Raw genomic sequence first — 1153433 nt, 5'->3', positions numbered from 1 at the left:
TAGATTCCTAGAAACATACAATCTCCCAAAACAGAATCAGGAAGAGATAGAAAATTTCAACAGAGCAATTACTAGTAATGAAATTGAATCAGTAATCAAAATTTCCCAGAAAACAAAATTTCAGGACCAGATGGTTTTATAGGTGGATTCTACCAAGATTTTAAAAAAGGTAATAACTTATCCAACTTTCTAAACTTTCTGTTAAAAAAAGAGTTAATAACTACTCTTCCCAAAAAAATAGAAGAGAAAGGAAAACTTCCAAATTCATTCTACAAAGCAAGTTTTACACTGATACCAAAACTAGACAAATACACTATGTAAAAAGAAAACTACAGGGCAATATCTGTGACATAGTTGCAAAATTCTCAACAAAATATTATCAAACTGAATTGAAGAATACATTTAAAAAAGTCATTCACAACAATGAAGTACAATTTATTCCAAGGATGCAAGAGTGGTTCAGTATCCATAAATCAATCAATATGATACATCACATAAACGAGAAGAAAGATCATAATCTTAAAAGATGCAGAAAAATCACCTGACAAAATATAACATTCATTCATGAAATAAACTCTCAACAAAGTCAGTTTAGAGGAAACAAAACTCAACACAATAAAAGCTACATATGAAAATCTTACCGCTAATATCATACTCAATGGTGATATACTGAAAGCTCTTCCTCTAAAATCAGGAACAATACAAGCAAGTCCACCCACCACTTCATGCAACCTAGTACTGGAAGTCCTAGCTGCAGCAATCAGACAAGAAAAAGAAAAAAAAAAAGAAATCCAAATTGGTAAGGAAGAAATAAAACTGTCATTATTTGCAGATGACATCATACTAATATAGAAAACCCTAAAGACTTCACCAAAAAGTACTAGAACTGATTTGATAAAGGAATTCAGTAAAGGTACAGGATATGAAATCAATATAAAGAAATATGTTACATTTCTGTACACACAGTGAAGTAGCAGAAAGAGAAATTAAGAAAAAAATCCCATATACAATTGCAGCAGAAAGAGAAATTAAGAAAACAATCCCTCTTACAATTGCACCAAAATGAATAAAAATAAGAATAAATTTAAGGAGGTGAATGATCTGGACATTGAAACTTTAAGACATTGAATAAAGTAATTAAAGATGACACACACAAATGGAAATATATTTCATGTTTAGGGACTGGAAAAAATGATATCATTAAGATGTTTATACTACCTAAAACAATGTACAGATTCAATGGAATCTCTGTCATAATACCAATAGCATTTTTCACAGAAATAGAAGACATAATCCTAAAATTTAAATGAAACCCCAAAAGAACTCGAATAGCTAAAGCAATGTTGAGAAAGGTGAAGAAAACTGGAGGTATCACAATTCCAGATTTCAAGATATACTACAAAGCTGTAATAATCAAAACAGTATGGTACTGGTACAAAAATAGACACTTAGACCAATAAAACTGTATAATGAACCCAGAAATGAACCCACACCTATATGGTCAATTTATCTATGACAAAGGACTCAAGAGTATTCATTGGAAAAACAGTTTTTTCAATAAATGATGCTATGAAAACTGGAAGGCTACATGCAAAAGAATGAAACTAGACCACTTTTACACCATACACAAACATAAATTCAAAATAGATTAATGACCTAAATGTGAAATCTGAAACATAAACCTCCTAAAAGAAAGCATAGGCAATAATCCCTTGCACATCACACTTAGCAACATATTTATGGTTATGTCTCCTCAAATAAGGGAAATAAAAGCAAAAATAAACAAGAAGGATTGTACCAAGATAAAAAGCTTCTGCACAGTGAAGGAGACCATCCACAAAATGAAAAGGCAACCTAGTAAATGGGAGAAGATATTTGCAATGATATATTTTATAAAGGATCAATATCCAAAATATATTCAGAACTTAGCAACCCAACACCAAATAAATTATCTAATTAACAAATGGACAGAAGATATGAATAGACATTTTTCCAAAGTCACGTACTGATAACCAACAGGTACAAAACAAATGCTCAACATACCTAATCATCAGGAAAATGCAAATCAAAACCAAAATGAAATATAACGCCACACTTGTAAGAATGGCTATTAACAAGAAGTAACACATGTTGGTAAAGGTATGGAAAAAAAGTAACCTTTGTGCACTATTGGAGAGAGTGTATGTTAGTGCAGCCACTGTGGGAAAACGGTATGGAGGATTCTCAAAAAATTAAAAATAAAACTACCATATGATCTAGCAATTCCACTCTGGGTTTCTGGGTGTTTCTCTCAAGAAAGTGAAAACATTAATTCAAAAAGATATGTACACCCCAATGTTCACTGCAGCATTATTTACAATAACCAAGATGTGAAAATAACCTAAGTGTCCACTGATGGATAAATAAATAAATAAAATGTGTATCTATTATAGGTTTTTGATTTGGGGTTACCATTGGGTTCATATATAACATCTTATGTGTATAGCAGTCTATATTAAGTTGAAGTTCACTTAGGTTCAAGCATATTCTAAAGGCAGTAATTTTTACTTCCCCTTCCATGTTTTATTTATGTCATATATTACACCTTTTAATTTGTATATCCTCTTGACTAATTTTGGTAGATATAATTGATTTTAATACTTTTGTGTTTTAACCCTCATACTGGTTTTAGAGGTGGTTACTACTTTTATTATATGTCTTCTTTTAACTGTGAATGGTGATTTTCATAATTTTCTTACTTCTAATAATGGCCTTTACTCTCCACTTAAAGAATTCACTTCAACATTTCTTGTAATGCTGGTATAGTGGTGATGAATTCCTTTAACTTTTGTTTGTCTGGGAAACTCTGTCTCCTTATATTCCAAGTGATAATCTTTCTGGGTAGAGTATCTTTGGTTGTAGTTTTTTTTTTCCCTACAGTTTTGTTCAGGAAATAGAATACTCCCTATGTATTTCAAACAGTAAAGGATATTAAAATGGATATTAAAAATTCACAAAGTTGTTGGAAGGGTTTGAGTCAGGGTTTAATAGGTAACTCAACCAATGACTTTAAGGAAATACCACTATAGCTGCAATCCAGGATTCTGGAAGATGCTTCTGTCTCCCAGCCACCACCACCACTGTCTCGACAACTGTCACTTGACAAAAATAAAGCCAATCACCAGACACTGGGAAGCTGAGTCCAGTCACCACAACTGCCACTATCCCCATAACCATTGTTGACAACATTAGTTAGGAGGAATTGGTCTTTAATTCTCTTCTACCTTCCAGATCTCATGAGGGTACATCTAACTAACAGAAATTAATTTGCATTTATAGCTCTAGCCATCAAGATGTCTGAGGAATGAAGACAGTAGTTTTCTACATCTATTGTAGTTTCTCCCCCATGGGAAAGCTCATAAAAAGGAAAAGGGGAAGGATAGAAATGGATGCTGAGTATCTACAGACATACCTCCTTCTATGGTGCTTTGCTTTCTTGTGCTTCATAGATATTGTGGGTTTTTGCTTATTTGTTTACAGATTGAAGGTTTGTGGCAACTCAATCAAGCAAGTCTATCACCATAATTTTCCCAACAGCATTTTCTCAATTTTTGCCTCTGTGTCACTTTTAGTAATTCTTGCAATATTTCAAACTTGTTCATTATTTTTATATTTGTTATGGTTATCTCTAGTCTTCTTTTATTGAAGTATAATTGACACAATGTCATATTATATTCAGGTGTACAATATAGTAATTCAACAATTACATATGATACATTATGCTATGTTCACCACAAGCGTAGTTACCATCACCATACAACACAATTATAACAGCATTTATAATATTCCTTATGCTGTACCTTTTATCCCTGTGACTTAATCATTTTATAACTGGAGGCCTGTATCTCCTATTCCCCTTTATCCATTTTGCCCATCTCCCACTTCCTTCTTTTCTGGCAGCTACCAGTTTGTTTCTGAATTTATGGATCTGTTTTTGCTTTCCTTATTTGTTGTTTTTTAGATTTTACATATAAATGAAATCATATGGTATTAATCTCTTGGTCTGACTTATTTTACTTAACATAATTCCCTCTAGGATCATTCATGTTGTCACAAATGGCCAGATCTCGTTAGTTTTTTAATGGCATATACATTTTTTATACATATATATTTATATATATGTATATATATATATGATACATAACTTTTTTATTCATTTATTAGTTGATAGACACTTGGGTTGTTTCCATATCTTGCCTATCGTGAATAATGCTGCAATAGATACAGGGGTGCTGAGCCTTTTGTGCCAGTTAGCCAAGTTGCGAATGTGAGAGAAAATTTTAAAATGCTACTCTAGAAAACTTATAAATATTAAGAAACAAAACGGTATTATTGCTGATATGGAGAAAGTTTTAGTGGTCTAGAAAGCAGATCAAGTCATAATACTCTCTTAATCCAAAGCCTAATTCACAGCAAGGCCCTAACTCTTTTCAATTCTATGAAGGCCAAGAGAGGTGAGGAAGCTGCAGGAGAAAAGTATGAAACCAGCAGTGGTTGGTTCATGAGGCTTAAGGGAAAAATCCATCTTTATAATATAAAAGTGAAAGGTGAAGCACCAAGTGCTGATGTAGAATCTGTAGCACATTATTCAAAAGATCTAGCTAAGGTAATAAAGGTGGCTACATCTAACAACAGGTTTTCAAGGTGCATGAAACAGCCTTCCACTGGAAGGAGATGCCATCTAGAACTTTAATAGCCAGTGAGGAAAAGTCAATGCCTGGTTTCCAGACTTCAAAACACTGGCTGACTCTTGTTAGGGGCTAATGCAGCTGGTGACTTTAAGTTGAAGCCAATGCTCTCATTTACCATTCTGAAAACCACAGGGCCCTTAAAATTATTCTAAATCCACTCTGCCTGTGCTTTCTAAATGGAACAACAAAGACTGGATGACAGCACATCTGTTTATAACTGGTTTAGTGAATATTTTAAAGCCACTGTTGAGACCTCCTGCTTAGAAAAAAAGATTTCTTTCAAAATATTACTGCTCACTGACAATGCACCTGGTCGCCCAAGAGCTCTGATGGAGATGTATAGAGAGATCCATGTTTTCATGCCTGCTAACTCAACATCCATTCTGTAGCCCATGAACCAAGGAGTAATTTTGAGTTTTGAGTCTTATTTAAGAAACACATTTTGTAAGGTTACAGCTGCCATACATAGTGATTCTTCTGATGGACCTGGGCAAAGTAAATTGAAAATTTTCTGGAAAAGCTTCATCTAGATGCTATTAGCATTTGTCATTCGTGGGAACAGATCAAAATGTCAACATGAACAGGGGTTTAGAAGAAGTTGATTCTAATCCTATAGATGAGGAGTTCAAGACTTCAGTGGAGGGAGTAACTGAAGTTGTGGTAGAAACAGCAAGAGAACTAGAATTAGAAGTGGACCCCGAAAATGTAACTCAATTGCTGGAACCTAATAATAAAACATTAATGGATGCAAAGTTGTTTGTAATGGATGAACAAATAAAATAGTTCCTTGAGATGGAATCTACTCCTAGTGAAGATGCTGTCAAGATTATTGAAATGAGAATAAAGGATTTAAAATATTACATAAACATAATTGATAAAGCAGCAATAGGGTTTGAGAGAATTGAATTCAATTTTGAAAGAAGTTCTATAGTGTGTAAAATGCTATCCAACCGTACCACATGCTACAAAGAAATTTCTTTGTGAAAGGAACAGCCAATCGATGCAGCAAATTTTATCATTGCCTTATTTTACGAAATTGCCAAACCACCCAATATTAGGTTACCACCACCCTGATCAATCAGCAACCACCAACACTGAGGCAAGAACACCCCCTAGCAATGACATTACACTGTACTGAAAGCTCAGGTGATAGTTTTTAGCAATAAAGTGTTTTTGAATTTTGAAAATAAGATGTTTTAAATAAAGTTATATACACTTTTTTAGACATGAAGTGATTGCACACTTAATAGACTAAAGTATAAACATACATTTTATATGCACTGGAAAACCAAAAAATTCATTTTTTTTGAGCGGGGGGAGGAGGGGGAAACATGTGAGCAGGGGAGAGGGGGCAGATTGAGATAGAGAATCTTTAAAAAAAATTTTTGTATCCAAGTTAGTTAGCATATAGTGCTATAATTGTTTCAGGAGTAGAATCCAGTGATTCACCCCCTATATAACACCCAGTGTTATACCAACAAGTGTCTTCCTTGATGTCCCTTGCCCATTTAGCCTATTTCCCCACCCACAACCCCTCTAGCAACCCTCAGTTCGTTCTCTATATTTAAGAATCTTTTATGTTTTGTTCTACTCCTTGTTTTTATATTATTTTTGCTTCCTTTCCCTTATGTTCATCTGTTTTGTATCTTAAATTTCACATGAGTGAAACCATATGACATTTGTCTTTCTCTCACAGACTTATTTTTCTTAGCACAATACCCTCTAGTTCTATCCTCGTAGTTGCAAATGGCAAGATTTCATTCTTTTTCATTGCCAAGTAATATTCCATTGAATATATATGCATCTTTATTCATTCATCTGTTGATGGACATTTGGGCTCTTTCCATACTTTTGACTGTTGTCAATAGTGCTGCTATAAACATTGGGGTGCATGTGCCCCTTCAAAACAGCACACCTGTATCCTTTGGATAAATACCTAGTAGTGCAATTGCTGGGTTGTGGGTAGTTCCATTTTTAATGTTTTTAGGAACCTCATTACTGTTTTCCAGAGTGGCTGTACCAGTTTGCACTCCCACCAGCAGTGCAAAAGTGTTCCGCTTTCTCCACATCTTCACTAACATCTGTTGTTTCCTGAGTTGTTGATTTTAGCCATTCTGACTGGTGTAAGGTGGTATCTCATTGTGGTTTGGATTTGTATTTCCATGATGATAAGTGATGTTGAGCATTTTTTTCATGTGTCTGTTAGTCATCTGGATGGCTTCTTTGGAGAAGTGTCTATTCATGTCTTTTGCCCATTTCTTCACTGGATTATTTGATTTTTGGGTGTTGAGTTTGATGAGATCTTTATAGATTTTGGTACTAATCCTTTATCTGATATGTCTTTGCAAATATCTTCTCTTACTCTGTTGGTTGCCTTTTAGTTTTGCTGATTGTTTCCTTCACTATGAAGAAGCTTTTATCTTGATGAGGTCCCAATAGTTTATTTTTGCTTTTGTTTCCCTTGCTTCCAGAGACGTGTTGAAAAGAAGTTGCCGCGGCCAAGGTCAAAGAGGTTTTTCCTGCTTTCTTCTAGAGGATTTTGATGGCTTCCTGTCTTACATTTAGGTCTTTCATCCATTTTGAGTTTACTTTTGTGTATGGTGTAAGAAAGCGGTCCAGGTTCATTCTTCTGCATGTCTCTGTCCAGTTTTCCCAGCACCACTTGCTGAAGAGACTGTCTTTATTCCATTGGATATTCTTTCCTGCTTTGTCAAATGTTAGCTGGCCATGTTTGTGGGGCCATTTCTGGGTGCTCTTTTCTGTTCCATTGATCTGAGTGTCTGCTCTTGTGCCAGTATCATACTGTCTTGATCATTACAGCTTTGTAATACATCCTGCAGTCCAGAATTGTAATGCTTCCAGGTTTGGTTTTCTTTTTCAGGATGGTTTTGGCTATTCGTGGTCTTTTCTGGTTCCACACAAATTTAAAAATTTTTTGTTCTAGATCTGTGAAGAATGGTGGTGTTATTTTGATAGAGATTGCATTGAATATGTAGATTGCTTTGGGTAGTATCGACACTTTAACAATATTTGTTCTTCCAGTCCATGAGCATGGAATATTTTTCCACTTTTTTGTTTGTCTTCTTCAATTTCTTTCATAATCTTTCTATAGTTTTCAGTGTATAGATTTTTCACCTCTTTGTTTAGGTTTATTCCTATGCATTTTATGGTTTTTGGTGCAATTATAAATGACATTGATTCCTTGATTTTTCTTTCTGCTGCTTCATTCTTTGTGTATAGAAATGCAACCAATTTCTGTGCATTGGTTTTATATCATGTGACTTTGCTGAATTCATGGATCAGTTCTAGCAGTTTTTTGGTGGAATCTTTTGGGTTTTCCATATAGAGTATCATGTCATCTGCGAAGAGTGAAAGTTTGACTTCTTCCTTGCCGATTTGGATGGCTTTTATTTCTTTGTGTTGTTTGATTGCTGAGGCTTGGACTTCCAATACTATGTTGAATAACAATGGTGAGGATGGACATCCTTGTCATGTTCCTGACCTTAGGGGGAAAGCTCTCAGTTTTTTCACATTGAGGATGTTATTAATGGTGGGTCTTTTGTGTATGGGTTTTATGATCTTGAGGTATGATCATTCTATCCCCACTTTCTTGAGGGTTTTTATCAAGAAAGGATGCTGTATTTTGTCAAATGCTTTCTCTGCATCTATTGAGAGGATCATGTGGTCCTTGTTCTTTATTTTATTCATGTGATGTATCACATTGATTGATTTGCAGATATTGAACCAGCCCTGATCTCAGGTATAAATCTCACTTGATCATGGTGAATAATTCTTTTAATGTATTGTTGGATCCAGTTGACTAGTATCTTGTTGAGAATTTTTGCATCCATGTTCATCAAGGAAATTGGTCTGTAGTTCTCCTTTTTAGTGGGATCTTTGTGTGGTTTCGGAATCAAGGATATGGTGGCCTCATAGAATGAGTTTGGAAATTTTCCTTCCATTTATATGTTTTGGAGCAGCTTCAAAAGAATAGGTGTTAACTCTTTAAATACTTGATAGAAATCCCCTAGAAAGCCATCTGGCCCTGGACTCTGGTTTTTGGGGAGTTTTTTCATTACTAATTCAATTTTTTTTTTTTTTTACTGGTTATGGGTCTGTTCAAATTTTCTATTTCTTCCTGATTCATTTTGGGTAGTTTACATGTTTCTAGGAATTTGTCCACTTCTTCCAGATTGCCCAATTTATTGGCATATCATTGCTCATAATATTCTCTTATTATTGTTTGTATTTCTGCTGTGTTGGTTATGATGTCTCCTCTTTCATTCTTGCTTTTATTTATTTGGGTCCTTTCCTTTTTCTTTTTGATCAAACTGGCTAGGGATTTATCAATTTTGTTAATTCTTTCAAACAACCAGATCCTGGTTTCATTGATCTGTTATGGTTTTTGTTTTGTTTTGTTTTGGTTTGGTTTGGTTTTGATAGCATTGATTTCTGCTCTAATCTTTATTATTTCCTGTCTTCTGCCGGTTTGAGGTTTTATTTACTGTTCTTTTTCCAGCTCTTTAAGGTGTAAATTTGTGTAACTGAGACCTTTTTTCTTTTTTTAGGAAGACCTGGATTGCTATATACTTCCCTCTTTTGACCACTTTTTTTTTTTATGAAATTTATTGACAAATTGGTTTCCATACAACACCCAGTGCTCATCCTAAAAGGTGCCCTCCTCAATACCCATCACCCACCCTCTCCTCCCTCCCACCCCCCATCAACCCTCAGTTTGTTCTCAGTTTTTAACAGTCTCTTATGCTTTGGCTCTCTCCCATTCTAACCTCTTTTTTTTTTTTTCCTTCCCCTCCCCCATGGATTCCTGTTAAGTTTCTCAGGATCCACATAAGAGTGAAACCATATGGTATCTGTCTTTCTCTGTATGGCTTATTTCACTTAGCATCACACTCTCCAGTTCCATCCACGTTGCTACAAAAGGCCATATTTCATTTTTTCTCATTGCCACGTAATATTCCATTGTGTATATAAACCACAATTTCTTTATCCATTCGTCAGTTGATGGACATTTAGGCTCTTTCCATAATTTGGCTATTGTTGAGAGTGCTGCTATGAACATTGGGGTACAAGTGGCCCTATGCATCAGTGCTCCTGTATCCCTTGGATAAATTCCTAGCAGTGCTATTGCTGGGTCATAGGGTAGGTCTATTTTTAATTTTCTGAGGAACCTCCACACTGCTTTCCAGAGCGGCTGCACCAGTTTGCATTCCCACCAACAGTGCAAGAGGGTTCCCATTTCTCCACATCCTCTCCAGCATCTATAGTCTCCTGATTTGTTCATTTTGGCCACTCTGACTGGCGTGAGGTGATACCTGAGTGTGGTTTTGATTTGTATTTCCCTGATAAGGAGCGACGCTGAACATCTTTTCATGTGCCTGTTGGCCATCCGGATGTCTTCTTTAGAGAAGTGTCTATTCATGTTTTCTGCCCATTTCTTCACTGGGTTATTTGTTTTTTGGGTGTGGAGTTTGGTGAGCTCTTTATAGATTTTGGATACTAGCCCTTTGTCCGATATGTCATTTGCGAATATCTTTTCCCATTCCGTTGGTTGCCTTTTCGTTTTGTTGGTTGTTTCCTTTGCTGTGCAGAAGCTTTTTATCTTCATAAGGTCCCAGTAATTCACTTTTGCTTTTAATTCCCTTGCCTTTGGGGATGTGTCGAGTAAGAGATTGCTACGGCTGAGGTCAGAGAGGTCTTTTCCTGCTTTCTCCTCTAAGGTTTTGATGGTTTCCTGTCTCACATTTAGGTCCTTTATCCATTTTGAGTTTATTTTTGTGAATGTTGTGAGAAAGTGGTCTAGTTTCAACCTTCTGCATGCTGCTGTCCAGTTCTCCCAGCACCATTTGTTAAAGAGGCTGTCTTTTTTCCATTGGATGTTCTTTCCTGCTTTGTCAAAGATGAGTTGGCCATACGTTTGTGGGTCTAGTTCTGGGGTTTCTATTCTATTCCATTGGTCTATGTGTCTGTTTTGGTGCCAATACCATGCTGTCTTGATGATGACAGCTTTGTAGTAGAGGCTAAAGTCTGGGATTGTGATGCCTCCTGCTTTGGTCTTCTTCTTCAAAATTCCTTTGGCTATTCGGGGCCTTTTGTGAATTTTAGGATTGCTTGTTCTAGTTTCGAGAAGAATGCTGGTGCAATTTTGATTGGGATTGCATTGAATGTGTAGATAGCTTTGGGTAGTATTGACATTTTGACAATATTTATTTTTCCAATCCATGAGCAGGGAATGTCTTTCCATTTCTTTAAGTCTTCTTCAATTTCCTTCATAAGCTTTCTATAGTTTTCAGCATACAGATCCTTTACATCTTTGGTTAGATTTATTCCTAGATATTTTATGCTTCTTGGTGCAATTGTGAATGGGATCAGTTTCTTTATTTGTCTTTCTGTTGCTTCATTGTTAGTGTATAAGAATGCAACTGATTTCTGTACATTGATTTTGTATCCTGCAACTTTGCTGAATTCATGTATCAGTTCTAGCAGACATTTGGTGGAGTCTATCGGATTTTCCATGTATAATATCATGTCATCTGCAAAAAGCGAAAGCTTGACTTCATCTTTGCCAATTTTGATGCCTTTGATTTCCTTTTGTTGTCTGATTGCTGATGCTAGAACTTCCAGCACTATGTTAAACAGCAGTGGTGAGAGTGGGCATCCTTGTCGTGTTCCTGATCTCAGGGAAAAAGCTCTCAGTTTTTCCCCATTGAGGATGATGTTAGCTGTGGGCTTTTCATAAATGGCTTTTATGATCTTTAGGTATGTTCCTTCTATCCCGACTTTCTCAAGGGTTTTTATTAAGAAAGGGTGCTGGATTTTGTCGAAGGCCTTTTCTGCATCGATTGACAGGATCATATGGTTCTTCTCTTTTTTTTTGTTAATGTGATGTATCACGTTGATTGATTTGCGAATGTTGAACCAGCCCTGCATCCCAGGAATGAATCCCACTTGATCATGGTGAATAGTTCTTTTTATATGCCGTTGAATTCGATTTGCTAGTATCTTATTGAGAATTTTTGCATCCATATTCATCAGGGATATTGGCCTGTAGTTCTCTTTTTTTACTGGGTCTCTGTCTGGTTTAGGAATCAAAGTAATACTGGCTTCATAGAATGAGTCTGGAAGTTTTCCTTCCCTTTCTATTTCTTGGAATAGCCTGAGAAGGATAGGCATTATCTCTGCTTTAAACGTCTGGTAGAACTCCCCTGGGAAGCCATCTGGTACTGGACTCTTACTTGTTGGGAGATTTTTGATAACCGATTCAATTTCTTCGCTGGTTATGGGTCTGTTCAAGCTTTCTATTTCCTCCTGATTGAGTTTTGGAAGAGTGTGGGTGTTCAGGAATTTGTCCATTTCTTCCAGATTGTCCAATTTGTTGGCATATAAGTTTTCATAGTATTCCCTGATAATTGTTTGTATCTCTGAGGGATTGGTTGTAATAATTCCATTTTCATTCATGATTTTATCTATTTGGGTCATCTCCCTTTTCTTTTTGAGAAGCCTGGCTAGAGGTTTGTCAATTTTGTTTATTTTTTCAAAAAACCAACTCTTGCTTTCGTTGATCTGCTCTACAGTTTTTTTTGTTTCTATATTGTTTATTTCTGCTCTGATCTTTATTATTTCTCTTCTTCTGCTGGGCTTAGGCTGCCTTTGCTGTTCTGCTTCTAGTTCCTTTAGGTGTGCTGTTAGATTTTGTATTTGGGATTTTTCTTGTTTCTTGAGATAGGCCTGGATTGCAATGTATTTTCCTCTCAGGACTGCCTTTGCTGCGTCCCAAAGCATTTGGATTGTTGTATTTTCATTTTCGTTTGTTTCCATATATTTTTTAATTTCTTCTCTAATTGCCTGGTTGACCCACTCATTCGTTAGTAGGGTGTTCTTTAACCTCCATGCTTTTGGAGGTTTTCCAGACTTTTTTCTGTGGTTGATTTCAAGCTTCATAGCATTGTGGTCTGAAAGTAAGCATGGTATAATTTCAATTCTTGTAAACTTATGAAGGGCTGTTTTGTGACCCAGTATATGATCTATCTTGGAGAATGTTCCATGTGCACTCGAGAAGAAAGTATATTCTGTTGCTTCGGGATGCAGAGTTCTAAATATATCTGTCAAGTCCATCTGATCCAATGTCTCATTCAGGGCCCTTGTTTCTTTATTGACCGTGTGTCTAGATGATCTATCCATTTCTGTAAGTGGTGTATTAAAGTCCCCTGCAATTACCACATTCTTATCAATAAGGTTGCTTATGTTTATGAGTAATTGTTTTATATATTTGGGGGCTCCGGTATTCGGCGCATAGACATTTATAATTGTTAGCTCTTCCTGATGGATAGACCCTGTAACTATTATATAATGTCCTTCTCCATCTCTTGTTACAGCCTTTAATTTAAAGTCTAGTTTGTCTGATATAAGTATGGCTACTCCAGCTTTCTTTTGGCTTCCAGTCGCATGATAAATAGTTCTCCATCCCCTCACTCTCAATCTAAAGGTGTCCTCAGGTCTAAAATGAGTCTCTTGTAGACAGCAAATAGATGGGTCTTGTTTTTTTATCCATTCTGATACCCTATGTCTTTTGGTTGGCGCATTTAATCCATTTACATTCAGTGTGATTATAGAAAGATACGGGTTTAGAGTCATTGTGATGTCTGTATGTTTTATGCTTATAGTGATGTCTCTGGGACTTTGTCTCACAGGGTCCCCCTTAGGATCTCTTGTAGGGCTGGTTTAGTGGTGACAAATTCCTTCAGTTTTTGTTTGTTTGGGAAGACCTTTATCTCTCCTTCTATTCTAAATGACAGACTTGCTGGATAAAGGATTCTCGGCTGCATATTTTTTCTGTCTAGCACCCTGAAAATCTCTTGCCAATTCTTTCTGGCCTGCCAAGTTTCAAAAGAGAGATCAGTCACGAGTCTTATAGGTCTCCCTTTATATGTGAGGGCACGTTTACCCCTTGCTGCTTTCAGAATTTTCTCTTTATCCTTGTATTTTGCCAGTTTCACTATGATATGTCGTGCAGAAGATCGATTCAAGTTACGTCTGAAGGGAGTTCTCTGTGCCTCTTGGATTTCAATGCCTTTTTCCTTCCCCAGTTCAGGGAAGTTCTCAGCTATGATTTCTTCAAGTACCCCTTCAGCACCTTTCCCTCTCTCTTCCTCCTCTGGAATACCAATTATGCATATATTATTTCTTTTTAGTGTATCACTTAGTTCTCTAATTTTCCCCTCATACTCCTGGATTTTTTTATCTCTCTTTTTCTCAGCTTCCTCTTTTTCCATAACTTTATCTTCTAGTTCACCTATTCTCTCCTCTGCCTCTTCAAGCCGAGCTGTGGTGGTTTCCATTTTGTTATGCATTTCGTTTAAATCATTTTTCAGCTCCTCGTGTCTGTTCCTTAGTCCCTTGATCTCTGTAGCAAGAGATTCTCTGCTGTCCTGTATACTGTTTTCAAGCCCAGCGATTAATTTTATGACTATTATTCTAAATTCACTTTCTGTTATGTTATTTAAGTCCTTTTTGATCAGCTCATTAGCTGTTGTTATTTCCTGGAGATTCTTCTGAGGGGAATTCTTCCGCTTGGTCATTTTGGATAGTCCCTGGCGTGGTGAGGACCTGCAGGGCACTTCCCCTGTGCTGTGGTGTATAACTGGAGTTGGTGGGCGGGGCCGCAGTCAGACCTGATGTCTGCCCCCAGCCCACCGCTGGGGCCACAGTCAGACTGGTGTGTGCCTTCTCTTCCCCTCTCCTAGGGGCGGGATTCACTGTGGGGTGGTGTGGCTCGTCTGGGCTACTTGCACCCTGCCAGGCTTGTGATGCTGGGGATCTGGCGTATTAGCTGGGGTGGGTAGGCAAGGTGCTTGGGGGCAGGAGGGGCAGGCTTAGATCGCTTCTCCTTAGGTGATCCACTTCAGGAGGGGACCTGTGGCAGCGGGAGGGAGTCAGATCCGCTGCTGGAGGTTTGGCTCCGCAGAAGCGCAGAGTTGGGTGTTTGCGTGGAGCGAGCAAGTTCCCTGGCAGGAACTGGTTCCCTTTGGGATTTTGGCTGGGGGATGGGCGGGGGAGATGGCGCTGGCGAGCGCCTTTGTTCCCCACCAAACTGAGCTCTGTTGTCAGGGGGCTCAGCAGCTCTCCCTCCCTTTGTCCTCCAGCCTTCCCGCTTTCCGAGCAGAGCTGTTAACTTATGACCTCCCAGACGCTAAGTCGCGCTTGTTGTGGGAACACAGTCCGTCAGGCCCCTCCGCTTTTGCAAGCCAGACTCGGGGGCTCTGCTTGGCCGGCGAGCCGCCCCTCCGCCCCGGCTCCCTCCCGCCAGTCCGTGGAGCGCGCACCGCCTCGCCGCCCTTCCTACCCTCTTCCGTGGGCCTCTCGTCTGCGTTTGGCTCCGGCGACTCCGTTCTGCTAATCCTCTGGCGGTTTTCTGGGTTATTTAGGCAGGTGTAGATGGAATCTAAGTGATCAGCAGGACGTGCGGTGAGCCCAGCGTCCTCCTAAGCCGCCATCTTGCCGCAACTCCTCTTTTGACCACTTTTGCTGCATCCCAGAGGTTTTAGGCCATGGTGTTATCATTTTCACTGGCTTCCATGTCCTTTTTAATTTCATCTTTAACTTCTTGGTTAATCCATTCATTCTTTAGTAGAATGTTCTTTAATCTTCAAGTATTTGTTGTTTTTCAAAATTTTTTCTTGTGGTTGATTTCAAGTTTCATAGCTTTGTGGTCTGAACATATACATGGTATGATCTCAATCTTCTTGTACTTGTTGAAGGCCTATTTGTGTCCCAGTATGTGATCTATTCAGGAGAATGCTTCATGTGCACTTGAGAAGAATGTGTATTCTACTGCTTTAGGATGAAATGTGCTGAATATATCTATTAAGTCCATCCGGTCCTGTTTGTCATTCAAAGCCATTTCCTTACTTATTTTCTGCTTAGATGATCTGCCCATTGCTGTAAGTGGGGTGCTTAAGTCCCCTACTATTATGGTATTGTCAATGAGTTTCTTTATGTTTGTGATTAATTGACTTATATATTTGGGTGCTCTCACATTAGGGGCATAAAAGTTTACAATTGTTAGATCTTCTTCGTGGATAGACCCTTTCCAGAGAGAATCTTACGCAGGCTCCATGCCTGCCTCCATGCCAAGCTCCTCCAACATAGATCCCAATGTGGGGCTTGATCCCAAAACCTTGGGATCATGACCTGAGTCAAAAATCAAGAGTCATATGCTTAACTAACTGAGTCATCCAGACACCCTCCCCCCAATAATTTGATTCACTTCATTGAGATATTCGCTTTATTGTGGTGATTTGAAACCCAACATACAGTATCTCTGAGGTATTACTATATTAAGTCACTGCCAACAACTTCTTTAATCTTAGAATTTGGTCTCATTAGAACTTTGTCTCATGAGAAAATGTGATAATTTAAGATTGCTACAGAACATAAGGAAGTATGGTATTGGAGGCTGATGTCCTATAAATTGAGCTAGAAAGTAAGCCCCATGAGGGCAGAATTTATGATTGATTGATTTTTATATTTTCAGTCTGGCACAATATCTAATATATGATGGACACTTAATACAATTTATTGAATAAATGAGTTAAATGAAGTACATTACTCCAACACAACTTACCAAGGCTGCTCATTTATCCATCAACATTAGAATTTCAACACAGCAAAGGAAATCAGCAACAAAATAAAAGGCAACCTACTGAATGTGAGAAGGTATCTGCAAATGATATACCCGATAATGGCCTAATATTCAAAATATATAAAGGACTCATAAAACTCAAAACAAAAATAAAAAGACAAAATAATCCAATAACAAATTTGCAGAGGATCTGAATAGATGTTTTTCCAAAGAAGACCTACAGATGGCCAACAGACACATGAAAAGATGCTCAACACTGATGATCAGGGAAATGGTAATGAAAACCTGTCACCAGTCATATGGCTAATATAAAAAAGGCCAGAAATAACAAGTATTGGTGAGGATGTGAAGAAAAAGGAACCCTCATGCACTGTTGGTGGTCATGTAAATTGGTACAACCATTACAGAAAACAATAGGGAGTTTCCTTGAAAAACTAATAACAGAAGTGCTATACAATCCAATAATTCCACTTCTGGGTATTTACCCAAAGGAAAAAAAATGAGAAGATATTTGCACCCCTATACTTATTGCAGCATTATTTACAATAGTTAAGATATGGAAGCAACCCAAATGTCTATCAATAAATGAATGAATAAAAATGTGACACCACATGCACACACACACACACACACACACACACACACGCATGCACTAAAATATTATGTGGCCATAAAAAAAAGTGATCTTGCCACTTGTGACAACATGGATGGATCTAAAGGGTATATGCTAAAATAAGTCACATAATGAAAGATAAATACCATATAATTTCACTTATATGTGGAACCTAAAAATCAGAGCATATGAACAAAACAACAACAACAAAAGAAACAGATTTATCAATATAGAGAACAAACCAGTGATTGACAGATTAGTGGGGTGGGAGGGTAAGTAAAATAGGTGAATGGGATTAAGAGGTACAAACTCCCAGTCATAAAATAAACAATTCACAGGGAGGAAAAATACAACATAGGATATATAGTCAATAATATTGTAGTAACTTTGTACGATGACAGATGTTAAATAAATAAAATAAACAAAATGGTTCTATAAAAACAAATCTAGAATCCACTGGAGGATCACATATTTAATTTAGTTTTCATTTCTCTTTGGTTTTTTAAATTTAGATAAATTTCATAGTCATTATTTAATTATTTATGTATCTATACATTTATTTTCATCTTTCATAATATTGACATTTGTCTTGAATCTTGGCTAATTGTTTTGCAAAATGTCCTTCAGTTTGCATTACTAGTCTGTTTCTTTTTTTTCCATTAAAAACATTATTTAAATTCAAGTTAGTTAACATGCAGTGTAGTATTGGTTTTAGGAGAAGAACCCAGTGATTCATCACTTACAAATAACACCCAGTGTTCTTCCCAACAAGTGCCCTCCTTAATGCCCATTACTCATTTAGCCCATCTCCCCTTCTTCCCCCTAGGAACCCCCAGTTTGTTCTCTGTATTTAAAAGTGTCTTATTGTTTTCCTCCCTCTCTGTTTTTATTTTATTTTTCCTTCACTTCATCTATGTTCATCTGTTGTATTTCTTAAATTCCACATATGAGAGAAATCATACGATATTTGGAGGCATCACAATTCTGGATTTTAAGCTGTATTACAAAGCTGTAATCATCAAGACAGTATGGTACTGGCACAAAAACAGGCACATAGATTAATGGAACAGAATAGAGAACCCAGAAATGGACCCACAAATATATGATCAACAAAACAGGAAAGAGTATACAATGGAAAGAAAGACTCTTCAGTAAATGGTGCTGGGAAAACTGGACAGAGACAGGCAGAAGAATGAAACTAGACCACTTTCTTATACCATACACAAAAATAAATTCAAAATGGATGAAAGACCTAAATGTGAGACAGGAAACCATCAAAATACTACAGGAGAAAACAGACAACAACCTCTTTCACCTCAGCCATAGCAATTTCTTACTAGACATGTCTCAGGAGGCAAGGGAAACAAAGCAAAAATGACTGGTCAGGAGTACTATGCAGGTGATGCTGTGTCTTCAGAGCATGATATCATGAGGTACTTGAGGTCCCATTATTGGTGACGATATTTGATCGTTTATTTATTATTAGTACATTTATTTTGAGATTGCATATTGTACTCTGTACTATTGTACTAAATGTCTCCTAGTGTACGGATACTTTATGTGTACAAAGGCCTAAGTTTTTAATTACTTCCTTCCCAGCAATATTGGGAAGTAAAGGAAGAATTTTCCTCTTTATCTATTTTGCCAGGGAGTTGTCACCCAGTAATTACACTAACATAGCTATTATAAACTTAATAGATAGGAGATTGAGTACAGCAGAAAACATTATTGGGTCTGATTAGAAAGTTCTGGGCAGTGCCAGAGACTTCCTGGCAGCTTATTTCTTGATTTTGGATTCTGATGCTTGCCTCGATATTTAACTTGAAGCACTAAATTTCTAGACCCAGGCCAGGAAATACCCAAGGTCTGTAGCACTTACTACTCATGGAAATTTCTCTAGCTATTTTGATCACCTTCATCCAGAGTTCAGTTTGGATTACTTCCTTTCTTTTCCTTTTTCATTTCTTTTATTCCTTTTTTTCTTTTCTTTCCTTCCTTTTCTTTCTTTCTTTCTTTCCTTCCTTTTCTTTCTTTCTTTCTTTCTTTCTTTCTTTCTTTCTTTCTTTCCTTTCCTTCCTTCCCTCCCTTTCCTTCCCTCTCCTCTCCTTTCCTTCCCTCTCCTCTCCTTCCCTCTCCTCTCCTTCTCTTCTCTTCCCTTCCCTTTTCTTTCTTTCTTCTTTCTTTCTTTCTTTCTTTCTTTCTCAAAATCTTTGAGAAAACAGAAGTTCTCAATAAAGGAAAAAAGATCATTCTTTCAGTTTAGCCATCAGGCATGTAGCTTGATGAACTTGAAATATTGTGGACACTAATTCTATCACAACAAAAAATTTCACTTTGAAGAGAAGGATAGTAATTGTTCCATTTCACAGAAACTGTAGTGAAATTTCCCTGGCTGTGTTTGCAGAATAACTTTGGTTAAGAACAGTTTGTGGGACTGGTGGACTACATAGCAATTTCTGGCTCTCCATCTTCTACCTGTGAACCTAAATCCTCATCTGTAAAATGGAGGTAATATATACTTCCCTCACAGAATATGAGGGTTAATTAGACAATGTCCCTAAAGTAGGAAGAGCACTTCTAACTATACTTAGTGTCAGGTATGTGGATAACAAGAGAACAGTAAAGATTTTACCACAATTACCTTCAATTTAGATTAGATTTCACAAAAGTATGGATGGGAGCATATCCAAACTTTGACAACTCAAGTTTCTCTTAATTTGAAGATGTTACTAGTGACATTGCACATTGGAAAAACCCAGGATTTTAGAGGAACAAAATGTGCTGGTCAGGGGAAAGAGAGTTGGTTTTGAATATGGCAATTTTAGGTACAATCTTTACCAAGATGTGTTTGGGTAAATTATTTACTCTCAGCCTCAGCTTCCTAATCTATATGATTTGCAGAATTGTCCTAAATATTCAAACTACTTCACTGGGAGGTAAAGAGGAAAGGCAACTGCAGGGGCTCTGAACAGGTTAATAGAACTTTGGACCCTAAAGTCTTGAAGCCATTCCTGACTCTTTGGACCCTCAAATCTCCCGACTGTGGGGATGGATTCGATAGGGCTGCTCACCACCTTTCTCCCACAACCATCCCTGTGCCACCTATTAGAAAGACAAAATGGCTTCATAATGATAGCCCCTGACAATATCTTTGCATTGTATATGATTTTCAATGATATTATTGTTTTACCTCACAAACTTGCAATGATGGAAAAAAATCTGCTAAGACATTGTCTTTCTCGTATTTCTCAGTGTATAAAGGTTACTTCAAGTAGTATTTATAAGAAGTAGTCAAGAAGAAAATAAGATTTAAAGTTTGTTTTCTGATTTTCTGGGCTATAGTCAGCTCTTAGTGGTTCAGTTCTCTGAACCACATGCCATATTATACATATCCATGAATATATATATTCATACACACATACTTACAAGTTCTTCTTGTTATTAGTTTTGTGAAAGTTACTTACATTACAAATCTGAATATTTGAATAATATTCTTAGATGTTCAAGAGTCTTTTTATATAGAAAATTATATTTATGCAGTTCCCTAATAAAGTCTGACTTTGGATTTTTACAGATGACTTAGAAATAGATCATCTAAGTATTTTTAAGCATTTATGTATGGCAAAGGGATATTCTAGGTACTGAGACATAAGGAGTTATGAGACATAGTGTCTCTCCTCAAAGATCTTGTAATCCAATTAAAAAGAGAAAGCAAACATAGGCAAAAGAAATGATATTTGAAAATCCCAAGTAGTAAAACTTAATGACCAAGTAAATAGACCAGACCATATTGCTTAAAAGAATGAAAAAGGAAGATAAGATAACTTCCAAATAGGGTGATTAAAGAAGGCTCATGATTATCAAGAGCTAACATTTATTGAAAGCTTATTATATGCTATTCACTGTTCTAAGTGTTTTATATGTTTTGTCTCACATAAGCCTTACAACCCTAAGAGTAAGGTACTATTATTCCCATTTTACAGGGGAAGATAAGGAAGCACAGTGACATTACGCATCTTGATAAAGGTCATGCCATATATTTAGTAGGCAGTGGAACCAGGATGGAGGCCAGTCAGACTGTGGAGCTCAGGTGTTCTTAGGCTTTATGCCAAATACTTCTTGAAGGAATTAAATTAAAATCAGACTTTAGAGGATGAGGGAAGTTATAGTAGAAGACTTTGGGTAGGTCAGTGAGATCACAGGCTTGGAGTGGAAAGTACAAGTTACTTTTTGAAAAAGTGAGTAGTCCCTTTTTGATGCAGTCAAGAGTTCCAGTAAGAGTGAAAAAAGGTAAGAGAGGTAAGGGTGAAATTTGGGGTTTCATTGTAGTGGGCCTTATAGTTCAGGTTTAAGATAAGCTACATCAATTCCATGATTACCAAGGACAAACTAAGCATTTTTTTTTAATGTAAGTTAAGATTCTGGCATATATTTATCCATATCCCTCAAGAAAGCAAGATAACTGTACCTCTCTGTGCAAGATCTGTTGTTTCCCATAAAATCTGCACCTGACTCTACCTACGCTTTCTCTCTTTGACTTGCTTTTCACATGCCAGAGATATACAGGGTCGTGCCAATGACCTTCATCTTGACTGTTCTTAGTTCCTGTCCTTTAGTTTTTCATGGCATTCTTTGATACTTGATCATTTTTTACAACCTGGAACATTCTTTGTCCTTGGGCTCCTGTGCCTATATAACTTTTTCTATTTTTGAAGGTGCCTTTCCTGTGTGTGCGTGCGTGCGTGTGTGTGTGTATGTGTATGTTTTTCATCTTTACAATCCCTTGAAAATAGGTTCTGTCCCTGTCCACTTTACTTCATTTTCTCTCTTTACCCTTATTGCCTTCACAATAGAGTAGGTAATTTTAAATCTAGACTTCTGAATGCTTTTCTGTGCTCCAGAACTCCCTGACCATTTACTGACATTCCATTAAATTCCATTTACTGACACTTGTGCAGGAGAAAACTCCCCTGGAAGTGTTAGGCCCCAGGATGACATTTTAGGCCCAAAAGACTTTGTGCTTGGCTTTTTTTAAAATTTCCACTGGCTACAGGAGTTTAGCTTACTTGATTTTCCTCTTTATCTATTCCTTCCCACTCTCTCCATCTGGATTTTTCTCCCCCTATTTCAAAGAGTGTTTGCAGATAGGCTATGGTCTAAGTTCTTCCCTTTGTCAATGTTTCTGAACACAAGAACATGGGCTTTTTGCATTTTAAGGCATTTATAGTACAGGCACAGCTTGAGATAATGCACAACAGAGGTTAAGAAATCTTTCACAGTTCCAAATGTTGTAGTCCATGGTTTATAATTCTTAATTCCTTTACTAAGGTGGCAACATCTGGAAACTGGAGCTTCTTCTTTTATTACACCCCTTCACCAATACCACCACCCATTCATCACGGAGCTACTAATCAATGTTCCAACACAGAGCCCCCACATTCCTACCTCTCTGCCTTTATATACAGCATTACTTGTGCTTCTATTGCTTTCTAAAATGCCTAGATAGCCAAAACACGGTTCATTAAATACCTATTATATATGGAACACTTTGCTAGATGTAGATTACAGATACATTAGCTCTACTTCCTCATGGAACCTATATACCATTTATAAATTTTGTGTGTGTGTGTGGGGGGACAACTATGTGTAAAAAGGTTTGTCTACAGCAGTTTCTCTCAACTCTGATGAACAAGGTGGGTCACATAACAACAACATGCTTTCCCAGAGTCTTCCTCTGTGGGTTAGAAATATACTTTTGTCCTAGCCACAGCAATCAGACAAGAAATAAAAGGCATCCAAATTGATAAGGAAGACGTAAAATTTTCACTATTTGTATATGACATTATGCCATATGTAGAAAATCCTAAAGACCCCATGCAAAAACTACTAGAACTGATTAGTGGATTCAGTAAAGTTGCAGGATACAAAATTAATATACATAAATCTGTTGTATTTCTATACACTAAAAATGTAGTAGAAAGATTAAGAAAACAATCTCATTTACTCCAAAGATAAAATACTTAGATATAAACTTAACCAAAGAGGTGAAAGATCTGCACTCCACAAACTATAAAACACTGATCAAATAAATTGAAGATGATGCAAACAAATCAAAAGATATTTCATGTTCATGGATTGGAAGAACCAGTATTGTGAACATGTGTATGATACTCAAAGCAAACTACATATCTGATGCAATTCCTATCAAAATATCAATATCAATTTTTCACAGAACTAAAACAAATAATCTTAAAATTCTTATGGAACTATAAGATACCCTGATAGCCAAGTCTTGAGAAAGAAAAACAAAACTGAATCGCATATTTCAAGATATACTACAAAACTGTAAAATTAAAACAATATTGTACAGACAGATGAATCGGGCAGAAGAGACCCCTGAAATAAACCCACAATTATATAATCAACTAATGTATGACAAAAGAGGCAAGAATATACAATGGGGAAAAGACAGTCTTCAACAGAACGGGACAGCTACATGTGAAAGAATGAAATTGGACCATTTTCTTACACCATACACAAAAATAAATCCAAAATGGACTAAAGACCTAATGTGAGACTTGAAACCATAAAACTCCTAGAAGAAATAGGCAGTAATTCTTTGATATCAGCTATAGCAACACTTTTCCTAGATATGTCTCCTTGGTAAGGGAAACAAAAGCAAAAATAAACTATTGGGACTACATCAAAGTAAAAAGCTCTTGTATAGTGAAGAAAACAATCAACAAAACAAAGGCAACCTACTTAATGGGAGAAAATATTTGCAACTGACATATCCAATAAAACATTGATATCTAAAATATATAGAGAACTTCTATAACTTAACACCAAAAATCAAATATTCTTATTTAAAAAATGGGCAGCAGACATCAACAGATATTTTCCCAAAGAAGACATACAGATGGCAAATAGACATATGAAAAGATGCTCAACATCACTAATAATCAGGGAAATGCAACTCAAAAGCCCAATGAGATATCACCTCACACCCGTAAGAATGGCTGGAATCAAAAAGACAAGAAATAACAAGTGTTGACAAGGATGTAGAGAAAAACAACTCTTGTACACTTTTGGTGGGAATGTAAATTGGTACAGTCATTGTGGAAAACAGTATGGAGTTTTCTCAAAAATTAAAAATAGAACTACCATATGGTCTAGTAATTCTACTACTGGACACTTACCCAAAGAAGTGGAAACACTAATTCAAAAAGATACATGCACCCTTGTTTATTGCAGCATTATTTACAAAATTGAATTGGTAGTCAAAATACTCAACAAAACACAGATGCCCAGGATCGGATAGCTTGACAGGGGAATTCTACCAAACTTAAGAGAAAAGTTAATAACTATTTGTCTCAAACTATTCCAAAAAACAGAAAAGAAAGTAATGTTTCCAAATTCATTCTGTGAGACCAACATTACCTGATACCAAAGCCTGACAAAGACATCACACACACACAAAAAAGAATATTACAGACCAATATCCTTGATGAAGATAGGTGCAGAAATGTCCAACAAAATACTAGCAAACCAAATTCAAAGACATTAAAAGGATCATTCACCATCCTAAATTGGAATTTATTTAAGGGACATAAGGATGGTTCAAAATATGCAAACCAATCGACATGACACCCCACATTAACAAAACATAGAATAAAATCATATGATCCTCTCAATAGCTGCACAAATAGCATTTCACAAAAATCAGCATGTTACGATAAAAACTCTCAACCAAGTGGGTATAGAAGGAACATACCTCAACAAAATAAAGGCCATATATGACTAACCCATAGCTAATGTCAGACTCAAAAGTGAAAAACTGAGAGCTTTTCTAAGAATAGGAACAAGACAAGGACACCCACTCTCACCACTTTTATTCAACATTGTACTAGAAGTCCTAGATGCAGCAATCAGACAAGAAATTAAAGGCATCCAAATTGGTAAGGGAGAAGTAAAACTGTCACTATTTGCAGATGAATTGTACTATATAGGAAATTCTAAAGACTCCACACACGTGCACGCGCATGCACATGCACACACACACACAAAATATATATAAAATCCAGATCCAGGATGCAGAGAGCCCCCAACAAAATCAACCAAAGCAGGTCCACACCAAGACACTTAATCAAAATGTCCATTGATAGATAAATGAGTAAAGAAGAGATATGTGTGTGTGTGTGTGTGTACTATGTGTGTGTGTATGTGCACACACATACAATGGAATGTCACTAAGCCATTAAAAATAATGAGATCTTGCCTTTTGTGACAACATGGATATTATACTAAGAGGATATTATACTAAGTAAAATATGTCAGAAAGACATATACCATATGGTTTCACTTAAATAGGAAATCTAAAAAACGAATGACTAGGGGTGCCTGGGTGGCTCAATCAGTTAAGCATCAGACTCTTGGTTTCAACTCAGGTCATGTTCTTATGGATTCATGAGTTCGAACCCTTCCTGGGCCCTGTACTGGGAGCATGAAGCCTACTTGGGATTCTCTCTTTCCCTCTCTATCTACCCCTCCCCCATCACACTGTCTTTCTCTTGAAATAAAAAAAAACTTATAAGCGACCGACTTCAGCCAGGTCACGATCTCGCGGTCTGTGAGTTTGAGCCCCGCATCAGGCTCTGGGCTGATGGCTCGGAGCCTGGAGCCTGTTTCCTATTCTGTGTCTCCCTCTCTCTCTGCCCCTCCCCCGTTCGTGTTCTGTCACTCTCTGTCCTAAAAATAAATAAAAAACGTTGAAAAAAAAATTAAAAAAAAAACTTAAAAAAATTTAAAAATGAATAAACTAACAAAAAGGTAGAATCAAACATATAAATACAGAGACCTATAAACACAGAGAACAAACTGATAGTTAACAGAGGGGAGGTGGTTGGGAGACTGGCAAAATGGATGAAAAGGAATGTGAGGTACAAGCTTATACTTATGGAATGAGTAAATTCATGGGGAAGCGTCCCTGAAGGCTCAGTCAGTTAAGTGTTGGTCTCTTGATTTCAGCTCAAGTCATAATTTCATAGTTCATGAGATACAGCCTGCCTTAGGATTCTCTCTCCTCTCTCTCTCTGCCCCTTCCCCCCAATTCATGGTCATTCTCTATCAAAATAAATAAATACCTTTTTTAAAGTAATGGGAAAAAAAGTAGAGTGTGGGGAATATAGTCAATGGTATTTTTGTAGCATTGCATGGTGACAGATTGTGGTAAGCATAGCACAAGGTTTAGAATTGTTGAATCACTGTTGTATACCTGAAACTAACAAAATAACATTCTGAATCAACTACACCAAAATGAAATGAGGGAGGGAGGGAGAGAATGAGGAATGGAGGGAAGAAGGGAGGGAGGAAAGAAGGAAGGAAGGAAGGAAGGAGATAAGGAAGGAAGGAAGGAAGGAAGGAAGGAAGGAAGGAAGGAAGAGAAGAAGGGAGTGGGGAAGGGAGGAAGGAAAGAAGGAAGGATTTTCAGTTAAAAAATCCACTTAGGGAGGAAAAAGTGAGGAAACTGCAGGTCTACACCATATACACTGATCATATACTGCATTTCTGAATATAATAATAAAAATATATTATGGAAGCAGAGATACCTATGAAAAATAATTTGTCAGATCTTTATCTTGGCATTAGAGCATGTTTCTTGGTCAAGAAATCTGACTCCCTGCCCCAGACTGGGTAGTTGTATTTTTCTAGTTCAGTATTCCTTATCAGTCCCTTCCTAATAGAGAACTACAGATAAGTTTTTAAGTGTATATATGTGTCTGCATTCTCATAACAGTTCAGTTTTGGTGGCAGATCTTCACTGCACTTTGTCCTGTTATTTGTCTGGGTGATGCTCCTAGTGGGTTTGAATCAAACATAACCCACTATTCTTTAAGCTTCAGGTTTTTTTTTTTAATGATTTAACCCACTTCAAACATCTCCATTCACTTTAGAAACTCCATTTAATTTGTTGAAAGCCAATTCTAGGGATATCTGTCTCTGAAGCCATCCTTCCCAAACTCTGTTTACCAAGCTAATTTGTTTGTTTATTTTGAGGATCAAGTCCACTTGTATTGGATTAATATCAGGTATTTGGGACGTTTATCCACATTGTATGCTGTTCTATGCTTAATGGCCCTTGTCTCAGTACAGGGATGAGGAAAAATGGATTGACAAGAAGCAGATAGGGCTGCCTTTCTCATATCACCTATTACTGCACTGGAAATTCCAAAGCTAGAGATAGAATAAGGTAGTGAAGATTATTGCTTATCTTCCATTCTCTCTTTCCTTCAGGTAGAGCACATTGGGTAAAAGAGTAACATAGGTTTCATTTGGATGCTCTGAATTTGAGCTTGTAAGCAAATTTCCAGACAGAAGTGTTTCGAAAATAGTTGAAATAAGTAGAGTAGACATAGTAGATCTGGGCTGGAGAGGTAGTTTTGTATTCTAATCTCAACAGTTTTATGGCTGAAACTCAAAAGTTTATGTTAAAATCTTAAGTACATTTAAGCTCAGTGAGGAAGTAAGGCAATGTAAAGAACATCTAAGAGTCAAATAAGGCAAACAAATAACCGTGTATTGTATATACTTACTAAAACGCCTGTGGGGCTCAGTTGACTAAGCAACTGACTCTTGATTTTGGCTCAGGTCATGATCTCATGGTTTGTGAGATCCAGCCCTGCGTTGGGCTCTGTGCTGACAGCACAGAACCTGCTGGGATTCTCTCTCTTCTTCTCTCTCTGCCTCCTCCCCCATTCACACATGCACTGTTTCTCTCTCTCTCTCAAAAGTAAACTTTTTTATTTTATTTATTTTTTCATTCTTGTTTTATTTTTTATTTTTTTAAATTTACATCCAAAATTAGTTAGCATATAGTGCAACAATGATTTCAAGAATAGATTCCTTAGTGCCACTAACCCATTTAGCCCATCCCCCCCTCCCACAACCCCTCCAGTAACCCTCAGTTTGTTTTCCATATTTATGAGTCTCTTCTGTTTTGTCCCCCTCCCTGTTTTTATTTTATTTTTGTTTCCCTTCCCTTATGTTCATCTGTTTTGTCTCTTATAGTCCTCACTTTGTAAAAAAATAAAATGCCATAAAATACAGGTTTTAATTTTTATAATTATAACGAATACTTCTATTAAAAAGAGGAGGAACATACTGAGATGGATTAATTATAGGACTGGGGGAAGATAATGAAATTAAAACACCAGGGGAGAAGAATGTTTCCAGTAGAGTCTCAAATATGTATCAAATAAGGGTGTCAAATATGTATCAAAGAGAGGATCAAATATACTCCAGAAAGAACAATGGTACTGACAGAAAGTCATAGGGCTTGGCAAGTTGAAGAGGTCATTGGCAATGATGGTAGTATATTGGTAGTAGGGGCAAGAGTCAGAATATGAGAAATTAAGATGAAAATAAGTCAGGAATTGGGGGCATTTGTTTAGATTGTTTGGAATAAAAAAGAAAGGGTGCTATTGATTGATAACTAGAAAGAGCAATAAACTGAAGGGGAAAAGTATTATTAACTGGGGGAAATGATATGTTTCTTTTATAAATATGTTTATATATTTATTTTTTAAAAAAATTTTTTTTAACATTTATTTATTTTTGAGACAGAGAGAGACAGAGCATGAACAGGGGAGGAGCAGAGAGAGAGGGAGACACAGAATCTGAAACAGGCTCCAGGCTCTGAGCTGTCAGCACAGAGCCTGACGTGGGGCTTGAACTCACGGACCGTGAGATCATGACCTGAGCCGAAGTTGGACGCTTAACCGACCAAGCCACCCAGGCGCCCCTATATATTTATTTTTGAGAGAGAGAGAGAGCACAAGCGAGGGAAGGACAGTGAGAGAGAGGGAGACACAGAATCTGAAACAGGCCCCAGGCTGTCAGCGCATAGCCCATCGCTCAGCTCAAACTCACAAATCTTGAGACCATGACCTGAGCTGAAATCAGACGCCTAACCAACTGAGCCATTCCAGTGCCCCCAAATATTTCCAAGTTGGAAGGGAAGGGAAAGGATAGACTCGAGCTTGTATTGAGAAAACAACTGAACTGTTGGAGGGTAGTAAGGGGGGAGGTAAACATAAGAAAAATAGAAGGAGTATCAGAGTTTTCTCAGGAATTTTTCTTTGTGTGAACTTAACCTGAGATGGTGTGAATGAAGCCTTCCACATCATGCAAGAACTTGCCTCCTTCAGCATTTAGTAATGGACATTGTCTATTTCTCCATTTCATAGATTCTGTCTTCTTTCAAACATCAGTCAAAACTTTTCACCTTGCTTTGGTTCTCTATTTACATTCTATTTCCCTATACATCTCACAATAAGTGTTATTACCACACAGAATTGTGTCATATGCGCAAGAATAAACCACTGTGCACCTCATGATCAGTAACGCAAGCACTTCAGTAATGAAGTGATCATTTTTATTCAATGCATAAATATATATAAGAACAATTCTTTTCAAAGCTGTCCATAAAATCTTTATGATGAATTACACCAGAAATACAAGTTGGATAGATAAAAAGAAAAATAATATTTTATTCTTAAAAAATTTTCTTAATGTTTATTTATTTTGAGAGACAGATAGACCATGAGTGGGGGAGAGGCAGAGAGACAGGGGGAGAAAGAATCCCAAGTGGGCTCCACACTGTCAGCACAGACCCTGATGCAGGGCTCGAACTCACAAGCTCTGAGATCATAACCTGAACTGAAATCAAGAGTTGGATGCTTAACCAACTGAGCCACCTAGGCACCCCTATTTTATTCTTTTTTAAGGTAAGGATTTTAAAAACAAGATTATTTTTCTGAATTGTATTATCATGTAAAGTTTTTTTGGGCTTTGTTTTTGGCTTAGATTCAATAGGCATCATAAAATCAACTTCAAATTCAAATATTGTCATCTCTCCCCACCTCTCACCCCCCTGCAAGTGTTAAAAGATGTGACTAGGACTGAGATTTTGTTTTAAAAACACAGAATGTGTGATTAAACCATCTACAAAGATTATTAGAGAAGAGTCTATTTTAATAACCCTCTCTGATATTTGTGCATACAGTGTGGACATAGGGGATTTTAACTTGGTGCAAGTACTTTCCCAGTTATAATTAGAGTTGAGCAAAAACAGTGATCAATAGGTTTTTTTTCCTTTGGGTTATAAGAAGTCTGCAACAGGAATCATATTTGGGGATGGGGTGCAAGGAAGTTATTTAGAAAAAAAAGGAATTAATCATAGCCATTATAATTTGATCTGAGTGAAAAACAGTCTTTTAAATAAGCTTTTTACTTAATCCACCTAAATTCAGCTTTCTTTTGTATAATCTCCACAGCAATGTTTTCATGTGGTGTATGCTATTTTTCTTGTGTTTGTTATTTCATGACTTTGTGATATTTACATCAGTGCCAGTGACCAGGGAGAAGAGTTTGTTCACTCTATTCTTTCTCACACTATGGACTGATTCATACAAATTGAGGCAGGATGTAGAAAAGGTTTCATTAATTTCAGGCAGGTCATGGGATTGAAGAAACATATAGGGTGTTAATTGAAAATATCAGGTTGTGTGCTGTCTCCTTCTTAATTTCCCAGGCTAAAACCTTGCTAGGTTTTTCTCTTTTATCACATAAGCATGTCTCATGTTTTTAAAATTAGCTTTGGGTTGCTGAGGAATTGAAACATCATATTGAAACTTGTCTTAAACTAAATTATTATAAAGCATTAGATTGTGTGAATGTTTCATTTCTCTGCCACATCTTTTATCTACATTAGTTAGGTAGAAAGATTAATTCAAGTTCACCTGCATTTTAGACATTTTGGGTGAAAAAGCTAACAGAATGTCGTAGTCTGTTCCACAAATTTCTTCTTGTGTAATTTCAGTAAGAGAGATACGTAATTCTCCATTTTAAGAACTATGTCATATATTCTTCAACTATAAGGTTGGGGAAAATAACACTATTTGCCTTAGTGATGGGCTGTGGTATACATGGAGCTCAGACCTGATAAATCATCCTGAAAAGATCCAAGTGCACAGGGTAACTTTCAAGATACCCATACAAAGGGCTATGAATGTGGGTCTTTAAAAAATCGTTTTATTTAATTTATTTGTCTCTGCTGGCTTCTCTGTGGGCATATGACATCTATCACAGGAAATAGAAATTTTGGTAAACTTTGTGATTAAATTGTATATGGATAGGAACCATTAAGTTTACTCATTTTTCATCTTCTGAAAGTAAATAATTAAAACTGCTACATATGTAACACAAATTGGATTGAATGAAATCCTAGAGAACTTGGAAGTTGGGACTCTTGAAATATCTTTTATTTGCATTCTAGCTTCTGGAACTTCAGTCCTTTCAACCAAAGAGAAATGACTAGTTCTTAGAAGCCTGATCAGATCCTGTAATTCTGAAGAATTATTCATCTCATACAGGGCAGTGGACTTCTAGAAACAATGTTTCTCTATCATCCTCTCAGTTAATACAAGTAGACAGAGAAGTCTCATTTCTTTGTTTTTTTCCCCTCATCTGCCTCCTTATCTCTGGATCTCTTCTCTTCTTTGTTAGCACTAGTAGAAACTAGTTTTCAAGTTTTTCACTTCCCCTTTAACTTCTACTTTAGACCTAAAATCACTCCTAGAACTTTCTGTAGGGGAAAGGGAGCCACAAAGGTGACCTGTTTCCTACTTATATTATCTGTCTTCTCAAGGATTACTCATATGGCTGTATAGCACTTTACTAGTTTCCTTCTAAAAATGCGAACAGCTTTATGGGTTGTTTTAGTTACTAAAATAATACATGCTCATGGCAAAAAAAAAGAACACACAAATTTTGAATATTAAATTTGTAAAATAAAACAAATTTGCAATTGAAGTCAAACTATTATCACTTTAAAACAGAATGCTATAAATATATTTTACATAAAACTCACTGTAAGCAAAAAGAAAATACCTTTGTGGGGTACCTGGGTGGCTCTATCAGTTGACCAATCGACTTTGGCTCAGGTCATGATCTCATGGTTTGTGAGTTCAAGTCCCACATTGGTCTCTCTGTTGGTCTCTCTGCTGTCAGCACAGAGCCCTCTTTGGATCCTCTGTCTCCATTTCTCTCTGTACCTCCTCTCTCTCTCTCTCTCTCTCTCTCTCTCTCTCTCTCTCTCTCAAAACTAAATATTAAAAAAATAAGATACCCAAAAGAAAATGAGAAAAGAATCAAAGTATGTCACTGTTAAATAGTCAATGAAAAACAAAGGAAGATAGAAAGAGGGAAAGGGGACAAAAAAGCTATAGAACAGAAAGAAAAAAAAAAACCAAAATGGCTTAATAAGTCTTTCCCTATTACTAGTTACTTTAAATGTAAATGAATTGAACTTATTAATCAAAAGATATAGAGATGTTAAATGAACAAAAATGCATGATTAAGTTATAACTTTCTACAAAAGATTCATTTTAGATTTAAGGACACACATAGGCCAAAAGTGAAAGCATAGAAAAAGACATTCCTTGCAAATAGTAACAAAAGTGAGCAAGAACAGTCTAATCTATAACAGACAAAATAGGCTTTAAGTCAAAAAGTTTCACAAAATTTCACAAGAGACAAAGAAGTACATTGTGTAATTAGAAAGGGTCAATTCAACATAAAGATACAACAATTATAAATATATATCTACCAACATCAGAGTAGGCAAGAATATGAAGGAAACCCTGAGAAAACTTAAGGTTAGAAATAGAAAGCAACACAATAATTATAGGTTTTGATACTCCACTTTCAATAGTGGGTATAACATGCAGACAGAAAGTAAAAAGCTGTCTTATACTACATTTAGATAAAATGAACCTAACAGATATATACAGAACATTCCACCTAACAGAGGCAGAATATACATTCTTCTCAAGTGCACACAGGACATTCTCCAGGATAGATCACATGATAGGTAATAAAATTGACAAATTGACAAAGAATTGACAAATTCTTGGCTAGACTAAGAGAAAATGAGAACGGACTCAAATAAAACCAGAAAAGAAAGAGGAGAAATGCCAACTGGTACCACAGAAATAAAAAAGAAAAGTTTTAAGAGACTACTATGAACAATTATATGCCAATAAATTGTATGACCTAGTAAAAAATTGATAAATTCCTAGAATCATACTACCTGCCTAGACTGAATCAAGAAGAAATAAAACATCTGAATAGATCTATAACTCATAAGAAGATTGAGTCACTAATCAGGGATAAAGATCAGCTTTCACTGAAGTATTCTATCAATATTTAAAGAATGAATACCAATGTTTTTCAAACTCTTACTAAAATTGAGGAAAGAAAACTTGTAACTCATTTTATCAGGCCAACATTGTGCTGACACAAGTGACACAGACACAAGAAGAACAGTATACATTAATATCCTTTATGAACAGAAATACAAAAATCCTCAACAAAACAACAGTGAACTGAATCAACAGCACATTAAAAAGATCATGTCGTGAGTAAGTGGGATTTATCCCTGGAATGCAAGGACGATTCCACATAGGAAAATCAGTGTGATACACCACATTAACAGAATTAAGGGTAAAAATCACCTGATGATCTCAATAGATTCAGAAGAAACATTTGACAAAGTTGAACACCCTTTCATGATAAAAACACTCAACAAACAGGAATAGAAGGGTATTATCTCAATATAATAAAGTCCATATAAGAAAGCCCACAACTAACATCATACTCAATGGTAAACTAAAAGCTTTTCTTCTGAGATCAAGAGCAACACAAGGAAGATAACAAAGGTACCATAAAGGAGGGAAAAGAAGACGACAGAGTAGGAAGATCCTGAGCTTACCCCTTCCCATGGACACACCAAGGCAATAACTATATATTATTGTAGCTCACTCTGAAAACGATCTGAAATTGGCAAAGCAGATCTTCCACAGATAAATTCATAAAGAATGCTGCACCAAATAGGGTAGGAGGGGAAGGGACGGTTGGGAACCAAACCTCTGTCACTGCTATCTACAAGCAAGCAGGAGATCATAAGCATGGAGGAGTGAGGGGATCAAGCCGCACACTGGGCACTTCTGGTCCTGGGGTCCCAAACTAGGAAGTCAAGTCCTCATAATGTCTGCCTTTGAAAATCAGGGGTGCTTAGCTGGGAGCTTCAAAAAGCAGTGGGGCTTAATTCTAGGAGAGCCAGAGGGCCATAGGAAATGAGGATTTACACTTAAAGAACCAGCACACTTTTTCACTAGGCCTGAAGCCCAGCACAGAAGTACTAATTTGAAAAGAAGCTAGGTAGTACATGATGATTTATTGATTTAGGGCATGTGCTGGAGGGGCAGGTACCTGCAGGGACTTTTCCTGGAAATGGAAGTGTTGGTAGGCACCATTTCTTCTTGCATTTTTTTTCCGTCTAGCTAGCCAGATGCTTGCAAGAGCCAGTTTTGAAACTTTCCATCTACCTTGCTAGCACCACTTTCCCTGCCTTAGTATTTCCCTGCAGACCCATCCCACTCAACCCACCCACCCAGCAAGTGTCCCTTCAAAGTGTTTTCTACCCTTCCACATATGGTAGCAATCTCTGTCAGGACCAACATCCCCCACAAGGTATCTACCATCCCATGACATCTGATGGGCAGTCCCAGCTGTGACAGGTATCCTTCCAAAGTGACTCCTGTGGAGGGGAGGAGTGAACCCTACACATTAGCATGCTTGTAGCAGTCACAGAAGCTCATTGTAGACAGCTGGGCTGAAGGCTGGCTATACCCACCAGCAAAACAACAGTGGCTACAGCAAGGCTCAGCCAGCTATTCAAGGGACAAGCCCTTCCCACAAGTGCCACCACAGCAGGTGAGGCACGTCACTGAAGCCACCTCGGCTGAGGGTCAACATCCCCCCACTAGCCTGCCCACATTAGTTCCTGCTCAAGAATACAGAGAAAGAAATCCAAGTATACCACTAAAGAAAGCCAACAAACTATGAAAGAGAGAAAGAGGAGAAAGGATCAAGAAAATTTATGGAAGCAATCACAAAAACCAGTTAACAAAATGGCCATAGATACATATCTATCAATAATTACTTTGAATGTAAATGGACTAAATGCTCTAATCAAAAGACACAAAGTGATAGAATGCATAAAAAAGAAAGACCCACCTATATGCTGCCTACAAAAGACTCAATTTCAAACCTGAAAACACCTGCAGATTAAAAGTGAAGAGACAGACAAACGTTTATTATGCAAATAGATGTCAAAAGAAAGCTGGTAGAGCAATACTTGTATCAGATGAAGTAGGCTTTAAAACAAAGACTGGGGTGCCTGGGTGGCTCAGTTTGTTGTGTCTGACTTCAGCTCAGGTCATGACCTTGTAGTTTGAGCCCCATGTCAGGCTCTGTGCTAACAGCTCAGAGCCTGGAGCCTTCTTTGGATTCTGTTTCTCCCTCTCTCTCTGCCTCTCCCCCACTCATGCTCTGTCTCTGTCTGTCTCTCTCTCAAAAATAAACAAACATTAAAAAATAAAATAAAATAAAATAAAATAAAATAAGATAAGATAAGATAAAATAAAATAAGATAAAATAAAATAAAACAAAGACTGTAAAAAAAGACAAAGAAAGACACTATGTAATAATAAAGGGGACAAACCAACAAGAGGATATGAAAATTGTAAATATTTATGCACCCAACTTGAGAGCACTGAAATACATAAAACAGTTAATAACAAACATAAAAAAACCAATAGTAATACAATAATAGTAGAGGACTTTAACATCCCACTTAAATTGATGGACAAATCATCCAAATAGAAAACCAACTAAGAAATGGTGACTTGAATCACATACCAGATGGATTTAACATATATATTCATAACATTCCATCCTAAAACACAGAATATACATTCAAGTGCACATGAAACATTTTGCAGAACAGATCATATATTATACCACAAACCCAAGTCTCAACAAATTTTAAAAAATTGAAGTCATACCATGCATCTTTCTGACCACAATGCTATGAAACTAGAAATTAACCACAAGAAAAAATCTGGAGGGAGCACAAATACATGGAGGTTAAATAACATGCTATTACATAATGAATGGGTCAGCCAAGAAATCAAAGAAGAAATAAAAAATTACATGAAAACAAATGAAAATTCCCACCAACAGTGCAAGAAGCATAAGAGACTCTTAAAAACTGAGAACAAACTGAGGGTTGATGGGGGGTGGGAGGGAGGGGAGGGTGGGTGATGGGTATTGAGGAGGGCACCTTTTGGGATGAGCACTGGGTGTTGTATGGAAACCAATTTGACAATAAACTTCATATATTGGAAAAAAAAAGAAAACAAATGAAAATAAAAACATAATGGTCCAAAATCTTTGGGATGCAGCAAAAGTAGGTCTAAGGCAAGTTTATAGCAATATAAGCCTACCTCAAAAGCAAGAAAAATCTCAAATAAGCAACCTAACCTTACACTTAAAGGAATTAGAAAAAGACCAACAAAAAAATCCAAAGCCAGCAAAAGGAAGGAAATAATAAAGATTAGAGCAGAAATAAATAATATAGAAACAAAAAAAAAAAATAAAAACCCACAATATAACAGATCAATGAAACCAAGAGCTAATTCTTTGAAAAGATCAATGAAATGGATAAACCTTTAGCAAGACTCCAAGCAAAAGAAAGAAAGAAGGAGAGAGAGAGAAAGAGAGAGAGAGAAAGGGGACACAAACAAAATTACAAATGAAAGAGGAGAAATAACAACCAACCCCACAGAAATACAAACAACTGTTATGCAATATTATGAAAACCTAGATTCCAACAAATTGGACAACTTAAAAGAAACGAATAAATTCCTAGAATCATATAAGTTAACAAAAGTAAAGCAGGAAGAAATAGAAAATTTGAACAGACCAATCACCAGCAATGAAATTGAATCAGTAATAATAAAAAAAAAAACTTTCAAAAAACAAAAGCCCAGGGTCATATGGCTTCACAGGCAAATTCTACCAAACATTTATTTTTTTTAATTAAAAAAAATTTTTTTTTTCAATATATGAAATTTATTGTCAAATTGGTTTCCATACAACACCCAGTGCTCATCCCAAAAGGTGCCCTCCTCAATACCCATCACCCACCCTCCCCTCCCTCCCACCCCCCATCAACCCTCAGTTTATTCTCAGTTTTTAACAGTCTCCTATGCTTTGGCTCCCACTCTAACCTCTTTTTTTTTCTACCAAACATTTAAAGAAGAGTTAATACTCATTCTTCTTAAACTATCCCCAAAAATAAAAGAGGAAAGAAAACATCCAAATTCTTTCTATGATGCCAGTATCACCCTGATACCAAAACCAGATAAAGACACCACAAAAAAGAACTACAGGCCAATCTTTCATGAATATAGGTGCGAAATTCCTCAAAACAATACTAGCAAATTGAATCCAACAACATTTAAAAAAATCATATACAACAGTCAAGTCAGATTTATTCCCGGATGGAAGGGCAGTTAAACATGTGCAAATAAATCAACTTGATATGTCACATCAATAAGAGAAAGTATAAAAATCATATGATCATTTCAATAGATGCAGAAAAAGCATTTGACAAAGTACAACATCCATTCAAGATGAAAATCCTCTGGAAAATGGATCTAGAGGGAACATATCTCAATATAATAAAGACCTTACATGAAAAACCCACTGCAAACATCATACACAATAGTGAGAAACTGAGAGCATTTCCCCTAAAATCAGGAAAAAGACAAGTATGTCTACACTCACCACTTTTATTTAACATAATACTGGGAGTCCTACACAGCAATGAGACAACATAAAGAAATAAAATATAAGACAGAAGTAAAATTCTCACTAGTTGCAGATAACATAATACTATATATAGAAAACCCTAAAGATATCACCAAATACAAAAAACCTGCTAGATCTGATAAATTCAGTAAAGTTGTAGTATACAAAATAAATGTACAGAGATCTGTTGCATTCTTACACATCATTAATGAAGCAGCAGAAAGATAAATTAAGAAAAATAATACCATTTACAATTGCACCAAACCAATAAAATATCTAGGAATAAACATAACTAAAGAGGTAAAAATCTTGTACTCTGAAAATTATAAAATGCTGATAAAAGAAATTGAAGATGACAAAGAAATGGAAAGACATTCCATGCTCTTGGATCAGAAGAACAATATTATTAAAATGTCTACAATGCCCAAAGCAATCTAAAGATTTAATGCAATCCCTATCAAAATACCAAACATTTTTTATAGAATTATAACAATCCTTAATTTTGTGTGGAACCACAAAAGACCTTGAATAGCCAAAGCAATCTTGAAAAGGCAAAACAAAACTGGAGGTATCACAATTCCATAGTTCAGGTTCTGTTATGAAGCAGTAGTAATTAAAAGAGTATGGACTGGCATAAAAATAGACACATAGGTCAATGGAATAGAGGCGAAAACCCAGAAATAAACCCACAGTTATATGGCAAATTAATCACTGACAAAGGAGGAATGAATATACAATTGGAAAAAGTCTCTTCAACAAATGGTATTGGGAAATGTGGACAGCTACATGCAGAACAATGAAATTGGACCACTTTCTCACACCATACACAAAATTAAACTTAAAATGGATTAAAGACCTAGATGTGAGACATGAAACAATGAAAATCTTCAAAGATAACACAGACAATATTGTCTGTGATGTTGGCATAGAAACATTTTTCTAGACATGCCTCCTGAGGCAAGGGAAATAAAAGCAAAAATAAACCACTGGCACTACATCAAAATAAAAAGTTTCTGCACAGTAATGGAAATAGTCAAAAAAACTAAAAGGCAACCTGTTGAATGGAAGAAGATATTTTCAAATGACATATCCAAAAAAGTGTTACTATCTAAAATATATAATATATAACGGATAAAACTCAATATCCAAAACACAAAACATCCAATTAAAAAATGGGCAGAAGATATGAACAGATATTTCTCCAAAGAAGACATACAGATGGCCAACAGACCCATGAAAAAATGTTCAACATCACTCATGATCAGTGAAATGTAAATCAAATGTGAGATATCATCTCACACCTGTCAGGATGACTAAAATCAACAACACAGGAAACAACAGGTGTTAGGAAGGATGTAGAGAGAAAGGAACACTCCTGCACTATTGGTGGGAATGCAAATTGGTTCAGCTATTGGGGAAAAGAGTATGGAGGTTTCTTAAAAAACTAAATTAGAACTATCCCACAATCCAGTAATTGCACAACTGGGAATTTAGCCAAAAAACACAAAAACACTAATTTAAAGGGATACAGGCACCCCAATGTTTATTACAGCATTACTTCCAATAGCCAAATTATGGAAACAGCCTATGTCCATTGATAGATGAATGGATAAAAAAGATGTGGCATATATACATATTGAAATATTATTCAGCAATAAAGAAGAATGAAATCTTCCCATTTGCAACAACATGAATAGAGCTAGAGAGTATAATGCTAAGTGAAACAAGTCAGTCATAAAAAGACAAATATCATATGATTCCATTCACATGTAGAATTTAAGAAACAAAACAAATGAGCAAAGGGAAATAAAGGGAGACAAACCAAGAAACAGACTCTTAACTATAGAGAACAAATTGGTTACCAGAGGGGAGGTTGGGGGTGGAAATGGGAGAAATAGACAATAGGGATTAAACAGTATACTTATCATTATGAAAAAATAAAATAAAATATAAGTACATACTCATCAATAATTACTTTACATAACTACTAATGCCCCAATTAAAAGACAAAGGGTAACTAAAGGATAAAAAATCAAGACCCATCTATATGCTTCTTTCAGTGGACTCACTTCAGACTTAAAGATATACAGACAGAGATTGAAGGGATAGAAAAGGATATCCCATGCAATTAAAAGCCACAATAAAGTATTGAAGTAGCAATACTTGTACCTGACAAAATAGATTTAAACCAAAGACTGTAAGCAGTAGGCAAAGAGGGCATTACATAATGATAATGAGATCAATCCAACAAGAGTATATAATAATTGTAAATATATATATGAACTCAACAAAGAAGCACCTAAATATATAAAGCAAATATTAACAGACATAAAGGGAGAAATTGAAAATAATACAGTGATATGAGGGGACAATACTTACTTATCCAGACAGAAAATCAGTAAGGAAAGGTGTCTTTGAATGACACAATAGACCAAATGGATTTCATGATATATACAGTACATTCCAACTGAAAACAGCAGAATAGCATTCTTTTCAAGTCTAAATGGAACTACCTATAGGACAGATTGCATATTAGACCACAAAACAAGTCCCAATAAATGTAAGACTGGAAGCCTATCTCACATCTTTTCTTTTGTCTTTTTGTTTTCTTTTTCTCTTTTAAAATAGTGAGTTAACATACAGTGCAATATTGGTTTCAGAGGTAGAATTCAGTGATTCATCACTTGCATACAACACCCTGTGCTCATCACAAGTACCCTCCTTAATGTCCATCATCCATCGAGCCCATCTCCCATCCACCTCCCTCCATCAACCCTCAGTTTGTTCTCTATCATTAAGACTTTTGTGGTTTATCTTTCTGTTCTCCCTACTTCTTCCCATACATTTATCTGTTTTGTTTCTTAAATTACACATACAAGTTAAATTGTATGATATTTTCTTTCTTTGATTGACTTATTTTGCTTAGCATAATACATTCTAGCTCCATCCATGTTATTGCAAATGGCAAGATTTCATTGTTTTGATGGCTGGATAATATTCCATTGTGTATATATACCACATCCTCTTTATCCATTCATCAGTTGAACATTTGGGCTCTCTCCACAGTTTAGCTATTGTTGATAATTCTGTTATAAACATTGGGGTGAATGTACTCCTTTGAATCTGTATTTTTTATCCTTTGGATAAAAGCCTAATAGTGCAGTTTCTGGATCATGGGATAGTTCTATTTTTAGTTTTTTGAGGAACCACTGTACTGTTTTCCAGAGTGGCTGCACCAGTTCATATTCCCACAAGCAGTGGAAGAGTGTTACCCTTTCTCTACATCCTACCAAAACCTGTTGTTTTTGTGTTGTTAATTTTAGCCATTCTGACAGGTGTGAGATGGTATCTCATAATGGTTTTGATTTGTAGTTCCCTGATGATGAGTGATGTTGAGCATCTTTTCATGTGTCTGTTAGCCATCTGGATGTCTTTTTTAGAAAGGTGTCTATTCATGTCTTCTTCCAATTTCTTAGCAGGGTTATTTGTTTTTTGGTGTTCAGTTTGTTAAGTTCTTTATAGATTTTGGATACTAACTTTTTATGAGATGTCATTTGCAAATTTTTCTTTTTAATGTTTATTTATTTATTCTGAGAGAGAGAGAAAGAGGGTGAGCAAGAGACAGAAGAGAGAGAGGGAGAGAGAGAGAGAATCCCAAGCAGGATCCGTGCTCAGCATAGAGCCCAATGTGGTGCTCAATCTCACAACTGACATCATGACCTGAGACAAACTCAAGTGTTAGACACTTAATCAACTGAGTCACCCAGGTACCCCTCTAGCATCTTTTCTAACCACAATTGTATAAAACTACAAATAGACTCCCATCTACCATCCCCCCAAATTGGAAGAAACAATAACACATGGAAGCTAAACAATATGGTACTAAACAACCAATGGGCAAACAAATAACCAAAGATTACATCAAAGAATACCTGGAGAGAAATAAAAATGGAAGGACTACAGTTCAAAATCTTTGGGGTGAAGCAAAAGTAATTCTAAGAAGAAAGTTTATAGCATTACGGACCTGTCTCAACAAACAAGAAAAATCTCAAATAAACAATCTAAATGAACTAAAAGAAAGTTCTAAAGTTAGAAGTCCCAAAATAATAAAGATATGAAAGGAAATAAATGAAGCAAAGACTAAAAAAATTTGAAAAGATCAACAAAACTAAGAGCTGGCTCTTTGAAAAGATAAACAAAACTGATGTGTTTAACCAGACTAGTCAAGAAAAAAAAAAGCTCAAACAAATAAATCAGAAGTTAAAGAAAAGTTACAACTGATACCACAGAAATATAAAAAAACTATGGGATTACAAACAAATTGGACAGCCTAAAGGAAATAGATAAATTCTTAGAAACACACAATCTTCCAAAACTGAATCAGGAAGACATAGAAAATCTGAACACACCAATTACCAGTAACAAAATTGAATTGGTATTCAAAATAGTCCACAAAGCACAAATGCCCAGGACCAGATAGCTTGACAGGGAAATTCTACCAAACTTAAAAGTTAATAACTATTCGTCTCAAACTATTCCAAAAAACAGAAAAGAAAGTAGTGTTTCCAAATTCATTCTGTGAGACCAACATTACTTGATACCAAAGCCTGACAAAGATATTACCAAAAAAAATAATATTACAGACCAATATCCTTGATGAAGATAGGTGAAGAAATGTCCAACAAAATACTAGCAAACCAAATTCAAAAATACATTAAAAGGATCATTCACCATCCTAAATTGGAATTTATTTAAGGGACGTAAGGATGGTTCAAAATATGCAAACCAATCGACATGACACCCCACATTAATAAAACATAGAATAAAATCATATGATCATCTCAATAGCTGCACAAATAGCATTTCACAAAAATCAGCATGTTATGATAAAAACTCTCAACCAAGTGGTATAGAAGGAACATACTTCAACAAAATAAAGGCCATATATGACTAACCCATAACTAATGTCAGACTCAAAAGTGAAAAACCGAGAGCTTTTCTCTTTAAGAATAGGAACAAGACAAGGACACCCACTCTCACCACTTTTATTCAACATTGTACTAGAAGTCCTAGATGCAGCAATCAGACAAGAAATTAAAGGCATCCAAATTGGTAAGGGAGAAGTAAAACTGTCACTATTTGCAGATGAATTGTACTATATAGAAAATTCTAAAGACTCCACACACACACACATACACAAAATATATATAAAATCCAGATCCAGGATGCAGAGAGCCCCCCAAAAAACCAACCAAAGCAGGTCCACACCAAGACACATAGAAATTAAAATGGCAAAAAGCAGTGACAAAGGAAAAAAAAACAGTGAGAGAAAAGAGACAGTTACAGACAAGAGAAACCACATAAAGCTGTAAGTAAATTTTTCAGAAGAAACTTTGTAAGCCAGAAGGGAGTGACTTGACATATTAAAAAAAATATGAGAAGAGAAGAATCTGCAGCCAAGAGTACTCTGTCCAGCAAGGCTATCATTCAGAATACCAGGCAAGATAAAGAGTTTTCTCAGACAAAAACTAAACAATTTCATGACCACTAAACTAGCCCTACAAGAAATATTATATATTCTATTCTTTGAGTAGAAGGAAAGACCATAAGTGACAGTATGAAAGTAGGAAACACAAGAGCAGCAAAAATGAATATTTTGGTAAAAATCAGTTAAGGGATTCATAAAATTAGATGTAAAATATGATATCATACACCTAAAATGTGGGCAGGACAGGAGTAAAGAATGGGATAAAACTTAATTGACCATCAACTTAATATAGACTGCTATATGTAGAAGATATATACAAACCTAATGGTAATCACATTTCAAAAACCACTAATAGATATGCAAAGAATACAAAGAAAGGAATCCAAATATATCACCAAGAAAAGCACTAAACCATGAAAGAGAGAAAGAGAAAGGATTAGAAAAAAAATAGAAAACCAACCACAAAACAAGTAACAAAAAGGCAGAAGGCAATAAATACATGTCTATCAATAATTACTTTGAGAATAAATGGACTAAATGCTACAAAAAAAAAGATACAGGGTGAGAGAGTAGATAAAAAAACAAGTCTCATCTATATGTTGCCTACAAGAGACTCATTTCAGGCTTAAAACACCTGAAGATTGAAGGTGAGGGGATGGACAAATATTTTTATCATGCAAATGGATGTCAAAAGAAAGCTGGAATAGCAATATAAATGCTATTTAGCTTATATTGCTAAATAGCAATATAAATGGAATGCTTATATCAGACAAAATAGACCTTAAAACAAAGACTGTAAAAAGAGACAAAGACACTATATATTAATAAAGGGGACAATTCAGTAAAAGGATATGACAGTTGTAAATATTTATGCACCCAATATGAAAGCACCCAAATACATATAACAGGTAATAACAAACATAAAGGAATTAATCAATAATAATAGAATAACAGAAGGAAACTTTAACACCCCATCAATGGACAAATCATCCAAACAGAAAACCAACAAATAATCAGTGGCCTTGAATGACATATTGGATAAGATGGATTTAACAGATATATTAAAACATTCCATTCTAAAACAGAATATACTTTCTTTTCAAGTGTACATGGAACATTCTCTAGAATAGATCACATACAGGCCACAAAACAAGCCTCAGGACATTAAAAAGTATCAAAGTGATATCATGCTTCTTTTCTGACCAAAACACTATGGAACAAAAGATCAACCACTAGAAAAAAAAATCTAGAAAGAGCACAAATACATGGAGGTTAAATAACATGCTACTAAACAATAAATGGATCAACCAAGAAATGAAAGAAATAAAAAATTACATGGAAACAAATGAAAATGCAATCACAATGGTCCAAAATGTTTAGGATACAGCAAAAGCAGTTCCAAGAGGCAAGTTTATAGCAATATAAGTGTAAATGAAAAGCAAGAAAAATCTCAAATAAGCAACCTAATCTTACACCTGAAGGAGCTAGAAAAAGTACAATAATCAAAATCCAAAACCAGCAAAATAAATGAAATATAAAGATTAGAGCAGGAATAAATGATACAGAAACAATAAAACAGGTTAATGAAATCAGGAAATGTTTCTTTGAAAAGATCAACAATTTGGATAAACCTCTAACCAGACTCATCGAGAGAGAGAGAGAAAGAGAGAGAGAGAGCGAGAGAAAGGACTCAAACTCAGAAATGAAAGAGAAGAAACAACAACCAATACCACAGAAATGCAAACAATCTAAAAGAATAACATGACAAACTATATGCCAACAAATTATACTACCAAATAGAAAAGGATAAATTCCTAGAAACATATAACCTACCCAAACAGGACAAAATAGAAAACAAGACAAAAGAGAAAATTTGAACAGACTGGTTACCAGCAAGGAGATTGAATCAGTATTCAAAAAATCCCAACTAATAAAAGTCCAGGACCAGATGGCTTCACAGGCAAATTCTACCAAACATTTAAAGAAGCACTAATACACATTCTCTCAAACTATTCCAAAACATATGAGGAAAAAATTCCAAATTTATTGTATGAAGCCAGTATTACCTAATACCAAAACCAGGTAAAGACACCACAAAAAAAGAGAACAAAGGCCAATATCTCTGATGAATAGATGCAAAAATCATCAACAAAATATTAGCAAACTGAATTCAACAATACATTTAAAATATCATTAATCACAACTAAGTGGGGCTTATTCCTGGGATGTAAGGGAAGTTTAATCTTCACAAATCAATCAGCACGTTACATCACGTCAACAAGAGAAAGGATAAAAACCATATGATCATTTCAATAGATGTGGAAAAAGTATTTGACAAAGTGCAACATCCATTCATGATAAAAACCCTTAATAAAGTAGGTTTAGAGGGAACATACCTCAACATAATAAAGGCCATATATGAAAACCCACAGCTAACATAACACTCAATGGTGAAAAGCTAAGAGCATTTCCCCTAGGATCAGGAAAAGACAAGGATGCCTACTTTCACCACTTTTATTCAACATAATACTGGGAGTCCTAGCCACAGCAGTCAGTGAAGAAATAAAATGCATCCAAATTGGTAAGAAGTAAAACTGTCATTATTTGCTGATGACATGATACTATATATAGAAAACCCTAGAAACACCACTAGAAAACTACTAGAACTGATAAAAAAAAACTCAGTATTGTTGAAGAAGAAAAAATCAATATACATCAATCTGTTGCATTTTTATACACTAATAATGAAGTAGTAGAAAGAGAAATTAAGAAAATAGTCCCACTTATAATTATACCAAAAAGTACAAAATACCTAAAAATAAAGTTAACAAAGGACGTTAAAGACCTTTACTCTGAAAAGTGTAAAACATAGATGAAAGAAATTGAAGATGACACAAAAATAGAAGGATATTCCCTGCTCAGGGATCAGAAGAACCAGTAGCATTAAAATATCCATACTACCTAAAGGAATCTACAGATTTAATGCAATCCATCAAAATACAAAAAGCAGTTTTTACAGAGCTAGAACAAATAATCCTAAAATTTATGTGGAACCACTAAAGACTTTGAATAGCCAAAGCAACCTTGGAAAAGAAAAATAAAACTGGAGGTATCACAACCCAGATTTCAAGATATACTACAAAGTTGTAGTAATTAAGATAGCATGGTACAGGCACAAAAAGACACACATAGTTCAACAGAACAGTATGAAAACCCAAAAATAAACTCAGAATTATGTGGTTAATTAATTAACCTTTGTCAAAGGAGGAATGAATATGCAATGGGAAAAAGATGGTCTCTTCAACAAATAGTGTTGTGAAAACTGGACAGCTACATGAAAAAGAATGAAATTGGACCACTTTCTTACACCATACACAAATAAAAACTCAAATAGATTAAGGACCTATGTAAGACTTGAAACTATCAAACTCCTGCACAGGAAGCTGTCTCTGACAGTGACCATAGCAATATTTTTCTAGGTATGTCTCCAGAGACAATAGAAACAAAAGCAAAAATAAACTATTGGGACTACATAAAAATAAAAAGTTTCTGAACAGCAAAGGAAACAATCCATAAAACGAAAAGACAGCCTACTGAATGGGAGAAGATATTTGAAAATGACATATCCAATAAAGTGTTAGTATCCAAAATATATAAAGGACTGACACAACTCAACACACATTAACAGACATTTCTCCAAAAAAAGACATATAGATGGCCAAGAGATACGTGAAAATATGCTAAATATCACTAAGCATCAGGGAAATGCAAATCAAAATCAATGAGATACCTCCTCACACCTGTCAGAATGTCTAAAATCACAAACACAAGAAAACAAGTGTTGGCAAGAATGTGGAATGTTGGTGGGAATGCAGACTGGTACAGCCTTGTATAAAATAGTATAGAGATTTTTCAAAAAATTAAAAATAGAACTACTATATTATCCAACAATTCCACTATCGGGTATTTTCCCAAAGAATACAAAAACACTAATTCAAAAAGATATATGCACCTCTATGTTTACTGCAGCATTATTTACAATAGCCAAGATATGGTAGCAACCAAAATATTCATCTATCAATGAATGGACAAAGAAGATGTGACACACACACACACACACACACACACACACACACACAGTAAAACCTTGGTTTGAGAGCATAATTCGTTCCAGAAACATGCTTGTAATCCAAAGCACTTGTATATCAAAGTGAATTTACCCTTAAGAAATAATGGAAACTCAGATTGTTTGCTCCACAACCCAAAAATATTCATATAAAAATGATTACAATACTGTAATATATTACAAAATAATAAAGAAAATACAAAATATAAAGAAAAATAAACAAATTAACCTGCACTTACTTTGAAAACCTTTGTGACTGGTGTGAAGGAGGTGAGAGAGGAGGGTTATTGTGTAGGACAACTTTCACTATCACTAATGGAATCACTGCTATCTATTGGCTCACTGGAATTTTTTTCATGCAACTTTCACAAGGAACCTATCCAATGACCTTGCTTTTGCCTCCTTTTGAGGATTTTGCAGAAATGTGACATTGCATTGTTTTTAAACAGATTCATTGCTCACAGTGCTATAGCCTTATTTGAGTGGTGCTTTTCTACAAAATTTTTCACTGTTCCCCACAGTTTACAAATTTTCCTAATTTCATTTGAAGTGAGGGATTCCTTCACCTTTTTCTCCTTCTCTTCTGTAGATGACATCTCCTCCATAACCTCTTGCTGTTGCTCATGATGCAGATCCATCAGTTTGTCAGTGGGCATCCTCCTGCCCTTGTTTCTCCACCAGCTCTTGAATGTCATCCTCATTCACCTCCAGTCCTGTGGGCTTCCCCAAGGACACAGTTTCATGGACAACTGGCGGCTTCTGTTCATGAGCAAGCCCCTCAAGTCATGTCTAAGAACACAATCAAGCCACAGTTTTCTCCAAGCAGAATTGAGGGTTCTTTTGGTGACCCCATCCCAGGCTTTATTGATGGTGTTGAGGCAGTTCACGATGTGGAAATAATTTTCCAAGACTCTCAGAGGATAAGGTTTGTTCCTTAGGTCACTCAAGGCATCACTGAAATAGTGCTTTGGCGTAAAGCTTTTTGAAGTTTGAAATGACCTGCTGATCTATGGGCTGGAAGATTGAAGTGTTGGGAGGAAGGAACTTGACCTTAGTGAACTCAAATTCCTCCAGTAAGTTTTCCTCAAAGCCTGAAGGATGAGTAGGAGCATTATCCATAACCAGCAAGGCTTTGAGTAGCAGATTCTTTACTAAAAGGTATTTCTTCACTGGAGGACTAAAGACCTTGCTGATCCACTCAATGAGCAAGATACAAGTGTCCCAAGCCTTGCGGTTGGACTTCCACATAACATTTATCTGGTTCTTCTGCACCTTGCATTTCTTGAAGGATTGTGGATTCTTGGAATGATACATGAGCACCAGGCTTGACTTTGAAATCCCCATTTGCATTAGCACAAAACAAGAGGGTGAGATGGTCTTTAATGGGCTTGTGATTGGGCACTGCATTCTCTTCTTCTGTAATGTAGGTCCTCTTTGGTATCCTTTTCCAAAAAAGCCCCGTCTAAGTTAAAAACTTGCTCCAAAAGGTAACACTCAAAAACCATGACCTTGTGGAACTCAGTAACAAATGCCTCAGCTGCCTTAGCATCTGAACTTGCAGCCTCTCCATGACTCACAATAATATTGATGCCACTTCTCCTCTTTAAGTTATCAAACCATCCCCTGCTTTCCTTGAAACCTTCTTTGTTTTCTTCTGATATATCTGGCAGTTTACTTATGAGGTTGGTGTACAAGGCCTTTGCCTTTCTGCAGATAAAGTTCTTGGTCACAGTATCATCTACCAGTTGCTTCTCATTTAACCAAGCTAGAAGCAACTTTTCTACATCTTCCATAATACTCAGCTGTTGCTTTGATATTCTCATGACTACTTTTGCTGCATGTAGCCCCCTTATTTTGTCTTTCTTCTTTAATATTGTGCAAATGGTCAATGTAGACTTCTTATAAAATCTTGCAATATCAGCCACTTGCACACCTCATTTGTACTTTTTGATGATTTCCTCCTTAATTTTCACCATAATTGTCTCCTTCTTACTGACTTTCTTTTCAACCTTTTTCTGCATGGGGGGGGGGGTCATTGTATATGCTCTCCAGATGTTGACTATAGTACGGTATTAATAAACTCTTGTCATACACTGTATTTAATGTAACTGGCAATAAGGCAGCAGCAGAAAGGGTCTGTATCTGCAGGCAGCCTGACCTAGAATGAAGCAAAGCATTCCTAAGCTTACTCTTGTATGTAAAAGCAAAGGACTGTCCATAGGTGCTTTGAAGTGACAAAAAAAATACACTGGTGCCAGTTGTGGGCACACTTCAACATCCTGAAAAATCATGGATTTCTGTCAAAAACCATGTTCTGAGATTGAGAATCTGAGCATGGGAGACAATCACCCCACCCACAATCCTGCAGGGAGAGAAGAACCATTGGCTCAGTTGTGATCATGTGATGTTTGGCATCATGTACTACTTGTATTGCAAAACATTACTCATTTATCAAGTTAAAATTTATTAGAAATGTTTTCTTGTCTTGCAGAACACTCACAGAACAAGTTACTTGCAACCCAAGGTTTTACACACACACACACACACACACACGTAATGGAATATTACTCAATCATAAAAAAGAATGACATCTTATATTTTCAACAGTGTGGATGGATCTAGATAGTATAATGCCAAGTGAAATAAGTCATTCAGAGAAAGACAAATACCATGTGATTTCACTCATATGTGGAATTTAAGAAACAAAATAAATGAACAAATTAAAAAGGAGTTAAACCAAAAAGACTTAACTATAGTGGAAAAACTAATGGTTACTAGAGGGATGGTGAATTGGGGGATTGGTGAAATAGGTGAATGAGATTTAAGATGACACTTATGATGAGTACTGAATAATATTAAATCTATTCAATCACTATATTGTACACACAAAACTAATGTAACACTGTATGTTGACTATACTGGAATAAAAATTTTAAAAAAGAATAAACACGTTAAACCCTTTAAAAATGGATTAAAGACCTAAATGGGAGACCTGAAACCATAAAACTCTTTAAAGTCCAAGATCTTTTGGATGTGTTTTCTGGACATGTTTTGTCAGGCATAGGAAACAAAAGCAAAAATAGACAATCAGGACTACATCAAACTAATCAGCTTTTTTAAAACAAAGGAAACCATCAACAAAGAGTGGGAGAAGCTATTTGCAAATGATATGTACCATAAGGGCTTAGTATCCAATATGTATAAAGAACTTATACATTTTAATCCCCAAAAAATCCCACTCTGATTGAAAGAGGATAGAGGAGTACCAATTCATAGGGGCACATGTACTCTAATGTTTATAGCCGAGCTTTCAACAATAACCAAATTATGGAAAGAGCCCAAATGTCCATCAACTGATGAATGGATAAAGAAGATGTGGTTTATATATACAATGGAATACTACTAGGCAATGAGAAAGAATGAAATCTTGTCATTTGCAACAACGTGGATGGAAATGGAGGGTATTATGCTACGTGAAATAAGGCAGTCAGAGAAAGACAGATATCACATGTTTTCATTCATATATGGAATTTGAGAAACTTAACAGAAGACCATGGGGGGAGGGAAGGAGAAAAATAGTGTCAAACAGAGAGGGAGGCAAACCATAAGAAACTCTCAAATACAGAGAACAAACTGAGGGTTGATGGTGAGGGCAGGGGAAAGGGGAAAATGGGTGATGGGCATTGAGGAGGGCCTTTGTTGGGATGAGCACTGGGTGTTGTATGTAAGCGATGAATCATGGGAATCTACTCCTGAATCCAAGAGCACACTGTATACACTATGTTAGCTAAGCTGACAATAAATTATATTTAAAAAGAAGAAAAAAATGGTTTGAAGACCTGAATAGACATTTTACCAAAGAAGACAAACAGCCAACAGATACATGAAAAGATGCTCAACATCATTAATTATCAGGGAAATGCAAATCAAAACCACAATGAGATATCATTCATATCAGTCAGAATACCTAGTATCAAAAAAGACCAGAAGTAACAAGTATTGGTGAGAAGGTGGAGAAAAAAGAACATTTGTGCTCTTTTGCTGAGAATGTAAATTGGTGCAAATACTGAAAAACAGTATGGAGGGTTCTCAAAAATTAAGAATAAAAATGCCATATACTCTGGTAATTCTAATACTGGGTATTTACTCATAATAAAGGAAAACTAATTCAAAAAGAGATATGCACCCCAAATTGTAGCATTATTTACAATAGCCAAGATATGGAATCAACCCAAAGTGCCTATTAATAGATGAATGGATAAATAAGATCTGGTGTGTGTTTATATATATCCACATGCAAAGGAATGAAATTGGACCCTTATCTCACATTACACACAAAAATCAACTCAGAATGGATTAAATGCTTAAATACAAGACTTAAAACTGTAAAACTTGAGTAAAACATAATGGGAAAGCTTTGTGACATGGGACTTGACAATGATTTTTAGATATAATACAAAAACACAGGAAACAAGTCAAAAAATAAGTAAGTGGGACTGTATCAAACTGAAAAGCTTCAGCTGAAAAGAAACAATCAACAGAGTTGAAAGCAGTATGTGAAATGGGAAATATATTTGCAAACCATATATATGATAAGAGGTTAATATCCAAAATATATAAGAAACTCCTACAAATCAATAGCTTAGAAAAAAGTAACCCAATTTAAAAATGGGCAAAGCACTCGGATAGACTTCTCCTAAAGACATACAAATAGCCAATAGGGACATGAAAAGATACTCAACACTACTAATCGTCAGGGAAATGCAAATCAAAACCACAGTGAGATAATCTCTCACACTTGTCAGAATGGTTACCATCAAAGAGACAAGAAATAAATATGTGTGAGGAGCAGGGAAAAGGGAGCCCTTGTGTACTGTTGGTGGAAATGTAAATTGGTGCAGTCACTATGAAAAAGAGTATGGAGGTTCCTCAAAAAATTAAAAATAGGACTACAATGTGATTCAGCAATTTCACTTCAGTATATATATATCCAAAAGAATTAAAAACAGGACTTCAAAAAGATATTGACATTCCCACATTGATTGCAGCATTATTCACAATAGTCAAGAAGTAGAAACAACATGAATGCTCATTGATACATAAAGAAAATGTAATATAAACATACAATTAATTGGGTTCTTTCCATTACTTCATTTAATCATTATTATTTAGCTTTTAAAAAAGGAGGAAATTTCCTCATATGCTACAACATTGATGAATCCTAAGGACATTATTTTAAGCAAAAGAATTCAGTTATAGAAAGGCAAATACTGCATGATTCCATTTATATGAGATATCTAGAGTAGTCATACTTGTAAATCAGAGTGGAATGTGGTTTGCCAGGTACTGGGAGGAAAGAGAAATGGGGAGTTGCTATGCAATGGACTTAAAGTTTCAGTTCCCCAGGATGAGAAAGTTCTAGGGATGTGTTGTACAATGCAGTGAACACTGTGCTACACACTTACAAAAGTGTTGATGGGATAGATTTCAGGTTATATGATTAATACAATAAAAAATATTGCTATACTTGAATCTTGTTGGGTTTTTTCATAGTTTTAATATGTATGCAGTGCTCTATAGGAATGTTTTCTGAATGTTTGAAAACTTATATTTATTATTTAGAAAAATCTTATTACCTAATAAAACCTATTAATTATATTATTTGAACATGTAAGCCACAATTCTGGCAACTGTATCTTCCACGGATTGACAATGACTTGTGAAGTTCTACAATTATACCTCTGTCAATTTCTCCTAAAATTTTCAAAAAACTTTTCTTTGTATGTCTGTATACATCTGTTCAATTTAATGCTTTTTCACTTCGCCTTCTCTTTTGTTTCATAGTTATACTGTACCATCTTCTTTCCTCCTCCTATCCTTCCTTTCTATTTTTCAGTATTTTGATAAATGTATTTTTTCTTCAATAATGTGGCAAATACACATTCTGTTCTAAATTCTACCTCTGGCTGCTTATAGTTTATCAAATACATAATTCCTATTTTTCCATTAATATCAAGAATTAAGCAGAGATGATATTTCTGATGTGCTGAGGAATTTATCATCATTCTTTTTCTCCTCCCTAGTGAGATCTTTGAAGGCTATAGGATATAGAAGTATTGTGCGTGTGTCCATATAAATATTGTAAATGCATTTGCAGCAGTTGTACTAATTAGTTTTAATACAACTTTCCATTCTTGATCTCTTGATTTTGAGTATCTCATAGCAAGCAAGAACATCTTTAAGTATTTTTTTTCTAGAGAGATTTGTAAGTGGCATAATTTGAGAATGTCATTCTGCCTCATTGTCTTCAGGTGTTTAACATTGTAAGAAAAGTTGGAAGTTATGATTATTGTTCTGAGTCAGAAGCTGTGATATTTGTAGGGTTTTTTTCATTATCTTATAATTAGTTTTAATAACCTGCATATAGCCCGGTGTGCACCTTTTTATTAAACACAACTAGAATATAGTGAGCCCTTTCAATTTGCACACCACAGGTTTTCTTTTATACTTCAGGAAAATTCTCTTAAAACACATCTTTGACTATTGTGTTTAATGATGGTGATGGTATTAAGTTATTCATTGGGTGTTTAAACTGCTGATATTAAACAAATGCCATGCATTATCTAATTTAATCCTAGCAATAGCTAGTATTATCCTCATGGTAAAGATAAGCAAACTGAAGCTCAGGGATGTTCATCAACTTTCCCAAACCCTCACAATTAGTAAATAGGAGGAAATTTGAGCCCCAAATATCTCATTCTAAATTCTACACCCTCAGCCACTAATCCACACTGCCTCCTCAAGGGTTTTAAGTTTCAAATTTCTTTTCTTCAGGTCATCCACATGAATTAGCTTGCATCTCAGTGCTTTATCCTATATCTTTATTATATTCACTCTTTTTGTATTCTAGGAGAGCATTTTAAGTTGGACCAGGTCATCAAAAATTTAATTTTATGCAATGTCAACTTTGTTTTTTATCGCCTAATTAAAAAATTTTGAATTACATTTTAGGACTCATTAAAACCCTTTCTCCTTTTATTCACTATTTTTTTTGTCTTTATTTCACTGTATTTACATTATGCTTTTGTCATCTGTGTCATGAGAGCCTTGTTGTCTTGCATCTATTTGAGAGCACTAAATAGATGCTTTTCTAAAATAGTCTGTTTTCTGCATGCCTTTTTATGAGTTTTCAACATATTCCTTTCTCAGGCATTGCTTTTTGTCATCTGCTCTTTCTTGGAGGGGAGGAAAGCTCTCTAGGTCTCATGTTTGTCTGTAGACATGGGAAATAGGTTTCCTAAAACCCTCCCTGTCTTCCAGTTGTTGGGAAATTCCACCTCTCAGATTTAGGTCCAACGGGCAAAGTGATTATATATATTATATATTATATAATCAAAGTGATATATATATAATATGTATTATATATACATTATATAATCAAAGTGATATATATGTTATTATATATACATTATATAATCAAAGTGATATATATATAATATATGTCATTATATACATTATATAATCAAAGTGATATATATATGTCACTATATATACATTATATAATCAAAGTGATAGATATATAATATATATCATTATATATACATTATATAATCAAAGTGATAGATATATAATATATATCATTATATATACATTATATAATCAAAGTGATTATATAAAAAATATATAAATATTATATATATGTGTGTGTGTGTGTATATATATATATATATATATATATATATATATATATATATATTGTCCCCACATTCAGTTCCTAGCAACTTTGTCATCCAGGATGGGTCTGGTTGGCCAAGATGGGTATTTTTCTGTAGTCAGGCTCTCTGCCCATGCTTGTGATTCAAAGTAATCCATAGTAATTCTTAGCACAAGTTTAGAATGAGGAAGACTGCTTTCTACCAGCATGTACTTCTCCCATCCCACTTCATGTCCCCTCACTGTAAATAAGTATTTTTTTTCAGGCACTTATGCATCCTAAGATGCTGTATACAACTCAGTGTACTCATCTCTTTCTGGTGATATTTATTGCCTTTTGCAGTTTCTGAATATGGAGACAGAGATATGTGTAAGGAAGCAGGAAGAAAAGCATTACTTTGGTCAGTTGTTTTTGGGAAGATTGTGTATCCCACAACAAAGGGCAAGGTGTGTTCTTCTTCTTCCTATAGTGGTTTTGGTCTTCTGTTTTACTCTTGGTTGGCCCACAGTATATATTTAAACTATGAACATGTTTATTAATGCATAAATTTCAGTGATAGATTTAGCAGAAAAAATCCCCAGACTTTAATATATGTTCTCTTAGAAGTTTTGTTTAATTCTTCTTTTGCTAGTTTTTGACTCCTCCTCTCCCCTGGGATTTTTTAAAACATTTTTTTAAATGTTTATTTTTGAGATGGGGGGTGAGGGGCAGAGAGAGAGTGGGACAGAGGATACAAAACAGGCTCAGTGCTGACAGCAGGAAGCCTGATGTGGAGCTTGAACACATGAACAGTGACATCATGACATGAGCTGAAATTGGATGTTTCACTGACTGAGCCAGGCATCCCCATCATGGGATATTTTAACTGCAGTTTGCAAGAATGCAATTTTCAACTGGGTTCCCTGGAATGAGCAGCCTCGGACTTATGATTCATCTGAAATGTGACTCCAGGGAGCAGAGTCTGAAGCAAGGAAGCAGAGAATGCCATTCTGATGATGTGGTATGGAGTTAGTCTCTACTCTGGGGAACTCGTTGATCAATCTTGTCAGACATCTGAGAAACAACTTGAAATGTGTCTCAGTACCTAATGTTAGTGATAGCATCCATTAGTTCCTGTCTCTCCTTACTCAAAAGTTTCACCCATGGGCGGATTGACCCACAAATTGTACATGTGTCTGTACTAAACAAGTTCTTACAATTGACCCAGGAACCCCAGAGTAGGAGGCCAGGACATGCAGCACAGGCCTGAAGCCAGGTGCTATTGAAATGTTTCTCCTTAAAGCTGATTGGGGTCCATGTAGAGCCAATTCCTGAGGCATTGATGGAGAAATGTACAAATGAGGCTGAGAGGTTCTGGAGTGTTGGGTAAGAGGGTCCTACCAGGGACACACTAGGCTCTTAGTAAATATATGAAGAAGCTTCACATGCAATAGTCTAGATAGAATATAATTGTTTTCAACTACACATGGAATTACCCTAAATTCTAATAAAATTGTAGTAGCTAACATTACTCAGAAGTTTACTAATGTTCTAAGATTTTTCATTTCCAGATATTGTGAGAATTAGAGAATCAACACCACATCTGTTAACTCCCCTCGTGTGAGCCCGTATACCTCACCTCTCCAATGACTGACTAGAGGCCCCCATCTTATTTTCAATGTGAAATACATTTTGTCTTCATGAAATCTATTAAATGAATAGAGATGACCCAGAAACTCTATTCAAGGACATTTAAATGTAACTTAAGCAAAAGTCTGGCAGGTAGGAAGTGAGGACACTGGGCTCTTGGGAAAGAGAAGCAGAAAGACTGAAGATCCCTGGAGGCCCCCTTCAAATGTCTATACCACCCTGTTGCCTGCATTTTCACAACAGTACATTAATCCCAACGATAAGAGAGCTGTTTTACATCTGGTTTTCAGAGATATGTGAGGAGACAGATAGGTTAGTGACAATGAAAGATTGAAATATATTTGTGTACTGTTTGCTGCTTAGCCATCAACATTCAGCTATTTCTCATTGGCTCTGATACTTGAAAGTGTCAATATGTCCCAGATATAATTTTATGGCTGTCACTATTGTGTGAAGTAGACCAAAGGATTGGTAAGATTCTACACTATTGTAAACCCATACTCATATATGTGTTATAAAAGTGATTTAAAAAAAAGTTTTCATATTGAATTTATTTTAGATTTATAAAAAGTTTGCAGAGATAGTACAGAGAGTACCTGTATTTCCCTTGCCTCTCTTCCCTTAATGTTAATACCTCAAGTAACAATTGTCCAATTATCAAAGACAGGAAACTGTCATGGTTTAATACTGGTACCTAAACTCCATACCGTATGTTATACTACATACTGTATTTTAACTTCACCCAATTTTCCCAATAATATCATTATTCTGTTCAAGGATCCCACATTGTACTTCGTTGCACTGTTTCCTTAGTCCCCACCAGTCTGTGGCAGTTCCTCAGTCTTTCTTCCATGACTTTGACACTTTTAAAGAGTACTGATCCGTTATTTTGTACAATGTCTCTCAGTATGTGTTCATCTGATGTTTTCTCATCTCTGGAATAAATTTATGCCTTTTGACAATACCAAAGAAGTGATATTGTGTCCTTTTGAATGCATAAAGGTGACCTGTAATCATCCTTATGTCTAGCTATAATTTATAAAGTTGAGTTCTTATTTACAGAAGTATTCAAACTGGGAATAGACGGTCAATGCTCAGAGATGTTGGATGTAGGATTCTTGGCTTTGGATGCGAAATTGAGGTAGATGACTTCTAAGATCCTTATTTATCATATTCTCTGATTCCACTTCATCTAGCTGGCCAGTAAATATTTATTAAGAACCTACTATGTGCCAGGCATTGGAATATAGAAAAATACTTGTAATTCAAAAAATAATTCAATATTCTAGGAATATACCTAAATGGATACATATATAGCAAAATAAGTCTATTAATAGAGGGATGACTAAATTTCATGGGAAACTCAGAAGAGTTTGGGATTAAGAAAATAAAGATGAGGAATTATAATGTGTTTTTTTTCCATACCACCAAATAATCCTCCTATACCAGCTGGGTGTCTTATAATTCATCTCAATTCTGATATTAACTGGAGTTAGTGCCACAGAATAGGGATTCAGTCCTACTCCTCCTTCAGATGCCAGCTGCAATTCCAGGTTGTTATCTGTGCTTCTGATTTACCAACTGGCTATGGATAGGTTCCCAGGATCCCCTTCTTCAGTTTAATTTGCTAGAGCAGCTCACAGACTCCTAAACATTTGCTTATGTTTACAAGCTTATTGTAAGAAGATGTAACTTAGCAGCACCCAGGTGAAAGAGATGGATAGGACAAAGTGTGTGGGAAGGAAGCACTACTCTCCCTAAACCTCCACATGCTCACCAACATAGAAGCTCTATGAACCCTGTCCTTTGGGGGCTTTTTAATGGAGGCTCATTCCATAGGCATGAATGATTAAATCTTTGGCCATTGGTGACCGAACTGAATCCCCAGCCATGCTCTGCTCTCAGGAAGTCAGGGGTAAGACTGAAAGTCCCAACTCTAATCACATGGTTGGTTCCTCTGGCAACCAGCCCCCTTCCCTAGGTTACCTAGAGGCTTTCCAAAAGTCACTTTATCAATTTAACAAAAGACACATTTACAGGTTTAATCCAGAAGATTCCAAGGGTTTTAGGAGCCTTGACTACGAATGGATTCAAAGATCAAATAATAAATTTCTTATTATAAATAACACTATCACGGGAATATAAGGGGAGACAATTCTTCTTTCCCTAATTTCCATCTTTACCTATGCAGGAAGGGATGACCTCTCATACTTAAGGGCTCTTGAAGAAGTTGTGGGGACAGAGTTTATTCCTTCTTCTCCACCTTAACTCTTGGTAAGATTGATAAGAGCCTGACATTCACTAGGTCTCACTTTCTATTAGTGATTATTTATTATCAATTATTTATTATTGATTAGGCATTTATTAGGCATTGCTCCTTTTGTTCATATATGATCCGCCTGATTTCCAGGACAGTTGTCTTTGGAAGCAACAGGTTTTGTTTTCAGTTTTCATAAGATCAGTCTCTCACTGGACAGAGTTCTGAGCAAGGATGAGGGAGTTCACTTCTCTATTAGTGACTGGTGTGTATGCTTAAGTGTGTTTTTGTAGGGGGTAGTTATAAGAGACAATGCTGAATTTTCCAAATGAGTTTTACTACTAACAACTCGGATACTTTTGTTTTTATTTTGTCTCAAGTTGTCTAAAATATTTTGTTTTTAATCCAAAGGCAGAAAGGTAAGTACATAACACTACTAAACTCTAATGCCTTTGATTGACAGGACAGGCTTTACAGAAGTGGAGATATTTGAACTAAGTGTTGAAGGTAAGACAGGGAATGTCAAGGGTGGAAGACAGGTACACATTTGCACACAGAAGTGTTGGAGCATTTGGAAAAGTGGCCAATCACTGCATCTCTGTTCTCTGCCTTGGGTTTGGAACAAATTGTCAAATAAGACAATGGAGTAGCATATGGAGAACCAAATATCATTTTTACTACTGATATATGCCAAGTTGTAGAATATAGCTTAGTGTATACCTGCTTAGTGTGAAATAATTTTCATCTAAAATGGAACTGGAGAACATGAAATGGAAAATATCACACATGCACGGTCTGAAAACAGAACTTAACTGAAAGACTGATTTCTCATAAATGCCTGATATACAGAAGGCTGAGACTTATCTCCTGACCAATAAACATATGCCAAAATCCTCCTGATCCTCAAGCCAATGAACTTATTGCTTGGACTCTGGCTAGATATTCCCCTTTGTACTCCCTTCCCATAAATACAGCCCACCTCAAACCCTCAATGGACTCACCTATATCTTACTATAGGTTGGATTTTCCAAATTGCAATTCCTCTGCTATTCCTGAATAAACTTGTAACTTGAACTTGCCTCCGTTTACCTTTTTCATTAGGTTTACAAGAACAATCCCCAAAATTACCCTGATTTACCCTGATAGTAAGGGGCAGTGATGAACTGGGACAAGTATCCTGACCAGGGTGTATGCATGTAAACAGTGGTGTGTGTGTGTGTGTGTGTGTGTGTGTGTGTGTACTGGGATGGTAGAAAGTAATAAAACATGAGGCTGGAAAGAAAAATTGGAATACATTTAGTACTTTGTTAAAGGGATGTAGTTTGTATCATATTAGATCATCATTCTAGTTGCAGTATAAAAGATGTATTCACAGGAGTGATGAGAGAAGGCAGGCATCAAGATCAGTTCCCCACTTATTGAACGAATCTAGGAGTGAAATAATTAGCTTATAAACCAAGACAATGGAAGTGAGGGTAGAGTAAACAAGATAGATTCAAGACAGGGATGCCTGGGTGCCTCAGTCAGCTAGGTGTCTGACTTCGGCTCAGATCATGATCTTGTGGTTCATGTGTTTGAGCCCCACATTAGGCTCTGTGCTGACAGCTCAGAGCCTGGAGCCTGCTTCAGATTCTGTGTCTGCCTCTCTCTCTCTCTCTCTCTCTGTCCCAACCCTCCTCACACTCTGTCTCTCCCTCTCAAAAATAAATAAACTTAAAAAAAAAGATAGATTCAAGACAAATCAGTACAGTATAATAAACCACTTGGTGAACAGTTAGATGTAGAAATGAGGGAGAAGAAGACCTGAAAGTCAACCAAGTCTCTGGTTTGAGGGTCTGGAGTAGAGAATGAGGGCAGCAGCATCAGATACTTATAGAGAAAGGACATTGATGCTTTTTGAGCTCCTCATGTATGCTAGAATGTTTTGGGCACTTTCCATACTGGTGGGGTTTAGTAAGCCAAGAAATAGCATTCTAATTTCTCTTCCAAATATGGATAATTGTAGATATTTATCACAGTCTGGGAACAGATGAAGAAGAACTCTTTCTAAAGGCAGAGGTTCTAAAAGACAACCTAGAAGTCACAGACCTGAGTAGCTTCAAGTCCTTCTGAATTCACCAGAGTGGTTCTTCTCCTGTTTTGGAGAAAGCATAAGTGAAAGGTGGAGAAATGGAGGAAGTGGGCCTCATTTTTATTTTTCTTTCTAGGAAGAGACACTGGAATTACACACATATATGGAAATGAGAGTAGAAAGTAAACATTAGCCCTAGTACTTATAGAGCTCATTTAAATACTTTCAATGATACTTTAAAATAGGTATTTTTATCTCCATTTTATAGAAAACAAACCTGAGGCACAGAGAAGTTAAATAACTCGATAAATTTACACAGCTATTGAGTGGTGGGGGTGAGATTTAAATCTAGGTTTGCTTGAATTAAAATACTGCATCTTTTGGTACTTTCATACCATGTTTCTTAGGGGCTGAGTTAGGAAATGTTGAATTTTTGATGCTGACAAAGACATCCAGGTGGAGAGGTACAGTGGAAACACATATCTGGGGTCCAAAAAGGATCTTGGGCTGGAGTTACAAATTTAGCAGGCAGAAGAAAATATATGGAAGTTGAGACTTTTGAATAAGATAAAATTACATCAAAAGCATTATTTAGTAAGGAGGAATCTGTGAAGGAAAACATTATGGAAAAGAGAATGCTTAAAATAATCAACAGTATTAGGAGTTGGTGGCAATGCACATGCACACACACCATATACATACATACACACTGAAAGTTTACTTGAATATTTTTCCTTAAAATCTATGACATATTTTCAAGGAAAGATATTTTTTTCATAATTATATTGATCAGCCTTCTAGCATAGGAGAGAATTGTGTTCTGTGATTGCTATACCCTCTCTGCTTAACAGCAGTATTGATCTTGGAATTGGAATGATAAACTCAGAAGACACCATAGGTTTCATCTAGCATTGTTTAGGTTTAGGAAAGGCTACCGGATATAATAACAGCAGAGATGAATCAGGAGGATAAAGGTCCCATGACTCCCAGGAACAGCTTCTGAGCTTCTCCTCATTCTGCATTTGGAATGAGTAGGTGTAAACAATTTCAGCTTGGGGAAGCCATTGGTTCTGAGTCTTTATAGCTTTTATGACTAACTAGTTACTTAGACTCCTCAGACTTATAATTCTGGTATATAGAAGCATACTCCTAAAATTTCTTCCACTAGTGTTATAGGAGGACTTGCAGGATCATGTCCCCAAATGTCTCTGAGACTAGATAAAATGCCACAGAACCATTTCACTCGAGTAATAAAGAGATAAAAACCAAGGGAAATCTATAAATACTTACTATAGCAACTATGTAACCTACTTATAAAATAATTGTTAGTGCATTCAAATGATCAATGATGAATTACAAGTGAACAACAACAAACCCCAAAACTTCAAGCTGATTTAAATAAATAGAAACAGTTGAATAAAAATCTAAAACCAGGATATATCTTCTGATACATGTTGATCCAGAATCTTAGCATCTCTCATTTTTAAAAATGTTTAAATGTTTATTTGTTATTTTGAGAGAGAGACAGAGCATGAGCAGGGGAGGGGCAGAAAGATAGGGAGGCACAGAATCTGAAGCAGGCTCCAGGCTCTGAGCTGTTAGAACAGAGCCCAACATGGGGTTCAAACTCACAGACTCATGACCTGAGCCGAAGTCGGACACTTAACTGACTGAGCCACCGAGGTGCCTCTAGGGTCTTAGGATCTCAAATGAGACATTAGTATTTACTCTCTCTCTCTCTCTCTCTCTCTCTTTCTCTCTCTCTCACCATTTATTCACTCTATTTTCTGACTTGCTTAATAATTAGACCTACCATGGTAGTCCCTATAAACTCAATGCTCCCTTCCTCCCATGTTCATATCCAGTAAAGAATAGGTTGTGTCTTGTTTTCAAAATTCTCATTCTGCCTCATTGGCTTTGATTGGGGCACATTCTCATTCTTGAACCAATCACTGTGGTTCAAAGGAATTTGATGCTCTAGGTGGACACGCCTGTGGCTGTAGTTGGAGTCCTACCTGAAACACCATGACTAAAAACGGAAACAGGGTGTTTTCCCAGGTAAATTTGAGCTAGTGTTATTGAAAAAAGGGTGAGTGGATGCTGGAGAAGCTATCTATATTTAGGATTCTTTATCTCTTTCAACTAATAGGAACCTAGCTCAAAATACCTTAAGGATAAAAGAACATTCACTGGCTCACATCCATAGGAAGTCCAGAGATGTTAAATGACTTCGTTCGAGCCAGTGGCCAGGAGCCTAAATGATGTTGGCATGACTCTCTTGCATTCTCTTTCTATTTGGTGTTATTTTAGTAATTAGACCTTTGCACAAGGTGGGCAAAGTGGCAACTGGAAGCTTCATACTTGCCGTGAAGCTGGAAACACTGACTACTTCAGCATATCTAGTGGATAACATTTGTTTCTCCTGTTAGCTCCAGAACATTTGGAACAGAATTTCTGGTCTTGATTGAGTCAGGTTCCTATCCCTATGTTAATGATTAGACTCCAAGGCTCATGAGTACTTTGGCAAGGTTTAGACCCCTGTTGACCAGGTGAGGGCAGGTCACTGGGATTAATAACCCCAAGTGGGATTAGAAAACATTAATTCACAAAGGAAAGTGGGTATATACCAGAAGAAGCAGACAAAAGCATAGACCTTGCAGTCTACTATGGCTAGTTAGTGGCCTCTAAGGGATTTTAATATTGTACCCATATTAATATTGTTCACATACTGTGTCACCCCTCTAAAAGAAAATCACCATGCAGAAACGTTTTAAAAATTAAAAAGAGAAAGATCACATATGATTTCCTCTTTAGCAGAACATAAAACCTCAAATATACTCATTGAAATTCATAGTCTTATAACCAGATTTGGAAGAAGTTCAGGAAGGGACCATGAGATTCCTTGTAATAGACCTGCTATTTTCCTCTGCAGAGTTACATTCATCAAATCAGAGGAAATAAACCTACTGCAATCACTGAAAGGAGTTTAATGATGAGTTTTGTTTGGTTATTGCTAATATTATTTATTAAGTTAACTATCAGAATAACAATAAAGGTCTCTCCTTTGCACTTTGACAGTGACTTTGGCAAAATTCTTATAGTTGTAATTCTCTTACATGTAAATCCTTTGGAGATTAGCTTTCAGAAGGGGAGATCAATTGGTGGGTTTCTTCTGAATTTATACAACTTTATGATTAGGCCCCAAACTAAGTGGGGTGTCTTTAGTGAGGTAGATTAGAGGTAATTCGCTTTATTTGTTCACTGTGTACTACACATTTCTCTATGTGTGAGCAAAGCTTTCTTCACTTTTATCTCTAGAAATGAGTCCACCCAAGCTGATTAACTCACACCAAGGGTTTAAATGGAATGGAATAAGATGGCTTATTTAAATCACATGCTTTTTGAGGATCATTAGAACTCTGTGTTCTATGAATAAGGACGATTAAAATTCAGCAGAGTTTTGTGTATCCTTAATATGCATTTAGTTTACACCACAACATCTTTTTTAACATACCATTATGCAGTATGCTGTGACTGCTATTCATAATGGCACACACTTGGTAATATGCATGATGATACAGAATAAGTTTAAGTGTCTTTACATTATTCTTAATATAATAATGGTTCCTAGGGCTGTATGCAGCTGTGAGTGCATATTAACAGGGGTAGCCCACTGTGAATTATGAATCTATAACACAAAATTTTCAGAAAAAGTACTTACTATGTATGTAAAATAGCTGCCTTTTAAAGCTTGAAACTTGGGCTGGTTAAAATTGCTCCTAGTAATATTTTTAAAAGAAAATATTCCAGAGGTAATAAGTGAACTGAATGGATTTATGAGTGATTGCTGTAAAGTCTTCTTTTTAAGGTAATAACTCACAAAACTGCAAAAAGAATAGAAAAGTATCTTTTTATGCATGTGTAATATGAAATCAATTCAAATGAATTTCAGTGACAAATGTCCTTGATGTTTTTGCCAGCTTAATGGATCTCACTATTTATCTTTTATTCTTGTTGATTGAATGATATGGAGACATAGAGGATCCTATTTCTTTGTTAATATGAACTAAATGTCTATAGAGGTAGACATTTTAAAGAATTTTTAAATTGCCATTTTGACCTTATTTTGGTAATATCCCCATAGCAACTCCTCCCTAAATCCCTATCATCTTTATGAACTAGTCCAAAAACTAGCCTCATACATGGAACTCTGAACTATCCACTACACTCTTCCAGACTCATCTTCCTTTACCTCCCACCCCCTCAGACAGTATACATCAGCATTTTGCAAACATTCATTATTTCTTTGCTTCATACACACTCTTGCTTCATCCTAGAATGTTTGCATTGCCTCTCTGGATACTTTTCAGTTTCAAGGGATAGATAAAGCCTCATTATCTCTGTAACATAGCCCTTGACCCTTGTGTTGTACGTTTTTGCCCAGCCCCTCCAATGATACACTTAGTTATGTCCTCTACAGTGCTATTGCTGAACTTGTGTAGACTGACTTCCATTAGTATACTCACTGGGCAACATGATAGAATAGGCAAAATATTACTGATCTCATAGGATTGACATAAGCCTGAAAATATATGTAACTCACAGCATCTAGGACACAGTATATACAGTATATATCAGCTATATTCTCATTGTTTAATAAACTGAATTTTAATTGTTTTTAACTAGGGGTCTGTCTTACTAACCTATACACTCTATGAGGGCAGCAATTATGTCTTACTCTCAGGACCAAGAAAATATTAAGCATAAATGAAGTGACTAATGAATGCATGTTGTAAAAATGGGTTGGATATTTCATTAAAGCACTCATGAATTGTAAGATTATTTTACATGTGAATTATTGTTATGGTATTTCATTAATTCTAAGATTCACATTCTTTGCACAATTTAGCACCTCTGAAATTGGGAAGGGTTTTCATAGTTGATTGGCAGTCTTCATTCTTTCTTAATAGAACAAAATAATGAGGCATCTTACATTCGATGATGTTTTACATTCAAAGAAATATAGCATTAGTACTTCTAGCCAGAGTTAGTAAAATCAGTTAAAAAAATATCTAATATGTATGTTGGTTAGGGTAGGCTGAGGGCCCTAATAAATAACCACAAAACTCAGTTCTTATCAAAGTTTAGTCTTTACTCATATTCCAGTCTAATGTGGGTCAGAGAAGGGATGAGAGAAGCCTGTTGTCTCGTCTTTCAAGGGCCTAAGCTTGTTTCATTTGGTGGCTTCCACATCCACTGGGTTAGTACCTTTGCTGACTTTCTAAATGAAGGGAAGAGTGAGAGTACAGAGGACCTGCTGGAAGCTTAGAAAGCTGTTCTAGAAGTGGTATACATCACTTGCATTCACATTCTGCCAACAAAACTCAGTCACAATGCCCAATGTAACTATAATGAAACGAGAACATAGTTTAAATATATGCGAGGAGGGAGGAAAAATGAGGTTTGATAGACACATAAAAATCTCTGTCATTTATCTAATGTTGCACAAGGCAATGTTGAAAGCACACACACAAGTTTTCACAACTCCTATGTACAAGGAGGTTGCAATTCAACTTTTGTTTATTTAGCCAATAAATATTTATTGAATATTTACTACAAACCACACCATATGTTAAATAGTGTGAGGCACACAGGATCAATGAGATTTGGATCCTTATGTTGAGGACTTTATTATTTAAGAGAGGAGATAAAATAGACCCATAAATAGCTGTAACATAAAGAATGCAAAGTACCAGAAAATAGGGGGTTGTATTTAGGAAGGCTTTGTGAGACAGAATAATCAAAGAAGGGTTTTAGAAGACTAAAACAAGGAAGACTTTGGGCATGGATATGGGCAGAAAGGATTCCAGGAAGAGGGGACAGACAAACTCAAACTGTGGAAGAGGAATAGGGTACAGGCTTGATGTGAGTGCTCCAGAAATTAGCCTGGAACACATATATGGTCCTAAAGACCAGAAGAAAATCCTACTGAATAGAAACAGCTAGAAAGGGGTTTTAGCAATTTTGTTAGGTAATCCTTAGGGAGGAGAGAGTGCAAAGAGAAATGCACAGTGGCAAAGTCTCCGTATTGCCTACTTTGGCTTTATCATTTCAGTAGGTGTATGAGCACGTCTTCCCTTCTCCCCACCTCCCAAGCTAAATAATATGTGGTAGGTCATGTTCCATGGGTGAGCTGCAAAGTGCTCAAAGTCCTTTCTGTCTGGATGTCCTCAGTGCAGAAAGGGTTATTCCTAATAATCCTGTCACCCTACCACAGACAGCATAATAGCAGATGGCTTTGGTACCCAGTGCCACATCCTTACAACCACCTCTGATTTCAGTCACAGTCAGCATAGATGGTTTCATGGGACCTCAGACCCTCCTTACTCTGGCAGCTTCCCTCCCATCTCAATGGCACTGTGCAGAGCCTGTCAGTCTTGAAGTGGGGGAGTAACTAGTACCTTTGAGGGCAACCTCAACTCAATGAGGGAGGGTATTTAGTGAATAAATGCTTATATTTCTACTCAGATGTTTAAAAAACCTTTGAAAAAATCACAAATTTTACTTGTTGATTGCTAGCAAAGGGAGAGTGATATTGAAAGTGTTCCAAGAACTAAGGAAATATCCTCCAGGATCATGGGTTAAGAAACTCGTTTTCATAGAACTTGTATCCTTCTGGAGCTTTGGAAAGGTCACATATCTTCTAGAGAGTGTCACGTTTCATTTTTCATTAGGTTAGTGTTCTTAACTTTAATAAATTCTGTCTCTGTAAGTCTCGTTTTAAATATAAGAGATATCCCCTCTTTGTCTATTATAAAAGCTTATCAACACCTTAGTAACCTTTATAGGTTTATTTCTATTTAAACCACTTAATCTGATTTACATTAGTCATTAGAAAAGAAGCAATATTTTCTTGCGATGGACACTCTTTGAAATTGATATGGTTTATTTTTTTAAATGTTTATTTATTTATTTTGAGAGAGAGAAAGGGAGAGAGAGGGGGACACAGAGAAAGAGAGAGTGAGTGTGGGAGAGTGGCAGAGAGAGAGGGAGACAGAGATCTCACCAATTGTGAGATCAGGACCTGAGCCAAAATCAAGAGTCAGACACTTAACTGCTGAGCCACCCAGGCACCCCTGAAATTGATATGGTTTAAATATTTCCACACAGACATCTCTGAGCAGGGACTTACTGTTTTCCTTAGTTGCCAACAGACTGGAAAGATACCAATAAAAACAAAAGAAAACACAGGCTTCCCTGCCTCTAAGTCACCTTAAAATCTCATAACTCTGAGTGGCTAAAATAACAAAATATGGTAGGGAGACCATGTAGGTTTTTTATTATAGAAGTTAACTACATAAAAAAATTCCTTAGATGTATTCACCTCTATACTGACTTCTGCTTAGAGGTGTCCTCATAGCTTTCATGCTGGGTGATAGAATTCAGTTCACAACATCTTTATAGTTCTAGAATTCTTTCAAATGCCACATTTGAAATGGATAAGAGGAACAGTATGACAGCAAGAATGCCAACAAGTGATAAACATTCAATAGATGTTCTATCTACTCTGAAGTATAATATATACTTTATATGTAATTCATTTATTCTTCAAATCAACCCAATGAGATAGGTGCTATTATTCTAATTTTGCAAATGCAAAATTAAAACTCAGAAAGGTTAAGAAATTTTCCTCAAAGTTACACACTATTAAATGCATATCCCATTCAAGGCAGCCTTATTTGACTTAGACCATATTGATCTCACTTGGTTGAAATGAAGTGGGTACTTTCTCTCCCTCCTTATTTATCCTTCCTTCTGTCTATCAACTCATATTATTTCACTTATTCTTTGTGAAGACTCATATTGAATACCTTTTATGTACTAGATTCTGGCTTACAGGCTTTCATAGGGTCATAAAATGCAGCTATTGGATAAGCCACAGAGTTTCAATGAAACTAAAAAGTTATCTAAGTAGTTCAGGTTTCCTCCAGATATAAGAGGGGGAAAAGCTGTAACATTTCAAACAGTTTTAGTCCTACTTGAAAACTTTCTGGGATCAGGAATTTACATTTTTTCAAAGCAACCCATTCTTCAAATCTCAGCTTTAATCCTTTTTTTAAGTGTCTGTTGTAACTAGACTTTATCAGGCCTGCTCTGCTAGAGTTGCTTCCAGGGGGAAAGCCAACTTTTCTCTAAAGAGTTGATTTGGCTCCTGCCCAAGTGGATAGAATGGGTTGGGAAAGGTCAGTTTTGGTTGTCTTGATCAATTTCCAAATACAGATAGTTTGTGCCTCCTTTTTCAAATTGAGAACTGTTATTTAAAAACTCTAATATTCTAATAGATTTCCCAAATCAGTTGGGAAGATATTTCTCCCTCCCTCTCTCTTTCTTTTCCTTACCTCCTCCCTCCTTTTCTCTTAATTATTATCAGAAACCAACATAAATTTCCTATCCAACTTTTGCCTCTCTATTTTATCTACTGTTCCTTTTAGAGATTTTTTATCTGACAATTCCTTTGTTAGTTGCTCTTAGAGCCCATACTTCAGCACCACCTCCACTAAAGAGAACTCTGTGTATTCTGATTTATTCAAATCCAATCAGCAAGAGTTAATGAATTCCTAAGGGCAGGAGATCAATCATGTTCTATTTATATTTAATTAATTTCATGTTGCCTCACTTGTCTTTTATAACTACTTGAAAGCATATTTGTGATACATTCATATCTCAGAATTTTGTGTGTATTTTACTACACTAAATCATAAAATCTTAGTTTCCTCAGGACTTTTAGTATATCCACAGGAATATTTTTATTAGCAAAACAAGTTTCTTCACAGATTTTGTTCCTCACACATTTCCTCATTTCCTCTAAGGTAGACTTGATCCCATACTCTTTTTTCTTCCCAAATGAAACCCAATTGTAATAGTCTATCACATGTTTATAGTTTAAAAATTTTTTAATGTTTCTTTATTTTTGAGAGAGAGAGACAGAAAGACAGCGTGAGCAGGGGAGGGGCAGAGATAGAGAGAGAGACAGAATCTAAAGCAGGCCCTAGGCTCTGCGCTGTCAGCACGGAGCCTGATGAGGGGGGCTTAACCTCATAAACCGTGAGATCATGACCTGAGCCCAAGTTGGATGCTTAACCGACTGAGCCACCCGGGTGCTCCTATTGTTTATAGTTTATAGTTTATCACCTGTTTGCCTCTTTTTTTGGTCTTCTTTCTGTCTGTGCTCCTTTGTCTCCCTGTGCTTGCCAGTATACCTGGCGCACACAGTAGATGCTGCAGAAACATGTTGTATTGTTTGAAAGAATGGATGAATGAGTGAATTTAAGAAGCTGTGACACGAGAGAAATACAGTAAGTGTAAGACATATCAGAGGGAGACTGGCTAGCTACACATGAAGCAAAGGTATGTGGTAGATGAAAGATGTTAGAGCACAATGCAATTACATGTTGAATAAAAGGAAAGCATGATATAATGTATCCAACTGGACATAAGATTTTGGTATGGAGGAAAAAAGGAGATGGTTGGAGGAAGAAAAAGAGTTTGGCAGGGAAATAGGTACGCACTTATAGAGAGGGAAGGTTGGGAAACCAGAAATAGGGCAGGTTAGACCCATAACTTTCAGAAGCTGGTATAAAATGAACATAAGTTCTTCTATGGAAGACATTCAGACCTCCCTTTGGTGGCTAGGTCAGTTACTAATTTTTCTCCTCAACAAAGTAGGGAAACCATCTAGTGTGGGGTCAGTAGACTTTTTCCATAAAGAACTATATAGTCATTATTTTATGGCTTTGCAGGCCATACAGTCTCTGCAGAAAATTCTCAACTCTGCTGCTGTGAAAACAGCCATAGACTATATGTAAATGACACAATTAAACTTTATATACAAAATCAGACATTGGGCTCCCTTTGACCAGCAAGCGTGATTTTGACTCCTGATCTAGGGTATACAGTTCATAGTCTGTGCCTTCTTTGTCCTCCCTCTATCATGTTTTCATGGTTTATCCAATAAATTGGTCTAATGTGACATTAAGGGCTTCCTGCCCTGAATGAAAAAACTATAGCTTTATTTGCTTACTAACTAAAATTCCTTAAAAGAATACAAAATCTTTGATCTTCCATTAGCTACAAACTGTTCACTATTCAAGTTAACATAATGTCTGAATGCACTCATTAAAATATGCCTTATCAATTGGTCAAAAGGTTCAAATTACTGATCCGAAACCTATTCCAGTTTTCCAAGGGGAAGAGACAAAGAGAAGATAATAGCTTAGAATATCTGAGCTGGGGAATAGTAGACATGGAAGTGGTAGGTGAAGAAAAGTGGCATAAAAAACTAATTGGATGAAAAGAAAATGAATTTTTCTATCTTTATCATTCAAATTAAAGTTGGCCTACTTTGTCTTAAGCTAGACATTGACAAATTATGATTCAGTGGGAGATATTTTTGGTAGCAATGACTCTTAACACTCTATAGTTTGCAAGATTTCTGAAAAATATTTTGTATAAACATGGTTGGCCACACACACAAAAAGGAATTAATTCTCTGAGGATTCTAATTGTGGTGCCACTCCCATTTCTTGGAATAAAAGTTCAGATTACTAGACAGGTAGTATGCTGACCAAAATTGGGTTGTAAGCTTTTATATGAAACTACCTCTCTGGGGATGTCTGGGTGGCTCAAACAGTTAAGAGTCTGACTTTGCCTCAGGTCATGATCTCACAGTTTGTGAGTTCAAGCTCCATGTCAGGTTCTGTGCTGACAGCTCAGAGCCTGGAGCCTGCTTCAGATTCTGTGTCTCCCTCTCTCTCTACCCCTCACCTGCTTATGCTCTGTTTCTCTCTCCCTCAAACATAAATAAACATTAAAAAAATTAAAAAATAAAAACTATCTTCTACCAACTATAAAAATATAGCAATAATATCTATAAGTTATATTTATAGAGTAATTGTTGCACTGAAAAAAAAGATAAACATCTCTTATGAACCAACAACTGATAAGAAACAAACAGCAATGAGCTGGAGATTGACCATAAGATGAAAACACAAAGAAATAACTAAGAGCTCAATCTCTTTGGGAAATGGGACCTAAGCTTTCCATATTCAAGTCAGGAGCTAAAGTAGGGAAAAAACTTAAAAATCCAAAATCATTGTTGGTGGTCATAACCTATAGTGTACTGCTGGGTAGCATGGCAGGAAGAAGCAGGAACAGCTGGATATGGTTCAAGTCATATATTGTCTTGGACACTTGATTGGTTGTAATTCTCAGAATGGTCATTCTGAACTGCCAAAACAAGACCTGTTTCTGACTGAGGACTTGGATAACCTAAAGAGGCAACTATTAAAAAAGAAATGGAGCAGTGAGTAGAATAGAAAGGAAAATGGCACAATAAATACAAGAAAAATTTCATTTGATCTTGCAACTAAAATTTCATAAATGAAAACTAAATTCATAATATGCGACAAATTCAATAAGTGATAAAAATTTATTACCAAGAGTATAAACTTTTGAATGAGACATTAAAAGATATACGGTCAAAATTCTCAAAGGAATAGAGAAAAAATACATCCATAAAGCAAGAACAAGATAACATGAACAAAAATAGATAAGTATAAGCCAAGGAAAGAGATGATTTTTTTTAATATAGAGATTTAGGAAATAAAACATGTAATAACTAAAATACACTCAGCAGATTGAGCTCAGCCAAGAAGGAATTAGTGAACTTGAGAAAAGCTCTGAGACACAGAATTTGACACAGAATTCAGGACAGATAAAGAGATGGAATATGTAAAAGTTAAGAGACACAGAGGACATGAGAAGCTCAATCTTCTATCTATTATAGGAGCTCCAAAAGTAGAAAAGAAAAAGAATAGTAGAAAGGTAATATTTTAAGAGATACTGGCTTAGTGTTTTTTTCTGAATTGAAGATAAAAATTCACCATAAAAGGCCCAGACACTGAAACACAAGAATAAAAATAAATCCACAGTTACACAAAAATAAAAATAAAGAAAAATTTAAAAATTGGAAATCTTAAATAGTAACAGGAAAAAAGGACATATTACCTACAAAGTGGTGAAAGTTAAGTTCATAGCAGACTTAGAAGCAATTATATCATAAGTTGACAGAAAGAGAAAATAAATTTTAACATGGAACTCTATTACTAGATAAACTATCATTCATACTAAAGGTAAAATACCATTTTGAAGTTCTAGAATTGAGTTAGTTTATCCCATATATAATTGCTTAATGAAGAATCAATGGACTTGTGAACTTGGAAATCTCAGGAAAATATATGAAATATAAAAGCAATCTAATTAACTATGGGCTCTAAAATTAATATTAATAATCACTATCTTAAAAATAGCAGAAATAACAATGCCCTAAACAAATAAAGGGGCAATGTTTGGAGACTAAATCACACTGATATTGTAGGAGTAAGAGAGAGATACTGATAATTTCAGGCTTTGTTAGAAAAGTATAAAATTAAGTCAGATTGTCAAAATATTTACACTTAGGGAATAGAAATACAAGCTATAATATCTAAGTTAGGAGTGAGGGGGGCAGGAAAGAGAAAAATAAAGAGAGAGATAGACAGAAAGAGAGAGAGAGAGAGAATGCAAATAAATGTTGTCAATGAAACCACAGGCTACCAAAGGGGGGAAAAAAGGACAAAGGGACAAATATGGAAGAGAAAACACAAAAGAAGGCAACACAAATAAATATATATAACATCAGTAATCACAGTAAGTGTAAGTAGACTAAATACACCAATTAAACAGATAATCTAACTGCATATTAAAAATATGTGAAAAACCATGGTTAAAAAGAACAACTAGAATATAAATGATCCACCTCTGGAACTCTGCCAAATGATAGGTTGCTGCTAGAATTCTCTCCAGGTCAGAAGGGCTGGTGAATGCTATAGTTTATGTTCCCCCTCCACCTTCATAGGGTAGCCAGGAGCACTGGATGCCCTAGCCAACCTACCACCTCAGTGAGCTCTGGGTCCCTAGCCTACACCAGCCTCAGCTATCCCACCTAGGCACACAATGGGACACACCTGGTCCATGCTTAAGCTGTCTACTCAGCTGGCCTACAGTACATACTGTCTCACCAAGATGACACAGGCACAAAGCACCCCCCAGGCCTGTAACACTTTGGCTGCAGACGATTTGGCAGGTCATCTCTGGTGCAGAGTACTCTGAAACTTCCTGGCTCACAGCCATTTTGACTGCAGCAGCTCTCCCAGGGGTCCCCTGCACGGCTTACCCCAAAACATACCAGCTTCTCCCCACTTCAGCTTCAGCTGTTCTGCCACAGTACCCTCTGTGTGAAAAGATCTGGGACTGAAGATGACTTCAGCTCCACCATCCCATCAGAGAGTCTCTGGCATGGGACCCCCAGGCTATGCAAGTGACAGCTTCAGCCAGTCAGCCAAAGCCACCATGCACATAGAATCAACACAGGGAACAACCATGCACAAAACCATTTCTTCAGATTTAGAAGTAGTTGTTCCATCTAATTTATAGGAACACAGAAAATCAAACAAAATGAGAGAGGAATAGGCTCCAAATGAAAGAACAAGACAAAACTTCAGGAAATAAAAGAGAACTAAATAATGGATATAAGCAATCAGTCTGATAAAGATTTCAAAGCAATGGTCATAAAAATGCTCACTGGAGTAAAGAGAAGGGTAGTAAGAACTTCAACAAAGAGACATAAAAGATAAAAAAAGAACCATTCAGAGTTAAATAATACAATAACTGAAATTAAAAATACACTAGAGGAAATGAACAGTAGATTAGAGGATGCGGACAAATGGATCAGCAATCGAGAAGACAGGATAATAATGGAAAGAACCTAAACCGGACAGAAAAAAAAAAATTAATGAGGATAGGTGAAGGAAGCTTTTAAACTTCAAGCTAACAAACATTCATATTGTGAGTTCCCAGAAGAAGGAGAGAGAGAGAGAGAAAGGTGCAAAAAACTATTTGAAGAATTAATAACTGAAAAATTCCCTAATCTGGGGAAAGAAACAGACATCCAGTTTCAGGAAGCACTGAAAGATCCAAACAAGATGAACCCAAGGAGGTCCACATCACAACACATAATAATTAAAATGTCAAAGATTAAAAATGAAGAGAATTTTTAAAGCAGAAACAGAGAAGTAACTAGTTACAAGGGAAACCCCATAAGGCTAGCTGATTTTTTAGCAGAAACTGCAGACCACAAGGGAATGACATGATATATTCAGGTGCTGAAAGAGAAAAGCCTACAACCAAGAATGCTCTATGTGACAAGTTATTCAGAATTAAAAGAGAGATAAAAGTTCCCCAGACCAAAAAACAAAACAAAACAAAACAAAAAAACAACAACAAAAAAACCAACTGTTAAAGGAGTTCAACAGCACTAAACTGGCATTATAAGAAATGTTGAAGAAACTTCTCATAGTGGAAAAGGCCATAATTAGAATATTAGGAAGGGGAAAAATTCATGAGAAAAAAAACCCTATAGGGGCGCCTGGGTGGCGCAGTCGGTTAAGCGTCCGACTTCAGCCAGGTCACGATCTCGCGGTCCGTGAGTTCGAGCCCCGCGTCAGGCTCTGGGCTGATGGCTCAGAGCCTGGAGCCTGCTTCCAATTCTGTGTCTCCCTCTCTCTCTGCCCCTCCCCCGTTCATGCTCTGTCTCTCTGTGTCCCAAAAATAAATAAACGTTGAAAAAAAAAACAAAACAAAAAAAAAAAAACCCTATATAGTAAAATTATTAGAAACATCACCTCTAAAGCTAGTGTGAAGGTTAGGAGACAAAAGTAGTAAATTCAATTATATCCAAAGCATTAGTTAAGAGGACTCACAAAATAAAAACATCTAAAACATGAAAACATACACAAGACATGGCAGGGGCAGTATAAATGAAGTTCTTTTACAATGTGTTCAAACTTAAGCGATCATCAACTGAATGTAAACTACTCTATACTTATGATGTTATATATGCACCTCATGGTAGCCACAATGTAAAAAACCTATAATAAATGTACAAAAATAAATAAATAAAAAAAAGCCAAGAACAACACTAAAGAAAATCATCAATCACAAGGAAAGAGAGCAAGAGAAGAAGAAAGGAACAGAGAAGACCTACAAAAATCAATCAGGTAACAGTGAACAAAATGGCAGTAGGTCCACATTTATTATTAATTTAAATGTAAATGGTCTAAGTTCTCCAATCAAAAACAGAGTGACTGAATGGATAAAAAAAAATGAGATCTATATGATGCCTACAGAAGACTCACTTCAGATTGAAAGACACATGCAGACTGAAAGTAAAGTGATGGAAAAAGATATTGCATGCAAATGGTAGTGAAAAAAACTAGGAAAGCAATACTTTACCAGACAAAATAACTTTAAAACAGAGACTGTAACAGGAGACAAAAAAGGGCATTGCATAGTGATAAAGGGATCAATCCAACAAGAGAGAATAACAACTGCAAATATCTATGCACCCAGCATAGGAATACCTAAGCACATAAAGCAAATTTTAAAGACATAAAGGGAGAAATACACAGTAATACATAAAAGTAGGGGACTTTCACATGGAAGTGGTAGGTGAAGAAAAGTGGCATAAAAAACTAATTGGATGAAAAAAAAATGAATTTTTCTATCTTTATCATTCGAAGTTGGCTTACTTTGTCTTAAGCTAGATATTGACAAATTATGATTCAGTGGGAGATATTTTTGGTAGCAATGACTCTTAACACTCTATAGTTTTAAAGTAATACATAAAAGTAGGGGACCTTAACACCTCACTTAAATCAATGGATAGATCATCCAAGCAGATAATCAATAAGGAAACAGCATCTTGGAATGACACATCACACCAGATGGACTTATATACACAACATTCCATCCTAAAACAGAATACATTATCTTCAAATGTACATAGAACATTCTCCAGAATATATCACATGTTAGTCCATAAAGCAAGTCTCAAAAATTTAGAGCATCTTTTCTGAGCATCAAGCATCTTTTCTGAGCACAAGTGTTTAAAACTAGAAATCAATTTCAAGGCAAAAAACCTGGAGAATCACAAACACATGGAGACTAAACAATACACTACTAAACAACCAATGGATCAATGAAGAAAAAAAGACACATTGAGACAATTGAAAATGAAAACACAATGGTTCAAAGTCTTTGGGATACGACAAAAGCAGTTCTAAGAGAGAAGTTCTAAGAGGCAATACAGGCCTATCTCAAGAAACAAGAATAATTTCAAATAAACAACCGAACTGTACACCTAAAGGAACTAGAAAAAGAAGAACAAAATCCAAAGTTAGTAGAAGGAAGGAAATAATAAAATTTGAGCAGAAATAAATGGAGGCTTAAAAAATAATAGATAAGATCAATGAAACCAAGAGGTAGTTCTTTCACAAGATAAACAAAATGATACTTTTAGCCAGACTCATAAAAAAAGAGAGAGGACTCAAATAAATAAAATCAGAAGTTAAAGAAGAGAAGCAGTAGACAACAACACAGAGATATAAAGGATGATAAGATACTACGATGAAAAATTATATGCTGGGGCTCCTGGCTGGCTCAGTCAGTAGAGCATTTGACTCTTGATCTCGGGGTTGTGAGTTCAAGCCCCACATTAGTTGTAGAGATTATAAGAAAAGAAAGAAAAAAGAAAAGAAAAGGAAAAGAAATTATATGACAATTAGTTGGACAATTTAGAAGAAATAGATTCCTACATCTGAATCAGTAAGAAATAGAAAATATGAACAGACTGGATTTTAATAACAAAATTCAACTGGTAATCAAAAACTCCCAACAAACAAAAGTCTAGGACACAGGTGAATCCTACATAACATTTAAAGAAGAGTTAAAGTGTTGGCGAGGATGTGGAGAAAAACAAACACCCGTGCAGTGTTCTTGGGAATGCAAACTGGTGCATCCACTGTGGAAAACAGTATGGAGGTTCCTCAAAAAATTAAAAATAGTATTATCTTCCGGTCCAGTAATCACATTACTGGATATTTACACAAAGAATACAAGAACACTAATTCATAGGGATACATGTATCCCCATGTTTATAGCAGCACTATTTACAATAGCTAAACTATGGAAGCAGCCCAAGTGTCCATCGACAAATGAATGAATAAAGATGTAGTATATACATGCAATGGAATATTATTCAGCCATAAAGAAGGATTAAGTCTTGCTATTTGCAATGACATGGATGGAGCTAGAGAGTATTATGCTAAGTGAAATAAGTCAGTCAGAGAAAGACAAATACCATATTATTTCACTCATATGTGGAATTTAAGAAACAAAACAAATGAGCAAAGAAAAGGAGAAAGAGAGAGAGGGAGAAACCAAGAAACAGACTCTTAACTGTAGAGAACAAACTAAGCTGATGGTTACCAGAGGGAAGGTGGGTGGGAGGGATGGGTGAAATAGGTGATGGGGATTAAAGAGTACACTTCACATAATGAAAAATAAAAGAAAAAAAATGAAAAAGCATTTGCTAACAAATAGGACAACCTAGAAGAAATGGATAAATTTCTAGAAATATATAAACTCCCCAAACTGAATGAGAAAGAAATAGAAAATATGAACAGACTGATCACCAGCAATGAAATCAAATCAGCAATCAAAAACTCCCAACAAACAAAAGTTCAGGACCAGTCAGCTTCACATATAGAGTTTACCAAACATCTAAAGAAAACGTAACACCTATTATTCTCAAACTATTCCAAAAAAATAGAAGAGGAAAGAAAGTTTACAAATTAATTATATGAGGCTAGTATTACCCTGATACCAAAACCAGATAAGGACATGACAAAAGAGAAAGAAAGTGAGAGAGGGAGAGAAATAGAGAAAACTATAGGTCAATACATCTGATAAGATAAGAGAGAGAGAGAGAAAGAAAGAGAGAGAGAGAACTATAGGTCATTATCTTTGATGAACAAGATGCAAAAATCCTCCACAAAATACTGATGAACTGAATCCAACAATACACTTAAAAAATCATTCACCATGATCAAGTGGGATTAATTCCCAGGATGCAAGGGTGGTTCAATATTTACAAGTCAATCAATTTGATATATCACATCAACAACAGAAAGGATGAAAACCATATGATAATTTCAATAGATGCAGAAAAAGCATTTGACGAAGTACAATATCCATTCATGTTAAAAAAAAAAACCTCAACAAAGTAGGTTTAGAAAGAACATACCTCAACTTAATAAAGGCTATATATGAAAACCCACAGCTAACATCATACTCAGTGAGGAAAAATTAAAAGGTTTTTCTCTAAGATCAGGAACATGTCCACTCTCACCACGTTTATGCAACTTAGTACTAGAAGTCCTAGGCATAACAATCAGAAGAATAAATAAAATGAAGGGTGAACTAAATGATGGAGATTAAGATACACTTATCATGATGAGCACTGAACAATGTATAGAATTTTTGAATCACTATATTGTACACCTGAAACTAATATAACACTGTATGTTAACTATACTGGAATTAAAATTAAAAACTTAAAAAAATTTTAGCAAGAATCTGAAGTGGTAAAACAAGAAGTAAAACTTTTACTATTTGCAAAATTATATGATACTCTATGTGGAAAACCCTAAAGACTACCAAAAAACTACTTGAACTGAAAAATAAATTCAGTAAGGTCACAGGACAAAAAGTCAGTATACAGAAATCAGTTGAATTTCTGTACACTAATAAGGAAACAGAAGAAAGAGAAATTAAAAGATAGTATTATTTACAATTACACAAAAGGTAATAAAATACCCAAGGAAGTAAAAGGCCTGTACTCTGAAAACTAAAACATTGATGAAAGAAATTGAAGATGACACAAATGGAAAGATGTTCCATGCTTATGTTGAATCTAATGGGAGTTCTCTGTGCTTCTTGGATTTTGATGTCTGTGTTCTTCCCCAGATTAGGAAAGTTTTAGCTATAATTTGCTCACATAAAGCTTCTGCCCCTTTTTCTCTGTCTTCACCTTCTGGGACTCCTATGATACAAGTGTTATTCCTCTTTAATAAGTCGCTGAGTTCTCTAAGTCTTGTCATATGATATTTTGCCTTTGTTTCCTTCTTTTTTCCTGCTTCACTATTTTCCATAATTTTATCTTCTATATCATTGATTTGCTGCTCTTCTTTGTCCATCCTTGCCTTCACAGCATCCATTCAAAATTGCATCTCGGTTATAGCATTTTTAATTTAGGCCTAACTAGATTTTAGTTCTTTTATCTCTACAGAAAGGGATTCTGGTATCTTCTATGCTTTTTTCAACCTCAGCCAGTATTCTTATAATCATGGTTTTAAATTCTATTTCAGACATCTTAGTTACAAATATTAAAATGTCCATACTACTCAAAGTAATCTACAGATCTAGTGCAATCCCTATCAAAATACCAACAGTATTTTTCACAGATATAGAACAACCAATCCTAAAATTTGTATAGAACCTCAAATACAAAAAAATGAAATTGGACCACTTTCTTAGACCACACACAAATAAATTCAAAGTGGAATAAACACCCAAATGTGAGATACAAAATCATCAAACTCATAGAATCAAAGGTAGGCAGTAATTTCTTTGAAATTGGCTTTAGCAACAGATTTATGGATGGGTGTCCTCAGATAAGGGAAACAAAAGCAAAAGTAAACTATTAGGACTGTGGCCAAATACAAAGCGTTTGCACAGTCAAGGAGACCATTAACAACAACAAAAAAGGCAACCTATTGAATAGGAGAAATACTTGCAAATGATACATTTGGAAAGGGGTTAATATCCAAAATATAAAAAGATCTTATACAACTCACCAGCAAAAAGAAAAAAAACAAACAAACCAAAGAATCCAATTAAATGAGCAGAGAACCTGAATATACATTTTCCCAAAGACATACAGACGGCCAACAGACACGTGAAACGGTGCTCAACCTTACTATCATCAGAGAAATGCAAATCAAACCCACAATGATATGTCACTTTACACCTGTCAGAACTGCCAAACTCAAAAGACAAATAACAAAGATGTGGAGAAAAAGGAACCCTCATATACTGTTGGTAGGGACGTAAATTGGTGTGGCCCTCTGGGAAACAGTATGTAGGTTCCTCAAAATATTAAAGATAGAAATACCATATTATACATTGGCTAAAATGAAAACACTAATTCAAAAGGATATATGCACCCCTATAAACATTATGTACAAGAGCTAAGATATGGAAGCAATCTAAGTCCATTCAATAGATAAATGGATCAAGAAATGTGGTATATGTATACACACAATGGAATATTACTCAGCCATAGTAAAGAATGAGATCTTGTCATTTGGACAACGTGGATGGACCTAGAGGGTATTATGTTAAGTGAAACAAAGACAAAAACCATATGATGTCACTTATATGTGGAATCTAAAAAAATACAGACAAACAAAAAACCAAGACTCTTAAATATAGAGAACAAATTGGTGGTTGTCAGAGGGAAGGCATTTGGGGTGAATGGGCAAAATAAGCCAATGTGAGTGGGAGGTACAGACTTCCATTTATGGAATGAATTAGTCACAGGGATGAAATGTACAGCATAGGAAATATAATCAATGATATTGTAACGGCATTGTATGATGACAGATGGTAGCTACATTTGTGCTGAGCATAGCATAACGTTTAGAGAAGTTGAAACATTATGTTGTACACTAGAAACTAATGTAACATAGTGTGTCAACTATTATTCAGTAAAAAAATATATGCAAAATCTAGAATTATCAATGGATCATTAGAGAGTGTGATTTGGAGGAAGGCAAGCAAAGTAGATATGTAATATTGGTGTCATTTTTGTCATTTGGAATTTACAAGACTTCAATATGAGTTACAAACCAGAAATAATAAAAGCAGTTAATACTACTGAATTTGTCAGAACATTCCAACCCTGCTTTTCATGGAATTTGGAATGAGAGACCCTTAAGTTTATATCCTGATTGTGACACTTGACTTGGTACCCAGGACAAGTTATCTAAGACTTTTGAGATTGTTTTCTCATCTCTAACACAGTTTACAGAATATACCTCATAGGGCTATGGGTAGGAATAAATTAGATAATGAATTTAAAGGGTTTACTAAGGTTCAATGTATGTTAGTGTCTCTCTTTTCCTTTCCCCTTTATTCTTTAATGTGATCTATTTTGGGGTAAGATAAAACTAAACATTTGGCTTGATTTGTTTCTATGAAGTAAACTTAGATGAAGCAAATGTTCATTTACTCTCAGTCTGCATATGTATGTAGATGGTGTTGGGTTTGGAAGCTCTACAGGAAATGAAGAGGATGCCCAAGAAAGGAAGTTTTCTAGCTCGCATTTGCTGTAAATCATAAATTGAGGAGAGACCTTCGTGACTAGTCAGTCTATTTCATTTACCAAGGAAAATGTAACACAGAAAGAATTAGTGTGCTGAAATTATATGGAACAATTCCTCTCACACTTTGATGTATACATGCATATGTGGGGATCTAGTTGAAATGCAGATTCTGATTGATTCTGTTGATCTGGGTAGAACCTGCAATTTTGCATTTCTCACAAGCTTTCATGTGAGGTCAATACGGCTGCTCTGTGGACCACACTGGGAGTTCCAAGGACATAAATGCTGGTGGCAAAACAAACTCTAGAACCTGAATTTCTACTAGATATGAAATGTGCTTTCTATGCCACACATTAGGTAGCTTTGCATGGAAGCAAACAAGAGGTTGTTTCTGGAATAAAATAAGGCATGCAATGTTGTGGTTTATGGTGCAGGGAAGAATATAATTTATATCGATGTATACTACTATTAGTTTGTTATTAGAAGTCGGATGGCAACTCTATCTATATAAATCCAAATTAAATTTATCAAAACACTCATTAGTGGGGAGAGGATTCTGAATTACACTACCTCAAAGTTCCCCCTTTGTGCCTTTCTGCCAACCTCACTGCCAAACTTGGAAATTTATCTCTAAATGTTTCAATTGAAAAAATAATGGGTTTCAAAGCAACTTCTTCTTACTATGACTATCACTGGGATTTAGAACACATTTATAGGAGGCAAAATCCAAACCAAAACCCCTGAAAATAAGGCATTCATTTGTTAGGTTTGGCTTCAGAGATTTTAGTCAATTTTATTAGACAATATTCTTTTCCCAAATACTTCTTGCTTCTGGGATTTGAATAAGGCTCTTACACCCTTGGGCTCAATTGCCCTGTCTCTTCTCACACTAATTATTTAAAAAAATAAACACTTAAAATTGTTCTTTAAGTGCTAAATTCTTAGATTTATGGATTCAATAAAAAACAGTGCCTCTTCAATTTTTCAGGACTTGTGCTGATTTATATGGGCTTGCTGGCACAAAAATTAGATTAAAATTTTTTTATTGAATCTTGTCTGAAATGTTTAAACTTGAAGGGAGACTTCCAGAGAGAATTCATTCTCCCAATTCTCTCATTGGATTTGGTTTTAGCAACAGAATATGTAAGCATCGACAAGGCCACTGGTTTATCTTTGGATGTACCCCAGTCTACCCAGCCCATTAGGGGAAGAGATTTCTTATCCCATACATAATCTCACTAGAATTGAGTGTTCTGTTTGGTGTTTCAAGATGTTGCAGCCTGATTACCATCTATGAAGACAGGGGGTTAATTTTCCAGGATCCTACTGGTTGAGCCAAACTCTTTCTGACTTAGTCATCAATAAAAGAATTATTGGCTCAATATCAAAAACTGCCACAAACAATCCAATTAAAAATGAGCAGAGGACCAAATAGGCATTTTTCCAATGAAGACAAACAGATGGTCAATAGACACATGAAAAAAATGCTCAGCATCACAAATCATCAGGGAAATGCAAATCAAAACCACAATGAGATATCACCTTAGACCTGTCAGAATGGCTAAAATTAAAAAGACAACTAACAAGTGTTGGTGAAGATGTGGAGAAAAAAGGACTCTTGTGCACTGTTGGTAGGAGTGTGAATTAGTACAGCCACTGTGGAAAACAGGACAGAGTTTCTTCAAAAAATTAAAATTAAAAATACCATATGATCCAATAACTCCACTACTGAGTATTTACCCAAAGAAAACAAAAACACCAATTCAAAAAGATATATGAACCTTTATGTTAATTGCAGCATTATTTACAATAGCCAAGAAATGGAAGCAAATTGTATCCATTGATAGACAAATGGATAAGGAAGATGTGACACACACACACACACACACACACACACACACACACAGGAATATTATGTAGTCATAAAAAGGGATGAGATCTTGCCACTGGAAACAACATAGATAGATCTAGAGGATATTATGCTAAGTGAAATAAGTCAGACTGAGAAAGACAAATACCTTATTATATCACTCATATACAGAATCTAAAAACAAAACAAAACAAATGAATAAACAAGCAAACAAAAAGCAGAATCAGACCTATAAATACAGAGAACTGGTGGTCGTCAAAGAGGAGGGGGTGGAGGATGAATGGGCAAAATGAGTGAAGGGGAGTGAGAGATACAGACTTCAAGTTATGGAATGAATAAATCATGGGAATAAAAGAAACAGCCTGGGGAATATAGTCATTGATGCTATAATAGTGTTACATGGTGACAGATGGTAGCTACACTTGTGGTGAGCAGAGCATAATGTATAGAGCAGTTGAATCACTATGTTGTACACCTGCAACTAATGTAATATTACATGTCAACTATACTCAAAAATTTTAAAAATAGTCACTCAGAGGCTTCTTTAGTGGATTTGGAATAACTTGTTTGTCAAAGTTTAAAATTCAAATTTCTGGGTTGCAGCTTCCTGCAGCTTTAATCATATCCTTTATCTTTTTGGTCATGATTTTCTTCAGTTGAGCTCAGTTTGGTCTCCAGAAGTCCAGTAGTGTTTCATGCACCTGGATGAACATTGAATCAGGAGGACAATTAAATAGCTGAGAACAACGAAGTCAAGGAACTCTGCCTTTCTTCTTTGTTTCAATTCAGGAATTCTTCTAGGCTTTACTTTCAGGATGATCAAACCCTTTGGTTTTTACCCCCCAGTTGCAGGCTACCAGCAAAGTGTGGAATTGGTTTCATTACCTTGTGAGATTGCTGGTGATGGTGACTCATGCAGGGATAGTTATTTGCTTCCTGTGATTTTCCTGCCATGCAGGTGGTTGGTTATATATAAAAAAATTTTTTTAAGAAGTTATTTTCAGATCTGTCTTGAAATAATATCACCTCTGTTGGGTTGCCTAAGGTAATAGGACACTGAAGGATGAGGAGCAGGGGGGCCTGGTCTTGCATCAGTGGCAGTAAAAAGGTGTTAAAATGACAGTGTGTATGTTAGAAGAGCTATGTATAGAATATAACACTATGATTGCTTATGGCTAAAAAATTTAAACACTGAAATAGCATAATTATCTAGTTGGGTGAATTGATAGATGGTAGTGGTTTTATTAATGTGATTTTGAATAATATTTTAACAGTAAAGAAATGTTTACCACAAAAATTATTAAGCAGAAATATTGATACCTATTCCACACACCCTCACTTCCAGTCTTCTCTCATCCATTAGAGTGAAGACGAGATTTTTGGAAAACTTTTTTACCGGTAAATTGTACATAGTACTTTTGAGGTATAGGTGTTGAATGGATTTTGAATATCAAAACATTGCCAGAATACTTGTATCCATACTACTAGGGAGTCAGAAGTTTTTTTAAATCCACTCCCACTTGTCAAATGCATAGGTTTTTCATCACAGCACAAGTTAAACGCCTCATTTCCTAATTTCTGAACTTGTTAATTTAGGAAATGCACACTGAGCTCAGTTGTCCCTGTAAATTTAATCAATCAACAAATGATCCCTTTGAGTCACGCTTCCTTAAAATTACCAGTGAGGCAATGTGGGGATGCTGGCTTCTGGAGAGGACAAGCTCTTTAGATCTTGTTCTGCTAGCATCTCTCTCTCCACCCAACCTCGAAGCATTGGCAGCTACTGGGGTTCGATGTGAAGGACTGAGATGCCATTAAGAATCAGGCAACATCTTCTTCATTGCCATGGTCCTGGAGATCTTCTGAGGAACAACAAGGCAAGGATGGTGCCTGCTTCAACAGCCTGTCTGCTGCCCTGAACTTGCTGCTTTTCCTTTCAAATTCATTTCTATGCTTAGATTTGTTACCATGTAAAACTACAACTATCAGAAGAAGCACAGATTTACTCTGAGAGGATATTACTGAGTTAATGTCATGAGATATTACAACTCCGGTACACTTATTTTTCAGCTGTTATCAATTGCATATTTCATACCAAGGAGGATAGGACTGTGCTGGAGATCCAATTGGTGCTGTTGTCAGTATTTCCTACGTATGATTCTATTATCTTTTTTAATTTGATGGTAGGAATGACTCGGAATAAGATGTAAGAAGAAGGGACATGATCTATATTCTTAGTTTAAGAACCTGGTTCTAATGGTCAGTATCTGCATCAAAGGTGTAGTTTTATTCTTTCACTTTAAATATAGATCTGGCAGCATTTCTAAGTCACAATCTTTTCCATTAAGTATTTAATTGTGCTTTTTATTTAAAGCTTGAAACGAATGACCTATTAGTTTATAGAAGAAAATACACATTTTTGACTGAATTTGATTTGAAAGCTGTTGGGAGGTGGCAGTACATTGAGAGCTAAAGTTTGTATGCTTCAGTGGATTTTAGGTAAATGATAAGGTATACAAGGTCTTTTAAATAATTGATGGATTAGATCTCCAAAGAACATCTTACCTATAATGAGATGATTATTTCACGATGGTAAAAACAGGGAAGGGAGTTTTAGCACTCAGTAAAAGTTGCAAATCTACGCTCATTTGGGGGACATATAAGACCCACCCTACAGACTGAGTTAAGACAAATGCTTTATGTTCATTTTTTCCATATGAATTTGTAGAAGGTTGCTACCCACCATATAGATGATAAAAAATTTAAAGGAGAAACAAGAAAGATACCTTTATTAATTCCCCAATTAACATTTATTAAGCACTCTCTACACCCCAGGCACTGTACTAAGTGAATATGCTGTAGCTCATTTTATTTACTGTCCAATATCATCTAACATTATCCTAACCTTTCTCTTCACTGCTGTTCTATAGGCTGTGGGCCCCTGAAAAAGTTCTCTTGGACTAGGTCATATTTCCTTGTTTTGACCATTGATGAGATTTTTGTTTGCACTGGCCCTCAGCCTTCCTACTCCTCTTTCTAGTTGACTACCCATGGAACCTGAATATTACCTGCATAAATGGTACTGGTAATGCATGTGCCTATTCCTTTTGGGAAGATATTATACGTTTCTGGTGTGACTGTTGTACTGCCACAGAAAAAAAATGGGACCTATGATTCACTGGAACTATCATCATAATCAACTAACAATGGATTGTCTCTAGACCTCTATACATGTTAAACAAAGTAAATTTTTTTTTGTGAAACAAGTACTCTGTACTTGTTAAATGACACTTTTAGTCTCATTGAACTGTCTAAATGAAATGGACTATAGATGAAGGCTTACTTCATTGCATTTATTAGCAGATGGAAGGTGTTTCTTTTGAAGCCACTTTCTTTGCAGCGTTGCCAGTGAATATCTGTCTTGGACAACGCTAAGTAAAAGTGGGCACCTAGCAGGAAAAAATTATCTAAGATTCTCTTGTATGTTCCTAATTTGTTTGACTATTTGTTCTTAGAGCATAATGAGCTCTCTAAATTGTCAAAATGATTTTTTTCTTTTTAACATTTTTTTTGAGGATTCCTGGAACTTCTTATGGTCTTTGGTTAGATTAACAGACAAGACTGTAACTGAAGACATTTTCAAGTATTCATGCTGATCTGTGAATATTGAAGAGAATTTGAAAAGTATAATCTCTCAATTATTTGTATCTGATGATAGCCTGAGTTCAGAAGAAAAAGAGCTCTTGGCAACTGTGAAGCTGGGGAGATCCTGGCAGTGTGGAGGACATCATATCTCATTGTCCTCCTACCCTTTTACCTTTCTCCAAAGCCCCTCAATGAAATGGTTTGAGCCCACCCCCACCAAAAAAAAAAAAAAAAGAAAAGAAAAGAAAGAAAAAAAAATAATTGCCATACTCTAGTAAGCTAACAGCTTGTGTGTTACAGAAAGAATTTAAAACAAGATCTTCCAGCCCAGAAAAAGTTCCCCATAAAAGGTAATAATGAAAGAAAATAATTTTATTATTAGAAGCACTAAACTACAATGTGATGAATATCACAATCTGATTAAGAGATTGCAAAAATAAAGAAATCGTGTCCCCTTACATAGCCAAGCAGAAATACATAATGGGTTATATGTTTCAAGATAAATAATAACTAGCATAAGTAAAAGACCCCACTATTTATCATACACAGTTCATCTTAACTTTACCCGGTTGTTGGAGTGACTATATATGTTAGCTAATTGGTTTAATCTGGAGAATAAACTCATTTCTTTATGACAAGTTAGTTTTCACTTGGAACGGGTACCCACTGAAGTTAGACTCCCACTCTAACACTGGATAGGAAGATAGGGGTGTTACATTCCTTGGTGTTTATATTTCAAAGAGATGACTCCCAGTTTCTTCAGAAAGCTATTCCTAAATCAGAAGGCTGACAACAGACCAGCTGACCAAAGGCCTGTCTAGTACTCAAATGGATTATATACATTTCAAAAGAGATGAGAAAGTACTAACAAGGATAAATTTTCTAAAGTAAATATGCTAAGAAAAGGGAGGGGAGGGAAATTTCTTATTTTCAACATGGAGAATTAAACCTCTTATTTTTAATTTGGTTTTGCTTGTACATGAGCAACTCTGCAGAAAAAAATCATTTGGTTTCACAATTATCTGCTAATATGACCTCCTGTGTAAATGTTTATCTCTGGGTATTGAGACTATGTGCAATGTTATATAACTTTAACTCTGATGAATGTATCCTATGGGTTGAGTTCCCTGGAAAGTTGTGATCCCTCCTGTAGCAGTCTTCCTCTGCATGCTGTAAGGGAATAAAGTTGCTTGGGAGACAAGGGATCTTGCTTATATATTTATGTAGGTGCTATGGCCTCTGGTTATAACTCAGTGGCATGCCCAAATTTTGGTACCTTTAATTAAGTTATATAGTTAATAACTTTTCCTTTGGCCTTCCTCTCAATTTAGTTACTATTAATGTAGATATTTTCACAGTCCCCATAAAACTCTTCTTGCTTTTATCTACAACACTGGCTTTTAGCACTAGCTACATATTATACTCACCCATGGATCTTTTATAAAGAAATAGTGTCCGAGAATCCATCTTCAGATATACCAATTCAGTTGGTTTTTGGTGGGACTCAGGCATCAACATTTTAAAAATTCTCTATTGTGCAGCTGGGAATTATAGCCACTGATCCATGAACAATGAGGAGTCTAATAAGCCAATCACCAACAATAATAATTACCCTCTGTCTGCAATTTGGCCCCATGCTCATCTATTTAAAATGGTAGAGACTTCCACTCTATTGGACCCTTCATATAATGGAGGAACACCTTTTTTGAGTAAACCATGTTATCACTTTCGCCATCATCACCATCACCAGTGACCATCAGCTACACTTTTGAATCCTTGGTACCTTGTACAGAACCTGGCATGCACTAGCACTTGATAAATCTTTACTGCACGAATGGAAAATACCTATTATTGAGCAGTATGCTAGACTCAAAGAGTCAGAACATGCAGTTATTCCATGTAGAGAAAGGTTTTTTCTCAAATTCCAATTCCAACTCCAGGGACATAGGATCATAGTAATATTCAAGTACATGATTATTTGCTGTTGAGAATAATTAAGGTATGATCATACTAAGCTTTTAGGATTTAGAAAAAGGGGAAAAACTCAAAGCCAAAAGAAACTTGAGTGGTAATTAATTCCTGGATTTTCAAACATTTTAGTTATGAGGTATCAACAAAACCTTTTCTGCTATAGCCTATTCATCTCTCCACTGAGGGGGGAAAAACACCCAGATGCTCTGAATTATCACAATTTCTCGACTGGGTAGGAGGATAATAGAGAGGAAAATAGATAAAGTAGAAAAATTGAGGAAAGATCATGTCTTTAGGGGTGAGGAGGAGAAAGGAAAAGCAAGTGTAGGAGGACAGAAGGAAATTGATTGAGTGAGCTTTTCCCCTCCAGACAAGGAGAGTTAGAATAGGAATTGTTTCTTTATATACAAGCATGATATTGTGTTAGCTTAAAAGACATTTAACAATAATTTTGGAGCTTACTATCCTCTTTGACATATATCTTGTGCCTTTGGTAAATGTGCTTCCTGGGGTTCCCCTCCCTGCAGCCTAGAGAAGCCCCAACCTTCTATAAACAGCAATCTTTTTTACTTTGGAGGACAGACATTTAACTACAAGTTTACCTAAGGATGATCCAAAGAATTATAGTTTTCAAAATGTTCCACATTCAAAAAAGACCTTATGATCAGGTAAGCCTAAAATGCTGTGTACTATAGCCCCATGCATATTAGCATACTAAATACCCTAATTAATCTGTAGTAAGGAGATCTGTTGAAACTGAACTTAGCATTCTCCAAATTTATGAAAGCAAGGAATGCTTTACATTAACTTACTAACAGCCTGTTGAGCTAGAGATCAGTATTATATGTTTTAGGTAATACTGTGCTAACTTACTTTACATGCATTGCATTTCCCATGCTGTTATCTTAGTTTAATTACCATAGACCTTTATTCATTTGTGTTACTGAAGACCTGAGAAGGAGAGGTAAGAAGGTGAATTCAGGTAAATAGGTGGGAAAAAGAAGGTGAGGCTTATAAGGGTCAAGAGAGATCTGGAACCAAGATGGTATTAAAGCAGAAATGCAACTAAGTACATTATAGCTGGTCAGGGACTTTTCACATACCTCATCTCATTCAGAGAAAAGGAGGAACATAATGGAGTAGGAAGATCCTGAGCTCACTTCATCCCACAGGCACACCAAGATAACAGTATCTATGCAACTAACTCTGAAAATGACATGAACACTGACAGAACAGACCTTCCATGGTGAATTGTGGAGAGAAGGCCACACTGAAAAGGGTAGGAGGGGCAGAGATGCAGTTAGGAACCAATGCCCTGGCAAAAACTAACCACAAATGGGGTTGGGGGTGGGATACCACAAACATGGAGAAGTGAAAGGATTAGACTCCACTCCAGGCACCACTGGCACTGGGGATCCACACTGGGAGAATGAGTCCCTAGAACATCTGGTTTTGAAAATCAGTGGGGCTTAACTCCAGAGTGATAGGAAACTGAGTCCCCACCCTGAAAGAGCCAGCATATGTATAATAAATAACTTGGCCTGAGTTAGACAGCACAGAAGCAGAAGTTTGAAAAGTACCTGGGGTATATGTGAAGATTTATTGACTAATCTTAGAACATGTGCTTCAGGGGAAGGGATCTCTAGGAAATTTCACCAGGAGCAAAAGTGTTGGCAGGTGCCATTTCTCTCCCCTCCTCCAGCCAACATAGCTGGACCCTTGTGGAAGCTAATACTAATACTCTCCATCTACTGCAAGCCCCACCTTGGCATTCCCCTACAGACCAGCCCCATCCAACTCACTCACTTTGGCAAGCATCCTCTAAAGCTGCTCCTGTTTCTCCACACCTTGCAAGAAAACTTGACATGGGCTGGTGGCACTCCAAAGGGATGCCCTGGGGAGCATGGGGAAGTTAACCCCACACACCAGAGTGCCTGCAGTTCCAGCAATCTGGCTGCTTAGCTGGCTACTCAAGGGAACAAGCTCTGCCCTCTGGTGAACCCACAATTATGGAGGAGAGGCTATTTGCAAACAGCTAGGCTGACTGCCTGCATACCTACTAAAAAGCCCATGGAAGCTTCAGACAGACCTCTCAACAGTGCAGGGCCACAAATCCTGCACAATGTACTCACAGCAGGCAAAGTGGGTCACTGTAGGGAGATGGGCTGAAGGCTATCATGCTTTAGTTACAACAGTGAGGTGCATGCAGCCCACACAAGGGACACCCCTGGAGTGCCTGGTTCTGGCGACTAGGAGATGATGCCACAGGGCAACACAGGACTTCTTCTATACAAGGCCACTACTTTTAAGACCAGGAGACACAGTGGATCTACCCAATACATAGAAACAAAGAGACAGAAAGAGGATATGGAGGAATATGTCCCAAATGAAAGAACAAGACAAAAACCAGAAAAAGACCTAGATGTAACAACAATAAACAGTATGTCTGAAAAAGATTTTAAAGGAATTGTCATAGAGATACTCACTGGACTTGAGAAAAGAGTGGGTGACCATAGTCAGAGAGAACTTCACAAAGAGATAGAAAATATAAAGAACACGTCAGAGCCAAGGAATTCAATAACTGAAATGAAATATACACTAGAGGGAATCAACTGTAGATTAGAGTATGCAGAAGAATAGATTAGCAATCTGGAAGCCAGTAATGGAAAGCAACCAAGCTGAATAGCAAAAATAATAATATATTAGAGTAGATTAAGAGAACTCATCAACATCATCAAACATAACATTGACATTTTAGGGATCCCAGAAGGAGAAGAAGATGGGGGTAGAAAACTTATTTGAAGAAATAATAGTTGAAAACTTTCTAATCTGGGAAAGGAAACAGACCTCCAGGTACAGGAAGCACACAGAGCTCCAAACAAGATGAATCTAAGGAGGTCCATACCACAATATATAATAATAGTAGTGGCAGTAATAATAATAGAGAATTTAAAGAGCAGCAAAAGAAAACAACTACATACAAGTGAAACTCTAGAAGGCTGTCAGCTGATTTTTCAGCAGAAACTTTGAAGGCCAGAAGGGAGTGGCATGACTTTCCTTTCAAAGTGCTGAAAGGGAAAAAAAAAATCCTAAAACAAAGAGTACTCTACCCAGCAAGATTATCATTCACAAGAGAAGGAGAGATAAAGACTCTCACAGACTAACAGGAGTTAAAAGAGTTCATCCTTACTAGACCAGGTTTATAGAAATGTTAAAGGACATTCTTCAGGTGGAAAGAAAAGTACATAAGTGGAAGAAAAGTGTGAAAGGAAAATATTTCAAGTAAAAGCAAACATAATGAAAAGGTAGTAGATTAATATCTTTTAAAGCCAGTATGGAGGTTAACACACAAAAGTAGTAAAGTCAATTATATCAATAAAAATTAGTCAAGGGATATACAAAATAAAAAGATGTAAAATATGACATGCTATACCTAAAAAACAGAGGAGGGAGTAAAAATTTAATGCTTTTAGAATGTGTTCAAACTTAGCAACGATCAATTTAATATAGAAAGCTATACACATAAGATGTTATATATGGGCCCAATGGTAACCACACATGCACATACAAGACCCAGTTGTGATAACACTCACACTAAAAATATAAAACATAAAACAAAAAGTATAATAGATACACAAAAAATGAAAAAGAATCCAAGCAGAGCACTAAAGAAAACTATTAAAACAGAAGAGAAGATAGCAAGAGAAGAAGTAAGGAATAGAGAACAACTACAGAAACAACCAAAAAACAATGAACAAAATGGTAATAAATACATAATTGCCAATCATTACTTTCAGTGTATATGGACTAAATGCTCCAATCAAAAGGCATAGTGAAAGAATGTATATTTAAAAAAAAAGCAAGACCCATTTATATGCTGCCTATAAGATAGTCACTACAGATTTAAAGACACATACAAACTGAAAGTAAAGGGATAGAAAACATACCATGTAAATGGAAGTGGGGTGGGTGTGGCAGTGGGGGAAGCCAAGGTAGCAATACTTATATCAGATAAAGTAGACTTTAAAACAAACATTGTAATAAGAGGCAAAGAAGGTATTACATCATGATAAAGGGATCTCTACACTTAAAGCAACAAAAACAAAGCAAATATTAACAGATACAGAGTAAGAAACTGACAATAATATAATAGTAAGGGATTTTATCACCCCACTTACATCAGTGGATAAATCATCCAGACAGGAAGTCAGCAAGGAAGCAGTGGCTTTGAGGACATAGCAGACCAGTGGACCTAACAGCATCCAAAACAGCAGAATACAAATTCTTTAAGGGTACATGGAACATTCTTCAGGACAGATTGCATGTTAGGAAGCAAAACATCTCAATAAATTTAAGAAGATTGAAATCCTATCAAGCATCTTTCCACCTACAATAATATGAAACTAGAAATCAATTACAATAAAAAATCTATAAATAATACAAACACACAGAAGCTAAACAACCTGTTACTAAACAATGAATGTGTCAACAAAGAAATGAAAGAGGAAATAGTAAAAATACATGGGGACAAATGAGAATGAAAACATAACAATCCAAAATTTTTGCAACACAGCAAAAGCAATTTTAAGCTTCATAGCTTAAAATTCATAGCAATACAGGCCTACCTCAAAAACAAGACAAATATCAAATAAACAACTTAAACTTACACTTACAGGAGCTACAAAAAGAACAAATCTCAAAGCTAGAAGGAAGGGAATAATAAAGATTACAACAAAAATAAATAAAATAGAGACAAAAGAAGTAGGAATAAAACTTCAATGAAACAAAGAGCTAGTTCTTTGAAAAGAGAAACAAAATTAATAAACCTTTAGGCAGACTATTACAAAACTCAAAATCAGAAATGGAGGAGAGATAACAACCAAAGCCAGAAATACAAAGGATTATAAAAGAATATTATGAAATATATGCCAACAAATTAATTTAGAATAAAGGGATAATTCCAAGAAACATACAATCTTCCAAAACTGAATCAGAACAAACAGATCTTCTGAATAGACTGATTACTAGTATTAAACTGGAATCATTAATCAAAAAACTTTAGACAAACACAAGTTGAGGACCAGATAGCTTCACAGGTGCATTGTACCAAACTTTTTTTTTTTAATTTTTTTTTAACGTTTATTTTTGAGACAGAGAGAGAGAGAGCATGAATACGGGAGGGTCAGAGAGAGGGAGACACAGAATCTGAAACAGGCTCCAGGCTCTGAGCTGTCAGCACAGAGCCCAACGCGGGGCTCGAACTCACAGAATGTGAGATCATGACCTGAGCTGAAGTCGGCCGCTTAACCGACTGAGCCACTCAGGCGCCCAAAGTACCAAACTTTTAAAGTTAATGCATATTGTCAAACTATCCCAAGAAGTAGAAGGAAACCTTTCAAATTCATTCCATGAAGTCAGCATTACCCTACTACCAAAACCAGATAGAGACACTACAAAAAACAGAAACTATATCTTTGATAAACATGGATGCAAAAGTCCTCAACAATATACTGGCAAACTGAATTCATTAATACATTTTAAAAAATCATCCACCACAATCAAATGGGATTTATTCCAGGGATGCAAATGTGGTTCAATATTTGCAAGTCAATGAGATACATTACATTAACAAAAGAAAGGATAAAAACTACATGATCAGCTCAATAAGTGCAGAAAAAGCATTGAAAAAGTTCAACATCCATTCATCATAAAAATTCAACAACATGGGTTTAGAGGAAACATACCTCAACATTAATATAAAGGCCACAGATGAAAAAAGCAAAACAAAACAAAACAAAAAAACCTCACAGGTATCTTCATAGCCAACGGTGTAAAACTGAAAGCTCTTCCTACCAGAATAAAAACAGGATAAGAATGTCCATGCTCACCACTTTTAGTCAACATAGTACTGGAAGTCCTAGTCACAGCAATCACACAAGAAAAAGAAAAGGCATCTAAATTGGTAAGGAAGAAGTGCAGATGACATGACACTATATACAGAAAACCAGAAAAACAACCAAAAAACTATTAGAATTGATAAAGTCAGTAAAGGTGCAAGATAAAAAACCAATATCCAGAAATTTGTCACATTTGTATGCACTAAAAAGTAGCATAAAGGAAAATTAAGGAAACAATCCTGTTTATAATTGCACTAAAGAGAATAAAATTCCTAGGAATATATTTAACCAAGGAGATGAAAGACCTATACTCTGAAAATTGTTTGAAAGACACCGATGAAAGAAATTGATGATGCAAAAATGAGAAAGATACCTTGTTCGTGAATTGAAAGAATATTGTTAAAATGTCCATACCACCCAAAGCAATCTTCAAATTTAGTGCAATGCTTATTAAGATACCAATAGAATTTTTCACAGAATTCGAACAAATAATCCTAAGATTTACATGGACCCACAAAGATCCTGAATAGCCAAAGCAATCCTGAGAAAGAGGAACAAAGCTTAAGGTATCATAATCCCAGATTTCACGATATATTACAAAGTTATAGTAATCAAAATACTATGCTACTAGCACAAAAACAGACACATAGATCAATAGAACAGAATAGAGAGTCCAGAAATAAACTATACCTGTATGGTAAATTAATCCATGACAAAGGAGGCAATAATACGCAATGAAGAAAAGACCGTATTTTCAAATAAATTTTGTTGAGAAAACTGGACAGCTACATAGAAAAAAATAACACTGGGCCACTTTCTTCTATCATACACAAACTCAAAATGGATTAAAGACCTAAATATTAAAACTGAAACCATAGCACTCCTAAAACATAGGCAATAATCCCTTGGACATCAACCTTAGCAATAGTTTTCTAAATATGTCTCTTCAGGCAGGGGAAACAAAGCAAAATTAAACTATTAGGACTATACCAAAATAAAAAGCTTTTGTACAACAAAGAAAACCAACAAAATTAAAAGGCAACCTACTGAATTGAAGATATTTTTAAATGATATAACTGATAAGGGATTAATATCCAAAATACATAAAGAACTTGTACAACTCAATACAAAACAATTCCTAAATAATTCAATTAAAAAACAGTCATATGTCCCGAATAGATGTTTTTCAAAAGAAGACACATAGTTGGCCACATGAAAAGATGCTCAACATCACTCATCATCAGGGAAATGCAAAACAAAACTACAAGGAGCTATCACTTCACACCAATCAGAATGGCTAGTATTAAAAATACAAGATAGGAGGAAGAAGTGGGGGGTGGATATGGAGGTTACGGGGCAGAGGCAGAGGGGCACCCTCGCCCACAGTTGGTGGGAATGTAAATTGGTGAAGCCACTGTGCAAAAACACTACAGAGGCTTCTCAAAAAATTAAAAAAAGAAATACTGTATGCTCCCGTAATTCCACTACTGGGTATTTACCCAAAGAAAACAAAAAACACCATTTTGAAAAGATCTATGCATCCCTGTTTATTGCAGCATTATCTACAACATCTAAGATATGGAAGCAACCTAAGTGTCTATCAGTATATGGATAATGAAGATGTGGTACACACACACACACACACACACACACACGCGAATATTAGCCATAAAAAGGAATAAGATCTTGCCATTTGAGACCACATGGATGGACCTAGAGCGTGTAATGCTAAGTGAAACAAGTCAGAGAAAGACAAATACCATAGGATTTCACTTGAACAAAACAAATGAACAAACAAACAAAAACCCAAACAGATTCTTAAATACAGAGAACAAACTAGTGGTTGCCAAATGGGAGGTGGGTGGGGGGGATGGGTGAAACAGATAAAGGGGGGATTAAGAAGTACAAACTTTCAATCATAAAATAAATACGTCATAGAGATAAAAAGTATAGCATAAAGAATATAGTCAATAGTATTGTTGGGAATGCAAGCTGGTGCACTCTGGAAAACAGTATGGAGGTTCCTCAAAAAACTAAAATAGAACTACCTTATGACCCAGTAATTGCACTACTAGGCATTTATCCAAGGGATACAGGTGTGCTGTTTCGAAGGGACACATGCACCCCCATGTTTATAGCAGCACTATCAGCAATAGCCAAAGTATAGAAAGAGCCCAAATGTCCATTGATGGATGAAAGGATAAAGATATATATAATATACATATATAATATATATGTGGATATATATGTGGATATATATGTGGATATATATGTGGATATATATGTGGATATATATGTGGATATATATGTGGATATATATGTGGATATATGTGGATATATGTGGATATATGTGGATATATGTGGATATATGTGGATATATGTGGATATATGTGGATATATATATAATGGAATATATATATAATGGAATATATATATAATGGAATATATATATAATGGAATATATATATAATGGAATATATATATAATGGAATATATATATAATGGAATATATATAATTGAATATTACATTCAATCAAAAAGAATGAAATCTTGCCATTTGCAACTACATGGAACTGGAGGGTATTATGCTAAGTGAAATTAGTCAGTGAAAGACAAAAATCATATGACTTCACTCATATGAGGACTTTAAAAGACAAAACAGATGAACATAAGGGAAGGGAAACAAAAATAATATAAAAACAGGGAGGGGGACAAAACAGAAGAGACTCATAAATATGGAAAACAAACTGAGGGTTACTGGAGGGGTTGTGGGAGGGGGGATGGGCTAAATGGGTAAGGGGCACTAAGGAATCTACTCCTGAAATCATTGTTGCACTATATACTAATCTGGACTTAAACTTAAAAAAATGAAAAATAAAATTAAAAGAAAATAAAAAATAAAAAAGGTGAACATATGCACACATGTATTTATAAATATCTGGATACTTCTAGAACATTCATTTTTTTCTAAAATTAGTAAATTTGATGAAGTAATGACTTAATGGCCTAAGAATTTTCTTCTCTGTAAAGAAACAAAGGAAATAGCATTAACAATTGGTAGTTTGAAAATATTACTGTAAGCAAAGAAAAATTGGTCACTAACACTGAAGAACCAGGAGATATTGACCAGCTTTTGTACTAGTTATCATAGTTATCAAATTAAGTTCTTCACATTGGATAGTCTAAGGAAGTGATGATGATAACAACTTACAACAAAACATCTTGAGAGGAAAGAGGAAGATCCCGCCAATGTCAATAAAATATTCAAGGTGATTCAAAGTTGTAATAAATCAAAAACAACACAATTTATTACAATCGATCATCAAAAAAGGAATGAAAATCATTTTCTAAAAGAAAGAAAGAAAATAATCGGTATCTAATCTCTAAACATTCAGAGATCTTCTTGGATTGACAAGTATCTGTAAAATAAGATGAAGCTTTGAGCTTCAGCTACCCAGAATATAAACGGTCTCCAATACTTTCTGAATGTCTAAAAGTTAAATTTGTTGTAGTGTCCCAGGAGTATAGAGCTTAGGTGTCAGTCTTAAGCATCACAATACATTGAGGCAAGTAGACAATTCAACTGCAGTAATTTATACAGTCTTGTTAAGCATTATTTTCAGAGACCAAATTTGTTTTTAAAAAAAACTGAAATCACAACACAAGATATAGCTTGTTTTTGAGAAATGGTAAGACATTTGGTATATTTATTATGGATAAAAGATGATTAATGGGAATAATTATAGATTCTTAATGGTTTAAATTCAAAAAAATAGTATTGTAATAATGTTATATGGTGACAGAGACTACACTTACTATGGTAAGCATTGATTAACACAGAATTGTCAAATCAATATGTGTACAACTGAAACTAATATAAATTATATGTTAATTATACTTTCATCAAAAAATTAAAAAATAAAGTAATTTAGGGAGAATGAAAGGCTGCCAGGATCACTGTGAGTTTCTGATTTCAGGTTCTTATTCTATACATGACCAGCTGCAATCTAGTCTTTAGATAAAAGAATTGGGATGAATGTGAGTTGAGCTTGATAGAAGAAGTTTTCAAGAAGATTTAGCACAGAAAAAGAAATGTCAAGTTCTTTATGACAATTTTAGAAAATTGTTCTGATTCGTCTCTAGAACATGGTTATGACCCACATTTCATTTTTTAAATTCCTGTTTGGATATTATTGTTATCTTTCTCAGCTTCCTTCAGCTAATGAGATCTCTCTGGTTTTCACCACTATTCCACAGTGGGAAAAATAACTATCAACAAAAGAAGTAGATGGGGAGGATTTATGAGACATACAATAATTCCAGTAGCATGAATATGATTTCCAAAGTGTTTTCATATTGATTAACAATCTAATTTGGTACAGTTTGGGTAACTATAATTATCTTAGTTTCCAGATAAAGGAAGTTAAATGATTTGCCCAAGATCACACTGCTAGGAGAACATGAAATTTATCTCAATTTTTCTGACTCCAAATTCTATCTTTATTCCAATACATGTTCAGCTTACTTTACTAGTACTTTGACTTCTAAAATTAAATTCATATTTAAAATTTATAGAAAAATAATCAGCTAACATCTAACATCTGATGATTATTGAGAATGAATGGTGTTGCAGGCCTTGTTTTAAGTCTTCATACAAACTGTCTCATTCCATCCTCACAATAGTCCTATGGAGAAAACACTATTGTTATCCTTATTTTAAGATGAGGAACCAAGGTTTGGAGAAATTGGCAGGTCTGGAATTGGGATTTGGGTCTATTTGTTCCTGGAAGCATGTATGGCCACAAAACCACTTGTATTAATTTTCTATCACTCCTGTAACAAATACCACAATTTCAGTGGCTTAAAACAACACAAATATCTTTTTAAGTTTATTTTTGAAAGAGAACAAGCAGGAGTGGGGTAGGGGCAGAGAGAGAGAGAGAGAGAGAGAGAGAGAGAGAGAACGCAAGTAGGAGAATCCCAAGCAGTCTCTACTCTCAGAGCCAAGCCCGAGGAGGGACTCAATCTTATGACCTGAGCTCATATCAAGAGTTGGACACTTAAATGACAGAGCCACCCAAGCACCCCAAAACAACACAAATTTTTATCTTACCATTCTAAAGGTCAGAAGTCCAACATGAGTATCACTGAGCTGAAATTAAGGTGTCGGCAGAGTTGTGTTCCTTCTGAAGGGTCTAAGGGAGAATCTACTTTTTTGCCTTTTTCAGCTTTGAGAGTCTGATCACATTTATTGGATCATGGTTGCCTTCCATCTTCAAAGCCTGCAACACTCTCTGGTACTCACATTCCCCTCTCTGCTGGGTTTCTCCAGCTTCCTCTTTTTAAGGAGGCTTGTAATTACATTGAGAACACCTGGATGACCTAGAGACTCACCTTGTTTTAAAGGTCTGTTAATTAACAATATTAACTCCATCTGCAACCTTAATTTCTCTTTACCTTGTAACTTAACAGATTCACTGGTTGCAGGAATTAGGATGTGGACATCTTTGGAGGACATTAATCTTCTTGCCACTGTGTCTGTTTATGAAATGGAAGATTCAGTGAGATTTAGAATTCAGTCCTACATTTACTTAGGTAGAAACTGTTACTGGAATGTTTTAGAAAGACTTTCAAAAATAAATGTATAAACAAAAATAACTTGGTTAACCATGAAGAAACCAGGAAATATGATTTTAATAGAACAACTGGATTTGCACTGTGCTGTGCACTTTGCAAAGTATTTCCACACATCTGGTCCTCACTGACCAGCTGTGAGGTAACTAAGTCCTGACAGTTAATTAACCCTCCTCCTGCCCTACTTTTCTTGCTTTCTTTCATTTTTTTATCTTCCCTTGTTTCACAAATGTTTTTCCTAAAATAAATCATACTGTGTAGGCCTACTAAAAATTATAATTTTAGCCTAAAATAAGTACATTAAAATTTTCCACAGCTTCCTATTACTTTTTAGTTTAGTTTTCAAGGAACTCTGTGGAGGATTCTGAGTGTCATTTGCAGATGGCAGGCCTTGAGGAGGTTTATGTCAACAATAAGAAGAAAATGAGAAGGTAGATATTGTTAGGAGAAGTAATAGTAAAGTTGGCAGAAAGTAGACATTTATTCATTGAAAACACATATTGAACACTTACATGCCAAACACTGTTCTAGGCTTTAGGCATACAGCAATGAATAAAACAGTCAAGAATTCCTGTTTAGGGAGCTCAGATATCAATTTCTAAAAAAAAATGTAGATAATGGAAAAATTAATATGTACAATTATAATATTTGGAAAAGATTAAGTGCTGGGAAGTTTGGGTAAAACGGAGTAGCAGTTGCTATTTTCTTTTAAGTTTTTATTAAAAAATTTTTTTTCAACGTTTATTTATTTTTGGGACAGAGAGAGACAGAACATGGACGGGGGAGGGGCAGAGAGAGAGGGAGACACAGAATCGGAAACAGGCTCCAGGCTCTGAGCCATCAGCCCAGAGCCCGACGCAGGGCTCGAACTCACGGACCGCGAGATCGTGACCTGGCTGAAGTCGGACGCTTAACCGACTGTGCCACCCAGGCGCCCCTGCAGTTGCTATTTTCTATGAGGTGGCTAAGGAAGAGCTCTCTGAAAAGGTGCCATGTGAACAGAAACCTACAGGAAGTAAGAGAACCATATGAATATATGGGTAACAGTGTTTCAGACAGAAGGAGTAGCAAGTCCAAAGACCATGAAGTGGAAATTTTCTTGGCATGTTGGAAGAAGAGCAAATAAATTATTCTAATTTTTCCAGATTTATTGAGATATAATTGACATCTAACACTGTATAAGTAAGGTGTTTAAGGTACATAGTGTGTTGATTTGACATACTTACTATATTGAAAAAGGATCACCACCATAGCGTTAGCTAATGCCTGAATCATGTCATATAATTACTATTTCTTTTTTGTTGTGGGAACATTAAGATTTACTCCCTTAGCAACTTTCAAGTATATAATATAGACTTATTAATTATAATCACCAAGCTGTATATTAGACTCAAGAACTTACTCATCTTCTAACCAGAGGTTTGTACCCTTTAACCAACATCTCTCCCTTTCTCCCACTTCTCAGCCCCTCGTAACCAGCATTCTAGTCTGTTTCTATGAATTTGGAATTTCTCTTTCTCTTAATATTTGTCTTTCTCTGACTTATTTAACTTAGCATAATTCCCTCATGATCCATCCATGCTATCACAAATGGTAAAATGCCCTTCTTTCTTATGAAAGAATAATATTTTATTGTATATATATCTATATATATATCTATATATATATATATATATCTCACATCTTCTTTGTCCATTCATCCATTGATAAACACTTAAGTTGTCTCCATGTCTTGGCCATTTTGAATAATGATGCAATGAACATGGGAGTGCAAATATTTCTTCAATATCATGTTTTTATTTCCTTTGGATATATACCCAGAAGTAGAATTGCTGGGAGGAATTATTCTAAATGGAGCAGAGGGAGGAAACTGGAGATAAAGGAAAATAAATTCAGAGAGATGGTGTGGACCAAACTAGTCTAGAAAGGTTCATTCTGGCTTATGGGAATGAGAAAGGGAATAAGGGAGGGGGAAGACAGACCAGTCAGGACCCTATGAAAATCATTGTAATGAGAGATGATGACAGCAGAAGAGGTGGAGAAGGGGCAAGATTGTGAATATTTTTTTAGGGTAAATCTGTGGAGATTGCTGATGAAGGGAGATTTAGTGTGAGAGAAAGGGAGGAGTCAGAGATAACACCAAGTATTTTAATCTGAGCAACTAAAAGAATGGAATTTATATTTATCTAGATGAATAAATCCAGGGACAGAGTAGGTTTGGAGAAGAGAAAAAGGATTGTAGTTTTGTACATGATGAGATTTAATTGTCTATAGGATACTCAAGTGGCAATATTAAATAGGCAGTTAGATATGCCAATATGGACTCCAAAGCTGGAAATGCAAGTTGGCAGTCATCATAATTCTGGTTCCTGTTGTGTGTCAATGTTTAAAAGATGGAGAAAGGAGGAAAGAAATCAGTAAAAGAGACTGAGGGGAGGCCAGTGAGATAGGAAGAGAATCAGAAGAGAATAATGAGCTGTGAGTCAAATGAAGAAAGTATTTCCAGAAGGAGACAGTGGAGTGGCAGCTTATGGAGAAAATATAAGACTGCAAATTGATCATTTGATTTAGCAATGTAGAGAATTCTATGATGATGACAAGAATTTGTACAGTGAAATAGGATAAAACTGGTTGGAGTGAACTCAAGAATGATAGGAGTCAAGGAATAGAGACAGCAAGTATAAACACCATATAAAAATGGTCTCTATAAAAACATAGACCATATTCTTTGACATCAGCAATAGAAACCATTTTCTAGATATGTCTCCTCAGACAAGGGAAACAAAAACAGAATTAAACTATTGGGACTATACCAAAATAAAAAAAGCTTTTGTACAGCAAAGGAAATTATAAAAAAAACTAAAGGGTAACCTATTGAATGAGAGAATATATTTGCAAATTATATATATGATAAGGGGTTAATATACAAAATATATAAAGAACTTATATAGCTCAACAGCAAAAAAAAAAAAAAATCCAATTTAAAAATGGGCAGAGGACCTGAATAGACATTTTCCCAAAGAAGACATGCCAATGGCCAACAGACACATTCATTAACATCAGGGTAAGCATGCCAATTAACTGCTCTGGAATAAGGGAAAATAGAAAGAAAGAAAGGTTTAAGGGGGTAGGATGGTTGTAAATCTTCTTGGTTATTGTTCTGTGGTTGTCTTTTAAAGCTATGATTTATTTCCTGGTGTTTTCACCAGAGCAAATGGTAAGCATCACAAAGATTCCCAAATTTTCTCTTTGTAGTTCTTTGGCCCATTTTTAGGATACTAAATTTAAACACCTTTGGAAAATAAGAGCATAGTGGTGTCCTCATAATGCAAGATGCTAACTCTAGTAATCCTTTCCATTTAATAAAGACAAGGGAGATGTCTTTCTCTCTCTTAAGTGGCAGAGCTAACCTTATAATCTGTCATAAGTCTGATAAAGCAAGAAAATACTGTGAAAAATTTTCTGACACATTTTTCTAGACTTCTGGAAAAGCAGTATATAAAGAATCAAGAGAGCCTGACATAAAATGAAGACAGCTTACTCTTCTGTCTTTTTTCTTAATTGGAAATGCTGTTTTATAAGAAGCTCTGTTTTATTTTCACATACTTCAAATATTAGGTTAGTTCAATTCAACTAGAAAAACCTTCATTTGTGCTTTAACATTATTGTTTTATTTCAGAGCCCATGGTGTGGAAGTAGAAGTCCAAAGAGAGGCTGAGGCCCTTGATAGTGCTTTCTGATCCAGGTTACAAAGAGAATTTTGAATTCTAAGTGGATTGTCCCCAAACAGAAACACAAAGATAAATAGCAGAAAAAAAGAATGTAATACCCAAGTGCCATTTACTTTTATTTTTAATTTGCAATTAATTGGTTTTTCATCACTAAGAATCGTTGTCTAGTTTGTTATTTAGTCATCTACCTACCCTATTAAGCAAACATCTATTAAGTATCTACGTGGCACTGACTTCATGCTAGGTGGTGAGAATATAGAAATTAGTCAGTGATGGTCTTTGACCTCCTGTAGCACATAATCTAATCTTCCAGCCTAGTCCACAGTACTGGGGTGAATAGAGTCCCACCTTCAAGTGTGGCTTACTAAACCTCAGAGTGTGACCTTATTTGGAAATAGGGTTTTGTAAATGTAATTAAATCAAGATAAGAGCACACTACATTAGGGTGGACCTAATCCAATGACTGGTGTCCTTATAAAAGAGGGGTGGGGGGAGGGAGGTATTTGAACACAGACACACATAAGGGAAGACAGCCATGTGAATACAGAGGCATCAGTTGAAATTTTTTATCGTTCCACAAACCAAGGAATGCCAAGGATTACTAACAACCACCAGAAACTAGGAGGACGTAAGGAAGGATAATCTCCTAGAGCTTTCAGAGAGCATGGCCCTGCCCACACCTTGATTTCAGCCTTCTAGTTTCCTGAACTTTAGGACAATAAATTTCTGTTATTTTAACCTACCTGGTTTGCAGTAATTTGTTAATGTCAGCCCTTGCAAACCAATACAGATAGTTACCCATTTTAATAGATCTACACTAACCCCAAATAATTCTCTCCTTCTCTCTTTTGTTTTGTAAAACCATAATGTTTAAATTAAAAAAAAAAAAAACCCTTTCAAATGGATGATTTGGTACCAGTTGATCTATGTAGACCAATTTTTTTTTTTCACTTCTCAAGTGCTTTTATCTTCACTCAGGGTTGATGTTTTCTTTTTAAAATACCTTCACTCAGGGTTGATGTTTTCTTTTTAAAATACCTCTATGAGACAATTTGTTTTCACAGTGAAAGTATTTTGTGGTGTAAATAAAGGCTACTAGTAGAGTATTAGAAGCAGAAGGCTTTTATACCAAACTGTAGCTGATTGGTTTATAATTCCTTCTTGAATTTCAGATACTTTTTGTAGGAAGCAAAGATGGAAGGAAAATTATATCAGGTCTTCTTAAAGTTAAATGAAATTTCTACTTGGCCACGTCTTGATAAACAGAAGCCAGCTAAGCCATATTTCTTTTATCTTCACAAAATGAATGGCATTTCAATCAATAGATCCAACAGCAAAGAGCAAGCCGTGGTAGTACAGCTGCCAATGTCAAATATAGTAAGTACTCAAGAATACATTGGCAGGGACAAGTTTTGTGCAAATGTTGTTTCATGAAAAGCAAATTCTCATGGTAATTGTTGGTGACCATGGAGATCATGTTCTAAATTAACATTGTACGATTATTGATTTGGAGGTAGGAAATGCATTTATTCTGAAAGCTCATTACCTAGCAACCACTGAGGCACAATCACCCAATCAGAAATAGCCTCTTTCATGGAACTATGGAGGTCAAATTACATCTACTGTTTTGTGTTGTTAGGTTTTTTTTTTTTGTATGCAAAAATAGGTCTGCATAAAATAGAATATTCATAGCTATTACTTTTCAAACCTGTTCAAACTAGTTTCTTTTATAAATGATAGGATAGAGCATAAAAAGACCTCTTAGGGTATTTAAGAAATAGAAAAACATCTGAATTACTTGCATAAGTTATTTTTTCTTCAGGGTAGACTTCTTCCTTACTTCCTTACATTCTCTCTCATTCTCTCTCTTGCTTTCTCTCAGGACTAACCATGTATAAAATCTCAGGATGTATATATACAGAACTATCCAACCAACACAACCTATTCTTATTTGGCATTTATTTTAAAATATTTTTTTCTGAAATATTTTCCTAAGATAATTATGATCAAGATAATCAGAATCCCAACTTAGATGTGAAACAAGATGTAACTGGTCTCCCCTTGGGTGAATAATCTCTTGAGAGACCACTGTTCTGAGATGCCAGTCTAAGGGTACTTGTTCAATTCATGGAGTTACATAGTAATTCACAGGGAAATAATGTTTTTCAACGACAATAAATTTTGTGCATCTACTTTTAGATTCTACTACTTTTTTTTTTTTAATTTTTTTTTCAACGTTTTTATTTATTTTTGGGACAGAGAGACAGAGCATGAACGGGGGAGGGGCAGAGAGAGAGGGAGACACAGAATCGGAAACAGGCTCCAGGCTCCGAGCCATCAGCCCAGAGCCCGACGCGGGGCTCGAACTCACGGAGCGCGAGATCGTGACCTGGCTGAAGTCGGACGCTTAACCGACTGCGCCACCCAGGCGCCCCTACTACTTTTTTTTTTAATGTTTATTTATTTTTGAGAGAGACAGAGACAGAATGCAAGTGGGTTGGACCAGAGAGAGAGGGAGACACAGAATCTGAAGGAGGCTCCAGGCTCCCAGCTGTCAGCACAGAGCCCGATGTGGGGCTTGAACTCACGAGCTATGAGATCATGACCTGAGCCGAAGTCGGATGCTTAACCAACTGAGCCACCCAGGCGCTCCGAGATCCTACTACTTTTATCTCACCTTTTTTATTACACTTTTACAAAGGAAGAAATTTTTTGGAGGTAGTAATGACACATATCTTTGAAAACTTATTATAATAGCCTATTATAAGCAAACCCTGGTCAGTTTTTCTGAATATATGCTACAATGTAAGAATAAACTGAACTTTCACATTAAAGTTAGAAGCGTAAAATAATCAAAGATCCTGACCTTCTTTACATAGTATGCCTATATAATTCTTGATAATGTTGAACTAGTTTTTCACTGCATTTCAGAGGAGGAAGTGATTACTCACTAGAAAAACACAATTCTACCCTAATGCTTTGCAGGGAATATTTATGTGAATGACATATGTAACTATATCCCAAATTCGTAGAAATTGGTCATAAATCTCTTAAAAAGTTTAATTTTTAATCTGGGTAGATTTGCTTCATACAGCTTTTATCGTGCTTAAAGTTAAAATCTCCTAAGTACCTGTTGAGTGCCTTTATGAAGTGCTTAGAGATTTTGGCATGACAATTTTAGCCATTAGGTATTAGGCTGGTAAAAATTCATTTATAACCAAGTAACCAATGAATGAATGCTGTACTTACCAGTTCCTATTTCTTGTCTGTTAGGCACACCACAGTATAAGAGACTCTGCTGAGCTGAATTGTAAATAATATATCTATACATAACTAGAAACATGATGATGTATATAACTGACGTTAAGATTCTAAACTGGCACTAGCAATGTGTTCCATGACTCATTCATTAAAAAATATTTATCGAATACCTACTAAGGGTCAGGCTTTGGTGATTTAGCAGTAAACAAAACAAACAAAATTCTTGCCTTTGTGGGGGCATTAATTCTATGATGACTTTAATTATGTTATGAATTAAATATTTAATGAAAATCATGCATAAAATTGAACAATGTAACTAGATTTTTTATTGAAGTAAAATTTATATACCATATAATGTATAGTTAGGAAGTGAACAATTTAATGAATTTTGATAATTATACCTGGGTAGTCACAACTGCAGTCAAAGTATAGAATATTTATATGACCCAGATAGTTCCTTTATGCTCTTTTCTAATGAGTCCATACCTCACATAAGGAATCACTGTTCTGATTTCTACAGATTATTTTTTCTTGTTCTTAGATTTTACATAAATGGAATTGTAGAGTATGCATTCTTGTGTCTTGCTTCTTTCACTCAGCATAAGGGTTTTGAGATTTATTCATGTTGTTTGTTATACCAGAGGTACATTCTTTTTTGTTGCTGAGTATGATTTCATTGCACGAACATACCATGATTTGTCTATCCGTTCAAAAGTTGGTGGACATTTGGGTTGTTTCCAGTTTTAGGTTCTTCTGAATAAAGATACTGAAATCAGATATAATCCCTTTCTATATAAGTCTGTTGTCAGATATTTATTTTGTGAATATTTTCTACCAGACTGTAGCTTGCATTTTTTATTTTTAACCATATCTTTTGATAAGCAGAATTTTTAAATTTTGATGGATCAATGTGTCAATTTTTTTTCTTTTATGATCAGTGCTTTTGGTCTCATTGTTACAAAAGTTTTGCCTCCTCCAGACTCACAAAGATATTCTATGTTTTCCTCAAGAAGCTTTAAAGTTTTAGTTTTTGGTTTTAGGTCTATGACCCATTTCAGGTTACTTTTTCTACAAGGTAGAGGCTGAGTTTTATTTATTCTTCCTGTATATATCTAGTAATTACTGTATCATTTTCTTTTTTGAAAAGACTATTCTTCTCCCATTGAGTTGCTTTGGGGCATTTGTCAAAAATCCATTAACTGTATGTTTCTGGACTATTTCTGGATTCCCTATTATGTTCCAATGATCTATTTTTTAAATCTTTACATAATATCATTTTATTTTAGTAAATTTTGAAGTCAAACAGTGTGAGTCCAAATTGTTTTCTACTTTTGTCAAGGTGGCTTTAGCTATCTTAAGCTCTATCCGTGTATATTGCTCAGGATTCTCTCTCTCCCACTCTCTTTGCCACTCCTCCGTTTGCATACTCTCTCTTTCTCTTTCAAAATAAATAAATAAAACAAAAATAAAAACTTTAAAAGCTTACTGGGGTTTTGTTGAACTTGTGTTGAATCAATTTTGCACAATTGAATTGTGTGATCAACTTAAGGAGAATTGCTGTCTTAGTAACATACAGTCTTCCAATCCATAAACATGGTATGTTTCTCCATTTATTTAGGTTCTATATCTCTCAGAAATGATGTGTAGTCTTGGACATTTTTTGCTAAAATTTTCTCCAAGTATTTTATATTTCTTGATGCTATTTCATGTAGAATCATTTTAAATTTCATTTTTATTTATTTGCTGTTGATATATGAAAATGTAATTGAATTTGGATAATGACTTTTTATCCTGAGAAATTGCTCACCTGCTCATGTGTGCTCTCTCTCCCCCCTCCACCTTTTAAAATAAATAAATAAATAAATAAACATTTTAAAAAATAAAATAAAAACTGTGAGGTGTTTTATATTCTTATTTTTGGCACTCAGTCTTTGAAATCCAGTGTGTATTTTGTGCAGATAGCACCTCAGTTTGGATTAGCTACACTTCAAGTGCTCAAAAGTCACATGAGATTGATAGCTTTCATACTGAATAGTGCAAATCTAGAAAATAAAAAGTATATAAATAAGTAACTTGTAGCTGAATAATATATTTTGTCCTACAAAGACATGGAAACAAATATCACGTTGAAAATGTACTTTTTAATGCACATACTGCAATATCTAGCACACTTTTCATTACAAGTAATATTTTAGGAAGGCAACCACAATGGTTAAGAGCCCAAGCTCTGAAACTGGACTGCCTGCTTTCTTAATCCTGCCTCCATCACTTACTGTGTGACCTTGGACAGAATCCTTATTATTTGTCTTAGTTGCTTCATCTGTAAAATAAGGACAATAATATTTCCTATCACATGGGATTGTTGAATGTTAAGTAAGCTAAAACTTAGAAGGGTAAGTTAATAGGGCTCTAGACAGCAAAATACATAGAATGAGATCAAACAGTGCCAGGCGCATTGTACACACTTAAAAAATGTTAGCTGTCAGTATTTCATTCTGTGTATGTGTGTGTGTGTGTGGTGTGTTTGGAAAACCCTTATGTATGACCAAGGTAAAAATGGACCCAGTAGCAAGTTGGGCTCATTTATGTCTCTCTTAATTGGTCTTATGGTAAAAACTGAGCCACATATATCAGTTGATATATTAAAGTGGAATAATTTGGAAGCGTGACACTAAAGAAGAAAAATTATGAGGAAAGTGTCTGTGGAACTAACCAAAGATACAGCTGTGTAGCCTGGTCAGCCAAGAGAGAGTCCATCTAGGGATCTCAAAATCACTCTGTATTTGGAGATGAATGGATTTTTCAGACATTTTCTATAGATATATTTGCTCTAATTTCTATTTCTGGTCCCAAGCTGCCAGTAACCTCTGCTGGCTCTGTTGACATCTGGCAGCTCTCTGGCTCAGTAACTTAAGTCAAATTACCTTTTTCTCTTTGTTTTAATAACTATTCTCTTCTATTCTTCTCCCTGGAAGCCAGAGAAAGGACAGAAGAAAACGAAGAATCCCCTCTGAGGCAAAGTCTTAGATTTTTGAAAGAATCTATTTTGGACTCACTTTAAAATCCATTCATTTTGATGAATATAATCTAGTGTGTGTCTGGAGCCAGCCCAGTAAATTTGTGAAGATTCTCGCCTTCATCTCAGTACTCTCAGAGAGACAATAATTCTGTACTTCGGCAGCATAATGAGATTTATTTGCACAACTTCCATGAGTGTATCTATAGAATGTGTTTGTGGGGGAGAAGGGCTATTCAAGTGCTATCATCCGACTTTCTGCTTTCAGTAAATGTTTGCTATTTGAGATATTTTTCTATGTATGTGTCTCTTAGAGTTTCTTTGCTTTGTGATGTGTTCTTCTCTTGGGAGGCTGGCAGTGTAAGTGGTTGGCAAAAAAAAGCTAATAAATCTGAGGTTAATAGGGCTCTAGACAGCAAAGTACATAGAATAAGGAGTCTCACTAGCTGCAGAGTATTGTTGAAGAAGGAACTGTCAACAGAAAGTCTGATTATTGCAAAGGGCAGGACAAAGCTCAGAAAAATTCCAGATCTGTTTTCAATTCATTGAAGTAATATCTCACATCTGCATATACCTCTCCCCTGGGATTTGAAGATGCAGAGAAAGGAATCAAGGAAGGATACAACTTAGTTTGGATTTGAAGGTAGTTCAGGTAGAATACTTTGGTGGGGGTGGCAAAGGGTATAGGAATGGAGACTCATATACATAATGCACCTGAAATATTTGCATCTTACATAGGGATACAATTATCAAATAAACTAAATGCTCTCTGATTTATAACACAGACAAAGGTTTCTCTCAAAATCAAGTGAACCACCACTTAAAATGTATACACTTCTTAAACTGAAGAAAGAAAAAAATCCCATTTAAAAATAATATGCCAGGAATTAGAATAAACTGAGGTTCTCATATAAATTGTAAGTCTCTCAATATTTATTGAGTAGGCAATTTGTGCCAAGTTCATTTCTAGGTATAAAGGGTGGTCTGAACAACTAAGGGTCAAATCTTATAGCAATCCCATCCCGTGGCAACTCATTGACTCCTACTAGATGTTCAGTTTTATAATTTTTTTAAATGTTTATTTATTTCTGAGACAGAGAGAGACAAAGCATGAGTGGGGGAGGGGTGGAGAGAGAGGGAGACACAGAATCAGAAGCAGGCTCCAGGCTCTGAGCTGTCAGCACAGAGCCCGACGCAGGGCTCCAACTCACAAACCATGAGATCATGACCTGAGCCGAAGTCGGTTGCTCAACCGACTGAGCCACCCAGGCACCCCTAGATGTTCAGTTTTATATGAGGCACTGGTCCATGGGGGTAGGGACCAGCAGAGGGAAAGGTATTATAGAATCCTTGGAGGTATCTGCCAAATCCACATTCACCTTCTCTTGAGACAACCACATAACCCTGAGCAAGAGAGAGAAAGGGAGAGTATCACTGAGAAAGTACATAAACACTCTAGCTCCTGATGGCTCTACCCTCTCTTGTAACCTGTCAGGGGCTTCTTGCCCTTGAGTTCATTAGAATACAACTGTTTTCTTAGAATCAATTTCCTTTCCTGGCTTATAGTAGTTTGAATGAATATGTGTTATTTTTGAGGGAAGCCAGACATACTTATAAACAAAGGAAAATTAATAAGTATTAAAGTAGAAATAATCCTTCCTATTCTAATTTCTATCTTTCTGCCTTGTAAGTGTATGTTTTTCTTGATACTCATTTTTCTTTCTGAGCTGTTCAATGTACCCCTTCTCTTATCTCTATTCTCTTCTTTGCAATTTTATCTGATTTCCTGGTTCTTATGATAATGTCAGTATAAATGAGTCCCAATCTTTTCTCTGATTTCGACCTTTTATGCACATTATGCTCTGATAAAATTGAACTCTATACTATATGACAGAAATCTATTCCCCACATGGTTAGTGTAGTAGTTATTTCAGAAATAAAACAGTGTTTTCCATATGAACCATAGCCTTTTCTATCTCAATCTCTATATGGCCAAGTCCTACCCATCTGAGTTTATTTAAATGTTTCATCTTTCTGATTCCCCTTGTTCACATCATCCTTCTTATCCTCTTTCCTTTTAAACCTACCCACCATGGAGAGTAAAGTCTTCTTGAACTTCTCACACTATTCTAAGTACTTTACATATGTTAACTCATTCAATAATAACCATCATTACCCTATGATGTATATCACTCTATAATCACCACTATTTTACAGATGAGGGAATTAAGGCATAGCAATCATATGGCTTTCTTAAATTCATGCTCCCAATAGGTAACAGATTCAGGATTCAAACCTAGACAGTCTCATTCTAGATTCCATGTTTTTAACCCTTATTCTATAATGCCTAAACATCATCGATGCTTTATATCTAGTGTTAAAGATGTTAATGAAGCCTTCCTTTTGTGCTATACTCTAATCTTCTTGAGCGTTCTTCAAGCAGCTGTTTCACTTTCTTTGGCTCCCGTACAATTGCATAGCAGGGTGTCTCATACATTCCAGAAACTCAATGAATACTGGGTGAAGGATTGATTCTCTTATTTTGTTACTACATCACTTTCTGTGGTTTGGTTGTTCCTAAATTTAACCAAACAACATATTAGTTGATGGTCAATATGTTGATTTATCAAAAGCCTTATTAAGAACAGAGTAAGCCTTTACATCTTTCATGCCACCTCTTACCTCCTCCTGGCTGCAGAAGAAAGTGGAATTGGTTTGACATGACAAATTTTGTGGGCTGCTTTTAAACAACTTAATAACCTCCAGGATTTCACAAATTGATCTTTTTCTTAATGAATTGCCCCAGAAACTTTCAAGTTTGAGAGTCAGACCAACTGCTCCATAATTCATGAGTTAGTCCTTGTGTTCTTCTTGTAGTGCAGGATGAACTGATTAATTTTTTGGACACTTTGGCAAATCTGATCTGGATGACTAAGTCCCTGACCTGTTTTAAATCCTGTTTCTTAAGTCCTCTGGTAGGAATTGTATTATGTTTCTGACAATAGTAGCCTTTGTAATGAGAACTGAAACAAAACAGGCATTAAACATGCCTATGTTAACCAACCATTATTCATTTCTCTTCTTACTGCAATGAGTGTCTACCCTTTGTTTGGACTATATTTGAAATATGTTTTTTTGTTGCTAAATGTTACATCCCTCCTGCTAAGTTTATTTTGTGTATCAGAAGTGTATGCTTAGTTTGAGGCTCTGGGTAATACAATTTGGATTCATTTAGTTTTTGAAGGCTAAAGTTTGGGGGTTATTTATTACAGCAGCACACCCCATGCAAGCATGACCTTTACCTTACTCATGAAGAAGGGCTGGCCACACAGACAACAATCTACTTAATCTTGCTCTATTATGCCAGGCAAGTGCCTAGGAAAAAATTCTGAATCTCATGATGTAGTCAAAATAAACTAATCTGTAATAGTTGAAGATGTTTCTCCCTTGCCTGAAGATTGTAGTTCCAACTTTAAAGTGAGATATTTTATTTCTTATTTATTTTCTTGTTTATACCTTGTTTCTTCTAATTTTTGAAGAAAATATTTATTGACATTCTATCATGTGCCTGGCCAGGTACTAGGTCAGGAGAAACAATATAAAAATGAATAACTGATCCCTGCCCTGCAGGAGTTCATCTAGTGGGAGGACATAGTCAAGTCATGTATCAACAAAAATATTGAATGTTTACAGAGGAAAGAGTGACTAACTTCCCAGAGGGGCTTAGCAAAGGTGAATTCTGAACCAGATCTTGATGGCTAAAAAGGAGTATACAAAACAGAGAGGAGGGAAAGGGAAAAGATTGGGTATGAAAGAGAGATAGAGGGTGAAGATGAAAAGGAGAGGTGGGCTCTGATGGGGAAGGGCACGGTGTGATTTTCTAAAAGGATCTGATTATATTCAGAATGTTATAAAGTCTGAAGGTTTTGAAACATGAGAGTGACATGTTTGTGTTTTTGTAGAAAGATCACTTTGGTGTCAGTGAGGGATAATTTGGAGGGAAAATGATAAGAAGCTGCCTATAAATACTGAATAATATTGTTTAGAAGATATCAACATAAAAAACTCAACTCTAGTGAAGAGAAATATTTTGTTGTTAATGATCATGTACTGATGACTGTTAATGATTTATTTGCCCTATAACAAAACAATTAACTATGGTGTTCCTTTGCTGCTCTCTGAGTACAGAATCACTGCCATTTCCCCAACCCACTACCCATATCTGAAATTCAACCAAACTCTTGACATTTAAGGAGTTCATGTCCATTTGTGCACTATTTGTGCAGCAGGACTTGAACAAACCTGTAATGCACATTTGGCAGGAAAATGGCCTTAAAACTAATGTGGAGCCCACACTTTCTCTGCTGATTAATTCCAGAATCAATCACTTATTTAATTGATGGTGATGACGATGATTGTGATGCAGTAATGCAAACGACAGTTGGAACAATTAGCTATCTTGTCCTTGTCCCTGGAAACAAATGTCTTCTCTAATTATGAAGAATTGTATTGTTTTATACAAGGGGTCTAACATCCCATATTCATAAAAGGAGAATCTTGCCATTCAGGGTATATTTGAATAGCCTACTGGGTTCATGTGACAACTGGGGTATATTATGGGGTGAGGAAAATAATAAAACGTACTGAAGAAAAAGTAGACATGGAATCCACCATTAAGGTCTTATATACTAATATGCATTTTAAAGTGTAAAACAATATAATGATCCAGTGCAGCAGAAACACAAATGTGTCCACAGTGAATTACAACTTTAGAAACATATCATGATGTCATGATATTTGGTTTGATCAGACTCAGCTCAGGTGGAAGTGAAAAGAATTTTGCAAATAGAAGCTAATGATCATTTTAATGTCAAGGGGTCACGGTGGAAGTAATGACAAGTCAAGGCCAGAGCTACCACTGATGTGATAAAGCATAAGTCCATCTTCTGATTCATATCCAAAGTCCTAAGTTCAAGACCTGGCCCTGCTGCATATTGGCTCTGGGACTGTGGGAAGTTCATTGAAGCAATAAGTGCCTTTTTTTTTTAATCTGTAAAATGAACAAATTCAATTATATGCCCTCTGAGATGCTTCCTACTTCTAACATTCTTTAACTCCGTGAACTGACAAGACTGACCAAGACTCTTGATGGGTTGCTGGGGCTGTGGTGCTAAGCAGCACTGCAGATGAAGCAGTGTGGGGAGGACTTTCTCTGTGTTCCCTTTTGGATGGAGCTGATCTCCATCTGTGCCTTAGTTTCCACAAACGAATTATGAATTTGGAGTTTCTGAAGCAAGTCTATAGCTACTCATAGGACTGAATCTACCAACAGTAAAGGAAAAAGAAAAGGAAACGGATTGGATACTCTGGCATTTCTTTGCCATAAGAGCAATGTAGTGTGGTGGTTAAAACATTGACCAGCTCCGTGATTTAGGTAAATTAGCCAATCTCTCCAGGACACATTTTCTCATTGGTAAAATTGGGCTAAGGTTAGCATCTATCTCGTAGTGTAGCCTTGATTCTCTTGGATTCAGAGGAATAATTTGAAAAATAGTATTTATTGAAGGGCATCAAAGCCAGGCACTTTGTGTGAACTTTAACCTTTTGGTCTTGTTTATTTCTCAAAAGAAGTAACGGGATATAGAGTAGAAAGTCTAGGGTGGCAGACAGGGAGGAAAGAGGGACGCCAGAAACAACATTTTTGAAGTTTTGTAGCTTTGCCTGGGGCTGGACTCATCCCACATACTTGCCTCGATTTTCTCATAATTCATAAGCATACTGCTATTGTAGGCATGACTTCTGAATTTCCAGAAAAACAATAAAGAAGAAGAGAAAGTTAGTGAAAGTGGATTAGTAGCTAAACATAAATGTGGCTTTTGCATTTTATGTTCACACCAGCGTATTCTACTTTAAATTTCTCTAATTTTGTTTTTCCCACATTTCAACTTGGTGGAAACCGTTTGCTATCCTTATGTTCAGTTAGTGGATTTCTTTTGTGGGGAAAAGAGCTTTAAAAAATCTACTGTAATGACCACAGCACAAGTGAATCCTTTCTATAAATTCACTTGGATTTTTCCCTTGAATATTGTAAATGAACTGTAAGACTATAGTTAACATCCCCGAGAGAAGCAATGGGTTCCTCTTCTATTACTTTTAGGTCTACACCTAAAATTACTTTGTTTTTGCTTTCCATAGAGGGCAGTCTAAGACAAACTGCATTTAAAGTAAAACAGGAATGATTTGGAAGACATAGGGAAGAACTGGCTACGATGAAGAATTTTCAAACACTGTGGTATATTATCCAGAACGACTGTGAAAATGTCTTCCCTTGAGAACTTGCTAAGTAGACTGGCTTCCTCCCTGTTTGTATTATTTTCAGTGCAGTGGTAGCTGATTGTGTGTGTGTGTGTGTGTGTGTGTGTGTGTAAGTGATGTATTCAAAGCCCCTTCCAGTCCAATCTTTCAGAGCCTAATACCAAAGGGAAAGGAACCTTCACAAAGAGCCTTTATCATTAGAGCCAACTTAATGACAAAGAGCAATTAAGCATTTCTATGGCGGGTAGTATTCTGTGTCTGTTAGCTATTATTAAACTTATTGAGTTTTTGAAGGGATTTATCTCTTGTTGCCTCTCTTTGCCTTTGGCTCAATAGGGCAATGAAATCAGAATTGCATGCCTGTGACAACATGGGGCGTTGCCACAGGATGAAAGATGTTACCAATTTAGCCTGCCGACCACTTCAAAATCAAGAGGAGGAGCAGATGGGCTGGCGCTGGAAAATTCTCCTACTTGCTAAATGGAAATAACTCATAAAATACTAAAGATGGAAAAAAGATTTAAAAATTAAGCAAATACAATTCTTTTGTTTGTTTGTTTCTGTTGGTTTGTTTCCTAGACAATGAAGTCATGTCTGATCTAGGATCAATCAGAAAGGATTTGTGGGGGCATACTATCTTGTTATGAACTGTGGAGTACAAATTAATGATTCTTTAAAGATATGGACTGCTTCTAAGGAGAGTACATGTGAATACCAGAACAAGCTGCACACACACGCGTGTGTGTGTGTGTGTGTGTGTGTGGCTATTTATATCTATCTGTGGAATTATATTAGCAGCAAGTCTTGCACTAGTGTTATATGCATATCACATATAGATAACACTAAATGTTAAATTGCTAGATACTGGCTGTGAAGAACCGTAAATAATGCAATATACAATACATATACTGTAAAGGAGAATTTTTAAAGGAGATTAATATGAATGGAGGCATCAAGGTTGACTTGATTTGGACATTCAAGTGCATAGATAGATAGGAGAAACAAGACAATCAGTTTTGACAAATAGTTCAAGCCAAGGTAGAGGCTAGAGTCAGAGAGGCAATAATAAATAGGCCACCTAATGGGGGTTAATTATTTCTTGATTTGGAATTATAGGAGATAAAACAAGGTAGGCAAATAGGCTAAGAGACCTAGCCAGAGTTGGAATTCATGTGGTACCCATTATAGGATCCTAAATTGGAGATGGAGAAGGATGAGTAAAATTTAGCTGGGAATCGGACAAGAGTGCTTCAAGGATGCAAAGGCAAAAAGGAGGAAGGGCACTCCCTTGAAGAGCTGAATGGAGCTGAATTTGGGTACATGGCAGCCTGGACCAGGAGAAACACAAGAATGTGGAATAAGATGTAATAGTGCACCAGTGTATTATGCAGACCACATTATTCAAGCTTGGTGGACTACGTTAGAGGTTTGGGATTTTAACCCCAGTGCAAGGTAGCTACCAAAGGATTTTAGCCTGTGATTGCCAATTTGTGATGATGGAAACTCCAGGGAGCAAAATATGTAATGATAATAGCTATAGTAGCATTTATTAAATGCTTCCTTGGCATCAGAGGCTTTATATGTTGTTATTTAATCTTCCCAACACCTGGTGAGGTAATAATTGCTACTCTTTATTGGGCGCCGACAATATTCCAGGCACCATATCAAACACTTTACAAATATGTCTGTAATCTCACAACAAATTTGTCAGGAGGTATTATTATCTCCTTATTTTAAATAGTAGAATACAGGCAGAGAATGCATGCTCAGAATGATTAACTGATGATTAAGGTAAGTGGCAAGAGCTGCTGTGCAAGCGTAAAGCGATATAATCCCAGCATTCTGCAGTCCCAGGCATGCAGTGTACGTAAACGGAGAAACAACTGAAATGTGTCAACAGTACCCAAAGCAAGATAAACAAAGAAGAAGTCAAGGAAGGCCTTTAAACACTCCAGAACCTCTCATTTTGGCTGACTTTCGGACAAATCCCCACAATCTGTTTGTCACTGTACCTAATTCACCAGCAACCCATTAAGTCATCTGGTGTTCATGCTATACGTATTAACTTCCTAGGGTTTCCATAACAAATAACCACAAACCCAGTGGTTTACAAGAGTAGACATTTATTAAGTTCAGACCACAAGTCTGAAATCAAGATGTTGGCTGGACTATGTCCCCTCTGGAGGTTCCAGGGGGACTCCTTCCTTGCCTCTCCCTTTGGTGGTTCCAGGCATTCTGTGGTCTGTGTCTATATAGCTCCAAACTCTGCTTCTGTCTTCACATGGCCTTCTCCTTTCCCTTGTGTGTAGCTTTGCAGTGTGTCTCCTATAGGATACTTGTCATTGTATTTGGCCCACCTGGATAATCTATGATGATCTCATCTTGAGTTCTTCAATTTAATTACATCTACAAATTCCTTTTTCCAGATAAGTTCATATTCACCAGTTCCAGAACATGGACACTACCTTTCTCCCATTTTACCATGTATTCCATTTCAAGAAGCTCCCCCTATGAACACATCCAGAAAAAAAAAGAAACAAAAACAGGTTATTACCAATTTGGTTGTGATCTCTTTGCTCCTAGAGCAAAGACTTCTCTCCTCTAGATTCAGTTCTCTTCCTGTGATTAAGGCTTCTGATCAGGTAAGGACAAACTGAAGGTCCACAGCAGCCTGTGGATTTTTTTCCATTCTGTAATTGGAGGTTCTGTGATATTGCACATTTGACCAAAATCATACAATTTCCCCTTTCTTCTTTGGTAGGGAGATACACAACTGTTCCTATTTGTACATACGGCATTAGACTGTGTATTGTTATTGTACCTAAGTAGAAAAAAGTCTGTCTGGGATATAAATAATAGTTAAGACTTGAAGATCATTTCTTCCTTCTTTTTTAATTTGTCAGTGTTAGTCCAACAAACCAAAGTGAAAAAGATCTTCACATGGTCCTGAGTTAACATACTCTGCTCTACTCATTTGTACATCCTGACATAAATGATAAGGCATAGTATGTGTTTGGAATGGGGCCCTGGAATCTGACCTGCAGATCAAAAAAGTGCTAATAAGTGGCAATCAATCCATCAGCCAACAAATGGTTTTATTTTCACTCAGTGAGGGTTTCACGCTTAAAGGGGAGATGGATAATTAAGACTTCATGTTTCAAAATATTAAATATTGATTTGTAGACATTTAGCAGCAGGCATAAAGCTCTCCTGAGGGATGACAACAACTGTCTAAAAGATTATAAAAGATTTTATTTCTCTTGGTAGAATTTAGCATTTATTTCTTATTTAAAAGATGTGAAATGAGAGTTAGTAAAATATGATATCAAGGAGATAGCTCGGAGCTCTGCAAATGGATGTCATGTCAGTGGTGTGGGGCTAGCCAGAGTTAAAATAAAACCGTTTTGCTAGTTTCATATCGGCTTTTGGTTTATTGAAGTGTCAGAAGGTTTATAAGCTCTTCAACTCAAGTTTTGATTGTTTTATCCAACTACTGTCACTTCTTATCAGTATTAAAGGCAGAAATCAAAGAAAAGGCCCAGGGGAGGAGGACTTCCAAATGTTGCTTTTTGCTGTCACAGTTTTAACGCTGAGACGCTCTTGACAGGCCCTTTTTCTTGCCACCACGGAGTAATTAGGGGGATTTTTATAATAGGCTTCACCAATTAGTTAATACAATTTCTGATTAAACACTCCTTTGTCTCAGCCTTGGAGAAACTGCCTAAATGAGTGGGAGCTAGAGATGGGACCTATAGGGGCTAGAAGGGAGATGCCATAGTGAGGGCAAGGGTCACCAGAGCTTTGATTTTCCCAAGACCTTGATTCAGGAATACTTGTCAGTACAGGCAACTGGGATAACATTAGGGCCAGACATAATATGAAGACCTCATAGAATAATTTGCAATCAATAGCTCCTATATAATGTGTGGTTTTCTAGCACTTCAACAAAATTTAGTGTCTTTCAAAAGGTTTTCTCTACCAATAAGTTTGTTTGGTTGAGGGACTGTGCAAGGTACAGAAAAAGACATCAAGTTGAATGGGTGTGGGGAGACCCACAAAACACTCTAATGGTTCTGGAAATATACAACATGTAAGATTTATAAAAATTGCAAAATTCCCCAGGCTTGCCACAGAATTCTCATAGATGCAATTGGAGTTGCATCTTTATTTATACTACTTAATATGCTTCAATACAACAAGCATGCTATCAAAAATCAAAAGCAAGGTTTATTGAAGCAAGTTCTTAGTTGATAAAAGTAAAAACTGCATTTCCAAGTCAGAATTCTTTTAGCAATGTAATGCTTGAGGTTTTCAGGTGGTGTGGAGGGGTGGTGGATCTTGGGGTCTGCTCTTCCCCTGCGGTGGAGGGTCGAGTTTACAACCCTTGAAATGCCCAGGGTGGGTGCACCTGGAGGGATCTTGGTTCTGTGGTCTCTTCTACCCTTCCCCTATTTAGCTCAAAGAATGGCTACCTATTTCCAAGCAGCTTCTCAAATTTCCTCCTTTTGCAGCATTCACCCTGGGTTTTGTTTTTTATTTCTCATTTTAGTACTGGGGAAAAGTGACAGCTGTTGGATTTTAAAAAATCAGAATTTGGATTGAAGTTCTCATACACTTTCTTCCCACTGAAGATAATATAGCATTTAGGCATTTGTTTTTGGCAGCTCCTGTAACTTTTGAGGATCGAGGTAGGTAACACACACTCTAGGCATAAACTGTGAAGAGAAATGAGCAAGACCCCAAAGCTCCCAAATGTAGCCGTGATTCCGCAATGGATGATCCTGAATCTCCACACCTGGTGATCTGCTTCCTATTGATTTTTTTTTAATCAATTGCACCAAGGGGCTTTAGAATTACTCATTAAGGAGATTGAAAAAGAAACAAATTTGGTTCAAGATTTTGTACTGAAAATTTGCACTTTCTGAATCTGAAGTGCCCAGCATTAGGGCTGTGCAGCTCTTACCTCATGCTTTGATGGCTCCATTGCACATGTTCCGTGGCAAAGTGGAAAAGATTTAATGAATTGCCTTGTGGTATAGGAAATTGATTTCTTTAGCAAATATTAGTTTGGGAGTTCCGTGTGTGAAACTGACATGCAGTGTCACACCTAATTTTTTTTTGTTTATTGTACAGGTATATTCAATTTTAGAATAAAAATATTTTTGTGCTTCCCATTGAAGTTCATGTGATTTATTTCAGAGCTATCGTTTGCTTATAATGGAACACATAGAATTAAAAATGCATACTTTTAAAGGCATATCCTTTTGTTATCAGGCATCTGAATGCATCACACCGTTTTATCAGCAGTAGTAAGTACAGACTAGAATAGGGAAGTGACAGAAAATCCATTTGACAGAGAAAATAGGCTCTCCTCCTATGGGTATGTGATTGCATGTGTGTAAGTAACATTATGGCAATCGTAATATGAGGACAGACATCTTTTGGCATCATAATGGCAAATCATAAGATAAAATACAATTTTTAAAGTGTGGTCTGTTTTGGTCACTTGATTATTTCATACTTGCAGCAAATAGAAAATAGACTATGACAAGAGAATCTACTACATGAGACTCAAAATTAAGTCCTAGGTTATATCTCTTTTATAAGTGAAAGGAAATTTACAAGGCAGGTCATCTATTTGGAAAAAAAGGAGGAGACACTATAGTTAGAAATAAACACTCGTATTTTGTTTTCAACATATATTTTATAAAACAAAGAAGCAGCTGTGGTTTCCATAAGAGAATCATTGGGAGTGCATTAAATGGAGTATTTAAAGCTGTGATGTGGAAGTGGGAATTCATACCAATTATCATTACTTCTAATAATTTAGATAGTATTTCCTAGTGTGCAAGAAAATCTCTAAAGTATATGCTCATGTTCATATTTATATTTAGGTTTGGAAACACAAAACAAAACAAAGAAAAAAAATTTTTTCTTTCTGAGGCCTTCCAGGAAAGTCTTATTAGACATGCAAATCCTTTCCGATTATCAGGTGATCAAGGAAGTATTTGCCATTTCTAAAATACTGAACATTAGATTCTGAAGAGAATGCACCCCGAAGAGGGGAAACCTGGTGCATTTAATAATGTATACTTCATTTACAGTTCCGAGTAGGGTTTGTTCTTCTGGCTACGACATTTCCCCCAGTCATAGTTCTGATGTATGCAGATCTCTAAGTACATTTTAAATAGAACAACAGCTGAACGATACACTCAACAGAATTCATGAAGAGGAAATAGACATATTTCGGCATGGGAGAATATTTATGCATTATTTAACAGCAATAATGTTTGAATTCATACATTATGCAAATGCAGTTATAATCAGGAAAATGAAAGAACTTGGACTGTGCAACATCCTTAAACCCACCATTAGGTACCTATTTGTGCATAGCATTTAATACTGCACAATGCCTTACAATGCTACAGTGTGTCACTCGAAGAGAAAAGTTATCAGAGACTAACTGGGTATAAAATGAAAAGTTGATGAACCCCTGATTGCTACCTTGATATTGACTTTTATAAATTTATCCTCAAACAAGTGTAAGCATGTTAATGATAATTAAAATGATATTGGAATAAAATGCACTTCACTCAGTTGTTGCCCCCCATTAAAGCTTTTTCATACCGAGTCAGATATGGATAACTTCATCCTCTCTACCTAGAGAGCCCCACCTATGTGCAGGCACTGTTCTCAGCACTTTACAAGACTTACCTCATTTAATCTTTTAACAATTATTGCATAACAATGCCTTGAGGTAGACACTATTGTTATTCCTATATTACAGATGAGGAAACTGAACCCCAGAGAGGATGAGTAGCTTGCCCAAGGTCACTCAGTATTAAGTGGTAGAACCTTGGCTTTGAAAACTAGAAGTCTGAATCCAAGGTCCATGCTCTTACCCACTATGTCGTATTATTTATGTTACCATGAGAGTTACTCATATTCTATTTCCTTCTTTCAGACATAAACTGACTGCATTAAAAATGATAACAATTGAGCATTTGTTATATCCCAGGCACCATGCCAGCATCAGTGGATGCAAAGCTAAGTAGGCATAGGCTCTGCTCTCCAGAGGCTCACAGTCTAGCAGGGGAGATAACCATGAAACCACACTGCTTTATAGGAGGTTCAGAGATGTGCATGTAGAGAAGGAATTAGACAAGCAATTGGAAGGGCATCTAACCCATCTTGAGGAATAGGAGTAGGAAAGTGAAGGAAAGCAAGGGAAGAGATATCTGTTATTGAAGCTATATCCTACTCACTTTGTCCTTTCCTTGCCTCTAGCTCCTGGCATGGGATTCTGCACAGAAAGAATAAGTAGATCAATTCAATGTTTAATTGGTTGAAGTAGATTCCTCATTCCCAATACCGGGGACCCAGTGACTTTCATGCTTGCGATTCTGGGTGCCACAGTGGCTGGGCGAAGTTTAGAGAAGACATGTTCCCTGAGTTAACTGAAAGCAGTGCTTGGTGACTTATAGAGAATATTATAAGATCCATGACCTTTGCCCTAGGGGAAACAATACACCACCTATGTGAAGTTCTGTGAAATGTCAAGGTGAATTCTAAAACCCCCTCTGGACCCCAGGATAAGGATCCCTGATCTAAAGTTGGGTAAGTAATAAGCCTACCAGTATATAATGGCAATGAGTAAGTATTGATCAGCTGTTCTCTAACTTTCTGGTCTCAGGACCTCTTTACACTTTTAAAACTTATTGAGGAACCCTCCCCTCCTCCACCAAGTTTTTTGTTTATGTGGATTATATTAATTTTCATTTTTCATATTAGAAATTAAAACTGAGTAATTAAAGAACATTGCCTATTAATTTAAAAATATAATAACAAGCCCCATTACATGGTAACATAAAAGTTGTTACAAAGCATAAGTATATTTTTAAGGCAAAAAATAAACATGAATGGCATTATATATGCTTTTGTAAATTTTTTTAATGTCTGGTTCAATAGGAGACAGCTGGACTCTCAGGTCTGTTTCTGTTTTTAATCTGTTGGGATATGTTATCTTGGTTGAAGCATGTAAAGAGAATCTGTTCTCACATAGACATGTAGTAGAAAAGGGAGAAAGACTTTAATACAGTCTCTTAAGATCATTGTGGACATTCTTCTCTGATACCACACCCAAACTTGGCAAGTAGTTGTTTCCTAAAGGTTACTTGAAATGGCAAACCTGAAACCGTATAATGAGCTTTTTGTACTCTGTTACATGAAATCCATTGGCTTTCTTTGCATTTGGGTGGATCTTTTGTCCTTACATGATTTTTATAAAACATTGCAATGGTCTTTTGGAAATATAAGTTCACTGAGTTACGCAGATCTTCCAAATGTTGACATACTTCATTACATGGTATTAAAAAATTGCATTCATTAATATCATCATCAGTCCCATCCAAAAGTCTTTAAGCATTAGGGAGCTGTCAAGCTTATCATTGTGGATACAACTTTTCCCAAATTCCAATTTTCACATGAAATCTTTAGTTTTACCAATGGCAACAAACATTGCCAGTTGTTTTCTCTGAAATGTTCGCTTCATATGATTTTGAGAAAATGTCCTCCAAATACACAAGATGGAGTAATCACAGTCATTCCTTCAATTAAAAACACTGTTGTACAAAGTGGCTTGTTCAGCTCACAACTCAAACAATTGCAAAAGTTCTTCCTCTCGAGATAAAACGTGTACTTCTATATGCAGCCAAAGTGCCTTGTATCTTCTTCCCATTTTATTATCTAGATTATTAAAAACTATATTCAAGAGTCAAGTGCCAATGGAGTTAATTTTTACTGTTTCATGACAGGCATTACTAATGAACCTGGCAGTTTTTACAGAACTGTGACTGTGTGACAGTTGAATAACATGACTATATTTTACTGTTGAATGTTATCGCCTCGATTTTGCTAAGGCACCAGAAGTCTTTTCCACCATTGCTTTTGCACCATTATTGCAACCCGTCAACACAATAAAAAAATCAAATATCTTAAGTATGATTATGGAGGTAGTCTTTACCTTGCAGATGCCCCCAAAAACTCTTAAGGACCCTAGTGTTCTGCATTCCACACTTTGAGAGCCACTGGTTGTAGAGGACACAAAGAAAAAAAATCTATGGAGGAAGGTTGAAAAGAGTTTTGAGGAAAGCTGAAAGGTTCGAAGAAAAGAACTTTTCAGGAAGAGGAGTTAACTAATAAAAGTAATAATATATGCCTACGAGCGTTTACAGTAGGCTGCACACTTCGTGGATGTACAACATATCAATTTTAACATTGGATTATTCCGGATAAGAATGTGAGCCTTTTGAAAAGGCCTACAACTGCAATTTTTGACCTTAGCGTCTTAAACACACTAATATGTATTTCTCTGGGTAGAATTTAAAGAAGTGAATGGGAATGGTAGAAGGGAATTGCACTCATCTGGCTGAAAATAGAAATTAAAAAAAAAAAAAATCTCACAAAACAAAGGCTTTCTAGAGTGAACTTAAATTGTGAACACGTGAGCTTCAAAGAGTCCAGGTTCAGGGTGGAGTGTTGACAGAGGCAGGACTGGAGAAGCAGGAGAAGGCTGTTCTGCAGTAATTAAAACCAAACTGAAGAAGCCGGAAGATGCTTGTTATTCTGTGTTTTCTTAGCAGTGTGTTCAAGCTGCCACGGAGGAGGCTCCATTAGCATTTACTTTACAAATCTCATTTCTTCAGAGGTCATAGCTCAAGCTGAAAATTCACTTCTGGTAGAAATTCCTTACCTTTCCATTGGCCCATGTCACAAATGCAATGCTTCCTAAGTTTGTTTTAGTTGTCTAAATATTGTAGGGTAGCCTGGTAATAAATCAACTTTATGCAATATTTTTCTACTCTTTATCTCTAGTCATCTTGAAACACTAAGGGTTTCTTGCATTAGGGTAGAATCCTGTACAATACATAGATCACTGATAAAAAGATAATTTTGTGTTGTGAAACAGGTTAATAAGAAAGAATATTACTAGCCATTCATCTTTCTGCCTCCAAGGCAAAGAATATCTTCCAGAGAGATAGCAATCGATGTCTTTTTAAAAATACAGTGATAATTTTGCCACCAAGATTACTGCCATATGGATGGAAACTTGAGGTAGAAAGTTATCCTAAGCTTCAAATTTCATTCATACTTTGTGATTTCCTTGACATCACCATTTCTTTAAGCACAGTTAAGGTATATCGTGTAGAATCTTTCATATAGTCCAATATGCAGTTATTTCTGGGACTAGGTTGGCATTTGGTGGTGTTTCCTGCCAAGGTATTTTGCAAAGGAAATCACTGTGCTTTGGTATTCCATGCATGATGTAATCTGCTGGGACATTGAGTACCTACCACACAAATAAAAATATGTGCGCTCAGCAGCAAAAAAAAAAAAAAAAAAAAAAAAAAAAAAAAAAAAACAAAAAACAAAACAAAAAAAACCCCAAAAAACCTAGAATAAACAAAATCTACACTGGTCTTCTGACCTCTGTGGGTCATAGTCACACCAAAAAGAGGACTAGTAAGTACAAAGCTTTGGAGATAAAAGTAAATGAGATCAGGTGGTAGTCTTCTGTTTCTACCCAGTTGGAAGAAAATACTTTTTTGGTCTGGAATGTTCTAACATCCATACTTGGCTTTGTAACTAATGTAGTGATTGAACACATGTAAGTAATTCTAGACTAGGCATAGATGGTAGATTAATGGAAGAACTTTCTGTTTGTGCAATCTGTTACACTACGCAAATGGGCTCTCAAAGATCTTTTTGGGAGGTATCTTTTTTGGAAGTTTACATAAGAATCACAGATTTCAAAAAAATCATAGCGATAAAGGAGACTTTGGAGATGGTCTACTACTAACCATTCATTTTTTAGGTAAAATATATTTTCAGCTCTTTAGGGTCATATCAAGTGAGGGTCAACCTCTAGATGGGAAATAGGCCAGACAACTCCTTGAATTCCTTTCAAAACCTAAGTTTTCATGATTTAAAGACAGATATGAAAATACTTGCATTGAAATAAAAGCCCTCCACACATTCTAGCTATTATTATTATCTTAACTATTGGTTAGGTCCTGAAGAGTAAAACAGTAACAATAAATCCAGGTCTGAGAAAAAGGCTGCGTCTCTACAGAGCCTTTCAGGGGAAATGAAAGCAGCGTTAGCATGCTGAATGGTCTTAATGGGGAGCAGTTGAAAAGAGCTGAGAATTTCCCAATCGACAGAAAAATGGCATAGGTGTCATTTCAATCTCATAGAACCCTAAAACAACAACAACTAAAAACTTTGTTCCCTTTGTGAGTCAGAATAAATATGGTCTAAAAAGAGGCCACTGGAAGGAAGGATGGTGTTTGTTTATTCCCAATGAATACTGTAACTGTGATATATTTATAATATGGATGCTTTTGTTTTTTGAGGTAGAGTACACCTCCCCCACCGCGCATACACATTCTGAGCTGAAATGTGGCACCAGGAGCTTTATCCTGCACAGTTTCATCATTAATAGTGTTATCATTAATGCAAATGTTGACACATTATCTACACAACCATTTTCTAGTAAGGAAATCCACAAATAATACTTGACATCTTGTTTGCATAGCAGCTACACGGTGTATTTTTCACTGTTCTTTATATCTTTACTGCATCTTGGAGCTCCACATCATTTTGGCCTAGTTCAAATTTTTTAATATTCAAACCTGAGTCAACATCAAAATACAAATCAGTTTCAACATGATTTTCCACGCTAACACTCTTAGGATCTCTACAAATATCATCACGTTGATTACTAAACAGTTTTAAGATTCAATGATTTCATGCTAATTTTTTTTTGCCCACTAATATGATTTGTGGACCTTCATAGTATCCTTTTTTGGGTATGATTTTTTATTTCTCATTTTCTTTTTAGAAATACATTCTTCATTAAATGTGTAATTTTTAATACTGCTCAAGGTTTTCTAGGATCCTTGATGTAATGATACTTCAATTATTTTAAACTATTGTTTGCAATGCAGTTAAGCAAGATACTGTGAATCTTGAGCACTAGAATTTCATCTGTGTGACTAGAACCATTACATAACTATTGCATACTTGCTATCAATTCTGCAGGATTTAAATCAGAAACAATCTTTTAAGGGCTATACTTCACCATAGGATGCAAACATCTCAGCTCCTAAGAAAAACATTGTAGAGAGGGTTTGCTAATTGATTTTTCCTTAAGAGCAATCTGTTTCTCTTCCAGTTTATTATAGAAAACACTGGCATGTGTCATTTTTCCAATATTTGGAGCTCGCTGCTCTAATAAATTCACATATCAGATGATGCTCTCTCCCTGTCTGATGGGAGGATGGTGTTGGGCAGAAGAAGGTCACAATGATGTTAAATTTGCTGCTGAGCAAAGGATCAAAGTGTAAATGGAATCTTGAAGCTGGGAAATGTGAGTGTGCCAGTGTAAATAATCTATTAATTATTGACAGCTAAGGGACTGAAAATTCCTATTTAGTCATGACATCTTCATTTTCACACTGACTGAACCATTTCCGGCATTTTTAAAATTAAAGTTTTCTTTTACTATAGACATAAAATACTTCAATTTGTACTAAGTCTCTGCTGGTGCTTTCTTATTTTGACATTTTTCTCTGATTTCTGAATATTAAAGCAATATCGGATATGACAAAAATCAAGAAAGGAGCCAAGTATGAGAACAATGGTATTAGGATTGCCCACACATTACACATTTAAAAGATTCTGTCCCTACACAAAGGAAAACAAACCCCGGGGAAAAATGTAAGTGATGTTTGAGAAGCTTCAGGCATGTTAGCTACTTATAGAAGCCACATGGCATTGAAGGTGCTGACAATTAGGAGACCATTTAGCAGATATGGCAGGACTGTAGGTCATTTTTCAAACGTTTTGAAATGTATCCAAAAAAAGTGCAATGCAAATATAAAACATTTTAGTGTCTTTGCTGTATTTTTTTAAAATTATTATTAAACAGTGGGCAACGACATGATACCTTGATATGTTCAGTTTCCATATTTCTATGCATCATCAAGATTTATTTCCAGCATTAGCTATTTAGTTAACTGAAGTAACTGATACTCTGTTCATCGCATTTTCACCCGAGAGAGTGAGAATGTAGCCTAACGAAAAGGTTGGCACCGTACGAGAACATCCTGGGACATCTGAGGCACAGTGGGTTGGTGCCCCTGCCATGTGGGGGAACAGCTTTTATTAATAGCGCACTTCCATTGATGAGGTAATGTGCAGACCTTTGATGACTATAAAGACCATCTCTTCTGGGTTTCTTAACAAAATAAAAGGTTGAATCAGGTTCCCTGAAGTTTATGAACCCCTTTTTTGTACATTTGGGTCAAGTTTGAAGCCCAAATGGGCCAATTTATGTTTTCAGGTTAGTTTTGCTTTGAGTGGAGGAGATACATTTGAACCTTCCATTCAACAATCCAGCTCAGGGGATGTGAATAAGAGCAACTGTTCACACGAGCCCTGGCGCCCCTCCACCGCTGGGTTTCCTACTGCTGGACTGCTGGTCCGAACTGGCTTTAAAGGAATTGACACCAGGAGGAGGTCTTTCATGTTTCTCTAACTTTGATTTCACACTCCCTGTTACTGATCATTTATGATAAACTGGAGCCTTTTGAGGTGAGCAATGTCATAGTACTGTCTACATTTGAAATGACACAATTTTGATGCATTTTACAACCAATATATATATAAGATACATGATTAAAATTTTTTTATTACATTTATTTATTTTTGAGAGACAGAAAGAGACAAAGCACAAGTGGGGGAGGGGCAGAGAGAGAAGGAGACACAGAAGCCGAAGCAGGCTCCAGGCTCTGAGCTGTCAGCACAGAGCCCGTCACGGGGCTTGAACCCACACACCTGAGATCATGACCTGAACCAAAGTCATTCAACTGACTGGGCCACCCAGGCACCCCTAAAATATATGATTTTTAAAGAAATGTTTTAGATAATATGCCAGATAGGGAAAGAAAAGCAAGAGGGAAAGTTACCATGGGACACATTTAAGAATAAGGAATTTAATGATATCATTTGTTTAAAAGAAGAAAGAAGGTAGGAGGGTCAGTAGAGAAGAAATCCATCAGAAGTTAAGCCATTATTCCTAATAGAAACACATAGTAGGGATGAGTCTCTGTATCCTGTCTTCAGTTTGGAAAGATATTTTTCTTTCTTGCGGCGATGCTATGCATCATGTGTTCCAAACATCAACAGCGTCTGAAATGAAAGAAATATGGATCCAACCTTATTACTTAAGACAAGGAAGATACTAGCTCAGCCATAGCCCGGGTGGTACACGAAATGCTCATTCTTCCCAGCAGAGGGCGCTAGTAACCAGTGCACACCAGCAACACATGATGGTATTTCCCATAAGATAAATAACCATATTTCCAATACATCACAAGCCACAGTAATGAGAAGCACCAGTTGTTAGTTTTGTTGTTGTATCATGACATAATATCTTTTATTTATCCCAGCGAACATTTCCAATCCCTATAGATTCAATGGAAATATCAATATGGGGTTCAAAGCCCTCTCTGTGTCCGGAATGGGTCTATTAAAACAAATCCACACAGGTGTTTTCACACTTCTGAATAAAAGGAACTTTTCTGACTTTCTCACACTAACACTTCTGCTCACTTAAGCAGGATTTCAAAACAAGACAGCAGCAATCATAAACACCTGAAATCTTTGAATGGATAAAATGGTGTTTTTAAGAAGTATGGGTCTGCTGCCCCTGTAGGAACTTTTTACTCAGGGAACACAAAGTTCAGCAAATATTGATTGCACAGATATACTCCAAAAATTCTAAGTAGCAATCTCCTTACATAGTTAGATGTTATTTATGAAACCATCTTTTTACGTATTTAAATATTAACGTTAACTTGGCAGCCTGCTGTTACTGAAGTTTAATTCCTTACACAGTGACAAGTGTTTCAAACATAATTTCTCGGAAAGTGACAAATATTTCAAACATATTACCAAAATGTTATTCTCAAACTTTAACTAAAGAACTTTGGTCCTTTTTAGCACCTTGTACCTGAAGTACAAAAGGGAGAAGCAATGGAACTTTATATATCTCGACTATTCTTCAATAAAGTTACCTATAAAAACCAATAGTAAACATCTCTAAGTCACTGACAAGAAAGAGTTCCTTGGAATGTTTCCATATAGTAGCAATCTCAAAACATTATTATTGAGTGATGGTTATCTAAATATAAATTCTAAGTATGTTCTTATTGAAAAGACATTTTATGGAACGTTTTTTAATAATTTTTTTTAATGTTTATTTTGAAAGAGAGAGAGTGAACAAGTGCAAGTGTGGGGAGGGGCAGGGAGTGGGAGAGGGAGAGAGAATCCCAAGCAGGCTCCACACTGTCAGTGCAGAGCTCCATGCAGGGCATCTCACGAACCTTGAGATCATGATCTAAGCCAAAATCAGGAGTCTGACGCTTAACCAGCTGAGCCACCCAGGTGCCCCTAGAGCATTTTAAATTAAATTAATGTGTTTTAAACTTCCCATGTATCTTTATATACACATGTGCTTAACTTTGGATCTTTGTGAATCTCATTTGGGGACCCAGACTATACGAAAATGTTTGGCAATAAAAACTATGAATGTACATTGTGCATCATTGAAACGACACATTTTACTGAAATATAGACTGAAAATATAGACTTTCACTGAAAATATAGGCTATAACATTGGTCAATCAGAATTTTGAATTTTGCTCCTCATATTTTCTTATCATTGGCTTATAGATAGCATCTGTCCTGCTTTCCATCACAGTCATGCCCACATGAGTGTAGAAAGAATTATATTCTGGAATATGGTAAGATTTATGCCATTTTGAATGGATTATATCAGGTTGCCTGAATTTTTAATACCCCTTTCTTGTCACGGAATAGAGAACTTGGTTATTTTTGGCTTTCATTAGAGTTCTCACTTCAGAGTTGGTTAGTATGAGTTTCTGCTTTCAAAGCTGACATCTCTTTTCTTTTTAGCATCTGTTACATAAACAGGGTGAATAGCTACAGGGCTCCAAAATTGTGAAGGAAGCAGCCAGCCCGCTTATTCTTCACTAGCCAGTGTAACTGACAGCACTTAGCTCTCTCCATCCTGCTGGCTCAGTTCTGCAGGGAAGCACTGTTGTGCTGCCTTCCTGACACCGAGGTGCTGACAACACACAGATCCGAGGCAAAGAGTGTTGTTGGGAGGAGAGCAGAGGAAGGAAGTCTGGTGGTGAGAATGAAGATAATAAAGGAAATTGTTAGTACTTCTGTAGTGGTATTTTGCATATGCATCTCACCAATTGCCATACCATCCTTCTGAGCAATCTATAATTATTATGACATCTTCTTTTTAAAAATTCTATATACATATTTGTATGTATACATATACAATTGTATATATATACATATGTATGTATATATATAATTTTTAAGTGAAAAGGAGGATTCATTATCTAGATAGAAAAATTTATTTTCTTTTCTGTTCTCTAAACTTATGTTAAGGCAGGGATTGGGCAAATCAAAATGCCTGAAACGGCAAAGGAAATAGCTCGTACAACAAGAAGCTTCAGTGTAGAGTGGCTCCAGGGCAGAACGATGGCCTCAAGGACTGAACATTTGCCATGGACTTTCTGCTCTGCTGTTCTCTGAGCACACCAGATTCATGATCGGCTTGTGTGTTCATGGTCATTAGGTGGCTGCCACAGCCCCAGGAGTCATAGTTCACATTGTCAAACAACACAGGGTCTTAAAGAGAGCAAAGTCTGGTGCCTCAAATTGTAACATTTCACCTTGGAGCTCCAATGATGGCTTAATTCTCAAGCTCCGTGGGAAAGCAAAATGGCTCCATTTGGTGGCCCTGCCTCTTGGATTCAAGTACATCACAAAAACAAAAACAAAAACCTTAAGATCAGAGAATTTAAATAATTTGTTGCAGGATCTTGAGGCACCTACAGAACATGGTGCCCATTGTTCTAAGTCCAGTGCTCTGCCCTGAAAGGTGTTTGGGTTTAGAGAAGACAGCCATCACACACATCGATTTATTTTTGTGTACTTCTCTGTACATGGTGGGCACTCAATCAACATCAGTTGATTTGATTTTAGGTTTAAAAATAAAATTAAGATGAAGCTTCCTTGGGCTCTTTGACTATGCTCTCTTTCTGGCATTTCCCTGTGTTAAGTTTAATTGAATTTGAACCCCATCAACTGTGAGAAATGTCCAGAACCCAGCTATCTTTTCTTTGTGTTTACTTTGTGCCAATATCAGCATATATGGGGATCATCAGAATTAGTGAGCTCATTCTGCTGCGTTAGGATCCTAGTCCCACTCTCGATCGGTGATCAGCCCATTAATCAGCAGCACTTTTTGAACACCTCCACTAGTACTCCATTCTAACTGCTCTGAAATATGTAAGATGTAGTGCTTTTGGCAAGAAGCTTGGAATATATTTGGAGGGACATATCAAGTCCATGTAAAATCCTGGCTAATGATTTTAAGGTGTTTTGTATGCATCAAATAAATAAGCTCTCTGGGTGTCCAGTACACAAGTAAGAATAAGATGTGATCTGGCCCTTGGCAGGTGAACTGGCCTCAAGGGAACAGAATAATAACTCTGATGGAGAAGCTCTGCTTGAATTTTATGAACATGAGTTTTCTCAGATATCTGCAGTTGTACCACCTGGCGAGGTTAGAACTTAACATGTCTCAGAGGCATAAGCAGGACCTGGAAAACTGGGGCAATTGCTTAGGGCTGTGAACTCTGTGCAGTGAAAACAGTGATTCAGAGAGTCAGCCTTTGGGGGGCAAAGGAGGATGTTTTTGTTTAGGTAGCTTTAATTAAGATGCAGAGTTTGATCTATCCAAGCAAAGAATCAGCCAATATATGTGCCCATCATCCCCAACACAGAGTCCACCAGTCCACACATCCCCTTTTATGACTTATTTAATATAGTTTTCATTTAAACCTAATTTCACTAACATTATCAAGAGTATGTGCTCAGCAGACTTGATAGCAAGAGTTCTCTGATTGGTTGCTTCTTTCCACAGAGCCTCTGAAGCTTGGATCAAGAATAGAGGTGCAGATTTGGAAGCCAACAACAGGAGATGACTTTTGACACTGGGAGGGAGGATGAGCTATCTAGTAAAAAATTGCACAGAGGAAAGCCAGAGATAAGGTCTCGAGGATTGCTCATAAAGTCAATCCTAACCCCAATTGCCTCTGGGCTTTGATGCCTCTTTTGTAAAAGGAAAAAAAAAAAAGGATTATAATAGCATCCACCCCAGAGGGTTTTGTGAAGTTTTAGTGAGTTAACAGATGCAAAGCACTGAAAGTTTCTTGGTAGATGAAGTGTTCTCTACTGTTATCAAGACTAGTCACCTCATGCCCCCTTTCTCATTCTTCTCCCTCTACACATCTCTCCTGCCATTGCTAAGCTGCCCCAGGGTCCGCACACCCTCCCTGGGTGTTTGCCACCCTCTGCCAAGCCTCTCTTGAGGGATATGTGGACCTCCAGACCTTGCTACTTGCCATAGTCAAAACTTAACTGTTCCATTTTAAGCCCCACTAACTCTGCCACGGGCGTTTGCATTTTAACCAGACAATGCCTTAATGTGAATGAATGTCTCTACTGCTGAGATCCCAGACAGGGACAGTGATTTCCGGATACAGGGCTCTCTCTGTGCCCTCCTCACAACACACTTGTAAGCAGCATCCTACTCACGTGATAACTTGAAAGCAGGAGAGATGGCAAAATGGTGGTGAAGAAATAGGGACAGCCAAATGAGCAGTGATGAAAGCCATCAAGTTATTGCCACAGAAACCAAGAACCGATCAAAAGAGAGAAGTGAACAAATTTGTCGTCATTTAAAGCCTAAAGACACATTTAATAACATTTCTTAATTTCTTTAAGTTTCTGTCTTTTTCCCACTATGGAAGAAATCTGCCCGATATAACATAAACCACTAATATTGTGCTCTAGGCAGAACATGGCTCTGTGAGCCAATGCAGGCTGGTTTCAGGGAAACTAACAACATTATTGATTTTAGTCAAGCTCATTAGAATCAGTGTTACATGCCCTCTTCCTCTACCAGATTGTATTTGGACTTCATTATGAAATCTCATTACATTAAAAGGAGGCAGCAGCGAGTTCTGTAAATAAAAAATTTCCAAAGATGGATTTGTTAAAATTAGTATATCTGTGAAACCTGCTTTGGGTATCAATCTGTCAAGAAACAGAATCATATATTTTCTGATTCTACCATGCTTTTTTTTTTTGTATTGGGAATATTCACCAAATCTAGCAGCATACAGAATCTCCACTTGTTTTCCTGTTAGCAACCTCTGTGCAACATATTGTTATACAACCTGGGTAAGACATCACATCACATAATGACTACAGACAGCTTGAAGGGATGAACATGCGTTTTTTTCCCTTTCCATACAGCTTGGTTACACAATAGACTCATGAATCCCAAACAAGAGCTATGGAAATGGAGTTCAGTCTACAGCCGGCCTGGCCTGGGTTTTTGGAGTGCAGGGATATGGAGGACTAGGAGACACTTGAAATAACTCCCATTTCTGCTTCAATATGTGGCATATCATTTGGGTGAGGCGGCTGAAGTGAATTGATAAAATTGATGGAAATGAACCGACAGAGGAAATTACTTTTCCAAAACAAACAGTTACAATCTGTACTTTTCTCCCAGACACTTGCTCCCGTGTCTGTTTATTCAGCACCAGCAAGCACAGTCTTGTAAAAACTGGAGAAAATGATGAACACCATGTATCCAGAAATCTCAGTATCAGTACTCTCTCACCCAAAATTATAATTATAAACTCAACAGCAAACCACAAGCGTGGCTTCAGTTGGCACCGAGGAGCAATCCTGGGGTTGCCATTGGGGAAGTCGGGATGGGTAAGCAGTCAGATGGGTTCCTGAAGAAGCAATCTGTAGAGGTTCCTGTAGTAAACTGCTTGCCTGCATTTCTCTATCTACATTATACCCAGCCACCCAATGTAAACTTGCCCTCCCTTTGTCCCAGGATGCTGCCCTCCTTCCCACTCAGCTGACATTTAGGATCTCTATAGTTCTGGGCATTTATCTAATCTCTTGTGTTAATTCTGACATGGGGAGAAAGATGTAAATACCAAGATACTGAAGATACTGAACAGAACGTGACCATGTAGGGAAAGCCATGCAAAGAAGTTAAGAGCAGAACTCCCAGGACTCAAGTCTCCTGGAAAAGGCTGACAGTTGAAGTCACAGGCTGGTTTCTCCCATCTCTTTTAACATGGTTTGCCCCATTCACCATACCCTATAGATTAGTAGTGGGGTCACAGATTTACTCAAACCACAAACAAGAAAAAATAGCAGCTTTATATTTCATAATTGATCTAAGTCTTCTTTATGAAGACTCTCCTCTCCCCTGGACACTTTGAGTTGCCGACTAACAAGATATCTGTCTCCTCTGCTTTGAATGTTCACATTTTGGCCATTGGTTCATCCATCTGGCCTCCTCCCAGGACTGCCTGTGTGTCATTGCTCCTGTACCATGGGCACTTGGCTTGGTCCCAAATGCTGGGGATGTCCTAGATATCTGAGGGCTGGAACGCTGCTCCCAGTGCTCCTGAGTTCCCCTATAACTGTATGTATTTTATTAACACCTCCTCTTGGGATATGACTCCATGATGGGGGCCAGAGGTGACAGGAGGAGGAGGCAGATTATATGCATATCTAAATGCATATTCTTCCCTTTACATCTGCTTCTCTTCTTCCTGCCATTCCTCAAGGCTGGCAAGATTCTGTTTTACTTCCTTTTCCTATCTAATCAGGACTTGTACACCCTACATTCTCTTTGCAAATCCCAGTGTTATTAACTCATTCCCATTCATCATTGAAGTTTACAGAAAGAAACCAATTCACCAAAAAAGGATTACAATTCAGAAAGCATTTCAAAAACATTGTACTCATCACCCACTGTTATATTGGTGGAGGTAAAATTTGAGTGGAATTATAAAATATTGGGATTTTCTCTTTCCCATACAATCTTTTTTCACAGTGTCCATTTTCAGAGACAAAACCAGAGATGTGTATTTTCCTAGCTTCCATGTTGTTCAGCTAGATACCTTAGCATCATTAGAATCACCTAAAATTATTTAAAGCACATAGGTATTTACTTTCTTTTTAGTCACCACAGGATTCTTGGAAAAGTTGTGTGGAACTGGTAGCATAAACTATCAAGGGTTGTGTATCAGTCTGGTTATTATCTGCCTGCAGTTATATTTACAAAATCCCCTTGCAATGACTTCATTATAGCCCTTCAAACCAAAGAGTCTCTCACTCCTAGTTTGTAGCATTGTATATACAGAGGCATTAGGTTATGAAATTAGTTTTCTAAGCCTTAGCAGAGGGGGGAAATGATCTCATTGTAGTCAACATTAGTCAATAGTTCCCTGGGAGTATATTATGCAACTCTGGATAGAAGATATCACAAAGTGACAGTACATTTCTTGGGAGGCAACTGGGACTCAATCATTTAATATATATTTATTCAGCAAATATCTCTTGGACTGTACATGCCAGCTCATGTTTTTCGGTGCTGGAGACAAAAAGGTAAAGTGTTAAATAGGGTTGATAAAGTCTCTTCCCTGAAGAAGCTTGCGTGCCAGCAAATAAAATAAGAGAGAGGGATATAGGCAAGTATGAAGAATATCTCAGTACCTTCAAGAGTGTATCCATCAGAAGCAGCGCAACCTTAGGGAAGGGAGGTGATGCGATTTGTTGACTATAAATAGTAGAAGGACTGAATTTTAGAAAAAGGAGGAACTTGCATTTCTGTTGGGTCTTGTTCCATAGAACAGGACTAGGATCAATGGGAAGAATTGGTGGGGTGGCTCTCGCTCAGTATAAGAAAGAATTTGCTAGCAATTGGAATTTTACTACATCTGTCTCTATACAACCTCTATGCACTGCTGATTGAAATCTAAATGGTGAGGCTGCTATGGAAAACAGTCTGGCAGTTCTTCAAATGATTAAATGTACATTTACCATATGACCCAACAATTCCACTACTAGGTATATATATAAGAGAAATGAAAAGAGAAATGTAACACGCCAATACAAAAAGTTGTGCATGAATGTTTACAGCATTATTATTCAAAATAGAGAAAAGGGGGAGACAGTCCAAATGTCCAATAAAAGATAATGCAATATTAATTGGTTGTAAAAAAGAATGAAGCACTGATACATGCTACCACATAGATGAACCTTGAAAACATTATTCTAAGTGAACGAAGCCAGTCACAGAAGACCACACTATTATGTGATTCCGTTCATGTTAAAGTACAGAATAGGAGATATCTGTAGAGACAAAAATTATATTAATGATTGTTTAGGGCTTGGAGTAAGAGGGATTAGAAATGAGAGCTGAAAGGGATTCAGTTTCTTTTTAAGGTGATAAAAATGTTCTGAAATTGACGGAGATGATAGGTGCACATATCTGAGACTATACTAACATTGTATGCTTTAAGCAAACTGTATGGCATATGAGCTATATCTCAATAAAGCTGTTAAAAAAGAAGTAATATTTGAATCTGTGATTTGAAAATGGTCTCAAATGTAACACTTGACTTCTCTAATCAGATTATGAGACACCCCAAATTATAGCTTCTACACAAAGGAAAAGAGAGGGTCTATTTCAGACTCCATTTGAGCCTTTAAATTCGTTATTTTAGCAGGTATGCAAATCATAAATTCAGTCTTTGATGATTTGAAAGATAATCCCTTCCTTTTTTAGGGCTTACTGTGTCTTTTGTCCTAGGTCCTCATTCCTAGAGGTGCAAAAAACTGTGAGGTGCAGAAGACTGAGGACCTGGGAGAAATCTTCCAACCAGCTGCCACTCTCTATCTCCCAGTGAATACTTACCAAAAAGGATAATTATAAAAATGAATATATAATGAAAGGGGGATATTCTGTTCATTGAAAGATTCTTAAAATGGATAATAAGGAACAAAATATTAAATAATTTCAAAGTTTTATTATCTCTTATTATATGACATGATGCAAATTTTGCTTATTGCCACATATGAAGTATGTGCCTCAGTAATAGTCCTATTTAGAGTTAAAGAAACAAAGTTCAGACAGACTGTAACTTGCCTCAAATCACATCGTTTTTGGCTAGTGGCAGAGGAGTATTTGAATCTGTGTCTTTCCCATCAAAGTCTGTTGGCACAAAAGTTGCCTCTGAAAAAAGTGGACCAAGGCTGTAGCTTGGGTCTTTTAACTGCTAAGGAGCACAAAACAACACAGGTGTAAAAGGGAAATCTGGGTCCCTCGGCAAAGTGACGATGAGTGAGACCACCTCCACAAGGGAGTTCTCCCACTATTTCTTAACTGCTCAAGGTCCTCAAAATCAAAATTTCCTTATTTCATGACTACTGTATTTGCATGACCACATCCTGTCTCCCTTGTCTTTTTCTCTTACTTTCACCCCACACAAATTACTAGCTGTTGAGCTGCCAACAAACCAGAGCTCGCCCGGTGCTTCTCGCACATCTCCAGGAACGATGTCAGACCAGCTCGGCTCATGTTCATATTCTCCTTGGCTGATGAAATATTTAAACGGTGCTGATAGCCTCAGATGGCATTTTAGATGCTGAATACACCACCCTGTGGGTCTCCTTCCAGAGGAATGGTGGGCTGCAGTGCCCTGCCTCCATTTCTTTCCCGTGTTTATGCTAAAAGTGACACTTCCCCTTCATGCTTTTTAATCAAAAGCAGCTCATCACCAGCATTAAAAAAAAAAAAAGCCGTTTCTAGTAGGCTTGACTGGCCAAGTGCACACAATTAGTAAGACCTTTTGGAGGAAGAATTTACAGAAAATGCTCCATTCGTTGACTTTCAATTAAAATGATAAGAGCAACAGATCAAGTGATAGGAAACCTGTTGCCTTTCTGTCAACCCTGTGGCTGGTGCGTGGTGGGAGAGTGAGGTTCTCTTTGCAAGCACAGGTGAGCAGGTCATTTCGAGTGCAGCTTTTACACCCAAGCTAATTGATGAAGACATTTTCATTTTGACCTGATCCCATAGAAAACAGACAAACAAACCCAAAACACTTGTCAAAGAGCTGTGCTAACACAGGTAAGGTTAATAGGTGTGAGGGACTAGACTTTCCTTAATATTAATCAAAAATAATTTGAGCTTTAACACGATGGCCTTGCTCCTTAATTTTGATGGTAAAAATCAGAACATTTCCCTTCAATGCTGTTAATGGGGTCAGTCTCTGAGTCTGAGCTGGTTGCCATGCCGTCAGTCCTGTGGAATCCTAAAAACCATCATCATTTGTTTCTAAACAGATCAAGAGCTATTTACCATCTCAGTGTTTTGTGCACAGCTGGGTGTCTGGCAAATGTCCAATATCCATTAACATTTAAAAATTAGTCCCATAATGCATCTTTTCTAGAGCTTGAGAAGTACACACAGTGACACATGTTGGGAACCAATTACACTTGCGCTACCATTAGTCTGGCTGCATTCAACTTCCCAGTAAATGCAGGCTAATTTAGTTTCCAGAATAGTGTGTCTAAATTCATACAATGACCTTAGAGAAGGCTGAGTATCTAAAGATTTAAAGTGGAACAAACCGCTTAGCAAGAATATTACTTCCCATAGTGAAACATGAGAATACATTATGTGACGATTCGCTAAATTTCTGCAAGTTTCCTTTTAATTCATCCTTTTTAAAACTTCCAGGCAGAGTGAGTCAGGAGGACACAGACTACCAGATTTCAGTAACCATTTCTATTCCCTTGGTCTGCAAAGCTAATGTCACTTTGTATGTTAGCAAGTAATTTGAAATGTGTCTATTCTTTCTCACTTCTGGGGATATAACTGGGTTACTTTATTCTATTTGCTTAATGGGTGAACAAATTTTGTCTTCAGAGTAGAACACTTCAAATTCTATTTGAGAGTCATATTACCTGATTGCTTAAGATGAGTGTAGCAAACTCTGTAATTGGTGTGTTAGTAAAAGGTTGACAACAGAGGAGTTCAGAAATAAATACTTTCTGAAAAGTGTTCTTTAAACTTACACTGTCTAGAAAAATTCCTCTAATAATATCCAAGGTGAAATAGGGAGTGGAATCTATCTGGGGAGCAGCCAGTAGAGTCTCCCTGCTCCTTCTCAGGTGTCCATTCAGCTTTCTGTAATCAGGATGGAAAATGATTGGCTTCTCTGTCTGATGATTCTGGGGCATGTATTGTACCAAGCTTATCTTAGCTCACTTAGTCTATGTCATGCTGTTTAATAAAGCTAAATTGCTCACATAAACAGAATACAGTGCCATGGGCTTTTAGGATTCAGAGGTGGTTTAAAAATATAATTTTTCACTAACATTCAACAGAACAATTTAGCAATAGCTTACAGAAAATTGCAGGAAAGCAGTAATTTTCCAAATGTGCACAAACTGATTCAGCAATTTACAAATTAGAGACTTTGGGGGTGGTTAGGGATGTGCAGTGAGCTAGCAGAGTTGTCTTCTTCTAGGGGAGATTTCCCATGCCTCAGGCCATGCTGAGGAACATTGTTCCATTATTTCCCAAGCATCTTGAAATATTGCCTGGCAAACCTCCTTTTGGAGGTTATAATTGTTAAGTTAAAAATTACATTGACTGAATTGATTTAAATTGCATTGATTTTTCTAGGAAATGCCATGGCCTCTGTAATTTAACAGTAGTTTTAGTGATTTGGAAGCATATATTAGGATCTCCTTTGGTATGCTCTTATTTTGAAAAGACTATATATTATTATAATGTTTTGGGTTGAGGTTCTTTTAAACATCATAGGAAACACAACTGTCTCATCAGGGCTGTTGATTTGTACTCTCAACTGAATTAGGAGTTTGGGGTTAGAATTTTTTCTATTGTTTGTGGAGTGTGAGTCATAGTTACTGCTGAAAATTTATAGAATAGGCAGATAGGCATACTAGATTAAAATAATAAAGAATAAGTGTGCCAGTTGGGGAAAACATTCAAACCTATCATTTTACAAAGCTGTCTACATTGTATGTTTCCAGGTCATTCTTTTAGTGTAGAGATTAACCCAATGGGTGTAGAAGAATTTGATTTATTGGATGAAGAGAGGTTGAGAATACTTCATTTTAACAACCTCAAAGGTAAAGATTTTATCTATAACAGTAATTTGAATGTGTGTCCTGCGTAAAATAACCAGTTTAAAACAGGCTGGGGGAAAAGGTGCATTTATCTTTTGTATAAAAGGCATGCAGGGTTATAATCTCATCACATGTACAAAAAAAAATCCCCTTTACCATTGGAATCGTGAACAAGAAATGTATTTCCTTCAACTTAATTATTTAGTTTCCTACTAAGAAGTTGCTCTGCAGAGGTCAATTATCCTTCAGGGATATCCTGGAAGAAATGAACAATTAGCTTGATTTTCTGTTGAATTTGGAGCTTGAGACTCAGTATGTGATCTATTAAAAACAGGAGATAATTCCTCTTAAACCATGTCCTAATCTACATGGGAGTCTTACACTGCAGGTAAGAAATCAGCAAAGTAATCCAATCCACCACCATGGGGCCGAGACTGAGTATCTTGATACACAACAATCATGGCTTCAAAACATTAAAAGAAAAATCTCTCATGGGGAGCAATGAAGGATAACAGAATTCACTCTTCTTATGAAGTGAAAAAACCTTATGAAAGAGAAATGCCATTTGATTTTTTTTAACTAAACAGAATTGCTCAAATCTGATTAAAGGGAGTAGTGGCAAACATTGTAATTTGGGGTAATCAGAAGAGTGTACGATTTTACGAAGAGATGAAAGGCAAGAGTAAGACTTTCATAAGCTTCAGACTATCCAGGAGGCTATTACCTAGCTCTGCTCTAAAAAAAGCTTTCTTGCCCCAAGAAACAGAATTTAAAGTGGAGACTAAATTGAGTTAAAAAGCATCCTGCACAAAGCTTTTCAGAAAAGCACTGAATTCACTTATGTGATGAATCTAGGGAAAAAATTATTTCCTCTCTGGAAATGTCATTCTCTTTTTGAGTTATTTTAACATGGGAGTTGTAAATACAACATTCTCTGTCTCTGTCTCTGTCTCTGTCTCTGTCTCTGACTCTGTCTCTGTCCTCTCCTTCTCTTAATTTGAGAATGCTAGTTTCAGCTGGCTCTACTTCCTTAAAAGTCAGGGCTATGCTTTAAGCTTAATAATATTGGATGCCCCTCAAGACCTTTAAATCACCTTCACGTCACTGATTTAACACTTCCCCTGAGGACACATTCATTTGTTCGCAGACCTAAGAATATGGCTTTTAAACACACACACACACACACACACACACACACGAGATACGAGAATATGCAGAGAGTTCAAAGAAGAACTCAAAAGTATATTATGGAGTGGGAACTTGCTGGAATTGTGTCATTTCAACTATAAGCCCAAGAAAATAGTTTTATAGTCAGTTGCTGGTTTTCTTCACAAGAGAAAGAGCAGTTTTATCAAAAACCACCGAGTGGGTAGCAGAAATAAGTCTCTGCATGGAGAGAGAGTAGAGCTGTCTTGAAAAGCTGCTACTTAGGATACCAATGATAATTTGTAATAATACATAAAGAGAGACCTGGAATTCATTTAACCCGTTTCAATGAGATTTAGGCATTTTCCACACATTTTCATTTACTTTTACAGCATTCAGGTGAGGCAGACTGGGCAGATCTTATTTCTCCCTCTGCAGTTAAGAGATGGCTGTGAGAATATGTGGGGCAGCATCTGGTGATACAAGATTAGGTGTTTCCTGTTGAACTCCTTTAAAGTTATTTTTTTCCGGTATGTTTCCCTTTCGATATTTTTCAGTGCCCAGTTTCACACTGCTTCCAGTCTGGCCTGTGGGGAGGAGGAAGGTCCTAGGACTTTGAACCAATTGGAAAAATGTGTTTTTTTTTATTTTAGTCCTCCTTTTCCCTTAGACTCTATTTCTGCTGACAGCTTCAGTGTGACCTAGTAACCTTGAGCCATCAGATTGGCATCAGGGGCCTGATGAGGAAATGTGTGGTCCACCTACTCCATCTAGACCTGTATCTCCCAAACCAAGCCCTAGCCTCATTGGCAGCTTGACGTGTCCTGAAGGAGTGGGCAGAGGCAACCATCATAGCTTTTGGTGTCAAGAAGTACCTGGGTTTAAGCCCTCACTCTGATATTTAGTCCGACTCTTCACTGTCATCTGTAAAATGAACGTAATATTGATAACCACCTCACAGGATTATTTTTTTATTGATTGATAAGAATGAATGAGACAATGTGAGCAAACATAGCTATGATGAGTAGCATGCTGTCATTACAAATCCATCCTGAACCAGGCAGCACATATCTCCATGATGTATTTTAGCCTTGGACTCAGAATTTTCTTGTGCTTTCTTGGTTAAAGCCCCCAAAGCCAGATTTCTCTGTTATGTTCATGTTGGAACCATACAAAAAACTTTTCTGAGTGTACTTTTTATATTAAAAATGTATTACAGAACTCTTGACATAAGAAAATTTGCTTGGTCTATATCGCTTCTGAGGTTTTTCTTCCCAATTGCCCTCTAGAATGTATGGGTTGAATTAGATCAAGATGACTGAGGAACATCACAAGGAAACAAACTTTTAACTATGTGCAGTGATGGACATTAAATAGATTACTGCGGGGATCATTTTACAATATATATATATATATATATATATATATATGTCAAATAAATCATGTTGTACACCTGAAACTAACATAGTGCTCTGTGTCAATTATAGCTCAAAATAACCTAATACATTAAAAAAACAAAAACAACAATAACAAGCGTGACTGAGGAATCCATAAACTAACCTGAGTTCTAATGAGTAGTAAATTTTGTCATAAGACGGCCTCACATCTCCTAAAATTCCCTCTATAGGAAGTTTCCAAGTGCATTTCTGTGCTTTGCTACCAGAATGGAAGAATCAGACACTGTTTGGTCCAATAGTACCCTGGAGATCACCACACTCACTGCTTGGCCCAATCTGCAGACAAGAAAATTGACACATAAAATGGAAGCTCTTCAGTTTCCAAGGAGCATAAGAACCCCAGACTCCTTACTCCTAGTATAGTGCCTTTCACGTATCACAGAATAAAACATAATCTTTAATAAATATCTGTGAATACAAGTTTGAAGGCAATGGCTTGCATGTTCATAAAACAACTGATCTGCCGAAACAACTTTGGGCCAACTTACTGTGTAGGCCAGTTACTTACCGAACTAATTCCTTGGCAGGTGAAGGGAGGGTGTGTTGCTGATGGGGAAGGGACTCCTAAATTGGCTGTTTGGCTAACAGTTTGATGAAACCACCCTCAGTTTGGTCTAATGAAGCCAATAGGCTTCTAGATAAAAATCAGATCAGGAAAAATAAAAAGGGACGGCCTTTTCACTGCTGTGCTGAATGAATGAGAGGCAATGGTTATAGCAATAGGATATTCAGCTGCACAGAAAGAGATGGTTTCCATTCCTGGGGATTTACAGGATGCACAACTATGGCTAGTTGTCAATGTTGTCTTATTCAAAAGGAGGTTAGTTCTAGGTGAGCCATCACACATTGTTTTCCATCTACGTTGATTTATCTCCTCTATGCATTTTTCCTTCAATGGTGCATTTATTTTACACAAGGCCTAACAAAAGATGGACACCAAACTCAAGTACAGAATTAAATCATTCAGAAGCCTTTCTCTGGGAATTAAGGGGATGTTTGAGCAACCACCAGATGACAGGTGAAATCCACACAAGGCAGTTTTAGTGTTTTCTTTTCCTATTTGCTCTTAGAATTATGCATTTTGCTTAATGAAGAGTTGGTGAGACTTCTTCTCTAATAGTGAGTTTTAAAATACCCAGAAACACGAGATGGATTTGACTCCCATCTCTGATTTCATCCCTGCATTTTCCAGACTCTTTTATTCTCATACATCTCTGAGAGTTAGAAAACATTTTAAAGGCTACGACATCTGTTCCATACATATTAGTTGTCCCCAAAAGAGCTCTGTAGAACCACCTTCACTAAGTAGAGCCAGCACAGAGCTCTGTTGCATCTGCCTAGGTACCACACATCTGGATGCCTAACTACTGTGTAATCTGAAGACCTAGGTCTTATAAATGATGGGACATAAGCATTACTATCTGAACTTCACCAGCTCAGAGCCCCTACTTGCTCACTTTGGAATTCTAGTCCCTCTCCCACTGGACTCACTAATTATGCATGCAGGCCCACCCTGGCGGACATTCATTTAGGATCAAAAGTCTCCCATGCTCTTTGCAAGGTGTTTCACCAGCCTTGGCAGAGTCCTTAGAATGAAGGCTCTGCTTGGCACAGCAGTTGTTTAGTAGCAGCCCCATGAGGCTTTAAGGGGATTAAGCTACATTATAATGGTGGTTGTTGTGGGATGAAGACCCACCAGAGGGACTAAAAAAGGCCTTCTCCCCAGCTCTGTGCTGTACTTTGTGGCCTGGATTCCGAAGTAGAATAACTTGGACCCAAAATTTTACATCTTCTATAAATTCAGCTCTATATGCCCTAACCTCTCCCTTCCTTTGTATCATAGACTACTTCCTATCAGATTGGTGGTGGGGAGGAAAGTGGTCAGGTAAACAGAGGACAGCATGCCGCACCCTCCATTCTCTCCTTCCACCTCAGCACTCTTATATACTAGCAGAGCAACACTGCTAACCCCCAAAATATCTCCTTCGGTTAAAACCCAAGCCTCTTTGAAAATTAACTCATGGAAATGGATGTACATGTGTGTTGTGGGTAGGAAGGAGAGGCAGTTAGGAAAGTTCTTACCCCGAAACCTCTGAACTGAGCAGCGTGGGCATGCTGCAGACACTCGGGTGGCAATCCCTTTCCTCTCATGTTGTGAGGGCGTCCAGCTGCATCTGGCCAAGCAACCAGATTGTTCCTTCAGCAAGGTGGTTGTCAGAGACAGATCCTCCTCTCCATGTGGGAGCTCACAGTGTGGCTGACTGTAATGTCTGTTTCAGCTGGCTTCCAGGAGAACAGATTATGTTGATGAATGTTTTCAGCAGCTTTTACTGAAGAGTTCATATATTGGCCCTCAAGCTACAGAGGCAGGGGATAAGGGTGGGGAATTGCATAACACATAGGAGCAAGGCCTCCGTATTACCTTGGCCTTGAGAGCGTTCCAAGTGAGTGCTCTCTTGTTGACTAATTTTCCCTGTTCTTTCCTCTCGTCCCTTTGAAGCCCTTTCTCATCTGTGTTCCCGATACCATTGCTATTCCCTTACCACTTCCACTAACGCTCCCAGAAATTCAACACTCTAGTCAGAACAACAGAGTCCCCATATTCCTCTTGTGTCAGGAAAATTCCTCAATGTGGGGCCTTAGGTATCTTATACATGCCATGGTTTTTTCCTTCTGTCTGTGTGTTTGTTGGTTTGTTTTCTTTTTTTCTGGCCCACCAGAGGGCTCTCACTTAGAGCTTACTGGCTGTGGGGAAAACATGCCCTCTCGTTACCCTCCTTCAAGGATGCTTTCCTTTGGAAGACATGGTGCCTAATTTTTGGTACAGATTCATATTTATTTTTATTAACATACTTTTGAGTTTGTTTCTTGAGAATAATCTTGGCCCATAAGTTAAAGACACACCTGATCCCTTACGTTACATTCCTTACATTAATTGGTTTGAATGGCACCAAATCTAAGCTTCTTCTTTCTCATCCCCAAATTCTCCCTGTTCACAGACATTTGAATATAGGTACGGACGTGAGGCCTGACAGGCCAGTCTTCCACTGTATGCCAGCACAGACTGCATCACAGGGTGGGACATGCCTTATGAGGGCCCAGTTTTCATATAAATTCTTCAGTCTTTGGGGCATCTGGGTGGCTCAGTCGGTTGAGCTTCTGACTTCGGCTCACGTCATGATCTCACACTCCGTGAGTTCGAGCCCCGCATCGGGCTCCTTGCAGACAGCTCGGAGCCTGGAGCCTGCTTCGGATTCTGTGTCTTCCTCTCTCTCTGACCCTCCCCTGTTCATGCTCTGTCTCTCTCTGTCTCAAAAATAAATAAACATTAAAAAAATTAAAAAAAATAAATTCTTTAGTCTTTGTCTTAGATTGGGTCCCCCAGAAACAGACCCTGAGACAAAGATTTTTAAGTATAATTACAGATACCATATGGTTTCACTCTTATGTGGATTCTGAGAAACTTAACAGGAACCCATGGGGGAGGGGAAGGGAAAAAAAAAAAAGAGGTTAGAGTGGGAGAGAGCCAAAGCATAAGAGACTCTTAAAAACTGAGAACAAACTGAGGGTTGATGGGGGTGGGAGGGAGGGGAGGATGGGTGATGGGTATTGAAGAGGGCATCTTTTGGAATGAGCACTGGGTGTTGTATGGAAACCAGTTTGACAATAAATTTCATATATTTAAAAAAAAGATTATGGAAGAACACCAACAGTGGAGTGAAGGGAGAGACAGGAAAGGGAATGAAGGAAGCTAATATGTGTGCAGTAGACTCCCAGAGCTCACTCCCCTCCCAACCTCTGAAAGACTGAAGAACTGACCTCAGCAGTGTTCCTCCCAAGGGATGGGAAAGATGGGCACTTATTCTCCTCTATTATTAATGAATGCTATTACAGGAGGGATTAACTCCCCCAGGATTTCGGGTGGGCCCTGCCCTCTGTTAGAAAGTAGAGAGTCCTCTACAGATTCATAGAGGCTTGCAGTTAGAAACCAATAATAGATGGTGGTGGGACAGTTAGATTCAAGGGGAATGAGCAAGCCACTCACTTACCCATCCACTACTGCTCTGTTCAAAGACAAGAGTAGAAACACTTTTACACTTTACTAGTCTGTGACCCAGAATTGAAGAGACTCCACCTTTCCCTTGGTCAGAAACTACTCCATGAAGTCTGCTAGTAGAGATTTTGAAACGAAAGCCCTCCCTGTCTCCCACTGCACACAGAAGGATCTGGCAAGGAGGAGGGAAGTCTGACTCAGATGTTAAGCTATCTACAGATAATCATTGGTCTTTATTTTGGCAGCATATAAAAAAGTGACTAGTATCTATTTAATGAAAGTAAATATATTTTATTAAGTAGAAGAATAAATATTTAAAAATTGGAATTTGAATCAAGAACACCTGATCTTAAGAGTTGTGTTCTTTTCATTTTGTTCAGTCTTTACTTCATTAGGGAGCCCCTGAGCTGAGAGGAAACAGTAGCTGCCGCCAATGGTGGCAATGAAAGGGTTCCCTCATTGGGAATTCTCTGCCCTGGCTGATAATGGCTTTTGTGTGTCTAGACCAGGACCTGTAAATTGGCCTGCCAACCTAGCCAGAATGCAAAAACCCCACTCCATTAAGGGCCATTCAAATCAGCCAAAATGTCAACACTCTTAAAAACAGATCTATTAATAATTCAAATGCTTTAGTAACAATACAAGCATTTTCTCACATTATATTAGAAAATTTGACAATGTTTGCCCATATTTATAATTGTGATGGCTTTATTTTTCAGAAATAGTATGATTGTTAAGCACTGATGCATTTGTTTCTGCACTGAATAGCCTGGCTTGAAGAAAATTTGTTTAGGAAAACTGACAGGAAAAAGGAAGCTATATTTAGCATAGGACTAGTGATATTGAAGTGTTTTTGTTTCTTCTAATTCTTTGATAATTGGGTATGGATGGTAACTTTCTATTCAGGACTCATTCTGTTCCACTAGTTGTAACAGGTGATAGCAGAGGTTCTGTAACATAAATCTGCACATACATTATGTACACATGTACTTGCATTTACACATTTACTATATTCATTCATCCATGGAAAATAGTTATTTGTTGATCAATAAATTTGTCATGACACATATAAACTTATTTGAAGTTTAGAATATGTATAAAGTTATTTGAAGTTTTGAACTGCCCTGTTAAGAAGGAGAACATAGACTTTGTCTTAAGACCTAGTTCAAATCCTACTAGCTACCTAGCATTGAGCAAGTGACTTAAACCCTCCAAGTTTCAGTTTCTAAATGTGTCAGATTGTGATAAATAATACTTATCTCATGATTGCTGAGGGTTAAATTAGATAAGACATGTGAGTAAATTAATATTTAATTCTATGGATGACTCTATGAGGTTGCTATTACTATGCACATTTTTGTAGAGGAGAGGCAATCAGATTCTTCCAAATATGATTTCCCTCAGTTGCACAGAATGGCATCTATGGAACTATCTCATGAGGACACATTCTAATTTATATACCTGACATCTCACTCTAAAGTTTTCAGGGTTTTACAGAAGTAGAAAGAAGCTTCCTCTTATCTCAGGTGACACTACAATTGCTCTTATCAGGTAAGAGACATAGAATCTGTTTTTTATCAATTAGATACTCATTAAGGTTAGCAAACTTTTATTGATTGGTAAAGGAGTGAGCAGCTAGTCAAAGGAGTAGCAGCAACTTAACTGCAAAGTCGAGGATTCCTGACAACTCCCTTGCAAGTATTTTCATTAACTTCCATTGGGTTTTATTAAACATCCAGTATCACCCCTTAGGAAGGCTGTTTAAATATTTGAGGGGGAATTGATTGTGTATTTTGACATAGTTGTGCTTTTGCAGAAGTATCAATGATCATATGGATTGGTTGTCCATTTGATGAACTTCTTGCATGAGTGGTGTTGACAGTCAGACTATTCATCCAAGTGCATGTTTGGCTTCAGCATCATTTTGTAATATATTGGGGCAAATATTTTTCTTTTGTGTGTGTGGGAACACATTTTTAAAATCACAAAGGATGGCAGAGTGAATACATGATTTTCATATACAAATATTTATTTTATAGACAAGTTTTCAGGAACATTTAGCACATAAAGCCAAGTGAATCCATATATCGATTAGGCTGGCTGGTTTCCAAGGTAGGAGAACTTGATTCATCTCTCTCGTAAATTCACTATTCTCTTTACAGTTTCAGGATTTTCCCGGGCAGCATTTCTCCCAGGGTTATATAAGGCCTTTGCCACCTACTTGTGCATGGGCAAAGAAGAAAAAAAAAATAAGGGAAGGCAGAAGCATGTACAGAATATCTTGAAGATAGAATTACAAAGCATAAAAATGTTTATCTTTGATATCTTTTTTATAAGAAACCGAGAAAAGCCTAGAAATCATCTTTACATTTTTTTCTTCAAACTTTTGACCTACTTTTGGAAAAGACGGAGGATGAGGCAATAATGAAATGGGGTTTGGGGTTTGGCCCACCTGAGCTCTCCTCTACCCTTCACTGTGTGGCTTGAAGGAAGTCCCCTGAAGTCCTGAGTCTCAGGTTTCCCACCTCAAGAATAAGTACAATTATAAACACCATGTAAGGTTGTCATGAAGATTAAAAAAGATGTATGCTAAGTACTCAGAAAACAGTAAGTAATTAATAATTGTCAGCTATTTTTATTTTTAACAAGGTTATTATAGCCCCCAGGAAAGCAGAATATCTAGCAGTTAGAATATAGTGTTTGAAGTGGGCAAGGTGCTAAATTCTCTTTTTAGCTTTACTATTGACTCACTGTGTATTTGGCATTAGTAATGTACCTACTTATTTGTGCCATTTAATTTTAAATTACATGGAAAATATGATGTTGGAGTTTGATGATAATAACAGAGCCCTGAAGTGTTTTCAGAAAAGAATTAGAGATAATGGGGGAGGGAACAATCATGCAGAGACTTCTTGACCATTGTGAGGAGTTTGCCTTCGACTTTTACTACTTCAGGGTTTTAAGTAGAGTCATACAATTACCTGAATTATGCCTTTAGTTGACTGCTGTGGTTGCTGTGCTGACAGTAGTCTATAGGGTGGGGCTTATGGGGAAAGGTAAGGAAGGAAGCAGAAAGACCTACTGGGTGGATATTGCAGTAAAAATCCAGATAGGAGTTAATGGTGTCTCTAATTAGGATGGTTGCAGTGGAACTTTTGAGAAGTAATCATATTATTCATGTATAACATGAAGACAACAACATTGTAGATGGATTGGATGTAGACTGCAAGAGAAAGAGAGGGATTAAGAGTCACTTCAAAGTTTTTGGTCTGCATAACTGGAAGGGTATAGTGGCCATCAACTGGACTGAGGACAACTGAAGCAGAGCAGGTTGGGAGGGGGGCAGTCAGGAATTTGTCTTGGGACATGCTGCATGTTAACATGTTGATTTAATTCTAGGCAGAGATGTCAACTATGCAGTTAGACATATCAAGCCAGAGCTAGAAATATGAATCTGGGGATCACACTGGAGATATAAATTTGGAGATCATTTGCATAGAGATGGTGTTTAAAGCCATAGACTGAATGAGATCACCAAGGAAATAAGTGTAATAGAGAGAACCAAGGGCTGAGTCCTGGATGGTTTACTTCACTAAATGATGTCTCCCCAAAATTAAAGGAATAGCAGCATTATTCAAAAGAGCCCTGGGGTGCCTGGGTGGCTCAGTCGGTTGAGCATCTGACTTCAGCTCCGGTCATGATCTCACGGCTCGTGAGTTCAAGCCCCGCGTCAGGGTCTGTGCTGACAGCTCGGAGCCTGAAGCCTGCTTCAGATTCTGTGTCTCCCTCTCTCTGCCCCTTCCCTGCTCATTCTCTGTCTCTCTCTGTCTCTCAAAAATGAATAAACGTTAAAAAAATTTTTCTAAAAAACAGCCCTTATTTACATTTGATTACTTTCATGACTTATAACTGCAAAAAAGTGTAAGTCCTCCTGCTTTTACTAGGCTTCTGCCAAAGAGAAGCCATAGTAAACACCAGGTGAAATTTGATCTTTTTGAAGGTATTTGCATCTAGGATATATAAAGATTGTTGAAAATTCAATAATAAGTAAACCAACTCTCAACTAAAATATGGGCAAAATATTTGAACTAAAACTTTACCAAAGAAGATATAAAAATGGCAATAACCACATGAAAAGGTGCAAATTATCACTAGTCTTTATGGAAAGGCAAGTTACAATCACAATGAGATATCACCAAATAAAATGGCTAAAAAAACAAGAAGGAAGAAACAATAAACTGATAGCACCAAATGCAAAGGAGGATACAGAGCAACTAGGACTCAAACATTCCTGGCTGGGAAAGCAAAACGGTGTAGCCACTTTGGAAGACAGTTTCTTATAAAATTAAATGCATATTCACCATATACCCAGGTATCCATATTCACCCAGAAGAAATAAAAACCTATGGTCACACAAAAACCTGTACATGAATGTTTATAGTGGATTTATTCATAATTGCCAAAAACTGGCAATGACCCAACGGTCCTTCAATAGGTGAGTGGGTAAACTTTGGCACATCTTTATAATGGGATACTCTTCTGAAATAAAGAGGAACAAAATTCTGATACACACACCAGCATGGCTGAATCTCAAATACAATATGGTAAGTTTAAAAAGCCATATTCAGAATATTACATATTACTTAATTCTACACAGATGATCTATAAAGGTAAAGAATGGCCCAGTGGTTGTGATGGACTGGGGTTGTAGAGAGGGATCGCTGACAAGGAGCACCTAGAAATATTTTGAGAGGAGGGAACTGCTCTGTGTCTCAGCTGTGGTGATGGTCACGATATTGTATCCATTTGTCAAAACTCATTGAACTGTCCACCAAAAAGGGTGAACTCTACTGTATGTAAATTATATCTCAATCGCCCAGATTACTAAAAAACAATAGTGTTTGGGGTGTCTGGGTGGCTCAGTCAGTTAAGAGACCAACTCTTGGTTTTGGCTCAGGCCATGATCTCATGGTTTGTGAGACTGAGCCTTGCATGCAGGCTCCTGCATCAGGCTCCATGTTGTCAGCATGCCGACAACATGGAGACTGCTTGGGATTCTCTCTCTCTCTCTCTCTCTCTCTCTCTCTCCCTCTGTCTGCCCCTACCCCACTCGTGTTTTCTCTCTCTTCCCCCCCCGCCAAAATAAATAAATGAACTTTAAAAAACAGTGTTTCTTTATACTAACGATCAGCAGCTAGAAAAAAAAAATCAGAACCAACAAAAAGCCACATGGCTTCAGTGTTTTTGAACTATTGGGTAACTACCTCAGAAGTCAAGAGAAAGCCAGTTACCATACTGAAGCCTTTCCCAAGGGCTAGGCAGGAGGTGGAGAGTCAATGAGGTCCCCTTTGATTTGCTGCATCCAGAAGCACTTTGAACAAAGCCAGTGATACGCTTGGTGTAGTCTGTTGGACAGCACATTCGCCTCAGTGAAAGATGACCCAGCCTAATGTACTATAAAGTGTCAGCATACAACAAGCTTGTTGTATTTTCAGATCCCAGGCTCCGAGACACCATGTATGGTATTTTCACCCGGGGTGAGGTTGACCTAAAACACCACAGGCAGATTCTCTGGAGTAAAAGATTTTTTAACTACATGTCAGCAATGATTAGTTACAAAGGAAAAGAGAACTTGCCCATTTGACACTAAATGACAGAACAATGTGACAAAGCTAAAAACAGAAAAAAAAATCAGTCTTTAAGACAAGAGGCTGATCCCCAGTAGTGTTAGGGACAAGTCTTTGATTACATCTTTTGTCCCACGAATAATAAATCCCTACCCTCCAAAGGCTTTCTAGGCTGGTCTCCTAGATTTTGGCCTGATGACCTCCAAAGTACAATTTGCAGAGTTGAAGGAATCTGACCTGCATTTAATATTTAGTCTCTATCTATCTCTGTAAAGTGAATTCTGGAGAGGAAGCCATAGAATCTTGTTATCCCCTGATAAATCAGGCATAGCATGGACAACATGTTCCTATAGCTTTTTGAAGACCTGAGTAATGGGTTAAAACCCTGATTAGTAAAGATGCTCTTTTAAACCTCTTGACTTAGGCTTCTAGCCAGACTATTAATTGTAGTGTTGTATTTCTGTGAAACTTCAACCACAGTAATGATGTGCTGTGCAAGGCTTTGCTGCGGCTAAGATGTGGAGACACCAGACAGGGTCCCTGCCGTAAGGGCTGTCATTAGGGTAGAAGAAACAATAATGATAAAATAATGGTGATGCTGCTGCTGCTGGCAATTCAAAGTGGCATATGCTAAATCACGAATGTGTAGAACAAAGAGTAAACACAAGTAGAGAAGGAGCATAGTATAAATAGAGGCTTGAGAATCAAACACTTGTGCCTTTTAGTCCAAATTCGATCCCTTGGCAATTGTGAAACACTGGGAAACACATGTAATCTCTACAAGTCTCAGTTTCTTTATCCATAAAAAAAGGAGATAATTGCAGATTCTACTGCTTAGACTCGTTAGACTAAAGGGGATCGGGCCTATAAATGTTTAAGTACCGTACGTAGCACAGAAAACATCCAATAGTTGTTAGGTATTGGCGGTAGAGGTGGTGGAAATAGTAGCAGGATTGGAAAAAAGCAGCTCTTTCTGCAACCTTTTGTCAAATGTGCTCTCAGAGGGAGGTCCTTGCTGGAGCTATAAATTTGGGAGTATAAATAGTACTTAAAATCATGGGGGTGGAGTGCAATTAGCCAAGGAGAGAACATAGATAGAAAAGAGGGCTCTCTTGGAGTCTTCTAGCACTCGAAAGTTTAGAAGTTGGATGGAGAAGGGGCTAATAGGATTGGAATTGTTTTTTTCTTTTTCTTTTTCTTTCTCTCTTCTTTTTTTCTTTTTTTCTTTCTTTATTTTATTTTATTTTTTTGCTTTTCATTCATTTTAGGATTAACCCTTATAACACCTTACACATTCCCCACAAACATCACAGAGATGGAATTAGGCCTCTACCTATCCTGACAAGTATCTCCATTTACATTAATTTCTGTCATTCTTAATGGAATGTTTAAAAAAAAACAGTTAAATAAACTTCTGGTGGCTTACATAATTTTAACCCAGGTCTCCATTGTCAAAGTAAAGGATTGAAGGAATTATCTGGATAATTCACGCAGAACCTACCAGGCCCTTGGGACCCCTCTCTCCTTCTGCTACTTTTGCCCAAGTAACCAGGGAATCACTTCAATTCTTTCCCTGCTCATGTAATTCTGGCCTTAGTATGTTTTAACCACTGGACCCTGTCACCAAAATAAATATGTCATATTGGAAACAAAGACCAGTGAGGGAAGGTAATTTTCATTTCACATGTGGATATATTTTGTTTCCATATGGACAAGGCTGAGAACCAGTGAAAAGGCAGATCCAAAGTGTAAAGGATGAATGAAGGCAGACAGTCAGGAACTGAGCCCTTGTCAGTTGGAAAGGAAATCAAGCTCACTATAGGTGAAGGAGCTGAATTTTCCCGGCAAGAGCCTGTATTATCATTTATTGTTATTTATGGCTCATTGGGAGAGCAGCGAGAAAACTAAAAGGAGAACATTTTGACCCATGTCACGAAACACCATATGAATTTATAGCCTCCTCATTAGAGATATTTTTCTAATCAAGAAGCAGCATTTTAGCCTCATGAAAAGGGATATGAAGGGGATGAGATGTTTTTGGTTTAAAAAAAAAAAAAAGCCCTGGAAAATGTTACTTGCTTAAATGTCCAGGTTAGGATAAAATAACAGCAGAGGCAATGAAAACCTCACCAGCAAAGGACACCCTCCCTTTTGTGTGACTGAATATAAGTCCATGGAACTTGCAGTTGTGCCCAAATAAAGAGAAGCCACCAGCTCTAACTCAGCATTGACCGAGGCTGTCAGATCTTATCTTAATGAGGCACAGATCCTAGGACAGGAGAGGAACAAAACTAAGCAGTGTGATAAGGTACACAGTGCGGTAATTGGATCAAGCTGAGGCAGTGGTGGTCCTTAACAGCAGCTGTGGATACAAATGAAAGGGCTGTCACTTGCGAATAATTTGCTATGTTTCAGTTTTCACTTTTGTCCATACAGTTGTGTGTCAGAAGAAAATTCTAAAAGCATAGATTTTCCTTCTCCATTTGCCTCCCAGAATATTCATCTCTAACCACACTGCAGCAAATTTAACATGGCAAGTCTTAGGATGTTTGAAATCCTTTATTTACACGAACATAATATACTTTCTCACATCTTACGGCGTTATTCTATATCCAACATATTTCCTATGTTGTCAGCATAGTGTTGCAATTTGCACTGCATTTTTCATGATTTTCCAGTGTTCCCAAGAAATGCTAGGTAAATAATGACATTGAATGCTGTGAAATAAGGCCTACAGAATAAACTGAGGTCTTGTTACAATTTAAAAAGCACGCGGTCCGGGGATCCACCACAAGGTTGTAACAGTTCTTTGGATATTGTTAGGTAATCTATTGCTTTGTAACAAAATACTCCAAAAGTTAGTGGCTTAAGACAATTTATCTTCTCTCTTCATTTGGGTTGGGCTCAGTAATGTGGTTCTTCTGCTCCACCTGGTGTCTGTTTGGGCTGGAGATTAGGAGATGTCCTCTTTCTTCACATGCCTGGGCCTCCTCTAGGATATCTGAACTGGCTGGGAGCTGATCTGGCATCTCTCTCCACATGGTCTCTTCATGTGGTAAGCTTGAGCCTCCTAGTGACATCATGGTCTCAGAGAAGTCTGATGTCTTACCTGGTAACTGGCTTCCAAGAAACAGGCAGAGGCTTACGGTCTTCTTAAGACCAAGACTTATCCCATACCATCACTCGTGCTGCATTGTACTGATTAAAGCAAATGACAAGGCCAGCCCAGATTCAAGGGAAATAGTTTCACCTCCTAGGAAATGAACAAGAACCATGTGTCTACAAGAGGGAAGGATTTGATGGTGGACATCTTTAGGGGCCTTAGAAATGCTTCCTGACTGCTCAGGTGGGGACCAAGGACAATTGTACGTTGGATTCATTGCTTGTAGATGGTTTATTTCTAGTTTAGAGCATATTATTTCAGAGAAAACCTTAGATATCATTTATTTTTTAGACATCATTTAAAATAGTGTTTCTCAAACAATTTTACAGTTATCCATGGTAGAAAACATCTTATATCATGGTCCATTATACAAAACTAAAGTTACATAAATATGTATATATACACACAAATATATATACATATCTAAGTATATATTTTTATATATCTCTATTTAAACATATACATAACAATCATTTCATGAAACAATGTTGATCTTTAATATGTGCACTGAACTGTGCTATTTTTTTATTTTGCTTCATCTTAAGGAAAGTTGGTCTTGACCCATGAAATTGATTTCATGACCCACCAATGGTCAACCTAGCATTGTGATTTGAAAAATAGCCATCTAATCCTATGTACTCATTTTATAGATGATCTTGCTGAGGATTCACTGGGCTACATGTTAGGCAGAGGCAGAACTAGAATGCAGGTTGCCTGACTCAGAAGCTAACGATGTTCTACTGCTTGCCACACTGCGGTTACACATACAGAATAGCGGTGATCTAACGTGAGTTATTAATTTTGCTTAGTTTATACTTTCACATTCTGGTCTCCACAAAGGTGCAAATGGGAGATTTTTTTAAAAGCACTTTCTCATTTTTCTACAACGTAACCATGCTTAATATAGCTATTTAAGTGTGAGCATTAACTCACAGCACTTTCAAGCAAGCACATAAAGCATAACCTAATCTCTGCCCTCAGACATTTTTTTTCTTTTGGTATTTCGCCTCCTTCACAGGTCTAGGACATGTAAAGAAATAAATAAAAACCATAAACTCATCATATTTACGTATTTATACAAAGAGGAAACATCTCTCAACTTTAATGCTGCAAAGAGTCAGGGCAGTTTCCTAAGGGAGGTAGTGGAGATGTCCACAGGAGATTTTGAGGAATAGGGCTGCCTTCCAGGAAGAGTGTTAGTGTATTTCTGCCTGGAATCATAGATTGACTAGATGACCTATCAATCCAAATCATTCTTCACCTTGGTTTAGTGGTGTTATGGGGCTGCCTTAACTGATAGCCCAATTAGCTCTGCAACAGTAAAACTGCTTATTAAGTGAACTGAACTATCTCTAAACACTGCAATTGATAGTGCAGAGCTGGAGAGATGTTCCTTTGGTTCTCCCCGTAGCTTGATGCTCTACTGTAGCACTGTCCAACAGAAATATGATGTGAGCCATGTAGGTGGCACTCTTCAATTTTCTAGAATTCTCATTGAAAAAGTAGAAAGAAATAGGTAGCAACTAATTTTTAGACTTTATATTTTGAAATGGATTTAGACTTATAAAAAGTAACAAAAACATTGCAGCATTCCATACCTCTTTTACTCAGCTTCTGTTAATGTTATCATCCTGCATAAATCATGGTAATGTTATCAAAACTGAGAAATTCACATTGGTGCAATACTAGTAACTAAATTCCAACTTCATTTAGATGGTCGAAATTAATGAGCTCAACATATCCAAAATATTATTGTTTTGACGTATAATCAATATAAGAGCTCTTTAACAAGATATTTTATATTCTCTGTTTTGTACTAAACCTTTGAAATCTGATGTGGATTTTTACCCTTACAGCGCATCTCAGTTGGGACCAGCCACACTTCAAGGACTCAGTCGCCATGTGGCTGGTGGCTACCATGGTGAACAGTAACAACAACTCAGAAAAGAGCTGTCGTCAACCATCGGCTTTTTCTTGTGTGAGTTATATGTAGAGTGCTTCAGTCCATGAAGCACTGATGGGAAAGGCCAAATAGCCTGCTGTTAAGAGTAGTGACTTAGGGGTCAGGCAGAATGGAGTTCCAAGTCTGCAACTTATTATTAGCTGTGTGACCTTGACATACAACTCAAATTTTCTGGGCCTTTTTTTCTTCATCTGTAAAAAAAAATGAAGAGAAAAACAACAACTCATGGGGTTATCAGATGTATCGAATGAGAGAACACGTGTTAAATGCTACCACGGTGCCTTACCTGTAATTGTTACACAGCAAATGTAAACTTTCAGCCGTCATCTGTGTCACTACCCAAGACCAAACGAATATGTGCTTTCTTCAGGGTTGAGTGATAGCAAAAGTCAGGTTAAAGCCCTAGGTCAATATTTTAAAGAAGCTCAACAAGTCTTTAAAAAAATTTTTTTAATGTTTATTATTTGAGAGAGATACACAGAGAGCAAGCAGGGGAGGGGAAGAGAGACAGAGAGGGAACCACAGAATTAGAAGCACCCTCCAGGCTCTGAGCTGCCAGCACAGAGCCCGACGTGGGGCTCGAACCCACAGACCATGAGATCATGACCTGAGCTGAAGTTGGCCACCCAACAGACTGAACCACCCAGGCACCCCTTCAACAAGTCTTCATTGCATACCTAATATTTTTCAGGCATTGTGCTGAGTGCTAGGGGTAAAAAGATGCTTAAAGGCCCTTATGGAGTTTACTGTTTAGTAAGAGACAGATAGCATTTAAATAAGAAGACTGCATTTTCTGTGTTTATGTGTGTTGCTTGTGTGTCTGTGGCAGAGGTGGAGAGAGAAATTGTTGTGGCTATTTATTTTTTAAATGCCAAAATAATTATCTTTTAATGTTATGGAAAGTAACCTAAAAATTGATCATTAGCAACATTCCTATCATCCACACAATAAACTTACTCTCTCTGCCTCTCTTTTGGTATTTATTTCAGGGTTCTGTCATTTGCTTGGTTTTGTGTATTTGTAATCATAGTGAAAGTACAATCTCTTGACTTATTCCTTATTGTTAAGTATTTGCTATAGAATCTGAAAGACTATGTGAAAGGTATATCTACCTAAGGTGTTTTTTAAATCAATGGATCAGGCTGAATTTATTAGTTGGAATAAAATTTACTTATGCCTTGTTATATGATGAGGCGGCAAGCTAATGAAGATGGTTAGTAGTATTAAAAATTATCAATGATAATAATAGCAACAAGAGCTAACACTTCCTGAGCACTTATGCACAATCATTGTGTGAACACAGCAATATGACTCCAGAGCTCTGTCTTAACTAACACTTGACTTCTGTCTCTCGTGAAGCTTTTTGTTTTTTTAAATCTCTGAGTGTAATGTGAGTCAATTTTTTAAATCCTGACATGTGCAGACATCAGGAAATCACAATAGTGATTCTACCAAACTTGTAATTGTCTTAGGGAAGCTGTACTATGGACGACCCTCCCATGCTCCCTTCTTTCCTTCCTCTTGTCTTACTTTCCTATATTTGCACTTACCTTGTATCAGGTGATCATTTTGTTCAAATTATCTAATTTTTGTTGTTATTAGAGGGATGCACTACCTTGAACTTTCAAAATGAAGACTAATAGCCCATTGGTGCATTAAAATATATTCTATTATTAGTGCAGTGGTCAAAAGACAGACTGAATTTTGGCTCTTACATTTTCTAGATACTTTCCTTTTGGGCAATTCAAACTCTTTGAGTCTCAGTTTCCTTGTTTGTAAAATGAGATAAGAAAAATGCCTTCCTTCCAGCATTATTTTGAGAATTAAAAAAGATGATATATATATAAAGCTGGTACCACAGCACATCCTTCATGCACACTGACTTCAGAATAAGTGTTCAATACATGGTTCACAGTCGGTCCAAGATGTCAGCCTTCTTGGGACTGGGTTGGGCTGAGAAATAAGGACTAGTATAGCAAGAATGAAAAAAGAAATAGCACTTTAGCCTTTAATTAGTTAAATGTGATCTTTATGTTAAGATGATAATTTTGAAATCCAGACTTTAAAAAAAATTTTTTTTAATGTTTATTTATTTTTGAGAGAGAGAGAGCGAGCGTGAATGGGGAAGGGATAGAGAAAGAGGGCGACAGAATCTGAAGCAGGCTGCAGGCTCCGAGCTATTGGCACAGAGCCTGATGCGGGGCTCGAACTCACGAACTGCAAGATCATGACCTGAGCTGAAGTTGGATGCTTAACTGACTGAGCCACCCAGGTGCCCCTGAAATCCAGACTTTTTAAGCAAGATACAGCTTTTCCCCATTCTTTAATCTCTCATTTAACTTTTCAAGAACCAAATCTATAAGATTTAAAACTTGGTGTTTCTTTTATTGTATTAAGAGGACTGTCCTTCTACCTCTGCTGACTAGGCCATGAGACTTGCTGCCCTGGCATAGAAGGAGGCCATGGGGAAGAGGAAATGAGAAGCCAGAAGTTGATCCCTTTTGTTCCAGGAGGATTTGTGGAAGGGTAGGTTGAGGTACAGTGAGGAGGTCTTCCTGCCCTTGGTTGGGTCCACATCTCGTTGGCACAGGGGTGCTCAAGAATCATCCAAATAGTTTTGAGATCTTGAGAGTGTGAGTGATAATGGTGTGATGTTGGGAGGGGTCTGCAGGCTCTTATAATAATCCTAACCTTTACAATGGATCTCTACCCACCTTGGTCTAGAAGTGATGGTGCCATCACTCTTTGGGATGAAGCTAGAAGAGCATCACTAGCTCCCCCGGGCCATTGTAAAGTTTAGAGACGTCTTCCTGTGTGGGCATATGGGGGCACTGAAAGGCCAGAAGACTGTCAAGGTAGGGGTGAAGGGCAGGAGACTCCAACATGGGCAGGAGGGGAACAGATCTAAATGGTTTGACCATGGACTCTGGCAAAGAATACCAGAATGGCATTTTCTAAAAGATGTGAGATGGAAGCCTTATACCTCTGTAGCTTGAGTTAATGGAGCAGAACCTACCATTCATAGCAGAGGACAATGGGTCACGTATAGATTCTCTCCCTAGCACCAGCACTAGGTCACACTGGCTACATTCGTCCATATACTCTGACAATATTTCTACAAGTCACAGGTGGAGGATAAAATAGTTTGAGATACAAAAAGGGACTGTTAGGCCAGAAGAGACTGAGTATTCTTAAGGGAATAATTAATCTTTTAGATCTAAATTCACCAGATTAAAATTTACTTTCTTCTCTATTAACTCTTGGTGTGAAGGTACATGTTTGCATGTGTTGAGAAGAATGGGAGTTGCCTTTCAAAGAGATGGGTAAGATTGGGGGAAGAGTACATTTTTGGAGCAGAAGATCAAAAGTTCCATTTTGGAGATACTAAATTTGAGATGCCTGTTAGACATCTCAACGGAAAGGATGAGAAAGATTGTACTGTACTTAGCAGAGTACAAAATACTTAGACATATGCATGGTTGCCCATAAGGAAGGGAGCAAGACAAACCTTCCATGCTCCCTATAAGCTTAATGGGAGAAATAGTGAGGCTATTATTTGCATGTCATCTGGGTCAATATTTTGAAAAGGCAAGTCCTATCCTCTTGTGGACTTCTGGCTTAATACAAAGGTGGAAGATGGGAAGACATAGAAGTTCCTCTATCTCTGATCATGAACAGAAGCCACTTGCCTCCCACTGTTTCTACCTCTTTACCTTTTACCTTTTTCCTTTGTAAAAAAAAAACATTTATTTATTTTTGAAAGACAGACAGAGAGAGAGGCCAAGCAGGGGAGGGGCAGGAAGAGAGGGAGACATAGAATCTGAAGCAGGCTCCAGGATCTGAGCCGTCAGCATCGAGCCCGATGCGGGGCTTGAACCCACGAATGGTGAGATCATGAACTGGGCTGCAGTCAGACGCTTAGCCAACTGAGCCACCCAGGCTCCCCACCTCTTTACTTTCTTAAAATAACACCTGTGAGAGGTGGGGCTGAATGTCCATCTGTCTATGGGGGTTTCCACCACCCTTGTGTCACATTCATGCTTTATTAAGAGGAGACATGCAAGGCGTGTAACTCACATTCCCTCCCTTCCATTTGTACTCACCTCGCCTCCACACATCCATCTTCCCAGAGTGTGTTCAGACATGACAGTGGAAGTAAATGCTCTATTTCACGACACTGGAGATGGATGCCATCTTCCCAAGTGGATGCATGTGAAGCAATCTTCTCTGCATCGCTGACATAATATAAAACTCCCACTCTGCTGAGGTGTCGGCAGGTCCATTATCATACCTGACTTGTTTTCAGTTGCTGATGCTGCAGAGTCTATCTTGTTCTGGAATCAAATGTAGTCTCCTTTTCTGAGAAGCCCAAGCAAACTCTGGGAGAAAGGTTAATAAGAGTAGTGGTAGTGACGATATTAAATATGCTAATATTTAATTTAAATGATAGCTATCATTTATTCAACAATTTCTGATGTGCAAAGGCACTCTGTTAATTTCTTTGCCTGCATTATCTCAGACACATGGGAAGTGGGGTTTGGGAAGCCAGATATAGTGGTTAGGGCCCAAGATCTGAGGTCAACCTGTCTGGGTTGGAATTTTGACAGCATCTCTCATCCCGGATGTCATCTGGGACTTTTGCCTTGAATTTTTTCATCTGAAAATAATGATAATAATAATGAGAATAATAAGAGTACCAACTGTATGCTTCACAGACTAAATTTCATAATGTAAAGAAACTAATTTTAACATATCAAGGAATTAGAAAAATACTTGGCACATGCTAAGTGATCCATAAATATCAGCTTTATAAATATCAGTATAACATGTGCCTTCCTGCCAAAAATGAGAAAAAGAAATCAAACAGAAGGAACCTAAGCTGCACCATGATAGGTAGAAAGTCTGGACTTAAGGTCAGTTTGGCTTAAGACTATATACCTCATCCAGTGTCCAGCGGCCAAAATAGCCCCCTAAAACATTTCTGACATTTGTGTGTAACTAGAATTTCATTCTAATATAAGAGGTCGTGGTAAAGACATTGTGTGCTGTATCACATGAGTACATGTTACATCACTCTCAAGAGAAGACCACCATATTCCCATTTCACTGGATTTTTGTGAGAGTTCAGATCCATGTGCAAACAAAAGCAACCACAATAAAAACCCCAGCAGCTGTGTGAGAAGGTCAGTACACCTGACCACAACCACATTGCGCCTGGGTGGCAGAATCCTGACTTCACGTCGATCCTATATATGTAAAAGTACTTTGTAAATTTTAAAGCTCTAACCATTATTATCCTGGGATGCCTGTTGTGTGAGTACCAATACCTAGGAATATTTGTGCCATCTGGGTAGAAATAAAAAGTCCCAAAAGTTGATGCTGTAACTCTCAATGCATTTTTCCTCTCGATTTTTCTTGTTTCTAATGTTGACAACCGCCCACATGGTATTCGCTGGTTCTCAGTGTAGCCCACAGAAATGCCAGCTGGCCGCGTGCCAGTGTCAGGAGGACGAGATTGTTGAGAGCTTCCTCACAGCAAAACCTTGTCAATGACAAGCATTGTTTCTGAATCTGAAATCTATTTCTTTTTCCGTCCCTTTGGTTTTTCTTCCCACCTGGGAATGGGACCCGGAATGGGTTACTAATTATATTGTGGTAGCTGTGATTCCTAACAACACCAGTGCTCATATTTATGCAGCATCACTCACTTAGCTGTAGCAGCTAATATGTGGAGATGGGATGGGGCTGTCAGCGTGCACACACAGCATCGCGGGAAGTCTGCTGTGCCACCTCGTTGTTCCACGCTGGCTTTTTAAAATATGATTTGTTTTCTCCAAACCTGTCCAAGGCATAACATCCAGAGAGAAACATGATAAAAACGCAAAATCTGCACCCTGCCTATTTTTGACAATTATAACGATCTTTGTTTCGAGTTAATAGAAATGCCAAATTTTCCTGCTGGAGAATCAAATCAGTGACCACCAAAATTCAAACGTAAGCATTTCAAAACCCAGGACCTTTCTTCTGTCCTAATAACAACTTCCAAGGTAGCAACACTGACTCTAGAGAATATTCTCTAGTTTGAAATCTGGTCTTGTGTACATTGGATTGCTGATTAGAGCAATAAATGAAGGGAGCTTGCAGAGTGCACAGTTACTTCCTAGACTGGATAAAAACATGTTATCTTTTACTCAACAGGCATAATTCTTTCAAACCGACCCTCCCTGGCTTGAGGACCTATTTTGGCCTCCAGAATCTCCCAGCCAAAATCTAAGGGATTCTAACTGAATGCTTTTGCAGAATAAAAATACACAGTGAACCTTCAACCTATGTGTGAGGTGTGCATGCCACTACGGTATCTTATGCGTTACTGTGCTTATATTCATCTGCCAAGAATAAAAGCAGTCCACTGACTGAAGATTTCTTTAGAGAACGATAGAGTTAGGATTCCTAGGCTTGTTATTCAAGATGTTTTGGTTCATATTACGTGCTGTGATTGCTCAGAATACTGTACAAGCACATGTGGATCAGGGTCTCCTACCAAGGTTCCCAGAGGTTTCCAGGAACGAACCCCAGTTCCTCTGGATCTGGGCCCAACAATAGAAGAGAGAGATTGGTTGGTTCCCCCTCTTCTACCCTAGACTTGAGGTTTCCCTGTGTCTGCAACTCCTGACCAAGGGCTATCCAGTCATTATTTACAATGCAGCTGTGGTTTGGAATACATTAGTAGCTCTCACTCTGGACATATTGTGAATTTCTTAGTAAAAAAAAAAAAAAAGGTGGGTTATTATTTACTTAGTATTATGTTCTAAGAATGGTTTAAGGGCCTTTCATATGTTAGTCCACTTAATCATCCCAAAGTCCCATGAGGTGGCATTACTATTGTCCCAGTTTTCAGATAAGGACACTAAAACACAGCAAGGTTAAGTGATTTTCCTGCGGTCACACAGTTAGTAGTAGAGGGAAAATAGGCCCAAGACTTCACACTCAGGCAGAGTGCTATTAACCACAATGGCCACAGGCTTTGAGAGACAGCTTTTTTTGTGGAAGGAGCAGTAAGGGAACGTTTCAGTATCAGGTTAATCCAGAGGAGAAGCAAGGAACCTCTGATTTATAGCACATAACTTCCTGGTTTTTTAGGCTACTTCGTCCTGTTAGCAACAGCCTCTTGATTCTTTAATTTGGGGAAAATTCTAAATCTTGTGTAGCCACACATTTTCTCCTTTGCAACAAAAATATTCTGAATGTATAACATACTGCGAGCACATGAAGAAATTCCAAATAGTAAGAAGTATGAGTGTAAAGATTCCTTCAACACATGTGGTGGTAATAGAATATAGGTGTTTATAGAATTTGTACGCATCCCCAATTTTAAGCCTTACCTAAGAAAGAGATAGGGTTCCACTTCAGAGACACATAGTTTTTTCTAGAGTCAAATCATTTGGCAGTGAACGCAGGTTAAGGAACACTGCTGTGCCGTCCAACCAGAGGGAGTTTGGGCATCAAATTTGTTGGCTTCCTACACAATTATAGGACATCTGTAAATGCACGGCGTGGTGTGTTTGATGAAGGACTACACGTTTCCCAATACCTTTGGGTAGAATATTTTGATATGTTCTTATTAGACCTACCCCAGCCTCACAGTGATGGAATGAATCTTGGGTCGCCTGAGTTCTGAGCTGTGGCAGGCAGTTAAGGTATTAGTGAGTGACTGTGATGCCCAAGGAACCTAAGAAATGAGGGCCAATTCAAACTCTACCTTTGGAGATGTGCACATAGGCCCGACCTTGGATAGGACTAAGAGGGAGATGAGCCATTGGTTCATTTATTTCAATCCATTCCATATAGTTCTATATCACCCAACCTGTATCACTCTGGAGGAATGTCAATAGCATTTGCTTCATGGCCTCACCCAGACAGTGAGTCCTTTAGTCGTCCTTTGTTACAACCTGATTATTTTCATTGTTGCTCCACAAAACACTCGTTAGCAGCACTTGCACGTGATTTGGTTGTTTCTCCTGCTTGTTCTTCTACATTCAGAATCCTAGAGCAGCTCTGCAAATGAAAGAGGGTGTCCACGTAAAGACTCTACATGTTAGAATAATTCACTAACCAGTGGTTGCACTGCTAATTTGATTTTGCTGCTGATCAGAGATAGGAAGAGAATTGTAATTGAAATGCATTGCAACCAATTTGTAAATGTTAGTACACATTATCAATCATTGTTATGCTATTATGCTATTAACATAAATTATCACATAGAGGTAATTTAAAACTGTTAACTGACACAGGTATATCTTATTCTTGGTGACAATTACACATAAAAAGGAGGTCAGGGTAAATGTTGCATGGTGTTACTGCGTGGACTATTGATGGACAGCAGTGATTAAGTGATGTTACCATTGAAGAATTACTTTGTTCCTACTATTTTTTTTAAAAAATTTCTGTTATACATGACTTTAAGAATCATATTCATATTCTTTTTAAAAATTATTTTTAATGTTTATTTTTTTGAGAAAGAGAGACAAAATGTGAGCAGGGGAGGGGCAGAGAGAGAGAGGGAGACACAGAATCTGAAGCAGGCTCCAGGCTCTGAGCTGTCAGCACAGAGCCCGACATGCAGCCTGACATGGGGCCCAACATGGAGCCCAAACTCACAAACTGCGAGATCATGACCTGAGCCGAAGTCGGAGACTTAACCAACTGAGCCCTCCGGGCACCCCTATCATATTCATATTCTTAAGAACACACTTTTGGGGCTATCCTCTCAAAGCTCACTATACGTCTTCATACTAACTTAATATTGATTTCTAATGAGTTTTTTTTTCATTTTTTTAGCTTCATACTCAGTGTTAGGATATTATCTTTAAAAGGTTAGAAAACACTAACTCATTAGTACCTAATTCTTGGTTGATTGTACATGAATTTCCAATTCATTTGTATATTGATGAATTATGTTCTTTATTTTTAAGCAAATTAAGGTCAAAAAATAATAAGTTTATGTTTCAGGAGGTGAGTATTCACTTGGAATAAGGGACCTGGGTATGTGAGCAGATTCAGTGTTGAGGCTACAATATGGTGAATATGTTGTTTTTCTGTGGAGTTTATCAGATTATGTATTGCATGTGGCCTTTGGGGTATAATAATGATAGGTAAACTAGGATCCATTATACGATGAAAGATAAAGCCAGATGACAAACATTGGATTTCGTAGGTTTAAGCTTCGAATATCTTAAATACTTGAAGCTTCTAAGCCAGAGGTTATGTTGTCAATGGATATCACAATGAAAATACTGGACAAGTGTCACGCCTGGAAATGTTATATGATATCTTACTGCAACTGGATGTCAAGGACAACATGTAAAATGACAAATGGGCCCTTAAGAGAATAATATGCTATCACTTCATTTCATCCCAAAGAGTTCCATCAATTCTAAGACTGTTGAGTCTATGAAGGTCATATGTTACAAGTATTTATGAGATGGAGATGATACAGCATACATGACATTCTGAAGCTATGAATTGGGATGGCTAGACTGATCCCTTGGTGCTCAGGTCAGAAAATAATTACACATAAACATATAGAGAACATGCTATAATAATTCCTTGTTATTTTTAAATGTGGAGTGCTAAATGCCAAGTCAGGACATAGTGAAGCTGTTTCTAAGCGATAAGTTCAAATAATCATGAGGGATGAAAGATGCTGGATATCATCAAAATTACTCTGGAAAATCTCAGGAAGTTGCTAAATGAAAGACAGAAGACACTCTCAATGAATCTAGCATTAGCCTGAGGCATGGGTAGTAGATACCTTCTATTTTGGGCCATAATGCAAGAGAAGTACATTATCTATAAACATCAGAATCCAAGTCAATGTAACATGGAAATTCATATGAGGAGCATGTAAGAACTGGGACTGGTTGGGGAACAGAGTTTCATATTCTCGTATTGCATCTACAATCCTCCTTGGGATATACATGCACTGAGTGAACTGCTAAAATTGTTAGCTTAATTGCATTATTTAAATGGTAATCTTTCACATTCTTACTCTCTTTTCTCTTCCTCTTTCCTTTCCTTTCCTTTCCTTTCCTTTCCTTCCCTTCTTTCCCTCCCCTCTTCATACTACTAACTCTCAACAGTTAGCATTATTTATATCACCCTGTCTCTTTCAGGTTCTCAAGTGGAATAGATACATTAAGACTTTTTTTTTTAAAGAAAAACTTCTATATGACCTATTGTCATCTCCAAGATCTCCAATTTTTCACATTTCCATATCTTACTTTCTGTAGGTAGAGATTCTTAAATTTTGTGTAAGTTAGCCCTTCTGAGTAGATAATGAAAGCTAAGGACAATTCCCCAGAAAAATTCATTAGATACCTTTAAAATCAAGGTAAAAAAAAATCAAGATCTATACATGGTTCTATAATTCTCAATTGACATTCTCTAGGCAACCACTGATTTCTCCTTCAACCAGCAGGTGGTCCACATTCTTATGGTCTAACATTCTATTGTATGTCATCACTTTAGAGGGGGACTATAGTGACCGTAATGACAGTACTAATGATGAAGAGCTAACATGCACTAAGTGTTTAAATCTATATAGACACTGATAAGTTCACCTATTTACCATCTGGCACAACCTGAAGGCAAATGTGCTGTTACCCTCACTTGACAATGGTCCTTTCTAATCAGGAGTGCTCTCCTCCTTAGAAGATAGGATGTGCCACCTGCTTTTAGGGTTTGAAGCTGGCTGTTGACATACAGCGACACCTGGCTAGTCTTCCCATCAGTCTTCTTGGTAAGCATTTGAATTGATTTCTAGCAATTTCATAATTTGATTCTGGATTTTAAAAGGGGTGTCCCTACCTTCCAGAACAGTTTAATTTCATATTACTATTTGTTTTAAAATCAAAATATAATTTCAAAGAGTATTCAATTTTAAAATGGTATTATTTAGGGCTTTTGGTTGCAACTGTCAGAAATCTAATTTGAAGTAATCTAAGGAAAAAAGAAATATTTATTGGATCATGATCTACAAAGAACTACTGAACAGTGGAAGTCATGGAAGGAGCAGAGAGGCCATGGGCCTCAGGAAAAACTCAGGCAGAGAAGCTAATGCTGATGGATATATCTGGTTTTCATCTGCTTCTCTCTTTATTCAACTGGCTTTCTTCAAATGGTGGAAAACATGAACCACCATAGCTTACAAGTTTTATATTTTATATCTTATCATAAGGAGACTGTTTTATCATTTTCTTAATGCCAAGTTCAATAATCTCAGACAATATATTTTATTGACTCAACATGGGCTAATTTGTCACCCTTGGAACAAATCAAATGTTACTTGGAGTAGAGGGATTGGATTATGTGAAAATATACCAGTGCCATAGAGGTATGTGGATAGAATAGGAAGGAAGATGTTCCCAGGAAAAGGGACAGAGTAATAAGCACACAATACTTACTGGTTCACTACAAAAGAAAACTCAATTTATTTGTTTGAGGTTTAAATTACAGATGACCATTGGACACGGGGTGTGAACACTTACTTCTTGCTTTACAAAATTAGATTAATACATTGGGAAAAAATGGTGTGCAAATTAAATTTGTGTTAATTCAATAAATAGGTGACTAGTTGGAAAAAATTTATAATAAATATTTCCCCAGAGGGGATGTTATTAAAGTAAATAATATCATCCTTAATGTAGGTTTTTACATCAGTTTATAGTGAGATAAACTTATAATGAGAAGCCAGTGGGAATAAAAGAAGAAAAGCTGTCACTTTTTGCTGAATGCCTTCTGGATGAGTCTGGGACTGTGATTAAGAGGACTTTAGGGGGTAGCTCAGTTGGTTAAGCATTCAACTCTTAATTTTGGCTCAGATCATGATCTCACAGTTCATGAGTTCAAGCCCCACATCGGGATCTGTGCTGACAGTGCAAAGCCTGTTTGGGATTCTCTCTCTCTGCCCCTCCCCTGCTCTCTGTCTCTTAAAATAAATAAATAAACAAACATTTTTTAAAACGAGAGAACTTTAAGCTAGCATGAAAGTAAACATGCAAAGTTTAATGGTTTACCTGTTAAAGTTTTCTGATAGTGTAATTGCCACCTGGTGCTTCTAATGAAAGAAGGAAAATAGAATTAGCAAGCACAGTGCTTTGAATAACATGATTCTGAGACACGGACCCGGACCAACTTTTAGGAGAATCTAAAGTTTGCGACAGGGAAATTTCACTTCCATGTATTCTGTCACTATGCTGAGTAAAAAGTGGTTCTGGACAAGAGTGTACTTAGGAATTATGTCAGTAAAAAAAGTGTGCATCTTGTGGAGGTTGCATTTTCAGCATTGAACCAGAATCACGATGTGAAAGACAAATTTCTTTCTCATTTTTTCTCATACCATTAAGTGGGAAAAAAATTACATGTGGAACTTTATGTATTGAAAATACATGTGGTAGTCAGATTGAAGCTTTTCTCCTTGGTCAGCTCAAGCAAGTTTGAGAAATAGTATGGGTGATGGATGGGGACATGAAGCTCTGAATGCCATCATTTGGAAAAATGAATATCAAAGTTTTAGCTTTAATACTTTTTTAAAAGGTGCTTTATATTTATATTTATAATTGATATTCAAAAATCTCTTTTATCTACCATTAACTCTGAGAACATGATGATTTGGGAATGTCAATTTGTAGCAAAGTTTTTATGCCTGGGAATAAGTGTGCATTTGCGCAAGAAATTCAAAAGACAATTTAAGATTGAACAAATATAACCCCTAGTTTATGGTTGAAGGCGAAGTAGCTTCAAAGGACAAGCTGTTAGAAACCCATAGGGGAGGGGAAGGAAAAAAAAAAAGAGGTTAGACTGGGAAAGAGCCAAAGCATAAGGAAACTCTTAAAAACTGAGAACAAACTGAGGGTTGATGGGGGGGGGGGGGGAGGGTGGGGAGGGTAGGTGATGGGTATTGAAGAGGACATCTTTTGGGATGAGCACTGGGTGTTGTATGGAAACCAACTTGACAATAAATTTCATATATTAAAAAAAACAACAAAAACAAAAACAAAGGACAAGCTCTTAGCTGGTATATATGAAGGAAAGAGGGAACAGAGGGATGAGATATGGTGGGGAGAATGCAAAACGGGTATAAAATTGGTAAGAAACAAAGTGTGTTTAGAAAGACTGTCATTGTACCTAAATTATAACTATTGATTCCAGGGGAAATAGAAAATAAGATACTAGAATTATAACCCGTAAGAAAGAAAATCCACCATGATTTTTGGTCATTTAGAATTATGAATCATTAGCCATTATGCTATTAGAAGGCCTTATACAGTTGGTCAAGAGTGTGGGCTCTAAAACCTGAGTACAAAACCTTTCTTATTGGTTGTGTGACTTTGAACAACTTAATCTCTTAGATTTCAGATCTCCCATCTTCAGAATGTAGACAATAATAAAACTTACTTGAGAAGGTTGTTGTTTGATTGAATGAGCAAATCCATATAATGTTATCACCACAGTGTCTGCTATAGAGCAAATGCCTTAATGAAGTTTTCTAATATTTATGGCTCAATCTTAAAAGTTAACCATCAATACCTATAAACAGAAAAATCTGTCCCATTATGCAACATGCCACATCCTAGTCATATTCCTGACTTCAGTACTCTATGGAATGTTCTCAACATTGCCTGGTTATGGATAACTCTGATCAGGAAACAGTAACAGACTACTCGAGACAGAAGGTGACAAAATCTTAATTGCCATGCTTACTGATGAGGAAGCTGATTTAAAGAATACATAAGTGTCCTTTACAAGGCTACCCAACTAACTAGTGATAGATTAATGATTTTGTCCACTAACTTAAGCTTTTCCCATTACATCATTGTTCTTAAGATTCTTTGGGAGCCACAAACCTCTTTGAGCATCTGAGAAAAGCCACAGGCTTTATTCTTACCCAATGTATGTCTGCGGCACACATAAAAAAACTTTCTGCATACAGTATCAGGGATCCCTTCTGACTCATGCCCAGTGGGGTCTTGGTTATGGACCTTAGCTGTCAACACCATCCTGATGCTGTCTCCTTGAAAAAAGAACTTTTGGTGCTTTTTGCATCTTTATTCCCCAAGTCCTTCATGCAGCCTTTCATTCTTCCCTCTCTCTGTTCTCTAGGCCAGAAAGATAGGAGCAGATCTAGAAGCAATGACTTCTATGTTATAGTTTAGAACTGGTTTGAACCTGAAGTCTTGCCCCATGCATCTTTCGCAAATGTTTCAAGAAATACACAACCAGCTCCAAGAAAAACACATTTCTGCCAAATCCCTCAGGAATGGGGCAAAGAATAAACTTTAGGAAAAATATAAATGTAAGAGTATGTCCTTACATGCGACAGTTGTAATTTTTATTATATCAAGACCATATGAAATGAGATAGTACCTCCAGATTATGCTCACAGCACAGAGAAAAATTGCCAAAACTCATTGTTTCCTTTACCTCCTGCAAATGATGACTTGTGGTTCAGCTGGAAACATATATCCAAACTAAAATGTTCTCCTCAATTGTGGAATGAGTGTGTGTGTGTGTGTGTGTGTGTGTGAAAAGTTGCAAACTCTCTGGATACAAAAAAGTGCACAGTGGTAGATATAAGAGGATGAAAGATAAGGAGCATTGGATCTTCAAAATAACAAATCGTTATTAGAATATTAGTGAAGGGGTAAGAGGAGGAGGCAAAGAGTCAGAGTGGAGTAAGGAGAGAGAGGAGAGAGAAGCATATGGAGATCAGATGGTCTGCTGTTCATCCACCCCCTGCAATTCTGTTGGTGGCCCAGAGAGGAGGCCTACTGTCCCCTCCAACATCGCCTAAAGCCTCCAGATAAAACAGCAGGTGTACTGTTATGCTAGGAATGTCATAACAAAATACCACAGACTGGGTGGCTTAAACAACTGAAATTTATTTTCTCACAGTTCTGGAGGTTGGGAAATCCCAGATCAATGTGTCAGCCAGGTTGGCCTCTGCTGAGGCTTCTTTCCATGGCTTCCAGATGGCCACTTTCTTGCTGTGTCTTCACATGGTCTTTCCTGTGTGTGCACACATCCTTGGTGTCACTTTTGTATGTCCAACTTTCCTCTTATAAGGACACCAGGCAGACTGGATTTAGGACCCACCTCAACATAGCCTCATTTTAACTTAGGTACCTCTATAAAGGCCCTATTTCCAAATGTAGTCACTTAGATGCCGGGGATTAGGGCTTCTACACATGATTTGGGGGAGACACAATTCAGCCCATAAGAGCAGCATAGCTTATTAGCCCACCAGACTCATAAATGGCATTTGCAAAGGTGAGCAGAAGTTTTTGTGGTTTTTATTGGCATAATATTTCGGTAAGGTGAGTCATACAAGGTATGCTCGCCACTTGCCTTTTCAGCCATCAGGACTTGGAAGGTGTAAGATGCACAGTGACTAAATTGGCTCTTTGACCAAGATAGGTACCAAATCTTGCACCAGCTCTCTCTACAAAACAAAACAAAAGAAAAACAAAGCAAAACAAAACAAAAACCAAAAACAACAACAAACAAAACAAAACAAAAAAACCCTGAAGCATTTGGGACAAAAGGTTTTCTGTAAACCTGAGAATGGATTTCCAAGAAAGCTGCCAACACTAATATAAAGGCTTTGCTACCATCCAGCTCTCATTGCTGTGTTTACTCACCATGGTGGAACATTTCCAATCCTGTCAGCTTGTCTTTGATTTTACATTTTTTATAGTAACTTTCTAGCCAAATATCAATGCTGCTCACTATCTTTTAGATGTGCAAAATCAAAAGTTGCACAGTGGTTATGTTTTTATTTTATTTAAGGATTATTTCTATTTTTGGCAATCTTTGACAGCTCTTTTCAGCATGGGGGCTGCAATAAACCCATCGAAACGTTGGCTTTTATGGAGAGCAAAACAAGCCGGAGAATTATTTCACCCAACTAACTTGGGAGATAGATTCTTGTTCCCTTCAGCCTCTATAAATCCTATGTATCTCCATTACAGGGTTCCCTCAGGAATGGAATTTTGTGTCTTGCTTGCATTTTATAAATTTTGTCTCGAGTATTTCACATAAAACAGAGAAGTATTTTTCATATCTTTTATTTAAAGTCAGGACATCTTCTGGGCCAAAGAGGTGGCTTTTAGAAATAGGGCTGGAACATGATAGTCTGCCCAAAATGGGAGACAAATCTAAAGTGTGCTGAGCTAAGAAACCAGACAGGTTTCAAAAACCTCTTACCATATTTATTTTTATATGTATACTTCATTTTGTGTCCGTTCCCATATGATCTGCCATCAATTATGCAGCGGTAATGAAAACCTCCATGTGTTTTACAAGACAGAGGCACAATACAAGCAACTGGGGCCAGTGAAGCTGCCACTTTAGCTTTTTTTTTTCTTATTGCATGCCCCTGCACACCACTGACTCCTTCCTCTGCCCTGCATTTAAAATGCTTCCATTTGTATATCTCCTCCTTTTCATCTTTTAAAGTTTGCTGGAGAAATGATAGCGTTACGTTTCAAAGTACTTTGGAATCAGACCAGGAATTGAAACCCTGGTTCTGTACTTGGCATGAACTTTCTTGCCTTTTCTCTGCATTAGTTTCCTCAACTTTCAATGAGTGCTAATATGAAGAAAAATGAGTGTATATTTATAAAAAAGTTGGTCTAGTGCATGGATACATCGTATAAGCACTCCATAATTGAAAGCTATTTTTACCTTTCTTATTCTCTCTCTTTTTATTGTTCTTCTTAATTTTGGTTCCCCCTCCTCACCACTGCCTCATCTCCTTTCTGGTCTTTATTACCTAGCCCTCTCTTTCCTCCCCAGTGAGGCAGTTAGTGTATGTATGCCTTTGCCTGTGACCTAATCCAGTGAGTGTCAAACAAGGGGCTGTATTGAGAAAGATTTTTAATTATTCAACTAGTTTACTCAAAAACCGGAATGAAGTCTTACACTGATCTGTAATAACACTTCCTTGTTTCTTTTCTTTCGGCTCCAATTAAGTCAACTCAGTGTAAACACACTGATTCATGCTTATCATAAGCTCTAATGAGGAGTAATAAATGTCTTACATTACAAACAGAGAGAACGAGGGGCACATGGGTGGCTCTGTTGGTTAAGTGTCCGACTCTTGGTTTCTGCTCAGGTCATGATCTCATGGTTCATGAGCTCAAACCCCGCATCTGGCTCTGCACTGGCAGCGCAGAGCCTTCTTGGGATTCCCTCTCTCACTGCCTCTCCACTGCTCATGCTGTCTTTGTCTCTCTCAAAATAAATAAACTTAACAAAAAATTTTTTTTTAAAAAAAGAATGATTAACTTACAAATACACATTTTCTGGGAGTAACATCTTTCAACGTGTAGAGTCCATGGGGACTGGGGGAGAGAATAAATAAATTAAAGGCTTTGTATTTCTCTATTTTCTAACACCAAAGAGGTGAGCTAGATACTTTCACCTGTTCTAAATAATAGTGATATGGACCATGTTAGCATAACTCTTTAATTGAAAGATGCTTTGGTGTTGAGGCTCTCAGCCCTTTCATTGAGGGATACTATAAGAAATCGGCCTATGAATCACATGATTGTATTAATTGTTCAGGAATATTATTGAGGACATTATCTAGTATGTTGTTCAGTAAGGCTTCTGTATAAAACCCATTTTACTATTTCATATTAAGATCTAAAAAACTTACAGTCAAATTCAAGTGTCAATTCTATGCACTGAAGTAGTCTTTATAGGCTTGCTAACCATATTATCCATAATCCTGGGGTTTAAAAAGTATTCATATTTTTCTATTTTATAATATTTACCTTAAATCCTCTCTAGAAAAACTAAGAGAATACATTAATAAATAATTCTCATCTCTCCCACTGACTTTTCTAACTTCTTAGCACTCACAGATACCATTTCCTTCAGATGCCATTTCATTCACACACCTTCCTAGGCTGTTTATCTCTTGTGTGAGATCAATGACAATAATTTGGGGACATGTATAAAAGTGTGGGAGCTTGTTCTTTCTTCTCTCCTGACCTCTAGCATTTTGCTTGGCTTGCAGATGTTACTCAATGTTATTTGGTAAGAGGAAATCTATAGTAATAACTGGTACCCTCTATATCATACATGACTTTCCCTTGTGATCTTAACTTTGCTAGTGAGGACCCTATTTTTTTTCTCTTTTCTATATTTCTATTTCATTTTTTAAGGAATATGGCATATTTTATTTTGGAATAAATGTTGTATGTCACCTTGAGAACATGGACTCCAGATAAAATTCATCCTGAATTGCTCAGTTTGTACCCTACCTGGAAACAGCTAATTATTGCAAGCCAAATTACGCACAGAATGTAGTTGGCTTATGCCACTTCTTAGTTTAGTAATTTACTATAGGTTATTGAAGCTATGTGGTATTTTAATTTTGCAAATTGCTTCAAGGGGATTTTGGTCATTTACCCCTAGCCTTTATTAGGTAAGATACACATGTAACATCATTTTGCAAAGGAGAGTTAAGATATTGATAAAAGATAGCATGTGGCTTAGCACACTTTGAAGGTCACGGATCTGGAATAGGACTTCTTGGGTTTGAACTCTAAATTGTTTACTTACTTGTTTGTCACATGATTTTGAACAAGTAACTTAGTTTTTCGGTACTTTGTTGTTTTTGTTTTTTAGTCTGCATAGTGGGCTTAATAATGGCACTTTTAGTTTAGTTCAGAGCCTGGTGCATAAACAGTATTATTTTGTTGGTGATTTTTAATTTTCAGGATAAAACTGTCAAAACTGGTCTGCCATGAACTGAAACATAATTATACTTAATTGCCCAATTTCCATGTCTCAGGGCCCTTTGTTATTGGGTTCCTCTTTTCCAGAGAAATCTGTCCTTTACTCCAGTATTATACTTGGACACTGGGCAATAAGAAGAAATAGTATACATATAAAACGAACCTGAAAAATAAGTTGATGATTTAAATAAATGAGCATTGTTTCTTATAAAACCCAGGAAAGATAAAGAGCCCCACTCAGTTCATTAACCAGTTACTAAATGGTGTTTGTGTTATCCCCATGAATACTAAATGAATTCATTATGATATGTGCTATTACAGTGAATAGCAAATGAATTCATAACGATGGGCTCCATAAAAATATTCCTAATGGGGAAGTTATGCATTATCAAGCTGGTTTCTAGAGTAACTGAGGCTTACATTTAAATGGGGGACATAAATAATACCAGGCACAACATTGGTTAGTTGGAGTTATCTGAGTAGGTTCTACAGAACCGAAAACACAGTTCATGTCTTGGTGATGTGTCCATAGCCTCACATGACTCTCAGTTTTTGGTTTCTGTCCTTTATTACTGGTGGCTGATGCCTAATTTTGTCTTGGATTCAAAGAGAAGGATGCGATTATATGCAGCTGGTCAACAGTAAACCTAAGTTTTGTGATGACACAGATCAGGTGAGAAAGTCTTGCAGGGTTTTCAACCTTTCCTGCCCAGAGGCTATATGAAGGAATGGCTGCCACACTTGACCAATCTGCAGCTCAGTTGCTGGCCATAAACTCCAGTGAACCCCCTCATCTGCCCACTTTTTCTCAGCAGAAGAATAAAATAAATTTTAGAATTAATGGCATGAATGGTGTACCCTTGAAGTAATATTTGAATTTTATTGACCATCGTAAATAGATTATGAAGTCATAGCAGCAACAAAAGCACAGATGGTGTCTTATTATAAACCTGCAAACTACGAGCGATGAGCCTGAAGACCACTCAGAGGGCACTTGTGGGCCATCAGTGGTCTAGAAATCACACTACGATAGCCTCTCATCTAAAGGTATAATTAATTTCTTAGGAAAAAAATGACACAGCTTCTTGGTTCATAATAAAATTAAAATACTTCCAGGGCTTAATTTTCAAGAACCAGCAGTTTTACATGTCACCCTAATTTATGATTACATTTGAGCTTATGAGAGTAAAAATTTAGCAAGAAGTGTAAAAAGTAGAAGAAATAGAAAGTAGAACTTTTCTAATGTAAGCAGTTTAACAATTCAATTAAGTAACATTACTTGCAGCCTACAGTGTGCAAAGCATTGTGTGAGGTACATAAATAAGACATTGTTGGTCTTCAAGAAAGTTTCCATATAGTCCATCATGTACACATTTTGGGGCACGGAGATAAACATTTTAATCTAATGCTAGCACAGAGTACTGTACGAGGAGCACTCCCAGCTCCAAGAGTTCCCCTCCAGATTATAAGGAAATTCTTAAAAATAGCTGGATTTGCTAGTGCCTGGGCCCCCTGCCCATGCAAGGGAGAGGAAATGGAGTGAGCACAGCACGTGTGTTCTCAGAAATCGATACAATTCTGAGCATAGCTCTTGTAATCCACCAGCTCCTCAGGTTGAAACTACAAGCCAATCTCCTTCTCTTCACTCTCCACAGAATCACTGCCTTGGATAATGTTTCTGCCAACTTGGATGCACATGTCCCCATGGATGGTCCCAGGCTTGGAGTCCTCAGGGGTGGTCTCCCTGAAGCTCACTGGACCTGTCTTCACCACTTCCAGAGCATGGCAACCACAGGTCCTGATTGCACATACTTCACCAGGCTGGCAAAGAGTGGATGGTCTTTCAGATCAATGTATTGTTCCTTGAGAAGGTCTTGAATTAATTTCAGAAGTCTGAATTAATTTCATAGCAATGAAGCGGGATCCCTTTTGCTCAAAACACTTGATGACCTCTCTCCCACGAGGCTGCACTGGACCCCATCAGGCTTGATGGCAATGAAGGTGTGTTCACTGTTGGCTATGGTGCTGGGGATAGAAAGCCCTCCATCTGCTTGGGTTGCAACTCCATCTGGGGCCACCCCATCAGGTACATATTGAAGCATGATACAAGTTAGATTAGGATAAGACTTAGAACCAACACACATTCATTATGGAACATGAATAGTAGCAAAATGACAGCAAACATTTCTATAGAACTTGTTAGGTGCCATGAACTTTTCTAAGCACTTCACATAAATTAACCCATTAGGCCTCGTAACAAGCCTGTGATGTAGGCACTATTGTTATCCCCAATTTAAATGTGAGGAAACTGAGCCACAGATGGTTAAGTAACTCAGAGATACCTAACTGACCAAGACCTTTTCTTGCTTTCCTTGCATGATAGAGGGTTGTTGCTGAGAAGCAATTGCCCCCTGTGGAGAATTTAGAGGTCGTAGTAGAGCATGGAGCCACAAGATGGAACATGGATTCCTGATACCATGAGAAAGATCAGACTTTACAAAAAAAAGAGGGTGGTGTCAAATGCAGAGAGATATAAAATAGAACAATTGGTGAGAAAAACACAAAAAGATACTTGATAATTAGAACACCAATGGTATTTTTAAGTAAGTGGTTCGTTGAAGCAGTAACACATGGAAGTGTTTTCCAAATTATACCCAATTAAAGAAAGAATAGGACACCAAAAGCCTGCTCTGCTCCTCTGAGGAGTTTGGCGTTGATGGCCTGGTGAGTGAGGGTAAGATTAATTGTAGGGTATATTTTAAAAGGAGAGCATGACAAAATAAGCATGGAGTAAGGTGAAGACTGATTGTTGGAGAGGAAAAGTCAATGGAGACAGACTGAAGATGCAATCACCTTTATATGATATACTTTGTACACTGTTAGCAGCATAGGAGATTGGTCAAAAATGCAGCTTTTTTGTTAGCTATAGTGATTGGACACCACTGTGTGAGGAAACATGGCCTCATAGTGATCTCCACTCTCTACTTTTTATTTAATTTTCTTGTAATTAATTAGTTTTTATTTATTTCGTTCAATTTATTTATTTAATTCTTTAAGTATCTTCGCTCTTCATTGAAAGTCCAGGGGAAAATGCCAAGAATTTCATCAGGAGACTCTGAAGTGACATTGAAATGGGCCAAACATTGAAAAATTTAAAAACTTTCTCTTGGCCTCCCTGAAGGGACTCTCTGGGTTCACTTCCTTCTGTGTCCTGGTCGTGAGTTCGTTTCCTTCCCTCTTTGGATCACAATCACAAATGAAGTAGATCCATTGGTTAATGAAGAGCTTGAGCTAATTGTTCAATCTTTGACCCATTTCAATATCACTTCAGGGTCTCCCGATGAAATTTTTGGCAATCTTTTAGGGTCTGTGCCTTCAGTGTAGAAAGTATTAAAACACACACACACACACACACACACACACACATGCACATGCACACACACTCCTCCAGTCAATATAATACACAAAAGTCACAGTTTTGAGCAATTTCCCTTATTACCTATATATATAATATATATTATGGTTCAAGTAACTTTGGTTATCTCAACTTTATTAAAACAATGGCATTAGTGCTTGACTTGCTTGTTATTGGCACAGTACACTTTCAGAAATGAGAGTACTTCTCACATAGCACCAGCAAAATGTTAAATGAATTAGATGTAATTAAACATGAGTTTCAACCCACATCATCTCATTCATGTGAAACAGGTATTATTATGGTATTTTACAGTTGAAGAAACATGTTAAGTGACTTACCTAAGGTCACATGGCATGGAGAGGAAAACAAGGTCTTTAATGGACTCCAGATGTCTGACTAGGGCTTCCCCTGCCTTATATTTGTTTCATTTGTACTTGAAAATTTGAAAGTAGAAGGCAAGTATAAACTTAAACTCCACTATGCTATTCAAAAATAATGTTTTTTAGGGGCGTCTGGGTGGCTCAGTCTGTTAAGCATCTGACTTTGGCTCAGGTCATGATCTCACAGCTCGTGAGTTCGAGCCCTGCATCAGGCTCTGTGCTGACAGCTCAGAGCCTGGAGCCTGCTTTGTATTCTGTATCTCCCTCTCTCTCTACCCCTCCTTGGCTCACTCTCTGTCTTTCTCTGTCTCTCAAAAGTAAATAAATGTTAAAAAAATTTTAAATAAAAAAATAATAACGTTTTTTAGTGTAATGACTCCTAAAAACTGTTCACAATCTTGTAATGTGGCTTATGCCTCAGCAGAAATAGCTCTTGGCACTTTGAAGGTGGGACCATTTTATACAGCCTAAAAATGCCCTGAAATAAGGCTACTTAGTAGCAACTTTATTGATAACTTCTTGAATATAAAATACAAACAGAGTCTAAATGGGAAGGAATAATTTTGTGGGGGGGAGAATGGTATTATTAGCATCCTTAGAGTCAACATGTACTTAGCATGGAAAAGCAATGTTCCTGAAGAAAAACAATGTGGATTTATTGATATTGGTCTCTAGAACCCACTGGAGGTAATTGATAATCAATTGCTTAACTGTCCTCAATATCTTTTCTATATCTACCATAACAACCATAATAATAGCACAAATGAAATAATGCAATCATGTATTCCTTCAAGCAACTGTTTTTAAGTAATTATTTGGTGCCAGGTCCTGGGATTAGCATTTTGGATACAAAGGTGAATGGAGTGCTTAATCTATTCCCTTGGGGCTCTTGTTCTCTAGTGTGTGTATTTTGGGTACTTATTTATATGTACATATGTATGTGGTATAATACACAGGAACTTTAAAATGCATTGTAAAAGAAATCATATTAAAGATAACCTGGCATCATGCTCCAAACTAACAGTTGTCCCACATGACTCCAATTCTAAACTTTTCCAGGGTGGGGTGTCTGGGTGGCACAGTCGGTTAAGCATCAGACTTTGGCTCCAGAGCCTGGAGCCTGCTTTGGACTATGTGTCTCCCTCTCTCTCTACCCCTCCCCGACTTGTGTTCTGTTTTTTTTTTTTCTCTCTCTCTCTCTCTCAAGAATAAATAAACATTAAAAAAAATTAAACTTTTCTAGGGAAGAAGCAGCCTTATGTAGCACTTTTCTTACCACCCTTCCACCTCTCTTCTCCACCAGCTGGTTCAATGCCTTGGGCCTAGTGAGTGGCCAAAAATTACTAATTCAATGATTTCTTGGTTGGCTTATGGTGATCTTTATTTTTGAAGATACATATTTAGCATTTTTCTGGATGGCAATAACGATTTTTAATGATTGGTTAGCTTTTTTCTTTCTTCAAACATTGATGAATGCAACTAGATGTCCTGGGTAGTTTGTGGATAGTTGTCATTGAGTCAATTTACACATAAACAAGGTCTTGATTTTCCAGGATTGCTAAAGATGATTTGGTGTGCTGTCAAAATTATTTCCTAAGGTCAGTAAATCAGGCAGTGTCAACATAATACCAGCACCAGTAAGTGATCTAACTTTTAAATCCACGGGGTGCTTTACGTTTGCCCATCCAAAGAAGGAGAAAAAGCTTGAAGAACCCCAAACTTGCTTGGGCCTCGATGGCAAATCACTCAGTCACTTGTCTTACCTCTCTAGGAAGCTCTGGCTGAAAAACAAATCAAGCATATCTAACGCTGATAAAGCTTCAAATGCAAAACAAAGCCCAGAACCTGATAAATCCCTTTGCTTAAAAACAAAACCGAAGGAAGTTAAGTGACTTTAAGAGAAAAGCTTTTGTTTAGCAGCCACGGATATGCCGTGTGGTCTTTTGGGAGATTGGGGATGAGAATTTAGCTTGCATAAATGATCCTACTGTTTTAATGAATGATTATGAAATGACCAGAAAAAAGCATATTGTTGTTTCATTTCGATCAGGGATTAAGGTAATACAGTGGAACAAGTTTGATAATTAAACAGCTCCAAGAAAACTGATGTTTACTTAAAGAAATTTAAAACTAAGCCATTCTTTGCATCATATAATCTAGGAAACAACATTTTTTTGTTTGTTTATTGTCATGAAAGCCACTTTGTTCTTAATCAGCTAGGGCTCACTCTTTCCTGAGAGGTTGAAATTACGTGCCCCAAAGTTGATGACGTCCATTGCAATGCAATAAAATTGTCTTGAAGAGGTTAAGGTCCTTTCATAAGTAATTAGATTTTGAATTAGCTCTCCTTTGGAGGATACTCTATGGTAAATTTCACCATATTTGGTGTTCGTGTGTGTGTGTGTGTGTGTGTGTGTGTGTCCATCCTTCCTGAAATATTTAGCGCTGTGGACCCCTCCTTACTTTTTTAAATACTGTCTACTTACTGTTGGATGCCATGATAGCTAACTCTCTGGATATTTTCCCCATCCTTTTACTTCTTAGTCTCATTTCTGAGGGGTTTTCTCCTTCACCCCATCCTTTTAAAATGAATCCTTCTCAGCTTTCTGCCCAGGTTCCTTCTGTATCACGCTCCACCTGCTTCTTGAGTGATCTGGGTAATGACTCCAGATCTTCTGTTCAAATCCTTCTCTTAAGCTCTCTTTAACTGCCTTTATGGACTTCTCTACTTTGCTATTTCCCAGACACCTAAATTTCAGTGTGTTAAAAACTAAAGTTGTTATTTCCTCTTCACACTTGTCTCCTTTTCTTTGTTCACTATTATTGTTAAATACTAGCTTCCCAAATATCATCAGCCTAGCACAACCTGTTGAGATAATATTTAGTTTATTATGTTAAATTAATTAAACAAGAAGGTCATTAGACTGAAGTGGCTTTAATGACTTAGTAACCTATGTAAGCAAACCAGAAACTTGAACTTGTAAGTGCCTCAAGGTCAAGAAATCAAGACGTAAGGACAACCAATCACAAACAGCCAACTAGGCTTTCCCAAATAATGCAAGGACTTAAGGTGTAGCCTATCACATAATTTCCTTGCTTTGTTTCTACCCCTTCTCTATAAAGTCTTGCCCTTACCTCCTGTTGGTGGAGTATTTCTAGTCACTAATCACTTCTGGTTTGATCGCCATCTGATTTGAATCGATTTTTGCTCAAATAAACTTAAAAATTTTAATATGATTCCATTTATCTTTATTACTTCTTTACTAGGGTAAGAGAGAACATACCTTCTCAGTAGAACTTTGATAGTGTCCAGGGATGGACACAGGGACGGAAAGCCAGGTTTGAATTTATTTAGAGTTGAAACTTTTGTTTAAGATGTGCTTCAATGTGGGGACTTGATAGGATTAAGTAAGGATCCCCATGCAACCATTCAGGATTGGTGGAAATAGCAAGGTGAGAATTTTTTGAAGGAAGGAATTGAAAGACTCTTAAGGCACAAACTCCTGATGCTTTCTAAGGAAAATTTGGTATGTGTTTCCAGAAGTTTCTATAATGAAAAATCAAGCTATTTGCCTGAGGTAGAGTCTTCAGGAAGGGTAAAGTTTTACTAATGAAGAAAATAGAAGAGTAAGTCAACAATAAATTACACGTGTGTGCAAGGAATGGGTAGTTTCCATCCTCAGTATCCAATCTGTGTACAGAGGTGGGTGGGCTGGTTCTTATTATACACAAACCTGTTTTGGACAACTGGGCAGCTGATGGCAATGAGAACATACAGCTGCTTCACATATTCATATAGATCTCTCTCACACTTTCTCTGAAAAATCTATTCACAAATGATCATTGCTAATAAAAATTCCTTTTAATACATATTTAATTTGATAGCTTGCACATCTAAGAGAATGAGTTTTAGCCCCATTCGTGATCACTCTGGATAGTTCTTTAGTCCCCAGTATATATCAGGTACATAACTCTGTTATACTGCCCATGACACCAGGGCACTTTGTAACCTAATTTTGCATGTATGCTTTCCCGATTCATTGAAAAACCTTTGAAGGCAGTTTCCTAGAGCAATACCTGAAGAAACAGATAATAGGAGTTCAGTAAATACATGTTAAAAGAATCCAGTTTGGTGGTTGTGTGGTTATTCTTCAAACGAGATCATTTTTTTTTTTTTTTGGTAAAAAACATGGGGAGTGAGCTGTTTCATTAATATTAGTTGCTTATGTGTTTCAAAGTCATGAACTCCTCATGTCATATTATGGAATTCTAATTTAGATAACTGTCTGAAGGCCTGAAGACATTGTAACATATGGTGAAGCATGTAAGGCTTTGTGTCAGCCTGGTTTGGGACCCTCAATAACGACGGGATTTTGAGACAGTGTTTCGGATTTCTAGGCCTCCTTTTTCCTCTGTAATATGCCAAGACAGTTACATCTAACGGTATTTGGTTCCTGGGACTGCCATTACAAACTGAGTGTGTTAAAATAACAAATTTATTATCTCATGGTTTGGGGAGCCAGAAGTATGAAATGCTCCTTCCAAAACCTGTGGGTCTCCAGTATGACCTCATTTTAAATTAACTAATCACATCTGCAATGACCCTATTTCCAAATAAATTCACATGCTGAGTCACTGGAGGTCAGGACTTTAATATATCTCTTTGGGGGGAACAAGTTCAATCCATAACACTGATGTATGGAATTCTTCTTTGAACTGGAATGAGAAAGCAGTTGGTTGGCATCTGAGAGGTGCCACAAAATTAGATTCTTTTCCTTCCTCCCTTCGTGCTGGGTTATAATTACAATGACTGTTCGTGACTGATTTTCATCTGTCCCGATGCCCTTATGCTTGTCAGAAAATGTGCACCACATCTGGGGAAAGTTGGGTCATCATGGTGATTCCTGTTGATCCTCATCCTCATGCTGCTTTCTGAGGACATGGGCCAATTCATGTTATTTGGTGTTTTTGTTTAAAGAATCATTTACTTGCCTTCATTCAGTGTTCATCCATTGTTGGCTTCTTTCTTGTCATTTTGTTCGGTCTTGCTGCTGTTCCCTTCCACACCACAATATGCTTTTGTGCAGGAATTCAGCTCACTCCAGGGAGAGGGTTGGTGCACGCCCCCCCCCCCCACCCCCGACCAGGGGACCCTTCCAACACCAGCTCTCATAGGAGAGGCAAGATGGCTCTGGGAGATGCAAACTGTCCTAAGTCATGGCTGCTCATAGAAGGGCGGTTGGTTTAAAATTGTAATACTTTACTTTTGGCTATGCTTACCTCCTGCCAGATTTCTAATTCTCTTAACATTTAAGATTGCCAAATCAGGCCATCTGTAAACATGAAAAGTTGTAAAACTGGGGTCTGTCACCAAAACGATAGTTTTAATATTTTGAGTAGAAGAAAGGTTGATTTTCCCAGCCCTGAAAGTCCTGGACTGTATAGTTTGGAGTGGGTATAGTATCTCCATTCTTCACCCTCAGCACTTCCTAGGGACTTCTGGGTGTGGGTGGAATTTGGTTTGATGAGCATCTTTTAAAATTTTCCCTTTTTTTTCTGTCAGGAATGTGCCTTGGCAACCGTTGTGGAGAAGCCCAGCACAGCCTTTCATGAGCCAGAAAGGTTAAAACTGGGCCGACAGGACAACCCCAGTCTCTGCTGTTGGTGAGTTATTCTGTTTATTCTACATATGTTTCCTTTTAATTAAAATGTCATTTTTAATTAAAAATGAAATGTCAGGAAGGAAAAAAATTGGCAAAGTCTGGACTATTGCAATGAATGCAAGTGGAAAAAGTCGGTAGAGAGAAAAAAACTTTGAAAGGATGAGAACAGTATCTTATTCACCATTTTGGTAGGAAAAAGAATCCAGAAGAGGTTTGGAGAGGTTAGAATGCCCTTTGTTGTTCATGGCACATGTGCACATCTTCTTTATAGCATGTTCCCATAATTAAAAAATATATATTTGATGTGTGGGCACATGCTTTAAGTTAATGAGTGATGCTGATAGGTGCCACATTTTTCATGAGTGACAGAGCCACTAATGAGATGTAGCACTGACTGCAGAGGGCACCAATAAATTGTGTAAAACACCCCTGCTGGCCGTTTATTTAATTTATTTTACAGAAGTGTAATGCCTTATAGTTTAATATGGAGCTTTTATTTTGTTATAAAGACCCAAGTCTACGATGGGCTTTTCAAGAATTATGCACCATTTATGCCTCCTATTTCAGCATTGCCCTGATAGAGAATGTTCCACATTATGATTAAATCCTCAAAGGGATGCTTCCATAGGCAAGTAAATTCCATAAAAACAACTGCACTGGAGTATACATCCCCTTTACTGGTGAGCAAGAGCTGACAAGTGGCTTAGGAAGGTGGTGGGCATGTGGAAATATGCTGTGGAGGAATGATAAGCATAGTGCTGGTACTGAAAAGGGAGAGACCAAGGGGAGCCAGTCTCTCCCCAGCAGGTAGTACCTCAATTTGACCTTTCATCACTTTTTTTTGGATGCCTTGTTTGTTCTTTTGATCGGGCTCAGAAACTTCCCCTCCTTCTCCATATTTTTCCACTTTGCCTTTGTTTTCTTCCTTCTGTGGTGCCATGCTTTTCCCTGACTTAGGTCTTTGCATATCCCCTTCCACCCTGCCTGAAATATAACTTTCCCTCTATACTGTCCCCTAATTCCCCACCTGGCTACTCTTTCTCATCCTTTGGATCTCAGTTTATAAAATCAATTCTCAGGGGGCTCCTGGGTGGCTCAGTTGATTAACCATCTGACTCTTGATTCCAGCTCAGATCACGATCTCATGGTTTGTGAGTTCAAGCCCTGCATTGGGCTCTGCTCTGGCAGTGCAGAGCCTGCTTGGGACTCTCTCTGCCCCTCCTCTGCTCATGTTCACTCTGTCTAAACAAACAAACTAACAAACAAAAAAACAAACTTAAAAAAAATAAAGTCAATTCTCAATATTAACCCAATCAATCCTGTAACCATTTTCTGCTACTGTTAACAGGTTCTGAGATCACCCTTGACCCCAACTGTTATGTTCTTCCCTAACACCCTGGACTTCTTTGTAGCACTTATAGAAACAATAATTAAATGTTTCACTGCCAACTTAACAGCTTACATTTTCTAGAGTGTAAGCTCCAGGTGGGCAGGAACTGTGCCTACCCTGTTTGAGGCTATGTCTCCAGCACCTGGCACAGTGTCCAGCACATAGTAAATGTTAGACAAATATTTGTGGCCAAATGAAGTTTACTCTCAGTAGAGTAAGACTCTGTAAGTATTTGGTTAGTACGGTGTGCTAAGGAGCAAGTTAAAAGTAGTACAGGTTTATATAGATTATGAAAGGGCTTTACAAACAGTCGAGCTGCTTAGCTTGAACTCTGTCTCTAGTTCTGCCGTGATCTAGGGAAATTAAGACCGCTTCGAGTTTGATTCTCTAATGGAACAGAAAAAAAAAATTCAATTTATGGAGTCATAATTCAGTAAACCTACGCTGATATCCTACTGTGTGCCAGGCAGTGTGCGTGCCGTCTGCCATCCCTACATTTTAGGAGCTCTCAATTTAATGAAATTTGTTGAGCAAATGAGGCTAAAAGCACATCTTTATGTTGGCTGTCTTTTTTATCCCCTTCTACCTCCCCCAAGACAAAGTGATCTAGAGGAAAAGGAAAGTCCGGTGTTTGTCGAATTCTTAACTGGGTTTGTAAGGAAATATGCTTGTTTGTATTTATAAAACTAAACCTGATGGGCAATGAAATGCTGTTCCTTGTTTACTATTAGCTGATTAACTAGTATGAAATGACTACTTCTGTTTAAAAACAAATAAAATGGTGGAAATAGTATTAGGTTTATATTAATTTCCCTGTCTGGTCCTCAATTTTATTAATATAAGTAATAAAAGTAAAGACATCTCCTATCCATTTCGCTGGCTGTTTTTTGACAGTTATCTTTGAAAAATTATTGAAAAGGTTTCCCCAATTTTTCTTTATCACCATGATAGTCAAGAAGTTCTGCCTTGTGTCCAATTGAAATCTCTCCTGCTATATTAAACCAATTTCTGCTTGTTTGCTTCTCTGTATCCATGGAGAACAACTGATCAGCATCCTTCATATAAAAACCCTTTATATTCTTGGAGACAGTAATTTCCTGTGAAATATTTAGTTGAAAGTTCCATAAACTTTAAGAGAAAAAAAGGGGGACTGTGGTTAGTTTATACTCATGAAAATATTATTGCAAAGCTTTGGACATAAAGATGGTTACATTTACCTTTTTGTGTGACAAATTGACTTTAACCCTGTTTTTAAATAGCATTCTGAATGCCATCATAATACATTTAAATCATGTATTTCCTGTCAAGCGTGGTTAATTATTTTGAAAGTGTGTGCATTATAGCAACTTTTGTTTTTTGGTTTCTCTTAATTTCTTGGTAAATCTTTTCAACTGTATTCTATAATTTAAATTTATAATTGCCCCAATATGAATTATTACTCACTTTGAATTGATTTTGGCAATTTGATTCTAAAACCTTAAAATCTGATTAGGGATAACCAATTAAAAAAAATCCATGTGAGATATAAGAAAAAAAAATACCATCTTTTAAGGTTGAGCAATTTGATTTCAGGAGCAATTTGATTTCATTGATTTTTTTTTTAAATACCTTATCCCTAGCATTATTTTCAGAAGTTTATACTTGTCCACCGCAGTTTAAGAAATTCAAACATTTATGTAACAATACAGAAAAATTTCACTGAAGCCGCAAACATTTGTATGGTGATCTAGATGGGCAGATGTGTTCTGGGATTGACAGCGCATGTTATTAACTATCTCATAACTTCTTCATTCTTTGCACTACAGGCCCCTTCCCCTTGGAAGTTCTAGGATTGGAAGGGTCTCTATACAAATTAACAAAATGTCCTGCCCAAGTGTTTCCTTGGTTTTGGTGAAAGGCTGCCCTCTTGTGCAGAGATGAGAAGCGACTATTAAAAACCTCATTTACCTTATTAGCTGATGCAATTTCTGTTGGATTCTGAAATGGATGTTAACACTATGCTCGGGATCCACAAAAGTCATCATTTAGAAATACCAAGAATTCACTCTTAACCTTCCTTTGGATTCCTTGTATTTTAGAAAAGGATTATGATTTTCATGGTTCTTTATACAACTCGGACAAAAGATAAACTCTGCTGTTCATTCCATACAAGAAAATAGCCCACCAATAGGAGAAACCTACAGGGTTTCCCTTTCAGAAAATAAGTTATGTGCTTATTTCTAATTTCAAAACCTTCTGAGCTTTTAATGAACAGAAGCATATAACTAAATGAAAAAGAAGTCAGAGCCACTCTCTTTGGTCTGTTAAAGGTTAGGTCTTGACTTTGTCAGCAGTGGGAGAGAAGGAAGTTAGACAATCCTTCTCAAGATTAGCACTTAAAAGTGAAAAATAGGCACACACGCTCTTCCCTCCTTTTCCTTCTCCTTTTTCTTCTTCTTCTTCTCCTTCTTCTTCTTCTGTCTTACATTCCCAAGTATTTAGTTCCATTGAAAAAGTAGTGTTTCCAAAATGCACATTTGGTAAGAAGATAAGACATACAGATTATTACTATCTGAGAATTTAATAATAAATTTTATTTTATGCAAATGTTTCATGTGTTTTTTAAATTTAGAGTTTTAAATAACTTAGCAAATAATCATTGTCACTTGGAAAAGAATCAGTTGACTATCTTTGTGAAAGTTATGAGTGGCTAAGAATCCTGACTAATGTTATCTGGACTAATTACTCTGTCTCTAATCTATAACTCATAAAAGTAGAAGTAAAGTATTGATATGGATTATAGTTTAGAATTCCATGAGGTCTTTAGTCATCAGAAGATGTTTGAATTCCATCTTTCTGAAAGATAAGAATGACTTAAAAGCAAACAAAGCCTCAAAAAAAAAAAAAAAGAAAACGTACATCCACACAAAAAAAGTACACAAATATTCACAGCAGTATCATTCATAATCACCACAATAGCAGAAAAGTGGAAACAACCCAATGTTCATCAGTGGACAAAATGTGGTTTATCCATACTATGGAATATTATTCAGCTATAAAAAGAAACCAAGTACTGATACCTGTTATAACATGGATGAACCTTGAAAACATCATGTTGAGTGAAAGAAGTCAGACACAAAAAGCTGCATAATATATGATTCCAATTCTATAAAATGCTCAGAATAGGCAAATATTTAAAGATAAAAGTATGTTAGTGGTTTCCTAGGGCTAAGGGTGATGGGGGAGAGGGAGGGGTGGAGGAAAAAGAGAGTGACTGTTAGTGGGTACAATGTTTCCTTGGTGTTGCACAGATTGGTGGACATGTTAAAAATTATTGAATTGTACCTTTTAGATGAATTTTATAGTATTGGAATTATAGCTCAAAAAAGCTGTGATATAAAAAAGGGGAAATTCAAGAAAGTTTAAAAAAAATGAAAAAAACATTGTGTTCTGCAAGAATTTTTTTCTTTATTACAGTGGCTGCTATTCAGCATTCAAGACTCTTCATATGTGTGCAGTTAGTCTCACAGAACCTTCCTTGGTTTTTAAAGATTTTATGTCACTGGTTCAAATCTGCCTTCTTGTTTTATGAGCTTAATTATTACGAATAATATTCCTTCAGACTCTTTTCCCTCTTCCAGGACAAAATGCCTTGGAGGGAATGTAAATATTTTAAGTGTTATTACAATATTTATATGAGCAGAAATGAAGAGCTAAGGGCGTCACTTTGCCCTAATGGATACTAGTACAGGCTTGGAGGTCCCACAGATTAAGATTCAAATCTTAGGAGCTGTAAAGTCTTACACAAGTTTTCTTTGAGTCTCAGTTTCCATAGCTATGAAATGGGGATAGTGGTACCTTCTTCACACAGCTGTTGGCTCATGTTATTTATTAGATGAGCTAACGCATTTTAAACACTTTGCAAAGTGGCTTAATGAATAGTAGATGTTTAAAAAAGGTTGAAATTAATAACAGTAATCGTTCTGGAGGAAGTAATTCTACTTATTTAACTAAGGTGAATGAATAGAAAACAGAGTTAACGGCTTCCTCAAGCTGCTTTAATGTTAATTAGGGAGTTTCTGTGCTGGTCTTTAAAAATAGGAATATTTGCAAAAAGTTCAATATTAGGACACATTTTTTTTTCCTTTAAAAGAAAAGGCAGATGGAAACATATAAGGAATCATCATACCTTTAGGGATAATGGTCAGAGTTATTCTCTTCAGGTCTTATTTTCAAAATGATGGATTTTACTTGTTTTAGGAAAATTTTTCCTGCCTTTTCATCACAATTGCAATCAGCACACGACCTGCTTTTAGCAGCAACAGAAACAGCTGGATCACCCATTCTGATGAGGGATTACTCCTCAGTATTTATAGTAACACCCATTTCACCAAGTGGAGTCCAAAAGAAGGAAAAAACAAACAAGTGACTTTCCTTATAACAGGTAACTGTTTTCTTTTGTATTAAATTTCCTTTCCCATTGCTTTCACCGGCTTCAGATTCTGAAGCTTGTTTCACCACTCAGGGGACATTTGAAAGCAGCCAAACCAATGTAGCCAATAGAAATTTAAGTCTAAAAATATGAAGCTCTGCTTTAAATATCCTGTAGAAGCATTAAGCAAAATATTGGAGGATAAAAGCAAGCATGTAAACACGTCAAAGACCTTGAGATCTGAACAGAGACTACGTTGGAAGTCAGACATGCATAAATGTGTCTTTTCTCAGGGATATTAATGAAATGGTTAATTCTGTTGTCATGGCAACAAAGAACAGCTGTGATAAAAAAGCTAAAGGTCTATACATAATGCCCAATACAAGGTCTCTCTAGTTCTAAAGCTGATTTTCTTAGCTACAATAGAAGTGAGGTGTTTTCAATATCATCCTAAGCTTTCACATCAATTCCGTCTAGTTAATCCAATAAATAGACCAGTAGCATAAAAAGGAATATATGTTTGCACATTATAAACCTTATGAAAGAAGTTTACCTGTGCTCAATCTTAAGAGGGGATCTGGAAAGTAAATATACGTTCCTGCAAAAAAAAATAAAAACCCATACTGAGTAGAAATTGTAAAAATAAAATATGTTCAAATGGGATATCAGAGTAATTATCAAACACATTATTACCTAGCCAGTCAGTAGGAATGTATCGTATTGGAGATAACAGTATCACCGTGCACAACCACAGCAATGCAACAACAGAAAATAATTCAATTTTTAAAACTCGCCGGAACATAGTAATATAAGTGAAAGGGCTTGTTTTTCAGGCCCATCAGTGTTGCCTGTATCCAAGTGAGTTCACCACAATTTGCTGAATGTATCATACCAATGAATCCACCCCAGATTGTAGATGGATTTCAGAGTCTGAAAAAGACCCCTATAATATTTTGTCTTTCTTGATAAACCTCTTCTCTCCACCTTCTGGTTCCTGGGAGATGTCCTAGATGACCAAGAATTTCTTGGTCTTCCTTACCCCATCTCCTACTATGTCTCCATGAGAACTATCCTCTTCGCAGCCCTTCATGGTCTTACCTCAGGTACCTGTGGTTTCTCCCCTGAATTGCTGTAATAATTGAATGAGTCTCCAATTTACCCTCCACCCAGATGTCAAAGTGAACTTTCTAAAACACAAATCAAATTGTGTCACTTGTCTGAAAATCGGATATTCTCCCTTTACTTTTGGAGAAATCAAAACTTCTTTCTTTTTTTTTTTATTATTTATTATTTATTTTTTTAAGTTTCTTTCTTCAAATTCAAGTTAGTTAACTTACTGTGTAGTATTGGTTTCAGGAGTAGAACCCAGTGATTCATCACTTACATATAACACCCAGTGCTCATCCCAACAAGTGCCCTCCTCTCTGCCAATGACCCGTTTAGCCCATCTCCCCACGCAATACCCCTCCAGCAACCCTCAGTTTATTCTCTGTATTTAAGAGTCTCTTATGGTTTGCCTCCCTCTCTGGTTTTTATCTTATCCTTCCTTCCCTTCCCCTATGTTCATCTGTTAAGTTTCTCAAATTCCACGTATGAGTGAAATCATGTGATATCTGTCTTTCTCTAACTGACTTTTTTCGCTTAGCTTAATACACTCTTGTTCCATCCATGTTGCTGCAGATGGCAAGGGCTTCATTCTTTTTAATCACTGAGTAGTATTCCATATTCCACATCTTCTTTATCCAGTCATCAATGTACACTTGGGCTCTTTCCATAGTTTGGCTATCGTTGATAGTGCTGCTATAAACATGGGGGTTCATGTGCCCTTTCGGATCAGCATTTTTGTATCCTTTGGATAACTATCTAGCAGTGCAATTGCTGGGTTGTGGGGTAGTTCTATTTTCAAAGTACCTTATTTTAAAAAACTCATCTATTTTTAATTTAAACACGAAAACTATATATATTTGAGATGTACAACATGATGTCTTGGTATACATACATATATAGTGAAATGATTACTACAGTCAAGCTAATTAACATATCCATCTCCACACATAGTTACCATCTTATTTTTGTAGTGAGAGCACCTGAAATCTACTCCTAGCAAATTTTCTGTATATAATACAGTATTATTAAGTATAGCCATTCTGTACATTAGATTCCTAGACTTATTCATCCCACAAAACTGCAACTCTCTATCTTTTGACCAACATCTCCCTGTTTCTCCCAGCTCCTGTCCCTGGTAAAACACCGTCTTATTCTCTGCTTCTATGTATTCCACTTTTTTTTTAATGTTTATTTATTTTTGACTGAGAGAGAGAGAGAGACAGAGAGACAGAGCATGAGCGGGGGATGGGCAGAGGGAGAGGGAGACACAGAATCCCAAGCAGGATCCAGGCTCTGAGCTGTAAGCACAGAGCCCGATGCAAGGCTCCAACTCACAGACCACGAGATCATGACCTGAGCCAAAGTCGGACGCTCAACTCACTGAGCCACCCAGGGGCCCCTATGTATTCCACTTTTTAAGATTCAACGTATAAGTAAGATCATGAAGTATTTTTTTGTCTGACTTATTTTGCTTAGTACAATGTCCTCCGGGTTCATCCATGTTGTTACAAATGGCAAGATCTCCTTCTTAGAAGGCACTTCATGATCTGAATCTTAGCAAATTCACCCTCATCACCTTTGCCTGCATCTTTCTCTGGTCAAAAAGACCTTTTGAAGCTCTCTAAGTGGGCAGTGTTCTCAGTGTCTGTGGTCATTTTATGACTGTTTCTTCCTTTGATTGGGAGGCCTCATTTTGTTTCACTATCTAATGCTCCTCAATTTGTAACTTAAAATTTAACACTTACTTTGAAAGATGAACAACATAGTGTTACATGTAATGGTAAAATAAATGGTTAAAATACAATTGCCCTACAGTTAAATCATTTAATTAAATAAATTGTGGCATAGCCACCATATGGAATATTTTGAAGCCATCATAAACCATGGCAGAGATATCCATGTGTTGATACAGAAGATAGTTGTTGCTATCTTTTTTAGGTTACTATCAGGTGAAAAAGCAGTATGCTCAATGTGATTCAATTTTTTAAAATTCACTTCATTGACATATAATCTATATAACATCAAATGGACACAATTGAGGTGTACAGTGTGATTTTTTTAAATATATACTACCATGTAACCATCTTCAGAATCAAGATATAGAACATTCCATCACCATCAATTTCCCTTGCTCGTTTTTCTAGTCAATGCCACTGTCAGCACTGGTTTCAGGTAACTACTGATTTGCCTCCAATCCCAATATATTAGCTTTTTTTTTTCCTAGAGTACCATATGAATGAACCCATACAGCATGCAGTTTTTGCGTGTGGCTTTTCTACAGCACAGTGATTTTGAGATTCCCCTATATTGTATAGATAGTCATTTTTACTGCTGAGTCATACTCTACTTTGATAATCAGTACTTTCTCTATTCATGTGTTGATGGACATTTGGGTGATTTCCAGTTTTTGCAGGTTATGAATAAAGCTGCTGTGAACATTCAAATATAAGTCTTTGCATGAGTTTTCATTTATCTTGGGTAAACCTCTAGGAGTAGAATTGCTCAGTGTATCACTAAGTATACATTTAACTTCACAGGAAGCTGCCAAATTGTTTCCCAAATATGTTGAACAATTTTACATATCCATCAGCGATGCATGAGAATTCTGATTGCTCTTACTCTTACGAGTTTAATATTACCACTCTTTTTAATTTTGGCCATTCTAAGGTGGGGTGTAGTGATGTCTCACTGTGGTTTTAATTTGTATTTACCTGTTGGTTGATGACATTGAGCCTCTTTTCATGTGCTTGTTGGCCATGTGTATATCTTTTTGGTGAATTTCCATTCAAATCTTTTGCTTATTTTTTAATTCGTCTTTTCTTGAGTTGTAAGAATTTTTAAAATTTTTTCTGGAAACAAGTTCTCTGTTTTATATGACTATTATACATAAAATATATGTATATTACATAATAATACATAATGCTTTCTATAACATTTACATAATGTTACATAATATTTTCTCCCTGTCTGTGGCTTGACTTTTCATTTTCTTAATGGTTTCTTTGAAAGAGTAGAAGTCTTTATGTGATTACATTTGGTAAAAATAAAACATATAAACACATCTATCAAGCGCAGAAAAGAACCTGGAAAAATATACACCAAAATGTTCACAGTTAGTTCCTGTGGTGGATAGAATTATTGATGATTTTTCTTTTCTTCTTTTTTTCTTCTAACTTTTCCATAATAAATATGAATTACTTTTATAACTCAAAAAATTATATAGATAAGAAAACTAACTTATCCCAGTTATCATGTTTCCCCTTGGATATCTTCACATAGGTCCTGGGCGAGCTTAGGTGACACTTTCTTCCTGTTAAACTGTTGATTGTGTCTTTTGTCCTTACATTCCTAGAACGTGGATCAGTGTCTGGCCTAGTCAGTGCACAATAAAATTTGACTGAATTCACTCAGCAAAGATTTACTGAGCACCCACTATGTGTCAGGCAGGAACTGTGCCTGGCACTGGGAATCCACATTGTGTATGAAATACAGATGTTGCAAATAAGTAGCTTATAGTTGAATAAACAAAAGGAGAAATACTGGATGTGGATAAATCTCTATATTGCCTGTGACTAGCATGATTCTCTGCACTTACCAGGTACTCGAAATAAGTGTGTTGATGAAGTGATAACTATGGGGCCTATGTTTTTTAGTACCATTGTTTCAGATATACTATCCATTTATTTGACAGTGTTTTGTTTGTTTGTTCTACTTTTTTAATAGGTAGTAGTGCAGACAATTCAAAAAAAATTAGGATTTGCTAAAAGACTGAGAAAAGCCGGTAGCTCAGAGTTTTGTTTGGAGTGACCAAACTAACTTGAATTTTACTCTGGGGCCTCTGCTAAGCCAGTGACTTATAAAAGGAGAGCTGTACGGAGAGATCAAGCAAATAAAACTTTTTTATTCTTTATTTTTTTCCTAAGAGAGTTCGTCTTTAAATAAAGATGGAGCCCCAGACATCTGCCTAGAACTGTCTCCTTTTATTCTTTATTAGAAGTGGTAAGATCAGATCTCAAGTCAGTTAATATTGCCTTAATTATTAACAAGAAGGACTGTGATCATTCTTTACAAAGATGTTGTCTATGTATTCTCAGTCATTAGAACCAGGGCACCAATGTCATTATCTGTATAATCAAATTGGATGATTTCATCCTCAGGCCCTCTAATCTGCATGGTACTACTAACTCATTTCCTGTGAAACATTAACTCCCAGATATTAGATATATCATCATTGGTTACTATGTGTGAACCTTTTTCTAATAAGGGCAAATAGAAATGGTGATTGCAAGAAGTCTCAAGAACATATGAATAAAGAAAATGCTCTCTCAGCAAATGTAAATTCCAGTGACCTAGTCATAGGTACATAGAAAAGACAATTGAAGTGTGTGCGTTTGGGGAAGGGAAGGGGTCTGGGAAAACTGAACATTGACTACTACTTTAGTGTGGATGTATTTTTTTCTCTTTAAGGTAATATTTGGCAAGCAGGTTTTTTGAGGGTCAGACATTTAGGACTGGCAGTTAAAGGACTGTTGTTTTACTTTTATGGTAGCATTCCACAGGACGGGAGTTTTTACAAAACATTTAGTTGTACTGTGAATTTTGCTTCTGACTCCTGCTTTGAAGGTGAATCACTACCTGTAAATCACTACCATTAATTTGGTAATGCTTTGGAGACAGAAAAATAAAACTTTTTTGAGAGCAAATAATAGAGAAAATATGCACGTCTTATAATCTTTAGCTTTTCCAGACAGGAACACATTTCTAGGGAACACAAGGCGATTGTCTAATTATTGGTGAATTCTGAACTAACTTGTTAAATTAAACTGGGATCATCCCTCACTCTGGCCAGTGCATTTCCCTATCGCATTTACTAAACCTTACTGGCTGGCTCAGATCACTCCCATAGTCCTTTTACAGGAAAACTGATATAGAGTTCTTGAAGCAGCAAGACTTACTTCAAGGTTTCTGATTTCTACTAGTAGTTGATAGGAATTACAATAGAAAGTTTTGGAGGCAGCAGTGGACTTGGTCTGGTTTAGATTGTGTGTGAGAAAACTTGGAAAGGGAGAGCAACATTTTTCACAGTCAGAAAGCCCTGGAAGAAGTCAATTATCCACTTGGGGGGAAAAGTGGCTTCTACTTTTCTGTCATAATTGTCTCTAAAATCCTAATGTTTGAAGAAGAGGGTTCTTGGAGGGAAGAAGGAATGATGTACCATCTATCCACAATTAAAAACCAACATACTGAGACCCAGAATCTAACTCAGTTGTAATATTACCATCTCATCAATAAAGTTAGGAATTTTTTAAGTTTGCAAATTAACCTATCACTGCATCAGTAACCTTATCTATAAAATGTAGATAATCCAGGTACCTATGTTATTGACTTACTTTGAAGTTAAACCAAATAATTTAAACAAGCCAGTAGGGTAATGGATAAGACATAGTAAGGGCTCAGTAAATACTAACACTTATTATTACTGTTAGTACTATTGTTAATGCTATTAGTTTCCACCACTCCTCTCTGGTCTCTGTAATGTTTAGCAGTAAAGAGTGTAAAATGAGAAATGCTGAGCATTCATCTTTGGGAGTGATCAGGAAGTGACATCGCCCTTCTGGAGAGAAGCATCTTCCAACATTAGAGATCTGTGTGTCCCACATGACAAACGGAAGGAAGCAAGCAGTCTCAGCCTTTCAGGCCTACAGCCAGCAGGGAAAGAATGCCAGGAGAGACTGCCTGAGCCTGAGCCTGAGCCAGGGTCCTGGGGCATGACATTGTTTCCCATTGTGCTGAGATAACACTAAAGATGAGTCAAGACGTGGTTGTAATCAATTCATAGTTTTATTTGGCTCTACAGGTCCATGACCTTTTCCCACAACTGTGCCATCTAAAAAGCTTCAAAAACCAAGAAGGTTTTGTTGTGGTGGTTTTATTGTTGTTGTTTGTTTGTTTCTTGTTTTCTTTTGGTAACATCATTTGTCAGCAAAACTAACTTGACCTGACTCGTTTGGGGGTGAAATCTGAACTGCTGATGATGTGAGTCTATTGCAGCATTTTCATTGCCCTTAGAGTGAATACAGCGATCCGGAAATATTAATGATTTTGTATATGGAGTGTTGCCTTGACTTTTGGGAAAGTACATGATATACAGGATATGCATATGCAGTTTTTTCCTAATGTGTAAAAATCCTGAAATATGAACCATGTGTGGCAATGAGGTTGTGGATAAGGGATTAAGAAACTATACTCACAGATTCACTTTGATCTAGTAAGTGAAATGACCTGGTGTAACCCATCATTTCCTGACTGCACTCCACCTCCTCCTTGGGAGGTTGTCTATCATTTTCACATGTCCCTGGCAGGCTCCCAGAAAGAAGGGACGGCATTAGGATTGAGGTCACAGCCATGGCCGACTGTGCTGGATTCTTGCCTTAGAGAAAACAGCTCTTCCCCACTTTTTTGAAACCAAGAATCAAAATTTAGGGACTAACTGGATAATCCTAATTCAATCTGAGGAGTGACCTCCTCAGTGAGATTCGAGTATGGCCTTGAGGGCCTAACATTTCTGGTTCCAATGAAGCCTGTGTATATTGGAGATTTGAGTTCTTACTGACTTTTGGCATTCAGGTTGGTGTTGGCAACCTACAGTACCCACCTTCAGTCATGCAGCTGGTACTTGGGACAACTCTGGGGTGATGCCTTCCCTTTTCTCTCCACTCATCTTGAGAATAAGACACTACCTCTGAGATTCAGGCTGAAAGACCAATATGTAATATTGAATCATGGCAGAGATATATAAGGTCATGTTAAAGAGGCCTTAGGCTCCCACCCCTAGGCAAGACATGGATGCTAGTACTGATATATTTTAGAAAAGAAATATGTAGATTGGAAGGGTGTTTGTTTAGTAATGAAATAATAGAAATAATACCACAGACAGAAATCACTGAGGCACCGTGGAAGGAAGGAGACTGAGGCCAGGGGAGGTGGCTGACTAGCCCAGGTACTCTGGACTACTAAAAAGGGATGTCAGTGAATGTTCCAGCCATCTAACCAGCTTTTTTTTCCCTCCCTATGCTTTCCTTACCTGGAGAGAAAAAAAAAATCCAACCCCAAGGCTGGAGAGGCCATGCTCCTTGGTTGTTCTAGTTCTGGCTGCACATTCTGTTTTGTATAACTTATATAATTATATAACATGAAGTGAGGTAATAGGAACTTGCCCCCAGACATGGAGCTAGGTGCTTTTGTGTACGAACAAACCCTCAAAACCCAGCCACAGAGGCCACCACCCTAGGAGCACTTCTTGCAGGGGGACGTGGGCAGCACCCTCTCTTCAGACCCCCTCCCACTCCCACCCCCACCCCCCCTTCCGGCCTGGTGTGCGGAGAGCAGCCAGGCGATTAGATGAAGTTGGCACAGGTAACTTTTCTAGTTGTCAGATGGGAAATGTGCATCTTCCCCTCCAGGTTTTCTTCTTGAAGCAAAATATCTATTTTAGTATTTCTTTATTCTTTTGTAAGGTTAGGGTACCTCAGGTTGACAATTAGTCAAATAAAAATATTAACTAAGCATCTCCTGTTTTATCCACGTACTGTCAAGCCTTAGGGGCATGCAAAAGAAGTGAAAATATGTTCTTGCCCTGCGGAGACAAAACTAACAAACTTGCAACAGGAAGGATACATTTCTGCAACTAACCCAGGGCAAGTTAACGTGGCTGGTTTGATTGACAACGGCAGAAGCGAGTACTGACTTGGTTAAAGGAAAGGGAGAGGCATGAGCCCACGTGGTGAGAGGTTCTAAAACCCCATAAACAGGGAAGAAACTTGCATGTTTGCAGGGGCCAGGTGGGCAATGTGAGGGATGAAGCCCGGGTGTCTGTCCACCTGGAGAGCCCTGCCTTAAAGGGCGGTTGCTTTGAATTTTAGCTCAGGGGTCAGCAAACTTTCCCTGTAAAGCGCCACATAATAAATATTATAGGCTTCACATCCCACACTGTCTGTGACAACTTGACTATGAAACTCTGTTGCAGCTCCGCTATGCAACTCTTACCCATGAAAGCAGCTCTAGACAATTTGGTCAGTGATTGGGTGTGGCTTTGTTCTGGTAACACTTCCTTTACAAAAACACACACTGTCTCAGCATGGCCACTTGAAATATACCATCTCCTCTAGAACTGATGGTTGCTGGGTTGGTGGATTTCAAAGGGATTTAGAAATCAAGAGTGTAATGTGAAATCTTTGTATTTTAAGATGTTGACTTAAAAAAATGTAATGCCATCTTATCCAAGCAAAACCATTTCTTATGACCCCATTGCGACAATTTGCACACTCTCAGTAAGATTTGATATAGGTTTTAAGGATACATGGGATTTGATAACTGAAGAGGAGAAAGGAGGGCTTTCTAATAAGAAGAATAGCTGGAAAAGGATGATTATTTGATGAAAGGTGCGTGAGGTGGGAGCAGGGTGGGGTGGTTAGGAGTCCAAATCCTGGAGCCAGACTGGTGGGATTAGAACCCGGCTCTGCCATCTAGTAGCCATGAGAACTTGGACAAATGACCTTACCTCTCAGGCCCTGGTGTCCTCATATTTGCACTATAAAGATTAAATGAGTTATTATTCACAAAACATTTAATTCCTAGCAAAGAGAAATTACCAATTGCCTGTCGGGCTAATAATAATTAAAAAAAAAGACCTGTTAGGAGGAGAGGTAAATAACAAGATAGATGTTTATGCCAGCTTATTATTAGGAATAAGTGCCAATTATGTCACTCATTGTACATTTCCCATCAATATATGTGTTTTATCATTTGTAGCACAGATTAATGAATACTGTACCCCCCAAACAACTACCATTTGGTCCAGAGTCAAACTCCACTCCTGACTGGTCATGTACCCTGCATATGTGTCTCTTGGTCTTAAGGGGGACCAGATAGACTGGGAAAAGACATATAAACACCAACTGGGGAGAAAGAAGAGAGAAAGAACATATAAGAAAGTCAATTACATGCTGATTGCTTCCTGAGTTATCACAGTTCTTACCACAATCCTGTGAAGTTAATATTACAGCCTTACTTAATCTTGAGTCCAGTAGGTCACTGCTGCTCAGTGACAGAAACTCAGACCAGATCTAATGTCAGGGCCCAAGTTCTTTCTTCTTCTATATTTGGGGTTTCAAAATGTGTCCCTTGAAACTCTAGGGTGTGGAAAAGTGACTGTAAACTCCTTGCGAGGAGAGATATTGTCTATCTTTGTATTAAAATCACCAAGCCTAGAACACACGCTGGGTAGTTGTTAAATGAATGCATGAATACATGAGAGAGAAGGAAGGAAGGAAGGAGGGAAAGAAAGGAGGAAGAAGGGAAGGCAGGCAGGCACATAGGACTTCTATTCTTGGCCCCCTTCAACCACAGAAATTCCACTTTCATCTGTTTCATCCTTTAAGACCATGGAGAGAACCTCATGTGAGACCAAAAAAAAAAAAAAAAATGTTTGGAAGCTACTGCTGTGCATATCACTGCCTCCCAACCAATGCACATTTCTGACAGCAGTCATTATCTTGAATGTTACATTTGCAACAAAGCTCAGCAAATGATTAAGCACCATTGCTCTGTTACTGTGAAAGGGTGTCCCCTCTAGGCTGAGATTAGAATCTTGTAGGAAGGAGAGATCCTTGAAACTGTGATTCAGAAACGCAGAATTTCCAGCAGCTCAACAGCACTTCTAAGGTTTGCGCAGGCCTGTTCACAGGTCCTCTTCCTGAAGGTGGACCCCACCATGCGATATGCCCACTCCTAGGCAGAGGGGCAAGCTCTTTGGAGGAAGGGAAGTTTCTTTTTTCTCCCTTGACCTGAACATTTGTGCTGAGGTGCCTATAGGCATGCGTCAGAGGCCACTTACAGAGGGCCAGAGGCGGTCAGAGAGAAAGGTTTGGTTGGGGCTGGGGGCCTTCCATTTATACTTTTGCCCCAGACTCCATAAATATTAGGATCACCTTATTGGACCCTTTTAACAGAAAGCGATACATGGAGTTTGGGCTGCTTTTATTCTTTTTACCCCAAAGCAGTGCTGATGTAGCACTAAGAGGATTAAAAGGCTTGGTGGCTCTGTGTACTGGCACAATGTGAACAAGGTGTGGTATAAAGTGAATCCAGGTTTCCAGTGGTAGTGCACCGGTGTCCCCAGGTCCCATGCTGGCACACAGCCCCTTGGGGACTCCTTTCCTTGTTGTTGGAAGTTGGGGGAGGGGTGTGCTCTCTCACAAAATGACTGACACAGGTAGGCTTGCAGGTAAGGGTTAATTAAGCATTGACATCTATTTCATGATATTAATGTGACCTCTTTGGTCCACACAGGCTAGTGAGGCCTGAGGATATCCAAATTAGGTTAACATTGATCCCAGCCCGGTTTGATTAGCCCAGCACCTATAGTTGAGCATGTCTGCCCATCAGAGCGGACATCGCCAAAATTCAATGCCCTTTGAGTACCTTTGTGTTCTTTGGATGAGGTTTTCTAAGAATCTATTCTATTAAGGAGCCCCAAATCTGTAATTTCCTTCTAACAAGACCCGTTAATTTGATGACAGCATTATCAAATATAAACACCTCCCTCCTTCGGTCTGTGGGGCATTTCATAATGAGATGGATGCAGGGGACAGAGAGCTGCCAGACATATAAAAGAAGTTAGTGTCCCAGAGAAAGAAAGAACTTAATGATTTTAGTCCCAAAAGGAAGAGACGCACAGAAATTCTTCAGATTGAAAGAAATGGCGACGGTGAAATCAAAGCAACCCAAGATGGCCTATGAACAGGCTAATTATGTGGAAGACCCAGAAGCAACACTGAAGTTTCTTCTCCAGCTGCTTATGGGGTCTGCCAGATAGCCAGGTGCTGGCAGGGTCAACACAGCTTCCACGGGTGGTCAGCAAAGCGATGCTACACATTGAAGCAAATGGTAGTAGCCCCTTAGGATGGTTCTTTATTTAACAAAAGAATATTTTACATCTTTATGGGTAAAATTCTGTGTTTATAAACCTCCATGCTAATCAATGAATACTAATTATTTTTTTCATATTTATTTATTTTTGAGAGAGAGAGAGGAGACAGAGCGTGAGTAGGGGAGAGGCAGAGAGAGAGGGAGACACAGAATCAAAGCAGCCCCCAGGCTCTGAGCTGTCAGCACAGAGCCCGATGTGGGGCTTGAACTCACGAACCGCGAGATTATGACCTGAGCCAAAGTTGGACACTTAACTGACTGAGCCAACCGGCCCATGAATACCAATTATTACACAGATTGCTTCTGTTACTGGAAAGGCATAGTTACAGAACGCAGCATATTTGTACTTGTGCACATCCATAAACATACTGTCAGATTAAGGGAAGAAAATAATTCTACGTGCATTATTAGCTTATTGTAATTGAGAGATAAATGGCAAAACGTTGACGAATGATGTCATTTCATGTCAAAGTTTTCTTCACCATTAGAAATACCAAGTCCAAAGTTTGACTCAAACTCTGAAATAGGAAGCTGTGATTGAAAAGCCTGCTCAATCTCCAGACCTTCACCGCAGCCTTTGTGACACCCCCGGACAGACATCCAAGGGCAGGTACTGCAGCCCTTCTGGCTAATTGAGTTTGGTGATTTCAGCCATATCTGCAGAGAAGCCAGGCGCCCAGATTCAGAATGAAAAACAAGACAGAAGGCAGGGAAAGGCAATGTGGTGACTCTCTGTTTAAAACTAATGGGCTGATTTAACCCAGGCCAGGATGGTGTCCCTAAAGGCAATGGGAGCTGTTCTCTAGGGGAGACCTGCCTTAGATCCTTGGGTATTTTTATCCTACTTAAGATTTCCTTTTTTAAAAAACTGAGGAATATCCACCTTTTTTCTGGGCTTTTATTCCTGGTGATTACTAATTGCTGGGAAATGCATATGGGTGGAAAGACTAGCTAGTACCTTCCAGAAATTCAGGAATTATGCAGGTGCCACTTTTTTTTAAATTAAGTTTATTTATTTATTTTAAGAGAGGCAGAGACAGTGTAAGTAGAGGAGGGGCAGGGAGAGAGAGAGACAGAAAGAGAGAGAGATAGAGATTGAGAATCCCAAGTAAGCTTCACACCATCAGTGCAGGGACAAGTTTCACTTTTAACTATATCTCATAGGAAGAGAGAACTGTTGCTTGTGGTAACTCTATGTTCAATATCAGGGCTAAGTCCAGAAACCTAGGAGAAGAAGAGATTCCTAGCTAAGTCTTGTACTTTTCTAGGCTCACACGTTGTTATGTTGCACTGTGATTTTTCTGGTGTACCTACCAGTCTCCATCGTCAGACTATGAGATCCCTGAAGGAGGAGCCAGGTAGGATGCCATTTAAGTAAAAAATGTTATTACAGGGGAAAGAACGGTCTTTTCAAGAAACAGCTCCGGGATTAAAGGACATCCACGTGAAACAGAATGAAGCTGGAACCCTGCTTTACATTATTCTAAAAAATTTAACTTGGATGGCTAAAAAACCTAAATGTAAAAGCCAAAAATATAAAAATCTTAGAAGAAAACATAGGTGTAAGTTTTGTCACCTTGCATTACATAGTTTCTTAGATATTACACAAAAAGTATAAGAAACAAAATTAAAAAGTAGATAAGTTGGACATCAGCCAAATTTTAAAAATTTTGTGTTTCAGAGGACACTATAAAGAAAGTAAAAAGGCACATAGAGAATGGGAAGAAACTATATATCTAATAAGGGACTTGTATCTAGGATATATAAAGACCTTTTACAACTCAATTTAAATAAGACAACCTAATTAAAAATAAGCAAAACTTGAATAGATACTTCTCCAAAGAAGATATAAACATAACAAATAAACACATGAAAAGATGTGCAACTTCATAAGCTATCAGCAAAATGCAAGTCAAAACCATAATGAGATACCATTTTCACATTGTTGGGATAGCTATCTGATCAGAATAATAGGATAGATATTAACAGATGTTGGTGAGGATGTGAAGAAATTGCCCTCCGATACATTGCTGGTGGGAGTGTGAAATGGTGCAGCCACTTTGGAAAAACAATCTGGTAGTTCCTTGAGGTTAAGCACAGTTCCCATGTGACCTAGCAATTCCACTCTTGGACATATACCCAGGAGAAATAAAAACATGTCCACGTCATATATGAGTGTTTGTAGAAGGTTTATGAATAACAGCCAAAAAAGTGAAAGCAGTCTAAAAATTCATCGACTGATGAATGGGTAAACACTGGTATATTATGCAGCCATAAAAAGAAATGAAGCATTGGTATGTGTTACAACATGGATGAACCTTGAAAACATTATGTTAAATGAGAAAAGGCAGTCACAGAGGATCACATATTATGTGGTTCCATTATGAAATATCCAGAATAGGCAAATCCATAGGCAGTAAGTAGATTAATATTTTCCCGGTGGGGGATGGGGGGAAAGGAATGCGGAGTGACTGCTGGTGGGTATGAGGTTTCTTTCTGAAGGTGAAGAAATGAATTGTGGCGATTGATGGTTGCATAACTCACTGAATATACTAAAAACTGGTGAATTGTACGCTTTAAGTGGCTGAATTTTATGTTATGTGAATTATATTTTAATAAAGCTGTTATAATAAATAATCTACAATAAGCCAGCCTACACTAGGCCAGCCCTGCACCTGGCCCTGGGAAAGCTTGCAACCTGTGCGCCAATAGGCAGATACAGAAGGAGCAGAGACGTGACCAGGAGGGAATGAATAACTGTCCTGTCCGCAGGTGCCCTCAGAGAGGAGGCCCTGACTTCTTGAGGGTAGCTTTTGAAGAAAGAAATGAAATTTACTCCTTGTGCGAGATAATGAAGCGCAAAACAGAACAAGGAAAAGCACACGCTAAGGCATTGGGGTGTTTTATGTATTATATTTCACTATAAATATTTTTTAAAATTCTATGCTACAAGAGAGGAAAATAAAGAGTTGGAAAGCACTTCATGGGTGTAACTGCTCTAGTACAGACGAGAAATTCAGGCTGGCAGTGTGGGGTGGGACAGCGTGGAAGGGGCACTGAGCAAAGCGCATGATTATGGACTTGGTGTATCAGCCCTTTTCGTCTGCACACAGCCCAACGAGGTCTGTTTCCTACAAGGGAAGTGATACAGAGAGGGATTAGGTAACTTGTCCCAAGTCTAAAGCTGCTAAGTGGCAGTGCTGGGATTCGAACCCAGAAAATCTGTCTCCAGAACCTGAACTCTCAGCCGCTATTTTGTTCAGTTTTACATCCCATGAGAAACCTGGCACAGGGCTTGGCTGATCCTTGGTCCTTGGAAAATGACTGTCGATGGGATGACTACAGCTCTCCTGCCTGTCAGGCCCAAAGAGCCTGTGCCAGGAAGCTGGTCCTGGGCAGAGCAACTGCTACCACTTACCACCAGGGAAGTTGGAAGTGGAGGTTCTGGTCTCCCACCTGAGGACAGCTGCCTAGCTCCTTCCTCTGTACTCCTTATAAAGTCCAGCCAGCAGATCTTACCATGCAGCAGCACCGTTCCAAATAGCTAATGTTTATTACTGTTTGATATTATATTATGATCAGTATTATCAAACTAGTATTTATTAGTTCTATAAAAAAACTAATAAATAATATAATAGTATTTACTAATATATATTATATATAAGTAATATAATAAACTACTATAATAGTATGTATTATATATAAATAACATAATAAATTACTATAATAAAAACTAATATTTATTAAACATCTTCCATATGCAGGCATTGTGGTAATCACTTTGCATGCATTATCTCCTTTTGACCTCATACTAATGCGGAGAAGTTGATTGTTGAGAGTGGTATATTGGCTAATGGCCTGGGTTCAGGAACTAGAACGTGTGTGTTCAAATCTTAGCTCTGCCATTCACCAACCAGTGGGGCTTGTACAAATTGTTTCACAGCTCAGTACCCAGTGCCTCAGTTTCCTCATCTCTAAATTGGCAAGAATACTAGTACCTACTTCCTAGGATTGTGGTGACGGGTAACAGGAGTACAGGAGGCAGTGTTTGGAATAGGACTTGACATGTACTGACAGCTTTAAGTGTTAGTTGTTATCAGCAGTCTCCCTTCTACTTCTGTTTACAACTGAGAAAACAGGTTTGGATTATTAAGTACCTTCCACAAGGAGACAGAGCTGAGAGGAGAGAACCAGGATTCAAACACAGGGATTTTTATTCCAGAATCGGCATTCTAAGCCGGTACATCGTACCACCTCTCCGCAAGATTCAGTTCACCTGGTATATATTCTCTGAGAAGCATCCTTTGTCTTCCCCAGATGGATTCAAGGATGCCTCCATTGGGATTTCCATAACTGTTAGTTCAACATTCTATTAGAAGTATATAATACCGTGTCTTCCTAGTGTTTTCTCATTACTCTACACGGTGGCTAATATCTACTGATTCTTAATAAATGTATGTTGTTCTCAACTCTATTGCTAAATATATTGATAGTCCATTCCCTCCTCCCTAACCCCACTATTGCTGCCTTATTAGTTTAAGTTCTGGAACTTTCTTGCTTGAGTGAATGTTAGCAACACCTAATTAGACTTTGTGCTACCATATCCCTCACCATACTCTGTGGTATGAGATATTTTTAGTAGGACTCTGTTCTGTGCAACTAAAAGAATATCCAGTTTCCCACCTGACAAAATTGATCCAAAACTTAAATGTATATACATTTAGGACCAATAATTTCATGATAATTTGGGCATCCCTGACACCTGAAAGTTTTTAATAATTATTATTTGATAAATATGGAACTGCCTCTACTATTTAAAGTGTAGTGATTAAGAGTGTTGTTTTCTAAACACCTCTTGGCTAAATGTAAAAATGGTTGATTTAATAGTAATATGCCAAGTATGGTTTTCTTTACAGTACCAGGCAAGCCATCTAAAAATTTTAACTGCCTGACAAATTCCAGGTGGGTCTGTTTAGGATCATGAACATCTTCTTTAAGGAAGGTATCTTCTAAACTCTGAAATTGACAGTCATTCATTCATTAAAACATTGCTTGATGCAGAAATTAATAAACTTCCTCTCCTAAGTAAATAAATCTTTTATAATGCATGAAGATTAAGAGTACTTCATTTCTCATTTTGCCTCAGCATGGAACTTGTAGGCTAAATTTTATTAACTGCTCAATTACACAATCTGGTTAGGGGCCAGGCAGCTTCAGAATTTTCTATTTGCTATGATTCTTTCAGATTTTTTTCCTATCCTGTGGGTTGCATCTTATTCAAGATTTGGCTTCTGAAATCGTAGTGTTTTGGTTTTCAACACCTTGATGACTAATGAAGTTAGGCACCATTTTATACATGTATTCGTCATTGGGATATCCTCTTTCTGTGTAGTGTCTATTCATGTCTTTTACCCATTTGCTCTGTTGGTGGTCTTTTCTTATGGATTTGAAGGAGTTGTTTTTATGTTTTGTACATGAGTCCTTTGTCAGTTACATGTATTGCAAATGTATTTTCTCACTCTGTGATTTGTTCATTCTCTTAATGATCTTTTGATGAAAAGAAACTTCTGATTTTAATGTAGTTCTTATCAGCTTTTCCTTCGTGGGTAGTGTTTTTGTTTCTGGTTATGAAATGTTTGCAGTATGCAAGGTGAAGTTATTGTACACAAAGAAGGGAAAGAAGATATGAGCTAAGGAGGACACAGGGCTGACTTTTAAGCACGATGGGCTTTAGGGTTTGTATTTGAAAACCCACTGTCCAATAAACACTCCGATATATACATTTGAAATTCAGAGAAGTGGGGGTGGCACACATAGATTTTGGAGGCTCTGATCTTTTCCCTCCTCTCTTTCGTGTAGATGTTTCATCTACATTTTGCTTTGCTAGGTCCTTGGACTCCTATACTGCAATCTTTTTTTTTTAATTTTTTTTAATGTTTATTTATTTTTTACAGAGAGAGATAGAACGTGAGTGAGTGAGGGGCATAGAGAGAGGGAGACACAGAATCTGAAGCAGGCTCCAGGCTCCGAGCTGTCAGCACAGAGCCTGACACGGGGCTCGAACTCACAGAATGCGAGATCATGACCTGAGCCGAAGTCAGACGCTCAACTGACTGAGCCATCCAGGCGCCCGTATACTGCTAACTTTAGTGGAAAAGAATATAAAACTACCACATTCTTGTCTTTAGGAAACTTTCAAAGGTTTTATATAGAGGGTTAGCTCAGAATCGTATTACGGTAGAAGGCATTGTCATTGGCCATAACTGTCGGCAGGACTTTGTAGTCTGATAAAAATTATTTATACCATAGTCTCAGAAGAAAAAATGAACTTTCATTATTAAATGTTCCATGCCCCCACTGCAGCCATGTACGTTGGTGAAGCCTCATCGAAACATCACAGCCTATAAGAAGGAGGAGCAAGGTGCAGTCTCCCAAATATTGCAAAACAGAAATGGAATATTTAAAAATTCATGATTAACTTCCCATAGTCCTGTGCCAAATCCCTAAGCTCTCCCTCCCCCTTCCACTCAAAAGAGGTTCTTTTAAAAGAGAGTAAATAAGAAGTTTTGAGTTTCTTACCTAAAGACATAAATCGAATTGAAAGGTTCTTATCTTCCACTCAGGTTCTTACAACTCCATGAAAAATATGCAGATGGAACCTTTTCAGTAATCTTAAATCGCTATGCACACGTGTGTGTGTGTGTGTGTGTGTGTGTTTGGTGTTTTATCTTGGCTCAAATACCTAGATCCATGCAGATGGATACCACTGAAGGCCAGGAAAGATGAAGAAACCAGCACTATTGATAGGGAGGTAGATCTTATTTTCAATAGAAACACATAAAAAATATATTGGGAAGCAAGGAGGTCTTGACCCATATGTTGACTAATGCAAGTCTTTAAAAACTGCCAGCAGTATATACACATGAATTTATCAATGGTAGTGGAATAAAGAAGTCATGGAAGTAGAAAGACAAAGGAGTACACAGAAGGCTGTTGGCGCTTGCAGAACACAGCATATGGAAAAGCACTATATAAATTCTATAAATAAACACCTGCAGATACATAAATCAATATGACTCACTACTATACACTATTTACCAGTGGCAAAATGACTTGGCTTGTTTATGGCACAGCAGTTTATAGTGCATATTAGGAGAACAGTAAGTATGAAAACAATGATAGCCAATATCAGTTTATAAATGCTCTGCATCAGTTGATGAAAGGCTAACACAAAGGGACAATCAGCTGTGCATGTTTCCAACCCAAATGCGACTATTCAATTTAAAGATGTCATCTGTAATTTTAAAAATTTAAGCAGAAAATCTATATTAATAAATGAGGTACCATATTAATTAATGTTACCATATTAATTAATAAAAGCGAGAGCTAGACTACATGAACCTTACAGAATCATTAAGGATCTGGTCCAAATTTTCACTCTGCAGGCTGTTTGCTGAATTGTGTGCATCTGTGGGTAAGAGGAAAAGTTACAGCTCTGGGTAGATAATAGTGTGTCTAATGGCTTTCCTGTTAATTGAATTAACTTCATAGGACAGAAGTAGATCAGATCCTGCCAGGTAATAAGCTCCTTTCTAAGGGCAGTATCTTAACCCTTTCAGACAACAGTTAGTGCTTGATTTCTTTAGCCCATTTACTGGTATCCTAAGACCACCCAAAGTGAATAATGTATCTCCAAATATCCATATTGGAGAAAAAATAAAGGATACTCGCTTGGCAAAGTGAAGTGGGAGAGATAGCACTGTCTGAAAATCTAGTTGGCTGAGCTTCATTTCTAAATATGATACCAACTAAACATATCAATTTATGTAAGTCACTTGTCTGCTTTGTCTTTAAATTTCCTCTTTTAAAAAAAATAAATACTTCTTTATACAGCTCAAAGAATTGAGAAAGTAAAATTAGACACATATACATTTAAGGAGATAATTATATATATAATTAATAATATATATAAATATATATACAATGAGATAATTTTATATATTTTAAAATTTTATTCCTGGGTCTTTCATTTTTCTCAGAATTGATTATTCTACTCTTTTTTTAAAGTTTATTTATCTTCTAGAGAGAGAGAGAGAGAGAGAGAGAGAGTGAGGGGGGAACAGAGAGAGAGGGAGACACAGAATCAGAAGCAGGCTCCAGGCTCTGAGCTGTCAGCCCAGAACCCGAGATGGGGCTTGAACTCACAAACTGTGAGATCATGACCTGAGCTGAAGTCAGATTCCCAACCAACTGAGCCACCCAGGCACCCCTCTACTTTTTTTTTTTCAGTTTTGATCTTCCAACTGCATGGGATATCTTTTTCTAGATTGCTACAGACGATGAATGTTAGCTTCGGAAGTCACACTACCAGTCACTACTATGACAGTCTGATTTTGAGTCTAGCAAATATTGATTTTTGTTAGTAGACTTTTATTTCTTTAAACTGTATTTGAAATGTTTATGTCCATAAATAACAGTAGCAAGAATTGTGATTATACATAAGTTATTAAATTCAAAGCCATTATCTTCTCCATTTTACAGATAAGGAAATTGAGGTTAATCTCCTATGCTTCTAGTCCACGGTTCCTATGTATTTTGGGCATTGTCTTCTATTACCCTTCTTTGATTTAGTAATTTGAATAACTCAGGCTATTTTCAACCTTAGGGCCTTTGCACCAGCGATTTCTACTTCTAGAACATGAACGCATTCTTTTTTATTTATTTTTTTAAGTTTATTTATTTATTTTGAGAGAGAGAGAGAGAGAGAGAGAGAAAGCTAGGGAGGGGCAGAGAGGTGAGACAAACTCTCAAGCAGGCTCCACACCATCAGTGCAGAACCCGTTATGGGGCTCGAACTCACAAACCGTAAGATCATGACCTGAGCCGAGGTCAAGAGTCAGCCGCTTAACCGACTGTGCCACCAGGGTACCCCCGCTGAACAATTCTTCTCTGTTCTTCCTGTGGGTAGCTCCTTCCCATCTATTAGGAGTTCTCTGACCCACTTTATGAAGAGTAAGTGCACGCCCACTTTGTCTCTACCCCAGGCCGTAGCTGTCATTGCCACGCACCTACCACAATTTGCAGTGTATTTATTTACTTGCTTTTTTCTGTTCTCCACTAAAATATAAGCTCAGTAAAGAAGGAATCATGTCTGTCTTGTTCATAGTAGAAACAGCATGAACTAGCAAGTGCTTGGCATAAGGGAAGTATGGAATGTTTTTTGAATACATACATGAACAAAATGCTGATTCTGATTCCCTGAGGGATTCTAAGGTGATTCAAACCTCTCTCTCTCTGCTTTACATCCCACATGTTCCTTTTGTTCTGGCTAATTCCAAGCTTTCACAGTTTTCTAGACATTCCAGACTTTACACACCTCTGTGGTTTCCTTTTCCTTGTTTCCTATTTAGAAAAGTCTTTTATGGAGCTAAAAACTTGGCTTAACTTATTATCTTGTCAAAGGGGTAGGTTTTCGATGTCCCTTCTCTCAATACTGTTTTCTGAGCACAGACTACACTTTCTGTAACAACTGTTACATGCCCATTTCCTCTGTAGGTTTTAAGTGGCTGGCATTTAGGGAACCTTCCTCATTTCAGTTCCCACCCTCAGCCCTTAGTCCAGTGCCTGGTACATCATAGTTATTTGATAAATATTGGTTAAATGAATGAATGGCTGGATGAACAAAAGAGAAAACAGAGGGCATATTAGACATCACCAACATACTCAGAAACATACCTAATTAGCTATGTGACCCATAACATGTTCCTTAGACTCCTTAAGCATCCATGTCCTCATTTGTTAAATAAGAAAAAAAACACAATAGAACCTACCTTTGATCCTTTTAAAATTCAAATAAGATAACATATGTTGTATTAATGAAGGTTCTTTAGAGAAACAAAGCCAATACAGGGTGTGTGTGTGTGTGTGTGTGTGTGTGAGTGTGTGTGTGTGTGTGTGTGTGTGGGTGTGGGTGTGTAAAGAGATTTACTTTAAGGAATTGGCTCAAGTGATTGTGGAGGCTTAATGAGTCCAAAATCTGATAGAAGAGTCTGGCCAGCTGGAGATTCAGGAATTATAGTTCAAATCCAAAGACAGTTTGCTATAAAACCAGGAAGAGTTGATGTTGCAAAGGATGTCCAAAGCCCAAACACTGGATGATTCCCTCTTGCTGGGGAGGTGGGGTGGGACCAACCTTTGTTTATTTGGGCCTTCAACTGCTTGGATGAAGCCCACCTACATTATGGAGAGCGATCTGCTTAGCTCAGAGTCTACCAATTTAAATGTTGTAAACCTCATCCAAAAACACCTCATAGAAACATCCAGAATAATGCTTGACCACGTATCTGGGTACTGGGTACCAGCCAAGATAAAATTAACTATCACATATTTAGATCATTTAGTACAATTTCTTAGATATAGGAAACACTCAAAATCAGACTCCTTAGTCTAATCCTACGTCTTCACTCATGTCTGAAGGTCTGGTGTCATGAGAACATGTGTGTCAGGGCCAAGGGCTTGAGGTCTCTTGCTGGATGGGACGACGTGACTTTCATCCTTCCTCTGCTCTGGAGTCTCTCTGCAATTGTCTACATGTCTTATAAACAGTCTATATAAACTACACATCTTATAAACAGCATGGATAAGACATACTTCTTGGTGTACAGTAGAAAAGGGACAGAACAGAAATGTGAATGGGGAACATACCGGTGTAAAATCATACATCGCCATGGCCTAGCTCAAAGGCCTGGTCATGTGCAGTTCCCCAAAGCAGTTCAAGAAAAGAGCTATAGTGCCACGTTCATTCTTTCTCAGAGGAGGAGGCGAAAGTCATAAACTACTTTTTTCTTTAATCTCTAGTAAGGGAATTTCTGCTTGGCAGTCAGTGTCTTGAAGAGGACTCAGGCATATATGCATGGAATGGACTTTCATAAAACTCCCAGAGCAAAAAGCTCTCATCAGATTGAGGTGGGGGTAATACATTATGATGGCATCCACATAGCCCCAGTAAATTTATTTCCTGGACAAGTCGAACCCTTCACTAAGCTGTGACCAAGTCCAAAAGGTAAGATGCCCCCACCATGACAGGACCATAAAAGGGAGTCCATTGATATAAGTCTTTAATATTTCACATCCAACTAAGGGATACTATTAAGTGACACTGATTTTTGTTACAGTGAAGATGGTAGGTTGCCATTTCTCATTTATCTCTGCCCATGAACCACTGCAAGAACCCTGACCTGTGCCCAGTGAAAGATGCCTTTTGGCAGAGTGGAATTAAATTCAGTAGGAAAACCTGGATCAAGAGGACTGGAAATAAAACACTTAAATAACTGTACTGTCATTACCCTCATTAGCTTTGAACTAGCATTATATACACACTTGGATGGAATTCACTGTAGGATTAATCAAAAACTTCACCTCAAAATCTAAATAGTTGACATGATGTTGTACTTGCAAATGAGGCAGCAAAAGACCATGTTGTTTAAGATGCTTTATGATATTTTATTTGATATTACTCAATCATGCGGATTTTGCGGTAAATGTGCATTTCTAAAAGTGCATAATCAAACATTTATTTTTCTAGGTCTTACATTTTTCATAGAAATATACCACAGATTGTTACTTAAAGATATGTTACTTATGGATTCGTATTGAAATATACCACAAAAAAGAGATAAATGAATTTATATGATGCTATTTGTTGATTATGAAAATAGAGAAATACAAAAATACTGGCAATAACAGAAAATATATATTTCTTTTTATTTGATTACCTTTTAAAAAATTAAACACTAAAATAGAGAGTAGTCAAATAGGCTTTTCCCACTTAATATATATTACCAATACTATATTTTTCACTCTTGAATAATGAAGCACATGGCCCACTGCTGTATAATTTGGTCTTTGTTCAAACATTAATTGCTATAATCATGAAGGCTACTATTAGAAGCAGACAGAGCAGATCTGTGCACAGCAAAAGAGTAGCTTTAACCAGAATTCCATCCTAATATCTTGTTTTGTTAGGAACATAGTTTAAATATTTAAAGAAGAATATCATGTTGATTCATTGGTAGAGTTTGAACACCCACCTCAGGCTTGAATGGTGACTAGCAGAGTGATACGAATGATTACTAAATACTATCACTTTGAGGTTCTAGCCCCCCACAAAGAAGCTATTTTTAACAAAGGGGACTTAAAATTTAAGTTTTGCAAATCCTCTTTGGCTTTCTTCTCCTGCCACGGTAAATAATCATTTGACTTTCTTCATTCGTGCTTTATGGAGCTAATTACATTTGCTTAGAAACAGGGTTAAAATTAAATGTAATTTTTAATTATAAAATGTTTCCTTGGAAACATTTTCTTGTAAGTTAAATGGTACTTTGTTCTAAAATACTTAATTTCACTTACAATTAGAAATCAAAGACAGAGCACAGCACCAGGCTATTTGGAAATACTGCATTAATTGCCACAAAAAAGTTACTGTTTTTCAAAATGGACAACTGATGGTGAATGTCCAATTAACTGCTATGCAGTTATTTAGCAAGTATTCTCACAGGAGAATTATTCTATTTTATGACCATTAATTGCATGGCCACTGGCAGTAGACATTTTTCAAAATTTGGAAATTTATTTATTCACTCAGAAATTTTTTTTTGAAATTATGTATTTGTTTCAATTTAGAAAGAGCTGAACATAATGATCACAGTTAAAAAGATCAGCATACTAGGTGACCTCAAAGTTCCCAGCAACTGTTTCACAAATCACCTTAACACACCAGATTATTCACAGCTAAGGGCAAGCCTCTCTTTGGTTCATAAGGTGTTGTCCTGGAAACCATTTTGATGCAGTCGATAATAGGGCAGACGCTGAGACACAGGGTACAGCCCGTACAGGAGTCAGTAATGGTGGGCAGGTGGGTTTCAGGATCAAACTGTATAGCCTGCAAATGGAAATAAAGAGTATTGCTGTCACTGACCAAAAAGGTCAAGAACGCCCCCCTTTTGGCATCAACGTTTTTCTCCACCACAGTAGAGCGGAGCTTGGAGACAACGACGCCCAGCACTGCGTGCAACTATAGCAACAGTTGAGGTGCCAGAGGGAAAACAACAACAACAACAACAACAACAACAATGGCACAATAGAAAAGAAATCCTTTTAAATTAGAAATACATTGTTTAAACTTCCTTGGAGACATTTTTCTTGTGTTGCGTGAGGGAACTATTTCATACCAGTAAGTCTCTAGTTTCCTTTGTTCTGAGCAGAGCTCGGGTCCTTCCAGTCCTATCAGGATGGGGTGTCTGCTACCTGAGGACGGTGGGGTGCTTTCTCTCCTCATGCTCCTTGCTCTCGACAGGGAAAAAGGGTCACTGTCAGATGGAGCAAGGAATGTATTTGCTTGGATTTCAAATTATGCATGTAGTTTTTAGAAGAAAATAGGAGTTAAAAAAACAAGTTAGCTTAAGAGCCAGTTTTGAGGTTTGAGGATTTCCAAGTAAACAATTCCTTGATTCTGACTTTTGTCCTGTTTCATATAAAACGTGTTATCATCCAATTCAAAATAACTTTTTTTTGTTAAAAAAAAATTTCCTTCCCCCAATTGAAGCTACTTGTAACTATAATTGTTTCCTCTTTTATGCACATAAAAGACAAATGGTTCCATTAGAGTAAATTATGTCAGACTGCTTAATATAAAAAAAAAAGGCTGATCTTTAAGGAAACAACCATATTATAACTGAAGAAGTGACAAACCATAAGAAACTTTGTTCACATAAATTGTTGTCATTTTTAAAAATAAAACAACATCTTGGATGACTGTGTGAATGAGTAAAAACTATTTCTCTTCCTTATGTACCCTTTTATAAATAGAAACTCAAGAAGCAATTGAAAATAAAATAATGCTTATCTTAAAAATTTCATACTTAAAAATTTGCAGACATAAAATTTTATAATCAGTTGAAGACTTTTTCTGTTTTTTTTTAAATCTTCTTGAGACAGAGGAGTCAAAGGAGTACTTAAAAAACTTTTTAAAGCAAAATTGTGATTTTTTTTCTCATTAATAAGGGTTTTGGGGGGGGGGGTTGGTTTTATTTTTGACATTGTACCAAGGCTAGAATTTTATGGTAGGAGTCATAACTTCTTTTCTTTTTAAATTTTTTTAAAGTTCATTTATTTTTTTGAGAGAGAGAGACAGAGAGAGAGAGAGACAGAGAGAGCATGAACAGGGGAGGGGCAGAGAGAGAGGGAGAGAGAGAGAATTCCAAGCAGGCTCTGCACTATCAGCATTGAGCCCAACTCGGGGCTCAAACCTACTAACCGTGAAATAGTGACCTGAGCTGAAATCAAGAGTCGGACACTTACCTAAGCCACCCACGTGCCCCTGTAACTTCTAAGAATGGACATACTAGAGAACTGCTATGATTTTGGTGACAGGACTTATTAACTCATCTCTGATTGGTTAATTAGAGGAAAGCCAAGATGAAAGTCAGTGTGATAGGATTAGCATTTCCAAAATAACTGTTAGAGACACCTTTCAGCTATATTAAAAAAAGTGATATGTTGAGTAAAAATTTGGCATAGAGCTAATGTCAAATTAAAGAGGAAGGTTTTTTAGAAATTTCAATATGTCTGTTATATCTCTTAATTAGGTGGTCAGAAGAATATGCACAATCCCACCACGAGCAACATGGGATCTTCCTCCAGGCTGAGTTTACTAAAGTTCAATTTTTAAAAATAGTCCATTTTATCTATCTTCAAAATTCCATTAATCATCTTTAAATGTATTATTTTACTTTACTTCTTCATAGCTTGAAAAGCGTAATGAAAACAATATTATTCTGTAGTTGTGAGACTGAAGACAGCTGAATCCCTACTTTTCCTGTGTCACCCCCTGGCAGCTTCTCAGATGAAGGGTGAGGAACTGGGATGAATCCATGGCTACTGCATGTGATAAGAATACAACTTGCTGGCTTCTGCAGCCACAAAGGAATTCCCAGTCCCAACACCTGGCCTGATGGGAAAGTGCTTTTTCTTTGTTACGGTAGTAGAAGCCCAGTCAATACTGGACAGAAGAGAATTCTCTTTTGGTAGAAAGAATCAAGTCCTTTCAGGGTGATGGCAATAAATGGTAATTCCTTTCCCTTCCCTCTGTATTAAAGCACAATGCTTCCTAATGTGCATGACTGTGTGGATTTCTCTTTGGGTTGGATTTTTCCATCCAGTTTTATGGGTAATAAAATATTTTTAAAAAACACTGTACATTGAATGGTGGCACAGTTAGTATAAGTTATGGTGTTCCTTTGAAAAAAATTACTATGCCCAGAGGGCGAGGGGACAGACATACCACTGCTGAGCAACAGTATTGGGCACGTCTGGTCTGAATTGCACACCTAGCAACAGAAGATGCTTTCCGCTAGAAAACCAGAAGAAACATGCCTCACAGCATCCTAATTACAGTAGAATTCTTACCTGGTAGCCAGAGTCATTACAGGTCATGTAGCATTTGCCACAGTTGATACACATTTCTTCATCGATCATGGCCACAACTTGCTCGAGGTGGCTCAGTTCCCCAAACGTTCCAAGGTACTGCAGTGCTTTTCCAATTACATCCTAAAACATAGGCACTGAATTACTTACAGTGTTCATTGTAAAACATTGCCATGTAATAATTACTATCAGTCCAGAGTTCTCTGTTGTTGGTTTTTTTTAATGTTTATTTTATTTTCGAGAGAGACAGAACACGAGCGGGGGAGAGGCAGAGAGAGAGGGAGACACAGAATCTGAAGCAGGCTCCAGGCTCCTCTGAGCTGTCAGCACAGAGCCCGATGCAGGGCTTGAACTCACAAACCGTGAGATCATGACCTGAGCCAAGATCAGATGCTTAACCAACTGAGCCACCAGATGCCCCAGTTTTTTTTTTTAATATATAATGTTGCATTATGTAACTTAGGAGGCTTTCAGTAGTATAGTTCTTGTAGTTAATGCTTTTCATAATGGTAGCTTAAAAATTTTTGTCTTCTGAAAGATAGGCAAAATCTGTGTGTGTGCGTGCGTGTGTGTGTGTGTGTGTGTGTGTGTGTGTATCCAGCTTAGAAACACAAGACCTAATTGGCTGCTTTCCATAGGATTTCTACCAGATGATGTAAAACAGTGTTTCTGCGGACAGAAGAAATGACACCCTTTTCAGCGGTTGTAGCTTACCTTTTCCCAATTTTGAACTTCGAAGGATGCAGAAATAATAAAAAGCGCAAAAGGGTAACACACTTAAACTAGAAAACTTTAGATTGCTAGGAATGAGGGGAATAAAAATGTGAATGCTATGCATTTGTATCACTGCATTTGGATTCCAGATTTTCATTTAGAAAAGTGCTTTGATAGCATACCCACCTGTCATGTCTTAAAGAGTATATTTCATTATTTAAAAATTCTAATTTATGTTAATTAATTAGATTCATCTAATAGCTAAATAAGATGCTGCTCTTTTACTTTTAAAGAACTAGGATTTTCTTCATTCACTGCTGATGATTTTTCATGTGGTTACACATTGCTTTGTTCTTCATATTAATTGGAAGTGTGCTTAATACGTGAAGCACAGAAGATGTTTCATCAACAATAAGAAATACTTTCTTTCATAAAACAAAAACAGAAGGATGTAACAATGTTTGTCAAATTAGTATGCTGTTAACATTTTCTGCTTTTGTCTTTAACTTTTTACCAAGAGGATATTTTGTTCGAATTCAAGGTCCACATTCAAGGAGGTCTGACTCTTAAAGCAATCTTCCTATATTCTCTTTGGCATTTTATTTTCTGTTCTTCTCTTTATGACCCTGGTTACCCTCGTTTTACTTTTTTCTCCATTTCCAGCTCTAAATGACAATATGCTCATGACTTGGAGTTTTCAAACTGAAACAAGGTTTACATTATAATATGTACTTCATTTGTTCATCTCTCTAGTAGGAGTAAGGTGATAGAAAATTTACAAGGCTCTTCACTATTTTCTTTTCAATGTGTTGAAGATATAATTTCAACTGTACTGCAGTCTGTCTGTAGGTGGGCACTTGATGTCCAAATCAATATCTCTATTCAGAATCACTCTCACAAACTCAAGATCTACATTTGTCAGCTTCACGACAGGCATTGTTACTAGAAATTGGTAACACAGATTCTCCACTCGCTAAACTTATCATCAACACTGCAAAACTGGGTCTTCCTTCTGACATCCTTCATTTAAAAAAAACAATTTTTTTAATGTTTATTTTTGACAGAGAAAGAGAGACAGAGCATGAGTGGGGGAGGGGCAGAGAGAGAGGGAGACACAGAATCTGAAGCAGGTTCCAGGCTCTGAGCTGTCAGCACAGAGCCCGACGTGGCGCTCGAACTCACAAACCGTGAGATCATGACCTGGGCCAAAGTCGGACCCTCAACCAACTGAGCCATACAGGCGCCCCGTGACTTCCTTCATTTTGTCAACAGTGGTAGGATTTTTCCAATCACGGAGGCTTGAAATTTGAGAGTGCGATCTACTCCAATTTCTCCTTCCTCCAGCATCTCATCTGTGGTCAAGTCTTGTGAGTTCTGGATCTGCAATATCTTTTGAATCTTCTTTCCAAGTCGGCTACAATCTGGAACCATTGCTCATTAGTTTCCTGTTACCTCTAATTCAGTTAAGAGCCTATGTGATGAGTCTCATGCTCATAGTCTTCTGTTGCCATTCCACCCTATGCAATGTTGTCATCTTAATCCAGGCTGTACAGCGTGGACTCAATTTCTCACTACCTTACTCAAAAATCTGTTACATTAAATACAGTCTCACATCTAAGTCTGGCATTTAAGGCTTTCTAACAATGTCTTTTTTGGTCTTATTTATCAGTTCCAAATACCACGTGTTTCAGCTACACTGAACACACCTGTCAATGGACTCCTCTGGAACCTAAATTTATGTTGAGGGTATCTGTCTAGGATACCCTTCCTTCTCATCTCCACTTTGAAAACTCCTACCCATCCTTCAAAGACATCTGACATGCCACTACTTCATGAAGATTTCCTCAATCCTTCTTTTGCCTTTCCCAACCAAATTGAAGATGTAATCTCTTTGTCTCTTCCTCTTTTTCCTTAATCTCCTCCTTTCCCCCTGACCTCTCTTTCTCCCCTCCCCATCTTTATATTCCCCTTAGTGACCTATAGCATTTTATCTATTATACGGGACCAATGATAGCAGACAACTTTTGAGTTCTTTCTATGTATCAGACCAATGCCACGATTTTAAAGCACTGTCTCATTTAAACCTCAACACATTTTATATGTGATGCAGTGAATCATATTTAAGGTACAAAATTAAGTAAATAATGAAGCAGGGATTCAGACCAGTGCTGCATGACTTCAAATTCTATGGTCATAAGCACTGCTATGCTGACTCATCCGCTATTTCTCTATTTAGCAAATTCTACTTCATGTTGTAGATAGTTTCTATATTTGGCTTCCTGTATGCAGTCTCTTAGCAGGCTTTAATTCATCTTTGTGTCTCCTGTGGCATATCTTGCTCCTGCAGATCACTGAAACATAATGGGTACTCAAATATCTGTTGAAATAAATATAGCTTTCATTTATTTATGTGCTAAGTATACAGTGTAATATTAGGCACATAGTTAGTTGTATGGGTTAATAGATACTTGTTGATTTACTAAACATTTTTATTAGCATGAGAATCAAAAATAGATTTGAGCACTTATTTTAAAAAAGTATTTTTTAAATGTCTATTTATTTTTGTGAGAGAGACACAGTGAAAGTGGAGGAGGGGGACAGAGAGAGGGAGACACAGAATCAGAAGCAGGCTCCAGGCTCTGATCTGTTAGCACAGAGCCCAATGCGGGGCTCGAACCCACCAACCGTGAGATCATGACCTGAGCCAAAGTTGGACACTTAAGCTACTGAGCCACCCAGGTGCCCCTGAGCACTTCTTTAAATGCAAAATAATCATAGTCAAAGTATCTGGACATGTTTAATATTTTCTAATAATGTTTTAAGGTAGTAAGTACATAAGGTCACTCGTCAGCTATAAAGCTATTTACATGTGATAGAAAATAATTTTTTCAATCTAGGAAATAAATCAGTCAAAAATTTCTTTGTTTCATTGAATCAGATCACAGCTTGACTGAAATCGTCAAAAAATATTCAAACAATGATTAAACAGGAAATTCCCTAGACAGTCATCAAAACCTTGAAGGCTTATTCAAAAGAATGTATATTTTAAAAGATTTTATTTTAAGAGGCAAGTTCACATTCTGTGTATAGTAAATATACCTTCTTCTCTACATTGGAGATTTGCTGTTGTGATTTATTAAAACCTTATGCTTAATGTAAAACTAAATAAAATAAGGTCCTTGGAGCCTCTAAATTTTATCAGCACATGGTGTTATGTAGTCTTCATAGTTCTTAAGACACTGTATATAGTTTTTTAATCTGGAAGAGGTTAGAACAATGATAACTATTATAAATTATTTTGGAAAGAATAGCAAAGAAAATGAATTACCATACCATGTGCCTGAAAATGTGGACATTGTTTAAAACCCAAAGCTTCCATTTAGTACTGCCAGCTTATGAGTATCTTTGAATACACATCTGGGATTTGGAGTTCACTGAAAGACACATATAATCAGTAAAGGACATATGGCTGTTCTACTCCTCCCTGGACACACACCTACATTCATTATTCCAAGCAGGGTATGCATATACAAAGGTCAAGCAATCTGCTATAGCCATCCCTGATTAGTGGAAATGTTTATGTGTGAATGTGCATGAGGAGAAAGTGATGCCAAATTCTTTAAAGTATAGATGACACATTTGATTTAAATGAAGTGTTCCCAAAATTAACATTGTGAAGGATTATAGAATTCCAGAATCACGTCTTTGTCAGTTAATTATTTCTTTGGGATAATCAAAAGTATTTTTAAAAACTGGATCAGTCTGGGGGTACCTGGGTGGCTCAGTCGGTTAGGAGTTTGACTCTTGATTTCCCCGAGTCGGGCTCCGCATTGACAGTGCGGAGACTGCTTGGGATTCCCTCTCACCCTCTCTCTCTGCCTGCCCCTCTCCTACTCACATACTCTCTCAAAATAAATAAATAAACATTTTAAAAAGCCTAAAACAGTCAATATTTCTCTTTGATATAAATTTTTGGACCAAAGGGTGAGGAACTAGAGGCCTCCAATCCTATCCTTGCTGTATCATACTCAATTTATTATGCTTGGCATAAATCTGTTAGTTTTCCCCTAGTTTTTATTGGTGATTGAAGTACTTTCAAGTTGTGATTGTTATCTGGCATGTTAACTGTTTTTCCTAGCTTTAAGTCTTCTACACATCTGATTAACGTACTTTCTCCAAACCTGTCAAGAGTGCCATTCAAAGGCCAGGACCAGGACAACAGTGCTGTGGACAATCCTATGGCTTCAGTCTGAAAGGGATCCAATATTTACATTATTTGGGTGTAGCTGTTTAATCATCTTATCCTCATTTGTACCATAACCAATGTCACAGTTTCTTATCTTTTACTCCAAGTTCATACTACTTGCCTAATAAAGCTATCAAAATAGGAAATGAGATAGTATGGTACATTCTCAATGAATTTATGCTGATTCTTAATAACTTCTTTCTTTACTAACTCTCTCAAGTTGAAAGTTTAATGATCTTTGGAGACTTTCACTGGAGTCAGACCTCCAGCATTCTTGTCTACTTCTACCCTTTCCCTGCCACATCCACCTTTTCCTTTTCTAAAGAACCTGAGGCAACATTTATTTTTCAGCAGTGTGATACAGCAATATCATACAAAGATACTTTCAAACATAGAGCATGCAATTTATTTTTGATACCCTCTGAGCTGGGAAGCAGGGAGGGGGTCTGTACAGTGAGAAAAGGAAATCTTGAGTTTATATTCAGCAGAACTCTGATAACTGAGGGCTTAGCATGAATATGCTGAGATGGGAGGTCAGAGACAGAGCATAGGCTTGGAAATAAAGTTGTAGATTGGCGGGGAAGGTGAGTGAAAAAAGTAATAGAGAGATGAGACAGAAGCAAGCGAGAATCCGGGAACTGAAATGGGGCAAAGAAGGAGTGGGAGGGGCTTGTGAGTGGGAGAGACAGATGAGTGAGGCTTGGGTGTAACCATGGTTGGCTTAGTACAGAAGGGTACTCTAATCACTGTATTCTTTTTATGTAGGTAGCTCAGGCTTTAAAGTAGCAAGTTCATGCCAGACATTTTGGGTTTAAATTCCATGAAGCTAATGTGATGTGCTTTTACTATATCCTTTCCTATCTTGGGCTTCACCTCTCAAATATATTTTCCCTACCTTTTCAGTTCTAAGAGCATTCTCTATGGGGATGCTAGAAAGATAATAGGAATTGAGCACTTCTCACTAATTGTAAGTTAACAGTATACCATCTGCTCTAAGTAGTGGGTGTATTTTCTTTTCCTTTCTTAAAAACTTTTAATAGACCAAATACATTTTCTTTCTTCCTAATACTTTTTTTGAAATTCAGATAATTTGAGGCTTTGGTACTTCTGAAACATCCTTAATCCTTGATGCCACTGTTTTATGATCATCATTGGTAACGTGATCTTTATTTTCTCATACGACCATTCGCTATTGAATTATCTAAATGCTTGACTCTTTTCTTACTCATTGGGAAACTGAGTGATTATGTCGTCAACTTTCTATTTGACAGCTTCTCATTCTTCTTGATCCATCCTCAAGTTAGAGTCACCGACTGTGGGATTGTTTTCTATTGTTTCGTCTGAGCTTCCTGAAATGGGATGTACTAAAGGTGGGGCATACATGTATGTCCAAGCTGAGTTCCTCTCTGTGGCCTAATGAACTCTAGGATGATATGGGATGGTTACTTTCCTTCAAGACTCTTTTAGCTGCCACTTTCCCCAAACGGATTTTTATAAGAAGCCAGAAATAAGCCAATGCAGCAAGACCCCTCATGGCTTCTCTCTCTTCTGTGGGATTAAATTTCCAACAAGGCAATTCAATAATTTTTCAGATGTTTTGCCTTTAGTGGAGTGGGATTTTCATCTGAAGTCTGTAAAGGCTTACATCGCTCCTCTATCTTGCCTGTCCATATTAACCATCTGGTTATGAGGTCTCTGATGTAGTCCCAGGATAACATTTCTGTTTTTCTTTCATTTCACTCTCCTGCAGCTGCTTCCTCCATGCCTCACTTTCAGGTTTGTGGATTTCAATGCATGTGTATATCTTTTTGACATACACTGCTCCTCCCCCAGCCTTCAATTAGACCTATTTATTCCAAACACGATATACCTTTCCATAGTCATATTCCACTCAGGAAGCACATTGCAAAACATCCCCATAAGATGTAAGAGATGATATTTACCAAATAAGGTCCATTTCTTTTAAAGTTCAGTTCAATAATTTTCCACCGGCTATTTGTTGGTATAGAGACAACCGAGAAGGTTAATGTTACCCCATCCCATTTTTATGGTATCCTCTGACAATTGCTGGGATAGTCCTCCACTATTTCTCTTCCTACGCCATCTCTTTTATGCTCTGTAGTATCTAATACAGTCTTACGGTTTTATCTGAGTACTTTTCTCCTTTCTCTCACAATTCAATTGAAATAATAAACCACTCGATCAGGCTGACTGGTCTCCTGCCAACACTGTCTTGCCAGTCTTATGAGATGCAGTCCATCTCTTACTAGAAGCAGCAGGAAGAAGAGATGAAAACATCGCTAGTGCCCCTAAACCATTCATTTTCCTACCCAGAAATTCAAAGACGTTAGAGATACATTCCTGGCTTCATAAGGAGAATGAGAATTCATTCTCATATATATCAACAGAAGTGGGAAGCATTCGGGGGACTTTATAAGTCTTGGCAGACTCTCAAATCTCTGTTATATGCTGCCTGGGAATAAAGCACGTTTCTCATTTAGCTGGGCCAAATGTGCACACTGTCGCTTCGGTTCTCGGTGAGGAGACAAAACTGTCTCCTATTCGGTTTCCTTTCTCTGGCACAAGTGAACCTGTGGAACGTGTCAGGAGCTTCTTCGGAAAGTCCTGGTTCACCTTTTAGAAGGAGACCTTTGTACCTGCTGCAGGAGGCCAGCTCTTTTTCTTACTTTATCTCCGGTTCTTCTCCTTCAATCTTCCAGCACTATTTCTGACTACCCTCTTCTTCAGAATCCTTTCATTTCTGTTTCTTTCATAAAATTGGCAGCTCTATAATGTGGTGATATATATATATATATATATATATATATATATATGTATATATGGTAAATGCTGTGTCATTATGAAATTGGAAATCGAAATGTGGGGTTGCTAAAAAGGAAATCAACTGGATGTCAGGCATGTCGACCTTAGGGCCTCAGACCACTCCCTGGTATAGGACTGAGGGCCTTTGAGGCTATTTTTAGCTTCTGAGGGGGGCAAGGAGAAGCTGGATAGCATGTTGCTAGCGAACACTTTGGGTTCTCAAGAACCCCGTAGTCACAGGGTAACACTGGGAATAACCAACTGATGCTCTAGCTGACATTGTCAGCAGCTTAATCAGTACATCCCTTTGCCCTTTTATATCATGCTAAGACTGATCAAGAAAACTGGATTATTTTACTCAGTATTGCCTCTCAGTTTGGTCCCTTCTATGAATTCCTACTGAAAAAAAGAATGGGTTTACCAGTCAGACCCTACTACCTGGTTGATTCAGGGATTGTGTATTGGATTTAAGGTCCCATGGCTGTATTTTATTCCCAACATGTATAGATACTATACTTTTCAAATGCACTGATTTGCTTGAAATACCGCCTTCCTTCTTCTTTTTTTTTTTTTTTCTTTTGTGAGAGACACAGAAGACAGTGTTTAAGGGCCAGGTTCTAGAGCCAGACTTCAGAATCACATCTTGGTTTTGATGTCTTCCTAGCTGTTTAACCTTGCGCAAGTTATTTAACCTGCTTATCAGTTACTTCATCAGTAAAATGGGAAAAACAGGGAACCTGATAGGGTTACTGTGAGAATTAAATGAGTCAATTCTCAAGCATGTAGAACCGTGCCTGAAACCTCATAAGTACTCAATAAATATTAGCTTTTATTATTAATTCTCTGCTTAATTAACACTAATTTATTAAACTCCATGTTAAATATCACCATCTCTGTGAAGCTTTCCACAATTACCCGAGGCAGAACTAATCCCTTTCACTCCTCTGTGTTCCCAGAGCATTTTGTACATATTTGATTGAACTGTAAATAATTTTTAACATGTGTCTTTTTCCCTTGCTAGACTATGAGCTCCATAAGGATAGATGTCTTTCTTTTTAAAATTCATGTTGTATTCCTAGTTTCTAGCACAATTCCTGGATTGCAATGAGTGCATAGCAAATACATGTTAGTGCTACATCTCCACCGAGATTGGGGAAATCCCTGTGCCTTGGACCGTGCTTTTTACAGCTTTGGATATAGACTCGGCCCACAGCACACTGCTGGTCACATAGCAAATACTCAATAAATACTTACTGATGGACTGATATTGAAACCGCCTACCTCTGAGGCAACAGACCATTAAATCTTATCTGAGGCATTTGAAGGAAAAAAGAACAAAAGATGAGATCTATTGAGCATGGCTTGCTTAGAAATAATATTGTCACACTCATAACCAGGGAAGATGGGGTAGATTAGAAACTTGAATGCATGACTGAAAAACTTGTTCAGACAACAGGGGCTTAGTTAACTTTGTGGGGCACTGGGGCTCTTTCTGTAGCAGATGGGGAATAATATACTATGCTAGCTGAGAGGATAAACAAAGCAGTGTCATGGAGTTTAAACTATTGAACAGAGGAATCTATAAAGAGGCCAGCAGACAGGAGGGAAGAAACAAGCTAAAATAAACAGATGGGTGGACAGAGAAAACATTAAGCATGATAACAGATAGCCCAGTCCCTCCAGGAAAAAGGGAAGAAGGAAAAAATGGCATGTCAAGAACAGAAGAAGCACCTTAGGGAAAATGTAAGAGCAATGAAAGCAACAGAGGGAAGTATACAGCGTGCCTGGGTATGTGTGGTAGTATAAAACAATAAAAACACAAGAAGCAATGTCTGATTCACATTCACAGAGATGGCTCTTAAAGGGAACGTGGATGTTAATTTCAGTGAGGACTGAATAAGCACACAGCTACACCATCCAGATGGGGTCTGAAATAATGGGCAAAGGGGTGGGGGACTCATAAGAAAATAACAATAACCATGGCCCCTTACATTTGAATAGAACTATGCTTTGTACAATACTTTCACACACATCATTTCATTTGAAACAAGGGAGTTGAGGCCTTCTGACACTATCTCGTATTTGTTCTCCCTCCTGCCAATCTCTCGCCTGAGTTGTTACAATGGCCTTCTAACCAGTCTCCCTGCTTCTGCCCTTGCCCGTCTAGGATCTTGTATCAACATCACAGCTAAAAGGATCCTTTGAAAAATTACGTCAGATCATGTCTTTCTTCCTTTTAAAAAGCCTCCATGGTTTCCTGCCAAAGGCTTTCCTATTTTAGGGTCTTTGCACTTTCTGTTCCTTCCGAATGGGATGTACTCTCCAAAGATATCTATCCATGTCGTCGTTCATCCTTTCACTCTTTAAAGTGTTTACTCAAATGCCATTTAATCAGGCAGGCCTCTCCCGACCAACCTCTCCAGCAATTCCTATTCTCTTAATCCTGATATATTTTCTTCACAGCACTGTGACCATCTGACACAGCACGCATTCACTTGTTTGTCTGTTTCTCCTTAGTAAAATGTAAGAGCCATGAGAGCTGGGCTGTTGTTTTGTTCACTACTGAATTTCTAGTGATTGCATCAGTGCCAGTACATGGTGGCATTAATGATGTACGTTAATAATTGTTGGCTGAAGGACAGAATGAACGTATGGGTGAATATATAATTTTTGCAAACCAGAGGTTGGAATCTCAGTGATTATGTGTGAAAGATAAAATGAAACAATACAAGGTCCTGTTGCCAAGATGAGCAGTGCTTTCAGACCTGTGGACACTTCCACATTCTTAAGACTTCATCTTTGGTTCCCACGCCTCCATACCATCATTAGCTTCTGGTTATTTTCCCGTTTCTTTTCTGCTCAGCTGTTCTCTTCTGCTTCCCCAGAGCTTACTTCTCTCTCATAAGGTATTAAGTTTAGTAATATTTACAAAAATATATGTGAAGTTTCTATCTTGGTATAGCACACAGTAGGTATCAATATGTCAGTTCTTTTTCCTTTGTATCTTCCAGCACAGGTCCCTAAATTGCTTGAATTCATTACTTTCAATATGCTCAAATCTAAGTTTTCATCCCACATCAAAAAAGCCCATTAAATCTAAAACACTAAGAATAAATCTCTGATTCATTATCTTTTCTTTATCTCAGTGACTGGGACCATAAAAAACCCTAATCATCTTGGTCCACTTATTCTTAACTCCTTACTAGCCCTTATCCTTTAATATATGAGAAGCACTAAGTTTTTTTAAGTTTAAAAAAAATGTTTATTTATTTATTTTTGAGAGAGGTGGGGAGGGGCAGAGAGAGAGGGAGAGAGCACCCCAAGCTCCATGCTGTCAGTGCAGAGCCTGATGCAGGGCTCGATCTCACAAACCCTGAAATTATGACCTGAGCTGTAATTAAGATTTGGACAATTAACTACTGAGCCACCTAGGCACCCCAAGTCACTATGTTTTAAAAGGAGAATTAACATGACTTCATCATTTTTGTCTCTTCCTCTGTTTCTATAACCATGGCCATTCACCAAATTCAGGACCACATTATGGATCTCCTGAAATATCCTTTTCCCTTTACCCTTCTAATCCATACCCAGCTTATAGGGGTCCTTAACTGCCAGTTCCTCAGAGAGACTTCCTCTGCTCCTTCAGTCTAAATAAGGTCTTCCTATGAAAAATACTCCATACATTCTGTATTTTTTTCTACAGTTTGTATCACAAATATGATTTTATATTATTAGTGGGATTCTTTGCTTACTATCTGTTTGTATGCTTCATGAGGACAGAGGCTGGGTCTGCTTTATGTATGGTACTATGGGTGCCCAATTCTTAGCATGTTGCTTGTCTCATGGTAGGTGTGCAATAAAGATTTCCTGGAAAATATATGGGCTTCTTCTAAACTTCCAACTTGACTGGCCTGAGCCTTATGTATTCTTACTTTCATTCTTGAGTTAATTTTATTGAACAAAATGGGAATGGAGAGTCACCTTAATCTATTATCTCCTTCAACCTGTCCATTCCTAACATAATAACTAATCGTAGGTAATACTTATTTAGGATGTATTTGATGCAGGCTAAAAGCAATTCACACATTACCTAATGTATAGCCCCATGAAACACACTCTTATTTTCTCTTGTCTCACAGATTAGCTAACTGAGGCAAATTCATGCAGCTATGAAATGGTAGTGCCACAATTTGAACCCAGGCAGTGTGACAGAATAGTTCCATGCTTGGAAATTCAGAATACTCTTCTTCCATAAATGTACTCTATTAAAATCTTATGAACTTTGCTATGTATTTCAATGAAAGAGAATAGGTTAAGACTTGACATGGTCACTTTAAACATGGCTATAGGGGTGCCTGGGTGGCTCAGTCAGTTGAACATCTGACTTCCGCTCAGGTCATGATCTCGCAGTCTGTGAGTCTGAGCCCTGCGTCTGGCTCTGTGCTGACAGCTCAGAGCCTGGAGCCTGCTTCAGATTCTGTGTCTCTCTTTCTCTCTGCCCCATCCCCGCTCATGCTGTGTCTCTCTCTGTCAAAAATAAATAAACATTAAAAAAAAAATTTAAAAAACATGGCTACATACTAAAATAATACTGGTGAGCCTAAATTCAGTATCATTAAATGCACATAGCATGTAGTAGGCAGAAAATCATGACATGTCCTTTCTCTAATGCAAGATAACTTAATGTATTGTCTGAACTCCATCCCCAACCTTCTTGCCAAAGATCTAGCTTCCATAACCCCTCCCTTTCTGGTAGCCTTAGCTGTTCTCTCATAGCATATAAACTCATGCAAGCCTCGATTATCCTAACATATAAACAAACCAACCTTTCCCTTTACCCTATTTTCCCTTCTTATCACTTTTCTTCTGATCTTTCTCAAGTTCAGAAGAGTATTCCATACACCTTGTTCGTACTTTCTCAACCTTTCTTAATTCCTCCATTTACCACCTCCTGGGCTCTACTTTTCAACACTCCACTGAAGCTGCTCAGGCCAAGACAAGCTAAAATATGAAGGGTGTGAAGATTATGCTAAGTTTATCTTAAGGTGTGGGAATCTTAAGTGAGGAGTAAAAAAAAAATCAGATTTGCATTTTTAAAAGAATACTCCGTAATAGCTGGGGGTGCATTAGGTAAGAATGACAAAAGAAGGTGGGAGACCAGTTAGTAAAATATTTCAAAATTCCAGTGAAGAATGTATAAGAACGGTATTATGGTGTCTTCAGTAGGAAATAACAGAAAAGGAGGGAGACATGAGAGATTAAAATGATCGACATTGATAAGTGTCCCATGATCCCATTCACTAATGCGATGATTAATAGGATAGAACCTAGGCTGATTTTTACAAAAGTTGAGTGGCTCTCAATGCTGTTCATTGAGACATAGGACTCAGGAAGAAGAGCAGTTTGGAAGGAATGATAATCAGTTTAGTTTTAAGTGTGATGGCCCCTGTGCTCCTTGTGTAGACTGTCTAGGTGGAGGTATCCAGAGACAGTGGGCAGCACAAGTCTGAAGCATAGAAAAGAGAATGTGATGGAGAATAGTTGAGTCAATATATAGGAAAATTCTAGATTGACGACAAAGGGAGATGATACAGAAATTAGTAAACAGAGAGATAGACATCATTATCAGCAAATTTTGAGGTAGGTAACTTGAATGTAAAGCAATTTATGATACATTTTGTCACTGAGTCATAATTTGGGAGATGTAAGGGGCCACTTAAAAAATTTGTTTACCTTTATTTATTCTTGAGAGAGAGACAGAGTGTGAGCAGGGGAGGAGCAGAGAGAGAGGGAGACACAGAATCCGAAGCAGGCTCCAGGCTCTGAGCTCTCAGCACAGAGCCCAATGCGGGGCTTGAACCCACAAACCGTGAAATCATGACCTGAGCTGAAGTCAGATGCTCAACCGACTGAGCCACCCATGTGCCCCTGTAAGGAGCCACTTTAAAATGCAGATATGGAGATCATGGGATGATTGTCTATTTGGGAAAAAAATAAAGTTTTAACCATAGTTGATAATTCAAGGCAACAAAAATTTTAATTATTCAAATGCAAATATTAAATTTATAAAAGAACTAGATGGGGTGAGTATTTATGATATTATGGTACGAAAAGCTAAACCAGTGAAGCAAACTGTAAAAGACTCTTAACGATAGAGAACAGAGGGTTGATGGAGGGAGGTGGGTGGGGGATGGATTAAATGGGTGATGGGTATTAAGGAGGGCACTTGTGATGAGCACTGGGTGTTATACATAAGTGATGAATAACTAAGTTCTACACCTTCAATGAATAAAAACTTGAAAAGAAAAAAGGGAAAAAAGCTACACTGAGCAAATAAAGAGAAAAATCACAAAATAAGCTTTTGCCAGATATAATTTCATAAAGTTAAAGCTGCTGTATGTATATATAAAAACACTATAATACAAATTAGGAGACAAATGGCAATATATAAAAAGTTTATAAAAAATCTGTAAGACAAAGATAATTACTCTGGTAGAAAATTGGTCAAAAATGAGTAGTAAGTTCACAAAAGAAGACATGGCCCAAAAATATATAAAAACATGCTGATCTCACTACTACTTAGACATTCAAAATTAAAGAAAAAATGAAGCACTTTTTGACTATTATGTTGGCTAAAATTAAAAATAAATTCATTGTTGATGGGTGTCTAAAAAATGAGCCCTCTTATATTTTTTGGTGGAATGTAAATTTGCACACTCTTCCCAGAGAGCAAGTTGGCAATATGTATCAAAAGCCCTAAAATTTCACCTGTAATTTCTCTGGAGAAAACAATAAGACATCTTCACAAAGATTTTTATACAATGATAATTATAATAGCATTATTTCTATGAAATTCTGGAAACAACCTAAAGGTTCAGCAATAAGTTATTTTTTTCTCTAGTTTTTATTTAAATTTAACATTAACAGTGTAAAATTAACAGTGCAATATTAGTTTCAGGTGTAAATTTTAGTGATTAAACACTTCCATACACCACCAGGTACTCATCAAAACAAGTGCTCTCCTTACTCCCCATCACCTATTTCACCCACCCCCCCTGCCTGGCTCCCCTCTGGTAACCCATCAGTTTGTTCTCTATAGTTAAAAGTCTGTTTCTTGGTTTGCCTCTCTTTTTTCCCCTCCTATGATCATTTGTTTTGTTTCTTAAATTCCACATATGAGTGAAATTATATGGTATTTGTCTTTTTCTGACTGCCTTATTTCAATTAGTAGGATACTCTCTAGCTCCATCCACGTTGTTGCAAATGTCAAGACTTCATTTTTTTTATGTGTGTGTATGTGTAAACATACACATACACATACACACACACACACACACACACACACACACGCACACACGGTAAATACCTAGTAGCATAATTGCTGGATTATAGGGTAGTTCTATTTTTAACTTTTGGAGGAAACCCTATACTGTTTTCCTGAGTGGCTGCACCAGTTTGTATTTCCACCAACAGTGTAAGCAGGTCCCCCTTTCTCTACATCCTTGCCAACACCTGTTGTTTCCTGTGTTGTTAATTTTAGCCATTCTGACGGGTGTGAAGTGATACTTCATTGTAGTTTTGACTTGTATTTCCTTGATGATGAGTGATGTTGAGCATATTTTCATGTGTCTTTTGGCCATCTTTGGGTCTTCTGTGGAAAAATGTCTATTCATGTCTTCTGCCCCTTTTTTAACTGGGTTATTCGTTTTTTGGGTGTTGAGTTTGGTAAGTTCTTTATAGATTTTGGATACTAACTCTTTATCAGATATGTCCTTTCCAAATATCTTCTCCCATTCCAGAGGTTGCCTTTTAGTTTTGTTAATGGTTTCCTTTGCTGTGTAGAAGCTTTATATATCGAAGACGTCCCAATAGTTTGTTTTTGCTTTTGTTTCCCTTGCCTACGGATACATATCTAGTAAGAAGCTGCTATGGCCCATGTCAAAGAAGTTACTGCCTATGTTCTCTTCCAGGATTTTGATGGTTTCACATTTAGGTCTCTAATTCATTTTGAATGTATTTTTTGGGGTATGGTGAAAGAAAGTGTGCAGTTTCATTCTTTTGCACATTGCTGTTCAGTTTTCCCCACACCAATTGTTGAAGAGACGGTCTCTTTTTCCATTGGATACTCTTTCCTGCTTTGTTAAATATTAATTGACCATATAGTTGTAGGTCCACTTCTGGGTTTCCTATTCTGTTTTATTGTTCTATGTGTCTGTCTTTGTGCCAGCACCATACTGTCTTGATAACTACAGCTTTGTAATATAGCTTGAAGTCTGGAATCATGATGCCTCCAGCTTTGCTTTTCTTTTTCAAGATTGCTTTGGCTATTTGGGGTCTTCTGTGATTCCATACAAATTAGGATTGTTTGCTCTAGCTCTGAGAAAAATTCTGGTGGTATTTTGATAGGGATTACATTAAATGTGTAGATTGCTTTGGGTAATACAGACATTTTAATAATATTTGTTCTTTCAATCCATGGCCATGGAATGTTTTTCCATTTCTTTGTGTCATCTCAATTTCTTTCATCGGTGTTTTAGAGTTTTCATAGTAAAGATCTTTCACCTCTTTGGTTAGGTTTATTCTTAGGGATCTATAGTTTTTGGTGCAATTGAAAATGGGATTTATTCCTTGATTTCTCTTTCTGCTGCTTCATTATTGGTGTATAGAATTGCAACAGATTTCTGTACACTGATTTAATATCCTGTGACTTTACCGAATTTGTGTATCAGTTCTTGTAATTTTTTGTGGAATCTTTTGGGTTTTCTATATAGATTATCATGTCATCTGCAAATAGTGAAGGTTTGACTTCTTCCTTGATGATTTGGATGGCTTTTATGTCTTTTTGTTGTCTGATTGCTGAGGTGAGGACTTCTGGTACTCTGTTAAATAACAGTGGTGAGAGTGAACATCGCTGTCTTGTTCCTGACTATAGAGGAAAAGCTCTCAGTTTTATCCCCCACTGAGGATATTAGCTGTGGGTTTCTCATATATGCCCTTTATTATGTTGAGATATTTTCACTTTAACCCTACTATGTTGAAGGTTTTTATCATGAATGTTTTACTTTGTCAAATGCTTTTTGAATCTATTGAAAGAATCATATGGCTCCTATCCTTTATTAATGTGGTATATCACGTTGATTCATTTGTGAATATTGGACCAGCCTTGCAGCCTAGGAATAAATCCCACTTGATCATGGTAAATGATTCTTTTAATGTACTGTTGGATTCAATTTGCTAGTATTTTATTGAGAATATTTGCATCCATGTTCATAAGGGATATTGGCCTATAGTTCTCTTTTTTTAGTGGAGTCTTTATCTGGTTTTCATGAGGGTGATGCTGGCCTCATAGAATGAATTTGCAAGCTTTCCTTCCATTTCTATTTTTTGGAGTAGTTTGAGAAGAATAGGTATTAACTATTCTTTAATTCACCTGTGAAGCCATCTGGACCTAGACTTTTGTTTGTTGGGAGATATTTGGTTACTGATTCAATTTCTTTGCTGGTTATTGATGTATTCAAGTTTTCTATTTATTCATATTTTAGTTTTGGTAGTTTTTATGATTTTAGAAATGTATCCATTTCTTCCAGGCTATCCAATTTGTTGGCATAGTTTTTCATAATATTCTGTTATAAGTGTTTGTATTTCTGGGGTATTGTTTGTTATCTCTCCTCTCTCATTTGTGATTTTATTTATTTTGGTCCTTTCTCTTTTCTTTTTGATAAGCCTGGCTTAGGCGGTTTGTCACTTTCAAAGAACCAGCTCCTGGTTTCATTGATATGTTCTATTGTTTTTTTTTTACTTTCTGTATAATTTATTTGTTCTAATATTTATTATTTCTCTCCTTGTCATGGATTTAAGCTTCATTTGTTGTTCTATTTCTACCTCTTTTAGGTGTAAGGTTAGGTTGTTTATTTGAGATTTTTCTTGCCTCTTGATGCATTGCTTGAATATTGCTATATACTTACTTCCCTCTTAGGACCACTTTTGCTGCATCCCAATGGTTTTGGATTATCATGTTTTCATTTTTATTTGTTTCCATGTATTTTTTAATTTCTTCTTTGATTTCCTGGTTGACCCATTCATTGTTTACTAGGATGTCATTTAACCTCTGTGTATTTGAAGGCTTTCCAATTTTTTTCTTGTGGTTTTTTCATAGTGTTGTGCTCAGAAAATATGTATGGTATGATTTCAATCTTTTTGTACTTGTTGAGGTCTGATTTGTGACCTAGTACGTGATATATCCTGGAGAATGTCCCATGTATGCTTGAAAAGAATGTGCATTCTGCTGCTTTAGGAGGAAATGTTCTGAATATAGCTGTTTGGTCCATCTGGTCCAGTGTGTCATTCAAAGCCATGGTTTCCTTGTTGATTTTCTGCTTAGATGATATGTTCATTGATGTTACTTAGGTGTTAAAATCCTCTACTATTATTGTATTATTATCAATGAGTTCCTTTATATTTGCTATTAATTGGTTTATATATTTGGGTACTCTTAAGTTGGGAGCACAAATATTTACAATTGTTAGATTTTCTTGTTGGGTAGTTCCCTTCTTCATCTGTTGTTACAATCATTGGTTTAAAATCTAGTTTGTCTGAAAGAAGTATTGCGACTCTGACTTTCTTTTGACATCCATTTGCAAGATAAATGTTTCTCCATCCCCTCGCTTTCAATCTGCTGGTGTCTTTAGGTGTAAAATGAGTCTCTGAAGGCAGCAGACACCCTATCTATTCTGACACCCTATGTCTTTTGATTGGAGTGTTTAGTCCATTAGTACATTCAGAGTGATTACTGATAGATATGTATTAAGTGCCATTTTATTACCTGTTTTTGTCATTGTTTCTGGAGACTTCCTCTGCTCCTTTCTTGTCTTTGCACTTTTGGTTTCTCCTTTGCACTCAAAGAGTCCCCTTTAATATTTCTTGCAGGGCTGGTTTAGTGGTCACAAGCTCCTTTAGTTTTTGTTTGTCAGGGAAACTCTCTCTCCTATTCTGAATGATAACCTTACTAGATAGAGTATTCTTGGCTGCAGATTTGTCTCATTCAACATGTTGAATATATCATGCAACTCCCTTCTGGCCTGCCAAGTTTCTATGGAGAGATCTGCTTTTAACCTTATTTGCCTTCCCTTGTAAGTTAGGGACTTCTTTTGTCTTGCTTCCTCAGGATTCTTTCTTTATTACTATATTTTGCAAATTTAATTACAATATGTCTTGGTGTTTCCTGCTTTTGTTGCTTTTGATGATAGTTCTCTGTGCCTCTTGGATCTGGAAGTCTGTTTCCTTCATCAGGTTAGGGAAGTCTGCAGCTATTATTTCCTCAAATACATTTTCTGCCCCCTTTTCTCTCTCTTCTTCTGGGACTCCTATGACATGAATGTTACTATGTTTCATGGAGTCATTGAGTTCCCCATATTTGGTCTTGTGTTCCATAGTTCTTCTTTCTCTCTTTTGTTCAGCTTCGTTATATTTCATTATTTTATCTCCCATGTCACTTATTTGTTCCTCTGCTTCTTCTATTCTTGTGTTCATTGCATTGAGTCTATTTTGAATTTCAGTTATTGCATTTTTCATTTCTAATTGTTTTTTAACTCTTTTATCTGTGTGGTAAGGGCCTTCCTGATGTCTTCTTCTATTCTTTGCTCAAGCCCAGTGAGTATCTTTATGATTGTTTCTTTAAATTCTCCATCAGGCATATATATCTATTTTGATTAGATCCCTTGCCATGACCTTTTGTTGTTCTTTCTTTTGGGATGAGTTCCTCCACCTTGGCATTTTGTCTAAGTCTCTGCCTTCTCTGTGTTAGAAAAGCCTGCTATGTTTCCTGCTTCTGAGAGTAATGGCTTTATGAAGAAGAGGTCATGAAGTGTCCAGGGCCTGGTGCTTCAACAAGTGTCTTGTGTGTGCTCTGTTGTTGTATTTTGGCTGTTCTATCCTTCAGATCAGTCATCTGCCGAGGTTCTCCTTGCCTGAAGTGGGCAGTGTTTGGTTCTTGACCAGAGTGTGGTGTGTTTTAACTGGGTACACTCTGGTCTGCTCGTTAAATGAAACCTGATACTACTTCCACTAGAATTGAAACTCTGCAGAACTCTTTGGTTGGGAGACATGGTGTGGCCAGGGGTTTCTGCTGGGCCCACCGCACTGGGACTAAGATGAACTTGACCTAGAAGGGCAGTACTTGCAGAGCACGGGGGAGTGGGACCTGATGTAAGCAATTTAGGCAGCCAATGTTGGCACTGTGCTGTGTACTGCAGGTGGTTCTGTGTTTATACTGAGGGGCAGGGGAGGGAAGTGGCACCAGCCAGCTCCTTTGTGCCCAGAGAGGAGTCTCCATGCTTGCTGCTCTCAGGGAAGTACTCTGAGAGGAGCAAGTAATCTCCCCCTCTGTGTGTCCCAGGTGTTTTTCAGATCACTGTTTCCATGATGCCTGCTTCCAGGTTGTTAACCTGCCTTCTCTTCAGGAGCAGCATGGTGCCCTCTAGGCTCTAACAGGTTACTTCCAAAAAATTAACAGTAAATTTATATTATAAAATACTATTGGGGCGCCTGGGTGGCTCAGTCAGTTAAGCGCCCGACTTCAGCTCAGGTCATGATCTCGCAGTTCGTGAGTTCAAGCCCCGTGTCGGGCTCTGTGTTGATAGCTCGGATCCTGGGGCCTGCTTCAGATTCTGTGTCTCCCTCTCTCTCTGCCCCCCCCCACTCATGCTCTGTCTCTCTCTGTCTCTCAATAATAAATAAATGTTAAAAAAATTGTAAAATACTATTAAAACATTATTTTGATATAAAAGTGATATATAAATTATTGTGAAGTTTTTATGTAAAATATAAGAACATTCCATGTTTATTTTAATATATTATATTTAGATATAAGAAGGACTAGAATTTTATAAATCTAAATTTTAATAATGATTAAGTAGGCTTGGGGGAAATTTTTATATTCATCTTTGTGATGTAACATTAGAAAAAACTAAACAAATGAAACTACAGAGTGTTGGGGAGGGGAATTTAACTTCTTTGCCCAGTAGTCTCATTTTATAGGTCTCCTATTTCATATTTTCCCTCAATCAAGTGATTAGTAATACAACTATGACAAAATGCATGTGCTTAAAATTCCTTTACTAAATGTTCTCATTATTCCATGTTGATGTTCATCTTTCATGATCTAAATCTAGGAATATTCCATACATTTTCTAGAATGGATCCAAACTTTTATAGTTCCTATTATAAGTCAATCTTTTGAATATCCTAACCCAGCTATTCTCAATTTCATTTCTATCACCCATTCTACCAATAATTACTATGTGACTTGGCAAAATTATTTAATTTTTCATTGTTCCTCAATTTTATTATCTGTAAAGTGAATATAGAGATAGTATCTATCCCAGGTATTGTGAAGATTAAATGAGATAAAACATGTATAGCATTTGGAACATTATAGGCACATTAGAGCTACTCGTTGCCACATGCTTCCATGGATGCTTCCTGGAGATAAACTTTCTCTCCTACTAGTAAACCAAACTAGAATATTGGAGGATGAATGATATAACTAAAAATACAGTCATACATTCACATACACACACAATATCATGACTCTAGAAGTCAGGAGTCATCTGAAACTGGGGATCTCTCTGGGGACAGGAACAGATCTCTGTATCTTCCTTCTTCCTGTAAAACATACGCTCCCCCTACAGTATAGGAAGCCTTATAGAAAACAATATAAAGTGAGAAGTCATTATTTTAACAAATGTAATTCCTCACTTTCCAAAAAGATAGTTGCCTTTATAACTAGTGAAAATGCTATCCTCAACAAAACAAACAAAAAAGACCAACCCACAATTATCAGCTACCATTATGGTTTTTGAAAAATGTTTATTCATTAATTCTGAGAGAGAGAGAGAGAGAGAGAGAGCAGGGGAGGGGCAGAGAGAGAGGTAGAGAGAATCCCAAGCAGGCTCCATAATGAGCTTGGAGCCCAAGCGGGCTCAATCTCACAACTGTGAGATCATGACTTGAGCCAACATCATGAGTTGGCCACTTAACCGACTGAACCACTCAGGCACTCCACCATTATGTTATTTGAAAGGTCACACCATCTTCCTAGAAATGACAACAGGTAGAATGGGTATGATACCCTGAGGAGAAGCCAAGGTAGTGGAAAATCCATTGGACATTGGGAAAATCTACCATGGCAGTCCTTTATTACACGAGCACTATTATGGTCTTAGATGCTGGGAAGATGGTATCTACCATGTCTTAAAGCTTATGCAATGAACACCAGGGATACTTTAATTTGGATAACCTAAAATAAATAAACTTAGGAGAAGAATATAAACCTGTACTGTTTTTAATAATACTCCTTATCCCTCCTGGATACTAAAAAAATGTTTACTTACTTTCCTGACTTCCCATTTCTTTGGTTTATTTAATTCTGCTGAGTTTGATATTTTATTTGGATTAGTGATTGATCAGCTTGAATTCAACTATAATAAGTTTTTTTCTTTGTTCTGTTTTTGTCTTGCTTCTAGGTTATCACTATATTCCCTGAAGGAATAGAAGGCTAGAAAAGGTCAAAATGTTTTCATAATCACCTTGCACTTCTTTTCTCTCAAATATAAATAATATATTTCTTTTGATTTTTTATACATAAGGAAGAGATGATTTCTTACATTTAATTCAAATTAATTTAGAAGAGAGACAGAAGTGGGACAATTCTCACTTAACCCCAAATCATATAATAATCATAGCCAAACACAGGGAGGGGGAAGCTTCTGAAGAGCTGAAGGATCTGGTCTTCTCTCTATCATCAGTGTCCAGTTCATTCTTTTAGTAGCACACAAATAATGCAAAGGAAACAGCTTAAGGAGTATATGGGGATATTCTGCTGTTAAATGTCCCAAGCATTCACTTTATTTGGAATTATGGTATTGAAGTGCTGGTAGAATTTGTGTTCGTGTACTTCTGTATTTCCTTGCAGAACTTTGAATCACCTAAATTTTGTAAGAGCGAGTGTAAACCCCACTGTGTTTGACATAGGACATATTTCTCTCTCTCTCTCTCTCTCTTTCTGAGGTAGAGGGAATTTTTAAGTGTTCCAATTCCCAGCTGACAACTAAAGATGAATTTCTGGGAGGTTCCCCTGAGAAGTCCTGAGAAAAAGCTTTCCAGCTGATGCCTCAAACAGAAAATGGAAATGTAGGAGTATATTGTCATTAAATATGGAAGAAAAGTTTCAGTAACTGAAGCCACATTCAGTGATGGTGATTTCAGAGGGAATGTGGTCCTGTAACTCCTATAATACTCCCTTTTCTTTCATTAAGACAATTCCATCTTGGGCAAGGTGGGCAGGAAGGAAGTAGGTGTGGTATGACAGGGCAATCTCTGTAGTGATGGACATCTTGTATCTGAACTGTGGTGGTTGAAAGAGGAATCTACACGTGTGGTGGAATTACACAGAAGTAAACACACTGATGCACACATACAGACATGCACACACAAATAAGGAATTAAAAAAATCTGAATAAGATCAGTAGATTGTATCTGTGTCATTATCCTGGTTGTGATATCCGCAACATGTTACCATTGGGGAAACTGAGTAAAGGTTAAAAAAGACCCTTCTGTATTATTTCATATGACTATAGTATGTGAATCTGCCTCTCTCTCAAAATAAGAAGTTCAAAGCTACATTTTGTTCTTTCTGTCTAATCTTGTTCTCTGCTATGAATTCCTTGTGCTGCTCAAGATAAGGTCCAAAACTTGGGCAGTTTCTAAAAGGAAAACATGAAAATACACCTACAATTCTACTTTAGTGATAATTCTTGCTGTTACTCAGAAACTAATCTCTTGAGACCCCATTTGTACAGGCTTTCCAGAGATTGAACTAGACACAATTTGTCCAAATTGATATTACATTGCATATTAATCATTCAGTTGTATTGTATGGCTAACATATCTCTTGGATTTAATTGTAGATGAAGATAATTTTAAAATGACTATGAGAAGACAAAGAATTCACCTTAATGTTTCCTGGCCTATTTAATACATATAGAAATACCCATGAAACACGTATGTGATGACAGTACTCTAAAAAGTATAAAATGTACAAACAAAAGAGGCTCTCCTATCACCATAGGTAGATTTTTGAAAACTTTCAGTGTATTTTTAAAAAAATAAGTGAAACATTTAAACAGCAAATAAACACCTGAGCTGTATTGTGTATTTAATTAGTATATATGTAGCTTAATTTTTACCTTGATGGTAGGAATAGGCTTTCGGGGGATAAAAGGCTTTCTCTCAAGTGGCGGAAAAGCTGCATTTTGTTCTTTCTGTCTAATCTTGTTCTCTGCTATGATTTCCTTGCGCCGCTCAAGATAAGGTCCAAAACTTGGCAGTTTCTAAAAGGAATACATGCAAATAAGAAAGCATATTAGCTCATGGAAGAGAAAAATGTGAGGATATTAACATATAAATATTATCAACAAACAAATGTGTGTTTGGAGACTGTTTCTTATATACTGTAACAAGGTCTTCATTTATTCAAGAATCACTAGTCTTCTAGGTTTCAGATTCCATTAATTATTAAAAAGAACTCAAGAGCAGAACACCTCTACCAAGTATATATGTATTAAATATACAAATGTTAATTAAAATACATTGCTAAATGGAATAAAGTTCACAATGGTAAGCCAAATTCATTCACTTTAAACAATAGCTATTAGTTAGACCATTTGTTTGGTTCATATAGACAGAAGGTAAAACCTATTGATGCTTTTTTCCTCTTCATCAGGTTTTTAGCACAATATAGACACAGCCATAGTCCCTGACAAATGCTTTTGTCAATAGCAAAGGTACTTTGCCAAAGTTCTAATCTGTATCTCTATTTTATTGTGTTCAAATTCTTACTACATTCTCTTTAAAGGCTGTAACTAATGTTGATTGCAATTTACTGGAATAGCTGAAAAACAAAATGGTAAAAGTATTGATTTCTCCGTACAGAAAATAAATTTTATTTTGCATGAAGAGGGCAAAAAATAGAAATGAAAAGCAGAGGAAATATCATAGTGCTTAAACAAACTCCATCAGTATTCAAAATCACATCATGGAGCTTTAAAATCTCAAGGTTATTCAACTGTACTTTACCAAGTTCATTTAGAAAGATACCTGGGTGTCATGAAAAAATGCTAAGTGGTTTCAAGTTAACACGAATATGCCCTCATACTATTCATTATCCCACAATTATTTCCTCTCCACTTTTGTCCTTCTCCTCTTCTAGAACCTTTGATCTTCACTTTTACTGACACATAATGCTGGTGATAGACACCACTGAATCCCAAATGTTCTGTGTCTGCCTGTAACCTGGAATTGCTAGGTCTCTTTTCTAAGACTGTAAAAACACCCTTTCTCCTCTCTCTCTCTCTCTCTCTCTCTCTTACAAAATAATGCCCATTTACCTAGCTGATGGAGGCTTGGAAAACTACAGCACTCCAAGGTCATCCTGATTTCTGACCTAGAAAATACTTTGGCGAAAATTCACACTTGTTTTGAAACACTGGCCTCCACTTGCCAGGTTGCATAATGCCCCTGGAAAATGAGTTCTCCAGTCCTTTAGAGATGTTAGTAAGGTAGGTAAACTAAACTTAACTCATGTTTCAATTCAGCCAAACTGCCACTGAAAATTTATATTAGCAGAACATATTTATGTGGAAATATCTAAGATTGTTACTTCCATTATCAATTTGCTATAATTATGTCAACAAGTCAAACAAATGGAAGTAATGCTATGAATGCCAAATTAATTTATATACAATTAAGCTAGAACTATATACTTCATCTCTATACCTCAATGCTTTCCTAAATTACAATATTTAATTATTTCATAAATATGAAATAATATGATGAAGGGACAGAATATACTGTATCTATTTTACTATAAAATATGTGATGCCATCTTGTTAGAAAGCACAAAATAAAAGACGATAAATCCACAGCATTTATCACATACGTAAGCTCTTTTAATGTGGAAAAGATAATGCTTGTTTGAAATGTCCTCTTATGAAATAATCTTTTCCTGGGGCAGATAAGGTGTTAGGGATTATACTTGATGCCAAAGAAATGCCCCTGGGGTTCTGGTAACACCGCATAAGGTGGTAAACGCATGTCCACATGACATAGTTTTGTTGGTTTTTTTTTTTTCAGTATTTCATGTTTATTTATTTTTGAGGGAGGGGGAGAGAGAGAGAGACAAAGTGCTAGTGGGGGAGAGGCAGACAGAGAGGGAGACACAGAATCTGAAGCAGGAACCAGGCTATGAGCTGTCAGCACAGAGTCGGATGTGAGGCTCGAATTCACAGACTGCAAGATCATGACCTGAGCTGAAGTCAGATGCCTAACCGACTGAGCCACCCAGGCACCCCATATGACATGGTTCTTGTTGGACTATCACTCTCTCCACACTTCTCTTACATACCAAGGGCACCGAAATCCTAATCTTGTATTCTTGAAGATTATCAAAAATCCTTAAATGTTGAAACAAGTGACCTCTGTTTCTAGCAGGTCTCTTGTGGTGGCAAGCTCAATGAAACTCTGAACCATTATTCCGATTCCCTAATTGGGTCTTACCTTACTCAACCGTATCTAACTCCACCTAAGAGTTCTATACATGTTATTCAAAAGAAATAATTCCTGGAATCTTTTTGATCTATCTTCTTTTAACCATAAACCAGAGGAGATTTTTTTTCTTCCACTTATATTATTCTTTATCCAAAGGGAGAGAAATAAAGTAGTTAACTTTAAACTGTGATACTTTCAAATTGTTCCAATGATGGTAATAAAAATAACAACAATAATAATATTTAAAAATCCCTTGGTGCTGAGCAGAATACAGCCTAAGTAAACATCTACCAGCATGATATTTTCTATAATTTTTTTTGCAGTGGTTGACCACATGTTTAAATTATGTTGCCTTTCTATAGCTAACAGGGCTATCATTATAACATTCTGTTCTTTTATAATTAGTCCTAAGGAGAGCCTCTCAATATAACATAAAGTTTCTTATAGGATTTTCTTTGTGTGTTAGTTAGAAGAATCAATGGAAAAGAAGGAAAACTGTTGCCAATTCTTTCTTTAAATTGAAAGCACACCCACACACAGTATCAGTGACGGCCCTCTCAACCTTCCACCATTCATCTCCAAGTCAAATTGGTCCATTTGTGTGTAGCTTCTCACTGCCATATGGAAATCCTAGGAGTGAGGTGTAGTACCAACTTCCAAAACATCAAAGCTGCCATAGTGATTTTGCTTTCTGGAAATTAGTATGAGAAAGTTTAGCGCTTTTTACAAAAATTACTCTGTGATGTATTATGCCTCTCCCATATCTGGGTACTGAGCATTTTAAGAGTTAAACTTTCTGAAAATACAAAAGATCCATTCTCTCCTGTACCAGATGACCACCTTTACATATTCTACATTTAGGCATACATTTCTGTTCTGATCTTGCCAAAAAACAAAAACAAAAAACAAACAAACAAAAAAACCAAAAAACAGCCAAATACACAAAACCCAGCAAAAAGCAAAATAAAACTAAGAAATAGTGAAGGTGAATGCATAGTTGGCCGCTGTGTATGTGCGTAATCAGTGATGATTAATAAAGCATTTAGTTCAAATCTCTGCCTGAACATATAGTTAATTGATTTCCTATTGCAGGAGGAGAGGCAGCAGAGCCTGACAGAGCCAGCAGCAGGAGCTTTTCCTCTTCATTCATTATTTTCTTACAGAAAAAGTTGTAGCCCGCAGTAACCCAAAGTGAGAGGTTTTGAGCGTCATGCTATATTTCTTAAACAAAGAAAAAAACTTCTTTAGGACTATCAAAAGCTGCTTTGTAACTGATGAACTGAACAAAGCTCAGAAATGGTATGATTTTTGTTTCAATACTTTCTCCAGGGATTCATCACTGATGAATTTGTTCTCACCAGAAAAGCTAAATCCTACTCATTTAAAGATAACAGTATCTCACATGAAAACTGTCTCTATCCAGATATAAAAAGCATTACATTGCCGATAGAAAAGTGACAACATAATGAATCAACAATGGTATCTTAAGCCAGCAAAGCTTTAAGGTAAAGAAGTCTATTTGGATTATAATTTATTCATGGATCAATCTAAAGGTAATTGAGCATATTATGAAGTAGAAAAGGGTTCTTGTTTCTAATAGAAGCAGGTACTGGTATCTTCCAGTTTAAATTGCGTAATTTTTATGAGAACGGCAGCAAGTTGGCTAATAGCACTGGTGGATAGTACTATAATGGATCAACTCTATTTTCCTAATCATAGTGTCTTATCTGATGGGAAACAATAACAGCACAGTAAGTAGTCACTTTGATATCCAAATGGTAATAAGTTAAAAGATAAAAGGATTTCAGGTTTATACTGGGCGCAATATACATATATATGTATATATACATACACATATATATAAACACACACACCATATACTAAGTACAATATATATATCACACTCAGCATAAACCTGAAATCCGAATATATATGTGTATATATACATAATGTATATAGTATATATGTAAAATTGTTTGTGCATGTGTGCAAATGTATACACTGACGGACCAAGAAGTAAGTTAAATGTAAAGGATATATGTTTCACAACTATCTAAGAATTGACTTTTTTTTTTTTTTACAAAAAACATGTTCACATATGACTTGGTTACACTATTATTTTTCCATTTATTCAACAAATACAATATCAAATGCCAGCTCTGGACCAGGAACTGTCCTGTACTACATTAAAGGTTCAAGGTTCAATAATTTCCATATGTACACTCATCATTGTTACTAATTTCATAAGTACCTCTTGCCATTCATGACAGTCTAGTGTCATATTGAATTATATATTAAGTATTCCTGATTATTGTAGTTATCTAAAGGAATGATATACCAAATGGTTTTTCGTGGAAAACCGTTTGATCTCAATCAAATGACCATTAATTGGAGAGAAAAAGGAAAATAAAACTTCAGAGTTAATCTTAAAAAAAAAAAAACTCCAGAAGGCAATGGGATACTTTTTAGATACTTACAATATGAAATTTGGTGAACAACTGCTGGGAGCATGGGTTCTCTGAGTGTGTTTCTAAAATACCTTAATTCAACCACTGTGAGCTCAGCATGATGCAAGATGGGAGACTAGGTGAGAGGTCTCTGTTTTGTTCTGTCTGAATTCAGCTACTTTTCTTCTTCCCTTCTCTCAATTACAAGAGTAAGCAATTGCTTACATTTGATCCTGATTTCTATTTCAAAATTTGTTTTAGCATGGCTTAAAGTCAGAAACTCAGATTTTTCTCATGAGTAACTGGCATGTAATACTTAATTGCTGATATAACAGTAAACAATTTTTCATGATATTATCAAATGTGGACAGTGGAAATAAGCAGGCAAAGAGAAAAAGACCATCTACATATTATCATAATACTACATGGTGCCCAATGGTGTAAACGGGGACATTGGAGTTGGACATGCAAAGCATATGAAATTAATGAAGTATAACTATTAGTTTGAGCTGATAAATTTAAGAGTGCAACTTTTGATAAACTATCTGATGTCTGAATCAGTCGAAAGCAATAATAGTTCATGCTTCTTAGCAAAAGAAGAAAGCCAACATTTGCATAGTGGTTAGGGAACTGGTTTAGAAGTCAAATTTGCATTAAAATCAGTTTTACACTTATTAGCTGTGTGACTATGAGCCAATTACTTAACCATTCTGCTACTAACTTTCCTTATCAATGAAATGAGAATGACAGTATCTAACACACGATGTTGGTATAAGCATTAGATGGAATAACATTTGCAAAGTGCATGCCTGCCAATTTATTCCCATAAGCCTTAACTGCTTATATTGCATTGCATACCATGCTCTGTATTTCCATGTTGGCTCATACATCCCCTCTGCTGGGGAAGCCCCTGCCAGTCTTTTTCATCGGGTACAGGACTATTTGGCATTGTAGCCTCAGTTTGGGTTTCATAGCATCTAAGTATCTCCTTAACTGACTCCCTTCCCTACAGTGTTAGGGGCCCCTCACAGTGCTCCAGAAGACTCTGGGCATTCTTTAACTTCTGCACCTGCTGCATTTTCTGCCTTATCGCTATTAGCCTATGCCTCCATCATCCCCGCTTGAGGTCCTACAGAGTTAGTTTTTGATCCAGCACATAATAGGTGTACAATATGTTTTAAAACTTAACCAATCAATGAATGAATATCTTGAATGTATTTTAACAATTCTGCTGGTTATTTGAAATGTCAGACAACCTGAAACAATTACTTTCAGAAAGAAATTATATAAATAAGTCCATTTAATATTAAAATTATATGAAGTAAAACATACCTTACTTATTCAACAGCTGTGATTCATAAATTCAAAGACATTTATAAAGTGCCAGCCAGACCTTGAAAGGTATTTATAAAAGACAATCTGTGACCTTAAAGAACCTATAGTTAATAACAATCATAGTACCCTGAGACAAGGGCTGAGGCAGAGGGGACACAGGATGCTAGATGTGCAGTGACAGTGTGTACCTAACCCAGGCTGATGGGTCAGAGCTTTTCTAGAAGAGGTGACATCTGAGCTAAGTTTTGAAGGATAGGTTGGCAAATGGTGAAGATGGAGGTGTGAGGGTCAGGAAGGGGGAAGAGAACCCTCCAGGTGGGAGAAACACCAGAGGGAGAAGGGTCCCACTTTGGAAGAGGTCTTGGAGAGCCAGCCGACTGCTAACCCTGTGCTCTCTGTTTAGTAAGATACAGGAGAGTGAGGAGTTTCCTCTGTGAAGGGGAAGCAGAGCACATTTTGTTGTGAGGAGATAACATCAGAATGTATGTTAGGGAGAATGTCAATCAGGAGAAGAAAATCTAACATTAATGGAATGCTAACAAAGGATGAAGGAGGTAAGACCTGCTTTTGGCCACAGAGTGCAGGTGCTGGGGCCACAGAGACAAGTAGGAGGTGCTTCTTTTTAAAAGCAGTTTATGGCCTTGAGAGGAAGACTGACTCATGGTCTTTGAAAGTGAGGTGAGAAAATTATTATTTTCTGCTGAAATATTTAAATGATGCCTATCAGCTTCCTCTAAAGAAACAAACTTCACTGTTTAAAGTGGTAAGTTAATTTTTTTTTAATGTTTATTCATTTTTGAGAGAGAGACGGACAGAGAGGAAGCAGGGGAGGGGCAGAGAGAGAGGGAGACACAGAATCTGAAGCAGGCTCCAGGCTCTGAGCTGTTAGCAGAGAGCCTGATGTGGGACTCAAACCCACAAACTGCAAGATCATGACCTGAGCCGAAGTTGGACACTTAGCTGCTTCATTGACTGAGCCACCTGGTGCCCCAAAGCGGTAACTTTTAAAATAGTACCTTTAGCTTGGAGCTTGGGAGATTATGCCCTGTGGCATGATTTAGGAGAAACAAAAACAAAGAGATGGCCAAACCAATATGCAGGAGGAATGCAGAATTCTGAAGCAGGGGTAGAAGAGAGATCAGGGAGATGGTGGGGGGAAAGAGAAAAAGAGAAGGAAGAGGGAGGGACAGAAAGGAAGCAGAGCCTGATGGTATGAGGGCTGGAGGACTTTTATAAAGAGGAAGAGCTAATACTCAATGTCAAGCTGTCTGTGTTGCTGCAATTGAAATCCTCCTCTCTGACCCTTAAAACTTACATAAGTCTCCTACATACTTATATGACTTAGAGAGAAATTTGGAAGAAAATCAGCAAAATAGGCTTGAGTTTCATGGTTGGGTTGGCATATAGCTCAAAGAATAGGAACCAACAAGAAGTAAGATTGAGGGAGATGCAGAATTCAATGAGAGGGGAAATTTATAGCCGGAAGTGACCTAGAGAACATAATCTCCAGGGATTTTGTAGCAATTTCCAGAAGGACGGGACTGAGTGATTTCAGCTTACATCTGGGTTCTCTAGGTAGTTTTAAGGGAGAATACAATAAGTAGAGAAACAGATGCGCAAACAGTTTGATGTAACCCTGATCCAAATGAGCAATTAATTCCAGCTAAGAGATTAAAGAAGACTTTCTAGTGAAGGAGGAATTTAAATTGTGATGAAAGATTATAACAGGAAGAAATATTATGTGGTGCTGGAAAGAGATGAGAAAGATAAATAAATGGATGAGTAAAGGCATGAAAGTTTAAAAAAAAACACAGGATGAACTCATTCTTATAAAGCTAAAATATGGCATGTGACTGGGGGAGTAGCAGTGGATACAGCTGGGAAATCTTTTTTTTTCTCAATATATGAAATTTATTGTCAAATTGGTTTCCATACAACACCCAGTGCTCATCCCAAAAGGTGCCCTCCTCAATACCCATCACCCACCCTCCCCCCTCCCTCCCACCCCCCATCAACCCTCAGTTTTGTTCTCAGTTTTTAAGAGTCTCTTATGCTTTGGCTCTCTCCCACTCTAACCTCTTTTTTTTTTTTCCTTCCCCTCCCCCATGGGTTTCTGTTAAGTTTCTCAGGATCCACATAAGAGTGAAACCATATGGTATCTGTCTTTCTCTGTATGGCTTATTTCACTTAGCATCACACTCTCCAGTTCCATCCACGTTGCTAAAAAGGGCCATATTTTGTTCTTTCTCATTGCCATGTAGTACTCCATTGTGTATATAAACCACAATTTCTTTATCCATTCATCAGTTGATGGACATTTAGGCTCTTTCCACAATTTGGCTATTGTTGAGAGTGCTACAGCTGGGAAATCTATGGAGGGCTCTGAATTCTGGGCACAGCAGTTTGGATTTTTGTTCTTTAGGGTGTAGGGAAACACCGGATCTTTGACAATATGTGTAGATCCCTATGGTAGCAGAATGTAGATCCCTATGGTGGTTTATGGGAGGGTACTTGTGGTAGAAAGAAGATAATGATCCAGAAGGTTGAGAGATGGGATTCTGGTAGAAGCCGGAAAGTGAATAGATGATCTATAATTTTTTTGTTTTGTTTTGTTTTAAGAGTCTATGGCACTCTGGAAAATAAAGAACAAATAATGACCATGAATCCCGACCCCAACAGTCCAACACCGATCTTCACTCCCACAATGCCCTCTGACTGCTTCATCCCTACTCTGACAGTGACTTCTGCCCCAAACCACCCAGCTGTAATTCTTTATGATACAGAACACTTCTCTAACAGACCTCTCTCTCTCTACCTCTTTGCAGCTCTTCTTTCTGCAAATGACCCCTCCTCTCTCACCATCCCTTGCTCAGTCAGAATCTCAAACACTTTCAAAATCACATAAGGACTTGTGTTAACTGGTGGCTGCATAAGCTGTGAGCTGCAAAAGAGTTACTTCTCAGTCAAAATGAACATGAAATAATGTTGGTGGGAAACTGGGCAAGGGTTAAATAGTCACTCTGCAGGATGCTTGCTTGTATTCTGTAGATATGAAGTGGGGAGAAACCTTGGGGAAAATCAACTTCCTCAACAACAGCTGTAATGAGAGGTGATCAGAAGTTCTATGAAGGAAGGACTTGCATTGCCATCACTATCTTCATCAAAATCAGCACATTTATTGAGCATTGCTATACACCAGGCCCTTTGCAAAGCAGATGAGTACATTATCTGTTCTATATTGCAACCCTGTGGGGTGGGTATTGTTCTTGTCCCATTTTACAGATGAGAAGACAGTTACAGAAAGGCTAAGCAACTTGTTTCAATTCTCACTATTAATAAATGGCAGTGCCTGGGTGGCTCGTTCAGTTGAACAACCCTGGATTTTTGGCTTTGGTCATGATCTCAGGGTCGTGGAATAGAGCCCTGCATTGGGCTCCATGCTAAGTGTGAGCTCTCTCCCTCTGCCGTTCTCCCAGTTTCTCTCTCTAAAAATAAATAAACTGAGAAAAAAAAAATGGCAGAGCCAGGATTCAAATCTCTGTCGGCCAGATGCCTAGACCCTCTGCTGTGCTGTCACTCACGTTTCTTTATAATCCTTACAAAGCTTTGTATAAAATGAGTATTTAATGTATCTTTGATTGATATAAGGAGGCATACTACACATATAATCCATTCCTTGAAATCTGTGCTTCCTGTTTTTTCCCATTCCATAAACCATGAAGGGAAAAATGTTTCACACGGTAGACACCATTTAAAAAAATGCTGAACACATACCATGCAAAATATCTGTGTTAGTTCAGTCCTGTTTATTATTGGCCTCAAGTTTAATGAGCTCAAGTTAATACAGGTGAAAGGCCAGAGTGTTACATGCGGCAGTTAATGAAATACCATAGAGCTGCTGAGAAAATGATTAGCAGCCAAATGTGAATTTAATATACTTCATTCTCCAGAAGTAATGCCCCATGGGAGGCATCTTTCTGGGGGAGGTAATACTGGAAATAGCACTTTAGAGTTAGAAGGTGGAGCTCTGATCCTAGCTCGAATATCCGCTCGTTTTGTGACCTGTGGGAGCTATGGTTCCTCTGAGCCTCAGTTTCCTCATCTGTAAAATGATGGGGTTGGACCAGATAATTTATAAGGTTCCTTCCAGTGATATGTTTTGTTTTGTTTTCAAATTCACAGTCAGAAATCCTCAGGGTTTATGACCAGGTGGCATCACATCCACAGTCTGTGGATGAAATATTGGACTGAGTCACAAATTATAACTCTTTCCCTATTTACAGAACATGCTGAGTCCTTGTAAGCTGTAAAATATGAATAATGTTTTCAAACTTCCAAGGTTGGGTGAGTTCATGAACTGTTTCAGGCTTTACTGGTGGAAGGTACAACCACAAATATCTTGGCTACTTCTCATTGTGAAATAATAATAAATGTATAGACAATTAAAATAAATAAAATATTTGTTAAATGAAGGCTATTATAATCTGCATAATTTGAGGAGTCTATACAGATCACAACCAATGCTTCACTGTAATTATCTTTACAGAATTTGGTTTGGTTACAAGTCACTGAAGACACTATGTATACAAAATCAACCACATGCATATTAGAAGTGGAGATTAGTGAGGTCAGACACGAAGGTGCCAAGTCAGTAAGAATAAAACATAAGCACATGTATGGTATTATTTGGTGTGGAAAGTTACAGGACGTTGGAAGAAAATGAATCTTTCTACTAAAGTACTGCAATATACAGAATGATCACTGGTCTTTGGGTGCAGAGATGAACACACTTGGTCTCTAAGACAAGTCACTTCCCTATGTGGGCCTCAGTTTTCATCTGTGTACAATGGGGACAGCAATGACCATTCTGCCTACTTGCTCTTCGTAACAACTGTGTGAAATAGGAAGGCACTAATAGATTATTAAAATACAACTTTTACTATTTTGAAAACTACAAACCAATACAGAACCTAAGTGTTACTTTATTATAGTGAACATAATTTGTATTTATGTACGGTTATTTTGCATCTTTACAATATAAAGATAAAATGAGTATTCTGCATTATAAAAGTGTCACAGAATACTAGCCTCACATGAAGAAAGACTTCCTAAGCTATAGTCCTTCCAATGCCTTAGGAAGACTTGGATGAAATAATTTGCCTTGGAAATTCGCCTTCAAAATGCTACTGCTTTCATGGCTAAATATTGCATAAAATGTCAAGGGCAAAAGCCAATGAGGGAAAATGGAATCAAAATTACTTCATACAATGGGATGAAAGCAAAGGAAAACAGAAAAGTAGGGTGATGAGGAAAATGGGCCTGCTATAAATATGAAAAATGTATTCAGGATTCAGGCTCTATTTGGAGCAAGAGTAGGAGATTAATCAGTCTTTTCCATATTTATTCAATATGATACTTGAGATTTTCCTACACAGAAACACTGGGATGACTGCTTTAAGCCTTTTTACCTGAAAGTGTGGCATAGGGCATAAAATATCACATTTTGATCCAATCAAAAACCCTATTTGGAGTTACTGTACAGGACACATTGGAAAAAATGATGATCATTTTAAAAGTCAAGTTTTAGGGTTTCAATGCTAAGCAGGAGATTTATATTGGAGAGAAAAGAAAAGTACAAGTTTTTAGTTGAAAAGAAAGAATTTTCTAAGATATTTAATTACCATACTAGTAGGGAGTATTTAACATGGGAAAGAATCTTTTATATGTGTGGCAAAGTGCTCCATAAACAATAGCTTCTGCATGCTCACATGGAAACACTAGCAAACATCCATAAGATAAAATTCATATCTGTACCTAGGTCGCTACTGAAGGCAGTCACTGCCTCACAAATTTTGGATTTTCCTCTCTGTTTCTTCTTTTACTTTCTAAACTATATTAGCATTACTTATGCATGCTTTTATTTTTCTGAGTATATCATAAACATTCTGAGGACAGGATACTTTTTGAACCTGTTTTATCGTCCCCTTAGTTCTTTGCATACAGTTGGCCTTAATTAAATATTTGATGAATGAATGAAGGATTAACATCAACCAAAAAGCTACACTGACAAGAAATTTCTGCTAACCTCATTGGGGTCACAGCTTAATGCTGACACTTTTCATATAAAATGTTCAGAAAGGTTCTCTCTAGGGGCATCTGGGTGGCTCAGCTGGTTAAGTGTCTGACTCTTGATTTTGGTTCAAGTCACTATCTCACAGTTGTAAGATCGAGCCCCATATCGGGCTCTGTGCTAAGAGTGAAACCTTGGGATTCTCTCTCTCTCTCTCTCTCTCTCTCTGTCCCTCCTCTGCTCGCATGCTCTTTTTCTCTCAAAATAAATAAATCAATACTAAAAAAATAAAAAAAAGAAACTTTATCTCTATGCACAATGCTTGGCAAGAATGAGATTCATCTAATGCTTAATGACCAAACAAGTAATATTTGGCCTCATCCATAATATTACATAAACGAAATTCCGATAATAACAGTGACTTTAAATTTTAACAACATCCTACAGCCTAATAGCATTTGTAGTAGTAAGGTATTTTAAGGTGCAGTCTCAACAATTACCTTATATTCAAAGGTTTAGAGCACAACAACACAAATAATTTCTTTGTATTTTTTTGGTTCTTTGTTTAAAGTTTTCTACCAAGAAAACAATAACAACCAACTATTTCACTCTCCTATTCGTAAAAATCAAACAACAAAATCAAACAAAAACCAAAAAATCAAACAACCAAAAAATTTATAGGCTATAGATCTTAAAAAAATATCATTTTATTAAAAATATCATTTGTTGAACAAGTGTGAACCTAGGCAATTACTGCATTAGATCAAATGTTAAGCTTCGGGAAACAATAATTCATTTGGGCTTTATGGGCTTTATGTAGGCCTTAGGGCCGGTCGTCTATGCTACAGGTCTTTAGACCCTCCTGCTCTTGACTGCCATAGCCTATTACAGAGATAAGCCTCCTGTTTGGCAATGGCTAATACAAAATGAAAACAGTAGTCAAAGAAACCAGCCATTAGGCTTGGAGCAGAATAATCGGTACATAGTTTTCTGAGCGTCATCAAACATCAACCAGTTGCTGAATATCATATGTCCTGAGAGGCATCAGGACCAAACTCTAAAACTAAATAACGTAGTTTTGTACTTACACTTTTAGAAATTATTTTTGCATATTATGTAATTTAATTTCCACAATAACAGAATTATTATAATATTGATGAAACCTGAGGCCCACAGATGTGGCAAGCACACAAGGCCCAGTGCCATGTAACAGTTAATGGCAGAGCAAACTCAAACCTAGACCTGTCACCTCCCGGCCTAGCACCTTCTCCTCTATATTGAGTGGCCATGTCCTTTCTGAGCTGTTTGGCTGCTGTTTCACCTAAAATTACCATGTGTCTTTTGGTACTTTAAGAGAAGATACCAAGGAAAAGATCTAATAAAATGTGTTCTTAAGAAAGACTCATTCTACGTGGTAAGCATTGAAGACATAATAGGGGGCAAAACAGTTATGATCCCTATCCGCAGGGAGTTCACAGTAGTTTATAAGGTAATGGGACTAAACATAAAGAAATAATTCTATAAACATATTCAACATTTATCACAATTCTCATTGATACATATATATCTGACCATTTAAGGTCAAATCCTCTCAGATGACAACCTCTAACCTTTTCTTGCAGTTATCAGGCTAAATCTTTGCCCATGTTTAACCCAATCATTCAGTCGTTCCATATTTACACTTGAAAACTGAAGGTGGCTGCAGAATATGACTGCTCCCCGCCCCAACTTCGTAACTATAACCTCAAGTGAGCACTCAATAGTGCCAACAAGCCTTGCTATGTTACTGCTGTCACTTTTCAGCTTTCTCACTTTACCGAGTGACATTTTTATATCTTCTTCTTGCTCCTAAAATCTAAACTGCCACTCCTTTTCATTCTCAGTTGAGGCTCTTGCCTCACATTATCAGTTTAAAATACTGAAGTAATTTTTCTATTCTAAATTTTATAAACCCCCCTCATCTGTGCTGTCATCCATCTTTTCTTCTGTTATGATGGGAAGTGTCCTGGTTCTTTCAAAGGAGCCACTGAGGGCTCTGTCTTGCATATATCCGATCATTCTTTAATTTTCATCTCTGACCATCCCATGATTCACTCTCATTTTCTTATTATTTCTGTTAACACACAAACATGCTCCAATCCCGCTCATCCTAAAAACAAATACACAAAACAAATAAAAGAACTCTTTGTCTCTGCAGCCACTTCCAGGCATTTTCATTTACCTATTTCCCTTCCAATCTCTCTTAGGTACTGATAATAGTGTCTGTTCTTCCACCCTTACCTCCCATTCACTCCTCAGTTATTCTTTCTGGAAATCTGTCCTCTTTTCCCAGCCACACGAAGGCTGTGGTGATGGGGCCAACAACCTTTATTTTGCAAATCATATGGCCACACTTTTGTGCTCATTTTACTTTATCTCTCAGTAGCATTCAACCTGGACCCTTCCCTCCTTCTTAAAATACTATCCGACTCTTTTTCCTACATCACTTCTATGTCTCCCTTACCGGGTAAATCTTTCTCTCTGAAACCTATAGGTTGGAATATCCAAGATTCAGTCGTAGACACTCTTTCTTTCCCTCTGTCAGGATACCCTTTGCAAATGATTTGATCTTGTCTTATGACTTTAAATATCATTTAAGCTATGGCTTTCAAATTTATAGCTCCAGTTCTGTTCTTTATACTGAGCTCCCGACTCTTACATCCAGTGACTTAATTAACACATTTAATTAATTGTTGAAAAGCAATCTCAAACTTAATATGTCTTAAGTAGATCCCTTGTTATTTCACTCCAAGTATTCTTTCCCCAGTCTTCCCTATTTTAGTTAATGGAATGACTGCTGACCCATTTGCTCAGGCCAAAAATCTAGGGCTATTCTGGATTCATTTTTTTCCCCTTATCTTCACCTCTAGATCCAATCCTTCAGCAAAACTACACTCCACCCTCAACATACGACTTAAATCTCTCTACTTCCCACCATCTCCATAGTCTAAGGCTCCACTGTCTTTCACCAGGAATACTCCTAACTGATCTGACTACTTTCTCTTTTGACTTGCTATAATGTACTCTCCATACAGTAGCCAGAGCAATTATCTTAAATAGAAATGAGAACATGTCTCTCCTCTACTTAAAATTCTCCAAATGATTTCCCAATTTACTTAAAATAAAACCTAAAAGCTTTGCAATGACTACAGGCTTATGTGGCTCCTGCCTACCCCTTCAATTTTATTTTTTGCCACTCTCCTCTTAATTTACTACACTGCAACCATACTGGTGTTTTTGCTGTTCCCAATAAGTCTTAGGGCCTTTATATGGAAAGTAGGTCCTCCAGATCATACTCTGTGTATCTCCCCTTTGATAATCATCATATTCTTTATTCATTTTGTATCTCCATCCTTTCTAGAAGATATGAGCTACCAGAATAGGATGTTCATAAGTTTTGTTCACTGATGTTTCCCGAGAACTTTGAACAATATCTGGCCTGCTGTACATTCTCAAATGAATAAATGTATGAGAAGCAGAATATTTAGGATAAAGAGTTCAGTCTTTGACGTTGGCTTTCAATCTTAGTTCCATTATTTACTAGGTTTTTGACCTGGTCAAATTTTGTTTTATCTTTATAAGGTCTCACTTGCCTCATTCATAAAATGTGAATAACATTTCACAGGGTTGTAGTAAGGATTATATAATTTATATAAAGTATATAAAATGAAGCCAGAGCTTGGTAAACAGTAGGCACTTATTAAATGTTAGTCCTTATCATCAACATCATTATTACAGAAATCCTCACGATGTGCTATAGTTTTCTATTATGAACTTACATATGCTTTAGCACATTTGCTATGTGCTTAATATGCTAGAGAAAACATTCCCCCTCCCTCCAGGAAACCATTTTTCCCCCAGCTTTTATAAGGGAAGTCAATGGATTAAGCATGTTTTACATGATAGAGAATTTGCTTATTTCACATTTAGACTACCTACACCCTATACAGTAAGGATTGCTCACATAGTTATATAATTTTATGTTTCACATGTCGAAATAAGTAAAATTAAGAAAATTAAGATTTGATAGTTGAGAAGTAAGCGTAAACACTAGTTCTTAAAGAATGAAGGCAAGGCCATTCTGTAGTCTGAAGTAAATGCTGTCATCTGTGGGGGTTGGGGAAAGATGCTAAGATCTGAGCCCATTACTGTGCTACTTCATGAACATCTGGCAGTCTGTCACTTCACAGGCAACAACATCTTCTCTAAACAGAATAGACTTGAATTCATCAGGGATTCCCATAGTACAGTATATGCTTAACTTAAGTACCTGCTTTCCGTGATTTCCATAGATTATCATATTCATGACACTGTGGAGTGAAAGCATTCTTCTCACTCTCTAACCAGAACATGAAAAAGAAATTAAAACATTGGCAGGCACTTTGTCTCCAGTTTGTTGGACAAGTAAGAAAAGGATTTTCCACCCATTTATGTAAATGAAATTCTGTCAACTTCGAGCATTTTAACAAAGATGACAGCCGTCTGTCTATTAATAAATACCTGACAGGATAACAATTACAATTGTAGTTGACTGGTTTTCTTTCAATTAATGTAGGTCAGTGGGTATTTAAAAAAATTCTTTAGGATAAATTTGAAAACCCCAATAACTTCTCCCCTCATCTCTAGTAGCCCAGGAAGAAATTTCAGTATGTTCATTTTTGCCTTCGTAAGTGGTTTTAGAACATTATGGCCAAAGCCTTGTAAATACATAGAGCTATGCAATTAAATATGTGTGTGCTTACTGTGTGTATACACACATAAATATGAATACATGTAAGACATCCATATTTGAGTCTAATATTTGAATTCTATAGAAAGACTTAAAGCATAGTAGGCCCTCTGTTATTTAGAAGTAGTTATTCAGATTAGGGATTATCTTTGTGCTACTTCTTTCTGACTTTGGATTTTATTCATTGTTGACTCTAAGAAAAGAAGGGTAAGGATATGTAACAAATTAATTAATCTGGTTACCCATCAATCTTTGGGAACATGTTTAGTAGAGAAAGAAGTGAATTCAATGAATAAATTGAGTTTTGAGGGATTATCTATGGAATTCATTAATCCACCTTGGCCCAATGTCCCATTAGTTAGATTTTAGAAAGTGACTTTCTAAACAGAATGAGGATGAGATTTTGAATTTTTTTGTGAGCGATCTTTCCAAGAGAATGTGTTTTCCTCTGTCTAGTGGAGTTTGAGAGAGAATCTATGTTGATGTATTAGAATACCAGTTACAAGTACTCCCCAATGAGTAATTTTATGTTTTTCTACTACAAATTGAAAACACAACATTGTATTTCATCCCATTTAAGATGTTACCACGTTTTGTGTATATGATAAGAGGAAAATAATAAGCAAAATAATTTTTTTAAATATTACTAAAACTTTTAAGCATTCACAGTCTGCTAATTTAAAGATAAATTAATTGCAAGACATCCTGGAAAAAATGAATGTCTTAGAATGGATGAAATGCACTGTGTTCATCAAATACTTACTGGCTCATTTTTAACTTTCTTTCTCATAGTAGCCATAATATGGTATCTCAATTTTCTGAGAGCCATGCTATGTGGAAATTACATCATCATTCCTAAAATCCTATTTGTAAATAAGAGTCCAAATTTTAGGAATATGAAACAACAGCAACGAAATTATCATCAGACAAAAGCAGGGAACAAACACTGTTCTATTTCCAGCTTTACGCCAGAAAACAATGTGAGTAACCAAAAGAAAAAGGCAGAGAGGAGTAGTCACTGGATGCTTCTGATTTGGGTTGAGTCCAGAGCTGAATGCCTCTGACATAGGTGTCTGTTGTTTCTTGAATTCCATTCCACCCCTCCCCCGCCACCCCATCTCTCCTCTACAAGTTAAGTAATGCCAATTTTTTAAACTGAAGAATATGTAAAATATGTATTTGTATTTATGTCTTCTAAGGTGGTTTCTAGGGGCAAATATCACAAATAACCTCATTCCTTCAAAGAAAACCATAATGTCTGAATGTTTTTTAAGAGCACAATTCACCTCTTGAATTTCTGTATGAACATCTTTGCATGAGCTAAATACCTGGGCAGTTGACAGACTTAGTTATTTCTAGGAAAAATTTCTGTTGATCAGCATGCAGGGATTAATTCAAGCACTGCTCCTTAGAGATACTTTTTCTAGGACAGAATGAGCCACAGGGAGAAAGATACACAAGGCAATGTCAAAAGATACAGCATCATTATGCCATTTAATGGTTGATGTGGGTTACGTCAGCCAAGTCCTAGGAAAGTAGGTTTTCCCTGAATAAGAATGACTCAAAAAGATAATGTCATATTTTATTAGAATCTATAAAATCATAAGCAAATACCATGTATTCCTATTAGTCATCCAATGATAGAAGTGTGTATATGATGGTACTAATGGATTCCTTAAATGCAAATTACTGCTAAATTCCTAAGTAAACTGCCCCCCACTTCAGAGACATTGTAATCCATCTCTTATGTCAGATGAACTGGGGGACTTATCCTTCTGAATCCATAGGCTTTACTGCTTTTCTTCATTTATCTCTCATACTCAGTAATCCTTTTACCTCTCCTTTCTAAGTTTATAATTTAAATGCAATCTATTCACTACTGAAAAAAAGACCCTAGTATAAATGGGATGTCTTTGAGTTATGGCTAAAGAAGCCATTACTGGTTACACAGTGGTCTGGATTCTATTACACATTTGACAATCTGGGGAGACTCACTGTCCACTTGCCTTCAAAAATGTTTTGTGTCAACACACAGAATTAAGGCTGGGTGCTGGCTTTGGGTCTTCTTTTGCTCTGACTTTCATATGATCTTGCATTTCATGTTTGAAGGGAAAGTCCTTGAGGACCAGAACTGGCTGCAGTAAGTTCTCTCTTTTTCATCATAATGGATTTTGATTTTATTATTTAAAAATTTCAAAGCAACAGATTGTCTAAATTGTCATTTATTTTGCAAAATCTTAGATGGTCATTAAAAAGAAAATCATATTTAGAAGGATTATAAGAAGTATATAAAATTCTTACATAATATATTTTTAGGAGAAATAAAAACCATTAGAGCAGTATATGAAGTGCTACAATTTAAGAAATTATTGTTTCCATACGTATACAGTTACCTGCATAACAATTGGGATCTCTGAGTAGTGAGATTAGAGGTGATCTTTTTTACAGTTATGTCTTTTGCTAATTTTCTATAGTGAGCACGTTTACTTGTATACCATTATTTAAACAAAATATTGACTTAAATGGCACACTAATGGGAAGTAGTACAAAAACTTTGTGGGAATAAAATTATAATTATTATTATGGCCCAAATCATTATCCTATTGTTGTTGTTTTTTAATATGAGCTTCAAATCATAATTTAGAATGGTAGCTATCAAGCAAACCTAAGCTGTGAGAGAATGCATATTTAATGGCTAAACTGACAGAAATTTGTTAAGCACACACTTTAGGCCTAATTCTAAAATATGTTTAAATATATATCAAATCAGAAATGTTCAGTCACTCTAGCAAAGCACTCTATATATTTGAGGTTATAGATTTTTATTTCTGAATATATGACAAAATGCCCATCCTTATGGGGTGTTGGTATATTAACATACCTCAAAGAATTAAACTGTAATGTGAACTTTCCAAGAATTAAAACTCTAGTGCTAGCTTGTAAGAGAGTGAGTTATTTTTCATTTATATTTCTCAAGGAAGATATATATTTAGATAGATATGCATATGAAAATATTTATACACAAATAAACAAAATAAAACTTTGTCCCTGCAATGTTGAGCTATCCAAACAACTGTAGTTTTCTGAATATCCCTGAGCCTAAAAAGACTGCATCACTAGAGCACTATTTGGTGGCAAGTACTATTGGCAAGTATCCTCTGTACTTCCAGACAGAATGAACAGAGCAGAACAGAGCTATAGAGCTAAGTGTTACCCTCACATTAAGTTCCGATTGGTTCATTTGTGGATTAAATAAGAAGAACATTGTTTTCAATTTGAAAAAAAAAGTTAATGTTTTATTTATTTTGAGAGAGAGAGAGAGACAGAGACAGAGCACAAGTAGGGGAAGGGCAGAGAGAGGGAGACACAGAATCTGAAGCAGGCTCCAGGCTCCGACCTGTCAGCACAGAGCCTAATCTGGGGCTCAAACCACGAGCCATGCGATCGGGACACTTAACCGACTCAGCCACCCAAGCACCCCAAGAAGAGCATTTTTGATTGGCTACTGATGTCTTTCGTAGCCCAGTCCTTATAAGTCAGTGAGAATGGGAGAAGTTTCACAAAGATAATGAAACCAATTTGTTAAAATATGAAACAAAGACTATATATTCATTAGAGGTGGTAGCAGCAAATATCCTGACATTGGAAAAATAAGGTATCTGTAAGGGAGTTAGAAGATCTGTAAACAACAATTGGTGAGAGAGAGTGAAAGGTGGGATTTTATACATTTTTAAGACCCATAAAGGTAACATCTACTTCATAAGCATTTAAAAATGGGCTTTCGTATGAGTGATTTGTATTATCTCACCTCCTTGTCCTGACAGTCTCTCAAGGCCAGAGTCATTAGCCCCTGTTTAGCAGAAAGGAAACCAAGCATGGGGAGCAGTAAAGTGAATCCCGAGGACAGGAGACTTTGATGACACAGATCATTGAATGTCTTTGTTTGAAGTTCATGTTATGAACCCTTTCTGGAGCATGTCTGCAAGCTCTGTATGGAAATGGTCCGATGGTAAAGAGAAGACATTAATAGGGGATGTGATAACTAATCCTCTACACACTGCTCCAAAGAAACAGCTGCCTTCTATTCCCCAGAATGCTTTGCTCATAGCTAAGCGGACATCTCCTGCCCCAGCAATAGACAACAAATGGTACACGTGCTTCCTATGGACCCTTCTAGCTGGAATACACTTTTGCAGAATTTATATTGGTTGTGAAGCATAAGTTACCAGGTATCTATCTATGTGCAGTCACCTTACTGCTCTGCATTAATGTGATTTGGAGTAGTATTCATACAGCTTGGACAGTGTATTTAAGTTCACATCCCTGGTAACTACCCAGATAGTGAAAGTCCATGCTTGGTTTCTGATATTCCCATCTTTCACCTGCTAGTTGATCCCACTTCAGATGAACTAGATGTGAAGGGAGTATTTGCAAACTAGAAGCAGAACCATAATCATATTTGGCAAGTATTAATGTATGCAAGGAATGCTTTCTACAAGATTGATATGTAAGGCCCCTAAACCCAGAGGCTGTAGTACTGTATGAAAAAGATGCTCAGCTTTTTATGTATTTTTTTCTAATGTTTATTTATTTTTGACAGAGAGAGAGACAGCGCATGAGTGGGGGAGGGGCAGAGAGAGAGGGAGACACAGAATCTGAAACAGGCTCCAGGCTCTGAGCTGTCAGCATAGACCCTACACGGGGCTCGAACTCACAGACCACGAGATCATGACCTGAGCCCAAGTCAGATGCTCAACTGACTGAGCCACCCAGGCGCCCAGCAGGTTTTTAAAAGTAAAGTGGTTGACAATGTTAAAATGTGCACTGCTTGTTGGTTTGACAACCTAAAATAGAAGGCCTTTATGCATTAAATTAACTTTTCTCCGTAGAATCTTTCTGTACATGATGAAGCCAGAGAGAAGATGCTGACTCAGAAAAAGAAGCCTGAAATAAGCACAAATAAAATTTCTTATTGCTGGCCTGTCATGGGTAAAGCTTGGTTCAGGACAAGCTTTCAGTAGAGAAGGGAGAAGAGTAGCAACTTAAAGCCCCGGTGAATCTGGTGTGCCATGCAATTTCCTGCTGGACCTGGGTCTAGTTAGCGCTGATCAAAGACAAAGGGCTGTTTGAAGGGTAAAACCGTGTGAATAAGGACCACTATCAGTGTTGTCCGTGGATGCTTAGTTCTAACAGCAAGTTTTGGAAACCTCCCTTCAGGTAATTAATGCATTACTTCTGTCAGAGTGTCTCTAGGGTGGTTATCTAGTTTAGTACTGTAAATTATTGGGGACCTTGAGGTTTAACTATTTTTCTGAAGATAGTCCTAAAGGTGAGGTACATTCATTTAAACTAATAGAGTAGACAGAGCTCAGCACTATGTAATGATTTTTAAATCAGTGGTTTCAGTTGTACACATGTTAGTATATGGAGAGGAGAAGTAAAGTGATTTGAAAGCCTGGATAATCTTCCATCTGAATGATCCAATTAAGTTAAACCAATGTTTATGAGCACCCACAATTCTTTAGGCATTGATCTCTCTAGCTGACTCACTATTCAGCGAGGAGACCCAAATTGAGTGTATCTTGGATACCTTCTAAAGGGAAGCTATGATGTGTCTTACTGAGACACTAATTTAGGAGGCCTGGCTATATCCAGCCGGTGTGAAATGAGAGAAATGGGTAACTTTTGTCACAGAATTCATTTCTGTATACAATCTCTTTCTTGAAATGTTTTGTAGTGGAGATGAATTACTGAATTGGGTTATTTTCTTCTAATATCCACCCTAACAGATGCTTGAACAAGAAACTTAAGTCCCCTAAGATAAAAAGCAGCATAATGACAGGTTCAATGTGCTAACACTACAGGTTTCCTGTATAAAACTTTTATTGGTTGCCTTATCATCATCAAGAGTCACTCATTTATTTGATGCTTTCAAGTACTATATATATGAATGTATGGATGAACAAAGACTTTTTTCCTGAACAGTCTTCACTAAAAGATTACTTCGGAATCATAGGTGAAAGCTTTATTATTGCTATATAATTGCAGGGGACACCTAGAGGAAGCCAGGTCATGCACTGTTATCATCTTTCTCTTCTACTGATTCAACCTAGAATATACTGGGATTTATCCACATTCTACCAAGTTAATAAAGAGAAAATTAGAAGACAAAATTAGTCCATTATCTGGATCTATTACATGGAACTTTAGTTTCATTATAATATCAAAGATTCAATTTTAATATTATTTGGTTTACAATTTTGCACCTTTATTCTTAAGTGGAAAATGGTCTATATATATATATATATATATATATATATATATATTTTTTTTTTTTTTTTACTGCAGTATTATCTGGTTTTGTTAGTAAAGTTGATCAAGTTTCATAAATTGATTAGGGAGTTTTTTATATCTTTTTTAAGCTGGAATTTTTTAAATAACAGAAACTCCGACAAAATTATCAGCTATTCAGCTGTGAAACTACTTGTTCCTATTATCTTTTGAATGGTGAATTTTAAAATCTGCTTTCCAATTCTTTAGGTGATTATTGGTTATATATTTTCAAAATTTGGTAATTTATAATTGATAAGAAATTACCTCCTCCCTCTACACTTTATTGCCAAAGAGTCATGCATAACAATTCATTCTTTAATTCTCTCCTCTGAGGTTACAGTTCTGTTTTCATTCCTACACAGTAGATTCTTACTTTTCCTTTTTTGAACTATAATGATAGTTTTATCTATTCATTGGCCTTTTCTTTTCACATGTCTCTTTTTGTTTTCTTCTTCTTTTTTCCTTTTTTGGTTATTTCTAAATAGACCTTGCTGATACTCAGGAAAAGGAGATGTTCTTGGTAGATCCACTGCCTCCCCTCCCAGTCCAGGCTAACCTTCCCTTCTTGGGCATCCTGAGCTTTCTTTATAATCTTCAGGTTCCATTGTGAAAACACCTTCTTTCTTTTCCCTTTTCTTTCCCCCCTGCCCTTAACCTTTTGCCTAGATGCTTTTTCCATGTCTCTTTGTTTCTTTTTTAAAACTTTTAATTTAATGTATTTGTTAAATTTACATCCAAGTTAGTTAGCATATAGTGCAACAATGACTCCAGGAGTAGATTCCTTAGTGCCCACCCCCCTCCCACAACCCCTCCAGCAACCCTTTGTTTGTTCTCCATATTTAAGAGTCTCTTATGTTTTTGTCCCCCTCCCTGTTTTTATATTATTTTTGCTTCCCTTCCCTTGTGTTCATCTGTTTTGTATCTTAAAGATCTCCTATGAGTAAAGTCCTATGATATTTGTCTTTCTCTAATTTTGCTTAGCGTAATACCCTCTAGTTCCATCCATGTCTCTCTTAAAAAAATTTTTTTTAATGTTTTATTTATTTTTGAGACAGAGAGAGACAGAGCGTGAGCAGGGCAGGGGCAGAGAGAGAGCGAGACACAGAATCCGAAGCAGGCTCCAGGCTCTGAGCTATCCGCATGGAGCCCGACGTGTGGCTTGAACTCACAAACCAGGAGATCATCACCTAAGCTGAAGTTGGACGCTTAACCCACTGAGCCACCCAGGTGTCCCCCATGTCTCTCTTTTTTGACATTTTTTTCAAGTCAGAAACTTCCCAGCATATAGAACATTTAAATATACATGTGTCTATGTATATAAAATACAATATATATATATGTATATATATATATATATACACACACACACACACATAATATATTTTATTTTTTTTTTTAATTTTTTTTTCAACGTTTATTTATTTTTGGGACAGAGAGAGACAGAGCATGAACGGGGGAGGGGCAGAGAGAGAGGGAGACACAGAATCGGAAACAGGCTCCAGGCTCTGAGTCATCAGCCCAGAGCCCGACGCGGGGCTCAAACTCACGGACCGCGAGATCGTGACCTGGCTGAAGTCGGACACTCAACCGACTGCGCCACCCAGGCGCCCCTAAACACACATAATATATTTTAATAATAGATGTTTATAAAATAGATTCCATGGCTTCTAAAAAGGGGCAGGGATGGGGAGGACATCAAAAATTAGGTCCAGCAATAAACTACTTTTATTAAGTTTCTCTGTTTGCTTAAGCACTGGGAAATGGCTGTGTCTATTGAAAAGAGTACCAAGTCTGGAAACAGGAGATCAGGAGATTAAGGTTCTGGGTCTTTGTTCACATTATTTTTTTTTTCCTGCCAGATTCGAAAATTGAGTCTTTTCCAAGGTATCTTTCACCAAAATTTCCTCTTATTTCTTGCTCAAAAGATTAGAGAAATACATAGGGCCAAACTGGGGGGAAAAACCCTAATATTAAGTTTTGTAGTCACTTGAATTTGCTTCAAAACTTTTAAAAAGCTTGTTTGTTTTTAATGATTTACATTTCAGTGGTTTAGACCAGGTCACCAGAGGACTGAAGTATAGTGAGAAAATGACTGGGTTGGTTGTGAGTGGGAAAGAAGTTCCTAAATTTAGGTGTGTGACTTTGGAATCCCGGGTCCCAGGATGAACCCGGTATCTGCATGATGCCCTGAGCGAGGAGCAGAGATCCCATAACGGACACCTCATAATGTAAGATAAACTCTATCATCATTTAAGACATTTTTAATGGGAAGATTAATAATATAGTATTATTTAGTGATGAAGGCAGAAAACCCTCATTGTTTTTCCCAGACTTTGGAGATAAAAGGTCTTTGCCTTCAGATACTGGCAATTTTGAACAAAACGTCTTCAGTACAAAGCACACTAGGTGCATTGTTTTTGGTGACTTCTGGTGATGTAATAGAGGCCAGACAGAACAGTATCTGAAAAGAAAGCCTTATGCTGTGCAGTCTGTAACTCTGGCTCACAAACATTAGGAAGTGGATTTTATGCCATGATAACACATCTCGGCCCTTCAGTGTGTCCCCAAAAGCCAGGTGAGAGTTCTGGGTAACAGCTCTGTGCTAGAACACCATTCAAGGCAATGACATGGAAATTAGCACACCCAGTGTCCCGCTCTGCTGCTGAGTCCCTCGATTTCCATGATTTGACAGGAAGATGATATCAAAGGCTGCGGAAAGGTGTTAAGGGAGAGCTCAGATGCTAGTGTGGATGCCAGAGCAGGTGAGCAGTTAGGATCGCGTGTCACAGGCTGACAGGAGAGGGAGTGTCAGGCTACCCTGTGAGTGAAGCGTTGAACATGGGCCCTATCATAGAAAATATGCTTTTTGTTCAAACTCTCAATATCTGGAGGGAGGGGCAGCCTTTCTGGCATGAATGCTCTACTGCTGTGAGGACGCAGTGAAAGGTCGTCTCAGGGTTTGTTTAAAAAGGTCAGCTCAGGAACTACTGACCCCCATGACTCCATCCTGACAGTTTCAGCCCTCTCTCAGAATCGCTCTTGTCACTTCTAGCCTCCTGTGCTTTTCTGAAAACAAAACCCTCTACCACCTGCCGTCCATTATTCCATCAGTGAGCAACATGCGCTCTCTTCGGCTGATATTTCAATTTATTTGTGGTTAGATGTGCAATAATCCTATGACTGAAGCTGAGGGAACAGTTTAAAGATTTAAAACAAAACAAAGCCAGTGCTTCAAACATCTCTTCATGCAAAGCTTACCAGCCACAAAAATGTGGCTAATTCTCATCCATACAAAAGCAAAACTAAGACACGCAGATGGTCAGTGCCCGCGCTCTGCAGAGGGAGAAGCAGGGTTGGCTCCAAGTAACAAATAATTATCCAGGTCCTTTGTAAATCAAGTTGTACCACTTCTCCTGTGAGCATCCACAAAGGCGGCTGCATATATTTGCTATTAGCTTCTTCTTTGTCTGGGGATTTTGTTAATGCCCTTTCTTCATATAAGTTTGCGTCGCCTTGTTCTCACATTTGACACCGACTGAAATAGCCTCGCAGAACCTTTGTTTCTATTTTCTTCAAAATGTGTATTCCTCAATGAGGTTTCATCTTAATCTCTTCTTTTCAAAAGGATATGAATTGAACATGCAGAGAATCAGCCTAACAGGACCGATTATCAATTTCCATTTCCTTTCAGCGCCTTTGCCACCCGTGGGCCTCCTAGACAGCTTTCCTTGGAGACAAAGGGTGTCTGAAACGGACAACTTTATTTTATACACTGGTCTATCTTAGTGGACGACAGAGACTCATCGCCCATAATAAATCCTGCCTCTGACCCTTTTATATAATGCACAGCTGAGCTAAAAAGGAAATCAATGTTGCAATTTTAATTTAGCACTTTCATTCTGTTAATTTATCTAAAAAATCCTATGCCATGACTTTCCCTTGTCAAAACAGCCAATTCCTGTCAATGTGAAAATGCTTTGAGTTTCGTCCCTTTTTTTTAATAGTGTGGCTGTAAAAACCATGGGTCACATATTAAGCCCTCCGTGTTTTTCTTGTGAGTGCAAAGCTCCTTTTGAAATCAATGTGCACACAGCAAGTTGGAGAGATGTGTAGCGTCTCTAGGGAGAAAGCAATCCAGGCCTACATTGTTAGCTTTGCTAAAGATGCTCGTGAAACACTACAAAAATGGGATGCCAACTGTCTGACGTGTGTATTTGGTAGTGAAGCCCTATCATTTTAGTAAACTGGGGCTATTTAATCACGCTTAATCCCTGGGGAGAGTTCTAAGTAATGAACATCACTGTGTTTTCTGTCAGTGCACCAAAAAAGGACTCTTTGGCTTCACTCTTTTCTCCCTATATTTCAGAACTTGAGAATAACCTGCAGACAGAACCTTAACACTGCTCTGGGCACTATCCTCTCACTGGAGACAGAAGCCAGATCAATATCACATAGCAAACAGCACTATGGTAGGAAGGGTGCAGAAAATCCCACAAGGAGGGTGAAATCTGCTGCATTTTCAACAGGAATCTCATGTCAAAGGAATTGTTTCTTAAAGTCTTCTTTCAAATATCACATTTCCTAGCCATCTTATTTAAATTAAAATTTTTTCTGCCTCCTGCCACTCCCCTAGCTGTGTCTGTCTATACTCCTTCTGTGCCTTTTTTCCCACTTAGCTAGCACTTACAATTTTCACCTTTACTTTATAACTTATTTATTTTGTTTATTGTCCATCTCCATCCCAAGTACAATGTAAATGACTATGTGTTCACTAAATTATCCTTAGAACATGGCACAGTGTTTGACACATGGTAGGTGCATAATAAATATGTTTCCCAAAGAAATGTTATGAGGCCACATCTGCTAGGTTGTCTGTCCCTTGAGAGTGGGAATTGCACCTTGAATGTCACCCCAGTACTGAGGCCCCACGTAGAGGGGTTACTGCAGGCTGCTCTGCATACTGATTGTGTTTGGGAAGAAAACCACTTGTTGCTCTTAGAACCTTCTGGACCTCCGCAAGAAGTTTGGTATGAGAGAGGAAGCCCAACTCCAAACCCAGGACGAGAAATTAGCTGAAGTATGGGCTTGTAAATAGTCAGATTTGGGGACTTGTGTGTTACAGACACGAACCTAGCTGGTCTGATTGTGACACAAGACTTTAGCTATTGGTCCAGCATACTTTAAGTAAAGTAGTTCAGTGAGGGCTATTATGGCATAATTACCATGCCAGACACTGCAGGGGAGACAGCCTATGTCTACAGGTAGATTATGATCTAGGCAGGTTAGTTTATATGTTCCAAGTCCAGAACAGGACATGGGATATACTGTCTTGAAGGACAGTGCTTTCAACAGCAGAGATGAGATAAATGGCATTAAAAGCACTGGCAATGGTGGCAAGAGAAGCAGAACGCATTTGAGAAATAGCAATTAGCCTCAGGTAGTCAGTCCACTTACCTTGTAGACATGCTTACTAGAAGGAAAGTTAAAAAGTTAAAATCATAGGTGGTTAATTATACTGGAGATTGGGTATTAAATGCTGTATTATTTTATTGGGGAAACACATAGCTATTAAGGAGAGAGTAGACTCCTTCAGAAATCTATGTTTTGGGAAATATGTTTTGTTTTATTTTGTTTCTGTGGGAGTAATGGGGAATGTTGGCAAATATAATTAGTCAAGTAAATAAATATTTATAAGTACTTTATAAGTATAAACCTTAAGAACTATGGAATTTATCCAACTTCTAATTATTAAGAGATAAAATTAGAATATTCCAGAATGGAGTCATGTACTTGCTTTTCAAAGACTTCCTAGACAGAGATTTTGCAACTTTGCTCATCAACCTTTCTAGTATTCTGACTGGTTAAGGAATTCTTCCTTCTTTGCAAACCAAACTATTTAACCTTCAGGAGAATCAATCTTACCTGATTTTATCCTCCGTGTGCCTAGAGAATTATCATATGGCATTACCAAAAGTCAGCCTGCTATATATGCCTGAAGAGAGTAAGCAAGTAAATTTTGTTGAAATTCTGTTCTCTAAAAACCCCATTGCTTTCATCTTTCCTGATTTCACTCATTTAATCTTTAGTTTTAAAAAAGTAGCTCTTAACCATCTTTGCTATCTTTACATTTCTTCCTGAAAATTGACAATGAAAACTGCACTTTGACCTAAAAGGAGTGTGACTTTTGCAGAGACTAGTGGATGATCATTTTGTGACTCTTTCATGCCATTGATTGACATTTTCGTTCTTGATTGTACTGCTCTGATTAGTCAAATTAAGTATAAGTTTGCGTTTTCCCTCAGATAATTTTCTTCTATACTTAGATCTGGTTAGACTGTCCTCTGTTATCTTGAAAGTCAAGGTTCACTACCATGTGGCCAGGGAATAGTGAAACGTGGTCTTTCTTGACACATTTATTTAAAATTTAAAGGTAAAACCTCCATTTTCAGGGGTGCCTGGGTGGCTCAGTCGGTTTAGTGCTGACTTTGGCTCAGGTTACGATCTCGCGCTTTGTGGGTTCAAGCCCCACATCGGGCTCTGTGCTGACAGCTCAGAGCCTGGAGCCTGCTTTGGATTCTGTACCTCTCTTTCTGTCCCTCCCCTGCTCACACGCTGTCTCTCAAAAATAAACAAACATTGGGGCGCCTGGGTGGCGCAGTCGGTTAAGCGTCCGACTTCAGCCAGGTCACGATCTCGCAGTCTGCGAGTTCGAGCCCCACGTCAGGCTCTGGGCTGATGGCTCAGAGCCTGGAGCCTGTTTCCGATTCTGTGTCTCCCTCTCTCTCTGCCCCTCCCCCGTTCATGCTCTGTCTCTCTCTGTCCCAAAAATAAATAAACTTTGAAAAAAAAAAATTAAAAAAAAAAAAAAATAAAATAAACAAACATTAAAAAAAACTTTAAAAAAAAGCCTCCATTTTCAGTTGAGGAACTAGAGACTGAAAATTTTAATATTAACAATAACATTGTAGGTCCTCATATGAATTCTGAAAATTGGGTATTTTTCCATTTTAGAAACCTATGCTTTGTATATCAGTCAGTACTAAGATATACACATAAAGAGTTTACCACACTTCCTATAGTTAAAATTTATTTTTCTAATAAATTCTGCTTCCAATATTAAGGCTGGGGTTTGACCAGTTCATTGAGACTTGGTCCTTTATTATCGTCTGAAATTGGTACTTTCCCGATGAATTTAAGAAAACCAGTAAAAATTCAATTGAATAGGGTTTGAAATATAGTACCTTCAATAGCCCAGAGGACTCTCTTATTTTCTAAATCTGATAAGCAAGGTAAATATATGAAGAAAAATATATATACTCTTTGACATCACATTTATAAACTAGCTTATTTATAAAATTTTTCTTTATTGGTCCTTTGAATGTAAGCGAATCAACAATCTAGATGATTTAAAAATGGATGAGAGCATTTATTAATCAAGAAAACATAGATGAAGGCATATCAACATTTACTTTTGTGTTTTAATTCCTTCATTCATCTTTCTCTAATTTTTATATTTTCTACCTAATCTTTATGAGATTTTTTAAAGCTTCATTACAATATCCTTTTTCTCCTTTAGCCTCTGCTGTGCTTAGACAGACATCTTTACTGAGTTGTCAGGACAGTGCAGGTTCTGAGCCTCACAGCATATAGGAGTAGCCCGGGTGATTTGGATCAATGTGCAATAACAAATCTGGGTCCCTGCCAAATTTGGTTTGCCATTGTGAAGTTCCATTCCTGCACTTTAAATCATGATGGAGTTTCTTGAATTCCACTTTTGCTTGAATTTTATCTCATTTAAACAACTTTGGAAGAAGTATTTTGCACCCTCGATTTCTGTGTGAAAGTCACTGATCAACTGGTGGATTTATGATTTGGAATGACACAATGTCTGATGTGTAGGAACCAGAGGAAATCTTCATAATGAACTTCTTCTTTGTCACTTTGCCAAAGCAAATGGCTCCCTTGCCCTGCTCCATATAGCACAGATTTCTGGAATTTTAATGTACCATTAGTTTGACCAGCTTTCAGCCCTTAATAAAATAATTCTCCTAGCCCTTAGGTTATTTATTTTTCTTAATACTTTGTTATGAGAAAAGTCAAATAGTCAATGTTAACTGGGTCACAATGCTTTAACACAGTAATTTTAGTAACTTTTCTGAGTATTTTAAAAACATGGAGAGGCACAGTTTCCCAAGAGATAGTTCAGGGAAACCAAGAACTATGTTTATTCCAAGCACAGATTCAACAGGTCAGTGTCCACATAAGATCTTGTGTTTTGCATTTTATATTATTTCCTTAAACATGTTTAAGTATCTGCCAAGGATGAAAAAATACAGCCTTCGTGGTCTATTTGGAATTTATCCCTCCTAGTTGAACAGATAGTAGGGACAAAATATTTGGTTTCAATGGCTATCAGTTCACTGAGAAAAGTCAGATGCTACTAAAATTTGTCTGCATCTTTGAACACTGGGGCAATCCACTCCCACTCTCCTCCCATCTCAAATATCTGTGCTTCCACACGGAGAATTGTTTATCTGATCATCTCTTAATGACTTGTGGGGTGGCCCTTGCTTTGTGAATTTAGAAAAGCCCCTTACTTCTTTTATCTGCTGAATGTGGGACCATATATTTTCTCTAAAACCCATGGGGCCTAATATAGGAAGTTGGAGAGTTTAACTTTTTCCAGTGCGCGTGAAAGAGAAACTCTAGTTTCACCAGAATAACATTTGGTGGAAATGGATTAGTAATGTAAAACCACAGCTTGTATAATTTTGTTGTAACCTTAATTTTGAAATCTTTAAAAAAATTTTTTTAATGTTTATTTATTTTTGAGAGAAAGAGAGAGAGAGAGAGAGAGAGAGAGAGAAAGAGAGAGAGAGAGGACAAGCAAGGGGAGGGCGAGAGAGAGAAAGAGAGAGAGAGGCAGAGGACAAGCAAGGGGAGGGCCAGAGAGAGAGGAAGAGACAGAATCCGAAGCAGGCTCCAGGCTCTGAGCTGTCAGCACAGAGCCTGACGTGGGGCTCAAACTCACAAACCGTAAGATCATGCCCCGAGCCGAAGTCGGATGCTTTAATGGACTGAGGCACCCAGGTGCCCCAAATTTGAAATCTTTAAAAAGGATTCTTTTACAATACATTAACTAATGAGAAAGAAAGAAGCTGCTTGTTTTTGTTTTCCTTTGTAAAGTGAATGGAAATTGACCTTGCATGATCATGCCTCCTATTCTGTGTGGATGAACCTCCTTTTTAAAAGACTATCTTGGTTCCATGACATAATTTTGTTTTAACAAACAAACCAAAAGTGTATTGCATCGTTGACATTCTGATTCTCCCCAATCATGCAGATGAAGTATCTCATTTGTTGTAGAAAATTAAGATTTCAATAAAACCTCAGGCCATCTACATAGGTGTGAAAGAGAAATTCTAGTTTTATAACTTTCTAGTAGGTAGAATTGTTAGAACTATGCTGAATCTTTGCATAGGCCTGGGCTTTAAGGGACTCAATTTACTAAACAGGCCAGAATAAACTGATAAGCAACAACTTATTTTTACATTAAATAGGTGCCTTTAAGATGCTTAGAAATAGTTAATTCTGTTTAGTAAATAAATAATTTATATGATTCCTTTATTTTGGGACTATTAATGGTTTATCAATCCTTTTGAGGACATAATAGTACAATGACCAACTTTAGCCTTACTCTTGTCTGACTTGTCACAGATCCCCAATATTCAGGATAAAAATGAGTGAAGTTTACTGTACATGTGCAACTGCAGAACTGCTTTTTTGACCGTCATCTAAACAGATGTGGTATTAAGTGATAAACGGCTGGAAAAATTGAGAGGCAGTGGCCATTTCTCCACTTTCAGCACCAAGTTCCCACTTGATTTAGTTTGGGATATCTTCTTGTCTCTAGACTGTAAACTTTGAATATGAGTATATGAAAAATATCCTTCAGTAAACCTTTGACAATCTTGATTCCATCCTAATAATTTTTTTATTATCTACAGATTATAAAACATTTCTATATAAATGTCTTGTCGAAAGCTCTCGAACACTTGCTTTGACTTGCCTCCCTGGCCCCTTCTTCCTCTTGTCCACACTTCATCTCCAATCAAACTAAACTCCCTATAGTCCCTAAATGCTCCATAATATCTCATGCTTCACAGTCTATGCACATGTTGTTCTCTGGACCTTATTTACCTTCCCTCTATTCTTAATCTGGTATATTCCTACTATTTCTCTAGGTCTCAGCTTTGATATTGTCTCCTCTGGGAAGCACTCCCTGCTAACATTTACTTTCATAACACATGGGATTAACCCATTCATAGCATTTACTCCATAATGCTCAGTCCCTGAACTTTCCCCTAAGCTATTTGGTGCTTAAATATATTTGTTAAGTAAATCAATGAATGAATGAGTAGTAAAAACTACATCTTTTCTTTCATGTGCTTTCTGCATATGATTTTCCCATTTCAGTTCTTTTTTAATCCCCTAAAAATAGTACCTTGGAATTTTTGCAAATCCTAGGTTTTCTTTGGGACTTTTCTGCCTTGCTCTTCCTGGACAGTCATTCATTCATTCAACAAATATTTCTGAGTTTTGTTTATGTACAAGGCACTCTGCAAGGCTGTGGAAAGAACTCCTGGGTGTTACTGTCGAGGGGTTTATAGTCTACCAGAAAATGGAAGAGAGGCTTAAAGAATACTAATCGAGTGGAAAATGGTGTCATGGAAGGGAAATAATATATTCAATTGGAGAGACAGGACAGGTCTTAAACAGGTACAAGGCCTTAAATCATGTACAGAGTCTGGACAGTATGGCGTAAAGAGAAAAGACACTCTAAGCCACAAGATAAAGTGTGAAAAGAAGAAAGAGGGAAACAGAGAACATATAACTCACAGATAAAAGCCTGATGGGAGCTCAGGGTTTCTGACAAATTGTGGCATTGTTGAAGGTGGATTGAAAAGGAGCCTGGGTCCCAGTAGTGGAGATCCTTGAATGCTAGGCTACAGCATTAGATTTTGGTAGACAAAGGGTACCACCAATGCTTATGAGCAGAGTTGTAAACCTCTCATTGGCTGGCTAAGTCTTTCTTCATCTTCTGACACAATATTTCTCCATTTAACTTTTTTTTTTCCTACAAAACTACAGAAACACCTCTCATCCCAATCTAGTTTCCTTTTTAAAAATATTATTGTATGACATACTCAACAATTCTTCTAAAAAGCTCAACTTGAAAGCCGCTAGAAAGGTCATCGTCAGACCATTTTCCCCATCCTCATTAAGGTTTATTAGTCACATCAGGTTCAAAATCCCAATAATTAGCCTCTACCGTACTTTTCTACTGGCATCCTTCCAATTTCAATTTACCTGCTACACATTTTTCTAGTCCTTTTGAGACCTGTGGCCTCAAATTTTCCATTTTTGGAGCCATTTCCTTATCTTATATGCCTCTTTGTTGGCTCTATTTTTTGAAACATCAACTCATGACCAAGTTCCCTTAGACATCTTCTTGGATTATGGAAAAAGTGTATAAGACAGAACACCCCCTGCCCTGCCCCATACACACACGTGCTATTCTATACTGCAATACTAAATCTTGTATGTATTGCTGATCTTGCATGAACCAAGTACACAGTAGTATGTAGTTAGTAATGCTGAATGAATAAATGAATGAATGAATGAAGGCTGGTTCATGTTGGAATACATGTTCCTCAGTAATTTATTTTTATTTTATTTTATTTTAATTTTTAAATTATCTTTTTTAGTCTACATCCTCAACCACTCTCACTGACACAGACACTCAATAAATGCTAATGAAATGAATGTAATTAATCCCTTCAGAAAAAGGAATGCCTGTGGACAAATCCCAAGGAAGTGCAAAAAAATAAAAAAATAAATTTTCTCACCCCAAAAAACACAGAGCTTCATATATGGTATTTAAGAAAATAAGAAACATACTCTTTAGCTCTCATTTAATGATGCCTGGGCTATAAGCTTCGAATAAAGTATAGTCATTGTTGATCTCTTTTTTAAAACCCAACTCAAAGCCTTCATATCTTTGAACTAAACAAGAGTTCTGGGCTTTATGACTTGCACAAACAAACAGAAGCTGAATGTGCTTAGAGTTATCCGTGCCTAATATTTTAATTCCATTGTTCAATAATTCCCATTCCTTTGCATTATTTTTGCTTTATTATACTCTTATAATACTCTCAAATATATCTATAAAACTTTACAACCCTTTTCCAATGGCATATGGTGTGTGTTCTGAAGAGAAACATGTTTATGAGCTGAAAGATGGGAAGAAAATGTAAAGTGCTCTTACGGGACCTAGGGAGGGATTGCTGTCTGCCTGTGTGGCAGGAACACGGCAGTATATCAGGCTCTCACAACCTGCATCTGAGCCCTTCTGCTTCAGCAATAGATACAAGTCTGGGAATGTACTATGCCAACTTGGACGCTTTTAGGTGTTTTTTTTTTTCCCTTGCTGAAGATTAAAGTCAATAGTTCCTGAAACAATACTTTAATTCTGTATGCTGTAGAATAATATCTGTTAGGAAGAAGAGAATTTAGACTGTGGACAAAGGTGTGATGCCAAATATAACTATACTGTCCTCTCCCATTGGAGCCATCCGGACTTTGCCCAGGCCAGAGTTACCAAACAGTGCTCCTTGGGGAACTTGTCCTTCCACAAGCATTCTCTCTCTCCCTCTTTCTTTTTAAGTTTATTTATTTATTTTTAGAGAGACAGAGACAGCACAAATGGGGAGGGGCAGAGAGAGAGGGAGACAGAGAATCCCAAGAAGGCTCCGTGCTGCCAGCTCAGAGCTCGACACAGGGCTAGAACTTACAAAACCGTGAGATCATGACCTGAGCCAAAACAAAGAGTTGGACACTTAACTGACTGAGCCACCCAGGCACCCCTTTCCATAAGCATTCTTGAAAGCTTACAGAACCTGGTTCCAAAATATCTTGCTATGTTCTTAAAATGCTTCAGTTGTTGAGTTCTAGATTGAAATTTTCCACTGCCTCCTTATTTGTCTTCCTTGTCACAATCATGGATCAAGTCACATAGACAAAGACCGGTAACATTAGCATGATATCTAACCTTTCCCTTTTTGCTCCCTAGTTGATCATCAACTTCAGGCATTTCTCCTCTCTGTTCTCTCCCACCCATGTCCACCCTTCCTCTTCATTGCTCTTTCCCAGTTTCGGCCTTGACCTTATCTCATGTGGCCTATTTCAATCATTTATTTTTTAATGTTTATTTATTTATTCTGAGACAGAAAGAGAGAGAGAGAGAGAGAGAGAGAGAGAGAGAGAGAGCACAAGTGGGGGAGGGTCAGAGAGAGAGGGAGACAGAGAATCCCAAGCAGGCTCCACTCTGTCAGAGCAGAGTCTGACACGGGGCCCAATCTCATGAACCGTGGGATCATGACTTGAGCTGAAATCAAGAGTCTGATGCTTAACTGACTGAGCCACCCAGGCACCCTAATTTCAATAATTTCTTAATCATTCTCTTCTGACTATAGCCTTTCTCACTCAAATTACCCTCCAACATGCCACCCACAAGATCATGATTCCTTTAAAAAAGACTTAAGTACCCATTAAATAAACAACCCCTTTCTGTCCTATCTACTAAGTCCTAGCTTGTTTGCTTATAATTAAATTTCTTTACCATCTCAACCTAGTTCACCTTTGCAGCCTCATCCCCCTCTGCACTGCTTTGTGTCAGCAGTGCTGACACACCCTTTGTGTCAGAAGCATTGGGTGAGCTTATGGTCTTCTGCACATTCTGCTCAACCTTAAATCCTCTTGAACTTCTTCACTTTCTGATATATGGCTCTTCTGTCAAATTGTGGCTCAAAGGCTCTTTTATGTATTCCTGGATTTCTCCACGTGGAAACAATCCCCTTTCTCTGCTCTGTGACACTCCTTTAACTGCATCTCCATTGTACCATTTTTATTCAGCTCTAGTTTGCAATTTTAGTTTCTGTAGCACCCAGCGACTGTAAGTTGCATTTTTAAGGCTTCTTCAGCATCTGCATTACTCATTTGACAGTGTGTTTTAAGTGGACCCAGAATTATCTTTGCACAAAATACTGCCTCTACTCATGAGCATTCTTCTGGTATTCCTCACATTTCTAAATGTGCAGCATTTCCTGTAGATATTCTATTAAAAGGAAAAATAAAAAGCATGGATCTGCCTTAGTCAGCAACATGGGGAAACTTCACTGGAGGTCATAGAGGGTACTCTCATGCTGTCTGTCACTCAATGATGATCAAACATAGATTTGAAAATAAAATATTGAAGAAGAATGGTCTGAAGATTCCATTTTTCTGGATTCTCTAAATTTTATTTCTAGGTGCTCTAAATGTAAGCTTTAGAGATCTGCTTAACTAGATGGTCATTTGTAAAATTCTTGTCACTGTCAACAATGAAGGACAGTATAAAGTGCTGCACTATGAAACCAACTACTGCCTTGTATCAGAGATGTGGTTCTGGAACATATCTTCTTTGTAAATATATAATAGACATTTCTTGAGGGGTTCCTACCAAAAAAAGCTGTGATTATCTTTTGTTGGTTTATACCTGTAGGTCTTGTGAGTTGCACAAGAGTAGATTGCTCTACTCTTTTGTATTAGTTGTTAGGCAGCTCAGTCTTATTTTCAATCTTCCTATATTAGAGTGTATAGAACCACTGATACATACTTGGCTACTAACTCCATTCCATCTCTATTTTATTCTCACTTTAATATCTACTCGCTGATTGATTTCCTGTCTATCTATCTAGCCAGTTATCATACATTTATTGAAAATTGTTTTAAGTTTTAAACAAGAACAGGGTTTGGGTATAAATGTTCTAGTAATAATATCTATTTCCTGTAAAGTACATAAAATGGCCCTTTATACATAGAAGGTACTCAGGGTTTTCTGATTAAATGCAAATAATTTTAAAATACTGAAAAGTCCCAGAGAAAGGCTATAGGTCAGATATAATTAGTCACTTGAAGGAACCCACATAGGCTTTTGGTCAAAGTTGAACACAATAATATAGTATTCAGCATTATTGGCTCTCACTGATTCTTAGGGACTAATACTTCATAACTTCAGGTAAAGGGACTGAGGCAACATGTGCAATATTTTTCCCTACTATAATTCTCATACGGAGGATCTGAAAGAGAATGGTACTTTTTATGCATGCAATGAAATCCAGGCACCACTATATAAACTAACTCTAACAGACAATGGTCACAAAAAGAACATCAATACCTCTCTTAGCTCCACCTGAGAAAGGTTAGTGTTATGGGATGTGCACAAGACGAAGGGCAAGGAGCATGGATTGCTGGTACCTTCTATATGTCAGAGCAAGACAAGTGAAATACAGTGAGAAGGTCAAGAGCAGTGGAAGCTGAAGAAACAACTATTTGTGTGTGTGTGAATGTTCATAGGATCTGAAGAAACCTGAGTATAAATGTCAGTCTTCATGACCTGATCACAGATGACTCAATACAGAGGTGAAATCAAGATGCCCCTACTGAGAAGGTCAAAGTACACACTCCTGAAGGATGAGACCACAACAAGCCAAGAGATCCAGGCCTAAGAGGAAGGAAATCCACGAACATACTTTTCATATTATGCTCAGATGGACTAGAAATGAGGACAGATCATTGAAAATGGAACAGTTTTATTTTCTAGGGTTATCTTGTTGCACTTTTTACATATGAATTTTTTTTGTCATTTTTTTTCCTTTTCTTAACTGCCTTTTAAGTGAAGATATATGGTTGCTAAGGTGTCCACAATATAAAATACACTTGGAAATGTTTCTGTGACCTTCACAATTACTGTGCTATTAAAAGTGAACACAACTAAAATCAGGAGGGACATGTTGAAAGAAGCCGAGGAAAAAATATTTTTGAAAAAAATATTTTTAAAGACACACAAAAATGTAATCCCTTCATTATCCTTATCAGACTTCCTTACATCTCAGCATTCTTAGGTCAGTTAGTCAAATCGCTGCTAAATGCTTTCATTAATGAGGACTTGAAGATTTGAGGGTCAATACTTCAGTGCAAAACCTGTTAATAATAATAAAAACTTAGGGGCACCTGGGTGGCTCAGTTGGTTAGGCGACCGACTTCAGCTCAGGTCATGATCTTGCAGTTTGTGGGTTGGAGCCCTGTGTCGAGCTCTGTGCTGACAGCTCAGAGCCTGGAGCCTGCTTCGGATTCTGTGTCTCCCCCTCTCTCTACCCCTCCCATGCTCATGCTCTGTGTCTCTCTGTCTCTCAATAATAAATAAACCTTAAAAAATTAAAATAATAATAATAATAAAAACTTATATCTTAAGAAAATTTTCCCTTAATGCCCCTATAGATAAATAAAATACTAGAGCATTCTTCCAATCTATTCCACATTCATTTACTTGACTGTAGTACAGAGTTTACTGGGTTAGGAAATGAGTAAGATGGAGGAAATCTTACAACTTTATATTTCTTATTTCATAAATCCCATATAGAATTTTGTCTCTATAATTTTCAATTATAAAGGTAGAATAATAATGTAGGAAAATCTGACAACGAAAGAAAGTAAAAGAGAAAAGCACACATAAACCTACCACGCTCATAATTCTTGTCATTCTTACAGGTCCTTCCTTCTTTTCCACATGTAAGTCATCATGATGTAAAATGACTCTTAAAAGATGTTTGCTCGTTTTGCCTTTTATCATGTGGGGTGTGCCAGATAGCTGCCTGGAAATTGAAATACTCTATCCAATAATGTGCCATAATTGAATCAACTTCTCTCTCTATTGCTTCCAAGTTTGTACAGTTAGTTCTGTTTGATTATTAAATAATGACGAAGTGAACTTTGGTGTGCACATTTAAAAAATATATTTTGGAATAGTTCCTTAGAATTAATTTTAAGGCTTTAAGTTATAGGATTTCTTTTCCAAAGAGTTAAAAGCATTTCCAGAGTCATCAATATGTATGAGATCACCAGTTTCAAACAAATACTTAATACTGTCTTACTATACATTAATAAATTTTTTCTTGTTTATTTACTATGTGATATAAAATGAGACTATTTTTCCTTTAAATTTTTCCAAAAACCAGTGAGCTTAAAAATTTATTCTGTTCTTAATATTAACTGTATTTCTTGTTTGTGAGCTGTCTGATTATAGAGATGTCAAGATATTTTTCTTAAAATTTTAATTTAAGCTTTTATCAAGTAAAAAACATTAACTCTGATACATTTATTAAACTTTTCAAATTTGGGCTATATATTACACACATGGTTATAAAACGTAGGCAGCTAAATCTATAAATTATAATTTATATTTGTATAAATAAATAGATTCTGTAATTCTTGGTCTTCATTTTTAAATGGATTTTTGTCAGTAATAACCTATAGTGATATTATAGTTTTAATTTTTCTATATGTATTTAAAGTTTATATCTAACTTATGCAAAGAGATCTATTTGTTGGTGTCATTTTCCTTTTTGTTGCTTTTTAAAATTGCTTACCTACTGAAGTTTGATAAATACTCAGTTTTAATTTCTTCTACTTATTCTTTGGTTTCTTTTTTATATTGAACTATTTCTTCCTTTTCGAATTTGTTTTGGTGTATGATATGAGGCATATTCAATTTTTCTCTGTAACTGCTACACAGTATCATATGCTATATTTTAATTTAAAGGTCCTTTCAGAGGTAGTGTCACCAAGATGGTGACATATGCTGTTCCTGACATTGCTCCCCCTCACCAGGAAAACTGACACTTATTCCAGAACAAGACCCCACTGAGAGAGTCCTAGAGCATGAGGCTAAGGCTGAAGCACCCCTCTGTACAATATAGGCCAAGACAGATAGTATTAGAAGGGTAGGAGAAGCAGCCGCACATTGACTTCATTGGCCCTTCCCCAGATCAGCACAGTACCATGTGGGGAGGTCTCCCTTGAGCCTCCAGGTCCTCCACTGGGAAAAGAGAACCCAGAAAGGACAACCAATACTTCTAGCATTATGGGTTGTTCTGTGGGGGTCTCTATTCTGATCTCACCCCATGGGGGTTGCAGGGAATCTATGGGGCTGAACCACTGGGAATCTGCCTGTGATGGAGAAGGGAGGTGCTTGCAACAACCAGCACATGGATCTTTGCAGACAAAATTCATACCTGCAGTGCCCAAGTAGTAATCCGAATCAATACTTTGGCTCATCTGTGGAACTAAGTGGGTGATACTCTCTGACCAGGGAACTTGGCAGGGTGCAGATCTGCTTGATTCAAATCCTCAAACAAGGAGTTATTCCAGCCCTCAAGCTTGGTTTGCCCACACCCAGGCAGGGAGTTGAGTCACAGCTCCACCTGCTATGGAGACTGTTTTTCTGGCTACATCTTACCAGAGGGGATAGAGAGGACCCCTAAAAGCTGTGTATCCCAGCAACACTTGAGCTGAGAGATGGGTAAACAGACCTGATTGTTGCCAAAGCAAAGTCAATTCAGGACATGGAGTGCTCCTGTGCTACACACAGGCAGGAGAATTAATTTATAGCCAAAGCTGAGGGTAGCTCTAAGCCCCTCCAAGCCAGACAGCATGTCTAGGAAATTAAGAGTTGTGTGGAGCAGCCCCTCCCCTGCCCTCCCAGACAAGGGAGCTGAGACAAAGATCTATGCATTCATTATGACTCCTGGTTTCATCTGACCAGAAGGGCTGGCAAGAACACCAGGAAGCTGTGTGGCCCAGTGGTACTTTGAGTAGAGAGAAGGACAGCCGATAGTTGGCAGAGCAAAGCCACTGTTAAGACAACAAACAAAGACCTTTATCAGCTTTAGAGCTATTTCTCCCAGTACACCTGATTGGGAAACTGATTCTTAGCCCTGCTCATCCATACCTAATGATAAATACAGCCTCCATCCTGCCTGACCAGATAACTGAACAAGAATACCCAATACTGGAGTACCTGAATATATAAAGTAAAAATTAATAGAGCTAAAAGGAGAAATAAATCACAATACAATAATAGCTGGGGACTTTAATATCCATTCTCAGCAATGGACAGACAGTCCACACAGAGAATCAATAAAGAAATAGCAGATTTGAACAACACTGTAGACCAAATTGACCTAACAGACATATACAGAACATTCTATCCAACCAGAAGAATACCCATTCTTTTCAAATCCACATGGAACATTTTCTAGGATAGACCTTGTGTTAGGGTACAAAACAAGTCTTAGCAAATTTAAGAAGACTGAAATCTGGTATACCAAGTCTCTTCTCTGATCACAATGGCATTAAAATAGAAATCAGTAACAGAAAGAAACTGGAAAATTCACAAATACATGGAAATTAAACAACACTCTCCTCAACAACCAATAGATCAAGGAAGAAATTAAATTAAATTAAATTAAGGGAAATAAAGAAGCATTTTGAGACATATGAAAATGGAAACACAAAATAGCAAAATTTATGAAATTCAGTAAAGCAGTTCTAAGAGGGAAGTTCTTGGCAGTAAACACCTTCATTAAGAAACAAGAAAGATCTCAAATAAACAGCCTAACACTATGCCTTAAGGAACCAGAAAAAGGAGAAAAAAATGAGCCCAAAGTTAGCAGAAGGAAATTAATAATAAAGATTATAGTAGAAATAAACAGAATAGAAATCAGGAAAACAACAGAAAACATTAACTAAACTAAAAATTGGTTCTTTGAAAAGATAACATAGATAAATCTTTACCTATATGAACCAAGGAAAAAAAAGGGAAGACCCAAATAAACAAAATTATAAATGAGAAAGGAGACATTATAACCAATACAATAAAAATACAAAGGATTATAAGAGCTTACTATGAACACCAACAAATTGGACAACCCAGAAAAAAACAGAAAAATTCTTAGGAAAACACAACCTACCAAAACAGAATCATAAAATAATACAAAATCTGGGCAGACCATTTGCTTGTAAGGAGACAGAATCGGTAATCAAAAATTTTTCAATGAAGAAAAGCCCAGAACCTCTTAGCTTTACTAATGAATTTTATCAAAACATTTAAAGAATTAATGCCAATCTTTCTCAAACTCTTCCAAAAATCTGAAGAGGAAGGAATGCTTCCAAACTTATTTTACAAGGCCAACAGTACTGATATCAAAGCCAGAAAAAGATATTATTACAAGGAAAGAAAACCACAGGCCAATATCCCAGATGAATATCTATGCAGAACTTCTCAGTAAAATACTATCAAGTCAAATTCAGCAGCACATTGCAAGGATCATTCACTATGATCAAGTGATATTTATCCCTGGGATGCAAAGACAGTTCAATATATGCAAATCAATCAATGTGATACATGACATTAATAGAATGAAAGAAAAAATCATATGATGACCTCAGTGGATGCAGAAAAAGCATTTGGTAAAATCAACATTTGTTCCTGGTGAAAACTTAATAAATTAAGTATAGAAGAAATGGACCTCAGAATAACAAAGGCTATATATGACAGGTCTACAACTAACTTACTCAAGAGAAAAAGGTTGAATACCTTTTGTTAGTAACACGACGAGGGTGCCCACTCTCAAAACTCCTTTTCAACATAGTACTGGAAGTCCTAGCCAGAGCAATTAGGTGAGAAAAAGAAATAGCAGGCATCAGAATTGGGAAGGAAGATGTACAATTGCCTTGATTGGCAGATGACATGGAAATAGGAAATCCTAAAGACTGCTATTAGAATCCAGGAGAATGTAAATAACCAAACCAAAACAAAAAAACCTGTTAGATCTAATGAAGGAATTCAGTAAAGTTGCAGGAAACAAAATCAACATACAAAAATCAGTGGTACTTCCATTCACTAATAATGAGTTATCTAAAAAAAGAAATTAAAAAAAAGATCCAATTTACAATAGCATCATAAACAATAAAATACTTAGGAATAAATTGAACCAATTGAACCAAGGTGGTATAAGATTCCCACTCTGAAAATTATAAGACATTGATGAAAGAAACTGAAGACTCAAATAAATGGAAAGATGTCATCAGTTCACAGGTTGGAAGAATCAATATTGTTAAAAAGTTAATACTTCTAAAAGCCATCCATAGATTCAAAGCAATCCTTATCAACACTGCAATGGTAATTTTTACAGACCTAGGAAAAATGATCTTAAACTTTATATAGAACCACAAAAGACTCTGAAATAGCCAAAGCAATTCTGAGAAAGATGAACAAAGCTGAAGGCATCACACTTCCTGATTTCAAGCTATTCTATAAAGCTATAGTAATCAAAACAATATGGTATCAACATAAAAAGAGACACATGAACGAATGGAACATAATCAAGAGCCCATAAATAAACCCTAGCATATATGGTTAACTAATATTTGACAAAGAAGCCAATGGAAAAAAATGGAAATTTTTTCAATGGAAAAAAAGACATTCTCTTCAATAAATGATCCTGGGAAAATTGGATATCTGTATATAAAAAAATGAAACTAGCCCTTTATCTTACTCCACTCACAAAAATTAACTCAAAAATCAAATAAAGACTTAAATGTCAGACTGGAAACATAAGACTCCTAGAAGAAAACATAGGAATAAATCTCTTTCACATTGGCTTTTGTAATGATTTTTTGGATAGGACACCTAAAGAACAAGCAACAACAATAACAAATATATGACTGGGACTACATCAAACTAAAAAAAACTTCTGTAAAGTAAAAGGACCATCAACAAAATGAGATGACAGCCTAAAGAATGGGAAAAAATATCTGCAAACCACGTATCCAATACAGGGTTACTATCTAAAATATATGAAGAACTCCAAAACTCAATAGCAAAACCAGAAATACCCAAATAAAAAATGGGCAAAGGACCTGAATAGACATTTTTCCAAGTAAGATATACAAAAGGTCAGAAGGTACATGAAAAGATGCTCAGCATCACTAGTCATTATATAAATGCAAATCAAAACTACAATGAGCTATCACCTCACACCTGTTAGAAGGGCTATCATCAAAAAGGCAAGAGATAACAATAGCTGGAGCGAAGTTGGAGAAAAGGGATCCCTTGTGCACTGCTGGTAGGATTGTAAATTGGTACAGCTATTATAGAAAACAGTATGAAGTTTCCTCAAAAAAATAAAAAAAAACAGAACCATCATGTGATCCAGAAACTCCACTTCTGGAAATATATCCAAAGGAAAACAGTAACTCGAAAAGATATTTGTACCCCATGTTCATAATAGCATTATTTACAATAGCCAAGACATGGAAATAGTCTTAGTGTTTATCAATAGATGAATGGGCAGAGAAATTTGGTATACATATGTACAATGGAATATTATTCAGCGGTAAAAAAAAATGAGAAGATCCTACCATTTACAACAACATGAATGGACCTTGAAAGCATTATGCTAAGTGAAATGAGTCAGACAGAAAAAGACAAATACTGTTTAGTCTTACTTAAAGATCAAAAGAGCAAAAAACAACAAATCCCCCAAACCAACAAAACCAAACTCATAAGAAAAAGAGATCAGATCAGACATATGGTTAACAGAAGCAGAGGGGGGGGGGGGAGGCTGAATTGGGTGAAAGTGGTCGAAAGATGCAAACTTCCAGGTAGAAGATAAGTAAGTTTGGTGGATGTGATGTACAACATGATGACTATAGATTAAGACCGCTGCATGATACACAGGAAAGTTGTGAAGAGAGTAAATCCTCAAAATTCTCATCACAAGGAGAAGATGTTTTTCCTTTATTTTTCTCTTCCTTTTTAAAAATATCATATCAATATGAGACAATGGATGTTAGTTGAGTCAATTGCAATAATCACTTCATAATACATGTAAATTAAACCATCATGCTGTACATCTTAAATTTATACAGTGATGTATATCAATTATTTCTCAATAAAACTGTAAAAAGAATCATTTCCCCACTGTTGTATGAAATCTTTTATGACATATATTGAATTATTATACATATTAAGTTCTATTTTTATTTAAAATTATATTCTGATGATATTGGATGAAGACTTTGTTAAGGGCTAATTCCACTGATAATGTATGATAATTATGGGAACTAACATTACACTGATAATAACTTCTTTATCTTCTAGGTAATAACTCCTGGCCTAGCTGGGACTTCATAGCACAGGCTCTGAGCTGATCCTGTTTTAAAGAAATAGGAAGAATATCACTCTCAATTGTTAAACTAAGTTATTCTATCTGCAAAATGAAAATAATGCTTTTCATTAAGTCTGAGTATAAATGTTTGTTTTCCTTTGGTAAATAATCGGTTTAAAATAAAATTGATTTTCATACCATCACGTAGTGTTTGTGAGCCTGGATTCTGAAGCCAGACTGCCCAGGGAACAATTCTCTGGTCTGCTATTAACAGGCTGGAGAGTTTGGATATCCTAGGCTGGACAGGGCAATTACTTAACCTTTCCATGCACTACTTTCCTCATATACCAAATGGCAATGATAAGACATTCTCTCCTGGGGTCATTACAAGGGTTAAATGGATATTTATATTATTCAACCTAGTTTTGGAGAAAGAGTGTGAGGTGTGTCAACAAAGGCTTCCTAGAGAAGGTTACCTTTAGGCTATATCCTGACAATACAAGTAGATGTTCGCTATTTGAATCTCCCAGTTTGACAGGAATTTCTGAAGTTAGTGGTTGGCTATTCAGGAGAGAAGTTTTACTGCATACTTTCAGAAGGCTCCACCCACCTCTGTTAGGGCATGTAGGATGTTGTTTGTTCTAAGAAGTCCTAAGCCTAATGATGAAGTATGTCAATATTGCCTTTGCCACTTTTCTCCTCTTAAGGGAAGCACCATGCTGCTGACAGTACCTCGGTGTTGACAGTATAAATGGTAAAGTACCTATCTGATAGAGCAATTTACACAGAGGTGAACAGTATCAGCTGGGTTTTTCCTTCTAGGCAGGATCTTACATACTTTTTAATTTAAAAAGTGTCTCTGAGATAATTGATACATTTTTAAAAGGTTTGTTTTCATGTTTGAGGGAGAGAGTGAGCGCAAGCGGGGGAGGGGCAACAAGACAGGGTGACAGAGGATCTGAAGCAGGTTCCGTGCTGACAGCAGCCAGCCTGATATGGGGCTCGAACTCATGAACCAAACAGTGAAATCATGACCTGAGCCGAAGTCAGATATTCAACCCACTGAGCTACCCAGGTGTCCCAGAGATAATTGACTACTTTTAAAAAAATGAGCCTAAAGGGTAACCTTATCCATCATCCTTTGGGGTTTCTATAAGCATTAAGTTTGGTTACTATAAAGCAAGTTCCTAGAATTTATTTGCTTAGTTTTGCTCAGGCATATTTCTATTGAGTTGATTTAGCTAATCCTCTGGTTCCATTAAGAACTGGTAAGCTATAGCTATTTGAAGGACTCTTTTGTGTCTTTTGTAAAACAATAACTACAGGTATTACACATTGTTTCTTAAAGGTTTCTTACATACAGATCCAAGCAATATCATTTTCCTAATATTTAGGACCGAGAACAAATGTCTCTTAAGACAAACCTAGACTTCAACCTTTTATTAGAACACAAGGGCTGTAAAGCCCATGAGCTTCTTTAGTTTTTTCACTACCAGTACGTTTAAAGCTAAACTTGGTGTCCTGTTTTCGTAGTCTGGTTTATCTTTGGTTTCTGATACAAGTATTTCTTGCTTCCTAAGTGATTTCTGATCTGTTTTAAATTTTAAAAAGTGTAATGTCTTAAATATTTTAAATCTGTAATCTGCTTTAAAAGGCATATATGTACATGAATGAAATAGCTACTGTCTGTGTTTCCCATTTGACCCTTACTAAATGTTAATTTTAAAAAAGTAGTGATAAATTTTTTTTCTTTCCAAGTGAATTTCAAGGTCTTATGGCAAGATGGGATTTCTTGTTTTATACATTCTATGCTCCTCATTCATAGGTACCCAGTGAAAAACTTGATGGATTAACAGCTGCTTTCTAAAAGATGCTTAGAGCAGATTTTTAGTGGTACGTTTTCATTAAAATTATGGGCTAAGAGCAGGAATATTGAGCTGAGAAAAGCTTTCTGTTATTTTCAAATTACTGCACAATGGACTGTGGCTACTTTCTATATGTAAGGAAGAAAACATTCATGATCACCATTTTAACTTGGAAGGGAATTTGTTAGAGCCCAGTTCCCTCATTTCAGAGATTAGGGAAATTTCAGAGAGTTAACACCATTTGCAAAGGTAACAATGCTAAATCATTAAAAAGTCAAGACTGGAACTAAGGTTTCCCATTATCCAGTCATGGCACTGGAGGCCAATCCATTTACTCACTTTCTGTATCCACGCAATAAGAATGACCTGCATACTTTTTAAGGCTGGAAATCCAATATGACCCTAATCAGAATCTCCTTTCATAAAACCCTGTTTTAAAAGTGCTCGGAATCATGATACAAATAAAATCTTGAGCACTCACTGTTTCAGGCCCTGTGCTAAACAGGTTTCATTATTTCATATAATCTTCACAGTAACCCACTGAGGCAAGTATTATTATTTTCCCTGCTTTACAGACAACAAAACGAGCAGCAGGCCTCATGCTTAGCACCAGGATTCAGTTGAGCTCTTATTTACTGTGAGTACTGCCTTATAGATCCATTAGTGTATAAACATTGACGTTCTTTCCTTGTTGGACACACAAGGCAATTTTTTCCCCAAGGCAAACCGGTTTACCCAAATAATTTCTCTAACACAAATCTTAATTGCTATCCACTTAGATGTTTTTCTTGGAAACTTCCTGCCTTCAGATCAGGAAATCATATGCGGTGCTTCAGGGCTGGAAAGTCACACATAGTGCCAGAATCCAAGAGAACACCACGTATTTGGACAAATCAGGGAAGAAGAGTCTGAATCTCTCCCAAAAGAATGTCAGTGAAAATAAGACACCACAACCAATGAATACCTTGGAAACAATGTAGGAATGCAAATTTATGATGGGAAGAAGGGAAATGTAAGCCAAAAGCAACTATATCCTTTCTTTATCTTTCTTTTTTTTTTTTTTTTTTTTTGCCATCCTCAACACTGGTAAAGAACCGCATGCTAGATTATACTGGATTATAAAGGATAGCTAAAATAGACAACCAATACTGTAATCTTTTAAAGTGACACAAATTAGAGAAAGTCTCAGCTAACAAATCTCTTCTTTCCATAACTGTGATATTTGCTAAAGGTAACAACGTATTATTTTTTTCTCATGAAGACTAAGGGATAATATGGCAAATGTCAAATAAATAGTTCAATTTGAATCAGATTCTTTGTTGAGTTGTGGGTACCATGGTACTGTGTATTGCTTATGAGTCTTTTGTAGCTGTAGACCAGCAGACCTTCTGAAAATGCTGAGGATAGTGTCCCCCCAGAGCTGATTATTCTGGATACCAGCCTCACTGACACATGTCCCAGCTAAAACTGTGCCACACAGCCACACAATGCTTTCAGCATGCTCAGTCATCTGCTTTGGAGAGACTGAAAACATTACTATTGATTCAGTTTGGTATTTAATGTGGTTGTTAAATTTTAAATCACTGTACAATGACCAATACTTTGGGTAGTAATGTAATTCTTACAGATTTATCATTTCTCTTGAAGCTTGACTCTTTAGTACATTGTGTAGCATTAAAATCCAGACAGGGGAGTGGGTTTTAATAACACAAACACTTACTAAAACAACTTTTCTATAAGCTTTCTCACTTGGCATTAACAGGAAGAGGCAATTTCTTTCATTTTGCTTCTCTGCAGACATTTAGTGGGCTATGTATCTCTATCAGTTTTTCCATAGTGTGCTCTTGGAACCCTTACTTTAGTATTGCTGGTTTGAGACCATGTTTTTTTTTATCCTTGTCACCAAATGTGAGATTATGAGCACTCAAGATATGGTACGAGTAGGGATAAACTGACTTATATTGAGACTACAATGGCAGAGCACAAAGGATCACCTACCTCTTTGAAATTAGCCTTTAGGAAATGACTTCATCTTGGGCAGATGCCTGGTTGTTCTATTTTTTAAAGGGCTAATAATTAATGTACCAGGTAATGCTCTTTTATATTGACTGACTACAATCAGAGTGGTCTTGATGGGTGCACACCTTCACTGAAGGAGGTAACACCTACATCTTGCCTTTGCCATAGAGAGAATGATGACTCCACTGTGTACACATCCTTGATCCAAAATGTTAGTGGAACACATTTCTTACTGGCAGTGGGGCTTTGAAAGTTTTTTTTTTTTTTTTTTTTAAGTGTCCAACAACCACTTTCCAGTCTGGATAAAGGATGTTAGCTAGGTTCAGGACTGAGCACAGATGCAATCTGGATATTCATGCTGACCCTACTGGTAGATGTTGGCTGCACACTGAATGTGGCCTGGCTGAAACCTGTTCCTATGTGAGTGTGGCATGTGGAAATTGAGACAGATGGCAGGGTCAGTAATAAGGAACTTGTTTGTTGTTGCTGATTGGAGGCCATTTCTCCTGCCAGCATGACTCCACAGATTTATCCTGGCATTGGTGACCAAGGGGAGACAAACAACGTTGTTCAACAAGCATTCTGAAAGATAGCATATGGCCAGAAATAAATCTCTAGAGAATACCAGGATGTGTTGTGTTGTGCTACACTGTGGTAGTATTGCTCCTGAGCAGTAGGGGGCATGGTGAGTTCATCCGGTTGGAAGTATAAATAGAAGTAACTGAAAACAGCAGGAAATATCATCTGGTGAGCTTGTGAGCAATTGGGTTGTGTGTTGCTTTTAAGGTTATTTACATTATTTTTACCCTTTCATATTTTACTCCCAGAAAATATTCATATAGTTTGGTTTTAGGGTGACAAAGTGCTGAGAATTTTGTTGATTATATACGTATCTCTCTCTCTATATGTATATATATATATATATATATATATATAGAGAGAGAGAGAGAGAGAGAGAGAGAGATACACACTAATAACAGAGAAGTATTAATGATGCTATTCTAGAAGCTTAGTTAATTGGGAGTCTCTGGGGGAGTCACTCAAGTTGGTGTCTGCTAATTAAGGCAATGCATTTTCCAGGGATTTGGAGAACCAAGAGCTTGTCTGGCTTTATGACCGCTTGTAGGTTATTATGCAGTAGCAGTGACCAGCTTTCACTGATTCGAGTCACATGGCTGACTTGTCACACATGGCATATTCCACTCTCATAACAAAGACTTGTGATCAGCAAAATAACATTAATCATCGACTAAAACACCAAGGTGATTCCATTTAACTAATTTTTAGGAGTCTGGAACTCTTTCATTGAGTTCAGTCCTTTTAAAGAATAAGAAATCTGCCACAACTACATATTTCTCCTTAAGCTTTGTGGATTCACCAATATTATTCAAAATGTAGATTAATTTCCTGGGATAGCTCCGAATTAGAAATCTTGGAATTCTGTTGGTCCTGTTCTGATCCATTCTGGTCCTGATTCCTCAGAGGCTTCCCCCCGCATTCCTGATGCTGCAATAGGATCATCCCTATTACAACTGGGTCAAGTACATGGGATTGTGAGAAAACTGCAAACTACTTTTCATTCTTTTGAGATACAAGTCATCAAAATAAAAATATTTATTCTCAAAGTGGTTTCACAGGTGAATCTTTTAAAGAAAAATCAAAGCATTATGAAAAACCTGAAAATATAACTTCCAGGTATGCAACAGAATAATGAAACAGTGCCAAACCCAAAGACTTGGTTATATTCATGGATTTTAAAAAATCTTGGACTTCTAGTATTTAAAACTTCTCTCCCTATAACTTGGGTGTAACCAACTCAAGCATCACTATATCTTTAGTTTATTGTTATTGTAAATACCTGGTATTTCTAGCCTAAAAGGATTTTTTTTTTACAAACAATAGATTAAAAGCAAAGGCAGAGATTGAAAACAAACTTAATACTACTATTGTAATAGGATATAATGAGATGTTTCTTAGTCTCATGTGAGGCCCCAAATATGAAAGAAATATTGGCAGATTTCCTTCTTTCTAAAGATGATTGGGTAGGACATGGTAAGATGTGATTCAAACTTGTTCTGTGGGTCTGAGATCTTCCCCCATCACCTACATCTAGCCTAGCTCTAATCAGGGACTGAGAGAAGAAACTGTAGAAAAGATATTTTATTATAGGCCTAGAAAAAAATGCTGTACTTCTCTCTCTCCTCTCTTGCAGAATCTGTGTGATCTCAAGCCAAGTGACAGGGCCTCTGGAAAACCAATCAAGAGTGAGGTGCTTGCCCAAAGAGGCAACTGACATTTTTGACTCTGGGGTATATGTTTGCCACCTGCAAAAATTTGCCTTCATGGGACAGCTGCTGATTATTAAAGTGATTTTGGCAGACAGGACATCGATATGCCCCTTGGTTTTTGGGTAGATAGCTGCAGGAGGGTGAAAATAAGGAGGCTGATTACTGACTCCTGCCTAGAAAGATCTATATGTTAGCATTTGACTATTAGGGTTCCCTGCTAGTAGGGGGTCTACACAAGAGCAAGCTCTGATGCCACAGTGGCAGAGGACAGGAACTCATTTTGGGGACATCAAGGAAGGCTGCTGTGATCAAATTGTCTTAAAAGTCCTGCCAAGGAGAAGTGATCTCAGTAGAGAGTGGCTGTGAGCTGAAAATGTTAAGCACAGGGCATCATAATGGGCAGAGGGAGAGGTTATCACCAGGGCTATGGAATGCAAGGGGAATCTCTGAAGATCCCACAAAGGTATCCGATAAGAACAAGAGCCAGTATTTGCGGTATCTGCCCCACTGGATTGGCATCAATACCACGCCAGTATCTTTTAGCCTGGGACGTCCCTCCTGTCCCAGCATACTGCAGCAGTCGGAGTTGATATTAAGGAGAGAAGAGGTGAGATGCAAGAAGAAGGTGGTAACATCATAGAAGACCTGAGCATCCTAACCTCTCCTTACTGCTGACATAGATTTCAAGGGTCTAGTGCAGAGAATGTGTAAATAGGAGGAGAGCTAGAAGTTTCCTGGCTGGACTCTTAACTACCCGAGAGTGTGCAACATCTGAAAGTGACAAGAAAAGCCCTGGGATCTGCCCAGGGTTTTAAACAAAAGGAAGAAAAGGAACCTAGTAGGTCTGAGAGAAGATAAGATGTTTCTGGCTTACTCTGAAAGTGCAGCTCATTCAGTAACCTGTAGCATACTTTTTTCTAAAAATCAAATAATTCAGTTTTGTGTTATACTACAAAGCTGAGTGTTAAGTATGAGCTGAGAATGGGTCTTAAGTCTTACAGGTTTGCAAACAGGTAGAGGGTAGGAAAAGTTTTGAGTACACAATACACCTTCAAACCTTGTCATAATCCAAAATAAGGCAGAATGGGAAGTACTACCATGGTGATTTGGTTTCATCCCAGATGGGACCTGCACTTTCTAGCAATCTCTGGTTCATAATGGGAGATTGTTAATTCATGTCAGACTTAACTGGGAAGCTTGGAAGAAACTGGGCAGAGGTACACAGGAAATGGCTGACAGGTTCTTGAGTAAGAAGGGAGCTAAGTTAGGATGGACACCCTTGCTCCACCCTGCCTTACCTCCTTGACTTCATTACTATCATTTCCCCTACCCATTATACTCCAGCACACTGGTCCTTGTTCCTTAGGGCTTTTGTGCTGGCTGTTCCTTCTGCCAGGAAATACCTTCTCACAGATATTCACATGGCTAATTCCTCATTCTCTTCATATCTGTGCTCAAATATTGCCTTCTTAGTTGAGTTTACACTCACTGCCCCCCAAAACTTCAATGGCAACCTGTCTCCTGGCCCCTATACATTTGATTCCTCTGCTCTGCTTCACTTTTCCATTTTACATAGCCCTGTCATCTAACATACTGTCATTCTTTGTCATTATTATTTATTTTTAAGTTCCCTCACTTGATATAAGTTCCATGAGAGTGGGATTTTTTTTTTTAAATTGATGTATCCCAAGTGTCTAGAACAGTGTCTGGCAAAGAGTAGGATGTAACAGTTATTTTAGTCAAATGAAAAACGACTATAGATGACCACAGGCTTCTGTGCCACGTAAACTGAATTCCCTTTCAGTTACCACAGAACATATGCTGGGGGCAAATGAGAATCATTGACTCTTTTGCCAAGTAGTTACAATACATATGCTCTAGTTCCTACCAAACCCAGCATCCTGGGAATTCTAAAAATACATTCAAGAAGTACTCAGGGGCACTTGAACAGATACCAGTACCACCATGTTCATTGCTGCATTATTCACAATAGCCAAAATATGAAAAACCTAAAAGCCCATCAATAGATCAAGATACATAATATGCCATTAATATTAGCCTTAGAAAAGAAGAAAATCCTGTCACTAGTGACTGCATAGATGAAAGACAAATACTGCAAAGTATCACTTATTTGTGGAATTAAAGAAAGAAAGAAAAGAAATATAAAAGAAAAATAAAAAAACCCTGGACTTATAGAAAAATAACAAAAAAATGGCCATGAGGGGCTGGGGGGGTGGGAAATAGAGAGAGGTTGGTAAAAGGATACAGACTTTTGATTATAAGGTAAATAAGGTCTTAGGATCTAATGTATAACACAGTGACTAAGGTTGATAACACTATATTGTCAAAACATTATATTGAAATTTGCTAAGAAAATAGAACTTAAATGTTTTCACAAAAATAAAAAGGTAAATATGTGAGGTGATACATGCGTTAATTAACTCAATGGTGGGAACCATTTATAATGTACACATATATCAAATCATTACATTATACACTTTAAATATCTTATAATTTTGTCAGCTATACTGCAATAAAGCTGAAAAAAATTACTCAGGACCTCTCAAGTCAAATGGCAGGTCAGAGAATTCTTTCAAGACTTTCTGGTTGTTTGGAAGCAGACAATTACATTTGAAGATCTTACTGTTTTATATCTTGAGAGCTATCCTTATATAATGCAGAGGGGATAGGAATTTAGATATTAATGGAAATTAAAATAAATCAAAATGCAATTAATTCAGATTAGCTAGTTTTTCAAATCAACTTGTGCTTCAAGAACACTGGGCCATTTTGGCTAAAAACAATCATAGTCCACTCGGAGGATACATAAATATAAATCTATCTTCAGTATGATTTCACCAAATAGTCCCAGTGTCTCTGTGAAGAACTAACTTGAGAATTCTGATAAATGCATTTTATTTTTTTTTAATTTTTTTTTTAACATTTATTTATTTTTGCGACAGAGAGAGAGCATGAATGGGGGAGGGTCAGAGAGAGAGGGAGACACAGAATCTGAAACAGGCTCCAGGCTCTAAGATGTCAGCACAGAGCCCAATGCGGGGCTCGAACTCAATGACCGCAAGATCATGACCTGAGCCAAAGTCGGACGCTTAACCGACTGAGCCACCCAGGCACCCCAATAAATGCATTTTAAAGGAAACTTCGTGTGTCATTCAGGAAGGAAAAGAAACTAGCTTCCTTCCTGTAATTCAGAATTATAGATACATGAGAATCTTTCTTTTCTCAAAGACCTAAGAAATGAAGATAAAAGAACCAAAAATTAAACAAAACAACAACAACAACAACAAAAAAGAGTCCAGAGATTTCTTTACAGCCCCCTTCAGTTAGCTCATACTCAGGAAAGCATACCTTTCGTCAGGTTTAATTTCTTTACGTTGGTTTAATTTCCCATCCTCAGTAGTGGACTTTGGAAATTGTTACTCCTTCTTAAAGTTTTACATAGGGTGCCTGGGCGGCTCAGTGGGTTAAGGATCTGACCCTTGATTTTGGCTCAGGTCATGGTCTCACTCCCCACATCAGGCTCTGTGCTGACAGCATGAACCTCGCTTGGGATTCTGTCTCTCTCTCTCTCTCTCTCTGCCCCTCCCCTGTTCTCTCTAAATAAATATACAAGCTTTAAAAAAAATAAAGTTTTACATAATGCTGTTTTTATTTTTTTTTTATATTTTTTTTTATTTAAAAAAAATTTTTTTTTTCAACGTTTATTTATTTTTGGGACAGAGAGAGACAGAGCATGAACGGGGGAGGGGCAGAGAGAGAGGGAGACACAGAATCGGAAACAGGCTCCAGGCCCTGAGCCATCAGCCCAGAGCCTGACGCGGGGCTCGAACTCACAGACCGCGAGATCGTGACCTGGCTGAAGTCGGACACTTAACCGACTGCGCCACCCAGGCGCCCCCATAATGCTGTTTTTAAAAGTGTAAGTAGCAATTTTTTTCTCAGCCTTTCATTGTTGGCTAATTTTAATGTATTCTACAAAGTAAACAACTCCAGTTCCTTACGCACTTCTTGGCTTTGCTATTTGACACTTGAGTAGTTTTGACTCTTTTAAATTTGGCTCTACCAAGACTATTTTGATGAAATATTTTTATCAATATTCTTTAGAGACTCATACAAAACTTTCTAAAGCTACTACTTTCATTTTTAGTTTTTCTCACTATATAAAAATATATGTTCATTATAGGAAATTGAGGAAATACAGAAAAGAAGGAAACCAAAACCATCCAGAATGTCTGCTCTCAGAAATGCCTGTTTTTTTAATGTTTATTTATTTTTTATTTTTGAGAGAAAGAGGGAGAGGGAGAGGGAGAGGGAGGGAGAGAGAGAGAGAGAGAGAGAGAGAGAGAGAGGAGAGAGAGAGAGCATGAGCTTGCATGCAAGCCGGGGAGGTGCAGAGAGAGAGGGAGACAAAGGATCTGAAGAGGTCTCTACGTTGACAGCAAAGAGCCCCATGCAGGGCTGGAACTCACAAACCATGAGATCATGACCTGAGCTGAAGTTGGACACTTAACCAACTGAGCCACCCAGGTGCCCCCAAATGCCTGTTAATATATGGATGCATCATAGTTTTTTTTTTTTTTTGGCCCACATATACATATTTCTTAACAAAACTGGAATTATATTTATATATAATTTGGTCTTTTGCTTTCTTTCTTAATAATTTGAGTACTTCCTAGGCCTATATATATTATTTTTGAAGTGTTAGGTTTATTTTAAAAATTAGTTACTTTCCTTCTACCACGTATGTTTGCAAAAAAGTATATTTTTGAAATCTTCCTTGTTAGAACAGTTATATAAGAATTAGAGTGTCTCAGCATCTGGTTTAGATACATTGAAATGTCTAATGACCAGGGTATTTGGGACTGAGAACTCTTAACCAGTTAGAGTAAATTCTTTAAGTGAATAAACCCAGAAGAGTGACTGGATAGCCACTAACCACTACTATTTGAGAAGTCTGAACCCCTTGTCCATGGGTGGAAATAAACCTCAGAGATGGAGATTCCTAAGGAATTTTAGTATTATCGAGTGACTGTACCAATTAAGTAGACACTTTGATCCAGTGACTCAGTGTCAACATGTATAAAATAGTGAACACAATCTTCATCTATATTCCACAAGGGCTGTCTTAGAATTTAAGTGCCAAGAATTTACAGATTAAAATATAGTTCTTTTCAATCATAGGAAAGTTTTACCATACCATATTACCAGGCTACTTAGCTATTTATTACCTCACAGTTTTAGTTTCTGTGATGAGTAAAATTTTAAACCAAAAAAGCATTCTAAAAATGAATCTTACAACCCATCTTTGTAAGGCCATTTTTCATATGTTCTCTTGTATATTTCACTTTACCAGATGTTAGGCAAAGAGAATTGTTCTTTTTTTATTTAATTTTTTAAACATTTGTTTATTTTTTGAGAGACAGAGACAGAGCATGAACAAGGGAGGAGCAGAGAGAGACAGGGAATCACAGAATATGAAGCAGGCTCCAGGCTCTGAGCTGTCAGCACAGAGCTGGATGTGGGGCTTGAATCCATGAACCGTGAAACCATGACCTGAGTTGAAATAGGATGCTTAACCAACTGAGCCACCCAGGTACCCCCCATTTTTTAATGTTTATTTATTATTGAGAGACAGACAGAGTATGAGTGGGGGAGGAGCAGAGAGAGGGGACACAGTATCCAAAGCAGGCTCCAGGCTCTGAGCTGTCAGCACAGAGCACGACACGGGGCTTGAACTCATGAACCATGAGATCACGACCTTAGCCAAAGTCGGACACCAACTGACTCAGCTACCCAGGCACCCTGAGAATTATTCTTAATAAATGTGTAAAGGCTGCTTTTCTGTGTTATCAAGAAAAGTTATCCACCAGGAAGTGCTGACTGATTCCTCTTGTGAATGCTTTTCCCCCAGTTACAGACCTTCCTTACATGGTATTATTATTCCTGCCATGATTCTCTGGTTATCATGTATTTCATGGATTGCCACAAAACAAATGTCCAATAAAACCCTGTCTCCGGATAACCCCAGACCTAACTTTTGACTCTCAGACCATAGAAAAATATTCTCTGACTTTGAAGCCTTTGCTAATTCACATGACTTTTTAAAACAAAAGGACAAGAAGTAGGTGTGTTTCCTTAATGCAGACACATAGGCAAATGCTTTTCTTTCTGCTTTACACAAAGATAGTAAAAGAATTTTCACATTCTTGGAAACCAACTGGAACTCTATGAACTGGTAGATGAAGTAAACTAAACTATATGTTCCAGATGTAACGGGAACAATTACACTCAATCAATGAAAAGTAAAGTCACCGTCCCCCCCCCCCCAACCCCGACAGAAAGAACTAAAAGTTATCAGGTCATTCTACATGAAAAGTCCATTTTGACATTTCTGTTGTACTAACAATCTGTTCTTGCTCTGGTGGCCTTGGAAGAATGAACGGCAATATTCATAACCTCTACTATTGGCTTTGCTAATTTTTTTGAAGGCCACTGGATATTTATTACCTTACAACTTTCACTCTTCTAATGGTCTTGTTTCTGTAACAAGTAATTAAAATCAATGGAGAAAAGTTCCAAAGAGTGACAGGATTATTAGGGAATTGCTGTGATTACTTCTTTATACACAGGTCATTTGAGTATTTGAATCATACTGAGATAACTATTCAGAGTCAGATTCTGTGCTTTATGTTTTTGGTAGATCAGAAAGACAGAGAACTTGGGTCCATCACTCTAGTCTGACATAGCAAGGAGGGGTGACAACTGATGTGTTCTTAGAGGAGTTATCAACTTCTTAAATCCACATTCTTATTCATTCCACTGACATACCAAAATAGCATTAGTTATCTCACTACATTTAACAAATAATAACACAGGATACCCTTCAATGTGGTGGCTAAGATTGGGTGATCTCAAGGAGAGGATGATATGTAGAGAGATGTTAGCATGGCACAGGGTGTCGGTGGTGGTGGGGGGCAAGTGTGCACCATTAATAGGAGAAGATGTCAAAAAAATGAAGCATAATAATAGTGCAACTTATCCTTGCTAAACGTACTGCAGTGTGCTATAATTAAATATGAAAACCTAAATTTATCTCTATGTTCGGTTGTCATTAATTTAACAGGGAGTGCACATGTTCTAATCTAATGGCTGATTTTTTTTTCTCCATGTGCAGCATATTAAAATGTATATTAGCCTCAAGGTGCATAAACACAAAATAATAGACCAAAGGTTTTGGCCTGTGGAGAAAAAAATCCATGCTCAAAGGCCGTCAAGTAGCTGTGATGCAGGAGAGACACTCACTTAGCCTCATTAAGCCAAAGCTCTCTTTTGCTTGTCTTTTGTTCTGCATGACAGCAGCCTCTTTGTTGTATAATAATTCATTCCAAGTTCGTTCCAAGCTACCGAAACTGGTGAACTGTGGCCATTTTAATGAGAAGTATTGGTGGTATGCATAATCTGGAAGCCACGTGGGCCAGACAATCACAGAGCACTGCAGCCAGCAAAATGAGATATTGTCGAAATCACAAATTTGTCAAGTTGTTTTTGGACAGGGTATTATAATAAGCACTAAAATATGCATCCTATTACTCTGCATCTGCCAGTCAAAGATCACTGTAATGAATGCGTGCTGCAGGGTAAAACCAGGCCGTTTTCCTAAGTAAAACAAACCACAGAGTACAGAAAAGAATTATGTGGGGTTCTTTTTTTTTGTTGTTTGTTTTTTGTTTTTGGCATTGCTTGACTTTTTTTTTTTTTTTAATCCTTTTGCACCAGGAGTCAGGTTCTCCTGGCATGATGTCCACTGCTAGCGGTGAATACACAGAGCCTGCTGGTGCCAGGGAGTTAATGTGAATACATTGCTTTTTAATAGGTGTGCTTACCAACTGAGAATACAAAACCTCAACCTCAAGGCTTAAATTGAGTCTAATGAAGAATTCCTTGGAGACAAAAGAAAAAAAGAAGAAGAAGAAAATCTCTCCCAATGATACTGAGCCTTATGTTTTATCCTTTCCTACTTCAAATGGCTTAGCCTTTGGGACTTGTTTTTGTTTTTTGTTTTTTCTTTTCTTGCTTTTTTATCTGTCAGTTGGATGGTTTGCTTTTTAGATTAACCTGAAGCTTTGACAAGAAATAGATGGGATGGTAACCTATCTTACTTCTATACCACTTTAAGAAAACTAATACAATAATGATGTGTAAAGGTGAGTCATTTCACCTGTCAATGAAAATGGTCCTTAGGGAGAGTGAACTTATAATTTATCATCTAAACCAGAACTCTTTTGAGAATGAAAGGGAGAAAGGGATATCAGAAATTACAGGCATAAAAACCAGGTCTGTCACAGGCAAACTGGCCTATGTGATTATCCCAATCATTGGTTCTTAGATTGGCAAATAAGAAAGAAACTCACCGTGACCCAAAGCAGGACAATACATTCTATTATTTTAGGCAGTCTGTATTAAGCATTTGGGTGGGTTTTGTTTGTTTGTTTGTTTGTTTTGTGGGTTTTTTTTGTTTTATTTGTGTTTTTTGTTTTTTGTTTTTGTTTTTGTTTTTGTTGTTGTTGTTGTTGTTGTTGTTGTTGTTTTGCCTTTAGTCAACAGACTCTCCATAAGGTCTGGCTAGAAGTATAATGATTGTGGAGGACAATCTCAGAATAGGGAGAACCCACTTCTCCATTCTTTTCTAGGTGCTCATTTAAATAAATCTTCTGAACCTTTGTTCACGCTGAGGGACAGAGAGATATAAAAGTGTGGTCCTTAAGGTGTTTATAATCAGGGCTGGGGGTGGAAAGATAGTTAGACAGTACCACAATGACTCAAACAAATAGGAACACATATAGTGTATGTTAACATGGGTATAAACTGGATGATCTTTTAGTTCAGAGAAGAGAAATATCCTATCTGACAGGGAAACATAAAACTTCTCGGAGTAGGTAATGACGCCTTGAAGAATTAGTAGAATTTCATTAGGCAGGGAGAATAGAGTCAGAAGAATTAATTGTATGTCATAAGCCAAGGTGTTGAGGTTGTGATAAGAAAGAGCAGGGCACATTTAGGGACCATTCTACTCAGAGATAATGTATGTGCAGAAGACTAACAAAAGTAAGATTGGGAAAATAGGCTCCAGTGGGATCACAAAGAGCCTCGAATGCCAGATGAAAGAATTCCTTACATTTGTTGATCAAGTAGTGTCCCTGAAGGCTCTGAATAGGAAAACGAGTTTTGGAAAGTAAACTGGCAGTGATACATAAGAGGGCTGGAGAGGGAGAAGGTGGGAAGAGAAAGTCTATAGTTACAGAGCAAGAGAGAGGTCCTAAAAGCTGAAACTAGGATACTGATATTTGAGTGGAGAAACAGGGCTGCTCAAATTGCTTTTACTCTTTCCTGAAATATTCCTACTGGAAGACTTATACATATTTCCCAAATTATAGTATATCTTCTCAGTGTCTTCCATGTCTTCAGCCCACCAGGTCATCCTGTTTTCATACTGAATTCTTCTGTGTATCGTCTCAGGCTCAATGACTGAAGAGCAGGTGAAAGTCCCAGAGCCCTACGTTGAGAATGTACAGGACCAAGAGCACGAGTCTATCTACATGACCTGGTATGGCCTGTGCCAGGCATTTGCTTTTGCCTTAATGTTTAAAAGTGTGATCACTCTGCAGGCATAACTATTTTATTCTATAGGTGCCGGTTTGAAAAGGAAGGTACGTGCAAGGCAAACCACAGCCCTGAGTTTGTCTCAGGAGATACAAGCTGGAAGCTCTGCCCACAGTCAAATCATGGAAGTCTGAAAGTGTAACAAGTGTCCTGGGATGTAATGTCTAGAGTCTTGAGGCTGTGATGCATGACAAGTGAAGCTCTTCAGTGCCAGAGGTCTCTGTCTCTGGGGCACTGGTACAACCCTCCATTGCTCGAGTGTCTTCTGTTTGCGGGGAGCGGGGGGTGTATATGTATATGTGTTCTCCTCTGGGACATTTGTTTTGAACTCTGGTCATCAAACTCAGCTTTTCCCTGGTGAGAGCTCCATACTATACAAAAAAACCTCCACATTTGCCTGCAGTTTGTGTAACTTAAGACAGATCTGCTGTACGGTAACCAGAATGCTTTCACTTACCTCTTAATTTCATTAGCTTTCCATCCACTGGTCAAAATTCTGGTTTTATTTTTCAACTCCAATGATGAATACTAAGAACTATTTTACTTATAGTTCTGTCTCTATTTTGTAGGGAATAAGGTGAGGTGTTTTGAATTTTTTTCTTTAAAGATCTCAGTAATATTTATCTTTTAAATGGAATCTTCAAATATACCAGGGCAATCTTATGGCTTACTACCTGTTGGGAGATATCTCCTATGAAATCTCTGGAATTACCTGGTTTTAATTAAAATGAAACGTCACAATAATGTCACTCCACATTCTGATGTCACAACAAAAGGCGCTGAACTCCCGTTAAATAAGCAGAACACTTGGCAAAAAAACTTCTAATGATCCTTCTGAACACATGGACTCCCTCAGAGTGCAGTGTTTTTATCTCCTTTGTGTTCTCCCTGTATATTCTCCCTTGTAGCATAGCTATTGAGTCTCACCTTTCAGCTAAATTACAAATTCTTAATCGATAACACCTGCATTACTCTAAGTTCACAGCACCAAGTCTTTCATGGGCTTTGGGCTCAAGAGATTATTAGTGAAATGGAAAGATAAATCTAAATGTTTCACACTCTTCAGAGTTCATCTCTATTTAGATACCAGATATGCAGCTGTACTAACAGAGGATGACAAAAAATAGCAATCTTTTGAAAATTAGTATTTCACCCTAAGTTAATGTTGCACGAACAATTAGAATGCTTTACCTGGACCAAACAAAAAGCCCATATTGGTGGCAATCTGACATTGGTTCTAATTGTATTTCACCTGCAAAACAGAGATCACATTTCTCCAACCTCAGCAGCATCATCCTAGTGTATGGCAGCATTATCTTGCAACTAGATGTCTACAACAGCCCGTACCAGTTAATAATTTGGGAGCCCCATACAAAATAAAAATGTAAGGCCCCTTGTTTAAAAATTATTAACAACTTCAAGATGGAGTCAGCAGAGCATTAAACCAAGAGCAGAACACTTCTGGAGAAGGGAGTCTTGTGAGACTTCACAGGTCACGCACCTGTGAAGCCGGGCCAGCTAAGAAACTCTTAATGATCTCTCTGGTTTTGATTTTGCACATTTCATGTCTGTTTCCACATAGCAGCATAATGATATATATAAAATGAAATTTGGATAATATCATTGTTTCTATGCAAAACCATTTGACAGCTTCCCTTTGCATGTTTAATATAATCCAAATTCTTTATCATGGCCCATAAGCTCTACATGATGTGGACACTGTCAACCTCTCTAATGTTTTAGCCTTTTTTTCTAACTTTGGCCATATAGGCCTTCTTTCAGTTTATTGAACACATTCACAGATTCTGTTCTCTCTCAGTAGAATGCTGTTCCTGGCTTCTTCCCATGCTTCAGATCTCATTTCAAATGTCACTCCCTCGGAGAACCTTTCCCCGATACCCAAACTAAAGTAGCTACACATTCCACCTTATTATCCTAAGCACACCTTTTTCTCCATCAGGATAGTTATCATAAACTGTAACTTAAAAAAAAATTAAGTTTCTTTCCATTGTCACCTCTAAGAACCCAGTCTATCTTATTCCCTACAGTGTAGCAAGGTTTAGCATAGTGCCCAGCTTACAATAGGTGCTTAATGATAGACATTTGTTGAATGGTTGGATTTGTTGAATGAATGAATGAATGAATTAATGAATGAGTGAATGAAAGGGCCACTCAAATGCTCAATGACATTTTTCTCATTATTATTATTTTCATGAAATTAAGATATAATTTGCTTAGGCAACCAAAATACAACATTCTCACTTGGGAATTTTGGGGAGTTACTGGGCCCTGTTCTGTATGCATGACGAAGCTATTTTCTCAGGATAATGACTATTTATTAATATTTATTTCTCTTATACAAAACAGGACCCAAGAACTAAGTGCATTCCCACATCACCTGCTTTCATGACTTCTGTATGAGTTGAAATATAACAACTTTTTCTAGGGCCTTCTCTTTTCTATTTTCTATTCTATTTCAGAAGAATGAGCTATTAACTATTTTTCACTAGCCACCTTGTTCCTTGGCTTCAAATAGAACTAAGGCTATTTGTTTCTTCACAGAGATAGAGCAAATAATCCTAAAATTTGTATGGAACCAGAAAAGACCCCGAATAGCCAAAGCGATCTTGAAAAAGAAAACCAAAGCAGGAGACATCACAATCCCAGACTTCAAGCTATACTACAAAGCTGTAATCATCAAGACAGTATGGTACTGGCACAAGAGCAGACACTCAGATCACTGGAACAGAATAGAGAACCAAGAAATGGACCCACAAACGTATGGCCAACTAATCTTTGACAAAGCAGGAAAGAATATCCAATGGAATAAAGACAGTCTCTTCAGCAAGTGGTGCTGGGAAAACTAGACAGCTACATGCAGAAGAATGAACCTGGACCACTTTCTTACACCATACACAAAAATAAACTCAAAATGGATGAAAGACCTAAATGTAAGACAGGAAGCCATCAAAATCCTCGAGGAGAAAGCAGGCAAAAACTTCTTTGATCTTGGCCGCACCAACTTCTTACTCAACACGTCTCTGGAGGCAAGGGAAACAAAAGCAAAAATGAACTACTGGGACCTCATCAAAATAAAAAGCTTCTGCACAGCGAAAGAAACAATCAGCAAAACTAAAAGGCAGCTGACAGAATGGGAGAAGGTATTTGCAAACGACATATCAGATAAAGGGCTCGTATCCAAAATCTATAAAGTACTTATCAAACTCAACACCCAAAAAACAAATAATCCAGTGAAGCAATGGGCAAAAGACATGAATGGACACTTCTCTAAAGAAGACATCCAGATGGCCAACTGACACATAAAAAAAAAGGTTCAACATCACTCATCATCAGGGAAACACAAATCCAAACCACAATGAGATACCACCTTACTCCTGTCAGAATAGCTAACATTAACAACTCAGGCAACAACAGATGTTGGCGAGGATGCAGAGAAAGAGGATCTCTTTTGCACTGCTGGTGGGAATGCAAGCTGGTGCAGCCACTCTGGAAAACAGTATGGAGGTTCCTCAAAAAACTAAAAATAGAACTACCCTAGGACCCAGCAATTGCAGTACTAGACATTTATCCATGGGATACAGGTGTGCTGTTTCGAAGGGACACATGCATCCCAATGTTTATAGCAGCACTATCAGCAATATCCAAAGTATGGAAAGAGCCCAAATGTCCATTGATGGGTGAATGGATAAAGAAGATGTGGTACATATATACAATGGAGTACTACTCGGCAATCAAAAAGAATGAAATCTTGCCATTTGCAACTACATGGATGGAACTAGAGGGTATTATGCTAAGTGAAATTAGTCAGTCAGAGAAAGACAAATATCACATGACTTCACTCATATGAGGACTTTAAGAGACAAAACAGATGAACATAAGGGAAGGGAAACAAAAGTAATATAAAAACAGGAAGGGGGACAAAACATAAGAGATTCTTAAATATGGAGAACAAATCGAGGGTTACTGGAGGGGTTGTGGGAGGAGGAATGGACTAAATGGGTAACGGGCATTAAGGAATCTACTCCTGAAATCATTGTTGCACTATATGCTAACTAATTTGGATGTAAATTAAAAAAATAAAATAAAACAAAAATACTGAAAAAAAAAGAACTAAGGCTATTCATAAGAAACTACACACAAAGTATATTGCATCTTCCTGGGATTCTAGTACATTATTATGACAAATGTTTTTCATAGCAATATTCATTGTATTATGTTCAACTATTTTTGTTGTTGGTCTGGAAACACTAGAAGTATAATTACTAGCTTTGATAAAGTAATAAAGTCAATGGAATAAAACTATATTAGGATTAAGGCCTTTTGTTATAAGATAAGCAGCAAAGCTAAGTCAGTACAAATAAGGAAAATTAATACTGATATCAAACCCAGCTATCTTATGCTCAAAATAAAAACTCAATACATTCTTATAATATTCTTCTATGAAATGTATCCCTTTTATAACTTGAACACTACTGCAAATATTAAAATACTTTAAATATATTTTTATAACACCTTACTTCATTTAGGAGCTTTTTATTATATATATATATATATATATATATATACACACACACACATATATATACATATATAGTGTACATATAATTATTATTATTATACACACACACATATATAGTGTATTTTATATACCTATATATATACACACACATATATATACACATATATAGGTAAATAAAATAATTTTGATTCTCGATAATAGCTCTCTGAAATCAGCAGAGGAAGATTTAATTACCTACACTCCCTAGATGAGAAAACTGAGGCTCAGAAACATTATCTGTGACCATGCGAGCATCTAATAGTAGAGTCAGAAGTCAGATCTTCAGATTCCTGTTCTTTCTATTTTACTGTTTTACGTGTAACAAACACTAGAGATATAAAATGCATTTTAGATTAAAAACATTCTAGCAAACATATTATACTATTCCATGAAAGAACTTAATAGCAAAAAGTTAATTCATTAAAAAGCTTTATAATAGTACATTATCTGATTTTGTCCAGTAGTATTTACTAAGCCCTCTTCAGCCTTTCACTATCAAAAAGAAGTGATTAAATTAACATTATAGTTACTTAAAAACGTTTTCTAGACCAATTTAATTTTATGCATATAGTATTAATTATCATGACCTCTTGGTTTCCCATCAAAATGCAGTTGAGATAAAACTCCTTCTGCTAACTTTGGAAAGCACTTGCTATATAGGGAGCATTTTAAACACTTCAGGTGGAAAAATACACTATGCGATTTCGGCCAAAAGTTCCAGGGATGTGACTGATTTATTTCCTGGCCTAAACCATCTCCAAATGAGATTTAAGAGTTTAAAAGCGGGGAGTGAATGTATGGTTGGGTTACATTACATTCAGAAGAATGAGATTTTTCAAGGTCAGCGTCAGTATCAAATTTAGGTGTAAAGTGCAAAGGTAGGAAGTTTGAATGAGGTTTCCACTTTGTTAGGTGATGACTGACTCACAAATAAGTATACATACACACATGTCGATGCACACTTAATTTATTGTCTATTAATATATCTATTCAATGATGGTGTGATACCACATGTACACACACAGACACCTATATTTAATAGGTATCTATACATTATATAATACATAAGCCCATAGGCACACATATGAGATATTGACATATATATTATGTATTAATATATGTAACTATCTATATGGTCTTAACACTATCTTTTTTGCCATGATAGTACTCTCTCAGGTATAGCATGTCTGAGAAATAGGTACTTTTTCAACTTTATATTTTGGGGGTTTTTGTTATTTTCCCACTGATAAAACAGAATTTTAAATATAACTTGTCTTATATTCATCTGTCCTCAATTTGAGTGCTTCCTAGTTCATTAAATTTAGAAACCCCTTCTCATTGCCCCTCTGCCATGTACTTAATAATCTGTAAAACACTTAAAAACACTAGAGGAGTCCATTTTTTTTAGAGAAACCCAATGGAGAAGCCTTCTGAAATGTGAGAAAATCTGTTGTAATAAGTCATTTATTTATTTGTGCTTTAAACCACTTATTTCCATACAGTAGAGGTACTCTTGCTGAGGAAACCTGAAGTGTGCTCTGTAGCTTCATCTGATGATAGCTGATAACAACCCTAATTTTTCATTTTCTGGGGGTTTTGCACTTCTGTTGTAATAAAACTATTTTAGAGACTAATGAGAAGAACTGCTATCCAGAACAGGATTTACATTCAGATATGGGAAAAGAGGATAATAGCTACACTACATCCACACTCCTCTCCTATTACTCTTACATCCATGGACAATATGGTGATGTAGAATGACATGTGAGTTTAGACCTGGCTGTATGTTGCAAGACATGGTGAGGACAGTATTAAGAGCATCTGTCTAGGTAATTTACACAGAAGGTAGCCTTGTGGTAGGTAAGTCAGTGCTTTGCCTGTGCCATTGAAGAACAGGAGCAAGCCCGAGTTGTATTAGACTCAGCTTTTCTCAAGACCTGCTAAGGGAGTGGGGAGTTAGCAGCAGCTGGTTATCTTCTCTTCGGGGGAATGCTTGTCTGGCTTGAAGAGTTGAACACACAGACTTGGGCTGGGTACTATTAAATATGTGGGAGGTGTATTAATACTGGGGACATATTTTTCTGTTTGATGTCACTACTGTACTATTCATGCTTCCTGAAAGCAAAGGCTTTTCACATTTCACATTTCCATGTGTTGTCGTATGTCTGACCTTGGAATCTTCATTTTCATAGTTCATATTCATAGTTATTTTCTGCTATCAAACTTTATAACCTGTTGTTCTCTGGATCCTGTATGAAGCCTGAGCTTTTCTGCTTTGGGGTCCAAATATTCTCTTTGAATTTTCACCTGAGTCATTAAAAAAGAAACATTATCTGCCCCTTCCATGATTTGTCTTTGGGTAGGAGGCCCCAAATTGCATTGGTTGTTTTTATTATCCTAATACACTGAAAACCTGATTTTACTCTAATTTGTTCTTCACTTTCATCCCAGCTCTAGGTCTGTTGATAATACTGCTTTCTAAATTGTGCCTATTAAATGTCTTATTTGGCACTATTATTTCACAGATTCATATCTTACATCTGCCCAGGTTTCATTCCATTCCTTCTTTCTTATTTGTAACCTCTTTAGATTCTTTTGTGGGAGCTATCTTTTACCAAGAAGTAAAAGGATCTCCTAAATTATAACCATCTGCACATTTCCTTAATGTCCTTTTGACCTCACTTTCCAATGATATCACTAAAATAAGACATATGTGGTGCTACTTGCATGGAGATTTTACTGATTTTATATATTCCAGAACTGCTCAAACTTTAACATATGTATCAGTCCCCTGGAAATCTTGTTGAAATGCAGAAAGTAACTCAACAGATGTGGGGTTGGACCTGAGATTGTGCACTTCACACAAGCTGTAGGGGATGCTAATGTTGCCGATTCAGATAACCATGCTTCAAGTAGCATTTATCTAGACAATTCCAGTTCATGCAGATGACACACGTAACCTAATTGGTTTCAAATAAAGTTTTAAGAAAAATGTCCATGTTTTCATATATGGAAATGTTGTGAAATGGCGGTTATTTGAAATGAATGAATTTCTTTGACTTTGGATTAGGGAAAGGATCTCACTTCTAAATATGACCTAAGAGAGGGGCGCCTGGGTGGCGCAGTCGGTTAAGCGTCCGACTTCAGCCAGGTCACGATCTCGCGGTCCGTGAGTTCGAGCCCCGCGTCAGGCTCTGGGCTGATGGCTCGGAGCCTGGAGCCTGTTTCCGATTCTGTGTCTCCCTCTCTCTCTGCCCCTCCCCCGTTCATGCTCTGTCTCTCTCTGTCCCAAAAATAAATAAAAACGTGGAAAAAAAATTAAAAAAAAAATAAATAAATATGACCTAAGAGAGAGATTATAACTTGGTTTTCCCTTCTTCAGACTCCAGGATTCTTTCTTGGGTAAGAAAAATGCTTAATGATTCTTTTCAAATCCTTTTTGGTAGCAATCTATATTACCTAGTGTTTGCTCACATTCAAACACATGTCACCTTCTGCCCACTCATACACCTTCAGAGACCCCTTTTCAGTGTATTGCCATCATCTTGCCTTTTTGCTTATTGGGAAGACTTATCTACTTATGTGGACTTTTATTCCTCAAAGAAGATAGGTTTTATTACTGACCCCTGAGTAACACAAAGGCCTGGTTATCCCTATCTGCAGTTTTCTATTATTAAGTGAGTTCTCTCTAGAGGACAACAAAGTCCCTCTCATTTCCATGGTGACTGAAGAAGCAATGATTATAAAGAGTCAGCCATGGCATATGAGACAGAAAAAAGGAGGCTTGGAATTTCTCTAGACTCAGGAAATACGTATTCCACGGCACAGGATGGAGTAACACTTCTGAAATATTTCACTTTCTGTGAAAACTGCCCACACCTCTTGATGGATATATTTTCAAGTTGTACAAGCATTCCCATACCTGTAATATGTGTATAAGCTCTCCTTTACTTTTGACACTTTTATTCACCCTTAATGGTACATGGAGCTAAAAGTGATATATTTTCTAGACATGGCTTGATTTCAGGTGATGTATATCTGCAACCGGAGAATAAGATTCTTTACAATGAGCAGGGTTGAATAGGTGCTTCTATAATAATCAGACATCACGTATTTGGACTTGACTGCTCAGGGTAACCATATACATTCTTATTGAAGTCCCGGGTGCTTAAAAATGTTTTACTTCATCCTGAAGTTAACAAAAATGACCCTGAAAAGTACACTGATAGCAAGCAGTATTGCACCAATTATACCCTTCACTGCATTTGATTGTAGGGTTTTCTCTTTATTAGCTTAAAAGTGAGCAATACCAAGTCCAATTCCCCAGGGCCTTTTCTGCTCCTACAAATCATGTCAAGTTGCTCACAACCCCTGAATTCATTGCTCTGATTTAGAGATGGCAGTGCATAGGATGAGAATTTAAAAACAACAGCAGAAAACATTTAAGACTTCAAATTGTACAAATCTGCAATTGCAGAGAGTTTTATATGTAGGCGAATGCTCTTTCTATGTGGATTCTTCATGTTCCTCATTTACTGCAGGTGATTTGTAGAGAGTTACACCTCTGGTAATGGCAGAGTACCTTGCTTTGGACTTCTCCTGCAGACAACTCAGCACACACACAGATAAAACCCATCCGAAGGCGCTAAAGAACTGCAGGAGAGTTGACACTTTGAAGAAGGGAAAGATACCATCCTTTTTGTCTGACAACAGGCCCAGGTGGTGCCAAGCAGGGAGGTTAAAATTCAGAGAGAAATGCAGTCTTACTGGTTGAGAAATCAGAGTTTAGCGCCATCAAAGCATCTACAAACTGGGGGGAATATCTAGGAAAGGGTAAAACTACAGTGAAAGAGAATCGGATTCAGCATAGGTACTTGATTCAAATCGCTGGCTGACTTCTGAGCTATGCTGGTGTTTGGCAAATTCCAAGCAGCCCAGATGAGGCCGAAATGTCTGAAAAGATATTTCAGTTGCTGCTAAGTGCAGAGAGGATAGAGGTTGAGGGTTTGTACTCAGAGAAGTTAACTGTTTGTTAAAACAAACAAAAATCAGTACTCTTAGGTAGCAGAGAATAGAGTCCAGAATCTTGCTACCAGGTATTACTCACACAGGTGAGATACAATAAAAAAATTACCAGACATATGAAAAAGCAGGAAATTGTGATGATTCACAAGAGAAAGAGCAATCAATAGAGATCAATCCTGAGATGGTCCAGACATTGGAACTAGAGGTCATAGATTTTAAGGCAGCTATGCTCAGGATAGAAGGAAAAATACAGCTGATAATGAATGATAAGAAACCTTGCAAGAAAGAAAGTTTTAAAAGTGAACCAGAAATTCTAGAAGTGTAAATGTGATTAGCTGATATAAAAAATTCCAAGTAGGCTTAATAGCACAACGAAGATGGTATAAGAAGAAAGATTCACTGACCTTGAAGAGAGATGAATAGAAATCTGAAAAATAAACAATCAAAAAAAAAAAAAAAGTAAAAGAGTCTCAGAGACCTGTGGAACAATATCAAAAAGTCTTACATTCATTTAATTGAGTTCCCAGTAAAGAGAAAAGAAAGAAAGGATCACCCACGACAATTAAAGAAAAATTAACTATTGTCCACAGCTGGTAAGATATATACATTTACAGATTCAAAAAAGCCCAAGAAGCTTAAGCTGAATAAAAACTATAGGTGAATTTTGAAGGTTCATAATATTTTAATATTATGTAGAGGGCAAGAAGAGGAAAAGATTTGGGATTCTAAATTTGTAATATGTTTAGAGAAAACTATAGCAAAAGGGATACGGAAACATGTGAAAATAACAAAAATGAGTTTGAAATGCATTGTCTTCCTTTTAAATCTATGGTTAGAATGTTGAACAGAAGCATTACAGAATGAACTCATCTTTTAGATAATTAAACAGAAATAATATTATTCGGTTGCTATCCCACTTCAATAAATTCTAAGATTTCCTTTCATTTTCTTCCTCCCTCCCCCTTGCCCTGCCTTTTACCCTGGAGGAAGGCAAAGGATACAATTTCTAACTGGTACCATTAGATGGAGAAGAAATGACCTTTCATGATTTAGGTCAAGAGTTATTGTGATAACCAATAATTTAATATTCATAATGTTGCATATTCAACTCACTTCACCACAATTACTAAACGGTAGGGTGATGGGCTTTCGAAGATGATTTAGAACAATTTCTATTTAAAAGATATGAAATTAGGGGCTCCTAGGTGGCTCAGTCGGTTGAGTTGACCACTTCGGCTCAGGTCACGATCTCATGTTTTGTGGGTTCGAGCTCTGTGCTGGCTCTTTGCTGACAGCTCACAGCCTGGAGCCTGCTTTGGATTCTGTGTCTTCCTCTCTCTCTGCCCCTCCCCCACTTGCACTATCTCTCTCTCTCTCAAAAATAAATAAATATTTAAAAAAGATATGAAATTAAACAGAACTTATTTTACAAAAATAAAGAAAAAAAATAAAGAAAAAATAAAATAAAGAAAATAAAGGCAATAAAGAAAAAATAACAATTTTTCTCCTTTATCCATTCAAAATACTAGAATAGGGTGACTGGGAAGTCACACTGGTGATGTAAGATAGAAGGTTCTCTCTAAGCTACTCATCATAGAATGTTAGTTATACATACTCAACCAAACTAACACTCTGTATCTTCTCTGTAATATTGATAAGAGAGTTAAAAATGGATGCCTCTTTAATACACTACCTGACAAATGTGAGATTAGAGTCTGGCAGAACTTTGAAGGCTAAGTATTGGGGTGTATAATTCTGAGAGATAAGCTCTTTAACTAGAATAGAAAGACTGTGAGATTTACCCCTTCCTGTAAGGCCCCTTCTCTTCCTAAAGTTTAAACTCAATTATGATTTCATTGGTACTTGAATTTTCCCTTATTGTTACACACTGAATATGTGAAATTCAAAGAGAACACGTCAGCCTTACACATAGAATCAGTAAGAGCTGGAACAGTACCACCCAAATTGTTCACTGTATCCACAAGAGACTATAGTATTACTAGGATTCAGTAATGTGATATCTGAATAAAAGCCTTACTTTAATTACTGCTTTCATTTTTTTTTCAAAGCCCAGTTCCTAACAAATTTTGAAAACAGAAATTTGGACCTGGTCACTGTTTGTTTTCCAGTTAATTCTTCAAATAGCTTCAGGATAGCTTTAGTTAATTTGGCAAAATGCCCTCAAGAGTAAATTAGCATGTTTAACAACTTGGCCAATCTCTCCCTCACCCCCACCCCAAGCAAAGCATGCTTAATTTCAAGCAGGCATTTTAACATATAGTGGTCTAAATTCCATCCTGTGTTCAAATCTTGAATTGGCTGATTTGGAAGCAGGCAGACTTCCTTCAGTATCTCACACAATTTAGAAACAACAGCAGATTAGTGATTAAATTGGCTGAACAACTTCTGGCTCATATCAATTAATTTCTCTAAGGATTTTTCCTTAAATAAAGCATCTTTTCTACACAGCTGCAGGGAATGTCTCAAACAGCTAGACTATATAATACACCACTATCTTTGAATACTTTCATTTTTAATGTTAAAAGCTCTGTCACAGAAAACAGCCTGGAAACTTGTGGGGGCAACCCACCATTACTCTACCACATTAATACTAGTATAAGAAATACAAGTGTCAATGTTGCAACAAATTAAGATTCTTTATAAAGAAGAACTCTCACCTTCTGAAAGTACCTACAATCATGAAGGATCTGAGGGCCAATAAAGAACAGCCAAGACAGAACAGCCAAGAAAGAACAATATATTTGGAATCTATAAAAGGTATCCTCCTTCATTTTTAATTCAGCATAAAGTCTACACCACGTGAAAAGTGATTTTCCAAACGGAAAGAAAATAACTAAACATTCACAGCCACACACTGAGTCTGGTGAACAATATCAGAAGCAAATCGGATAACCCTATTTTGAAAACAGGGGTGAAAGGACAAAATTATGATACTCACTTGCTTCTGGTACATAGAGTTCACTTCTTAAGAAAAACTGGCAGATTACAAAGCCGTATGGTAAAACTAAGGCTTCATTGAAATGGGAAAAAGTTCACTTTCCGATGAGAGTTTCCTTAAGGTGACTGGTGGCTTACCTGTATTGTACCCTTAACTTTCAGCAGCTGCTCAACCCAGTTACCTGCTCCTTCCAAACTTCCTTCTTTTCTCAATTCAAAGGTACCGGAAATTACCTTCCAGGAATTACATTTTGTGTTGAAAGGTCTCCAGAAAAAAGCAAGAATCCAGATATTTGCCATATGGGCCAAAACTTGTGCTTCAAAGTTAAAAAAAAATCAGAATTTAATACAGGTACACGAATATTAAATACTGTATTATTTGAGCATTTTGGAAAATTTCCTTGTATTTTATTTTTAGTAGTTTTTTTTTTTTTCAACGTTTATTTATTTTTGGGACAGAGAGAGACAGAGCATGAACGGGGGAGGGGCAGAGAGAGAGGGAGACACAGAATCGGAAACAGCCTCCAGGCTCTGAGCCATCAGCCCAGAGCCCGACGCGGGGCTCGAACTCCCGGACTGCGAGATCGTGACCTGGCTGAAGTCGGACGCTTAACCGACTGCGCCAGGGGCTCGAACTCCCGGACTGCGAGATCGTGACCTGGCTGAAGTCGGACGCTTAACCGACTGCGCCACCCAGGCGCCCCTATTTTTAGTAGTTTTTATTACCACAAATGTTTTCAATCACTTTATAGGGTATATGAATGCTAAATTGGGAAATGGGAAATGTTTCTGATAGCAAAAGTTTGGATTTATAAAAATAGGGAATTATGCTTTAGATGATGCTATTTATGAATAGATTTATATATCAAGGTCTTACAGTGGAAAATCTTTTTTTTTTTAATTTCAGAAAACATGCAATGGAAAGTCTATTTTTAACAAAAGTTTTAGTGCAGATTAAAAGTTCAAATAATTTTGGTCACAGGAAGAACAAAATATATACTTCTGTGTATTGCTTGATATTTATATACTCCCTGGGTTTATTTAGTATCCTAGTATTTGACTAAAAAAATTAAAGTACCTATCACTCCATTTCCTGTAAGTTACCACTTCTTGACATTGCACAATTCTTGGACATAATTACTTTGAGCCTCTAGAATATGATCAGCAAGCAACTAATGAAAGATTCCTGGTAGTAGATAGAATGAGACAATGACTACATAACTGAGATAAAATTATATCCACAGGGAATATGGTGTTCTCTCTATTCCATAAAAGTCTACAGTAAAAGCTCACTAATTTGGATGAATTATGTGAAGAGTTCTTTTGAATTGGTGAAAAGTCTGAATTACAGATTCTTAGGAAAGAAACCCATTTTCAGGTACATCCATTGGAAGGAATCGCTAACAAATGCTTTTTTAAAATAGCACATTCAATTGTTGCTTTTTATATGAATTTCAATAGCATACTTGAAAGCTGTTAATTATCTTAAGTAGGTTAAACAGTTTCTTGAAATGTGGATCTACTAATAATTTGTTTAGCAAAGCAGGCCCTTTAATGTTAAGGTATAAAGGTATATTATAGCTTCTAATGACTAAACATCCTGCATTTTAAATAAGCTATACCTAAAATTTACAAGTTTGTAGTTTTTCATTACTAGTCTCTAGAAAAATTCTAGGCCTTTGTTTCTTTTCTTTCTTTCTTTCTTTCTTTCTTTCTTTCTTTCTTCCTCTCATTCAATTTTCATAAATATATTACTTTAATTAAATATGACCAGATCCTGACAGAGTAATGTTTTCAAGTTTGGATGACAGGTTTCTATAGTACATGTCATATATTCAGTTTCTAGTCATAAATCTGAGGAACTCTGAGAGTATGAACTCTTTTTATAAGTATGGTATTTTCCAAACAGCAAGTAAAGCTTTTCCTAGGGAAATAAGAATATATTATGAGTCTTAGCTAATATCTATCTAGCTCTGTGACAATCTTCTCCACAGTATCCAACAGGCTATACCAGTCAGCTGTCAAACGCCTTCCGGAAATCAAGGTACACGTCAGCAATTCCTCACACTTTTGAGAGGGATGTAGAATGGTTTGGGTTTGGGTTCTGATTTACCATTATCTGGGTCCAAATCCCAGCTCAACGATCTACTAGCCTTTCCTGGTTTCTCACCTGTAAAGTAGGGTTATCAGTAGACTTCACAGGTTGCTCTAAGGGTTACATGAAATAACTTAGCTCAGTAGGTGGTATTTAGTAAGAGCCAAGAGAAAGTTAACAATTGTTACCTGTTACTTAGAAATACATCAGAATGAAATTAGGTATGTTTGGCATGAATTGCTCAGATCGAGTTTTCATTTCCCTCCTTACCTGTTCATGCACATTGGTTCAGACAAACAAATCCTGCTTCCAAAGGAACACTGTTTACTTTTCTGTTTTTACAATAATATATATATATATATATATATATATATATATATATGTATATATATACACACACACACACACACACACACACACATATATATATATATATAATTATGAGTTTAATATTCAACTCTGACATTCAGAAGTTTTCACAAGTCACACTTCTCTTTGGTAAAATCAATGCATTTTCAAGGTTTTGCCATTTCCGCTGTGTGTGATGGTTTCTCAGAGATGACCAGTAGCTGTATTTTGATCGCATTTCTCAGGATGCCATTTGTCTGGGACTGGAGACTTGAATTTGAAGTGGCTAAGTACCACCTGACTAAACTAATTTACAAAGAGCTAAAGCTTCAATTCTCATGTAGTGATTTTGGTTTTCTCTGTCCAGATTGAGATTATTCATTTTAGTGGAGAAAATGGAAACAAAAGAGAAGTTGAGTAGCTCTGCCAACTTTGTTGTCACCTGTAAACATGTTAAAATTGCAAATTAACTTTTGTAAGAAATGGTCTAATTACCACAACTTTCATTTGGCAGCTCTAAAGAGTCAATATTTACTGATGAGATCGATATCATCCATAATTTACTGTTCTTTCCAACTCGAAATGTGTACATATTGGCATCTTCCTTACATTCTATGTCAGATGAAGCATCCACTTCTTTCCAAGGCAACACATTTGGGAGAAAATGCCCTTAATATAAAGATGTGCTTCCAGATGCCTGTAGTAGTGATCAGATATATACCTTTTTTTTTTTTTTATGAATTGGGTTGTCTTTTTTTTTTTTAATGTTTATTTATTTATTTATGAGAGAGAGAACACATGGAGGGTAGGGGCAGAAAGACAGAGGAAGACACAGAATCTGAAGCAGGCTCCAGGCTCTGAGCTATCAGCACAGAGCTTGATGCAGGGCTCAAACTCACAAACTGTGAGATTATGACCTGAGCTGAAGTTGGAGGCTTAACTGGCTAAGCCACCCAGGTGCCCCATTGATGATTTGGGTTAAGTCTTGAAATACTGCCACACTTTCCTCTTCTAATACACTATTCTCAACTTACAGCAATTAATTACCACTCAGGTTATATTGCTTAAACCCATATTCTAAACATATTTGGCATAACAAATGAAAACTTCAAAATACATTCTGATGTTGACTGGTGGTATAATTCTTGTTTGCACAATTGTGTTCTGCCTTGGATGGTCGTCTGACTTTATATACTCACTACACTGAACTCTCCTCTAAGACAATGTTGGGGCTCTCCACGCCACACCCAACCCCTGCCACTTCCTTACCTCATCCTACCATAGCTCTGGCATTTTACATTTGTGACACTCAATAAAAACTAAAGAGTGAATAAAATTGAGGGGCGCCTGGGTGGCGCAGTCGGTTAAGCGTCCGACTTCAGCCAGGTCACGATCTCGCGGTCCGGGAGTTCGAGCCCCGCGTCGGGCTCTGGGCTGATGGCTCAGAGCCTGGAGCCTGTTTCCGATTCTGTGTCTCCCTCTCTCTCTGCCCCTCCCCCGTTCATGCTCTGTCTCTCTCTGTCTCAAAAATAAATAAACGTTAAAAAAAATTTTTTTTTAAATAAAAAAAAAAAGAGTGAATAAAATTGAAATCACTTTTCTGGACATTTTTCTTTGGCTCAAGAATGTGAGGCCAGGAATGCTCCAGGAACTTCCAGAAAGAAACATACAGGAGTACATACAGGAAATATACAAGCATTGTAAGCTGGGGGAGGGTCCCCACATACAGAGCTAGGGTACTTTCAGATACCACTTGTAGGTTTGCTTTTGGTTCTATACAGACCCTCAAACACCAAAGCTTGCATAAGGACTGTTTGAATGGAAGCTTTGGATAATAATGAAGATGCTCTAACATCCTTGGTAGGTATATCTAGGGATTTGCTTGCCATTAAGTACAAATCAGTCATTGCCTGGTACCCTGGACAGTAATGGCCACTAGAAGCCAATAGATCACTTAACATAGAAGAATCTAGAGTTGATTCAAATACCTAGCTTCTGCATAGATGTCTGCTTTTATATGAAATTGAGGTGACTTAAGAGAGGAAGAAAGCATCAAAAGTTTGGCTGGGCACAGAGCCAGACATCCACACACATCTAGACAGACACTGCAGCTGCTAAAGGGGAGGCCCAACGCCGGGGAGAACAAAGCAGTCTGCGGGAGACCAATGGAGACCTTGGGATCCAGGCTTCTCCCCATGCTCTTCTCCATTACTCTCTGGCTCTCTTTATCTCAAACACTTTCAAAGACATAAATCAGCAGACCAGAAGGAATGAGCTCATTAAGGCAATTGGTGGGGGAAATTTATGCATATAAATAAATACATGAATTCATAACCCAAACTGGATTTGTTGTATAGGCGCTAAAAGTCAAGTAATCCAAACTAAAGGGATGGAACAGAAGGAAGAAGAGATGAGCCCATGACCTTTGTCAGTAAACAGAGAGTGCTGTATGTGGTGAGGATCAGCTCAGTTGCCAGTATAGCAATGCATCTAACACTCTTTTTTAAATTTTTTTTTTTCAACGTTTATTTATTTTTGGGACAGAGAGAGAGAGAGCATGAATGGGGGAGGGGCAGAGAGAGAGGGAGACACAGAATCGGAAACAGGCTCCAGGCTCTGAGCCATCAGCCCAGAGCCCGACGCGGGGCTCGAACTCGCCGACCGCGAGATCGTGACCTGGCTGAAGCCGGACGCTTAACCGACTGCGCCACCCAGGCGCCCCTGCATCTAACACTCTTGATGCTGGTGGTGAAGGGCTTGAGGAAAGGGGATGATATGCTTGCAAAAACATTGATTTATCCTGAGTCCACTGAATACAAGTGAGCAAGCAGGTGTCATGTTATTCCTAGTACAATTGACTGCCACAGGTCATTGCAAGGGAGGTGGAAAGTTCAACATTCTTGCCCAAAGATTAATAGAATCTTAATCTGCTATCTGTCAACTCGGAATGAAATCTAAAGCCTTAGAACCAATGATCCTCTGCACCAGATAATAAGTGGAACCAGTGAAGTGTAGTAGGCAAATGTGCAAGTTTTGTGAACACACAGACCTGGGCTAGAATGTGGCCTCTGCTAGGATGGCTTACTAGCATGGGAACTTAAAAAACTTTCCTAACCTGCCTAAGTCTTACTTTTCTCAACAGGAAAAAGAAACAAATGATTCAAACCCTATATGAACTGTTGCAAGAATTAAAGCCTTCAAAACAGTATTATGCAACAGCCAGCTGAAAGTAGCTTGCTTTTATTATCATCATCTTAGTTATTAACTCTACATTTCTTTGGGCAAGTCAAGAACCGACCCTAACAGTTCTCTCTGTTTTACAAGATGAGCACACACATCATTGAATGGTAGAAGCAGAACTCAGCCTGGTTGTGCATTCAGTGGGTGCAGTTTAGGGATATCACGACCCCCCCGCCGCCCCGCCCCCGGGATACGAGACTGATCCCAATGCCAAGACATGGGATGATTCTGTAAGATAAAGTTCACTGGAACAAAGTAATTCTTGAAGTGGAAATGTATAAGAAAGCTTTTAAACTAAGCAATCATTTTTATGACCATGGCACAGAGTTAAATAATGAGGAGAAAGTAGATTCTGTGTCCCACAGAATTTGAAGCACCCTCATTGGCACAATTGTACGTGGATGATGTTATTTATCTTCATAGCCATTAGAGTCTGGTAAGGGCAGGAGAAGGGGATTCATATTTTATAAACTTCAGAGTATGTATATTAATGAGTAATAAGTGTTTCTTAGTCCGGTTAACAGGTTTTTACATTCTTCAAGTAAAAAAATACTTGAAATTCATTGTATTAAGTTCTGCTAAGCCTAGAAATGCTAAAAGAAGAGGGAAAGAAGTGATTTGGTACAGAGTTATAGATCTGATTTCAGTGTGTGGAAATTTATATATATTTGGTTTTTTGTGCTGATTCTGATAACCTGCCATAAAACTTTTGTTAATGCTAAGAGGAAAGACATAGCTAATGCTATAAATTCACTTAGATATCTCTGCCTTACATATTTTGGTAGCAAATTAAATTTATCACTTCATTATCCCTTCCTGGCAGTTGGAAGTTGTAGACTTTAATGGAAGGTGCCAGGGTTGTTAATAGAATCTTCTCGTCACAGATGAAGGAAATGTAAAAGCAAAACTCACAAAGATTTGATGGGATTTATGCTAAAAGACAACAGCTCCCAAAAGCACAAAGAATGAAGCCTATGCCCTATCAGGGAATGGAATTATCTAGCAGATTCTGTAACTCTTTTACCACCATAAATAAAAATGTAGCAATTTTCACAAGTGATCACTTGGCCACAGCCATTGCCTATAGATTGGAATTAATGAGGACATTTACATAAAACTTATACTGTTTTCATCCCTCAAGACACAGTTCATCTGTCCCTTTCTAATTGCTCCTGATCCGCCAGGTTGAGATGGACACTTGTTCCTTTCTGTTTCTTTAACTCTGATATCATAACAGCAGTTATGTTGAGATAAGGTATAATTAAGTGGTTAAAGGCACAGTTTTGCAATAAACCGAATGGGGTTTGCATGCTGTTTCCAGTACAATAACTACAATAAATCTCATTAAGCCTCAGTTTCTACTTTTGTAAAATGGGGATATAAATATACATATACACATACACATATATACACACATACGTGTAAGTATAAATAATTATGTAAGTCATTAAAAAAGTTTAGTAATATTATTTTTTCAATTGACCTTCCCTCAATGATAAAGGGATCATCTCTATCTCAATCTCAATTATCTATTATCTATTATTTATCACAATGCCTGGGCACTTAACAGATACTCCTTATTTGATGAATGAATACATGTATATTTAAATGAATAAAATTCAAACTCAAAAGTTTTTGAGCTAGGCATAGATATGTAAAATGAATTCTAATTAGAACCAAAAATCAAATCTGTCACAAAAATTATGTGAATTTGGAAAAGACATGTGATATTTGTTTCCAGCCATAATTTTATAGAGATGCATCTTAGGTAAGCAGAAACTTGAAGGAGAAAAACACCAGAATCAAAACATAGTTTTAAACTCTTTACAAGTTTGCAACAGTAATGCCTCATAAAATGAACAAAATGTACCTAGTGAAAGGAAATTCAACCTCAAGAGTTTTGTCTTTATTTCTATGAATGTAAATTTGTTATCCAATAATAATAGAGCTATTGCAGGACAAAATGTCAATGAATATAATATATTAAAGCATTCCAAATGTATTTGACTTAAGATTTCCAGACAAATGCCCCACTGGGTTTGTTTGTGTAAGGGTGGGTAGGACAGTAGGGCAAAAGAGCCCAGCCCTGCATGTAACACCCTATCAGCAATCAATTTAAGGTTCTGTTCTGGGAGCTGTGGCCTCAGGCAAGGCTAGCTTTTGTTAACAGAGGCTGCAGGCACTGGCTGATCCTACAAAGCAAAGAGAATTGAAGTCCCACCAAAGGACCTAATCAAATTTTCCCTCTAAGAAGCAGCTTCTCATTTACATTGTGCTGCCTCATCCCTTACCTATGTCACTCCTCAAGAAGCCAGATGTTCCCCTTCTTCATTTCTAGGCTCCAGCCAGTCTCCCTGATGAGCAAGGCCTAAACTATTCCAATTCCACACCTAGCTACTGGCAAGTTGGCAGAGGAAAATACATTTGTTTATGCCCCCAGCCATCTATTTTCTTTAAGCTGGTTTCCAGCCAAGATTTGTATCAAGGTACCAGTTATTCTTTTCTAGTGGTTAAATTCATAAGGTTTTTAGTTCCCAAAGGCTACCTGATTAAAAGTAATTTGGACGTAAAAAATGTCTTTAGTATTTCTTATATATTGTCTTACTTCGTCCCTAAAAGTACTGCTGAATGCTTATCCTCTCCTTTCTGTCAGTTAGTTGTTTGTTTTAAAAGCAATTAATTTAATTGATTTATGTGGGTATACATACACAGTACAATGCACAGATTGTAAGCATACAGTTGGAGGAATTTGGACAAATAAATCTATCCGTGAAACCATCACTCACTCAAGGTATAGGACATTTCTACCACTCGAGAAAATGCCCTTGTGCCTTCTTCCAATCCATTTCTACTTATTACTGTTGTGATTTCTAATGATATAGATTTTTTTTATCCTACACTTAAAATCCACATAAATGGCATGATTTAGTAAGTATTCTTTTGTGTCTGGCACCCTTCCCTTAACATACTGGTTTTAAAATTCATCTATCTCAAATGTTATGGAAATGTGTTCTTATTTCTCTTGGATAAATACCTGAGAATGGAATTGTTGGGTTTTATAAGAAAATGAAGAGTTTTTCCAAGTGCTGGTAGCATTTTATATTCCCACTGGCAAAGTACAAGAGTTCTAGTTGCTCCATATTCTTGCCAGCATTTGATGTTGTCAATCTTTTTATTTTTAGCCATATAGAGGCTGAGGTGGTATCTCACTATGGTGCCTTGCTGTACTTCCTCATGTCACTTAAGCATTTTTCTCTGTTTTTCCTTACTCAAGTTTGTCAGTTCTTATCTTATGCTACCCTTCACTTAGGAGAATATTGTTCCTAGTCAAATGCCAGGATACCCATAAACTATGGTGATGTGCAAGGTCACCTGTGTGATGGAATGTAAGTTGGGGACTACAAAAGATGCATCTATCAAAACATTTCCTTGACCCACTCCTGCTAAGCTTCCTTCAGGTTTCCCAGAAGGGACAGAATGGATCACCATCAACACAGCACCACAGTTAGGCTTATCAGAATCTCGGTGAATTAAGTAAACAGTTGTTTGCTCAATTTTGGTGCCAGAGGGATAAAGGAGAAATAAAGGGGAGAAAGTGGGGCTATATAATGTCAATCCCTCGACTCTACTCTGTTTCCCTTATTCAACTGCCACCTTCTCTAGGCTATGACTCCTACCTAACCAGTTAATGCATTCCTCTTAGTGCAAGGAAATTATCCTTGAAGCTCATTAGGATCAAGTGCATCTCTCATTAATTGATTCAAAGTGAAAAAAAGCCACCACATTTCATGTAATTTAGGCTAAATAAAATTTTAAAACAGTGCAAATCAATTGAACTGTCCTTTCATGTTGCATCCTTCAACCGCTGAATATTCTATATGGCATTTCACAGAAATATGATTTGATTTGAGAACATCTGCAGCAGTCTGGAACACATTTTCCCCTGTACTTGACTTTTAGCTCATTATAGCTCTCAGATGTTCTCTCAGCAATCCTGTGACATATTGGAGTGTTGCTGAACAAACATCAGTGAAGCCGATGTCTTGAGTAGTGTCAATCTCAGTTGAAAATGTTTCAGCTTTCATAGCATCAACACTAGAAGAATTTAATTAACCCACTGAAACTTTCAAAATGATAGTTAATGCATGTAAGAAATAAGAAATCAGAAAAGTGGGAGAGAGGGGATAAGCGCTTAACCTCCCACAAGCTGATGCCTGCCACCTTCAGCCTGTGCTCAGGCAGCTCATGATGAGCCTGGTTGCTCTGTGCAGCCTCCCACATTTTGCCATGAAACCTCTGACTTGCTCTATTGCCCCTATGGAGATGGAGAAGGTGGAGGTGGCACCTGCTGCTGCCATACTCCCCTGGTCCCCAAACAAGGTCAGCTTCCAGCCTCTAATCAGCTCCCATCCAGCTGCTCTCATGTTTTTAGTAGGTGGGGCTGGGAGACCAAGGTCAGAAAAGCGCTGTTGGCAGTGACACGGTTTTTTGCCCACTGCTGCTATTACATTAAGGAAGCAGCTGGTGAGATAATGTATGCCAAAGTGCTTTGTAAATTATAAAGTGCTTATATAATTGTCATGGATAATCACTACTGTTGTTTTATTCCTAGGTTGCAGGAAGAGCACCGAGCAGGGCTATTGCATGGCAAAGTCTACCAGAAAGCTGAATAGATGGGTGTGTAATGTCCAGGGGGAGATCTTTGGTGACAGTACAAATCTGGAAGATGACAGCAAGGAGAGTAAAATTGGCTTCACGGGTCTGATGAGCATATATTGTACCATGACAGCCATGAATAGGGTAAATACTAGTATGTAAGGGCCATAAAAATAGGAGGGGGGGGGGCGCCTGGGTGGCACAGTCGGTTAAGCATCCGACTTCAGCCAGGTCACGATCTCGTGGTCCGGGAGTTCGAGCCCCGCATCGGGCTCTGGGCTGATGGCTCAGAGCCTGGAGCCTGTTTCCGATTCTGTGTCTCCCTCTCTCTCTGCCCCTCGCCCGTTCATGCTCTGTCTCTCTCTGTCCCAAAAATAAATAAACGTTGAAAAAAAATTAAAAAAAAAAACAATTAAAAAAAAAATAGGAGGGGGTCCTAAAAATCAAGTCCAAGAATGTTCTCTCCACAGACAGAAATGTTATCTACCCCCAGGACTTTGCCATGTTATCTCCCTTAGCCTGAGGTATTCTTCCTACACTTACTAGATCTTAACTTTCAGATTAGTCTGGAAACCATTCTTAAACACCCCATCATCCCTGCTATTCTGTGCATATCTCTCTATCACTATAATTATCACTACATTATAAATAACTCTTTAATTGTCTAATTCCACACTAGTCTGCGATCCTTTTGAGGGAAGGCAGTTATGTTATTATTAATATTTGCCTCTATAATGCCTGGTGCCTATTAGGTGCTAACAATTGTTTGCTTGATAAAAGGTAAAGGAGAAACCAGGAGAAAAGAGTATTCAAAAAACCAAACAAGAAATTTCAAATATGAAGGAGTAGTCAGTTGCTGAATAAAATAAGACCTAATAAAGACTGGGAAATTACTGGAGTTGGTGATAACCAAAGCACTAATAACTTCAGCAAGAGCAGTTTTATTGATGTGGGGAATGGGGATGGGTAGATATCTAATTTTGATGGGTTGAAAATAAAGCAACTAAGGAATGAGAAACAGTGAGCGGAAATGATGCCTTCTAGGACCCAACCTTCTTTTCAGAAGAAATTTATACTCTGTTGCTTATTTTTCTCTATAATCCAATGAGATATATATTATTACCCCAAGTTTTGGAATGAGGAAATGGTGGCTAAGAGAAAGTATGTAAGTTGCCCAAGTTCCTTACTACTAAGAAGAAAGAAGTTATGGGTAAGGTACACACTATGCTCTGTCTCTTCAGTTGGATTAGGCCAACTTCATTTAAAATGAGGTACAATGCAAGAATAAATGTTTTCACCGTATGGTTTAGAAAGAAAGTTCTCCGGTGTCATCAGGCACTTTGCCAAGAAACTGGAGGCAGAGTGATGATATGGAAAACTGCATTATGGAATTAGCTGTCTGCATGTGGGACCACGTGCAGAAAAGGAAGTGAAAATCACTAAAGATGAACATTTCCATTTTACAACTTTTCAGAGGGTTAACTCTGTAGCCATCAGTCCCTCTGGTGGCAGGTACAAGTCATTTGGAACTCTGTGTAATCCTTACCAGCTGATAGTACTGCAGTGATAACCAACTCCCAAATCTCAGAGACTGCACACAATCAAAGTTGGTCTCTCACTCACAAAAAGTCTGCTATCTCTGGATGTCCTACATGGTATATCAGCAATCTACCCATCCATTTTATCCGTTTACATTGCCACCTTCTCAACATAACACCTCAGCATTCACTGTGGCAAGGTAAGGGAATATTGGGGAATCGAATGCCGGCTTAAATGTTTCTACCCAGAATCACATACTATACTTCACTCACATTGTCTTGACTAAAGCAAGTCATCTAGTCACATGGAACATCCAAGAGGCAAGGAGATTTGCTTCTCCTATGGAGCCATTAGTGAACACCACTAATGCCTACCACCAACACGAAACACATGAACAGAATAGGACAATATAAGGCAGGATTTTTCTATATCTCAATAAAGACTGTATTTGACAGTACTGAAATGCTCTTTCCCTAGGACGTCTGGATTACTACAAATGCTATATGTTTACTTTCATTAGTTTCACTTAGGATCTACATTAAATGGAAAGAAAGACTCGGTAATATTCAGGTTCTGAAAGATGGCTAGCCTGATGGGTGACATTCCACAGCTCAGTTGGACTGGGTGCATGCAGAAATTAACTGCCAGAAGAGGATCTAGAGAAGGTTCTATAGTTTGAGGTGAAATGGGATAAAATGGATAAGCAGGTAAGACAAACAAAATGTTTTAAGGATGTATGGCAACAAATCTTCAAAAGGCACAATCTTGACAGGGTTTTCTGTGAACAATCTATAGCACACCAGCTAGCAGGTAAGAGAGGCTGGGAATGAGGTCTTCAGGGCATTCCCATCAATGAGGCAACACCACAAATAGCGCCTGAAGCTGAAATCCAAAGGGTTTTTTGAGTAGCGTTATCACGTTTCTCCTTGCAAGCTGTAGTCACATCTCAAACACATTTCTAGGGGTCACCTGTGACCATGAAGTACAGACTATTAAAGGGTACAAATTTGAGACACATATAAGATCACTTTCTGATATCTATACAGCAAAAAAATGTTAAAAAATTTAGAAATAAAGTGATTAATTAGATCAATATGGGCAACCTAACAGTGATCACATTTCTAAGAAAAAGAGGGACGGGATGGGTATTTCATCTAGGTCTATAAACTGATTTGGCTAACCATGAGACTGGCAATTATTCAGTGCAATTAAAGATATCTTGGCCTATCCTTCCTAGGCTTCTAGGGTGTTGGTAAAGCTGTTCAATAGCAGTTATGATCCATATAATTTGAAGGCTAAAAAAGCAAACTAATCATGGTTTGTTTTATTTAAAAATTTTTTTGGTAATCAGATCCTTTTTTTTTTTAATTTCAAAAAGTAGACATTTAATTTTTTTTCCTCAAGTCTTAGATTAGGACATATTGGCATAAAGCCGAACATAATTAGAATTTCTGTTGACTCTTTACCTTATCAAAATGACTCCTTGACCCCTTTAATTAGCAGAAAATTATATCTTTTACCTAATGCTTCCTTTATTCAAGTGGGCAGATGAGCTTAAACAGAGATAGAACAAACATATATATTTTTTCCCTCAGGGAGAATCTCAAGGGCAGAGCTCAGAATTACAGAGAGATATTTTGCCTCACTCCATAAAACCAGGATTAGGAACAAAGCTAACTGGTTTGCAATAAATGGACACTGATTTTCTAGAGTTCTTAGGAGGGAGGGTAGGTGGGCAGTTCAAGGAGTATTTGAATTCAAATTTTATCTTACATGCTTACAGTAATGCTTTCTTTATAAATCCTCAATCCCCCACCTAGAACAAGAAAAATCCTTTTTTTTTTCCCCTGGCTTACCAGTAACATCAAAATTAATGTGGGTAGGTTGTGTTGAAGGATGAAAAGTAATTTTACAGAAGTTCTATGTGTAAAATTAATATTGATAAGGTGCATTCTGATTTAAGTAGTATATTTGATGCAGTGTGAGAAATTATACTTAACTGCTTACTTTCATGAAAGTGACAAAAGAAATAATTACATTTGTGCCTGGCAATTAGATATCTGTTTATGAATAAGGAGAAATAGGAAATCATACTTTTAAAAAGCATGATGGGTGAAGGCAAAGCTTGGAGGGATGCTAGCAAAACAGTAATTTTTTAAATTTGCATTTTATTTCAGGCATACAATGGTGGATTTTAATGAGGCAGCAGCAGTGGTTACAAAAATTGTAAAGTTCAAGGCTATCCAAATTCCTAGACCAGGCAAGGTGTCAATGCTCTACACTTGGGAAGTGGGAAGCCATATTCTGCAACATCTTGTCCTGTGTCCATGCTGATGCAGGCATTGCCACTTGATCACACACCTCTGCTGGACTTGGCTTTGGACCATAATCTTTTTCTACATATTGCTGCTGGAAACTACTACCAAGTGTTTAAAGTTGTCCTGTGATATAGACCCACTTACCCTTGAGATGGGAGAGAGACCAAGCTGGGAAGGCTTATAGTGGCACAAACTATTTTGGTTATAAGCAATGCAAAACTACTTCATTGTATAACATGAGACAGTCCTACCAGCACCTCCCCTAATGCCTCATTTAAAATTTTGGCATTGTTACTCTGGTTTGACAACAGTTAATAGGCTCTTCCCTTCTACCTATTTTAGGACCAAGGATGGACCACTCATGCCAGTTTACTGGTCAAACCCCAAATTAACAAATTCATTTCCATTCTACCTAGAAAGTGAACACTTCTGAATTATTTAGAAGCTTTTTTTTTTTTTTTTGCAAAAAGAGTGCTTCAAAGGATAAAGGTGCTAGCTTTTGACCAGCTCAAACAAAACTAAGCTAGTAAAATCACATTATCAGTAGAAGGCCTAGAGAAAGTATAAAAATAATGTGTTAAGTATCACATATACAAATTACCCTAATACTTCTATATCTCTACCTATGTTCTATCTATGTATCTATGTGTCTATGCATTTACCCATCATCTAGTTTAGAATTAACTCCAACACTGAGTAGCATGTGCTGAATGTCTGCTTTCTACGTGCTATAAACTTTACATATGATTTCTAATCCTCACAAAGCATCCTGAAATTGCTATCATTATCTTAACTTTGCCATACAGGAATAGAAGACTGTGTGATCATGTAGCTGGCCCCAGTTCACCCAGTAGTAAGACGTTGAGCCTGGATTCAAACCTAGACCTGCTAGACTCTAACACGTTGCTTTTACAATGGCATGCTGACTTCTTTGTGGGATCATTAAACTTTAATGAGATGATTAGACACTCAGAACTACAAGATCTTATTCAAGATTTTTTGCTTCTAAGTAGGAATAATCACCATTTATAAACAGGGGTCTACCCTATTTTTTTTTTTTTTTAGTTTATTTGTTTATTTTTTGAGGTGGGGGGAGGAATGGCAGAGCCAGAGGGAGACAGAGAGGATCCCAAGCAGGTTCCACACTGTCAGCGTAGAGCCTGATGTTAGGCTCAAACCCACGAACCCTGAGATCATGATCTGAGCTAAAATCCAGAGTTGGAAACTTCACTGACTGAACCACCCAGGCTCCCCTGTCTGCCCTATTCTTAAAGTATACTTGGCATTTCAGCATTTTACTTAAGATACTACTCAAACTATCTGATGATATTTAGAGATGTAGATAAGTTCTCATAATACCTACACAGTAGACTCTGATTTGGTAATTTTGGAAAATTTGAACTTTCAGGAACTGGTGCTTTGTTTTTTTGTTTTTGTTTTTTTTGCCATGTCCTATGAAGTGAGCTGAATCAGTAAAAATAATTTAGCCTCATGCAATCTTGCTACAATCATAGAAAGTGATCTCAATAATACTGCTTCCTATTTCAATCATTACCCAAGCAACTGACAGAAATGTAAAATGTCATCTGGAACTTCTCTAACAATATGAAGTACCCACTGGCAGCCTCAAAAGGAATAACCACAGGGACAAAGCTGCAATGGGAGAGAATAACATGGGCAAGAACCACAGGGCCATAAGACGAACTTGAAGGAAAATGGCTTTCTTCTCCCTCACTCCTTTTCTGGGCTAGCTGTAAAGTGATATTAGAGAAAAGAGCAAACAAACAAACAAACAAACAAACAAAAAACAAACAAAAAAACCCAGTTATCATAGATGGATGAGAGTTAGTTGCAAGAGCCTACAGATAGGTCCTCACCATGGACTTCTTATTTTAAGATTTCCATACAGTTGTTGATGAAATTAAATTATTTCATGTTATCTGGCTTACATTTTTAAAGTACTACATACATTTATTCTCATCACAAGTTGTTTATGAAATATAAATGAAATATAAATATCATGAATATGCTCTCTCATTCTGTGACTTGAATTTCCATTTACTTAATTGTGTCTTTTGATGACCAGAAGTTGATTTTGATGAACTTTAAGTTGTCAATTTTTTTTTGTTGGTTAGTGCTTTTTGCATCCTATCGAAGAAATCTTTCCTTATCCCAAGGTTATGAGGAAATTTACTTATGTTTTCTTTAACATTTTTATACTTCTATATCTATGATATATTTAAAATTACTTTTGTGTCCTGTGTGAGGAAAATATGAGGTTCCATTAATTTTAGCACCATTTATTGAAAGGACTTTCCTTTCTCCATTGAATTGTTTGGCACCTTTGTGAAAAGTCAGTTGAGTATATATGTGTGGGTCTATTTCTGGATTTTCTGTCTGTTCCATCGATCTATTTATGTATCCTGACACTGAAACATGCTTGTTTGATTACTGTAGATTTATAGAAAAACTTGAAGACAGTTCAAATCCTCCAAATTTGTTCTTTTTCTACACTGTTGTGGTTATTCTAGCTCCTTTAAATACAATGTAAATTTTAGAAACAACTTCTAAAATTTAATAGTCTATAAAAACATGTGTTGGGATTTTGATTGGGATTGTGATATATCTACAGATTAATTTGGAGAAACATTATCTCTCCATTGATTTTTTTCATTAATTTCTCTCAGGACTCCCTTATAGTTCTCAGTATATGGATACTGCATACATTTTAATTTGTTTCTAAGTATTTTGTGGTTTTAAATGCTATTGTAAATGGAATTTTAAAATTTAATTTTCTGATTTTTCATTATTTTAATTGTTCATCTATAAATACAAATCACTTTTGTATACTATATTTGTATCATGAAAATTTCCTAAGTTCATTTATTGATTTTAATAGTGTTTTTATATATTTGCTGGGATTTTTGATGTATACAATATTACCATCTGCAAATGACAATTTTAGTAGGTTTCCAATCTGGATGCCATTTATTTGTGTTTATATCTTTAGACATTAGTTCGGACCTCTGGTACAATACTGGGTAGAAGTGTGAGAACATGCCTGGTTCTGGATCTTAGAAGAAAAATTTATTTAGTCACAATTTAAATATGACATGTATTGTAGGATTTTTTGTACATGCCCTTTATCAGACTGAGGACAGACATTTCCTTCTATTATTAGGTTGCTTAGGGCTTTTAGTATGAGTGGACGCTGGATTTTGTCAAATGCTTTTTTGCATCTATGGACCTGTACCCTGAATATATACAGAACTCCTAAAATTCAGTAAAAAATAAACCCAATTTTTAAACAGGCAAAAGATTTGAATAGGTACTTTGCAGAAAAGATATATGGATGGCCAGCAAGAACATGGAGAAGTGTTTAATATCATTAGTTTTCAGGGAGATGGAAATTCAAATCACAAGGAAATCCCAATCAATGTACATGTACTAAAAGGCTCCAACTAAAAAGATGGAGAATACCAATGTTGGCTGGAATGTGAAGGAACTGAAACACCCATCCACAGTTGGCAGGAGTATAAAATGGTACAACCACTTTGAAATCTGTTGGCAAGTTTCTTACAAAGCTTATACATCACTTTATAACCCAGGTACTACACTCCTACATATCAGTCAAGGGAAATGAGAACAGTTATGCCTGAATGCTTATTTTAGACCTATTTATAATACTGGAAAAGTGGAAACAGCTCACCTGTAAATTTGAATGAATAACCAAATTATGATATATTTATTCAATAGAATATTATTCACCAATAAAAAGAGATGAGTTACTTAACACCCACAACAACATGGATGATTTTCCAAACCACTGTGCTGGAAATAACCACACACACAAAAACACATATTCTTAGCAATTCGAATTATATGATGCTACAGAATAGGAACCAACTAATCTATGATGATATAAACTAAATTGTGTTTACTTCTCTTAGGAGAGGATGGAGAGATAATGATTGGGAAGGGGCAGAAGGGACTCTTCCGAGATGCTGGCAGTGTTCAATATCTTGACAGAAGTGAGGATTCTGTGGATGTGTGCATTTGTCAAAACTCATCAAATGGTTCATTTAAGACCGGTGCATTTTTCTTTATGCAAATTATATCTCAAAGCATGCAAGAGTAAACAGCATGGAAGACATAAAACTTTTAAAGTTGTAAGTAGGAGATACTGCTCTCCTCTTCCAAGACTGTTGTTATTAGGCCTTTTGTAATGGTCATGCTCATGACATCATACGTTCCTTTTGAACACTTCTTTGTTCTCTGTGTTGAATAGCATGGCAGAAACAAATAAACAGATAGTTAGATATTTACATATAAACACTACAACCAGATAGCAGTAGTTTTATAAAATCATATCACTTGTGACTTTAAAATAACATGAGAATGATATATCTGGTCATATGGATGCACATATTTTGATTTCTTTCATCAAAATAAAGCCTTGTTTTAGGAGATGCTATGCAAGCACATTGACAGTTTTTCTGATTTAACCCTAATGAAAGCTTTTTAATGTGAACATATTATGTTTAATTATTAACATCACATGATAATATCATGTTTTAATACCTACTGAAAGTAATTTGGCAGTTTACAGTTTCCCTCTAAAATCACTGCTATTCTTGAAAGGGACTGGCTGGAATTTTGATTATAAATTTGCTTTCTTTTTTCCTTCCAAATAAGGACACTGCAGATAGTTTGTGCAAATTAATTCTATAAGCATGTAGCACTGTGCTAGGTTCTTGAAAATTCATGTATAAATATGACATGATCTCCGTTTTCAAGACGCTCACAATGACCTCAGTGATTGACAAGAAGACCTATAGCCAGAAGACAATATAATAAATGCAATACCAGTTACAGGAACAAGAACAGAGAAATGAGGGACTCAATTTTCCCAGAGAGAGAGGAAGAGGGTCATAGATGACTTCAAAAGGAAGTGATATTTAAGATACATCTTAAAATAAATGTGTGATTGATCAATATATTCTTTCAGCAGTCCAGCTACCATGCCATCACTCCCACATGGTAGATGTTGTGTCAGTCACTGGCACACAGTGTGTGATCTAGGCCCTCAAGAAGGTTTGAGTCTAGGTACATTTTTCTATGCCAAGAAGGAATAAAATTTGCTCACCTGCCTACCTCGTTCCTCTCTGATTTCTTCCATCTCATTTTATGAAACTAGACTCATACACGAAATAGAACTTTAAGTTCAAAGTTACTTTTTACAAATTCATTTCATTTCTGATGTGATGGGAAAAGCAATGGCTCAGTAAGTCAAATGACTACTAATTTTTAATGCTACCACTTAGCTGTTTTCTTACAGCATTCATTTATCATTCATTTACTTATTCAAGCAGCATTTACAGAGCCCTTACTGTGTATCAGTGGGTGTCCAAGGAATTGGGAAGTGAGCTTGCTGTCTACTAGAGGAAAAAGACATTCGAACATTCACATGCTGGGTGATACTTGTTGCAACTAAGGATGAAGAAGAGAAGGAGAAATAATTCTGATGTAAAGATCAAAGAATAACTCAAAGAGAAGGGGTGCTTGAGAATTTCTCTTCAGTGAATGGGAAAGACATTCCAGGTGTAGGGAACAGAAAGTAAAAATGCATGCAGACCCCAATCAGTCAGTAGTTTTGGCCTGTGCTAGTCCCTTTCAAGGGCTCTTGCTTAGGAATCCTGTTCCCATCCCAAGCATAAAACAGTAAAGACATTTCCTTCCATGCTTTTTGGTTGCAAAACTTTCTGTTCTAATATTGGAGCATCCAATTTCTCTTATATTTCCCAAGCAAATAATCTCAAAATAATTGTGATTTGCCACACCTAAAAATTCTAAATACTAATAATTTATTTTCTGCTATCACTAAAATATATACTTTGCTCCAATTATAAAGAAAAATTGTGAGTAAAGTTATAATTGCAGTTATATTCTCAATTAAATACTTTTCACAATCCCTTAACTAAAATCCTTGGGGCCAAATATATCTCAGAATTTAGAACTGGTTTTCTGGGGGCTTCAGCAAAGTAAAATGTGTGATACCCCAAGCATTATGTGGGGTAGCAACTTGGAATCAAACACATTGGTCTCCCTGTAGTAAACATTTAAATGTTCACTCTAAGAGGAATAAATAAAAATTATAAATAGCCTCACATCAGTTTAGGTCATGTTTGCTGCCAAATGAGTTGTGTGAAACATTTGGTTTCAGCACTTTTTGGATTTCAGAATTGCTAATGAGGGACTGGACTTACATTGTGGTTATCTTCATTTCATAGTTTTAGAAAGAGTTTGGAAGAGCTTAATTAACTTGTCCAAGTTGCCTACCTAGCTAAGTAACAAAACATCATGTAAACCTATCAGTCTCACTCTGGACTCTGCTAGTAACCTCTGCCCTGTGGGTGGCAAACATTCACTTCACTTTTACTGAGTTGCCTAGGTTTTCACCAGGGAGAAGAAGGCATTAAGATAACTGAGAATAAATAACCGGATACTCTGCTGCTGAGACCCTTCCTTTCTGATGTCCCTGTGAATAATCTCTGCCTCCTTATCCTCACAGATTTCCTCATTGTTGATCGTCTGCGCAGACTGGGAATGTTACGTCTTTGTTGGCAAAGTATCTCTATCCTCACAATTCTTCTTGCTTCCTTACATGTCTTTGGCCTACCTGCTGCACTAATTTCCTGCCCCTGTCTCCTCATCAAGGTACTTTCCACCACCAGCCACTCAGAGCTCAGTGTACCGCTTCTCTGGATTTCGTCATCTATTTCACTTCTCTTCCAGCTCAAAATCATTTATTGCTGGCTTTCTCCATCAACAGCAGCTTGCATTGCACTCACTGCTAACCTCTCCATCTCTAAGGATATTCTGTTGCTATTCTCTCCTTTATTAGTTTTGGCAATGTGGATCCTTAGGTCCCTCCATCAGAATCACAACATCACAATGCAGGTTCCTTCCTGGACCCACTTCTGACTGACTGAATCAGCATCTCTGGGAGCAGGGCCAGAGAATGTACATTTTTCCTAAGTATGCCCCATGGTTTTTAAGCCCCAGCAGCTTGAGATCAACTGCTCTGTGGTGCAGCAGAGCCAGTGGCTGCTCTTTGTATGGGGTTTGTTCTCACGTTTGCAGGTACAGATTTATACAAGTGGCACCATAAGACCAGAGCAAACTATAAATGCCTGACTCTTTGCCTTTCCAAAGCCACCCGAAGAAACATTGCTTGGGAAGTTTAATAAATTAATAAGTGAGGTATGCAAAGGGACAGTATATTAAATATACTAATTACTTAAAAGATAACATGGCTAATTTGGCCAAGTCCTTGTTTCCATAGCTAACGTCTCATTTTCTCTCCATCTTCAAACACTGTATTGTAATTGGTTTCTTCTAAATTTCTACTCTAATTTATTCTAGCCTGACCTCCGAGTGAAAGATTAAGTAGAGTAACAATTGTACTTTCCAAACAAATCTTCCCTGTAAGAAGCCAGTTCTTCTAACAGGCCCTTCTCAAAAGGGTCTACATCATCTCTGGTTGTCCCTGTAACATGAAAACACTATAAGGAGCAGCATGCTATTCTTCAGCTAGTGAGAGAGCAATATGAGTTGTTTTCAAAGACACACACACACACACACACACACACACACACACCAGAAACACTACGAGGAACAATTAGGAAGCCACCTGTACCTTGGATCTAGCGCACTTTGAGGCACTGTTAGGGACCTTACGTTAAAGGACCATCACCTATTTAGTCATGTCAGCCCACATAGGGGAATCCAGGAGCAAAGATCTATTGCCAGACCAACTGCTAGTTCTTCAACTTAGAGGTGAGAAATGAATCACTAATATAATCACACAAGCAAAATCTATGTGAAAAAAATCTTATTTTAAATGATAATGCTGAAAATTATACTTACGATTTTGATGAAGGCTGGGCTTACCAAAATAAAGTCGGAATCTAGTTTCAAACTGTCAGAAAATCAATTTCCACTTATGTCATTGACACAAGTGTCTCCATCATTATTCATCTTTTATTTGAATATGTAAGTTTTGAAATGAGTGTGGAAGTCCCTTAAAGACAAAATGGCCCGGTGCAATACAATCGCTAACATTTCAACTCACATAGCGACCATTCAAATTTGAGACAATGCTTTTACAAATGGTCATAAACTATCAAAATTATCATGTCAGAGCCAATTTATTTGAGATATTTACATTGAATGAGTGTAAACTTATTTGTGAAAAAAAAAAAAAGGTTTTTTCGCTATGAACAACCTTCAGACGTTGATGGTCATTGATAAAGCAAGAACATTCACTGTCTAAATACTGCAGACTCAGTTTATGATAATATGATTAGCTACATTAATAATGATGCTTAGGCACAGTCTTGCTAATTACAATATTATAAATATTAATGTCACCCACCCTTTTTTCTGTTTGATTGCCACTCATGGAGTCATTCATCACGATATTTTCCAGGAATCTACACTGTAAGATTTTCTTTCTTTCTTCCTTTTGTTTTTCATCACTGGACTTGTAATCATGCACATTATTTTTCAAGAAGTCCTTATTTTTAGCTACTTTGGAGGACAGTGATATTTTCTATTAAAACTAGCCAAATGTAAGTCAGTTATATGATGTTTCTCTTATTCTTTCAGAGCCCCTAACCCTGCCACCCAAGGCAGAGTACCCAGGGTTTTTGTTTTCCATTCTTTTTCATGTGACCTGTTTCAAGTTAAGATTCATTTGAATTATTAAATGCTTCCTTAAAGAATCTTTTTATACTTGCCTTTCTTTTTTTTTAAAGTTAATTATTGATGTAGTGACAAGCTGAAAAGACTAAGAATTATAATTTTTTCCTCCCCTCATTCAGGACTCAAGAAATGTCTTCTGACAATGATTGTCTATTTAGAATAATACAAAGGAAATACAAAGGCAAAATGCTGAATGTTGTTTTATAAAAGATTTGCTAAAATCACTGTATTATACAAAATGTAAATGTAGTATATATTTCTCTGAAAATAACAGTTAGTGAGAAAGTTGGGACATAACCTTTTGAGCCCAGGTTTAACCACATAGTAGAAGCAGTTACAAAAGATACTGATTAGATTTTAATTTTAAAAACTTCATCATATTATTCAGGGCTCCAGTGATTTGATTGTCTTGAAAATAGAAAGGTAATGTTATAATTTCCAGAGCTTGTTAAAGAATAAAGAAATCTCCAGCTTCCCACTGCAAAGAATGCCAGTCATCACCACAGTAAGCAAGAATTTGGAGGCACTTTACACTACAAACTTCAATCTTTTCCCTTTACATGACCTTGTGTTATGTTGGTTTTATAAAAATGTAACTCACGGACCTGTCATATAGCTGTAATCAAGCCTCCTTCAGAATGATTCTACTACAGAAATTACATCCAAAAGGCACTGTGTTTCCTGTTCCTGAGACAGTGGGAAAGAAAACAAGACCTGAAATAGAAAGTGGCTGAGGTAGAGTTCTTAAGGACAACAGGAAAAGTTGAGCACACACCTTCCCCATGAGTTCAGCAATACGCGGAACCGGTTTCCCTTTCTGATGACTCATGGTAGCCGGACTCTGCCCGTCCCAGTCTTGCAGTTCTTCAATGCTTTTCAGATAAAGCAGGGCTTTGAGGCCAGTGCAATAGTCTTGGATAACAGTGAAGTCCTGATTCTGAATGGCACTGCATACCTGGAAAAGATGAAACAATCAACCCAATGTCAAACCAAGAGCTAATTCTCCACATGGACTCACTTTTCATTTATTCAAGAAAACTTATTTATGTTCTAGGCACTGTTCCAAGCATGGCATGTCAATCATTGTGTGGGGATGGGAGTGCTGGGTGGGAGGGGCACCCCTCCCTGTGAAGGGGCAGAAGGAAGCTTTCAGGACAATGAATACTTTCATAGACTCGATGTGGTGATGGCCTTACAGGCGTATACGTATTTCAAAACCTAACCAGATTGTACCCTTTAAATATGTGCAGTTTACTGTATGTCAGGCAAACCTTAGTACAGCTGTTAAAAATTAGATCCAGTTGGTTGGATTTACAAGGAATCAAATTTAGTACAGCATAAGAAATGACACTTTAACTCTCTCATTTTCCCTTCATTGATTCAGATGTACTGCCTGGAGGTAGTTCTCATGTCCAGAGGTGGTCATGCTGAGGTTGGAGTGCTGTTCATCAGTTAACTCAACCACCATTGAGCCCTGTCTACCTCTTCAGCCTTATCTACTGTGGTTCTTTTTGCTCACTATGTTCCAGTCACCCAGGTCTTTGCTCTTTTCTTCACATTTGCCACATTCTTTCTTTGCCTTAAGACTTTTTCATAAGATCTGGCAGCCTAGAAGATCCTTCCCTTCTATCCATGGCTGAGTACTGGCCCCTTCTTATCTCATGGTAAATATTACTTCTTCAAGAAGGCTCCAAGAATTCAGAATAGGTTAAGGCCTTGTTTTACTAATATGCTTTTTACTCATAACTATTGCATTTGATTTACAGCTCACTTCCCATACTGAAGTTTCAGGCAGGAAGAACCTGTTGATCTTGGTGACCATATTTATCCACAGTGTTTGTCACTTATTCTGCTCTCGATAAATATATGTCTTTGGGATGTCTGGGTGGCTCAGTTGGTTGAGCATCTTACTTTGGCTCAGGTCGTGATCTCACTGTTAGTGGGTTTGAGCCCTGCATCGGGATCTCTGCTGTCAGCGAGGAGCCTGCTTCGGATACTCTGTTTCTCTGTCCCTCCCCTGCTCATTCTCTCTCTCTCTCTCTCTCTCTCTCTGTCTCTCTCTTTCTGACAAAAATAAACATTAGAAAAATAGATGTCGAATGTATGGATAATTTGGAAGAGATATTTTGAGCGACCATATGTCAGACGATAAAGAAAAAAATTCTAGAGTAAAGGAAGGTTGGTTCTGAGAATTTAGGATCCTTCCAATAAAAATAAACCTGAAAGTCTGTATTGGGATTTGAGTTACAGCTTGAATTTAATGGATTTAGGTAAACACTTCTAGGTTAATTATTACTAAAGACACCTCAAAAAGCAGAAACAAAAATCTTTCATTTCCTATTCTTAAGTGCTGTATGTTACTACAATGTAGAGAAGAGAATTGAATAACCACTAAACACAAAGAATATTTTCCATGAAGCCCATTACATTACGTTAAAAAAAACCTGTTTTTCAGGAAGAACAATTTGAGCATTAATTAGGCCTCTTGTAACTTTCTTAGAGTTGATTTTTTTGAGAACAATTATAAAAAACATCATTATAATTTCCTCCACAGAATTTTTCTAAACTGTAAGTCAACTGATGCCTTACTTTACCCTCTTTGTTCACTGTGAGATTCCTTTTTTTTTTTATAGTATATGCTTATGGGTATAATTTTACTCTAGTCTTAAAGTAGTTCACCATATGACCATAAGAAATCAGATTTTCAAAAGAACATCATGTCATGTTCTTTATGTGATGTTCATGATTGTTATAAATACCTGCAGCTAAAAGGAATCTAGATACTTTGTAACATATGAATAGTAAAGCTGTATCTCATTTATCCCTGATTGGTCCAGTGAGAAGATGTAAAAGTCACTAATTTTCTTAATCCACAAAAATGGCACCATTTGTGTATGATAGATTTAGCCCCGCGGCACTGGAGTGATCAAGAGCAGACTTGGTGTATTGTATTGTATTGTAATTATTTTTTTAATTGAAGTAAATTACATAGAGTTGGTGTATTTTAACTATGGAAGAACAAGGTGGGCCCTATGGCTAGGAAGACTACCTCTTTCCCACCTTCTCCTACGCTCCTATTCTGTAGCGCTAGTGTGTCACATAGTGGGGAGCTATCTGAGTGTGTGAAGGGAACATAAAACCTCAAGAGGGAGGAGAGACTACAAGATAGCGACGGAACGTGGCTGGAATGGTCTGCTATGCTGGAAACACTGGAAGGCACCATGAAACATGGGTGTTTGAGGGGATTGCTTCAGATGTGTTTCATCATAAGGCAAACGTCACACTACGTATATACCTTCCAAAATGAGTAATTTAATTTCTACTTTCCGATAAGATGAAACTTATTAATTTTCCTGATGGGAATGTCTGATCATAGGAACTTTGTACATGATATTTTCTCTTAAACTTTTAATATACATATAAATTATCTGAGGATCTTATTAAAATTCATATTCTGTTTGTAGGTTTGGAATGAGACCCAAGATCCTGCATTTGTGACAAGCTCCCAAGTGGTGTTAACGCTGCTGGACCACACTTAGAATAACAAGATCTTAAGCTCTGGTAGGGATGAATCTCAACCTGAAATGCTATCTGCAAAGTGAATTTCTTACAGATAAACAAATTTCTTGATTTTTACTATTATATTATAGCCACATTTTCATAGCCCTTTAAAGAAGCACTACTTACAATAATAAGTCACATCTGAAGAAACAAGTAATTTGCTGATTAGATAGTAATAAGACCCAAAATAAATCTTAGGACACAAGCACACCATTGGGAACAGCTTTGGCCATGGGATTTGATGCTTAGAAAACGGGTTTGCTCAGAAAGGTGCCTTGTTCCTGCCTAACCTTTACACTCCACTGAAGGTTTTATCTCTATCTCAGAGGTAAATGGTTCCTTTTATAACACCAAACATGTAGCTGCTATTCCTAAAAGGGTGTGTTTTATATGACATCTCTTTGTTTGTTTAACAGCTCTGATTAGGACTCTTAATAGGTGTTAACATGTTTGCTTAGTATAATTTGTAAGTTCTTTATGGTGAAGGCTGGTTTATCTTTATTCGCAGCAGGACATCAGGTGCCATTATAAGCATCATTGCCACTATTAATTATTTCCATAAGCATGAATATCCCTATAGCGAGCTGTTTTAAATAGGGGCCCCTGGATTCTCAGCAGGATCAGCCCTGTGCAAGGGCTGAGTCGGTGGCAGCTCCCTGTGCAGCAGGATTTGAGGAGTGTCATAAAGTTCCTACTGCCCTCGAACAGTCTCCTCCAGGGGTCTGACACAGTGCCCTGAAATTTTGCTTTAGGTGCAGGCACATTTAGTCAAAGCCTATCTATGCAAAGTGAGTGTACAAATACCTGCAAGTAAACAGAGGTTTGCAGAGTGCTATTCTTGTCTCATTATTGCTCATTAAGTGAGATTAAGCACATTAATTGTAAATTACCTATTTATGGTTATTTACATCTTGAAAATCTCCTTTACATACATTATTTCTTTCAATACTCAAAATAAACCTAAAAGTTAGGCAGGAGACAGGGTAATGTTTTTACATTAAAAATGGAAAGAACCTGGGAAGCCTGGGTGGCTCAGTCAGTTGAGCATCTGACTTCAGCTCAGGTCATGATCTTGAGGTTTGTGGGTTCGAGCCCCATGTCAGGCTCTGTGATGAAAGATCAGAGCCTGGAACCTGCTTCAGATTCTGTCTCCTCTCTCTGCCCCTACCCTGCTAGCTCTCTCTCTCTCTCTCTCTCTCTCTCTCTCTCTCTCTCTCAAAAGTAAATAAACATTAATAATAATAATAATAATAATAATAATATAAATAAAAATGGAAAGAACTTGAATTTGAGAAACTATTTCTTAAAGTCAAATCTGGTGGTTTTATGCCATATCGAATGGTACAGCCTCGAGGCTAAGAGCATGCACATAGAAGTCCAGAAGAATCAGATTGAAACTACATCATAGCTGTGTAAGTATGAGCAACTTTCTTCACTTCAAAATGGAGATTAAATACTTAATACATAGGAAACTAAAAGGCAACATATTTAAGTCTTAAAATAGTGGCTAGTACTTAGTAAGTTAGATTGGCACCAAAAATAAATTTCATAATATGAATAAATCATTAGAGCATGAATTAGGCAAGACATAACTTTTTAAATCTAATACTTTTTTGGCCTAATGCAGTAAAAGAAGGTCGAGGACATTATTTTTATTTGCATTAAGTAGTGATCTCGAAAAAAGCATTTGGCCTTGTTGCCAAAAGATATGTCTGAGACCCAGCTCTGTATTTCAGCAGCTGTGTGACTGGGGTTAGTCATTTAGCATGTTGAGTCCTCTCCCACTTTCCGATGTGAAAAAAGAAAAAAAAAAGGATGATATATATAATTTATTGTTGTGAGGATTAAATTACATCATGTAGGTGGCAGTGCTGTGGAAATTACAACGCCCAGAAGGACAGAATGGTACTAAACCTCATTGCTATTATCAGATAATTTAAAGTTGAAAGTGCCTATGAGGTCAAAATGGAAAGTTTTGCCTGTAAAGAAAGAGTCAACTTCCTTGAAACGTAAAAGACAATTTACTAGGAAGCTAGCAAATAGAATCCAAATGGTATTAAAAGTACTAATCCCAGGTAAATAATTTGGCAGAGAAGAGTTCCACAGAAGCAGAACACCGTGGGCTGGCACATGTTTTTGTGTAATAGAGCAGCAATCTTTCAAATGATATTTCAGAATGTGACAGTTATTAAACAGGGATCTTAAACTACCAGACACAATGCGCATAAACCCACAATCATAATTATCCCTTTTCACTTCATGTCACATAGGGGGACAAACTCCACTCCAGGTCTTAGAAATGTGTGCCACCGGGCTGTATGCAAGTAAAACATATGTTTACACTTGAATTCAAAGTAGTCTTAAAGTTGCTGTAAATTATTTAGTAAAAGGAATACTGGAGGGTACCTACATTTAAGTAAACAGTGGAAATTCTTCTGCAATGCTTATCAGATTCCAAAAAACACTAATAACAGAATCTTAGATAGCTGGAAGAAGTTCAAGAGTATTCCTATGAACACAGTCCAGAGATAAAGCACTGAATAAGGAAGAATATCCATGGACTTCTTAAAGATTTTCCAGAAAAAGGAAAAAAAAATCCTATGATCTCCCCTTAGTAATTTATTTTGATAAAGTGTTAAACTGTTTAAAACAACATAAAACACCTGCAATATTTTACATGGTGCTTTGCAGTTTTCAAGGCACATTATCAAAAAGTCAGAAATATTGATATAGTCATTTACAGTTTTCAAAGCATGCCAACAGATAAAGGAAAAGGGAATTCAGAAAATTTTCAGACCAGCCTCCTTCTGTCACAAGATTAGGAGTCCAGAATGGCTAAATGACCTATCTGTGTCTGTGGTCACCTACCTAGCTGGAGGCAGTACTCGTCTCCCCAGCTGGCCTGACGTTCTCTCCAGTAAAGCACTGCCTCTCCAGTACCTTTTTCCTTGGTCTGTACACCAATTCTGACAGTAAGATGGAGAAAGTGCCATCAAGCTCTTAAGAGAGGAAATCGAAACTAAACATTGAATGCTCTGCCCCAACTCAAGAGATTAGTAGGTGGCAGAGCCAATGGTCAGATTAAGATATTCTGACCTCTGCTCTTATTCCTGGAAACTTCAAAAATTTTAGAAGTCTCATGTAATTAAATAAGCACATATTTGTAATTCTCATAAGAAGAAGCACATTGTTGTAAAATGATTTCAAGTTTATAATTGAACGAATAATGTCAGAAATCCACAGATTTTTTTAAATGTAGGATCTTAATAATTGGATAACCACTTGAAAGTTTATGACTAAAACTGGAGAACAGACCTCTGCTGTTGTTGGATGGAGATGCAGTTTCCACACCCACTGATTAAAAGCATCAGATTTTCTAAAGGCATGGAATCAGTAATTCTTCATTGAGTTCTGCCCAGTACTTATCAACAGATATATAAAACTACATTATACTTTTGAAACTGGTGTACAAACACCGCATATTGTTAAGGTAATACTTCAGAATAACAATATCTCCGTATGAGTTTTTGGTACTACATAAACATGGCACTGCTTACTAGAATTCATGAATAAAACACCAAAATTATCATTTTATAAGGCTATAGGGGAAAGACGGCCCCTGGAGATACATAGTACATAAGGGGCTAGACGGGTATATATTTGTATATCCACATAAAACCACAAATCTTAGTTGTTCTATCGTATTAGTTTCCATTTGTTAAAGCTGTACAACATCAAAGTCGTGATGTCCCTATATATTGTATTTAGCAGTAATGTAACGGACTACGTGAAGAAATCAAAGTGAGAGTTTCTAAGTAGTTTCCTGGCAATTGAGACAGCAGGCTCTTTCATCTGCTCTGTAACTGTGGCAGTGCATTGATTTAAACTCCTTCTGAGATCTCAAATGCTTTCATACTCTTAGGTTTCTCAAGCAGCTTTTTTTTTTCCCCCTCAAAGTGATAAAATTCTAGCATTCGGCAAAATACCATCTTGTTTCCCCCAAAAGGAGTGGGTTTATTTCAGGTTTGCTACTAACCTGTACAGGATCATGAAGTAAAATAGCTGTCCAAATGCCATGCTATCACGAAATCTATCTTTCAGTTCAAGTTTTCTGTGTTCTGACCACAGCAAATTGGGTTGGGGGGGGGGGGAGGGAAAGAACAACAGATAGCCCCACAGATGTTGTTTTTTAAAGGTTCAGGTAAAAAAAAAAAAACAAACCAAAAAGCCAAAACAAAAACAAAAACTCAGGGCATAAGCACTTTTGCTTATTAATTACATTTTCAAAGTTGTTCTTTAATTGCTTCTCATTGATAAATGTTAAAGGTACAGAAATCATTCAGCTTGTTTTGTGTATCATATCTTTCATTGTTATTCACTTATCCTCTTATCTAGCCTTTTAAATTATTTAGTCTCTGACAAATTCTAAGTATATAAATACCCACCCCTTGTCCCCAGTCAGGAAGGAATTTTAAGGAGTTTGAAAGGCTATTTCTTTAAATGTCCACCTGTAGTCATCCTCTATCTGATTAATTTCTTAACCCAAATTCAGCTGAAGACCGGCTGAAAGAGAATAAAGTATTTGCAAGGTATTTTACACTGGGATCCAGACCACATTTTGCCAACTGGAATATGGAATATAAGTATCAATTCTCCAAGTATTTTCTCAAAGGTGGCATGGATGACGGGCCACCCACTTGACTGTTATTCAGAACAGCACTGGGGGACCATCTTCTCTATTCACTTTGCTCATGATACAACTTGACTGAGGAGGGCGTGGGTTGATTAGTCAAAGGGATGTGATGTGCCCTGCAGGTGAGATCACCTCTGTCCCTTTCCTTGTATCTGTCTTTTACAAAGTCAGCTTCAACTGGGTTCCGATCTCAATGATGACCTGAACCAAGGACTAATAATGAAAAAAGAACCACACAGAGACACAGCCCCTCTATCTGCCTTTTATGAGAGGTTAGAGATAAAATGGGTGAGTCTGGCACAACATGTAGGGCCAAAGAGTGGGGACCGCTGTCCTGCCTCTTCAAAGATGTCACTGTTGATGGCCCTGCTTCCCCACAGACACAAATAGAAGTCTGAAAAGACTGCGACAGTACATGGAGTCCTCTGCACACCAGGCTCTCCTATACAGCCCATTCTTTGGGTAGGGGCTGTGGCTAAGTTTGAGGAAGCATGGCCACTTTGCCTCAGAGGCAGAAGGATTTTCTACTAAAACAAACTCTCCCCACGCTAGGCTAATGCTGTGGTGTGATATCAGTTACCACAGTAATTTTCAATTATTCTGCAGTGACACAGGTGGTATACAGGTTCGCAGGTAGCCTCGTGCAAACTCAGCACCTCCCATGATAAAAGTGGGGCAAGAGAAGGAAACTGAATATCCAAACAATGGCTGTCAGATGACTCACATCCATAATTTTCGGCATTCTCTCTTTTTCAGCAGTGTCAACACAGCTGGGAGAATTTGACTTACAATACCATTTACTAAAATACCACATGGGTTTGGATGTGGTATTTGGGTCGTAATGCCTAGAGAGGAAAGGTCTACTGAGCAAATTCACCCAGGGAAATTTTTCTGGGCTTTGAAGATAGATAAAGGTATGTGGTTACTCAACAACAGAGCCAGACATTCAATATTCCAAGAAAAGCGGACTGTGTGAAATGAGAAGAATGTTGTTCAACAAGAAAACAGCACCTCAAATAACACTGTCCACCTCTTAACTCAAAGCACTCACAGTTCAGGAGTTGATGCTTTGGCTCATCTATTATTGATAAAAACACAAATTTGTGAGAGTAGTGGGTGGCTATTAACAGTGAGTCAACAATCTTGACTAAGTTGCCAATATACTCTGGGACACAAAAGTTAGACAAAGTTCAGTTGACTAACCGTGGATAATCTTTTTAAGAGTTAAATGCTACAGAAAAAGCAACAACAACAAACCCAAAACAAACTTAGCAGTGTTCAAGTTAATATACTGAAAGCACAGTGCATACACTGGATAACTGGAGAAGCAAAGCCAAAAAGTATTTTTAAAGATTCTTTTAATGTTTATTTATTTATTTATTTATTTTGAGAGAGAGAGAGAGAGTGAGTGAGCGTGAGTGGGGGAGGAGCAGTGAGAGGGAGAGTGAGATTCCCAAGGCTCTTCGCTGTCAGCACAGAGTCTGATGCAGAGCTCAGTCTCAGAACCGTGAGATCATGACCTGAGCCGAGATCAAGAGCTGGACACTTAACCTACTAAGCCCCTGGCACCCCTAAAAGGTTTGTAGTTTTTAAAAGGGGCTTTAAAAATATATATTAAATGCTGGCTTACAAAATTTGTGATTTTGTGGAAAACCTGGGGAAGTAAATTATATACTAGGTTTTGTTTTTTGGCTTTTTGTGTTTTGTTTGTTTGGTTTGCTTTTTAATTAATGAAAACCAAGAATCTAAAAATAAAATGCCTGGCCTTTACGCTCCAAAGATAGATTGCTGGAAAATGGTTAGAGATGAATGAATGCAATGATCAAAGAAGCAGTTTTATTTGCATTTCTCACTAGAAGGGTAAATATTTTATGATTTGTGAACGTGACAATTAACCTGAAGAAAGATTACAAAGACCAGTAAAAATTCTAGGCTCAGGGTTTTAGGAGGATACTTAGAAGTGACCCATATAATTTATCATCCAGACACTTGAGAGTACACAGGGAAACTAATAATGAAAATACCAGGACAATCAGCATAAACTAAAACTGTCCTGAACAAATCTAGATCTATGATTCCCTTACTTATTGGAAAGTTTTCCCCATCTTCAGATTGGAGGGAGATTTTCATTTATCCTTATGGAACACATTCTAAAATGCTCTATCACGTTTTGTTTGGTTTACCATTCAGGTCCTTCAGGTACTTACCCCGGCCTCAGAACATTAACATCGGGTTGAAGTCATAGGGCTTTTATTGCTTACATGGGGATTTGGAATTTCAGAGACCTAACCTGATCCAGAGAACCCCAGTTTTAAGGGTCCCTCTTGACCTCCAAGGATCTTTTGGCATAAGAAAAACTCAAGAAGGACAGGAAGGGTAAAGGGCAGACCAAAATCTGAATCCTGTAAGCTGGACAGAAACACCCTTAAGGGTGGCAAGTTTTTATGTACTTCACATAGTTTAAAAAGTCTGTTTTTTATTGTAACTGCCATTTCTTTATGCTTTACCCAAATCCCTTTAGGCTTACTGCACTTTGACTGAAATTCACTTAGTGGTGATTACTTTCCAAGCACTGTGCTAAATACGTTCAATGTAGCATCACATTTAAACCTCACAATAACACCACAAAGTATTACTATTTTATTCAATTAGCAGATGGGTAGACAGAAGGTCAGAGATTAAGGACTTTGACTACAATCATACAACTAATGAAGAGCAGAGCAAGGGTTCAAGTGCTGGATCGATATGTCCCAGAACCCTCTCTCATAACAACTGTGCAATCTTGTTTTTCTTTTGTAACCACTACAAAGGCACCTGCTTCTCAGATGAAAACAGGAATAAATATATTTACATACATATGTATATATATAATATACACACATATCACATGATACACATATACATAAACACATACACACATGTGTCTGTCTGTCTGTATCTATCCATCCATCCAAAACAAAATCATTGTGAGGAATATATCAAATAAAAAGATATGTATGTATCTAGGACAATATCTAAAATACATGTAACTATGAATTACAATTTAAGGATTTTTTTTTAGTGTTTATTCATTTTTGAGAGACAGAGAGAGACAGAGCATGAGTGGGGTAGGGGCAGAGAGAGAGGGAGACACAGAATCCAAAGCAGGCTCCAGGCTCTGAGCTGTCAGCACAGAGCCTGATGCGGGGCTCAAACCCACAGACCATGAGATCATGACCTGAGCTGAAGTCAGATGCTTAACTGCCTAAGCCACCCAGGTGCCCCTTGAGTCCATCCTCTCTGTGAAAATTCATTAGCCCACATGAACAAGTTTCTCACCAAGGGACAGAACTCCAGAGCCTCCTCTAACCAGATCCCAGCCCATCTGGCATGCATGTCCAAGAGAGTAGTCACTAAACACATGCAAGTATTTAAAGGGCACCTAGGCACCCCTGTACAAATTACAACCTAGATCACATTCTCCAGCTTTCAGAGACACAGTAAAAGGGCAGAGACTATATCTGTTTTGTTCATCACAGCACACTCAGTGTTTAGTACATAAATATCTGTGCCTGCCATATGATTTGTTCAATAAATGAGTAAATGAATGAATGAAGCAAGTTGATGATATCATATTAAGACCCATCCAATGACAAGCAAAATTCTCTTCAATTTCCTGTCAATAACATATTTTTATCTCCCTCTACTTATACAAATTTATCATAATTCAGAAGTCACACCAACCCACAGAGTGGTGTTTAAAGTCTGTGTCACTCATTGTACCATTAAACATCATTATCTTTGCGTTATTACTTAGTTATTCTTTGGGTATACCCAGGTCTTTCCAGGATGCAAAGAAGCAGCTCTACTTTAGCGCTCTTTCTGATACTCAGAGTACTATTTATTACAGCTAAACTTCACAGAGCTTACATATGGATTACTACTTATCTGGTATTCCCAGTCTGGATAACCGAATCCTGACAGCAGCTACCATTTGATTCTTTCTCTTCCAGTAGTTCCCTTTAATAACAACTGAAGGAATATGTAATTCAGAATCCCACAAAGACATGTGTTTAACAAAGACTGAACTCGCAGTACCGTGTCCAATATATGCAGTGTTCTAAACTACTAATTTTCGCACATATGCGTACATATATTGAAGTATTCATTTGTAGCAGTCTAGATTCTAGCTCCCCTGAAGGACTGATAAATTAGAGCCAGGAGAAGCTAAGGGAAAGGTCTCTATTCTGTTTTGTGTCTGGATTTTCTCATCTAATTGTTTAGTTTCTGCATCACATACCCAGGTTAGTGCAGTTGTCTCCTTGGATCAGGCCTGATATTTTCATTTTATTTATTTATTTTTTTAATGTTTATTTATTATTGAGAGGCAGAGAGAGACAGAGCATGAGCAGGGGAGAGGCAGGAAGAGGGGGGAGACACAGAATCCAAAGCAGGCTCCAGGCTCTGAGCTGTCAGCACAGAGCCTGATGTGGGGCTTGAACTCACGAACCGTGAGATCATGATGTGAACCAAAGTCAGATGTTTAACTGACCGAGCCACCCAGGCGCCCCCTAATATTTTCATTTTAAATAATTCTTTCTCTATCTTTAATTATTTCAAATTTGTAATTTAAATTTAAAGTTCAGAACTTCATCAACTTACCCTAAATAGTTCAAGGTAAATAATCAAATTTGCTACTGAACAGAGTCATGCAAATACTGGCATTTAAAATAATTTGCTCTCCTCTAATACATGTCCTGCAAAATTTCTGCCTCTTCCTTTCCAGAAAGGCCTTCTCCCTCTATTTGCTGGAGATGTGTAGCCAGAAGTATTTAATAGATCACTCTGGATTTTGATCATAAGAAAGCAATTTTAAGACATCATCTCTTCAAAAAAGTCTTTCTCTATTACTCAAAAATTACCCACTCACTCATTTATTCTCTCATTCCGCAGACACTAATTTATAAACTAGTCCCTTGGTTTCTTTTCAAATTCTATTATCAAACAAAACTTCTGAATGCGGCAGCCTCAGGTTATGCTGTTCATTTTTATCTGTCAGAATAAACCTTCCTTGAAAAGCTGTTGTGAGGACCAAATGAGATAAGAATTATGAAGTGCTATTTACCAGGAAGTAAATCTTCCTCAGTCCATATGTGACACGGTGGGTCTCATTCAGAGGTAAAAATAAGTATTCAAGTTCTTAATTGTATGTCTTACTGTGAAACTAGTGCCTTTTGAGTTTTCTTCCCATATTAACCAATTTCTCAGATAAGTTACTATGTTGAGGCCCTGGACTAAAACTATCACGTCTATGTTGTCAACAACTGCCTTATCACATACAGAGGAACACACAAGATAGAATGTTAAGACCAAAACATGACTGAATATCACCTGTCATACTTTGACAGCATAAACTGAAATCTGACTACCACCCCCTCCCCACAAATCAATATACTATAGGTTCTAAATCAATTATTGAGTATGAATTAGAATATGAATATGAATGCAAGAAAAGAACAAGGTAAATGGACGTAAGTGAATTTTATATGTTTTATATTTCAGTCTTGTCTATAAAATGTCACACTGTAAATTAAACTACTGCTTGTATTCTGAGATTGTTATAGGGAACATTACCTAATTTTACAATGCTTTAAAAATGCCATGAACTGATTGTGTTTATTAATTCTGCAATACTCATATTTATTTTGTGTATTTGAGAGACATCAGGCCCTATGAATATGCAACATTATACCTAATTTAGTTCTGTAAGACCAGGCATGCACAATGCATGCTGTATTTGGCCATACTGAATTCCCAAGTGATTAAGTTGATTTTTTTTAGCTTGCATCATTGTTTTCAGGCCCAATGATGAATCATAGAACTTTTCTCTCACCTCATATACATTACTGCATCTGGTGTCATTAGGACTGAGTTAATATCCAGAATGTAGTGATTGATTTAGGGAGACGATAATGAGATTATGGCTCATGCCCTTAAAGCATGACAACTGAAATCCTATCATTTTCCACACGAGGAAATATGCTAAATATTATAATATCTGATGTGTCTATCACCGTAGGATTAAGCCAGCTATCTGAAACAGAGGTTTCATATTTTGATCCTTAGACATATTATTTTCTTTTGTCTTACAAACACAGCATAAATTTTTTGAGGATAGTGAAGGTTTATATTTGCATGCCCAAATTTTTAATTCCAAGAAGTTCTTAGGTCCTCTTGATTCAGATCTGTCAGCTTAAATAAAAGAAGCCAACAGCAATCATTGTCTTTCTTTCCTCTGATTTTGTGGGTGGGATCAGTGAACAGGGTAAGGAAGTGTTTAACTAGAAATATGTATATTTCAAGCCAAAAGAATCTGGTTTGTATTTTCAGAGACCCATAGGTCATAAAAACATAGAATGTGTGGGAAATCTGACCATAGCAGAGAAGCAATATTTCCTGGTATCTGAAGATGAGTTAGGGAAATGGATAAATATGTTTTTAAGGACTAACAAATTTAGGATTTTTTTTCCTTTGGAGGGATATGTTTTCTAGACTTTTTATTTACTTTATTTAAAAATACACATTTGATGTAAATTGTATTTCTTGTAATCTTTTCCTTTAACACTCATGATCCTCTTAAGCTTGGCTTTAGGAATATATATCTGAGAATGATAAGAGATAAATGAAACTGGCCTCTGAAATATTCAATACCCAGATGCTTACTGCTTATTTCTAAATATTCACTGATCTACACATCAACCCAGTCATTCATCTCTCAGCATCCATCCACAAGCACGTATCCACGTATCTACTTTGTGCCCGATTCCTCTAATCACCGTGAGGCATTCATAAGAAGCAGAAAGGAATGTGTATCCTAGCTGGGGGAGAAGACATACACTCATTTATCAGTATTAGGTTATATATGCATTTGAAGTCTTGGTACATCTCTGGAAAATCAGATAGAAAAAAAGGAGAGGCAACTGTCCATCTGACATCTCCACTGGTGTCTCCTGGGCATCCTGACTATGGCCAGAACAGCATTCTTGATTTTCCCACTCCCTGCAACCTACTTTTCCAATAGTCCAAAAGCTAAAAATCATTCTCCATTCCTTTATTTTCTGGCTCACAAAATTATAATTTCTCAGCAAGGCTTATTGAACTACTTCAAATATATATTGTGAATCTGTCCATTCTCTCCACATTCATTGCTTTTTGTTATTCAGATCAATCGTCATCGCTCACCTGGACTACTGCAATAGTTCCCACCTTCTACTATTGAAATTAATTACCCCCAAATTAATTATCTATACAATAGCTAGAATGATTATTTTAAAATACGAATTAGATCATATCTTACCGCTGCTTAAAACCAACAATGTCTTACCTTGCTTCGAAATAATAGGGACACCTGCTTTAAAGCACTGTATGATCTGGTCCCTGCTCACCTCTCTTATTCCTGCCCACTATGCTGTAGCCACAGTGGCCTTTTCTGAGCAGGCAAAGAAAAAAAAAAAAAGAAAAAGAAAAAAAAATCTTGCCATTTATGTTTTCATTTTTACATTTGGGGTTTTCCCCTGTCTACCTGTAATGCTCTTCTCCATATTTTCTTTTTTTTTTTTTTTAATTTTTTTTTTCAACGTTTATTTATTTTTTTGGGACAGAGAGAGACAGAGCATGAATGGGGGAGGGGCAGAGAGAGAGGGAGACACAGAGTTGGAAACAGGCTCCAGGCTCTGAGCCATCAGCCCAGAGACCAACGCGGGGCTCGAACTCATGGACCGCGAGATCGTGACCTGGCTGAAGTCGGACGCTTAACCGACTGCGCCACCCAGGCGCCCCTCTTCTCCATATTTTCACATGTTTGGGTAAATCTTATTGTGTTCTCTTCTTTAAGTATCACCTCTCTAAAGGACCTCCCCACTCAGACCATCCAGGCTCCCAGGCACTAGCACATTTACTGATTTAAATTCTCTAAATAGCATTTATCACTATTTGACTTTTTTCTTATATGTTTGTTTCTTATTATTGTGCCTGGTATCTATTAGACACTCAGTAACTCTTAATAGAATAAATGGACATTATGACCAATACATAATACAGTCTGATGACATGAACCTCTTGAATGAAGTTCTCAACAGATGTTAGTTGTTGATACCTCAAAGCCAATCTCTCATCTCTTTAACATTTCCTAAATAATAGATAATTTTAAAAATTAAAATACTTAAATCAGACAGAAGCATACATACCAAGTATGATTAGTGTTTATTTGTAAGAAAATAGTCTAATTTTAGTACTTTAATGCATAGAACACATTAAGAAATCTAGGAAGGCCTCTACCAAGGATGCCTTAATCAGGCAGGCCTATTTGAATGCGCTTACTTTTAAATTAGGCAGGGTGCATAAACGTTAATTTAATTTGATTACATCTGAGATAGTAATACTATAAATGTTAACAGATCCTTATAAAAGGCATTATGTCATTTTTCTAGTAAAATGAAAGAAACAGAACTTTTAAGCATTATTGATATCCTCATGTTTACCCTAAAGATTTTTCCCCATGAATCCTTCAATCCAGATTTCAAACTTTTGCATTTAATAATTTTGTTACATATAGTACTTAATCCATCTCTAATTATGTGGGTTTCTTAAAGCAACATTATTAAGGCATAATTTAATACCATAACATTTATTTATTATAAGTATGCAAGTCAATGACTTCTAGTAAATTTACAGAGTTGTGAAACTATCACCACAACCCACTTTTAAAATATTTCCATCAGCTAAAAGTTCCCTGTGCCTTTTACAGCCACTCTCCCACTACTGATCTGTTTTCCGTCTTCCTAGATTTGCCACTTCTAATAGTTTCTTATAAGTGGAATTATACAATACAAATATTATAGTATTTTGTGTCTGTCTTCACTGAGCATAATATTACACATGCTAAAACAATCTATGTTGTTATGGTATCAGCCCATTCTATTGCTGAATACTATTCCATTCTGTGCATGTACCATGTTTTGTTTATCGGCTCATCAACTGATGGCAATCTGGACTGTCTTCAGTTTTGGGGTTTTAGGAGCAATGCTGCCATGACTGTGTATGCAAGTCCTTTTGTGGATATATGTTTTTACTATTCTTGGGTAGACACCTGGGAATGAAATTTCTGGATTGTATGGTAAATTTATGTTGAACTTTCTAAGACACTGCCAAACTGTTTTCCAAAGTAGTTGCACCACTTTACATTTCCACAAGCAATACATGAGTTTTCCAGTTTCTCCCCATCCCCGCCAGCATTTATTACTGTCTATCTTTTGATAACAGTCATTCTAGTAGGCAAAAATGCCAATATAATGTGGTGGTTGAAAATCAGATGCTAGGTCAAATTGTTTGAATTTAGATCACAGCTTTGCCACCTATCATCTTGTAATTTAACATTCTTGGCTATAAAACATGGACAATGCTAATATCTATCTCTCCCAGGATTACTAGAGGATAAATGAACTAATATAACTATTATCTTACAAAGTATCTGGCACATAATAAATTCTGTATAAGCATTACCCATCATAATAGTTTTGCTATTATCATTTGCAAAGTTAAAATGTACTTATACCCTGTGGATTATAGGTAAGCTGTGGATTATAGGTAAGCTTTGAGAAGCTGTTTATGTTCTCTTAATTATCAGTTCCCTATAGGTGTTGGCCTATTATGATAGGTATCACAAAGCCCAGGCACTAGAATGCCAGATGCTATAAAAATCTACAAAATCTATAAAAATCTACTATTGAAAAAAACCACTACAGATCTCACACATAATTAGAATGGGTAATACTCTAAATAGCCAGAATGACCTACTAGGCAACTTTATTATTTTTTTTCATTGATAGTCATGCTTTTTATTCATTTTTTAAATTTTTTATAAGGCAACTTTAGATAAAGATAGAAATTAGACTGTCTGATTTAAGTAGTGCCTATCATTTATTTCTAAAATTTTTAAAAAATGTTTTATTTATTTTTAAGACAAAGAGAGATGGAACATGAGTGGGGATGGGGCAGAGAGAGAGGGAGACACAGAATTTGAAGCAGGTTCCAGGCTCTGAGCTATCAGCACAGAGCCCAACATGGGGCTCGAACTCACTAATTGTGAGATCATGACCTGAGCCAAAGTCGGACTCAAATGACTCAACTGACTGAGCCACCCAGGCGCCCCCTATCATTTATTAATAAAATACATAAAATTATTTATTTATTAATAAAATGTGCCTATCCATGGAAAAAGTTGAAAGCTGGTATAAACAAGTTGTTTTCCCTTACAAAGTTGCATTCAGTCCTCAATTACTTGGCAATAAGGTCCTTCTTCCTCCCTTTTCTTTACTCCATCTATTTGTTTGTCTCTTTTTTTGGTTTGCTTGACTATTTGCATGATTCATGGATCACTGCTGCTTCTGACCAAGGAATGATTGGAGAGCCAGGCAAACGATAACATTCCCCCTTCTCAAATCACTATTATGACCATTTTAGACACTTTTGCAGAGAGGTACAAGTCCCAACTGTTTGTGAAATATATTTCTGATTAATAGCTTTGGAAGATGTTTTGCATACATGTTACTCAATCTTAAAAGAACATCATGAAAGCCTTCCAGATTACTTTTTCTGTGTTTCCAGATATAAGCAGTGTGCATTCCACATGCTTAGGTCATTGCTGTCCTAAGTTCTCCAGGTTTCAGGAAGTCTTTGGGTACCCATTTAATTCCCTAACAGTGATTTTTGAGAACACTCAACTTCTTAGCTTTCTCTGTCTCATTCTTGGACAGAATGTAGGTTATAGTATAGTAAAAATATTATTATCACTTATTATCACTATTTTCACTTACCTGTGTTACTATCAATAGTCATAAACAAAGATAATAAGGACAATATAAATATAATATTTAGCTGTCTCTGCACTGACAAGTTTTTATCCATTTCTGAAATTCTAGGCTTTTACAAAAATAGCATGAATGTATTCTGTCTAGTTTTAGAAAGATATATGGAGGTAGGTTTTCCACAGTATGAAGGCAGAATTTGCTTATAATTTTAACTGGATAACTTATAAGATAATAAGTTATCTGTCACTATGAATATACAGGCTGGATAACCAGACATACAGAAGAGGTCAGTATCCTGGATGAAGTGCCAGAATGGGACACGTGACCCTCCAGAAGGATGAACTTCAACCAATGGGAGAAAGAAGGCTGGAAGGAATGGCAGATAAATTTTCTCTCACATTTCCCTGGGATGGATTGTCCCAAGGCACTATTTTCTATCTAGTCTATCTGGAGATGTTCCATGTGGCCAATTGACTGTCTGTATTGCTTGCAGCTTGTGAAGCAGTGGACTACTCAGTAATGCATTACCTTGTATTCAGATCCCAATTTTCTCTTTCTTCTATTCCCTTTTTCTCTAGCTACTCTAGATTTTACTTTCTGAACCTTAGCACTCGGCCTTTTCTTCAGGTGCTGTTTCCAATCAGCCTAAGCTAAGATACATGCTAGTGAAAAGTTAGAATAGAGGGGTGTAAATTTTGTTTTTAAAATTCTTTATCAATGCATAAAAATAGTAGCAGGGGGTGATGATGATAATGGTGATATAATTAATATCCAACATCTGTGGGCACTGTGTTGTAGGTACTGTTTGAGATGCTTTCCATGTGATAATATTTAATCCTCATAACCATCCTATGAAGTAGGTATTATTATCATCAACCCGACTTCTCAGATAACAAACTTGAAGTATAAAATGTTCACAGATCCAATAAAGCCAAAGTCATATAGCTAGTGAGCAGCAGAGCTAGGATTTCACTACAAGCTATTTGATGCATTTTCATTTGTGCTGAAGCGTGCATCAGTAAGATGTAGTCTTATTGGGCTTCCTGTGCCTGGCTGGCAATCCTGAGGTTGATATTACTGTCTGTGTCGCAAACTCCAGACAAGGCCGTGTGGGTCCTTGCCATACTGTTTATGATTAGGATATAGTCTCTAGGGAATGGAGGTCTCTTTCTTTCTTGCTTGCTTTCAAGAACGTGCCATTGTCCCAGATGCTCTACCTACAAGGCTACTCAGCTTGCATCAAACAGAAGCACTGCAAAACACCTACTTGGTTGAACCAAAGTCTCTCGTATCTTCCCTTATCATAGAGGTTTATCAAAGGTCTACTTTATGTTATACTTAATTCAGGGGATTTGTAGTTTCACCTTGAATCATACTTACCACCATCACCCCAGTGTATGTTACATCCACCTTGTATGCAAACAGACATGCCCATGCTCAGGCTCATTACACTCCATCATGTGACTGTTTGGGGCTAACCTACAATGGTTCCCACTTTGTGTGATGTAAGATACTTATGACTGAAAGTGACCTATACTTTCCTTTTGCCTTCTGTTGCTCTATTTAAAATAATGACTACAGAATCTCTTTCAACAAAAGGTCATTTGTGTCAATGGACAGAACACAGAGGATCAGATCACCTGTGGTAATTGCAAATTAATGCTCTCTTGGCAATGCATTAACTACACACTATTGATCTACAATTGAATCATAGAAGCTACTGAGAAGTGATTTTACTTTCCTATTTTTTGTGCTTTTATTGCTTTTTCCATAACGCATTTTTCTTTCAACTGGAATTTTCCCTAATTGTCTCCACTTTTAATTTCCTACAGTGACATGACTTCTAACTTGTAATTAGAATCTGTAAAAATTCATGTCTCTGTCTCAAAAGCCTATTAGAAATCTACTGAACTATAACTTTGATGCCATAAAATACATACACGATACACAGATACATTGCTAGAGAGCCAAATTCTTGAATGATTTTTTTGTTCACTTAGATAAAACAGAAAAATATTTGGTTCTCTACCTGAAATTACAATTTGTTCAGTAGTCTGTAGCAAAATATTCAAAAGTTTCCCTTAAATGCATTTTCTTTGGGAACATTAATGATGAAATTTTCTTTTCTAGAACAAACTTTTAACATAGAAGTAAACAGTTCATTTCAGAGATGAATTTTTTTAAGTATAATGTGAGAGGAAGATACAATAATCCAGTCAATATTATATATATCTGCATAGGATGTTACTGACAAAGCCCATAGTTCCTCATGTTTGTGCCAAACTCTTAACCAATAATTATTCTATCTGGGGGAACCAATTATAAGCTTGTATTTCAATGGTGAACTTGATAATGTTCCTACGCTAGACAGGTCATCTGGCCTAAGCCTGGTTTCTGAAATGTGAGTTAGGAGTCACTGAACTAAAGAAATACCCTGACAGCAATTCCCTTTAGAAGTTCTCATAAACCTTAAACTTATCAATGATTTTCTAAACTTCTAAATGGGAGACATAATTGTGATTTCCACTAAAGGTCTTCCAAAAATGTTTTTAGGCCTGTAAGAATTTTAGTATTTCACTACATTTTTTCATAATCATTATTTGCATCAATACTCACAATTAATACTGCAAAAATAAATGTGCACTCAAATTGTTTGCCTGTTCTTTATTTCTCAGTAAATCGTTATCATCTGTTCCAAAAAAGCCCTTAATAAATGTCAATTGCACTACTGGAATTACATAATCCAGTTATTCTTTTTTCTAGGAGTTTTAAATTAGAGACAGATACAAAGTTGATATTCATTAATCTTAGAGCTGGACCGGGGTGCTGAAGTCTCCCTGACGTGCCAGGCTTTGCTGGGTGGCAAGAAGAGTAGCTGAACCAGGGTGGCTGGGGCAAGAAAGAGACACTCCAGGGACTGGGACTCTGATTTGTGGTATTCCCTTCAACATATTAAATGTCACTTCTTCTTTACAATGACCCACTGAGATAGGTCCTATAAACTTCCATTTTATAGGTGAATACACCAAAGTGTACAGAAGTTAAATAAGCTCAAATTTATTCAGCCATTAAATGGTGAAACTCGTGGTTGAGCAAAGGCGGTAGAACCTCAGAGCTCCTTCTCTTAACTACCACACTATACATGGCAATACAACCACCTCTGGATATCTAACAATGGCACACAATACTATTAAGGATCTTCAAGGACAGAATGAACTGAAGTTTTCAAAAACATGCTAGCAACCAATAATAGGGTTTATTAAATAAATGCATTAAGAACATGATGTTGAAAACATCAGTTTGCAAGATAAAAACAAAACCCGTGTATTAGGCAATGATATGGAGGCATAAGGCAGAACTACTGAGCTTTAATTTTACCTTGGGAAGAAGAGATACCACTAGCCTTTCTAAAGCAGGTCTCAGAGCTCAGTTCCAGTTTTGATTCAGAGCCCTATGTGTTCCGTGGTGCAGCTACTGTCTGCAAGGGTCTTCTTTCCTTCTCCTCTTTTCTACTCTCTCTCAGCCTTAGACACATCCTATATCAAGATCAGAAAGCAAGCAAATGAATCTTAACATTGTCTAATCTTTGAAGATTATTAGAAATCAGACCAAAATCTGCTCCAATAAATATGGGCTAGGAAGAAAATCACGAGTGTCTCAACAGAAAAAAAAGAAAAGAAAAACACACTTCAGTAAATTCAGAATGCACCACCACTAAAATGATGACTGGATCTTTTGAGAAGAAAGTAACTCCAGGGAGTCTAGTTTGCTGTGAATATATTGTGGGGGTGATGGCCAAAAGTGAGGCTTTACTACAAGACTTACATGAGGCTTGTACACATGTGTGTAGGTGTCAGGAGGATAAAGTTTCTAAGGTTTGGTTTGTTATAATTGCAAAAAGAAACCGCTGCCCCTAAACATAAAAATGTATTTAAAAAAAATCAAAGGATCCGGTCTTAAAATAGCATGTAAAAATATCAAAACCTGTTTTTTTTATCCATCAGAATAAGGATAGTAAGCATAAGAAGACAGAAGTCATTTAAAAAGAAGATAGGTCATAACCCAGGAACATCATTATTATCATAAGCTAATAATTCAGTGTCATTTCAAAACTGTAACTAAGAAAAGTGATAAAGAATTGGGACAGCACATGCAAAGCAAAATACTGGGGTACAAAACTGAATGTCATGATTAGAAACTCTTAGGGAGGTAGGCATTTATGAGGAATCAACTGTCAAATGTCCTTTTGGTCTATGTTTTCATTCTTTTCTTGTGAGAAAAAAAAAAACTTAGAATGGCACAAACAATCTATTCTAATCTGAACCCTTGGGGGAAAAAATTCAAATATATTATGTACATGATAGTACTAAATGGTTCTGGAAAGAGACTTTTGTTAGTCCGACTTTTGGGTTAATATTTAATAATATCTTTTTTGTGTAGAAAGTTGATGTCGACATTCTACTGTTAACAAAACATGCACTTAGAGATATGTTTCCGCTAGAAGTGATGTTCTTGTGTTGATAAAGTCACATTTGGGGGACCATTGTCCTTGGGAATAATCAAAAAATTATCTGCAAGGCAACTAACCAAGGATGAAGGAGGCTGTCAGTATCCTTAGAAGAGGAGGGAATTGAAATCTTAGAGGATAAAAACATTAATTAAAAAGGAAACAAAATGCCATGAAAGTACAAAGTAGACAGGGCCAACTGGGCATTTATTTGTTCTTGAATCTGAGAAGAGAGAAGGGGTGTGGTGTCAGCCTGTGAAAACATAAAGACAGTCACTCTTCAATACTTTTCCATTAAACATAAATAACATCAAAATCCACCCTCAAAGTATGAAGAGTAGTTATTGATAGTATTCAAAATACATTACCTCCCAAAGTGACTATTTCTAACAGTCATTTGGATGGACAAATTATGGGATGGTTATTAAAAAATCAGTTATGCCCAATCACAACTCATTTCAAATGATACTGATAAATTCAAAAGCTTGAGAGAAAAGCAACAAAGAAAACACAATATTTGGAAAACAATATGTGACATGAAAATATCTAAGCAACTGGGTTTTTTTTTTAATTGAATAATAAGAGGATAAGTAGTAATTTAAAACTTTGGTCAGGAATATGAAGATTTTTTGACAAAGAAGTTTAACTAGTAGTTAACCATATCTCTGCATACAATGTGAAAAGAAGCAGACAACATAAAGGATCTGGTAAGAGTCAGGGAAAAAAAAAACTTTGGCCAAAGTTTATGCAAGATCAGATATTTCATAACGGCTGTATCTACAAACATCTTTGCTAACTCATGGTTATTTTTTCACATAAAACAGTCACTATGTGATACTTATGGTAAAACTGTCTTTCAAAAAGATTAGACTTAATTTCAGTTAATTCCCTTTGAATTTAGATGTTAATCTTCCTACCAAGTGGAGAGTGTGTAATCATTTGAAGGCCTAACAGGTTTCCATTTAATTTCCTCTATTTGCTTATAAACAACACTGTTGCACTGGAATCATGATGCTTTTCAAAAATTAAAACCTCTTCTGTTAAAAGTAACCATCCATTAAACTAATTTAAAATAATGTAATAATTGACACGGTAATTGTAATTTCATTGAATGGATACTAAGAGCATATTTTTTTCTCATATATCATTCTAAGAATATAGGATTTCTATTTTTTTCAATACCCACTTGCAAATTGTTCTTAAAATTGTAAATGAAGCACTCATTAAAGCTAGGAAACAAGAAACTGCATAGTGGAAAGAAAAATATGTCTATTTTAACTAGCTATGTGAAACAGTTCAGATGCCATTTAAAATAACTGAATGGTATTGACTATTCTTCATTCCTATATCATAGGCTTACTTTAAAGTGAATGAAGATGGGAAAAAACCTAAGAAACCATTGAATAACTACTTCCCACCTACCCAATAAAAATTGAGAATATAGTGTGCAAAATTTTTATCCTCTCAAGACCCCCATCAATAGAGCTGAAGCACTGACATCTTCCTGCGTGCTATGACCAAGAGAGAATGTCGGTAAAGCATCTGCACTCAGGTGGAAACAGTGTCATCGTCTGCTTCAATTACTTCTTTTTCACTGGTTTTAATAAAATAATACATCTCCTGATCACATTAAAATATTCCATTTAGCTTGAACTAGCTCCATTAGAACAGCTTTGATTATTGTTAAAAATTGATTTGGTTATATAAGTTTAGTGAGTGTCCATCACATGACCATGATTCTTCACAGCAAATGCCCACTATGCTCCCTCGTTCTGTTGTATTTCAGGATTTTCTATTAACTTCAGTGACAAACCCTAACAAAAGAAATGGGATAAAAAAAAATCCACCCATACAATCTCAATGAAGGCACAGGTCATAATTGTACATGAATGAACTGATGGCTTCCTATAATTTCCGATGTCCTGAGTCAAAGTCCTTAATAGATTAAATTGTAATGGGCAATATCATTAAATTAAATTATAGAAACCCAGAGTCATTCAGTGAAAAAAAGGTAGTATAGTACTTATATCCTCTATCTATATACAATAGAGAAGAGTGAACATTTTGTAATGAAACTTATCACTAAAAGCAACTGACTTAGTCTGGATTTTAGCTGCAACAGAAATCTCTAAATAGTTTTTTATTATAAGAAACTGTAAACTAGTACTAAATCAGAGGAAAGGGATATAGGACTCAGCAGGAAGGCTAGGTCTGGGAGTAAAAAACTAAAAGTAAAAGCATAACAACAACAACAAAACCCCAGTTTTAATTTATTGAAGTCCTCTCTTCAAACTATGTTAAAGGGGAATTATTCAAGTTATTTGTTTACTGTCCTCTTCATGAATAACTAATTGGCAGACAGAAGCAAACTTCTATTCTTCAGAGCAACCCCACAGAAGATTTTAAGACCTCAAGAGTTTATGAAGAGTTTGAGAATATAATTTAACAAGGAAGTACTTACAAATTTTAGTATCTAAAATTGACCAATAATTTTCACCTGTCCTTTTTAGAGCCCTAATTTGCATATTCGAATTAATGAAAACCTATCAAGTAAGAAGAAAAATCATATTTCGAACACACTGGAGTTTATACAAATAAATTAGAAATCCATTTAGCTGACAAAGTTATAAGAGCAGATACCCAAGAACACAAACACATAATTGGTTTTGAACCTTATTTCTTGGCCACAGTCTTGTATTTGGTTCTTTTGTAATAGTCATTTTCACTCCAAAGATGTACTAGGGAAATGATCTGGAACCCAAATTACTCTCTAGCTAATTCCTTAGTTTTTATATTCAACATTCACTGAAGCATTCTGAAGGTAGAATTATTGGATGCTTCACCACTGAGAAGTTAACATCCTTGTCAAAGCAAGTTGCAGAATAAGATAATAGAAATAAACAGTGCCACTGAGAAATGATACATTCCTAGAAATGGTAAGAAGACTTCAAACATTACCCATTAAAATGCAACCTGAAACTCTAAAAGGCATTTCTGTTTATGAACTGCAAAGTGATCTACAATATTTTGTAATTTTTATATTTCAGTTAACCCTCAAATAAAAATTTAAGCAAGTGATGCTCCAACATTAAGTATTTTCCTTTGATAACATTTCCCTGAAATTTACCTTTTCAGTGAGGCCTCTTTTTTTTCATAGCACTTGTGATCTTACATACAAGATAATATACTCATCTTTCATATTTATTACATGTTATGTGTCTCCCCTCACTAAACTGTAAGCCCTGGAGGTAATGAACTGTTGCCTGTTATATTCACAGAATAATTTCAAACCCCTGTAACAGTGCTAGGTATGTAGTAGGTTCTTAATAAATATTTATTGAATGAACAAATGTATGAATGATTCTCTGTGATGCATAATGATTAATAAGGGACGCATGTTTTATCACACTTATCCAACTTATGAAACAATTTTGGCTTTCCAGTTTGAAATGTCAGTACTTTTTATAAAGTCACATAGAAGGTCACAGCTGTTGAATTCATTTAAATCTTAATTTGAAATTACTAAATCCTTATTCCAGTAGTGAACTCACCTACCATATACCTACATAGTCTATGTATATGTATCAAGATCAGAATCAAAATATTTATTTGTACCCATTCCTTCTCTTTCTATACCCCATCCCAGTGTATCAGCACCACCACCCTGATACTTAAATGCATTTCATTTGATGACTTCATGTAAAAAATGCATTTTGTCAGTCTGTACTTCACTTCTGAGTAGAAAAAACTGGAAAGGTAGATTTGACAGTATGCCATCTAAAGATATATAAGGGGATGAGCTCTTCAAGAGAACTGTTATAGAATCAGAGAAAGAGACAGAGTTAGGTAAAAAGAGCCAGTGAACAAATGGCATCAGAGAAATACAGGGTGTTGATGGAGGGTTTAGGGCCTTGAGACCATGAAAGACATGAACTAACTGCTGGAGAGAATTTGATGTTTTTTTTTTTTAAAGGCAAAAACGGATGCTGACTAGCACCCATGGCCCAGCTGACATTAAACACTATGAATTTGAAGTAAATCCAGCTGGCAGAGTTACTTGAACTTTTCTAATAATATTCAGCAGCCCAGAAGTATAGAAAATTAAAGGTTAGATTAACCCAGGATTAGGGAGCTGAACAGGGTGAAATTCAGTTACAATGAAAGAGACACAGAAATATTGCACATTCTCCACCCCCTTCAAATGTCAAGTCAAAATTCTAAATGCAAGGGTTTTCCCTCTCACAACTGTATGAAGTATATCTAATAACAGTATTAAGTATCTCTTAATACTGATTTTAGTTCATACTTTAGCTAAAATTGGTTTAAAAATGTGTTCTGGCTAAATAAAACTAAAGCTAATGGTAGAATTGGTGCATAATCTATAATCTTCTACCAGTTAAAGCCTATGTGTAGAACTTTGCATTTTTAACAAAGTCATTTGGGAACTAACAGTTTACATAGCTGGAAAGTCTCCCTGCAGTTCCCAGACAGAGCTGAAAGGGAAGTCCTTTGGCAACCACTTTGTACACCATGTTAACACCTCATCACCTCTTCACAAGCTGGTTAAAAAAAATCACAACTCCAACACATTTATTTAACAAATTCACTCAACAAATACTGAGTATGTTTCTGCTGTATACCAAGCAGTCAACACATTGGGTGACCAACGTTTTAGGACGAGGCCTGGTGCAAGAAGATTAATTGAGCAAAATGAATTTCCTCTTTTGAAATCTGAGCCAAGAGGTATTAAGCTAGTGAGGCATTTCATGTAGAAGTTGGAGCTGAAAAACTACCATGTAGAGTGGGCCCAAGTGTCATGTGGCGGGTAGAAGTCCAGGGGAGGCAGAAACAAGGAGTAAGCTCTGGAGACAGAGTGAAAACTATAGATTCATCTGAGGGAGAAATCACATGGACCGTAGAAGAGAGATGGAGAAGATCTCTCCTGAGAACTGACCCATTGCTTCTTACAATTCTAGTCCTAGGCTCCACTGATGCATAGACTATAATAGGCTCCATTTTCTTAAGGTACTTTGAGTGATTCTCTGCTTCTTGATCCAAGAGGAGCCTAAGCAGAAACCACAATTTGAATGATTATTTCACCATACAGTTTTGTGAGGACATATAGTATTCTACATATGCTGACATACTATGGTCCACACACTAAGTACACCTCTACTCGGCACATTTGTTGATTAATTTTTCTATGTTTTCACATTTCTTCTCTTCTTAGCGTCCGTACTCTAAGGAATAAGCTGTAGCCTGAATATGTGAGCCTTGAGTAGGTGGGGAAGACCTGGCTATTACTGATACTCGTATCTTAGAGGTTCTAGGAGGGGGTCGGCAATGTGAGCAATTGGAAGAGCATTGGCTTTACAGTTGTAAAACCTGATGTCTGTCCCTAGCACTAGTCATGTGACTTTGGCTACATTACTTTCATCCTTCAAGCTTCAACTGGTGTCAAAGTACAGGCACACCTCAAAGATATTGTGGGTTCAGTTCCAGCTCATCACAATAAAGCAAATAATGCACTAAAGTAAGTGAAATGAAATTGTTTTGGTTTCTCAGTGCATATAAAACTTGTGTTTATACAACACTATAGTCTATTAAGTGTGCAATAGCATTATGTCTAAAAATGTACATCCTTTGATTAAAAAATACTTTATTTCTAAAAATGCCAACCATCATCTAAGCTTTTAGTGAGTCATAATCACTGATCATATATCATCAAAACAGATATAATAACAATTTTAAAGCATGAAATATTGTGAGAATTGCCAAAATGTGATACAAAGACACAAAGTGAGCAAATGCTGTTTGAAAAAAATGGTGCCAGTGGACTTGTCAGATGCAGGATTGCCACAAATCTTCAATTTGTAAAAAATGTAGTATTTAAAGTGCAATAAAGTGAAGCACAATAAAACAATTTCACTCTTGGGTAGGTGTGGAAATACTGTATGTAGCAGCAGCTAGAACCAGCACATGGAAGAATGTCAACAATCTTCACCCTCATGTGTGACTTGCCTAAGACTACATGTTTGGAAATAAGCAAGCATCTTTTCTGGGACCCTCTCATAACCCACTTGCATCCTCCAGTGCATACATTTCTCCATGTTCATGAAAGTAAATTCAGGTGATATTCAATCCTAGACATACATTATCCTCATATTTTTCTTGAAGATGGTGTTCCTTCTTCCTATATCTTTCCTTCCTTCCTTTCTTCCTCCCTTCCTTCCTTCCTTACCCTTCCCTCTTCCTTTCTTCCTGATGTCCCAAGATACTTTCTTTAATATTTCCTTTCTTTTTAAGGAATTTCCTTTAGCCATTCTTTTAGTTATGGTCTCCTGTCAAAAAATTCTCTTAGTTTTTCCTCAGCCAAGAATGTGTTGATTTATCCTTTGTTCCTGAAGGATACAGGATTTTAGGTTGGTAGTTCTTTTCCTTCAACAACTGAAAAATATTGTTCCACCTCCTGGAGTTCATGCTTTATGATGAGAAGTCTATTTTGATTAAAATTGTTTTCTCCCTCTAGGTGAAATTTTTTTTTTTATTGTTTCCAAAGTCCTTTTTTTTCCAAGGTCTAGTTTTCAGAAGTTTGACTATAATGGGTTTTGGTATGGATTTCTTTAGATCTATCATATTTGACGTTCATTCACCTTCTTGAATCTACAGGATTTTGCCCTTTTAAAAAATTGGGAAGTTTTCAAACATTATTTCTTTGTCATCTCGTCCTTCTGTGATCTCTTCTCTGAATGTTAGATCTTTTGTTATAGTCTCACAGTTCCACGAAGTGCTGTTCATTTGTTTTTTTCAGTCTTTTTTCTCTGTGTTTTCCAGAGAGGTTAATTTCTATTGCTCTGTCTTCCATGTCACTGGTTCTTTCTTCTGTTGTCTCCATTCTGCTGTTGAGCCCATTAACTGTTTTAAATTCTAGTTATTATAATTTTCAGTCTTGAAATGTGGTTCTTATTTATATCTTCTATCAGCATTCTGATATATATTATTTCTACCTTAGATTGTATTTTGTAAGAGGATGTTAACTCTGATTGTCAAATTAGCAACATGAGATATTTGTTCTCCACTTTCTTACCAGAGAATATAAGTGAAGCTAAACTCTATGCTTTCTAATTTCATTCAATGCTAGGTAGTAAGAATCCATATTAATGGAGTATGATCTGAGAGGTCACAGTCTAGTAATCATATGAAAAATTTTATCCCTGGGTCAAGTTAGACCATCTAAACCTGCATATCTGGCCTCAGGGCCAGATATTATGCTATAATGCACGGAGGCACTGTATTGAGTCTTTGCTCAGCAACATTATAACAAGCAAGTGTATAAGTAATAAGTAATAAATTATATGTAGGAGTGCTATTAAGAGGATAATGTACTACATCTCAAAGTATTGCATTATGACAATAATAGAATAATTTCTCACAGGTCTATATCACAAGAAGCTGATCAATTTATATTTATATTTGGAAAGTTTTGTGAAACTAATAATTTCCTTGCTTTAGCTGCCAGGAAATTCAGAGTCAAATTTGGTAGATTTCATGTATTGGTCTTACCTTTGACTTCAATTCTTTTTCTTTATTTTTTTCCCCAACATTTTATTTATTTTTGAGAGAGAGAGAGAGAGAGAGAGAGCAAGCAGGGGAGGAGCAGAGAGAGAGGGAGGTACAGAATGAAGGAGGCTCCAGGCTCTGAGCTGTCAGTACGAAGCCTGATGCAGGGTTCGAACCCATGAACTGTGAGATCATGACCTGAGCCAAAGTTGGACTCCTAACCGACTGAGCCACCCAGGTGCCCCTCATTTTATTTTTCAATCAAAATTTTACTTTTACCCAGACTTCTTCAAATATTTGTTTTTTTCCAAGTTCTACAGTGTGCATTTTGGTACCTGGTTTCATTTATTTTGGCAACAGAGAGGAAAAAAAAATATTTTTCAAAGATAGAGTGTTCATAAGTCCTTAATAGGTCAGGGAATAAATCTCAGGTTTGTTCTCTACTCACAACAGTAACTTAATGAGTGCTGCCATTTTAATCACACACTGTCTCTTTCTCAGGAGACCTTATACACATATATTTGTTATCACATAATTTACAGTGGATGTGTTCAATGGAGCTCTTTGAAGGGGCAGACAAACACAAGTACTACCTGAAGGACTGAGGCTCCACTGTGGAGAAACTGAAGACCACTTTCAGCCGAGTCAATTCCACCAGTGGCCAAAATGGGAAATCCAGGCAAAGCACGAGCAATGGAGGTCACAGCTCTCAAAGCAATAGGTCTGATGGCTGTGCCTACAGAAAATGAGAATAATCAATGGTTAGCATATTGACTAGTTGAAAATACTGCCTCATAATTATTATTATGTAATGGTGGTATTGTCCTAAACAAAAGTCAAATTTCTTTATCTGTATTTATATATATATATATATATATATATATATATATATGTAATACATATACATTGCCATGTTTTATAGTATGCTAATTTGATGGATGTGTATTTACTTTAAAATTTTATTTATTTATTTATTTATTTATTTGTTTGTTTTTATTTAAAAAAATTTTTTTTTCAACGTTTATTCATTTTTGGGACAGAGAGAGACAGAGCATGAACGGGGGAGGGGCAGAGAGAGAGGGAGACACAGAATCGGAAACAGGCTCCAGGCTCCGAGCCATCAGCCCAGAGCCTGACGCGGGGCTCTAACTCACAGACCGCGAGATCGTGACCTGGCTGAAGTCGGACGCTTAACCGACTGCGCCACCCAGGCGCCCCTACTTTAAAATTTTTGATGCTATTATTGCAAGCAAACGTGTTATGCAAGTGGATATAGCAACTGTAGAACTCCTGCATAAATTACATGCATAATACAATTTGATATACAGTAATGTGTAAAAGATTATATGGAATGTTCAAGCATCTGTTTTAAAAAGAACAAGGAACAGCAGATTTTGAAAAAGAAAAACAATCGCATACAGTGCATAAATAGACATACAGCTCTGTTATGTATAAAGCAGCTGGTGTGAATAGAGATACTGTGAAAACACTCAAGGTGCTGATGAACTTACAGATTCCATATTGCTTTTTACATGTATTACTCATAATTTGATGAAATTTAGTGAGCCTAATATAATTTTTCAGACATTAGAAAGTTTCAACCAAGGTACGGACAATTGCTAGAATTTAGTAATTAAAGAGTATGTGCTTAATTTTTTATACTTAGCCAGACATTACCAATATATTATTCCCTGATCATAATGAAAGCATCATGGATGGACAGAACACTTGGGGGACATTTTTAAAATGATTAACTGCACTAAAGCTGCTTTCAACTCTCAAGGGTTAACACACTCTGAAGTAAATTAATGCTTTCATCATATTGGGATGTAATTTGATATTTCTGGTGTGGACTCATAAGTCAATGTTCTATAAAGGTATTTTCTGAACTAAAAATAGCTCTATCTGTGCAAGAATTTGACATTACCTCAAACCAGGGTTCCATACACACACAAAAAAACCCCACAAACAAGCAACTGGTAAAATCACCTCATGTGGTGGGTACTTTATCATCACCTCCACCACCACAAGCATCTCCACTGGCATTTTCAATATGTATTTATGGGAGCATTCTCTTTGAGGAAGCGCAAAGAATTTTCCTTAAAATTAGTGCATTTTTTTTATCTTGTTCATAGGCATTTCAGATGATATTGAATTTATCTGTAACTGATGCTTTTGCATTAACACCAAAAATGTGTATGGAAATGTCTGTTCTTATTGCTCACACACCTTAAAAAGCTTCCACTAGATATTAATGTCTCTCAGTCAAGAGTGTTCCATGTTGACACTTCAGAGTTCCATAACGGACACTGAAATTATAAGGCAGGAAAAATGAGGGCAAATTAGAAACTGAACACCAAGATCCTATTTCTACCTCAAAATGTTTATCAGTGATTTCTCAGTCTGTCTGGTTTAACCATAGAGGAGGTAACATAGTAGACAGGAGAATGCATAGCAAGAATACATACCCACACTGACACTCACATACATATTTATATATACAAATCTTTAGCTGTACTAAAAAAGATATCAAAGTAAGAATAAAACTTAAATGAAAGCATTATAAAGGAAATCTGTAACTTAAATAAATATTTTAGGTAGAGATATATCTATGTGTTCCTTATACCTGATATGTTCAGGACATATTAAGCTGATGGCTTTTACATACATGTTACTTTGAAATGATAAACACTGGGATTCTTTTTTTTTTTTTCTCATTTAGTTGACCCTAGAGAGTAAAGGAAATTTGAGCTAAGCAGATAAATAATTTATTTCTAACTGCACTGTTAGAAGACTATCATTAACACTAAGGGATAAAATTTCAAAGTGGTACACAGGGATTTGGCCAAATACTCCAATTGATATTAATGGACATCAAATGGCAAAATCCCAGAACACAGTTTGAAAATTTAACCAGTTACGTTTAAAGGGCAACATTATTACACAGGTGTTAAAAAACACCAGCAAATCCTCAGTGGCATTTGAAGATGTTCAATTAGGTCAATAAGACATATTCTATTTCATGTTTTTCTTTCTTTTCTAAAACTTTCTAATCTACCTAATGAACACGAAAACCTTTCAAACCAGTAAAGGTATATTCTTAAAAATTAAGAGTAATTATGTTCTCTGAGGAAATGTGATCCAAAAATGAAGAAATGGATCCCTCTGTTACTGGCTAATAGTAAATTCAGTTTTTATTTCCATTATAAATTCCATTTGATTAGTTTTCTTTGTAACTCAACTGATTTAATATGAAATATAATCTACCTGTTCTCAGAGAGCATTTTTATGGGGAATAGGTTTTAAAAATGACTTTTATCTACCATGAAAGGTTTCTGGGAGGAAATCTTTTGAAAGTATATAAAAGGATCTTTCTAAATTGTTATATAGAAATTTCTTTTTAGTTTTAAAATGATAGGTATAAAGAAATAAGGCTCAAGATAAAAATAAAAGTTTCGGTGTAAGGGAAAAATACATATAAATATTATACAGAATGGTACATATGTCAATTAAAACACCTAAATATTTCCAGGGTCATAGGTATTCAGATAAGGATTTTTACAACTTTGTCATTGCTATAGTAATTAATGATTTTAGACCAAAGACCAGGGAGGAAGAAGCCAGGTTGAGAGGCTTAAGGAATTGAATGTGGAGTCCATCCTTAAGAAAATGAAAAGGTTTAAATCAAGAAATTGAAATCCTTTAAGCTTAAATGAACTCATAGGCAACATGCAATTTAAATTAAGCCCTCATCCACAAGAAGTTGCCAGATGAACCTCATGCCTAATGGGAAATATCAAGCCATCCTGTTCCAACTGCGTGGAATGCTCCAATCAAGGTCAAGACATTCTGAATTTCCAAATTTTGAAACAAGCTGTAGGCTTAAACAAACAAACAAACAAACAAAGAAAACAACAAATGAACTGGAGTCCCAACACTGCTGCCAAGAGCTCTGATTCCTTCTAAAGCCGCCCTCTGGAAAATCTGGTGGACTAGACATGAACTGTAACTTTTGACATCTAATCAGTCTAGGCCTTCCTTATAGTCACATCTTCGAATGCAAATCAATGTGCTGAGGTCATGGGTCTTCTTTGGGACACTTCAAAGAATATTTTTGGATTGATTCATGTTCTAGAAAAACATTTTAATAAGCCAGATATTTTTTTAAATGTTTATTTATTTTTCAGAGAGTGCAAGTGGGGAGGGGCAGAGAGAGGGGGTGGGTCTGAAGTGGGCTCTGCACCGACAGTCTGACAGCAGCTATCCTGATGTAGGGCTGGAACTCACAAACCGTTATCATGAGCCAAGTGGGAGGCTAAACCGATTGAGCCATCCAGGTGCCCCGCCAGAGATTTTTTAACTAAAAGTTAATCAATCTGATTAATTAAAAGTTAATCTGGGCGCCTGGGTGGTTCAGTCGGTTAAGCGCCGGACTTCGGCTCAGGTCATGATCTCACGGTCTATGAGTCCGAGCCCCGCGTTGGGCTCTGTGATGACAGCTCGGCGCCTGGAGCCTGCTTCCGATTCTGTGTCTCCCTCTCTCTCTGTCCCTTCTCCTGCTTGAGCTCTGTCTCTCTCTCTCTCAAAAATAAAACAAACATTAAAAAAAAAATTAAAAAAAATTAAAGTTAATCAATCAGTCATTAAGAAAATGATGCTATCTCTAGTCAATATCATTTTAAGTGCAATTTAAAAAATACTAACGTTGGGGCCCCGGGGGCTCAGTCAGTTAAGTGTCCCACTGTTGATTTCAGCTCAGGTCATGATCTCACAGCTCCTGGGATCAAGCCCCACATCAAGATCCATGCTGACAATGTAGAGTCTGCTTGGGATTCTCTCTCTCCCACTCTCTCTCTGCCCCTCGCACTCTCTCTCTCTCTCTCAAAAATAAACACTCTCTCAAAAATAAATAAACATTTAAAAAATGCTACCATTAACTATAGTATTATATACTGATATGTAAGTCTTAAGATATTATGACTTAATCAGTTTCCTTACTCAGACCTCATTTATCCATTCATCTGTCCATCTGTCTATCCAAAAAATGTTTAAGCACCTATGCAATTTTTAAGAATTGCACTGAATCTGAAAAGCTTTCAAGAACGATCCCAATTAATCAGTTTGTGTCCTAACCATACTGTCACCAACGATAGGTACCCAAAACACTAGTCCCAGTGACTTTAGGGGTAGTTTTAAGGCAAATAATATGAATCCATCTATTCATTCTGTACAGATGTTCCATTAGGAAAAATTCACATTCATTTAAACATCATACATTTTATAAATACTATTAATATGAATTTCAGAAAGAAGGTAATTTGAGGATGAACTAGTTACAGCATCAGACAGACAACAGGGCCACTTAGGTTCAAATTCTAGTGCCTTTGTGAAAATTTCTTAGTCTCATTGTACCCCTGTTTTTCATTTATAAAATAATAAAATTACAAAATTAATAAAATTATTAATAAAATTTCATTAATAATAAAATTAGAGTTGTTTTGAGGATTAAATGATTTAAGCACAGAAGTAAAATTGCACAGGTATTTGCTATTCTAATCTGTGCTACCCACAAGAACAATTGATTTCGGGGGAGCATTTATTCAGTTTACTTTGACAGGGCCAGTTATGTTTTTGGTGCGTATTTAGTAATGTAATGAAACCAATTTTTCTTTTATTAGAGACAAAAGCATGATGCCTATTATGGTAGAATTTGACATCCCCTGAAACCTTAGGAGGACCACAATCTACCCCCTTTGCCCCCTCTCCTAACGGCTCTAATCCAGCAGTGTCATAATATTGGTAAGATTACTATAACTGACTCCAAAGACAAAAATCTCAAAGGCAGTCACCAATATATTTAAGTGTTTGTTTTTTGTTTTTTTTTTAGAATCCAAAGTGCATGCATTAAACTAATTTACAAGGATTTTAATGACAACATCGGAACTCAAGTTTATTGGTGAAAGGGAGGTAGAGATTTACTTTGCATGACTAAATCCTTGAAGAGAAAGGAATTTTTAATGGGCAAGATAGTGTGGAACATATGCTAATTTTGGATAACTGGAATTTTGAATAATTGAGTTTAATTCTGTTTGTTTTTTCCCTAATCATTTGACTCCTAGGACAGCTACTGTTGCACAATTAATTCTTAGAGCTAAGTCCACAATAAACTCCCTGATAATAGCCCTCGCTGGCAATAAAACAGAACGTGAGTTATAATACTCACTCGTGCTCACTGTGTATACAAAAAGAAAATGTAGTTTTAATTTGCTTACATTAATTAAAATACAATGAATTAAGTAGATAATAAATTCATTAGAAGTTGAACTTTGACTGTCTAATTGTTAATAATTTTAATATTATATAGAAGAAAGAAAATATTAGCAAATCAAGAATTTCAAGGATTTAGCAGTTGAAAGATTGATTTTTGTAAAATACACATAAGTCAAGGACCAAAAAATTTATGCTTTACTAAAACAAGTTTAAAATGTTAATGACCCTAATATACTGATAAATATGTGAAGCACAGCTATTTAAAAATACATCTTTACACATGGATTAAAGTCCTCTGAGAAAATTAGCATAATTCAACCAGAAACTGAAGTACTAAAAGGATCCAGGGTTATATGTAGGTAGAGCTCTGAAATTTAAAAAGGAGAAATGAGAGAAAGAATTGGTTTATGATGTTATTTTACTTTTATTGAAAAAATGAAAATTTTCTTATGAAAATGTTTTAATTTTAGTTGAATATTTCAAGAATCTTTTCCTAAGTCTTCATATCTTTATGACTATGCTTATTTGCTTCATAATATATTCAATATGTTCATAGTCAATTCATATTCAATAACTTGGTACCTAGCCATGTGCCAGGCATTTTTATTTTAAAGCGAAAGAATTTAGACTATTCATCAAAGAGGGGGCTGTTTTTCTTTCTGAAAATATTAGCTGCTGGTAGTGGAAGGATTAAGAGTGACTGTTCATGAAGTGATTTCCATACGCCAGACCTAAGGCTGAGGCTTCATACAGATTGTGCAATGTAACCCTCAGAGTGCTGTGAGGGTAGATGCTGTCATCTCTATTTCGTACATGAAGAAAGGGAAGCTCAAGCTGAATAAATAACCTGTTTGATGTCACACAGTTTAAAAGGGATAGACTGGAATCAAACACCAAGTCTCTGTGACATGAAAGTCTGTACTTTTCAGCTGTTACTATGAAATGACAGTGCAGCCTTTATGAAGAGAATCATCTTCAGATTGTCTTTGCCTAAGAAAACCACTATCAGTATGGCCTATGGACTCATGCTAAGAGCATAGGTTCTAAAGTCCAACCAACAAGGTATGTCTCAGCTCAGTTACTTAATATGAGTGTGACTTTGAGCAAGGTCCTTAACTCTCTCAAACACAGTTTTCCCTATCTATGAAATAGGGACATTAATGACAATATCAGAGCAATCTGGGAGGATTATTTAATACATGATGTAATTCATGAAAAGCATTTGGCATAGTGCCTGGTTCTTAGTATCCATGGTCTAATATCACTGTCAAAGCCAGAGAAAACTAATCAGAAAAATAAACATTCAACTATAAGTCTGTGGGGATAAACACTTAATACTTCAGGGATGTTAATTAACCCCTTAGATATCAAATTTGGAGATTGTTTGTAGTTCATATGTCATTTGATTTCTAAAAAAAGATATACTTTGGTACATGATTATAAATGCATATATTTGTATAAATAAATCTTTATAAGATTTACAATGCAATTGGAATATCTAAATGTATACGTCTTTTCATCTAGAAACTCCACTTTGAGGAATCCATTCCATTAGTACCTAGACACAAAGTTACATGTACAAAGATGTTCCTTGAAGTATTATTTTTTATAGCAAAATAGTGAAAACAACACAAATTACTACCAATAGTTATGCTATTAAATAAATTATAGTTCACCCATATACACTACCTTAGAACATTTTTAAAACTAATGGAGGGGCGCCTGGGTGGCGCAGTCGGTTAAGCGTCCGACTTCAGCCAGGTCACGATCTTGCGGTCTGTGAGTTCGAGCCCCGCGTCGGGCTCTGGGCTGATGGCTCAGAGCCTGGAGCCTGTTTCCGATTCTGTGTCTCCCTCTCTCTCTGCCCTTCCCCTGTTCATGCTCTGTCTCTCTCTGTCCCAAAAATAAATAAACGTTGAAAAAAAAATTAAAAAAAAAACTAATGGAAATATCTCTAGGATATAATGTTGAAGTAGCAGAACAATATGTATGATGTAGTTCCATTTTCGGTTAAAAACAAAAAGTATGATTACATTTAGTATCTGAGCATGTAAATGCATAGAATTTTGAGTTTTATACTTTTAATAGTTATTATCTCTGGGGATGATACTGAAGAGGAACTTTCAGGTTTGATATCTACACTTCCATATTGTTTTATTCCTTCAGATAAAAAGCGTTTATAATCTACTTCTGCAATAAAAAGTGACTATTTTTTACAATGCTCTGAAAACTTAAAATACAGAAATAGGCACCATCAGATTTTCTGTTGTGCAACTTTTACAGATGGGATATGTGATGATTCTATACTCATCTTCAGAAAAGCACATTTGGTCCCTCATCCAATATTTTAAGTACAATATTAACAAACTCAGAATATGTCTAGAACATAATGATCTCTCCCTGCCTGTGTGTAAACACACACACACACACCACCATAGTGTATGAAATGGCTGAAAGGAAGCCAATAGTTGTCTTCAAATATTAAAGGGTAACCATAGAGAAAGGCTTCAATTATGTTTTCCTTAAAAGATAACTGGCACTAATAGTTAAGCATACATTATTGGTTTTGTTATTATTATTATTATTATTGTTATTATTATATCAATTTGTTGTAAATTCAGCAGCACAAGTAGCTACACTGGGACATTCCTATCCCTTGAACCTAGATGGATACAGAGCAGGTAGCATGCAATAGAAATGACCTTTCTACTATTGGAAATATTATAATAGATGGTATCTTCCAATCCAAAATTCAAGGACACCATGAACTTTGTCATGGTAATTTAAGAAGAAATTTTACTGCTCTGTGCTTTCCAACAGATACCAGTGATTAAGTTAACTTAGAAAAGAAACAAATAGGAGTTAAAATAAAATTTTAACATTAAATGAACTCACACTCAATATAGACACTCCTCTTTTGAGTGTTTCTAATTGCCAGGTATTTTCCTATGTGTTTTTGTGTACATTGTCCCAATGGCATTACCACAGATATCTTTTTGTCCCTATTTTTATAGATGTGTAAACAGGACTCCGCAGAGATAAATACCTCACTCTCAATATCACTCAGTTAGAAAGCATGGGTTCAGTATTTGAATTCAGGTCTACCTAACTGCCAATATCATGCTCTTAACCATAATGTTATACTTCCTTATTTTAAATGTTTGGATATAAATTAAGTTACAGAGAGAGGAGCCAATAATTTTGTAACTAATAAAGATATACTGTCCATGTATGAGAGAACCAAGAATATTAGCATTATATAAATGTTGGCTAGGAATTAACTTAAACGTTTGGAAGTAAGTAATTGTTAGAACTAGAGTGATCATGTAACCTAGTTTGCCCAGAAGAGTCCCAGTTATTGGACCCATATTTATTTGTAATTACATGATGTAATTACAAGTAGCATCCTCTTTCACTCTAAAAGTATCCCAGTTTGGATGATTAAATTATAGCAATAATTATTTGCATGAATTATAGCACAAAGATAATTGTGAAAGCTAAGTAAAATTGATTTAGAATAAAACCATAATCTATGAAGAACTCAGAAGCTAACTACACTGTCCAAGACTAAAAAAAATGGCATGGAGAGATAAATGTCTTTAAGTCTGTTACTAGAGGGAAAAATATGTGGCGTTTATATGGGATTTCTAAGCATAATTAGTCTATATGTTCTTTCTATTTTCAACCTGTAGGTGGCCACCACAAGCTACACTTATTAAACAACTCATTAGGAGCATTTTCAATACTGTCATCTTCAGATAATTAGCAATTTATTTAAATAACCAATTTCTGTAGAAATAATTGCCATGAAATGCCCTGAACCTACTTTTTTATAAACTATAATAAAAGTGTTAAGATAATCCCTGACATTTGCAAATGCCATTAGTTCACCTTTCCTTTTGATAGTCCTATGGCATTATGTTTAAACAATTACCCGATAACACAGCAGTTTAATGAAACAGTACAGTAAGCACATTCTTCAATATGGCCAGTGAGGACATCCAGATCTAGAAGGAAATCCAGTGTGCAGACACGTTTACACAGAGAAAAGGCACACAGCCAAGAGGAAAAACATTAATGAAATAAGTACATTATTGTTATTTCCAACTTGGTTTAGTTTTCACAGTAGATGCTCCAACATATGTACTCTCTTTGGAAATAAGAATGGAGAGTTCTGTAAATTGACTCATGTAATTGGCTCGTGAAAATTAAAAACATATGAATATATGAATATGTAAAATACACTCATCATATTATTTGTTCAGTAACCTCTGCACAAGAGAAAACAAGCAGGGAATTTTTCTTTCATTTTTAAATATTTAAGTATGTTTTTACTTACAGAATGGTGCCAATTTTCAAAGTAGACATATCAAGCAAAACTAGAAATGGTTTTTAGATCTCAGCTGGTATTTAACATTTAAAATGGACGAGTTTTTACTTTTGGGTTCTTCCTTGCTATTCAGCTCTCTACTCCACTAAAAGGGCTCAGTTGCCAGTAATAAAACTCTTAGAGGCTTTCATAATTTGTAAGCTGTTGCCTTTCATATGATAGAACAGAATTAGCATTCGAAGCTAATGGTGATATTATTTTATGGTTAAAATGAAATAATCTGAGATTCCACTGAGTACTAGTTGCTTTGCTAAATTATTCATACCTTGTGTAGATCCTCACAATAGATCGCATATGCATTATCCCCATTGTACAGATAAGGAAATTCAGGCTCAAAGAGGTTAAATGGTATGTGCACATAAGAAAGGCAGGGTGTGTGGTAAAATGATGTATTACAACAATAAACCAATTAGTATACAATATGACATTTTAATTTTGAGGGTCTTCCTTTATTTCCAAATTACCATATGCCTCAGCCCTTCCCAAATAAGTACCTCTGGCAATGCTTTTAGCTTATAACTATAATGAGTTTACCTATAAATACAAATAAATGGGCTATTCTTAAGAACACACATATTTCCTTAGCTAAGAAATTCAGAACCATGACAGACTCAGTGGACGTGGTGTATAAACATTTCTCATGGAATTCTGCTTAAGGAATGTGTAGGGCAAATTGTTATCCTACCAGATAAAAATCTCCCCTGTCTATGTCTATTCAAATGGTTATTTGAGAAGGAGAAAAAGGAAGATTATAATGATGACAATAATGCTGATGACCAGAACTACATTTTACCTATGGAGAACCCAGAATAATTGAGAAGTGAGCATTTTTCTGAAGATAGCAGGAAAAAAAAAAACTAACAAAAAGAGTTCCTGAATCCACTAGGATCATGTTATTTCTTTTTTTGGAAAACCATGATTTCTTTTCTCTCTGAAATTCTGTACTCTTTTCACTCTGTGGGTGGTTCCATGGTCAGGGTGCCCATGGAAGCACTTGTCGTACTCTAAAACCTTTGCTTTCATTCTCAGGAATACATTTTCTTTTCACTTTACAATGAATTACATGTGTAAATCTCTGTGCCCTGTGATCAGACTGCATTCCTCAGAGTCTGCTGAAACCCAGGCTGTACAGCAGGCAATAAGGTTTTGTTCTCTTCAAAGACAGTACTGTGGACAAAGATATCTCCAGCTGGACCCTATCTGAACCCAGAGAACCAATGTTTTCTATAAATTGACTAGGCACTTTGGAAAGGAGGGGGTATACTGATTAGTATTTGCCCTACAGATTTGTATTTGCCCCCTTAAATATTTGACAACAAAATTTCATCCTAAATTTCAATAGGGCAAAAAATGAGAAATCATTTTCAGTCAAATTTATTTGCTGTATCCAGCATCATGCCAGTTGCTAAAAGGCAGCAATAGAGGTGCCTCCTCTTAGTGAGTTTAGAAGGAGAGAAAAGTATGGGCAATGCATATCCACATCCTGCTTGTGGGGGGCAGAAGAATTAGAGGACAGGATGAGCAAAGAACACTGAAGAGGTCCAGGAAGGCTTGATGGCAGGTGCAGGACTTCAACTGGGCTCCTGAAAGACGGTCTGGGTTGAGAACTAGGATATTTTAAAAAAAAAATTTAATGTTTATTTTTAAGAGAGAGAAAAAGCGAGTCTAAGTTGGAGAGGGGCAGAGAGAGAGGGAGACACAGAATCTGAAGCAGGCTCTGCACTGACAGAGGAGCCTAATGTGGGGCTTGAACACAGGAACTGTGAGATCATAACCTGAGCTGCAGTCGGACATTTAACCGACTGAGCCATTCAGGCACCTCGAGGACTAGGATATTTCAAAGCTGGCAAGTATTGGGGAGAAGGTTAGCAAAACTATAGACGTAGTCATGAACAAATCATGTTTATGAAGCACTTATGTTAATAGCAAAACTAAAGTGGCCTCACAGGTTGGGAAATGGTATACAAAGCATTTAGACGGGGAGAGGTGTTCCCCAGTGAACAGAGGAACAGCCCTTCCCTCATTCCCCCCAGTAACCACTATGATATTTTATTTTTAAAAATGCCTTTTAAAATAGGGAGATCTGGCAGAAGAATAAACAGATTTGAATTTCAACAGTGTCTGAACAAAAGATATTATAATATGAAGTAAATCTGGATTTATTTTATTGTTAATAAAAAAACTTTTAGAGAAAACTAAAAAGAATATATACTGAATGTACATGTCCCTGGCTGCAGCCTTTCTATAGATTATAAGGGTCTTTCCAGTTTGATTATAAAAGTAATGGGCTTTTTATCTCTCAGAAGAGACAAGGGTTATAACTAAAATAGTTAAAATTCCCTTTTCACAATGTAAAGATCTCATGTAATGAAAGAGAATACAAGTTTTACTCCACTCAACATTCAATAACTGCTGCCAGTAATGTAATTTTCATTTTCATAGATGCATTTATACTTTTAATAAACATAAAAAATATTGCAGGAATCTGTAGCATGTATAAAATAGACTGCATGACCAAGCAATTAGGAAAGGGAAAAGAATTTAACACTACATTACTTCAGATAAGCTCTCCTAGAGTACTACCCAGATGGCTTCATTCTCATACTACCCTACATAATGGGGATATGCATCAGTCTTGCAACCTCCTCTATCATACCATGGGCCAGCTACAGGCCCAAACTGGACATCTATTCTCAACCTGCGCAAATCAGTGTGGCTTCTGGGGCCCTTGATATTCTGGGGCTTTGAACTCTGAGTTGGAATGCTCCTCAGGCAAATGAGTGGTTACAAATGAGTAGCTACTTGGATAACCATGGAGTGAGAAAGGACTAATGGGTCTAATGGATCTAAATGGATCTAAATAAAACCAGGTAAAATCAAATAATCTATGTAAAGCAGATACCACGATGATAAGCACATACCAAGTGCTTAATAGAGATTCTAAAAACAATAAAAATAGAATAAGGGAATCATATGAACAACTTTATGTAATAAATTCAACAACTGAAATGGAATGGACAAATTCCAAGCAAAATACAACTAACCAACTGACAACAAAAAACAGAAAATCAAAATTAAAAATAGCCCCATAACTATTACAGAAATTGAATTCATAATAAAAAAAGCATTTTTATCAGGCAAACTACAGGCCCAGACGGCTTCACTGGTATATTTTATCAAACTCAAGGAAGAAATAATATCAGTCTTCTATTAACTCTTGCAGAAGATAGAAGAAACAAATCCCAACTCATTTTATGAGGCCAGCATAAACCTGATACTGAAACCTGAAAAATATACTAAAAGAAAATAACATTATTGGCCAATATCCTTCACTAACATAGACCCAAATGTCTGTAATAAAATATAAGAAAAACTAATTCAGCAACATATAAAAGAAGTAAAACATCGTAGTCAAATGAAGTTTATCCCAGGGTTGTGAGGACGGCTTAACATTTGGAAATCAACTAATTTGTAATTTTTAATTTACCACATTAACATAAAATAAAAGTATGAAAGAGAAAAAGAATGCAGGAAGTACATTTAAGAAAATTCAAAATCCAGCCAGGATCAAAACTCTCAGCAAACAGGAATAAGACAGATCAGTCTCTGACAAAGGGCATCTAATGAAAAGCATAGGATAAAACATTATCTTTCTTTAAATACTTTGTATATTTCTTTGTATCTTTTTCTATACACTAGCAATAAACAATCAGAAAATTAAAATTTAACATTACAATAGCACAAAAAAGTAACAAACATGAATAAAGTTGTGGAAGATATGTATGATCTCTACACTGAAAACAACAAAATATTTCTGTGAAAATATTTCTGTGAAAAATCAGAGAAGCTTAAGAAAAAGAAGAGATATACTATATTCATAGGCTGAAAGGTTCAGTACCGTTAAGATATTAAATTTCTCCAAATTGATCAATAGATTCAATAAAAGCCAAGTCAAATTTCTAGTAAGCTTTAGATGAAGAAACTAAGCTGATTCTAAGATTTATATGGAAATACAAACAATCTAGAATAAACTGAAACAATCATGAAAAAGAAAACAATTCAAGGACACTTTCTCACATCAGGACTTGCTATAAATCTACAGTATCAAGACAATAGTTGAAGAATATAGAACAAGATGAAGTTCAGAAATAGTCTACACATATAAGGTCAATTGATTTTTGACCACGTTACCACATCAGTTCAATGGGGGAAAGAAAAGTCATTCTAACAAATAGTACTAGAATAAATGGATGTTTAAGAAGAAAAAAAAAATCTTGACTGCTACCTCACTTCATAGAATAATTTTTTTTTAAGATTCAAGCTGGATTGAAAATCTAAATATAAAACTTGAAACTATAAGGTTCTTAGGGAACAAAAATAGGACACTATCTTTGTGATCTTGAGTTAAGCAACGATTTCTTGGAAAGGACATTAAAAGCCCTAACTAAAATTTTTGAAAAAATTGATAATCTCAATAAAGAAGCCAAAGTCTAGGAAAAATATATTTATACTCATATATTTGAGAAAGAACTCATACCTAAAATGTATAAAGAACTCCTAGAAAACAATTACAAGATGAATAACTCAATTAAAATGGGCTAAACTTGAGCAGATATTTCAAAAAAGACAACATACAAATGAGCAATTAGTACATGAAAAGTTACACCATCTCAAGGTATTAGAATAACCAAGAAGACTGATAAAACCAAACACTGACAAGGATGTGGGACAAGTGAAGCTTTCATACATTGCTGGTAAGAGTACTAATTATAAAAATCACTTTGAATAATTGTTTGAAAATTTCTTTAAAACTTCTGCATATATCTATCCTATGATTCAACAATTTCATTCCTAGACTATCACCCAGGAGAAATGAAAACAAGGCTACAAAAGTGTATATTCAAAAATGTTCACAGCATCCTTATTTATAGTAGTCCCAAACTGGAAAGCATCCAAAGGCCCATCAAGAAGAGAATGGAAATACAACTTGTGGTCAGTTAATTTAATGAAAACTATCAGCAATAAAAAAGACTCACTGATGGTACCTGCAACAACATAGATGGATACGAAAATACCATGTTGAGTGAATGTAGCCAAATGTCTAACACACACACACACACACACACACACACACACACACACAGAGGTATGAGAGACAGAATGAATATTATTTCATTTATATGAAGTTTAAGAGCAGTCAAAAAGAAGATATGGTGGTGATATAAGTGTCAGCTGGGAATGGAAGAATTGATTGTCAAGCAATACAAGGAGATTTTCTGGTGTGAAGGAAATATTCTCTATCTTCTTTCAGATTGTAGTTACTACATATGTATACAATTTTTAAAGCTAATTTAGCCAAAAACACAGTACCTATGCATTGTATTGTATGTAAAATATATTGAATGCAAAAAAGATATAAATACACACAAGAAGTCGCAAAAAAGTCCATGACAAAAGTGAGCATTTCCCATTTGGATCCACTTGTAAGAAATCTTTTAATGATCAGATCATTCAAAGACTTCATCTTAAAAAAATATGAGAGCACCTTCCCATCTGTAGCTATAAGCTAAATTTGTGAGAAACTGAATCTTCTATTCTAAAGATAAATAGAACTAAAGATCATCATCTGCAGTACATCATGAAAGATAAATCTGGAGATTAGGATGACCCATTGGGAACACTTTTTTTTTTAATGTTTATCAACTTCTGAGAGAGAGAGAGAAAGAGAGAGAGCACATGAGCAGGGGAGGAGCCGAGAGAGAGGGAGACCCAGAATCCGAAGCAGGCACCAGGCTCCAAGCTGTCACCACAGAGTCCCACGCGGGGCTCAAACTCACAAACTGTGAGATCATGACCCAAGCCGGAGTTGGACGCCTAACCAACTGAACCACCCAGGTGCCCCAAAGGGGAATACTTTTTATGACGGTGTTGGCCTTCTTAATATTTGTAATTTCCATGAGATTTTCATGAAAACAATGTTTCTAAAGAAATCACATATATCACTTATAAGGATGTACATGTACACACACACACACACACACACACACACATACACACACACAGAGTCAGTGATAAATCACTAATCGTTAAGAATAGGACACAGGAAGTACAAAAATGATGAAAATATAAAGACAAGAATTCTGGCTGGACCACAGATCTAAATCACAACCCCTGAATTAGGCAAGCATGCTAAGCACCACTCTGTGTAGAAAGGCACAGCTCCAGCAAGCCACGAAGGCAGTTTGGCCCTTTGCTGACTATTGTACTAAGTAAGACCCCAGAGCCAAATTTCAAAAATGTCATCAAGTGATCACAAATATTGTTAACATAATGGGAGTTTCTGTTTCTGCACTTTATGCCCAAATTGCTATTTGAGTATATCTTTACCTCTCGAAAACAAGAAAAGCAAGCACTCAAGGGGTTACTCCTATTAAAACCTTGTAATCATAAACGTACCTTCCCAGCTGAATCTTTAAAAAGTATTTGGCTTACAGTTTATGTCAAATCTGTGATGGGTTTGCATGAAATATTCTCTCTCTATTTGCTACTTTTCCAATCTTTTATCTTTTCTGATGAAATTTCAAGCTCTTGTCAAATTGAGGTCGTTACTTTGTCGATTGGCATGGATATTTAGGCTGCATTGGCAAGACTGCAACCCTGGATGATTCAGCTCCTTGCCAAATGGCATTTAGCTAACTTCTGCGTGCATGAAAAGGAGACAGCCTATTATCAGGACCAACTTGGTGGAAAAAGGATATATAGTCAGTATGTAATGCACATATCTAAGTAGAAATGTGATGCATATGTTTTTCCTCATTCATAGATGCTCATTCAATTTATATTGTTGCCATAAGTGTTTCATCATCCAAATGCTTAAATTGTGCATAATGTTTCCAAATAGCATTGGGCCATTCAGAATTGAACACTGGGCTTCACAGATGTGCTAAATCCAGTTATAGAGGCATGACTAGAACATGGTTTCAATGCCTCAAGGGAATAGACTTTTTTAGTAACCTTTGCCAGAACTGCTATATATTGTTTTCTCAACAGAGCTCAGAGACTCTTTGTAATTGTGTAGAAGCTGACAGAAATCATATTAGACTATACCAGTCTTTCAAATCTTTTCCAGTATATCTGCAATGGGTGTAAATAGGGCCAGCAGTCACAATGTATATCCTTTTTCTAACATTAATATTTGTGTTACCCTAGGCAATAAGAAAGAAGGTGTGAGAAATGGCATGCTCAGAGGCAGTAAGTGGCTTAAAAAAGGTCTCCTGTTTAGATTCTAGAAGATCATTTATTTATAAACTCCAGAATACAAATCCTGAGACTCCCAGAGTTCTTATTTGTTAGATGCTAAATTGTTATAGGGCAGCTCTTGAAATTTGAAATTTAAAAATGGCAAAGTATTAAAAAGTTTCAGGAAAAATGAAACGTGTCCCATAACTAGCACAAACTGAACCAGAGAAACATGTTTGTGATTGCCAAAAAGGGCTAGCACTCTAAAGACTGTAGGCAAACAAAATGCTAACAAGTTTAATTATTCACAATGGCACATTTATGGAGAGTATAATGTTGCAATCAATAATTACAAGCCCACACAAACAGCACTGTGATACTTCTATAAGGCGTGTTCAGAAGTGAAATAATTTGGAATTTGAAATCAATAGCATTTATAGACATTGGAAAATGTCAAAAGGAAAACGGATGCCCGTATTGTACTACCCAGAGTTTCATAATTTCTTAAAAGATTTCTGAGTACCTGAAAGCAATAGCTAATATTTGCCCAATCAGTTCTCAATTAATTCTTTCAACAGGTTTAGATTTGTCAGGGAGCTGCTTTATTATTTACTTATTTATTTATTTATTTATTTATTTATTTCAGTTGCAAGTTTGTATTTAAATTCCAGTTGGTTAACATGTAGTGTAATATTAGTTTCAGGAGCAGAATTTAGTGATTCATCACTTACATACAACACCCAGTAGGGAGTTGCTTTACATACAGGAAGTGACAAGTCTTCATGTGAACTAAGGTTTTTCCAGGCTCTGCTCTTTAGTCAATGTCCTTTCCTCTGGCTTCTCCCCTTTACACGCTTCTTGGCCTCCTACCTGACACGTTCATTTCCTTCACTTCCCATCAGTCTTCATTAGCCTTCAAAGTTAAAGGCTTTGGCACAAATACTTTCTACCACAAGATACTACTTTGGTAAATTCTTAAATTAAAATGCTTCTTATAATTAAAAACAGAAGAAACTGGGTGAGGGGTATATGGAAACTCTATGTACTAACCTTTCAACTTTTTTATACATCTAAAATCATTCCCAAAATAAAAAGTTTATTTAAAAAAAATTTTACCCCATACAACACTTGGATTCTTTCTGCTTTTATAAAAATATCCATTTCCTATATTATTTGGTGAAAACAATAAAACAAACTTGTGAGTATTAAAAATAGTTTTTTAACATAGTTGTTTCTATTAATTGCCATTTCTTACTATGAAATAACAGAAATATGATAGCATATTTTTATCAAACTGCCTGAATGTGCAAAGCACTCTATTAAGGCTTCTACTGATTTTGTTTAAATCTCACAAAATCCTTACAGCTATTACTTTTGATGCTGAAAATAGCAAAATAACTTGCCCTTGTAATACTAACAGGAAGACCTTAGATTCCACCCAAATCTGTTGATGCCCAAATGAGTGCTGTTTTTCACATTGCCTTGCTTCAAAAAGTTAGTATATATATTCACACCAATATGGTTCCAGGCACTGGACTAAGTTATATATTTGTCAGAGCAGTCAAAAACAACCCTGCAAACAAGTTGTTATTAGCCCTAAAAACCAAAGAAAAAATCCTGCTATTTTCTAGTGAAAGTTGTTCTAGTTATGAAAGTTTATTTCACTGTCAACCCTAGTCTTTGCTGACATTTCTTCAGGTTTCTGGAAAAAAAAAAGATGTATTTAACCATTTCTCTATTAATGGAATGATGTCCACTCATCTTATGTATCACCAAATTACCTATCAACTGAAAAAGAAAGAGCATAAAATTTAATTTCAGGTTACTCCAGAAACTATGGCAACCAGGCTGTTTGGCAGTCAAAGGGTTTAAAATCTAGATTAGATAGATGGATATATTTACATATTCACTTTTACATTAAACAGAGTGGATGACACATCCCTGTATAAAACCTATTATTTAAACACTTCAAGTGCAAAGTGTTAAAATAAATGGCTCATGACTTATGAAGTGTTAAAATAAACGTTTATTTCAACACTATACATGTCATAAGCCATTTATTTCAACACTTTCTACTTCAGAAGACGCACTCAGACAAAAAGGAAAGATTTCATTTGCTGTAACTATGTCAAGAGGGCAAGACACAGAGAATAAAATGAAAGTTTTGATGCTAGAGCACTTGGTTTGGAGTGGCTGGATCAGAAGGTATGATGGGGAGGTTGAGGGTTCACACCCAGTAAAAGCTCTGTGGCTATGGTAAGCTCTTCATCAACACCACCGACACTGGCTTCATTTAGGCATCACAATTATCTTACCCAATTTTGAGGCTTCAGGGCATGCCTGAGCATTAAGTTGCAAATGAAACGTACTGGTTGGGGTATTTCTACAAAGAAAACATACACTTTGTCTCATGTCTCCATTTATTAGTAGAACCTGATGTAACTCATTAGGAAACAAAGCTTTTAAGAATAAAGTTAGAGTTTCATAAGTACATTAAGTGCACTTCTTATACACTTATCTCTGTTCTAAGTGCTGTATAAATATTAATTAGTTCAATCCTCACAACAATTTGGGGAGGTAGGTATGCTTATTTTTGCCATTTTTTTTTCAGATGAGAAAACTGAGGTATAGGATGGCTGAGTAACCCAGGCAAGGGAAACTAGTAAGTGGTGGCACCAGGATTTTAACCCAAGCAGTTAGCTCCAGAGTCTCCACATTTCATCCCTGCACTAGGCTGCACCCTTTTAGAGAGAGAATAGCAGACTGTTTTGTTGCATGGTCTCAAGTTATGTCCACTTGAGAAGTTGCCAAATTCTTCACTTCATTTGCAGGGCTAGCCCAAATGGATGAAAATTTCTTTCCTTTGTCTGTAAGATCTCCACATAAAAGGAATTAGTGATGTTTCTACATGAAATTAGTAATGACCAATTACAAATGATAGCTGATTATGCATTCTTTCAATTTTGCTTATTTTAAGATTTTATTTTCCTAAAAATTGTTGAATGTCTATGGTTAAAATGAGAATGTCTGATAGTAACTGAATTATTTCCTTCCAGGATGTCTGTCTCTATGGCCTCCTGATAAAAATTCTAGTAAATGTTTCCATTTTCAAGTAAACCCAGTAACTGTATACTTCATATTCCAAAGCTCTCTCTGGGATCTCTTTCATGAGGCCACTAATTCCATCCACCAGGGCTACACCCTTATGACCTTATCACTTCTGAAAGGCCCCAACTCCAAATATCATCACACTGGGGGTTGGGATCTCAATATATGAATTTGGGGAGGACACAAACATTCAGTCCAATAACACCAGCCATTCCCTTTGGCAATATGAAGGCCAAAAATTGGTAAAAAGAAGTTAGGAGTCTGAGACATATGAAAAACATATGTTTAATATATCATAATGAAAAGAAAAATTCCGAGATAATTCATTATAGGGATATTTGGCATTTCAAAAGAGGAAACCATACTGTAGCAAAATTGTTAAATGTACTAAACAAAAAAGAGGCATAGAGGCATAAATATCTTGTTATTTGAATATAAGTTACTTCAAATAATATAATTTGGTAATTATTTATCATATACCACATATACTAAAAAATTGAGATCTATCTTTTTATAAATGACACCTGATATTTAAGAATTATTATTGAGAGAAAATTTTGATTTTTACTACTAGAACTAAAATAAAGACTTTGTGTGTGTGTGTGTGTGTGTGTGTGTGTGTGTGTGTGTGTATATATATACATACATACATATATATATGTCTGAGTGTGAAAATTTTACACTTTCTCTTCAATGTAGGGACAGTTCTATACCATCAACTGGAAAGCAAAATTTGAATTAAAAATAAATTTAAACTATACATTTAAAGTATTCAAGTATTTTTATCTATTAAATCAATAGACACTTATCAAATGCTAACTATAAAGCAGCTACTATGTTTAGAGGTGATGATATAATTTATTGTAACACATGCTAATGCCTGCAATAAAACCTGAGTAAGTGACCATCATAGCTCAGAGGAAGTTGAGTACACTTTGGTTGGACCATCTTCAACTGAAGATGATATGAGCTAAGTCTTAAAGGACAAATAGCATTTTAGAAGGCACAGAAGGCAGATATAGGAGTCACAGAACTACATGAGCAAAAGAATAAAGATCTAGAAATGACTGGAAAATCAGGTGTGTAATAAGGCCTAGAGTAAAGGATAGATTAGGAAGGACAAGAAGGGGACGAGTCTGGATGGAAAGTATGGCAGGAAACTTTGTGAGCCACATCTCATTCTACTTTCTGTCCCAAAATGTCTGCTGATGCAGCAAGAGCCTACCAGACCTATGCAAACATAAAGGGTTGGACTAAGTCAAGGTCACTGAGACAGGAAATGAGATTAAAAAGTTCAACCACATGCAAAGGTGGACTATACAGAACCTTGTGACCAATTAGATGTGCAGAGTAAGAGCACTGGAGGTACTAAGAAGACTCAGAGGTTAATATCATTAACTATAGTGATTTTTAAGGTTTGTAGAGGATAATACATTTGAATTTGGGTAAGTACTTGAGATTATCTAGGTGGGAAATATCTGAGCTATGTAAGAACATGAAATATAGCCCATTATTTATATTTAGGTTTGCTGTGCATACAGTCCTGTATAACTGGCATTCTGTAAGTGTCTTATTTACATACTGTAACCTAGATCTGAAAAAGCTTGAGACAGTGTTGACTACTGGAAAGTATCTGCTAAAATGTTGTCCAACTGAAAAACCATGTGTGATCTTTAGAGTCATAAAACTTTGGTATAAATTCTGCTTTCCTCTTAATAACAACTGTAAGCTGGATATTAATCACTCTAAAAATAAAGCTAATAACACCTATCTCATAAGGTTGTTGTAAGAATCAAATAAAATATTGAAAATTCTTTGAAATAGTAAAAGGGTTACACAAACATTAGCTACCACATCATTTTAAAAGTAGTTTTGGAAATTGATGGATATATAGCAACATGGATTATGAAGTTTCTGATGATGAGGATGATGGCAGTGATGGAAGTTAATATTTACTGCCTTATTATGTGTCAGTTAGATTTTTAAGGATTTCTGCAATTTGTATCTCTTAGTGATGATGGCAGAAGTTGAGTAATAGACCAGGGAACTGAGGACCAAAGCATTCAATCAAAGTGGGGTAGTGACTTAAGGCCAGGAGATGAGATCAGGTGGCATAAATTGAGGCAAAGTCAGTGCAAAAAGCCAAGGTAGTAAAATGAAGGCAAGAACTTCAAGGAATGTTGATTGATGACTGTATAATCACAATTTGGAAGAAGTAGTAAAATAGTAAAACAATTAATATTAATAGCATTCATTTTTGCTCACCTTAAAAGCCAACAAAAAATTTTAATTCTTGTTTTTCTGTCCTCATCCTTTGCTCGTATCTGTTCAAAGTAGGCTAGCCAGACTAAAATAAGGAAATGATATGGACCCCGGCATATATAGATAGATAGGTATGTACACATATTTCTACATATATATAAAGTTACCTTTCGCCACTGTCATTCTTGGCAAAGAAAACACTATAATCATTTTATAGTTGAATGGCATATAATGCAATGAAAGTTCTTCATAGGAAAAAAAATATTATGTTTTCACCCTTTTACTTTCTTTAGCAGTGATTAGTTCCAGAAATATAAGGTATCATCACTTCTCAAAAAGCGCTGTAGGTTATAAGATTGCTTTTCTGAAGTTGGCAACATGTAATAAATGTGCTTTATTCCTAAACATCAATCAGTTTCAAGAATGGCAGTTGCTTGCAGAATGGCAATAATAGAAATAGTCAGCTAATAAGTACTATAGGCATTAAAACACTGGATGACAGATGTGAAGACTTCTTGTTATAAAAGAACATTCTCTTATATAATTATGGTTTTATAACTAGTTACATCAGTTTCTAAATATTTGGTTTTTAAGATTTCTGTATCTTTCTTGAGATGAACGTATATGGCAGTGTTCTCTACTAACATAGGAAATAAGATATAGAGGGGCATCTGAGTGCCTTAGTTGGTTGAGCGTCTGACTTCAGCTCAGGTCATGATCTTATGGTTTGTGAGTTTGAGCCCTACATTGGGCTCTGTGCTGATAGCTCAAAGCCTTAGGTCTCCTTCAGATTCTGTGTCTTCCTCTGTCTCTGCATTTTCCATGCTCATGCTATGTCTCTTTCTCTCTCTCTCACTCTCTCTCTCTCACACACACACACACCTAAATAAACATTAAAAATTTTTTAAAATAATATACAGAAATATATTTCAAAAAACTATATAAAGTATTTTGGATAGGTGTGGATAGTCGGTTATTTAATGTGAAGAGCACCTCCATTTAAATAATTACCAAAAGGGTGGTTTAGAGCATTTTAATTTAATTGCATTTAGCTTAATTTGCAAAAACCTGGACTGGAAGTAAAAATATTTGTGATACATCTTACAATTACCCTAAAGTTAAAATATTTAAGCAACTCATGAAATAGCTATGTGAATATATAGAAGCACCCCATTAGTTCCCCTTCCTTTTGTGCATGTATACACACACACACACACACACACACACACACACACACATACTTTATTGTGTGTGCAATTGGGCTTTAAAAAATGTTTTTGATTTTCAAAAGCAAAACTTCATTTTGTGTCAAATACATAGAGAAATTAGCTCCCTAACCTAAATGGAGTTATATTTTGCTGGAGAGAGAGTTTGTAGACTGCACATAACTATATCATGTAACACATCTAAAAGCCCAAGAAACATAGTGGACACTTTCAGAGCAGTTCAGAGAGTGGGTGAGTTTCAGGATGTATTTGAAGAAGGTGATCATCAAAAGAACAAAATCAGATAAGTGAACCTCAGGCATTCCCAACTTCAGAGTGTTTTGAAAGAAGGTATGTAAGCGAGAACATATATACTGATTTTATGGAACAAGGAGAAAAGTCTTCACCTTGCATAAAGAACCTGTAAACAGTCACTGAGATGTAGAATGGAATGTATGCAGATAGTGGAGACTTAGTCTAGAATCACTAAGACGTGTGACAAACAGGCCCTTGGCAAAATGCACAGCATTTTCTTTTTGTGTAGCACTGAATAGATTTTGAAGGGGATTTTAATATAAAGGCAAAGGGAGAGAAAGGGAAGGGGGACTAATGGGGTGCTTCTAGATGCTGGGCACCGCGATGGACAACTTTGACTCTATGTATGTCATCCTTATGATTATACTTTATTATTAATGTATGTATTTGAAATCATATCAGTTCAAAAGTATTTTAGAAATCCAACTGCACAAAAATGGAAAGATTTAATACCAAATGACACTTGCCAGTGAGGATCAAATTATGACAACTCTCTTTTAGAAAGAGATAGAAAAAGAACATCTGTATCATCAAAGAGCCAGTTTTCATCTCTCACCTATCTTGCCATAGGAAGGAGGAAAATGAGAAGTGAAATTGTGCCAAATGGCTATTTTATTTGAAGAAATAAGCTCCATAAGGTAGTTCCAGAGTTACTTCTGAAGGTCGCAGTGGGTATGAATTTACTGGAGAAGATAAAATGGTGTTCTTAGAATTGAGAAGCAAGACCAGATGGGACATTTGGCATGCACTCTATCCTTTATCCCTCATAATCACTCTAGGAGGCCTGATTTGGGTATATATTTAGTTCACAGTGAAGATACAGAGGTCATCAGCTGGTAAGTATGGTTCTAACCTTCAAAGTCAATAAATTCTTTGCATCATTTGTGTGGCTTCCACCCAGCAACTCTTGAAACATTGAACTAATTTGCAGTTTCTTGAGATCACATTTATTTATACCTCTGTGTCATTTCTCTTCTTATCCCCACTGTCTGAAATGTTCACCTTCTTCTATTCATCCCTTAAGTCCCACTCAAAATATTATATCATTTGGGGGCCTTTCTGGATTATCCTCAATACCACATTACTTCCTTTTTGTTCCCTCTAGCACTGGGAGAACATCACCTTGAATGATAACAATACACCCATGACTCTTCTATTGTGGTTTGAGCTCTGTACAGGTATAGGAAATACCTAGTTACTACCGTGACTGTGGGTATAGCCATGGGAAAGGAAGTAAGAGTAGGCATGGCCAGAGAAGTTTCTAAAGCTTCCTTGAGTCAGTTTCTTTATAGGTTCAACAGGGCCAGTGAAAGTACCTACCTCACAGAGTTAAACAACAAACTACAGGTAAAATGCCCACATAGAGTCTGTAAGCCCTTAATGAGTGCTACTTTCTAACTACCACTACCAATACCACCTTTATTCCCAGTTACTTATAAAATTTATTTCTCAACTTCCTGAAAGATTGAAAAGGTTATATTTTCCTCTAAAACTTAAAGACAATTTTAAGTTCTATAAATACTATTATCATCAGAAGATTGCCATTTGAGTTTTAGGAATCATGATGAAAAATAATATGTATTTCTTTTATGACTAATATTTTGTCTTAACTTTTGATCAAAGCCTTTAAAGAACTAGCAATTTGGGATACGTTTACTTTTCCCTGGAAAATACAGAAAGGACAATATCATTCTTCTTATTTCTCTTTGCCTTTCAGGAGGTGGAAATTATAAGACATTTTCTGGTAGAAAAGATAATATCAGACTTAGGTATATAGTCAGTTTTATTCTTGATCCATGCTGGGAAAGAAAACAATGAATGTTACACTTCATTTATAATTTCCACTGTGAACATGATAAGGACTAGTATATTCTGAAATCAAATTAATCCACAGTTGCAGCATTTAAGATACAGTGAAAATCCCTAATTCAAGTGTACAGTATCACCTATAAAGCCAAAATAAATGGGGTAAGATAAGAGTTCTCAATCTTGGGTTAGAGTGTCAATGCAAGACTTGAGCTGTGTTAATTCAACAAGCTTGATCTTGATTGCCAAAGCATGCTTGTCAATATTTAGCTCCCAGGGGGCATGTCAGGGGCCTTTACAGAAACTAGCTTAAATACAAAATACCATAGCAGGATTTGTGATCCTTTTCCTAACACTCAGATTAAACTGCTGATTTTTTTTCTTTTAGCTTTTTAAAGTAGGAACGTGTTTTCCATACTTCTGCAGTAACAAGAGGAAGAGAAATTGCATAGAAGAATTGTAAATGCTGTTATTAGGATTTCTTGAAACCCAGATAAAATTCTGTCACATGAAATCACTGTACAGCTTTACCTGAGGTTAGAAATAACCATTTCCCTACCATGATCATAATATTGAAAAAAAGTTGTAAAAAATGTTAATCTATATTCAGAGACAAATCTAATGCAGATAAGATGATGGATACTGACTCCCATGAACTTAAAAACAAATAGTTCACAATTTTATTAACTCTACACTTAGAATCTTCTGCTACAACAATGCTGTGAGGTTTCATTAAAAGTTTCTGGAACGACTGTTCTTTACACTTAAGAAACTCCAGTGAGGATCATTCTTATAATGAAGAAAACTTACACCCTCAATAGTGATTAAGAATAAAGTGATATGAAAAATAATTATTTTTTCTAAATTAATACCTTTCTCTTTGCTTGCCTGACTTTTCTGGCTTAATAGATAGTGGATTAGAAATCTACATTTTCCTTTCTATTTGGCCTGACAAAGCATTCTATAACATTGGGTATAATGAAGATTATGACAAAAATAAAAATAAAAATAAAAACAAAATGTCAAACACTTACCTCAAATAATTGAAAAATTAACCTTTTCATTTGGCGACCAAAATTTTTATAATCTTAAAGCTTTATAACATGACTGAACATGACTTTGATATTACCAGCTTGGTTTTTTATCCAAAATAATGGCTAAACATGCAATCAGACTAACACTAAAACAATGAGTTCAGGCTGAAACAACCAGAAGAACCAGACCATGATCCAGCTATTTTTGGTTAGCTATAGATTGCTCTGACTGGCAATTCTCATTTTTAATACATCAGTGGCAAATTTCTCAGTCTATACATTTCTGAATTGAAAACACCAATGATTCATTGAAACAATACGAGTTTTGATTTATCATCTTGTTTTACTAAAGTAAGACAAATGTACAAGGTATGTTCTTAAATTCTATTTGAACTTTTATGTGGTGATAAATTTTCCTGTCATTGTCCCTAACTTAAGCTTCCTAAATGTCAGCTGACCCTCACAACTATTATCATATTTTATGTATAAGAAACAAGGTTTAGAAGGATCAAGCAAGCACAATCCAATACCATAAAGCCAACAAATATTTAAATCAGAACTTGAACCTGGGTCTACTGATAATAACCTTGGTGCTCCGTTTCTAGCAACACATCAGAGATTTCTCGATCAAGGCAAAACATGCTGACCCTTCTGGACCTAAAAATGTTTCTATTTTTAGAGAAATGTTATTCTCTAGCATATGTCAAAGATTTAGTAATGGGAAAGACAAAATCATAGTTTTCAGTTACATTTTGTCCTATCTATTCTAAGAAAACCATGTCAATCTCCCCCCAGTGGACAATAATGGGGAAGTCAGTTTTTATTCATTATCCCTTTTACCCCTGGACACTGCCTTATTGGTTGCTGGGACTCCTACTTATGAATTACATCATCCTACTCTTATTGTTCATCACACTCTTGCCTCACTAGAATTTAAAGTTTCTAAAATTCCTAAAATCATGGTAGTAGGTCTTTTGCATGCCCTTTTCCCTCTGCCTGGTTCCCTAAGTACCCATAGTATTGAATGACTCCCACCTTTTTATCATACAAGTCGCAGCTCAACTGTCATTTCTCAGAAACGCCTACCCTGAGCCCCAATCGAAAGCTCCACCCCTTTCTTCTTCTATCACAATTATATCACCTATGTTCACTATTTTCATAGTAGTTAGAAGTATCTGAAATTATTATCTATTGTTTTCCTCCTCTCCCTGCCCTTACCACCTGTCCTGCTGATTGCTCTATGCTCAAAGTCCAGAACAGTACCTAGCATATGGTAGGCACTCTTATGTGTATATTTTTAATGGATAAATAATTGAATCAGGGTCTTTTTAATATCCAGATACAACACATTGCTTTAAGAATAACATTTGCCTTTATCAACCCTATCTCTGGGGATTTGAATGCGGCAGAATTTGTGTCACTGTGATGCATAAATATTGTCTATTTTCTATTATGTAGAGGGAGAAAGAGCGGGCGTGTGCACATGAGAATGAGTGGGGGAGGGGCGGAGGGAGAGACTCTTAAACAGGCTCCAAGTTCAGTGTGGAGTCCAATGCCTGGCTCAATGCAGGGCTCCATCTCATGACTGTGAGATCATGACCTGAGCCGAAACTGAGTGACCCAGGTGCCCCTATGGTGTAGGTTTTTTATATCAATACTGATTATGAGATAAACCTGATATTTAACTTTGTCATCAAACTTTCAAACATATTTTTTCTTTAATTATTCTATGTCTCTTACTGACTTGCTCAATTTCAAACGTGGAACCCATCAACTCAGAAGTCAGAACATTTTGTTAATCTCCACTTAAATGATCAATTTTCTAAGAAAACTCCATTTCTTTACTATAGCATAAGTTAGATTCCTCTCTTCAGAATTTTATAAATTAAACACTCCATATCAAATGTATTCTACAACATTTTTATTGAGGAAAAGTAATATATTGTGCTTCCAGTAAAAGTAAAAATTACTTTTAAGTCATACGAATTTAGACAAATAGTACTATTGAATAAAGTTATTACCAATTACCAGATTTTTTTAGATAAAAAGATGGAGATATCCAGAACTAAAGAACTTAATCTAAGTTTCCCAAGTATTAGCTCATAATAATTTTAATAGAATATGAATTTCAGAGAAATACTGTGCTATAAAATCTGTATGATTCGTCCCTCTGAGTTCAGAAGGGCATTAATAAATGTCCCTAGGCAGCAACATCCACTTGGCTTAGCATGTCAAGGGAGAATATCAGCCAGAGAATGAAAAATAGTGCAGTTGTGCTCAGAATGCTCAGCTGTCAGGAGAAGAACACTCTGCACATCGACAGAGTGCACAGGGAGCATGAAGGCAGAATCTAGGAGTGCTACCCAATACCCAAATAAATAATATAACTGTAGCCTGCAGTTAAGGATCTTGGATCATTGGTCTTCCCTGAAATTTAGTTTGATACTCCATTATACCTTGTCAAGTGACCTCTGGTGGATTTGTAATTTTCTTTGTATCTTATGTGAATATTTCAAATGAGTGCTACATCATCTAGTCCTGTCCCTCCCTTTAGCAGACTAGTAAGAAACAAGAGTCTTATTTAGGTCAGAGTAATTTATCTGACCCACAGCAGAAAGTTCCTGAAGAGCTCAGCATCTTAGCCCAAATGCTGATTTAAAAAGAGAGTATGGGAGTTGGGAACACAATCTTTTCTCTTTGATCTGGGATAAGCCTTCAAGGCAGCCTGAAGTTGTAGGTTGCAGAGGATTATATTCCAGATCATTCTTCAATTTTGGTGAGGATAAGAAGGCTTAAGATCTGATTTCATGTCTGTCAGTTTTGAGGAAGTGTAGAGTTAGAATCCAACTTCACAAAACTCCATAGCCAGTCTGAAAGATCAGGTGGCATATTCTTTTTTCAGCTATGTGCTTTCTGCTAAGCCACTAAGGAGAAGCTCTATTGTTAGTGAGAGAGTATTGTACTTAACATCACACCAGAATCCTTTTATTCTGACCCTCATTAAATGAACATACGTAGACAATCATCTCCCTTCTCTGAATCCTGGTTCTCTTATCTTGAAATGTTCACCATGATTCTTTAGAGGATTAAATGAGAGGAGAAACATGAAAGCAAAGGAGCTCAGAGTACCACATGGCGGCACATCATTTGGCTTTTCTGTCAGTGTAGTTAGCAGAGCACAGGATCCCTACTTACTTGTTGGGGGAGCTCAAAATTTGTTCTTGGGGCAAAGATGACACCAAGCAGAGACTTGACTCAGCAGTCAGCTTTCCCTGGGAATAGCCACCATTAGCCCCTCAAGAAGAATATATTTGTCAACAGCTCCAGCTGGCCCCACCCCACTTGCTCCAAAGGCTAGATCTCTCAGTGCCTAATGATAAATTTTAACTTGAGAGCTTTTTTTTTTAATCTAGGAAACCTAGGCATATTATGTAACTATTACAAATGACAACCATGAAGAATTTCTAATGGCATGACAAAATACTTATGATGGTATAATTTTAAGTGAAAAAGAATGAGAATAAAACTGAATATACAGTGTTTTTCTATGATGATAAAATTGAAATTGTTTGTGTGTACATGCACACACATATACTAAAGGTGAATAGTGACTAGATCCAGATGTTAGAATAACTGGTGATTCTTATCTTCCTTTTTATGTTTATTATCCCTATAAAATTTTTCTATAACTTCTTTGTTGATAATAATTTAGATGTGATAAGTCTATTGAGTTTGAGATTATTACAATGTGGGATAATATGGTATGAGGGCTACTCGTATATTACTGGTGGCCTTGTCACTCACTGCCTAACTGTCACTCTCTTCCGTTTTCCTAGCCCAGTTGGGACCAATGTGTGGATGTAATTTCTGCCATCCAAGGGTACTACACCTCCTGCAGAGAAAGGAGAAGCATTTTAGGTCTTTCCTCTGATTGTTGCCTTTTACCATTATGCTTGCCTGCTGTAATGTGTATTTATTCACTGCGTTAAGCAGCTTGGGCTGCCATAACAAAATACCATAGACTGGATGGCCTAAACAATACAAATTTATTTTTATAGCTCTGGAGTCTGGGAAGTTCAAGATAAAAGTGCCAGCTGATTCAGCTCACTCCTTGGGAGGCCTCTCTTTTTGGCTTTTAGTCAGAAATCTTTTAACTATGTCCTAACATGGAAGAGAGAGAGCTCTAGTGTCTCTTCTTCTTCTTAGGGGGGCATCACCCTTATGACCTCATTTAACTTTTATTACCTCCTCACAGGCCCTATCTCCAAATGTATTGGGGTCATGGCTTCATCATATGAATTGGGGTGGGGGGGATATAATTCAGTCCAAAGCTGAATAATTTGCTTTAAACTGAGCCATAAATACTCCAATGTAAGATGAACTGTACCTCCTAAAACTTATCCCTCTGAAAAGAGAGTTACCTTATATTCAAGATCTTAAAGTCTTTCAATTATGTAGTACTCTTTGAATACATTTATATCTTATTTTATTTTTTTAATGTTTATTTATTTTTGAGAGAAAGAGAGACAGGATGTGAGCAGGGGAGGAGCAGAGAGAGAGGGAGACACAGAATACAGAACAGGCTCCAGGCTCTGAGCTGTCAGCACAGAGCCCAATGTGGGGCTCGAACTCATGGACTATGAGATCATGACCTGAGCTGAAGTCAGAAGCTTAACCGACTGAACCACCCAGGCACTCCCTGAATAAACTTATATTTTAAATATATTACTTCATATGATGTTTTGGATATTTAGGTATTTATCTGATAGAATTATTTTAAATAATCAGGAAAATAAAGATAACACTGATTTAATTGTTATTCCAGCATAATGGGGAAGGACCTCACAACTAAATAGGCTGGATATTAGAATAAAAGTCAATTTAAAATTTAAAAGTTGTCAAAATCATAAATATATCTTTATATGATTAATAAGAAAAAAAGTCCAAAATTGAAGTGAATTGGCATTTGTAGCTTGATATAAAATTTTCACTCACAAAATCATATATGATTTCACAAACTATTTTATCTCAAATAACTTAGATGAAAATAAATATGTCTTTGGGAAAACTGTATTGGAAAACTATAAAAGTAGTTTCATTGCTGAGAAGCCAGTTATTGATGATATGTATATAAGAGCTTGAATAAAACTGTTCATGAAATGAACAGGGAAAAAGATGATCTCCAAATTAACATTATTTTGTACACAATGCAATTTTATGTATGGATGGATAAAGAAATTAAGATATTAAATATTATTAATAGGTATTTGAAAATTATCTTCACATTCATAAAATTTATTCATTCAAATTGGCTGAAAACTGTGTTTTTTCCCTCAATTTTCTCACTGGAAAATGAAGATTGTCTTATAATCAAAGGTACCTTGTATTTGGACATTCAAATTACCTGACACTCAATCCACAAAAATTGCAGTGTGTGAACTATATATATAGTAGTGCTTAACACTAACTTTGTGGGTATTTATATTGAAATATTGGAGATATATGCTCATCTAATGGGTAGTTTTCTTCATACCACTTAGCACAATTGCTATTACCTACTAAATGTTTAAGAGTTATTCCTTTACTAGATTACAAAGCACCTTCAAGGCCTGGGGCCATAGATGTTTCCTTCACCTCTGCATTCCAGCAGATGGCCTGGCATACATACTTGGACACTCAATGTTTGTTAAAGCAAAGCAGCAGGGGAGAAAAGGAGGCAGGAAGACAACCAATCCCTAAGAAACCTAACAATCTCCTATTAGGAGTGTGAGCCTCATAAACAATGAGAGAAGGTCTCGCTTTCCTGATGAAAGGATTTGCATCACTGTAGTGCTGAAAGCCATCAGCACTGCACTGTAATGTCTGTAGACTCTGTAATCCTTGATCCTTCTTCTTCCTCAAATCTGCCTTCTTGCATATCTGAACCAAATGCTGACATTCCTCATATTCGAGATACTCCTTGGGGTTACATCATGGAGCTCCAGAAGAATCTAATTAAAATATATAATGCATTACCTGTGGAAGTTAATTAGCTAAGCCCTTTACACCACTTCTCTTTCACATGGACTTAAACTATGAGGTTGTGAAGGGATAAAACATAGAACAGGTAAATGCTGCTGTGAGACTGAGGCCAGAAAATAGTTGGAATATAAGCAATCACCACCTTAAGGTGGGGCTCGGTCAATAAATATCTGGTTCAACCGAGGAAAGGCAATAGGACCCTTGGAATCCATCTGCTAAAAGAGGAAATAAAAGTGCAAGGGACAAAGAAAGAAATTTTGTCCAGTCAAGTTCTTCAAGACCCAGCCCAACCTATGCTGAACATTTTAAAAGCAAGTTAGTTATGTAAGTCCTGTCATAAACTCTTTCATGTATTTTGAGCAATTTTAGTCAGGAAGATTTCTGTTCTTTCTCTTGTGTTGATTCCCCAAGCATTTATTAAGCATCTACTACTACATACCAGGGACTTTGCTAATGGGGTATTATTACTATTTTTTAACAACTAACAGAGCATTTCTGTACTGAAAGAACTTTCAGAGTAGTCAGAGAGAGATATAAACAAATAATAACCACACAAATGGCAAGTCCTTTGACAGGAGCACACTGGGAGTATGTGGAAGCCCTTGAAGGGAACATCTAATTTAGCTAGAGAGTTCACAGAGAAGATTTGTTTGCACACTGAAGGAAAACTGGGATTTCCCCAGACATGGGAAAAGCAAGAAATAAGAAACCCGGGGCAGAGCAGAGTGGTTCCCTGAGATTGGAACACAGCTGGCTCTGCAGAGGGGGAGCAGGCAGGGAAAATTCCAGCTGGAGAGGGGTTTAGGGGTGAATCTGTGTGCATAAGGAGTTTGAAAATTAAAGAAAATTAGGTGTAGGGTAGAGAATATACAGGAGATGGGAGAGAAATGAAGTAAAACCAGGTAGGAGTTTATTTCAGAGTTCCCAGTCAGAAATAAAATGGGGTGTTAGAAGAAAAAGACCAGCTCAGAAAAACTTTAAGTAAGTAGGTTTTTTTTTAGGTTTTAGAGATCAGTCACATCTGGTAATACTTATCATAGCCTCCACTTATAATCTTAGAAGAGGCAGTGTGTGTTGAAGGTTGAATTGTAATACAAATCAAAGAGACTGTCATTTTAAATTCAATGTTTTTCAAGAAATCTGCATATTATCCACACTTAGCTGAACTATATTTTGAAAGCCCTGCAAAGCATCAATTATATTAGTTCAGATTAAAACAATGCAGAGAACTAATTACTAGGGCATAAATACACAGACCATTTTCAATTTATTGTCCATTCTCCACATCCCAAAATAGCTGTATTCTCCATTCTCCCACTGGGTGAACCACTGAATCACAGTATTTGAATGGAAAGACTTCCACACTTTGAATAATTGATCTCTAGCGTGCTCCCTTATGATTTAATATTCACTGTGTTCTGTTTTGAAGTATATTTATATCAATAACCTTAGTTTCATTTGCCCTTATATCACAGTGTTCCTTTTTAAGAGCAAACTAGTATCCTGACATAATTGTGAGCATCTTTAAAAGTGATAAATATTTTTTTCCCTGCAATTTGAACTGAGGGCAACAGATTTCATCAAAGGCAAAAAAGCACATTTTTCTCTTTTAAACAACCCAAGTTTTGAACACCTATGAAAGGTCTCCATTCGATTTGACACTCAGCCAAGTCCTAGGAAATCACAACCCACAGTCATCTTTACCTCTTTCACTACTTTTTCTCCAACTTTCTATATTTTAAAATTATCTCCTGTCTAAATTAGTAAAACAGATAAAAACAGGGCTGTGAGTACAGGCAAGGAAGCTTATTTTTTTGAGAGGGATACATTTAGCTAGAAGCTATTCTGTTGCTTCTAGCTTGAATCTTTATTTACACAACAATTAATCAGCCATGGTATGTCTTTTATCTGAGCAAATGATCAACAACTCTTTCTAAATATGTTAAGGAGTTCATTTCCATCTGAATTCTCCTGACAAATACTAAAATAGATAACCTTAATAAGGCACTAATGAGATCATTATAACTAGTTTTGTCTGTATTTAAAGCACAGATTTAAGATCTTCATTAATGATTAATTACTGGGAAACTTTGTTCGATCCCTTGAGTTATTTTTAAATCTCCATATACTATAATTACATATATTCAATCATAAAACTTTCCATGGTGCTAAACACAGTTGAGCTTTGAAGAAGAGCAAGCATGTTACAAATCTTGGCTGTTTCAAAGGTTAATCTTTAAGTAGATTAATGACATAGTGATCTTTACCCATTTCAACCTTTTTTTGACTGAGGAAAAGATACTACAAGCTATCTCTCTGACCAGACTTAGGGGGATAATTTCTCTAAAATATTTAACAACAAGCACCTTGAACTTTCTGATTATAAAGTGTCTCTGAGATCAAATAAGTAGCTTGTGGCTTATCACTGGCCTTTATTTTCTGTTGTGTTAAAATAAACAAACTGCACTTTTCCTCATAGGTTTTAGAGGAGAATGGCAATTAAATGAAAAATTATATTTGAGTTGAAATCAATGTGCAAAACTTTCAACCCCAAAGTTACTTGGGAGAACAGGAAATAAAGGGCACTTTGCATGTGGTATCACAAAATCAAAGACAGAAATGAGGGAACATTTCCTTTCAATAAATATAAAATACGTATTTCAAAAGACAACTTGTAGATGACTATATTTTAAATTCATGGTGTATAATTTTCAGAATTAAATTCATTTTTATGGCAAATTAGCTAACAGTCTCCAGCAAAGAGATGACTTTTAGAAATGGAATATTCTAACCTGTTGAAGGCTTTCAAAATACAGTTTGCCATGGGCCCAACAAGGCCAGAGGTAAAACTCTATCTTCTGACCCCTGAAATCTTTGAAAAAAAAAAAAAAGGAATGCAGAAATTTAGAAACTATGCTAAAGGGACAACACTGATATTCATCTATAACTGAATTATCCCCCTCACAAGTTATCAATTTCAATACAGTACAACCACCTACACTATGACTGCAAAATGGCAGTTAAACCTTTAAAGTGTACATCTTTGCTTTTGTGTGTTTACCAGTCATGGCTTTCAAAAGTGTTGGACAGGGCTGGGGAAAGGTGGTAAGCTATTTACAAATTGATAAGTCTTCTGCATTTATCTAGGAATATAGATATCGTGGGTATGTGATTAAATTACTTCACCAGTTTTTCTGGAGGATTTCTGTGTTTATTGCTTTTTTGTAAGACATTTATCCAGCTCTCTCAATCCCATTCTCTTTCTTGCATGAATTCACACGTATTAAAATGCAGGTGTCTTGCTTGTCTGATATATGTCATTTGCATTATTTGAAACCCTGCAGCCCCAAAATTTCTTGGTATCTGTATAACTCGGGAACAAAATCATTTAGTAATAATATTCTGGGGATAAGATGATGCCTAATGAAACATATACACAGTAACAAGTTCACAAGCCATCTTTTCAATTTTCCTGTTGAATTTTAGGGGTAAAGTTGGAGAAAATATCTATTTCAAGGAAGCACATCAACATAGGCTGTAAATTATTATTTGATGCCCATTCTGCTCAAAGCATACTTTATACACCATAAAGTTAAGGTCATCTTTACTTTAGAAGCTTCTACTTTAAAGAATAATATAGAGTAAAATAAACTTTAAGTGAAATAAACATTAGCTCAGATACATGTATCTAATAAGTACAAGGAATTTAGAAAAATATGAACCAAAGCACATATACTCATTAACAATGATGGTAATAATAATAATAGCAGAAAGATCCATTGAGCATTTATTCAGTGCTGCTACACTGGAAAGCTCCATGCAGGCAAGGAGTGATCTGGTGACCACAGTATCCTAGTACATGGCAATAGCACCAATTATATGCTGGGCAAGTCCCTTCTTTCCTGAAGCTCACAGTCTAAGGAAGACAGACAAGAGATTAGAAGTAGAATACCACATAAGCATGACAAAGAAAGGTACAAACTGCATGGACTCAGGTGGATGGTCTTCCAAAGTGGTTGGGGGAATGTAAGGAAAACACAGATCTGCATTTTGAAGAATACATGAAAGAGCCGTTCTAATCATAGGCAGTTTTGTAGGTAAGGCAACGAGAGAGAGTTTGAGAGGATATAGAGTGTCAGCAGCCCAGCATGGTGGATCATGGCCCAGGATAGCTGTGAGGAAGAACAGGCTAGGACAAAATCATCCAGGGCCCTAGATGCCAGGACGAGACAACTTTTATTCTGGAATTCTATCCCTTCTTCAAATTCTCATTATAATGCCACATTGCCCACAAAGCCTTCCTTGATCCTTCCAGTGAGAAGTGATTGCTCCCTCCCCTCCTTCTATGGAAGCTTCTTTGAGTTCTTCTTTTGGCATTCATCACATTTTCTATTGTAATAGGTGGTGGAGTAAAAAGTATAGGGGACTAAGATTCAGAAGCCAAGGGATCTACCCTCGATTTTCTCACTGAGCAGTAGTCTATTTGCCCTTAGATCCATTAACCTTATTTCCTTATCTATAAATTCTGGGTAATAATAGTTATATAAACACTTGCCACACAGAGTTCGTCAAGTATGTGAGAGTCAGAACATACTCAGAAGAATACTGGGAAATTTGGAAGTATTACTTGGGCTATTTGAGTATATATCACATATTTCCTACAAGAATGTAACAAGATTTAGACTCTGTGAGAGGTGGGTAGTATAGTTTTCCAATCATTTATAAGCCTGAAACCTTGAAGATGCAGCTCAATCGTTCCTTCAGAAAACCTTCCTTTAGTCTCCATGGTGAGTTAGTTTCTCATCTTCTCAGTTCACAGAAATGTGCATTGCTACTATTGTGCTTTCCATATTATGCCTTCTCCTGATCCTCCTCAGCTTCCTTTGCTGGATTCTCCTGCTCTTCCTGATCATAAAATGTTGAAATAATCTTTGGATCCTTTCTTTTCCTTATCTGTATGTAATTTCTAGTTTATCTCATCAGGTCCCAACTTGCTACTGTGTGTATGTTTCATTAGGCATCATCTTATCCCCAGAATATTATTATTAAATAATTTTGTTCCCGAATTATACGTATCCCATGACTTTTAAATATCATGCACTGTTTACAGTACAGATGCTCAATTTTTGCATTAAGCAATTCCTTTCTCCTAAGCTTCAGAAGCAAATATCCAGCCAGTGACTGCACATCTTCACTTCTAAGTCTAAGAGACAGAGAATGTAATACATCTAAAAATGAACTACTTATCTTGCCCAGACTCCCCTGCCCCAAAGCTCTTCTTCTCCAGGGTTCCTCATCACTTTAAAGGGCACCATTATTCATTCAGATGCTTTGCCCAAACTCCTTGCAGTCACCTATAATTTCTCTTCCTCTCATTTTCAACATTCAATCCATCAGCCAATCCCACTGACTCATCTACAAAACACATTCTGTATACAACATTCACACCCCTCCACTACCTTCATGCTACAACGCTGCCAAAGTCACCATGGTTTTTTGCCAGGACCTTACATTAGCCTTCAAAATTATCTCCCTGCCTCTATTCTCATGCCTTATGATCCATCTGCTACATAATAGGCATTGTGACCTTTTATTTAAAAACAGAGGTCAGATCATATAGCTACTCTAAAATTAGCATAAAATACAAAATCTATACAGGGTCTACATGATCTCTGGTTACCCTTCTAATCTCATGATCACTCTCTTTTCTGTTCATCTTACTTCAAATCACACATCCTCACTGCAGTTCCTGAACATCCTGCCATCTCAGGGCCTGTGAGGTGCTTTCTTCTGCAGGTATAGACATGACTTGTGCCCACACTTCATTCAGGATTTTCTTGACCATATTTTCTAAAACAGTGATCACATTTCTCCCTTGTCCCTTATCCAACTTTTTCTTTATAGAATTTATTATTCTATTTTATTAGGTACCTATTTATTTCATTCCTATCTCCTCAATTAGAACATTTCTCTCCATAATGGCAAAGTGTTTATCTACCTTGTTTAGTCTTATATTCTCGAGCAATTTAAAATAGCAAAGAATTAATACTTATTAGATATATATTCAATGAAAGAGGAAATATAAATACATTTGAATAACTGATTTCAAGTTATGGATCAATTTAGCATCCAGATGCATTTTGATCAAGATCATGCTCAATTTGTCTCCAATCCACTAATCTTTTCTTCATAATTTAACTGAACATTCATGGGTAATAAGCTTGTCTTCTCGGTTTCCATGGTAAGGCACTTTCTTTAACCCATTTTCTTTGGCAATGCTGATCTATGTATTCAGTTTGCGGTCACCTAGCTCACCTTATGTAGCTCTAATGTGCCATATAAGTGCTTATTTTCACTCATCTCATGATTCAGCCAGGTCCAGGAAATGCAAAGATCAAGACTAAAGAAACTAAAAACACTATTAATTTCTCTTTGGTTGTGGCTTAGCATTTTTCATATTCAGAGGGGTTTCCTTTTTTGTCTTGAACAATTACCTAATGACCAGTAATATCAATAAGAGTTTGCCTACTTCAGGACTTCATGTCAGATAAGAATGTACCAGAAAAGCCAAGAATAATGTCTCAGTCTATAACAGAGCAGTGTTCTTTGAAGTTCCAAATTTAAAAAGTTGCATTTACTACCTAACTGTCCTTTATCATATTATAATTTAGGGCAGGACAGCCAGGAGCTCCAGAAGGTGAGTGGACAGGGAAAGAGATGTGCAATTGTTCTTAATAATATTCTAGCCCATGACTAAGCTGTGCTATTAAATGTTCCTCAGTGTTCTTACCTCAATGCCTAGATTTAGAAAGTCACAGAGCAATGCTCCAATTATGCTGAATTATCTGGTGGTATTACTAACCCCCAAGCAAACTTCCTGCTGTTGCTCCCTTCAAAAAGTTTCAAAACTATGTAGAGAAAAATGAGGACAACAAAATGAGGTTAATCTGATGTGTATAATTGGCAAAAAGGCATCATTTAAGAAAGAAACAATGTTTCCTGTCATTTAGCAATGATGCAAAGTGCTAGAGAAATCTAAAATCTGGAATTCTGATAATGCAGAATATATTTTCCTTGTACAAGAAAATGTACTATTAGTTTTTCAATTTTAATTGTGTGCACATGTATACACACAGACATACAAACACACACACGTATATTTACATATATATTAAACTCTTACTAAGGCAATGGTATTTCAGAAAAATAGTTTTTCCATAGCTCTTGGTAGACAATGAACTTGAGTTTGCGCATGGCAAGAATTTACTTTAAACATAGTATGTGATATATTGAATCTCTAAAATATCAAGGGTCTTATACTGAAATGTTTCAAAGTATTGTTTTTTATTTATATTAAATGTTACACATACTTTGGTTAAATACTGCAGACTTACCATACCGATATACTCCTTCCTGAAAACTCCACCTAAATGACAGTCAGTAAATCTTAAAAGAAAATAAGCATAAATTAAAGAAGACAAAGGGAATGAGGAAGGCATTCGCAGCAGATGAGAAATTTTGGAAGATGAAAAGTAGATTGAGAAGAAGTAACCAGTTTAGCAGAAACCTACAACCAGTTACCATGCAGAACTCCCAGAAAGGTAAAGGATCCTGGAACCCAGCAGGATGGTGGGAGGCAGGGATCACAAAGGGTTGAAAATGGCAAATTGTTTGAGGATGTGTATGTGGAGTCAACTGGACCCCAGGTCCCCTCTCCTACCCTGAGCAATCAAGTTTCCACTGGTCCACTGAAAACCAGAGATTTATCTTCATGGAGGAAGTGTACCAGAGATCCACCAGATAGCAAAACCAGTGGAAGGTTGTGTTTGAGATGATAATAAAAAGTAGGGACATGAAATAAAAGTCTGCCTATTAAACACTGAGACTACCACTCACCCTCCTTCCCTTTTACATAGGAAGATATGTGCTTGCATGATAGGAGCCTTGACAATTCTTCTGCTGAGAGACTACTTATTCCCAGAGAAAAGATTTCAAGGTATTTAAATTTGTGAGCCTGGGAAAATGTATAGTTTACCATTTAGTCATTCTATGTTTAAACTCTTTAGCTGATAAACTTCACTCACATACTCAGAACTTCCAATCAGTTTTTTAGTGCTTCACATTTATTTGTTTGTTTGTTTGTTTGTTTAGAGGGAGTGAGAGTGCAAGCAGGGGAGGGACAGAGGGAGAAGTAGAGAGAATCTTGACTCCACTGGGTGTGGAGCCCAATGAGGGGTTTGATCTCATAACCATGATCTCATGAGATTATGACCTGAGATGAAATCAAGAATCAGATGCTCAAGTGACTGAGCCACCCAGGTTCCCCCCTTCTTTTTTAGCTCTGACATTTAAAACTGAATCCAGAAAGAGGGTCCCAAATCTCCAGACATTTCAGAAGGTCTCCTACATGAAGAAGAGAAACCAAACTAAATCATCAAAATAAATAAGTAAATCAGAGCAACTAGAGGTCAAATAAGAATGAAGGAAAACTGAAAGAACAAAACCAGTCAATATCCTCACAAAGTGAAAGAGAAGGTTCTGCATTTAAAAGATCATCATGATCATCATGAAAGAAAAAAGAAACTGTTGGAAAAAAAGAAAGAACTGGAAGAAAATATAACAAACAATAAAAAGTTAGAGGGTTGAAGATGATATAAAAACAATCTCTCAAAAGAAATAACGATAAAAAGTAAAAGACAATAAGATTCAGATAGGAAACAGAGAGAGAGAGAGAGAGAATAGGACTTTTAAAAAGAATAGAAAAAAATGAACAAGAAGGCAAATTATACCAGACAAAATAACACTAGAAAATTTCTTAAACCTAAAGGTATAAAGTTCCAGATAGAAAAGGGCTAGAGCTCAACAATAAATTAAAGGAAAATCCTTGTTAAAACCAGATCACAAAGAATAGAGTAGATACTACTAAAAGGATCTGAGAGGGGAAAAATATGGGTGTATGTCTCTTTTGCAATACCAATTTAGCAGATACCAATATACCAACTGATAGAATAAATTGGAAAACGACCTAAAATGTTTTTCAAAAATAATTGTAATGTAGAATTTTACACTCAAATTATTAAGTATAAAGATAGAATAAAGGTATTTTCAAATATGCATGAACTGAAAAGTTTACTACAATTTCTCAGAATGCTTAGAATTCCAGCATGTTCACAAGCTAGGACCAGAAAGATATGCTAAGAATGAGCAAGGAATATATGGGATCCAGAAATAGAGAATCCAGCAAAGGCAGTAAGTCAAGGAATATCACTAAATGACAACAGTTAGGTATTCAGGGCATAATTTTTTTTTTAATGTAGATCAAATTCTAATTCTACCAATTGAGTGTAAAAATCTACTTCCCTACCATCTTTTGAATAAAACATTACTTTTAAATTTTTTACCAATTTGATACTCAAAACAAAACTTACTTCTGCTTATTTTACATGTCTCTGCAAACTGAGTTTTAAGTTTTTTCCCTTTTAGTTATTGTTCATTTTCTGTTTAGAAATCTACCTCTAGTTTAAGCCAGACCAGCAAAGAGATGCTTTAACTGATGTAAACCTTGACACTGTGGGATGTCATAAGAGTGGGATGTCATAGCAAAGCAAACTCAGGGGGCGCCTGGGTAGCTCAGTCAGTTACGCATCCAACTCTTGGTTTGGGCTCAGGTCATGATTTTACAGTTTGTGAGTTTGAGCCCCACATCGGGCTCCATGGGGACAATGTGGTATTCTCCCTTTCACTCTCTCTCTGCCCCTCCCCTGCTTGTTCTGTCTCTATCTCAAAAATAAATAAATAAACTTAAAAAAAAAAGAAAGAAAGCAAACTCAGTGGTGTTAGTGTGTGATTCTGAATCTTTTGTTGAGGATATAAGTAGCGTATTATGTGGTATTCTCTGAATGAGAAGACATATACTTTGAAGTAACTGCATTATTATCTAATGAAAACTGTTTTATATTCACCTTTTAATTTGTTCATTTTTTATGCATAGAAATTTTAAAATTACATGTAGATCCATTTAACATCTTCACTGTGATTTTTTTTTCTTTTCTTTCAACTTTCCATTTTCAAATAGGATAATTACCCATTTTTCTTTTTTTAATAGCTTAGTGCATTAGTTCTTTTAAGTTTTTAACGTATATTTTGTTGTATATTATAGAGAAAGGCTACACTTAGATTTTTTTCCAAATAGCTAATATATCTATTGATTCATAAAACAACTTTTGTCAGTTGACTAGAGAGTCTTCTTTTATAATATGTTACATTCTTTGCAGTACAAAGTCTTTCAGGGTTCTCTGTCTGTTGCTTTGGTTGGTCTGTTGATTTTTGTACCAGCAAATATGTTTTAATTATCATAAATTAGAAATTGCTTTGAATTATTGGTTATATGTATTTTTTCACTTTCTTCTGGTTGAAAAAATTACTTAGTACATTTTTTTTCCCGTTTGCTCTTGCTTCTAACTTTTTTGCATGTCTTGGAGAAAAAAAGCTCATTGTAATTTTGTAATTGCATTAAATCTATAACTTAATTTGAGGGGCTCCTGGATGGCACAGGTGGTTAAGCCTCTGACTCTTTGTTTTGGCTCAGGTGATGATCTCATGGTTCATGAGATCAAGCCCCACATGGAGCTCTGTGCTGACAGTGCGGAGCCTGCTTGGGATTCCCTGTCTTCCTCTCTCTCTGTCCCTTCCCCACTCACACTGTCTGTGTCTCTCGCAAAATAAATAAACTTAAAAAATGAAATAAATATCATATTTATAATAATGAGTCTTTAAATATAAGAACATACTATGTTTTGTCATTTATTCAAATTTGCTTTCCTATGCTGTAGTTAGGTTGCTTCTTTAAGCCCATGCATTCTTTATTAAGGATGGATATTTGTGGGTTTTTGGTTTGTGTGTGTGTGTGTGTGTGTGTGTGTGTGTTTTGTGCTAGTGGGAGTGCTGGTGTATAGGCGAGTAACTTATGTTTATATGTCTGCTGTACAGTGAAGACACTGCTGCCTGAAGAGCACTGTACAATTTTCCTCATTTACAAAATGATTCTTATAAAAGTTGCTTAGCTCAGTGCCTGCTACTCACGGGCCCTTTGACAAGAAGTAGCTGTTATGATACCTTAGTGCCACTATTGCCATTACACTATCCTATACTTTTATTAATTCTGAGATTTAATATTTTGTTTTGCATTTCTTAGGTATATGAGCAGAGCATATCCAGATAACTAAGTATATTTTCCAAAAACTTTGATCTTTTCTTCATGTTACATATTACTTCCAGAACAATACTAAATAACAATCCTGATGATATTATATAAATAATATTCATAATATTAAGTCATCCTTGAAATCCTGGAATACACTTCTTTGGTCAAGTTGGACAATGATTTTTTATATATTATTGAATTTAGTTTCTTAGCAATTAATATGTATTCAGATTCATAAGTGAAATTGATCCCAAACTTTTATTTGGTGTTTTATCAAACGTCAACTTTTAGTCAGCTAGCTTCATAATGACTTTTCTATTACAGAAATATTCTGAGACTATTTTTGTAGCATTGGCAAGGAAGAAGCACTACATAACTGTTACCCATATTTTATATGTATCATTTAGCTTAAGCATCACGAAGACCCTTAAAGTAGGTATAATTCTTATTCCTTTTATACAGATGAGAAAACTCAGGCAGATGGTGCTGTTTTCCAGACTCAAAATGTATGAATTCACAAGTCTATGCATTTGACCACCATGCTGCTTACCACAACTTTCAGAGAGATTATTTTCTAATTGTATTATGACACAACCATTCTTTGTTTGAGGCCTGAATTTGAAAATTTACTCTATCAACATCATCTATTGAACACTTCTTATGTGCCAGCTGTTCTAGCAACAGATGATACAACAGTGGGTAAAAAAGCAAAACAACGCTGTTCTTGGGAAGTTTACATTTTATTGTGTAGTAGCAGATCATAAACATAATAAGTAAGTAATTGATTTGTCAGATGTGCTTAAAGTAATTCTCAGAGGGAATTTATAGCTATATGTTTATATTAAGGAAAAAGGCCTAAGTTAATTATCTATATGTCCACTTTCTACCCTGAGAATCTAGAAAGAGGAGCAAATAAAATCCAAAACAGGGAGAAATAAAGGAAACAAATGAAAGGTAAGAAATGAAACAAGAAAGTGAACAAAGGCCAGAGAAAATCAGAAAGCCAAAGACAGTTCTTTGAAAAGATCAATAAAATTAATAACTTCTAACCAGACCAATCAAGAAAAAGAAAAAAGGAATGCACAAATTATCAGAAATGGAAGGGTAATAATTATAGATCTCAAGACATTAAAAAGATAGAGAATTATAAATAAGTATATATATATATATATATATATATATATATATATATATATATACTTTTACAATTTTTACTTTTTCAAATAATAGTTATCCTTAAGTTCTTCAAAAGGCTGTCTCAACCTACATTTTTATTTTTATTTTTTTAAAAATTTTTAACGTTTATTCATTTTTGAGAGACAGATCATGAGCGGGGAAGGGGCAGAGAGAGAGGGAGACACAGAATTGAAACAGGCTCCGGGCTCTGAGCCAACAGCACAGAGCCCGACGCGGGGCTGGAACCCACAAACTGTGAGATCATGACCTGAGCCGAAGTCGGACGCTCAACCCACTGAGCCACCCAGGTGCCCCTCAACCTACATTTTTAAAAATTATCTAAGTCAACAGTGAAACTAAAAAAATCTCCTATTTAGAGTAAGAAATTTTGCACATCTGAATTCCCTGCCTACTTACTTTTGTTGTTTCTCATAAATTGCTCTTTATTAAAAGAATCTAGGATTTAAATCTAAGTTATTCCATTTTAAAATTTTGTTAATATTTGTGGCTTTTTTTCAGGATTGATTTTTGACACAGGCATTCCGTTTTAAAACTCAATTTCTAATAATTATTTAAACCTAAATATAAGGTTAGTTTTTTTAAAAAGCTTAAAATTTATGGAATGCCTTCTAATTCTTGAATTCATTAATTTAATTCAATGGTTCTCATACTTTAGCATGCATCAGAATCACCTGGAGGGCTTGTTAAAACAGACTGCTGGGCCCCACACTACAGAGCTTCTGATTTAGTAAGTCTGGGGTTGTCCCTGAAAAATTTGTGCTTCTAATAAGTTCCCAAGTGATGCTTGCTGCTGGTCCAGAAACCGTAATTTGAAAACCACTGTTGTAATATATTACTCCGTTATTTAGTACATATATCTTCAATAATATTTTTAAAGAATGATATGTCGTATTTTCTGAGCCCTTGTATATCTGAGAATTTTCCTCCTGAACTGACACACTAATTATCAACTTGGATGTGTGATTACCCTTTCTCCTAAAAATATATACCACTCTGTTTCCTTCTGGAATTTAGTCTTACTGAGACTATACCTGTGGCTAGCCTAATTTTACCTACACAATCTTGTAATTCGAAATATTTTATAAATTATGCTAGGTAAAGGTCTCTGTGCTGTTCTGGTAATCAGTGAATTCTTTCCAACTGAATTTCATTTTAATTTAGGAAAGTTAAAAAAATGTTCTAAAATGTACATTTTTCATTATGAGTTTACATATGAAAAGTGCCTACTAAAAGAGTTAAATCAGGAAGTGAGCTAGAATAGTGACTGATACATAACAAGTACTCATGGCAAGTACCTAGCAAGGCTAGGTATTATCTTTTTTTCTTCTTTTATTATCTGCTGCCCACGCCCATCCTGCTACCTTCATCAGGAATTCCTTTTTGGGTTGTTGGTATGTCCATCACCTTCCCTTTCACGATTTTAATTGTTCTGTTTCTCTGTGTTCTTGGAGAAATTCCTAAGGCTATCCTTCACAACACTGATTCAAGTTTCCAAGGTTTTCATTTTGCTCTGCCATTACAGCTATGTGGATTTTATTTGTGCTACTGCATTTTTGCTTCTTTACTGTTTTTCTTTTCTCTCTCTCTCTCTCTCTCTCTCTTTTGACTATTTCCTTATGTATTCTGTATCTTCTCATCTCAGCCCAATGTGAACTGCCCCCTGTTTTATGGTCTGCTTGGTTGGGCAAATTCCCTCTTCAGGACTAAAGGTAGACATAACATTCACGTTCACATTTCAAAGCCAAATTGGCAGAATCTAGCAGACCATGGGACTTTGTGAGATTAAAGTGGGAAAGTTTTATCTTTTTCTCCTTGCTTTGATCTGACACTCTGTACAGATGGAATACATGTAAAACTACATAATTCCCAGGGAACAGATATGAGAAAACTTGGAGTCTCTAATTCTACTTGAGAATCTTAGTTTATAAGGATTAGAGCTCTTAAACATTAGGTATTGCCTCTAGTGACCCCTTGCTAACCCTCACAGAGAGAAAGATATGAAATCTTCATTCATTCGAGAGTCTCTCCTATTGAACAGCAACAATCCTGCTTGCCTTAAAACAGGTATAAAAGTGCTTCAATGCTTTTTGACTGTTTTTATCTATTCTTGGTTTAGGAAAAAAACAAACAAAACTGGACCACTTATCAAAAATATTCTTATAATAACAGCTCTTTTGATACATCTAATCACAAACACATTCTCAGAAATACCTGGTCCAGAACTAGGAGTGGCAAAGAAGGGCTTTTAATGATATACCCCATCACCCAGAGTTTAATACCCATCAATAAAGGTCACCAAACAGAATGTTAGTGAAAATTGCTTGACAATTATGACAACTAAGGGTGAAGTTTTTCTTGTTCCTTTGAATTTTTGTCACTCTTTATATCTTCATATATTTTAGTGACAATTTTAGAGTCCACCTGAGGGTCTACTTATTTAAAATCTAAGTTTCTGAATTTAAATTACTAAAATAAGAATGATCATTGACTACATTTAACCTATAAAAGGTAAATTAGTTCATTCCATTCTCCCTAAAACAAACATCTCAAACTTTATTATATGAAATTATTATATCTTATAATGGTGGCATTCCCCATATTAAGGTTTTCTCCTCCACCACCCCTTTTAAGACAGGAACTGAAGATTAAAGATAAATGGGTATCAGAATCCACTGAGATTCTTGATGAAAAAAAAATCATATATACTCCTGGTCTCGTCTCAGATCTACTGAATTAGATATCCTTTGAGCCCAGGATCACCTTATTTAATAATCTCCTAAGGTGACTATTATCATGCTGAAGACCTTGGTGGTCCCTACTATGTTATAACCCCATATAAAAATGGTAAAACTAGGGGCACCTGAGGGCTCAGTCACTTGAGTGTCTGACTCTTATTTTGGCTCAGGTCATGATCCCAGGGTCATGGGATCCCAAGCCCCGTGCTGGGCTCTGTGCTGAGTGTGGAGTATGCTTGAGATTCTCTCTCTTTCTGCCCCTCTCTCCCAGTCATGCTCTCATTCTCTCTAAAATTAAAAAAAAAAAAGGTAAAACTAAAGAAAAGCCTTTGGGAATGATTTAGAATAATGTAAAAGGAACAAACAGATACACACACATATACATTATTTCTACAAAAAAGTTACCATATTCTCACCGAGTCTAACTTACTGTTAAAAAAATTTTTTTTTTCAACATTTATTTATTTTTGGGACAGAGAGAGACAGAGCATGAACGGGGGAGGGGCAGAGAGAGAGGGAGTCACAGAATCGGAAACAGGCTCCAGGCTCTGAGCCATCAGCCCAGAGCCCGACGCGGGGCTCGAACTCACAGACCGCGAGATCGTGACCTGGCTGAAGTCGGACGCTTAACCGACTGCGCCACCCAGGCGCCCCGAACTTACTGTTAAAACAAGGGTTTAGGGAGCTAGAAAAGCTAAGGCAGAAACATATTTCAACCACTCAAGTTATTATTGTTAGCCCAATTCATTTCTATTATGTTTTTATTTTATACTACTTAATAGAGAAATTTATAATTCCATTTAATATTGGACTAAACTAAAGTAAAAGACCAAACATTTGGAACTCATGAATAAAAATCCAGCGCAGAAATAATTTGATCCATTAAACCTTTGGCATCTGCCTTGAAAAGTACATATGTTTCTTTGTGTTATTTCTCAGTATATTAATATGAGAAATGCATGAAGCACAGAGGTTAATAGGAATACTGAGAGGTTTACTAGACCACTTACAGTGTAATTGTGACCTGTCATTCCTGTGAGTTTTTTTTTTAAACAGTGATTAATCTTAGTGCTATATTTATAGATTGTTTTCAGTCTAATTTTTTTTTTTTGCTTAAGAAATACAAAAGTGGGTCTCTAGATATTTCCATCCTACAAAATGTTAAGAACTTTACAAAAACTAATAGAGTAAATTAATACAGAATGAACAGGGGTGGGGGAGCAACTGTAACACAGTGGTTAAATTCATAATATCAAAAGTCAGATAGAATGAATCCCAATACACCTGGATATGAGCTATGTGTCATTACAGAATTTACTTGACTTCAGTTTCTTTTTCACTAATACAGGTCAATAAATGTGACCATCTGACCAGGTTATTGTAATGATTAAATGACATAATACGTGAAAAACTCTTAGCATCTAGTACCTAGTAAAATGGCCTATATTCTTTTTTTTATTATTTAATTTTAATTCTAGTACATTATTGTTATATTAGTTTTAGGTGTACAATATAGCAAGTCAACAATCCTATACAATATTCAGTGGTCCCTTTGTCTATTTCACCCATCCCCATCCCCACCTCCCCTCTGCTAACCATCAGTTTGTTCTCTATGGTTAAGAGTCTGTTTTTGGTTTGTCTCTTTTTTCCCCTTTGTGTGTTTGTTTTATTTCTTAAATTCTGCAGAAGTGAAATCATATGGCATTTGTCTTTCTTTGACTTATTTTGCTTAGCATTATACTCTCTAGCTCTATCCACATTGTTGCAAATGGCAAGATTTCGTTATTTTTATGGCTGAATAATATTCCACTGTAAATATATACGGCATCTTCTGTATCCATTCACCTATCAATGGACACTTGGTTGCTTCCCTAGTTTGGTTATTGTAAATAATGCTGCAGTACACATAGGCGTGCATGTATCCCTTTGAATTTGTGTTTTCATATTCTTTGGGTAAACACCTAGTAGTGTGATTACTGAATCATAAGGTAGATTTAGTTTTAATTTTTTGAGGAACTTCTTTTTTTTTAAAGATTTTTTTTTTCAACGTTTATTTATTTTTGGGACAGAGAGAGGCAGAGCATGAACGGGGGAGGGGCAGAGAGAGAGGGAGACACAGAATCGGAAACAGGCTCCAGGCTCTGAGCCATCAGCCCAGAGCCCGACGCGGGGCTCGAACTCACGGACCGCGAGATCGTGACCTGGCTGAAGTCAGGCGCTTAACCGACTGCGCCACCCAGGCGCCCCAATTTTTTGAGGAACTTCTATACTGTTTTCTACAATGGCTGCACCAGTTTTCATTCCCACCAACAGTGCAAGAGGGTGCCTTTTTCTCCACATCTTCGCCAACACTTGTTTCTTGTGTTTTTGATTATAGCCATTCTGCCAGGTGTGAGGTGATATCTCATTGTAGTTTTTTGATTACCATTTCCCTGATGATGAGTGATGTTAAGCATCTTTTCATGTGTTTGTTGACATGTATTTGTGTATGTCTTTGAAGAAATGTCTGTTGATATCTTCTGCCTATTTTTTAATTGTTTTGTTTTTTGGGTGTTGAGCTGTATATGTTCTTTATATATTTTGGATGCTAACCCTTAATCAGATTTGTCCTTTGCAAATATTTTCTCCCATTCGGTAGGTTGTCTTTTAGTTTTGTTGATTGTTTCTTTCACTGTGAAAAGCCTTTTATTTTAATATAGTCCCAATAGTTTATTTTTGTTTTATTTACCTTGCCTCAGGAGACATACCTAAAAAAAAAGATGCTATGGCCAGTGTCAGAGACATTGATGCCTGGGTTCTGTTTAAGGACTTTTATGGTTTCAGGTTTCACATTTAGGTCTTTAATCCATTTTGAGTTTATTTTTGTGTATGCTATAAGAAAGTGGTCCATTTCATTCTTTTGTATGTAACTGGCCAGTTTTCCCAGCACCATTTGTTGAAGAGTCTATATTTTTCCCACTACATATTCTTGCTTCTTTGGACAAAGATTAATTGACCATATAATTGTGCAACTGTTTCTGGGCTTTCCATATGGTTCTTTTCATCTGTGTGTCTATTTTTGGGCAAGTACCATATTGTTTTGATTACTATAGCTTTATAATACAACTTGAAATCTGGAATTGTGATACCTCCAGCTTTGTTTTTATTTTTCAACATTGTTTTGACTAGTCAGGTATTTTGTAGTTCCATATAAATTTTAGGATTGTTTGTTATAGTTCTGTGAAAAATGCTGTTAGTATTCAAATAAGGATTTCATTAAGTCTGTAGATAGCTTTGGTAGTATGGACATTTTAACAATATTTGCTCTTCCAATCCATGAACATGGAATGTATTTCCATTTTTAGGCATTGTCTTTAATTTCTTTCATCATTATTTTATAATTTTCAGAGTACAGGTCTTTTGCCTCTTTGGTTAGGTTTATTCTTAGGTATTTTATTATTTTGGGTGCAATTATAAATGAGATTGCTTTCTTAATTTCTCTTTTTGTTGCTTTATTATTAGTGTATACAAATGCAATGGATTTCTGTATATTGATTTTGTATCGTGTAAACTTCCTAATTCATTTATCAGTTCTAGTAGGTTTTTGAAGGAGTCTTGAGGGTTTTCTATGTATAGTATCATGCCATCTGCAAATAGTGAAAGTTTTACTTTTTCCTTGCCAATGTGGATTCCTTTTTCTTGTCTGATTGCTGTGGCAAGGACTTCCAGTACTATGTTGAATAAAAGTGGTGAGAGTGGACATCCTTGTCTTGTTCCTGACATTTGAATATGATGTCAGTGGTGGGTTTTTGACAAATGACCTTTATTATGTTGAGGTATGTTCCCTCTAAACCTACTTTGTTGAGGGTTTTTATTCATGAAAGAAGGGTGTACTTTCAAATGCTTTTTCTGTGTCTATTGAAATGATCATATGAAATTATCATTCTTATCCTTTCTGTTATTAATGTGGTGTATCACATTGATTTGTGAATATTGAAAGACCCTTACATCCCAGGAATAAATCCCACTTGGTCGTACTGAATGGTGTTTTTAAAAAAAATTTTTTTAACGTTTATTTATTTTTGAGACAGAGAGAGATAGAGCATGAACGGGGGAGGGTCAGAGAGAGAGGGAGACACAGAATCTGAAACAGGCTCCAGGCTCTGAGCGGTCAGCACAGAGCCCGACGCGGGGCTCGAACCCACGAACTGTGAGATCGTGACCTGAGCTGAAGTCGGACGCTTAGCCGACTGAGCCACCCAGGCGCCCCCTGAACGGTATTTTTAATGTATTGTTCGATTCAATTTGCAAATTTTTTTTTAGGATTTTTGCATCTATGTTCATAAAAGATATTGGCCTGTAGTTCTCTTTTCTGTGGCTTTTTTATTTCATTTGGTATCAGAGTAATGCTGGCCTTGTAGAGTGAATTTGGGTTTTTCTTCTTCTTTTACCTTTTGGAATACTTTGAGAAGGATAGGCATTAATTCTTCTTTAAATGTTTGGCAGAATTCACCTGTGAAGCCACTGCTCCTGGACTTTTGTTTGTTGGAGGTTTTTTTATTACTAATTCAATTTCATTTCTGGTAACTGATCTGTTAAAATTTTATATTTCTTCCTAACTCAGTTTTGGGAGGTTATACATTTCTGGGAATGTATCCATTTCTTCTAGGTAGTTCAGTGTTTTGGCATTTAATTTTTCATAATATTCTCTTATAATTGTTTGTATTTCTCGGGTGTTGGTCATTATTTCTCCTCCTTCATTTCTGATTTTGTTTGAGTCCTCTATCTCTCTCTCTCTTTATTTTGTTGATCTTTTCAGAGAACCAGCTCCTGATTCCATTGATCTGTTTTACTGGTTTTTGTTTTTTTAGTTTCTATTTCATTTTCTGCTCTAATATTTATTATTTCCTTCCTTCTACTGGTTTGGAGTTTTGTTTGTTCTTTTTTAGCTCTCTTAGGTGTAGGGTTAGATTTCTCTCTTTTTGAGATTTTTCTTACTTTTGAGGTAGACCTGTGCTGCTATAAATTTTCCTCTTCAAACTGCTTTTGCTGCATAACAAAGATTTTCATTTTCACTTTCATTTTCATTTACTCCAGGTATTTTTTCTGTGTCTTCATTTTCATTTGTCTCCATGTATTTTTCTGATTTCCTCTTTGATTTCCTGGTTGACCCATTCATTGTTTACTAGCATGTTACTTAACCTCCATATATTTGTGCTCTTTCCATATTTTTTCTTATGGTTGATTTCTAGTTTCATAGTATTGTGGTCAGAAAAGATGCCAGATATGACTTTGATCTTTTTGAATTTGCTGAGACTTCTTTTGTGGTATAATATGTGATCTATTCTGGAGAATGTTCCATGTGCACTTGAAAAGGACGTATATTCTGCTGTTTTTGGATGGAATGTTCTGAATATATATGTTAAATCTATCTGTTCCAGTGTGACATTCAATGCAAACTGTTTACTTGCTGATATTCTGTTTGGATGACTTGCACATCGATGTGAGCTGGGTGTAAAAGTCCCCTACTATTATTGTATTACTATTGATTATTTCCTTTATGTTTGTTATTAACTGCTTTAAATATTTGGGTTCTCTCATGTTGGGTGTGTAAATATTTATAGTTATTATATTTCCTTGTTGGATTGTCCCCAGAATGATTATATAGTGTCCTTTGTCTCTTGTTACAATCTTTGCTTTGTTTTGTTTTTTAATTTCTTAATGTTTATTTATTTTTGAGAAAGAGAGTGAGCACATGAGTGGAGGAGGGCAGAGAGAGAGGAAGACATAGAATCCAAAGCAGGCTCAAGGCTCTGAGCTGTCAGCAAAGAGCCCAATGCAGGTCTCTAACTCAGGACCAGTGAGATCATGACCTGAGACAAAGCTGGATGCTTAAACATACAGTCTTTGTTTTAAAGTCTATCTTTTCCAACATATATATTGCTACCCTGGCTTTCTTTTTCATTCATTTGCATGATAAATCCTTGCCTGTCCCTTCACTTTGAATCTGCATGTATCTTTAGGTCTGAAATGAGTCTCTTATAGGCAGCATAGGCATGGATCTTATTTTTTTTTTATCCATTCTGTTACCTTATGTTTTTGAATGTAGTATTTAGTTCATATACATTCAAAGTAATTATTGATATATATGTATTTATTGCCATTTTGCTACTTGTTTTATGGTTTTTTTTGTAGTTTTTCTCCATTTCTTTCTTTTCTTGCTCTCCTCTTTCATGATTAGTTGGCTTTCTTTAGTGATATATTTGGATTCCTTTCTCTTTATTTTTTACATATATATTACTGGCTTTTGATTTGTGGTTACCATTTGGTTTATATATGATATCTTCTGTATATAGCAGTCTAAACTAAGTTACTGGCTGCTTACATTTGAACCCATTCTTTACTCTTCTCACACTGATGATTTAGGTCCATGGTATCATACTTTAGATCGTTTTATTCTGTGAGTCCCTTGGCTCACTTTTACAGATATACTTATTTTAACTGCTTTTATGCTTCTTCCTTTCCTTACTCTTGCTCATGGTCTTTTTCTTTCCGATCAAGAAGTCTTCTGAATCATAACCTTGCTGGATAGAGTATTCTTGACTGCAAATTTTTTCCTTTTAGCACTTTGAATGTATCATAAGATGGCTTATATTCTATTAGTTAAAATTTCTTACTCAGTTACCAAAAGTTCATTAGCAAGTCAAGATGGATTTCAAATATTAAGAGGCAGTCTCATCCCCAAAACCTTCTCAATTGTACACAGCTGAATATTATGTACCAAATGGTGTTTTTTTTTTCATGTCTACAATGTGCCTATGCTTTTCCTAGGCTTTGGAGGAGATCACGAAGAAACAGCAATGGTGTCTGCTTTTAAGAAGCTTATAATCCAAACAGGTCTGTCATTAACCAGATGTGCTAAGTGAACTGAGAGCAATTTAGAAACATTCCTTGAACTCTTGACTTCTGATCTATATGCTTTTCAAATTAATTTATACTGATTAAAATTTCTCATATCATATCATACCAGATGTGTGCTAAAAGAGGTTCATCTTCTTATTTTATTTAATTTATATTTTATCTTGCTTTGTTTTAAACCACGGAAAGTGAGAAATGGTGCACTTTCCTTTTTTTCCTTTTCAGAAGGGGCTTAGCTAGGTTTTTTGGTCTAGTTTCTTCCTCACCTCACCACCTTCAAAATGTCCTTCTCTCTCTCCCCACCTAATGAAAAAGTAGCATCTCTGAATTAGTTAGTGGTTCTTTTTGCAAGCTCAGTTCAAATTATAAAGGAGATGATACTGCTGCTGGGGAAAAAGATGGATCTGTCCAAAAAGAAGGTGAGACAGTTGCAGGAACACATGGTCATTTGTAACTGACTGAAGATTAGAAAGAAGAAATTAAAAAGGACACCCAAAGTTTTTTCTCAGCATCACAGCTGGACCAAGCCCTCATACAGTTTATCTAAGTCAGTAAGAAATAAGGTTATTTATTGCTATATTGATGACAGCTTCATTTCAAGCAAACACTGCATGTTTACACTATAAGAAAAATGTCTGAATGCTTCCTGTCATTTTTTTGTTCTCTGGAATGAATTCAAGAATTTTTCCCCAATGCACCTTTTTGACTCAGGTTTTCAATATAGAGATGGAATGATATAGTTAATAGGCCATGATTTTGACAATGGTCACAGAAGAGTACACCCACAGAATTTTCAAATCCAGATACAATAAATGTTAGATTAGTTAATGACATTTGTAGCCTATGAGAATTTAATGTGTATATATATATATATATATATATATATATATATATATATGTAGACAGAGACTTATCATGGCAGATATTGGATTAAGACATTGATAAAAATGCCTGCAGTTCATCTTTGGAGACAGATCTGAGTTTGAATCAAAACTATGACATATCCTGGCTATGTAAACTTTGGCAAGTTGCTTAACCATCTGGAGTTTGAGTTTCTAAGGCTTTAAAATGAGGCCAGTGATATCTGCATCATAGGATCATTTAAATAAGAATGCATGTAAGTGTTCAGTACAGTGTGGGCAAATAAAGATCATATTATTCAGAGGCCTTGATATTCTCATATTGCTGCTATTCATTGCTTGAATAGCCAGTGCGGACGAGTGCAGAAATGCTGACCGATTTTACCAGTAACAAATGTCTGGCAATATGAATTTTCAAATACTTCTACTAGCACATATTAACTTATATACTGAGATTTGTTAGCGCATGCGTGAAATTCTTCTTAAAGTTGTTGGTGCTATTTTAACAAGCATAGTCAAATTGATATAAAAAGAAAAACCAAGGTATTGCTTTGTTGTCATAAAGTTGTGTGAAGATTCAATGAAATAAGCTAGTGATCTCTTCAGAAAAGGTAAACTAAACTTAAGGGAATCATTTTCTAGATCCTCAATTTCCGTATGTAATACATCGTAAATTTTATATGTCTGACAAGGAGTACAGTCAAAATATCTACATGCTGGTTCTTCTGTTCCCAACTCCTATCTCTTAACAGTCCTTTCTACCTTGGAAAAAAGCTTATTTCTCAATGATCTCAAATATTATAATGGCACATTACCCAACAGTAAGAATTCTGTGGTATCAAACAAAATGATAATTCAAAAATATTGGTATTGGTTTTAAAGAAGTGATTTATGATCGGGTAGCCAATATTCTTGAAAGCCAGGTGACTTCCAAGTTACTTCTTCAGCAAAAGTGAAAGAGGAGCTCATCAAATTGCCTAACTGTATTTGGCAAAGATTACTAAGTAATTTTTAGCTTGTAATGTGGAAGGTGTTCAAAGATTTAAGTTAAATGACTATAATAAAACTCCTTGCGGTCGCCTTTAATGATTTGGATGAACAAGGATTTTGAAAATTCGTATCTAAAAAATAATAGTAGAGTAGAATAATGCCAGCCCTGACATTTTTAGGAAAAATAGGCATCAATAATAAATATATAATAAAATTGTTTTAAAAAACCATATTTTCCTAATTAAGAAGAGCATTTCCAATAAAATTTACTTTTATGTTGACTAATTATCACTATGTATAATATATTTATATTATGATAAAGTATGAGTATAAGATATAAGATATACTTTATATAAGGTAAAATATAAGTTGTAAATTATAACAATAGAGAAGAAAAAATTATCATTAAAGCCTTAATCCAGAAATTTAAAAAATATAAGTGTCAATTCATAGGCATATATTTTGTTAAAGAGAAATTCTATAAGGTGATCCATAAAAGATGTCCAAGATGTCCAAGCAATCTTGGACAAATCTTTGGACAAAGATGCCCAAAAGCAAGATGTCTTTTAAAAATAAAAGAAAATAGGATAAAATTTGGTTAGGAAGTTGACTGGAAATACTAATTCAAGGGAGAAATCATGTAAAACTTTCAACTATTATTTCAAACCTTATATATTTTTAAAGGGGTTATGATGAGTATAAAATCACTGAGCTATTTCAATTCTACTAGGTTTATTGAAAAGAGTAATGCAGCAATTTTATTTTAAGAATTAATATTTTCAGAATGTGGGAAACTGTATTTTTTATTATCACTTAAACTTATGGCTAAAATTTATAAGGTTGACTTAAAACGTATGAGGGGTACATAGTTAATATTTTTTTAATGTGGCATATTTGTGAGCATAAAAATCTGAAGAACATTGAAATAATGAGTGTACACACATTGAATTAAAGTGTTAGACTTTACAAAAACATAGCAAGTGAAGTTAACTGGCCTGATCAGATTCATTTTTTTTTCTCTATTATGACCCTTCCTTTATCATCAGTCCTGTATCATCTTGGCAGTCTGTACCTTCGAGCATCAGATACTGCATGGATCTCTTGAGGATTCACTATGCCCCACATTGAAGAACCTTTTGGAATTTTGGGTGTAATTTGCTATAAGGTATTCACATGGTATTAAATTGTTGGGGCTGCACATCAGGACACTCATCATCCAGGCAAGCTGCAGGCAGCTTCCATTATTGACAAACAGTATCACCAACAGGCTATAAACATGACTCTGGAAACTCTCAGTGCATAGTATAACTATGTTAATGGCAGGAACACAGCATTGAAACAGCTTCCTCCCCTCCCCCCACGACATGTTATCTCTTACCTTCTATTGATAAAAGGATGCCGTTGTATGGGGATGACAGGAAAAAAAGAAGAGAGAAAAGCAGGAAGCTACCAATACTATTGTTTCCTACAGTTAAGGGTCTGAGAAAATAACTAGATTCATTGATATGTAAGTGCTTATCTTGAGAGAGAACTGTTATTATTCAATGTGTTAGTATCTGCACAAAGTCAAAAGGAAAAGACGTTTCACAATCATGAGCTTAATTTTACCCTTGTCTCCCTCTGACACCTGTTTCCTTTTCAGAGGACTATTAAATGGCACTTAGAATGGGTTCTCTTCGCATAAAAATTAATCTTTAAATTTTTCTATTATTGAGCTGTAGTTGACATACACTGTAATCTTAGTTTCAGGTGTCCAACACAGTGATCGGACATTTCTATGCATTACTCAATGCTCACCACCGTAAGTGTAGTCACCATCTGTCACCATACAATATTATTACAATATTATCGACTATATTCCCTATAGTGTACTTCTCATCCCCATGACTTATTTATTTTATAACTAGAAACACTTAATCTTAAATGGAGTGCCACATTCTTTCTATTATGAGACCTCAAATATTGTTTTCCACTACCTTTCTTAAGAGCGAATTCCAATCCTATTTACTACAATTTGTTTCAAATATGTAGTGGTGGGCAGAGATTCTATATTTATTTATGGAATGCCATGATTCTTTAATTTTACCACTAATAAAAGCCTTTGGCACTATTTTGGAAATAAGAATTTCAAATTAAAATGACTCTAACCTTTCTTCATCTACTGTTCAATGCAGATTCTCGGGCCCTCCTAAATCTCTGAGGGAGGGGCCCAGCAATCTGTATTCTAATGAGTCCTCTAGGTTCTGGGGCACATTAAGTTTGAGAACCATTGGTCTACTGGAATCTCACCTCATAACAGGGCTTCCATAAGTAAAAATTGGCTCCAGGTTTTAAGTTAAATAAGAATATTTCCCTTACCGACATACATAAATCCTTATACATAACATAATTATACATATAAACCTTAAGTCTAAAAATTAAGGGTTAATCTCATTTTTATTATGTAATCAGGCATTTGCTTCCAGCAGGTTTTGAGATCTTCAGCTACTGAGAGCCAATGACATTTTGATAGTTCTCTCGATGTTAGGGATAAATGTGTTGGCTTTATAGTCGGAGCAATGCTGGAGAGTTTGGTCTAAAGCTTAGGGATTTAAACCGACGAATGGATAAGGATGGGGAGGAATCTCATTCTAGTCATGCCCTCCTTTCCTAATTTCCCTTTTCACTGTTTGGTCTTCTTCCCCTTTTCCTTAGGGAGCAGAGTGATTGATAGCCTAATCCAATGACTGTATTACAGCTGCCTCAACCAGGACTCTTTTCCTTATCATTAGCAGTTAGCCTATGGTTAAATTCACAGCTCACTGCTTGGTACAGCCCCTGAGATTTAAGGGTCTGGCCTTTAGAAAATATTTAACATAAAACTGAAATCTTGACATACTGAGAACTCAGTTCTCTGCAAGGCTTCTTTAATTAATCCAATGTACTGTACCATTGTTCTGTATGAGACTGTGACATGGTGAACTGTTTCTGAAGCTTACAGAGATGTGTAGTTCTAAATTAAACAGTCAGTGACGTGTACCTACACTGATTTTTTAGTACAGTAGATATGCATGAATCTGTGAATATTTAAATTCAAGCTTAAACAGTGACACAATACTCTCTAGTTTTACTTTCATAATAGAACATTTTTTGATTAATTTCAAGCTTGAACTCATTCTTTATAGAAAACACACACACACACACACACACACACACACACACACACACACACAGGAAAGAAATTAAATAATTCATTACCACTGCTGCAAAGGTAAGTTTTCTTAATATGTTTGTCAGAGTCCTTTGGTTTACAAAGTCTATCGAATATTTTCTTAAAAGCTGATACAGACATTAATTTATTTTCCTAATTTTGAACAACAGAAAACATATATAATATCCACATGGCCATGAATTTGTTGGCTCTTAAATACTTTTTGATTTTATCATTTATCTGCAGGACAACAGTTATTTTAAAATACCTAAGGAAAGAATGGAGACCTTGATCTATGCTTTAAACCTTTGCCCTTGCTCCAGTCCGTCGATGAGCTGTAAGCGTCTATGAATATGGCAGCTGAGTCCCAGATGAAAAATTATGCATCTCATAAACTGCTATTCTGCTGAAATGTCAAGCCAAGGCAAGGCTGTACCTCAAACTCAGCACTTGGCATTTTCCTTCTGTCTGCTTTGTTGCCATGAAGCAAACATGAACAGTGAGGATTTGTGTAGGGCAGGTAGCAGGCGAGCTCACCGTCAAAAATCTATTATTAGGGCTCTGATCTCCTGCACAGACCAGCGACAGCCAAACACTGTGAAATTCGGGCTCCAGGAAAGGCAATATAATGCAAAAGGGGATTCTTTGTCAATCTGTACATAAATATATTCAAATGAGCATGATTTAAATGAGAATGGTTCTAATGGTGAGCTTCTCTCAAACAAACTGATAATTTATAATGAAAATTATAATTCAGCATCTTTATTTGATATGCCTACTTCAACTGTTCTGCAAATATAGTACATATATTTATATAATAAGGTCTTTAATAATTCGATCAGTTAAACTTGTGATGGCCTAAGAATATTTATGTGAATAACAGAGTACATTTTTTGCATTATTTTGTACACACACATACACACACACACACACACAAGAGATGAGTGAGTATAAAGTGAAAGGTTCTCCTTTTAATTATTCTTTTTGGAATAATTTATCAGTGCATTTTTTAACTCATTTAAATGTTACCTTTATCTATCAGGGTGTTTTAGACATTTCAGTATTAAAATCTAAGTTCTTATTGATAAAGATGGTTACAATAGATAGTTGAGATTTTATGACAGTGAGTAGGTGTGTTTTTATAGAAAGATTTTATGCATGGCTAATTATGTGATTGACATGAAAAAAACTCCAGGCCATTAACAACTACTTCCTATAAAAAATACCAATACTGCACTTCATGATGTATAGTGTAAGAACTTAAAGAAATCTTGCCAAAATCTTTAGTTGCTTGCATGTGTGTAAATAGATATTTAAAGCAAAATGTAACTTGTGGGTTTTCAATCTACCATATGTTTTGTCATCTTCATTTTTCAACAATATACTAATAAATACATCAAAATAAGTTTAAGTTTGTGATTGGAATGGGTTATATTGGATTTTCATTTATATATTTCCCAGTAGCTGAGTTCAATGCTGCTAAGTCACTGTATGGTCCCAACAATTCATGACTAAGTAACTTTGTTAGGCACAAACATCAAATATGAGGTATAGAGTTAAGATTCCTTTTGAAGCTATTATACTGATTCATATTTGTGCAAGTTTTCTGAGCTAAATACTTTTGTACTCACTTCCAGTCCTATACTAGCACAGAGTTATAAATTACTAGCAAATTTCTAACTTGTACCTTCTTTTATTGGTATTTCCCTTGCTGGTTTTACAATGAAAACACCTTTAGGAGGCTTGTAACTATAAGAACTCAAGAGTTCAGTGTCCAATAGCCCACATAGCTGGATTTCAAATCATTCATTATTTATTTGAGAATGTAATTCTCAATGGAGTTTGCCATTGTCGCTTGTTAAGAAATACACAATCATTTCTTAAATCTGTAATATCTTATAGGTAATTAGTGAATTTGGATTCCTGAAGTAGAGAGCAAATCTTGAAGGCCACCCTTGATGAATTATTCAGAAATCAGTAGTAAAGTTTATAAGTATTACTATCAAATAAAATGTGTCCTATTGTTTTAACTGAATAAGTTGGCATAGACAATAATTTCAAAAAGCCTTTCAAAATTGAAACTGAGAACAAGAATTTCCTTTTTTTGGCTAAACAGAACAAATGTAGCAAATAAAATAATGTAAAACAATGAGTTAATTTCTTAAGCTTGTAGGAAGTGAGTTTAATTAAGCCTAAAGCATCTATCATTGTTTCAAAGTGCCTTCTGCAGAGAAATTTCAGATCTTTTCCCTATGTGTAGGTATTTGTGTGTGTTTATATGTATTAAAAAATCAAAACATATATAGGATAATGGAATAATATTAAGAAACCTAAAAATATGCCCATTCCCCATGAATAGAAAGAAGCACCTAAAACACAACAAGGAATAACTCCTTCAAATGAGTTTATCCTGTTGAAATAGATTACTACCTCTCCTAATGCAGCTGTAAATTAATAAATACTGTCCTCATGAAATCAGTTGCAAGAAATATGTATCTTTAGTTATGTCACGCAGGACTCATTCTTAACCATGCCTAAATGAATCTTAACCACAGGGAAGACTAACTGTGAAAATGTCACACCACAGCTGGATGACACCATTTACATAGGTGATAGTAATCACTGAGTTAGGGGCTATCTTAAGATGACTTCACCATTTGTGGACAAGGCCAGGGAAAAGGTCAAAATTTGAAACTTAAACCAGAAAAAATAACTAAACTAAAACTAGGAAAAATAATTAGTAATCCACTCAGGGATTGGAGTTTATAATGTTACTGATGGATCAGTGGTTCTCACAATGAAATAAAGAAAACCAAGGAATCCCCCCTGCCAGAAAACAAAACAAAACAATAATCTACTCAAAAAGTTTTTTTCACGGATTCCAGAAGAAGGACAGTTAGGTGGTAACAATTTGCACTGTAAAGTCTCTACTGCCCAAAGAGAGATAGAGAATGTTGATTCTTAAAAGGTAGTAATTTAGACAGAAATAATTGTCTGGTAAAGAACTTCATTAGCCATCTTGGTTTCATGAAAATATCCCTTATAAATACTGAATAAGCTTTCTTTTGATACTGTTCTCACTATGAAATCACTTTTAATTCTATAATTCAACCTTTAATGGACTCACAGACCATGAATCTTGCCAGGTATTTCTCCAATTGAAATGCAGGTTTATAATCATTCCATTATGAAATTGGTTCATATGTTTTGCCCCCTATGCCACCCACTCACCTATAGATGAGTTCTAAAAAAGCATTTTCTAAAATAACAAAGCTAAGGACAAGATCCTAGAATGAGATCCTAACTCTCCCTCTTGATAAAAATTTTAAACTGCAACAAGTAACCTTGTTTAATGACTTCTAGAGGCTTAATGACTTCTTTTATTAAATAAAGAGACCATCCTCTAATCAGTAGCTTTCCAACTTTTTTGAAATTAAACATAATAAAATATGAATTTTACATCATAACCTAGTATAGAAATATACATATATACTGTATATATGTAGAGTATAGAAATATGTATATATAAATATAATATAAAAATATACATATATTGAACAAGAGGTTTGAGCAATGTTTATACCATCTGTGTGCAAAGCATTATGACATTGTTTTTTATTCTATTTGATTTATTTTACTTTTTTAAGGTTATTTATTTGTTTATTTATTTAGAAAGAGAGACAGCCAGAGCATGAGCGGGAGAGGGGCAGAGAGAGGGAGACAGAGAATCCCAAGCAGGCTCTGCACGGTCAGCACAGAGCCCGATGTGGGGCTCAGACCCACAAACCATGATATCATGACCTGAGTCAAAATCAAGAGTTGGACACTTAGCTGACTCAGCCACCCAGGCACCCCTTTATTTGACTTTTTTAAAATGTTGATTACAGTTAATTAAACTTCCACTCATGAGTTGGAAACCAAAGGTTGAAAAGCATTGCTTTAAAGTACTCTTTGGGCACCTGGATGGCTCAGTCAGTTGAGCATCCAACTCTTGATTTCAGCTCTAGTCATGATCTCACATTTTTGGAGACTGAGCCCTGTGTTGGATTCTGTGCTGATAGCATGGAGCCTGCTTAGGATTCTCTCTCTTTCACCTTCTCTCTCTGCTCCTCCTCTGCTCTCTCCCTCTCTCTCAAAATGAATAAACATTTTTAAAAAAATAAATTACTCTAGAATCCAAACTAATCATATTTGAAGTAATTCAACTGACATTTCTTAGCTGAGCTTCTGTCTTCCCAATGCTAGTCACTGCCCCTTATTAGCTAATGTTTTAACAGGACATTACAGAAATGTGACCATTTTTCTATAGCATGTGCAATACCTCAAGTACCTGATTATTTTCCCATTTAGACAAAACAAAACCTTCATGTCAAACAGCAGCAGTCTTATTTTGAGAAAAAAATAATAAAGACAGAATAGAAAGCTAGAGAATATTGAAGGGGAAAAATATTCCTCCCTGGCAATGGTAAGTATGAGTTGTATTTCAGGTGGCGATCCAAAATTTAATACTTTTTAGCTTTCACTTAAAACAAATCTGTGATTCAAGCTGCTCTTCTAAAAGTAGACATTCTAGCACTGTGAGAGAATACTTGGGAAAGTATTAGCGCTGTGCTGTGGTAATTTTTTTAATCATACAAAAATATCTGGCATATTTTATATGATATTCTATATTGAAGCAGCCTTTGAAGTCTTGACAGCTATATTTGATAAAACTAGGAATGGTGTTTAGCCATTTAGATATTTCCATCATTCCTAAAATTTGAAGCCATTAATATTTAACACAGTTTTGCTAGGCTAGGTTTTGTTATAACTCATTCTGAAGGTACTCTGTTATAGAACTTGCTTCTGTACTAAAATATATTATTATTGCCTGTTTGAACCGCTTTTCAGATTCTATTAACTTTAAATTAAAGCAAACATTGCTTTAAAGGAGAAAATTCTATCAATTTTGTCCATATGAAGAAAGGCTGTTTTCAAAACAGATTGTTTAATGTGAAGGGACTTAATACAAAACCTATTAGAAATGAGGTACAAGTCCTTAAAAATGTTAGGGACTTTTTGTTGTTTAAAATTAAAGTTCCACCCAGGCTTAGCTGAGCTTATAGCCCAAGTGAATATTTATATATGAATTTATAAATCTTAGAAATAGAGTTTCATGGAAACGTTAACAGGCCCTGAGGTATAGCTGAACTTGTTTTCAGGTAATGCTATAATTTCCAGTATGTGTATGCTTAAAGACTACAACACAAAAGACTTTTTCTAATGCTGTAATTTTGTAGTTTTATTAGACTGAGTTATAGTATGGGAGAATATTCAGAAATTGCAGCTTAAATGAGAAAACATGAACGGCGTTACTTATATAAAATACTACTGCAATAGTTCTTTTATTAATTTTTAATGTTCAGCACCCTCTGTGACCTCCTTTATTCTCTTGCTGTCAACATGGCAGGCTGGAAAAATTGAAATGGGCTGACAGAAAACATAGTGCACGTTACAGCCCAACTCTGGAGTCTCTTGACTCTCTTTCTGCTGCACATGCTAACGCAGTCCACGTTATTCTGCATTACAATAATATTTAAGCCTCTGTTTGATAGCTCCTGATAAAACAGAGTTGTGTCTGGACCCTGAGCAGGAGCTTCTCGTCAGCTCTCCTCTTTCTGACACTATGGGAATGGGAATGGCATTCAATTAAAAGCAGAATATAATTTTTAAAAATCATGGCTCATAGACATACTTCATGCTTTCAAAACATAATACCTCAGCATGGATAGTGCTTTATTTGTGTCTATCTAGCCTCTTCGAAAAGGATATTTTGGTCTGATTCAGCAATGCTTTTCTCGAACAGTGGGACACTGCTATATTATGTATATTTACCACTGTCTCTATCACCAAGGAGACTAATCCTCATACCAGTACAGTCAAGAACCTTACAGCATTGTCTTTGCAAGACCAAGTTCATGTTGTCACAGCAACAGAGTGCACAGGGCAAATTTACTGAGCGACACATTGGGATTAAAACTTCTGTTTCTGTTTTAAACGCAAGTGTTTGAGGATGAGAAAAGATATGCAAAGGTGTGAGGTCTGCAAATGTCTTCTTACCTAAAGCGACAAATGCAGTTTCAATAATTTTTGGGGGACAGTTATGAAAGCAAATTTTTTGAAGATAGGAGATTTCAAAATTCTAGGAAAAGTGGGGAAAAATTCAGACTATGAAAAAGATATAATCAGGTGCTTATGTTTTTTTTCTCTTAGCTGGTCCCAGCGTTAGCCTTTACTAATAAGTGACAAGACAATTGTGACAATGAGAAGTTCTGAGGAAAGCGTAGAATACAAGAGAATAGAATTCACACACGACCCTATCTTGATATTCTCTTATCTTCTGCTGTCAGTCACTTGAGCCTTCACACTCGATCTGTACCATCTATCATAACTATTAGGAATTTTGACCAGCAATGAGTAATAAGAATATGGGATCGTAAAAGACATGCTACACTTGCTTGCAACATGACCTCTGATTTTTCAGCAACCTTCAAGGAAGCAAAATGCAAGCAGAGGGCAACACCTACCAGATATTCCTCCATATGTAGTCCGCTTCCCAATGCCCACTGCTGGCCAGGGTGTGCCGTCGGCTTTTAATCCCATTAGACCTGAGACAGTGTTGGTGGCTGTAACGCCATCTGCACCACCTATGAAAAACACTTCATCATTTACCTGCAGTTGTGAAAGGGACAGTGGTCAAAACCCATTCAAACCCACACAACCCAGGAAAATGCACACTCTACTTTCTCTTAAGAACATTTCCTCTCCTCAGATATCTTCACTAATTTCACTCCTACTATTATGCTTAAAATACTAGAAATACAAATTTTTAATTACCACCAATTCATTTTTCCATTTCTTATACAGATTTAGAGATGCCAAATGTTTTGTGTTTGGTGTTATTTTCCAGGTAGTTCGCAATACCTTTGCAAATCAAGATGCAACTTCCATTGGATACGGCACGGCACATATGATTTATAAAATCATTCACTGACTGCATGATTTATGTGTTCAATCGGGTTCAATCGGTATTTATTGAACATATGTTTAAGGCAGTGTACTAGGCCCTATCACATAGAAAGGGAACTTATAAGAAATTTGATATTGTGGAAGCTGGTATCTTTTTTTTTTAACTTCATTAAATGTTCAAACGCTATTGCTGGATTGTTACATTACAAGGTCATTTATTTTGGAGTGGTTTGCTGTGACCATGGTCTTGTTTCATAATTTTTTTGTGTGTGGAGCAGGTGTTTATCAAGAAAGATTATAAATGTTCTTGTTTTCCCTGGCCAAAGTCTGGAGTACAGTTACTAGCATGAGTCCAGGTGTGAATCTACTGCATTTGTGAGATCAAGTGCTCAATTTAGTATTTTTCTTAAACTCTAGACGAAGATATACACATATATTTGTGGATGGTGATATACTTTAGTCTGGCTACATACTTCAGGCCCATAATTCCATAACTAGACAACTGATGCAAGTCTAGTTCTTACCTTCCTTTGCAGCTCTTGCGATGCTTACGATATCAGTGACATTCGGGGTCAACTTGGCAAAAAAAGGAATCTGAACAGCTTGCCTAACCCAGCGACAGATGTTCCGTACCAGCTCTGGATCCTGTTCAAATAGGTCAGTTAAATATAGAACATAATTAAAAAATTGTGATCAAAATGTGTACTGGAACAACAGCAAAGTGGATACGTGCAAGACAAATCCAACTTGACAATGAGCTACATGATATATTTCTCAATTCTGCCTCAGTATTACACCTAGACTCATTAGGGAACTAAGGTTAACACACTTCCAGTGAACTGCAAATTCATCACATAAAGGTTAAATTCCTCAAGGGAGCCTTTGGAAAATAAAATTACAAAGAACCAAATGGAAAAAAGTGTTTTCCACTACCAGTTAAATAATATCAGGAGTAAAACATCAACTTCTGGTGGTAATTTCAGTAAATATTACAGAATTTCCAGCGACCTCATTGGCCTAAACCTAATAAAAAATACTTAAGCTGCTGATTCCCAGATGAATGACATTACATCTGAAGCTTATTGTTTTCATTATTAGAAGACTTAGTCTTGAAATATATTCAAAAGAAAATCTGTGACTTCCTAATCAATCTAATTATGATATATAGTATATGCTAATACAGAATAATTCAGCCTTGGATTATACATGAGCTGATAAGGAACTTAGTTTACTTTTGTAAATGTTACCAAGATCTGTGAAGCACTCTTCAACATTGATCTACTTGAAAGAATTGATCAATGACAAAAATGAAATAAAATATCAAATGCTCATTTTTAAAAGCACGGAATAGACATTTTCCTGTGCCTGTTTCCTGTGATTTTTCAGGCTTCTATTTTCTCATGGGACAAGTATCATTTAGAGGGCAATCACCTATCCTTTCCATTGAAAATAACTTAGCTGTGGCAATGTTCTTTGATTTCAACACACACAATAGTCCTTTTTTTATTACTTTTAGTGCAAAATTTATTCTGACAGGTACTGATAATGCACTTTGATAAATTACCTTAAAATATGCAATAGCAATTCATTATTGAGCTTGGTAATATTATCTTAGCAAGTTAAAATGTTTTTTGAATAAAAGAAAAACCCAGAAAAACACAGACATATATTTAAAGTATGAAACAGCAGGCAAGTATATCATTTGTAATTAGTATTTTTATATGTAAGAAAGTTGCTCTTTGCATTTTAACCTTTCAAATTCTTTTAAGATGAGATTTCTAATGTTATAACCTTTAGAAAGAACCTTTTCACTTACGTTAATGTGTCTTGATTTGTCATTTTGTATTACTCTAAAAGTTATGCGTTTATGTGCTAAGTAAGATACAGCAATGAGGTAATTTCTGTTGATTGTTACTGTCTCTATTCAGCAAAACTCATAAGTTTAACAAAAAAATCTGTGATTTGGTTTGTTCTCTTTCAGAACAGTAATTTCTTCATTAAACATAAATATTAAAAAAGCACTATATGGAATGCTCTACAGGGCATACTGTGCATTATGAATAGTAAAATCTGGAGACTTAGCTGTACAAATTCTAACTCATGAAAATGGAGATCTGCCCCTGCCCATGCAATGTTCATGAAATATTTATAACCGCTGCATTGGCATTATGAAGGCAGTTGCATCTTTGTGACTTTCATTTTTAAGTTATGAATTTCCATGGGACTTAGCCTAGAAATGACAGTAACTCTAGATGATATGAATTGCATGTCCTTTGTGAAAGCTCTTTTTAAGACAGAATTTGACAATAATTTAAAGATCACTTGAATCTCATAATACATGGAAAGTAGCCTGATAAGCATTACTGAAACAAATATGAAATATTATTTGGTTCCAATAGTGTAAACACTAATAATCTGATACAGACTTCTAAATGGCTTTAGATACTATTGACCACCATGTCTTTATAATTTACTTTCAGCATCTGTCATACTTCTTTTTCTGTTCGTTCTTACTAGTTGAATACTTTAAGTGAATACGTGGAATGTCTTTTACACATTGTTTAACAATTCGGAATTTGTTCAAAGTTTTTCAGTGTTTTTTTTTTAAACATATGGTCCGCTGGTACCATTATTTACTTAAATCATCTGTTTTGAGATACCATTATTTGACCCTCCTATACTTCTATGAGCAAGGTTCATGGTGTTAAGATACTTCTTGTGTTCTCACTCAGCCAAGCCAGCTGCTAAGTAATTCTCATACCCAACTAAAACACAATTTGATTACCTGGAAATTTTAAAAACAATTTCTGCCTTATATTATTGTAAAAAGTAATGACTGTCAGTAAATTGAACTTTTGGATTGACAGGTGTAACAGGGAATGTTCTAATAAAACTACAAGTGTGGTGAGGCTAATAATATGATAAAATGAACCTGCACACTTTGGGGAATTAAAGGACACATTGTAACTATTCACACTTTCCTGGTTTCCTCACAATTTGATATTACATATTTGAGATCTAAAAGCATAAATTAATAGTGTTTCTGCATCTTGACCTTCTCATTTTCTAGTGACAACATCAGATGGTGTCATCAATTAAAGGCAGTTCTAAAAATCTTAATTTAGGGGCGCCTGGGTGGCTCAGTCGGTTAAGCATCCGACTTCGGCTCGGGTCACAATCTTGCAGTTTGTGAGTTCGAGCCCTGCGTCGGGCTCTGTGCTGACAGCTCAGAGCCTGGAGCCTACTTCAGATTCTGTGTCTGTCCATCTCTTTGCCCCTTCCCTGGCTAAGCTCTGTGTCTCTCTATCAATAATAAATAAATGTTAAAAAAAATTAAAAAAATAAAAATCTCAAATGCATAAATTTTAGACAATTTCTCATGCCCTCCCCCCAAATCTTCAGGATAGGAAATACACAAAGGCATTATTATTTCAGACAATTTGGGGCATTAACATTATCCATACCAACACAAGGAAAGAAAATCAAACAATTCTGCACTTCTTTTCTATTTCTAGGCACAAAACATTGCAGACAAAAGGTAGTTGGGTCAATGAAAGAAGAATGAATAAAAACTCAGTACATTTTCCAATGATTTCTTTATATAGCCATCAAAATATAGACTATGTCAAGGTTGAAGAAAAATCTGAGTACATTTTCTGATAGATAATACCTAAAAGTGTGAGATCCAAGACTTCCTTGCAAATCTGGGATAATTCTGAAGAAAAATAATGGATAATGATACAAAAAAGAACAGCTTAACTGTTAAAACTGCCTGATCCATAAAAAGTCTACCTAGATCCTCAGGTCTTCATTGGTTCTTCATATTGATATGAATGATAGCCATCCCTGACCACAATTTGCAATCTCTCTCACAGCAACTGTGTGTGTTTGCATGTATACTTCCTCAACCCTTATCAACACCTTTGTTATTCATGTGATCACAAAGAAAACTCTGAGGCAACAGAATGAATTTTTCTGTGATGGAAGTGTGTGAGAAGAGAAGAAATCACTGAAGCCCTTAAAGGAATGAGTGATGAGCCCAGGGAAGCACATGGTGTTCTTGAGGGGACTGCATGAGTTGAGAAGCTACCAGCCCAAACCTGTGAAGTGCTGAAGAGAGGAAGAAAGTATGCTAGAGACAATTTTGGCCTCTTTGACAACATTAATGGGGAGCAGCCCTGTGTCTGCCGGCAATTGATACAATCTGGAATACAGTCTTATGAAAACCAAACAACAACTGCAACAGGAAAATGTAGCGCTGAGTAGACTTTGCTGCAGTTGTTTCCACTTATCAAAAACTGTTTGTAAAGCTTAATTTTCTTTTTTTTTAAATTTTTTAAAAGTTTACCTATTTATTTTGAGGGGGAAAGAGAGAGAGAGAGCACACGCGCACACATTTGTGCGAGGGGGAGGGGCAGGGAGAGAAGGAGACAGAGAATCTGAAGCAGACTCAGTACTGTCAGCGGAGAGCCCCAGGTGTGGCTCAATGTGGGGCTTCATCTCAATAACTGCAAGATCATGATCTGAGCCGAAATCAAGAGTTGGACGCTTAACCGAGTGAGCCCCCCTGGCGAACCTAGAGCTTCATTTTCTATCTGGGCCATAAGATAGCAATTTCTAATTCTTGTGACTTTAAAGCTTAAAATTTTTTTAAAGCTTACTTTTCTATCTGAGCTGTAAGATAATACTTTTTAATCTAATAACTAGCATGTCTCTAGTTAAATATAAAAGGAGTTCTATAAATGATATACCCTGCTGTGTTTGAGACCCCTAAGATGACCTCTCCATTGTAGGACAGGCATTTCCACCAATTTCCTAGGGCATCAAATCTCATTGGTTTCATGCCCTGTACAAAAGAACAAGCATTAGAGAATGAGATTGTGAGAATGTCTTGATAAGCTAAATTACAAGTGAAATTTTTGACTTTGAGAAACATTTCTCTCCAATTTACCTGGTAATTTTAACTCTGTACAATTCTTGTCAAAGTGGCTTTCTTAGAAGGTGGTGTTTCAATGAATTCACTGAAAAATTTTACCAGTGATAAATGCTTTCCACTAAGGAACTCCTAAGTCTTAATTCACATGAATGCTAGGAAGTAGCTAGCATTTTTATTATGTCCACTTCTCTGACAGAGAGAACTAGGGCCCAGAAGATCAATCTGAGTATCTATTTCACCTTCTTAATTTTCTTTCCCATTATCATGTCCTAAACCATCATCTTCTTTAACAAAATTGCTCCCTAAAGTGAAATTCAGCCATCAATTGTAAACCAGAACTATAAAAGGCTTCTACTTCATTTATACTTATAAGAGTAAATGTAGCTTCAGAGTAATAGGCAAACTTGATGTATTTATCCTTCTATGTCAATAGAATAGAACAGAAAGAGTTAACTACTCCAGGTAGAATTATTACTAAATGCAAAGATTGTGCACGAGAATGGGATGTTTTAAATGAACGTACGGTTTAGTATGTCTTCTTTTTGAACTGGTTTTCCTGACTTAAGAATTCTAACAATGATACAGTCGCCTTGGAAAATCATTTGGTAATTTCCTAAAAAAGGCAAGCATGCACATACAATCCACCCACTAAATTCCACTCTTAATTATGTATCCAAGAGACATGACAGCAGGTCCACACAAAGATTTGCACATGACTGTTCATAGCAACTCTTTCAAAAAAGCTCCAAATTGGTAACAACCCAATATTCATTAAAATGTGATTGAATACACAAATAGTTATATATCCACATGTTAGAATATTATTCAGTAATAAAAAGAAATTAATCTACTGAATCCTGGAACAATTTATAGTTAATTTAAAAAATTATGTTCAGTTAGAGAAGTACCCAAGAGTTTAAATGCTGTATGCTTACATTTCTATGAAATCACACACACACACACACACACACACACACACACAAAGTAAGCTAATAGAAATCAGAGCAATGATTGCTGGGATTAGGGTTAGGGTGCAGGGGAGGGATTAAGTGGAAAGAGGCATAAGAAATTTTTGGAGGGTAATGGAAACTTTCTATAACTTGACTATAATGTTTACACAGGTGTGGACATCTGCCGAAACACATCAAACCCTACACCTAAATGTGTTCTTTTTATTATAGGTAAATTATACAGCCACAAATTTCTTGTAAAATTAAAAAACAAAAAACAAAAAACAACTCTAGGGGCGCCTGGGTGGCTCAATCGGTTAAGCGTCAAACTTATGTTCTGGTCTTGATCTCGCGGTTCCTGACTTCAAGCTCCATGTTGGGTTCTGTGCTGACAGCTCAGAGCCTGAAGTTTCCTTCAGATTCTTTGTCTCCTTCTTTCTCTGCCCCTTCCCTTCTCTGTGTCTCTCAAAAATAACTAAACATTAAAAAAATTCTAAGGGCATTTAAATATAAATTAAATAAAAGGAACGCTGGTGGTATTCTAGGCAATGTGGGTTCTATTTTTTTCAACAAATATTCATTGACCACAAGGCATTGAACTGGTTTGTGCTGGAGAATAAGATGAGTGGGACATGGAAAGCAGAGTCTACTAGGAAAAAAAAAGCAGACATATAAATGAAATACAAGCTGGATATAAGTATAAAAAAGGAGATATTAATGCTTTCTCATTTCAGATTATTTCAGAGCCTGTAGCACAGGGTTTGGCACATAATAGGCTCTCAACAAATACTGTTGAATCCATAGAGCTCACACTGCATGAATTAACACTGACTTTCTTATTGCTACTTACTGAGAAGAAAATGGAATATAAATTTATTGGGTCCAGGATAACCTAATAAACAAATGCATTATACCTCATGTTAGACAATGGTGATCCAAAATGTATAATATACTATCCCTATTCTTAAAAACAAAACAAAAAATACTTCATAATCTAGGGGGGGGAAATACATAAAACAAACAAATAATGTGAATATAAAATGTGGTAGTATATATACAGGCACTGTATGTGTGTATAAAACATTTCATATGTAATATACATTCTTTCTTCTCCATTTGTGCCTTAAGCTGAAGATGACATGGAGCTGCTTGTGTGTTCTCTCCTCCCCAGACATATAAAGCCTTCTCCATTCTGTTTCTCACTTCAGGCCTCTCTTTCTTGTTATCTTTTTATGCAGAATGTTTCACCTCTTGTCCCGTGGATAGACACCCCAGGGCAGCCCTCCATGACCACTCCTCCCATCCTACCTCAGTACAGGACAGATGAGTAAATGACTCCCTTTTAAATACTTTCATAACATTCTTTACTCCTTCATTTATCATAATATTTAATCATCATCCATTTATGTTTTTTTTCTTTCTAATAGACTATTAGTCTTTTAAGGGGTGTATCCTACTCTCGTATCTGATTCCCTAACATAGAGTCTGAGACACTAAAGACCATAAACACTGTGTTGAATTAAAATATGAAGAATTAGGGGTGGCTCAGCCAGTTGAGCCTCCAACTCTTGATTTTGGCTCAGGTCATGATCTCATGATTTGTGACATGGAGCCCTGCACTGACAGCACAGAGCCCTGCTTGGGTCCCATGAATCGTGAGATTGTGAACTGAGCGGAAATCAAGAGTCAGATGCTTAACCAACTGAGCTATCCAGATGCCTCTCTTTTTTTAGTCCTTTAAATGCCATTTCCTGTGACAGTGTTTATGCTGTTTCTCCTCCTTTCAGACAGCATTTCTTTCATGTCCCATTCCTTTAATGTTCCTAGTATGAGTTCCTATTACCACAAAATTAGTTTCAGAAGCTTGAATTTTTAACAAATGGACAAGAATTGCCATATACTGCTTACATAATTCCCAATGGCCAAATATTTTTTGAGTCTTTCTTTTTATCCTCTGATGACCAGCTGATTCTCTGGCTACCTCTCCACCAGCTCACTTCTTTACTCCCAGTTGGCAGTGTTAATGGAGATCAGCTCTTAAAACTTATCAAATTTCAAATCTTCCCCTCTACAATTTGTCCCCAGGGAGTCAGATTCAGATTTCCTAGGATTATCTTGGTCTTACTAGCTAATCTAAATTAGAAACCCACCACATTACGTCACCATGGTAATGAAGCTGGAAAAGATGTACTTGCCCAAAAAAATGGGTCAATGAACATCTCCTGCCCACAGTTCCATGTGCTATTCTATCAGTGAGTGTCTTAGGGAGACTCTTCCTCACAATACTATTGTTATCTTATTGTGTAAATGTCTCATATCTCTATTCCAGGAATCCCATATGATACCAAAATACCAAAAAAGGAGAATAAGGAGGAGGATGAGGACATTGGGAAGGGGAAGGGGAAGGGCAGGAAAAGGGGAAGAGGAAGAAGAAGAAGGGGAGAAGGAGGATGAAGAAGGGGAAGAAGAAGAGCTCAGATTAATTTAAGGGGTTAACTTTTTGAATTACTGAATAATCATATAACCTTTCACCAAAACTGATGTGTGGATATGCTCAGGTGACTTAACTAGGATCTGAAGTGTTCTTACCAAATACATGCAGAAGCAGGCATACACCACTTATATCCTCTTCAGGAAAAGACTCAAGCCCAGTCGCCAACAGTGTAGTGAGCTGACATCCTCTAACTGCTTACACCTTCAGGTTGGCTGCAGGTTTGAAGCTGAGGTCACGCTCTTCGTGAGGAGTCCCCAGCCAACAACAGCAAAGTCGTGGTACAAGGGCTCAGACATTTCTATCCAAGGCAAGATTCCTCTAGTGCCAATCTTTGCACTTGAGCTCTCCATTGGGCTAGCAAAGATTTTTCTCATACTTCTGTTGGGGTGTGGCTGCTCCCCCTACCTAGTCCTACTTCCTCCCCTTTTCTTTCATAGGCATTGTTCCTCATTAAGCGTTTCATACTCCTAATTCCCTCTATGTCTCTGGTTCCTGGAGGCCTCAACTGATACACCAACTCCCTACTTGGATTTGGAAATCTCCCTGTGATAGGATTAGGCTATATTCTGAGGAAGTGGAAGAAGAAAACTAATTTGACCATATACCTCAGGGTATCTCATTGAGAGATACTCAAGAAAACTAAGCTGAACCCAAATAAATCTCTTAACTCCACTTTTCCTGGATGGTCTTTGAAAGAGTCAAGCTTAGTCCAGACAACAGTGGCCGATTCATGCTTCCAAGTAAAAAAGGACCTTATATGAAGAAGCAGGGCTATTTTTTTTTCTAGAAAAAGACTGCTTTAAGGGACATGGTAGGGCATAATGATGGGTATCCTCTGTCTAGACAGTTCAGAATATTCTTAAAGATTAGTTTAAATACCTACTTTCCAAACCTGTTGAGTTACCACTATGATGTGGAACATTGAGAATGACTGTGCAGAAGTCCATGGATAAAGGAGATTACACCATGCATCTGAAAGCCAGGTCTACCATCAAGGCAGTATGGCCAGGTAAATCCGTGTATAGACTAATTCCTACCCTAGTTCCATGACTCTTGTTGATAAAGCCAATTAATGACAACCCACTTAATAACAACATGAAGAGGTCATCTGGAAACTTCTTCCAGGTGTGTTGAGTCTCCAATACCCTATTCTAAAGTCTGCTTTTGTTTTCATAATCCATTCTGTTTGTCTGAATTATTGCATTTATGCATTTTATCCCTTGCCCACTTCTTTCTGGATTAGACCTCTTTGAGTCTTGACAGCTGCCTGAATTGACCTGCGGTTGCCCTGTTTGCATCCATAATTGATCCAGGACTTGTTGATCACTTATGGGATTCACAATGATTTTCCTTTGCTTAGGCTGGATATTTCCATTTCATTTTCTCTTGTATTAGCTTCTATCATCCTTTTTTTCTCCCAAATCAAGATTGACACAGGCTCCATATGTCTGTCTTCTCAGGCACACAAATGCTTTACGAGAACAATACGTTGGCCATAGTACACAGAAAATAAGATACTTTACAATCTTCTTTATTAAAGATTATTTACTAAAAACCTTAGAATATTTTTGAAAATAGATTTTTTTTAGAATTATTTATACTGACCTCCCCCCCCCCCGCCAAAGACCTTGATCTTTCCTTATATATGAGTTGCTATTTTTCTGTGAATTCAAAGGCTAGTATTATCTATCATGCAAAAAATGATTGTTCATAGTTTGTTTATTAACGAGGTTATACAGTGTAACCTGGAAAATCTTAATATATGGAGAAATAGGCTATGCACATGCTTTGCTGATACCACCAGTAGGGGTTGAAAATTGTGGACCAGCTGAGCCAAACTGAAACTCAGCAGGCTTCCCAATCACTGCTCAGAACACACTAAAAAGACTTCAGTGGGTAATGAAGTGCAGGCAGTTGCCTGCACTACTGTGTATGGATTCATTTTAGATAAGGGCAAGTGAGTATTTAAGTGTATAATAAGGAGTTTTTATTCTTTGCAGACTTCAGGCAGCTTGTCATTTGTTTTCTTAATGCAAAGCATTAGTGTAAACAGTGTAACAATTGATATTTTATACATCTGTTGGTCTATTCACTTAGCCTATGTTTTCCAGTGCTACAGTTAGAAAACAACCACAAGCACAAAACTTCACTATCTTTATAATCCCACATTGGTGTGAATGATTAAGTGACACAGGGAGGAGACTAGTGTAAAACAGCCTTCTGCCCTGAAGCACCCACAATGCTGATACATTTAGGATGAAGAGAGTCTAGGGAAGTCATGCTTCTGTCCTGGGAACTTTATGAAATCTAAGCAAGAAGGAATTACTGCTGAGGCAATTTTAAATAATGTAGCGGAGAAAACCTCAATCCCTTGGCAATGAATGGTTTCAGCTAAGGGGAACTCATCCATAACAAGTTGGTACAGTTCCTTAAGGGATTTCTTCCTACGGCTGCTGCAAGAGCTAAAAAGAAATATCTAGGCCTTTGTTTGTTTTCCCAGCTCTGTGGACTAATTTCCCACTTTGAGCTGCAAAGGATTTGGAGATAACTAAAAGTGGGGTGACTTCATTGAAAAGTCTTTGTGTGAAAATAGGGGTTGAGGAAGATATTAAACATGACCTTTGCAAGTGTGATATTTACAAATTCTTGATATAAAATTCAGGGATGCTAGATTTTACCCCAAATTTTGAGCAATCAGAACCTAGCTTAATCATTACCAATTTATTTATTTATAAGAGTACATGGCTTATAAGAGTATATTATCATAAGATGTGTGTATGTTTGTGTGTGTGTGTCTGTGTGTGTGTTCTCTGTTTTAAAGTCTTTCTGGTGTTGAGAAAAGGAACCATGCCAAGGTTCCCACTATTGTCAGGGGGTTATAACTAGTGTACATGGAGATATAAGAAAGTAAGTGAAATGTTTTTGGTAGAGGAAGAGCCAGTCTTCTAGGGTCTGGGATGCCTTCACTCTCTTGTAGCATACACAGTAGCTCTGGTGACTCACCAGAGAAGCCAGTGACAAAGAGCAGCTCTTACTTTCTTGTTCCTTTAAGAGTTGCCGTCTATTGCTTTAAGGATTAGAAACTCCTTAGTACTAATAAATCTGCTCTTATTTCTCAGCATTTTTCCATTTCTACTTCAACTTACTTTCTCATTTTTTACATGTTGCCTTTTTGGTCCTCCGATTCAATTTTTCTAACACCTACTATAAAATCTGTATGTTTCAAAATCAAGCACACAGAACAGAAGATGCAATACAAACAGAAAGATTCTTTTTTTTTTTTTTTTTTGGCTGTCCTTCCTATGTCATACCCTTTCTATTTTGTGGTAAATTCCCACTGTATGAAGTACAGTAGGACACAGAAGCTGTCCCCACTACACTGAAGAGAGTTTTCCTTTCTTTACTCCCTGGCAACTAAAAATAAGGAAGTGATCTAGGCATGGCCAAATAAAGCTCCAGGCAAAATTGTAATCTCACAACCAGAAAAGGGGTTGAGGTTTATTTGTAGTGGTGTAGGGTATAGTGTCTCCTGACAGTATCCAACAATGGCAGTAGTGGGAGATACCAGCACTGGTAGAGGCTGCATTTAAGCTGGACAATTCTTGCTGCCCCTTCTCTGCACCCCTTTCATTTTTGCCCCCTTTCAAAGCCTATGTTCCTGCCTTCCCTGATTACGTAAGACATCTTGTAGCTGCTGATAAATCATCTTTTCACTTCTGACAGCCAGAATGTTTCTGTTGCTTGTATTAAGAGTGCTAAATTAGGGGCATCTGGGTGGCTCAGTCCATTAAGCATTTCACTCTTGATTTCAGTTCAGGTCATGATTAACCTCATGGTTCGTGGATCTGAGTTCCATGAAGGGCTTGCGCTGACAGTGCAGAACCTGCTTGGGATTCTTTCTCCCCCTCTGTCTTCTCCTCCGCTCATGTGCTCTCTCTCTCTCTCTCTCTCTCTCTCTCTCTGTCCCTCTCTCAAAATAAATAAACAAAAACAACCCCCCCAAAAGATTGTTAAATTATACAGTTAGCCACTATCCACTATATAGTGACTTTATTGCCTGACTTATAACACCATACTTCCTGACAGCTGCTGACCTCTTTTTATTTAGTCTAGGTGGCCTTTTTTTTTTTTTTTTTTTGCTCAGGATACAATATCTGGTCCGATGAATTGTGGTCAAGGTAGCCAGGACACATGCTTTTGTGGCAACTTGTATACAATATATTGCCACTGGCCATCTTCCTTTAGAAAGGTATGACAAGTCCTTAAATTCATAGACTTTCTAGTAAGAAAATGTCAATTTTTCTTTAGTACCTAAGAATTAACCTGAAACTTTCCATGAAATGTGGGAATTACAAAAGAGTAAGGCAGCAACTTTGTCCTCAAAGAACTTACAATCAAGTTATAACCACTTAGGGCACTAAAATTTGTCCGATTCAATAGAATATATAAACGACTTTGGGATTACAATATATCTCTATCCCTCTACAAATCATTTAGCATTTGAGTATGTCACAATGAGTAAGCTCTCATATAATTCAAGACACTCTTGCAGAAAGAAGTGAGATATATCACCCAGATCCTGGAAAGCTTGATTTGAAATGTATTAAGAGTAGCTATGATTTCTTAAAAGATGGATATGTAAACAGAGAATGGTAATATAGCCCATAAGGAAAAATATCTTGAGGCACTGAAATTAAATTAAAATATGATCTCCCTTTCACTCTGAATACTTTCATGATTACCAATTTGACAAGGATCTTTCATTTATCCCAACTCAACTTTACGAAAGTGCCTGGAGCCTACACTGTTGATAAAACAGCTGATGAAGCTTGCATGGGGGAAAAATCTTCAAACTGCTTGATATACAAAATCATATTAGTACTAAAAACAGATGGGTGTTTACTTTTGCAATATTCAACAAATGTAAAAGTACCCAAAGGACTGCTAAATTTAGACAGTTTAAAATTTTGCCCTTTTTTCTTCACTTAAAAACCAGCATACCGCAGTGAACTTTACTGGGTTATGTAATTAACAACTAGATGCAGCAGCACCTAATTAGGTATTTGGATGGTTGAGCAAAAGCAAAGTCCAACATTACAAAGATGACTTTATTCATACCTTTTCAGTTGCTAATATTCCCAGATTTTACCATGCAACAGTTGATAGCACAAAGGTGACATAAATAATTCTATTCCTTATTACTTTATCCTTTTTCTGATAAGGGATTTGTGGGACTACCAAAAGCTACTGAATCTTACCCAATGTCTTTTATTGAACATTTGCAATCACCCTGCAACTAAACATGAAGAAGGCTTTATAAATAGTTTCTTCTCTCTCTCTCTTTTCTTTTCTTTCTTTTTTTCTTTTCTTTTCTCTCTCTCTCTCTCTCTCTCTCTCTCTCTTTCTTTCTTTGAGAGAGAGTGTGTAAGCAGGGGAGAGGAGCAGAGTTGGGGGGGGGTAGGAAGAAAGAAAGAGAAAGAGAGAGAGAATCATAAGCAGGCTCTATGCTCAGTGCAGAACCCGACAGGGGCTCAATCCCACAGCTCTGGGATCATGACCTGAGCCGAAATCAAGAGTCAGATGCTCAACCAACTGAGCCACCCAGGCGCTCCTTAATAGTTTCATTTTGGTATAATAAGCAGACATAAAAACAACCTCAAACAATGTGCTTTAACCTGAAGTGTGTACAAGTGAATGGGAACTTAATGGTGGAGTGATTACTTTAATTTACTTCTAACATGTGTGTGTGTGTGTGTGTGTGTGTGTGTGTGTGTGCATGGGTGTGTGTCTGTGTAGGAAGGGGGAGACAATAGTGAAGATGATTATAGTTTGAAATCTTGAAGGATTCTCAAAATGACACAGGCTGGAGTAAGTCTGTGAAATAAATGTGAATGAGGAATATATAGGAACGGACTTTAAAAATGGGAATTCATGGCATGATGGGAATAGGAAAAAGAAATGACCTATGAAGGGAGCAGGAAGGAGACATGACTGAATAGTTCAGATAAAGTTTTGGGTCAGCTTCCTAAAGATTCTGTGCCTTATCCTTTAGGCAACAGAAAACATGAAAGGTTGTATGTTTAGATCCATGTTTTAGAAACATAATTCCATATATGTCTGTGGAGGTAAGTAGGATAAGGCAGTGCAAGCTAGGAAACCAATCTGAAAGAGAGGAAAGGCCTAAAGTAAAGGAGTGCAAGTGTAAATCTAGAACTTCAAGTTAATTTTAAGGAAGAATATTAAATATTTTCAAGAAATTGGAGTTGGGGAATGAAAATCAAGAATAATTCTGCGTTTTGCCATTGGTGGGGGATAGCAATTTCATGAACCAAGTGAGGAAATACAAGAGAAGCAGGTTTTTGGAGAAAATAATAAATGAGCTTCAGATACATTGAGTTTGAAGTTCCTTTAGGACATCTAGCTGAAAGAATCTGGTTGAGAGATAACAGGAATCTGGATCTTAAGAGAAATTTTAGATGTGTAGAGAAAATTTAGAAGTGTGGCTGGAGTCTTGTGAATGGATGAGAAGACAGAAGGAAAAAGACTTAAACCTTGAGATCATTAATACTAAGGTGTAGAAATCCTTGAAATGATCAGAGAGAGAAGAGAACAACCAGGAAAAATAGAGGAAAAGAGAAATTTGAATAAAGGAGATGTGGATGTACATCTTGATACAAAATACCACAGAGAAATCAAGTAGGATGAGAACTAAAATGTAGGCAATAGATTATACAACTTAGAGTCATTGGCAATTTATGAGTAAATATAGCTAGACATCATACAGATGGAAGGCAGATTGTAATGGATTAAGAAGTTAGTATTTGCAGACACACAGGGTCAAAGAAAATAAACAGTAAAATTAAATGAAACTACTAGGTTTTAGAACTCTGCTTGACGTAAAAGGTGTATGCAACAAATATGTGTCAATTATCGTTTTATAGATAATTTATACAATTAGAACTAATTGACAGTGAAAGACATTATGTCTTTTTTATGAGGACATACATGTCTGTGAGGGTGAAGAGACTGACATTTTTAAAGAAATAAGATGTATTTTATTTAAAAGAATTTTTTTTAAATGTTTATTTATTATTGAGAGACAGAGAGAGACAGAGCATGAGCATGGGAGGGATAAAGAGAGGGGGAGACACAGAATCTGAAGCAGGAGGCTCCAGGCTCTGAACTGTCAGCACAGAGTCTGAGGAGGGACTCGAATTCACAAACCACAAAATCATGACCTGAGTCGAAGTCGGATGCTTAACTGACTGAGCCACCCAGGTGCTCTTTTTTTTAAATTTTTTAAAAATTTTTCTTTTTTTAAAATTTTAATGTTTATTTTTGAGAGAGAGAGAGAGAGAGAGAGAGAGAGAAGCAGAATGTGAGTGGGGGAGGGGAAGAGAGAGAGGGAGACATAGAATCTGAAACAGGCTCCAGATTCTGAGATGTTAGTACAGAGCCCGACATGGGGCTCAAACTCATGAAGCATGTTATCATGCCCTGGACCGAAGTCGGACGCTTAATCAACTGAGGCACCCAGATGCCCTGAAATAGGTTGTATTTTAAACAGTGTCTGTGAATTCTTACAAGGTGGAGTCAATGATGATCTGAGATCTAAAGAATGAACTTTATTAATTACATATATAATTGAAATTACAAGCATAGATAGGAATCAAAGAAGTTATTTAGATCATACAAGCATACTAATAAATACTTAATGATTTACCAAGTGCTCTCACACATACTAACTTAATTGTGCTTAAATCATTCTAGGTTTTTCTTTTATGTCAAATTATCCCTAGTGAGAGATACAGTAGATCCCACTTCTCACAGTATTTGGAATCAACGTATTCATACAAATTTTGTTTCCATCTTGCTATAGATTAAAATCAGATATTTATGCCTTACATTGAAAGAGAAAAACTATGTTATATAATTTATATAGTATCTTGCATTAAATCTTTAAATGTTATTTTTTAAGAATTTTTTCTGATTATACGAATATGTCATAATTATTACAGAATAATTTGTAATAATTATGAAAAATTACTGAATAAAGAAGAAAAATTAAAATTACTCATAATAAAGCAACCAAACAACAGCACTATTAAAAAGGTACATTTCTGGGGCACCTGGGTGGCTCAGTCAGTTAAGTGTTGACTTTGGCTCAGGTGATGACCTCATGGTTTGTGAGTTTGAGTCTCGCATTGGACTGTGCTGACAGCTCAGAGCCAGGAGCCTGCTTCAAATTCTGTGTCTCCCTCTTTCTCTGCCCCTCCCCCACTGTGCTCTGTCTCTTCTCTCTCAAAAATAAATAAACATTACAAAAAAATTTTATAAAGGTATATTTCCTTCTGTTTTCTTTGAGTAAGAATACACTTTCCTTAAAATTTAATTCTTAGCATTTTTACAGTTTTATATTCTTTTGTACCTTATATCATGTCTCTTCCCTAGGTTATTAAACTTCTTTAGTTTTAATATTTATAAAATATTTCATCATATAGATATGTACTGTTTTACCTTCTCAATTTTTTCACTTTGAAATTATTTCCAGGTTTTACTATAAATAATGTTGGGCTAAATCCCGTATGATGATAATCCCCTTGCTTTTGTTGCTAGGTACTATGTTTATAGGTAAAATGTAAATTTTTTTTAAAGCAAACCAACAAAAATAGGCATTCAGAATATACAACTATCTCAGTAGTCAATAGCCCTTGGCCTGGCACTAGTAAAAACTTATGATGCTGTATGTTGTTATAGGAGCAATTGGCGAAAGAGACAGGATTGTCAGTTGATGCAAAATAGACCAGAGCCCGTTTACAATCCAACAGTCAGCCTTTAACATCCCCTCCTCTCCCTCCACACCATACAGCTTCCATGCCTCACTAATGGATAGATCTTTCCTCAGATAGCACACGTATAACTTGATTCCTCCACAATGTTTAATTTAAGCCAATATTATTGATAATGGAATTTTCCTGAACCTTAAGTTCTACAGAGATCCCAAATAAGGGATAAAATGATAATGCTATTACACTGTAGCCACACAGGTGTTTTAAAATAATTACAAAATAGACAATAACCTATTTTATACATATAAACCATGATACGCAGCCAAAATCTGTCACTATCGAATGCTAAGACAGTCCTATAAGCCCACTTCTGTGTAACTATTATACCTGAATTTATTAATATTGTTCCCTCCATCCACAATATCATTCCCCATTCAAATCACACACACTTGCTCCAGCCCTTGAGAGAACTGATTTGTTCACTTAACTTTCCTTAAGATTTTATATATATTTTGATTTTCATTGTTCCATAGAAACCTACTAAATAGATCAAGAAGTGGATATAATTTGTTATATAATTGGATCATAGGATAAAAATTTTTGAAAAAATATCAGTAGGGTTATAAATTTCCAAAGATATGTTAGTTAGAAAAGTTAACAGAACTACATACTACTAAGTAGAAAAAAAAATGGTCAGACTACATAAAATACAGGTTTGCTTTTGTAAAGCATCCTTAATGTAATCTCTTATCAATCATGTGAGAATTATATATTTATTTTATACATTTACATTTATTTGAAATTTGCTGATATTTTACTGAACAACATTGTGATTATGTCACAGTGAATCATTGTAGAAAAAAGTTATCATTTATGAATTTTAATTTAATGTTATTGCATTTGTTCTTCATACCAAGGGGCTTTTTAATGGATGTCTTTGTTTTATTTCACATTTAGTTAAAGCTAACAATTTGTTTAAAGTGTGATAAATTAAAGAAATTGTTTCCCAATTGAATAAAAGACAACTTCTAAATGTTATTTCCTAGGTTTGGGGCAATTTGATAGGATGAACTTAATAGCCTAAAACAGCTATTAAAGAAAAAGGGAAAAGTAGAATAGTTGTAAATGTGAATTTTGTGAAGACTGCATGAATAGCAAATAGCATTAACAAAAATATATTTTAGGATATGTAATTGCTACCAATTTGAATCCTGCATAAGTTCACTTTTATGATTATGTCATAATTTGAATTATCCATATTAGAATGGTAAGAGTCATTTATATTTATATCAAAATCAAGTATAGTTCTCTTTTGGATGTAATCATGGTTACAAATGTACGCTCCTAACCTTGTTTATTTCTAGTATTTAATCCTGGATTAAAGCAATGCTTGATGAGCATTCGGCTGGCAACTAACATATCTTTAAGTCACCATGCATGAATGGCACACTAGATAAATATCTTACTCTACATTTAAAACACAAATAACACACACATAAAATAGTTCCCAGGATATCTTATACAGAATATCTTATACCATATTTGTGAGTTTTGATAATTGATATTTTCATTTTTATATTTCCCATAACTTCTACAATACCAAAAACATACAATGTATTTTTACTTTTTGAAAATTTCAAATGCAAACTTTAAGCATAATTTTTATTATTATTTATGAATATAAGATCTTAAAATACAAAGAACATTTTACTTATATTTCTTCCTTTTTTTCTTAAAGCTTATTTATTTATTTTGAGAGAAAGAGATAGAGCATGAGCCGGGGAGGGGCAGAGAGAGAAGGAGGGAGAGAGAATCTCGGACGCAAACTCATGAACCGTGAGATCATCATCTGAGCTGAAACCGAGAGTTGGATGTTTTCTTCTTTTTTAAGTTTATTTACTTAGAGAGAAAGAGAGAGAGAGAGAGAGAATCCCAAGCAGGCTCCAGGCCATCAGTGCAGAGCCCGATGTGGGGCTCAAACTCAGAAACCGTGAGATCATGACCTGAGCTGAAATCAGGAGTCAGACTTTTAAACAACTGAGCCACGTAGGCATTCCTGCGTTTCTTAATTCTTAATCAGGGAATGGATAACTATTTGAGCAGTAGATGTGCTGTAATTCATCCTGATGCAATATAAAACAAAGCCATAAAAATACACTGATTTTCCTAGCTATAAATCAGGGAGAGTTCCACATCAATGAGTTAGCAGCAGCTCTGAAAAAATTATAAAAATGATCAGTCTATTCAATATAATTTTTTGTTGTTCATTGATATAGTTGTTGCTTAATAAAGATCTGAACTTGTATAATTAAAATCTGTGCCATGGTACATGATGAGGCATCATCAGCTGAATTTAATTTATTTGCATAGTAGTGGGCCGCATGTTGTATAACCTGGCCTCAATGATCTTTTCCTTATTTGATGATACTCGCTTATCACTCATTCATTCGTCAAATATTTATTCACCTACTCTCTTAGTTGCTGGAGTTTTACAAGTAAATAAGAAAAAGTTACTGTTCTCATGGAGTTTTCATTCAAGTGGAAAATACAATAAGGAAACATGAATAAATATGTAATATGATATCAAATAGGTAATAAAAAATACACAACAGGATGAGAGGATAAAGAAAGAAAGAGTGACTGGTACACTGGAGATGGGTTGCTTAAGTTAACCCTGAAGAAGTCACATTTAACTCTATGTATATTCTTTGACCAACACAAATCACTTTGCTTTCATAGTGGCTTAAAATTATTTTCATTTCATGTAGTTAAATTTTTCCTTTGCTTACAGATTTTGAGTTGTTCAAAGTCAGGGGCCATATACATATTTTTTCATCATGCAATATCATCAGTAGAGGCAACCATAATACTGGTACAAGATAGGCACTGTAGAGGTACTAATCATTGACTAAATATTTATTGCCTTAGATGAGATGTGACTCCAAAGAAAATACTTTGATGATATATTTTCTATGATCATCACCTATTTCTATTACCCAGTTTTATATATAGCATAATAATAAGAAACAGATGCAGGAAATTGGTAGAAAGCTTATAAAAGTTAGGCTAATTCTTAACCAAGAAATTCACTTACACCAACCACATTGCATGATTCAAATGTCTTGCAAAACCATGTATTGCTACGTTTTATATGAGGCCATTCACTAAGAGTTAAAACTGTAAATGTGTGCTCTTATGTTCAAATAGGTTATGGCTAGATAGTCAGATTTTCTTCACACAAGAGGGAAGGAAGGAAGAAAGGAAGAAAAAGAAGGCAGGCAGGCTAAAGAAGCCTAGACTAAAGAAATCGAATTAACTCCTCCAAAGCACTATGGCATTTGGTTTTTGTTACAAATTAAATAATAGTGCCATCTGTTTAGAGTGGCTTAAGAATAATGGGTAGTTTTTCTCTTTCAGACAGAGATATAGGATAATATAAGATTAATTGAATGTCTGTGCTTTCATTAAGAAAATAACTTTGATTAAATTTCTACTTAAAGCTATAAAATGCTTACGCTAGAGCAAGAATTCAGAGAAATATAACTCCACAGTACTAATGGACTATTCTTGTTACTATCTATCTATTATCTAGGAACTTTTACATTAGCAAAAAGAATGCTTTATTTCTCTCATCTTCAAGTTTTATATTTCCAGGTCCTTTTTATTCCATCTGAGATGCTTCTGAGATAATCACTGTTAATTATCTTCTTTCTGTGTACCTAGGAACACTGAGAACACGGTTGGTGTTTCTGGGCCTACATCAGCTGTCTAGAGACATACACCTCTCTTGCCTAGCTCTGCTATTTGGAGCTCTGAGGTCTGAGCTGCTCCTTAAAATGATGGCACATCATGTCTATACAGGAGGTCTTTGAGACAGTTCTGTGTCTATTTTACAACTTACTTTAAAGTAAGTTGTTTCCAAAAAAATTGAAACAGCTAGATAAAAATCTGCATATATAAAATAAAATTATGTAACATTTCTCATACATGCATTTAGTTTTGACTGACTTAATATATTAATGGTAGTAGTAATATCAAAGTAAGACTAAATAGCACCATTATAGGCACATTTTGAACCAGGAATTCTGTCTTTGATGGTCTGACCATTTTGTTCAGTTCTCTTTCATAAAGGCAGCTCCATTTGCTCCAAGTCAAGTACTGTGTCTTCATGCTTGAGCACGAACACAATTCAGAATAGTCATTAACCAATGATGGTAGTGCTGCATCATGTGACAGAGACTAAATAATTATCATTTATTGGGCTCTTTGCGTCGCATAAGCAATAACATAAACTACAAGCTCTGAGAAAATAAACTGTAAATGCACAGTCAATAAATAAGTAAATTCCTTATTATTGATGGATACACTAAAAAGCACAAAAGAAGAATTAAAGAAGACAACCACATATTACAGTAAGTTTCTCATATTTAGTTTCAACAATTTGTGAATGATCCCATAGGACATATATTAATTAATATCTAATTTTATAAGAAATGTGGATCACGTAGTAAGGGTGGTATGAATGAATCACTTGGCTAGGAATAAGCTGAGCTTTCAAGGGCTTTTCTAGCTAACACCTACCTTGAAGTGCAACCTTGACCTTCTTTTTCTTTTTTCTTTAGTTAGACGTACAAAATAATTTTTTTAACTGATCAAAAAACTTTTGCGGAAAGTGACTCCTGAAGAAACCTAATGGCTAACTCTCACGATGGACATTAAGAAAAAGTGAAATAGCTTTTAAAAACTGATGCATCTTAGAAAATAGAAGTTCTGGATAAATTTGGTGGTGACTCAGACAAAAATGAGTACACCATATGCTCTATACGGGAAACAAGAAAAAGTGATGTTTGAAAATGTTTCAGCCAGTGCTCAATTCAGAATTTATGTTAATAGCATTATAAATGACTTTGGTTCCATTTCTATAGAATCATTAGGGGTCTACAGGGATCATTTAAATATTTCAGTTATACTTTACTGCTTTTTATGAGGAAAATTATATATTATAGTGATACTTAGGGATTTGAGAAGGTCTTGGGACATATCCCTCATTAATATCTAAGTCTCAGCGCTTGTAGATTTACTTTTCCCCTACAATTTCTTGTTAATTCTTCGGTAATTGCTAAAATTGGCTTATTCAGCTTATTAGGGAACTCTCTCTCTCTCTCTCTCTCTCTCTCTCTCTCTCTGTCTTTGAAGATGCAGACTTTTCCTACAAGTTATTGCTAAATTTGACTGTATAATGACTAGAAACTTAGGACTTAAGATGCTTTAAGAACTGGAACCTCTCCAGATGTCTGAGTGCTAATATGAGCCATGGTTGAAGTTATATCCCCAGCTGCTGCTAATTCCTGCTGTTTGGTCATTGTTTCACTCATTTTTAAAAACTTTGGCAGACATTATGGGATTTCTAACATGCATATAATATGGTCTGTGGCCATAAGCTACTTATGGAATCCAGGAGGGAAGCCAAGGCCCAAGTAATCATAGTACAGGGCAGAATGGGGTGGGGGAGGCATGCATAGCATAGCATAATGAAAAGAATGTGGGATTGGGATTTGCTAAACCTCTGCTTTCCTGGCTCTGTCACTTACCAGCTATTACAGGTACCTAGCACATAGTAGGAGCTCAATACATTATAACTGAAGATAAGCAGCAGCTTGTACAAAGGGCAAGGTCACTTTGGGCAGCAGTGATCAGTAGAGAGATTTGAACCTGTCCTTAGAGAACAAAGAGGCTTAACTGGGCAGATGTTAGAAGGAAATCTGTGCCATGAGCAAAGGTACTACAGAGAACAAGAAAGCTTGGCGCATACTGGGGAAAGCAAGGGTATGTAAATGTCATAACATGAAGATTCTGTGCAGGGGTGGGAAGAAATCAGACCCAAACTGTAGGTTTTTAAAGAAAGACAGGTTGCCTGCCTCTGTGATAAGCTTCTAGAGAGGGTAGTTCCTTTGTTTTTCATCAGGCTTTCCTTTGCAGCATGTGGAGGAAGCTCTGCTGTCAGCTTTCATAGAGGCTGCTTCCTAAATTTAATTAGAAGATGCTTCCTAACAAGGAAGCAGAGTCTCTCCTCTTCTTTCCATGGTTGCAGTTTATCTAATCAAGCTCAGCTCATCATATTTCCAGTGTAATTCTCAACACTGGCTGTGCATCAGAATCACTTATGGAGTTACACACACACACACACACACACACACACAGAAGCACGCACACATGCACACAAATGCCTATGTCCCCAAATTCCTGAGGAATCTCAGGGAAAAGTAGTCCATGTATCTCTTTAAAAAACCTTCACACGTGATTCCAATCTTCAGAAATGATTGAAGGAGAAATTTTAGCAATTCTCTTCAGCATATATTTAAAATATGGGTTGGGGGCACCTGGGTGGCTCAAGTAGGTTAAGCGTCTGACTTCAGTTCAGGTCATGATCTCGTGGTTCATGAGTTCAAGCACCGTGTTGGGATCTGTGCGGATAAGCTCAGAGTCTGGAGCCTACTTCGGATTCTCTGCCTCCCTCTCTCTCTGCCCCTCCCCTGCTTGTGCTCTATCTCTCTTGCTCCTGAGAATAAAATAAAAATTAAAAATAAATTTAAAAAAATAAATAAAATATGGGTTGAAGATAGCCACCTATTTAGATATAATAGCACCCTTATTTCTCTTAGGGGTAACTGTACCTTAAATTAATGGAATATGTTACCACATGGTATTACTTGTAGAAATGTCAATACCCAGGAGCCTGCTCCATCTACCATAGCTCTCCCTGATCCCATTGGGTCCCCAGAGTCCTCTGCATTGCCTCCTCCACTAGGCCAAGTCAACAGGCAGGACCAAGGATAACTCTAAATTCCTTACATTTAAAATAACATCAGAGAATACAAGAGTACAATTGTTGCACTCCTAAAAGTAGTCCACATGCCTTTTTGAGATAAAGACATAGCTCAGTTTATTCTTTCTAACTTTCTTTATGCTTCCATTTGTCCACCTTCATCACAGTAATCTGACACTACCCAGACCTCCTTAAATACCCATGGGCTAATTTCTTTTATCAGTGCCATTATGTCCCGTCCTATATCTCATTCACTCTCATTTTTCAAGGAAACTGGTTTCATAATTTAAGCCATGATGTTATAAACAGCTTAATGATTTTTTTCTTACACAGAACATTCACATTTTAAGAGACCTCCAGAAAAAAAAAATGTAACAATGCCTTCACCTCATAGAATGACTCAATAATGGTGGATATTTCAGACATCATGGCACATAGCAGAAAAGATATATTTGAGCAATTTAGCCTTTATAAAGTGCCTCTTGAATCACATCTTGTAGACTATTCAAAGTCTGACAGTGAACAGGTAGAAGCAGTGTCAATGAGTCAAAATCAAATTTTGAAAAATTTGCAGCAGTATTTAAAAATAATTGCAGAAATTATTTAAAGAGCCACGTATAGTAAAGCCACCAGTAATTAAATCTGATGGTGTGTATACTTTGTGGTGCTCAATAAGTTTTTGCAGAATGAATGAGTTTTCTGACATATTTAAATAATGTCAAAAACAGAGAATTTAACCAGGGGCCAGGAAATGTGAATTCTAGCCCCAACTTAGGAGAAAGATAAAAACAGACCACAAAAATGGGGGGAAAGAAGTGTTCAGAGAAATGGGATATGAAGCAGAAGAGTACAATTATAAAGAGATGGGAAATAATTTCAAGGAGAGGTTGTAAATAAGTCAAATTCTGTGCAGAAGATGAGAGGACAGAAGATTGTAAAGATGTTATTGGTAACATTTCAGATAGCATTTTGACTAGACTGGCAGAAAAGTAGGCATAAAAAGTTTGGACAGAATGAATGGTGAAGAAATGAAGACTGTTTTCTACATGACTGGAAATGAAAGGGTGAAGAAAAATGGACCGGTGTCCTGAGAGAGTGGTAGGACTGGAGCAGGGTGTCTTACAGGACTTTTATCACATGTGTAGGAGGGCAGAAAGGGACCATGAAGAGACAGAAATGAAAAATACAGAAGATGGAAAGGAGAGTAAGACATTGAAGAAGTAGACGCAGCTGGGACTAAGCACATGAGCAGAAAGAGTTGTCTTGGGAAGGAGGAGGAACTCTTCTGATAACTGAGGTTAAAAGAGAGTACTGACTAGAAAGCGATATTCCTAGGAGTGTTGGAGCACTGAGGACGCAGAATTCCTCATGGCTCTACCACGAGGAATGTACTCCTTGTACTCCTTGCTCAAAGTAAAGCGCTAGTTGCCCCAACCCCAATCACCACACACAGACTCAACTCTGTAGTATAATGTATCCATTCATTTAGGACTCCCAGGACAGATCTCTACTGTCTCCCACTGCTCTAAGACAAAGACCTTCAAATGACATCTTAGATGATGGGCTGAACTCCTAGGCTTTTTGCTAAGAGACAACTAAGGCAGGCTTAAATTGAAGAATCATGACTCATACATTTTTTGTAATTGGTTTCCAGCTAAGAGAGTACCCAAATGAAATTAGCAAGAAGCTCAGTAGGATTTAAAGAAGCTACATTGCCAAAGAACTCTAAGTCTGGCAGAATGGCATGGAATTGTTCAATATCTAAACACTACTTAACTGTGTTAACACTGGGCAAAAGCTGGCCCCCAGCAGCAGAAGCTGAACCTATGGCAGCCAGACTGGTTAAATAAAGCATTTGGTTTACTTCATGGGAAGTGAGTAACCACTAAACCCACAAGCAGCATGTGGTCTATGCTTAGTACCATTGGCAACTATATCTTGATTCTCTTTCTCTTTTTTTAAAAAAAAATTTTTATGTTTATTTATCTTTGAGAGAGAGAGGGAGACAGCAGGGGAGGGGTAGAGAGAGCAGGAGACACAGAATTCGAAGCTGGCTCCAGGCTCCAAGTTGTCAGCACAGAGCTTGATGCAGGGCTCGAACTCACCAAACATGAGATCATGACCTGAGCCGAAGTCTGACGCTCAAGTGACTGAGACACCCAGGCGCCCCTCTTTCTCCTTTCCAAAATGGGTGGTTCCTTCATTATTGTTTATTACGTATGTCTATTATTATGTAGTCCCCATGTTACAGAATTTTGTAGATGAAGTTGTAGGAGACTATAATCCCATTGTTTTGACCTGCTATTTTTAACCCTAAAGATATTCTGAATGAGACACTGGGAAAATTAGATTTGATAGAAATAACCCAAACAAAATAAAGGTGAAAATGAAAAACTGTGTAAGGTTAAACCTTTACACTTGATGACAATATTTTAAATTGTGTAAATGGATTCAGGAAAGATAGAAAGTTGCTAGAATAACTCAATATCTAAATAAGTCAGCTAGTACCTCTGAAGCTTTGAGTTCCCCAGAGAAAAGAACAAGTGTGAGGCTTCATTAACCTTGGGGCAGAGAGAAGAGCAGAGGTCTCAGCAGGCCTGAAGTTAATACAGCAGACTCCTTGGCCACTGGAGAGGGCTCGGACAACATATGCCAGTGGTGTTCCAATCATGCAAAAGGAGCACATCTGCCAATGTTTCACATGATCCACTTGGAGGTTACCTGATCCTGCTGGGGCAGACCGCCTGGAAGGGTTGGAAGGTAGTGAATGGATGGGATAAATTGTTCCAAGTATTAATATTTTGGGAGGAATTGACTTTCTTCCGCTTGCACCTACTGAGTCTTAGCAGCCGGTCTCACACCCTTCTCAATGAAGTGGTTCAGGGGGTGTGTAATCACTAGCTTACTAGAGGAAATTTGCCATATCATCCACAACCTTCCACTGTACCTTAGCCAAAGAGAACCTCAAATCCTAACCTGTTCTTGTGTGGCAAAACCTACATTACAGGGAAATCAAAGAAAAATTACTACCTATTTCATGGACTCTGTAAGTTGTGGGAAGGACGTCAAGCTGAACAGGTGGCTACTATTAAGGAAGAGCTAATGAAGGAGATAGAAGAGAATGTTAATTTAAATGTAAAGAGTATTCTCAAGGAGATGTAATTAGAAAATAAAAATAATAATTACTTGAATGGACAACAGTGATTTTTAGAGTTCTAAAATCAAATAGAGGAATGGAAAAAGATAGTAACCACTGCTGAGAACTGAATTAGTTGTCTGGATGATCAAATGAAAGGGGAAAAAAAGAAGAAAATTAGCAATAAAATAAGAGATTTAGAGGAAGATTTAGGTGACATAATATGCAAAAAAGAAGAGTTCCAGATGGGGAAAAATTGATCATGGAATAGAAGTGATAATCAAGGAAATAATAGAATAAAAATTCTCTGAGTTAAAGAAAGACTTCTGCCTTTTGACTGAATGGGCTCACTAAGACTCAGACAGGATTAATTTTATAAAAAAGCCACACACCTAGACATAATCAGAGGAAATGTCTGACCTCCAATGCTAATGAAAAAATTCTTTCTTCTACCAGAACAAAAAATAGTTTTCTTACAAAAGAAAGATTATCTGACTATGCTATTAAAAGAAAAGGACTATGATCCAAGAATCTTTATACCAGCCAATATAATACTCAAATGTTAAGGGAAAAGCACAATAGTTTTCAACATTCAAGGATTCAGAAAATATGCCACCCATGTACTGATATCTTATCTGAAGAAAATACTCAAGGAAGTACTCCCAACCTCATGAAAATTCAATCAGAAGCAAATCTCTTCTTTCTGAGAAGGGGGAAGAAGAATGGTACAATAAACAGTATTAAGCAACTTGTTTCAATTTATATGATGACAACTCTATAACTAAGACTCAGAATATAAATTGTAATACAAGGTCTTCAAATTAAATATATATATTTTAACATGGTATTTTTCTCATATGCCATGTGAATACACTGGACATACAATTGACTACAAGAATACCTCAGTGGTTTCCCCCCCTGCCCAAATAGTGGTTTTATTCAGTAGGTTCTTAATTAATACAAGTTTAATAAAAACCTATAACCAAAATTTTTCACCTACTCAGTAAAACTCAGGAATTGTGGAGGGAAGAAAGTAGAGGGAACATGGCAGTAATTTGTCTAAAAGTCTCTAAAAGAAGTAGAGAAAGGAGGGGTTCAGGAGTAAAATGGGCAAGTAGGCTGTCCTATTATGGCCTTATCATTATTGACTTTGAAATATTAACTGAGAACTATTACTTTATACATCATTGAGAGCAGAAGAATAAAAGTCCCATGTTGGAGTAAAAACAGACAAAAACAAAAACGAAAACAGGAAATAAGGGGAAAAACCCAACAAAGTAAATAAATAGAAAACACAAAATAATATGAAATGATGACTCAAACAGATCGATTACTACTGTATGTGTGAATAGGCTGAATTGCCTATCAAAATGAAAAATATCTAGATTGAGTTAAAAAATCAAATAGCTAAAATAGAGAAAAAAAAGAATTCAGGAATAGCATTTTAATGTTAAGTATGAAAATCTAGACAAGGTAAAGAATGATATTACATAATGATAACATGTATGATTCCCAAAACTATAGGCAGAAACTATATTGCAAGCAATATAAGGCAGATAATAGAACTTTAAGGCTTAGCCTAAGACTTATAACTCTAGGAAACAAATAAGAAAATATATGAAAACAATGATAATATGACATTTTAATAGATCGCTTTTAGATTCTGACCAATTGACCAAACTGAAAAATTAGCAAGGAGATAGATAATTTGAATGATACAATTAAAAAGCTTGATTTAACAGATAATGTGAACTATGAAACACACATAGAACATGTATTTTTCTCATATACCATGTGAATACACTGGACATACAATTGGCCACAAGAATACCTCAGCAGTTTCCCCCCAAATAATTGTTTTATTCAGTAGGTTCTTTGACTAGAATCCAATAAATCTATGCATTAACTACAATGGATGACCTAGCATACCCTTTCATCCACTACTGATATTTGCAGAACAGTGACAATAAGGCTGAGTCACAGAGGAAATTGGTTCAATAGATAGAGAAGGTATTGAGGTATCAGGTTGTCTTCGCCTTTCCTGAGTCAGCTGTACTACCATTCCTGTGGTTTGGCTCAAGTCAACAATTTCCCTCATTTGGCATAAGCTAGTTGGTCTTCCTTTTATGTTTTCATCCAAATAAAAGGGCCAACTAACTCAACATCCTGTTTCACTCTTAGCCTCTACATATTTATGCAGACATGTATATTGAATTTATATAAACACCTTCAATTATCTCATGGTGAATTACAAAGATTTCAAATTAATGCTGATAACCTAAGATTCGCATAGCTATGTGCAAGCCTTTACAAATTAGATTGTTCTTATTAACACTTCTTTTTTTTTTCCAGAAGTGAATAATTTAAGAAAAAAAGATCTGTTGAGTACAGGATATACTTAGGAACCCAGAGAATTTTTGAATTTCTAACTTCTTTCACTGAACATAGACCACCCCATTAAAGATGATCATCTTTAATGAACATCTGGCTTAGCATTTAAAAAAGTAAAATTTACCTTAAAAATGTTTTAGTTTTACCTACAAAGTTACTGGTTCTTATTCCCTTTATCTCAAAGCAGATGAGTGTGATGATCTAATATGAACAGCTGGTGTTTGGGTCAGCCATTTTATTACTTTATGTTTCTCTCCTTCATGAAGACTGATGCCATTTTCTATCCTCAGTGTTCTAGCAGTGCTAAGAGTGGCTGCAGAAGTAAGGTGGCTGCAGGTGAAGCCTAACTATTCCAGCAGTGGGCTGAGGCAGGCTCTACATTCAATGACATCAGGTTGTACCTTAAAATTGCTTGTGGTGGAGCATTTATACCATAGAAACCAGCAAATGCTACAAATCAGGGGTTTGTTTTCCTATGGAGCCAGTTTACTGGCTGATTTTTTCCCAGGTAGTTGATTTGACAGAGTTTGGAATCTCATTGTCTTGTGGGAGGAAATAAAGTAGAAAAAAGGCCCATTAGACACTGATTATGTTCCTCTTGAATAAATGAATTTATTGCTGAGAAGTAGAATTTTTTTTAAGTCATGCATGGAGTCCTTAAACTAATAATTTTGGTGAATGGTAAGTCTAAAATATTGTCTTATAAAATTATAAGTGGAGGAAAAAAATAGTACTTTTGCTTAAGGCAAGTTAAAAACATGATCTTGTCTACTTTCCTCTTTTTAATCTCCTATATTCTTGTAGTATTGAATTTTTCTAGTTTCTACTTCCAAGAACAACTAATTTAATTTTTCAAAGGATGGCTGAAACGGCATTTCAGTGAATAAGAATTTTTCATATTATGCCTTAATAAAACTTGGAGGCCTGTTATTATATAGGGAAAAAAATTACCAAAGCTTTTTCTTTCTGATAAAGCACTGAAACATTATTATTACTTCATTCAACATAACAACACTAAGCAGAAGTGGACTTATGTTCTTAATGTAATTGATCAATGTACAGATGATTATAACCAGTTTCAGGTTCAAAGTCATATATGGGAACATGAATGGAAATCTCTTTTAATTTGCATCCACCAAATGTCCAGAAAAATAAGAAAGGTATAAAGACAAAGTCAAACCCGAGCACAGAAAGTGTAACACTGATGAATGTACAGAAGTCTCAAAGATGGATTTGAGTTGGGAGTTGAAGTCTGGATAAGAGAGTTGTCAGAAGCATGCAGAACTCTGGCACTCAGGGTTTTGAGCTGTTTTTATTTGGTGGCCTTTGCAATTTCTGCTCATGAAGGGGCTTATCATCAGTACCCCCCTACCACTCACTATCACCACCACACTAAGAGAGACAATTCAATTTATTTTTATGACAGAGGCCAGGTTTTGAGGTCTGGATGAAGTCTACTAACTGTCCTATATTTGACTTACAGTTTCAGGTACAGTATTTTTAAAAACATCATTAAAACAAACACGCAAAGGAAAAAAAACCAACCTTATACAAATACTGAGATTCGGTACATTTCCTCTATGTTATAAAGGTCTTCTAAGATTCCTGTGTGTGTTTGTGTGTTTAATTGTCTCAGCTATCTTCTATGAACTGAGAAAGGCCTTCCTTTGTTTGAATGTGACAGATCAGTTAGAACTGTGGCAACTACCATTTACAGCTATTGATTTCAATGTGACATTAAAGGCCCTAAATTCAACCATTATTCTCTTCAATTGTCACAAACAAAGGTTAATAATAGTTGAGTTTGGACTGAAGGAATCAAGTAAAGATTGCCAACTGAAATTAGCACATTGTTTCTCTGTGAGTCACAAGTCAGTAAGAGGGTCTGTGTTCCTCAGATTACATGTATATTATCATTGTTTTAAAAATGTGCTTTTCTCCAGAAGTAATATTTGAAATACAGAAAAGGAAAATGTAGTTTCATAAGAAATCATGCCATTTAAAATAATAAATAATTTAAAAATATATTTCTCCTTGCACAGAGTAAAAACATTTTGTTTTGTTGCCTCTACTGCAGCAAAATAATGTTTCTCATAACTGTAAAAAGTGGTATGTAGCATGATTAAACAATATTTCAACCCTTTAGTTCATGCAGAGGTTACCAGCTAGAGGGGAGAAAGGTTTGATTAGGTTTATGTCTTCCATGAAAAATTTTAAAAGAAAGCATACAACTTCTTTAATATATGAGTGCTGAAGCTACAAATGGCTTTCTCTCATGGGCAGGTATGAAAGAACAAAATCCCTTTACTATAATAAATAGGTAGATAATAGCTGGTAAGATATTATAAATCTTCACAAACTCAATGGCAAATTTAAAAACTCTACAAGTCTTTACAATTTCAACTTGGTTATGTTTATATCATGATTTACTACCTATTTATTCTTTTGGTAAATGGTAAATAACACTTCTTGTGCTGTGGCCACCACTGTTAATGTTTTTTAAGAAGCATCTTATTTTAAAAATTACTCTAATAATTTTAATTAGAGCATTGCCAAATTACACTTCTAATTAGATGGAAATTAGCCATTTTTTGGACAATTTCATGGAAAGGAATCCTAGATCAAGTAAAATGAGTTTAGGACAATTTATTTTTAGTCATTATTTCTAAAAAACAAAGAGACTGTTCCCCAAAGTTAACCTGTTCTTGTTAATAACTATTTTAAGGAATGTTGGAAATGGAGGGTACAATTTCAAATACACTTGGTTTATTCTTTGAGTAGACAGACCAATATTTCAGCCTGAGTTAATGGCACATAATAGCAATTCCTAGCTTAGTAACAATAATGGTAGTGAAATTGTTTTAACTACAGAGTCACATCCTGTGCACTCAAATATAAAAATATCCTGACTTATTGAAATAGTTATATTTTAAAACATAATAGTTAACAATTGTTCCTATTTAGACAATTGTATAAAGTAAATAAAATTTCTCCCTTCCCAATCTTAGAGTTTCTATCCACTAGGAGCAATAATGTGTATCCTTTTCATTCTTTACCCTATGTTCATATAGGTATATCTCTATATAGTTACATACTGTCATTGAATAAAACTTCAACTTTTTGCTTCGCTGTATGTATATATATGCATATGTATATACATATATCTATATATACACACACAACACACATTGATTACATGTGAAACTTGTGTTTCACTTATTCCTCTGGATTAAGACATAGATCTACCTGTTTATGTAATGATTTACATTAACTGATCTGGGGGGGGGTTGTTTAAACCAACCTTGCTTTATTGAAGTAAGACCACATAGTTCACCTTTTTTATGCATTGCTGGAGTCAACATATTAATATTTTTCTTTGGTGTTTTGTATCAACGTTTATGAGAGTAGCCTGCAATTTCCTTTCTAACGTAGGGTTTCAATACTAAGGTTATGCCTGCTTCATAATATGAGTTGAGAGAGTATTCCTTTTTTTGGTGATAGTTCATAATAGTTTAAAATCTTTCCTCTGAGCATTTTCACTTTTTAAGCCAGTATTGAAAGGCCTGCTTTTTCCCGTGCACTAATGACCAATCTGACTGGAATGCTGGTCAGCCATCCTAGAGTTAAAATGGAAATTAGGAATCTTTTTGACTGATTAGGTTTCAAACAGCTTTTGCTGTACAGTATATTCATGGACATTAAGAAGGCATTGTCACAATTAAGGTTTTTGAAAAAATCCTTTCCAAGAGGATGTTTTCCATCAACAAACAGAAGCAAAATTAAATGCCCGATTAACAAACATAATGTCCTCTTTAATAATTCTCAGCACTCTGGTAATTCTGCTAATATTACTGTGCTATCTACAATTCTTTCCTTTTGTTTCATGTTTTGAATAATTCAATTAAAAGTCTGACAAAGCAATAACAAGGGATTAAATGTTGTTGAATTGTAATTCAAAATAAAAACATAAGCTCTTTCGGAGTATTTATTAAAAATTCTACAAAACCTTTTCAAGTATATGTGATTGTTGGATTCTACAAAATAAACAGTTAACTGCTTAGCCAAGTTGCCCTGCTTCTTCTTCTGTACTCTGCATTCACTGAAATGAGGAAAATAAAAATGTATAAAACTGAACGAAGTTCTTCACAACAGACCACTTGGGAAGGGCTCTGGGATGTCTCTATTTGACCTACATCAAAGAAGAGTGATGCCTTGCCTTTGCCTTTTTTTATCCTGTAGTATGAGGAAAACATGAGCACTGCACAGCAGAAGTGCCTGAGAATGCTCATTTGCCAGGGTTTATAATTGTGGTCCTTTATCTGAAAACTATTCACATACAAGGCAATGTGAAAGATGTGAAAAAGAAGACGGCATGGACTTTGCCCTTAGAAAGGGTTTCCTCTAGTAATAGAGGTAAACAAGAGTTACTTTCATGTGTAAACTTATCTCACATGGTGGTGGGCAGAAGGAAGCCAAGAAGGTGTGTAGGGCAAGGAGAATATGGACCAAAATAACACTCTAAGATCCAATACCTCCATTATACTTGTAACTCAGCTTTCATCAGAATCCATGATGAAGAAAGATAAGGTAGGGAAATCGCCCATTCTTACATACAGATCCAAAGCAAATTAATACAGCTCGGCATCCTTTTACAAGAGGAGCTATGAAGTAAAAGGGTGCAAGCCTGCAGTCAGAAACTCTGACCTTGCGTCCTGGCTTGGCCATTTCCTGCCTGCAGGATTTTGAACCAATTGCTTAACCTTTCTATGCTTTGGTTTCTTTATCTCAAAAACAGGGATAATGTTAGTAGTGGCTCAGAGGGTTGGTTGAGAATTAAATAATATGATCTACCTAAAATGTTAACACATTTCCTGGCATAGAATAAACTCTCAAAAAATGAGAGTTATTAATTGTTAGCAATGTAAGCCAATCCTACAAATTCTTATTAAAAAACTAGTGATGATTCTAAGAGAATCAGAAACCATAAGGCAGATTCAAACAAGAAAAATGCCAAGTAAACAAAAAAGAGAAAATATATATATAATTAAAGAAATAGAAAGATAAAGTTAAATACGAGAAGAAAAATGAAAATTCAGTGAGATAAAAGTAGTCTCAGACCTGAGAACCACCCATATTGAGGGCTGGGAGAGAGAGAGGTAAGAATGAGGAGGGGTGGGTGACCAAAGAAAAAGAAAGTCATGAGGACAGTGAAACCTTTTTAACTAAAATTAAACTCTATTATAATACTGGCGGTGGTGAACTATTGGAAAGAATTAAATACTCAAGCCATTAGACTTAGTGCGAAATGCCCTACTTAAAAGCTCCCTAATTTGAAGATTAACACTGTATACGCCCGAATTTTTTGAATAATCTAGTCCTCCAAATGGATCTGTTTTCTTTCTTATGCTGACAATTTATACTAGAATGTGGGTTGCCCATAACATTTTTATATTTAGTCATTTAGTCATTTTATATGTAGTCATAGTTAGCCCAAGACTGGGCTACTTTTGTAGGCAACTATCCCATCTGACAAATCCAAGGTTAACTAAAAATTTGGGGTAGAGGGTCTGTGAAATAAATTAACTGATAAAGCTTATTTTTAAAGAGTGACAGTTTTGCTTTAAAATTGTCTCTATTCAAGGCACAGGAAGAACTGAGCTTCAGTTATTCGTGATGCTAGAAGTCACAAAATCAGAATAAAGAAATATGACATAATTTTTCCATGTTGTTTCATATACTGAGTTTAAAATATTATCACTTACTCAAGTGTTTATGTCATATGTGGAATCTGGCTGATAAAAATGCAATAGCAGATTCAAAAGAGACTAGTATTGCTAACTTTTAAAAATTAGGGCACCATGTCAAAGACATGAAAAATGTCAAGGCAGAGCCATTTAGTAATGACATGGGTGAAATTCTATAGGGTGAACCAGATATATTTATGCCAAAGCCAGTGTTGTTTGGTGGAATCAGCTATAAAAACCTTGACCCACAGGAACAAATCTGTGAGAGGTTCCTGATGTTCTTATCGTCTATCCTGTCACCAAGAATATTTTCCCTATAGCACCCTTTATGGATGTAAGTGTTCTAAATATCAAATTTACTTACTTACTTTTAGTGCATTACCTCCCTTTCACTTTTACAACTATTTCATAGCTCTTTATATCTATCCTTCCCTCTATTTTCTTCCAACACAGAAGGAAATAATTAAAAGTTGGAAATGTGAAACACATAAGACTCTAACATGAGCATTTCACTGCTTCTGGAAGCTGACAGGACAACTGACTTGTTGTAAGTGCATAAAATGAGCTATAGTACACATTTGGGAGTTTGTTCTGAAAGGCCAATTAGTAAAAATAAAAAGAGAAGTCATCCACATGCATTTGCAAAATGATATTCAAGGGTCTAGTGTTTCTTTAAAAAAAAAACTGATGTAGGAAAAAATTAAGGGGTGCAATTCAATGTGTCAAGAAAAGAGAGAGAAATTACAGAATGGAAAAAACACTTAGCTGGAAATTTGGAAACATGAGAAGGGTGGAGAGATTAAAAATATAAAGGAAACCAGTACAGATAGAAGAAATCATTTAATATTTTCTGTAGAAAACAGTAAGCTAACTTTCTTGAGCTATCATAGCAGTGTCTAAAATAACAACTACAACAAAAATTAAAATTGCAATAACCCTGGAATACAATAAATGTAAAAAGTAGAGAAAGGAAACAGAGGTAGAAACTAAAAATCGAAGGTGATTCAGGAGAAATGGATTAGAAGACAGGAAGTTTATAAAATGAGAAAATAAGCAAATAAAAGCAAATAGAGATAAAAAAAACATTTAAAAGAAACAAGGAACTAAATACTATAAAAGGAAGAGTTTAATTGTAGATGTTTACTTAATTCATTGCTATTTAGTTAGTATACATATTGATATAATTAAATTCAGCTACTGCAAATATTATAGAAATCCATAGCCACACCAGAGGTCAGGTTACCATTTCTGTGGGTTTTTGTTTTTTGGTTTTTTTGGGGGGGAGTTTTTTTTGTTTGTTTTGTTTGTAATTGCAACACAAAAGTGGGTTTGAAGAATCTGGCACATTCTCAGGTGTTCACTGCCAACAAGATTTGAGCTTTCTAATCCAATGCAGTGAATTTAGGCAGAAAAATCACAAGTTCTTTGTAAATAAATCTGAGTAAAAACGGGAATGCTAGGTCCAAAGGAGTCAAGGTAGAGAGAGTGGAGAAGGCAGAATGACAAATAATATGTGGTGTGGCCACAGAAAGAAGAAAGAAGTTAGGGATAAGGGACATGAACAGGTAAAGAATGCAAAAACAACAACCACAACAACAAAAAACAAAACTCACGGTGACCAATGTTTAGAACACCTGCACAATTCCTGACACATTATAGTTGCTCAGTTAATAACTGGTGGATTAACTGAATCAGTGGATGTTCCAACTACCAGAACCATCTTTTCAGGCTGTATTCATAAATGGAAAAACAATTATGGAAATAGCAGATAGATAGATTTGAGAAGAAAAGCGTTAAAACAACTGCGACTTTGGAATAGACCTAGTCTTGGAGAAAAGAGAAAGGTATTGAATAATCTAAAATTAGGAACAAAACTTACAGATTCTATGTGAATTGATCCACAGGGAAGAAATAGGTCTGCACTGTTCCCAAAGAACTATTCTACTGGTTGCTTTGATTGTTTTTTATTGCCATCAGCCTTGGCACTCCTCTGGACATGTGTTTTGGATTCTTGGAGCCAAAATGAATAGTACATACAGTAAAGTGCATCTATCCTGAAGGGAAAATGACAACCACATAACACCATGTAAAAGAATGCCGACAAAAAGAGAATTTGTTTTTCTGCATTATATGAGACAATAAGGCAGAAAGAGAAAGAAAAGTAAAGCAAATGACTGCATGACAGAAAAGGAGAACGAGGCTCACAACACACAAGACCAAGGAAGGGAGGTAGGGGGAGAGCCCACGAAGGCAGAAACAAGGTAACAAAAAGGACAAAACCAGCAGCAGAAAAGAACTGTCAGACACAAAACCCTCAAAACAATAGATAGGAAAAAAAGGAACAAGATGACAGGAAAAGAACAGCATGGAATCTAGTAAGAAAAAGAAACAAAAATTTCAAATAATGGATTTTCTAACACCCCTGCTGTTCCGCCAGTGCATTGTGTCACAGTCTCACAGAGCAGTGCATAATTTATTATGGTCACTCACTGCCAGGCTGCTATAAAGGGCAACAGCTATATGAAAATACTCCCCACCGCTGGATGGCTTAATGATCTACCCTTTGTAGAGGGGCATGGCTGTGGAATGGCAGGCGAGGGCGGCACCACTTCTGGGGCTGGATGGCGCTCTGCATATTTAGTGCTCTCCACCAGCTGAAAAAGGGGTGAATTCCCTCGTGGGTACTTCTGTGGGGGTTCTTCACCCCTCTTCAGCTTCTGCCGAATAATCACCAACTAGCACAAGTTGTTTCTTAACCACACATTGCCTCCTTTATGGGAGGGGTGATGTCAAATTTAAGCAACAACAACAACAAAAAATGAATTTTTAAAATGGAAACAGACCTTGACAATTAACATTCATTACTGTAAAACTACACAACGTTTTAATCATGTCTGGAGATTACAAAAAAACAAAAACAACCTGTTAGGTTTCTCTATCGAATTTGGATACGGAAAAAAAAATTGATAACACATAAAAATAAAGATCGTTCAAATCTTTTTTTGCCAAATATTTTGAGGCAACTGGCCTTTTCTAGAGCATTTATGCAGAGGAACTTTCATTACTTCCACAAATAGCACTATTTTCAAAGAGAGATGCATCGTTAAGATAAATAGCAATAATTTCTATGCTTAGTAAGTCAGGGTTTTCTTGTTTGAGAGGCAGCAGTGCCTGAGGCTAGGACCATAGGCTGTGGAACCAGACATCAGGATTTGAATCCTGAGGCTGTGTTTACTTGCCACGTGACCCTGCCACGCTTCTTACACTTTCTAGGTTCTCACAGCTGTAAAATGGGAATAATAACAGTCACTGCATCATAGAGTTGCAGTGAGGATTTCATGAATTAGACTTGTATCAGGTATCATAACTGCTCTCAAATAATGGAAGAAGTGACATTCAGGGAACATTTGTAATCCAGAACTGGTTGCCATTAGGTGGTGGGCATGGAAACAGGTGAAAATAATGTCCTTAATTTCCTGGAGGCCAGGCTGAGGCAGATTATTTTCTGTCTCTCCCTTCATTCCTGGATAGTGGCCTTGTTTACATAGAATAGCAAGTTTGCAAAAGGAACAGAGAGTCAGCCATTCTGATGTCTTTCATCCTCCAAACTCCTACAGTAACAAGTAAAACTGCTCATTCTTATTTTTTTAAATTTATTCTTGAGAGAGAGAGAGCATTTGAAAAGGAGAGGGGCAGAGAGAGAGGAAGAGAGAGAATCCCAAGCAGGCCCAGCACTGGCAACGTGGAGTCCGATGCAAGGCTCAAACTCACAAACCATGATATCATGACCTGAGCTGAAATCAAGAGTCAGACACTTAACTGACTGAGCTACCCGGGCTCCCCACAAAAACACTCACTCTTAACAACAACAACAACGACAACAAAATATTATTGGGTTCCAAAGACAGAATATTTGAAAAGGAGATGGACTCTTGTCCAGGGCACAGGGAAGAGTGAATAATATGTATATGTTAATAGTATGTACCTGTGGAAAAAAACAGAATGGATTCAAGACACAAATTGGAGAAATCAGACACATGAAACATAACATGGTTGAGGTGGAAAGATAACAAACCAGGACAATACACTGAGACTGGTTTTAGAAAGAAGTAAAATGATTTGAGATATAAGTTCTTAACTTACAAAAAATCAAGAATGGCTATACTGAGTCCTATTCATAAAGCACTCTGCTCAAGATCTCATTGCCAATGGCACACACACACACACATACCATTTTGTATGAAGACTCAATTCAAGTATTCATTCATTCAAACCTTCTGTCCAAAAATTATTTATGGAAACTACCATGTACCAGAATAACATTAATCCCTGGGTATTTAATATGGAGCAAGTCACTGTAGCCTCAGTCCCTTTGTCTATAATGTGTTCCATCTTCCTCCTCAAAGTTGACTGAGGAGTAAGTGTGAACCCATGTGTAGAAATACCTAGCACAATACCTAGAATACAAGGCACACTCATTGAATAAACTTAATTTTTATTCTCCATATTCACTTTATTCTCTCCTTCTCTTTTATTAATTTCTTCTCTTGGGATATATCTATATCATAGTAACTATACTTGCATTGCAGTGATCTCAAAAATATAAAACTGTATTTACTATATATATTGGGAAAATCATATTTCACTTTATTTATCCTAAATCCATCATCTCTATGAGAGAGTAAATATCAAAATATGTTTAATATTCAAAATGTTTCATGGATAATCTTTTAATTGCTTAAAATAAAGATGGTTCCGTTTATTTTTAAAAAAATTTTTTAATGTTTATTTTTGAGAGAGAGAGAGAGGGAGAGAGAGAGTGGGGGAGGTGCAGAAAGAGAGGGAGTTACAGAATCTGAAGCAGGCTCCAGGCTCTCAGCTGTCAGCACAGAGCCTGATGCAGGGCTCAAACTCATGAGCTGGGAGATCATGACCTGATCCAAAGCTGGACACCCAGGTGCCCCTAGGATGGTTCCATTTAAAAGAAAATTTTTGCAAAGAGCTTAGTTGTGGGGACTGGAGAGAGTATACTGAAAATACCAGAATCACAGATATCAGTAAATGGCCTAGGGTTTGAAAGGTGGAGGTCCCCTGGGAGCTGGGATTAGGAACCGTAGATTTATCTGATGCTAGGTCATTAGACGCTAGGTCTAACTCTAGGTCTGATGCTAGGTCATTAGATGGATTTAAAATGCTTATCTGTCATGGGTAAGAATGAGTCATCTACTACACCATGGAGCAAAGAAGACAAAGTAAGAGAGAGTAAAAATGCTGAAGACATCATCTGCTTTCCTGGATCCAGATACTCATGAAGTCAACTTCAACCTTATACCATCAGTTACATCAGCTAATACATCTGTCTTAATTTATAATACCAGAATTCCTCCATCAGCACACAACAGAAAGCTAAGAACTATCCTGTCACTTTTTTTTCCCTCAAAACACATATCCAACCCATCCTCAAATGCTGCTGGACATACTCCTTATCTCTGGTATATCCATTTCTCCATCTCTATAATCGCTTCCCTAATCTAAGCCGTAAATCACCACTATTTTTTATAATAACAACTGTAAAGCTATTTCAGACAGCCTTCTTAGGTCCAATCTCATGTTCCGCTAGTTCTCTTCTCTCCAAATGAAAATACAATCATATCATCCCACAATTGTTACCATCCCACCCACCAAGAAGATGCACAGGCCCATGCACACACATGTGTATGCATATGCACACACACACACACACACACACACACGACAAACCTTTTAATAACTTTCTGCTGCTGTTTGGATAAGATCAAAAGGTTCTGCAACATGCAACTTATGGGCTCTTAAATAGTCTAACCTGTATTTTTTCCTTTCCAGTATCATCTTGTGCCACATGTGTCTGCTTTAAGCACCCCAATCTTCTTTCTTGCCCTTCAACTTGCCTTGTTTCAACCACAAGGTTTATGTGCATGCTGTTTCCACTGCCTGGAATGCTCTAACCCACCCCAATCATTTCACTTAGTTAAAAATGCTCTAAAGATTTCAGTTATCAGATCTAACATCACTTCCTTATATAATCTTCCCCTGACCCTTCAAGTATCATAGACCACTACTTCATGGTTACTATGCCATTTATACTTTATTGTTTGTGGGGTTATTTGTCCAATATATGTCTACTCTACATAATGGAAAGCTCCATGAGAAAAGAGAACCTGTCTGGTTTTGCTCATTATTATATTATCAGCATTTCACACAATTCTTGGTACATGATGGATATCCTAAATATTTGTTGAATGAATAAAAGTAGAGATGGTTTTGGGAGTGCAATAAATACTATAGGATCTCTATAATCTATTTCTCCTATGTGAAAAGGCTGTTCTCTAAAAGTTTGAGACTGAGGTGACAAAAGGTAGGAGAACGAAGAGTGAACATGGGATAGAAGAATAGAGAAAGGACACTAGAAGTGAAGGGATCTGATTATTCCTTCATGTACCAAGTTCTCCCATATTAGGCAAAACATGATTATAGGAAAAACAGGAATGACATGCCTATTGTGTTGCCATATGAATTTTGGTGTAGTCAAGAAAAGAAAAACGTTGATAAAAGAAAGCTGGCAATAGAGATCTCCATCCATTTGATAGAGGGCTAAAAGTTTCACAAATAAGAAAAAAAACTGTATGTTATTTTCTGATGCATCATTAACATGCATTAAAGTAATAAATGATTTTGCAACTTGATCTATGAAAACTATTAAAGCTGAATAAACCCAGTAACAACAGAGAAAGAAGGCACTCAAACTAGAAAACATAAATAGTAAATACCATGAGGAAAGAAAGATATTCAAAACATCTCCAAGTGTCTATAATTGATATTCATGCTTTAAATTGATATCTCCTTAGACAATACTTTTTTGTAGTGTATATATTTATTAATCATACTGCTACTTAATAAAGTGATTTTTTTGGTGAAAGAAAACAAACTTAGTTACAAAACATGGCTGTCATTAAGATTTCTGCAATGTAATCAACATCAAGACAGACTTCGTATTTGTAGAAAATCTGTTGTTCTCAGTAAGCATCACCTCATGTGTATCTGGCGGGGGTGGGGATGGGGGGGTGGGTCGTAATAGTTCTCTGGGAATGAGGCTGCTAAGTGATAGTTAACAAAAGCCATAGAGTCTTTGATCTTGAATCAATACTCCTGGGCTATAAAAATGCCATGATTATAACAAATCTATTTTCCTTGACTTACTTTTTTTGGGGTGGGGTTAGCAATATTTCCAAATCCACATGCTTCCTTCCTGACAGTGCTCACCTGCTCCCAGCTGGAAGCCATAAATTGATTGCACTCTAAAAGACTGCTTCTACCCCAGATGGAAATGTATAAAAACTTTATCTCTGAGGTGCAAGTTGCCTTAATTTTAAGGTTTTCTTGACAATGGTGGCTCTTATGCCTTCTTTTGATTTGTCTTACTCATTATCCTCTCTCTTGGCTTATTGTAAACTCTGCTGCCTCTGACTCTCTTAGCTCTTGAGTGCTTAACAGGTTTTGGTCCAATCTTGCTTTTTTAGCCTAATATGTAGTATCTTTTACTCCTGAGTCTTTTGTGGCTTTTAATAAATGACTCAGTCTTGCTTGACAGTTCTTCCAAATATTCTAGGCTAGTTGGATCTGTGACTGGATCTTTCATCTCATTGCCAGTAATTTTGCTTTCTAATTTTGTTTCTACTCTGTACTGCTTATGCCTGTTATTCTGGCGTGGCATTATGCTGCCATGATACCACTGATTAAGATCATAGCCTCTCCCCAACCCACTCCCATGTCTCTTGCTTTGGTCAAAGACATTTTCAGTTTATCTTTATGCTGTAAGTCAGCAGGCATATAGAAAACTCTGCTATCCTTCTCAAACTTACTTGTAATGTGATCATTTGAGGGTGATTAGAAAAAAAAAGCATTGTGAAATGCTATTGCTGCTTTATTTTGGGAATATAACAAATGATGAGTACAATAAAGACCATACTAATATACATTTAGATGCCTTGCTTGCAACCATTCAACAGTGGTCTACCTATCTGTACTACATATAATTTTTTTAACTGCCGCATGATTGTTGTCATAGACATAAACAATGATACCCCCTGACCTACAACTGGTGTTTCAGTTAGATTTAAATAGTACTGTTTTCTGCTAAAAATTTATAACTTTTAAGAGAAAGCAATCATTTTTATATCATTAACCAACTTTAATATTAAAACTGAAAAACTCGGGGCGCCTGGGTGGCGCAGTCGGTTAAGCGTCCGACTTCAGCCAGGTCACGATCTCGCGGTCCGTGAGTTCGAGCCCTGCATCGGGTTCTGTGCTGACAGCTCAGAGCCTGGAGCCTGTTTCCGATTCTGTGTCTCCCTCTCTCTCTGCCCCTCCCCCGTTCATGCTCTGTCTCTCTCTGTCCCAAAAATAAATAAACGTTGAAAAAAAAATTATTAAAACTGAAAAACTCAAAGAAAATCAGCTTAAGGCAAAATATTGGCAGTTATAGAAATGCCTCTTACAGATCTCCTGTAGTTTTGTACTTATCCAAGCACCCATGTCTATGCAATTTGTTGAGAATTAAACTCAAATAAAAAGTTGGGCAACATAATATAGTATAAAGCAAATATTTCTTTTTGATCAGAGATACTTTTTCTCATAAACAAGTTGATTATTTATTTTAAAGCACTTCTAAAATTACAATGTCACAAGGAAAATAAAACAGAACAAGATAAGTCAAATGTATATGGGTAATATTAGACTTCAGTCACTTTTGCAGAAGCTTATATCATGCATCCATTTCTCATAGCTCTCCATGGAATGATGTCAATTCGCGATGTAATGATTTTCAAATCTGTGAATGTGATGTTTCAGGGACTCAATCCACTGAAGCCATCCTAGACTATCCCATATTTATCCATTCAACTCACAGACCTCTAGTTCCAACTCTCTAGCCCGAATTTACATTTGTCTATGCTAATTAGGGCAAGATTAAACATCACATTCAGGACAATGTGGCACTTTCTCACACATGTATTTTATAGGGGCTAGAGTTAGAAGGAGTGAGAGGAATCAAGAACCTGAAACAGAGGACATCTCATGGGCCCATACCAGACCAGTATCAAAAAGTAATTCTAACTCAGCAGTTATCCTCACCTTAGATCCCCAAGAAGAGGTCAGGGACGTCACTGTTGATTCACTTGTATTTTACCACTGGTAAGACTCCCATATTCTTCCCATATCATTCCCTTTGGGATGTCTCATACTCCTGAGTTCCTGAATTTCATGCCTCTGGGAATATACGTAGTACTACGACTCGTCAGTTGTGTTGGCTTTAAAACCAGTATCTTTATATTGTTCCTCTGCAAACACCTGATAGGGACCTGATCCAGGCAGGATGTGGTCATTGCTCCCTGGACCCTGTACTACATATGATGAGATAAAGGGTCTGTTAACCCAGCTGCTGGAGGAAGGTTTTATTTCCCAATGGAAATGCTAGCACATCTGGGGCAATGTGGTCCTCACACTTAGTTTTGGATTCTATTCCTGGTGACAGACGTCTGCTCTCTGGCAAGGGTAAGAGTAATAATCTGTGGTTAATGTTTTATGAAAAATGTTGGCATATTGTAACAGAAACAAAGCCTTTCTCTCTCTTTTTTTAACGGGCATACAGAGTTTGTGTAAATTAAATTGGACATAGAACAGATCATGAGGGAAATATCAAAGTATTGTTTGGGTGATCTTAATTTAAGTCAATAATTATTTAACATCAGTAAACATTTTAAGATTTGCCACTTTTAAATCTGTTTGCTCTTACTTAACTAAATCAGCATGAAAGCAGGACTGCATATCTCTTTCCTGACGATAAAATTAATGTTAAGACTGTTTGAATTAAACATTTCAGTGTTTAGAAATTCTATGCAGAAGATGTGTGTAAATAAATGGAGGGAGCTGTGAGATAGCAAGACGTAGCAGGTAATAACAATGGCGTTGCCATCTTTATCATCTTTATTAAGAACATTACTTTAACTGTGAAGCTACAGTGGTATTCCCTCTAATTATACTATCATTTTGGACTTTTCTGTCCAAAGGAGTCATTATTGAAATAGGTGTGCACTATTTAGCAATCACACCTCCAAGGAAGACATTCAAACGACTGAAAAATGGGAATCCTATAAGGGCCAGGGAAATACCATCTTTGTAACCTCTTAGAATTATTGGGTAAAGAAATTCAAATTCATTAACGGGGATTCAATCTCTAGGTTACCACAGATTCAAATGAGAATGTGCATCTAGTTTCCATCTTTAAACCTATTCACATATAATACATTCTTTTTTCTTTCTCTTGGAAACCTTAGTTGACTGAGAAGATATACTTAGTTAATAGATTAGATGTCACTTAAAATAGAATTAGACAGGTGATTTCTATTTAGATAATTTCAGTTGAAAAGATATGAATTCCAGGCAGAGAAAATAATAGTATGCAGAAAGGTATGGAGTCAGGAGTTCCCAGGGCACTATACGGGCTTATTCAGTTTAACTAGAGATTTGGATGCACCCAAATGACCCATATGAAATACTGGACAGAACACCAGATGTGGGTCAGTGACAAGGGCACCAAAGGCCCTGTGCCCTGCTAGTTTGGTTACCTCAGGAAAAGGCAAATTATGTATCTTCCCAGGCCCCAATATTTTCCTATAAATAATGGGGTCATACTGGAAAATCTTTAGGGTTCCTCTCAGTTCTAGAAGTCTGTGCTTTACTATGTCACCTCATTGACACAAAGAAGGCAAAGAAGTAAATGGCTCATGTGAAAAATAACCCAAGAAAAAGCTTTATAAATTAGCGTTTTCTGATGGCAGGAGAAAATCATTTCAGGAAGACCATACAACTAGTACTGAGAAGTCCTGTGAAGCATGCTGCCTTTTGCTCTTCCTTTTTGCCTTGTGGAAGATAAAATAGGAAGGTAGGAAGGCAAGGCATCTTATCCCATGCCTTCTGTCCACAACCCCCATCAACTGTTTCTTCTTTTGATAGCTGATGGAGGGCCTAAGAATTAAAGGTACCGCTGGCTAAAGAAGGCAGCTTAGAAACTGTTCAATGTCAGGAACACAGAAGATAAGCAAACATCTTGGGAAGGGTTGGTTTTGATATTTAAAGGTTGAACTGGAGAAGCACATACTGATCAAACCCATGTTTGGGAACGAACACCTATCCTTGGTGAAATGTTTGCTGCTATTTACATGAACCACATACAGTGTTAAAAGAGAGCAGTAAAGGAGAGCAATCCTTGTTGCTGCGTGGCCATGCAGGCCATCTGTGGCCATATCTTACTTCAAGAGAAGTAACAGAATGTTTCTCTCAAATCCACCTATTTTTCAAATGTTGGTAAAGATTACAGAAACAAAATAAACAACAACAGAAAGCTATTGACATTTCTTCAGCTCTTTTCTGAATTTACATTAGAAGGTTCTGTAGGATGGAATTAAAAATACTCAATATAATTATTCAAGGACAAAAGAAGGGTATTCACCCAATGCCATAAGAACACTTTGTACTTAGGAAAAGGTGAAGACCTCAAAGAGATGCCATTTTATCTACATTTTATAGAATTTATTAGAGTACCATTATATTTATAAAGTAATATGCTGGCACAGGAAATTAGTTTACCCAGACTGCACATAGACAGCTTTAAATCTGAATGTTAAGACATCAGGGAGGCTCCCTTACTCCTGGGAGATGCAACATTTAAATAGTAGATTCAGGTTTGCTTCTGTTTTCATATATTTAGAGAAATGGGAATTTAGAACTATAAAGACTTTAGAGGTAACTTAGTCCTGCATTGAGCTTTCAGTTAATATTAATAATATTTAATGCTGACACTGGAATACCAATTTACTAGGAATTGCTCTTGGCGACTTGCCTATTTCAGGTTTATATGCTAATCAAAGCTCAGGCCTTGGCAACCACTGACCAGATTTGTGACCTGGGAAGCCTGGAGGCTTCAGGTTTTTGTTGTTGTTTTGTTTTTGTGTTTATTTTACTCTTGTTGTTCTTGCTGTACAATGGAATACAAACTCAACCTATTCAGAGGGTTATGGTGAGGAGAAGAAGAAAGCTGAAAATATTTTTTCATGTTTGTAATATAACTCTGACTCTTTGGAGTACATACAACCAAAGCTGGAGCATGTTTTCACTTTTGCTTGAGCATCAACGTTATTGGGGGGGTTCCATTTACTAAAATGGAAAATGTGATAGAAGATCACAGGCTGACATATAGGGTACAAAGACCAAGGGTTCTATTTTAGCCACATTAAGCCAGAGCTTTTTAAAACAAAGGCTACTTAGATATTCATTCATCAAATACAGGAAAATATACCAAAATCTGAGCAGCACTGATCAATGTAAATATAATTAAGAATCGCACATGTAACACAGTGACTTTTATGCAGGCCAGGGAAAATGTTAAAGTGGTTTTAAAAAGAACACTATAATATGCATTCATTTATTTCTTTATTGTTTTTTGTTTTATCAATGCTTTTATGGGTAGTTTAAAAATAACATATTCACCTGCTACCTACAATGTTAGTGTTCACAGAATAGTAAAGCTGGAAGGCAGTTGGAGATCATCTGGTTCAAACCCCATAGTTTAGAGATGGGAGCTGATGTTTCAGAGGAGTGAGTGGCTTGATCAAGGTAATAGAGGTTGTTGACAGAAAGAATAAAGAATGAGACTGCCTTTAAACACACAGCAAGTGTTAAGTGTTTAGGATTTCATATGAAGTTTCACTTTGCAGGGAATATACAATTCAAATTCCCAAGGTCAGTTTGAGATTTTTTTTATTTCTACAAATTCCATTAATAAATATGATTTTTGTATGTTGTGGAGTAGAGGTTATAGCCTTCTCTGTTCAAAAATTTCACAATATTTAGTCACTTATAGGAACATTTATAAAGAGTTTAAAATATAGGTATATGTTTAAATATATACATACATAGTTAATATAAAATCACTTAGATACAAAGGCAGTATTTTTCACTATTGCATATTTGTGAGAAAATATATGAGACAATGGAAGAAAAATATGTTTAGGAAGGAAAATGTACTATACTGATACTCTGTCTCTTCTTAAGGGGCTAAAATTATGATTTCTGGGAACACCAGAAGTGGAAAAAGTGCAATAGAGTCTTTCCAATAGATAAATATTCTAGGCATGGAACTAATGTCAGCTTGTTTCATTCATGAAGCAAACACTTATCAGACTCTAGCAATGCACACAGCTCTGTGCTTTGCACACATAGAGCTTCCAAAAGATGGAACGGAATGCAGGATCACGCTACTATGGGGAAGAGAAATTAGAACAGCTTCTCAGTTCCCCAGCACTGAGTATAAATTTCCCATCCCACCAACTTACAAGTGTTCAAGACCAGGAACCTCAAAGAGAAAGGAAGAGGCAATAGGAACAGGAGTTAGAGAAAGAAAAAGAAAAGGAAATAAAGGAAAACATGAATAAGCTCTAGACATGCTTGTGCCCACCCTAAAGAGTCACAGTAAAGTTTTTTTAATGCACTAATATTCTTCCTTCCCTCCATTTAAAATATCGAACTTTCATGTGTCCCGAGGCAGAGCAACCATTTAAAATATATTGGATCAGAAATAATTAAATTAGTTGTATTTTTTAGTGATATGATACAAAAAGAATATAATTCAAAAGAAAATTTCTAAATGTGGCTAATAGGAAGAACTGGCTTCGTTTTAGAGATTATAATTAACAAGTGAAATGGCAACGTTCCCAAGTTTCCTTCAGCCTAAGGTGTCATGGTTTTTGGAACATGTTTTCCAAGAGTTTTAGAAATCTTAATATTAACTCTGCAAAATTTTAACGCTTGGCATCCTCATTCAGTCAAAGGCTGTGCAAAAATTTCTGTATCTAAATAACTCACTGGAGAGGATACACCTAAGACACTTAACAGCTGGGTAAGTTCAGATGTGTTCATAGAGCAAAAGCCCACTCTAAAAATTAAGCACAAGGTTGGGCAACATTTTCAAAATAATTGCCGTTTCTGTAGCAAGAAATATATATTAAAACATACCCTCCTTTAAAACAAGAGTCAACAGATTTAAATTTTCCATAGCTATTCTTCTCCATGTAACTAAAAAAATTCAGAAACTGTGGAAGGGATGGATAAAGAACCTTGACTACCTCAGGCCCTGTTCCAGGTATCCTTTTTAAAAGCCTCCCTCATTTCAACCAAGTTACACATCTTGACACGCTAACTGTCACCCAATCATTGCCTCACAGAAGTCATGATTTAATATAATGATATTTTTCCTCTACTAATTCTGTAGCCACACTGACTGATTTTCTGGGTAACCTATTGTGAATGGAACACGGGATATACTTGAAAAACATTTGACTAGACCCTCCTCTCCTGCTGCTGCAAGAGAATGGTTTCTTCCTAAGTCACAAATCTATTCCGAATGTTAATTAAATATTTACAAGGTACTTTAAAATCCTTCCTGAATGCTAATATGAAAATAGCAACCTAGGTTCATTTGAATAGGCAGAAATTTTTGCCCTTCCAAATTAAGGGCCTCTGGCCTCTAAGTTTAATTCAAGTAATCCACGGATTTGAAAAAAAAAAAAAGAATTGAGCACCTACTATGTACAAGGCCCTGTGCCAGATGTAAAGACAAAAGTAAACTTTCCGGGACTAGAAAATTTGTCATAAATGACAACATTGCATATTATTTAATTCACACCATTTCCCTCTGGGCTTAAAGGCCAAATTAGATGCAAAACACTCACCTTTTTAGCATTAAGCTTTTACCTTGCTCCTTAACATACAACACTGTATCTAGTTACATAAAAATGTGGTATTTTCTACATATTAACATATATTTCCACATTTTATTCATTAGGTTTTTGAAAGTATTTTAGCATGAAGTTTCCATTTATTGTATCCCAAAATAAAAATAGCATCAAAGTCCTTTTGCAACTCCCAAAACACAGTTAGGGAATAATGATCATATGCTAAAAAATGTAAAATGCAATTTGTGCTGTGCCCCATTTACTACAAAATCACTACGAACAATGCATTTTGTACAGTATATTGCTCCAGGGAAACTGGATCAGCATCAGGAATGAATAAAGAACACTGCATCTGAAATCAGCTAATTCTGCTTCAGTGCTTTTAAAAACTATTTGTTATGATATTGCTTCCTGTCAAGCACATAATGTGATATTTTCCTCAATAAAACTAAACAGTTGCTGTAATTTCAGTTTCCCTCATTTTCCACTTTTTAAGCACTAAATATTTAAACAATGCAGACCTGGAAGTCTCAAACCAGTCATCTGATCCACACATCTTCTTGCCTAAGGTACAGTTACTACCTATACAGGGGGCTATTCTGTCACACAGAAATACGTGAAGGCAGCTGTTGAGGTCCTTACCTGCCCGCAGGCCAGGCCCATTCCTCTTTCTCCCATGCCATGTGGACATGATAAATTTAACTCCAGGGCATCTGCTCCAGAAGCCTTTACAACGGGGAAGGAAAATGAAAGAAAAGGCAAAGCTTTATTTGCGTCCCGATGTGCTTTCACCATTCGTAACATAGGTCACATTTGTCAAATTTAAACTCTTCTGTTTTCTGCATTATAGCTATCTTGTGAGGTATATTCTGACTCTCAAATTAGAATTTCTGTAACAACAGCAATAATAGCAACAGCAAATATTTTTTAAGTGCTTATAAGAGGACACTCACTGTTCTATGTGCTTTATATTCGGTGTCTTTAATTCTCATAATCCTTGGATTAGCAGGACACCAAATTCACAGACAAGGAAACTGAAACACAGGGGAGTTAATGACAAGCCTCATGTATTAAGTGACACAGCAGAGATTTTAACTCAGGTCTGTTTGACGTCACATTTATTCTTCCCTACACAGCTTTTACTTTTATAGAAACAAATCTTACTAATTCTGGATACTTGGTCCAGGAAGTAGCAGTGCAAAGAAAAATACAGTAGGCTACCGGGAATGCATACAAGTAAAAACTTAAATGTTTTTAACTGAAAATCAATTGTATTGTATTGAAAATAAGTCCACGATAAGAAACATGAAGTGCAGATAGTTTTGTCTTTAATAATTAAATAGGATTCCAATTTAACTCATTAATTCATGAGTATACAAAATGGGTCCTGTGAAAATGAACACAATAGTTCACTCCTAGTGTTCTTAGACTACTTGAAGAATCGTAGAATTCTTGAGAAGTCTTCTGTAAAAAATTCTAAGAATAAGCAAAACACTTTTTTAAATAGTTTAATATGGTAATTTGAGGGATGGGGGATAAACTATTCAAGTTTACATATTATTTTACCTAACTTCTAGAATTTCTCCAACACCACAACTAGGTCAACTAGAAGCTTGAGTCAGTTTCCATAACATTATAGCATGTCTATTACATCATGCAAAGGCTTTAAAAATACAGTTCACTACTTTCTAAGTGTACCAACAGACCTAGCTGTTTCTTCAAGGGCTCACTTTTCTTCCTAATTGTTCAAGACTTTAGCCTATTTTTTTCTGCTTTGTAAATTGTAAGTAGGACCTCAACAAACTGAAGAATTCTAGCTAGCTATTTCTTGGTCAACCTTCTTAACCATCCTTGTTCATGAGTGAATCTGCTCTTTCTTTTACACGTTTGTGAAAGTTCATTTGATCATTCAGCTTGTTTTCTAATACTGTTTCATTATGGTTTCTGATTCCCTAATTCAGTTTTAAAATGCTTCGGGGCGCCTGGGTGGCGCAGTCGGTTAAGCATCCGACTTCAGCCAGGTCACGATCTCGCGGTCCGTGAGTTTGAGCCCCGCGTCGGGCTCTGGGCTGATGGCTCAGAGCCTGGAGCCTGTTTCCGATTCTGTGTCTCCCTCTCTCTCTGCCCCTCCCCCGTTCATGCTCTGTCTCTCTCTGTCCCAAAAATAAATAAACGTTGAAAAAAAAAATAAAATAAAATGCTTCATATTATCTGAAAATTACCATGAATCATGCTGGTTTTTTTTTTTTTTTTCCTGCTGGTTTGGTGATGAGCATGAACAAAGCACAGCCTAAATTCTGAGTTCTAATCTTAGGTTTGCTAAGGAATCGGGGATACTTTAGGAAGTCAGTTGATCTTTGTCTCCATCTCCTCAAGTATTAACTGTAGATAATAGGACCTATCTCAAAATCATGCCATGTGGGAATTACCAGCTTAATTAAAAGATTGTGCATTGCAATTATATACAGTATTGCATTTTTCTTAGTCTTAGTTATTTCAAATAGTTCCTTTAGACTTCTTTATTTAGTTGAAATGCAGCAATTAATAGCAAATCAGTTCCACAACATTTTGGATTAGATAAACTTTAGGTGGTATTTGTATATATTTACATTATACGTATTTCCTAAATTGTAAGTGAAAGCTAAGGTTACAATTAGACGATAATAACTAATATTCATTGAGTACTTACTTGCAATATGCCAGATACTTTACTAGGCTCTTTGTCATGAGATATATCATTAGCCCCATTTTACAAATGATAAAGCAGAGGTTACAAAGAGTTCAAGTGACTTGCTTAATATCTCTAATCTTGTAAAACCAAGTGTTTGAGTCCAGAGCCTATGTTTTTACTCACTATCATAACTTATCAGAAATCATTAATTCCAAGGCTGGAGTTGATACAGTGGGTTAAGAAGATGTAACATTTAACATCCTTAAAGCTTCTAAACTTGAAGTAAAATTAAAATCTTGTAAAACCACCTATCCAATTTAAAGGCTTTTCAGTGACTAATTAATAAAGATTTCCCCAGTATTATACACAAATACAAACATTGACCCACCAAACACATCTGAAAAGGCCTTTGATTATCTCAAAACTGAGATAATCCTTCTCAAGGTAACCAAGAGACAGGGAACATTCATTTGGCCTCTGCTTGAATATTCTTGTCACAGGATGTACACCCTCTTAAAAGGCAGTTAATTCCATTTCCAAGCAACTATATGCATTCAAAAAGCCTTAATTGCTGAATTAGCATGAAATGTTAAATTAACTGAAACTGGGCTTGCATTCTGACTCTTGTTAGTTACAAGCATTTCGGTTTACTCATTTAGCCCAGAGTTTATGCTACCTAACCTAAATGATTACACAATAAAGTAATCTAGTGAAGGCCATGACATAGAAAATTTGCTGTTTCTAATTTCATACATTATCTGCTTATCACCCATTTGTTTACATGAAGTAGAATGTATATGTTAATAGCCTAAACTCTGGAGGCAGATTTCGTGGGTTCGAATCCCACTTTTACTATATACTATATCTATAGTCTTGGGCATATTATTTAACTATCTTTTGCTTCAGTTTCCTCATCTCCAAAAAAATGGAAAGCAAAGGAAGTAACTCATAGGTTGCTTTTGAAAGATATATATAAATTTAATAAAAGTGAATGACTTAAAACAGTGCCTGGACTATAGTAAATATTATGTAAGGGTAAGCAATTGCTGTCTATCTATCTGTTTCTTTGTCTATCCATCCATATATTCATCTATCCATCCATTCATCATCCAGGCATCCAATTAGAATCTCCAACTTGCCCTTCTCCAGTCTTAACTTATAAAAGGATTTAAAGGAACTATCTACACTTCGTGGGGAGGGGGAAGAAAAGAAAAAAAATTATTGTAAGTAATTATCAGAATAGTGGGAGCAGCGTAGTTTCTAAAATTCTCTGAATCACTTTATAAAAACTCTCAGAGAAACCAGAGTAGCAAAAACATAAACCTTTGCACAGTATATACAACAAAATCAGATACAAACTTCTTCCTCTTCTCCCTTTCTTACCACTCCCTTCCCTCCTGATTGATGTAGTTTTAAAGTCATTGGGCGGGACAGAGCAAGGTAGCTGACCTAGAGGATTTAGAAGGATCCAGGAGAGCCCAGTGTGGCTTATCAGAGCCCAAGAACAATGAGAGCAAGGTAGCTGACCTAGAGGATTTAGAAGGATCCAGGAGAGCCCAGTGTGGCTTATCAGAGCCCAAGAACAATGTCCATGTGGAGGGTGGTTTGATGTAGTATATCAGAGCCCAAGTGGGAAGGAAAGGCTTCCATGGGTGGTGGGGCTGGCAAAAAGCATCAGAGCCCAAGCAGGGTGAGGATGGTGTTTCCTTGGGGGGATGAAAGGTACACTTCTTGAATTTTCTATTAATTTCATCTCTTAAAATACAATGCCCATTGTTGACTTCGTATGTATCAACACTGTCATCTAGTCTCATCTGTTCAAAACTGGAGGCATAAATTCTCCAGGATCTTAAACTACTTTTAAGTGGATTTGGTACAGGTAAACACTGAACTGGCTTGGGCCTTACTGGACACTAAGTCAGTGACTGTCTCTTGTCTGCAAGCTGGCATCCACCTTTCCTGACTGCATTCAGTGTGCTAAAGATCACTCTTCACAGACTTATATCCACCTGCTCCTACACATTTCTATGGTTCACCTTTGCTTTCTGCCCCAGCCTATTTGAGATCTCCTAATTCTAACATCTATTTAATTTCACGACACACTGCTAGCCCAAATTCAGGTTAAAAAAGTGGTAAGAACCCAGCTTTTCAGTAGTTTGTTTGGACTCCCTGCTAGGAATAGCATGGCCACCTGGTCTTGACACCTGAGCATTTTCCCTGGACCTTTCTCAGTAGGTGACATCCTACCAATTGTGGTCAGAACTTTGGCAATCCCTCATCAGGTCCCTGGCTTAAAACTTTCTACTTTGTATCTTAATCACCTCAAGTTCATTGGTGCCAAATAAAGTGCCACTCTTCCCATTTATTCTGTAATTGTTTGCTCTTTGTTTGTCACATGTCAGTATACTAGCTCTGTATCCCTATTTTGCTTCAACAAATATTTGAGGGATAACCACGGGTGGGCAAAGCCCTGTGCTTGGGATTGGAGATTAAGTGGTGAACCAGCCAGGAGTCTCCACCCCCAGGAGCTTGCTGTGTAATAAGCAGGACAGAGGTTAATGAGCGAATGACACCACTGTGATTACCACTGTATTAAATGCCACAAAGGAAAAGCACAGGCAGAAATACACCTAGATTTTGGGGAGCCTGAAGCGTAAACACATCAGGGAAACTTCATTAAGAAAAAAAAATAAGTAAAAATTACAAATCCAAAATTAGGTACAGGGGTTTAGAAGTAAACTTGGGCAAGTAAGCCCTGAAGCGTATGTTTCATTAGTTTTATGGTAAACTGGCTTCTGAAGACAGGATCTTAGAAGGAGTTAGGCAGAGGGTTTAACCTACCAGTCAGGGGACTCAGAGTTGAGAACAAGAGAACATTGTATGAGTAAGAGAGAATGTTCCAGGCCAAGGGAATAGCAAAGGCCGTCAGTTCAGAGTGTGTCGGAGGAGTAAGAGGAGACCAGCAGGTGCTGGGATGTGGATACCAAACTGAGGATGATGCCGGGGAAGCAGGCAGGGTCCAGAACATGGTGGGGGGGCTTACAGGTTAAGGTAAGGATTTTGCATCTTAAGAAGGAGAGTGGGAAGGTTTCGGATTGCCTGAGGGCAAGCTGTCTCATAAACTTGGATTAGGGTGGTAGCAATGCATGTTGAGCCATATTCAATTTATCTGCTGGTTCAAATCTGATGGCCTTACTTGCCACTCAAGCTTTTGCCACTAGCTTGAGAAGAGACCTCAGTCCCTGATGCTGTTCTCACAACTTCTACCCCTGCCAGTTCTCACAGCTCCCTCAGCATGGGAGCCGGGCTTTGCCACAGCTGCCACCGTATCTGTCAAAGTGACAGCCCCAGAAGTACCCATGTGCACACCTGACCAAGAGGCTCTAGCTTTTTCCTAGGTTCTGGGTTTAGATGTCACAACATCTCACAAGACACATCAAACAAGAAACAAGAAATGTCTCACAACATGCTGTGGGATTTGGCTTCCTTATTGGCAGCTGCCCTAAAATGGGCAGGATACACAACCCAGGAGTGCAGAGGAAGGCAGAACCCCGGGTGTGAAATTTGGCCAGTGAGAGACAGTAGACAGAAAGGAACAAGTAGGCACATCTCTCACCCTTTTCCTCTGAACTGTTGTGAGGCAGGATGATTTCACAAAGCACTCTCCATCCCACAGGACAGAGCAATTAGCTCCATTTCCTTGTGAAGCGGGAGCCAGCCCGGAATGTACCACACAGGATCTGCTTTCCCTTCTTCCTATCTAATTTCCCTTTTGCTCCCACCCTTCCTGCTCTGGGCTTGTATCCTTCATTAAGCATCTTCACATTACCTTTGACCCAGGCTCTGTTTTCTAAGCTAATATGCATTAAGAAAAAAATGGATTCAAGATCTATTAAAATCAGTTCAAGATCTGTTTAAGACCTGATATTGTCAGCGTTCCATACGGTTCAGTTTGGTGTCTTTCTGATCTTTCTGACTGGGGTATCTTTCTAGTATGATGGGTGCTATATCTTATTCACCTCTGTCTTGGCTGGCAAGAGACTTTGCACATAGTAGGTGTTCCATAGATCTTCCTTTGCATGGAATTGCAGTAGGTTATCCATGTCCCAGAAAAGTAGGAAAAGCCTGTGATCAGATACAGAAAACTTGAGCAGACCCTAACAATGCTACTGATTTGACTGTGAAAACTTTTCTAAAGGCTGCTTCTTTTCTATGGTGTTCACAAAACAACAAATTCAAACCAGGTTGAAGAATGCATAAAAGATGACAATAAAAGCATGTGCATTCTTGGGTTAAACTGAAAAGGAAGGTTTGGTTCAGTATGGTTCTATTTCCGAGAGGAAACAAAGCTTTCTAAAAAAAATATGCACATGATAGGAGCACATGGGTGGCTTAGTCAGTTAAGTGTCTGACTCTTGACTTTGGCTCAGGCCATGATCTCACAGTTTGTACAATCAAGCTCTGCATAGGGTTCTGTGCTGACAGCACAGGGCCTGCTTGGGATTCTCTCTTTCCCTCTCTCTACCCCTTCCCTACACACACATGCTTGCTTTCTCTCTCTCAAAATAAACAAATGAACTTAAAAGAATATATTTAAAAAATATGTACATGGTAGGGGTGCCTGGGTGGCTCAGTTGGTTAAGAAGTCGACTTCAGCTCAGGTCATGATCTCACAGTTCATGAGTTAGAGCCCCATGTTGGGCTCTGTGCTGATAGTTTAGAGCCTGGAGCCTGCTTCAGATTCTGTGTCTCCCTCTCTCTCTCTGACCCTCCCCCATTCTCTCTCTCTCAAAAATAAATAAACATTAAAAAAATAAAATAAAAAATATGTACATGGTAAAGATGATATACTGGATATATATTAATTTTTTAAAATGTCATTTAGTTGAATTCAGCATATTTTAAGAATGTACCTAGGTTCTATTTTTTTTAACCATCCATATGATCTTAAATGTTTATTTAGAATAGTAAAATACTGGGGCACCTGGGTGGCTCAGTTGGTTAAGCATCTTACTCTTGATCTCGGCTCAGGTCATGATCTCACAGTTTGTGAGTTCAAGCCCTGCATCAGGCTTTGCCCTGACAGCACACAGCCTGCTTCAGATTCTGTCTCTCCCTCTCTCTGCCCCTCCCCCACTTGCTCTCTCTCTCTGTCTCTCTCTCTCTCAAAATAAATAAATAAACTTAAAAAAATAGAATAGGAAAACACAGTGGTAGCCTCTGGTGAAACAAATAATAATGATCCTTTCTCGTGCAAATTTTCATTCTGACACAGTTTCTCACTCTTTGCTTTTTCATGTTCTTGTACAACTTGATCTGTCCTGCTGTTACACATGTGTCATTTCTGTTTTTGGATATAATAGTAAAGAGCTCATAACAGATTTCCTTGGTTCCCTATTGCGTAATTCGAAAATTAATCTACTATAAGGAGAGGAACTTCATGAATTTAAAGTATATTCATCATCACATTAAGTCATCTGCTGAACTTAAAACTCGTGCTAGAACAGCTGGTGTGATAGTTCTGATTTCTTACCGCCCATTATCAACACCCCTCAAAGAAATGTACACTGTAAGTGGTATAGTAAGTTTGGTTTGAATGGGTTTTGTTTGTTTGTTTGTTTGTTTTTGTTGGTTTGTTTGAATGTGGGATCTTCTATTGTAAAAAAAAGAAAATCTGTTTTAATCTCTTTTGAAGCATGCATTCATAAAAACAAAACTGACTCTACAAAGCGTTATTGGGTACCTATCAATGAGCTATGATGAATCATGCTGCCTAATGCGGCCCTCCAGGGGATGTCCCCTCCAGGGGATAGCTCCTTCATGCGATATGCCCTGGGATGGTCCATATTTTAAGATTATGGAAAAGATTTTTTTTTTAATTGACAGCATCTATAGATTGACCTTCTTGTTATGTAGATGGCTTTCCTGGGGAGAGATTCTATAGACTGGTTTGACCCAATGGAAAGCATAACTTTTTCTTTCTAATTTTTTTCTCTTCTTTTTATCCTCTCTTCCTTCCTCTCCTTTGTTTTTGCTGTTCTTTTTTTTTTTTTTGCTATGAGTACTTATGATATTAAATAAAACTGCAATTAAATAAACAGATACAGAATGTGAGAAATGTGAAAAATATCTTTAACTTGGTTGGTATGTTACTAATAGGAAGGCTTTGGACTTTTTAAAAGTAAAATTTGTTTATTTAAAAGTTAATGCTCATTACTGAAGAATATATTTATTTTAAAGTATTTTATTCTACAGAAAGGCAGAGAAGCAAGCAGCGTGATAAAGCCATTCATCATAGTCAGCTTAAAATTGGCAAAGCTCATGCCAAGCACAGGTTCTGTGGAAGATTTCATGGTCAATTAGGTAAATACACGTATAAAGTGGACCCAGCACTAAAGATCACGAAACCAATTACTGATCATGTTTAATTTCACCCCTTTAAGTCCCAGAAGTAATTTTTCCCTCGCAGTTTTAAGATACCCAAATAAAATGTACAATTTTCGAACACGATAGAAGGCTTTATAATATTTTATAATGTACAGTCATTAGTATATAAGCGCTGTTAGATTTAGCCTTCTACATTTCTGAGAGGTTTTCAAGAAACCCCAGCTGAAGCTATCTAGATTATTTTTCATGACAGCATGACGGACATAAGTATACAATTTTAAGTATGTATTTTTCTATTTGAAATACAAATTGGAGGCACATGGTTAGTTGTTTGCATTTGTGCAAGATTCAATTTATATTATAGAAAACCTGCTGACTAGTGTTCAATTCAGGAGCATTCTGTCCTACCATTTTATGCATGTCTGTATTCAAACTAGAATAGTATTAAACGAACCTTTTATATTTTAAATATTCAAGAGTTTTATATTCAAAATTTCTTCTCGCTGTCAAACTAGTTTGCCTAAAGGCAAGGTAAGATCCTGTTACACTCTCAAAGGTAGAATTAAATTTTATCATGGCATCCATCATAATATACAGTTTGCTTAATATGCAAATAAAGAGTATATGGATTCAAAGAATAAAGGATTTTTTTGGTACTGTGTGAAATCCAAGGGACCACTTTCATAGAATAGATTCCTTTTAAATTTACATTTCCATCATTTTAATGAAAACACAGGGTAAACAAATTATAATAGAAATGTTTTAAGTTACCATTTTCCATTCAATTTTACTTCTACTGTGTTATTTTTCATGGCAGCTCTTTATTTAAAACTAATAAAAATGGAAGAGGAGAAATAAAATAAATATATACTAAAGAAATCATTACCTCAGCCATTTTGGAGAGTTCCATCCAGTCATTTTTGCTGTAACTGCACATGATGCTAGCAATCACAATCTTTAAAACGAAAAGAGGGAAAGAATGTCAGTTCAAATGGTTATGCTTTTGTACACAAGGGTATATTGATATTTACATATATATGTTTACAATCGTAAACTATAGTCTAAAAATTAGTTTTGATCCACTGAAAGAAAAATTATTAAAAAACAACAGAGTCTTACAGTGAGGCAAAGAATGAGATTCTGGGCTTCGGACTTATGTTAGAGACTTTCTCATTTACTACCTCTGAATTCTTAATGTAAGTTACTTAACTTTTCTGGTCCTCCACATTCTTATTTTTAAAATGGAGAGAACAATGTGGACTTTGTCCACCTCAGAAAGTGATAGTGGGACTTACATAAATTTGTGCATGTGAGAGGGTTGTCTATATCACACAATGACATAGAAATGTTTATTAATATAATTTCTGCTGTAGCTAAAAGTTTGAAGATACAGAAAAGAAATAAATTAGTGTTTTCTTCAATCATATCTTATTACAGCATGGATAATAATACCTTACATATTCACAGTGCACTATAAGTTTAAACTTTGTTAAATGCTGATTATTTGACTATTTATAATAACCCTATAATAGAGGGTACATAGATTAATAGCTACTAATATCTGCTCTGAAGCCAGAATATCTGCATTAGAACTCTGACTCTACCACTGACTGTGTGGCCCAGGCAAGTTATTTAGTTTCTTCACTGGTTAAACATGGATAATAGTATGACTTACTCAGGAAAGAAATAATGGAAGTTGCTAAAACTTACATAGCTCTTATGATGTTGTAGGTGCTTTTTAAATGGTTTTGACTTCATTCACTTAATTAATTGTTCCCAATGCTATTTTCCCCATTTTATAGAAGATGCTGAAGTACTGAGATGCACAAGTAGCACAGATAATAGGGAGCAGAGCCAGGACTCAGACCCAGGCAGTTTGACTGGGAATCTGTGCTTTTAACCACTAGATTTTGCTGGCCCAAAGCAAGCATTCAATACATGTCATTAGTTTTTTTGTTTTATTATTAACATTTAAAGACTGAGATTGAACCACAAAGAGTTTGTGCCAAGCCTAAAGTTGCAGAATCTAGAGGAAGAGTCCACTAAAAGTCACTAACTATGCTCTCACCACACTCAGCTTTCTTATATATGTCTAGAAAACAAAATAAAACAAAACAAATATATGTTGTAAATGCTTTCAACATTGACAGAAACAGAAAATAAGTTGGGATCATACACCATGAAAACCACGGAAACAACACGCCTGACTGTAATGCTGGGTTAATTTTTTTTCTCTCCTGATAGACTATAATCTCCATGGGAGCTGGGCCTGCTCTGTATCATTCATTGTTCACCTACAATAATCAGCATGGTGCTTGGCACACAATAAGACTGAGTGAATAAATGAATGAGGTCACCAAAAGTTTAGGAGCAGGGAGTTGCTTTATCAGCTCTTCCTTTTTTTTTATTTGTTTTTTAAAATGTTTGCTTATTTATTTTGAGGGAGAGAACAAGAGCTGCAGTGGAGGAGGGACAGAGAGAGAGACACAGAATCTGAAGCAGGCCCCAGGCTCCGAGCTGTCAGCACGGAGCCCAATGTGGGGCTTGAACCCACGAACCATGAGATCATCACATGAGCTGAAGTCGGATGCTTAACAGACTGAGCCACCCAGGTGCTGCTATCAGTTTATCCCTTTAAGATTAAGCAGAAATGAGTATCTTGAGTCAGAGAAGGGAAAAAATAAACAACAGATGAAAAGTGTTGGCAAATAATTATCATGAGTCAGAGTGAAGAGTGAGCAAGGCTGATCTGGGTGTTGGTCTTGGTGATAGAAAAAAGGGTCAGATGTTAAAATACACAGAACTTGTGAACTAGACAGAGCAATTGAGAAACAGGGATCAGAAGATCTGAGAGTTTGAATTAGATACAGGTGGGACAATGATGAGAAATAAGATTGATTCCTCTTTAGAGAGAGAACAAAAGGAAGAAAGTAAATGATGAACAGAGAAAAGTTAAGAATGCCTAATTATTTTGGGGTGAGTTCAGGAGTCAACATTTGTGTCCAGTGAGAATGCAGCTTTTAAGAATTTGGAGAAACAAATGTTAAGAATGACACATGGCCTTTTCTCTAGGGCTAAAAGAAAGCGAAAAGTCAAATTCCATGCTTGCCCATTTGCTAGCTAAAAAAGGATCACCAGCATAACTTATGAACCTTCAGTAAGAGGTGCTCTTTCTGCCCTTTTCATGTGATCTAAGATCAGGGATATTCTGCCCCCCTATTTTGAAAACTAACCAGTGAGAAATACCACAGTGTACACCTGATCTTCTAGGACGAGACTAATACCTCCTGGTGAGTGTCCCCTGCATGAACAAAAACGGAGCCCATCTAAAAGGAAAATCAAATGGGGGCAGGTCAGACAGATTCCTATTGTCCTCGGTGGCTTCAAGGTAAAAAAAAAAAACCCAAATTTTAAAAACAAAACAGTTAATAAAAAGAGTTTGGAAATGGGCAGAGCCTCCAGTCTTGTTGCTAAAACTTTAAAGGCAGGGTGAGATCCAAAGTTCAAAATGAAAAACAGATTTTAGCATTAGATACGAGTGCTTCTCTGGTGAAAGTAATAAACAGTATACTAAGGTTTTTAGGGAGTTTTATTATTTAAATAAAGACAAGCAAAAAACAAAAAAACAAAAAAACAAAAGCCAAACATGCCTCTAATTATGAAAAGTAATCCTCAGGTTCACATTCCTATAGAAATATGAAGCAGGTGCTGAATCAGCACAACATCCTCCTCTCCCATGGCCCTCCTAGGCAGCCGTGGAGGACAACAGGGAAGACCCTTATAGTGGGCAGGACTCAGCTAAGCAGATAGCCTGACCAAAGAAATCTGCTGCCAGGAAAATAATGTTTACCAGCACTGACTAGTAAATGACTAGTAAATAACCATGTTTACTAGCATTGACTAGTATATATGATATATGCTCTCAACTAGTGTCTAACCTGGTTCCACTTTACTAAATGGCCATTTTAATTTTGACAAAGCTGTTATTGCTTCAAATATATATTGATTGTGTTGGGGTTGGTTAAAGTCATTTTTGCCCTATAGGTCCTGAGGATCATGAGAAGCTGTGGTTGGGCTTGATGGAGAGAAATAAATATTACCCAGATAATTGTCCTGAACATCAAGAGCCCTGGTGCCACCAAATGCCTGGGGATGCAGTGACTTGGTATGATTTGGCATGGGCTGTCACTGGGGAAGGGTGACCACAGGTGGGAGAGAAACGTTATGTTAAGCAGAAGTAGATTTTTGTGTGTGTGCTCTAAGCAGTCAAGCACTACCTTGTTCTTCTTTCCTCACTTTCTGAAACAGACTCTATGTTCTTGCCCAAAAAACAGAAAGTATCTCTAACAGGGCTGATCATAGCAATCAGCCACTCTATTCCTGTGGAAGTCCTGCACTGGAGCTGGGAAGATAAACAATTCTTTTTCTCATTGGTCCCTAAACTGGAATGAAGTGTGTTCAGAGCTGCTGGTGACCCCCAACTGACTCTTCACTTAACCGATCTTGCCACCTCCACCCAAAGCTAGTTATGCTAGGGAAAAATAAAGCAGAGACAGGGAAGTAGAAAATGTGTAATGGGAAGAGACCTATGCTAGCCACTTCTAAGCTAGGTGTACCACTAACACATCTGTATGTGTGAACTAACACCACTTTGTTTTAAGAAAATTCAAGTTGTATCCTGATATCTTTCACTTAGAGTCTTGACAATTATTACATTTAAAACTAAAATTGGCACTTTTGAAATAACTTCCTAAGCAATTTTTTAACAGTTAAGTAAATGTAAGGGAAAAAAATATACATTATTTTTAAAATGCCAAATTGTCTTCTTGGTCTAAATATTCTTAATCTAAAACCAAATGATATTTTGGGAAAATATGTGATGACATTCTACTTCAGGGGAATAAAAATGACCCCAAAATCATTTTATTCTTTATTAAAACATATTAGGATTTTTCAAAGAGTCAGGCTAAAAGATATTAACATTAAAAGGACACTGGGCATAATTTAATCTTTCTTTGATGATTAGAAAGCCTTTCCGTGTTTTACCGTGCTTGGTTTTTAGGCAAGCAAGAAAGGACAGGGTTTTGTTTTCTTCCCATGAAAAAAGAGAATTGATGGATATTTTATATTGTGAAACATGCTATATTACTAGAAATAAATATTCAGTGAAACATTTTCTTAAAGCCAGGGTAACTTTTGCCTATATTTCACTTAAATTAGGCCATTTCTAGTGCTCCATTTTTATAACTCATATTTTAAAAATCATTGGATAATTTTATACATAGGCAAATTTATACATGGCCAAATGCTATGTAGTGTTTGAACTACATCCTACATTTTATGACACACAAGCTAGTGGGAGAGTCAATGTCAGTTAGTCCATTAATAAGCAAATTGAGCATGTACTGTGTGCTTGCTACCAAAAGACATAGAAAGGAGTTTAAGACATTGACTTAGAGTCTTTTCCACTGAACACTCAACTAATATTTATTTTTCTTTAAGTTTATTTATTTATTTTGAGAGAGAGAGAGAGAGAGAGAGAGAGAGAGAGAGAGAAAGAGAGAAAGCAAGGGGCAGAGAGAGAGAGGGAGAGAAAGAGAATCCTAAGCAGGCTCCTCACTGTTACTGCAAAGCCTGATGCAGGGCTCAAACCTACAAACCATGAGATCATGACCTGAGGCAAAGTCAGATGCCTAAATGACAGAGCCACCTAGGTACCCCAACTGATATTTCTTTTTTTTTTTTAACGTTTATTTATTTTTGAGACAGAGAGAGACAGAGCATGAATGGGGGAGGGGCAGAGAGAGAGGGAGACACAGAATCAGAAGCAGGCTCCAGGCTCTGAGCCATCAGCCCACAGCCTGACGCGGGGCTCGAACTCACGGACGGTGAGATCGTGACCTGGGCTGAAGTCGGACGCTCAACCGACTGAGCCACCCAGGCGCCCCACAACTGATATTTCTTGAGCACATACTATGTACCAGTAACTGTTCTAACTCAGAAGTGATTTAAAAAATGAAAGAAGTCCTTGCCTTCCTGTAGCTTACATTTTAGGGAGAGAAAATCATAACAAGTTAAAAAATTATTAGGACTATTTACACACCAAGATTATTGTTAGAAAGGCATAATAGAGGACAGTAATGGAGAATCAGTGGGGTGCACAGTGCCTCCATCAGATGATGGTCAGTAAAAGGCTGTGTGAGTTGAGACATGATAGATAAGAAGGCCCCTTACACTGAAGAATGGGATGGGGAACTGGAAGACAACTGGCATTCTAAGTAGAAGAAAATAGATGTGCAAAGACACTGAGGTGGGAATGAGCATGACATATTTAAGAAAAAGAGAAGGCCATGTGGATGGAGTTTCATGATAGGGCAAGACGAATTTAAGAGAAAATGAGACAAACAGTCAGTGGCCATATCTCTATGAGCTGATCCCTGTGGGAATTGGGTTTTATTATAGATGCAATGGAGACTAGTGAAAGGTTTAAAGGAGGGTGATAAAATAATCTGATCTGCATTTTAAAAAGATGTGTTTCACTAATTTATAGGGAAGGGAATGAAGGTGTTTCAGGATGAAAGCAGAGTCCAGTTAGATTGAAATAATGTGGCTTGCATATTACCCATAGGGATGCAGTGAAGTGGACAGTTCTGAGCTAGAACCAACAAGACTGGTCAGTGGTTAGATTCAGGAGATGAGAGAAAAGGAGAGATTGAGGCTGATCCCTAGATTATTGGCTTGAGCTACTAAGTGGAATGTAGACAGTTTACTGAGATGCAACAAGGCCTAGTCAAATAACTAGTGTGGGGTGGGGGGAGGTACTAAGAGGTTCCGTTTTCATATCTTACACATAAAATGTCTATTAAGCCTCTCTCATTAATGAGAACATAAACCATGCCACTGTATACATGAGTCTAGAACTCACTAAAGAGGTTAGAGATGAAGGCGTACATATTAGAAACTTCGAAATATAACAGTATTTAAAGCCACCTGGATAGGTGACTTCAAAGGGAAGAGAATAAAACACAGAAAAAGGAAGGGCCTGGGATGCCATCTGAGAATGTGAGGTCACAAATGCTAAGAGAGGAAAGTGTTCCAGAAAGTAAAGACCAATCCACTCTGGTGAATACAACTAAGGGTTTGTGTAAGAGAATACAGAATTGTCCATGAGGTTTGGCAATACAGCAACCATTGGTAACCTTTACAAAAAATGGTTTCAGTAAAGCAGCAAGGACAGTAGTCAGACTGGAATAGTCTGAGTGAATAGAATATACAGAAGTGGAGAGAAGTGACACACAAATCTCTCCCAAGGTTTTGGTGAGCTAGCTAAAAGATAAATGGGGCAGCACATAAATGATTATGGGAGGTCTAGGGAGAGATGTTTTTTCTTAATGGGCCATATTTGAGTATGTTTTTATGCTGGTGGAAATAATCTGGAAAGGAGGAAAAAGCTATTGAGAAGGCAAGAGGTGATGATGAATCTTTCGCATAAGTAGAAGTAAGCTTTGATAGGAGCAGAGGCACTGTTTCCAGTATAATGGGGTGGAAGAGAAGAGTAGAGAGAGAAAAAATAGGTATGGATGCAATTGCGTTTATAGACTTGGTGTGGAAAAGGTAAAATTATCCTTTCTGGTATGCACATTTTTCTTAAGTAGTAGATGAGATCTTCCGACATGAAAGAATGGGGGACAGAGGCTTAGAAATAATGAGGGAGAGGTGCACCTAGGCGGCTCAGTTGTTAAGCGTCCAACTTTGGCTCAGGTCATAATCTCACAGTTCATGAGTTCAAGCCCTGGGTCAGCCTTTGTGCTGATAGAACTTATTCCAAACAACAAAACAAAACAAAACAAAACAAAACAAAACAAAACAAAGCAAAACAAAACAAAACAAAAAAACAGTGTTAAATGGCTTCTATTATCATCCTCCCTAACTTTTAAATGAAAGAATCACAATTCATGATTAAATTATTTTTTAAAATTACATTTCCTTTATGGAAAAAACAAAAATGATTTTATTTAGCATTTTTTTCAAACTGATTTACCATAAAGTTTGTACATTAGAAATTAAGGTGAAGAACAACTTAAAACATCTAATTGGTTACAAGCTGGCTATATTCCCAAATTCCCTTTAACTTAAAGTGTATGCTTAAAACACATGTCAGCAACACTGTTTTGGTATTCTGTAACTATATTATGAACTACATTGGAAATTCAGTCAACAATTCAGCTGCAAGACAACTTAAATTTTTTAGTAGGGAAAAACTGAAAAGTGACAAAGGTGAACAACTGTAAATTACAAGTAGCTGAGTTAGGTTTTGTCAAACAATTTAACAAAATTATCCCTAACACTACTGGGATTATATCAAGGAGGAAAAATAGCATGGGACATGTGATTTTCAAAGACATTTAAACCAAGAAAATAGTTTATTAAATATTAATTAACTGTACAACATTCAAATTTTAAATGCTCTTTGTACTGTAGTAGAAATAAAGTGGAAGTGAGATTGGTACAATTTTCCTTAAATGTACACATTGAGAATAGCACATTAACAGTGAAACTTTCCTCATATTTTATATGGTTATTGCTTATTTGATGTTTGCAGATGAGAATAATATTCTTAAAGTTGTCTTTTTATATTGTTTAAAAATTCATCATTTTCTTTGTTTATTTTGGGACTAACAAATGTGCTGTTTACACAACTATTCCTAACATAGAAAAGTCATATTGCAAGTTAAACAATATGCACATAGTTTCCATAGAAAATCAGACATTTTCCACTAAAACAGGAAAAAATAAAACACTGCATACTATTCAGAAACTGTAGTAATGGCTGCTTTTTCCTCTCCTTTTGATCACTTCTTTAAATATTTCATCTAGTTTCTGTCCCTATTCTGTCTAGGAAGTCATCTCCCCAAGGTCATCAGTGACCTTGGCAAATAGATACTTTTCAGCCTGAATCTTTACTGGAACTCTCTTCAGCACTTAGACAGTGAGCTATCTCCAGCTTACTGAAACCCTCTTCCATATGAGCTTTGGAGGTACCTCTTTTAGCTACTTTCATTTTCATTGTTCCTTCTCAGGCTCTTCTACCTCTGACCACCTTTTACATGTTGATGTCCCCAGGGTCTACTTATGGTCCTCTTGGTATCACTTCATACACATTTCCTTGGATATCACATTCACAACAATTTCAGATCATATCCGTATGTAGAAAAGTTATAAAGTGTATACCTCCAACCTATATCTTTCTCCTAAGTTCAAGAACAACATGTCCAACTGCCTTCTACCCCCTGGATTCAATTTGCTCAAGATCAAACTCTGCCCTGAATTTGTTCATTTCATGTTAAATATACTCCACCCTGTCATCCCAAGTTAGGAAACTAGATTTCCTTTCTTCCTTTCTCTCTCATCACCTACACCCAGTTATTCACTAAGTACTCTCTAGTCCACTGGTTCTTTGACTTGGCTAAGCATTGAAATTGCCTGAAGAGTAAGGAAAAAAAAATAACCCTAAGGATTCTAGGATAATTTGTATGTAGTTAGGCCCAGGCATCAGGGTTTTTCAAAGATCTCCAGGTAATTCTAATGCACAGGAAAATTTGAAAAGCACTGCTCTAGTTTACTTCCTAATGATCCCTTGTAAGTATTCCTGATTCTTCATCATGACTTAGTTAAGATCCTCACCACTGTTACCCTGGATTACTGAATAGCTTTCTTATTAGTCTCCCTCTCTCTCTTTGCAGCCTATGCCATCTGGCAGATCCTTCTAAAGAAACAAACCTGATCATACCACACTTCTTTTTCAAATCCAACTTCAGGATAAAATCTAATTCTGTAATAAGCTGTACAAGATCACAATGCTACTTTTGCTCCAACAACATTGAATTACTTTGCTTCCTGAATGTAACATGTATTCTGCATTCTCCTGGCCATATGTCTATTCCTTTTGTCTGAATGAATAAGGAATGGTCCCTGTGCTCTAGGAGCATATGGTATAATAAAGCAGACATATGTAAATTGATAGAAAAATAATTATAGTGTATGAACCAGGATATAATGACAGAAGAAAGGGAAGGGTGATTATTTGTACCTGTGTGAATCAAGGAAGATATCCTAGAAAAGCAACTCCTACTAGACTCTGAAGTCATGCTTGGGTGTTTATTAGACACTGATTAGAAATAAAAGAGGCAAGAGCACTCCAGGTGGAGTGAGCAGCAGAAGCAAAGGCGCAGGATGCTGTGTTTAAGAAATATGCTCTGTTTAAGAAATCTCAAGTAGTTCAGTTTAGTGTTGGGGAGAAATGAATGGATACATATCATGGGCAATGGAGCTGGGTGCATTGGTGGAAATCAGGTTCATCTAGGCAGGGTCTGAAACTATGGTCCCTAACCAGTTGGGCAGTTGGATTAGAATTTTGGATTACTCTGTCCAGTAAATTCCTGCTCCTCATTTGGGCATTACCTTCACTAGGAACCCCTTCCTGTGTACTCTTCTCCCCTTGACTGGGTCAGGCACCCCTCTTCGGAGATCCTATGGCATTCTTTGCATTTCTCTGTTATAACATTATATGGTATTAAGCTGTTGTTTGTGTGTTTTTCAAAAGATGACTGAAGTTTAGGGGACAGGGCCTTTTTTCACAGGTATATCTCTAGTACCTAATATTATACCTTATACATAATTGGGATTCAATAATATTTGCTTCAAAGGAATGCTGGGACAGGTAGCTGAGGAAAGAAATTCCCAGTAATGTACATTTTTATTAAAAATCCCAGTATTTAAATGTAAGCAAATTTCTACATTCTAGAGAGAGAATTAGAAGGACAGATAGGTGGTATAAAGTAAGAGGTTCGAAAACCTCTCAGAATTTATTAAGTACACTTTATATCAAAGAACAGTAATCCATTAAATTTATGTATATATTTAAACTTACTGCACATTTTCACATACACTATCTCATTTATTCCCTGTAATAATTATGATTTTGGAAAACTTTATACTGAGAATAATGAGTGTAGATCATTTATTTTACCAGGGTCAAGCTAATCAATAGCAGAAGCAAGGATTAAGTTCAGGTCTTTTGCCTCCAAGTTCCTCTCTACTACATTAAGATTTACCATATTGATTTCCTATCCTTTCAATTTACATTAGAGATTCCAACTGATTTTGCAACCTCAATCTTCTTGTGGTAGAGTGTTCAGGGAGTGGGGTGGGGGAAGTGTTCTTCTCCCTGTATTCATGCCCCTTTGCAATGTAAATGTGCAGCTACTCCCATCACATGGGGGATTTATTTACCCGCTACTGGAATGTGGACTGACTTTGTGACTTGTTTTCATCAACAGAACATGGCAAAAGTGATATTGTGCCAGTGTCCAACCAAGGCTTGAAGAAGTCTTGTCCTTTTTTGCCCACTCTGTTGAAATCCTGCCTGGCCATGTGATCAAGTTGGCATAGTCTGCTGTAGGATCAGAGCACATGGGATAAGGATGAGGCATCTAGGTGAAGCTACCTGAGACTAGCTAGCCCCAGCCCACCTGGAAATTGACTACAGAAGAAGTGGGATGAGCTGAGAGAAGAAGAACCACCCAGCTTATCCCAGCCCAAATTGCTAGCACGCAGAATTCTGAAATAAATTAATAGTTGTTCAAATCCACTAAATTTGGGGTGAAGCACATGCTGTGTACTTACGTGTGCCAAGCATTGTGTTAAGTATTTCACGTGTATATCTCTAATCTTTAGGACAACATAACAAAACAGAAATTACCAGCCCCATTCACAGATAGGGGAAAAACTTATTTTAAGAGGTTAAATAACTATTCATGGTTTTTCAGCTAATAAGAGTAAATACAAATCTTGAATTGTCTGGTTATAATATTTTTTTTCTCTGAATCATTTTTCTGTGTTCCTTAATCATACATTTATAGAAGACCTTGTGGGTTTATTCCTATACATGGAGGATTTTATTCAATCCATGACAATTTTTATTACTTTCCTTCTCAGAGGTTAATGTCATTTTTATGTTCTTGGCCAATGGGTTATTTCACTGCAACTCCAAAACTACCATCTAAGCTAGAAAGGAAGATGGAAGTGCCTAGGAAATCAAAAAGTGAGGGAAGACCAAGTGAGCAAGACCTAATGAGTGTTCCACTGTTTTCTAACCACTTAAACATGTTAAGAAATGAAGATAGGGTAGTACAGGCTCTTTATAACCTGGCCCCAAATCCATTGCTTTCCTGTATCTTGACACACCATAATGAACACCCTATCTATACTGCCCACCAGATATCCTTTTAGATTTCCATTCTTTTTCCCATGCTGGTCTCTCTTCTTAAGAGTACCACCCTATTCCTCTGACAGTATATCTCTTATTCACGCTTCAAGGTCTAACTCAGAGCTCATTCCTATCATACCACCCTCAATAAACTCAGAGATAGGATCACTGCTTTTATTGGGTATTAGGGTGTAGTTTACCTACTTCTATTTCAGTTCCTGTCACAGTGCATCACAGATGTGTATTTATTGATAATTACCACTGACTTCTCTTACTCCATTCCATGGGAAAATATAATTTTGATTCACTTTTGTTTTCTTTTTTTTTAGGTTTATTTATTTATTTTGAGGCAGGGGAGGGGCAGAGAGAGAGGGAGTGAGAGGATCCCAAGCAGGCTCCATGCTGTCCAGCACAGAGCCTGACACAGGGCTCGAACCCATGAACCACAAAATCATGACCTGAGCCAAAATCAAGAGTAGGATGCGTAACCAACTGAGCCACCCAGGCACCCTTCACCTTTGTTTTCTTATCATTTGGTTCAGCATTGCATAGCACCTAATACACTTTAAAGTATCTATAGAAGGCAGTATGGTCTCATTATTTGATTATTAATTTTTAAAAACTTTCTGGTTCAGGGGCAGCTGGGTGGTTCAGTCAGTTAAGCATCTGACTTTGGCTCGGGTCATGATCTCCCAGTTCATGGGTTCAAGCTCTGCATCAGGCTCTGTGATGAGAGCTCAGAACCTGGAGACTGCTTTAGATTCTCTATCTCCCTATCTCTCTCTCTCTCTACCCCTCCCCTGCTCATGCTCTGTCTCTCTCTGTCTCTCAAAAATAAATAAATGTTAAATTTAAAAAAAATTTCTGGTGCATCCCTATAAAGATTATTGTACTTGCTGTAATCATGGAGAAAAAGCACATATATGAAATTACCATGTCTACCATGTAATTTTATAACTATAAGCCATTTACTGTCTTGATAGCATGACTTTGGCACTGACTTTAATCTAAGATGATTAGCTGGATTTAAGTTGTTCTATCACTGTTTACCCTTCACTGAGGTTGCAGTAAGTCAACTGAAACCATGAGATTTAAATTCATTGTACACACAAAAAAGGCATGTTTCTTACACAAAACCTGTATATGAGATTTGATTTTGCTTTTACTTAAAGATCATGATACGTTGCCTATTTTAATGTGGTTCATTCAGGAATACTGCCTTTCAAACGCACATAACAGGGTTGATTTGAAAAATGTTATGAAGCATCTATATTCCAATTTTAAACTTTTTCTATTTAGAGGCTATAACAAACATGCATTTAATGAACTGCTTTTATAAATTAATAAGACTAATAATTAATACAGTGCTAATATGTGATACAGGAATGAAAAAAAAAGGAGGTTAAAAAGAAAGTAATGAAAACTCTCATTATAATCAAATGGAGTGATGCACTGCATTAAATAGTCTGGGCACTCCTTCCAGTACCATACATATAGCACATGGGTGTTGTAAAGATTATTGAAACATTTTCTGTAAAGACTAAATTCCCAAATGAAAATTTTATGTAAATACTAAGTGTTATTGTAATTATTTTATGAGATGTAGCTCTTTTGCTCTCATTAACTATGATTGCATGTTTAATGCACATTCAATTAGATAATTCTGTTGTGTGAGTTAGTAGTATTGTGTTTTAAGTACTGGATGGTAAGCTTCTGGAGGACACAGGCTCTGTCTTCTGTCTCAGCATATATCCCTGTGGGGTGGGACTGCCTGTTGTGTTTACCAAAGTACTTGACACATGTCAGGGACTCACAAAATATTTGTTGAATAAGAAATACGTAAGTGTTGATGTGCAATATACGTTAGATGCAATGCTTTTAAGAAGTCAAGGACTTCTAAAAACACACAACTTAGTCTTTTCCAAATACATGTTATTACTTCACAGAAATTGTATAGGATGGCTTAAATTCAATTCACCATGGGATATGCCACACAGTGTTGGAAGACTGTGCCCTGGCTGCTTCCTCAACATTACACATTCTTTCCCAGACATCACTAGGCACTTTCCCACACTTCCTTCCAGTCTTTGCTCAAATGTTGTTGCCTCAGTGACACTCTATTGAAGATTGCAAACCATCCCCTCCCAGTCCTACTATCTTTTCCATAGAATATTCTATTATATCATTTTCTTATTTACTGTATTTGATGTCTTTCCCCCCATCAGCTGGAATGTAAACTCCACCAGAGTAAGAATTGCTGTTTTGGACACAAAACAGTGCTGGCATGTAGGAGATGCCCCATACTTGTTAAAAGAATGATCAAATACTAACATTATTTAATTGTCTTTCTGCATGAACTACCTATCTATAAAATGGGAACGATTTGGTTTGCCACACTTATTTCATAGTGATTATTCTGAGAATTACATGGTATTATGTATCTGGCATTAAATACTTTTCAATGAAATTCAATGATAATTTTTATTACTAAGAGAATAATGTCATATTCAGATTTGCCATTTTCTACAATTTAGAGTGCAAACAATGACATTTTGAAATGGTGCAATACTTGGGTTTTAAACATCCACAGATAAGACTTTAAAAAACATGTCATTGGAAAGGGTAGAAAGCGTTATCTTTATATGCTTCTGTGATCTTTCTATAGTGTCACATTGTGGGCATTTTATATTTGTAAATTAATACATTTTTTAAATGAGTGGATCCACAGAATAATATTTTGTGTATAGATTCACATTTTATAGATATTTAAGAAATTTTTTAGATTTCACTAAAATGGCAGGAAATTCACTAATATCTATGATACCTTTCATTAAATTATGTTTCTTGGCTCACACTGCTTTATCAGAATTGAGATTAAAATTTTTTTCCTGTTTACCCAGAAAAAATTCTAAGAACTGTGAGCCCAAACATGTGTATTTCCCTGATTTGACGACACAAAGAGGGCCACTATTCCAAACAGATGCCATGTGAAGGACAGAGCAGCATACTGGGACCAGCTACAACGTTGTGTGAGGAAGGGTTGGGGAATGGGGTGGGAGTCAGGAATCATACCCTTTACCTAAGAGGTCTAAAGGCATACACTCTCAAAGCTCTAAAGCTTTAAGCTTTCCTTATGACCAATGTTCTGCATCGGAAATACCTAAGTATTGCACCTGTCTTTCTCTCGTGCAATTCTATAAATACTCATCACCTTTCTCCCCCTGAGCCCACCTCCTTCAACAGAGAAGGAGCTGAGGGAAAACTGGTTGAATGTATAAACTAACAATCCTGCGTCCTCTTCTTACACAAATGATCCTATTTTCCCTTTTTTTCCGGTCTCCCTCTTTCTGTTCAACATGTCCCATCCCCACCAATTTCTTCATCTCAATCTGACCTTTCTGTACAGGGAGCAAAGGATGGACTCAGGTGCTTCCACCTCTATTTCAAGCTGCCACATCTGCCAATAATGGGCACCTTGGTAAACAGCAATAGAAACAAAACCTCTAATGTGTTTTGCTTTTCAGGATAAAGATTAATGACACTCAATTAATAAAACATTCATTGTATCACTGAATATTGATAAACGATTCCCTTGCCTTAATATGCTGTTGACACTTAAGAATCAACCAAATATGTTTCACACACTTTGTAAACATCTTAAGATTTCATCTATATTCCATATTTCAGTTCAAAATGTTCCTTCTCAGAAGCTTGGCATACTGATTTACAATAGAAATAATGACAGGACCTTTTTCAAAGTGATTGGAACCTTTCTGGTATAAACTTTATACAGCATAATGAATGGGTTGGCATTTGGTCCTTATTTGCATACTATAAAAATAAAACAGAGTGTACAACAAAGTCCCTGTTAAATTCACATTACCTGCTAAATGAAGATACTCAAAAGGCATTGTAATCTAATTAAAATCAAGAAATGGTATTCAAGCCTACTTATATACTTCCAAAATAATACATATGCACTAATATTTGCAATGCATGCTAAGGGTATACACCTAATTAATCACCTTGGAAAAAAATTCCCAAATTTCTTTGCTCTAATTAGTCATTTCATAAAATTTTTCTAATACTAATATTAGCTATTTCAAATGCTGGGCTAAAGTCACTTTCATCTATAATCAATTCATTAGCAATTCTAATCCAGAGCAAATTCTGAAGGATCTTTGTGGAGTTTAAAATATGATGTTTTTCACAATAACATATTGAAAGTTTGAAAATGAGGAAGTACTTTTTCTCTTAAATGTTCCTTGTTTGCATTGTTCATACTTTTCAGCTTGCTCACAAATGCACAGATGTTGATATCAATGCTGCTTTTAAGGAACAACAATGGGTGTTTGTTTTGTAATCTTTTCGTCCTCTATCCCACATGTAATTACATGATCTTTGAAACTTCCAAAACACATAGGAGAAAAGTAGCCTTTTAAAATGAAATAATTGCATGGCTGGGTTTGTAGTTTTCTAAATTAAAGGTAGGTTATACATTTTTCCTACTATATAAGATTTGCCAATTTGAAAGTTTCTTTAAAAGTATATATTTATAAGCATACCTTTGTCTTAGGAATCACCATATAAACATATACCAAAGAGTCGGGAAGAAGGTATAGGACTGCAATTTTGGCTCACCCAATGCTTTTACGTTTTAATAATTTCTCTATATTTTCAAAACTATTATAAAAACAATAGCAGTGATTGTTTTAATTACTTACAATAAGGCAAGGAACAGCCTCTAGAACAATTCAATTTAAAAGACAAAGTCTGGTTCAGAACCTTTTGAATTATTTACAACCACCGCTGATTGTTCTACCATTTAATGAAGGGAAAGAGAGGTATCCTTCCCTCCCCCACCAAACAAGTCCTCATGGTAGAATACTATAAAAGCTTGTGATGAGGATTTTAGTCTCAGATGCAGCCCATGTCCCCACATGTCTCATAAATTCTTCTAATGCATTTTCACATGCATGATCGTGAATGCCTATTCAGTGAAAAGGTTTACCATATGCTACATTTTTCAGCTACCAAGAACAAAGGGCAAATGGTTCCTGGCCTTGTTTTTGGAACAAAAAAGTATAAAAGCAAAACAAAAACCTCTTACATTTTTACTAAATAAAAGAATGAATGCAGATTGTAAAGACCCAGTGGAAGCTTCTTTTGGCACCATGCTGTTCATTCTTGTGACAAAAAGTATTCAGTGAAGGACAGATAGGAAGAAAGAGAGATACAAATGTAGTAGTCCTTCTGCATCACCTAATCCATCTTCTTAGTAAAAAACTTTTTGTTGCAGTATAACATAAAGCGTTTCCTTCAGTATACTTTCAGAGTGATATGGATTTCTGCCATTTATTTAGGAAGAATTCACAATATAGTAGGTAGTTATTGTCAGGTGTTTTTTTTTCCTTCCCCCCGCCACCCCGCCCCAAGATATTCTGAGGTATGCCTCTTGAATCAAGCTAAGCAATTCCTTTCCTTTTTTCTTTAAATATATTCTAATAAATTGAAGTATTATTTCTTTGTAGAAATTATTCAGCCAAGCCAGAGAGATTTATTGCATTCACTAAATGTATAATATATTCCTCTAAATTATTTATGTAAATAATACATACATATATAGAGAAAACATAGATATGAAAAACATATGTAGATTATACACAAACACATACACTTTCCCCTCAATTATCTATCCCAATAACACTATGAAGAAACAGTCACCTATAAGCCCAAATTACTCAGTCAAAACACACACACACACACACACACACACACACACACACACACATTCTATAAATTGGAAGAAAAAAAATCCTAATATACAAATTTAACCTTAAATTTTTGTCCTCTCTAGGCAAGATCCTTCTTTTCAAATTGTAATGTATTACAATTAGTTTTTCTATCAGTTGGTTACCAGCCTTGGTTGAGTGCACAAGCAATTTCTGGTAAAGGACTCACTATATCAAAATTCCATAGCAAATATGCTGTAGGTGCTGAGAAGCTCATTATATGGGATGTTATCTCTACCTTATACTTACAGTCTCTAAGAAATGCCAAGAAAAATTCACTCAAAGTAAATTAGTGACCACATTTCATGTATTAAATGACATGTATAGTTTTGGCCTGGTGTTGGTTTCATAGCACATTTTCCTGATGTGTATCAGAAGGGACCCATAGTGGAAAATTAACTTCACTTTCTAACTAGCAGCACAAGATGCTCATCTAAAAATACTTGTGCCTTAATAGTGTTTTTCTTTTCATACAGAATTACTCTGCCTCGCTCCATTTGTTACTGCCCAATATGTTGTAACTATAAAATTTCTAAGAGTCAAGTCTTTCTAGGTGCAAAGCATTTTAGTTCACAGCCTATATCTTATAAGCTTGCTAACAAAAAGCTGCACTGAATCATTTCTATTGCCTGCCTTGGCTTTTGGTCTGGTTTAAACGGTCAGCTTCTTCATCTGGTCAATTCCTCTTAAATAATTTTGTCAATGAATCTTTTTCAGGCCACTCTAAAGAATCATTATTAAACTAGGTATCTCATTCTTTTTAAAAAAAAAAAAACCTCATCAACCTTCAGTACTCTTTTGCTAAATTTTCCTTTAACAAGTTGAAATTTCTGTGCTAGGAGCATGAATGTTTTTACTTCATATGAAGCAACGCTTCCTGTAGCTACAGGGAAGAAGGAAAAACATTCCTTAAGGGAAAAGACAAGCTCTACGAGACTTGTAGGATGAAAAGATGGGAAAACTACTACCAATCTACACATTTTTCAAGGACTTCCTTAGTAAAGCAAGTGTCATAGTAGTCATTGATCCTAACTAATTTAATCAGTTGATTTTTTTACCATACTCTCCATCCTAGAAATACCTCATTTACAATAATAAAAACTACTCAGCTTCGTGAGTTGTCCCTATACTTACCAGTAATAGAGTATCATCCGTTCCTCTTTAATGACAATGTTTTTCCTGTATCCCTGTATCCTTATATCCTTTCTCTGTGATATAGTTATATTAGCAAGTGTGTGTGCATGTGCGTGTGTGTGTGTGTGTGTGTGTTTACTCCTGTAGCATGTAGTGCTTGTAAAGATGTGGATGTTAGGAAGTAGGGTCTTTTTAAATTAATTGTTATTTTGTACATGTTTTTCCTGTCTGCCCAGCAAGTTCATACCCCTTTGATGGTAGGGACTCTTTCTTATATACTTTATTTTCCCATGTATAGTGTCTGATATATTTAGCTACACTCCTGATTAGTAGATATGGCAGCTATTCAATATCATCTTACTATAAAAAAGATGAAGAAAATGATTAGTATAGCAAGAACAATCCAATAATACTGATGCTTAAGTACCATTGACTTTTTCAGTTCTCATTTTGCCAGACTTTGGTATTAAATCAGTTTTTGTTGAGAACCTGAAAAACATGTCACAATATAGGATGCTTAACAAAGAGGGCAATCCAATTCCTTACAGCTTTGAAAGGATTTCAAACTGTGTCATTCCATTTACCTCCAAGGACTAAATTCATATGAATTAGCCTCTCACTCATGTAATGTAGTATAGAAACTTTATTGTCTTGTCAATGGTTCATGGAGAGCTATTATTGGAATAGGTAAAGGAAATGTATCCAGTGACTGTGGTAGACAGTGACAGTGCTAGATCCTTCCAGAATCATTGACTGAGTAAATGCTTTGCTCTCTGATTTGCCTTATCCCATAAGTCTGATCCATAATCAAACATTTGGACTTCTCTCACTTTTAACTTTGAAAATACTATTTTGTTTTATTCATTGGTATATTGCAACATATTTCCATTTGAGATGGATCCTAGACTACTTTGAAGGCACCAGCATAGCACTTCTCTTGAAGTACATATGATAGGTAGCAATTGTCAAAATGTCACATTATGGTTGGTAAAACAGAAAAAAAAACGCCTCTGTCTGGAAATTATCAGGGATTTATGCCCATAAAAATATCTGCAAACACAACATAATTTTAAACTAATATGAACGTGTTGTTCCACTCATTACTGGGATGATAGGACTAATCCAAACCCTCTGGGATATCCTTAACCTGGAGGTGCTCGCCAAATTCCCCTTCAGTTAAGCCCTGAGTTCATCTCCAAACTAAATGATTTCTTATTGACTCATATTTTCATACCACTGGTTCTCAATATATACCCTGAAATATATTAATTCATAATGTTTCATTTTCTAAGGAGTGTATGAAAGAATCATGACCACTATCCCTCCTGCTTGCTAGCTGTTTGGCTACTGACAAGAAATATACTTCCCTAAATTCTACAAGGGAAGTCATGTGATGTAGCGGAAGGAATGCAGGCTTCTACGCTCATTAGTGGTGGACCTTAGGTAAGCTTCATAATCTCTTGAATAAATATTAATGTCTGTGATCCTCAGTCTCCTTATCTGTAACATGGGGTTAATAATGCTGCCTTAGTGAACTGTTGAGTTATTCTTTAAAGCATTTCTATTTATGTAAAGAAACAGATTGCTATCTCTCTGTCCATTGCTATTTCTAACCCTATCTCCATCTCTAGTTCTATAACTGTATGTCTAAGAAATAAATATAAAGTACTCAGCAAGTTATTAGCTAGTTCCTCTGCCTCTGTAATTATCTAAAATTAGCTATTATTTCTTACATACAAATACTGAACCAAATATGTAAATTTCAATTTCAAGAAATAACATATTATAAAAAATGTCTCGAAACAGTATAATTGTGTTAGGAAGGAAGTATAATTGTGCTGAAGGAAGTATAAGGACATTTATTTTAAATAAAGCTACATATTAGTAAGCAGAATATTCTTTAAATAGATCTATTGCCTGGTCCATCTGATTTTGATTTTATTTTACTATGTTGTTTTTACCTCATTTTTATATTATTGAAATACAAATATGTTACTTATTAAAAAATACCTAGAACATCAAATCCCATGCAATAAGAGTGTTAACCATTGTAAACCCTGTCATGTCTCTGAGAAGCAGAGGAATTATCTTGTTATCAATTTAATAATGGAACATTGAAGTAAATGATGCCATCCACTGACACCAGTAACACTGTCTCTCTGGGGAAATTCATGTCTGTGAGAACTGTCAATCTAGATGGATACGGACATATTAAACACACTCCCTTCAATCCATAAATCTACCCTTTCTGGGATGCCTTAATAAAAAGATTCCTTATTTTGATAAAGACAAGCTATGCAGAATATCTTGACATTACTGATCTATAATCTCTTTATTAAAAAAATCTTTTTGGAATATGTTAGTAAATAATTTAACATTATCTTCTCCTTTTTTCTTCTTTAGCATAACCTGTACGTAAATATTTCCAGGGTTTTAGATGAATAAACTATTAATAATTACACAGAGATGTAGGGAGTAGAAAAAAGGTATTGTTTCAGCTATTTGTTCCAGCAAGCTTTCTATGAAATATAGTTTACTTTTGTTGTTTTGCATTGAAATTGCCTCTAGTTCTAATTCCTTATATTATAAATGTCATACATTTTCCCATGAGAAAATATGACAAGAAAAGTAAAAATTATAAATATAAATATATCAATCAAATTACAGTAGTAGAAAAGAATGAAAATCTTCTCAGTATAAAAACACATTGTAACAATAAACGGAAAGAAAGTAATCAGTTCAGCTGCATGATTCAATTACCAAGATGTTTTGGTATCTAAGATTGCTGGTGCAGATTAAATTGCATTAGTGGACACAGGTTTTAGCTGAAGCCAAGAAGCAATGACATCCTCAACTCCTAAGTACTGAAAAAGGAACAGTAGATATTGGTAAGGGGAAAAGAATTTCAAGGTGGAATTAGGGACTCTAGAAAAGGCTCCTGAAACCACCAACTAATTTTGAATTTATTCCCCTCTCCTCAACCCCAGATGATGCTATTCCAGAGTGAAGAAAGGGCCAATTTGTCATGAGATCATTTGATCTGCTCTTGTCCCAATGCCTTCTGGGGAACCCAATTAGATATTCCACAGGCACCAAAACGCTTTTTACCCAAAACCAAATCCATCATCTCCCTCCCCAAATCTTTCTCCTGCTGCATTCTATCTTTACTAAATGAGGCCATGGAACAGGCAGTTGCTTGAATGAGCACTGAGAACCATTTAATAAGACTTTGCTACCCTTGCTGTTTGAATAGTCACCATCTCTGGGAATTTGAATTCCTATACCCCTCTAAAACTCATCACCTCTTCCATGTCCACTACCCTTGTTCAGGTTGTTCTTTTTTATCACTTGCACTAGGTCCTACTTTACCCCTAGTAAAAATAGCTACTTAATATATATTATGACTTTAATTCTCACAACAGTTTTTATAAGATAGGCATCAATATTCCCACTTTAAATTAAAAAAAAATTTAAATAAACTTTATTAAAGGTTAGAGAATGGAAAGTTTAGAAAAATGCAATATGAAAAATAAAAATACCTAACTCCAACTCTACAATTTGACTCTAGGCCCTTTTTACAAATGTGACCTCCATTAATGTAGTTTATCTATATAAAATATACACATTTATACCAAGTAGACCATATTATGCATAACTGTTCTGCAATTTAATTTCAAAATTTAACTTGGATATTCATCAAATCAGCCTCTATGGATACATTTTTTTCTGAGTTTTTTTTTTCAAATCATTAAATGATATCACAATAAACATTTCTCTACACATATGTTAGAGATTAGATCCATGGAGTAAAATTCTTAGAGATTTCTGTGTCAAATGGCACATGCATTCACAAATCTTATTGCTCTGGTAAAACTGTTTTGTAGAAAGGGTACAGATAATCCCACTAACAGTATATGAAAATGCCTATTTTCTCCTATTCTATTAATCAGAGCCCTAGCAAGAAACAGATGGTACATTTAATTTGGGTAATTTGAGTAAAGATTAATGAAGGGGCTATTTGCAAAGGTGTGAGCTTGTGTAGGAAAACCGCTAAAGACAGTGCAGGATATGAGAGGAGCCATTCAGGAGCCCTTATCACCCCAAGACCTGAAGGTTGATGAATAGGGCCACCAGACAGGGGCTGACACTTCAATAACATGCACAGTGATTCTGCAGGGAAACCTTCCCTTTCCCCTCAGCCTCTCTGGTCTCCCCTGACTGAGCCATCTGAAAGCAAGAGAACAACGTGGCCTGTTGTTGCAGGTCAACCTCCCAGATAAAGACACTGTGTGGAAGGGAGGAGAACAGACCCGTGCAGCAAACTGAAAATGTCAACTATACATTGTAATTTTCCATAGTTGGAAATTAAAAACAGTCTGTTTAAAAAAAAAGTCTGTGTATAATGCTAAAGGATGTAGATATTTTTATTCTGTCATCTTGGTTTCTTAACTATTATATCTCCTTTGCTCACTGGTTTTGTTGTTTCCATTCTTACTCTGCTTTCATGGAGTTTCTGCAGAGCCATTCAGGGGTCATTCCAACATGCAAGTGAGATCTCGTCATTTTTCTGCATAAAATCTCTCTCTCAGTAGCTCTCTATCTTTCCAGGATAAAGTTGAAACTTCTGGGAAAGAATAAATGACCCTTCATAACTGGGCCCCTGTGGTGTGGGGGTGTTTCTCCAACTATCATGCATGCTCCCCATGCCTGCTACCCCAAATTGCCTGTTCGTATTCAGCACTCAAGCAGTACTAAGCTGTTCTCACTTGTAAAACATTATGCGACTGCATTGCTCTGCTCACAGTGCCAGTTCCTCCTTTGCACACATGGTGACCTCCTAGTCATTCTTCAAGATACCACTCAAGAGTCCCCTTCTCTAGAAGGCTTTTCCTAACCAACTCTCCTTTGACAGAGTTAGGCACTCAGTACTCTCAATCTCTAAGGGCATTGTGTGTTTCTCACCTGAACATAGTTTTCGAATCTGTTTACTTGCTTATCTCCCTCTTGAGGTTGTGAACAACTTGAGAAAAAGCCTTTGTTGCTTGCTCATACTATTCCTCTCTCTCTTCGGTATCCAGCACAAACTTGATGTCTGATGGCCTAGGTGTGAGTTCTGGAGCCTTCACTAATTGGCTGTGTGTACACATGGCAGTCTCTTAATTTCTCCACATTTCTTAGCTATAAAATGGATAATCACAGTGCCTTCTCCCTAGGATTGTTGTGAGAGTTAGAAGAGTTTCAACTCTGCCAAGCCCTTAACACTACGTCTAGTATGGAAACTCTCAGTAAATGTTGAGTCATCAATTTTGTTAGCTCAAGCATGTTTATGCATCATCTCAAGCCACAAAGGATCCTATTTCCAAGAGATTCAGAGTGACTATTTGCATGAAAACCCACTAGATTTCCCTAGAGAAATTTGAAAAGGTTTTGGGCTTAACACTAAAACTCTTGAGGATGTCAAGTTTAAGGTTTCTGAGCAAAGAAAAGAAACAAGAGGCTGCCCAAATCTCTGGGTAACCAAGAAACATGGGGGTAGTTACTGTCATTGTCCAGTTACTGTTCATTGTATAATCCATAACACATAAGAGTGCCTAGCACATAACAAGTGGTAATAAATATTTGTTGAAAGAATATCTACGTCCTAGTTTGGGACATAAACTGCTTACCAGTATGGACCGCTGCTGTGGCCTGAGGTGACACGCAAGCCCTTTTTCTCAGTGCCAGGGGAAATAACTGTAATTCCTCACAGGTAAAGAAACACACCATTCAAAGAGCATGGTGACTGGATGATCTGAAAACTGTTACTTCTGGTGGGAGATTCCCCCTCAGCTTTGAAGATCCCAGGATAGTAGCAATAGAAGGCAGAGGCAAGAAGAATTTCTATATGAGGTGAGGTTCTGAAATACTAAGAGTGAAAGCATAAGATACATGAAGTACTAGCTTCCAAGGACAGGGATAAGGAGAAACAGAATAGGAAAAACAGGGATTGGAATTCTGTATTAATACCGAGTGCTGCTTCTTAGTCAAATACTCCTGAAATTGTGATTCATTTCTACTCTTTGTTTTTTCCTCTGGGAAAAGCAAGGGATGTACAATTATCTTCACCATAAATTGTAAGCGGCTCTACACATAAGTTTATAAAAAGCAAAAATCTAAATTTTACATTACTGCATTATGTTAATAGAAGTACCAATATTTGGATATGGAACTATTCGGAGTTTAGAAAAATGCACATTTGAAACAAATAATACGTTCATTAGGAATAGGCATACAATTAAAGAGAAGAGAGCTTTCACAATTTGATTGTTTAGTCCTTGCCAAGGGACCATGAAAACAACTGGATAGAGCCTAAAAGGGCAAATAACTTTGAGTGAGGGGGTTGATATATACACTGGCAGACTTCCTCTGATAATATTCCCACTGCTGACCAAAGATTGTGCTTGGCTGAACTTGGAGAAGACTATGAGGGCAGCAAACTGAAAGGGAGGTGAAATACAGTAAACTTTACTTAAATTTACCTGTCTAGTCTGGGTCTGAGATTTCTCATTTCCAATTCTATGGTGCTGTTGGGTCAGTAGCATTTCCCTCAGATGCTACAGGTCAATAGAGACCTTGAACCTGTGACAGAGTGGTGAGCTCTAGAGTTTCATTCACTGAACATCTACTATGTGCCAGAAATTGTTCCAGGTCCTAGGAGTATAATAGGTAACAAAACAGATGTGATACCAGCATACCTACCTCAAGATTATGGTCTAGTGGGGAACAGAAACATTCAAAGAATAAAACAAAATGGTGTAGGACTACAAACTGTGATTAGTGCTGCAAACAGGTTGCTATGCTAAATAAGTAGGCATATAAATAAATAAATAAATAATAAATAAAATAATGGAGACTTAATATAGATCACCCTTTCAGGTAGTACTTCCCCACAGAAGTGACCTGCAAGTGGGAATCTGACATATTGGTTGGAATTTGTTGGGTCATGAACAGCCAGTTTTAAGTAAGGGGTATATCATGTGTGAAGACCCAGATGCAGTGAGAAACAGGCATGTTTAAATACATAAAAAGACTAGGTTTGATGGATGGTAGTAACTAAGGAGGGAATGAAATGAGATGCTATCAGAGAAGTGGACAGTAGCCACAGTAAAATGTTGGTCCTAGCAAGAGAAACCATATTGAGATGATGTTACTGGGGACAACTGGAAAACTCTCTAGCTCTCCTATGCTGGCTGTATGTCCATTTTCTTTGATTCAAGGATGGAGTTAAACAGAACTGAATTCTTTATTTTATTTAAGTGTGTAGGTAACCACACATCCATCCTGTAAGCTCATTTTCTGTCTGGTTCGTAGTCTGGCCAAGTGGGAGGAGGGGTATGATTATGGCTAAGCGGAGTGGGTGGAAGGAAAGCAGCAACTTCTTTTGTTCCTTTCCTTTCAGACCTGATATTATCCTAAAGAAGAGAGTACAAAATGACATTGCATCCCTCCTGCTGGGGAGAGTGCAGAATTGGTCATGGGCAATTGTGAGCACTGAGCTGACATAGTACCCTGGTGACCTGAACGAGTTAATGCATTGTCCAGAAGCGCTAATTTACAACCAGGAAGAATTTGGAGCATTGAGAGGCAGATTGAATAGGTCCATTTTTACCCATTGTGATTTCAGTGACAGGTCTGGTTTGCTCTAGTCTAAACTGACTCACCAAATCATGCATTCAGACAATTAAATCACCGACCCTTTGACATATTGTAGAATCTCTGCGATGTAACACAGCACTGTCACTGCAGGTTCCAGTTTAATGTGCCCTTTACTTTCCAGTCCTCTTCTCTTTTCAGGCATACTGCACTAAAAATCTCTGACATTCACTTTAAAATAAGATATTAATATTGTTTCTTATCTTTCTATTAGCCTATGAATGCAATATCTAGCCTATACACCCACAATAAAACCAGATATACAAACAGAAATACAACTAATCCTTTTGATTCTAAGATTTGCACCTTTTTAACACACCAACACTATGTCGTATCTGTTTGGCTTTTTGTGTAGAACTTTCTTAGTGTCTAAAAATTATTGCATTTATTTTTCTCTGCTGATGATAAAACACAACTCCAATAAAACATATAGCCAAAAACAGTTAAAAGAAAACACTTCTAGAGCAGTTCAGAAAACTAATAAAAATATCTGGAAAACACTTAGTACTCTTTCAATCAAAGGACATGTGGAAAGCAGTCCCTATAGCAATAGTTGTTCAGTGGTTACATGGGGAAGCTCCAGAACTTCTGTGAGGGTGGTTCATACAGAAACAGCCATGACACAGCTGGATGGAAACAGAATGGAAATGTGTTTTTATCACATGAGCAGAGATAACAACTGAGAATAATAGAATAGAATAGAATACTATTGGTAAAGAAAAGACACAGACAGGCTACAGATAAGAAAGAGAAACATCGTTTGGAAACAAGGACTACTAGGCTGTGAGGGAAGGATCCTTTGGCCCCACTGGTTAAACTGTATCACCAGAACCATAGCATGGAGAAAATAGAGATTGATTGTAGTACTAACTATACATCTTTTATAATTTGTTATGCAAATAATTATAGTGAAATTCTCTATAACACTCATCACAGAGTCTGGGCTCATAATTCTGACAGGATCCTTACGCCACTTTCATAAGATCAATTCTAAAGAGCCTTCTTTCCCTTATCCAGATACCAATATTAGTATATGATATAGAGGGCTCACATTCTAGACTCTTATGCCCATGGTACACAAAATCCTTTTCCAAATGCTGTTTCATTGAAGGTTAAATTTTTCTTAGAGTTTTCTACAACATACAAACCTAAACAATTAAGAGTTCCTAGACTGGCCATTGGAGCTTCCCACATGATCTTTATTCTAATATATGTTCTAAATTTATAGGCTAACCAATTCAGTTTTTCAGATTTGAATTTTTTTGTATTTAAAAAACATAAGGTTATGGCAACAGAATTATATTTATTAAATATAAATTACACAGATAATAAGTCTACCTTGGAAATTTAGGGCATATGATAACTATGTTTATGGTAATATATTATAAAAATTTGGTAAAATTTTTGGAGAATGCATTCATTAATTTAAAATACCTAGACAATAAATATATGTCCATTTGGCATACATAATTAATTTTGTTTTTTAAGTATAGATTAAAATCAGCAGGATAACTCGATGTTACCAACATAGTTCAACTTAAGAAAAATAAGTACAAAATATCTGGTCTCCTACTTACAACAATAAAATACAATAGATTATTAAGCTGATCTCTTTATTAAACTGATGATTTACCTATTTAGAACCTTTTGGTAGAACACAATTAGGCAAATCAAGATATTTCAGTGTAACATGAGAATTCTACAAAAGCAACAATTATCAAAGTAGAGAGTAGAATTATTGCATTGTCTTATTAATTAAATATTAGCCAGGAATATTTTATTACTAAAACTATAAAGATATCAGAAGAAAAGAAAAAAAATAGAGATACCTACTCTTCTTTTATGACCACAACTTTCTGAAGACTGTAATCCTCTGTAATGATCCAGCTCTTTGTTACTCCAGAGGAAAATTTAGAAAAGACATTTTATAGAAACAGATGTCTATGATTAGTAACTTTTCATAGCTTCTACATTACAGATAAACTTCAATGTAGATAAAAGTATATCTGACATTTTACACAACAGACTTCATCCAAGCATGCTATGGCTTTATTCCAATCCCCTCACTTTGGTCAAATCCTTCTGCATAAGATCCTAAAAATGTTCTCACTTGAACCTTTGACAGAATTCTTTTAATTATTCCTTTTTTCACAAGTTTCATTCCTTACTTGCATTTTAACTGCACAATTTCATATATATTATACATACTGGCTTCAGTTAGCTGAAAAATAAATCTATATCTTCTGAATTATTTACAACTACAATCAAAGAACCTAGTAAAGCAAACATAAAAAATTATAACATGTGTTATTTATGAGTGGTACATACAGATGTTTGTTATGCTATTTCTATAATTTTCATTATTTTCTGTTTTTACAAAATTAAAAGCATTAATTTAAATTAGTATTTATTGAATATAGGCTTGAAAAGAAGGGTTATAGAACTCGGAATGGACTCAGTGTTAGAGAGAACAGAGAGGAAATAAGAGACAAGAACTCATGGAGATGTCAAAAAGCACACATGGTGGTGGATACAGAATGCAGGGGCTTTAATTCAGATAACAAGATCTCAGCTTTCAAGATGGTAGAGGTGGGACAGTTCCTTGGGAAAACAAGACCAGGAGCTGTCTATGGAAGAAAACTAGTGGGATATGATGGCAAAGGTAGCCAGGGGATGAAAAGTCAAGACATGGTAACAGAGACTGTAAACACTGATGTTAAAGTTGCCTAGGATGATGGCAGATAAAGATTAAAAGTCATATAATAAAATTCTCATGAATATTTGGAGTTGAGAAGGAAGAAAAGAAGGCAATGTAGAGCAAGGACCCATGAGGCTGTAGGACAGGAAGAGAGTGGCTTACTTTCATGGCATATGGCTCGATGACAAGGCATAGTTGACTATATACTTAGAAGTGTTAGTGGGAAGCCAGAGGGTACTGCATACAACTAATGGCTTAAGAACAGAGATGTGAATGTGTAGTGGTGGGGAGAAGGGCAGGCAGGGAGAATGGAAAGAAAGTGACTTGTATTTGAGAGAGTTTTGAAGAATGCTCCCCTTTTATCAGTAAAATAGATATTTTACTTAAGGCAACAAGGTAGATATTAAGAGTCCAGGAAAATATTAAGGTTATCAGGAGATGTCAAAAAGACATGGGTTTCAGAGGGAAAAATAAATAGAAGGAAGTTCTAGGAAAGATCAAAGTTAAGTCCTTTTTGGTGATAACTGATTAGAGGGAATTCTGCAATGTTCAGGCCTCTTGTGACAACATAGGGAAAGAAATAAATCAGTACCCTTCCATGTTTAGGCCATTTAGATTATTTAGAATTTTTTAAATATAATATTCTTGCAGATTCCTATGACACGGGATATTTCACATTCAGAGTTAGTAGAAGGACTTCGTCATTTATGCACTATATAATATGTAAATTTAGTTGTTTTGGTCCTGAATTATTTCATATTTAACCTTCAAATATGTTCTCTGGGAAAATTCTTATTAACAACCACTGACTTTGGATACTATGTCACAAAAGGAGAGGCATAGAGTCAAGGATTTGTTCTGTATTTGCTTGTTTGTTTTTGAAATTAATTATCTATTTGTTGGTATATCTATCTGAAAGATATGCTCTCTGATATTGGAAGTGTTGAAAATTAGACAAAAATGACCTTTTTTCTCCTCATTATTGTCTCAAGACCCAACATAAACCAACTCCTATTTCTGCTTGGCCAAATGACTGACATTTCTGTGTGCCCAAAGATCTATACCTTCATCACAGACAAGTGATAATACAAAACTCCTGTTTGTCTATTCTAGGAAATTACTAAGAAAACATAACCTCAATCCTTCACTCTACACTAGGTACCAAAATAATTTCACAGCTGATTTAAAACTCTTACCCTCATCTTCATGCCCGAAGTGCAATGTGACCTGTCTAGCCAGGAAACTAACAGAGCATTCTCTCCCTTCCTCTTTCTGCCATGTGTTCCCCAGCTCCCAGCAGTGGTCTGTTCCCATAGTTAACCTCACAGACAAGATAAAGCTTTCTTGCCCAATGAAGCAAGAAGAAAAAAAATCTCTCTCTGAAAATGTACCTCTGTCTCAAAATTTTTTTTCCAGAAATAGATATTAATCCTGCCCCTTTGCCCATTCAGCCAATAGTCAAAGAACCTCAGAATATAAAAATTCTCAGTAATTTTCTATGTTGCTCCCATCAAACCATTTCATTACATATGACTAAAATGGAGTAGGGAATAGAAAATAGTATGTATTCACCTCTGGAATGATCTCATATATTTTCTGAGCAAGAGATCCCACTGGCTTCTCTTATGTGCAATTCAAAGATGCCTAAAAAAATGACTAAGTATTTATGGTTCAGTTAAAACGTAAAAGCTTTTTCTTCTACTATTCAATACCTAGTGCAAAAATACTACTGCAATGTAAGTTACATGTTACAAAAGTGATTTCTCAGCCTCAGGAAGAGATCCATTTAATTGAATAATTGTCAGAAATGTAGAATCTTCAGGACAGTGATAAAATTGCCCAACCTCTTTGTTTATGGATGGGACTGTGACTTTCACATGTTCATATAGTTGGCAACAGAGCTGTGAAAGACTATTGTTCTCCCAGACCCTGGCCTAGCATTAATTCATTGATTCCCTTACCTCCATGATTTTCCCCCATATCCATCCTTCCCATCCTCCCTGCCAAACCAGGCTCCCTAATTTGTGAACCAGTTGCTTGAAATTACTTTGGAAAGAAAGGCAGTTCTTCAAATTCTAAACATGAAAAACAAGCAAACAAAAAAACCCAAAAGGTTAATAGTCAACAAATATTTATGTATGTGATTAAAATGTACCAAACGCCATAGAACAAAATTAATAAGATGGAATCAGCGGAGGTAGGAAGGCAGCAGATTTTGTTCACATAGGGAAGTTTCAGAGTTAGAGCTCATTACTTATAAGTAACAAGGGGAGTATGTGCTAATTCGCAGCTAAGACTGAAAAGTCCAATTGACCAGTCAAGAAACAACTAACGCAAAACAACAAAATCTACCTGACATCTTAAAAAAAATAAATAACTTGATCACATCTCTTACACAAATAGATGATTCATATAATTTGAAAATAAACATGTTCAACTCTAACAAGACCTTACATTTTTGCCAGTGTGTGTACGTAAAAACACCTACACAAGTTTGTTCATGTGAGAACCAGTAAGAAAGGCTTCTTTTCAAAATGTGCATATGGTGATGACTAAACTGCACTATTAATTTGAATTCAGAAAATGGCTTGCTTTGTTAATAGAATATTGGGTAAATAGGTATTGCAATTTTTAAAGGATTTAGAAAATTTTATAAGAATGCAAATAATAACAAAATATCAGCTCAGGAAAATTTAGCATTATAAGTAGTAAAATAGTAAGCATTTTTAGAAGTGGACATGAGCTATAACTTAGGCTTTTGGTAGAATTCAGACAAATTATTATGCAGCTTTTAGAACTATACAAAGAAATGCTAAATGTTTAGTTCAAACTATTAATCAGTGGAAGATGGTGGCGTAGGAGGACACTGGGCTTACCACATCCTGCTGATCACTTAGATTCCACCTACCCCGGCCTAAATAACCCAGAAAACCACCAGAAGACTAGCACAACGGAGTCTCCAGAGCCAAGCACAGATGAGAGGCCCACGGAAGAGGGTAGGAAGGGTGGCGAGGCGGTGGACGCTCCACGGACTGGCGGGAGAGAGCCGGGGCGGAGGGGCAGCCCGCCGGCCAAGCAGAGCCCCCAAGTCTGGCTGGCAAAAGCAGAGGGGCCGGATGGAGTGTGTTTGGACAGCAAGTGGCACTTAGCATCTGGGAGGTCATAAGTTAACAGCTCTGCTCAGAGAGCGGGAAGACTGGAGGACAAGGGGAGGGAGAATTGTTGAGCCCCGGACGACAGAGCCCAGCTTGGTGGGGAACAAAGGCGCTCGCCAGAGCCATCTCCCTCGCCCATCCCCCAGCCAAAATCCCAAAGGGAACCAGTTCCTGCCAGGGAACTTGCTTGCACCATGCAAACACCCAACGCGGTCCTTCTGCGGATCCATCCCTCCGGTGGATACGGTGCCGTAGGGCCCCTCCTGAAGCGGATCTCCGAAGGAACAGTGAGCTGAGCCTGCCCCTCCTGCCCCTGTGCACCTTGCAGATCCACCACAGCTAATACGTCAGATTCCCAGCACCACAAGCCCGGCAGTGTGCAAATAGCCCAAACGGGCCACGCCACCCCACAGTGAATCCCGCCCCTAGGAGAGGGAAAGAGAAGGCACACACCAGTCTGACTGTGGCCCCAGTGGTGGGCTGGGGGCAGACATCAGGTCTGACTGCGGCCCCGCCCACCAACGCAAGTTATTCAAGACAGCACAGGGGAAATGCCCTTCAGTTCCGCACCACTCCAGGGACTATCCAAAATGATAAAACGGAAGAATTCCCCTCAAAAGAATCTCCAGGAAATAACAATAGCTAACGAACTGATCAAAAAGGATTTAAACAATATAACAGAAAGTTAATTTAGAATAATAGTCATAAAATTAATCGCTGGGCTTGATAATAGTATAGAGGACAGCAGAGAATCTATTGCTACAGAGATCAAGGGACTAAGGAACAATCAGGAGGAACTAAAAAATGCTATAAACGAGCTGCAACATAAAATGGAAACGACCACGGATCGGATAGAAGAGGCAGAGGAGAGAATAGGTGAACTAGAAGATAAAATTATGGGAGAAGAGGAAGCTGAGAAAAAGAGAGATAAAAAAAATCCAGGAGTATGAGGGGAAAATTAGAGAACTAAGTGATGCACTAAAGAGAAATAATATACGTATAATTGGTATCCCAGAGGAGGAAGAGAGAGGGAAAGGTGCTGAAGGTGTACTTGAAGAAATCATAGCTGAGAACTTCCTGGATCTGGGGAAGGAAAAAGGCATTGAAATCCAAGAGGCACAGGGAACTCCCTTCAGACGTAACTTGAATCAATCTTCTGCACAACATATCATAGTGAAACTGGCAAAATACAAGGATAAAGAGAAAATTCTGAAAGCAGCTAGGGATAAACGTGCTCTAACATATAAAGGGAGACCTATAAGACTCATGACCGATCTCTCTACTGAAACGTGGCAGGCCAGAAAGGAATGGCAGGAGATATTAAATGTGATGAACAGAAAAAAATATGCAGCCAAGAATCCTTTATCCAGCAAGTCTGTCATTTAGAATAGAAGGAGAGATAAAGGTCTTCCCAAACAAACAAAAACTGAAGGAATTCATCACCACTAAACCAGCCCGACAAGAGATCCTAAGGGGGATCTTGTGAGACAAAGTACTAGAGACATCGCTACAAGCATGAAACCCACAGACATCACAATGACTCTAAACCCATATCTTTCTATAATAACACTGAACGTAAATGGACTAAATGCTCCAACGAAAAGACATAGGGTATCAGAATGGATAAAAGACAAGACCCATCTATTTGTTGTCTACAAGAGACTCATTTTAGACCTGAGGACACCTTCAGATTGAAAGTGAGGGGATGGAGAACTATTTATCATGCTACTGGAAGTCAAGAGAGCTGGAGTAGCCATACTTATATCAGACAAACTACACTTTAAATTAAAGGCTGTAACAAGAGATGAAGAAGGGCATTATGTAATAATTACAGGGTCTATCCATCAGGAAGAGCTAACAATTGTAAATTATAATTATATGATATTATAATATTATATATATTATATTATATTATATATGATATAATATATTATATATTATAATATATAATATAATTTATATTATATTATATTATATAATTATAATGATATATAATGATATATATGATATAATATATTATATATTGATATATAATGATATATATGATATAATATATTATATATTATAATATATAATATAATTTATATTATATTATATATAATTATAATATATATTATATCATATATAATAATATATAATATAATTATATAATATAATATATACAATATAACATATATTATATATTGTAATATATAATATATCATATATAATACTATATATAATATAATATATATAATTATATATATAATAATATAATATAATATAATATATAATAAATACAATAAATTATAAATGTCTGTGCATGGAATACAGGAGCCCCCGAATATATAAAACAATTACTCATTAACATAAGCAACCTTATTGATAGGAATGTGGTAATTGCAGGGGACTTTAACACTCCACTTACAGAAATGGATAGATCATCTAGACACACGGTCAATAAAGAAATAAGGGCCCTGAATGATACATTGGATCAGATGGACTTGACAGATATATTTAGAACTCTGCATCCCAAAGCAACAGAATATACTTTCTTCTTGGGTGTACATGGAACATTCTCCAAGACAGATCACATACTGGGTCACAAAACAGCCCTTCACAAGTATAAAAGAACTGAAATGATACCATGCATACTTTTGGACCACAATGCTATGAAGCTTGAAATCAACCACAGAAAAAAGTCTGGAAACCCTCCAAAAGCATGGAGGTTAAAGAATACCCTACTAAAAAATGAGTGGGTCAACCATGCAATTAGAGAAGAAATTAAAAAATATATGGAAACAAACGAAAATGAAAATACAACAATCCACACGCTTTGGGATGCAGTGAAGGCAGTCCTGAGAGGAAAATACATTGCAATCCTGGCCTAGCTCAAGAAACAAGAAAAATTCCAAATACAAAATCTAACAGCACACCTAAAGGAAATAGAAGCAGAACTGCAAGACAGCCTAACCCAGCAGAAGAAGAGACATAATAAAGATCAGAGCAGAAATAAACAATATAGAATCTAAAAAAACTGTAGAGCAGATCAACGAAACCAAGAGTTGGTTTTTTGAAAAAATAAACAAAATTGACAAACCTCTAGCCAGGCTTCTCAAAAAGAAAAGGGAGATGAGCCAAATAGATAAAATCATGAATGAAAATGGAATTATTACAACCAATCCCTCAGAGATACAAGCAATGATCAGGGAATACTATGAAAAATTATATGCCAACAAACTGGACAACCTGGAAGAAATGGACAAATTCCTAAACACCCACACACTTCCAGAACTCAATAAGGAGGAAATAGAAAGCTTGAACACACCCATAACCAGTGAAGAAATTGAATCGGTTATCAAAAATCTCCCAGCAAATAAGAGTCCAGGACCAGATGGCTTCCCAGGGGAGTTCTACCAGACGTTTAAAGCAGAGATAATACCTATCCTTCTCAAGCTATTCCAAGAAATAGAAAGGGAAGGAAAACTTCCAGACGCATTCTATGAAGCCAGTATTACTTTGATTCCTAAACCAGACAGAGACCCAGTAAAAAAAGAGAACTACAGGCCAATATCCCTGATGAATATGGATGCAAAAATTCTCAATAAGATACTAGCAAATCGAATTCAACGGCATATAAAAAGAATTATTCACCATGATCAAGTGGGATTCATTCCTGGGCTGCGGGGCTGGTTCAACATTCGCAAATCAATCAACGTGATACATCACATTAATAAAAGAAAAGATAAGAACCTTATGATCCTGTCAATCGAAGCAGAAAAGGCATTTGACAAAATTCAGCAACGTTTCTTAATAAAAACCCTCGAGAAAGTCAGGATAGAAGGAACAACTTAAACATCATAAAAGCCATTTATGAAAAGCCCACAGCTAACATCATGCTCAATGGGGAAAAACTGAGAGCTTTTTCCCTGAGATCAGGAACACGACAGGGATGTCCACTCTCACCGCTGTTGTTTAACATAGTGCTGGAAGTTCTAGCATCAGCGATCAGACAACAAAAGGAAATCAAAGGCATCAAAATTGGCAAATGTGAAGTTAAGCTTTCAATTTTTGCAGATGACATGATATTATGCATGGAAAATCCAATAGGTTCCATCAAAAGTCTGTTAGAACTGATACATGAATTTAGCAAAGTTCCAGGATACAAAATCAATGTACAGAAATCAGTTGCATTCTTATACACTAGTAACGAAGCAACAGAAAGACAAATAAAGACACTGATCCCATTCACAATTGCACCAAGAAGCATAAAATACCTAGGAGTAAATCTAACCAAAGATGTAAAAGATCTGTATGCTGAAAACTATAGAAAGCTTATGAAGGAAATTGAAGAAGATATAAAGAAATGGAAAAACATTCCACACTCATGGATTGGAAGAATAAATGTCAAAATGTCAATACTACCCAAAGCTATCTACACATTCAATGCAATCCCAATCAAAACTGCACCAGCATTCTTCTCAAAGCTAGAACAAGCAATCCTAAAATTCATATGGAACCACAAAAGACCCCGAATAGCCAGAGTAATTTTGAAGAAGACCAAAGCAGGAGGCATCACAATCCCAGACTTTAGCCTCTACTACAAAGCTGTAATCATCAAGACAGCATGGTATTGGCACAAAAACAGACACATAGACCAAGGGAATAGAATAGAAACCCCAGAACTAGACCCACAAACGTATGGCCAACTATTCTTTGACAAATCAGGAAAGAAGATCCAATGGAAAAAAGACAGCCTCTTTAACAATGGTGCTGGGAGAACTGGACAGCAACATGCAGAAGGTTGAAACTAGACCACTTTTTCACACCATTCACAAAAATAAACTCAAAATGGATAAAGGACCTGAATGTGAGATAGGAAACCATCAAAACGCTAGAGGAGAAAGCAGGAAAAGACCTCTCTGACCTCAGTTGTAGCAATTTCTTACTTGACACATCCCCAAAGGCAAGGGAATTAAAAGCAAAAATGAACTACTGGGACCTTATGAAGATAAAAAGCTTCTGCACAGCAAAGGAAACAACCAAAACCAATGGAATGGGAGAAGCATTTGCAAATGACATATCAGACAAAGGGCTAGTATCGAAAATCTATAAAGAGCTCACCAAACTCCACACCCGAAAAACAAATAATCCAGTGAAGAAATGGGCAGAAAACATGAATAGACACTTCTCTAAAGAAGACATCCGGATGGCCATCAGACACATGAAAAGATGCTCAACGTCGCTCCTCATCAGGGAAATACAAGTCAAAACCACACTCAGATATCACCTCACACCAGTCAGAGTGGCCAAAATGAACAAATCAGGAGACTACAGATGCTGGAGAGGATGTGGAGAAATGGGAACCCTCTTGCACTGTTGGTGGGAATGCAAACTGCTGCAGCCACCCTGGAAAACAGTGTGGTGGTTCCTCAAAAAATTAAAAATAGACCTACCCTATGACCCAGTAATAGCACTGCTAGGAATTTACCCAAGGGATACAGGAGTACTGTTGCATAGGGGCTCTTGTACCCCAATGTTTATAGCAGCACTCTCAACAATAGCCAAATTATGGAAAGAGCCTAAATGTCCATCAACAGATGAATGGATAAAGACATTGTGGTTTATATGCACAATGAAGTACTACGTGGCAATGAGAAAGAATGAAATATGGCCCTTTGTAGCAACATGTATGGAACTGGAGAGTGTGATGCTAAGTGAAATAAGCCATGCAGAGAAAGACAGATACCATATGGTTTCACTCTTATGTGGATCCTGAGAAACTTAACAGAAACCCATGGGGGAGGGGAAGAAAAAAAAAAGAGGTTAGAGTGGAAGAGAGCCAAAGCATAAGAGACTCTTAAAAACTGAGAACAAACTGAGGGTTGATGGGGGTGGGAGTGAGAGGAGGGTGGGTGATCGGTATTGAGAAGGGCACCTTTTGGGATGAGCACTGGGTGTTGTATAGAAACCAATTTGACAATAAATTTCATATATTGAAAAAAAACTATTAATCAGTGTAACATGATATACATCTTAGCAAATTTGAGTTTATGAAGACAATAAAACTGTACTAGGAGTATTATTAGAAAGATGAGTATACTTTATAATTTTTTATTACATATAATTTCATATTATATTTTACCTGATCAACTTGTATGCTTCCTAAATGTTTAGTAAATCAGTAATATATTGCTAAAATATCTTTAAGTAAGAAATAAAGTTAGCATAAATTCATCTGCATTAATCCTAAATAGAAAAAATATCTACCACAGTCTGTAATTTATTCCTTTTTTTCTTTTTATTCATCTTTCTTTTTTTTTCTTTTTTAGTCAGAAGGTATGATTAGGTAGATATTGTCACAGGTGACTGTGTTGTCTATTGGAGAGACTGAAAACTTTGGAGTTTGATTCCTAGCTTTGTCCCATTCTACCATTTTTATTTTGGGTGAGGTACTTTTTTGTTTTTAGGATTAGTTTCTACATTTGTAAAGTGAGGAAAATAATACCTCTTGTTTAAAATTGTGAAGAGCATTAGTGATCAAGTGTGTCTATTACTCAGCATAGCAAGTGGCACATGATGGATATTAACTAATGAATTTAGTCATCATTAATTATTATACCCTGGCTAATAGATATTTGCAACATATAATTCTAAAGGATGTGCACCTGGGCATTAATACTGTTCTCTTTAGTGTGTTATATTTGATGGGGGGAGAGGGAAAAAGAGAGGTTCGCAATTACCAAAAACATGTATTTAGAAAAAGAGGCATGGCATGCTTAATAAATGTGGACAAACTCAATGCTAATTTACGTAATTGGGACCAGTATCTCTGAGCTTCATTTTTTTCCTTAGTAGGCAAACCCCTTGAGCCACTTGATGCTTGATAATTAATAACTCAAAGATTTTTTGGCATTCAGTCCTTTTCAGAAGGTAGAAAAAGTGGAGCCTGGGGCTCTGAGAAAAAAGAAAGAGAAATGATACATAACTGAAAAAGCTTACAAGTTTGTGCCAGATAGTCTTGGGAGAGACAATATAAAACGGGGCTTAGAACTGACCCCTAGAAAAATTCATTTATTTATTTTTCCTAATAAATACTAATTGAGTCCCTACCATGCACTAGCTATAATTCTAGGAGGTTGAGATTCAGGAATAAATGAGAAAAAATTAAACATATCTACCTTTATACTCTAGAGAAGGAATACATTTCATGAGACAGGAGATCCTGTCTTTCTAGTTCAGTACTATGTTCTGAAAATAGTGTCCAATAGTTAGTACATATTGAAAAAATATATAGGTAGAATAAAATAAAAATAAAGAGATACTTTCAATAGTAGTGAGTATTATTGGGATTTGGGATGGGGACTACTTTCCACAAGTTGTTCAAGGAAGGCCACTGTAAGATGGCACCATTTGGGTTAATAATTTATGCTCAAATTTCTCTTTTATTTCTTTATAAGATTGAATTACATCAATGCCAGAGCATTTGAAATTATCACACACATCTCAACTACTGTGATACGTTTGTTTTGTTTTGTTTTAGTTTGGGTAACTTCTATTACTCTGTCTTTCAACCTCACGGATTCTTCCCTCTGCTATATTCAGTCTCCTGCAAGCCTATCCCATTAATTCTTTATTTCTAACACAGTATTCTTCATTTATTTCCATTGGGATCTTTTTAAATACTTTACAACTCTCTGATAAAATTCTACATCTTTTCATGAATGTTTTTCCACTGGATTTTTTTTTCACATTCATTACGGTAATTTTAAAGTAATTCCAATTTTATCTCTGGATCTGCTTCTACTGACAACTTGAACGAAAACTCTCTTGACACTGGGTCACGTTTTTTCTTCTCATGTCATAATTTTTTATTGTATTCCAGATAGTTTGTATAAAGGAATAGTAGAGACTTACATAAATAATAATTACCCCCAGACAATGATACACCTTTTCTATTATGAGGTTGATAATGTAGGAAGGAGACTGAGTTAATGAAGTGTGTTGTTGAGTCTGGGCTTTGTTGTGGTTATACTTAGATTCAGCTTCCCATTGGCTTCAAATGTTTTGATGGCTGAAACAGAACTTTTCTGGGGCACCTGGGTGGCTCAGTCGGTTAAGCATCTGACTTCACCCCAGGTCATGATCTCAGGGTTTGTGAGTTCGAGCCCTGCATCAGGCTCTGTGCTGACAGCTTGGAGCCTGGAGCCTCTTTAGGATTCTGTGTCTCCCTCTCTCTCTGCCCCTCCTCTGCTCACACTCTGTCTCTGTCTCTCTTTCTATAAATAAACATTAAAAAAAATAATAATACATAGGTAGATAGATAGATATAGTAGAAAGATAGATGATAGATAGATAGATAGATAGATAGATAGATAGATAGATAGATAGAGCTTTTCTCTTCAGGAGGACTTGGGAATTGGGCCCCAGAAAGACTCCAGTCTCTGTATTATGATTAGGCCAGCCACCAACTTCCTAAACCATGGGATATCTTTTGCTGCTTATAGACCGGCTGCTAGCTTTTTGTGCTGCTAGGGAATTTCTTTGCTCTGTTGTCCTCTGTGCTAGCTTTCTGTGCTTCAGAATATCTTTCTGATGAGCTTCCCTTCCTCAAACCTTCAAAAGAGCCACTGCAGTACAACTGGCAAAGGCCTAGAATGCTTTGCAGCCCAAGCATTCAGCATGGTGCTGCCCTATAATGGGAGATGGTTGTGCTTCCCTTGGAGAGGATCTCTCTCAGGCTGCCTCAGCCCCTATCTGGTAGGCTCCTCAATGAAATAACATGGGAAAGAGTTGGTTGCTAAAGGCTGACAAGGTCTGTGTCTGGGTTCCTTGTATTCTCACCTATCAGACCACTCCAAACACATCTATTAAATATTCTTTAAAACTTTCCTACTTTGTCTATGATCACTTCCCTTCCCTCTCACCATTCCTGCAGGGAGCAAAGCAGTCATGTGTTTCTTCTCTCCTAAAAGGAGCTTATCTTTTACTTTCTGGAATTTAGTTCATTTAGGTTAATTTGTATCCTCAGATATCTGGTAGGTTTTTAAAAGCCCGATTTTGCAGTTTATTGGACTTGTTCTGATTGTTAGGGTAGGAGTGGTGATTTCTCTGGTTTTCTACATGTGAGGAGAAGCAGAAGTCCTGCCTGAATTTCAAAGTAACCATCAACCATATTGCAACGATCCTGGCTGAGTCTGAGTTGGGAAGGTTTTGGAAGGTGTTAAGCAGAGACAAAGGCAACACATCTGAGTCAAAATATGACATAAAACCCTGCAGTTAAATAGTAGGTATGAAAGTATATGAAATGTGAAGTATTTCATGCACAATTACAGTCTAGGTAATGATAAGAATTATTGTTATGTAGTGTTATATGTCATTGTTTGTGTTAATTTCCACCCTATTTCCAACAATTAATTAAAAAACTGATCACACACATAGCTTTTCCTATCTGTAAATGTGCTCACTTCCTATATTAAGGCACCATTCTCCATACCTTGTAACCCAACAGCCACAACTAAATTTACAATTTAAACTAAATCAAACAGAAACACTGATAATTTTAATATTGGGCGTTTAAAGGACACATTATGAAGAAATTAAAATGCAAAAGGCAGCACAAAGTTAAATTAAATTATTTATTATGGAAAGATTAGTCAATCTAGTTATTTCCCTAAATTTTGCATGAATAAAATATGACACAAAATTTCCTTTTGGGTGATCAGTATATAGATCAGAAACTCCCCAAAGAAGCTGTATTAATAAAGTTAACTCATTCCTTATTAATGCTCCAGGCATTTTAACAACATGCAAAGTGAAATATCCACCTCAAAAATGACTTTAATGGTAAGTTATTTCTTTGCTTCATGTACACAATGGATAATTAGTTCAGGAGAAAAATCTCAAAGGAAGAAAAAATAGCCAACTGTGAAATTCACAAATACTTTTCTTGGATTGGGTACAAATGCTATTCAGGCCGATACCAGGGATGCATAAATTCTTTCTATCCTATTTACAATCCAGTCTTGATTAGTTAGGAGCTCATTTTCCAGTTTGTGAATTATCTAGGTCTTTGATTCTTCTCTTCCCTCTGGCTGATTACCTTTCCTATTTCTCTGCTCATTAGCACCTCCACTAGAAGGGGATGAAAACCCAGGTGAAAAGAAAAAGTGAATCACACATGAGCATTTTTAAGTACTCTGAAGCTTGACTTTTTTAAAAAAAATAATTTTCCTATTGTAAATGTATGTCAGATGTTCTGTTATCAATTTAAAACTCTACCACTTATAGTCTGAAACAAAATTCCTCGAGAAATTACTTCTCTTCATCTGGCTATCAGAATCTAGTATAAAATGAGGATGATATTCATACCTTCCTTTCAAAGTCATTCTGAGATCAACTCAGAGAAATAGAAATTTGTGTCCTATAAATAGCTATACAAAAGTTATTATGTTTTGAATTCCTAAAATCCCTTTTTCAATTCTTGCTTCTTGTATTTCCCTTAAGATTTGGGGCTTGCCTAGGGAAAAGGCTCATTGCCAAAAGATGTTTTTCTTTTTCTTTTTCTTCTGTTCTTTTTTTTTAACCTTCCCTTTTAACTCTAACATGATTATGAAATGTACTCTTGATATAAAACTAGAAGATACTGGTAAAAATATCATTGTATCCTTATTGATGAAATCCATTGATTGGTTCTTCACCAGCTGCTATTGAAATGGATAACCACAAGTTGCCTATATAAATATATATCCCTAGTAAAATGGCGCTCATTCTAATGTATATTTTCATAACTTTAGTTCATAAAATGAAGACAAATCCCACAGAATACAATTTTCAGTAATTTGGAGGGTTCATTGTACATATTTATTCTATCAAAGTTTACCTCATTTGTGATATTTTAAAAATGGTTTCCCTGGTGATTAAGTTAGTTGTCCAAGGCCTCTGTGACTATTCTCCTTTTATATGGTTTACAGTTAATTAGATCTTATTTGTGGGTCTCAGATACAACCTTAAATTCTGCTTAAATGGAATCAATTATCCAAACATAAATAATGGTTACAAAAATAAAAACAGTCATTAAAGTACAGTATACAAACCTTTAAAAACAAAACTAAATTAGTGTGTGTGTGTGTGTGTGTGTGTGTGTGTGAGCGCATGTGTGTGTGTTTGAACTATCTTAAAGAATAAAGAATACTTTCAAGTAAATGTCTACAAGACCTAAGGGGAAAATATGAAAATAGTTCCTTGTGAATAATAAACCTCTAGAATATGCCTTGTAGGGTACACTGTAAAAGAATAAGATGCCTAGTGGTAAAAAAAAGAAGCTGGGGGGGAAATGTTGTCTATGAGTAAGCTCCCATCTGCCCAAAAGTCAACTAGGATAAGTAGTTTATAACAAAGCAAATGAAAAAACAATTGTAGTATCTTATATTAAATAAAAACCTTTATATTACCTTCTATTTTTAAGCTCTCATAAAACAGTTGTGCTTTTTTTCTGTTTTTAAATGGACCCTTTAAGTTAAAAACAGACATATTTCAGAGACTTACAGGGATGGGTGGAGGGGAAGTAGAAGGTTTTACCCTATCCTTTCTCTTTCCTGGTTTCCCAAGTATTTTAAAAGAAGAATGCATCAGAGTTTTCTCCACAAAAACATTATATTGACTGATGAAAGATTACTAAATTGATATTAAGAAAGTAAGTGAACCCACTGAACAGAACTCTTCACCTATCTGAGTATGGACTTGGTTTAATTTTATGGTTATATAGCAAACATATACAATTTATAAATTGTTCCCATTGCCTCTCTAATGAACAAGTCATACTAATAAGAGCCTAATTCAATGCACCATCACCATCCCCAGGGTCTCTTTCAACATGGTTCAGTGTGTTCCCTGCCATACTTCCAAATGGAGAAGACAGTATTGTTATCCAAAAGGCAGCCTGACAACTTACAAAGTAAAGGGGAGTTTGAGAAAAAAGTATGTTGTAGACAATTAATGCCTATATATTGTGACTATTTAAAAAGCTTTGATAAATTTTATTATCCCACAAAACAACAGCTTAAAAATCAATGCAATATTTCTTTTTTTTCTTAATATGATATAAGGTCACTTTTAGCCTGTTAATTCCTGTGATTCAATATCAAAGTGAATGTGACCAAAATGCGAGACACTTTTGTAAAGGGTAATAATTGACTGAGCTCTGGCAATGGGGTAGAGATTGAAGCTCTCAGTGACAAGGGTTTAGCCATTCAGCCAAACCTGGAATTAATTTCCAGGACACATTCCATGAAAAGTGCCATATAATTTTAAACTGAACCTATTTTTTAAACAGATTTATTGAAGTATAATTTTATATATGATATATATATATATTCTATATAGGTTATATTATTTGTGCTATATTCTGTATAATTATATGCTATATATACATAAATTATGTGTTATATATGTATAATTCATTATATGTTATATAAAGTATAACAAAATATTGTACACATTTAAAGCATACGATTTTATGAGATTTAACATGTGTATGCATACTGGTTTTTTAAAAATTTTTTTGACATTTTTATTTATTTTTGAGAGAAAGAGAAAGAGAGAGAGAGCATGTAAGCAGGGAAGGGGCAGAGAGAGAGGGAGACACAGAATCTGAAGTAGGCTCCAGGCTCTGAGCTGTCAGCACAGAGCTTGATGTGGGGCTCGAACCCATGAATTGTGAGATCATGACCTGAGCTGAAATTGGACGCTTAACCAACTGAGCCACGTAGGCACCCCATCATATGTATGTACTTTGAAACCATCATCACAATCAAGATAATGAACATGTTTATTATGTTTATTCATGCCTCAGGTATAGGAGTTCCTGTACCTCCAAATCCTTGCTAACATTTGGTATGATCAGTCTTTTAAATTTTAGACATTCTAATAGGTGTATATCTCATTATGATTTTAATTTGCATTTCTATAATGACTAATGATGTTGAGCACATTTTCATGTGCTTATTTATCATTCATAATCTTTTTTGTTGAAGTACCTGCTCAAGGGGTGTCTTGGTGGCTCAGTCAGTTAAGCCTCTGACTTCAGCTCAGGTCAAGATCTCACGGTCCGTGAGTTCGAGCCCTGCGTCCAGCTCTGGCCTGATGGCTCAGAGCCTGGAGGGTGCTTCCGATTCTGTGTCTCCCTCTCTCTCTGCCCCTTCCCCATTCATGCTCTGTCTCTCTCTGTCTCAAAAATAAATAAAACTTTAAAAATAATTTGAAGTATCTGCTCAAATTTTTTTGGTCAAAGTGCAGAGGGTTGTTTGTTTTTTTACTGTTGGGTTTTGAAAGTTCTTTAAATATCGTGGATACAAAAAAATATTCTGGATATAAGCACTTCAACAGATATGTGATTTGTAAATATTTTCTTACATTCTGGTTTGTATTTTCACTTTCTTAACAATAGGTTTAGAAGTGCAAAACTTTCTAATTTGGGTAAATCACATCATTTTTTTTTCTTTGAAGCACCGTGCTTTTGGTATATATTTAAGAAATATTTGCCTAACCTAAGATCACAAGAACTTTCACCTATGTTTTCTTTAAGAAGTTTTATAGTTTTAGGTTTTTCATTTAGGTCTATGACTATTTTGAATTAATTTTTATATATCATGTCAGATATGAGTGAAAACTTACTTTTTTGAATATGGATACCAATTTTACTAGCATCATTTGTTATATATTGTTATATTTTGTCCACTGAATTTCTTTTTTGCAACTTTGACAAAGTCAGTTGTTCACACAACTGACGTGTGAGTTGTTTTCGGGCTTGCTATCCTCCTTTAATCTATTGGTATATTTATCTTTATGCCAGTATCTTGATTCTTGCAATTTTAAAATAAGCCTTGAAATCAGAAAGTGTTAGACTTCTAAATTGGTTCTTTTTGAATGATTTTGGCTACTGTAAGTCCTTTGCACTTACACAGGGATTTCAGAATCAGCTTGTCAAATTGTACCAAAAAAAGTAATGCTAACATTTTGATTACGACTGCATTTTATCTTTACACCAGTATGGGGACACTTGACATCTTAACAATGCTAACTCTTCCAATCATTGTAGAGCCCCTCATTTATTTAGGTCTTCTTTAATTTCTATTAGCAGGATTTTGTAGTTTTCAGGATGCATGTCTTTCACATCTTTGTCAGATTTATCCCAATTTCATGTGTTTGCTGCTTAATTTTAATACAATATGATATATTTACTTCAGTTTCCAGTTGTCTATTGCCAGAATATAAAAAGTATAATTGACTTTTATAAGTTGATCTTGTATCTTGCAACTTTGCTAATAAATTCATTTATTATTTAAAAAAAATTTTTAGTATTTATTTTTGAAGGAAAGAGAGACAGAGTGTGAGCAGGGGAAGGGCAAAGAGAGAGGGAGACACAGGCTCCAGGCTCCGAGCTGTCAGCACAGACCCAGACACGTGGCTCAAACTCACATACCGTGAGATCATGACCCAGGCGCCCCTAACCTCATTTATTATTTAAAGTAGAATTTTGAGGGGCGCCTGGGTGGCGCAGTCGGTTAAGCGTCCGACTTCAGCCAGGTCACGATCTCGCGGTCCGTGAGTTCGAGCCCCGCATAAGGCTCTGGGCTGATGGCTCGGAGTCTGGAGCCTGTTTCCGATTCTGTGTCTCCCTCTCTCTCTGCCCCTCTCCCGTTCATGCTCTGTCTCTCTCTGTCCCCAAAAAATAAATAAACGTTGAAAAAAAAAATTTAAAAAAAGAAATAAAAAAAAAAAAAATAAAGTAGAATTTTGACAGGCCATGACCAGGATTAGGTGAATTAAGCAATCTCCAGAGGTGCATAATTTAAGGGATTACAAGAAAAGTTGGTAATGAAGATAAACACTATTTTAATGCAATATTTTAAGAAATAAAATATGAAAACAACAACCTATAAGGTAGCTTCCTGGTTTTGTAAATAAAGTGGTTTTTATTGGTACATTTAATCATATTTTCTACATAAACAATCATATCCTCTGTGAATAAAGTTTCACTTTTTCCTTTGAAATCTGCATATCTCTTTGTTGTTGTCACTCTTTTATTTAAACAAACTCTAGCAGAAATGTGGAATAGAAGTGGAGAGAGCAGATATCCTTACCTTATTTCTCTTGGGAAGAAAATATTCAGTCTTTCACCATTAACTAGGATGTTAGCTGTAGGTTTTTGTTTGTTTTGTTTAATGGTTCTCACCAGGTTAAGGAATTACCTCTCTATTCTTAGTTTGCTGAAATTTCTTTTAAATTAAAAACAGATATTTGGATTTCTTCAAATGTTTTTGTTTGGTTTATGGAGATAATTATATAATTTATGTTGTTCTCATTGTTATTATTTAGTTTGTAATTTATGTGAATTACAATATTCTCAAATGTTAAACCTACTTAGAATTCTTGGGATAAACCTCATTCGGTCATGATGAGGTCATTATATTCTTTATATATTATTGAATTCTATTTGTTAAAATTTGTTTAGAACTTTTGCATCTATGTTCATGAAGGACAATGGTCTATACTCTTCTTTTCTTGTCCTGTCCTTGTCTAGTTGTAATAAGGTGTTGGCACCATTGATTTAGTTGGGAAGTATTCCCCCTGTTTTACTTTTCTGAAAGTGTGTGTGTAGAACTGGCATTATTCTTTCTTTCTTTTTTTTTTTAACTAACAATCAATTTATTAAAAAGGTCGATTTAAGCATCTGCTATGGTGACTTCCACCTCAACTCCTGGCTCAATACTGATGGAAGTAATCTGTCTAACAATCTCAGAAGGACTGTGCAAATCAATGAGTAGATCGTTGATTCTCATCTTTAAAACGATCCCAAGTCTTAGAACCTTTACCACAAGGAGTTTTCTTGTAGTGATTCTCAGTCTTGGCAGGCATCCGAAATGGTCCTTTCACTTTGAGATTCTTTTCCTTTGTGCCTCTGATCAAGTCAGCACATACATTCTCCAAAGATTTCACGTTGCGGCTGGTTAGAGTAATTCTAATCTGGTGAATGGCCACCTCTGATTCCACGGGTGTCTTCGGGCCATGGCTTCCTGACTGACTTATTCCTCAGCAAGAGAGAACAGCAGTGAGTTGGGAGCAGGGGCAGAGCCTGCAAAGCTCCACTCTAGCTGTGACCATGTCTTCCTCAAAGAGCTGGAATCATTCTTTCTTAAAGGGTCGGTGGAATCTACTCAGGAAGCCATCTGGGTCTGTAGTTTTCTTCATGGAAATGTTTTGGCCTATAAATTCAATTTCTTTAACATTATTTCTTCTTGACTAAGCTTTGATAGTTTTTGTCTTTCAAAAGATCTGTCCAGTTTATTTGCATAAAATCGTTTATAACATTCTATAATTTTTCCTTTAATATCCGTAGAATCTGCAGTGGTGCTACTTCTTTCATTCCCTATATTGATAATTTGTGTTTCTTGTCTCCTTTTTTCTTCAGTCTGTCTGTTTGGTTAATTTTGGCTGTCTTCTTAAGGAATCAGCTTTACTTTCCTTGATATTCTCTATTTTGAGAGAGAATACTGTTTTCTAACTTACCAATATCCTCCACTGATCTTCATTATATCCCTTATTTGAGTTTAGTTTATTCTTCTTTTTCTACATACCTTGAATGAACTGAATTCTTTAAAATTATTGATACTTCTTTTGTGGCACAGAATATGGTCTATTTTAATAAATGTTATGGACATATTTGAAAAGATAGTGTATTCTGTTACCATTGGATGGCATGTCCTATTAATGTCAGTCAGATAGGTTGATAGCATTTTTCAAATTTTGAATGACCTCCCTTCATTGTTTTATTAATGATTTATAGGTAGGTATAGAAATAAACTGTGATTCTGAGTTTTTCTATTGCTCCTTGCTGTTCTGTTAGTTTTTGCTTCATGTTATCTGAAAATTTTGTTACTAGGTGCATAAACTTAAGGATTGCTATTACCTGTGGATGAACTGACCATTTCATTATAATAAAATGCTCCCTTTTTGTCCCTGGCAATATTCTTTGCTTTGACATCTACTTTGTTTTTTTCATTAATATTATAAGATTTTATTTGATTAGAGTTAGCATGGTACATCTTTTTCCATTGCTTCAATTTTCTCCTTTTTGTGTCTTTATATTTAAAATTATTTTTCTTGTAAGCAATATATACACAGTAGAGTCATGCTTTTTCATCCAATCCGAAAATCTCTGCCTTTTAATTGGGAATGTTTCAACCATTTACATTTCATATGATTATTGATATGGTTAGGTTTTACTCTATCATCTTACTACATGGTTTCTATTTGTGTCATCTCTTCTTTAGTACGTTTCTCTTTTTCTGCCTTCTTTTGGTTTAAGTACTCTGTATGATTCTATTTTATAACTCTACTGTTGCTTTTTAGCTATAATTCAGATGCATCATTTTATTAGTTGTTTAGAGCTTCAATTGTACATAGTTATCACAGTCTACCTTCAAGTGATACAAAACTTTACATAATTTGTTAGAAGCTTACATTAGTATAATTCATTTTATTCCTCACAACTCTTGTACTTTATTGTCATTTTACCTTTATATATTTTATAAACCACACAGTCTTATATTTTTGTTTAAACAAACAATTCTCTTCTAAAATGAATTAAATAAGAAGAAACAAAATCATATATTTACGTATGTAGTTACAAATCCTGGTATTCTTCCTTTCTTTGTGTAGACCCATATTTCAACCTAGCAGCATTTTACATTCTGTCTAAAACAGTTTTTAAACATTTCTTGTGGTGCTGATCTCCTGATGATGATTTTATTTTGGCTTTTTGTGTTTGAAAAAGTATTTATTTCACCTGTATTTTTGAAAGATATATTGTTGAATTTTGAAATCTACATTAACAGTTGTTGACCTTTTATTTTCTTTCAGCACTTGAAAGTTGTTGTCTTCTAGCGTGCATTGTTTCTGACAACAAATCAAAACAGTGACTTTTATATTTGTTCTTCTGTAAAGAATATGCTTTTTTCTCTGATTTCAAAATTGTTTCTTTATCATTGGCTCAACTAATTTAATTATGATGTACTCCTTGGTATAATTTTCTTCATGTTTCTTATGCCTGGAGTTCAAGTTTCTTGTTTTTTACTTGTTTGTTTGTTTTGCAGGTGGAAAGGCTTACAGTTTTATGCAAAACTGGGAATTGGAGCCATTTTGTTTCTTCAAACTTTGAAAACTCCAGTATATATCAGGCCACATGAAGTTGTCCCTAGCTCACAAATGGTATATTTACTCCCCACTCTCCAACCACCCCCCATGCATTTTAATTTGAATAGTTTTTATTGCTACTATCTTCAAGGTGACTAATCATTTCTTCTGCAGTGCCTAATACGGTGTTATTAGTTACCAGTGTATTTTTCATCTTATTCATTGTAGTTTTCATTCTGGAAGTCTGATTGCATTTTTTGTTTTGTTTTGATTTTTATTTTTAAAATTTTTTTTAATGTTTACTTATTTTTGAGAGAGAGCAGTGGGGGGGAGGGGCAGAGAGAGAGGGAAATACAGAATCCAAAGCAAGCTCCAGGCTCCAAGCTATCAGCACAGAGCTGACAAGGGGCTCAAATCCACAAACTGTGAGGTCATGACCTGAGCTGAAGTTGGATGCTTAACCGACTGAGCCACCCAGGTGTCCCACATGATAGGTAATTTTTAGTTGAATGCCAGACACTGTGAATTTTATCTTATTTGGTCCTAGATATTTTTGTATACCTATATTCTTGAGGTTTGTTCTGAGTTGCAGGTTACTTGGAAATATTTTGATCCTTTCAGATCTGGCTTTTAAGGGTTGTTGGGCATGACTAAAGCAGTGCTAAGCCTATGGCTAATTGTGAATCATGGGGTTTTCCAGTCTGGCTGGCAGGAAGAGTCATTATTCCCAGATCCTTTTAAGAATTGAGTACTAGTTCCTCTAATCCATTCAGAAAGTTCTTTCTGCAGTCTCTTGTAATTTACTCACATGCATGAGCTGATGTACTCTGTTGAACACTCAAGAGGGACCTTCTGCAGGTCGCTGGAGTACTCTCATGCAGCTCTCTGCTTTCTGGTGTTCTATCTTGTGAATTCTAGCCACCTTGGTTTCTCTGGACTTTCAGCTTTGTCTCCACAACTCAGAGAGACTTCTGGGTTCTTCTCCCTGTAATGTGGCCTGGAAACATTCTAGAGCATTGGCAGAGCTCATTCCTTTGTTTTCCATCTCTCAGTGACCACTATCTTTATCGACTGTTGTTCCAGGTCTTAAACACTGCTGTTTCATATATTTTATACCTTATTTTATGTTGCTGTTTCAGGTGGGATGGTAAATCCAGTCCCCATTACTCCATCTAAACTGTAGCTAATGTTTTCTTTTAAGGAACTAGGAATATCCTATTCAAAAAAAAAAAAAAATACTTGGCTACATGAAGCCAGAAACTAATCACAGAACTATGAGCTTCATTATGCATTCTGATTCATTTTGGCTACTCTTGTTTGTAGAATTAAACACATTTTAATTTTTCTCTTTCTATGCTGATACTAATAACTGCCATTATTTAAGTCTTGTTTTAATTGGAAACTAAGTCAAAAGAATGAGTGATATTAAAGCACAGAAGTATAACAAATAAAACACTGAATAAAGATCAGAAGACTTTACATTCTATATTACATATAATAAATTCAAGATTATAAGTATCACTAAAAAGCATATTTAGTGAGCTAGTTTTTAATTTTTTAGTTGGTAATTATTTCTAAAATAGTGACTTGTATATGCACTGTTAGTTCACAAATGCTTTGCAAATCAACTGGCAATATACTTCAAGAGCTATAAATAGGCTGTTACCTTTGACTTGCCAAATCCCCCTCTCAGAATATTTCATGAAAACTAATTATTACTTTACGAAGGAATAAAAGCTAAATGCATAAAGGTATCCTATGCAATATTATTTATAGTGGTGAAAAACTTCAATGTGCCAAACAAGATACATATAATATCTCATTTAATCTTTACAACAACCTCTGGGAATAGTTCTTGTTATCACACAGATGAGGAAGCAGACTCTGAGAGCATCAATAAACAGCAAGTCAGAGTTGATGCTGAGATTCAAATCTATTCTGACTTTAAACCTCATACCATTAGCTCTTAGACTCTATCAACTCTAGAAAGTGAAAACAGAGATTTGTTAGGATAACTGGACATGGACTGTTTTACATCAATCCACCCTAACTTTTTAAATTTCCACTATTATTATGATTAATTTTTATTTTATTTGTTTGTACACTAGATAGATCTTTTAAAAAATAAATAAAGTAATGTCAGCAGATAACCGTCCTGGATTTTAGTAAAGGAGGGAGGTTGGGAAGTATCTATATTCTCGAGAATTCATGAACGATGTTAGAAAATCACTACTTAAGCTCTGGTGTAAAGAAAGAAGGAGTTTCCTGGGGATATACTAGACTTCCCTTCAATATTTGCTCCAGCAGTTTCCTAATTTATTTAAAATAAATCAACATGGGAATGTGTAGAAATTGACAGAAACAGAGAATTGACAAGCTCAAAAAATTCCAGAGGGAACAAAGAAGGAATCCCTCCAGTGCAGGGATGCTTACATTTCTGTTGGTGAATATCCTTTTCAGAACATGAGGGAGAAAGAGCAAAGGTGATGTTTATGCTTTATAAGCTCTGTATTAAGAAAGCAATGGTTTAATAAAAAATGAAAGCAAAAGTTAACAACCCTATACTGGTCATCATTGGCCTGAAACATATATATTGTAGTTTTATCTGTTACCAAATTTTATTCTTCTAAACAGATTGAGAGGGGATAACAAAATCCCCATATTTCTAATGAGTAAGACTTAGTTATAAATAATCCAAAGAAAATAAAGCCTGCTTCTGCTGAGTCAGCCTTTGTGGTGCCTATAGGAAGACTGCAGCAGTTATGGGGTGATGAATACACACTGAATAAGCAGTAAGCATCCTCCTTGCTTAGAGGACACCTAGATCTGACTCAATCCCTTGACTCCCTATTTTCAAATACAGAACTTAAGATGGGACCAGGTAACAGTTCAAACCAAGGTCCACATTGAGTCACCGACATTGTTCTCTAAAGTCAGCTATAAAATGTCTTGAGCTGGGACTAATGACAAAATAATGGTTGGCTGATGACAGACTTCTTTCTTTGTCTAATAAAAAGATTTTGCTTTCCTTTTTGAGAGTCTGTGGTTAAGAGAGCTCAATATAATTGACCTATCTGAGTGGGTGGGTAAAGGATAACTGAAATGACATATTACTCTTAATTCCTCAGATTCTTTAGTGCCAAGTGAAATACCTCTTCAAGGTGTAATGGAAAGATTTCCAGCCCCAATGACTTCACTTACTAGCCGTGTGACACAGTGCCCTGTGCAATGCCATATTTATAAAAGTCAGTCTCCTCATCTATAAAATGAGGAAAAATTCTGCTTCACAGATAGATAAAGCCCTAAGTACAGGCCCTGGCACATATAAAAGGCTCTTGAGCTCTGATACAGGACTTTTATAAATATGTAATGATATATGTCAATGGTCATGAATGATACTGGTTTTATATGCAGTAGGATTAATTGATGAACTTTATAAAAATTATGTACACACACCACATACATATATACATATGTATACACACACACATACACACACACACACACACACACACACACACTCACACAAATGGATATTCACTGTATCCATCCCAGAATTTCTGAAATGACTAAACTAGGACAGAGCCTAACCATAAATACCTTTTCTGAAGTTCCACAAGAGATTCTAATATGCAACCAGAGCTGAGAAGCACTGGGCAAAGGTTCTTAATCTGAGGTCCATAGAATTCTTGATAGGATACAGGAAATTCGTGAACTAGGATGGAGAAAAACTTAGACCTTTATTTTTATTTTCTTTATTTTCACTAACCTCCTGCTGTAATTTAGCATTTCCTCAGGAATGCAACAAACCATAGTAGGGCTATTGATAACCTGGGACTTTGCACCAACAGAAGCCATAGAAAATCACCTTAAAGTTGCTTCAGATATCTCAAGGTGTCACTGATGGTCACCATTATGTTAAAATTCCAGTAGTTACTACATCTACCACTAGATTGTGTTTTAGTGACTTATTAAAGAGTAACGTGCATTACTATACTGTATTTGTAAAAATATATTGAGCATTCATTTTCATACAATAGGAATCCTTTGCAAACTGTTGAATTGGGTTTTACGCATTCAAAAACATTCTGAAGAAAGGCTGTTAGGCTTTGGTAGGGTGTGTAAGGAGTCCAGGGCACACACACGGGGTTCAGAATTCTGTATTTAGAGGATAATTGGTCAGGAAAGCACTTTCAGGAATGCTGATGAAGAGCAACTTGTTTGGAGTCATTTTGAACTTAATGTGTGCAATGCTGATTTCTCAGTAATGAACTGAGGAAGGGTTTCAGTAGAATGAGGTGTATTGTAATTGAAGTATATTTACATATCAATTGTTCTTCCTTTATTAATTTCTCTAACAAAGCCATCACTCCCTTTTCTATCTTCACCAGCTAATTCGCTGCTGAATCCCTATCTTTTGCCTAACTCTTACTTTAGCTGCCACAAATGATAGAAAATGTCAGTCTTTGTTTGCTAATTCAGTGCATTCAGACAAAATGCAGCATGTATTTTTTTTGGTTAAAAAAAATTGCGAAGCTTAAAATATATGGTTTCTAAGGCTTTTGCAGTGAGAATGAAAGGATTCACTTAAAATTGATTTCTGTAAGCCCTAATTATACAGTACATTTCATAATAAGCATTGCAAAATCTCAGCTTAGGAACAAAAAAAAACTCTTAGTAATAAACTGTCACTACAATCATCAGTGTGCCAAATTTAATTCACAGATAAATAAAAAGAAACCTTGAAAGCCGGGCAGAAGTCTAGTATAAAGTGTAGGCTTTGGTATAACTCTGTGCTAGTTAAGGAACAAGCCTTTACAATATATTTCAGGGGTCTCAATGCCTTTCTAGTCAAGGTGTTCTTCCAGCTGTCTCCTCCAGTTCATGGTCAACTGGTGTCTACTCTCTCTGGAAAGAGAGATACTAGCTGCTGCTGCTATCAGCTGACCTACATCCCTTCTCCACAACCCCCAGGACAATTTCTTTTTCAGAAAAGTTACCCCTTGCTTAGAAGCTGCCACACTGGGTTGAATTACCCGATCCCTGTCATCAAAGGTGGCAGCCACGCACTTGAGAATGATGTGGGAAAACTCCAGTGAGAGTGATAATTAAACTTGGAAAATGAAGGGTCACCTTCTTTCGTTCAGCTCATTGGGTTTGGCATCAGAGTAATTCCAAAACAGTGGGGGATATTCTACTCGCAGCATGGCAATATCTAGGTGCAACACATTATTTCTCTGGGTTCAAATGGGAATGCCATTTTAATTGTATTTAAAATGTTATCGTTGATATGGAGGATAAAAGTGTTAGAAATTAGTTCTAAGGATATAGAAAAAGAATAATGAGTATAATCTCAATGGCGAAAGAATTAGAAACAAGAAAAGCATGCATTGTTTTCTCAGAAGGAAAAAGCATATAGGAGGAGAAAACTGTTTCCAGGGAAGTTTTGAAAAGAACATTTAAATGTGCTTCTTCTTTCTACTTGACTGTGGAATCACAAAGCAAGAGTTTCATCTCAGCTTTCTCGTCTACTTACTGTCATTTCTTGGAGGCTACTGTATAATATCTCACTCCTGCCCAAAAGGGAGTAGAGTTTGAGACAAGCCAATGGCAGGAGTTCTCTTCCAGGAAAAGGGATTTTTTTTCAGATACTATGGCTTATCTAAATACTATAGAAGCAATATCTGGAGAAATTATATTTCATCCTCTTATGTTGCATTAAAAAGTAATACTGAAATTTTAAAGGCCTGAAATGATACTGCACTTTGTGCACTAGGGAACACTATAATTAGACAGGAGCACAGATGCTAAAAGCAAGTTTCAAGTTCAAATTCTGGTTTCACCATGTAGAATAGTCCCCCTTTATCTATGAGGGATACATTTCAAGACCTCCAGTGGTTACCTGAAACCATGGATAGCACTGAACCCTTTATAAACCATGCTTTTTCCTATATATACATACCTATGATAAAGTTTAGTTTATAAATTAGGCACAATAAGAAATTAGCAACAAAAGCTAAGAATAAAATAGAACAGTTATAACAACACACTGTAATAAAAGTTATGTGCATATGGCCTCTCTCTCTCTCTCTCAATATTGTACTGTATTCACTCTCCTTCTCATGATGATGTGAGATGATAAAATGCCTATGTGATGAGATAAAGTGAGGTGAATAACATAAGCACTGTGACAAAGCTTAAAGCAACTACTGACCTTCCAACATCAGAAGGAGGATTATCTGCTTTCAGACTGGGTTGACTCCTGGTAACTAAAACCAGGGAAACTGAAAGGGGAACCAAGGAATAGCTGTGCAACCCTGGGCATGTAATGTTACTTCTTTGTTTCCTATCAGTTTCCTCTCTGTGAAATGGGGAAAGTAATAGTACCTATCTTATAAGATTATTTAAAGATTGAGTGTTAAAATACATAAGGCATTTATAACAATACCAACCACAGTTTAATATTATAAGAGCTCACACTTATTATTTTTGCTATTATTTTACGGTTGTTCAGTACCTAGTATAATACTTAAAACCTGTAGATGGTGTTTAAAAATACATTAATAATTCTTCTTATACTTGACCCACTTTTTGTCCCTGTCTTTCTGAGAAAAGCTTCCCACAAGATTTTGGCCCTTTAAAAAACAAATAGCTCAACATAATTGTTTACTAGAGTTAATTGCATAATGTGAACATAGAGTATTTGCAACATCAATTTCAGAAAGTGAAAAATTCCTAAAGAACAGAATCTACAGATATCATATGGGTATTGATAGTTCCCTTTATATATGAAGGTTTGACTTGAGGATGATTAATTTTATTCTATGTGTATATATTTTGTTTCAAGGTAAGAGAGCTTTGAACCAATTAGAATACTCTAAAACAACAACAACTTAATGGGTTAGGCAAGAGAATGAAATAGAAAGTCCCTTTATAAGATTTTCGAATTTATCAGTTTGTGGGAAAACATCCACAAATTTCATTAGATTTTAAAATATCTATCATTAGAGTACTTAAAACATTCCAATTCGTCTTTGAATCTTTTCTACAACACAAAGACACACATTGTCCAAACCTCAACTTCCATTCATCACCAGCTCTGAGACAGAAAATGATGGGGGGTGGGGAGCAGAAAATTTTGTGTGTGTGTGTGTGTGTGTGTGTGTGTATGTGTGTGTTGTGTATATGCATATGTGTATCAGAGTGATGAGGGGAAAAAAAATAAATGAATTAAGAACAACTCTAACCATCTACTGAAGAGAAAATACTACCTATAGGTTAAAACACTACTGGCGACATATAAAAATCCATAAAGAAATGAAATATATGTAATCTTTGTGCACAGTACTTTTAAAGAAAGGGCTTTACAAAAGATAGTGACTCATTTAGTATAAAGGTATTAAAATTATTTGGTAAATTATTTCCCACTGAAAAAACATAAATAAACTATATAAGAAGATATTCTGCTTCTGCCTCAGGTTTATATTTAAAATGATTTATAGCCTGCAATTTCTTCCTAAGGTCATCACCTTAATAAATACTAGCTACATACAGTGAAAACCAAGTCAATAAAATGAGGATTTCATTTCTCTTCCTCTGCTTATGTAGATACTTCTTCCATCTGCATGGCACCCATTTATAACAAAGCCTCACATTGTGTGGGTTTTTATGAGTTCTTGAGCTTTTCTTTCTTTTTTATCTTTCTATGCATCAGCAAAGCAACTGGCAGATTCTTTAATAAAATATATTATACACATTAATATTTATAAGCCTATGAATTGGATGTTTAGATAAACATTCACCAACTTATGCCAATTCTTTTGTTTTAGACGTTAAATCACACTTACATTGTCTGGAAAGTCAGCTTTTAGTTCGGTGACACTTTGACACCAATATGCAGCCGTTTTTTCACTGATGAGCTCAATATTCAGGAAGGAGCTTTGTCCAGGGCCATACATGGGGCCAGAGGTAGTCCCCCGGATGATTCTAGGCGAAACATTTGTCACGATGTCCTGATAAAAGAGTAAAGATATTGGGTCTCCTTTTGACCAAGAAAAACTACAATCTTTATTCGATGCTCATTTCTATATGACAATATTTTACCAAGTCCTTTCTCACATTTTTAGAGAAGAATTTTAAAAATATATTTTAAATTACATGTGAATATAAACTACTTCCAAATGAAAGAGTAAACAAAGTATTTGTCAGCTTTATTTAAATTACTTTCTGTAATTGTAAGGTTAGCATCTTAAAAAATATGTAAATTCATTTTATTGGTTTTGGGCATACATATTTTAATTTGTTTGCAATTAAATAATAAATAAAAACCTGATAAGTAAAATGTAAGAATATTGGTTCAGTTTAGTTAATCCAAATACCTTCAATGACATTTTAATTCCAATAAAAGCTAATGTTTTGTAAAGAAAAAAAACCACTATTTTTCTTAAAAAGCAATTCCAATGTAAATCAGCCAGGGAGTACATATTAGTACCACTGGCTCATCAAACTTTAACACATATTCTAACAAACTAACTGGGTCAACCTACCTATAGAATTCTACCTATAAATTCACATTCAATGAGAATTCAGTTCTTCCAAGACTGAAATGAGGATATCAATAACTTCCTGATAACTATAAACAGTAAACAGTCAAATTAACTTGCTTGTTAAGTGTAATTAACAATGTACAACTGCTTCTAAAGCTGTATTAACAAAGAAGAGTAACATTCTTACATTACTAAAAACTAAAAAGAAACAAAGAAGAAAAATGTTTCTTTAGCCAACTTCCAATTAAAATTAATTTTGAGTAAAGGTCATTTAGTTAAGGATTTATCAGAATTAGTCATTTAAGTACCCCTCCTCACCATCTTGTCACTTTTAGTGAGATAACATGAACCCCCATTAGTATATAGCAATTAAGGTCAATTTACATATTTTAATTAAGAACCACCCCATATAAAACAATTAGCGTAATAGGCATACTAACTGGATTTCATAACATTTGGACGTTTTTCCAACTAGATAGACAGGAAACCTTAATTAGCATTAATTAGTGCTGATCTGCATATGTTTGATAAGGCATACCCTTGCCACAAAAGATTATTTATTCCTGAATCTGCCAAATGCTACAGTTGCAGAGGATAAAAGGACTTTTCTTCACATTGCATGTTAATTTCTGGTAATTTACATTCACTTTTACATTCGAATTAGTATATTATAAAATAAATGGTATAAATGTTACAATAAGCCTCCTTAAATATGTACATTTTTACTTATAGGAATCCTGCCAGTTAATGTTTTACTAATTAAGCCATTCCACTTCTATTGTAATTATGGGCAACACCACCAGCCTTACTTTGATTTGCCATTGTGAAACAGTGTTCCACAATCTTATAATGGGTAAAATGACAATTCAAGTCACTCCAGAATGCTCAGGTTTAATGGGTCAAATTTCTGTCTTGGCAAAGGCTTAAATGTATGCTCTACATCCCTGCAGGTGGCTTCTGTGCAGCTTACCCAGGTAGGTAACTCAAGTGCTGCCATGGTCTGAGAACACGATGCTAGGAATGTTTCTATCAAATAAGGCTTATTTTCTTCTATTTTTAAAAAAATTTTGTTTAAGGTTTATTTATTTTTGAGACAGAGACAGAGCATGAATGGAGGAGGGTCAGAGAGAGAGGGAGACACAGAATCCAAAGCAGGCTTCAGGCTCTGAGCTGTCCACACAGAGCCCGACGCGGGGCTCGAACTCACGGACCCTGAGATCATGACCTGAGCTGAAGTCAGACACTTAACTGACGGAGCCACCCAGGTGCCCCAGGCTTATTTTCTTCTATATTCCAACTTTCTTCTATATTCCAACTTTAAGCCTTGAAGTGTTCATTTCCTCTGCTCTACTCCCTAGTCTAAAAGACTTTCACCTAGATAAATCCAATCTAGGCCACAGGTTTTGACCTATATAAAACTTGGCCAAGGAAGTGAATACAGTCCTTACTCAGTTCACCAGCTCATGTGCCCTGGCACTGAAGAGTCCCACAAATGAAGGGGCACCTATTTAAAGGACCACTTTATAATTTAGCAGCACCTCCTGCTTATTCAACAAAACTGATTAATGTTAGCAGCATCCCTCTTCCTATCCATTCTTCAGGTCTTAACTTAGACTTCAGTCCCTTTGAGAAACCTTTCCATGTCTCCAACATCATCAAGTCTTAATAAGCTGCTCTGACTTATGCCACCATAGCAATATATCCTTCCCCAATTGGCATTCTTAACATCCTGTAGTGTAACTGTCTATATTCTTGTCTGAACCTTTCACTAGAGTATAAGGATTGGAAAAGAAACTATCTCATTTGCTAACACATGTGCAGCTTCTAGCCTGGCCTTTAACAGGTGCTCAAATAGTGTTTTTTGAAGAAGCCTAAAGCAAAACCCTAGATACTAGAATGGGTCTTGTCCTGAGGCAGGGGAAGGATAGAGGATTTACTGCTGGCCTTATTCTGTTGCTGAACAGACATTATATTCAAATTTCAGGTACTGGTTCTTTGCTTTAGATCCTTTCCTACTAGTCTGTTACTCTAGAATTGGGGACTTTCCTTGCTTCCCCTGATATCTCAGCGACCCCTGAATACAGCTCCCTGTCCCCAACTACAGTTGGTAACACTGTGCTTGACACAGATTGCCCACCTCTCCCCATCTCAGCCTACTGCAGAGCCTCAGTGACAGGAAGCATATTTCAACTTCCTCACACTGTAGCTTTTAAGATCTCCTGGATTGTTGGCTCTAACTTCCTGGGTTTATCTGATCTCAAGGATCCAAATACAATGGTTTTATTCAGATACAATCTGACTCTAAGGCTTTCTGGGTCAGGTGGATATGAATTCCTAAACTGGTCATTGGCTACTAGAGGATTTCTTGGCTGATGAATGTATTACGATCTTAACCAACTATAGTTGCTTCTTGTGTCTGTGCCCTAGGCTGGGACCACATCTTCATAGTATGTTTAGGCTTTTTTTTTATATCATAAAATAAAGAAGACACAGCATAGAAGAATTGCACCTATACTGAGTAAGGAAAACCGCAATGGTCCAGTAATTCTAAGCCATATACTATTTTACAGTAACCCGCCTAATAACAATTAGGCCAACAACCCACAGTGGCCAAATGGTCAAATTAACAAGATTTAAATGGAGGACAGTCAGGGGTGTCTGGGTGGCTTAGTCAGCTAAGGGTCCGACTTTGGCTCAGGTCATGCTCTCACAGATTTGTGAGTTCAAGTCCAGTGTCTGACTCTGTGTTGACAGCTCAGAGCCTGGAGCCTGTTTCATTTTCTGTGTCTCCCTCTCTCTCTGCTCCTCCCCCACTCATGCTCTGTCTCTCTATCACTCAAGAATAAACATTAAAAAAATTTTTTTAATAAAAAATAAATAGAGGACAGTCAAGCAAATGCTCCATTCTTAAAATGCCCCACTTCAGTGCTAACTTAAAACCTAAAATTCTGACATTAGAGATTTTTCTTTTGAATACTGTGAGTTAAATTTATTTTTAATGTTGGAGGTGTTTTATTTTTCTCTTTTATAATCTGGTATTAAACTCTAAATATACCATGGGAGAATTATCAATGATCTCTTTAACCAAGATCAAACAGTAAGTGCAAGCAAATCAGAGGGAAATTTTATCTACTTCATAATCAGGGTTGCTAATTCCTTTATGTTGATTTATGACAGGCAGTGTTTCTCTGAACAGGTTAGTGTTCTCTTTCTTCAACTCAAGCCAAGAAAAAAGATCCTTAACAACTGCCCAAATTGCATATGCCTAATGTGTAGAGCTTGTCAACTATCAGTGAGTCAACTGTTGCCATTGTAGCAATTTAAAAATTCAGTGTATTCCAAATTCAGTGAAAGTGCCGAGATTCCAAGATTGTCACCCAGTGATAAATTGGCAATAGAAGTTTTATTCTAGGTTTTCTTTCCCAAATTCATTCATATTTGCTATTATTACCTTATCAAAAAAAAAAAAACCCTTCTCAACTAACTTAAGACTTCTTGGAATTGTTAACTGAAAGGTGAATGAAAACTTGGATACAACCAATTACCCTTGGTTATATGATTATAGAGTTAAAGCTTCAATAATTGGGCAATAGCTTACTAAAGCTTTTGACCTGGGAATACTAGAATTTGAGCATGATTTCATAAGATAATATTTTGCTTTAATATTTAATAGCTAAATTATATTAGCATTGCTTAAGAAATTAATATAACAAACATATTCAGAATATTTAGAACAAACAAGCTTATTCTCTATAACAAAGAAGAGGAATTACCATAGTTCTAGTCTTCAGTGCATTAACAATATACTGATTTTTTAAAATTGATGTTTATAGATAAGAAAATGTTAGGTGATATCGCTGCTTTGTGTGATATTGTAACTACCATTATATAATCGAATGTTAGTGACCCCTTAACATTTGAAGTGATGCTAGTGATTTTTCAGCATTAGTAAAGAGATTTAAATGGTAAACAGGCTGATTATATTTGCTTGTTTAAGTTCATTTACTTGACCTCTCTTATCCTAAAGAAAAAAAAAAACTACAGTGTTTCCATGGTTACCACTGGATCAAGATAGTCACTATGGCCTCAATGAACAGAAAAAGAAACTTTGCAGAGATGTCTTGTTAAGAGGCTAGGAAAAGAAACAGGGTCCAAAAAAGTTGAATTAAAATGAAAAATAAAATTTGCAGAATGAACCAGAGCTACTCTACCACAACAGATTAATTTAGAAATCTGTTGAGGGGCGCCTGGGTGGCGCAGTCGGTTAAGCGTCCGACTTCAGCCAGGTCACGATCTCGCGGTTCGTGAGTTCGAGCCCCGCGTCAGGCTCTGGGCTGATGGCTCAGAGCCTGGAGCCTGTTTCCGATTCTGTGTCTCCCTCTCTCTCTGCCCCTCCCCCGTTCATGCTCTGTCTCTCTCTGTCCCAAAAATAAATAAACGTTGAAAAAAAAAATTAAAAAAAAAAAAAAAGAAATCTGTTGAGTGAAAAGAGCAAGCTGTGGAAAAATATATAGAATATGATACCTAAAACAAAACAAAAAATATAACATACTGTTTAGTGAAACACACTTATGTGACCAAATGTAAGTATAAGAAAATAATTAAAATAATTCAGAGGAATGGTTACCTCTTACAATAGGTAGATGCTGGGGGAGAAATTGGGGATGGTGGAGCAACGATGACTTTCTAAAAGTATTAGTGATATATAATTTTAAAGAAGTTTCACTCTTGAACTGCAGAAACACATGGTAAAATGAGAAATCTGTTTTATGCGTTTTGTGGTATCATAGTGCGTATTGTTATACACTATAGGTAAAGTTTCATTGGTTTACCTGAAAACCTGTAATTTAAATCTTAGGGGTAAGTCATTCCTTTCTTAATTCCCAAAATTCTGCCATAAACTGGCTCTTCATGTCAAACAAATCTTTTAATTAGTTTTAAAAGCTAGAATTTTAAAAATTAAATGCACTGCATGACAAATTGTCTTCTAAAATATATCACTTTCTGTATGAGTGGGCTTTATCTATACATTATTCCATAAAAGAGGAGAATCACTTTGCAAATAAATCTAACAACAAATATCCTGTTATGTAATATGGTTCTATCATTATAAATCTGGCATACTGCTTCCCTGGGAATAGCAAAAAAGTAAAATAAAATTCAACAGTGGCCCAGTTTCCAGTGCAACTCCACTATTACGAAAGAAGTACCTAACATTTTATTTTCTTCATGAGCTAAGTATATTAATATTTGATCACTCCTCAAAATAAATGTTATAATGGTCAGAATAATCTGTACGTGGTTGTTTTGGAGGGGTGGAATGGGTAGGATGAAAATTTGTTCTTAATACATCAATTTTCCATCCTAGTGTATTATGTAAAGATAGCACTCAAAAACCTGAAATTGTGACCAAATTTACCCATTTGTCATCAGGAACTTTGAATCTGTCTACCCACATGGAAAACACAGTGAACAAGAATGACAGTGTTATCTACAAACACCAGATAAATTATCAGAGAATTTGTCTACTGCTACCCAGCTCTAGTGAGCATTAGAGATGAGACTAGAATTCAGGCACATTTAGGTGATATGAATAATATTAGTGACCACTTAACATTTGATGCAGGTGATATTAATCAGCACTAATTTTAGTTGCAAGAAAAACAAATCAATTTAAACAAGTTAGACTTTTTTAAGAAGTAGGGATGTGGTATTTACTTTAAGGAAAAGGAAAAAAATCCCGTAACAGGAAGGAAGGAAGGAAACTCATTTTGAAATGTTTCTCTGTCTCTTCTCTCTGCGTCTATTTGCATAGCTCTTCATCCTTCCCTCTTTCTGTGGAGGGCTTCCTCTGTTACAGTTCATATGATAGAACCATAGGCCCCTGACAAGTTCCAAATTATAAGGTATAGGTAGAGTCATATTCAAATCTTGTAATCTCTCAAGTCCATGATTCATATATATGGCCATATAAACAAAAATGGAGTAATTGAGAGCTAAGCAAGTAATTTTAAAGGAGTCTTAAAGAATCTACTACACAGGACTGGTCTTTGCAAGGTTCACCTTAGAAGGCTTACAAGAAAATATCATATGGACACTAATGAAGTATAATTATTAATTAGGAAAGTGGATGTGAAACAGACAAAATTATTATCATGTAATGAAATGAAAATTTCCATAGTCTTGAATAAACCATAACAATCCATTTCCTATTCCTGTAGCCCCAAACCTTGCAAGATCAAAGTTGCAAGAACTCTTTAAAATCCTCTCATGTTTTAGGTTGCATCGAGAATTCTGTGACTCCAATGTGTTGATGTGCTGAAGACAGTCAACACAGACAGCCTGGGGTACACTCAATCTCAGTCTTGCAGCTGGACTGAATTGATGCAATGGATAGTCTATTAAGAAGGGTAAGACAGTACAAGTAAAAGGAAAAACAAACAACACATTGTGTTCTAGAATGAACAGGGAAACAATTTACAACCTGATTAGGCTAAAGGAGGGGAAAAAGGAATAGAAACTGAATATTCTGACTGTCTACTATGTGTCAGGGAAGGAATTTTACTCACACACTCTCTAGTGCTCACTTTGGGTCAAACATACCTGACCTCTTAGATAGTGTCAAACGTCTAAAGGATTTGGTATCTCACACTGTCCAAGTATGGAGATTAATTTTTTGAATTTTATTTATGTCATACTAGTAAAATGTTCAATCACAGACTTGTGTAGCCTTTTGTCTTTCCTCTTGCCCTTTTTCAAAGAGCTTATAACTTTGTAAATAGGACACCAAAAAGTAATTTGTTTTGCTCTTTGACTTTCTCATCTGTCAAACTGGCTTCACTACATGCTTTGCTATATGACAGAGAGGTTGCAGGATTTTAAGTGAAATATTACAGCACATGTCCGATGTGGTGTTTGATTAAATACATATTTATTCGTTCATCAACATGAGCTTTAGAAACAGTCAAAACAGAAGAGTTCAGGCACCTGGCCTTAACTAGTACATGGGCTGAAGTTGAGAAAGCAACAGGAAATGAGGATGCGAAGATTGTAGAGTTGGGTCAGATTACAGAGTCCTGAATGACTGTTTTAAGGAGTTCAAACTTTTTTCTGCAGGCTTTGAGAATCCATTGTGTTCTGTCTCCTATTCAAGTTATTAATACCAATAGCTCACAGCAGCTGTGCATTCACAGAGATAAGTTTTACAAGGAACAGATGAAGAGCTTTTTCAGAGCTGATATCAGATGGATTAGAACGTGATTAATCAACAGACAGACTGATTAAATTATTGGGTTCACTGTTCAGATAAGAGGTTTTGGATACACTCTGCCAAACTGTAATTAACTTAGAAATTTCTGCTGGCCTGCTTATAAGATGATCATGTGATATGCTTTGAAGAAATCTTTTAAGGCCCAGAACAGCAGCTGTGAAGGTGTAAGCATGAGTCAGTTTTAATAATTATTAATCATCTCCAAGTATTAAAGCAGAATTTTCATTGAAAATGATAAATATTTTTTTAAGAAACTTCACTTTTTATAAAACTTGTATAAATCCTCTGGTTTTACTCTAGAAGCCACTGTAAACGAATAGCCATCATTTAAGGAAGGAAGCATCTAAATAATTAGTTTTCCATTTCTGCAGTAAGGTTAACATGATGCACAACTGAACTGGTGTCAAAATAAAATTTCTCAGGGATCAAAAATGACGACAAAGCAGAGATTCCTAAGGACAAACTACCTGCAGGGTGGTGTCTTCTCTCAAGGTTTCTGCTGGTCCCTGATGGCCTACAGCCTGATTTCTAATGGCTTAGACATACCTTAGAGAGAGAAAAAGTCAGGGCTTAACCATAAGAAAGGACAAACAAAAAGCAATGCTCTCAATTTGTGAACTAGGAAACACCCAGAGGGCAATGGTGGTGTAAATGTCCATTTTAGCCTTAATTATGGATGAAAAAGAAAATAAATCTCCCTTAGGATTGCACACTTGTGTGGACTGCAAAACTTCAAGTTGAAAATTTGGTTTAAAGGTGACCCCTAGTCATGGTGTCCACAGGTAACTAGAAGACGCAGTTTTCAACTCTGTCTGGAGGGATTTTTTACACCAGCTATCAAAAAATTCCCATAAATAAATTTCCATGGAAAGTGAACTCATAACAGAATAATTCTGCTAAACAAATGAGAAAAAAAATATTGGAAGTGAGAGTCAGGAGGCAGAAAAAGCTACAAAACCAGACTTACAAGGGAATATAGATAACTGAGATTATCAGATTTAGAATCAAATGTTTATTATGTTTGAAAAATAAAAGAGGGATGTATAATCAAAGAATAAGAAACTCAAAACTTATCACTTAAAATATAAGCAAAAGAAGGAATATCTAGAAATTTAAATATATATATATATATATATATATATATATATATATATATACACACACACACTTAGATATATAACAAATTGGGAAAACAGAATTTTAAGAGTTTGGGGTAAACAAGAGATTAGACATAGCTGAAGAGAATTAGTCAAGTTGATACATGGGAAGACTACCTGAAAGGCAGCAAAGTCAAATGGGATGCAAAACATGATGCAGAGTTGAGAGGCATAGAAAATGAGTAAGAATGAAAGGAGAAATCTAAGTGGGGCTCCCAAGAATATAATGGGGAGTCTTGAGAGAGGCATCAGTTCAATAGAGATTGTTAAAGATTCAAAAGAATCAATGAGGGACAGCAGTCTTCAAATTCAGGGACAATAACAAACTCAAGGAAAGTTTTTATTTATTTTTTAACTGCCACCTTGTAGTAAATAAAACACCAAAAAACAAAGAGAAGATTTAAAAAGCAGCCAGAGAAAAAAGAAGACTCTCTACAAAGGAAAAGCAGATTGACAGTGAACTTCCTGCCAGTGCCAATGGAAGTCAGAAGAGAGTAAAATATTTTCTATAAAGAAGGAATGTTAACTGAGAAGTGCATAATTTCAAAATTATAACTCAAGGATAAGGGTGAAATAATGACATTTTGAACAAAAGAAACGATGAGCAAATGGCATACAACAGAGAAAATGAATGGGCTAATGCTAATTGGACTGGGATAGATGTGAAAAACAAAGTATTGAACAATAACAAGAATAAAGCAAGTTGCATAAAAACGTAAACTGTATGATTATATTAAATGAAATAGAGAAACAGGCAAAACTAAACAGCATACTGTTCAGACATACATATGTGGTAAAACATATACAAAAGGAAGAAAATGATAATTATAAAATCCACGTCATTCCCTCTAGAGGGAAGACAAAGGGATATATCGGAGTAGGCAACACAGAGTCAAAGGTATAGGAATATCTTCTGTTTCTCTTTCAGTGTGAAATGTGAAAAAAAAGGTATTCATTTTATTATTTATTAAAATGCATATCTAAATTATATACATTCTTTTATATGCATGTTATATTTCCTAGTGAAAATTAAAAAAAAATAGGATGTACACCTGAAGATGGTATTATTCTAGAAGCAGCTAGCTAATAAGACTTTAAGATTGGCAAGTTCTTTCTCAGCATTACCACCTGTGTCTATATATGGCCCTGAACAATGTCTTAGAAGGAGTATTCCTTCTGGTCATTCCTCTAACAAAATGATGAGATTGTATGACATGATCCCTTATACCACTTTTGGCCGATACTCCTTAGGACAGGAAGAAGTTATTTATCTATAAAACATACAAATTCGAAATATTTCAGATTGGGCGTGTTGCTACCTGAAACCTTTTTTGGCCTAGGACACAAATTTATGATTTAGGGGTAATCTTGAACTCATTAAAAATCACTTCAGGTAACAATACACAAGCTTTGGCTATCTTAGGTAATCCTCCCCACCAGTATCCTACTGACAAATGGGAAAATGCAGTATGAGGGAGAAAAAGAAAGTTTATTTCTGACAAGATCTGCAAAAACATTGTTAACAAAAAAATCATTCATTTGAGCAAATACACAAAGTCAAACTCCTCTAAATGTAAGTTAAGCAGCCATGAGATTTAACACTTGAAATAATAAAACTTTAAGTCTGCTTTCTCATAATTCTAACACCCTTACCCAATAGCATTCTTCATATATTAGGCCATAAAGATGCTTGTATTATAATTACAAAACACCATTTAAAGAATGTATTATGTCCTATAGCACTTAGCCTTGACAAACAATTACTGGATATCACATTCAACTGAATAAAAAAAGCAATCTTTATTACAGGTTAAAATTAGCCTTGGAACAATAAATGCTTTCAAAGCTATTGTAAACTCCAAACTGCTTCCCACCAGTCTCTTTAGAGGAAATGCAAACAAGTAAACTGAAGGACATTTGAAAAACTTCCTTTCTGTGTCCTCTGAAGTTTTGTCAAGTTTTTTTTTTCTTTTTAGTTTCATAGGGATAATCATGTTATACCTAAAAGATGATCAGTATGGCTTCACAGGGAAGGATTTTACACGTTAGACTCAAAACAAAACAAAACGAATAACCAAACAAAGAAACTCTGAGAATTCTGGGCTTTATAATGTGTTATTCATAACAGGACTTTATTTTAATTATTAGGACCACTTTTTAGGTTTTATGGTAGAGAAGAAAATTAAATGGCAAGGTCTATTCATTGATGGAGTTCAGAGGTATGCTACCCCCAAATAAGGCACTTTGGTGCATTACAGATCTTCAACTGAAGGAATTTTAAAAAGGTGGCAGAAGGAAAGTCACTCTGACCTCACACCTCTGGCCCTAATTCTCTGACACAGGTCTTAAAACTCCCATGTGAAAGATCCTTTCTCTGTATCAGGAGGAGGGAAGGCATTCTTAATCACCAGAGACCTGGAGTTTAGGGCCAAGAAATCCATACAGACAGCCCTTGTTAAACTCATCCTTATCTTCCTAGTTAACTTCTTCACCACTTGCTACCCCTAACCCAAACCCCTCTGTCCTGTCACTTCTTCACAAACGTTATTATTTCTTTGTCTAAAAGGTATAACAGCTTCCTGCTCTGGTCACTTTGGCTCTTCATTCTCTCGGGAAGACTTCCATGTACATGTAAAAATTCAATATAATGTGTATGCTTTTCTCCTGTTAATCTGTCTTTGTCAGTTTAATTTTCAGACCCAGCCGGGACCTGAAGAGGGTTGAGAAACACTTTTTCCACCCCTGTAATTACATTTGTCAGTTGGTTCAAACCCAGTCTTCGGAGATAATGTACTCTCTTATCTCCTCATCCTTCAGAAGACAGTATAAAATGTAGAATTCCACCATTTAAATTATTTAACCAATTATTTTACTCATGATAGTTATTAATTCTGAAAGTGGTATAATCATAATCATAATGAAAAAGAGGTGGGCAGATGGAAATGCTGGATATAACCCTAAAATAAATATTATTAGAGTTAACCTAAAAATAAACTGGATGTTGGTAGAGATATTAAAATCAAAATCTGATCATTTTGCTTAAAATACTGATCTGAGACTCTAACCACCAACTTCTTAGGTCATTAGGTAGTTAGAAGAAACAGTGTGTGGTCAGTTTTCTTTTGGGCTGTAATCACATTCTGACTTTAAGTGTATTTAAATTAATTTATAAATTAAATAGCAATAACAACAACAATAAATACCTTTAAGTAGCAATTAATTGAGTCACTTAAATTCTTGTCTGGGTGTCAAGATTGATAAAAGCATCTCCAAATGACAGCTTTTATTTATATAGTGGTCTACAATTATCATCTGTGTTTCCACATATACAATGAAAGTTAACCTTCTGGAACATCCTATGGAAGGAAAGAACACTTTCCAAGAGTATTTACTGAGATATTTGGAGATGAATGGGGGATTCTGTGATCAGATCACCTTGGGAAACCATCAACAAGATAGCTTCTCTTGGTGACGCATATAGTATCTAAGCATAGTAAAGGTCTTGAGATATCTGGGACTAAAACTACTTGTCTATAACCCATTTTCTCACAAACCTGTTAATTCTTTTTTTCATGTATTACCAATTAATATCCTGTAGCACATTTACATTTTATAGAAACAGATTATGACATATATATAAGGCAGTGGTCTCCAGAATTTTCTGATCATGTATCCATCAATAAAAGCAACCTTTTGACCATGCATCTCTAAATAAAACATTTACAAAAAAAGAAATCAGAAAAAAGACATAAGCATAATATTAACAGTTATTTTCACACATTCTTACCATATCTTAGTGCTTTAGAGACCTCTGGACAGGAGGATATTTAAAAAGGTCTGTCTCCCGAGGGGCCTGGGAGGCCAGTCGGTTAAGCGTCCCACTCTTTATTTCAGCTCAGGTCATGATCTCATGGTTTGTGAGATCAGACTCTGTGATGAGAGTGGAGCCTGCTTGAGATTTACTCTCTCCCTCGCTCTCTACCCCTCCTCCATTTGCGTGTGTGTGTGTGTGTATGTGTGTGTGTGTGTGTGTGTGTGTGTACACACACACGCACGTGTGACTGCACTCTCTCTCTCTCATAAATAAAAAAAGATCTGTCTGCAGTTTAAAAAGAAGAGGTATCTATCCATAGAGGAAACTAAAATTCTAACTTAAGAAGATTAGTAATTTTGTCTAGAGCAGAGGTCAGTAAAATTAAACTTCTACTATAAACAGTCAGGTAGTAAATATTTTAGGGTTTGCGGGTAGTATGATCTCGATCACTCCACTTAACTACTGAACTCTGCCACTGTTACAAGAAAGCAATCATAGCAAAATGTAACAAATAAGAATATCTATGTTTCAATGAAAATTTATTTATGGACACTAAAATCTGAATTTCATAAATTATGTATTAAACAGCTGTTTATTTCTTATTGCTACTTATATGAATTTCACATAACTTTCACAAGTCACATATATTATTCTTTTGATTTTTTTCCCAACGATTTAAAAAAAGTAAAAATCATCATTAGCTCATAGGCTATACAAGAACAGGCCAGGGACCAGATTTGGCCAGTGGGCCATATTCATAGACCCTTGTCCCAAGTGTGTAGGGGCAAATTAAAGAGGAAAGCCAAGTATGACTACAGAGGATGAGGTAAAGCATCATACTGATTGTCTTACCAAGCTCTAAGGGTGAAACGTGAATAGTCATGTTTCTTTTTTTTTTAACGTTTATTTATTTTTGAGACAGAGAGAGGCAGAGCATGAACAGGGGAGGATCAGAGAGAGAGGGAGTCACAGAATCTGAAACACGCTCCAGGCTCTGAGCTGTCAGCACAGAGCCCAACGTGGGGCTCAAACTCACAGACCGCAAGATCACGATCTGAGGCAAAGTCAGACACTTAACCGACTGAGCCACCCAGGCGCCCCGTGAATAGTCTCGTTTTTTAAGGTGTAGTAGGGTTTAAAACATTTAAGCTGCTCGACAAGATGTAGCAATAAAAAATAAACAGCTGGGCAATATACAACAACTGATTACAAATAAAATTTAAAGAGGAAGACAGATCAAAATATTTTTTTAAATGGGTGGTATTTTTTGGCAAGTTTTCAGAAATCTCCAAAATTAGTCAAAGCTGGTTCCATAGTCCTTACAGCCCTCTGTGGACAGTCAGAGAGGATAGTCTGACTGACTCTGGGGATGGTCAAATACTAATGTTTATCAGCAGGAATTGTTTTTGTGAAAATGGTAGAAGTGAATTGCCTTTTAATAGATCAACCTCATTAGAAAGAAAATGTAGTACTAATATCTGTAATGTTTCATAGCACTATATAAAATTATTTTCAAGTTTAGGTGAGGGTTACACAAACATCATAGATCTCCAGAAGCCTTTTATGTGATAAATTTAAATGTAATAAAACCTCATGGTTCTGATTACCAAAGGCTAAAGAATGAGTAATTTATACACTGCAGGCCTACAGAAGTACAACTTGTCTGCTAAAATAGCCCTAGGGGAAGATAAAATTGAAAAGACAAAGGACAGATAAATAAAATGCCACTATTTTCTCACTAAGCTTTTTGGCTGTGGTTGATTTAAAAAAAAAAGTATTATTACTGATTTTATAGTACTGAAAATAAAACAATAGTTACAAGCACCACTGTTTAATACTAGCTATAGAGAAGAGAATTTTGAAATTTATTAATTAGCATATTGATAAGTTTGTTTCTATAACAAAATTTAATTATACTGAAGGTTCACAACTTAGACTGGAGATACTAACTATAGCACTAGATTATGATCTTATAATTGAATGATAATGTTTTGGATCGATTTTACAATGGAGTAATTTCAAAATCTTACTTTTAAAAAGTGGTTACAAACCTAATATAGAGAGAAATGTGGAAGATCCCAGGTTCCTGAACCATAATAAGCAAGGGATCTCTGATTGCTTCCTTAGATAAGACAGAGGATATAAGCTAGAAAAAGTATTTAAATAACTGCTGATTCATATGGAAAAGGATTTCTAATATTATAAAAAAGGGTTCTATCCCCAGCCAGATCATGTCCATCATTTTCACAAATAATTTATAGATAGCTATATTTAGACCTGAATGTAGACACAGAGAGGTCATATTTATTGAATGTGCTGATGGTGTTGAGGGGAATTAGAATAAAGTAATTTAATGGAGTAAGAGACCAGTTTAAGAGACATAGGCAATACTGATTACCCCAAACTTACTTCACCCATTTCACCTACATTTTTGGAAACGTTTTTTTTTTTTTGATATAAAGAGGCAGCAAGGTGTATTAGTTACAAAGAATAGGAGCAACTGCCAGCAACCTGGCACTCAGAGGAGTGCACAACTGTTGATCTTGGGTCGTGAGTTCGAGCCCCACGTTGGGTGTAGAAATTACTTAAACAAACAAGCAAACAATCAGACTTAAAATAAAATAATAAAGTCAAACTACTTGAGTTCACATGTAATTATTTAATCATATTAGCTGGGCCACTTAGACAAATAACAACCTTTTTACTTCATTTTCTTTGTTGGTAAAATGTGATAGAGATAACATCTCAAAAAATTATCTTGGATAAGCTCAAAGGAGGCACATGGGATGTGCTTAGAACAGTATGTGATACAATACAAATAATTCAAAGAATAATTATTATAATTCCATGGTCTTCTTCTGTGCATTAACATTCTTTGCCCTCATATACTTCTAATATATGCAATATAATGTGGCTGTCTACCTTACCAATGGTGAATTGGTGCTGGGTATTCAGGAGGCTATGCATGGCTCTGAGTAGTACACCTGGATCCAGAAAATGGAAGAACATTGGTCTTGGGGGTGAGGGTTCTAAGTGCTAACTTAATGCAGCTGCACATGTTAGTGATACATGGCCTCCTAACAGATTATAAGATTTTGGAATTAGTTCCCCTGATGACATGCCACACTGCTTATTCTGGAAAAGGGAAAGGATTTGAGCCAGAGATTGTGAGTGCTACAATGTAGAAAAGATCCAGGCCATATATATCCTTTTAAAACACCATTGAATAAGCCTGAGATGCTTACTACACTGATGCAAGTGTGTATAATGAGATCAATAAAGTTTCCTCAAAAATAGCAAATTGCACTACCTCTATCTTCAATATGTTTGCAAGGAAATCATAAACCAAGGTAGAGATCTCAGAATAGGGGAAAAAATGCTAGAGTCAGAGAGGGAGACCAATGTGTAGGATACAGAATCAAATTCCAAAAAGATGGTGATGGGCCAGAATGGTGGATTTTATTTAATAACATGTAATAAGTGATTATACTTTGGGTCCAGCACTCCAATACACATGTACAAGATAGAGAAGGCATAGTTTATCAGCTGAAAAGATTAATTAGTAGTAAATTAGTATTAGAAAAAGGAATGTGATTCACACCCTTTTCAAAGCTCTTCAGAGTACTATCTCCAGTTTTGGGCAAATGAGAACACTTTCAGTGGAAAACAACAGCAGAAGAAAAGGTTAAGAGATAGAGTTATATCATATCAATAAGAGTTAAAGGAAATAAGCATAGTTAGCTTGAATAAACTAAAAAAGGGATAAAAGGTTTTATCACTTATCTGAAGGACATTCAGAGGAAATTTAGACTTTTTCTGAATCACCTTAAGATGGGATAACCGGCACAATAATTAGAAACTATTCAACAGCATTTCAGTACTCTCTAACATCCAAAGCTATTTAAAGAGTCAATTACTTGTCTCTAGAGAGTTCTTCTTAACTAAAGTATTTGAGGATAGCGTAGTAGATACCTACTGGATTATCTATGTAGCACATCTTTTCCAAGACTTGCCTTTTCTCTCCTTCATCCACTTGGTTGCAGGAGCCATACATATAGGTTTAGACTGATTCAGAGGCAATAATTTTAGACATGGTTCCAGTTTCTTATTATACTTTATTCCTTAGTCAACTTCATTCATGTCAGTAGGATACCCCCTTATATTTTTCACTTCAGTCTAAGATGTTGCAACCAAAACAAGACTAACATACATATTAACCAGGGTAGTAACTAACAGTGATGGAACAGGCAGATAACTGCAAATAAGCCTGTAAGTCCCATTCCAGGTGATATTTTGTATTTGTGTGATATCCTATTTTTAATAAACATCTATTTTTAAGGGGAGGGCTTAGAAATTTTATGACAAACCCCAACCCTCACCCAAATCTTATTAGCCCAAATACCCTTAAAAAGAGAAGAAAATAGGAGAAAAAGTTCTCCACTAACATACTGAATTTTTGAAAAACAATTCTCTGTTTCCCCCTTCCCCAGACCCTGGCAACCACTATTCTGTACTCTCCTTCTATGAGTTTGACTATTTTAGACACGTTACATAAGTGGAATTATGCAGTATTTATCCTCCTATGAATGGCTTATTTCACTTAGCATAATGTTCCCTAGGTTCATCCATGTTGTCACAAATGGCATGAGTTCCTTCTTTTTTTTAAGGCTGAATAATATTTTACTATACGTATAGAACACATTTTCTTTATCCATTTATCTGTCAATGGATCTATGAATAATGCTGCAATAAACATGGGGGTGCAGATACCTCATTTCAAACTTTGAGATCTTTGTTTCAACTCTTTTGTTTATATACCCAGACGTGGGATTGCTGGATCACATGGTAGCTCTATTTTTTGAGAAACCTCCATAATATTTCTCTTTAGAGCTGCATCATTCTATATTTCTACCAGGAGAATACAAGGGTTCCAGTTTCTCCACAACCTCACCAACACTTATGGGTTTTATATGTATGTGTGTGCATATGTGTTTTATAGTCAACCTATCAGGTATGAGGTGATATTTAATGGTGGTTTTGATCTGAATTTTCTTGATTATTAGTGATGGGTATAAAGTTTTTGTTATGCAAGATAAGTACATTTTAGAGATCTGTGGTACAAAATTTTACCTATAGTTATAATAATATGGTATTGTGCAACTGAAAATATGTTAAGAGGCTAGATGTCATGTTAAGTGTTCTTACCAAAAAAATCCACAAAGAACACAAGGAAATTCTGGGAGAGATAAAGAATATGTTTAGTATCTTGGTTGTGGTGACAGAATGGGTGTATGCATATGCCCAAATTAATTAAGATGTATATATTAAATGTGTGCAAATTTTTTGTATGTCAATTATGTCTCATTAAAACTTAAAACGTGATACTGAATTTTTGAACAGATACTAATTATTGGGTATACTACTACTACTACTACTACTACTAATACTAATACTAATCATGGGTCACTGACCTAAAAAATTCCAAGCTACAATGAAATCTTCTAATGATGAACACTGCAGTTTAGGGTAAAGAACGGAAACATAACCATTTCATTTTCTGAGTAAATATGAACGTTAACACAGTGAAGTACAAATGCTAATACAGCCCAGTTATACATACTCTCGATGTTTGACTAAATATATGAAAACATACCAAATATATATTTAGAATTAGATATAGATGAGGAGTACTGGCAGACATATTTCACATTTTAAATTTCAAGGGACTATCTCTAATAACTTCTAGGATTTGGTATTTTCTGATTAGTGCTTAGGTATTAAGACAACTATCCTTAAAGCAATGTACAGATTAATCTTACTTCTACTAATTTTATATTAGAAATTTTTAATGTACTTATTATTCATTCATTTAGCAATAACTTAGAGAACAATTAGTCTGTACCAGTTACTATCCATTAAAATTAATAAATAACCTATGGGGGTGCCTGGGTAACTCAGTTGGTTAAGTGTCCAACTTTGGTTCAGGTCATGATTTCACGGTTCCTGAGTTCAAGCCCCCACTTTGGGCTCTGTGCTGACAGTGCAGAGCCTGCTTGGGATTCTCTCTTTCCATTTCTCTTTGTCCCCCACATCCCACTTGTATGCATACTCTCTCTTACACTCTCTCTTAAAAATAAACTTAAAATCAAATTAAATTAATAAACAACATCAAAATGAATGAAAAACATGAAACATGTGTTACTCATATTTAGGTACAAAGTGTCATGGTAGTATATAATATAGAAATGCATACAGACATGTAATTTTATTATTACGAATATCCTTCCTAATTTTTTATTTAATTTGAATGATATATAATACTATTATAACAAATCTTTGTCTTTTTCTTATGCAGAATTCTATAAATTATGAATAAAATGAAATTCTATTGAAGATTCTTATGATAGATTTGGAATTATAAAAAAAGGACTTAAAACTATACCTATAGAAATAAATTAATAAGAATACCTTAAGAATATGTTCTAAAAAGAGGAAAGGGGTGATAATATATATTAGTAAAAACAGCACACATAGTAAAAATCAGTAATTTAAACAGTATGGCTTTGTCACAAGAAGAAACAGAAAGATCAATGGAACATGGGAGAAGACCAATGTATGTGGGCATGCGTGTGAATATGGTGTATAGTTATACTATAACATTTAATTAATGGAAGAATATGAGTCATCAATTGTCCTAGGACAGTTGATAAATATTTACACGAAAATAAACTCTGGATGATTGGGAAACTAAGTATAAAAGTGATGAAAATAAACAGGAAGTAAGGAAGGAAGGAGGAGGGAAGGAAGGAAGGAAGGAAGGAAGGAAGGAAGGAAGGAACATCTATACTTACAAATAATTAGAAAAAATGCAAATGGAGGAACATCTATAGTTACAAATAATTAGAAAAAATGCAAATGGAGGAACATCTATAGTTACAAATAATTAGAAAAAATGCAAATGAAAAGCTTGGAAACTATTTGCAACATGGCTAGCATGGATTAAAATTCTTGATATACTGGGAAAAAAAAGAATTAATAGCTGAGTTCTGGTCTTTGTTCTAGCTCAGGGGTCAGCAAACTTTTCTGTGAAGAGCCATTTAGTAAATATTTTAGTCTTTGTGGGTTAATCAGTCATTGCCATAACTACTTCCAACTGTACCATGTAAACCACCATAGACAATATAAGCTAATAGATGTGGCTGTGCTCCAATAAAACTTTATTTACAAAACTAGGCAGGAGGCCATATTTGGCCTAAGGACCTTAAGTTTGCTGACCTCTAATCTAGCCTTACAGATAGCTAAAGACTTGGATTCTGGTCAAATCCTCCTTGCAACAGTAACTCAAAGAATGTATATTCCATTCAGGATAATTAGGAGTCCTGCTGAAGATATGCTTTATTCATTGGATGCCAGCGCCTTGTTGAATTTGGTCATTAAGTAATCTGTAATTGATGTGATACTGGTACATCAAAGGATGGGAGCCATGGACTAACAGAGTAAAAACAAAACAAAACAAAACAAAACAAAACAAAACAAAACAACACATAAGTGGATCCTAGAGCTCTGAACTGAGTTCTTACCTGGTCAGCTTCTTTTCTAGGGACCATGTAAGTCCACAGTGCAGAATGAACTGTGGATACAGAAGTAGCATCAGAGACCGAAGGTAGTTGCTCTTTGCTGTTTCTGTAAGGGCTACACAGACATGTCTCAGATCCTTTTCACAGCTAAGTAAACTTGATGGTGAGTGTGAATTTGACTATCAATCCAAAGCCAAAGAAAACTCTGGCCAGGAGGCATAAATTATGTAAGTATGACTATACAGGTTTTAAATCAGCAAAAAGATGAGCCCTCTAATAGAAAAAAAAAAGGCCAAAAGATATAAATAAACAGAAAACAAAATAAAAAAAATTCCATATAAAATTTAAAAAATGAAATAATAAAGAATTTTTTACCTCATTAATAATGAAAGAAGTAAATATTAAAGTGGCATCCTATTATATACCTATCAAATCAGGATTTATTTTAATGATAAAAGTGTCTGATAGAAGCTTGAGGAAATAAGGAACTTCATTGACAGTGAATTTTATGCTGGAAAACTTGAAAGAATTAGGAAACAGATATGTACTCTTTGAACTACAATCTTGCTACTAAGAATTTACTTAAAATCTAAGTATAGCATTATTTATAGTAGCAAAAGAAAATTAAAATATCCTAAATATCAAATAATAAATTCTTAGCCATATAGATTATAGTGAAACCAAAGTCAGCCAACATTGTTCACTGCCTACCCAACAGCCATTTCTATTTTTGCTCTTTCTGACAGAATCTTGGTATTTTTTTAGGGGACAATGTACCCAACTTAAGACTTGTCTCTCTAAATTCTCTTCCACCAAGGGGAAGTCATCATCTGGCCAGTGACACATAATCTCAGAATTTCTGAAAAAGCTTTGCTTTTCTGGTATCATTGCAATGTCCTGCTTTTCTTCTATTTCTTTCTTCCTGAAAAACATTTCTCAATGACAGCAATAAATACTAGAAAACAAAAAATCATGCCTTCAAATTTTTAAAGAGAAACTATTTTTAAGCTAGGAATTTTAAATCTGCAAAAATTCTAAAAAATGTACCTACTAAACACTCTTTCTGACAAGATTTCTGGATGCTTGGTTTTAGGAAAATAAGAGATCAAAACAAGAAAAGAAGAAATGAGATTCAGGAAACATGGAGAGTAGCATACAGTAATCTGAAGACAGAGAAATATAAATCTAGATTACAACAGGAGAGGCTGGTCTCCAGAAGATAGAATAAAACTGACTCAATTTTTGGCACTTTGTATAGAAAAAGCACTTATACATATGTAATAAGTCAGGTAAAATATATTTAAAAAAATGATAGTTTTATAAAAAAAAAAACCTTCTTTAATGTGCAATTAAGTCCACATAAAAACTTTTGTAAGACAAAGGAAACATAATCATTGTACATCCCTTGGGTCAAAAAGGAAAAATATTTACATGGACTTAGTAGGATAAACATTAATAACAGAGAACTAAATCCTGAAGAACTACAACAGGAAGTCAATAGAAAATGTCTAACTTAAAAAAATTGCAGTGTAAGAATCTTACTTAGAAGCATGGATTTACAAAAACCTAACAAATGGTCAGAGTTGAAAGCAGTTGCTTTGCAAGAGCAAGAAAAGAACATGTGAAAAGGTGGGGCAGAAGGCAAATGAATTTTATATATACATTTTTAGTATTATTTGATGTTTAACCTTGTGTGCATATTACTTTGCTAAAGGCAAACTTTAGTTTTTTATTTAAAAATTTTTTAATGTTTATTTATTTTTGAGAAAGAGAGACAGACAGACAGGCAAAGCATGAGCAGGGAGGCACACAGAGAGAGGGAGACACAGAATCCTAAGCGGGCTCCAGGTTCTGAGCTGTCAGCACAGAGCCTGATGTGGGGCTTGAATTCAGGAGCCATGAGATCATGACTTGAGCCAAATCGGACGCTTAACTGACTGAGCCACCCAGGCACCCCAGGGCAAACTTTATTTTTAAAAAAGTTATAAAAAGTATGCTAAGAGAAACTGTGATATGAAAACCAGTATGTTAAAGATTACTGTCCCCTATGTACAAAAATGTTCCTCAAATATTATAGGCAATTGACTCAATAGAAAAATAGTCAATATCTGTCAATTATTCCTCAATAAGGTTGGAGAAAGACAAAGGATGTGTAGTCATTTCATAGAAGAAGAAAAGAAAATACCAATGATGTGAAGAAGTGTTCAACTTTACTAGTAGTCAGGAAAATGCACGTGAGAACCAGGGGATACCATTTATCACCCATAGGACTTTGCATTATGGAAAAACTTTAAAACATTAACAACAAATGGTGCTGCAGGTGAAAGTGAGGATAGATGCTCTTACATTATTGAATATATAAACTGCTAGTATATTTTTAGAAATCAATCTCCAGTGTTTCTCAAATTAAATAATATATATATACAGTGGACCCTTGGACAACATGGGTTTGAACAGTGCAGATCCACTTACATGTCAATGTTTTTCAATAAGAATACATACAGCACTGTAAGTGTATTTTTATTCCTGATGATTTTCTTAATAACATTTCTTTTCTCCAGTTATGTTTCCAGTTTTATGTTATCAGTAAGGTTTCCCATCAACAATTGGCTATTAGTTAAATTTTGGGGGGGTCAAAAGTTAAACATGCATTTTGTACTGTGTAAGTTGGTGCCCTAGCCCCTTGAATTGTTCAAGGATCAACTATACTTCTGAAACAGCATTCCCTTTTTAAATATCTAGTATAGAGATTGCAAATATGCACATTTTATAGTGACAAAAATCCAAATGTGCATAAAGAAAGCAAGCATTGGGTAAATTATGCTACATCCAATTCATACTATAAGAATTATGCAGCTATTAAAAAATGAGTGAATAATATCAATGAGATACTTGCTTTCATGGAATTTATATTCTCTTATGAGAGACAGACAATAAACAAATAAAACCATGTGTGCAAATATAACTATTTTATTGGAACATTAAAAGCTTGATGAAGTTAAAACCGTATCATAAAATAAAGAGCCATGGTTCCTGTTATAGTTTCATTTGACTAATTGATACCTGCATTGACATATATTTTTATCTAACAAATAAATATTTTAAATTACCAGTTACTCTTAGAAAATTATATGAGTTCTACTTTATCCCTCTCTGTATATATTTTCATTCATACACAGAGATATGTTTAGACACACACACACACACACACACGAGAAGGATATAGAACACTGAGGGTAGATTATAAATCATCACTGCATTCAAAGTTTTTTTTTTCATATTGCATTTACTAAAGCAGAAGCATTTTCTTTGCCTATGAGAGCAGGATGAATAAAAGGTCTATCACATTAAGTTATAAAAGGTATATTACATGTCAACTTGGCAACAACTGAAGAAGCGCAGTACCATTGTTGAGAGAGGGGTTCAAGGGAATACATAGTACAGATATAAAGATTTGCTGTCAATCGGTGAACTATACAGTTATTGAATATGTGGATGTATCCAGTACTTCCCATTGCATTAAACTGTCTTATTCCCCCTTTAAAGTGGTGTTATCCACCTGAACACATATTCAATTACATTTTCCACTAAGGATGAACTGCTAAAATCAATGCACACATCACAGACACCTATATTTTTCTTTCACCATTACAGTTTAAGATTGCTACAATTCTATAAGTATTGACTGACATCATTAGATTATTTAGGGTGAAGAACTTGAGGCAAAGATACTGTTTCCATGTGAGTACTCTAATAGAAAGTATTCAATTCCAGTAGGTTGTTTTTTTTTTTTCAAGTAAGGTTTGAACCAGATTTAGGCACACATGGCTAAAAATACTGGACTGGGTAAATAAAGGATATATGCAGTCCAGTTGCACTAGTGATAACAAGGAAGAATTTTATTGTTAATATTGGGAATAAAAGATAGTAAGTTCCATTCTCATAATATGCGTAGCAACTGAAGGAAAAGTCCACATTTCTGCCTTGATTGGTATCACAGAGAAAGCCACCCTCTTGCAGCCACTCTGGAAAACAGTGTGGAGGTTCCTCAAAAAATTAAAAATAGACCTACCCTATGACCCAGCAATAGCACTGCTAGGAATTTACCCAAGGGATACAGGAGTACTGATGCATAGGGGCACTTGCACCCCAATGTTTATAGCAGCACTCTCAACAATAGCCAAATTATGGAAAGAGCCTAAATGTCCATCAACTGATGAATAGATAAAGAAATTGTGGTTTATATACACAATGGAGTACTACGTGGCAATGAGAAAGAATGAAATATGGCCCTTTGTAGCAACATGGATGGAACTGGAGAGTGTGATGCTAAGTGAAATAAGCCATACAGAGAAAGGCAGATACCATATGTTTTCACTCTTATATGGATCCTGAGAAACTTAACAGGAACCCATGGGGGAGGGGAAGGAAAAAAAAAAAAAGAGGTTAGAGTGGGAGACAGCCAAAGCATAAGAGACTGTTAAAAACTGAGAACAAACTGAGGGTTGATGGGGGTGGGAGGGAGGGGAGGGTGGGTGATGGGTATTGAGGAGGGCACCTTTTGGGATGAGCACTGGGTGTTGTATGGAAACCAATTTGACAATAAACTTCATATATTGAAAAAAAAATGAAATTAAAAAAAGAAAAAAGAAAGCCACCCTGTCTACCTCTGCCTTCATCTCTTAATTCCTATTTTGGAAGTTAACATTTTAGTCTTTTTGTATAACCTCTCCCACAAATGTGTTGTCCACCAATCTCCCAACATATCTGAAGACATTTTCAGTTAAAGCTGCAATCAATATTTTTTATCTTTGTGGGTATGTAAATACCGGTCACTGCAGTAACTGTGGTCTATAATCCCCTTTCTTTTCTTGTACCATTCTCCCCTCCCACTCCCACACAGGTTAAATGTTCTTCATTTATTTGGCTTTTCCTGAATCACAGGCTGAGTCACTCCACACACCATGGTAATTCCATAAAAGGGTTCATAATCTCATTTCCCACAAAGAGAAACTTCTCAGATAACTGAGCAGTTTCATCACTTTCCTTAAAAATTCTTCCAACAGGCTCTTAACTGCCTGATCCCAGAATGCTCTCAAGGTATACTGCACACCTCTCACCCTGCAATTTTGACCTGTGGTCCTACCAGAAATTCCTTCCAACTCAGTCCAATGTTGGCTCCCTTCATTTATTTCCTTGTGTTTTTTTTTAAGTATTTTTCTTTTGTTTTTAAGTTTATTTATTTAAGAGAGACAGACACGGCATGAGCAGGGAAGGGGCAGAGAAAGAAGGAGAAAGAGAGGATCCCAAGCAGGCTCTGAGCCACCAGCTGCAGAGCCTAACATGGGGCTCAAATTCATGAACCCTGAGATCATGACCTAAGCCAAAACCAAGAGTCAGTCGCTTTGACTGAGCCATCCAGGCACCCCTATTTTCTTGTTTGGTGTAACATATTCTCCAGTAGTTTTCTAGGAAAGTGCTTATGGGAAGTAAGTGTAGTTGTCTTCCCTTCATATGTTTAATATTTTAATTAGTGCAGAACTCATTATTAAAAGTAATACTCCTTAGATTTTTGTTTTATTTTATTTTTTAAGTTTATTTATTTATTTTGAGTGAAAGAGAGAGAGCAAACAAGGGAGGGGCAGAGAGAGAGAGAGAGAGAGAGAGAGAGAGAGAGAGAGAGAATATCTCAAGCAGAGTCCACACTGTCCACACAGAACTCAATGCAGGGCTCAAACTTCATGAACCGTGAGATCATGACTTGAGCCAAAACCATTTGGGGCACCTGAGTGGCTCAATCAGTTGAGCATCTGATTTCAGCTCAGTTCATGATCTCCGTGGGTTCAAGTCCTGAATCAGGCTCTGCACTGACAGTTCAGAGTCTGGAGCCTGCTTTAGATTATGTGTCTCCCTCTCTCTCTTCCCTGCCCCTGCTTATGCTCTCTCTCTCTCAAATTAAAATAAACATTTTTAACAAATAATAAAATAAAATAAAATAAAATAAAATAAAATAATAAAAAAGATCAATGATACTAAGAGTTGGTTCTTTGAAAAGATAAACAAACTTTATATACCATGAGTCAGGCATCAAGAAAAAAAAAGGGAGGGGAGCTCAAATAAATACAATCAGAAATGGAAGAGGAGAAGTTACAATTTGTAGAACAGAAATACAAAAAAACTATGAGATTGCTATTAAAAAATATATGCCAATAAGTTGGGATAGCCGAGAAGAAATGGATAAATTCCTAAAAACATATAACCTTCCAACAGTGAATCAGGAAGAAATAAAAACTTTGAGCAGACCAATTACTAGCAATGAAATTGAAGCAGTCATCAAAAAACTCCAACAAATAAAAGTCCAGGACCAGATGGTTTCACAGATGAATTCTATCAAACATTTACTTTTTTTAAAAAATTTATTTATTTTGAGAGAGAGAGAGAGAGACCCTACATTACCAAAATGAAGGATAAAAATCATATGATCATCTCAATAGATGTAGAAAATACATGTGACAAAATGCAGTATGCGTTCATGGTAAAAATTATCAACAAAGTGTGTATAGAGGGAACATACATCAACATAATAAAAACTATCTATGACAAACCCACAAATAATTCCCCTAAGATTATGAACAAGACAAGGACATCCACAGTCACCACTACTATTCAACATAGTACTGGAAATCCTAGCCATAGCAATCACACACAAAAAAAAAAAGAAAAAGAAAATGCATCTGAATTGGTAAGGAAGTAAAATTATCACTCTTTTGAGATGATATGATACTATATGCAGATACCCCTAAAGACTCCACCAAAACACTGTAAGAACTAATAAATAAATTCAGTAAAGCTATGAGATCAAAACCACTATACAGGTATCTGTTGTGTTTCTGGGCACTAATAATGAAATAGCAGAATAAGGAATGAAGAAAACAACCCCATTTACAATTGCATCAAAAAGAATAAAATACCTAGAAATAAGTTTAACCAAACAAGTAAAAAGAATATATGCTGAAAACTATACAACACTGATAAAAGAAATCAAAGATGACACAAATGGAAATAAATAACTTGCTTGTGGACGGGAAGAATCAGTATTGGTAAAATGTCTATATGTCCAAAACAATGTACATAGTTAATGAAATCTCAATTGAAACACCAACAGTATATTTCACAGAACTAATATTTGGTTGGATAAACAAAAGACCTTGACTAATAAAAGCAATCTTCAGAAAGAATAAAAAATCTGCAGATATCACAATCCCTGATTTCAAATTATACTACAAATATATAGGAATCAAAGCAGTATGGTATTGGCACAAAACCAGACACACAGATCAATGGAACAGAATTGAGAGCCCAGAAGTAAACCCATGCTTATACGGTCAATTAATTTATGACATAACAGGCAAAAATATACTATGGGGAAAAGATAGTCTCCTCAATAAAAGTGTTGGGAAAACTGGACAGCTACATGCAAAAGAATAAAACTGGACCAATATCTTACACCACAAACAAAAATAAACTCAAAATCGATTAAAGATGTAAGTCTAAGAACTAAAATCATAAAACTCTTTTAAAAAAATGTAGGGGGTGCCTTGGGTGGCTCAGTTGGTTGAGCATCCGACTCTTGATTTGGCTTATGTCATAATCCCGGGGATATGGAATCAAGCCCCACATCTGGCTCTGTGCTGAGCATGGAACCTGCTTAAGATTCTCTCTCTCTCTTTCTCTCTCTCTCTCTCTCTTCCTCTGCCCCTCTCCCCCACTTGTTCTCTCTCTAAAAAGGAAGAAAGAAAGAAAGAAAGAAAGAAAGAAAGAAAGAAAGAAAGAAAAAGAAAATGCAGGCAGTAATCTCTTGGGCATCAACTTCAGCAATAATTTGTGGATATGTCTCCCCAGGTAAGGGAAACAAAGTAAAAAAAAAAAATAGAAACTACATCAAACCTTTTGCAAAACACAAGAAACCAAATGGGCTAAACACTTACACGTGACACCTGAAACTGTAAAAATCCTAAAATACAGGTAGTAATTTCTCTAATGTTGACATTAGCAACAATTTTCTACATTTGACTCCAAAGGCAAGGAAAATAAAAGCAAAAATAAAATATTGGGACTATACCAAATATTAATAGATTTTGCACAGCAAAGGAAACCATCAACAAAACAAACAAAAAAGCAACTGCTGAATGGGAAAAGATACTTGCAAATATCTGATAAGGAGTTAATATTGAAAATATACAAAGATTTTATACAACTGAATACCAAAAATACTCCAGAAATAATCCAATTGAAAATGAGCAGAGGACTTGAATAGACATTTTTCCAAAGAATTCAAACAGACGGTCAACAGACACATGAAAAAGATGCTCAACATCACTCATCATCAGGGAAATACAAATAAAAAAAACAATGGAGATACCTCACACCATTCAGAATGGCTAGAAGCAGGAATACAAGAAATGACAAGTGTTATTAGGGATACAGAGAAAAGGAAAGCCTTATGCACTGTTTGTGGGAACATAAATTGGTGCAGCCACTCTGGAAAGCATGATGGAAGTTCCTCAAAAAGCTAAAAACTACAAGGGCCATATAATCCAGTAATCTTAATTTTTGGGTATTTACCCAAGGAAAACAAAACACTAACTCCAAAAGATACATACACCCCTATGTTTATTGCAGCATTATTTACACTAGTCAAGATATGGAAGCAACCTAAATGTTCATCGATAGATGGATGGATAAGGAATATGCAGTATATGTACACAAAGCAATATTAGCCATAACAAGAATGAAATCTTGCCATTTGTGTATTATGCTAAGTAAAATAAGTCAGACAGAGAAAGACAAATACCATGTGATTTCATTTATATGTGAATCTAAAACACAAAACAAACAAACAATGACAACAACAAATCAAAAAAGAGAAATAGATCATAAATACAGAGACCAAACTGGTTGTTGCTAAAAGAGTAGGGAGGGGGAAATAGGCAAAATAGGTGAAGAGGAATAAGGGTTACAAACTTCCAGCTATAAAATAAATATGTCACAGGGATGAAAAGAACAACATAGAGAACACAGTCAAAAATACTGTAATAACCTTGTGTGGTGCATACAGTAACGACACTTAATGTAGTGAGCATTTTGTAATGTATATAATTATTGAAACCGAAAGTAATATTATATATCAACTATACTTCAATTAAAAATTTTAAAATGTGAGAAAAAAATTAACAGAGATGAAAAATTTTTAAGAGATTTAAGGGTCAGTTAATTGATATATAGGGATCTTATTTGAACACACTAATTCAAATAAACAAACTATAAAAAAATTAAAAGCAAATATAAAAGCTGACTAGATATTTTATGATATTAAGGAATTATTTTTAATTATTTCTAGGTATTATTCTAGTACTGTTTTCATTTTAAAAGAGTCTCTTCTTAGATATGTTGAAATATGTACCAATTAAATCATACAAGAACTGGTTTTTACATCAAAATAATCTGAAGTGGGAGGAGTGTGTAAGGTCACAATGAAAGAAGGTTGACTATGACATAATTATTGAAGCTTGGGGATGGATATGTTCTCATATTTTCAAATTTTCTATATGTAAAAATTTTAATATGCATAAATACTAAGTTCCATTATCTTTTTCAGATGTTTACAACAAGTTCTATAAAATATCTGTATCCACTATCACAATCTGTGTCTGCATGTTAGGTGATTATATACATCAAGATATTATTTGTGCCCTTTATAAATTTAATCTTTACTTCGTAAGCTAGCCAATAAATTGGTATGAACTTACAGGTGTAAGTCTGAAAACCGTGGCCGTGACTGAATGATACTACTGTTTAAGCACCTAAAACTTAGCTGAAGAGACAATCTATAGCTTTGTTAAACTACTTATATTCACTGAAATCAGGAACCCTATTTTTAGAAGTAATTGTGAGGAAGAAATGTATTTTCAAGGAACTAATTAGTTTTTGGCATATGCTATATGAAGTATACTGGGCTTGAGATGTGGGTTCATGTTCTTTTCCTGAAATCATGGCAGAAGTCAAGTTCTAAAACCTTGATGAATTCAGCACAACAAAGGTAGAGAAATGCTGATTCGGCAATAGTGAGACTATCCAGGAACACTCTGTCCCCTTGACAACCACATATAGTAAAATTTACTCCAGATATATCACAAGTCTTGACCTGAGCCTCGTGTGCTAGTTAACCCTCTCTTACTATAATGATGATGACAGAATACATTAATAATGTTAGCCTTTGTTGAGCACTTACTATGCCCTAAACACTTGCTTAGATTTTACTTGTATCACGTTATGAGAGTACCTGCACATGGGCAAACTCACTAAATTACAGTTAATTGATATTTTATTACAACAACTTTACAAATAGAGACTACAACTTAGATTTGAATAACTTGCACAAAATTCCCTACCAAGTTGCACAACTGGGCTGTATTGAGTTATTTGATTCTTGCTCTCAACATGTACCTTAGTAACTTACTAGATACCAAGAAGTATATCTAGTACTTCATCCATCACGCCAAATTGACCACTGTGTGATATTGGTTGGGCAAGTCATTAACCCTTCTGTGACTCAGTTTCCTTCCTATAAAGTATTGATAATTGTAAGTGCCCTTCACTACCTCATTGACTATGCACAACAATTCCTTATGGTAGATATTTATCCGCTTTACCGCTTACTTATTAATAGTTTCTCTAGAGCAACCTTTCAGTGTCTCATGTCCTCATCTACTGCATGAGACTAACATTAATAGGATTGTTGTGGAGATTTAGTGAGTTAATTCACCTACAGTATCTGAGACTTAAACACACAGGAATTGTTTTCAACTAGGTAAACACCTAATGAATGGGAAAAGGGAGCAGACACAAGTGGCTTTACCCCAGAAACAAACAAACAAACAAACAAACAAACAAACAAACAAGACCTAAATACCACATATACTGTGTCACTATAGGGCTCACTGCTCTTCTGTGTCTTGATTTTCTTTTTTAACAGCTTTTGATGCCATTTTTAAAGAATAAAGACAGACAGGTATTATGCAGTAGAAAAGCATTGCTTTTGGAGTTCTATAAACCCAAGCAAGAACACTGGCTTCCCTATTTAATAGTTATGTGACCCTGAGTAATCTACTTAGTTTTCTGGGAGTCTGTTTCCTTAATTCTGATATAATGAAACAATATGAAAAGATATAAAATCCTTATTTCTAAGTGCTGTCTTGAAGATTAAATCAGATGATCTATGTCATAATAACATATAAATTATTTCAGTCATATTTTCCTCTGTATACAGTTTTTAGTGGAAGGAAGTTCTACAAAAGGATTTGATCTCAGGCTTTTACACCCACAGATTAAGCATTTCTGCCCACCCCCACACCCCCATCCCCAGAAAGTAGCAACATCAGCATATTCTCCAACCAACTTTCAAGGTAGTACTTCCACTGGGAAGGCATTTTCAAACTGGTTTAATCATACATGTTTATGGACATATCATTATGGATACATCTCATATATTTAGTAGCATATTTCCCCTTTATGTTCCAATGCCTCAAAAAGATACCGTGTTTTTAATTCATTGACACCTGTCAAAGAGAGAATATCAGGCTTTATTTCAAATTTGTGACATCCCATTGCTGTGTGATACTTGACATCACAAGATATCATGCAATTCTCCACGTATTAAGCTCGATACAGTCCTAAATTTGCACTCCAAGCCCTCATTGACTTCAACAAGGCTTCGACTTGTAGAATGATTGCAGATCAAGTCATTTTGATATAATGTAATTTTTTTAAGTAGCTTTTTTCCATAAGTAGAAACATGCTGCGAATAGCAAACTACCTGCACAGCATACACACAGCAGTCAGTAATCCTGCTCCTTGTCAAAACATTTTCTGTTCATATGTGAGTGTTGACTGTGGTGAGAGACTTAAAGAGATTTTAAGGAAAATCGCTGCAGCCACACTCTACTCCCTTATTAGCATAATATAATTTGAGGAGCTTCATTAAAATCCATTCTTATAGAACCACACCTTGCATGCTTTATTACAAAAATTAGCTATCAATTGGACTATTGACCTTCTATGCATGTAAATCATAGCATGTTTTCCTTCATTTTAAGATCAGCTTTTGTTTCCAAATGAAGATTTATTTTGCCACTTGATCACAGACTGAACATATACCATAAATCATGAAGAGCATAGTCTGCGGATATATGTTTCAAGTTCAAGCAGCAATGATCTGCTACTTATAATCCTGAAGACAATAAACATTTTTATCCAATCAACCAGAGTCTAAAGAAATTCAAAGAATGGAAAGTCTTTGAAATATACAGGCTTTTGGATATCAAATTACCTTTGAAACCCTCCACCCAGAAGTATCTCTAACAAAATCCATTTGAAATACTGCTTCAATATTCTAAAAAATCAATAATTTAAACCACAGGTTGAACATTTTTACTGCTTCCACGGCAGACTGTCATTTTTCGAAATGAAAATGCTAATGATACCAAAGGGGAAAGCACTAAGCAGAAGAGATGCATGAATGAAACCTTGGATTGGCTAGACCTGCTGGTTTGATCTCTTTCTCCCTCACTCATCTGTGACAAAATGTCTTTTAAAATCAACAACTTTCATTTCAGTGTTTCTAAAAAATGCACTTCTCTGTTGTACATTACATCCTTCTCTATAGGAAGTTAAGGAATGTGCTGTAGTGAGACATTTTATAGTAAATATGAATACAGAATGTAATACCAAGTAGGCTGTATTATTTCAGCATAATCTATAATGTCGGGACACCTTTAAAATATTGCACAGAACACTGGGGAGAAGATAATCCCCTGGTACCAAAGATTTTCATATTCATACCACTGTACTAAAATACGAGTAGTAAAGGAAACCATGGAAATCCAGGGCCCAGAGGAGTTCAATTCAGAAGAAACTTTTTCATTGCCTCTCAAATTATTTATAGTGTTTAAAATTTTTAAGAAATCAGGGTGTGAGTTCAGGGTGATCTCCTTCTCTATGGGGGCCTGGATTTGGATCTGGTCTACCTGACATAACAATCTTACTAATAATACAGTGGGTGAATACTGAAGTAAAATCACTTTCGTTTAAAAACATGTAAGTGTCATTCATGGAATGTGAGACATTCTTACTGGAACACAGGCCAGGGAAATAAAGCCAACAAAACAATGATTATTAATGAAAAGTCAAACATGATCCCAAGAGCTGTGGACTTAGGAGGGAGAAATCCTGACCCATAAAATAAGGTGGTTTTAAGAGGCCCACAGTAAATCTTTTAACATGATTCTCATTTTCGTTCCTAAAAAACCTGTAGCAACTTAAATTCAACCTGCAGCCAAATGGTGGCAAAAGAACACTACTGATCAGTTTCTGTCATATGATAAATCACATCACATTTCCATCTGGAAGAATGAAAAATCCTAATATGAAATAGAAGAGAGGAATTCAGCCTTTGCTGAATGGCTCCTGTGTTTGTGGCACTGAACTATGACTGATGACTATAGGGACATAAAAAGCAAGGGGATTCAGAATTTGTTAAGCCTCAGTTTATCCATGCAGTGGGGATTATGACATCTAACATAGCAAGTTGCTAGTAGTGAAAGAGAAAATGTACATTATGCGGGTTTCAGAATGCCTGATATGTAATATATACACCATAAATACCCAATGCTAGTTTCTCAGAGGAAGATGGACACTGCTCAAATAACTCTAAAGAAAAACAAAGATATTCTAATTAAACATGTAGAACAGAATATAGAACAGAAAGGAGCTGAGAGTAGGCTTGCCCATCCTCTTTAAGAAGGCTACACAACATGTTAGTAGCAGAGTTGCAATTTTTGTTTTCTTCCTATGACAGCAGGAAGTTCTTCCAAAGGTTGATGGGGACACAGTTTTAAGGGAAGACAAAGTCTCCAAGGAGAGTCACGCCTAAACTGGCTCCTGAGGGCAAATTAAGTGCCCTGTAGGCCAGATATTGGGAGGGCTCTTCAGATAGGAGCACACTGCATAAACAAGTGCTATTGGAAGGCAGAATCAAGCATCTTCAGGGAACATGCAGGGCACCCTCAAGTCGGTTTTTCTTGAACAGTGAGCCGTCTCCAACTCCATGTGTACAAGCATGGTCTGTAGACCAGATAATAAAAAGAACATATGGGGTCTGAGACATTATATAAGGCTACAAAGGGGCACCTATATTTTGAAAATCTTAGCCTTCTGTTTCTTAAACCTTTTTGTGAAAAGGCATAGATGAAATAAGGCTAAGAAAATACTGGGTTGCAACAAGAGGGCCTTGTATGACCCACTAAGGAGTGTGAATTTTCTCCTATGGGTAGAAAGCGGAGAGACATGCCCACATATACTTTAGGGAGGTAAGTTTGGTTGCAAATAAGTACATTGATATCTGTCAGGAGACACCAGGGAAATCAGACCTTTTAAGAGGTCCAAGTGATGTTCTAAGTGAGGAAAAATGAGGCCTTGAAGAATGAAAGTCAGTGTGGGGACAGAACATACATATTTAAGTAAGGTTCTGGATTTGCTAATGGATTCTATGGAAATGATCAATAGGCCCTTTGAGAAAGAAGGGGAGGGAGAGAGAAAGAGAAGGGGAGAGGAAGCGGGAGAGGGAAGGGACAGAAGGAGGCAGGGAGAAAGGGAGGGAGGGAGGGAGGAGAGATCAAAAGAGAGAGAGTTCACATGTGAACTCAAAGTTTTAATAAATTTGCCTAAGAAGCTGCATCAAAATTATTTGTTCCATTGTTGATTTTATTATTATTGATTACGTTGTTATCACATTAGCATTTGAATCTGTGAAGTACTGTAAGACAGTTTGTTAACAATTTGTCAGAACACCTCTGCTGAGTGGGAGGATGACACACATCATTATCATTATTATTAAGATTTTCTTTTACAGCTGGTATCATGATAAATGATTTACAGATAAACAGAGCAATACTCCAGTTATTTATATCAAGTTAATTAATCATATTGATTTAACATCCTGTTCTGTTAACTTTTCCCCTTTAGATGTTAGTTTTAGATCTAATTTTAGAATAATTAAATTGAGTTCAAACTTTAGAACTCTACATTAGTACTTCTATCTCATCTGAGAAATTATTAACATTTTCAGTTCAATTTTAATAACTGCAGTTCCTCTATTAGAGTGACCTTTTCCTTCCAAATATTTGAAGTAATTATAGTGGGAGAATAAAAGTACCCATTGACAGTTTTCTTTCGATATTGAAAAGTTCTGCTTCAGCGAGTGGCACAGGACACAAAAGCCATGTTTTTCTCCTCCTATATTCACCTCCTTTGTGAATGGACCAACCACAAACAGCTGCCAAGTCAGAGATCCTGGAACCATTCTTGCCTTTTCCCTCCCCAGACACAAAGCTGCTTTAAACGTTTTAAACAGGTCCACTTTACTCTAGCCTCAACCATTTCTTCCCTAGTATATTGCATCTGTACACGCCATGAAGTTAGGGCTTTGCCAAGTTCCTCACCACTCTATCCTCAGGGACCAAGAACAGTGTGTAGACATAGAGTCATTTGTTGTGAAATACTTGTGGAATGAATATATGCATCTTCTCCCACTCTTGCATAGCTATTTTCTAAACACTTTACACACTACTATCAGAGAAACCTTTCCAAAATCCATATCCAATCCTGTCTTGTCATTCTTGGCATAACATCCATTTGTCATCCTTGAAGATAAAGTCTAAACTCTTCTCAAACTACAAACAAAGCTCTTTATTATCTGGTTCTAGTCTAACTTTCCCTATTCTCATTACATCATCTTTCTAGTGAAACTAAACTCCCACTTATACTGGGCTTCTCTCTCTGCTTGACTTTGCACATGCTACGCAGTCACACTGTGCCCCTCCTCTTCTGACAGGCACTGTTCAGGGCTCCTCTTAGACTCATCTATTTTCCAGTGACAGCCCTTATCTCCAGCTTGGTCTGGCGCCGCCTATGGATTTTTACAGCTCTTGTTTCTTCCTCTCCTACATGTTTTACAAAGTATGTGAGTTGGCTCCCAGTGCATCTTACCACAAGATTTCAAGGTCCTCTGAGAGTAAGGACAGAGTCCTTCGTTGTTGTATACTACAGGAACCATAAAAATGAACAGAGAACTACAGTGACTATAAAATACTGTAACAATATAATATTAAGAGTGCCAAGTACATGGTATGAAAGTGTCCAATCACCATCCATATGAACTTTAATTCAGACTAACTCTCCTCATCTACATATGGGAGCTCTTAGGCTAGAGCAAGAGCTAAGGAAAATCATTTTAAGTCACACGATCTGTGCATTTGGATCCAGAATGATAAAAACACCAAGTAGGAGAGCAGAGAACAGGGAAGAACATCTGATTCAGACTCCTAGAGTAATTAACAGTCCTTATCCTTGCTGTCTAGAGTATATTACATGTTCCTCCTAGGCATTAATTCAGTATGTTATGCTCAAAATTTAGCTTAGAACATTTATTTATATCCTTGAAGTACATAAATTACCAAACAGTAAGAGACTACTCTTTGAATATATTCCACCTTATAACATTTTCTCTCACAGTCCAGGAACCCAAATAAACTGGCTATTCTCCAGAGCTTGCCTATACCCCCACACTCCAAAGTCAGTTTTCAGACTTGCTCTTATGTCATGCCTCCAATGGAAGTGGGTCAGCCTCTCGCGATAACCACAGTTTCTGGAACAAGAGAGAAGAATGAAAAATGGTAGCTGCTTTCACTGTTGGTTCTACCGGCTAGTTGTCATGGTGATATGCTATTAAGAATATTAAGGCGATTATCAGGCCTTCCTACTTTTACTATTCTAGTTACCACTTATGCTAGGAGTCAATGTTACAATGAGAAACAACTTCACACTCTTTCTGATGGCAATAATAAAAAGCATTGCTGGTGAGTATGTGAAGAAATTAGAGCTCTCATACTTCGCCAGTGAAGAGTGAACTGGTGCAGCCACTTTGGAGGACAGTTTGGCAGTTCATCGAAAAGTCAAACCTGTAGTTACCACATGACCCAGTCATTCCGCTCCCAGGTATACCTGAAAGAGACTTGGATACATATATCCACTCAAATACTACTTGTAACGGGCAATAAGTAGGAAAGACAACCCCAAATATTTAAAAAAATGTAGTTTATCCACAAAAACAAATGAAGTTTTGATATGTGATACAACATGGAAGCTCTCTAAAAATATTATGCTAAGTGAAAGCAACCAGATACAGAAGGTCACATATTGTATGCTTTCATTTATACAAAATGTCCAGAATAGGCAAATCCGTGGAGACAGAATACACATTAGCCGTCTCCAGGGGCTAGGCAGTGTGGGGAGTGACTGCTAACAGGTACGGGTTTCTTTTCTGGAGTGACAGAAATACTCTGAAATCAATTAGAAAGCAGTGAATGTTATTTATTTTTAAAACAGTAAAGTTTATGATACGTAAATTATAAAAGAAAGAAGTTTAGAATGAGATTGATGGCTAATGTTGCTAAATATTGTTATTTCTTACTCTGAATTTTTTAAATTATAGGGATGAAACTTTCTAAGGCATCAAAAAAGAAATTGTGGTTACATAATACACATACACAAAAACACACATGTTAGGTATACGTGTGCATACAAATATAAATAAATCTATATATGCCAACTTAAAGTATTACAAGAAGTTCTCAACAGATGATTACATGATCTTATGACATACAGAACTTAATTCTTTTGATAGCTGCCTATTAATGGAAACCATTTAGATTTTAACTTAATATAAAAAAACACTGAAATTTTTATGTAAACATAGAGGAGGAATTTTTCCTGAAGGTTGTGTTTTGTAAAATTTCTTCTTTAAAAGTTTAATTACAATGATAGATAAATCTACTTGATTTCTTTTTATGCAAACTTTTATCACTTACAATAAATAGATTTTGTAGATTATCTCTCTGAAGAATAAAATGAAAAACTGAGTAGATCAAAATATAGAATGAAGTTGCAGCAATGACCTCCATCTGATTTTTCTCCCTCAGGAGATATATCTTTAAATAAGCAATTTCAATGTTTAGCCTTGTATTCCCTTTGGTAAATTCACTTTTCTTCTCTCTTGCATAATTTCTTTATAAGACTTCATAACCTAAGACTCTGCACAGAATGAATATGATTTTTCTTTACTCTTGAAATAAAGAATATTTTATATATTATATCTTTTTTATGTTTGTGATTTAACATTTTAGAGCATTGCTTAAAACAGGTTGAAAACACCTTTTGTGCTAAAATAGTAAATATTTTCATTTACCATGCATATATCTCCAAGGTTAATGCTAATTCAAAGACATTTTAGAGAGCACATAATGTGTATTTCTCTTTTTTTATTTAGAAACATATAGTAGATACAGAATCTCAAATGGAAAATAGTGAGAAAACAATATACACATATTCATCCAATCAGAGGCAGATATAGATTTTATTTGCTAAAGAGGCAGAAGAAAATGTTGACATCATAATTGCATTAAGGCCTTCTTATGTTTTAGAAATCTAGCTTTGCAAGTTTAGAATTTTCTCTTGCTTTATTAACCATACATAAAAATCCAAGATTTATTGTGCACCTGTGACCTTTTGTCTCAACTGCAACCTATATTCCATTTAAAATCCTCAAAACTATTGGAATCTGGACAGTAAATGCTAATAGAAGTGATCATTTGTATTGGGTCTCTTGCAAAGAGGTGATGTATATGTGTACCTAATTTCATTTATTAGGGCCTATATTCTTCAATTGATTAATTTATTTACAGAGAGAATTCTCATGTATTTCAATCACACATAACTTTTTGGAAAAAAGTTAAACTTCCTAAGCTATAAAGTACAACAATAGCAGCAAAACAAACCCCTGGAGCTTTTATTTTTAAAGGCACTCAGATTTTTAAGGTAATTCATCAAATTCATTCAGCAATGAAAAACATTTAATGAGGTATTGAAATATTCTATTATTACATTTTACTAAATTATAAGCAAAAGCTAGTTGCATGATAAAATGATATCAATGATAAAACTGCAATTCTATCATTACAACTAAAATGTCTTGTTTCTTTAAAGTATTATCCAAACATACCTGTATTACGTCTAATATTTTATGGTTCATGGTAATGCATAAATTAAAAATTAAATATGAACTCAAGTTCTTATTTCAGATGTCTTTTAATCAGTCTTATTTGTCATCACATATTTTCATTAAAGAGGCAATTTTTTCCTTAGATAGATGGGATTTTCATAATTTTTTTTGTACGTGAACAGCAAATAACATATGTTAAAAAGAGGAACTGTAAAAATGCAATGTGTATATGAATATAATGTGATATAGTGTATCAGAGCTGATACATGGCAAGCAAGCAGCCTATTTTACATGTTGAAGCACATTTTAAGCCCTCCTTTGCTCATGTAATTTAGGCTTCAGATGTATTTGTCAATTGCTCACTGCAGAATAGCTGCAGAACTGAAACAAAACCTTCAGTATAAAAATGACAACCCTTTTGTTTCCACTAAATCCTTATTCTGTCATCCACTGGCAGTGAGCTTTCCAGTCATGTTCTCTGCCAGTCCTTACCAGTTTGCCAATTACACAAGCTGCTTCCCAGACATCAGACACAAATTCCACAAGACTGCTGTGCAAGCGTACCCTAATTAACCATCAGCTTAATTAGACAATTTACTGTGTAATTAGCAGGCAATTAGTCAACACCTCTCAGATCTTATTGACTGCTGTGACAGCCTTTCCGTCTCTCCACATTCCAATACACAACAGCGACCATGTTTCTAGCACTCTTCAACCCGGTACGACATGGCTCTAGATGGAGAAGTGGGTAATATTATATAACAAAGGAAAAAATCAATATGTAGCCTGTCCAATTATTGAACTCTTTATAAACATGCCTTTTATTTAATACTGGAATTCCAATATTAAAGATATTTTAAGTATCTGCTCCAAATACGGCTTGATAGCCAACTTCCAAATATGTTTTATTTCATGTTTTAATGCAAAACAATTTCAGTTGTATGTACTGTGAATTATGCTCCATGACCAGCTATGCCTATAGTAATTTGAGTGAATTTTTTGATATGTGTGTATCAGCCCTACTCAATTAAATCCCATTAATGTTAATAGCAGTTATAGACACAAATGCCACAAAAACTGATGGAACATATTCTAGAGTTGGACAGCACTTTCTAGTTTTCTTTCAGTGCACTATGAACAGGTTCAGAAACAGAGAGTCACCACTTGGTGTTTTAACATTTACAATAACACTTATCAATTTTACATGAAAAAGCATTTTTAAACATAGTTTTCTCTGAGCCCATGTGTATGTTGCATAACATCCACTTGCTCTTTGCATTGAAATTTCTGACCCCTATAAAAATACTTCCCATTTTCTGAAGATTTTATGACTGGTAACTAATGAGATCCCAACAGCTATAAGGAAGAACAATTCTTTATCTTTTTTCTTTTCAGAAATATTAAAGAAGATGAATTTTACTGAATGACTTAAAAGCCATAAAATCTCCTGTTAATGGAAAGGAACAGAAAGGAAGGATATGTGACCATCCCTTCATAGTTTAATTGGTTAGTTGTCATCTACATTTCCTGATAGCTGATAAACTAAAATAAGTATAAAGTACTTACTACAACAGAACTATTCCTATACTATTTACAAGTTTCCTTTACCAACAATTTTCTCTGTTTCCTTTTTGAATATAAGGGTCCAAAAATTCTAGGCAAGGAGAACAGTCAGTGAAGGGCCATAGGTGAGAATGAGGTTGGCTTATTGGAACAACCCAGAAAAGGCCATTATGGCTCTCGCTTAATTGGCACAAGGTGAAATCAAATGAGATGAGGTCTGAGAGACAGGCAGGAGTCAGATGATAAAATGATTGTATAAGGATTTTGGATCTTATTCAAGGGCTATGGGAAGTCATTGGAATATTTTAAGCAAGGGAGGGACATCATATGATTTTTTTTGTAAGACACAATTTAGGCTATGTTATGGAGGCTGGAATGTAGGACAGATGAGAGTGGAAACAGGGAGGCTCTTGTACAGGGCTAGTAGAGTATTCAGTGAGAAATCATGGGGACTTGGATGTGGGTGGTACTGGTGAAGATGAGTCCTTAAATGAGAAGAGCAAAATTACAGTGATTTTATGCTTTAATAAATGATTACATAACAACTAATGTTTTAGTTTGGTATGCAAATTGTGGTAAGAATAACAATAACTTTTACTGATATGGTGTTTTACATGTTACAAATCATTTTTTACATCTTTTTTTTTAGAGAGGGAGAATGTGAGCAGGGAAGAGGGGTGGGGGGTGGGGAGAGAGAGAGACAGAGAGAGAGAGAGAGAGAGAGAGAGAGAGAGAGAGAGAGAGAGAAACTTAAGCAGGCTCCATGCTCAGTGTGGAGCCTGACATAGGGCTCGATCTCATGGTCCTGTGATCATAACCTGAGCCAAAATCAAGAGTGGGATGCTCAACCGACTGAACCACCCAGGTGCCCCATCTTTACATCTTCTATTTTTCAAAAATTCAAACTGAGTATCCCTAGAATACTATAAGAAAAGGAAAGCAGGTATTATGTTATTAGTGAGCATGCTGAGGTTTACAGAAGTTAAGTAATTTATTATTGACAGTCACATTACCTAGGAAAGAGATAGCCCTCAACACTTTCTTCCAAATAAAGGGAAACAGTTGTAATACTTGAATAATAACTATTATGGTTTGCTGTGAAAACCATGATTGAAAACTTAAGTTAAAATAACTCCTCTACACTTCTGCATGAAATCTCATTTTTTTTTCAATACATATTTTTCTTTATATAGTTTGTTTTTACCTTTGGTGCCATAACATTTCTCTTCATATTTATCAAGAGAAGATTTCAAAATACAATGTAATGTTTGTTTATTCACCCACTGAAAAACTGTTTATATGCTAAGTGGCTGCTTACCTTATGCTGACTATGGCAGAAAATCCAAGTATCCTTGTGGCAACCTCAGAATTCCAGCTACAGTGAACCGAACTGAACAATGACCCCAGCTCTTGTGCTGTGAAATCCATCCCTGCATTGTACTGCATTCCTACAACTCAGCCAATGATTGAACAGAACACAGAGACTAACTCATGATCTTTCCTGAGAACTGAGGACTTTGTAAAGACTTTGCTGAAATTTACTTAGATGCAAGACATTCTAGGCAGGATGCTTACACTCAACCTTCCTTCCTCTCTCCTTCACCTGGAGGCAGGCTTACACTGTGGTCTTATGGCTCTCCCAGCCATATGCTCCACCTTCCTCCCTATTTTCTTTCACAGGTATTTCACCTAATAAAATTCTTGCATGTTTAATCCCATCTTGGCAACTTGTTAGTGGAAGACCTGGACTAAAACAATTGTGATGTTTAACATAATGACACTTAAATGATCAATTACATGATATCCACATGGGCGCCTGAGAGGCTCAGTTGGTTAAGTGTCCAACTTTGGCTCAGGTAATGATCTTATGGCTTGTGGGTTTGAGCCTCACATCAGGCTCTGCATGGATTTGTGGTCGACTTGGGATTCTATCTCCCTCTCTCTCTGCCGCTCCCAACTTGCCCTCTCTCTCTCGCCCAAATAAGTAAACTTTAAAAAAATGATACCCACAAAATCTAGAAAAAAATCTCAGTATGAGAGACATTTTATAAAATTTAAGAAACTTTTATAATGTGCTTTCATGTAATTAATGTCAATAGTTAAAATTTGACATAGACTTTAGCAATATAACAGAGTTTCAAAATGTGGATTTTGGCTAAGATCTTAAGAGGAATTGAAATAAACTACAAAAATAAAGTTTCCCCTTGCAGAATTATTCAAGTACATGACAAGAATCTGCTTAGAGAACTTTTATACCCTTTTCCCTTAGTAAGAATACAAAAGGTAGGGATGTTGGAGGTTATAAAATTATTTCTTTGGATCATACTAATTGTGCATTCAGAGTCTCACTGCTATCCCCAAGACCCAAGACAGGGGCTGAAAGAAACCCTGAGAATATTCAATATGTGTTCCCTGCAATTTCTTTTTCCTTTTGGAGGGGAAGGCACAGTGTGTAGTGTGCCAGCTCTGTTTGATATGTCTAAATAGTAACATCTGGGTTGTCTGCTGCTGAAAAATGAGCTAAAAGAGATGCAACTGTACCTTGACCAGCCTGCATTCCTAGTATTTGTCAGGGAAAAGGAAATATAAGATTTTCCTGTGGGCCATTTAAGGGTCCCATATAGAATAAGGTAGTGTGAGGTCACTCTAAGGTCTATTCAGTAGGGACCCCTGAATAGGCAAAGAAGTCTCAGCAAAGAAATGTTACATAACTCAAGGGCTCCTACAGGTTGTGTAGGGAGTAAGTTATAACCAAAGATTCAAAAGAACCATAGCAGAAAGTTCCCCAATGATGGAAGCAAGTTTTGAAGAACCCATGACAGCACTCAAGAAAAAAGCCTAAAATATGTCTTCTAAAGAAGATGATTATAGCTGTACAAAATTACATTTATCCAAAAAAGTGAAATTGTTCATCATGAAATAGTGATATTTATCAATTCAATATTCACAATATTACTAAACAATGTGCCACACTCCAAAACACATCTGTCCTACTGATTAGGCTAGGGAAATAGTCAACATGTACTTTTAAGTTCCTTCATATGCAAAGTCTGAAGGTTACAGGACCTGCCTTCCGAGGGCTTACATTCAGGAAAGAAAAAACAGAAACAAACACATAAAAAATCCATTCTATCTTATGTCAATTGAGAAAAACTTTATAAAAGTTTCTACATTTCCTGATAGCTTATAAACTAAAATAAGTATAAAGTACTTACTACAACAGAACTATTCCTATACTATTTACAAGTTTCCTTTACCAACAATTTTCTCTGTTTCCTTTTTGAATATAAGGGTCCAAAAATTCTAGGCAAGGAGAACAGTCAGTGAAGGGCCATAGGTGAGAATGAGACTCAGGAGAAGATAACCATTGGTCAACAGCCACAGAGGACTTGAATGGCTTTTTAATATTTGAATAGAAGAAGAAATCATCTTTCTTTTTTCTTTAAAATTTTATTATGAAAATGTTCAAACTACAGAAAAGTTGAAAGAATTTTACAGTGAATGCTTATGTACATTTAAATTCTATAATCAGTGATTTGCTGAATTTACTCTATCACATGCCCATCTCAATATAGCCATCAACTCTCTTTATTTTTTTGATGCATTTCAGAGTAAGTTGCAAACATACATATTCTTCAATCCTAAATGTGTCACTACTCATATTATTAACTAGAATTCAATATTTGTTTGCTTTCATTCTGTAAAATTTACATGCAGTGAAATGCACTGATCTTAAGTATACCATGAAGAACAAATCATCTTAAGGAAGAAAAAGGGTAAAATTAAGGTATAGATGACATAAACACAATAAGTCTAGTGATTAGATTGGTTTAATCAGAAAAGAGAGACTCTGTGAGAAAGAGTTGAAGATATTATTAAAAGTGGTGAATGCGAGGGGTGCCTGGGTGTCGCAGTAGGTTAAGGAACTCACTTTTGGTTTCGGCTCAGGTCATGATCTCATGGTTTTGTGAGTTCGACCCCACATCAGGTTCTACACACAGATGGAGTGTGGAGCCTGCTTTAGATTCTTTCTCTCCCCCTCACTGTCTGCCCCTCCCCCTCTCATGCACACACACTCTGTCTCTCAAAATAAATAAGTAAACTTTAAAAAAAATTAAAAAAAAATAAATGAAAATGGTGACTGGGAGATACATTATGATTAATAGCAAATTCCAAATTGAATTATCTAATTCCTCTGCTTAAAACCTCCACAGGTTCCCTGAGGTCTATATAATCATATTTAAATTCCTGGCCTAAAAGGCCTTTCCCATAGTCTCTCCAGCTACTTACACCACCTCATGATACATATGCTGAATCTTACTTAAGATTTAGCTGCTGAATCTTAAATATGCTTGGCACTCTTATGACCATGAATGTCCATGTGCTATCCTTCTGCCTAGAATAAAGATGAAGCTCCAATGTGAAGTCTTTTTTCTTTTTAAAAATGGAGGAAACTACTGTTTATTAAGTAACATATTTAGTCCAAGAATCTTTGTTGCCTTATGTCAACATTCAGTCAGTCCTACTGGGTCTTTTAACATATACTCTGAACTAGAATTTAAGTTTTATAGGGCAAAGACCATTCACACACACACACACACACACACACACACACACACACACACATATACATATATACATATACATATACATATATACATATATACATATATATATGATTGTGTCATATATAATGATTGTGTCTAATAAATGTTTGTTGAGTGAATGAGATCCAAAAGAGGGCGTACAAAGGACATGAGCAACAGCTCTCAGGATACATCTAGTCTAGACCATATACCTAAAAGCAATGCTTTCCTTGATGATACTTTTAGATAAATTTTAACTTTGAGGGTGAATTGGCAGAAGAGGAATGATAACTTGTTTCAAACATGTGGGATACTATGGAAAAACTTGCAAATGAGTAAGCAGAACAGGATAAAAAGAGCAGCAGACTTAGCTGAAGTAAAAGTAGTAGATGAAGAAGTGGAGTAAGGTAACTGGCATATGAAATGGAAGTTGGCTGAACATTTCTCTAGGAAAGCAGTCACTTCCTTCTGTAAGCATCTAATGACACCTCATTTCAGAAACAGTGGAGATTGGATATGAAACCAATTGCAAGTCATGTAAGAAAAAGGAGCATAGAGGGAACCGCAATTTAAAACTGAGTATGTCTTACAACAAAATGGCCAATGTAGGTACATCTCCAATAAAAAAAAAACTTGGCAGTGAGGTAATCACTGGGTTTTATATTTAAAGTATTTTAACAATGGATATTGTTAAACAATGTATGCCTACATAGTAATGACTACAGTCTTGTTAAAAATCAATGAAGAAAATACAAAGCCAAGGAGTATATTACGGAATTCAAGTCATGTTAATTTCAACCAAGGCTGTATCATCCAAACATAGCCAGAATATGGATATTTTTGACCAGTTAAATTTAAATTCTGCAAAAGAATTATGTGAGACAGGATAAGAGTAAAATTAGTTTCTCAAACAGCAGAACTGTACTTTATGAAAATTTCCATTAGCCATGTTTATGAGAATTTTCCATTAACCTTGACACCAGTTACTTTAAAAACAAAACAAAACAAAACAAAAACTCCAAAGCTGAAAGAAGTACTAGTTAGGTTCTTCTAACTGCTAAGCCAAATCAAAATTGTGCATGTCAATTTATATTATTAAAAAGTCTATTTGAGTCTCACCTTGTCCACCCTACCAAAATGATTAACTAATTAACAAGTGTGAAATCACAGCCTGAAATGGAAGAGGGGAAGATGTAATTATATTGGAAAATTGATTGGTCTGCTTTATAGTCAACTAGCCCAATTGTGAAATAAAAGGTAAAAAAGATTGGGAGCAATTTAAATATCTTTAATAATGTACCTGGTTAAAAATATTATTTTGGCTACAATTAAAGGATTTATAGTTAATATTAGAAGTACTTGCATTAACCTATGCTTGGAAACATCTTAATCTATATTTTCTATTGAACAGACTAAGTCTGGCATATGTGTGGCATGGTGGAAAACAATGATTAGAACTTTGGAGAAAGATGTGGAATATTTTTCGTTAAATTCTAATTTGCAAGACTTAGCTTCAGTATTCAAAGTGTACACACAAATGGGCATATAGGAATACACATTTTCCTTTGTTGTTGAAAAGATCAGGGTTGCTTCATAGGAAAGCTTGCTAGATAGTTATAAAGTGAGCATTTGGTTGAAATCTCCCATAGGATGATTACATGTGAACTGTAACCTTTTAATCAACCCATTCTTTATAATTTGAGGATGAGTCAATTTTAACAATTTCAATACAATAAATCTAAATAACAAAGAACCTAATCAGGTGAAAATCAAACTATGAGTAGACAGAAATCACTTATGGTTTTAGCATGTTAAAAGTCTCCCAGATAAGTTTACATTGAATTTGTTTAAATAATTATAACTCCTTAGTTAGTGCATAAATATATATCATGAGAACAATGCTGCACGATAAATAGAAATTAATTATGTACCAAATTTGAAGCTAGAACTATATCAAGGAAAATAATGCACTGGACAGCTGTTCATTTATTGTTTCATAGACTTTCATGATAATGTTATGTAGAAACTCAATAACAATAAAATAAATCAGTTTGACTTAATGTTTAAAAAATTCAGATCTTTATTTCTAATAAGGCCTTTTAAAGTAAGTTAGAAGAATAAAGTGTAGTCTTTTGTTGTAATCCAAAGAGAATTACCCAAGCTCTAAAGTATTATTACATAACATATTTGTGAAATTTTTCTTAACAGCTCTAAATATTATTTTTAGCATTTATAGTCCTGACAGTGTTATTCCTGAATCCTTGTCTGGTTGATAGGTGCTAGCAATTTGTGCAAATGTAGGCAACTTCCTCTCAATTAAGATAATGTGGATCGAAACAAGTTTCTTGAAATCCACATGGGAGAACAGACAACCTACATGGTAAAAAGTCTGCAAACCTTATTATAGAAAGGAAAACAGGACTATTTAGAAAGGAAAAAGAAAAGGCTTGTTGATAGGACATGAGAGCTGTCTCCAAGTAACTGAAGAGCTGTCATGTGGAATTGTGGTTCAAATTAGAATCCTATAATTATTCATTCATCTAACAAGTATGCATTGCATCCTTCCTATCTGCCAGACCTGGTTCTTGGCACTGGGCATACAGTAGTGAGCAAGAAAGACAACATCCCTCTTCTTATTAATCTTACTTCATATGGCTAAAACAGAAAAATAAACAAGTAAACAAAAACATGATCAAGAGAATGGTAATTCCACATCATGGTAAGCGCAGTGAAAGAAAAAAACAAAAACAGGGAAATGTGGCACAGGAAGAGAGTTTTGAGTCATCAGTAAAGGCTTCTCTGATGAGGTAATTTCTCACCTGAGAACTGAATGAGAAGCAAGAGCTCTATGTACAAAGAGGGCAAAGCATTCTAGGCAGAGCAAACACTAGCAAAATGGCCTAAGAGGAGAACCCTGCCATGTTGGAGGGCTAGAAAGAGGGACAGTGTGGCTGGAAAAAAACTGGCACAGGAGACTGGCTTTTGATAATGGATTAACAGTGGATTTCCAGAAGGTTTTATTTTATTTTTTTTCTTTGTCAAGCTTTTATTAAATTCTAGTTAGTTAACATACAGTGCAATATTTAGTGATTCATCACCCTCAGCCACCCAGGTGCCCATCTCAAGAAGATTTTTAAATCAAAATTCTGTCTCCATGAAACTATACATAAAACCAAGACAGAAATAAAATCATAGGTGCTGCTCTGCTTGAGGCAGGGGATAGACAGCCCTCAGTGTTCCTGCCCAGCTGAACTCCAGGTCCCTGCCAAACACTGATGGAGTCAAACTGCCTTCAGGTTAGACATAAAATAATGAGATTCAGAGAGGATAAAGTAGAAAATATGATATAGAGGAAAGCATCCGGATTTGTATCAAATAGACCTTGGTTCAATTCTGGTGCGGTGGATTTAAGTCTTGGATGGGAGGAACTATTTCCATGCTTCTAAATCCTGGTCTGGCCTTGTGACCTGCTCTAACCAACAGAATAAGGGTGGAAATGACACTGTGTAACATCTGAGCCTCAGAGTCACAATTTCCACTCTTGCATTTTTAGAATACAGCCACCTTGTGAACAAGCCAAGTACAGTCTTTTTGAAGATGAGACCATAGGGAGACCCAGGCCCAGTTATGCCAGCTGAGGGCCCAAGCATGTGCATAAAGCCATCAAGGACCAGCAGCCACCAAGTCTGTCAACTAACTGAGAGAAAACTAACATGAGAGAAAACAACTCATGTCACATGGGCAGAGTCAAGCCCACCCAGCTGTGCCCTGACCAAATTGCCGAATTCTAGAACCAACAGCAGATTAGTTGTTTTAAGCTACTAAATTGTGAGGTGCTTTGATGTGCAGCAATAGATAAGTAATACAGAAATTGGTTATGTTTGCTAGCCATAACAGAATCTAAATCGTGTGGCATCGGCTTTCAAAATGAGAGGGGGGCAGAGACCTCTCTTGGAAAATTAAAAGTAGGCTGCTAGCAAAAGCTGGAAAAACGGTGAACAAACTGCTAGTGGAGGCTTGAAACGCAGTGTGAAAATTGTTAGTGGAGACTGGGAAAAGGGTGGCCTATGTTATGTAGTGGCAGAACAACTGGCAAGAATGTCACTGGTGATAATTCAGAAGATATAAATGTACATAACGCATGTGTAGATCTGACTAAAGAAATCGCTAGACAGAACACTCAAAGTGTCAGTTGAATGTTTCTACCCAAGAATAATAAGGTATTGTAAGAGAGAAAATAGCTAAATAAGGATATATGTAATTTGATAAGCAAATCTAGAGCAAAGCCAAGAATTGCTTGTGTTAGAAAATAAAACAATTCTGTGTACTTCGTCTACCCCAGAAGGAAAAGATTTTCAAAGTAAAAAATGACCTTAGGGTAAAGATCCCATCAAGAGTGTTGCTATGTGATACTTTGTTAAGATTTTAGAAAGATTTAAAGCAGGTCCTAGTAGATTCTCTCAGGTAGACAATATTGATTCTAAGAATCTAAAGGATATTGTGCCACAGCAGGAAGATATGTCCAAAATAGAGAGAAATATGTCTCAAAAAGAATTATGAATGTGGGTTTAGGGCATGTAGTCAGCTCTTGATAGATTCAAAAAGTTTTTCACAAAGTTTTCTGATGACATCACTAAGAACTAGGACTAAAAGGGACAACTAAAATAAAGAGAACAGGGGTTCTTAACTTTCTGTGGGCAGAAACAGGTTGAAAAACTGCCAAGAATGGCCATCATTGGCCATTTCTAAACAAAACAAAACACAACTCAGAGGATAGACTCAAGAGCCCAAATGACACATCCGGTAGCAGACAGGAACAATGGATTAGGAAACCATTACCAGGGAGAAGAACAGGGTCCTACTCTAGGAATATCCCCTATTCACAGAGCAAGAGACCCTGACAACACGTGACCAACTGAATTTTATAATTGCTGCAGACATGGGGTGCCTGGGTGGCTCAGTTGGTTAAGCGTCTGACTTCAGCTCAGGTCATGATCTTGCAGTTCTTGAGTTCGAGCCTGCATTGGGCTCTGTGCTGACAGCATGGAGTCTAGAGCCTGACTCAGATTCTCTCTCTCTCTCTCTCTCTCTCTCTCTCTCTCTCTCTCTCTTTCTCTCTCTCTCCCTCTCTCTCTCTCTCTCTCTCTCTCTCTCTCTCTCTCTCTCTCTGCCCCTCTCCTGCTTGTGCTCTCTCTCTCTCTCAAAAATAAACATTAAACAAAATGTTATAAAAAATTGCTGCAGACAGTGATTTCTAAATCCCAGACATTTATTTTATTTGTGAATGAGAGTATCTATTAAGGTTCTCTTGACTGTATAATTTTATTTTGGGTGTATAGAGGATAGTCAACTTGTCTTTCTATTTCATAGTATCCTGGATAAAGCAAGCTGAACCCAACCAGCCTCATTTGCCTTTGAACTTAATATAGATCATAAGATCATAGACTTTGAGACTAATGCCATAACTGAATGACATTTTTTGGTATCTTGGAAAGGGGTGGATGCATTTTGCAGGTGGGAGGGATTTGAACTACTGGGACCAGAGGGCAAATAAGTACTGTTGGCAATGATGGCTGCCATCCACTTTCCATGCTATAAACATGGCCATTTGTGATTTGATTTTGCTGTTCTTCCCATAAATAAGCAGAAGGTATTTACCTACTTCTTGAATATAACATGTATAGCATATCTTGTAATTTGCTTTAACCAAGAAAGTATGGTGGAACTGACAGCGTGTGACTTTTGAGGGTTTATTTCAACAGGCTTTGCAGCTTCCACACTTGCCCTCTTGGAGCACTGCCACCTTGCGAACAAGCCCAACCTAGCCTCCTTGATGAGCCACCATTAGGCAAGAGGGAGAATAAAGAGACAGAGAGAGAGAGAGTCTTAGCTGTCTCAGCAATTACACAACTCCAGGTGAGGGTCCATATACACGAATGAGGCCCTCTTGCCAGTCCCCAGGCATCCCTCTAACTGACTGAAAATGCATAAATGAAACCTAAAGATACCTTGTGAAGCAGAAGAACTGCCCACATAAACTCAGCCAAATTGCCAATATACATGATTCTGAGCAAATAAATAACTGTTGTTCTAAGTCCTGGGCAACTGGTTTAACTTTCTCACTGATTTATTTCACATGAAAAAATTTAAAAAATACTGTCTATCTTATAGTCATATTATGACGATTCAAAGAATAACTTATGAAAAATATTTGGCAATGTCTATACTTTCAAAGCAGTCAATAAATGGTAGTTAATTATGATAAATTCTAACAAAACAATGTACAATGTTCAACAATTTGTGCAAGGTAGTGATTTAGAAGGAGCTTTGGACAGAGACTGGAGTCTCCCAGGCCAAATTTGTTTTCCCTAGATGTCACTGCCTGTCCATACTTATTAGCCTTTCTCTAGGGTATTTATTTACTGGGGAAAAAACCCCACCATATTTAAAAATCAACAATTCATTTATGTTAGTAAGTTAGACTAATTTATTCCAAGATATCTCTGAAGGCAGAACTATAAAACATGGATGGAACTTATGAGAAAGGCCAATTTGGGGTCAATAAAAGGAAGATGTTTCTTTTTTTTTTTTTTTACTGTTTATTTATTTTGAGGGAGAGAGAGACAGAGTGCCAGAAGGGGAGGGGCAGAAACAGAGGGAGACACAGAATCTGAAGCAGGCTCCAAGCTCCAAGCTGTCAGCACAGAGCCCGACGTGGGGCTCAAGTCCACGGAACCGCAAGATCATGAGCTAAGCCGAAGTCAGATGTTTAATCAACTGAGCCACCCAGGTGCCTCAAAAGGAAGATATTTCTAAAATGGGTTTTTTCATAGCTATAAAAGGTTGCATTGCCTTAAAGATCTAGCATATTCCTTGTCACTAAAAGCACTCAGAAACAAGTTACGTTTATTCTGTTATAGCTATTGACACATGAGCTTAGATAGCTGGTCAGATGATTTTGATTTCCCTTCCTAAAATTGTGCAATACATATTACTTTTCTCAAAAATTCTCAATATTTTAAAGACTCTTAAGTCTTAAAACACTACCCATGCATTAAAAAACCCCACTGACATTTTCATTTTTAGACATGTATATATGCACTACAGAAAGCAACATGGGATATGAAAATTTTAAATTGGCCTTTTCTCCTTTGATTGAGATCAATACTCAGAACAGTCAATTTTTTTATGTGGTAACTGTCTGTTCATATGGCTGAAAAAAAAAAGAAAATATGCTTTTGCCAAAAATCTATTTATTCGTTTATTGATTCATTTATCCAACAAATATTTATGAAACATTTATCAAACTCTTCCTGTACACTAAGCATTGTGTTATGTGGTATAAGTTTGTATTTTATGGAAAAAAGCTACTATCAACATTTGATTCCAAATAAATAATGAAGAATCTTAACTATTTCTCAGTTTTTGGTTTTTGGTATTTTTTGTTGACTCATTATGTGTGTACGTATTTATCTCATCATCTGATACTTATTAAAACAAAGCATATGCATTCAAGACATTTTCTCACTAAAATTCCATCACAAGTTTATTCTAATATCTATGCTACATAGTTTATAAATTAAGTGAACTTTTGCTTAGGTTTGAATTCTATTTGGAATAGTAATAAACACTTCTGGGTTTATTTATCTATGTAGTGAGAAAGATACATGCAGCATGCACTTACAGATTACATATTTGTAGTATATAATATGTGTATGTCTGATAAAATAAAATTTATGATATGATTCTCCCAAATATTTTTATCTATTTTATCTGTTATCAGTATAATGTGGACACGAGTCAGGAGGTTCTTTTATGTGAAGTCTAAACAATTTTTAATATTACCAGTTAAACAGAGCATTTCTCTGGTTTGTCATGATAGTTTAGCTTTAATTGAGCTTGACATCGATTTCTCTTCCACCTTTGTTTAGTTAAACAGGAACACAATATATATTTATTTATGAAAAGAATTTATAATTGTATTTTAAATATTTTATGATGATATTTTAAATATCAACTTTATAAAACATAAACAGAATCTCAAGAAAGGCAATCTACATATTTTGGGACGTTCTAGAAAGGCTGATTTGGGAAGGAAGAACGTAGTTAATAAAAGCCATCTTTCATGTTATTTAACACAAAAGCAAACACAGATCTTTTTATATTTGACATTAAAAATCTGATCATTTGCCTCCCTAAAGAAACCACGTACAGCTTTTATACAGACTACACAGTAAAGAATAATAATATTTCTGTTTACTGAGATATCAACTGGCATTTCACTGTAAGTCAATGGTCTATCGTTGCTACAGCGTATTAGACCTCAATCTGGCATCTACAAATGTCAAGAGTATAAAAAAAGGTATAGGATGAAAATCAAAAGCATGTTCCAAACTCCCCAAAAAAATAAAAAAAAGGGAAACAAAGTTCACCTAAACATATTTGCTGCAGAAATCAGTGCAATATTCAGCTGTCAATCTACAAAAACAACGAGGGAGCCACCCTGTCAGTAGGACAGGATAATAAAATTTCCAGCAGATGTTCAGGCAGGGCTCTAATTTTTACTGAACTCCCTTGGTAAGCATTTAATTTCTTTATCATATGCAGGCTCGGCAAATTGTACTTCATCAAAACTGTATTGTGAAATATTAATATTTCATATGATAACAAAACTCCATAGAATAACCTTTGTCATATTAAGAGCATCCAAATTTCAAATGTCAAGATTCTGAATTTTAATACATTTTAAGTAGATTCTTGAAATGGCATAATAAATTATAATAAGGCTAATCTAAACTGGTATGCTATAATGTCACACAAATGTATAGTCATATAATATTTTAATAGATTTCTTTAGTAAGAAACTGTGGGAAAAACATGTTTATACCAACTGAGTTGTGTGCTACAACATTTCATCGATAAGAAAGCACAGATGTTCATAAGACAATTTTACATTCACAATAGGTATAATCACTATTTAGGGACAATATAAGAAAATTAAGAAAAACCCTACATCTCTATGAAGCAAACTGACTACTTCCGAAAACCATGTATGGCCATTATATAAGCCCACAGTGGCATCATTATTTATGTCATTATAATCAGCAAAAATACATCTGAAATAGCCTTTGCACAAATATTGTGTTGTACCCGCCATTAAAGTAAGTAACAGAGAGCTTCCTAAAACCCCCAACATTATGTTTTATATGCCAAATTTAATTTGCATTTGTTCCTTACTCTCGCTTTGAACCAGCATCACAGACTTGTGAATTGATAGATTAAATTCAAATTGGAGGTTTAGAAGGAAGTTAGCTTCCACATTTATTTCTGCTGCTGATCCTAATAAAGGCAACTGCTCCTAGGTTACCGAAAGAGACAGCATCACAAATCAATGCATGTCACCAACAGAGTAAAGACAGATGTCTCTGATTAATCAGAATTCAATTTTTTTGCACGCAAACAGCAAATTCAAAGCAAACATTTTTTTCTACAATTCTTCGCCTGTACATGATTAGCCATCTATTGCTGTTTACATATAAAAATTTTAAAACAGTGTAACTAATGTAGTCATTAAATGGTATCAAAGACTCAGTTTTCCTCAGTGGATTAAACATTTGACTACAGCTTTTGAGTTATTCTTAAAGGATGAATTGAAACAAAGACAAATATACTATCAATATTCTACAAAGCCGTAAACAATTGATTAATGATATTCTAAAGCTGAATCCAGTAAGTTGTTTATTCTTATACTTTGTTTAACCAAAGTATTTCTATGTATTCAACCAATTTATTTGAAAAAGAATCTTCCTTTAGTTATTTAAACATAAAAACATTTATAATATTTTTTATGCCCTGGTTTTTCTAACTTTTGAGGAATCTCTAGATTTTCTTCATCACACCTACACATAGCATCTTGTAAAGCTGTCAGAATAAGACAGCTGTAATGTTTTAGCCATACTAATGCTAGCTATTGATCCTAGTAAGAGGAGAAAGAAGGAAAGAATGTGCTTAATGGGGCATATTTGTTCTCTATTATTTTCTTTGCCTACGGATAAGGCTGATTTAAATAATGATACACTTTTCTTGGTCACTAGACTCACACATTCTTATACATTAATTATTACTAACTACCAGTTAGTACTAAATACATAGATTCAGCATTTAAAATTTTATCAATAAAAGGTCTAATAATGTTAAATTCTGTGCTTTTCTACTTCAAAACCATATAAGGATGCAACCTTCTATTGTATAAATCATACTACTTTAAAAACATGTATTTATATGCTTTCTGTATTTTAAAGAATTTATCTCAACTGTAATATGTACTTTATTTTCTTCTAAGTATGTCCACTTACAGTGTGGGTACAAAGTCATAATGGCAAATTAAACTCGGGCATATATACTTTGAAAAGTTTCTGTATTTAAAAATTCAAGAAGAATCTTATTACCAGCACAAATGAGCTACACTGAATGATTCTTTTTGACATGAACTGGATCCCAGGATTATGTACAAACCATATCCATAGTCTCTCTCACTTTGAGTTCAGGCTTAGGTCCTCATCCACACACATTCACAAATCACGAAAGAATTGATAATGCCAAAATAAAATTCATGAGTTTGTGATTATTAAATGAAATAGGCACTTTTGTAATATAGATGTTTTTGATGCTTCCTAGACAAAACAAATGAGAAACAGATGCCCTTCCAAGAGACAGAAAGATTGGAAAGAAAATAAAAACTAATTTGCAACCATAGGTCTGGCCCAGTAGTTGAATAACTACTATTTCTTGGTCAGGCAAATCTTGCCATTATAATATTTATGCCCTAATTAAAATACATGATAGACATTTAAACATGACTTCAAAAATATATTCTTACCTTATCAAGAGAGAAAGTTTTTGTCAGGGCAAAACCCCATCCAGCTTCAAAAGCTCTTCGAATCATTGATGTACTGGTAGCTGGAGTTGCACTAGCAAGACCAAAAGGATTTATAAACTTCAGTCCAGCCATTTCCACACTAATGTCCACCAGATCAATAGGGGTGTAAAAGAGGGGCAGTTCAGGCTTGGCAGAAACAGAAGCTCCATATTGTGACTGCAAAAAACAAAGAGTCAATAGTTGTTCTTGTATCATAGCTGATTTTTCCATACAATCTTTTACAAAAATCACTTCAACACAGCATTTGAATTAATACAGATTACACTGGTCTGTTTACCATGATGAAAACTGGCAAAAAGTCAGTTAGCAGTGAACCAAATTCATATAACATCATCTTTTTTCTAATTTAAAAGGCATTATGGAGGGTATTAACAGAAATAAAATCAATTAAATAAACAAACAAAAAAACTCTACTTAAAACATACAGAGATTCAAACACAAAAGGGAATAATTTCAGAATTTATTTCCCTGGTCCCATAAAGCAGCCTTTTTGTCTTAATTTGTGGAAATGTCTTTACTGCTCAGAGATACGGGCGGCAGCAAGTCAGGGGGCCTAAATTCAATTTCCAGTACTCTCACTTCTGTTTATGAGATTTTAGGAAAGCCACCTAATATGTCCATGTCTTTTTCTCCTCCACCGTTTTCAGTACAGCAGCAGGAATGTTGGTTGCCTAATTTCCTACCTCATAGGGGTATTGGAAAATGCAGGAGATCATAAGCCACAGGAAGACAACTAATTTGGAAAGTGGGAAATGTACTCATGTGCATGAGGAGAGTTTCTTTTTTCAGAAACCAAGCCGGCACCTAACACTTAAGGCTGAAACCTTCAACTGGCTCTCAACACTGTAAAATTACCTTTCTTAAAGGGACATTGTAGTAATGTTACCTTCCAGTATGAAAACGCTTATGCAAAGTGCATGGCACACTGAAGGAGAGTAGGTATTTGCTAATTGTTGTCTCTTCCTGACTGGGGACGTTATTAAAGATCTCATCTAGCCTTTGGTTTAATAAGTGTCTCTGTCTCTGTCTCCTTCCTTGTCTCCCTCCTTCCCTTTCTCTCTATTTATCTCTGAAAGACAAATAATACTGGCAAATATTAAAAGGGTGAGTTTTCTAAGCCAAAGTGGTTACTGAATGGATAGAGCTAGTTAATTCCAAAGTAAGAATCCCTTTCTCTTGTGAACCATCACTCAAAGGAAAAGTTGTTTGAGCATAACTTTAATTTTACAGGAGTGTGTCTTATGTAGATAAAAATTGCCATGACTTGCATACAAATTATTTCTGGACCTCCACCATTTATAATGCAAAGGAAAGTTCACTTAATATGTAAAAAGGCATCAAACTTGTCAATTGAAAGACTAATGTGTCTCCTGCACCTACAGAGAGGTGCCTGATCACATCAAAGCTTCAAGTATGGCAGGCATCTTCTGCCAGGAATGTTCTGGCACATTTCTGAATATCAGTCAGTCCTGTTGTGAACATTAATTTCTCCTGTCCTCATGTGGAATTGTAATGCTATTAAAAAGATTATTAGCAAAGACAAAAGGTATAATGTAGAATATACAGAATTAATATATGTCAGTTTGATGTGTGTGTGTGTGCGTGTGTGTCTGTGTGAATTTGTACAGGGGTGTATGAGGGGGGGGGAAAGACCTTGATGTGATTTTCTCAACTGCAAAATCATAGTTTAAATTGAATCAAGCAAATTTAGGCTAGACTTAGGAAGACTTTCCTGACACCACATATTGGTTAGTACTGGGAAAAATTTAGATGCACTTTTCGTATCTGAGGAATCTCAGAAATTTCAGGCAACTTTGTGTCTGAGGCTAACAGCAGAAATGCATATGGCTCTATATTCTTTATTAGGTGAGGTGAATGATACTATGAGTTTTCTTTTCTTTTTAAGGTTTTGTAATGAAATATCTAATCTCTTTAATCTTACAGATGAACTTCTTAATAATCATAGCTATATGACACTAGGCAATGGTCCAAGGAGCAGATATGTATGTATAGTTCAACTTGCATTTCTTAGTTTATGTAGCTTACAATAAATAAGGCATTGCCCTGAAATTCTTAAGAAGGTTGCTGCCTTAATATAAAAAGGGAATTATGGAGAAAAACTTTGCAAGATTTTCCTTAAGCTTCAAAACAAAAATATAAAACGAACCAAAGCAAACAACAACTAACAAAATATAAACATACACGTAAAACTCTTTCAACTGAGAACTACAGCTTCTTATAAAATATGTATTTTCTTTTATTGACAAAATACTATTGATGTGTATGCATATATGATAGAATCTCAAATCTTTAATAGGCGGTTATTTTTCATACTGTGCCTACAGGGTTTTTGTTTTGTTTTGTCTTTGAGACTTTTTACCACAGTGTGGTGCTACAGCAACCTATTCTGTGCAACCTCACGATTTACTCATGCCCAATGTATGCTTCCTTTTCTGAAGTTTAAAAGCCTGTTCCCCTCTCTACCCTTGCTCAGTCAACTTAAGCATTTCAAATTTCAGCTCTCACCATGAGGCTAATTCCTCCCAAATCCCATTCATAACCTCCAAACTCAGATTTCCAAGAGACTTCAAGACCTTTGGATATGGATGTTGTGCTGTTAATTAAAACTCAACTGCTTCAAAGTGTATCCCATATTCTCCTCTAAAGAATATGTGAGCCAGATTTTCAATTTCAGACAATACTATTTTCCAGTTATTCAACAGTATTAGTAAATAACAGATGTAAGGAACAACCTATATTATGTTAACTATACTGGAATTAAAACTAAAACTTAATAAAATAAAAAAATACTTAATTTAAAAAAAGAAAGAAAGAAACAACCTACATGGTGAGCTATGAAAATTAGTTCCCCAATAATACCACTGTGAAAAGGAATATTATACTGGCATCAGACTGATACAGAAACTGATACAGAAAAAAAAAAACTGTATTGACATGAATGCCTTTTTATCCTGTACTAAGTGAAAAAACAATGGGTTAACATTATATGTAAATCCAAAAGTTTTCAGTAAAAAATAAGTAAACAAATAAATATTTAACATATGTTTGCTATATATTATTATATGTATTGCTATGCATCTCTCTGTTTATCCATCTATCATAAAGAGTAAATATCAATATCTTAACCAGCACTATCTGAACTGTAAGATGACTGTTAATTTTTAAATTTTGCCTTATTTTATTTTTTATACTTTCAATACTGACCATAAATTAATTTATATGCAACAAATAGAATTAAAGGTATACTAAACCAATTTTCTAAAAGAACAAAGGAAAAACCAGTAAGTGAAGATCACGGTAAATAGACTACCCCTTAGCTTCCTCCGCAGATTGTCCCAAATCAATCCTTTCAGCTATATTTATTATTATACATAAACTTAAAAATATTTAGAAGTATTAAAAGCTTTATTTTATAAAGAGAAAACTAAAGGTAAAGGAGATTAAGTGAGTACCTCTAAGTTATTCAGTTAATGACAAAGCCAGAACAAAATGTGTGGTTTTTTTCTATTTTGTTGGTCAGTTTTCCTTCCACTAGCCTAAGCTATCTCTCAGAAATATAATGGTTCAGTCATTGTTCCCCAAAATAGTCCATGCCACTCGGCCTCTGCACCCTTTCACATTCGGTATCTTTCTTTTGTACCTACTATAAAATTTCCTGATCTGAAGCACTCCCTGGCCACTATAGATAAATAATTTTATCTGGATTGCTCCTAGGGCATAAAAAAATAACATTCTTTCAATTTGTTAATTACATTGAAAATATTTGGTTATATGTTTTAATCACTAATATCCTAAAACTTATCCATATCTTCAGGAAACCAAATTTCTTTTCATAGCATATATTGATTGCTTCTATAAGGTAATGCCCATGTACTTAGATACAATTCTTAACATTCATATAAAACTACTTTTGTTCATGTATTTACTCAGCAGGTACTTATTAAGAACTTGCAGTTCTAGAGATGAACAAAACAGACAGGTCCCTGGAGTTCACAAATAGAAAAACACAAATAAATCTACCAACCAACCAACCACACACAAAATTAAAACCCCAGATGCTTCATCACACTGCTACATGTCTCCATGTGTTATCATGTATTTCCACTAGCCTAAAAAATAAACCAAGTCTTTCTTCACCCATCAAATGATTACTCATCTTTCCAAATTCAATTCATTTATGCAAGTACATGCTTCCTGGGGCATTTCCTTAATACATTTCATACCCTAGTCTCATATATCTAAATGTCATCTCTGCTATTTTGCAATTTAAAATATGTTCCTACCTCAGTAGCCATCACACTGTGCTGTACATGTTGATTTTCTCTTCAAATAGAACATAAGCTCCTTGAGGGAAGTGAGCATATCTTATTCAAATTAATATCTCCATTATAATTAGAAATATATGTAATATATATGTATGTATTATGTATCATATATATAATACTTTTTTTTTTTTTTTTAATACTTACTCTTAAAGGCAACTCTGCCCTCTTAGAGACAAAGATAAGTAAAATCACTTTTTCACATGGCAATCCTCAGGTATGTTTTAAAGAACTATCATATTCTTTCCAAATTGCCTTTTCCCCCAGGCTAAGCATTTAGATCTTCATAATTATTTTTATGCTTTTTGATATTCTTGTCATCCTTTGTTGGATATCCCATTTACCATTTTTTTTTTAACATTTATTCATTATTGAGAGACAGAGAGAGACATTGGGAGGGGCAGAGAGAGGGGGAGACACAGAATCCGAAGCAGGCTCCAGGCTCTGAGCTGTCAGCACAGAGCCCGACACGGGGCTTGAACTCACGAACTGTGAGATCGTGACCTGGGCCGAAGTCGGTCGCCCAACCAACTGAGCCACCCAGATGCCCCTCATTTACCTTTTATGTTCTGAAATTGAGAACTTTGCTAACATAGTTAAAAGGGTTAAGTGCAACAACATAAATTTATGTGATTTCCTCTTCCTTTCCCTTTCTAAAACAAGAAACTGTCTTATGGATATTACCACGATCTCTTTGGTAGTTCAAAATATAATTAATAGAAACACCAAAAACAAAGAAAAACAAAAACAAAAACCCTATAGAATCAAGAGACTGAAGTGATAAAGAACTGAGAAGAGGACAGAAGAGGGAGGTAAAAACAGAGACTAAGGAAAAATTGAGATGTCCGGCATATTTTTAGAGTGTAAAGGTAAAAAGTAACATTTCTTTTATAGAAGCCCTTGTTAGACACTAAAAGACACTGCAAATGAGAGGGACGTCTAAAGATGGCATTTTACAAAGTTTTCTTTGTCCTTCTCAGAATTTTTTTAGGGGAGACTTAGAGAAGATTTTAATCACTTATAACTCCATTAAAAATATTATCTCCATGAAATGCATAAACCATGAGAGGTCCCAAATTTATATGGGTCACACTTAAATTTTCTCACTTCACTTCCACCTACAAAATCCTTCAAGGCTCTTCACTACCTGCAGAATCCAGCCTCAGGTCTTTAGCATTATATAACCCTAGTTGCGACCTGGGCTCCTCCCTGCTCCCCACACTTTCTAATCTCGTCTTTCATTCCTTCTAATCTCATCTAGTACCATGCCCTCACAACATTTTATGCTTCCATTTATTAAATAACTTACCATTTCTCAAAGAAAACAATATCATTAATGTACCTATGCATTTTGACTTTTTTTCGCTTAAATGTCCTTTCCTGTCTGGCTTTTCTGCTTTGAAAATTCCAAGCAATCTTTCAAAAGTTAGTCCTGGGGCACCTGGGTCGCTCAGTCGGTTAAGCGTCCGACTTCAGCTCAGGTCATGATCTCACGGTCCGTGAGTTCAAGCCCCGCATCGGGCTCTGTGCTGACCGCTCAGAGCCTGGAGCCTGTTTCGGATTCTGTGTCTCCCTCTCTCTCTGACCCTCCCCCATTCATGCTCTGCCTCTCTCTCTCTCAAAAATAAATAAATGTTACAAAAAAAAAAAAGTTAGTCCTGTTGTCATCTTCACTAGGAAACTTGCCCGGCTGTCTGCAAGCAAAGTTGTTCCCTCATCATATTCTGTACTTGTTTGCTTATATGTATGTGCCTCCAACCTAATTTAATTTAAGCACCTAGCATAAGACTTGGCAGAAAGATGCTCGAAATATTTGTTGAATACATCAGACTAGTGATCTTGGGTATTTAGTCTCATTTTTACATCAGTTCCCAGTAAAATGATAATCAATTTAGGTGAAATAATCGTGAAATGCATTCCAGATACATATCCCATTATTCTATGATTCTAATCTGAATAAATTCAACTTTTACCACTAGAAGACTGTTGACTTTAGCAAAGGCACTAAAAAGAGTTATTTAGTGCAATGGTAAATAACTACTCTGGGCAATTAAGTTACTATGTAAATGTATGCATTCTATGTCAGACACATACAGTGACATAAACATTCACTGATTTCACAATTTTGCTAGGAGCCAACTTAAAATGAAACGTTTTTCTGTCCCACATGATTTTTAACTTCTGCCTTAGAATGGATTTGTTTGGTTGCAAGTAGTAGAAACTAGCCTCAGATGGCTGTTTAAGAGCGAGGGTACAGAAGCATCTTGTGAAACTCATGAACACAGCTAAACCTCAAGGAATGGCTCTCCTCAGGGAAAGCCAGATTATCTGTCTTTCCTTTACTCCTCTTCTTGTGCATCTAGTTTATTCTTCTGTCTCTGCCAATTGGCTTCCTCTGACTCTTTATGCAGAATGGTTGCTATTCTATAGGTCTAGCCCAGTAATTTTTAACTTTACATATTAAAAACATTTGAAAGGTTTTAAAAATTCTGATGTCCTGGCCAGATAGGCTCCATACTAATTACATCAGAATCATTCAGAAGAAGACTCGAGCACTAGTAGTTTTTTAATACTCTCCAAGGAATTGAATTATGCATCCAAGGCTGAGAATCACTTCTTTAGCCATGTCAATGCTCCCCCTAATTCCTAATTCTCAAATGAGACATTCAAGTTTGGCCACAAATGTGTTACATGTCTACCTTATTAAAATAAATGGCTACCAGGGGCCTGTTCAAGAGAATAAAGTATTATTATAAGGTGAGCAGATATTCTAAGAAGTGACCATATGGGGACCTTTATCTGCTTATAAGGTATCAATTCCGACAACCATCATTACACCACCCAAATGTTGAGGCCTACTATAAAAATAGGACATTTGTTTACTCTCACAATCCATAAAATACTTGTCTACTTGCAAATAATACTTATGCCAGACCCAGTGATAAGTGTTTTGTACTTATTCTCTCCTTATGATCATGACTATTCAAATTAGGCATTATTCTTCTATTGAAAATGAGGAAAATGAAGCTCAAAATAAACAACAATGTCTCCAAAGATAAGAAGCTAATAATAGAGCAAGACCTGAATTCAAAGCTTACACTTTCTACATTATATTGAGCTGTTCCTGTTTCCACAAACATTACTTTTCTAAAGCATTAATGCCCTCAAAGTTGGAAAATGATCTGAGTATTTTTCATGATGCTTTGATTGAACATACAAACACAACACATGTACACACAAATTGAGAGTCTATTATCAAAAATTTTTAAAAAGTATACTCCATTCATATATTAATAAAATAATCAATCATAATAACTTTCATTTTGGAATGAAAATAAAAATAAATATAATCTTAAATTATAATGGCCTATTATTTCCTTATTACATTATTATTTTTTATCACTGGTATTCTCCAAATATACCTGTCTGGGTCATGGAATTATACACAGAGAAATTTGCATGTATAATGGTTATGTTGTGGAGAAAAAGCAAATCACATCATAATTATGTATCCCAATTGCATTTTTCCCTAATTTGTTTTACTAGAATGAAAATTAAAAAAAAAGCACTGTTAAAAGCAAGACTATTGGTAGTGTTATATTTGATTGAAGAAGGGAAAATAACTACTAACTATGTTCCATCCAATTTAAAATCATCAAACAGCTTGAACTTACTCATTTTATTTATATTTCATTGTGATGTAACTACAATGGTCCCTATCTTGGGGTACAGCTGCTCTAGAAGCATCCATTCTGAGATTATTTTAGGGCAAAGAATAAATAATATTGTATAGCTACTTATGACTAGATTAATTCATAGGCAGGATTTATGCATTAATTAACTCCAGGTCAGTTACTTTGCCCTTTGAAGAAATATCTATTGAGAGGAAAAACTTGCAAAGCAGAAATTCATTTGGATTAGCTGCTTCCATGGTGGAAAGGCCTAGGTAGAGTGACTACAATTATAACATAAAATCAGATTTCAATTCTCCATTTTGAGAAATTACTATTTGTAATGAAAATTTTAGAAAAGATATGAGACTATGGAAAAGTTTCTAAAAAATAATGATCCCATTTTATTCACTTCTTTAAAGGATTATATTCACATCGCTCTTAATAAAATATTTGTAACCCGAGTGTAGAGAAAGGCCACAAATTAAACATTAAGTCAAAACAATGTGTTCTTTTTCTTCATCTAAACATTACTTCCATCCCTAATTACCAGATCTTAAGCAACTTAAAGTAGCATCATGCAAAAATTCCTTCCTCTTCAACAAAAAAAACTATTCCTCCCCGAGTTCTCCCCATTTACTTTATGACATGACCATTCATTCAGCTTAAGCCCAAAATATATAAATCATTCTTGATTCTTCTCTTTCATTACCCATTTCTCTTCTACCATCAAACCTAATGACTCTATCTTCAAAATATATGAATCCATGTACTTCTATCTATAGTCATTGCCATCATTATCTCTTACTGGGACTATTTGTTACTGCTCTTTAAATTTTCCTTGCCTCCTACTAGAATCTACTCTCTACTTTGTACCAGGGCCTTTTAAAAACACAAATTTGATTATTTATAACTTTTCATTCATTCAACATTGCATTTCATTAATATTGAGACTATTATAGCTTAGATCATTCATAAGCTGGTCCTGTCCCCCTCTCCAAATTTACCTTATGCCACCCTCTATGTTAATACACCTATCAGTCACACAGGACTTCCACTAAACTCTATCTTTCGCTGGGTGTCTACAATTGCTATCCTCTCTTCCTAGCATGCTCTTTTGTATTCTTTCGTTTCCATTTAAACTTTACTCCTACTGCCAGGTACCAGCTCTTTTAGCAACTGCTATGGACCTATTTGTATTCCCTCAGAATTCATATATTGAAGCCATAACCCCAAAGTGATATCATTTTGAGGTTGGGCTTTGGGGAGCAACTTAAGTTTAGATGAGGTCATGGAGGTGAGGTCCTCACGATGGGATTAATGCCTTTATAAGAAGAGACACATGTGAAGACACAGTGAGACGGGAACCACCTACAGCTAAGAAGAGAACCCTCATGAGAACCCCACCATGTTGGCACCCTGATCTCAGACTTTCAGCCTCTGGAACTAAAATAAAATAAATTTCTAGTGTTTAAGCCACCTAGTTTATGGTATTTTGTTATGGCAGCCCAAGCTGAATAATATAGCAATCTAAAATAGAATCACCAATGAGTCAAGTGACCTTGTAAAATGTGCTTCCTAAATCTCATGTGCCCCATGATCTAAAATATTTCATAGCCATTTTTAATCTTTAAATGATATTTATGGAGTACTTACTATATGGTAGGCATTGTGACCAGGTGGTAAAACACAGGAGTAAAAAAGGAACATTTTTCTGGTCTCATGGGTTTTACATTACAGAGTTATGGAGGGAGAGGGATCAAAAACATAGATGAGAGGGTGTGTGTGTGTGTGCATGCCTGTGTGCATGTGTGATGTTGTGATTTATAATAAGAAATATATATGGGGGGCACGTGGGTAGCTCAGTCAGTTAAGTGTCTGACTCTTGATTTCAGCTCAGGTCATCATCTCACAGTTCATGAGATTGAGCCCCACGTTGAGCTCTGGACTGACAGCAGGGAACCTGCTTAGGACTCTCTCTCTCTCTCTCTCTATCTCAAAATAAATAAATAAAACTTAAAAAAAAAGAAATGTATATTTGGTATTAATCCCGCTTCTAGTTCCTAAAACCATTGGAATTTCTGAAGTGATGAGAACAATGAAGGTCTTTTTTATGTTAATTAATGGAGGAAAGCATCTAAGGATGGGGGCTGGTTGCCAGGAGAATCAACCACATGGTTAGAGGGTTGGAACTTTCTGTCCCATCCCCTTAACCTCCTGACCTGCAGGGAGGTGAGAGGGGTTGGAGGTTGAATCAAGATTTAATCAATCCTGACTATGTAGTAAACCTTCCATAAAAGCCCAAAAGGACAGGGTTCAGAGAGCTTCTAGGTTGGCATATGAAGTGGAGATTTGGGGAACTGGAAGTTCTGCCATACCTTGCTTTGTGACATCTCTTCCACTGGCTGCTCCTGAGTAATATCCTTTTTGATAAACCAGTGATCTAGTAAGTAAAATGTTTCTCTGAGTTCTGTGAGCCAATCTAGCAAATTAATTGAACCCAAGGAGGCGGTCATAGGAACCGCTGATCTATAAACAGTTGGTCAGAAGTACAAGTAGTAAACTGGACTTACAATTGGCATCCTGAGTTGGAAGGGGTCATAGGAACCCCTATCTGTATATAGCTGGTTGGTGAAAAACACAAGTGGTAACCTGGGCTTGCGAATGGGGTCTGAAGTGGCAGAGGAGGGCAGAAGGTGGGACAGTTTTACAGAAGAACTGTGCTTACTTGTGGGATCTGATGCTATCTCAGTGTAGACAGTGATGGAATCGAGTTAAACTGTAGAATACCCAACTGGTGTCCAAGCATTGCTTTGTGGTATGGGGAACCCCTACCCCCTCATATACAAACATTGCAGTTGGGTTCAGGAACGCAAAATAGTGTGTTTTCAAGTGGCTTCTCCTCAGAAACAGAATGCAGAGTATGTGTGAGTTAGGGAGTAGTGTGGCTAGGGGCAAGGCAAGGTTTGGTGCCCATGGAGGCTTCTTTAATAAATAATATCTGAGCAATACAAGGAGGTGAGCAGAGTCATGCATATACCAACAGTTTTGGTACACTCTCTGACTTTAAAATGAATGGTTCAATTTATCACCTGAGCTACTGTAATAAAATTGGTTTCTTTCACCTTCTACTAATTATAATATCATTCATTAAGAAAATAGCACACAGACTTTTACACAGAAGCTCTATGTCATACAACCCAAAGGGTTTGTTAAAAGGATAAACCAGTGAATTAACTTTAAGAAGTGGTTTGTAAGTTAGCCAAAGGTCCCCCCCCCCAAATAATACGTAACATGTTGACAAATTTTCAAAAGTGTCAATCAGTAGGGTAACAATTGCCATATTCACAGGCCCAGGGGCAAAGGTGGTGACGCTGCTGACAAGATGTCAATGTCTAGTGTAAGAAAAGCCTGGTGACCAGCACAGGGTGGTGCCTGACAGCAAATCCATGTAGCACAAAGAAGTCAGCATGATCAAGGTGAGAGTGATGAAGGTAAATAAAAGAGGCTGACATTTAAGAAAGGTGACAGCAGCAATGTTAAATATTAAGACTTGGAATAAAAAGCTCAAAATTGTAAGTCAACAACCTACCAGGCAGTACCTGCTTTTGTGTTAACCTATTAACCCTGTATTTCTGGGAGAAGTCTCTAAAACAGGCTAAGGTGGGGATAGGATGCAGGGAAAAACTAATATAGTCGTTCAGGGGTCACTTCTGTGCCCAAATCAGGTTAGTAAGGCCACTTTAAAACTCATATGTCTCCTCTTTAAAACACCTATTATAAAGGATGGCTGTGAGGATCACACGAGAAAAATTATAATGCACTGGTATGCTCATTTTCATCCTTCTGTTTCCAGGATCACTGTACCCCACCACCTGTTTTGTCAGCCTAAGTAGTTATTTATCATCAATGAGCCACATGAATTTGTGAAATGTGCTTCCTAAACCTCATGTGCCCCATATTCTAAAGCATTTCCTCAGCATATTCAATTTTTCAATCATAGTTATCAAGTGCCTACCATATGGTAGGCATTTTATTGGCCAACCATCTACTATGAGGTAGGCATTGTTCTAGGCACTGAGGATACCACAGAGAACAAAACTGACAAACACTCACTTTGAAGGCTATGCTCCCATGAGATGTTGTCTGGCATATGGTGACTATGCAATGCAAGAGAAATGATCCAAAAATGAAATAAGATCATTCTGAGGATTAGTTGCATGGATTATAAAAGCTCAGTGCCATTTTTCTCATCCCTACTCCGGCACAGAGTTATCTGATGATTGGCAGGGGCTTACGTATGTGTTCTGTCTTCCATATTCTCACCTGAAGCTCAACCAAAGGACACCATGAAGATGGGACAGGATGAACACTGAAAAGAACACTAGGGCTGAGAATGGAAAAACTTGGGCTCTAGCCCCTGAATGCCATTACCATCAACACCTTCAGAAAGGCATTACAGGGGCGCCTGGGTGGCTCAGTCGGTTGAGCATCCGACTTTGGCTCAGGTCATGATCTCAGAGTTTGTGGGCTCGAGCCCTGCATTGGGCTCTGTGCTGACAGCTTGCTCAGAGCCTACAGCCTGCTTCAGATTCTGTGTCTCCTTCTCTCTCTCTGCCCCTCCCCTGCTCATGCTCTGTCTCTCTCTCTCTCAAAAATAAATAAATGTTAAAAAAATTTAAAAAAAAGAAAGGCATTACATTTCTTCTGTTCTTTTCTATGGATGTTGTTGCTGTCTTTATCTCTTTGGGGATCTTTAACATATTTATTTTAAATCCCTTTCATACAGTTCTATTATTGTTCTTTTCTCCTGAGTGAATTTTCCTATGACTTGAGTTGACTCTGTTAAAATCTGTTCCTCAGTTTTCTGACCCATATATTAAATGGCTGAATCAAATATTTCCAGGGCCATATCCATCTCAGCAAAATTCAGCATATGTTTTCTAATTTTTAAAATGGGGTGGGGGAGGAAAGTAGTTACTCTGGTAGGTGTAATTTTGAGTATAACGTGAATGTTAAGCCTCTAAAAAAAATAATCAGCATATAATGGGTATTCCATAAATTAGATTCTTTATTTTTAACATATATAGCTTGGGTTTCAGAACCATAAAAAACTATAATCTTGTCTTTTTTTTTTATGGATGAAGATAGTGAGGCTCAAGATAATGCATGTGAGATTTTAACAGCTTTACATCCTTGGGGCACCTGGGTGGCTCAGTTGGTTAAGCGTACGACTTCGGCCTAGGTCATGGTCTCACCATTCCCCGAGTTCGAGCTCTGCATCAGGATCTAGGCTGACAGCTCAGAGCCTGGATCCTTTTTTGGATTCTGTCTCTCTCTCTCTCTCTCTCTCTCTCTCTCTCTCTCTCTGGCTCTCCCTCTGCCCCTCCCCTGCTCACACTCTGTCTCTCTCTATATATATCAAAAATAAATAAATCTTAAAAAAATTTTTTTTAAAAGCTTTAAGTACTAGAGCTGAGAATTCCACCTCTGTGCTCAGAATTATAAGTGAGATAATCAAAAGGCAAGGTAACATTCCCAAAGATCCAAAGGCAGAATTAATGAGCAACTAAGTTAGGATTTTAACCCAGCTCTCTTGACTTTTAGGCTTTCATTATACCATTTGTATCTAGATATTTTTCAATCTGATCTTTTACAACTTGTATATAGACTTTCCTAAAACACTGAACACAGAGGAACACAGTTCTGATTAAGTTTTGCATTTGAATTTTCCCCAGCAAGCTAAAGGTTTTCAGTGCTTTGTTCTATTGTGATATTCCCTCCCCCCCCACATACACACACACCCCTCAGTGCTACATAGCCCCAGGAAACAAGGTTTTGGAGATTTGGCCTTGAATTCTTAACACCTATAGCCCATTTGGACCCAACGACTTTGCAGTGGCTAATTCTTTCATACTCCCTCAGCACATACTGAGGTCAGGTTCAATATGGCATAGATCAGATTTTTCAGATTTTTTCTAACCATTCTAATCTTGAGTTATCTGCATGAACTAGCAATCTACTGCTGTATTGGTAAGGATATATTCTGCCTTTATGGAGACAATTTCATTTTAAATTACTTTTCAGGTCAAACGTTGCCATTTAATAAAGGTTTGGAACCCTATATAAAGTCAATAAAAGGCATTAAAATTACTTATTAGTCATGGTATTTTCTTTCCCTATCACCAACTAGATAATTTTGTTTTCATAGCTCCATTAGATAAAGGCTCATTCCTCATTTTTCCCTTGATTTCCTTTTATAATATATAGATGTTATAAAAAAGTAAATTCCCCTTCATACACAAAAAGCTATGCATTATTACAAATAGAAATTTTAACAGAAATAAGTGTCAAGCTTCCGATTCTTAATAATTATTTTAAAATATTAGCTAGGGACTACAGCAAAAATGAACATAACTCGACCATCAAAAAGGCAAACCCTATAGACCATCTATAGGGTTTAATGTATGCTTACTTATAAACAAAATAACTTCATTTTTCAATGTCTATAAGCAAATTTAACTTTACTATTTCTCACTGGAAGGGATAAAAATGAGAACACATGCACTTTCGATTCTAGTTCTGTCTAAAGGCATAGTTTCCCAACAAGAAATTGGGCTGAAGTCATTTCAATAGAGTGATCCTGACCAAGTGGAAAAGCTTAGCATGGAAACAGCATTTAGCCATGACATATTTCAATATTATTTTTTGGAGTCTATCACTATCTCAAATTGAATCCATTATGATTTAAAACTGCCTTTTTATTGATATTCATTGTTTTTCAACCTGACAGTGACCAATGATTCATATCAATCTTCTTTTAACACAGGAATTAAAGAGTTTGCAATATATCTTATACTGAAGGACACTTTTTCAATAGGTCTCAAGATTTTAATACAGTTGTCATTTGAAAAGCCTTACGTCCTCTCAGTTGGAGAAGGGTTTAGGGAAGAAGTCAGCTCTGTCGATAAGATTGCTTTTATCTGAAGCAGTGAAGAATTCAAAAATTAGTAAGACATATTGATGATGCCTCTTTTTTTTTTTAAGGCATTTTTTTTATTCTCTAAGTGCAGGAACACTGCAGTTGGCTGTCAATCATTAAACCACAAAATGAAGTCCTTTGCCTGGCAAGGAGATCTGCAACTATACCAATACTGGTAAACTAACCACCAAATTATAACCTTTTCTCTTGCCTCACCCAGATTTCACAGGGGCTGCACACCCAAATAAATGCCTCTTGGCTACCCATTCATCTAACAGCTGGAAAGATGACACTTGACATTTGGAAACTTTCCTGTGAAGATTGCTGCAAGGCTTTCCCATTAGCTTCCTGGTGAGACTGTAAGGTCGAATAAGCTGCCTCAAAACCTGCAAAGGGTAACGGAAATACTCTAATATTAAGCCTGTGCAATTTAAATTTCTAATTCTCAAATCATAGTTCTTCAGATATTGTAGAAACCACTGGTATATTTCAGGGCAAAAGAATGCCTTTGAAGATGTGAAATTAAAATGATATTTTAAGCAATGATAATGATAACAAGTGTCTTCAAAGTTGGCACTGAAGTTCTTCTAAGCAAGAGACTTGGGCATAGAAAAGTTATTCTAAGTTTGTTTTCTAAAATCCCAGACTGTCATATTTTTAGCAACTGCTCACCTTTGTAGAGAACAGTAATCTTTAATATGAGCCACAGTAGCTATCATCCTTTAGATTTTATTTTCATATCATAAAAATTATCAGAGATAGCTTTAAAATCCTTACAATCCAACAGTGCAGGTTCTTTTTTGAAAGTCAGTGAGTCCAATATAAAATAAAAATGTAAATATTCCATTATGAAGAAAATACTGTGATCTTATAAATCTTTCAAGTATAAACATTTGCCTTTGTCCTCTTTAGAAAGGTAATTCCTTTAAAAGAGATCCCCAAATCAAAAAGTTTTAATAACCTGACTGTTCACTGAAGATATTAGAAAGACAAAATCCCTCACATAATCTCCAACCCTAAAAGTGGCAGAAGGTGAAAGATTTCATTTATTGATAAGAATACACATAATTCAATTAGCTTTATAGCAATGATCCTTTCGTACTGCGCTCAATTTTTAATTCCCCATCTTCAAAGTGTCCTTACAATTTTCTATTCTTGTTTGTTAACTCAGTATTTTTCATGTGAAAGATTGACAAGAATGAATAGGCCTCTCTAAATGTTCAGTCATATGTCCAAAGGTAGATAAAATTAATAATATGATTAAAAAGGAAAATGAAACATTTAAAAAAATATATGCAGAAGGGCATTGAAGAAATAGGAGACATGAATGATGTAACTTTCAATCTTGAATGAATCACCATCTGGGACTGAAATCACTTTTTAAAAGTCAATTTAGTAATGCTGAATTGTACCTCATTAGCAACAATGACAGATAGGGATTCCTATAGATGTGCATCTCATGGCCTCAAATCACAAACCAACACTAGGGCAAGCCTAGTTTTCCCATGCCATTCATTCCATCAACAAATCCACCAAAAGAAGTCACAGCTCAAAGAAAGAAATGGAATAGTTAGCAATGACTGGACTCCTCCTTTCTCTTCAAACTAAAATCACAACTACCAGTTTGTACTTACTCGCTCTATGGTGGGATTTTGGCATGGATCTCTCTCCGTTAGGTACTGAAATCACAAATTCATTTCACACAGCCTATTGAACTGCCATCAGATGGTAATGACTTTCTGTCACTCTTGACCTGAGGCAAATTTGAACTAGTGACCAAGAGGTTAAAGGCTCTGTATCTCATTACTAATCCCCTGAGACACCTAGTTCCCTCAACAACTACTGATTCTTTTACACCTCAATCAAACCAAAAGAAAATACACAAAATCCTCGAGCAGTAGAAAAGTAGGTTATCAACGCAAGGAATTTATGATAGTTTTGAAGAATTTTACAAACATCTATTTTAAAATGTACCCATATACTATATACAACTGAGTAGAATCACATTAACTGTTACAGAACTTCATTATAATCTTCATTACAATATCATATAAGCCTCACTGTAGAGCTGGAAAACACTGTAGAAAGGTAAAACTTAAAAGACACCTGTGCTCTGTGATTTTATAGGTTACAAAAGACATTTTAGTCCTAGTATGAAGCCAGAATATTTGTGTCTATCTTCTAAGATTATTCTGCCACAAGAATTAGTTTCAAGGGGAATTGACAAGCTGGAAGGAATAACATAGATTCATAAATAAAATCAAAACAGTATCAGGCACCTTAACACAGAATCTTATTATAGGAATACAGCATATTAAATAAAGGATACAGTTTGAGGAAGAAAAAAAGACTATCATTTGGGAGGATGCACATAGACAAACTCATATATGTAGTTGAACCATTGAAACTAAACCAAAATTAACTTTTTGTTGTTGATGAAAGCTGACCTCAAATGGTGGCAGTGAATAAATAATATTCTGTAACCATTCAACTTCAATTCAGTGACTCCTAAAGTCATTTGTAAACACAGCAACCAGAAGGTTTTTTGTTTTGTTTTGTTTTGTTTTTAATGCTTAATGTCCCAATGCCTCCTTTCTTACTCTCTGCAGTTCCTCATAGTCTTTGAATTTCACAGAAAGAATTCTACCTGGAAGAAACCAGGTCTTCTTTTCCTTTTCATTATTTACCTATATTTGAAGAATCTCTATATAATTTCTTTCCTTTATTTGAATTTCTATCCCTTCCTCTATGCTTTCCATATTTATTCTTCCACTAATAACGCTTGTCTTTTGTCACTCAATATTTATCTTTTTACCACTACAAGTGCTTTCCTTGCAGCAACATGTAAATTTAGTTGATCCCTTCCACTACTAGTAATAAATATTGTGGTGTTTTAATGTTGTATCTAAGGGATAGTGAATTTAAATTAATAACATGGCTAAGGATTGCTCTAATGATGTAATCAAACCAGTAGGTTTTGAGATGATGGTTTCCATATATTTGGAACAATTTTATTTAACAAAATGTCCTATGTTGGTAAGATCATCTTCTCAGAACTACAAGGACTACTTCAGGGAAAACGAGCCTCTTATCTAGGATTAGAATTTAGAAGAATTTAACCTGTATTCTATTTCCACGTTGGTTCTTAGTAGGGGATGTACCATGACGAGATACACTCGATGTACCTCTACTTTTTGTAATAAAATTTGTTTATATGTTAATACTAAAACAAAGTAAATTCCCAATCTTCTAAACAATCGTATTTTGGTAAATTAGTAACATTTTTGTAAATTAATAATGACACTTTGTAAATACATTTGGTAAAGAAGGACCTTAGACACTTTATAGGTTCCCTTAACAAGTTGGTTGCATCTAACAGACTTATTATTGGATTAATTTCTTCTCTCCATTCCCTATGTGAGACATACAAAGGGAAGACAAGGAGTGTTGAATCTTTGTAATGGGTAGAGTACCCTGTGTGCCTATGGACTTCTTATTCCACCACTGAGTTGTGTATTTATTGAGTCAGTGGTATGTTCCTCACCCCATTTGTGTTGGTTATAAATGTAAAATAAAATCATATAAATTGAAGAGCTATAGGAATGTGAAAAGAAAGGGGGCTGATTCTGTGAAAAATAAGTTGAATGCTTTCAAAAGATATAAAAAAGGGGAGTTGATGAAAAAAGAAGTCATTGCATCAAATAAGATGTGGGTTAAACAAATGAAATGACAAAAGACAACCATACAAAAATCCAGAAAATTGCTTGGTATGTTTCTTGAAGGTAGTGCTCTCCACTTTAAAAAACAAAACTAGAAGTTGTAGGTGGTATATTATGTATAGGTTTACACAAGAAACATGATAGAACTGTAACCCTTGGCTACAAAAGAACTCAACCCTTTTTTTTTAAAGAAAAATGAAAAGGAGAAAATATCTGTATTTTAAAATAAAATATGTTTAACAATGTGTATATCCTTTTTACAATTTCCATTTTGACTTTTTCAAATTTATCAAGTAATTATTGATTTTTGTTTCATAGAATAAGAGACCTTTTTTTAATTCCTATGTTTGTTTTTTAAAGGAATGTATTTGATTTAGCCAATTCATTGTTAATGAATGTTTTGGATTTACCTATATAATTAAAATGCTGCATCTTTATCCTCAATTAACAATTAGATTTACATGTTTAATTATATTAATTGAGCTAACTGTCCCTCTTTTATTTCTCTGGAAGTCAGGAGATGTGGAATATTAATAATCTTAGAACTTTTCTAGCCACTTATTCTGGTTAAGGTATATATACACATTTTAAGTGGTTATTTATTTTTGAGAGAGAGAGAGAGACAGAGAGAGAAAGAAAGCATGTGCACATGGGAACAGGGAAGAGGAAGGGGCAGAGAGAGAGAGGGAGAGAGAGAATCCCAAGCAGGCTCCACACTGCCAGTGTAGAGCTTGATGTGGGGCTCACACCCATGAATTATGAGATCATGACCTGAGTCATGATCTGGGTCATGGTAACCAAAAAATTTACAATGTGTAATAGAGGCTAAACAAATAGTAGTAATTATTACAACTAACAAGTAAATATAACAGTTCGTTCCAAGGAGGATAAAAACCAAGGACCACTTCTTTCGTGAGTTTTCTCTAATAGCTCTAGCTAACATTGATCTCTGTCTTTGACTACTTTAGTACTTATTGGTTTCACTAAATTTAGCTTTCCTTCATGTATATCATGTATTTGTTTTCTATTTCACATTGGTAATCCTTGAATTCACATTGTTGTAAGCACCTTTAGAGAAGAAAGGTCATAGTTTATGCAGCTAATTTCCTTTTTTCCCAGTACAGAACTTTTATCTATCCACCTGTCCACATACATGTGCCCATACACACAGATACGTACACACAGACCTCCACACGTGCACACTGGTTAAATAAACGAATCCACTGGAAAGACTCAAGTGAAAGTGCAAATGAATTTTAAAACACAATTTTTTTGTGTCGCTATAGTCACTCTTGCAGTTACATACTCTTTCTTTGGGTACACTACCAAAATTATCTCAGATATTCAGTAATTCTTATTTAAGCAGAAGAAAAAAACAAATAAGCCTGGACTCCTAACATCATAATATTATAAACAACAAAGGTGAAGTCATATTGAATCATTTATTGGTACCACTAAATAAAGACAAGTAAGTTTCATATTAAAATAATGACTTTTAAAGAGAGAAATGTTGACAAATTGGAAAATGTTTTTCTCTGTATTAATACAAGATCTGACACTCTCACTTTTTATGCAAACAACTCCTACCACATTCCTGCCTCATTACATACCCCTGATTAAAATCCTAAACTGGGCATTCTTATCATGTTCTAACCCCAGTATAATTATAGATCTTTTCTCTCATTTTTCCTACGTATTATCTATGTTTAGGGACTCCACTACCCAGAATGTCTTTTGGTGAAATTAAAAGAAGCCATTGCACAGGTGCAAGGCTTAAAGAAGAAGCAGAAAGCACCTTTGTGAAAATTCAAGGAAGGCACTCCTTACTCTGAATAGAAGCAGCACAAAAGATACCATTGTTAGGTGAGTGGAGCTTGGTCAGATTTCAGTCAATGAGTGCCCGTTCTGTGAGTACCCCTGGGCAGTGAGTAGGATCTATAGTCTTATCTGGCAGCCCCTTTAAGTTCCAGTAGTTCAAATCACTCAGGTTTTTTTTTTTGTTTTTTTTTTTAATTTTTTTTTCAACGTTTATTTATTTTTGCGACAGAGAGAGACAGAGCATGAACGGGGGAGGGGCAGAGAGAGAGGGAGACACAGAAACGAAAACAGGCTCCAGGCTCTGAGCCATCAGCCCAGAGCCTGACGCGGGGCTCGAACTCTCGGACCCCGAGATCGTGACCTGGCTGAAGTCGGACGCTTAACCGACTGCGCCACCCAGGCGCCCCTCACTCAGGTTTTCTTATCCTCCTTCTTTATTTGTATCTTGATTTTTGCGAAGCCTTTGCTGACTCCACATTCTATACCCACATCCAGAGAGAATCAATCATTATCTCTTCTATGTCATCCTGTGCCATTACATTTTTTATTAGTGCATTTATTATATTGTATTAGATGTATGTTTACACAACTGTCTTCCCTTCCAGACTGTGAGATTTTTAATGGCAAGCTTCATGTTTTAACTCACATTTATAAATCTACTGATGAGTACTATCTAAAGATAGCACTATTTTTTTAATGTTTATTGAATGAATGAATGAATTAATTAATTAATGATTCCACACATGAATGACTATGTGGATAGGCAGCTGGATGTATATGGATGAATAAATAAATGGCTAGATAAAATGCTTTTATAATTACCTGAAATAGCTTCTTTAAATCTTCATCTGTTAAAATCTTATACTATTTTTCTATTCAAAATCTCCTATTATATATTTCTGCTCTAATACCATTTTAACAACTCTAATTATCATTACTCATTTATTAATAAATAGTTTATTTTTCCCTGAAAAGACCATGCCCTGAAGTGATGAAGTAACTTGCCTGAGGTCACATGGTTCAAAACTGTTAGAACTGGGTTTGAAATCAGGTCTATGTAATTCAGAGTCTAAATTTCCAGCTGCTGTATTTGTTACCTCTCTTCATTTATTCACTTTGGTACTCTCCCAAAGCCAAGTGCCTTGAGTCCAGCAGCTGGTACTCAATAAGTGGTAACTGGTCAAATTAACTAAAAAAAATTTAAGTGGAGCTCTCTTCAGACAACTATGGGAATTACTGAAATCCCAACAGGGATATCTTTAAATAACCACATGTGTCTGAAAAAGGATATTACAAATAAATCCAAAATATCCAATCGCAATAAATGCATGCATGAATTAATACTATAATGTGGGTATTAAATCATTTTTAAAGTATACTATCTAATGTTACATTTCCTCCCAAACTAACACAAAACATAAGACAAGCAGTGATAAACCTTCATTCATGAATACATTAAGGCATTATAAAATTTTTCTTAACGAATGTTGCACTTGAAGGAAACATTATTTATTTACAGTGTTAATGAACTTATATAACAAACTCATTAGTTTTCTTAACTCCTCTTTCAATTCCTTTAAAATGAATTATCTCACTCTATGCATTTCTCCTATTTAATAGATGAATATGCTCTTTATTTTGAGGGCATAACAATACACAAGCATGGTCACTGGCTTGTGCAGAGACAAATCAGTAGGCAGGCTTCCCTCAGGAAACAGAGCTACAGAACACAAAGGAGGAACGTGTTTCTGAAAGCAGAGGAGGACTCAAAGGCTGAAGGGCAGGTAGAATCTAGACAGATGACATGAGTGGAGTAGGGGAAAGGCCCAGATTCAGGAGAAATCTTGGTGTGCTGGGGAAAATTCAAGTTGGCATCATAAGTTAAGGAGTTTGGGCTTTATCTTGACTGCAAAAAGGAGCTTCTGAAGGGTTTTAAATGAGGAAATTAGGATCAAACTTATACTCTAGAAAGATGACCCTGGTGGCAGCATAGGCTCATCGGATTTGACAAGGGAAGAAGTGGAGGCAATTTGAAGAGGTGATAGAGGCCAGAACTAAGTTAATGACAGTGTGGAGAAATAAAAATCTCACTTTGTCTATATGTTCCTTTTTAGTCTTATCACTGCTTAGCACTTTGCAACCAACAGGCAGGAAGGTGGAAGTGTTGATTTTACTTGACAGAGATTTTACCTGCCTTCCATTTCTACTCCATCTTTAAAATGCAATTCAACACTTTGTTTGACAAGTCTAAAGCCTTCAGCCAAATCCAAAACTCTTACCGGTCACGAATTTTTTATTTTATATTTCAAACACTATCGTTCCTAGCAATATGTATTTTTAAAGCACGTGCACTTTTCTTTTTCATCATACCTCAAAGTCTGTTTCTTTTATGGGTAAGGAGAAGCTAACTAAAATGACTGCTCATTTTTTTCAGTACACATTTATTATATTCAGGGAAGTAAAAAGATAAAAGTAAAGTCAAAAGAAAAACATCTTTAGAAATGCTTTCGAATGAAAATTGTGAAGTAGTATAAAACCACCACAATCACAAAGATAGTAAATATTCTCTATGTACTTTAATTTAAAATCTATAAATAGATTTAAATATTTAGAAAAAAATTAACACATGCCCTTTGCACTGTCCTTCATTCAATTTTACCTTTCAATTCTCTTTAGCATCTCTGCCTTCCCATCATTTTTAGTTCTGCGAACTGAATTCATGCATTCACTAGGTTGAAACCTAGTATAAGAGCCTTCTCTCTCATCTCCTGACTCTCTTTTCATTTCTTCAAGAAGTTAACAGATTGGTCAGTGAGATGTCTGGTCAACCAAAAATTGTATTCGGCCCCAAAAACAGGCAAATTAAAATAATCATATGAAAGAGTCATTATAGAGATAGAATTGACCAGATATACAAGAGAGAGAAGAGGAAAATAAAATTTGATAAAAAGTTCCTAAGTAAAGATGTACACAACAGTGTTATTTTATATTAAGGAAAAGGTGTGTGTGTAAACACAATAGTGTAAATCTTCCAACCATATTTTCTTTAGAAGTATCTCTTATTCTGAGACTGTGTTGTTTCCTACTTCTCTCATAAACTTCCTTACTAATATATTTCTTGTATATATAATATAGTAAATGTTATGTTTAAGGGCTTACTTTAATGCCATTACACAGTGAAATAAGAAGCTGTCAGTCCTATTTTGGTTTTGAAATTGATTTGAAAACTGTATTAGTCTGAGTAATCTAGAAATCAGTAAGCTAGAAGTCTGAACAGGGGTACCTGGGTGGCTCAGTCAGCGAAGCAACTGGCTTCCGCTCAGGTCATGATATCATGGTCTGTGAGTTCGAGCCCTGCATTGGGCTCTGTGCTGACAGCTCAGAGCCTAGAGCCTGCTTCGGATTCTGTGTCTCCCTCTCTCTCCGCCCCTCCCCTACGCATTCTCTCTCTCTCTCTCTCTCTCTCTCTCTCTCTCTCTCTCTCTCTCTCTCAAAAACAAATAAACATTAAAAAAAAATAGAAATCTGAGGAACACTGATGTAGAGGATTTGAAACTGGGTACCAGAAACGTTAAATACTGGAGGTGGAACAGGTTCGGGAGCGCATATTTAGTTTAAAGCAGCTAATGAGAAGTGTAGGTAACCAAGTGGAGATGTCCAGTGAGTCTGAAATATACATCAGCACACAAATAAAGATTTCCAGCAGACAGCTGGAACATGGAAGAACACAGATGGAAACAGATGAGAGAGTTATGCAGGAGAAGGTGCAATGGGGATCCTTGAGAGTACTGTGACAATAAGTAAAATGAGGGAGTAGAACTACAGGGTGATAAGTTTTATGACGGAAAGAGCAAAAGGAGCTAATTTAGGAGTCCATCCTAGGCAGTCAAACAACTCCTCTGTGTACGTCTGAGGCCATGGGGACTCTCCAAAGTACAGGTGCTCCAGAGACTGGAGCTGGAGCCACAACCAGCTTTTCTGCTTTGGATTTCCAGGTTTCTGCCTGTTAAATTGCATTCCTTTTCCTTTTTTTTTTCCTAGCCTAGTTCCTTCTGACTTATACTGATTTGGAGAGCATTATTAATTTTACATTTGTCATCTCCACAACACATTGTTTCCTAAATCACACTTTTGTCTCTATGCATGACCCAGAGGCTGGTTACACTCGTTCTTAGAGTCCTGTATTTCTGGGATACCACATTATGCCCAGACCACAACATCCCAAGCCCCACTACTCAGAGACGCTGGGCTGAGGTGGGAATAGGTCAGTGAATTGAGCCTAAAAAGCATGATATAATCAGTACTGGGTCCAGGCTCTACCTAGTAGATAAGTAGTTCCTGCCCAGATTACAGAAAAAGTAGGGGGACAACCAGAAAAGACTAAATGGTCATGGCAAAGTGGAAGAAAACTATTCAAGGAAACATTAAAGACAAAGTAAATTTTATTACCATGTGAGAAACAAACAAAAGAAACTGAAAGAAGAGAGGCAGACAGCATGTTATGAATAGGGAGTCTTTCCTGAATAGGAAAAAAAGAAGAATTTTATTAACAAGAGCAAATTTTTCCAGAAACATTTTATATAAAGGAGATCACTGTATCTGTGTTTAATTAAATTATAGAGCAAGAAGAAAACAAAGCATTTTGTCAAAAAGTAAGACAACTGAGATCTAGTAATTATGGCTTTTTTCCCCCACACCCTCTAGTTACTGTAAGAGTATGTTTGACTTTATATTTTATCATTTTTACATTCTGCATTTGTATCATGAACCTAAATAGTGAAAAATTACAGTTGAAATTTATAAAATACTTGTTTTCTTTTCAATTAGGTACATAATTGGTACACAATTAGGTACATAATTTGGGAAGTGGATAGGAACTCATCTGATTCAAATGGACAGACAACATGGTATTCTGGACTGTGTAAGATCATTAGGAATATAGATCTTATCTGCTATCATCTTATGCACCATCCAGATTTGATAAATGTATTATCTATGTCTTTAAGCCATTAATAAATATTTTGAAAACAGCAGAACTAGTAACTTCATGGCATTTCCCTGTAGAAATGCACACTGAACTCTCAATCAATTAAACAGTTGTGCTATCCAGTCCATGTTAAAAAAAATTCTATCCAACTTAATATACGTATATAACGTATTTCATATATGGTTATTATATGTCATATATAAATGCTGTCATGAATGAGTAGCAAAAATAAATAAGGAAGTATGTATCCATTGGAAAAAAAAGGCTGAAAGTGATGGCAAATGCCTACCTGTATATATTTGTGAATGTACCAAGAAGCCTGCTTTCCATCATTCACTGATTCTACTGTAGTGTTAGCCACACCAACAATATCACCACCTGCGAACACCCATGGTTCACTGGTTTGCATAGTTTCTGGATCTACTTCTGGGAGATTCCATCTGTTAAATTTTAGAGGGCTCAAGGCTTCTTTTACTGTAAGAAAAAAAAAAGTGAAAGATAAGAGGCAATGACTGATTTGTTCATCACATAACAATAATTTGAAAATTAAAAAAATTATGACTTAATTATTGTTCTAGGGACTCAAACAACTGGTTTTAATGAACCATAAAAATGGAAAGTTAATGAAATATCTGAGTTAATAATATATTCAAGGCATACTGATTTAACCAATTCAAAGTATACATCACAGGTAGGTATTAAAGACTACATATTTGGGCAATACTTCAGCTCTGGTATTTATGTATAAGAAGTACAGATCCATGAAGAAGGAAAGTACAGCCTTTCACATGTTTGAATGTGCATATAATCCATTTAAATCCCTTTAAATGAATATAAAATGAACTTTCTAAAATTTTGTTTGTCTATACCATTATTTTCACAAATACGGTATCACTCATAAGATCCTAAATTTGTTCCTGTGTGTCACAGATGTAAGTTATATTGGGAATTTGGGTGAATGGCCAGTCTCCTTTCACAACAAGAAATTTTATAAACAAAACAAAGCCTTCTACATTTTCACGAAATTATTCGCACCTAATGCTAAGCAATTTGATGGACCCACAATATATCTACATAAGCCATCAATTTCTTTTAAAAAAATTTTTTAATGTTTTACTTATATTTAAGAGAGAGAGACAGAGCACGAGTAGGGAAGGGGCAGAGAGAGAGATGGAGACAGAATCTCCGTCAGTGCAGAGCCCGAAGTGGGGCTGGAACCCACCAACTATCAGATCATGACCTGAGCCGAAGTCGGATGCTTAACCGACTGAGCCACCCAGGTGCCCCTCAATTTCTTTTTATTTTATAGAAATCAACAAATGCAAACACTACCATTGGTTCCTTGTGGAAACTGCTCTATAAAAGAATTTTAAGTTATTTGCTGTGCTCCAGTAAATCTAAATGCGTCATGGAAAAGGAAGACTTTGAGTTCCTTTAAGAAAAATATCTAAAGTGGGGCGCCTGCGTGCCTCAGTCTGTGAAGCGTCCCACTTTGGCTCAGGTCATGATCTCACGATCCATGAGTTCGAGACCCGTGTCTGGCTTTGTGCTGACAGCTCGGAGCCTGGAGCCTGCTTTGGATTCTGTGTCTCCCTCTCTCTCAGCCACTCCCCCGCTCATTGTCTGTCTCTTTCTGTCTCAAAAATAAACATTAAAAACAAATAAAAAAAAGAAAAATATGTAAAGGAATCTTTGAGTAGACACATAATCCAGATATTTGGAAGAGATCACAGAATGTAAGTTATAGAAAGGGTTTAACAAGAGAAGGGCATAAAGGTAGATAGCACCATATATAATGGAGCAAACTGAGCCAGTGTTTAGGATTAAATGTTCTCTCCAGGTTTTCCTGTCATGGATTTTAAGTACAGCATCTCAAGACAGACTTGTGGAGCTAGTCTTTAATTCAAAAGAGAATATAACAACTTAAACTAAAGAGACTGTAAGATTTTAGAACACAAAAGTTAGTTGTTTAACAAATTAATGAGTTAGTTTAAAGGAAAATAAGCAAATGTTAAAAAAATGTTATTCTGATATCTAAAACCATTTCTTCTCAATAAAAATGGAAAAACAAGACACAAAAATAAACCTTTGTAGTTTTTCTACTTGAAAAATATTAGAATTTTAGAAAACTATTGAGGAATTACTTTGTGTGTTCCCTACAAGACTGTAGGTTCCATGAGAATAGCAATGTGTCCATGCTATTGGGTACTGTATCACAAAGCCTAGTACAGTACTTGTAGCATAAGAGACACGCAATTCAGTAGATGAGTGAATGAATGAACAAATGAACGAGCAGCTGGATTAATGCTATTGTGCTCAGGTTTTTACTCAAAAATCTAATACTGTTTATATCTCTGATGTGATTTCACCTTTCATCGAGAGTAAAATTAAATATTCATGTAATTATTTTCAATGCAGAATGGCATTTTGAGAAGATTTTTCTAATGTCTTTAAAGGTCACATGAAAAGACACCTTTATCATTTGTTCCCCACATCATAACAGATCATCACTACCATCTGTTGATAGTTATCTGAGTTGCAAAAAAGTCAATGGTGAGTATGGCTTGTCAGTTCAACCTGTTGTAATAATGGTAACTGGAACATACCATCATTGAATGGTTTATGTAATGGGAAATAGAGTAAAAAATAATTCTCCTGTATAAGAAATGACCTTATTTGTCCAAGACTTTGGTACAACTTTGCTCTATATAGAGAACTGAAATAAAGATTTTTAAATGAGAAGGAATTCAAAATTATTTCACCAGGAGATCAAAGCCCTTTTATACATTTTTCTCATTTTTTTACAGAAGTATCCTTGAAGGTTAGCACAGATTTCACTCTAAGCTTGAGCAAGGTAGGGATTATGCCTTAGTTATCTTTGATTTCCCTTAGCAGCTATTAGAGTCAAAGACATATATACTGTGAAGTTATTGAAGCTTAAGCTTCAGGCTCTCTCACTTGCATGGTCCTTTTTTAAGGCCCTGTGCCTAAATTTGAATTTGTAATTTTTTTCTTTTAGATAAAAGAATCTTCAAATTATATAAGCTTCAGGCCTCATAAAAGTTAAACTTACCATTAAATACAGTGCGTTATACACAATAGGTGCTGAATAAATGCTCATTGAATTAAACTGAAGTTCTTAATTAATGCATTTTATAATTTCTTATGACTTAAAAATGTAAATAGTATGATTTACTTTACTATTAGAGCTCTATCACTAACGCAGTCAATAAGTAGTTAGCAGATGTTACTGTAAGTTTAATAAGTAAATCTTGCATTTCTTAAAATATTTAGCACCAATACCATAAGCCACCTAGGATCATTTATTTGTGAATTCAAAAGCACAATTCTATTCATGGGTCTTTCCATTATGTACGTATTATTTTATGTCCCTACACACTCATACATACTCATGTTTACTCTTGAAACATGCTATTTCCTCAATATTTGATTCATTTATACCTTGAAGACTTGGGCCTGAATATTAACTGTTTTAATTGTTTTATTATTTGTGATATCCAACTAACCTCACTAATAATCAAACAACTCTCTGATACTGTGTGCCAAAATAGAAAGGATTTTTCTTTTGTATTGAAAATTATTTCAGCCCACTTTTAAAAACTACCTACTCAATTTTCCCCCTAATCTTTTTAGAGGCCTTCAAGTTTAGCATCTCCATAGTTTGATTTAAAAAATAAATAGAAAAAAAAATGAGGTTAAGCAGTTGGTTGTGATGTTATTAAATATTACAGCAAAGCTTACATCAGTCAAAATAGAGATAATTTGTTTCCACTTTAATATCTAATCTTTTGACCTGTTGATACCTACAAAGGATCTTTGGAAAAACAAAGCATGGACAAGTTTTTATGAATATAAAATTCTACAGTAGGTAAAAAAAAATGTTTTCTATCAGTAGCACTAAGCAGCTAATGCAAGAATGAGTATTCATTACAACTTGAACATCAAATGATTAGGATCATTTCCCTGTTGGCACAGTGGACTCTATATTTAAGTAGATGATCTATATCTGTGTATGTATGTATATGTGTATTTCAGCATTTACAATAAAATAGAGGGAAAGCAATGGAGGGAGATAATCCATCAATTTATTGAAACTTTGACTCAGTTTATGGATCCAAATAATACCTTTTATGACTTCAATGACTCTTTTGAGATATAGCAGTTATTTCTATTATTTAACCATATTTTGTAAGCTCCAAAGTATTCAATTTAGAACTGAAATCAAGGATTCAGTGAAAAAAATCCATGTGCATATTATGCATAATTTGTCAAAAAGAAGTTCTTTTGTTTAGCTGTTTCTTATGAGGAAGACTTTCATCCTCCTCATCATTGTAACTATCCTTCTATGAACTCCTCACACACAGCTCACTTACATCTCTGCTGATACATTTAAGTTGAAATACAATGAAAATAAATCTCAGAAGCACATCTTCTGTTCTGCCTTTATCTAGCTTGGAAGGAGTGAAAGCATAAGTGGATGAAAAATGTATATTTACATTTGCAAACCAAATAACTACTTGCTATTTCCTATGAAGTGTTAAATGAATATTAATAGAAGGACTGTATTTTTTTTCTTCCTTGTTTATAAAATAACGGGAGTGAGGGGAAAGGGATTTTCTGTTATGATATGAGCACTTTTACCACAGATTTCCATGAGATTGCATCTTGATGGAGACTGCAGCATATGTCCCAATAGCTCCATAGTTGAACAGAAAAAGAACTTGAAAAAGAACCCTAAAACATGCTTATTCACAGTCTATATTATTCTGCAAATGGGAGAGAAATGTGTTAAGTGATATGGTGCCTGGAATTTTATGCAGTCTTTAAAAAGAACGAAAACATCCTTAATTCATACCAAACATTCAAGATTTATGTTAATTTTCTGCTTTAATTACTACTATGTTCGAATGAGCTTATTTAAAAAACAAAGACACTCCGAGGTAGCTTTAAAACAAGAAATGGTTTTGAAATAGGAACTTTTAGTCAATTTAATGTTATGCATGAAATGATTTTTTTATATAGACTTAATTGTATTGTGACACACAAGTTCTTCAATAAGCCACAGCTTAAAATTGCAGAAACCGTCCCTCAGGGACACATCACTAGCAGATGCAGATTGCCAAGGTCAATTAAACTGATGTAGCTGTGCTGTCATATACGTAGAAGAGAAACCCACAAGCATATGACAAGTATATTTCTCAGTATTTATAAAAAGATGTCAAGAATGTTATATTTTAGTACATAAATATAAATTAATTCTGCATAAACAATAAAACAATACAACAGGAATAATAATGAAGAAGGATTATTAGTATTCTTTGAAGTGTTTGATATGCTATAAAACAATAGGGGGATAAAAAATTTCAACATTTATAATAAAATGATATTTTGAAAACATGGATGAATTCATCTATATGCTTGTTGTTTAATTTTGCATAACCTATTAGCCAATAGAACCAAAGCACATGAAACAAAAAGGCGAGCTGAGGCAATAATCTCAGTGATTCAGAGCTGAAAGCAAAATCTCACCAAGAGCAAATGAATTCTAATTACAGGGCCAGGATATCAGAGTTCTGTTTCAATAGAATAATCTGGGGTAAGGAAAGGAAAGAACCAGAGAATGCCTTCCACTAAAAATATCAATTCCTGGGGCGCCTGGGTGGCTCAATCGGTTGAGCATCCAACTTCAGCTCAGGTCATAGATCTCACAGGTCATGGGTTCGAGCCCCACATCAGGCTCTGTGCTGACAGCTCAGAGAATAGAGCCTGCTTCAGATTCTGTGTCTCCCTCACTCTCTGCCCCTCCCATGCTCATGCTCTGTCTCTCTCTCTCTCTCAAAAATAACATTAAAATTTTTTTTATGTTTAAAAAAATATTAACTCTGGATGGCATGAGCTTTTCTTCACATCTCCGTTCTGCCTCTAAGTATTTGAATCAATATGCAATCCATTCACAAACACAATGGAACTCACAGTGAAGATTCATCATTTTCCTTCTGTAAACCCCACAAAAATTAACCTTTATTGTGCACGTTCCCATTCCTTCAGGACCTCAAATATCATCTCTTACTCTCCTTAGAATATTGTATTTCTTATATTTCTCCTCTCTTCTAAACTCTTATTTTGAAAAACTTTAGTTTTGGAATGGTTCTCTTTTCTCACTCTAACTTCTTCCTTTACCTAATTTTAGGGTAATTTATACTGACTGCCTTCTTTCTTCACAACCCAATTATTCCTTCCAGTCTGTCCCTTTAATAAAAACATGGTCTCCATGGTCCCTAAATTCTGTGACCTCAATCCTCCCTTCTGCCTTCCTGTAGCATACAATACTTATATCACATTGATGTTAATCTCTTTCTTTGACTTGCAGAATGCTACAGTATTCAGGCTTTCCTTATCTTTAAACTTTCCTTCTTGGGGTCTGGCACCTCCTCATCTCCTCTTCCTCCTCCCAGTCATGTGCCTTTAACTTCATCTCTATGAAAATGACTTCAAACACAACCTTGAGCTCTTTTACTCTGGCACTTGTAGTTGCCTGTTAGAGATTCCAGTGTGGATGTTGTACTGTCCCTTCCAAATCATCACTTCTAAAACCCAGTTCACAAGCTTCTCCTGGGCCTTTCACCATCTCTTGATTGACATTAGTAAGTTTGCTGTTTCAAGTCTTTTACTCATTGTGACCACTATTTCTTTCCTCTTCTCCTCAAACTTTTGATGGATGAAGCTCTTTTTTCTTGTCCCTGCTGTCAGGAGAAGACCTTGTCTCATATTTCATAAAGAACGCAGAGGTTATTATATGGGAACTCCCTGGTCTTCCCATTGTCCACACTACAAACTTACTGAATCTGTATCCATTCTCTCTCTCTCTTCCTTCTTGTTTATAACAATTACTAAACTCTCCTTATCAAAGGCCAGTACCTCCACATGAGCCCTAGAATCTGATCCTCTTGTCTTTCTTAGGTAACCTAGGGATTTTCTCCCTAGATTGCATATTCTATTATCATCCACCCCCTCTGAATTGTTTCTTATAAGCATGTATCTACATGTACAGTATCCCCCGTTTTAAAACCATTCCAGATCTGCATTTGCCTCCCAAAGCTTCACCAAAACTTTTCTCACTAAGATGATTAATTAGCTCTAGGTTGCCACATCCAATGACTCTTCTCAGTGATTACCTTGCTTCAGGAAAACTAGGGGTAAGGTGGGTGAGGCACCCAAAGAAAAAAACTTAAGAAGATCTTTATGTTCAGAACCTTAGGCTCAAGTGCAGGTAGGTACCTCACTTGTCTCACCTTAATTGTGGCACTGCCTTTTCCATTTTGCAGCAGCATTTAACAGATGACCACTTCTTCCTCATAAATGTCCTTTAGCTTGCCTTCAATGACACGACACTTTCTGATTTTCCACCTGCCTCTGTGATCACTCTTTAATCTCCACTTCTGCTTTTTCCTAGTCTCCTTTGTCAAAATACCTAGAAATAAATCCTAAAAATCTTAGCATAATCTTTGAATCTTCTCTCTTCAATAAACTCGACATCCAATCAGTTACCATGTTCTGGCAATTCATCTAAAAGCAACTCTCCTAGTTACTTCTTACATCTCATATCATCCTCACTTAATGAAGAACATTAAGAAAAACAATCAATATTTAGTGATCCCTGTTTGAGGCAGGTATAATACTGTACAATTCTATATAATAATCTCATTTGGACCACAAAACAACTCTTTAAGGTACATATTACCATCTTAAATAGAGCCAAGGGGTGGCAGAGCTGGTATTCAAATCCAGTTATTTCTGACTCCAAAGCCCTCCTTGCCACTGACCTTTGGTGTGGGGGCAAGAAAAAGCCAGAAATGGTCCAACAAGGGTCTCTTAAAGCTTCACAACTGGGAAGGAACTAAAATGAAGCAGAAGGGATTGGAAAAACCACAGCAAATTCTAATCTTGACCAGCTTTACAGATAAATAGCCTTTAGGTCAACTCTTCCAGTGGAAACTTTTCTTTTCCCTTTTTGGTAAATTAACCACAACCACTTTCTGTTAACCTAGTCACTATGTGACTTCATTTTAGTTATTTGCTTTGCCTCCACCACTCCTTGAGTTTAAGGACCATACCTGAGTCAGCTTCTTCCCCAGCATCTAGCACAAACTGGTACATAAAAGGAACTTGATGAATGCTTTTTGGTTGAAAAAATGTAATATCTGTCCATTCCATTTATTTGGCACTCATATTTTCCTGTCTTGATTATTCTTCCTGTGTATCATACTTCCACAATTAGAGAAGGCTCATTGTGGGGAGGAAATCCAAATATTTTCCTTTTATTTAAAAAAAAAGCTTCTAAAAAAAAAACTTCTATAGTGACAAACACACTGACTAGGAAAGAATATGCACTTGGTTAATTTGATTGATTTAACTATTCCAATTTTCCTATTGTTATGGTTAAATAATGTTCAGTTTATATATGCTTGTAGAATTCAGGCAGTGGGAAAATACAGATTTAATTCTCCTCCCTTCCATGGTTAGAACAAGTTTAAGCTCCCCAAGTTAAATACAAAAAAAAAAAAGGAAAAGAAAAAAGAAAATGGATGTCAATACTAGCCTGTAGCAACTCCTTTTGTTTTACTTGTATTCTACAGGGAGTGCCGTTCTCATTTCCTAAACTGACCAACTAATCAATTAAGAATTAAAATTGTCCAAGCACTTCACCTTGATTTGCTTATTTTCTCTGCAATAATTTCATCTATTTAAAACCCTAAACTCCTTGAAGATTTGATTTCATTTTAACTGGAAGAGATCTCCTCAAGGAGGTCAATGTCCTTGAAGGAAATATATGGGGATTGTTTTCAAATTCTCTGTTGGATTCCCAAATGCTGTACTTTGATTTACTTATTTATATTCAATGATACCATCTACTTAAGACTACAAACTCCTGGAAGGAATAGATCATCCTTTAATCTGATTTGGACCATAATCATCATAATTCTATGCACATTTGGGTGCTTAATACTTCTTGATAATTAGGAGACAGTGAAAAAAGAAAGGCTACTGAAATATTCTATATATACTTCTCAGTGAAAGAACCTTTTAAACTGCTGAATGATATCATCAAGTGATATAAATAATTAAAGAAAGGGATTAAGAAAAATGTTTAATATAAGTCCCTATTTGCTACATTTAAGGCATAAATAAAAACAAATAGAAAGCTAGTAGTAAATTATACTACTGGTGAAAACAATATTATTAAAATATAAGTGAATACTGAAAAATATTTTAATTAACAAAATAAATCAAATGGAAAAGATTCCCTAAATAGAGCTTTAAAAGTAAGTCTATGTGTGTTTGACTGCCATGACTAATTATGTATCCATGTAATGTGTGTTCAATTTGGGCTTATTTAAATAGCAGAAATGCTCATTAGCTTCAGTATATCTGTGAAGCTTCAGTAAACAGTTTAATGGTTTTTATGTTTAACCAATTTCATAAGTTCCTGTAATTTTAGCTTTAGCAGCTCATTAATGTTATTTTTTGATATCCATCTTATGCCTGTTTTTTTCCCTGTCAATCGGCTGTAGGCATACTTCAATGCAAACTTAAAACATACAGTAGAATATATTTTAAATAATTTTAGTACATCAGTAAATGCATAATTCAAAAATACAGCTTCTTTATATAGAGCATGGGTTTATTACGATGCAGTTAAGAAATACTTTGGTATTGGCAAAGGTTATTGTGTTCATAATGATAATAATGACATTTATTGAGAATGCCTCCATGAACTCATGGTTGATTCTGATCTAGGCAACATACATATTGTCTCTTTGAATCCTCACAAAATAGATGTTATTTCAATTGTACAGTTGAGGAAACTGAGAGTGAGGTAAGTTACACAAGTCACACTCTTAGGATTTGAACCTAACTACAGATCACTTACAGATGTACCAACTGGAAAAGCCCAGAGGTCTTCAGGGGTATTTGGAGATATATACCTAGAATTCAGGAGAGAGTCCTGTACCTTGGGATAAGATATAGTCATAAGGATGGATAAAGTTCATCAAAAACATAAATCCAGGTAAGAGTCAACCAGTTATTTTTTACAGTGGCAGCAAGCACAACCTGAACTAAAGCCAGAGGGGGAATTATCAGCATCTCATGAGATTCAAGGTATTTCTGAGCCACGCAAACCAAGAAGAGATAATTTCAAGAAGTGTAAAATACAAGAGAAATGTAAGGTAGGTACCTAACTTGGTGATCTCAAGGTCAATGAGCAGTAAAAAGATGACATTTGCAGGTAAATGATGAGAGCGAAAGGCAGAAAAAAAGGGGTTAAGGACAAAGGATCTGACAAAGATGGCAAGGCAGTGCATACAGGATACCCTTTCCAGGAGTTTAATAATGACTGCATAGGAAAAAAACTTAAGGCACTGGCTTGCATTCATTCATTCAATTAGCAAATATTTATTGTCTACTATGTACTAAATCCTGCTGTAGGCACTAGAGTAAACTGTAGATAAGAGACCTGTCCTTGTGGGCTATACATTTCACTTGGCAGAAGATTCAAGAAACAGAAAGTAAACAAGTAAGTGAATTTTATGATAGTGAAAATGGTTATGAAGAGGATTACATTGAAGGGGGTGTTATAAGCTAAAGGAAGTGAAAAGGGGGAGAGGTGCTTTAGATCTAGGGAGATGGAGGGTCACAGAGGGCTCTTTGATGAGATGACATCTGAGGGAAAATATTAAGGGTAAGAATAAGCCAGCATGTGATGACCTCGAGGCAGATCACTGCAGGCAGAGGGAAGCACCACAGAGGCATTAAGGTGAGGTGAGGTTGATGCACTTGAAGAGTAGAGGGAAGTGGGAGAAAGAAAGGATACAAGGTAAAGTGGGGTGTGGAGGTGAAAGTAGGGACTTCATCAAGAAGGACTTTATAAGCTATGAGAAGATTTTATTCTAAGTAGGAAGCGACTGGAGGGTTTGGAATAGAGGAATGACATGATATAATTTCTGTTTATAAGGGCTGATTCTGGTAGGATTATATAGAAGCAAGAGAAAAAGCAAGATGACCAGTAAGGAGACTATCTTATTCATGCAACTGAGAGTGTCCAGCATCTGACTGTTCCTTCAACAGAATGAAGATTTGCTGCCTTATATATGACACTGTACATAAATACCACTTCCATATGCTTCTGTTTTTACTGTGGATTTTCATTTTGAATAAAGCAGTCATCCATTGTATTCTGTTCATCCCAACATCCATCTATCTCTTCATTCATCCCTTTATTCAGTTAATCCTTGGGACTGTTCCAGGGGTACTTTGGATTAAAATATGAATACCCTACAGTCCTATTGTCAATATAATTTAGACCAGATAAGATATACAGAGAGAAGTAGGGGGAAGAGCAGGAGCCAAAATGGACACACATATTTAAATCTTTCCTCTGTGTATGAGGAAGACATATTTAATAAGCATGTTCCCTTAGATTTCTAGTACCCACCAATTTTGGAATAAAATTCAGATACCTTAGCCTGACAGTGAAAACGTTTTGTGAATTAGCAATGATATGTTTTTCCACCTTTACAGTTTCTCACTGTGTACCTTATGATCTAGCCAAAGCAACTACTCCATCCACATATCTACCTGTTCACTGTGATGAAACGTGCTTTCCTGGTCTCTGCTCTCTCAAGTCCCACCTGTCTTCATCTCTACTACAAATGCCACTACTTCCATAAAACCTTTGATTCTTACAGTTGGAAGTCATCTCTCTGCCCAGACTGTTACACTAACAGTTTATCTGCTTCTCCTTGCATCACTTTTGACCTAATGGCATTTTTATTTAGGTGAATTTTTCTCTGTCTATTGGACTGCAAGCTCCTATAGACAAGAACAATGTGTTCATTTTTGTGTACCCAGGAGAACCTAACACAGAACCCTAAATACTTAGCAAATACAGAATGAAAGAATGGGAAATAAGATCCCACAGCATGTAGGAAGGCAGAATAAATAGGGTATCAAAATTATTGGGGTGCCTGGATGGCTTAGTTGGGTTAGTGTCCAACTCTTGATTTCAACTCAGGTCATGATCTCACAGTTTGTGAGTCTGAGCCCCATGTCAGGCTCAGTGCTGGCAGTGCAGAGCCTGTTTGAGATCCTTTCTCACTCTCTCTCTCTCTGCCCCTCCCCTGTTCATGCGCTCTCTCTCTCAAAATAAATAACCTTTTTTTTTAAATTTTAAAAAAGGGTATCAAAATTAAATTGAGGGTTTTTTTTTCAATTCCACTATCAGTGTGTGTGGGGGGATATTTTAGATTCTAACATATGAGAATAATGCCATGATACTGGGGATGCAGAAGTTCATTTGGCAGCAGTGTGCAAATATGGGGGGAAATATTGGGTCATATTAAGCCAAGTGAATTGTCACTACACTTTTCAGAGGACATGGAAAATCACTGGGTATTTGTCAAGCATGTAGTGTATAATATGGCTAGGAAATAAAGGTTCTTTGAAAAAACTTAAAAGACATTCATAATTACAAAATATAAGTATGGCTAGCATGAAAATAAGGTTGGTACTGGATAGCATTAGTCCGTATAATGGCTGGGTGGGACCTCTGACTGGATGTTAAAATTAATGCTGGCTTTCTCCTCCTGCAATGCCAGCACAGTTGGAACACCTAATAAATTACATGTATATATTCCATTTGAATTAAGTAGTTTCCACATTTGGGAGATAGATATTAGATATGATTCAATGTAATTTTCCAATTTATACAATTAAAACTTACATTTTCTCAGGTCAATGTCTCACCTAACTAAAGTCTATCTTAAATAGGTATACTGTCATTTTTATATTGTGTTTTGAGCCAAGAACACAAATGCAAAGTAATTAACAACAAAATAATCTCCAATACAAAATACATATTACTAAGAACATTAGTATAAAATATGCATCATAGCTTTATAATTTAACTAAACTTTACATCTTGGCTTTACATTCCATAGGAGCCTAGCATAGTTTAATATTTCATAAGAATATTAGGTTTCAGAATAAACTTTTAGTATACCATGGCTAACTAGTATTTAAGAGACAAATATAATACGCCATGGTCAGTAAAACTCCAGACATCTATTATATTCACTATATATTGAATAACACTGGCTATGTTTTATGATTTCTGTTCTCTGAAACAATTATGTTATTTTTCCGTTTTCTACCTTCTTTCTCCAGCCAAAGTTGTTTAATGTCACTGCTCTACCTCTTGAATGTAATCTTTGATTTGATGGAAAACTACTGATTTATCCACTGTCTCCATGTAAGAATGCATATGATAGCAACCACTAGTGAAACCTGGAAAATAAAGATAAGAGAAGGCTCTGAACAGAGCTATTCACTGGGGAAACAAACCTATTCCTATGCAGTTAGTAGAGGTAAGTAAAATAATTACAGAAATATCATGGTGTACTTCAAATGGATGTCTAAGGCAGTTGTAAGTGATGTGATGTTGATTCCAAATCACTTTTAACACTGTTATCAGTCTGACCTCCTTCCTCATCACCTCCACCCTTTTAAAATAATTCCAAAGAAAAACTGTGCAAAGATTCCATTATTTTCATTGGTTATTTTGCAGAAATGTCAGTACTTCATCCCCACTTTCAGAAAAAAAACTGATAATTAGGGCAATTTTTAAGAAAACATGTACAGTTTTACTATTGGGCTCCTAAGAAAGCTTCTTGACCAAAATATAATTGAAAGCAAGACAGTGTATAGGGAAGACTAAAAAGAATTCATTCTCATCATGGGGCCAAGCATTACAAAGGACATATTAATGTTTTATTACTCAGGCATTATAAAATGAAATGGTAGCATAAGGAACCAAACGCATCAGTAAAAGACCAAAGGTACAGAATAATGGAATAAAACTGTCTTGACACCATGTCTTCCTTAAGATATTTACCATATGAAAAGCAGCAGTAACTTACATTGTCTTTTCCTCTTCATAATGTGATAAGTGAGATGTTTCTGGAATTTCAGAAGAAATACCACATGTCCTCTTTTATCATACTTTTAAAGTGTTATCTAAACTATAGGCTATGACAGCTTTCATTCTTTAACTCAATCAATAAGCAGTACTGCTGTAGGTACTGAGCTATGATAATGAAAAGGCAAGATAAATCATATGTAATGATTCCCAATGTCTGTTTTCAATCATTCTTTCTTTTCTGAGTTCGAATCCCATTTCCAGTTGAATGAATGAGCAAATCCAAATACAACAAATTACAATTTCCCTCAGATCTGTTCTATCTGCTGTATTCCCAAATGCTATCAGCATTATGAACATCTGATCGAACTACCACACTAGATACTCCACATTCAACCTTTTCATCAAACGGATGACCAAATCCTGACTCTTCTATTTCAGAAATAGTCATGATTCTGAATGCCCTTCTATAGTTCTACCTCTTTTACCTTAATCTGGGCCTTAATAAGTAGCCACTTAAACTAACAAAAATAGTCTTTTAATTGATTTCACTAATACTATTCTGTCTTGATTCCAGGCCATCTTTTTTTCAGTATTACTGCCCCTGTAAAGCAACATGCTTATTTCATACTTCTCATGCCTTCTTCCATGTGTTGAAATATTCATGATTATAACACTCATGGTGTCTCTCCGTATCTTACCAGTCTTCAAAAAGCTGAAATTCATAATTATAATTCATGAATCTGGAGGAAGAAATTAGACATGCATAACTCCCTTCTGTCATGCCTACAGCTTGGGAACTGACTATTTGGGCAAAGGTTCTCTCCCTTCTTTAATACTAACAATCCTACTGGGGCAGCTTCCCATTAGGGGACCTACATTGTTGGATCATACCCATGACTGGGTAAATAAATTTGCCTAATTCAGGTGTTCAACACTAGAAAACACACTTGCCTTCTTAAAGAACCACCTCAGAGGTGATTTCATGGTTTCTAATTCCCAACTATTTGAAGAATATATAACTGGTACAAAATCCAAGCATTTATCAGAATTATATCATTAACAATAAAGACCTATCCCATATTTAAACCTTCCATTTGTCACCTGGATGTATATAGGATAAAATCCAGAATCCCTAGATTGTCATATAACTCTCTTGATTCCAAATAAGTTTGTAGCCAAACTTCCTGCCATCTTATCCCTATACATGTCCCACCCTTATTTTACTATACATTACCTGCTCCAGCTAAACAGAATTTCCCATCATTGTCTAGTCAAATGAAACCATTTGTCAGCTTAAACTTTTGTGTATGATATTCCCTCTAACAGAGAAACTCCTACTGAAGCTCTAAAACCCAATCCAAATGCAATCTCAAAATTAGCACATCGTTTGCAATGTATGTATTTACATGTCCATTTCTCCCATTAGCATATGAATGCCTGAAGGGCAAAGACATTCTTTTACTCTTATTTGTATTCCTAGCACCAGGACAGTAGATATAACATAGTTGGATGTTAAGAAACATTTGCTACATGATGAATAATGAGAGAATGAATGACAAAAATCATAAAATAAAAAGTTCAATTTTAGAAAGAAAAATGGAAAATTCAGACCTTCATTTATAAAGAGGAGAACATGCATGAAATAAGTAGGCTGATGACAACTTTCTAAAGACATGGATTTTTTTTATATATAGCTTTTTTGTAACATTTATTTATTTTTGAGAAAGAGAGAGACAGAGCATGAACAGGGGAGGGTCAGAGAGAGAGAGGGACACACAGAATCTGAAACAGGCTCCAGGCTCTGAGCTGTCAGCACAGAGCCCGACACAGGGCTTGAACTCACCAACCACGAGATCATGACCTGAGCTGAAGTCAGACGCTTAACCGACTGAGCCACCCAGGTGCCCCTATATATAGCTTTTTAAGATGACGGTAAAGTGCTTAATGTAACGGTGTGGTGTTGAGCAAGTTGTATAATCTCCCTGTGGCTCCCTCCTTTCCACCCCCATTCCACCTGGAAACTCCCACATACACCTCAAAGTTCAATTTACAACCCACTTCCTCTAGGAAGCTTCCCTGAACCCTTAGATTATTTCCCGTGCTTCTCTTGCAGTGCAATTTATCATAATTGTGAGTCTCCCTGTTAAACTGCATTCCTGGAGACAAGGTTTGGCATTGGCCTTTTCACCACTTCATCCTTAGAACTTAAGCTCAGTGCCTGGAATAGCAGGCAATCAGAGGTTATTAGTTAAACAAATAAGCCTGTGAAATGAGGGGACTGCAATATTTAAGTCCCTTACAGCACATTTGGAAATAAAAACAAAAGTCCCATGCGAGTTATTATACAATAACATACCCAGTAAATTACACTGGATGACAACTTTGGTTTTCAATTCTATCTCATCCATTTTCAGTTATAGTAATCATTAGTAGGCCCCTTCCTCTAACATTTGTGCCATCAACCAAAAAGTTTTCATCTCCCATAAAGTTCGGTATTCCATAATCTGTTCCCTTGAAACTTCGTTGCAAGTATTTGTGTTTATTAAAAAAAAATGCATACAATTGTGAAAATACGACTGATTAAGTCATAGTTTGAACTCAGTACCCATTCCATCCCCTTCCTCTTCATTTCTGGTAAAGGAGATAAGGAAATATGCAAGCTGATAAGGAAATATGCATGCCTGGCAATTTCTAGGTCTGACTTAGGCCAGAATAAGGCACATTATCCCATGGCCTGCACTTTTTCCTCAGTATGGGAGCAGGTGAATCAAAGCTACACTTGAAGCTGGTATTGGCAGAATCTTTGATTTACCCCATGAGGTTTTAAAAAACTTTTCTGAGGGCTTCCAATAAAAGGAACTAGAAGGTGATTTTAAAATCTTTTCCCCCCAAAACACTCCCTTCATGAAACTAGTTGCGGTTAATGCTATCAAGGGAGTTGATTCAGAAGGAATTGGGCTTTGTGTTTCCTTGTTATTTCTAGTGAGATGAATAGAAAGAAAATGTAGGCACTGGGTGACGTGTAGAAACTCCTTTCCTAGAAGAAGGGCCACACGTACCTTGGTATATTTATAGTTCAGTCACTTTGTCATTTACTCTCCTGAGCAGTGCCTTGCAGCATTATGCTGAGTCAGGTTTATTGGCACCATTCATCCCTTCTCTTTTCTCCAAAAACATAGTGTTTTCTTTAAGTTTATTTATTTATTTTCAGAGAGAGAGAGAGAGAGAGAGAGAGAGAGAGAGAGAGAGAGAGCATGCACACACATGAGCGGGGGAGGGGGAGAGAGAGAGAGAGAGAGGAAGAATCCCAAGCAGGCCCTTTAAAGTCAGCTCAGCAAGGAGCTCTAAGCAGGCTTGATCTCATGAACTGTGGGATCATGACCTGAATCAAAATCAAGAGTTGGATGCTTAACTGACTGAGCCACCCAGGTGCCATGAGGTGTTTATTCTTTATTTTTTTTTAATTTTTTAATGTTTATTTATTATTGAGAGACAGAGAGACACAGAGCGTGAGCAGGGGAGGGGTAGAGAGAGGGGAAGACACAGAATCCGAAGCAGGCTCCAGGCTCTGAGCTGTCAGCACAGAGCCCAACACGAGGTTTGAACTCACAGACTGTGAGATCATGACCTGTGCCGAAGTCGGTCGCTCAACCAACTGAGCCACCCAGGCGCCCCATATTCTTAATTATATCATCCCATAACTTTCAAACATTTAAAAACTCAAACAGTATCCTCAAAAATACTTCTCTCTTTCCTTCTTAAAAGTAACAGTGATTGGGGCACCTGGGTGCCTACCTGGAGTAAACGTTCAACTCTTGATTTTAGCTCAGGTCATGGTCTCACAGTTGGGAGCTGGGCCTGGGCATTAGGCTCTGTGCTGAAAGTGTGGAGCCTGCTTGGGATTCTCTCTCCCTCTCTCTCAGGTCTCCCCACTTGTGTGTGTGCATGCATGCGTGCGTTTGCTCTCTCTCTTAAAATAAATAAATAAACATTTTTGTAAAAAGTAACTGATCAAAAACTGGCCCAATTTCACCATTTTTAAGAGGAAAAAAGTTACTAAAAATCCTTTGCTTTTTAAATACTTGATTTGCAGAAACTCAAAGTGGAGATTTCTAGCTGCTAAATATTAGTTGAGAGAAAATTTCAATCCTTTTGATTATATGAAAAACATCAGAATTGATAATAAAACATTTTTAAAATGTATGATACAGTTACAAACCATATAATATTTTTTCTGCAAAAAAACTAACTAAATATAGGAAACATTTCACATTTAAAAAATCATAAATGTAAGAGCATGTGCTTTACTTATTTACAAAGACATGTTCACAGAACCTGCAAAGTTCCAGATGAAGTCCTGATTTTCAAATGCTTTTATTTCTATACAACATTCATATTATCACAAGGGTGTAATATAACTCAACTTACTTATTAAACTATGTTTTGTTTCATAAGGATAGTAGCATCTAAAACTTAAGAGATGCTTACTATGGGCCAGACATATATTGAAGTGCCTTACATATTTTATTAATTTATTCTTAAAATAACTCAAGACGGTAGATACTATAATCACTCCACTTAAAAGATCAGGACCGTGAAGTACAAAGAGACTAAAGGAGCCAGGTTTCCAGCTGGGCAGCCTGGCTCCAGAACCCCTGCTCGAAGCTGCTATACCAGACAGACTCTAATTAGTGTAATATTTATTGGATTATAAAGAATGCAACAATTTATGCCAAAATAGGGGGAAAAATTAATAGCAATAGAAAAAAAGAAGTATTTTTTTAAATATTTTCTAAAAAAAAAGCAAATAAATGAAACTGGACCCATAGCAGGAAAAAATAGGTATAATAAAATTAATATCCTAGCACGAATCAAGTCAAATCAAATATGCAATTATATATTATTATCCATCTAGTATAGGCACATTAATGTGTAGACTGCTATTGGAACTATAACTTACTATAAAGGTACAATCTTTGTGCTTTTGGGATTTACAATCTAATTGGAAGACAAATTACAGTATGTTCTGGAAGATCAAAGCACATGGCTCTTTTTAAAGTCAACATTTCTCAAAAGAATGGGAGGATGGCTGTGGCGCAGTGTATAGAAGAGGCACAGAGGTCATGGCATGGGCTAGAGTGCCTTCCTTCAGTCGTCTGGAAGCATATTCAAGACACATAAAATTATGTCATCTGGATCTGCCGGGAATATGTGAGGACAGGGCCAACTGTTACTACCTCTATTAGAAAAATAAAGCTGTGAGGTTGGTAGAAATGGTAACAATTCTCATCAATTCCAAATTAACAGAAAAGATATGCACACTTTTCACAACTGACAATGTGGTTCTAAACAGAAAGGGAAGGGAGGATAAACTTAAAATAAGCAAGGAGTCTCTTAAACCTGAGACTGTCCAAATAAACAAAAAATTAGAATATTCAATTCAATAAACATTGACTTTGGTGTTTAGCAGAAGAGGAGACATATTGTTAAAATAAATAAATGTTTTAAAATTTCCAGTGAAGGGCAATGCTTGTGGACTAGAAATGCCAGTAGAGGCAGCTTGTGCTTAATTTACTGAAAGCCTTTAAAATCAGTCTCGAACAATAAAATCCCAATTTAAAGTGATTTGGATTCTTACATACTTTAGAGGGAATGGATGAGAATTTTTTTAAAGGCGCAAGCACTTGTAGTTTCTCACAGAAAGATACCAAATAAGGCTAAGACTTTATTATCTCCATCAAATTAGAAATCAAACACCACACTGCCTTTAGAATTTGGGACAGTACCTAATGAAGGATTCAATTAAATTTTGCTCTTAATAAGCACACATATATATATTCCATGCACATAGATGTGGAATATGTAGTCTTTGTTCCTATTTTCCACTCACTGCTACAACTCAAAACATGAAATAGAAATAAAGTAGAATTAGAGAAAATAATGATTATCACTTATAAATATTATTAGCCTTGGCAGTAATTAAGTAATTAGCAACTAGAATCCAAGGATATTACCCAAATTTGTTTTATATATTTGATATTCTTATCTTTTTCTATAAGCTGTTGAGGCATTCGCCATTTTTATAACAAGAAATATTTATCACAGATATATTAAGTGCTTAATACTAAAGTTATTTTATATTCTTTGTGCAACATACAAATTAAAGGACCTGTAGAAGTAATGCAGTACATGAGAGAAAAAATGAGATTAAAAACTTAATTTCCCAATTTAGGTTACCTTTATAAATACATGTTATTGATATAACTAAGATGCTACAGGTGTTTTCATTTAAACAATTATAATCAGAGAATGCTGAAAATATGTTATCACCATCCTTTATATGTACTCTGTCAAGTTTATTTCATTCCTTGAATTGTTCCAAATATATTTATATAATGTATTCACCAAGGACTTTTTAAATTACCACTATGGAATCCACCTTTGCTAAGATACTGGGAGGTATAACTCTATAGGGAAGAGTGGGAAATAAAGCTATATACATAGTATATATAAAGCCATTTCATGAAGTTCTCAAGTGCTAAGGAATAGGACCTTCATCCTATAGTACAGAGTAACATTGGTGAATTTAATGAAAAGAAAAACTGGAGTTAGATATTTGAAACTGGGATAACATTTTGAACTTCAGTAACAGGTGAACTACAGTACCATTTAAACAAACAGCAAAGTTGAGAAGCGACATGCTTTAGGGAAACCTCATGAGATGATCCTTCCTTACTTTGCGCGTACCTCTCTAAATGTATCTTCACTTGTAAAATAATTATTTGTTTAAAGGTCTCCCTCCAGCCCCAGTTTGTGAGGTTTTTAAGTAGAAGGAATACTTCATTCATCTTTGCACTCTCCAAAATACATCTTGGTACCTGGCATTCATTAGACACTAAATGTTTGTTACATGTATGGGCATATAATAAAGGATGAAATGTCTTCTATGGCATGGAATGGAGAAAGAGATTTGGGATCCAGTCACACAGAAGTGCAGTAGTGTCTACTGTAAGTCTAGCCTCAACCTGCACATAGAAATTGTTTAAGTATTTCTTACAGGAAGGAATGTGTGTATGAATAAATAAATGAATTAATGATACAATCAGTTCAATGAAGGAATAAATACATTAAGAGAAAATGGATAAAGTCTGAACTTTGGAAAAGTACTAAAAAGTAATATGCTAGAGAAAGAAAAGCACTCAATGATAGGCTCAGAAGAGGAATAGTTAAAAGAAAAAAAAACACAAGAAAATGGGGTGTCCATAAACAATAATAATGTGCTACATTTCTACAGCACTTTCACATTATTTTAATTCTGATAACAGTCCGGAAAGATAGGGGGATAAGGTTTTATTATGCTTGTCTTTTTAATAGAGGAAGAAACTGAAGCCCAGAAAGGTTAGGTGACTTAGAGGATTTCAAATAGAAAGAAATATTTAACATTGTCAAATGCAGAAAATAGGATGATAATGCAGAAAAAATGTCATAGATTTGGCATGTAGTCCATTGAAGCCTGTGCAAAGTGAAGTGAGGTTGGGAAGGAAGGAAGAAGAGGGGTGGGAAGGCAGGTCAATGTTTTAAGTGTTAGAAATAAATATATTAAATCACATAGTATCACATATGTGATAATCACAAAAATGTCACACATAAATCATCACATAGGTATGAGAATGGAACAAGATTTAGGGTAGAAGAGGGAGACATGAATAGCTTATTTTTTTACCTAAGATTTCTTAAATAATGAAAGTAAATTCCTCATTGTCCACAAATAACTCAAAGGATATTTCACTTAACACATGACTTTACTTACCTTGAATTCTCATTTTCCTAATATTTCCCTGTTCACTGAGATCTCAAAAAGAAAAAAAAGTCTTATCATCTTGGGTAAGATCTTGGTAAATTTTTTTATATTTTTCTTGGTAAAATTCTGACAATTACTGATGCCCTTTCCCCTTTTCTTTAATGTTTTCCATTCAAAAAAACAGTTCTGAAAACATTTTGATGGGAAGAGAGGCATGAATGCTATCTAACCTTCTAGCTCTTCCAGCTTCCCTCTCACTTGGAAAGTAGCTTCTTATTCACGTAAACATTGAAAGGCCCTGAAAGCACAGGTAATTCTATTTAAGGATTAATTTATTTCTATTTATTTCATGTCAGGAGAAGGGAGGGGGCAGAAAGGAAAGCGAAAGACCATTTTTTTCCTTGATTTCTCTAATGTATATGGGTAGTATATGTGAAATACGGGGAGAAACATACAAGTAAATTCTGGAATAAAATACATAAATAAATTAATACATAAATAAATTCTGGAATGGTTTTGCAAATAAAAATCACTAGACTCAAACTTTCTTACACTTCATATTTTAAATACTAAATTAAGGGGCACCTGGTTGGCTCAGTCAATTAAGCGTCCGACTTTGGCTAAGGTCATCGTCTTGTGGTTCATGGATTCAAGCCCTGCGTTAGGCTCTGTGCTGACAGCTCAGAGCCTGGAGCCTGCTTCGGATTCTGTGTCTCCCTCTCTCTCTGCCCCTACCCAACTCACATTCTGTCTATCTGTCTCTGTCTCTCTCAAAAATAAATAAACATTAAAAAAATTAAATAGTAAATTAAGCAAAAGCTATTTTCTATGATCTTGTGAGTCATATCTACTTATGTTTGTTTAGGAAATAATACATTTTTCTTAATGTTAGTTAGAGATGTCAGTTGTGAAACATAAATTTAGATGGGTAAGATAAATTAGTTTTTGATAAGTGAATCATCAACAGAATTGCTAGTTAAATATGACTCAACTTTTTACTCAGTTTTTGGTGATGTGCCGAGTAGTAAGAACAGTATGATTCTTTAGATGATAGAATATAATTTATGCATTTTTCTTTTTTCTCTTTTCCTGAACGCAGTTAATGATAAACAAACCACACTATGACTGTGTCTACATATCACATAAACATCTAGATGAAAAGTGACAAATTCGGGCCATCATCCAGCTATTTGAAAACATTTATCTTGATGACATTAAACATCTGGATGTTTCCAAATACCAAGATGTTTGATGTCCTGCAGATAAAATATCCTGATGACTGGTTGAATTTTTTACTTATCTGCTGCATAAAAATGCACATTTGCTTGCATATATCTCTTCCTATTTCAGACACAAAATGTAATTTTAGCATGGATATAGTAGGGAGTCATAGGATCTGTCAGGTTTAGATTTTTTTTGCTGTTATTGTTACTCATAATGAATGTCTGTCTTAGAAAAACATCTTTTATTTTACTTTCAGTAAATAAAAGAGTTAATCATTTAAACAGTGTGTATTAAAAGGTAAAGAATTTGCAAAATAAAGGAACATAGGTACCTATGCTTTCATCTACAATAAGCCCCAAAAACACTGGGTTTGGGGGAAATATAACACAAAATACTCTTAATTGATTAACTTATTGCTCACTTGGAATATTATATAAGACATTTCCCTTTCTTATCTTTCTGTTAAAAGCATTTTTTTCTTCCTTAGCATGTCCATTTATGCCATCCAGATGAAGTGACAGGAATTCAAACTTTCTAATTTGATAATTTTGATGTTTCTAGCGATGGCTTGGCATGAGGACAGTAGTACACATGAATTCTATTTTTGCCTATTCATTAGGTCTTAATTTGTCTGAATCATTGAAGATTGGCGGTTACAACTTCTCTGTCACATTTTCTTACTCTAGGTCTAATTGAAGAAAAGCCATTCTTACAGAGGAAACAGGCAAACGTTTATTACAAAACGGACTATGTATTTTGATTATCAGCTTAAAAGAAAGATTAATGTTATTTTCAATCCCCACCACTTTAAAAATAATTCTGTATAAGCATTAAATGCCATTTCTAAGCCTTTTAAATCAAGATTGCTTGGATTTCATACTAGAAGAAGAAAATGAATGTTAAAGTGGAAAACAATTCCCTGAAAGGTGGAAATTCTTATGGCACTGAAATAACAGACAATTGCATAATGCATTTCAGCTCCCGAGAACTCTACCTGTAGGATCACTCAGAACTGAACCAAAGGCACTGATGACCACATCGGCTCTCAGATGGACTAGCTCATCTTCATGTTCATTCCAGTTTCCCATTTCATCTTGCTCTGTCCGAACAAACTGCATAGCAACAATTCTCCCTCCTTTTACTATAACCTTCCGTGGAGACAGGAAAGGCAAAAATTCACACCTTTTTTCCTTAGCAAGCTCCACCTAAAACAAAACAGAACAGAGGAGAAATTGACAATGTTTCTTCTCCATTGAATACTTGGTTTTAAATTCAATTATACATGCTACAGCTTCCGATGCTTAAATCAACATAAAGCTTTTTCTTTCACCAAAGCTGATGTTCAGTTATCAGCTATTTACATTTTGCAAATCACTGACTCAAGGGAGTCTTAAATAGACTGGAGTTGTCATGTGGAAGTTTACAGAGAATGGCATCACAAGATATTTCTCAAGTTTTAGGGACACCATACCCTATGGTTGATGGCATATAAAGTTTTTGCCTGTAGCAAAAGTCTGGTTTTCCATATGCTTTCATTTATGTAGGCTTAACTTCTCTTTTCAATCATGCCACATATGAAATTAAATACTTCTGATCATTACCAGGTTGCATATATCTAAACCGGAAAAAAGTCAATCAAGTGGGTGAGCCAATCTCTGCAAGTGCATGATTTAAATGGTAGGTAGAGGAAAGAAGACTGAGAAACTGTGGGATCAAGAAACAAATAACATTTAATCTTACTTTTGTAAAAATGCAAACGAAAAATTTAAGAAAGAGAAACAAGTATGTTCTTCTTGACAAATTCCCAGTTAATCCACATCTATTACCTCATTTATTCTGCTATAAAATGGGACACCCTGGTTTTTGTTTTCATGCCCATAATGGGATGCCTATCAAGACAGAATGTAAATATTTACTTTTTATTTATTTTTCCATTTATTGTTTTTGGGGGGGGGGATCCAGGCCTTTGTCAATGTAACCCTAACTAGTATATTGAGTGTATTTTTCAAAAATTGTACTACTGAAGTGGATGAGGGATTGTCAAATCTCATTCCTTCCCTCCCTCATGGAAGACAGGTGGGTTCTTAGTAGGACCCCTGACAAGTGAGATTAAGAAGGTTGTTTGTGTAAGGTTCCATACAAGGAGTTGTCTGGCACCAACAAGATGGAAAAACTGAGACATAAAGTGACTTGCTTTATGTTGTGATCAAATCATAGACCCACTTCTGGGCACTCTGTCCATAATTAGTGGTTCCAAACTTTGGCATGCATCAGTGGTTCCAGAACTTTGGCAAGCTGGGGGGCTTGTTAAAACTAATTGCATGGACCCACCCTCAGAACTTTTAGCTCTATAGGATTAGATGAGGCCTGAGGATCTGCATTTCTTTTTTTTTTTTAATTTTTTTTTCAACGTTTATTTATTTTTGGGACAGAGAGAGACAGAGCATGAACGGGGGAGGGGCAGAGAGAGAGGGAGACACAGAATCGGAAGTAGGCTCCAGGCTCCGAGCCATCAGCCCAGAGCCTGACGTGGGGATCGAACTCCCGGACCGCGAGATCGTGACCTGGCTGAAGTCGGACGCTTAACCGACTGCGCCACCCAGGCGCCCCAGGATCTGCATTTCTAACAAAGTCCTAAGTGATGCTATGCTGCTGGTCTAGAAATGACAATTTGTGAACCATGGTCTTATCAGATTATATCTGACTGGGTCTGAACTTAGTTGGTCTATACCATGCATTCTTTTTGAGAGTAATATCATCCATAAGGGAGCAAAAATTAATTCTTTTTTTTTTTAATTTTTTTTTCAACGTTTATTTTTTTTTATTTTTGGGGCAGAGAGAGACAGAGCATGAACGGGGGAGGGGCAGAGAGAGAGGGAGACACAGAATCGGAAACAGGCTCCAGGCTCTGAGCCATCAGCCCAGAACCTGACACGGGGCTCGAACTCACGGACCACGAGATCGTGACCTGGCTGAAGTCGGACGCTTAACCGACTGCGCCACCCAGGCGCCCCAGGATCTGCATTTCTAACAAAGTCCTAAGTGATGCTATGCTGCTGGTCTAGAAATGACAATTTGTGAACCATGGTCTTATCAGATTATATCTGACTGGGTCTGAACTTAGTTGGTCTATACCATGCATTCTTTTTGAGAGTAATATCATCCATAAGGGAGCAAAAATTAATTCTTTTTTTTTTTAATTTTTTTTTCAACGTTTATTTTTTTTTATTTTTGGGGCAGAGAGAGACAGAGCATGAACGGGGGAGGGGCAGAGAGAGAGGGAGACACAGAATCGGAAACAGGCTCCAGGCTCTGAGCCATCAGCCCAGAACCTGACACGGGGCTCGAACTCACGGACCACGAGATCGTGACCTGGCTGAAGTCGGACGCTTAACCGACTGCGCCACCCAGGCGCCCCGCAAAAATTAATTCTTGAAGAAGGAAAAAATCTTAGATGTCAAAACTGAATTTGTGATAACTCCCCCCCATAAGAGCAATAATATATAAACAAATATACAGGATATCTATATTATTAAATTTACAGTGTGTGTGTGTATTGGGGAGGGTTAATTAGGAATAAAAGTTTACGAAGACTCACTAAAGGGATAACTTAAAAAAATAAAAACAAAATTGAGAAACACTGGTCATTCCTGTATATTGGCACAAAGCTATTCAGCCTATGTCTTATTTATGCTTTGAATATTGGCTTTAAAGCCTTAAAAATTGGACCACATAAATTATTATTGTAAAATATTTCCCTTTTCTTTATAAATTAAGAGATTACCAATATGAAAAATACTAGATATTAGGTATATTGTGGGTAGTAAGTATCAAAACAATGGATCTTAAACTGTGCACTGTTTAGACAGGAAAATTAGGAGTAAGTGGAATTGAATCAGGTTTGAAACTGGCTTCTAATGCTTACTTGGGATAGTCACTAAATAAATCTCTCTGATCTTCAGCCTTCATATATGTAAAATGGAAATAAAACCTAATTAGTTAGTATGTGGTGTTATTTAAAGCAATTTAGAAATGTAAAACACCTAAAACAAAACTTAACATATAGAAAGTGCAAGTAAATACTATTTATTTGTAGATTCAATTTTTTGTATTTTTTTTAATGTTTACTCATTTTTGAGAGAGAGACAGAGACCAAATACAAGCTGGGAAGGGGCAGAGAGAGAAGGAGACACAGAATGCAAAGAAGGCTTCAGGCTCCTAGCTGTCAGCAAAGAGCCCAAAGTGGGGCTTGAACCCATGGACCATGAGATCATGACCTAAGTCAAAGTTGGATGCTTTACACACTCAGCCACCCAGGTGCACTTGTAGTAAATTTTCTGAATTCACTTTTCCCCTGAAAATCATTCTTCAAACTATTCAATACCACTTAGCAATAGGATTATGAATGCAATAGAAAGGTGACCCAAGAGCAAAGGTAAAAAAAAAAAAGGGAAAGAAAAAGGCAAAGAATTTTAGACACTGTTTTAATTTTCAACAAAATAAAATGTATGATTTCTAGAAGGCAAAGTATTCCTTGAATAGTTCTAATTACAAAACAAATCTGGCTCCATAAAGAAGATAGGTTTCCTGTGTCACTTTTGTCACACTTACATTATGTAGCACCTTATAACTCATCAATATAAACCAGTTTATTGTGCTTCAAAACTGCCAAGTGATGCTAAATTTTAATGATAATTCCAAACTTGATTGAATAACAATGACAAGTTTTTATGGTTTCAATAAATCAATACATGATACATATTTAAAATAGTACTTTTTTCTGCAAAGGGCAGAAATAAAATCCTGAACTATGCTGCACGTATTGTGAGCGTGTCTCAGACTGATTTAGGATCTATTTTGTCCCATTCTACTTTTTATGTCTCTTAATACTTAGATAGTATCTATTATTCTCTGTAGATAATCTCATATAATTTTTGGAAAATTTGGCATCAAATTTAAAAACAAAATTGGGATTATTTATTTTCTGTTTAAAGAAATTCCTCCATATTTGGAGGGGCTAAGATGGTGGAACAGCATGGAAGGTTTTTTTGCATCTCTTGTCCCTGAAATAGAGCCAGATCAACACGAAACCATCCTGCACTCCTAAAAAACTGATTTGAGAATTAACACAACAATTTGACAAACTGAACCACAGAACTCAGCAGGTATGCAGCATGGAGAGGTGAACTTGGGGAGAGAGGAGTCATGGAGGGTAGGGAGCTGTTTTTGCTTGCAAAGAGAGGAAGGAGATGGGGGGAGAGTATGGGAAAAGCAACCCCCCACCAAAAGCAGCTACAGAGAAAGTGGAAAAGTGGGAACAGTTGCAGGGACTGAAAAAAAAAGGGAGAAAGGAGAAAAGAGACGGTTAAATTCCATTAAGACTCTATAAACAAGGGGAATGCAGAGTCTGAAACTCCACAGTTCGATATCTGGCAAAGCTCTGGTGGGAAGGGCGAATACCAAGGAGCAGAGAGCGAGCTCCAAGGGTCCTTGGGGCACACAGGGAGAGGCAGTTCCCCTGCTGAGAGGACATTTGGTAGAGACTGTGCAGCCTGCCCACAGGCAAAGGTCCCAGAGGACCCCAGAGAACAACCACATTCACTGGTGTTGGAACAAGGACCTTAAGTGGGAAGCCTGGCACTAGGTGTGTGTTGTGATTTTCCATAAACCCTGAAGCTCTAGTGCTACAAGATTGCGTGAACTTTTTCTGGGGTGGGCTGCCACCCAGCCACAGTCTCTGGTCATTGGCAGCAGCATGGTCTTGAGAACATTCCTGGGAGTGGGTTGGCACCCAGCCATTGCTCAGCAAGACCCACCCCCAGAAGATCTAAGCAGGTCAAAGCTGCAGTTCCTCAGAAGTGAGGGGTTGGGAAACAGAACCACATCTGAGATAAAACTCAGGATAGAGGTGCCACCTGGCAGCCTGACAGCTTGGTCACAGACAGTGTAGAAGCAGGGAGTGGATGGAAGCTGGAGACAAAGGAGGGGTGCTTGATTGCCAGACATGGAGAGCACAGAGTTCTGATACTAGAGACTGGGTAGCTGGTCACCCCTCCCACACATGCGCATACACACCTACACATGCCACAGCAATCCATCCAGGTAAGCTAAGCAGCACCATCCAGTGGAGAAGGAAGGTGTTACACTAAGCCCTGCCCAACTTGACTAGGGTTTGTCAAGGCCTCTAGAAAAACACAAGTCTCTCCACCTGCTTAGTATATGGACTATAAAGTGCTTTATAGCTTGACTTCTATGGGAAAACAGATGTACTTTCAATCGTACTTCATTCTGTCTGTTGGTCATTTCATTCAATTCTTTTTAATTTTTCTTTTCCTAGTTTTGAATACAGAAAAAGAAAAAACTTATTTTCCACTTGTATTTAAAATATTTTTCTTTATTTTTTTTCTAATCTATGTTTTACATTTTTGTAAATTTTTAAAATTGTATTTTATTTTCATCATTTCATTTTATTCTATTTTACTGTATTAATTTTTTCCTATTGTCAAAAGTCTTCCTTTTTTAATTCTTTTTTTTTTCTCATTTTTTCTTTTCTTTCCATTTTTTATCTAATCTATCAAGCTTCTTTCAACAACCAGAGCAAAACACACCTAGGATCTAGCATCCTTTATTTTATTTCCTTGTGTTGCTTTTAATTTTTTAATTTTAATTTTTTTTCTTTATTAATTCCTTTTCTTCCTACAAAATGATGAAACAAAGGAATTCACCCCAAAAGAAAGAACAGGAAGAATTGACAGCCAGGGACTTAAGCAACACAGATACAAGCAAGATGTCTGAACCAGAATTTACAATAATGATAATAATACTAGTTGGGGTTGAAAATAGATTAGAATCCCCTTCTGAGAAGTAAAAGCTAGTCAGGATGAAATAAAAAATGCTAAAACTGAGCTGCAATCTCAAATGGATGCCATGGCAGCAAGGATGGATGAGTCAGAGCAGCGAATCAGCAACACAGAGGACAAACTTATGGAGAATAATGAAACAGAAGAAAACAGGGGACTAAGGCAAAAGAGCAAGAAATAAAAATTATAGAACTCAGTGACTCATTAAAAAGGAATAACATCAGACTCACAGGTGTCCAAGAAGGTGAAGAGAGAAAAAGAGGTAGAAAATTTATGTGAGCAAATCATAGTGGAAAATTTTCCTAACCTGGGGAAAGACATAGACATCAAAATCCAGGAAGCACAGAGGACAGTCATTAGATTCAACAAAAACCAACCATCAACTGAGCATATCATAGTGAAATTCACAAAATTCTCAGGCAAGGAAAGAATCATGAAAGCAACAAGGGAAAAAAAAAGTCTTAACATACAAAAGAAAACAGATCAGGTTCACAGCAGACCTATCCACAGAAACGTGGCAGGCCAGAAAGGAGTGACAGGATATACTCAATGTGCTGAATTGGAAAAATATGCAGCCAAGAATTCTTTATCCACCAAGGTTCTCATTCAAAACAGAAGGTGAGATAAAAAGTTTCCCAGACAAACAAAAATTAAAGGAGTTTGTGACCACTAAACCAGCCCTGCAAGAAATTTTAAGGGGGAGTCTCTGAGGGGAGAAAAGATGAAAAAAAAAAAGACCAAAAGCAACAAAGACTAGAAAGGACCAGAGAACACTACCAGAAACTCCAACTATTACTATGGCAATAAACTCATATCTTTCAGTACTCACTCTAAACATCAATGATCTAAAAGCTCCAATCAAAAGACATAGGGTAACAGAATGGATTAGAAAACAAGATCCATCTATATGCTGTTTACAAGACACCCATTTTAGACCTAAAGTCACCTTCGGATTGAAAATAAGGGGATGGAGAACCATCTATCATGCTAATTGTTGCCAAAAGAAGCCGGAGTAGCCATACTTATATCAGACAATCTAGATTTTAAAATAAAGACTGTAACAAGAGCTGAAGAAGGGTATTATATCATAATTAAGGGGTCTATCTACCAAGAAGACCTAACAATTATAAACATTTATGTTCCAAATGTGAGAGCACCCAAATATATAAATCAATTAACCACAGACTTAAATAAACTCATTGATAATAATACCATAATAGTAGGGGACTTCAACACCCCACTTGCAGCAATGGACAGATCATCTAAATAGAAAATCAACAAGGAAACAATGGCTTTGAATGACACACTGGACCAGATGGACTTAACAGACACATTCAGAACATTTCATGCTAAAGCAGCAGAATACACATTCTTCTCGAGTGCACATGGAACAACTATAGAATGGATCACATACTAGGACACAAATCAGCCCTCAACAAGTACAAAAAGATTGAGATCATATTGTGCATATTTTCAGACCATGACACTATGAAACTCGGAAGTCACCACAAGAAAAAAATTTGGAAAGATAACAAATACTTGGAGACTAAAGAACACCCTAATAAAGAATGAATGGGCTAACCAAGAAATTAAAGAGGAAATTAAAAATTACATGGAAACCAATGAAAACGATAACACCACAGCCTAAAACCTTTGGGATGCAGCAAAAGTGGTTATAAGAGGGGACTATATAGCAATCCAAGCCTTCCTAAGGAAGGAAGAAACGTCTCAGATACACAACCTGACCTTACAACTCAAAGAGCTGGAAAAAGAACAGCAAATAAAACCCAAAACCACCAGAATACAGGAAATAATAAAGATTAGAGCAGAAACCAATGTTATTAAAACCAAAAAAGCAGTAGAAGAGATCAATGAAAACAGGAGCTGGTTCTTTGAAAGAATTAACAAATTTGGTAAACCCATAGCCAGTTTGATCAAAAAGAAAAAGGAAAGGACCCAAATAAATAAAATCAAGAATGAAGGAGGAGAGATCACAACCAACACTGCAGATACACAAACAATAATAACAGAATATTACGAGCTATTATATGCCAATAAAATGGGCAATCTGGAAGAAATGGACAAACTCCTAGAAACATATAAACTACCAAAACTGAAACAGGAAGAAATAGAAAATTTAAACAGACCCATAACCTGTAAAGAAATAGAATTAGTAATCAAAAATCTCCCAAAAAACAAGAGTTCAGGGTCAGATGGCTTTCAAGGGGAATTCTATCAAACATTTAAAGAAGAGTTAACACCTATTCTCTTGAAGCTGTTCCAAAAAATAGAAATGGAAGGAAAACTTCCAAACTCTCTCTATGAAGCCAGAATTACCTTGATTCCAAAACCAGACAAAGACCCCACTAAAAAGGAGAACTATAGTCCAATTTCCCTGATGGGCATGGATGCAAAAATCCTCAACAAGATACTAGCTAACCAGATCCAACAATACATTAAAAGAATTATTCACCAAGGCCAAGTGGGATTTATATCTGGGATGCAGGACTGGTTCAATATCTGCAAAACAATCAATGTGATACTTCACATCATTAAAGAAAGGACAAGAACCATATGATCCTCTCAATAGATGCAGAGAAAGCATCTAACAAAACACAGCATCCTTTCCTTGATAAAAAACCCTCAAGAAAGTAGGGATAGAAGGATCATACATCGAGATCATAAAAGCATATATTAAAGATGCACTGCTAATATCATCCTCAATGGGGAAAAACTAAGAGCTTTCCCCCTAAGGTCAGGAACACGACAGGGATGTCCACTCTTGCCACTATTATTCAAGTATTGGAAGTCTTAGCCTCTGCAATCAGACAACACAAAGAAATAAAAGGCATCCAAATTGGCCAGGAGAAGGCCAAACTTTCACTCTTTGCAGATGACATGATATTCTATTTGGAAAACCCAAAAGATTCCACCAAAAAACTGCTAAAACTAATTCATGAATTCAGCAAAGTTGCAGGATATAAAATCAACGCACAGAAATCGGTTGCATTCGTATACACCCACAATGAAGCAACAGAAAGAAAATCAAGGAATTGATCCCATTTACAGTTGCATCAAAACCCATAAAATACCTAGGAATAAATCTAACCAAAGAGGTGAAACATCTATACACTGAAAACTATAGAAAGATTATGAAAGAAATTGAAGAAGACACCAAAAAATGGAAAAAGATTCCATGCTCCTGGATAGGAAGAAAAAATATTGTTAAAATGTTGATGCTACCCAAAGCAATCTACACATTCAGTGCAATCATTATCAAAATAACACCAGCAATCTTCACAGAGTTGGACAAATAATCCTAACATTTGTACAGAACCAGAAAAGACCCCGAATAGCCAAAGCAATCCTGAAAAAGAAAATTAAGCAGGAGGCATCACAATCCCAGAATTCGAGCTATACTACAAAGCTGTAATCATCCAGACACTATGATACTGGCACAAGAACAGACATGCAGATCAATGGAACAGAATAGATACCCCAGAAATGGACCCACAAATGTATGGCCAACTAATTTTTGACAAAGCAGGAAAGAATATCCAATGGAATAAAGTCTCTTCAGCAAGTGGTGCTAGGAAAACTGGACAGCAACACGCAGAAGAATGAACCTGGACCACTTTTCTTACACCATACACAAAAATAAACTCAAAATTGAATAAAGACCTAACTGTGAGACAAGAAGCCATCAAAATCCTAGAGGAAAAAGCAGGTAAAAACCTCTTTGACCTTGGCTGCAGCAACTTCTTCCTCAAGACATCTCCAGAGGCAAGGGAAACAAAAGCAAACATGAAGTATTTGGGACCTCATCAAAATAAAAAGCTTCTGCATAGTGAAGGAAACAATCAGCAAAACTAAAAGGCAACCAGTGGAATGGGAGAAGATATTCACAAACGACATATCAGATAAAGGGTTAGTATCCAAAATCTATAAAGCACTTATCAAACTCAACACCCAAGAAACAAATAATCCAGTGAAGAAATGGGCAAAAGACATGAAACAAATAGACACTTCTCCAAAAAAGATATCCAGATTGCCAACTGACACATGAAAAAATGCTCAAAATAACTCATCATTGGGGAAATACAAATCAAATCCACAATGAGATACCACCTAACACCTGTCAGCATGGCTAACATTAGCAACTCAGGCAACCACAGATGTTGGCGAGGATGTGGAGAAAGAGGATATCTTTTGCATTGCTGGTGGGAATGCAAACTAATGCAGTCACTCTGGAAAATAGTATGGAGGTTCCTCAAAAAATTAAAAGTAGAACTACCCTACAACCCAGCAATTGCACTACCCGGTATTCATCCAAGGGAAACAAGTGTGCTGTTTTGAAGGGGCACATTCACCCCAATGTTTATAGCAGTGCTATTGACAATAGCCAAAGTATGGAAAGAGCCCAAATGCCCATCGATAGGAATGGATAAAGAAGATGTGGTATATATATATATATATATATATATATATATATATATATATACACACACACAATTGAGTATTACTTCACAATCAAAAAGAGAATTAAATCTTTCGTTTACAACTACATGGATGGATCTGGAGTGTATTATGTTAAGAAAAATTTGTCAGTCCGAAAAAGATAAACCTATGAGTTCACTCATATGAAGCATTTAAGATATGAAACAGATGAACTAGGGAAGAGAGAAGGGAAGCAAAAATAATATAAAAACAGGAAGGGAGACAAAACATAAAAGTCTCTTAAATATAGAGAACAAAGAGATGGTTTCTGGAAGGGTTGTGGGAAGGGAGATAGTCTAAATGGGTAAGGGGCATTAAGGAATCTACTTCTGACATCATTGTTGTACCATATGTTTACTAATTTGAATGTAAATTAAACAATAAATAAATTAAAAATAAAGAAATAAAATGAAAATAAAAATAAAAACAAAATTGGACACTGCGAACAAATCAAAATTAAAAAAAAATGACTACCAATGACTTAATGCTTGAACATGCTTTAGTAGTATTTTTACCATGGTTTTGACTTCTGAGGGATTAAAAGCTATATACAGTTATGATCACAAGGAAACTGTATTTTAATATATCCTCAGCTCATATCATAATTTCCCATATGCACTAGCATTGATAGCTGGTATTTAAATATTCAGTATTTGTGACAGATATCTAACAGTGCACAAAAGCTGAGGAGTATTAACACTGGCCCCCACAAAAGACTACTCTGAAATTTTGCTTTTGAACTTTGACGTTTTATATTCTCTAAAATGTGTAAGAGTATACTATTGGGCAGCAGACATAAATCAGACCATTTCTTGCCATTTTGCTATTAAGTAGCTAGATTTTTCATTTTATGCAAGAAATGCAAAAACTTTTATGTTTAATTAAAATTTTTTTTAACATTTATTTATTTTTGAGAGAGAGAGAGACAGTGCAAGTGGGGGAAGGACAGAGAGAGAGAAACAGAATCTGAAGCAGGCTTCAGGTTCTGAGCTGTCAGCACAGAGACAAACGCGATGCTTGAACTCATGAACTGCAAGATCATGACCTAAGCTGAAGTCGGACACTCAATCAATTGAGCCACCCAGGCACCCCAGAGATGGAAAACCTTTTAAAGGAAAGATAGGAAGATATCACTTTAACATATGTATTTATTTGGAAAGTACTGATATTGGGAAAAGAAAAGCTAAGATGGTAACATTTTTTTGAGATGGTAAGATTTATCTCAGTCAACAGGGAAGTATTAGGAAAATGAGAATTCAAAGTACGTAAAGTCATGTGTCAAGTGATATATCCTTTGAATTATTTCTGGGCAACAGAGGAATTTACTTTCACTATTTAAGAAATCTGTCTAGCCAGATAATAAATAAATAAATACTTATAGAGCAGATATTCTTTTAAGTGCTTTACATATGGCTCATTTTAATTTTCACACAGAAGATATGTTTATGACACATATATCAGTTATTATTATTTTTTAAGTATTAAGTTTCAAGCCAAGTTTTTCTCCTTATTGTGGCTCAAAAAGCCAATAACACATGAATGGGTATCAATCATGATTTACAGCCTTAGCACCCAACCTCAGGCACTCTGCTGTTTGCTGCACTCACAACTAATCCTATGTGAGAAGAAGCATTATTTCCTTGCTAAGAAGAAAACCTGAGGTTCAGAGAAACCAAACATATACTGAGGAATAATAAAACCTGGTTAAAATCCTGATATGGCTGAACAAAATCCTGGGTGATATTCATTAATCTACAAAGACAGCAATTGTGGCATATTTGAAAGAATGAGCTTTGGATGGTTCTAGTTGTTCAATCTCAAAACAAGGTTAATTAGAACGGGAAAGGATCTACTCAAAGGCAAATTAATGGTCAAGGAGTTGGCCTGATAAAGGCTGCCCTCAGTGGGAAGAAGAGAATCAAGCTTCCTATTCTAAGTAAGTTTTGAAGTACAATAAAATTATGACATATAGAAACCAAGTGATGGACTTAGGGACTCAATATTGTAAATGAACTAATGGCAACTCCTTGAATCCAGAGAAAGTTTAAGTTTAGAACAAAGAAGTATTACTTCATAAAGTGGATAGTAGAGACACAGAACACATAATCTCAAGATTTAAAAATGGAAAATTAAGATAGGATTTAAAATAAATTTATTTGCTAGTAAGTAAATCCTTTAAAAAACTCGTTGAACACAGAAAGAATATTTTATTTAACTTCCTATCCCCAGGGTCAAGGAGTGATATTAAAGTATTTAACAAATGACGAATACAAGCAGATGAATGTCAAACAGATGCCTGGCAAATCAGAATATACTCTAGCCAATATGCCACATGGAAGGACATCAAGTGGATTTCAGCTCCATCAAAATGGCTAGCACATAGTAGACTTTTAATAACATTTTGTTTACCAAGAATGACTATTATGAAAACCCGGAGGACATTCAAGTTAAAGAACGGACAACCAACTAGTAGTATATGGACTCAGTGGCCTCTAAACACCCATCCTGAAGCAAGTATAACACTGGGCATACAGTAGACATGCTACCTGGCCACAGCATTGTATGTTGTGAGGTTGAAATAAAAAGTAAATGATGTTCTTTCTCAGCTGTCAGTTACACTGCCATGAGAAAATGAGGGGCCAGAGTGACCAAACTCATGCAGTGGGTCTTAATATTTTATTGTCCAAATTAATCAGCCTTCTGTGCTAAGTAGTTCACAGATGTCAGTTAGTGCTTTTTAATACCTAATGTTAATGATCATTAATAATCAGCAACTCGGTAGTTTTGGTATATGAAAACTTCTGTTCATGGCACACATATTTATCTATTTGTTCAATGGTGCCTGTTCTCATGAGGGATAATTGGTACCTCAAACAAACATATAAGCCTCTCTTGTTCTTATCTCCACCAATAATTACCCAAGGGAATGAAGGAGGAAACACCTGTACGGTTTCATTTTTGAGGTTCAATAAAACAAACTGTTACTTTCTTTTCCCATGACATTAGGAAAATAAGAAAAACCTTCTTAGCTTTGATTTTTACCTCCATATTCAGGGAGGATACATGGTTGATGCTGAGTGAAATAAAAATAGAGTGCTATAGCATGCAGTAATGATGATCATTTGAATGATTAACTTTATGTAATGTGATGATTTGGTATGATTAATATTACAGGTATCATACTGTGGAAATTATGAAACAACTTAATTTACTACAATTAAAAGTATGATGTCAACTCATTTTTAGATTGCGTATAGGCAAAGTAAGTATAGGTTATAAACTATAATGAGAACTCAAACCCAGCATACATTATATTCTAATATATAAAGTTTGAGAAACACTATGAAGAAATAATATTCTTTGTAAAGATTACCCTTGAATAGCTAGATATTTAACAAGTTATCAATTCTATATGAATGTGAGGACCTAGAGAAGGAATTTCAAATCAAAATGCTTTTGGTGGTCTGCTCTGGTCAGTGATAATCCTGAAAAAATATTCTTTTATTTCATCACTGATCAAGTATTGGATACACCAGAAATGTTCATAACCACACAATGAGAGTTCCATTCATCCATAAATTTACCAAACATTTATTGAGTACCTATTTTGTAAAAAAAAAAAAAAAATGGTGCTAGGTGTTATTGCTAATAAAATAATCCCTGCTTTCAAGACTCTCACAGATGCAGACAAATCAGCAATCCTATTCAGTGTGGTAACACATATAAATACAGTGTACAGTAATGGCAGATAAAATGGCATTCTGCACAGCAGTGGTGCACAACAAGAAAGGGAAGCCTGGAAAAGGTACTCTAGGAACTAATCTTGAAGAATGAGTAGGAAGCAGTTACTGGAAAAGGATTAGCTACGGGGAGATCATAGTATATGATAGATTATCTCCCTTGGGTGAGGAAAGATGTAGGGAGGTAAAGGAGCTTATTTCAAGAAAGAAAGAAGGAAAGAGACCTGGTTAAATGCCTTTGTAAACATGCTGCTGGGAAACAAAGGATCGGTCAGCATTCTCGAGTGGGAGAGCCCTTACCTGTAGAATGCTTTTGGCAAGATCTACCTGCTAATCTAGGATAGCTATAATAAAACAAACAAACACAAAAACCTGGGAACTGGATTTTTGGGGCATGGATCTCTGTGAAGAGTCATATAAACTATGTAACTGAGTATAAACTGGAGATGTTTTATAGTTGAATCAGCATCCTTTTGTGTAAGTGATGGAGCTACTGATGTTGTTTAGAGACCCCACATTAATCTGGGTTGAAGTACATCTTGATGTACCAAGATGGGGCCTGGAAAATTGTGTTTGGTGGTCTTGAAGCTCTCCTTGTTTACCCCACACTTCTTTGTTTATTTAGATCTTTGAACTTGTTAAGAAAGCTTGATGCAGGTTTTATCTCTCATTGGTGTGAGTCTGATTTCACAATCCAATCTTCTGATCAATTTGGTTACTGAGGTCATGAAGAAAGATACAGGCAGTAAATTCTGTCTACCCTTTCTTGATCTCATCTTCCTTAATTTACTAAACAGTTTTTTTTTAATGTTTATTCATTTTTGGGAGAGAGAGAGAGAGTGAGGAAGCAGGGAAGGGGCAGAGAGAGAGGGAGACACAGAAACCAATGCAGGCTCCAGGCTCTGCGCCATCAGCACAGAGACTGATGTGGGCTCAAACTCACAAACCATGAGATCATGACCTGAGCTGAACTTGATGCTTAACTGACTGAGCCACCCAGGTACCCCTTACTAAACAGTTCTTAACATATTTTGCACTTTTTAGTTTATATAGGTTCACAGTCAGTGGTGGAAAGTGGAACAATTCTGATAGGCTAACTACTCTTAGAATTCTGCAATTATTCTTTTCTTTGGCAAGAATAGTTTGCTGAAACCACAAGGTGAGGTTCCTTTTAGTACCTACTATGATGTTACAGTCTTTTGGGTTTTTTTCACTTTAAGCTTTTAAAATTGAAGAATCTTGAACAGAGAGAAACATTTTCCATGTGAGAGTTATACTACACAATTACCCCTTAACTATTTTATTGTGACACTATTGAGCTGCAAAAGCCAGAAATGCAATGCATGGGATAATTTAGAGTCTTTAATGCTTTTGCACAGAGATCATAAAATACATCCTTTCTTACAAGAGGAGAGTATTTTTAAATACTATTCATGACTGACGAGATTTTCTTCACTCTAACTAGCTCTTATTACTCCTCGTCTTACTTTTTGCTGTAGTCAAGCATGTCTGGCTGCTGTCACAGTATCTCACAAAATTATCTTCTGCATAACTTTGGTGCCTTTGCAGTATCCTCTTCAATTGTGAAATCCCTCTTTATGTAAATTCTGTTCAAACAAGGATCCTCTCTCATCTTCTAATCATCTCTGATTTCATAAATTTTTATTCATTTTTACCTCTTATATTACTTGGTTATGATTTCTTCCTTTTTTTTTTTTTGAATTCTTAGCTATCTTTTAAAAGACTGAAGACCAGAAACAAATAACTTTTTTTTTTCAATCTACTTTTAATGTTAGGTTGATACTGTAATGTGAGATATTTTAAACCTTTAAAAGTAAAATACTTCTTTAAAAGCCATCAGTAGTAATTTTGAGGTGTATGTATGTATGTATAAATTATATATTTTGAGTATTTCGTTTTCATTTAAAGTCTTCCTATAAGATTTTCAATGCCACGAAAGTATTTATTTATTCATCACAATTCCCTGATATGACACCTTGGATCAAGCATTGTTCTATACTTTGACTCAGATACAAATTGAATGAACCAATCCATCTGAAGGAGCTTGCATTTTAATTTGTGAGATGGGTATAAAGTAATAACTATTCTATGTGACAAGTGCTGTAATATAGGAAGCATAAAGAGTTGTAAGATCTCACAGGAAGAAGAGGTTAATTAAGAAGAAACTAAGGAAGCTTGCAAAGAAAAAAAAATGACATTTGGAGCAGATCTTGGAGGATGAGTTCACCTTTTAAAAAATGTTTGTTTATTTATTTTGAGAGAAAGAGTACACATGCATGAGTGGGAGAAGGGGCAGAGAGAGAAGAGGGAGAGAATCCCAAGCAGGCTTGACTCTGTATGCAAAGGCCTGATGTGGAGTTTGATCTCACAAACTGAGATTATGACCAGAGCTGAAATCAAAAATTGGACACTTAACCTAGTGAGTCACCCAGGCACCCGTGAGTTCACCTTTTTATAAGAAAAAAAAAATTACTTTAAAAAATGACAATTATTAGCTTTTATATATATTTTTTAAATTTTAATGCTGATTTTTTGAGACATAGAATGTGAGTGGGGGAAGGGCAGAAAGAGAGAGAGACAGAATCCAAAGCAGGCTCCAGGCTTTGAGCTGTGAGCACAGAGCCCAATGCTGGGGTGTAACTCACAGACCATGAGATCATGACCTGAGCCAAAGTTGGTTGCTCAACCAACTGAGTCACTCAGGCGCACCTATTTGCTTTTATATTAATTCAGGAATGTTATTCATTTACTTTTATGTTTTGAATTTTGTGCCTGAGTAACATGCATATTTTTTAAATTATGCAAATTACTTTTTAATATTTCCAATGGATAAGACAAGAAAAGAAGACAGTGGAAATTGAGAGGAATATTATTAGTGGGAGAAGGGCTTCTAACTTTCACATGAAAGTTAACAGAGTAACAACACATTACTATGTAATAAAGCTTAAGATGATCTGATAACATACATACATATATGCATACCAATCCTAAATGATTGTTAAACCTTTTCAAAAGATATATAGTTTTCAGCTCTCAGATATTCCTAGTTAATATAATGTAGTCATCATCCTCCCCTTGGAATTACTGAAAATAGTTAAGCTTGGGCTCAGCTGGGTGAGCTTGGGCTCAGTAAGCTTGGGCTCAGCTGAGCCTGGGTGGCTCAGTTAGTTGAGCGTCTGACTTCAGCTCAGGTCATGATCTCCGGTTGAGGATTTCGAGCCCCGCATCAGGCTCTGTGCTGACAGCTCAGAGCCTGGAGCCTGCTTTGGATTCTGTGTCTCTCTGCCTCTCCCCGACTCAAGCTCTGTCTCTCTGTGTCTCAAAAATAAACATTTAAAAAAATGAAAAAAAAAAGAAAGAAAATAGTTAAGATTTTTAAGTATGTAATCTTGATGAGCACAGGCTTCTGTTGTCTCCTGGCCTATTTACAGTCTTTTTTTTTTTTTTCCCACTCACCATCTGAATTCTCACATGTAGTGTAGAATTCTGACAACTTCACCTGCAGGCTTCTTTGATATCCATGTCTTGGATATAGCAGATTTTACTTTTCCAACTAACGGGGGATACATTAATTGCAACTTGTTTCAAGTATAATATTTATAGAGATGGCCAAAATTTTCAGTATAGAGCTGCTGTCACTTCATGAGGAGATACAGCCTTCCTGTCCAGATTCCACATCATTCAGACATCTTTGTCTGAATGTTCAAAATACAGAAGTTGGGGGATATAAAAAGCTTTAAGAAGCATATAAATTACAACAGTAATTTTACAGATGGGCACTCTCAGACTAGGATATGTAACCTAGAACAAAGTTCTCCAGCCTTTAGCCACTTCCTTGTCAACTGTTCCATTCTACTTTCTCATGTGACACTAAATTTTCACGCTTTTCAAAAATGTAAAACACACAGATCCTTAGAATGTCATTCCCATGCCATCATTAAAGTATTAAAGGTATACTTAACATCTTAGTACCAGGGAGCCCCTAGCTGACACTAATTGTGTTTTGGGGCTAATTGGGTGTGTTTATTTATTTGTTTGTTTGCAGATATGTTCATATTAGCAATCATGCTAACAGGTCTCTGATTACTTTCCATGAAGAACACCAACTCAAATGACATGCAGGTGCCAAATATTGAAGAGTTGCTATAAGCATCACCTTAGTAAGTAAAATTAAATTTGTCAGCTTATAGAGGTTATTTTCTAAAAACAGTCCCAGGTTCATATTTCTTAAAATTAAATAAAAACTAGAAAGCATTAGTTATTTCTAGGAAAATGCGTAGTCAGCAAGATGTAGACAATGAAAGTGTCAATGAATGTAGCATAAACGTCATCATTTGATATTCAAAATGTCTGAGGAGAGGCTCACAGATCATGCCACATAAAGGATCTATTATGGGGTATGCTGTATAGTATTCAGGAGTCAACTAAAAAGTGCATTCTTTCACATGAAAATGTATTATTTCAAAAAAAAGAAAATGTATTATTTCAGAGTTGCAGTAACAGATTTTGACTAACACAGGAGGTAATCTGGCACTGTTATTTTTATTATTAAAAAAATAATAAAGTAGCATTAATTACCGAAGAGTTGACCTCCAGAATAGCTAAAATATATGGAAACAGGCATATCAAAGGTAAATCAGTTAACATTTTAGCAAATGAATAGGGGGGAAGCCAAGGGGCACTGGCGAGTGCTATAGAGGAGAGCCCATTTTAAATATAACAGAATTAAAGATCTATCATGTTTTCCTGATATTAAAAAACTGAATATGTGAACAATAGATTCTTAAAATTGGTGGGTGGCATCGTACTAGTAAAATAATTTTGTACCAGTAATAATTAATAAGTGATACTTCTCAGTAATAATAAGAACTACAAAGTTCTTCCCGAACCTTATCCTTTAAATTTATCTACTCAAGCAGGTCTGCTGAGTCCTGACCTTCATGCCTCCTTTTAGGGATTCCCAACTGCCTAAAGCATTCTTGCAGTTTTATCTGATCTGTCAACAGCTTTTAATACCAGCATTTTGGGGGATTCTGTTATCCTGTGAAATTTAATCTCACCTATTTAAGCTTGCAGAAAGTACTGGAGGGAATTATTAACAGATTTTCCCTCATCTTCTTAGAGGATAGTGCTGAGTGATTGGCTGGTTTCCCTAAGGACGCACAGCTAAGAAGTGCTAGTTTGTCAGTAGCATCCTATTTAGCATGTGTGTGAGGCCACAAGGGAGACTGAAAGACATTTGGAATCAGAATTCCATCAATATGCTGATGATGCCTCCATATCTTCGTTTCATCAAACCTATATTCTGTAGCATTAATGCTTTCTTAACTAAGATGGAAAGCGCCCCAAAACAGCACACTGCCGATGGCTCTAATTAGACAGCTGGAAACTACATGGATGATACATGAGAGCAGTGGATCGCAGTCTCAGCATCACTAAGAAACTTGTTAAAAATGCAAATTCTCAGGCCCCTCCCAGACGTCTGGAATCAGAACCTCTGGAACCAGGGCCCAGCAAGCTATGTATGACCAGCCCTCCAGGTGATTCTGATGCATACGGAAATTTGAGAACATCTGCATTTGAAAACTGGGATATGGCTATCACTGCTGAATCTATTGGGTGTTGCCTCCCACTTTAGGAGATTAAAACATTTCTGGATCCAATCACACTGTTCTTTGTTACTAACAATGTAATGTTAAATGTAACTGGCCTTTATTATAATAATTCATATTTGTCACTAAAGGATGAGAGCACTATTGCTCTATATTGTCCTCCTTCTATGACCATCTGAGAATTAGACTGAAGCTTAGAATATATGCATGCTGACATGCTTAATGGTGAGGACCTTAACCAACAAAAATACATGTAATTCCCAAATTCCATCCAAGAGCCCAAACCCATTAAACGATACTCATATTTGAGAGAAACTCTAAATATCCATTTTTCTCATTCTTCGCTGACTTTAAAGAATCCAAGTGTGGTTGCAGATTGAGTGCATTAGGGGTAGAAAGCATAAGAGAAAGAGGAGAAATACAAAGAAATTGGGCATGCTATTAAATTTTTCTAGTCGGTTAATATTTTTTCCTAGAACATATTCCCTGAGGACCTTGTCTTGGAGTGTTGAACTTCCTCCTGACTTTCCAGTTTCATAAGTGCTAGCGCTGGCCATGCCAAGGGCCCTCTTTTGGCATAACAAAACCAAGTAATGGACAGGAGGGATTAATATCAGAACCTCTGGAAATGCTAAATCCTAAAACCCCCAATCCTAAAAAAGCATGAGCACTGGCCAATAACCCAACCCTAAAATCTATGCATGTTCTGAAAATATGTTACATATTATTCCTTCTCTCATGTTGAGGAATTTCACTTAAAATTACCAAATGAACCTTCAAAGGCCTATTACTATAACACGAATCTAACCTGGAAAGTACTAGCTCTTTTGATGCCAGGAGCCCTGGATGCCAATTCCCCCCAGAAAATACTAATTTCCCAATTCTTTGTTGAAGACTTTATATGTGGCACCATTGCGCTAGGCAGGGGGAAGAAACAAAGGAACCAGGAGAACTGACCATGGCTCCTGTTCTTATGGAGCTCACAGTCAAGAAGGTTTTTTTTGTTTTGTTTTGTTTTTAGGGTTTTTAAATTTATTTTTGAGAGACAGAGCACAGGCAGGGAGGAACAGAGAGAGAGGGAGACACAGAATCTGAAGCAGGCTCCAGGCTCTGAGCTGTCAGCACAGATCCTGACACGGGGCTGTAACCCACAAACTGTGAGATCGTGACCTGAGCCGAAGTCAAAAGCTTAACTAACTGAGCCACCCAGGTGCCCCATGAAGAAGTTCTTAGATCATATAAAAAATGTGGTTTCTTGTAAGCCAATAATATACATCCAAACATTTGTTTTTATAGTTTTAATTAGGACCCAGAGCCACTTGAGTTCTACTGAGCTGTACTGCAGTTACAGTACTGTACTGCAGTGTTACCTGTTATTCCACAGACCTATTGCTTTTCAACAGTTTGGAAACCATGGTTCAGCCCAGTAAACTCTGGCCTGACAACCAAACTATGCCTGGACTCATCCTTTCTGTCCCAAAATGTGGTCCCATTGACTAATAGCCTACTCTTTCAATTAGCCTCTAACAGCCTCCGTGCTACTGACCCGAACATCGTTAATCAATTTTCAACAGGGCGGTCCTTTTAAAATTTATTTATTTATTAATTGATTGATTTTTAAATATTTATTTTTGAGAGAGAGAGAGAGACAGAATGCAAGCAGGGAGGGGCAGAGAGAGAAGGAGACACAGAATCCAAGCAGTTCCAGGCTCTGAGCTGTCAGCATGGAGACCAACACGGGGCTCAAACTCATGAATGGTGAGGTCATGACCTGAGTTGAAGTCAGATGCTTAACCAACTGAGCCACCCAGGTGCCCCTGAAATTTAACTCAGATCTTGGTGCTTCTCTGCTCAAAGCAGTCCAATGGTTTCCTCTTTCACACAAAATACAAACTAAAGGCCTTATGAATGCCTATAAGACCTCACCCAGTGTACCACATAATGTCCTCCCTTACTCTGTTCCAGTCATACTGACTTACCTTATTTATTTATTTATTTATTTATTTATTTATTTATTTATATTCTCAGAAGTTTAAGGGCCTTTTTCAATCAAAGGTGGATGCCTTTGCCTTTCCTGGAATGTTTTGTTCCCAGATGTCTACATTCCCTCAGTCTTCATTTCTATGCCCTAAAGTAAAGTCATCTTTTTAGAGAGGCCTTCCTGGACTACCCTATTTAAAATGGCAAATCCTGCCACCTCTTCCACTGTAGCCTCTCCCCAAATACACACTCCTTATACTTCTATATTAACTTTTCTCCATAGCACTAATCACCTTTCAAAATACTATTTATGTGACAGTTAATTTGTTTGCTTATCAAGTGTCTTCTGTCACTAGGTACAAGCTGTATTACAATTGTATTAAAATTGCCTAGAACAATGCCTGGTACACAAATGGATGTTCAATAAATGTAGGTCGATTGATTGATTAAATAGATAAATTATTTCTACTTCAACCCTCTCAAGTAATTACCTGGTCTCATTTTTTGTGTACATTCTACTGAAGGTGGAAGAAACAGCCATCACTCATTTCTAGTTACCTTTGTTAATGGAAGATGACTATAAGATAAAGTATAAAGTACACTGGCCTTTCTGTCCAGGGTCATCTTCCCTTCCAACTCTAAGGGTGCAGCCTTTCTAATGAAAACTTATTTGACATTGGAATCAGAAGAAAAATATTTAAAATATTTAGTTCAAAACCTATGTGCCAAATACTTATTCTTTGTGGAGGTTCTGTGCTATGCATGGAGACACAAAGATGAATACAATTAGCTCCCATCCTCTTTTATCTTAGGCAAGTCACTTCATCCCACTATCGCTGTTCCAGTATGGCTGTTTTCTTTTTATTTGTAACATAATGGAATTGTATTAATTGACGCTGTAGACAGTGCTCCAGAAAAAAACAAAACAAAACAAAAAACTCCCAAGATTATAAGACCATCTCTACCTCGGATTTTGGAAAAAAAGCTTGAATGGGTAAAATGATAAAAGAAAGCCCAGAGAATAAAGTTGACGTCTGAAACCCAGCCATGAACCAGTGGGGACTCTGATATCTTCGTGAGATTACTCTGGATTGTGGTTAATCTACATGTGACAAATCACCTATTGACTACACTTATAATTCTTACCTGGTATAGAGACTCCAAATATAGTAAGGCATTCTAAAGCAAATTACATTCATCATACTGATCTGGATAAAATGAATAATTTATATTTCTACAAATATGTTTTGTTTTTGTTCTCAGAACTAATATCCTTTAAAAGGCATTATCTATCTTTACCTAATAGCATTAAAATTTGAGAAGTCCATGGTAAATGTACCCAGCTGATGCCTCAACCAAGATTAGTCACCAGTCACTTGTAAGGATGAAATCATTTTAAATCTGTCATTTTTAGTAAGTTAACCAATTATTAATTCTAAATAATGCTTACAACAGACCTCTTAAAAAAATAATAAATGGCAATCTCTTTGTTCTATTGGCTTCCCAGCATAATGAACTGACCGTACGACCAAGACATATAACTTTGAATGGAGCTTATAAACTTGGCTTATATAGAATTCCAAAGGTCTCTAATTACCACATTCTCCAACTATCCCTACATTTTGTGATGAGTGCCTGTTGTTCAGGAAATGAAGACTTAGCATATTCTACTGTTACTAGTTACATACTATACATTTCAAAAGATACTAACACTAACAATAAGAAGCACTTATGTACTGACAAAGATGAATTTTTCATTTTATCCAAATCAGTATTATAAAATAATTTTCTTTTACTTTGAATGTCTGAATTAGAAAAAAAAAAACCTATGGGTAGCCCAGATTTTTTTAATTTGCATTTCACAATTTCAAGAACATTCTAATAATTTAACTAGGAGACTGAACATTAACAGTTTCGTCTCCTAAAATCTGTTACATTACAACTCCATATTTTCTGATGGTTCCATTTTACCTCCTCGGGGACAGCTCTTATATTAACAAAGCCTTTTCTGAAGACGATGAACACGCGGCGGGCTCCACAACATAAAGCGGATGTTGCACAGTCAAAAGCAGTGTCTCCAGCTCCGAGTACAATCACGACTCCCCGTATCGACGGCAATGGAGAGTGACAGGCGCACATCCCTGAATGATGAAAGGAAAACCCCATTTTCAAGTAGAGAAACCATTTCTGCATGACAGCTCAAAAGATACTTGTACTCAAAGCAGTGTAAAATTGCATCTTGCAGTTTTCGAGGATGGAGTGTCACTATCAAATTATTCTGCTTCATTGAAAGACAGTTTTATTCCCATTTTAAAAATATGCTCATATATGTAATTTCATAGTCACTACCTTTAACTTCCTTTTTCCTTCTAGAAGGATAGCTGCTACACATTTTGGAGAGTTTAGGTCATAACAAACTGGAATCAATCAATTAAAACACTGTCAAAATCATGACATGTATTTTTAACTTGGTATCATTACATTTCTGCTTATCAGTAGGAAAAGTGATCTTTACCATCTGGGATAATATAATTCACAGCACTTCATGAAAATACTTCATTTAGATATTATCTGATAAGATTTCTAACATATAGCCCTGCTATATATTATATTTAGGAAACTCTGAAAATTTATGTGCTGATAAGTGCTTTCTATCTAAGTGAAGAATTTTTAACAACTATTTTCTTGAAACAGTTAAAATGAACTTTTTCATCCTTTACAGTTTTCCCCTGGTTTTGTTTGAAAAATAAAACTATGAAAGAAATATGACTTTGTAAGTGTCCATTTTTTAAGGACATGTCTATGAAGATTTGATGTCCATATGAAGATTCTTGTAAAGAAGTAAAATGCAGGTTTCCCTATATGTTAGGTATCATGTGTTATCAGATTAAATAAGACTGTTGATAAGATAAATTACTATAATTTTTGAAATGGCTCCACGGATAGCATAGGCCTATAATCTCGGTAACTGTAATCATTTTGCTTGGAAGAGTTTGCATTTGGGATTACATAATGGCCCTCTATAATTCTCAAGTATAGGCTATATGTATTATGATCTTCCTTAGAAAGGGTTGCAGGTACAGAAGGATCCCCTTCTCCTGGGACGATGAAGGTGCAGATGGTAAACATGTTTAGCTAGAAACTTCTGCAGAATGACCTTATAGAGAAGTTTCTTGTCTTTTTAAATTGTGGATAAAAATGTAAGTTTTTATCTTTTCACATGTAATTAGATGTTGGAATAGCTGAAGTTCAAGACTTTGAAAAGGTATGTTTAAAGGATTTAGATGATCTGGTTTTGGAGAATATATTGTAGCTTCTTTACCACTAAGACAATGACTCACCCAAGCAGTATCCGACTGGTTGCTTTAGTTTCTGGTTGCTTCTCTTGGGCTGTATGAAATGGTATTACACAGAGACTAAATACTAGGGTGTTTATCAAAGTGTTTTCATTTAACTTCATAAAATTGCTGTTCAGCAAGAGACTGGGTCTTTCTGCCTCTTTAGACACAAATGATGCTTTATGTGAAAATTTGGCCTATTTTAAAATTTAAAAATATATGTATTTTATAAATATATAACATATATAGTTGTAATATAATATATAATACAAAATAGTTCCCAAATGGAAGTTCCTGCCTTTTCTTTTAAGAACATCTTCCAATGTTTGTTTAAGACTCTTACAGAGAAGCAATTTTACATGATGCAGTTTAGACCTATATATGATAGAGTGAAAATTCCTTATGATGATGTTTGATTGGAAGAATAAACAAATAGATGATCCTGGAAAACTATTATATCATACTTTCTTTAAATTTATGTTGGTGTTAACAAAAGTGATTTTAGCTCTGAACAATGACCTCCTGTGTCAAGATTTAATACAGATTTATAATACACAAACGACATAGGTAATAGGCAACATTAAGAATACAAAATAACACTATACCTGCTTTACTGCTTTTGGCTACAAGTGGCAAAAAGTCTTTGGATGTGTAAAATCCATGGTCTTGTGTCAGGTCTTTGAAGATGTGGTTTTTATTGGGGTCTGGCAAACCTAAGTAATAAAAATTTATAAAATCTTATTAGCAGAAGAAGGGACTTTTCCTATTGTATATTTAAAAAAAAAGTAGAAAGCTGAAATCATTAAAATAATGTGGTTCTGAGATGAAAAAAATCTATAAACAAATCAACATAAAAATGTATATAACAATTATAATGAACCTTAATGTATACCTTTACTATATAACTAAGCACAAATCATAAACCACACATCCAAGCACACCTATGAGTATACAGAAACATGGATACACACACATACAAGTCCATCTAGTGTTAAAGGGAAAATCAGGCACTATTATTTCCTCCTGTCATAAATAAAAATAAGTTTCCACTGTATTAAAGTAACACATATTAAAAAAATCATCACAAAACTAAAATACAATATGAATACATATACTTCTTTTTTTTTTCAACGTTTATTTATTTTTGGGACAGAGAGAGACAGAGCATGAACGGGGGAGGGGCAGAGAAAGAGGGAGACACAGAATCGGAAACTGGCTCCAGGCTCTGAGCCATCAGCCCAGAGCCTGACGCGGGGCTCGAACTCCTGGACCGCAAGATCGTGACCTGGCTGAAGTCGGACGCTTAACCGACTGCGCCACCCAGGCGCCCCTGGATACATATATTTCTAATTCTTGAATATGAGAGATCATTCTAAGAAAAGTAAAAAACAAAACAAAAAAAAACTTTAAAGAAAAAGATGTATTTTACCACAAAAAACCAGCTATTTCTATAATACAAAAATATTATAAATAAATGAAAGGCAAATGATTAACCAAGGTAATATTTTAACAAATAAAAGGTCTTTACTATATAAAGAAGTTTCTCAACTCAATAAGGAACAGATTGACTTTTCAATAGAAGCATAAACAATGGATAACAAAATTGGGAAAAAGAAAAATATATATAGCTTGTAAGCACCAAAATGTTAACTATATTAGTAATCTAAGAACTGTAAATTAAAACAATGACATATGATTTCCTGTCTATTAAGAAGTAAAAGATTTAAGAAAATTAGACTATGTGGCAAGGGTAAAGATGGGACTTGTAGTGATCTTTTGATAGAAATACACATTGGGGGCACCTGGGTGGCTTAGTTCATGACTTCAGCTCAGGTCATGATCTTAGAGTTTGTTGAGTTCGAGCCCACATTGGGCTCTGTGCTGACAGCTCAGAGCCTGGAGCCTGCTTCAGATTCTGCGTCTCCCCCTCTCTCTGTCCATCCCCCACTTATGATCTGTGTCTTTTTCTCAAAATAAATAAACATTAAACAAAATTTTAAAAAAAGCAATACACATTGGTGGATGCTCAATTTCTGGAAAAATAGTTTTGAATCTATACTAAGGAAACACTAAGACATGCAAATGAAGATTTAATGTACAGGTGCACCTGGGTGACTAACTTGGTTAAGTGTCCAACTTCAGCTGAGATTATGATCTCACCACTTATGAGTATGAGCCCCATGTTGGGCTCTGTGCTGACAGCTCAGAGCCTGGAGCTTGCTTCAGATTCTGTGTGTCTGGCTCTCTGTGCTCCTGTGCTGCTTGTGCTCTCTCTCCCTCTCTCTCTCTGTCTCTCTCAAAAATAAGGAAACATTAAAAAAGTAAGATTTAATATACAAAAACAGTCAATGCAGAGAGAGAGAGAGAGAGAGAGAGAGAATGAGGGAACACCAAAATGCCAATAAAATGGATAAATGAGTTTTACTTTAGAAGAGACAACACAATGCAGCCATTAAAATAAATATTTGAAAAATATAGTATTGGACTGTAATCAAAATAGTGTTAAATGAACTATCAGGATACAAAACTCTGTATAGTATGATTCAATTTTTATAAAATCTCAACAGTGATCATTCCTGGTGGTAGGACTGTGGATATTCTATTTTTTCATTATTTATTTTCTAAAATTTCTACAACGTGCATGTACAACCATATAATTAGGAAAGAACCGCCAAAATTTTGAAAAGAAAATGAGTAACAGACTAATGTTTTTCAAAGTATAAACAAAGCAAAGTGAAGAATTAAGTCATTTCAATTCCATAAACAGAGGGGAAAATTTACAGTGTAATTTTATTTACTTCCCCAAACTCTGGGTTATTCTGGAGAGATAAGATTTCATTTTATAGTTAAATGAAGAGCAATGAGTATTTCTTGGTGGATACACAGAGTAATAAGCATGGCTCAAGAATGACTTTTGTCATGTGTGATAAGGTAGGTATTTATCTGATTTGAAAGCTGAAGGTGCTTGTAGATTGAGTGAGTGTGTAACCAGGAATAGACCACTGTTGTCCCTTCAAATTAAATCAAACATTTTTCTTCCCTGTCCAGCATTCTTTCCTCCTGAAGATTTGCCCTTTGCTCACAGATTAGTTTAAGATCATTCGTCATTAAAATTATTTTATTTATCTAGGAAGGCTAAGCAAGTCATTTGACTTACCTTTGCTTTGGCCTCTTTTTTCTTTCTTAAGTTTCTATTTAAATTCCAGGTAGTTAACATACAGTGCTTCGGCTTTATAAATGAAATGGGATAGGACTGTTTCTTCATTTTCTGACATAAAAGATTACTCCTGAGGTATATTTATAATGTGGAAACTATTACACAAATGTGTGGTTATTCATGTAATTCTTTTAGAAAGACTGGGGTAGGGAATGGTTATGGTTACATGAAAATAGCTGAATATTACTTGAAGACTCTAATGGCAAAACAATTTTTCTTGAAAGCTATTAAAAGATGACTGTAGTTGGGGCGCCTGGGTGGCGCAGTCGGTTAAGCGTCCGACTTCAGCCAGGTCACGATCTCGCGGTCCGTGAGTTCGAGCCCCACGTCAGGCTCTGGGCTGATGGCTCAGAGCCTGGAGCCTGTTTCCGATTCTGTGTCTCCCTCTCTCTCTGCCCCTCCCCCGTTCATGCTCTGTCTCTCTCTGTCCCAAAAATAAATAAACGTTGAAAAAAAAAATTTTTAAAAGATGACTGTAGTTTAAGCTACACTTGATTCATCTAATATATATATATATATATATATATATATATATATATATATACATATATACATACAGATAGATAGATATAGATATAGATATGCCACATATCAAACTTTAAATAAGGACTCATCCCCCTTCTTATACCACTATATTAGATAGCATCTGTTCTGTAGCACTTCATTTTTCTATTAAAAAGACACAGGAAAAACAACCTGAAGTGCTATGCAATTTCAAGGAGATATGATAAACCAAAATCTTTAAAGCAGATCAAAAACAAAGCACAGAAAATGTATGTGGCAGATAAGAGTTCCACATCTATTGTCAATAAGGTCTAAAATCCTCCCTTTACTAACTCCTAATCTCATCTTTTTTACTACTTACCATGGTTAAGGCAGAGAAGGAACTTTACATCTGTGATTATTTTCTATAGATCCATTGCTAAAATAACTTATCTAAAGAAATGCAAGGCATTTTTATTGAACACACCACCGGATCCATGGAAATGACTTTTCCTATCCTGCAAGGCTTATTATTTCACAAGAAAAAACCTTTGGCAAAATTTAAATTTCATTTTTTCCCTTGGATCAAGACACTGACAAGGACAACTGAGTTCCCTGTACTTTTAACCCATTCTGCATTTATCACTCTAATGAATTTAGCATTTACTGGATCAGATTCTCTCTATAAATGTTCAAGAGGGCACTGGTTAGATGTTCTGACTTATGGATATTGGCTTCAGGAGAGAAAAAATGAGCCAAAAATGGTACAGGACTGTTATGTTATTCCTGCAGCCTGTTTAACCACATTCCAGGGCATACATACTTTTGAAGTCCCAAGGTCCATGGAGCTCTTCTCCCCAACCTGGGTGACAGGTCACCCCTTATGTCCTAGGACAGTACATCTGGAGCTTATCCCTTATGTCCTAGGACAGTGCATCTGGAGCTTTCCTTCAGACTGTTTGGTAGTCTGGCCCAACTGGCAAAAGTACCCTAGCATCTGCTAACCATGATGCTGTGGGGTAATTAAGAGCAGGACTTTCGTCATTAGACAAACTTCCGTGTGAGTTCTTCCTCTCCCATTTACCAGCTCTGTGATCTTGCGTGAGTGCTTGTGATGGTCAGTTTTAAATTTTTTTAAAAAATATTTATTTATTTTTGAGACAGAGAGAGACAGAGTGTGAGTGGGGCAGAGAGAGAGGGAGACACAGAATCCGAAGCAGGCGCCAGGCTCTGAGCTGTCAGCACAGAGCCCGATGTGGGGCTTGAACCCACGAACTGTGAGATCATGGCCTGGGCTGAAGTCGGACGCTTAACCAACTGAGCCACCCAGGCACTCCTGATGGCCAGTTTTATATGTAATTAGCTAGGCCATCAAATGATATGATCAAACACTAATCTAGGTATTGCTATGAAGGCATTTTGTAAGTATGGTTACCATCTACAATCAGTTTACTTTAAGTAAAAGAGATTATGTTGATAATTCTGAGTAGGTCTCATCCAGTTAGTGGAAAGGCCTTAAAAATAAAACTGAAGTTTCCCTGAGAAAAAAGAAAATTTGCCTTCTGGCCCAGCCCACAGGTTTTGAATTTGCTAGCTCCCACAATTACATAAGCCAATTCCTTGAGATAAATTATATAATATATCTACATCTATATATCTCCTAATGATTCTACTACTACTAATACTTCTCTCATTGATGTGAGATTTAAAGGAATCTATCTATCTATCTATCTATCTATCTATCTATCTATCCATCCATCCATCCCTCTATCTATCTTAAGCATTGAGCCCTAAAACATAGTGAATGCTCACTAAACATTAGCTATTAATATGATAGGCTTATTATTCTGTAGTTTATCAATTCTTTCAAATTTCACATATTATGGCAAGGAAAGAATAGAGCTTAAAGTAAAGTATTAAACCTTAGCAAATTTAAACAAAGTGCTACAAAAAAAAAGAAAAATGAAGCAATCTTAAGTGAAATATGAAAGATAATGAAACTTGCAAATACCCATCTATCAAAAGAAGATTTCCATGAGAGTAGGTGGCATATTAATAAATAAGGTATGTGTCTCTATCAGAATGAGTTCAAAATGACACTGAAATGACTTTTTTTGTTTTTTTTTTTATTTTTTATTTATTTTTTTTTTGTTTTTAATTTTTTTTTTTCAACGTTTATTTATTTTTGGGACAGAGAGAGACAGAGCATGAACGGGGGAGGGGCAGAGAGAGAGGGAGACACAGAATCAGAAACAGGCTCCAGGCTCCGAGCCATCAGCCCACAGCCTGACGCGGGGCTCGAACTCACGGACCGTGAGATCGTGACCTGGCTGAAGTCGGACGCTTAACCGACTGCGCCACCCAGGCGCCCCTGAAATGACTTTTTAATTCACCTTTCAGTGGGGAGAAAGTTTATGAATAAAGAAGAATTGACAAAGATTTGACAAACCAAACAACTTAGCTTAGTAGATGTACAGTGTTCTCTGTCTTTCAAGAAGACCAGATAGTTTCTTTGTTCCCCTAGAATAGTTACTAAAGTTTTGGTGTTTCAGCATATATTTATACAAAAGAACACCTCCTTAAAACCTATTGCAAAATAATAATTTTCAGGTTCTCCTAAAATAAATAAAAAAAAAATTCTGCTGATATTTACATAAAGTCTATCTTATTGATTACTTACATTACAATCGCTGTTCTAAATCCTGGCATATAGGTGATTTTTATATATTAACTCATTCCATTTTCACTACAATTCTCTGAGACAACTAACATCTTCTGCATTTTATATATGAGGAAACTAAGACACATATATGTTAAGTAACTTTGCCAACAGTCACAGAACAAGTAAGTAGCAGTGTCAATTTCTAACTGGGACAGTCTGGTTATAGAGTCTATGCTTCAGCATTGACTAAAATGCTGCCTTTTTCTTATAAAATGTTGCAATTAAGCCCCATTATAACGTGAAGCTGCATAACAAGTGATGTCTAAATCATTTAACATGTATGCATTAAATACTTCACTGTAAGGCTACAGATATGCACACAACACACAATGTGTCTGTGGCCAGGTTCCAGTCTAGTGGTAGAGAAAAGACAGTCTGCTTGTATAGGCTGTATCTTTGTTTTGTGATTATTTTCTCTAGTACAATTCCTTTTTGAATTGTTTTCCTTCTTAAGTGCATTCCTCTTGGGTATCTGCTGGCTATTTTTCAATATTTGATATTCTTTGAAATATGTATCTCTGTTGTGTTTTGAAAGCACCTCTCTCTGGAACAGCTACAGAATAAATACCAGTAGTGTATATAATAAATTTTTGTGCTTATATTAAGTTCTGCACAACTTAAATTAACAGTAATAGGATATTAAATATTCTGCTTCATGTTATCATCTAGTAAGTAATAGAGGAGAAATAAGCTTTTAAGGCTAGGTCTTCATAGGATGGTAGGACATGTTTAGGAATTCTTCAGATTTTATAATGTCTGTCTGTGTGACTTCTCTGGCTCACTTTTTTGGTGTTAATTGAATGGAGCAAGCATTCGTGTGATTCCTCTCATTCTTGAAGACATCCACTTGAATGACAGCCAAGCTGGCATGGGAAAGACGGTGATCAGATAAACCTGTCACAGGAGATAGCCTCACAAATCCCACAGATGTAAAGACAGAACACTGAGAGACTGCCTCAGGTTCCTGGCAAAAGACTGTAGTTTACAGAAATGGGTAATGCTCTAGAATACCAAACTTTATGCAGGTATATCAATTATGGTTATTCCATACAAGTGCTTTTTCAATAAGATGTTAGTAGATAAAATCCCACTGATTATGTCACTATTCACAAGTGGCTGAAAATAGCAAAATGCACCTGATGGCAAATGTCTTAGTTTTCCATTTTTCCACGTACTTTTGTACCTGATATTTCACTTGCTTCTCCAAGAAGAAATCATGTTGTGTGCTCTCAGTCCTCATTTCTTGAGCCTACTTTGGGGAATGGTGCTACATGAGGAAGAACATTCAAATGTGCAGATTACACATGGATTCATTAAACAAACTCTCACTGAGGGAAACCAGGCTATCTACCACAGCCATCCACCCATGTCTTTGTAAAAGAAATGTCCCTGCATAAACATTGCTTTTATTTTTTGTTTATTAAACCTTTTTTTTTAAATTTTTTTAATGTTTTATTTATTTTTGAGACAGAGAGAGACAGAGCATGAACAGGGGAGGGGCAGAGAGAGAGGGAGACACAGAATCGGAAGCAGGCTCCAGGCCCCGAGCCATCAGCCCAGAGCCCGACGCGGGCTCGAACTCACGGACCGTGAGATCGTGACCTGAGCTGAAGTCGGACGCTTAACCGACTGAGCCGCCCAGGCGCCCCTATTAAACCTTTTTTTAAAAAAAACTTAATTCCAACAGACTTATTTCTATCTATACTTATTTGTAAACAGAGTATATCGAATAAGAGCAAAACTCTAAAGTCAAACTTTCTGCATTAAAATTCTAGTTTTAGCACTTACTAGCTATTATGACCTTGGGCAAGTATATTACTCTTCCTGGGCAGCAGCAGCAGCAGCTTCATATATTGTTAGGAGAATAAAATGAAAACAAATGTAAAGCTTTTTGCATAGATGTGAAATGCTTCCTTTTATTTGCATTCCCTCCGTAAAAAAATTATTTAATAAAATGATACATTTGGAGAGACATAAATTAAGTGTCCATCTAGTCCATGATATATACAATTAATATTGTTACACATTTAAGTGGTCAGTGTTAGGCAGATTGGTATTAGAGTCCATAAAACTTAGTAACCTTGGCTAGAATAAAAGACTATAGCCAAACCAGGGTATTCTAACCTCATTCATTACACAGACTACAATGGACTCAAACCACATGTGCATCAGAACCAGGAAAGTAGCAAGATTAAGACCCTCTAAGGTTTAATTTGGTTTTCGAATGGGAGCAGTTAGAGTAACATCATGTCTCAAAGACGACTGACCTAAGAGTCTGGAGAACTGGGTTCCAGTTTCACCATTTCCCCTTTCCAGCTGTACTGGGTAAAATTAGTCAATACTATAACCAAATTCTTTGATTTTAGAATGAAAATAGTCCTGCCTGATGTAGAGTTGAGCTGAAAATTACATAGAAAAGTGCACATAAAAGTACCCTGGTAAATTTAGAACACCACTGAAATGTAAGCCATTATTATTGTCTTGGGTAAAATATAAAAACCATGGAAAATAAAGGCTCACATGATAAAAAGACACAGTAAAACTTCCAAAAAGAGAACCTATTGCAATTAATTGAAAAAACCCATTTAAATGGTTGTATATAAGATATGAGGATTTAAGAATAAAACAGTAAATATATGTATTTATGGATATATATATGTATCTATATGTGGTTCTATACTTATTAGAAAAGGCAAACTAGTCTTATACCAAGTCCAAACAGTTGGGATTACAATATAGAAGTAAAATATTCCTTTCAAGGACCTAAGCATTCCAGAATTCCACAGTGGAATATAAAGTTTTTCATCTGCACTTACAGACCACTTATATGATTCAAAGGATTTATAGCTTATTTCCAAGGGACAACAGTGCCATATGGGTTATCATTCTAGGATCTATATATTGATTAGAAAGAGAACAGATCAATGATGCCCTATTGTGCTTCCTTTCTCAATATAACTCCCCATCTTTTCCCCAATGCCCCACTGTAAATACGTTTAGTTCAGACTGAATTCAGAAAGAATGGAGTGATTCAATATAACACATATGAAATCATATCACCATGCATCACAATAGTGTTCATTTCATTGATTTTTCAAATCCCCATTAAACATCTGTTTCATGTAACTGCTGTCTAGTTTCTCTCCCAATGTGACTACATGCATTAATCGTGTATATCACACAATCAGTTAGAGCATAACAAGATGAAGACTTTAAAAAAAATGTTATGAATGGAGTCACCATCTCAAATCATATTTTTTCCCATTACATATGGTATTTTTCTATACAGGAACATGTAACAATAATGAAATCCAGAAGCAAGAGAAGTACTGAGCGCTCATACAATTTTGAAAATCTGATAAATGCTGAATTAAGGTCTTTTGTATTTAATTTATAAAACAGTAATTTTAAAGAGCATTGGAGAAGAGAATGAAATAACCAAAGATGACACTTCCTACAATGTTAAATTACAAATGTACTTCAGCTCTTTTTTATCACTTTGTGTAGAAGATACACACAAGTTCTATCACACTAATGAGATCAGTTCATATCACTTCATATCAGAACTGAATACCAGGCTCCAACTTAGAGTAGTATGTATGGGTGAAAACAATATAAATATATTAAGAAAGCAGTGTACTTGCAAGTGCAATATCTATAAGCTGATATTAAAAATCTTCTGGAGAACCTTTTAATCTGTCATGAAATATCCAGCAATTTCATATAACAAAATGGGACTATGGTTCACTATGCATTTGGGTCTCATATTTTTTGTTCCCTTTATACATTTGCAACAAAATAGAGACTATTTTAATTGATAAAATAATGCCCAAAAATTAAAAAAATGGACAAAATATCTTTGGATGTATTTTACTTTCCTGACAAATAATTCCTGTACTCAGGATCTATCTTATCTATTGCTTTTCATATAAAGAGACATATGAAACAACCAAAACAACAAAATATTGGACAAAAAAAGGTAGTTTTCTTCATACTTTTGTAACATTCTAATTTTCTTATAATTAGCAGAAGTTATTTTAATAATTAAAATTTAATTTTCATATAAACATAAGATCTCATTAAACCCTCTCTTCTAGAAAAGATATATGAATGTAATTTCCTATTTCTGTCACAAAATTCTACCTATCACTTTGATTTTTGGTATTATTTATTAAAGTGTGCTTTATCTCTTGGGCCTCTTTCTCTGTTTCTCATTTTCATTTGGCTTTTGCTATAAAACAATTTCCTTAAATTTTAATCCTCACATCATGAAGTAAGGGTAAGCAAAAAACTCAAACAATACGCCTCAGGCAAAGGTTTTTTTCCTTAATGATTGGAATTCTTAGATGTGTTAGGAAATTACTATTTAGGACTATGTAAGTATACTATATTCCAAAGTAAAGAAATCATTAATAATAAAATACTAAAAAGGAACAGTTATATTACAAAATAAATCTACCAGGCTTACAAAGAAAACAAATTTGCAACAGCCACCTGCTGTGGAGATGAGGCAGTAATCTCAACAGCAGGAAATAAAAGGGAAGAGAGGAGAAAAATACAAAAGCACAGACATTAAAAAAGTAATTAAAACACTTATCTCCATCGACATACATAACGAAAAAAACCCTCTACCAACCACCTAAAAACATACTCTATTGAACTGCACAGCAGGAAATAGCATTAAAGCTGCCACCATAAACACACATTCTGTAGAAGGCAGAAGACCCCTTTAAAATGTAATCTCAAAAGTATTACTAATGTGTTAATCACCAGTAAAGGTACCACAACATTCATTGTATTGTCTTAGTTACTTTCTCAAAGGTATTTATAAAAATTGTCCTTCTACATTTTTTATTCAAATACATTCTTAAATACAGGCACTGGTAGCCTCTCTACTTGTAACGGCCCTAATGAATTTTACAACTATATTGTGATGCCAGAGTATTCTGTATATCAAAAGCTTTAATAATTTTTAATATAGCATGCATTTAGATGATGCAGTTAAACTGTTTTCTTTAAAGCCAGACCAATCTTCGCTATATTACTGGCAAAAAAAAAAAAAAAAAAATGAAGTGAAACATAATGCAAGAGCTAGGGTCATGGATTAAAACTGAAATGAAAGCTAAGAATCATTTTGAATTACCCAAGTATGCTCTGGCCTTCAGAGCTCTACAAAGTAAAACAGTGCAAGCCTCAGGAAGCAAGTGTCAGGCTTTAAAATAAAGCACACACTAAATGTGCATGGTGACTCTCTCAGTTGCTAGAACTTGGTTTCTGTGTCTATGTGATTCTCCCTCGGCATGTCTGTGAAACAAAGGAAAGCTGTTTGGTTCCGAATCAGAAGACCAGTAATGGACTCCTGACTGTTACTTTTCGGCTTTTGGCTCTAAGTTCATGCCCAAGTCATTAAACTTTAAATGTCAGCTTCTTCACCTCTAAAATAAGAAGAGTTACAAAAATGTTTTTCTTTATAGAACTATTATGAGGACAAGTAAGCAAGCATAATATAGCTTTATATTATTGAAACAACAATTTTACAAGTAGAAAATGCAATTCAGAATCACAGATATTGGTTATGCTACTACATAATTTTTTTTTTTAATTTGAGAGAGAGAGGGGTGGGGAGGGAGAGCACATGCCCATGCAGCAGAGGACCGGGGAAGGGGTAGGGGAAGAGAGAGAGAGAGAGAGAGAGACAGAGAGACACAGAGAAAGAGAATATCTCAAGCAGGCTCTATGCTCCGTGCAGAGCCCAACGTGAGGCTTGATCCCACAACCCTGGGATCACGACCTGAGCTGAAATCAAGAGTTGGACATTCTACCAAGTGAACCACCCAGGTGTCCCTGCTACTATATAATTCTTTTATCTTGTGATAACACTGATACTTCAGGGTTATTTCACTCTAATTATGTATTTTCCTCTTATACATAAATGGTACATTTCTGTGCAAATTTATCTTACCCTGAATTTGTAATTTTCTAAATTTTACAAGAAAATACTTAGCTCAATACACTTTTTTCAAGAAATGTGTATAAGAAAAATATTAAATTATACCCATACTTAAATATACTTGTAACATATTTAGTATTACTAACACGTTGCTGAATAAAAGTCTCAAAATTAGAATACTTTCATAGGAATTCAGGAAATTCCACAAAATAATTACTCTTTGAAAGACATTCTCTATGTATAGAAATGGTCAACAATTTCAGAAACATACGATCAACTTTGAGCATCAGTTTGTTCATCCACAAAACACGTTGATGATCTAAAAATGGGCTTCTGAACACTGCCTGAGTATATCAAGAAAACCAAGATTCAGAAAAGTACATTTCTATACATGTATTATAGGGGAGGAAGAATTTTTCTTTTACTTGTCTAGGTTCTTCTGGCTGGCCTATCAAGCAAATTGACATAACAGATTAACAGGAGAAAAACAAACTTAATCACATACATACAGGAACCCCATAAGAATATGAAACCCACAGGAAGTTAGGCAACTGAGGCTTATATGACATCCCGAACTTACTGTGAAGGGAACAGGGGTCTGAGACTTCAAGGGGGAGAAAGGTAATTTATACGAAGATGGGAATAGCAAATGTTTGGTAAACAAATGTTTGCCAAGTCCTATTATACAGAGACAATGGGACATAGAAAGAAATTTGATCTCCGAAGTCCCACTGAGCTTACCCCCAACAGCTAGCCCAAATCCTTTGTAGTTATCTCTGGTGATAGTTCTTTTCCTGGACTAGGCACTGTAATTTCTTTTAGGTAGTTAAGCAGGAGGTAAAAGCTCCTCCTCAGTTTTTTGGGCCTTGACTGACTTCAGCTCAAAATAATCTACATGCCAAAGTAACACATTTTGGGGAGGCTTGTTCTCAACCCCTTCAGTGTCATTTTACCGTGTATGTGTACAGAGGGTCTATATCTTTCATTACATTCTCTAAATGACTCAAAAATGGCTAAAAAATCACAGTCATCAAGATTAAATCAATTACACTGTACTATTCACCCAAATGTCATTCCAAGTGCCCAGAGTGTGGGTGTAAATGCCAAAATGCAATGTAATTATCCACACTTGACAATCACTACACACCATGAATGAATATCATTGTATACAAGAATTTATAGGTATGCTAGGCCTGCTATAAGGGAAAGTAATGGTTTTGACATCGGAGATAACTATATTCATATCATTACTACTTTATGTATTAGCTATGTAACCTTGCAAAATCAGTTAAGTCTCAATTTCCTTATCTATAAAACCTGCCTTATAGGGAGATTAAGTGAGATAATATATCTCAGTAACATGATAATCGCTTAGCACAGTGACTGGCATATGGCAAATGTTAATAAATACATTGGATTTTATGTATTTTAAACCTTAAAATCCTATTATTTTCATACTTGGCACCATCCTTGATATTTTTCTTCCTTGATATTTAACACAATTTTAGTATATAACTCCATAACAACAACCAAACAGGAACAAAACTACACATACTTTCTTTAACTCAGTGCCAACTGAAATTTTCTTAAATATTGGTAATTAACAATGTAAAACTTGGCAGGTTCAATACATACTTGCATATCTAGTTCTAAAATTTTTGTTACATAAAAAAGCCAAACAAGCATACAGTCTCTTATGGTCAACTTTAAGATTTGGATATCACCTGTGATTTTTAATTGTGATTGAGATCAGTTAGAAATAGAAATCTCAGATGTTTCATTTACTACTTATTCATTAATATAGCCTACTATGTGCCAGCTAACATATGAGGTGCTAGGGATACATACATAGATGAACAGTTTCCAATCTAGTGGGAGAAGAACATGTAATCAGAAACAAAATAAAGCAGGGTCATCTGGGTGGCTTAGTTGGTTAAGCATCTGACTTCGGCTCAGGTCCTGATCTTGTGGTCCGCTGTCCGTGGGTTCTAGCCCCACGTCGGGCTCTGTGCTGACAGCTCAGAGCCTGGAGCTTGATTCTGATTCTGTGTCTCCCTCGCTCTCTGCCCCTCCCCTGCTCACGCTCTCTCTCTCTCTCTCTCTCTCTCTCTCTCTCTCTCTCTCTCAAAAATAAATAAAAACATTAATAAAAAAAAGAAACCTAGAACAAATCAAGATAAGTGCTATGATAGAAGGATGCAGAGGTCAGGGCACAGGAGCACCTACAAAGCACACTTCACCTGGACTAAAGACAAGGATGCTCATGCTGAAGATTTCCAGGGGTAAAAAAGGGTAATAATGAGCAACATATACAAAGGCATAAAGGGGTAAGACTCCCATCTGACTAGACTAGGGTTTAGGAGAGCAGATAGGAGGAGACAGGGAATAGCAAAATTTAAAATCTGACAGAGAGAACGAGACCATAAAGTCACACCAATGAGTTTGGATTTTACCCTGAGAAGATACTGCAGAGAAACTATATAATCAGTTTTGTATATCAAGAAGGACAAATTGGTAGCAGTGTGTGGAACGGATTTACAGGCAGTGAGAATGATGGGAGAAGATCATATAAGGGGATCCTGCATAAATCCAGGTAAGAAAAGAACACTTATCTTATACTCCTCAACCTGGATTACTAGTATCCTCCAATAGCATGACATTTCAGGGAAGGTCCACAGCCTCCGTATAAACACAGCCTACCCTCCTGGAGCAAGAATTTCACTCCAAAGATAAGCAACTCAAATGATGGTGTTTATATCAGAACAAATATGGAGATAATGAAGGATGAAATGCAAATATTGAATGAAATTTTAATACTTCAAAGAAATTCTGTGTATAGCATTTGAAACTGTACCTCTGGATTCCCTGGAGGTATGTTTTTACTCTCTTCTCCTATCACAGTAACTTTAACGGGGAAAAAAGAGGGACTCCCACTAAAATACTGACAGTAGAGACACAGGAGAATAAAAACCTACCCCAGAGATACTTAGGAGTTAATTTCACGAAATTTGATCCCTTTTAGTTGTAGGGAATAGAGGGAAAGACAGGATCAAAGTTCTGTCTTATTTTCTGTTTTGGAGGGTGTGCTTGACACTCAAGAGTGGTGTGCTTGACCAATACACTATAGTGGAAGAGGAGCAGGTCCTAGGGGAATAATGTTGTTCCATTTGGATCTATGTAATGGAGTGTGGGACATCCAAGAGAATTGTCCTCTAGGTAATAAACAGGTAAAAATTCATGCCTGAATCTCATGAGAGGAATCTTGTCTGGACAAACAGATTTGAAAACTATGAGCAAAAGGATTGTACTAGAAGTCATAAATGCCAATGAGCTAATCCTAGAGTGAGTGTATACAGTAAACAGAAAAGAAGACTACAGGTAGAGCCCTAGATAACATACCAACATTTAAAGGAGGAAAGAGGAAAGGGAACCCAAATAGAGATTAAGGATGGATCAATCAGGTAAGAGATGCAGGAGAAAGTGGTATACTGGAAGCCAGGAGAAGAGAGATATGAGTTCAAACTTTCTTGTCTACAGAATAGATACAATTTTTATTTTTATTTTTTTAATGTTTTTTTAAATTTATTTTTGAGAGAGCGAGAGAGAGAGAGCGAGAGAGAGAGAGAGCAAGGGAGGGGCAGAGAGAGATGGAAACACAGAATCTGAAGCAGGCTCTAGGCTGAGCTGTCAGCACAGAGCCCAACACGGGACCTGAACTCATGAACCTTGAGATCATGACCTGAGCCAAAGTTGGCAGCTTAACCGACTGAGCCACCCAGGCACCCCTAGACACAATTTTAAAAAATTATCTAGTATAGTGTATAGAAATACACACTATAAAGCACAAAGAAACAGGTGTTCAAAAGAGTACTTTTGATTTTAGGATTCATCTTTGAATTTTAAGTATAATACAAGGCCATTGACCTACAATTACTTTTAGAAATAATATAACTAAAGGAGATTTATTGAGAGGCAATATAAAACAGAACAAAAACAAGAAAATACAAATACATGTATTGCAACTATAAGAATCAATTTAATCAGATTAGGCAAGTCAGAAGGGGCAACAGGATAAATCCTCTGCTGATACCCACACTGCAAGGTATTCTAGTAATGCAGTCCAAGTATAGAAAGAAAGATTTTGCTAGAGGAGGAACATACCACAGACCCTCTTAGGAATCAGTATTAATGGAGAATATATTCAAATGTTTTCAAGAAGAAATAGTCAATAATGACAACTCCATATTAATTAAGTTGTGAGTGGATAATACAAAATGGATATAACTTCGCTTATATAAATATTTGATTTAAAACATTTTTAGAAAGGCTTCTCTGAAAACTGAAGGTTTGAATGTGGTGTTCTCCCTCTACTGGGTTTGGAAATTCTACAAAAGGGCACATTCATGGGTGGTTCACTCTGAAACAGATTTTCTGACCTGTGAAGCAAATACTTCCAAGCAGCTGAAATGCATGGCCAAGGTAGGAATACCTAGGTTTGTTCTCAATTCCCTCACCTGCTAGTTGTATGATATAGAGCAAATTAGCCTACCACCTATGCCTTAGTTTCCTCTTCGGTAAAATTAAACTTTTAGCACCACCTCCCTTGTTTGAGCTGTTTCAAGGACTCTTGAATCATGAAGTATTATACAGACATGAGAAATTTAATTGATAATAATTGAAATTATTTTCATTATAACTGGAGCCCATTATATAGGCAAATGGTCTTGTCTTCTCTTTTCCTACTACTAGATGAAGAAAATATAGTAAGAGTGGATGGTGGATTAATCAGGGGGATCAAACTAACACTCTGTGTTGCTCTTTGGAAATTATTTAAATTCCCTATGAGCTACACGCTATATACAAATTCAAAAATTAAATTATATTCAAAAGCACCTGTACCACTCTAACCATAGTATATAGAGCATATATCTTGACACTATCTGTAAAAATTTCACACTTTTTTTAAAATTTTATTTAAATTTTTTTTCAACGTTTTTTATTTATTTTTGGGACAGAGAGAGACAGAGCATGAACAGGGGAGGGGCAGAGAGAGAGCGAGACACAGAATCGGACACAGGCTCCAGGCTCCGAGCCATCAGCCCAGAGCCCGACGCCGGGCTCGAACTCACTGATGCGAGATCGTGACCTGGCTGAAGTCGGACGCTCAACCGACTGCGCCACCCAGGCGCCCCAACACTTTTAAAAATCAACATAATTGATGAATTCTATCTCAAACAACTCTGGTTTAATGGACTATGAAGTCAATGCTTTGGTGTGTGTGTGTGTGTATAATGTATATATTTATTAATAAATAATAATTTCATAATTGATTAAAATTAAGAATTAATATTATTTATATGTTAATTAACATACTAATAAATACAATACACATAATTATGCATTATAATATTATATTAATAATTATATCTTAATATACATTATGCATATTAGTAAATATCATATATATCATACGTATATTATATATGATCTATATATATGTATATATTTCAGTTTATGAACACGTGATTTCTATTTTGATGTATGGGTTTAGGGTCATTTCTTGTAACTATCAACATTTTCATATTTTTAAAAAGTCATATATATTCTAATGCTAAGCTGTTTGAATTCTGCTTCTTAGAGCATAGTGCATGTAAAGCCCATGCCATTAATTTAATATAGTCCAATAAATTTTACATTTTAGCCCCAATGGACTCTTTTATAACTTGCTGTCTTTTTGTAACTTGCTATCTATCTAACTTATCTTCCAATGTGTTCTACAGATTATGAAGAAAAAGAGAGAAAATGTATTTCAGCAGAACTTTCCACCACTAACTGTCTTAAGTGCAGGCTTAGTGATACTAAATATTTTAAGAGTTTACATTTGTAGAGTGCTTTACTACTTACAAATATTTCTTGTCTATTTGAGCCTCACAACAACTCGATCAGCTAGACACCTTTCTGACCATTTAAAGATGGGCAAGATCTGTGCTGGCAACGTGTAACCTTTTTGGGATTCTCTCTCTCCCTCTCTCTTTGCCCCTTCCCTGCTTGCTCACTCTTTCTCTCAAAACAAATAAATAAACATTAAAAAAATAAAAGGAAAAAAAAGAAGATGAGCAAACTGAGGTTGAAGGCAGTCAAATAAGCTTTCTAAAATCTCACAGCTAGTAAGTGCTTAAGCCAAATTTAATCTAATAAAAACTCTTAAGCATTGTGATTCTTCCAACATTACATAAAATATATATTCAGGATAGCATATAATCTTTATTATCAGAGAAAATAGAAGAAGCTTGAAAATTTAGTCTTTGAAAATTTAGCATATGATGATCTGTGGCACCTTTAATTTTCTGAATGTTAACACAGTAGTTTTATTCACCAGGAAGAAAAAAAAACATGCTTTAAAGATTAGTAGGTAATTATTCACATATCATCCCACCTACATTACATTTCCAAATGATTTTAAGTAAACTATGTCTACTTAAATTTAAATGATGTCTTGTAAAAGGATCTTCTAAAGCACTATTCATTTGTTTAAAGCACAGATCTACAATGACAAACCTATCATCAATTCATTTTGGTGAAAGGGTAATAATTAAAGCGTTATTTTCCTTCTTTCACTGCAAGTCATTTGACCTATGTTAAATCAACTATCAAATTTTCATTCATTATTTCTACATGAAGGACTTTGCCAGCTCAAAAAGTATAAATCTTCATTTGTCAAATTTAAACTATACCTGTCCCAGTTGCTATCAGGGCTCATAGCTCTTATCCCTTAAAAAACAGCAAAATATTGTCAAGTCATACAACCTCCCCACAGCCTCAGATGACCCCTGAAATCAATAATATTTGTAACATGTAAGCGCACGGTTAAGAAGAACAGAAGGCAAGCGCTGTCCTCGTTAACCACATTGAGCTGTGATACTACAGCTGACTCCCTTGTGTGGCCTGTGATCAATTTTAATCTCCTGATCAAGAATAAAAGAATGCAGACTCCTGATTCTGGATTCATCTTGAAAGGAGATTATAGATTTGTATGTCTGCGGTGGGAATGAAAGATTTAATTCAACTGGCATTCCAGGAAAGAATACATCTAAACTATCATTCCTCTTCATTACCCTCCCTGTTTCCAGGGTCTTCTATTGACAGAACTAAGTACTGAAAAATGTGTACACAATGGGTTAAAAAGTAAAACTATCTTTGTGGACTTAGGATCAACTGACTACAAGACTACATGATTTAAGGTGATGTTATCTTTTCTATCTCAAATTTCTTTATAAAGAGCATAATTGTGTGCCAAACTTCTTCATGTGAAAATCTTTATTTCTAAGCAATTAAAGAATACATCACTAATAAAATCATAATTAGTTGTTTCCAAAGCATATATCCAGTTACATTGGTACATTTGGGGGGATTTAAAATGCAAATGAACTCTGATGTGAGAAAGAGAAGACAAACCAGTTTAAGTATTAGTTTTGTATCTCTATCTACAACTATATTATACCTATCTTTATCCCTCTCCCTCCTTCCATCTCTCTATATGTATATATATGATAATGTCTATGTGTATGTTTATTATACACACACACACACATATGATAATACATTTACACCTAAGTGCATATATACTCTTATTTTTCTATCAAGATAAAAAAATAAGACATTTTGTTGTTAAAAGAATGAATATATTGGGGCACCTGGTTGGCTCAGTTGGTTAAACATCCAACTTCAGCTCAGGTCATGATCTCATGGTTGTGCATTCAAGCCCTACATCGGGCTCTGTGCTGACAGCTCAGAGTCTGGAGCCTGCTTCAGATTCTGTGTCTTCCTCACTAACATTCTGTCTCTCTCTCTCAAAAATAAGCAATCATTAAATTCTTTTTTAATTTGCAAGTTTTGTAATTACTATAAAATAGGAAAAAACAGTTTTTTCAACACATCAGAAAAAATCTCCCATTCCACATCATCACCATCATCATTGCAGCAATTTTGGAGCATTTGCAATGAATCATGTACAGTGACAAACAAACAAACAAACAAACAAACAAAAAGATGGTGAAAGTCATGGACTCCAAAGCCATAGTCTAAATTCATGATTCTGCAACTTTCCTGCTGTATGATCTTGAGAACATTAATTAACCACCTTTTCAACAGGCTCCTCATTTATAAAACAAATATATGATCATTAATAGCACCAAGCTTACTGGGGCTTTTGTAGTGAGTAAATGAGAGAATATAGGAAAGCATAGAAATGTTTCCGGTACTTAATGGGCACTAAATATATGTTAGCTACAGTAAAATGTATTCTATTTTACTTATTCATTCAATTATAAGCATTAAGTCCTCTCTCTGTTGCAAGGACTATGCTAAAAATCAAAGATGAGCAGAACACTTTATTTTTTTTTAATTTACATCCAAGTTTGTTAGCATATAGAGCAATAAAGATTTCAGGAGTAGATTCCAGTGATTCATTCCCTATGTATAACATCCAGTGCTCATCCCAACAAGTGTTATCCTTAATGCTTCTTACCCATTTAGCCCATCCCCCTTCCCACAACCCCTCCAGAAACCATAAGTTTGTTCTCTAAATTTGAGACTCTCTTATGCTTTGTGCCTCTCCCTATTTTTATATTATGTTTGCTTCATTTCTCTTATGTTCATCTGTTTTGTATCTTAAATTCCACATATGAGTGAACTCAAATGATATCTTTCTCTGAATGACTAATTTGGCTTAACATAACACCCTCTAGTTCCACCCATATTGTTGCAAATGGCAAGGTTTCATTCTTTTTAATTGTCAAGTAATACTCCATTGTTTATATATACCACATCTTCTTTATCCATTCAACTATCGGTGGACATTTGGGTTTTTTTCATATGTTGGCTATAGTTGATAATAATGCTATGAACATTGGGGTGAATGTGCCCCTTCAAAACAGCACACTTGTATCCCTTGGATGAATACCTGCTAGTAGTGCAACTGCTGGGTCATAGGGTAGTTCCATTTTTAATTGTTTGAGGAACCTCCATACTGTTTTCCAGAGTGGCTGCACCGGTTTGCATTCCCATCAGTAGTGCAAAAGAGATCCTCTTTCTTGGCATCCTCACCAACATCTGTTGTTGCCTGAATTGTTAATTTAAGCCATTCTGACTGGCATGAGGTGGTATCTCATTGTGTTTTTGATTTGTATTTCCCTGATGATGAGTAATGTTGAGCAGTGTTCATGTGTCTGTTAGCCATCTGGATGTCTTCTTTGGAAAAATTTCTATTTACGTCTTTTGCCCATTTCTTCACTGGATTATTTTTTTTGGGGGGTGTTGAGTTTGAGAAGTGCTTTACAGATTTTCAATTCTAACCCTTTATCTGCTATGTCATTTGCAAATATTTTCTCCCATTCCGTCGGTTACCTTTTAGTTTTGCTGATTGTTTCCTTTACTTGCAGAAGCTTTTTATTTTGATGAGGTCCCAATAGTTCATTTTTGCTTTCATTTCCCTTGCCTCCTGAGATGTGTTGAGTAAGAAGTTCCTGCGGCCAAGGTCAAAGAGGTTTTTGTCTGCTTTCTCCTCTAGGATTTTGATGGCTTACGTTTAGGTCTTTCATCGATTTTGAGTTTATTTTTGTGTATGGTGTCAGAAAGTGGTCCAGGTTCATTTTTCTGCATGTCGTTATCCAGTTGTCCCAACACCATTTACTGAATTATCTTTATTCCATTGGATATTCTTTCCTGCTTTGTAGAAGATTAGTTGGTCATACGTTTGTGGGTCCATTTCTGGGTTATCTATTCTGTTCCATTGATTTGAGTGTCTGTTTTTGTGCCAGTACCATACCATCTTGATGATTACAGCTTTGTGATACATTTTGAAGTCTGGGATTGTTATGCCTCCTGCTTTGTTTTTCTTTTTCAAGATTGCTTTGGCTATTCGGGGTCTTTTCTGGTTACATACAAATTTTAGGATTGTTTGTTCTAGCTCTGTGAAGAATGCTGGTGTTATTTTGATAGGGATTGCATTCAATTGTAGATTGCTTTGGGTAGTATCAATGAAAAGAACATTCTTAATATGATGTTGGCAAGTTGTTTAACTTTTGTGTATCAGCCTTTTTAAAAATTTATTTTAGAGGGGCACCTGGGTGACTCTGTTGGTTAAGCGTCGGACTTCAGCTCACGTCATGATCTCATGGCTTGTGAGTTCGAGCCCTGCATTGGGCTCTGTGTTGACAGCTCAGACCCTGGAGCCTGCTTTGGATTCTGTGTCTTCCTCTCTCTCTGCTCCTCACCCTGCTGTGCTCTGTCTCTCAAAAATAAATAAACATTAGGGTTCCTGGGTGGCTCAGTCAATTGAGCATCAGACTTCGGCTCAAGTCATGATCTCATGTTCGAGGGTTTGAGCTGCACCTCAAGCTCTGGGCCTACAGCTTGGAGCTTGGAGCCTGCTTTGGATTCTGTGTCTCCCTCTCTCTCTCTGCCTTCCCCCTGCTCACACTCTGTCTCTCTCCCTCTCAAAACTAAATAATAAAACATTTAAAAATTTAACAAAAATAAACATTAAATTTTTTTAAATGTATTTTAGAGAGAGAGAAAGAGTGAGTGGGGAAGAGGGGCAGAAGGGGAGAGAGAGATTGAGAAAGCGAGAATCTTAAACAGGCTCCATGCTCAGCATGCAGCTGGATGCAGGGCTGTATCCCACGACCCTGGGATCATGACCTGAGCCAAAACCAAGAGTCAGACACATGGTCTAAGCCACCCAGGCTCCCCTGGGCATTAGCCTTCTTAGTTGAAAAATTAAAATACTAATATTTGTCTTGGAAAACTGCTGTGTGAAATTATATACAGTGTCAATCATAATACTGGCCATATATAAGGGATGGTCAACAAATGTACTAAATGAAGGATCCAAGAACTAGATGGATGGATGTATGCATACATGCATGGATGGATATATGCTGTGTTTCAGGTCAGAGAAACAAATAAGAGTAGATAAATCAGGCATAACCTCAGAACACACATTTATAAGTAAAATTAAAATAATACTAGACTAAAAAATGAAATATTAACATATATATTAGGGTTTTACATGAACACCTGGCAAAAAGTACATTTGTCTTGTTTCCTCCAACACAGAAATCAATATCCAGTATGTGTGTGTGTGTGGGGGGGGGGGGAATATATATATATATATATATATATATATATATATATATATATATATATGTGTGTGTGTGTGTGTGTGTGTATATATATATATTCCTTTCACAGGGTTGTGTTAGCTCTGTTTATTAACTATGTAACAGATTCACAATTTGAAAGCCAAAATTTGGTAGTGGTAGTCAACTGATATTCTAAACCAATATAGGAGAGTATGATGTTGTTTACCAGGCAGGGGTGATTTATTTTATCATTTGATTTGTAAATATTTAATGTAGTCCATGAAAATTTGATTGGTTTAAAAAGTCTCTGAAAAGAAAGCAAGAAAACACAGCAGTGGGACTCATTTTGACATTTTTATTTTAATGACTTTGGCAATGACTTTGTCTCTGCCAACAGAAATAAATTAGTAATGGAATCTGTTTCTCTATGAATTTTAGTAATGGAAATTTATATATTCTGTCTCTTAAAATGAACATTAATCAAATTGTTAAAACATATATTGATGTGAAAAGATAATAACTTTTAAACCTATCCAGTGTGCCAATCCAGTCCAATCCTAGTCCATGTACACTCAAAGTTGATCAGTTTTAATGAACTGTTCTATGAGGGTAATACCACTAGTCATTCATTTCTTTTCCATAGCTAATGCCATGAAAAATTTAGGGGTATAATGAGATAGAAATCAAGATTGTGCCAACATCTTAAATGATAAAGAAATTGGTGAATATCAGACCTAGTCAAGTGGTAAGCAAACAGATAAATCTAATCACTGTGTTCAAGTAAAAGACACTAGAGCCAAGTGGAATAGCATGAGATTTAGAGTCCAGAACTGGCACCCATCAACAAGGGGGCAGGAAAGAGGGAGACAGACTGGAATTCAGAGCAAAATACAGCAGTTTTTCTTGAACACTAACTGGTTCAGGTAAGTTTTTATGGAGCTAAAAACATTTTTTTTTAGATATCTTAAAAGTACAATACTATCTTATGAAAAAATTGCAATAAATTTACTACTGTAAATGCCTCTCTCTCTATATATATATCTATATATACACATTTACAGTAGTAAATTTATTTTTCACATATATATGAAATATATATATGAAATATATATATATATATGAGAGAGAGAACTTTGGGAGACCCAACTCATGTGCTAACCAAGGACAGACTTTATGTGTATATGTGTGTGTGGTAATATATATTACATATGCACACACACATGTTCACCAATTTAAATTACAGGTACTTACGTAAGATCCATAGGTAAACTATGTATCATTATGATATGTGTGTATTTTATTTGTTAATAATAAAGTAGTGTACTTTGATGAAAAGTAAGACAATTAATTGACTTATCTGGGTCCCTTTAACAGCTCAAAAACCACTCACAAGAATCAGCAGGTACAGCTACCTTAGGTAGAATGGTCTCTCTCCTTACCAACCTTTCTAATCTCCTACTCTGTCCTAATTTCCTTTTAGGATAGAAATCACTAAGAATCCATTGGCTGCCATTATCCAAGATGGTTTAAGATATCTAGATAAGTTAGGGATAAGCTAACCACCCTGCCAGGCTAACTTTTAGCCAAACAGTCAAGTCATTCACCACTAAGTCATTGATGGTCATTTATGGCTGATGTACCTCCTAATTAGTCTGTGCCTATGCTCTGCTGATTAGTCAATATTTGAATGTCACTCCTGGGATCCAGCCAAATTAAAGTGAACATGAGGATGAGAGGCCAGGACATATTTTCTAAGCTAATATGGGGTGGGGTGGTGTCTATTTTTCACTGAATCCCTAATCACCCCTTCTAACAAACATGGGTAAACATTCCCAGAGCTTTGTTAACATGTCTTTCTGACTAGAAAAAGCATGGATGGCTTATCATTATTTGGGCCATCATGCCAAATATTTAGGGTATATCCCATCTCCACAGATGTGCCCTTAAAATCTGCATTTATAGTAAGTGGTATTACAGAGTAAAATAGACCAATTTAATCCACTGTTGCATTGTTTAAATTCAGCATATTAATGCAATATGATATTGTGTCTGCAGAGTTTCATTTCACATGATAAAAGAAACAAGAAGCATCTGATCAATAAACAGAAAATCAAGTTATATGTTCCCACTAGGTTTCTCTAACAAGGATTAATCTCAGAAATGTTGGTGCACGCCTAATGCTGTGGCTTTTAATCCTCTCACACCAGTGGGTCTAAAATACTTGCTATTAGCACTGATGTAAAAAGAATTAATACTTTACATATGGCTATCCACTCTACTCAAATGAAGGGGTTAATGGTAAAATAAGCCTTTAAGGATGTAAATGATTCCTCCCATGTGGCTGGAAAATAGCTCAAGTGTTTTTCATTTAAAATTATTAACATATAGAAACATTATTATCTCTGCAGTTAATATGCACCTCACTGAAAACCTCATGGTCTACAAAAATTAAGGAAGGTAGCAACTTAATGAAGTTATAAAATGTATATCATTTATTAAGCAGCAATTATATCTTTAATTTTGGCTTTAATATATCTTTAATTTTAACTTTAATGGTTATATGGAAAACATCTTCCAAAACCCCAGGACATATCATGCGATGCCAATAGGGTATTTTTCTTCTACACACCACCATCCACCCACCCCCAGTGCTAAACAAGGTTGCAATTAACCTCAAGCTACCTTTCTGTGAGCATGTACTTCTCTGAAATACTGAGACAATCAAAAGCAAGACAACACTATATGAATGTTTTTCCATTAAGAGTTTTGTATCCAATTTTGACACATTCTTATTGATTAATGTAGAGTATTGAACAATCTAGTGAATGTTATGAATCAGATTTCCAGTGCTACTTTAAAATGTGAAATGTTAAAATCAAAAGGTTGAAGCCAAGTTAGACAGATATTTTTCCTCTCTCCCTCCCTCTCCCCCTCCTTTTTTCCTTCTCCCTTTGATTCCTCCCTCCCTTCAATAAATATTTATTAAGAAGCACTGATATTATAGGGACTGTTCTCTTGTGGAGAACACTAATTTAATGTAAAGCCTATTTGCACAATCAAAGCATGATTTCAGTTGTCAATAGTTGATAGACTTTAAGTCTGAAAACTCCCTTTCCTAAGAAAAAATATTTTATGTCTTGGTAATTCAAAGAGACAAACTTCTGGTTCAGTGTGCTTAGAGAAATCAATCAAACCTCTCTGAAAATGATTAGGAAAGAGGAGGCATATCACTAAAATCTTGAATAAATCCTTTATAATTATTCATCTTCTGCTAACACAATGCTCATCACCTGTTTTACATAAGCTATTAGGTAGTTTCAATCACAAAAAGATAAGACAGCATTTAGATTCTATATCTAGAAATCTGAATAACCTAAGACAAATATGATCAATGTTTCTCACTGTGTAGCAGATCAAGGTAAGGGATGAGTCAGCTGGAGGAGGAGAAATCCCATGATATTGGAGGTGGGTGGGAAAGCAATAGAGAACAAAGGAGAAGACATGATGATATGCCTAAATGCCAATATATGACTAAATCTGTCCATTTATCTAATATGTATCTACTAATTAAAATTACAACTAGAAACAGGGTATGAACATAAACACATGCAGTGAATGAATTTTATGCACAAAAGACATGATACAGAAATGTGATAATAAGCAACAATGGGTATCATTACATGTCAATAAACACCACTATTGAGTAAAGGAACAAGTGTAGGAAAGAGAAAGAAACTAGATTCTTTGAACATACAAAGGATAATATCACAAAGCCAGGAACTAAAAGCACCATAAAAGAGGTAGCTACACTACATTATTTGTGTATACATACAACATAATAATTGTCTTTGAATTTTAATTACTAGGTAATCCTTTTCTCTTTCTGTCTCATGAAGAGCCAGAGAGGGCTAGATCTTACTTATTATCTCTTATGGGGTTGATATTCAAATAACAGACAAATGGAAATTTTATACAGCACCTACATAGTTCCACTCATGGTACCAGACACAGTGATTGAGAACGTAATAAGTGTTTTTAAATGAGCCAAATCTTTAAGATCGATTCAAAAATTTACAAAGTTTTATATTAAGATGTATCAAACAAGAAACAGATTTCATACTTAAATTGGGATACCTCCAGGAGATTTTATTTACAAAAAAAGAAAAATTACAAAGGTATGAGTAAAATGTTAGGGAATTAGGAGGGATAGAGGCTTGGATCTAGAGGAATTAATCTAACATCAGTGTTTCTGCCAGATAATCTAAGTACGTCTATTCTATATTTCCAGTAGCTCAACAGTCACTAAGGTAGATATTATAGTATATTACATTTGAACACAGCGAGGTGATTTTCTCTGTGTATCTGACTGAGTTAAATCAAACACAGAAACTTGTAATTTCCTATGATAACAGAACTAGGAGCATCTTTTGTACTAATGCTTAGTCTTTGGCTCCTAAAACCCTTGTAATTTCCTCAGTGATATTAGTGTCTTTTGTTCTAATGAGATAATTCTAGGTGGGCTCCTGGATGGAGGCTGGTCACCAGAAAGACCAAGACATGATTAGAGGGTTGGAATTTTCAGCCTTGCCCCCCATTCTCTTGAGAAAGGAGAAGGGCTAAAAATGGAGTTAATAATCCATCATGGCTACATGATGAAGCCTTCATTAAAATCCCAAAGATACAGGGATTAATAGATACAGGGATCTATTAAATTAATAGACACAGGAATTAGTAGATTAAAAGATACAGAGACAAAAATCCCAAAGACACAGAGACCTTCTGGGTGGGTGAATGCATCCGCATACTAGGATTGTGATACATCCCAACTTCATAGAGTAGGTGAACACATCCACATACCAAGATGGTGGTATACCTCAAGTCCATGGAGACAGAAGCTCCTGCACTTGGGACTTTGTCCTATGTATCTCTTCATCTTACTGCTCATCTGTATCCTTTACTATATCCTTGAATACACTGGTAAATGCAAGTAAGTGTTCCCTTCAAAGGTTTCCACAATCAGAACTGCCTCTCATTTCTACCTCATTATATTTTTTTAAGCAGGCTTTGATTTACTTATTTTCTCCAGCTTTATTGAGATATTAGTGACAAATAAAAAATTTCATATATTTCATGTGTACAATGTGATGATTTACTATACATATTATTCTGTGAAATGATTACCATAGTCTAGTTACTCAACATAACCATCACTATACATAGTCACCTTCTGTGTGTGTGTGGTAAGCACACTTACCTACTGCCTTAGCAAATTTCAGGTATACATTATTACTAATTATAAACACCAAGCTATACATTAGATTCCCAGAACTCATTCATCCTATAACTGAAGGTTTGTACTCTTTGATCAATATCTCCCCATTTCCCCTACCCCTAGTAATCACTTGCTACTCTCTGGTTCTAGGAGTTCGACTTTTTTTGGATTCCACATACAGGTGGTCCCTGACTTACAACGCTTCAACTTAGAATTTTTCCACTTTACAATATTCCAAAAGTGATATGCCTTCAGTAGAAACTGCACTTCAAATTTTGAGTTTCATTGTTATTGTTGTTTTTTCCTAGGCTAGTGATATGCTGTATGATACTCTTTAATCATACTGGGCAGCAGGCCACAGCTCCCAGTCAGCCATAAGAACACAAGGGTAACAACTGATATACTTACAATCATTCTACACCCATATAGCCATTCTGTTTTTCACTTTCAGTAAGGTATTCAGTAAATTACATGAGATATCCAACACTTTATTATAAAATTATAATAATTTTAATATTATTAAATTATAATTATATAATTATATGTGATATAATTTGGGCAATATATTGCCCAGATGCAGGGTAATGTAAGTGTTGTGAGCGTGTTTAAGGTAGGCTAGGCTAAACCATGATGTTCAGTAGGTTAAATGTATTAAATGCAATTTTTGCTTAACAGTATTCTCAACTTATGATGAGTCTGTTTGGATACAACCCCATCAGAAGTCAAGGAAGATCTGTATAAGTAAAATCATACAGTATTTGTCTTTCTGTGTCTGGCTTATTTGACTTAACATAATGTCCCTCAGGCTCATCCATGTTGTTGCAAATGAAAGGATCTCCTTCTTTTTTATGGCTGAATAATATTCTATTATATATAATATATAACATATTCTTTGGTAATCCTTGCATGCTACTAATAACAATGTAAATTGATATAGCCATTATGTAAAACAGTATGGAGGTTCCTAAAAAAAAAAAAAAGAACTACATATGATCCAGCAATCTCACTTCTAAGTATATATCCAACAAAAATGAAATCATTATCATGAAGAAATATCTCCATCCTCATGTTCACTGTAGCATTATTCACAATAGACAATATATGGAAACAACTTGAATGTCCATTAATGAATAAATGGTTAAGATTCCAGGTTTCTAAAAATATACAGCCATTTCTCATTTTTCGCATATGCCTAAACCAGCTAGGTTAGATTGCCAAATTCTGAAATACTATTTGAATATTGCTGCTTACTATGATTCAAGTTAACATACATTTAGAGAGTTATATAATACTGCTCTGGTAGATTTAAATAAAAATGACTAAGCCATGGTTCCTGTTAAACTTTTTATTTTATAAATCCATATACCCAAACAATCCAACTACTTACTGAACATTTCCCACCAGCTGGGAACACATCAGATTCAACATGTCCAAAATTTTACCCATTGTCTTCCTTCCTAAATGTACTCTTGATCTTACATTTCCTTTTTTACGAATAGTAAGATTATCATTCATTCAAAATATATTTATAGAACATCTACTATGAGCCAGATACTGTGCTGAGTGCTGAGACTCTACGGTGACCACTGCTGAATTGAATCTGGCCTTCATATAAGAAAAAAAAAATGTTTAGGGTGACATACACACCAATTATTCAGCTTATCAGATAAGTAGAAAACTAGGAATCATCCATCTACACATCTCCTTCTTCATCAAACCTAATTTCCACTAAATCACAAAATTTCTATTTTCACTTAATTTCTAAGGTTAACATTGTTAATCTCACTACCACAGTTCAAGCCCTTATCCTTTCTATCCTGGTTGACAAAAATACCCTTCCAAAATGATCTTCCTACTTTTGGAATATCTAGAATCATTCCCCCCACCATACCTGCAGAGAAATTTTTCTGAAATGGGAAATTCCCCATTATCACTGATCAGAGACTCCCAAGAGTTGAACTCCTGAGCATGGAATGAACATAAGGCTCTTTATTATCTGAACTCAAGTCTTTGTCATTCTTTTAACACTTACACTTAACTTCTGATAGACCAATTTGAATTTTACTGTATAGTGCCCCAAATACCAGATTCCCTCTCTGGAATGGCCCTCCTTCCTCCTTTGCCTGGCTATCTCTGAACTTGCCTTTAAGAAGCAAATGATAAATCAACTCCTCTGAGATAAATCAACTCCCCTACCCCAAACTGAAATATCAGATTCCTACTCTGTGTTCTTCCCTTTATTATTATATCTGGTGTTCCAGTATATCAGTCTTTACACTGCACTCTAATAAATCTCTTATTTTTTAATCTGTAAATTCTGTAAGCCAAGTCCCTGCTCTTTTCTCTACATTCTTTCTGCCTAGGACAAGGTAGGTAGTCAATCAATATTATCCCAATGAAGAACTGGTAAATTTAGCTATTTGCTCATTTTCCAATTTTTCTCACCATCATAAAAGAAAGGTTCCTACATATGTGAATGAATCATCCTCTTTTTTTTCTTTTTAATATCCAAGGATCAAAATGTAATGATAATGATAGTGATATTAAAATGATAATGATAATGATGTTGAAAATTATTCTAAGAAGAAAATTCTTATTCAAAATGTTATCTTTTTGAAACAAGATAGGATTACCATGGACAATAAAGAGATGATGGATACTTATCTATTATTCACTTACTTATATTCATACAAACAACTTGAATGTTGTCCTAAAATAAAAGTTTCCAAGCATGGTAATATTATAAATCTATGAATCACAAATATGAACAACTGTATCTACCCACATATCAGCTCAATTTACTTGAGTGCTTAGGTCCCTAAAGATAAAGTTAGTAGAGAACTAATTCATACACACAAAAAAAGGAAAATACATATGTATATAACTTAGGTGAATGATTTGAACAATGCTAAATAATAATTATAATTTTTTCATTTCAATTTGTAATGCTATGGACAAAAAGAAAGCCCAAAGAATGAATATTCTACTGTTGCATTAAAATTCCTAAGTTTTGGGATGCTTGGGTGGTTAAGTTGGTTTAGGGCCCGACTCTTGATTTCAGCTCAGGTCATTATCTCCAGAACATGAGATGGAGCCCTACTATAGGCTCCCATGCTGGGCACGGAGCCTGCTTAAGATTCTCTCTCTCCCTCTGCCCCTCCCAGGCTCATGTGCACATGCACACGCTCTCTCACCCTCTCTCTCAAAAACAAAACAAAACAACAAACAAAAACAAACACAAAAACAAAAAACTTAAAAAAAATTCCGAAGTTTATTAAAGCAGAGATTTGTTTTCAAGTTAAGGCTATGAAAGTAGTCTTTCTTCCTTTTTCCTCTCTGTCTCTCATCCTTTTTCTTCCCTCTTCCTTCCCGCCTTCCTTCCTTCCTTCCTTTCCCTCCTTCCATCCTCTACCTTCTTTTCCCTCCTTCCTTCCTTTCATAAATGGTCCAAAGACCCAATTCATACATATTAATATGGGATTTAAGTATGAAGAAAAAAAATCAGACAGTGTACAAGTTTAAAACACCACATTTTCTTCACCAGAACCACAAGACCAAGACTCCAAAGAAGTCAGTTTTGGAAACTACGTTATTTAAGAACACTAAACCAATCCATACTAAAATAAAGTTAATTGGCAACGGGCTAATGACTTTAGGCAATTATATTTTTGCCAGGATGACAGACAACTAAGGTAATCATGATTGTATTAGACCAATCAACTTATCACATTTGTAAGTTAGCATTAAAAAGAAAAAAACAAAAAACAAACAAACAAACAAAAAACCCTTAGTTTAATTGAAGTTAGGTTTACAGTGGATTTCCTAGACCCTTAGCTTTGCAGGCAGGATCTTTGGCTTTGGGCTATCTCCATGACCACTGAAAAATACCATTATTGAAGAAAAGGCTAGGCTGAGGATAAAATGTGTCCTGTGACCTCAGGAAAACTACAGAGTATTGGCAGGAAGATTTTCTTTGAGTGTTTCTGCTGCCAGGCACTAGGTGAGAGGATGTACCTGAGAAAAAAGGCCTGTAAAACCCTCGCTTCTCTGCAGCATCTGCATCATGCAGGAGATACTGAGAAATGCAAAACCTCAGACCCCAATACCAGACCCACTGAGTTATGTCTGGAAGCAGAGCTCCAGGTGATTAAAGTTTGGAAAGCACTATTAAATCTTGAGGTAAGAATAAACTGTATGAAAAGAAAGAAAAAGTCTCAAGATGCCTTCTCTTGAAAAGCTCTCTCAGATTGCTGCTTGGTCCACCCGAAACATAAGTCATACATACCATGCTAAGACCTGTCAAAGGTCTGATAACTACATAAAAAAACAAACAAACAGGTAAGTATATAGAAAAAGAATTTTTGAAATGGTATAGCTGACCCTTTGGAATGCTATCATTTGAATGGTATAAATGTCATTATCCTGTTCTACTTTTTATCCCATTTTCCTGATGAGGAAATTAAAGCATTGTCTTAGCACTATTCTAAATCAGTGTTTCTCAAACTCTCTGTGGTAAGAGACATTCTTCTTCAATTCCAATCCATTTCAAGAGATATTTATGTAAAACTCAGTTACTAGAACAATGAATTGAAAAAAAAGCAAGCATACATATAAAATACATGCCCTGATATTTTATTATTTGATTCATCAGACATGAAATTACTCTGTCAAGTTGCTATAAAGGTTTCTAAACACTCACTCTTAGTGTGTGGGCTTATGTCATTAGGAATAGTGACAACTAGTTCAGGGACTGGCACCAATCTATGGCTATACTACCAGTGGTACTACAATAGAAAATTGAACTCAGGTAGCCATATGCTTCAGAAATATAAGATTTGAATGTAGATGGTCAAGCTTCAGAACCACCGCTTTCAACTACGGCACCATCACTGTGAGGAGCACAGCTCAGCCTGGCACAGGATTCCTTGCTTATAGACCTATACTTAGGTTTTGTCAATAAGCCAGATCAAATCATAAGGCAGTGCAACACAGAAGAAATAACAACGGACTGGAAACATCAGATGATGTAGTTCTGTATCTCAGTTTTGCAATACTAGCAAATATTCTCCATGAAGATGTTTTTATCATCATTATTTTCATTTCATTTATATTTGTGTATGATATACTTTAGACTATAACTAGGGATAATATATCACATCACTGGGTTGTTATAAGTATTACATACTTTGACAAAGTTTTATTATTTTATTTCATACATATTGGTAATTTATAAAATCTAATGTTCTACAGAAATATAATCATTTGTGTGGTTTAAAATTAAGTGAGTAGTCTTAACACATTTTCATTTATTTTAGAATTGTTAGAGATGCTCCCCAAAATCATTCCTACTTAAGACAATTTGTACTAAGTTATATTCAAGCATCTTATTTATGTCAAGCTGACAATGACTGGTTTATGATCAAAATTGATATGCTGGTTGAAGGATAAAACACAGTGTTCTGTGTGATTCAGTTGTCTTTAGCATTTGGTAGTATGTAAAGATAACAAGTTTACTACTTCCATGAAACTGGAATAAAGCATAATTTTATACTTAATTGTTTAGACTGTCACATGAGAATCCTAAAAGAATAATTTCCTTTTTTCAAATGTACTGCATATATTCAGTGCCTACCCATGTTTTGATCAATGCAAGAGAAGCTAACTAATGTTAATGTTAGAACCATCAGTTCTATTTTTGAAATACCGACTAGCATCAACAATTCAGCAGTACGTTTCTTATCCCTTTGAAAAGTTTTGGTGTCCTTTCTTAGTCTTGGTATTTTCTATATTTTTACCATGTACAAAGTATCTAATTTCACTTAGTTTGTAGAAAATCTGGAGGTAACTTTTTAAAATAGGTATTTTTAATATGGCAACATTACTTTCCGGGCTTAAAGTCTTCTGAAGTATTGCCAGTGGCATTTGTGCCTATACTGTTTGACAACTTTTTCTCATGTTGAAAAATAGACTTGAGGAAGTTAAATCAAATTCAAACATCTGTGATTGCCATGACTGATTCTAAATACAAAAAAAAAAAAATGCTGAATGCTATGGGAACTGTTTTTAGCCATCCTTTTTTATTTAATTTTACAGTTTGGCAGAATCCCCTAGTACAAGTGGAAAAAACATAAGAACTCTGGAATTATTACCTTGGATCTCAGATTCCAGGGAGAGTTGGTTATATCACTATCTCAAGGGATTCATCAGACATGAATCTTAAAGTTCTGCTGTATATTGGTATTTCCTTACCCATTTAGAATACATTTAGATTTCTTAGTAGCCAATATTTATCTCCAAGGTTATTGAAAACCATTTGCATATTACCCTCTTAAAATTAATTAAACTGGGGCACCTGGGTGGCTCAGTCAGTTAAGTGGCCGACTTTGGCTCAGGTCATTATCTCGGAGCCCGTGAGTTTGTGACCCACATCGGGCTCTGTGCTGGCAGCTTAGAGCCCGGAGCCTGCTTTGGATTCTATGTCTCCCTCTCTCTTTGCCTCCCTCCCCACTCTCTCTCTCTCAAAGATAAATAAACATTAAAAAAATTAATTAAACTTAGTTGGCAAAGCTTCTTTCACTTAAACTTCAAATAACTTATAATTTAATAATTAGATCAGAAATCCACAATTATCTTTTATGCTGTTTAAGACTGTATGACTTATATTAGTATAAGCTCTTTCATTGTTCACTATCCCAACCTATGGAGGTACAACCTTCTTAGCCTTCCTACATACTTCCACCCTCATTTAATCACTTTAATTTGAGTTTTCAGTGCCATTATGGTTTTCATTTTTTAATTAAAAAACAGTCTCCTACTTGTAAATGTATTGTAGCTTTACATAAAAATTGAAAAATTAGATGTTTTTATCCCATTAAAAGGCTTATAGTATTTACTTTAAACTCTACTATCTGATGATTGACATATTTGTACATCTACACATCAGTCTACCTAAATTCATAATCATGGCCATGGCAGGACTGCAAAAAGCTGTGATGTCTTTTGGATATCAAAACTAATTTGAATTTGATTGAGTATACTACAAATATTAGCTATTTTGGAAAACCATCAATAGTATAAACATAGAGGACCTACTATAAATTTATCATTCTTCTAGATCCTTGGAGTAATACTGCAATATAATAACTACCTGGTACTTATATATTATTTTAAACATAATAGGTTAGGATAGGGGTACGAGTTAACTTGAATACCACTACACATGTACACTGGAATTAAACAAATCAATGGTGGACGATGGGAGTCAGGTTTCTCACTGTCAGGGAAACTGAGTAGAATGATCTGTGTGGTAATGGATTAAACTTGGAGACAGTAGTGTGTATTCAGGTTTAGCTTAAGACAGACACAGATGTCTATACTTAGAAATATTTATAGTAGTACACATATACATAGGTGAGTATACACATATGCATTTCCTTACTCTGTCAGCTGAAAGATCCTAGAAGAAATAACTGCAGTAGCAATGAGTATACTTAGTTCTTAGATGTTGGTTTTAAATAGCATTACCCAATAACAGAAATCAGGGCTCCTTGAAGAAAATAGCTGATTCTAGGACTATGACAAGAAATATACACGATATGCTTGAAACTTCTTTGTAGTGCTCGAAATTTAGTGCTTACAACACACACACACACACACACACACACACACACACACACACACACACACAGATGGAGATGAATCAAAGAAACACAGGAGCCAACTGAAAGAACTCCTAATGGCCACAGCTGGAACAGTTTGAACAGCAAAATGAATAAGATAATATTAGGTTATGATCCAAAGTATAAAACAAATACCCATGAAGCCATACTTATATGAATAAATAAATGGACAGCTCTCCATACAGAATAATTCCAAGTAATGTATATAGATACTACACCCTCAAGGAAGTGGAGCATAATTCCCCACTCCTCAAGTATGTCTGCTTGCTGTACCTTCCTTCCATAGAGTATGAAAAGGTCTGAAAAGAGTGGGAGAAAGGGTGAAGAATATGGCATATGCTATAGTGAAGAAACTTTATAGTGAAGAAATATGGCATATGCTACTTTAGCAAAGTAGACTAATGAAAGCTGTTAAAGGTGGTCTATTATAGAAAGTTAAAAGAACATCAGTCTACAGTGGAGATGATTCCCTAAAGAATAACTGGAGATAAATTTGGAACCAGAGTGTTCAGTTGTTACCAAGACCTCATAAAGTCAGCCTTGGGCAACAGAGGCATTTTGCTGAGGAGGTTGTGATCAGGGCTATAATACAATGGAAAGAACTATTAAGGAAGACAATTCTAGTTGGAAGGATGAAATAAAATAAGAAATTCTGATACAGTGTGGCTATCTATAAGGGAAAATACTGTTGTTTATTAAGCATCTGGATTAGAATAATAGTTGACATGATAGAAGTAAAGAAGTGTATAAAATGATGACAAATGTAGATGATATACAGGATGATAATTGTTATGGGGTGAGGCATGTTCCCTCAAATTCACATGTTGAAATCCTAACCTCCAATACCTCAGAATGTGACTATATTTGGAGACAGGGCCTTAAAAGAGATCACTGAGTTAAGTTAACGTCATTGGGTTGGGCCTTAATCCATGACAACTAGCATCCTTGTACGAAGAGAAAATTAAGACACAAAGGCACACAGAGGAAAGACCATGTGAAGACATAGGAAGAAGACAGCCATCTACAAGCTAAGGAGAGAGGCCTCAGAAGAAACCAGTGCTGCTGACACCTTGATCTCAGACTTCTAGCCTCCAAAACTGTGAGAAAATGAACTTCTGTTCTTTTAGCCAGTAGTCTGTGATAACTATGTAAAGGCAACCCTGGCTACCTTAAACAGCGATAAAACAATTCTCAGTTTTGAAGTTTTGTAACCTTGTATGATAACTGTGACATCACTAAAGGTAACTGAGAAAATGAAGAATGGAGTTCATGTGGCAGATGATGCTATGGCAAATGATGAATCCCTCAACACAAATAAACCAGTACCCTCTCTTTGGGTCATTAAAAAATATCAATGATAAGAAAGTTTGGCCTCTTGACTCCTACACTACTGGTCGATGCACAAAAGCAGGTATGAGACCATTTCTTAGTCATCACTGTATGTGTGATCCTGAAATGTAGCAGAAAAGATATAAATATTTGTTAAATAAATGAATTCCCACAGTGCCAAGCCCAGAGTCTCTTGCATTGTCGGTGCTTTATTAATGTGTGTTGAAACAAATCAACGGGAAAAAACATTTTAAGCTCTAGTCGAAGTTGTAATTATTTTTAAATGTCAATGATAGCAACATAACTTAAATGAGAAAACAATTATTAAAGTAATGGGGAAACTCACACAAATATTCAGATACTTCTAGCGCTTTAGTTTAAAGATGATCTTAATCTCAATTTAATTTGGAAGTGAATACTTCCAATGCCTACAATTGTTTACTCCAAAGGACAGTAAAAGAAATATGCAAAGACTTACAAGCTCCTTCAAAACCCTGTGCCTAACCGAAAATGGGCTCATATTCTCTCTTGTATTTCTACTTGGTCTAGTTTCTAAATGTGAGGTACAGATTTCCCAACATAAACAATAGTCTTCTAAAACAATGTTAAATTGATATTGTTGTTACTATTCTCCTAACTCTACAGGTGAAAAGTGCCAAGTCTTAGCATATAATCCTTCCGTACTATCTTAACAATTGTCAAAAGGAAAAGACAGAGAGAAAAGAGAGACTGGGGCGGAGAACTGTAACTTTTGAGATACATATTATGTGCCAGGTATTTTCTAAGTGACTTACTATTCAATTCCTACAGCATCTTGGTAAAAAGTATTATTATTTTTGGTTTATTTATGAAGAAACTGAAGCTTAAATGGGTTGAAACACCTTTCCAAGGTAAAACATCTTACTAAGTGGCAGATTCAGGATTTGGATTTAAAGCCTCATGCTTTAATTTCCAACATAATCCTTTCAGGATTAATGACACTTTTATACATAAATTTAGCAACAATAGTTTAATAAATATCACCACTTCTAGAAACATAAAGTGTCAATTATTTCTTCCAAGTAAGTCAATTGCTGTTACCTGCCTAATTACTCCAGTTCTAAAGTGAACTGAGAGCATGAGGATCCAGCCTGTGGCAACTCACATTGCTTCAGTCATTTTCTCTCATCTCCCTCCTGCTCTTCAATTTCTCATTTCTGGGTACCAAAGAAGTTATGCTTCTTTTGACTTCCTAGTTATGACACTGCACTTGGGTGCCTCTATCTTACCCACTTATGCTTTTGTCTACTACAGGACCAAATACTTTGTAAGTTCCCCTAAAGCCCACCTTGCCTTTGATAGAAAATCCTACTCTGAATAACACTCATACTCATTCCCTTCTCTCTAGTAGTATATCTTGAAACACTTTTCCACCTTGGATGACCTAGGGGGATTGAATATTATCAACAGTTTATCATCTGACATGTCATTGCTAATAGCATTATATTATAAAAACATACTTCATGTATATACATAGTGTAAATAATATATGCAAATAAAATATATTATTATAGGGGCACCTAGGTGACTCAGTCGGTTAAGCATCCAACTTTGGCTCAGGTCATGATCTCACAGTTCCTGAGTCTAAGCCCCACATCAGGATCCTTGCTATCAGTGTGGAGCCTGCTTGGGATTTTCTCTCTCTTCCTCTCTCTGACCTTCCCCCACTTGTCCTCTCTAAATACATACATACATACATACATACATAAAAATAAAATCAAATATATAATTTTAATTACAATACTATTAGATTCAAGAAAGCAAAATTATAGACAGCCTTTTAAGCTATGCTAAAGATTTCAAATGCTAACCTGAAAAATGTTTTTGCAAGTGGAGTTGTAACTACCTAGCAGCCAAGAGACAAATACCTGGATTAAGGAATGAAAAGAAACAGACCCATTTCAGAGACATTGAGAAGTAAACCATTCTGCCTATGGATATGAAAACTGCCTGGATGTGGAAGGGAAAGGAAAAAAAGAGTCTTGAAACCTTGGTCACTTTCATGGACCAAATATCCATGACATCTTATTTCCTGGGTTTACCCATCTGACTACCCCAGCAATCCTAATACACATCTATATTCCAGGTCCAGGTGGGCTTTTGCCTTAAGAACCTATTTCTAGGGGTGCCCGGGTGGCTTAGTCAGTTAAGCCCAGTTGGTTTTGGCCCAGGTCATGAGCTCATGACAGCTCATGTCAGCACAGAGCCTGCTTCAGATTCTGTCTCTCCCTCTCTCTCTCTGCTCCTCCCCAACTAGTGCTCTCTGTCTCTCTCTAAATAAATAAACTTAAAAAAATAATAAAAATAGGGACACCTGGGTGGCTCAGTTGGTTAAGCAACCTACTCTTGATTTTAGCACAGGTCATGATCCCACGGTTCGTGAGTTCAAGCCCTGCCTCAGCCTCTGCGCTGGCTTAGAATTTTCTCTCCTTCTCTCTTTGCCCTTTCCCCACTCATGCACACACACACACACTCTCTCTCTCTCTCGAACTAAAACTAAAACTAAAACTAAATAAATGACACAAAATAAAAGAACCTATTTCCACATTCTCCTTTAGCTTACTCCCTGCGCATACTCATCACTCCTCCCTATATGTTCATTTTAAAGCAACTAAAACCTTGAGTAATGCCTATTCCATCCCTATATATCAGCCAGTAAACACAGTGATTCTCATTGTGTATGCCAAAGAGAAAACATTCTCAGACATTAATAAAGTGTCATTTGAAAATCAGCAACTAATAAGAGAAAATGCCTTTGGCATCATATATGTTTTGCCTGCTGTTTTAGGTCCTGTAATCAAGCACATAGCAATATTCTCAAACAATTGTATCAAATAACAGTTAATTATAGGAAATGCAGTACCACTTAGAAATTTTGCCAATAATAACAATAATGATAATAATAATACTTCTTCATAATTTTTATGAAATGAGAAGGGCTATGATTTGTGAAATGATAGCCAAATCCTACTTAGACTTACAAAATGCTTTAGGTTGGGGGGAAAAAAGCTTAGAAGAAGAAAAATTCTGAACTATCATTTCATTGTGTGCAAAGAGACTTAGTAAATCTGTTTTACTTGAGCTGTTTTAAGGCTCAAGTACTGTCTGTGCAAAAGACCATAGTCGTTTTGTGCTCAGACTTTGAAACTAGACACCTGGGTTCAAATCCCAGCCTATCTGGAAGACCAGGAATGAATTTTCAACTGGGAATCACAATGATGTGGATATAGGTATTATTCTTTGGGCTTAACATGCGAATAGGATTAGAAGAGTGACTGGAGATTAGCATGCTCTCACACACATTACATATTATAACGTTCCTTTTTTTTTTAAATGTTTAATGGTTATTTATTTTTGAAGGAGAGACAGACAGAGCGTGAGCAGGGGCAGGGCAGAGAGAGAGACGGAGACACAGAATCCAAAGCAGGCTCCAGGCTCCGAGCTGTCAGCACAGAGCCAGATGCGGCGCTTGAACTCACAAGCTGTGAGATCATGACCCGAGCCAAAGTCAGATGCTTAACCAACTGAGCCACCCAGGTGCCCCTATAACATCCCTTTTAAGTTAATGGTTATCTTTTTTTAAAAAAGAGCAAATCATTGATATACTTAATGTTCTGTTTTCCTCCCACCCCATAACTCATCTAGCAATAATGTTATCAGCCCCACCTCTGAATTCCATACTGGATCTGACAAGTTCTTACCACGTACATTGCTATCACTGTCTCAGTTTGGGATCTCCTAGAAGCAGAGCCTGAGACAAGAAATCCACTGCAAGTAGTCTACTTGGGAGAAGATTCCAGGAAACCACCATTTTAGAAATGAGGACATGAGGGGCGCCTGGGTGGCGCAGTCGGTTAAGCGTCCGACTTCAGCCAGGTCACGATCTCGCGGTCCGTGAGTTCCAGCCCCGCGTCGGGCTCTGGGCTGATGGCTCGGAGCCTGGAGCCTGTTTCCGATTTTGTGTCTCCCTCTCTCTCTGCCCCACCCCCGTTCATGCTCTGTCTCTCTCTGTCCCCAAAATAAATAAACATTGAAAAAAAATTAAAAAAAAAAAAATATTTCTCCAAAAAAAAGAAATGAGGACATGAGACAGGGAAGGGAAGAAAGCAAAGAGTGTTTAGAAACAAGTTAACAACATGAGTAATGAGCTCAGACCTGCTAGGGATTCTGGGGGTCAATGGAGGACACATGCCTCAGAGCCCCCCAGAGGTAAGATAACTGGGGCACTTATGGGGGCATCATTCATAGTTTGAAGGCTGCTCAAGGAAGCATTAGTTCTTTTGGCACATCCTGCCTTTCCACTGTCATCTCATACTCTCCCTGTACTTCATTTTGATACAGCCATATTTTACCAAATGCAATAAAGCCAGCATGACTGCCACCCTCACATAATTCAATTACTCAAATGACTGTCCTCAGAGAGGCCATTTCTGCTAATCCTATTTAAAATAGTGCCCCATTCCCCTGAAAAGACAAAAGTTTATTTAAAATGTTAGCAATCCTTGTCCTGGATGAATATATTCAGCAAATTCTATGAATGGTTTTAGAAATTAGGATCTAGACAACACTATGATTTCTACAAATCTTTTAAATTTTTATTCACCTGTAAAATGGGGATAATTAAACTTATATCCTAGGGCTGTGAAAAGTGAATAAATGTGAATAAAATAAAATGTGAATAAAAGTGAATAAATAAAGACAAATATGCTACAAATGTAAAACAAATGTAATGTCCTTATATTTACTTAATATTAAAAAAATAGTTTGTTCTCAGATTCTCCACAGTTTTGTTTTATTCCGTTTCCCATTTTTCCTCTTTGACCATTTACTTCTGTTGTTTTCTTATTTACTTCTTGTTCCTTCAAATACTTTATATGCCTTACCATCTCTTATGTGTTTAATTTGGTGCTGCTCTATTTCTCCATGACTTCTCAGTCATTCTATTTCTAGCTCTCTTCACATGCTCCTCTTGGGGGGCTCACTCCTTCCTCTGAGCATTCTGCCAGAATTGTCTCTCCTGCAGCTCAAAGCTAACAAGACCCTGAACTGCTGCTTCTCTAGGACCTTGGAGCTTAGTGTTTTGTCAGCTTCAAGCTGTTTTGGAGAAAGTGTTGGCTTATTTCTCAGCTGTAGCATTGACTTAGCAAGTCTTTCTTCTAAACTTGTAAATAATTCATTTCAGGTCAAGTTTTTGCTACCAGAAACTTTCCCCAGTAAATAACAAGTTTCTTTATCTCCAGTAAGAAAGTATGGTTTGGTGGTAATAGTGGTAAGCAGCTTATTAATAAAAGATAAGGTCTATAATAGGAAGGCATAAGCCTTCCACTTTGGTACAACACTGATTTTGCTACTGTTTTTTTGATGGGAGCAAAGTAAAGAATTACAGTGGTTCTACAACTTCCTGCCCTTTACAAACCCTGTCAATATGCAGTATAGTCAAAACCTTCAGGAAATAAGCCCAACCTCAATGGAACACTAATACTCCTGTTGTTTCAATGTGTTTCATTCTAGGTTCTCTAACAACTGAAATAATTGAAGAAATAGAGGTGGTTGAGACAGCCCCCCAAAATTAAGTATGTAACAGGCCTCGGAGCACAGCTTACCAATTTTCATTTAGCTGATATAACACCTAATGGGGGTTATGGTGATCCCAGAAGAATTCCCCAGTAGCTTCAGACTATCATTGTCTGAGATACTCCAATGATGGGTTGGGATCCAGGAGTCTGGGGCATTCTCCTGGTCTCTCCAAGCCTGCAGGAGTACCAGCGGCAAGGCACAAGAGGGCACACATCCTCTTCTCACCAGCAGAATCGAAAGCTCAGCCAGCCACGATCAAACCAGCTCAAAGCATAGTTTATTTTCTCTTGTCAATCTCAGCAAACCCTATTTGTTGCTGGCATTTCAACAAGCGAGATTTATTAAGGGTGAAATGTCAGTCTTGGGCCTTGCTCCACCTTGTCCCAGGTCAGTAGGCAACCAAAGTGGTCATTTTAGCAAGTGGCATTTTGTAATCATAAGTGCTTATGTGCAACCAATCTGAGAAATGATTTATGTTGACAAAGAGTAAGAGAGCAAATGCATAAAGCAATAAAGAGATGGACAGAAAAAAAAAAGGTGCTTGTAAGGAACATTCTATTCAGAACTAAGTCAAAAGAATTTCAGGAACGAAAGTAGACACAAATTAATAATTGTTCTATGTTTTGTTCAATAAAAAAGGGCACACATACACCAAACACTAAAAGGTAAGAGGAACTTAAAACAGGATTTTCTTGAAATAGATTTTGCAATTTTGGACAAATGTCTGCTCTTTAAAGTTATGAGAGTAGGAAGAGAAATTTGTGAGGCGATCTTTATAACACAGGGGATAAAAGAGTCAGAAAAACTATAACATTAAAAAGATGCAAAATAAGAGTATTAGAGCATTTTATGGATAACACGGTTAGAGTTTTTAAAAATGATTTTTAAAGACTCCTTTGAAAATGAGATTTGAATTATACATAAATATAGCCACGGGGTTGGGACTTCTAAAATTCTATATTGCCAGTCAGTTGTAACCTAAAAGTGACGCCAAGAGTGCGTAAGCACAAGCCCATGTAACTTCTTCCACAGTAAAAATAACTAATATAACAGGGAGGGAATGAAAAGAGCTGGCAATGCATTTCCCCCCCAGCATATCAAGCAGGTTTTCATAAGGAAGCTGTGGTCATCAATCACTACCTCATTACCAGCCCGTCATCTGGGCTTAGGCTAAATGTATTCTGGCTGGCTGCCATACTAAATGTTCAATGAAACATCCTTAAGGCTCTCTACAAGTTCAGCTGAAGTCACACATGCTATACATCAAAGAGGAACATTAGCGTTATCATAGCTTAATAAATAGTACCATTCTGGCAAAGTAATCCTGTGTTCTAGAGCTATCTACCATCCTTAGTATTACACTGCTTAAGTAAACAATCTTGCTGTCTCCTGTGAGGTTTACTTAATGATAAATGCATGTAGAGATAATTAGTCATACTACTATAGATACACAGATAAACTGCCAAACATGCTCACAACCTGGACATGAATGAGAGTAACAAAATATTTTAAGAGACACAATATGTAAAATTAAAAAAAAAATCTCTCTTGGAATAATAGCCATAGATATCCACTGCTATTTATTACTGATGTTTGACTCTCACTGGAAAACTTTTAAGTCAAATAATGGCCCCAATCCTACTTATGACTTCCACAAGTTCCACTGGTAAAAATGTTGGGTGGTGTGGTCTTTATTAAAATGGCTGTTCACTGTCCTTAGTCAAAAACAATAGTCCTGGAATTTTTAATATATGTATAAGTATCTTTACTGTCATAAACTATATAACTAGGTTTGAGGATGGGCTATTTATTTATTTTCAAGTAAAATGTGCAAAATACTTTCAGAGAAGTCAACATTTTTGCAACTGCTGGTTAATCTTAGTTTGGTCTTTAAAGCCTAAAGATATAGATAATATGAACATTACTATGAAAAATGTCCCTGGTTTCTTTCCAGGTTTCAAAAAGACAAGTGATTTTAACACAAAATGGCAGGTATGCTTTTTTAACACTACCAAATTTGCTCAAGCCATACAGCCTTCTTTGGTTTACTTGCTAATTACATGCTTTTGAATAGGAGCCTCCAAAAAATTTTTTAAAAATTAATAATAATAATAATAATAATAATAATAACTGAGAGATCTAAAAGGTAAATCTAAAATGTGAGGTAAAACATGTTTATAACAATTTTGGATCAAAATGGAATATATTAACAATAAGTTACATTAAAAAAAGAAAAAGAACAAGAAAAGACTTATAAATATAAGATAAAGATCAAATATAAGATAAAGATCATTTTGGACAGGAAAATGAGACAGAAATGCCAAATAGTAAGTAATATTAAGCTCCCTATAAAGAAAAGGGGACTAAAATTGAGATGAGAATCTGCAACCAAGTTTCCCCTGAAAACCTGAGTCTGGAGTAGGGCTAACCTGCCAGGGAAAAGTGGCCACATCTGTTGCCGACCCCCTGACTGGAACTATGACGTTTTAAAATGTGGGCCAAGCGAAGAGAGTTGGGCATAGACAAACGTCTTCACTATTAACCAAACAGAGACATCAGCCATATGGGGCATTAGATCATTACGGGAAGAAGCCCTCAAACATATTAAGATGTTGAGGAGGAAAAGCTTTTCTTCTATCCTCTTAGGTTTGGTACTTAGGGGACTGTGAGTTATACTAACAAAAGACGAATTAACAAGGCACAGAATTTTTATTAACATTTACATGCACAAGAGTTCACAGAAAAAAGTGAAACTCAAGGAAGTAGTTAGACTTGAGGGTTTATGTACTCTTTCAACAAAGGAAAGGGGGTTTGGTCTTCAAGGGAAGATAAATTGTGGAAAAGGGACAAGTGAGCATATGGTGGTGGGGGAAGGTGGGGAAGGAAGATAAGGGTTATTTTAGTAAGGTCTATTTGTGTGATGAATTCCTTTCTGGTGTAAGTGTTATGCTTCCTGGTTGGTGGGTGGAGGGGCAGTGGGATAGGAGAGGCATCTATGGAAAATCTATGCCCTGCTATTAAGCCAGATGAAGGGAGAGCAGAGAACGCTTCCTGCAACTATGATTCTCAATTGTTTTCAATACAAAATAATCAATATGCCAAAGTGGCATATTTTGGAGTGACATATTCTGATATGTCCTGATTCAAGACTAGAGAACTAGAGGAACAAGTGAGGAAACTGCAAAACAACTAGAAAGGGGAGACTACAGAGGAGGAGAAAGAGGAAAGTAAAACCAATACACATTTTTAAAATCTACTTAAAGCACTGGGTGTTGTATGGAAACCAATTTGTCAATAAATTTCAGAAAAAAAAAATTAAAAAAAAAAAAAAAGATTAGTTTAAAAAAAAAAAGACAGTATCAAATGTTGGCTTGGCATAGATAGGCAATAATCTCACATACTTCTGATGAGAGTATTATCGGTACAACCACTCTGTAAAACTTTTGAGCAGAATCAACTGTAGCTTACTATATACATGCCTGTGACTCAGGAATTCCAATTCTGGGTGTATAACCAAAATAAACAAGCAAATAAATAAAATGAAATAAAATTAAATTAAAAAAATTATTTCATATAGAAAAAAAAAAAAAATCTACTTAAAATAAGCCTGAAAAAACAACCTTAAATGATGTAAAGGATTCCAATGCTATGAAAGAAAACCAATTAAATTAATACATGAGGCATGAATTCAGAAAAATTAATTTTAAAAATTTTAATGAAAACATTATAATAAATGTGTAAGATGCTAAAAATGGAAAATGACAATAGGCTTTTTGTTTAAAAAAACAATTTTTTAATGTTTACTTATTTTGAGAGAGAGAGAGAGAGACAGCGCGCGAGCACAAGTGGGGGAGGGGCAGAGAGAGAGGGAGACACAGAATCTGAAATAGGCTCCAGGCTCTGAGGTGTCAGCACAGAACCTGATGTGGGGCTCGAACCCACGAACTGCAAGATCATGACCTGAGCTAAAGCTGGAGGCTCAACCAACTGAGCCATCCAAGCGCCCCAACACATCGCTTTTCTTAAAACAAGTGATTAATTAATGATACAAAAAGAGAGAAGTTAGATATAAATGAACAGATTTGGGGAGAAAATGATGTAAAATAATCGAAATAGAATATCATCAATACAATTTAAAAAAATAAGTAAAAAGATAACTCTTGCTGGTAAGATGCCAAAGAGATAATTGTTTATGATACTAAAGAACTTCACCCATCAGGCGGAACAAAGGAAAAAACAAACATGAGCAAGCAGGTAGAAGACGGAAAGATACCAAGAATAAAATAGAAAGAGTCAGAGAAGCACTATTTGAAAACACAGTAAGTAAGCATTTTACCCTATTTAATACTGGTGGCCAAAGTGGGCACATGTGTTTCCACAAGGCTTATAGAATAGTGTCAGAACAAAGCCTGTTCATGTCTGGTTGTAGAACAACTGACAATAGGAGGATTTTTAGGGACAAAGAGAAGCCCCTCAGGACCAAATCTAATCTCCTCCATCTCTTTGCAATAGCCTGAAATTCCTTTAACTGGAGACAAAGCCTTTCAATCTATAGCTAGAGATAAAGGGCTTAAAATGCAAATAACCAGGGAGAAAGAATGTGTTCCCTCCATGCTCTGTTTACTTAGATGGAGTGTTCAAAAAGTGAAGAGGCACAAAGCCCCAGAAGAGACGCTGGTGAGGAGAGCAATGCTTTGAAGAGGGTTGAATGGCACTGCCTGCAGGCCCAGACTACCTAGGCACCTGGCTCCAGACTTCAAAGGGCATGGACTTCAGAAGACACAGACATAGCAATTATTTGGCTCTATTCCACAGGGTAAAGAGTTCTCTGGAGGTTAGCTGTTGGCCCACCTGGAGCCTACACCTCTTCTCCTCCCATTTAGGAGCCTAAACTTCCTTTCCCAAAGACCTGAGACTGCTTCTTGGGCCTGCAACATCTTCCTTGGTTAGTGTTCCATCCCTTGGATGATAAGTCTGCACACTAAGATTAGGGACAGCCAGGGTGCATCTATTGGGGTGGGAGGGGGTATACTGCTTACTTCTTCAGCTCCTCCTTCATGGGATATGCGTGAGCCATATAATTGACCACCAGTGTAGGTCCTGCCCAAGAAATGGATTTGCTTACAAATTCTTGAAGTTATCTCTAGCTCTCATGTGTTTCCTAATCACTAGCTTGGGATTCCTCAAGGACAAGGAATATGTATCCTCAGGGTATATACTATATAAATAGAGTGTTAAAAAAATAAATGTCAAAGAATTAAAAGGAAAGATACTGACATTACCATTAACTCAATTCAACATGCCTAATGTTGAAATTGTTGCCTTTCCCATAAATTAGATTCTCTTCTGAGTCCTTCATTTTCTGTCAAAAAAATAGTAAGTCAGGCTCCTTTAGAATCATTCTTGGCTTTATTCCCACCTCCTCACTCCAAGCATTAGGTAGTTGCTAAGCCAATCATCAAAGTAATAATATCAATGTATATAATATTAATAACACAAAAGTAATAATATCAATCAACCAAGTTGTAATATTGATCCTTTTCATCCTTTCTTTCCATGTTCCTCACTCCTGGCATGGATTATAATCAAGTAGACATGGGTTGAATTTTGGTTCTACCACTTACAGTTATGTGACAATGGGTAAGTCACTTGACCTTTCTGATTGCATGTTCTCTTTAAAATAAAATATAGATTAAAAAAAAAACCTACCAAACTCTGTGACACTTTAGGAATAATTTATTTAAGGTTTTTGTTGCCTGACAATAATACTTTTAGGATTACTTATATTGTTTTTATATGAAAGGGGATATGGACAAGTGGAGATATATAAATTATCTTTTTTATCATTATTATTATTATCAACAACAAAGTTCTGCTTCTTCTAGTCCAAACCTTCCTCTGCTGTCAGGTAAATAACCATTGCTTTCCAAATGTTATTTTTCTACTCAAAAGACTTTAATGACCCCCCCTAGTAAAACTTGAATTCTTTGGTTTCAAGTGGAATTTTCAGATTCTCATCTTTAGACCAGGCATGAGAGCTCTTCTTGATTAGGGCATTGTCTGTCCTATGAAATATCTTGACAAACCTACTCAGAGTCAGTAAGAAACCCCATGTGTATGGACAGACAGCCCACCATACCGCAAAATGCCAATGAGTACCATTCACACTGTGTGGACTCTCTTGGAACCCCAAAATTAATATACAGATTGCTTTAAGCTGAAGACATTTGAGATTCAGCAGATAAAGTAGTCCTCTCTGAGTTTTCCCTAGCTGACAAAATACGAAAACTTCTGGGAAATGAGGCGGCCACAGGAAAAAAAAAAAGAGCATAAAACTATCATAAATACTTTTCGTGGTCATAAATAAATCAGAAAGACCACCCACACCTGCAAAAACAAACATTATTACAAACTTTCTTACCTCTGGTCTATTCTCCTAAAACCCTATTTATTTCCTAAATAAATATGCTTATTTTTCCCAGAATATCTTTTCTCTTCCCCTCCTTTCCCCCTATTAAGTTAGACATATAAGCTTCTAACTATAGCCATTTATTGAGCTAGCTGCTTCTTTTGCTGGCTCCTGTGTGTTTACAAATAAACCTTTTTCTCCCATGAATCTGTCTTTTGTCAGTTTAATTCACAGGCCCCCAGTCACAAACCTAAGAAGGTAAAGGAAATAAATGTTCTTCCTTTCTAACACCAACTGTTGTCCTGAAGTTGGCAAGTATACAGAAAACGAGGCAAAGGGCTTTGCCTGAGACCATGTGAGGATTTGCTTTTTTTTTGAGACAGGAAGAGGAGGAGGAGGGAGAGGGGGAGAAGGAGGAGATGGAGGAGGGCAAGGAAGGAGGAAGAGGACAAGGGGGGCAAAAGAAGAAAAAAGGTCAATAGAGAGAACAGAGAGGTAAGCTTCTGTCTATAGTCAACAAAACAGTAGCTAAGACTTGGTTCCATGAAGGTTCTTGGCCAGACAGCCAGAAGAAATTTTAAGAAGATTATGTCTACCATGCTTTTCATTAATTTTTCATTGCTTTGGTATATATTTCTTTTCCATATTCTATTCAAATATGTCAAGGAAATACTAACCTCACTGATGGATTTGTGAAATTCCATGATAAAAATTTATTTGAAAGCATGGTATAAAACAGAGAAAGCAAGCAGCTTTGCTAAGAAGGTCTCTGTATTTGGAATGTACTCTATCTAAACATAATATTTTTTTAGTGCATAGCATCATCTCTCTGAACTTGCCTCATGAGCCCTTGGTGTTCACCCTAAGCACATGTATCTCACATAACACTAAATAATAATGGTGTTCCAGAAAAAGGGCTGCTTGCTCTCTTGCTTGGTCTAAACATCTAGGACAGTGGTTTTCATGTGGAAGGCAGAGTCAGAGATAAGAATTACATGGATACCTTTTTCCCAAATGCACACACTTTCTCCTGACCTCTCAGCCCAGCACATCACGATTTGGGGAAGAGAGGAACATAGATGTGATACATCACCATGTCCCTTTAAATTATACTCCCACTTTCCCTTCATTGAGAACTATGTCCTAGGAAGCTATGCATGACAGAGTAAGACAGGCATGTTTTTGCATGTGTGGGTACTTGTTACAGATTGCTAAATCACCTGGGAGAAGCTGCTTTCTAATAAAAGGCCATCTGCATGCTTACCAAATATTTATTATTGATGATATAGGCTAAGCAGCTGAGAAAATTCAAGAATTAGTATAAAGCTCTTGACACTGTGAGGGATAACCCTCATATTGGGAGATGATATCATAACAGATTCAATATATACTTTTGAAGTGTTAAGCACATATTTTTCTCCAGAGAATAGCTCTTGGATTATGTTATTCAATTGCCAATGTAGTACGGCAAATCTTATCTGCAGGCAGTGAATGAGGCTGAAAGAATATGGATACTGGATTGCTATGGACCAGGTTTCTCCATTTAATTATGTAACTTAAAGTTTTAAAATAATTTAATCTTCTCCCCATTTATAAGGAGGATAAGACTGTCTATTCTCAAGACTGTTATGATTTAAAAAGATATTATATACTACATATATATAATAAACATTTAATAAATGCTCATGACTCACCCCTTATTGATGCCATTATCATAAAATAAAGATGTATGTGCTAAATTAAAAATACTCTTCTGTTACCTTCTGTTGTCTACTGCCCCATGGCTCAGACACTAAACAAAATTATCGTACTCTACAATAATTATTGTATTGTTATTTTGTGCATGTATATTTGGTTGCTTCCTCCCATTCTGTCTTTTCCTACCTATTATATAAATTTTGGAAAAAAGAAATTGCAAGCATTGTGTATTTTAAAAAGTATAAATGAGAAACAGCTGAATTTTATGGAAGTTTTTTTTAAAAATCTCCCTTTTTAAGGAACATAAAAGTGATGTGCTATATCAAATAGTCAATGGTCTCATTAAAAATAAGACAACAGTCTGACAAATAGTCTGTGAAGCTGGGTCCTCAAGTTTCAGTGGTGTATGTGTGTGTATTTAATTTCATATAATTAGTAAGTAAGCAAAGAAATAAGATTTTCAGCTATGACATTGATTCCAATTATCTCATTGGTAATTTAAGAAGCCCACAGGAGGCTTAAGATCCATTAAAAAAATGACCAAATTAGATCCTTAAACACACGTATGCATCACTAGACAATGCTTCAAATTCCTATGCAAGTCAAAGTGATTTCTGAGTGACACTGATAAGGTCAATAGTCATGTGAAAGCTGGTTCTTATGCTACTCAATCTAATTGAAATATAGAGGTGGAACCTATATTTTTACATCACAAATAAGGAGTTAACTATCAAAACAAAGGCAACCAAAGGCTATCAGTTATCAGAGAATAAATCCCTTTATCTAGTCTGCATATTCAACTGACAACTCATCAAAATATTTAAATATATGTAAATGAAGTCCGAATACACAGTTACTTGCAGAATTTAAAGAGTACAAATTCTCTGATTTGTTTTTAAGAAAAAAATTCCTAAGCAAGAACAGGCCATTTTCTAAGTCCCCTTGTCACAATTAAATTTTCTTTGGTATTACTTTCAGCCTTTTGCAGACATTTTTATTTACATATTTATTTTCTGTTACTCAGTTGATCTGCGTCTCTAATTGCACCAGCTGCATAACAAGGACTAACCAGTGTGAGAGGTTTCCTGGTAGACTTGAAGTTAGGACAAAGCCTGCATTTGCAAAAACTGCCACTGCCATGTGGCTCCTGACCCTTCACATTAAGCCATGCATCATGAAAATTTTCCCTGGGTGAATAAAATAAGTCACTTTTATAGAAAAGTCACAGAGGCCAATACAATGATAGCAGAAAAGTGTGACTCATACTTGATTCTGTTGCTCTAGCTATAAGGTCTAAAAGTTAGTTTAAATATCTTGTTGATTATTGCCTGCTTTGACTTTAAGGGGTCAATCCCCTTAAACCCATAGATCCCAACAATGGGCCTCCTAACATAAAATGCTTATCATAAACCCCATGCTTCACTTTTCCTTTTCAATTTGAAAACTGAATTTTAGCTTTCCTGACTTTCTTAGATGAAGGTTATGACTGCCTGGCTGACACACAAATGGAATGTAAAAGATATAGGGCATTGCTTAGCCTGTCCCCAGTCTCACTCTGGGGACAAAACAAATGATCTTTCCTTTGGACACAACTGATTGGATGGGGGATGAATGCCTAATCAGGCCTAAACCACTGACCAATCAGCGGGATCCTTTATGCAGTCAGTAGTGGGAAATTTGTATTGCAGAGGGTTAAAGACTCCTTTTGGACACATGTACAATAAATACACGTAAAGGTGCAGCAAATAGCAGGCGATGGAGACAGCAAAACCAAAAGGAGGAAGTTCAAATATAAAAGTGTTTTTCGCCACCAAGGAATAAAGAACTTTACTTCTATGTCTGAAGCTTTCCAGTTCCAACAAAGCCTGGCAAAATTACATTTCCTGTATTCTGTATAAATCACCCTTTACTTGAGCTAGTTATGGAGACTTTCTGCAAAGAAGGCTACCACTGAGAATAGCAGTAGATGTACTTATAGAGTATTTACTGATCCTCTATATTATCTATGAGGGAAATTTAAGTAGAACATGCCAAGCACCTCCTTCTCTAATGAAAGAAAGAAAGAAAGAAAGAGAGAGAGAGAGAGAGAGAGAGAGAGAGAGAGAGAGAGAGAGAGAAAGAAAGAAAGAAAGAAAGAAAGAAAGAAAGAAAAAGCAATTTTGTATAACTACCAAAAGGTCATGTTAAAAATTCTTCCCATTGCCGAGCGGCTCAATAGGTTGAGCATCTGCTTCCTGATTTTTTGGCTCAGGTCATGATCTCAGCTCAGGTCATAATCTCATAGTTCCTAGGTTTGAGGCCTGCCTCCAGCTCTGGGCTGAGAGTACTGGAGCATCCTTGAGATTCTCTCTCCCTCTCTCTCTGGCCCTCCTCCACTCACACGGCCTCTCTCTCTCAAAAGTAACTAACCAAAAAAGACTTCTTGGGGTACCTGGGTGGCTCAGACAGTTAAACGTCCGACTTCAGCTCAGGTCATGATCTCGGCGTTCGTGAGTTCAAGCCCCACATCTGGCTCTGTGCTGACAGCTCAGAGCCTGGAGCCTGCTTCAGATTCTGTGTCTCCCTCTCTCTCTGCCCCCTCCCACTCGTGCGTAATCTCTCTCACTCTCTCAAAAATAAACAAACATTAAAAAAAAATTAAAAAAAATTCTTCCCATTGCTTTCTACACTTAGTTATCAGGACTCTACATGTTGCAAATATTTTCATATGTATATTGGATGGTAATGCACTACAAAGTGAAACCACATGTTTTTAAAGGAAAATATCTCTAAATTATATTTTGGAGTATGTAATATATTTACATATTCAAATATAAAATATAAAAAGATATATTGTGAAAAGTCTCCCTTCATTGTTGTCTCCCCTGTTTTAAATTTTCTGGATAGCATTATATGTATGATTTTTTCTGCATACACAAATATTCATATTGCCCCCTTTTTTATACAAACAGTATATGGCAGCATATACTGTTTTATACTCTTTTCACTTTTTTCATCCATCTCAAGATTTTTTTCTCATCACTATACAAAGATCTTCAATATTTTTAAAACTTCATAGTGTTCTACTGTGTAAATATACCATAATTCATCCATCAACTACTAGCTAGTCTCTTCTGATGAGCATTTATGTTGTTTCCATTACTTTGCTACTACAAACAATGCTGCAGTTAATAAGCTAGTAGACATATGATTTCATGTACGTAAAATAATTTCCCAAAAGTGGAATTGATGGTTTTACATAAGCATTGTATGAGAGTGTCTGTTTCCTTACAACCTCATCAACAATCTGCCAGTCTGAAAGATAAAATGGTAACTTAGTAGAGTGTTATTTTGCATTTCTTTTATTATGAGTGAAGCTTAGCATTTTTTCAACTCTTCAAGGGTCATTTTTATTTCCTTTCCTGTGAAATGTGCTATTCTACCTTAGTGTAGTATGTGAAATGTGGATCCGACTTTATTGAAGAGGATATATACCAATTATATCATACTATGTAATGAATAATTTGTTTTTCCACAATCCTTTGGAATGCCAAATATACTAGATTTCGGTGTGCATTTGTGTCTATTAATGGGTTTTTCTAATCTGTTCTATTCATCTATCTATTTATCCATTAATACCATAGTATTTTAATTGATAAAGCTTAGTGATATTTTAGGTTTATTCCAAGATATTTTAATTTTTGCCTCTCTTATAAATATGTTCTTTCCTTCTGCTCCATCTTCAAATGAGTTATTGTTTACATGGATATAATCTATTGGGGGCAACTAGGTGGGTCAGTCGGTTAAGTTTCCGACTTCAGATCACATCATGCTCTCACAGTTTGCAAGCTTGGGCACCGCATCAGGCTCTCTGCTGTCAGTGCAAAGCCCACTTGAGATCCTCCGTCCCTAGCTCTCTGCCCCTCTCTCAGAGGGGGTCTCTTTCTCTCTCAAAATAAATAAACATAAAAAGTTTTGAAAAATAAATAAATAAAAATCTATTGATTTCAGCATACTAATTGGGAGCCCCAATCTTACTGAATTTTTTTGTTTGTGGAAGCTTATCAAATGATTTTCTTTAACATTCATCTACAATTAAACACTGTTTCTCAACTAATACAATTCTTAAACTTTTTTTTAATGCCTGTTTATTTTTGAGAGAGACAGAGACAGAGCACAAGTGGGGAAGGTACAGAAAGAGAAGGAGACACAGAATCTCCAGGCTCTGAGCTATCAGCACAAAGCCCAACAAGGGGCTCAAACCCACCAGCTGTGAGATCATGACCTGAGCTGAAGCTTGACCTACTGAGCCACCCAGCCACCACTCAACTAATACAATTCTTACACTGTTAGCTTCTTCCTTTTCCCTAAGTGCTCTGTCTATTCCTTCCAAAAATGTGAAGTAATAATGATGATAATGGACACCTTTGCCTTGGTCCTAAGTTTACTGTAAGAATACCGTTTCTCCACAGTATACACACATATACATATATACACATATTTGTATTAAGAATATATCCATCTTATCCTACTTACAGTGTTTATCTTTGAAAATCAGTAATAACTCCTGAACTTTGCCAATGACTTCCCAATATTGATGGAAATGATCATATATTCTCCTTAGGCTTATAATATGGTAGGTATATCACTAGTTTTCCTAATGTTGAACCACCCTTATATTCTGCAATAAACCTCCCTTTTCCTATTGTATTTTTCTTTAAATGTGTTGGTGGAGTCTGCATGTTAAATTTTACTTAGTATTTTTGCATTAATATTTAGAAGTGAGATTGGTAAGACTGGTACATAGGGTTGTTTTTTTTTTCTTTTTTGAGCAAAATTGGGCGATTTTCTTCATGTTTTGCGTAAAAGTTATGAACACTGTAAGAAAAACTTTAGAAGTGTTTCTTTTTTTATAAGCAGTTTAAATAGCACTGGGATTGTTTGCTCTCATGAGAATTTTTGGACCTGGTAATTTGAGGAGGGAAACTCTGAAGGTATTTTCATGTTTCTATGTGGAAATAAATCACCCCCCCCCCCCCCGACCAAACCCCAAGAGCAAGCCCAAGCCAGGCAAGGGGCAGAGGGAGAAAAGGAATCCATGCCCAGCACAGAGCTCGATGCGGGCTCAATCTCACAACCATGTGATCATGACCAGGGCTGAAATCAAGAGTCAGATGCTCAACTGACTGAGACACCCAGGCACCCCCAGTCCACTCTCTTTTTGAGGTAGGTTTTGTTAAACATTATTTTACTGAAGAATTATCCATTTCAGGGGCACCTGGGTGGCTCAGGTGGTTAAGCATCCAACTTGGGCTCAGGTCATGACCTCACGGTTCTTGAGTTCGAGTTGCGCTCTGGCTCTCTGCTGTCAGCCCAGAACCCATTTCACATCCTCTGTCCCCCTCTCTCTCTGCCCCTCCTGTTCTCATGCAAACACATACGTGTGTTTTCTCTCTGTCTCTCAAAAATAAACATTAAAAAAATATATATCCATTTCAAATGTATTTGCCCTGAGTTTTATAAATAATTGTTTTATGATTCACTTAATCTTTTTTTGTTGTTTATGGTTACTTAGTTCATATTTTGTGTAGTTGCACTTGTTCACTTTTTCCTCTTTTCCTAATTTCTTATTTGGTTCTACGTTCGAGGTTAGTTATTAGATTTATTTTTTTAATTTGGTTTTTCTGTTTCCGAACTCATTAATGAGTTTATCTTTATTAATTACCTTCTAAGGTTCCTGGACCCAATTCCAACATTGGCAAAGAGGGAAGGTTATTCCCTATCTACAACACTAAACAATTCTCAGACACCCAACTTAATTCTGACACTATCTTCCCAGAGATCAGACTCCAGATTCCATATGTTAAGGGTTCAGGCCTACAACCTACCTTCTATCCCCCACTTTGGCTGTTACCTGTGCTTCTGACGGACTACAGATTGGAAGTTCCAACAACTCCCCCTCCTTTGGTTTCAGACACCAGTCACAAGTCTAAGCTGTCACTTATACTTCTGACCAACCGGCTATAAATTAGAGGTTCCTGGGACCCCTTCCTGAGATTCAATTAATTTGCTAGAACAGCTCACAGAATTCAGAGATAATATTTTACCTGCTAGATCACCAACTTATTATAAAGAGATAGAACTCAAGAACACACAAATGAAGAGACACATAGGGTAAGCATGGGTGGGAAGGGTGCAGGGCTTCCATGCCTTCTCCAGGTGGCCACTTTCCCTACATCTCCACATGTTTACCAACCCCAAAGCTCTCTGGACCAGTTCTTTGGGTTTTTATGGAGACTTCATTACATAGACATGACTGACTTAAGTCATTGGCACTGGCTGATTCAACCTCTAGCCCTTCTCCCCTTCCAGAGGTCACGGGGTAGGACTGAAATTTCCAACCTTCAAATCTCAAGGTTGATTCTTCTGGTAACCAGCCCCTATTCAGGTTATCTATGGGCTTTCCAAAAGTCACTTCATTAACATAACAAAAGATACCTTTATCACCCTTATCACAGGAAATTCCAAGGGTTATAGGACTGTTAGCCAGAACAATGGTTGTTCTGACTGTTAGCCAGGACCAAATATATAAGAAATACACTTTGGCCATCTTAATGACCAAATATATATTTGTTACAAATCACAAAATTGAAAATTACTTATTTTTTCTCTAATTAAATTACTCCTTTTGAGTTAAATTTCTGGGTCAGATGTTTAAATCTTTGTTTTTTACTCTTTCTTTTTGTTGATAAAGGTATTTAAAGTAATTTTTCCATTTCATCCCTGATTTAATTGTATCCCACAAAATTTTATCTCATTTTATTTTTTAAAATTTTTATTTTTTTTAAAGTTTATTTATTTATTTTGAGAGAGAGAGGGAGAGAAAGAATCTCAAGCAGGCTCTGCACTGACAAAGCCTGATGTGGGGCTTGAACTCACAAACCACAAGATCATTACCTGAGCTGCAGTTGGATGCTTAACCAACTGAGCCACCCAGGTGCCCCTAAAATGTTTATTTTTGAGAGAGAGAAAGCACACACGGGAGGGGCGGGGGTGGGTGGGTGTAAAGGATCTGAAGAAGCAGCCTCCGTGCTGACAGCAGTGAGCTCTATGTGGGGCTCAAATTCACCAATCGTGAGATCACAACCTGAACCTTTAGAAATAAGCCCAAAACCCAATCAAAGGAGGGACTCAGACTCAGAGCATAGTGAATTGAGGTTTTCATCAACACTGTTGCAAGAGCAGGTGTCTGATGGCCAGGCACACTGGGAGCAGGTATAGCAGACAACTTATTTCCTAGCCTGCAAGTCCCTCCCCTGGTTCCTCATTGGCTGGGTACTACAGAGGTTACAGCATTACCAGAAATTCACCCATGCCCATGCAAGGCAAAAAGTAGTCTGATTGGAACAAATGTACATTCCCTGAGGTGATGCAGAGACTTTTAGTCTGTCCTCCCTTTGTTCTTTGGTGCATGCTCACTGCAAAGCCCACGAAAATAAGCCCTGTGAAAGGGACAGGGGAAGAAGAACCAGGAAGTGAAGTGTCTAAGGGTTTGGGACTCCACTGCCGGGCAGGGGGTGGGGGTTCATACATATTTCCAATAGGCTGTTGGAGTTTTCAGATAAGCAAGGAAAGGAGGCTAGATCAACCCATGTCATAATGGATTAACCTATTATTGTTAACTAGATAACACAGCTTTGCTTTGCTATCTCTAAAAATGAATTATTTTCCTTAGTTCTCAGAAACCAAAGTTAGACACTCAACTGACTTGGTCGGTCACACCAGGAACCTCCACAAAATTTTACATGTAGAGTTTTGATGTCTCCCTTTTTCTACAGATACAGTTATTTTGATTTGTATTTCTGTTTGATCCCAAAGTATATAGTTTAAAGGTAATTTCTTCCTCTATATTTCCCATTTGGAGGGTTTTGTTGTTGTTTCTTGGTGATTTTATTTTATTTTTTTACTTTATTGTGATCAGATAATCAAACCAACATATTGGTATTGATTGGTATTATGTTTACTTTTGAAAATGTATTGAGACTTTTTGGCTTAATAATGCTTACATATAACACTATGTACTTACATATAATGCTGTGTATAAATTATAAAATATAAAAATATATAGGATTATATATAAAATATGCAAAAATAATGTATGGGTGCTGTAAAGAAATATATGGTTTCAATTTCAGGGTACAGAGTTTTGCTTACACATTTTAGCAACTGATTTTTAAATTATTTAAGTCTATCTCACTTTTTGTCAACTTCTGCTTGGAATGAGTGTGTTGTTTTAAGTTTCCAATAGTACTGTGTCTATTGGATATTTGCTGCTATCAGTGCATAGATTTTCAGCACTACTACATCTTCATTGTGATTTTCAAGCATTTAGTGTTAAAAAGTACCCCCCCCCTTTTTTTCTAAATTGCTTTTGAACTTGGGGTGCCTGGGTGGCTCAGTTGGTTAAGTGTCTGACTTTGGCTCAGGTCATGATCTCCCGGTTCATGAGTTGGAGCTCTGCCGCTCCTGTTCATGAGTTGGAGTTCAGAGCCTGCTTCAGAGTCTGTGTCTCCCTTGGTCCCTACCCCTCCCCTGCTTTTGCTTTGTCTTTCTCTCTCTCAAAAACAAATAAACATTAAAAAAAATTAATTGATTTTGAAATGAAGTTTACCTTACCTGTTACTAACATCACGACCCTTGCTCTACTTTTGCTTTAATTTACCTGGTACAACATTACCATCCTTTTATTTCAACCTTTCTAAACCACTTTGCTTGAGATGTATCTATTGAATATAACATAGAATTGGGTTTTGTTTTGAGATGAAATCTCAAGGATTTGTTTTTGTTTTGTGCTTTTAATGATAAGTCAATATTGTTGGTCAGGTCATTCATACTATTTCATGCTCTTTTATCTAGTTTTTTCATATTTTCCCACTTAGTCAAATGATTTTTAAAAAGGTTAAATGGGTATTTCTTTTGTTATTTTTATAAGAATAATATAATACCCTCAATCTGCTAATTCTTTAGATAACATATAAAAAAACCCAAACGTGATAATATTTCTCCCTTCAACACTCTTTCTCTACTACTGGCTTTTAGTCAATATTATTTTGATTCTTATGTTTTTTCCATTACATTATTCAAAGTGCTTATACTTCTATTGAGTGACTTGGTCAGCTTTAAATGATTACCTAGTTATTCAAAATAAAGCTCCACATTCTTTTCTACTTCCTCATTTCTGCTGTTATTATCATTTTGGCATTATCAAAGCATGCACCATTTTGCATTGTATTTTGTCACCATAATCCCCACATTTGCTTTAGACTTAATTCTTCAGCTATATATGTGTAGTGCTCACTAACACTTTTGGTAGGGCTTCTAGAATCTTCTCTAATTGGTGGAAGTTTGTTCCTGACTTCTTGAATGTCAAAAATTGTTTGTCTGTAGACCTTATACCTGAGAGACAGTTTAGCTGAATATAAAATACTGGCTCACACTTTCTTTCCTGCTTCTGAGAAGTATGGAGCCAGTCTAATATTTTCTGTGGCCTGATCTTTGCCCCTATATGTCCAAAGAAATTTTTATTCTTTAAAATCTAGTAATTTTCCTAGGACATTTCAGGACATTTCCTAGGGCATTCCAGGGCAATTTTTCCTGGCAGAACTTTCAAAATATAATTTCTAATCTTTTATTTCATGCACAGATTTTGTCTTAAAATATTGCTTCAAATATTTGTTCTGTTCCATAGAAGGGAGAGACTTTCCTTCCAAGAGACTCCAATTATATGTATGCTAGATCTCATTTTGAGTGTTCCCTATAGTTATTATTTTCTCTTTCTACTTTTTCCCTTTATCTGAGTCATTTTTTTCACTCCCTAATCTCTGTATTAAATGTCCCTTACAGTGTTTTTAAATCTTTATTCATTTTCATGCTTCTTCCATTTTGTCTTTATTTTAATAATTATGTTGTTTTTTGTTTACATCTTTCTTATATTCTGCCAACTCATTTTCCAGCTCCTATTTTTCTATCTTGGTTCTGGCATTTATGCTTTATGGCTTTACTCATATAGGTGATACTATGCTAAATTTTCTTGTTTTAAATAAATACCAAAATGTTTATTCATTATTTTTATATGTTTGATAGCAATATTTTTTCTGGGGAATGTAATTCATCTGTTGGTAAATTTAGTTGCTTTTCTCCACAGTTTTTCTTATAGTATTTTTGTTTTAATGCCACAATAATATTGTATTATTCACTACCTAATGAGTTGACTTTAGTTAGATTGGGTATTTATAGGTTGTCCCTGAAGAGCTGGTTATAATGAGGGACAGACAAGAGAAGATAGCCTTCTAAGATTACTAACCCAGAGGTTCTTTCCTTTTTGGCTGCCAGATAGACTGTTTCCTACAAATATGGCTCATTTTATGTTGGATTCTTTGAGTAGTTTCATCCGCTTTGTTTTTCTGAATAAAATCTGGTACAGAAAAATTTTTCGTTTCCCTTTTCTACTTGTTTATTCCAGTTTCCACACTTATTAATGCCAAGAAGGGCAAAGTACTATGCCACCTGAGATTTACCATTTGTGGGCTTCTTAAGACTCTATAATACTTGTTTTCATTTTTCTCCCCTATACTTTTTGTCTGATTGAAGCAGCTCTTGATAGCTCCTAATTTACTTTGGAATATACCAGTTATGTTTCCTTTCTGATTTTACTGGAAGAAATGAGTTTGAATGATTTTGCTATTATTGTTGTCTTTAAGGAGAAGAACTAACTTCCTAGAAAATATACATTTAAACATTTTGGTGTCCTTTTCACAAAAAAGAAAATTAAATTTACATATATTATTCCTAAATTTTAGCATGATTTTATACATTTCATGTTAAGTAAATCTTTTATTTGGTATCCCAAAATGATGGGAAATAAATACAGAGCCCAAATATTCATCTGATTAGAAATAAAGGACAGATTTTCTGGAGCTGAGGTACCATGTAGAGGACCATGAAAAAAATGTATAATATACAGTTTTTATTCTAATATAATATATACCTATATAGCATGGGTATCTTAAAGGTAGATAACTTTAAATCCAATATTACACAGGTTCAAAGATAAAAATTTACATATCACAATACTAAACAGAACACTGAGCATAACTGCATTCAACATTTATAATTTCTCTGAATGAGTCAAAGAAAGATTATTTTAAACTACTTGTTACCAGACCATATTATATCTGCATAGTAAAATTTGTATAAGTATGTAACTTCCTAGAATAAATATATATAAATCAACTTTGTATTTGAGGTTTCTTCTAATAAAATATTAAAATCATTACATTGCAAAGTACTACATCATAACCAAAATTATGTCCAGTAAGGAATTACCAAAACAAAAATCTCCTTTGAATCTCCTCTATTTTTTTCTAACTCATGCATTTGATTTTTGCTGATTAGTGATGATTCAACTATGTCCTTTCTTTTTCATTCATCTTCTCATCTTCATTCCTGCTGCTACTACCAAATAAAATTTTCATTATCTTTCACCTTGACTATGGCCTTATAGAAACATAGAGTTATTGTTAAAAGGAACTTTGCAATCATAACTAGACTACTGAATATCAAGTCTGGATTTAAGTGCAGGTGTTACTAGGTGATAGTTTGAGACTATCAAGGCATTTCTGGTCTTGCAGTAATAGATGTAAGGAATCTAGGTGGAGGGATTCATTATGGAATCAATCAAGTTATAGCCATCATTCAAAAACCCAGCCTTTGGAAAGGGCCATAGAAATCAGTCTGGCATTTAGAGTGAATGTCTGAGGCACTGTAGGCAAACTGATCTAAAACTAATGTAAAAGTGGGTCAGGACTATGTTAAAATAATAAAAAGAGAAATTAGGGAGCTCGCATTTAAAAGTTATTTGGTGTCTGTGTATCATCTCAACAGTTATTATGTCTTGTGTTTAACAGGAAACCAGATACTTGGGGAATAAACTTTTATTTCTGTTATATGATTATGGTTAAGATTAGTGTTTTGAGAATGAAGTTCAGAACATAATTACTGAAAGTACTCATATAAAGAGAAAGCAGCTAGAAGTAGAATTAGAACAAGAGATTATGTTGATTTATATCATAAAGATGCATAGTTTTATCCACTATTAAAGACCAGGAATAAGATATAGTAATAGCTAACACATGTTAAGGATTTTTTTTTTTATGCCAGGCCAAGTACTATTCTAAGCATTATACTTGTATCAAATCATTTAATCGTCTCTATGAGCCAATTAGATAATTGCATTATTTTTCAGACTTGAAGTTAGGTAGACTGAAACAGTCATTGAGTAACGTGCTTAATAAAAAACTGGTTTTAAACCCAGGAACAACAGCTCTGAAATCTTCAATCATAATCATTTGGAATATAAGATTGTTTGAAACTATGTGTAAGTATATAACTTCTGTAGGAGTGCTGACTAGTGACTCTCTCTTTGGCTCTCCACCTTTTTCATGTCCATGCAATGACCTCCCAAGGAGCCATCTCTTCCAGGCCCCTTGGAGGTTGATGTATGCCCTGAAGGAAGGGTTGTTCTGATCTTCCCTAAAGTTGTTTAGATAACTAGGAGATAACACAGTTTCTTCCCCTCTCCCCTCTGTCACACAGATAGCACCAGGAGGTCTCTTAAATGTTAAAACCCTAACCTAACCACAATGACCTATGCACATCCCCTCACTCTATAAAATCTGTGCATTAAGGTTTGGACTTTGTGGAAAATAGATACACAGAGCTTCGACTGTTGTCCACCTGATCTCCTCTGTCAGCAAGTTACCCTGTGTAAATACTATGGAGTGGCTTGCTTCACTTTTTGGTCTCAAAGTGCCTTCTCAGTTTGGAGGATTCTTTACTGTCGCTCCTCCATCTTCTAACATTTCTGCTATCAATTTCAGTCAGATGAGAATCATTATAGAACAATTTTCCAGTAAGAAAATTTCAAGGTCATAAGAATCTGTCCCATCCTTGTATGCATGCCCCTTTCCAGATGACTTTGCCATTCCTCTCCTCAAGATTTAAGGGGAGTCTATTACTCTGTCTTTCTTGAATCTGGGATTATTTTGTGAATTGCCATTAACAACATAACGGGGTGTGAAAGTAGCACTAAGCTACTAAGCTTTGACTTCTAAGCTTTTAAGCTTTGGCTTGAAGAGGCTTGAAGCTTGTACACTCTTGGTTTAAGGGCACCTTGTGAACAAGCATAGGCTAGCCTTGAGGATGAGACACATGTTAAAAGAGACACCACAGGTGTCTTTTTCCAAAGATCCAGTTTTCCCAACTGAGGCCTGAGATCCTGGGTCTCCAGCCCCTAAGCAACTCCCAACTGATTCTGATGCACGTAAGAACATCTGACACCAGGGGTAGCAGGACTTCCAGCTCAGCCCAGAACAAATTGTCAACCTGCAGAATCATGAGCAAATAATTTAATATTTACTACCTACCATCTAAACTGTCTCCTTCAAGTGTTATTCTAAGTGAAATAAGTCATACAGAGAAAGACAGATACCATATGTTTTCACTCTTATGTGGATCCTGAGAAACTTAACAGAAGACCATGGGGGAGGGAAAGAAAAAAAAATTAGAGAGGGAGGGAGCCAAAACATAAGAGACTCTTAAAAACTGAGAACAAGCTGAGGGTTGATAGGGTGGGAGGGAGAGGAGGATAGGTGATGGGTATTGAGGAGGGCACCTGTTGGGATGAGCACTGGGTGTTGTATGGAGACCAATTTGACAATAAATTTCATACTTAAAAAAGAAAAAAAAATAAATTTTAAGCAAAAGAAAAAAAAGAGGAAAAAAAAACCTGTCTCCTTCAAAAGCACGTAGGTATCCTTTTGCATATATTAATTTTTCTCATACTTTTATTATAAAATAACATAAATTATGTCTCTGTCCTGTGTTACCCTGAGATTCTTTCCTAGGACAAGTACAGGAAAGTGTCAACTTTCAAATTTTCATCCACTATGAGTGGTTCTCAATATTGACAATTAGCTTCTAGTTGTATAAATAACCAAGTGCCACCTTCTATCCCCACAGATAGCCTAAAAAAATGTCCCCACAATCCTAAATTCAAGGTACAAAATCTAGGGGAAAAGTAATCAATCTTAAGGAGTTATTGGTCGGTGTTCAAATTTTCTCATGAAAACTTCAAGTAAGGACATGGAGTCTACTTATAGCTCTGGGTCTGAAGCTGCACTCAATTTTATGGGAGGTGAACATGCCAGTCAGAGTGGCCAAAATGAACAAATCAGGAGATTTGTTCAGGAGATGTTCAGCATCAGGAGATGCTGGAGAGGATGTGGAGAAACAGGAACCCTCTTGCACTGTTGGTGGGAATGCAAACTGGTGCAGCCACTCTGGAAACCAGTGTGGAGGTTCCTCAGAAAATTAGAAACAGATCTACCTTATGACCCAGCAATAGCACTGCTAGGAATTGACCCAAGGGATACAGGAGTGCTGATGCATAGGGGCACTTGTACCCCAATGTTTATAGCAGCACTCTCAATAATAGCCAAATTATGGAAAGAGCCTAAATGTCCATCAACTGATGAATGGATAAAGAAATTGTGGTTTATATACACAATGGAGTACTACGTGGCAATGAGAAAGAATGAAATATGGCCCTTTGTAGCAACGTGGATGGAACTGGAGAGTGTGATGCTAAGTGAAATAAGCCATACAGAGAAAGACAGATACCATATGTTTTCACTCTTATGTGGATCCTGAGAAACTTAACAGAAACCCATGGGGGAGGGGAAGGAAAAAAAGAAAAAGAGGTTAGAGTGGGAGAGAGCCAAAGCATAAGAGACTCTTAAAAACTGAGAACAAACTGAGGGTTGATGGGGGTGGGAGGGAGGGGAGGGTGGGTGATGGGTATTGAAGAGGGCATCTTTTGGGATGAGCACTGGGTGTTGTATGGAAACCAATTTGACAATAAATTTCAAAAAAAATAATAATAAAAATTTAAAAAAATTTATGGGAGGTGAAAACTGAGAATCAATTTCAGCTCCAACAATTAATATTTATAAGGGTTATAAATTGGTGAATAATTATCAAAGTTCTCACATGTGCCATTTCTTTTCACCCTCATATCAACAACCTTGCGTTTGGAACCTGGGAAGAGTGGCACCTGTCCAGGTTTACAGATTCAGTTTAAAGAGAGAACCAGAAACCAGTGTCCTATATTCTGAATTCTTATTAGGTTCCTATTAAATATGCCCTGGATCTTAATTTTGTTTTACATATGTTATATCTACATAATTAGGAAGAAGAACATATCTCTATATGTTCTTTGATGTTAAGGAGGTTAGGCTATATTAATATTTGACATCTTAGCAAGGAGTTCTAAGAAAACTTCTAAATGTAGAAGGTTTGTATTTTCATATGTTTGCCTACATATTTCAGTTTAATTGAGGAAGCAATTTTTAGTCTTTAATTAATTGGAACTGTAATTATTCAGCCCGAAGAAGTCAATTTAATGAAGATTTTCAGCTACATAAGGAGCTCTCAAGATGATCATGCCTATTTCCGCTTAAAAACTGATTTATAAGATAGCAAAAAAAGATGAGGAAAATATTCCTGACAGTGAAGGTTAGCAAATTTTGGAAAATAGAAAGGTTATAGAAATCCTTTCAATGAATGTTATTAAATCTTCTTCATGTTTCTAATTCTAGTTATAATCTTCTCTGCATATGAATAAATTACTTAAAATATGTTTCTTTTCCTATTTGAATGATTCTGTCACTAGAAATAACAAAATGTTTAAATCCGATCACATGTAATTAATCATGTATACCATTTGATAATAAAACAATGGTATTAAAATTTTTTGACATTTCAGTGGAGACAAAATTCTGACAATAAACTAAACATATAAGAAATCCTATTGGAACCATCTTATTGCCTGACAAATGCCATTGTGTCTAGTTTAAATGGTAGTTATGATTTAATAAATAATTCTGAGTTAAATACAAAAGGGGAGTAGGGAGTATCAAAAAGTAATGATGAAAGACCCCTTATTTTTAGGTCATGACCACTCTCAGGGAACTGAGAAAATAAGATGGGGGTGGGGGGGTGGTGGAAATGTTGAGAGACCATAATAGGCAGAGATTTGTATTCTTGGAAAGAGTAGCATCAGTCACCATTTCCTGTTCTTATTACTAAAGCCTCTTAAATGATTTTCTCACCTCTACTCTTCCCTCCACATGTCTGACAAAGTGATTCCTTTAAAATGCAAATCTCATTTCACTCCCCAGTCTAATTATCTACCTGTCTCCTGCCACTTGCCTCCTTTATTCTCTCCAAGCTCAGCTAGCATGATCCCTTCCTTGTCTCCCATTCAGGAGAGATCCCTTGGAATGTAGCCCCCAAGACCCTTATATTTTTTTGTATTGCTTTTCAAAATGTTTCACTATGTGATATGTGATGTATTTAATATCTGTCTCCCACGACCTAGGAGCTCCTTGAGAGTAGGGACTATGCCTGTTCTCTCCAACATTTTATTTCCAGACCCAGCTCGTTGCCTGGCACAAAGCAAGTTCCTCAGAACTCTGTTAAATGAGTGAGTAAAATTGCTGTGAATAATTATTCCTTTACTAATCCTTTCATTTATTCAATCATTCAACAAAACATTTAATAAAGATTTAGTTTATGCTAAATCCTAAAGCTAGCATGGTCAAAAAGGATGCAGAAATCTTGATGCAATTCAGTTTCTAACTTAAAAATTACATATGCAATTATAAAGTTCCATAATATTCTCAAAAAAAAAAAACAACATATTTTTTTCTTCATAGAATTTAGTTTGCTTATGATGGTATTTTTTTTAAAATCTTGTTGACTGAAGAGTAAGTTCATAGTTACAACACCCAACTTTGGAGAAGTGCCTTTTAGGAGTTAACAAACAAGGAGTTGCATCTCATACACTACAAAAGAAGGAATTAGTAGTCTCGATTGCATAACTCTGCTACAGACTGTTCCAGTTTCATTTTCACATTATTTTTTGTTATGTATAACCCATTATGACTATTATCAGGTTACTAGCACCTTGAAAGAATTTTGAATCTTATTTTCTATAAATAGTTATCAGGTATATGTGAAATATGATGTAACTACATTTAGAGAAAAGGTATGATTTTTAACTGAACAACAGTGAATGATTCAAGGTATGTGTATATACACACACATGCGCATGCACACACACACACACACACACACAGACTAATTACAGTTCCAGTAGCAAGACTTAAAACAGTACCCATCCTTTCACTGCATTCTATTATTTGTCATATAACATGTCACCTAACTAAAAAATTGTTCAATCATAAAATGATAGATTATTCAAACGTCTAGCCATAATAGTTGCAGTGGAAATCCTTAACTCTGAGTATTTAATGAGCATTCAATTAAGACCTCAAGACTTTAAACCTTGTTTCTGTTTGGGGACCACTGTTTTTAAGTACCCACAATTTATTCATCTTTATACATAAAACATATGTGCAATTTTAATAGTTGTATATGATGCAAAATTTGAACATTTAGGGGATGTTACACCACATTAAGTTTAACCCTCATTTATGTCTTGGATGATAGATGCAAGAATTCCAACTGAGGCGATTTTATGAACCAGTTAAATGATTTGTATTCAGAACAGCATTAAAAGTCCCCATGACAAAGTGTACTTGAACAAAAATACCCTGCTTGTGACACATCCTTTACAAGTAATGTGTTTTCATTTTTCACATGTTGCATCTCATTTATTTTATTCAGGCACACATACTTAAATCTGCAAGATACCGCAAGCTCCCAATACCTTTGAAATAATAAATCACTTTTTGCAGATGTTTTCACCCGCTGCAAGGCTGCCGTTCATTAATCAAACATTATCAGTTTCTATCAGTGCCCAATGTTAAACAGAAAAGACACTTCATTTTGAGTTCTGACTTTCATTCACTGGTTAGTCCCTGACCCCATAGCATTTACTGCTTGCATTTTGGAAATGTAAAACCTCCTACAGTGTGATAGATTTTACAGCAAAAATCCTAAATGGCATTATATATATATTTTGAGTTCCACATTGTTTAATCCTGAACTAAATCAAACTGTATATCTAAAATGGCAAATAAATGCAGTAATAACACCCATTTAAAATTAGGTCCACAAGACTAATAAATCTATAATGTAAGCTGTGTTTCTATGAATATATCTAACACATCAAATTCTAGAACACAGATGAAGGGATATACTTTTTTAAAATTTAGCTTAAGCTATTTAAATCATTTCAGAAGACAATAAAGGACAATTGTCTACCTACATTAAAAAGAAACGAGCAAAGTTAGAGACTTTAATTTTTCCTCTCTAAGGAAATATAGTAAATGAATGAACTTGTAATACAAGATATCACAGATGATCTTATGTTTCATTAGTCACTAGAGGCACCCTAAAACATTCTATGACCTAAAGAAAACTGATGTAAACTGCATTTCTTCATTGCCTTAAAAATAGCCCAATAATACAATACTACAAAAAAGAATTTAAGCACTTTCATTTGCTCTCTGGAAACACAGTTTCAGTATGATAAACATAGTTGTGATGGTCATGCATATCCACGAGTACACCAAAAATCACTGAAATAGACACTCTAAGTGGACAAATTACATGGTATGTCAATTACAAATCAATAAATCTATTTAAAATAAAACAACAACAACAACAACAAAACAACAGTTTCATGTTATTCATCCTCTTTGACAGGCAAGTCCTGAACAGTAAAAACTCAAAGCCAATAATCACTTCAAATCTGATCTTATAATGAATTAAAGAACTGGAGATTACTATGCAATTAAACATAAAGGAAATGCTTTATAAATATTTCATTTCATCATTATGAATTGGTATCATTAGTGATTATTCACAAATCCTTTCCCATTAAGGTATGGTGCTGAAAGCTGTAAATGTTGATATGGCCCCTTGTCAGTTAATTTATAATACAAATTATGTGAATTTTTGCAAGTTCATTTTCCAAATCAACATCTGAGGGATTCCAAGTTGATAAGAAAAGCTATGTGAAAAGTATGTTACCATGATTTCACTCAGATCTCAGCTAACTCTACAGAATATTAGTTTGAGGGCAGAGAGGAGATGAACAGTACCACTGCAATTTTTTGTATGTTGACACTCCTGAGTATGGAGGCCAAGGCAGTACTTTGATGACATCAATCCAGAAATTCAGATGCTCACCCACTGCCTCTGGGATAAATCCAAACTCCACAGATATCATAACTTTATATAAGTGACCTGTAATAATTTACTCATACCCTGTCCTCATGCCCTATTTGCTGTCATTTATTCTCTTACCCATCAGCATATATTTTAGGAACAGGTCATGCCATATTTGTCAATTTTCAAATTCAGTCTGTTCCCTTGTATCTCTTTGCTAGGGTGGACATTAACTTATCTGCCAATAATGGATTGCCTCAACTTTTCTAACAAACTCCCAACCTACCAGGTTAAAGTCTCAGCCTTCAAGATGGTTATTAGATTATCTTCTCTGTCCTCCTTTTGTACTTTATACAGTAATTATGTTTTCCTTAAAAATTGATGAGCTTCTCTGGTAAGAAAATATACCTAAGTTAATCACTGAATCCCCAGTGACTAGCATAGTGCCAGGACCAATAATAATAGTTAAGAATATGGCAAATAATTGAATAAAATAATGGAAATGAATATTTTTAGTGCTCAGAATTTCATTTTCTTATTTGTACCTTGATATCTATTTTCTTGTCCTTATATTTTCATAAGATCATTGCCCACCTCACTTTATAGGAAAGGATCTGAAATACGTTTGTATGAGGTTTTAAATAAGTGATGATGCTAAAATTTTATTCTCTCCAGACACATGCCTTTAACTAAGGATAAGCATAATGTGTTGTCCTTATGTTAAATAATAAGTTTAAAGTTGTGTAATCGCAGGTTGGGCTTGCTTAAAGAGTCTGAGAAAAATCAGAATCAGACTTCTGTTTAAGTCTGAACTTGATATCCAGCAGTAATCAATATGGTGTATGTGCTCTAGATATATATGTATACAATAACTTATCAAGGTGTTGTTTACAATTATAACCTCCACCTTACCTCAACTAACCAAATATCTCAAAAATTAATGGAGTAAGTAGAGATGTCATTCACAAATTTGTGTAGGGCCAAATAGGTCAATCAATATATAAAATTTACTAATATAATAGACAAATTCTTCAGTAATTTTATAAAACATATATTTCTTTATGTGGTCTTTTAATATTCCCAAAAGTTTAGAAATTATAATAAAGTAACTATATTTCCATATAATTTTCAAAATTATGTGAGATAACTTACTACATATAATCTTTTTGTACAGAATCTCTAATATGTATTATTTGACCTAAACAGCAAATGTATATCTTTAGAACAATAATCTGATGACTACCTTGTCCTACTTATCAAAAACATTTTTTATTTAAAAACATGAAAACATACTATTAAAAGGCAAACAATTTTAAAAACCTTGAAAAATAATCAAAACCAAATATGGAATACCATAAAAGGAGTATGTTTCTACATTTTATGACCTACTTGAATATACACAAATATATTTGAACATGTGCATTTCCTTAAAAAAGTCTTGACAATTTTGCAAGAACGTATTTTGAAAATAAACAAAATCATATGTGGTTCCACAATGAAGTGTCATGGGTTTCATTTTTAAAATTACTAAACAGCTTTTTTACACACACACACACACACACACACACACACACACACACACACACACACAAAATATGTAGCTCTTTTTCCTCAGAGGCTAAGACATGGTTCTCTGAAACTTAGCTCCACTACTTTGTTAAGCCTCAAACAGAGTGAGACACATTTGTGACTGCTGTTTCAGCTCTCAGAAGATGCTTTGTGTGAGTTACTTTGAGCGTTGCCTGATGAAACTCACCTAGCCATCCCAGTTCCAAACTAACAGAGGTTATCTGATGGAGTTTCATAGTTTTGTTTTTGCTTAAACAAGTTGACATCCAAAATTCAGCTTGGCCAAGGAAAATAAAACTTTTGGAACTTAATAATAAAAGTTACAATACTTAAAAACAGTGTTTGTAGAGGAGGAATAATCAAAGGAGTATAACACAACATGAATACACAAAGTAGTGGTATTTTCCCTGACCTGAGGGAAAAAAAAAAACTCTAAAAATTGTACACATTTAATATAAATTTGAGTGAACTTGTGTTACCTTGAGTGAACTTGTTGTAAGCCAATTAGTAGAAATGTTGGTTTTACAGTATTTCTTTTGAGTAAGTAATTTTCATTGTTGGGGGGGAATAGGCTACAAAGGGATTTGCATGCCTAAGAAACTCAAAACAAAGACACGTTTCTCTTTTACTTTTAATGAAATATAATTGCTTAAAATACTACTATTTATTCTTTAAGAATGAGAGCTTAGAGGATTGTACAGACTTTTCAAAGTAGCACCATCTCTTGGGCTCTTTCTTGTATTTCCATTTTTCTGTAATTCTAAATGTACCATTTTGCAATAGCTATTGATCTCCTTACAAGTCATAACAACACATCTTATGCAACAAACAGCCATGCCCAACTGTCATGTTCTACCTACAAAGCAGCTGCTGTGTGAGCCAGGTGAGACAAGGGAGGATAAGGTTCTCAACTTGTAGCATACAGAAATTCACTGAATCCCCTTCTTTTCACCACGGTGTCCTCTGCCTTGTGTCCTCCAGGCTAAGCACTGGGTTTTCTCTCCTGACTAAACAAATGGGGTTCTTGATCTGTTCAAAGTGGAGAAGGGAATCAAGGGATACATACAGCTGCTTTGTAACAGACTTTTGACAAACCCTCTCCTTCACTTCTGCTCCCCAGCTCCCTGGTATTACTAATCTTGAAACTTTAACTAGATTCAGTAGTGCAAATCACACTACTTCTTGGGTCCATTTCAGAATTCAGTTTTTCAAGGGTCCGCTCAGTCAATCTAATACAGCCATCTGCTTTTCAGCTTCCCATGTTTTACTGTTTCCTCTCTTATTCTCTTTTTTCTCTTAAGCTTATGATATTTGAAAAATCCTGCTGCTTTCCTTTCAGTGGTAATTCAGGATAGAAGGATATACTTACACTCAATCTGACAGTTTCAAATGGAAGTCTGACTGAACTAATTATAAAAATAAGAATTCCCGTATCTTCTTTAGTGTTAATACTTAGGAACTTTTCTATTTTCTTTTCAAAAGCCTGAATAGAACTAGAAAATTTATTTGTAGGTGTGACGTAGCTTTCTTAGGTCTACACTGCAGAAATGAACTTGAGCTTAATTTCAAGTTCAATTTTAATTCTTTAAGCCTGTTGCATAAATGTATTCTTTAGCACCTTCACTGTTCAATTAGCACACCAGTAAGCAAGATATAGGGCAAAAAAATCAGCTATGGCTTTCTGAGGATATTTATTTACTAAACATTCTAGAGAGTATTAAAATTTGCATGTTTAAATTAAATTTCTAAATTCTAACATGCAGTCTTGCCCATGAGTTGCCTCACTCTTATGACTTAAACTTGTTAGTATTTTATGTAGGCAAATGTAATATGAAACCAAATTATTTTTTGACAGTGTTGGGGCTCCTGTCAATACATGATATCACACCTGATTGCCATTACTAAGAAACTGGTTTTATTTTTAATATATTGTGTATAAATCAACAACTACTCTTCTTTCTTTGTGATCACAGATAATATCAGATAAAAGATGGTTCCCTAACAAAGAAACAATGAGTGTCCAGAAAAATTTTTACTCTTAATAGTGGCAGCAGAAAACTGGTAAGTTGATATCAATAATATATTTCAATTAGAAACATATTTATTATACAATTAATGGGGAATATTGAAGACTAGTTACTTCCTAAATTCTTCTCAGAGACCTTTCTCCAGATCATCTAACTGAAAAAATCGATTATAATTATTCCTGAATAATTGTTAAAAGAGATACAGCTTATTCTTTTGAATTTCACATGAATGCCAAAAAAAAACATTAAGGCCAACTAATTGTTGAAATATACCTATAGAACCACACTTAAAAGTTATGCAGTTGCCCGTTTCTAGTCACAAGATTCTATTAGTTTTATTCTACAGCTTGTGCCTGCATTTTGCATCAAATAAGCTGCAAGAACAAATCACGTAAACATTTTGTTTGGTTATACCAGAAGTCAATTCTTGTTAATGCTCTATTAAGCATTTCAATTAGTTGTTATGTTTACTTTTAGTTTTATAAATTAATCTTCTCTACATATCTAAACATACATTTCCTAATGAGCTTCAATATTCAAGGAGATAAATACGAGAAAATGCTTGGAAACTAATTATAGGAATAATCTTATGTAATCTGCAAATGCTGATCAAAGTATATTACTTAAGTAAGGCCAATGCCAGGACAATATAGCTTTATTTCTTTGAAAATAGTGATTTTGACTTTATGATAATGTTAGGTTTTATCCTACACACATAGAGATTAATACAACATTGAAAATCCTAAGCTACAGGAATTTAGGAGTAAAATACTGTGTAATTCCAATAGCTACTTATTAAGTGGCCATATATTTTCCAATTTCTGATTAAGCTCTGATTTTAAATCATAAGGAAAAAGACCTAAGCATTTAGACTTAAATATTACTTATTTAATTCATTCTTTGCCCAAGTTCAAGTACTAATCATCTCCTACCTTCATTATGTAACAGCTGCCCAGCTTGCCTCAACATGTCCAGTTTTGTTACTCTCAAATTCATACTCTATCCAGTGAGACTATGCTGCTTAAAACTTTTCAATTAGTTTTCGTATTCAACAGAATAACAGCCCAAGTTCCTTAGCATCCTAAGTAGGAGCTCCATGATCTCCTTCTTGACTAACTCTCCAGCCCAGAGACTCAATAGAAATTCATGCACTACAGAAACATTAAACAACTCAGGAGTTATCATATGCAAGTTCACTGAAAACTGTTCTCTTAAGCCCTCCAACCAGTAATAACCCCCTCCCTCCCTCCAGTTTCTCTTTTCTTGCTAACTCCTAATGATCATTCAACTCTCCAGAGGTGCCAATCTCTCTATAAATTTCTGTGACTCCCTTCCCCTACACTAGTAAGTATTTTTACACTTATATTTATTAGGATCATGGTTAACATTGGGTATCCCTAGTGTGCATCCACAAAACTCTGGGTGTTTCTCAAAGACTATGTACATTACCATACTGTGTTGTAATTATGTTACTTTGCACCCAGGAGCCTTTAGTCTTCATGAAGTCAAGGGAAATGTTGTCCCCATTACCAAATGCTTAAAAAGCAGTACATGTGACTTCTTTTGTTCAAAACAACATCTGTGAGGATTCATCCATGTTGTTTCATACCTCAGTAGTTCATTCCCTTCTGTTGCTGAGTGGTATTCTATTGAGTGGATATGCCAGAATGTGTTTAATCCTTTCACCTGTTGATGGACATTTGTTTGTTGTTTGTTTTCCCAGTTGCTGGCTAATATGAATATTCATGTGGGAGTCTTTACAGACCTATGTTTTTATTTCTCTTGGTTAAACACCTAGAAGTGGTATTAAAGAATTGCACTGTAGGTATATGTTTAACGATATAAGACGTTACTGTTTTCCAAAGTACATTTGACACTTTGACCATCAATGTATGAAAGTTCCCATTGTTTCATACCCTTGCCAACCTTTGTTATTATTAGTCTTTTTAACACTACTCATTCTAGTGGGTATGAAGTGATCTCACTTTGTGGTTTTATTTACATTTCTCTAATGAGTAATGATGCTGACATCTTTTCAAGTGCTTATTGATTGCTCCTGCATATTCATCGGGCTGTTCAAACCTTTTGCCCCATTTTAAAACCTGAGTTGTTTATCTTATATACTGTAAAAAAATTCTTCAAATATTCTGAAAATACACAAATACCTTTGTTAGGTGTGTGTGTGTGTGTGTGTGTGTGTGTATTTCCCACCCAGTCTATGACTTGTCATTTCATTTAAACATCAGAAGTATTTAATTTTGATGAAGTACAATTTATTTCTCAAATTTTAATTTTTTTGTTTTGTTTTCTTCTCTAAAAGGATTTTCTTTAGCCTACTTAGTAATCACAAGGATTTCTTCTAAGGGAAATCCATAATTTTAATGATAATTATACTAACAACCACCAAGCCCCTGGCACCAAGAAGTGTGCTAAATTAACTTAATCATCACAGTGACCCCCATGATACTTTTGAGTATCATCTCTACTTAAAAGATAAGGAAACCTAAACAGTGAAAGTTTAAATTACTTACTGAAGGGCACAGATCTGCTAAGGGACAGAGTTGGGATTAAGTTCAGGTCTACATAGCCTGGAACTGCCTATTCCTAACCTTTACTGCCTCTATAATTTTAAACTCACATGGTGGATAGACTGGAAATTCTAAAGATCACTGGAAATTTAAAGATCTAGAAGGCTTTAATTTTTTTTAGTTTATTTAAAAAAAATTTTTTAACGTTTATTTATTTTTGGGACAGAGAGAGACAGAGCATGAACGGGGGAGGGGCAGAGAGAGAGGGAGACACAGAATCGGAAGCAGGCTCCAGGCTCTGAGCCATCAGCCCAGAGCCCAACGCGGGGCTCGAACTCACGGACCGCAAGATCGTGACCTGAGTCGAAGTCAGACGCTCAACGGACTGAGCCACCCAGGCGCCCCTAGAAGGCTTTTATTCCTAGTACAGATCATGGTAAATGTTTATACAATAAACATAATTTTGATATAATTATATATGTCCAAACTGGCTGCTTATAAATTTGTACTCCAGAAATTTGGGAGAAAGAGTCCAATGATCATTTTTATATTACAAAATAGAGTTTGTGCATGGGTATGTGGGTGGTATCTGCTCCACATATTCAGTGATGGAAATTCTTTGGTTTTATATATTGCTCTTAATATAGTTTAAAAAGATAAATCCATAATGAGAAGTATTTTCCACACTATGTATATAGTGAACTATTGTTCTTTAACATATGGCTAATTAAGTCTGGCAGAAGTCAGAATTCACGTTTCTCCTTTAACAAAAGTCTTGGCCTAAAGGCTTAGCTCAAAATAAATTACCTCATTCTTTAAATCAGGAAATAAGATTTCTCAACTTGCTATTTTTTTCAATCATATAATGCTATGTAGTTGACCTAGAATACTTAAAAGTGAAGTATATGTATAGTGAAGTATAGTATATGAATGCTAAATTAGGTTGTCCTTTATTGAATTTGATGTGTTTATTTTGCTCTCTTGTGTCCTTCTCCTTGCTTACCTTCATTTCTTCCATTTTCATGTCACCACACATGGATATTGTATTACAAATGCTCATCCGGTTTCCACATATGCCCAGGGTACAAAGCTCTGGTAACACAGCATAACATGCTTAAAGATGAATTTATCTTCAATCTTCAACTTATAAAATGCCCTACATTTTTCCAAATAGTAATATTCTTTAATGGCATGGTGGCTGATCCCATCACTATACTTAAGCAAAACATGAGTGGTTGCTAAGGACTAATAATTTGTGAAAATACTACTGATCCTGTATTTTTGCAAATAATACTTTTGTCATGATAATCTACTACTAGGGTTATTTAATTACCCAATAAAATTAACTGCTTTTCAAAGTAATTAATTACAACCTGAGTATAAGTTATAGCTGGACAACCTGGCTCATACCAACCTTGTGTGTTGGTTTTATTTTTATATCCTTAAAAGGAAAATAATTTTGTAGGTCTCCTATAGAATACCCATTAAATAAATAATCACTAATTTCATTGTAAGAAGTTCAAGAACTATTTCTTTTATCTTAATTATTAATAAAAAATATAACATCCAATAAAAGTATCATCCCTTCTTCCCTCCATTATAATAAAATGCTTTATTTTATTCCTTCAACCCCATAAAAAAAACTGGTATTAAGACCTACTATAAATGTAAAATTAAATAACAATTTAATGTTCATTGTCTATATTTTTCACTTTGCTATGCAGTTTCTTCTTCCTACTTAACATTTGCTGTTGTGTGTATTCCTGGAGAGGAGTTACTGTTCTCCCTTTATCTCTCTCTCTGGCCTCTTCCCTGAAAAGCAAAGTGAACTCACTTGGCTGACATGTTCCACCTACGAATTCTTTCCATCTTCACCATATTGTTTCTCTATCAATGAGGAAAAAAGTATCTTAATAACTTTCAAAAACTAATACATCTGCCTCTGTTCTTCTTTTCTAGTTTCTTCTTGCATTTCCCATTTCTCCCCTTAAATATCATTTCAAACTGTTATTTTCCATTTACTTTTATGCCTTGCCATAAAATGTATTCATAGTTCTCTATAAAACCAACAACTTTCCCACCTCTCCTCATCCCTTAAGCCATTATACCACCCTTTATTTCCCGTGATTATTGTATTAGGTGCTGTGGAATGATGAAAAATCACAAGGTTTAGATTTCTTGAGAACTTTGCTAGCTTTCGGCAAGCAATTTACCTACTCTAGGTATATCTTCTCCAGCATTAAAATGGATGTAATTTATACCAATTTCCTGGGATTGTGTGGTTTGAATGAGATTCAGCGAGGTCAGGTGTGCAAAGCCCCTAACACATAGTAGGCATTCAAAAAATGTTGGCAAAACTCTCAGACATTGATGGCTAATGCCAAATTTGACGTTTGCAATGTAACAAATGTTGAAGCAAGTGTGATTTATTTGCATTAGATGAGAAAAACTCTTAGAAACACCAAGTGTGCTTCCTAGAATAATTGTATCTTCCTACTTTTCTCAAGTTTATCAAGTACTGATAGAGCTTCTAATGCTCTTTCAAAAGGCTCAACAAAGGTACCTCCCACAAATTAAATTCAAGACCCTGAAATAAAGCTGCATTTTAAAATGATCCTTGCAAAGTAATCATGAAACATTCACTAGCCTGATTAATAGATATTTACAATCTCCTGAATGGTTGGCTCAGGATTTTAGTTATTTCCACTGTAACCATGTAAGGAAAGCTCACATCTATGATGATAAACCTGTGTTTAACTGTTCAGTGTCATGCCACTCATCTACACTGATGGGCAGAATGATCAGAACACAGTAAGAATTCCCACCAGATCCCAGATTCCTTTAGTATCCCATTGTAAATAAAAGGGAACTATCCACAAAAGCCAATTCAACAACAAAAGTATGTATCACTTTTCAGCTGAAAGGTGGGTGGCCATAATAGCAAGTTTGAGCATTTTTAGAAAATTATTTTTTTAGTAGAAATAAAATCAGCATAATTTTAAAAATTGAGCACATTTAATGAATGCCATTGGTTAATAATATTACATATTGTTACCAGAATTCTATAAAGTTACAATGTTGGGGGTGGAGAATTCAGTATAACAATTGCCAATGTTTAAAAAATATCTGTTTATTTGATCTAACATACATTGTATATGTAGTAATAAGTATTGAGAATTTAATACAACTCACTATTATAAATTCATCTGTTAAGAAGAGAAACACAAACTCTAAAATCAAATACTTGCTTAAAATTTTCCACCATCCCTCCTTTTATTTTCTGTGCCAATCAACCTACATAGTTAGTACAGACTATATATTCAGTTATTCTGCACTATGGAAACTTATAGAATCTGTAAGGACTGATTTTTATGTTTACCTAATGCATAACACATATTTTCTTTCCAGATGACAGGGGAATAAAATATTTAACTCTGATGGTGGCAAAAAGTTACTTTTAGAGAACTGTGTATTTAATAGTTGTAAAATTAAGAGAATTTCTAAATGTGTTGTCATAAACTAAGGTGATAAAATATAAATTTAGAAAGCTAGCAACAATACTCTAAGGAAGAAACAAAATTAAAAAGAAAGAAATTGTGACAAAGTTGATTATTATTACTTTTTTTCTTGCAGAAGAATTTCATTGGTTACTGAGGAAAAGGAATACATTTATATCTCACTTTATATGATATCCATATCTCCATGAAAAAAAAATCAATTTTATAAACTATATATCATGTTAATTTTTATTAAGGAAATTTGCCTTTTTAAGGGCCCCAATATAATATTTTTTAAAGTAAAACATTTTCTTCTGCAAATTATCCCTTCTAAATATACATTATGATAAATTTGCCTTTAAAAGGTTTATTTTCGTGTGCTTATTTAGTTTTCCAAACTTACTTAACACAAATACCTAGTATTTCCAATTCCACTCCTTAGTAAGTAATAACTAGATTCAATGGTATTCAAGAATATTGACTGCATATGAACAGTTGATATTAAAACACTGCGCTAAACAACTAAAGAAGTTCAGTCCCTCATACGGGTTAACTTTACTTTTTCTGTGTTACTACAAAAGATCTCTCTGAACACAAAGTTATCTAACTCATAGGCACTATGGTACTAATATGTACTATGGTAACACAAAAAAATCCTAAATAAATGAGGTAAGATCAGAATTCATAATCATTCTATTGGCAAACTGTCATTGCCATCCATCCAATTGGTCCAAAGGAATGCTGAAGACATCCTTGTCTTGCAGCTATTCCTTAAATTCTCAACCCTGCCTTGCTACTTCTTACTTCTAATCTTCACCAACCATATCTAATCAGGGGCTAAGACCTACTTATTGTATTTTCCTATATTTGTTTTCTGTTCTCAGTTCTCAGCCCTATTTCAGATCCTCAATTTTCTTTTTCTGAACTAGTCCAATTGCCACCCATAAAATCTCCCAAGAACTGGTCTTGTCCTACCCTAATGCATTTCCTTTGTGCCACCAAACCAATCTCTGAACTCTCATGCCAAAATCCTACATCCTCCACAGTAAAAAGGAAACACACTAACTCAACTAAATTCTTGTGTATACCAGGCAGTATCTGCAGAATGTGTCTCTGTTATATCTGTTTGGTCCTACTTACTAGAGCGCATCTATGGCAGTGAAAGCTTCAGCGACACCATGGATCTATCACATACAATATTCCCTATATCTGAGTGTACTCTTCATCTTCTGCCCCCTATATGTCCTCGGATTTGAATTTTTCCTACAAAGGCTGAGAGTCTAGGATCAGTAAAGAGAGGGCGTATAAGTAAGTGAATACAATGTTTAGATGCTATCCCACTGTGTTACATACTGTGAGAAAGAAAGAGTTTACCCAGGGGACAATTAGGAAATGTTTGTATGTCTATTTCCCCTCAAAATTGTAAGCTTCTTGATAGCAGGTACATATTAATCACCTACCAGGAACTTGATATTTACTGCGTGAGTTGAGTATATAAACAATAATGAAAGTAAAAGCCTTAGCATTGTAAAAAATTATGAGAATGAAGGTCATTTACTGTTAGTACCTTAAGCATATGTCTGTTGACATTTTGTCAGTGATGCTGGAGTTGAATTCTAAATATAACTTACAAATATTAGATTTTTCAAAAATCATTTTAAGGCCATGTGGGCACAATTAAGTAAAAAAATATGTAGCTATGAGTGCTAAACTATTGAAAACTAATTTTTTAATAAGATATTGAGGCAAATTTTTTTAAAATCTCCACCTCATTTTGTGTATTGTTCTGAGAGGTCTTGGCATTTAGAAAACTTTAAAAAAATACAATGAGGTTTCTGACTTTCTACCAAAAAAAAAAAAAAAAAAAGACCATGGAACAAAAATAACTGTAAGATTATGTTGCCTTTACAAATTTTACTCTTTCCTCACTTTATCTCCCTCAAGCTTCCACTTCTCAGAAAGATGACTGTAAGTTGCAAAAGGCTGGAGGGTGAGAATTAAAACAAAACAACCCCCCCTCAAACTCCAAGAACCAAGAGGGATGGTTTTATAACACATATATGTATGCGTAAGTATAATATGTATACACACTCCCACACAAATACACAAATATAAGGGAAAAAAGAACATGTTAAATTTAATGGAAAAACAGTTTTAGAGGACTATAAGATGATTTTAGGGCCAAACCTGTTACAATATGTACTGCTCTAGTAGGAAACCTCACTGTTGGACCAATGGTTAGAGATTTAATCACTCTTCTCTAGTCCCCATATGATCCCATATTATAGTCCAGAATATTCTCACCAGAAATTCTGGTTAATAGCTACCAAAAAAATGCATTAGAAGGGGAAAAAAGACAAATAAAAATGATTCAACTTTCCCTGGAGTACTCTATTAACCAAACATGTCTATAGACAGTAGCAGAAGAAAATATACATACTCACAAACAATTCCAAAAATTTATAATTGTGACAGAGTAGTATTCTTTACAAAATAACTTTGGTTTATGTATGTAAAATGTTCTTATTTTGGTACAGTTGACCCATGAACAACATGGGCTTGAACTGCATGGGTCACTTGTACATGGATTTTATCCAATAAATACAGTACAGTGTTATAAATGCATTTTCTTTTCCTTATGGTTTTCTTTAATAAAATTTTCTTTTTTCTAGTTTGCTGTATTGTAAGAATATAGTATATATATATATATATATATATATATATATATATATATATATATATAATATGTATTAAACCACTGTTTTTGTTATGGGTAAGGCTTCTGGTCAACAGTAGGCTAAGTTTCAGGGGAGTCAAAAGTTATACTTGGATTTTTGACAGCACAAAGGGAAGCACCCCTGACCTGCATGTTGCTGAGGGGTCAACTGTAATTAATATCATAACTAATTACACCTTCCCCCCAAAATGAAAATATTATTTTTCCTTATTAATCTTGGTTAGCTTTCTGATTTTTATTTTTACTTTTTGTTGCGTTTTGCAAAGTAGCATAAAGGCAAGCTTGAATCCAGTTTAAGTCAGAAATAACAAAAATTGAACTAATCAGTCCTAGATTCTATATATTTTTATAGTAGTCAAACAGATACTGCTTTAGTTCAATTTACTTTTGCCCCACCACTTGGCACAGAACATTGCATTTCTACCTGATCTCACTCACTACCTCTAAAATTCAGAATATCAAAAATTCTAAACACTATTCAGATTTTTTCCCAATATTTAGTTGAATATATCTAATTCATTTGTCAGTAATGAATTTTCTCCATAATGAACTTTTTCACTGGTCTTTAATAAACTTTGCTACATAAGAAACATTTATCTTTTACATTGAAATAATGGATATGGTTGCATACAAATAACAGATATAATCCAAAATAATGCCCAATTTATTTCCCTAAGAACCAGAAATAAGAGGAACTATGGTCTGAATGACTCTTTGATTCTTCTTGGCTAAACTGGTGGGTGCTACTTGTTAGAATTTATAATAAAGACTTGAGAGAGAGAACAATAAAGCAACAATGAAAGTTGCAAATATTTTATAGATGAAGACTAGCCTAGAAGCAAAGAAGATTTTTTTATGTATGTTTCCATTTTTCTTAATATGTCAAAACTTACAAGAAGCCACAAAACTAAACCTTCATCACAGTTTTTAAGATGACACCTTTGGAATTGTCAATCACTTCACAGAAATCTAATTTCAGTTCTCACTTAATTTCTTCTACAATTTTAATCTGTGGATGTGCTTTTGTTTTTTCTTTGATTGTGAAATTAAGTATGTACTTATTTACTAAAGTAAATAAATATTTTATTTTAAAATGAGAAAACACTACACCCAAGAACTAAACAAAAATAGCAGGTTTACCTATGCTGGTAATGTTTTGAAAAATTAATATCGGCATGACATCAGGAAGAAAAATATTTTTTATTAATGAAAGAATATTTTATTTTTTTATTATTTTATTTTGTTTAAAGTTTTATTTCAATTCTAGTTAGTTAACATATAGTGTAATATTAGTTTCAGAAGTAGAATTTAGTGATTCATCACTTACATATAATACCCAGTACTCATCACAAGTGCCTTCATTAATACACATCCCCCATTCAGCCCATCCCACACCCACTTCCACTCCAGCAACTCTGTTCTCTATAGTTAATAGTTTTTTATGGTTTGCCTCCCTCTCTTCTTGTCCCCCTTTCCAAATGTTCATCTGTTTTATTTCCTAAATTCCACATGAGTGAAATCATAGGGTATTTGTCTTTCACTGACTACTTATTTCTCAGCATAATTAATACACTCTAGCTCCATCCAAGTCCTTGCAAATGGCAAGATTTCATTAATTTTGTTTTTTTTTTCAACGTTTATTTATTTTTGGGACAGAGAGAGACAGAGCATGAACGAGGGAGGGGCAGAGAGAGAGGGAGACACAGAATCGGAAACAGGCTCCAGGCTCTGAGCCATCAGCCCAGAGCCCGACGCGGGGCTCGAACCCACGGACCGCGAGATCGTGACCTGGCTGAAGTCGGACGCTTAACCGACTGCGCCACCCAGGCGCCCCAAGATTTCATTAATTTTGATGGTCGAGTAATATTCCATTGTATATATATACCACATCTCTTTTATCCATTCATCTGTTGATGGACATTTGGGCTCTTTCCATAATTTGGCTATTGTTGATAATCCTGCTATAAACATTGGGGTGCATTTATCCCTTCAAATCAGTATTTTTGTATCCTTTGCATAAATACCTAGTAGCACAATTTCTGGGTCATAGAGTAGTGCTATTTTTAACTTTTTGAGGAAATTTCATACTGATTTCCAGAGTGGCTGTACCAGTTTGCATTCCCACAGACAGGGTAAGAGGGTTCCCCTTTCTCAACATCCTTGCCAACCTCTGTTGTTTCATGTGTTGTTAATTTTAGCCACTCTGATAAGTGTGAGGTAGAATCTCATTGTAGTTTTGATTTGTATTTCCCTGATGATGAGTGATATTGAGCATCTTTTCATGTGTCTGTTACTCATCTAGATGTCTTCTTTGGAATGTCTATTCATGTCTTACCCCATTTCTTAACTGGATTATTTCTTTTGAGGGTGTTGAGTTTGATAAGTTCTTTATAGATTTTAGATACTACCCCTTTATCAGATATGTCATTTGCAAATATCTTCTCCCATACACAGGCTGCCTTTCAGTTTTGTTGATTGCTTCCTTAAATGTGCAGAAGCTTTTTATCTTGATGAAGTCCCAATAGTTCATTTCAGCTTTGTTTCCCTTGCCTCCAGAGATGTGTCTAGGAAGAAGTTGCTATAGCCAAGGTTAAAGAGGTTGCTACCTGTGTTCTCCTCCAGGACTTTGATGATTTCCTGTCTCAGATTTAGGTCTTTTATCCACTTTGAATTTATTTTGTATGGTGTAAGAAAGTGGTGCAGTTTCATTCTTCTGCGTGTTGCTGTCCAGTTTTTCCAACATCATTTGTTAGAGACTGTTTTTTTCCATTCGATATTCTTTCCTGTTTTGTCAAACATTAGTTGACCACATAGTTATGGGTCCATTTCTGGGCTTTGTATTCTGTTCCATTCATCTATGGGTCTGTTTTTGTGCCAGTACCATATTGCCTTGAAAATACAAGTTTGTAATATAGCTTGAAGTCCAGAATTGTGATGTGTCCAGACTTGCTTTTCTTTTTCAAGATTGGTTTGGCTGTTTGGGATCTTTTATTATCCCATACAAATTTTGGGATTGTTTGTTCCAGCTCTGTGAAAAATGCTGGTGGTATTTTGATACGGATTGCATTACATGTGCAGATTGTTTTGGGTATTATAGACATTTAACACTATTTGTTCTTGCAATCCATGAGCATGGAATGTTTTTTCCATTTCTTTGTGTCCTTTTCAATTTATTTCATCAGGGTTTATAGTTTTCAGAGTACCGATCTTTACCTCTTTCGTTAGGTTTATTCCTACGTATCTTATGCTTTTGGTGGAATTATAAATGGGATCAATTCCTTGATTTCTCTTTCTGCTACTTCATTATTGGTGTATAGAAATGCAACAGATTTCAGTACATTGATTTTTTATCTTGTGACTTTACTGAATTCATGTATCAGTTCTAGCAATTTTTTGGTGGAGTCTTTCAGGTTTTCTACATAGGCTATCATATCACCTGTGAATAGTGACAGTTGGACCTTTTCCTTACTGATTTGGATGCCTTTTACTTCTTTTTGTTGTCCAACTGCTGAGGCTAGGACTTCCAGTACTATGTTACGTAACAGTGGCGAGAATGGACATCCTTGCCTTGTTCCAGACCATGGAGGAAAACCTCTCAATTTTTCCCCATTGAATGTATTGGCTGTAGGTATTTTGTGTATGGCATTTATGATGTTGAAGTATGTTGCCTCTAATCTACTCTGTTGAGGGTTTTTATGAAGCGCAGATGCTGTACTTTGTCAAATGCTTTTTCTGCATCTAATGAGAAGATTACATGGTTTTTATCATTTCTTTTACTAATGTGGTATATCATGTTGATTAATTTGCAGCCCAGATAAAATCCCACTTGATCATGGTGAAGAATTCTTTGGACAATTTGCCAGTATTTTGTTGAGAATTTTTGCATCCATGTTCATCAAAAATATTGATCTCTAACTTTTCTTTCTTTTCTTTAAATTTATTTTATTTACTTTTTTTTGGGGGGGGAGAGAGAAAGGGTACAAGTGAGTGAGGGGCAGAGAGAGAGAGAGAGAGAGAGAGAGAGAGAGAGAGAGAGAGAGAATATCCCAGAAGGGGCAGAGAGAAAAAGAAGCAGGGCTCACTCTGAGTGGGTCACAGCTCTCCAAAGTGGGGCTCAAGCTCACCTGAAGCAAGGATTAAACTCACCTGAAGCAGGGCTCCAGCTCACCCAACGTGGGACTCAAACTCAAGAACCATGAGATCATGACCTGAGCCGAAGTTAGATGCTTAACAACTGAGCCACCCAGAAGACCCTCTAACTGTCCTTTTTAGAATGAGTTTGGAAGTTTTCCTTCCATTTCTATTCTTTGGAACAGTTTGAGAACAATAGGTATTAACTCTTCTTTAAATGTCTGGTAGATGGGGTGCCTGGGTGGCGCAGTTGGTTAAGCGTCCGACTTCAGCCAGGTCACAATCTCGCGGTCTGTGAGTTCGAGCCCCGCGTCAGGCTCTGGGCTGATGGCTCAGAGCCTGGAGGCTGTTTCCGATTCTGTGTCTCCCTCTCTCTCTGCCCCTCCCCCGTTCATGCTCTGTCTCTCTCTGTCCCAAAAATAAATAAACGTTAAAAAAAAATGTTTTTTAAAAAAAATAAAAAAAAATAAATGTCTGGTAGAATTCCCCTGGGAAACCATCTGGCCCTGTATTCTTGGCTACGTATTTTTCCCATTCGGCACACTGAATATACCATGCCACTTCCTTCGGGTCTGCTAAGTTTCTGTGGAAAGGTCTTCTGCTAATCTTATTTGTCTTCCCTGGTAAGTTAGGGATTTCTTTTCCCTTGCTACTTTTAGGAGTTTTTTTCCTTATCTACATATTTGCAAATTTTACTATGATATGTCTTGGTGTTGGCCTATTTTTGTTGATTTTGATGGCAGTTCTCTGTATCTCTTGGATCTGGATGTCTATGTCCTTCCCCAGTTTAGGGAAGTTTTCAGCTATAATATGCTCAATCTTTCTGCCTCCTTTTCCTCTCTTCTTCTGGGACTATGTTTGAATGTTATTATGCTTTATGGAGTTACTGAGTTCCCCAATCTATATTCATGATCCACTATTTTTCTTTCCCTCTTTTTTTTACAGTTCATTATCTTCCATAATTTTATCTTATATACCACTTTTTCATTCCTCTGCCTCTTCCATCCTTGTGATCATTACATTCACTCAATTTTGCATCTCAGTTATAACATTTTTTATTTCAGCCTGACTAGTTTTTAGAACTTTTACCTCTGTGGTAAGGGACTCCCTGGTGTCTTCTATGCTTTTCTCTAGCCCAGCTAGTATCCTTATGATTATTTTAAATTCTGGATTGGGAACATTGCCTGTTTCAATTAGATCCCTGGCCATAACCTTTTCTTATTCTTTCTTTTGGGATTAATTCCTCCATCTTGACATTTTGTCTAGGTCTCTTAGTCTATGTGTTAGGAAAGCCTGTTGTGTTTCCTGCTCCTGTGAATAATGGACTTATTAATAAGAAATCATATACTGTCCAGTGCCTGGAGCTTTAGGAAGTGTTTCTGGTGTATGCTGTCTGCACTATGATGTTGTATTTTGGCTGCTCTTTCCCTTAGGTCAGTCTTCTGCAGAGTTTCTCCTTGCCTGCAATGGGGACTGTTTGGCCCTTGTCCAGTGTATAGTGAGTTTTAACTAGATGTGCTTTGCTCTGCTTGTTAAAAGAAGCCAGATCCAATTTCCACTATACCTGAAGCTTTGTAGCATGCTATGGTCAGTGCACTTGGTCAGGGGGTTTGTGCTTGTCTTCCGGGTGAAGGGCCCACTGCTGATCTGGCTCCCAGACATACTTTCTCTCATAAAAGAGCACCTCCAGAGCACAGGAGAGCAGGGTTTGATGTCAAGGGCTCAATCCTCCACTGTGGGTGCTGTGCTGTTCACTGAAGTCCATCTGTGCTAGTGGGAGAGGGATTAAAAAATGGCATCAGCCCACTCTCATCCTTGGAGAGGGGAGTTCGTGCATGCCACTGTCCAGGAAGCCCTCTTAAATGAGGAACAATCTCTCTTGTGTGTTCCAGGCTTCACCTGCCTTCACCCTGTGTCTGGGCTGTCTGCCCACCCCAAGGCACAGTGCTCCTGTGCTTTATCTCAAGCACATAGGTTGAGTTTTAAAACTCCAAATTTTAGGGACCTGGCATGTTGTGTACCCACACTTGATCCTCTAGGGGAGGGTCTCACTGTGCTGTGGCTGGTGCAGGTTTGTCCTAGAAGAACAGTTGCACAAATGCACAGGGGCTTGAAGTTTATAATAAAGCTCAGCAAAAAGTCGGTGTCCAGGTTAGGTGCCCTCACTAGGTGTCTCTGTCCCTATGCTAATGAATGGGGCAGCATAATGGCACCCGTTGTTTCTTTTGTCCCCTGAAAGGCAGTGCCACATCTTCCAAATGTACTCCAAGAAGGGGAACTGTCTCTCTCAGTGCAACCCAGGGAATCCTCAGACCATGCTCTCTGCTCCCAGTCCTCTGCCCTCCTTCTCCACAGGAGCACAGCTATGTCTGCCAGGCTCCACACGTGCCATGTGCGGTCTTCTAAAATCTGTCTTTGAATTCCACTGCTGGTAAAAACTCACAATAATCAGCTCCTCTCCTTTTCCCAGTCAATGGTTTCAGGGAAGTATTTTTCTTGTGCAATCCCTTGTGTATTGATCGCTCATACTCTCTCTGATAAGGGCTCCCTCCCCCTCTGCAGCACCTGTGAATTTTTTCTCCCTGAAATCAAAACTCCATACCTCTTACCTTCCATGATGTGGCCTCTTTTCTTCCGCTAGGTGTGCAGTTTGTTCTCTAAGTCCTCAAATCAACTTCTTGGGTTATCAGAATGATTTGATAATTATCTCAATGTGTTAAAGGGATGAGGCAAGCATAGGGTCCCTCTACTACTGTGCCATCTTATCTCCCCCCGCTAAGAAAAATATTCTTGAATACACATTATAGATAAGCTATTTGCTAAAATAGTAACTAAGATGAGAGGATGTCAGGTGTTTCAGTGAACACTAAAATGTGGGGACCCAGCTAAATCTAGCTATTTTAAAATGGTAATATAAAATAATCAGTTATGGATTTATCTTTTGCTTCAAAGACAGGTCCTATATGTTCTTAAAGGATTTTATAAACAGGTCCATACTCTCAAGTTATGTCATATTAGAGAAAAATTAACTTGATTTATATTGCACATGGATTTCCACTTAAAGGTTTTTCTTGTCTCAAAACTATAAAAAAATATAAAGCAGTTAATGCTCTTAAATAATTTCTCAGTCTACCGTCTACTTGCCAAATCTGGCCCCCTACTTACGATACAGTTTTATTAACACACAACAATGCTCATTTATTTACACATAATCTGTTCTATGGCTGCTTTGCCCTACAAAAGCAGAGAGGTGAGTAGTTGTAGCACAGACCGGATGGCCCACAAAACCTAGAATATTTACCACCTATTTATTTATCGAAAAATTCTGCCAACTCTTCATTTAATTCTTTTATTTTACTAGTTAGAATCTCAAAAAGGAGATACTTAAGTTCTGTCTCTTAATATTCCCCTATACAATTTGCTCCTTGCTGAACATGGCCTTCTCTCCATATCCTTTGGCATATACTCCAAGTAAGTCCCTCGTAATCTCATAAAAGATAAATTCGATTTCTTTTTACTCAGAGTTTCTCATTTGTTAATCTACCCTGTTGATTAATTTTCTTAAAATTTATTATCTCTATATTACCAGTGCAAGGTTCTGTTTGTAATAGGCAGGATGCAAATAAAAGTATTACAAATCACTATATAACACCTCATACACATTAGAATAGCTATTATAAAAAAAGAAAGAAAACACCACCACCACCACCACCAACGGAAAATCCACATGTTGACAAGGAGGTAAGGAAATTGAAACCTTTGTACTGTTGGTGGGAATGTAAAATGGTGCAGCCGATATAGAAACAGTATGGTGGTTCCTCAAAAAATTGAAAATTAGAATTAGTATATAAACCACCAATTCCACTTTCAGGTATATACAGAAAACAGACAAACAAGCAAACCCCCAAAAAACAAAAAAACAGAGACTTAAAGAAATATTTGTATGCCTATGTTTACAGCAGCATTATTTACAGTAGCCAAACAGTGGGAAGCAACCCAAGTGTCCACTAATAATGAAATGATAAAACAAAATGTGGTATATACATACCATAGGAAATTATTCAGCCTTAAAAATAAAGGAAATTCTTACACATACTACCACACATGTGACCCTTGAGGACATTATGTTAAGTGAAACAAGCCAGCACAAGAAAAAAAAAAAATACTGTATGATTCCATTTATATGAGATACTTAGAGTAGACAAATTCGCACACAGAAAGTAGAATAGTGATTGCAGGGGCTGAATTTTGGAGAAAAGGGGGACTTGTTTAAGGGTACAGAGTTCCAGTTTTGAAAGATGAAACAGCTCTGTATATGAATAATGGTAATGGTAGGACAAAAATTTGAATGTACTTAACACCAATGAACTATATACAGTTAAAAAATGGTTAAGATGGTAAATTTTATGCTTTGTGTATTTAGCACGATTTTTAAAAATTAATTTAAAAGGGAAATTTATAAATTAAAAAAAAATAATTATTTACCAATGACACCAACTTAGAGGATTGGTTAAGAGTATGACTTTGGTTTCAAATGGACTTCAGTTTGAATCCAGGTTGTAATACTGAGAAAATTACTTAACATCTCTTACCACAGTTTATACATATGTGAAATGGAGGTATCAGCAATATCAATCCAAAATTACTTTGTGAGAACTAATTTATTCAAAGAACTTAGCCAATTCTCTAAGAAATTGAGCCACTATATGTATTATTTCATATATACAAAATTCTTATTTTGTATCAAAATAAGATACAAAATCAAATTTTTGTATGCAATTATTTGCATTAAAGTATTTTATTGTTTTTCCAAATAAATAACAACCTTTTAAATCTATTTTGCAAACTATTATTCCTAGCACACAGATACACATATGGTAGAATATAACAACATACTTTAAACTATGATCAGCCGATGATAAGATTAAAAGGATAAGAATAGTAGAAAAGCACCTGAATACAGTATGGTCTTCATAAAAGACAAAAGAAAGGCTATTTTATCCCAGTAAGAAGGAAACAACCACAGAGATGTGAAATAGCAGTCAATTTTAAATCATGCTATTCTAGCAATGATTAATCTATCAGTGAAATGTAGATATTAAGCCTCAACAAACAAAATACTGTGTACATACAAAAGTAAAGAGTAGAAACACAAAATAAGAACTTAAAGATCCAAGGAAGCAATTTTTCAGTTAAATATGTCTTTCTTCCACTAAACTGGATGTATTCACATAATCTTTGACTGATTAACTGAGGTACCAATATCTTCTCCAAATTTAATTTATGAATTAAGAGCTGTATGCACAACTTATCTCCATAACACAAGCAAAGTGAACATCTGTTAACTTTATGCTATATAAATTTGTGTATGGGGGGTGGGTGTGAACACAGCCTCTGATGTGTAATATTCTTTCCATCTGCACACCAGGTGGCACTGCATGGTTAATCAGAAGATAACACACATCAAGATTTCTTACGTATTTGGAGGTAAGGAAATAAATAAATCAAAATTTTGTTTAAAAATTTTTTTCTTAAATGTCCACAGTAAATATAATTAATAATTTACTTTTAAAGGGTTATTTTATTTGAGTTAATAATGTAAATTAATCATCATTACAGTAGTGTTCTTCCCATATATTAATTTTTTATATAACTTAAATAATATTACCAAGAAATACAAGTTTAAGAAATTGAGAAAGAGTAATGTAACCAAACTAGGTTCTATCCCACTGATTTCTATTTATTCATTTAAGTAAATTTGTGTCACACAATAGAGCCTTGGGGAATTTAGAACAACACGAATTTCACTAGAATTGTCCCTTAAACAATTCAAAGGCAGGGTCCAGAGAAAAACTGATGTGATATAAATTTCAACTGAATTTCTTCTGAAACAGATTTACACTTAAAATACTATGTCTTAATGAAGTCTCCTCTTAAAAGCAACTATCTTGCTTTAGAACATACTGCTTTTAAGTATTTCATGTCAAAGAAGGTGTTATTTACATGTCAGTGAAAATAATATTATTCCATATGATCTAATACTGCTTAACCAAAGATGGTATAGCCTAATGTGTATAAATGCAAAATAAGTGATAAATAAGACACAAAAATTAACCTGCACAGTTTCTCCCTCCTATTCTTTGGAAAGATTATTTCTAGAAAGAAATCTGAAGCATATGTAGAAATATACCTAATTTCTTCTAATTTGCATCAACTTCCGCTATTTCCATATCATTTCTCATGCCTATCTTATTAATCCCTCATTCCTTGTGTGTAATGGGGGCCCTTATTTTACCAAGTTTTGCATACAGTGATTTGCAAAAGTGTAAGATAAGCAGGTCTGTGCAGTGTGTAGTGTGAATAAAGCTATCTAGTAGTATGTCTCCTAGCTCTAATTAGAAACCACTGATGCATCGTACATATGTATTTAATGTCATGAATTCCAGATTCAATATCTTGAATTTGGGGGTAGGGGAAAGAGGTTGTATACTGTGATGTTCCTTAATTCTTCTATGGCAATACCCACTACCTCAGTGATTTCTGGTTAATTATCCTAAGTTTATTCTCCAACATAAACATTTACTTCCAGAGGACAACCCAGATCTACAGGATGATTACACCATTTTTCAAAAAACCATCATGATGTCCATAGTGTATGTTCAATAACATCCCCTTCCAAGTGAAACTAATAATTTTTAGTCACAAAAAAAGGTAACCAGGAGCCATAAGCAGCAGTTGAAAGAAAACATTTGGGTTAGTCCAATAATTTCCCAACCCTTTTTCAGTTACTTTTGAAGTGTTAATTAAGTTATTGGAACTACTTAAAACAATAGTGTTGGAACAATGAAATTGACAAAACATGGTTTTTTTCTCCTTCTTTAAGTAACTAGTGTAAGTAAAATATATTTTCATTCCATGAAATACATATATAGAAATATAATAATAATTCCTCCATGTCTCCATAAAAAGAAATCAAGATAAAGTGTTCAATATTTTAAAATGTAATTTATACTAGTAAAAATGTTTAATAAAAAACATGGCATATAGAATATTTTGAAATAAACTTCTCGCTAAATGAATTATTTCCTTTTTTGCTGTAATATGGGAGAAATAGGTTATTTTAATTCATTAAATCAACAATACAATTGATTTTTATGGAGAAACTACAATATTCCAGAAATTCTACCAGCAGAAAAAAAAAGGATTTTCTTATATCACCATCTTCATCATAAAATGCTTATTAAACACCCTCAAGCAAATAACATTACCTTTACCAAAATGCTCAAAGGCAACACCTAATATTTAACACAGCAGTGTTAATACTGCATGTAGGGGCGTCTGGATGGCTCAGTCGGTTAAGTGTCTGACTTTGGCTCAGGTCATGATCTTGAAGTCTCCAAGTTTGAGCTATGCATTGGGATCTATGCTGACAGCCCAGAGCCTGGAGCCTGCTTCGGATTCTGTGTCTCCCCAATCTCCCCGCCCCTCCCCCGCTTGTGCTCTGTCTCTCCCTCTCAAAAATAAATAAACATTTAAAAAAACTAAAAAAATTACCTCACATAAAGTATAAATGTAGAATATCATGAACTGTAACATTTAGAATTTAATTCATTGCCTTTGATTAAATAATCAAAACCACAAAATGTCTTTGCATTTTGAAAAAAAAAAAAAAGACAAAGCTATAAGAAGATGCGTGGAAAGATCCACAAATTTAAAAGAAGCTAAATGATCATATAGTTTCAAACTTCTTCTCAAGAAGTTATTACATTGTTTTTCATTTATTCCTTTGTTTCTCTTTTCTTTTTATTCTTCTAATTATTTTACAACAAAAAATGTTATTGATGTTATACTATATTCATGTTACAAAATGTGCTAACCTGTAAAATACAATAATTTAAAAAACTAATCCCTACTGTCATAGGTTTTTAATACAGTGTGTTTGTGTGGGGGGCAAGGGAATAGATACATGCATACAACCAAAAATAATAAAAAGAAAACTATATTTAGTTCTAACAATGACATATAAAACATTTTGCTATGTATGAACACAGAATAAACATTTATTTCAGCAGGATGAGTATGAATGTCTTATGTAAGAAGTGGCATTTCAGATGAATACTGTAAGTACTGACTTTACCACATGGAGACAGACTAAAACATTTTCTTAGTAAAGGCAAGACTATAAGCCAAGACATAATGATGGAAGAGTTCAGGTTACTTTTGAGGGATGGCTAAGACAGATCTATGAAGTGGTAGCTTTAAGGCTGAAGGGGTAGATTTGGACAGCTGTTGTAGCCTGTTGAAAGTCATACAAAGGAACTTGACTTATTCTGAATGCAGCAACAACAACTAAAAGTAACAGACATTTACACCTTGTTTTTAAGAAGTGTTACCGGAGGTGGAGAGTTCTTCATATTAGAGCACCATATTACTAAGAGAAGCAGAGTGGGGCAACAAGGATAGCCATCATAGGGACCAGGGTTACTCTTACTGACATGATTAGCACTGTCTCCTAATACAATCAAACTATTCAGGAATTAGTGCTAGCTTACTGAACTTGGAATCAGAACAAGGACACTTTAAAGAAAATAAACCTATCTGTATATCTTCATGATAGGGGCTCAAAGAACTCCAGGCCCATTTATTCACGTGTCTTTAAAGAGATACCACCAATATTTTCTCAGGTTATTTTTTTCCTTTCTTTCTATACTTGTAAAATTGACCAGTCCCTATCACCTGCTTCTACAGATTAAGATGCACTTTCTATAGATATGTTAATATGATCAAAGAATAATTGCCCTACATCTATTTTATCTCCTTCTGGGGGCTTTGCTTGAACTCATTAAATGATGATTTAATGAACTCTCAGCTGGAATTGTATCTCTCTCATTTCTGAATTCTGGGGAGCCATCTCACAATTATACCCAAGTACTTACAAGTGACACTAGATTAGACAATATTACAAATTTTTTAAAAAGTGGATTGTCAAAATATTCGTAACTTTTTTTTTTGCTTAAAATTAAGTCAGGTTTATTATTTTAAAGTAATCTACTCATAACTGTGCACAATTCCTAAACAACTTCAGTTTTTATCTGTGGACATAAGAGGGTGGTCTAAAAACCTTATTCCATTTTCTGCTAAATAAATAGAAAGTATACATAATTATGTACAATTTAGAAACTCCTGATTAAGAAGCTAATTAAGAATAGCTTTTACAAAGAAGAACTCTGGCTCTAAGAAGGCACAAGAGATTTAACTAAAGGCCACATTGTATTAAATTTGTTAACAAATTTAATACCACAATTTCTCAATAGACTTTCTTAATTGTAATTATCTTTTCTTCAGCTGTTAAAATATTTGAGAATCATATTTAAAAAAATATTTTCTTATGGTAACTGGGAAAAAAAAGTCAACGGGTGATAATAGTGAGAAAAGTACAGTGAGGCTAAGTGCATGAAATAATTCTTCCAAAGTATAAGGTCACATGTTCAAGATCCTTAAACTGGACAATTCAATGTAGGCAGGTGTCATCAGATAACTTGTTGGCTTTCAGCCACTGTGTCTCTTAACAGTTTTGAAAAATGGATGTTTGCATTTGTTACATTTTTCCTATCTTCTCTATAAAATCCACTTTCCACTGTTCAGTTGTACTTACTAGTTTTCTTTAATCTTTTTTAATCTTTATTTTCTTATCCATAAAATAAAGTTAATAATAACTACCTCAAGGGGCATTTTAAAAGTTATGGTATAGACTCTATTAAAAATTGAAGGGGAAAAAAAAGAATTGAACATGGAATATTTTAGCTATTACTGCTAGTACCAATATCAGTACCATCAATATCACTAGTCCTACTTATTTCATTTATGGTATAATACCAATTTTAATCTAATACCCCCTAGGTTTGGTCAATGCTATAATACCCACTAAATTGCCAACATGTTTCAATATCCTATCAGTTTATTTTGGCAAATAATTAAAACAGTTGCACTAAAAATCCATAGAGTTGTTACAGAGTTCGTACTTTGCACTTTTTCTAGGCACTGCAGCAAGGCAGACAGAATATACAGACTGCAAGAATTTGACTCCCGGTAGCTGAAACAAACATGCACCTAATCAATTATAATACAGGAAGTAAGTGCTAGAGTAAAGTACAAAGTCTAGTCTGTACATCCGGAAAGGGAACAAGAACCCAATGGTGTGGGATTGGGGTAAGGAAGCAGCTTCATTTATCCAGACTAAAGAGTGAAGGTAGGAAGTGGATCATTAGAAAACTACTACATGAAGTGGAAAAAAAGACATGTAGGTTAACAACTTAAACATGAAAATAATGACAGTTGTAGGTCCAGCCAATACCATGTATTCTCCAAATACTGAGGAGAAAAAAAAAAAAAAATTAGATGAGGTAAAACCAAAACAGTTCAAAATGGCCGAAACACACAATTTAAGAAATAAAGTCACTGGAGACGTAAACTGTTGACCAAATCATAAAGAGCCTTGAAAGTCTTATTTTAAGGAGTTTTTCCTCTATCCTGAAGGATATAGGGAGCTATGGCAAAGGAGAGAGTGTTTAATGAGGAAACTGCATCATGAGATCTAATTTTAGAAAGATCACTACTTCTGTTGTAGAGATAATGATGCCCTGGGAAACTGGTTTGAAGGCTACAGCAGTGGTCCAGTATAGTTAATGGCGGGGAATGGTATAGCCAGAAATGAATTCAAGAGAAATCTTTGAGGTAGACACAAATTAAGCATTTGGTGGTGAGACAGTGACTATTTATCTCTATAATATCTTCCTGCAGTTCCTGCTCCCTTTGTGTCTATTATGACTGCAATAATGGATTTTACTGCTATTTCCTCTGCAATCCCTTCTCTCTCCAAAGTATTTAAAACAAAAATTCAGGAAAAAAGAAAACTCTCATCAGAAGAATATACAAAGTTTACCCATTTATTTGAGGGTGCCTTATTGGATGTTCTTTCCCTTACATGTTTGTTTAATCTTTTTTTTACCACTGCTATGTTTTGTGAGACTACCACAGGAAAATTACTGCAAAAGGGAAAGCAAATGGGCCCTTCTGAGGCAAAAGATAAAGGTTCAACTCTTCAGTCTTCTAAAACAGTTGTTTTTAAACCTGACTCTAGAATATAATCAGCCAAAGAACTTAAAAACAACAATAATAAAAAATTATGCTCATGTCCAGCCCACTCTGACCACATCTCACTCCTCAAATTATATGATACTATTGTTTTTTAATCTCATAACTTTCCTGATTGAAATTAAAATCAAGCTAAAAGCAGAATTTGATTTTGTTTTTATTTATGTACTTTTTTCATATTTATTTTTGAGAGAGATAGCAAGAGCACGAGTGGGTAAGGGACAGAGAGACAGAGACGGAGACACAGAATCTGAAGTAGGCTGCAGGCTCTGAGCTGTCAGCACAGAGCCCCACACAGGGCTGGAACTCACGAACTGCCAGATCATGACCTGAGCCGAAGTTGGATACTCAACTGACTAAGCCACCCAGGCACCCCTCTTTGCATTTTTAATTCCTTAGCACAGTGCCTAGAACATTGCAGTCATTAAATATTTATTTAATTCACTCATCAGTTATTTATTGATAGGTGCTGGTCATGCTATAGGTATAGTATTTCAGGGTCTTTACAACATACAACAATGGATTTCAAATAATGACTATTAAGCCACATTTTAAAAATACAGAATCTGAAGCAGGCTCCAGCTCTGAACTGTCAGCACAGAGCCCGACATGCAGGGCTTGAACTCACGAACCATGAGACCATGACCTGAGCTGAAGTTGGACACTTAACCAACTGAGCCACCCAGATGCCCCCAAAATACATTTTTTAAAATAACATGCAGGGTGCATGTGCAAGTATGCAAACCAAAAACAAATACACACAAAACTGAAAATATTTTTCACAAAATAACATTTACCCTAACCATGAGCAACACACTTTGATATTTTCTATTCTTTTGTGTTCAATTTTGTAAAATAAAAAAAAAATGATGGCTGTAATCCATTATATTGATTTTAAATTTTTTTTTTTCCAACGTTTATTTATTTTTGGGACAGAGAGAGACAGAGCATGAACGGGGGAGGGGCAGAGAGAGAGGGAGACACAGAATCGGAAACAGGCTCCAGGCTCTGAGCCATCAGCCCAGAGCCCGACGCGGGGCTCGAACTCCCGGACCGCGAGATCGTGACCTGGCTGAAGTCGGACGCTTAACCGACTGCGCCACCCAGGCGCCCCCATTATATTGATTTTAATACCAACCAAAGAGAATCACCAATACTTTGAAAAACACTTGCATAGTGGATGTTCTAACTCTTTCTGAACATTGATAGTAACACACTCTGCAAGTGCTTTTATTTTAAAAAAAATAGCAAAATTTTAGAGTCTTTTAAAAAAATCCAAATTGTCTCAAAATAATTCAATACAGTTGGATAAAGGCACAGAGCTTTAAATCACTTATCTTTATTTCACTTACAAGAAACTAAATCTGCCATGGGTAAAAAGATATGTGTCACAATAATGTACATTCACTGTGATGTTTTCTTTAATGGACTCTGTTAACATTAGTTAGGGAAAAACCTAAAAGTGAGCAACTTTTCAACAGCAATATCATATGTATTGTTAAAAATCAGGAAACATGAGAATATACTTTTGTTAATGCATTGGATTTACTAAGCTGTCCTGATGAGTCATATTTAATACAAAGTAAGACTTTTTTTTTCTTTTAGACAAACTAATATAGAATGGATAGTATTTATAAATATAGAAGATCTATAAATAGTATTCCCAACTACAGAAAGAGAATATACTCCATTTTCATTAATGACCTATGTAACCAATATGTAAGCAGTAAGTTCAAAGAGTGAATGCTTTGCTATTCACTGCTTTACTAATCTCTCTCAGTAAGGTATCCATGTGTCAAATACCAATGATGATGCACACCTATGGCTGAGAGACCATTATTTCTTTTCCCTCCATATATTTATCACCCCCCTTGTCTGTAGTAATAGAAATTTAATGGGGGCTTATGTTCGCCCAGCTAGAGGCTATATTTCCCAGCATCCTCTGCTGTTGTCTGTTAAAAAAAATTTTCTTAATGTTTTTTTTAATTTTTGAGAGAGACACAGTGCATGAGTGGGGGAGGAGCAGAGAGAGAGAGGGAGACACAGAATCCAAAGCAGGCTCCAGGCTCTGAGCTGTCAGCACAGAGCCCAATGCAGGGCTCGAACCCATGAACTGTGAAATCATGACCTGAGCCAAAGTTGGACGCTTAACTGACTGAGCCACACAGGCGCCCCTGCTGTTAAGTATCTTTATGTGACCAGGTTGTGGACAACGAAGTAAAAACAAAAGTGCTATGTGCAATTGCTGGGTCATAAACTTCAAAGGAAAGGAGTTCCCTTCCTTACTTCCCATTTTTGTTAGCAGGAATGTGGGCAGAATGTATACCAACTGATGAAAGATGGAAGTCAAGTGTTGAGGATGGTTCACACTGTTAGATGAGGGAGGATAAACATGTACCTAGTTTAAGTCTCATTTTCCCTTCTTAAAGTGGCCAAACCTATATTCTAAATAATATAGGAGTCCTATTCCAAAATTGACTTCTCCAAACTGAGTGGGAAAAGGTAAAGTAAGTGAATGAAGTTTAATTACAATATAGAAGCATGGTTAATGAACAAAAGCATGTAAGGATGTGAGGCTGTCCAAGTAACAGGCAGTTATATGGTAATAGAAAGGTCATAAATTCCCAACTTGGCAATCAAAAGTGTCAAATAAACAACTCCTGGAGGTAACGCTACTTGTCTTCTATAGACAGAAGCTTTTTTTTTTTTGACAAGATGAAACTTCCTTGTATATATTTCGTATAAAATACTGAAATAGAACATAACTGCATTCTACACATCACTACACCAAAATGTCAAAAGATTCACTTCCCAGCATGAAAATGCACAGCAACATAAATATGAAAGGACTCCACATTTTAAATGCAGTATTCACACCTCGGTGCGGAGTGAAATGGAGTATTGTGAACGGATGTGGCATTATCAAATAACATATGTAAGGGGATTTAATGGAATGAAATTTTAAAAAAAACTAAAACACATTATTGATTCTAACAGATGGAAGATACTGCTCTGGCTAAACTACTCAGAGTGATAAACCATTTAATTATTCCAAAGTTTTGTTATAATTTGCTTATTATGCAATTAATTTGGAGATATTTCAATGTATTAGTTATTTACTTGGCCCATCTCTCCAATACAGATTCTTTGTAGACAACATTCGTAGAGATACACAAAACTGCAATAGCATATACTACTCCATTAATGGGAAACCCATCTTTTATGCACACCTGCTGTACGAAGCTGCAATGATGAATTTCAAATAACTATTTGAAAACATCACCAATATTTCATACCTTTTGCCTTACTAAATTTTCCATTTATTATTCACCAAGCATTTTTGAACCTGTACTTGTTGAAAGTAACAACTTGCTGATCCAAATTGTTGGTATTAGAGTGTACTTCATAAACGCTTGACTTATTTATTTATGTTATTTCTTGTATGTTAATTTAACATACAAATGTAATGTTGAAAGTAAAACCAAAGTTGGTTTAGTGCCTCTCAAAAGGAAATCTATGAAAATATCACACATCTTCTCCTTCCTGTTCTTGATCCACACAGTGATTATTGTACTTATGAAGATAAAATAGAGAAATAGCGATGACAGTTGAACTCAAGTTTCTGAAAGGAAGGAGGTTCAAGACACTTAGAAGCTAGAAATGATGGCAAAAATTTATTTTACTCTCCATAGGTTTTCATCTAAATAAAGGGAGTGACAGAGATGGTCTTAGACTTGGTGGCAATTACCTAGTAGGAGAATACATGGCATCCTGATAAGAAAAATGTAGTAGGCTAAGAAGCATTCCTGATAATTTCACTCCAGAAACACTATGAATAAGGACAGCTCCAAAACAAAAGTAATCCAATGTGTGATCACTTAAAGAGGAGGAAAAGTTTTCATCTCATACAGATTTATTTCTTAGCTATTCACATTTAAGGACTGGGAACTGCAGGAAAGACAAACTGAAAGACAGGAATATGGAGTTACTCAGTTTGTATGCTGTAACTATCCCCAGTATGATCATATGAGAGAAAGAGACAAAGACTTTATGAGACAAAGACTAAGTTAAATCAACTCTTGGTTCTCTCTGGTCTCTCAGTAAAATAATAAGTGGGTGGAAAAAAATGTTAGAAAACAACCTCCATGGAATATGTAGACAAAATATACAACCATGATACACATGAAATACCTTAGCAGGTATGTGACTTCCAGATGTATCATTAAACATGTTTAAACTTTCAGCTAAATGTGAAAATTCTTTAGGAAATTTTCAAAAAAAAATGAAAAGAACAAACAAAACCTGAGCCAATTCTGTCCTTTATTATCTATTTGGCCAATTTATTTTATCTTAAGAAAGCCACAGCATCTAGACACCTTTTAGCCCAAATTCTGAGCTTCCATGGCATGACTGAAAGATATTTTGTGTCTTAGAGATGTTCACTGATTATGATGACATAGGGAGAGAAACAGGAAATTTAAAAATGGTCTTGCCAAAGTCTATCCATAATAAAGGTGAGACAACACAGTTAGTTATAAATAGAAAACTTTCTTCAGCCACTCATTCCTGTCTGCTCTCTGAACAGATATAACTTCTATCATGGAAATGTCTTCAGGCAGTTATTCTGAACATTGTCAGGATTTTTTTTTAAATTACAAAGGAAAATATTTAAAAGCAAACTACTCACCTATTCCAATGAAAGCAGCTTTGTACCCTTCTTCTTTCAAAGTACTAAGAGTCATGTCATCCACTGACAGGCTTTTGCCACAAATTATCTATAAGAAACAATATTTCAATAATGATGTTTTGGCATTTGATTAATTAAAACCTTAACTTTAACATCAAAATGAACAGAAAATCGATATATAAAATTTCATATACATGTAGACATATTTTTGTCTTTTAGTTTATAGGCTTACAGGTACAAAACAGTATATAAATAGAACACTAACATGTCTTACTTAAAAGGACTAAATGCAAAAGTCTTTCAATGAAGTAGCAGAAGAAACACTAGTGTATTTAAAATCACATCAGTAAATTTTCATAGCTTGATTAATACGTTCAAGGCACTATGTGAGGCACTTTAAAGAATAAAATGATAAATGAACACAGTTCCTGCCTCAATGTATAATCAGGATCTGTGCAGAAGATATACATAAATAAATGTAACATAAAACAGAGTGTGATTAGCACATGTTTACAGGAATTTGGAGGATAGAGAGATTCACTCTGGCTAAGTTAGCAGGATGAGAATACAGGTAACAGAATTTTCATAGAGCTTTTTAAAATAATAGATAGAATTTTGATAGGGGACATGGTCCAGGGAAGGTGAATAAATCTGGGAGGCAGAGGGTAGTCATCCCTATTAAAAGTCACAATAACCTGTTCAGTACCCAGTCATGACCCAATTTTCAGATCCAGAACCTACTGACTGCAGAAGGTGGCCAAGTCCCTAGGAAGAAGGACCTGTAACATCCCGCCAAATTAATACTATAATGATTCCCTTAGTCCTTCTCTAAAGGGAGCTATGGCCATTTACGCAAGTACTGTACACTGGGGAAAGGGGAATAATCACACATTTCAAGGACACTGGACACAGATCCTTCACTGACCTTGATAGCTAGGGATACAAGAGTACGGACTACAGGGACAAGGTAAAAGACGGAGCCTGGTTGAATTCTGGCTCACAGACCACTGAGATCACAGCCCCAGGTAGTGATTATTCCCCTAGTCTTCAGCTGCATAAGCAAAACTGCTACACTTGTTAGTTGAAGTTATCCCCACATTGGGTCACTGGTCTGTGAAGTAAGAGCTACAATAATTGGGAAGGACAGAGAACTTCTGAAACCCCAGTCGAGAGTAAATCAAACACACTACCATATACTGGGGGTGGGTAGGATGGGGAGAGATGGTGGTGATCCATGTTATATTTCTGTGTAATTCACCAGTCTGATCTCAGCAGAAGCCAGATGATTCCTAGAGAATAACTGTAAACTACTGGAGGCTCAACCAAAGAGTACCCCTGAATACAGTTTCTGTGATAGGTGTGGTATTATTGCTAAAGCAGACTAACAAGGCCACAGGTACCCTGCATGTGGTATACTTTTCCATCCTGCTGCTGAGAAAAAGGAATCAGAAACAATTCACATTCACAGAGGAAAGATAAGAATATTCATTTACAGTTTTGCCTCCGGAACATGTCGACTCTCTACTGTAATAATATATGTAATCTGAAACTATCTGGTCACCCCACAGAACATCACAGTGATCCATTACATTAAGAACACCATGCAGATTGGACAGCATGAGTAACAGGTGGCTAGTATGCTGGAGACTTTGTTAAGACACATGCCCTGCAGAGGGCCGACAATGAACCCTAAGAAGATCAAGGACTAGCCACTTGAGTGAAGTTTAGAGGTCTTGTCAGGTATGTGGCAGTATATCCTCCCTAAAATAAAATATTTTGCTGCAATTTTGCTTTAATTTACCACCATAGAGATGGAAGCACCATTCCTGGTAGGCTTCTTTGGGTTCTGAAGATAGCATGTTCCTAAAAACAAAAGCCTCTAAACTGAGTCGTGGAGGGAGAACAAATTTTATGTATGAAACAGTACTTGAAAATAACCTGCACAGAATACCTAACTAAGTGCAAGGCTCTCTTCTAAACACTGCATATATGGGCTCATTTAATCCTCACAAGAACCCCTATGAAGTGGTATCAGTATCCTCATTTTACAGATGATGAAACCAAGGAATAAGAGGGCTTAGACAACCTTCATCAAAGTTACATCTATAGTCCAACTGCAGAGCCAGCAGGTGTAACAGTTATGCCCTGATGATTCTGAAGTAAAAGGAGAATGCAGGGTAGAACTGGCACCATCTTCAAAGGCACAGAACAACACATCACATGTGAAGACCTACTGAAATGTAGTGTTTCTGGAATACAAAGGGTAAAGCATAAAAAAGAAAGAGAAAGTAGGGGGAGAAGATGTCTGAGATTGTATCATAAAGGATCATTTTTGTTTTCCTAAAATACTAATTATATTTTTATATTGGGAGATGGAATAACTGAAAGTTTCTAAGCTGAGGACAGCAAAAGTGAGATTAAAAACGAACAATCAGAACTCTGGAAGATATCAAATACCACAGAAAGAATTAAAACATCAAGTAAATATATAATATTAAAGATGCTTATAGTATCTAATAGTGTTAACTGGCATTAGAATTAGTAGCATTAGATACTACTCAATGTATCCAAAGTGAGATTTCCAAATTTCAATTTATGCTAATTTTTAAAGAATAGATTTTTTTATTTTATTAAACTATTTCTGATCATAAAGAAAGTTCCACTGTTTATTTTATGAAATACATAACCTTAATACCGGTATATAATAAAGGCTAGACATAAAAGAAATCTATAGATCCAAACATTCTAAATTGAGTTTTAGCAAATAGAATGAGAATGCAGTTTCCAAAGTTGAGCAGTGGAATGCCCTGCCAATGGGTTAATTAGTGGAAGTGATCTCAGAATACCTGACTTTAAGTTTAGTTTATCCACTGCCTCAGCAAAAAGATTCAAGAAATACCCCCATCCCTCCTGAGGTGGTGCGTGTATGGGCACAGCAATTTAGTTTAGTAGTGTTACTACATGCTTTATCAAATGATAATGAAGGCATCCCAATCCTTCCACTCTAGTAGAGTGAACATGTCTGAGTTTATAATGTACAGGAAAGATGTAAAGACATTGCATATTTCTACAGTCTGTTTCCAGCTTAGCAGGCAATGTATGCAACTGGGGAAGAAAAAAAAATGAATTATACGTTTGTGTATTGAAAACTGGAAAGACAAGTAGCTTGATTCTTGGTATTAATACACTAGAACTGGGACCAGGAAGACTTTACTATACTGTGGACAGACATTGTGAGAAAGATGGATAATAGCCATCATTACGAAGTAGCTCCATGATGGAAATGAGACAAAGCAATAATGGCAACATTGAGTGGAGTGTCAGGCACCAGGACTCGTCTCTGTCTGTGCTGGGAACTCCAGTCAAATTTCCCTTTTCTAAAAGCCTTAGACTCCCAAACATTTGTTATCCAATCAATAATTAACTCTGTAAGAAAGAACAAGGAGAAGGACTCTGACAAAAAAAGGTTAAAATTTTGTTTATGTTATGCATTGGGAAATTGGGCTCAGAGATATAACACATAACTAAAACTAGTTATTATGAGACAACTACAAACATCAAAAACATTCCTATGGCTGATAAACTATGAAATCCTAACATTATTTGTTAAATAGATATGATGCTATAACAAAAATCACATGGTGAGCATTTTGCTTGTGTTTTTGTTCCTTTAGTCCTCTGTACTTTTGTATATGTAATATTTTTTCATCTTGATTTTCTTAATATGAATTACAACACATATTGTACCTTACTCTAGTGGCTTTAGTAATTTAGGACTAAGTACTCAAACTTCTTAGTTAAAATCACAAGAAAATTTACTCCACTACAAGCTCAGCATAAGAATTATTACTATTCCAATATATGGGCTAAATATAAGCCATGAGCCAAAGTTCCATCTAATATCCCCTTTGGGACTTCATGAAACTTTCTTTACATCTATAATACATCTTCATATATAATAATATTTGTAATGTAAATAGGTTTACAACTTTTTTCTGGAGTGGAACTCTTTCTTCAAATGAAATATATGATATCCATTATTAAAAAATACAGATTACAACAAACACGCTCTTCACATTTCTGATAGAATATTTGGCTAAATAGATAAAATATTTCCAGAATCCCTAAGACAGGAGATCAGATGGAGGAATTTAAAAATAATATTTAGCTTTCTTCAGACACAAAAACTATTTTGTCAGCTATTAATAAATATATTTCTCTCCTCCAGTAGTGTTACGATATGTTTTTATATTAGTTTTCCAATAACATTCTATAATAATGGAAATGCTTCAAATAACTATAATAAAAAAGAAGATGATGTAGAGAGGTTATCAAAAATGAGATCTTAGGTATTTTTACTCAAATTATGAAGCAGAAGACATGCTTAATAATTACAAGTTAAGTTTAATCAATAAAGAATTCTATCAAAATATTTTGAGAAATAGCACATAAAGATATTTAGAAAAATATAAGATTTCATGCAGATTTACATTTTTGCTTTTAAAAATGAAGTCATTAGAAATATTATGAAGACTGAAACAAAAATATTTATATCCACCTAATCTCAATTGCAAAACAAAGAGTATTTAAAAAGTTAGTGACAGGGGCGCCTGGGTGGCGCAGTCGGTTAAGCGTCTGACTTCAGCCAGGTCACGATCTCGCGGTCCGTGAGTTCGAGCCCCGCGTCGGGCTCTGGGCTGATGGCTCAGAGACTGGAGCCTGTTTCCGATTCTGTGTCTCCCTCTCTCTCTGCCCCTCCCCCATTCATGCTCTGTCTCTCTCTGTCCCAAAAATAAATAAACGTTGAAAAAAAAAAAAATTAAATAAAAAAAAAAAATAAATAAAAAGTTAGTGACATTGACACAAATATCATGAGACTTTGTTAAAGTCTCCCAAGGGTTAAAAATAATTTGCTGTGGTCTAAGTAAATTTCTTATTATAAAATAAAGAGATTTTTTTATTAACTTGTTTTATTTTTTTAAATTTACATCCAAATTAGTTAGCATATAGTGCAACAACGATTTCAGGAGTAGATTCCTTAGTGCCCCTTACCCATTTAGCCCATCCCCACCCCCACGACTAAAAACAGACGAACAGGGAAGGGAAATAAAATAAAGAGATTTTATAAAAATATAACAGCTAAAAGGCTACTTCTTTTAAAAAAATTTTTTTAAATGTGTATTTATTTTTGAGACAGGGAGAGAGAGACACAAGCAGGAGCAGCGGAGGGGCAGAGAGAAGGACACACAGAATCCAAAGCAAGCTCCAAGCTCTGAGCTGTTAGCATAAAGCCTGATGCAGGGCTCGAACTCATGAACTGTGAGATCATGACCTGAGCCGAAGTTGGACACTTAACCAACTTACCCACCTGGGCACCCCTAAAAGGCTACTTCTTCTAAGGAATGAATAATTTTATTATAATAGAAGGATCCTTTGATGTGAAATCAACTGAATATATTTAAGAAATTAAAAACTGTATATTCTGCTGATAAGTAAAGTGAAAAACAAAACCTTGAATTCTATCACAAGAATACATGAGCAAATAAAAATATTATCCTAAACAATTCTATGAAAAGGAAAAAACAATCAAAACTATAACTACTGAAGAAAAATAACACTAATAATACTAATGTAAATGTACAGATTCTGACAAGAGTTTATTCAAAGAGAAATTAATAATTTAAAATGGTTTCAGTATTAATCCTAGAAAAAAGAAAACTATACAACTCAAGACATTAAAAAAGAATAATAAGTATAAGAATAGCATGAGGAAAGAATAAAGTCAGCAATTAGATAATAAGAAAATATAAAACTAAGAGCTGGTTCCTGTAAAGAATACATTAACTGGAAAACCACTACCCACTTTTATCAATAAAAAAGTTAAGAAAATACAATGTATAATGCCAGGTACAGATGAGATATTTTTTATTGTATAGGGGATAACATGTTTAAATGTATGGTAATTAATTCAAAAGTCTCAATGAAATAAATTTTTCTAGGAAAATATATATTGGCCAAATTGACAGAGAATGAAATAGGTGAAAAGACTGATAACTATTAAAAAAAAAAAAAAAAAAACCAAAGTTCTATCTCTCATAAAAAGGCTTGAGGTCAGAATGGTAAAATTTTCAAATTCAGTAAAATACTTGTCTCAAGACAATACTCTCAGCAACAAGAAAATAATGAAATGCTAGGAAATTTATTTTTATAAGCCTAACATAACTCTATTACCAAAAACTCACAAAGATAACAAACACAAATAAGTAAAGCAAAACATAAACAGGCTTTCAGTAGATTTGAAACTCTGCAAGGACAGCAACGGTATTTGACTATTCCCTGCTCTATTTCCAGTTTTAGTGTTGATTACATAAATAAATGCAGGAAAAAGGAAAAAGACTAACAGAGCAAATGTAGACGTACACATATAATAAAACAATGCAAAACTGGATATCATCCAGATTTATAAAGGTTTATATAATTCAATATGTTAACTGAGCATAAGTTTTTTAAAGGGGCATTTTGAAAATTTAACACATCCTCCCCATTAAAATAAAAAAATAACATTTTAATATTCTAAATCTAGAAACATGTGCTCAATATGATTAAAAATGTTATATCAAAGATAAAAAACAATGCCATGTATTATCACTCTTTTATAACATACTAGAGATTCCAGCCAATGAAACAGTGGAAGAAAAATATATAATGTATAAATAGAGAGCAGACAAAAAGTCTCTTTATTTTCTTGTGACAATGTCTGGCTGCAAAATTTTTTAAATTGAAATTTTTTCAATTTAAAATTAAGAAGAACCAATCTATCAAGCTATTAGATATAAAATAAATTAAAATTATTCAACAGGAAATCGAACTAAGAATGTAGTTGGGAGTAAAGATGAATTAAACTTAGTTTTGGGTATGATGAGTATGCTATTTGGATGATAGATGTATTCATTAAACTACTAAGAATATAGGTGTGGAGTTTGAAAGGATGGTCTAGACTAGTATTTATCATACTACTTGGCAAAAGTAAATTCTCAATAATTATTTGTTGAATAAATGAAACAAATCTATTAGAAAGAAAAAAAAGAAAAACTGAATAATAACCAAGATAATGCTAGATCATGAAAGCTAAAAATACATACATACATACACATCATACACACAGACACACACACGTACATGAGTGCTGCATAGGAGTTCAAACAGTATGAACTTAGAGCAAAATTCATTTCATTGACAGGAAATTATTGTTGACTTTAAAATATAAAATGTTAGTTGAGAAGTACAAACAGAAGGCAGGTTAATAAGAATCTGGCGAGGAGAAAAAAGAGGTAACAAGTGTAGAGCACTTTTTAAAAAATGTATCCTCTTATGGCTAAAGTTGATAAGCTAGAAAAGTTGCAAGCATCCTATCAGTGGATATAAGTCCTGAAAGCTGAAAAAGAAATCTCATTGCTGTGTCTCCTCAGAATTATACATACAATTTACTGTTTACAAAGAAAGTTTGAATATTTGAAATGTCTCATTTTAAAACAACCTGAGAGGTGGGCAAGACAGTATTAACTTCTTGTTTCATTTAGGCTTTAATTTTTTATTGATAATATAATAAAGTCACAGAGTTTAAAATTCGAACCTACAAAATGGTAAAAAATACTTCCCATACCTTTCCAAAGCAACCTTACGCTATCAGAATCTTCTATTTTTCCAGAGATATCCTCTGTATAGATGGCCTGATAAGTTTGTATCTTACACAAATGGTAGTACACACTTTTACCTTTCAACAGATATTGACCAAATCTAGGGATGTTAATTGACTTTGTCAAAGTTATCTGACTATAAAAGTAGAAAGTTGCAGGACTACTGCTAAAATATATATTTTTCTGGCACTCAGTACATTCACTGCTACTATGTCCTTGATGGGTTTCCTAATGAGAGTAATGGGTATGCTCTAATTTATGCAATATATCTGGTACTGCAAACACTGAATGGAATTTTGCAATTACTTATAAGATAAATTTAGAAGTGCTTTAAATTAATTTCTGATTCATCTTCAATTGCTACTAACACCTAATATATTAGTTTACACCTGATACATTAGTTTGAAGTCCCAATAAATAATATTTTCCTTATTTAATGAGATTTAGCTAAGAGTCTGTATTCAGAATGAAAGACATTTAAAGAACTATTCAGAATACATTTTTTAAAAAAAATAATCATCTTTAAATGATCTATTTTGAACAACACTAATTTTGAACGCTGAGCTTTCATAAAGTTGTGCACATCTGTTATGTGTACTTGCTATAAGATTTCTTGTTCAGTGATTATGTATAAATGCTTTCTGCCAAATAAAGTGTAAAAGCACAAAATATTGTTTTGAGTATTTCCCCTTTTGATTACTTTAATTTTTATTTCTAAATGCAAGAGCTACAAATAGTTTCTTAATCATTTTTCAAAATATCTTTTGCATGCACTTACAGAATGTTTTACGTAAATCTCAATACTTTATTAATATATTGTGTACATCTATTATGTAAAATTAATAGTTTGAAACAAAAAATAGCAATATGTTCCAGTGAAGAGCCAGAGTATAATACTCCTAATTAATAGAAAAGAATAGGAATATCTAAAGCCAAATTCTGAAAGTACAAATATGTTAACTTTTGACCATCTTTAAAAGAACAAGGTTTATCTCACAAAACAATGAAAAATACAAAGCTGTTGCTTTCTACACCACTGATTTGCTGCTTATGATAAGAGAGGATTATCACATTAACACTACTGACACGATGCATATAATAAATAAAATAAACCTCTGTAAGATTATGTTCCAAATTGTGAAATACAAATGTTTCAGAGTGCACACAACTTGCATGAAAAAAATGTGATTAAAGAAACCAAATCCTTCTATTAGCTGCAGTGAACCCCTAAAGCAATTTAGGAATTTGTTTCTTACAGACAATTAATCACATGCAGGCGTGCCAGATGAGAACTATTGATTGCCCTTTTCCAGGCTAGTGGCATTCAGACAGTAGACAGACAAATGCCCTAAGCAAGGAGAAGCATCTTTCTGCTTCTGCCTGGTGTAGCTTTTAATTGTTCTTTCCTAAAATGTGTGACATTTTGCTGTTAATCTTTAGTGTAGAGCTTACTCCTTACTCTTTGAGCAATACACATGTGTTATGTTTTTCATTTACCTTTACACCAAGGTCCTTCATAAGCTCAATCTCAAAATGCACTGCATCATATGGTAGCCGGAACTGAGGGATTTCAGAAGTACTGGAAAAAAAAAAAAGAAGAAGAAGCATTTGTGGAAAAATTATTAATCTTTAAAAAATGCAACATGTCTATATTGATCAGTATTAAAGGAATAAGCACCTTTTCTAAGAGTATTTTCATATATGGGTGTGAGAACATCCAACTTTTACATGTATGATACAATATTAAATGGATAGCAGTAGAAATAGTTGCAAGTGGTGTGAAAATAAATATACACATTGGAAAACAAATAGATAATTGGTTAAAAGCAATTCCAACACTTTTAAGTTTGTTAGAGTACTTAGCTGAATTATCTAACAATCCAATGAATTCCTAAGGAAAAAAAAAATCTTAAGGGGAACCTGGGTGGCTCAGTCAGTTAAGCTACCAACTTCAGCTCAGGTCATGATCTTGCTATTAGTTTGAGCCCTGTGTTGGGCACTGTGCTGAGAGTTCAGAGCCTGGAGCCTGCTTCAGAGTCTGTGTCTCCCTCTCTCTCTCCCCTTCCTGTATTCGTGTTCTGTGTCTCTCTCTCAAAAATAAATAAACATTAAGAGAGTATTTTTTAAAAAAGAAAAAAGTCTTAAAAACACAAAAATTAAAACTATTTTAGTATTTAATATATATATACATATATATTCCACAAATATACCACTAGCTTGTTCAAATTCAAATCTGTAACTTTGAATTACTATGCTGTTTAGAATATTATTGGGTTGGTTCCAGATGATCTATAGAATATTTTTTATAGTAAAACAATCTTCTATGAAAGCAGTAAGTATCCCAAAAGGATAGAGTCATTAAAAAGTAATCCTATTTAATATGAGTGCTCACTATTTGCACTTAAAAAACAAAAATGAGCACTAAAATATAATAATTTAAATAGTATAATAGTTTATGGAGTATCAAAGGTAAGGACAAATAAGTCTTCAATGTTTTATAGCAATAAAAAGGCTATAAACATTCATGAATATATACTAATTCATTTATTCAGTTATCTATTTATTCAATAAGCATTTACAAAGTACCAGACACAGCATTAGCTGCAGTGATTTGATGGTGAATTTTACCAAATTCCCATTTTCAGTATATTCTCATTCTGGTGGGGAAGGTTACATACACAGATAATTACAATAGAATGTAGTACATGCAATGAATGAGGTATATCCAGGCATTATAGCAATATATTTATAAAATAAATAAATAATAGTTGAAGATGAACCTACTGGATCATTCAATACCAAGTCTTTCAAAGTGCACACACAGATTTTTCATTCTTTGGAGACTTAAGAACATAACTATTCAATTAATTTCCATACATAAAACAATTAGCAAGATATGCTCAGTGCTATAGAAAATGCAAAGTATTAAACAGTATAAAATTAATGCCCTATATACAGGGGCTTTCCATCTAGCTAGGACATAAGATTATACGTGAGAGTAAATTTGGGCCTAAGTCAGAGATAAAAATCACTTAAGCTGACTTGTGGACTCTAGCCATACTACCTGGGAAGTCATGATAATATTCTGCACCACGGAGGGCCCTTGGAGGGTATTAGAATATTCCACCCCCCAAAAAAATGTCACTTTGGTATAAGGATTACTTTGAGCAGAAGGCAACTGAGAAGAAGGAGATATGAGAAAAGCTCTCTCCCCCCTAATATCTGCCTAAAAGCAGGACATAAATTTACAAAGGTGTATCTCTATTTCCCTACCAGTAAGGGCAGAACTCCTAATCACCAGGAGATAATTCTAGACCCTTTTTAGCCCCAAAACAGGCTAATAAAACTAAAAAGAATCTACATTACAACCCTTACTAAATAACCCTTATATTCCATGAATTTTCCTCATATATCTACCTTCCCACCCCTAGAAAGTTTGTTGCCTCTAAAAGCCTAAAGCCTTTTCCTTTGTCTTGCCATCTCGCAAATTTATTGTTCTTCATTAAGAAGCTATATAAACCTCAAGTTCTATCTTTTTGATAGAACCTCAAGTTCTATCATCACTATGTTCTTCTATTTGTATGAATGATACATGTATTAGTGAACTGTTTTTCTTATTAATCTGTCTTTTGTCTGCTTATTTCACAGGCCCTGCCAAAGAACCCAAAAGGGTTGGGTATATTTTTTCCTACTCTATGGCCCAAAAGGCTACACAGATTCTTAAATATTAAGAATTGTATGTGGACACAGACACCTAGCCTTGATAGGCATGGGGCTCTGTGTGAGAGAAACTGGAAATGGACTAAAGTTGGGTCTGATGAAGTTTCTCAAAAGGCTGGACAAGAGAACAAAACAATGAGCTGTGAATAACGAACTCCAGCCAAATAAACCAACCATAGCAAGGCAACATCCAGATACATTGTGAGGCATAGTACCTTCCCTTGACTAAGCCCGAACCTAAAATTTTCATGGTATTTCAGTAAGTTTATGGTACAAAAGAAGAAAAACGTATGCTAGTGAAGGCAAATGGTTGTTATTTAAGAAATAGCTCTGAAAGAAAGGCTACAACTTTTCTGTTGATCACAAAGAAAGAAAGGATGACATTACCCAACCCAGCAGGAGGAAACACAAGCAAAAAAGAAATATAACTTTGAAAGCTGAAGTAGGCATTGGAGTAAATGGAATGCCAGGCTGCTGTGGCTTCAGCAACTTTGGTTAGATCCTCATACTGCCCTGAAAGCATTGTAGCCAATATTTACCACAGTGCTTAGCAAAAGCATTAAGCAAATAACTGTGTAGGATATCTCCAAGGATATTCTACAGGAAGTAAGTGGAAGGTGAGATACTCAAAAAAAGTTGGTTAGATTTGGTTATTAACGAGTAGACAGGGGATAGGGAGGTGATTATGGATAGTTATAAATGTGACATATTTATATACACCAATGGATGAGATCAGCAGACAGATGGGAGATATATACACATACACAGTACAATGTGACAAATGTAAAATATCACTGTGAACAAGAGTGTTTCAAAAGAGGGGAGGCTTATTGTGGGATGAGATAATCAGGTAGATGAAATGTGACAAATGATCAGCTTTCAGTTAAGTGAAGAAGAGGGAAGGCATCAGAGGACAAAGAAAATGGCAAGGAGGAGGAACAGAAAGGAGAGGAGGAAAAAAGTACACATGCCGTGATCAGGGAATGACAATGGAGCAGAGGGGTTTCAGGAGGCTTTAGCAGAAACACCACAGCCCTGTAGTCAGGTATTTTGAGTATTAGATGAATTCCTCCTTGTTTCGGAGCTTTAAATGTCATCTACATGTAATGAATCTCATATTCTTATCCTCAGACCATAATTCCAGCCTTTTATGTTCACTTGAATGTCTAACAGGTATCTCAGGTTCATCAGGCCCCAAATTAAACTTTGGGTCTTCCACCCCAACACTGGATCTCAGACAACTCCATTTTATGAGTTGCTCAAGCCCCAAATTCCATCATCTCTATTCCCTAGCCCAGGTGCAGGCCATAAGGGGGTGTAATGATTTAGACTAAACAGTTACAACACTGATTAAAATAAACCTGCTTTGTATTTTTTTTTTAAATTTTTTTTAACGTTTTATTTATTTTTGAGACAGGGAGAGACAGAGCATGAACAGGGGAGGGTCAGAGAGAGGGAGACACAGAATCCGAAGCAGGCTCCAGGCTCTGAGCTGTCAGCACAGAGCCCGACGCGGGGCTCGAACTCACAGAATGTGAGATCATGACCTGAGCCAAAGTCGGACGCTTAACCGACTGAGCCACCCAGGCACCCCAAAATAAACCTGCTTTGTATTTTCACCTTGAGCTGCTTTCAACAGTGTCACTGATATCCTAAACACAGTCTCCCTGTCCCTACCCCCCCAAAATCTCTGGTAGATCTAAATTCTAAATAATTGCTATGGTTGCTGTAGAGTTCTAGTAATACGTGAATAAGCTTTAAATTGCCCCATTTTTATTACCCATTCTTAGTAAACATTGAGTTCTATAAGGAAGTTAATGTGAGAAATGCCAGTTAAACAGTGGCCACTGGCACATACTGATTTAGCTGAAAGCATTCCTTGTTCCAACTACCACAGGCAGCATGTGTCTCCACCCCTTACTAGGACATACGCTAATGTTTAAACAGTCGGTTTGGAACTGATAAAATGATAGCACATGAAGCAATATGATTTACATCAACTCTAATTTTGGGCAACTATGAGGCTTTTATGCTTCAAATTAAAATAGTGAGGGGCGCCTGGGTGGTTCAGTCAGTTAAGTGACCGACTTCAGCTCACGTCATGATCTTGTGGTTTGTGTGTTCCAGCCCTGTGTTGGACTCTGTGCTGACAGCTCAGAGCCTGGAGCCTGCTTCAGATTCTGTGTTCTCCCTCTCTCTCTGCTCCTTCTCCGCTCACGCTCTCTCTCAAAAATAAACAAACATTGGAAATAAAATTTTTTAATTAAAAAAAATAGTGAAACAGTGTGAGCTATATCTTTAATATTGGAATTACTTCAATTGTTAATGTTTTTTATAGGAATGAATCAAAATAGTTTTTATTACTGATTATTATGATTTTTATTGAAAATTACTTTATTGCATAAATTAGAGAATAAGTATATTAAAAAAAATCTACTCCAGGCATTAAATATGCTACCATACCACTAAACTGCCAGTTAAAAAACAAACAAACCTTAATGCATTTATCATCACCTGACATATTCTATATTTGGTTTATTGTTTGTTTATTGTCTGCCTTCCCATTACTAGAGTGTAATAATCCCCATGAGAAGAGGTACTTTGTTCTGTCCACTTCTGAGCTCTTGTGCCTGAGATTATGACCAGCGCATAGGAGATCAATAGATATTGAAGGGAGGAAGGAAGAGAGGAAGGAAAGGCGAGAGGGAGGGAGTGAAAGAGGGAGGAAAGGTAACATCACGTCATGGCTTTCAATACCAAGCCAGAATCATTGTCTCAGATTATGGGGAGCTACTGAGAGATTACAAGTAGAAGGGTGACATAACCAGTTTTGGAAACTGTTAGAAAAATGAATTTGAAAAAGACAAATCAGGAAGCAAAGAGATCCATTTGGAGGCTATACAGGTACAACAAGTGAGATGTTAGGGGCATAGAGGTAGAGAGGTGAGAGGATATTTTAAAAGTACTCACAAAATACAAATTGCCAGGACACTGAAGAGTAGTGCAGATAATTCCCATTTGTTTTGGTGATGCCCTCCACTGAGGGACCAAACTCAGGAAGAGGCGTAATATTGATTGGTCTGGTGAAATTTATAAGAGATGTCCAGGATTTGAATGTATGACCAGGACAGAGAGAGAGGTTAGGACAAGTACAGATTTTAAAATAATTTTCCTGTAAGTGGTAACTGACCATGAAAGTAAATGAGATCACTAGCAAGACCACATGGTAAGACAGGGGATAAAAGAAAGGAAGACAGAATTTGATTGGAAGGATTATTTCCTAAGTTTGTTGTGCTTAAGAAAACAAACTTTTATTCCTCCACTTGTACTCTTTTAACCATCTAAAGTGTTGACAGAAATTTTTCTTATGGGAACCATAAATTCTTGGGGCGCCTGGGTGGCTCAGCCAGTTGAGTGTCCAACTTCGGCTCAGGTCATGATCTTACAGCTCGTGAGTTCAAGCCCCGCATCGGGCTCTGGTGCTGACAGCTCGGAACCTGGAGCCTGCTTCAGATTCTGTGTCTCCTTCTCTCTCTGTCCCTAATCCACTCGCATTCTGTCTCTGTCTCTCTCAAAAATAAATAAACATTAAAAAAATTTTTTTAAATAAATTCTTTAGTACCATCAGTGGAGTATCAGAAACCTAAACAAACAAACAAACAAAATCGTTCTTCTATGTTCATGCTGCTTTCAAGTAAATGGAATTTACCTATAACAACTCCCACTCTTTTCATAATACTATTTATTATGATAAAGGTACCATACTGTAAATTTGTGTTACATCACACATGTACTCAAAATAATTCCTGTTGCTATAACCATTTCACCTAGACCCCATTTTTTCTTTATTGTCAATCAATATGAAATGCAATAAACGTGATGAAAATGTGTGAAATAACTAAAATAAACCATTGCTCTGGCTATACTACACCTACCAAAAATGTTAGAATTCATGTGTACTAATTTTTAAAGGGAAAAGACAAAATCAAAAGGATACACATGCATGCACACTTACAGTCTGTTAATACCATCTTTATTTATCTTTGTTACCATAATATGAAGCCCTTTAACCTTTTTAAACTCAAGTCCTGAAAAAAGAAACCACAAGGAGAGGAAAGCAAAACTACTGATTATTTTAATATTGTTGCCACATCAAAAAAAAAAAAATCAATCAATTGTGTTCAATGGAATAGGGATTAAGTCCTTGCTATCTTTCACCAACTCTAGTGATTTTTTTAAAAGTGGTTGTGATACTAATTCACCAGGGATAAAAGAATCTGTTTGGATGCAAAGGAGAAGGAAAGATAAAACTTGACACCATCTCTTTAAGCAATTGATTTCAAATACAAAGCTAATTTAATCTTTTTAGCCACTTTGAAGGTATAAGAGAATGAGAGGCATCTGTAAGTGAAAAGATAAATTAACAGGAAAGGGTTGTGGTTGTAATGCTGGCTAAATTCCAATGTCAGTTTTTATAATCCTGTAACAGTGGCACATAATGCCTCTTCCATGGGATGGTCCAAATAAGACTGATTAAACATTTTATATTGTCCCTAGATACTGGGAACATTCAAAGGCAAAGGAAAGAAAATAAACCAAAAAAAGAATTAAAAAAAAACAAAGATCATTAATCCAGGAGAATCTGTCCCATTAGAAAATGTTCAGCAAATATGTAAAAGCAGAAGTTTAGTGTTAGTTTATATGATTTAGAAATTCCTACTCTGCATTTGAGTTACAAAGAGATGGAGATGCTAGCTACCATAATAATATACCAAAACTGCCGACACAGAATAATTCACAAACCAGGCCTGTTCCATGTGAAATGCAATTAAGGGGCAAAAAGATTTTTCCTAGCCTATTAGGGTATACAACAATTAAGTTCATATTTTTTAAATTAGCTCACATATTCATTGATGTGTATAATTGAAAAAAATGTACAATGCTTATACATATGTTGCTAATAGATTATGTTTTTCCTAATTAATAAAGCTGTGGTAAAACACCATTAAAAAGATAGTCTAAATCATTCCAGCAAAATAATATATTAGGTATTTTACATTCCAGGAGTAAATAAAAAACTTTACAAACTATGTGTAATCCCTTAAAACTCATAGTGGTGAAACATCAATACAGAAAAAATAATTATTTCTTGACAATCAGGTTATTTTTTTCTTCAGTTTATGCTTCATATCCTCTTTAATAAGTTTTCCTATTATATGATACCTTGGCTTAATGATTCAGTCAAATAGTTTTATATTAGTGCAAGCTTATTTTGGGTTCATATAGTCATTTGACCAATATGAAATTTTACAATTATTGACATATTTATAGGTGTCATAAAATATAAAAAAACATAAGCACAAATTTTAGTCATAATTTGATTAAATGTATTCTGTGATTATCAAATATGATAAATTTACTTCAAAAGTAGCTATTAAGTAGCTATTAAATTTAAATGTTAATACAACCACAGATATGCCAAATGACAGTATTTTATGTCATAACTTTCTAATGCAAGATGACACATTTATGAAAAATAACAAATTGAGTAATATTAACTTTCCATCCAAATTCTTTCTCATTTTTATATCAAATGTTTTAAGTAATTTGCATTTCCTACTTATAATAAATTTTATTTCATTCTAATCACAAATGTAATGTATGTCCACTATAGAGTTCTATCTACTTTAAATGAAGCAAACTTCTCCACCCAATTTCTAAGTGTGCTTTGAATATCTGAAAGTCATTGATACAAAGTAAATATTTTCCCATTTCAATGAATGAATCTTCATGGGAATAAAAGGCTGTGAGTCCTGATTTATAATCACGATGCTGATTAATATTAAATATTAGTAAGGTATTTATGAAATAAAACTGCATATGCGTACATTAAAATGGAACAATTTTAGTAGACTCTGACATGATTTTAATCAAATGCAAATCTAAAGAGATTTCAAATTAAAAATATGTGAGCAGGCCAACATGACTACGTATACAACAAAATGAATTATCCAGGTATTCTACAGACCTACGTTTTTCCCATCTTTAATTTCTATAATTTTCAGACATATCTCCATTAAAGGACAGATTTACAGGGATGAAATAAGTTTTCATATGACAGCTTCTTCTATCCATAAAATATTTTGCTGAGATTTATCTTAAATTCACAGAAACTAGACAGAGAAATTTTTAAATAAATACTGCTTAAAGCCAACTAAAGTGAATAATGAAATCAAAATCGAGCATTTGGAAAAAGAACATTTAAAATACCATCTGTGAGCCTGAAGTTCCTATATGATTATGAATCAACAATATTCATAATTTTTACCTCATCATTTTTAATACTTTAAACATGAAAAAAATGTAGGCATTACCTTAAACCACCAACATATTCTTGTTTTTCAAAGATAGTGATGTCAGAGTAGCCTAATCGAGCCAAAAAAGAAGCACAACTTATACTTGCAGGCCCAGCACCAAAAAGAGCAATTTTTGCAGAATAGGCTTCAGGCATTTTTTCGGGGGGAGGCAGAGAAGGATCTCGAATTTGTGTGATATTCATTGTTTTGAAAACCTATGGAGAAATCAAATGCCATGGTTAAAAATTATAAACCAACTTTTACAACTTCAAATATGCTTTAATGTTTCAAATGCACTAGTGTTTTAAATAAAAACAGGAAGTATATTTTCAGTATTAATACAGTATCATTAGAAGTTGTATTGGGTCAAGTAGATGACATCCTATGCTTGACTCTTTCTCAATCTTTGGAATTCCTTTCCTGGTCACACATCCTATAGGAAGCATTTTGGCTCACTTTCTTTACACCCACTTCTAGGCCAAGTTAAGTGCTCCTCCTCTGAAGTCCTATAGTATATGTTGCATGCCTCTAACATAATTCCTTACAAATGTATCTATTTATGTGTCATGTTTCCATGTTAGTCAGTAGAACATTTTTGTTCCTTGAGTTAGAGACCATATCCTTTATAAACACACACACATATAACTTACTATGTTAAATGGAATGTTACATGTTGTATGTTTTCGGTATTTTTAAAAACATGTTACCATTGTACTACCAGCAGTTAGTATTAATCTGGCACATAGAAAACATTCAGTAAATAATTTGCTGATGCCTGCTTCTGATTATAATAGATTAGCCTCTGAAGGATAACTTCTTAAAATATTTTGAAAGCATTAGAGAGCTACCTGAAGCTAACCAGACTAGAGGGGTCAGTCAAGATCTCAAGAGAAAATAGAGAAGAAGAGAAGTGAGATGACAGTTCAGGAGTTACTTTTACCCTGGGGATAAAACCACCTCATAGCAGAAAGAGGAAAGCTCTGAATCTATGAGAGGACCACAGCTCAGAAAAGACAGCAAGAGAGACTGTGGGAATATCCTAGGACTAGAGAGATACAGGGTTTGGGGAATGTAAGAGGCCAGAAACCAGAAGCAGAAGAAAGTGAAGAAAAAAAAGCTTCTTAAACTGCACAGGATAAAAGGCTAAGAATCTACACAGAACATCTCTGCAAAGAAGAGGGGAACTTTCTATACTCTGATGGCCCAGAGGAAATAAAAATGAGTGTAGTAGCAGCTAAAGAAGGAAGATCCCTAGTAAACAGTCAGCTAGAATTCTTGGAGAGCTCTACTCTACAAGTGGCACAAACCAGACATAGACAAGCAGCCTGACTCAACTCAGCTCTTGTGAATGAGGGTGATTAGTCCTCACTGTATTTGTTTACTAAATGATAGGACAGACCTTCTGTGGAGGGTAATAAGTCAATCACAACATTTACAAATTTTCATACACACTACCTCGTTTTGGTAAAAATAGGCTAGGCTTGTCAACAACTAATAACTAAAAACTGCCTAGAAACAAGAAAATAGAGATGCATATAAAATCCAGGAAGTGTAGTTATCACAGATTTTAGAATAACCAGAATTAATATGTTAAAAAATACATAATAAGAATGTGAACTTTACCAGGAAACTGGAGTTAAAAAAACAAAGAAATATGAGAAGAAAAAAGTGAACATTAAAGAAAAAAACAAACTAAACACATGTATTTGACAGCAGATTGAATGGGTGAGCAAAAAGGGCAAGAGGACTAAAGATGGGACTGTAATAACTATCTACACCAAAGCATGGAAAAATAGGAAAGAAAATACAGAAAGAAAACTATAACAACAACAAAAACCAAACATGAAAGAAAAAGGACAACATATACAGAGCTAATATACACATAATTGGGATCAGAGGACATATACATAATTGGGAGAGGACAGAAAATGAGACAGTAGTAATATTTCAAGAGAAATAAACCAAGAACTTCCCCAAAATAATGAAAGACGTTAAAGCAATAAGTTCTAAAACCTTTAAAAAGGTAGAAATAAGGAAACTCATGCAGGTCACAGTAAAATTGCTGTGGACCAAGGTGAGAAAAACAAAGCACTGAAAGCAACAAAAAAACAAAGACACTGTACTGCCAACAAGCAACAAAAAGGGCTGAAAGTTTTTCTCTCAAAAGAATTGATGGAAGTCAGAAGACAATAAAATGGTATTTTTTGAACAGTGAAAGAAAATATCTTCTACCAGGAATTCTATTCGGAAGGAAAATATCCTTCAAATGTGAAAGTAACATAAATAAACTTGCAGGGAATATTTATTGGCAACAATAAAAGATTTGCTGAAGAATATTAGATGAAGTTCTTCAGAAAGAAAGCATATCACAGATGGAAACTCTGAAATTCAGGAAGGCATAAAGGGCACTGAAAATTATAAATATGTGGGTAAATGTAAATGACATTGACTGTTTAAAGTAATAAAGTCACATGGGGTTTATGATAATTGAAAACTCAAATACTTGATAAAAAGTATGAGAGATTGAATGAAAGTACACTAGTGTGTAGGAAGTAGTAAAAATATCAACATTTATTAGGCTGCAATTGATTAAGGATGCATATTGTACAACTACAGTAACTACTAAAAGAATACTATTACTAATAGCTAAATTGTTGAGGGGAAAGTAGAATTTTAAAAATATGTTATTAATACAAAAGAAATAAATGAGAGAAAATTCATGTAATAGAAGGGCAGAGTGGGAGAGGAGAAAGCAGAAAACAAGTAGTAAGAAAGTGAATATAAATACATACATATGAATAATTACATTAAATGTAAATGGGTCAAAATTATAATTAAAATATTAAGGTTATATTATATGTGTATATATATGTGTATATATATATATATATATATAATAGATATACATCATAAGCACAAAGACACAAAAAGGTATAGAAGATGAAAAAAGTTATTCTATGCAAACACTAACCAAAAGAAAGCTGGTATAGGTATATCATTATCTGACATATTAGACTTTAAGGCAAAATGCATTACTAAAGTTAAATAATAATAAAAAGTCAATCGGCCAGCCAGAGTTTTCAATACTAAATCCATAGGTACCTGATAACAACTTCAGAACGTGTATGTTAAATAACTGAAATTAAAATAAAAAACTTTTAAAAATAACAAAATTTACTAGCATTTATAAGCTAACATTGCATGCTAACAAAGTTTAGAAGCAGAAAACATGATTTTTTTTAAAAGAATCATTTATTGCTGATATCTTAAACAGAATATAGTCTAATGTGATTACCTAGGCCAAAAAGTTTATAATTTGAAGTTCAGCTGTGATAAACAGAATAGAATTTTTGAAATGTCTTTCTTGTCTCACCCAGAAGCAAGAGATCATTTAGTTTTGAGACACTGAATATATGCAACACAAGTTTTACCCAATGGTATGCAAATAAAGTAGTAATTATCCAATAATATACAATACATATCAAATTTCACCTAAGGACATTTTAATCATTTTTCAATTAACCTTTAAGTGTTTAAACCAAATAAATGTATCTATTGAAACTGCTCCAGTGCCCAACAAAGAGTTGGAAGCTCTTAGGGGGTTTGAAGAAATGAAAGCAACCATATTCCTCAATACCTAGAACACCAAAGACATGTACAAGAATGCGAATCATTAGCCTCTGAACTAGGCACCCCAGGCTCTGCAGCTCATGAACTAGTTAATACATACTCAATATCCTACCTTGCTCAATACACTAATTTATGAATTAATATTATTCTTTTTCCTGCTTTTTTAAATTATAATTGTTATTGCACTGATTTTCTCCCTTGGTTTCGTAGCAGGTTGCATTGAAAACTTGATAGTTTTCTATTGAAGTGGATATTTGAATGAAATTTTGTGAATTTTATCACAAATAATAGTAGTATGTTTTAAGAGGTCTGACCTTAAAATTAGACTGCTTGGGGTTGAGTCTTGATTTCCATCATTCTCATGGCATATGGTATTGAACAAGTCGCTTAACATACTTATGCCTGTCTCCTCAAAATGTAAAGTGAGGTTAGTAATATCTATCTTGGAGGGCTACTATGAGGATTGAGTTAATTCATGTAAAGCACTTTAGAAAAGTGCCTGGCCACTTAGCAAACGTATTTCCTAATTCACCTAGTGTTCAAACTTTGTGAGATAGAACTGTCCAATTGGTAGCCAGTAGCCACAAGTGACTATTCAAATTTATATTAAATTCATCATAATTAAATAAAATTTAGAATTTAGTTCCTCAGTAACAGTAGCCATATTTCAAGTGTTCAATAAATACATGTGGCTAGTTGGCTAATGTATTAAAGAACATTTTCATCATTGTAGAAACTTGAATTTACAACATACAGTGTAAGAGAAATAATCTCAAGAGCATCATTAAGATAAAAATGAACTAAAAAATTACGATTCAAGGAGTTTTTAGTATTTGTTACATTTGTTTTTGACATGATTTATATGATTATACGGTTATAAAACTTAATTTTTCATAATGATTGTATTTAACAACCAGCTCATGAAATTCCTGAAAATTTAATCACCCTCTTAAGTTCTGGTCCAATCTGGCTTAAGCACATTATTGTACTCAGGAAATATGTGATGGTTCATGTTTTGTTTTTTTTAACTTCTGACATGATTGCATCAGCATCATGCCCAAACTTTGAGATATATCAGCTACACTTTTCAACTTCCTCAAGACTGGAAGGAATAAGTGGACCTCTACACTTCTAAAACAGTGGTGTTCAACTTCTTTTCAATTAAAATACACAAAATGAACAGTTTCATATGTACACAATATACTTCCATGAAGTAGCCTGATTGTGACAGAATGTTTTTAAAAATTGGCTAGGACTTTGCCTGGAAGATGGCAGCCTAGGAGGACGCTGGGCTCACCGCGCGTCCTGCTGATCACTTAGATTCCACCTACACCTGCCTAACTAAACCAGAAAACCGCCAGAGGATTAGCAGAACGGAGTCTCCGGAGCCAAGCGCAGATGAGAGACCCACGGAAGAGGGTAGGAAGGACTGCGAGGTGGTGTGCGCTCCAGGGACTGGCGGGAGGGCGCCGGGGCAGAGGGGCCCCGGGTCACAAAACAGCCCTTCATAAGTTTACAAGAATTGAAATTATACCATGCATAATTTCAGACCACAATGCTATGAAGCTTGAAATCAACCACAGAAAAAAGTCTGGAAAACCTCCAAAAGCATGGAGGTTAAAGAACACCCTACTAACGAATGAGTGGGTCAACCAGGCAATTAGAGAAGAAATTAAAAAATATATGGAAACAAACGAAAATGAAAATACAACAATCCAAATGCTTTGGGACGCAGCGAAGGCAGTCCTGAGAGGAAAATACATTGCAATCCAGGCCTATCTCAAGAAACAAGAAAAATCCCGAATACAAAATCTAACAGCACACCTAAAGGAAATAGAAGCAGAACAGCAAAGGCAGCCTAAACCCAGCAGAAGAAGAGAAATAATCAAGATCAGAGCAGAAATAAACAATATAGAATCTAAAAAAACTATAGAGCAGATCAACGAAACCAAGAGTTGGTTTTTTGAAAAAATAAACAAAATTGACAAACCTCTAGCCAGGCTTCTCAAAAAGAAAAGGGAGATGACCCAAATAGATAAAATCATGGATGAAAATGGAATTATTACAACCAATCCCTCAGAGATACAAACAATTATCAGGGAATACTATGAAAAATTATATGCCAACAAATTGGACAACCTGGAAGAAATGGACAAATTCCTGAACACCCACACTCTTCCAAAACTCAACCAGGAGGAAATAGAAAGCTTGAACAGACCCATAACCAGCGAAGAAATTGAATCGGTTATCAAAAATCTCCCAACAAATAGGAGTCCAGGACCAGAAGGCTTCCCAGGGAAGTTCTACCAGACTTTTAAAGCAGAGATAATTCCTATCCTTCTCAAGTTATTCCAAGAAATAGAAAGGGAAGGAAAACTTCCAGACTCATTCTATGAAGCCAGTATTACTTTGATTCCTAAACCAGACAGAAACCCAGCAAAAAAAGAGAACTACAGGCCAATATCCCTGATGAATATGGATGCAAAAATTCTCAAGAAGATACTAGCAAATCGAATTCAAGGGCATATAAAAAGAATTATTCACCATGATCAAGTGGGATTCATTCCTGGGATGCAGGGCTGGTTCAACATTCGCAAATCAATCAACGTGATACATCACATTAACAAAAAAAGAGAGAAGAACCATATGATCCTGTCAATCGATGCAGAAAAGGCCTTTGACAAAATCCAGCACCCTTTCTTAATGAAAACCCTTGAGAAAGTCGGGATAGAAGGAACATACTTAAAGATCATAAAAGCCATTTATGAAAAGCCCACAGCTAACATCATCCTCAACGGGGAAAAACTGAGAGCTTTTTCCCTGAGATCAGGAACACAACAGGGATGCCCACTCTCACCGCTGCTGTTTAATATAGTGCTGGAAGTTCTAGCATCAGCAATCAGACAACAAAAGGAAATCAAAGGCATCAAAATTGGCAAAGATGAAGTCAAGCTTTCGCTTTTTGCATATGACATGATATTATACATGGATATTCCGATAGACTCCACCAAAAGTCTGCTTGAACTGATACAGGAATTCAGCAAAGTTGCAGGATACAAAATCAATGTACAGAAATCAGTTGCATTCTTATACACTAACAATGAAGCAACAGAAAGACAAATAAAGAAACTGATCCCATTCACAATTGCACCAAGAAGCATAAAGTCCCTAGGAATAAATCTAACCAAAGATGTAAAAGATCTGTATGCTGAAAACTATAGAAAGCTTATGAAGGAAATTGAAGAAGATATAAAGAAATGGAAAGACATTCCCTGTTCATGAATTGAAAGAATAAATATTATCAAAATGTCAATACTACCCAAAGCTATCTACACATTCAATGCAATCCCAATCAAAATTGCACCAGCATTCTTCTCAAAACTAGAACAAGCAATCCTAAAATTCATATGGAACCACAAAAGGCCCGGAATAGCCAAAGTAATTCTGAAGAAGAAGACCAAAGCAGGAGGCATCACAATCCCAGACTTTAACCTCTACTACAAAGCTGTAATCATCAAGACAGCATGGTATTGGCACAAAAACAGACACATAGACCAATGGAATAGAATAGAAACCCCAGAACTAGACCCACAAACGTATGGCCAACTCATCTTTGACAAAGCAGGAAAGAACATCCAATGGAAAAAAGACAGTCTCTTTAACAAATGGTGCTGGGAGAACTGGACAGCAACATGCAGAAGGTTGAAACTAGACCACTTTCTCACACCATTCACAAAAATAAACTCAAAATGGATAAAGGACCTGAATGTGAGACAGGAAACCATCAAAACGCTAGAGGAGAAAGCAGGAAAAGACCTCTCTGACCTCAGCCATGGCAATCCGTTACTCGACACATCCCCAAAGGTAAGGGAATTAAAAGCAAAAGTGAATTACTGGGACCTTATGAAGATAAAAAGCTTCTGCACAGCCAAGGAAACAACCAACAAAACTAAAAGGCAACCAACGGAATGGGAAAAGATATTTGCAAATGACATATCAGACAAAGGGCTAGTATCCAAAATCTATAAAGAGCTCACCAAACTCCACACCCGAAAAACAAATAACCCAGTGAAGAAATGGGCAGAAAACATGAATAGACACTTCTCTAAAGAAGACATCCGGATGGCCATCAGACACATGAAAAGATGCTCAACGTCGCTCCTCATCAGGGAAATACAAGTCAAAACCACACTCAGATATCACCTCACACCAGTCAGAGTGGCCAAAATGAACAAATCAGGAGACTACAGATGCTGGAAGGATGTGGAGAAATGGGAACCCTCTTGCACTGTTGGTGGGAATGCAAATTGGTGCAGCCGCTCTGGAAAGCAGTGTGGAGGTTCCTCAGAAAATTAAAAATAGACCTACCCTATGACCCAGCAATAGCACTGCTAGGAATTTACCCAAGGGATACAGGAGTACTGATGCATAGGGCAACCTGTACCCCAATGTTTATAGCAGCACTCTCAACAATAGCCAAATTATGGAAAGAGCCTAAATGTCCATCAACTGATGAATGGATAAAGAAATTGTGGTTTATATACACAATGGAGTACTACGTGGCAATGAGAAAAAATGAAATATGGCCTTTTGTAGCAACGTGGATGGAACTGGAGAGTGTGATGCTAAGTGAAATAAGCCATACAGAGAAAGACAGATACCATATGGTTTCACTCTTATGTGGATCCTGAGAAACTTAACAGAAACCCATGGGGGAGGGGAAGGAAAAAAAAAGAGGTTAGAGTGGGAGAGAGCCAAAGCATAAGAGACTCTTAAAAACTGAGAGCAAACTGAGGGTTGATGGGGGGTAGGAGGGAGGGGAGGATGGGTGATGGGATTGAGGAGGGCACCTTTTGGGATGAGCACTGGGTGTTGTATGGAAACCAATTTGACAATAAATTTCATATATTGAAAAAAAAAAAAAAAAGAAACTGCTGAACAGAAAAAAAAATTGGCTAGGAAGTGAAGTAAACAGATCCATACACATGGGGGAGGGGGGGTGTTGATATACAACAAAATACTTTAGAAACCTAAGTAATGTGAATCATTTATATATCCAAAATTGTCATTTATAAAAGAAAGTAATTAACATACCTAATAAAGTAAATGCTAAACTATGTTTACAATAACAAATCTTGTGATATTTTTTAAGATTACTAATCTGTAGATAGTATGGGTGGAAAAAATAATTCATGCTATTGATTAAATAGCATAAATTAATCTTGTCCTGAAACTTAGTCAATTAAAACAAATTTAGAAAATTTAAGAATGTTAATAAATAAATGGTAATAAGGCACATTTTTCATTTCCTTTTTTAAAAGTAGTTCAGTCTTCAAATAAATGTAACTAAAATTATAAATAATTCATAAATAAATGCTATATTAAGTCCACTTATTTACAGTATCAAAAGAATATTTCCTAATAGATTTCTTGAAGTGTAATTCCCATTGTTTCATAATACAACAAAAACTTAATCCAAGACAACTGAGCCCTTTAAGTGAGAAAGATAACTTTTTTAAAACAAACTTCAGCTGTCTTTCCTTTTATTAATTTTCTAACATTGAATTATCTAAGCAAAAGATTCAGGTGTCTAAGGAAGTTAATAATACAAACAAATAGGTTAATCAATGTCACAAGGAAGTAAATTAAGTATTTAAAGATGCATAGAAAGTATGCCCAATACGTATTTCCCTACACTAATAAAAAGGCCAATATTCACTCAGCATATACTGTGTGCCAGGCTTTATACTGGATCTCTATACAGATGTTCTCATTTAGTCTTCAACAATTCTGTTATGGTGGTACAGTTATTATTTCCATTTCCCAAATGGAAATTCGATTTCACAAAGTAAGGATTTTATGCTGAGACTAATCTACTCCATTGGCCTGAACTCTTCTTACACACTGTCATTGTCAAATTTTTATAGTGGTTTTCAATAAGAAATCATTATGTTTCATATATATATAATCATATATTTCAGTATGAAATGCATAACTCAAAAAAATAACTATTACATGAATTTATCTCTCCTAAGTCTTACAATAGCCAGCAACAAAAGTTGGCTATACTTAATAAATTAAATTGAACTTACAAGCCAACAACTGCTAATGAAGTGTTTGAAAACATGGCACTACATATGCCATTTGGTTCCCTATCATGCTATTCTGAGACAAGAAACTAAGGTAGTCAGCTGCATCAAGAGGAACGTGATTTTATTTATACTCAATCAAATATTTTATATTTATATCCTTTTAAAAGTGTTCCTTTTCCTACCAATGCTCTTAGAGTATTTTAAGATTATTTTACTTTTCATCAGGAGTACATAACAAACATTTATAGAGCCCTAAAATATAACAAGCACTGTGTTATAGAAAACAATAAAAAGGTTTTGAAGTAGCCCTAAAAGAGCTGGATGGGGGCTGATTACTGGGTTTATGGCTGTTAAAATTATTTTTATTATTTTTTAATGTTGTATATAGTTTTTGAGAGAGAGACAGAGACAGAATATGAGTGGAGGAAGGGCACAGACAGAATGAGACACAGAATCTGCAGCAGGTTCCAGGTTCTGAGCTGTCAGCACAGAGCCCAACACAGGGCTCGAACTCACAAACCCCAAGATCATGACCTGAGCAGAAGTCAGTTGCTTAACCAAATAAGCCACCCAGGTGACCCTAAAATTATGCTTTGACTATCTCCTGGGCACTTTGCTATGAACTTTACATAATTTTTTTTTCACTTAGCATAGCTTACAATCTGACTTTCCCTATAGATTATGAAGTAATCAGAGGGTTTTCCCCTCCCATCTGTAATCCCAAGGCATAGTAAAATTCTACCACATAGTAAGCATCCAACAAGATTTGGGTGAATTTCAAAATTCCTGAACTCCTGTGACAGACTCCAACAAATGAGTAATAGTAACCAAGGAAATACATTTCTCTCTCAATGATACAGAAAGACAGTTATTTATAAACAGATATCTTTCTTGAGAAACATTTTAAAGTAGATTTCTGTGCATAAATCACCCTGTGATTTCTGACCTTTCACTCATCTGGAAAGTGTGTATTTCTTTCATCATTCCAAGTTGATTTTACTTTACTAGCATTTTGTCCAGAATTTCCACATTATTTTGAGGCAATGCAGAAATTATCCTGATTTTAAAAAGGAGAACATTGAGACAGAGAGACCATGGGATTTCTTCCTAAGCCTCCTCACATACTGGAGACAGAAACAGCTTAATTTTCTAATCATTATATAACAGTGCTCTCTAAATGAAAAAGAACATAACATGGCAAATGCAAGGATATTTACCAATTCTGATTAGAGGATAACTCTCATTTGAATACTTCTTACTTTCTAAAATGGCACATAATGAAAATCACCATAAATGTTTGGTAGCTGTAATTCTTCCTCAATTACTCTATTTATTATTATTAACCAAGCAACAGCAAAAATAAACTACAGTAAAATGTAGACAAATAAAATATCCTTGGAAATTCTAGAATACCTCTACTAGTTGAAGGATGAATTATATACAGGTGGTTGTATTCTGTGCACGTCTTAAGTTTATATTTTTGTGAGTATTTAACTTGATTTCACTATAAAATAAAACATAATTTGTGATAGTTCCAAAAAGGATATTATGTCATCAGTTGAGTTCTAAAAAATCTTAATAAAAGTAATAGATTTTTATTTGGCTGATTTCAGTTTCCTTGAGTTTTTTAACAGTATTACAGCCTGGTTACCTTTTGAAATGAAGAGATTACTATTTTTGCAACCAAAGTAAGTTACCTCAAATTACATGCCTTCTAGGAGATGCTTCTATATAATCTGCTTTGTAACTTGCTTCCTTTTGTAAAAGAAGTCAAAAGAAATACTGAGTACATACTATTCATTTTAACCATCCCTTGAGAAGAAAATTCTTAGGCTACATCAGAGTTTTCTTCACCACATTAAACAAGGGACACCAAAAGTAGAAACTTGTTTCAAATGTATGAGGAAAAAAAGAAAAACTCCATGCCATGGAAGATTTTCAGATATTAAAATTATTAATAAATTAGTAATTCTTAAGAATTTTATTTCATTATCTTCTTACTACTAAAATGAACATTATTGTGAGATATTTCTGGTATGGTAAAAATACTATGTGATTTGAGATCAGACTATTCTATCCCATTCAATTTCCACTGTAATTCAGCAAATATTTTACTTGCCCTCTATGTACTAGAAAGTAGCATGAATGAGACATAGATCCTCTAGTGAGTAGCTCTCTGGGTAACAGAGTATTCATATGTCTTAAATATAGAAAAATTATTACAATCAATCTGACACACGTATGATTCATTTTTACATATGATGCTCTTGGAGCTCATGAGAAGGAAAATTCACTTAGATGAAAGGAAAGATAATACCTGAGCCAAATCTCTTAAAAAAAAAAAAGGTCACATGTTATCTTGGAGACTTCATCTCTCTAAATGTCAGCTCTAAAATTAAGGGAGGAATAATTACCTCAGCAATTTATTGTGAAGACTGAATGAATCAATGATGATAACCTCCTGAAATTAATGCCTTCTCTTTATCTCTTCTAGGTGTTTAACATTTATATCTCCAGTCCTAACAGTTTTCAAAGCTAGGTAAGATTGCTCATTTTATAGACAATGGAACTCACACCTAAGTCATTATTCTTACATTATAGTTCATATTTTTATTATAAGTACACTGTATGTTATATTTGAGATTTGAGGCTGCAATTGAATTAAATGGTTGAAGTTGACCAAATACAATTTGAAAACATAGGTATTTAGTTCAGTTATGAGCAACTTTACTGATCCAAAATCATATGCAGGTTCAGATTAACCAGTACACGTACTATTTTGCCTTTAGGATTTGCTAATGATATTCTCTGTGCCTTGAATGTTTACTCACTCTTGACTTTGCTGCATTTGATAAACACCTTTCAGGACCCAGTTTAAATTTCACTTCTCAGCTCAAGTTCCTCTCCCTGCTAGGCTACCTATTAGGTTTTCTAGCTACTGGCTCCCATAGTACAGTCTCACTGCTCCCTCTCAGCACTTCATTGTAATTTGCTTAATTGCCTTTCTTTCTCACCAGGCATAAGTTCCCCAAAGGCTAGTATCATTCCTATCTTCTTCATCACTGTATCCTTTGAACCCAGACACTGCTTAGTACCTAGTTAGTCACTACAAATGTTGGTGTTGGAAAGTAAAGCTGCCAGGGGCCAAGCAATCCATGTTACTGCTTACTAGGGACAAGAGGATAGCAGAGAGGCAAAAGAAAGGGGTGATGAAATGGTGGACTAGAGGGATCCTCCCCAGTGCTATCTGCTTCAGTTGATTATTTTGTATGTATATGATTTTGGGGGGGTAACAGCAGTAATGATTAACTATGGAGCGAATGCCACTTGTAAGCAAATGAATAATAGAATAAAAGAATAGTAATTAGAAGGCAGCCATAATTAAAACTGCCTTGTTTTAACAAACTACTGATTGTTACATGATATGCCATACAAGCATTTACTAAACGATTTTCAAAGAGCCAGATTTTGTTTTGTAGATCATCTTTATTTTTCCTTTTATGTCCTATTTCATTATTTTTCTATTATTTCCATTTCCTTTCTCCTATTTTTTTTAGAATTTACCACCACCTCTACCACCACACCCATCCCCACTCCAATTTGCTCTCCTTCTAGCTCCTTAAGATAGACATTGCCTTAAATTTTCCTGTTACACACACTTAACACAATGTATTTTCATATAAAAAAAGATTTCTCTGCACTTAATAGGTTGTCAGTGAAAGTTCTCATTCAAGTCTAAATATTGTATAATTTCTATTGTGATGAATTCTTTAACCCATAAATCATTTATGAATGTGTTTTTTTAAATTTCCAGACAAAATTTTGTTATTGTTTTTTTATAATATTTTTATTTTTTATTTCTAATTTAGTTATGTTATAGAAAAATACAATCCATACATACTTATTTGGAAATATATACATAATTCTTCTGACCTAGTGCATGGTCAATTTTGAAAAATTTTACACAAGTATGTGAAAAGATTGTAATCACTATATTAGAACGGGGGTACAGGAACCTTTTAAATCAATATAATAAGCCTTATTCAAATAAACCTTATTAATTTGGGGTAAGGTAATAAACCTTATTAATTTGTCATGTGTATACAGTTTATGAATGTCACATATTTTAAGCCATTCTTTTTTCATGTTCTACTTTTGTTACATATTAATAACAGTACACTAGCTTTCTTTTTTGTTTTTAATGTTTATTTCTGAGAGACAGAGAGAGAGAGAGTGGCAGAGGGACAGAGAGAGAGGGAGACACAGAATCCGAAGCAGGCTCCAGGCTCTGAGCTGTCAGGACAAAGCCTGACACGGGGCTCAAACCCACAAACCGTGAGATCGAGACCTAAGCTGAAGTCGGACGCTTAACCAACTGAGCCACGCAGGCACCCGAATACACTAGCTTTCTTATGGTTAGTGTTTGCATAGTATATCTTTTTTCAACCATATTATTTTCAAGCTTACTGCTAAGGTCTTTCTCTTCTAAGATATCCCATAATTGCTTAGTATTTATTTTTAATCTATACTAGTCCCTTATGTTTTAATACACAAACTTAATAAATATGTTATTGTGGCTAATTATATATTTGGATGTATTTCTACTATCCATTTTATGTTTCCTATTTATCATGCTTTTTCTTTGCTTCTCTCTCTTTTGTGTTCTATTTTTGCTATCTGGTCTCTGGCTAAACTGTGTTCTACCCACCTACCTCTTTTTGTTTCTATGATTGCTTGAAAGTTACAGATTCTATTTCCATATTTTTTGTGATTAGCTTTAAATTTTTAACATATATATTTCAATGTTTTTAAAAACATATTCTCAAGTTGTGAAGTACACCCTTCTCTTCCCAACATAAAAGACAGTTAACTACCCACTATAGTCTCCCACATGCCCCTCACACACCTTCCTTGTCAATACTGTATAAAATTTTATTGCTATTTTTATTTTACCATGCTAAAATAAGTTTTATTATTACTTTACACTATTTAATTAAATTTGCCACATTTTGCTGCTTTCTTTGCTCATTATTGTTTGTTGCATCTCTCTTTCATTCCTAGTTCCTTTCATTCAAACTGAGGAATAGCTCATTTTTAGTAGTTCTTATAACAAGGTAAATAATCCACCTTAGATTTAAAATGCCTGAAAAGTATTTTTATTAATGTTCTTTGTTAAAGAAGTAATAAGGTTCTTTATCTTAGGCCATTAAAAATACTGTGTTCTGTGTTTCTCACATCTATTAATACTGATAGAAAAGTCTGGGGTCCGTTTAATTGTTACTTGGTTTTAAAGCAATCTTTTTTATTGTTTTATGGAAGCTCTGATTCTTTTGTGATCCTCACTATTATACTTTTCCTTTCTTTATATCTCTTTACTATACTCTGGTTGAATTTCTCAGACCTGCTTTTTTTTTTTAGTTCCCCAATTATATCTGTGTCTATACCCACTTCTAAATTTAACTTTTTATTGGTATTTATGTTTCAACAAATATTTTCAATAAATTATTTTTCATATCAAACTTGTTTTTTATAATTGTATCTTATTTTCATGGCTATTGTTTTATGCTTTTTTAAAAGGTCAGATTATGTTATTATTTGTGGTTCATCAGGATACAGTCAGCATCTCTGGGTTGAGTCTTGATTATCACTGGTAGCATTAGCCCTTCTAATGTAGTTTTTTCCTATTTTTTAAAAAGTCTCAACATGGGGCTGGAACTCATGACCCCAAGATCAAGACCAGAGCTGAGATCAAGAGTCTGATGTTGAACTGACCGAGCCACTCAGACATCCCTCTTCTAATGTAGCTTTGAACTTTTTGTTTGACTTATTTTAAGTGGGATTTTTCTGTTGCTGCATTTTCTCTCTTATATCAAATGTGTGGTGATTCCCACCTAGCAATACCCCTCCTTTTCCTTCAAACTAAAGAACCAGGTTTCTTACTGGTAGCCCAGAGCTCCAGTCCCCAGGCAATACTTAGAGATATCACAGAAGCAAGCTACTGTGCCAATAGGCACATGCTTAAACCACTGGGGAATGATTTCTAACTCGACACATCTCCAAAGGCAAGGGAATTAAAAGCAAAAAGGAACTATTGGGACCCCATCATGATAAAAAGCTTCGGCACTGGGGCGCCTGGGTGGCGCAGTCGGTTAAGCGTCCAACTTCAGCCAGGTCACGATCTCGCGGTCCGTGAGTTCGAGCCCCGCGTCCGGCTCTGGGCTGATGGCTCAGAGCCTGGAGTCTGTTTCCGATTCTGTGTCTCCCTCTCTCTCTGCCCCTCCCCCGTTCATGCTCTGTCTCTCTCTGTCCCCCCAAAAATAAATAAACGTTGAAAAAAAAATTAAAAAAAAAAAAAAAAGCTTCGGCACAGAAAGGAAATAATCAACAAAACTAAAAGGCAACTGACGGAATGGGAAAAGATATTTGCAAACGACGTATCAGATAAAGGGCTAGTATCCAAAATCTATAAAGAACTCACCAAACTCCACACCCGAAAAACAAATAATCCAGTAAAGAAATGGGCAGAAGACATGAACAGACACTTTTCTAAAGAAGACATCCAGATGGGTGGCTCAGTTGGTTAAGTGTCTGACTTTGGCCCAAGTCATGATCTCATGGTTTTTGAGTTCAAGCCCCGCATCAGGCTCTGTGCTAACAATTCAGAGCCTGGAGCCTGCTTTGGATTCTGTGTCTCCCTTTCTCTCTGCCCCTCCCCTGTTCCCTCTCTCTCAAAAATAAATAAATATTTTTAAAAAAGACATCAGATGGCCAACAGACACTTGAAAAGATGCTCAACGTCACTCCTCATCAGGGAAATACAAATCAAAACCACAATGAGATAGCACCTCACACTTGTCAGAATGGATAACTTTAACAACTCAGGAGACTATAGATGCTGGAGAGGATGTGGAGAAATGGGAACCCTCTTGCACTGTTGCTGGGAATGCAAAATGGTGCATCCACTCTGGAAAATAGTGTGGGGTTCTTCAAAAAATTAAAAATAGATCTACCCTATGACCCAGCAATAGCACTGCTAGGAATTTATCCAAGGGATACAGGAGTGCTGATGTATAGGGGCACTTGTACCCCAATGTTTATAGTAGCACTTTCAAAAATGGCCAAATTATGGAAAGAGCCTAAATGTCCATCAACTGACAAATGGATAAAGAAATTGTGGTTTAGGGGCGCCTGGGTGGCGCAGTCGGTTAAGCGTCCGACTTCAGCCAGGTCACGATCCCGCGGTCCGTGAGTTCGAGCCCCGCGTCAGGCTCTGGGCTGATGGCTCGAGCCTGGAGCCTGTTTCCGATTCTGTGTCTCCCTCTCTCTCTGCCCCTCCCCCGTTCATGCTCTGTCTCTCTCTGTCCCATAAATGAATAAACGTTGAAAAATAAAAATTAAAAAAAAATTGTGGTTTATATATACAATGGAATACTACCTGGCAATGAGAAAGAAAAATCTGGCCATTTGTAGCAACTTGGATGGAAATGGAAGGTATTATGCTAAGTGAAATAAGTCAGGGAGAGAAAGGCAGATACTATATGATTTTACTCATATGTGGATCCTGAGAAACTTAATGGAGGACCATGTGGGAGGGGAAGGGGGAAAAAGTTACAGACAGGGAGGGAGGCAAACCAGTAGACACTCTTGAATGCTGAGAACAAACTGAGGGTTGATGGGGGGCAGGGTGGGGAAGAGGGGAAAGTGGGTGATGGGCATTGAGAAGGGCACCTGTTGGGATGAACACTGGGTGTTGTATGGAAACCAATTTGACAATAAACTATATTTAATATATATAAAAAATGCCTCTGGGGCACAGCTGTCTCTGCTTCTCTTTAAGCTTTCTATAAGGCCCAGCCTTACAAAGTAGTTGCACCTACTTTTTTAAACTTTCTTCCAGGGGTAGGTGAATCTAGTTTTCTACCTTGAATAATATTTTTGGTACTTAGTATCCTACACCAGTAAAATTCCCCAGCACCTCCTGATTGTTTTTACAGAGCCTAGCAGAGAGAGGCCCAAAGCTTGATGATATGCTGAAAATTCCTACAACACTTCAGGTCCCCAAAGGTATCTACAGTCCTTTTTACTTCAGCTATTAACTTTTATTGTGTGTTTATAATATTTCATTTATCATTACACTTTAGAGAAAAATGTGTTGTTTAAATATTTTTATTTTTATTTTTTAATCAAAATATGTATATTTTTCAGGTATAGAATTTGGTGATTCATCACTTACATACAACACCCAGTGCTTATCCCAACCATTGCCCTCCTTAATGTCCCTCACCCCTTCAGTCCTTCTCCGCTACCCAACACCCCACCAGCAACCCTCAGTTTGTTTCCTGTATTTAGAAGTCTCTCATGGTTTCTCTCTCTCTCTGACTTTATATTATTTTTGCTTCATTTCCCTTATATTGATCTGTTTTGTATCTTAAATTGCACTTATAAGTGAAATCATATGACATTTGTCTTTCTCTGACTGACATTTTGCTTAGAATAATACACTCTCATTCCATCCATGTTGTTGGAAGTGGCAAGATTTCATTTTTTTTCATTGCTGGGTAATATTCCATCAAATCTATATACATCTTATTTATCCATTCATCTGTTGATGGACATTTGGGCTCTTTCCATATTTTGGCTATTGTTGATAGTGCTGCTACAAACATTGGGGTGCATGGACCACTTCATACTTTTAAATTTTTTTAATGTTTATTTATTTTTGAGAGAGAGACAGAATGTGAGTGGGTTAGGGGCAGAGAGACAGAGGGAGACAGAGAATCTGAAGCAGGCTCCAGGCTCCAAGCTGTCAGCATAGAGCCCAACATGGGGCTCGAACTCACAAGCTGTGAGATCATGACCTGAGCTGAAGTCAGTTGCTCAATTGACTGAGCCACCCAGGCGCCCCTGCATGGACCTCTTCAATTCAGCATTTTTGAATCCTTTGGATAAATACCTAGTAGTTCAATTGCTGGATCGTAGGGTAGCTATATTTTTAATTTCTTGAAGAAACTCCATACCATTTTCCAGAGTGGTTACACCAGTTTGCATTCCCACCAGCAGTGCAAATGGATTCCCCTTTCTCCACATCCTCGCCAACATCTGTTGTTGCCTGAGTTGTTAAGTTTAGCCATTATTACAGGTGTGAGTTAGTATCTCATTGTGGTTTTGATTTGTATTTTCCTGATGATGAGTGATGCTGAGCATTTTTTTCATGTGTCTGTTAGCTATCCGGATGTCTTCTTTGGAAAAGTGTCTATTCATGTCTTTTGCCCATTTCTTCAAACTGGATTATTTGCTTTTTGAGTAATGAGTTTGATAACTTCTTCAGAGATTTTGGTTACTAACCCTTTATCTGATATGTCATTTGCAAATATCTTCTCCCATTCCATCAGAGCCTTTAGTTTTGCTGATTATTTCCTTTGCTGTGCAGAAGCTTTTTATCTTGATGAGGTCCCAACAGTTCATTTTGCTTTTGTTTCCCTTGCCTCCAGAGACATGTCAAGCAAGAAGTTGCTGAAGCCGAGGTCAAAGAGGTTGTTGCTTGTTTTCTCCTCTAGGATTTTCATGGATTCCTGTCTTATATTTAGGTCTTTCATCCATTTTGAGTTTATTTTTGTGTACAGTATAAGAAAGTGGTCCAGGTTCATTCTTCTGCATGTCGTTGCCCAGCTTTCCCAACACCATTTGCTGATGAGACTGTCTTTTTTTCCATTGTATATTCTTTCCTGCTTTTTCAAAAATTAGTTAGCCATACGTTTGTGGACCCATTTCTGGGTTCTCTATTCTGTTACATTGATCTATGTGTGTGTTTTTGTGCCAGTATCATACTGTCTTGATGACTACAACTTTGTAATACATCTTTAAGTCCAGAATTGTGATGACTCCAGCTTTGGTTTTCTTTTTTAGGATTGCTTTGGCTACCTAGGGTCTTTTCTGGTGCCATACAAATTTTAGGATTATTTGTTCAAGCTCTGTGAAGAATGCTGGTGTCATTTTGATAGGCATTGCATTGAATATGTAGATTGCTTTGGGTAGTATTGACGTTTTAACAATGGCTGTTCTTCCAATCCATGAGTATGGAATGTTTTTCCATTTTGTGTGTCCTCTTTAATTTGTTTCATAAGCTTTCTATAATTTTAAGTGTATAGATTTTCCATCTCTTTGGTTAGGTTTATTCCTAGGTAATTTATGTTTTTTGGTGCAATTGTGAATGGGATCAATTCCTTGATTTCTCTTTCTGATGTTTCATTACTGTATAGAAATGCAACAGGTTTCTGTACATTGATTTTATATACTGCAATGTTGCTGAATTCATGTATCAGTTATAGCAGTTTTTTGATGGAGTCTTTTTTGTTTTCCACATAGAGTATCATGTCATCTGCAAAGAGTGAAAATCTGACTTCTTCCTTGCCAATTTGGATGCCTTTTAATTTCTTTGTGTTGTCTGACTGCTGAAGCTAGAACTTCAAACACTGTTGCATAACAGTGGTGAGAATGGCTATTCTTGTCGTGTTCCTGGCCTAAGGAGGAAAGCGTTCAATTTTTCCACATTGAGGATGATATTAGCAGTGGGTCTTTCATATATGGTTTTTATGATCTTGAGGTATGATCCTTCTATCCCTACTTTCTTGAGGGTTTTTATCAAGAAAGGATGCTGTATTTTGTCAAATGATTTTTCAGCATCCATTGAGAGGATCAAGTCATTCCTATCCTTTATTAATATAATGTATCACATAAATTAATTTGTGGATATTGAACCAGTCCTGCATCCCAGGAATAAATGCCACTTGATCATGGTGAATAATTCTTTTAAAGAATTGTTGCATCCGGTTGGCTAGTACCTTACTGAGAATTTTTGCACCCAGTTGATCAGGGAAATTGGTCTATAGTTCTTCTTTTTAGTGAGGTCTTTGTCTGGTTTTGGAATCAAGGTAATGCTGGCCTTGTAGTATGAGTTCAGGAGTTTTCCTCCCATTTCGATTTTCTGAAACAGCTTCAAAAGAATAGGTGTTAACTCTTCTTTAAATGTTTGGTAGAATTCCCCCTTGAAAGCCATCCAGCCCTAGATTCTTATTTGCTGGGAGATTTTTGATTACTGATTCAGTTTCTTTACTGTTTATGGGTCTGTTCAAATTTTCTATTTCTTCCTTTTCCAGTTTTGGTAGTTTTTATATTTCTAGAAATCTGTCCATTTCTTCCAGATTGCCCAGTGTGTTGGCATATAATTGCTCCTAATATTCTCTTATTGTTTCTATATCTGTGGTGTTGGTTGTGATCTCTCTTCTTTCATTTGTGATTTTAATTATTTGGGTCCTTTCCTTTTTATTTTTGATCAATATGGCTAAGTTTTTATAAATTTTGTAAACTGTTTAAAAGAATCAGCTCTTGGTTTCATTGAGCTCTTCTACTTTTTTTTTTAATATCATTGATTTCTGCTCTAATCTTTACTATTTCCCTTCTTCTGATGGTTTTTGGGATTTGCTGTTCTTTTTTCAGCCCCATAGGTATAAGTTTAGGTTCATCATTTGGAACCTTTCTTCCTTCTTTCAGAATGCCTGGATTGCTATATACTTCCCTCTTATAACTGCCTTTGCTGTATCCCAGAGGTTTGGGGTTGTCGTGTTTTCATTTTCTTTGGCTTCCAAGTACTTTTTAATTTCCTCTTTATTGTCTTGGTTAACCCATTAATTCTTTAGCAGGATGTTCTTTAATCTCCAAGTATTAATGTTTTTTTAAAATTTCCAAATTTACAAATTCCCTACTATTATGGTAATGTTACCAATGAGTTTCTTCATGTTTGTGATTAATTGATTTATATATTTGAGTTCTTTCACAATGGGGGCATAAATATGTACAATTGTTAGATCCTCTTGGTGGCAGACCCCTTAAATATGATTTATTGTCCTTCTTCATTTCTTGTTCCTGTCTTTAGTTCAAAATCTAGTCTGTCTGATTTAAGTATGGCTACACCAGCTTTCTTTGGATGACCATTAGCATGATAGATGGTTCTCCATCCACTTACTTTCAATTTACAGGTGTCTTTAGGTCTAAAATGAGTCTCTTATAAGCAGCATATAGATGGGTCTTCTTTTCTTATCCATTCTGATACCCTATGTGTTTTTATTGGAGCATTGAGACCACTGACATTTAGAGTGAGTACTGAGAGATATGTATTTAGTGCCATTGTGTTGCCTGTTGAGTGGATGTTTCTGATGATGCTATCTGGTCCTTTCCAGTCTTTGTTGCTTTTGGTCTTTTCGTTTTGTTTCACCTTTTCTCCACCAAAATGGTCCCCCTTAAAATATCTTGCAGGACCGTGTTAGTGGTCATGAACTCCTTTAGTTTTTGTTTGTCTGGGAATCTCTTTATCTCTTATTCTATTTTGAATGAGAACCTTGCTGGATAAAGAATTCTTGGCTGTATATTTTTTTCCGATTTAGCCATTGAATATATCCTGCCACTCCTTTCTGGCCTGCCAAGTTTCTCTGCAAACCTGATCTGTCTTCCCTTATAGGTTAAGGACTTTTTTTTCCCCTTGGCACTTTCATAATTCTTTCCTTGTCTGTCTATTTTGTGAATTTGACTATGATATGCCTTGGTGATGGTCAGTTTTTGTTGACTCTAATGGGAGTTCTCTGTGATTCTTGGATTTTGATGTCTGTGTCTTTCCCCCAAGTAGGACAGTTTTCCACTATAAACCTTCTGTACTTTTTTCTCTCTTCATCTTCTGGGACTCCTATGACTCAGATTTTTTGTTTGTTTGTTTTTGTTTTTTTTTTTTTAATGGTTATTTATTTACTTGGAGAGAATGAGAAACCAAGCAGGGAGGGTCAGAGAGAGAGGAAGTGAGAAAGAATCCCAAACAGGCTCCACACTGGCAATGCAGAGCCTGATGTGGGGCTTACACTCACAAACCATGAGATCATAACCTGAGTTGAAACCAAGGGTTGAACACTTAGCCATCCAGGTGCCCCTAGGATGTTATTTCTTTTTAATTAGTCATTGAGTTCTCTAAGTCTTGTATTGTTCTCTTTTGCCTTTGTTTCCCTTTTTTTTTTCTGCTTCATTATTCTCCAGAATTTTGTCATCTAAATCGCTGATGCCCTGCTCTGCTTCATCCATCCTCGCTGTTGTGGTATCCATTCAAGATTTTATCTTGGTTATAGCATTTTTAACTTCATTCTGATGAGATTTTATTTCTTTTATCTCCACAGAAAGGGATTCTATGATTTTTTTCAACCCCAATTAGTATTTTTATTATCATGCTTCTAACTTCTAGTTCAGACATCTTGCTTATATCTGTGTTGATTAAGGCCCTGGCTGTCATTTTTCCTCCTCTTTCTTTTGGGGTGAATTCCTTCATTTTGTCATTTTGGAAGAAGACAAAAATGAATAAAGTAATAAATAAAAATTTTAAAAAAATAATTTAAAAAAATAAATAAAAATTAAAAAATTAAAAACAAAACAAAAAATCAAATAAAAGAAGCCAGATACTAGGTGTGGTTTAGTCTGCTTATTGAAAGTAGCTTAATAGAGAAAAAAGGGAAAGAAAAAAAGGTAAGAAAAAATTTAAAAATAAAAACAAAATTTATATACTAAAATAGCTCAGAGGGCACAGTTGGGCATGACTTGGTGTAATGGCTCCATTCTCCACTAGGCGGCACTGATTAGGTTATTGCGGTGGATCAGTGTGGTGTGCATGTGAGAGTGGGAGAGGTGGAAATGGCTTCACCCAGGTCCTTATTCTCTGGCACAGGAATTTTGCACTCTCACCAACCTGCGATCAAGCACCCCTCATTTGTCTTAGGCCTCTGTCCACTCCCTGCCTCTGCCCTGTCCATGTCTAGGTGAACATGGACATGCCAGGTGGCATCTCCCTCCAGAGTTTCATCTCAGATGGGGTTGTGTTTCAAAATCCCATACTTCAGAGACCCCCTTGGCTTGGACCCATGCGGACTCTCTAAAGAAGGTTCTTGCTGAGCAATGGCTGGTGCCGGCTTGCCCAGAGAATGTTTGTGTGATTGTGCAGCATGCAGCAGTAGAGGTTCAGAGATGATGGCAACCACAACACACAGCTGGTGCTAGTTTTCACCACACTCTGGTGTCTTTGTCCCAATGCCAGCAAATGTGGCTGCTCTCCAGGGTTTGCTGGGATCTTTGTCTGTGGGGAGGCTATATTGCCTCTACCAAATGCTCTCCAAGCAAAGGAACTGCTTCTCTTCGTGTGGCAAACGGACCTCTCAGACCACACTGCCTGCTCCTGGTGATTCACCTTATTTCCTCAGCAGAGCACCACCAGGCACTGAGCTCTAGAATTTCTGCTGTGCTCCACTGTTTATAGAATCTTAATGGTATCAAAACCTTCAACTTTCTTTCTATCAATGGTTTTGGGGAACAGATTTCTTGTTCAGTCCCCTGAGACTGTTTTCACACTCTCTCTCTCTCTTTCTCTCTAAAAGCTACTTTTAGAGGACTGCTTTTCTTGCATGATCCCAGCATACCACTCTCCCCCTTTCTCTTTGTCTGTTCTCTCTCTGCAAAAACAGCTCCCTACCCTCTACAGCTTTCCTCTCCCCCAGTTAACCTTTCCACACCATGTACCTGCTGAGTTATGTGCCTGAAGTTATGCAGATTGTTGTGTTTATCCTCAGATCAATTTCCTAGGTGTGCAAAATGGTTTGATGCTGATCTGGCTGCATTTCAGGGATGAGAAGAGTTCAGGGTCTCCATGCTGCTCCACCATGTGAATTCTCTCTGGGTTATTTACATCTTAACTCATGCCTCTTACAAGCGACCCATATTATTATAATATCACTGTTTTCTCCTTTTTTATACTTCTAGTCATCAAATATATTTATGAAAATATGTATTTTTAAGTTGTTAAAACTCAAACCAATAAAAATACATCATTCTAAACTGTAAGCTAACCACAAGAGTATGTATTTGGACTTAAGAAAAAAAAATTCAGGGGAAAAAAAGTCATAGCAAAAAATCTTAACAAGTATATAATTTTGGTACATTTCAAAGTTATTGCCCAAATCTTGGAAACTTATTTTTATGTCTTAAAGGTCTAGATAGTGATAAGTAGTTTAAAATAAACTAAAATATTGTGATAAAAGTCATCTAGCAATATATCTAGTCCTACAGTTTTATTATCAATCATCGTGCCAGCACTGAATAGTCTTAATAGATTTCTAAAGTATTTTGGAGAGTAATGTCAGATATGTAGTGAAATCTATCAAGACATTGTTCTTTTCTATTAACCACTGCATTAAGAACAAAAGGAGAGACACAAATCAAGCCTTAACAGATATTACTTGTATTTGCATCCACAAGAGCTACATTTCACTATGGTACAAATTATTGATGTTATTACTGTTCAGTGTACATTTTTCATGTACATCATATTTCTCCCGGAAATAATTATTATTTTTTTGTACAAACTGTATTCACAAAACACCAGTAATTCTGGCAATAAATAGGAGTAGTATTTGAGAAATTTTATTCAAAGATGATTCAAGTTTGGGACAATAAGGCAAGAATGAGATGTAATTAATCTAAAAGTTATTCTCTAATCCATATTCTATTTATAAATGACCTGCAAAAGGGATTAGCCATAAATATTGTTTATTATTCATTATCATGGTAGTTTATCTTCGTTTTAGATTAGGTACCTGAACTGACAGATTTTATTGACCACTTTGTCAATCTGTATCATAAATGTGCTAGGCTCGTTCCTAAATTTACTTATAGACCAGCTATCATCAAATCAGGCTGAGGCTTTCCAAATTAAAATAAAACTTAAGATATAATCTTAAGCTTCATGGCCCCTCATAGCCTGGGCCCTTTTCAAAGCACTGTATCTAAATGCTATAGTAGTGGTTTTTTTGTAATTTTTTATTATAGAAGGAACCCCAAGTTTATCATCTTATGCCCCACAAAACCTGGGCCCTGTATATACAATAATTCTTAACTGGCCAGAAAAATAATAAATAAAATAAAGGCTTTCTAGTAACATGCATAAACAAAAGAAACAACTAAGCTACATGCATTCATCTTAACAACCTATTTTAATATAGCTGCTTCATACAGAAGCACAGAACCTTCTTCACACAGAACCTCATTTTGTGAGTTGTGAGGTACAGTGACTGAGATAAATGTTGCTAAACTAAGAAAGTCCAATACTGTGAACTTGCAGCCAGAAAACCTCCATTTACAATGGGTTTGTATGGATGACAACATTATCTGGGGCATGTGAGAGTCTGAGAAATGATGGAAATTAAAGCACTAGCATTGTATTCTAGATCTACCTTTATTAAATGTGAGTTTGGGGAAGTTACTAATTTCATGGAGCCCTGGGTTGCAAAGAATAGACAGGATAACATCCACCTGAAGTGTTATTTTGCAGATCAGTTAAATTCTAAGTGAAGTACCTAACACTGTCCAGGGCAACAGAAGTTTGCTTAATGTTAACTATTTTTCAATCACTTTGACTCTTAGTTTCTTTATGTCTGAAGTGGGGAAAATATTACCTAGTTTACATGTCTCCAGGATGGTTTGTCAACATTTTACAGTGAAATATTACAAAAATGCACTGAAATGCTATGCAAGTATACTATACTTTTGTAACTCCACATTTCCCCCTGCCTGATCCTTCCTTTTGTACTAAGGTCTAATCACCTCTAAAACTAGAAACTAATGAAGATTGAATTATCAGTCCAAAGACCCTAATGGAAATGCAATATGTCTTACTAAGTTTGCTACAAAATTTTAGTTGTTGGCTTATGTTATTTCCTGAGAAACACTGCAGTTTCTCAGGCCCTGCAGTTCAGAAGTAGCCTATAACAACACTTAATTCTAATCAATGCTCAACCAATGTTTGTTTCATTAACTGAATCCTTACCTAGTGGGAACTTACTACACTGAATTTTTATACAACCCAGTTTGCCTGGGATAATCCTGGTTTGTGCCTGATGCACTGAATTAATTATTAATAATGTCCTTGCTCACTCTTTATAGTATATCAGTCATTTGATTATCTTACTTATAAAACAATCAACATACACAGAGTATATCCAGTCTCACATTTCAGTTTATGTATTTTTTGATAATGGTTTTAATTTGAGAATAATACTCTTTTTCTTTGTCTCTACTCTTCTACTTGACAATTGAAATGTACCTCAAAAATATATTATTTGAGAGAACATGCAATACTCTATTTTATATTATAAACATGTTTCTATATTTTCCCCTATATGCTTGTAGAAGGCAAAACTTTAATCTTTTAGTGACCTCCACATTCAAAATGAAGTTATGATGGAAATAAGATTTGTCTTATTAAATCACAATTAACTCAAGTAAGCATTGTTCCTCCTTCATTTCCAATTTTCCAACAAATATACTGTAGTATTCAAGCAAAATATAAATGTTGATGTAATTTACATAATTATAAAATGTCTCTTAATGTAGGCTTATAATACCTGGCTATTGGAATTGCATTATTATATTTTTATTGTACTTTAGACACTGATCGATTTGATATGAATTGTGTCTAACCAGTAAAATATAGAAATAAAAGTAGTGTATGATGATGGATACAGTATGATGGTAAGACAAGAACTAGGTTATATCAAATGAAAGGTGATATAAAAAACCTACTGGGAAATACAATTTTAAAAAATCTAAAGCGTAGTTTGGTTCTCAGTGAGTCATCTGATTTACTCTGGAATTCCATTTGTGAGTCCCATTCTTAACTAAAAGTATAAAAACAAAATTAAACATGCAATGCCAAGAAGTATATGCCACATAAAACAGTATATTTGATACATATTGAAATGAATAGTCTCATAGAATGTTTATTGTGAAAACCAAACAATGTTTTCAGATAACAATTCCATAATTGTTATATATTCTAACAATTCTAATATATTTCCAAAAATTCATAATTTGCTGGACCAGCAATATTAAGGGCTACATTTGTGTAGAAAAATTTTAAAACCCTCATGAGATTGAAAAGAAAATCCACACCAAACTATTATTTCCATGTTACTTAATTGAGGTAATATTGTTATATCTAATTGAACTAGGAAAAACTGCTTCCTAGGGAGTCAGAATCACCCACAGCCTATTTGTCCCACAGGCACACAAAAGTGTCTGAAGCAAGGTGACTGCAAATGTGGGGATAGCAAAGTATTGAATAATAATGACAAGACAGAACAACAACAAAAAAGCAGGTGGTCTCCTGATTCTACTGCAGGCTATCCTTTGTGTGATTTATTTCTTTTCTATTACATTCTCTAGGTTCCATATGCCCATGTTCAAATAGAAAAGTATAAGGTATGGATTTAACCAATAATGGCAGACTACAAAGTTGATATTTTCAAAATAACTTATAAATTATAGGAAAAACAAATTTGAAAAGTATCATACTATTTTAGTCTGCTTTCCTAACCTTTCCTTAATTTGGTTGAAAAATAGATCCATATTTCTTTAAAGGTCAAAAATCAATCACTGTTTTATCAAACTAAAATAAATAAAAGTATTTACATCATGTTCTACTTCAACTTAAGTACTCATATCAATAGTTTAGTAGTTTTAAAGAATAGAATTTTGTACATTATACTTTTACTTTTCATTGGCAGTCAATTAATACGTTGTTTGTGTTTTGCTTGTCTTCATAACAACACTGACAGTTGGGTAATTTCAAGTAAACCATCCACTGACTTATGAATACAAAATTTTATAAAGTATCTTGCACTGAGGCCAACTTAAAAAAAAAAAAAGAGAAAGAGCTTTTCTTCGTAGTTCCATTACAAGACTAATTTATGATTTGACAGATATATTTGAAGCCATTATTTTGTAAAGTATAATTGAAGTATAAAAGATACATTCCTTTTTTAAACTCCACAAATCACTTAAAATGCATTTGATGCCATTCTAATCTATGCTATGTCTTAAAAATACAAAACAAAACAAAACAAAACAAAACACAAACAAAACCAACCAAACAATTTTACTTTGGGAAGAGGAGGAAGGAACTTCATTAAAAACAAATGAGGGTTGAAAAGGGGGACTTCTGCAAGATGGTGGAATAGGAAGATTCTGAACTCACCCCCTCCCATGGACAGACAAAATCTAAAGTTATATATGAATCATTTCCCTCTGAAAAATATCGAAATACTAGATGATGTTATTCTCCACAAACAAAGGGTAAAAATACTATATTGAGGCAGGCAGGAGAGCAGATATGGTCTCAACAAAAAACCTACCCCTGTTGCAGCAACATATAAAAGGGAGGCTTCTCACCAGTTCAGTGCTTCCCCTAAATGAGTGAAGGGCTTGTGTCCCACATCAAGCACCTCAACTCCTGGGATCCACACCACTGAGATGAACCCCTAAAACATCTAATTTAGAAAAACAGATTGTCTGAAGTCCAAGGGACCCAAAATGATATAAAAAATTGAGATTTCCTCTTTAAAGGAATGCAGTCCCACTCATCCCAAAACCCAATAAAAAAATAGCAATTTGAACACTTCTCTCAGAGGTTAAGAGATTTATTTACTAATCTAAAAGCAACTGCCAGAGGGGAAGAGGATAGTGGTAACTCTCTCTGGAGATGAAGGCATTGGCAGAGGAGAAAAGAAAAAGGGGAAGAAGATGTAAAGTTCCCTAAAAGATACCTAGGTCCAAGAAGCTGAGAGATTTCCAATTTAGATGAACCCAAGAAGAGCCACACCAAGACACATTATAATTAAAATTATAACTATAATTAAAATATACTTAAAGATTGGGGCACCTCAGTGGCTCAGTCGGTTAAGTGTCTGACTTTGGCTCAGGTCATGATCTTGCAGTCAGTGAGTTTAAGCCCTGCGTCAGGCTTGTGCTGACAGCTCAGAGCCTGAAGCCTGCTTCAGATTCTGTGTCTCCCCTTCTCTCTGCCCTCCCTCTCAAAAATAAGTAAACATTAAGAAAATAAAAAATATATACTTAAAGATAAATAGAGAATCTTAAAAGTAGCAAAAGAAAAAAGCAAATTGCTACATACAAAGGAAATCCCATGAGAATATCAGGAAATTTCTCAGGAGAAACTGTAAGACAAAAAGAAGCGACATGACATATTCAAAGTGCTAGGAGAAAAACTTCCAACTAAGAAAAGCCTACCCAGCAAGGTTATCATTCAGAATTGAGAGAGAGAAAAAGGGCTTTCAATACAAACAAAAGCCAAAAATGTTCAGCATTACTAAACTGGTCTTACAAAAAATATTAAAGGAACTTCTCAAGCTGAAAAGAAATGACACTGATTAATAAAAGGAAAACGTACAAAGGTAAAAATCTTACTGGAAAAGGTAAATATATTAAAGGTAGTGGACTGACCAAAGCTAAAGTACTAAAATTTGAAAAAAAATAATAGCTAATACACAAAATAAAAAGATATAAAATGTGACATTAAAAATATAAAGTTTGCTGGGGAGAGTAAAAAGGTAGAGATTTATAATGCCTTTTAACTTACTTCGCTACAACTTAAAAAATTGTAATACACATAGGATGATATACGTGAACCTTAAAATAACCACAAATCAAAAACATAGAGTAAATACACCAAAGAAAATGAGGAAGCAATCTAAACATAACATTAAAGGAAGCCAACAAACCACAAAAGAGGAGAGATAGAGTAGAAAAGAGACTCAGGGGGGAAATACTTAAACAACTTGAAAAAAGCAATAAATCAGTAGCAGTAAGTACATACCTATCATAATTACTTTAAATATAAGTAGATTAATTTCTCCAATCAAAAGACATAGAGTGGATGAATGGGTAAAAAATAAGATGCATCTTTATACTGCCTATGAGAGATTCACTTCAGAAGTAAGGACACATGGATTGAAAGTGAAGGTATAAAAAAAGATATCGCATGGGGGGCACCTGGGTGGCTCAGTCTGTTAAGTGTCCAACTCTTGATTTAGGCTCAGGTTATGATCTCCCAGTTGGTGTGTTCAAGCCCCACATCAGGCTCTATGCTCTCAGCACTCTCAGTGCAGAGCCTGCTTGGGATTCTTTCTCTCTCCTCTCTCTCTCTCTCTCCCTCTCTCCCTGTTCCTCCCTGCTTGCATTCTCTCTCTCAAAAATAAATAAACTTAAAATAAAAATTAAGTTGGCATAGCTACAGTCATATATATATATATATATATATATAAAGAAGCATTAGAACAAAGACTGTAATAAAAGACAAAGAGGGGCACTACCCAATAATAAAGGAGTCAACTCGGCAAAAGGATATAACATTTATAAAGAAGAAATCTACAGCAATAAAATAATAGTAGAGTACATTAACACCCCACTTATATCATTGGATAGATTAATTAAACAAAAAAAACAATAAGGAAATATTGGTCTTAAATGACATATTAGACCAGATTAACTTAATAGATATATACAAAACATTCCATCCAAAAGCAGCAAGATACACATTTTTGTCAAATGTACATGGGATATTCTCCAGGATACATCATGTTAGGCCACAAACAAGTCTCAATAAATTAAAGAAGACTGAAATCTTATCAAGCATTTTTTTGAACCACAAAGCTATGAAACTAGAAATCAATTACAAGAAGAAAATGGAAAAAAATATAAAAGAATGGAAATTAAACAACATGATACTGAAAAACTACTGGGTCATAGAAAAAACAAGAAATAAAAACAAAATACCTGGAGCAAATGAAGACAGAAATATGACATATCAAAATTTATGAGATGCCTTACAAGTGGTTCTAAGATTGAAGTTCATGGCAATACAGGGCTATCTCAAGAAACAAGAAAAATCCCTAGTAGACAGCTTAATATCACCCCTAAAGAAATTACAAAAATAAGAACATAAAAAATCACAAGTTATTAGAAGTTCTATAAGAGAATGATAGAGTTCGAAGTGGAAATAAATGAAATAGACTAAAAAAAGGAAATAGAAGAGAGAGACAGCTCAAATAAATGAATCATAAATAAAAGAGAAGTTTCGACTGATTCCATAGAAATAGCAAAAGATCATAAGACTACTATGAACAACTGTATGCCAACAAAATGGACAAGCTAGAAGAAATGGATAAATTAACAGGGACTCATAATTTTCTAACAGAATCCTGGAAAAATAGAAAATCTGAGCAGACTATCTACTAGTAAGGACACTGAGTCAGTAACCAGAAAACTCCCCATAAACAAAAGTCCAGGATCAGATGGCTTCACTGGTTAATTCTACCAACCACTGAAAGCTTTGATACATATCATTCCCAAACTCTTCCAAAAAAATTGATGAGAAGGAACGTCTTCCAAACTCATTTCAGGAGGTGACCATTACCCTGTTACCTGAACCACACAAGGATACACACAAAGAAAACATTACAGGTTGATATCTATGATGAACATAGATGCAAATATCCTTAACAAAATATTGGCAAATTGAATTCAACTATACATTAAAAGGATCATTCATCGTGATCAAATGGCATTTATCCCACAAATGCAAGGATTTTTTCAACATCTACAAATCAATGAAATACACCACATTAACAAACTGAAAAATAAAAATTATATGATCATCTCAATAAATGCAAAGTATTCCATAAAGTTCTCTAACTTTTTATGATAAAAACTCTAAAAAAATGCATATAGAAGGAATGTATCTCAACATACTACAGGTCTCATTGACAAGCCCACAGCTAACATCATACTGAATGGTGTAAAGTTCAAGCTTTTGCTCTAAGACCATAACAGACAAGAATGCTCACTCTTCCCACCTTTATCCAACTTAGTATTGGAAATCCTATCCACAGCAATCAGGCAAGAGAACTAAAAAGCATCTAAACTGGAAAGAAAGAAGTACAACTGTTACTATCTGCAGAAGACACAATACTATATAGAAAACCCTGAAGACTCCAACAAAAAACTGTTAGAACTAATAAATAAACTCAGTAAGGTTTCAGGATATAAAATTAATATAGAAAAATACGTTGTTTAGGGGTGCCTGATTGGCTCAGTCAGTTAAGTGTTTGACTTCAGCTCAGGTCATGATCTCACAGTTCGTGTGTTTGAGCCCCATGTTAGGCTCTGTGCTGATAGCTCAGAGCATAGAGCCTCCTCCAGATTCTGTGTTTTCTTCTCTCTCTGCCCCTCCCCTGCTCACACTCTGTCTCTCAAAAATAAACATTAAAAAATTAAAAAAGAAAAATTGTTGTTTATATTCACTAATAACAAATTACCAGAGAAAGAAATGAAGAAAACAATCCCATCCAAATCCCATCAAAAAGAATAAAATACCTAAAACCAAATTTAACAAAGGAGGGGAAACACCTGTACATTGAAAATTATAAGACATTAATGAAACAAACTGAAGAAGACACAAACAGAAAGATATTAATGTTCATGGACTGAAAGAATTAGTATTGTTAAAATGCCTATATTACCCAAAGCAATCTAAAGATTCAATGCAATCTCTATCAAAACTCCAATGGTACTTTTCACAAAACTAGACGAAATAATTCTGAAATTAATACAAAACCACAAAAGACCCCCCAATAGCCAAAACAAGCTTGAGAAGTAAATACAAAGTTGGAGGTATCAGTCTCTGATTTCAAACTATACTACAAAGCTACAGTAATCTAAACAAAATGGTACTGGCATAAAAACAGACACATATATCAACAGAACAGAATGGAGAGCCCCAAAATAAAACCACAGACAGTCTCTTCAATAAAAGGTGTTGGAAAAACTGGACAGCTACATGCAAAGGAATGAAACTAGACCATTTTCTTACACCATATATAAAAAGTAAACTCAAAATGGATTAAATACTTGAATGTAAGACCAAAAGCATAAAACTGCTACAAGAAAACATAGGTTGCAAACTCATTGACATTGACCTGAATGATTTTATTTTTAGATGTGAATCAAAAGACAAAGGAAACAAAAGCAAAAATAAAATAAATGAATGAGCAAAAGAGACTATGTCAAACTAAAAAGCTTCTGCATAGCAAACAAAAAAAAATCAACAAAATGAAGACAATCTACTGAGTGGGAGAAGATGTTTGTAAATCATATATCCAATAAGGGATTAATATCCAAAATATATAAAGCATACATATTGAATTATATAACAAAAAACTCCAAACAGTTCAATTAAAAAATAAGCAGGGGTGCCTGGGTGGCTCAGTCAGTTAAGCATCCAACTCTTGGTTTCAGCCTAGATCATGATCTCACAGTTCATAAGTTCAAGCCCCATGTTGGTCTCTGCACTGACAGTGCAGAGCCTGCTTGGGATTCTCTCTCTCCCTCTCTCTCTGTCTCTCCCCTGCTCATGCTCTCTCTCTCTCTCTTAAAATAAATAAACTTTATAAAAAATACAAAAAAATAAGCAGTGGATCCAAATAGATATTTTCCAAAAAAAATGCAGATGGCCAACAGGCATATAAAAAGATGTTCAATATCACTAGTCATCAATGAAATGAAAATCAAACCACAATGAGATACCACCTTACACACGTCAGAAAGGCCATTATCAAAAAGAGAAAAAAATAACAAGTGTTGGCAAGGATGTGTGGAAAAGGTAATCCTTGTGCACTGTTAGTGAGAACATAAATTGGTGCAGCCATTATGAAAAATATTATAGAGGTTCATCAAAAAACTAAAGACAGACCTACCATATGATCAAACAATTCTACTACTAGGTACTATTTAAAGAAAAATAAAATACTAATTCAAAAATATATGCACCTTATGTGCATTACATTATTACTCATAACGGCCAAGATATGGAAACAACCTACATGTCCATCAATAAATCAGTGGATAAAGAAACTGTAATATGTATATACAATGGAATATTACTGGCATATAAAAGAATGAAATCTTGTCATTTGCTATAAGATGGATGGATATTGAGAGTATTATGCCAAGTTAAATAAGTCAGATGGAGAAAGACATATACCACATGATTTCACTAACACATGGAATCTAAAACAAAACAAAACAAACAGAACAAAACCTAGACTTACAGATACAGAAAAGAGATTGGTGGTTACCAGAGCAAACTGGTGCTGAGAGCAAGGACTAGGTGAAGGGGATCAAGAAGTACAAACTTCCAGTTATAAAATAAGTAAGTCATGGGAAGTGATGTATAGTATGGGGAATATAGTCAATAACATTGCATTAACTTTGTATGGTGACAGATGGTACTAGATTTACTGTAATTATCATTTCACAATGTATACAAATGTTGAATCACTATGTTGTACACCTGAAACTGTTATAATAATGCATGTCAATTATACCTCAATGGAAAAAAACAAGTGAGAGTTCTCAGAGGAATGCTGTCTCTCTATCATCCAGGTCACCAACAAAGTAACCATATTATTTTAACACATTTTGTTTTGAAATGCAGTGTTAGTTCATGTACACACTGTGTGACTTTTCACTTATGACATCCTTGAAAGCTTGTCCTGCTATAATGAAGAAACAATGAGTCCTCAAAGAAAGATGTAGATGAATTCAAGTTAATCTTCTCCATCAACTAAGGATTTTCTTCCGTTGTAAAGATCATACCACACAATGGTAAGATAAGCCTAATACAATTTTGAATTTGGTAAGAAAAGAAATTAAGTCCAATAATTTATTGCAACAACTCACAACAAACTGTTTCTATTTTCTCATTCCCAAGAGCCCTTGATTAGAATTGACTTGTCAGAAAGCAGAGAAGGAGTAACCTTGATTTATTACTAAAAGCAAAGTGAGACTTAAGCTGGAAAGATATTATGTGAAGGGTCCAAAAAGGAGAGAATATGTTGTGTTGAAATTGACAAAACCAGATAGGAAAGTCATTAACCAACAATCTAGTGTTGAAGGCATTTAATTTGGCCTTCTAGCTAATGGACCACAAGGATTATACAATCTTACTGTAACCTTATGTAAGTTGGTCATTCAAATGATACATGGAAAATGATCTGGTAGCTGACTCCAAACGGAAGACACCAGAAAGCATAAGGTATCCCAGAGAATCAGTTGTTTTCAAAGGATTCATAAAGGGGAAAGCTAGGACTCAAACTTGTGTGATGGTGAAAAATACTTTCATTTTATTTCCTTATAAATTAGTATCCAAATAACACACCTGCTTCTATTCTAAAAGTCTATAAAATTTAATTTTAAAGAATATTATTCAGTGTCAGGGTTTTTGAAAATTCCCCAACCTCTATTACTAAAAAAAATCACAAAATAATACTGACATATTATTTCAAGCTATAAGGATTCAAGAGAGTTTCAGGAAAAAGAGTCAGGCAAAATAGCCTTTTTATAATGGGGTGTCCAGCCACATTACAAAGTAAAGCTAATGAATAAATTTTACTTTCAGATCCTCTTATTTATATAACTTTCAGTCAGAGTATTTTAATAACCTTCTGGGATTATAATTAATTTGACATATGGTTTTACGAAGTTTAATTTATGTAGTCATTGTTGAAAAACAATATTATTTATGGTATAAAACACACTTTAGCTGTGTATCACATTAAAAATGTTGCATTCTTCTACACTAATAATGAAGCAACAGAAAGACAAATAAAGAAACTGATCCCCTTCACAATTGCACCAAGAAGCATAAAATACCTAGGAATAAACCTAACCAAAGATGTAACAGATCTGTAGGCTGAAAACTACAGAAAGCTTATGATGAAAATTGAAGAAGATATAAAGAAATGGAAAAACATTCTGTGCTCATGGATTGGAAGAATAAATATTGTTAAAATGTCAATACTACCCAAAGCTACCTACACATTCAATGCAATCCCAATCAAAATTGCACCAGCATTCTTCTCGAAACTAGAACAAGCAATCCTAAAATTCGTATGGAACCAAAAAAGACCCCAAATAGCCAAAGTAATTTCGAAGAAGAAGAACAAAGCAGGAGGCATCACAATCTCAGACTGTAGCCTCTACTACAAAGCTGTCATCATCAAGACAGCATGGTATTGGCACAAAAACAGGCACATAGACCAATGGAATAGAATAGAAACCCCAGAACTAGACCCACAAACGTATGGCCAACTCATCTTTGACAAAGCAGGAAAGAACATCCAATGGAAAAAAGACAGCCTCTTTAACAAATGGTGCTGGGAGAACTGGACAGCAACATGCAGAAGGTTGAAACTAGACCACTTTCTCACACCATTCACAAAAATAAACTCAAAATGGATAAAGGATCTAAATGTGAGACAGGAAACCATCAAAACCTTAGAGGAGAAAGCAGGAAAAGACCTCTCTGACTTCAGCTGTAGCAATCTCTTACTCGACACATCCCCAAAGGCAAGGGAATTAAAAGCAAAAATGAACTATTGGGACCTCATGAAGATAAAAACCTTCTGCACTGCAAAGGAAACAATCAACAAAACTAAAAGGCAACCAACGGAATGAGAAAAGATATTTGCAAATGACATATCGGACAAAGGGCTAGTATCCAAAATCTATAAAGAACTCACCAAACTCCACACTGGAAAAACAAATAATCCAGTGAAGAAATGGCTAGAAAACATGAATAGATACTTCTCTAAAGAAGACATGTGGATGGCCAACAGGCACACGAAAAGATGCTCAATGTCACTCCTCATCAGGGAAATACAAATCAAAACCACACTCCGATATCACTTCACGCCAGTCAGAGTGGCCAAAATGAACAAATCAGAAGACTATAGATGCTGGAGAGGATGTGGAGAAACGGGAACCCTCTTGCACTGTTGGTGGGAATGCAAACTGGTGCAGTCACTCTGGAAAACAGTGTGGAGGTTCCTCAGAAAATTAGAAATAGACCTACCCTATGACCCAGCAATAGCACTGCTAAAAATTGACCCAAGGGATACAGGAGTGCTGATGCATAGGGGCACTTGTATCCCAATGTTTATAGCAGCACTCTCAACAATAGCCAAATTATGGAAAGAGCCTAAATGTCCATCAACTGATGAATGGATAAAGAAATTATGGTTTATATATACAATGGAGTACTATGTGGCAATGAGAAAGAATGAAATATGGCCTTTTGTAGTAATGTGGATGGAACTGGAGAGTGTTACGCTAAGTGAAATAAGTCATACAGAGAAAGACAGATACCATATGTTTTCACTCTTATGTGGATCCTGAGAAACTTAACAGAAGACCATGGGGGAGGGGAAGGAACAAAAAATGTTAGAGAGGGAGGGAGCCAAACTATAAGAGACTCTTGAAAACTGAGAACAAACTGAGGGTTGATGGGGAGTGGGAGGGAGGGGTGGGTGGGTGATGGGTATTGAGGAGGGCACCTGTTGGGATGAGCACTGGGTGTTGTATGGAAACCAATTTGACAATAAATTTCATATTAAAACAAATATTGGATATCAATAAAGCACCAAGGATTAAAGTTATGTTAAGATTTCTGTGCTTTAGGGGTGGGTGAAAAGAAAAACAATATGTACAGCATACATACCTCAGTGGCAAACTGCTGCAATCCACCAATATTAATTGGTCCCTCTTCAGTGGCATATAAATTGCATCCACCCACACAAAGATCAGAGGTTGGACATACCATTCCACAGGTCAGACCAAGTGGGTTGTCAGAAAAAATCATCTTAGCAGCTCCATAATAGTTCTACAAAAATAAAATAAAATAAAATTTAATTTAATTATTTAACAGTGCACATTAAACACCTTGGAAATATGACCTAATTTTTATTAGGTAATTGAAGTGAAGATTAAGACATATATAAGATACAGAGGTTCCAATACTCTGTACCATGAAGAAATATCAGGTAATCACTAGTAGAGTACCTAACATATGGGAGCATTCAATATATGGTGTATTAATAAATGCAAAATTAATCAATTTTTGAAAACTGAAATTTAAATTATAAATTTTCTGTAGGGATACCTAAGGTGGTTCAGTCAGTTAAGCACTGGACTCTTGATTTTGGTTCAGGTCATGATCTCACAACTCGTGAGGTTGCACCCTGTGGGGCATGTGGGGAGCTCTAATATTTCAGAGTCTGCTTGCAATTCTCTTCCCATCTCTCTGCCACCCCTCATCTGTCTCTTCCCTCACTCCTCAAAATAAATAAATAACCATTTTTTAAAAATAAATAAATGTTCTGTAAATAGTTTTCTTTCACAAGGCACCTAGTCCTACTCTGACAAGAATTATTCTTTTCATGTTTAACAAAGGTAAGTTTGGTAGATTGTTTGAACAAACTTAAAGCCTAAATCTTAAAACTTTAAAAAACAAAGAAACAAAAAGCTTATCCTCAATTTAACTAAATTAAAAGCATCTAAGCCCTCTTTCACTCTTTCATCTGGCTTGTCCAGAGAGACTCTGTGTTATGACTCTCTATATTGATTATCATCCTTTAATTACATACTATTAACCAAAGATGCAGATAAAACTCATTATACAGGCACTCCTGGACCAGACCTTGACATGGCAATCTCTCATTACTCCCTTCCACACATTTGACTATTACAGAATAACTTAGAACCCTATTCATTTTATCAAGAGTTTTTAGAACACAACTTTTCATAAATTGTACAACTATATCATTATTTACTAAGAATGAATAATTGAATATTTTGGAAGTATTTTTTTCTCTAATCACAAGTCAGAATTGGACCTGACCAGTATTCCTCAAAATTGTCAAGTACGTCAAAAATAAGGATAATTTGGGGGCACCAGGGTGGCTCAGTTGCTTGAGCTTCTGACTTTGGCTCAGGTCATTATCTCAAGGTGAGTTCGAGCCCCACATCGGGCTCTGTGCTGACAGCTCAGAGCCTGGAGCCTGCTTCAGACTCTGTCTCCCTCTCTCTCTGTCCTTCCCCCCGTCCATGCTCTGTCTCTGTCTCTAAAATAAATAAACATTAAAAATTTAAAAAAATAAGGATAATTTTAAGAAAATATAAAACTCAAGATAACCCTAAGGAAACATGACAACTAATTGTCGTATGTATGTATTCTGGACAGGGCCCTGGATCCCTCCCAAAAAGGCACTAGGTAAAAACTAAGGAAATCCAAAAAAAGCATAGACTTTAGATAGCAATAACATATAAATAATGTTTCATTAATTGTAAGAAATGTGCTATCCTAATATCAGATATTAATAATCGAGAAAATAATAGGCAGGTCCATATGGGAATTCTCTGTACTATCTATCTTCACAACTTTTCTGTAAATATAAAACTTCTGTAAAAATATGGTTTAAAAGAAGATATGGTATAATGCATTTAACTACATGGGGCTAATGTGTTTATTTCTCCTTTTGCTTTATTTAAAATATTTTTGAAAGTCTTTGAAAACACACACATCGCTTCCATGTCCAACCTTCGTCATAATATAAATTCCTAGAGGCTATAAAATACTGATGATAATAAACAACAAGAATAACCTTAACTATTTCTTGACTCCTCAGTACATTACCAGCAAGTTGCCAGGCCTTTATTTAATCTTTATCATCAATCATCTTATATAAGGTGTCCAACACTCAATCAAAAATTTCTAAGCATGAGATGAGACAGGATTAAATACCTGATAATCAGTGTAAAAATAAATCAATCAAGCAGACCCACACATCTGATACAGAAACTGGAGTTTGAAGAAAAAGACTGTAAAATAATCTTGATGAAAAATTCAGACAAAGAATAGACAAACAAAAACAAGTAAAAATATAACCAGAATACTGTGATCTATTTAAAAAGAATCAAACTGACATTCCATAACTAAATAAAACATTTAAAAATAGGTCTTAATGCATGGTTTTAATAGTGTTCATGGCAGTTTAACAGTATTTGTCTTATTCAATATGTCTCCTTAGCAACCAACAGCAATGTCTAACACATAAGAAGTGTTCTTCAATACACTTTTTCTGAATACATAATAAGAATGTGTAATAAAATTCAAATTATAAATAAGGAAACTGAGGTAGGAAGGGTAAATAATATGCCAAAGGATCATAGATCATATAAATTGACAGAGGCAGGATTCAAAGTCATATATTTGGCCACATATTCCTAAGGACCAAGACATACTCTAATACTAAAGAATACTGGTGATTACCTAATAGATTATAAAATTTTGTTGCAGTATTATTTTTCAGATATAGTATGCATCTTTATGTAAAACACAAAAAGCTGTTTTCAGTATAAATTGAAGGGCATGTAGCTAGCTCACTAATTATGCTTTATAATTTATTAGATGACTTTTAAAAATATTTCCCTTAGTTTTTATGTTTCCATCAATTCAGTGAAAAGTTGTTATAAGGTGAGAGTCTTTTTGTCTTAACTCAAGAGATTAACCTGTTTCTTCCTCCAATTTGGTCGTATTTAACACTGTCTTTGTGAAAGCCTTTGCTGGTGTCACTGATAGAGGCTAATAGTAAAACACTATCCCAACAAAGTATAATTTTCAAAAGTTAACACAGGATACCCTTACACATTCAGAAGGTACATGTCTCAAAAATTTTACTTCACTCAATAAATAAGGAATCATTAAGATGGTAACGGTGATTCAAAGAGCATTTGAGGCTGACAGGGCTTAAATGCTAAACTCACAAAATATTTAACAATTCATACCAATTCTTCACAAATGGTTCCGAAATATATACATGGAATATATCTCAGGAACGCAGGGTTGGTTTATCACTTCCCAAATCGATTAATATAATACACTGCATCAATAGAATAAAGGACAAAAATCACACAATCATCTCCAAAAATGCAGAAAAAGCATTTGACAAAATCCAACATTCCTCATGATAAAAACTCACAACAGACCTTAAAGAGAAAGCCACTAATTCACTTTAGAGGTGAATAAAGGATATCTATTTAAACACCATAGCTAACATCTCTCTTTATGCTGAAAACTGAAATCTTTCTCCTAGGATTAGGAACAATACAAGGATGTGCTTCTATCCAGCACAGTAACAGAGGTTTTATCAAACAATTTGGCAAGTAAAGGAAGTAAAAGCTATTCAGATTGGAAAGTAAGAAGTAAAACTATTTCTACTTGTAGATGAAGTGATCACATAAATAGAAAATCCTAAATTCCACTAAAGAATTATTAGCAATGTGATGCTTAATTTTGTGTCAATCTGACTTTGTTATGGGATGCCCACATTAAACATTAATTTGGGGTGAAGGCATTCCATATGAGATTAGGATTTCCACATAAACACTGTGAAGGCATTTCCATATGAGATTAGGATTTATATTGGTAAACTCTGTAAACTGCTCTCCCTAATTGTCACTCAACTGAGTGGACATGAACAAACCCATTGAAGACCTGAATAGCACAAAAAAGGTGAGAGCAAGAATATGTATTTGTTCATTTTGTTTCCAAGGAGAACCCTGACCAATACAGCACTAATAGTGACTATAACCAGTTTATAGGGCATAAGATCAATACACAACAATCAACTGTATTTCTTTTTTTTTTTTAATTTTTTTTTCAACGTTTATTTATTTTTGGGACAGAGAGAGACAGAGTATGAACGGGGTAGGGGCAGAGAGAGAGGGAGACACAGAATTGGAAACAGGCTCCAGGCTCTGAGCCATCAGCCCAGAGCCTGACGTGGGGCTCGAACTCACGGACCGCGAGATCGTGACCTGGCTGAAGTCGGACGCTTAACCGACTGTGCCACCCAGGCGCCCCTCAACTGTATTTCTACACAAAACGTATAAAACAATAAAAATGAAATCAAGAAAATAATTCTATTTAATAAGAGAATCAAAATACAAATTAGACTTTATTTGCCAAAAATGTGTGAAACATATGTTCTGAAAATAGAACAATGATGAAAGAAACTAAAGAAAACCTAAATAAATTGAAAGACAGCCATGACCCACGATTATGAGTTAGAAGACTTATTACTAGGATAACGATACTCTTCAAATTGACCTACAGCTTAGAGCAATCTTGTCAAAATCCTAGCAGATTTCTTTGCAAAAATTGGCATATTGACCTCAAATTTGTATGAAAATCCAAGGGAACCAGAATAGGCAAAACAGCCCTGTAAAATAAGAATACACATGGAAGGATTGCATTTCCTGATTTTCAAAATTTATTATGAAGCTATGGTAAAGAAGATATTGTGGCATTGGCATAATAATACATATACAAACCAACAGAACAGAATTGACAGTCTAGATAGAGCCTTAATATTTATGTACAGCTGATTTTTTTGATAAGGGTTCCAAGACAATTCCATAGAGAAAGAATATTCTCCTCAAAAAATGATGTGATAACTGAATATCAATATGCAAAAGGATGAAGTTGATCTCTAGTCCACCATACATAAAAATTAACTAATAATAGATTATAGATCTAGATGTTAGAGATGAATCTATAAAACTCTTAGAAGACAATATAGGAATAAATCTTTAAGACTTTGGATTAGGCCATTGTTTTTAGATATGACAATAAAAGCACAAGCAACAAAAGAAAAACAGATAAATTGAATTTCATCAGAATTTACAACTTCTATACTACCAAGAACACCATCAAGAAAGTTAAAAGGCAACCCACAGAAGAGGAAAAAATCATATATGATAAGAAATTTTCATCTAGAATATATAAAGAACATTTATAACTCACTAATAAAAAGATATTCAATTAAAAAATGAACAAGGGTTTAAAAAAGAACAATGGTTTAGTATAAACAATTCTCCAAAAATATACAAATGTCCAATAAGCATAAGTGTTGCTAAACATCACTGGCTTTAAGAGAAATGCTTGTCAAAATAATGAGATACCACTTAGTACCTACTTGGATGGCTACAGTCAAAAAGACATACAATAAAAAATGTTGACATGGATGTGGAGAAATTGCAACAATCATACAATGTTGTCAGGATTGAAAAATGGTGTCTCTGCTTTGAAAAATAGTTTGGCAGTTCCTCGCAAGATTAAAAATAGAGTTACCATATGATTCAGCAATTCCATTCTTTGGTGTACACTCAAGAAAATTTATAACATCTGTCCATATAAAATTTCATACATTAATGTTCAAAGTAGTGTTATTCCTAATACCTAAAATATGGAAGCAACCTAAATGCCCATGACTGATGAAGGGCTAAAAAATGTGATATATCCATATAATCAGATATTATTTAGAAATAAAAAGAAATGAAGTGATGATATATTCTAAAATATAGCTGAACCTTGAAAACATTATGCTAAGTTAAAGATGCCATTCACAAAAGATCACAAATTATGTTTTCATTTGGACATTTTCATTGGAAATGTCCAGAATAGGCAAAACTAAAGAAACACAAGGCAGACTGGTAGATGCCTAGGGCTAGGGATCTGAGAAAAAATGTAAAATATCTACTGGGATATTTAGGATTATAAAAATATGCTCAATTTGACTGGGATTACAGTTACATTCCTGAACATATACTCACTATCATTGAATAATAGTACACTTTACATTGGCAAATTGTATGAGATATGAATTTATCTCAATAAAGTGTTACATTTTTAAAAGTACACTTACATGACTGGAAATTATATAGGGGATTTAATAAAGAAATAAATCTGATTTATAATTTTAAATTATAAGTAAATAATTTAAATTACAAATAAAAATCATAAATAAAATTGCTAGATTAGATACAAAACCAGGCGGTATCCTGGAGAGCAATAAAACATAACTCTTGGAATTATCTTTTATACTGAACAGAAAAAAATTTGCATTTCTACTCCACACAAATCTAAAAGTTAAGATGTTTGAACTTTTATTTAAACTTTATTTATTTTTTTAAGCAATCTCTACATCCAATGGAGGGTTCAAACTCATGACCCTGAGATCAAGAGTCACACACTGCTCTGACTGACCCAGCCAGGCACCCCTTAGATTTTTTATTATTCTTAATTTTAATTCCAGTATAGTTAACAGTGTTATGTTAGTTTCAGGCATACAATTTAGTGATTCAACAATTTAAGATATTACTCAATGCTCATCAAGATAATTGTACTCTTAATCACCTTCACGTATTTCACCAACGCTCCCCCCCACCTCCCCTCTGATAGACATCTGTTTATTCTCTATAGTTAGACTCTATTTTTTGTTTTTTCTGGTTTTTTTTCTTTGTTCACTTGTTTACTTTCTTAAATTACACATACAAGTGTAATCATATAGCATTTGTCTTTCTCTAACTGGCTTAATTCACTTAGCATTATACTCTCTAGATCCATCCATTGTAAATGGCAAGATTTCACTATTTTTTATGGTTGAATAACATTCCATTGTGTGTGCGTGCGTGTGTGTGTGTGTGTGTGTGTGTGTGTGTACATACCAAATGTTCATCTGTCGATGGACAACTGGGCTGTTTATAAAGCTGCAATAGGGGTGCCTGGGTGGTTCAGTCGGTTAAGCATCTGACTTTGGCTCAGGTCATGATCACGGTTTGTGGGTTCGAGCCCCACGTCAGGCTCTGTGCTGACAGCTCAGAGCCTAGAGCCTGCTTGGGATTCTGTGTCTCCCTCTCTCTCTGCTCCTCTCCCACTCATGCTCTCTCTCTCAAAAATAAATAAACATTAAAAAAATTTTTAAAGCTGCAATAAATATAGGGGTACATATATCCCTTCGAATTAGTGTTTCAGTGTTCTTTGGATAAATACCCAGAAGTGTGATTACTGGATCAAATGATAGTTCTTTTTTTTTAACAGTGTAAGATGATTCCCCTTTTCCCACATCCTTGCCAATACCTGTTGTTTCTTGTATTGTTAATTTTAGCCATTCTGACAGGTGTGAGGGGGCATCTCACCGTAGTTTTGATTTGTATTTTCCTGATGATGAGTGATGCTGAGAATCTTTTCATGTGTCTGTTAGCCATCTGTATGTCTTCTTTGGAAAAATATCTACTCATGTCTTCTGCCCATTTTTTTAATTTATTAATTTTTGGGGTGTTGAGTTTGAAAAGCTCTTTAATGGCTGACTGTCTAAAAAAATCATATTGCATAATTAGAAGTGTCCTAGTAATATAAAAACACTATCATGAGAAAAAAATGTCAATTGTATATTACTTTTAAGGATATTGGAGGGGAGGACACAGAAAGAACAGAACCTAATTAAATGACTAAGGATCCTCCACAACAATACTGATTATCTTATGATCCTCAAATTGAATTTTAAGACTGCATGTAAAACAATGATCCAAGAAGAAAAAAAGATATGTTTGGAAAAATACAACAAATAAAACACTTAAAATTACACTTAAGGCTCATGATTTGCTATAGTTGCCAAAGCACGAGGCTTGATCTATCACAGCATATCACTGACAATAAAACTGTCTAGTATTTCTTCAACCAACTCATGATTCCAAGTACAGTTCTTATATCAAAATAAAACTGTAGGAGATTATGACATTTAAAAAATACTAAGACTCATTGAATATTTCTTAAATAATAGGCACAATGGGATTTGAAAAAAGAAAAGGGAAACAAAGAAAAGGGAAGCATAAGCTCCATGACATCGAGATGTTTTGGTAGCAGAGTGAAAAGTCACTTCAGGATGAGGTTTAGAATCTGCTTTAAGTGGGTGGCAATCAAAGTGATTCTGAAGTGACAGGACTAAGAGATGAGAGGGAGTGGCATACAAGTTATGCTGGACTGACATGAGTGACTAATTTTAAAAGTTCAGAATATGTCTTGGCATAATGACTTGGACAATTGGCTAGAGTTGTTCATTGACTCATGTGAAATGATTAGAAGATATATTTTGGATGTATTTGGACCAAATTGTGGAAGATTTTGATGTCCAATCTAAGGGTTTAGTATTTCATTGAGGCTTTTTAATAGAAGGGGGCTGGCATTAAAAGAATAATTGGGAAGATATTGTATAGATGCTGTGAAAACTCTCAGAAAGGCAGTGGAAAAATAGAGAAAGTGAAGAAGAAAACATAACACCTAAACAAACAAAAAAACAAACAAAAAACCCCAAATGCACTGGCATGTATCACCGAATACACAAACATGGTTTTGAAAACAGGCTGAGCCAACATCAAGCAATGATTCAGAAGTCACCTTTGCACTCTACCTCTTACAAATAACTTTGAAGAAATGGTAGAGAACTCTGCAGTGTAGGAAGCTGGGTACTCTGAGTCAAAGACATTCAGAAACCTGTTAGAAAGGGAACACCTCCTCAATTCTTCCCATCAAGAACACAAGATCAATAACAATTTTTTTCTCTCATAGTAAGTGGGAAGATTTCTTCAGTTCTCTTTCTAAACAAGAGGTTTGACTCCTATTCTGTGAGCTCTTAAACCTTTCTAAAAGCAAAGGCTGTAAGATTTAAATTTAGAAGGGTACTTTAAAGATACCCCAGCAGTCTCCTTCTAGAAAATACACAATCACTTCAACTGTTTTCTTCATGTTGTTCGATCATTCACAAGCATTTTAGTCTTCAATTGTGTGAAGAAAAATGTACGGGGTTATGTTAGGAGGTATAAAAACTAAATATCTGATCTTTTGTGCACAGATTTGTTTTATGTATAAAGCATGAGGACTTTTACTCCTTGTTTAAGCAAAAGTCTAAAACACAAATGATGTTTGACATGTTTGTTGCTTTTATATCAACACAAAAGTATAGGCATTGAATGTTCTCTAGTCCATTAACTTACACATATTTTGCAGGTGTTGAATTTTCTATTACTCATTGGAGTTTTTAAAGCTTGTTCAAAGATACAACATGTGCCATTTTCATGTGAGTTAATTTTAAGACAAGTTAAGTTTTATTCTTTGCTTTTTATTTTAAAGTTATAGCTTGAAATTGCATTAGCATCATCTTTCTACAATTTAATGGTTTAAAGTCATTATCAAGAAACATGAGAAACTCACAAGCCAGCTATCGTCTCATATGTTATAACAAATTTAACCAATAGTCCTATCATATTTGGGCCTTTATATCATCACAACACTATCAAAACAGCTGGTGAATTTATTTTAAAGTGTTCTTGCTTTTTCCAATGAGAATTTTCACAGATGGAAGCACCCTTCCAAGATAAACTCCAATCTGTTGTATTTAAAAACTACTTGGGAACTTCAATAAGTTTGCATGTGTGAGAAGGGTGAATTAACATTACTTATACTTCTAGATTGAGCTGTCTAATAGCAAGTGTGCTAATGTACATTAATTTAATACAAAATGTCCCTAATAGCACATACAGAAAGTACAGGCACAGGGAACACTGTCAAGTTGTCACCATCTCTCAGTAAACAACCCATGGGTATTCACACATTTGGCAAAGGAGAGTGGGAACCTGTCATTAGCAGAACACACAAAAACTCCTGCCCTCACAGTATTCACCCTCTTCTGGAGACAAATGGTTTGTGGACAGAATAGGTTTGGTGGTTTTACTCTGAAAACCCTCTCTTCATATTTCAGGCATACTAAATTTTAGGAAAGTTTTTCACAATATGATTAGACTTTAGAAATATGAATTAACTTTAGTCCTATGCAAACTGAATGTGTAAGGAAAGAATTAGTCTTGTAGAAAAGAAAATTTTTTATCTGACCTTGAGATGCTAAACTAGGAAATACATGTGAATGTGCACACAGGTGCACATGCAGGCTTTGAAGCCATGCACTTCTGGATTTAAATCCTGCTTATATCCTACTGGGGTGGGTGGGGGGGAATGTAGCATCTCTTAACCTCAGTTTCATCACTTGAAAAATGCAGATCAAAATTCCTTCTTAATTAATCATGTATACACTTTTTTTTTAATTCGACACATCACATGCCTAGTGTATTATGTAACATAGATCTAGCAAAAAGGTTTCCTTAAAAAGTTAATCCTAAGGGTTTAAGATTTTAAAGTTTATTAAAGAAAATTCATGTTAGGAAGTAGAAGAAGAAAGACAACAGGAAAGAAGTAAAAACTATACAAAGAAAAACTATAATCAACATATTAAGCCATAAAAAGAAATGGTATGGACACATGTAGACAGAGGGAGGATTCTTTATATACCTTATAGAAATTGTAAAAATATCACCTCTACTTCTATTTTCTGGATTGTATCCACTCTTAACTGTTTAACTGACTTGAAAAGCTATTAACTTTCCCCATGAGTTAGTTAAGAAAACTGAGTGTATATGTGTACAAGTATTCCATTTATGAATCATCAAGTGTTTACTGAACATCTACTACATGACACTATTGGTAATCACTAGATATTCATAAAGAATCAGTATTTGTGCCTCTAGACTGTTCCCATGAAATTAAATAAATTTTTTCATCTATACCAAAAATCTACCCTTTTCATACTTTCTATCATTGCTCAAATGATAATTCCTTTAAAAAGCTTTATTAATATTTCAGCCATTTTCCAATTAGAAGCATAAGGCCAGAATGTTCTTTGAACTACACCCTTTTGATCATTGTATTTGTTAATATACATTTATAGTAGTTGTATATTTTTTCTGACATGTATCTTTTATTATATTTTTAAAATTTTCTTGAGGTCAAAGATGATCTCTAATCTATATTCCTTGCCTATAAGCAGGTAGTGGAATATAAGACTAGAAACTCAATTGATTACTGTTTATATTTTATATAAGAAATAAACATTTCTATAAGATTAAAAAAATAAAGTGCTTCACTTGGAGTTAGCAATTTAAACTGCATAATGTGAATATCTGCTATAGAAATTTAAAAGCCCACTTTATCCATAGAAAATAATAAAATGTGCAATAGATTTTGTAAAAATTTACAGAGGTATTTTTTTCTTTCCAATAGGTTATTAATAAATAATAAAATAATAGGATGCAAGATTATTTTATTTAGTTGAATGCTATAGTTTGTGTATAATAATAGATCATAATTCAGATATAATTTCTTCAAGAAGATAGGATACTTTCTATATCTAAACTTAAATTCAAATATAGAAATATTTGTTAAGAGTTAATGACCATTAAAACTTAAAAAAAAGGCAAGTAGAAATCTACACATATCATTTATATAGATCATTTAACTTGCAAGCAAATGAAAATGTTTTAATATGAGAAATTACTGAAGGTGAAATAAAATTAATATTGATAGAACATCCAATACGTATATAGTACTCCTCTATAATCTGTGGAGGATACATTCTAAGACCTGCAGTGGATGCCTGAAATCATGGATAGTACTGAACCCTATATATGATTTGTTTTTTCCCATACATATATACTTATAATAAAGTTTAGTTTATAAATTGGGCACAATAAGAGATTAATAATAATAAAATAGAACAATTATAGCAATATACTGCAAAAAAGTTATGTTAATGTGATCTCTCTCTCAAACTGTTTTATTGTATTATACTCACCCTTCTCTTCTGATAACGTGAGATGATAAAGTGTCTGTATGTTGAGATGAAGTGAGTAACACAGGCATTGTGATGTAGCATTAGGCTACTATCGACCCTCTGATGATTTATCAAGAGGAACATATGCTTCCCAACACTGGTTGACCATGGATAACTAAAACCATGGAAAGTGAAGCTGATGACAAGGGGTGGGGGACTACTATATAATATAAAATATTTTTCTCTAATTTTATATTCTAACACCTCACTGAGATGAATTTTCCTTAAAACCCAACTAGACTGTATATATTTTCAAAGATAATGAGAATTATGGCTTAAATATGATTCTTTTTACTTGGACAGTTATAAATATACACACATTGTATTCTAAAAGGGCACTGGATGTCTAGGAGTTTGAAGTAGAAATTTAAGTATCTGGTTGTATTATTTCACTTCATAGATCTTCCTCTTCTGAAAGATGTTATACTATCAACAAAGTTACAACATACATGTTACTGGCTACTCAGAAAATATAATTGAGAAGTACTCCATCTCAATTTAAAATATAAGTGACTACTACTTGGCAACAGAGAGAAAAACTGTGGAGGTTTTTGTTGTTCTTTTTTGTTTGTTTGTTTAAAAAAATAGTTATTTTGGGGCACCTGGGTGGCTCAGTCAGTTGAGCGTCCAACTTCAGCTCAGGTCATGATCTCATGGTTCATGAGTTCGAGCCCCGCATCGGGCTCTGTGCTGACAGCTCAGAGCCTGGAGCCTGCTTTGGATTCTGTGTCTCCCTCTATCTCTCTGCCCCTCCCCCGTTCATGCTCTGTCTCTGTCTCTCCTCAAAAATAAATAAAAATTCAAAAAAAATTAAAAATACTTATTTTAAAAAACAAAGAAGATTCAAGTCAATCAAACTGCTTGCAAAGTTTAAATAAATTTACAAGCATACCTTGCAGACATCGCAGTTTCTGTTCCAACCTACCGCAATAAAGCGAATACCTCACAATAAAGCGAATCAAATGAATTTTCTGGTTTCCCAGTGCATATAAGATAATGCCTACAGTATATACTGTAGTCTATTAAATATGCAATAGTATTATGTCTAAAACAACAATTCACATACCTTAATGTAAAAAAAAAAAACTTCATTGGTAATAAATGTTAACCATTACTCCAGTAATAACTGATCACAGACCACCATAACAAATATAATAATTTAAAGGTTTGAAATATTGTAAGAATTACAAAATACGACAGAGACACAAAGTGAGCAAATGCTGTTGGAAAATGGTGCCAACAGACTTGTTCAGTGCAGCGTTCTCACAAAATTTCAATTTGTAAAAAAGCACATTATCTGCGAAGCACAATAAAGTCAAGTGCCATAAAAGAAAGTGTGACTGTATATTCTGAATAACAATAATATGCAATAGGAAAATTATAAATTGAAGGTGGGAGAGCACAAATTATCTCACCCTAAATAATCTTATCCAAAATAAGATTTAAAACAAATTCAGTGACTGTTGTAGAACATTATATGTATAATTACTAATAAAGACAAAATTTCATTATTCACGATATTAGAAATAGACTATAACACTCCTATCTTCATCTTTCCAAGAAAAATAAAGTCAGATTATTTTGTGAGAGTTTGCGCTTCATTGACAAGAATATGAGATCCCTTAATTGACAGGGTATTGCAGTGTCTACCATACTGTATTATTATATTGTGGCTCATAAAACCTGCTGCCAGTCACTATTTGTACAGTGGGTACAAATAAATTTACCAGAAAAGTCTCTACTCCATTAATTTAAACCCACTAAGACTTTCAAAGTTAAAACTAGTTTTGATTATAATAATTTACTTATATTTTTCAATTTACCAGTTTTCTGAAAACTAAAACCAAATTTCTTTAAGATGAAGTCTACAGTGTTACATTTTACCCACCATTCAAGATGTTAATAGCACCTACTAAACTGTCATGATAGAAATATGTTGCTTATATGTATATATAAATATAATATCCTCTATATTTTATACCCTATATTTTACATTTATATTTTATACAGTTTATTTTTAATTTTTATTTTATTTACTTTTTGTTTCAATTTTTTATTTAAATTCTAGTTAACATATAGTGTAATATTAGTTTCAGGAGTAGAATTTAGTGATTCATCACTTTCATATAATATCTAGTATTCATCACAAGTACCCTCCTTAATGTCCATCACCCATTTAGCCCATCCCCCCGCCCACCTCTCCTCCAGCAACCCACAGTTTGTTGTCCACAATTAAGAGTCTGTTTTATGGTTTGCCTCTTTTCTTTCCCCTATGTTCATCTGTTTCATTTCTTAAGTTCCACATATGAGTGAAATGATATGGTATTTGTTTTTCTCTGATTTATTTCGCTTAGCATAATATACTCTAGCTCCATCCACATTGTTGCAAATGGCAAAATGTCACTCTTTTTTACGGCTGAATAATATTCCCCTGTATATATACACCACACCTTCTTTCTCCATTCATCAATCAATGGACATTTGGGCTCTTTCCATAAGAATCTGAATGCATCACTTTGCATTCTCACCAACAGTGTAAGAGGGTTCTCCTTTCTCTGCATCTTCACCAACTTCTGTTGTATACTGTGTTGTTAATTTTACCCATTCTGACAGGTGTGAGGTATATCTCATTGTAGGTTGTGATTTGTATTTCCCTAATGATGACTGATACTAAACACCTTTCCATGTGTCTGTGAGCCATTTGTATGTCTTCTTTGGAAAAATGTCTATTCATGTTTTCTGCCCATTTTGTAACTGGATTATTGGTTTTTTGGATATTGAGTTGGTAAGTTCTTCACAGATTCTGTATACTATCTATCAGATATGTCATTTGCAAATATATTTTATATTTTAATAATGACTAATAACAAACACACTTTATTTATATAGTGTAGTGTGATGCAGACCTAAAACACACTGGTGAAAAAATAAGGAAAATTCAGTTATTCTATCAAGTAGTCATGGGATCTGGGATAAGTCACTTAGCCTTGCTTGGTTTCAGATTTCTTTTCTATACAATGAGATAGCAAGACAGATTAAAATTCCATTTGTCTAGATTCTGTTACATTGATTTTGATCTATTACTATTAAAATTATTCTAACTAGTATCTTATGTGTTCACACAGATTTTCCATAGTCCTAATTATACTACAGAAAAAAGTTGTGATGCCAGTTTAATTTACATATACATACATAAGACTGGATATCACTGTTCTATTTTTAAAATAATTGAAGTTTTTAAAAATATTTACTGAGGCTTATGTTTAAATGTGTCCCATATATAACATACAACCGCAAACAATGTGGTATTACTTGTTTCATATAAAATTGGCTTAAGTTGTATAATGGAAATCTTTTCTCATTTAGTTATAGTGACATAACTTTTACATTTTATATCACTTACATTTTGTAACAGATTGACTTGACTAACAGTGCTTTGAGTTACAGAAGGTTTTTCAGAAATAAATGTTCATCTTTTGAAATAAATATGAAGAAAAGGAGTTATTATTACACACTGTATTAGCTGTGATTAAAAGTAAAACTGTAACCTTTTAAAGGTCCAAAGACAGATATTACAAAACAGAAACAAGATAGATTTTGCATAAGCATTAATGATTCAATAGACAATGTAATATCCATTTATCTTTTTCAGTACAAGAAAGAAGACGGGACATTTTGAAAATAATATTCCAGTCTTTTAACACAAGTAAATTCAGTGTCCTATCATTTGCCGGATTCAATATTGGGAAGTTATATATTAAAATTAAAGACTGAATTCTGGAATACACAGTTAATGTTATATCAACAGATAAATGAATGAGGCAAAATGGGCATACATTTGCATTAATAATTCTAAATTAATGTTTTATTATACTCTGAACACAATGTTCAATAATTATTTTTAGAGCCTTTTTATTTTATAAAATTAGTTTTATATGCAGAAAAGAGTTAGGATATTCTGAAAATAAATATAATATCAGGAAAATGGCTTTAGTTAATGATAAGGTGTATAACTCATTATAGTAAATAAAATACCTTGGTCCTGTCAAAGATAGATTGCTAAGACAAATAGAAGTTTTGAAAATATACCTAAATAAATATGGAATTAAATATATGATAAATTTGGCATTTTAGGACATTGGGAGAATATATTATTTAAGAAATTTGGAATTATTACTTATTTAGAGGGAAAAAAAGTTTGGATCTTTTTCTGTTTACACTAAAATAAAAACTTAGAATAGGGCTTATCACATTTTACTCTGTATCCTCTCAGCTTTATTATATTTTATTTTACTAGTGAATTTTATTATTTTTTTAAGAGAGGGAGAGAGAGAGGGAATGGAGGAGGGACACTGGGAGAGGGAGAGAATCTTAGGCAGGCTCCATGCTCAGCACTTGACATAGGGCTTGACCTCTTAACCATGAGATCATGGCCTCAGCCAAAATCAAGAGTCAGACACTTAACTGAGCCACCGAGGTGCCCCTACTTTATTATTTTTATTTAAAAATATACATATTCATTGTAAAATAACATGGAGGTTTGTAAAAAAAAAGTTAATAACTTCTCTTCACCTCTCCTTCAACCTCAATCAACTCAGGAAACTAGTTTAAATTATATCTGTCTATGCCATGTTTTGTTTATAACTGGGTTTTATTTCTAAACACAATATTCTGTTATCCATATTAATATGCAACTTACTTTTTTTCACTTAATAGAGATACCCTTCTATGTCAATAAATATAATAACATATTTTAAGAATAGCCTCATAACATTCCATAATATGAATATAAAATATAGTAAATAATATATAATATGCAATAAATAATATAGAGTTAGCAATTTTTATAATGATGGGCACTATATCATCTCAAGTTTTTGCTACTTCGAATGATGCTACAATTTCTATAAAATAGAGTGTACATATGCCATTATATGGTGGTACCTTCATTTCTCTAGGAAGAGCACATAATACAGCATTGTTAGCACAATGGTATATATATTTATAATTTGGGGCACCTGGGTGGCTCAGTCGGTTAAGTGTCCGACTTCAGCTCAGGTCACGATCTCGCAGTCAGCGAGTTCGAGCCCCGCGTCGGGCTCTGGGCTGATGGCTCAGAGCCTGGAGCCTGCTTTGGATTCTGTGTCTCCCTCTCTCTCTGCCCCTCCCCTGTTCATGCTGTGTCTCTCTCTGTCTGAAAAATAAATAAACGTTAAAAAAAAAAAAAAAAAAAAAGAAACATATTTCTACTGCATGAGGTTTCTTGTTTCCCTTCAGCTAAATAGCATAGGAGGTTATTAAACTTTTTTTTTTTTTAATTTTAGAGCGAGACATAGAGTGTATACATGTGAGCAGGGGAGAGAGACAAAAGGAGAGAGAGAATCCCAAGCAGGCTCCATGCTCAGCACAGATCCCAAAGCAGGGCTCTATCTCATGACCCAGGGATCATGACCTGAGCTGAAATTAAGAGTTGGTCACTTGGAGCTCCTGGGTAGCTCAGTTGGTTAAGTATCTGACTTTGGCTCAGGTCATGATCTCACAGTTCATGGGTTCGAGCCCTGTGTCAGGCTCTGTGCTGACAGCCCAGAGCCTGGAGTCTGCTTCAGATTCTGTGTGTTCCTCTCTCTCTGCCCCTCCCCTACTCACACTCTGTCTCTGTCTCTCAAAAATGAATAAACAATAGGAAAAAAAAAAAGTCACTCAAGTGACTGAGCCACCCAGGTGCCCAGAGGTTATTAAACCTTTTTAACTTCAATAATCTGATGAGAGAAAGTGGTGTCTTATCCTTTGATTTATATATTTCTGGCTAATTTAGAAGCAAGACATCTCTAATACGGCTATTAATCATTTGCACTACTTCTTTGTAATGTTTACGACCTTCTGCCCATGTGTATACTGGGTTAGGCTATTATTCTCATTTAAATACCAAGGAAATTTTTGATAACAGAGAAGTTAATACATGGTACAAAAAAAGAAAACTCACTTGGTCTCAAGTTTGGTTAATTTTTATTTTAAAATGTGCATAGTAAAATTTGTTCTCACATAATTTATGACTTCCAAATTATTTTTAAAACATTTTAATATTTAAAAGTTAGTCCATTTAAAGTTTATGTTACATGGATTAATGAAGGGTTTTAAAAGTAAATTCAAAATTGTGCTGAACTATTTTTCAAAGAACCCATCATTTTCCACTGAATTGAAATACATTCTTCATTACACATTATCTTCTCATATTTACTTGGTTCTCTTTACAGACTTTCATCTGCCTCAGAAATGTATTCCTGTACCAACACTGCATGGTGATTTTAGAAGATGTATAGTTAGTTTCAAGATTTGATGTGGCAAATCTTTTTGTCTTATTTTTCCAAAGGTTTCTTTCTTCCTATAGCTTCCCAATTACTATTTAAGTATTTGTTAATAAAAATCTGTGTTCCAATAGCTCTAGACTACCCATTAGGTCTTAAATTATTGTACTTTTCCACCTGTATTGAGAAATAGTTATTTGTTATAAGTTAGATTTAAAAAGTTAGAATTATAGGTAAAATATTTTTAAAAAGTCACCATGAATGTACTCATGATCTGTCATGTCCAAGGACTGAAAATGACATGGCAATAAGACAGAAAAATAAGTGGAATCATCTTAAAGGCATTTGCTAAACCAGGTGAACACTGGATCCCATTTCCAGGTCCTCTGAGAACATAGCAAATATAAATCCCTGGTAAAGAAAATGTATTCATTGCGATCCTCACAGAATTCCCACAGATAAAGCTTCAAAGAAAATCAGCAAAGTAAAAAAAAATAAATAAACATATGAAGAAACAAAGCATGATGAGTGGAACCAGCAGAACTACAAACAGTATAATCAGACTGATAGAAACATTAGTGGAACTCCCAGAGTATGAAAAACGAGTATTTTTATATATTTAAAGAAATGACAGGCTTAGAAAATGATTTAAAAGCTAGCAGAGTTTTTAAAAATGCAAAATAAAGAGGATAAGTTAACCGTCATGGAGAACAGAGTAAGAAGGTTTAACATGTATCTAATAAGAGTTCCATAAGGAAATGATGGTCAAAGAGAAAATCCCCCAAATGAAGAAAGTCATCAATGCATAGATTCAAGAACACCAGGGCAAACCAGGCAGGATAAATAAAAAGAAATCCAACTTAGATAAATCACTGTTTAGTTGAACAATGAAAATAAAAAGATCTTTAAAGCACCAAATGAGCAATAATTAAGGTTCAAAGACAGATATTACAAAAGACATGTAATATCAAATGAGAAATAATTAAGTTTCTATTAATTTTTCAATAGCATCAGTGCAAGCAAAAGTAAACTACTTTCCAATGGAAATTCCAATATGTAAAATAAAAAGATTAGAAAAAGAAAAAAATGAAGAAAATTAGGAAAAATGTGAATAAAGCTAATCAAACATTGACTAATAAAGCATTAACAATACTATGTCTTGGAGTTGTAAAAGGATAAAATTGATATACAGAAAACATTGTTTTATGACTTAGGGACAAGCTTATTTGAAGTATAGTACTTTGTGCTGGAAGACCCACTCAGATGAGTACCCTAAATGATACAGACCCATGCCATAAAGTAGTCGTAAAAATTTGAATATATTCAGTCCTAGAAAAACACATTTTTCACATTATTCAAATATTGGCATCTTAACTGTAAAGGAAATGGACACATGAATTCAGAACTATTTATTTCAACCAAATGGCAAATCCAACTCTGCAGGATAATGGCTTGCTTACTCTCTAGAGCATAACAGAGTTTTTAAAAGCTGTGTTCTCTTGAGTGTCATTTTATGGCAGCAGGCAGGTAAGTTTCTGACAGTCCTCTTAGAATGAACAGAGGTGCTCACAGTTATCATCTAGCAAAACAAGCGAGGGAACTAACCTTGGGTACTGAAGGAAACCTTATCTCTACCTTTTTATTTTACACATCTAAAATATTCATATTTTCAAACACTATTGCATATTAAGTTATGGACTTCCTAATATTTTTTCATCTCCTTATTTATCTGTCATAATAGTGGGAGAAAGCCTAATGGTCTTACATAATAAGTTATGTGTTTGGACATTAGTTTCTAGGACCTAGGAAGCCACTACTTTTTTTTTTTTTTTGAACAAGTGAGTAATATAATTAGAGCTATGCTTTTAGAAGATTATTCTGGAAGTGATCAACATTTTACTTGATAAAGGTATTAAACCACTTAGCCACTGCAATTGAAAAGCAAACTTAAAAGGAGGATGAAGTAAATCTACTGACTGCACTTCTGTTTTGTAACACTTGCATCAGGCACATGCATGTGTGTATATATGTGAGTATACACACACACACATACACACACATATATCAGTATTTTAAATTAAAATATTGTTGTCAATAGCATTTATCAAATGAATTCTGCTGGTTAAATTTTGTTGCTCCTCTGACTTCTAGTTACTTTCAGTAGAGTTCTATGATAAAGAAGAGATTTTTATTTTACATTGATTCATTTAGTCAGCTTTTCTGTAATATGTGTTATTAAATTTTTTTTATCTAGGTATAAAAGCCACACAAATCTGGGCACACAGACTCCATAAAATATGCAAAGAGGTGGAAAAATCAATGCTTTACAATTGTATTGAACATTTTGAAAAGAGAAAGTACCTCTATTGTTTAAAATAAAGCATTATGAAACAAAAGAACATTTTTAAAAACAGTCATTCTTTTTCATTACATTTATAGATTGGCCTCATGCATTCTGATATAAAGTGCTGTTTGTTTTTTTTTTTTCCAAAGGGAAGCTATCAAGAAATATAACCCAGTATTCACAGTTTGATGACTCTGAAACGTGTACTTCCGATTGAGAGATACAATTGAGAACAACAGCCTGCATGAATGAAACAGAGAAAAACTGACTGAGGAGGTACAATGGAATTGACTGTACCTTTGAAAACTAGAGCTGTAATCCAGTTTGTAAGAAAATAAAGAATGGAAGTATTGGCCTAAACTCCACTGAATCACAGAAACCTAACACAATACAATACAAGTGACATCCTTTTCTCAAACAGGCACAAGGCTCATTGAGTCTGGCGATTCAATTACCCTCTCAACCTGGAAAGAACCCCCCTCCTGAGTTGAGGTCCACTGGCAGAGCAGTGTGGGACAGCCTACATTGTACACAGCTGGTAAATACCTAAAAAGCTGAAGGCTTTAAAGAACAAGAATATCTGACCTTTTATGATTACTACAGTGATTCTTCAACAAAACACTACTTAACGATAGAATTCCCTAAATGTCTATAGAAAAATCACATTTTCAATTAAAAGTCTCCAAATATTTTCTCTTCATATAAAATCTGTTTAAATAAATAGCTAAGTATAACACTTCATTAGGCAATAAAGAAAACAAATTAATGAAACAGAAAGTTTTTCTAAAATAGGCTTCTGATCTTACTTAGACATGTTACAAACTTCTCAAAGAATACCATTATTCCATTTGTCTTTTTTTTTCCTATAAAATTGCATAAACCTTGAATGAATGGAGTATATGCTAATGAGAATCACAATATCAATAATGAATTTTGGAATATCTAGGGAACATCCAGCCAGCATGGATCATAATTGTAATATTGTCTCATGCTTAAAGTCAAGGCTGGTACCTTGGAAATAATTTTAGCCAAAACACATTAGACTTCAAACTCTGGACATTTTGTTTCACTCCTTTTCTGTGAAGTCATTATTAAACAAAGAAGGTTTCACATATAAGTTTCACATAAATTATTTATTTTCACATATAAGACAAAGGTCTTGTGATGATAGATGTGTGGTATACCATGAAGTTAATAAATGAGATCACTTCCTAGAATTCTTCTTCCTAATTACAAAACAAATATAAAGCATTGATAATTTCCTCTATGTCTAGGATTAAGTCTCAAATATTGAGCATAGAATTAATATATTTTCACAAGTGAATCCCAATCTAATTGCCTTGTCTCTTTCCCATCACTCTTTTTTATGTAATCTAGGCCCTTTTATAGCTACAATGAATTTATTACATCTGCCTAAACTTACCACATATATACATTCCTGCTTTTGTGCATGCTGAATACACTTTCTAGATTGCATAGGTTGCAGCACTAACCACATTCAATTATAGTTAGAGTGGTTTTTTTAAATTTTTTATGTACCTGCTTTTGCTTATAAATTATGAACTTCTAAAAGGCTGGGCCATAGCAGGGACGCAATACCTGTCACTGTGTTTGGTACATAGCAGCTACTCAATAAATATAACAGCTATAAAAATAGTAATCCCTTGTATACCATTTGCCATATTGAATGAATAGGATAATTAATAATTCCATATCAACAAAATATTTTTAAATAATAATAAATTATTATTTTCTAAATAATAATTCTAAATAATAATAAATTATTATTTTTTAATAATAATATGTTTGAGATTTTCACATACAAGTATTTAGTTTACACCACAACCTTGTAGGACAGATGCTGTCTTTCTTCTATAAATAAGCAATTTTTCCTGGGTTCACAATAAGTGGTCAATCTAAAATTTAACCTACACTTAAAATCCTAATAAAGATGACCATGTAGATTAATATCATACTGTATACCTAAGTTTTAATCTTTCTTTTGAAATCTTAAAACTATATAAATGTACCATTTTTCTCTTGAAATACTTTTTTAAAAATAATTGACATTGAGAAATGATGTTTATAAAAAAGGTACCTGGTTGTTGAAGGAGCATTTATTGGATTTTTACAGCATTTTAGAACATAAATGTCAAACCTTGTGAAACAAAGAATTCTCTACATCCTTATAGGAAGACCTCCTTCATCTCCTGCTCATTTGATAAAGCATCAGACACTTGGCGAAGAGCTCACAAATACTCGTTTCACAAAGAAAAGATACTATTAATTAATCATTTAATTAATCAGAAATTCACTAAGTGAATGAAAAACTGTGCTTAGTCTTACATTGGTTTTAAAAAAAAGGTTAAAACTCCTTTTGTTCTACTTATGCTCACAAAAGCCTATTTTCTATATTTTGGTGTTGGGGTTTTTGGTTATAAGTCTATCTAGTGTGTATGAATTATTCTGAATCTTAAATAAAATTATTTGAATTTTAGCCCCAGGGAAAAGTCCAATTCCTTGACGTGTCTCAGTGTGCCAGGCTTCATACTAAAACATATTTTAAAGCAGATATTTAATAAATTTGAAATGTGTTTTGATAATCAATGACAGTTCCTATCTATAAGCATTTACCAAGCTTAAGCTAGAGTCAATCTATTCAGTGAGTGCCTTGGATGAAAAAATCATTAATTTCAACACAAACTAGTTTTTTAAATCAATAAACAATAAACATGCATTTTTACAATAATTATATCAAAACATGGAAGAGGCTAATTAATACAATGTGCTACATTTTCACATGCCTATAGAAATCACATTTCTAATACTTTAACCCAATTTACCAAGACAGGTCATAGTAGATAGACATCAAGATCAAATGCTGTTAATTTTATTTGCAGAGCTAAATATGAATTTACCTTGTTTGCAATACTTGTGATGAATGATTTGATATCTAGATTAGTTGGACAGCTCTTCTGACAGGGGGCATCAGCACATTTCAGGCACCTAAGAAATAAAATAACCAGATAAAGAAACTATAAGGTAAGTGAGATAATATTATATATATTCTCTACCCTACACCCATTCAGAGTTAGTGTCTAGTAAGAACAAATAAAATTGTGCTATTTTTAGGTACAAAATCTTTTTTTAAGCAGTAAACATAGAGTATCTGTGTTTCATTTTTTGTACACCTTCTGAGATGTATAAAATAGCACCACTCAGGTTAACTGCCCCTTCTCTCCATGTTCCTCCTAGAGATTAAAAGGATCATATTTATTTAAGATACATCATTCACTCATTTACTAAATCAGTCTTTTTTGACCTCTCACTAAACTGACAATGCTCAGAGAATGCAGTCTTTAATGATAAAAGTTTTGTATGCCTTAAAGCCCACAATTATTATACACACACAAAAGCAAAGTCCCTGTCATTTTACTGCTTGTAACGTCCTTTCTTCCGCCCTTCGTCCCTCCCACTTTGTCTCCCACATTTCTTCTATCCCTCCTTCTTTCCCTCCCATCATCTCTCTCTCCTCCAATTTTCTGATGTTCTTTAACCTCCAAACTATTCACACGGCAACTGGCCTTTGTAGTACATGCTTCAATGCATAGCCCAGATCCACCCCCTTCCAGAATGAAGCATTTATTCCCCTGCTGCTGTGCCCTTAGTCAAAGAGAACAGGCTCAACCAAGGTCGTGTCCCCTTTCTAGTAGCAGCCTGCTTCCAATTATAGGTCAATGAAGAGGTTAGAGCCCAGTCCCCTTGCCCAGACTTGGGGAACAAGTCTGCAGAAATCCATTGCAGCCTTTATTATGGCTGTCTGTCCAATCCTGATTCCTTCACTGTTGCACAAATGTTGATCTTCTAATAAATTTCCTGCATACTAATCCCATCTCAGAATCTGCTTCCTGGAGAACCGACCAGAGACATGTTCAAACTTTAGTGTACCTAAGGACCAGCTTGGTAAATGTCACAGTTTCCACAGAGGAGCCCCTCCTGAGTCTGAGTTATTGGCTTGGGAAACTATTTTGAAAAAAAAAAAACTAAAAAGCCTTTGAGGTGATTCTGCTATACATGGTTCGATCCACACAGCAAGAATCATGATTGTTTAATTACTACTTCAGGACTGAAACCACGGGCTAGAATGGTCCTTAATTTGCACATTAATGTGTGTTATTCATTCATTTATTCATTCACTTAATAAAAATCTAATCAGTCCCTGTTACATGTCAGAACCTTGAATATGAGGATATAAAATTGATGACCACCATGGTCCTACTCTCATGCACCTTGCGATTTGAAGGAAGTTCACACATATAAATGCAACTGTAGTTGTCAATGTGAATTTGGGTGAAAATAGCATGCTCAGGGAGGATATCAGAGGAACTGTAGTACTGGAGGCGGAGAGTCAGGGAAAGCTGATTGGGAGGAGTAACACTCAAAAGGAAGACTGAAGAATGAGTGGGCATTAGGGAAGAGGAAAAGGGTGGGATTTGGAGTGTAAGGTCACTCAAGAGAATAAGTCAGTATGTACCCAGGTCTGGAGAAAAGTACAAGGTACATAAACTAATGCAGTCTGGTCTGTCACACAGTGAGATCAGGAGTAGAGAAGAATCAGGCTGGAGATCTGAAACTTAAGATACACCACTGTCACTCTTGTAAGAAGTCCAGAATTCTCCAAGAATTTCATTGAGAATGAATCCTACACTGCTTGGTGACAAAGGTGACTAGCTAGCTCATTTTCTATCTACTTCCATGTGTAAAGACCTTGGTTCATTTCCTTTGAGAAAACAATACTGGTCTCCTTGTCATTCTTTTGTGAGTAGGAGAGTTCTCTTCATTGTCTGAACCAATTTCTCAGCACCTAATTAATATCTTGTTTTTAAATCTGATCTCTTTTCTCTGGTTTGTGCCCTTAGCCTTCTCTCTAAATTAAATTTTACACAATGAGTACCGAAGGCTTTTCATAATCAATTGTCTTCTCTGAAATGTAGTCATTAAACCTCTCCCCTATCATTTCTCTAAATGCCATTGTTAGATTCACATTTATCATTTAGTTGAATTCCTATCTTCTCATACTTATGATTTTTTCCCTAAAACACTGTCACTGAGTTCAAAAAGAACTTCTTGAAAGTGTAATCAGCAGCATACATTGCAAAACAATGCAAACAGAGCATAATACATGGTCTATTTGGTCTATGATGTTGAAATGAGGTGATACTTTATGTGTTATCTTCACATGGATAAATATGTTGAGCATTATTAGTGGTTTGAAAGGATCTCCTATTATGTAGTAAAATAAAATAGCTAGAAATTTGTCAAATAATATGCCATCTTAAATATCTTCTAATTTATAAAAAAAAGTCATTTCAACAGTTTTAAAAATATCTGGCAATTCACAGGAATAAAGTAACAAATGTACTTATTTGTTTCATATGTGTATATGTATGTATATATATATGTCTGTGTGCATGTGTATACATATCATTTATGTCATATAGATTCTGCTTATCCCTAATGAACTCACAAGTTTCCTACCTTTCTTTTTTCTAATACCCAACCTGAATAATAAGGCAATTAAAATATAAAGTTATAATGTCAGCAGGTATGAATGAGCCAAATTAATGCACAGTGTATTGTCCTGTTCTTCTAGAGAAATCTTAAATTCAACATAAACAGATTCACTTAACAGCACTGACAATGTAAGGATTTTTAGTTGTGGTTATTAAGCCTCTTTACCAAATAATTCCCTTTTTATTATTGAGCTAGTTCACAAATAACAGCTGTTGGAAATGTCAGATGTTAATGAGGCAGGGCAATGCAAACCTGAATTGTAGCATTCTTTTTTTCTTTGGTGCCATGAATATGCCAGAATGGGCAGACTCTGATAATAATACCATCTTGCAATTCTCTAAGCGCTCTGCAGACTAAAGTGCATCGGGCTGCCATTAATCCCACTTATCACTCTGACAGCTCAGTAATTACACTACTGCTATAGCCAGGTAGTCCTAATAAAATATCAACCACTGCACTGGAATGCATACTGGTGAGATGTTTTATTAAACTTGGGGGGGGGGGAGGGTTGATCATCAAGTGACATTAGTGTTGACCTATTTTTCTATTTGACAATAAATTATCCTTTGACCATGCCATAATAGATATTACAGAGTGCATTTACTGTACCAAATCAGAAAGGTACTGCATTACAATGATGTAGGCAAATGGTGTAAATAAAATAGCAGAAATGCATGTCAGAATGTTATTACCTAAATTGCTTTAAATGATTGATACCATGAAAAATCACAGACACAGTACTTAGGGGAATATGTCAACAATTATTGTAAACCACCATTCTACATAAATTTTTCCTAAGAAGTAACATTTAAATTACACTTGTTTTTATCTTCATTCATTTAATTCCCCTTTTATGTTTCAAAGTTACTCTGTTATAATGCAATTTATTTTTAAATGCACTATAAGAGCCAAAAGTTAATTCAGATAAACAATCATGTAATATTTTTAATCCCCAAATAATTATATTTATACCAAAAGGAGTATTTTAGATTTTTTAAAGCAATGAAACATCTTAGATTTTTTACTAGTGATAAACTTTTTTCATTTCCACATTTAATAGAGGGCATAACAATGGATTTCATTAAGAACAAAATATAGAATCCTTAATAATGTTAATTTTTCATGATTCAACATGACCATAAAAAATGTATGAAAACTTTAGTACTGCTACTTAAGGGACAAAAAATATTAAAGATATAAAGATCTTTCTCCAGGGAAAGGGAGCCATGATTCCTCTCCCCAAATATTAGTGAGCTTGGACAGTTTTACTCTATAGAATAACACCAAAAAAAATTATACTAAGTAAAGAAATGAACATTTCATTCTTTACACATCTGAGAACAGATGCCTGCTTCTTTTATTGTTAAGCATCCATAGCAGCTGGAATTGTGACCTATGCTTGTTAAAGAATTTTCTAATCCATGAGTTTAAATAACAGTTTCTTCCTCAATTAAAAAAAAAATAAATCAGAGGCACATGGGTGGCTCAGTCAGTTAAGTGTCCAACTCCTGATTTCATTTCAGGTCACGATCTCACAGTTGTGAGATGTAGCCTCACATCGGACTTGGTGCTGGGTGTAGGCTTGCTTAGGATTCTCTTTCTGCTTCTCTGCCCTTTCCCCACTCATATTGCATTGCCTTTGTTTTTTTGCTAGACTGGGTTCAATCAAGTTAGCACTGTTTGATCAGGCTATGTATAATCTACACTAGTCTATATGTAATCAAACTGAGCAAGTTAATATTTACCTAGAAAAATTTTAAGATATTTTCCTAACATTGATGTTGTGTTACCTCAGATCTTTGGAAGATCTACCTTGATTTGCAAGGTCTAACTAACTGAAATGTAGTGGATAGGTATAGGACCTAACCTCCATACCCTATAATCACCAGTATAGGCAAATATGTAGTCTAATATCCTACCCCAATTTGGCAATATTTCTACTGAAATGGCACATAATTGAATGGAAGGAATGTAAATCAAGGAATGTAAATCAACCCCTGGGGGGGGGGGTTGGAAGTGTTTAATATATATCTGAGTTCCACAGCTTGCAATCCTTGTACCAGATCCCATCACAATTAAAAGACCCAAGAAAGATGGTTGATATCTTTAAAACATAATGAGACCAATTCAATGTTCTGATATATGAAACAGTCAAGAGCAATTCTCAGATGCCAAATATTCTCTTTACATCTCTCAATATTCAATTAATAGCCTCTCCTATATGTTTCCTGACTCTGCTTCTCTAATTACACAACAAATTCTTACTAGCTCAGGGATACTTGGAACTAACTTTGAATATTCGTAGTATATATCTTGGCCCAGCTTCTACAGTCAGCTGGCTGGGAAGGTATAGCAACATTGTTAAAGGTAACTGAACTTTTTAAGTTGTGCACCAATCTGTCTTGGTGATGCTGAACCAGTGATATTCATGTTTTAGACTTTTAATAATTACATAATTTGTAGGTAATATGAAAACATAATTTTTAACTAGACTATTTATCCTCTAGAAATTACCATTCATTTATAGGTGTTTTAAGACAGTTCAAAACAAGCAAGATTTAGAACAGAACACAATTCATAGGACCGATACTCAAAATATCTTGTTGGATTATCATGATCATGAGTCTAGTGATAAAACATAGTTAAAAACTCTTCTACAATCTTTCTGTAGTCTATATCAGAGAATTACTGGTTTTCTCAGATATGAGTGGCTAAAAAATGTCTTTTACACTTTTTGTATATTTTTAATTAAAAGGAAGGCCTTCAGTTAAATTTTGATACTCATTTTTGATCTTCATATATGACTGATTCTTAAAAATTAATAAGATGGCTTTTATTTCCACTTCATAGATGAGAGTATTGAGGCTCCAGAAATCTCCCAGAAGTATAAGGAGACCAGTGGCCAAGGCAGTTGAGGAAACTACTAAAATGCATTTACCATCTTACACTCAGGACTATCCCATTCACGTATGAAGACAGGTTAGAATTTTAAAAGATGATGTTCTACTGACCTTATCTCTTTGCAACATCACTGCCTCCTTGCCAGAGTAATTTGAAGACAGAAAAAAGCAGTTAAGATGTCACAGCTAGAAAAAGGCTACAGTATCCTCTCTCTTGGAGTCCAATTTTAGTTTAAGGAAAAAAAAGTAAAAGGTTTCAAGAAGCTTCTCAAGTCAAGATGAAAACATTAGGGTTTTACAATCTCACATGGTTTCAAAGGCTTATATAACCTTAGTCATTGAGGCACTAATTCCTAAATTTAGGAAGCTAATTTTATTACATTTTAATAACTTTGGTATAGCCACTTCTATTAGAAAGACACTTTTTAAACATATTTTATTTTTTTAATTAAGTATGCTAAAAAACCTCAAGAGCAGAAGAAGCCACAAATTCATGTATATCTTACCCTACAAGCAAATCAAACAGTTCCATAAAAACTTAGTGCATACAACCTTCTGAAAAATTTTTAAACACATTTTCCTATTTTACTACACAAAGAGAGTATCATCATAAGTCTTTGAGGATGCTGCTCTTAAGAGCAGTTTAAACTTAGATTTTTCTCTTTCTTACAAGAGAAGATGGAAATTGAAAATCAGTTTTTGTGTCGCACACAGGTGGAAAAAAAGGATGGGGTGGAATCAGTGTACCTGAATAACTGTAGGAAGAGTCGCTGAAAGAAAATAAACACACCACTGCTACATACAGAAGATAAAACCAAGTGGGTATGAAAAGAGAAACAAGTCTAACTAAAGGAAGGGGAGTCAATCCTCAAGGCTTTCAGAATCTACTGGGGCTTTAAAATATTAGAAATAGAAATACTAAACAATAAGACAAGATTTAAATAACATTACCAAACAACAGTATCATAATGTGTAAAGAAAACAAAATGTATTTGCCAAATGTATGGTACTGATGATAATTACGCTAAGACTTACGGGGGAGAATGGGATCACTAAAGGTTGTAGTAGCACGGAAAGAGCACCCTCATTTCCAATTTCTCTCTGTTACCAATTTATTTAAAGAGTAGAGCATCATACCTACCAACTATTGTTGAAATTGTTGAAATGGAATAAAATATAAGTTACTGCAACTATTAATTAATATTACACATTCATGTTTTTTATATATCAATAATATAGAAACAGTTAAAGTCGACGAATATAAAACAAAGATAAAAATATTTATTTAATGTTTTTCTGCCTAGGAGACATCTAGATATTAAAATCTCTAATATAATTTGATCCCAGTCACTTGCAGTCTACAGAGGCAGACTTTAATAATTAAGAAAAACAGAGAATATCATTGATAAAAGCTCTGCTTTATGTCCTGAAGGGGTGGTCTTCTTGGCAACACTCTCTTAGGAAACCATCCTTTATCCATCTTACAGATGGTGGGGATTGAGAATACTTAAGGAGACTAAGGAAGATGCTAGATTCAAGAAGAAGATAAAGAGCTTTCTCTGTCTTGCAGTAATGACATAGTGATAAGCCATGTACCTAGGTTAGAGTTCCTTGCAAAATCTGGCTATTCTAAAAGCAGCCAGCAAAAATAAGACTGAATATGTATATGTGTACACACACACACACACACACACACACACACACACACACACAGACTTATGTAAATTGTAATGTTAACTAAGTGCTCAAATGTGCTTGCTTCTCCAAAGCCTTTAAATGTACTCACTGAGAAAGCATAGCACACAGGTGAAGAGAGAAGGCTCTGGTGCTTGAGTGCCCGTATTTAATTACTGACTTCACTTTATTGGTTTTAAGACTTTAGGCAAATGACTTAAATTCTCTGGGCATCAGCTTTCTCACATGCAAACGCAGAGAATAATTTGTACTTCAGAAATTTATTATAAATTTTTAAATTATATATTCACATTAATAATATGTACTTCTTTAGTTACTTAACAGGCTTTCTTATAATCATTAAAATGCTCTGAAAGTTATATGGTACTTTCTCTAACGTGGAAGGAGTTGCTTAAGAGTCACAGCACAATGTTTTACTGCTATTTATAGACAGTAAACAGAGTGGATATCTGACAAACATAAATATATGCTTAAAGTCTTCATTCTCTCATTATGAGTTTTCAAAAGGAAGAGAAATTATTTCTATCTCAGGAGAATCAGAGAAGCCTTCTTTGACAGAGATACTTATGCTAGAGTAGGAGCATAAGTGGGATTTTACCATGTGTAGATATGAGTATACCAGAGCTTACTATCAAAAGCAAGTTCTGGCTGCATATTTGTTGTTCTCTGTAAGACACACAGCAGCTACCATGGATCATATACATTTTAAGTACCAATAATGTGGAGTGAGAGAATGAATGAAAGGAATGAGGGGAAAAGAAACTTCTACCTAATGCAATCCAAAAACAAGACAAAATAAAACAAAAAGACTACAGATTCATCCAGGGCAGAGACTATAATTCATCTTTGGTTCTCAGTATCTACGCTAGCAGTTGGCCCATATGGAGTTGCTCATACATGTTTATGGAAAACTCGTTATTCACTGCACTTCTTCAGGAATCAAATCCCTAAAACACATGTCAATCTCATCAGTGATCCAAGGCTGTTTATACTGAATCCTTTCTTCTTAGGGCTTCGGTTTGTTGCTCCATGCTAATAGTATGAGGTAAAAAATAATCTCCTCTTAAAAATTAGTTAAATTCTAAGATGACAGGTTGGACTACACAATATACTGTGAAGTTTGTGCTTTTGAAAATACCTATATCCTTACTAAAAGTGTAACTTATCTTTATTATGGATGTATAGCCAAGCATTTATCTGAGGAATGCAAATTGGAAATATGAGAATATATGTGATAAAAGAGGCTTTTCTTTATTCCTGCTCCACAGATCATCTCCTAGTACCTCCATATTTTCATGCCTATGTTAGACATATTTCTCCCTTCCTTTTTTTTTTTTTGGCTGTCAAATGATCCTTTATTGAAATATTTTCCATTGTGGTTCTTACGTAGCTGGGCATTCCACAGCACCACTAATGACATCATCTATGATGTCATGAGGGTGGCTGCCATCAACCTTGCAGCCCACAGGATCTCCTTAATGGTTCCGGAGAGTATTCTGGCTAAAGACTGGTGCTGCATCTGTGGGGCAATGTTGACAATATCATCAAAAGTGATATTTCCACTGTGCTTAATGTTTTTCTGCTTCTTTCTGTCTCTTGGCGGTTCCTTGATGGCTTTGAAATTCAGGGCAGAGGCAGAAGGTACCACCTAAATCTGGTCCTTTCTGTTTTAAATGTTCAGTTTCACTGTAATCCTCAGATCCTCCAAATCACCAGTTGCGTTGGCAATGTCATCACTAACCTTTTTTGGAGACAGACCATGGAGCAGATCTTCGGGGCAAGGGCAGACCTGGCACTGACTTCCCCACCACTGTACCTCAGGTATATGACTTTGACCTCACTGGGAATGGACTTAGGCAGCATGGTAGAGGCAGCTGGTGTCTGATGAAAGCGGATTCAGGATGACAAAAGACAGCTGCACATTTCCTTCTTCTGAGCCCAAGGCCAAAAGCACTCCCTTCCTCTTCTCAATTGCTGCCACATGGTAAGGTAGCAATAAAGAACTTCTTACCCTCCATGGAAGGGTAGCACTTTCCTATATACTATCTATGTACAAATATGGTCTTTCCCTAGGTAACTATTTATAATTAATAAAATACCTGTATTTATATGCCATTTTAATTTGAATAAGTTTATATACATGTGAATATATATACCCATAATAAAATCAGTTACATGTTTAGTTAGCAGGTAGCCATTTTCAAAAAATCAAGCCTCACAATACATTTTATAATCCTACCTACCATTTTCAACTTAACTACAAGTTATGTGTATTTTTTCCAACCCAGCATACAGTTGCTCATCACAATTGTGGTTCCCCTCACATTCTAGGCAGCTGTTAGATGATGCTCAATATACTTTTGATCCTTTACAGACCTTAGAGGGAACTGGGTGACAGTACTGACAGTTTTTATTATAGCTTTCCTACTACTCAATAATCTTATTTCACCTGGACTATATCCCCAGTAGTGTCATAAACTCTTTGATTTATATTGAGGATCTTTCCAGGCTTCTTAGAAAAAAAGACATAATTTTTTATAGCATATCCATATGCTGTGCAAATTATCTTCTCAAATTTTGAACCACCTGTTGTATGTTTAACTTAATGTCAATGAAGCCTCTATATGAAGGTAACAAAAAAGTGATATATATTAGTCATAGATGCCCTAAAAGTCAACTTATCAGTAAGTTTCAAAACTGAAAAAGCTGTATATTTTGTGACTTATGTGAAGGCAATTTCAGAAATAATATAACAGTAATAGTAATACTAACAGACTGTTATTTGGTTTCTAATAATAAAGACATAAAATAGAAAAAAAGTAAAATAGTTTAATCAACAAATAAAATAGGCTATTTATTATGATACAATTCCCGGATTTACGTGACACATTAACTATGAAAAAATAATATGTGTAAATATGTAAACCTACTTAAGGGCAGTGGGCTAGTATTTTAGATTTAACTTTATACAATGTTATACGGCTTGAGTTCTTTTTTTTGTAATGAGCAAGTATAACATGTAATTTAAAATTTAACATACTTTGACACTGGCAACTAAAATCACAATATCCTGTGTAATTTTAATTTTTTTACTTTGGTCATTTGAATTGACCAAGGAAAAACTAACCAATGATGCTGCCATAGTCTCTTTTCCTTTCCCTGAAAACTCCAAAAGTCTTCTGAAAGATTCAGTCAAGAGTTTTTAAAAAGAGTTTTAACAATGGAATATACTTCTGAGTAGCTGGTGGTTCACAAAAGCTAACAGAACAAAGGGTTAGGTCTCCTCAAATAAACAGTGAGTGAGTGATAGCACAAGTACTGAAGGGACTCATTAAGTTAAAACAACAGTGGAAGAAACTGTTTGGCCTTAAAATAATACTATATCATTCACCAATAATAGAATTCAGAAACAAATTTATCCACATGTTAGCTATCTAGGTATTATAGCACAGTAGGAATAATTCAACCTAAAGTTATGAAAAAACCACTATGTTCTAAGTTCTGTGCTGGTGAAGGGGAGAATTTACTGAAGTTTACTTGAAGACGGTTAAAAATAAACTGGACTTAGTTCATGTAAAAGAGATTTGTCTAGGGTTTTTTTTTTCTTTCTAAGTGCAACAGCGACTATATTTCAGGTGCTGAAAGAACAGATTTGGAGAGCAATAGCCAGATCTGGATTTTCTTCCTGTTGGAACTATTCAGTTTCATGAGTGCAACCTACACAATTTATCTAAAAGTTTTCCTCCATAAAAAGGATGTCATTTCCCCCTTTCAAAAAGTAAACACCTGCCTGCACACAATTAATTTAAATTAAATTTAAATTTAAATATTCATTCCTAATTGGAATCTATGTTGATGATCCTAAGTAAAAGAAGAATGTATTCAGCACAATTTTTTTTAAAGATCATGACATTCTCCTGCTTACAGGAGAATTTTTGACAAAATGACCCTTAAGCCTTGGCTCCTACCTGATTCATTCCTACAGTTCCAGCTATACCACTTGTCCTACTCTAGAGCCCTCTGGTTCTATGAGCACAAGTCATTTTTCAGCCTCTAAGCATTCCAGTATGTTCTCTGCCTCAAAAGCCACACTTGAAGCCTGCTTCAGAATTCAGTTTAGGTGTTTCTCATGGAGCTCCCTGGTACTTGCCATTCCAATCTCCCAAAGCACCCTGTGGGTTCCTTTATCAAAGCAATTATCACATTGGAATGCAACAGCTGGTTCACTTTCCTGGTGTCTCTTCTATTTCCTCTTTCAGTGAGAAATGGTTGTGTTCCTTTGTCTTTGCTGTTGGTTTTCTTGGAAATAGATTAATTTGAAACTGGATAAAAAAGGCAGCCAGAATTTTAGTAATAACTCCAGTTACTGCTGTTAATGTTTGGAAAAAATATATCTTTTAATAATTTTTCTTCATACTTATGTAAATAATATACACATATAATGGAAAATGTTTATATTTTAATTTATTGAGTAAATATTTATTTAAAGCTAGTACTATATGCTAGCGCTATGCCATGTTTTAAAAGTATTATCTCATTTAATCTTCATATTCACTCAATGAGGCAGAAATAAATATTAACTCACTATATCTTTACAAGAACCTGATGGGATAGGTACTGTTGTAATTCTCACTTTAAAGATAAAGACAATAAGGTACACAATTCCCTTCTCTGTTTTAGGTTTGAAATATTTTATTTCCTATTTCTGTGATCCTGGTGATCATTAAGAAGTTAATAAAAATACCCTAAGGGTCTGTGATTGACAGTTTTCTCTTCTATTTCATTCTAAAATCTTAATAGCATATGATAATGTCAGAGCTTGCCTCACAGTTTGTGAAATCCAGATTCAGGACTCTTATCCAGGTCTGACTTTCTCCAAAGCCCAGCCTGTAGGCATCATCATTTCCTTTCTCTAGTAGTTTTCCTTGTAATGATAGCCAGTAGCCCCAGAGAACCTGAGAAAGATTTTCTGATAGAACAGATAAAAGCCATGCATGTTATAGCATTATTATGCTATATATTCCATAAATGGTTGCCTTAAAAAACAATCTAACAAAACTCCTCATTTACTTAACAAAGTACTCAGCAATAATACTTGCAGATCCTGATATCTTTACAAAGCATTTTCTTATATGTAAATTACCCATCAAGGAATTAGGAAGATCAGTCTTTCCAACAGAAATACCAGACAGACAAAATAAAAGCAATTAGAAACATTCTACAATATCACAAATAGAAGTCATAATAGATACAATAAAAACATATTTCACATCTATAATCATGACCAAGCCCAAAATAATTATGTCACTATGCAACATTTGGAACATTATATACTGCAGCAAAAAAAAAAAGTAAAGGTCAAAATGTCCCCATTAAAGTTGCTGTGCAGACCACTATTACTCCCTATGAGTTTCTCTCTGAAATAACTTAGACATTATTCCAGTCCTTAGGAGTTTATGCCTAAGAGTTGACGCTGACATTGCACATGAAGAATATGCAGAACTTTCAGGAAATTAATGAATATGGGAGAAAAACAGATAAGAATATAAATGCTTAATCTTCACAATTTAATTCATATCTTAAGGTGGACCAAAATTTCAGGCAATGGCACTGCTTGGTAAAGGAACTAATGTGAAAATGGCCTGATCATTATCAGAACATTCTTACAAAAAATTATTCTAAAAAAAATTAGCTTACAAGCTAAAGGACACAAATTCAGAAATAATACCTTGAACATAGTCATCAAAATTAGCTGCCTACAGCTTGATACAATTTAAACTGTAAAAATAGGAAAATAAAAAAGCTAGGGGCAAATAATATATATTTTTGTAAAAATGGAAAATTCCATTGACTATGCTTCTCATTATAACACTGACAATGTTGTCATAGTATGTTACATGCACGAATAAATTTAAGAAAGCTGAATGAAGAATTCCAGTGAAGGTAATAGAACTTAAATGTGTTCATGGTCTGTGGAATCTTAACATATTATTTCCTTTGTTCTTTTGTTCTTTCCTTCCTTCCCTACTTCCTCAATCAACAAATACGTACAGTGCATTTGTTATTTGCTAGGTATTTAGGTAGATGGTAAAGATACCAATATGAACAAGACATGGACTCTGCCTTCAAGAAGCTCACAGTGAAGAAGTCAGACTCATGAATATACGTTCTCATGATGCGAAGGTATGGTAATGGAGAGGTGAGAGATACACAGACTTGCCCCAAGTTTAGAGGTACCCCCATCTGTTCACTCCTCTAGCTTCAACACCAATATAACGCTAAAAATACAATAAGTGGATTTTTTTTCTTCAGACTGTGTGTGTGTGTGTGTGTGTGTGTGTGTGTGCGCGTGTGTCTGTGTCTCTTATGGGCAGGCCAAGAAATATAGAACTTGAGGAAGATATGTGAAAGACTAGAAGTATTTACTACCATCTACTGAAAGTGGCATAGAGCTCTCTGCTCAACTACTTCTGGATTCATCTCAGTCGCAAACAGATCATCTCTTAACTGATCTCTCTTCTTTTACCCATATACAATCCATTAAGTACTTATCACAAAACACCAAAAAGGAAATGTAGTGTGATGGATTCTGGATTTAAACCCAGCTCTATCCTTATTAGCTTTGTGATCCCAGAACAATTATTTAAATTCTTTGTGCCCCCAACTTTTTCCTATATCTTGCTAATTATAGGCTAGACATCATACCATTATAGGGATGATTTAAAAAAATTAACATATGTAAAACATTTAGTGCCTGCCTTATAAGTGCTCAATAACGTAAATCATTGTAAATTGTATGTATGATTATCTACGAACAATGGAGAATACAATGGAATAAATGAGCACTGTTTTTCAGTAGCTACTGGGAAGCACAGTTTTATGGTGAAATTGTAAAATAATAATTACCACGTGGTTCCTGTGAAAATTAAATGAGATAATTATGAAGAGCACCAACAACATCATGCTCATAGTAGCTGCTCAATAAATGAAAAACATAAATGAAAAATATCTTCCAAGCCAATTCAAGGGAGCTTGTAGAATACAGAAGTGAAGTGGTATAATTTTGAAAAAAAAAAGTATAACCAGGAGAGATCATGAGGAATAAAATATGTAAGATATAAGTGCTAGTACATCCATAAGGTTTTTAATGAAATTAGCAGCCACACCACAGAGCCAAGCATGTCTACAGATACATAGCATGATGAGTTACACTTAGCAGTGACTTGGTACTCATTATTTCATTTCTCCAAGTGATCTCTTCTTTACTTCATCAATAACAGTTTTGATGAGACTGCTTCTGTAACCAATTCCACATTTGGGTAGTCAGTGTAGGCAAACCTAATTTGTCAACAATGAAAAGACGCATTAGAAACTAGGATGGTGGGAGTAGTCAGGGGGGCAAATGAATCTCCCTTTGTCAAGGGAAACTCTGTGATAGAGGTATACTTCTTTTTGACTCCTTTATTTCCCACACCTAAAATGGATATTCTTCCAATACATGAATTTCATATGATGAGACACCTAAGTTTTCAACTTTAAGTATACAGAAAGAGAAAGAGAAACTTGTTTAAAAATAAGTTTGGAGAATACATTTTTCTTATGTACCACATTTTCATTCAAGCTGTGAAATGTCCCACCTCTTCCCATCTTGCCATTTTTTTAAGGTGAACTTCTCAGAACAAACCCACTGAGAAGAAATTTGTTTGCAAGCTAGGCAGATATTAATCTATTCTCCCAGCATAGTGGATGCATAAATCTTTTTTTATTGAAGAGGTGTTGTTAAAGTTCTATATATAAGGCGACAGTACAATATTGACTTTGGTAATGCTAATACAAAAGCAGTATTTTTAGTTAAACATATTATATTCTTTCCATTTTCCTGCCTTTGTTTTTGCTTTTTCCCTTAATACAAAATGCATAATTCCTCACTCATACACCTCATCTGACAAATTCCTGGGTATCTTCCAGGATATAACACAGGTAGCATTTCCTCTTGAGAAGCCTTCCTCAATTACCTCCTCACTTCTTAAAGGTTATTAATTTACTTCTTCATATCCCCACATTTTTCACATTTTTATATAATTATTTTTTTTTAATTAACTGCATCCACAAATAGCTGATAGGTCTCAGGAGGACAATCATTCATTCAACAAATATTGTTTGAGTGCCTGTTAGGTGCAAGGCCATGGGAAAATAATGGCTACTAAAACAGACACAGATACTTCCTTTCTGTAGCTTGGAGTTAAACAAACAAACAAACAAACAAACAAACAAACATTTCTCTGCAAACAAAGATGAATTGTGATAGCATAAAGCAATGGGATTAAGGGATCCTGGAAGTTCTTCCTGCCATCTCGAGGATGAGTAGAAATCAACTAGATTGAGAAGAGAAAAGGAGGAGGCAGAGGAAACAGATGTGCAAATGCCATGAGATGGCAGGAGGCTCAGCAGGTTGGAGGGTTTGAAGGAAGATCCTGGTGTCTGGAGCAGGAGAGTGAGGGGGAGGGTGTCTGACAAGGGCAGAGAGACTGCTGATTTAGTCCAGTACTTCCAGCAGCTAGCCATACCAGCTGCTCAACAAATGTCAGCTGAATAAATAAATGAGTAATAATAATAATAAAAAGAGGACTATGCACAAGCTTGAATTTTGAGGGTTTGTATTATTCTTACCTTGGGAAAATTAAAATTTTTACAAGGTAATTTACTTCCCATTACTACAAACAGAAATATTTTTGCCTTGTTAAGACTTTCCTCTTTTCATATACTTAAAAGTAATTTAGAGAGCTATAATTCAGTACTAAATACAGTATATAAAGTATTTATGATCAGCTAATTTGAAAAACAAGCATATTACATACATCTGCTTCCAAAAGAAATATTTGTAGTATTTTCGAAGTTTCACTGTGGATTCCAAAGGGATATAAATTCTGTAATCTCTTTAGGGGGAAAAATGATCATCATTTTCCACATACCCTTATCAAATGAAGGAAGTTTGGACCTCAACATTTTTTTGTCTGCACTACTAAATTCCCATAATGCACACTGTCGAAGTAAAAGGAACACCTGCCCCTGATTATATCATTTATAGACATCTCCCATCACACAGTGATTCAGTCATGAAGCAAATATACTTAAAAATAAACTCTCAGAGGAAAACACATTCAAGAATCTAATTCATAACTGCCTTTCTACATTGAAAAAGCACTGAGCAAAGGGTGCTTTCTGGGTCCTATTCTGTTACTGACAAATTATACAACTCTGATCAAAGCATTAACCTGATTTAGTCTCAGTTTTCTTATCTTTCAGGAATGGGTAGGCAATTAGGTGACTTCTAGTACAAAAAGACCATGATCTGATGTTCTCTTCATATGTTTCTCAAATGTTAAGATATTATGACAGTAAAAATCTTTCAAAAAACAATAACAAGGACCACATTCAGTTTTCAGTTGGGGGGAAGTTCGATAAAGAATCACCAAAATTTGGGGGCACCTGGGTGGCTCAGTTGGTTAAGCATTCGACTTTAGCTCAAGTCATGATCTCACGGCTTGTGGGCTAAAGCCCATGGCTTTGGGCTCTGTGCAGACAGGTCAGAGCCTAGAGCCTGCTTCAGATTCTGTGTCTCCCTCTCTCTCTGCTCCTTCCCTCCTGGTGCTGTGTCTCTCTCTCTCTCTCTCCGTCTCTCAAAAATGAATAAACATTAAAATTTTTCTTAAAGAAGAATCACCAAAATTTTAAACTCTGAACATTTTCTTTTGAATGAGAAAAAATATTTCAACAAACGGAACATAGTTTGAAACTTACAGTGATACCTCTCCTAAAATTTCATTAGCAGTGTGGAAATTGTTACTTTAAAAGGAAAATGAAGAATTTGAAAAAAATCCAATCCACAGCAATAAAAATGGTAAAGTATCTGACAACTGTGTTCAGGTCCAAAATGTTCAGCTACATTAAGTGATGAGGATCACTTTTCTCCACTCTGTATTTCTTGGCAGTCTGACTTAATTTTGGATTAAGTCCTTAAAAAAGCTATTTAATTCCATTTTTAGGTATAAGGAACTGATCTCCTCTACCTATACTACAATAAGAAATTTCCATTTATTTCTATCTACATCATGCCATTTTAGCACCCAGCAAAGGAAACATCAAGCTTCTTTTCTAGAAAGTGTACCACAAAATAATCAAAAGAATACTGAGTGGGGCCAGAAAATAGGGATTTATATCCTGTCACTGCCACTAGGAGGTTATGGGGATTGGATAAGCCATCTAATCTTTCTTTGTCTAACATTTTCCATTTGAGAAATGAGATAATACTTATTTTAGAATCATTAGAAATACATAAAGTGTTAAACACAAGTAGCTATTCAAAACACACTTATTCACTTGTATATTCTGCTAGTGTCCATACCTACCCCACAAATGTGTAGCATGCCTCCCTGGAGCTAAGTCTTATGGATTATGTTATGTTTACTTACTACCCTACCTATAAACCAGCATTTTTAAATCCCACAGACACAAACCTATTCTAGTCTATGCTTCTTAAAATTGCTACAATCCTGGCTTTTGAATCTTCAATGCCCATTTGGCTTCTAATGTTATACTTATTAACTCTTAAGTAATCTAACAAATTTATCCATATGGCTTCTTCTTAACCTTGTAACTGTCTGATATTTTCTTTCCCTCTAGCCATCAAGTAATGTCAGAGTAGAAATTTGCATTTATCCAAACTAACCTTGGTATATTTAGAAGATAAGTAATGAATTATGTTTTTAATACTATGTAGAAACCACTACATACTGATTTTTAAAAATGTTCTGTTTTAGATTAATACTTGTAAGACAAAAAATTTTATACTGTCTTGCCACCTTCCACAATCTTTTACATATATAAATTGGTGGTAAGCTCACAATGCCAAACTGAGATGATACTAAGAAAAGAAATGACTGGGGCACCTGGGTGGCTCAGTTAAGCGTCCAACTTCAGCTCAGGTCATGATCTCACGGCTCGTGAGTTCGAGCCCTGTGCTGGGCTCTGTGCTGACAGCTCAGAGCCTGGAGTCTGCTTCAGATTCTGTGTCTCTCTCATTCTCTGCCCCTCCCCTGCTCGCATTCTCTTTCAAAAATGAATAAACGTTAAAAAAAATTTAATATGAAATTTATTGTCAAATTGGTTTCCATACAACACCCAGTGCTCATCCCAACAGGTGCCCTCCTCAATACCCATCACCCTTCCTCCCCTCCCTCCCACCCCCCATCAACCCTCAGTTTGTTCTCAGTTTTTAACAGTCTCTTATGCTTTGGCTCTCTCCCACTCTAACCTCTTTTTTTCCCCCCTCCCCCATGGTCTTCTGTTAAGTTTCTCAGGATCCACATAAGAGTGAAAACATATGGTATCTGTCTTTCTCTGTATGACATTTCACATAGCGTAACACTCTCCAGTTCCATCCACATTGCTTCAAAAGGCCATATTTCATTCTTTCTCATTGCCACATAGCATTCCATTGTGTATATAAACCACAATTTCTTTATCCATTTGTCAGTTGATGGACATTTAGGCTCTTTCCATAATTTGGCTATTGTTGAGAGTGCTGCTATAAACATTGGGGTACAAGTGCCCCTATGCATCAGTACTCCTGTATCCCTTGGGTAAATTCCTAGCAGTGCTATTGCTGGGTCATAGGGTAGGTCTATTTTTAATTTTTTGAGGAACCTCCACACTGTTTTCCAGAGTAGCTGCAGCAGTTTGCATTCCCACCAGGAGTGCAAGAGGGTTCCTGTTTCTCCACATCCTCACCAGCATCTGTAGTCTCCTTATTTGTTCATTTTAGCCACTTGGACTGGCATGAGTTGATATCTGAGTGTGGTTTTGATTTGTATTTCCCTGATGAGGAGTGACGTTGAGCATCTTTTCATGTGCCTGTTGGCCATCCGGATGTCATCTTTAGAGAAGGGTCTATTCATGTTTTCTGCCCATTTCTTCAATGGATTATTAGTTGTTCGGGTGTGGAGTTTGGTAAGCTCTTTATAGATTTTGGATACTAGCCCTTTGTCCGATATGTCATTTGCAAATATCTTTTCCCATTCCATCAGTTGCCTTTTAGTTTTGTTGATTGTTTCCTTTGTAGTTGCCTTTTAGTTTTGTTGATTGTTTCCTTTGTAGTGCAGAAGGTTTTTATCTTCATGAGGTCCCAATAGTTCATTTTTGCTTTTAATTCCCTTGCCTTTGGGGATGTGTTAAGTAACGAATTGCTGCGGCTGAGGTCAAAGAGTTTTTTCCTGCTTTCTCCTCTAGGGTTTTGAGGGTTTCCTGTCTCACATTCAGGTCCTTTATCCATTTGGAGTTTGTTTTTGTGAATGGTGTAAGAAAGTGGTCTAGTGTCATCCTTCTGCATGCTGCTGTCCAGTTCTCCCAGCACCATTTGTTAAAGAGACTGTCTTTTATCCATTGGATATTCTTTGCTGCTTTGTCAAAGATGAGTTGGCCATACGTTTGTGGGCCTAGTTCTGGGGTTTCTATTCTATTCCATTGGTCTATGTGTCTGTTTTTGTGCCAATACCATACTGTGATGATGATTACAGCTTTGTAGTAGAGGCTACAGTCTGGGATTGTGATGCCTCCTGCTTTGTTCTTCTTCTTCGAAATTACTTTGGCTATTTGGGGTCTTTTTTCGTTCCATACGAATTTCAGGATTGCTTGTTCTAGCTTTGAGAAGAATGCTGGTGCAATTTTGATTGGGATTGCATTGAATGTGTAGATAGCTTTGGGTAGTATTGACATTTTAACAATATTTATTCTTCCAATCCATGAGCACGGAATTTTTTTCCATTTCTTTATATCTTCTTCAATTTCCTTCATAGGCTTTTTATAGTTTTCAGCATACAGATCTTTTACATCTTTGGTTAGGTTTATTCCTAGGTATTTTATGCTTCTTGGTGCAATTGTGAAGGGGATCAGTTTTTTTATTTGTCTTTCTGTTGCTTCATTATTAGTGTATAAGAATGCAAGTGATTTCTGTACATTAAAAAAAATTTTTTAACGAAATGACTAATTCATTTGTTTCAGTAGTAACAATGTGTTTATTTATCAGGGATTTTCTAAGTAACTACCATGTGACAAAAACCATACTAAACACCAAGGTTTCATAGATGAACAGAATGTGACCTATAATTTCACACAATTACCATATTGTTGGGCATCAGATATTTAAACACCCAACCAATGGGTGTATGCAATATGATAAAAAAAAAAGTACAAAATGCTTCACAAGCATAAAGGAAGGAATAACTTCATATTGGGGAGAATCAAGGCAATTAAGTATTTCATGAAAAATGGCTTTTGAATTGGGTCTTAAAGAATAATGACTTTGACAGAATGCAAGTGTGTATTCAGGTGGAAGGCATGGAACCAAAGGCATGGAACAAAAAAAGTACATGATGTGGGGCACCTGGGTGGCTCAGGTGGTTGAGTGTCCAACTCTTGATTTTGTCTCAGGTCATGATCCTAGGGTCATGAGATCAAGCCCCACATTGGGGTCCAGACTGAGCATGGAGCCTGCTTAAGATTCTCTTTCCCTTGCCTCGCTCCCGCCTGCCCTTTTCCCCTATTCTCTCTCTCTCTCTCCCAAGAAGAAAAAGAAAAAAAAATAAATTACATGATATATTCAGATATATTCACGGAATATCTCAAGTCTTCAGAAGAGTTAGAGTAACAGGTACCTGACAGACAGTAGCTTGAAGAAAAGTGGGGTGGGGGGGGAGGCATGGAAATCTAGTCTGAATTAAAAGTAACTTTAACTACTCCTTTAAGAATTTTTAATAAAATTATATTGTAAAATTTTGATTGGAAGCTCATCTTCATTTTTAAAACATACAGCCATATTACATACACACACACACATACACACACCCATATTACACACACGCACGCACACACACACACACACACACACACACACACACACATAACTGAGATAGCTCAATGGATAAGAAAAGAAATAAAAACACAGTAGCAAGCAGAACTGAAGCAACAGGTCTGATGGTCTCCAGGTTTCAAAGAAAGCATACATAGTCTAGAATGAACTATTTTTGTGTAATTGAGACCAAGTATCCCACCTTAAATAGGGGGCTGGAATAAGACTCCCTGCTTAAAATCATGGGCTGGATGGATGGCACTACATTTCACATTGAAGGGGCTAGGAAAACATTAATGTGCTAACTTATAGAGACTTATATAAAGCTCTATGACAAAGAGAATCAAGAGGAAGACAATACATATTAGAATCTAAGACATGGGTCAAGCCATCCCTCATGGTGATTCCCACAGATACATCAACACAATATTACCATGAGATTACTCCAAGATCCACTGATCTAAGACATTATTCTAGATAAAGCACATTGAGATCTATATTGAGGCAACCATGGAGTTGCTAGATGAGACAGGGAGAGGTCATCAAGAGAAAAGCAAATGAACACAACAATCACTCAAGATGCACAAATACATAAAATTTCTAAAAACAGACAAAGAAAAAGTCACATTAAGACCGCTAGTAATTAGAACTGAATTTATTACAAAGTGAAAACAATAATCTGAAAAACTTCCTTAGGGCTACTATGTTTATAAACTTATAATGAGATAAAATAAAATAAAATAAAATAATAAAAAAAGAGTGGATACCATCACTTAAAAAGAAAATAAAAATGTATGAATCAAATAGAAGTAAAAATAAAAGAAAAATGAGAGGATAATAAAAGAACCAAATAGAAATTTTGGAAATATAAAATTTTGTCTTTGAAATGAAAATATCATTGATGGCATAGATTCTAGACAGGATGTACTCAAAAGAAATTTAGTAAATTATAACACAGCACTGGGAATTCATATAAAATGCAGCACAGAGTGACAGAGACTAAAACATTTATGTTCTGGGATAAGGACTTTACACATCATTGTATAATGGATAATGGTGTGTCATCCAAGGTTACTATCCAGGTGATTCTTTAGAAACTCAATTCCAGTGGCAGTATAAAGAATGAACAAGTTATTTTCATATTCCTGCCAAGGAATGATGAGGTTATGAACAAATAAGTAATAGAAGGAATGGATAAATCCATTCTTCCCTAGCTCTTCTCTGACTTCATTAGTTTCCATATTTTCAATATCATAGGTTCAAAACAAAACTTCTTTAGTTTTTTCTCTGAATTGTCTCTCCTCAGATTCTTTCTCCATATTTATACCTATCTACAACCTTTCCTTCCAATCTACCTAATAGAGAGCCTCGTTATTATTTATTCCCCAGAGTATTACCCCTTTTCAAAATGAGTGTATATCCCCATTTGTTTTAAGCATGACTGCCATACTATCTTTTAATAACTGTCGAATCAAGCACAGACTCCTGAAATATAATAACAGCAATAGTACTATCTTAAAGATCAAATGGATCTGGATTCAAATCCTGTCTCTTCTACTTACTATGTGACAAGTCACAACTACTATGAGCCTCACTTTCCTAATCTGTAAGAATGATAAGAGTTATGTAAGGACTAAAGGACATCAGATATCCAGAGTCTAGCAGAGTGTCTTGTAATAGGGTAAGTGCTCAAAATGTTATTTCCTCATCTACGTTAACAACTCCCAGCAAAATGGTCATTCTCTAACTTTCCTAACCAAGAAAGAAAAGGCCAGTTCTTTCATTGTGCCTTACCTTCGTCTGTTTCTATATTTGGTTAGATGAGTTTATTTGCACAACTGTCTCTCCTACTAGTCTGTAAAATCCTTTCAGAGAAGTGCTCACTTTTCTTCATTTCTATATCACTCTATATCCAGCACAGTGCCCAACTAGTAGTAGAGGGTTGATGAATGTTAGGTGAACAAACAGTCTAATTTATCTTCTACTCACTGCCCCTAAATGCAACCATTGCTTCTTCATGCTATGTAATTTGGACTTCTCAAATAATATCTATATTTATTTTCCTCTTTTATTCTTCTATAATTCCCTTCAGGTTTCTTCTTTCTGGCAAAAACACATCCAATCTACTTCTTCCACTGGTATTCTTCATTACCTTATTCAGAGCTAACCTATCCCTTCTCTGAACTCAATCAAAAGAAGAAAGAGGAAGGCACTTTGCCATGATATCCAATAATATATTCCTTTCCCTAGCCTAGTTTCTCACATAGAGTAAGAGCTCAGATTTGCTGAACAGACTTGAATAATCTTGCTTATTAAGGTTTTTGCATAGTAGTAGGAAGTGCATATTTTATTATGATTTATTAATTTGGTTACTTTTATTTATTCCAGGGAACTTGGAATGAGAACTTTCAAATACAAATAGCATATTAAGATTCTCAATATTCATCCAAATATCTATTATGAATCTTATTTTTTCCTGGAAATAAAGATTCATACCAGCTTAATTAGCATGTCATTTTTCATGTGTGAAAACATCCTCAACAATTTTACTTTTTTCCAGTCAGTTTATAATTGTACTAATACCTATTACATATTTCATCAATTTTAAATGAACACAAAGTAAGATATAATCATTATGTTAAAAAATATAAGGAGAACACTGCTGACAATCTTTTCAGGTAAGGTGGAAAGCATGAGAAAAGGGGGGAGGAAGGAGAATAGGAAACTGGAAGGAAGAGGTCATAAAACTGATGAGAAAAAAAAAAAAACAAAAAGAACAGAATAATAGAAAAGAAAAAAAGGTGAATATAAAATAAAAAGTAACAGTGACCCAAGAAAGAAGAGTACAGAAAGAAGGAAAAGAAAAACAAAGATGAGAAAATTAGAGAATAGAGAAAGGGAATATAAAATCTTACATGCATAGGGTATATATTTTACACTTAGATGCATAAAAAATCTAGCATCACATGAAACCAAGAGCTGATTCTTTGCAAAGATAAACAAAATTGATAAACTCTGAGCCAGATTCATCATGAAAAACTCAATGAAGAAAATAAATAAACTCAGAAACAAAAAGGAAGTAACAACACCACAGAAGTACAAAGGATTGTAAGAGAGTATTACTAAAAAAATATATGCCACAAAATTGAGCAACCTAGAGGAAATAAATACATTTCTAAAAACATACAATCTTCCAAAACTGAATCAGGAAGAAACAGAAAATCTTAACAGACTGATTACAGATAAAAAATTGAATCTGTAATAAAAAACTACCAAAAACTAACACTGTAGGACCAGATGGACTCACAGGTGATTTTACAAACTTTTAAAGAAAGCTACTCCAAAAAATATAAGAGGGAGAAAAGATTCCAGAAACATTGTACTAGGCCAGCATTACCCTGATACCAAAACAAGACATACACTGAAAAAAGAAAGCTATAGGTCAATATCCTTATGAACACAGACTCAAAAACCCTCAACAAAATACTAGCAAATCACATTCAACAATACAGTAAAAGGATCATTTACCATGATCAAGTCGGATTTATTCCAGGGATGCAAGAATGGTCCAATATTTGCAAATCAACATGATATAACATATCAACAAAACAAAGGATGAAAATCATATGGCCATCTAAATAGATACAGAAAAAGCATTTGACAGAATTTAACATTTGTTCATGATAACAACTCTCAACAAACTGGGTTTAAAGAAAATATACCTCAACATAAGGGCCATATATGAAAAACCACAGCTAACGTCATATTCAATGATGAAAAACACAGCTTTTCCTCTAAGATTAGGAAAGACAGGGATGTCCACTGTCACCACTTTTATTCAACATAATACTGGAAGTCCGAGGCATTGCAACCAGACCAAAAAAAAAAAAAAAAAAAAAAAGAAAAGAAAAGAAGAGGAATCCATATTGGTAAAAAATAAGTTAAACTGTCACTATTTGCAAACAACACGATATTATACATAGATAACCCTAATGACTCCATAAAAAACCTGCCAGAAGTATTAAATGAATTCAATAAAGTTGCAGGATACAAAATTAATACCCAGAAATTGGTAGTTTCTATACACTAATAATGAAGTAGCAGAACGAGAAATTATGAAAACAATCCCATTTGTGCACCAAAAAGAATAAAATACCTAGGAATAAACTGAACCAGGAGGGTGAAAGATCTCTACTCTGAAAACTATGAAACACCAATAAAACAAACTGAAGACAACACAAACAAATGGAAAGTTATTCCACGCTCATGGATTAGAAGAATTAATATTGTTAAAATGCCCATACTACCCAAAGCAATCTACAAAGTCAATGCAATCTTTATCAAAACAGCAACAGCATTTTTCACAGGACTAGGACAAGTAATCCTAAAATTTGTGTGGAACCACAAAAGACCCCAAATAGCTAAAGCAATCCTAGAAAGAAAAAGCTGGAGGTATCACAGTTCTAGATTTCAAGATATCTTATAAAGCTGTAATAACTGAGTGAGACAAAACTGGACAAAGAGATCTAGTTGGAAAAAAATAAAGAGTCCAGAAAACAAACAAACAAAACCCTCATGCTTATATTAATTGACCAATTAATATATGACAAAGGAGGCAAGAATATACGATGGGAAAACGACTGGCTCTTTAATAAATGGGGCTGGGAAGACTGGACAGCTACATGCAAAAGAATGAAATGGGACTACTTTTTAACACCATACACAAAATAAACTCAAAAAAGATTAAAGACCTAATTGTGACACCTAAAACCATAAAAAATCCTAGAAGAGAGCACAGGCAGTAATTTCTTTGATATTAGCCATTGTAACATTTTTCTAGGTCTGACTCCAAAGGCAAAGGAAACAAAGGCAAACTAAAATCTTGGGACTAGATCAAAATAAAAAAGGTTTTCACAGCAAAGAAAATGATCAATAAAACAAAAAGGCAACCTACTGAATGGGAGAAGATATTTGCAAATCATATACCTTATAAGGGTGTTTTTTTTTGTTTGTTTTTGTTTTTAATATTAACTAGGCCCCATGCCCAATGTGGGGCTTAAAACCCATGGCCCTGAGATTAAGAGTTGCATGCTCTACTGACTAAGCCAGTCAGGCATTCCTTCATAAGGGGTTACCATCCAAAATATATAAAGAACTTTTACAACTCAACAACAACAACAAAAACAAAAAAAAAAAAAACCCACAAATAATCTGATTAAACTCTAGGCAGAGGACTTGAATAGATATTTTTCCGAAGAAGAAATACAGATAGTCAACGGACACATGATAGGATGCTCAACATCACCGATCATCAGGGAAGTGCATATCAAAACCACAATGAGATATCACCTCACATAAGTTAAAATGGCTAAAATAAAAGAGACAAGAAATAACAAGTGTTGGTGAGGATGCAAAGAAAAAGGAACCCTTGTGCACTGCTGGTAGGAATGCAAACTAGTACAGCCACCATGGAAAACAGGATGGAGTTTCCTCGAAAAATTAAAAACAGAAATGCCATATGATCCAATAATTCCACTATCGGGTATTTACCCAGGGAAAACAAAACACTAAGTTGAAAAGATATATGCACCCCTATGTTTACTGCAGCATTATTTACAATAGCCAAGACAGGGAAGCAACCTAAATGTCAATCAATAGATAAACTGAATTTTAAAAATGAGATGTATAAACACACACACACGGAAATATTACACATCCATAAAAGAGGATGAGATGGCATGCCGCTTGAGAGAATATGGATGGACCTAGAGGGTATTAACACTAATTTAAATAATACAGACTGAGAAAGACAAATATCCTACGATTCCACTCATAAATGGAATTTAAAAAAAATGAATAAACAAACAAAAGCCAGATTCAGAACTATACATAAAGAGAACAAAATGATGGATGCCAGAGGAAGAAGGGTGGGGATTGCGAAAAATGGGTAAAGGGGAGAGGAAGATCCAAGCCTCCAGTTATGGAGTGAGGAAACCATGAGAATAAAAAGCAAAGCATAAGGAATACAGTCAATGATACTGGAATAGCAATGTAAGAGACAGTAGCTACACTTGTGGTGAACATAGTATAATTTATAAACTTTCAAATCACTAAGTTGTACACCTGAAACTAACATAACATTGTATATCAACTATACTTGAAAGAAAAAGAAAGAAAGAAAGAAAGAAAGAAAGAAAGAAAAATTGAAAGAGAAAAAGAAAAGAGAAATAAAAGAAAAAAGAAAAGAAAAAAGAAAAGAAGAAGAAAGAAATCCTGTTTTTCTAAGAATAATTACTTATACTACTTTACTTTGACCTACAATGCTGGCTTATGAATGTCTTCTCATATTTTATGTGTAAGATTTATTTCACAGATTTATTATACAGTGTCTATTCTTATAGCCTACATTTTTTTTTAAATTTTCTTTAATGTTTATTTTTGAAGGAGAGAGAGACAGAGTGTTAGTGGGGGAGCAGAGACAGAGGGAGACACAGAATCTGAAGCAGCCTAAAAAATTTTTGAAAGCAGTATTAATTCTATTCATTATAGCTCACATTTTTGCACGGTGCCCAACAGTTTATTCATTCAACAAACACTTGTTGAATGAATGAATGAATGAATGAATGAATGAATGAAAAAATGAAAAATCAATGAGATATCATGACTTAATTATACCTTTGATTAATTTCTATGTGAACTAACTTTCTCACATGTTTGACAATTTTGTATCTACTACTTCCCTTTAATCTACTATCACTACCAAGCTAATCTTTACACATTCATTTCATAATGATATTCCCCTGTCCAAAAATATTACAAGGAGTCATCCTTTCTAAAGTTTAAAAGTTTAAATGTTTTAAGCTTCCTTCCATTCAGTCATAGATTTAAGTGTTCTCTAACACTTTACTTTCACTCTGATGAGATCCTTTGCTTTTTTTTTTTTCACCACTGTCATTAAACTTGGTGTGGGTGTTCTTTATAGAGTTTGCGAAAAGAAAATGATTTCTCAGTTTACGTTTCATTGCTTGAGTATTTAATATATGCCAGCAAAATGTTTTCATAAACTTGTGTTTAATACATTTCCATGGACTATGGCTACAGACAGGCCATTGGACCACTTCAGGGCCACTATAATCATGGCCCATTACACTAAGGCAGGACATCTGAGTGATTTAGGTGCAAGCCCAGGGGACAAAGAACCAGCTGTGGAGGACAAGCAGCTGTAGTAGTCAATATCATGTATTTGCCTGAGGAATTCCAAATTCCATCTGTATTCAACATCTCACACCTCTCAGGTGGGCTTGGGGCATGAACAGAAGTTGGAGAGCCTGATCCTTGGGGAAGTATTGACAACTGGTGAGAAAACTGGATGCAAGTAATTAACATATGTTCTAAACCAATGAGCTAATTGTCCTGGAAAAAATGGTGACCTGTGTTATGTAGCAGCAAATGTAAAATAGTTTCTTACAGTAAATGTAAAACAAAATAATATACTAATGAATTTATGGACCTTGACAAGATAGTTTTTCAGGTGATACATTCAGAATGTCTGTTGGTTTTACTACATATGGTCAGGTATATTGATAGGGAGAGAGTCAAAAAAAAGCCCTTATCCATTTGGCAAGCTTAGAAAGTATAGAGAGAAGGCAAGGAAAGCTAAGTTGGAAAACAAAAATTGTTTCTCATCACTAGTCTTCCCAGTTGGCAAAAGATTTTCAAAGTAATATGATATACTATAATTAATATATCAAAAACTATAATCAAATCAAGGCTGTGGCTGTAAGACCTTTTGCTGAGAGCTCTAAAAGAATTAAGTGGTGTCCAGTGGAGGAAGAAAAGAGGAGGATTGGAGCTTCTGAAAATCTTTAAGGTGTGATCTCAAGGATGTCAAATCCAAACATAGCAGTGGCCAAATATTTAAAGAGAAACATTTCTCAAAAACAACCGTGATTTGGCTTTTGTAGCAGATTAGGCTATAACCAGACAGAGAAAGCCCACAAAGTTTTACGTAAGTTTCATAGGTAAAAGAGCCACCAACCTGTAACAAAAGTGGCTTAAATTGTTCAAACTGAAAAGCGTCCTCTGGGCCTCTCACTTTCTATGGGCAGGAATAAGTCCAAGAAAACTATATACATGCAAAATGGACCATTTCTTCAGCGAGAGCCAAGAAAAGCAACAGACTAGGAAAGACATCACAGAAGGCAGAGCAAAGAATGCAGAGAGGTAATGGGAAACAATGAATTAGAAAGTTACTCCAGGGAGAAGAACCAAGAGCCAATCAAGGAACATTCTCTATTTTTGGAATTGAGGAACTTGGTAATATTTTTCCAGCATAATTTTAGAATTTCTATGGACCAATGACTGCTTGGAGCATTTCAAAACTTACTAGTTTCTGAAACCCTGGAATGAACATGATGCTGGCACTGGATGAGACTTCTGGCAGTGCTGGGTTAGAAGTTACCATTATTTTGCTTTTGAGACATATATGTAACTGAGGCCATAAGTGGTCTGTAATAGACTGATGACATAATGGGTCTATTTCTTTACCCCTTCCTGTATCCACACCCTTCACAATGTGACTCTGAAGTTCTCTCATCAAAAAGTAAAATAATAATAAAATAAAATAAAATAAAATAAAATAAAATAAAATAAAATAAATAAAAGTGAGTCTATTTCCCTATTCTTTTAATTTAAGCTAATGTTGTGAATTGATGTGTCCAAGAGAATGTGGCAAATGATGTATCAGTTGTGAACCTAGGGCTTCAAAAGACCCTGCATGCTTATGCTCCATCTCTTGGAAACTTGCCATTCCTATTTGAACAACTCCTAATTAGCCTGATGGAGCTAGCGTGAGAGTAACCACCAGGGAGGAGATCTCAGTTGTAAAAGTCAAGGCTTGCCCTAGACGACTCTACAGGCAGCCAACCTCAAGCATATGAAAGAGTTTAGTTAAGATCAGCAGAACTATCTGCACAACTTAGCCCTAACATGATACATAAGTATATTCATGAACAATAATAAATGCTATTGTTTTAAGTCACTGAGTTTGGGAATAGATTGTTATGCAGTAATAGCGAACTGATACACATATCAATCCTCTACAAATCTCAGCTGCAAGCTAAATAACAACCAAATCTTCAATAATTTTAGAATCAATTTCAACAGTCTTCTCATTAAGTAGGGACAGAATTAGATGATTGTTTTAGGTTCTTTCAACTTAAGACTTTTTCTTGCCAATGCACCAAGGAGAAGATGAGATTTGGCAGAGTTAAGAGAAAACCCACTAAGTTTTTCTGATTTTTTACTTAAATGTTCCATGCATAAGTTCATAATGGCTCAATTCAAAAAGAAGATAACCCAGAGAAAGAGCGATCGGTTCCTTTTAAGTCTGGGGAATGTGAGAAGTACTCTCTCAAATACATACATATGTCTCTAACCATGGAATTATTTGAACAAATAGCCTCCTATGTTTAAAAAGAATATAGATTTTTTAATGCAAGGAGACATATAATCTATAGTGTTCTAAAATTTGCTATGTGTCTATGTGTGTATTCAACATAATAATAAAAAAAATTACTATAATGAAACTATGATCTTGGGAATCAGAAAACATGTAGGTTTGTCCTGAATGTGTTGCTCTTATCAGCATTTATTTCAATTTAACCGATTCTAAATGTTCCTTTTGTGTAAGCATTGCCAAATGTATTTCTATAGGCAAGAATTTATACAAATACAGATTGACAGTAAAAGAAATGCATTCATCCTTTTTATTGGTATTTTAGAAGACACATGTTAAGATCTGTGATGATAATATAAAAATTTCAAGTATCCTTTTACATTCTAAACTTCGTCATTTTCTTTGTAGTTTAGATAGTTGAACAGTTATTGTCATATAAAAATTGGAATAATTCAATCACAAAAGCTAAATTCCTGTTACAAGAGAAATAAATACTCAACATTTTTTGCTGTAAGCAAAACCATTTTTTATGCATGTAGGACTTCTAAAATCACAAATATTTATTTCAAAATGCTATTTTCTTAGTAAGAAAACTCCGTATAAGTCTACCACTTAAGAGGAGGTTAAATGGGAGCTCTTATAGCCAAATCAATTTCATAAATACAACCTTAAGAAACAATTAATATTTTTTATATTATAGCAATAAAAGACATGAGAAATAAAATATTTATAAAATTAACCATGACATACCACATAATCCCACTAAATAAAAAATAGCAATAATTTAAAAAAATGAAAACTCTATTCAGTTTTCATATGAAATTACAAAAAAAATTACTAAGGTATAACTTATAAGAGGCTTTTCTATAGCTATTCATCTCTCTATTGACAGAATGTCCCAGATTCTTACAAATGATCTAGAAATTGCTGGTCTCGCCTTGATTTCCATTTACCAGCACAATTCTGCAGGAAGGAAAAGAATTTTTTGGAAGGAATGAAGTACTCTCTGGTATAACAATTTTCATGCTCAAAGAATACAAGAGCTCGATACAATTATACACATTTTTCTAAAGCAAGGGAACAGCAATTTTCAACTAAGTTGTAATAGGTTTCTTTACCTTAAAAGAAACTGTCAATTTTTTGAACATTCTTCAAGCATAGAATAATCTCCATCATATATCTGGGCTATAAAAGAACATTTAACAAGCCATGTGTAAAACATCTGTTATTAAGTAGTGATGTGTTAACTTTAAACAATTATGAGACTATTTGTGAATGTAAAAACCATTCCTTTTTTAGATTGGAAAAACCTGTTTTTTAAAAAAACACATTTTCAAAGTATGGGACAAGATCTCAAAACTAGTTCTTAAAATATTTTGTGGAAAACATTTCAAAATAAAATGTGAACTTAATTCAGAAATATTTCTTAGCCATTAAAATAGGAATACATGTATTCTCAAATTTCTGCAACATATTAACTGCTTATTCCAAATGGGACAGTGCTTAAAAATATGCAAACATTATTTTTCTCCATAACTTATAAAGGACACATAATCTGGGGAAATAAAACAGAAAATAGGAGACATTAGGAAGAACTTATCATCCTTCTACTTCGGAGCTTCCATTTGGGGTGAGAGTGGAGGTTGGGAAGGACATAGGAATATATCAGTAAGCAACTTAGTGATCAATACGATTTCAGCTCCTGATAAGTGGTTTACAATAAACAAACAAGAAACACAGTGATTGATTAATAGGGGTGAGTATCATTTACATTAGGTAGTTGGGACTTCCCTTAGAAGGAAATATTTGAACTAAGCCTGAATGATATTAAAAAGCCAGCCATTGGAAGACCTGGTGGGGCAAACATTTTGACAGGAGGAACTGCAAGTGCAAAGGGTCACTGCTCGTTAACACATTCATGCTGCACTTCTATAACTAAACTGCAAGCAAGCTGTCTGAGTTCAGAGATCACATGCCCTATTTATTTTACATGAACATTATTACCAGTATCACTCTACGTTCCCAACAGTTGATTAATAAAAGTGCATTAGTTAATGAAAACATACATTTGTTTTATAGGACTATGATACAGGAGTATACATATTGATTTTAGCTATTAAGAAACGATAAAATGCTATGACATCAGTTATGTAAACAAGTAAATACCTGGTGTATTTAATAAACTAATTCAATAACAAAACTCAGCCTTAAAAAAACAAACAAAAAAACTTTTGCATGTGTTTTTTTCTATGAGTATGAAAATTTCCAAGTTAGGATATAAAAACATACATACGTGCATAATTAATGTTGTAGATATGAATGAGAACACAATGACTGGAATATGAAGATAATTGTAGTGGCTAACACCTTACATGAGAAAATACTGTTTTGAGTAACTAAGAAATACAGTGTTTGCATGAGAGCTTCCTGACACAGGTTCTGTCTAGGCTGACTGGATAATACAACAAACATTTCTATTTTATTAAACTTGGAAACTTCATAATACTCTTGCAAATAAATCTCTACAAATGTGAGATCATGCCTAGGAAAAACGTGAAATATATTGCATATGATATCCATAAACTCAGTGTATCACTTTATTTGTTATACAAGTCCCCTTCAGATATCCTTACATTTATTAGGTCTTTAAGATATATCTTAAATCATTATGATCTAAAACATAATAAATACATATGTACAAACACATATACATCTACATATAGGATCTATTTGTGTGTATTTAGATAAAATAGATAATAACACTATAATATAAATATTATAAATCAGAAATTATGACAAAATACACATGGCCACCCATTTTTAATATTTAAAAATGCTTAAACTAATGAGTTTTCAAAGAAATTAAATTTAAATCAAAATGTGACTTTTCCCACATCACATTGGCAAATATCAAAAAGAAAAATGTCCAATGTTGGAAGATAAGTGACACATAGGCACTTTAATAATCTATTAGTGACTATCAACTTTAAAAGGCTGTGTGACACTTATATATAAAAAAAATACTCCTGTTCTTTTACCCAGAAGTTTACCCCTAGTAATATGTCCTATAGAGACACTCATATATGTACACAAAGACAAATGTACACCAAATGTATTTCAAGTGAGTGAAGGAGAATGAATTAATCCAATAAGCATATTTTGTGTGTGTGTATAAAGCACTACTTTTGCTAAACAGTACAAGTTCTTACACAAGAAAACTAAAATTATGGTATGGCTTTGGAAAGAAATATTTTATGTGACATCATATTCCCTTACAACTGACTGAAAACAGATAAATGCATCAGTCTCCATTAAAACTAGTCATAGGTACTACATCTGGAAATTTAGAATGCCTCCAATTTCCCATACCAATATGATAAGCAGGCAGTCAATTAGCACTAAAGATTTTCTACATAATAAAAATAATGAATGAGTAAATAAGGAATAATAAGTGAATAATAGTGAATAAGGAAAAGAAAATAATAGCTGATTTAAATTGGATAACCTGTGTACCTGATGATGCAGTCTAACCATTTTAAGCACCATACTTTTATTTTGTTTCACAAAATACTTTCTGATATTATAAAGTATTAACTGCTAAATAATCCTTTCTTACCCTTAATTTATTTGCACTTATTAATAAGAGGAAAGCTTATAAATCAAATAAACAGAAAAATAAGTAAAAGATAATTATTTTTGGTATATTCTTTCTTGTATTCTTCATAGTACTATAACAAATATAAATGATACATATTTATTTACCAATATTCTCTACTCTTTCTGCCCAATCATGTCCTTTATTTATTTTTTTTTATTTTTTTAATTTTTTTTTTCAACGTTTATTTATTTTTGGGACAGAGAGAGACAGAGCATGAACGGGGGAGGGGCAGAGAGAGAGGGAGACACAGAATCAGAAACAGGCTCCAGGCTCTGAGCCATCAGCCCAGAGCCCGACGCGGGGCTCGAACTCACAGACCGCAAGATCGTGACCTGGCTGAAGTCGGACGCTTAACCGACTGCGCCACCCAGGCGCCCCCCAATCATGTCCTTTAAAATTGTTTCATCTCTCTCTATACCACCCTCACACTTGTTCATTCACATCAGTGAATATAAAGAAATGGGGAAAAAAAAGAGAAGACTTTCTCAAGAGCCATCCATATTCAATAAGTATTGTAAATTGACATATCTACACCACGTTCCCAGGCACTGTATAAAGTCCTGGTGATACAGCAGTGGACAAGATGAATCCACATCTGACCTAATGGAACCTAGAAATTGTACCCTTGTCTCTCATTAGAAGATAAAAGTTAGTTATCTAGCCTGCTCACAGTTAACACCAAAAACGTTCTACCTTTTATCCCATCTTGTCTCTACAGAGAACTATAAAGAAGCTACTTGAATTTGGAGAATTTTATGGTGATCTTCCAAGGAGTAATTTCAATAGAGTATATTAAAAGTGTATGTAATATTTCAGTGCTAAGAAGTATTTGATGAAGAATTAGAGGCAGAGTTTCCACATGCAGATGTGTTCAAAACAGTCTGACATGTGAAGGACAGATCAGATGGTAACTAGGAAGGACAGCAATGTCAAGCTAGAACACTTCCTATATAGAGTATATCACACATACTTGTAAATGGAGGAAAAGTGGCAAGCAGAGAAAGGGGAATTGCTAGATAATAACAAAAAGCGTACATCTGAGGATCAAGATCCTGGGGGAGGTAAAACTAAGAATGCAAGGTTTAAAAAGTAAACTTAGGATAGAAGTATTTCTTCTACTACAGGTATAGGAAAAGATGAGAGGACAGTTTTTCTGAAGACAATAGAAGGTCTCTGAATAAAGGAGCTGTGCAAAGATGATTTTTCATGACTCAGAGGGTAAACTTCCTTCTCCTCAGAGAACAGAAAATCAGTAACCTAATTAACTAGTTAACAAGTTTAAATTCAGTTTTAAATTACCTTTTTAAATTCCAAAGCAATAAATTGAAAGGTTTTATTCTAAGCGACTAACAGTCGCTGTAGAACATACACTTGAGTTTTTACCATGTGCCCAACACCTGCTATGTTTTTATTTTTTTCTTAAGTTTATTTTTGAGAGATAGAGACAGAGCACGAGGAGGGGAGGGGCAGAGAGAGAGGGAGACACAGAATTGGAAGCAGGCTCCAGACTCCACTCTGTCAGCACACAGTCCAGCAAGGGGCTGGAACTCACAAACCATGAGATCATGACCTGAGCCAGTCAGATGCTTAACCGACTGAGCCACCCAGGCATCCCTTAACTTTTTTAATGTTTACTATTTACTTTTGAGAGCAAGAGAGACAGAGCAGGAATGGGGGAGGGGCAGAGAGAGAGGGAGACTCAGAATCTGAAGCAGGATCCAGGTTCTGAGCTGTCAGCAGAGCCTGACACAGGGCTTGAACCCACAAGCTGTGAGATCATGACCTGAGCCGAAGTCAGAGGCTTAACAGACTGATCCACCCAGGCACTCCCCTGCTACGTTCTTTATAGAGTACCTTTGTATGTTCCTACACCAAGCTTGGGAGGCTGACATCGTTACTAATTCATTTAACAGATGGGGCAATGGAGCCAGCAAGTGGTGGAACTAAATCTGAATTCAGAGTTCACAATCTTAATTATGAATAGATAATTTCCTCTGAACTTATTTTCATAAGACATATTAATAAATAAATATAGAAGACTTGAAACTTTAAACCTTACTTAGTGTCTTTGTCCTAAAAGTAATATGGTTTTTATTGAAAATTTTAAAACACAAAAAAGTGTAGAGAAAAATGATAGTAGTCTATGGTTCTATAAAGCTGTAACAATTTTTCTGCATGTATGGATGCATCCCATAATATCCTCATTCCTAATATTCTTAATTTTTTCTTTTATATCATTTATTTTTATCCATTTGGTTTGTTCTATGTAAATAATTGACTCGTCTTTTCAAAGAACCAGCTCTTGGATGGAATTATCATTTACATTTTTTTGATATCCTAATTTTATTTAATTTTTACTTGCTGACTGCTATCATATTGCCCCCATACCATTGGGTTACTATCAAGCATTCCAATTCTAATAGTTTTCTCATTATAAATGTCAATGCAATATTAACTGGTGCATAACATTTTTCTTTATTTTTTGTCTCCCCAATGTTTTACAAGGCACATATACTGCTTTTAATTTTTCTATGCTCTTCTTTGTAAGCATAAGTTAACATATTTTTCCATGTTCAGTTAAAATATTTGACTTTGATGCAAGAAATTTAGTACATATTTACTTTCCTTCACGTCCCTACTCCATAATTGCTCATTCTTCACTATTACAGTCTAGGGTTTTATATGGAGATTATCATTATTATATTGGCATGTTTACATTATAGTCTATTCTTTTAAGAATATTTGAAAAAAAAGAATATTTGTCTTTTATGTTTTTTTAAGAGATTTGTTTTTGTTTTTTAGAGAGAGCATGCATGCATGCAGGAGCAGGGGAAGGGAAAGCAGAAAGAGAGAGAATCTGAAGTAGGCTCCATGCTCAGGGAGGATCTCAGACCCTGAGATCATGACCTGAGCTGAAATCAAGAGTTGGATGCTTAACTAACTATACCACCCAGGCACCCTGTCTTTTACATTTTCTTGTACAACAAAAATTTTTTTTTGAGAAAAAAATTGTAATTTTTTTTTGAAAGAGAGAGAGACAGAGTGTGAGTTGGCAAGCACCCAGAATTGGAAGCAGGCTCCAGGCTCTGAGCTGTCAGCACAGAGCCTGACACGGGGCTCGAATTCACGGACAGCGAGATCCTGACCTGAGCTGAAGTCAAATGCCTACCCGACTGAGCCACCCAGGCATCCCTGTACAAAAGATATTTTAAATCTCATTTTTGATATCTCAATTTTTTCATTCAGTTGAGAAATATTTTCCAATATTTTCCTAATAGGTGAGATATATGGTATATTTTCTGAACACTTGAATGTCTATGGAAATCTTTCTATCCCTTCTATACATAAACATTTTGGCTGTATATAATATTACTAGAACATAATATATTTTTTCCTTAAAATTCTTTAGATAGAATTTCTCCATTGTCTTCTGACACATGGAACTGAAAAGATGTATGAAGCCAACTAATTTAAAACCAATTTATTTCTTTGGTCCAGATTATTGTTAAAACTTTTCTTATTTAGAACAAAAATGTGACTAGAGAATAGTAAAACAAAAAGAAATTTCTTCAAGCTACACATTTTAGGTAAAGAAAACATTCTTCTATCATGTCTTTCATTATTGTTTCAGTCCACTTATTCTATTTTCTTTTTGGGGTAAATTTATTTCTGTCTCCCTACTCTCTACTCCCTTACTCTTTGTTTTTATTCAAAGTGTTTATCATCCTCTTACATATTACATATTCCTATGTTCCTGTCTTTATTCTCCATCCACAGGCTGTCAACTCTGTGGAAATAAGTACAATTTTTACTTTGTTAATTGCTGTATCTCTAGAGAACTGAATTAAATCTAGTATAGACAGAACATAAACATGTTCTGAGTAAATCACTGAAATCATATAATAGGCCATCATTTTGATCTTAATATTGATTTATCTCACATTATTTTACACTTTATCATATTCATCTGTAGTTAAGAGTTGATCAAATTTCTTTTTATCACTTGTTTTCTTTAGCCATAATTCTACTCATTATTGTCTCCAAAGTGGAGTTTATTTGTTTTTAGATTCTTAGCAATTCTGTCTTACTTCTTTCCGTTGTCTTATTTCTGCCAGTATTCTGTTCTTTTTTCATAGAAGTCATGCTTTCATGACTGTGTTGAGGTCCTAAAACTCTGTTAAGGTAAGTGCATGTCTATGTACTTACTGTAAAGGTTAATTTTTTTTCTTAGTATGCTCCAGGATATCAGAAGATAATGGGTAACTGTTATAAGCACTGCTACCAGGGTTCATCTGTTTCACATAACCAAACCTTTATTCTTGGGGCTATCTTTCAAGGAAGGTTCTAAGACTTGATTCATTTTTCCAGACTTATAATTTGATTTCCCTAAGATTTTCAAGACCTGTCTGTGTGTAGAAAGAGTAGGAAGAGTGGTGGAATTAGGAACAAGAGTAGACTCTCTTTCATGGCAGTTAAATAAAGGTACAAATGAAATGACACTCAGCTTCCTCATTAACACAGATGTAAGGTCATTAACAAACATGTATGAGCAGCAAAGCATCTTCTTCCCTAATATGATATAAACCTGAGGCACAACAAAAGATGAAACCTGATGAAACTTTTCTTAGAAGAATTCCTTTTGATGCATACATACTTGGTACACATTTCTTCAAGACTACTAGATCGTCCATCAGATTTAGTTGCCATTGTTTTTGTAAGATTCAACATTTTTTGGTGTATCTCCCTAAGAATTCACATGGGCTAGAAAAAGCTACATATGTAAATTTTAAATAAATCAGTATTCAAGTTTTTTGACAGATATATACTTTTAATGAAATTATCTAAATTATCTATATAAAGTGTGGACACTATTTACCATGATTAAACCACTAATAATTGCAATTAATAATTACTTATTTGTATGTCTTTCTTCCCTAGGTACTCATTATTTGCTACCTACCAGCTGCTCATGAAATCCAAAATGATTAATTTACTCAGATTATTTAAAACATTAATAATATTTTAAAATTAAAATATACCAGGCTTTTTAATGTTATATGTTTCTGTTATTTTACTTATGGGATAGAAAAAATGATTATGTCATGAAAATGGCTTTCCTTTTGCTTATGGGCATCTGTATGTATATCCTTTGAAAACAATGTCAAAGATATTCCAGGCAAACAAGCCCACACTAATTTGTCCTCTCCTTAAATATCTTTTGCATGTTCACTAACATGCAATTTGTTGCTTAATTATTTGCAGATTCATAGTATGAAATATTCTTAGGGCAGAAGTGCCAGATGGACCTTACAGATTATCAAGTTCAATTAACCAATAACAAAACAGGGCTGTAGAGACTTAATCAAGACTGCAAAGCTAGCTAATGGCAGAACTGAGGCTAAAACATAGGTCTTCCTTTCTTTTCCAGTTTTATTTACTAGCCAAACAGTATGGTTTAAGGACAGAGATCATGTCCTCTATGTCCTAGTAACACTCATAATCCTTCACACTCATAATGCAGGTAGGGATTGACAAATGCTTAAGCACTGATATGTAACGGATGATGAGCAAGACAGGCTTTTGTTTTTCTGTTGTTCTAGCTTGGCTGCATGGTTAAGCAGCAATTATGTACCACATCATAATAATGTGACAAAAAATGTGACAAACTTCAAATTTTTATCACAAAGTAAGGTCACATCTGAAAGTATTTAGAAATAAAAAGGAATTGTTTCTGCAGGTGTAATAATAATTAACAAAATATCTCAAAGTTTAGTAAGTACATCAATAACATCATCTAACTTAAACTTTCAATGGCATTATTTAGTAAGCATTATTACTATCTCGAAATTCCTAATGAGAAAAATCTCAGAGGCAAAGTAACAAGCTCAGTGTCTCAAAGCTAATGAGTGGGAAGGCAGGAAATTAAACTTAGTCCATTTCATTAAAAAGCTTAAATTCTTTCTATCACTTCTCCACAGACAAATATCATTTATTAAACCATGTACAAAAAATCCTGTATTCAATATCACCAAAATGAAAATTATAATTATTATATACTTAACATACAAAATGATTATAACCTAAAATATATTTTTAGAACATGTAAATTTCCTTATCATTTATCACTAAAACATGTCAATGATCATAACAGAAAGCATTCATTTTCACTGCTATGCCATTGTATACAGGCATAGATGGGATGAAGGAAAGGTTTCCCTTTAAGTAGCATTGAATAATTATTAAATCTATTTTCTAATAATCTTTGGAGTTAGTAATAGTAAAATTTAAGAGTAGGATCTTTGATAACTTTCCACATATTTTCTAAGAAATAGCTGCTCAATTTTCCTAAAATAAAAGAACAACTTAGGTACAGTGAACTTCTATGCACAGCTCAACATTGGCTAAGGAACCACTTGGTACAAGCATCCCTTCTATACTGATGGTTATCATTGAAACATACTGCCACCTTATGACAATTCTTTTTATATCTTAATTTTCAGAAAACTGTTTTAAACATAAACTCTTGCCAGGAATATGACCATGAAGTAATGAAATTATCTGACTTAAATAAAAAAAGAAATAAAATTGCTAGTTCTACTGAAAGCAGCCTGAGAGAAAAATAGTGTGTTTAAGAGAATATTTTTCCAAATTTGAGTAACACAATGATGTTTACAACATGATGTAATAAGCATTTTTAAATCCAAGAGGCCAGGATATAACCGATTACATGTTGTCTATGAAACTAAAATTTTGAGTCATCCTCCAATCGTTATATAGTGTTGCCCCTCTTGGATCTACAATATTGCATACACATACCTAAAAGATATAAAACTCACAATGGTTCAGGTTGGAAGAAAGTATAGGGAAAAGAGACACTAAAATTAAGAAAAGATTATATACCTGAATAAATTCATTATTGTGTGAAATTTACAAGCCCAAATAAATACTGTAAAAAACTACTACTTACTAGTACTACAAAATAAAGTACCTATTTACATAGAACCCTCTTTCTGAATGTCCACATTAGAAATTTTTTATTGTACCAGAAAACATGAAGCTTTTACCCAGTAGCTGGTTTATTTTTCTCAATGGGTCCAGTGATTCATGCTTGTGTTGTGTTTCCCTTTTTGTATTAGCTGCTAAAGTACTTACAGATGAATTTATGGTTCGTGTTTATCAAGTATATAAGAAGTCATTGCATGTATTTTGCATTCTGCTATCACTGCTGGCTACATCTTGTTCTTCTGCATTATTTTCACTTTGACGTGAAAGCGCCATTTACTTTCATTTTTATGTATATACTTGGCATTGTGGAAAGAATATGCATTTTGGAAGCTGAACAACCAGCACCAACTCTAACTTTTACTAGTTGTAGAGCCCTGAGTAATTGCTTCAGCTCTAGGATAAACTATAGATTTACCATTTATAAACAGGGGCTAAAGATACCTTCCTTGCATAATTAATCTAGTGATTACAGAAAAGGATTAGAGATATCTCATATTTATTGAGTGCCTGATAATATAGAGCTACTTGTATCACTTAATTTCTACATTTTTATTTCAATATAGCTTCTGAAATCAAGTTCTATTTTATAATTATACTTAATGCAGTAGTGTTCTCCCAAGAAAAGCAGTTTTTAAATCAGTGATGTCTTAGAATCAAAGAAAAACAATATTAACTTATTGTGCTGTACTTTTGTAATCACCCTCTTACTCTTTTTGAACTGAGCAGAATTATCAACAAAAATATTTCAATGAAATGCTCAATTAAGTTAAATCATGAACGGAGAAAAACTAGAAACTAGTGAACAAACATGGATGTAATAAAGACTTAAGCACTATAGTTTTAAAAAGTTGATAATTCACTAAAGTTTTCCATTTTTGTTTAAACTTTATGAGCAAAGGAATAAAAATATAAAAAGAATTCATGCACAATAACATATTGCTTCGTTTAATTACTGATTTGCTCTTCGCCCAAAGTTTTAATCAAGAGAGTTCTTACATGTGGATAACAATGAAGACATCTGTAAAAGTTAGTGCGACGTTTAACTCCTCTAGGCACTGCAGCACCTGGTGACGCCACAGGGAAGAAATCATGGATACTTCTTGAACATACTGCAACAGCTGTCAGCTCAGAAGGAGGTATATTCTAAGTTCTACCAAGCAAGTAGTACTCCACAAAACCTCATTCTGTCCCTTCTCTTAACTGAAAAGAAGCCAGATGGAAACATGCAACTTGTCAAATTGCAAATGAAGAATTATTACAAATCGTATTGCATAGATCTGTTATGTTCAGCTTTAAATACGTGGATGCTCAATTTTCAGAATAATTTCACTGACATTTTAAGAAAACTAAAGACGCTTGATGCTATTTCAGGTAAAGACAATAGCACATCTTTAAGAGAATACAATAAACGTAAAGACAATGGGAATATGATTATGTCTTCAACATAATATCAGAGTGAAGAAATAAAAGGCATCGTTCTAGGAGCTTAATAATGTCCAGAATGACTATGACTGCAGCATGACTAGACATCTCTCACAACAGTTAATGGTTCTCTGTTTGGAGTACACAGCCTCAGAAAACTAGAAAACAGGCTGTATTATTTATGATACAGCAGTCCTGTCTGTGCTGGTATGGCTAAACCTCTACCTGTTAACCTCTATCATAGACTTCTGTTTCTATCATTTATATGAAATTACCATAACAGTTTTAAATACAGCACAGCTTTAAGTGTGAATATACATAATTAAAGATTAGAAACTAGTGATTTTGCTTTGCACTTCTGCTACCCAAAATTACTTATGATTTTAAGACTACAAGGGGTTTTTCATAAAATTGGACATATATAATTATTTCATATTACAGTTCAAGCTTTACTCTTTCTGAGGTGCCATGAGAATGTGTTAATTTGTTCACCCATTCTTGTACTGTCAACCTAAAAACATTTGTTGAGCACTTGCTATGTAACATATACCATGCATTTTTATTTATATGGTGCCATCACTTCAACATCCCTAAATATTTCTTTTACAGCTGGAGTCTTGTTTAGGGCAGGAAAAATACCCTATAAATTCTGAAAGAGAATGATTTATATCAATAACCTGAACCATGTCATAAACAGCCTCCTTTGGGTATAAGATCCTAATGACGGTGTGGTAGAGATCACTGAGTTCCTGTGAGCATTCATAACATTTCTCCTCCCAAAATCTTGGTACAAACAATTAACAGCTTCAGAGTGGCAAAATTGTTTGCTTCTCTTCTAAATAATGTCTAAGAGTCACATAAATTATTTTAACAGGTCAACTCTCATTTTTCTATACTGATAATAACACATCTAATGTGGTTAATAAATGCTAAATATTTTACTAATAATAGTATCCACTTTACAAATGCTTATAATCTTATAATATTATTTTAATTCATCAACCACCTCATCCATGAGAACTAGGCATCTTCTATCCCCACACTACATATAAAAAAGCTGAGTCTCACAGAGGTTGAAAGAGCTGCCTAAGATCATACAGTAAGTGAGAGTACTGTGGTTCTAACTAATTCATGTTTCTGTCTAAACATGTTTCATTCTAGTCTCTTATTCCCTGATAAAGCTTTTAGGCAGAAAAGCTTATGGTGTAAGGGAATCATGAAAGGACAGAAAGATCGAATTCAAGTTGTTGAGATTCAAAACTCAGCCACTATTTTGTGCTCTCTCTTGCTTATCCTCTCACACTAAAATGTGGACAATCAAGCCACTGTAAACAAAGAAGGTCCATGTAGGAGGCACTGTTCCTACCACCTAGTGTCTGTGAGTTACATAACTCACTGTGGGAGATGTACTCACAACTCTGCTACTTCTGTGATCACCACTTCTTCTTTTTTGTTAAGTTTATTTATTTATTTTGAGAGAGACAGAGACAATGCAAGTAGGGGAGGGGAAAGAGAGGGAGAAACAGAGAATGCCAAGCAGGCTCTGCACTGTCAGCATAGAGCCCAACACGGGGCTTGAACTCACGAAACCATAAGATCCTGACCTGAGCTGAAACCAAGAGTTGGAGGCTTAACCAACTGAGCCACCCAGGTGTCCCTGTGATCTCCACTTCTTTACAGGTCGTTTGACCTCCCTTTCTTTTCAAACCACCATCCCATTTTCTTCTGTGGCACCAGAGAGCTGCTGTGGTTAACAACACAATGGATGGCAGCCACTGCAGCTTTCCTTGGCACATGCACAATGGGAGGTCCTCATCTCCAGCAGCCACCTCCTTCTTGGAGAAAGGAAGCCTACCACACAGAGCTCTTAATTGTCTGTAGGTAGAATATCTACACTGGGAACTACTCATTTGCTGAGGACACTGCAGACACACTCACTTTTCTTTCCACCCTACCAAGCTGCACTCTAATTTTATTCCACTTTTGATTTACATTTTAAACTGCCAACAAAAGCACAGAAAGTAAAAATGCTGCAGAGGCAAGACCAGTAGAGGAAAAGGGCCCACTCAGAAATAGGTCACAGAATCATAGCTACTACTATACCTTCTCTATCTTAATAGGATTAATCAACTGCCTTCATTTATAAAGAGTAAACTATTACTCTTTGCTACATTTGTAAAACAGAATAAATGATCATAACTCCTTTTCTGCATTTGTCCCTATGAATCAAGGTTGAGAAAATATTACCTGAACTGGCAATACCATCAAGGTGTTGCTGTGGGTCTTTGTAACTTAAAAGTATAAAATGTGAGACAACATAATGAAGGTACAATCCTACAGAAAAGTACAATAATGTGGCAGGCACTGGAGAATGCCAAGAATGTGGGGGAGGGGAAGGTTAGAGGAGAAACACAAAATGTTAATTTTTATAGTTCTTGTGCTACCCATCTCTCAAATGTTCTCTTCTTAGTTCTTATAGAATCAAGGCTGCTGAACATGAAATACAATAGAAAACCTTGATTTTGAAAAAATAATTTTTGAATAGTCATACCTATAAATGATTGGTCTCTTCTATAATATAAATAACTCCATGACCCAATTTTGTATGGATATGTATTGATCATCCTATTTAAAAATAATATTTTCATATGAGTTGCCTCAGACCATAGGAAGTTGGATGTTTTTTCTTTATTGGGTTGGAAGTGGGGAGGGGGAAGGGGCTGTTACCCTAGAGATGATCTTTATAAGTGAGGGAAGAATCTACACTATTTTACTTTCAGGCAAGAATAACAAGGCATCATTTATTGGGAGTCACGGAGCTGGGGAAGAGAGAAAGGAATAGATTCAAATGACAACTTGTTCAGTGGAAGGCTTTCTTAAGATCAGTACTTCATCCTAAATCCCAAGCCTGACCCCATATTATAGTAATACGAAGCATCAGCTTTGACACACAATCCCTCATACTTCTAATAAAATTATGTTTCCTACGGCAACAGATGGTATCTCAGGAGAAGCAAGTTCAGAGTATACAATACACATATTGTGGTTTAAGTAGTAGGAATGACACTTACCTTGATTGGTTATCAATTAATTGGTTATCAAAATAACCAATTTGATATGCAATACTTGATCTCATTTGAATTTCTATTCCCAAGAGATTTAAAATATTTAATATAGGAGGAATAGTAAATATAAGCAAAACTATAGAAATCACAATTCCCAGTGATCATTATTTCTCCAAGCAGCAAGGTTTCCTTCAGTACGAGCTTTGCTTTTCCTTTTTTCTTAAATTACTCTTACGATGTAAATAAAACCAATTTGTCAGCTCTTCATACCAACAGTTGAAAGATATCTATTTAGTAATGAAGACTCCCTAGCAAAGAGCTCCAGAGAACATATTAAGTAGCTCCATACAGGAGAAGGACATACAGAATAAGACAATATACTTAAGTTTCTCAGTGTTTTAAGAAAAATTTAAATATAGACAGTTTTGCAAGCCTGAAACACTGTCTTCAAGTAATGGACTAAAATATGTGTTCTGGGTGGTTCTCATGTAATATAATAGGCTGTTCATTCACTAATTCACTAAGGAAGAACAAAGCACATCACATTTCCTATTACTGATAAGGACACGACGGAACCACTCTTTCTCATAGATGGTCTATGTTCAAGTACTGCCACTCCCTCTTTTTCCCTTTTAGAATGTCCTTTCTAACTATTTCTGTGAAAAATATGTGAGGGATTCATTATAACCAACTGACTATACTGACACACGCTATCTACAGCGGCAGTGCTATAAGACCGTGATTTTGATGGCTTTTTTAATCAACTTAATTGTCCCCAGTTTTTGTAGTGTTAAATGCACACCAATAAAGGTAGCCAATACATAAAAAACATGTGCCCAAAGGAATTTTAATAACAAACAGAAGCTGGGAAAATAATCCCTGTCCTGGTAACCTTTATGTCAGGAAAAATTGTACAACTATGCTTAAAAGTAAGAAAGGCGAGAGCTATTTGTAAAAGATATTTTATAATTTCATGGTGTTCTGACTTTAGTAAACACAAATACAATTATTAAATTTCCATTGTTTAATGAGAATGAGATTTATATCTTGTTTAGTAAAATCATTAAATGAGGATGTAGCTAACTCAGACTTTAATTTGTAGAAAGAAGGAAAAAGATATAGCAGCACAATAAAAATATATTTGCCTTTCCAGAAAACTTCACACACCATGAAGTCCATTAAACATTTAATTTACTTAATATGCCTATTTCATTGGTCATTTTGATAACATTTACCATATTTTAAAAGGCTTTTACTAAATTTAACAAAGGTCAAATAAATGTATATTTTTGCCTGTATAACACAGAACACACATTTCCTCTACAAGCATCACATGAAGCAGTGTGGACCATTGTTTTATGCTATGCATATTATTCAATTTGAATATATATTTAGAGTAGTATTTTACAAATGGAAGAAAATAACTACTTACACACACATTTGTGATTCAAAGCTTTCATTTAGGCAATGACACCCATCCATCAACAGTCTTTGATGCCATATGTTTTTGTAGCAGTTCTCTAAACATGAAGAGAACCTAAATATGCAATAAGTTGCAAGCACATCTGATACCTCCGTGTTTATTAATAGATCATTATGCTAATTGAAAGAGAAAGATAACCTTTCCTTATAGGTCACTGCCTCCTGACTAATGTGTGCCCAATTTGGCCTTTAAATCTTAGGTCAACAATATGCCTGAACCAAATTAAAAAAAAAAAAAAAAAGATGCAGGATTTCTCCCAAAACACTCAATTTAAGACAATCCTAGAACACAACTGGCATTTATTTTTTACTACTTTAAAAAGAACAAAGGCAATTTTAAAAAGGCATTTCCTTCTGTTTTTAAAACATGTTTATTAGTAACCACTACTTTACTAATCCTATGAAACGTGATGGTTGGTGATTACAAAGAAGTCCATGCCTTCTTCTAAAATGCGGATGAAAAAAACAGGGTGATATATGAAAATACATACATTTGTGCATTGTAATTAGCATTAATTCCTACACAAAAGACATCACCCTTGTAAATGATTTTTTTAAATAAGGCATAAAGATAAAAGTGCCCAGTCCACTCTGAATTATTGTAATGTGCTCATTTAAAACCACCATCTGTCAGAGATTATCTTATTTTATACCAAGGGAACATCCATTAAATATTCATCCTCCTCATCCTAGAAATGTGCTCACACAAGATCAGGGCCCTACCTGAGAAGATATTAGCATTAGTCATTTTATTAGCTCTTCTCTGAATGAAACTTAGAATAGACACCTGAAGTTTACACCTAAAGAGTAGCACTCTTGTTAGGCTGAAGAGTGTGATTTCTGAGGGCTGCTATTAATTTACACATTCTGAGGCCAATGAGTTAATTTACGCTATCTTGGCAACAAGCAGTTATCACTTATTTTGCTTGGTTTAAAAATAGCAAAAATTTGCATAGGTAAAGTTTGTTAAAATATAGCATTTACCTGAAAGAACTAGGGAGGAAATAAAAAGCATAACTGCTGAGGGGTAAAATTGTATAAATCGTTCTCTTTTTGCATGGAAGTTCCTAACTTCTAGACTACTTAATCACAGCTTCATATTTTATGCTTTATTTCCCTGGCTTTGGGGGAAAAAATACACAGGTCACTGTGAACCAAGAACAGCCCTTAAAATATTCATGCTGCCTTCTATTCTCCATACAATAGTAATGAGAAAATTGAACACTGGGTTCAATTACAGAAAAGACTACCAAAAATTTCAAGTTCTATATGCACACAAATAATACCTAAATTCAGGAAGAAAATCAATCCTTCCCTATCATTTCACAGATCTCCCAGTAGGATACTTTGTATAGGCAGTGAACATATTTGAAAGCATTACTTAATAAGTCATAATTGCACCTTTATATAATGTAAAATGGAATAAGTGAGACTTTTATCCTAAATAATGAAACAGATCATATGACAACACTTTGGGAAGAAAGAAGTTTCAAGATGCTATATCATAACTGCTAACTTAAATTGCCATCCTGAATTTCTAGTCTTCATTTAGAATAGTATTCCATGGCAAGGTTCCCCTGCTAGTCTATAATACATGAAGAAGAAGAAACAGGTCTATTTACAAGATTCAACCTACCCTTAGGCAGAGAAGTAGAAAACACTTTAAAGAACAACTCTTGCCAAAGAGTACAAGTCTAAGATACAAAATTCAAAATAATGATCCTTCTGTAATTTTTATGATGTCTTCCATTTAAAAAAACAAAACAAAACAAAAAACACTAAGCCTTAGGGGAAATTCTAAACCAACAGAATTCTGTTAAGTAAAGCTACAGTAAGAAGAGTACTTTTAAATATAGAGTTAATGATTCTCAAAAGTTTTTTTTTTCTGAAAATAGAAGATATTTATATGTAAATGTTAAACTACAAGTGTGTGTTAATATCGATGTTACCATTATCAATAGTATTTGCAGAAAGTCCACTCTGCCACTGACCACTATTGGTCACCTGTGAACACACCTGAGATAAAAAGTTTAATAATAAATCTCCCTCTAGGAAAATTACACTGTAGTGGGTAAACAGACAATAACAGGTTGAAATAATAATCATAATACAATGTAACAACTACTGTATTGGTAATACGTTATAAATTTTCTTCAGAGGGTACCAACAGTTCCTCTCATCCCTACATGTGCATGCTTCTTCTCTTATTAAGAGATGTAATCTGTTTTCACTTAAATCTGGACTCCTTATGTGACTGAGTGAGCAGCAAAATGGTGGCAGAAATGATGCTGAGCCCAGGCTTTAAAACACTTAGCACTTTCACTTTTGCTCTTTCAGACTCCATTAAGCTATGAGATACTAGTTTAGCCCACTGGAAGATGAGAGGTGTTGTGGAGAACAAAGGCACCTCAACCAATAGCTAGCACCAACCATCAGCCATATGAGTGAGACCATCTTGGTCATTCCAACACTTGTCTGAGCTCCCACATGACTGCATATGAGTGAGCCCAACCATATCAGTGAGCCCAAGCAAGACTTTCAGAACTATCCAGCTGAGTCTAATCAAATTAAATGTAAGAAACAGTAAACTGTTGTTGTTTTAGATCACTAAGTTTTAGAGTGGTTTGCTATGCAGCCCTGAATAATTGATACAAAGTAAGAAAAAAGTGATCGCAAGGCACATAGGCCTATAGAATCTAACATGATTTTCCCAAGAGTAATCAGCTAAAGAAGGACAAAAAGCCAACTCCCCCTGAATTCTCATCGAAGAATGAAGCAGAGTGCAAAGGCAAAAACACTCTGAGTGCAAAATCCTGTGGCTGAATAGGACTCAACTTAATCAATACAAGAGATGACCTAAGTTGGTGGTACACATTAGTCCTCTCATTCAGTAATAAATCCACAGTGATCCAGAATGTGCAAAGGTTCATGTAACAGCCCCAATTTGAGATATTCAAATCAATTTGCTAATTTTTCAGTATTGAATTTTTGAAAGTACTATCTGTATATTACATTTCAGAAACCAATAAATGGGGATATAGAAGCTGAGCCTCCCTTAGAAATGCTTTACCTGAGATATAGTTTAATGATACAGCTTCTGACTATACTGGGAGCATCAATCATTGAACAGCATTTCTTTCTTTTGTCAAACTGAATGATAAGCAATTATTTGCGTGGTTACTATTGATCAGTAGAATATACAAACTTGCAGGGTAAATTCTAGTGTTTTAATTTCTGAAAAAAATGGTTTATGAATATGAATTTTAGGCTTTTCTTCCCAGAAAATAAATCATATTTTTAAGATGTTACCAAATTTTAAATAGCCCCATTTCTTTTTCTCTACTTTACTCTCACCTCCCACATTCTTTCTCAGCCCATGGGATCTCATGCTGGCCTGAGTTCCTTTTGCTATTTCACAATTTTCTCAATTCCCCAGAAAAGCAATATTTGAATAACAAAACGAATAACGCAAGTATGTCTTCTCAGATATAACCCCCGAAGGATTCCATGTCCCCAAATCACTCAACTCCTTTCCCAAATCAACACGCTCACTCTGAGTACAGCTGATCTCAGCTAGTTATTAGAAAGAAAGCTTAAACATAAAATGATTAACTTACATACAACTTTAAATCTCTGACAGACATAGAGATGGATGGTTTTGAAAAAGAAGAGAGGAAGGCCTTCAAGATGGGAAGGAAGAGGATCAAGTCGAAGATCAGAGAACCACACTGGCAACACAGAAGGGTGTGTGTAGGAGTCAGGGGCAGCTTCTGAGAAGGGACAAGGCTACGCAGGGTTCACATTAACAGGAATTTGGGACCTATGCTGTAAATCTTTCATCCACCTTTCTCAGGAAACCTTCAGTAATTTCTGACTGCTAACTAAAATTCCTAAGAGCGACTCTTTCTGGTGATGGAAAAAGTGATAAATCTGTCTCAAAGTTGATCAAGGCTCAAAATAGACGCTACTCCTAAACTCAGCTGACTTTGGGATTATACTCTTTTTACACAGAAAAGTTGCCACTAGAAGAGGTCACCCTTCTTGCATAAGAGGGAGAGCAGTGATACTAACATTTTTGTCTCTGAAAGCTCTTTCTTAAACATACTGAGAAGGATGGTACAATGCCCAGAGGGATTCTGCATCAGGGTACCCTGGAGAGAATGGATTTTCAACAGAATCTATACATTTCAAACAACAATACAATGTTTCCATGGAGGGCACAGAATATTCTGCAACAATGTGATTTATACGCCTCTCTTACTTTTTTGACATTTGTTTCAGAGAAATTGCCTGAATACATTCTATTTTTCTGCAAAATGTGGATAACATATGTTGGAAAAGTAAAAAACAGTGTGATTATTTTCTGTGTTCTCCTATCATTTGGATATTATTTATTAGTCTCTTTACATCTTTTCTTTACTGTTATTTAGAATTCTTCAAACAACTAGGCTCATATAAGGTTGCTTAACTTGGAAAAAGCAGAATTACTCCAGAGGACATTCTGCTGAGTTCAAAATATTCAATTAGAAAAAGAAAAGCAACAGATAAATTTAATCCCATCTACAATTATTACAGTAAATAATTTAGTAAAAGCTGCTATCAAACAGTTTCCACCTATCAAATTATTGTAATATATTTTATAAATAAGTAAGTTACTCCCTTGAACTTTTAGCTTCTTTATTAATGTCTATACATTCAGCCAGGAAACAGGCAGTTGGGTCATCCAAAGTGTGTCTAAATAAGAGTTTAATATGTAGGATAAAAAATATTCAATACAACAGATAAGTTGTAGTCATAGTTTCTCAAGAGGCATTATTCACATTTTGTAAGGAACAGCTCTTCCTTTTTGTGGGACATCCGATATCTCTGATCCCCTCCTATTAAATGCCAAAGCATCAACCTATTATTGTGACAACCAAAAACGCTTCCTCACACTTCCAAATGTCCCCTGAGGAGTAATAACACCCAGTCCCCCAGTTAAGAACTACTAGATTCACTTTATGATTCAGGAAGGAAAACATCTTTTATAAAACTAAAACCACTGAAACCTCTACTTAACTTGGAAACCATAATAATCTGCTTTTGCGACTGTAGCTTTAGCAGTACTATAACAAGTTTTATGGTCTAGTGTGTATTTATAGTATAGCTGTGCTAAACATTTTTGAAGTAGTGAGAAATTTGCATTTGCGATAATGCAGAAAGCTTACAGAAAAAACATGCTTAAGTCTAGTACCTACATCATGGTCTGCCCATGAATCAATTGGCCCCAGGTACAGTTCTTTTTTACACTGCAAAATCCCCTTTCTTTTTAGAAAAAGAATATTTAAATGATAGTGAACAGACTAAGCTAATTCATCCCACTTGGTACACCACATTTGTGGACAAGAGAAAAACAAATATTTTAATAGATTTGTCTAAAGCTATTCTTATCGCTGAAATTTGTACACTTGAATATTTAGCTACACCAATATTTTATTAGATCTTTCCTTTTTGTTAAATTGTGGGGAAAGAAAGAAATGGGAATACAGAGGAGTTAGTAATGGGATAAGAGGAAAAAAAATCTTCTCAATTCTCAGTTACTCTAGAAAACACAGTGTTCATACTATTTGGGGTTTAAGAATCTGATTTCAAAACATATTTTTTTTTATTTTTTTTAACGTTTATTTATTTTTGAGACAGAGAGAGACAGAGCATGAATGGGGGAGGGTCAGAGAGAGGGAGACACAGAATCTGAAACAGGCTCCAGGCTCTGAGCTGTCAACACAGAGCCCGACGCGGGGCTCCAACTCACGGACCGCGAGATCATGACCCGAGCCGAAGTCAGCCGCTCAACCGACTGAGCCACCCAGGCGCCCCTCAAAAAATATTTTTTAAATGAGGGAACAGATGGGGGGCACCAGGGTGGCTCAGTCAGTTGAGCATCTGGCTTCGGCTCAGGTCATGATCTCATGGTTTGTGGGTTCGAGCCCCACATCGGGCTCTGTGCTGAAGGCTCAGAGCCTGGAGCCTGCTTTGGATTCTGGGTCTCCCTCTCTCTCTGCCCCTCTCCCTGCCTCTCTCTCTCAAATAGATAAACATTAAAAAAAAAACTGTTTGTAAAAATGAGGGAACAGATGCATGCTTTTTAACAGCTCTAAGTCAAAGAGAACCTTCCTCTGCAAACCTCTCTTAGTCAGAGTCATAATGCAGAATAAAGATGCTTCAATTAACAACTGTTTGTCATATGCCCATTAAATGCAAGGAAGGACTATATTGTAAGAAGACCTTAATCATTGGTACTTCCCTGACACCAGTTTAATCATATGACCTTGTCACTCTCCCAGAGAGGGAAAGAGAAAAATACTGCTACTGAAGTCTGTAGACTGCATTAGACCTTTCTTGTGCCAAATATTTTACATATATATTTCCTATACATGTGTTACATGTGTAACACATGTAAATGTGTTACAACATTTCAGCATCATCTCCACTTCACCAATGATAAAACTGGGTCTCAATAATGTCAGACTATCCATAAGTGTCATTAAAACAATATAAAAAAACGATGATTAATGAGATATACAGAAAGGTCAGTTAAACTCATGCTTCTTTCAAATTCTTTAGAATTCGAAGCTACTATTGTTGGGTAACTTCAAAATGGGTAGCAGAAAAACGTAAGGGAGAAAATATGTTCTATTTGTCATTTCCTATCTTCTCCAAAAAGACATTCAGCACCTGGAGGCAGCTTACTACATACTCATCATCACTCATTCATTCATTCATTCATTCATTCAATAATGTATCTAAGAGGGTGCCTGGGTGGCTCAGTCAGTTAAGCATCCAAGTTCAGCTCAGGTCAGGATCTCACGGTTCATGGGTTTGAGCTCCGCATCAGGTTCTGTGCTGACAGCTCAGAGCCTGGAGCCTGTTTCAGATTCTGTGTCTTCTTCTCTCTCTGCCCCTTCCCCACTCACACTCTGTCTCTCAAAAATAAACATTAAAAACTTTTAAAACAAAACAAATGTATCTCTACCTACAACAAATTTCATCAAGTTATTTTGTTCTATCACACATCAATTTTCAAAATGGTAGAGGTATATAATTTACAGTGTTGGAATAACAAATATATAGCAACATTTAGTGAAAAAACTGTTAACTCTACATCATATGTGTATCCTACTAATATGACATATAAAATTTTAGAAAGCAAATTAAGTAGAATAAAAAGTAAAGACCATATTGTGAATTACAGCAAACAATCACAATAGATATTCCTACATAAATTTGACTTTCATTTATACAGATGAATCCTTGTCTTAGCAACTTCGTTTTTTGACATAGTGAACAATTATAATTTCACATACATTCAACACTGTTGGGGCTTTTTATTTTTATTTTTTTGTTTGTTTGTTTGTTTGAGAGAGAGAGAGAGAGAGAGAGAGAGAGAGAGAGAGAGAGAGACTGATACCCAAGCAGGATCCACACTTAGCACGGAGCCCAGTGCAGGGACTGGATCCCAGGACCCTGGGATCATGACCTGAGTTGGATGGTTCAACCAACTGAGGCATCCAGGTGCCCCTTTTTTAAAAAAAAATTTTAAATGTTTATTTTTGAGAGAGAGAGAGAGAGAGAGAGAGAGCGAGAGAGAGAGAGAGAGCGCATGAGCAGAGGAGGGGCAGAGAGAGGGAGACACAGAATCCAAAGCAGGCTCCAGGCTCTGCACTGTCAGCACAGAGCTCCAAGTGGGGCTCAAACTCACAAAGGGCAAGATTACGACATGGGCCAAACTCAGAGACTTAACCAGCATGGACCCTCTTTTTTAAATAATGAGCATATTATACACATTACTTTCATTATTTTATGTTTCAATGCTTAACTTTTATTTAACACATATATGATATTCAATATAGTATAAAATATGAATTTCATACTCTGAGGAATTTAGTTACTAAAAATTATTGTTATGATATTATACTGATTACATGTCTCATTTTCTTGTACCATAGATATAATGAAATAGTATTGCTTATTCTAATAAATTACAATAAAAACTGATCCTTCTTTGTGTCACTATTGTTTTTTGAAGTCTCCTTATAAACTTACCCTATGAACAAGAATAATATGTCATCAAGACATGCTCCAATAAAGATATGGCAATTCTGGTAACATCTAAAACTTTTATTGTACTGTACAGATTAAAATTCACTCCCACACATACCTCTTTTAATATACATACCAATTGTTACATAGATATTATTAACATCCCCATTTTATAGGTGAAAGTATGGAGACTTAAGGAAGTTGTCTGTCTTGTGACAAATCATGTCACTAATTAAGGAAGTTAGATACTATTCATTTTTCTTCAGTGCTTTTAATCACATTAAATGGATACCTCTATTCAACATATGGACTTAATTTTGTATGAAAATAAGATTCTAATTTCTCATCCCACACTCATTACAAATTGAATATATCCTTTCAATATACCAGGAAAAATCTATGTTTTAGTCTGTATATATTCATGATGTATATAGTAAACATCCTAATTATGAACATGACTTCCATAAATGGTAAGTCCTCACCTCAAGTCACTATCATCCTTTCTTAATGCCAATATAAAAAATTACTCTATATTATAAATTATGAAAAAGCTGTCAGAGAGATTCCAAACCAACAATGAGAGAAATATTAGAAGGAAAAGGGAAAGGTAGAAGGGAGAGGCAGAGAAACAGAAAACAAACATCCATCAGTAGTCATATGAATTATTTGCTTAGTTACTACAAAAGTAATAATTACACTGTAACTCCATGGGAACAATGGTAATTTCACAGTAGCCCACGTTACTGTTATCGTCCTATATCCTGATAACTGTGAAATTAATTTGTGGCACTACTGCAAGTGTCGGCCATAAGCTGTTCCCTTGGTAACAGTATTATGCTATCATAGACAAGGAATGTTTGGCAGTAAAATGGGCAGCAGCAAGCTGATTATACAGGGAAAAGCTTCCATCTAAATACACATAGCATAGCAATCACGCTTGGAAAAACTACATGGCTTACCAAAAGAGTTCTCTCTGTTCACTGTCCATTATATGTTGACTGTAGTAGTTCAAGTGAATAACAAGTAATGATCAAATTACCAGCTTATATTTAGCCACAGGGCCTTCTTATCTTTAAAAAAAAATGCAAGGAGAGAGTACAAAAAATGTAATACATTTATTTTGCTCTCTTTCTTGCTTCCTCCCCTGAAATTATTACTATGCCATTAGAAGTCACACACACACACACACACACACACACACACACACACACACGCACGCAGGTGCGTGCGCGCATGCACACAGACACACACACACCCCCACACACCCACACACGCTTCATTGAAAACCATGCATGTAGCCAATAGCTAGGCAACCTGTAGGTATAAACAAAGATATCAGGCATATTTTTAAAACAATTTTGCTTAAGGAAATTGCTTAAGAAGGAAGATGTTACATCTGCAGGCTACTACCTTCAAAGTCACAGAAGGAAAAGTTGAACATTTGGCCAAAAGGATAGTAGCTCAGCTTTCTACTTGTTCTTTTTTAGCATGAAATATTCAAGAGAGCATACACCAAACGGAAGAGCATAACTATATGACATCATAAGAAACCCTGAATTAGAAGTGTGTATTTATATTTAAAAAGCCATGTATTCCCAGGCTTTCTATGGTTTAACAACCTAGAGGCAGAGACGAGTTTCTCCCCCTCACCCCTTCTTTCATGACATCAGCCGGGCTGAGTATCATTCCAGGATGATCATGAATTCGCTGGGCATACTGTTTAGATTAGCTAGTATTTATGTGTTTATGTTAAACCAGGCATCATAAGACTGGAACTATTTTGTCATATTTCAGATAGAAAATTCAGATATGAACTCTTCAGAATTCAGTAAATCTTTGCTTTCAAATCTATTTTTGCTTTTGAAATGATCAAACCATAGAGTAATAATTGCATCTTAAGATTTATGATAAGCTTTTTATGTAAGTAATAATTTTGTTATACATTCAATGCAAGGTTAATAGTTACTTGAAGGTTTTTTATTTGGCACCAATTCCTGTCGACCAAAACAACTAACCTCAGGGACTATTTAATAGGTTCTGACAAGTTTAGAAGAAGAGTTAAATCACAGCCAGATACTTATTGATCTTAGCTGGCTCCTATCCATCAATCATTTTCCCCCAAGTACCTGGCACATAGTAGGCTTTTAATATTTGCTGAATAATTGAATAAAAATTTTCAAAATTCTTATTTGAGCATATTCCCAGTAAGGACATAGTCCTAACCTATATTTAGAGTCCTACTCTGACATCGACTTCTTCAGGATTATTTTCCTAACTTAGATTTCTGGATATTCTCTCTTCAATGGTCTTGGAAAAGACCACTAAGAATGTGATTTACAGGATATTATTTTCTTTTATTTCTATGACTAAACCACACACAGACTAACCAGAAACTAAGCTTTTAAAAAACCATGATTTAAGAGAATTCTCTATGACAATAAGATGCATGGTTAAATAATTTTGCTGTTATGAATTTATTGCTTACTTGGTGTATGACCATGAACAAGTTTGTTAACCAATTTGAATCTCAGTGTCTTCATACATAAAATGGTTATAATAACAGTACCTGTCTCACAGGATTGTTATTGGAAAGAAACAAGATAATCCATGCAAAGTATTTGCTTTTGCAAAGTATTGAAAAAAGAGATATCATTATTTAACAATATTTGTTATTGCTATAATTTATTAAATAAATAGATTAAAGGTACTTAAGACTTATTTACTTCAGTGATTAAATTTTTTACCTGCCATATAATGTAGGTTACATATGTTCAAAAACCTCTGCTAAATCATTTATGTACTAGGAAGTAAAGGAGATATTTTTAAAGGATAGACTTTGCTGTCAGAGAAAAGTATAAGTTTCAGCTTTGTCATTTAAGAGAGTTCCCATCTACAAATTATTAAAAATTCTGAATCTTAATTTTCCATCTGTAAAAAACAACAGAGATTAACAGTGTCTATTTGCTTTTATTATCATTAATATGAAATTCATATTCCTTCCCATGGCCAACAGACCCTATCTTGCCTCAGAACTCATCTTCCTCCATGAAGCTTCACCCATGTTGCCTTCATCAGAGTCCTCAAACATGCCCAGCTTGTTCCCCTGTCAAGGTAGGCCTGAAACTTCATGCACTTTACCACAGTGGTATACTTCCTCTCACCCACGGAAAGAAAGCAACATGGAAGTGCAGAGGATTTATGCAATGATTAGTCAAACACATTTCATCAACTAAGAATAACAGGTTAACATGAAGTCTGTAACTTTGAATAACTTGAGTCTTTCTTAGGTAACTCTAATGATTATCCTAGCCTTGCAATATAATGTGGCCCTGATCTGTGTAACCAATCAGCAAATTCTCAAGGAAGTTACTGAGTATATGACAAGTAATTTCTAAAGGCACATTTATATGCACATGAATAAGATCTCATCCTAAAAAAAAGAAAAAAAAATCACCTTCTCAAAGTCCATGTTAGGGGCGCCTGGGTGGCGCAGTCGGTTAAGCGTCCGACTTCAGCCAGGTCACGATCTCGCGGTCCGTGAGTTCGAGTCCCGCGTCAGGCTCTGGGCTGATGGCTCAGAGCCTGGAGCCTGTTTCCGATTCTGTGTCTCCCTCTCTCTCTGCCCCTCCCCCGTTCATGCTCTGTCTCTCTCTGTCCCAAAAATAAATAAACGTTGAAAAAAAAATTTAAAAAAAAAAGTCCATGTTAGTTATCTGAAATAACAAAGGTGAAGCACAAACTATGTCATCCATCATGACATGAAATAAACATGTGTTGCTACACTGTGATTTTGGTCTTTATCCCGGTCTGACCCATTTCTTGAGATTGTTACCTCAAGATGCTCTCCCATGGAGTTTGCACTGAGTATACTTTAATCCAGTTTCTTAAAAATCCATCACAAATTACTAGGGTCTCAATGACTTATCAAAACTCATGTTTCAAAAATGATACCTAAGAAACATAATATTCAGTAAGTGAGAATAAAGTATTTTATACCTGCAGTGTGGAATTGTTCCATTGGAGGAAAGCAAGAAAAAAATAAATAAAGTCCACATGCCAAGACCAGAACCTTGTGGTCAACCTAAACTGTATTCCTTCTTAATTTACTAATTCAAACATCCCATGCTTCCAATGTGGATTTCTTAGCCACCCATTTTGCTTGCTCAGTTCCGCCATTAGTACTGGTCTTCATGCTCTTCAAGACCTCTGCTATATTCTGTGTTCCAAAGTAGTTAAATTGAATACACAAGAACTAGACTATCTAATGGTTCAAACTGCTGATCTGTTATTTATTATCTGTATAATCCTATGCATGGTTCTAACTGTGTTAAGAATAACACCTGATATTTAAGTAATAATAAAGCCTACATCATAGGACTGTCACAAGAATTAAGTGAGTAAACAAATGGTAAGTATTTAGAAGAGTTCTTGGCATATGATAAGTAATAAATTATAGCCATTATTATTATTACTATTATTATTTCTTCTAATTTTTCTTTATCTATTCAGCCATCCCTGTTTTTACTTGGCTTAAACTCTATTTTTAATCAATTGAAAAAACTTTTTGTAAAAATGCCTAGACCCTTGTTACTTAGATCTTCCATCATGCCTCTCTTAGAAAATTCATACTCTGGATGAAAACACCCACGTTCACAGAGAAAACCCTACATACATACAAAAAAAAAGCCCAGCATAATGATATAGCCAGTGTTACTGATCAGGTGAGCTGTCATGAATCCACATCAAGGAAACATATTTCTTTAGTTAACCTTCTACTATTCCATTCCATTCCATTCCATTCCATTCCATTCCAGCACTATTAAACCTTCATCTTTCCTCATGATTTCTAAGCTATTCCTGTTCCATTCATTTATCTTCAGCAGTTTCCCTTCTTTCGTATTTTTGTGAAAAATAAAAACCTTTAGGTGGTGTTCCCTAACAGTGCTGTTACCACTTCTCTAAACCGATTTCTAATGATTGATCACTGTCTTTTCTTCTGTGCTTCTGACCCTATTCTTATCAAAATGGAATTCCCACAAATGGAACTGGATTCCAGTTCCTACCATCTCTAAACTCACATGCCTTCAATATTTACTTCTTTTATTTCCTGGAACCTCCTTATTAGCATCTAATTATTTTAGGTTATTCCAATCTGATAACATTGCTCCCTGAATCTTCCCTCTCCTTCCTCCTGTGGATAGCCAAAAAATCAAAAGAAGTTTGTTGTCTATACTCATTGTGCCTATTTCCTTCCTGTCCATTGATTTATTCATATATTGCACAATCTAGCTTCAGCTCCTACTTCTCCATGGATATGGCTCATGTCAATTATGTCCATGCCATTCAATCCAGAGAATATTTGTTCAAATCTCTTATTTGATCTCTCAGAAGAACTCAATAAAATTGGTTCCTCCCCATCTTAAAACATTCTTTTCTTTCACTTTAAAAACTTTCTATTTTTAGATAGAATGGTGGGTGGGGAGATGGGTGAAATAAAGAGGATTAAGAGTACACTTATGCTGATGAGCACTGAGAAATGTACAGAATTGTATAGAATTGTCGAATCATTATATTGTCGTTATCATTATACTGTACACCTGAAATATGAGTATTAATTTATGAGTATTAGCATACTCTATATGCTAATTATACTTGAATTTTTAAAAATCTATTTTCCCAATGCTTATTTGTCCATTCCCCAGTCACCACTGTTTTTACTTGTTTTCCCATTCTTTTCCTAAATGATTGTTAAATATTGGAGCATGCTCTTTTCATTTACTGTGCTCTTTTCTTTGTTCCATTTCACAGTCATTTTCATGCCTTCAATTACATCTCCATACCTATCTAATTGGTCCAGCATTCTCAGATTTCCACACCACGGCCCATCTCTGTCCTTATCTTTGGGCTTGTGTGTCAAATATAATTATTAAATCTATTCATCCATGCAGCCATTCAACAAATGCTTACTAAACACGTGCCATGTCCCAGGAACAGTTCTATATGCTAGAGATATACAGTGAGCAAACACACAACTTTCTGCTTTCATAGAGCTTTATTCTATTGAGAGAGATGCATTAAAGATTATAAACAAAAATATATAGCATATTAGATAGTTATGAGTTATCAGGAGAAAAAATAAATTAGGTAAGATGGATAAGAAATATTGATGATGTTGGGGTGCCTGGGTGGCTCAGTCAGTTAAGTGTCTGACTCTTGATTTCAGCTCAGGTCATAATCTCACAGTTCATGGGATTGAGCCCTGTGTTGGGCTCCATGCTGATGCTTAGAGCCTGTTGGGATTCTCTTTTTCTCTGTCTTTGCCTCTCCCCTCCTCAAAATAAACATTTTAAAAAATTTTTAAAATATTTCAAACAAAAAAAATGTTGATGATAAAAGTTAGGTGACTTTTACATAGTAACCAAGGAAGGCCTCTCTAGGAGGTAACATTTGCAAGAACTGAAGATGGAGAGGAAGCAATGCATGTCGATACATAGGGGTAAAGGGAACAACAAATACGAAGGACACTTTTTTCTCAGATGCCCCTTTTTTCTCGTGTTCTGTGAAATTTGTTTTTATGGTTTGCCTCTTATTGAATTTTCAGTCATGTACAGGAACTATTCGCTGCATAGTAGGGTTTTTTTTTCTTACTCCTTTTCTTAATTGTTTACTTTCTAATAAGTGACAAACATGATTTATTTTATTATTTGACTAGTAGTATCTTATCGTCATGCAAGCAGATTCTCTTTTAATTTCTTTGAGAAGCAGGATATAAATGATAAACAATAAATCAGATTAAAATACATCAGAATGTCAGTTGAGCTTTTACTTCGTTAAGGGTACTATGCCTAATAGAAAAAGAGATGCAAAGAAGCCAGATTGTGGTGGGTTGAGGTATGACTGGGAGGTAAAGGCATGGAATTATACTGTTTAGACTACACACTCCAAAAGCTTGGCAGTGAAACGCTTTCCAGATAAATTTGTAGTTGGATACTGCACAATTATATCCATTGGCTTTTAGTGAATTTTTTCTGGCTTTTAAAACTCTTTAATTATGAACATATGAACATAAGCCTTAATTAAGACAAATCTTTCTTTTGCCTGAATAAGAACTACCAATAGGGCAAGACTAAAAGTTTCTGTCAGAACCATTTTAGTCTCCCCATTTAGCGACTATACACTGTGCCATGCTATCAGGAACTGTTAAGCATGTTCTCACACGTTAGAGCTGTTGCTGCTCAAATAAGAACTTAGGCCTGGTACAAGAAATACACAAGGAACCACTGAGTCAGAAGCAATCTCTGCCACTCAAAGTACCATTTATCCTTTGGATGTCCCACTTATATTACCTCAGAAATTTCTGTTATTAAAAATCCTGACTGTATTGTTTCAAGACTCACTTTCTGACACCCTAGCTTCTGGAATCTTCTCTTTGGTGTAGTTGTCTGAGCTCCCCTACTTATCCTTTTTATCTTGGCCAAACTTTCTAAAACCTAGACCTCTTACCATTAAAAATATAGATGTTTTAAATTTCTATAAATCCATATAATGAACATATTTTCCCTCTTATGTTGCAGTCCAAGGTATGGTCCCCAAATGATTTCAGGTTATTTTTCAAAAGTTCTACTAGATCCTATATCGGTTTGTGTTACAGTTGTTGTTGTTGTTGTTGTTGTTGTTGTTGTTAATTTATACCACCAGTAACATTTTTTCCTCAAATTGAACTGAACTGGCTCATCAAAGACAGTCAAGTAAATAGACATCTATAAAAATTTCAGACAGGCAAAAGAAGCATTTAAATGATTCAAAGTTTTGTTCTTACAGGTCTTCAACATACAAGTTTATTAATCTTTTCAAATAAACACATTATTTTCTCAAACCGAAGATATGAAATTATTGCAATAAAAGCAATTAAATATATTAAATGTTGTATAATTGTCTCATTTATATGGCTAAGGTTATTAGCTTATATATGATGTCTTTAAAATAACTCCCATTTGCAGTTACATTTCAAACTGCAGATTTGACGCACCAGCCAGGAGGAATGCCACAATCCCTGCTGTGCTAAACTTACTGAAACAAATAGAAAAAATACTTTATTGTGTTTTGTTCCTGTTTTACTATTTTGTAATTGGACTACCCTACAGGAAATACTCTTCTTTATAATATATCACTGAGTTACTATAATAATCTTGTTTCATGCTCTTCCTTTATAGATAACATAAGAATTTCTGAATTATTATTTTACATTCAGGCCAAAAATAGTAGGACAAAAACAACTTAAAAGACATTAATCAAAAAGGTGTTTTGTAACTGCTTATAATGGCAACTGCTCCTAATAACATGATTGAATATACATTTTTGACAATGGAAATATGGGCTCACATACTTATACCAAAATATCTACAAAACTACACAAAAATGGAGAGATGAAAAGCATTTTGAAAAAAATGTGTTTAATTTCTTTTATATTATAGCAACATATATCTTACTATTTAAAGATGATCAAGTTGTTGGGGTTTTTTTCTTTTGATTATTAAATAAAATGTGTCTTAAAAACGAAGTCTTCTTCTACACAAAGTAGCCTTGAAATTTATATACAGAGACTATCATTTAGGGTTATACGTAACACTGTTTATATATTATCATGTGTTCCATGGTTAATTTTGCCAAGATTAAAAAAAAACCTTTATGAAAGTGCTAATATTTTCACTGAAGAATTAAAAGTGATCTTTAGAAAATACTTAAAAAGCCCACCCCACCTCTCCCTGGATGCCATATGTTAAGATCATCTTTAAAGTGAAAATAACTTTCAATGAAGTTTGTCACTGCAGTAATAAAATTCATTTAAATGGTTTTTAAGCTGGAGTAGCTTTATGAACACTTGTGCTAAGTAGCAATAAAAGTTCATTTCTAGTGAGTAATGAAAAGTCTTATCGCATTTTATTTAGAAAAAGAAAATTTGTTAATGTTAAATGTCATTTTCTTAATCTTAATTCTCATTTAATGCAGACATCTTTTGGAGGGAAGTATATATAATGGGATGTAAGATCCAATTTGGAACTTCATATAAATAACACCTGTTAAGTACTATCAGCATTAACTGAGGATCAGCTTAGAAGGATACCAAAAGATTTTATTTCACATGAAGACACATACAATTTCTTTAGAAATAGGCACACTTGTGAATATTACTATAACCAAAAGTGGAAAGAAATTAAACAATTTTGTAAATTATATCCTATCGTATGATATCCTAAAACTTATTATTTGTGAGAATTTTAATACCCTATACAAATTCATTAGGAAAAATACATAAATGCATTTATTTCATAAAACTTTAATTAGACACATCCTAAATGTATCTTTGACATTATCTATCCCTACAGAATCTCATTGATATTTATTTTCCTACACCAAAGTCTAAGTCATTTGATTGGGTTCACCCAGGTATAGCGTACTCAATGATACAGAACTCTCTCCTGAGAAAAGAAGAGGGAATTAAAGAAATTAAAAGACAACAGGTTGCATATTTTAGTTGTAAAAAACCAACACATTAGGAAAAGTAAGCACTTAAGTGGTCATATAAAAGGCCCAATTAAAACTAATTTAGCTTTGTCTCTTAGGATTTTTAAACCTATACTTCTGAGCATTGAACTGAGTCGACAAGACCAAGTTATCCTTAATTATTCGTTGTTTGACTTGACCAATTAATTCCTATCAAAGCAGTGAATTATTTAACTTACACGTGAGGTAACCTGAACATATACTATTTTGGTTTTGAAAAAGACAAATACTAATTAGACATTTGATAAAATATTTTGTTAAAACAAGCAATGACCTTGTTCTATTTCGATTCATTTAAATAAAATATAAAGTTTTTTTTTGAAAAATAACACTCATAGAGGTTAAGGAGCTTCTTACTAAAAATTACAGACAGTCCTAGTGATAGAGTCAAAACTGGAACCCTGGGAATGTAGGCGACCTACTGAAAGGTGAAGCAATATATTTTGATTTTGAGCAGATGAGTTTCAGGTTCCTGATGAACATTCAAATGTCAAATAAGCCTTAGAACCACGGCTCTGGGGTTCAAGAGAGTGATGTGGCAGATTACACAGATTTAAGGAGACAGTAATATGCAGACTGTGAATAAAGGCAAAGAAAGTAGATTATATCACTAAAGGCATAAATGGAGTGAGAAGAGGAACAGGGATGAAAGTTTCTTCATATTTTAGAGAAAATAATGGAGGCAGTGGATTAAATATTCTACTTGAAATGAACCAAATAAAAATCAATTATTCAAAAAACAGGTTTGTTTTCTTTAAAGTTACAATGACATGTAATTGCTTATATTTACTCAGGATATAACTCATTACCAAAACAATGTGTTAAGGCAGACAGAGAACCTGAACTTCTAAGCAGAATGTAGGTCACAGAAGGCCAATCAAAGCTCCCATTGCCATAAATTAGAAAAAGCTAGATAAGCCACAAGCATTGTATTTTTAGAGGCATCAGAGATCTGAGAAAGAAAAACAACAACAACAAAAAAATTACACAGCCTAAAGTTCCAGAGAAGTGAGAATATTCTCAAAATGAGTTGAGGAGAAATCATCAGTTTGGTTTTCTAAGAAACTGCCAACCTACCTCCCATGTGGCTGTATTATTTCACAGTCTTATCAGCAGTGAATGAGAGATCCTTTTGTTCCACATCTTTAACAGCATTTAGTGTTGTCAGTCTCTTCAGTTTTTGAAACATATATATTCTAACAGGTGTCATGGTATTTAATATTATTAATTTGCCATTTGCTAATTACGTATGATATTGAGCATCTTTCTACATCCTTATTTTCCATTTGTGCATCTTCTTTGGTGAGTTGTATATTCAGATCTTTTGCCAATTTTTTAGTAAGGTTATTTTCTTATCATTGAGCTTTAAGAGAAAATTGTATGTTTTGAACAACAGTCCTTCATCAAATATGTCTTTTGAAAAATTCTTTTTTCCTAATATGTGGCTTGTCTTCTCATCCTGTTGGTAGTGTCCTTCATAGAGCAGAAGTTTTTAATGTTAATATGGTGCAGATTATCAATTTTTATTTCAGGAACCATGCCTTTTGATTGTATCTAAAAGTCACTGCTAACTCAAGATCATGCAGGTTTTCTCCTATATTGTCTTCTGGGAATTTTCTAGTTTTGCTTTGAGATTTAAGTCTATGATCTATTTTGAGTTAATTTTTGTGAAAGGTGTAAGGTCTATGTTTAGATTTTTTTTTTTTTTTGCATGTGGGTGTCCAGTTGTTTCAGCCCCATTTCATGAAAGATTATCGCTTCTCTACTGTATTGCCTTTACTCCTCTGTCAAAGATCAATTCACTATATTTGTGTGGGTCTATATCTGAACAAACTGTTCTATCCCATTGATTTGTCTATTATTTAGCCAATATACCATCTTGATTATTATATCTTTATAGAATGTCTTAAGGTGGGGTAGTGTCATTTCTCTGACATACTGTACTGCCTATTCGGAGTCTTTTACCTCTCCATATTAGTTGTAGAATCAGTTTGTGGATAACCAAAACTATCTTCCTGGGCTTTTGATCAGGATTGTGTTCAATATAAAGATCAAGTTGGAAAGAAATGACATCTGAACAATATTGAGTCTTCCTACCTAGTAAAATGGAATATCTATGTATTTATTTCTTTTCATTAGTTTTATAGTTTTCCTGTACATATTTTGTTAGATTTATACCCACATATTTCAGTTTTTGGATGCTAGTGTAAATGGTAATTTTTTTTTAAATTTCAAATCATAATCATTCCTGGCTGATATTAGGAAAACAACAGATTTTTACACATTAACCTTGTATCTTACAACCTTAATATAATTGCCTATTAATTTCAGCAGGAGCTTTTTAATCTTTTTTTTTTCATATTTTCTATAAACAATCATGCCATCTGTAAACAAATTCAGTTTTATTTTTCCTTTCTCAACCAGTATACCTTTTATTTCCTTTCATGATCTTATTGCATTAGCTAGGATTCTAGTAGGATATTAAAATGGAACGTTAAGGGGCACCTGGGTGGCTCAGTCAGCTAAGCATCCGACTCCAGCTCAGGTCATGATCTCCTGGTTCACGAGTTCAAGCCCAGTGTCAGGCTCTCTGCTGACAGCTCAGAGCCTGGAGCCTGCCTCGGATTCTGTGTCTCCCTCTCTCTCTCTCTGGCCCTTCCTCACTCATGCTCTGCTTCTCTCTCTCTCAAAAATAAATTAAAACATTAAAAAAAATTTTAAATGTAATGTTAAGAGTGAACAGCCTTTCCTTATTCCTGATCCTGTTAAAACATTTTTTTAATTAGGGCTTTTACTCTTTTTTTTATTTAAAATGATGATTTATACATCCAAAATCATTTTTCAATTATGGTAAAAATGGTAAGGGCAATTAGTCTTATGATAAACTGTGAAACTGTCTTCTAAAGTGGCTGTAAACTTTCCTCTAAATTATGCTATACTTGCATCTGTATAATTTTGATGTTTTCTATTTAAATTAAAATTAAATACTAAGTTAAATATTAAATATTTAATATTACTTTTTAAATTAAATATTAAATTTAATATTAAATTAAAATTTTTATTTTATTGATGTATTATTCAGTTCAAAATACTTTTTTTAAATATCCCTGTGATTTCTTCTCTGACCAATGGTTATTTTGAAATTTATTGTTTAATTTCTGTTTTTTTTTTTTTTTAAGTAGGCTTCATGCCTAGCATGGAGCCCAATGCAGGGCTTGAACTCATGACCCTGAGATCAAGACCTGACTGAGATCAAGAGTCAGACACTCAACCAAAATAGCCACCCAGGCGTCTCAGAAATTTATTGTTTAATTTCTAATTATTTAGGCCACTGTGGCTTAATGTAAGTAAGAGAAAAATTGAGTCATAAAATATAAGGTCAAGGAGATAGTGGAGAAGATCTGGATTATATAAAGCTTGGAGGAATTTTTCCCTTTTACTGCAAGTAAGGTAGGAGCTCACTGAGGGGGTATGAGTGGAGGAGAAACATGGAATCGTTAATAAAACGATTCTGGCTGCTGTCTGCAGAACAGACTTCATGGAAACCAACTGGAACTGCAATCCTCAACCTAGGTTGCATTCTGGAATCACCCAAGATGCTTTAAAAATACTGGTGCTGGGGCGCCTGGGTGGCGCAGTCGGTTAAGCGTCCGACTTCAGCCAGGTCACGATCTCGCGGTCCGGGAGTTCGAGCCCCACGTCAGGCTCTGGGCTGATGGCTCGGAGCCTGGAGCCTGTTTCTGATGCTGTGTCTCCCTCTCTCTCTGCCCCTCCCCCGTTCATGCTCTGTTTCTCTCTGTCCCAAAAATAAATAAAAAACGTTGAAAAAAAAATTAAAAAAATAAAAAAAATAAAAAAATAAAAAAATAAAAAATAAATAAAAATACTGGTGCTGACTGTAATCCCACCACCCCAACACACAAACAATTTCATTTAATTACTCTGGAGTTGGGCTTAGGTATTGGATCATCACAAGATGATTCCAACATGCATTCAAGGTTCTAGGTACCATCACATTTAAACTACATTTCTTGTTATATATAATCAGACAAAATGATAATATAAGTAATAAAAATAATAAATAATAAAAGACATGCAATAATTTAGATATATCTAGTAAATCCTAGTTTGTTCATACAATTACAGGTTACAAATAGCATTTATTAGTATTGAGATAAACAAGATCTCTTTCTGAAATAACTATATCATCTATAGAAACATTATTGTGACAAATATATTTGTCATGACCCTTAAATAATGCAGATTTTTGGTGGAGGTACTGAAAGAACAATCAAGTTTCTAAAAATTTCAGATGAACAGAATAATCCTGAATAAATATGAACTACAGTATAAGTCTTATAATAATACCAAAACACAGCAGACTTTCATTTTTAATGAAATGACCCAACTCAAGGAATGATCCTCAGATTCCAATTAATGGTAGTGACTGGCTACCCAATGCTTTTTTCTTTTTAATTTTTTTTTAACGTTTATTTATTTTTGAGACAGAGAGAGACAGAGCACGAACGACGAGGGGCAGAGAGAGGGAGACACAGATTCGGAAGCAGGCTCCAAGCCATCAGCCCAGTGCCGGACACGGGGCTCCAACTCACAGACCACGAGATGGTGACCTGAGTCGAAGTCGGACGTTTAACCGACTGAGCCACCCAGGCGCCCCTACCCAATGCTTTTTAAGTTGTAGTTTGCCTCTCTCTTCCCCCAACCCCCATGTAGCAAACCATAAAACAGATTCTTAAGTATAGAAAACAAACTGAGCATTGCTGGAGGGAAGGAGGGTGGGGGATGGGCTAAATGGGTGATGGGGATCAAGGAGGGCACTTGTGATGAGCACTGGGTGTTGTATGCAAGTGAAGAATCACTAAATTCTACACCTGAAACTAATATTACACTGTATTTTAACTAACCAGAATTTAAATAACTTAAAAAAAAAATTACTTAATATACTCTATTCATATTTAGTCATTTAATAATAATTATGTGTCAAAACCAGTAACCTTTTTCTTAACATTGAAGAAAATCTTATACTTGTTTCTCTATTTTGAAAAGAAGAAATGCGATCTCCAAAACAGCTTTTTCATCCAAACTGTTTAAATTTCAACACAATTCTTACCCCTGGGTGAGAAATGTCTCAAGCAATATTCTCTCACAGAATATGAAATTATAAACAACTTCTAAGGGGATGAAGGAAGAAATGAAATATGGAGGGGAAATATGACAGTGACAAATATAATACCAGTAAGTAATTTAACCTTATTGTAAATCATTTTTCTTTCCCATCTTAAGAAAAATAAAAATAAAAAAAGATTTTTCTAAAGTCTCCTGAAAGATAGAGGAAGATATTGGCAAGATTCGTCTGTAAACATAGCACAGATATCCATTAAAAGTATTACCTCTGTGGTCCAATGACAAACACCCATTTCCACTAAAACTTGATGAAAGTTGATATGATGGAAGATTTCAAAATTAAATGACTACTATTATTTCTTCTATTTGCCAGCCAAAATAATGGTTCTTAAAATGGGGAAAAAAAAAACTATAGGGCTAAAAGTTAGGAAATGTATTAAATTAAACTAATTTTCATAGGAAGCTCTTTGGAAAATATTAAGACTGAACTTAAAACATCAAGAACATTTTTTAAAAAGGGCTCAGAATATCCCATATGCAATCTCACTTAATATTAAAAAAAAACTTCTTTGTATACTAGAAGATAATTATTTATTTATAATTCACAGATTTATTAAACATCAATTGATTACATTTTTGAAATGAAGGCAATTCCTTACATAGCCCCTTAAAGTATAAAACTTTGCACAGGAGTTAAAATAACAGACCATGCAACACCTCACACTATTTTCAAATCAGTATCAGACATCATGTATGTACTTCAGTAGATACCATGATTCTTCCATATTTATAAGAATAATTAACAAAGTCAGGTATCACAATGTATATTTTTATAAGTACCATATTGTGGTAAACTAGTGCTAAAATGAAGAGTAACATTATACTGTTTCATAATGTAGATGGTTCTTCAGTGGTTAGTCCACATTTTAACTCTAAACCATAATTATAATGAATTAATGCTAATTGATTCAGTGCCATTGATACCGAGACCTCATGTTGGTTGCACATTGGTGATTTTACAATTGCAATTGGTGAGTTTTCTCTGATTTATGCTTATTTACTTGAATGAGTAATCTAGGAAGTGTCACTTACTCAATTTCAAAGAACAGCCCAGAAATTGGGAAATAAGGACACCTCAGTAAATGTTGTATAGTCATCTTTGTAAATAAAACTGGAAGAACTTCACAGTATTTTTTAGTATTAATTTATCAGAGATAACAAATTCATAATATATTTACCAATACTTTTTTGAAATTTAATTGATTTATGTCAAGTCTGCTCTTAACCAGAGGTCAATAAACTATGACCCATGGGATAAATCCACCTGGTTGCCTGTTTCTATAACAGTTTATTAGAACATAGCCATACCAATGAAGCCACACATATTTGTTCACAAAATGTCTATGTGGCTGCTTTTGCACTACATCAGCATAATTAAATAACTATAACAGAGACTGCAGGAACCAGAAAGCTGAAAGTATTTATTGTCTGGACTTTACATAAAAGTTTGCCTATTTCTGGCTTAGACTATCAAATTGCCATGCTTTGTCTTTGTCAACTGAAGCAACAAATTCAGAAAAAGTAAATCTTACTTACTAGCTATCTTCACCAATTATCAGAATAGGACACTTTTTTCCCCCAAATAAACACAAACCCTCCCAATGGATGTAACTCAGTGTATATCATAATAACCTGTAGAAATACTAGATAAGAAAAGGTATTAATTTTCTGTTAAAAGTAATGTGATGATATATGAGAAATGAGAAGTAGTATAACTAAACTACAATGTGTACCTTCCAGAAGACTATTACAGAAAAAGAAACAGAATCAGTTATTATTTTATAGTATATGTATAATAAAACCAAACTAATTAGAATGGGCAATAACAAAATATGCCAATGAACAATAATGCATTATCTATAAACCTATTCTATTATTCTTCTTAAGTTGTAGAAAATGACAAGCATAATTACAAAATATGTATTCAAAACATGTAAACCACTAATTTTCCACTTGTAAAAGCCTGATTCAAAAAGCAATTTACTTTATGGTTTACTTAAGCTTTGCAACTACATTAAAATATGATAGTATATACACAACAGCTTGTTAACAAGATTATCATAACATTAAAATCATAATGTGGCACTTCAATTATGGATACTTAAAATTAAAGCTAATCCTCACAGTACCAATTTTTATCTCCTAAATAATTTTAGCTATTAGCTGCTCATTCAAAGTCTGTATCTAAAATGATAAGCATTCTAGAGTAAGACTTAGCTCTGCACTTTTCTTTCGTAGCAAAACAAAAGCTGTATCCCTTCCTTTCTAGTCTTTAATATACAATCTTAAACTACTAACGGGAAAATACAATTTTTTTTTTATTTTTTAAGTTTATTTATTTATTTTGAGAGCAAGTGAGGGAGCACGAGTGTGGGAGGGGCAAGAGAGAGGGAGAGAGAATTTCAAGCAGGCTTCTCGCTGACACAGAGCAGGGCTCAAACCCACAAACCATGAGATCATGACCCAAGCCAAAATAAAAAATCAGACCCTTAACTGACTGAGCCACCCAGGTGCCCCAAAATCGAATTATTTTTTATCATGGTTAAATTCTATTATGTTATTGCTGCTAATTTGTTGTTTTAAATATAAACATCCAATATACCAATGACTCATATTTTCTTTTCTAGTTTTATCATTCTAAAGTTACCGAGTAGTCATAAAATGGTAATTATAATTTTATTTTCTTCTACAAATACTCGTTTTAAATAGTGTCTAGCACATAGTAGGCACCAAGTTGAATGAACACATGCTTAGATTAAGGTATAGGCTAACGCATTTTATACATATATAATTTAATTAACCTATGCCTGATTTCATTTGCTGCTGTTTTAAAAAAATTATCATTGGGGCGCCTGGGTGGCGCAGTCGGTTGAGCGTCCGACTTCAGCCAGGTCACGATCTCGCGGTCTGTGAGTTCGAGCCCCGCGTCGGGCTCTGGGCTGACGGCTCAGAGCCTGGAACCTGCTTCCGATTCTGTGTCTCCCTCTCTCTCTGCCCCTCCCCCATTCATGCTCTGTCTCTCTCTGTCCCAAAAAATAAATAAATGTTGAAAAAAAATTTAAAAAAAAAAAAAAAAAAAAAAAAAAAAATTATCATTAAAGATAATTCAGTGTGGTCACCAAATCCATATGTTAGGTGATCAAATGCAGGAACCTACTGTGGGCATAGTAGAATATGTGCCTCTTTATAATAGAAATGACAAAGACAGGGTACTCTCCTCTGCATAGAAGAAAAGAGGATACTCTTATAATTTGCTGACTTGGGGGGTACTTTTTAGAGAGATACCTGCTGATCCCTTTAGTGAAAGAAAACTTGGAGAAATATAATTATGAAGGATCAAGACATTTGATTAAAATGAAAAGTTAACACATCGCCTCTGAACCCAGTATCGCAGGTCAAACTTTTCATATAGCTAAAAAACAAACACAGATACACACATATACATGGGCATTTATGATTATAAAAATAATGTGTTTATTTTTGAAAACTTTGAAAGCAAAAAAAAGTTACAAATGTTAAATCATCTGTAATTGTTGATATCATTATATACCATACCCAGAATTTTTAAAAAATTGTATTTACTTTCCATACTATTTAATAATCTGATGATTTTACTAGAAGTATCTTGTTAATGCTTTCTCATTTTATCTTTTATTTTACTACAATGCAATTTTAATTTTTTTCATGCCTTACATTCATCTTTTAAATTACTCAAACTCACTATTCATAAATATTTAGGTTGCCTTCTTATCCTCTTTCCCTTTTTTTACTATTATAAAAAAAATTCATTGAACCTTCTTGTACATAAATCTTTGTAATCCTAATAGATATGTCTAAAAAGCATAGAGATCCCCAAATTCAAAATGCTGTCACACTGTAAGATTTCCTTGACTGGGATGGGGAGATTTAGACAGAAATAGAGATATAGAAAGTATACATTTACATATACAAACATACACATTTACACATATTTAATATATACATACACACAAAAACTTACCTACAAAAATGATTAAATAGAATAATACTATCTTACCTTCAAGCCTTATTCAGATAGACAAAACTACTCATAGAGACGATTTTTTATTCCAGTTCATGTAGAAGCACCACTTAAAGAAATAGTGTAGTTTAACCATTATGCTCAGCACAAGATGCAAATTAATATAACTAAAACATTAATATAACAATAAGCAGCTAAAACAATATCTAGGTACCAGGAGTAACATAACCCTTAGATCAGTTGGTAAACAGTCCCTTTTACCACTGGATATTAACAGAGAAGTGAAATTAAAGATGAACTTTCTAGACTAATACATCTAGAAGAGGAAAACTGGAAAAGACCTCTTTTAAATGTCTCTGAATCTCTTCTTAGACCTGAGTCTTTAATGAAAAATTTAGATTGTTATTAATATATATACTTTCTACCTATCAAAGTCAATGATTCTAAAGTAAAAACACAAACACATTAAAACAATATTAACCTTTTGACTTAAATAACACTTAGAATGTATTTATACCTCTTAAAACTATTTTCCAAGTTCGTATAGTTGTATTTTGTTTAACTCTGCATAAATGGCTGTGCTTATGGCACACCTATAATTACAATTACACACACCAGAAAAAAAGCCAGAAACATAAAGTGTGCAACTCAATATCACCATCTAGTGACAGAATTCCCAACACGTGATGAAGCCAAGCAAAAATGAAAAAGAAATTTCATGTTTGTCCTGGAAGTTCATCTCCATAACAATAATCTAAACATAACAGGTGTCACTGAATAGGTTTGGCTCTGCAAATAAAATACTAACCTCTAATTAACAATGTTTGTATTCCAAATATGTAATTTATATTTTCACCATAGAAGTATAACCACCAATCTGACCAATCTTTATTTTTGTGTATTGTCATTTTCTAAAACCTTCAGACCACATTGTTACTTTTTCTTCTTAATGAACTATAAGTACCCATTTCTTTTCCACAATTTGACACTCCCTTTTCTCAAGTTATTCAATTCAAATACTTTCCAATTTCACATATCTATTCAACATGTCCCACTACTGCCTCTGGAACTGAAAGGGGGATAGAGAGACACAATGTTAAAAAGGTTCCACTTTTCCTCTTGATGTTTAGAATTTATTACAGGGTCTAAGACAGGTGCAAAATATGATAATACAGAAATCAAATCACTTTGGCATGATAAGAAGGTTGAATTGGCAGTGATAAGGAGAAAATATGATGAAAAGAAGTTGTGAATTTTACCTCTAAACTCACTATTATCATACTATAGACAGAGATTTAACCTAGAGATGTATTTTTCCTGTCTTTAAAATGTTTTTTTTCTTATGTCATCATTTTTAGAAATCCTGTACAATATCTCCACATAGCCATAGAACTACAATGAGCTCTGTATAAGTGAGAGACAAGAAATATTCACTCTGGTATTTTACATTCTAAGGCTACACTATAGTTTTCCAGTCAATTCCATTATGTATGACATATGTAAATTCTTTGAAATAATCACTGAAACACCATTAAATGCAAATAACATATACAAACATTATAATACTTTGTATCATCCTTTTATTGTTTCATAAATTACAAAGCTTTCTCTCCTACATTATTGTTGTTCATCATATCAATCCTATTAAGTTTTTAATCCTATTTTACAAAAAAATAAGACAAAAAAAGATTAATTTACCTAAAATCACAGTTGGAGTCTAAAATCTGATTTTTACCACTTATCCTAGTATTCATATCATATTTTATTCTTTCCATTTTTCCATTTCTTACTTCATTATTTTTTGAATCATTCATGATGTGCTCCTATTATAGAAAATTTAGAACAGAAAATTATAAGCCTGAAAAAAGTATCTGTTCGCCTAGCACCTAAATATAATAGCTATTTTAGTATATTTTAATCTCATCTTCTTTCTCTGCATTCTTTATATTCAGTGGAGATAATGTTCTACATGCAATTTTGTTTCCTGGTATTTTTCAGTGAACAGTTTAACACGAGGATTCTTGTGTCACTAAAAACACTGTGGTGAAGATCATTTTAGTATCCAGATAGGGTTAAAGATGCCACAATTCACCATTACATGTGTGTATATATAATATCACATGTTACATAAATATATGTTTTATAAATATATTTAAGTTTATATATCTATATAAAATCATAGATGTGTATATAAATATACATCAAATGCATTATATATATAATATTCATTTCCTTACTTGTTTCCTTAACAGTAGACGATTGGGTTCTATTCAGTTTGTTTACTGTTATATTCTAATAGTTTGAGAAACACATTGAGATTGCCCATAATTTCTAAGTTTTCTGAAATAGATTTATTTCAGGAAGTTAAATTAATATGTAAAAGGTATGTTTGCTTTAAAGCTTTTCATACTTATTGGAGTGATCCTTCCCTTAAATGCAGCAGTCACTTCCACCCCTATTGAGCTCTGGGAGTGAGAAATGGCTGTCTTGCCATTCCATTGCTAACACTCAAAAATTTCCTCCCTGCTGAACTGCAGTAATATCAGTAATCAAGAAATTAATACATTTTTTAATGTAACTTAAATTTTGTTGGCCATTACAGTTGAATATTTTCAAAGATTTCTTAATCATACTTTGCCAATTATCCATTGAGCTCCTAATCTTTCTGAATCTCTTAAACACATAGCAATGTAATACGCTGATGTTGTCTTTTAATCTCATGATTTCTTTCCACGAACAGAAGCTTTTTTAATGCAGGCAAAGCTTAGTGATTTCTTCTTCTACTCTTTAGCTTATCATCTCTTTCCCTGTACAGACCTCAAAATAAATAAATAAATAAATAAATAAATAAATAAATAAATAAATAAATAAATAAAACTGTTGCTTCCCATAATGTAGTGGACATTGGCTATTTCATTTATTTCATTTAGTTCTTTGATATACATGAAACATCCTTCAGCACCTGTGTAAATATAAAGTGATTTTTTTTCCAAATAACTAAATGGCTGCCTCTTATACCACTTATTGTGTGATTCAACATGTTCTGGATGATTTGGGGTACCTTATAATATAATAAATTCATAGGATTGTCATAGGATCTACTATCAATACAACCACTAATTAGTTATGGGTAATACATAGAAATGCTAATAAATTTCCATTTTTATCTTAAATCTGACCACATTACTAAATTATTTCATTAATTCCTAGCGTGGTTTTGTTGTTAATTCTCTTGAGCTTTTTACATATAAGTCATGCCTTTAGATAGTAATAGTCATTTACCTCCTCCATATCAAGTCATATTTGTTCATTTTGGTTTTACATCCATTACTGTTATGAAACTAACTTTTACTCTTCATTTTTTGAGAGAGCAGCATGTGATGTATATGTGATGTGTGTGAACCTGGTTTAGCTTTACCCTAGCCACTCCATTTGATGAAAATTCCATTCATGAGAGATAGACAAATGTCACGTTAGCAACTCAAACATATACCTGTAGGTGATGCTGTCCAAAGAATAGCCTGTAACTACATACAACCATTTACATTTATATTAATGAAAGTTAAATACAATTAAATATTCAGCTCTTCAGTTACAAGAGCCATAATTCAGGTGCTTAGTATCCACATGTGGCCACTGGCAATCATACTAAACAACACAAACATAGAACATTTCTACTAGAGAGTTTTACTGCAGTTCACAGAAAGTTCTGCTGGGCAGCACTTCTCTAGATTATCTCCAGGAGCCACAGAACACTGGCCAGGAATGCCGCCCACCCTTCTCTTCTCAGGCACACCACTTTACAGTTCCAACTTACTCTGCTGGAGAAAGTTATTTATAATTTTTAAATCTCAAAATATGTTTCTTTGTGACACACATTTTCCTAAGCCCAATATTTTTTCTTAGGCATCTGGTTAGACTCTCCTCCTTTCTGATTTGATGCACTATTCTTAGAAATCACATCCTTTCCAATGGCTACAAGTATCAAAATACTTAACAAGTCCAAATGTGCACATCAACCCCCAGTATTTTCCTGAGTTGTAGAATTATATTTTCCTTCTGCTTATTGCAAATTTATACGAGTTTGCCACAGCTATCTCAAATTAATCTGAAAATGAAAATATTCTTCCTTAACCCTTTTTTTCTCTCCCTATCCCAATTAATATATATCCAAATATTCAAAATAAAAACATTTGACTTAACTTTAATAAACCTCCTTATTACTTTTATCTTTACCAACAATTCAACAGATAATTATTGAGTACCTACTATATGATAATACTATGGTAAGACTAAGAATACACAAGAGGGCAAAAGAGCAATCCTAGTTTCATGGAAGTTACTATCTAGTAGGACACACAAATAAATTATAATTTATTCAAAAAGGATAAGAATAATTTAAAACAGAGCAGCACAGATTAAATCAAGGTTATGATTTATTGAGGCTAAGCCACAAAGTCTTATCAGATCTACATTTTAAATACTTTCATATTTCCCAAACACACTCCCCTCTGTTGGGCCTTTATCTTAGTGATGTCACTGATTTCTCTAGCTCTCTCATCCCCTCAACTGCCCCCGCTATTTTCTTCCAAAACAATATTTTAAATCATTTTTTCCCCTTTCTCGGTATTAGCTAAAACCTGATCAAATACCTGATTTACTTAGCCTGTACATCCCAGATTAGTTCGTAGCTCCTTGTGTTTTTAACATAGGTGGCTACAGGTCCTCACATCTGGGGTAGGAAGGATGTATGGGAGGGGTCTAAAATGATTTATGAGCTGGGAACACATGACAAAAGAATGTGTTCAAGACTACATGGCAAAGACCAGCCATGTTGAGGGATTGGATGAGATAACAGAATTGAGCAAGGACAGAATCTTCTTTCCTATTCTAAGAACTTTAATAAACCAAGTTGGAGATATACCTCCAACTTGGTGACAGCACCCAAACACAGCACTCACAAAATGTCAATCTTCAGATTCCATCCATTTCTGCTCCAGCTTCTCCAGGCTAGACACACTCAGAATGAGAGCACCACTGCGGGTGTCCAGGGTCACCTGAGGACTGCTGTGGAGGTTAAGCCACTGAGAGAAAAGAATGTTCCCACAGCTGAGCTAGGCCATGTCCAAGGACCAAGAGAAAAGCTACCATGGAATACTGCATCTATCCCTATATTGTATCTTCTTCCCCTCTAACAATTCTACAAAATTCTAATGTTTACATTTAATCCTATCACCCCTTCCTTAAAAATAATGACTTCCTGAAATAATTTACACTCTTTATCATGGCAAGCTAGACTCTATCTAACTAGCCTCCAGAATATGGTAACAAACACATTTCCAACCAGCCTCTTAAGGCCAGTCCCTATGGTCACCAAAGTTTTCAGCAAATTATTCATACCTGTCTCTGACTGCCCCTTCTCACACTCTGAGATTCTGAAATGCTTACATCATCCTTGCCAACTTCATACTGCTTCATTTCCACCCAAGGATTCTTTTTTTAAATTTTTTTTTAACGTTTATTTATTTTTGAGACACAGAGAGACAGAGCATGAACAGGGGAGGGGCAGAGAGAGAGGGAGACACAGACTCTGAAACAGGCTCCAGGCTCTGAGCAGTCAGCACAGAGCCCGACGTGGGGCTCGAACTCACGGACCGCAAGATCGTGACCTGGCTGAAGTCGGACGCCTAACCGACTGCGCCACCCAGGCGCCCCTCCACCCAAGGATTCTTGACATGGAAGGAGAGATGTTACTGACTCAAAAATTCTGCCTATGTGAGTTTTGTGGGAAAACATATTCAAAAAAAGCTTGAAAAAATTTGCTTTACATCAGACTACTGACTGTTCCTGAAATACATCTTGCACCTGCAGGCCTCCATGACTTTGCTCAATTCTATTCCCTCTATCTGCAAAACTGGCCCTCTTTCAAGGCCTAAATCAAATATCTTACCCTCCCATAGTTTCTTTTGATCGAGACACCCTTCATGTAAGGCAAACATTGATCACAGATTAAAGAACAATTAATTTTTGCCCCTCCATGTTTCTCCTCTTATTCTTAGTAACATAGCATCACAACTTTTTTCCCATGCTTCTATAATCTCACATATAAAAGAATGAGCTACTGCTACATTTCCTAAAGGCAAAAAACAACAGCAAACACAAAAGTGGTGGGCCCACAGTGTACTAAATTGCTGAATGCTTTGGTTACTAAATTATTTAATTGTGTTTAGTGAATCCAAACATTATGAATATGTGTGTGCATGTGCATGTGTAAAATATGCAGCTTATGTAAACAAAGTACATTAAACAGCCATATAATTAAAAGCTGATTTAAATTATCTAGAATACTGCTTTATCTGATAGCATGAGTGATTGAGAGGTTATTCTAACCAGGTAATACTTGTTTTTCTTATTAGTTCATCTCTACTTTTTTAAAAGCAGAATATCCTAGTATTTTCTAAAAAGTAAGTATTACAAAATTTGGCAGAATAATCTCTTCATACACAGTTCTCCCATAATTCAGTTTGATTTTCCTTGATGACAAATTTTCTATACTAATTACATGTCCTTTCCTTGTTCATTATATTTCCCTCAGTCACACCCATTTTCATTCACATTGCCCCTTTGTAATTCTTTCTATGTTTTAGGCCTTCAGTTCTTTTATTCAAAGCTTCAGAGCTGGCATTCTCTTTGTCTTCCTGTGTGTCTATGTGTTTACTTCAAACTGAGTAGATATAAAAATACAGAGAATAACTGTAGCTTTCTAAATACATATTGGTGTACACACTTAATATATTCAAATTTATTATCATTAGCATGTGCAAAAACAATGCCTTCAACTTATAAATGTGGTAGTTTTAGACACAAGATAAAGACTGTATTGAAAATAGGAGTTCATTCATAATTTCTGCATTGGCTTTTTCCACAATATGTTTTATACCTTCTTTTTAATTTATTACTATTTTTCAAAAACTAACTTTCTGTGAATGTATGATTGCATTTTATAGGCGCAAATTCTCTATTGTATATTCAGTTCTATTTTTCCCTCTTTTTTTTATTAGTGAAGACATTAACAATAAAATAGGCTCACTTGCTCCAGCTGGTAATTTCTCAGTACTAGTAATATATTATTCCTCTTTTTGTGACATCATAATCATCTATACAGAAGTACCATGTATCTTTGTGTAGAAGCTACTGTTTCCATTAAATTTAATTACCTCCCCCTGTGGTTTTAAATAGAAGTGGCTTCAAAATGAGGGCAGCTTCTATTAAATTTAATTACTTTCCCCTGCTGCTTGCATGGTAAAAGGAAGGTTACTAAATGAGAGCAGCTTCTAAACTAAAGTATATGGTAACTGTGTGCTAGCAATAACAAAATTGTACCCACGTTCCCTTCTACAAAGCCTCATAGGTTTATCCTTTCTCTTATTTTAAATTATTTTTAGCCTTACGATCCTGAAAAAAAAAATGAGAACTGCATTTTAAAAATCAATTGTAGTTTCATAGGCTAAATAAAGGTAAATATACTACTTCTGTACGAATATATTGGAAATTCTCCAACTCAAATGGGGAGATGAAGCTCACAACTTTTAAAATTAATTTCATTTATTGTTTTCTAGCCCTAAGGATGATGAGTTTTATTCCTTACACATTCTTAATGTCTACTAAAATACGGATTTAAAGACTGATTCTTAAAAGTTATTAAAAAGGTATCAAGTCTGGCGGAGATTTCAGAGAAATATTTAGAAACAGAAATGTCAAAAGTGAAAAAAGCAAAAAAACAAAAAACAAAAACAAAAATCAGGCTCATTATAGACTACTGTATTTGAAAAAAAGTGAATCTATATGCTTTAAAATAGTGTGTAAATCAGTTTAAAAATACTATGATATAATCCTATAAAATCTAATAGAATATGAAATTTTAAGTACCTCTTTTTAAATTAAATATTAATTAGGAGAAAATACTACTCAGTTTAACCACCATTGTTCTGTTTATTTTTTATATTCAGGCAGAATTTAGATGAACAATATTTCCATTCAATCACACAGTTTAGTATAAATATAAAACAAGACACCCCTTAAGCATTTTAAGTAACAAATTAAACATTTACATTTTTTACTGTGCACTGAGGCTTAACATTTATGCAGCTTCAAAACCAAAGTACAGCCTCAAGGGAAGTCTCTCCACTGACAAATTAATACCTTAGAGAACAGAGCTGAATGGTGGCAATGAACTCATTTGTTCCCCCAATAATGAAGAATGACTTTTTCTTTACCACATCTGTGACTGTTGCTATGGTGACCCAGACTTACCTCATTGCTTCTCGGAGAGCTCCTCGCTCACCAAGAGTCGTGTGCTTGATGTCATCAAAATTATTCTCCAGCTTCTCGCATTTCTGCAACATTTTAAAAAATGTATTAATCCTCCAACATCCTGAGATAAAATTGTATCTATGCAATTATGTAAAAATATAATTGATTATATTGATTATGCACTCATGAAAAATATGCACACAACTTTAATTGGGTAGGATTCATTAAAATTGACAGTGTGAATTCAACAGTAACAAAATAAAAATGTCATGATACAGCTATCACAGAAGTCTTTTTACCAATTTTTCAAAATGGAGTAAACAGACTAAATCAATTTTATGTAAACATAGCACAACTTTTAGAGCTTTGAGGTTTGAAAATTACTTCACTAAAATAATCTCAAATATATCAAAACCAATTTGAATTCAAAAGAGAAAGTCAATAAAAGTAAGTTTGAAATTATAATAAACTGTATAAGATAAATATCTAGTTCTAAAAATATTAACAATTACTTACATGGAAAGATACAGCCCAGCATAAGATAATTATACAACTTCCAACATTTTGGAAACAAAATTTTAGAATAAGATCTTTAAATAACAATTGTGTATATATTTATAAATAGATGTATACATATAGATATGTTTAAAATAAATAAGTCCAATTCTTAAAATTAAGTGACATTATATCATGTTCTTAGCAATACTGAATTGTTTTTTCTAAGTTTTTATTTTTTTAATTATAATTCTGAATATATTTTTAAATGTAAAATTAACTTAATCTTACATGAGACTAATAAGTTTTGAGAAGATTTATGCGGTATAGAATTAAATTTTTGACTAAAAACATATCCATGAATCTTTTGGCATATCAGATTTTATATATAAGTTAGGTAATAAAATAATTAGATTTAGCATTTTAGCTAATCTAACAAACGAAAACTAAATAACAATGTGTTCTTTCCATTTTAAATTATACATACATATGCTGGATTTTAGAAAATTACAGAATTTAGATTAATAATTTTCAATGTGTAAGAATTAATTTAAAAACCTTGATATATATGTGTGTATATATGCATATATATGTGTATATATGTACATATATACACATATATATACTATTTTTACCTTGATTAAGTCAGCAAAATTAGGGCAAAGATCATTTTAACAGATAGTTATATGCTTTTATAGTGAAAATCTTGAAAATTATGTATACATATGTACTGTGTATATATATACACACAATACATATACATATATACCTAATACATATCCATATATAGTGTATATATATACATATATATATACTATTTCTACCTTGATTTTTTTTAATCAGCAAAATTAGGGCAAAGATCCTTTTAACAGATAGTTAGTTATACGCTTTTATAGTGAAAATCTTGAAAATTATGAAATATATCTAAAACAATTTGAATTCTGAATAACAGTCCTTTTTTGATATATATAAATTGTAAATATCATCTCCTGCTCTATGTCTTGTCTTTTCATTTTTTAGTAGTGTCTTTTCATGAAGAAAATTTCTTATTTGTAATGAGGCCCAATTTATTATTTTTTATGGTTAATAGTTATTGCCTTTTGTGTCCTCTTTCGGAAATCTTTGGCTTCCTCAAGGTTATGAATATATATTCCTATATTTTTTCAGTAAACTTTATTATTCTGCATTGCACATTTAGATGTTCAATCTTTTGGGACTGACATTTGCACAAGATGTGAGATAGGAAATCACATGATATAAGTAATTAATTAAATCAATAGTAATTATTGAAAGGACCATCATTTCCCCACTATAGTTAATCTTTTCAATAAAGTAAATCACAGTATATATTTGGTCTGTTTCTGGAGTCCATTATGACCCACTACTCAATTTCCTATACTTGTGCCAGTTTCACATTATTTTAATTACTTACACCTATAATAAATAAAAAACTCCTACAGATAAATATAAAAAGGACAAAAAGCTCAATGAAAATAAGCAAAAAACTTATACAAACACTGTATAAAACACTGTATACAAACACTGTATAAAAGAGAATATCCAAAACTGCTAATTAAAAAAACAATATGCTGAATATTACTACTCGTGAGAAAGATGCAAATACCATTACACACTGTGAAAATGCCTACAACGTAGATTATATAGAGCACTTTTTCAGTATAAAAAGCAACTGAAGCACTGCTGATGGAACTAAATTGTTACAATCACTTTGTAAAGCTTTTAGAAGTACTTTCATAAGCTGAAATCATGCCTAAGAATACACCCAGAACAAATTTATAATAGGTTCACCTAAATCCATGTACAAAAATGTTAATAGCACCATTATTCAAGATAGCCCAAAACCAGAAACAAGTCAAATGTCCATCAAGGTAGAATATATAAATAGGCCATTATATACAATGGAAAACTACACAGCAATAAGAATGAACAAACTACATGGGGCACATGGGTGACTTGGTCAGTTAAACCTCTGATTTAGGCTCAAGTCATGATCTCAGAGTTCTTGAGTTCAAGCTGCACGTTGGGCTCTGTGCTGAGAGCTCAGAGCCTGGAGCCTGCTTCAGATTCTGTGTCTCCCTCTCTCTCTTCCTCTCTCCCCCTCTCAAAAATAAATAAAGGTTTTAAATTTTTTTTTAAAAAAGAATGAACTATAGCTACATGCAGTGACATGGATACATTTCATAGATACAATATTGAGCAAAGATGTGACACACAAAAGAACAAATAGCAAAATTATTTCACTTATGTAAAGTTCAAAAATAATTAACCTACAGGTGCCTGGGTGGCTCAGTCAGTTAAGCATCTGATTTTGGCTCAGGTCATGATCTTGTGGATCGTGAGTTCAAGCCCCACATTGGGCTCTGCACTGACAGGTTGGAGCCTGGAGCCTGCTTCAAATTCTGTGTCTCCCTCTCTGCCCCTCCCCCATTCATGCTCTGTCTCTCAAAAATAAACAAAATTTTAAAGAAATTTAAAAATTAAAAAATAGGCAAAGCTACAGTGAATAATCCAAAAATGAAAAAAAGAAAACCATCCATTTACATAGCAAAAAATAAAAATATTCCTGAATAAATTTAACAAAAGTAGCATATGATTTGTGCACTGGAAAGCACACCTCAAGATAAAAATTAAAGAAGACAAAAATAAATAGAAAGACATCCCATGTTCACGGATTAGAAGACTTAATAGTGTTAAGATGGTATTACTCCCTAAGTTGATCTAAAGATTCTATGCAATTCCTGTCAAAATCCCAGCTGACATTTTTTTTCGCCGATTTTGACAAGCTGATCTTCAAATTCATACTATAACAAAAGGGACAAGGGTAGTCAAAACATTCTTAAAAACAGAAATGAAAAATTGAAGGACTCATATTTCCTGATTTCAAAACTGACACTAAAAGTAAAGTAATCAAGACACTGTGGTACTGGTGTAAGAACAGAAACACAGAGCAACATACATCCACAAAAATATTTGTATACAAATGTTCATAGCAGCATTATTAATAACATACAAAAAGCAGAAAAAATTCAAGTCAAAAAGTCAATAAAATCATAAATGTAGCATATTGATACAACAGAATATTATTTGGCCGTAAAGAGAGAAGTTCTGATACATGCTACAATATAAATGAATCTTAAAAATATTATGCTAAGTGAAAAAGCCAAATAGAAAAGGCCATGTTGTATATGTAATTCCATTTTTTTTAAATTTTTTTTTCAACATTTATCCATTTTTGGGACAGAGAGAGACAGAGCATGAACGGGGGAGGGGCAGAGAGAGAGGGAGACACAGAATCGGAAACAGGCTCCAGGCTCCGAGCCATCAGCCCAGAGCCCGACGCGGGGCTCGAACTCACGGACCGCGAGATCGTGACCTGGCTGAAGTCGGACGCTTAACCGACTGCGCCACCCAGGCGCCCCTGTAATTCCATTTTTATAAAATGTCCAGTACAGCAAATCCACAGAGACATTAAGGAGATCAGAGGTTGCCAAAGACTGGAAAGAGTGGGGGAATGAGTGATGATGGTAATGGGATTTCTTCTGGGGGAGATGAAAGTGTTCCGAAAGAGTGGTGATACATGCACAACTCTGTGAATATACTAAAAACTACTGAATTATATACTTCAAAAATAGTGAACTTTATGGCCTGTGAATATTATCTCAATAAAGCTCTTATTTTAAAAACATGTAAAACTAATCAAGATGTTAGAAGCTGGTGTATAGTACTACAGGAGACAAAAGAGGGTCTTCTAGGGAACTGTTTAATTCATTTTGTGAAAATTATGGAATTGCATATTTAAGATCTATTTTTCCATTGTATAATTATAGTGCAATAAAAGTTTTTAGTAGAGAGTCTGAATTCTGGTTAAGAAATCATAGTGCCTCTGTGTGTGTGTGTGTGTGTGTGTGTGTGTGTGTGTGTATGTGTCTCAAAATAAATTAATTAATTTAAAAAAAAAGGGAGGGTGCTTGGATGGCTCAGTCATTAAGTGCCCGACTCTTGATTTTGGCTCAGGTCATGATCTTATGATTTGTGAGATCGAGCCCTGTGTCAGGCTCTATGCTGATATTAAGGAGTCTGCCTGGGATTCTCTTTCTCCCTCTCCCTGCCCCTCCCTTGCTCACACTCTCTCTTTCTGTTTCAAAATAAACAAAACTTTAAAAATAAAATTTTTAAAATGATAAAGAAAACAAATCATAATGCAATCACATAACACCACAGTTAAAATTTAAAAAGGCATATACAAAAGTTCAAAGTATCTACCAGTAAATATTAGCTACCAACTAATAATCATGAAATAACATTTTATAATTAAAATTCTGTATGAAAAAGCCAATCCTGTAATGAAGTCTAACATCCTTATTGAAATGAAATAGTAACTCAGATTATAATAAAATTATAATAAAATGTTGAATAAAATAAAATTCAAAAAAATGTTAAATAAATGTTCTTTTATGTTACAGTTTTCAGAATTTTCCAAAGTTTGTTATGGGTTTATATTTCTTTTGACTTAAAAATAATTAATTAATAAAGACACTTTTAAAGTTTTGGAAATATTTTTATATTTTATTTTGAATATGCTGGGGTTTTTTAATGTTTGTTTGTTTACTTATTTATTTATTTTAGAACAGATCATGAGCAGAGAGAGGGGCAAGAGAGAGAGAATCCCAAGCAGGCTCCCGCCCTGTCAGCACAAAGCCAGATGCAGGGCTCAAACCCACCCATGAGTTTATAACCTGAGTCAAAATTGAGTCAGTCACTTAATCAACTGAGCCACCCAGGCACCCCAAATATGCCATTTTCTTAATAGAATACAATAAAATAAGTGCTAGGAATAAAACAAATTTAAATATAAAACAGGATTTTTTCAATACTTCTTAAATTTTTCTATTAATTATGACTGAATTAAGATTTTTCCTCCTAAAATTGTTTGCCAGTAAGCTCATGAAACTTTTCACATTTCAAATTATCCAGAACATTTCCAATCATCTTTATTTTTTTTAATTTAAATTTTATTTTTTTTTAATTTACATCCAAATTAGTTAGCATATAGTGCAACAATGATTTCAGGAGTAGATTCCTTAATACCCCTTACCCATTTAGCCCATCCCCCCTCCCAGAATCCCTCCAGTAACCCTCTGTTTGTTCTCCATATTTAAGAATCTCTTATGTTTTGTCCCCCTCCCTGTTTTTATATTATTTTTGCTTCCCTTCCCTTGTGTTCATCTGTCTGTGTCTTAAATTCCTCATGTGAGTGAAGTAATATGATATTTGTCTTTCTCTATTCTCGCTTAGCATAATACCCTCTAGTTCCATCCTTGTAGTTGTAAATGGCAAGATTTCATTCTTTTTGATTGTGGAGTAATACTCCATTGTATATAGATACCACATCTTCTTTATCCATTCATCTATTGATGGACATTTGGGCTCTTTCCATACTTTGGCTATTGTTGATAGTGCTGCTATAAACATTGGGGGTGCATGTGTCCCTTCAAAACACCATAACTGTATCCCTTGGATAAACACCTAGTAGTGCCACTGTGGAAAGAATATCCAATGGAATAAAGACAGTCTCTTCGGTAAGTGGTGCTGGGAAAACTGGACCGTTTTCTTTACTTTTGCATACCCAAGGAGAAGTATAACAATGTACACAAAGTAATAAAAAAATAAAGCCATGTGGTAAATTCAATTATATCCATTTGCTACATTCAACCTATAACAGCTTAATGTTAACAACTGCTACTCAAATAATGCCTTTTGGGGCAAATGAATACCTAAAAAGATCCAAACCAAACTACTAGGTATATGATCTTTGGAATATACCATTTTTAACCTTAATATAATTAAACTTAATAATATGTGACTAGTATCTATCCATAATTCTAAACACATCTCACCATACAATTTTTTTAATTGGATAATATTCCCATGCATCCATGTGCTACTATTTATTTAGCCAATTTCTTTTTGGTTTGCTAATGATATTATTAAACATAGGATAGAAATGGACGGTTGAAAATTAATTAAAAGCTTAAAAATTATTGTAAAAAGAAAAATAAATGTTCATTTATAGAGATTATTCTGATGTATCTCAAATTGTTTTCACCTACAATGCATTCAAAGTATGTGACTACCGTATTCTATGGTACAATCACTACTGAAATTCAAGGTTTCTGATTCTAATTTCATTCATTTTTCCCCCATGTTAACCATTAATAGAAAACAATGTATATTTTCTCTTTGGCCATATAATTTTACTTACTTTTCTCTGCAACTAGATTTGCTATCAACCCAACTCCATCAATATAGATGAATATAGATGAATATAGATGAATCACTACTAAGAGTTATGTTTAAATCTTAAAATGGAAGAAAGTTTCGTAAACTTTTTCTTTCAAACTTTACTTGATTCTTGATATGAAAAATAGCACTCATCTTTTAATTCGATGCTTCTCCACAGATGGTTTATAAATCAGATGTGGGAATAGATATTTCTATTTAATTGCTATGGGCATATTTGTGAAATCTCTAATTTTAAATATATACACATACACATATATACACATACATATATACATGTTTTTGCTAAATGGAGTCATTTCATAGAAATAAATCTGTCCCTTGACAGGATAATTTTGGTTTTTTATGGGTGAAAATCTTCAAAACTTTGCATTTACTGACAGGGATTAACAAAATCAAACACTACATCTGAATCTCTTTATTTAACAACAAATGTTTTGAATAGGGTACTGTCTTTAAGGCCCACAATGCTATAGGAAATGTGAGATTTAATTGTTAAAATCCATGAAAGAGCCTGATAATTGCACTACTGTAATTAAGACAGAATTTTAAGATCTCAGTTTAGCCATTTAAAGTCACTCCCTAGACTAGAGCAATAATGCTCATGGCAAAAGAAAGTCACAGATAACAAATATTTAAGGCAGCCTGTACAACAGTGTGATAGTAGCTTAGACTCAAAAGCAAACACAAAAGCCTCTTGTTATCCCAATATCCATGTCTGAAGTACCTTGGGAACAGGTGTATAATACAATGCAATTTAAAAAAATAGCTTCTTACTATTTCTTATGATTTATAAATCCCTCCCCCAAAAAAGTTAATCTGATCAATTTTTGGAAAAGGTTATTTTACAGTAAAATCCATGTGTAGACAGCCTTCTAAAAACAGAATTCTTATGGAAAGTTTTCTTTTTCAAGTTTATATTTTTAAAAATATGTGTTTTCAAAATCTCCCCACAGGTCCAGATATTACAACAAATGCATTGCCTCTTTTTCTATTTATTTTTGAGAGACAAAGAGACAGAGCAAGGGAAGGGCAGAGAGAGAGGGGGACACGGAATCCAGGGCAGGCTTTAGGCTCCCAGCTACCAGCACAGAGACCTACACGGGCTTGAACTGACGAGCTGTGAGGTCATGACCTGAGCCGAAGTTGTACACTCAACCGATTGAGCCACCCAGGTGCCCCCTCTCATTGAAATTTTAAACTTTGGGGCGCCTGGGTGGCGCAGTCGGTTAAGCGTCCGACTTCAGCCAGGTCACGATCTCGCGGTCCGGGAGTTCGAGCCCCGCGTCAGGCTCTGGGCTGATGGCTCAGAGCCTGGAGCCTGTTTCTGATTCTGTGTCTCCCTCTCTCTCTGCCCCTCCCCTGTTCATGCTCTGTCTCTCTCTGTCCCAAAAATAAATTTAAAAAACGTTGGAAAAAAAAATTAAAAAAAAAAAGAAATTTTAAACTTTATCTTGGCCTCCATAGTTGCAAAAGAACAAGTTCATGAAAGACATTAAAAAAGAAACAAAATTACTAGATTTTGAATTCTTAAGCGTTCATCCCTAGCATAAGCCATAGAGTTGAAAGACCACTTGACTAGTTTTTCTGCCACAGGAATAGGAGATGAAAGCATTCTCATGAAAGCCGAAGAAAGAGGAAAATTGGATACAGAAGCCTGAAGTAGCCCCACTAAGCTTACTGTGGCTCCAGGAATTGAGGACAGGTTCTCAGCATTAGTCAAGAGAGAGTGTTCCAGAGCACTTATAGTTATTTCCTCATTTTAATGATAAGAAGACTTTAGTAGTGATTTTATCTGGAAGTGGTTAAAATTACATATTGGAATGGGAATTCAAAATGAATATTAGGTTGACTAAAAAAAAATAATACTCTGTTTCTCACTTACTGGGTCTCCACAAAGCTTATTGTGCCCAATAGAATAATAAAGAAAAAAACTAAAACTCTGTAAGCATTTAAGTGGTCTGTTACCTTCACCAAAAATACTTCCGTGTCCTGAAATGGAAATCAAATCCAATATTTTTTTTCAAGAACAGTATTTCAAAGAAGAGATATGAGTTTAATTATAATTCAGACAAATGCTATTCTTTTACCATAATGAGAGAAACATCTCCAGCAGCTAGTACATTTATCTGCTCATCCTATCCATAAATAAAATTAAGCCATCAGATCCACTGGGTGAGAGGCAAACAGACTTACTGTTATATCCACCATTAAGAACATGTCCATAGCATTAGGGACAACTATAAATAAAGTATAGCCAGTGTCCTATCAAAATCTGTTCTTGGGGCACCTGGGTGGCTCAGTTGGTTAAGCATCCAACTTCGGCTCAGGTTGTGATTTCAGGGTTGGTGGCTTGAGACCCTCGTCAGGTTCTGTGCAGACAGCTCAGAGTCTGGAGCCTGTTTCAGATTCTGTGTCTCCCTCTCTCTCTGCCCCTCCCCCACTCATGCTCTGTTTCTCTGTCTCAAAAACAAACATTAAAAAAAATAAAATCTATTCTTGTCCTAGTTCACATCAGTATGAATTTCAGAAAAATTATAAACGTATTTTTATGTAACCAAATGTCTTACTCTGTTGTTCATTCTTGGGAATTCTATATTGTAGTGTAGGACTATCCCAGAAGACAATTTCAAGTATAAGTAAAACATAGGGAACTTAATTTCCAGGGTACAAAAAACTTCCAAATAATTCTAAAAAACTACCTTGTCCATGGTGATGACTTACATTTCCTTCTTTTCACATGCCTAATAATTTCCTTTGATCAAGGTTATTTCATGAGAAAGCTGCAAGCATCACAGCAGAAGCAAGGTGGTGCAAGTATTTGTAGGAAGGAAAAAAGGGACAGCAAAGGGTGAATAAAAGGGAAAAGGGGACACAGAGAGAATGAATAAACAAACCACTACTCAGATTAGCAAACACAAGAACAAGAAAAACCGGTGATTAGTAATGAAACACTGGAACAAGAGGCAGGCTATGAGCCTACAACTATGGAACAAGCAAGTGGGAACACACAGGAAAAATGGAAGGACAGGAAAGGCAGTGGATTCAGTGCTGACCAAATATGTTATTTACTATAGCAGGCAAAGGTTATCCTTACTTAATTAGTAGGAAACTGGAAATTCAAATTAGCAACCATGGGAAATTTTTTGGCATATAAAGATGAATTACAGTAAACTAGCAAACCTTGAGGACCTTCTCTTGTTAGACACTTTTCTAGAAGCTTTTCCCATTTAGTCTTCACAATAACAAAGATATCTATACTTTACAAATGAGGAAACAGGCATAGGGAAATTAAGATAACTCGTTCAAATCATACAGTCAGGAAGGGATTCTGAGATTCGAACCCAAGTAGTCTGTCCTCAGAGCCAGACTTAAATCCCTTAGAGACTGCTTCAAAAAAGTAAGCTGAATAAAGTGAATATAATAAATTTCTGAACAGGTCCCCCACCCCCCAGGTGTTAGTTGTGAAATTCAGATACCAGACTAGACGGATAATAATAGTTTACTAGGAAGGTGGACCTAAGTTCTTAAAGAATTCTTATTTCTGTCTAGATGTGCTATACTTTAAAATGTAGAAAAATAAGGAATCTAAATACACATGTTTAGGCCAAATTAATACCCATAAATATTTTTTCATGTAACAGTCTTTATTTGGGTCTGTGATACCACTGTGACAAATATAATGAGCAATTAAATCCCCAAGTGCTCAGATTTTGGCAGCAATTAAAGTAGAAACTAGAAACTAAGCATCAAAAAGAACTGGTTTTGCTGGCCTTCTGCCAAATAAATCCCCACGGGTTGAGGGAAGGTCTAGTTTCAAATGTGATAGATTTTATAGTATTTTATATCTCATCTGTGTTAAGGATTATATAAAAGTACAATAAAACAAATAGAATATCAGTAGCAACATGGAAACAAAATAACACACAAGGAGATCTCTAAATGCTAAAAAATTTAAATAATATTACTGGGTTATCTTTGTTTAAACTATAACAAATTCAACCAAGTATCTACTGATTCATATGCTAGATGGAGCTGGAAATAGGCAACCAAGTTAGCAAATCATATTACTAAATTTTAAAAAATCAGGATATTATCATATGACTTAATTTCCACAGGACTGCATTTCCTTTATGAAATAATCATAACTAAAACTAAATAGGTTGGATCTAAAATTTATATATTAACCTAAATTGTAAAAATTAGAAAACTACTTTTAATAAATGAAGAAACTTAGCTCTGTATTATTAAGGTCCCAGAGAGCTCCTGAAATTAAGTCTTGGAATTACCAAATCATAAAACCTCAAGTTAATCAATTAAATTTCAACTCAGAATAAATTCTTGAAAATTCTACTGTATGTTAGGCATCATACAAAGCACCAGGTATATAAAGATAAATAAGTCCCTACCTTAATCACAATCTAGTGAGAATTTGGAGAAGAGAGAGGAATTCATTCTCCTGGAACAGAGATTTCTATAAAGTTTATTACTTCTGACTCCTTAACATGTCTTTTAAAAGAGTCAAATTTTTCCAGATTAAGAAAAAAAAGAAAAAAAGGCTAAGGTAGAAGTGACTTCAGCCTCAGACTGCAGTGTTACTGCCTGCCTACTAGCTACTTGATATTAGGCAGGATACTTAACTCAGTTACTTACCTTCTAGGGCTGTAGGGATATCTCTACATCCCTATTCAGTAGGAAGAAGTTACAGAAGATAAGACTTTCCACCCTCAGCAACCTTAAAGATTTAAGGGTCAAAGTTGTTCAGTGGAGAAAATGATGGGAGAAAAAAAAAACAAAGGCAGGACTTTGCTGCAGCTAGTCTCTCCTGACAGGATTCCTGAGGCATACAGATTTAACATTCCTACAGCTTCCTCAAGGACTTCCTTTAATGTTTTACCACTCTAGCTTTGCTCTGGTTGATGTACTTCTTTCTGATAACTGTAAACATCACCCCCCTCCCCCAAACAATACATGATAGGAATCATCCTTCAAACATATACCTATGATATATATTTGAATGGTCTCATGACTAATGTCTTACTTGACAATAGAATATAACCTTATCTTAATAACTAGTCCCTCAAGATCCTTGCTTTCAAATTCATTAAAGATTTATAGTATCCCTAACTCCCACTAACTAAAAAGTATATAATCAGTCACTCCTCACAATCCCAGTGTAGCTCTTTCTGCGCATGGGTCTTGTCCCCATGCTATAATAAAAGCACTTTTTTGCATGGAAAACAAAAAAAATTAAATGAGATAATATATGCAAATCATTTGATACATTGAGTAGAAGCTTTTAAATAAACAATGGAAGAGGAGGAAAAGAATAAAGAGGAGGAAGAGGAAGAGCATCCATTACCCAGCATAATCCTAAGGGATAAGATTTTATAAAGTGAAGTAGAAAAATGTGCATTTTCATGTTTTCCAGGTGATTCTTAGGAATAGTAGAGTAAAAAAAATACAGTCTTTATGGAAAAAAGAGTTTTAACTTTTTGGTCATAAGATACCTGTGAGAATATAATAAAAATCATGATCCTTTCCTCTTAAAAAATTAAATTTTCACACACACATCCCATATTCAAAAAATACAATTTCAATTCAATAAGGTAACTGTTATCCAGCAAGTATGTTTCATGTCCAGTGGGAGGATCATTCCTATATATTAACCATGCATTAATGATCATTACAAATCTCGGATGGTTGGAAGCCTGCAGCATACTATATTTTGAAGGACCCACAGGGAATTATCACAGGGGAGGGCACAAGTCTTATATGGCACATTTTAAAGTCTGAAGAATTTAAATAGCATACTCCAAGTCACTACTACAACTCTAAGGTGATTTAACATTGATTAATTTAATGGTTTTCTTTAGACAATAAGGCAAATCAGGAAAAGATAATACTAGTGCCTATGTGTCTCAAGTAGTTAGAAATTCCTAAGGTCTAGGTTCCTATAAAGAATGAATAAATTAGGTTAACTTACTGTTCTAGTAAAATGTTATATTTGAATTTTGGCACTCAACAAAACTAGCTCAAATGAAATTGTTTATAAGTCAAGTAAGAAATAATGATTATATTCACATCTTTTAAAATTCTAGATGAACATTCTAATACCAATATACCAGTTCTAATCATGAGATTCATATTTCAACAGATAATTACTTTTCCCTTTGGTATGTCTTAACTAGTCTAATCCTTTCAGGGAACATTAAGACATAATCATATTTAGCTAATGTCATTTCACTAATGGTGGCCAGCTTACAGTCAGGCCCTGTCTAGGAGAATCTTGAATCACAGTGAAATGGAATATAATATGGTAGGAGAGGTACGAGCTGTGGAGACAGTAAATCTGTTTTTAAGTTCTAGTTTTGCAATTAAATTGCTTATGTGTTCTTAAGAAAATGCTTAACATCTCAATCTGCAAATACTCCCTCACAGAATGAAGACATCAACGAAGATGATAAAAGTAATGACACCACCTTAAAGTACTGTTGTGAGAATAAATTAAGAGATCATACATGTGAAAATATATTCTAAACAAGAAATGCCTTTTTAAATGGACAGAATAAATCTCATTCCCAGGTTCATATTCTCAATCAAAATGTTTTTACTTATATTTTAACTTTCATTCATGGTAAGAATTAAGTAACCTTTTAGTACTTTTCTAAGGTAGCAAAAATAGAAGCAGTTCTGCTGCAGAAGTCTATCTGTTGATCATTCATTGTCTGTATCTAAGGGAGGTCAACAAAATTGGAGATTAAGAATTTTTTATAATTACCACACAGTTCTTTACATAATGCATGGTTATGTTTTGATTATCACATGGTTTACAGGATAATCAAGTGAAACACAAGTATCATTCTTTCAACAAATAATGTGGAGTACTGTGTAGTAAACACTGCCAGTCTCAAATCACCACAAAAATCGCCTTAAAATTTGCTTTTTGGAAGTAAATATTATTATTTACTTGCACACTTAATTTTGACAAGGGGAAGGCTTTCAAACAGCAATTAAATTTTTTAAAATATATATATATATTTATTTATTATTTATTTATTTATTCATTTATTTATTTATTTATTTTAGAGAGATAGCATGAGCAGGGGAGAGGGGCAAGGGGGGGCAGGAGAGAGGGAGGGAGGGAGGGAGGGAGGGAGAGAGAGAGAGAGAGAGAGAGAATCTCATGCAGGTTCTATACCTAGTGCAGAGCACAACCCTGGGATCATGATCTGAGCTGAAACCAAGAGTGAGACACTGAACTGACTGAGCCACCCAGGCAACCCTCAAAGAGCAATTTAAATAATGAAAATCTATAATTTCAACAAAGAAAGTCTGCCCACTTTCAAGTTCTTAATGACCCAACCAATCTCATTTCCTACCAGGCTTCCCATGCTCAACTTGCTTCAGTCACAGTGCCTCCTTGCTGTTCCTTCTACACAAAAGCACCCTTTCTCCTCAGGGCCTTTACCCTCTGCCTGAAATGGTCTCCCCTCCCTCCTCTGCCCCCCCCCCTCCGCCCCAGAATTCACATGGCTTAATCTCTCATCTCATTCACGTCTCTGTTTAAATGTCACTTCTTTAGAAACATCTTCCCTGACCACTGTCTAAAAATGAACTCACCTGCACTCTCTGCCCCTTTGTGCTACTTTATTATTATTCTTCATAACATTTATTATACTGAACATATTATGTCACAGTATTCTTGAAATACTGTACACTCCATGAAACAAAGAGGCATTTGTTTGCTTGTTAATTTACTACTGCACTTCCACATAGTAATTAACCATTAAAGGTTTGTTGAATGGAAGTTCTAGGAGCTTCTACATGCATTTAGTCACACACGGATCAAATGCTACCTTCAATTAAAAGAAAGTGGGGGCACTTGGGTAGCTCAGTTGGTTAAGCTTCCGACATCGGCCAGGTCATGATCTCACAGTTTGTGAGTTCGAGCCCCGCATTGGGCTCTGTGCTGACAGCTTGGAGCCTGCTTAAGATTCTGTGTCTCCCTCTCTGTCTCTGCCCCTCCCCAGCTCATGCTCGCACTCTGTCTCTGTCAAAAGTAAATAAACTTAAAAATAAATAAATAAATAAATAAATAAATAAATAAATAAAAGTGAAGTCAGTGAAGGCAGCTAACTATTCCTCCTCCAAGAGACCTTCCACTGTAGCCTTATCTTGATGACTATATCATGGCCTGAGAGGTTCTTAGTCTTACGAACTAAAACAGTTAATTTCCTCAGTCCCTGACAATGAGTCTGCCTTTCATATTCTGTCTTCCACTAACCAAGTTAACAGAAACAGATGTATAAAACGAGAGTGCAAATGCACTCAATTATTACATGAAACTGTTACAAGGATCAGGCATTGTGATAACATGATCAGTGAAATTTAACTTTTAGGAAATTCAGTATGGAATGACAAGTAAAAATCAAATGTTGCCTAGTGAGCATAGATTCTAATCAAAAGAAATCAGAAGCTTTTAAAGGTTTTTTTTTCAAGAAGATTGCATTGAGTATTCTTGCATTCCACAAAGGGATCTATACCAGTGATAATACTTGGCTTAACCAGACACAGCCCTTGTTAAGATTTACATATGTATGTGTGTATGTATGTATGCATGTATGTATGTATTGCATGTGTTTAGATTTATAACTCATCATCTCCTATCATTCTAGAGTTAATCCCTTTTAATGCAAATTTTGACAGAATCCCAAACAAATCTTGATCTGCCACTGAATCTCCCAAACCCTTTAAGATAGTTTTTCCTATATATACTCACAAGTCACACTCAAGTGTAGTTTCTGATAAAAAATAATCATAATCATAATCAAAATGAAAATTATTTGCAAGTCAAATATACCAAGAAAACAAGGACTTCCAAATAAGTATTTTACAAGTTGCTAATATAGTGAGAAACAGCGAACAAAAAAACCTGAAAATTCCAGAAACTGTTGGTATCTATAGAATCTGATAAAAATAAGAGAAGTGGGGGGAAAAGGTTGTATTGTAAATCAATCTATATTTGTATCATTTTCTCCAGATTTAGCTTCAATTCCCAGTTCATTTCCAGCAGCCCCCCATTCCATTTCAGCTTTATGATACCTACAAAATAGTATTTTTGTATATATTTTCTAGATGAATGGCAAAAACCTACTGGCCAAACTCAACTTTCTATGTTCAGTGATGCAATGGAAGATGGACAGAAAGCTACAGAAGGAATGGATGTTTTGATCATCTTATCTGTCTCCTAAGCTCGTCTATGTGCTCTCACATTTAAACACTTCTTTAGTACCAGGGTGGGTACAGACCAGAGTTAGCAGTACAGGTTAGCTCCCTGCAGGCATTTCCTTGTTATGATCTTCAAATGAATGAGAGGACTTCATGTACCTTCAAATGCCCTTCTGGTGGATATTCTGTGCCCTGCTATGTTAAATTAGGCTACTATGAGAAAACTAATTCCAAGAAGATCAAAACTTTCCCAAAAGATAAGTCTTCAGGTATGATATATTTATGAATTAGCTTCTATAAAATGTCTTTTTACCAAAACAGAATATTAAATTCATTTTTTAATACTAATAAATTCACAGTACCAAATGCTTCATGTACTGGCCGATTTGTTATTGCATGGAAGAACTGATGCCAGCATTGAGCAATCTATATTAAAATGACCATCAACCTCTATGATCCAATAGCTATTTGACGTATGGAAACTTAAAAGGAAAATATTTACTAATAGTTTTTACTAACATCAGTATCAATTACCACATCATTGAATTAATTATCACCACCAGAAAACCATAGGTTTTTCTAGTTCTGTAGGATCTTAAACTTATTCTAGATTTAAAGTTTGATGTAATCTGGAGGCTTTAAATTTAAAACAATTCCTTGTCCTTGGGGAGTCTCCTTCCAGGGTAGCAGGCAATCCTGGAATAGGTGCCATCTAAACAGATGAAGAGAACTTTGGGGGCAAGGATGAAGGGTCACACAGGAAAAACAATTCGAATATTATTACCCAGGACATCTGTGGTGTTTCTCTGTATCTCAAAAACAATTTTAGATAGTTAAATTTTTCATATAAAGGATTATTGTTAGGAATATTACACAAGACTGCTACACAAATATCTCATTTACTGAATCCAATGTATTTGTTCACGCATTTATTAATTATTTAGAAAACACATCATTCCCTGTGTTTAACAATTAATTTATACTATGCTTAATTTAGTCAAAATCTACAAAAGTCAATTTACACCACAGAATTTTGTAAATGCAATGCATGATGTATTATAACAATACCATACAGAGTGTGTAAGATGTAAAGTTAGGCACTAGGTATATTCACAGATATGAACTTTTCTCTAATACTGAGAAGGACCACTTATTTCAATATTCTATTTTAAACATAATAATTAATAGCTGTCTATGTATCACTTTATCTCAATTCCCTTATCTGTAAAAAAAAAAAAAACCCTTTGAGATGGGAGCAAAGTGAGTCAATTCAAACAGAGAGGCGGCATTTGCTAGATTGGGATACTGACATTTAACAATCTTCAGTGCATCACAAATTTTAAATTAAATCACAAAGAAAAATATACAAACCAATTCAACATAAACCTCCATTAACAGTACCTAAATTGATCAGCTGATTTTTGTTTAAAAAGGAAAAATATGCCAAAGGTTTCCCTATATGCAGTATGGGATGCTTGGTATTAGATAAATATCAAGCAAATAAGAAAACCTAAAAGAGTATTTCTAATTATTTATCTTTCAAATCACTGGTGTATGTTAAATTTGTGAGGAAAGAGTAATACAACCATTTAAGTTCTTGCATTAACGTAAAGTTCAGGAAAGCAATCACTTTTAAGTAGCAAAACATAAAGCCTTGTAACATCCTTTTTGGTTTCAAAAAAATTAAAGGCTTTTACTTGACAGTTACTTACATAAATTTGTATGAAAAAGCAAAGTTGGCAGAGACTTCTAAATTCATAACAATTGTCTATTAGTCTGTTTTTAATAATTTTTCTTTGGCATGTAATCCTCTTTAATTAGATTCCACTCTCTGTTGTTTCAAGATTCCATAAACTGGTGTCTTATATACCAGCTGCTAAAGCAGGAGTTACTGTCTAAATGATATTCACAATGAGTATTTAGAAGGTTTACAATTATACCCTTGCTAATAAATTGTGCTATTTTCCCCAACAATTTTAAGTGCTAATCTTCAGAAGGCATTTTAAAATTAGCAAAAATTCTGTCAAGAGATTTACAAAAATTGTTAGCATGAAGATAATTATGTCACAGTCCTTGGACTCCATCTCTGATTGTGTGCATAAATCAGAAAATGTCAGCTGTGTTTTCCCTTAATAATTATCCTTACAGCAATATATTATAGTCTAAACTCCTATTATAATTTCTGTGTCTGGTTTCTAAAACACCAGTTATTTCAAAAGTTTGGACTGATTAAATATTCATATTCTCAAGAATAATAAGTAATTTCAATTCTAAAATCTTAAGTATCAGCAATAAGTAGATCAATATGGAAGGTATAAATTCAGTGTTCATGAACCATCTATCCTAAGAAACTAAACACTTGAATGTAACATTAATTTTTTAAAAATATTGATTAGGTAAAAATCTAACATGGCAGATAGGAGGCATACAGAGGTATAGATTTGAGTATAAATTCTAAGATATATTTACCATGTATTTCAATGCCAGAGGCACATGAAACAGTATCTGTGTATCTGAAATATGTATCAAGTTATTTAGTATCTGTCAATATATGATGTTCTTTCTGATAAAAATATGACTTTCATTTCAAAAGGTATAAAATAAAAAATAAATTATCTCCTTTTATTGAGATAATCACAAATTATAGCTGTATTTGATTTACTCTGACTAAACAGAATAGACCAAAAGAAATTCTGATAAAAGCTCAGTAATCAGGATAAAAATCAAAGTCTTAGACATTGGTTTATATTTAATTAGCTATACCAGGAAGCATTTTGTTTGGTGTGCTTCTCACTATATCAAACACTTTAGAATTAGCAAAGATAAAAATTCCAGTTCTCTATACTTTCACACTGTAATTTACCAAAATGGCTGGGTGTAACAGTTAAAAAAAGTATGAGCGTATTCAAAAACAATGAAAACAAATGAGAAAACAAATGAAAAAAGGGTGACTTTTCCAGGAACATTAGCTTAATGAAAAATATTTTGTGAAAAAAGTTTTGAAATATCTCCTGCCAGCAAAGTCACATTAATAGAGTCACATTTTCCATGTTACCCAATATAGTGTCCTTTCCATGAAATCTCAGAGTAGAAAAAAATGTATATATGTGCATTAAGCAATTGATAAATAATGGAAACTGAGCATTATTATTAAATTTAACATTATAAATCCTGAAGTCATATAGGTTAACAGAACCCAGTGCTAGCCCAAAAAAGAGTATAGAAGCTAGAATCAGTGATTTCAGCAGATCCTTGTAAACCAATTTTCTGCAAAATAAGTTTGTAGCCTTAGAAACCAGACTTCTTTCTTTTTTGATTAAACCAACCAACAGACAAAACTCTCTCCTACAAAATACATCAAGAGTTTCCACAACTTCCTTAAAAATATTTTACTAATAAATATATCAAGTTTTACTCTTGATATATATATCAAGCTTTACTCCCAATAAAAATCACATGCTGAAAGTTCTGCATGTTATAAACAAATTACATTTTTTAAATATTTATTTTTAAGTAAGTTCTATAACCAATGTGGGGCTTGTATTCATGATCCCAAGATTAAGAGTCCTATGTTCTACCCACTGAGTCAGCCAGGCCCCCCAAATTAGCATTTTTACGTTTAGTTTTTCTTTAATTTCAAATTTTATTTGACAATTAGATGCTCAATTATGAAATATATGTCCTTATAAAATTGGAAAAAATACAATTATATACAAATTTATCATCTCCTACCCCAATTTTTAATTCCACTCCTCTGTGCTAGCCATTTTAACCATAATTACTATCTTTCTATAGAGGTTTCCATGCTCACATAAACATATGTTTTATGGGGGCGCCTGGGTGGCTTGGTCGGTTAAGCGTCCGACTTCGGCCCAGGTCATGATCTCACCTTCCGTGAGTTCGAGTCCCGTGTCGGGCTCTGTGCTGACCGCTCAGAGCCTGCAACCTGTTTCAGATTCTGTGTCTCCCTCTCTCTCTGCCCCTCCCCTGTTCATGCTCTGTCTCTCTCTGTCTCAAAAATAAATAAACGTTAAAAAAAATTTTTTTAAAAAGCAAAAAAAACACCACATATGTTTTATGTCATGGTTTCTCTCTTTCTGTGTGTGTGTGTGTGTGTGTGTGTGTGTATGTGTGTGTGCATGTGCATGTTTCAGTGGGGTCCAACTTTACAAAAAGTCGGCAATTTTTTTTCCAAATAAAATAAATATATGGATATCTTACCAATTAAGAAATATGCCTAAAATTCTAAAAACAGCTCAAATTCCATATTTTAACAATTTTATTAATAATAAAAATATACTTTAATTATGGCATTTTATTATTATGAGTAGTAATACAGACTACTGGACATGGGTGATGGTAATTTCTCCTAATGTGGGATAAATTCTTCATAGCAGAAATATTAAGATCTTTTTTTTTTCATTGTAGCATACATTATCAGCATATTCACCAAGTTTGTACCAATCCAAAACACAGTAGCAAAGTATGAAAGTGCTTAGTGACCTGAAACTGTTAATGCTGGATATTATTAATCTCCTAAATGTTTGCAAATTGAGACTAAAAGACATTTTATAGTTCTCTGGCTACTAATGAGAGTGAACATATTTTCATGTGTTTATTGCCTGCTTACCTTTTCTCTTTTAGATATTTCCTATTCATACCCTTTGACATTTTATTTATCATTTACATTATAAATGTACTCCCAGACAGTTGTTTATATTTGACAAGTTTAGGGCACATTTTACCACAAAATCATTCCTTTTTTGAAGTATACTAAGAATAATAACAAAAACTGAAAAATGAAAAAAATAACAATCTATGAGATGGAGTTAAATGGATTTTTACTGGAAAACTTATATCATTAAAATATATAACTTAAGAAAGTATTAAAAAATATAAAGTGTTTAAAATAACTTACAACAAAGAAAAAATAAAGAGTATACCTCCCCACATGTCTAATGAAATAAGAATAAATTTTTGAGGTCCAATGTTGTAGCATTTTGGTTGAATATGCTTTGGACATAAAAGAAGCATCCAAGCAGAAAATGGGTTGTTATCAGGGCGCCTGGGTGGTTCAAGTTGGTTAAGTGTCTGACTCTTGATTTTAGCTCAGGTAGGGTTCTCACAGTTTGTGAGTTCCAGCCCTGCACTGTGCTCTGTGCTGATAGCATAGAGCCTGCTTGGGATTCTCTCTTTCTCTCAAAACAAACAAACAAATGACTTTAAAAAAAAGAAAATGGTTATTTATATATGTCCAAACCATAAAATGTAATACATTCAAATGACATCTGAATAACTGGTTGAAAACAGGGGGTAGACAGATACTGCATTTTTCTTGTATGAATATAACTAATTTTCCCTATTTTTGCCATATTTACCATTTTATTCGACTGTGATGATGTGTGCATTTCCCAAATATTTAAAGTTAAAAATTTCAGTAGGCTTTTTGAGTTTTTTCTCCTGTGATACAACTTTTTATTATTAAGCAGAATTGCATGATTAGAAAAACAAAATGAATGGAGTTATGTGCACCATGATGTCAAATTCATCAAAGGCAGAAGTACAAAAACCTGCATCTGGGCCATGCCACCTTCCAAACGTTCCAAGCCCCATTCTCAAATTATAAATTATCTCTAAGAATTTGCCTTTTTTTCTCAATAGGTTTGAGTGGTAAAACAGTCAAGTTTTACTTTTTTTAAAGGTTGAAGTATCAATAACTGTGTTTTTAGTGAATATTTAACAAAATAGACAGGAATGCGCATAGATTTTTCTGCTGTACTTCACTGAAGGAAACTGTCAGTCAAGAGTTTTTCTTCATGAAGGAAAAATGATGCTCTGTCAGAGGTGAGAAACTAAAAGAAGGTAAATCAACTTAAATTCATTGCTCAACCTAATGTAGAGTTGTAAATCAAACCTACTTAAATATTATTAAAAAGTTTTGGACATGATTCAAACAAAATTATAAGGAAAACATGTATTTATGGTACATAACCAAAATGCTGCAACAAAAACGAAATTCGAAAACTGAATGAAGAGAGTTGATTATGTAGATTGCAAGGCTGAGATAATTTACATGTGATGGAAATTACAGTATCAGTTTTTAAATTAATAGCATTATCAGTCATCATTATTCTCTGAACTGGTCCTTTTATGAGATTATCACATAGACAAGAGAAGATTGACCAAAAGATTAGTGACCCTTTCACCCCATCATAAACCACAAGTGGCTTAACTTGTCATAAAAAAATATACTGATCCAAATTTCCATCAACGCAGCCTAGAAACATTGCACCGCACTGCCTCTTTGACTTGATTCTGGATATCTCTTATTAGTGATTATCTGGATGAACTTAGAGGGCAGTGTAAAAGGACACATGGTATCCCTCCCCACATGACTATGTGCAATCTCCAATATAAAAGGCTAAACAAAGAAAAATAATCGCCACATGGCTGAAATGAATATGTAACATAAGTACTTCTTAATTTAAACCAGTTTCCTGACACTGATAGGATCATTGAAACAGCATTCTTCCAGCTACTCAAAAGGAGCAGCTGGGGAGAAAAAATTATTTGTTCCTCAGCATAAGCAATTCAAATATTTTAACAAATGAATAGATCTTAAATGAATTTGGTACACTATATATTTTACTTATTTGTTTGTTACTAATTTTATCAAGCTAGAATGCAATCTACATAAGAGAAGCAGTTTCCCTCTATTTTGTCCATGGTTGTGTCCCCAGGGCATTAAAGAGTGCCTGACCCATACTAGGTGTTCAATGAGTGAATAAAAACCATACAAAATACAAAATTTTCATGAATATTAAAATTAAACAAAGTAAAGACTTCATAGACATTTTCCACTGTGGGTTTAAGTCCCAGAAATTCTCTGGTAGGTAGTAGCTCTGTTGATAAGCACTGCTTTATTGATTGTTCTTAACTGACCTTCTTCATGGGAGATGGTAAGTATATCTTAATTTTATTTTTTAATGGCCACTAGTAATACATAATTACTTCTATTAAACATATTAAATATTTTAATTTGATAAATTGAGCAGCTTCTTGATATCCTTGTTAGAATAATTACATATTGGCTATAATCATTAGTAGAATAACAGACATATAAAGTTAAATTGTTAATGAGTATGTTAAAATTACAAAGAAGAAAAATTCTTACAGAGCTTAATTTTCAAATGGACATTTTTAAGAAAAATCACATTAAGCTGCAACTCAAGATGGTTTCTTCTCTCACTAATATTTATTTCTATCAGAAGATATCTATCTAATGTATTTGAATAATTTGAATATCTTACTACATCAATTAAGCATTACATACATATTAAATATACATATATACATATATATATACATATTCTACAATATAGGTACTTATTTTGTATAACGATTCTCTACTAAATGCTACTATTAATACCTTTTAATTCTATTCTTCTACTAATTACATTAAATTATTATAATTAACATAATTATCATTATTATGTTTTTAAGTTAAATTATTTTAATTGGGGAGGGGGAGAGAAGGAGAGAGAGAGAGAGAGAGAGAGAGAGAGAGAGAAAGAGAGAATCCCAAGCAGGCTCCCCACTGGCAGGGTGTAGCCCAGTGTGGGATTGGAACTCACAAACTGTGAGAGCACGACCTGCGCCGAAACCACGAGTCTGACACTTAACCCAATGAGCCATCCAAGCGTCCCATTATTATTTTTATTTTAAATAGCTTAAATGTTGGCTAGTTCTACAAAGATCTGCCCAGCAATCTATTCATTGACAGATTGCTAAGATCACTGAACTGGAGGGGGCTTTAAGAATGCAATAAATGTTTGTTGAATTGACACTACTGTCTACTGGTAGAGTTATGAAGTGAAAATCTATACTGTTTAAGAGACTTCCAAAAAACAAAATTCACAACCTCTCAAGGAATTAAAATCTTCACTCTTAGGATATTCTTCAGTTCTAATCTAAAGCCCTTATGCTTCCCATCCTCTTGTTCTGCACTCACTGGAGATGTTCAATAAATATTTGTTAAATCCCATCCTCTTGTTCTGTACTCACTAGAGATGAAAAACAGCTAGTCATCTTTCTTTTGTAAGAACCCTTCATCCTTAAAGACTGTTATTAACTCCCCACTCTTCTAGTCTCAAGCCTGAACAATCCAATCCTTTAGCCTTGCTTCATCATTCTGATTTGTTTTTAACTCTCAATTTATACATGTGCTTATCTCAAATCCACTTCAGGTTCCCCACTTCCTTTTTTATTAATGGAGCTCAAAACTGGACAACTTGTCCTATGCATTTAACCAGTTTTGAACATAATCAACAAAATATTGCTTTACAGCTTCTCACTATAGCAATAACTCCCTCTTCAACCCCCAATCTAGATGTTCTGAGGAATTATAATGACACTTCTAATCACTAGAACATAAAGATTTAGTGGCAGAAGCTATTTTCCTCATAGCAAATTATGTTTCCCTTCAGTATATTCATCAGGATTTTGTCATAATTTTCCTTATCATAATTTGATTACATGTAACTTGACTATAATTTTAAGACAAAATAAAACAGAGTAACAAATACCCATATACCATTATATTATGGCTTAGAATAATTCCATTGTCTGACCCATATCCACTGTCCATGGGGCTTTCTCACAATCCCCAATGAACAATATGACACTGGCTGTATGAGAATTTTCATTTCCCCCAGCCAAGTTGAAAATGTAAATTTGATTTTTTTTTTGAACACTTATTACAGCACACAATCAGGCTGATCTTGTTTAGCAATAATCCAGTAAAAAGATTTAATAATAAACACATTTCTTTATTAATTGAGGAGCACTACACTGTGATACTCTGTAACATATGCATTAATAAAGCATTTCTATGAATTTAATTTGTATAGATTTAGTAGAAATAAATTAACAGAACTTACAGAGCTAATTCTAAATATTATAGTTCTCTGTCTTCTTATGACAAAAGGATCCCTTCTTATGGAGGGAAAGAGATAATATAAACATATACTTAAAATATCTATATGAAATATAGTAAACATACACACTTCAAATGTAAATATTTAACACCGATATCTTCAGATAGTTAAATCTTGGGGGAAAGAAAGGAAGATAATGTGATAGTGAGAAAGATGGGCCTAGAATGAACAGAATGGTCAGAGAAGGCCTTTCTAAGATCATAATAGACCTTGACTAATTTTAAGGTAAATAAGAAGGCCACTGTGCCTAAAGCATGATAAACAGAGTATATCATAGCAGAAAGTAAAACAGGAGAGGTGGACAGGATCCAAATCACATAGAATCTTACTAAATCATGATAAAGAGTCTGTAGTTATTCAAATTACATGAAACCTTTACAGGGAAATATTTAGCATCATTGTCTTAAAAACATAGAAAAAATAATCACAGACTTTTTATTTTCTTTTTTACTTGCTTGTTTACTATTTTTTTAAATTTCTTAAAATATTACTTCATCATGTGTTTCTATAATAGACAAAGTCATCAAGAAGTGATTTTTTTTAAAAATAACACACACAAAAAAAGAAACAAAACAAAAAGCAGTACATGAAATAAACTGCTTTTTGGTTTATAGAACTAAATAAGAACAATAAAGAGAAAGTAGAGGAAATAACTGCCCCAGCTATAAATTTTAGTTTTTCACCCTAAAATCTAACTTGCTCTGCTGACCTCCACTTAAAATCACTCTTCTGTTTCCAACTAACTGCTAGGAATTTAGAACTATGCTATGTCACACAATGTGTCTGACATTGAACTAACTATAAATTTTTCTTCAAAATAACAAAATACTTTTGGGATACAGTCATTACTGAAAACTAAGAATATAATTTTTACAAAAGAAAAACTCAAATAATTATTCAAAAAGAACTCCATTAAGTAAAGAAAAGATGTAATATAAAAAAAGATAAATGAGGAATAAAATTATTTTCAAAACTTTGAAATCTGCAGCAATATAATTATCCTTAACATATGTATGAAGCTTAGTGACAATATTTAAAATTATTCTTAAAAGAGAAGTTTCATAGCACCTAAAACATAAAACATACTGTAACTGTAAACACAAGCTTATCCTAACAAAACAACAGAAGTGACTGTTAGGAAATAAAAGCATGCTAAATGTATCAATTTAAATGAAGGGATTCAAAAAAGCCTGACTCCCATTTACTGACCCTGGTATTTACTGACTATGGTAGAGAATTCAATTAATTCAAGTATGTTAAAATTTTAATATCACACACTTACAGAATCAAAATGGAGTTTATGGTTTGTTAATCTACAGAAAAAAATGAAAATTTCAGCAAAAAAAATATCATAGACATGATAAAGGTGGGGAGGGCCCAAGATACAGCATTCAAATACAAGTACTAATAGACCAATTAAACTCACAAAGATTCTTATAATTAAAAAAAACCCAAAATGACAAGCTACATCTCTATACCAAATGACTTTTAAAAAATAAATGGATGGGCCAGGAAAATGCAAAACACAAGATTATTTATATAGATAAATGGTAAAATCCACAGAGAAGATACAATAATAAGAAATGAAACAAGATGAAAATAACATTTAAAATATTTTTGAAATACTCATATCAATGGAAAGCTTTAAAACATCTATTTATTTAACATGAGAAATTATCATTTGTTATGAACTTTTTAGAGATTATAAGTGGCCATTCTCCTGAAGTGCCATATTGACTAGATCAAATAAACACAAAACAGTTCTTTTAGATGATGTAAAAAGTGGGGCATCTAGGTGGCTCAGTTGCTTAAGCGTCTGACTCTTTATTTCAGTTCAGGTCATGAACTCATCGTTTGTGAGTTCAAGCCCCGCAGCAGGCTCTTCACTGATAGTGTGGAGCCTGCTTGGGATTCCCTCTCTCTCTGCCCCTCCCCTGCCTCAAAAATAAATAAATAAACTTAAATTTAAAAAAAAGATGATGTAAAATTGTCACTGCAGAGGAGATGGGAAGTTGAGCTGTAATATGCAATTATATGTTATTTATGTTATGTTATTTATGTTACATTACATTATGTTATGTTATGTTACGTTATGTGGGCAGCAGAAACACTAAAAGGTTTCCTTTTACATGTATATACCATGTAAATACCATTTTTACATGAACATTCAGAATATACATGTACATAATATAGATTTAGATTTAAATTATGTACTTTAAGAATACTAATGTAAATCTCTAATATATAAAGTGACTAATTTGTACAATTCTGATTAAATATGATTCAGTGTTATTTTATAAAAGAACAACTGTGTTGTGTAATTAACAGCAAGTAGTATCCCCCTCTGTATGTCACCATTGGTCAGCATCTTGAGTGTTAAGTTTGTTCTGGAGAAGCTCCCATGAACATCAAAGAGTTTTCAGAGGAAAACAATAAGGAAATATTAAGAAATTTTTCCTGTGTATCTCTATGAGATTATGAGTCGTATGTTCCCAAACATTTGAAATGGGATCAGTTTTAGTTTGTTCTGAGGTATAACTAAGAACTGAAGGTTAAAAATGAAAGGAAATGTTTTACATATCTTAAGAAAATAATCTTAAATATGTAAATACATAAAATGATAGCCATTATAACAATATCAACAACTGAGGCATTGTTGATGGTAGCTAAATCAATCAATCATCAATCCTGTATGAAAACTTCATGTTCAGCTCTGGGACATTGGATATATAATTACCATGTCACTGTGATAATGAAGACATTTAAATAATAGGTAGTATAATATGTGATTAAATGGAAATTTTACATATTATTTTAAATGAACTACATGAGATTATAAACTAAGATGTATGCTATAACTCCATTTTTCATAAAAATATAGAGGTGCAGACTAAGACTGAAACACTTCAGAATGTTAGTCACTTATTTCTCAGTGGTAGGATTTCATATGATTCCATTTTTCTCTGTTCTATCTGTATATACTGCCTAAAATTCCCTACACTATCAAAAATCCTTCAATAGCCAACATTAACTGAATTCTTGCTCTTGACCAGGAATTGTTCTAAGTGCTTCATGTCTCAATTCTTTTAAACCCTACAACAGGCCAAAAGAGAACCATTACTGTATTCTTTTTTTTTTTTCAGGTAAGGAAACTGAAGCACAGAGTTTAAATAATTTGCCTACAGGTTCCTCCGTAGAAACGGACAGAGTACAGATTTGAACCTTGTAAGTTTGATATGAGGATCTGCACCACAATCTATGCAGTCCACAAATAGTAACTGAATTATCTTTCATAATTCCTAAAACACTATAATAGTTATAGTAAAAATGTAAAAAACAGTGGTGCCTGGGTGGCTTAGTTGGTTAAGCCTCTGACTCTTGATTGCAGCTCAGTTTGTGATCTTACAGTTTGGTGAGTTTGAGTCCCACACCGGGCTCTGCACTGACCGTGCAGAACTTACTTGGAGTTCTCTCTCCCCCCCCCCCCCCTCTCTCTCTCTCTCTCTCTCTCTCTTTCTCTCCTTTCTCTCAAAATAAAAAATAAAAAACTTTTAAAAAAAAGAAAGAAAAAAACTTGATGAATTTAAGGATTGCTATGCCCAGCATTTATCACTTAGGTCACTCACTGTATCTCCTTTATGTATATTTACAGGAAAAAAAAAACATGGGCAAATATTCTACGGCAATGTTTGAATAAAGCTTTTCTTAAAGACATGAGTCTCTTCCAAACTTTTTAATTATGTGACTTTCCTTTAACAAAAACAAATCACGTGTTATTGTTGTCCTCAGGAGCACTGAGAAATTTCCTGCCTGAGAAGTAAATGACTGAGGGGGAAAAATTATAGACCATTATGGCATGCTAATAATCCAAATTAGATAAACAAACACAAGCAATGGAAAGGAAGAAAGAGCAAACGCATTCAGCAGAGAATGGTGATAAAGAGTAATGGACAGCTCATTCTCCACAGCTAAAATTGCACAAGCTGAGCTGTCTAAGGGAAATGAGTCATCTGGTTCTCAAGTTATAAGGGAATCTTACAGAATATTTTCAGTTTGAATAGCTAACACTGCAGGCAATTGAAATAGGTCTCCAAATATCTGATTAAAGTCATGCACGATTACAACTTGTATAGAATATTTTTGCACCGTTTTACAAATAGTAAAATGCAGGTTAAATTTCCAGCTTTCTCTTACTTAACTTACAAAGTAGGTATTAATTAAGGAAATAAATTAAGATATGCTTAACTAAATTCTTAGTTATGAAAATGAAGTCTAAAACTATTTATTAGGACATTATTCACTTCTATAATACATCTTAATGAACTACTTTGTGCTTTGATTCAATAGTCCTTTTATTTCATATGAATTCTTTAGCATAAATGGATTTTCACACGAGAATCTGGTTTTAAATCTCTAAAAAATTAGCCTCAGAATACTAGACTGACTGAATAGGAGGAAAAATGAAAAGAGGAATAATATGAGGTGCTATGCAATCATGAGAGATAAGAAATACATAAGATCAGAAGGAAAATAAAACTACCAATAATGTCATCTATAGAATTAAGTTTCCTATTTTTTTCTAACTTAATTTGATAATGCAAATTGCCTCCTAAAACCATCAAGGTAGGTGATTTTTATATTTCATTGCTTATAACTAGAACTCTACCATCTGTTCTTCTATAAATGATATATTAAAAATCAAATTGATAATGATTTTTTCAATACATGTCCTTTTGTACAATATATCTCCCATGATTCTTTACCAATTTGCTAATGGAAGAGAAAATCTATTATCTTCTTTTTTTTAATTGTTCATGGAATAAAATAAAACAGTACATTTTATGGAAATCACAGAGTAGAATCTTTCCTAAGTTTATATAACTTAAATCAGTTGACAAAGCAACAATGCTAAAAAAGATAATATTTGACAATGGAAGTAGCCATATCTATAGTAATATAAAATATATTTTAGAAGAACATTTTAATTCATATTTAAAAATTAATATATCTCTAACAAATTATACTTTTGGAATATAAATTATTTGTCTAATTTCCATATATATCATTTCTGATGCCCTTTATTTTTATTATTCAAAACAAAGTACAGGCATACCTCATTTTATTGTTCTTTGCTTTACTGAACTTTGCAGATATTGCATTAAAAATTATTACAAATCGAAGGTTTGTGGCAACCATGCATTAAGTCTATTGGCTCCATTTTTCCAAATGCATTTGCTCACTTTGTATCTCTGTACCACATTTTGAAAATTCTTGCAACATTTCAGACTTTTTCATCATTATCATATTTGTTTGGTAATCTGTGACCAGTGGTCTTCGATGTTACTGTTGATAACTGTTTGGGGGGGGGGATCATGAACTATACCCATATAAGGGAGGGCACTTAATCCATAAATGCTGCGAATGCTCTGACTGTTCCATCTCACCAACCATTCTTCCCATCTCTCACCTTCTCCTCAGGCCTCTATATTCCCTGAGACAAAACAATATTGAAATTAGGTCAAATGATAACCCTACAATGGCCTCCAAGTGTTCAAGTGAAAAGAAGTGTCATATGTCATTCATTTTAAATGAAAAGCTAGAAATGATTAAGCTTAATGAGAAAAATATGTCAAAAGCCAAGATAGGCCGAGAGCTGGGCCTCTTAAGCTTTTTCTCCACATCCTTTCCAGCTTTTATTATCTCATCTTTTTGAGAGTACAAATTCTTGTGGGTGGAGGCGATATCTCATTGTGGTTCTGATTTGCATTTCCCTGATAATTAGTGACTTTGAACACTTTTCATGTATGTGTTGGCCATTTATATACTTTTGGAAAAATCTCTAAATTCATTGCCCATTTTTAAATTGGGTTATTTAGGGTTTTTTGCTACAAAGTTGTATGAGTTCTCTGTATATTTTGGATATTAACCCCTTATTGGATAAGTGGTTTGCAAATATTTTCTACCATTCCCTAGGTTGAGCCTTTTTATTTTGCTGATGGTTTCCTTTGCTGTGCAGAAGCCTCCCTTTGACTAGGTCTCCCTTGAGATTTTTACTCTCAGACTTGTCCACAAGAAGCCTCAAGCAATTTGTCAATTACAAATCAGGTTTCCTTCTTTGGCACTAGTTCCTGTGGAAGTTTCTTTTCATGAGTCTCTACTCCAGTAAGCTGTGATTCCCTGTACGTACTTGTCTGTCTCTCCAATCCTGGGGAAAGCCATTTGCTCTGGGTTCCTTTTCTCACTTACTAATCCAAAAAGAGTTGTTGATTTTTCAGCCTGTTCATTTAGTCTTTTACTTCTTTTTTTTTTTTTTCAACGTTTATTTATTTTTGGGACAGAGAGAGACAGAGCATGAACGGGGGAGGGGCAGAGAGAGAGGGAGACACAGAATCGGAAACAGGCTCCAGGCTCTGAGCCATCAGCCCAGAGCCTGACACGGGGCTCGAACTCACGGACCGCGAGATCGTGACCTGGGATGTTTAACCGACTGCGCCACCCAGGCGCCCTTTAGTCTTTTACTTCTTAAGAAGAGTGGCAACAAACTAGAAGTCCAGGCTCCTTGATTTTTCATAAACACATTCCATATGTTCTTATGGCATTTGTACTTTTTTTGTCTGAAATACTTTCTCCCAGATTTTTGTCAAAGCACACTCTTACTTCATTCAGATCTCTGTTCAGATGTTATCTAACTGGTAAGATCTTTCTTGACATCCAAAGTCATATAACATCTCCCACCCCAACATTCCTTATTATCCTTACCTACACTTATTTTTTTTCTCTACAGCATTTACCATCTATATGTTTGATAGTTTATTTTTTTATTGCCTTTATCCCTTTCTAGAATGCAAGTTTCTTGAGGGCAGTAGCTCAGTTGGTTTTGTTCACAACTATATCCTCAGTTCTGAGACAAATGCTTAGCAATAACAGATAAGCAAATTAATGGAACAAAGATTCTGGAGACTATACCATGCTACTATCTCACATCTACTAAAAAAAAAATAAATACAATCACACATGTATCAAAACTGAAGCTCACATTTAATGTTTTTTTGTAATTCACTTGCTTCTTTCAACACCATTAATTTCATGTTGTATCAATACTGAGGCACATTAAAATGAGAAATGTTTAGCCCCCAGTGGCCTCAATAGAAAAGATTGTAGTAGAATGCCTGATTTTCTCTTTCTGGACACCACCTACCAGTATCTTTTAGTGATGAAATGATCTCAAATTCTATAAGTAAATATTAAGATACAGTTGCCATATAATTTTTTTTTAAATACAGCTGCCATCAAGGTTTTTGACCAAAAAGACTGTTTTAGGTCATAAGAAGAAAAATATCAGCCAGCTTATATCTCTGGACTGTTATGATGAGAAGTTTTATGTGTATTCTATAAAGGACTTGAAAAGGAGCATACTATGCTTTTTCTATGGAGCACAAATGAAATCAGTAATAATGTTTCTTACTCAGATATACTTAAAATTTGGGCATTTTATAAAATCGTGAGATTCATGGGCCATACTTTGTAATATTGTTTATGGGTTAAAATTTCACAATGTAATAATCTAGCTGATGAGAGTACCACTGATCTTACTACAAAGATATACCTGCTTTTCCATCATCACAAATTGAGAAATCACTCAGTGAAGCACTTCCTACCCTTTTGCTTTTCTTTATTTTTTTTAGAACACCATGGCACAGATATTGATAATATTTGCCACACTGAAGTACCGAGGATCTGGAGGATCCAACAAGGATCTATATGGGGCTTGGTGAATGAGTCAATTATACTTCCTTACATTATAGAAATAAATTTATATAAACAAAAATGTTCATAATAAGTAAATATATAACATAAATGTATCATTATATATAAAAATATAATGGTAAAAATGACATACAGAAGGAAGATATTAAGTATTTATAATTTATAACTAAAAGCTTAAAAATGGTATATTTTTGGGGGTATCTGGGTGGCTCAGTCAGTTAAGTGTCAGTCTTGATTTCGAATCAGGTCATGATCTTGCAGTTGATGAGTTCGAGCCCTACATCAGGCTCCACACTGTCAGCGTGGAGCCTGCTTTGGATTCTCACTAACTCCCTCTGCCCTCCCTTACTCACCATCTCTCTCTCTCTCAAAATTAATAAAAAAAAACATTTTTTAAAAGTAATATATTTTTCAAATTATTAATAACAGGAAATAAGCAGAAGGGTCCTTATAAACAGTGTTCAAATATATTTACAAGTGCTGCAAATTTTGAATGTGTACAAATGACTCAACTTTTATCACTACAAAATATGTTATCACTTTACATCTACCAACATGTGCTGTCACACTCTAAGACACTAGTAGAAACCCAATTAAGAACTCCACTGTGTTGGGGCTCCTGGGTGGTTCAGTTGGTTGAGTGTCCCACTCTTGATTTCAGCTCAGGTCATGATCTCATGGTTTGTGGGTTTGAGCCCAGCATCGGGCTCTGTGCTGACAGTGTGGAACCTGCTTGGGATTCTCTGCCTTCCTGTCTCTCTGCCCCTCCCCTGTATGTGCTCTATCTCTCTTTCAAAAAGAAATAAATAAACATTCAAAAACAAAAAAACAAAAAAACTCCACTGTCAAAGTCATAGTGAGAAGCCACAAGATGTGTGATTACTTTACATTTGACCTCCTAGGGCATCTCTCAGTTTTAGCAAGCCTTTCATGCCAAAAACTGTGACTAGATAGGAGAGTGAATGGAAGATAAAGACTTATTTTATATGCACTTTTTGAAATTCTCCTTGAGGATTCATCCTAGTTTTAAGAAAGGAGGTTTTCTATCTGTGGCCATAAAAATGCATGAATTCCCATCTCTTCTATTCTAACATTAGAAATGATTTGAGCTACTTGATAACAGGGATTGTGTCTTAGCCATCTTTGTTTCACCTACATATGTCTATATAACCACATATAGATCAGTAATGTAACGAATAACAAAAATAATGGAAGTGGTCCTATGTATGCCAATTTAAAATGTGTGTCGGTACTGATGTTTAAAATTATTTTAGATACATATTTGTATTAGACTTCTTTTTAAAACGCGGGTATTAGGCAGAGACATTTGGGGCATGGTGTGACCAGAACAGCTGTTGCTCCAAAGAAAGCCTGTTGGTTTGCCCATATACAATTCTTCCAATTACATATTCCCAAATATTGGTACTTAATTGTAAAACAAGCTTAAAAACAAATGTGTCAATTACCACATTGTAATACTGTGAGATAGGTCACAATTTTAAAACTAATTTTAAAAGTAAAGACAAGATACTTATATGGTATAGGTGAATATTTCTGAGTTAATTTCACAATAAGTTTAAATATAACAAAACACATGTAATGTTATTGACTCTTATGCTCAATTGAAATCTATCTTTTAATGCTAGAACATACACAAAATACACTATTAACTTTCAACAAATATTTACTGATAACAATTTGTGGAGAGAATGAAGGAATGCAGACAATAAGAGAGTGAAGGAGGATGGTAAGAAAGAAACAGAAAAAAGTGTAAGAAAATGGTAGGGATGGAAATTCTAGGGTAATTTTCCATTGTATAAACAGATGAATACCCAGTAATCAATAAATCATAAGTTTCAGGTCTCAATACTTCATATTCTTTGAAATAAATGATTTTCAAATATCCCCAGAAGTACTTTCATATCTTCACTAATAGTGCCCTAAAACAATCAGAAGTACAAGCTTATACACCTGTGGTGAGAAAAACTAAATGCATTTTATGTGGTCTGGTGAACAAGATTATTCTGCTTGTTAATGAAAGCTGTTTATTTTTCTTTTCCTTTCACATACAAATAATAGACAGGCATATCTTCCCCCCTGCCAATCAATGTCAGGTTATATTTATACTGTTGGATTCTCAAAGCTCCTAGTGAAAAAGCTTACGGAAGAAGTTTACCCACAGTGTAGTGCAGTGTACACGTTTTTTTTTCCTCTATTTCCGCAGCAATATTTCCTCTCCCACAGGCAAACACAGCTTAGGTTTGTTTGTTACTTCACACACACACAAAAAAAACTGAAGTGCAAATGACAACTACAGACATTCACAGATGTAACCAGCTAGTCTCCTGCACTCACCAAGATCAGATCTCACAAACACTGCCCATGTTCTGGAAATGCCAAGTGCTCATCTCTGTTTTACTCCTAAACCCACCACAAACTAGTTTCCACTCCCTCTGCTTCAATGAAATTGCTTTCATTAAGGTCACAAATGGCCTCTGCATTGCTAAATCCAGTGAACACATTTCTGGTTATTTTTCTTACTAGGAAATATATAGAGAACATGTATATATATTCTGTCCATCTATGTATCCATATATCCATCCATTGTCTATTTATCTATCTATCTATCTATCTATCTATCTACTGGACATCTTCACCTTGGATAGACCACAGGAACATTAACTGCAAACTAAAACAATATTTTCACAGAAATCATTTCTATTTACCTTTAAGCTGTCTTCCAATTGACCTAGGAACAAAACAATCTCACACAATCCAGTACATTCACTAAATCCAATCTTGTGTCGGGTCTCAGCCAAGGTTTTATATCTTCTAGAAAACATCTGATTATTCTTCCACCTCCAGTACCTTGAACCTACATCTGATGTAGCCCACCCTCTCGCCTTTCTACTTTCCCTTCTTCTCTCTCCCTTTCTTCATCTAATCAAATAATCTGTATTGAGGTCTTATTAATTCTCTGTCACAACTATAAGCTTTTGGAATAAAACTAAATGGAAAAAAATCTTTTCTCCATGGAACTTTCACTGTAGTCAAGGGAGGAGGACAAAACAACTCACAAATAATAAATTATATGACACTAAAATAGTTACATTTTATCAACATTGCTTGTTTACTTAGCACTCTTCCCAACCATTATATGAATTCCTCTACTTAGTATGTTCCTATCATTTTATTAGGTGCTTCAAAATTTTTAATAATCTAGAATCTGCCTTTCCCATTAATTGCTGCATACTTTTCCCAGATTAGCCTATTCCCATATTCCAAGGCTTTATACAAATTAAGTTTAGACTAATGCCACCTTAATGCTTTACTAGGACCCTAAACAGAAGTTCCTTCTGAACAGATCTAGATTACTGTGTTACGTTCATTAGTTATTTCCCTTTTATTCCAATTTGGGAATTTACTTTATTGATTGCTCTCCAGAAACTTAGTATTATAAATAATTATATGTAACGCTGTAACTTAATGTTATATTGGATTGCTCATCAGGTTATAGACTTTTAGAACTGTTATTTGCTACATATAAAACAGGAATTAACTGCTTCTTGGACAGCACACATTGATGTACTTCATTAATTTTAATAGCTGTATAATATTCTATTACATACATATGCAATTATATATTTAATCATCCTTCTTTTTAGGACTTTTAGTACTTCCCAGCTCACTGTCATTATAGACCTTTCTACAGTGAAGCTCCTAATATCTACCTTCAGATGTGCGTATCTGAATGTTTCTATAGGTTAGCTTCCTCAAAGTGGAAATGCTAGTTCAAACAATGAATGCTCACAAATTACCCTTGAGGGAGGGTTTGTCAACTCATACTCCCTAAAACAGTATAACTGCTGTTTGTTTCCCTTCCTTCTTTTCAGGTCCTATTTAGATATGAATGTGTATATTTAATTTTCTCATATTCTGATGATTGTATAGCAATTTCTTGTGAAAGGAAAGGAAAATTGTCCCTAAATCTGTAGCCTAGCTCATATCTCTCTACTAGATGTCCTCACAACATACCACATCACGTTTCATCTTAATTACTAACAACGTTATTATACATTTCAGTTTTTTACTATCATTCTTGCTTTTTAAAATCATAACCTCTTGAGTTAAATACATCAAGATGAAAAAATATTAATTATAAACTGGATGGGTCTTTAAGTACAAAGTGTTCTCATTTTATGTATTTTTAATAGTTTTTTTATTATACTTTTACCTAATAAATGCTCAAGAAAATGGTTGGTACTTTTATCCAAATGATATTTTTCCTGTTGTTATCATTTTCTCATTAGGCTGCACTGTAGTGAGAGTCCCTATAGAATAAATTCTTTTTTGAATTGACTATAAAATATTGTATTTAATTGGTGACATACTGAGTTGTTACTTTTTAATGTCCTAAGAACAATCGAAAGTAAAGTATGTCCCCTAATTGTGGAATATCATGTTAGCATATATCACATTTAAACTGTTAGTTATATTCTTTAAATAATACCATCAATCTCTGTTTAAACAGGATTGGTCACATTGTATATGCAACCTAGTTAGAGAGGATAAACAATAAAGAGGTAGTTACAATTTTAGGTACTGTAAAAATAATATGGTGAACATAAAATAGAAGGAAGTGAGAGGAGGTGACTGGACAGGGAATTTAGGTCAGATGGTCCCTGAAGAGGTAGCATTTAAGTTAAGATGCTGTATTTTATCACGTGTTGAAACTCAATTTAATCTTTTGCTTTGTATTTTACTTTATTAATTAGCATATTATTGTGGTTATGTTATTTTTATTTGCTTATTTAATATATATTTGTTCATGCATTTATCTTTAAATACAGTTCTGAGTTTGTTTCTGCTTTGTTTCTCCAAAATTTTGTTTCAGTTTAATTATAATAAAGGGTAAAAAATGTTATTATTTATGAGTGCAAACCATTTAAATTTGTGATCATAAATGGTAAATTTGTTTTCCCTCAAGTGTTAAGTGCCTTCTATGTGTTTGCTTAAAAATATCTTCATTATTTTCTAGTGTTTATTGCATTTATTATGCTATATTTTCATCTGTTACCTGCAATGATTTGGTAGGAAAATTTCCTTTATTGTAAAAAAAAAGTATCTTTAATACTTTAATAGCTATACTTAAACTGACATTATTCAGATTTAAAAGTCAATAATTTAATAGTAGTAAGAATATTAGCACCTATTTTTTATTCTATCCATGAACACTTATATTGTTTTGAATTATTTACTATCATGGCATCACTGTTTCATTTATTTTTAGACATTTCTCCTGATACACATGTGCATAAGATTCTCCAGAAGTATATACCAGGTTATAGGTGCTCCAACAGTACACCATTGGAAAATAATGTCAAATTGTAAATGCCATTTATACTTGCCGAGCAATATTTTACAAGTCCTATAAATCCATATGGTTTCCAACAGTTATATTGTCAGTCTTTTAATTTTAGTCCATATAATGGTGTAAAATTATATCTTGATACATTTTTTTTAAATGCTTATTTTGGAAGAGAGACAACACGACTGGTGAAGGGGCAGAGAGAAAGGAGGACAGAAAATCCCAAACAGGCTCCACACTGTCAGCGTGGAGCCCCATGCAGGGCTCGAGCTCATGAACTGTGAGATCATAATCTGAGCCAAAATCAAGAGTCGGATACTCAACAGACTGAGCCACCCAGTCACCCCTATCTTGATACATTCTTAATTTGCCTTTTTCTTGGTTATTTATGAGGGAAGAATCTTATGAGTTTGACCATCTTTTTATGCATAAGACCATTCATGTTTCCTTTTCTGTCCATGAACTTCTTGTCTTTTGCCTATTGTTCTGTTGGACTGCCTTTTTCTTACTAATATTAAAGAGTCTTTTGTACGCCACAAATGAAATAATTTGTTGGTTATATTCGTTGCAAATATCTTCTTTCAATTTGTGGTTTCAATTTTCATTCTTTTTATGTCTTGTTGAACAGATGTTCTTAATTTTAATTAGGTTGAATTTATCACACCTTTATTTTACAGTTACTGATTTCATTTATTTAAAATTCTATGAAATTATGGCTAACTATGAAATTTTCCCACTAATTTTGCATAAAAAAATCATGTCTACTCAATTATAGGAAATGTCTTTTTCCCCCCCGAACTGAGAAGCAGTTTCTTTTACTATATTTTTAGTATACTTCTTTTACTATATTATATTTATGTAATATATACTATTATATAAATTATATAAATCATAATATAAATTATTATTATATAATTATATAAATAATATATATAAATTATATAATATGTAGTATAATATAAATATATTATATACTACATTTAATATAGTTTCTTTTACTATATTTCCTTACTGCTTCTGCATCATTTGTTGTGTTTCACTCTTCCCAGATCTTCATTGTGCATAGATTGGATTTCCCTTCCTAAAACATAATATATATTATTTCAACTACTTTACTTTAAATGTATTTCTTTGCAGTATATTTTTGGAAATAATGTCAAATGGATTTTGATATTAGTAAATTTGTTTTTCTATCTGTATTGTCCAGTCTTGTTGTCTAATGCATTCAAAGGAGATTTTTATTTCTATGATTGCATTTTACTTTTCCTTTTAATTTTTAATTTTATTTATTTATTTTTAAATTTACATCCAAATTAGCATAGTACAACAATGATTTCAGGAGTAGATTCCTTAGTGCGCCCTACCCATTTAGCCCATCTCCCCTCCCACACCGCCTCCTGTAACCTGTTTGTTCTCCATATTTATGAGTCTCTTATTTTTGTATACCTTCCTGTTTTTATATTCTTTTTACTTCCCTTCCCTTATGTTCATCTGTTTTGTCTCATATGAGTGAAGTCCTCATATGAGCAAAGTCGTACGATATTTGTCTTCTCTAATTTCACTTAGCATAATTACCTCTAGTTCCATCCACGTAGTTGCAAATGGCAAATTTCATTCTTTTTTATTGCCAGATAATACTCCATTGTCTTTATATGTGTGTATGTATATATATACATACACACACACACACCACATCTTCTTTATCCATTCATCCATTGATGGACACTTGGGCTCCTTCTATACTTTGGCTATTGTTGATAGTGCTGCTATAAACGTTGGAGTGCATGTTTCCCTTCAAACCAGCATACCTGTATCCCTTGTATAAATACCTAGTAGTGAAATTTCTGGGACATAGGGTAATTCTATTTTTAGTTTTTTGAGAAACTTCCACACTGTTTTCCACAGTGGCTGCACCAGCTTGCATTCCCACCAACAATACAAAAAGAGATCCTCTTTCTCCGCATCCTCGCCAACATCTGTTGTTGCTTAAGTTGTTCATATTAGCCATTCTGACAGGTGTGAAGTGGTATCTCATTGTGGTTTAATTTGTAATTCTCTGATGATGAGTGAAGTTGAGCATTTTTTCATGTGTCGGTTGGCCATCTGGATGTCTTCTTTGGAGAAGTGTCTATTCATGTCTTTTGCCCATTCCTTCACTGAATTATTTTTTTGGGTGCTGAGTTTAATAAGTGCTTTATAATTTTGGATACTAACCCTTTATCTGAGGTGTCGTTTGCAAATACCTTCTCCCATTCTGTCGGTTGCCTTATACTTTTGCTGATTGTTTCCTTTGCTGTGCAGAAGCTTTTTATTTTGATGAGGTCCCAGTAGTTCATTTATGCTTTTGTTTCCCGCATTTTACTTTTCTGTAAGTACCTTCTCCATTATCCTTCCCCTCTCTCCAACCTCATCTTATTTAGCTCTATTTTATCTCAAAAAACATCTCAGCTTTTTAAAAAGTATATATTACTCGTATCTATTTTTGGGGGGGGGAGTTGAATTGTTGCCTTTATTTTTTTAAATATGAAATTTATTGTCAAATTGGTATCCACACAACACGCAGTGCTCATCCCAACAGGTGACCTCCTCAATGCCCATCACCCACCCCCCAATCAACCCTCAGTTTGTTCTCAGTTTTTAAGAGTGTCTTATGTTTGGGCTCCCTCCCTCTCTAACCTTTTTCTTTTTCTTCTCCTCCCCCATGGTCTTCTGTTAAGTTTCTCAGGATCCACATAAGAGTGAAAACATATGGTATCTGTCTTTCTCTGTATGACTTCTTTCACTTGGCATAACACTCTCCAGTTCCATCCATGTTGCTACAAAAGGCCATATTTCATTCTTTCTCATTGCCACGTAGTACTCCATTCTGTATATAAACCACAATTTCTTTATCCATTCATCAGCTGATGAACATTTAGGCTCTTTCCATAATTTGGCTATTGTTGAGAGTGCTGCTATAAACATTGGGGTAAAAGTGCCCCTATGCATCAGCACTCCTGTATCCCTTGGGTAAATTCCTAGCAGTGCTATTGCTGGGTCATAGGGTAGATGTATTTTTAATTTTTTGAGGAACCTCCACACTGTTTTCCAGAGTGGCTGCAGCAGTTTGCATTCCCACCAATGGTGCAAGAGGGTTCCCGTTTCTCCACATCTTCACCAGCATCTATAGTCTCCTGATTTGTTCATTTTAGCCACTCTGACTGGCGTGAGGTGGTATCCGAGTGTGGTTTTGATTTGTATTTCCCTGATGAGGAGTGACGTTGAGCATCTTTTCATGTGCCTGTTGGCCATCCGGATGTCTTCTTTAGAGAAGTGTCTATTCATGTTTTCTTCCCATTTCTTCACTGGATTATTTGTTTTTCCAGTGTGGAGTTTGGTGAGCTCTTTATAGATTTTGGATACTAGCCCTTTGTCTGATATGTCATTTGCAAATATCTTTTCCCATTCCGTCAGTTGCCTTTTACTTTTGTTGATTGTTTCCTTGGCAGTGTAGAAGCTTTTTATCTTCATCAGGTCTCAATAGTTCATTTTTGCTTTTAATTCCCTTGCCTTTGGGGATGTGTCAAGTAAGAAATTTCTGCGGCTGAGGTCAGAGAGATTTTTCCCTGCTTTCTCCTCTAGGGTTTTGATGGTTTCCTGTCTCACATTCAGGTCCTTTATCCATTTGGAGTTTACTTTTGTGAATGGTGTGAGAAAGTGGTCTAGTTTCATCCTTCTGCATGTTGCTGTCCAGTTCTCCCAGCACCATTTGTTAAAGAGACTGTCTTTTTTCCATTGGAAATTCTTTCCTGCTTTGTCAAAGATTAGTTGGCCATACTTTTGTGGGTCTAGTTCTGGGGTTTCTATTCTATTCCATTGTTCTATGTGTCTGTTTTTGTGCCAATACCATGCTGTCTTAATGATTACAGCTTAGTAGTAGAGGATAAAGTCTGGGATTGTGATGCCTCCTGCTTTGGTCTTCTTCAAAATTACTTTGGCTATTCAAGGTCTTTTGTGATTCCATACAAATTTTAGGATTGCTTGTTCTAGCTTTGAGAAGAATGCTGGTGCAATTTTGATTGGGATTGCATTGAATGTGTAGACAGCTTTGGGTAGTATTAACTTTTTAACAATATTTATTCTTCCAATACATGAGCATGGAATGTTTTTCCATTTCTTTATATCTTCTTCAATGCCCTTCCTAAGTTTCTATAGCTTTCAGCATACAAATCTTTACATCTTTGGTTAGATTTATCCCTAGGTATTTTATGCTTCTTGGTGCAATTGTGAATGGGATCAGTTTCTTTATTTGTCTTTCTGTTGCTTCATTATTAGTGTATAAGAATGCAACTTATTCCTGTATATTAATTTGGTATCCTGCAACTTTGCTGAATTCATGTACCAGTTCTAGCAGACTTTTGGTGGAGTCTATTGTGTTTTCCATGTATTATACCATGTCATCTGCAAAAAGTGAAAGCTTAACTTCATCTTTGCCAATTTTGATGCCTTTGATTTCCTTTTGTTGTCTGATTGCTGACGCTAGAACTTCCAACACTATGTTAAACAACAGTGGTGAGAGTGGACATCCCTGTCGTGTTCCTGATCTCAGGGGGAAAGCTCTCATTTTTCCCCATTGAGGATGATATTAGCTGTGGGCTTTTCATAAATGGGTTTTATGATGTTTAAGTATGTTCCTTCTATCCCGACTTCCTTGAGGGTTTTTATTAAGAAAGGATGCTGAATTTTGTCAAATGCTTTTTCTGCATCGATTGACAGGATCATATGGTTCTTATCTTTCCTTTTATTAATGTGATGTATCACATGGATTGATTTGAGAATGTTGAACCAGCCCTGAAACCCAGGAATGAATCCTACTTGAGCGTGGTGAATAATTCTTTTTATTACCTGTTGAATTTGATTTGCTAGTATCTTATTGAGAATTTCTGCATCCATATTCTTCAGGGATATTGGCCGGTAGTTCTCTTTTTTTGCTGGGTCTCTGTCTGGTTTGGGAATCAAAGCAATACTGGCTTCATAGAATGAATCTGGAAGTTTTCCTTCCCTTTCTATTTTTTGGAATAGCTTGAGAAGGATAGGTACTATCTCTGCTTTAAATATCTGGTAGAATTCCCCTGCAAAGGCATCTGGTCCTGGACTCTTACTTGTTGGGAGATTTTTGATGACTGATTCAATTTCTTTGCTGGTTATGGGTCTCTTCAAGTTTTCTATTTCTTCCTGTTTGAGTTTTGGAAGTGTGTGGGTGCTTAGGAATTTGTCCATTTCTTCCAGGTTGTCCAGTTTGTTGGCATATAATTTTTCATAGTATTCCCTGATAATTGTTTGTATCTCTGAGGGATTGGTTGTATTAATTCCATTTTCATTCATGATTTTATCTATTTGGGTCCTCTCCCTTTTCTTTTTGAGAAGCCTGGCTAGAGGTTTATCAATTTCTTCAAAAAACCAACTCTTGGTTTCATTGATCTGCTCTACTTTTTTTTTTTTTACATTCTATTTTTTTATTTCTGCTCTGATCTTTATTATTTCTCTTCTTCTGCTGGGTTTAGGCTGTCTTTGCTGTTCCGCTTCTATTTCCTTTGGGTGTGCTGTTAGATTTTGTATTTGGGATTTTTCTTGTTTCTTTGGATAGGCCTGGATTGCAATGTATTTTCCTCTCAGGACTGCCTTTGCTGTATCCCAACGCATTTGGATTGTTATATTTTAATTTTCATTTGTTTCCATATATTTTTTAATTTCTTCTCTAATTGCCTGGTTGACCCATTCATTCTTTAGTAGGTGTTCTTTAATCTCCATGCTTTTGGAGGCTTTCCAGACTTTTTCCTGTGGTTGATTTCAAGCTTCATAGCATTGTGGTCTGAAAGTGTGCATGGTATGATCTCAATTCTTTTATACTTATTAAGGTCTGTTTTGTGACCCAGTGTGTGATCTATCTTGGAGAATGTTCCATGTGCACTCAAGAATAAAGTACATTATTTTGCTTTGGGATGCAGAGTTCTAAATATAACTGTCAAGTCCATCTGATCCAGTTTATCATTTAGGGATCTTGTTTCTTTATTGATCCTGTGTCTAGATGATCTATCCATTATTGTAAGTGGAGTATTAAAGTCCCCTGCAATTACCACATTCTTATCAATAAGGTTGCTTATGTTTGTGATTAATTGCTTTACACATTCGGGGGCTCCCATATTCGATGCATAGACATTTATAATTGTTAGCTCTCCCTGATTGATGGACCCTCTAATTATTATATAATGCTCTTCTTCATCTCTTGTTACAGCCTTTAATTTAAAGTCTAGTTTGTCTGATATAAGTCTGGCTACCCCAGCTTTCTTTTGACTTTGAGTAGCATGATGGATAGTTCTCCATCCCCTCACTTTCAATCTCAAGGTGTCCTCAGGTCTAAAATAAGTCTCTTGTAGACAGCAAATAGATGGGTCTTGGTTTTTTTTTTTTATCCATTCTGATACCCTATGTCTTTTGGTTGGAGCAGTTAGTCCATTTACATTCAGTGTTATTATGGAAATATATGGGGATAGAGTCATTGTGATGTTTGTAGGTTGCATGCTTGTAGTGATGTCTCTGGTACTTTGTGGTCGTTGCAACATTTCACTCACAGAATCTCCCTTAGGATCTCTTGTAGGGCTGGTTTAGTGGTGACGAATTCCTTCAGTGTTTGTTTGTTTGGGAAGACCTTTATGTTTCCTTCTATTCTGAATGACAGACTTGCTGGATAAAGAATTCTCGGCTGTGTATTTTTTTCTGTTCATCACATTGAAGATTTCCTGCCATTCGTTTCTGGCCTGCCAAGTTTCAGTAGATAGGTCTGTCACTAGTCTTATTGGTCTCCCTTTATATGATAGAGCATGTTTATCCCTAGCTGCTTTCAGAATTCTCTCTTTATCCTTGTATTTGCCAGTTTCACTATGATATGCCATGCAGAAGATTGATTCAAGTTACGTCTGAAGGGAGTTCTCTGCCTCTTGGATTTCAATGCCTTTTTCCTTCCCCAGATCAGGGAATTTCTCAGCTATGATTTGTTCAAGTACACCTTCAGCCCTTTTCTCTCTCTCTTCCTCTTCTGGAATTCCTATTATATGGATATTGTTCTGTTTGATTGCATCACTTAGTTCTCTAATTCTCCCCTCATACTCCTGGATTTTTTTATCTCTTTTTCTCAGCTTCCTCTTTTTCCATAATTTTATCTTCTAATTCACCTATTCTCTCCTCTGCCTCTTCATTCTGAGCTGTGGTCACCTCCATTTTATTGTGCACCTCATTTATAGCATTTTTTAGCTCCTCATGACTATTTCTTAGTCCCTTGATCTCTGTAGCAATAGATTCTCTACCGTCCTCTATACTTTTTTCAAGCCCAGCAATTAGTTTTATGACTATTATTCTAAATTCTTGTTCCGTTATATTGCTTAAATCATTTTTGATCAATTCGTTAGCTGTCGCTACTTCCTGGAGTTTCTTTTGGGAGAATTCGGTTTTGTCATTTTGGATAATATCTAGGGTGGTGCGGAACTGCAGGGCACTTCCCCTGCGCTGCCTGGAGTAACTTGTGTTGGTGGGTGGGGCCATAGTCAGACCTGATGTTTGTCCCCACCTCACCACTGGGGCCACAGTCAGACTTGTGTGTACCTTATCTTCCCCTCTCCCAGGGGCAGGACTCACTGTGGAGTGGCGTGGCCCCTGTCTGGGCTGCTTGCACACTTCCAGGCTTGTGGTGCTGCTTTGACAGGCTCTGGTGTATTCCCCGGGGTGGATCCGCAAAGTGCACAGGGGTGGGAGGGGCAGGCTTAGCTAGCTTTGCCATTGGTGGTCCCCTGCGGGAGGGGCCCTGGAGAACTGGGAGGGAGGCAGACCCGTTGGAGGGATAGATCCACAGAAGCACAGCGTTGGGTGTTTGCATGGTGCAAGCAAGTTCAGTGATGAGAACTGGTTCCCTTTGGGATTTTGGCTGTGGGATGGGAGAGGGAGATGGCGCTGGCCAGCATCTTTGTTCGCCGCAGAGCTGAGCTCTGTCTTCCAGGGCTCAACACCTCTCCCTCCCAGTGTCCTCTCACCCTGCCGCTCTCTGAGCAGAGCTGCTGACTTTAGTATCCCGATGTTAAGTCCCGCTGGCTGTCAGAACTCACACAGTCCGGCCCCTCCACTTTTGCAAGCCAGACTCAGGGGCTCTGCCTTGCAGGGTAGGCTGCCCCTTCCCCCCCTCCCGCCAGTCCGTGTATCCAGCACCACCTCTCCTCCCTTCCTACCCTCTTCCATGGGCCTCTTGTCTCCGCTTGGCTCCAGAGAGTCCGTTCTGCTAGTCTTCTGGTGGTTTTCTGTGTTATTTAGGCAGATGTGGGTGGAATCTAAGTGATCAGCAGGACGTGGTGAGCCCAGCATCCTCCTACACTGCCATCTTTTCCACCTATTCTTATCTATTTTTGAAGTACTTTTCTTTTACATTGTAGTTTTTGTTTGAAAAGACCAAACATTTTCTTTTCTATCATTAAATATTTTTAGAGTAGTGCTTTCTTTCCAATGATCCATATAGTGTGATTGTTGGGGGGGGGGCTATAATTTTGTTATCTGTCTCTTGGTTTAAATGTCTTAGATTAAATATACTTTTACAAAAAATAATCTACTCATGCCCAATTTTGTTAACTGACTTTAAGTCTGTTGTTTCAGTTGTGAAATTCAGGTCTTGAATGGTTTGTCATTTGTGTTACTGTTGTGCATTGATGATGTCAGTGGTTATAAAATAATATACTCCATGTTTAATGGAACTTACATAAACATTTTTATTTATTTTGTGTATAATTTTGTTCATATATTAGTTTATAATATAGATATGTGGGGGTTTTTGTTTGTTTGAGAAAAGTTCTTACTGTCTTATGTCCCACATTAGGTTTATTTTTGTTGTTGTTTATGTTGTTTTCTTTCACAGTTTTGACTGAACTTACTTGTACATCTCCTTATACTTATTTTCTAGTGGTAAATAAGATATTTTAAAGTGTGACTCATTAAATATTTAGAATTTCTACTATCTCCCATAGTTATGAAAATCTAAGGCTATGTCATTTAATCTACCAGAGAAAAACTGGGGGGAAAAAGGTTAAATCATCACAAACACTAGTATTAATAGTGGAACAGGGGCACCTGGGTGGTTCAGTCTGTTGAACACCCAACTTAAGCTCAGGTCATGATCTCATGGCTCATGAGTTTGAGCCCCACATCAGGCTCAGTGCTGACAGCTCAGAGCCTGGAGCCTAGTTTGGAGTTTGTGTCTCCCTCTCTCTCTACCCCTCCCCTGCTCAAGCTCTGTCTCTCTCTCTCTCTCTCTCTCTCAAAATAAATAAACATCAAAAAAAAATTTTAAATAATGGAACATATTTTTGTCATTTATATCTTTGTTAGTGTTTACCAATGAGTAGATACACATAAAAGAAAAGGGAACAAAAGAGACAGAAAGGGAAGGAACTCACGTAGTCCCTGATGTTAAAAAGGTTATGAATAGTATTACTAGACAGCACAACACTGTCATAAACAGTATTTGCTTTTAACATTTTGTTTGTTTTAGAAAGTACTGCTTAGAGTTATGTGGGTAATAGTAAGCAGATATAAAGCTGAATAATAAAACAAAGATAAAAATTTTACTCAATATTTTCAAAGACAAATAAATTATTCAAAAGGGGGGAATAAGGGGCGCCTGGGTGGCTCGGTCGGTTGAGCCGCCGACTTCGGCTCAGGTCATGATCTCGCGGTCCGTGAGTTCGAGCCCTAAGTCGGGCTCTGTGCTGACAGCTCAGAGCCTGGAGCCTGTTTCGGATTCTGTGTCTCCCTCTCTCTCTGCCCCTCCCCTGTTCATGCTCTGTCTCTCTCTGTCTCAAAAATAAATAAACGTTAAAAAAAAATTTTTTTTTAAAAGAGGGGGGGAATAAGAGGTACCTGGGTGGTTCAGTCAGTTAAGCATCTGACTCTTGATTTCAGTGCAGGTCATGATCTCACAGTTTGTGAGTTTGAGCCCCACATAGGGCTGTGAGCTGACAGCATGGAGCCTGCTTAGGATTCTCTCTCACCCTTTCTTTCTGACCCTCCCCCATTCGTGCTGGCACACACTCTCTCCCCACTCGCCTCAAAATTAAATAACTAAAACTTTAAAAAGGGGGAGAATTATTAAAATTGCTAGTAAAAAATGGACATAATAGAAAAAAAGTAAAAATTAGAAAAATAGAAATAAAATCAAACATTAGATGTAGACCATTGTAAATTCATAGAACTATAACATGGCATATTATGTTGAACCAAAATTAAGAATGATTGTTACATAATATTTGTCAAATATATTCTGCATTTGCGATTAAAGATTTCATGTATATATTCATTAAGCATATATTATGACTAACATCAAAATTGTTTTGAGAGTAGTGTAGATTTGATAATTGAAACTAGACAGTGATGTCTATTTTTGTTTTCCAAAGGCCTGCATGTTTAGGTAGTTTAATTTTTTTTAACCAAAGTTTATTTTGGTAAGCATACTCATTTTAACCAATAGATTAATCATTGGTTACAGAAATACAGTTTGAGTTTCAAATGTCTCAACTCCAAGACTTCCCTTATAAAGTTCTTACTACAGCTAATTTGGGAGGAGGGGCTTATGAAATGGCAAAACAAAAGTACCATCTTTATGCTATCTATAAACAGAAGAAAATAAGCAATTTATTCATGAAATTCACATTTTAATAAGCTCCGTTTGTAAAATACTATCTTAAGAATTACAATGCTATCAAGTTTCCATAATCACTTAATAGCCATAAAGCAAAAAAAAAAAAAAAAGGTAAAAATTCACAATTCTTCTTGAAAACAGAAAGTATTTGCAGTATTTCTAGATTGTTTTAGTGGATTAAACAAAAATACCGTAATTACACTATCGACATGTTCAATAATATAGAAGTAATTTACTTATAAGATTTACATTAAAAAAATTTTTTTACATTTATTTATTTCTGAGAGACAGAGAGACAGAGCACGAGCACAGGAGGAGCAGAGAGAGAGGGAGACACAGAATCTGAAGCAGGCTCCAGCTCTGAACTGTCAGCACAGAGCCTGATGTGGGGCTCGAACCCACGAGAACTGTGAGATCATGACCTGAGCTGAAGTTGAATGCTTAACCGACTGAGCCACCCAGGTGCCCCTATAAGATTCACATTTAAATAATATACAGGTATGAAACATTTTCCTATAGATTGTAATCCTACCAAACTTTCATTTCAGCCATTGTATAATATCTTAATAGTAAAAGGAATAAAAGGAAAAAAAAATCAAAATTCTTTTAGTAAAGAGTAAAGAAGCCTCTTGCTATGGTTCTGGATCTTTAAAAGCAAACTCGTTGGAAAGTGGTATCAACTAGGAAATTGGCTTATTTCTATTTTTAGGCTGTGTGATCAGAACAAAACCCAGTAATTGGTATTGCAACCTTTCAGGGGAGGATGCACTGGGTGAGGGAAGTCCTTCAGGGGAGTGGATTCTTCAGGAGGTTCATCTTTACTTTACAGAACTGGGGGAAGTCAAAGGTTCCTCCGCTTAGTATATGTACCTGGGGATGCCTCTCTAACATCTGACTTCCAACAAAATGACAGGATAGACTCAAAGCACCAGAATCTGGACCAGCAACTCTACGTTAGGTGGGAGAGTGGAGTCAAAAAATGTCTGAGGTATCTGCCAGCATAAGGAACACCAAGTCAAGCTCACCTCATGTTTGTGGAAACATGCTATGTGAGGAGGAAGCTGGACTGATGGAAGAACCCTGTTCATGTAGCTCTAACCTGAGGGCGGGTGGTATCTGCTCCATACTGGACATAAGACTACATCTGCACATCATACCTTAATGTTCCTCCTTCCCCAGAGATTTGTTCCTCCAGAGCATTCTGGGTAGTCTCTTGTGTCTCAGCTAAATGACCTCCTTGGAACATCTAAAATGTCAGCATAGATCAGGCATACAATTTTATGTGCCCATCTCTTCACATACCTGGCTGATCTTTCCAGCTATATTGGAAAGATCCTCCTCTATTTCTTTTCATGGAGTAAATTCACTTTAAACTGCATGTTTTGTGAAATGTATTTTTTTGATTCAGTTTTGAAAGGATCTGAAGTTTCCACTAGAACTTTCCCCCCTCCCTTCCTGTGTGCATGACTGTGTTTTCTAACTGCAATGAAATTTTGTCAGTTTGGAGACTTTTGATATGATCTTTAAGTATGTAAGTTCTTTCACCATCAGTTAATTTAGTAAGCATTCAGGGGTTATTTTTCATTAAGAGTTTTTAAATGAGTAACTCAGCTGCATCAATTAATTTCTTCAAAATGACTTTTGATTCATCTTCTAAGAAGTCTCCATTTCCAATGCATTCTTTATATACAACTCCAAGTTCCCACTATTCATGTAATCTTCTCCAAGAGCAACAGCTAAGTCTCTCATCATTAGCTTGTGTTCACCTAGAAGCTTGATCTTTCCTTAACTTTTAGAATTTGTTTCATACACACTTTAGAGTTTTCTAACATTTTTATCCAGTTTAATAAGTTTGCTCCCTTTTCCTTTTCCTTTTCCATTCTCTGGCTTCTTGTGAAAGCAACCTTGTCTTTCCCTAAAGATCAGAACTTATACAATGCATTGTTGAGTGCCATCTGAAGTTGTTATTCATTCTTCTGATATATTCTGAAGGCTGTTTTAGTTGAAGCTCCATGAAATTGGTTGTGTTTTGATGTATTTTCTAAAGATTGAAACTTTTTTAAAGACTCAGCAACCAGTTTAACTTACTTTAAACATTTAGATTTTTCTTCTTTTGGTCTGTCTCTAAAAAGCTCTATTACAAGCTCAATGAAAAAGTTAGATCTCTCCAGCTTTTTAAAAAAATTTTTTTAACATTTATTTATTTTTTGAGACATAGAGACAGAGTGTGAGAAGAGGATGGGCAGAGAGAGAGGGAGTCAGATTCTGAAGAAAGCTCCAGGCTCCGAGCTGTCAGCACAGAGCCCAACATGGGGCTCGAACTCATGAACTGCGAGATCATGAGCTGAGCAAAAGCTGCACACTTAACCGACTAAGCCACCCATGTGCCCCTCTCCAGCTCTTTCTTAAAGATTTCTAATTTGCATTTTTCTAATAGTTTGTTCTTGAATCTTGTTTCTCTTAAATTTGGTGTATAACTGGAGTTGGTGGGTGGGGCCGCAGTCAGACCTGATGTCTGCCCCCAGCCCACCGCTGGGGCCACAGTCAGACTGGTGTGTGCCTTCTCTTCCCCTCTCCTAGGAGCGGGATTCACTGTGGGGTGGTGTGGCTCGTCTGGGCTACTTGCACCCTGCCAGGCTTGTGATGCTTTAAATTTGGTTTGAGTCTTCCAGGTGCTTTTTGAATCAGATTAATTTTCTCATAAGTTTGTTGTCTTCTATAATGCCTGCCCAGAACCAAACACGGTAAAAAAATGTCTTTCATCTTTAGTATTTCTCATATATTATCCTTTTTCAACTTTTTTTTTGGGGGGGGGGGTAGGGGACAGGGATAAGATATATTTGTTTCCATGTCTTCATGCGTACTGGTTTATTACACTGTTTTTTTTTAAAGAGTTTCATAAAGCAAAACAATACTGGAAAATGGAAGAAAACTCTAATTATGCTAATTACTCAATGTTAGACAAGTCCCTTCACTACTGTACATTATCTGATAATCTCTTATCATATGATGATATCCTTCATGTCTACCATCTAATAAAATTGTATTATGAAGATAACTGAAGATGTGTAAACCATTCTAAAAGAAAAATGTTAAATAAATTATGGCTATTTACACAGTTTAGAACATTTACTAAATACTTTTATTCAGATAATACTCTAATCTAGACTTTAGGCCAGGCGTAGTGTAATACATATCAAAAGAGGATAAGATAAGAATCAGCCTTGAGGTAGTACTCAACAACTTCATTAAGGTTGCTGCTCATCATATATGCCCACTCTTGGCAACAGAATATTAATTACTTTCAGATTGATTCTCCTAGTTAAGAAACTTAGGTATGACAACACCCAAGAAGTTCACTGACTTAAGATTTTTTAAGACTGTACATAACAGCATGCAAGTTCCTGAAGGGTTGATTTAAGTATAAATCAATCATTAATTAAATCAGTAAATGGAGATCGACCACCTACTATACTATAGATCAAGCTCTGGGTTATGCACCAAGAATTTATTCACAGAGAAATTTTTAGTCTAGTGAGGGAGACCTGTCAATGGAGGACTATAATACAAGAAAAATAACCTGACATACAGATGCCCAAGTGCTAGGGAGCACTTCTAGGGAATCATTAACTCAGAATGAGATTAATGAATTTAAGGGAGACTTGTGTCTAAAAATGATATACAGATACAAAGACTGCACTGTGGAGTTTGGGTACTGATAGTCAATTGGTTATCACTAATAAATTGGTGAAGTATTACTGAAGAAAATATATCTAACTCGTTCTTGCTAGAATAGGTTTCAGTGTACCACTTTATTAATTTATAATGAGGAAAATAACACTTTTATGTACCAGAATACTTTAATTCCTATGAACATCATTTTCTGCCTATGTTTGAGCTACATGGGATATCAAATAATTGTCAGATATATGTTCTTGATTTAACGTGAGAAATCACCAAAACTGGGAAAGGAAATCTACTGAAAGCCAAACCATAATCAGATGGTTACTATATAAGCATCAGATCAGTTGAATATGGGTGGAATGAATAGAAAGTCAGTATTATATACAAAGCAATTTCACAATAAAGATAATCTTTTTAAAAATTCATATGTTCACTGCTCACTGGCTACAACTCCATTTTTATAATTTGGATATTATTAATAAAATAATACTTATTTTTATAATAAATTACACATATTATACTGTATGTTCCATTTTAAAGACGGGGAAGGTAAGGTTGAGAAAATTACTAGCTCTGTGATATTAGGAAGATTTTTTCAACTCTCTGAGGTCTATTTTCCAAATCTATAACATGAAAATGATACTAATATTTACTAATACTAATAATACTAGTATATAATGACATTGTTAACAAATGTGACACCCTATTATTATAAGGGAAAAAAAAGAAAATTGAAACAGATTTGAAGAATTAGTGGTGTTTTTTTTTTTGAGGGTTTTTTTTGTTTTGTTTTTGAGAGAGAGCATGTGCACAAGCAGGTGAGAGGCAGAGAGAGAGAGAGAGAGAGGGAAAACCTTAAGTAGTCTCCACACCCAGGCATGGAGCCCCATGCGGGCTCAATCTCATGACCCTGAGATCATGACCTGAGCCGCACTCAACAGTTGAACACTTAACTAACTGAACCACCCAGTCACCCCAAGAATTAGTTTTTAATGTGGGGAATTTTAAGATTTTAAGAATTTAGGTAATAAAAGTATAATCCCTAAAAGTGGTCCTTGAGTATTTCTCAAAAGTGGCCTAGTTTTTATTTAATCTTTACATTCCTTTGTTTTCTTCAGTTATCATATAACTACACTTCTTCACTCATTCAAAGATACAAATTTTAACAACTCAATTTCTAGATTATAGTCCTGGTTCACCTAAATTAAGCATAAACATACATATACACACACATATAGACATAAAACTCTTATTTATTGTGCTTTATAATTAAAGCTTTCATATTTATTTTTCAGAGTATAACTCCTTTACCTACTGCAGAAATTACAAAAATAGGCATGGTCTGGTTTGGTATTTGCAGAGTTCTTGCGATTAGGGCTGACTATCTAGTTTTGACATAGGGTCAGAAACTTTCTGTAAAATAGTGTAAATATATGGATATCTGAAAAAGACTACATAAGGGAGGTCCAAATGGCCCTGCATATTTAAATTATAATTACTCTTCTTTAAATTTCCATGATGGTATATATCTTTCAAGTGTTTTACCTTTATGCGAACTTGGCCTTATATGTATATGTAATATATGTTATATGTAATAGGTACATTTATGTGATTTAATACATCACATTTTAGGTGAAGGGATTAATAAGTGAGGTGATAAATTACACTAACTTAAAAATAAGGAGGATCCTAACCAGTCCTAAACATAATCAATACTTTCCACTATATATACATGAAAAAAAAAAAACCTGATAAGCTAGACTTCACTAAAATTAAAGACTTTTGGTCTGTGAAAGATAATGTTAAGAGAATGAGAAGGGAAGACACACACAGGGAGAAAATATCTGTAAAAGATATACCTGATAAACAGCTATTATCCAAAATAGACAAGGAATTCTTAAAATTCAACAAGTAAGTAATCACCTGATTAAAAAATGGCCCAAAAACTTTGACAGATACTTCACCAAACAAATATATAAATGAAAAATAAGCATATGAAAAGATGCTCCATACCATATGTCATTGGGGAAATGGAAATTAAAACAAAATACCACAACACACCTATATTTAGAATGGCCAAAATCGAATAGAATACTAACAAAATAGAATACTAAAACATCAAATGCTGCTAAGGATGTGGAGCACTAGGAACTCTCATTCATTGCTGGTGGGAATGCAAAATGGTACAACCACTTTGGGAAACAGTTTGGCAATTTCTTAAAAAAACTAAACATGCTCTTACCATTTGATTGGGCAATCACTTTGATACCTCTGGTATTTACCCAAAGGAGTTGAAAACTTATGTCCACACAAAACTACACATAGATGCTTTACTCATAGCTATCAAAACTTAAAAGGAACCAAGATGTCCTTTAGTAGATAAATGGATAAAGAAACTACGATACATCCAGACAATGAAATCTTATTTGGCATTAAAAAGAAATGACCTATGGAGCCAAGAAAAGCCACGGAGGAAACTTAAATGAATATTACTAAGTGAAAGAAGCCAAAATCAAAAGACAATATGCTACATTCTGGAAAACACAAAACTATGGACACCATAAAAAAAAAAAAATCAGTGGTTGTCAGTGGTTTAGGGAAGAGGAAGGATGAACAGGTAGAGCACAGAAAATTTCAAAGGCAATGAAACCATTCTGAATGATATCATAATGGTGGATATTGTCATATATTTGTCCAAACCAACAGAATATGCAATACCAAGAGTAAACCATAATGTAAACTACAGAGTTTGGGTGATAATATCAATATAGTTCACCCATTTTTAATTAATGTACCATTCTGGTGGGAGATATTGGTGATTGGAGAGACTATGCATGTTTGGGGAACAGGATGTATATGGGAAAGCTCTGTGCCTTCCTCCCAATTTTGCTGTGAACCTAAAACTGCTTTAAAAACAATAATGTCTTAATTACAAAAAATCAAAGGGGTCAGAAAGAGTAACTCACTGGGGAAACAACAGAAGTTGGAGTAAGAAGGATAGCAGGAGGTTATGTAAGAAACTGCAGGCTGTGTAAGGAATGAATTGTATTCAGAGTGAGACGGGAGGACATCCTCTGTTTTATGCTTCAAAATAATAATAATACTTTTTTTTTAATATCTGAGGACAAGGGGAGAAGCAAAAAGATCAGACAGGAGAATACTTAAGTTCAATACTGCCCTTAGATCTGTGCAAGAGAGGGTCAATTTGGAGAACCCTCATATCTCAAATATATATACACACATGATATATTTAGTGAAAAACAAATACCTGCTTCTGTCATTCTGAAATTGGTAATAAGAGCTGACACAGTTCTAAACTCTATCATAACTCAAGACATCATTCTCATAGACAACCATTCAGGTTACCAAGAATACTTCTCTATATCTTGCATCCTATGTCCTTGAAAAAAAAAAGAGAAAAACATGAAAAACTGTGGGCTATTCCACTTCTGACAAATGGAGATGAAAGCTATTTTTGAATGAAGAGAAGACCTGAGTTTCATGATTGAGCTCCACATTGGGTTATGCACTGTCAGTGCTGTGGGCACTGTCTGTGCTTGGGATTCTCTCTCTCCCTCTCTCTTTGTCCCTCCCCCACTTGCACGCACAACCAAACAATATAGCAATCTTGATGATCACAATATAATCTGTGATTCTGCTGAAATAAAGGGAAGAAAACATAAATTTTATAATATAAATATATATATTAATTTATAAACTGTTTATAAACATGTTTATTACTTATCCAGGTACCACCAGCCCACCAAGAGAACAATACAAAAGCCACACTATTCAACTTTGTATGAATATATATTTGTTAAAGGTGAGTGGTAGAATATACATTATTTTTGTTTTGCTTTCTAGATTATAAATATTTAGACATGATATCTTGGCCTCTATTTGTACTCTTGCCTGAGCCAGACAAATATCTACACAAGGGTAGTAGTCAGTATGACCAGGTATGGTTGTACAGGTTGTGCACATAACTCTAAGAGAAACCACTCACACAGATCATAATATAAAACCTCTCAGAGAGTTTATTATATAAATGAAGATCCCTTAAAGTGGAGAAGGTGCAAGGTTGTCTTATTCTGTATATATTTTGAAGGTACAGCTAATTTATTAACTGACTGGATACGATATATAAGAGAAAGTGAGAAAGCAAGGATCCAGTGCTTTTGGCCAAAAGAGTTAAATGGATAATGCTGCCATTTACGCAGACTCATCTGGCTAAAAAAAAAAATTGTAAAACTTTAGGTAACCTTAGAAAATAACTGCTGATGCTTTTCTGGTCCTTTTTTTTTTTAACGTTTATTTCTTTATTTTGAGGGAGAGAGAGAGAGAGAGAGAAAGAGAGAGAGAGAGAGAAAGAGAGAGAGGGCATGAGCATGAGTGGGGTAGGGGCACAGGGAGAGAGAAAATCCCAAGCCGTCTCTGCACTGTCAGCCCAATGAGGGGCTCAATCCCACCAAGCCTAAGATCATGACCTGAGCAGAAATCAAGAGTTAACCAGCTGAGCCACCCACGCACCCCTGCTGATGCTTTTCAATGTATTTTCTCCTAAGGATGATGACAGAACAAGAGTATCTACCACAGAAATAGTTACTTCACCAATGTGATAAGATGAATGTCAAGTGTTTCGAGTTTCTTGGAAAAAGACTTTCTATAAACACAAACTAGAATTGCTATCTCCATATTACGTTTATGAACTTTTCAAATGACTTCTTAGCATACACGTTTTGTCTAGGTCCTTTCGTGATACCAACATTGTGTTAGACAGAATGTTAGAGCTAAAGGGCCAGTGAAACATAAATGCAATGCCAGTCTTAGTAGGAAAAACATTTTCCTTCATCAACATTACCATTTTAAGCATTACAGCACTCTTCAGGACTACCGAATTTTACTGATTTTTACATGTAGCTTTCTAGATGTTGATTCCTATTATTAAAATATCTTTGTTTCTATTTTTAATTAATAACTCAATATTTTTATTTTTCAAATTATTGCCCTTGTGATGATACAGTAACATTATTGCTTTGAGACGTTTTTCTGCCAGACACATCAAGTTGCATTTAATGTATTCAGATTGCTCAGTTGAAAATAAGTTTCTTTGGAAAAACTTCATTTGAATTTCAGGTAAACCCAGTAAAACTTGCCAGATAATACCTTAGTAATGAACACAGAACATATCAACTAGCAAAACAAAACAAAAAAGTAAATGCAGCAACTGTTCTTGCCTTATTGCAGTGTAGCACAAAAATATTCCAAATGTTTAATTTCTTCTTGTAAAAATATAAATATATTTTTATATATTCTGAATTATGCTAGGGCTTGCAGATGTCCAATTTCATCCACAGATGTTAATATATTTTTTTTACTAGCTGCATGACTTGGACAAGGAATTAACTCTAATCCTCTGCTCCCACATTTTAAAATAGGGATAGCTTTGGTACTTACATCATTGAATTACTGTGAAAATTAAATAAGTATTCTTTCATTTCTTCTTTCAAGAGGGTGGATAGTATCATGTATTCTTTCATAAGCTGGTCCTTATTATCCTGTCTATTCTACTGATACCATAATATGCACAGTGTGTTGAACATATGACACTGCTTTATAAACCTGTGAGGCTGTGCACACCATTCTGCCTGGTGATGCCTCCTTTTCCCCTTCTCTTTCCCACTCTTTTAAGTCCTGCTGAATCTTCAAGATTCAAATTTCCCCTCATCTTCTCAGGAAATCCATTCCATTCTCTCTTGGCAGAGGTGACTGTTCTATAATTATCCAGTTATTTATTTAACAAATATTTATAGGATGTCCACGATTACCCATGTTTTAGAATTCATCTCTCCAAGACTTATCATTAGAATCTTATGTTTATGTTTTGATTTTCTATACTCTTCATCTTTTTATCATCAGGCCCATGTCCAGTTTGTTGAATGAATGAAAGGAAGACTGAGATGCCACCATTTCCACGTTTCCATTCATTTCTCTCTTTGGGGGATTAAATATTTGTTCAATTGACTCCTAATATTTCCCACCCAAATGATTAAAACCAGTGTACCTACAATAGCATTCATTACAAAGCAAGCAATGTTTCAGTGCCTGAGAAAGTGTATGATGAACTATTTCCTATGAAGGTATAAGATGAATGTATCAAAAAGAAATAACGTCGTTTTACCGAAGATATGTAGGAGTGTTCAAAAGAATACTAGCTGTGAAAAAATTGTAAGAAAGGGTAAGATATTTAACATAAAAAAAAAAAGCTTAGTGCATCTGATAAAACCTAAACATAGCAAGCAGATAACTTGTCCAATGTATATCCAAAAGTTTGAGGACTGGGGTAAGTTCTTTCAGCTTATTTCTGGATCGGGGTGAAGTTACCTTCTTGTCCACTTGCTTTCTTTTTAATACCTGTCTAGAGGCAATTCTGGTGCAGTGAAAAGCACAGAAGGTATGAAATTGTCAATAATCAGGAAAAAAGTACTCTATCACTAAATATCTAAACAAAAACAATAACAGCAAAAATAGCAACTATAATAACAAAATCAATCAAGAACAAAAATAGTAGCCACCAATCTTTGAGTGCTTACTGTGTGCCAGAAACTATGCCAGCTGGGAAAACAATGGGCCAACACAGCACCCATAGCTGTTGTTTTCCAGACTTTTAAATAATTTTCACAATGTCTGAAGAAACCTCAAACTTAAACATTCTCTCTATTCCCATATCTTCTACTTTTATTGATGTCCCAAACAAGCAGATTCCAAATTAATATTCTAAAGATTACTCATTAATTTTAAAATATTACTTTTATGATGGTAAAATCCTAGTCAAAATCATGAATTTATTGCCCTAAGAAAAAGATTCCAAATCTCTAAAGTGTATTTAATTTTTTAATACTCTGGATCCCATCTTATTTTATAGACAATTCCATCTCCACCTTTCCTTCTAAAACTCTTTCTACTGCTCTCAGACAGGAATCCCTCCTTAAACCTGAATTATCTATTTGCTCTTTGCCTCCCCAAAATACCAAGCATATTCTACATTCAAACCTCTGTTCTCCTTGCTGGACCCATAGGCCCTCTTCCTTTCATTCCCTTTTTATAAATCCTCCTCTATTAAATCAAAATGTAATGAGAGTTTAGCAAATTTATTCTAAATATGTGCAAGAAAACAGCAACACTGCCAAACTTTCTTAGGCAGTTCCATGGAGGAAATAATTTGGGCAGATTGCTTGTTGATTGTAGTTTACAAAACGGCTAGCTGTAAAGCCAGAAAGGACCACAGAGAAAAAGAAGGCATGTAGATTAAGACCTAGAGATAAGGATAAAAAGATAGATAGGTAAAGATAGTAGTATAAATTTCAATTCTCAAAAACGTGAGAAATAATTTTTTGACTATTACAAAAGTTTATTTAACAAAAAAGTTTTTTTATGAAAATGTATGACCTAAGTTTTATATTATAGCAAAACAGGTGGTATGGAGAAGGGACATGTGGAAGCAGTTGATTTCTTCCGATGAACACACGCATTGTTTATACTCATTCCAAGGCTTCTAATGATACTATTTTCTCAAGTTACCACCACTCAAATATTGTTCTGTTGCCCACTAGTTGCCATCTCCCCACATTCATCTATCACCAGATTCATAAAGGGATTGAACTCCCGCAATATTCCTTGGACATGTCTGCTACCATTTAATTTCAATGATAATTTCTTGTCCATAAATCTTTTCAACTTGGGAGGATAAGCTTTGTTCATGGTGTCTACTCAGAGAGCTCAAAGATGCCTCCCAATGTGATAGATAATTTAAAAGAAAATATAATAAACCTAAAAACAAACTGATAAAAACAAGTAAACCAATAGACCATAGGGCAAAGTCATACCATAAATACTATCTGTATTCCTACTGGAGTCAGAGAGAAAAGAAAATGGAAGGAATCCAAAGTAACCAACTAGACTTATTACGTGTAACATGCAAACAAACTAAAATTACTGTATCTGAGTTCTGTCTTTTACAGAAAAAAAAACCAAAAAAAACTAAGAGACCCTATGATAAAGACTCCACTTAATCATGAAAGTCACATAGATATATGAACCTGGATTTGTTTACCAAATACTAAAAGTAAAAGTATACAGCATTTGAAAAAATAGAATAGTATCACTTTAATTAACATTTAATATTTGTAAATTATTACTAAATGATGTAAAATTCTTCAAAGAAATCCTAATGCTTTATCATCTGAACCATGAGACATTCCCCACACTCAAGGAAAAATTTAATAAAATAATACCATTTCGTGAGCATTTACCATGTGCGAAGACTTGTATTATGCCCTCTCTAAATGCATTAGTGAATTTAATCCTCAAAATAATTTAATTATATTGCCATGATTACTACTATATCCATCTTCATTGAAGGAAATTGGAGCTACCTGACAGAGGTAAAGAACTGTACCCAAGGTCAAGTTAGTAAATGCAGAGACATGATTTGCACCCAGGCAGCCTGTCTCTAAGCAGGAGCTGATTACATTATACTCTACTGTCTCTCACCATATAAAATTTAACTATTCTTATTCCTTAGTCCATTCTCCTTTTCCTACTTAATTATATTTTACCATATTCCCTAAAAATAATTATAATTTTACCATAGTCCCTAAAAATAAACATCTTTTTTTTTTTCTAAGTCATTAGAATTTGAAATATGCCACTGTGCTTCTTAGGATTTTTTGGTTGTTTATATCTAAAACCTGTTTTAGATAGTTTAGGCCAAAAAAAGGGAGACTATATCTGGATATAAGAGTATCTCATAAAAGTTGCAGAACTCTCCTTATAAAAAGCCATGTGTAACCCAGGCAGTTTTTTGTCTACATCTATCTCTCTCTTCTTTTTCTTCAAACTGGCTTTTTTTTTCTTTTTATTATACATGGCAGGTAGAAGATGGCCACCCTGCCAACACCCAGGTTTCAATCTTTTTTTTTTTTTTGTTTCCTGCTAAAACAGCTCAGAATGAAATAAAATCTTTTATCCCAGACTTCTAGGACAGAATCTGCTTCTCCTGGCTGTGGTCAGTTTTCTCAATTAGATTCAGGTCACCAGATTTGAGGTCTGAGTCAGGTGGTACAAATAGAGCTTCACGAGCCCATACCTACACACCTGTGAATTTGAAGGGGCAGACACCCTCAAAAGTATACACCACTGTCATTATTTATCCCAGAATTTATAATAAAACCTTTGTTTCTTGTAGTAAAGAATCTTAAATCTAAGGAACATAAAAAATACAGAGAACTGGGGCGCCTGGGTGGCTCAGTCGGTTAAGCGTCCGACTTTGGCTCAGGTCACGATCTCGCGGTATGTGAGTTCGAGCCCCGCGTTGGGCTCTGTGCTGACTGCTCAGAGCCTGGAGCCTATTTCAGATTCTGTGTCTCCCTCTCTCTCTGACCCTCCCCCGTTCATGCTCTGTCTCTCTCTGTCTCAAAAATAAATAAACGTTAAAAAAAAATTTAAAAAAAAAAAAAATACAGAGAACTCAATCCTAACAGGTTGCACATGAAGGGAATGAGAATATGCTTACCCTAAAATATACCACTTCAGTATAAATATCATTTTGAGCTGAAGGTGATTAGGAAAAGGCAAACACAGAGTTCTTTGCCCTCTCCCCAGCTATCTGCCTAAAAGCAGGGCATGAATATTCCTTTGTGAAAATGTTACTCCTTTCCTCTCCTGTACCAGAAAAACCATGATCACTGTAGACAGAAAGTCAGTACTGAGATGCACAAAAACCTTACTAAAATAACTCTTATTTTCTACTAGTTTCCCCCCATATAGTCACCTTTCCACAATTAACCACCCTGAGATACCCAAACCCCTTTTTCTTTGCCTTGCTACTTCTCCACAATTTATCATCCACTGTTAAAATGGCATATAGGGCCGATAAGTCTAACTGCTTCTTCGGGTCTCCACTTCTTTTCTGTGAAGGTCTCCATGCACATAAAAATAAAATATCAATGTTAACCAAAATGTATATGCCTTTTCTTCTATTAATGGCTTTTGCCAGTTTAATTCATAAATCTCATTAGCTAAACTAAGGGGTAGAGGAAAAGTTTTTTTTTTCCTCCTATGTACTATACATTATTTAAATACATTATAAAGATAAATAGAGACAAACAGATATTTGGAGTTATACATTCAAATGCTGATGCTGAAATTTTAAGCACTGAGTCAATCTGTAAATGTTACATAGATTAATTAATGTTTTCAGGATATTCTCATGAAATGTTCTGGAGAACAGGTTAGTAATATCTAAATTGATATTAAAAATTCTGAGAGAAAAAAAAGAGAAAAATTTCATCCTGTATTATTAAAAACTACTGAATCCAAAGCATGATCACACCCTCTGCATGGTACATTTTTCTGGTTGTTAATGCAACTCTAGAGACATAACACTAAAAATACTCTGGTTTAAAGAAAATAAAAAATGCAATGCAGTTAGGATGTGCTGAGCTTGATTGGGTTATATGAAAATCCACATATTTTTAAATTCATAAACTTCCATAATTGAGGACTATGAGAGCAGAGTTCCATATTTTCCATTCATACTCAATTTTAAGTGTGTGACTATAAGAGAGTCTTTTTCATGCTATTTTTCTATGGTCCCTGATACTCAGAGTAATATATGAAACATTAACGTTCTGAGTTTTGTGAGTATACAGCATACACCAAATCCTTACAGAAAGAAAAGCTCCTCAATTCCTAATCATTTCAATAGGCTCTAATGTAATATTTCCCACATTGCAAATCACAGCACTTTATATAAGGAAATCAAGTCTGGCCAAGTGAGCTCTATGGAGTACAGCCTGCAAAGACATCAGTTCAAAGGATCAGATGTCAAAGTGCTCCCTCTAATGTCCCTTAATCATCACTCCGATTAGTGACTGAATAGAACTGTGATTAAAAACGCTGCTGCCATTGTCTACCTATTCAGTCGTCTAGCATTCTACGTAGGTTCCACCGATTAGTGTTTGAATAGGGGAACGATTAGAACGACAGCTGCCATTGTATGCCCATTCGGAAAACAGCAAAACTCGCATATTTATTTGCTATGAGCACCAAATAAATGTTTTGCAAAGGTAAAATATACTATTAGGCTCTAAAGACAATTTAGCTGATTTCTTTTGTTCAGAGCACTCTATTTTCCCATATGCAAAGATATTTCTTATTTGCAAATACAGTAATATGCTTCATTAATATCTTTTAAAATATACATATTCTGTTTTTATAGACATAGTCTTAACACACATCTGCTTTATTATATAGTACTTATTGACCTACAATACATCATACAATTCCAGTTTAATATTATGACTATCCAAAGAATTTCTGTGTAAACATATCAGTTTGGTTCCAGATCTTTTGGATCCCTTCTCAATATTCTTAGATTAATATGCAATTCATATGAACAACTTCTCAAAAAAGAAACTTCCTTGTCAAACATTGAGAGAAAACATTTCATTTTCAAGCCCTTCTAAGAGAGGGGGTGTTTTTTTTAGGTTAGCACTTAGTATCCTACAGGGGCTCTCCTAAAGGAGAATCAGACAGGGTAAAGGCCCCAAGTCAATGCAGACCTGCAGACTGTAATGAAAGTGGGCAGGGACAAGGGATCATGTTGAAGGCTTTTTGGAAAAGGGAAAATGTGGCAAAAAAAATTCACAGGAAGATAATTCATTCTTACTTCATGCATATATTAGTCAGTGTCCAAAATAGCTGGCGTTTTCTGTTTCTCCCTATCTCTTTCTATGTGTCTTTCTCTCACACTCCCACCCCCCCGCAACACACACACAATATGCTGCCAGGAAATTTCTGGGCAATATAGGAAATGCTCTGTTTTTCATTACTGTTCTTAATATCTTCCTGTTCATTATCTCTCCATGTTCTTTCCATATTTAGTTATGCTGTTCTGCATCCACTGTCATGATGGACCTACATGTGTAGTAGCAGAAACAGACCAGGGAGCATCAATGCTTCAATGTTAATAATGATAATCAATAACACTTGTTGAGGAATATATATGCCAGGTACTGTTGTACTGTACTATGCAAATTGACTCATTTAATCCCAACAGCAAGTATATCGGGTATTTTCTATTATTATCCTCATTTGACAGAAGAGGAAATGGAGGCAGGAAGAAATCAAGGAATTTACTTAAGGTCACACAGCTAGTAAATGGCAGAATAACTGAAACCAATTAGTTTGTCTCTGCAGCTCACTCTTAACCAACCTTTCTGCTGATAGGTCATCCCTTCTGGTTCCACTGTCTTCTCATAAGAAAAAAAGAACCCTCAATGATAAGGAAGCTAACTTTCAAGACAAAGTTTTCTTTCTTTTTGCTAACAAAGCTAAAGAAACACACCTTATACTCAGGGAAGTGTTTTTTTCCAATTCAACTTAAACCCTGACTAGATAACTACATTCCACTCTAACAATAAAATTGGTATTTAAAAAAATGCCACTTAACCATTATAAAATTTCAAACTAAAGAGCAAAATAAAAGAGGGCTGATGGCTGACAATTACAAATGAGTTTAATTTGTGTGTCACATGGACATGGAGAAAGCTGTGATCAGTCTGAAATAAATAATTAAAGCAAAACTCTGCTGTTACAGCCTAAGGAAATCAAAAGTTAACACTTTTCTTCTTTTTAGTCAATTAACATTTTATTACATATTTCTGCCTGGAGACTAAATCTCTGGCAATACTGGTCTATGTGTGGAATGCAACAGCAAGAAAATACATACACACAGACAGAGAACCCAATATGTGATAAAACTCAACATGATGCCTTGGCCCTGCCCACTTTCATCACAGTAGATTACAGCATGTAGTAAAGACTGCTTTCTTAATGAGATGACATGCACTTCTCTTAATGAAATAACCAGATTATAGAACTTTGCAAAACATGTAATCATTAATATCCTCTTCAACATTATCAGTGCTATTGTAACTTGTACCAGTCCTTGCTGACCTCTTCTGTCTCATCACTTCACACTTAGCCTCACATTCTATGCTTCAGCCCTGCAGACTCAAACTGTTTCAGTACCTGAGGCTCAGGTACTCAAGTCTTCCCAATATGTGTTTTCCATTCTGGTGGGAACCCTCTTCTTTGTCTTTCCCTCCTCCATCTGTATTTCAACTTCAATTCTGCTACCTCAGGGAGGCCAAGCTTGAATCCTGATACTGAATTCTATACTTTAGCTATAACTCCCATGGTTGCCTGCACAGGCAACACCTGATTGTGAATGACTTTAATGCCTGTGAGAAAGACTGTAAGTTGTCAGGACAAGAAAAGGGTTTCTCCCTTTCCCCACCACTTTTCACAGTGGCAGACACATAGTAGGTCTGCCATTAATACTTCATAATTAATGAAACCATACAAGGCAGATTCCAAGAAATACTTATACTATGTGACTCTTAAAATTAGGCAGAATAACTGATCTCCTGTATTGTAGTACAGATATAGAAAATGTGACACATTAATTCTTCTTTTAATGTTTATTTATTTTAATGTTCAATGTCAGTGCAGAGTCTGACATGGGGCTTGATCCCAAAGACCATGAGATCATGACCTGAGCCCAAATCAAGAGTCAGATGCTCAACTGACTGAGCCACCCAGGTGCCCCACATTAATTCTTTAAGAGGGTTCACCTATGAAAAGTAACTTTTTTCCAACCATTGGATTAATGTCTAACAATGTTCAGGAGATACTTTTCATAGTTCATAGTTCATATATAGACAATGAAAATTAATCAATGATCATATTTTAATTACTGATTCAGGGTATACTTTGTATTCTTAAAGAAACTGAGATTGCCCAAAAATCTTTTTAAATCCATAACTAGATTTTAACACTTACAGCAAAAATGCCTTCCTATAAGCAACAGGCTACTATTTTAAAATAATTACTGGTTATGTGTCAGAAGAACCCACCCCAATTCCAAAATTATAAGGTCTACATATTTTAGGCTCAGAACCCCTATTCTGCTTAAATTTTTTATACTTTGACAAAGGATTTTCAATCAAATGTCACAGTATATTTTTCCCTCTATAAAATTTCTCCTTCTGCTGAACTTTAAACTTGCATTTTCTTAAAGGATCAGTTTCTTCAAATCAATGTCTATTCTAACATATACACACAAAATTAATTACTAAATTTATACAGTGATGTCTTCTAATCTTTGTTAGAGGTATGGAAGAGACTTTCCAATAAAGACCACTTAAAATATTCTTATTTTAAAACAAACTTATTTTTTCTAATTCATTACAATGTGCTCAATACATTTAGCAGGGTAATTGTCCTTAAAATATAAACAATAAAACAGTGTCAGATTAATGATTCCAAATCTCCAGTAATACCTAATGTGTGGTAGCATTACTAGGAAGTTAATGTAATGACCAGAGAAACCTACTCAGTCAGCTAGCCTGGAGTTCTGGGACCACCAGTGCCATCCAAATCCATGAGTCCCTATGGCAGGTCGCCAGTTGCTACCCAAGTTTAAACATTCATAAGGACATCTCCAGGTCCTGACAGGCTGGTATCCCCAGGACAGTGTAAGCCCTTTGATTGGCAGCTGTTATCAGGACCAGTACAACAGCGAGGTAAGTGAGGCATCCATGGCACAAAATTTAAGGAGGTACTCATTTTCACGGTCTTGCAAGTACTATCTCAGTTTCCCAAAATGGAGTTCTAACTGGCCTTGCCTGTCTTAACCCTTCTTCCTTACTTTCTCTGACCCAAAATAGAAACTTACTCCACCTTCTCTCCCCACTCCCAACACACCTCATTTGAGAACCTGCTGGATGGAGAATAGGAGACGATCATGAATTCTGTTAGATCCAAATTCAAAATCAGACTTTATGGGATGGGGAAGTTTTACTATAATTCCTTCTCCTTCCTCCTAAAATGTGCACATGTTAAGCAGAGAGGCCACTAGTTTTCATTTCTTGAAGAAAAAGATGTAACAACAGAAAGCAATAAGACCAAGAGAGCTTCTGTGAGATTTAAGATTTCAGAAGTCAGATTTTCAAGGAATCTGAAAGAACTTGAGTGACTGACAATGGATTTAAGAGGAAATGAGTAAGGAGTTAAAAGTAAATTTTCTTCTCCACTCCTACCTTCCCATCTAAACTATATAAATATTTTAAGAATGGAAAGATAAGATGAGGATACATAAAAAAAAGGAGGGGCCCAGAAATATTGGTAGATTCACAGAAAAAAAGATCATTGCCAAGCTACTCAGGCTGGCAAATACTAGTCATGCACACGGAAATCATGAGCTCGAGAACCTATCAGATGAAGCCCCGGGAAGAGGTGACTGAACTATGGAAGTTTCCTGAGCCCCAACGCTGAATGACTGTCATGTATTCACGAGTGGCTTAAAAGTAGTACAGAGGCAGGGAACAAAAAGGGATCTCATGAAAGGGAATCAGGGATAATTCTACATCCCCCATGATGGTTAGTAAAGGAAACATAATGAAGAATCAGCTGGGCTCACCACATCTACCACACTTGTCACCAAATCCCAGGGAAGTCAGATGTTAGCCCAGAGAAATAAGGAGGGGCAGGGGGAGCAGAGGGGTAAAAATTCTAAAAGTGACAATGACTAAGTTTCTACTCTTAGAAAAGCTCAAAATAGAATTTAAGTTTGGTTACAGAAAAATAAAGGAGGTTATATTTCCTGTATGCCTGAGTTTCTAGTCTGATACTTGTGTTCTCTATACAATGCATTTTTCACTTATTGAAGAAGGCATTAAGTTGCAAAGAATCTTGGTTTGGGTTATTTTATTTTTATTTTTTTTATTTCAGAAACCCCTTCAGGCACTGAGTCTATTTTCAGAAGAATGCTATTGTCAGCAATCAGGAAAGCAAGCTCAAGCTTGAGAAGTTGTTTTAAAATATGGTGTAAGAAGAGGAGAGAGTAGAACAGGAATTACTTTCTTACTGTGAATGTGGTCAAAAATTCATTTAACTTTGGAGCTTAAAAAAAGGAATTCATATTGTGAATTTCCTATATATCAACACTGGGACCTGCATTCTATGTCAAGTTAACAGAGTCAGGTAGCTGGGTTATCAAAGCAAGAATAATTCCACCTTCCTCTTCTGAATGAGGTTGAGTGATTATTAACTATGTAGATTTTATTCCTTAATAGTCATGTAAGCTTGAGAAGGAAAAATGGACCCCAGCACATAAAGCAAATCATAAGGATAATTTCCAAAGTACAAAAAATAACCACATTTGGAAATCATGTTATTAGAAGAAAAGCACAATGACCTGTCCTTCCTTGTAGGAACTCTCTCACTTCTTTCATGGCTCTCATCTCACCCCACACGGTGTTTCTTAGATAAATTCTCATCTCTGCCTGCCCTTGCCATGGTGGTATTCAGTGTCATGCTAAGCCTCACTGCAGCCTGAGGCAAAAGGAAAGAGGTATGGTTTTATATACATGTTTTACATATTCTTGGATTATTTATCTTGTTTACTGAGTCTTTCAGTGTCCCTTACGATTTGTACCTCAAGCCAGTACCTCACTTGTCTCTCCTAATCCCACCCACAGTTCTCAAAGATCCAAGTTCCAAACTCTTCCCACTCTCTATACTTCCTGGGAAACTCTATCTACAGGCTTTATACCCACATATACTCTGATGACTCAAAACTTTTCATCTTCATTCCTGACTCCTTTACTGAGCTACAACTTTTGAACTAAATAGGATATACCCAGGTACAAGAAACAAAAGATCACAAACTGAATTCATTATTCTCCTCAGTTTTATCTTATAAACAACTAAATGTACACATAAACTCTCAAGTCATATTTATTTTACCTCCTGTTATGGACTGAATATTTCTGTCCCCTCAAAATTCATATATTGGAATCCTAACACCCAATGTGATGATATTATGAGATAGAAGGTGATTAGGTCATGAAAGCTGAGTCCTCATGAATGGGATTAGTGCCCTTATAAAAGGGACTCAGGAACGCTCTCATCTCTTCTGCTATTTGAAGACACAGCAAGAAAACGGCCATTCACGAACCTGGAAGCAGGCCCTCACCAGATACCAAATCTGCCAATGCCCTGATCTTGGACCTCCCAGCCCACAGAAGCATGAGAAATAAATGTTTGTTGTTTAAGCCATCCAGTCTATGGCATTTTTTGCTATAGTAGCCCAAGCAAACTGAGATAATCCTAAATACATTCAAATTTATCTTCTCTCCTACATACCCACTGCCCCATATTCTATTGTCTTCTAGCCTTCTACACAAATCTGAATTTTACCTCCCATTTTCCTTATTAAATCCATCTTCCCCTATGAAAGTTAGACTAATTCAGCCAAAGGCGAATTTGACTGAATTACACTGATAATTAAAACTCCTTAATAGTTCTTCCTTTGAAAGAGTACTATTGTTATTTATTGATATTTCTGTCTTCTTCAAAAGAATGTGAGACCTTCTTGGCAAGGCCTATGCCAATCAAATTCATCTTCATTCTACTGTGGTAAGTGGCACAATGGCTGGCCCATTTTATAAACAGGCAATGGATGCAAAAACAAACAAAAAGTAGTGACTAAAACTGGGAACCTCATCCAGGAAAAAAATAATGATTTATCAAAACCTACACATTACTGTAGTCATTTCCTAGAATGAAAAAAAAGTCAATGATTTATTTTTATTTACTTATTCAAACAATTTTACTTAAAAAGATCTGGTGCCAGATTACATGAGTGCAACCTCTGGTTCTACCATGCAGTAGTGGAATCCTGGACAGGTTTCTTAAATTTCCCTGTGCTTCAGTTCCCTTATCTATGAATGGAAATAAAATACAGTACCCTCCCCATAGGATGGCTCTGAGGATTAAATGAGCTAGTTCATTAAAAGCACTTTAGACAGATTTGCAATTAGCAAATTCTTACTATATACTATGGCTTATTATTATTTTTTTTACTGTGAGCACTTACTATGAGTCACATGTTTAAAACAAAGTAGCTAAAGTTCTTAAAAATGTCTATAATTGGATGTCTTCAACTACCTTCTCTTTTTATTTTCACCCAGTTTTCTGATTTGTAACATTTTCAGGTCTTCAAATATTGCTAATGGAAAATGAGTGCAAAATATTTATGCAATTACGACAGTTCAGCATTTTCAAAAATGGCAAAAATAAACAGCAGTTATGGAACACCTGCTTAAAAGATACTGGAAATAACTGCTTCGTGCTTCATTAACCAGTATAAACACATTTGCCAGTTTAAATCCCCTACTGAATTCAGAATTTCCAATTAGTACTAGAATGCTATCAAACTGCCAAGGGAAGAAATTCCTGGGTAAAAAATTTCAGAACTGCCATTTGCAGAGCACTTTTACAGGTCAAACAAATGCCTATCTTCTAAGAAGCCTATAAATTTGTTTGTTAAAACTAAATTTGCACCTATTTTAATAAACAATTTCAGACTGGAATTTGTAATTTATTCATCTTTGAATGGCATTCAATACAGTGCCTGAAATATGGTTGTTTCCAGAACCAAAATGGACAAAGATAACCAGATATGAACAGAAGGTAATACAATGGCTCAAGAGAAACTTCTTCCCTGGGAATTCAAAGAGACCCAACCCACAACCCTAATGCACATATGCAAAGAGTGGTAAGTCAGTGATTATCTGAACTAAATCAAAACAGAAAATTATAAAGCCAAAGCAGAATAGTTAGTAAATTAAAAAAAGCATAATAAAACCTTTGTATTTGGTGGTCGGGAAGTTAGCTGAAAATGATCTCTTTGGCTATCTTCAGAAATGATATTAAGATTACTGGTAAAAAAAAATGTGACAACCAATACAATCTATCTTTTCCTTAATTCTGATGATTCTACTTTCTAATAATTTTATTTGTCTTTTCTAAGGAAGCCAGGTGATATACTAAAAAGGATGTACTAGACCCAGATGACCTGATTTCTAGATCTGACTGCAACACTGAGTAATTTTAATATGCTTAAGTAAATCATTTAACATTTTCAGCATAGTCCTCATCAGTAAAACAAGGAGACAAATCTGAATTGTCTATTTACATTATGGTAAAAACCAAATGGAATATGCAAAGGTACTCTGGAAACTGTATAGCACTATATAAGAAAATATGTAATCCTTATGTCCAGTATATAAATAATATGTGACAAAAGAATCCTATTCATTCATGCATTCATTCGGCAGATATTTACTGAGCACCAACTATTCTAGAAGCTGGGAACACAGCTTATGCAACGGAACACATGATGAACAAAACACAAAAATCCCTGCCCTCCTACACTTTATATTCCAGCAGAAAAGGGCAGAAAATAAACAAAATTAGCAAGTAAAAAACAGTATATCAGTGATGAGTGCTAGAAGAAAAATTAAGCAGAGAAGTCTAAGGGGAGCTCAAAAGGGGGGCAGGTTAGAGTTTTAAATAGAGTGGCCGGAGAAGGCCTTGCTGAAGTGACAACTGTACAAAGGAAATTGTGAAAACTCCAAGTGAGCTGTAAAACCACTGAAAGATTCTGAACACAGGAATTTTAAACAGGTTTGTGTATATTAATTAAAGATTCTACCAGGAAAGGCATAAGCATGGAAACTATTTCAAGGCTATTGAAATAAACCAGATGAGAGATGAGAGATAATGGTGCTGGCTTAGAAAGGTTGATAGTGGTGAAGGAGGTAAGAGGTAATAAGATTTGGATATAGACAGAAATTAAAGTGAGGAGAGAAAAATGAGACCACCAACATAATAAGCCTTACAGAGAGAGAGAAAGATCTAAGCTCTGAGCATTCTAATATTTAGGGGTGAGAAGATGAGGAATAACCAATAATGAAGCCAAGGAGATGCTAATAATGAAAGAAGAAAACCAAGGAGTTTGATGTTCTATACGCCAAGTGAAAAAAAATATTTTAAGAACAAGAGAGTGACGCTGTATCAAGTGCTGCTGATGCGAGCCAAGATTTCACCCTTTGTTTACCAATTGCAATTCATTTTTCCTAAAAGCAAATTTGAAACAGGGATTTGGGTGCAGGTGATTTATGGAGCGAGGGCTATTCAGGAAAAGTACAAGAGGCATAAAGCAGGGTAGGAAGGAGGGAAACTTTCAAAGCAAGGACGCAGTCAGTGGTACCTTCTAGTCATAGCCAAAGCAATAGAGCAAGGCTTAGGAGCATAACAGCCCACGAGAGTTGTCCCTGTCTTGAAGCAAGTGGGCTAGCTTCCTTCAGGATACTGTCTTCGTCTTTAGTTTTCAGAAATTCAATTATGACATATCTTACTATGGTTTTCTTTGGGTTTCACACAGGTTTTTTGAATCTGTAGGTTTATGTCTCTTTCCCAATTTGGAAAGTTTTTAGTCATTATTTCCTTTTTGAGTATTCTTCAGCCCTGCCCTCTTTCTTTTCTTCCTCTGGATAGTGAGAGAAGTCATTGACATCACAGAGGGTAAGTGGGGATGTGGGCCCTTTCAGTTACTAGCTAGCTAATGGGGATGAAAGTACTGGCTCCCTATTCATTCACCCAGCAGAGGTGTGTGGGCATCTCATCTCATTACAGAATGGAAGTCTAGGCTCTCTTCTCAGCCTTTATGGAATACATAGGGATAGGGCCACAGTTTTTCTTGATGTGTTTGGGTAGAGTAGACAACTTACGGTATGAAGGTTTTCTGTCTTGCTAGGCTGTTTTTTCCCTGGTATTTTGGCTAGAGACAGCAGACTTTTGTTAGGATTTGTGTGTGTGTGTGTGTGTGTGTGTGCATGTGTGTGTGTGTGTGTGTGTGTGTGTGTGTGTGAAGTTAGTGTTGCCAGTTCTCTAAATTCTTTAGTCCCAAGACTGAGATATTTCTTTTATTTCTTTTAGGATTTATTTTAGGATTTCTAGTTTTTCCAAGACACATGTTTTTTATTTAGTTTTATTTTTAATTATTTAATTAATTTAAGTAAGCTCTATACCCAATGTGGGGCTTGAACTCATGACCTCAAGATCAAGATTCTCATGCCAGCCAGGTGCTCCCCCAAGACTGGGAAAAATGCAGAAAAAGGAACATCCTAGGAACTCACCACTATTTCATTCTTTAGGTTCCATTTCTCTAGCTACTTGGTCGTCTCTCTACCTTTCAAAGTCTTATGTTTGTTTATATACATATAAGGCTTTTGAATTTAGAGGAGTGATTATAAAACACAAATATGAAAATTTGTAAAGTAAAAAATAAATCAGGGGCGCCTGGGTGGCTCAGTCAGTTGAGCATCTGACTTTTGGTTTTGGCTTAGGTCATGAACTCAGGGTCATGGGATGGAGCCCCATGTTGAACTCCACACTGAGCATGGAGTCTGCTTAAGATTCTCTCTCTCTCCTTCTGTCCCTCTCCCCCCTCACTCTCTCTCTCTAAAATAATAAAAAAAGAAAAGAAGAGAAAAGAAAAAAAAGAAAAGAAAAGAATCTTTTGGTTATACTTTTAATCAATTCTTCATGCAAACACATAAGAACAATAATGAAAAGGAAAGGAGCCACATTCTTTAACTGCACTGAGAATAACTTTCAAACCTTCACTCCGTATTTCCACTTTGGGAATGAATTTCACTGTGTTTTGTTAATATAGGTGTGTCAAATAGAATTTTCAAAATGGTATACATCCAGAGCAATAAATCTGATCTTATAGATTAAGATTATCTTAACATGAATTTAAAGCTTTCATTTTTCTAATGCTTGATTATATAAAACTTGAAATATACAAAAGTGCAAAGAAAACAAAGGTAATCACTATTAACATTCCATTATATTTTCTTTTTTTCTTTGTGAATATATGTCTAGGTGAATATGTGTGTATAAGTGCACACAATCATTCTTAAATATAATGTTTCATGCCTTTTCCTTATAATATATATTGTAAGTATTTTTCCAGATAATTATTTTAAAAATAATTTCCATGATTGCACAACTTGCTGCTGAATGGATCTGCCCTGATTTATTTAACCACAACTCAATGCTTGGAATTCAGTGGGTTTTCCCCACATTTTTCTCTACCAAATAAATAATGTTGGGAAAAGCTTCTTTCTACTTAATTCTTTATCTACATTCCTAATTAGTTTACTACAAGATAAATTATTGGATATAAGTGTTTGATCATTTAAAGATATTGTTATGGACTGAACTATATCCCCCACAAATTTATATGCTAGAGTCCTAACCCCTAGTACCTGAGAATGTAATTGTATTTGGAGACAGTCTTTACAGAGATGACTGAATTAAAATGAGGTCATTAAGAGGGGGCTCTAATCTAGTATTAGTGTCATTATAAGAGGAAATTTGGATACAGGCGCATACAGAGGGAAGACTATAACAAAGACACAAGGGAAAACCAAGAGAGAGGACTCAGAAGAAAACAACCCTGCTGACACCTTGATCTCAGATTCCTAGCCTCCAGAACATTGAGAATTTCTGTTCTTTAGGCCACCCAGTCAATGGTACTTGGTTATGGCAGCCCTAGCAAACTAAGACAGGAGTTGATGAATATTGCCAAAGATACTGTCAAATTGCTTCTCTCAGAATTTGTGCCAATACATTTAATGGAGAAGACCCACCTCACTGCATCTTTACCAATTATTAAAAAATCTGATAAAATGAGACACTCAATTTACAGGATAACATTTTGGAATAAAATGCTAGTTTCATAAAATAATAATAAAATGATAAGAAAGCCTCTCTTTCTAAATAAAACTCTGACCATAGTTTAATAATATATAAATGAGATCTTAGAGAAGTCATTTAACTTATCAGGGTCAAAGTTCTCATACCTTTAAAATGATTTAGACTTGATAATCTTTAAGGGCTTTCTACATTTCAAATTTACATGACTCTTTTTTCAGTGCCCTGCAATTATTCACACTGTAATATAAGATCTTAGAGTCAGTCTATCCTTTGATATAATTTAGACCACACTAGTCTTCTTCCAGAGACCTCATGATATTAGAAAGCAAATTCACCAAACTGGTACAAGGAAAACTGAACTCCAACCCAGCTTTGCTATTAAGTGGCTACATAATCATCTCAAGTCACATCATTTCTTTGTATTTCTATTTCTTCTTTTCATTCAAAAACCTTTCCTGGATGTCCAATGACAAAAATTTTTGAATCAGATGAATACATATACAATGAGCACATGCCCTCAATTTCCATCATCAAAGAGTTCATATGTAAGGAAGAAAGAAGTACATAAACTAAAATCGTTATATTAGACAGTATAAGCAAAGCACCAAAGAAGCCAATGTTAAATAAGCTAATACAAATAATTGTTTCAATAAATGATTTGGGAAAACTCATTTGGGGGAAACTAATTTTGGGAAATTGGGTAAAAAGGAAATTGATTTCCAATTATAAAAATGTATGCCCCCTAAAGTCGTATTTTAAATATTGCCTTCGAGTTTGTACTTAATCCCCATTTATGGCCTCAAAGTGCCAGCCCTGTGACAACCTCATAGAATCAGTTAAATAACATTTCAGCAATCAGTAATCTCAGACATTTTTCTCCTGTACCTCACTTGGAAATATTAGATGTTTATAATATTCCCCAAATATTGCTCATATGTTTCCCCAAAACCACATCATACAATAGCTTGTATATGCCAGTGTACTCTTCTTCATCTAAATTATATCTGTAATATGGAAACTCTTCTGTATCATTTTATTGTTATACAAAACAATTTTCAAGGATTTTAATTTAATTTTTTTCATCATAATAATTGTACTCTTGGGGCGCCTGGGTGGCGCAGTCGGTTAAGCGTCCGACTTCAGCCAGGTCACGATCTCGCGGTCCGGGAGTTCGAGCCCCGCGTCGGGCTCTGGGCTGATGGCTCAGAGCCTGGAGCCTGTTTCCGATTCTGTGTCTCCCTCTCTCTCTGCCCCTCCCCCGTTCATGCTCTGTCTCTCTCTGTCCCAAAAATAAATAAACGTTGAAAAAAAAAATTTAAAAAAAAAAAAATAATTGTACTCTTAAATCCCCAACACCTATTTCACCCATTCCCCTCACCCACTTCTTCTGTGGTAACCATCAGTTTGCGCTCTATAGTTAAGAATCTGTTTCTTAATGTGCTTATTTTTTCTTCTTTTGATTATTTGTTTTCTTAAATTCCACATATGAGTGAGATCACATGGCCTTTGTCTTTCTCTGACTGACTTACTTGCTTAGCATTATACTCTCTATATTCCATTGTGTGTGTGTATATATATATATATATATATATACACTACATATAGTATATATGTAGTATATATATATATATATATATATATATATACACACACACATATAGTATATATGTAGTGTATATATATATATATATACACACACACATATAGTATATATGTAGTGTATATATATATATATATATATATATATATATATACTACATTATCTTTATCCACTCCTCTATCAGTGGACACCTGGGGAGGGGGGCTTCCATAGTTTGACTATTGTAAATAATACAGCAACAAACATAGGGGTGCATGTGTCTTTTCAAGTTAGTGTTTTTGTATTCTTTGGGTAAATACCCAGTAGTGGAATTACTGGATCATATAGTAATTTTATTTTTAATTTTTTGAGGAACCTCCATACTATTTTCCACAGTGGCTGCACCAGTTTGCATTCCACCAATAGTGTAAGAGAGTTCCTTTTTCTCCACGGCCTCACCAACACTTATTATTCCTTGTGCTTTTGATTTTACAAAAGAATTTTAAGAGAAGGTTTACGCATTTTTAAGAAAATAACTTTTGGCACCACACTAAACATATAATTTTTTAGTTGTTTCAATAGATTTTCAAGCAGTAAAATTAAAAACATTTTTGAGATTATTCAAATAAAAAATATCTAAAGTATGAAAAAAATTACAGCTGTACTTTACATATATTTAATTGTATTTCTAAGTATATGTAAAATCTTGTTTTACAATATATAGGATGAGATTATTTTCCATGTGAAACAATCTATCAGTGGTACTTACAGAGCAGTTTTTATCAGTATTTCTTTTCCAATGTTTCTTGTCTACTTTCTTGGCTGAAGTGGAACGCAGCGCTGCATGAGTTTGTGTTCGAGGATTTAGAGCCAGGATACTCTGAAGACAGTATAAACAACATATAAACATCTATGTTGGCATATAAAAAAATCAAAATTTTATTTTAAGATTACTCACCACTCACTCCAAAGACTTATACTGAACATGTTGTTTTCTCCTTCTACTATTGTAATTCCACCATAAGCTTATCTAAAGTAATCATTTGCTAGGTGATATACTCACTGATTTTATAAGAATACTTATTGATCACAATATGAAGGATTTAAAAATCACATAAACCATACTGAAGACTCTTTAAGATAAATTTTACACATAGTATTTTTAGATGAGAATGAAATCATAAAAGATGCAGATTTTATTTGAGCGTGTAATAACACTCCCCATTTTAAGTTTTTAGAATTTACAAATTGCTTTCACATGCACTACCTAATTTAATTTAATAATAGCTACTATTATTTCAAAATTTTGGATAAGCAAATACATTCAAGGTGCTTAAGTAACCTATTTGAGATCTCACAATTAATATGCTAAAGGGACTGAATTAGAACTCAGTTCTTCTCTGTATTAAGCTTATATTCAAATTTACCCAAAAAAAGACTATATTTTACTATGACTTTGTGATGTACAAAAGCAGAAGAGAAAACCTTTTTAACTATGTACGCAAATAAATTAAATGTCACCTGAAAAACTCAATAAAGAATTAATTTCAAAGTACTGTCTTAAGAGAGTATTTAAAAGAAAACCACCAGAGGTCTTCCAAAATGATAGCATGAAGACTTCTTTAGATCAATTCCCCAACAAAATGTAACTGATAAATATTAGTAAAAATAAGAATCCTTCAAAGTCTCCAGAAATTATCCTAAAGTCAAATAGCAAATGAAGAAACATTTGCTCAAGAAAAATCTACTAAGAATTGGTAAAAACAGTGAAGGTCTATGGCATTTGAAGAATGGCCTGCCCACCCCTCCACCATGCCATAGCTCAGTAAACAGAAATTCTACCTCAGGCGAGTGCAACCAAGAACACATAGGTCCATCTGCCCCCAGCTTCCAGTTGAGTGTATGGTATTTCCCAGAGAAGGGCAGACTATTAGCATTTCTCATTCCCCCATCCCCCCCACCACCAACCCACTATGCAGCAACTAAACTCCAGAGAGTGCAGCTGAGAAGGCAGGAGCTCCCTTGCTTCACCTAGTCCCCACTCATAGAGCAGAGGTTTTACCTCACATGCAGCAAACATGCCAATTACATGGAGGACTAATCACCCTCACCTTAATTTATTCAAGGTTTGGAGTTAATATACCAGGAGAAGCAAACTGAGATCAGAAGGTACTGCGTACACCAGTGCTCTGCTCATAACACAGGAGTGTCAATCTGGGAAAAGCAAGCCACTAAACCACCCCTAGCTCTGTAGCTGTGGCTCAGGGATTTTTTTTGCAGGGGAAGAGGCAAGTCATAAGAACAGGCAGCTCCCCCTAAAACAACTGACTTTATTAGAATTAGTACGTGGGGAAGTTCAAGCCTATGGCTATTCTCAAAAACAGTAAATAGTTTGATGGCAAACAATTAAGAGGAGGGTGATAGCTTCATGAGAGCAATAAACTAAATCATAAGGCAGACAGTTTACCAGAGAGAACCAGGGAAAGAAATAGCTAAGAACAGCTCCCCTAGGATCACAAGAAACCTCAAAGACTCACTTCAAAAACTATTCCTGCAAGGCACCCAAATTTAATTGACTCATACTGTGCAGTAATTTATATTCCAGGACATTGTCAAAAATAATAGAGCAATCAGACAGCAATCAGTAGAAACCAAGAGCTGGGTGTAATACCAACAGAGGTGGGCAGTTTTTAAAAAAATAGGGGAAAAGGCAATTAAAGCCCTGATAAAACCATTAGCATCCCAGAGTTATTGTGCATACACCCAAGAGTTCACTTTATGCAAATACAATCAGAGGTTCACATCTTGGGAGAAAGAGAGTTCCCTAAAATAGTGCATCAAGTCACTAAACAAATAAGCAAACATCAATAAGCTCCATTTTAGGGGAGAAAGGCTACTATCCAGAATTGCTACAATATTTTATCTAAAATGTTCAATTTTTAATAAATAAAAAAAGTTATAAGATGTTAAAAAAACAGGATTGTGTGACCCACACAAGAAAAAGAGTAAACAGAATCTGCCTTCCAAAGGGCACAGGTATCAGATTCAACACAAAGACAAAGCTTTATTTGTGGTATACTCTACCCAAGAAGAGCAGAATCCACACTCTTCTCAGATGTACCCAAAACATTCTCTAGGACAGATCATATGCTAAACCATAAAAGAAGCCTCAATAAATTTTAAAATCATATGAAGTAGTTCTCCAAGCATAATGGAATTTTTATCAATAACAGAAAAAATTAGGGAAATTCACAAACAACATAGATGAACATAAATATTATGCTGAAAGAAGCCAGTTACAAAATATCACATATCATATGATTTCATTTATATATAATGTCCAGAATAGGCAAATATATAGAGACAGAAAGTAGGCTGCGCTTACCAGGGGTTGGAGGATTAAGGAGAAATGGAATGACTGCCAAAGGGTACATGGTTTCTTTCTGGGCTGATGAAATTGGCAGTGGTGATAGAAACACTACACTAACAATACACTAACAGCTTTTGAATTCTATACTTTGTATGAGTGAATTGTGTGGTATGTGAATCATACCTCAATAAAGCTGCTATCAAGTAAGTAAATACATAATCACCAAATACTACATGCAGCAGGTTTCACTGTGTGCTGTATTCACTCTATTAAACATCCCTGGGACTTACTTTATTAGCCCAATATAAGTGAAAATTATTTTCAGTAATTCCTATACATGATGAACATGAGATTTCTTCAAAATTTACCAATTTAGATGTCTCTGTCTTCTGGATAACAAACACCAAATAGAGCTATGAGTTTTAAATGGTTTATTCCTTATGATGAAATAATGCCAAAACAACATATTAATAAGAGCCAACATTCAAAAATATAACCTCATTTTTATACAAAAAAAGTTGAAAATACTTTCCTATTATACAATAAATGTGGTTTTTTGTGTAGTTATTCAAGCTTGAACCATTACTAATCTCATACATTAATTCAAACTGATAAATAAGAAGATGACATTTTTTAAAGGTAGTTATTGTGACCAACATTTAAAGAAAAAAAAAAACACTGGGTAACAGGCAAGATGGGTCCATTTATTTTAGTTTTTATTTCACAATCCATATTGTGATAAATGATTATGTTTATCTATGTCAGCATAGTAATATAATTTTTAAGAATAAACATTCTGAATGCAATTTATTGGCTGCTTATCACAGTAACTTTTCTTTTATATAGCATGAGTAGAAAGTATAACATAACATGACATATTGGGTTAACCTTTTACAGAAAGGCAGTGAGCTGAATTCAATGGATCTTGGGTAAAAATAAATTGGATTGTGGAGAATGGTTACCAAGAATTTGACTTAATGTCCCAAATGAAAAGTGATACAACATAAAAATTCAAAATATAAGTGGTTGAAGGCTGTTAAAAACAATTTTCCAAAGCAAAGACATTTTAAAACTAAAAGTCAATATCATCAACAACTGAATAGCTGGCAGAATAATCCAGGAGAGTTCTAAATTGCATTCATCCTAAGAAATGATCAAAAACAGATCCTAACAAGGTCACAGGGCTCCCTCTCCCATAAATTCAGAATTTTAAGAGGCCTACTATGCCTTTCAGATATGGGGTATATTACTTATAAGGGGGATTTTCTCCCACACAAAGGATCTGACCTTTGGTTTTTCCAATCATTTTTAGTAACACAATAAAACTCTACTAGTGATTCTAAAGGCAAAAAACAAAACAAGACAAAAAAAAAAAAACTAAAAACAAAAAAAACCCAGAATTTAAGAAAATTTCACTATACTATTTCATTTAGTTTAAGAAATGATAGAATATGATCCAAAGACAGATTTACATGTGAGATCAAAGCAGGGTTATGTGTTGTCACTGTGTTGTCTATCAACACTATGCTGGGAAGCGTTGCATACAAACTAGAATTATGCATCTGAAGAGACTTTTTCTTTACTCCTATAGAGGGCACAAAGAGGAGCCCAGATGGACTACAGTCACAGGCCCTCACTTCACAAATAAAAGTATTAAGTCTTAGCTTAAAAATACCAAAACAGCAGTATTATTTGAGCTTGAATTACAACTGTAAGAAGCCACTTGGCCAACACGTCCTCTTTCTAAAAATGTGGCTTTGTTTTATATCACAGTATCAGTTATCTAAACATAATGCATCATTAAGCTTCCCTCACACTTTGCATTTTAAATTATAAACAAATGTTTCCTCTTCAATCCTGGTCATTACTATAATTCTGAGCCATTAACATGTTACACACATACTGACATTTCAGATTTACAGGCTGAACTTGGTAAATTAGATCTTATCTTATTTAAACTATGCTTAAATTTTGTCTTTGATGGCTTTTCCTGAGTCTTCCATAAGTTGTCTCCTACTGCCCATTGCATCAGATAAAAATAAAAAATATAAATAAAAGTAAAAAATCATGCTTTTCTCTTTTTCATAACTGGCATAAATATCTTCATTTCAATAAAACATTGTATTGTGCTTCCTTTTTTTCCACAGTAAATATTCTCAACTAACAGGAAAACAGAATTATCTATTGATTAATGCTTTTGCTGAGCATTTGTTGCTTCATCTAGACAACAATCTAACAAATGTTGCTCAATGAAGACCTGAACTTTTCATTACTTACTTGCTTACCAGTCTCTTGCTTATAAGCCCCAATCTCAACCAATTATCTCACCCTTTCCAATGTCCATAATTAGTCATGGTGTAGGGTGAGTTTAAGTAAGTATCTTTAGGAATTTACAAAGGTGTCCTTGGTTCTTGGATAAGCTCAGAACTGCTATGATCAGTCTCATCCTGGGTTGGGAGCAGAAGAGGAGTGAATGCAGCTTCATTCTGCATCCTGTTCCCACACTCAAGATTACTCTGATGTCTTCTGAAAACCTCGGAAATTCATGCTAAGCAGGCCTAGTAAAGGACTCTCATATTTTAATTATTATTATTATTTTTTTAATGCACTCTGTTCTTTGGCCAACCTTGACATTTCTTTTAGGTTGGAGTATCTTTCCAAGTAACTTTTTTTGTTGTTCATTTTACTAGCTCTACACAAAGGCCAATTTTCCTTTTATATACAATGTCTAAGTCACTGCAGTTAATGAAGAAAGGAGTCTATGACAGTCCTAAAACTTACAACTTTCATTCCATTAAGTATTCGCTAAGCAATATGCATAATGTTTGAGGTTAAATTTGGGCTTAGGCCTTAGTTCTACTATTTTTGCTGGTTATTTAACTCTCAATCCCTCTACTTCTTCAACAAAAAAATGGTGATTAGCAATGTACCTTCTTCACAGGGTTGTTTTGAGAGTCAAATAAGACGATACATAAAACAGTCTAGAAGGCATGCTGTGAGTGTTTACTACCTGTCGTCAGTATATGACAGAATTAGATTTTAGGCTCCATTCAACCAATGTATATGCATGTTCTTATACTGCCAATTTTGAATATATAAGAGGGAATCATTTTTTTAAGTACAGGAATATAGAAAAAGATAAAGGCAACAGGTGAAAAGGTAACTATAAATGAGAGAGTAAGAAAAAAATAAGAGCTGTATCCAGGTGAAACCAAATCATTGGTCCTGAACTTATCTGTTTCCTAAGCTCACAATTTCAAAGACAGACTGCCTGAAAATGCAATATGCTCTTCACAAATTAAAATGGCAGCATGGAAGGGTCATGAAACTCAAATACAGACGTTTTAAATCCATTACATATAAACAAAAATGCAGATATCATTTTATAATACACACAACAGTATATAACTCATGGACCTTTGTCCCAATATGTTTATAGGTGAATTCCCATTACATTTCCTTCCAGAGAAAGGTTGAACCAAAAGTGATAAATTTATAAAACATCAAAAAACTCATCAACTAGAAATGAATGAACCTCTTCAGAATGCTAGTCATATTGCCTGGGAAATTTGATTCATTTATACTGAGCAAATAGTTAACTCAAATAAAATAGTTTATGCATCTTAAAACATCCCATTCATCATGTCACTCTTACTCAACAAAGGAAGGTCAGCCACATGAAGTTCTTGTCTGACTTCGCAAGGCCCAGTATGTGACTCTCCTTTACTTATACACACCACACACGAGGCACCTCAGTGTTCTCTAAATGGAATAAATGTCTTTTTACTGTCTTTCAAAAAAGACTGAGAACTCAAACACAGAACCATTACTTACACATCTGATATTAATCTCACAATTCCTAATATAAAACAGAACATACCAAAGGTGGTGACTAATTCTAACATAGACATTGTATTCTACAAGTCAGCTTGGGCTGCTGTAAAACAATCTCATAGACTGAGTAGCTTGAACAACAGATATTTCTTTTTCACAGTTCTAGTGGCTGGGAGTTCCAAGAAAATGCTGACCTATTCTGTTACTAGTGAAAGACCACTTCCTGGCTCACAGAGAGCCACCTACTCTCTTTGTCTTCATAGGACATAGAGAAACAGAGATCTCTCGTGGGTCTCTGCTTACAAATGTATTAATCCCATTATGAGGGCCCCACCCTCATGACCCCATCTAACCTAATTACATCCTAAAGGCCCTATCTCCAAATAATATCAACTGAAAGTTAGGGCTTCAACACACAAAATTTAAGGGGGACACAAACATTTAGTCCATAATTGTCATGGAAAAAATTCTACTGTCTGTGGAACTGTGCAAATGTTGTAACTACTGGGCATTAACTTAAAAAATAGCTTTATGTTAAGATTGCAAATGGTACCACATTGAGTTTCCATTTTTATTTAGTCAAGAAGAAACCTTGGGGGTGGGTGGTTGATAGGCAAAATGGATGAAGGAGAGTGGGAGGCACAGGCTCCCAGTTATGAAGTAATTAAGTCACCGGGATGAAAGGTACGGCATAGGGAATAGAGTCAATGGTATTGTAATAGTGTTGTATGGTGACAGATTACGTGCTCACTTATGGTGAGCATAGCATAACATATAGACTTCTGGAATCACTGTTGTACACTTGAAACTAATGTAACATTATATGTCAACTATACTTCAATTAAAAAATGGAAGAAACTTCAGAATAAACAAAAGCAGAATATTATGGCTTGCTTAAATTTTAAAGATAAAATAAAAACAATATTAACAAAGAAATTAACAATAGCCATAGGAATATCAAAGCATTAATAATATATATACTAATTTATATACTCCATATATTTTCATTATAAAAACAGAAAATAAGGTGTCATACGCAAACACCTTGTGATATCAAACATATTTTGAAAAATCAGAACCTACATGATCTCACTGTTCACAAGTTCAAGCACTACACCAGGCTCTGTGCTGACAGCTCAGAGCCTGGAGCCCGCTTCAGATTCTGTGTCTCCCTTGCTCTCTGCCCCTGCCCCACTCATACTCATACTCTGTCTCTGTCTCTCTCTCAAAAACACACATCTAAAAAAATTTTTTTTAAATCGGAACCTATACTACAGTGATTTTCTTTAAAAATTTCACTACTTTATTCATAAACTGTTTACTTAATATAATGTTACAAAATATCCATCCACTACATATTTAAATAAAAGCCAACACAGTATTTCGAAAAGACATAACTATGAAAATCCATGCTAAAATACCATTTTGTGCTGGCAAGAGCTGAATATATATATGAATCTACATATATAAATCCAAGAAAATATTAAGAAGGGACAAAATTGATAAGGATTATTACATTACCATAAAAGAAAAAAATTCACCAGTTCACTGGGTACTTATGAAAATTCATATTTTAGAATTTATGCTTTTTCATTCAAGAATAATTATTTTATCCCCAGACTTGCTTTACAGAAAATGGTCTCAAGGTAAAATAAGCTTTAGAGAGTCTTTTTAATTAATATGAAAACTACTATGACTTACCTTTAATCTACTAACATTTATGGATAAGATACACTTGCTTTCAAAAGAGCTGTGTTTACAAGACCAAGGGTCATTTTAGTTCAAGAGATGTTAAGTGTATACCTGCATGCCAAAGATAAGCAATACTGTCCAGCAAACAGAAAAGCTGGAAAACAAAATTTAAGAAGAAAGAAGGAAATAGAGTCTTGGCTAACTGAGTTTTGATTTTTTTTTAATTAGCTAAATTGAATAAGTACCATGATTTTCATGGTCACAAAAAAGTAATAAATCAAAGATTGACTAGTTGCCCTTCATCCACGTGAATAAGAGCAAAAAGAAAACATATATGGACTACCAAGTGACTTATATCAAAAATAAGAACTAAAATGATTTTTTAAATGATCTATGAATTTTTTGGATTTCTTAGAATGAAGGATCATCATAAGATACATTTTCTTTTGAGAAGGATAAGAGTGTAACAGAGTGTATGGCGAGTTAGGAAGTTGAAATATAACCATGAAAATGAAACATGTGAAAACACTTATTATTATGCTAAAGGTCTTGGTTTAATTCTTAATTCTCCATTATTTTTACAGAGTATTCAATGCTATGTTAACTCACTTTTCTATCCAGAAACTCATCTGCTTTAGTCCCTGACATCATGGTATGAATACCACTCTTTCTATTAACTATTTTTACTTTTGTAACTTCCATTTCCCCTCCTGACAACAATTAAGGGTTCTTGAACCTCTACTAAATGCCTTCCACTAATGATTACTTTTCTAGAGCTGAATTTTATATCTATATTCCAAACCCTGAGATCTCTGCCTTGATCTACAGTCATCCACTTCACTGGATGCCAAATAGTCCACTTGTATGTTCTATCATTATCTCAATTCCTTAATACCACAAATAATGCATTGTCTACCCCCTCAACTTTTTAACTCCATTTGACTCCTGCCAATACCACCACTTCTCTAGTAAAATAGTCTTCATACTGTGTCAGTCAATAACAACTACTTCTTTTGTTCCTTAAACCCACATAATGCCAGTCAGTGTTAGTCACATCTGCGCTGCCTTTGTATTTCCTATTTCTCCAACCTACTGCAGATCCTTACTGCAGAATGCTTGGATTGTAATAGAACAGTACTCTCCTTATTGAACTACTCACCTCAAGTCTGTGCTTTCTTCTCTTTCCCATATGACAGTGCCCATATACACATATAAATGCATGTGTGCGTGTGCACACACAAAGTTTACATGGCTCCCCATTACATACATAATACAAATAAAAACTATCCGCTTACTATACAGCCTCATGCCCACCTATTACTTGAACATACCTTCAACTCACCTATGCATTGTTTATTGAGTGTATGTACATCCATACCTCTGCTGGCATCACTCTCTAGATGTAGGATACACCCACTTTATGTTAGTTTAAGTGATAACTTTTAACTATGAAATATTTCCTCCAAAATTAAATAAGCACTGTCCCTCTCTCCATTTAGATTGTATCCACAAACTTGTAGAGAAACTTAATGTCATTCATTTGCTACACATGATATATTAAGTGATCATTCATATATATATATATATGTATATATATACACACACACACATATATATGCATATATGCCCTCTCCCATCAAACTGGATACTAAAACCCTCAAAAGCAAGGATATATTTTACATATCCCCTGTCCTCAAAACCAAGCATACTTCATCAGTGAAAATTTGCCAATAAAAACACTGTTAATGGAAAATTTTTCTTAGCAGAACAATAACACCAAAAAGCAGCAAGAAACTTCCACTGGAGAATAAAATGACTTTAATGCTGCCAAATCAAATAGAATTCTGTTTTCTTCTTAGTGTTCATTCTATTGGAGAGGACAAAGAGAACACCATTCAGTACTTGTCAGCAGTTATACAAATTTTAAGCCATATAATCATTAACTTCTCCAAAATGGGAAGTCAGTGTTTTCCTCACTTTCACTGAAGGGTTTAATCATGCAACTCACTTGCTGAAGCAGCAGTGAAACACTTTGGACTGAACCTTGAAATGTGTGGTAATATAAAGTCAGCAACAAGTTCTGACAAGAAAACAAATGAATTACTTGTTTTCTGCTCTTCAAATGTTCTCAGGACAAAATTTTGGATTTTATTATACAACACAGACACTTCCTACATGTGAAAGACATGGTCCCTACAACAAAGAAGCTGCAGACCACTGGAGACAGCAGATACGCCAAAATCAAAATAAAGTGGTTTGAGTACATTCGTAGAGTGCTGCAAGGTGCTCAACCCAGGTGAGTCTAGGAAAGGCTATATTTGGAGGACTTATGTTTTTAAAAATTTATATGTAGGGGCGCCTGGGTGGCGCAGTCGGTTAAGCGTCCGACTTTAGCCAGGTCACGATCTCGCGGTCTGTGAGTTCGAGCCCCGCGTCAGGCTCTGGGCTGATGGCTCAGAGCCTGGAGCCTGTTTCCGATTCTGTGTCTCCCCCTCTCTCTGCCCCTCACCCGTTCATGCTCTCTCTCTGTCCCAAAAATAAATAAACGTTGAAAAAATATATTAAAAAAAATAATAAAAAAATAAAAATTTATATGTAGTGGGGCACCCTGGATGGCTCAGCAGTTAAGCATCCGACTCTTGATTTTGGCCCAGGTTATGATCTCACAGTCATGAGACAGAGCCCTGTATTGGGCTCCATCTGAGCATGGACGTTGCTTGGGATTCTCTCTCTCCCTCTTCCTCTGTCTCCCCCCTCAAAAAAGTGTATCTAGTAATCTTTAAAATAAAAAGGAGATCCTTGAAGCAATCTCCATTAAGAGAAAGTATGATCTTTTTTTGCAACAATAAAAAGCCAGAAAACACCTAGCAGAAAGAGAAAAGTTAAATTACAGTCTGTCTACAGTCAAGTATACCTATACCTACAGTGTCTGTATATAGCTTGACATACATACTTACCAAAAATCATGTTTGAAAGGATTTTTAATGATATGTAAAAAATACTGTTTTTATAATGCAAAGTTTTTAAAAGAAGGAGAAATTGAATCTATATCTGAATAAAAACAGTTCTATTAGACACAATTTTGCATATTAAATAATATTTTAAAATAATATAAAATTCATGTACATAATTACTATTTAAGCCACTTTTGTTCTCTAAATTAACAAGTGATATCTTATATTCTTAATTAATGCCCTTTGAGTGCCTACAGAGAATGGTCTCCATTTAAAAAGCAGTATTAGGTACTGGAAAATATTCAGTATGAAGTCAGATCAAGATAATGTATTTCAATTCTTTAACAAAAATGACCTAGGAACATTCCAACTTATAGGCATTAATATCTCACTTTAAATAATTTAAATTTAAACCTAAAGCAAGATACAAAGAAATGATGCCTCTTGTACTAATCTTCATTTATAATTAAATACTACTTGACCTAAACTGGTTTCCTTCCAAGGATAAATAAAATTAACTCTTTGCATCTACTTTGGGGCTTCTGGATTTAGTATATTTGAATTGGAATGGACTTTAAATATTAACATTTGACTGCCTATCCTAATTCAGAAATCCAATTCCAAACACTCATTGAACTGTATCACTCAAATTTATCAAAGAAATACAACAAAGTTTTAGTCTCTTTAGTATATATAAGGCTTACATAAAATAATAAGAAAACAAAAAAAATGCTAATAAATAAGAAAAGGGCAAAAACACTTCACAGAGGAATGCATACATATTTCTAATCTAAGAGGAACAAAGAGAGAAATGTTCAGCCACCCATTGTGTCTTCACTGCAAGTAAGTCTCTGTTTCTGTCACCACTGGAAATGCTCTTGCCAAGTCTCTGATGATGATCACACTGCCCAGTACTTCTCTTTGTGCTTATGTCCTTACACATTTTATTTTTTTTCATGTTTGCTGCCTTTTTTCAATTTTTATACCTTTATTGAGATATAATTCACCACACAATTTACCCATTTAAAGTGTTCAATTCGATGGCTTTTAGTATATTCAGAGTTGTGCCACAGTCATCATTATAAATTTTCATCAATGCCCCCACAAAATTCATAGCCATTAGCAGTCACTTTCCACTTTCCCCAAACTCCCAGCTTCAAGGAAACCATTAATCTACTTTTGACACTACAGATCTATTCCCTTTTTCCAGGTTTACTGAGATATAATTGATAAATAAAAATTATATTTTTAAGATGTACAATGTGGTGTTTTATATACATGTATATCATTAAATAAGTACCACAATCAAGCTAATTAACATAACCAACACTTCACAGCTACTGTGCTTGTTTATTGTTGTTTTGTTTCATTTTTGTTGGGAGAACATTTATAAATCTATTCAGAGTAAATTTTAAGTATACAATAGAGTATTAACCAACTAAAATCACCATGCTGTACATATTAGGTCTCCAGAACTTGTTCATACTGTATAAAAAATGAAGGTTTGTACTCTTTGACCATCATCTCTCCGTTTTCTCCACCCCCAACCCCTGTAAATCACCATTCTACTCTCCACTTCCATGAGTTTGACTTTTCTGGATCCAAGGTATAAGTGACATCATGTATTATTTGTCTTTCTATGCCTGGATTATTTCACTTAGTATAATGTCCTCCAGATTCATCCATGTTGTCTCAGATGATAGCATTTCCTTCTTTTTATGGCTAAATACCCCTCTATGTGTGTGTGTGTGTGTGTGTGTGTATGTGTGTGTGTGTTTCTTTATCCATTCATCCACTGATGGAACTTGGATTGTTTCTATATCTTGGCTGTTACAAATAGTGCTGCAATGAATGTGGGTGTGCAGGTATCTCTTCAGATGCTGATTTCTATCCTTTAGAAATATACCCAGAACTAGGGTCTCTCAGTCATATGGCAGTTCCATTTTTAATTTTTTGAGGAACATCCATAATCTTTCATAATGGCTGTACCAATTTACATTCCCACCAACAGTGTGCAAAGTTTCCCTTTTCTCCACGTGTTTGCCATCATTTGTTACCTTGTCTTTTTGATAATAGCCATCCTAATAGGTGTGAGGTGATATCTCAATGTGGTTTGATTTGCATTTCGCTAGTGATTAGAGATGTTGAGCATATATGTCTTCTTTTGAGAAATGTCTATTTGGGTACTTTTCCCACTATTTAATTGGGTGTTTTCTTGCTATGGATTCGTTTATTCCAGACATGACACATAAACAGAATTACACTATGTGGCCTTTCTTATTTCTCCACTTAGCACAATGTTTTCAAGTTTTATCCATGTTTCATTTTACTTTTACATATGTTAAAATTTCACACTATATGTATTTTTTGTTTAAATAGTCAATTGGCTTCTAATGAGATTTAAAAAATAAGTAAAAATCATACATTCATCCATGTAGTTACCATCTTTGCAGTTTCGTATTCCTTGATGTAAACTCATATTTCTACCTGGTATCATTTTCCTCCCGTCTGAAGGACATGGCTTCCTTTAACATTTCTTACAGTGCAGGTCTGATGTTGGTAACGTCTTTCAAATTCTAAAAGTCTTTCTTCACCTCTATTTTTGAACACTAATTTCATTGGTATAGAATTCTAGGTTGAGAGTTTTTGCTTTTGTTTTTTTCTAGTACATCAAATATGTTACTCTGTTATCTTCTCACTTGCATTGTTTCCAAAAAGGAATTCATTTTTGTCCTTCTGTACCTAGTATGCCTTTTTTTTCCCCTCTGGTTGTTTTGAAGATTAAAAAAAAATTTGTTTTAATGTTTATTTATTTTTGAGAGACATAGAGAAACAGAGTGTAAGCGGGGGAGGGGCAGGGAGAGAGGGAGACACAGAATCCAAAGCAGGTTCCAGGCTCTGAAGGCACAGAGCCTGACGCTGGGCTCGAACTCACCTAATGTGAGATTATGACCTGAGCCAAAGTCAGAAGCCCAACCGACTGAGCCATCCAGGTGCCCCAAAATATTTTTTACTTTACCACTGGCTTGGAGCGATTTGATTGTGATGTGCTTTGATGTAGTCTTCTTCATGTTTCTTCTGTTTTGGCTTCATTGGTCTTCTTGGACCTATGGATTTATTTTTCAAATGTGTCTTCTGTCTTCCCACCTCTCAACCTCTCCTCTCCTTGGGTGATTCAATTTATATGTATATTAGACCACTTGAAGTTGTCCCACAGCTCACAAAAACTCTTTTCTTTTTTCTCTCTGTGTTTCATTTTGGATGGCTACTATTTCTGTGTCTTCAACTTAATTATCTTTTCTCCTATCATATCTAATCCATTTAGAATCTTATCCAGTGTATTTTCAATCTTAGACATTGTAGTTACCATTTCTAAAAGTTCAGTTTGACTCTTCTACCTTCTGTGTCTCTATTTAACTTTTTAAACATACAGAATACAATCACAATAACTGTTTTAATGTCCCCTGATAATTCTAACATCTGTGTCAATTTTGTCAGTTCTGAATTTGTTTCAGTTCATTGATTTTTACCCTGATTATGGGTTTTATTGTGTACCTCTTTTCAAAGATAGCTGGTAATCTTTAATTGGATGTCAAGTATTGTGGATTTCACTTTCGTGGCTGGGGGATGTTTTTGTAGTCCTAAAAATACTCTTGAATTTTGTCTAATATATTTCATTTCTTTTGTTTTACTGTTTCGGGTAGAAATGTGTGCAGGAAAGGGTTAAGGCAGTAGGCCTGAGTTGCTCAAATTCTGCACATTCCCAAAAGAGGCCTATTTCAGAAGTGGCTCTTGACCCACTCTTAGCAACACTCTGTCTGACAAAAGTGTTGGTATGCCTGAAGCCTTGAACCATGCTATACCAGCTAACTAGAAAGTTTAAGCTAACAGTGTGGTTGATGATGCATATCTGATTTTTCTCTGGTGGTCTAAAGCTTGAAGCACTACGCCTACATAACTAACACCAAATAAAACCCTAGACACTAAGGCTTGGGTCAGCTGTCCTGGCTGGAATACTCCATCCATGGTGTCATACATTGTTGCTGAGAGAACTAAGCATGTCTCATATAATTCCATCGAGAGAGAATACCTGGAAGTTTGTGTCTGATTCCCTCCAGACTTTGACCTGTGCCTTTTCTCTTTGTTGACTTTGACTTTAATCTATCCTTTCTCTGTAATAAATTGTAACCATGAATATAAAACCTTCTGAGTTCTTTGAGTACTTCTAGTGAGCCAGTGAACCTGAGACTGGTCCTGGGAACCCCAGAAACAAAATGTAAAACAATTCCCTATTAATTCACCTTGAGCAGAAGTGGAAGCAGAGACAGGAGTACTTTATTTTAATGGCCACTCCTTCCCACACAGCTTAACTTTGTAAAAAAGTTAAGTTTGACCAAAACTATAGAAAAGTTCTCAAAATGGCAACAAAGTGATATCTCCACTCACTTTTATATTCAACTAAGGGCCAGCCAGTAAGACATATTTGGATCTCTGGGTCTTTTGGGAAGTCTCATTAAAAGGAAGGATCACACTTCTTTTTCCCTTCCTCCCTTCTTTTGGAGCTCTGACTTCCAACTTGAATAATGGGGTACACTTGAGGATATCAGCACAGAAAGACAGAGACCTGTTGAAAAGTGGTACCTGGGTGGCTCAGTCAGTTAAGTGACCAACTCTTGACTTCAGCTCAGGTCATGACCTCACGGTTTGTGGGATCAAGCCCCATGCCAGGCTCCATGCCAATAGCACAGAGCCTGCTGGGGAATTTCTCTCTCTCCCTCTCTCTGTCCCTCTCCCATTTGCATGTGCTCTCTTCCTCTCTCAAAATAAATAAAAATAAGCATTAAAAGAAACCTGTTGACAAGAAAAAGGTGTCACATGCCCTATACTACATCTCTCTAGACTTTACATGAGCGAGAAATAAATTACTGCCTTGTTTAAGCCACTTCCATTACTACTTTCCCTATAATATGCCTCATATTCTGGTTCTTACAGTGTCCAAGGTGATTCTAGTAGCCAACTAGGTATGGGAATCCCTGATAGTCCAATCAACAAGGGAAAATATTCAGAGCCAGAGTGTATGTAAATGTCATAAAGAAAGCATTTGGCTTATGTACTTAAAAGACAAATGGGAAATCACATCAGCATAAGTTAGTATTTTTCTTGAAATCCATCAAAATGTCAAAAATCCTAAACCAAAAATTACTCATTTCAAAAAATGATCAATGGAAATTTTGTTGTGCCAGAATAGAAAAAAATGATTCAGTTTAATCTCCATTGACTGACTGCTAATAGCTTTCTCCACTTTAACTGACATGAATTTTTTACAATGTGGCACAATGATGTGAATAAAAATTTACCTGATGTTCCTTTATTAACCGTTTTCTGGAAACTTTCCATAACTATCCCCTGTATACAACTCTCTCCCTTCAATCCACACTCCCAAAGAGACTGTGTTAAACCCCTTCTACCAGGCTGTAGCAGATAACACACTTCTGTACTCTCAAGATATACCCATCTCTATCAATATTCTCTGACTTAACTTCAGGATTTGTTCTCAGCCTTATACATATTTCAAATAGGAATACAGTTTAACTCCTTTTTCTCAAAATTGTATAATGTCTCTTATTTAAAAAAACAAAGATACTTAGATGCATTTTTCTAATGTTTTTGCACTGGATGATTGTTTCTAATAGCTGATGTTGAACAAGGGCTTCCAGTATGCCAGACACCTTTCTGAGTGTTTTTCAAGTTGATCATCACAAGAATCCTATGATGTCATTAGTATTATTATTGGCAGTTTATAGGCGAAACCAAATCATGAGAAAGTTAAAGAAGATCCTAACCCACTATGTTGGCTTCAGATTCTATACTGTTAATCACTACTCTGCATTTCCTCTATGGATTTACAATCCATTTTATTATCTACAATAATAATACCTTCATATTTGTTTTAATGTATAGAACTTAAGGACTGCTGTATATTCATTGTAAATACTGAAAAAAGCTTTTCATTGGGCAGATACAATGTAAACAAGAGCTGAATTAAATCAGACTTAAAGACAAGTCTATCATCTACCCATTAGCCACAGCATCTAACAAATTTCCTGATACACAATGCTTATGTGTTGTTGATTTAAATGAAAAAAAAAAAACAAGCAAATCTTAGAAATGTTGTTAAGAAAGCTCTAGCAGGACTTGATGATGATAAATACAGGCTGTGAATAGATAGAAAAATAAATGTACCTCCCGGGTCAACAATTTGGAGATTACAAGAAAAACTGATGACTATAAACGGTAATCACAGAAAATAAAAGTTGGGATAGAGAACTAGCTTAGTTCTCTTAAACTAGAATTGAAAAAAAAGGTTCAATTCTTTTTGGCACATTACTTAGATATTGATGGCATTTACAAATGATATATAAGCTAAAAAAATTGACAGTGAAATATAGCATGTTTCAGTGTCTTTCAATTGTTGGATTTAAGTCCAGACATCTTATCAGAAAAGCTTCCTTAATTGTGAAGGAATCACAGATGCTCTAGTCCCAAAAATACAGTTTATATCTCAGAAATGCCAAGTAACACTACTGCCATTATAATAGAAATTATATGCTTGACACTTTCAATGTACAAAATGTTTTCACATACGTTATTAGATCATGTATTCCAAATGAAATCCACACCGTCTAAAATTTTCTGTATGTGTGCCTGTCTGCCCCACTAGACTTTGAGTATATAGTGACTGGCTATGACTCATCTCGGTATCTTCAGCACCTTGTATGAGGCATAGTATAAAGAATGCTTACAATTAATTGAATTGCACCTCCTTAGAGTGTTAGAACCATAAGGGACCATAAGGGACCTCCTTTTATGGAAAGATCTAGTACAATGGAAAAGACAACCCAAATAAAGGGCAATAAAAATCAGGACAGACTCCTTACTCCATTACATCACCACACTCATACAAATACTACTATGAAGGTACTCTCAAATATTTTGAATTATCCACTAGTTCACATCACCTCTGACCCTACTTCTGATTGGAAACCATATCTAAAAGAGGCATAACAGTTCAGAAGTTCAGTGTTTCAGATTTATTGGATAAGGCTAGATTTCTTTTATTTCCACAGGAAAGATTACATAATCCCTATATTTGAAATAATTCTGTAAGCATTAAAAGTTTTCCATTGCATTAAAATACTCTTAATCTTAAGATGAGTAAATTATCACCATCACTTTCAATACAAAGCTTCTTACACTTCAGCTGTCCTTTTACAGATTCATACTGAAAATAAATTTTAAGCAGAATTACATTGCTGTGCAATGAGTAATAATTTCATTAAATTAGTAGCATTCACCTTCTAGTGAGATTTCTTTATTACTTTATTCATAGAATATTTTCTAAAAGAAGCATACTAAACAGAACCATTTACCTTTTAATACTATCCTTAAATAGGGCATACCACTAGGAAACAATCAGCTATTATTCCCTATTTCAATCTAAATAACTGTAATAACTTCCAGGTGTTTGATAAAAGGCACTTCCCATCACTATATAGATCCATACTTTCTATAAGCCTTAGTGGCACTTAAACTTGTTCAAAGGTATAAACATTTTTCTCGAGGATGATAGATATTAGGCTGTAATTAAGGTTATTGTGCTGCCATAGAAGATAATTTGACTTAATGGAAGACATTCTGTGATGGAAATTAACAAGTTTGCTACATAATTACATAACAGGATTGATTTTGAGCAACATTTGTGCTATTTACACACTAAGATTTAAGGAAGCAAAGGCTAGATGATTAACAGATCTCTTGTAGTATTTACTATGAAGTGAAATAAAAACTCAAAGGACTAGATACAATTTGTTTAACGATATCACAAAGAATGCAGTATCTCAGATTTCTTTTACCTTAAAATTTGTTACAATGAACATCACATATTTTTATGGGAAAGAGTAACAACATTTTTTTTTTAATTAAAGCTTAATTTAACCATCCTAAAAATACAGATTATGGAACTGGATGAACCATTTGATAACTTAAAAAAATATTTTTTTTAATTTTTTTTTAACGTTTATTTATTTTTGGGACAGAGAGAGACAGAGCATGAACGGGGGAGGGGCAGAGAGAGAGGGAGACACAGAATCCAAAGCAGGCTCCAGGCTCTGAGCCATCAGCCCAGAGCCCGACGCGGGGCTCGAACTCACCAACCGTAAGATCGTGACCTGAGCCAAAGTCGGACACTCAACGGACTGAGCCACCCAGGTGCCCCAACTTAAAAAAATATTTAAATGGTGTTTCTTAGAATTTGTGGGTCAGGGGCGCCTGGGTGACGCAGTCGGTTGAGCGTCCAACTTCAGCCAGGTCACGATCTCGCGGTCCGTGAGTTCAAGCCCCGCGTGGGGCTCTGGGCTGATGGCTCAGAGCCTGGAGCCTGTTTCCGATTCTGTGTCTCCCTCTCTCTCTGCCCCTCCCCCGTTCATGCTCTGTCTCTCTCTGTCCCAAAAATAAATTTAAAAAAAATGAAAAAAAAAAAAAGAATTTGTGGGTCAATTCCAAAGTAAAGCTTCCATTACAACCAGAAGCTTGAAACAGGCAAAATATATTAGTCTAGTAAAATAATATCTAACATAGGCAAGGCTGTGGAAATGTCTCATGTTTATTAAACTAATTCTATCATTAACATAGCAATATGTTTAGGATCAATTATATCTTTTTAAAAAATATTCCTTGGTAAACTTTTCTTAGTAGTAGCTTACAATTAATTCATTGTTTTCACTTTCAAGCACATTATTTGGTCATTTAAATTAAACTACAAGAGAGGAAACCAGAAATCCATTTAGTGCTTTAAAATTTAAACCTCAAGTGTCCTTTTAAAAATAAGTGTATTTTTCCAAAACTGCTAGGCAAATTGCCAAACACAAAAAGGAAAATATCCAAAAATCTGATAAATACAAAGTGAAATTGCACTAGTAGAGGAATTAAAAACAGAAATAGCTACAAGTGTTGCCTCTAAAAAAAAAAAGAGCTGGGAGAAGATGGGGAGGGGTGCAGAGAAGTCAATGGTGTGCTAGAGCCAGCTCGAATGGGCTCTGGAGAGCTGAGAGTTAATATCTCTTTCAAACTCCACATTTTCAGGGCTTAAAATCTGCCACAGAGGAGATATTTACCCCATGGTAATTAGCAAACACTACAAATCAGGGCTTTCCTACTCTTCACTCCCAATTAGTTGTTTACCAGTGTGTCACTGGTAAGAATAGTAAAGGGCACCATTGCTTTTCCGTAAAAGCTCTTTTTAATTTATTTTTTTATTTTTATTTTGAGTATTACACTGATTTATAATGCAGTAAACTGCATTATACTGACAAAAATTAAACAACATTTAAAGATGCCATTATTAAAACAATGGGATAATTCAGAGATCCACAAGATTCACTGGGCAGGTAAGCAAATCATAATGTGTCAGTGATAACACCTTAAAAATAATGGAAGGAATTCAAAACTCCTTATCAATCTAAAGTAGTTTCCATGAATATTAAAAGACACCGGTGAGCTTCAGTAAGAACATATGAACTTTTATAACTAGTCAATGTAATTTAATTTCCCCCAGAAAAATTGACCCAAAAAGTAAGTTATCAAACTATCAAATATACTTAAGCCATAGGTTTTTACACAGGTATACTATTTTAAAATTGATAAACTACATAATTACACAGATTCTTGATTTATTTCATTTTCAGATTAACTGAGAACTAGACAAACTGCTTTGTATTGAACATTGTACTGCAAATTATAATTCTACAATGTGCACCTCTAAGTATTTGCCATGACATAATTAATTCAAAATTGTATGGCACTAAAAATGTAAAAGGGGCAAGGTTTAATTTAAGTTAATATGAATTAGTCATAGATATACCCTTTAATTACATTTTTAATCCTCGAATATGAACTGGTTGTCTTGACAGTAATATTATTGTTACACAGTAGAATGTAAAATGTCCTCAGTGAATCAGGTTTATAACACATACCTAAATGTACAGAAACTATAGAAGGAAATATATATATATATATATATATATATATATATATATACACACACACCCCAAACCAACTCTAGCCTTTTAGCCCATTGTGCCTATTTCTTTTTCCTAATTTTTCCAACAAATAATATGTCCTGTCAGAGGTCAAAGTAGCCTGGAAAAGGGCAAAACTGGTCAGTTGACATCATATTGAGAAGTGATTGATGATATCTCATCAGCTCCCTCCACTGCAACCATCTGGTTTGTGGATTAGAAGCCATTCATACCTTAGTTCATTTACACATGTGAAGGACTCCTTGAAGAATCCATTATAAAATATCTTATTGAGAAATTTTGTGAATGCATACAGTGGGAAAAAATGAGGTAACATTTGAAGGACTTCCATTCCCATACTTCTTTGATTCCTCATTTTCTTGTCATGTATTTTAATGTCTGAACAAACAGCAATGTAAAATTGGGTTCATATTCACAGTTTTTAGTTTCCAATTCACTACTGACTCTAATCAAACCGTTTAACCTTTCTATGCCCTTGGTTTCAACATTTCTGAAACTGATGCATTTTTGTAAGGCTGGAAACATGTTCATAAGTAAAGCAAAAGAGGAAAAAAATGTTGTGAGTGCACAGATGCACATTCATCCCTCTTTAACCTAACTCTACCAGCCCCTATACTTACACCTGTCTTAACACCTGACCCATTTCAGCCAGAGCAGCCCTCCTCCTCCTGTCTCTAAAGAGAGACATTTTTGGTCATTTTTGGTCCTTGAATTACTAGAGATCAAAGTGAAGGTGGGAGGAGACTGCAACAAAAGTTACATGAGTTACTTTATTATTTATTAAATAATATCAAAATAACATTGTAAAAGTAAATCATTAAGCTTCATGAATCTGAATTTACAACATGCAGACTTTAATTCTAACACCATAATTCTGAACGATCACCCCAGCGCTCTTTACTTTCTATCTTGATACATAGTTATTTGTGAATTTGCCTCATCTTCCATTCTGATATCATAAGCTCATTCAGGAGAGACACATTTATCTTTCTAGCCAGTCCCCGCATATACCTAATGTAGTGCCTAGGATACAGCAAGTACTTAATAATTACTTACAAAATTAAATGGTAACTTAAGCTTTGGAAAAAATATATTCAATGTTAATTGTGGATTTTAAAAATTATCTATGTAGTTCTTTGCCATATTTGATAATAAACATCTTTTCCTTTCAAATAAGAACCATACATGTCTATAAGTTAAACAACTTTATGATAATACCAGCTTACATTTGCATTTATTCTCAATTCATTTGTTCCAAACAAAGCACTATGAGGTAGATAGGAAAAGAATCATGATCTCTATTTCATTGATGGGGAAATCAACTTAAGTTCACAAAGCTAAAAAGTGCCAGAACTAGCTCTTAAATAGCATATTTAGAACTCTTTAAAATATGACATTTAACCCTAATTACTTCCTTAAACTATGAATTTGAATGTAATAAAGGTCTCTTCTCTTACAAATGTTAGATATCACCAGCCTTACTATCCTTACATCTGAACTATCTTCCCTCCTTTCCTCTCTTCCCTTCCACAAATATTACAGCTTCTTTGCAATTGAAAACCAAAATCTGTATTTGCTTACAAGGGCTGCCATAAAAAAAATACCACAAATCGGGTACCTTAAAACAACAGAAATATATTATCTTACAGTTCTGGAAGATAGACGTATGAAATCAAGGTGTCAACCAAGCCATATGCCTTCTAAAACCCATAGGGGAAAATCCTTCATTGTCACTTCAAGGTTCCAGTGTTTGCTGGAAATCCGCAGCATTCATTCATGGCTTAGAGAGACATTATTCTAACCTCTCCCTTTGTAATCACATAGCTGTCTTTCCTCGTGTATCTTCACATCATCTTTCCTCTGTGCTCTATTCCTTATACCTGTGCTCTTGTTATCCATCAATTCCTTGGTCACCACACCACCCTATATCCAAACTCAGAATTTATTTTTTTATATGAAATTTATTGACAAATTGGTTTCCATACAACACGCAGTGCTCATCCCAAAAGGTGCCCTCCTCAATACCCATCACCCACCCTCCCCTCCCTCCCACCCCCCATCAACCCTCAGTTCTCAGTTTTTAACAGTCTCTTATGCTTTGGCTCTCTCCCACTCTAACCTCTTTTTTTTTTTTCCTTCCCCTCCCCCATGGGTTTCTGTTGAGTTTCTCAGGATCCACATAAGAGTGAAACCATATGGTATCTGTCTTTCTCTGTATGGCTTATTTCACTTAGCATCACACTCTCCAGTTCCATCCACGTTGCTACAAAAGGCCATATTTCATTTTTTCTCATTGCCACGTAGTACTCCATTGTGTATATAAACCACAATTTCTTTATCCATTCATCAGTTGATGGACATTTAGGCTCTTTCCATAATTTGGCTATTGTTGAGAGTGCTGCTATGAACATTGGGGTACAAGTGGCCCTATGCATCAGTACTCCTGTATCCCTTGGATAAATTCCTAGCAGTGCTATTGATGGGTCATAGGGTAGGTCTATTTTTAATTTTCTGAGGAACCTCCACACTGCTTTCCAGAGCGGCTGCACCAATTTGCATTCCCACCAACAGTGCAAGAGGGTTCCCGTTTCTCCACATCCTCTCCAGCATCTATAGTCTCCTGATTTGTTCATTTTGGCCACTCTGACTGGTGTGAGGTGATATCTGAGTGTGGTTTTGATTTGTATTTCCCTGATAAGGAGCGACGCTGAACATCTTTTCATGTGCCTGTTGGCCATCCGGATGTCTTCTTTAGAGAAGTGTCTATTCATGTTTTCTGCCCATTTCTTCACTGGGTTATTTGTTTTTCGGGTGTGGAGTTTGGTGAGCTCTTTATAGATTTTGGATACTAGCCCTTTGTCCGATATGTCATTTGCGAATATCTTTTCCCATTCCGTTGGTTGCCTTTTAGTTTTGTTGGTTGTTTCCTTTGCTGTGCAGAAGCTTTTTATCTTCATAAGGTCCCAGTAATTCACTTTTGCTTTTAATTCCCTTGCCTTTGGGGATGTGTCGAGTAAGAGATTGCTACGGCTGAGGTCAGAGAGGTCTTTTCCTGCTTTCTCCTCTAAGGTTTTGATGGTTTCCTGTCTCACATTCAGGTCCTTTATCCATTTGGAGTTTATTTTTGTGAATGGTGTGAGAAAGTGGTCTAGTTTCAACCTTCTGCATGTTGCTGTCCAGTTCTCCCAGCACCATTTGTTAAAGAGACTGTCTTTTTTCCATTGGATGTTCTTTCCTGCTTTGTCAAAGATGAGTTGGCCATACGTTTGTGGGTCTAGTTCTGGGGTTTCTATTCTATTCCATTGGTTTATGTGTCTGTTTTTGTGCCAATACCATGCTGTCTTGATGATGACAGCTTTGTAGTAGAGGCTAAAGTCTGGGATTGTGATGCCTCCTGCTTTGGTCTTCTTCTTCAGAATTCCTTTGGCTATTCGGGGCCTTTTGTGGTTCCATATGAATTTTAGGATTGCTTGTTCTAGTTTCGAGAAGAATGCTGGTGCAATTTTGATTGGGATTGCATTGAATGTGTAGATAGCTTTGGGTAGTATTGACATTTTGACAATATTTATTTTTCCAATCCATGAGCAGGGAATGTCTTTCCATTTCTTTAAATCTTCTTCAATTACCTTCATAAGCTTTCTATAGTTTTCAGCATACAGATCCTTTACATCTTTGGTTAGATTTATCCCTAGGTATTTTATGCTTCTTGGTGCAATTGTGAATGGGATCAGTTTCTTTACTTGTCTTTCTGTTCCTTCATTGTTAGTGTATAAGAATGCAACTGATTTCTGTACATTGATTTTGTATCCTGCAACTTTGCTGAATTCATGTATCAGTTCTAGCAGACTTTTGGTGGAGGCTATCGGATTTTCCATGTATAATATCATGTCATCTGCAAAAAGCGAAAGCTTGACTTCATCTTTGCCAATTTTGATGCCTTTGATTTCCTTTTGTTGTCTGATTGCTGATGCTAGAACTTCCAGCACTATGTTAAACAACAGCAGTGAGAGTGGACATCCCTGTCGTGTTCCTGATCTCAGGGAAAAAGCTCTCAGTTTTTCCCCATTGAGGATGATGTTAGCTGTGGGCTTTTCATAAATGGCTTTTATGATCTTTAAGTATGTTCCTTCTATCCTGACTTTCTCAAGGGTTTTTATTAAGAAAGGGTGCTGGATTTTGTCAAAGGCCTTTTCTGCATCGATTGACAGGATCATATGGTTCTTCTCTTTTTTTTTTGTTAATGTGATGTATCACGTTGATTGATTTGCAAATGTTGAACCAGCCCTGCATCCCAGGAATGAATCCCACTTGATCATGGTGAATAATTCTTTTTATATGCCGTTGAATTCGATTTGCTAGTATCTTATTGAGAATTTTTGCATCCATATTCATCAGGGATATTGACCTGTAGTTCTCTTTTTTTACTGGGTCTCTGTCTGGTTTAGGAATCAAAGTAATACTGGCTTCATAGAATGAGTCTGGAAGTTTTCCTTCCCTTTCTATTTCTTGGAATAGCTTGAGAAGGATAGGTATTATCTCTGCTTTAAACGTCTGGTAGAACTCCCCTGGGAAGCCATCTGGTCCTGGACTCTTATTTGTTGGGAGATTTTTGATAACCGATTCAATTTCTTCGCTGGTTATGGGTCTGTTCAAGCTTTCTATTTCCTCCTGATTGAGTTTTGGAAGAGTGTGGGTGTTCAGGAATTTGTCCATTTCTTCCAGGTTTTCCAGTTTGTTGGCATATAATTTTTCATAGTATTCCCTGATAATTGTTTGTATCTCTGAGGGATTGGTTGTAATCATTCCATTTTCATTCATGATTTTATCTATTTGGGTCATCTCCCTTTTCTTTTTGAGAAGCCTGGCTAGAGGTTTGTCAATTTTGTTTATTTTTTCAAAAAACCAACTCTTGGTTTCGTTGATCTGCTCTACAGTTTTTTTAGATTATATATTGTTTATTTCTGCTCTGATCTTGATTATTTCTCTTCTTCTGCTGGGTTTAGGCTGCCTTTGCTGTTCTGCTTCTAGTTCCTTTAGGTGTGCTGTTAGATTCTGTATTTGGGATTTTTCTTGTTTCTTGAGATAGGCCTGGATTCCAATGTATTTTCCTCTCAGGACTGCCTTCGCTGCGTCCCAAAGCGTTTGGAATGTTGTATTTTCATTTTCTTTTGTTTCCATATATTTTTTAATTTCTTCTCTAATTGCCTGGTTGACCCACTCATTCGTTAGTAGGGTGTTCTTTAACCTCCATGCTTTTGGAGGTTTTCCAGACTTTTTTTCTGTGGTTGATTTCAAGCTTCATAGTATTGTGGTCTGAAAGTATGCATGGTATAATTTCAATTCTTGTAAACTTATGAAGGGCTGTTTTGTGACCCAGTATATGATCTATCTTGGAGAATGTTCCATGTGCACTCGAGAAGAAAGTATATTCTGTTGCTTTGGGATGCAGAGTTCTAAATATATCTGTCAAGTCCATCTGATCCAATGTCTCATTCAGGGCCCTTGTTTCTTTATTGACCGTGTGTCTAGATGATCTATCCATTTCTGTAAGTGGGGTGTTAAAGTCCCCTGCAATTACCACATTCTTATCAATAAGGTTGCTTATGTTTATGAGTAATTGTTTTATATATTTGGGGGCTCTGGTATTCAGCGCATAGACATTTTTAATTGTTAGCTCTTCCTGATGGATAGACCATATAACTATTATATAATGTCCTTCTCCATCTCTTGTTACAGCCTTTAATTTAAAGTCTAGTTTGTCTGATATAAGTATGGCTACTCCAGCTTTCTTTTGGCTTCCAGTCACATGATAAATAGTTCTCCATCCCCTCACTCTCAATCTAAAGGTGTCCTCAGGTCTAAAATGAGTCTCTTGTAGACAGCAAATAGATGGGTCTTGTTTTTTTATCCATTCTGATACCCTATGTCTTTTGGTTGGCGCATTTAATCCATTTACATTCAGTGTTATTATAGAAAGATACGGGTTTAGAGTCATTGTGATGTCTGTCTGTTTTATGCTTGTAGCGATGTCTCTGGGACTTTGTCTCACAGGGTCCCCCTTAAGATCTCTTGTAGGGCTGGTTTAGTGGTGACAAATTCCTTCAGTTTTTGTTTGTTTGGGAAGACCTTTATCTCTCCTTCTATTCTAAATGACAGACTTGCTGGATAAAGGATTCTCGGTTGCATATTTTTTTCTGTCTAGCACCCTGAAAATCTCGTGCCAATTCTTTCTGGCCTGCCAAGTTTCAAAAGAGAGATCAGTTACGAGTCTTATAGGTCTCCCTTTATATGTGAGGGCACGTTTACCCCTTGCTGCTTTCAGAATTTTCTCTTTATCCTTGTATTTTGCCAGTTTCACTATGATATGTCGTGCAGAAGATCGATTCAAGTTACGTCTGAAGGGAGTTCTCTGTGCCTCTTGGATTTCAATGCCTTTTTCCTTCCCCAGTTCAGCGAAGTTCTCAGCTATGATTTCTTCAAGTACCCCTTCAGCACCTTTCCCTCTCTCTTCCTCCTCTGGGATACCAATTATGCGTATATTATTTCTTTTTAGTGTATCACTTAGTTCTCTAATTTTCCCCTCATACTCCTGGATTTTTTTATCTCTCCTTTTCTCAGCTTCCTCTTTTTCCATAACTTTATCTTCTAGTTCACCTATTCTCTCCTCTGCCTCTTCAATCCCAGCCGTGGTGGTTTCCATTTTGTTTTGCATTTCATTTAAAGCGTTTTTCAGCTCCTCGTGACTGTTCCTTAGGCCCTTGATCTCTGTAGCAAGAGATTCTCTGCTGTCCTGTATACTGTTTTCAAGCCCAGTGATTAATTTTATGACTATTATTCTAAATTCACTTTCTGTCATATTATTTAAATCCTTTTTGATCAGCTCATTAGCTGTTGTTATTTCCTGGAGATTCTTCTGAGGGGAATTCTTCTGCTTGGTCATTTTGGATAGTCCCTGGCGTGGTGAGGACCTGCAGGGCACTTCCCCTGTGCTGTGGTGTATAACTGGAGTTGGTGGGCGGGGCTGCAGTCCGACCTGATGTCTGCCCCCAGCCCACCACTGGGGCCACAGTCAGACTGGTGTGTGCCTTCTCTTCCCCTCTCCTAGGGGCGGGATTCACTGTGGGGTGGTGTGGCCCGTCTGGGCTACTTGCACACTGCCAGGCTTGTGATGCTGGGGATCTGGCGTATTAGCTGGGGTGGGTAGGCAAGGTGCACAGGGGCAGGAGGGGCAGGCTTAGCTCGCTTCTCCTTAGGTGATCCACTTCAGGAGGGGCCCTGTGGCAGCGGGAGGGAGTCAGATCTGCTGCCGGAAGTTTGGCTCCGCAGAAGCACAGAGTTGGGTGTTTGTGCGGAGGGAGCAAGTTCCCTGGCAGGAACTGGTTCCCTTTGGGATTTTGGCTGGGGGATGGGTGGAGGAGATGGCGCTGGCGAGCGCCTTTGTTTCCCGCCAAATTGAGCTCTGTTGTCCGGGGGCTCAGCAGCTCTCCCTCCATTTGTCCTCCAGCCTTCCCACTTTCCGAGCAGAGCTGCTAACTTTTGTCCTCCCAGACGCTAAGTCGCGCTTGCTGTCGGAACACAGTCCGCCCGGCCCCTCCGCTTTTGCAAGCCAGACTCAGGGGCTCTGCTTGGCCGGCGAGCCGCCCCTCCACCCCGGCTCCCTCCCACCAGTCCGTGGAGTGCGCACCGCCTAGCCGCCCTTCCTACCCTCTTCCGTGGGCCTCTCGTCTGCGCTTGGCTCCGGCGACTCCGTTCTGCTAATCCTCTGGCGTTTTTCTGGGTATTTAGGCAGGTGTAGGTGGAATCTAAGTGATCAGCAGGACGCGCGGTGAGCCCAGCGTCCTCCTACGCCGCCATCTTGCCCCAAACTCAGAATTTAAATCACGTTCTCTGTTTCACACCCCACTGTTCTTTACAGCAGTCTTGGTGACTTCAGCAGCCACCTGGACCATCCAGCATCTGCTCCTTACTCAACCATCTCACCACCAATATTTTTTTTCCTTCCACATCACCACAGACACCCTTTCTCCTGGTTATATTCTTGACCTTTTTATTATTAGTTATCACACCATCTCCAAAAGCTTTATTTCAAACACTCCAGTCTAATCTTCACCTCTTCCTCCTTCATACTCTCCCACCTTCCAACAACTCTTTGACTTTATTGAGGCCACGAACCCATTGTGCACATCACATCTGGCATTCTCACTACTCATTTTCCTATCCTGACTTCCTTCACATTAGATTCCATGATCCACCGCTATGACTTCTTCACAACACCTTAATTCTATTCCTTCTCTCACACCAACGTTATTGCCCAAGTAAATCTTAACCCAATTAACTACTCTTTGTCTGAACCCTAGCAGTTAAAAGTGGCTAGAAGAGGGGAGCTTGGGTGGCTCAATTGGTTAAGCAGCCGACTTAAGCTCAGGCCGTTTGTTATCTCATGGTTTGAGAGTTCAAACCTCACATCAGGCTCTGCTGTAAGCACAGAGCCTGCTTTGGATCCTCTGTCCCCTTCTCTCTCTGCCCCTCACCTGCTCGCTTGTTTTCTCTCTCTCTCTCAAAAATAAATAAACATTTTTTTAAAAGTGGCTAGAAGAATCCACAATCACATTCATGTTAATTTCTTAACAAATTTCAATTGGAAAACAAACTTGCCTAACAATCCTACTATAATTCCTTTTTACTTTCATTCTCCCACTTTCCAGAAAGTTTATTCATACTTTCATCTGTTCTTAAAATTTATATCCTGTTTTCCTCTTACCCTCTGTTAATGCTATTGCCTCACACTCTTATTGAGAAACTAAAAACTGTCAGATGGGAACTCCCTCTTCTTCCTACCACCCACTATAGCACGCCTCTGCCATACATCTGACTCTAATGCTTATATTATCAATCCTATTCCCCCTCACCAAAAGAATCTCTTTTTTTTTTTAATTTTTTTTCAACATTTTATTTTATTTTTTTGGGAGAGAGAGAGACAGAGCATGAACAGGGGAGGGGCAGAGAGAGAGGGAGACACAGAATCGGAAACAGGCTCCAGGCTCTGAGCCATCAGCCCAAAGCCTGACGCGGGGCTCGAACTCACGGACCGCGAGATCGTGACCTGGCTGAAGTCGGACGCCCAACCGACTGCGCCACCCAGGCGCCCCAAAAGAATCTCTTTATACAGGTAATTACCCCTTCTATGTCCTTCAACAGTGGTGTCTCTTTCTATTGGATCTCTTTCCATTAGTATATGTCCATGCTCTATTGTCCCTCTCCAGCTACTTCCCAATTTCTATGTTCCTCTTTAGAGTGAAACTTTACCCCGGAAATTTCTAGTGTCATTGTCTCACTTCTCTATCTCCTGTTACTTTCTCAATCCATCCAAATTGGAACTCTTTCTCCAATAGTTATTATTAAATTCATAATTTCTCCATGTTACTGAATTAAAAGGAAACTTTCATGCCCTCATTTTACCCTCTCAACAGCAATGTAGAGAGTTGACTATACCACCTCTTTCCTCCTTCCTTGGTTTCTGTGATACCACGGCCTCCTGGCTACTGTTCCTTCTTCTAACCTCCTAAATCGCCAACTCCTTGTCTAGCTGCACTGTCTCTTAGTGATTTTACTCAGCCCCAGGATTTTACACATCATTTTTGTATCAATAATTCCCCAATTTCCATCTCTAGCTATGATTTCGTTATTAACCTCAGATACTTATTTCCAGTTGACTACTTGATATCTTTACTTTGGTATCTAATAGGGATTTCAAACTTAATGTCATTAAACAACACTTGTATCTCATACATCTGTTATTTCTTTTTGCCCCTCAGATAAAGTTCAATCCCACCTCTTTAATTTTCATTCTTTGTTCTCAAAAGCTATGGCAGACTCCTTCTGGTACTTCAGGTTTAAATACAAATGTCACCTCCACGAGGAGGCCTTCTCTGACTGGCCAAATAAGGGAGGCCCCACCAGTCATTCTGCATCAGATTATTCTGATGCTTACTTTTACCAAAGCTCATGATACTATTGAAATTACCATACAGTTTTAAATTTTTACTGCCTTTTATTTCTATACTGTAATGTAATTTTACTGAGAGCAGAAATCTTTTGTCTTGTTTGTAGGCATATTTCTAAAATTTAGACTAGTGTCTAGCACATAGTAAGAAATTAATATGCATTTTTGAATATACAAAAAGGTTAAACTTCTGTGTTTAAAACATCAAAATAGAAGATAATCAAAGAGATAGCCCATTGGAGTCAAAAACGTAATTGGTAGCCATTATTAGTATTAGAGGCAGTTAGGCTCTAACAGGATGTATGGAGGCCAGCAAAGAGGAAGTAATGGCCAGCTATGGGGAAAGTCAGAAGCCTATCCTGGTAGCACTCCAAAACAAAGCCACAAGAAGCTGGATCAGAGGAAACAGGCCCAATATGGCTGACAAAGTAGGCCAGAAAGCCAGGACCAAGCAAGGTAGGAAAGGCAAGAAATCCTACTTCCAAGAAATCCCCACCTCCTTGTTAACAACCATCAACAAAAGATAGAAACCCAAACCCCAGCACCCACAGCACTCTCTGTCTCACTCTATCTCAAGAGTGTACCTTCACTTTAATAAACTTTCCTGAATGTGTTGCTATCCTCTATGTTTTGTCTGTCCCTCAATTCTTTCTTGTGAGGAGACCAAGAGCCTTCAGCGACATCTTTGGAGTAGACTGGGTCAAAGCCTCGAGGCATGGGGTCTCCCCAGTTCACCCAGCAACATTAGCATTTTAATATTTAGTGTTTATTGCATATTTTCTGAGCCTATTAAAAATGATGAGTATGTAGTATTTCCTTCAATCATACAACAATCCTATGATATAGGTACTTTTACTGTCCCCATTGTACAGATGAGGAAATAAAAACACAGAAAATTGGAGTTACTTGCCAATGTCAAAAACTAGGATGTGGCACAGCTAGGATATGATGGGCATTAGTACTTTAATTCCAGAGTCTACACTCTTTTTTAAGTTTATTTGTTCATTTTGGGGGAGGAGGGAGAGGAAAGGAGAAGAGAGAGGGGGAGAAAGAACCCCAAGCAGGTTCTGCACTGACAGTGCAGAGCCTGATGCAGGGCTCAAACCCACAAACTGTGAGATCATGACCTGAGCCAATATCAAGAGTCAGACGTTTAACCGACTGAGCCATCCAGGAGCCCCCAGAGTGTACATTCTTAATCACTAATCTGTGCTACACTTTCATTTTAATTGAAACAAACAATAATGATCCATTATATACTACATTATAATAAATACTATAATAGATCAAGTCTACTAGTCCATTGCTGCTTCTGAATTTGCCTGAAGTTAGTTTAAGTGGATAATATGTTTCCAAAAGAGTATTGATTTTGTGATTTTATAATTCATTAGCATCTAAGTTTCTTAAAATCTGTGATATTTCTACTTTTCTTTTGTATGTGCGTGTACTTTATTACTGAAATATAATTGACTTACCATATTATATGAATTTCAGATGTACAAAATAGTGATTCAATAATTATGTATATTATGAAATGCTCACCATGAAAGTATACTTATCATTTGTCATCATATAAAGTTATTACCATATTATTGACTGTATTCCCATGCTGTAGTTTTCTTCCCCATGAATAATTTATTTTGTAACTGGAAGTTTGTACCTCTTAATCCCCTTCACCTATCTTGCCTATCCCCTCTCCGCCCCACCCTGGAAGCCACCAGTTTTTTCTCTGTATTTATAAGTCTGTTTTTTGTTTGTTCATTAGTTTTGTTTTCTTGTATCTACATATAAAGTGAAATGATATGGTGCTTGTATTTTTCAGTCTGACTTCTATCACTTAGCATAATACCCTCTAGGTCCATCCACGTTGTTGCAAATGGCAAGATTTAATTCTTTTTCGTGGGTAAGTAGTATTCCATTATGTGTATATACACCGCATTTTCTTGATCCATTTATCTGTCAACAGACAATTGGATTGCTTCCATAATTTTCTATTGTAAATAATGCTGCAATGAACATAGGGGTTCATATATATTTTCATGTTAGTGTTTTAATTTGCTTTGGATAAATACTCAGAAGTGGAATTATTGGATCATATGGGATTTCTATTTTTAATTTTTTGAGGCTACACCAATTCACAGTCCCACCAACAGTGCACATCCATTCTTTTCTCCATGTCCTCACCAACACTTTTTTGTCTTTTTGGTACTAGTTATTCTGACTGTGTGAGTTATTCTAGTTATTCTGATAGCTCACTGTGGTTTTGACTTGCATTTCCCCAATGATTAGTAATGCTGAGTATCTTTTCAGGTATCTGTTGGCCATTTGTATTTTTTCTTTGGGGAAATGAATATTCAGGTCCTCTCCCCATTTTGAAATTGATTATTTGTATTTCTGGTGTCCAATTATATGAGTATGTATATTTTGGATATTAATCTCTTATCAAGTATATCATTTGCAAATACCTCTTCCATTTAGTGGGTTGCCTTCTCATTTTGTTGATGGTTTCCTTTGCTGTGCAAAAGCTTTTTTTAGTTTGATGTAGTCCCCAATTGTTTATTTTTACTTTTGTTTTGTTTCCTGAAGAGACAGATCCAGAAAAATATTGCTAAGGCCAATGTCCAAGAGATTACTGCCTATGTTTTCTTTTAAGAATTTTATGGCTTCAGGTCCTACATTTAGGTCTTTAACAATTTTGAGGTTATTTTTGTGTACAGTAGTAGAAAACTATATGGTCCAGTTTATAGAGTCCAGGTATCTCATCACCATTTATTGAAGAGATTGTCTTTTCCCCATTTTGTATTCTTGCCTCTTTTTGTCATAGATTAATTGACCATACAAATGTGGTTTTTTATTTCTGGGTACTCTATTCTGTTTCATTGATCTAAATGTCTATTTTTGTGCCAGCAGCATACTGTTTTTGTCACTACAGCTTTGAAATATAGCTTGAAATCTAGAATTGTGGTATCTCCAGCTTTATTTTTTCTTTTTAAAAAAATTTTTTTTTCAACGTTTATTTATTTTTGCGACAGAGAGAGACAGAGCATGAACGGGGGAGGGGCGCAGAGAGAGGGAGATACAGAATCAGAAACAGGCTCCAGGCTCTGAGCCATCAGCCCAGAGCCCGACCGCGGGCTCGAACTCCTGGACCGCGAGATCGTGACCTGGCTGAAGTCGGACGCTTAACCGACTGCGCCACCCAGGAGCCCCGATTTTACTTTTTCTTAAGATTGCTTCAGGATCTTTTGTGTTTCCATACAAATTTTATGATTATTTGTTCTATTTCTGTGGAAAATATTATTGGTATCTTGAAAGAGTTGAATCTGTAGATGGCTTATGGTAATAAAGACATTTCAACAATATTCTTCTAATCCATGAGCATGGTCTATCTTTCTATTTATTTGTCTCATCTTCAATTTATTTCATAAATGCCTTATAGTTTTCAGAATGCAGATTGTTCATCTCCTTGGTTAAATTTATTTCTAGGTATTTTATTCTTTTTGATGTTATTTTTAAATGGGGTTGTTTTCTTAATTTCTCCACCTGCTACTTCATTATTAGTATATTGAAAACAACAGATTTCTGTGTATTAATTTTGTATCTTGCACCTTCACTGAATTCATTTGTTCTAAGAGTTTTTTGGTGTAGTCTTTAGAGTTTTCCATATTTAGTATCACACCATCTGCATATAATGACAGTTTTACTTCTTACCAATTTAGATTCCTTCTCTTTCTTTCTTTCTTTCTTTCTTTCTTTCTTTCTTCTCTGATTACTGCAGGTAGGACTTCCAGTACTATCAAATAAAAGTGGTCAGAAGGGACCATTTTGTCTTGTTCCTCATCTTTAAAAAAAGTTTTCAGCTCTTCACCATGGACTACGATGTCAGCTGAGGGTTTTTCATACAAGGCTCTTATTATGTTGAAATGTGTTCCCTCTAAACTCACTTTGTTGGAAGATATTTCTACTTTTCTTGTTTGTATTTCTATTTATATTTTTCTCTTATTTTACTCTTACGCTAAAATTCTGTTAAAGCACATTGTTTAAAAGAAACTCCAGGAGACCTGGGGAAATGGCGGCATAGGAGGACGCTGGGCTCACCGCATCCTGATCACTTAGATTCCACCTACACCTGCCTAAATAGCCCAGAAAACCGCCAGAAGACTAGAGCTAGGCTTGTCTCCCGAGCCAAGCACAGACGAGAGGCCCACAGAAGAGGGTAGGAAGGGCGGAGGAGCAGTGTGCACTACACAGACTGGCGGGAGGGAGCGGGAGGGAGGCGGGGCAGAGGGGCAGCCCGCCAGCCAGGCAGAGCCCCCAAATCTGGCTTGCCAAAGCGGAGGGGCTGGACGGAGTGTGTTCTGACAGCAAGCGGGACTTAACATCTGGAAGGTTATAAGCTAACAGCCCTGCTCGGAGAGTGGGAAGGCTGGAGGACAAGGGGAGGGAGAGTTGTTGAGCCCCTGACTACAGAGCACAGCTTGGCGGGGAACAAAGGTGCTCACCAGCTCCATCTCCCTCGCCCATCCCCCAGCCAAAATCCCAAAGGGAACCGGTTCCTGTCAGGGAACTTGCTTGCACCGCACGAACACCCAACTCTGTGCTTCTGCGGATCCACCCCTCCAGCGGCATGGGTCTGACTCCCTCCCAGTGCCACAGGGCCCCTCCCGAAGTGGATCTCCGAAGGAAAAGCGAGCGGTGCCTTCCCCTCCTGCCCCTGTGCACCTTGCCGATCCACCCCAGCTAATACACCAGATCCCCAGCACCATAAGCCTGGCAGGGTGCAAGTAGCCCAGACAGTCCACGCCACCCCACAGTGAATCCCGCCCCTACCAGAGGGAATGAGAAGACACACACCAGTCTGACTGTGGCCCCAGCGGTGGGCTGGGAAAGACATCAGGTCTGACTGTGGCCCCGCCCACCAATGCAAGTTACTCAAGACAGCACAGGGGAAGTGCCCCGCAGTTCCGCACCACTCCAGGGACTATCCAAAATGACCAAACGGAAGAATTCCCCTCAAAAAAACGTCCAGGAAATAATAACAGCTAAAGAACTGATCAAAAAGGATTTAAACAATATAACAGAAAGTGAATTTAGAATAATAGTCATAAAATTAATCACTGGGCTTGAAAACAGTATAAAGGACAGCAGAGAATCTATTGCTACAGAGATCAAGGGACTAAGGAACAGCCAGGAGGAGCTAAAAAATGCTATTAATGAGATGCAAAATAAAATGGAGACGACCACGGCTCGAATTGAAGAGGCAGAGGAGAGAATAGGTGAACTAGAAGATAAAATTATGGAAAAAGAAGAAGCTGAGTAAAAGATAAAAAAATCCAGGAGTATGAGGGGAAAATTAGAGAACTAAGTGATGCACTAAAGAGAAATAATCTACGCATAATTGGTATTCCAGAGGAGGAAGAGAGAGGGAAAGGTGCCTAAGGTGTACTTGAAGAAATAATAGCTGAGAACTTCCCTGATCTGGGGAAGGAAAAAGGCATTGAAATCCAAGAAGCCCAGAGAACTGCCTTCAGACATAACTTGAATCGATCTTCTGCATGACACATCATTTTGAAACAGGATCTTACGTGGATCCTGAGAAACTTAACAGAAACCCATGGGGGAGGGGAAGGAAAAAAAAAAGAGGTTAGAGCCAAAGCATAAGAGACTCTTAAAAACTGAGAACTGAGGGTTGATGGGGGGTAGGAGGGAGGGGAGGATGGGTGATGGGTATTGAGGAGGGCACCTTTTGGGATGAGCACTGGGTGTTGTATGGAAACCAATTTGACAATAAATTTCATATATTGAAAAAAATAAAAAATAAAATAAAATAAAAAACAAATAAATAAATAAATGAATAAATAAATAAAAGAAACTCCAAGCCCCTTTAAAATGTGGGAAAGATATTCAAATTAACGAATATTCAAACAAATACAAAATAAAATCAGATAGGAGTTTTCACACAACTGTCCACTAAATAATTAAAAATAATTTTAATGTTGAAAAGGATATCATTTCATATACGTTAATACACTGATAACAGATGTATAAATAGGTATACAACTCAAAAATATTTCAAATCCTTAAAATAGTCACATGTACAATTGATAATTTCCCTCTTGAATCCTTTAACAATGTGATCTTAAACATGTATAAAGAATAAACATTTATTACTGTCTAGCCTGGGATGAAGGTGTCATAGGCAGTGATTTTCATGGATCATGTAAGAAACTTCTGCATATGTTTTTATCTCTTTCAAAAGAGAGACTTAAACATACCAATGTTCAGAGCTCAGGTTACTAGCAAATTTTAGCTTTAAAGTGTAGCATGAATCAAAGCTAGTTGGTTAACATACCTTAGAAGAATGTTTTGCTTTATTAAATTTGTCGCTGTGAGAAAAATGTGTTGAGTGTAAATAGTTACATTCACCACTCTCTTCCTCTTCCTGAGAACCATAAGAAAAAGAAAAAGGAGAAAAAATTGCACACACACACACAAGCTTCTGTATATGTGTATGTATACACACACACACACACACACACACACACTTCTGATATAGAGGTCTAGGGTGAAAGAATCCATTCAGAACCTGGTCTGCTAGAGTGGTTTGAAGAGAGGGAGAGGTACAGGGTGGAAGGTACAATACAAAAGTTTCCATTTGTGGTCACACATTGGAACATCTGCAGTTGGTGTTATATATATTTATTCATTCAAGACAAAAACCTGAGATTTACCTATTTAAAATAACCTGAAACCCAACCTCACTCTTGGCCGAAAAAATAAAGAAGTATCAGGCAGTCAAGCCGTGATCTAGAATAAAGCATCAAATCAGCACTGAGTGCAAATGAAGTCATATCCACATCAAGGGAAACTACGCTCAGATGCCTATATGTTCTCTAACCCTGAATGTGGTGGAGGGATGAGGCAAATTAGTTAATTGGTTCCAATTCCACTTTTTCCGTTCTGTCTTTGCACCCAATAATGGGCCATTTTTCCTTTTAAAAATGCTTTAAAACACACACACACACACACACACACACACACACACACACAATCACACAATTCAGTTCAATCATGTAGGTAGGTGGAAAAGGCAAACTGAAATGCACTACATATCAATGAAGCCAACCCTTTCAAGTGTATTCTAGGCAAAATGTCTTAAAGAAAAAAGTTATTGAAGCATTTTAAATAACTATTACTAAAAACAAAGTAATTATCTGATAATAAAGGAGAGGCTTGAATAAATTTTGGTATCTCCACTGCGTGGAATCTTACAGTGCTATTTAAAACTATTTTATTTTATTTTATTTTATTTTATTTTATTTTATTTTATTTTATTTTAATTTTATTTTATTAAATATAATTTATAGTCAAATTGGTTTCCATACAATACCCAGTGCTCATCCCAACAAATGCTCGCCTCAATGCCCATCAACCACTTTCCCCTCTCCCTCACCCCCCATCTACCCTTAGTTTGTTCTCAGTCCTTAAGAGTCTCTTATGGCTTGCCTCCCTCCATTTCTTTAACTTTTTCCCCACCTCGCCCTCCCCAATGGTCTTCTGTTAAGTTTCTCAAGATCCACAAAGGAGTGAAAACATATAGTATCTGTCTTTCTGTGCTTGGCTTATTTCACTTAGCATAATACCCTCCACTTCAATCCACATTGCTGCAAATGGCCAGATTTCATTCTTTCTCATTGCCAAGTAATATTCCATTGTATATATAAAACACATCTTCTTTATCCATTCGTCCATTGATGGACATTTAGGTTCTTTCCAAAGAACTGCTAGGATTCCACCCAAAGTATACAGGAGTGCTGATGCATAGGGGCATTTGTACCCCAATGTTTATAGCAGCACTTTCAACAATAGCCAAATTATGGAAAGAGTATTTAAAACTATTTTAAAAGTTAGTATGAACGTGAGGAAATAGTTCTGAATGGAGAAGAAAGCAAATATAAACTGAATATGATTAAAACTGTTTAGGAAAAAATTCCTTACACATAGAAAAGAAAAGTATTAAATCATTGAGCAGGGCTATTTTAGGTGGTGTGACTATGTATGTTTGAGGGCTTCAATTCACTCTTTTTGGCATTTTTCTTTCTGTAATGATCATGCAAAATAATTCTAAAAATTAAATCACAGTATGGGTGCCTGGGTGGCTCATTCAATTGACTCTAACTCTTGATTTCGGCTCAGGTTATGATCCTTAGGGCATGGGATCAAGCCCCACATTGGGCTCCGTGCTGAGTGTGGAGCCTGCTTAAGATTCTCTCTTTCCCTCTACCCCCTCCCCCACTCTCTCTCTCTCTCTCTCTCTCTCTCAAATAAATTTAAATACATAAATAAATAAAATTTAATCAGAAGAATGAAAAAAAAATTAATAAAAGTTAACCCCCAAAAAAGCATCTTGCTGTGAAAGCTGTTATGCTATTATTTAACTCCTGAAATCTGTGAGAACTAAATAGCTTTCTTTGAAATATGAGCATTTTAATCAAGCATTCTACTCTGTACTCCCCAATATTTATCATGAAAACATAACTGAAAGAAAAGTTCTCAAAGCTTTGAGGTCACTGTGGAACAGATACAAGGAGTCAGAGAAAGGTAACTTACATTCCCTATGGGCTAGAAACCCCAAAATTTATACTCTGATTTCCACTGACAGTTATCAATCAACAAACACACTGGAGAAACTAAGAGAGTCTCAACTCCTTATTTGGAATCTCTAGCTGCAATTTCTAGTTAAGGGTAACACCAGCCAAGAGACACAAAATATGAATTTATAAATTCCATATCACCCTCACAAAACTCCACCAATATATAGAAGGATTGGACTTTGTGTGCTCAGGAGAGATTTAGATTTAACTCATTTGTTTGATTGAAAAAGAAAAGGAAGCAGGCAAGCATGAAGAAAGTTTAAAAATCATTAAGTATATCAATTCCATAGAGTCGGTATAAATGGTATACTTAATCCTGCCTAGCATGTAAAATACAGTAGCTATGACAACACCACGTCTGCATTTCCTCAATATGATCACTCAGCAGGTTACATTTCCAAACAATTTCACCATTGCCGTATTTTATTACAAACCATCCTTAAAAGACTGATCAATAGCAAACTCATTGAGAAGTCAGCAAACTCTTCAAAGTGGTTGAATGATTTCCACAAGGTCAGAGAGCAAGGGACCCAACATGTAGAGCAAACATATCTGCAGGCCTGTCCCGTATTCCAGAATACTTATATTAATTAACATACAGTAAATACACACTCTCTTCTATTGTTTTGAAGATTTTCACATGGCTTTTACATCAAACTAACATTTTTAAAGTTTTAACATGCTGCTGTAGTCATTTTTTAATACCATTCAAAGGATTTCACAAAGATTCAACCAAAAAAATCTAGTTAGGTAAATCCATTGTGGGCAGGTAAAACAAGTTGAAAATTAGGGGATGAAGTTTGGAGAGAGAAGTGTAAGTGGGGGAAGGGCAGTGGGGAGGATTCGCAGGATGGTGGGTAATAAAATATGGGAGAAGAGGAGGTGCAGTCAGGGCTCCATCCATGAGCACCATCTGTATAAATCAGGCCTGGAGTTGACATGTAATTTTGTGTGGGTCCCCTGAGAAGTGGCCCTCAGGGCTTCATTATTGATGAAGAGATTTTTCTTCAAAGTGGCCCAGTCAGCAGTGCCTCAAGGGGACATTCATAAGCACTCATAATATCAATTTCCAAGCACCTGGGAGGTAAGGACACAGATTGTCTCTTTAATTATTATGATAAAGGTAGAGGATAGTGAGAATGCTTTTACACAACCAAGCTGAAATTCTCAATGAAATAAAATTATCATAACCTAATATTAAAAAGTTTAATATTTGAGTCATCTTTCAGAAAGAGCACATTTTACATTTTCCTGGTGCAAAATAGGTTGATCTCCAATTCTTCCTTTCCTAGTAGTCAAAAAAGTTTTAATGAACAAATACAGGGATGCTCAGAAGTCTAGAAAAAAGACTTTCTTTGAAGTTAATATACTTGCTTAGAGACATTATAAGCTTAGTCCAGTTTGTACAAACAGATATGACTTGGGCTTTTTTAAAAAATAATTGTGTAGAGATTTCTTTTCAGAAAAGGATAATACTAAATCCCTTCTATATATCGTTCAGAATATCAAGAAATAATTTTCACCAATACATTGGTCCTGAGAGAGTCTAAAAACGCTCAGAAAAACACTGAAAAATCAATCCATATGTACACTGCAGTAAAATAATAAGGGTTGGGGAGGTCAGCCTTGGATTTGAGTCTTAGTCCCTAGTGGATTAGATGTAGATAATCCCATATAGACAAAACCGATGCCACATACTTCCTTTGAATCTCCTTCAATTTACACCAGAGGGCTAGCAATACAGAGGGTGTTAAGCATATTTTTAAAATAGAAGTAAAAAGCAAAATGAACTGAGTCTCTTTAATTTGATCTGAATTTCAGAAACTCCCCCTTCTCACTGGTAATATGGACAAATAAAATTAAGGAACTTTCTTATAAAATATATCTGTGAAATATATCCTCATAATTCTTTTAACTTCATTAACTCCCCCCTCTTTCACATATTTTAGCAGGCTTTGATATAACTTGTTAGTTTTTGGAGTTGAACAAAATTCCAGCCAAATGACACTTACATAAGACACATGATATGTACAACAATGATGTTTGAAAGAAGTACCTGGTATTTTTTTTAATATTTATTTTTGAGAGACAGAGTACGAGTTGGGGAGGGGCAGAGACAGCAGGGGACACAGAATCGGAAGCAGGCTCCAAGCTCTGAGCTGTCAGCACAGAGTCCGATGCAGGGCTTGAACTCACAGACTGCGAAATTATGATCTGAGCCAAAATCAGACGCTCAACCGACCAGAGCCACCCAGGCACCCCAGAACTACTAATATTTTAAAAATACATATTTTATGTGAAAGATGCTATCTGAGGCATTATATGTATATGACACCAGTTAATCATTACAGCTGTTGCATGAAATAATGAAGCATAAATCCAACTGACAGAAAAAGAAATGATAGTTCAGGAAAGAACTGACCACAATCACAAAAATTAAAAAAAAAAAAAAAATGAGAGAATCAGGATTAGAACCCAGGCCTGTTTAATACAATGTTTTCTTTTTTACCATGAATTGAGGTTTGATTTTGTGAAATACAAAATAAATAACTTTAAATAAACGTACTGAGTTCCTAATATCAATAAGTAGATATCTGTAGTGAACATTCTAAAAGGAAAGTAATACAATGAGTTCACACCTACTAGCATAACATTTTAATTACAAGCAATGGAAGAAGAAATAATTATAAACCATAGGAAATATATAATCCTATTAAGAGTTATCTTAGTGGTATTCCTGGCTCCAGGTTATCTGTGAATGACCACACTATTGATGTTTGAGGCCAAAAAACACTTTCTGTTTTGATATAGAGGATTAAGAGCAAATGAAGTCCTGAAGGTAAACATGTCACATTTGAAAATCAAAATCTTGACTATATATAAATTTATAATCTTAGAATGCCTTATAAAATATTTTTAAATTAAAGCAGGGTATAAATGATGTTGAAATTTTCTTACAGTTTTAAGGACTGAAGGTTTCTATTCATATTTGTCATTGTAGACAGCTAAGAGGGAGAAAAGTAAGTTGGCCAATCCTACTTTTCAATATCCTCGTTAGCTTCACTTAAAGCCTGGACCATAACAAATCTCATCATATTTTCTTTGTCATATTATTTTATAACTCTATTTTTTTCCAGTCTCATTGTCTTTAATTTTAGTGTTTTTAATTTTATAACAAATTTATGCTTATTAAAAATTCTCCCACAATGATCAGATAGGTTTACCTTTACAGGAAGGTCTATTTTTCCAGCTCTTGCATTCTTGCCTGTTTATATACAGAGTTTGGTAAAATGCTGTATTCAAATAGTTAAGGAAAGATGATTGCTTAAAGATATCCAGTTTTCTCAGGATTTTGGCCCTAGATCTTTTTCATATTCTTATCAATTCCTTATTGCAAATGTTCAGCTTTCCAAAACTGAATTTTTCTTCAAGAGTGTAAGAAAGAAGGCTACTGAATTCCAACATATTTTTACAACACTATCTGCTATGATTAAGATTAAGCAGATCCAACGTAAAAAATGACTCTAGTGATAGAGTCATTAGTCATTAATCTCACAGTTTTTAATTAAACTACTAAAGTGGTCACTGAATTCATGTGCAGGAGGTATAATTTCTTTTAAAAAACTATACTGAAATATATACATCTGGCCATGCTTAACTCTAGAAATACACCTTAAAACTACAAAGAGCTGAGAGCCAAAGCATAAGAGACTCTTAAAAACTGAGAACAAACTGAGGGTTGATGGGGGGTGGGAGGGAGGGGAGGGTAGGTGATGGGCATTGAAGAGGGCATCTTTTGGGATGAGCACTGGGTGTTGTATGGAAACCAATTTGACAATTAATTTCATACGTTATTAATAATAATAGTAATAATAATAGTAATAAATTTATTCTCTCCTTAAAAAAAACTACAAGGAGCTATCATTTGGAATGAAGTAACTTCCCAAATCACACAATCAGACACATTTTTACTGCCCAGCTTAATTTCTTAGAAAGGAGAAATACTTTGAGTACGGTCCACAGGACAGTTTAAAATAGGGAGGACAAGCATATTTTTAACAATTCAAACTGACAGAACACGTTTAAAATTTAAAAACTTTAAAAAAAATTAAAAGCTTTAGCAAGTCGAGATAGCATTTCCTTAGATTGGTGGTGCCTAATCAATAAAAGAAAGGAGACAAGAAAGAACTGTCATTTATACACTGAATAAAAAAAACATAAAAGTTTAAATAAATAAATAAATAATCCATAGCTTCTGCAAAGTTGAATCTTTATTCTCTCCTTTGGGTCCATAACCCTTCCCCTTCCCAGGGACAAAAACAGTTATGATAGAGGGTATTCTGAAATATTTTCTCCCACCTCTACCAATTAATTCATAACCCCTGCCTTCCCTTTTTTCAAAATGCTCCTTAAAAATGTACTTTTCTCCCAGTTGTTTCCTTTATCCTCCCATTTTCCAAGTCCATGATTTTAGTAACTTATTTTCTTAATTAATAAGCATAGAAAATTCTCAAATGAATGGAAGTTAGAGTATAAGTAATTCAGAAACTGTTTCTGTTTGACTTGAAATGCACTATGATTCTGTAGACAATGGACTGAAATCCCTTTCTGATTCAGGGTAAATGTGAAACACTCACTAAGTGATAATTCAAGGAATGGACATTGACTTGTGATTGTGAAAGCATTAGAGTGGTAGGTAGCATTTGAGTTTGGCTGTAAATATTTACCAAAATTACTATTATTCAAAAAGTTAAAGGTTTCCTGTAGCTGCATACATTTTCTTTTAATTATACTTCTATAGTCTACTCTTAATTATCCATGTCAGTGGAGAGGAACAGGACACTGAACAAAATTACACTTTTCTAAAATTATTCTTACTTGCTTTTAAATGAACAGATATTGGCATTATACTGGTTATCAATTCAAACTAAATGAAGTACTGTGAAGGTACCACTGAAGTCAGGGTAAGTGACCAGTATTGGGTATTCACCTTCTCTGAAACCTTCCCAGGAGAATTTGTATTCGAAAGTCATCCTTGACAAAATTCAGCTTTGTCCAAAATGTAATCCCATAAAGTAAGATGACTTTCAAAAGCACATAGCTACCATTAATGATTTTAGAATACTAATTATTTCATTGGCAGGGATTTTCCTAAGATATTTGTTCATACTTTTATTTTTTAACATTTGTCCTTTTTCCTAACAAGAATATGTCAACTTGTGACATTTGTTTATTATATTTCCTATTATAATTTTCTTTATTTAACAGGTTATGAAAATATGACTCAGAGAAGCTAAGTAACCTTCCTAAAGTCACAGTTTGAAAGAACTAAACTAGACCTCAACCCAGTTAGCTCCAGATCCCAGGGTCTGAATCACATTTATGTATCAGGGAAAACAAAACAAAACAAAACAACTTCACTTCTCATGCTGCTTCTACAATTACCATAGTGACAACAATTCTTGAGTATATGAGCTAGGTTCTATCGCCTAATATCTATTACTTACTAATGCATCATCGTTGTGCTTTATCTTTCAGCCTGAAATATTCCATTTTTGGGGTTTGGTGACATTCTGATTGTTTTTCATGCTCCCAATCCTTCAAACCCTGATGTGATACTTAATTAAGGCTAGACATTATGGAGTGAACACACAAGGCAACTTTACCTCAGTAACTTTTTTTCTTCAGAAATAGAGACATTTCTTGGCTGCCTCACTGAAACTTGAGATTCTGTAGGTAGCTTATGGGGAAAGTTAAATCACTATTATAGTGGGTTGTCACCATCACCTTCTGTTCTTTTCACATTTATCAAGTGAACCTGTATTTTGTTCCATACTGATTTTTTTTTTAAGATTACTCCATGTACTTGAGACTAAAGCAATGGTCACAGTCAGATCAGTCTCTAGACAATGGTCTTAAGGAATTCATTCAAGGAAAGGAAACCCAATGTACGCATTCAAATTTGATAGAAAACTGAGCTTTCATAATTCATTCTGATTCTTCAAACAAAAATGAACTTTGGTGAATCAACAGGATCAACTGAGACATCTATGCTTAAATGTGTTCCTTTAGGCTTAATGTATTTTTCTTCACTGCATTATATTTTAATGATTAATTTCATGCTCTCTGGTGGTACTATAACTCATGAATCACAGGTTATTACTTTGAGAGAAAAGGAAGATACTATGTATAATGAAAGTGGTTACTGATTAAAATGTGCTGCATATATGAACTACATAAAACCTGAAAAGGCTTGAATACCACTGTTCTAAATTGTAAGTAATATCAGGCAGATTAACCCCACAGACTAAGGTTAGACTGAGGTGAGTGTAAGGGCGTGGACTTCTCAAACGGGTCTTAGTTCAAACAACATATGAGATTAAGCTAGTAATTTAATGTTTCACTGGCATCTTTTCCTTAGTGTTCTGTGGTTAAGAACTGATTTCCAAGACAATTGCAAGAGAAATACAGAGAAAGAAATCAGTTAAGCAAATAACATACCATTCTAAAAGCCAAAGGCCACCTGCCCCCTGACACTCTCCTCTCTAAAATCAGTACTGCCTGAATGCTGTCAAAAGTTTGCTATTTAGCTTAGTTAAAAAAAATGATTTGGTTAAATCAAAGTAATAAGGACCAAAAAGGGCTTTGACAGTGACATAAATCGAGTATCCTTCACCTTGTGCACACATGAATAAATATTGGGTTAAATATATCTTACTGATCAATAAGAAATAGTAAACTGTCCACAAGAGAAACCACAAGTAAATTAACCAGAGAGGTCACTACAATATAATTTGACTCTTATTACTAAAATGGATTTTTCCCAAACCAATGTATGGAGCTGGAAGAAAACATTACTACCATCTCCCAACAGAACACAAAGTTACTTCAATGACAGAGGAAAAATGTGGCATCAGCAGCTATTCTGCAAACAGGTGGTTTTAAACTTTTATTTAAGCCACTGAAAAGGACTGAGGAAAGAAAAATTTGTCATTTATAAAAAAAAAAAGAGAGAGAGAGAAAACATACACGTACACACATATACACACATTTTATCGGACAGGGAGACTCAAATAAAGAAAAGCCTTAAACAAAACACAACAAAATACTAAAAAGCAGTTTATCTTAGCTCACAAACGCTGAATTGGGTATGTCTAAAAATCACTGTTTAAAATTAAATCCTTCTCATGTCAAACACAAAGGTCTTAGGAAGAATTTAAAGGAAACGGTCATGTCATTTCAGGTAGGACCTTATTCACAGGAAGAAAGATGAAATTGTTACAGAAACAGAGTGGAAAAGAGAATCAAAAACTCTTGAGAGGAGAGAAAAATACAGCTTGTTTATGTTTCTCTGATAGCACTGCATTTTTCGTGTTCTCAATAGTTTGTTCCATTCCTCCCTATGTTAAATAATTTCATAAGCATTGAAGCATTACTATGGCTAGCAGGGACTGCCAGAATAGCTGACACACAGATCTCCTTTATTTCTATAGCTCACCTTTGCATATATTTAGGATTCAGCAATTGGAGGTGGGGGCAGCAAACAGGTGCCCTGAAATGCATAGGGGTGGAGAAAGGGGAAAGTGCCTGGGTAGACTGGGTGGGAAATGGGAGCTCCTATCCTCCAGAGTCCACCTCACTGGAACTCTTGTGCTTCTTAGTCACACCATTCAGGGCAAGACAAGACAGGCTTCCTTAATCCCCTCCGAAGTAAACAGCCAGGTCCCAACCCAAAAGGCACCCCCTCCAGTCGCGGGACCCTTCCACTTCTGTCCCCCGCTGCCCGTGCCCATGTTCTGGCTCCCTGCTCCTCCACCTCCCCCGCAGGCCTCCCACGGAGGCAAAGTTTCCCCGGTCTCCCACTCTTTCCCGAGCGACTGCCGCGGCCTCCCCAGCACCCACCGGCTGGGCCCCCACCTCCCGCCCTTGGCGACCCGGCGCGCAGTCGGTACCTCGATGTCCGCCGAGTCCTTGCTAAGCACCAGGGCCATGGCAGTGTTTACAGCCTGAAGTCTCCTAGTGACAGACCCTCCTAGCGTCCTCAAGCTCCAGTCAGAAAGCGAAGTGACGGGAAGCCGAAGCTACCGAGTAAATAGGAAGCGGAGGGTCCGCGGTGAGGGGGCGGGGCTGGCGCTGGGAGGCCACGCCCCTGAGGCGGGGCTGCGGGCTCGGCCTCGCGGCTCCAGGCACCCCGCACTGCCGGTGGAACCACGGGGAAAGCAGCCCGGCCCATCCCCCACGCTGGCGGCTTGTTTTCCTTCCACAGGCGGAAGGAAGGGAGGGAGAGAGCACTCGCACCCGGGACTGACCTTTGCTCTGTAAACTGTTAAAGCCAGAGCTTGGTAGGCTGGGGCCAGGTGTTAGAGACCCACAGGATTAAAGGTAAAGGCAATTGGCGCTCTAAGTAACAAATTGCTCCTTTTCTTTTGCTTCCTACGAATCCCGCAAGGTGCAGAAACATTAGCTTATGGGCAGCTGCATCTTCTGGAACTCCTCAGGGATGAGGTAGTAAACGTTCCTCTATTCATCTATCAGAAGGCGGGAGAAGGCAAGGGCGCAGGTCTTCCGACAGTGGACAAAACCCGGGAGTACGAGCGAGCGGAGACAGGGTTATCAGAGGACCCAGGGAGGGAGAGGAGCAAAATTTCTACAGCCAGAAGTGGCAAGTAATAAGTGCTGTAAGTGCTGTAGGTGGTACAAAATCAAGGTTGTATCTTTGCAGGACAATCCATTCTAACGACTCCTTAAATATATGTAGATACATATTTCTAAAATGTGAAGCTCCTTTGAAGACTGCTTTATGTTTTGTTATAGAGCTTGCTGGAGAGACGGGAGTGATTTCCATTGAGAGATGGTCTCAATCCAGAAAACATTCATCTTTGAGTATATCTGTCTCCAGACCTCCCTCTGTTCTCCCGGTTAGATAAATACATCCTCCTCCTCTCTTCTCCCATAACGCTACCCGCTTACTTCTAGTAAGGTTTTTACCATCCTTCTTAATCCTCTTGGCTAGATTGTGAGCACCTTGGATTCAAGTATTTCCTCCATATCGTTATTCTTTCATTAGTTCATTCATCATTTCATTCAACAAATATTTATTGAACAGTTCCAATGTACCCATTGTTAGGTACTCTGGATATAATCCGTCTTCTAGATTATATTTCTAGAGTGAGAAATACCTCACTCTCACGAAGATTATACTCCTAGTAAGCAAGTAGCAAAATAGTAAGAAACAGTGATGTCTGCTTAGAAGATAAGAGAAATGGAAAAGGGTAACTGGGGTGTAAATACTCACTACCTTGAGTGATTTGGGAAGACTTCTTTAAACAAACCATTAGATTACCTTCCAGAGCCTGGAATTTACTAGACAGAGAATGGATACATTTTCTTGAATCAAATTGTACTGCTAAGAAAAACTAGAAAGTTACATAGAAACCGTAAAATCATGTTTTCTCAAACATTTTATTCATCCCCAAGCTCTCAAACTTCGACCTCCTAAAGGATCTTGGAATGTGTCTTCATTTCTCCACCTTCACTCCATCCACCAAGGTCCAGTGGTATTCCACTCTTCTACTCATACCTTACCCCTCTCCACTCTAGACTGAGTTTTTAAAAGTATTAATTGACTCATCACACACACGCACACACAAACAGAATGAATAAATCCTTCAGTGGTTTGCATTGCACTCAGTAAATACAAACTTCCTAGTGACATCTTAATAACCCGCCCTGCCCTTCTCCAACCTCACCTATAGCCATTTTTGCCATGACTCTTTATGTACCATTCACGAAGTAATCTTCCCTTCTTCCAACCATTTCTCCTCCCTTTACACACATCCTCCACTTGGGGGACTCTTCCCATTCTAAGCATCCTTTAGGTCTCAGAGAGGGCTTCCCTGAACTATCCCAATGAACAAGATTAGACCCACCCAGTCTCTTTTATGACATCCTACTTTTTTGTCATAGCCTGATCAAATTTTATTTGCATATTTATTTAAGTGTGACTTGTTTAATATCTGTCTTCCATTTAGAATGTAAGCTTCAGGAAAAGAAACCTTGTTGTCTAGTGGATAGTCAGCTCCTAGACCAGGACCGAAGCATAAGAGACCAAGAATAATTGGTGAGTGAATGAACATAGTAGATCCTGAAGTTGGTTTATGCATTAAACAGTTCATTTCAGAAACTTCAGTTTCACTTTAGCATGTATTCTTCTCAATCTCCCACTTACTCCTGAGAAGTAAATCACAATATATGTCAATGAATTTCTACTTAAAATGTGTCAAACTACTTTGCTTTTCATGAAATAATGTTCCAAAGTCAGATGTTCCTGAATCTTCCTACAACCATACCTTAGCTACCTCCAAAGTCATCTGTGTCCTCCTGGGGATATCATATAATGTACATAAATTATAATATATGAATAATATATATATATTATGTATAATGATACTATTACAATGTATGTAATATTTATATGTGTCTGTACATACAGACACATATGTTTAGGAAAGAAAAAAGGTAAATGCATGCATACATAGGTAACATATTTATAATATGAATGAGATATATATATATATATGCATATATATAATTATACCATATATAATCCCTTCTCCAATTTAACCTGAGAGCTTCAATAGTCAATTTCTAACCACCAGAGACAGACACTTATATGCTTTTTTAGATTGCACTCTACTGCAAGTCTTATCAGTTAGCAATCCATATTTTAGTTGTTTTATGGGTATAAGTATCCAAGTTATCATTACGAGTTAGACACTTTATTTCCATATTTGCTTTTTGTAATTATTATTCTCTTAACCCACCATAGGATAAGTTCAAAATAGCTGTCTTCCCAAGGGTGAGAGCTTCTTCAGTGACACTCAGTAATCAAATACAAAATTCAAAATTCAAATGCTTTTTTATCACCCCCCAACCTCCCCAAACAGATGTACCCTGTTCTAAGATATTTAATTAAAGCATTTAATAATATTGCTCACATGCCACACCTATATTCTGTGATCAGTGATTGATCTAATAATATTTTAAATCCATTGAAATTCCACATTAAACACAGTTGTACCTGTAAATAATCCAAGCTGTTTAAAGCTTACTGCAAATGCATTCACACCACACTTTTTAAAAGTTGTAAATTATGATGGCATTTGTCAAGCTGTCCCTCCATCTGGAAGCACAGTCAAATATCAGGTGTTCTACATTAATTTTTTTGTAGGCTTTGGAGAAATAGCTCATCTAATAGTGTACAAATTCACCAAAATGCATTTCAGCCTAATAGTTTACATTACATGAATGAATATTATGATGATTATTATTACTATAATCAGAAGGAAAACTTATGAGTCATCTTTCATTCCTGAAAAGTTATACAGTACCACAAATTTAGAAACACAATAAAAATGCAGATTTCCATATGCTTTCTTTTTCCCCTTGTAGTCTAGCATTAAGCTTTTTTTTTCCCAGACATTCCTTGGAAGATGCTTTTCTCCCAAAAAGTGAGACTTTAATCATGAGACTTATTTTACCCCATCTGACTTTCTAAGGCCAGATTAACTCCTATCCAAACTGACCAAGAGGATAATGACTAAAAATCAGTTGGGTCCAAAAACCTCTAGTATTCCTACTCAAAAAGACCCTAATGTATGTAATAGCTCATATTATATGTAATAAAGCTGGTATAATTTATTCAACTACATATACTATGTGTCCTTTATAAGCACACACTCACATACACATGGATGCTACATATATATTATATATGTGCATATATATAATGCCATAAAAAAGCACAGGTAGCACCGAAACTACTAATCCCTCTCAGAAGTTTATTCAATAGTTATTTATTGAGTGCTATTGCTTCAAGCACCGTGATAGGCATTTAGTGATACCTCAGCACATATTAAAGACATTGCCCTTATTATCACAAACCTTAAGCCACTAGCTTAAAACACACACTGTCATGTACTGAGTAAGTGGTTTAAACGTGAATGGGGTTATGAGAGTTAAATGTCAAGATGTATTTGATTTTGTAAATTGTAAAATGCCATGTAATGTTAGTTAAATATTAAAAATGTAAAGATATGCCCTCTGGTGCTCATATTCTACAAAAAAGTTATTGGTCTGTGATTGACCATGAATGATTTTGGGTGAAATGCAGTGTGAATAGGAGGTTGATAGCATTATCTGACTTAAAGTGGGGGAAAATATATCCTCTAGAATGAATAATTACCTCATTACCTCGAAGCCTTTTCTTTGGACTTGTTTTTCTCTCATCAAAAGTCACCGTAATTCTAGCAACTGTCATTTAAAGTTTTCAATTTGTTTTCTTGCTGGAATTGTATTATTTCATAGTTTCAAGTATATTTGTATTGGGGATTGAGACAGAACCTTGCTTTAAATTACTCACTATTGTTCCTTTTGGTCATCTGTAGTGGATACTAGTGATGTGCCTCACAGATCTCATCCTTCCTCCCAATCCACTCAGGACTCAGATACTAATTCCCACAGCTGCTAGGAGTGTTGGTGGCCGACAGATCTCTGCTGGGTCCCTCTTTGGAAATTGTCCCTGACTAAAGAGCCATTCACCTGCAGATTATGCCTCTGCACAGGGTAGTAGATATCCAATGAGGACTGATGTGGGTCCATAAAGGCCTGGCACTTGCTTCTATTCAAGACATCTTTGAGGGCCATCCTAACTTTAGAGATCCCTTGAGGGATCCTCTGAGACATCTGTTGGGATTGCAATAGAGTTCAATTTCTCCTTCTGTCCACCTTGCTTCATCTCCTGCCCCCCAAAGTCTTCATCCAGATAGTGCTTCCTAATAAACTTCCTGCATGTACATTGCTATCTCAGAGTCCACCACTGAGAGGACTAAGCTGTATTTTCACCACTGTAAGTTACTTAACAGATAGAATATGTTGCATGTAAAATGTACTTAATTATCCACATGTCTGAACATAAAAAATTGACTCATATAATAAAGTCTTATTTATTTCAGTGTGCTGAAATATTTCTGTATTTGTTCATACATTTATTCATATCACAAATAACTGTGTTCCCATATGCACTAGTTATAACAACAACAACAACAACAACAACAACAACAACAACAACAAAACATCAGAGATACCATGGTAAGCTAATTAGAAGTGAGCTGTTTGCTCAGGCAGCTTTCAGATGATTTAGGGAGGTGAACATTTGTCAAGTAATCATACAATAATATAATATCTACTGTCAGTAACAATATCAAGGAAAAATAGACGACTGTTCTAGAAGACAGACCTGGGAAATCAGTGAAGGACTTCTTGCTGCTAAGATCTAAGAGACAAAGTTAAGAAGGCAAAAAGGAAGAGATCAAAAGAATTCCAGGCAAGAAAGTAACCTGTGCAAAGGCTTCTAGGCCAGAGGTGTCCTGATAGAAGGGAAAAGAAGCTCTGATAGGTGGAGCTGAGGCAGTGAATACTTGCTGTGCTTGACCCAAAATGTTGCCATACAGTGTTTAAGCCTTAGTTTAGGATTTTGGATTTTATCCTATAAGTATTGGGAAGCCATGGAAGTTTTTTTTTTTTTTAAAGCAGAGGAATGACATGATCAAATATGTATTTTTGAAGTATCACTCTGATTGCAGTGTATGTGTAATGCATATTCATATATTCACTTGGGTGAATGTTTTAAAATCCACCAAGGCAAGCGATTTCTGGGGATGGGCTCCATTATTTCCTCCACATGCTAGCCAGGGTAGTAATCATTCTTGTCATTGGAAACCAAAATAGTGAATTTTCTACTATAGATCAATGACATTGTTATTTAATATTTTGTTACATTTATGAAGCAGAGCCCTCTGTTTTTAATCAGTCTGGAAAGAAAAACCTGCACCCCAAAAAGACTTCTTTCTTGATCAGTGTCGTGTCTCTATTTCTGTTTTCCAACATAAAACTATAATGATACATTTTTAATCATCTGAATAATAAAAGACATGCTGTTCTTGTAGTTTGTTTTCATGATCACCACCTTCCCTAGACTGTAAGGTCCTTGGTGATTTTGAGTGTGCCTTATCCTTTTATGCTCCATGCCTAACACAGTACCTAGTAATAGTAGGTACATAAATATGTAGGAAGCAAGTATTTATTATTATTCTAACTATGACAGAGGGTATAGAAAGACTAAAATCAAAAAAATTTTTTTAATAAAGAGGCCTTAATGGGCAATTCCTTTCCCCTTCAGAGTACAAGTGGTTTAAATAAATAAATAAATAAATAAATAAATAAATAAGTAAAATTTTATCAACCAAAGTAGTAGTCAAAGAAATGCCAATTAAGTGAGATATGCTTTTTCACCTATTAGACTGGCAAAAATATTTTAAGGAGTGATTAAGGTGTAATAAAATTAACAGATTCATAATATTCAAAATGAGTAAACACTTGGTACAGTATATAGGTAGAGCAGTTCAGCAATATATAGCCAAACTTTAAATGTGTGCATTTTCTTTGACCTAAGAACTTCATTTCTGATATTGTCATCTTAAGAGAACAACTATGCTATATGCAAAAGTAACCTAAGATATGGCTCATTCCAAAGTTCTTTGTGAAAAAATGAAAAGGTACTAACATAAATTTCCTACAAAAGGTGACAGATTAACAACTGTAATGAATCGATACAATTCAGTTTCATTCAATTTTATGCAGTGTTTAGAAATAAGGTAGTAGAATATTAACATCAAAGATACTGACAATCTATCCAACAGCATATGAGATTACAGGGTTTAAAAATACATGGATGAGTAACAAACACGTATTAGTTAATTGTAAAGAAAAGTAAAAGTTATTTAAAAATTTTTTTTTCAACGTTTATTTATTTTTGGGACAGAGAGAGACAGAGCATGAACGGGGGAGGGGCAGAGAGAGAGGGAGACACAGAATCAGAAACAGGCTCCAGGCTCTGAGCCATCAGCCCAGAGCCCGACGCGGGGCTCAAACTCACGGGCCGCGAGATCGTGACCTGGCTGAAGTCGGACGCTTAACCGACTGCGCCACCCAGGCGCCCCAAGAAAAGTAAAAGTTATTTTTAAAACTCCATTGTATTATGAGCAAATACAGAAGCACATTTACCTTTTATAAATTTAAATGTGTATATATGCATGTAAGACCCTTATTATTCATGCTATGGTATTTGGCACATGTTAGGCACTCTATAATTTATATATGAAGTATTTTATATGAAAAACTGAACCCAAAATTATCTATAATGTTCTATAATCCATTATATGAAAATAATTATTAATATCATCACATTCCTGGTTGAAAAGTTTTAAGCATTATGGGACCTGGCAAATAGAATTATGAATACCATCATAGTCCTGGGTAAAATTTTTTAAGATATAGAAGCTGGCAAATAGTGAGAACTACTTAAGCATTATCTAACTAGACAAAGTAATCTGAGTGTTTGAATAATGTCCTATCACAAAATAGTCATTTCCATGATTTATTTAATTTCCAAAACAATAACCCTGTCAGTCTTTTGCCCCAAACCCATTATATGGCTTGCCATTTCACTCAGTAGAAAAAAATTCCATATAGTGGCCTGTAAGATATCAATAATATAGCTGCTTATTTTCTCTTTCTAATTCCGCTACTTTTGTTTACTCTAACTCCATCCACACAGGCTTTTCTGCTTCTTGCTTCCTCTGCCTCCAGTGACATTCTACTAGATATTTTGATGGCTACCTTGTCATCAGCTTCGAGGATTTACATAAAATTCGCCTTTTTGGTAAGTTCTTCTATGACCACCACTTTTAAAATTGGAGCTTGCATTTCTTACATTCACTATCCCCACATTCCTGATTTATTTTTCTTCATAGTACTTCATATAAACTGACATTCTATTTGTTTTAATAATGTGATTATTCACTGTCTACATTTTCCTACCTAAATGTAAATTTTGTAGGGGTTTTTTATTCACTGCTGTATCCGCACTCTGGACCAATGCCTAGCACATTGTATATGCTCAACAAATATTTGGATGAATGCTACTAGGTTATAATACCTTAGCATTTTTTATACTTCTATACAAGCATTTAATATTGAACATTATGCATCTGTGTGTCTGTCTCCCCACTAAAAGGAGTTGTTCAAGTGCAAGGACTATATCTTATTGATCTTTGAACCCTTCAGTTTATATAATATCTGGAAATAAGTAAGTGTGCTCTAATATATGTTGATCGAGCAAACAAATGAACTAAAACTCAGCCGTCTGTGTACTTTTCAAGTAGCACTTGCTTCAGTGCATCTTCTGATGTTTAAAAATTGAAATTTATTATGTATGCCAATCAGAGAAACTCTAAGCTAGAGGCTTACTCTGAAACATATTTTCTCTTCTCATTCTTGTCTTAGCAACTCACTTGGCAGTGTTTGGTAAGTATAATTACCCATGTAAAATACTTAGAATATTTTCAATAAATTTGAAAATATTTTACATTTCCTTATTTCATGTCTTAAACATATGCAAAGAGTTTCATTAAATTTTAATTTTTTCAAGTATTCTGAGCATTATCTTCTCCATCTATTGAAAATGTTCTTTGTCTTTTTTTTAATATTTGCATTCAATTTGCAGAGTGCAAGGGAATGATTGGTAGTTTGTATCTTAGGCAAAATAACCAATCATAAAATATTTTAACATTCTTTTAGAAACTAATATATTACATGTTTATGCCATTGGATGTTATATGTGTGTCTACGTGTATGTATATACATATACATGTTCATATGCATATACATATACATACACATACATATACAACATATACGTATACATCCACCCAGTATACTTTTCAGTCTATTACTCTGTTTATTGTCATCATTGAACTCATAAATTTCAACAGTCTTCTTTTAGGCTTCAATTGAAAGAACTCCCACTCTTTTTTTTTTTCTTCTTCTTTTCCTTTTTTTGGAAGGTGGGGTAGGATGGAGGGGTGGGGATGCTGATTAGTATGACTCTTCCAAGTAGCGCAAATACATTTCACAATGTGATCTTTGATAAATGTCCAAATGGATTTTAAAACTAAATTGAACTGCTTTTTATTGAGCCCATAATTTATTCCAGCCATCTGTGTCACACACACAAAAGTTTGTTTCTTAAGGGCTTTCTGATATTTTTTGTCCCCCTCAGCAACACCATTAGGATATAACAACATTAACATATTTCAGGATTGACTTTGGCCCCCTAAAGAATATAATACCTCTTTCAGTCAATAAACATTTTCAACACAACTATTTGCAATTTGGAGATTAAAAAATATGGAACCAAAATCATTCTTTTGGCATCATACTTTCTATTTAAAGGCCACCAAATGTTTCTTTCTGAGAGATTGTATTGAGCGGTTAGGATCTTGGCATCCACTATTGTTTTAGGGAAAGATTTTCCTGGCCCACACTTGTTGTTGCTGGATAATGAATGACTAGAGTATATGGACAGAGCCACCTTCCCATCTGTACTAGCCTTAACTACCATTGATTGCTGTGTTGCGTCCTCTGTTGAACCATGCATGCTTAATCATTAATTTTACTTAGAGCTAATAAAAATACCTCTCTTCGTTGATCATCTATTGTGTGCCTAGGACATCACAAATATTTCTGACTTAATCATCACAATAATCTGAATTTAAACATAGAGAAATTCATTCTTATATATTTTATTGGAATTTCTGATGACTAATTTTTTGTAGGAATTACTAAAACAATACTAGAAATTTGTGGATTTAGTTTGTTTTAACTGCATTGTAATTTATAAAGTGCATTTTTAGTTTTCTTCATAGAGAATGATACTTTTAAAGTTCCTACTTTGCTAAACAGTGCATTAGACTTGATGTTAATTATCACAGTGTAAGGAAGACAGGCTTAGTAAGATTAACCATATTTTCACAAGATTTGTAGGTAACTGAGCCTGCCCAGGACTCTTTCACTCAATATACCTTCTATGTTGTTATTCGGCCTTAAATATAGTAGTAGCCTGTGATCCCCCACAGAATCTGTCTAGCTAGCTAGCTAGCTAGCTAGCTATCTTCTATTCTATTCTATCTATTCTATTCTATCCTATTCTATTCTATTCTGTCTGTGACCTATAATAATCCTGATGTATGGGAAATCATATTATTTCTATCATGGCTTTTCTGTGCTATAATATGAAACATTTCATATATATGACTACATATAAGAAACAGATATGACTGTATCAACTATATCCTAAGTAAATACATCTATTTGTGGTTGGTACATACAGTAAATCCATGCCTAGGTGATGAGCTCTATTAGAAACTTTCATGCTAATATAATGTGTTAAATACTGTGTCATCTTTCTCCCATAATTTGAACTTAGCTAAATTGCTAAACATATAACATGAATTTCTAAAAAGCTCATATCATGCATTGATGCAAGAAGTAAATTCTACTTGAAAATAGATTGTTCTGAGAATAAGAAAAGTGTGGCTAAAGTGATAAAAATAGAGATAGATGAAAGAATTTGAGATCATTTAATGTAGAGAAGATAAAGCTAGTTCAGTTTATTTTTTCATATTTATATAAGCTTTTTTTGATAGTAACAGCAAGCAATTGTTTTCTATTTTGACATCAGATCAGGAAATAGGCTTAATAAATTATGAGACAGTTTAATTGGAGATAAGAAAGACAACCTCTATACCAAAGTAATAAAACATTAGCATTGACTACTAAGTAAGATATTAAGCATTTATACCTGGAAATCTGCAAAAAGGACATAAACAACCATGTATCCCTGCCAGAGAAAGGAAAGCTTCTGGATAATAGGATCTCAAGCTGTCTTTCCTAATTTTTTGTTTTATAGATATCACTCTTTCCTTACTTTTCTTCCAGCTTTCTCTGCTACTTATAACAATACATTAAGCAGTAACAATTTCTGGGTTTTATTTTTAAACACATCTGATTATAAGAATATTAACTGGGGCGCCTGGGTGGCGCAGTCGGTTAAGCGTCCGACTTCAGCCAGGTCACGATCTCGCGGTCCGTGAGTTCGAGCCCCGTGTCGGGCTCTGGGCTGATGGCTCAGAGCCTGGAGCCTGTTTCTGATTCTGTGTCTCCCTCCCTCTCTGCCCCTCCCCCGTTCATGCTCTGTCTCTCTCTGTCCCAAAAATAAATAAACGTTGAAAAAAAAAAAAAAAGAATATTAACTGCAGTTTCTCTTTTACCTTCCATTGTCAAGAAGTGAAAACAGGGGCACTTGGCTCAGTTGGTTAAGCATCCAGATTCAGCTCAGGTCATTATCTCAGAGGTTCCTGGGTTCAAGGCTCACATCAGGCTCTGTGCTGATAGCTCAGAACCTGGAGCCTGCTTTGGATTCTGTGACTTCTCTCTCTCTGTCCCTCCCCTGCTCATGCTCTGTCTCTGTCTGTCTCAAAATTAAATAAAACATTAAAAAAATTTTTTTAAAGAAGTGAAAACAGTGATACATCAGCCAGTTTTTCAGGAAGAATGCACATTCCAAGATGGATCACATTGTTAAAATCCTATCTAAATAATAATACTCCCTTGTTCAAAGCCTATCAAGGGGTACCTAGATGACTCGGTTAAGCAGCGACTTCTGCTTGGGTCAAGATCTTGTTTGTGGGTTTGAGCCCTGCATTCAGGCTCTCTGCTGTCAGCAGAGAACCTGCTTTAGATCCTCTGTCCCCTCTCGTGCTCTCTCCCTCTCTGTTTCTCAAAAATAAAATAAAAATTAAAAAAAAAACTATCAAGGCTTCTCATTGAAACTTAAGTAAATTCCACATTCCTTAGAATGGTCTATAAGGCCTGACCTTTCTGAATATCCCTATATCTCTGATTTCATTCCTTCCCTTTCTTTTCCAGTTCATGCCACTTCAGCCACTCTGGTCTTAACCATTTGTCCAATATACCAAATTCTCAGCTCTTTCTATTCTTTGTCCTTGGATTAACACCAACATGATACAGAACAGGTGACCATTCAGCAATGTTGCATCAGGATATTCTACACATAGGGAATAGAAAGTATAAAGCTGTAAATTCTCTCTTTCTGTCATTTTCTCCTGAACATGCATAGACAAACATACATATCAATGTCATTCTCTTTCTTCTGAATATTTTTCTTTGCTGCATATACAGTGACATTATATCTGTATTTGTATACTTGCTTATTGTCAGCTTCTCCTTCCATATCATGAGTACTGTGATCAAGGACTGTTGACTTTTTTATTCTCTACTGTATTGCCCGTACCTAGAATAGTGTCTGGCACATGATAGACATTTAATAAATCAACCTTTCACTTCACTTTCAATTTGAAAGTAGACATTATTTCTGCAATGGGAAAATCTGATGAAAAAAATATTGTTTATAGTTGCAACTATAGCCAAAGTCAGTGTATTTGTGACTGAATATTATGCTTCCCATCCTTATAGGTTACCATCATGGAAAGAGAACTGTAATCTGGAGGTGAAGTGGGAAGTACAATTTGCAGAAATCATATCATTTATTCTTTCTAAAACGAATCAAGGCTTATTGTCTTGGATAAAAATATATTATAAAAAAACTTATAGGTGAGCCTCCTTTCTTCATATAAGAAAATACTTTATGCTTAAAGAATGTGATTCACTCTCTTATGTGAGAAGAATTTATTCCATTCCCTGTCTGAGAATTTCATTGCCATTTGCATGTTGCCTGGAATACAAATTGTACTTAGTAATCAATCAGTGTTTAATTGCGCTCAAGTAAACCCTTGTAATCAGACTTGCTGTAAAAATGTTAAGGTGTGCAAAAAGCATAAGGTGGCATTTTCCCCTCCTTCTTATTATGGCTGTGTAACTTCCATTAATACTAATAGGAGGCACAGCTGGTCGTCAACAGGAGATTACAGGTTGCTGCTTAAATCGTATTTTATTTTTATACCTTGGCAAGATTTATGTATTGAAATCAGGTGGCCAGATTTTTGCTGTTGTTAAGAAAGCTTTTACTCTGAAAGAATGAGATTGGGGGAGGGAAATTGAGTTTCAAATTTTTTATTTTAGGAATATAAAGACTCGAAATCCAAGCAGCAGCTTGTCCTTATACAGCAAGTCTGTCTTATTCTTTAGCACCAGCTGGAGTCCCATTTCTAATTTGCTGTGAAGAATTAAGTGATTTGAGACCCATACCCTGGAGTATTTGACCTCCAATGTCAACCAGCTAGCTTGCAATTCCCTTGGCTGGAAAGTTTCTCCAGAATTGATTTGAACTAACATCAGTTAAAATACTCTGCAATTTGGTAGTAAATATCACTGCAAATCTGAGTACAACTTTATAGCCATGAAAATAAACACACTGTAGAATATTAAGGAAAAGAGTTTAGGAAACATGAAAAGCCTTGGTGATCAGAAATGTGACAATAGAACCTTTCACCTCACAATCATTAGTTTGAGTTTTGCACAGTTGGGTGGCTTATTGGCTGAAGACAGTTGTTTGTAGCATATGTGAGCTATGTCGGTGCTCTCATACTCATTTCTTTTTGGTCAGATCCATTTGTCATAAAACAGCTATTCCTGTCATTCTCAAATGCCATGGTGTTGACAATCCTGAAGGAGAATAGAAAGACTAATAAGGACAGAGTTAGGGCAGTATCCTCATTACTCCAAATGCAAGTCGAAGTCTCCTTTCATCTCAGTCTTGTTTTTCTTATATTGTTGTCCTCATCTGGATTGTTGTCCATTTTTCTCAACACCAAATCTAGTCTTTCAAATCATTTAACTCATTTATTCTCCCTCTCCATGATACTTCTCTCAATAATCCCTGTGATTAGTACATTTTTCTCATCCCTGACCTTGTTTAGTTTCTAGTGACCTGATAGTAGATAGATTACCAGTGTGAGTAATGCTATTGTAGATGGGAGAAAAAATGTCACCGTCTCCATAACTCTTGTTCAACAACTCTATTCTTATTCTCTCTCTTCATTTTCTACTTCCATGGAGCCATGCCCTGCCTCTTACTGCAAAATCTCAGCTGGCTTCTTACCCTAGAAATACTTCCCCTGACCATCTGTAGTTCTAGTGTCCTTATTTTGCTACTGCCTACCATAATTTGCTGTACTATCTACCCTAAACCATGAAAGGTACAACAAAAGCTTACAACCAGAGAAATTTCCATTCATTTGACATGATAAAGTGGATCAAAAAGGAAGTGACTGAATAGTATGAAACAGAAAGTGAAATCAAAAGGTATAGGAACATTCTGAGAATCCCTGGTTGGAAAATTAAATAATGATTACCTTTCATAGTCTATTTTCCCATATATGTTAATTCTATATGTTTGCTGGGGTACTTAGTACATTTAATACTATTTTTAAAGTATATTAAGAGTTAATTTAGACTTTGTTCAATTCCCCAAACCTTGAACTTGTGTTTTTTTTTTTCATGAGTAAAACTACATGGTTGGCCTGAGTAATAAAAAGAGCTACCATTTATTGAGAAATTAGTGTACTGCATTAAGTGTATTTATTCACTATCTCATTCAATACTTTATCTGGGGGGCTATTATGTTGCTTGTTTTACAATAGAGAAAATTGGGCCTTCGGGAGTTTAAGTCCCTTGACAAAAGTCACACTGCCAGAATTATCAAGGTTTCAGGCTGAACCTAGATATTTCCAACTCCACAGCCTATTTTTTTTTAATTAATGTTACATGAAATCTCTTTAAATCCCAGTATACTGTGATTTGGTCATCCTGTTTAAGCACCTAAAGATCCAGCCTGAGATTCTACCACAATATATCAAATTTGCTGTGAGAAATTACTATGCTTATACTTTCAACTCTGTACTTTACTTAACATACATAGTAGAATGAAGAAGGAGAGTTGTGTTTCTGTGCCATTGTATACCAATCCTTGCTCGTTTAAGTCTTTGTCACCAGGTGGAATTTTTAATGTAATAATCCATTAACTGATTATTTCTTTCTTATCTTTAAGAACATACAATACACATTGTAGAAGACTGAATAAATGCTCAACAAATGCTTGTAGCTTCAAATTGACATTTTAATAAAGTTATCAAGTCATGGAAATTCAGAGATTGTGACCCTGAAAACCTTAGCTTTAATATGAAAGAAAAAAAGTTACTCTACCTCCTATTAAATACCTAAGACTACATATAATACATATCTTGTTTTTCTACTAGTTAGGTTTTGAGGGATAGATGATCATTTAAAAAAATTAACGTTTATTCATTTTTGAGAGATGGTAAAAGAGCATGAGTGGGGGAGGGGCAGAGAGAGAGGGAGACACAGAATCTGAAGCAGGCTCCAGACTCTAACCTGTCAGCACAGAGCCCAACATGGGGCTTGAACCCTCAGACCGCAAGATCATGACCTGAGCCAAAGTTGGACGCTTAACCGACTGAGCCACCCAGGCGCCCCAGGTGATCATTTTTTTTACCACATTTTTATTTTTTTCTCTAAATGTGTGATAAGAAAAATGAAAACAAAAAAGTAAGAGAGGAAATGTAAAGTACTAGTAATTCTGCCGTCAGTGTTTTTATCTATGTCAATTTATACAATTGTTTTACACAACTGGTATTATTTTAATAACCTTAATTTATAATCTGATTTTCTTTTATTTAACACAAAATATGACATTTAGTAGATTCATGTTATTCTAAATGTTGAGTATTCAATGATATATTTGTAAGTATAGGCTAGGCTATGCTGCAATAACAAATTACCACAGAAACTTCAGAGACTTAATACTACAAAGGTTTATGTCTTGCTCATACTACATATCCTATTTGAGTGGGCAGGGACAATCTGCTCTATATAGAATGTAGGTCCTAGATTTCCAGAAGCTCCACTTTCTTTTGATTGCAGAACCTATGACCTCCTCAGTCACTGAAGCACATTATGAAGATGCAGGGAGTTTTTACCTGAGCAATGACCCACTTAAACCAGAAATGACACATGTTGTTTTCACACATAGTCCAATGGCCAGAACAAGTTACAGCACCCTGCCTAATTGCAAGGGTTTTAGAAATGTAAAGAAACACGTGGGATATTTTATATAACTAATCTTTCTCAACTTCTTCCTTTAATATAATTCTTCTGGCTTTATACTTAACAGAGGTTTCTCAAAGTTAGGATTATCAAGAAAGGCATCCTCTTCCCTTTTCTCAAGTGTTGATAAAAATGTGATAGTTACTAACCTTGGACTTCAGACTTAGGTTCACCAGAAATACAACTTTATTTTATAATTTGAACCTAATTTTTCTTTTGAATCCTTAATTAACCAAATGGAGAAGTCAAAATCTCAGCAAATTTAAAGCTACTTCTCCCTTTCTCCCAGAGTTGCTTCTAAATTCTAGGGGGTTAATAAAGTGCCAAAGTCTCAGGAAAGTAGACACCTTGTCTTTGGTCATTTTCATTTTTCTGTGCGATGAATGATGATATGGCCATGATCTTTTATGCTCACTGCTCCATATATGTAAGTACATTCTGCTTCTCTTTCCTGAAGACAAGGCCTCCAGAGCATCCTGCTCTTTCTTCTATGGGGCATAGAGAACACATTATTCTGCTCTTCTGGCCACAGTGGGAATTTGTCAGGGCTGGGGTGAGGGTGAGGGATTGTAAAACAGGCAGGGATCATGTTCTTTTCTCAGAAACCTACAAGTGACTAATTTTTCATCCCTGATAGGTTGGATGAGGAGTGAAGAACTTGACGGATCACATTTGCTCCCAAATCTTATGATGTAGCATAACCTTGTTCTTGGACCTTAGATTTTGAAATTAAAAAGCTAAAACTCAAACTTTTTACTCATGTTTTATTTACCAACCTTAATCTTAGGCTATAATCACACTGAATGAATACAGGAAAGGCAAAAAAATGAGGAAAGGAGAAGAAAAATATACTCCAATTTATCAAAATATTATTGGGTAACCTGCTGACCAAGTCCTCATGAGTGGTTTCTTCTGTATATGGTAGTCATATTCAACACCATGTAACTATGTTATCTAATACTACCTGATTGTCCAGTGTTTATTTGGGATCATGAAGCAAAAATTCTCCTGTAATAATATGTGATCCAATCATATTCTCAACCTTAGAGTCTTACTTAGAGGTTCTGATGCTCCCAGGAATAAAATTTAACTATGTATTTTTAGATATGGTGGTGGTAGGACAGGGAATTGTTATTTGTTCATTTGTTGTTTGGTTATTGCTTTTGAAGAAACACCTTATCAATTATTGGGGGAAGGTGACTCATTAATTGTGAATGTCATTTCTACGTTCCCTTCATCTGTTTCCTGGAAGCCCTATCATTGTGTTTCTAAAGAGTTATTTTCCAGTCCTCCTGCCCATCAAACAAAAATAGATAAATAGATTATGATGTCATTCTGGTAGAAGGCTTTTTAAATGAATAAGCACTTCTTGAGATATGAATCCATATTTTCTGAGAGAAAGGGGCAGTGATAGTGGAAACCTTATGTTTTGGAGGTGGGATGAGAGTGAGAGTTGGTCCTCAGTTCTGAGTGGGAAATGGGAGGGAGTGGTGGGGAAAAAAGTGAGTGCAGCTTCCATAGGGTGGAGTATATAGACTCTTAGAAGGAGAAGCCTCCATGGGTTCCTAAGAAGACTGAGCACTAATTTCCACTGTTTTAAGGATCTTGGTAAATGCCCCTCACAGCTAAGCCAGGCAAAAGGAAGGTTAACTTACATTGGAGCCACAGCCATCGAAGGGTTTATGCAGTCAGGACAGGAATTCTAAGAAAAATAATAGAGCATACAGTGGAAGATCAGTCTAATGATGGTATGGTACAAGCTTGGCCTTTTCTTTTATATTATAAACTTTTTAATAAACTTTTTATTTTAGAATAGTTTTTGATATACAGAAGTTCCAAAGATAGTTCAGAGAGTTACCATATATCTTACATCCAGTTTCCATTATTTTTTTTAATTTTTTTAATGTTTATTTATTTTTGAGACAGAGACAGAGCATGAACAGGGGAGGGGCAGAGAGAGAGGGAGACACAGAATCTGAAACAGGCTCCAGACTCTGAGCTGTCAGCACAGAGCCCAATGCGGGGCTCAAACCCATGAACTGTGAGATCATGACCTAAGCCAAAGTTGGACGCCCAACTGACTGAGCCACCCAGGCGCCCTATTTCCATTATTATTAGCATCTTATATTAGTATGGTACATATGCCAAATTATTGAACCAATATTGGTCCACCATGATTGACTAAAGGTCCTACTTCATTCATGTTTCCTTAGTTTTTACCTAATGGTTTTTATTATTGCAGAATTCCATCAAGCATACCATACTACATTTAGCTGGCATATCTCCATAGATTCTTCTTGGCTCTGGTAGTTTCTCAGATTGTCTTTATTTTTGTTGATCTTAACAATTTTGAGGAGCGCTTGCCAGATATTTTGTAGCATGTCCCTTAATTAGGACTTGTCTGATGTTTTTCTCATGATTATGCTGGGTTAAGAGTTTTGGGTAAGTAGACCACAAAGGTAAAGTGCCATTCTCATAGCATCATATCAGAGTATCTGCTATCCACCATGTGACTTATCACTTTTGATATTAAACTTGATCACATGGCTGAGATAGTGTTTGTCAGGTTTCTTCACTATAAAGTTACTCTTTTTTTTCTTTCTCTCTTTCCATACCATGTGTGTGTTGTTGTTGTTGTTGTTGTTGTTGTTGTTGTTGTTTGCTTATTCTTTTGGAAAGAAATCACTATGAGAAATTCACACTTGCTTGAAAAAGGGAAAGATCAATGGTTGTATGGAGGAGTGAACAGGTAGAGAATTATATAAAAGAAGGTTGGATTTGATCTATACTTTGAAATAAAGAGACAGGATTTGGATAGGAGGAAAGGAACAGAGGATAAGGAGTTATGCTCCCCCTCCTTGAAAGTTGAAAATCTATATAAATTATTTGGAATTTTTCTGCATGGGAACTCTTTTTTTAATTCTCCCCCATGTATTTACTTCTTCAGTCATTTACTTATATTATGGATATAATGGATATTTATTTTGTATTTTGGGTTATAGTCCACTACTACTTTATATATTTTGTTGCTCAAATTGCTCCAGCATTAGAGATTGGGAACTTTTTCAGGATTGCTTTGAAATACCATTTGTGTGTGTGTGTGTGTGTGTGTGGGGTGTGTGTGTGTGTGTGTGTGTGTGTGTGCGCGCATGCGTGCGTTGGTCCACTCAGGCTGCTATAACAGAATACCATAGACTGGTTGGCTTAACGAACAGGAATTTATTTCTTGTGTTTCTAGAGACTTGGAAGTCCAAGATCAAAATTCCAGCTCATTCAGTTCTTCAGTGAAGGCTCTCTCCTGGCTTACAGATGACTGCCTTCTCACTATATTTTCATATGGTGGAGAGAGAAAGAGATTAAGAGAATGAGAGATTCAGAGAGAGAGGGAGGGAGCACACACAAGCTTGTAAGATACTAATCTCATCATGGGGCCCCACCATCATCTAAACCTAATTATCTCTCAAAGGCTCCATCTGCAAATATTATCACATTGAGGATTAGGAATTCAATATATGAACTTTGGGGAGACACAAACATTCAGGTAATAACAATGTATGTGTATGTGTTCTAGCACTTTCTCACTTTCTGGCACTACAAGATGTTCCAAACTCTATTCCCTGCACCAATTCTGGAAGCAATCATTTCTCCAAGGATCCCTAGTTCCTTTTATTGGAAAATGCTATTAGAGACCAAGATTTGTATACTAGGTGTACTTATTGCTAGTAGAGTGTCATTATTTCTAGGCCTTCTCAGCAGATAGAACAAGAAAATATATGTGTGCATGCTAACCCTTACATATGTAAATGTCTACAAATATTTTCATATGTATTCATCTGTGACTATATAAAATTAAATATGAGTTCCTACTAATGTTTCTATCTCTAATCCATTACAATATTGATCATTCTAACCTTCTCTTCTTTCTTTTCTGTAACCTCCTATGCCAATAGTAAGAAATCTGGTTCCCACAATCCTTACTTACTTATTCAGTTTCAGTGTACATGTATGGCAGTACCAGAATTGTTACCCCAAAGCTGTATGGGAAGCAATTTTACCAATTATACTACAATGCTTATATACAGTTACTTTTGCCTTTAGTTTTATAGACTACGAATTTCCACTTTTGCTTTGGTCAGCACCTGTCCCCCTACTCCCTTCAGTGAGGTTATTTCATGTATTTGTAATACAATTAGATTCTTTTGTCATAGTTTGCATTGCCTCCTGGAATTCATTAATTTCCTAAATTATTTCTTTTTAATTTGTATATATTAAAGTTTGCTATTTATGCTATAAAGTTCTATGGGTTTTAACAATTTCATTATGTAGTGTACCTACTATTAGTATACAGAAGAGTTTAATTGCCCTAAAATATCTCCTGTAGTTTTTCTATTGAAACTTTTCTTCTTCTAGAACCCATAACTTCTGGCATGTTTACCAACTCTATAGTTTTGCCTTTTCCAGAATGTCATATAAATGGAATCATATAGTATGTAGCCTTTTCAGCCTGGCATCTTTCACTTAGTAATATGCATGTAAGATTCATAAATATTTTTATATGGCTTGTAGCTCACTTATTTTTATCACTGAATAGTATTCTGTTACTTAGATATACCACAGTTTGTTTAACCTTTCTCCTACTGAAAGGCATCTTGATTGCTTCCAGCTTTGGTGATTATGAAGCTTGTATAAACATTTATGTGCAATATTTATTTTGGGCTTTATCTTAAAATTTCTATTTAGATATAATTCATACACCGTAAAATTTATCCTTTCATATGTGTGTGTGTGTGTGTGTGTGTGTGTGCATGCGTGCGTGTGTGTGTGTGTGTGTGTGTGTATTTTTAAGTACATTCACAATGTTGGACAACCATCACCACTAATTCCTGAATAATTTTAGTGTAACCATTGACACCTAGTCCCTATTCTCTCTTACTCCCAACCCTGACAACCACTAATCTACTTTCTGTCTCTATGTCTTTGCCTATCTTGACATTTCATATGAATGTAATCATACATGTTACCTTTTGTCTGACTACTTTAACCTATAATGTTTTCATAATTCATTCATGTTGTAGCATGTATGAATACTAATTCCTCTTTTTGTCTGAATAATATTCCATTATATCAGTATAGCACACTTGGTTTATTCCTTCATCTATTAATGGACACCTGGGTTATTTCCACTTTTTTGTTATTAAGAATAGTTCTGCTATAAACATTTATGTGCAGTTTTTGTATGAACGAATGTTTTATTCATCTTGAGTATATACCTAGGACCGGAATTTCTGGATCATATGGTAACTCTATGTTTGACTCATTGAAGAGCTGCCAAGCTCTTATTCCAAAACAGTTGTGCCATTTTAAATTCCCACCAGCAATGTGTGAAAGTTTTGATTTCTCCACATCCTCACCAATACTTTAAATGTCCATTTTTTAATTAATATACACACATATTAATGGATATAAAGGGATATCTTATCAGAGTTTTGATTTGCATTTCTTTAGTAACTAATGATATTGAGCATCTTTTCGTGTCCTTCATGTGAAGATTTTTTTATACGAACATAGTTTTCAAGTCAATTTGGTGAATACCTAGGAACACTATTGTTAGATTTGTATTAAGGCTTTGGTCTCTTTATTTTTATTTAATCAAAGAAATGTGATGTGAATTGTAACCGATATTTGTAGAACAACTCCTACTTGTTCCATATTATGACAGCTAGCCATTTGTTAGCCAGAGAAGAGGCAGAAAGCTCATATTGCCCTGTGTAGTTCTTCCTGGAGTGTGGGGAGGAGAGATATCGCCCTCTAGGGGAGTTTGACAAAGTGTTGGGGGTACTTTGGTTGTCACGATAACCAGTGTGTGTATAGGCATGTAGTGGCTGCGGTCCAATCAATATTGTGCAATGTGTGAAAGAGGTTGCACAATTAAGAAATGCCCTGTTTCAAGTGTTACTGAACATCTCAGATGAAAATAATTGCCAGATGTATGAATCAGCAGAAACCAAGTGATAGAAAAAGTAAAGGGTAGAGTTCAAAATTTGCACATGATAAAAGTCAGTTTGGAAAGGAAATATTGGTTAACTGACAACTTTCTGGGGCTGACAGGTGATAAGATCTTCTTTCTAATATTGTCTTGAGCCTTAAATCATCTCTGGTACCTCAATATGATGAGCTCTGGGTTCCTTGAAATTGTCATTTTCCTTATTTATATTTTGTATCTTCATCCTGACTACCAAATATCGTTTAGATTACCTAAAGGAGTGTCTTATTTTTGCAATCAAAAGATACTAACTAGCATACCTTTCCTCCCATCAAGATATGGAGAGGGTGGCATTTAGCCAGCAGAGTTCAAGTTCCCACTTTACTGTGAAGTTTTTCATTATAAGCTATTAGGACTAATATTTGCACTGTGGTTAAAACATTACAAATAATTGTAGCACCTTTAAGTATTAACCTGGCAGGCTCATTGTTTGGGATACTCTGGGTAGTTGTGTTTTCCTCTGTGTTGCTAATAAATTGGGTCTCAGGACACTCCAAACTGCAAAATTGAAGCCAGCTTTAAACCAAATACATGGATAGGGGAAAAAAGCCAGTACTTTGCAAGATTATTCAAACTATGTAATACATTATTTTTAGAGGGATTAATAGTTTGCTAATATATTCAACATTATAAACCAGGAATAATACTTTTCAATTTAACTCCCATTGACAGGAATTATAGCTTAAGTTGTAGTGAGGTAGAACTTTGTCAAAAGAATAACCAAGTCATATTCTGTACATACTATAGAATTTAATTTACATATACTTGAATTTTGCATGTTACTAAAATGTTAAGTTCATTTTTTTCCTGGTGATTAGAGACTAGAGTATCGTATTCTAAATTAGTAGCAGCCAACTGAATAAGTAGCAATTAAGCCATGTGGTAGTCTGATCCATTGGTGGCCCCTGATGAGTCAGTCTTCTGGTGTTCGTCCTCTTGTGCAATCCTCTCTCCTTGAATGCAGGATGGAGCAATGCTGTGCTTAACCAAAAAAATACGTCTAATATGACACTGTGCCAGTTCCTGGCCTAAACCTTAAATGGTTTGGCAGCTTCCATATTTACACTGATAGGAGCCTTGAGGCTCCAGACAAGAAATTCATTAGGGCACCTGGGTGGCTCGGTCGGTTAAGCGTCCAACTTCAGCTCAGGTCATGATCTCACCGCTCGTGAGTTTTAGTTCTGCATCAGGCTCTGCGCTAGCATTGCAGAACCTGCTTGGGATTCTCTCTCTCCCTCTCTTTCTGCCCCCTGTCCACTTTTGCTCACTCTCTCAAAATAAATAAATAACATTTAAAAAAAGAAAGAAAGAAAGAAATTCAGCCATGCTTCTAGAAAGATCACATGAAGAAGCACCATGGAGAGTGAGAAACTCTGAGACTACGTGGAAAGAGAGTGATGCCTAGCCCTTTCCTCTCCCTCACTGCCCACAGCTGACTTGAGAGCTGAATTTACCCATGAAAGTGACCAGCAGTAGGACCAGCAGAAGAATCAGAAGTTGAGCCCAGCTCAGAATGCAAACTTGTAAGCAAATAAAATAATTGTTTCAAGCCAGTAAATTTTGGGGTGTTTATTTTTAAAGCAATGAATAACCAGAAAAAGTGCCTACTGAATATCCAGGACTGCATAGTTTGACAAGGAGGTACAAAGAATAGATGATGGAGTGATGCATGTTTGACTTCAATTTTTCTTATTTTATTTTTAAAATTTATTTTATTTTATTTTATTTTATTTTATTTTATTTTATTTTATTTTATTTTATTTTTATTTTATTTTTTAATTTTATTTTACTGTGGTAAGAACACTTAACCTGGGATCTAGTCTCTCAACAATTAAGTGTACAATACAGTATTGTTGGCCATAGGTACAATGCCATACAACAGATCCCTAGAACTTATTAATCTTGATTAATTGAAACTCCATGCCTATTGATTACTAATTCCCCATTTCACCCTCCCCCTAGTCCTTGGTAACCACCATTCCATTCTGATTCTATGAATTTGCCTTTTTCAGATACCTCATATTATTGATTTCCAGTTTTTGAGCTGGAATATGGCATACATCTTTTCATGGAAATTTTTTAAAAATTATATTTTAGTCAGTAATATATTTAAGCTACATTTTTGATTACCTAAAATATAGCATGGGATATTAATTATACTTAGCAATTTTGTGGGCAAGTAATTTTCAACTTCTAGTGTCAACTATACTTCAATAGTTTTTTTTTTTTAATTTTCAACTTCTAATAAATAACTTATAAATGAATATTTGGAACACATTAATTTACTGGGTGTTACCTGTATCATCACATGCAGTCCTTCAGGGTATAATTTCCAATTATTGAAGTAATTCAGGCAAGGGAGAAATTTGGACCTGCCTGAGTGATTCAAGAAAGATGCAAACCACTTTGGTATCAGGAACTGATAGGAAGGAAAGACTTGGAATGAGCCAGGCATAGAAGGACAAGACAGACATTCTAAATGAGGTGTGACATGCTCAGAGGCACAGCAGCAGGGGAGAAGCTGCCATGTTAGAAAGGTACAGAAGGATTTGGTCTATAATCACAATGAATGGCTGAAGAGGATTTTTTAAAAATTATCCCAAGGTAACTCAGCAAGGAAATTACTTGATTGGGCTGTGATTTAGACTTATGAATTTGGCAACAGTTCCCAGGACAGAGCCGAATAGGGAAAGATTTGACAAAATCATGAAAAACCTTACTGGAATCCAGGATTTTCAGCAACTTTCTCTTGTATTCAAAAGAGGTGGTTCTGTACTGTTTTGTTGTTCATTTGCTTTTAAACAGAAATATAAAATACTTGCAACAAATGACACTAAGTACTTTCATTTTGCAGTTTTGTCAAATACTTTCATGTAATGTCATCATAACAGTAATTAGAATATCCTGTGATCCTTTCTTCTTCTTCTTCTTCTTCTTCTTCTTCTTCTTCTTCTTCTTCTTCTTTTTGAGAGAGAGAGATAGAAAGAGAGAGAGAGAATCTCAAGCAGACTCCATGCCTAGCACGGAGCCTGAAGTGGGGCTCGATCTAATGACAGTGAGATCATTACCTGAGCCAAAATCAACACTTAATCATCTGAGCCATCCAAGCATCCTGACTGTCTTATCTCTTGACCAAAAAGTCAGGTCTTGAGCAGATCATGTAATTTTGATTATCATCCTGGGCTGTGCTATGATACCTTAAATAAAGAGATATGTAGTTTTTGCAAGCATAACCTTTGGTATCTTGGAACATTTTTGTTTATATTAACTTTCCTTAACAAATTTTATTGTTCATGGATATGTATATATGTACTTTTCTCTTTTCAGTGTCTTACTCTGGACGAGATTTTTCATATTTTTGCTGGACATTAAACAACAGAGCATTTTCCTACATATTTAAATGTCACTACAGTAAATGTGAATTTGTCTCTTTGTGATGAGAAAATATGTTCAAGGAAAAAAATAATGAGCTAGGCACTAAAGGAATAATGGAGTCAGGATGAAAAATGAAATGAAAAATATCCCCCCGTAATTCTCAGTTTACTCCAAAATACTTCAGGGCATCCTATACCATTGTACTCTATATTTTATACATATTGTTACTTGCAATTGCATACAGAGTATCACAGGGACTGAGAGACAAATATCTTGTTGGAATTTATTACCTTTATAAACTTTATTACCAAAGAATTTGTTTATACACAAATACTTTTCTATGGGTAGGCCTCATGCTTAATATCCAGAATGACCAGAGTTAATGCTAGAAAAGCAGGTCCATTAGATCTGTCCGATTTGTATTCCTAGGAGGATAAGCTGGATTACTATTTCTCTAACAAACAACCTGTATATTCTGTTCTGTTCTATTCTATCTTATTCTATTCTATTGTATCATATTATATTATACACAACTTCATAGAAGTTGGTGGAAGTCTTTCCAAACTGGGCAAAGCTTTTTAGAAGGCTTTGTATTTAGCAAAATTTCCTGGATTGGTCTCAAAGCTAATTTAGGCTTTTTAGTGACTTGAAAAACAACATGAGGCAGGGCACCTGGTGGCTCAGTTGGTTAAGCATCCAACTGTTGGTTTCTGCTCACATCATGATCTCATGGTTTGTGAGTTCGAGCCCCACATCGGTCTCTGCACTGTTAGTGCAGACTGGGATTCTGGGGATTCTTTCTCCTTCTCTATCTCTCTGTCCCTCTCTGCTTGTGCATGCTCTCTCTCTCTCTCTTCTCAAATAAATAAACTTAAAAAAATAGAATTTAAAAAAAAGCCATGAGGCATTCACTTATGACCAGAATTGATGTGATGTTTGATTCTGGATTTAGAGCGTTATGTCACATCACTGAATTATAGAGAATCTGTTTCCCATTGAAATATGTAGCCACAAACTTTAACTGAATAAAGATTGAATCAGATAAAAAGCATGGCAAATGTTTCTAAAGTACAAAGTTTACATATATTTTTAGGACTGTCTACTTTAGAATCCATACTATAAAATATGGAAATTCTTTTAAAATCTGGTAATGCTGCATGTTTCTGGAAAACATAACTCTAAATGGATCTAATTTAAGTTTTAAGTGTTGTTTGTGATAAAATATTAAAGGTAGTTCTTTTATTTAAAATATTTAAATTAGAGATGCCTGTAGATTAATTTCAGAAATTAAAACTCGTAATCATATGTTAATTCTAATTCTTTTTACTGTCATATAAGTGTAAAAGTATATTTTTATCTCTAAGGTAACATAATGAGCCATGAATCTAAGATTTGAAAAACTGTATACTAATGAACTTATAATTCCCTTGTGCATATGTTGGGAGGTTTTTTTTTCCCAAAGCATATCTGAAAGTACAAAGAATCCCTTTTTAGTATTTTGATGAGCAGCAAAATTAGTGAGCTAGAAACATTAATTCATAATACAATAGAAATGTAGGAAAGTTGGAAACTCTCCAATTGGGTATTTGGAAACAGAGACAACTTAATTGTTCTGAGGTTGATAGACAAATTATTGATTACACTTTCCCACTAAAGTATTCTCTTTAAAATGGATCTGAAATTGTTGATATCTTTTGCTAATAAAACACTCATCCTCTACTGCATAATGCTTGGCACATAGTAGATACTCAATAAAGACTTAAAAAAATACTAGGTGCAAACAGGTCTCCTATTTATACATTTTTTGAATATGTTCCTTATTTGAATTTAATGGAAATTGTGGTTTATTTTTCTATCTTATGGATTCTATACATTAAAGAGATATGAATGTTGATGCTATGTTTAACAATTTTATGAAACAAATTTGTGATCTCATTTTTTGACCCAATATTTCTCTTCATAGCATACAAATATCTGATTCCTAGAAAGTATTACCCTTTTTGTGTGTGTTCAAATGCTTTGATCTTTTCAATGGTGCCTCTTAAACATATATTTTAAAAATGTACAACTGAGCAATAAAAGAAAAAGTATCTAGATTAAAAAAATTGTGCATGGATTTTAAATGAAATATTTAGAAGAGTATTTTTTTAAGCTATATGCACTCAAATTGAAGGTCAAAATTTTGTAGGCAGCATAAGAAGCTAGGCTAAAATGAGTTGCCTCTGTGTGTATAAGTAGGTTTATGTTTAGGTTAGTATTGTGCATGTTTTACCATAAATGGAAAAATAAATGACATTTCTTGTGGCTGAGTGAGAGTTTCAGTGTCCCAAGTTGTGTATGTATTAGATGAGAAATGTTCTTAAATATTCAAATATTGAAAAATATTCAAAATCAGTATTATGGTTATATACATTAAGAAAGTTCTTCCACTGTATGGGGGAGGCAGTGTTTACAGCAAGCTTTGAGTAGGGTGAGGAGAAAGAGAATCAAAGATGAATAGGAATATAAGGAAGGATAGCCATGAACTAACCAAAAATGAGAAAATACTTTTATTATTCATTGGACAAGAAAATTACAGAATCAAAGATGCAGAAAATCCACACATTTTGACATGTGTGATTTAGTTTCAGTTTAAAAGATGCTGCTAAATAGAAGCAGGGAAACAAGTTCAGATATTTCCAAATGAGGCTGGCATCTGAAAGAAGGAACAGGCATTTCAGGCTTCATTCTCATCTACCACTAAATCTATCAGATACCATCATCAATTTACTAATAATCTAATGTTTATGTGTGTACAATACTATGTTAAATGACAAGAAGACAGAGAATTAGTAGACACAGTTTCTTACATTTTCTAGTCTAATTAGAAGGCCAGGAATCACCCAGAGAAAGAAAATAAGACCTGATATCATCTATGTTCCAAATATGTCTAATAAATAGTAAATGCTACATATGTAAGGTGGGATGTGGTAAGTGTTAAAAACAAGTAGCATGGGAGCATAAAAGGTGGAGAGATTAAAACTAGACAAGAAGAGGGGCACCTGGGTGGCTCAGTTGGTTAAGCGTCTGACTTTGGCTTAGGTCATTATCCCCCATCTCATGGGTTCAAGCCCCATATTGGGCTCTGTGCTAACAACTCAGAGCCTGGAACCTGCTTCAGATTTTGTGTCGCCCTCTCTCTCTGCCCCTCCTGTGCTCACACTCTGTTTCTCTCTCTCAAAAATAAATAAACATTTTTTAAAAACTGGGGAAGAAATAAGATTTTAATAGGCTGAGTTCACATAGAAGGAACAGTATAGCAAAGGTATTAGCGTTAAAAAAAATGGGGCAAGATTACATACAATGTATATAATGAACATATGAACATACGATGTGTATAGTGGTATAAAAGTCTAAAAAAGCAGATTGACCATAGTAATGGAGAATTTCAAATGTTGGGACAAGAAGTATTTAATTGTATTACATAAACCTGTGAAACTATTGAAAGTATTTCAACTCTCAAATCCTGGGGTTGCATGATGAGACGTTGGGTTTAGAAAGAAAACTGGTGGAGGGCAGTGAAAATGAAGTGAAGGTAGGGAGACAAATTGGAAAGTTACTGTAATAATCCAGATGATAGGCATTAAGAATATGAAATACAAGGAGGGCACCTGGGTGGCTCAGTCAGTTAAGCATCCAACTCTTGATTACAGCTCAGGTCATTATCTTACAGATTTGTGGGTTTGAGCTTCACATTTGGCTCCATGCTGACAGCATGGGGCCTGCTTGGGATTCTCTCACTCTCCCTCTCTCTCTGCTCCTCCCCTACTCATGCTCTCTCTCTATAAAAAATAAAATAAATAAAGTTTAAAAAATATGAAATAGGACAGTAAGAGAAAGAATGGAAAGCAGGAGGTAGATGATATTGCAGAAGTAGAAATAAAAATACTGTGCAATCAAAAATATATTAGGATAGATAAAAGCAATAAAAAATGTTAGTAATTATTATTTGTTACAGATCTTACATCTGTATTCATGAAGAATATTGTCTAATTTTTTTCAAATAACTGAATATTTTATTTTATTTTATTTTATTTGTGTGTGTATGAGAATAAATAGAAATTTATTTAAAGAAGTTGGCACACAAGACTATGGAAGCTAGCAAGTTCAAAATCTGCAGGGCAAGCCAGCAAGCTGGAGACCTAGGGGAGAGTTGATCAACTTCAGTCAGAATTCTTTCCTCTTTGGGGGACCTCAGTCTTTTTCTGTTAAGGCCTTCAACTGATTGGCTGGGGCCTACCCACATTAGGGAGGATAATTTGCTTTACTCAAAGTCTACTGATTTATTTACTTTTTTATTTGAGTATAGTTGGCACACCAATGTTACATTAGTTTCAGGTGTCCAATTCAGTGATTTCATGAGATTATATATTATGCTATATTCACCACAAGTGTAGCACCATCTGTCTCATTACATTGCAATTACAATATCATTAACTGTATTCCTTATGCTGTGACTTTTTGCCCTGTGACTTATTCATTCCATAACAGGAAGCCTGTGTCTCCCTCTCCCCTTCACCCATTTTGCCCAACCCCCACCATCCTCCCCTCTGGGAACCATTAGTTTATTCTCTATTTATAGCTCTGATTCTACTTTTTGTTTGTTTATTCATTGATCTTGTTGTTGCTGCTCTTTAGATTCCACTTAATGAGTGGAATCATATGGTATTTGTCTTTCTCACTCTGACTTATTTCATTTAGGATCATACTCTCTAGGTCCATCCATGTTGTCTCAAATGGCAAAATCTCATTTTTTTACAGCTGTGTAATATTTGTGTGTGTGTGCGCATGCGCGCGCGCGCACGTGTGTGTGTGTGTGTGTGTGTGTGTGTGTGTACTATATTTTCCTTATACATTTATCTACTGATGGACACTAAGGTTGCTTTCATATCTTGGCTATTGTAATAATGCTGTAATAAACATAGCGGTGTACATATCTTTTCAAATTAGTGTTTTCTTTGGGTGAATACCCTGTAGTGGAATTATTGAATCATATGGTAAATCTATCTTTAATTTTTTGAGGAAACTCATCCTGTTTTGTACAGTGGCTGTACCAATTTACATTCTCACCAAAACTGCATGAGGGTTTCTTTTTCTCTACATTCTCGCCAACACTTGTTATTTCTTGTCATTTTGATTTTAGCTATTCTAACTGATATAAAATAGTATCTCATTGTGGTATTGATTTGCATTTCCCTGATGATTAGTGATGTTGAGTATCTTGTCCTGTGTCCATTGGTCATTTGTATGTCTTCTTTGGAAAAATGTCTATTCAGGCTTTCTGCCCATTTTTTAATCAGATTGTTTGTGCTTTTTTTATGTCTGTCTGTTTGGTGTTGAATTGTATAAGTTTTTTTTAATATATTTTGCATATTAACCCCTGATGAAAGAAATTGAAAATGACACAGACAAATGGAAATACACTCCATGCTCCTGGAATAGAAGTATTATTATTGTTTGAATGTCCATACTACCCAAAGCAATCTACAGATTCAATCTATTCCCTATCAAAATACCAATAGCACCTTTCACAGAAGTAGAACAAATAACACTAAAATTTGTATGGAACCATATAATCTATGACAAAGGAGGCAAGCAGATACACTGGGGAAAAGACAGTCTCTTCAATAAATGGTGCTGGGAAAACTGGACAGCTACATGCAAAAGAATGAAACTGAACCATTGTCTTACATCATACACAAAAATAAACTCAAAATGGATTAAAGATCTACATGTGAGACCTGAAACCATAAATATCCTAGAAAAGAGCCAAGGCAGTAATCTCTCTGACATTGGGTGTGGCAACAGTTTTCTACATATGTCTCCTAAGGCAGGAGAAACAAAAACAAAAATAAACTATTGGAACTACATCAAAATAAAAAAAATGTTGTTGCACAGCAAAGGAAACCATCAACAAAACAAACAAACAAAAAAACCATGCCACTGAATGGGAGAAGATATTTGCAAATGATATCCAATGAGCTTTTATTTCCTTTAATGTCATTGTCCAATATGTATATTGGAGTAATGTCAACCTAGTAAGCTGAGTTATTTTATTATATTTTATGCAAAGATATTTGCACTAGTGTGAGGTATTAGAGTATCAGCTGTGGGAATAAAAAAGATTTTCTTTCAAGTAAGAGAGGAATAATAGGCAAATAGCAAAATCTGCTAAAAATTGTGAAATGTATCCAAAATCACTGTTGGAAAACATGTTGGAACAAGAAAGTTTACTCACCATCTAAACTGACTCATTTATCCTGGAGTTAGATATTATCTTGTCTAAGAATGAGAAAAACAAATAAAATAATAACCAAACCTGAATGTATAACAGTTAAAAAAAGTAAAAAGGGAACAGCATCTAGATGCCCTGGTATAAAGGCTTTGTTTCTGAAAATGATTTGCTGTGGGACCCAAAAGAAAATATTAGAAAACAATTAGCATTCAATACAATTATGTGAGAATCATTGCTTTTTATAAAACAGGAGAAAGTTATTTAGAGAGAAAATGTTCAGATGCAAAGGTAAAGGAATGACTTAAGGGCCACCTGGGTGGCTCAACTGGTTAGGCATTCAACTTCAGTTCAGGTTATGATATCACAATTTGTGAGTTCAAGTCCTGCCTGGGGCTCTGTGCTGACAGCCTGGAGCCTGCTTCGGATTCTGTGTCTCACTTTGTCTCTCTGCCCCTCCCCCACTCACACTCTGTCTCTCTCAAAAATAAATAAATATTTAAAAAATTGTTTTAATAAACAAAAAGGAATGACTTAAAATAAGAAAATTATAAAGAAATTAAAAATTATTTTAAAGGAATAAAAATCCATTGATACTTCAAAAAGTTTAACAATGATGAAGATAAACTTGGGAAAGTCAACAAGAAAGAGCAGAACAATAAGACAGTAGAAGGCGACTTCTACTATTTTTAATCTAATGTTTCTATGGGCAATAAAATGCAGATGGAGAATTTGGGAATAAGAATAACTCTCCTTATGGATCTGTCCCGGAGATAGATAGATAGATAGATAGATAGATAGATAGATAGATAGATATTTCAGTGGACAATGTTTCAATGGACAATAAAATGCAGATGGAGAATTTGGGAATAAGAATAACTCTCCTTATGGATCTGTCCCGGAGATAGATAGATAGATAGATAGATAGATAGATAGATAGATATACATATATATATATATATATATATATATATATATATATATGTATATGTATGTATATACATTTATACTTATATATGTAAGTATATAGAATATATATGCATTTATACTTAAAGCCCATATCAATTTCAGGAGGTTCACAGACCTCTCAAATTACATTCATGTACCCCATGGTAAGATGAAGAATTTGCAATATGCATTGTATCTGAATAATCTAGTTCAGTATTTCCAAAGCAAGTATTCCACAGAACACATTTTCTTCCCCTGGCTATACCCAAATTATTCCACAGTCAAGATTCAAAATGCTAGAATAAGCAATATTAAACAGATTCCATAACTCTATTACCTCGCAGGGCCTTTTATATGCAATGTAGCAATACCTAGCTGTTTTTAAAAATGCTTACTCTGTTAGATACTGTTCTAAGTGCTTAGTATATTTTCATCCTACAATACTCATAACAATCTTATGAGATAAGTACTATTATTTTCCAAACTTTACTAACATGGAAACTGGAAAAATGATATTAAATTACTTGCCCAAATTCACACAGCCTATCAACTGGGGGAACTAGAATTCAGACAACCTAGTCCAGAGTCTGTATTATTAACCTCTATAATAAAGACACGAAGCAAGGCATATAGGGACCTTGAAACGTTTTATTTTGAGGTGAACCTATTAACATTCCATAGCGATAGTATTTATAGAGCATAATATGGAAATAACATGATTAATGAGGTAGATTGAATAATATATAAATATATGCAAAGCTTATACATATGTACATAGCTATTTATCTTTGAAAACTAACAAAATACAGGAATATTTACACAACTTGATCATTTATTAGGTGACCAAAAATATCTCAACACATTCCAGGCAGAAACTGTGCATTCTATATTCTTTGATAATGATGGTGTTATTAACTGTATTAGTTATAATATAATTACACCCATTGATGCAGAGCCTTAAAATAATAGTTCCTGAATTAGATAGAAGTTGGGTTTTTTTTTGTTTATTTCTGTTTTTTTCTCATAAGCATTTCTGTCATAAGCCATCAGGGTACATATAGCAGCTCTTTGGTGTCCAGGACCCAGGCATCTTCTATTTGTTTATTCTACACACCCCACCTGTGGCTTCTGTACTATTCCAGCTCCTCTCTCCTTTGTGTGTGTATTCCAGGCATTGAGAAGACACACTCATTTTCAGAGTAAAAGTTTGCATCATCAAAAGTTTGCCTGGTATAAGTAACATGGCAACAGCTAAAACTACTAGTCTTTAGATTGGTGACCATGTGCTCAGCTAAACAATATATTATTGTATAAGAGAATAAGAGATGTTTTGTTTCTGGGGTAGCTAGCAGCTTTGGCCACTCTAAAAGGAAAAATTCTTTTAACTCAGCTAAACGATGGAATCAAAACTATAATTACAGAAGGTTTAAAACTGGTGGGATGCTGCCAAATCTTTACTCAGAAGAAAATTTAATGCTTAAATAGAATGATTTTATATTAAACAAGAAAGAATGAAAATTTGTGAATTAATCATTGAAGCAGAGAAGCTAGAAATAATTCTTTGAAGTGAGTATAAGAAAATCATAGAAGAATTAATAAAATGATAGATTAATAATTTATAAATGAGAAAAAACAGAATGATAAATGTAAATGCTGGCTTTTCAAAAGATCATTAAGAGAGATAAACTGCAGAGAATGCTAGTCAATAGAAAAAATGCAAGTCCTTTATATTATGTATGAGAGAGAGACTGTAACCATAGATATACAGGGAGATTAGTAATCATAAGTATATATTGCAGTGTCTGGCTAACTCAGTTGGTAAAGCATGTGACACTTGATCTCAGAGTCGTGAGTTGGAGCCACATGTTAGGTGTAGAGATTATTTAAAAACATAAAATCTTTAAAAAAATGCATGTCTCATCATATCATTCATCACTTAGTGCAGTGCCTAGCAGAGCACCTGACACAAGTACCAGAATCTTAATTTTAATTAGTTAATAGACTCTGGTGTCTACACACACACACAAAAAAAGCTCTTATCTATAGCTTAATTAACATATAAACCTGTTATAATAACAAAATCAATCTAAGAAGATGTTGGAAATATGAATCACCAAAAGCAGAGAAGGAAGGAAATCATTTTTGTGTAGGACATTCTATGTACCAGGTGTTTTACATACTTTTTCTCATTTATTTAAGCTTTATAATCCTTTAAGGAAGGATTACTATATTTCAAAGATAAGGAAACTGAGATTCAAAGAGGTTAGTGGTTTGCTCAGTCTCATGATGTAAATGATTGAGCTGGTGTCTCTCCTAGTCTGCCTCACTTGGAAGATGTTCTTTCGTTTTTATTCTTCCTAAGACTTTTCTTTGCCAGGGAAATTTTATCAAGTTCCTTTTATCTGAGCAGATCCATTTAATCTAGTTTACTGCTTTAAATATTGGGAATTGGTATAAAACTTCTTTTGAAAAAAAAACAGTTGCCTGCTCAAAATATTTTAAAATATTATTTCATGTAGGTGAGAAGGAACTTACCTAAGGCAGAAATTCCTCTCAGGTCTCAGGATCATATTGCTCCTAATCAGCTGTTTTCTTTGTTTTGGGTTTTTTTTTTGGGGGGGGGAGGTTGTTTGTTTGTTTTTTAATCTTTCAAACACTTGTGAGTACCATAATCAACTCTCTTCTTCAGCTGCTAGGAACCTCAAAGAGCAGAGGTTAATTTTTCTTCAAAACCCTATAAAACCCATGCATGTTTTGCAACTAATCTTATCTCTGATTTTAATTTCTCTAAACATTTAAATTTTTCTTTGCCTTTTTATGTATTTATTTTACCCATGACATTCCAAATATATATATTTTAAGCCATTTAAAATAGTATGTGCACTGGGGCGCCTGGGTGTCTCAGTTGGTTAAGCGTTCAGTTTCAGCTCAGGCCATGATCTTGTGGTTTGTGGGTTCGAGCCTCACATCAGGCTCTGTGCTGACAGCTCAGAGCCTGCAGCCTGCTTTGGATTCTGTGTCTCCCTCTCTGTCTGCCTCTCTCTGACTCATTCTCTGTCTCTCAGTCTGTCTCAAAAATAAACATTCAAAAATAATAAGTAAATAAAAATAAAATACTATGTGCACTAAGGTGTTGATTGTTTAAAAATACACAAATTGATAATTTCCCCAACCATTTTCTTATTTTTGAACATTTAGTTGCTTTCTTTATATTTTTCTGCTTTCTTAACATAGCCTAAAACCTTGTTCTGACACTAATGATGTTTAAAATTACCAATTTTACCACTACCACATAAATGGTGGATATATTATAACCCACATATACTTTAATATTAGGAGTAATTGGACTTTGGCATGGAAAGGGAAGACAGGAATGGGAAGGGGAAGCAGAAGGGGATTCTTCTGATAATAGCATAAATACCAACAAGGGTGGTAAGCAAATCAAATCATGGTTGAAAAGGATTGGCAGACTCAGGCTTGATTTGGTCTGAGATTATAATTTCTAAGTGTAAGCTAGTGGATTGGAGCAAAGTGGCAGGAATTTCAAGATGGTGTTAATTCTTGTGGTAAGACCAAGGGTAGCACCAGGATTTGATGACATAATTTTTCAGTTTACAGCAAAATCCAGCTAACAGCTAGCATTAAGGATCAGGATCTAAGACCTAGGAAATCATATCTAGCAGTTATTTGAACTGACTTAATAAGCAAAATATCCTTATTTTTATTTGTATTTTTTGATAAATAAGTTAGCAAATTCTTAAGTGTGAATCAACTAAATCTACCTTCACGTTAAACCTTTTATAAACTTTATCCATCTAGCTATTGAGGTATTATTCCAAAATCAACTTCTATAAACTCTTTATATAATAAAGTCTTTTTATATATGCTGAAAATGTTTTTCCAATCTTGTTATTTAAATATGTAAGTATATTATTTACTACTTAGAGAGCTTATACGTAGATGTCAAGTTAATGTTTCTTTACTAATATATTGATCCTTTCAACAAGTACCACTTAAGAGGTACATCCACTTGTTGGTATGATAGAGTATCTTGCAGTAGACCTGTTGAGAACAACAATAAAAGGAGATTAAAATATGCATAAGAGTCTGTGCACTCTCTGACCAAGTTTTCTTAAACCTAAAATTGCTCTAAAAATAACATCTATGATTTTTTTTTTAATGCACATGTCTAAAGGCACTGGAGAACTGCAGAAGTAGGGAGACATAAGATTTTGGACAGAGGGAAAGTTAAGAGCGGTAAGCTCATAGACTGATGATATATATATATTTTTCCCCCTGAGGATACTTGCCAATGCTGCACTCAGGAAAAAGATATGAAAATCCAGGCTTTCCTTGCTCAGAATGAACTTAGGAACAGAAAAAACAAACAAACAAACAAACAAACAAACAAAAAACAACCAGGAGAGCTTTCGCAGGCTTCCAGGATAATAAAGATGAAATTTGGAACCTGTGAGGCTAAGATCCTACTGAAAAGGGAGGCGTAGAAAACTGCCTTTTGCACATGGCAAATTTTTCCCACAGGATACTTGCCAATTTTTGAAAGTACACAGATGATGATATCATATGGTGGCATTCAATTATAAATTACTAGACATGAAAAAAGACAAGACTATATAAATTTTAAAAAAACAGGATTAAAAACAGAAAAAAATAAAGAGGCTAACAGATGATAATAGCAGGCAAGCACTTTTAAATAAATATTCTTAATACATTAAAATAAGTAGAGGAAAAGGTGAAGAAAATAAGTAAAAATATTGAGAATTTCACCGACAAATTATAATACCTAAAAATAAATGTAAATTTTAGAATTGAAAAATAAAATAGCAAATTGAGAACTTCAGAGAGAGGTCATTAGCAGATTAGACACAGCAGCATAGAGGATAACAAACTGCAAAATGAGTTAATGAAATCATGCAAACTGAGCAAAATGAGTTAACGAAGTAATTCAAACTGAAGCACAGAAAAAAAATGGAAATCTGGAAAAACATAAAAGAAAAATGAACGACATAGTGGAAAGATGTAATATACATGTACTTGGGTCTTATAAAATGAACAGAGAGAGAATGAAGCAGAATTATTTGAATACACAGTGGCCAAAATTATCAGAAAAATGAAGAAGACATCCAGTATCCAGTTCAGAAGTTCTTCCAAACCTGAGTAGGCTCTATACAACCCAATCTACGCCTAGGCACACCATAGTAAAGCTGATAAAATCTAAAAACAAAAATAAAAGTATAACAATAGTAAAGGTATAAGAAATACTGCCTTGAATGAGCAACAAGATTGATGGTGCTATCTTAAAAGAAACAATAAAAGAACAGTAAAACCAGAAAACAAGAAATGATACCCCAGGTACTGGAAAAGAATCCTATTTCTAGAGAAAATATTCTCCAAAAACTAAGATGAATACACATTTTCAGCATATATATACTGAGAGAATTGCTGCTAGTGGAGTTAAACTAAGACAAACAAACCAAAAGTCTTCGGAGGTCTTCAGACAGAGGGCAAATAATCTTAGAAGGGAACAATAATTAAGAAAGGAAGAAGTAGGTATATGAGTAAATATATATGGATATTTATATTACATAATAATACTAATGTCTTGAAGTCTCTAAAATGTGTATATAATTAAATGCATAGTAATAACACAATAATTAACTCAATGAGGATAACCTTTTTACAACATATATAAAATTATAGTGTTGAGTACTTTAAATATCTTACAATTTTATTTGTCAATTATACCTCAATAAAGCTGAGCACAAATAATAACACAAAAGAGGAGAGTGGAATAAAACAAGAGAAACCATTCCAAGATCTTTGCATTGCCTCATCAGTGAAAATGTAATAATTTTTAGTCAAGGATGCATATTTTAATAACTTTGGCAGTCATAAAAAAGAAGGAAGAAAAGAGTGTATAACTAATAGTGGTGAAGTAGAATAGTAAAAAATAGTTGATCCTAAAGAAGATAACAAAAGACATAAAATTATAAAACAGATGGGTTATCTAAACAACAAATGATATGATAATACTTATCAACCCCTATCAATAACTATACTAAATATAAAAGGATTAAATATTCTGACAGAATGATCAAAAAATAAAACTTAACTATGTTGGGTTATCTAAACAACAAATGATATGATATGATAATACTTATCAACCCCTATCAATAACTATACTAAATATAAAAGGATTAAATATTCTGACAGAATGATCAAAAAATAAAACTTAACTATGTTGCTCATTAGTACACCTTAAGTATAAGAACAGAGAGAAAGTGACTGTAAAAGGGTATGAAAAGATGAACCATAAAAAACATTATTCAAAAGGAAGCTATGTATTACATTAAAATAAGAAACTAGATTTTAAGATAGAAGAATTCCTACAGAAAAAGAAATATTTCATGCTGGTAAAAGGTCAAGCCAACAACAAAATATACAACTGAAATTTGCATATGCTCAGTAACATAACATATATATGTTACCAGTGATATAGATGGTTGGCTGGCCGGCTTGCTGGATGGATGGAAGGAAGGAAGTATGGATGGAAAGAAAGAAAGAAAGAAAGAAAGAAAGAAAGAAAGAAAGAAAGAAAGAAAGAAAGAAAGAAAGAAAGAGAAAGAAAAGAAAGAAGGAGGGAGGGATGAGGAAGCAAAAGAAAAAAAAGAAAAGAAAAGAAAAAAGAAAAGAAAAGAAAGGAGCAAAGATTGACATAAATAAAAAAGAGAAGTAAACAAAGCACATGAGAGTTTAATTCATCACTATTGATAGCTAATAGAATAGACAACAAATTATAAGAAGATATAGACAACACAAGAAACAATTTGTTGGCATAAATTGCATAGTGCATACAATTATGATAGAATATACATTATCTTTAAACACCTATTGAATATGTACCCAAAACCAATCTTAACAAGTTCCATAAAAGTACAAAGTATTCATAAAAATAAGTTTTAAATAATTGAATCATAGACTCAGAGTATAGGCTCCAGGCCACTGTTGAATTAAGCTATAAAACAATAGTATAGATAACTAGAAGATCTCCAACTTTTGGAAATTAAGCAATGTGTTTTCCACTAATGCATGATTGGAAGATAAAGCCACAATGAAAATTACAAAATCTTAGGAACTAAATAACAACAATACAGCATATTAAAACTTTTGGAATGTAGCTGTAGGAATGTTCCCTAGAGACAATTTATAGCTTTAAAATCACATATTAGAAAAAGAAAAAGGGCTAATCATCTCTATCTAAGTTTCCATCTCAAGAAGCTAGAAAAGTAACAAAAAGTAGATTGAAGGAAATAATAAAGATAATAGCAGAAATAATTGAAATAGAAACCAAACACAGAACAGTAAAATTCAACAAAGTGTGAAGTTGTTTTTTGTTTTTGAATAGTACAATTGATAACCCCCCTCAGGCCCGATTAAGTTAAAAGAATTAACTTACCAATATCAGGAACAGAGATGGAGACATCACATTAGGACCTACTGATATTAAAAAAAAATAGTCATGGACATTCTGAATGACTTTATACAAATGTCTTTGACAATTTAGATAAACGGGACGAACACCTTGAGAAACAAAACTTGCCAAAGTTGTCAGGCTAATAAATAGAATATTGAATAATTCTGTATATATTTTAAAAATTGAACCCATTATTTAAAATTTACACAAAGTAACATCCTATCAAGTTGACTTCACAAGTGAATTCTTCCAAATATTTATGAATAAATAACACAAATTTTACACACACACACACACTTCTAAAGGATTAAAACAATAATAAAATAAATAAAACAAAATAAATAAAACAGAGGGAACAATTCCCATACATTTTATGAAGTCTACATAGCTTTGATACCAAAATCTGAAAATAGTACAAAAATCAAAATCATACAAAATCTCTTTAATGAGCACAGAAGAAAAAAATCCTGCATCAAACAAGGCAATATATTAAAATAGGGCCATTTTATTCCATGAATTATAATGGTACTTTAGCAATCAAAAATGAATCAATATATTGATGGACACTGGGCTACTTCCATATCTTGGCTATTGAAAATAATGCTGTAATAAACATAGGCGTTCATATATCTTTTTGAATTAGTGTTTTTGTTTTCTTTGGGTAAATACCTAGTAGTGGAATTATTGGATCATGTGGTATTTTTATTTTTAATTTTTGAGGAGCATCTATACTGTTTACTACAGTGGCTATACTAGTTTGCATTCCCACCAACAGTGCACAAGCATCCTTTTTGTCCACATCCCTGGCAACACTTGTCATTTCCCACCATTTTGATTTTAGCCATTCTGACAAGTTTAAGGTGATATCTCATTATGGTTTTGATTTGAATTTTGAATTTCTCTGATGATTAGTAGATAAAGAAGATTTGGAGGATATTTATATATTATGTAGCCATAAAAAAGCATGACATCTTGCTATTTGTGACAACATGGATGGACCTACAGTGTATTATGATAAGTGAAATATGTCAGAGAAATACCACATTATTTCACTTATATGTAGAATATAAAAAATATCAATAAACATAAAGCAGAATCAGACTTGTATATATGGAGAGAAAACTGATGGTTGCCAGAGGGATATAGGGGTTGCAGTGGGTAAAATGGATGAAGGGGAGTGGGATATACAGGCTTCCAGTTATCGAATGAATAAGTCATGGGAATAAAAGATACAGCATAGCAAATATAGTCACTGATATTGTAATACCTGTTGTATGGTGACAAATGGTATCTATACTTGTGGTGAGCATAGCATAACATATAGAGTTGTGGAATCACTATGTTGTACATCTGAAACTAATGTAATATTGTGTGTCAAACATACTCAAATTAAAAAGAAACAAAAAATCAATATAATTGACATTAATGGAAAAAAAGGAGAAAACATGCATCATATCAATAGATAAAGAAAAATTAAATACCATTCATGGAAGAAAACTATTAGCAAGCAAGGAACAGATGGGATCTTCTGTTCTTAGATAGGAAATTCTGGTACAGTATCTACAAATATCATAGTTAATAGTGAATTGCTAAAAGCTTCCCTCAAAGATTAGGGGTAGGAACAAGCATGTCTGGAGGTCCCAATCAGTGCAAAAACACATGAAGAAATAAATGAAGGTATAAGGATATTATAGGAAGAAAGAAAACTGTCATTATTTACAAGCAATATGATTTTATATGTAGTAAATCCAAAAGAATATGTAGACAAATTATTAAATTTATGAGTTAATTTAGCAAGATCACTAAATGCAAGGTCAATATACCAAAAATCAATTATATAACTATATAGAAGTAACAAAAAAGATACAAAATAAAAATTTTAAAGATAACTTTTATAATAGCATAAAACATAAACTAGTAATAAATCTAACAAAATATGTGTAAACTCTGTATCTTCAAAACTGCAAAACTTTGTTGAGAGGAAGTAAATATCTAAATAAATGAAAGTATATAACATGCTTAGGAATTGGAAGAAATAATAATGTATAATATGGCCATTCTCCCAAACTGACCTGTAGATTCAATACATTCCCAGTCAAAATCCCAGAAGAGTTTTCTGTTTTGTTTAGGTCTTGTTTTGTTTTGTTTGTTTGGTTTTGGTGGAAACTGATTAGCTGATTCTAAAGTCTGTATGGTTATACAAAGATCCAAGAAAAATTAGCGCAGTCTTATGGAAGAATAAAATGGAAGAACTTAAGTACCAGTTATGTCTTATTTTCAAGCTGCAGAAATGAAGACAGGATGGCCAAATAATAAATAAATACACCAAGGAAAAATACGAGAATCCAGAAACAGACCCGCTGTAATTGGCCAATTAATTATACATAGCAAAGATGGCACTGCAGGGCAGTGGGAGATAAGGGATACTGGTTGCATTGAATATCCATATTGAAAAAGGATAGGTACCTCACCCCCACCTATAATGAATTATAATAGACACACAATTCTGTGTAAGTTTAGGGGCACCTGGGTGGCTCAGTCAGTTAAGTGTCTGATGTCAGCTCAGGTCGTGATCTCATGGTTCATGAATTTGAGCCCAGCATCAGGCTCTGTGCTGACAGCTCAGAGCCTGGAGCCGGCTCCAGATTCTGTTTCCCTCTCTCTGCTCCTCTTCCACTCACATTCTGTCTCTCTCTCTCAAACTAAGTAAACATTAACTTTTTTTTTAATTCTGTGTAACTTGAAGGTATGCAGTGTGTTGATTTGATATACTTATATATTGAAAGATGATTACCACCATAGTGTTAGCTAATGTTTCTATCATGTCACATAAGTACCTTGCGTGTGTGTGTGTGTGTGTGTGTGTGTGTGTGTGTGTGTGTGTGAGTGTGAGAGAGAGAGAGAGAGAGAGAGAGAGAGAGAGAATATTTATGATCTTCTTTTAGCAAGTGATCTCTCTTAACTTTCGAGTATATAATACAACATTAACTATAGTCATAATGCTGTATATTAGACCCCCTTAACTCATTCATCTTATAACTGGAAGTTTATACCCTTTGACCAACATCTGACCATTTCTCCCACCTCCCACCGCTTGGTAACCACCACTCTACTCTCTGTTTTTATGAGTTCAGCTTTTTTAGAGTCCACATTTAAGTGATATCATACAGTATTTGGCTTTCTCTATCTGACTTATTACATTTATCTCATGCCTTTAAGGTCCATTCATGTCCAAATGGCAGGATTTTCTTCATTCTTGTGGCTTAGTAATATCCCATGGTGTGTGTGCATGTGTAAGTGTGTGTGTGTTATATTCCATTGTGTGTTAATGTGTGTATTCCATATCTTTTTTTTATCGATTTATCTATTTACAGACACTTCGGTTGTTTCCATGTCTTGGCATCTGTAAATAATGCTCTGATGAACATGAGAGTATCGACCTATATCTCTTCAAGAACCTGTTTTCATTTCCTTTGGATATATACCCAGAAGTGTAATTGCTGGATCATCTGGTAACTCTTATTTTTAATTTTTGAAGAACATCCATACTTTTTTTTTCTGTTGTGGCTGTACCAGTTTATACTCTCACCAACAGTGCACAGAGTTTTATTTCTCCACATCCTTGACAACACTTCTGTCCTGTCTTTTCGATGATACCCATTCTAACAGGTGTGAGGTGATACCTCACTGTGTTTTTGATTTGCATTTCCCTGATGATTAGTGATGTTGAGTACCTTTTCATGTACCTGCTGGCCATTTGTATGTTCTCTTTGGAAAAAAAAATATTCAGTTCCTATGTCCATTTAAAAATTCAGATTGTTTTTTGCTATCTAGTTGTGTGAGCTCTTTATGTATTTTGGATATTAACCTCTTATCACATATATGATGTGCAAATATATTGTCCCATTCTGTAGGTTGTCTTTTCATTTTGTAATTCTTTCTTCTACTTTGCAGAAGCTTTTTGGTTTGATGTACTGTGACTCATTAATTTTTGCTTTGTTGCTTGTGGTTTGGGTATCATATCCATGAAATCATTGCCAAGGATCAATGCCATGGAGCTTTTTTTTCTATTTCGTTTTCAGCAGTTTTCCAGTTTCAAGTCTTATATTTAAATCTTAACCATTTTGAGGTTTGTGTGTGTGTGTGTGTGTGTGTGTGTGGTGTAAGATAGGGATCCAGGTTCATTATTTTGCACACAGTTATCCAATTTACCCAGCACCATTTATTGAAGAGACTATCCTTTCTCTGCTGAGTATTCTTTGTTCCCATGTCCAGTATTAGTCGACTGTATATGTAAGTGTTTATTTCTGAGCTCTTGACTCCATTCCCTTGCCCTATAATATGCTTATTTTTATGCCAGTACTATACTGTCTTGATTACTATTGTCTTGCAAGGATAGTTTGAAATCAGAGGTGTGATGCCTTCAGCTTTGTTCTTCTTTCTTTGTTCTTCTTTTCCTTTGGCTATTTGAAGTCTTTTGTGGTTCCAAACAAATTTTAGAGTTGTTTTTTTCTTTTTCTGTGAAAAACACCATTGTATTTTGATAGGGATTGTGTAGAATCTACAGATGGCTTTGGGTAGTATGAACATTTAACAATAGTAATTCTTCCAATGCATTAACATGGGATATCTTTTCAATTTTGTGTTTTCTTCATTTTTTTTTTCATGAAAGTCTTGTAGTTTTCACTGTACATTATCTTTCAACTCCTTGGTTAAATTTTTTTCCTAAGTATTTTACTGGTTGATGCTATTGTGAATGGGAGTGTTTTCTTTATTTCTTTGTCACGTTTTACTGTTAGTATATAAAAACAACAACAACCTTATAACATACAGAAAAGTAAATTTCATAAGGATTGTAGATTAAATTACTGAAGTTAAAAAAAATAAACATTAAGAAAAAATATATAACAGATGCTTTGTTGGAAGAAGCAAAGATTTATTAATCAGGACACTGCATTAATTTAATAAAGGGAAAATGATTAATTGTATAATACTTGAGTTAAATATGTAAGTTTTACTAGAGAGAATTAAGAATGTCCATCGATCAAAAAAAAAAAAAACATTGGGGCGCCTGGGTGGCGCAGTCGGTTAAGCGTCAGACTTCAGCCAGGTCACGATCTCGCGGTCCGTGAGTTTGAGCCCCGCGTCAGGCTCTGGGCTGATGGCTCAGAGCCTGGAGCCTGTTTCCGATTCTGTGTCTCCCACTCTCTCTGCCCCTTCCCCGTTCATGCTCTGTCTCTCTCTGTCCCCAAAATAAATAAACGTTGAAAAAAAAATTAATAAGATCAAAACCAAGATACACTAGTAGAAGATATATGACAAAAGATTTTTATCTAGAATATACTGACCACCTTCAAATCAATAAGAAAAAAGCATACAGTCCAGTAGAAACACAGGCAAATGACTTAAATAGTTCACAAAAGAGGACATCCAAATGGCCAAAGAATATGCTAATGGTGGTCAATTTCACTGATTATCAACTTCGTGAAAATTAAAACAAGACTGAGATACCACTATTTACCCGCTAGAATGAATACAATGAAAAATACAGATAATGCTAGTATTGTTGAGGACGTGGTGCCCCACGGAAACTCATGTGGTACTAGTGCAAATATAAGCTGATACAACTACTTTGGACAATGGTCTGGCAGCATAAATTTAAGCTGCACATATGTGCCACCAGCAATTCCACTTACAGGTATACACCCAACAGAAATTAGCATAAATAAATTAATAAATTTGTGTACATTACATATATGTTATATATTGCATATATGGGTATAAATATTTACATATTACATTGTGTAATGATCACAGCAGCACTATTCACTTTAGCCAAAACTAGGACACAACCCAAATATTCATCAGTAGCAGAATGGGTAAATCGGTTATGGTATATTTATACAATTCATATAATTTAAAACTATCCATGCTTTTTGAATGATTCTTTACCACCAGTTATCCTACAGGGAGGAAATGATAACTCCTCAAGGCAAAATTTGATCCAATCATGTTGGTATTATAGAAGGAAAACTCTGATATGGATACTGGCTTGGAGGGAAGAAAGGCTAAGTGTGGAGACAAATTTTAATATTAAAGACAAAATGGGGGTGGCGAGGTGCCTCAGTTTGTTAAGCATCTGACTCTTGTTTTAGGCTCAGGTCATGATCTCATGTTTGTGAGATGGAGCCCCTCATCAGGCTCTGCACTGACAGCATGGAGCCTGCTTGGGATTTTCTCTCTCCTTTCTGTCTCTGTCCCTCCCCTGCCCTCTCCTCCACTCCTTTTCAAAATAAATAAATAAACATTTTTTTAAAAAGGCAAAATGTGACTAAGAGTCGAGATAAGACTGAAAGCTGCACTAATAAAAAAAGTAGTAAAGACCTGAGAGGTGTTCATGAAGTATATAACTGGTGATCAGCTAAATATAGGGACCATGAAAGTAAGGAAATAGTGAAGAATAGTTCTAACTTGGAATATTTGGTATATGGTAATATTAAAAGCTTCAGATTTTAAGTAAAAAGAGGAAGAAGTTTGGACTCTAAGATAACTTAGAATTACTGGTAAGATGCCCAAATGGAAATATGATGTGGAGTTCAGAGGAGAGGATGAGGCTACCAGAAAAGATCTGAGAGTTGTCAGGATGTACAGATTAGAAAAATCATTGGAATGACTCTTTTTTTCTTTTTTTCACAATAAGAGAAGAGGAAGATAAGAAAATCCTAAAAAAATAAAATAAAATTTAAGGGTTGGGTCATGTTTGAAGGGCTGCTCCCTGTAGTGCTAAAGCAAATTCTCCCATCTCAGTGACTTTAGGAATGCTCGCAAAAGCCTCTCCATCTAGGGCATAGGTTCCTAGTCTATCGCCTTGGCACACCTTCAGCATCTCAGCACATTTTCCTCAAATGGAGATATTAATAGAGTGTTTTAGTTAATCCCAGGCTTACCCTTTGTTCTTGACTTTCTAATCTTCCTCTACTCCATAATCTACAATCCGTAAGTGATTTTCACCTTACCCCTATGACATATCTCACAGAACCCAGGAATTTCCCTTCTAAGCTGGAAAGGGAATCTATAAGATGTCAGTGAAGCAGGCAGAAAACTAGTACACAGAGAAGAGAACCATACTGATTGCACGGCCACCATTTTTTTTAATTGCCCTAACACTTTTGAACCACCAACATGTTTGTCCACATTGGTGAAAATTAAGTCTAGATATTCTAACTCTTGTTGCTTTCCTGGCATCCTTCTGGACATACATTTATTATCAATATAATTAACATGTTTTCAGATACTCTGCTTTGGTAGAAAGTGTAGGTAGTTGAAGTCCCTCTTTAACAAACACTGTGCCTTGCCTTTATGATAGCCTTACAGCGTTTATGAGAGTGTTGTGGAAATTCTTTACAAAATTTTCCAATGGCTTCACTTCTTTTGTCCTCTTCTTTTATTTTCTTATTCTCTGTTCCTTCCAAAGCTTTATTTCCATATCTATGTGGAGTATATTCTTGTCATAAAATGCCATTCCCATCCCCTTTCCACTAAGCCTATTTTAAAATATATTTATCCTTATTTTCTGTATTACAATATTGAGTAATATCCCAAAAACTTTCTTGGTTGACATTTCAAAGGAATTTTTGTATTAAATATATACTCTATACAGAGTCTAGAACAATCAACTTTCTGCGGGTTTTTTTTTGCATTTTTTTAATGTTTACTTATTTTTGAGAGAGAGAGACAGAATGTGAGCAGGGAAGGGGCAGAGAGAGAGGGAGACACAGAATCTAAAGCAGGCTCCAGGCTCTGAGCTGTCAGCACGGAGCCTGATGCGGGGCTTGAACTCACAAACTGTGAGATCATGACCTGAGCCAAAGTCAGACACTTAACCAACCAAGCCACCCGGGCACCCTGTTTTTACATTTTTTTACAGTGGCTTAATTTCAGAACCCTTTCAGAGTTTCAGGTACAAGTGGAGAAACTTCCATTGTCTTTTTTTTTTTAATTTTTTTTAACGTTTATTTATTTTTGAGACAGAGAGAGAGAGCATGAACAGGGGAGAGGCAGAGAGAGAGGGAGACACAGAATCTGAAACGGGCTCCAGGCTCTGAGCTGTCAGCACAGAGCCCGACGCGGGGCTTGAACTCACGGACCATGCGATCATGACCTGAGCCGAAGTCAGACGCTTAACCGACCCAGCCACCCAGGCGCCCCGAAACTTCATTATCTAATTGACCTTTTGTTGCATGATAGACCACTCATAAGTACAACCAATTTTAGAAATTAAACAACGAATATATTCTGCATTTACGAGAGGTTGAAAATATACTTTTAATTTTAAAAGTATTTATTAAGGAGTAAATGTTTAAAAATATTAATCCCATAATGAGCGGGAAATGTTTGATATCTGGTTAGTAGGAGGGGGGATGAAAACAAGAAAAAAAAAACTAGAGATCATACAATGTCTGAATTCTTACAGGTTTTAAATATTCTAAACCTAGCATAATACCATTTTTTCTCCTCTCTGAACTTCTATTACTTTCTCTCTGCACTTTTTATTCCTTAAATCCTTTAATTATAGCACTGGAACAGTGAAGCAGTGAGGACTATAACTATGATCTGCTAAAACTCTATAAGTCTTTCAGTTTCCTACAATTCGCTACTTCCTAAACAGATTGGACTTGCATTTCAGCTTTCAGAGAAAAAGTATGGTCACTTATATCATATGAGATTGACCGCAAGCAGATCCAAATATTGCAGAGATGGACTATACTGGGCTCAGTTTATGCATTACCTGAGTTCTGCATAAAACCACCTATGTCTTTGGGTCTCAGCTACTTGCCTTTCTGTGATGGAGTTGAAGGAGAGAGGCTCTAGCAAATACTCACACCTTCCATAGTTAGGAAGCCCTGGATACCTCCACTTTCATCACCACAAATTTAGGAGCTTCCATAACACTGTACCAACTGACATAAAAACATTGGCTGCATTAGAAGCCTGGAGGCTCTGGCTTTACTGGCACATACCTGGCGGGGCCATCTAATACAACTCAGAAATCTGGGAAGTTAACTGTATAGAGCAGACTATAACCGATAAAAGATAGTAATCAGAAGGAGTCAGCAAATAAATTGTTGGCCTTTTTTGTCCCTCCACAGACTATTCCAAGTTGCAATATTTCCACATAGCCTTCTGGAAATTTCCTGCAACAATTAACAGCCAACTGTAATACAGGGCTGTGACCAGCTCAGGATATAGTCCTTATTAGCCTCATGTTTCCTTCACTCCTGCTTCTCTGGGACTGTACCCCCAAGAAAGTTATAACACATGAGCTTTTGACTCAAGGTCTGTTTTCTAGGCAAGCATATTTAAGACATGGACTACATATCAGCAAAAAAATATATATTTTATTTTTTATTTAATTTTTTTTAACATTTATTCATTTTTGAGAGAAAGAACAGAGCCTGAGCGGAGGAGGGGCAGAGAGACAGGGACACAGAATCCAAAACAGTGTCCGGGCTCTGAGCTGTCAGCACAGAGCCCAATGCGGGGCTCAAACTCACTGATCATGAAATCATGACCTGAGCCGAAGTTGGACACTGAACCGACTGAGCCATCAGGGACCCCAAGAAAGACCTTTTTAGATCCCCTCCTCTCAGAGCCCACAAATATAACATCATGGGAAAATTTAAAGAAGTATATAAAAATATATAGGAGGCAAATATTAATTTTAAAAATCTATTAAAAATTGATAAAATAAACTTCAATGAATAAAACAGCATAATTAGGAAAAATGACAAAATGCATAATGACAAAAAATAAATTCATCAGAAAAATTTAATAACTTTTAAGTTGTGTACACCAAATAAATCATTTTCAAAATACATACAGCAAAAATGATTGAAACAATAAAGTGACAAATCCACAATCATAGTGAGAGACTTCCATTCACTTCAATTGTTGATACATTAAGTGGAAAGAAATTTTAAAATAGAATTTGAACACAGAAGTAAGACATTACTAATAGCAAGTTTAAAAAACTGGAAGAAGCAAAATATTTTTTGAAAGTGACTGAATTAAAACATTATTAGTCATATTACATAGCCATAAAATTGAACAGATTATAGCTATGTGCAACATCATGAATCTAAGAAACATAGCCTTGAGTGAGAAAACAAGTTGCAGACTACACAAAGACATAATATAAAGCTCCTATTATATGAGTTCAAAAATATGAAGCTTATATTGTAAAGATAGATACATTTATGATAGAAATTATTTGAAAAAGCAAAGTATCAATGAACCCACAATTCAGGGGACTGGTTACTTTTGGGGATTGGCAAGGGTATCTAGGAGTTATAGGAAAGCATAGGTACTGCTTCAGTGAAGGGTGTAATGGTCTACTCCTATGCTGGCTAGAGGTTTCATGCTGCATGATTTTTATATATCAAATATTGTTATCGATACATATAAAATTTCATATATCAATTTTGTATATAAAATATTATGTAACAAAATAATAGATAAAATTTTTAAATTAGTTTCATAGATCATGTCTATTTGGTAGAGCATTAGTTATTGATAAAATTATTCAGGAAAATGAGTTGTAACAACTTCATTACCTAATTTTATTTACTGTAGATCTTGAGTTTTAGTCTACTCAAAAAATGCCATGCTTTATTATTCTGAGCCTTCTATATTCTCAAAATAAAGGCAATAGTAATTTTTAAAATATTAAATTTGATTGATGGTTCATTTTAATTCATTTTTTCCCCAATATAGAAAGGCTATATATAGTATATCCAGGGAAATTTGGCATGTTTTATCTAATTGTGTTAAAGTGGTGTGTCTATAACTTTAAACCCACCAGTGAACATGTAAAATTTTCTTAATGTAGAGGAGTATCAGTCTTGCTCGATGTCATTTAAATGTTCTTTTAATTACATATGCTATATATTGCTGTATCCCTCCCTCATACTTGCAAACCATTAGTGTAGTTAGCATATTCCACTCACAGAGCTATAAGTGCCAAGTTTAGGATGATATGTTAGTCTGTTCATTTTATTCCTACATGCTGCAGAAAGTCCGTATATAGCCTGAATCTTAAATACACACATGCGTTAAAGAGGTAACATAATGATTACTAGTTCATTCCAGTCAAACCTTGATTTTATTCATTTATTAGCTGTGGGATCTTGGCAGGTTACTTATAATCCCTTTGCCATGTATTCTGCATTTTGAAAGTAGAGATAATGTTATTCCCCAATTTAGGGATTTGTTGTGAAGATTAATAGCACACTGCCCTTTTTATTCATTGAAAGCACTCACAAACTGTGAGCTGTTGCCATTATTATTATTATTATTATTATTAATTATTATTATTATTATTATTATTATATAATTGGGGTAGTGCTTACACTGGTGACCAGTTTCTTTCTCAAAGAAAACAGTGGTGGTGTATTATTTCACTCTTTTCTAAGATGTCAGACGAGGTAATCTCTATAAGAAGATGGTGCTTGTATATGATTGGAAATAAACTATGAGTTACCATGCACACTTTCAGATCACAATGCTATGAAACTTGAAATCAACCAGAGGAAAAAGTTTGGAAAACCTCCAAAAGCATGGAAGTTAAGGAACATCCTACTAAAGAATGAATTGGTCAACCAGGCAATTAGAGAAGAAATTTAAAAATATATGGAAACAAATGAAAATGAAAAGACAACAATCCAAATGCTTTGGGATGCAGCGAAAGCAGTCCTGAGAGGAAAATACATTGCAATCCAGGCCTAGCTCAAGAAACAAGAAAAATCCCAAATATAAAACCTAACAGCACACCTAAAGGAAATAGAAGGAGAACAGCAAAGACACCCCAAACCCAACAGAAGAAGAGACATAATAAAGATCACAGCAGAAATGAACAATATAGAATCTAAAAAAACCATAGAGCAGATCAATGAAACCAAGAGTTGGTTTTTTGAAAAAATAAAATTGATAAACCTCTAGCCAGGCTTCTCAAAAAGAAAAGGGAGAGGACCCAAATAGGTAAAATCATGAATGAAATGGAGTTATTATAACCAGTGCCTCAGAAATACAAGCAGTTATCAGGGAATACTATGAAAAATTATATGCCAACAAACTGGACAACCTGGAAGAAATGGACAAATTCCTAAACACCCACACACATCCAAAACTCAAACAGGAAGAAATAGAAAATTTGAACAGACCCATAACTAGTAAAGAAATTGAATTAGTTATCAAAAATCTCCCAAAAAATAAGAGTCCAGAATCAGATGGCTTCCCTGGGGAATTCTACTAGATATTTAAAGCAGAGATAATACCTATCCTTCTCAAGCTGTTCCAAAAAATAGAAAGGGAAGGAAAACTTCCAGACACATTCTATGAAGCCAGCATTACTTTGATTCCCAAACCAGACAGAGACCCAGCAAAAAAAGAGAACTACAGGCCAATATCCCTGAAGAATATGGATGCAAAAATTCTCAATAAGATACTAGCAAATCGAATTCAACAGCATATAAAAAGAATTATTCACCATGATCACGTGGGATTCATTCCTGGGCTGCAGGGCTGGTTCAATATTCGCAAATCAATCCATGTGATACATCACATTAATAAAAGAAAAGATAGCCATATGATCCCGTGAATAGATGCAGAAAAAGCATTTGACAAAATTCAGCAATCTTTCTTAATAAAAACCCTTAAGAAAGTCAGGATAGAAGGAACATACTTAAATATCATAAAAGCCATTATTAAAAGCCCACTGCTAATATCATCCTCAAGGGGGAAAAACTGAGAGCTCCCCCCCTGAGATCAGGAACACGACAGGGATGCCCACTCTCACCGCTGTTGTTTAACATAGTGTTGGAAGTTCTAGCTTCAGCGATCAGACAGCAAAAGGAAATTAAAGGCATCAAAATTGGCAAAGATGAAGTCAAGCTTTCGCTTTTTGCAGATGACATGATATTATACATGGAAAACCCGATAGACTCCACCGAAAGTCTGCTAGAACTGATACATGAATTCATCAAAGTTGCAAGATACAAAATTAATGTACAGAAATCAGTTGCATTCTTATACACTAATAATGAAGCAACAGAAAGACAAATAAAGAAATTGATCCCATTCACAATTGCACCAAGAATCATAAAATACCTAGGAATAAACCTAACCAAAGGTGTAAAAGATCTGTATGCTGAAAACTATAGAAAGCTTATGAAGGAAATTGAAGAAGATGCAAAGAAATGGAAAAACATTCATGCTCATGGATTAAAGAATAAATATTGTTAAAATGTCAATACTACCCAAAGCAATCTACACATTCAATGCAATCCCAATGAAAACTGCACCAGCATTCTTCTCGAAGCTAGACAAGCAATCCTAAAATTTGTATGGAACCACAAAAGACCCCGAATAGCCAAAGTAATATTGAAGAAGAGGACCAAAGTGGGAGGCATCACAATCCCAGACTTTAGCCTCTACTACAAAGCTCTAATCATTAAGACAGCATGGTATTGGCACAAAAACAGACACATAGATCAATGGAATAGAATAGAGACTCCAGAATTGGACCCACAAAAGTATGGCCAACTAATCTTTGACAAAGCAGGAAAGAATATCCAATGGAAAAAAGACAAAAGGACCTGAATTGAGACAGGAAACCATCAAAACACTAGAGGAGAAAGGAGGAAAAAAACCTCTCTGACCTCAGCCGCAGCAATTTCTTACTCGACACATCTCCAAAGGCAAGGGAATTCAAAGCAAAAATGAACTATTGGGACCTCATCAAGACAAAAATCTTCCTCACTGCAAAGGAAACAATCAACAAAACTAAAAGGCAACCAATGGCATGGAAAAAGATATTTGCAAATGACATATTGGACAAAGGAATAGTATCCAAAATCTATAAAGAACTCACCAAACTCCACACCTGAAAAACAAATAATCTAGTGAAGAGATGGGCAGAAGATATGAATAGACACTTTTCTAAAGAAGATATCCAGATGGCCAACAGGCACATGAAAAGATGCTCAGCATCACTTCTCATAAGGGAAATACAAATCAAAACCACACTGAAATACCACCTCACGTTGGTCAGAGTGGCTAAAATGAACAAATCAGGAAACTACAGATGCTGGAGAGGATGTGGAGAAATGGGAACCCTCTTGCACTGTTGGTGGGATTGCAAACTGCTGCAGCCACTCTGGAAAACAGTGTGGAGGTTCCTCAGAAAATTAAAAATAGATCTACCCTATGACCCAGCAATAGCACTGCTAGGAATTTACCCAAGGGATGCAGGAGGGCTGATGCATTGGGGCACTTGTACCCCAATGTTTATAGCAGCACTCTCAACAATAGCCAAATTATGGAAAGAGCCTAAATGTCCATCGACTGATGAATGGATAAAGAAATTGTGGTTTATATACACAATGGAATACTACGTGGCAGTGAGAAAGAATGAAATATGGCCTTTTATAGCAACGTGGATGGAACTGAAGAGTGTTATGCTAAGTGAAATAAGTCATACAGAGAAAGACAGATACCATATATTTTCACTCTTATGTGGATCCTGAGAAAATTAACAGAAGACCATGGGGGAGGGAAGGGGGAAAAGTTACAGAGAGGGAAGGAGGCAACCCATAAGAGATTCTTAAATACTGAGAATAAACTGAGGGTTGATGGGAGGTGGGAGGGAGGGGAGAGTGGGTGATGGGCATTGAGGAGGTCACCTGTTGGGATGAGCACTGGGGGCTATATGGAAACCAATTTGACAATAAATTAAAAAAAAGAAATAAACTGTGAGTGTATAAGTTTCAGCTTCAAGAAACAGAAGACCCAAGTGAACGTGGCTTTAAAAATAAGGAAAATTTATCATGTCACATATCAAGAATTTTTTATAGAGATAGAGTGGTACAAGATTGGTTCAGAGACTCTCTTTTCTGTCTTCCTTAGCATGTCTGTTGCTCTCTCCAGCCTTAAAATATGACTACAACAGCTTCAAATAGCTTCTCCTAAGACTGTTTAAATGTTGGATGAAAGGCATCTCTTCCTTTTGTCTAAAGTGTAGAAAATCTTTCTAGAAGATGTTGCCTTGTGTCTCATTGGCCACAGTTGCATCACATGCCGCTAGAAGTGGGGTGAAGGCTGTTAAGGAACATGACAGTGTTTGTCACATTGAGGATGGGAAGGAGATGCTGTACACTGCACTGGAAAGGTTAATCAATCAAGAAATATTTACTGCACAGGGGCGCCTGGGTGGCGCAGTCGGTTAAGCGTCCGACTTCAGCCAGGTCACGATCTCGCGGTCCGGGAGTTCGAGCCCCGCGTCGGGCTCTGGGCTGATGGCTCAGAGCCTGGAGCCTGTTTCTGATTCTGTGTCTCCCTCTCTCTCTGCCCCTCCCCCGTTCATGCTCTGTCTCTCTCTGTCCCAAAAATAAATAAAAACGTTGAAAAAAAAATTAAAAAAAAAAAAAGAAATATTTACTGCACAACATCTAGTACAGAGAACTACTGTATGAATATTTAAGGAGTATTAATGGAAAATACAAAAAAGATGGCATATGTCACTAAGAAGAAAAATAAAGGATAATTTTTTATCAACAAAAGAAAAATACTAGCAGGCACATAGAATTAAATAAAACAAGAAAAATGTACAGAATTATAAAGTAATATTAGCATGTTATTTATGTATAAGCAAATGTCTATCTATCTATCTATCTATCTATCTCCTTTTTATCTTTAAAAACATTTTCCTCAAGGGAAATAACTCATTTTATTTTCAGTATTAGCATACCACAGGGTTTGAAGAAGTTCCTTTTTTTGTTGTTACCTGGATACTAAAATTTGTAAAATAAATGAGGGAATCCCAGAGAAGTTATGCAATTTGCAATTCAAGTGGGAAATTATAATGATAAACTAAGCACCTAGCAGGTATATATAATATTGTACTTAGACTCGTGGGCTTACTGACAAATGATAAGCATAAAAACACTTACACAAACAAGAAAGTATATTATACTTTAGTTCAAAGCCATCACAGAAGCTAAAAAATTCCTTCCTGGACATTTTTGAATTTTGAAAATATTGATGATTTATACATACCATGTATTGAATCAAAATGGTCATCAAGAGAGTAAGCAGTAAATATTTAATGGATCTGTGAACATTAGGCCTATTATTTTTAACTTGTTTCCATTATAGGTAAAAGGGAATATTGAAAAAAAAATTGCAGTGGTGTTTTTTGCTGAGGACACCATGTTTTTAAAGGCTCTGAATTCATAAAAATTTTAGAGCTAATAGCAACCTTATAAATTATTTCATACTACATCCTAATTTTACTAATGAGATCCAGGTAGAGGAGAGGTTAAATGACTTTTCCCAGTCCATGCTGCTGGCCAGCTGCTAGCTGGTACTGGCTCGCACCCTTCTCGGCCTGCATTTGTACATTTTTCACAAGCTCTTTCCATTTTCTCCTCTAATGTATTAATGTCCTTCTTTTTTTTCTCTCTCTTTAACTCTTGGAGTACACAGTACCCTAAAACCTGAGTTTTAAAGCAGGAAAATAATATATTTTACTTACATTTTAAACAATTGTGTCAGAAACATAATCTGGAGAGATGGATTATGTTTCAAGTCAGTTGGATTCCCCACTCCAGTTTTCCTAAGGTATAATTTGACAAATAAATATTTCATATATTTAAGGTATATAATGTGATTATTTGACATACATATACCTTGAGAAATGATTACTATAATCAAGCTAATTAACACATCTATCACCTCACATAGTTCTAGTTTATGTTGTTGTTGTTGTTTGTGGTGAGAACATTCAAGATCTACCCTATCAGCAAATTTCAAGTATACAATATGGTATTATTAACTATAGTCACCATGCTGTTGATGATATCCCTAGAACTTACTCAACTTCTAACTTAAATTTTGTACCTGCTGACCAACGTCCCCATTTCCTCCACTGGGGACAACCACCTTGGGCAACCACCTTGGGCGACCACCATTCTACTCTGTGTTTCAATGAGTTTGACTTTTATAGATTCCATATTTCAGTTGTGCTTCTATTTAGTCAAGTTTGGATTCTAATATCTGGGACATCACTTATCTGAAAGTTGGGAAATCGAAACACCAACTCCATTTCTCACAAGCACACTATCCTCAATGTTATCTAAAAGAATATTTAATAAAATAAAAGAATAACCACAGTAATTATAGACGAATAACAGAACAGAAAATCAAAGTGCTTCAAGGTCTCTTCTACAAAGCTATGTATAGTCCTTGAAAGGGATCGGTCTGAATAAGGGTTTTTATCTCCAGTCCTTGGCTTTGCACTAAAATCTACTCCTTCCTCCAAAATAGAATGCCCTCAAGGAGACATAACCCAACATTATCTTCTGTTGAGTCTATATTGCTTAAGTCATTATCTGTTTGATATAAGCACATTTTTAAGGCAATTTTCACCTGGTCTCATTACTGCTCATGTCCATTTCCTCTATTGGTAAAATCAACCAGCTATTTTCCATTCAGAGATTTAGTCCCTTAATAAATATTAGTTAAGTCTTGTGCATATTCTTGGCATTCTAATAAGCTGTGGGGATACTCTTGTGAGCAAGAAAGAAACAATTTCTTTCCTTATAGAGCATTTAATCCAGCAGGGAAGACATGTAATTAGATAACTAAACTTAATATGCTACTTCCCCTGATCCAGAAATTATGGAGTATGATGAAAGCACTTAATATACATTCCAAGAGAAGTTTAACTTTGAGAGTGGACACTGAACACTGAATAGGAAGTTCATAGGGAAAATGGGCCACTTTCATTTTTACTATTGTATCTGGTAATTCTTCCTTATTAGTTTTTCAAGAAAATCATTCATAAAATATTTTAAAATCTAGAAGCTTTTCTGTTGGAAACCTTGATTTAACTCTTTTTTTCTATAATTTATTTGCCACATCTACATATCTGTAATTCCTGAAACTGAGTCTTAACATCTGAATTTGATTTCTGCTCTGGCTCTGGTTTCTCAAAGAGTTACTGACCCCCTGTCTTAGAATCACTCAGGGTAGTATATAAATATGGAGATGGTAGATATTCACCACTAATCCTACTATAACATAATCTCTGGGAGAATGAAAGGAAGAGAGCTAATTCAAATCTGTATGCTTAACATGTTTCCCTCATACACATGAAAGCTTGAAACTTACCTCCTGCCATCACTGGGTATATATTTGGAATGTAATTAAAATATTCCTCAATTTTCTTCTAATTGTCTCAAAATGGAGTATAGTGTCTTTTCAAGGGAAAACTGCCCTTAACTGTCCAAGTGCCAAAAACTCACCTTGATTATTTCCCATTAGATTACCTAAGGCACTATGTTGGTATATAAGCATTTCTTGGGACTAAAATGACACATGCCTAGGGCAATCACCAGTTATTGTGGCCCTCTTCCTTGGTAGAAGTAGAAATTAGAAAGGTCAGTTTTCAAAACTCCTGCTTAGCCTATCTGGAGTTGTATATTTTTATCTAGGGAAACAAAATCACAGTTACTATAAGTGACTAGCCTCTGGCCAATTCAGAAAATTGGAGCAAAGTCTTTTAAAGTATCCTAGAGTTTTTGACCCAAGATCCACTGTTTACCAACTAAATCATTCTGGTGCCAAGTATATCATATAAGAGTATTGTATTAAGTATCGTATAAGAATATTTCAATGGCTTAAGGAATTTTCAAGTTTATTTCTCTCTCATGTTAATAGTCTAAAATGAGTGGTCCAAGTTGGAGGATGGTTCTACTCCACATGGTTTTTAAGTCACTAAGATTCTTTTCATTGTGTACTCCTCTATTCTCTAGGACATTCTACCTGTCTGCATAATAAATTAGGTTGCTATGAGTTCCAGTTAGTGGGAAGGAGAATGAGAACATAAAGAAAGCCCACAGAATGCATACGTCATTTCCATTCATAGTCTGCAAGAGAAAACCTCGGCCCGTGGTCACACATAACTGACAATGGAACTCATAAGTGTAATCTCTGACTGGGTGGCTACATTCCCAGCTCCAATTGTATTACTATGAAGAAAAGGAAGAGCAGATATTGGTGTACAACTAGCAGACTTCATAACTGTACTTTAGAATGCAAACTGAATGGTATTTCTTTTGCCATAAAAGAGATTATTAACCCCCCAAAAATTCATATATTTTTTCATGAACATAGAACTTTATTAATCTAATAAGAAATGAAGCATATCCCTTTTTTGAAAATAAGTCTGTGCTCCTTTTCTATTATTACTTAACAAACCACCCCAAAACTTAGTGGCTTAAAACAAGGATCAGCAAACTTTTCTATGAAGGGGAAGGTAGCAAATATTTTAGGCTTTGCCAGCCATGCAGTTTCTATTACAACTAATCAACTTTGTCATTATACTATGAATGTAGCAGTAGACAATACATAAGCAAATGAGCTTGGCCATGTTCCAATAGAACTTTATTTTCAAAAACATGTGATGTACTGGATTTGGCCCATGGCTATAGATTGGTTGAACCCTCGCTTAAAACAACAACTATTCTATTTTTGCTTATAATTATATGGGAAGATAAGTTGGTTGTCCAGTTATCAGACAGGTCATATGAGGCTGAATCCTCTAGAATGGCCGTGCTCATGTGTCTGATGCTTGGTAACTTAGTTGGTCTAGGTCACTTCAGCCAGTATGGTTCATCTCTACTCCATGTGGTCTTTCATTCTCTAGGAAGCTGGTTCAAGCTGCTTCCTAGTGGCCTCAGGGCAGCAGAGATAGCAAGCTCTCATGTGCAAGTGCTTTTCAAACATCTGCTTTCATCACCTTTGATTTGACCAAAGGAAGCCACTTGGCACAGCCTAGACTGGAGGGGTAGAGAAACTGTAGTTCTTGGTGAGACGAACAACAAAGTCATACTGCAAAGGTGTGTGTATACAGAGATAGGAGGAATTATTTTGTCATCTTTGTAAACAATTTACCACTACTAAGTAGTCAAGGACATTAGAATTGAATTCAATTTCAATTGTTTCTTTTCCTACTACAAAATTACTTAAATGAAATTGAAAATATTTTAAATAACATAAGCTTCATGCTTTGTGAAGTTAGTTGAAAATATGTATGTATAACTTATTTAAAAAATATTTAGGGGCACCTGGCTGTCTCAGTCAGTAGAATATGTGACTCTTGATCTCAAAGTTGTGAGTTCAAGTTCTACATTGGGCATGGAGCCTACTTAATTAGTTAATTAATGTAAATTAAAACATTATGAATAATTATATTCCAAGGCCAGAGAAATGAAACCAAGTTCTTAAGAATAAATAATCCACATCCAAGACTGCCTAGATGAGAGAATTGTTTGCTAAGCAAATAAGCAGGGTTATCTGAAGACTGGTTAATCCTTTCTTAAATTCCCTTTTCCTTCAGTGCCTACCTTTAAAGCTTCAAGGTATACATACTGCCTGTCATCTTGATAGATATAGTGGCCTGCTAAGAATTTTGTTTGAGCTTTCCAAACAGTGGGGTGTACAGCCAGAAACAGTCTTTGTATTAACTTAACCAAGAAGTTTTGAATAACTGAAGCCATGCATTTAATCTCACTCAGGGGGCCGTGGGTTAAAACCTAAGAGATGCCCTTTAGCTTCTATATATGAGTCACTATAAGAAACATAAATTTTCTAAACTAACCATACAGAAGAAATTACTCTGCAAGTATTAGTGATTGTTTATCTTCTTTACAAAAATCTTACATAAGAGAAACCATTTCATCTGTAAAGTCAGTAAAATAACTTTACACATCCTTCTCTCCTAGAATTTTAATGAACTAATTGAAATGCTTTCTAGTGTGTTGGAAAAGCAAAATTGTTTGATATTCTGGGTGATAAGCTGAATTAAATTATTCGAGCGCTACTGTTATTGATGTTTACTAGGTATCAGGCACCATATGAAATATATCATCCATTGGAAGGTCTGCAGAATCCTAAGAAGACCTGTCATATCTATTTTTTTTTCTTTTCAGATGAAAAAAACCTAAAGCTCAGGAAGGTTAGGAAATTTGCTCAAGGTCCAGTGCTGTGCTAGTAAGCTGGCACATGGGGGATAAAGCCTAGATCTATAGTGTTTGCCAATTTTGAGGATATAAATAATTTCAACTTGGCTGATTTTAAACTACCAGTGTGATGTCACTGAACATGATGTTGGGAAGAGATGCACATCATCAATCATGAGCCTATAGGAGGTGACTCTCGTATACCACTGCCAAGATCAAAATCATAATAAGTTAGAGAGCCAGGATTTCAGCTCCTGGTCATCTACAAAGTCCATCCTCTAAACCCTCATACAATAATGCCTTCCAAAGTAATAAACTATTCACCTGATAAATCACAAAAATCATGGATGTCAGTAACATCTTTAATCCTAGAAATATATATTCTTCTCTATTCTCTTTTAGAAATGAACACAGGGAATATTCTCTCACAATTATTCAATAAGCATATGTTAGAGGCCAGGAAAAACGATGCTTGTTCTATTACTATTTCCATTATTCTTCCATTTTATGCTCATCCTAAGCTTTCATAATGTTTCCTAGTGTTGCCTTTTATTCATATTCCTTTGCTATTTTTTATCTTAAAATCTTTATGCTTGGTTCCCAGCAAATTCCTTTGCTGTTTCAGAGTACTTCTTTTTATTTTATATATATATTTTTAATTTTCATAGTTTTTTCTTCTTACCTTATGGCATAACTTTCACACTTCTGCTTTTTATTTCTTCAACATTCTGGCATTCCTTATTTGAGCAAGTAAGTAGATGGATAGAGGTCTAATTACTAAAATAAGGTGGGTTCATATTGTAAAAATTATTTAACCTCTCTGTACCAGAGTATCTTTATCTATAAATCAGAAGAATGATACTACTTACCTTGTGCTGTATGAGCAGTTAATCAATTAAGAAAAAAACTATAGGAGAAACAAATACAGAGAGTCTGAGATGGGGGTGTGAATGATGCCTTGAGAATGGATGAGACCCAATATTTTGCCAATGAAAAACATAATTTTCTGTTTGATAGAAATACATCTTAAAAATTTGGAAACAATAGAGCTTTTAGAAATAATAGCAATTTGTTCACAACATGAAATGAAATTGTACTAGGATATTTTACTCACATAACAGATTTTATACTAAGAATTTTCATCCTTTGTTAAAATAATTAAGGCCATGGAGTTTTCCTAACTCATGAATACCATTTATAATTACCATGGATTGAAAAAATGACAAATGAGAAAAAATTATTGTTCCCAAGTAATCTTATATGTGTTGAGCTTTAAAAACATAAAGAAAACAATTTTGAAAATTGGTATGAATTTATATTTGATTGATATGAGGAAATTATGAAAGCATACCTGTGATGATAGATCAATGCATGTTTGTACTATGAGTTTTAAAACTCATCAGAATTTTCATAATTTCTCCAAATGGCTGAATTGAAGTAAATGTATACCCAGCAAAATTTTTCTCATATATATTTCTGTAGAAAAATAAAAGTAAAAATTAATTTGATTTTTCTTTTCATAAAATGAGCCCCAATGCATATTTTCTTTCATATATGCTGTGAAAGAACTAACTGAAAATGGATAATTCTTACTGTGTCAAGAAGTAAAACAAAAATCTTACCTTCTGTGTGATGTATTATTCTTGTGGCTCTATGGAAAAATTCAGTGATATCTTGACTTTCTGTTGAAATTATTATTTTTATTGTGTAGTATATCCTAGAGTTTTGAAGAGTTATGTAGAATGGTAAATAAGGATTTTTTTTTGGCCTGAATCATTTTCAAGTGCGTCCAAGTAAATGAGAGTAAATAGATAGTAAAATGAGCTAACTTAGAAGATTGAGGTTCAAGTGAAATAAAACTGGAAATTACAACAACATTGAACTCAATCAAGAAATAAATCCATTAATTAGACTTTAAATAATGGTTAATTGTAATTAAACTTTAAACATAATTTGTAAATCATGCATCAGACCATTAAGTGGAACAGATAAGAGTTTACACTTTGTATCTTTTTAAATTTACCTTTCCTTCCTCAACTCCTACTCTACCAATGCTGTTACGCCACGGGAAGCCAAGTTTGATATTAGCAATAGAAGATAGTTTAAGGAGCGTGTTGGTGGCTCAGTTGGTTAAGCATGTGACTCAGGTCATGATCTCAAGGGTTCATGGGATCGAGCTCTGCATTGGGCTCTGGGATGACAGTATAGAGCCTTCTTGAGATTCTCTCTCTCTCTTTGCCCCAACCCTTCTCTCTTGCTCTCTTTCTCTTTCTCTCTTAAAATAAATAAACATTTTTTAAAAAGATAGTTTAAGATGTAATGATGTCCGGGACTAGAAGGGAATTTCTGGGGAGAAGAATCATTGATTTAAACCATAACCAATATCTTTTTAATAAATGGAACATACTGCTGGCATAAACACTGCTTCAACATAAAGAAAATAAACCTATTGAGCATAATACCTCTGTTCTTTCCAGAGCCAGATGAGTCTCTTTCCTATTCCAGTGGCTTTATTTGTTAAATTTCATCACTTAGCATACAGGATGTGCAACTTGGCAATAACATAGTCATATTGGCATTCTTCCTCCTACAATGAAGGAACTTGAATTTTTCCTCTGCATAGCATACTATACTGTAGACTTACATGTTGTTTCTCTTCAAATGTTGGTATTGCCATAAGGTGTGAGTTTTACTTACTAAAACATGATAATTGAAAAACTTGAACTTTATTCAGGGAAAAATATGGGAGGGGGTCAGTTTTTGCATAAAGCTTTAATGAATCTGATTTTATTCATAATTCTGGGTTAGGCTTTTACTGGCCAGTAAAATAACATTTAAAAAGTTTATGACTATGATTAAAAAGTTATAATTATTTTATCTGTAAAAAAGTATCACTGATGAATGTTAAATATAAACATAATCTAGTTTAAACAGATTGTAAAGCAGAAGTAGTGAGAAAGCTAAATAAATAATAAATAAATTAAAGGGGAGTCAGGATTAGTCACAAAGTGAAAATGAAAGCTCTAATAATGACAAGGTTGTGAACAAACATTTAAAGAAAATGCAAGACATATATTAGATTTCTAAATTTCTATTTCCTTATAATTTTTCTGGGCTTCATTTTATTATTAGATGATGAAATCTAACCTAATGAATATAAAGCATGCTGAATTTTCAAGGAATGCTACCAAAATTATCTGGCAAATTAAACATTGATTTTGTAGGTCCTTAATATAATTGCTACATTGTGAAGATGTTATATTTAATGGTTTTAATCCTTCAATGCAGACTACTATAATTCTTCAAACCTTTACTTATTTATATAAACAAACCATTTCATTATTAGATCTTGCTTTTTGTCTTGAACATTTTATTCTTATATTAATTCTAATTTCTAGTGAACAGTGGAGAATGTTTAAATTGACCATTTTTTTTGTATTACATGATTTGTCATGAGCAATATAAATAAATACATTAATTGCTTATCATACTTATATCTGACAGATGGGTCCCCAGGCACAGAGCCTAACCTTTTATTTTGACACCTGCCACATTTTGCCAGCCCTGACCCTTTTTCTTTGCCAGAGTGTTGCTGTGCTTGCTGTTCACCATGGTTGCACTAATCTCCAGCTTTTAAAAGGCATAATATTGGAACCCTTCTGAGAATCGCTGCTATCAATCAGCTGATACTACAACATAAAGTACTTCACAGAACTATCCGACATCTCTTCTCTCCTGTGATTCAAACACATTTTCTCTTATTTTTGTGACCTACTGGCTAAATAAGATTACATGGGGCTTGTTTTAATCTAAGACCCCATATTGTTAACCTCTGACATAAACCATTTAATTTAGCAGTCATTTAAAATTTGGAATATACTGGAGAGTAATAAAAGAAGTTATGCTTTCATTTTTACACTAAAAGATACTTCTTTACTACAAAGCAAGTAGTATATTTTGATATAGCTAAGTTAAAAATAATCTTAACATGTTCACCAAACAAACAAACAAACAAGAAAAACCCCAAGCATTGGGGCAATAAAACATGTTTTGAGAATCACTATGCACTCAATCTCAAACCTGCACCTTTGATTTCTGGGATGATTCCAGAAACCACTAACACATAATGTTTGTCTGGATTCATACACACTAAAAGCACATGTCTGGTCCATTAGACCAGTGGTCTGGTTCTAAAGAGCTCTGTAAGCTGGAGTACACACAGAGAGCAGGTAAGCTGTGGAGCTTCATTACTGAAATAATTTGATATAAATTTGAAGGGATTCCCTTCCTGAGCTAAATCAGGCGATGATTAACTATGGAAAATGTTGTAATTGATATTTTTCAAGAGTATGTTGGAAACAAAGAAACTGAAAAGTAGATGTATAGGTAGGAAGGGACAGTTATTTGGTACCAGAGTTCCACCAGGTCAACCCAGTTTTGCTCACAGTCTCATTGCAGACTGAAACTCAGAGATGTATACACCAACAACTTGTCTTTCAAATATGGCATTTATTTTCCTGACATAAGCTTATTTTGTATAATGGAAAAAGCCTTGGACTATGTCTTAGATAAACTAAGTTTATTGAATAATTCAGAGACCCATTTATGCCAGTTAGGATATATATGTACATTGCAAGAAGTATGGGATATGTATCTTAGGACATTCAAAGAAAATGCTATTTAAAGCCTGGGGCTAAAGGATATTGGAGTTGAAAGGTAATTCTAGAGTTATAGCAGCTTTTTGTGCCTCGGCATCAGCAGTTTTTGAACCTTTAGTGAGCCGCTATTAATATGACTGAGCTGTAATTCATATCTTTCTCTTTCTTCTCTGCCCCAATCCACCTTGCACAGCTTACTCAGAGTTTCTACTAGCTCATATTTTTAGCATGTAGAAAATTTTGGACTGTCACAGAAAATCCTTTCTTTACTTATTAGGCCTAAATACAGAGACCAAAAAACAAACAAACAAACAAACAAACAAACAAAACTCATGGGTCCAGCTCATGTTTTCAAGCCTGGCCACAGTTCATAGTTTTCTGGCCAGCCATTCTTTGCTCTCAGTCCAATCAGCTGTAAAATGGTGAATGGCAGAGATCACTTCTGAGTAAACATGGCCGCTTAGGTGGCAGATGTTCTGGATGAGGATGATTCTTTTAGAAGGGATATGTCATATTGGACACAGACAATCCTCGAAGTGTGGTTCAGAGACTGGAGATGGTCCATGTGCTGTTTGTTAACCATCCAAAATGATAAGCACATTCAGGATAACCATTTCACAACTTAAAGCTATTTGTTTTAAGTCTTTTGATGGTTGTTGGATCTAAAAAAAATTGGATTTGTGTTTTGTATATCTTTTCTTTCTGATAATTCATCTTATATTAAAAAAATAATAGTGACTTATTGGGAGTGAATGGGAAACTGATCTTTCACTAAACATATTTTTAGTGGCCTTGGATTAGAAGTCTAGATCCTAGTTGTGGTGCCTCTCCCTAATTAATTTTAAGTAATAATGATCAAATCTTCACAGTAGAGTTATATTCCTCCTGAACAAACAAGGACTATAATGTCAGTCACTTACCTCCTAAGTTATTAAAAGTCATGAGACAATACAGGAGAATGAATTTTGAAAAGTTGTAATACGCTAATCAGAACTAAGTTATTATATTTCATGATTAAAGTATCTATATAAAATCATATATATATACAATTATATATACATATGCATACATACACATATGTGATATATATGTATATACTTTCCCATATGAAATATAAGATATGACAGTGTAGATTTTATTGCTTGTCTATGTTGTATATATTTTTTATGTCATATTTGCTAGTTTTTGCAAGAGACAATTAGAGGTCAAATTGATAAAGATTTACTCAGGAAGCACCCTGTCCTTAATAATTTTACAATTTAGGGATACCTGGCTGGCTCAGTTGGTACAACATGCAACTCTTGATCTCGGGGTTGTGAGTTCGAGCCCCATGTTGGGTGTGGAGATACTTAAAAATAAAATATTTTAAAAATAATAATAATTTTACAATTCAGTTGATTGTATATAGAAGTTAAATAAAAATATTTACGCAGTATAACATTGTAAGAACTATGAAGAGGAAGCACATATTTAATAAAAAAATAATACAAATGTTAAAGACAAGATATTCAAAGGAAGGACGAAGGATTTTGTGCTGTGATTATCAGAGAAAATTTATAGAATAGGTAGGATTTGTACAGTATCTGTAATTTGAATGAGATTTGGAAATGTAAAAAGGGAGGCTTTGGTTATTCTAGACAGAACAAAACTTTCAAGCAGACGTATGGAATCAAAATATCTATGTATGTGTTTGTACATATGTGTGGGTATTGCGATAGGTAGATAGATAGATAGATGATAGATACATATGAAAATAGAAATAGAAAGTAAATAAAAGACCCTGAAAATTAAATTGTACTATTCAATCTTAATTTTTTGTAGTCTGCCCTATCTAATACATGATATTAACTTATTAAAAAGGGGACTCTTAAGGGGCGCATGGGTGGCTCAGTTGGTTTCTTGATTTCTGCTCAGGCCCTGATTTCGGCTCTTGATTTCGGCTCAGGTCCTGATCTCATGGTTTCTGTGCTACCAGCACAGAGCCTTCTCTTTCTCTCTCTATCTGCCCCTCCCCCATTCACACACACAGGCCTGCATGCTCTTTCTCTCTTTCTCTCAAAATAAATAAATAAACATTAAAAAAGGGGGAACTCTTGAAATAGATTTGCTTTTACATTTATGTCATTTACTGTCATGTTAAATGCAAAAGTTGCAAATGCAAAATAACAAATCATTTTCTCCAAGTAAAATAATACTTTAAATTGTAATTTATTTTAAATCTCATAATCAATTCAAAGAATAAAAACACAATTATTAAAATATTAGTATACTTTCCTGTGGACATCTGGCATCTCAGTCTAATGCCAAGAACAAAAACAAAACAAAACAATCTAAATGGCAAGAGAATCTCTTCTAAAGAGCAACTTTATAACCTTAGCAATTTTATTACTTTACAGGAGGGTCATAATAATTAAATTACAGAATATTGCAGAGCATTATGTCAGTTTGAACCACTTTACATATAGTGCCTCACTTACAAAAGCTGACCTTGTTGGATGCCATTATTTTAAGATCTAAGAACTATGATATTGTTAGAAATGGAATTTAGTGATTTCAACACGAGTTTTTGATGTTTCAGATTTCAACTGTATGACACCAATTTAAAGTACCAAGGTACTGGTAATTTTGTTTGTATAAGATTTTTATTTTAAGTTTACTTATTTTGAGAGAGAGAGAGAGAGAGAGAGAGAGAGAGAGAGAGAGAGAAGCATCAGCCAGGGAAAGGCAGAGAGAGAGGGAGGGAGAAAGAATCCTAAGCTGGCTCCATGCTCTGCACTGAGCCTGATGTGGGGCTGGATCTCATGACCATGAGATCATGACCTGACCCGAAATCAAGAGTTGGACACTTAACCAACTGAGTCACCCAGGTGCCCCAATATTATTTTATTTTTTATCCTCAAATTTCTTAGACTGTAAGACTAAAACTAATAATTTAATTGTTCAAGTTATACAAAAAGGATTAATCAAAAAAGTAGTCTACAATTTTCACATGGTCAGTGCCTAACATAATAAGCAAACACATCATGGTCTTGCAAATTTGTACTGCAAGAATAATCCTACACTGGTATCTTATAAATGAGACACTATTGAAAGTGAGAGAGGTAACTGTATAAAAATCTCCAGGTACATAAAATAAAATTAAAGGTCATAAAGATAAAGTAGAAATGTTTAAACAGAAGAAAAAGAAACTACAGCTCTAATTTAATTTTAAAAACAGCAATTCCTGAAAGAAAAGTAATAAAGGTTTTTACAGGAAAAGGTGTAGAAATGGTTTGTAACTTCTTTTGCAGCATAGCCCTGACCATGCAAATGTAGAAAGAGCTTATCAATTAGAAAATTTAAAACAAAATGGATTGAAGGAAGCTTTGTCTCTTAAGGTTACAAATTTATAAAACCAAATAATATTGTTTTGCTTTCAATTTGTCTTTGAAAATTAAATTTTCTTCCTTTTTTTCTAATATTTTGTTTATTTTAATAATATTTTACTTTTAATTGAGTCTATAGTAATGTTAAAATGATGTTTAATATTTATACATTCTAAATTTACATTTTTTTGTTTTTTGCATTTTGCTTTGTAATGTGCTCATAAATATCAATATTCGAAATGCATTGAGTATTTAATTTTGATTTTTTCATTACTTTTTAACAATGTGCAACCTGCAGGCAGCAGCCTTATCATTTTATCTTACTATTAATCACCTGTCCAATTGAACTTCAATATTAATTAAGCCATACCAGTTGATTTCACCCAAGGACTCTTGTAAGAAAAAGATGTGGTGAGAAGATCATGGTTCTTTGTCTTTCTTTGTTCTTGAAAATTTTTATTTATTTATTTTTTATGAATGTAATTTATTGGCAAATTGGCTTACATACAACACCCAGTGCTCATCCCAGCAAGTGCCCTTCTCAATGCCCCTCATCCATTTCCCACTCTCCCGCACTCCCCATTCACCCTCAGTTTGTTCTCTGTATTTAAGAGTCTCTTCAGCTTGCCTCCCTCCCTCTCTTGAGAAACTTAACAGAAGGCAATGGGGGAAGGG

The 1153433-nt window shown here is 35.7% G+C and overlaps 1 protein-coding gene, 1 long non-coding RNA gene and 3 pseudogenes across 4 annotated transcripts; 2 read left to right on the top strand and 3 right to left on the bottom strand.

Moving 5' to 3' along the window:
* Window positions 1-181781: 181781 nt before the first annotated feature.
* LOC125171709 (nucleoside diphosphate kinase A-like) lies at window positions 181782-182323 on the bottom strand (annotated as a pseudogene).
* Window positions 182324-219060: 36737 nt separating this feature from the next.
* On the bottom strand, window positions 219061-1083590 carry DPYD (dihydropyrimidine dehydrogenase). 3 transcript variants are annotated; one of them, XM_047871841.1, is made up of 23 exons: window positions 1083416-1083583; window positions 1035629-1035739; window positions 958007-958089; window positions 875600-875687; window positions 852134-852295; window positions 813944-814140; window positions 805347-805428; window positions 796153-796240; window positions 693673-693780; window positions 691701-691870; window positions 668014-668224; window positions 644285-644469; window positions 618416-618631; window positions 561697-561861; window positions 503823-503891; window positions 494521-494604; window positions 444312-444432; window positions 443346-443465; window positions 376651-376793; window positions 345665-345844; window positions 247090-247233; window positions 223045-223185; window positions 219061-220519 (listed from the first exon to the last, which is right to left on the bottom strand). In XM_047871841.1, the coding sequence occupies exons 1-23, from the start codon at window positions 1083452-1083454 to the stop codon at window positions 220346-220348; spliced, it is 3081 nt and encodes a 1026-aa protein (XP_047727797.1). In that variant the 5' UTR covers window positions 1083455-1083583; the 3' UTR covers window positions 219061-220345. The 3 variants fall into 3 exon arrangements, with proteins under 3 accessions (XP_047727797.1, XP_047727798.1, XP_047727799.1); XM_047871842.1 differs by lacking the exons at window positions 219061-220519; window positions 223045-223185; window positions 247090-247233; window positions 345665-345844; window positions 376651-376793 and adding an exon at window positions 442199-442442 and having other exon boundaries at window positions 1083416-1083590; XM_047871843.1 differs by lacking the exons at window positions 219061-220519; window positions 223045-223185; window positions 247090-247233; ... (5 more) ...; window positions 503823-503891; window positions 561697-561861 and adding an exon at window positions 597110-598975 and having other exon boundaries at window positions 1083416-1083589.
* On the top strand, window positions 268026-269114 carry LOC125173056 (AKT-interacting protein-like; annotated as a pseudogene).
* Window positions 884233-884728, bottom strand: LOC125173057 (60S ribosomal protein L12-like; annotated as a pseudogene).
* Window positions 1083591-1083654: 64 nt separating the features above from the next.
* LOC125173058 (uncharacterized) lies at window positions 1083655-1091244 on the top strand. The gene is made up of 3 exons (XR_007154912.1): window positions 1083655-1083845; window positions 1085495-1085583; window positions 1091140-1091244. It is a non-coding gene; the product is annotated as an uncharacterized LOC125173058 (long non-coding RNA).
* The last annotated feature ends 62189 nt before the right edge of the window (window positions 1091245-1153433 follow it).

The sequence above is a fragment of the Prionailurus viverrinus genome, chromosome C1, assembly GCF_022837055.1.
Source record: "Prionailurus viverrinus isolate Anna chromosome C1, UM_Priviv_1.0, whole genome shotgun sequence".
Taxonomy (NCBI): Eukaryota; Metazoa; Chordata; class Mammalia; order Carnivora; family Felidae; genus Prionailurus; species Prionailurus viverrinus.
The sequence above is the reverse complement of the archived record's forward strand: the minus strand, read 5'-3'. Positions and strand labels throughout refer to the sequence as shown.

Excerpts from the sequence above, each read along its gene's own strand:
- DPYD (XM_047871841.1), bottom strand. The coding sequence starts at position 1,083,454 with ATGGCCCTGGTGCTTAGCAAGGACTCGGCGGACATCGAG. Across the intron at positions 958,090-1,035,628 it reads ATACTGATAAAAACTGCTCT|AAATGCGAGAAGCTGGAGAA; the intron begins GTAAGTACCACT and ends AAAATGTTGCAG. Across the intron at positions 691,871-693,672 it reads AGCCAAAAGCAGTAAAGCAG|GGATGTGCGCCTGTCACTCT; the intron begins GTATAGTGTTAT and ends TTCATCATTCAG.